Below are 1,108,271 nucleotides of genomic sequence, written 5' to 3'. Positions count from 1 at the left end.
CATTTATATACGTTTCACTATGGATTCAAGAAATCAGTTCATTTCACAAATACACACTGTAAACATACTAAATTATGTACTTATAAGGTCTACAAACTGTATATTATATTATTATGTACATTTACATGGAGAATGTACTTAAGCGTTTACCATTTTTGTACTTAAGCGTTTACCATTTTTGATTCCTGTCCATTTATGTTAATAATATGTTGATAACCATTAGCTCCAAATCAAGTAAAACTCTTTAAGTGATTGGATTGTAATCGGAAGATTCATGTATATATTCGACAATAAGTTAAAATACTCAATTCTTCAAAATTGCAATTATTTCTTATATGCATTAGCGATATCCACTGTAGTAGTTAACCACAATTGATAAATGCAAAAGAAAATCTGTAAAGCGTTAATTACATACATAATACAAATGTATATAGTATAAGGATATGTATACTATACATGCATATATACCTATTATGCGACTATTTCGAATTATATGCTATACACGAATCGAATTGTATAAAAATGTTAAGATTATTTACCCATTATATAAATATATTATAATTGCGTTGAGCCAAAATATACCTACGTTGATACTAATTGGTTTTTACATTTTGCAAGCAACACGTTTTGGCTCTACTATATTTTTTTTCTGTGCAATGCAAGATTTAAGATAATATGAAACAATTATTATATATACATATACATATGAATACTGAAAAAATGATACGGACAAACGAGCTAATGAAACATGCAGAGCAAACGGCATAATGCAAAATATATTGTAAAATTGTATATAAAATATAAATGCAAATAAAAAATTGTACAAACAGCAAACAGATGAAAATGAAGTTATATTTTCCTACATTGGAGTTAGTGGATGGATGAAGTAACTGGGTGAAGTAACTGGGTCTTGTAGAAAGTATATGCTACTTTGATTCCAAATGGCATTGGCTAAACTTTTTTTCGTAGAGTGAATAATACAAATATGAACAGAAGAAGCATTTAAATTTAAAATATTACTGATTTAATTGTTAAACTTATATTTGAACAGTTTTTTTTTACTAACAGCCACTCTATTGCAACCTGAATTGAATAACTTTATTCAGGAAAGATTACATTGCTTTGGTATAGGTTAATATGTCCATCCATTTCTCTTAAAATAGTCATCCCAGTGAACAAGAATATTTTGTATATAGGCGGAAATGTTCAATTTAATTAAATGGATCGTTCTCTTACCTCTGTGCTCAAGATAAAAATTGTTTAGAGCTGATTTTAAAAGTAAAATTAACGACCCGTCTGAAGCGTCTAAGGACTTACCTGTTTTTTTGATTACGTGCAGAAAGTATATGATTAAATGGCAAGCAAAGTGACATTTTATTGTTTACGTATACCTAAGGCAATAAAGTGTAATAACACCAGGTCCAGCCAATAAAAGAGTAAATCTAATTCCAAAATTGGCAATTAAGGCACATTCCCCAGCCACAATAACTTCAATAATAAAATGAATAAGTACGTGTCGGATCTTTAAGTACAGCCCATTCCATTGGCGCATTGTCCTTAGTATCGTAAACGATTTTAATGAGGTACTAAATGGTTGCAATTGCCAGAAAAACAAAGCAGTAAAAAGAAGACGACTCCAAATACAACAACTGGAGGGTACGTGTTTTCCAATTTAAATATTTAACTTTGTACTTATGCCTTTTTAATTTTATAATTGTAATCGGCCAAAATGTATGCATCACACAGGGCGTATAATTAATCTTTTGATGTGTAAATGTGGCACGTAAGAACATTAATTAGCTGTAAATTGTGTGGAAAATATAATATTTCGTGTAACATGTCTGACAAGTGGCATTTAAGAAATTTACATAAATGATTTCCAGGGAGATTGCCTTTTTCTTAACACATCTTTCTTGTGCTGCCACGGCAAAAGTTATGTCGAAGCAAACTTTTAGCTTGTTAGCCAACACGAGCTTACTTTTTATACAAAATGTATAAATCTGCATACGTAAAAAATGGTGGACGTTGGCCACTAATATTAGCTGTGTGTTTCAATTTATCAAAGTACTTTCAATTTTATTTTTTGAAAAAAGTTTAAGGCAAAGTTGCTTTCAAGTTTATCTTGTTAATATGTTAATCATGTTGTAACTAGACAATTTACTCGTAAGTGTATGGCAACTTAATGCCAAGAGTCATCTTTATTTCATTGTGTGTCAGCAACCTGGGGATGGGGTAGGTCTGCGGCTAACGAGGTAAACGCATTACCCTCATTAAGCACTTGCTGCAATTATGGCGCTAATTGAATTTCAAAATGACTATAATGAGTCAACAAAAGCCTCAGCAGGAGAGCAGGATAAGTTATGCTCTGGCATGAAACTGCCAACATTATGTATATATATATGGCTCACTAAAGGCGACCTTGTAATGCACTATTAATAAGCTCAGAGCATAGGCTAAACTAAAAACTATAGATAAATACTTATATTTGTGATATAGTTATAAATTACATATGACTGTCAAAGAAGCCCAACATTTATATAGAAACTTATAGAGCTGCAGTCATATCAAACATATTGCTTATAGTATTTTAATTTGATCTCTTAGCTAATGTTAACTTTTAATTAGAAAAGCATCGTAAATATGATTAAGTTACTCTTAGAAAGGGAACTAAATGTACTCGGACTAGTAGATGAAAAGATAGGCTCCTGTAATTAGGTTAAACACACACGTGGCGTAAAGTGTCATCGTCATGAGTGTGTGTGAGCGTGTGTGAGCGTGTGTGTTACTAGAATTGAGATAAAACGCTGTGAAAATTAGGTGAGACAATGCCATAAAACAACCAGCGGCTGGTGACTTGAATAAAAACGTCACGTAATTTGCACATTTAACCGCATGACAGCGAAAAAAATTACGCAACACAAAAAAGCATACAAATGACAAAGAGGACAGTTGGTGTGCGTATGTGTGTGTGTGTGTGTGTATGTGTTTCCTAGCAGTGTCTAAATTACAATTACACAGCCAGGAAGCAAGCACTCAAGTCAGCAACTGTCATCACTTGGCTGCTGTTTTGGATCTGGCCGGACATACGAGCATATGGCAGGATAATTATCCTGTTGCTTGTCCTGTTGCTCACTTGTAGCTCAGTTTTCATTTACACACAGTGTCCCACTTCAGCCTGATGTTTATCGATGTGCTTACGAAGCTAGCTGCCATAACATGATGGGCTCTTACCATGCTCATTGCGAATGTCCGGGGTTGATTAAATAATAGAAATGATGTGGCATATATTGGAATTGTAGTTATAATTTAATATGGATGTGATACAAGTGACTGAGGATTTTAATTCAACAATGTCAAAACTATTTTATTCAACAGATCATTCAACATAACATTAATTACGAGATTGTTTAAACTTGGAAAATGCACTGCTTTATGATTTTTTTTTTTGTTTTCTCAGTGAATAATTAACATGTTTTCTTAGTCACTCTTCAATTTTGAATGAGAATTTTAATAGAACATGCTAATCATTTAATTTAAGATATATCTTATTTCACAATATACGAACATATTAAAGGGTATATAATCGTGTCTGTCATGATAGACACTAAGGAAAAATCCCAGCTTGTAGCCTGGAACTTTTAATTAAGTGAGGAGTTTGCCGAGCACCGAGTAGCGCTCCGAGTGCACACAAAATGAACAAATAAGCGTATAAATAATGCCTTAACGGCACAGGCACACACAATACCATATTGAGACTGTGTGAAGCAATGACAAGAGAGTGCGAAATATGAGCATCAACTGCGACAATGGCCAGAATGGCGACTCAGCAATGCGAAGAGCTGGCTGTCATTGTCAACCATGTGAATGACATTCACAGACGATGGAGCCAGCCCAAATGGCTGGCTTCGAGTTACACTGGCTTTAAAATTTCAGTTCTAGCCATTGTGGTTGCTGATCAAATACGACACTCTGCTAAGACACACACACACACACACACAGTGACACATGCACGCACTGGCGCCATAGACATAGACATACGCATCGTATACGTAATATTGTTAGTCAGCAAGTAGCAAATGGGGTCATTAGCCGAGTTGTGGTATAACTACCTGCGAACGAACAAAATAACCTAAGTAGCTGAAAACAGCCATCGCTATAAAACCATTTATGAGTGCTGGTTCATTGGTCCAATGCGATAAGCAGACAGCTTATTGTTTATGTTGGCCAACCCAATGGGCGTGAGAATTTTACGAGAGAACGCGTAAAAATATAGACAGCACTTGCTGCCTAAAAGTATACACAAAGTGCAAATGTTTTTCCTTATTGCAATATAAGATGAGAAAATTGTGGTTTGTGTCGAAAAGCATAAAACTGAATGTGGAAACCAAAGTGCCAAAATGCCTTTCAAAGAGTCCAACATTTATTGATGCTCAAGGCTTATATATGTAAGTGAAAGCACTAGTCTTAAAGAGTTTTCGTACTAATAAGAAACTAGAACTTTTCAACTTTTAAGAAATCCATTTAAATTACTCTTCTTACTACGCGCACATTTTGGCGATAAAATACATTCTATTTTCAATTGACATACATTGAAGTACTTTTCTAGTTCATATGAAATACATTTAAGAACTTTTCTAGTTGCGCTAAAAATATGTTTTGATCCAATTTGAAAAAAAAAATTATTAATGTATTTTCTGCGTGCTTTTACTTTGGAAAGTTTCATTATTTATTGACCAAAGCCAATTGCTTGGTTGCGATTTGATGAAAATGGTTTATGGCCAGGTCCCAGGAATTCCCAAGTTGACAATGCTTACAGACGAGGGTAGCCAATCACCCCACTCGGATTTTAATGCAACTATACTCTAGTTTTGAAATATACGTGACCTGTCACAAGTTGCTATTATTGTACCTTAAGCTGATCGAATTGTCGAATTAAAGTGTAGCAATTGTAATATAAAATTGCACAAAAAACGATTTTTCTCAGCTGGTACAAGTACCAAATGTGGCAAAAATAGTTTGGAAATGTTGAATATAATTGCAAAAACGTTTAACCATTTGAAATGGAATTCGAAAAGGGGGCATATTAAAGTTGGGTAAAATATATTTAAAAAGTTCTACATAAAATAGCATTGATACAATTTGAAATAGTATTTGAAATGGGTGTATATTTGAGCTGTATATAATGTATTTAAAAAGTTTTAATTTAAATTTCATTGATCTCAGAAAGTTTTATACAGTTAATAGCACTATACCTTTGATATCTTTAATCTCTTTTCAAAACATAGTTTTTAATTCTGGGAATATGCACATCTGGAATTTATTGTAGAGTATTTGGTGTGCGAGGTTTTTGAAAAGGAGCACGTTCAATTGTTTTAGTAGTTCATGCTGCAAGTAAAGCCAAATTGCCGTTAATACTGCAGAGACTACCTGACAGCAAGGACTCCACGTGCCCAGCTTATTAGACTGAACATATCGTAAGCGTGGACCATGCTTTGCATTTAAATGACCCACATGTGGTAAGAGGGTTTTGTTACCTTGGCCCACATAAGTTCAAAGATACATATATGCTATATACGCGCATTATACATACACGTTGTGTGTGGCATCGTTTTTTTGCGCTACTTTCACGAATTTCAATTTGTAGGTCCTTGGCTAGCACTTGGGCCACTTTAAGAGCCACAAGCGAAGAACTTTTGGGCTCATTGGTTTCGCGCAAGTTACTTTTCAGATTGTGGCCCCAAAATCTGCTTGACATATACGATTTTTTGTATTTTATTTTATTTTATTTTTTGTTGGCATTGCTTTTGTCTTGTTGCGCTCTGGTGGTTAACAGCTCTCGCCTTGATGGCTTCTTATCCAAGACTCAGCTGCATTCTATCTTCATAAAAGTCGCATTGAGCACCAAAAAATTTCCATAAATTCGTTGGGATCGCGCCCAATCAATGAACACACATAAATTCAGAGCTATCCGTTTGACTCTAATGGTTTTTTTTCTTTTCATTCTTTGGCCAGCTGCTGGGGAAATCCTTCATTGTAGGATGGAGATGAACATTATTTGTGCCATCTTTGCAAAAGTTCTTATCGCTTGCTTAGGTGGCCTGTCATTGTCGTTTCATCGATGGCATAATTTATTTGCCATAAAACATGAAATAAAATATTTTCGCTCGTAAATTATGAAGTCAAACGGTGAAGTAGCAAACTTACCAAGTCACTAAGCAAGCCACATAAAAACAAATCCAGCTCACAGACACATATTTCTCATTTGTATTTTACAAATGCGCACCATCACATCAGACAACATATATAAATTTATTCCAATTAAGCACGCACGTATAACAGCGTATATGTCAAAATTCTGCTATAAGCACATAAAATAAAGTCAAAAGATAGCTGCAAAATCAAAAGACTTGCCTCTTCTTAATTATTTGAGTCAGCCATGAGATATTCCCCTCCTCTGGTGGGGCAAGATGTGGCGCAAGCACATCTGAAATTAAATGTTTTTTTTTATATTAAGTGCTAAAAATAAATCAAGCAAATGTGTATAGAAACATATGTTGATATTTTTTACTTATTCACAAGAGCATCAATAGACAGAGATGCGGCAAAGGGCAGTGACGAAGACAAAAAATAATTATAATGTGTGAAAAATGTGTACAATTCTCTCTCTTGAGTATAACGTAAATATAAAGAATGGTCAACGTTTAAAGTATAAAATTAGATTTTACAGAACTTTGTGTACACATTATGTAAATCATATATATGTTTAAGCATATGATTACCCTTAACTGATTAATTATGTGCATAAGATAATAATTACTTTGAATCTTATTAGTTTTGTCTGTTAAAGAAAAGTTTAATATTTATATGTATATTAATTTTTTTGTTTTAAATATATTAAAATGGATTTTTTATGAGTTGTACATTTTATTTAGCAGTGTACATATGCAAAATTAATGCTTAAGCTTCTAATACAGCTTGAAGCAATGTGCAAATAGTCGAAAAGAAGAACACAGCGACATATGTAAATTATGTTTCAGATTTAGACTGAGTTGGAAAGCCCAGAATGACTTTTGGTTAAGTTCATTTGGAAAGCAGATGCCAACCTACCTGCCTGCCTGCCAGATCTATGTGGCGTATGCGCAACGCGGATTTACTTTACAATGTCAACAGCTTCGGGAACTGTCTGGTTGGCTGCTCATATGCCATACACACACACACACACACACACACACACACACACACACACACACACACGCAAACACACTAAGACACGTGAAGTCGGCCAACAAAGCAAATAGAAATTCACAGGAACGACGCAATGCTTGAAAATTGTACAGAATTTTCCCGTTGCTTTAAGAAGGGAGCCTGCAGGAGTTTGGAAAATTGTTAACAGTTCAGGTAGGCTAAAGCCCTTTGTTTATGCTCATATGTGTTACGGGCAGGGCAGGCCAGAATGGAAGGGAAACTAGTCACTCCACTTGGACTCACATGAAATGTGTGTTTAAAAAGTATGAAGCCTCATTCCCAGGAAGTAAGGAAAAGTGTCCACTTACCAGACCCCTGAAAGAGATGAGCCTGTGAGAATACGTTAAAAACGAGCTTGAGTGGAGTTTATGTGGAGTTAAGTGGAACGGTTGGTTGAAAATGAGGGTGGGGGGAGGGGAGGGAGTGTAAGCGGTAAGTCCACAGGCCTTAATAAATAAATCGCAGCTGCATCAGTTGACAGTATCGCAACCGGGGGCCTCTTGACAATACCCCTCACATCTTGTGATTTCCTGTGGAACACACAAGGAAGATAACAAATATTAAGTAAGCAACTTTGGGGGTTGAGGCGCTTGCGGCATAAGTGGCAGATGAATAAGTGGAATGGATAAGACTTAAATATATATATTTACTACACACAATACAATCGGGCAGATGCTTTGCTCAAAATGTGATTAGTCAAGCCACTTCAATTCGAATCTGTGCATTCTTTGCCTAATAACATTATAATAAAAAGATTTTGCATGTATTAAAATGTTTGCTCTTTGGAAGTGAACATGACTTTAATTTAATTCCATTTTGTTACATAAAACTTTGAGGAACTTTTTGCTTGAAACGGTATTTAAGTATATTTAGCATATTTTATCGGCCTAAATAATGGCCCTTGGCCCTATTTAAAAGTTTAACCTTTGAGGTAAGCTGAGAAAATTTAAACAATAATAATGAAAAACCTGTAAAGATAAACAAAAAAAAATTTCATGCTGATCTTTCAGAATGTAAATGTAATCTATATAATTTATTTTGCATACGGCTTATACAAATTAGATTCAGTTGAAGTATTCTTTTGAGCCACATGTAATTCATGTAAGAGTTTTACTAGAATAGAAGAAATTGCTCAACTACTCAAAACAGCACAATAAAACTCACTCAAACGGATTCACTCGCCTGCAGTTGAGTGAAAAGGGGCCAAATGCCTTCGGTATGGTGGTAGGAAATTACAATCGGGTTTGCCGACAGTATTTGACGATGGACTCGAGCGCTTATCAGCAGCTAACCTGTTGGCTAACGGCATTGCTGGCGCTAGAGTCTCTGCAGCAGCGACGCCTCGTGACGTTCTCGTTGTCGTTGTCGTCGTCGTCGTCGTTGTCGTCGTCACACACGGCGTATGACAAAACAGAAACAGCGAGGGCCGAGTTCGAGGCTGTCGTCAGTTGCTTGTGTTTCCTCGTTGGCGTTGGACGCGAAGCGGCAAATGTGAGATAAGTTTATATAAATAAACTACGAAACATCTTCTCAATTCATTATCTAAATAAACAGAAAATACGCAGCGTTGCGTATACGCCGCGTTTGCCCATAGGCAAAAGTGAGTCTCGCGCGTGATTTTGTGAGGTGACAGCAGAAATAAAATACAATACAATAAAATAAAACAAAAAATATAAAAACAAATCCCAGCAAGTGCCAGAGCGTGCTCGAGTGCGCGTCCGCAAAGTTACGGTCTATGGTCTACGGGTCTACGGTGTACGGATCTGTGACTGCAGTTCCGTTCCGCTTCTGTTGATAGCATCGCGACGCGTCGTTTGGCATAAAGTTTTGGCTTTCGCTTTTGTTGAGCTGCCTGCGCCACGCTTTAGTCTGAAGTGCAAGTTAAACAGGCAACAACTTAAGTTTAAGCTTGAAATTGAATCAATTGTTGGCAGGTAGGTAAAAAAAAAATAAAAACATCCACACAGCTGTTAACTCCAAATCCTCAGATGGAAAATGTACTTGCTAATAAGTTGAACATATTTGGGATGCTTGATCCCAGACTGTATTTTTTAACTGCCGAACAAATTCAATTTCCAGACAACTTTTTCTGTCATCGCATAAAGAAAAAAAGTTTTGATTTTGTACTCAAAACAGTCCCAACCCGAATACAACTTTTATTTCGACTGCTTGTTTTGCGACATAACAAAAAAAAAACTTAGAAAAAAAGGAAAGAATGCCAAAGAAGTATGTCTTAAAGAACAAAAAAACATTCCCATGCCATAACAAGTCAAATGCATTTCGGTCAGGCAAACAAAAGAGATGCGAAAGAAATGAGAAGCATTTTTATACTGTTAGCAACTTTTTACGACAGTGGCAAGAAAGTTCGTGACCGTGACTTAATTAAGTATGTAAATGGGAATATTAATGGGTATACTCACCGACTGTCAAATCGATTGTTTATGCAGCCTCTGACACCATGCCAAATTTGCAAGTCAAAAGACAATTGAACTGTCATCAATTCATCCGTACATCTATTTGTCAAGTCAACCATTCACTTTAATTGGTATCATCTGACAGCAGTGTCTCCCATCAATTTATATCTGAAAATGTATCAATGTGGCCACACACACACATGTTACTTTAATTGCTTTATCTTGTCTTGAATCTTAATGAATACGGGTAACAGCTTGATGCTCAGTCTGTTCTACTATGCATATACACTTTTATCTGTATGTTTGTCTGTGCAAATGCTGTAATCCCGTGTCTGCATATGCATAATGCAATAATGTTGGTACATTTTGCATTCATGAAATTGTAGGCTTAACTCAATAGAATCTAATAAAAAACTCATTTTTAATACATTTCGTGCTTTTTTTCAATTATGCCAGGCTTATAGCAGTAATTTATTATAAATATACAGAAGCATTGGCAGCATTTAATCAGTACAATACCAAAACAACGAGTTGCCATCGGTTATCAAGGTCTTCAATCATTGGAGTTCAAAGATATGCTTGGTTCCTTGATAATAGCAACCAGGCAGCCAAATGGGTTTGAAATAGAGCGTAAAACGCATTTAAATTTGCATATCAACGCGAAACTAGAAAATGGCAAATAGTCGCTGATACCAGCGAATTTTATAAAAAGGAAGACGACATTGACGTTGATGTTGATGTTGATGCTGATGTACATGTTGTGCGCCTGTCCTCAGGTCTTATCAGGACGAAGAAGGACGAATGTGCTTAAAATGTCCAACCAACTCCCACTGCAGATGTCACCTGATGTATATTTGCATTTAAATCAACCAACCTTTCCGGTTTTGGGGGCGTAAAGGGCTGTGAAGGTCAATGTTTACTTGCTGTGGACGGTGATAATTTGTGCAAAACATTTCATGCTGCGTTTGTTTACGATACCCTCTAAAAGAACAGCAACAAAAGGGCTGATATAACAAGGCCGTAACGTTGTTTACTTTGTTATTGAATTCGCGGAATTTTATATAGCCTACTTCTTGGGGAATAGCACAGAGAGAGAGAACGTGTCTTACATTCCCCTATCTCGTCTTGCTTTGTTTTTATTGCGCCTTTTTATTGCTCTGCAAGTTTTGCATAAATTATGTAAAATAAATTGTTTGTATGTGTGTGTGTGTGGGTGTGTATTTTTTGGTCAGCTCATTGGGTTGGGATAGGTTAACTGTAACGGCTGCCGAAATTCATTTGATTTCTGGCAGTCAGTAACAAGTCACAGGTGACATTTTTATGGCCAATCTGCGCTGGCAATAAAACGATTGCCTTTTTACTCAAGGACACCGAACATTGGAAACCACAAAGCAGTCAACAGATGCCACATCTAATCGACTTGCTTGCGGCATATTAGCAGTCAGTCATGCCCACATAGATGCCGCATCATATTGGTTCACGTCCGCGTCCACGGCAAGGCTAGGATTTCGAAATTTCTCTAGGGAACAGCGGCACATAGTTGTTTCGCTCTCATACGAAATGAGCGCTGGGATAGGCGGTGCGTTCTCAATTTACTATCCATTTATTACTTAGCAATCTAAACATAACCAGCCTGTCTGGAGGATTATGATTTTGCCGTTGTTCAACATTCACTTTATTTAATAATTTACGCACTGTGCTGGGAATTGAGCCATGTATCCAACGAAGACCTTAATGCTTACCAAAAATTAATTATATTTCAATTAAATGAGAGGTTAGATCAAATATTCTACTCACACTAAAATTGTACACTAAAACCACGTCGAGTTGCGCTCAAATTTGTGGATAACCTTATACTCTTTCTAGTAACGTGAACTATCAGTTTAGTAGAACATTCATTATTGAAGATGTTAAATAAGTTAAGAGATATTATTACTTATTTCTTTCTGATTAATATAAGTTATGAACATGTGAGAATTAATAATTTGTTGAAGAAAATTTAATATATATTAAATATTTGATTTTAAAACCTCTTCAGTTTAAGATGTTTTTAATTATTTGAAAAATTTAACTCAAGATTTATGAACAAACATGTTGAAGGAATATGTATTGATATAATAAGTCATAATAATAATAAAGAAAAGTATTCCATTTGTAAGTGTGTGTTCAATTCGTGTGATTTGTTGAGCCATACATTGATTTTCGCCATAATCATCGGGTGCTTTGACGCGGTTACATTGTTGTGGTCTGTGGTCGCGGTCGCATCACGGTTCAAATATCATTAAAATGCAAAAATTGATGAGCGCAGCGCGAGCAAAGCAGCCAAGAGACCAACCTTATGGGCTGGGGGAGAGGTAGGGGAGAAATGGAGAAAGTTGCTGTGTGGCTGTGTTAGATTTGTGTCTGGTGCTCCTGCTGAGAGTGGCTGTGGTGCGGTGGATTTATCTGTGGGTTGGTCGGCGCCTGAAGTGAGCATTTAATTAATTTTGCTGCTAAAAACGCCATTTACAACATTCAGTCTGCTTTCAGTCAAAAAGAATTTAGCTGCTCATTAATTTACATAGACTAAGACAGCAGCTAAGATAATGTGTACGATGCACTTATATATTATATGCACATATCCATTGGGACAGCTTGTAGTATAGTTTTTAAAATAAGCAGAAGACAAATGGGGACGAAGAAGAACCTTAATTGGATTTTAATGAATATTTTTCACAGAGTATCAATGAAGATTTGCATTCTAATATCTGAGCAGAAAAAAACACATACTTTACATTGTTAGCTTTCAATTAAAGCTGAGTGTTACTTTCAACAAAAGGGAAAAAAGACAACATCAAATTGTGACAAGCAGACAATTTTCGATGTTCAACACAATGATGGCCAGCAACCATCGAGAAACACCAGCCAATGGACCAACATTATGTTGGGTTTCTCTGGCCATCTTTTATGGTGTACGATAAGCAACGATATTTTCACAGTGCACTGCTCTTCTGATAAGACAATAACAAATGATACGCTGAAAGGCAGGCAACAAAAAAAAATAAAGGTTCAGCAGAGTACAAGAAACCCTTGCAGAGTAGTGCCATTGTCTTCTGCTTAGCCGCAAAATAGTTGCAATGGCTCTCACGGCAGTTTTGACAGCTTCGACGCTGCATCGGAATGCCAACTAATAATGGTGTCTTTGGCCCTTGAACCACACCGATTTTGAGTCACAGTGCAATCGCTACCCTTGAAGTGCTGCTATTGGAAACTAAAGTTGTTTTAGCAACAAAAAAGCGTCAATATTGTGCTTACGGGAGTACAAAAGTGGAAGAGTTCGAGAAATTTCTGCAATAAAAATTCATTGATTTTCATTTGCGTGGGCACAAGCCATTGAAGGGTTTGTGGTAACTTTTAGTTGTATTAATATTGGTTTTATACGGTGCCATGTGCCATATGCCATGGTACCGTGTGTTTACCCGCAAAGAGAAAGGAACGTGCTTGTGCAAAAGGTTGTTCAAACAAATAGCATCAAAAGACAAGAGAAAATCGCATGAATTTCTGGGCAGGACGGTCCTTTGGTTTTGTAGCTCAGATTTGGGACAACTGAAAAGGTTAAACGCCCAAGCAAGTGAGCAATATGAGCAATGACAGCATACACTCCAAACAGATAAGGGACTTGGATGAATGGGTTAAACATGTCAGATGGTTAGATTAGGAAAACTTTAAGGTTGTTGAGTTTCAATGATTTGGAGGCTTGTGGTAAATCAATATCAGTTTTTTTTAATTAGTTTCGTCGTGTAATCCTATAACTTAATAATTTTCATAAATTTGATTAGTATGCATATCTATTTTTCAGTTTTTTGCTCTCACTTGGCCATAGATCAAATAGAGCCTTAACTTATTATCCTCAATAATTTAACGGTCAATTCAATTTAAGGTTAAAAAAAATTGAGAAAGCTTTTGCCCACTGGAAAATGCAATTGTTGTCTAAACAAAGGAAGAAGGGCAAGCCACAAGACAAGCGGACAGACAGATTGACAGACAGACTTATACTCTAGACAGGCAGATGTTGATAAGAATACATGAGCAGACAGACAGACAGACAGACATGCTGGCCTGTCAAAGAATCGTCGTTAGCCAGACCGCCTGCCATTTGGAAAATTACTCATTTTTATACACGTATGCCCCGGAGACTCAACCCCACTGCCTGCCTGCTGGGCATGTGACACTCAGAGTTCACCATTGCCAGCGTGTCCTTGGCATTTTATTTTAGCCATTGCTTGCGTTTTGGTTATTATTCGCCACTGACGAGGTCATTTCAACTTTCAGTGCACACTACGAATAATTCTCAATTATATTCTTTGCTTAGTAGTGCGAGAAAACGCATCGCCTCTGGAACGGCAAGGAAGCAGTTAGTAAGCTTATGCTAAATTATGGAACATTTAACGCAAAACGAAATATCTGACAGTAGTCGAGTTGCAGTACTTTCACAGTACTCGAACTCAACTTGTAGATATTTCGTTTACGTTAAATGTTCCATAGCTTGGTATAAGCTTTCGAGCCAAAAAAGAAACAACTGTAAAAAAAATAATGACTTCCGAACTTTTCGCTTGAATATTTGCTTAGCTTTGACTTAGTTATGCGAGTTAGAAGTTTAGAAAGCGCATTCTCTGTGGATTTCTAAACTTTGCAAGAACAATTTGTGGTTGCCTCAATTTATTGGGGCTTCAAATATTGTGCATTCAATTTAAAGGCTTGCTTAAGCTTAAATATAACAGTTATTATTATCACAAATGGCTTTGTATCTTCAAATGCTGTGGCAATATCATGTTTCTTGGTGACATCATAAACGCACAGTTGTTATTCATTTTGGTTACCCACACCTATAGTCAAAGCTATTAAAAATGTATTCAATTGGAATATGAAAATAATAAAATGTTTTCAACAAATATCAAAAATATGTGGCTTGCAACTGCTACAAATGTCAACAATTTGGATGGCATCTAATTGCCTAGTTACTTCCAGCAGGAAGTACTCGTAATTGCTTCCTATATTCAAATTGTATGTACAGAGATCCCCAACGACCAAAACAACAGCAACAACAGCAACAACCACAAAATCATCATGAAAATAACATGATAACTCATTGTAAGTTGAATTTCTTGGGTTACTTTGACTGTCTTCCTCGAGTTTCCCATTTCGCCGTCCGCATGCCTCGTTGAACCTTATCCAAAAGTGGCCAAGTGTAATTTGTAGGAAATTCGCCTTTAGACTTGAGAATGGTAAATGCTTCGGTGATGGCAAACATTTCAATTTTCGAACGGAATGGACACGGAAAAATAAAATAGAATATATAAAAAAATCGGCATAGGGCAGTTCCAAGGCATACAAACAGACCAATGATTGCCTTATTTACTTTTCGCTTTTTTTTTGGATTTTTTTTTCTGTTTACTTGGGGCGTGTGCTGGTGAGTGATGGGTGTTGGGAGGGGGTGTGCTATTCGGGTCACTCGATGGAATGCCCTCGGCCATAAATTCATGCAAAAACAATCTTATTAATGCCTATGAGGGCCTCCCCGCATGCCCGCACATCCAGATTGTGTTAATAATGTTTAACTGCGATTCTTTTTGTTGCTGTTGATTTTCATTTATATTTTGCTTCATTTTTTTTCTACTGCTGTCCCGATAAAATATCAGCGACTAGATTTCCTGTTGCTGTCTGCTGTTGTTTGCCAATTTTAGCCATTTAGTTTGATTTCAGTGTTATCTTTATGTGCTGCCGCTTATCGTACATCCATATAGCCGGTAATGGGCCTAGACCAATGGCCCGAAGGCCTAACAGTGGGCACGACATTTATCACAAAACACAAGAACCTCGGGCTCAGATCGCTCAAATCGCTTCTACACATTGACAAGCAGTAGAGGTATTAGGAGAGATAATGACGATTTATGTATACTATTTGGAACAGCTTCAATAATTCTATTAGCATTCATTCAAAATATTTTATTTATTTATTTATGTATTTATTTTATGACACTTATAGGTCCTATCGCCTACCTATCTAGGTTATTAAAATGTTTGTATCAAAAATGTAGCTGTCTCTTTTTTTTACTTTTCATAGGGTATTTGTACTTCGCTGCCCTGAAGAGAACACCTTCCATTTGGAATTTGGTATATGATTTATTTGTTCTACTATATATCATAAAAGCTGAATGCAAAAGCTGAGTCATTCAGATTTTTAACGACTTGGCCTCGTTCGTAGAGTGCATTGTGCGCTTAAATGGAAATAAATTTACTAATTAGTTGTTGAGCACATAAATCAGCAATAAATTGCTAAGTGTGCCTCAGTTTTCTTATTTATACATCTGAATGTGTACAGATATGCATGTGTATACATATATTAAACAATATGAATCAATTTTCGCATATGAATAATGTTCAGAATTTGAAAAATATGCAAAGTGAACGCTGCTTTTGGGTCATTCCCAAGCCACAATTTTAAGTGGCTGCCTTGGTGAATTTTAATTAAATTTGCTTTAGCGACGGATCTGATTCGATTCGATTCGATTGGACTGCATTCCATGACACAGACATGAAACACATGTTTTCATTTCAGTCTCTCAACTGTCTATCTATATGCTTGCTGTCTGTCTGTCTGTCGCAAATGTCTATCAGCAGTTGAGTAATTTCTTTGATGCTTGGCAAAACTTTGCAGTGGGGCAAACTATCTAAGAAGTTTCTCTGAAAAACTTTGTAATTGATTATCATAAAAATAGCCAAGCTAATTAGCAGAAATTCTAAAGGGCTTGTTCTGGCCATTATCATCATCATCATCATTAGCATCATCATCATCAGCCAGCTGATCATTCTTATGAGCAGAAATAGAAGTTATGTGTTTAGGAGTGGGTTATTGGTCTACTGGTATCATTAGGCAAATTGATGGCCAAGTTAATGGTTTAGTTTCCTCAAGAGGCCTTTGGTGTGTGTCTCAGAAATAGCTTAAAAAGTTGTTAAAGCTCGTTCTTTGTGGTTAAGCAGCATTTAGGATACATAGAAATATAATACATATAAATATATTACCGAGTGCCACACGCAACCATTGTTCTCTGACAAGTAATATATAACATAAAAGAATATATTTTATTATATATTTTATAGATATTTGTATGTTCAATGATGCACACAATGTGTGCAAACAAAATGCAAATTAGCTTGTGAATTAATCTATTAGATGGTAAATTGAAACCAGCACATTTGTTTTCCCACAATTAAATTGGATACTATTGGTTAGATGCAAAACAAATTTCAGTAAAAACCCAACCAATATTTAATCCGAATTGAAATATAATTATTTAGTAAAATGTGTGTAATCAAATTCTAATTCCTTTTAATCACTTGTAGAGGGTAGGGTATATAGGTGGGCAGTACATATGAGGGACCGACCGAATCGGATCACTTTATTATACAGCTGGCACAGAAACGATCGATCGAATGATGAGTGCTTGTATGAAAAATTTTCTTGTTCAAAAAGTTACTCATAGGAACAATCGTTATGCAGTACAGCAAAATTAATTATGACTATAATTTCAAGTCTCAACATTTATAGAGCAAGTCTCATTTAGCTCTATCTGCAAAACAAACAAAAGTATATACATTCATTTCTGCAGTGTGTACTAAAATCATAACTAAATAAAGTTTAGCCAGCTCGAACTAAATATAAGCATTCGCTGCTGATAAGACATCACTCAACCAGACAGTACGTAAACAAAAGCAATAATACATAGTGCTAAACAAAGCATAAAATGAGTGGATGGTGTTGTTAGAGAGCGGAGAAGGTGAAATACGGAATAGAAAATAATACTAAGACCGAAGCGATACTTATTCTATATTAACCCGTGTAAGCTCGGGTCATCAAGTAGACGGTCCAAGTTGACAGGCGAGTTAGAACAAAGAAAGATCCATAAAACGCTTCACGTGCGCCAATAAGTAGGCAATATATGTTGTACTTACAAGAGAAGACGAAACTGCCATCCATTCTGAAGGTGGTGTGGTGTGGGTTTTGATTGTTTCATTCACCCATAAAAACCAGCAAAGAAAGTATCATTAAAGTTAGCGATTGTCCTCCCAGCGCCTTGTTTCATTACATCGCCCAAGCTTAAAGATAAATCGTTCTGAAAAAAATGGCAAGAAATGCATCAAAATTAAAATTACCAAGTGGCACAGTATTCGCCAGCCCCTAGGAGGTGCCAAGTAGCGGTGACAGACGACAATCGGGATGGGACAGGATGACACACTCAAGCTGCTTTGTGCTGGCTTGTTAGTAATAATAATGTGGCGCATGAGCCGACGTGAAGGATAACGGCGATAACGATGAGGACGATGATGATGCTTGATGCTTGATTATGATGATGCTTGATAAGGATTTTGATGATGTTTATGGCTTGAGTAGTTACCGCCTTTGTTGTGCCTCTCGTGCCCGTGTTGCTCGTTGTTTGCGAGTAAATGCGTTAACAAAAAATTGTTAAATGCCATTTTTTACACAATTTCCGGCTGTCGTAGTTCGTTTTCTTCACTCGCCTGCCCCCGGGCCGGTTTGGTTTGTAACCTGTGGGTTCAGCTTGTGTTCCGGGCGAGCGCTCGCCCTATTAATTTATAAAAATGATTATGTTTTTCCTGGCTCGCGGCGTGAAAACCATTTTTGACATTCCTTCATCTTGTTACTTGTTGTTTGCTTATCTTTTTGGCATGAGCAATTTTGTGGAGATCTACCCCTTTTACCGTACATTTTTGATTCCCAAGAAATTTGCTAAAATATTCAGAATATTAATTAAAATTTTGTTGTAAATATTTATTTTTTTCTAGATTTTTGTAGTGCATGAAGAGCAGTTTTGTGAGGATTTTATTAAGTGCACATAACAATATTTAGTGTTTATAATCCACTTGTTTGTGAGCGTTGTTGTCAGCTTCCTTACCGACAATGTATTACATTTCTAGTATCGAAGCGATTCCAATTAAGGTTACACACAACGCGTTCCCACCCTTAAGCCTGATTAAGGATGTGGCCCACGCATATCAACTCTAATTGGGCCGACCAGTTGATATTGCATAAATGAACGTAATTGGAGCTTTGATTAAAACTAAATTAAATGCGCAGTTAAATTCTAGTTGCTTTTCAAATTCGATTTTGTGGCAAATTTGGAATTACCACAACACAAGGGCAGTTTGAACGCAATCGGGTGCAGCCAGATGTTTGTTTTGATGCATTTTACAAACGTATGTAAAGAATTCAACAATCAATGCAATTGAAAAATATGGAAAATATACTAAAATTCCGCAGACCTTGTGATAAATGTATTTGAACGACTTTCATAATTAAAGTCATTTCAGTGTAATAATATCAATCCACTAACATTCAGTGTTAGTAACTGAGAAGATTTCTAAAGATTTCTCGTCCATTCTATAATTTTACGTTCAGCTTTTGTCCTCCTAATGCTTGTATATTTTTTTATAAGAACTACGAACTCCTAAATTGTGGTGCAAATGCAGTTTCCAGCTAAGAGAAGCGAGTTCATTTTCATTCTATCTATTTCATGAGCAGTTAAAGTGTCTATAATGGTGTCAACTTGAATGAAAGCAAAATCACTGGCTGATTTTAACAGACGTTATCAGAGTGACCTTTCCAACTTTACTCTCCGATTATATAAACTGCCCTTAGACAATATAAGCTTAGATGCCACACTTTCGCTTCCGCTGTGGTGCATTTTGTTGGCACATTGTTTTTAATAAAAGCAGCGCTTGACTCGCATCTAAATCTAAAGACCGACCCCGTGCTGCCCCCAGTGATTGCAGATAAATATGGCATGACTGGGGCAGACAGCATATGAATGCGGGACAGGAACTGAAATAAATGCCAGCCATGGCAACAACTTAATCCACAGGGACAAAAGTGAAACAAAAGCGCTACAAAGGGAGAAACAGCGAATGGTAACGGGAGGGGCAGAGGAAGAGAGGACAAAGTTAGTTTCAAAATCCAACTAAGAAGTAATTTCAGTCTGAAAACTTTTACATTTATACAAATCTAATGCAAGTTGTCTTCTGATTTTCACATAACTTTCTTTCTCTCCGTAGAATCGAGACAATTAGCAATGAGCGAAATATTAAAGGAAACTTTTTGAATAAATAAACCATTAAAGATAAACTTAAGACGTGACTGGGCACAGACTACGGAAATGGCTGCTTAAGTGGCGCACTTCCGGCTAAAACCGGGCAAGCAGTAAACAACATCGAGCGTCAATCCCACTCAGCCAGCACTACAAACCGTAACCCACAACCCACAAACACATTCGCCACTCAAAGGCGAATCTCATCAGATAGCCGAACCAAAAAAAGAAGTCTTGAAAGATGGCAAGCGTAGGCAATGAGACGGTTAAGGCTCTTCTCGTTTCGGTTAGCACACAGTTGCCCCACGTCTTGGGCATTGATATGGGCAGTAATTGGAGCAGCAGCAGCACAACAACAGCAACAACAACAACAATATCAACAACCACAACAACAACAATGGCCACGCCCAGCAGCAGCACCATCGCCAACACCATCAGCATTGTGGATGCGGATGCCGCGGATGGCGATAAATCAGGCATTATACATAATCAATTTGTGCAGATCTTTTTCTATGTGCTGTACACCACCGTCTTTGTCCTGGGCGTATTTGGCAATGTGCTTGTGTGCTATGTGGTATTAAGAAATCGAGCCATGCAAACTGTCACCAATATTTTCATCACCAATCTCGCACTCTCGGACATTCTACTTTGTGTGCTGGCGGTGCCTTTTACACCACTGTACACTTTCATGGGTCGCTGGGCCTTCGGACGTACCCTCTGTCACCTAGTATCCTTTGCCCAGGGCTGCAGCATTTATATCTCGACGCTAACGTTGACCTCAATTGCAATCGATCGGTATTTTGTGATCATTTATCCATTCCATCCGCGTATGAAACTCTCCACATGCATCGGGATCATTGTGAGCATTTGGGTAATTGCCTTGCTGGCGACAGTTCCCTATGGAATGTACATGAAGATGACCAACGAGGTGATGGATGATAGCACACAGCACTTGATTGGGGCGAATGGGACGAGCAGTGTAAACGGCAGCCACATCGATGCCACATCGGCTGCCCAGGCCTATATGCAAGTCGTCTCGGATGGTGTCACTGTCTGCGAAGAGAACTGGCCGTCGGAGCATTATCGTAAGGTGTTTGGTGCGATCACAACGACACTGCAGTTTGTGCTTCCATTTTTCATCATATCCATTTGCTATGTCTGGATCTCCGTCAAGCTGAATCAGCGGGCCAGAGCCAAGCCGGGCTCGAAGTCGTCGCGACGGGAGGAAGCTGATCGGGATCGGAAGAAACGCACAAATCGCATGCTTATCGCTATGGTGGCTGTTTTTGGACTTAGCTGGTTACCCATCAATTTGGTGAACATCTTTGATGATTTCGATGACAAATCGAATGAGTGGCGTCTCTACATGTTGTTCTTCTTTGTGGCCCACTCGATTGCCATGAGCTCCACGTGCTACAATCCCTTTCTGTATGCATGGCTGAATGAGAACTTTCGCAAGGAATTCAAGCATGTGTTGCCCTGCTTCAATCCATCCAATAACAACATCATCAACATAACCAGAGGGTATAATCGCAGTGATCGCAACACCTGCGGTCCACGTCTTCATCATGGCAACGGCGAGGGTGGCGGGGCAGGCAGTCTGGATGTGGATGATCAGGATGAAAATGGCATCACACAGGAGACGTGCCTGCCCAAGGAGAAGCTGTTGATTATACCGCGTGAGCCTACCTATGGCAATGGCACCGGAGCCGTCTCCCCCATACTCAGTGCGCGTGGCATTAATGCCGCCCTCCTCCATGCCAACCAACCACAGCAGCTGAATCAGCAGCAACAACAACAGCAGCAAGTGGAGCTGACGAGACGAGGGTGTCGGCGCAGAGATGATGATGGCGACTATATCGACTCTGGCGATGAGCAAACGGTGGAGGTACGCTTCATCGAGACACCATTTGTCAGCTCCGACAACACAACGGGCAACAGCATGCTGGAGGCGAGCGAAAGCCACTGCCAGGATCAAGAGCTGGCTATCTTGGGCGCTGTTGTGGTTATTGATGGCGCTGCCTGTTGCCAGTCAGATGCAAGTAGGCGACATAACTGAGATAGGGTAAGTACCATTATTCCATTCTATTTCCATACTCATTTTTTTCTATGGGTAAGCTTCAAATATTTAAGTTATGAAGAGTTCAGATTTTGGAAACGTATTCAGTATAGATATTTTTATTTGTTATATTATTATTCAACATATTGGGAACAAATTCTTTGAGTTGAGTTTGAAAAATGTAAATCATTGAAGCAGCATGTCTCTCTATACAAAAGACAATTTTTTTGTATCATAAATTAGTTCAATGTGACTTGTTGCTTTGTTTTTATTGCTAGCCAAAGTTTTATCAAGCAAATGAGATGTCAAAGCATAGAAACAAGCAGGGAAGGATAAATTAATATTTATTTTGCAAATTCCCAATATATATATTCTTGCTAATGGATTTTTTCATCAATGTTACTCAAAGCCAATTTGGCATATTTCAACAGAACCAAGAAGCTGCATTATAAATTATTGGCAAAAGAGAAATGTATAAACTTTTGTGCCAACTCATACTGTTTGGCATCATGCAAAAGATTGCTTATAAAAAAAAAACACAAATAGAAACATTTTTGATGATGCAATTTATTTTGTGACTAAGTGCAGTCCTGCAACCTGCATGATTTTTCAGAATATTTGCAATGACATAAGGCAATCTACATTTTGAATGATATGGCAAAGCATCCGGTTTGCGCTTTTGATGCTTTTTGTGCTGCCAAATCTCGTTCGTTGAGCTCCAACTCAACGCAATGGACGAAGACAGCAAGACAGGTAAAGTGCTTCCAGCCAGCCAACATTCAAGATAGTAAATCAACAGTGAGTGCAAAAGTAACTGCCTCTCCTTGAACTACTCAACCCGTCAGCGCACAAATCTTTTTCAGCTACGTTTCTGAAATGGCACCAGGATATTCTTCCAAATGGTCTTTTAGTTTGCACCACCAGCACTCTGTTATGGTTAGAAACAGACTTTATTAAGTTGTTATACGGTTCTTGTTGCATAAAAAGTGAAGAAAACTGAAAGATAAAGTAATGCTAAAAATGTATTTCAAAAGCTGACGCAAATTATGTTTAGAGAAACGTATTACTTAGTCGGCACTTATTTTATTTTATTATCTCTTAGAAAACTTTCCCAAACTGCAAAATACATTTGGCTCTTTTAAATGGCTTATCTTGAATCTAAGTAAAATACGTAAGGGATCCAGTTGAACGGCGTGCGAATGGCATCAGAGTAATATGGATAATGTGTTGACCCTTTGACCAGGTTTTGTTCACAACAAGCTGCTTACCATTAACCTCAAGTTGCCTAAGAACATCAACAATATTCAACTCTCATTCCATATCTACGCAAATTTGCCAGCTGCAGAAGCCAGATAAATGCCTTGCAAAATGGTAAACAGGCGGTGGCAACGATAAAGCGTACTTCGCAACATAAAAATAATGCTTTGACGCAATATAATTTACATTGGCCTTATTTATTTATAATTTTTATATCAAGCACATTTTTATATGGATCTGTCTGTGTGGCGGTGCTGAAAATGTCTGTCTACTCATACCGAAATGGCCTGTCATAAAAGTTTATAAATATCGCTGGCATTGAACTTCTATTTGATTAAAAGATTATTTACTGCACGACGATACCAACAGCGGCTGCAAATATAAAGCTTTTCAGTAATAACAACTAAGAATGCTATAGTCGAGTGCGCTGGACTACGATATACCCTGTTAAATATAATCTACATTTATTGCCATATTTATGCATACAGATAGTAATGAGTGCAATATGAGCATATGATTTAGATAATAGCTTGGATGTTTCTTATCTGATCTTGATAATTCGTCCAGTTGACCAATAACATGTCAATATATATTCTTAATTAATTGGAATTTCTCAAATTGTGACTTGCACTGCGATATGTATCAATATTCACAAAGCGGAGCAGTTGTCGCTAAAATTAAATTAAATTCAACTGCTCGAGATATACAAGCTTTAACTCTTAAATTATCTAAGAGCCGGGTGTTCGTACAGATGGATAAACAGACAGGCTAAGTCGACTCGGCTTTTGATTCTGATCAAGAACAAGTATACCTTTTACTCTATAATATGTTTCCATCTTCCTTCTGTTACATACTTTTAACCATTTTTAATGGATTCAGGGTTATACCCTGAAAAAAAATCGTTCAAAGTTGTTTATTTACATTCTTTTAGTAATATTTAAAGTCCTTGACACAAATCTGTACACTGAACTCTGTGAAATAAATAAATTTATTAGGCAATATTTCTGTAGGACTAAAGAAAAAGCTTTTTTTTAATGGATAGTTCACATTCATAAATAAAATTTTATTAAACCGCCAAACAAGTTAATTGGACTATAGTTGCATATTAATTTGCATTGACGCAATTAATCAACCTGGGAACAGTAGTTCAACCAAAAACCAAAATGAGTTTTCCCAACTAATGGGGAAAAAAATGTGCGTAAATAAATCAGACCGTATTCAGCATAATTAGTTATCTATATGCACATACATGAATATGTATTCATTTATGCCTGCACTCATTATCTGCATGTGTACCCAAAACACATTCATATATAAATTGGATATGTGTTGTTGCTGTTTACATTTGATCCTTGTTTGAGGTTGGCTTTGACGGCAGACCAATTCAAACCAAACATGCGAACGCAGTTAAAAGATGTCCGAGAGGCTTTTTTATTTATGAATTATTCAGTGCAGTCGTTAGTGGCACTCACTCTGCTGTTTAGCCTAATTAGCCGCTGGCATGTAGTCCACCCATCCGAATTGTGCGAGTTGTGGGTTGGTCGTGGCACCACCACGCTGCTGCTGTTGTCAGTAAATATACGGAATTTATAGCTCAAATGGGTTCGCACATAAAACGCAAACATGCTTGTACTTTCGCTCACATTTTCACTTCGAATAGTGGTAGTATTATATTTGCTCCCTAAGCAGACGCAGCAGATGGAATCGGGAATCACGGGGCTGACTGTACGGTAAGTGATATAGTTTATGGGACCACCCTGGTCGGGAGCCAGCACATTTGATGTATTATGCATGAGAACTGCAGCTGAAATTGCAAGCCCCAATTGTCGGACTTGCAGCCGAGCAAAGTTTACACTCGTTGTGGGAGTTGTTAAAGGTAAACAGGACTAGAGGAGAGTAGGGCAGGGTGGTTTAGAGAGTGGTTGGTGGGTTGAATAGTACTTCCTCATATCTCTGTAAACAAGTTTGCCAGCGAGTTAGTACAAAACTTTTTACGACTAAATTGTATTTTGTTGTTTGCTGTCTGGTTTGTGTGAATGGCAAATGGGCCAAAAGTTATCTGAACGATGGGGAGGGGACGGCAAGTAGTAGGAACTTTATAGAACGGCAACTTTACAATTTCAAACATTCAGCGATCATTTTTTCCTTTTTTTTTGCCTTTCTGTTGTCAGTTTGTTAGTTTTGAAATGCCATCATTTTATGGACTGCACAATGAATGCGGCGACATCTGCTGCCTTCGATAAGCTTCATTTTTCAACTTGGTATCCTGTCACTGGTAGCTGGTGCCCATCACTCACTGGAAAAGTTTTGACAGGTCCATTTATCTAATCAATTTTTACAACAATTTTGTATATTCACCGCAATAAGTTTGCTACTGCAACAATAAAATGCCAGAACTGACCGCAATTGTTTTACAAAATAAAGTTACTTATTGAGTATTAAAAATTTGTTTGATTATATTATTTATGTCTGAAGTGGTTTTTATTAAGAGACGCATTGCACATCGTAGCAATAATAAAACATTAAATTTCAAAATGTAAATTAAGGTCAAAGAAATTCATTTTCGAAGTAAACAAAGTAAATTTCCTTAAGTTTAATTTTGGGTATATTGTTTTGGGTCACGTCAAGAACGATATTTGCGACTTGAAAACGTAATCACAATTAAGCATGGTTATAAAAATGTTACATTTGAGTGCTTAGTGAATAAAATCGATTGGCTTTGTTTGGTTTTTTTTGGGTGAATGCATTTCAGCGAGTCAAATATTGCCAATCAATCACACTTAAAGTGCACGAGTGTGTTGTAAAATGTAAAGAGCCTGATTAAACCTCTACTAAATCGTAGCATATCAAAATCAAACATAATGTGCCACGCCCCTCTCCAAGCTGGCAAATGTTTTGGTCGATATTGCTGTCTTTGTGTGGGGATTTAATGGCTACAATAACAAGGTCTTTACTCACACACACGCTTATATATAACATATTTTCAATATGTACTTACTTACACTTACACTCTACGTAAAATGTTTTGGCTATAAAAAAAAATTATTGCTTGGATTTTATTCCACTTTTTGTCCGCGTGATCTTCGCAATTCTTGTATTCGTCTTTGACGTGTCATGAAACATGTGTTTCATTTGCCGAATGGGGATGTGGATGTGGATGTCGACATCGGGAGGGTGTTGATGTTGAGCTTCATTGATGATACGCATTTATTTTATAACATCAATATGTGTATTAGCCCATCAGATTCATGTTGAGGGCAGCTGGTGCATGAGGCCAACTGGCCTGACACTCGTTGGATTAATGAAGTTCCTCGAGCCAAATGCCAAGTGTCTAATTGACGATTGAAATGGACGGTTCGTCATCTGCAGGGAGCGAAGGGAACAGGAAAGATATGTTGTAATCGATAGCGTAGCAGATGTCTGTGAAATTTACTGATTTACGTCCATTGGCAGAGAGATTAGCAAATCAATGTACTGTCTAAATAAACACAAAATAGTCTGTATAGAAAATTGATTGACTTGCTGGCCGCTTTTTTGTTCAACAAAGGAATTTAAAGTTATTTTCACTGTATTTCTGTACAGTATTTTGAGCCACTCTACTGAACTCTACTTATGTTAGTTTAGATACATGTTAGCTTACGTACACTTCTCAGTGAAGTATGTTCCACTCAAGTATTAAACTCTCTACAAAGCTATCGTTTGAAAGCTCTCTTGCACACTGTGCTTATGTTAGTTTACACTCATGTTAGCTAACAGTGAAGTATACTCCGCACAAGTAGTATGCTCTGTTCAAAGCTATCGATTGAAGATCTGCAACTGCACATGAAAGCTCTCTTGCACGCTGTGCACACTTGCATATGGAATCTCTCTCGCACTCTGACGTTGGTATACTGTTAATAGAAGCTGAGTGCGGTTTTTATGTGTTGAATCTATCTGATTTTCTGATAAATATTGCTGTCCAATGGCTTTTAAACGGGCCGCATAGCTCTTGGTGAACATTTGAACAGTTCTTAGGGTATAATTAAATGAAAATGCAATTACGGTTTTACTTTCACACCCTATCAAGGAGCATGAGCTGAAAGTCAGCTTAGTAATGTAAAACTCAACACGTTCCATTTCTATGTGTGTTTGTGTATGTGTGTGTGTGCGTGTGTGTGCGTGTGTGTGCGTGCGTGTAAGGTACTTATATCCACATGGCTCTATTTTTATTCCTGCTATCCTCGTCTAATCAGCCTAATGTGTAGGGCAACATTTTCATTAGAGTTGCTTTCGCTTTCGCTTTTCCTTTTACTTTTGCCAGCATAACGAATCCCGCCCCCTGGTGCCCCTTCTGGCGCCATTGAGCTGCCTGACCAATTAAGCAATTACGTTAACAAGCTTTTATTATGTTGTATTGCCAACAATACCAACGGAAGCTAGCCAAGGTGTTGAGCAAACAATTAGAGGGAATGGAGAGAAGAAGCACAAGACAACAAAAAAAAAACAGTGCTAGAATTGTGAGCGAAGCGGATTTAAAGTGGTCAAGATTAGGTGACAATTCCCAATAGATTATCCAACAAAATGTGTGCTATTGCCACAATTTATGGAGGCCCATATTTATTGCCCAAGATCAATATTAAATAAAATTACCTGATACATAATTCAAAACACAATTTATGGCAGTAAACTTATGCTAAAAGCAGCAGCAACAGCAGCAACAACAGCAAAAACAACACCAACAAGCCCAAAAACACATTTCATGGTCATAAATGTTATTTGAGTTGTTGTCGTGGAGTTGCTTAAAGTTAAGCCAGTAACTGTGAATACGTGTATATTATACATAAATCATACAAATTGCGCCAAAAGCTCATTAAATATAGGAATGTGTTTTCCACCCTTTTGGCTAAGCGATTATATTGGCTAAGATGCTGCGGGCTGGCATATAAACTGTCTATGGCTCGTAAGCTATGCAAATGTATATTTCAAGCATTTAACTCGCTCATCAAAAGTTCCTTATGATGACTGTTGCCACAGCTAAAATGAATTGGAAGCGTTTTCATGCCAGGCACGTAATTCATAGCGCCAAACGAAAATTTCTTGTGACCATGCTGACAATCTGACACACTGGGCTGAATATTAAAATTATTAAGTCGCCCAAAAAGAAGGAAAGAGCAATGGAATTGTTTTGCAAGTCTGCTCAAAAGCGAGTTTTAATAAATATGCCCAAAATTTTACAATCAGCTCCTGTTGTCTTTGACACTTTTCAATTTGAAATTTAAATGTATTTTGCCAAATTTACAAATTTGAAGTGTTATTAGCGCCAAGTGTGCAGTGTGCGTGACGCCGTTAAATGGCCAATTTCAGACGCCTTTGTTATTGATGGAAAATGTCTATAAAAATGAGCAGCATTTATACCCAATTAAATGTGGCAGGAGGATCCGATGTGAGACAAATATGAGTGAGTGTGGCATGCCCCTGATCAGCAGCAGTCCCACGTCAATGTCAGGTGCGTCAAAACGAATGTGGACTGCAACACGTGCCCGTAATGAATGTCCTTGGTTAAGCTGGTTACAAAATATATAGTGGCTACTTACACTTATGTGTTTGTGTATATAATATTTATGGTTCATGCGCTTTGCACCACTGGCCGCTGACCGCAGTGATGTCCTGATTTGAACTCATATTTATGCGTGGAGCATGTGTGTACTTCAGTTGGCCTCTTCATCTTTGTCAGTTGACAGCAAAGCTTAGCAACACTTAATATGAGCCACAGGCTTTGGGGCAACTTGACAGGCGTGCCCCGAGACATTGGTGTGGGCGCATCAGGGGGAGAGTGGCGGCGGCGTCTCTTTTATTAGCTACTTTATTAACAGTTAATTAAATTTTTGTGTTTAATGATGTGAGCAGTGGAATTCAAGTTGCCAAGCCAGTCTAAGAACCATAGAAGAATGTTTGCGGCCTGACATTTATTAAAGTTGAAAAGCCGAAAAGCCCAAAGCCAAAGATGCCAATTCTCACTGTTTATTTTATGGATTATCTGTTGCCAAGCAGTGGTTAAATTAACAATTACAAGTTTAATGAGGTGCAAAATGCCTTTAATAATTGCTTGGGCAATAGACAAAAGTGGTGAGCACTTTGGACCCTGCTCAATTTGTGTCTCAGCTATTGTACAAGCAAAACTTTGACTGTGAAATTCTTGAAAATGATTTTAATTGTCCTTAAAGGCGACAATTTCGTTCAACTGCTTTATATTATATAAAGTTAATTTTATTTTTGTATTAGCCTTCATTTTAATGTTGAGCGAAAAATAATCTTTTATTCACCTTACAACAGCTTGTGTGCTGAGCAAATTTGACTCCTCTTTGATATACGCTACCTACTTGCAATCCATTTTGAGACTCAAGCAACCTGTATCGGATTCCGTGTCAAATCCAATTTAACTACTTGTAATTTTATATGTGCCTTGTTGTTGGGCAAAGAAAACAATCATAATACGTATACTTAATTTTAACACCACACGCGCTCCTTGAATACTTAAAACCATGTCTGCCACTTTAAGGCAGGCTCGCAGACTTCGTCAACGATTTGGCTTTGTCACTGTGATGCTGAAATAATTATGCAGCGGCGACATAAAATGAAATGCTCATAAAAAATCAGAAAAACGCCAAGTCCATAGAGGCAAAAAGTAAACAAACTGTAGCTAACAGTAACATGCACTCTTGGAAAAAATGTATATCTGTGGCTGAGATATATAGAAAGTGTTTGAAAAATTTCAAAATTATAATTAAAATACAAGTGTAGTAATAAAATGACAAAGTTATCAGAGTGTTGCCTATATTAAAATAAAGCAGGGTTGTTGTGTTTTTGTTCTTTTCTGTAAATTATTGCGTATTGTTTCGCTGAGTGTATGTTTTACGGCTCCCATTCTTAGAATCCCCCAGAGCAAGCATTGAGGCGTTGTAATTGTGTCGGAGCACGAAACACCTGCCAGCGGGTGGTGCTCTAACTGCTAGGGTTCGGGACACGCTCTTCAGAAGCTGTCAGACTAGGCATAAGCAACAACATCAACATCAGCATCATCAACAACAACAAAAACAACAACAACCATTTCGTTGTTTGTTTTTTTTTCCAGCGTCATTTCTTAATTTATGTGCGAACAGCAAAGAAAGCGCAAAATATGAATGGGAAAAATAAACAAAGACATCTCGACATGGTGGCCATAATTGTGACGCGCCACAAAGTGATGCAAGCAATTTACAAACATTATCCCGGCTTTAAGATACCCTTTTTGGTTTGTATATTTAAGTATTTGTAGCCCATGTAATAGAATCAGTCTAGTTGGCTAGCTTGGTATACCCAACCACAATTACGCTCGAGGGTAAGGCATTTTAAAGAGATGTTGGCACAATGTTAAAGAATCTATGCAAGAGTAGTAAAAACTTTCGTGTTGCTAAATGCCAGTTGAAAACTTTCATGTAAGTCATGAAAAAAAGTTAACTCATTTGGAAGGCAAAGAAATCTTGACAAAGAGCATCACAAAAGCTGTTATAAATATTTCCATAAATGTGCCATAAACGGCAGCTGTGCAAGTTCCCTTTGAGGTCGACCAGTTATATGGGCGTGTTCGCAAAACAGAAAAAAAAAATCGGCAAAAACTGGCAGCTGCAAGACTCATAATTTATGGCCCAGGTTCACACATACATATACAACTGTGCCTCAACGTAGTCTTAAAGGAAACAGAAAAACACATTGGAAGAAAAATATCAGGTAAGAATGCGTTGGGGGAGACTGCTTGACTATTTACTTACCCTTAACAACACTGGCATATAAGAACCTATATATAAAATCTGGGCACTTCATTCTAATTGATAAAAAATATATCTGTTATATTTTGTTAGAAGTCGTCCTTTAACCATTTTATGTTGAGTGCTACTCCCATTTACTGTAATTTTTCATGCACAAAAAAGGCAAACTGAGGCAAAAAAATTGTCATTAGCAAGAGGGTTCTTTTTTGTTTCATAGTTGTAATTAAAGCTGTTTTACGACTTGGCCCATGCAAATGGCATTAGATGAAAGAGAACCAAGAGAGCTGAAAAAATTCCATCAAAATCAAGGCAACACAAAAGATGAAAAAACTGAACTACACATAATCATTATTTTAACCAGATTTGGCATCGCTACGTGGCGCTCAATTGCGATTGATATCAGCGCCAGACGAAGAACCCAAGTGCCAACCCCCAACACCCTGACCCCGATAACTATGCTTTACTGTTATTTCATTTCTTTGGTATTTCTTTTTACGATTTTTTTTTTTTTTTTTGATTTTACGACCGACAGCTCATCAACATGTAGACGACCTGTATGTCATTAGAGCTCAAGGGAGACAGGCAATGGATTTTGGTTTTTAGATATGGCTAAAGACGTGCGTGTGTGTATCCTCCACACATGAGTGACAAATAATCATTCATTGCGAAAAAGCTTTTTTGAGCAAAGTAACAAAAAATAATCAGTTGAGACAACGGGCGGACAGATGGTTGATGAATCTGGTTTTATGTAACATTATTAGGTGAGGTATGAATTGGAACTAGGACAAGTCGTATTGCGTTGAAAAAGAAATAAATAAAATCAATAAAACGAAAGAGGCTTAAAAGCAACTTAGTATTGTAGCAAAGTTAAGGAAACCAGCCTTACTTTAATAGTTAAGCTCAACAGTCGCTTTAGGCCCAATTCTGCTCACGCCTGAAGCATTTGTCAAGAAAGATTTCGCTTGCATGAACTGCTTCAAAAGCACTTCAAAGTGTTAAGCAACATTAAATGTTTTGCTTGAATGAAGTTAATCTTATTTCTAAACAAAAAGCTGGACATGTTGATACTGTTATTAGCTTTCTGCGAGCAGTGATGCTCAACAAAAAACTTACAGCACAAATGCCTTTTCTCAGCTTACACTTTTAGTACAACAGCATTCATTTGCAGAGTTGAGCTTACTTTAAATTCATTTTTTTCTTGTTGCAGCATTCTCCACAAACTTGGCATTAATTTCCAGGACATGAGTTCCTGTTTATCCACAAGTGATGACATTAATATTATTATTATTTGTGCCTGCCTATCGGCCTGTCACTTCACCACTTCCGTTTCCTTGTTCGATTTGTCGTAAAACTCCCATTACGTGCGTGGCATATCAATCAAATTACTCCACAAAATCCCTAGTTGGGTAACTTATACATTATTTAATCGCTCTGAGTGAATTAAAATGAAAATTCTCTGTATTTTTTGGACGCCTGCTCCATCCACATACTTTAATGCGCACTGTGTGCATGCCGCAAGCAAATTAATTTTATAAACACTCAAACAAACCGCAGGCTGGGTCCAAGTAGGGTATACAACAAGAGAGATGGGAGACAGGGATGAGGGATGTCACAATTCCCAAGCAAGTGGCACGAAGCAAAAAGGAAAAAAAACATTACAAAAGAATCAAATTTTAAATAGTGAATTAAATTTTGTTGAATAACCTCGAAGGGGCCGCAACCAAAAATAACGAATGCCATACAGAATTGGACCAAATTTCGTTCAGAAACGCTACGTGGACATTTATCGCCTTGTCCCCTGTTATCCATGTGCAAACTAAAGTTAATATTTTGAATAATGCCGCATAATTTGAACGCTTAAGCGACTCGGGCTACTTCAAATTGATGTGCACAAATATTTCAGCGACTGCTGCGACAACAACAACAATATCCACAACAACAATGAGTAGTTTCCACCATTCAAGTTTTCTGTTTCTAAAGCATCCTGAGCTACGCCGGGAAAATTGCTCATCATTTTTCTTGTCACGCCATCCAAATTACGGGCCAGCTTTCATAAGTAAAGGAATGTCAAAAGATATGAAGTGAAAGTCCTATTCTAAACGCCTTTCATATTTTCTCTTGTCAAGAATTAAAGCTCAGTTGTTTTAAGACAACTATGACGCCTAAGGTCGGAATGATAATGTTTTCAACATCTGATGTAATAATTACCTTGAGATTCAGTGATGACTGCCAGTTGAAATTTGAGCTAAAATAATTTTTAGTTGACTACACAAAGGAGCACCAAATTGAGTTCATCTCGTAATTAATTTATGTTCGCTTGCTGAAGCCTTTTTGTTTGTTTTGTTTGTTGACAAACGCAACAAATATTTGTCCAGGTGTTGTCCAAAAAATACAGAGACATTTCCCAATTGTTAACTCAAGTTTAAATGACCAACAGATCGTTTTGGAGTACATTTTTTTTAATAAGGAAAGATTAGATTTTTATGACTAGTAATTTGTTTATTAAATTCTTGTTTTAATTATTTCATTTTATGTTATTTTTATAACATTTCGGTCGGTTGGTTTCAGTTACTGCGTAGGCTGTGTTGTTTACACACATATTTTTGGCTTCCCCATGTGCCTCATTATGTAATTTAAATCTATGGTAATATATGCAACAATTAAAAAAACATTAGTTTACACGTTATTTTTGTCTGCGTTGTCTACATCAGGCGGGCCTCATGCATTTTAAGTGAAATTTTGCAACTCATTAAATTTCATTTCGCCGCCTTTGTGTTAATGTGTCTGTGTGTTGAATGTTTTCATGCCCTGCTGTACTTAGCATTTTTAATATTTAAATACCCTTGCAGGCACTTGTTATAATTATTTTGTTGTGTACTCATAATTTAAAAATAAAGAGAAATGAAGGCCGAGTGTGACTTTAGCATGATTTCAGCGCTTGGTAATACCATTAAGTGATGATGTCACAAAGCTAAAACAGTGTTGCTTGTACTCAAACCCAACCAAAAGACGAACCCTCTGTAAGTCCATGGTTATCAACTCGTCCTTTATGTGTATATTTAATTGCAGTGCCTTTGGTTTTGTTTTTGTTGTTGCTGCCTGGCTAATTACCAACTCATTTATTTTGGCATTGCGTCTGTTTGCTATATATAACTCGCAGGCGATTCATTAAAAAGAACATTATACGACACGTTCTCAGGTTGTGCATGTCCTGTCTGCATGTGTCTTGTGCCTAAGGGGACTCGCCCAGTTATCTCCTACAACCAAAACCAAACAGTTTGTTTATGCTGGCCACTAATTGAGGCAACTTAAACTTGCCCACTCAGGCCAAGAGGCACAGCTAAGCAAAATTAGATGAACTGCCTATTAAGGCAGTAACTAAGCTCAGCCGAGCGAGCTGACAAGCAAGAAGAGGCGCACACTGGTACAGCACCACGGAAACCTGTAATGAAATCCAAGACACAAGACGAGACTAACAGATATAATCTACCAAATAATTTTACTTTTACATGCTATTTATTTTTATTGTATTTTCAATTTAGTTTTATTAATTAATAAGGTTTTAAGGTTGCCATCTGTTTATCTTAGTTTAAAATATTTGATTAGTAATACACGAAGAAATTATTGTATTTGTTAAATATTAGAAGTGCACTTTTATTTCATCATTTTAGTCGCTTTGTTAAACAATTCTTAAGCTACATTTTGTTTTCCTTTACTGAGCTCAATGATTTATTTATTGCTCAGGCGCCCCACATGCCAACTTGCTAAATATTTTATTGCTGTATATATATATAGATTTTTTTGTATTGTCAAAAAGAACTTTGTCAACTACAGAAACAAAACAAAAAAAAACAAGGCAAACAAATGTGTGTTGCTCATAATAAAAACTGTAAAAGAGCAAACAACATAACAAAACAATAAAAAAGAACTTTTGGGAAAAGTACTGCCATTAAAATTAATTACACAAACATCAATGTGCCGCTGGCAATTAATGTTCCACCAAACAGATGTGGCTCTGCTCCATTTAGACAGACCACAACAAAGCTTAAAGCAATTCAAAACCGACTCTCACAGAAATTTCTCTACCATCACCCCAGCAACTCACAATCCAAGTTGACAATAATGAATACTTAATAAAGTGGCATTAAAGGTAGTTGCCTGTTTCCATTTGCCGCGCCGGGCCGGGCCTTGTGCAGTTTTTGTACGCCGACAAAAAGACGGAGAACAGTTGAAGGCTCAAGGCAAAAGTTTACCTTTTGTTTTAGGTCACAGCTCTGGTTGTTGTCGGCCAGAAATTTCATTTCAATTATCAACAGCAATGTGGGTAGTGCCCTTGGGCCGTCTTAATTTGAGTTGCGAGCTGTCATTAAAGATTCTAGCAAAAATGTTGGACTGCCTTATTTATAATGAATATTTAAAATATATTTTACGCTTCATAGTTATGGCACCAGTGCTGTAATTAATTGAGGAGTGCTCTGTTAATATTTTTCGCAATATGTTGATGTCTCAAAATACATACCAAAAATGTGTCTATTGTTTTTTGTGTTCACTGGAATTTGTTTATTATATTTTAGTAATTCTCAGAAATTTCATTGAAAAATATACTCAAAGCCGACATACAATGATTACCAAAATGGCTGAGCTGCAAATTAATTAAAAGTGCGTTTTTAAAATGGTATAAAACAAGCGCTTGGTAAAAACAAATAAATAAAGCAAAAAATTTCCAAGTACCTGTGCATACTTTATATACAATTAAAAACTGGAATGCAATCAAAATAACGCTGATAACAACTCTTCAAGTTGTTCTCAAAATCAGTTTATTCATTTTATAAGCGACATCCACAGTATCAGTATTAGCTCTTTGGACAAAACAAATGTAAATAAATAAATAATACTGTTGGATATAGTTTCAAGTTGCGAATCGATTTTTCTGTTTTAATATACAGTGACAAAATGAAAATAAACTGAATTTAACTAATGAAATAATAAATGTAAATAAAATTGTAATAAGCTTACCATACGTAACACAATTCTATTATGAATGCGAGGAAATAAATAATAGGAGTGTCCGCACCTGTGGCCCTGAATAAGCTGCAACAAGTAGCTAATGCTAATTGCAACTGGAGGGTGCTAACCATCGCCAACTGTGGGCGTGTCTGCGATTATTTATTCTAATTTTTTTTAATTTTAGTATGCCATAGCATGACCATCATGTCAAGGTCACCAGACACGCCGAGTGTCTTTCCAAATGATGCAGCCCTCTGCCCACGGCTGCATATCAGATACTTATGCAGACATAATAACAACGGTACATTTGTCAGGCTGCCTTGCCACAAGCATTGCTAGGAGCAACAGCACATTTGACTCTAAGGCGCTTTATTTGCTGCCAAGTTGGCGACATAAGTAGACAGACAAAGTGGCATAAGCTGCTTGAACAATATTCACACACTAAAATATAAATAGTGGATACATTTTTTACAGTCATATGCAAGTGGGCTGCCAAAATTAATGCAACTCAATTTATGTGTCTAATAAACTGTATATTGTACAGATTTAATATTTGCATATTCCAAAGTGTTTTACATATTTTATTAAATTTGTGTTGTCTTTGTTTTCTTTTTTGCAGGTTTTTGAAACGCATTTCTAGGCGCAGTTGTTGATCGCCGAGGAAGGCGATGAGGACGAGGCAAGCAACCATGTGTCAGGGAATGCGACATAAACTACTACGCTGGGAGTGCAAGCTTATATAGAGTTTGTGGGAATGTGGGAGTGAAAGTACGAAGAAAGTATGCTGATAAATGCCAAATAAAGTGACAACGATGAGAAAATTGCCACGCAGGGATATAGGCAGCAACTGAGCCCCCAAGCAATTGGCTGAACCAGCTTCTCAAATCGTTGATATCAAATTTTCTAAGTGTGCGTATGAGTGTGTGCATGAGTGTGTGTATTAGTGTATGTATGAGTGTTTGTGTGTGTGTGTCTGTATGTGTGTGTGTGTGTATTTCTAAGTGGGTGTGACTATGCCGCATCTATGAAGGCCACCTGACGGGCCCTAAAGGCGTTGTCAACCAATTCTATACATATTTTTACGTTCGCAGCAATTGCTGCGCCATTTCGCATATTTACGCACCCCTTGCAGGGAGTCAAGTGAATCCATTAAAAAAATGCTGGAGCACTGTTGTCCTGAGCGTCACTTCCATTTCAAATTTGCGTATAAGTGTCACAGCATTTTTTGTACGCTATTGTCGTTGGAATTAAATTTCGTGTGCCAATTTTTTGTTCAATTGTGCAGAAATTTGTCAAGGCAGACACATTTCGCTTTCCATAGAAAACAACAAAACCACAACAATAGGTAAATGGTGGCAAAGCAAAAGTAAAAAGATGGAAGCTGAAAACCTAAAGAAAATAATTTATCCAACTTATAAACACACAAGACGCAACAGAAATGAACAATGCCAAAACCAAACAAAATAAGCCTAAGTTGACATTGATGGGATTTGTTAAGGTCACAGCAAATCGGGCAAAATATGTTTCGACCCAATGACAGCGAGTAGAAGTATAGGGGAACAAGTCCTGACTTCCATGTTTGACGAAGCTACTCACTGGCATTCAATTGAAATATACCTGATGGGTTGAGCGGGACTTTTGAAGGATAAAGAGTGACAAGTTGTATGCTGGGGTAAATCATACATATTTTAGGATAAGGAAATACTTGCTCAATTTATTGGTTTGATTGAGCCTTAAGTAAGGAAGAGTTTTCGTATTCATTTCCAACAATATTTTCTCTTTTAAAAGACATTTCTTGACAAAATTGATATATTCTAAAATCTATAGACTTTAACACACACACACACACATACACACAATTTGGCATATGAATCTGAAAGTATGCGAAAAGCAATGCAAGTGAAATTACGTAGATTAAATAGTTTGCTAGTGGTGTTTTTGATGTGTGTTTCAGTAGAATTTAAGTATGTGAACTTAAATAACGATTTGAATGTTATCAAAGTTGTATAAATAAAAATAGATTTTTAAGCTACTTGTAAGCAAACAGCGCGAAGTGCTTAAAAAGTGTTTTGACCCTGCAAATATAATTAAGCTTCAAACTAAATGGAAAATTCTAGATTTACGTAAAGTTTTGGCTAAGTGCATACAATGCTGTTTACAAAATGTTTTTGACGTTGAATAGAATGAATAAAGAGAGAACCAAAAGTACGCAAAGTTGTGTTGAGCATGAGCCCCTCTTTTGAAAGTTTATGTCAGGCGATGTTGGAGACGATGACACACCATTATTCTGTTTAACTATTTGGCTATATTACAAGCTTATGCAGTCCTGGATATTAAGCTTTCAAAAAAATGTCAGCGACTTTTGTGTACTTTTGGTTTGTCATGTGTAAAAAGTTTCACCGCGTATACGTAATATCTGTTAGTTGGTAGAAAAGAAATGGGGAAACTCCGCATAATAACATATTCAATGGTTTTTTTTGTGGTTAACATGAATATGAATTGAAATATGAATATAACAATACTCATAAGCAAAAGCTGTGTGGATGAACAAAATGCAATTTAAAATTGTACTTTTATTTGTCACTTATGCAAGGGTTTCAGCTGAATTGAAACGGAACTAAACAACAAAATATATTAAATTTGTATTTAAAATTCGAAAGAGTTTTAAACACAAAGAGCAAAATGAAGGAGAAATATAATACGTATTGATACACTATAATTATATAGAAATCTAAAGGGCACTGAAAGTTGAGTAGAAAATGATATGTAGTTGAAAAGTAATTTTTTAAGTATATTGATTAGAAATAAGTTTTGAATCCAGTCGAACTCAATTTAAGACAAATTTGGAAATTTATATAACGAATACTAAAAAATGCAACTAATTTAAGAAATACAAAATACATATGTCAAGTACTTATGTGTGCATCTAAAGTAAACTCTTTGTGAAAGACTCATAAGTAAAAAGTCTCAGACAAAATTAACAAATATTCAAATAGGTGTTTAAAAGTGCAAATTAATAACAAAAAAACATATATAAGTCAAATCTAACAATATGTTTTTAAGAAATATTTATGTAATTGCAAAAGTTAAAACAATTTTAGGCAAATACAATGTAAAATTTTAAAACAACAGATAAACAAATATTTACAAAATATGAAATAAATGTATACAAATGAGAACAAACTTAAATAACTAAATGTGCTAAATATTTGACATACATAAATGTTTTTAAATTAAAGTCGCGTGCAACAGGTATAACTAAAAGTAAAATGAAAGTGAAATCATAAATCAATTGGAAAAAATTGACATGTGTTGAGATTATTTGTATCAATGATGGAGATAATTGGATCATTGCCGTTGGAGCAGAGTATTAAAATTGATTCGACTATTAATAAAATCCAACTTAAACTCATATATTTTAATTTTTTGCAATATGCAGAATGCGTTTTAAAATTAAAACCATATGAAATAAACAATGAGTGTTAAAGCAAAAGAACAAACAAATCTGTGTATTTTTTGGGTCATGTTTTAATTGTTGTTTACTGTCTGCTTTAAATTAATTGTTTATTTATATTTTTCTAAATTTATTTATTAAGGCACAGTCCGCAAAGCATTAGCTAACCGTTTATTAAGCTGTATTAATTAAGTAAATGGTCTTTCATATGCAAACCTTCATATGCAATTCGCAAATCTATTCTTTACTTTTGCTGCACTGCGTCCGTCCCTCTTATGGATGGCTTGAGGGTGCCACACTTGTCAATTGTTGCGTGTCGGAGCGAGCGCTTTGTCTGGCGTGAGTTGATGTTGTTACCGCATGGTAACCTTGTCATGTTGCCACTTTGAAGAGCAAACAAATAAATGGCATAGCATAGAACAAATGTGCAGACAAGCGATTTGTCACTTGATAATTTACGGGCAAATAAACTGGGTTGGCTGCATCCATGGGAACAATTTGAAGAGCTCCAAGAGCAACAGCAACAACAAGAACATCGAGAACCACAACAGAAACAAGCAACAACAACAGGCAACAAGTTACTTTGCCTATGCTCAAGGTGTGCCACTTATTTTTCGTTCAATTAAAATGTTGTCAAGCACGAAGTTTTGACAAGGCTGAACACGAAGCGTATGAGCAACGCCCGAAATGGGCAAAGTTTTTGCCAAGTCGACAAGGAAGAAAGTTTGTCATTACATGACACACAAGTAAGTGAATAAACTTTGTCAACGCTTATTAAATAATTAGGAATTAATTCTCAATTCTGGCACTGTACTTTTTAAGTAAGATCCATATAAGAGATTGTAAGATATTTAATAATATCAACTGGTATTCTTGTAGATACGAGTATGACTTAATACGGGATCTTGGACAAGAGAAAAATGAACAAAACTTTTTTCAGAATAATATTTACGGGCCTCTTTAGTTATTTGATTTATTGTTTGAATATTTTAAGACTAGCATAGTTTATCTCAGCAAACAAATGAATAATATATCAGATTTGTGAAAAGAAAAACTTGAAACAGTCTTTTTAAAACTTTTCTAAGCTTAAATATATCACTGACAAATTTAATGTAAGAGTACACCCATCACAATAGCATCGTCTTACATGCTGATCCTGCAAAGGTCCTTTTACTTGTTGGTTTTGCCTCTTTTGTTATTCATGGCATGCTAATGAGGCATTTTTATGAGCACCCAGTCAAGGCAACCACAAGCGCTGCTTGCTCGCGATTTATGTGGTTTAAGGTGGTTCTGCTCAGAGGGTTACTTATACTAAATTTAGTCCATCTGTAAAAATAGCTAGAAAATACGAAATTGATTTATTTGCAGCTGTTTACATTACTAAGACATCGGTAAAGGGTAATTTCTAGTCGAGATTATACGTCTAGACTTGAAAGACTTCTTTTTTATTGTCATTGTAAATTGGTAATTCACTTTTTTTGGTCAATGACTTGCATATGTGTTTATTACCGCTTGAATATTTTTTCCATCAATTTTTGTTCAATGTAGAATGTTGCAGAAGCCCAAGCATAATTGTATTTAAGACAGGTGAAGAGAGCAATAAGTAACGCTATAAATAAAAGGAATTTTCTGGGCATAACCAAGTTGCGTCTGGCATCGACAATCAGATGGACGCGATTGGCTATTGACCGTTGTGGACCAATGCGGGCGAATTGATTGCAATGCAATGCCAGTCTTATTTTATTTGTTATGCGACTGAATTGGGGGACAAAGGCTTGACGAATACCGACACTTACCTGGGACACTTTGCTGACAACCCGGCCGTGAAAGCAGCTGCACAGGCACAGGTCAATCAATTATTTATGCAATTTGGCAAATGGACAGTGCATTGCCCATAGCGTAAAGGATTTAACTTCTTCTGAGAAGGCAATAAAGAAAAGAAACCAAGTTTAGATGCATTTGATAACCTGTTTGAAATACATTTAGTTGCAATTTATGGACAGCACTGTTGAATTGACGGTCCAGTTTAAGTTTACAGTTTAGTTAATTTTCTTAGCCTGCAATTTGAACATCTTACATATATTGACTTAACATGTAAAGGGTATCATCTTGCCACGAATAAATTTAATATTTTCAAGTAATTGAGTGTATTTACTATACAATTATTGGCTGATGGTCCTAGGGATAGCGTTGATTACTGCATAATTTACTGATATGCCTCGCGGTTATGCTGAATACTATTGGACTATCATGCATATAATGTTTGTTTGCCAAAATGCTAACGGCGACCACAATGTTTATGTTGCAATTATGTAATTGCAAAAGCAAATAGCGCAGAGTGTATAAGAGTGTTGGTAGAGACATGAAGAGAAATGAATTCGGATCAGTGAAACCCGAATGAACTTCTTAAACTTTAAAATCGTTTCAATCGTGACTCAGTTATTGACGGCTTTCCTTCTCAGTCTCTCTTTACCTTTCTGTGTGTCTCTCTCTCTCTCTCTCTCTCTCTCTCTCTCTCTCTCTCTCTCTATTAAAGTCGTTAAGCTTTCTTTTTGACCAAACAGCAACTCATGATTTTATAATTTGGTCTGAAAAGACAATGAATGATAATCTTGAACTCAACATCTATTCTGTGACAAGGTCATTTTTGGTGCATAATTCTTGAGCTTCGAAAATGGCACGCAAATCAAATTGCATTCTCACAAACGAAGACTAGTTTACACAGCAGGAATCAATTGTCAACAATTAAACAATCGACAAAAGGGGCATTGTGTTTGGCCTTGTGCAACTGGCCACAATGCGATGGTCGTCATTTGTGGCTCTTTGAGCTCTTTGTAATGCTAGTCCACAGTTACTTCAATTATGAACTCTTCTGTGCAATCAGCTTACTGTCAAATTTCAGTGGTAACCGGTGCAGATATTGAAATTTCATGGACAAATTCAATTGTTTCTAGATAGTCAGATGTGTCCGATGTGTTGAGTGGTGCCTCACTTTGCTACCACAATGTATTGCTGTATGCGTGTAGCCAGATAGCCTGTTAGGACACCTGCAACTTAATCATTACTAATGTGCTGCCGTAACTCATTCGGGACTACCACTGTGCTAAGGCACAGCTGCGAATTCGAGTTGTCTGTTGCCTCATAATTTAGACCACGAAGCATGGCCAGAAGAGTGGGACAAAAACATGAGAAATGATTCCGTTGATACATGTGAACTTCTTCAGCACGGTTGGTTTGGGGTTATCTTATTTGGTAGCCCAATATTGCCAACTCAGTAGGTAATACTACTACAACCACATTTACAAGCACACTGTTAGTGTGTGTGTTCTACAATGTGACAGACTGCTGTGCTTTAAAAAGTGTGTCTCTATTTGCTTTTGACTGGATCATTGCACTTGTGTTGGTGGCGACACAGGTTCTGCCACACAAAATTCTATGTGAAAAATATGCTGCACAAACAAAACACAAACATTTATCTTCAGTTACAGAGATTGCTCTTTATTATTAATAGTTTCAATTATTAATTATTGTTACTGAGGATGGTGATGGATCCAAAATACAATGTATAAGAGAAGGGAAATGAATATACATATATTGCCACATGTAAACAGCTCGTCAACCACTAAAATTCGCTGAAGTATTTCACAAGTGTGAAAATCCCGTAAAACCACCTAACCAAATCGTACAACAATGTCGACAATAACATTAACAATAACAACAACAAGTTGTTAAAGTTGCGAAATACACAAGTTTAATGTGCGAAATATGTCACTTTGAAACAGGGCAGAACGAAAACAGTAAAAGTTGTGACAAGTGAAGCGACATAGTTCATTGGTTAGTGCTAAAAACTTTCAAGTGACAATTCTCTGTGACATTCAGTTAGTTAAAGTATCGTTTGACTGTGATAAGCGAATTGTCATGTTGTAAATACAAGTTTTAGTTGCTACTTAATTGAATTACAGCCAATTTTATCAAAACACAAAAAATGATGTTCCAACACTAAAAACACTTAGCTAGATGCTGATAAGTAACTGTAAAATTGCATATTCGACTCGGATAAAAACAGACAGCCAAACAAAAAACAAAGTTCAACTTTGTCCTTATGATCCTTTCATCCTTTGTTAGGTAGTACACTTTTAAGAAAAATTAAAACTCAATCTCAAACTAAAAGTTACTTCAACTATAACTAAAATATCAAAGAGAAACGCAAAAATAATAAGTTTTAATTAAGTAATAAATCTATACACTTTACTTGACAAACTTTTTTATTTTATTTCAAAATGCAAAGTGCAAGAGCAATAAGCCGAATCGAAATTTTGTATGCTGTGCGAATATATAAACTTTCTTAAATACTCACTCAAATTTAAGAACTATGATTTCTGAAACTAACAAGTTTTTTAAATCTGCATCTAGACTAATTGATAGCTTCCCAATGCAGTTAGATTGCCAGATAAAATGACTTTATTTATGTTGTTCTTTGCATTGCAACGATTGGCGTTTCTGTGTGTGTGTGTGTGTGTTTTTATAGACGTTGCCCATTTGCAAATTAAATTGCGAGGACGCAGTTCGCATACATTTAAAAGTTAACTCATGTCACAGCGGATATTATCATCAGCGGCATTTCTGGATTTTTATAAACAACTGTTCACTTCTCTCTCTCTCTCTCTCTCTCTCTCTCTCTCTCTCTCTCTCTCTCTCTCTCTCTCTCTCTTTCTCTATCTCTCTTGAGACGCCTAGAATTCTGATAACGTGAGCTGCAGCTAATGATTTTTTGCTGGAGGCTGACACTACTGTCCGGCAGTCACTTCAGCTCAGTCGCTCTGTCAACCAAACACAATGTCCCATAAAGCGCTTAAGCACTTAAGTGCAATGTGGACCATCTCAATCCTCTGGGCGAATTCGGGCGAGGAGAAGCAGCAGCTTGTCGCGCACCGAAAACAAAATTCTAGAATTTACAACTCAGTATGCTGGAGTGACCAGAAGATACCCACTAACCGGAGTAGTTTAATTTCATCATATATAAAACCACATTAAGATTCAATTCAAATATACAGTGGCGCTCAAAATATTCTAAAATAAAATATGAATATTTGCAGATAAACTTCTGTCATTTTATAATTGAAATATGTCTTTCGCTGAATATACCCATTGCAATATTTGTATAGTGGGTATTAAAATGACAGCTGTCCACTAAACGGTGACTTGGACTTGACTGCTGAAATTTGCGCGTTTGTATGCAAATGCCAAAAGCTCTGTTCGTTTGTTGGCATTCATCCAGGCATACAAATACACAGTCATATACACACACACACACACTTACACCAACACACAGACACACATTTATGTATTTATCTTTATACATATGTAAGTAATTGCATCTATTGCATAAAACACTCTCGCTTCATTTAACCGTCGCCTTCATAGCTATTATACGATTGAAGCCTCATATGGCACCATTTGAGTTTTTGCTCTCATGCGAAATTGATTTCAAAGTGCCATGACATTTGCATATGCCGCTGAAAACCAAAGCCAGCCAAATGCCACAGGCATTTCTGCAGGTTAGCAACAGAAACAGAAATAGCAATATGCAAAGTAAAGGATCAGCAGGTTGCACATTTTGCGCCACTATGTTTGTCGACAGACAGCTGTGTGGAGTTTAGACTTCAACCTTTTAGTGGATTTTAAGGAAAATTTCATAGAAGCGAATACCGCAGCAAAAAACTGCAAATTTATTCATATATACAAAGCATAAGACATTTAAAGCGAGTGTCGACGGTTTAACTCCCTTGTAGTTGTGTATACAAATAAAAATAAAATCTAAATAAGCATTTACTTTTTAATGTCAATTTTAATGCCTCAGATTGTTGTTGATAAAAGGCTTTAGTACAGACAATTGACAATTGCTTATACAGAGTATAAATGTGTAATGTATCTCTGGTCATTGCTCTGTCAACTATTTACATTTAGTTGGCTATCTAGTCGTTTGTTGTCCCACATTTTTCTTGTGCAATCAGCTATCACATCCCTTTCCCCCTTTGCCATATGGAAATTTAAGCGATTTGTTCAACACGAGCATATGTTTAATGTTGATTTTTCATTTGCTCTGTTTGGCATTGTGCATATGACTAAATAAAGTCGGGCCTCATGCTCCCAAGTGCTTGACACACACATCACAACAACTGGAACAACATCAACAACAACAATAAGAAGAACAAGTACAACAAGTGTAACAGGCGGTGAAACCAGAAAAATGGCAAACCAACCAAATCAAGTGAAACCCTTCATCATGTAAAAACATTTTTCGGGGACCAAACCGAATGCCAAAATCGAAAACCAAAAAAAAATACAGAAAAAAAACAAATACCAGATTTGACATATGAGCAAGAAACGTGCGTAGAACTTTTTGCCTTTTGCCGTTCCCCAACTTGTTTTGTCGGAGCTGCTTGACAACAATGATAGCGACAATGAAGCGCCTGCCACAAGGAGCAGGGGTGGAATGGGACTTAAACGAATCCCTTTCCAATTCCAGCCTGTCACTCGACCTCCCTCTGTGGCCGACTGCCGTGTCGAAAGCGCAATCGTTTCGGCATATTTGTGGGCTTTGCTGTTAGTTTTTTTTCCTCTGGCATTCTTGTTATTGTATTTGTGTGTCTAGGAGAGTCTAAACAAAGCTGAATGAATCTTTAAGCCGAAAAAGCCAGAAATATACGTAATAGGACTTCAACTACTTTTCATTCTGTCTCTTGTCTTTTAAGTAATATGTTGGGCCTTCAATTCCTATGCCTACTCAACAATCAAATTTTATGCGATGTCATCTTATATATTATTAAAGCTGCTCAACTCAATCAGATCAGCTGTCAATGTCAGAATCGATTCATTCGTTTTAGCTTTCCGTCACTCATAAAATATTGAAGTAATATATTTGCTTATGCCTGAAATTCAACAACATTTCACATTTACTTTAAATGTATTGACATTTTTCTGCGACAATTGCAACTGATTTTTCAACTATCCGTGACAAACAATATCATTTAGATTTGCTACTTAAAAATAATAAATAAAAAATAGGTACACATCAAATCAAAGGTATGTATAATGTTAATTATTCGATGTAATTTGTTGTATTTTTTTCAGGTCGTGAAAACCTAGCCAAAGTTCATTAACAAACCTAAATATCCGCAAGGATCCCACATACGCACTGTCGGACAACAGCTCTATTCTATGGTTATAATATGTTACCGCCAAAGATGCATTACCTAAATGCTACCGATGACGCAATTTCACGAAGCCGGGCTGATGAGCAAACCAATGCAGCGGCAGCTGTATTCAAATCTTGGGAGCTTCCTATGCTTCCCAAGCACCCGACCAGACATAAGACGGAGAAGAGTCCAACTGGAAACCGGTTGCCACCCAGCAAGCCAATTACTCCACATACCGTTGGCAAACATTTGAATTTCAACAGTAGCGATTGTGGCAGTAGATTCACTGCAACCAGCAACATCCTGTCAAGCGAATACCCACAAAGCAAAGCAATAGGCGAGAAATCTAATTGGAATAGTCAAGATGCTGATTTCAATGGTTTTCCGGTTGGGCATGTCTCAAACTTACTCTGGGACTATTGCAAGGTGGAGGGTAAGGGTTTGGGGCCCAAACAAAAGTTGGCCAGCCTGCCGCTGGATTCTCAGGAGAATTTAATTCTCAACGATTTAATCTACTGTTTGAGTGGCATACGTGGCGAGTATATTGAGCCGCAGCCGCGGGATCTGCAAGCCAAGGGCATGGACAAGTACAAGACGCACTTCAGCGTAGATAAGGAGCTGGATAAATCGCTGAAGGAAATAGTGCATGAAATCTTGCCGCTGGCCTCACACTTTATGGGCATCCAGAGAGCAGTTGCGGCAACGGAGCAAAGTGGGCAGGTCATCAATGCGCTCAATGCAGAACTGATTCGAATAAGAAAAGATTTCTATGTGCTGTTGGCGCAGGCTGAGGAGCAGCTGTCCGATAAGGAGCTAACGCTTGCGAAGCTTCACTACTATCTGCAACCGACCACTTGGCTTATGGACGACATCTTCATCACCGTGTCGGAGATACAGTTGCAACATCTTCAAGGTGGTGCCGTTCTTTCGCATCTCTGCGCTCGCATCAAGCAGCTAGAGAGTGATCAGAGCACCCGGAATGCGTTCATTGAGCTGGCCAGTAAAGCGGCTGTGCCGTATATGAAGATGCTCAAGCTTTGGATACAAAAGGGCGTTATCGTGGACAGTAAGCGTGAGTTTCTCGTCGAAGACAACAAGAACATACACCTGGCAGAGCTGTCTCCCGACGAATACTGGGAGAAGCGTTACACACTGCGCTCCAAATGTATACCCACATTCCTTGAGATGCAATCGGACAGAATACTGCGCACTGGCAAGTACATTCAGGTGATCCGGCAGTGCGGTAAACAGGTGATGAACACTATGGTATTCAATTTGGAGTTCGATCCAACCAACGACCAGCATGTGCCTGTTATCAATGATGCCTATTTCTTTGCGGCACACACGCTCTATGATGTGCTGATCAATGATCATGATCTAATGGGACATATGCAGTCGATTAAGCGTTATCTGCTACTTAATCAGGGTGACTTCATCATGCAGTTTATGGATGTCTGCGAGGAGGAGCTGTCAAAGAATATAGGAAGTGTGCAACCCTTGAAGCTGGATAATCTATTGGGCCTCTCGCTTAGCCTGTCCTCGGCACGCAGTGATCCCCACAAGAATAATCTGCATTGTGGTTTGCTTCCCTTAGACTATTTCACTCAAATGTCACAGCTCAATAAGCAGGATCAAGAAGAACCCAGTGGCTTCCAGAGCTTTGTCTTTACCTACGAAGTGAACTGGCCCATTTCGCTGGTTATTAATCGCACCGTTATGACCCAATACCAGATGCTCTTCCGCCAGCTCTTTTATTGCAAGCATGTCGAACGCCAACTGTGCAAAAGCTGGAAGGAGTACTCGATGAAAATTACACCACATGAAAGTTGTGTGCTTATGGTGCGTCAGCGCATGATGAACACCATCCAGGATCTGGAGTACTACATGATGGTTGAGATCATTGAGCCCAATTGGAAGATCTTCATTGAGAAGATGAAGAAGATACAGAATCTGGAAATGCTGCTCTCGCTGCAGTCGGATTTTCTCTATCTGTGCCTAAGGGACAATATGCTCGCCGAATCGTCACATTTCAATCGTGCCGTTTTTAAGCTATGTGAGATCTGTCTCAAATTCTGCAAATTCATTCAGTGCGAAAGCAAGCCGGATGAGATGATTGCGTTTGGGGAACAGGTGAAATGCTTTGATGTGGAATTTACAGATACGCTTATAACATTCCTCAAACAAATCAAAAAACTGTCCGGAAATAATATCACCGATCGTTGTATGAACCTCTTACATAGAATCAATTTCAATGGGTTCTATACCGACAAAATCTTAAATGATTATTAACATGTATGCATAAATACCACAATATGTGCATACATATCAATTGTGAGGAAATATTGAAGCATTCAATAAATCAAAATATTTATTTACGATTGCTGTCTGTTTAAAAATCGTTAGCAATGTGAACAGAACATTTCTCTGCTACTATCTCATATCACTTCTCTTGCATTCTCGCCCCATTTTACAGTATGGACTTTGCTCCTGCAAAATTCATAAATGTATTTGCCTGTTCATGCCCACTTTGTGTGTGTTTCGGTGTCGCCCCATGTGGCAGAGGCAAATATTTATATTTGTTTGAAATGTGTTGGCGTTGGTGCTGCCGCCAATGCACCCCGCCTTTCCCATTTTCCCAGTGTTTTTGATTGTGTCGTTTTGTGTTGCCTCTGCTTTTGTGGTTTGTATATCGTTGCCACGAAACAAAAAACATCGTGTAATGAAACACATGAATTGAAAATTCAATTTCATAAAAGGCATTTATGGAGCATCATTTATTGCAGTGAAAAAATACAGAGCCATAGAAAAAATTGTGTAAAATATTTAATAACCCATTGAAAACTTTAGGAATTATGTAGATAAAAAGATTAAAGTAACAACAATTTAATTGTGACATTGTAGTTACTAACTTTACGGATTATAAAACGAAAATTTATTGAAAGCCCAATTGAACACTTGAATAATGACGGCAACAAAGTCTTGTCCAATCTTATCATAACTTTTGGTGTTGCATAAGCAAAGCGACAGGTGAGATGACAAACAAGATTGAATGATTACCAAGTATTGATTAACTGAAGTGGGCCAAGGATCTGTTTATATACAAGTATGTCTGTATGTATGCCTGGGCATATATAATGTATAAGTAAACGAGCAATCACAGGGAGGCAAGAAATTTGTGCAAATATTTGACAACCTTAATTTGGAACGGTTTCTTAATACTGCGCACACAGCATGAATATTATTATTACTTCTAGAATGTAATAAACCTTGCCTTGTAGGTCTGGCAAAGTACTTCAAACCGATTTTGTTATATTTAAACATAAGCCCTAAATTCCAGTTCATTACATTTATGATTATTATTAAATGAGTAAAAGAAGCAGACTTGGCAGATAAAACAATAATAATAACTTTTGTCTCCACTTGCGGGTCAAATTTTTCTGATACCCGTCTTAGCGTTTAATCTTGAGAGAAAGACTCCAATAAATTTTGAGCTGCACGTTGACCACAAATCACCAATCTGTCAGTAAGTCAGGACAAACTGAACTGTATATTGATTTTATTTTCATTTTACTTATATGTTTTCTTTCGATTAACGAAGTTTTCATTCAAATCTGATTGTAATCACAACAATGTTTAAAATAGAAACGCATTGGATTATTTCACTTACTTTATCGACCATTGGCAAAATATGAAGTCAAAACTGTATAAATAATTTGTTGCCTGGCTAGCTATATAATAGCCATTGTTGCTTTCCTTTGCTTGTGGTCTGCTATTTTTTCTCACTCTTATACCATTTAACGCTTCAATAATTTATATTTCACTTTTACAAATTGGCATTTCAATGTGAAGCTGACAAAATAGAGAAAGTATGTTAGTTTAAATAGCTGTGTCCTGATGATGGATACCCTATACTCATATACTCATATGCACATATTTATTATATTAATATATATAATATATTAATATATAGTATATACCTACTTAATTTTTCTATAACAGGTTATTCGAACTTGCAAACGACGCAGTTTTCGGGTGTTTAAAAAGAATTGCCTACTTTTGTGCGCATAATTACTTTTACTGCTCAAACTTGGAGAAAGTCGAGAAATTGCTTGAAAGTAAGGGGGATACTAGACTTATTTTATACTGAAATTTAAAACCAATTTGTTTGAGTTTCCTTTTTGCCGATGCCGTCAGTCTTTTTGTGCTAATTAAGCCAAGCAACCAAAAAGAAAAATGTATTTTAAAAGCGCTTCCCAAAAAAAAAACCGTTTGGCGCTGGAAAAGTATTGTCAATGCCAAAGTTTTCATCGACCCAACTCAGGGTCCCAACAATTCCCCGACACCTAAATATGCTTCCTGTTGCGTCTCGTTTGAAGTTGTCTGCTATTTGCTTCGTTCAATTTTCTGCCAGCTTAAATGCAAATAAATCAAGCGCTTAGCGCTAGCTAGAAGCCATTCCCTTATTCTGTCCCCTTGCCCAACACTTTGACCATCTTATTAATTACTCACAAAATCTTATTAACGATCGTGTAGCGCAGTATTAATGACTACAAAGTGAGTCCTTAAAGCCAAAGCTGCAATATTAAAGTAAAAGTCTATTCCAAATGAATGCATATATAAAAACTAATCAGCAAAAAAAAAAAAAAATTAATTTCACAACTATTTCATTAAAAAGTTTTGTTACAAATTTTAATTAAAATGTTGCCTTCTTTTTTTTTCTTCCTCAGCAAAAGGCAGCGGCTTTTGTAAAATAGCATTAATCACAATTAAAAGTTATACAAATTGTATATTGAAGACATTGAAGTGCTTTAGTGCTTAATTAGTTTAAATCAATTTAATTTCAATGTTGGTGTTTCATGGAAAAAACTTCAACAATTTTTAAATTTGATTATATTATAATAGTCTAGTTATAATAAAATAAAAAACATATTAGATATTCAAAGTTCATGTGTATACACTTAAAAAAAAAGTGAAAAATTTAAACAACCAATTAAGATAATTAAAAACCTATGAGGGTTTGTAGTTGCTGCATTCAAAAAGAAACACTCTAGAAAAAAGCCATTTTTAAGTGCCCCAATACAGATGAGTAGAATGCACTTGCATTCATTTCATGCACAGATGAATTGCAGGTGCACTTATTAATTTGTTTGTCCCACCATCGTTTGTATGTTATAAAAAAAAACTGATGAACTATTCATTGTTGTGCTGACATAGATAAAATATTTGTATATTTTTCATGAGTCAGTCGAAAAATGTTAAAAACTGTAAATGTACGCAAAATATTGGGGATCAAGTCACATATAGAAATATGATATAGAGATGTGCGTAGTTGTGTGAGAGTGGTTTGTCATTAAGATAAAGCGATGTCTGCATTTTGTATGCAATAAGTACAGGATGTGCATCCTGTACAGGTTATGGCAGGGTTGATGGCATTTTGGCTCAAAGCCCTAACGCTTGGCAACAAGCACGTTGTGCAGTTTCCCGAAATTTGACCATTAAACTAAATGATGCAGATACCAACTGTAGAGGCTCGTTTCAAGTGGCGTCCCGATGTGTTGGGATATCATTGGGTTTGCTGGTGACAGATTAAGTGTTGGCATTCATAACGAAAGGTTTCTAAAATTAGTTAGATACAAATTTGTAATTAGTTTTATGTTACATGTGCTCAGGACACCATTGATCTGAATAGGTCGCAAAGCTGTTTTTGTTGTACAATCTTACACTTCCTGTAACCATACTCATTATTATTTATACTAGTAAGCTGAGATGGCATCTCTTGAATTGGCAGCAATTTTCTAACTAAGCCAGTGTCTAATACCCACACTCTTAAAATGTATGCCTTAATATTTAGTTGTTAGCCAGCCTCAAAACAGAATCGAGAACGCAATTTCAACAACATAAACGCAAGTGAAGTGACTCCCAAACACTCAAGCGACATTCACTAATTAAACTTAAAAACCCACAAAAGCGCATAATGCTCATTAGCGGCGAGATACCACTCATAGACATGATGGCTTCATTTCAGCAAGGATTATGGTCTGTAGGATGTGGCTGGTATTATCTTATGCTCTGTAACCAGCAGCGCGATGAGTGGACGGTGGCTGTATCTCTCTGAAAATATGAAGAACACTTAAGCTTTCTCTTTTATTTCTTAAAGTACACACAAATATGTTAAGTGTTCCTGCCGGACTTGCACAATTAGACAAATTCAAATATTAAACTAAATTCAAGTTTAGTTTTTAAAATGATCTGTCAACTCTCAATACTAACAATCTGTCTAAAGGGTATATTTGAGTCGCGCCTGTTTCTGGATAGTGCTTGTTACTGCTGTTGCTCTTGGGTTGCACAAAGCAAACAGGCTCCGCTGTTTGTCATATCACCGCTAATATAGCCAAGCCGGTGGCTGTGGCTTAGCAATTGTGTGTGCTCAATTCCATGGGTCATGTGTGTAAGTGTGATTGTCGAATGTCAAATGCCAACACAGACTGTCAGCTTGAACTTAATTGCCAGGCGAACACGAAAGCACGAGCACAGTTTTCAATATCGGATGAGACATCGAAATAATATTGCGCAAATTCCAATTACATATTCATGAAGCACAACATATGTGCATATGCATATGATGTGGACTTATTTCAGCATTTGCCTAATTGGAGTTAATCTAAAAAGCGCATTACATCGAATGCCATTGACGACTGCAGCCAGTGGCAAACCACTTTTTGACTTAAGTATGTAATATTCTTATTAGGGCTAAGCGGCTTAAATGCTTGTAAAATATGGAAGAACATTATTTAACTTCTAGAGATGTGGGTGTGTGTGATTTTAGCTTAGAAGTCCCAAGAGCAGGCCTCAGGCAACTAAGTGCCTTACGCAGGCAAAGATTAAACACAATTATATAATGTATAACAAATTATACAAGCTGTTTACAATACTCGAGTTTAAGTAAGCTATGCCAAGAGTATTGACTGCAGGCAAACTTGTTGAGAGACTGGCGGCAGTTTCATGTCTCTTGTGCAATCAAATTGTAATTTATTTCGTGTCCTTATTTAGCTTTTAATTTATGACACACACACACACGAACCAAGCTGAATGAATGGTCCATGTGTCTTTAATACTCACTGACAGTTTTACACGACTCACCCTTTGCTGGCCAGCGATAAAAGCCACATTTATAACCAACCGAACAAAGACAGAGATAAACACAAACACAAAGACAAAGACAAAAGCCCCCGGTAGCTGGCAAAACTGGACCAAATGCTGTTCATTGGCGTTGCTGTTCGCCGCCATTTTTTCAATTTCCACTAATTTATGTCAATTTATTTATTTATGTGTGTGCCGCAGTGCAGCTCTTGTCGAAAAACATCCACGTGCCCTGTAATTACAATTTGTTATCGCTTTAATTTAATATCGATAGCAAGCGCATGAAATTTACATGAATCGAGAGGCATCATTCCAGCACATGACCCCTCTTGTTTTTCCCTGGATGCTTGGAGCCGTATGAACTTTGTATATCAGCTTATTTGGGCCGCTTGTACTAATTTGATTTTACTAAATATATTAAGGGATATCAATTTGTTGTGGTTTGCAATGCCCCTGGGTTTGAATATAAAAATCGAAGAAAGTAATAAGAGAAGCGCCCCTTATCATTTATTTTATTACTACGCAGTTATAGGCAAAAAAAATATTTGGGAATTTCATTCAATTCAATTTTGTATTATTAATTTATGAATATAAATATGTGTCCATCAAAGAATGCCAGTAACTCAAGAGACCCTCGCAGAATTTTCAAGTTCTCCAAGTTTTTTCAGCCACCTTCCGAAACAGCTGCCTGTGACAATTCGAGGACTTCATTAGGCATTTCTTGGCCATAGAAAATTAGCCAGACATACAGTCAAACACCATATAGTCTCGTCCCACTTTCCATCGAGTTGGGCGAAGGAGACTTGTTATGTAAATTTGAGGAGGGTCTTCACTTAGGGCGCGTGAAGTTCTAAAAAGTAGTTTTTGGATTTGTTTGCCGTTTGTTGTTTGCTTTCACTTTCTGCGTCCTCAGCTCGGCATGTGTTGTAGATTTATGGCTTAAAATGAAAATGGAATGTGTGTAGGTACGTTCATAAGCTATGTTAATGCATGAGAAGGGCGAAGCTAGTAGCAAGTTATTTAAGCAGCTTATAAGGAATTTAAATTGCCAACAAATATTTGTTGTCAGGAATTTAATAGATTTTATATAACCTCCAGATTTTTGCTTTTGGTCGCTAGACAATTAATTCGATTTTGTTTGACCCTAAATAAAAATTTAAAAAATAGACAGACAACACTTTTGCTTAAAATATGTAAATCTCTAGTATTCAACTTTTTTCTTTCTTAGTGTCTTGAGCACTTTAAGAATTGAGTAACTTTAGCCAGATACAAATCGTATTTATAGTTGAGGTTGGTGAGTAAAAGTCTGCATAAAATGCAAGCTTCGTTATGAAAATGAAGGCACTCCAGTTCCGGTCTCTCAAACACATTCCGGAGTCCGTTCTTTACTCTACGGTTTACCTGTCAACTGTCTGCCAACTGTCAAACCTTCGCCGTAAGGCACTTATGTAGCCAAAGCGGAGCAATCTGCTTTTACATTTTTTCTTTTTGCTCCAGCATTAAAATTTTGCTATGTGCCGTATAACTGTGGGTTTGTGGTTGTGGCGTGTGCACGTTGATTGATTGATTGAATTTTGATGCACATTGAAAATTGCTTTTCAGTGGCCAGTGGTGCCCGTGGTTACAATCTGTTGGAGCGTCGCAGAGAATATTAACATACAGATTCAACAGGAAAACCCTAAATCAAAGCACATAATATAAAATCTGAAGCTTATTTTAAGGCAAATGCAATTTTCTTAAAAATGATAAATTCATACAAATGACGAGCCCACAAAACCAAAACGTTTCTCGACCAATTGACCACAATAAATTGTGTGTACTAAACCACAGGCAAAAGCCGTCCCACATTTCCTGTAATTTTAATTGGCAAATGCAAACATGGCATAGTGTGTATATGCATACAAACACACACAGCCATAACTCATTAGCCGAATGGCAAAACCATAAACTGTGCGCTGAACTATTGCAAAACTTGACATGAAAATAAATAGAGAACCAAGAGATGAATAATGGGAAGTGCCCCACAGCATTTGCAGATAGATTTACAAATAGCTAAATAGTATAATAAATATACAAATAATTAGAGAACTGCCCCAAAATGAAAGCGTGCCTAACGAGAATGCTAACACTATTTGGTGCCTCAAGCTGCTAGTTTTAATACAATATAGGATTTATATTACAATTTAGAATTTATAGCTATTAAAGTTCCTGAGAGCATTCATCAAATTTGAGCTAAGAAGTATAAAAATAAATTAAATATTCGTGAAACAGACTCGCATATAATAAATTTGCATGCAATGGCGGTCATTGTTGTGGTAACCGAAAAAAAAAAACTAAAATGCTGATGTGGAATTATAACAATGAGAGCATTGGCGATGACAGGAAATTTCAGACATACAATAGTATATACGTATATTATGGAATTGGGTAAAAATGCACAGAATTGCAGAAACCAACAGAATTTTTGCAGAGTATGCAATTTATGCACCAAAACTACAAGGCAAACTTTGTGTGTTTTTAAATAGTTTTTTCGGTAGTCTTAAAAGGCAACAGAGCAATAAAAATGACCAGCCTTATGAACGATTCAAGTCCCACGCTCTACCAAACAAATTTTTATTGCTGCTTGTACATAAAAAACGAAGTTTTATGTGTATTTTTTTGTGTCTCTTTTTGATTTTTTTTCTCCTTGTCACTTGAATGCATAACAAAGCATAAAGCCGCGCCACGCATCAACAAATCCGGATCAAGTCTGAATCCTCTGCTCATCCTGACATTGTGAGTACTCCATTTAGCAAAAAAAAAAGGACTGAAAAAAGGACGAGCTAATGATACAAATGTCAACGCATAAAAAATTTGCATAGCACGGTACTCGAAAGAATCGAAATAGAATAAGAGATTGCAAGAGCACAAATTGCTTGCGTCTGAAACTTAAATTTATACTTTGCTATGGATGGATGAAATTCAGCAGAAATCAATTCATATGTTTTAGAAGAACTAAAAGATTGTGAATCTCTCAGAAAGCGAAACAGCTTTAAAGCAAATATCCGCCAACAAGACGAGCACAAAATTAACTATGCCACAAATTTCGTCAAATTTCTTTGTAAAGCTCATCAGCCAAGACAGGCCACAGTGGCCGCAATGTGTCAACTCTTTGGCATAAATCACGGCTAGGATAACAGCGGTTCACAATGTTCACCACAACAATGCCACAAATGTCAAATTAATTTAGCGCGCTGGCAGCCACCGGAAAAACCGCGTGCGCCTTTTGGTTTTTCAATCAAGGTGAAAACAGCTTGAGACTGAATCAGAGCAACTTTGGACTAAGTTGAACTGAATGCTTGGCATTGCCTGTCACGTTTTATGAATTTGCCGTGCTTGCGAAACTGGAGGACGACAGGCTCACTTGCCTAAGACCGCCGAAAAACGAGCTGACTGGTGAAATTGTCAATGGCACCCTCTTAGATAACTCGCCAGCAGGCTCAAACAGCTTTCAGGACCCCGAAAACGAAAGGCGAGTGGGCGCAAAAGTAGGCTGTCGAGTAGCTAGAGACTTGGACCTGGTCTTTGACAACCGAAACGCAACAACAAACACGCATAAATTTCTCAATTAGTAGTCAAGATGCGAAGCAAGAAGGTTGCACCAAACAGAACAGTCCGATAGGAAGTGGCAAGGATACTGCCACTTCCCATATTGAGTAATCAAATGTCAGGCCATTAAGTACGCCTTGCGGTTCTAGCTAGTCCTTTAGCGGCACACACATAAATCAAATGGTGCGCGTGGCCGATTGCTCCTCAAAACTGACACATTATTAATGGAGCCGTTGAGATTTTCTAATTACAACTAAAGAGCCTGATCCCAGCAGCAACCCATGGCAACAACAATGCTCTGCACTTGTCTTGTCTGCTGCCAGCACTCACAATCACAAAGGCCAATGTAAACAAGACGGATGAAAGTTGAAGTTCTCAAGAACGCCCCAAAAAGTATGCTTCAAAAAGTGTATGTATTAGAAGGAAAAACGTTGGAGAAAGCAACGGAATTTCATTCTCTGAAAAAATATAGAAATATAATAGAGTATGGCCAGCTTCATCAGGTATTTGGCAACATGTTTTACATCTATCTTACTACGTGAGAAACTCATTTAATCAGAGCCTAGTATTAAGAGAATTAGAGGAGATGTGACTAATTAAATACTTTAAAAATATTTTAAGCTTAAAAGCATCACATTAAATCAAAATTGTTGTTATAGATTCGAAGTTAATCTATACTTCATTGTCTTCTGGGTAGTGTACCCAATTTTCGCCATTGTTGAAACAGAATTGCTTTTTTCTTGATAATTTTGAACGTAATTTGGTTGTCTTGCACAAACAAACGGCCCACGTCGACGTTGTTCACGCAGTCCGACAGAACAAAGGCCTGCCAGGCCAGACCTCTGTTCAACTGACCCGTTCGGCAATTGTGAAAATGTAGCTGTTTATTTTGTTGCCACTGCTGTCTGTTTGCCGTTAGCAATTAGAAATTGCACTTCGTTATTATTAGAAATGCCAACGGTATGTACTGAAACCAAGCTAGATATACTTAATAAACCGACTTGGTAAGCTGATTGCTATCATTGTACTGCCTAAGCCAAACTACCCTCGTCACAAACACGATTTATGACGCATTATTAAGTGGACGAATATGATTGCGGAGCATTCGACCCCATCCAAATGTAACTATGCTTAAGCAAATAAAGAAAAATATACTCACAACAATAAACATTTATATTTTGTGTACTCTTTAATATGAGTGTTAATAAATCACAGGCATATTATATATATAATAAAACGCATTTTTAAACGTTTCATTCGACCGTTTGCGGTTGTGACATAGTCATAATAATTTAATTTTTCTTCTTCAAGTGCTATGAGGACTAGTGAAGACATAGGTGTGACAGAAACTAAAATCAATGTCAATTTTCGCTTCATTATTCACAGTGCACAGTACAGCAATATGGAATCGATGATTGGGGCAGCCACCGAATGCAGGCACACCCCAAATAACTCACGGCTATAGACTATAGCAGGTGCCAGCTGTCAACTCATGTTGCAGCTGCAACACGAGCAAAGGCATCGAAGCCTGTTACAAATTATTATCTGTCTTGAGGCGCACCATGGTGTGAATGATTGATGTTGTGCAATACGCAGCTGACAGCTCCTTTTCTGAAATGTATGTGTGTGTGAATCAATGTGTATAAGTGTACGTAAAATGCAATATGCGATCAACAATTACAGCAATGCTGCCATTGCTACCAGAGCCAAAGAGCCACTGCAAGTGAAAACCGGTTGAAAAAATAAATGTGGCACGCAAAATAATGAAAAAATAAGCTAAAAGGCAGAAGTCTCCTGCAATTCGTTATTGTGTTGGCGGCCCACGTTCAAGTTCCAACACTAGACAGGTCTCTCTCAAACTTATGACAACAAACAAATGTCTAATAAGAAACGGCAGGTGAAACTCTTGAAACAAACTAACTAAGAAAATAATAAACACAAGATACTACTCATATTTCTTATTGGTGGTCATGAATCTTTAAATTGGAGAACCCATTTACAGTACGACGCGAGGTAGGTCGCCAAGGGTGTGGCTCCTCATCAAGAAAACTCTGTCTCAATGTCAATCACATTAAATGCAAAACTCAAAGAAATTTGGAAAGCGAGTAAAATTTCTATACCCAAACTCCACTTGAGGATAAAACTTCAGAGTTAAGCTACTTTCTTGCTATAACATCAGAATGCCCTCTGCAATGATGGGAGTCAAAGCAGACTTCAAAGACTCCACTTTGTCATTAAAGAATTTCCGCTAGTTACTTTATACATCATGAGTACGTAGCTAATGAATTAAATAATCCAGAATTAATTGAGTTTGGTACGTTGGGAAATTAACTTAGATAAATACTTTAATGCTGGCCACTTAACTGGAATCCCAGAATGCAGGTCAGGATGCGTCTGTTTATTCATTAACAATTGCGAATAATTGCTGAAGCGTACGTGCTGGACACGGAGTCTCAATTACGCATGTACAAAAAGTATAATTAATGTTTTATTCATTTCAACCAGTTTTTCTCACTGCAGTTTCAGTTGCACTGCATTTTCGTAATGCTCTTTTTTACCCTTGCTTGCATTTTTCACTTCATTATATCCATAAAATGGTATACATTATTTTTATGTATTTTATATGGCTTTGTGAAGATAAAAGGGTTGCGTGGAGCGAAACTGAGTGGCGCCATTTTTTTAATATATATATTTATTGTAGTTGTCGTAGCGAAAAAATGGGCAAAAATTGGATCGAGGTTGACAAAAACAGCCTTTGGCAATTAAAGCAACATAACTGAAAGCTGGCAGCATTAAGGAAAAAAATAGTCTGCTTTTTCTACATCTTACTTAAAATTGAATACAGAATTGTTTACACTTAATTGCATTTATGTTGGCAATCCGATATATAAAAAAAAGTGTACTTTTTTTACTTATTTGATAAGAAATTTATATGGATTGTATGTACTCGTATAACCAAACTATAAAAAGTTCTGCAAGCCAATGGCTTCATATATAAGCTTAAATTTACCAATCTGAAAACTATTGTACTTTTGGAATTCTAAATTTAAAAGAAAATTTAAGCTTAACCGTTTTCAGTATTTCAAAATATGGCAAACAAATTAATTAATCCATATCCAAAACTATTGTATTAAAAGCATTTTTGCAATAAACTCAATTATTGTGACTTTTCTGTTGCTTTATAGTAATCACATTCATTGACAGACATGTTTGAAATTTCCAGTAATTTAACAGTTTTGCGGTTGTAGTCTGAAAAGCCAAATTTGTTAATGATGATTGGCATTTATTGATTTAGCTGCAAATGCATTTTGTATATAATTCGACGAGTGGCACACAAGGTCAAATTATGCCAGTAACTACAGAAACCACTCATACAAAATTGAAAATGCAACTGATTTTTTTTATTAAATATGAATGTATCTAGGATACAGCTGCTTCTCGTTTGCCCGACTTATGTAAATCTATTTGCAGCTACTTTACAGCTGTGACTCTAGAGAAGCACATTCAATATTAAATCAAAGTGGAAACTGAATAATTCATGAATGCAATTGAACTAACGATATATCTGAGAAGACAAAAAGTCGCAGTCAATTATCTCATTCGGTACTTTATCGAGATTGCCTAATGCCAAGCAGATTTCTGTGTTATGTCCATAAATTGAAACCTTCGATGGCACAAGAAAAAGGACAAGGCCAAGGAAAATAAGTCAGGCAACAAGTCTGCTCAGGAATCCCTCGGGCAACTGGTCACTACTTACCAAAGGATTTTAAACATTTCAATTTTTTTCCTTTGAGAAAATGCTGCGTGTGCCACAAAACCACACAAAATGCTGTCTGGAAAAACGCCTTTGGTGAGCAATTCGTAAGCTGTCTGTTTCCCACATAATTGGCAGCGGATCAAAATGGCTCATTTCGAGCTCTTAGCACGTGCAAGGGAAAGGCAAGAAACCATCCCAACTGCCAACTGGCGAAATAAGTATTTGTCGACAATCGTACGTTCTCTTGGAGATCATTAAATCAAAATAATAATATTAAGCAACGACCTCCTGCTTCAGTCATTTTTGTACTAAGTGAAAAAAGAAAATCATAACAAAACGTTGCCTACTTTATTGCTTAACCAAAATATGTGGTAGTCAAGCAACAGGTTTGGTATATTATATTAAAATCAGAACATGTTGCACAACATTTTTAGAACATTTGCTTAGCAACTGTTGGAGTCAAAAGCAGCGCATGCGCTTTCAAAAAATACTCAATAAATGAGTTGAACACAAAATTAGTGAGTTTTATTTATTTGATTCTTTTTTGAGGGCAGGCGACTTGGAAAATTGCTCCATTTTTGTGATGATTTCAGAGCAACGACCGTAGAGTTAAAAGTTACGCAAACCATATATGATATTTCCGGACCATTAAAGTACACATTGAAACCATAAGTTGGCCGCAATGTGCGTTTGTTGCAGCAGCTGTTGATCTGCAAAAGGGTACTCCAAATCATCTACATAACAATTGGGCCACATATATGAATGCGAGTGTGTGTGTGTGTTTGTATGTGAAGGGTCAGGACAGGATAGGAGTATCTTTTTGATTTCCGCAACAAATTAAATTAAATGTTGCTTGTAATGTGATTGCAGTTGAGCCAACGGCAGCGGAAGCAGCCACCAATTGAACAGCAAACTGCAGGAAGCCAACAATAAAGGCATTCCAACGTTAAGAAGTAGTTAGAGGGAAGGAAGGAAGTAGGAAGCATCACTCCTTGGAGGGAGAGCTGTGGTAGCCACTGCAGTCAAAGGCCGGGAAACAAGTGGTGTACGACTATTTAAGTGCGTCCATGTGACGACTTCTACGACTTGGTCGACACTTTTTATTGTAAGTGCTTTGCTTTAACATTTCATTGAATGTACTTGCTCTCTCATCTTGTACTTGTTGATGTTATTGTTGCTACTGCTGCCGTTGTTGATGTTGTTGTATGCATTGTTTTGTAGCACTGCTGTTTGCTTTCAACTTGTCGCTTTGTCGCATTCGCCATCGTTGCTTATCGCACGAGTGTCAAGCGGCTTTGGTGAAGGGGATGGGGATGGCGTCGTCGTCGTCTCAAGTGTCGCCAGGGATAATATATAAAGTGGATGAGTGTATGTGAAATTGTTTTTTTTTCCAATTCTCCCTAGATATGTGCTCGTGAGCTGTTGTCAGAAGAAGAAACCACCCAACGCATATCCAGTGGAAAACGTTTTTTTTTGTATATTTAGTAATTTAAACAGTTTTTTTTAAATCAATTACTTATTATTTATGTACGCCAAAATGCTACTTTAAGAAATGTTACTAAAATTGTGAATATTTAAAAAAAAAAACTTATTTTCACTTTCTATTACCAACTATTTGAATTTGTAATAAATGTGGGATATCATAACCATCACGTTTGAAGCAATTTCGTGAATGAAACAAACCAAAATGAATCGTGACTGTAATGAATGTCACGTGACTGTCTCTGGCACGTGTGTGCCTTGCTGCTCTGTGGCACAATCAGAATTGTGAACATCTTAAGCATGGCGGCTGCACATTGGGCTTCTATATGTGCCACATAGGTCTGCCTCAAGTATTTCCTTCCTGCTTGTACACTAATTGCCGCACAAATTACTTTTAACCGAGTGGCTTTTGCTCATTGTGTTCTTGAAATTGCGTATATTGTTATTATGATTGTTGTGGGAGATTGAAGTTAGTCTACAAAACATTCAGTGAACAACGAGAAGAAATAGATTTTAATGACAAAAATATATAATTGTCCGAAGATTAAAAATAATTGCATCTTATAGCATTTCTTAATTTAATATTTGGGCAGCTGAACAATGAGAATTTAGGTTCCAACTTAAGGCCATACATCTCTAACTTAAACGTATACTAACTATTTATTATAGTCATAATCTACAGGTCACTTCGAAACTACTTTCACTTTTGGAGAGTAGACACAAACTGCTCAGTCCTTGGCCTTCGGCTGCCACAGTTTGTTGCTTAAGGCAGTCAGCATACAAATTGCACCATTTGGCACAACAACAAAAAAAAAACAAACTAAAAACTACATCAATTTCGTAGGAGCTCAGCTGATGACTGCACTTCAGTCGCCTCTTACGGATCTTTACGATTTTTCTTCTTCATTATGCGGCTTTCCGCCAAGTTATATAAATGCGTAAGTATTGGAATACGTCAAACGAAATGACAATTTCAAAAACGCTCCTGCAATCAGTTGAAGGTTATTACGAAAGTTATTTTTATTATTAACGTTACCTTAAATGTCTTTCAACCTGACCACAGTTGTTAAAATTTGAAAAAATAAGTGTACCTGCGCTTTAAATCGATATAAAAAAATATTATATGAATAATAAGTACCGTAGCGTTTATCTTGAAAGCAGCAAAATAAAGCAATAACCCTTATTGCCCAGAGTAGAACAAGAACAGCTGCAATCGTTGTTGATAATATTGCTACTTTGCGATTCTGTTTGACTTTCAATGAGGTCAATATAAGCCACAATGAGTACGTCGAAAATCAGTGGAAAACTATATTAAGAACGTATAAGAACGCTTCAGTTAAGAGTATTCGACTGGAGCATATCCTCCACATACTTTTTGTTTTTCATGACCTTAACTATATATTGTTCGCTCGAACAAATATATAAAGATTGTCTTTTATTTTTGACACTGTAAAGCATTTAACAAACTTTATTACCGTTACAAATTGATATTTTAACAGTTTCTTTTTTTAAATAAAATATACAGAAAAGATACTTGCATACATAAAACATTTATTTTCTCCAGTTTCAAGGTATAAGCAAATATAAACGACTGGTATTTTGTAATAATAATATATGACTGATTTTTATTCGCCGCTCGAGAAAGTTCATCAGCATGGCACCGCCCAATATTGGCCTTGTACCTACTGATGCATGTTGCTGTTGTTATTGTTGTTTGCTGTCAGTCAAGCAGTCACTGGGCGAACTCATGGCGTACACGAAATTCCGACTGCAACAAACGGAAATTGCATTTACACGCTTGCCTGCTACTGGCAACGCTATGCTCGACTGTTCCTGACCAGGGATTTTATTTTTTATTGCTTTTTTTCGTTTTTGGATTACAATGCCAGAGGCGTAAACAACTCACACGTATAAACACATATAGACACACATGCACACAGCCCAGAACAATCTCGGTATTAAACTCATCATCATCGCCACCAGCGTTGATAGCACTAATCACCTGTTAAGCAAACAACTCCAGTTCATAACTGTGAGGGCAATGTAAACATCAACGTGGTGAAAGCTGATTGCAAATTCTTATGGTAGATGACCGTCTTTAGAGTTTATCTTAGAGATGCACCTGAAATCACAGCATGAAGTTGCTATGTACAATATGTTTATACTATTTATATATTATTAAGGTTTTTAAACAACAAACTGTTAGGCAAAGCAAGGTAAACTCATATAATATAAAGCAAAGCCACACCCAATAATCCACTTATTCCATGCACATATTATATGAAGTAAATTCAAACTTACTTTCCTGATTCAAATGTTTTCATTAAAACAAATATAATAGCTGAAATTTGTTTTGTAATTTCGCCTTTTGATGTGGACTTTAAGAACAAAAAGATAACATTATCGAATGTTGCTCCTTTTGCTCTGTTTCCTTAACTGTGATTTCTGTAAGTATTTTCGATTTTACTCAACTCTAATTCAATCTTCCCAAGTTGATTGCCACACTACTTTGGTTGGCCTTCGGCCAAGCCGACAAATAAAACAAAATGAAGGCCAAACAAAAACAACAGAATAAACAAAAAACATGACACATTATGAAACTAAACTTGAAAATCTTGTAGGTGCAAAATATATATTTCCAAGCAGTGGGTAACCACAACAACAGCAAAGACAACACCCACATATGCACAAGATTAATCGACAAGGTATTTTAGAGTGCCAGTTACGGCATCCACATGCAAATAATTTGCGGCCTGAGCTGAGAGAGTAAACAAACCTAACAAGCCCAAGTTTGAGCATGAGTTGGAGTTATAGATAAAAATAAAGTTCCCCTAAACTTTTGCTCAAATCTGACACACTCATCAGGCTAGTCGGACGGGTACGGTCCGGGTATGGTCATAAAGGAAACACATAGCATACATCAAAGCGCCACCAAGCCGCAGGCGGTGCTGCCAGTGACAGATAAAGCGAGCAGCAGCTGTCGGTTTGTTTGATGGCAAAAGTTGAAAAGAAACTTCAATTACTTTTCACCTGGCAGCGACGAAAACAACACCGACAACAACAGCATTCACCTGAGAGAAAAAGAATTTTTTGCGTCACATGGCATTTATAATGGTAAAAATTAAAACCTCACATAGGTGGCTAAGTTGCTCAAGTATGAAGTGACCACTGAAAACACGAGCATCACAAAATCAACAAGTTAATAAATATTAAATTAACTCGTGTGTTTTTTATTCGATCAGTCTGAAATTTTATGGTGGCAAGTAATTTATTGTATTTCTGCTAAATCATGCATTGAGAATATTAGTTTCATCTAATATTGAATTAAATTCAATGCAAACTCTACTCGAACTTATGTTAATTATGTAACAAACATCATGAGTTTGCAATTAGAATCAGTTTAAATTGCAAGCCACTGAATTGCAAGCAAATCGAAAGCCAAAGCTAAAGTGCAAACTAAACAGCCTTAAAGTAACCTAATGCAGCTCTCTCGGCACTATTGAAAATGTATTACATGGCAATGGCGCCCAAATGGCGCTGCCATGGGTTTTCAGGAACTGTGTGGTAATTTAGGGATCGCAATCAATAACCAATGTATCCAAGCGACGTGAAAATGGTTGGCAACGATGTCAGCAAAAGGAAATTGAATTGCATTTAAAATGCATTTTCACTATTTTGTACGCTTACGCGGTGCTTAAGAGTGACAAGACGTATTTTCGGAAATATATCAGAGGATTATCGCTGCAAACGCGGCAGCCTTAAGAGCTTATATAGTTTGCCAAATATACAAAGTAACAGAAACACTGGACTATAAACATTTTAGTACGTTCTACTCTGTATGTATAGACAAAATAAACTATCTGTAATTACTACGAAAGACAACAAAAAAAAAAACATTTTAATGAAAAAAATCTCAAGAAATGTACGTAAATTCTTAGATATTTTCCAGCTGTTAAAAGTACACATTTTAATGTAGATTTTGCTATTTGGTACTCATATATATGTACATATCATATTTGAACAATAAACAAAAACTCAATTTATTTGCATTGTTTTTTACTTAGCCGACAAATGTAATCAACTTAACCTTTATTACATTGAAAGACGCTCATGATATGATGTAAACCGACTAGCCCCGAGGACACAGTCAACAAAGTTAACGCCAGTAAACCAACAGGAATCAGAGAGCCAGCTGGAAGGTTGAAGTGCAAACTGTAGCCAGCCAAGCAGAGCATAAAACTTTAAGCATTAAGAATACAACATTTCCTTTTTCTTTTTTTGATCTTGTGTAAGTTGGCCAAAGCTGCTTGTTATGCTTGAAGTTAGTTTGCCGGCACCAAAGATGTGCCTTTTTTTTATTTTGTGATAAATAAATGATAAATATTATGATCATTTCAAAATGATGGCTTAATATTTTAAAACGCATTGAGTATCGTAATATTTTTTGGTGAAACATATAATCTCTCAAATTAGATGCCAGTCCAACTGGGCACGCGTTCATCTCTAGCCGGAAGTGCATAGACTTGAGCTGTTGTTGCCACCGTAGAAGAACCCGGAACATTGGTGCATATTAAAAGTGCTGCAAGCGCACTTTGTGGCAGCCATAAGGCGACTTGATGCGATAATCGCTAGCTATTTTATGTAAATTGGTTTTTTGTTTGTTGGCTTTGTGTGGCCCAACAAAAGCGAATTGGGAGTGGCGTCTGACGTTAAGCTAATGTGAAACCGATAAGGTTACAACTTTAAGAAAACATTTGGCCACGTCAACATTCAATCACAGCTGGGATCCAACTCCGTCCAAATTATGCACATGATTGCGTTAATCAAGTTAAATTAGACTCAGTCAGTGGGGGAGCAGTTGAAGCGTTTCATTTATGATTTGGGCCGGGGCTCTAACCATGGCCGGTTTTTTTTCTGTAGCCTAATTGAAGTGTAAACAAACTGAAACAGCGTGACTCAATTTCTACTCTTTATAAGAAAAATGTACAAATTTAAACATAAAAATTTATAGACTGTTAAATATTTATTATTTATGTTCCATTTAGTTACTGCTCATATTAGTCTGTGAGTGGAAGGTAAATAAATTACCTAATTTAGCTGATAATACCAAATCACAGGAATAAAGAGCACATGAAAAATGTATAGCTATTTATTGACTAGACAAGTGGCTACCAATATCAGCACCAAGACCATGAGCGCTCATTAAATTGTTAATGCGGTTGGCTTTTGGGCTTTTGCGGGCTTTCATGCCCTTGTGCGTTCCTAAATCCTAAATCCTGACAGACAGCCTGTCACTCAACTAGGCCCGAAAATTGAAATCGAAATTTAAAATGTAATAAAGTAAATCTGAGAAATCACACGAATTCCGCAGAACAGATGTATGGCATGTATTACACATGTGTGTAAGCATGTGAGTGCTCCAGCGATTGTGGAAGCCAGCAAGCAATTTAATTATACGCGAAGTTGCCTGTTTTATGGCAGTTATGATATTTGACGCTGCTTCCGCTAACCGAGCGGAAACCGAAGACGACTGGCATGCAACCAGCTAACAGGTAAGCATTATCGAAGCATAATGAAGTTAAATTTGTTGCCTCGTGTATGAAGTCATCTCGCAGAGGATGACAAGCGGAAGAAAACGACAGCCTATTATTTCAGCTGAGTCGTTAGTCTGTATGTGCTCTTTGATTTTAGTTGTTTCCGTTTAATTAATGGTCATAAAGAAGAGTGTAATCGTCTCTAATTTTGTAGCAGTTGCTTGAAATAATGATTAATTTTAAGGGCGCATGCTGCTTTTCCCAAAGTTATTGTTTTTCGATGATTTCAAAAATATAAAACCTAATTTAAATATCCACATCTTAACGGATTTTGCTGTTATAAACATTACATATACTACCCTTATTCAAAAACGATCAACAATCGATAGACAAAAGCGATAGCAAATCAATCACGAGCATGAACTGGTTCAGTTCATACGATTAATCGAAGTGAATTGAGATGTTGGCTCATAGCGTTGCTTTTTTGCAGAAAAAAAGGAATCATGTAAAAATTTTGCTTTAATCGCAAATAATTATGTTTTTAGAACTCTAGAAGAGTGATTCTAACAATATGTCAGTAGAATAATATAAGAGAAGAGAGTATTCAGCAGCAAAATGAGCGGAAGCCATGCAAAAAACAATTCAGGTAAATTTCATCAACTGCTGACCAAAAATGCAAAAAGTTTATGTTCAATTTGTTGGTATGTGTTTCACACAGGCGGGTATGGAAGCCACACTGTGGTGGCGATACCCATACCCAGCATTGAGGAGAAGAACAAGCAAATGCAGCAAGAGACGATGATGGAGAAACTGCGAGCCAAGTACCGCAACAAGCCGAAGAGCTACGAGGATATCAAGAAATCGGTGCGTATGTACTTCATAGAGAAGCACTATCCGCTGGATCCGCTCTGCAAGGCAGCACTGCAGTCGGCATTGGACAAACTGCAGCACTACATTAAGGTTAGCTCGAGGCACGGACTCGTGGAACGCTTGGAGAGTCTTTCCCGGCAACTGGGCCTCAAGTTCATGGAGGATCAGCAGCTCTTGTTTATTTCGACGGACATGTTCTACGTGGAGATACTGCTGGATGCCAGCGGCAACCTCAACGATGTCAAGGTGCACCATGAATGCAAGATTGAGCAGCAATCCAATTCCAGCGCCAGTTCCCGCGAACTGCTCAACTGCCTCAAGGCGGGCGACTTTGCCGATTTCACAGTTCAACTGGAGGGACTCTCCTCCATTTACCAGCTAAACGCCGAGCCCAAAGTTAAGAAGAAGGCCTTTGTGGCACTGCAGGCCATGGAAACGGACATTTCCAACTTGTATCAGCAGCAACTGCAGAAACAGCAACAGCTAAGGGGAAACAGCGATAGCTACTACATCATGAACAACTCCTCGCTGGGTTTGGTCATGGAGCGACGTGGTGGGCATCCAATGAAGCTGACCTACTTCTGCCCACCACTCCAACTTATCGAAAAGAAGGTGAAGGCGGAGAAGCTGGCCACTGCAACTGCAAGTGGAACTGCGAGTAGAGACTTCAGCATTGAGCAGGTGATGAAGAGCCCCAACGGACTGAGTGCCACGCTCAATCTGGAGGGCTCCTCTGCGAACAAACTGCAAATACTTCCCATTGTCAGCTTCACCAGCGAGTCCGGTCTGCCATTGGAGCAGCCCAGCTATGCGCCGCTCACGCAGAACAACTCGATGCTGATGCCGGCCACCTATGTCTTGCGCCTCAACAAACCCATGCCTGTCTGCATTGAGTCTCTACGAGCCTTGGCTCTGCCGGGCCTTGGCTCCTTGGGTGTATCAGGCGAGGGAACTACTGTGATGAATCTGATTGTGCAGACTGCGTCGAGGCAGCTGATAAAGAGCACCCAGAAGGGTTTATATGTCAATCTGCCGAAGGAGACGCACTGCTACTTCTTCACGGACAACCGCCGACTGCAGGGCACGCTGATATCGACGCTGCCGTTCACGGAGCCTGCGCAGGTGCCCAGGATAATAGCGTTCCTCAAGAAGCAGGCGCTCTTCTGCACACTTCTCTCCAGCTGCGTCAGGGAGCAGCAGAAGCAATACAACGGTGAGTCCATCACATCCCAGAAATAGTACAGCAGATATTAATTAAATTTCACTCCAGACATGGACAGCACTGTTATTCTGGAGGTAACTGCTGTTTCACTCAGCCAGATCACTGTGGAGCTGCAGCATCCGTACGAGGAATCGCTGGCCACTGTCGATTTTCTGCTGGAGGACGGGCAGGCGACCTGCACCATTTACTGCCTGAGCAACGACTACGAAGCACTCTCCCAGAAGTTAACCAGGACAGTGCGCCAGGTGCTGTCTATACCCATGGTTATATACAAGTTGCTGAAGTGCTGGGACGAGGAGCATCAGCAGAAGCTGCATGGCGCCATTGTTCCAGGAGCAGGCTCGGGCGCAGGCAGTGGCACAGCGGGCGGTTTCAGCAGCACTGGAGGAGGTGGAGGGATGCACGGGACAAGCAACTTTGGACAGTTTGCCATGGAGACGGGTGGTGGCGAGGGCAGCAGTGGAGTTGGCGGCGGTTTCAATAGTGTCGGCAATCTCAAAATGGACTCCAAGGTTCGCTCCCTGGCAGATGCATTCGCTGCCTCCACCTCGGCGGCTGCGGCCATTGCGGGACTGATGAATCTGAAGCGTGAAACGGATCCACAGCTAGGCGAAGGCAACCTCCCAATCCTCAGCTCCTCCAGTTCTTCTGCATCCGCATCCAAGATCAGCGAGAATGAGATCGCCGACAAGTACAAGAATATTTGGAAGGACAAGACGCCCAACTTGAAGCACTGCGTCAGCATCACACCCATTGCCGGGGATGGTAAAGCGCCTCCCCAGCAGCAGGTGGATGTGCAGCGCACGGGCGGCATTGAGATCATTCCACTGAATGCGCCGGGCTCAGTTGTAGCCACTCCCAGCGCTGGTTCCCCAGCCACAACGATCACCATAACGCCCATCACTGGAGTTGGCAAGGAGCTCTCTAAGGATGCGAAGAAGTCGGTGTCGAGTGGAAGTGCCACCAAGCGACCCCATGAGAGCAGCTCCTCCTCATCCTCATCCTCGTCGAACTCAAACTCGAACTCGAGCAGCAGCAGTAGCAGCAGCAACTCCTCGAGCGACACGCAGAAGGAGAAGAAGCGTAAGAAGAAGCGAGATGACTCACCCATGGGTCCTCCCGAGAAGATATACTCTCGCCAGAATTCGCCAGCGGGTGGCGGAATATCTGACCCTGTGGCGGGGAGCGGCGTGGTGCGCAAGTTCTCATCGCCCTCAGCTTCATCTTCGTCGTCGCCCAAGCCGGGTGGAATGGGAAGTGGAGCTGGAGGTGGAGCTGCTCTGGGTCTTATGAGCGGGCAGCCAGCGCGTCCCAGTCCGAAGCACTCGCCTGTCTACAGCAGTCCCAAGCACAACAGCAGCAGCAACACTGCCTCGAACAGCCCCAAGTCGCCTTTCGGCACCCTTTCGCCCAAGCATGGATCTTCTGGCAAGCCGAGCATGTCCACTCTCAAGAGTGCAACGGCGGCCACCAGTCTCAGCCTCAGTCCCAAAGCTGAGAAGAGTCTCTCTGCCAGTGGAGGTGGAGGTGGTTCCAATTCAGTCCATCCTCTTCCTCTTGCATCTTCTGGCTCTGGCGCTAATCCCTCGATGATGCGACCCGTGCCGCCACTGGCTAGCACAATCAGTGGTATCACCAACCAGTTGTCGACTAGCTTCAAGAAGGACAAGTCCAACGCCAGCAGCTGCGCACCTGGCGCTCCGCCAGGAGTCGTTGCTGTTCCAGTGGCTGCCTTAAAGAATTCCCAGCAGCAACAACAACTGAAGTCATCTGTGGCCAGTTTATCGCATCTGGCTGCAGGTGGCAATCTGAGCAGCTATGTGGCTCCCACCGTGGCCGCCCTGGAGCTCAATGCCCTGCGCAAGGGATTGTCGGGTGCGGGAGTGGGACCGGGAATGGGCGCAGCTGCGGGAGCGGTAGGTGCGGTAAGTCCGTTTTCATTTTATGAGTAGCTCTCGTTGTGTGCCCACCTCCAACTCCACCTCCGCCTCCATCCCCAACCACAACTCCAACTGCACCTTTAACCCTCATTTTCTGGTTGATTCTCTGTTATTAATTGTAATACTTTATATTATCGCTGCTGTAGTTTTTGATTTATTTACTTTGTTTTGTTTGTAAATATATTTACAATTACCTAATTTCTAATTGCATCCGATTTATTTATTTTGTATCCTATTATTAATCCCTGTGATGGGTTCTATCGCTAATGTTGCCTCAGAGGATCCTCACTATTAATTTACACACACCTGCATGACCAATAGTAAACATATTCCCTACATACACTGTAACTTGGAATGGCGGTACTATCAGCTCAACTCAACAGCCAGCAGAAGAACGTATTAGATTGTAATGCTAGACGATCTGATTATTGCACTTATATAGAATATATAGTATTCAGCTGATTTTTTATGTTTATTTACTATCTGAGAACTGACTTCTTTCCTTGCACTCCTTATTCAGTATAGTAGTATGTATTTTTGACCCACTGATAAACATTATACTAACGGGTTACCTTTCTCTCTCTCGATCTCGATCTCCTTGCTCTCGCTCTCGCTCTCTCTTGAACACTCACTGATCTGTTTGCATGATGCGGGAATGAATGATTAACCCACAATCGACTTGTGCTGTTTTTTCACACGTTCCTCGTTTGATTGCTTTAATTGCTTTCTCGGTTCGATTCTCATTTGTTTGTCTCCACGCACACACACACACCGCAACCCACACACACACGCACACACCACGCGCTTCCTTTGTCAGGTTAGTTTGATGACGTCGACGGCAGCTTCAACGGCAACCATCCAAACAACAACCACAGCCTCACTCTCAAGCACAACAACGGCAGTGGATTCATCGGACACAGCAGCAACAACAACAGCAGCAGCAGCAGCAGCAGTGGAAGCGGGAGTGGGATTGGGAGTGGGAGCAGCCATAGCACCAGTAGCACCAATAGCAACAACACAAATAGCAACACAGCAACAGCAGGCAGCGGGGCCACATAGTAGCGACAACTGCAGCCCCAGCTCTGCCAGCAACAGCAACAGTATAATTTCTGGAGCAGCTTCAGGCCTGTCCACTGGGTACATGGTGAAACCGAGCAGCCAGGAGGGCCTCAAGCTGACTATCAATAAGACAGGCAGTGGCAAGAGGGAAAGCAAGGGCGGAACTACTGCCTCATCCTCATCCACATCGTCGTCAGCGTCTTCCTCCACTGGTGTTAAGAAGCAGCACACGGGATTGAAGCCGGGCGTCAACAGCGGACCAGCCTCTAAGAAGGCACCTTCAGCAGCTGCTGGATCCAGCAAACACCTCTTCCAAAAGGCAAACTCTTCTGGCAACCTGAGCAGCAAGCTAAGCGGCTCCAGTACTTCCACTTCTGGCGGGGGTTTGCCCCTGACGAAGAGCAACAGTACCAACTCGTTCCAGGAGCAGAGTGTGCCCAGGCGACGGCCCAGCATGGGTAACAGCAGTGGAGGCGGAGTGCAGCGCAAGGCACAATTAACGCCTTCTGCATCTGCATCTGGATCTGGAGCCGGAGTTGGAATTGGATCGGGAATGGGCGCAGGTAGAATGTCACCAGCAGCGATGAGCGGGTCGATGTCACAGCCGCCGCCGCGTTTCGATCACCGCACGGACATGATGACCATTCTGCAATACGCCTCGCCCACCATGGCAGCCAGCATGGAGGGCTTCATCAAGGGACTACACAACAAGTTTCAGATACCCAAATTGTCTCAGCGACAAAGTGGCAACAGCAGCAGCAGCAGCACAGTTGGACACAGTCTGACCAATACAGATCAGGTGCAATCGGAATCAGCTGCCGCCTCCTCCTCGATGGAACAGCAGCAGATGAGTGCTTTGGCATCTAGTCTAACAGGTACTATGCCTAGTGGCAGCAGTGGAGTGCTTAAGCTATCGCCAGTTGCTTCTTCTGGATCTGCAGCAAACGCAAACGATTTGCTGCTCAGCCTGAACAGCAGTGGATCAATAGGTGATGGCATCGACGAGGAGCTGCTCGCCAGTTTGGCAGGCGAATGACAACTCGAACTGCATCTCCAACTATTCTTAATTGCAATCCTAAGTTAGTTGATACCTTTGGCTACTGTCTGACAATGAGTTGTTATTGTTACTCATGCATTATAAATTCGTTAAGATATACGTAGATATACATTAACATAAGATCGTAATATATATCCATTAGTGTTTGTATAGAACCGCTGCCTTAAATTAAAGAAACAATAATTTGCGCATTTATGTTTAGTCGCACATTTCGAATTGTGATAATCGCAGTCGAGAAATCGATGCAGTGGATCGATCAATAAATCGATTTTTCCACACTTATGTATTTTGCGCATGCTAAGCTCTGGTCACACTAGAACGCGATAAGAGCGCAACATGTGTCAGTTTTCTCTTAGTTGAGAAACTGGAGTTGTTGTGGGAGGGTAATTTTCTAAACGCTGAGTAGGTGAAAGAAGTAAATGGAAATGTCCAGCGATTACGAGAGCTACAAATCGCCGCTGAGCTCACGCTATGCCAGCAAGGAGATGCAGTTTCTGTTCAGTGACCAGAACAAGTTCTCCACCTGGCGTCAGCTGTGGGTCTGGCTAGCGAAGGCGGAGCACACCCTTGGCTTGGACATAACCGAGGAGCAGATAGCCCAAATGGAGCTGCACATCAAGGACATTGACTTTGTGGCGGCGGCTGCCGAAGAGCGACTGACTAGGCACGATGTCATGGCGCACGTGCATGTCTTTGCCAAGCAGTGCCCGGCGGCGGCACCAGTGATTCACCTGGGTGCCACCTCGTGTTATGTGGGCGACAATACCGATCTCATTGTGCTGCGTGATGCACTGCAGCTGCTGCTGCCGCGCGTGGCGAGCGTAGTGCGTCAGCTGAAGGAGTTCGCCGAGATGTACAAGGCGCTCCCGACGCTGGGATTCACGCATCTGCAGCCAGCGCAGCTGACCACAGTGGGCAAGCGGACCTGCTTGTGGATGCAGGATCTGCTGATGGACGAGCGTGCGCTGCGTCGCTGCCTGGAGGACTTGCGCTTCCGCGGCGTCAAGGGAACTACGGGTACACAGGCCTCGTTTCTAGAGCTCTTCAATGGCGACGGGCAGAAGGTGAAGCAGCTGGACACGCTGGTCACCCAACTGGCTGGATTCAGCAAGCCCTACGCTGTCACCGGCCAGACCTATACGCGCAAGGTGGACGTCGAGGTAATGGCTGCACTGGCCAGCCTGGGCTGCACTATTCACAAAATGTGCACTGACCTACGCATTCTCGCCTCGCGCAAGGAGCTGGAGGAGCCCTTCGAGAGCACCCAGATTGGCTCGTCGGCGATGGCGTACAAGCGCAATCCAATGCGCTCGGAACGCTGCTGCGCCCTGGCCCGTCATTTGATCACGCTGTTCAGCAATGCGGCGAATACGCATGCCACGCAGTGGATGGAACGCACTCTGGATGACTCGGCGAACAGGCGACTGACGCTGTCGGAGGGATTCCTGGCTGCGGATGCGGTTCTGCTCACGCTGCTGAACATCTCTCAGGGACTGGTCGTCTATCCGCGAGTCATTGAGCGACATATTGCCCAGGAACTGCCCTTTATGTCCACGGAGAACATTATCATGGCCATGGTTAAAGCTGGCGGAGATCGTCAGGTGTGTCACGAGAAGATTCGCGTTCTATCCCAGGAAGCTGGCGCCCAGGTCAAACAGTATGGCAAGGACAACGATTTGGTGGATCGTGTCCGCAACGACTCCTACTTTGCACCCATCCTCGACAAGCTGGACCACATTCTGGACGCGAGCACCTTCACTGGTCGTGCTAGCGAGCAGGTGGACGAGTTCCTTGCCGAGGAAGTTCAGCCACTGCTGGCCCGCTACACTGACGTCCTCAAGAGCGTCCAGAACGTGCAACTAAATATCTAATCAGCACTCGTTTGTTGTTTCCACACTTTGTCATCCGATTAGCTCGAAGCAATCAAATACATTTACATACCTTGTTATGACGTAGCTCCTTATTTACACCCAGTGCTTATCACTACAGCATCCAATAAGGTCGAGTTCCTTGAACTGAGCCCCAATGCAATTCAAACTTGTTTTGCGTGCTTTTGACGTATTCATGTGTTGTGGCTATGGCTGTGAGCAGAAAACCACAATCTTCTAGCAGTAAACCACACAGATAAGATTACCATCCCATTTGAATGTAAATAATTTATTTTTTATTTAAATTAAGGCAGCAACTTGTTAAGCGTATGAATACATGTCATCATGTACGAGATACTTACATCTATCTATCAGGATCTATTTACTATTGACATACAACAAACAACAAGTGGGTGCAGTCAAAGGCTAACTAAGGATTGCAGTGAGATGCAGTTCGAGATGTCATTCGCCTGCCAAACTGGCGAGCAGCTCCTCGTCGATGCCATCATCTATTGATCCACTGCTGTTCAGGCTGAGCAGCAAATCGTTTGCGTTTGCTGCAGATCCAGAAGAAGAAGCAACTGACGATGGCTTCGGCACTCCACTGCTGCCACTGGGAGTAGTACCTGTTAGACTAGATGCCAAAGCACTCATCTGCATCTGTTCACCTGAGGAGGTGTGCGATTGCACCTGATCTGTATTGGTCAGACTGTGTCCAACTGTGTTGCTGCTGCTGCTGTTGCCACTTTGTCGCTGAGACAATTTGGGTATCTGAAACTTGTTGTGCAGTCCCTTGATGAAGCCCTCCATGCTGGCTGCCATGGTGGGCGAGGCGTACTGCAGAATGGTCATCATGTCCGTGTCGTGATCGAAACGCGGCGGCGGCTGTGACATCGACCCGCTCATCGCTGCTGGTGACATTCTACCTGCACCCATTCCCGATCCAATTCCAACTCCGGCTCCAGATCCAGATGCAGATGCAGAAGGCGTTAATTGTGCCTTGCGCTGCACTCCGCCTCCACTGCTGTTACCCATGCTGGGCCGTCGCCTGGGCACACTCTGCTCCTGGAACGAATTGGTGCTGTTGCTCTTCGTCAGGGGCAAACCCCCGCCAGAAGTGGAAGTACTGGAGCCGCTTAGCTTGCTGCTCAGGTTGCCAGAAGAGTTTGCCTTTTGGAAGAGGTGTTTGCTGGATCCAGCAGCTGCTGTAGGTGCCTTCTTAGAGGCTGGTCCGCTGTTGACGCCCGGCTTCAATCCCGTGTGCTGCTTCTTAACACCAGTGGAGGAAGACGCTGACGACGATGTGGATGAGGATGAGGAAGTAGTTCCGCCCTTGCTTTCCCTCTTGCCACTGCCTGTCTTATTGATAGTCAGCTTGAGGCCCTCCTGGCTGCTCGGTTTCACCATGTACCCAGTGGACAGGCCTGAAGCTGCTCCAGAAATTATACTGTTGCTGTTGCTGGCAGAGCTGGAGCTGCAGTTGTCGCTACTATGTGGCCCCGCTGCCTGCTGTTGCTGTGTTGCTATTTGTGTTGTTGCTATTGGCGCTACTGGTGCTATGGCTGCTCCCACTCCCAATCCCACTCCCGCTTCCACTGCTGCTGCTGCTGTTGTTGCTGATGAATCCACTGCCGTTGTTGTGCTTGAGAGTGATGCTGTGGTTGTTGTTTGGATGGTTGCCGTTGAAGCTGCCGTCGACGTCATCAAACTAACCTGACAAAGGAAGCGCGTGGTGTGTGCGTGTGTGTGTGGGTTGAGGTGTGTGTGTGTGCGTGGAGACAAACAAATGAGAATCGAACCGAGAAAGCAATTAAAGCAATCAAACGAGGAACGTGTGAAAAAACAGCACAAGTGTCGATTGTGGGTTAATCATTCATTCCCGCATCATGCAAACAGATCAGTGAGTGTTCAAGAGAGAGCGAGAGCGAGAGCAAGGAGATCGAGATCGAGAGAGAGAAAGGTAACCCGTTAGTATAATGTTTATCAGTGGGTCAAAAATACATACTACTATACTGAATAAGGAGTGCAAGGAAAGAAGTCAGTTCTCAGATAGTAAATAAACATAAAAAATCAGCTGAATACTATATATTCTATATAAGTGCAATAATCAGATCGTCTAGCATTACAATCTAATACGTTCTTCTGCTGGCTGTTGAGTTGAGCTGATAGTACCGCCATTCCAAGTTACAGTGTATGTAGGGAATATGTTTACTATTGGTCATGCAGGTGTGTGTAAATTAATAGTGAGGATCCTCTGAGGCAACATTAGCGATAGAACCCATCACAGGGATTATTAATAGGATACCAAATAAATAAATCGGATGCAATTAGAAATTAGGTAATTGTAAATATATTTACAAACAAAACAAAGTAAATAAATCAAAAACTACAGCAGCGATAATATAAAGTATTACAATTAATAACAGAGAATCAACCAGAAAATGAGGGTTAAAGGTGCAGTTGGAGTTGTGGTTGGGGATGGAGGCGGAGGTGGAGTTGGAGGTGGGCACACAACGAGAGCTACTCATAAAATGAAAACGGACTTACCGCACCTACCGCTCCCGCAGCTGCGCCCATTCCCGGTCCCACTCCCGCACCCGACAATCCCTTGCGCAGGGCATTGAGCTCCAGGGCGGCCACGGTGGGAGCCACATAGCTGCTCAGATTGCCACCTGCAGCCAGATGCGATAAACTGGCCACAGATGACTTCAGTTGTTGTTGCTGCTGGGAATTCTTTAAGGCAGCCACTGGAACAGCAACGACTCCTGGCGGAGCGCCAGGTGCGCAGCTGCTGGCGTTGGGCTTGTCCTTCTTGAAGCTAGTCGACAACTGGTTGGTGATACCACTGATTGTGCTAGCCAGTGGCGGCACGGGTCGCATCATCGAGGGATTAGCGCCAGAGCCAGAGGATGCAAGAGGAAGAGGATGGGCTGAATTGGAACCACCTCCACCTCCACTGGCAGAGAGACTCTTCTCAGCTTTGGGACTGAGGCTGAGACTGGTGGCCGCCGTTGCACTCTTGAGAGTGGACATGCTCGGCTTGCCAGAAGATCCATGCTTGGGCGAAAGGGTGCCGAAAGGCGACTTGGGGCTGTTCGAGGCAGTGTTGCTGGTGCTGTTGTGCTTGGGACTGCTGTAGACAGGCGAGTGCTTCGGACTGGGACGCGCTGGCTGCCCGCTCATAAGACCCAGAGCAGCTCCACCTCCAGCTCCACTTCCCACACCACCCGCCTTGGGCGACGAAGATGAAGCTGAGGGCGATGAGAACTTGCGCACCACGCCGCTCCCCGCCACAGGGTCAGATATTCCGCCACCCGCTGGCGAATTCTGGCGAGAGTATATCTTCTCGGGAGGACCCATGGGTGAGTCATCTCGCTTCTTCTTACGCTTCTTCTCCTTCTGCGTGTCGCTCGAGGAGTTGCTGCTGCTACTGCTGCTGCTCGAGTTCGAGTTTGAGTTCGACGAGGATGAGGATGAGGAGCTGCTCTCATGGGGTCGCTTGGTGGCACTTCCACTCGACACCGACTTCTTCGCATCCTTAGAGAGCTCCTTGCCAACTCCAGTGATGGGCGTTATGGTGATCGTTGTGGCTGGGGAACCAGCGCTGGGAGTGGCTACAACTGAGCCCGGCGCATTCAGTGGAATGATCTCAATGCCGCCCGTGCGCTGCACATCCACCTGCTGCTGGGGAGGCGCTTTACCATCCCCGGCAATGGGTGTGATGCTGACGCAGTGCTTCAAGTTGGGCGTCTTGTCCTTCCAAATATTCTTGTACTTGTCGGCAATCTCATTCTCGCTGGCCTTGGATGCGGATGCAGAAGAACTGGAGGAGCTGAGGATTGGGATGTTGCCTTCGCCTAGCTGTGGATCCGTTTCACGCTTCAGATTCATCAGTCCCGCAATGGCCGCAGCCGCCGAGGTGGAGGCAGCGAATGCATCTGCCAGGGAGCGAACCTTGGAGTCCATTTTGAGATTGCCGACACTATTGAAACCGCCGCCAACTCCACTGCTGCCCTCGCCACCACCCGTCTCCATGGCAAACTGTCCAAAGTTGCTTGTCCCGTGCATCCCTCCACCTCCTCCAGTGCTGCTGAAACCGCCCGCTGTGCCACTGCCTGCGCCCGAGCCTGCTCCTGGAACAATGGCGCCATGCAGCTTCTGCTGATGCTCCTCGTCCCAGCACTTCAGCAACTTGTATATAACCATGGGTATAGACAGCACCTGGCGCACTGTCCTGGTTAACTTCTGGGAGAGTGCTTCGTAGTCGTTGCTCAGGCAGTAAATGGTGCAGGTCGCCTGCCCGTCCTCCAGCAGAAAATCGACAGTGGCCAGCGACTCCTCGTACGGATGCTGCAGCTCCACCGTGATCTGGCTGAGTGAAACAGCAGTTACCTCCAGAATAACAGTGCTGTCCATGTCTGGAGTGGAATTTAATTAATATCTGCTATACTATTTCTGGAATGTGATGGACTCACCGTTGTATTGCTTCTGCTGCTCCCTGACGCAGCTGGAGAGAAGTGTGCAGAAGAGCGCCTGCTTCTTCAGGAACGCTATTATCCTGGGCACCTGCGCAGGCTCCGTGAACGGCAGCGTCGATATCAGCGTGCCCTGCAGTCGGCGGTTGTCCGTGAAGAAGTAGCAGTGCGTCTCCTTCGGCAGATTGACATATAAACCCTTCTGGGTGCTCTTTATCAGCTGCCTCGACGCAGTTTGCACAATCAGATTCATCACAGTAGTTCCCTCGCCTGATACACCCAAGGAGCCAAGGCCCGGCAGAGCCAAGGCTCGTAGAGATTCAATGCAGACGGGCATGGGTTTGTTGAGGCGCAAGACATAGGTGGCCGGCATCAGCATCGAGTTGTTCTGCGTGAGCGGCGCATAGCTGGGCTGCTCCAATGGCAGACCGGACTCGCTGGTGAAGCTGACAATGGGAAGTATTTGCAGTTTGTTCGCAGAGGAGCCCTCCAGATTGAGCGTGGCACTCAGTCCGTTGGGGCTCTTCATCACCTGCTCAATGCTGAAGTCTCTACTCGCAGTTCCACTTGCAGTTGCAGTGGCCAGCTTCTCCCCCTTCACCTTCTTTTCGATAAGCTGGAGTGGTGGGCAGAAGTAGGTCAGCTTCATTGGATGCCCACCACGTCGCTCCATGACCAAACCCAGCGGGGAGTTGTTCATGATGTAGTAGCTATCGCTGTTTCCCCTTAGCTGTTGCTGTTTCTGCAGTTGCTGCTGATACAAGTTGGAAATGTCCGTTTCCATGGCCTGCAGTGCCACAAAGGCCTTCTTCTTAACTTTGGGCTCGGCGTTTAGCTGGTAAATGGAGGAGAGTCCCTCCAGTTGAACTGTGAAATCGGCAAAGTCGCCCGCCTTGAGGCAGTTGAGCAGTTCGCGGGAACTGGCGCTGGAATTGGATTGCTGCTCAATCTTGCATTCATGGTGCACCTTGACATCGTTGAGGTTGCCGCTGGCATCCAGCAGTATCTCCACGTAGAACATGTCCGTCGAAATAAACAAGAGCTGCTGATCCTCCATGAACTTGAGGCCCAGTTGCCGGGACAGACTCTCCAAGCGTTCCACGAGTCCGTGCCTCGAGCTAACCTTAATGTAGTGCTGCAGTTTGTCCAATGCCGACTGCAGTGCTGCCTTGCAGAGCGGATCCAGCGGATAGTGCTTCTCTATGAAGTACATACGCACCGATTTCTTGATATCCTCGTAGCTCTTCGGCTTGTTGCGGTACTTGGCACGCAGTTTCTCCATCATCGTCTCTTGCTGCATTTGCTTGTTCTTCTCCTCAATGCTGGGTATGGGTATCGCCACCACAGTGTGGCTTCCATACCCGCCTGTGTGAAACACACCAACAAATTGAACATAAACTTTTTGCATTTTTGGTCAGCAGTTGATGAAATTTACCTGAATTGTTTTTTGCATGGCTTCCGCTCATTTTGCTGCTGAATACTCTCTTCTCTTATATTATTCAACTGACATATTGTTAGAATCACTCTTAGAGTTCTAAAAACATAATTAATTGCGTTGAAAGCAACTTTTGATTTCCACTAATATTTTCTCAGCAAACAACGCTATTTGGCAAAATTTGACATTCACCACAACTGATTCGTGCGAGCGGAACCAGTAGTTCGTATATTTTGGTATGTTATCGATAAGCACCGTGATTTTGCGCATTCAATTATTCTGTCGTAGTTCTGATCCGCTCATCTCTATTGTCTACAGCCGTTTGAAGAAATACACAGCGTAAACACAGCGATTCCATTTAAAAATGACATCAATTGCCGGCGGACATGGGGAAACAAATCCCAATAGCTCTTGGTTGAGTGCCCGCGGCTTCTGGCTTGCTTATTTTCTTGGACTGCTATTTGTTCACTTGCTGCTGTTATCAGTTCCCTTTGTGACGATACCTGTTGCCTGGACTGTAACAAATTTGCTGCATAACGCAGTGAGTACTGATAATCAATACCCAATTCATATTTGTCACTGTATTGCTCAATGTGTCTGTCAGGTACATCTGTACTTTCTGCACATCATTAAAGGTGCTCCCTGGCTGAGCATCGAGAATGACGCAAGCCGGCAATGGACCCACTGGGAGCAAATAGATGACGGCGTTCAAATGACGCCAACTCGCAAGTTTTTAACCGCTGTTCCAATCGTACTGTGAGTCTGCAATTATGCACATTTATCATAATATACCATGTTTAAGCATTTGTTTCTTACAGCTTCCTCTTAACTTGTCTATACACACGCAATAGCACGGAACATTTCATTGCCAATTTTATATCGCTGGTTGTGGTCACATTGCCAAAGCTGCCCCAATTCCACGGCGTTCGATTGTTTAACATAAATAAGTACTAACCAGTTAATGTGCTTGCGGATTGGACAGAGCGGCTTATCATTGAATGAGCCTATTGTATATACTATTTATATGTAGATAATAGACTGAGCAGATTACTGGCTTTTTAATTGTTCTTTGAATCGTGTAAATATACTTCTGTATACGGCGCCGTTGTTGGCATATATAATATATTCAACTGTGTCAGTTTCTGTAACACGCACACATTCTTTCATTGAGAAAGGGGGTGTAACCAATGAGATGAGAATTATATCAGTATGTGTTATCTCTTAAGTTCTCATAAGTTTTCCCTCTCAGCTCAATTGATGTAGTTTTTCTAGAGTGCGCAATTGAGTTACCTGTGTTGCCCGGCACCACTTGTACACACATACATCAATTGATGTGCATTTGTATGCGATATCAGCAACAATCAGCTCTACAATAATAAAAGAATGCATTGAAACTGCAAAATGCATCAGTTGAATTAGCACTGTTCATCTATCTGTCGCCCTTCTGTGACTTTGCAGCAAAAAGCTCGCGACCTTTGCAATTTTCAAGTACAATCGAAAGAAGTGGGTCAGACTGCCATGCAGTAATTGTTAAATTATTATTATTTGAGTAAAAAACCTAGAAAATTTGCAGTTAAACCAGCATCGGGATGTCTATCAAAATCGAGGAGGAAATCTTTGGTCTGGCCAAGAATCCGTTTACCAATGTACCAGAAATGGTGCGTCGCTTCACAATGATTAACAAGAATCAGATGTCCGTTTCGGTTATTCAGTTGGGCGCCATTATACAGAGCATATGTATGCCGGATGCTTATCAGAAGATTGAGGATGTATGTCTCGGTTTTGAGGACATTGCCAGCTATGTCAATACGAAAGCAGCCTACATCGGCGGCACCTTGGGACGTGTGGCGAACCGTGTAGCCAATGGCGAGTATGTCGTCGGTGAAACAAAATATGCGCTGACCAAGAATTTCCAGAACGCATATCAGCTGCATGGTGGCTTCGTTGGTTTCGATAGTGTTATTTGGGAGGTGGTGCGCACTTCAGATTTGGGTATTACATTCAAGCATGTGTCACCCGACGGCCACGAGGGTTATCCTGGCCAGCTAACAGCAACGATAACCTACTGGCTGGACAATAGCAATCGTTTCGGTGTACGCTTTGAGGCGACAACGACAAAAACGACCCCGGTTAACTTATCGAATCACGCGTACTTCAACTTGGCTGGTCACGCTTCTGGTCCCAAGGGACTCGCCGAGCATAGAGTGGAGATAATGTCCTCCAAGGTTGTTGATACGGATAACCATCAAATTCCAACTGGCAACTTTTTAGATGTAAACGACACAGTCTACGATATGCGGATACCAGTTCTACTGGGTGATCGCCTCAAGCAATTCGATAATCGTTTGATTAAAGGCTACGACAATTGCTTTGTGGTCAACGAGAACAAAGATACGGGCATTAATCTGGTGGCCAAACTGTTGCATCCGCCCAGCGGACGTTCCATGGAAATCTATTCCAATCAGCCGGGTCTGCAATTTTACACGGCCAACAATTTGCCGGACGAGGAGAAAGGTGATACGCCAATGATTGGAAAGGACTGCACACACTATCATAAGCATGGCTCATTCTGTGTCGAAACTGAAAAGTTTCCCGATTCCATGAATCATCCAGACTTTCCATCAATCTTTCTCAATCCGGGCGAGAAATACTTGCATGAGGTCATTTATAAATTTGATGTAGAAGAGTCATGGAAATGCTGTTGTAACAACAAATAAATAAATAAAACTGCATATTTTCTATATATTACGAAAAATTAAAATTGTAAAAAAAAAACAAAGCCATCAAATATCTAATTGATAATAAACTAAATCAGAGTAGCCATAATACATAATTGATTCTCTCGCATTTTCAAAACACTTACTCTCAGTGCTAGGCATTCAATATTCATTTCATTGTCTAAGATGTCATTCGACCAAAAGGAAGTCTTCAATCTGATGTACAAACTGGCACGTCTAACGGTGGGGGACACCCGACTCGAATACGATGACATTGGTGCAGTGAATATCCCATTGGATCGCATTTTTGGACCAACCACAATGCGTTCTGTTATGAATATACCCATTGGTGGCATGGAGGAGCGCATTCCGGTAAGTAGTAGTGGATGGTTCAGCCAAACAGTTTAGTATCACCACCTCTGTTTCAATAGCGACCTATCATAATTGCGATGGGCATATTGAAGAAAGCTGGCGCCGAAGTCAACAAGGAATTCGGTTTGGACTCTTGCATCTCTGGCGCGATTTCAAGTGCTGCTGATGATGTCATCTCAGGCAAGTTGTACGATGAGAATCACTTTCCTTTGACCATCTGGCAGACGGGAGCCGGCAACCAGACCAATGTGAATGTCAATGAGGTGATTGGCAATCGTGCCATTGAAATTATGGGCGGTCAGCTGGGCAGCAATTATCCGGTGGATCCCAATCTCCATGTCAATATGTCGCAGAACCCCAATGATTGCTTCGCCTCAGCTACAAATATAACTGTTGCAATGCAGTTAAAGGAGAAGCTATTTCCATCACTCAGACTGATAATTGACGCCCTGGAGAAGAAGGAGATTCTGTGGAAGAATGTCATAAAGGTCGGTCGCGCCCACCTGATGGATGAAGTGCCGTTGACACTGGGTCAGGAGTTCAGTGGCTACAAACAAATGATGATCAACTGCCAGACCAGACTCTATTCCTCGATGGAGCGTTTGTATCAGCTGTCTCTGGGTGCCGCCACACTGTGTGAAACACCAAATTGTCAACCGGACTTTGGGTATCAGTGCGTCAAAGAAATTGAGGTAATCACAGGTCTGCCATTTGTTTCTGCACCAAACATGCATGAAGCGCTGGGTGCACGGGACTCCTTGATCGAGGTGCACGGTGAGCTCAACTGCATTGCCGTGAGTACCATGAAGATTGCCAATGATATTCGCTTCTTGGGCTCCGGGCCACGTTGTGGCCTGGGCGAGCTCATCTTACCGTCAAATGAGCCGGGCAGCTCAATAATGCCGGGCAAAGTGAATCCCACCCAATGTGAGGCCCTAACAATGATTTGTGCCCAGGTCATGGGTAACCAGGTGGCCGTCACCGTCGGTGGTTTCAATGGCCACTTTGAGCTCAATTCTTTTATGCCGCTCATCGCCTCGAATGTGCTGCGCTCCATAGAACTGTTAAGCGATGGCTTGCAGGCATTTGTGGCCAATTGCCTGGAAGGTGCTAAGCCAAATTCGAACAAAATTGATAAGTTTTTGAAAAATTCCCTTATGCTGGCAACTGCACTCAATCCTTATATTGGCTATAATAAGACGGTACAACTTGCCACGGCGGCTCTTCAAAATGGAACCACTCTGAAGCAGGAGGCCTTAAAAATTGGCATTTCAGAGTTTGAGTTTGAATCGTGGGTGCGACCGTCCGAAATGCTGGGACCCAATGAAACAAAAAGCGAATAAAGTTCGACTTATGTATAAAATTATTTTGTCAATATATATGTATGTTGCTAACAAAGCAATCGTTCCAAGCCAAGCAGGCAGTTACCTAAAAAATCATAATTATATTTCGGGTCTCGTTCACAAATACTAATAATATATAAATAGTTATACATTTTTATTGGTGTACAAATCGCATAATGAAAAAGATAAGCGTCCAGCCCTCAGCTAAGATATCTACGCGCATTGAGAGGGACACACTTGGACAAGTGGAGGTGCCCGGGGATCGGTACTATGGCGCCCAGACAATGCGGTGTGTCCTCAACTTTCCCATTGGCGGCATGGATGAACGCATGCCGGTAACTGAATGTTTCCATTTTTGTTTTTGACTCACACTTTAATCCTTTTAACCATACACAGAAGTCCGTTATACAGGCGATGGGCATTGTGAAGAAGGCCGCCGCTGAGGTTAACGTCGAGTTCGGCCTGGATAGTAAGATTAGTACAGCGATTTCGAGTGCCTGCGATGAGGTGATTAGTGGCAAACTCTATGATGAGGGTCATTTTCCGTTGCCCATATGGCAAACGGGATCGGGCACACAGACCAATATGAATGTCAACGAGGTGATTGGCAATCGTTGCATTGAAATGCTCGGTGGCGAACTGGGTTCCAATAATCCAGTGCATCCCAATGATCATGTGAACAAATCACAGAGCTCTAATGACACTTTTCCAACGGCCATACACATCGCTGTGGGCATTGAGCTGGTTAAGAGCCTGTTGCCAGCTTTGACCCAGCTGCGTGATGCACTTCATAAAAAGGCAATCGAGTGGAAGAACATTATCAAAATTGGACGCAGCCATACACAAGACGCAGTGCCAATGACATTAGGTCAAGAGTTTAGCGGCTATACACAACAGCTAACTAATGGTCTAGAGAGGATTAATGCTGTCCTCCCGCATGTCTACCAGGTGGCACTGGGTGGCACTGCCGTCGGCACCGGTTTGAATACCCGCAAGGGTTTTGCCGAGAAGGCCGCTAATCGCGTTGCCCAACTGACATCGTTGCCATTTGTTAGCGCACCCAACTTTTTTGAGGCCTTAGGCGCTAGAGATGCTATGGTGGAGGTGCATGGTGCATTGAATACCATCGCTGTCAGCCTCATGAAGATTGCCAATGATATTCGCTTCTTGGGTTCCGGACCACGTTGTGGCCTGGGCGAGCTCATCTTGCCGTCAAATGAGCCGGGCAGCTCAATAATGCCGGGCAAAGTGAATCCCACACAATGCGAGGCTTTGACAATGATTTGTGCTCAGGTGATGGGCAATCATGTGGCTGTGTCTGTTGGTGGTTCCAATGGACACTTTGAACTTAATACATTCAAGCCTCTGATCTTGTCCAATGTTCTACGTTCGATAAAACTGCTGAGTAAGTTGAGATTCGAGTTCAGATATGCATGACAGACTTAATCCTTATGTATGTGATGCAGCTGATGGATGCAACTCTTTTGCCAAGAACTGCGTTGATGGCATTAAGGCAAACCAGGATCACATAGCCAAGATATTGAACGAGTCTCTGATGCTTGTGACAGCACTTAATCCACATATTGGCTATGATAAGGCAGCTGAGATCGCCAAGAGTGCGCATGAGAATGGCACCACCCTGAAGGAGGAGGCCATCAAGGCTGGTATCTTGGAGAAGGATTTTGACGACTGGGTGCGCCCCGAAAATATGCTTGGTCCCAACTAGAGAGTTTTGTGCTTACAATTAATAAATTTAAATGAATAAATCGTTATATTGTGCAAATACTTGTTAATTTTAATGATTCGTATTTTATGGGCAATGATTTTGAATTTTTATTTCAGACATTGCTATTAGTTATTTTAACCTAGTTTTTCTGATAGGCAGATCAGTAGTTGTGTACAGTAGGCTTTTAAACATCGGGTAAGCTGTGTTTAATTTGTAAACATTTATTAAATCGAAAAATTTGATTTTGATTCATGATATTCCAAATTTAAGTTTAGCAAACATTTTAGGCTAAAGATGGTACGCGTAATAGAAGACGTTTTTGGTATTGCTGTCAATCCGTTGACACAGAAAACGGAGCATGTGCGTCGCTTTACATTAAGCACAGAGAAGGACATGTCTGTGGCAATATTGACACTGGGTGCCATAATACAAAGCGTGAAGGTGCCCGACTTTAATGGCAAGCTCGCAGATGTTTGTCTTGGCTATGACGATGTCGCCGGATACTATCGCAATCAGCAATCTTATTTTGGGGCCACCCTTGGCCGCGTGGCAAATCGTGTTGCCCATGGCCACTTCAAATTGTGTGGCAAGGATGTTAGTATTACCCGTAACCTGAAGGACAGACACCACCTGCATGGAGGCTATGTGGGCTTCGATAGCGTCATCTGGGACGTGGTGGGCATCCACAAGGATGGCATAACTCTGCAGCACGTTTCACCCGATGGACACGAGGGTTATCCGGGCGAAGTGACTGTCAACATTAATTTTTCGCTGAATGAAGCGGGATGCTTTGGCATGCGAATCGAGGCGCGCGCCAAAGCTACTACCTGCATCAATATAAGCAACCATGTTTACTTTAATCTCGCTGGTCATGACACGGGCAGGGAAACGCTCTTCCAGCACATGGCAATGATCAAGGCTAATACGATTGTGGACACAGATCAGGAGCAGCTACCCACTGGCAAGCTAATGCCTGTGCGTAATACACCCTATGATTTCAGCACTTTAACTAACTTGGGCAAGCGGCTGAACCAAGTCTATCGTTGCCCTATCTGTGGTTTTGATAACAATTACTGCGTCAACGTGGATCCAAATCAAGTGAAGCTAGTGGCCCGGGCAGTGCATCCTTGTACCGGTCGATTTATGGAAGTCCATACAAATCAGCCTGGATTGCAGTTCTATACTGCGAATAGCTTGCCCGATGAGGAGCGGGGCGACATTCCCAATATTGGGAAGGATGGTGCCCATTATGTAAAGCACGGGGCTTTCTCTATGCAGACTCAAAAGTATCCAGATTCGATGAATAATGCTTCCTTTCCGACTGTCATCATAAATCCCGGTCAATTGTACGATCATCAAGTGGTCTTCCGATTTGGGGCATGCCCAAAACGTATATAAAATTGCATTTGCATATATTATTATTTTCATATAAAATAAACTTGCAACTTTAAATGTTTCGAATTATTAACGGTCATTGTTTTCGATAAGTAAAAACTCAACAGTGTAACCAGGTATTAGTCGACAAAGCGATATATCGATTCGAATGACAAACTATCGAGTTGTATCGATTGCCCAAAACCCAGCGCAAACAAAAAAGGAAAGGTAGTTGTTGAATTAAACAATACTTGTGAGAGCTGCGTGTGCCACGTCTATAAAACAAACCAAAAAGAAAACCAAATAACCGACTTCAAGCTGTTTAATTTACCTGAAATTTATAAGCATACCACGGCAGACTTTAGCCGTCCAAGCAGCAGCGTTAGCAGGATGACCGTATGTTTTTGCACACACACACACAGACACTTAGATACATATCTGTATACAGATGTACTTAAGTACATGGCTGTGTTTCTGCTAGTAACAGCTACTAATTGGCATATCTATTCTACATAAATTCCATGTAGGTGCACGAATTCAAAGTGGAGATGACTTGTGGCGGCTGTGCCAGCGCCGTGGAACGGGTCTTGGGGAAATTGGGCGGTAAGTACGAAAATATGAGAATACTTATCATTGTTGGGCTTAGGTCTGGTATTAAACATATGTGCATGCTTAAGTACATATCAATACTGGAGAAGGTTCCACGGCCCCTTATCAGTCAGTCGTTATGTGTTTAGTTGCGGTTTCCAACTTTTAAGTCTATTTTTATATATTTTTTTTTGCATTTCATAGATAAGGTGGAAAAAGTTAGCGTCAATCTGGATGAAAGAACAGTGACCGTCACATCAAACTTATCGTCCGATGAACTCATGGAACAGCTGCGCAAGACTGGCAAATCGGTTTCGTACATCGGTGTGAAAAAATGAGACGAGTTTTTCAGCAAGTTTCAGAAATACGGCAAACTGAAACTTGAAGTTTAACTGAGCAAGCAATCCCCAAATGGATATTATCATTGCCGTGGCCGTTGATGTCATTGTCATTAAAAGTGGAACATCTGCAGTAAATCATTTAAAATACAGTGTGATGATGCACCCATACGTTCAATGAAATGAATGATATAATCAGCAATAATATTTATACATTTATCCAAATGATGAGAATGATATGAGGAACTTATCTACAAAGTTTGCATCTGAATTTACTCTTGCTCCAAATTTTAAGTAGTTGATTATTGAATTGTCGTAGCTCAAGAAGAAAATATATAGATTTAAAAAGTTATACAACATTAGGTTCAGAATTTAAAATTCAATTTCTAATAGCTAAGTAGTGAATGCAATTTATCAAATATTTGCCTTAATAAAATATTTAGAAATATTTTAAATATTTCCAATGTAGTTCAGCTAATCAATACATATATATGCCAATAACCTTCTTATGATATATCATAATTACAATATACATAAATATATACAAATTTTAACATTTTGCGATCTATAAGATTATAAATTATGAAATAAACAATTCGTTTCGCAAACCTTAACATTACTGAAACTATTAAATGAGTTGGAAGTCAGTCGTCTTGCCCAGTCTTAAAGTTACAAAGCAATCAGCTAATCTAATCAACGAGAGAAATGGATTATGCATGGATATTTTCTGATCAGACAATAGGCGTGTATCAACCTAGAACAGATGATAACGGTTCTTTAGCTTCTGTTGCAAGCTATCCCAATTGTACAATATATGAAAAAACAAAGAAAAAACAAGGCTTAGGTTTGTGCCCTGTGAAAAAGAGAATCCACTCAAATACGGGTACTTAGTCATGCTCGGAGCGCTATCCAAACGAATCAGCGACAAATATGAGACTAACGCTTTCCAATAACACTGACAGCAACACCAACAATAACAATAACAATAGAGACTCGAAACAACACACATGTCATAAATCTCAAGAACGACAACCCAAAGTTATCAAAATGTATTTTGAAACATGTTCAAGGCGTAACAAAATTATCAATCAAATGCCACATTGGCATGCAAAGAATGCAACACACACACTCGAACACACACACACACAACTCTAATTGAGTTTAGAGCTGGGCCGGGAAACGGAACGTTACGTTTGTGAGGTGGAGTCTTTGGAATTTGGTGTTGTTGTCGTCGACATCGTGGTTGGTGTCGCTACCTGCGTTATGCCTTTTGCTTTGTTGCGGTTGCATTTTGCGGCTCGTGTTGATTTATGCCCCATGCAGCGACACAGGAGGAACGGAACAGAGACCTAAGAAAGAACTAAGAAACCCAAACTCAAAGAGTCTGTAACGCAGGTGAGTACCCAAAACAGCAATCACTGCGCTGCTGTCACAATAAACGTCAGCGACACAGTCACGTCCTTGCTCAATGATGATTTTCAAGTGATGCAAGAGATTTTTTTTAGAGATTACCACTGCAGGTCTGCGGCTGTCCGAGCCGTGTAGGTAAAAGCAAATTATTAGAGCTAATGCAGTTCAAATTACATCAGACAAATAACAGCTGGTGCCTCCTCTGTGGCCCTTAACTTTGCCACACCATAACTGGGTAGGATTCCTGGTTGATAATGTGTAATTATCAACTAGTTACTGGCTCGACTTTGATTTGAGAAATCGCAAATTAAATTCACAGCCAATGTTAAATTAAATTTTCATTGGTCTTCGATTGCCAAAGCTATAACTTTTATGCATTACAAATTGTTTATTTAATTTTAGTAATTAGCATTCACTCATTCAATGTCTGTTTATAATAAGTTAATAATTATCATCGTAAGTCTCTCTTTTATGTGTGTTCGTCAGCTGCCTTCAAATGCACTTCTTGCAGCCGTCATTCTTTTGCACACACTTACAGGCGATGTGCATACTTCGTTTGTCATTAAGTTTGCAATTCTGACTGTGAAAATTATTTCATATACACGAAATTTCGAAGTTTTTGATGTTTATCTGCGCATAACAAGTAAGTCAGATCTCATATAAAATTTCATTTGATAGATTCAACGTTTTATCTGAAGTAGAGCATGTCAGCATCGTCGTTGATTTTGCGCAATCTTGGGAATGGAAGTTTTTTTTTGTTTTTTTTTTTTCGTTTTTGTTTTGTTTTTGGTGTTTGCACACTTGGTACATTGAAAACATTCCAAAAATTGCTGGCTAAATTCTTTGGCGCATGCTTTTCAGCAAGTCTTAACCAGTTGGCTGCCAGTTGATCAAGTGACTGCCCTGGCGTTCGGTTTGGGTTCGGTACGCGATTGGGGCATTGGCAGGAGCAGAGCACTGAGCACAGAGCACCGAGCACGGACCGCGACTGGTTTCCACTTTGCGGCTGCTTCAAGCAATATATATATATATATGTATGTATAAGTATATATGTATATATATAAAAAAGGCAGGGGAAAAATGCCGCGATCGCAGTCGCCGCGCAGCTCTTTATTGTCGCAAGATTTGAAAAGAACCGACAGTCAGAACAATGGCACACTAAACTAAACCAAGCTGAGCCGAGCAACGGCCAGGCCAATAAATTCAAAATAAGTTGAGACTTGAGACGGTGCCAATACAAATCGTTGAAACTCTGCACACACACGACAAGGTCGTTTCATTGCCTCAATATCTTTCTCTCTCCCCCCTCCCATGTTTCTCTCTCCCTAACTCAATCACTCATTGATTTGGCAGGCGCGGTTCATTGAACCAGCGACTCCTACACCACAAAATCTAAATCCTGAGCAAACAATAACAAAAAAAAAAAAATGCACATTTGGCAACTGCCAACTGGAAACAGTAGCCAATATTTTTACGCCAAATGTGCCAACTGTTGGGGATCGTGGCAGAGAGCGAACGAGCGCTGCGAAACCTGTCGCCGTCGCCATGGACATTCCTGGGCGGCGGGTTGAGGTCGAGCGTGTGCCAAGCCCACGACAACAGCGACAACAACGACGGCAACCGCGACAACCGAGCAATATAGCCACGTCTGGTCATAACAAGAGCAAAAATGCAAAGCGTAAATAACTCATAGATAATAATGCCCATGCATTTGGCGAGTCAGAGGCAATTGCAATGCAAGCAAAACAAAAGACTTAGGACACGAACTTACCAAAGGAGCCACAACGAACAACGAGACTCGAGTCATGTAACAGCAGCCGTCGCAGCAGCAGCACCAGCAGCAGCAGTAAATTTGGCTCAGAAACAAGATCAACTGGTTTCAAGCAGCAACAAACTACAAGAAAGAAAAGCAAAAAAAAAAACTCACTCAAAATGTTGAGTGCTCAAGACCTGTTGAGAGACCCAAGCACAAAACCCATTGTTGGTCTATTGCGCGTGCCGTGGTGCTGTAAAATACTTTTTCCCAAAGAAGTTTCAGTTGTGTTTTTGACTTTTCGTCGTGCAGAACGATTCTTCTCTCTACGTGCGTAACACCCGACGCCAAAAACGCTGGAGCCGCGGGCGTTTTGTCGATGTATGTGTGACGTGTGTGCGAGTGTGCGAGTGTATATGTGTGTGTAAGAGTGTGTAATATTCGCGAAAAGTTGTTTTCGCTACTTCTCATACCGCTGTATGCTTAGTATGTATATCTATACCTATGTGTGTGCTTACAAACATCATTGTATATAAAGTCAATTTTCCTGTTAACGAAACCTGCCAAAACTGCAGCAGCAGCAAAAGCAACAGCAACAGCAGCAACAACAACAACAAATATGCATGCAACATAAATAAATTTTGGTGTTGAGTGTGAGTTTGTGATGTGCTAAATGCTAAATGTTTAGCAGATCAAAGTATGTACTCGTTAATATGCAAATGCAAAGTGTTACGCGTATAATTGTTTATCGAGTACGCGCATTTAGGTGAAAGTAAAGCAATTTGTTTAATTAATTGCTGGCAAGTGTCTTTCTGAAGTCAGCAGATTTGTGTGTCAAGTTTAAGTTAACGTCTCGCATTAACTTACGGATTTGTTAAGAAGTGCCAGTGACAGTGTGAATATAACTGAAAGCGGTTTCTTTTCATATATGCGATATTTCTTTTGGATAATCAGTGCAGCAAGCAACCATTGCGAGAGTTAAGTTATTGGATTGCTGCTACCTGAAGGAACTGAATGGATTAAACTGTTGGCGGTGAGTGAAAATAGTAGATAAATATCTAAAGAGAAAATAATGTTTTTGTATATTTCTAATGGTACAATGCTTAGATTACAGATTGTGATAAGCGATCCAACGTTTCTGTAATAATAACGCTTTTAGTATGTAATTAGGAATATAAAGATTATCACGGAAAGAAAGTTTAACCTCTTAAAAAACTTATTTTGTTGGGTGTGCAATTCGATTAGCTGTGCAAGAATACCATATCGGATCATATATGCGTAAGCATACACATATGCAGCATAGGAGCCACTTAAGCGGTAATAAACACCAAATACACAAAACATTTGTGCAGTTTTTCGCATATATTAAGTCAAGTAGCAAATTGGCTTCCACACCTAAATATCCATGACTAATGAGTTAATTCTTAGTCTAATTTTATGAAATGTGAATGTGCTTACTGCTTGGGAGCAATGTGTAGGTCAAATTTGAATATATTTATGCAAATGTGGAAGCTTACAACAGTTTAAAAGTTTTGCATTAGTCGAAACCCAGATCTATGTTTTTGATAGAATTTGTTCTGACAATTTATGCGAAGTTTAAGCAAAAAAAGAAAATCGAATCTTTGACAATATGGCCAAGCCGCCTTTTTGGCAGTAAGTAGAAAATATGTCGTGTATCTGAAAGATACTTTTGCTCTTTTTGCTGTTCTGTTTTTAAGTGGAACACAAACAAGCTCTCAAATAGTCAGCAACACAAAGACATATATTCATATAAATGAGTGCCCACAACAGATGGTAAACTATTTTTATTGACTTTAGCTTGACACCTTTGCGCTTTTGTTTACGATCGCGACCCATGGGAGAGAACTGTTTTTTAAGTATAGTCATGTAAAATATGTTAAAAACAGGAAAAACAACATCAAGTCTTAAGAAAACGATGTTTAAATAAGCTATTTAAAGAATTTTTATATGCAAATCGAATTTACCTATATAAACATAAGACAATATAGAAAAGAAAGAGAAATTTCAATAAATTAAGTGCGTATTTCACGCATAGAATAAGCTCAATTCCATTCTGTTTAACATGCGCATAAAAGTGTGCTAAGTGAATTCAATGGCTTATTTTTTAACTTATCTGAAGTGTAATATTATATTTTAATAACTTTGACCAATGAGTGAGGTCAGTTTAATATATATTCAATTGAATATTCTAGTAAATTATGGTCAAAAACTCAACTGGTCCAGCTGCCCATTTGAGTTTTCGTGTCTTGTCCACAAGCAGGGCTGGAGTGGGGAGACCCAAATTAAAAAACACTCGTGCCGACACACCTGAGAGTCAACCAAGTGACTCAACAGCGAGCAAATCAATATGAGATCATTTTATAGGGCCGCAATCAAAGCGAAAGGGGAAAAAAATAACATACACCTTTGTCAGCTCCAAACAAAGATCACAGATTCTGTTAGGTTTTAATTACCAATGAAGCCATTTATTGTTGTTGTTGTCATTTGTTATTTTGGGTGTTTGATGGGCGCATAATCGACACCGTTATGCTGCGTTGAGGAGACAACTTGATACTTGGAGCTGTCAGCCCATATGTATATGTGTGTATGTTAAGCGGGGTGCGGCCTTTTGTCTATCAGTCAATTGTCCATTAAGTGCAGCCGTCTCTCCAACTGTGGCATGCTCTCCGATTGCATAAGCTGCGAGTAAAACATATTTTTCACTGTCAGAGTTGTTGTGGTCTCTATATTCATTTTATAAGCTATTTGCCCCCACGCGACACCCGAGCAGCAAAAAAAAGAAAAATATAGCTGTTTCGGTGGCATTTTTTAGTGGCCCCAATAATAAATGTACACGAAATGCTTCAACATAATTTAAATGTCAGTGAACGAAAGAGCAGACAGCAAACCAAACTAAACCAAACCAAACAGCTGGGAGCTGGGAGACCAGAGTGACCCGATTTTGAGTTGCCACTGCAGCAGGTCGGAACCCGCAACCCGCAACCCGCAGCTCGTATCTCTTGGAGTTGAGCTTTGAAACAGAAACACTTTCTCTTGATCGGGTTCTGGCCGATCTGTGGTGGACAGACGACTGTCTGCAATTAAGAGAAAATTTAATTTTGAATTTATTAACGACAAAAAAAATACGAGCATGCGACGGCAGCAGGCAAAATCATTTGGTTCGTTCGTTTTGACATTAATCAAAACATTGCCTGCTCTCATATACAAAAATAATTTATACGTTGGTATGTATAATCAAGTTCAGGATGAAAGCAGATCGTATAATAATTAGGCACGTTATAGATTGAGATTCTTAAACGCATGATAAATAAGGCAGTGCTAACTTTTCTTTTTTCTTTTCAGCACAAAATAAATCAACTGAATTTCGTATTGCATGAGAGGAATATAAGAAAGATGAGAGCACGAGGTATAACCAGAAAGAGAAAGAGTGCGTAAAATGATTGCATTGTTGTAACGCTATTTGATCTTAGCCAGATGTGTATAAAATCAGTCTGTTTTCTAATTTTGTCTAGAACTTTGACATATTTATATTTTACCAGTGATAGTGATTTGATTGGGCTCCAAATTATGCATATTACGATAATCTTTTATCATTAAAAAGACTTACTTATTTATCTAAAATCTTAATTCATTCATGACATAGTTAAACAACTCTTAACAACTCACAGCAATCGATATAAAAACAACTGGAAATCATATTGTAAATTCCTTTCAGTACCTCCAATGAAATTGATATGTTCAGAATTTAACGGCTGCATTTGAAATTCCATACATGAAATGTAAAATTCTTTGCACATTATCAAATCTATAGCTCTGCGCATATGTAGTCAGAAAGATACAGATTCTTGACTGTCGGAGTAGCGCAGATCCGTAAAATGCTCCAATCAAGGCGAAGTTACACGAATCGAGTTAAAAACTCTAATATGTCTTGAACGGCACGCAATGGTTGGAGCCGATCGAAACTCGTTCCATTTTCAAGTGTTTGCACTATACTTGACAGCAAAGCGCAGCCGATGAAATTCCTTGAGTGTATCAGTTACAAAACGTTTCAATTTTTGCTGCCTCACTGCGCCGTTGTCCATTGGAAAAGTAATTTCGGATCATTTATCGTTGCCCATTTGTTTGTTTTGAGCCAGTTTAACACGCGCTTGCGCCCTCCGGCCATAAATGAGCCAAACAGACAGACAGGCAAATAGACAGATAGACAGATAGTCAGACAGATAGACAGGCAGGGCCTTGAATAGAGGAGACAGTGAATGATTCGCAAAGACAATGGTCAAGAAATCAGATACTTTTTGGCACATAGTAAAGAATGCCAACCAAATTGGTTATAAATATATCGTTTAAATTACCTATATAGGCTTTGCAGCATTTGCTCACTGCCCGATTTCGAATAAAAACTAAATTGCCAATCTGTATCTGTATCTAAATCGATGTATCTGCGCAACTGCCACCGCATCTGCCTATAATTGGCTAATGACAATCGATTTGCATAAACAACGCAATTAATCTTTGTAATAACTAGAAACCGAACCGAAACCAAAACCAAAACACAAACACAAATCACGCCAGAGGCACGAAAATTATATGATATTTTCAGCGTTTATCTCTAGCATGATTAATGAATGAAAGCAAAAGAAAAAAAAAAAACAGAAAAAAAAACAAAGATTCGTTATTGCCCGGCGAGCTAAGCTCGGCTTATCGAAGGGACAGAGTTTCTATATATGTGTGTATATTTAAATGATTATTAAGGGCGTAGAAGGCCACATCTATTAATGTCACGTCTATGCGGCTAGAACAGAGAAGCGATAACAGCGGCGACTCTGACTGGCCAGGTCGCTACATTCTGCATATATTAATGTAGCATGCCAGCTGCAAACAGTTAGTTCCATGTGCGGCATATTAATTATGAAATTTCTTGCTGGGCAACAAAACTCCTGCGTGTCTGTGAATCTTTGTATGTACGTGTGCATATGCGTGCGTGTATGTGTATGTATGCATTTGTGTAAGTATCTTTCACGGTCTTTCTCTGACTTTCTGGCCTTTCACTTTGGAATGCGGTAGCCGCGAAAAGCAGCCCATAAAGCACATAAAAAACAAGCCAGCCAGTTCGGATTCCATTTAGCAGTAAGCGGTGCAATCAGATTCGCTCAAATATTTGCTGAGGCAGTTTCGCAATTTGGTAACAGAAATATAATAAACGGCATAATATATTATATAAATTACTGATGTAAATAAGAAAGGTATATGGTATAGGGGGGCGGGTATCAGTCGTTAAGGGATGTTAAACTGCAGACCTTAACCATGGCATGCAGGTTATTTTGGATGATTTCTCTGTGATACAGAATCTAAAAATATTCCCTAAATGAAATATAGCTCAAAGCGATAAGAATGTCTAAATTGGATGGCTTCAGTGAAGTTGGCATACACAGATTCAGTTTATTGAACTTTTCTCTATTCTCTTGCGGCTTCCCTGCAAAATCTATAAAAACATAGTTAACGGGATTTCTGATAGTTTGTCGCTCTTTGTTAACTTTTAATTCTCCTTCAAGAATATTACACATATCTAAATAATATTTAAAGTTGTTGGCAAACTGTCTTTAAGTTTAATGCATACTCATTACTCAGTACTTTTTCCCGAATGCAAATAATTGTAATTGGATATTTTCACACATTAAAGCGATTAAAATGTTGATAGTATAAGAATGTTTCCAGAATATCTCCAACTGAAAAGGCAGTTCAGAAAAGAAATAAAATATGTAGTATGTGCTTTAAATAACGACTACTAGCAACCCGTAAAAGCTGTAAATTGATATCACTGACTAAACAGGCACGTTTCTTGATTTCACAGAGCTTTCTCGTTTTGTGCGATAAATCTATTAAATAGCATTTGAACAGCTGGAAATACTACGACTAATTCCGCATAAAATAAAGCACTTTGAATGCTCTTTATATGGGTATCAATCGACGTTTTCTCGATTATCGGGTGACAAACAGCACTGTTAATTAATGCGCACTAAGAAAAGAAGGCATAAAAAGAACTAAAAAACTAAAAAACCAAATTGTTAACGAACGTCTTGAGAAACCTCTCAGAGACTCCGGAGATGACCCCAAAAGCGATAAGGGGCCAGAGCAAATATTGAAAATTTGTAAGTTCGCCGAGGTTAATATGAACTCCAGTAGTGCTCTTCAAATCAATGTATATACATATGTGATCAGCGGAAGCCCGCACAATCCATAATGAAGCTGGGCTAAAATTATGAAACTCAACTCGTATATGGCAACAAGGTCGTATTTGTTGCGACTAACCCAAGTCATTAATCATGTAGCAGCGTTCAAAGTGTAGATACATATTGCTAACGGATCGTTAGCCGATCCGTGATGTGTGAAAGACTCTTGTCTGAAGCTGAGGAACGAGAAATGTGAAGCATTGGCATCTTTGGCATCAATGTCTGTGTTTGGTTAGTCATAAAGCGTTGGCAATGCATTCTCATCTCACTTCAGCTCACACACATCTCAGCCGTCCCCTTGGGCACTTCCGATAAGATCGTCCAGCGTTCAATAGAATTGAGAACAGAAGGCAGTCGGCTCAGCCCTCTGCCATTTACCTGAACCTGGAACATTTTTACAGGGAACGATTAAACAACTGGCTACATAACAAGTGGTATGTGTGATGCAATAAATAAGAATAACCAACTATCTGATACCCTGTCTTTAGTCTTTAGTTCTGCTCATCTAAATTTATAAGTGGAGTGACATTTTCTTAATCACGGGATGTGCAATTCTGCTTTTCGATATTAGCAATAACTGGTCAATCAATTTTTGACTGCAGTCTGGGCTACATCTGACTATAAATTTTAAGTACATATACCACAATTTGAAACTTGTTTCATGGGATATTCTGGGTAAATAAAAAATAAGTATTTATTGCAGCAATCGCCTGGCGACCACAATTTTGAACGAAATGAAAACGAACGGCATTGATTGCATGCCAATGTGGCTCCAAAGTTCTTGACTGACACCTGCAGCCAGAGCTAGACATGTGACCATTTATAGAGTAGCAAGACGATCAACAAACGATCATGACTTTCAAGGCAATGACGCAAAGCACGCAATATCACCATCTATCCCCACCATCTCTCTCCGTTCTCCATCTGAATGGCCAAACTAGTAGCTCCTTGTCTCAATACTTTGGCAGAGTGTCTGAGACTTGGTTTCTTTGCTTTCTCTGGCAACGTTGCCTTAATTATTATGAGCAGAGGAAGTGGAGACGTCGTGAAGTCGGCAGCAGCTAATTGTGACCGGGGTGCCTGCCTAATTTGTAGAACCGGCCGACTAGACACCTATAACTCGACTGCCTTACTTCCCACTTTATGTCTGCGCGTTGTCAATCCATTTTAATCAAATTTTTAATGTGATGTTTGTTTGCCATCTTTCAGGGCAACAAAAATGCAGCAGCCGCTACTATAAAGTTCTAACTACACAAATCTATTCCAAAAATGCCCACTCGCCACAATTGGGATAAGGAGCGTGTGGGCGTGGCTCATTTGGCAGGCGCTCTAAGTCCACTGTGTATAACCGATGCCAATCATGAAATATTAAGGCCAAAACCGCGCAGGTAAGACATAACAATCATTCTTCCATATTCAATTTGTTAATGAAATAAGTATAAATTAGTATATGATAATAAATATCATTCATAAAATCTTGCTAAGCATTTGACAAAAGTTATTTGGAGAAGCAAAAACGAACGGTAGATGGCGCTGCTGAATTTAGCAGCAATGCCTAAAAGCATGCAACATTTTTGTTAAAATAAATATAATTATCTTTGCATTTAATATAGATTTCTATGCATTACTGAATAGCTCAATATCTAATGGAGCTTTCTGCTTATTTTATATAAAAAGTATATTTGTGCTAACTGATTTGAGTAAAGGACAATAAATTCCCTTGCGCAATTTTAAAATGTATTATTTTTGAAGTTCTTTGAAAGCCTCTTATTGAAGCAACTTTAATAGATGTGCTTAAATTAAATATAAACTTCAACAGCTCTCTCTTCCACTGCTTAAATTATTTTTATTTTATTTTTTTATGTACATTGAATTATAACTAAATAAGTAGGCGAGTAAAGTACTTAACTTCTTTATTTAAACATTTTTATTTGTTTACCAATATGCTTCCAAATGACTTTACAGCATATTCCGACTTTTTGACAAGAGTATGTAAATTTCGATAGCTTGTTGGGAGATGGCTTTAAAATCAGATTCTTGTTTTCGGTTTTGCTTCTGCTTCTATCTGTTGTTTCCGATACGAGCGAGTGTCTACGCCAAACAATGGATACTATTTTTGGTCTTGGACACTTGCATGCACAATTGTGCACAAAAGCGTGAAGCGTCCAAAGTTGAATGGACAATAAACTTTTGTGTTCTTTTTTGTTCTGGGACGGTCAACTTCTTCTTTTCGGAAGTAGTAGTAGTAGTAGTAGTAATACCGAAAGAATGGCAAATGCTGGTGGTTGACGGTATTCGGAAATATTTGAATTGTTATTGCTGTTGAACTAGAAGAAAAAGAAGAAACGGGCACAACATGTCTAGATATCTTAATCTTTTTTAGTCACATTGTGAAGCCGGTCAAGGTTAATTTAGGGAAAATTAATGCCGCAGTTATTGTCAGTGTCAGACGAATGGAGCAGAAGATCACTTGGTCAGTGGATGTGTGCCAAAGTATCTAAAAATATATATCAAACAAAGCTCTGCTGACTTAAGGTTATGAAAGCTTAGATGAATATTAAAAGTGGAATGGAGTGCTCGACCCATTCAGACAAGACTAATTCAATTAAATTGAAACTGGAGCTGAAGGTATTTCAATTTTCATACTCGATTTCTCAATCAAACAATGCCGCAACAATTGTCGATTGAATGTGATTTCAATGTGTATATATGGGTGTAATGTATGGACACAGGAAGCCGAAATATGACTGGCATTTTGGAAACTTTTTGCATGGACAAACAATTAAAAGTTTTGAAATACGTATAACAACAAACAAATGACAGTCGACGAAATTCACACAAATGAAAGTGAAAATGGCAAAATGTGAATAATTAGCTGCAAACAATAATAATGCACACAGCAAACGAACTGAAATAGGAAAAATTTTACAAAATAAAAATTCGCCACACAATTTGCCAGCTAGGTAGCAATAATAACAATAACAACAGTAGCAACAACAACAACAACGACAACATTGTATCTGTATCTATGGCTACCATGTTAAAATCAACATCCACGCCAATGACAATGGAACGGGCCTGGGCATGGCTCACGGTATCTGAGGTCTCGAGTCAGGGGTCTGGGCCTCGGTCTGGAGTAGAGGGCAATAAACCTCCATGGTTGTTACATTTTTTTTTAAAGCATCTTCAGCGCAGCATTAAAAATGCGACGACACGAGGCAAGTGAAAATGTTATTACCTTTTTACCTGTTCCCGTGCCTCTGTAGAGTGCAAACACTTTCTTTCACACACACACACACACTCGCACACACATACATACAGTCAAGCACAACGAAACCAGACACATTACCCATCGTATCTATGAGATACTTTTAATGTTATTAATCGCCGAATAGTCAGAAGAAAACAGTTGCAATTCTCTTGGCGAAATCGACTTGACTAGCAGCTACCCTGTTATATATGAATTATAAGAAATGCTTATATATATAACTGTATGTATATAAATTTAAATTTTGAGATACCGTCTATTTCTAAGCAAAATATGTTAGTGCAACTTCTTAACCCCCTTTCTACAAATTTAGTATGTACAGGGTAGAGCAATAACATAAAAAAAAAGTATTAGACGCGAAAGTGTGGGAGTCGCATGCTGCCGTCAGCTGTTGCTTGTTGTTGCCTGCCACATGCTGTGGATATCCGAATCCAGCTGTAGTTGATGGAGCTGATAGACAGACTTCGCAACGTCACTCGCTCGCCTAATTAAGCTGTTGAAGCCAAATGCGATTTCAAGTTGGACCCCAAAAACGGAAGCAAAGTAAGTCGAAGTCGCATCCATTGACCGCATCTACTGATGGCTCGAACTCTTGCGCTCTGTGGTTAATGGACAATGTGAAGCAGCAGCAAATGCGGAAATCTTGTTAGCGCCACGCACAATCAGCGTGTACTTATCTATATGTATCTACAAATCAGGTGGCGCGTCATAAGATGTAATAATGATAGGGCTTGGTTTTTTTGTTAAGCCAACTAATGCATACAAATGTTGTTTCATAAGAGCAGCAAAATAAAAAAGAAAAATAAAAATAAAAATAAAAAAATCCAAGTGCTATATACAACATAAGTTGATTGCTCTGGTTATGGTGTTTATATAAGCATTGAGCAGAAACAACTACAGCAATTAGCTGCATAAACAAACATCCACAAAATACTAAAATACAAAACTCAGAGCAAGCAGCAAACATCAAAGTCTGTGGTCTTTGACCCCTTTTACATTTCCTGTTTTAAATCGTACACAAATAGATGTGTAGTGTGTATATTTTACTAATCAGTGTGTCGAATTACCATTGATCAGTGCTCATCATTATGATTAATTGAAATAATTGCTTCTTTATTTAACAATTAATTACTTTAGCTGCAAATATTAAAACGATTTACTGCTTTTGCTTCAATTTTCTTTTACATATTTGCCACTCTTCATATGATGTGGAAAATTCATTTTTACTCTCCCTAGATGTGTGGCTTGGACAACAACCGTTTCTATATCACGAGTGAAGTGATTTTCTTTGAACAAGTTTCTTACTACCTACAAGAAACTGTATGTGCATAAATATTTTTTCGGGCTTTCCGTTCCCAGACATGACTAGTCGAAAAATTTATGTCAAAGATGGGTTGAAAGCCAAACCAACAGCGGAAAGCTGTGATTTGAAGTGGTCTAATCAAAAAATGTCTGTAAATCGGCTAAGCTCTTTAAATAACCTTGTCAGAACCTTAGCATTCATTACCATTTGTATTTATGCACATCTTAACGATGCTAGTACCCAAAATTATTAATGGCACAGCCGCAAACGACTTACTTGAAGAGTGAGTTCTAATGATCTACTACAATCTACGACCAAATACCGAAAACAATTTCCTGTCCAAGAGTCGGCATAAAAAACGAAAGTTCCTTAAGCACGATGGGCTCGGTTGGTTTTTGGGTCTTCAAGCCATTGCAAGCAAATCTCATTAGTTGGCCAACTAAAATGACACACAATTTTTGGATAGTTTGGATATATATATATAAATATATAAGTTGGTAGGCGGCTGCAGCCCAAAAGGCCGTGCCGGGCTGGGCACAACTAATAGGTTTTAGGTTTTGCTTTTGTGGCTACTTTTAGCTCTTTTGAAATGCAGTTGCCGCCTTTGGCCAGTTTTTCTACTTTTTGGTTGATTTATTTTATAAACACGCAAATATTACATTAAACTCTTTGCTATACTTTTGCTTTTTCGACTCTTTACGCTTAATGGGTGTAAGCAGACTTATTTATAGTCTGTCATTACGATTCCGTATATTTAACTTTTTAATGCGCAAATTGTTCGGAGTATAATGTTTTTAATAGTTAACAACGCAAGCAATCAAGTTTGTCTAGAAACCCAACACACCAAAGAAATGAAGAAAGTTATTATTGTATAATCCAAAAGTTTGAGAGTACCGAGTAGTGCCTCTAGTGCCTCTAGTTGAGCGTCTTCGGTCTACGGCTATGTTTCGGCTTTTCCGCATTACGTGGGCGTTTTTTCTTTCGGTTTTTGGTTTTTTTTTTTTTGAAAAACACGCTGACTGGCATTTGACCAAATGACCAGCTATTGGTCATAACTTTCTAATTACGATGGCATTCGTTTGTGGTTTCAGCGGCACGGCCCTAGGATGCGATCGCCGTTAATTCTTGAACAACAAAAGAACTTTGTGGAGCTGCCCAATGAAAACCAAAAAAAAAAAACCAACAATCGTCAAACAAACTGAAAACCGTTACATCAACAAGATGAGCTGTTATAAATCATTAGAAGCAGGTTACGCTCAGCGATTTATCTATGCTACACATGAAATCTATCTAGATGATGTACATACATAAATATCTTCTGAAACTACGCGTGTCTGCACACGCTCAGAACACAAAACGTGAGCTTGAGCCCAGGCGCGGAAGGAAGCTAGCAAAACGATCTGATAAGTGTCAAGATTGTATAACCTTCGAGTGCGTCCCAGGCCACAGCACTCGGCCTCTCAACTGTTGTATATAATTAAATTCACAAAGCCTACGAATAGAGATGCGCAATTTGTCTAAACTTGTTCAATATTATTATACGTCTTTGAGCATTTTTTCAGAGCTTACTTTAGTATAATGAATTAATCTTTTTAACAGCTTCAAAAGTTGTTAATTTTAAGTCTTATTTATTATGCGTTATACGGATTTATATTCTAGAAATACGAGGAGTAAAGTACACAGAAATTTTATATACTTAAAATTAATGTATTTAGCTACTATGATTATAAAATCACAGTGAAACACATTTATATACTGTGATTCCAAGATCCTCAAAGAGAGTTGAAAATCATTGAAGTGATCTTAGCTCTTTTCTATTCTCAAATAATTTAAATATCTATAAGTGCAATTAATTGAAAAGTAATCTTCCGGTCACTGTGACTTGAAGTGACCAGCCATATCGCTTTCATTACACAGACCTGATGGGATCTGCCCTGGAGTACATCTCCGCCTGCTGTTGCTGTTGACTGCTGCTGCCTGCTGCTGCTGCTGCTGCCTGCTGCCTGCTGTTGTCTGTTGGCTAAATGTTGAATGTTACAGTTGTGCCATTGTTTTGGTCACACAGCTGAGAAACAACAACTCACGGCAGCTGAAATTACCCAAGCCAAAGACCTGCAAGGTGGCATGGGCCCAAAGGCCTATGCCTATATACAATACTACGTACGTACGCTCTGTGAAAATCAGGAAAAACAGACGTTGCCGCCGCTCACAGACAATGACTCGACAGCGATGCCGGCGTCGACAGCAGCAGCAGCAGAAGCAGCAACAGCAACATCAACGGCAGCAATAGAGTTGGGCTTTGAAACGCCGTCTCGCAGTTGGCAAGCTTCAGTCGAGCTTGATGTGTGAGCGTGAGCGGTAGCGTCTAGAAAACGAGAAAAAATAAAACGAGAGTTAAACTGTAAGAATCGGAGTGTGGATTCGGATTCGGACTCGGAGTCGGATTCGGATTGGGATACGTTGTAGCGTCGGACACGCAACGCTGCGCACGGCGCTAGAGCAATGAAAATTTATAATTTGCATAATTGTTGTTATTATTATTTTGTGTATTAAATTGTGTATGTCAGTAATCGCAATTGCTGTGCAAAGTGAAATGAAACCAAAGCAAAAGTTGTAGCTAAATTGTAATTTTCGAATTTCGAATTTCAAATTTAAATTCAATCTTCATCATCCGCATCATCATCGTCATTATGTATTGCACCAAAGATTGCGCCTGCCGCTTGTGTCGAGAGCTGCGCGACTATAAGCTAAGCTCCAAGAAGCCACTGTTGGCACATCAGCCGCAGCTACAGCTCCAGTTGCCTTCAAAGTGCAAGTCGGGCAAGTTGGGGGGCAAGGGAACGCCGCCCAGTTCGCTGCTGGGTCGCATGCTAAATGAGAATTTTATACTGAGGCGTCGCGGCATCTCGCTGAAGAACTTTCAGCCGCAATCACTGCGCAATAGCGAAATGTGCCAGTCGCAGCCGCGCGATGTGCCACGCCCAGCGCAGACACCATCGCCCACGCCCATCGAGGAGCTGCCCGATTGGGCGGCCACACAGCGCAGGCGGGAACGAGATCGTGATGGCAAAGCCAAGAGCAATGAGAATGGAAATGGGAATGGGAATGAGAATCTAGGCGATCGCGAGGTCAAACCAAATCACAAGGTGGTCATCTATTTTGGTGACTCCATGAATCGAGCTCAGCTGCCGCAGCAGCAGGCACAGCAGCAACAACCCGCATCGAACCTGATGCCCGCAGATGCAGCCAATCTGCACTCGCAGCTGCTACAGGAGATGTCCCACAAACTGCAGGCCAATGAAAAAGCCAAACCGGAGCCAATGGAGGAGGCAGTTGTGGCTGCCGAGACTAAGGTGGCCGTGGAGTCTGGGGAGGCAAACATTGATGATGAACTGCCGCCCTACATTGAGAGCGTGCAGAATGGCGTAATTAATATCAAAATTGAAGGCAATTACCGGCGCGCCAGTGCTCTGGTGGAAACGGTGGCAAAGCCAACTCTTGCTGTTGTTGGCCAAATGAAATCCGATGCTGCTGACAGCAGAGCTGATGCTCTCGATGATGATGATGATGATGACGACGATGACGGCGATGACAGCGACCCTGGCCACGATGCAGAGACCGCCAGTCAGTCAGATTCATGCGATTGGAGCTACGTTCAGGAGTGGCGACGAGCTGCGAGACGGTAGTGAAAATACTTCAAATGATTTGCCATTATTTTACTTTTTTGTTTTTCGTTTTTGCCCAATTCAGTTGTTTGTTTTTCCTATTGGTTTTTGCAACAATTGTTGCTGTCGGGGCTCCCATTCTAGTGTTGTGAAAGCCATGCCAGATGAGGGTTTGCCCATTGGAGTAGCAAGTGAAAACTTTTCGGTATTACCTTTTTTCCCCCTCATTATTTGCATGAAAAGCGAATTGCATTGAATATATCATTGCAAAAGGGAAAAGTCTAGATGGGCTTTCTTACTTATAGTTTCTGAGGAAATTGAAAGAGTTTGTATAATCCCCTTTTTTAACCAAACAATTTCTTTGTAATTTATTACTCAATGTACCGAAAGGTTTGATGTGAAAATTGTTTATTTTTTTGTTGAAATTCTAAGGTAGAGAGAAACTAGCTTGGTGTTGATGTGATCAGCAGACATTTACATAGATCTTCAGCATCAAATATGTATTATTAGGTCTACTTTAACAGTATGTTTTGTCAATTCGCCAACAAAGTCAAGAGGTCACTGATCGTTACCGCAAAGTCTAATCGAGAACTCGCTAATGGGATCATGTCACACTATTGTAAGACAATTCAAGCAATAAATCGTATTTAGCGCAACAACACACACATGTTGTCCATTGCTATGAAAAGAACAATGGACAATTTTTGAAAAATACAAAACCTCTGCTAAATTCTGGGTCAATCAAATATAATAACGACGTTTTATGTTACAGCATTAAATCAAAAATCATAATAAAAGCAAACGATTCAACTTGATTCTCTGCGGCATGCAAATGAGTGGTCGTAAGTGGCTCTTAATTTTGGTTTTTGACCGAACCCAGTTAGATGGAGGTTGTTGCTGTTGTTGTTATTGTTGTTTTAGCCAACGACAGTGCAGAATTGTGAGAACGAGTGGCAACCCACTTTCATAAACAAAAGGAAACGCTAATCTCAGTTGAAACACAGAAGTTGGCATACTCTTACCGAATTCAAAAAACGTTCGTTTTGTTTAAACTATCGGAGAATTGTCATAAATTTTACAACAAAATACATATAAATTTGCCTAAGACTGCTGTTAAGGTAAATAAAATACAGCTTGGATTATTCAGATTTGCATCCAATTGAAGATTATTATTTTATAGATCTTAGCAGACACGAGTTTGTTATTAAATTATCATGACATAATTCTAGCTGGTTCTCTTCGGGTTCTAAGCGACACAAACAGCATCAGCAAATCGTAATCTCCCCTTTGTTGTTCAAGGTGTGAAAAGTGTTTGACAAAGATTTGCAAGCTCAGCAACGACCTCCGGATCTCTATCTGTATATCTCTGCTTTTAATTAGGTGGCACCTCCCAAGCTCAAGCTCAAGCTCAAGACCACACTTCGTTTAGAGACACACACAAAAAAAGATATTTTACATACATTGTAAATGCAAAGATGACCGAGTAGATTGGCAAGACAGTGTGAAAGATAAGCGGTAATATGACAGATAAATTGCTTATGACAGCAAACCTTAGCTCGACCGTTAGGAGTGGCTTTGTTTATTTTTGGTGACATTCTTCAATTCTGATGGATTCAAATTAGTTGCATAACTAATAGGCTGCTGCTCACATTTAGGTCAAGTGAATGATGATGATAGCAAACTTCTGCTTCTTCTATTATCGTAACTACTGTGAAATCTCTTGAATGTTCCGCACAATCTATTAGCTAAGCTATATACAAAAGATGTAAATATTTATTTTATAGTTGAATTGTCACTGTTTTAATTAAAATTTAACTCCACTCTTTTCTTTAATTCATTTGCAGACCCACGGGAAACTTGCCGCCAAGCTTTGCTGGGCAACAGGCGCCCGTTCAGACGTCAGGATTGCCGCCTGTGCCACTGCAGCCACAACAGTCGCAATCGGGGCACGCCAATGCGCCACATATTGCACCACAGGGCGGCGGTTTGGCGGTGGCAATGGCAACGCCAGCGCCACGAATCTTTAAAGAGCTAGCACAGCAGCCTAACAAGGCGCCAATGGGCAATAATAAGACGCCAGCGAATGTGCTGCCAGTGCCTCTGATGACCAGTCCACTGCCACATCATCAACTGACATCGCCCGTCTCCAAGGCAGCTATGCCGCAACGTGCCGTGGCCGGACCTGCTCGTCTTACCGTGCAGAGCACTCCGGTCAAGTCGCAGCCGCCACAGCTGAGCGGCAGCCTGCAGAGCTCTCCGAGTCGCGCTACCTTGGGCATTCCAACAGCGACGGCGCGGACGCATCCGCATGAACAGTTTAGGGCTCTGCAGCGGGTGCAGGAGTGCCACAGTTCGTCGGATGAGAATCGGAGTTCGGGGCATGCCAGCATGTCGGATACGGGCGGGCATAGTTCGTCGCCGGCTGGTGGTATGACCCTGGGACCGCTGCCCGAAGATCGCCTGGCCGCTGGCGTGACCAATCGGAGTACACGCTCTAGACGGCATCGAGGCATCATGCCCGCTGGCAAGGCGCCGTGGAGCGGCAGTGGGTTGGAGGACATCAAGTTAGCCATACAGCAGCTGACGATGCGATCGCAGACAAGCAGCAGCACCTACAGCAGCCTGAGTGCTGGTTCGGAGAGCTCGGAGCCAGCCAGGCGTCTGGGTCGTTATTCATCCCTGGAGACGGTCATCACTAGCACCAGTGCGGATGAGTTTGTGTGGGTGGACTCGCACAATCGACTGGTGGAGCTGCAGCATCCGCCGTGGAGCCAACAGTGCATTATGCGAGTGTTGCGCAATGGTCGCTGCAAGCAGCAGGCGGAGCACGTTTCCGTCGAGGTCATCTCCAGGCTGGGCTATCTGCTGCAGCGGGCACTGGTGCGCATCGCACGGGAGATTCAGCGCTTCTCGGCGGGCTTGGGTCTGTGCTCCAAGCAGGAGGTGGCCGGTGCCTTCAAGGTGGTGCTCTGCTCCACACTGGCTGATTCCTGCACCAAGGCGTGTCTGCGTGCCGCCGCCATGTTCGCGGTGCCCGGCGAGAGTGCCCTCAAGCAGAGCAAATCCTCACGGGCCGGACTCCAGTTGTCCGTGGGAAGTTTCTTCAGATGGATGACCGATGCTCGACTGGGCAAGTTCATTCACGAGTATGCTGCCGTCTATTTGTGTGCTGGCATTGAGAATCTCCTCGAAGAGATCATGCTGCAGTGTGGCGGCAACAGCTCAACGGCGCCGGCTCTCGATCAGAACATTGCCAGCTCAGGTGATTTCTGGGGCCTGTTGCAGCCGTTTGCCCACTTGAATGCTGGACGCATCGCCTCCGGCGCCCTGGCTATGCCACGCTGGGCGAGCCCCTTCTCGCTGGCCACCTGTGTGGGCAGCATACGTGAGCTGAAGGAAAAGGCACTGCGCACCCAGCAGGAGTTCCAACATTCCGCCGCCCTCTCGAATGCGGCGCTCAGTGCACTGTTCTATTTCATGCGCTGCTCCCAGCTGGAGCACACAGAGCTTGCCGCCCAGAGTTCAACGGCCGGACGAGCGCCACCCAACAGTGGCACCCAAAACGTTCAGGAACTGTGCTATGAACGCGCCTACGTCGTCCTACCCCCGCTGGCCGAGTGGCTGCGTGTGGCATCCGCACATGCTGATCATCGCAATGGCATCATGATCGATAAGGATGATATTTTACAGGTGGGTGGCATTTGGGTGAATTAACTGTTGAATCACTTAGATTGCTTAGTATATGTATCCAAAATTATCATTTGCTTGATCTGTCCCCCATTGCAGGCTGCACGTCTTTTGCTGCCCGGCGTTGATTGTCCCATACGTCCCGTAGCCCATGATGAGGAGCTGCCCACGAAGAAGACGCACTTTGGAAACAGCAGCAGCAGCAGCAGTCCGGGCTCAACAGGTGCAACGGGTACGGCCAGCAGCTGCAGCACACCCGCTGTAAGCAGCATTGGCGAGGACACCTCGGAGCTTGGCAGGCGGGCCACAGTTGGAGTCGCCTTCAAGTTACTGCTGACAGGACGTGCTGAATTGCTGGCGCAGGCTGCTCAGCTGTTGCCACCGACTACGCGCTACGATACACAGAACAGTGCCGGATTGACCGCATTGATGATTGCCAGCATACGGAATGATGAGGTGGCTTTGCATGCGCTCCTCGATGCCGGCTGTGATCCCAATGTGGAGGTGCCCGCAACGGGTAGCACGGGCTATCCGGCCATACAGCCGGACACGCAACACTGGACGGCTCTGAGCTTTGCAGCCAGCAGGGCCAACTATGTGGCGCTGCGCATCTTGCTGGAGCGTGGCGGCAAAGTGGAGGGAGGAGCACGGAGCAGCGAGGAGAAGTGCACACTGACGCCGCTACAGTTGGCCGCTGGCACAGGCAATCTGGAAATGGTGGCTCTTCTGCTGGCACACGGCGCCAATGCATTTATGTCCACACAGCAGAAGGACACGCTCTGCTTTGCGGGCGCCGCGCAAAAGGGTTGTTTCTGCGCCATCTCCGTGGCAGCGGCGCATGGGCATCGCTCGTGTTTGCGGAAGCTGCTCACACATCCGGTTTCGCCGGGTACGAGGGATGTGCTCTCATTGGAGGAGATGCTCGCCGAGGGTGATGTGGTCGGTGTGGGTCGTGGCTCTTCTAACACTGCTGCAGTTAGTGTTGCCGGCGAGGATCTGCTGCCGCTGCTCAACAAGACGCAGATCAAGCGACTCCAGGAGGCCATGTACCACAGCGCCGAGAACAATCATCTGGGTGAGTCAATCAATCAATCCACAAAACATATATATAAACAACTTACTGATGCGGGCTCTTTTTATCCATCTGCAGACATTACCATAGAGCTGCGTAAACTGGGTGTCCCCTGGACTTTGCACTGCTGGATGCATGCCCTGTCTGCGGCCCATGATCTGCGTCTGGATGCAGTGATTGATCAGCTGCTGCAGGACTTTCTGCAGGTCTGTCCGGATGATTACAGCGCCCAGTTTGTCAGCGAGTGCCTGCCCTTGCTCTTCAACATCTTTCGCAATAAGAACGAGGGCACCACACTGCTCCTTGCCGATATATTCGCCACATGCTTTGGCTGGGAAGCACTGCATCCACTGAAAGAGCAGCCGACACTACAGCCAGTTCAGGGCACTCGCATCGATCCAAAGTTTGTCAACAATCCGGAACTAAGCGATGTCACCTTTCGGTAAGTCAATAAAAAAGCTCTTGAAAAATCCACTTATATCTAATCTTGTCAATTTTATAACTCTATTAAAACCGATCCAATCTGAAAAAGCAAAGGCTTCTTAATCATGGTCTGGTATATAGATTAATACTAAATTCTAAGTTGCAGTGCAAATTACAAATTTATCCAAAGAAATCGACAATAACTTTTAAAATTGAACCGACTTTAAAAAGCAATACATGCCAATTTTATTTATTTTTTATTGCAGCGTCGAGGGCAAAATATTCTACGGCCACAAAATAGTATTGGTCACGGCCTCGCCACGATTCCAGAGCATGCTCAGCTCAAAGCTGAGTGAGGCCAATGCCACGCCCACAGTACAGATCAACGATATACGCTACCACATCTTCCAGATGGTAATGCAATTTCTCTACAGTGGTGGATGTGGTGCTTTGGATGTGTCGCATGGTGATGTGCTGGAACTGATGGCTGCTGCTAGCTTCTTCCAGCTGGAGGCACTTCTGCGCTACACAGAGGCTCGCTGCTCCGAAATGGTTGACGTGGACAATGTGGTGGCCATGTATATACATGCCAAGGTGAGTTACTGCTTACAGCTTCTGTAAAATGTGGAATACTAATGCTGATTTCCCTTAGGTTTATAATGCTAACAATCTGCTGGAGTATTGCCAGTGCTTTTTGCTGCAGAATATGGTCGCGCTGCTGACTTACGATGATTCAGTAAAGCGTTTGCTGTTTGCCAAGAAGATACCAAATCATGATGTCCTCGCCGGCCTGTTGCAGACGCTGCAGCAGCGTCTAAAGACCCGCAAACCGAATGCTGGAGGATTGGTTAACTCCTATCGCTCGCCGCCGGCGACGCCTGTGAAGAAGTAGCAGTAATCAGTCTACCATATATATAGGCAACCATATATATATATGTCTGACTTATGTCATATTTATTGCATTGTTTTTATTCGAATTCACTGAGCTCGTACTCGTTCGTATGTATTATAACGCCCTATCCCTAGAGCTATCCCTTAAATAGTACTTGTAGTTGTATTTGTACTCTCAACTTGTTCAGCGCACTGTTAATTTAAATTATAAATGCTAGATAACTTGTATCCTGTGTAGCAGCCTGTAGTTAGTTGAAATTGTTTCTGCATTAATCATAGAAAACCCAACAAAAAAAAAAAAAAAAAGAATCAACAATAAAGACTCCATTGTGTTTTTTCTTGAAATCCGTTTTGCTCAGAGTTTATTGAATTATTGTTTCTGCGGCATTTTTTTAATCCAAATCAGGCATCGGCGGCATCAGCTCACTGGTCACCTTGGCGGCCTCCGATATCTGTGGCAATATGTTGCCGCCCTCGGGCACAAAGCCGTGATCATCGGCCTTATAGTGCACCACAATTTCCTTGCCATTCACATCGATGTACGAATATGAGCCATTCACCTCCAGAAATTCATCCTCAGTGCCGGCATTGTGCACCACTGCCGTCTCCTCGCGATGTGTGCCATCCTCGCCGTGATAGAAGAAGTGATAGGAGCCATCTTCATGCTTTTCCTGTCCGGAGTCAATGATAGCCACCGGCTGCATCGTTGAGCTCGGATGAATATCAACGGGTGCAGCCAATGCACAAATCAAGCAGCATCCAAAAATGGTAATTAACTGTTTGACAAGATGTGGGGAGTATTTAAAGATTATCAGACGTAATCCATTAATGGAGGCTACTTACAAGCTTCAACATGTTGTTGTGGTTTGTTCGTCAGCTCTGCTCGGTTTGACTGTTGTCCAGTTACAGAGGCGCCTTATATAACGCAAAATAACAACATTTTTGTGGTCATCATCCTTACCGGTTTCATTCGCAGTGTGACATATATTAAGTTGCTAAAATTGTTTAAGCCGAAACTCGTTCTAAGAATAAATTTCAGATTTAATTATATGTATACGCCCTAAAATTGCATGCATTCAACTTCTGGCCATCCAGCCAGATACACACATCAACTCAGTGCCATAAGTACTCGTACATAAATGCTCATAAGTATTCATGAGTATTGAGTATCCAGATTCCCCAGTCAACCGATCGCATTCTTTGCACTTGTTTACTTTGCTCTTAACGCCATCACAGTTGCGCTTCAGTTTGCATTCATTACTTGGTATGATTATATTATTATATGGGATGATGATGCGGTATGCCAACATTTCTGCATGCTTTGTTCCTCCTCCTCTTCAGTTTTTAATTTCATTTTTTTATTTGTGTGTGTGTGTTTTTTTTTTTTAGAATCAGCACTGGAATTGGAATTCGATTTGGAATTGGAATTATTGAATACTTATGAATTTCGCAACGATCTTGGCCATTTTTCAGCAACGACTTTTGCCGATTTTTCTCGAACAATGATTTCTCAATTGCGAAATGTTTATATGGAAAAACTATAAACAAATCTCTGCTCTTTCACACCGCTCACATCTCCGCCATCTTTATCCAATTGCGCCCTCGCAACCGATTGTTATTTTTGGCTCAGTTCGTGCGGGGAACACATTAAATTTTCCAGCCCCTGCTAAATACAATGCGTTCCACAGAGACCTTTGGCCGAACCGGGGCAATGTGGGGTATAGAGTTAGTATTCGAGTGTAGACTATCAAAATGGTTAGAGGGAGAGAGAGAGAGACAATTTGAAATACTTAAAGGTGCCACATGCGCTTCGGTTGCGTTTCGTTCGATAGTCGATTCGGTTTCGTGGCTTTTGTTTATGCAACAATAAATTATACATTTAATTTCGATTCATTTGAAATGCTACGAAAATATCATGGACTGTGATTGGGGGTGGTATGTTTCTATATATTCACATACTACGTATTTCATGTATGGGCATAGCCTCCACAATATAAAAGTATATACACAAAACTGGAAATATTACTTCGATATATGTCCAAATTTGCAAATTAATTTAGTTTTTTGCTTTTTCTTTTTTTGTTTGTTGAAAATACGATTATAATTTCGTATGCTCGACTATTTCATTCTGGTTTTAATTGCAAAGTAAATCGGTAACAAATTGTTTCAATGCTATATACTTTTGATCATTGATCTGGTTGGTTAAATTTAGTATATGAACTGTATTAATTTGCTCTATTTTTAGAAATATTTAAAAACAGCTGGCATAATTTCTATGGATGCTACCAGAATTCGCTTAACGTTTACTTAACATTCAAGTCCAATTTATAATTTATTGTTTCCTAAACAGCTGCAATTGAAGTATGTATAGATATTAATAAAAACAAATTGGTGTGCTTTTGTATGTTTAAAATTAAACAATTTGAACACTTAATCATCAAGAGTATATATTACGAATGTTATACAAAGAATATACATAATGAGTTTAAATAAATCATTATGCATCAATTGATCAAAAGCAAAAATAGGCCAATTGATGTTCTGCTAAAGTATCCTTATAATAAAAAAATATTAATGACTTTAAAGGTTCTCTTCTCATCAATTTTCTGCTACTGCAGAGATTTTATTTTTCTCATAATTAAGATGAATCATTATATTGGGCGTAAAATTGCTTACATGCGTCGTTTAAGATGTCGGTTCTGATTAGCGAGTTGCAAACATCTTTATAAAAAAGCAATATAAAAGGTATAGAGGGTTACTCACCAGTTGTTCTAGCTTTATAGATATTTGAATAGGTTTGTTGATTACATTCATAGTAAATACGCCTTTTTCCCTTTCCTGTCGTTGCTCAATAAAACGCCAGTAAGCGGAAAAAGACAAATCGACTAGAACTCTGAAGATTGCTTAATCATACAATACTTATACACAAAATGTTTAGTCTCTGGTAAAAACACATTGCTCTCGGACATATAGATATAAAAAGAGATTTAATTTCGTATTTGAATTCAATTAATTGAATCTGCCATGATTGATTTATGTGCGGGGGGAGTCTGGAAAACTGTGCCAAGAGGCAAAAAGCCAAATACTCTTCTGATCATCGATTGCTCTACACGCATACTATACAAAAATAGTTTTATTTTTATAACTGTGCGCTGGTTTCGTTTGTATTTTTTTTATTTTTTATTTTTTATGGACTTCCCCCACATACGCAGCATGGCATCTGCCAAAGAGCACACAGCTGTCTTCCCATGACACACACACTCGCATGTACATTCATACTTTTTTTATACTGCTTTATGTACTGAATGCATGTGTGGCTGGCTATAGAATCAAGGAAGTTGTAAACTAAGCGCTGTGTCTATTAAATTGTTATTTGTTTCATTAGGCTGGCAGTTCTATTCCTTCTGCTCCTCCAACCAACAACAAAGGCCGCGAAGAACTGTGAAAACTGTGAAAATGTGCGGGAGTAAACAAAAATGACGACATGCGAAATTTAAATTGAGAAACGCAATGCAGTGGGAAATTTTCGAGAGCGAAAATTCATGTATACGATAAATAAATAAAAATGAAAAATTATGAAAAGCAGACGGCAGCACTGAGACAAGTGGATATTTTTTTTTCTATTTTGTTTTTTTTTTTTTGGATTTTCTACGTTTTTAACGGAAAATATTTTTAGCCAAAGGCAGAGCAGAGTAAAAATATTGGAAAGCCGAAAATTGTGTACGCATATGTATATGTGTACAAATGTATATATATATATATATATAAATATATTTATATATACATATGTGTGTGTGTGTGTCTATATATGTACACGTATATGGAACTTGGCAACAAGCGAATCCGCCCACTTCCGCAGTAAAAAGAAACACTCCATACCAATTATCCTGATATTTAGAAAACACTTTCAATAAAGATTCAACTTTAACTGTTATTCAACTTTAACTGTAATCGTTAAATGTTCTCCTTTTTTTTCAAATATATAAATTTGATTTTCAATATTTTGAAATTCCTTATATTCGAATTTTTTCTGGGGAAAAATATAGCCGACCGATCTGAACACGCTGACGCGTCGCGACACACTGCACCTACGCTCCAAAATTTCGAAAACTCTAAGACAGCCAAATTGTTGAAAAATTCTATTCAAAAAAAAAAAACAACAAAAAAATAGTTGAAGAAGCAGAAAAATAATGAAATGCCGACACGAAACGAGACGAACTGTAAGAGACGGAATATGTTTTTGGGGAGCAGAGCGAGCGAGAGGGCAACGAAAAAAAAAAGAAACGGACAAGCGAGCGAGCGGCCCGGAACTCAAGTGCACGAACGATCCACGAGCAAGCACGGCAATTCATGTTCGATGCTCAGCAGCTGGCCTCCCATGGTCTCATAGTAGTAGTAGTCGCCTAATACCCCTATACCCCACCTCTATACATCATTTCCACCCACACAGACGTTTCCGCTGCTGCTGTTGCCATTTGCCGCCTTGTGGCATAGAAATTGTTTCTAAAAACGGACAAAATAGCTTATTAGGGAGGAGGAGTCCCACTCCCAGCAAGAGTGCCAGATCCGACGGCTGCAGTTCACGTCAAAGTTCAAGCTGCCTGCACTCGACTGATTAGGTAGCAAAAGGAAATGAAATGCTCTGCCCCGTTGTTGTTTAGACTAAACATGCACTGGCCACACCCAAGAGCACAGCACCGTCTATCTGTCAGTTCTCAGCAAAAATAAACAACAACAGCAAAAATCAAACCAAAGAACAGAGCAGATGAAAACAAAAAAACACAAAAAAAAAAAAACAGAACTAAACTGAGATATGTTCGCCTGGAATATGAATTTTTATTCTCTAAACATTCCAACTGTTTATGTGTTCGGGGCCGCAGATGATGATGCTGGGATGCTGTGATGCTGGGCTACTGATGCTACTGCTCAAGTGCCGTTGCCGTTGGAAACTCGGAAAATTCATAGCTATCCTTAGTTGCCAGCTTCCATTTGACTTTCTCTCTCAGATTGTAAACATTTCACTTGACGCGTTGCTAAATTTAACATTCTGGCTTCACAGAAAAGCCAAATAAATTACGGAAATAAACAAATCTAAAACAAAGACACATTGAACATTCAAAATTATACCTGTACCTTGAATTACTTTTTTTTCATCGCCTGAAAGTTGAAAACCAAATAAAAGGCTTCATCGGGCACCGCCCTTTGCTAGATATTTTTGCGTAATTAAAATATATCGGAAAATTATAAATGAATAGGGAATCACCTTAAAAACAGTATAGTTTGAATTTGAATTTTCAAAAAAAAAACTTAAAAAGTGAATCTCGCGAATCATGCATCATGACTCATTTTCAAATTTTGTTGTAATTGTTGGCGAAGAATTTAACAATCGTTGAAAACTCTTCACATTTACATAAAAATTATAAAAAAAAAAATTGTATTTGTAATATCAAAAGCTAAGCTTCACAGAATATAAAGATTTGTATGAACTCATTTGAAATTTATCATATCTTCTTAATATACATATGTGGCATTTGCTTACAATGTTCTACAGTAAACTATTTTCAATGTAAAACGATTCCTGTATTCATATATTTGACATCTCAACATTTTATATTTTTGTCGGTTCCACATTCTCACAAATATTTATTACAGTATGTATATTTTACTTAGTCAAATTTGTGTATTTGCAATTTGCGATTAAATTTATGTAGAATTTATTTCTATATTTGCTTTGGGCAATTTGTTTGAATCAATATGACCGAAATTGAGGTAGACGACGACAATGTATCCGATTTGACCGAATTAATAAGGGTTAGCACTGCGTCTAAGAGAGGAAGTGTCATCGATGATATTTGCAAACGTCTCAAAATAGTCACGATCGACGTGGACAAGGTGCTCCGGGCCAAGGAACTGCTTTCATCGCTACAGCGACGCAAAGCATTTATTGATCTGATTGGGCTGGATGAAGATTCATCCATCTATAAAAATCCAGAGGACTTGCAACGGCTGAAGTCACTGCACAGCCTGAGAAGAATGTCATTTCCACCAGACACGGAAGATGAAGAGTTGAATGAGGAAATGAGCGAGGATATATGCCAGATGCCCTTCGATGAAGAGCGTTGGGGTAATTTCTTTTCTGGCTTTCAGATATTGCGCACACCAGAATGCCTCGATGCCAATGAGAATAGCAAGTGCATTGAGCTGAGCACCGGAAATTTCGATGATGACCTGCATACGTATTTATGTGAGTTTAACCTAAGATATATAGACTATATAAAACAAATAGTATATGTATACAGTGTCTGGAGTTCGTTGTTTTATGATCGATTTGTTTTGTGGTCCGCTGCGCGAGAATCAAGATGTGATTGTGCGGCTCCGCGAGGCAGAGATATGTGTGTCCAAACAGTTAAGTTTTCCCGTTGTTTCCACCATCATTGCCAAGATGTCGCCGCGTCATCAATATACCGGTTATTTGGCTCAGGACGAGAATGGTCCAATTCCAATGCTTAAGGGATATAAAGTCTTCCTGACTGTTGATCGCAACTATTCGCGTAGCTGTACATCGCGTATGATTTATGTGAATTCGCGTTTTCTGCTCTGCGACATTCGTCCATACGATATCATACTTATTGGCGAGGAACTACAGCTGATGGTGCGCTATGTGCGCCAGGATCATCTCAATTGTTGTGTCTGTCGAAAGGGCGAACTTCGATCCTATATGCCGGTGCTTTTGCCGGCACGCTGCAGTAGATTCCGTGTATCGTACGAGGAGGTGGAGGACATTTCATTTGCCCGCCAAGTAGGTATCAATGTGCTAGTCTCTAATATAGCCGGCACTGAAAGGTATCTGGATGATCTGGAAAGAGTTGCAGCATCGCTGCAGAGCGAACATATCAGACTCTATGCCCGTGTGCTCCTAAATGATATTCACGGCTGTGATGGCGCATTAAACTGGATTGCCCTACGCTACGATGGCCTTCTGGTGGAGTTGACGGAGCCAGAAATAGTTCCAGACATAATGCGATTGTGTCCGAACGCCGAATGCATCATGCAGTTAGCCTATGCCGCCAAGAAGCCCATCTTATTGGATGTCGACCCCATTAATGGGCAGCGTTTGCGCGTTGATCCCGCCCATTATTATTATACCTTCTTCTATCCGGACAAATTTGTGGTCAAGTCCCAAAAGTCGCGGAGTGCCTGTTATTTTAGCTTCCTGCAGAGTGCCATTTTTGAACAGATCTTGCCGGTGGCACTGGCAAAGATGCCCCAGTGTGATAGCTCGCACACGGGCGCCGATGGATTGGCACGTGCCGTTGTAACAACCTCCCTGGAGCTGGATGCTAAAGCCATTATCGTTTGCGGCGTGACCACACGGATGGTACAGAAGATTTCGCACTTTAGGCCGAAGGCACCCATCTTATTTGTCAGTCATATGCGCTCTGCTGAGGACAATGTGTCCCTGTACCATAATGTCACGATGCTCTCGTTCCGCTCGACATACTTTATCAGCCATCAGCGCAATATCTTTCGAAAGACCGTTTTTGCTCTCGCCTATTTGTCGTCGCTCCGTATTGTCAAGCACGGTGATAAGGTTATTTTGGTTTATAATTATGTGTCAGGCACAACGTTTCCCGAGAAGTATCTCATCTATACATTTCACAAAAAGCACTTTGTACAGCACATATCCGAGTCCTTGTTTTCATCGGCAATACCGGGAACAAATAGTGCCCAAACTGCAGGCGTCATGCATGTTTAGCATTTGTTGTTGGCTGCAAAATTGACGTTAATGCAAATTTCAATCGATCGAACGAAATGAATTTAAATGAAAACGTTTATAACAATGTATACATTAACATTATTTGCTGGGAGTATACTGGTAATATATATTGTGTCGATATATGTATCATTTATTTAATGGAATGTGTTAATCTTAAAGTCTAATCTAATATGAAGTATTATCATAGAGATATTGTTACATATACATACATACATTATAAACAGATCACCGCAAATCCCCTCAACGACTGTACATTTAAATAACAAGCCTAAGCTAGGACCTATGCCTTCGAGGACAGTTGCACATTTTTCCTATATACAGTCTATATAACTATTTCAACAGGTTACTTATGTAATGCACATGCAATAAGCAAAAATTAGCATTCAATTGATCGTTGCATTAAAAGCCATAACAATTTCAACAAACAAAATAAATTGAGGCGTTCAGTTTTTTTTTTTTTCGAATTTAAGACGTCCTTTGTTGCAGCGCTCGCATTGTGACATGCTCGTAGGCAGCCTTCAGTGTCGTATAGCAATATCCTGCCATTCCATTCATTTCGGCCTGAAAATTTGGGCCGCCCGTCAGATCGTCCAGCAACGCCAACTCAGCACCCAAATGTGGCACAGCGGCACGCAGCATGCTCAGCATTGTCAGTGGAATCATGTTGTCCGCATTGAGCTGTGCGCCATTCGCTGCAATATACCAAAGGAATATAGGAATAGTGGGAACAGTCAGTCGGAGCTGGTCAATCAAATACTTACTGGCCATGGCGTGCTCATATGCCTCCGTCAGCAGCTCCATGTTGCGCTGTATCACTGTCAACATATCCTGGGGACTGAATTTCTCTTGCAGCTGCTTCAGCATCTGTATGGACGCTTCGAATTGCGTGTCCAGCATCACAGCGATGAGACAGCTGTAAACAAACAAATCATCATTAATAAAACATAACAAGAAAAACGTGTTTATTATGATAAGAATCCGATTAGTGAAACAAATTATTGTTAGCTATAGCTCTGAATTTTAATTAATACTGAACTTGGTTAATCTGTGTTTTTGAAGAATGCATTTTCCATTGAGGAAGTATTGATTATATCTTTGTAGTAAATAAATTATTGCAAATGACTATTATCAAACGATTTATTTGATTTCTCACATTCAGCTGATTCATCGAAAATTTAAAAATAAGTCTTTCATTTCATTAACTAACAAAGTGGCCCTCGTAATTTTGTTTATGGCATGCTCCAAAAAAAAAAAAAGTGAATCATGTTTATGACTCAAACAAATGAAACGTGAATGGAGATAAGCTTTGTATTCAATTTGCTTACCTGTCGTGACCGAGCAGCTCCACCAGTTCCTCATTGTTCAACTTTTCGGCATGATTTAAATTCTGCCTATAGAGCTCATCCTTGCGATTGTACTTGTTGGCATAGAGCACAAAGAGCGTTGAGTAAATGCCCTCGGACAGGACCAGCGGATAGAGGAGGGTAATGTGAGAGATGACCTCTCTGGTGCCATCGAGATGACAGTATTCCTCGGGCAGTGCCGGAAACATTTTACGCACGAATCGATAAATCCGTCGGGATATTGATTCCCATTCACGCATCGCCTGCTTGGCCAAAATCGGTGTTGGCTTCACCTTCCAATAGCCATAGGAGTAATGGAAACAGTTGACAATGCGCTCGTTTAACGCATACAGCGGATGATAGCGATCCTTGAAGGCCTGCTCTAAATACGATCGGATGCAGCTCACATCGTGCTCGCCAAGAGTGCTTGCCATGCCAAAGCTGGGCACCTGCTCCAGCATTGTGCTGCCCGTGGATGTTGTCGACGTAATAGAACAGTTGCTGCTGTTTCTATGCTTGGATATGTTGTTATTGTTGGTGGCATTATTGCTGTTATTGTTATGGTTATGGGACATGTTGCCAAAACTGCTGCTCAAATTGCCCACAGGCACAGACTCGCCATTGAAGCTACGATCCAGCAGACTCTCGTTTAGGCTAAAGCTGACCAAACTTCTCGTATCAATCGTCGAGTTGTGGCCTATCGAAAGCAAACTATCCGAGCGCTGCAAGCTGTCCAATTTCCTGCACAGTGTCTCCTGTGAGTGGATCCGACGTGGCGTCGCGCTGAGCAGATCCAGTGTGGACGTTTGCTTGCCGGACACCAACGATGCCTGCGACGTTGGCGTGCTGCTCCTCGCCGGCTGCACAGGCGACTTCTGTGGCAAAGGCAAACTGAGCAGAATGTTATTGAAATAATTGCCGGGCTTGGTGCCATCTCGCGATCGCTGCTTGCTCATGTAAACGGCAATGCAGCTCCACAGCTGTGCCGTGCTCAGTGTGGATTTCGCTGCTTTCTTGAGCGTGCCTCCCGTAATGGCAGCCAAGGCGCTATGACTGCTGGCTGCGGAACTGCAATTCGCCACATCCGACTCAAAGTTGTGAAACAATGCGCGCCATTTACGATTGTGATCCACCATAACGCGACCAAGTGAACTGAAATAATATTTAGAAGAGATCTTTCAATTATTATTGCTGCAGCTTGAATAACTTTCAGACATGTTCACCTGGGATACTTGGAGAAACATCGATTGAGCACCAGTTCACCGTTTTGTATGCGGACCGTTTCCCAGCTACCGCTGAGATGGCCAAACATCTTATTGCCAATTAGCTCACAGTTGTCATCGTCCTGATCGGTGGCACCCAAAACACTACAGCCAACATCACCGCTGGGCATATAGTACTCGCCGCGTCCATTGGGTCCCTGCAGCGTCAGTTCACCCTCGTAGTAGTAGTCGTTCTCGAAGACAGCCACACCGCTGCCGCAGAGGTCGTCGGCGGCAAAGTGGCCCTCGAAGTAGTCACCACGATTCGTGACGCAACTGCCGATGCCACACCGCTTGTTGTCCGCAAACATGCCCATGTATTTGTCGCCACTGATCAGATCCTCCATGACGCCGTACCCATTGCGGGCATTCGCCACGTACTCGCCCACGTAGATGCAGCGATTGTTACGCATCATGCCGTGACCGTGAAAGAGACCCTCACAAAAGTTACCCTCATAGATCTCGCTGTCGTGGCCACCGGTGCAATTGAGCTCATAGACGCCAAATCCGTGAAAGCGGCCGCCTTTAAAGTTTCCCACGTAGACACCGGTCGAGGGTATTACCATTTTTCCATAGCCTATAAATAATAAGGTATCAGTTAAAGAATATATCTTAAGATGTAATTCTTAAGCTGGTCACCTTCGATGACTCCATGATGGACCTCGCCGCAGTAGACAGTGCCATCGGGATACTCCAGATAGCAATTTCCATGCAGGATGCCTTTGCGCCAGGTGCCACAGGCCTTGACCCGTGCAAACTTTGGATGCTCTCGACTATACTCATAGGCAGTGGACCGAACACTGGGAACCGGACTGCCTAGTGGACGCCCTAAGGCAGCCACAATGCTCGACTGCAGCTGATCAAGCCACACTTTACGCAACTCCGCCTTGCGGGTCATCAGCAGAAAGTTCTTTTCGGGCGTCACGATGCGCAGTCCCAGTTCACCCTCTGACCAAATCCACAAGGCGCTCAGCGGGTACGCATGGAGTGCATGACTGCCCAGCTGGCAAAGGAAGTCGGAGAAGAGTATAAAGCTGTGGCTTGACATGCTCAGACCGCTGCTCGCCAGCTTGAGCGGCACCAGGGCCGATGTGAGGATCACACGTCGCTGACGATGTCGCAGATGGGCAATGCGCGGCGTACACTCCTTGCCGCTCCAGAACTCTTTGGTATTGACGGCCAGCTCCTGGCTAATGCAGCTCATGCGGGCAAACTCTGACCAGGCGACACGATGCTCATCGTATTCTGGCTGTGTCTTGACCAGGAGCTCCATGAACTGCATGAACAGCTGATAGATGGCAAATGGCTGCTGGAACATTCGGATCAGATAGCTCTCTTCGCCCAGTTCCGCCAGCAGATTGAGATTGCTCAATGGCGGCTGTCCAATGACATTTACCGCCTCACCAAATCCATTCACCGACAGCACATCGCAATACGAACGAGTATAGCCCTCGAACAGTTCGATATACTCGCGATAATAGCAGATGAACAGTAAATCCGCCGGCTGCACATAGTCCGCACGATAGAAGCCCTCCAGCGAGTGTAGTGTGGCTGCTACCAGGCACACAATTCGCTCCCAGTTGAGGAGTAGCGGCGCCAAAACGGGCAGCTTCCAACTGAGCAGAGTCTCTACCGCCTGACGTTGCTTCAACAGCAGCTGTAACTGCGACTGCAGATGGCTGAGAAAATAGTGATATTGTCGCTGGAATTGACGGCAATTCTGGAGCGTGTAGCCACCGGCACAGTGCAGCAGACGCATCTGACGTGGCCAGGCGACGCCCAACTGCAAATGCAGCACTGTCTGTTCATAGGTGCTGGATTGGGAGGGAGGCTGGGACACCATTTGGACTTGCCCAGCTGCATTGAGAAGCAGTGTGCGATAATCTCCGCAGGTCGCCTCCAGCGCGGTGTGCTGCTCCGGTTTCAGTTGTTCCGACAAACAGATCTCGGTGGGCGAGCTGAGATCCTCGCCAAGCTGCTCGCGATTGTTGATGCCCCAGTGATAGAGACGTCCATCTAGGGTGCGTGCCACACTGTGATGCCTGCCGGCAGCAATGCTGCAAACGCCCATGCCATCCAATTTCTCCAGACGGGCGACGTGGGCTCGTCGTATGTGATCCCCGGTGCCCAGCAGGCCACCATTCGAGGCACCAAATGTGAACAGCTGCGTGTGTAGCAACGCAAATCCCTGATGCAGTAGATGACGCGTGTTGGCCGTAAAGCTGCGCTCCGAGCTGCCACTCTGCAGAGATTTAAGTGAGCCCTGCTCCTCTGCGCTGCTGTGCTCCTGCTGCAGCTGCAGCACATCGTCGGCCAGTTGATGGGGCGCCACAAGCAGCACAAAATGCTCATTCCCAGCGACCAGGTCCAACAGCTGTTTACCTTCCTCGCAGAGGCGCATGTGACGGGGCTGCTCGGCGTTGAAGACCTCGCCACAGCTCCCCAGGACATAGGTGTCCCCGTTGAGACTGACAAAGACGACACCCTGCTCGGAGCAGCAGACACGTCGCATGCAGACACCCTCGTCGTGCAGTCCGAGCGGATCAAAGCTGAGCGTTTGCCATGCACTCGCCCGATAGCCGCCGCCGCCGGCGGTGATCAATTGACGTTGCACGCTGCCATTGGTAAGTACCACAAACAGCTGACGGCTGCCGCGACAAAAATCCACATCAACGATGTCCGTGCGCAGCAGGCTCAGTTCCAGTGTACTGATACCATGCAGCTTCAACAGCTCCGCCGAATAGAGTGATTGATCTGCTGTCAGCAGTAACAACCAACTGGACTCAAATTGGACAAGAGCAGTGGAATCTCTGTCTTTGGTTCCCTCTGCATAGCTGCCCATGAAGCAGAGACGCAATGCGGGCGAACGGGTCAATGGTGGCACGCCCTTCCAATGCAGCTGCAGCGGTTTGCCCTCGTAATAGATGACGAAGGCTTCGCCAGATCCACTTGCTGCTCCATTGGAGCTGGAGCTGGACATGCTGTTTACTCTTCTCTTTCTGCTTCGACGTCTTTGTTATTGTTTTTGTTGTTTTGTAACACGCAATTGCAAACTAAACTAATTAACTCTATTTACACACATTACGCACTGCATTATGCTCAAATGCTTAATGCATTCTATGAGCACATTTTATCGATTTTTGTTTAATTGATACTGCTGTGCAAATAGCAATTAATTTGGTAAAATGCTAGAGCATTTAAAACTTGAAAACTTCTAATAAGCGTATTATTTGTGATGGTTTCGCCAGCAAGTGTGACCGTAGTAGCAACAGCGAATACCACAAAACAACACTAGTCAACATAATGTAGTGCAATCGAATTTGCTGCTGTCATGTCTTATCATATTCATATAGATAATATATATACATACTCATTCAATGAACATTTTTGGTCATTTTTTCTGTAAATTATTAATCAGTTTTTATAAAATGAACGCATACAGAAATTTAGTCACTCTAGCTCAAATCTTAAGCTTCATTTTAGCTGGTATTTTATTTACTTATAGATTCTTAAGGAGGTCACACTGGTGACGCGTTAGCAGCTGTGCAGCTGGCAGAAATTGTTAAATTGTATTTTTTGTATACAATGCCAAAAATGTAGATTTGTGTACACTCTGCAGCAAACTGAAACAGTAAGAATTGCATAAAAATTTTGGCAACGTTGCGAGAACAGCCAGCTGGTGAGCACAATCATTATATGAGCAGACCTTGACCTTGACTGAGTCTGTTCGCCGCAGATCGCCTGCCACGCAATGGACTGGGATAGTTCTGGGGGCGTTGCCTTGGCCGATGACTCTGGCCTCTTCAGCTGCAGCAGTGATGCAGATGAGTCGGTGACAAATGATGCCACGACATGGATTCAGGAACAGCAACTTGAGCGAGACCAGGAACCAGTCACAGAGTCGTTGTTTCTGGTTTCGCAGGAGCTGCGCAAGTCGCGCAGTGAAGTGGAGCGGCTTAGCAAATCAGAGCAGTGGTACAAACAGGAACTGCAGGCCCAGAAGCATAATCGCCTCGAAACGCTGGAGCGTCTGTACGCTCAGGAGCGAAAGTATATGTTAGAGAATCAGCGATTGCAACAGGAATCGCAGCGTCTTCAAGCCAAATGTGCCGTACTGGAAAGTGGCGGACCGACGCCAGGAGGAGGAGCAGCATCAGAAGCTACTACGATAACAACTGCAACTGCGATGCTGCCAGCCACGGAACAGCGAGGAGGCAGCGCCGACTGCGATTCCTTTGAGGCGCAACAGCAGCAGGCAAGGCTGGCCGATCAGTGTCAACTCACCGAAGTGTTGCGCAAGCAAAAGAAAGTACTGCTGGCGGACATCCAGCGAATGAGCCTGGAGCATGACAGCAAGCAGCTGCAAGTGCAACGCCAGCTCGCAGGCGTTGAGTTGGAGAACAAGCACATGACGCGTCAGTGCAAGCAGCTGATTGATGCACAGCGTGAAATGGCGCACAAGCTGGAGTTGAAGGCGACCACACTTCGCAGCGTGACAGCGGAGCGGGAGCAATTGCGTCAGGTCATCGCTGAGCTGAATGAAACACTGCAGACCCAAGAGCGGCTGTTGACGCTGAAAGAGAGCGAATTCCTGGAGTTGAAGCAACACTATCAGACGAAACTGAGCAGCGAGTGCAACATTGATGCAATGCACAAGTATAGCATGGCATTCCATGGCGAGATCATTGCCAAGACTAACGAAATAGGAAAACTGAAGCACGCACTGTTTGAGCTACAAACAGAACTGTTGCTCATGTCCAAGCTTCAGGCACAGAACGAGGAGCAGCAACGGCAACTCGAACAGTTGAATTTCCAGTTGGAGGCGCAACAATTGGAGCAGGCTCTAAAGGATGCCAAACTTAACAATTTGATGACGGAGAAAACAGAACTCGAACGTCAGCTGCAGGAGACGCAGCAAACGCTGCAAAACTTGGAGAGGCAGCTTTTTGAACTGCACAAACAAAACGCGGAGACTTGCGCCAAATACAAGCAGACCAAATGGCAATTAGAAGTGCAGCAAAGCCAAAATGTTGAGCAAGAGCAGCAACTAAATGAACTGCGTGAACAGCTCGCAGTTTATGTTCAGCAATGCAGTCAGCTTAAATCCAAAATGGAGCAACAGCAGCAAGTTCAGCAGAAGCAGTTAGTGACCGATGGCACCCAAGCAATAGAGGATAGTTCTGTGCTGGAGCAGCGCATTGAGTCGCTAGAGCAGCAGCTGCTGGCGGTCAATAAGCAAAAACAACAAACTGTTGCGCTGTTGCAGCAACTGCTCCAGCAGCAGAACGACAAAATAAGAAACACCAATGAAATGGAAGCCGATTGGCGGCAGTTGCTCGAAGCACTTCAAGCCACACAGCAAATGGAGCTACAAATGGAAAAGCAACTACAGCAGAAAGCCGATGAACTGCAGCAGCTCAACGAGCTGTTCGCACAACAAAATGACCAGCTACAGCAGTTGCAACGGCTTAGTCAGGCCCATGAAACGAAAAACAGCAACGAGCTGCTGCAAGTCAAAAAGGCACAAGCCGAAGACGCAGTGAATCTCAGCCAGCTTCATGCTCAGGTGCAGGAACTGCTCAAGGAGCGGGAAATCGCACCTAGAAAGCAGCACAATAACCTGGTGCAAGTGCTGGAAATGGAAACCGGTCGCAAGTTGCAGCATGTCAAGAATTGGTCCCAGTTGATCAAAATGCTGCGACAGGAGTTGCGTGCAGGCAAAGCAGCTAAAGAACTCCCCTTGCTGAAAGTGAAGCTGGCCAAAGTCGGTGGAAAATATGAGCAAGCGCTGGCCAGAATTAAGGTAAGCTAGAACTGATTGATCAGTCCCACAGTCGCTATTAGTTTTGAAGTCCTAATTAATAATTACTAATTAACTTGACCTTTGTGCCTGGCCCTATAGTCATTGGAGCAAACTCTGGCCGCGGAACGAGCGCACTTTGAGGCTTCTGATTCCGGCAAATCGACTGTAAGCTCAACCCCGTTGGAGCCGGCGCATGAGGTGGCCAATCTTATTGATGACTACAAAAAGGTAAGCCCTCAATAAAATATTAATACTGTTTCTCTTTATAAAATCCTTTCACTATAGCTCATTCAACAAACTGCGCAGGAGACGGGCCGGCCGCGCAATAGCTATATCCTGGAGCTGATCGAGCGCAGTCAACGCAGCCAGCCAAATTTGTGCCAACTAAGCGAAGACGTGGCCGCTTGCCGTGAGAATATGCTCGATCTCAGCAAGCTGCTGGCCGATCTGGAGTCCAGCTCAACACGTTCGGAGGCCGTGCCATCGTTGATGGATGAGCTGCGCGCCGTGGCAGAGAAAACTTAAGCGGCTAACGTCAGCCATATCCATTAAATGTAGTCAGCTAGCATAATTAGTAGATTTTAGCTTAGTATCAGTTTGTTTTGTCTACGTATTAACATACTTAATTTGTTTTCTTTATATTTTTTTGTTTTGTGTTATTGTCTTTCGAAAAGAAACTATTTATGTTTGTTAATTTTCCCATTAGGAATGTTCAATTCTATGAATTTGTCATCCAACGCAATTTATGAAAAACCCACCTAACTACTTAAAGGTTTACTAGTCCCACAGTTTACACTTAATTTATGAAATCTTTCTTTCCAATCTTCCCAAACTGAACTAAACGTAAGACTATAACTTACTCTGTATCTCCGAAGCTATAAATATTAAATTCCTTCGAATAGGCTTTATAATATGCCAATATTATATTCATTTTTTATTGTTTAAATATATTTTTTATACTTGAACCAAATGAGTTCCCTTTTTAGAATATACACAAGAAACATATACATATATTTAATAATAATAATAGTTAAATTTCGAGCATTCAGAGAATATGATTAATCCTGAAAGTATGCAGTATTTTATTAACTTAAATAAAATTGTTTCCCTTTATGTTCAACTCGGATAGTGATGCTGATCAAGAATATATTAGCTTTATGGGTTTGCATATATTTCTTCAATGTGTTACACACAAAATATAATACCGTTTGCAGATGAATAAAAATATCAACGAATGTAATATAATATTTTGGTAGTATGTTAAAATATACGAGTCTAATAAGCTATTCCTTTTATCAAACTGAGCGAGTGACATGCACATTATATTTATATAAAAACATGTATTTTTTCAGACTTTACCAAAAATGTACACCAAAAATTCATGCATGAAAAATATTTTCTAGAAGACCTGGCGTTTGCTTAAAGCTTTGGATGAATTGCGTTATTATTTGGAATGCTGGTAGAATATTCATCTATATAAATAGAGGGCAACAACAGATGTTTGACGTGAAGTCAAATCGATTATTCACATTACCACTGCTCACAATTTAAGCGTCGTCGGCGGTGAAACCCTTTTTCTACTTACATTTACAACTTGGCATTGTCAACGCCTGGTCCTGGTCACTGGCATTGGCATTGGGCACACTGGTAGTTATGCTGGTTGTGGATAAGGTTGTGCTCTGGGTTCCATAGTTGCAACGGCCACTTGGGTATTGATAAATGCGTTGAAAACTTAGCGACCGCCCAGTAGATTTGCACCCAAACGTCGCCCTACCTTCCGCCTTTGTGGCAGGGCACAATTGTTGGCCAAATTCAATTGGCGCAATTTTTCATCGTTCCTAGTGCCTTTAAGGGGAACCGCGGATCCTTTGCTGCTGCTGCCGTTCTTGCTGATGCGGCTGCTGCTGCTGCTGTTGTTGTCTATTGTGCCTGTTGATCTTGCTGTTGTTGTTGCACTGGGCAATTGTTCTCCGCTGCTCCGACTCAAGGTTGTTTATTTTGAAAAATCACCAACCGCAGAGCGAGACGCCCTGTCGAACATCGTGGCTATGTGGCGGCCTGGGATTTAATTCAACGCCTGGACATTTATAAATTACATTCAATTTATACACAACACGAAAGCGTGATTTTTACTTTTTACAATCTGGTGAATAATAGATCAGCGTCGCATTATTGCCGACTGCTCGTTTCTGCCCTTTGCCATCAGCGGTCAATCGCATTTTTGACACTACGATTCTGGTTGTTATACTATAAATTTAATGCGAATTTGAGTACATTATATATCTGTACTTATATATTTTACTATCTAAATTCTTATTAACTTTTAATTAAGCTTAATAATGTGAAAAAGAGAAAATGCATTTTTATAGCAGTTTTCTAATAGACCTTTTTGTACTAATCTAATGAATAATACTAAGTGTGTACTTAAAGATCTCACGCAGTTTGATTACTCAAATCGTATGTCCTTATCGTTTAGTCGTAAAGAGCTACAACATTGTTTTTTTTTGACTGTTGCAACTTTAATTTCAGCAACATTTTAACATTAAGATTGGCTGAAAACGATTGGAATTGGCCAAGGATATCAATTGCTGTGGCGGAGAGTGCTTTTTGCTGTACATGGCTGATCAAGAGGGAGGGTCAGGGTGAGGGGTTATTGGGCATTGGTTGAGGTCGCTCATTAAATTGGTTCCGGGCAAACACCAAAGCCATAAACATTTAATTCTCACCAAAGCGATTGATGCCGGTTCGCCGTCGAAGGGTCGTCGGTCGTCTTGCCACAGTGCTAGTCCCAAATTGCAAATGCAACTTGTTAACCTTGAAAGCAGACGAAACGGACACACTGACAAACAGATAGAGAGTTGGCCAAGTGCCTGGCAGGAGCAGCAAGAGCAACAGCAGCATCAGCAGCAACAACAGCAGCAGCCCCACAAGACCCCAAGCACAGTATGAGGCATTTAGTCAGACGTCGCCGTTGTTATTCGTCTGCCGATCACTCGTTTGTCTAGCTGCGGCAGTCCTCCAACTCTGCCTTCACTCTGCCCCCGCTACCTGCTGGCTGATGTTGCCTCCTCCGACACTCGGAAATATACATGCCCGACAAGTTCGCAAATTGCTAATGACTATAAACTAAATCTTATTGTATTAATAGTGATTTGTCTTTCTAAACAGTAGAGCCATCATTTTTTTATTTCATTAAGATATTTCTAAAATGTAGTTCATACAATTTCTAACTAAAAGAAAGTTTTAAAAAGTTTAATATGGGAAATATTAAAATTATCAGCAATTAAAAATAAACAACATATTCTTGGGAATGCCAAACTAGGCAAGTCACATTACTTTTCTTCAACACAAAATTTAATTTAGTGCTATTTTGAAAATGGCTATGGCATATATTTATTTTCGCAGTGTACCAGCTACAGAGTACAAGTATATTGAATAATGCGTTTATGGGCAGATGAATGACACTTCATACAGGCGGTTGTCGGTTCTAGCTCCTACTCGGCCTCCTGCTTCCTGTCGTCTGTTGGTGGTGGTGGTGCTGATGCTGGTGGTGGTGGCGGTGGCGGTGGTGGCCAAATGGCTTGAGTTGAATTTTTCATGCGTAAACTTCGGCCCCAGGCAGCGTAGCTGCGACTGACTATTCGTCATATGTGCCTGGGCCATGTCAGTGCTGTGTTTGGAAGAAATTCGTTTAAATTGTCAATTGTCTGCGATTTGTGCCCCTGAAACTGGTTTCCAGCCACTCCTAATGAGGCGCATCAACGAGGGGCAGCGCAGTAAAAAAAGCAAAACAACAAAAAAATAAACCAAATAAAATAAACGAATCCAAGCCAAAACCCTTTTAGCATTCAGCTGCGACGGTGGCCACGGTGGCTCTTGTTGGCTGCTGTGCGTTTGCATTTAGCAGGCAAACTACATTAAATTCAACTTACCCACACACACACGCACACACACACACACACACACATTCATGTGCATAAGAGATGTACGTATATAAGTTGCATCTTTAGTGGCTGATTCTGTGATTGGGATTCTGACGCTGATGCGTCCTCGTGTGCCGGGTGTTGCAATGTCATTCGTTGCATTTTATGCACTTTTTGCACTTTACGGCCAGAACATCGTGAACCTGGCGCTGCCCATAAATAAACTTGTATCTTTAAGATACAAAAATAGTCGTAAAAAATCAGCAAATAACCCCAAACCTGTAGGCACTTGAACTCTTAAGCTTTTAGCTAAGAACAGAAGCACCAACATCATTTGGCTCAAAATAGAAGTGGAAAACACATATATTTATGTATGTCAGGCGGCAATATTAAATTTAATATTTAGCGCACGTTTTGAGACCTTTTGCATACAATGGCTGGCACCACAGGAGAACTGGTAGCCCAGAGAACAGACGATCATTTTAAAAGATGATTTGGATTAACAGATGCCTGCGGAAATCGTGATTGAGTCCTAAAATAGACCAACGATCAATGAAGTTTAATCGCTGCTGCGGACTTACCAATCACTTTATTACCGCATCATCACGATTACCAAATGAATCCTTTAATTGACAATAATAAATCAATTTTACAATTTTCAATTGCAAATCATTTCTTTTTTCTAGGAAAATTCCATTGTGGTAAGTGTTTACTGTAAGACGGGGCGAAATAACAACTTTCTTTAGACATAAATCACAATTAAACGGCATCTTTAACAACCTCTCCCACTCCTCTCTCCCCACACATTCCTTTCAACAACTCAATCACCAAATCCAACAATAACAACAACAAAAACAACAACAAGTACCTGGTGAACTTGCATTTCGTCGCTTGAGGCAGTAAAAAAAAAAACAAAATAAAAACGAAAAAAAAGAAACCAACACACTCATTTCAATCTTCTTAACGCTGCTGAAACACTTTAGCCCAATTCAATACAACCATCCCAAGCATTTAAAGTTCAACTACACGAAAGCAAACCAAAAGTAATGGCATACAGATAAGTTACGAAGCCAGAATAGAGAGATGAGAGATGAGTCGGTAGCCATTTCACTGAAGATCATAAAAAATAATTACATACTGGGTACTTCGTTTACTATTGCGTAATGCTCTTTCTCTCAAATGGGCAACCGAGACCTGTCTTTATCTTAGTGCATTTCACATTCAGTCTTCTACGATCGGAACTTTTAAAACTGCCAAAAATCCAGGATTTTTTTGTGGAATTTTAAAATATAAGTTTGTTTATCTGAATTTATTATATTAGGTTTATTTAGTATTATAGCATACAAGCATAAAGCATACATTTTATTTTGTAAATATTTGTGATTCTCTGAAAAATCTATAAGAGTACTTTGTCTTATCTTTGAAGCTAATAGTCCCGCAGAGAGCGTATTTTATGTTCAGTGTTGAGCATCAACTTCACTTTGCTGGGATTATTTAATCAATGGAGCATGTACGTAAAAGGGCATGAGAGCCGCTGAATGATACTTCAGAGCCAGAAGCAGAGGCAGGTACATTGATCTCGCGCCACTAAGAAAGTAAACCGTTAAGATTCAACGATAGGTTGCAAAGAATTCAATGACCCAAACATTTTGGGCCATTGTGTTGATTACGTCAAATGGAGATCGAACGATCTGGGCGGCGGCTGTTTTGCTCGCAATGCATTAACATTGCTCAAGATGCCAAGTCAATGGCAAATCTCGTTACTTGAAATGTGCTCCCCGGCGATCGTCTCTCGTTGCGCATGCAAATACCGCTGCCCGCTGCCACTGCCACCACCGCTGCCACAGTTGCTGCCTCAGTTGCAGTCGCAGTCGCAGTTGCCGTCGCAGTCAGAGTCGCATTCACAGTATGAGCTGAAGCCGAAGGCGAGGAGGCCCTGTCCATGGCCATGCAATTTAGTCAAAGGCCCTAACGGCATTTGAGCCAAATGCGTTTACGCATCCGCTATAAACTTGTATGCCGGCTTTTGCCGGTTCTAAGCTTAGGTGTTGGTTGGTTTTACTTGGCTTGGTTACTTGAGTGGCTGGTTGGATAGTTGGTTGCTTGGTTGGTTGGTTGTTTGGTTGCTCGGTCTGTCGGTCGCCAGAACCAGTTATATATGCTATAAGCAGGAGCATGCGACAAATGCCGTCCAAGTCACTGTGACTTCCTTCAGGACGGGACGCGACAGGCACGACACATAGTTAGAGCGACGTCTCTGGGCACTGTTAATTGGACTTACACTGGCGTGCCAGTCCAGCTCGCCAGCTCCAATTCACCAACTCACCAACTGTCCAACTGTCCAACTGTCCCAAGTCCACTGTTTGGCTGCCCATCAGGCTGTGCGTGGCGCACTTAAACGAGGTTAACTGTACTCACTGCCCAGGCAAACGGGCCAATATGCTTTGCAGCCTTACCTCAAATTTAATTTCAACTTACGTCAGCTGTGCTCCAGCTTCAGCTTCAGGGCTGCGGTCAATGCACGCATTACCAGTTCTGCTTCAGCTTCAGCTTCAACTTTAGCTTGAGCTTATCAACAGCCGATCGCCAGACCAACTTCAACTGCAACTCCATCTCAATCTTCCCATCGCCATCTCACCATTTTTTTAATCTGCATCGACCCACCAAGCCCATCAAATCAGCAACGTGACGCTGCCCTTGGGCCCCATAAAAGTGTTATGCGCATTCCCGCCAAACTTATGTATATATGTATAAACTTATATATACATATATATATATATATATATTAATACGCTGTCATAACATTTGCACCGCAATAATAGTAGTAATAGTAACTGAGTGCCTGCAGTCGCTTTAAATTGTGGCACAGCTTCTTTCATTCAAGGATAATATTACGGTTAGGTATTCGTTATTTAATTTGCCAACGTGCCCGCAACACGACTTATCATTAAAGTTACCCAAAACTCTTAACAAAAAACATAAAACAAAAATCCCAGACAGACATACAGATAGATAGATAGACGGAGCCACAGACTCAGATTCCTGAGTTGCCTTTGGGCCACAGTCGTCTTTGGCATCTGAGTTGGGAGGTAAACTAAAACGGTGATCGCTGGTGAGTTTAGTGTAAATTTATCTTGCCTCATAAACTGACAGGTTTAAGACCAATAACAAACAATAAGAACACATGCAATAACAAGGAGCAAAACAAGCCGTAAGCCAGCTTATAGATCGTTCAAAATCTGAGAGAGAGTCTAGGCTTCACATCAGTAAAAACTGTGCTTAAAGATCGTTCAACAACTCAAAACTGTGCAGGACTGTTCAAAAGCATATTTTATGACGACTGTTATTGCTCCTAAGGTGTTAGCATCTCAATTGAAATACAGTTGTCTTCAAAGTGTGTTACAATCCAATTCCAATCCAGGAAGAGTTTGAGATGGAAATTGACTTTACGAGCTACTTGAGTAAAAATGTATTCAGATTATTTTGATATTTGAAAGTCCTATGCATTACATTAAAGTTGATAGTTTCAGAAATTACCAATTAATTCGACGAACAACTAAATTATGTTATGTTAAGATACAAGATTTTAGCCAGAAATTTTAACTCTTAAATATTTTTAAAATATAGCAAATCGATCACTGAATTATTTTCTTTACAATATAAAGTGAAGAGTCACAGCTTTTGGACATGCATTGTTCATCTCTCAGCAGACAGAGAGAATTCCGCTTCCGCCCTAGAGACCGCACCCATTTGCTGTGATCAGTAACAGCATTGGGGGCAATGAAATCGTGCTGCCCCATTATAGCATAAAGCGTTGCCAAACGCCATTTGCACGTAAATACTGGGGACACCCCTGGGTTAAGAGAAATGCTGTAATGGAATTACATCGAATTGGGATTTCATATAGATCGCCGATAATGTTGATCGCCATGATGAAATGAAATTGTTTGCTTTCGATTTTGGCTAATTGCAGAGTCCATTGAAATGCCTACTTAGGGCTAATTGGTCCCATCGGAAGCGCCGCCAAGACATGTACAAACATTTCACGCTGTGCTGTCATAGATGTTGTAATTGATGCCGCCGCTGTACCATGTCACAGATGTCAACCAGCCACAGCGCTGCGTAGTATACGACTGGAATTGGTCCCAGACAGAGTCAAAGAGTCGGAGTCAGAGTCAGAGTTAGTACCAATGGCAAAAAGGACGGCAAATCTAACAACTTTGATTGACTTGTGATTTGAAGGCGCGCCTAATTGAAGCGAGGCCAGCCAACCAGAGACTGAGACTGCGACTGCAACTGAGACTGAGATGCAGACACTGACATGCCTTGGAGACTGGACACACTGGACATGACACTGTCTCTCAGTCTCTCTGTCTCTCAGTGTGTTCTGTCGGTAGCTCTGGCAAAATGTTCGTGAGAAATGTCATTAATACGAACGACGTGTTGTGTTATGTGTGAGTGTGGATGTGGATGTGGATGTGGTTCTAGTAAACTATTCAAGTACTTCGTATGTGTCCATCTTCAGGCAGCATTGGGTTCTCAACTGCATTGTTGCACTTAATTAATGCGAGGCTCACTTCATGTCGCTCTGTACACGCCCTAGGCATGCATTTGCGTGTGTGTGTGTTGGTGTGTATGAGTGTGTGTTTGTATTACCCATATAAGGTCAAGTGATAGGCGTTGGTCGTGTAATGGAATTGCTATAAGGCACTTACATTTAGAGCCTGGCGATAATAGTTTAACATTAACGTTTACTCAGCTGGCACCCAATCGCAAACGGTTGGCAAAAGCGTTAACAAATTATTTGAAACATGCAGCGGCGCTGCCGCATAGTCATCCAATAATATACCCCCGATATACACACACACACAAAATACATGCACACATATATCCAATACCAGTTACATCCCAGTTCGAGCAGCTGTTGCTATTTGAAGGCGTTAATATGCGCTGCTATGCCAATAATTTGCAATTATACTTAATTGTAATTGTAATTGTAATCGTTATATAGTACAACAACACGTAATTGAGTGTGAGTGCAAGTTGTTTTCTTCATTACTTTATCATTTCATCTCTTTCGATAATTTTCGTATTATTTTTCTTTTATCGGTTTTTATTGAGAGTATTTGCTCATCGTATGTGCCTGCGGGCATTATGTACATAACATTTTCGTGTTTACTTGGCTAAACAAATGTTTTTTTTTTCTGTATGCTCTCTAATTGTTTTGCTTGTTATTCGGGCCTAATTACTCATAGAGGCATAAATCATTTAAGAACTACAGCAAAGAAAAAGAGTTGTTTTTTTTTTATCTGTGTCGGAACTAAATAAGAATTATAAATAAGCATTAGAAATATTACAAACATTATTCTTATCGTTAACCAGATTTGCACCTCTATGAAGCAAATTTAAAATTATTCATTTGTTTATATAATATCTTATACATATCGCATAGAACATATCGATTGTCATTTTCGGACAGGATGAAATTATGTTTATGGTAAAATCATCATAACTAAAAAAACTATTAGCTAGTTGGATTTGAAATACAACTTTAAATGTAAAAAAAAAAACCTTTAAAATGTTTACTGATACTACCGATATCTACAATATTCCTTCTTTTCACCATTATTGCAGACTAAAATGAGAATAGCTTTAGTCAATATGATTAGATCAACGTAAGTACATACAAATATGGCCTGTGTAAATGGTGAAAATTGTGTTTTATTTACTTATTAGAGTACAACTTACAAATCTATTTCTAGTTGGAATCGTTAATATTCGTAAGACTTACTTAACATAGATCAGAATTTCATATTAGAGAGTATTTGACATGTTCGATCGTTGAGTTAGCTTAGTTAACAATAAAAAGAATGGGTTTTTTTTCTGAGTGTTCACTACCATTTATCATATATCGCACTTAAGCATACATATTATATATTGACTTATAATCTAGGAGCTTAGACATTATGACAAAAGTTTTACACTATTTAATCCGATTCATTCACTTATTGCTGCTCCTTGGGAGCCGTATTAGGGTTGTGAGGGGAGCGCTATGTGCTGTAGCTTAATATTAAGAAAAAATACTCAGTTCCAGTGTTCTCGATAGCTCCAGTGGCTCTTTGCTCTCTTCTGCTCCTCTAGTCAATACAATATGCCCGGATGCACAGCGCCGCTGCGCTGGAAATAAACATTCGGATTGCTGCTTAATGTGGGCTCCAGCGTCGTGTAAAGATTCGTTTCATCGGGACGAATAAACATGCCTAAGGAAGATATGAATATATGTCAAATTAGGGGCATGTATTAATTACTTAAATAAGGTTATTGATTATGTTATGAATACAACTAAAATAATTTTATACTGATTATATTACAAATCAGAGAGGAACTTCGGTCTGTTATTAACACTAAAAAGATGATGTTAATCTTCACACAAAAAAAAGAATGAATTTATAAACTTAGAAACTTTAAATTGATTCTTAAGAACTTTCTGTAGTTTTTGGCAACTTTGCGCAAACTCTAAAAGATAAGAAGCAAATGCTTTAATTTGTAATAGTTCTTTTTATCTGGTTTGTTATGGAACAGTCTCTTTTTAAGTGGAGTAGTATTTATTTATGTTTAGATTAAGATAATATTGATTTACAACTATGTAGAACTAAGCAAGATTGTTATTACCTGGCGCATAACGTAGCGTTTTGGCCAACTGCGCCGCCTGTGTCATGGAGGTAAGCGAGTTACCCAGCTGTTTTAGGGTCAACGGTGTAGCCAGCTGTGTGGGCGGTGCAGGCGGTGGTGGTGGTGGTGGTGCGGGTGGGTAATAGCAGAACGGGTGCGGGCTCAAATGTGCTGGAAAATAGTGATACATACGTGTATAACTCGGCGGTGCGGCGGTGACCAAAGCGACTCGATCTGCTGGCCCGGAACCCACAATTGGTGTGCAAGGGTTTGTTGATATTGGAGTATTCGTGTGTGGGTGTATGGTGTGTGCGCGTGTGCATGTGTGCGTTTTATCGATAGCCATTCCAAACAAAACCCAAAATCAAACCCAGCCGTGACACACACACACAGACAATAAATATATTTATATATGTATATAGGGGGTAAATATATGTACAGTAATTATTATTTTGGTTGTGCCACACATACATAAATACATATATGTATTACATATATACATATATGTATTATTTTAACGATAAATGTAAATTTAATTAAATTTCAATAAGGTAAAATACCGGAAACATAACCAAAAATGAGAAAAAGTATTCAAAATGATTGATGAATATAATAATACAAATTACAAAAACAATATGAAAAGATTATGTAATGTATGTTGTGTGCGAGTGTGTGTATGTGTATGTGTGAGAGTCGTGAGCGTGACAAGAATTTTATATGGAATGATGTTGACATAAGTATTCGATGAGGTAGACCATTGGATTTTTATGATGTAGCCGTTGCAATGATGGTTTTTTTTTTTGTGTGTGTTGATGATAATGTGATGACGACGATGATGTGTGATCGGTTGACAAAAATATAGTAGAAAAATTGATATAAGTATGAAGACAAATTGTAAATGTGAATTGAGTGCAAGACAGCTTAGATCTGAAGCTTATAGTATAAAAACATTTCGTATCTCAAAAAGATGTCACAATTTCTGCATTGGGGACACATTGCGGCCCTAACCGCTGACCACTGACCCAACTGAGTAACACAACCTAAATATTTTAAATTACCCTGCCATATTTCACACTTTTGCATTTGCCAAAGCGCCGGCTAAGTAACAATTTATGAGCTTAATGATGCCAAATCTGTGCGCGAATAGAGCTAAAACCTTTCGTGTCAATGGGCCAACATTATAACACCCTCAAGCCATAGAGAAAGTCTTTGGCTCGTTCGGCGTCGTTGATTATAGCTTGTTTTTCAGATTGTGCAAATCCCTAAGCGTTTTCATTGGAATTTAAACATTGTTTTGCTTATTACGGTTTTCTGCGGCAAGGTCATTAACAGCACATCGTTTTAGAAGACACTCTCATGACCATTTATTGTTCACACAAGCATACAAAATATGTTGCACTCATCACGGTCCACTGAACTAGGTCTCGTCTCTATATATTTACAGATAAATTGATGGGTACATTTAGTTGAACAACAAAAATATCATAAAGTACAATCTTTAAACCATTTTTCATTTTATTTTATCCATTAGTAAAGATATTATATATATTATCATATTATTTCTAAGACAAGTCAGTTTACAATGACCCATATTTCAAGTGTTAGCCCCAATTTTACTATGAAATTAAAAATATAACCGACTAACTTGCCATAATTAACAAGCTGCTCAATCAAGTTTGTCGCCTAAGTCTTTTGTATGACTGGACTTTATGTTCTATTTTTGACTGAAATCGAGCTTATCATTAGAGAAAACGGACTTGTACACATATGTATGTACGTTTATAAATAAATAACATGCAAAGCCAAACAAATGTGAGCCAATCAGCAACGCAAGTCTGGCCAGAAATGAACCAGAAGCTGTTGCTGCCCGATTTTTCAGACATGCTTATAAATTATGATTATTGTCTTTTCAGCAGCTTGCAGGCCCCACAAAGTAAGAAAACGGCACACACAAACAGACACTCTTATGGTACACACACTTCAAAGTATGTTAATGACATAAAAACCGAACAAAAATAACAGAGACTGAGATAAAAAAAAGTTGACTCGAGAATTGCTAAACTGGGCACTGAGACTGCGACTGAGTTTGGGGCTGGGGCTGAACTGAGGTAGCCAGCTGAACTCTTGACAGTGTTAAATGCAGCAGTTACACACATGCGCCATCTATCTGTCTGTTGGATTTTCTTTGGCTTTAGCTTTAGCTCCCCTCATCCTCCTCCGTCCGAATTCTGGTTGAGTTCGCGGTCTTAGTTTTCTAATTAACTTAGAACAAATACTGCAATTAAGCTCGCTTGTTTCTACTCGCTGCCCTGGCGGCGCACGAGCTGTGAATCTGGAATTATGTGTCAGAAAATGAAAATACATGTGTATATGCGCCTGTGAGTCTCTTTATGTATGTGTGTGTTTGCGTTGCATGCACATTTGCAAACTAGTTTCTAACAACGGCTGCTGTTTGCCGCCAGCTGAAGCGGCAAATTTGGCTTAATTCTGAGGCGATGGCTGGTGCCTGATTCCATTTGCCACTTGGCAAATGAGCTTTCCTACGTACTTCCAGCAGTTTCAGCTTTTCAGCTAAAGTGTCTGTCAGCTCACTTTACAATTATGAATTATGCTCGCTTGCATAAAATATGCACGTTAGTGGCTCCTGCCACTTGCGCAGAGAGCAAAAACAAAAAAAAAATATATACATATATATGTACTAAAATGTACTAAAAGAGAAGCAGCCAAAACAAAAACAAGAATAAACGGCTAATTAAGTGCAAATATGTATGGCCAGGCACAACAATGCGGCTGTTCGTGCGTGTTCCTCAGCGCATCTGTGTTGGTGCATCCGTGTTTGCATGTGTGGGCGTCAAGTCACAGTTCGCTAGAGATGACAGCGACTGGCAGTGATGTGGTCTATTACTCAATGACTGCCAGACACTGGCCGATAGAATTTAATAGCATTTTGCTGGCAAGAATTGAATTTTAGTATAATTTGAAATGTAGTCAACAAACAAACAATGGCTAACTGATGATCGACTGTACTTAGCTGGTGTTAATGAAAATCTAAAATCCAAATAGTTTATGGAGGTTTGAAGAGATATTTCGTTTTTGCTTAGAAATCTGCACGTCGTTAAAATAATCTGGGAAATTTTAAATAATTTAAAATTTCACTTATATTAGGAATTAATCTACTGTTCAATTGAACTACGAATGGTAAGAACTACGAATGGTAAGAACTAATAGTAATTAAATAAATAAGACATCAAAATTGTCTTAAATTTTAATAAACACTTCGACATCTTGCTCTATCCACAATGTGTATGAAAATCACTGGATTGCTCATCTCTGTTTGCAGTCAACTAACCGCTAAACTTTTTCCACGTTTTGCATTTTGTAGTTGTCGTTTACGGGAAGTTCTCGGATCTAACCGGCCGTCCCTCACACTCTTTAAGCCTCTCACTCACACGTAGTAATACTATCGCTGGCAACAAGTTAAAGTTAAACCAACTGCCGCACGTTGACTGATTGCTACGTGCAGATTGTCATTGTTCGCTCTTGTTGTTGTAGTTGCTGTTGTTGTCGCTGTTCTATCCGTATTGCAAGGTATTCGTATTGTTGTTGTTTTTTGCTACATAGTTTTGCAAACTTGAGTAATTTCCTTGGTGAGCGTCGAGTTTTTCCTTATTGGCTCCGGCTTCGGTTCTAACTCCAAGTACAGCTCTGGGGTCTCTGTTGTCTAAGTTCTGGGGTCTGTTTTCTCTGAGTTCTCTACTATGTCTATGTCGGTGCCTATGTGTGTGTGTGTGTGTGTGTCTGTGCATGTGTGTGAGTGTACTTTGAGAGTGAGTTGCCAGATGTTGTGATATCACGAAGCAGCATTATAACTAATTGGCCACGTTCGTTGGGAGCTAGCTCTCTCTATGTGTGTGTAGTAGAGAGTTCATTGTCATGACGGTGGTGCGCCTGCTTGCCAGCGAGCTCTTCAAGCCACCAACTCAGCCTTGGTCTTGGCAGAAGAAAAGCATTTTCTCACATGCCCACAACCACTCAGTCCTATAATTTGCATATTTCGGCTAAGGGCGTATGACCTTCAAATTGCTACAATTCAATTTGCATTATATGCGTGTGGTGCATCAACCACAAAACAGTCGCTAACAATCGAAGCTTTGCCTGGATACCGTACGCAGTCGCCGTCGCCAGCGTCTTGGCCAATTTAGCGTAATAATTTAACGTATGCAGTTGGCATGGCTCATTGGCTGTGGCTGTGGCTGTGGCTGCTGCTCCACTCGCTTGGCTAACTGCCTGGCTGACTGCGACTTCAATCGCTTGGCTTTTCCGCTTTCGGTTTCATTGCAACAATTCGGAACTGGTTATCGATTACGTTTACATCGTAGTCGTCGTCGTCGTCGTCGTTGTCCAAGACCAAGTCGAAGTCGTTGGCTGCGGCTGCGGTTGTGGCAGCTACTTCTAGGCAAAGCTTAAATATCATCTAGAGCTAGAGGTTCAAGCTACGACTTTGAGTGGGGCGCTGCGATTGCTGTTATTGCAAAACCGCTATAATTTTGTGGTAATATACAGAGACGCTCGTTTTAAGCACGTGCTGCAGCATTTACCCGACTCATATATTAAGTTACGAAGACACACACACAAACATAGCAATACACCCTACAGATGCTCAGCAGCACGTACTTCACAGATTTGTACGTTACGCCATCGTCATCGTCGATTCTTTGCGGTCCATATTCTGTTCAATTCAATTTGTATTTGTGTTTTTCAATTTCAAGTTCGTTGCCTAAGTCTTTGGTTTTGTGTGTGCTTTGAAGAGGGCTTAGAACAATTGAGGCTAATCGATTTTTATGTTTTTACCATATTTGCTGCTTTTTTGACAGCTGCTGCTGGGTCAAAGCAATTCAATGAACCACTCGAAGCGATTTTTGTGCTTTTTATCTTGCTTTAATATTGGAGAATTGGACAAATAAATATATTTTTAGAAAACCATCCACATATATTTAATTGAAATTTGAGAATCTTGTCTCTTAAAATAATATATTAATATTCTTAAGCATTGACAAACATAAAATATAAAAAAATATTTTATATACTAACATTAAAGCTTTCAAAACTATTTGGTTTTTGAGAAGCATAATTATTCTCTCGATTATAAATGATTGCTAGCTATCTTTGGGATACAAGTTCCATTAAGATACGTTTTTTTTTAGTTCTGCCTAGAATTCTTCCACCGTTGACGGCCTATAACAACCTATGTATCAAAAGCTTATTAATTATGTGGCAACAAGCAACCCGAAGGTCAATAAAGTTGGCCGATTGTGTTGCACGATTATAAAAAATCTTTCACAAGCAACTAAAATGAGTTTCATACAAAACTTGTTTTTTTTTCTTTAGAAAGAACAATTCTATTGTTAAACATTACCATTTGACGAATACGTTAAATTTATAAGTATATAACACATAATTTTTTTATTGAGACCCATTTCTGTTCTGGGAGAAATTGATAATCTGTTTTATCTATCCTAAATGCAATCATCAATATGATTAGAATGTAAGTAACAGTTCAAAACTTTGGCATTATTTTCTGAATGCTTGCAATTTGTTTAACAAAAGAATTTAGAAAACAAACTTATTATTTTATTTGCATCATGTAGGTTAAACCGATTCGATTATGAATAATTATGCTAAATATGCTAATTACGAGAATAACAGAACTTTCTTTTCAAGTTTCTAAATGCTGCGCTACAAAGTCATTGAAAAACCGATTTGCTTCTGAAGTGTTAGCTCTCAAAGTCGGCACAGTTAAATCGATATGCCATTATAGCGTCCTCTGGTGCGGCTTATTGTAGGTATCCATAAGTATTGACATATCCCATAGATAAACATTCAAGCAAGGCAAAAAACTTCCGCACAACTCGCCAAGCTCTGTTTAACCTTCCAAGGTACCCAAGTTGACAACAACACAAGTCACTGAATTAGCAGTGTTGTTGTTGTTGTCGTTGCTGTTGTCGCTGCTGTTGCTGTTATTATTGTGATTGCTGTTATTGTTATTGTTGTCGTTCCATCATTGGCATGAATGATTGATTTTATGTATGTAGCGGCCTGGCATAAAGTCACTCAATAAAATTACGAAAAAATTCGCTGTCGCATAGAACAAAGCCCAAAGGCAGATGCATCTACCTCATCTCTACCTTACTGACCAAGTGGCCATCGTCAGTTCAAGTGCCTGACGACGACGACGACACATCATTGAAAAAACAACAATAAGACAAATACAAAACAAAATAAAAAACAACGTATTTCTTCATGCAACAGCGGCGGAAGTACCTACATAAATAATAGGGTGTTTCATTAAGTACTTAGTCACCTTAAACCTATAAAAAAGATGTATGTATTTACAACATTGATGATTTGCTGATTTTTGTTCGCGTCTAACTGTTGTTAATAAGGTTAATAACAAGAGTAAAAACTTGAGTGTGACTTTGCGCAAAAAAAGAAATGATTAGCTTGCAGTATTGAATATTGATTGTGTCTTCTTTGATAATTCACTTCTATTTGCATTTGTTTGCCACGAAAAAAATATTTGATTTATACACTCCCAAGCTTGTAGTGAAAATTTTAATTCTTTTAGTGTTTTAATCAAAATATTTTATATGTTTTGTTCCAGGTTAACATTTCTTTTTATAAGGAAACCAGGTACTTGCTGAACCTCCCTATGGGTATCTATTTTTGTGACCAAGCCTGACAACGCGTCGTTTATTCAGTTGCTCCCTGCTGCTGCTGCTGCTGTCGTCGTCTTCGTCATCATCGTTGTCGTGTTGGCCCAGGTTGTTAGTGTTGTAGTTGTTACAACAATGCGCCTTCAATTAAAGCAAACAACCTTGAACTCTTTTTCAAGCGGCTTATGCGCGTTCAATCAACGGCAACCACGACTGCTCATATCGGCTATATCGCGAGTCAGCAGCTTGCCGATCCTTGGCCATGTTGGCGACGCGTCGCCAACAACATTAACAACAGCAACAACCAGACTGGTGAGCTCTGCCAAGCTGAAACCGAAGCTGAAGCTGTCAATCTGCGTTCCTCGCCTTTTGCCTTTGCCGTTGCCGTTGCTGTTGCCTTTGCTTTTGCTTTTGCCTCGGCAATCATTGAGCGCGGCCTCTGCTCCGAGTACGGGTCCGGCTTTGGCTCATTCCTTGGCGTCAACGCCGTTAGCTGTCGTTTAGTTTATTGTTGCAAATTGCTCAGTGAATTATGTGCCGAACTGCTTACTGGGAACGACCACACACACACATACATAAATATATACATATATATATAGATATTTAAACATATATTTGTGTATGTATTATGGGACAGGGTTTGACAGGAAATTTGATATTGTGGGTTTTATTAGAAACCATTTGACTGTGGGCTCTGCCTTACCTACGCGAACGGTTAATTCTGTATGCTTAAAGCAACTTTTACATTTCAATTTAATTACTAAAGTTCTTCTGAAGAATGAGCACGTAAAATGCTTCAAACTACACTGATAATTTATCGAATTGATATAGCAGACTTAATTAGCATAAAAAATATAATTTGACTCGGTATGTCATATTATTCTTAATGGAATCAAGTGTCAATATGGTAAAGAATTGATTATACTTTGATTTTTCAATATGAGCTACAGAAATGTGACTCTTTAGGTTTGTTGCCTAAGTCTTTTATTATCCAAGAGGCAAACAGCAAACTTTTGCTTTATGTAAATTTATTTGTTTTTTATTTGCTTTAGCAGCCCACGTACAGCTCCAGTTTTTTTCTTTACTTTTCATGTTCAATTTTTTGCCCTTAATCAAGCAAAAAACCCTTTTGCCTGTACCTCACTCGCACTTCACTCAACTTGGCTTGACTTGGCTCAAATCACAACTACAACCCACACACATGCCATAGTCCGGAGCTGGGGGACGGGACCGATAATGTCAGCTCAGCTCGGATCAGCTCTCGTTGCTCCGTTCGCTTGTTAAGCCCTGTGCCAACTTTGATTTTAAGCTCTGTGTCTCCAGACATTTGTCTTTGGGTCTCTTTTTTTGTCATACTCGTTGTTGTTGTTGTTGTTGTTACCCTCAAATGCACTTTCAATTGCAGACAGTTTGACGTATATATGTAGCTAGCAAAAGTACTATATCTTTCATTAATCTATCTATATATACGTACCTACCTATATTTTGTTGTCTGTCTGTCTGTCTGTCTGTCGGTCTGTCTATCTGTCTGTCTGCTGTGGCTGTCTCGCTTTCTTTATGCACCGATAGCACCGCGACCAAGACGCAGAGTGAGGCTGCCCACAGGCACTTGGCGTGAGTTTTAGCTGTGGGCTGTGCGGCTCCAGCAGCACCAGCACCAGCTTTGCCTCTAGCTCCAACTCAGGCTATACCTTGGTATCGCTTGTATTTGCTTTCATGCGTGGCAAGAGCTGCAAATACACTTACATATACTCACACAGTCGTCGTCGTCAAGTAGCTGCCATGTAAAATGCTTCCTACTTACGCCCAGCGGTTCATTGTTATAATTTTGTAAATTATTGCAACATTTATACCCTTACCAAAAGGAATTGTTGCATAAGTTGCTTGCAAGATTTTAGATGATACAAATAGCATGCCAAATAATGAATTTCACTAAGACTCGGATCTGTACATATTTTATGGTGGTTAAAATTGGTTTTTCCTAATATATGCATTTGATAATCTAAAATTGGTCGAAGAAAATAAATCAAAAGGTAAGTGGAGTAGTCAATAAATATTTAAGCTACATTCGTAGAAAGAGCATTTAAGCTTCGACTTTGATTTCAATGCTAAGTTTCAATTGTCTTTAAATAATTTTTGAATGTTTGATGTAATCATACATTTTATGTATTTTCATTAATTAAATTACGTAAAAGTGTAAAGAGTGTGTTACATGTTTCGGACACGCACATCTGAATTACTTGCCCCTGTCTATCTACCCCTTTCGCATAACTCACCCAACTATTTTTGCTTTCATTAGAAAGCCAGCATAAAAGGCTTTGGTGCTGGCTGTTGTTGTTTAGAAAAGTTAAACAAAAAAATATTGTCAAATATTTTTGTTCGGCTGGACCATAAATCGCAATATCTCTGTTATGTTGGTCTCCTTTGATGTTATTTGGTGGCTCTTGCAACGTTTCACTTGATCTTTGACAATGTGCTAATCATTTGCCAGCCATTGCCGGGGTTGTGACCAAGCTCTATAAATTGACGATGACAATGACATTTAACACCTCTTTATGACCAGATGTGAAATCTGGCTAATAAAAATATGGTGTCGTTGATGGCTTCATTTGCACAATAACAGTAACAAGAACAACAAGAGCATCAGTCACGGGGAAGTTATCAAAAATTATTAAGAAAGCCGTCAGAGCTACTAAATCAAAAGACTCAAGCAACGAACCTTCGCGACGTTCTCACCAACGAAAATGAAAGCAGCCAGGCGCGCAAGCAGAGCCAAGCAGACAAATGAACATAGAGATAGTTAGTCAGATAGCCAGACAGAAAGACAGATAGACTGGCAGATAGACAGATGGATAGCTGCTCCATGCATGCATTTTTACACTTGGCTTACACGACGGCCTCAAGAAAATTAATATACCAAACAATTACGAGACATAGTAAAACAATTTTAAGCCCAGTTAATGTCGCTGTACAGTGAGGCCAAAATTTAAGCAAATGACTTGTATTTTGTATAAAATTATGATTAATGGAGAATACTTTTAAAGGAAAGTTTTGTGCGATATTTTAAAGGAAATTAAATATGCTATGTTTTAGTTGATCAATTAAATGCGTTCGTTGCTTAAGTCATTTGATATTTTTTCAAATAACTTTTTGGAGTTTAGTAGGAGCATTTGCATATTCCAAAATACACTTTCTTAGCTTAACTCTGAAAAGGACTTAGCTTTATTCCTTTTTTTTAAAGCCTAATTTGTTTGACGCAAATCGTTTGTTTTGTACCACTGTGCAGTGCTGTTGGCTACCGTTTGTATTTTAGCTATGAAAGTTAAGACTTTTGCTTTTCTTCGGCTGTTGTTTTTAAAAAAAGCGAACGTACAGATAAACAGCAGTTCAAGAGTTCGCCCCGAGCTGTGCCGCGCTCCATCCCACCCCACCCCATCGGCCCTCCTCTTATTCGACATGTGAGGCAAGAAAAGAAAGTTATTACAAAATGAACAGAAACTGACAGCTGACAAGGGACACCCTGCAGTTAAGGCCGGGCTGAACCGACAAATGTGATTCGTTGCAGACAATTGTGACAAAATAATGAAATGAACGAATTTAGGCAGCTATTATTATTTTTGTTTCAAAATCAAAAACAAAACTCACCTCCGCCATTATTGGCACTGGAGCAGTGTTTGGAGCTGAGTCCCTGGCCCGTATTCGTTGCGGAATTGGGCAAGCCACACCCGCTCATCACGCCATACTTGATGGGCTTGAAGTGGAAGAACGAAGGCGAATAGCCCGATCCAGCGCGACTCAGCGAACTAAACTGCTCCTCGCGATCCTCCACATAAAGTCCTTCCTTGCCCATTGCCGCCAGCTGCCTGCCCTTGGGCATAAACATGACCAGGAAAACGGTGGCCGACGTCGCCACCAAACCAAACGCAATGCACGCATCCTTGTGCCGCTCAGCGACTGCTAGGCCGCATAGCATCCAGCCCAGCCAGATGGGTATTGCACCACCAATGGCCAGGCCAATGTAGGTCGCCTCCCGATAATTGTCGCGTATGCCACGCGATTTGATCGCAAGCACCGCAATGAACACAATGAGGAACACAATGTAGATCAGCGAGAATAACAGCTCCGAGAACTGTGTCTTGCACAACGGTATCAGCACGGTGCTCACTGCCGCAATTCTCGTGTAAATCTCCGGCGTACCATCCAGCGTTGTATACGATGTCGGATAGAAGAGCGCCGAATAGTTTGTCTGCGATGCGACTGTGGTTGATAGGAAACCACTGCCCATCACCGGCACACTTGTCGTATATATCTCTGGTGGCTGTGTCAGCAGCCACTGTGCCCCAATCGCCACCTGAATGAGCAGCGCGAAGAGCAACAGCAATCCCTGATAAGGTGCTGGCAAATAGACGCCACCATTCAAACTAATAAGGAACACACACTTAACGAGCAGTGCGGCAAATACCAGAGCATATGCCACGCCCACACCAAAGCGTATGGCGCCACAGCTGAGCAGCGTAGGCTGTGCCGTGATCACTGCACCCAATCCGGCGCAGGAGAACAGTCCGAGCAGCAGCATCTGACCCAGAAAGAGATGGCGGCGCGATGGCGATGTGCGCCAGGCCTTGAACAACACAAAGATCTCGAAGGCGCCCATCATCAGCATGGTGAGGCTGGCCAGCACCAGGACTGGCACCACCCAAACCTCCTTTCGCAGGCCGGCGAACGGAAGCTGTGTGGTGGACACAATGCTCGGTGGTGTCGCATTGCCACCCTGCGTGGCACGTGGTGTATTCGCGGCTCGTGCTCGAGCGCCCTGACTACGAGTGGGTGAAGTGCCGGAGGTTGTATTGTTATTGCTGCCTCTGCTACGGGGGCTGCTGCTGGTGGTGGTGGTACTCGCCATTAGCGTGGGCACCACAAAGAACTCGGTAGACATTTCCAATCTAGCCGCACTCGAAATATTACTCTCCAGCACATTGAGATCCTCGCGACGCTGCAACATCTGTTTCCCACTGCGACGTGGTGCTGGTGTCGTTGTGGTGCTGGTGGTGCTAGTAGTGCTGGTGGTAGTGCTGGTGCTGGTGCTGTTATTTGTTTTGAGCAACTGATAGGCATTGCGTTCGCGCTCCTGTGCAGAACTGGCGCTAACGCTGGTTACCAATCGAACGCGACGCCAAATATTATTATTATTATTATTGTTATTGTTATTATTATTGTTGTTTGCGTTGGGATAGCGTGCCGCTGGCGTTAGAGCGATAATCTGCAAGATGAAGAGCAGCAGCAGCAGCAGCCTGCTGGCCTCGATCCTGCAACAAGCCGGTGGTGACCAATTGGCCATTTGGATCGAAGACGCGTTTTTGCCGTTAACTCAAATGCTGCACATGCTCGCACACACGCACACTTGCACAGTCGCACACACACACACACGCACACACACTTGCACAGTCGCGATTTGGCTCGTTGCGCTTTTACGCTTCACGTTCGTCTTTTGCTTAGTTCGAGGTTCGTTTTTAACGCGCTCAGACGTCCGCTCGCCAGTCCCATTCAACATCGACTGCTGGCTGCCGCCGCCTTGGCACGCTCTGCAAGTTAGGCTTTGGTTTGGTTTCGATTCGTCTGCGAGACGTTTGAGCCAAGTTTGAAGCCACTTGCAACTCATACTCATACAAATGCCTTTGGTTCGGCTTGCTTCAACTTCAACACCAATGCTGCTCGCCTCGGTTCGGTTCGCCTTTGCTAAGATCTGCTTCGACTGTCTGAGAGCGAATTGGAGCTTGTTATAGAGAACACTTTCATTCGTTCTGCACATGTGAATAGTTTTTTTTTGTTTTTGTTTCCTTGTTTTTCTTTTTTTTTTTTGTTTTTTGTTTGGCTGGAAAGTGCTATTAGCCGCAGACAGAGATACATTTACTATGCTTACCACTCGCCAAAATGGGCGCAACAAAAGACAAAATAACAAACAAAGGCGATTGTAAATCAAATGCCGGCTAATGATATATCGATATAGTGCGCTCAGCGGCGTCCCGAACAGCGGTAAATGGTAAATATTCTGATCTTCAAGTTTATTTCTTTATTTGTTTTTATTGTTTCGGAGCACCGTTAGAGTTAACCGAAGCTTACACTTGCAAATCCATTATCAACTGCCTCAGTATGCGAGATTGTTAGCTACAAATTACAAAAAGAGAAAAATCACAATAGAAATTTCCTTTACTAATCCAGAATAGAACTTTTACGAACGATGATGTACAGGTTTTATACTGTCTTCATATGTGCAAATATATAATTTTAAATGTACACTGGTATACTTTTTTAACAGATATTAAAATGTATTTAAATACCATAACTGTAAGAAATTGTAAAATAATGTATTTATGTATTTTCATTACTTAAAAACGACATATTCAAAGCTCTGATGGATATCATTATTCAATATATATTCTTAATACAAATCCCTCTTCAAATCGATGTCCAACTCCATACACATTTCACCAACTGGATTTGGCACAGCACACATCGAGCCATTGGTCATAGCAAATGATATGTAGATCGTGTCGAGTCGGCTCTGTTAGCGGTTGCTGGTAGGTGGTTGGTTGTTGAGGTGGGGTGGGCAAGGAGAGTAAGAGACTGCCCCGCATACGGTATCGTTAGTGGAGATCTGTCTAAAACTGAACTGCGTCCGGCTGTCGGACAGTTCCACTTATTCTCCATTATTGACGCAAAGGCGGGTAAATAACCTTTCGGCATGCCCGAATACACTCCAGTCCCGTCACATAAATGTAGGTGTAGTCCAAATTGTGCGACGCTGCTGCCACAAACAGCCGACTTCACACTTTTTAGTGTGTACTGTGTATGACTGATGGGCAGTTTGAGGTGTCAGCTATTCTTATTGAAATTCTAATTGTAGTCTTGATTCTGGTAGAACTTTTCGAACCCTTCATAAGTTAATGTTCTGAAAAATGCAGATAAAACAAAAATAAGGTTTTAAAAAACCTTGGTAACAATAAAGCAATAATTAAATTCTAATCCATTGATTATGTCAGTGTAAGTAGTCTTAAAATTCTATAAAGTAATCTTATAAAACTAAACATTGATGAGCGAACACCATAGGAGTTAAATGTTTATCCATTTATAGCTGCAAAATTGCGATCAGACATCAAAATCACTTGAAATCAATCAATGTGCCACATTCGAAGAGAGAACGTAAAGCAGGCGCCAGGCGGTAATGGCCATCAAATACTTAAAGCGGTTGCTAACTAATCTGAAAGGTAGTCGATAAAGTTTGGCCAATGGACCAAATGAAATGTGAGCCAAATATAATCAACTCTTTGCCTGCGCACGAGCCATGAATGTCGATGCCGATGATGTTCAAATCCTGTCCATGTGCACTCATCAGTTATTAACACAATGTGTCTGAAGTTTGTCAATGGGCCATATTGAAATTGGATCCAGCTAACCAAGCTGCTAAACCGCAGTCTTAAGTCATCCTTACAGAGATGACTGAATGGCTGCAAGAATTTTGTAAAATCGGACTAAGACGGAGTTTAAGTTGAGGATTATGCTAATGCAAATGCTAAAGGCTTGAAAGTATTCAAATTTTCCAGACAACAGCCAGGCGACACTTTAATTAAAGAGTTGGCTGAGAAGGCTGATAGTAACATAGTTTAAGCTGGGATTAGGCCACAACTGACTTTGACAGGACGACAACACGTTTTATTAGCAAATTTTGATAGTTCTTTTGATCGCTCTTTAATTTATACGATAAATATGCGAGACGAGAACAAATTTTCTGGTTCTTATTTACATTGATGCTGATGGTAAGAGATGATGCTGTCGTAATAACAAATAATTTCAATCTTTCCGCTTTGCAACTATTCTGATCTAGGGCATATTGCAACTTAGCCGAAATTGATAGTCAATAGCAATACGGATCTTGCTGGTTAGCTTTGGCTGCTTGCGGCATATCTTTGAACGCCTAAATTTATTGGCAACAAGACGCGCCGGCGCCAGGGTTAAGAGTCAGAAATGGACGCCGTTTGAGTTGTGAATGTTGGCCAGGTTCTTATTCAATTTGGATCGCAAAGTATTCTGATATTAATTTCGGCAATTCAATAGCAACGTGCAGCGCAAAGATGCTGCTCATAAATCATTCAAAATGCATTTTCAAATTTTTAATTTAAACCAGTTGTAAAAGTGCAATGAACTTGAACAAAAAAGGTGAACTTATTGCCCAACTACACATAAAGACAAAAGCCTTTGGCGAACTTATTTATTTATCAATATGTGGTGCGTACCCACAGCCACCGCCGCCCTCACCCTTCACCCTCGACGGCCATTCAGTTCATTGTCGACGTCATTGGGAGCAAAACTGAATTCTGATTTATAAGCATGCATCGCGCCCGCTCTGCCGCTCCCCTTGCACAACGGGGCTGCGCTTTAATCACGTGCGTGCAATGCGCACATGATGCGACTGCTCCCCAATCCAAAAACTCCATGCATGCCCCATGCCTCAAGCTCGAACTCAGCCCAATGCCGATGCTCATGTCGATGATGCCGGTCTGGTGTTGAAAATGCTGCCAGGGCAAACACCCAGCCAGCCAGCCAGCCAAGCTAGCGAGCCCCTTTTACTATGCGGGTTGGTTGAATAGTCACCATTTTAATACCATTACTTGAATAGTTTAATCAAGACATCTGCCAAGATAATGCATAGTCCTCATTGACATTTTAAATGTCTGAATTTTGATTTTAATAACAACATATTTGTATCTAGATATAAATATTTTCCTTATGTGGTTAAGATACAATACCATAATAAGAATAGAAAACAGGTATTAAAGATGATTATATAAGAGTAAATTTCTAACTCTTCTTATCTTTGCAACCGGTTGGGATTTGGGAAAGTATAGTGGACGTGGACAGACAGAAAGAGAGAGCCCAAATAGATGCTGTGACTTACTTTTGGTTGTTGTCTTAAGGAAGCTTTTCATTTTCTGTTGATCTCCCTGACTTGTTCAAGTGTTATAAGAATTAAAAAATTATTGTTTTGAGATAAATTTCAGGTATCTCTTCCATCCCTAAATAGGTTTCCCGCATGGTACGCTGTGATGGCCATTATGCAGCCGCTTTACCCGAATGCTGTTGTATGTGTGCGCGCATGCGTGAAGAGTCCGTTTTAATCGTTGCTTGGCCATCGAATATTTCTTCGCCACGACGTCGTCGGCTTGGCTCGTAAATCCGCCGTATAAGAGGCACATTGCGCGCTCCATTGGTCAGGCAGACGGCCATTGTTGTGGGTCTTCTGACTTGGAGTCTAGGCTCGGTTGGACAAGTACTGCGACTGCGACGGCGACTGAGGCTAGGCCATCGTCTGCCTACCAAAGGCTGATTTACTATGATCCGCTTGAGTTTTATGTGCAGAAAGATAACATTTTTAAGATATTGACACCTTGTTAGGCGTTTGAGAGAGTCGAGAGGCCGCAAACTGGCAACAACAACAACAACTATAGGGTTAGACATGGCCAACAGCGGGAACGTTGGCTTTTGGCCAAAGGCGAAAAAAGAACCTTGCCGCTGCTGCTGTTGTCGCTGCTCCTCCTTTACGCTGTTGTGTCTTTAGCATTTGCGTGGCTAATTGTTGTTAAAATTAAATGCAGCACCATCGTCAAATGCACATAAACATTGCTAGATAATCAACGACGTGCCACATGCAAAGTGAAACACAACCAACTTAAACACTAAGATAATTTTCATGTTCCCTTTCCTGTTCCCCTCCTTGTTCAATTTCCATGTGGGTGTCATAGCAAAAGCGCAAGGCGGCTTAGCTAAATTTATGGCATAGGAATAATACATATCTTTATGGCTTCATTAGCGAAATGCCGTTCAGCAACCAAAACGCCCCACTCCAAGCTTTGTATGAAACACAACCATCACCACCAGCACCATCACAACCACCATCCGCATAACCCATTCGACACGCTGTCTGTAAGCAGCGCAAAAAGGATCGACATCGATGCAGTCGTCAAAAGACATCGTCGTCGCTTTCCCCCCTCTCTCTCTCTCTCTCTCTCTGTCTCTGTCACTACAGCATCATATCACATCATTCAGCAGGCCCCAAGCACTTGAGACATTGTATGCACACTTCAAAGAGGTTCTTTTTAATGCCCTTGTGCTATATGCAAAGTGGAGTGTTGACTTGCTAGAATGCTTATATACCAAAAACATTTACATCATAAAAATATCTAAAGGATAAACAAAAATATTTATGTTTAGTAAAAATCAACTAAACAATTATAAATTTATTGTTTAGTTAAGTTTTGTTTAATGAATATTTTGTCAAAATCCAAAAACAACAATGACAAAGCTTCAAAGGCTTGTTGAAAAATCCGAGTAAGGGAATTAACATTTTTTTAATGTTTTTGTTACATAATCAAACTTTATACCCGTGCTATTTAAATTTGTATAATAGACAAATCATTACAAATAATTGGTTTTCTCTTTGCTCAAATAACAAGCAATATTGCAAAATGTATTGCTTAACGTTGTCATAATATTAAAGTATTTAATAATGCTACTATAACTTATCTATTTTTTTTTTTTATTATATTCTCTAACACTATATATAATTTTAATAGTTAATTTACTAATAAATTTCTTCAGATACTTTAAGATATATGCATAAGCTATTATATTTGATGGACGTAACTTAAATGAGTTGTCAAGAGCATCTCCGAGTCGAGCAGCAATTGATTTAATGTGCCCTCATATTTGGCTTTTTTTTTAGGGGCTTTTGTTGATGTTGTTGTTTAGTTCTTCGCACACAGATTGATTGAGCCTTTTATTAAAGCGCACGTACAGCGTATTAAATAAATTGTTAGTTACGTTGCGGCAACAGATCTCATACTCCACACAGGCAATACATACCTGGTCCCAGCCCTTTTTCAGTTCTTGTTGCTGTTGCTGTGCAGCATCTCGGTGTCGTATGGCAAACGGCACAAAACGCCCCCGAGGTGTTGTACAGGAAAATCTGTACAGGAACACAGCATGAAAATTCCGTTCAACGCTCTGCCATTTTTACAACGTCATTTTCTGTGATCCAAGTGTCTATGTTCTGGTCCACAGTCGATGTCGATGTCGATGTCCAAGTGGATTTCGATGTCTATACATTTTGCTTTATGGCCCGACCACGTATCAATTATGTGCCAAAGTGCTAATGGCTGTTGACGGCTTAACAAACGTACAGCATTGAATACTGAGTATTGAGTACTGAATAGTGAATACTGAGTACTTAAGGTCCATTGTGGGTGTTGTACATATGAATTCCTGAGCTAATGTTCTCATTGAAATAACAAAAAAAAAGGTCACATGGAGAGAGATACACACAGAGAGATGGAGAAAATGAAGTTGCATCTGGGCTGTCTACTTCTTGTTGTTGTGGTGTAAAAGTGAAAACTGGTTTTAATTGCTACATAGCTTCCAGCCGCTCTTACGTTGCATTCGATGCAGTGATGCGCTGCAGATCGCGTGAGGTGCTGGGCGAATTTGCCAGCAACAACATTTCAATTATGACACAAATCCATTGCACGCCACAAATAGCCAAAAACCAACGGAGCGAATACGTTTGCCTCATCTCTTGCATTAGTTTTCTTTTTCTATTTTGTTGGGCCCGTTATACATCTGCATCCAATTAGGTATTAGGTGAGCGCTGCCGCTTTAGTGCTTTCTTTCTCGTCCTGAACGCGGGGGACGATGAATACCCAATACCCAACAACCACAACAACAACAACAACAATAATGACGACGACTACGACCTGAAACAGGGCTTGAGCTCATTCCATTGGCCTTTTTTGGGCCAATGCGCTAGTAACTTATACGCTTGTCGTTCACAGGCGCATGATTAATGACCAACAAGGGCCGGGGCCAATCCCAAATGGAAGTCGTGTAAAAAAAGGATGCCAGCAAACTTCAGCTCCGACTGGTTGGCAATTGGCTTGCACTCTAGCATAGCACAGCACAGAGTTGCCACAGCTCCGTACCGCCGACTGGCAAACGGGCAAATGATATTTGAGCCGATTCTGCAATGAGCTACTGCAGTGGCTAACTCAGCCTCAGATGGAAAGATTGCTGCTACTGATTCTATGCACCATGACAACATGTTTGTATTGCTTACTGTTTCGAATGTTCCCACAACAAGCTCTCCGAAAAAAAAAACCTAACGAAATTTCAACTTGCTGAAGTAATCAAATATTTTCTTATAAAACTCAAATCATTTTAGTTACCATTAACAGCTCTTTGATTATGAATATATTTTAAAAACGTGTGTAAGCTGTCCAAATAATACTTCCTCTTGAACATTAAAATTATAGTCATATGCATTTCTCCTTTACAGCTAAACACATTTGCGTCTCATCTAATAAAATAAACTCCTAGTAGTAGTATCAATTGGGACTTCCGTGCTGGGCTAGCCGGCAAGCCTCAATTCCAGTGTGTAGTGTACAAACAAGTAAATCGCTGCGATATATGTAAGTTTCACACCTGAATGTAATCGAATTTTTATCATTTTACCTCCGCATTGCATTGTTGCTAGGCAGCCTGGCGAGACACTGCAGACACAGACCCAGTCCTAGGCAAAGGCTCTGACTCTGGCTCTGGCTCTGGCTGAGGCCAGCCAGCAAATTGAAATTTATTGCTACTGAGCCACTGGAAATGCAAGCGAGTTCCGTAACAAACGCAACATACGATGCTTTAAAGGGGGTCGGCGACGGCGGAATGGGGAGGGGAGGAGAGGGCGATGCAAAATTTGGTCAGCCAACTGGTCGCGTATGTGGGTCGCATTTGCTAGTCAGTCGGCAACAATTGCCACTTGGTCTGGCTTATTGTTAGATGAATAGGGAAGTGTGACATTAGCCCATTAGAGAAGTTAGCCGGTCGAGCCATCTGGCATCGGGAATCGCGAATCGCGAATCAAGCATCGACTTGATTGTCAGTCAGAAGTCTGCAGCTCAGTCACTTAGCCATCAAGTGGCTGGCGGAGCCACTGCCAGTGGCAGTGGCAGTGGCAAAGACAAAGGCAACGCCCGCACGACTTAAACTTGAACTGTGGAGTTTGCGAGTTGGGACTTGCCACCGCCATCGAAGATTTATTGCTTAGATAAGCGCGAAAAGTTACAGATGCTTATGCAGCAGCAGCCACCGCAAGGCGCATCTCAGTTTCAGCTCTTTAGATTCTACCAAATGGACGAGGGTTGGTTGAGCAATTTTTGCCAAGTAAAATTGGTATAAATGTTTTTAATTGATCGTTTCTGATATATACATATATATATATATACATATATATTATATTAATGTGCAATAGCCTTGCAGAAGCGATATACATTTATATATTTTTTTTTTTAAGTGCACATATTATGTCAGACAAGTAATTAACAACATTTTAAAGTCAAGTTGTATAGTATCCCTCGCTAGTAGTGCCTGCAGCATGTTGTCGACGTCATCTCGTTAGCGAGGCGCGATTGCCGGTCGCGATTGGCAATTGGCAACGGCAGCAGCAGCAACAGCAGCAGCTAGTCAACGTCTTTGGTCTAGGCTTAAGGGCCACTTGATAAGCATCATAGCCTTGCTGGCATCGGCATCATACATACGACGGCTATAGTCCTGGCTAAATTAGTGGATGCCGCTTTTAATTCCTATCGCCTTATCGCGGCAGCAGCATCTTAAATGAGGTCAATTATCAATGGGCCGCAGCCAAAAGTGCAAGTTGTTGCCAATCCTGAGTCTGGGCCTTAACGAATAGTACTATAACCAGCGCAGCTCATAAAGTAAGGTTTCACTTTCGATTGCGCGAGAGTAATAGAAATTGCACATTAAACGCAACACGTGCCACGCTTCATGGGAGCAGACCCAGCCCCACAGCTAGTAGATGCAGCGAAACATTGCACTTGCAATCAATCACAAAAGCCAAGCCAGCTAGCTATAATTGGCGCAGGGAAAAATCAACAACAACAATAAGAAAAACAACAGCCACAACTACAGTGAAATATCGCACAATGCACATTGTGCATAAAAACAAAGAAAGCATGACGAAGTCAAAGCAGCAGTTAAATTTGTATGCAGAAAAGAGAAGGCCGCAGAACAGATTGCAATTTGTGCAAGCAATGGAGCAGCAACTTGGCCAGTTTCATTAAAATTTGTATTTTGGTTGAATAACAATAGTAATAATGTTAAGTGCATGGCGTTCAAAACAAAACCGAGCCACAAAAGTGAAAATTTCACCTGATGATGTTGATTTTGTTGCTGCTTTTCTCAGTGCTGCTTGTTTACAGCCCATAAGCAATTGAAAATCGACAGTTACAACAACAAAATCAGCAAAATCAACTTCAACCGCAGCCGATGCCAATGCCTAAGCAGTAATCATGATGAAAATTAGCTTTTATATAAATTGGAAATGAGCGTGCCAAATCCAAGGCTATAGCTAAGAGTCATTGTCAATCACATTGACTGTCAAAGTTAGCCACGCTAATGCATTAGACCCATTAATACTTGCCATGTACCAAAAATGTTAGATGCTCAGTTCCTGGAACTTGTAAAAAACCACTAATTTAAGTGTACAGTTTTTTAAATGTTTATGTATTTAATTTTTTTTAACAGGTTTCTTATATATAAATTATATTATCACACATTGGTTTAGAATTTAGTCCTTAATAAATTTTAAGAAATCACTCTTCTACTTAAATACTAAATATAGCTTGTAACCTAAGGTAAGAAATTAGTATAGAACAGCACCAAATGCTCATTTTAAGAACAAATCACTTAAAAGCATTTCTCAATAAAGTTTCCTGAGAGATCTCTCCGTTCGCAGTTTTGCAGGTTGGAGTCGCTTTTCCATTCGCATGATCGTGCCATTGACAACATGCACAAATGTTGACCTTTAATTACGACAACCAAAGCAGCGACCAACACAAGAGCAACAACTTGTTTCTGGCTGGCCACTGTTTGCATAACTACGCACATAGCAACGAGCAGGAGCTGGCAGAAATACATATATAATAAGAGTGCCCCAACGGAGGCAACAGCAGCAACTCCGGCAACTCCAGCAACTGCAGCAACAACAACAGCAACGACGACAACTGCAATTTGTCCAGCTGCATGAGACAACCCCAGACAGTGGCAGACCCATGGAATCAGAGGCTGAGTCTGACACACGCATGCTGTAGCAGGAGCTTCGACTGTGGCTGGGTGACAAGTGATTAGTGTCAGCACCTCGGTTAGCATGCAGAGTGGATCGGAGCTAAGTCCCCCCCCCCCCATTCCTTTCCCTAGCAGCATCTACTGTTGACAATTTTGTTTGTCTTGGCCAGGATGCAGGTATGCATTTGGCCGGGTACTCAGCTTACACATTCATTATCACTTTTGTTACCGGATGGTACCGCAGCAGCAGCAGCAACAGCAATAGTAGTAGTAGAAGAGGACAGACGGGCGAGAGATGTGAATATTAGAAGACAGACTGTAATTAGTTTGCTGTTCAAGTCTTTTGTTTTCTTTTAGGCCAATTTATCATTTGCGAGTGATAAGTGAACTGCTGAAAGCAGGTAGATCGGACGCACTGATTTATGTTTGCCAAGCTCGAGAGTAATCGATAATAATCGATAGCAACACCCACTTGATATCCAGACAGGCGACGGGCAACGTTTTTATTCGTGCATATGTATGAAAATTAAATTATAAAATGCCTTACAAGTGGGTCGGGCCATTGGGTTTCAGACTACCACGCCCCCCACCTCTCAGCTCTCAAGCCTCAGCCCTGTCTTACTGCAATAAAATTGCCCGGCAACGAGGGTGGACATGCGATTTCCTTGACATTTATGCAATGCAACTGCAGACGCAGTGGGGCGGTTCAACTTGTCGACCACAAAGCAGCACAAACAGCAACTCAGTCCTGGTCTTAACCTCAGCAACGGCAACAGCAACGGCAACAGCCACAGCCACAGCCACAGCCTGCAGTGCCACGCCCCACTCGTGTAGCAGATGCACCACCAACCGGGGAGCCAAAGCAAATAGCCCCCAGCCAGATTTTGTCTTTGCGCACAGTGCAACACGTATCAATTATAGGCAACAGTAACAATAATAACAACAAAAACAATAACAACATAAGCATAATCTCAATATGGCCAACGACATCAAATTATTGGTTAAGGGCACACATGTGAATTCTTCTGGAACAAAATAACGATGATGCTCAATTGATTAGGGACTTAGTGTTATATTACATCTAAATATACACTATCTTATGTGATATAATATTATATATAATATAATACAAATTTATTCATACTCGCTAATAGATATTTCCATCATAATTTCATAACCGTCTGCAACATAGCCATGGGCTATTTAATGCATCTGCATATTTTTGTGATTTTACCAATCAACTGAGCCGCAGTATTGCGGGCGCCAACAGCAATGGTCAGCAATCTAGTCCGGTGCCATAACCAATCCTAAGACAAAGACAAAAATTCAAAGCGACTTTAAGTGCCCACAAGCCTGGACCAGTTAAAGTCAGTGCCAAACTGTGTCTGTAGATTTAGCTGCGCTTTGGTACCTAATGGACAGCATCGGCAGCCAGGACTGAAGTGGAGTCAAAACCAGTGCCAGGGCCAGTGTCAGTACCAGAGCCGCATTGGTTGGTTACAGTCCTGCATAAAAAAATGATTAATTCCTGGTCTGATAATTTATGTAGACACATAATTCACAGCGGGACATATTTTAGCTAGAGTTCAGACCGCAAATGCGGTCGCCACTTAAATGCAACTCTAAAAATAGCACACACAAACACACCTATTATGTGAGTATGTAGTTGAGTGTGTATTTGAGTGTGTGTGTATGTGTGAGTGTCGGTCATATGCTTATGCTAAAAATAAAGGGTAAAGCCCCATAGCGGCTAAAGCATCGGAGCGCACATTTGATTTAAATTGAAGTTAAAGCCAAAGCCAAAGGCTAAGATCAAGGCTATTCTATGGCCATGGAGCTATGGAACGTGGCTTGCGCCTGGCAATATCATCATTATCATCAAATATTTATGACGCAGCGGCTGAGCACAGTCTGGGCTTAAGCCTTAATCAAATCGGTTCGTTGCCATTTCGTAAGAAAATTTTCAAGTTCGTTGCCTAAGTCTTTTGTCTCATTTTTTTCTCAAGCTTAACAATTTTTATGTCATAAAATATGAGCATTAAAAATTAGCGCTAGTGACTCTCAATCAAAATTACTGATAGCCAATATTTTGAAAAATAAATTTGTTAGTAGAAGCATTTGTGTGAGAATATTTTATTTATAGTTTTTCACTACCTTACCTTACTCTTAACGTAAATATTCTATAAATAAACGCATAGAGGGTCACTAGCAACAGCGTATCTAATGAATGAATAACTATTAATTAAGCTAGCTATCCACATAAAATAATTATAAGAGTAATAAGAAAAGTAAATACACTGATACAATTATAACTGACAACTTGTCAAGTAAATTGCTTTGCCTTCTGTACGCTTACTTATTTATGCTGAGGGCGAAACTCAAATGCTAAACTCTCACTTCCTACTTAAGATTAACCATCCACGAGCACATAGATTAGGACCCCATAAGCCAGTGTCCCCATTGTGCACCATCGTCTGCATCCATTTGACATTATTACGATATTTAGCATTGCCAGCGCATTAGTTATCTGTGTATGATACTTGAGCTGCACTTCCTTAGAAAAAGCAGCCGTCGATACTTGCCCAGGCACACACAGACTCGTATGCATTAATGGTCAAGAGCTTTGAGTGCTCATCCTCCTCCACTGATTGAGTCAGCTGTGACTGTCCCACCGCTGGCAGCATAATTTGTGCTGCAGTTCCAGTGGCAAATCCAAAGCCCAATCCCAAGCGAAGCGAAGCGGTCCAACTGGCATAAATTCTAGGCAGGCAACCCGCTGGCTTTCATTTCTAATTTTTGCATTTGGACCACTGTGGGATCGGCTACCGTCCATCGATGGGGCAGCGATGTCGATGTCGATGGCGATGTTTTAGCGCATTTTATTGCTTTATTTGAGACTTTGGCATCGCAACGCTTGTCAATTTTACAACTTTATAGAGGCGAGCGAGCGTCTTATCGTTTTGCATATTTATGCCTCGCTCGATGGCCATGTCTCTTAATATTTTTGACATATTGGCTATGTGCCGTGTGCTGGTTTGCTGCATTGCTGGTCCAACCATTGTCTGGTGCTAGTGCCTCATGGCTGGACCTAAGGCTTCTTTCTGTCCACTGTCTGCTGTCTTATGTTCCCTGTTCCCAGTTGTCTGCGTCGGCTCTGTGAGAGGCACATTGTTGTCGTCATTTGTTGACTGCGCCTTCCACAGAAATTTGTGCAACTCGACTCAAGGAGTTGAGAGTTCTGTATTTGCGTCTGCATCTGCATCTGCGTCTGTGTCTGTTTCTGCTTCTATATCTGTGTATTTGTGTCTGCGTTCGCATTTGAATTGCAAATCCTATTATGACTTGTGAAATTATAATTTTTCTAGCCAGGCCGCACAGCCACTCCAGGTTCGTGTCCATGTCCATGATGTCCATGATGTCCATGAGGTCCAGTCTGCATGTAGCCTCTCTCTCTCTCCCTCTCTCTGCCCCTCCCTATCTCTCCATCCCTCTTGCCTGCAGTTTGGCCCGTTGTGTGTTTGTCTGTGTGTGGAGCAGAGGGTTCAATAGTATGAATTATGCATATGCAGGCGCTTTCGGGGCGCACACGCATCGCATGCACTTAGTTATGATAACGTTGCACATTTTGTTGACCAGGCTCCCTCCTCAACTGTCCTCTGCTCTCCATCAGCATCCTCGTCTATTTGTTTTGTCCAGTAACAACAGGAACGCAACAAAAATGCAACACGCCCCACGCTCCAAACGGATGCATCCGCAGCAACAGCAGCAAATGGCCAAACGGCCAAATGGCTTATGCTTTATGCGTAGCAGCTACTGGCCACTGTAGAGCAGTGTAGAGACGCTGAAGACGCCCCCTCTTTTGGCTGCTACCGCATCTCGAACTCGAACTTGGGACCAACCATTGCTGCTGACAGAACAAAGAAGTCGTTCATTTGTAATTGTTGTTGCTGCTGCTGTTGCTGTTGCTGCCACAAAGGGCAGCCATGGCCAAGGATTACTACTCCAACATATGTATCTTTGTACATACATATATGTATATATACACATACATGCATACATACATTCACACATACATACTTATGTACATATAAGTGTGTGGCGTGTACATGCATACATATTTATGCTCATATAGAGAGGCATTCGGTGTGCTTGCATATCTTTTATGACTTTTGACTTGCCTTTGACTTTGGTCAGGTTGAGTTGAATGACCCACACATACAATGCCAGAGGAATTGTATCCAAAATCCATGGTCAAGATCCATGTCTATCAGATGACTTCAAGGTAACAACAGACTTTACAGTCAAATAACGTTTAGGAACAGCAGCAGCCACCAACTGATAGTTAAACAATAACTTTTTAAGATTATATACACAAAAACTAGAGGAGCAATCTGAATATAATTAATTATTGGAATAATCATCAAACTCTAAAACTGATTTTATCTAACATATGAAATTCAGAGTTAATCTCAACTTTCCATCATTTCTAAGGTCTATAACAAAATAAAAAGAGCCAATCATGAGATTACTTTAAGTGGACGACTGCAATTTTGTGAGTCCGTCCACCACAGACACCACTTACAGCTAAATAAGCAGCCTATTAGCTGGGCTTCTTTTTGCTACGCCAACTCCTCACACAAATTAGATGTCAGTCAACGTTTAAGCTGGTCAGCTGCCCATGATTACTGCCTCCGTTTCTTTGTCCAGGCACAGAAACAGCATCGTCCAACGATTTCAGCTATGACATTACCTCAATGTCAGCGCAAAATTTGCAAATTAGCAGCAGACAACAAAAGAATTATATATGCACATTATATAATGCGAGTATCAAACTAACAACGTCAAATGCTTGGGTAGCACAGAAATCCCAAACCAAACCGAATCAATTTGCTGCGGTCCACAAAATGAAAACGAGAACGAGAATCGTCACAGGCCCTGTCTTTGATACTGGGAATGAATCTGCATACCGTAGGCAGTTAGGCTGCCAGACAGCTCAACAGCCGCGCAGGCAGACATCCCCTCCATCTACTTCTCTTCAATTCAAGCACACACAGATTTTTCCCATCATTAACATTGCACAGACAAAATCTGCATGGAGATGAAGTTAAGCCGACCACGAAACATGCGTACTTAGTTGCAAAGCTCTTGCGTCTGGGACTATTTGTTTCACGAATTCGCAGCGCATTTAACTCGATGAAAAAAGAAATAACAAACATATCTTCAACGTAGAAACTAATGGTGCGGCATGCGCAGCTTTTCAATAACCTATTAATCTAATAATAACGATTGAAAATAATTATAATATAGTTTTGGAATATATTATATAGAATTACTTCGTCAATTCTCACATTTTCACATGTGATGAAATGAACAACAATGAAAGTAATGAAAAAATGAACCAAATATATCTCACATTTATGTAATTAAAAAAAAAAGATTATTATTTGTAAACTTTTTAATTTAAGTGAACACCCAACGAGCTTAAGCTATTGCTCCTCAAAATAAACAGTGTTTTATTTCAAATGTATAATTAATTAATTATCGACTGACTACTTTTAGATCCTTAACTGCAGTTGGCTAGTCCTAAAGTGCTCAATTTGTAGTGTGCATGAAGGCAACAGGCAGTGGCATTCTGTCCATTGGTCCGAACAAGGGAAAATTCATGTCCATCCTACTATCGTAACAAGAACAATTTGTTCTAATGCGCCGTGGCAGCAGTAGCATCTGATGCCGGAGCCCTTTCAGCGAGAAGCTAGACAAGGAGAGGGATGGGGAGAGGAGGGGAGATGCTTACTAAAAGGAAAGGGCAGCCAGCGAACACGCAATGGGTAGTACAAATGTAGACATTAAACTACTCTGGCTGTGGTTGGCTAAACCGGAGACTCAGACGAGGCGCACCTTAACACCGAGTGACACGCAATGGACAAACACCAGAGCCAATGTCCATCCATGTCCATATCATACACATTACATACACTATATATTAGATATATAAAATTTACCATATATTTCGCGCCCAACTTTTCTGCCCAGAAGACATTTACGAGCGTTTCAATAAATTCGCTATAGAAATTTCATTAATCGCCTCACACATGCAACAGCCAACCGATGCTGGGCAGCAGGTGAGCTGATAGCTGCTAGTTGCCAGCTGCTAATACTGAGGATGCCCCTGCAGTTGTGCCATGGCCATAAAAATATTTGCCGCCTTAATGTGAGTGGCTTATAAATTTGCACAAACGCGACCATATATAGCATTGAAGCATGGGTCCATGGGGGCAGGGGCAGACCACCAACCAGCAACTGGCAACTAGCAACTGACAATTGTACATAACTGTTATTGTGTCTCGTTGGCTCGCTGTTGGCCAGTTGGACAGTTGTTTTTCTTGCTGTGTTGGCTATATCCAATAGACCGCTCAATGATTTTCGGGCCAACAAAACAGTTGTTACTTTGATTTTGTCAAGAGAAAACCATCAGCTGCAATTTTTGAATAAACAGCGAACTTTGGCTTTGGCCAAATTACGGCAGTAAAGATCTTAAATTATGCAATGATTCTTAATGCAAAGAAAGTTACCAACTGAACGCATTTTCAACATTTAATTCCATTTATTTAATTTTATATTTGGATTTTGGTTTTGCTATTGTTTTACACATTCTAATGGTTTCCATTTGAAATTCTTAGTCTACATAGCGGTTACACAATGGTTTATATTTGGTATCGATAATGGGTCTGCAATTAATAAATACTAACGCTAATGCAGCGAAATTCAAATGCGTCTCAATTACATATGAATGTAGGTTAATGAGCATGGCCACAATGAATGTATTCAAAATTCAACTTAAAATAACATCAAAGCCTTAAGCTCTGTTCTGGCAAGTTTTCATAAAACGGAACATTTGTTTCGGTTTTTTTTTGTTTTTGGTAATAGTAAAACTAAGTTGATGAATGTAAATTCAAAGTTCAGTGCTTAAACATCTTCATATCTTTGGGCAAAATCATTTGGTTGAATTTTCTAGATAACTTATTGGGTGTAAGCTAAATTAAATGGCAAGAACTAATTCTAAACGTTGTTTACTTTATCTTTCTCTCTCTCTCTCTCTCTTTCTCTATGGCACAGTTACTCTGATAAAAAGCAGAAAGAATGGTTGTTACCTATTTTTGATTCATGTAGTTGGTCGCAATCTTATCGAGTATCGTATCGATCGAGAGCAGTTCCTCTCGAAACTTTTGCATGGTTTGCGCCGGCACAATCCACTTGAGAAACTCCTCCACATTCAGACGGAGCCTAGCCAAAGGTGTCAGCGTCGCATCGTCATGGCACGGACGCTGTGCGAGTTTCAGTGAGGCAATGATAACATTGTCAATTAAACGCTTCTCATAGCCCAGCTGACGCAGCTTCTGTGCCGAGCTAATCTTCTTTAGCACCACGGCCATGTTGAAGCGTATGCTGGATAGTGTCTGCATATCTGCTGTCTGATCTCCATCGTTGAGCTCCTCCGTTGACTGACATTTGGTGCTCCGTACGGCATGCGCCTGCAGCTCCACTTTGATCTTGAAGAACTCATGGCAGCTTGGACACATGTAGGGCTTCTGCTGTTTGTGTATCTTCTTCATGTGATTCTTGAGATGCGCCAGCTGCGAGAAGGCCACCTCATCCGTACACAGCTGGCAGCGAAACGGCTTCTCGCCGGTGTGCTTTCGTATGTGCAGCTTCAGCACGCTGGAATGAGCAAACGTCTGTTGACAGATCTACAGGGGAAACCAAATTAATCAATATTCTTGGTTTAAGCAGGTTTAATTCACGACTCACCCGACACTGATATGGTCGCTCTCCCGTGTGCATTCGCATATGAACGTTGTACTGGGACTTTTGGGTGAAATACGAATTGCACACCTCGCAAACGTGCGCCTTAACCGATGAATGCTTCTTCAGATGGCTGGCCAGATCCTCATCCGTTTCGATGGTCTTCTGGCATATTTGACAATCAAATTGCCTCAGTTTGTGGTGTTCCTGATTGATGTGCGTACGCAGCGCCAATTCGTTTGGAAACTCATTCTCGCATATGAAGCATCTGTATTCCATGCCCTGTTCGTGCCGTTCCATGTGCACGCGCAGATTGGCATTCGTCGAGAAGCTGGCCGAGCAGTGTGTGCAATTGAATTGCTGTATGCTCGTCTTGTGATGCGATACCACATGCTGTTGCAACTGTATGTAAAAAATGAAAGCATAAGTGTGAATTTAGATGTTAGTGAAATGATATCCACCACTCACCTGGCCACCGCGGGCAAAACGTTTCTCGCAGAGCGAGCATGGATATGGCTTCTCGCCCGAATGCAGACGCATGTGCAGCTTGAGACGCTCTTTTAGAGCAAACGATTTGGGACACTCGGTGCAGGCGAACTGTTTCTTGCGCTCGTGGGCGGTGGTGATGTGATTCTTCAGATTGACGGCCTGGCGATAGCATTTGCCGCACTCGCTGCACTTGTGCGGCCGCAGGTCCGAATGGATGAGCATGTGCCGCAGCAGATCTGTCCTGCCACCAAATTCCTTCGAGCAATGACTGCACACGTGCTGCTTGCGTTTGCCTGTGTCCGCTTTGCGTGCTCTCTTTGCCACCGGCTGAACATAATCCGCATCGGCATCCGTGTCGCCATCAGAGAAATCCGGTTGGGCATCTGGCTCCCCATTAGCCGCAAACAAATCCTGTACACTGTTGACACTTCGCTTACGTCGCTTGATGCTGCCTGTCGCTTGTGGCGACAATTCGCGTGTCGCCGGCGGCGATGAGAGCGAAATGCCACTGTCTGTGAGCACCGAGGCCACATCCTCTTTGGAGAGGCTGCGACGGCTGCGTACCATGCTGAGTTAGTCTTATGGTTATTTTATAGAGCTTCCTGCACCCGGCACCAGCTGCTTATTTACTTGGGTAGGGGGTTAATGAGTCTACGATAGGTATTTGTTTTTGTTTTTGATTTTTTTCGATTTATAGTATATTTTATTTTACTTTGGACTACTTTAGCTAATGGAGGTTCCCAAACACCTTGGATTATTATAGCGATTTAGTTATAGTTTCGCTGCAAGAAAAAGTTGGAGAGCTCTTTTATTTATTTAGCTTGCAATGCCACGTTCAAAAACAACTCACATAACACAGAACACAAAAGCGAACAACAATAAGAACAATTTCAGCTGTGTCTACCGAACTTTAAAAAACTGTCGTTTAAAACGATAAGAACAATTTTGAATGGGGCGGGGAGCAATGAACAGAAATACCTACATACACGGAGCGAAAACGATTAGCTAAATGAGTACTAATTATAATACCTCCAAAAAAAACTCTTGATAACTGTAAGACATTTTCTTAATAATTTGTCACTATTGAAGTGCAAAGTTTCTAGAAATTGAGCATCGATTTTTCGCAGTGTACAAATATTCCTATTACTTTTATCACTTTATCAGCTACGATTTCCAGGTACACACGCACACACACACACACACACACACACGGGGAGACTGATACTCGTAAGCGCATTGCTAAATAGTTGTTTAGTTTGTTTTCTCAATCTTTTGTTTTCAATGCGCAAGAGAGAGATACAGAGAGGGGGAGATAGAGAGCAAGAGCTCTCGAGAAAAGCTGATAAGCGCGCGACAAAGGCAATAAACTGATAAGGCACAGCTTGGCGAGCACCTTGACGAAGACGCAGATAACAGTTTACTTCTTATAGAATGTGTCAACTTTTTTCCACTATTAAAGTGCTGTTGTTGCTGGTGCTGCTGCTGCTGCTGTTGCTTGAAACTTCTAATGAAATGCAGCAAGGAAAAGTGCATGCGAAACAAAGAAAAACTGTAAAAGTACTGAAACGATAACGACCCTGGGAACAGTTAGCGCGAAATGCAAACGAAATAAACACACATCTGGTGGCCAGATTGCTCATATGACCATACATACATATACACACATACATATACATAATATATATATGTATATACATTGCCAGAAGATTTTTAGACCTTTGGCGTCGCTTGATTGGCGCTGCTCAAAAGCATCGTAGTAAAGTACACATCATGTAGAAATAAAGGGCGGCCAAACTCACTCACAGTATTGAATTTTTGTGAACTACAACTCGACAACAGCATTGAAGCATGATGTTGGAGTACAAATAACCAAGTGCAGGGGCAGGGCCACAGGGCCACACAGTTCACGTTGACAGCTGCACGTTACGCAAATGAAGCGTAAAACGAAACTGAAAACTGTATTGGAAAAAAGCGAATTGAAAGCGCGAAAAAAAAACCAAACCTTAAAAACACATTCAAAGAGCTTTAACTGTAACTATTGCAGCGTCGCGACGCTGCTGTTGACAGCGACGCTGGCCGTACGGTAGCCAACGAACGATTTATTAAATTGAAAGAGAACGTTGAAAAAAGCACGAACGACAGCGAAAACTCACAAAAAGGTATGTGAGAGTGTGTGTGTGTATGTAAAAAGAATACAAAAACAGCAGTTTTGTAATGCTAAATAGGCAAATCAGCAGCAGCAGCAGGCAGAGAAGCAGCAACAATTGCAGTGGGGGTGTCCAAAATTGAAGTCTTTTGTTTACGTCGCTGTTAAAAAATAACAAATTCTACAGCAAGAACACAATGTTAGTAAGGCCAAAACCAGCACCAATTGTTTACATTCAATAATACAATAATAAATAACATAAGCATACATTACATATGCGTGTATGTAAGTATGTATGCAAGTGCCATCACCACTGTTAATTCGCATTGTTAGGGAAATCAAGAGCAACCAGAACAGAATAGAAAAAGGAGACTTACCCGCAGTGGACAGCGAATATTTAGAAAGAGCAGCATTGCAAACCTTTAATATGAACACACGCACACATACAGACGCACACGCATGCATACATACACACAATCACGCTGCATTATGGCTTTAATTCAAAACAAACGCCCATTTTCATTGCATATTTCAGCATTTCTTTACCTTTGGCAGCAGGCCAGCAAACAAAATTTGGCAAATACAACCAAATGTGTTAACGCATTTCACTTTGCTAAGTATTACATTTCGCAGACTAAATGAATTGAATGTTTTCCTTTGGCTAAACTTAATTAATTTTCCAATGCAGCCTGCTGCTGTGTGGTGTTTATTACTCAAACAAGCTGGTGATGGAACTAGTTCGATATCAGTATACCGAAAAGTTACTACTTTTAATCGATTTGGTATTATTCTTATTGTATTCCAGTGTTTGACGCATGCGGTAACACTGCATTCGTAATTATTCCCATACAAAATGAAACCTTTTTTTGTTAACACATTTATTGTATGGAATTCAAAACGCCAGACGTTTCATTAGCAGGTACATGTGCTGGTCCACCTCGAAGCCATGCAAATTGTTGGCATCACCCTGCAGACGCATCAGCAGGCCTCCAAAGGAGACATACGCCGAGAGACGCGACGATTCGTTATGCGCCTCATCGCCCTCAATGCGATAGATCTTTCCATACATCACATACTCGAAGCTGTCGGCCCGTGTGCCCTCGTGCTCCATGGGATTGTATTCGCCGCTGTCGGGGCAGCCGTCCTCGCGTAGCGTCGTGGCGAGCACCAAGCGGAATTTGTCGCCCAATTCCATGGGATAGAGCCACGAGTTTATGTCCAGGATGAGATCCATTTTAAAGGATTCGGATTCGCAGTGCAGGCGGGAAACGCGATCGAACTTTTTACCCTCGGGATCCATGTCCTTCACGTTGAATATGTCCTCAAATAACACACCAGCCATTTTATCTAAAAAAAAATGTTAACTCGATTCGTTTATTGCGGGCCGCCAAAAGTTTACCTTGAGTTAAGTATTCGCTGCTGATGGATTAAAAATGTGATTTTAAGTTAGGCACAATCTATAACTTCTAGTTAATATTCCGATCTTAATTATTTTTAGTTATGCGCCAGATTTCATTACTTTTGTTATATATTTAATAAGAAATACAGCATTGTCGGCACTTTGCCTCAGCGTGCTTCAGTCAGGGCTGCATAATATGGACAATGTTGATTTGTGGTGGTAAGCCGACATGTCAGCAGATTTCGATACATCAATGTGATAGTGCTGCCAGATGCGTTAAGTTCATCCGTTCACAGCACACTCATTTCAAACAAAATTTCAAATGCAAATCAGTTTTTCTTTTATTAATATCATATTCACAATCGTTGACATCATTTACCAGTTCTGCACTTGATCAGAATAGGCAATAATGCGACCGCCCGAATATATTGGTTTGCGTATGGCGGGCGTGAACTGAGCAATGGTGGGCCTATTTTGTAGTTTGGCGGGCTTCCTTTGCAAAGGTGCATTAAGAATTAAACGTTCAGAATTAAATGCTCTAAATGGAATGCGACGCTCCACGAATGGCAACGTCAATTGTGTCGCCGGAAAGGCAGCATTAACTCTATTGATTATCTTGGCGGGTCGCCTTCGCTGCGGACGAGCTGTCAACTTTGCGGGTCTCCTTTGCACCAAGGGACGTACCAACTGGCGGAAGGCGGTGAAGCGTTGAACTAGCGGTAGAACGAACTGCAATTGGGGCCGCAAGCTGGCCAGGTTTATGGTCGCTGCACTTTGTGCCGTACTGCTCGTGGGCAGCTCTGGCGGTCCATATGTCTGATCGGGCAATTCTTCGATAGCTGGCGGGCCATCGGGTGGACCATAGACTTCATCGGGCGGGCCGTAGACCTCATCGGGTGGTCCGTAAGTCAGCTCGGGCTGCTCTTCAGGGGGGCCATAAGTCAAGTCCGGTTGGGGAAAGTCAGCCGCCTCCTCCGTGGGCAACTCGAATGGTGGATCAGGCATTAAGCCCGCTGGTGGATACGGGGCTGCTGCTGCAGCTGCTGCTTCTTGTCGCTGCAGACGTGGTCCCGGAAACCGCAATCCAGCCCCCGCATGGAGGCAAAGCAACGCACAGAGCGCCATCAAAAAACCGCTAGCACCAAACATTTTGCTGTCACAACTTGAACTGCTGCTGCCAAATGCCAATTGGCGGCTATAAATACAACTGGCCAATAGGCGACCTTGTGGCCCAAAATTCAGACAAGGCCGCAACGATGACTTATACGGCAAACCCGAGCGTTTACGTGAGTAACCCACAATTACGTGTCGAGCCAAAAAGAATATGTTCGGAAACTTTATTAAATTGCATTTACATGACTCTGGTTACAATTTGAAGCGCACCAAGCGCTGAGGCACCGGCTGCTGGCCACGACCTGATTGGGGGAAGCGTTGATAGAACCTCGCCGACTTACTGCCGTCCTGTGCTGGCTGATCAAGTGACGTGGATACGGAGATCACTGTGCCATCTTCGGCCACCTGCACTAGCACTTCATCCTCGTCCGCATCTGGGGCTGGCAGCTGCCTGGTTTGATCATCCTCTGGAACTGGTAGGTCGTCCGTTTCTGGCAATGGCTCCTCGTCCGGTTGCGGTGCCGCATCCGCCGGTGGCCCATATGTGTTATCCGGCGGCAGATAACTCACTTCCGGCTGCACAGTTGAGCTGGGCAACTCGAAGGGCACATCGGGTGTTATGCCCGCCGCCGGATAACCTGTGGGCGCTGCATTCGGTAGCGCTTCCTGCTCCTGACGCGCCAGACCTCGTCGCGGCACGAATCTTTGACGCAGTGGCTCCGCATTGGCCAGCACGGCCAGTCCCAGCAGCAGGATTGCAGATACAGCTTTTATCATTTTGAAGCCTATGCGACTTGTGTTCTGAGTTGCCCAGTTGCTGTGCTTATTTATAGTCGCCTCCCGGCAGTTCTGTGTGTGTTTTTTTTTGTTTGTTTAATTATGCTCGTCACTTTCGGTTTCTTTCCGCTTTTCCCGGCTCGGCTTTTAGATTATGTTGCCCCGATCGAGTCGGCCGGCGATTTCTGTTTTAATGTTGGCTACGTGACCCTTTTCCTAATTCAAGCGGCCCAATGCTAACCAAGTGCCAATTGCTCGTCTCTCTGCACCTCTTCATTAACGCGCTGGTGACGACGATTCCAATGAGCTTCACGCAGTAATTGAAGTAACTCTGGATATATATATTTTTTTTTTGGTTCTTGGCTATTCATAATTTTATTTGATTCGTTTAATATTCATACCTAGAGGCCTTGATAGAAACGTGTTCGGAGGAGCGCGCCATTAGGCATAATTCTCAACTAGGTCAAGCCCAATGTTCGAATGTTAAATACTACATTATTGGTTTCAATTGTGTTCTTGTGTAAAAAAAAAAACATAAATGTTTAAAAGTTTTTTAAATCAGAAAAATCCAACTAACTAGCTACTGTTACTGAAGGATTTTCTATTATATGTACGTTAAGTCCACTTGGAAATGGTTCCTAACGTCGAGATAAAAAACTGAGTTTTACCTTAGAAGCACGACAAATCTGAACAAATCTGGCTTGGTATCTAGATTATTACTGCGTTTAAAGTTAGAAAGACTTCTCTTGGTCGAAATTCGTGCTAAACTTCTTTTCCAAAAAACCAACCAATGACACAACTTCGACCAAACTCAACCGATGTTAAAACAAATATATTATGGTTCATGGTTTGGTGTCTAGATTAAAACTGCATTTAAATTCATGTTAAAGTTCTGTTCCAAAAATCGACTTGGTTTCGAAAACTTTACATTGCCATAACTATTTGCAAAAGCAAGGACATTTTAATCATGGTTTTGTCCCTAGACTAATGCTGCATTCAAGCCGATTTTTTGTCAATATTAATTTAAAATTCTATTCCAGAATATTGAGCTGGGGATAGTTTCAAATTTGCCACTTCAAGAGGCAAGGCTTTTTGAGAGTGGTTAAGCATCTAGATTAATATTAGACACATATTTAGAAACTCGACTCTTTGTCGAAATTCACGTTAAAATTCTCTCGGTGGAGTCATAAATCTGAATCATGTGCTTTGATTGAAACATGTTTGAATTATAACAACAAATATTTCATATATTTCATGAATAACAAAAATGTAAGTCGTAGTTCGTTAAAAAAGATTCGTGTAAATACAATCCTTAGATGGTGTAGACTAGAATAGGCTGGGAGCGAATGATCTGAGTGGAGCGCAGTTTCTCTGCCACAGGACGACGACGACGCAGACGTCCGTTGCGCTGTTGAATCAGGCGAGCGGGAATGGGCTCAGATGCTGGGTCCGCATCTATTGGCTCCAGATCAGCCTGATCAGCTGCAGCGTCAGCTGGTGGACCGTAGGTGTTGTCGGGCTCGGCAGGTGGACCGTAGGTGTTGTCTGGCTCTGCAGGTGGACCATAGGTGTTGTCTGGTGGGCCATAGGTCAGATCTGGCTGCGCCTCTGTCTCCGTCTCGGTGGGCAGGTCAAAGGCAATGGCAGGCGTGACACCAGCAGGTGGATACGGCGCTGAAGCTGGCGTTGGTGCAATGTCTACTGCTGGATCATCTGCCGATGCCGGTGGAGCGGCCTCCTGGCGAGCCAACCTAAATCGGGATGAACGGCTGCGCAGACGAGCCGCTGGCTCCGCCAGAGCCACAGCTGCAATGGCAGCCAGGAGAAGCACAGCGCTGGTAAACTTGAATGCCATGTTGTACAATTGCTGATTGTTGCTAGAATGTTGATTTTGCATGGCGATCGTCGAGCTTATATACACAACAGTTTCACCACTCTTAAATGGCAATGCGAGGGACACCCTTACGATTATATCAATGTGCTAATTTATATACGCTTACGCTTACGTGACAATATTTAGTCAAGGGCCCATGTCTAACCCATAACCATTGGCCATTAAGCTGTTTTGGCCACTTAACTCTGAACTTCACTCACCAAATGCATAGTGGTGCAATATGCAGTGAATTCATAAAGTACTCTTGAACAAGTCAACTGATTGATATTAATATGAAACTTAGTTTATTCATTTGATTAATGATTGTAATTTAATTTTAATTGAGTCCTTTCTGCTTACACTTATTCTATTGTCAATAAAACTTGCATTTAAAGTTCATATATAGTTCTTGGTAGACAAGTTGGCTTAGCCAATATTTGAGTTAATCTTTTTTAATAAGACTGTCACTTTTCAAAACAGTTAGCTTGTATAATTAAATTATATATTGGTATATTGTCTTAATCTCTTAATAATGAAACCTCCGAAAGACAATATCAATTTATTTTCAAAGCACTGTGCGGCGTCTGTTTGTCATGCAGGCCAATGGGTTTTTGATTTTTTTTGTTTTTATTTTTGGGAGTTGGCTATGAAATTATTGACTGCTTTATATGCGGAACGTTGCGGTCGCGTCTAGAATCGCCGCCGTCGGGGCCACTGGGCCAACTCTACGAGTATAAAAGTAATAGCTCCATATACGAATGGTAACAAAGCGTCTCAGCAACTTAGACGATCATGGCACGTTATCAACTCATTAGCTCCCTGCTGCTTGGTCTGGTCATTTTGGTGGCCCAGACGACAGCCGAGGCGCCTCGAAGATTGCGCTACAATCGTCAGCGTCAGGCGGCATTTGCAAGGCAGGAGATTCAACCGACGCCATATCCCACTGCAGAGGAGCTGAAGCCGGAGGAGCCGGTGCTCATCTATGGCCCACCACCGTCAACGGATGTGGATGAGCTGCCCGCTGAGCAGGAGCTGCCAACGAATAGCTTTCAGCCTGATGCCGAGACCGACATTGATGTCGATAATGCTGAGGCGCTGGACAATGAGGAGACCGCGCCAGAGCTCACAACGCCGGCTGCTTTCGCTCGCCTGCGCATCAGCCGCCGCCAGAAATTGGCCAAACTCCAGCTGGCCAAGGTGCAGCCCAACCGTCAGCGCATTGCTCGCCTGGAGGCAGTCCCAGTACCCGCTGAAGCACCATTGCCGGCAGTTCCCCAATTTTACTATGTTGGTGGCCAGCAGCAGCAGGCCTATTTGGTTGCCTACAATCCGGCTAACCAGCAGCTGGCTTGGTAAATTGTAAATCAGTTTGGGGACTGATTGATTGTTATTGATTGTGTTGCTCTATTTGTATACATATTGTTATTGTCTATTAAACTACGTTAAAAATATCTCCTTATTGATTTATGTCTTTCTTTCTTCTCTTCTGGAGTATCGTTGACACTTTTCGCCATTTTTGCAAATCATTTGCCATTAGCAAGCACACCATCTTTATTCAGTGCATGTTCCCTTCTTGTTAGACGGTTCCTACTGGTCATGTTACTTAAGTCCTTTCTCTTATTTTTTCCTTAATACGGCTTGTTATTACTGCATTCATCCAAATGGTAGCTTGATCCAGCGTCGAATCGATGGCAAGGTTAGTTTTTAAACTACTTTTGATGCATATCGTGGCGGAATTGGTAAGCCCAAAGGAGAATTTTGGCTGGGCCTAGAAAAGTTGCATAGAATACCAACACATCAGCAACATGAGCTCTATATTCATATTGTTACCCATGATGATATGACCCATTATGCCCGATATTCCGATTTTGTTGTTGGTAGCCTAGAAAAAATGTTTGTACTCAAATCGCTAATATGATCCGCATATGTGTGAACAGGAAATTCAGTATTACAGCTACCAACTTTAAGTTTGGTTGGTGGTGTCATTTAGGTGATTTTATTGAAAGTGTGTCAAGCATTGTATTTATCTTTATTTGATATGATTTTCCAATTTGCAGTAACCTGAATGGCAAATTTTCGATAACAGGATCTATTAGTGACCAATACATGCATTGGCAAATCAAAGAATATGGAAATAAACCCAATTTAATCAAGTCCTCACAAATGTTAATTAGGCCAAAAGCAATTAGATAAAAACTGTAAGAACATATTTATTATAAATAAATATTATTCCGTTTTTATAACACTTGTGACAATCACATACAAATATATATTGATTTAAATACAATGAGTAATTTAATTACAGTATTATACTATAACTTAATTAAGCACCGAATTACTATTGAAATCTCAGCGCATGAAATATCACATTTCATGCCTCACGTTTCAGGTATTTCCTCTGGTTTTCGAGATTATATTGTTTTCATAATAATTGTTTACGGTCTACTGCTTATATGTATGTATGTATTTATTTATTTATTTATGTGCAATATAATGAGTATTGCTTTTTAGGCTGGGCAGCAAGGTTTACCCAGCAAAGAAAGATCCCCGAGTCTCGAGCGCACCAACATTTGGCCTCGAATTATTTCTCAGCGCTTCGATGGCCTGATAGTTGATAAACCAGAATGGCTGATTGTCCAAAGGCAATTGACTTAGATGATCGACATAGTTCTGATCCCCATGCGCATCGATGGGCAATGCATTCGAAGTGACCGGATTGCGGTTGCTGCTCCAGCTGCTGCTGCTGCCGCTGCCGCTGTTGCTGCTGCCGCTGTTGCTGTTGCCGCTGTTGCTGCTGCCGCTGCTGACACTGCTGTCGCTGCTGACACTGCTGCTGACACTGCTGCTGACACTACTACTGATAGGGATGACATTGTTATTTGTGCCACCAAAGCGACTCGGAAAGTCAACGGGTGCATTTGATGTGGTGAATGGCACAGCGGGCACATTGCTGCCGATGGGATACACCAGAGGCACACCCATTGGCGGCTTTTGGGAAGCGCCATAGGGCAAGTTAATTGATTGCGCCGGTTGAGGCACAGCATCTGCGCCAAATCGAGTGGCAATGTCCACACCAGTTATATTTTCTACGGCCGTATTTTGTGTTGCATGGTATTTGTCCAACTGGCTGAGTCCGCCAGGCGGACGCACTCCAGCAAATGATGGCCGTTGCGCCTGCGACAGTTCAAGTAGCCCGATAAACATCATCACATAGCACAAAGTCTTCAACATTTTTTTATATATTTTTTGTTATTCGATTTGAAAATGCGAATTTCACTTTATGCTTCGATTGCATGAAACGCGTCTAGATGCTCTGTGGTTGATTTGCTCGTGGCGACTGAGAGTTGAAAGCATTTGGCGATTATTTAAATAAGATCCCAAGATGCTGTGCGACGAATATTCAACTGACTCAGTCCAAATAGAGACACAGAGAGAAGGAGAGAGTGAGAGAGAGCGACAGAGGCAGCAACTGAGGCAGAGGCAGAGACAACCTGGGCAGTTTGTGTTCGCTTATCACTTGTTTTGATACCCAGTCTGATCCCATCAAATTTAACTCGTGCTCCGTAATCCCGCCTTGTGTATTGCCTTTTGTGTATTTTTATTTAAAAACATACATCTTTCCTCGGCTATAAATTAACAGCGATAATTACAAGCAATCTTTTCGAAAATGTGAAATATTTAAAAGTTTCTTCAAAATACAAGAGTATTGTATATAAATAAATATATCTGTACAGCTGTATGAGAGAGTTTAATGACTGTCATTAACTAAAATAGTATATATTGTATATATTAACAGTGTGTTGCCAAAGTATATAAAGTTACTATAAAGTTATCCGTATAGTCTTTGGTGATACGTAATTATTTTAAGTGCTTTTGTATTTTAATTAAAAAAGTTATGGCAATTTTATAACTGGTTTTGAGTGAATATATATTATACATTTCTAGTCAATCCGAAAAGGAGTGAGAGCAGAGTTTCGACAATTGCTAGGGTATACTTGACTTTCTTGTTTACTTGCGGTTTGGGAGATACCCAATGCCGCTGTAATATCACCGGTGTGGTTCGTCATCAATTTCTTGTTTCATGACGCGTACGCGTTTTGCTCCGCAACCGGTTTCGATTCGTTTTGTATTGCTGAAATAATGATCCAAACGATCTGGGAGCGACCCGCCATCGGCCCACTGTGATTCATGCAGACAGACAGAATGTCTGAAACAATCGGGCAGTGAGAACTTTTGTTATGTTTCCCAAACATTTTATTTTGCAATTGCTTATAATCCAAAGTTCATTTTATGCTATAAATGGTGTGTGTGCTTCTGTGTGTGTGTGCGTGTGTGTATTGGGTGTGTCTCTGTATATATATATATAGTAGTAGACATGCCGTCATCATGGAACATTGTTTCGTCATTCGATCGTCATGGGTAAAGGGAATGTACCTGTTTGCATCTGGTAAGGCATTTAGAGGCGTCTCACAACCCGACGAACAGCGCTCAGCTTGGCGGGACCCAAACGACGGATGGGTTGGGCGCGACGAAGGTTCGCTGCTCGCCTGGCAGCCACCAGACGCGCCTGCTCGGCGGGCACATCGGCAGCGGCGGGCAAATCATTGCTGACAACATCGGGCGGACCGTAGACCTCGTCGGGCACATTGTTGGCCGCTGGTGCCGCATCTGGTGGCCCATAGACGGCATCGGGCGTTGGATCTGCGGCAGCTGGTGCGGCTACCTCATCGAAAGGCACCTCCGGTTTCAGTTCATCGGCTGATGGATATGGCGTGACGGCGGCATCTGCATCGGCTGCTGGCGCCAACTCCTGGCGCGCAAAGGAACGCGAACGTCCACGGCTGAGACGCTGGTTTGAGAAGCGCTGACGTTGCACCTGTGCCTCACTGATTGCCACTAGGCAGGCGCAGGCGATCACTAACAGAATTTGGAACTTGGCCATTGCGATGATATTGTAAGTGTATTTAGGAACCTGAAGCCAACGACTGCTGCATTTGTTGGGCGAGCAAAGTGCTTTTATAGCTAGGACCGATGTGGAAACATATTGGAAGTGCCACTGTTCCAGCTGTTTAGTGTGCGGGACGTTGTCGCATAATCCAAGCTTGGACATCCTTTTTTGGCGTATGCTCTGACGTCGGCGGCACTATTGTGAGTGGATGATCGGTGGGTTTATGGCCAAACGACGTGACAAGAAAGAGGTAGCAGAAGAGCTGGAAGCTCCAAATTTATAGTTCCGCCATTAATCAATCCAAAACCGGACCGAATACCTTTAGTGCAAATCCATAATAGTGGGCTTGATATTGAAATGTGTTCTAGTTGCATTTAAAGTTTCGTAAAAAGAATGATACGATCTTAAAATCAACCAATCGCTAAAATCGTTCAAATGTACATCAGAAATTTTGGAAATTTATTTTGATAATCTCAAATGCTGGGTACTAAATTAACAAGAGTCAGTAATCTGTAATCGATGAGGGACTTATTACGCATAAAAGCAGTTGCGTTGATGGATATAGTTTGATATAGTCAGACGTGATCGGTTAGTTAGCTACTTATAGCTGCCCTTGACGGTCACCTTATACAGTCGCTGCCCGCATAAATATCGATTATAAGTGTTTAATATAAAATTCTAACACTCAAAACCAGACATAATGCAATTGGCAGCAAGTTTTCGCTTTCAATTGATGTGGGCAACTTGTCAATGGCTTAGTGAGTTCGATACTCTTTTAAATTGCGGATCACGTAGGAAACGCATTTTATTTTCATAGAACATGGCGACGATTCGGACGTGGTGGACGTGGATAAGCTGGCAAGCGAATCCCAGAAAAACAAAACAAATGCATAACACGCATACACACATATTTGCTTGTAGTTAAATACATATAAAATAAATAAAATAAAATAAATCATTAAATGTGATAACCGTGCGCCTAATGATGTTTCATGTCTATAGATATGTCAGTTCATGTATAAATACATATATATATATATAAATATGTCTCGATTTTGCGGAATGAGATGGGACGACTCTCGCTTTCATTGCCAGTCGATAGCCAGACCTTAGATAGCTCGAGAACGTTGTATAAAAAGAGCACACGCATCCGCTGCGTAAATCAGTTGAAATATATATTTGGGAGAGTTACGATATACAGAATGCAGTGGATACTTGGATTGATCGTATGTCTCGGGGCATTTGGCATAATCGCAGAGTCGCGCCAGATACGCATCAATCGGTATGCGGTCAGCGTCCAGGAGGATGACGATCAGCAGGCCCAAGTGAGGGAGCTAAAGCCCACTCCATATCCAGCGGCTGGCTATAGACCGGAAGGACGTGCCTTCTGGCTGCCAGGCGAGGCTTCTGACTCAGACTCAGGTGCACGATCTAGTTCCGATCAGGGCACCACAACAACGGAACTGCCGCTGGATACCACGACAATAAGCAGCACAACAGAAGCACTCGATTTGAGCACGACAACAGCAGGGGATTCTGTAGATGCCACAACCACATTGTCACCCATTCAGTTTCGATCTGGTCGTGCCTATGTTAAAGCACCCTATCCGGCTGCGGGATATCGTCCAAGTCGAGCTTTTCTACTGCCAACCGAACTGAATCTGGAGCAGCAGCAGCAGCAGGCAGAAACTAGCAATTCAACTGCGACGTCTGCGGCACCAGATAGCAATGCCAATAATCCCGTTTGTGGTGTCAGCACAAACCCATTGAAGCCAACACCAGAGCCGGGCTCCTCGGATGAGCCCGATGCTGAAAATGTGTTAATTACCGCCAATCTGGGACCTGCTGTCATTGTTGCCAGTGCACCCAGATCTACCATTCCGGTAGCCATTCCGATACGTTCGCAACCCTTAATTCAGGCGCCGGCACGAGGATTTGCCTACACCACGCATGTGGAGCAGCGCTGGTGAGACAGTGGATGCTTCATTATATTGTTAGCTGCTTAGAATTTATAATTTCACTTGATTTTTAATAAAGTTTTGTATGTATTTGTGTATGTATTTGTTAATTGGCTTAATGTTTGTTTGTGTATTTATATCAGGAAGCGATCTCTAAAGTTAAAATTTGTTTTCCAATTTGAAATGAATCCAGTATTAACTATTATAAATATAGCAAAACTTCTTTTAATCTAAATCCAAATGTATCGTATTATATTGAAGCAATAAAAATATAATAAATAATAACATATTTTCTAATTTAAATGTATTGCTCTAAGTTACAGATTTATGCATCTCTTTTATTCGATTTCCATCATTTATTGCTTCAATCGCAGTAAATAAATCTGTCCAGTTTGGTTTATATTATTTCGTAACCTAAGTTACTGTATTCCTGTATTTGAATAATATTCGCAAAATTCTCAGTTATATTTCTTATCACAGAAGTATTTCCTCCAGACATTCCTTTATTGTTTTGGGACAGAGTGATTCACACACCTCGTAGTCGCATGTATAATTAATCAAATCTTCATTTACCAATTCTATTGATTCGCTGGAATCACTAAATGATTACTGTATCTTGTCTTTTAAATGACTATTTAGTTTCTTCAGTCCATTTGAATGCTTAATTAGAATACATAAGTATTGTTTTATTATTTGCGTATTTAAAAATAGAAAAACAAAATGTAACTCGAAACAATTTCAATGTGCTTGCAGATTTGGCAGTCAGCGCAAATTGTGCACATAATTAACAATCAAGGGATCGTCGAGACTGGTTGGCACGATTTCCACGGAATGCACTACCGGCTGCAAGTGGAAATCGCTGTCAATGTGCGTGAAGCTGCCCAGCTGCAGTTCATCGTGTGTCGTTGGGGATGTCAGTTCTAGTTCGAGGCCAGTTCCAGCATCGACCAGCACATACTCCGCCTCGGGCTCGACAAGAGCCAGCTCAATGGCCACATTGTTGTTGCCAGCTGCCTGCGGCTGTTCGGCAATCGTAATTGTGGTGTTGTCTGTGGCCACGGCAACGGCCAAGTTGGGCTCTGTTGAGTCCTCTGACGTGGACATTGTCGCATTGATGGCAAACAGTTTTGTTGTCCCAGTCCTGCGGTCGCTGCTCTCAGTTGTTGTTGTTGATTCACTGATATCGGTTGTTGTTGTCATTGTTGTAGTGGTATCCTGTTGTTCCTGCTCATTGCTCTGCGTTGTGGTGGGCACAATTGATTCACCACTGCCTTCGGCTGTGGCAGCGTCGCTCTCGTCCAGCTCCTCAAACTGATGTTCCAGTTCGGCGGGTCGTTTGCCCGGCGTGCTGAGCAACAATAGTTTAGCCAACTTTGTTTGCGGCTTGACCACATCAGCCCCACTCAGCTCGCCGGGCGCAGGATCAACACTGGCCAGGCCAACTTGCACGGTTGCATTCGTATCACGGCTCAGTGGAACATTCACTTCTGGCTCCACTGTAGTAACTTCATGCTCAAACATTTCGCTGATTGTTGTGGTTGTTGTCTCCTGTTGTTCCTCGGGGCGTAAGACAGCCGGGTGAACGCTCGCCAGGCACAGCACCAAAGCCAACGCCGTGTAAATACCGAATCCTTTCCACATATTTGCTACTGCTGACTGCTTTGTTTATTTGTCCAACTGTTTGACGGTGCTACTAAGCGCTGACATTTTCCAGCCGCGGGTATTTATAGCTGTTTAACAATTCCTAGCAGGCAGTGGCCAGTGGGGTACGCGATCCCCGACAGCTGTCATAATTTTAGCCCTGAAGCGACCAAATCGACACGCTGTTTCCGCATGCCGTCCAGTCCGGAAATGTAATTCCCAATGTGTTTGTGTGTGTGTGTGTGTGTGGATGGGTGGGTGGTTGCTTCGCCTAGTGTCTCCGTCGTGGTCATCGTGTCAACAGGGAGGCCAAAAGGCGAACATCGTTCGTTACACCTTAAACCTGCCCCGTTGACCGCAATGATGGTCACAGAGTCAGACCCAAAATCGCTTTACATGTCCCCCGTCCGTTTCCGACATCTGCTTGCTCAACGAGTAGTACTCTTTACTTGTTGTAGTTGTTGCATGTTTGCCTGGCAGCCGATTTAACTTTGTGTTGGTGATGAGCAAAGTTTGTGGCTGACCAGTGCCAGTTGTTGTTGACCATGCTGGTCACGTACTTTTGGTGACTTTGTTTTCGTCTTAAATTCGAATTGAGAAAATTGAAATAAATAGCCACATGTTCTTGTGCGCATATGTATTTATATATAAATATATATATTCATATATAATAAGTGTATAAGTATGTGTATATGTGCATCTATAGATACTGCACAAAAGCTGTATACGTCAATGAGACAATAATGACATATTTTGGAATTAACTTAAAGTGAAACTCCCAGTCCCCGCCAATGATTTTATTTATTGCAATAATCAATTAAAAATTGGAAAATTTATATTTGATCAACAAACAGCCAAGTCGCTTTCCATCTGTATGAATCACCTGATCCCAGAGACTATAAGAGCTAAAGACTTCGAATTTCAAATTCTTCTATTTGACTATTCATTCTATCTTTGTCAACTTTTAAAATTTCCTAAAGAAATGAATATATTTAACAGCTGTGTGTGAAGAGTATTTCCTAGTCGACGTATCTCGACTAGGGAATTCTAACTTGTTTATGTATTTATTAATTATTTTTTTGCTAGTAACTTTGACTTAATTTTCATAAACATTTCGCAGAATTGTAGAGCTGTATAAAATTTGCATATAGTATAAGCAAAAGAAGTATAAGCTGATATTTCCTGAATAAATTATTTTGTCATTAAGCAAATAAATATATTTTACTTATTTGCGGAAGCATATAAATTGTGTTTAATGATAGCCTAACAATTTTGCATGTCTAGACAACTGATTACTGTCTTTAATTATTTGAATGAAGTCTGAATTTAAATTCCTTCTGCTGAAATCTATATTCGTAGTAAAGTAAAAGACGTTATGTATTTATATTATTTGTATTATATATAAGTTTATTATCGAAGATTCAACACTACTTATGTTAAAAATATTGTACGTCTTAAGTTTATGATTTTATGTTGATTTGCATGGTTTCTGGGATGTCTTTTTTTTAACGAAATTTCTAATTTCATAAAACGAATATGTCATGTTTATATGTTGGTATAATGTATAATAATTGCATATGATCGATCGCTGTTGTACAAGTAGTAGAGTGGGAGGAGTCACGAAATGGCTTGGAAATACTCGTATTCATAAGTATGTATCTATGTATGTATATAGATACATATGTACGTATACTACATATATATAGCATACACTTGTATTTATATATCGATATCGACGCGATATGTTAGAGCCTAGTACATCGAGATATGTGTGCTTCGTTTAGATACAAGATACAATTAGTTAAGTACAATTACGATAATTATTGTTCAACGTATATTCAATGTAGATATCAGATTTGGTTTTAGATATTCGTTCTCGTAATTGATTTAATATTAGATTTATTGTATTTAGATGGTATCCTGTGTGTATATGACACACTCACGTATAAAATGAATTTACGTCTACTTACAATATAAAAATGTTTTGGTTTGTGCTTGTCGGTATTTGTTTTAGTCGTCTATCGAAAGACTTAACTTCGTTTTTGCAAAACTTACAAATAGCCCAATTGCCAACGGGAAGCACGTAATGCTCTCGCTATCTCTCTCACTTTCTTTCTCTATTTCTCTCTCTTTCTGCGTGTTTCTGCAGTGCACTTAACAGGTCGTTTACGTGGTATCCTCAAGGAGTACCTATAAATCGCATTGTCACTAACAAAGTGCAAGTATATTAAATCATAATTTAACTTGAAATGTTTTCTAGAAAACATAATCGTATAAAAAGCTTCTAATTGATATTTTCTTTTTTAAATTTAGGCTATCGATAAAAAAATGCGTTGAAATAAATTTCTTATTTTTTTATAATATAAATATTTGGATTTATAATACGCTTAAGAAAATCTCGCCCATCTTCCAATACGATTGAGGCCAATGAAAAAATATGTTAGCCTAGGCAATATTATGCACCTTGGCCGATAGGCAATTGTGTACCACGAACACAACCGGCTTTGGACAGCACTCCATGTCCAATTCCTACAGATAGAGAAATATACGATGAGTTGTTAATTCAGACGGTTAACTAACCATTTGTGAGCACTTACAATTTCGCCATCATCGCCAAAATCCAAATATAAAAGACGAGCTCCATCGTCCGCTGAGCCTTTCAATTTATCAAAGGGGAATTGCCAGAGCTGCGTTTTGTTGGCCACCGCCACTGATGTTGGCGTGGACGAGGCAAAGCCACCGCAATCGTACAAGAAGAAGCCGCGATTTATGTGCACAACCAATTGACACTGCCTGCCTTGATAGAGGCAGCGGAACGAGAACTCGCGCTGCAAGTTTACCGCCTGATGGGAGCCCTGGACAAGAGCACGCGCCCACGCGGCCATATCCCGATGCGTTTCCGAGCGCAGCCAATAAACCAGAACACCGCGAGCCGTGCCACATCTCACACAGAACACCGTCGTCTGTTGGCCCTGTAAATTTGAAATTTAAATCTTTCTCGTTTCCCTTTTAAATGTCAACTCACATTTAGTGATGAATTGTTGCCAGCGCCCGCCAGGCGTGTTGTGGCGAGTGCATAGCTCTCCAGCGGACGACTCCATGCCTCCACAGACCAGGGTGCACTCTCGTATATCCGAAACTCACGCTCTGTAACAGCCACAAAAATGGGCAGCCACTTGTCGCTCTCATCGGAGCTCTCCGAGCTGGAGCGACCGCTGGGCTATAAAACAAAGTGACTCATTTTAGTTAACGATTGTGTTCTTGAGAGATTTTGTGAACTATTTGCAGCATCTTTGAATTAGTTGATGACAAAGCGAAGTTAGAATTTTTGTTGGAAATATGCAACTTACACTTACCACCTCACCGGCGACGCCTCCACTATTCGATGTGCCACTACCGCCACTGGCTGCACCACTGCCGCCACCGCCACCGCCAGCACTGCCAGAGCTGCCTGCCCCATTTAGACGCTTGCTTAGCCAACCAATGTGCTTCAGCTCACCGATGAGAGCCATCAACGCACGATTGGCCTCGACCAAAGCGCGCTGCGTGCTGCTGCCCATGGCCGAGTGGAGCGCATTGAACCAGACCAGGGCTTCCGCGGAGTCGGCCGCACGCAGAATGCACGAATGCACCCCATCAGGCGAGTGCAGCTCCAGGCAGCGATTCTCTGCAAAAGTGTAAAATTAAAACTAAGCTTTCAGATGCTCTATGTATCGCCTCCTCGCCATTTACCCGGATCGATGTATTTGAGATTGCGCGCCAGATGCGTTAGCTGCAGCGGAATGTAGCGCGTATCTGCACGAGGTGTTGTCTTTGGCGTCGGTGCTGGCGGGGATGTTGGCGCACCCGGACCCAGCGGGCAGAGAAATGCGCGCTGCAGCTCCCAGCCCACCTCGGAAATGATGCTCGCCTTCCGAAAGTAGGGCGTCACTTCGCGCAGGAATTTAACTGAAAATACAGACATCAATATCAATATACATATATTGGAGCACATGAATATGCATGCCCAAGGGTGTACTCCATACAAACACACAGACACACACACACACAGACACACACTTAGGCACATTGGCACACAGGATGTGGTGACATCAACCGCACAGCGTTCAATCAGTTCATCCTTGCCATCGTCAGCATCGTCAAACACAAACGTTGCGGCATAAATTCATTAGAGTTTCCGCTCCATTTTTATTCGATTTGCACACACAGTCACACACACACACACATGCTCAGACACACTCACAGTGGCACAAATGCTGACAATCGATATACGGGGTAATTCAGGGTAACTACATACATAGTATTTGTAAGTTTCAACGATTCAGTTGTGCAAGTCAGAAAAAATGCTTTTCAATATATCATTTTTAAGCGTTGGCTCACAAACAATACTGTGTTTAACTCAAGCCAGCTTGCTAACCCTAAAATATAGTTAAACTGCAGCTAACTTAAACTGCTTTTTAATTCTATCATCGTTGTTATAAGACTCCATTATCTTTATGTTTTCTTAAGGTTATTTTACGATTTATTCACATGCATTTCAAAGTGATTTGCGCTACTGTGCAGACTATGCAAATTCTGAAGCCAGGTGGCTTGTACGAGATAAATACTCTTCTATCTGACTATGGAGTACGCTTTGGGTGTGTTTGTGTATGTGTGGGTGGTATGTGTGTGTGTGTGTGTGTGTGTGTGTGTGTGTATGCCGCCCACAGCATTTGCACATTCCCGTTGTCTTTCGAGTGATTTGGAAATTCAATTTTCACACTTAATGCCAACTGTTGTCAGCAGCAGCGTCTGTCGCATTTTTGGGTCGGTTCGTTTTATGCGACTCAATTCGTGTGCTTAGCTCAACTAATTAGAGCAGACTGCGCCCGGTCTGACATAATCGTCTCGCAAACCCACAGACTCACAGACTCCCTGCTAGCCAAACACTTGCCCCTCTGGCCATCCCATTGGCTTTCACTAATTGCTTGGCATTTACGTGCACCAAAGGGTTACGAGTGGACGTTGTCGTTGCCGTTGCCTAAGCTCGCAGCTCAGTAAACATTTACATACAGAAATATGCAACCGACAACTAACAAACAAGCAACAAAAAAAAAGAAGCAAAACAAGCAAGCGGGCAAAAAAATGGTTGCATAGCGTCAGGCGCTACTGGGAACTGGCATTTGGTGCTGGGAACTGGGAACTGAGAAACATGAGAATTGGTAAGCTTGAAGTGCACTAAAATGCAAACAAACCAAGCAAAACCAACGCAACCAATGCAACGCAACGCAAAAGTTTAGAAACAACAACAACAATAAAATCAACAATAACAGCTTTAATAAGTTGTGTACATTTTTGTATTTGAGTGTAAATAAAGTTGCAGTTCCAGCAATAACAAAAATAAAACAATCAAGCTACAAAAAATGCTGTAAGCCAAACTGTAAACTGCCAGCTATAAACTGTAATTCTGCGGACTATCTCAAATGCATATACAAATATGTGCGTATCCACATATATTCATATGATCTGAATTCATACCATAAGCCATACGATTATGAGCGTTGATAATTATTCATTATACACTCATCAGTTGACAAATATTCTACTTAATTTAAGTAGCCCAAATTATGCACAAATTTACATTTAATCAACACAATTGAAAGTATTCAGTTTAAATGAGGATTTGTGAATAAACCATTTATTTTTTTCAGTAAAGGGAATAATTTACAAAATTATACAATTTAATGTCGGATAGATTAAAACAGGTGTAATGCTTCATATTTAGAAGCTTTAAAATTTTCGAGAGTAGCTTTTCTTTACTAAGCATACTTAAATTAATCTAATGAACACCAAACAATTGTACAATAAATAAAACCACAAACTCATTTACGGTCGAGCTAAAAATTGAGTTTAGATAAGTAAGTTGTATGTGGAGCAGCAGAAGTTAGGTGGGTTAGTTTTTGACACCTTTGGCAAACGAAGAGAGACCGGCACATGAGCGCCCGTATAAATCAAGCCGGAAAGTAGCCAAAATGGGCGTGGTCGTGGGTGCACAAATATGATATCAAGTGCAGGCGGCGTTGCTCGCAAATCGTGCGTTAAAACTTTGCTCAAAGTTTTTTAGAGTAAAATCTCACGCGCTGCGTTGTGCAGGAAGTGACAAGGGAAAGCGGGAGACGGAGGCGGAGGCGGATGAATGCGGGCAGGGCAGAAAATGGTTGGCATGCCCACAAAAGTATTCCAAGCTGTAAAAACCATTGCTAATGGATTTTTGGTTGGCATACCAAGATGAAGGGAAGGGATGGAGTTGAAAGCTAAACCATAGCCGCAGCCAACTGTCGACGACGCCTTTTGCCTGGGCGACGAAATCTGCCGTTGACATTTGGCAGTTGGAGTTTGGATTTTGTGCAAAAGTTGGCGCCCCGAATCCCAAGTTACCCAAGCTACCAGCTTATTTAAATTACAATGAGGCGGTCGAGATGCCGCTGCTTTTGGCCAAGTTGATAGAGGCGAACGCCCGAATCTGGCAAACAACTTGGCCAAGTTGTAAATTGAAGTTCAAGCCGATGACGATAACGGGGGGATTCCGGGTTCGGGACGAGGTCCCTGTACCTGGACCTAAACCCGAACATTGCAGCTGTAGCCGTTGCTCGAGCGGATCGCTGTTAAGCATGTCATCATGCCTATTCACGGCTTATTTTGGCTGTGATTAGGATTGTGATTGTCATGGTAAAGTTAATGGGGATATGTGCTTGTGCCACTTTACGTGCTTATAGATGTGGGCCACTTTATCTTAATGAACTGCCCAACTCGCAATCAAAATTATGAAAGCTGACTAAACATGCGCAAAAACACACAAAACCAAAAATTTACACATTTTGCATACGCTATGTGGTTAAGGATATTGTGATTATGTCATGAAGATGATAATATAATATTATAAGTGAAAATTGGGTGTTGAATATGAGAAAACAAAGATAGTAGGCCTTATTTTAAAGCGTCAACAGGAGCAATGAAATTGTAATTATTGTATTTAAATATATATATTTAATATATTTGATTTATTAGCACCCAAAACAACCAACTTCAGTTAGGGCATCCGCTAGGCGACAAGTGCAATTCGGTTTGTTTTTCGGAATTTATTCGCTCTTCATTTTTTTGGGGCGACAAAACTTTGGCGAAATGGATCAACGACATGTGTGCGAGTTGCTGCTGAGTAGCATGCAACTCACGTTGGTTAAATGATGACGACGACGACGACGACGACTATGAAGCCGTTGAAGTCGTCGTCATGGGCATGGAAACGAATGAAACGTGCCTTTTGGGGGAACTGAGGTTGGGTATCATATTAAAGCGACGATAACATTGAGCTTGATGGCTACTTTTGATGGGATTCGATACGTTTTTAAATGCGCAAATATTGCGACTTGTGTCCCATTTGCATTGACCGAGCAAGAGTTATAGTTATCATAGCCCAAAAACAAATATAAATCAACAAAAAAAAACAGAAATTAATGCTGCTGACCTTGCGACCGTTACTGAATTCTGATGTAGAATCCACCCACCTTAATATATAGTTCACTATATAAGCGACTGCCAGCACAGCAGCCAGTCACATACCGTTAATATTCGTTGAGCGCGCAACATGAAGACATTTACAGGAATAGTTATGCTGATGCTGCTACTGGCTGCATGCATCTCAGCCATGCCACAACGTCGACATCGCCAGCAGAAGAGTCAGCGACAAGTGGAGTTGGCAAGCACACCGTATCCGGCAGCTGGCTTCCGGCCAAAAATACCCTTCGAGCTACCCAGCGAGCAACAGCCTAAGGTGGAGGTGCCAACAACAGCGGCAACTTTCAAAATTGCGGCAGAGGAAGCACCGAGCACTACCGAGTTGATTGAACAGCAACCGGAGCAGGAGCCGACAGACGTGGAGGTCAATCCGCGCACACCTGCAGCTACTTATGGTGCACCCGAGCAGGCTGATGACACTGTTGAGGTGGTGGGTGCACCGGCGCCAGCACAAGACTTTCAGCCGCCCGTACGCGAGGCTGTGGAGGATTTTGCCGCTGTTGCCATTGATGGCGTTGCTGATGAGCAGCAGCCTGTTGCTGATTTGCCTGCCCTGGACAAGGTCGAGACACCGCTGAACAATGAGGATGAGCAGCAGACTGAAACTGACACTGAGGTCGCTGCCAAGACGGCGCAAGCAACACCTGCCAACACCTATGGTGCGCCCAACACGCCCGCCGACAACTATGGCCCACCAGAGCTCGAGGAGCCCATCGACAACGAACTGGACGTGGAGGAGTCACAGGTGGAGTTGGTCGAGGAGGCCGAACAGGAGCTAATCAACGAGGAGGAGGTTGCTGATGCAGCTGCCCTTAACCTGAGCAGCGGTCGCTTGATTCTGCTGCCCCTTAATGCCGCCGGCACCCGATTCGGACGACTCATTCTGGCCGTGGAGCAGCCCAGGCAGCCCAAACAGCAACTTGGACGCCAACGCATTCGTAGCGAACGTTTGCGACGCCGCAACTAAGCCAAATCCAACAGTAAACTGTCTGATTGACAAACAGGCATTGATAATAAATATTTGGATTATCTTCCTCTAAGCACTTGTGTTTGTTCTCTCTTCTCTCTCAGTCTCTGTCTGTATGTCTATTTGCTTCTTTGTTTAAAGTAGTTGTCCTCATTTGGCAGCAACTGCTGCTGCGGAAATTGAATTGGCTGCATCAGAGTCAATCCAAATTGTTCCTTATGGTTCAATGCATTCCATGTGCGTAATTGTTTGCCATCGCTACCAATCCACCAACACAACAACAACCCAGCACCACCCATCATCCTGTCTCATTTGTCTTATTGCACAGAGCACTTTGAGATTGATTCAGAAATATTTATTGCTGAATAGAAAGTATCGCTAACAAAGTTTCAACTTATCTTTAGAATTATAGTTAAAATCTTGACATTTATAAAATTATCCCAAAGAGCTGTTTTTTCATGCGAAACTAACCATCAACTGGCCAAAAGACATTGCTGGATCTATTAACCATTTGTTATGTACATTTTAATCTACTAAAAGTCAAGCAAAGAAGAAGAAGAATTTCAGGCTTGAGTAACTTCGTGGAATAATTATCGTAGAAGTTTCTTTGTGTGATTGCCACCATACTGAATCTTGAATTTCTATTCTCTGCAGGCGAATGAAAATGTAGTGCGTAGCATTCATTTTAATTCGCACGGCAGTTGCCACGCCCCCCACCCCCCTTGCCACGCCCCGCATAGTGGCAATGGCAACTATGTATTTTGGAGCCATTTGATCAAATGGAAAGAAAACTTTTCTCATTACTCATTGCCAAGCCAAGGCAAACAAACAATCCAACGAACCGACGAGCTAACCAACAAGCCAAGCCAACAACCCAACTAACGGCAGTCAACAGCTAAGAGTCAACAGGCAAAGGAGGCAAATTGTATGCAGAGGGGCGAAGGGCAGTGGAGTGGGGGTGTATGGGAGATTGGTTGTTGTTGTTGTTGTTGTTGATATGGGATTTATAACAGTATACAGCTGCAGCGTGCAATAGCTTGCAGCAAGACCAACAGCATCAGCTGGTAGTAAGTTGCAAGTGGTGCACACTAATCCAACGTATGCAGCATTTCAGCTGCACTGAGAAAAATGAAGGACAACAAGCCAACAAGTTGACCAAGTTGAATGCCCAAAAATTACATTTTTCTAACTTCAACAAATCCTATTAATATTTGAATATCTTTGTGAAGAACATATATGAATTGAAATCAAAATAAAATGCTTGTTAAATTATACTTTGACACATAAAAGAAGTTCAGTTATGTATTGGAAGAATTATGTCTCTCTATAATTTGTTTTTGACTTTATATCTCAGTCTCCAACTCTCTCGGCTTTGCTCAAATAACCAAAGTGGCCAAAAGTGGGTGTCGGGTTGAACCTACCTTCCAGATCTACGACGCGACCGGCACGCTTGAGAGCACGCACCGCCTCGTCGTGGGTGGCATCGCGCAGCTCCTCGCCGTTAACCGTAAGAATGGCATCGCCCACGTAGAGTCCCTTGGCCTGATCAGCGGCCATGCCACGAAATATCTTCGAGATGAGAATGGGCATGCGATTCTCGCGCCCACCTTTGATTGAGATGCCCAGGCCGTTGTTGTCGGACTTGATGATGCGCACATGACGCTTCTGATTGGCCACATGATCAGGTACATCGCACATGTCCAGACCAACAGCGTCCGCATTGTTGTTGTTGTTCAGGGAAAGATCACCGTTGTTGTCGTTGCTGGTGCCGTTGCCCGTTCCATTGCCAGTTCCAGTCCCGTTGCCTGTACCCGTCCCAGTGCCATCCAGCTCGGTGTCCTGAACAACCATACCTTGCAGCGAGGCAGAGCTGGGCAGTGTGCCATTCTGAGCGGCACCTCCTCCACCGCTATGATTGCTTCTGCAATGCGACAGAGATTAGTGAATGAAGTGAAATTACTAAACTCTTAATTTAACTTACCCAAGCGTGCCATTTAGGGTTGTGGACTGCCCATCGCTGGAGTGTTGCGACGACTCGCAGGACTCGTCCAGACTGATTGCTAGAAAGTCCGTTTCGAGCGTCACCATCACTCGATACCAAGAGCCACGCACTCGCGTTTCCAAATTGCCGCAACGCAAACCCGACGGCGACGGCGAATTCTGCTGTGGTATGGGTTGCTGTGCCGCTGGCGGCGCACGCCCCAAACTCGATGATTCCACCATGTCGCTCGCTTTGAATCGTTGCCACACACACGCTCAACAATCTACATTGCAAACTGAAATGGCAAGAAAATAACAGAAAATCTTTTTAAATTTATTGTATTGAATGGAATTTAAACTAGGCAGATGCAGATACAAAAATAATTGTTTCATAATGTAAAAAAAGAAAAAAGTCACTGTAGCTTCAATGAGTCCATCCTTTACTAAAGTCTGCTAATAATTGTAACCTTTTGTCTAAGGATTGAGCCATAAGGTATAAGGCTTAAAGCATACATAACTCCATTCTTCCATAACTCAAATATAGTGGGGACCATATAAATTCATTCATTTATTTAACACAAGTTCTTAAGATATCCAGCAATTATATTAACCATTGATTTCGCCTGTCTTTGATTCTTAACGGATTTAGTTGCTTGCCGCTTTATGTAAACCATTCAGAGCCAATGTGGATATGTTCAGCGTTCATTGACAAGCTAATTTTCTGGTCATGTGGCACAGAGAGCATTAGTCAGCTCAATATTATGTTGGACAGGCGGCTGTCAGAGGTGAAAACAATTGGGGCGAACGGGTATCCAATGAAGTGTCCACAAAGCAACCGCAAATTTGGACAGCACGCCACAACATTTGTCATTGTTTTGCTGGCCAAGATTTATTGCGCATCCAGCACCAAGTACCAAGAAGTACTGGTAGAGCAACAATCTAAACCCAAAATAAGAGATAGAGAAAGGGAGCGACAGAGAGGAAGAGAGAGAGAGAGAGAGTGGGGGGCGGGGGAGAGAGATGGAAATGAAAATGAAATGCAAATGCAGCGAATTGTGCGCATCCTGTGCAAGCAGCGCACTCGCATCCTTTGCAGCAAAAGTCGGTAGCAGTTGCAATTACGCATCTTGTCGCCGCCGTCGCTGGAGGGGAGATGGAGTTTTTGTCTGATTTTGTTTTTGACAAGTGACTGTGTTCCCCTGTGTGTGCTCCCCGCACCTGTGTCCTTACCACCTACGACTCTACGGCCAACCCCAATATACACAGCCAGCAGCAAGGCATCCTTCTCAGTTATGTATGAGAGTGTGTGTGTGTGTGTGGCATTCGTATGTACATTTCCGCTGACGCTTGAGCAGGAAGTAATTTTGCCACTGCTGTAAGTCCACGTCGCTGCCTCTGTCGCTATCGCTGCCGCTGCCAGCGTCGACGTCGGCGGAGTCTGTTTACTTTGCAATTTATTGTGCAACATTTGTAATTATTATTGCAAGACTGCGAAGACTACAACTGCCGTCAGCCTCAGCCTCAGTCTCAGCCTCAGTCTCAGTCACTGCCCCTGCAACTGCCACAAGCCTGCAGGCAGCAAGGCTGGCAAAAAGTTTTTGAAACGCGCCAAGTGTGCGAATCCTTGAGACAGCAATGAACGCGGAGTGGAAGACTATGACGACGACGCCGACGAAGATGACAACACACTCATAATTGTAAGTAAACACAAACAAATAACAAAACACACACGCACACACACACACAGCGTGTGTGTTGAAAATACACACTTGATATATTCCGTGAGGGCAGTTTAATACGCAGCCAAAAATCATCAGTTCCAACCAATAAAGTAAGCCAAACATAACTTGATTTGGCTGGGGGATAAATAATCACTGTCTGCGTACTGCACTTAAGAATCTATAAATATAACTTAAAAGTTGTAAAGTGTTTGGCTGCTAACTTGTAGAACTTTAAATAACTTTAAAATGAAATCCCGAGGGAATTTGAATATTATCCGTGCCAGCTAAATACGTATTTCAATTATTAAAAGAGGTCATCGCAAACAAAACAATAAAAACTTTTAAAACTTTTTGCTTTCAGTTTATTCGTTTATTCGTTTTTAAATTGGCATTATTAATATTGGAAAAAAGAAAAGCAATGGCTGTTAAAGCAAGTTAAAATGTTCTAAATCGAGCCAGCTCGACTAGCAAATAGCTGTTAAATATACTAATTATTTTAAGCACAAGTTCGCAAACTTAGTTCAATAGTTGTTTTATATCATATGAAACACGTTGATGAAAATACGATTTTGTTAACAAAATTTGGGTTTCTCTTCCGAACTCAATAAAATTCAGCTCAACAACAGTGCAAGGGTTTATTATCTACCAAATGGAAGGATTTATCTTCACAATTTTGACTTTTAATGCCATTGGAAATCGATTTTTATTGACATCGAAATGAGAACAGTTATCGATCAAATAAAATCAACTTGACCTGCCTGGTATACGAGAAATTCTATCACAAATTCGAAATCTTTAGGTCTTATAGTCTCTTAGTTCGATTTGTTCATACTTGAGCCTGCTCAAGAACTTATAAACTTTGCACAACTTCAATGTATCAAAAAAAAACCGTTTTGACCTATCTAAAATTGTGGCCCTGTTCAGGTCAAACATTAACACAATGAAAACCAATGGTAATATTTTGCATATTGTTGGCCACTTTATGCCTGGCAGCCAGCCAACCAGCCAGATTAGCCCTTTCGGTTAAGGAACGCGCTGTGACTAATTAGAGCAAGTCTGTGCAACGACAGCAGTCCCAAATCAAAATCCGAAATATTAATAGCTTGCGGCATTCGTTCACTCTCGAATGGGGCTAGGTGTTATTATTATTTTTTTCCATTTAATGTTTGTATACGCCTAATAAGCGCCGGGCGTTGCTTGTCGTCGCGCCAACTGCCACAGAGTGCTGCCTGCTGCCGCATGCCACTTGCCGGAGCCATTTTTCATGCTGCGCTTTGGCTAATTTAATGCTAGGCGGTCATAAATTATGCGCCCCGAAAAATAGGCAACAAAAATGGCACAAACAAAAATGTTAAAGCCTGGAAAATAGCAGCAGCTGCTGCACCAAGCACAGAAAAATACACACACTCTCTCACACACACACACACACACTCACACACACACTCACACACACACTTACACACACACACACGCTTCTGTGTGCAAGTTGCATTCAACTCGCGCTTTTCAGTAATAATGCTTTTTTAAAGGTTTTCCTTGCAGCATTTTGTTTTTTGTGCCAATTTTTCCAGTTTTTTCTGCTTTTTTTCAAATGTAAAGTGTGCAAAGTATGTATGCGTTTTTTGTATTGATATGTGTATGTGTGTGTGTGTGTGTGTGTGTACGAAGAAGAGCGACCGAGGTGGCAATAAATACGCAAACGTATCCGACGACAAAGTGTGGCATGCCTCGCCCTTCGCTCCTCATCAGGCTATGCATGCCATGTATCTACATATACAAGTACGCGGGTGTGTGTGTGTGTGTGTGTGTCTGGGTGTTGGTGTTTGTGTGGAAGTGTGTATTGTGGCTGCGCCATCAAAAAGTCATAAAATCATAATTTGTAAACGAGAATTTATTTCGAAAAATATTTATGGTTTGCTCCTTTGCTGTTGCGCCTTTCAGCCGGGAGCATTTGCGGAATTTATCAACCAGCAAGTGTGTGTGTGTATGTGTGTGTGTGTGTGTAAGACCCCGCTTCATTACAGTCATGTCTGCTGGTGGCACAGCGAACCATGTTGTCCTCGACGCGTTGTGGCCATTTGATACCATTAATTTGATGCGAACCTTGGCTTGGCAAACGGATTTTGCCTTTTCCGTTCGCAATCTCTTCACTAGATAAAACGGTTCAATTGACTTTGTGCACTCGCATGTAACATCCAAGCGGAATTGCAATCCACTCATCAGATAAGCTCTGATTGAGTTTGCAGCAGAGCATTTACTTTGGCAATGGGATATTAGGAAGAGCTATATTGATGCAACATCGGTCTTGCTTAGTTCTTCGCTTTTTATAGGCATTAAATAAATAAAACTCAATAAACTTATCTCTCATTTCGCTGCAATTAGTTTTATTTATCGTTCAGCACAGTTTACAAGTCGCTTTTCAGTACAAACGCCTGTCATTAAATATCGATAATTGCAAAAAGAAAAACTTAAACTGCACTAGCCTGCACCTGCCGCCAGCTACACTTGCCCCACAGTGTAAAGTACGAGTTCGCACTCGGTGTCCATGCAACGCAGCCAATCCGTGTGGTGAGCCTCTTAATCATTCTTAACAATGGCGTCTGGTTTGGTGTTGTCGTTGAGCTTGTTGCTCAACTGGTGGAAATCGATATGTGTTTGCACATATAAAATATTAAGCATCTACATATAAGTAGCATATTGTACACTAATGATCTTTATATACACATAATGCGCTCAATTTACTACCACACGTGAGGGATTTGCCAGGGGGTAGCAAAGGTGTGTGTATGTGCGTATGTGTGTATGTGTGTGTGTGTGTGGTTGCTTGAATTTAGTTGGAATGATGATTTACTCATTTAGTTGATGTTGTTGCAAGACGAGCTGCTTGAAAGTCAAGACCTGAAAGACCAGTTTCAATTTCAATTTATTTATTCTATTCAGAGCAAAATGTGAAACATGTTAATTATAATTATAATTCTTATCTCAATTATTTTTGCCTTGACTGACTGCTTAATTTCAAATGCTTGCTTGAAAAAAATAATCAACTATTTTTTCCTTGACTTAGAGTAGACATAAACTTTATTCATGCTTCATGCATTTCCAAATCGATAATAAGTAGCTTGGGTCTTTTAACTTGGGTTGTAAAAAAATCTAACATAATGCATAAATAATAATGCAAACTGACAAGCCAAACAACATATTTGACTTTAATCATTGTTAACCATTGTTGTTATTGTTGCCCACGTAGGCACCGAAATAAATCCGTTTGTGTGTTTTCATATTGAAATATTATGTGGGTAACCACAAAGCCGCCACTGCGACCGCTAAAAGCCAAAAACAAACCACACACACACAGACACACACACCTAGCTACCCACACATATAGATATATTAATAGATACATATATATATATATAAGAATCTACCCATTGTGTACATGGAGCAACTAACTAGCTGACTTGACCTGGCATGACAAATTATTCAGCATTGATTAATTATGAAAATGCGTTTATATTGATTGTCGTGTGTGCGCCTAATTCCAATTCGAGCGTCCACCTTGCGTGTCTGTTTATGTATATTAACTGCAGCAACAACAGAAAGGGGGTAGAGTGGTGCGGGGAGAGGAAGGGAGGGAGTACAGACCCGACCCATAACAATTACCAAGTGCCGATTGTGGCCATGTTTTGGGATTATTATGTTTTGTCCCGCTGGCAAACAAATGCCGCCTGGCCCCAAAATGCGAAAATGCAAATCAGGCAAAATGTGTATGGCAAATGAGGCAAGTGCGGCAAATACAACAAATGGGGTTGTGCTGTTGTTGTTAATCTGTTGGAGGCAGGTGGCAAGCAATGATGGCGTCGCCTTTTCCACTTATTAATTGCCAGTGTCTTGGCATAATTTGCACTCATTTGTCTGTTGAATGCTCAAGTGCTGGCCATTGTTCCACAAAAGTCAAGAATCTGTTCACGTAGCAAAGACACGGAGAGGTGAGGAGATTGCGACTGGGACTGGTTTGAAATGCAAAATGTGATGATGCAGCTTCATTAAGTGCAATATCTTTCTTGGTCTGCTCAGCTCTGCTTCGTTTCGTTTCGTTCGTTGAGCTGTTGAAAGGCATGATGACAAAAGGTGCTACAAGCGTAAGGGAGGAGGGGGGCCACAGTGTGGGGCATTGAGAAGCAGCAAGATGCAACGGAGCCAACTGAATGATGCGGCGAATGAGCACAAAAGTTCCCATTCTCATTCTCATTCCCTAATGCAAGTAATTGCACGTCGCTCTGATTAAGCTGGGCGCAATTTCAGTTTTTTTTCCATCTCTCTATCTCTCTCCCTCTCACTCTCTCTGTCATTGTATGTTTTGTCTCACTGAAAATGCTAAGCCAAAAAGCGGATTAAGTCTTTGTAGTTGAAATTTACCCGATGAATGTGAAAGTGACCCTCGAATTGCCAAATGCATGTCCTTCAGCTAAATTTCTTACAGCTATTTCTGTGCTTTTTTATAGACGTCATTATGAGCATTATAATGGAAATTAAGCTCTTAGCTTTCTAAAGCTGCTGCTAAGCCACAGCATAGAGAGAAAAGAAATTACGGCTATCTGTCAACACATATCGTTAAATGCATGTCAATTATGACTTAAATGCTTAATAAAAAAAAACCGGCAAAACGCTGCTACTGCTGCTGGTCGAAGGACGCTGCTTTGACAGGTGGCGAATATGAAAGGTAAAAGTAAGGGGAAGTGAAGGGCCAAGGGTACGATGGCAAAGTGGCAACGCCAACACCAACGCTGATGATGTTGATGAATGCCGATAGTAAACGGAATTAACTTTCACGCAACATAACGACGTCGACAGCGACGGCGACAGAAACGACGACGACGACGACGCTCTTGAATGAAAGAAAAAGCTTACGCTAATGGCAGACTGCGCTGCTGCAGAGAGCCCACAACTGGAAAAAGCTTTTCGGCAAGCGCGCGTAGTAAAAGTGCGGGTGGAGGTGGAGAGCAGAGAGTAGTTGATACGGGCAGCGGGCAGCGGGCAGCGGTCAGCGGTAGGCGAATACGAGTGCGATTGCGGCTGGTTTGACTGGTTGTTGGGTGTTGTGGGTTGTGGATTGTGGCAAATTAAACAAGCGACGCTGATGACATCTCCAAGCAGAGCAAAGCTTAGCTTTCAAATGTTTGTAAATTAATAAACAAAATAAGCCATCCACCCCTCCCTCCCCTTCTCATTCCTCTTATACATACCTTTTCGATTGAGAGTTTGTAAATTTAACTGCTTTTTTGGCTCAACGAAAAACAATTAATGCAAAAGTTGACAGCAACTTTAGATATATGGCGGTTTGCGCATGCGCTAAAACTTGCTGCACTGAAGCAGCATTTCTATACACTCACGCACACAAGCACATTAACTACGCGACGCGTGTGTATGTGTGTGTGTGTGCTAAGGATTTTCGCTGTAAATTTATTTTTATTTTATTACACTCTGGCTTTGGGCTATTATTAAATGCTGAAACTTTGCAGTTAAATGTTTTTTTTTTTAATAATAGGCACACACTGCTAACATAAATAACAATTGCAGTAGCTGCAGTGAGTCAGTTAACAAGTATTATTATTTCGTCTAGCGCTTTTTTTTATTATTATTGTTTGTGTAGCAGACAGCTACGGCGGCGACGGAGACGCAAGCTTTGGCAGCGACAACGCGCAGCGAATCTGTTACCGTTAGAAATGGAACAGCGACTGAGACTGAAGCAATGCAATGCCGAACAAGCGCCAGCACGAAGCTACGCTTGACTAAAGCTTTCACTGTCAGCGTCAGCGTTAGCGTTGGCGTTGGCGTCTTTGCCGTTTGGAGGTGGTGTCTATTAGTGTTGGTATTGGGATTGCTTAGCCGGCAGCAACAGCAGAAGCAACTGCTGTTAACAGCCGACAGTTATTCAGTAACAGTGAAACGTGCAGTGCTGCCACATCATTAATTTAAAGTGTTGCACAAGAACGGATGCAGTGCTGCCACAACGTGTGCCTAACTGGCAGCGCTGTGAGCGAGCAGCTCCAACTAGTTGGCGCCTAATTTGAACTTGTTTATCTACTGGTAGTAAAACTAAAATATTGCTAGCAATTAGCGGAATTGGCACTTTAAGAATTGTTATTGCCGTTGCACATTTAAATACACAATTAATGCATATTTTAGTTAACTTATTTCAAAAATTGGCTTTAAAAAGTTTAATGTTCTTTACCTAAATAAAATCAAATAAAAGTAAGCAATTAACTTAATATAGAATTTTATTACTTCAAATAGCTATTTTTAAATACAATGCTTAAAAGAATGCCAGAAAATTTAAAATGTCCAACTCCATAACATGAAATATGAAAAACTTGAAAAGAAAACACTTTCTTGACAATTTCCAGTTCGCCTACGGCTCTATAAAAATAGTAGCTGTAAAAAATCAAATTATATATCATTAGCACGGCAACGGATATCTCGTTTTGTTATTTGCAAAATAAAGAAAAGAAAATAAAATGCGGGTGGAACCCGCTTCCATTTCCAACCTGGGCAAGACGCGGGTGCATCGCGAGTGCATCGTTATTCGAATGGGGAATTCCTGACAAGCGCTTCTCTTTATTTTTTTGTTTTTCTTGTATTTTTGTTTTTAGCCGCCACCAGATTTTGGCTGGAAAATGTGGCGTTGGTGCGCGAAAAGTTTTCCACGCATCCAACGCATCTCGCTGCCTGGCAATATCGGTAGTCATCAGCAAAAAAAAACACACACAATGAAAAAAAACGTGTTGTTGGCCAGTTGTATGTTGGCTGTGTTGCTTGTGTTGCCGCCGGCTCTGTTGACCCGGCCTGGCCAATTATGCACCGCGCGCCAAGTGGTGAAATCGATGAAGATGCACAAAATGCAAACGCACTCGGCTAATGGTCAATATGGTGATGCTGATGGCCTCTTATGTACGATATGTGGCCCGAACAATTATGGCCAAAGCAGGCAGCAGTCAACAGTCAACAGGCAACTGGCAACAGGCAACTATCAAGAGGCAACTTGCAACAGTCGGCTACAGGTGGGTTGTGGCTGAGCTTCTCTCTTTCCGCCTAACGAGCTGTGAACGTGATTATAACTGCTAGCCCGACATATGAAAATTATGTTCAAAATGCAATTTGGCAACAACAAAAACAACAACAATGACTAGGAGCAACCAGAAGCTGAATTCAGATTAGGCAATAAGCAGCCCCAAAAACATCCATAGAGTGAAAATATTTGCTTTGCATTGCATTCGTTGTAGTTGTTGTTGTTGTTGTCGTTACTGTTGCATTTGCTGCTGTTGTTGCTGCTGCTGGTGCATTGTTTGTTAATGCCTCGCCGGGCATGGTCAGAGCCAATAAAATATGAATTTGTCTGGCTGCTGTTCTTTTTGTATATGTTTTTATTTCTCTTCTTTTTTTCTGTGTTGCATGTTGCACTAGGAAGTCAGCTAAAGCATAATCGAACGGCATTTGATAGCCACAAACAGGTGGGTTCAATGGGGTCAAAATAAAAGTAGTCTATTAATATTATTTAAACGGAGTAATCCGATACAATTTATATATTCAGAGCAATTTCCACAGATACTTGGTTGGAAAATTATTAAGATTTAATTCATTCACATTACAGGCTTAGATTTAATGCCAAATATTTACAAATCTTCAATAGAAATAAGTTAAATTAAGTAATGAGTTATTTCATCTAATTCAAATATGCCGCCGCTTGACTAATCAGGTGGCAACGCTCAAAGGACACAAACATCAAAGCTAATTTGCATGTGCACATGTACAATGTAAATGTGTACATTTGACCTTGCCAGAATTCTTAAAGTATATCGTAAAAATACAACGTTAAGTTCGCTGCGCCTTACATTTGTAAATTGCCGCTGAACTCAAAATGGGTTATTCTAAATGTAGCAAGTGTCATTTTAGCATGACATGGAAATATTCACTTAATGATAGCTTCCGAATCTGTCCATGCGCTTAGCGTCTCTTAACGAATTAAAACTTTGAATTAAGCTAAACAGGATTTCACTCTCGCTGCAATGAAGCCCAAGTAGCCGCCCTGCTTGAATTCGTCACAAACAATAGCTACAATGTTGCATGCTACAGCCCGGCACAATGCTCATGTGACTTGTCAACGCTTCCAGAAACAGCAGCAACAACAACAACGACAGCAAGTTGCTGCAGAAGATTTGCAAGCACTTCACAGCTTCCTAGCACACACAGATCAAAGCGAAACGTGCCGCAGCTGGTGTGGGAAACGGTTGCGGTTGCAGTTGCAACTTGGAAGAAGGCGCTAAACGGTGGCAGCCAAATGGCGGGAATTTCCATTGCACATACGCCCCATTGCCAGCCCCAATGCAATAGACAACCGGACACCGCCCGCCGACGACGGACGATCAATCTCTATCGCTGCGAGGAGCAACTTCGTCGTCGCCGTCGTCGTCGTTGGCTCACTTGTTAGGCGCCTTGGAGCGTTTTGTAAGAACATAAATCCTTCAGCTGTTAGCAACACGGCTGCCTGTGGACAGCATTTGAATGCATCTCCGTTACCCCTTTGCCCGAACTGACTCCCAGTTCCAGTTGCCAGTGGCAGTAGTCCCGGTTTGTGTTTTCTTGCTGTCCATGGGCTGGATGTATTTCTTTGCTTTTTTTTTATTGCCATAAGTGGCAGGTAATTATGTCGCTTGCCTGATAAATTACATTGTTGACAACGGCAGCAGAGATGCAACGCAGCTAAAGGCAGCAATTTTTGGACATCAAATCTCACCTTTTATGTCTGAAATATTTATATTTATTTATATCTATGTATATATAAATCGTCGACTTTCTTTGCTTTGTCTCTTTGATTTGGCCCACAAATATTTAGACTGGGAACGAATTTGACAATTATTGTTTACAATTGTCTTGAACTGAGACGTTTTTATAAATCATTATTTATTATTTAATTATTATTATTTTTTAATTACATGCAACAAGCAGAATTAATTAAAAATTGCGCAAATAATTCATTTTATTTATATTTTTTTTCAACTCCATAACAAATAAAGTCACGCACTTAAGGCTTGCCATATGACAAGCCAGGCAATCCAATGCCTCCCCCACTGAGTCCGTCCATCCGTCCAGAGCTGGTAGCGAGGAAGAGGAAGAGGAAGAAGAAGAGGAATAGGAATAGCTGCTGGTGGCGATTGCATGTCTGCGATAAGGCGTGTGCCTCTGCTGCGGCTGCTGCTGCTGCTGGCAGTGAAGAAGATGCTCGATCAATCGGCTGGGCCTCAAGCAGAGATGGGGGAGCCAAGTGCGCCTGATATCTGTGAACACGGTAGCTAACATGCTTAAGTTTAATTAATGATAAGAAATCTGTATCTAAGGACGTCGCCGCCACGCTCCGCTGACACCGTAATGAGCAGATCTACGCCTGGCTTCAGAGGAATTCAGGTGTGCGCTTGAGCCAAACGGCCGGCAAACAGACCAGGTCGACACTGCTCCAAACCTCCAACAACCTCCAAGCACATTGACCATCGCCATCGCCATCGGCATCTCAATATCATGTAGATTTTTGCTAATGTAGGCACAGCGGCATCGATGCACCAGCCAACGTGGCCAAGAGTCAATCTTTGCGGCAACTGCAACTGCGACTGCTGCTCTCATACTCGCCATTAATTAGTTGAATTTATTAGATGGTCATCTCTGCTCGGCGGCACCATACGCCTGGGAATTTTTCGAATCCCTTGCATTGCTCTTCGCACTATGCCAACATACAGCAACAACAATAACAACAACAACACGTATCAGAAGAAAAAAAGAAGCTCTACTCCCCAAAACCGGAACGGACTAAATACATATACGCATCTCCATTCCCCATGCCCCATTCCCCATTCCCCATTTGCAGATACATATGCATATTTTGTGGATGAGAGCTGAGACCTGGGGCAATGTGGAGTTTACGATGTGGCTTTGTTCATGTTGTGGCCATCGAAATGGCACCAAATATTTTATCTGCTGTAGAGGATTAGTCGGACTTGAGTTGCATATTAGATGTAATAAATGGCTGCATTTGGTTCTAACCAATCTGACAGTTTATGCGCGTGTATTGACATTTGATTGCTCTGCAGATTGCCTTATTAGCAATCCAATATATATATATGTATATATCAATATATATATTGCAACTAATCGGCACATTAAGCGAATGGGGCACTAATCGAATTGCAAGTTTATTGCTAGTTGGCTCTGAGTTTGATAAGCCTAAGGCACATTTTAAAACCAAACCTCAAATGTTATAAGAATTAAGAGCTCAGATCTAAAAACAAAAAGCACTTGGTTTAAGAACCAAGAAAGAGACTTTTGCAATTATAACAGATTATGTGGAAGATCAAATATATTACACGTACCTAGCATACTCTAAGCTGAAAAGCTTATATAAAAGTTATTATTACTATCACAACTCCAGAAACAAACTTGAACTACAAATACAACCTACAATAATCCACAAAAAAATCACCAAAACAATTGGCTATATTAATGTCATGGTATAGTAAATTGTTGTCAAATAATTGCCTGAAATTGTTTTTAATAAGTTGCTGCTGAAGAAATGAACAAAATCTGTGCCGTAGTATTTTGCCATTTGATCGTTTTAATTCATTAAAATGTTTTTGCACATTCGGTTTTTGAAGATGCGAAGATTGCCAATGAGAATTGGAGAGCTGGAGGCTGCATAGTTCGACTGCCGACCCGCCGACCAATTCTTACAGCAATTCAATGCGGAACTCAAACCATGGACAAACAATCGGGCAAACACGATTTTGTCAACCTCTAAGGTGAGTTGCCGCCGCAGCAATTGCCTTTGCGGCAATGCCAAAAATTTGTGGCACAAACAGCAACAGCAAGCTGAGCCGCCGATTAAGCGACGCCCAACTGCGAATTGTTTAAGGCTGATATACGATAAATCCTATATTCGGAGGGGGTGCTATGTGAAACAAAGTAGATTTAAGATAATTAATCTTGTTTTAAGCACTTGGTAGGCTGGTTAGCTGATGTTTGAAAATTATCAGCATAGAAAAACCGAGGGAAACTTTTTAAGAAATTTAAATGTTTCAATTTGTGCCGGAAAAAAAAATACCATTAAAAATGATGCAATTATTTGAAGATTATACATAATTGCATGGAAGAAACTCTAGAAAAAATTTATCTCAATAAAACGACTAAACCAAATTTCATTTCATTTTAAACAAATTTATTGAAATCACTTTTAAATTGAAATAACAAATATTATACATATTGCGGGCATACAAAAACAACGCCTTGTACATTGTGCATTCCAGTTAGAAAACCCAGAAGACATGTAATTAATGAACTTAATAAACATGTCCAATATGCCATATAAGGGATTCCAAAAACGTAATTATAACTTAAATCACTTAGCCACGGCATCTGAGGGATTTGGGATCAACGCTTCGCCATTGGTAAATGGCAACCAAATCCATCAAAGCCAGCTGAACGTTTCGCAATTAGTTGAAAGCAGGCATAAATCAAAGAGTTAATAAGCAGCCCGCCAAGCAGCAATATGCCAATTACAATGGCTAGACGCAAAGGCAGCAGCCAATTGCCATTTGAGATGCAAACAACATTTGTAGCTCACCTACTACTACTACTACAATGCAGATTGATGGATTTCTGGTGCAGGTGCAACAATGTTTCCCAAAATGGCACTTCATCAGCTGCTCAAATGATGAGTAGTTTGTGAGACGCCATGCGAAACCCTACCAAACCGAACCGAGCCGAACCAAAGCAAAACCAAACCGAACCGTAGCTGGTTGTGTTTAGAGATGTGCTTGGTAATGATGGCAAAGTGGTTTCACTTTTCTATTTTTTCTTCTCTTTTTTCTTTTTTATTTAGTTGAAGCATCTATGCATATTGTGCGTTAATGCCGCTGCTTGCTGCCCAACCTCTTGGGCCGCCGCAGACTATTTAACAATTTTTACTACTACTAAAAATTCCAACAAAAAAGAGGCTATTGAGATCTCGTCGCGACTCGCCTGTTATTTGTAATGCGGGCGTTGCAAAGAAGCACGGGTTGTAAAATCTGGCTAATAGCAAGTTTGTTGCAAAAGCGTTAATTAAAAATACACAAATAAAAAAGAAAAACAAACAACTGCAAAACTTTGTTGCCAACTTGTGCGGGATACTTTGACATTATGTACGTGTGCTATTAAAAGTGCTGGTGAGACTCTCAATCGAACATTGCACTCATTGTTACACTAATTTGGTTGTTGCTCTTGTTGTGGTTGTTGTTGCTGGTGTTGGTTTTGTTGTTGTTGTTGTTGGTGTTGCTGCTGCTGTTGCACAGACTCGCCATCGATTGACAGTTTAGTCTATCAGCGTCTAGTAATCGTTTGCAATTGTGCCCCGTTTTGGTTAGCAAATGAATAATAATCCTTAATATGGAGCACACAAATGCGTTCGCTACAATTCTCATAAAAGGCTTGCCATATTGACATTTAATGCCAAAAAGCATAGTTTTATTGTTGGTGCTGTTGTTTTTGTTATTTCTCTGTACTGGTCATGACTGCATGGGAATTACAAATATGAACAACGATTTCTGTTCAAATGTGATTCATATTGAAGATCAGCTGCATCTTAGAATTGAGCCCGAATCATATTTGGCTTCAATATGCTAACTTTCTGAGCTGCATTATGTTTGCAGCTAACACATATACCCTTTCTTTAGTGAGTGGGGTTACTAAATACATAGATACAGATCCTATACCCCTTTTTCTTTCTTTCAAAGTTCAAATTTATAGTCAAAACTTAAGCTAAACACGAATAACTAAAGATGTTCCCAAATAAAGTACTTCCGCCGGGTAAACGCCTGCATGTTAGTTAGTGTAATCAATGATCAAGTGCACAGGTAGAACTCAGTAAGCTAAAGTAATCAGAAAGGTTATTTATAAACTGAGCAGTAGAGTGTTGTGTTCACTGAGCTTCCAGATGCTGCTACACTTATTGCAGTGGCTTTGTAAATGGGCAATTATGGTTTAAACTGTTAGCAGTCACTGTAAACAAGCCACTAATGCTCCAACCAATTCACACACACACACACACACACACAGACACCGTGTGTGTGTCTGCTGTTTTGGGGTCCAAAGTGCGTGCATTTTCACAATGTGGAACATGAGTTTTGCATTTGGCTGTTGCCATTAAAATGAGCGCAAATTAAATGCGGGTCGGCAAAATGTTGCACACACAAAATTAGCACACACACACACACACAAATACACATAGATACTCACACACACTCTCAGGAAATTGCATGCCCAATTGCAGTTGCAGAGAGTGACAACAGGGGAAGAGCAAAGAAGAGTTTGCTTCGTGTGTTGTACTTGAATGTTGCAAGCAAATTATGCTGGCATTGACACGCCAGACGCTCCAGCTTTAGCAGCAGCTCCATCCTCAGCCACAAAACACTTCCAGCTGCGAGGTGCCGATACAGAGGTGCCACCGTGGTGCCGCCGTGTGGCAGTTGCCGCAAGTTGCATCAGCTAAACAACAACAAGAACAACAACAGCAACAGTAACAGCAGCTGTGTCAGCCAATAAAAACGCGCATTAGAAAGGTAGCAATTGCTTGTGGTCAAGATTAAAAATCAGAACGTGAGACATTTTACAAAATGCTCTTTGACTTTCGCTTGGACAGCAACATGAACAGGCCTTAAGATCCACATCCAGATCCAGATCCAGATCCAGATGCAACCAAGCCAAATGTATACATTTATCTATTATCCATTGTTGAACAGAATCAGATCCGCACTTAATCTCAATCACTGTTCCATGTTCGTACAAACTTTACACTGCTGCTAGTTCTGATTATTGATTATCTCCTTTGCCAGAGATCTGTAGACTTGAGTACCACAAAGAAAAAATAGCGGCAGTTATAGAAAAATAATATTTTCGTCTCAAAATATCTTTATAAAAATAGTTTTAAAATATCGCAAATTACAAATAACCTCTATCAAATGGCTTTGTTATAGTCTTTCAATAGGTTAATTAATATTTTCAATTTAAATAAATAAAAATAGATAATTTTGGAAAATTTCTTAGTCTTAAAACAAATAAATATTTGCCAAAAGTTTCATATATGCTACGATGATCTGTTGCTTTAATGCCAACACCAAAACCAAAACCCCACCCAAAAAAGTCCAATAGAATTTTTGTGAGCGGTGCCGAAAGCGTATCAAACACTGAAAGAAAAAAATTACAAAAAAGAAAAATTGGCAAACTGGCTAAAAGGCAGCCACAATTGTCATGGAGCGTCCATTCAAATGTCACAAATTGTTTGCCAAATCGCGCATTGGACATGAAATAGTTTCGACAGTTTAATTTGCCAGCCCCAACGGGCGATGCCAATTGTTGGTGGTGGTGGTGGTTGCGGCATTTGGCGGTAACTTGGTGACTTGGTGGCTACCATGAAACACCTACCAAATGCTTTTGGCCATTATTGATCGGCAGTTAAGGCCGAGAGCCAGAGAGCTCCGGCGGCATGCAAATGCCTAAATGCCTCTTGCCCCATCTGAGCTGAACTGAGCTGGGGACAGACTGTGGCTGCGACTACGGCAACTATTGCTGCAGATGCATCCAATAGATATGAGCGGGGCGATAACGTTGACATTCCACCTAAATTTATAATTTTTCGCCGAGTTTTTCCCTTGTGCGCAGAAAAGCTTTTAATTTTTGCCGCCAATCCCCGTTCACATTTGTCTGTCGTCCAACTCTCGAGCGGATTTGTCATTCGTTGCGCTTGTCGCCAAGCATAAATGCTGCATATGGATACTTCAAGTGGTGCTTAGCAGTAGCAGTAGTTGCTGCTGTTGTTGTTGTTGTTGCCCCCAAACCATGCCGTTCTCTCCAGTGTCTATGTCTTTTTCTATGTCCAATGGAGGGTATTCAATATCTGCCATGATCATTACCATAACTGATCTTGTTTTGTCATGGCGCCCACCTCCCATCCCCCTCAGTTTTGGCTACTGTTTTTTTTTTTTATTTGTTTGCTTGTTCGATGATGATGATTTTCTGCGGTTCATTTGAGTCACGAATTGCTCGCGAATGCTTCTTGGGATCTTGGACAGCCACTTGGACCTGGACTTGGTTGGCGTGTTCTTTTGTCCGTGATTTCATTTTGATTTGCGCCACAAAACTTTGCACACGACAGCAAGCAGAATCGTAGGTGCTACCCCACACTCCCTTCCCCGCAAACGATCGTCTAACCCCCTCTGCAAATGCTGTCATTGAATTTTAATTTAATTCAATACAATAACAACAACAACAGCAGAGAAAACCGCAACATTTGAGACTATTACAATGTTAAGTGAAGATCGCTTTGCGATAATAAAAGCTGGGAAAATTTTTAGCTGCCTTTGTGCTCTGATTCCCATTATTGGCATCATGATGTTGATATTTGCTTGTTGTTGCCAAAAAAAAACAAAAAAAAGAAAGAAAAAACACAACAAAATGTCTTCATTTATGCCATGGTTATGCTAATGGATCAGAGATCTAACTCTGAACTCTCTTCCTGCATTAGCTTGAATTATAAGCTTATGTCAAATGGCTAAAAACCTTTTGTTACTAGTCAGCTCGAATAACGGAACATTAACTCATACCACAAAAACATAACTTATAAACCACACGCAAGGCATTTTAATAATAAAAATTTAATTTGTTGCTAACAAATTAATTTCAAAGCGCATTTACACCTCCTAATCTCAATCACTAAATTGTCGATGGAGCCAAAGGCGAAACGAAGCCAAAGCCAAAGCAATTGCCAATGAAGTAGGCGTTACCCAGGGAAACAGGCAACACACACACACACATACACACAAAAGCACACACAACCATTAGGCGCACCTAAGCGGCAACATTAGTGTGACTATAGGCAATGGCAATTTTCCCAAGCTGGAGTTGAAGCTGGATGTGGATGTGGAAGTGGAGCCCGCAATTACTGCTGCAAGCGCAACGCCGGCTATCACTCGCGCCAACAATATCAATATTTATGCAGACGATAACACCTTCTGATTTACGTCAGCATCGCATGCAGATGCTGCTGCTCCCAAGGAGCTGATGCCGCCGTTGCCGTTGCCGCACAGACGCCCACAGAACGCGAACTATATGTTGTATATGTGGTGTGCTGTGGTGCTGTGGCAATGGCAATGGCAACGGCAATGGCAACCGCGGCGGCGGCGTTCCGATTTTTCTATTAAGAGCTCAACACTTGCGCTACTGCGCAACTTGCAACAGGCAAGCAACTTGCAACAGGCAACCAGCAATTTTCAAGTTAACGCCCCGCATTGGACTAGAAAAAAAACTAATAATAATAGTGGGCATGCTGCACGTGACGTCAACCTGTAAAGAGCACATAAGACAAAATAGTTTGTTCTTTATACATTTCAGAGTTCTTAACAAAAAGAAAAAAAATCTCATTAGAACTATAAAAAATGATCATATATCGACAAAATAGGAAAAAGTCATTAAAAATTAAGTTAAAACCTCAAAAGTAACGAAAAATTATAATATATATATTTTAATAATGTTTTTCTTTGAAATGCTGAACAGGGATAATGAAAAACAATAATGAGAAATTATAATTTTTGCTCAAACAAATTTGTAAAAAATTTATAAGATAAAGAGTTTTATAGAAATGGCTCAGATCAACAAAAATAATATTGATACACATAATATATAAAAATTAATAATGTTGGTATATCATATCCTTGTGCAATTTGATTCTAGGGTATAGAAAGTATAACATGTTGGACATAATGGATATTAGCATAAATTTTGCGCCGGTTACAACAAAATGTTGCTGCAGCAGTTGATTGCTATTGCCACAAAATGTTGCCGGCAACAAATCGCAATTGGGAACAAGATCGAACAGGCAAACACAACGTGGTCAGGGGTAAGGGGTGCAGGGAAGTCCCCATTTGCAGGTTCGGTTCGTTGTCGGCGGCTGTGGGAAGCAAACAAAAAATCAACAACAACAAATAAAAGAAGAAAATTTGCTAAAGGCAAATAAGGCGTAAAAAGTAAATAAAAAATAAAAGATCGAAATAAAAATAAAGATGCGCATGTTTATTATTGTTGGCTGCAGTGAATGTAGCATTTATTATTTATTGAGTTGTTATTAGTGCAAACTACGCGCCTAGTTTATCTGATTTCAGTGCCGTGGTGCTTCTTCTTTTTATTAACCAGCATCATCATCATCATCAACGGTTTGTGTTCCTTTTTTGCATGTTGCATGTTCAGGTAGCTGGCAACATGTTGCCGCTCCGACTACCGACTGTTGTTGCATGTTTGCAATTGTTGCTGGTAGCTGGTAGCTAAACATTTTGAATTATTATTGGCACAAGCAAGAGGCAACTTAATTAATACATGCCCCGCGCTTATCGCCTATCCATATGCTCAACAACAATTACCACAAACACTCATCAAAGCGCAACCAGATACAGATACAAATGCAAACATTCACATTCACACAGATACAGATACCGAAGCGATACAGATACAGATACAGATACGAAATTGGAAACGGCAACTGACAATAGACATTGGCCATTGTCAGCTCCATATTGTAGTAGCTCCAAGTGCTGCACATTACTATTTTGAGCTGAAAATTACTTTATAGTGTTTGCGCGCATAAATTGATGTAATCGTTTGTTACCATTTTTGAACTCAACAGCGAACTAAACTCAACTGGCACCAGTCGCTGGCTCCATTGTCGCCGCTCAACTCTCAAAACCGACGCAAAGCCAAGCGACGACGACGAAGACAACGTTGGCATTTTCAATGCACCACCGCACCACCTGCATCCACTCACCACACACCACTCAATGTAGCCGTTTGCTCTTTTATCGCACATTTGCGCATGCGTTTCACACTCTTTTTTGCTCCCTTTCAATCTCTATATACGCGCAGATATTCGGACTATGTTTGGCATGCGTACGTCTTGGTATAATCAGGAATTTCAGAATTGATTCTAAGTCCTCCTCCACCCACACACTACACGCAGAGAGTAGAAAAAAAAGCCGTAACTAAAAGTATTCTCAGGTTCCAACAATATTACAAAGTTTTCACTCTAAAGAAACCTTATTAAGACATGACTTGACATGATTTTTGGATGGAATGCATATCAAAATTCTCTCCCAAAAATGTTCATGCTAAAATTCTATCCAAAAAAGTCTATTTTGGGATGTTGCCAAACTTTTCATTGCCATAACGTCGCCAAAATTTTAAGCATTTTCTAAGGCATGAACTTTGAATCATGTTTTCATACTGCATTCAAATTTAGAATCGCGATTCTTGGTTGTATCACAAAAAATCTACTTGATATCGGTTCAAGACTTTCCAATGCCAATAACTTCGTCGAAACTCAACCGGTTTTAAAAAGCATCGATTGATATCTAGATTAATATTGCAATTACAGATAAAAACGCTATTCTCAGTGGAAATTCATTTTAAAATAATCTCTTAAATCGGCCATAAACGGTCAAAACAACCGATTTTCAAAAGCAATGAGGGAGATACTTCCTTATTTTCCAATTTCTCACACTTTCTGCACAGTTTGGTTTTACAACAATTGAATCTATAAACACAGTGGTTAGTTATACGAATCATTTGACTATTCGCACATTCTCATTTCAATTTTGTGTTTAATGAGGTGTAAATTAAGGAGTAACTAGTAGATTATGCACAGCATCGATAGTAACACCTACCGAATAAAGCGTGTTAGCAGTCAGCCAACCCCTAACCACTTGAGAGTTGATTGTGTAGATGGCCAGCTGCTCTTTTCTGTCCTCCCGCTGTATTGAGTTTGTCATCAGTTTCAGTTGTGTCACAACATGAAGGGCAGAATTGTGGAATTGTGGAACCAGCTAAAGCACATGCCATTATCTGTTGTTTCATAGCCTTTGTTAATAGAAAACATTGCTCTTTGTTTAGCAGATAGTTTACAATGTGTCCTGGTGCCTGTTTACTAGTCCAGAGGGTTGACTATGCGGTGTGTTGACGCTGGCAGCCAAACAAATTTATTGATTAATGCCCATTTTCGTTGGCTTTGGGTAACAACAACAAAACACCGATCAACAAAGGCAGCGACACACATAATGGCACAGTTCCACAACTGCCAATGACAATGACCTTCTGTCTAGTCAGTGAAAATAAAAGAAGAAGAAGTAAACCCATAAATAATGTCTAAAGTCGCCGTTTGCAGTTCCCCAACCCTATTCCAATCACAATCGATATTTTGGCGTCTGCCTGACTCTGACTCGGTTTTTCGAGCTGTCAGCACAGTTTTCATTATGTTAACTGCATTTGCTACGCATAACTCATTCAGAACAATATAAAGTTCATTATATAGCAATCAATTTGTTATGACATGTTTGCCAGGCGTTAAAGGCCAACTCGAAATTCGCAACGCTTCATTGTATATTGAGTGTGCGAACAGTAAATTTGTTGCTCTTTAGCCATTTTGTATCTGCATCCGTATCTGTATCTGAATCTCTATCTGTGTGTGCATTTATATCTGCCTCTGCATCTGTATCGTTACTTGTATCTTTATCTGCATCTGCATTTGTATCTGTGTCAGAAACTGTATATGTATGCATCTATATTTCTATATATATATCTATATATATCTGTATCTGTAGCTATTATATCTGATTCTGTATTTGCATCTGTAGCTGTATCTATATCTGCATCTACATCTGCATCTGCATCTGCATCTACATCTGCATCTGTATCTGATTATATGGTCAAAGAGTAATTATGTTAAGTAAATTCTTAGATATTGCAAAATATACAAGTATGTTCCTATTTTTATAAGCCAGATAATAAAATAATTAAAGTCTGTTTACTTCATACTTAACTCAATTGGTTTTAAGACATTTCCACTTTGTATTCGTCAGTTTAATCCAGCAATTAGTCAATACCAAACACCTTTCACACCTTCAATACGTATCGATGGTAAATCCAATAAATACACACACACACACACACACATACACACACACATGCCGTCAATGTCATTCACAGCGTATGTAATTCAATTGCAATCACAGCAAGTGAACCTGGTGGCATTTAACGTTGAGAGTTTGGCAACGAAGAGGCAGAGAGCAAGAGGGGAGCCTGCAAAATTCAGAGGCAGATCCACTCGGAACAGCGGGCAACAATAACAAGAAGAGGGCAATGCCAAAAGCGCAGCTGGAAAACAGTCAACAAAACAAAGATTTGAGTTTAGATCAAAGCGATTTCACCGCCACTTGCTGTTAACTCGATGGCGCTCAAGGTACACGGAGTGGACTTGGATCTGGTCCTGGACCAGCAATGGAGTGCAGTGTAACTAGTGTCTAGTGGCTTCCCAGAGGCAACACAGACCGATGTCAGCATTGGTTTTTCTGTTTTTTAGTTTTTGCTGTTACTTTTTTGTTTTGTGCTTTGGTGATTTTGTGATTTTGCTGTTTGCTTTGCTTTCAAAGTGTGCAAATGTTCGCGTCAGGCAATTTGCTGACGCGTTTGTTGTAATTAAATCGATGGAGCTCTGGCATCGATCTGATCGCCAGCCATTCATTCATTGTGTGTGTGTGAGTGTGTGCCCATGAATCTAGATGTGTGTGTGTGTGTGTGTGCTGTCCAAAGACCATCTGCCTCTGTTGTCTGGTCTGGTCTGGTGTGGTGTGTCTGTCTCAAACACTGGGGCGGTCTTTTGGACTGGTCGCGAGCTCTGCTAATCTGCTGGGACTCCGCTCGATCGCCTTCAGATTGTTCGCTTGTTACTCTTGCATACAAATGACACAAATGTATGGGGCCGCGTCTGCTTTTTTGTATTGTATGTATTTCTAATGCCGTCACAGGCGATCAGATTTGTGGCCACATCAGACTGAGGACTGTTAAACAGCAGGCTGGCTGCTCAACAGCCCAACTGCTCGGCTATCTGGCTGCTGCCTCTGCGATGGGGCATTTGATTTCACTTCGACGCTAATGGCGACAAACTGCCGTGCAGCGCTAAATTGCTGCCGGGGAGCAATTGGCAATATCTGTGTTTATGTTTATGTATAGCCCATACAATCTATACCAATGTATGGCATATGTTGCACTGCGATCGATCGTTGATCGGCAGCAGTAACAATCTGTTCGCCAAAATGTAATTTATCAATCTGCGTCTGCCTCTCTGTCGCATACATATTTTGATGATCATATGATGATCTACATGCTAATCAAATCATATTGCAGCGCTGACCAATTACTCAGAGCAACACCTTTCTTGCCTGGAGGCCAAAACGAAAGACTTAGGCGACAAACTAGAGTCAACAGCGCGACACATAAAAACCAAAACAACAACAAGACGACACACACACACATACACTGATTACTTACCCAGAGTCCGAGTTGTATTAAGTGTGGATAAGTAATGGCTTGCATTTTGGTCATTTGTCTTCATTGGATCGAACAGTACTCCACGGACTGGCAATGTGATGATTGTGAATGCCTCGGGGCTATTTTCCAACCACTTGTGATTGTGAGTGGTTAATCATTACACGGTTTCGCTACTGTCAAAGTAAATGAAATTATCAAGTAGGTTGCGAATGTTAAAGATTTAAGGATTGTAATTTTGAAAGTTAACATCTTAAGTGTTGATAATACTATCAAAGACTATATATATACCTAACTAGTATTTAGTATTATGCATAAATAATTTATAAACAGATGTTGGACATATTGTCGGACATATTAATTATTGAAAACATACACAATATTTCTAGTTATGATATTATGTAGACCTATAACGGTTGCTGTAGATATTGGCCAAGAATATTTACAAACGATGGGCTCGAGTAGGCCTTGGTTATAATTATAAAACCATTCATTTAAGGATGTATACTAAAAACGCTTCACACTTCAAAAAATCGCACTTTATATCCATATAAGATAACGGAGTTTCTTGAAATAGTTTAAATTTGCCTTTTAATAAAATCTAATCACTTTTAAAGATTCTTGGCTTGAGCTTATTATAGAATTGGCTTGAGCTTATTATAGAGAATTTTAGTAAATTACTAAAATATTGCATTTGAGTACCATAAAGGGTAAGATCCATTGAAATAAGTAGTTTTTGCAGTTTAGTCTTGGCATGCGGATATCGTCTTTGAAAAGTGACTGTGCTTCAAGAAGTTGAGGCTAGCATTGCCTGGATGCCTTATGGTGGATGTCAATGTGGATGCTGAGCGTGCTGGCCCCGTGACACATCCGCATCGAACATGCTGCGCTTGTAATATGTGCTGCCCCCGCAACATCCCCTCAACGACCCCTCCCCCAACCAGCAGCCAGCAGCAGCGGTAGCAGCAGCAGCCTGCTGTGGTTGTCAGGTGAGTGAGAATTGTGTCACATAGTCATGCGCTAACACTCGACGATGCTTGAGTCTGTGTCTGTATTTGTGGATGTGTCCATGTGTGTGTGTCTACGTCTGCAGTTGCAGAGGTAACGTGGTTAGCGGTATATTTGTTGGCCAAAGTTTTCCTGGAAACAATCGACGAGTGCACAGCATTTTGCCTGCTGTCGCTGCTGCTGCTGCTGCTGCAGCCTCCACTCCATAAATCTCGCCACACAATGACAAAATATTTGCAAATCGCAAGGCGCGCTTCAGAGAAGCCGCCTCTCGATACAAATCTATTTTCGTTCGGTTCGGTTTGGTTCGGTTCGGTCCGGCATTATTATATTGTTTGCTCCATGCCTGGTCTCAGTCTCAGTCTCCGTCTGTATTTAGACTGTGCTGCTGCCTCCGACTTGTTGCATATAGCAAGCGAGCATCAACTTGTTGTGCGGCAACAAAACAATTGTCTATTCTTTTTCAAATGCAACCGCCGCCGCCGCCTGGTAGCAGCAACTGTTGCTGATGCGCCACAATCACAGGAACAGCAACAGCCACAGTAACAAAGTCAGCCTTTGGCAATAGACTCCCCCAGGGCAGCAGCATATTGCATTCATAGGCTCCTGTTGCCGCCTGGGGTCCTCAGGCGGCTCCGTTGCTGTTCGCTTTCTGGGCGCGTTTAACATACAAATTGTTACACTTACAAGTGAAATTTATTATTGCTCACACTGTGCGATTCACTTCTGTGGCTGAGCATAACTCACTGCAGGATTATCATAAGCTTTGCTTTTGCTCATCAATGTGCAACGAACTCACGTCTTAAACGTACCTGATTTCTCACTTCTTGTATACACCTCTTGAGTTGTGCTCTTAAGTGTCATCAATTATGCTTTAGTTAATGTCTGCTCAAAATTTAAATACGTTGAGTTGCCTCTCCTAATCTAATAGCCAAAATGGCATCCAACTGTAGTCCACTTAAGCTTAATGTACTTGTAAAACTGTAAAATATTACAAATAGCAGATGAGAAAATTCGGAACTGATCCATTTAAAAAAATTAAGAAAATTGATATGGTGTAAAAGAGAGAAAGTATCTACTCAGTACATAAGTAGTAAGTACATTGACCCACTTAAGTCAAAGTTGGCTCATTATGCTACGGGGAATCCCTTAATCTTAACCCATTTACTTAGCGTATAAAAAATATATTACATAAATACTTGATTTCCAAAATTGCATAAGTGGGTGAGTCGAGTTGACAACTTGCCCATATCGTAGGTGTTTCATTTTGGTCGATCGGGCGATCAGCTGTTCAAATCAAATGTGTCAACACTTAAAATTAGATTATACCATATTTGTGCTGACTGATTTTCAGTCTGTAAACGCAATCATATTTGGCTGCTGTGCACATGAGCAATATTTTATTTTGGACTGGAATCGCTACCGTTGTTGGCAGTTACCAGATTGGCCAGGAAAAAAACCAAAAAAAAAAAAACAACTGCATAAGAGCAAGAACAGCAGGGGGAGGAGATGTAGAAGGAGGAGGTGTAGTCGAGCGGTAAGCTTGTAATTCAATCTGCTTGCATTCAGACATGCAACAGCAATTTTAAAACAATTTTCAACTTACTGACAGAGCGGCTACCGGATTGGCTCGGCCGCAGCTAAGCTGAGAGATCTCCGAAGATCTGAGATCTGAGAGATCTGGCAACGGCAACGCTTTTGACTGACTTTGGTACCAATCTGTCCATCATCATTACCATCAAGTGTAACATTTGTGACGACAGGCAGGCAAGCAGACGACAAACAGACAACAAGACAGACAGACAGCCAGACAAATAGACAGGGAGACTGAAAGACAGACACAGATGCCAGCCGCCGCCTGTGAGCGAGCGGCAGTCAAGAGGCGCTGCTTCAGGTGCTGCTCCTCCTGGTGCTTCGATCTGAAACTGAAGCTGCTACAGCGTGCTGTGAATGCCAGTGCAATTACTTTGTAATTTAAGTTATTGATTGCCACGCTGCGAATGTGAGCTGCACAAGAGCTGCCAACTGCCACAGTATCCATTTCCATCTTCTTGCCCTTCTCCGTCTTGTCCATCCACTTTTCAATGCGCTGTTTAGGTTTAGAGAATCTCAGGCTTTGTCTCTTAGATAATCTCAACGCCGCACCGTTACAATGGCACCCAACGCTTTATATTCCCTTTATCGCAAAAAAATGAGTCGAATTGAGCATATTGGCTATGTAATAAAATATTTTTTATTTATAAATATATAAAATTTCGGCATAAATAAAAATGATAAAGATAAAAAGCAGTTTTTTTTACTATGTAATCATTGGAACTTAGTTTTGCTTATGATTTTATGAGCAAATTACAAAATTGAGATTTTAAAGATATATACAATATAAATACACTGTAAACATATAATTTATACAAATACAAATTATAGATGATTTATTTATTGCACTTCAATTGTAAATTTAGAAAATGTTTTAAGAAGTTATTTTAAGAATCTTACTGGCTTTTATATCTAGTTAAAGAAATATATTAATTACAGAGTAATTAGAGTACGGTATAGTTTATAGTGGAGCTTACAAGAAAGTAGTGTATAGAATACACTCCGAGATATTTATTTGATGTTTTTTGTCTTAATATTATATGCGTTCATCTTAGAATTTATACAGTCTCCGAGTGCGGCGGGTTATTCCGACGTTTCTTACGTTTGGATTAGCTGCGAGTGATTGCCGATCACAGTCCACAGTCAAGAGTCTGGAGTCCAAAGCCATTGATTCAATTTATGGCAAAATCCAATTTAGATTTTTGTTATCATTTAGTTGTAGCGCTATTTTTTTTGCTCCATCTTTTGATTGGTGCTGTTCTTGATTTCATTAAATGCATTCGCTGCCTTTCAGCCATTTGCAGAATTTTCATCTTTTTATTTTTTTGCTTGTCATTTTCGCATTGCTCGAATGTGTTGGCCATCCGATCCAGCATCAGTTTGACGCCAGTTGATGATGGCTTATAATTGCAGAAGACGGGCAAAGAGAGTGCGGTTAAAGTAAACAACAAGTCAACTGTGTTTTTTTTTGTTTGTTTTTTTTTGCTTTATGCACTCAAAACTGTCATAATTTATTGTGTTGTGTTATGTTGTCATTTCATTTCTTTTGCTTTTCCTGTACTGACATCAGGCTGATGCATTGATTGTTGTTATGTTGTTGTAATGCTGACATTTATGACAGTAATTTGTTTTTCAATTTGTAAGCTAGTTAGAAAAACCAGCTTCCTCAAGCTTCACAAAGCAAGTACACGACACACAACGTGTCACAAGCCAAGATTGTATTAGATATTCTATGACAGGCAAGGCGCACCAAAAAGTGGCAGGATATCGGGGAATAATAGATCAAATTCTGCTTAAATAAGTTCTGCAAGCATTTTGTTACTTCGAACTTTACAATCGAAAAGTGAATCTGTTGAAAGGGAAATATATAAATTATATTTTTTCAGTTGCCTAAATTATAGCTATACAAATTATTAGTTTAAAATATATATTTTGAATGGTTATTTATTTATATTACGTTATTAAGTACCGCTAAAGAGAATAAATTAGCATTACATTTGTAATAAACTTATATTTAATAACCTAAAACAAAAAAGCGCTGTTAGACTTTAAGATGTGTGGTACAGAATGGTCAAGTGGTTATTGATGTTGTGGTTGCAAAGGTTAACAGTTATGGCGAGTGCACAAATTTGGTATATCAAATGCTATAGGCGCTAATTACTCTTTATTGGTAGCAGCTAGTCCACATCATATTTCACAGCAATAGTTGGGCCCTTGTATGGTCTGTGTGCAACTTTTACTACTACGTGCTTGAGAGACTGGGAGACTGAGATGCGGGATAGCTTGATTTGGTGTCCTTTACGGGGATATGAAATGAAAGGCAGTGCTTTGATGTTTGAGCGCAGAACTATGAATATGGCAGGCGATGGATGACATTGAAGGCATTCGGCATATTGTGTATATGTTTTGAGTGCATCATCATCTTCCATATGCATTTCACATTGGTTGGCTGTTTGGCTGTCTGGCTGGTTGTTTGGTTCTCTATCGTAATGTTTTTAGTTTAGTTAGCTGGTACCTCAACGACTTTCGCCGATGACTACTAACAAAGAAATCAAAGCGAGCCTTCACATTGCGCTCAAATAAATCACAATTCGAACCAAATCAGTAGAAAATCCCGTACCATAAGCGGTCAAGTGTTGTCCATGAGTGCCTCACTAATTTGGTCATTAATTGGCATTACTTATATGTAGGTGCGTGTGTGTGTGTGTGTGTGTATGAGTATCTGTATGTATTTACTCTACCTCTATCTATCTCCCTCCTGTTTACTATGTCATGACTAAATTCTACAAAACACCCAAAAGGCATAACTTGAGCTCATAAATAACGAAATAAGAAATTGCTTAAGACAAACGACGAATCGTTGATATTTAATAATGAAAATAATAGTAATAATAATATTAATTCTAATAAATGTGCCATATGGAGACAAACAGCTGTCAACAAAAACTAAAAAAATAAATAAAAATACTTGTCCGCTCATCGCAATCGCAATCACAACTCGAGCAGAAGAAAGTACTGCGAATACGCGGATTGCGATTTGGTCATGCGATGGTGTTTTCTTACGCAGCTGGAAGCCATTTTTAGAGCGCGCCAGATGATCGATGATCGATGATACCCAGGTCGCCTCTAAAGCTCAACAGAGCTGCCGCTGTCTTTTGAAATGGACTCGACAACGGCAGCGCCCAGGGGGCATCTTGTTTAGTTTTGGGCTGGCCTTACACGTTGTTCGCCGGTAGCCGATAGCCGACTGCCGATAGCAGCCACTTTGAAGGAGCCAACAACAAGGCTAGTCTAGTATCTATAATATATCTCTCTGTCTCTGTCCCGCTCTCTATCCATCTCTCATACTCCGCAAACAGATCGTTGTTTATAGTCAGGCTAGCTGGCAAATGCAACAAATTCATTCGTACGCATTTTTGGTAAATTACTTGCTCCATGTGACGTCTGTATTGAACAATCTAGATCAAGATCATTCGAGCACATCGTTTACGACAGTTATGACAGTTTAGTCCATGTTATCAATTACATCAACTGTCAACATAATAAGGCACCAACACCAAGATTATGGCCTTGCCAGTGACACAAGAGACTCCCATTTGCTGTTTTAGCTGTGGGATAGTTGTTTACTTTGTTTAGCTCTAATTATGATTTAAACAAGAAATATTAGTTAACTAGGAGTAAATCATTATCCATATTCCATATTCCTTATAGATATCCAAAAGATTATAAATTTCTTGCCTGCTGATACTGATGGATAATATTATAATATTAAATGTAATGAATTAGTTAAAGTATATCAGCAATCAATTTATTAAATACACAAACTATTCTTTTTTTTATTATAATACTTAACCAAAAATAATGCATAAGATCTTAATAATAATAATAATAAACCATTTCAAATTGGTTTAAAGCATTTACAGCTAGTTGCATACAAAGTACGTTAAAATCTCATCGAGTGGGATAAGACTTGACTAGAAAAATTCCACGGAAAATCTCTCTCAACAAAAAAAAAGGATTTAAATTAATCCATTGCGAGTTAGCAGCTGATGCCTTAGCATGATGACTGGCATGCAAAATGTCAGAGAGATTTATGAGAACGGACAGATTTGGAGCAAGAGGCTGCCTAACCCAAAACAAAAAGGGGTGGAGTCCACCGTGTGGAGGGGGAAGAGCAGTAAGGCTGAGTGGTGAAGAGCGACAGCAAACGATGTTACGCATTAGACAAACAACAAGCAGTCAGACGAGTCGAAATCTAAAATCCGAGAGCCCGAGTTTCAAACTGAAGAAGAAAAATTAAGCCGTATGCTGATTTCATTTTAATTACGATGCTGCCTCACAGCCTCACATGGCAATCAGGCATGGCAAAGCTGGATCAGCTTAGAGCGACAAGTGCGTAATGCATAATGCAGTATGCCTGTTGCAATTGCAATGGCAAATAAACGAGTATGAGTCCGAGTTTGAGTCTGAGTACGAGTACGCGTATAATTGCTGAGTAGGTTGAGCTCAAGCTGATGCCAACCCAAATAGCCAACCCCAAGCTAAGATCTGCTGAGAAATGTTGCGTCGTGATCATTTTGTGATCGTCACCTCTTTTGCTTCTGCTTCGTTTTTTGGTCCATTCGTCACAGTTTGTTAATGTGTCGGGACCATGTGCAACACTCATAACTCATTTGCCACCAACTAGCTGCACCCCCCCCCCCCCCTCCTCCTGCCCCTTCACTCTTCCCCTTCCGCCCTTCTCACCAAACGAATTTATTGTTTAGGCCATAAACGAAAATTGACGTTATGTATAGGGCAGCTGGAGCCAAGTCAGACGCGTCTTTCATGTCACGCATTTCGAAGAGTACCTCGAGGCTAGCTCCATATACACCCCCATTTCCACTTCCCACTGCCCACTTACCCTACCCCCTCTGTTAACTCTTAACCCATAACTAATCTGACCATGTCGGTCGCCCGTAGCACAACAACACAAAGTAATTTGCAGGCGCAGGCGAAAGTTTCTTCTTTTTTTTTTTGGACTAACTAGTCGAAGTCCTCGACTTTCATTCTGTGCCAGCGACACGTTGACGACATTGACAAATGCATTTGGGAACAGTGAGACGACGACGACAACAACGTGCACGCGCATACAAATTTTCAAAATTATATTTGTATTTTAAAAAAAAATGTATATGAATATATGCATAAGCTTGAAGTGCATTGGGTGCCCTTGTCCTGGAATAAGTCAGTTGGATTTGTGTGTTGGTACATTTCCGCTGGCATCTCGTTGAAATAATCACACGATTGTGTGCCTTTCAATGTTCGCTGCAAAAAAGAGATCATTTTTTGTGCTCTGATGTAATGGCAAAGAAAATGAATTGTAGGAAAGCACTTGCTAAAAACATCGCTTATGGTAGCCTTGATACAGAGAGTGAGTTTCGATTTTATTACACAGCAATTTTGCTTTAAAGAGCAGAAATTTATGAGAAGCCTCACATATTTTTTTTATTATTTTTTTAAAGCAGGCACTAAACAAGGCTATTAAGTCAAGAAGATTGCCCGAAACTGATTTTTTCTTTGTGAAATGGAGTATGGGGAAAAAGAGTAATAAAAAATAATTGCAGCTAAAAGATTATGAGTTTGGAAAACAAATATTATCTATAGATGAGTTGTAGACATTTTACAATTTAAAGTAGAGCTTAAAAGACTGCTTACATTTGGTATGTTTATAATTTAATATCATAGATATTTTTTGAGTTAACCATATCAGATATGCCGTGAAATTGTTCTTTAAGATAAAAGTTGCGGCGGTTCTTTTGCATGTGCTCCTAATATTTTGTTTGGCTGGAGCGGAAGTTTAAGTTTATTGGATTAGAAGTGCGACAGGCAAACGATGGCAACCAACTGCTAGAATAAACTTCCCACCTACCGCATCCTCCCGGCTACCACTCTCCAATCCCCCGCCAGACGTCAGCTGGCAATTATGGAGCGCGTGACACTCGCCGCTCTTGCCGCTTATCTTTTATTTAACGTGTTCGCTCTGTATAAATATGGAGGAGCCGGAGTTGGGGCCTAGACTCCAAGCCAAGCAGCCAGTTGCGAGTTGGCAATAGCTTCATTTGTGTCGCCTTTGCCGTTTGCCTTTGCCGTTGGTGTTGTTTTTGTTGCTGTTGCTGTTGCTATAGCTTGCCTCGCAACTGCTGCACTTCATTAATTATGCGACCGGCTTACGTCTGGCGGTTAAGGAGCAGAATGGATGGGCCCAGCCATGCAATGTTCCAATCATCGTCATCATCATTGGCATCGTCATCATCGTCATCGTCATCGTCATCGTTTGCGGCATAATAAAGTTGTAATTTGTTGGCAGTTAAAGGTGTTGCTTATAGTGCAACTAATCAAGGTAATAAACTAAACTATGCGTAGCTAAACGATGTCTGCGTAATTTGTCGCTAATAATGATGACGATAAAAGCGACAATGATAATGATGATAAATTATGATATATCAATCAACTGAAGCACTTTAAATGCATTCCGTTATTAGAGACAGAAATGAGATATTAGCTAAACAAAGATTTTAGCGCAAGTGTAAAGCAATTAAATAAATGAGAAACAGTCAATTTGAATTGAAGACAAAAGTCGCTGACTAACAAAATTTGCAATCACATTTCGAGATTCTACTTCGAATTTTATTTGTATGCAATATTTCAATTGCAGGTTCTTGCCACTTGCCACTAGAAAGGGCGTATGCAAATAGAATTGGTGTCAACAACAACAGCAACAAATATGCGCAACAATAACACACAAACAGACGCCAAAGTGAAAAGCCCTTAGAGAGGCAAACGCAACAAGCAGAACCGAAAGGTAAATATGTAACTGCAACAAGTGGTTGCCTATTTGGCATTGGCCTCCACATTGGCCACGGCCTCGTGCATGGATGCCGATAGACTGCCAGCCATATAATGCAGCTCATCAACAACAGACGGAGGCAAATGCCACATGTGTTCCATGTGCACATAGACAAAGAGAGAGAAAGAGAGCGAGAGCGATGGATTGGTAGAGAGAGAGAGAGAGAGAGTAAGTGAGAGAGAATGTGCTGGCCATAAACAAATATGAGTAGCTGTGCAGCCTGTGCTATGTGTTGCCTTCTACTGCTGCTGCTGCTGTTGCAGCCGCAAGAAGTGTGGGAAAATTTTCGGAATTTCTTTTGCCCCCTCGCGAAAAGACTGGTTTGCGTTTTGGGGGTACCTGCAGCTGTAGTTGGAGCTGGAGCTGGAGCTGCATCTGAAGCTGCTGCTGGTGCTGGGGCGGAGCAGCGGGTATTTTGGCTAGTTTGGGCTAGGCATGCCAACTAGCGAAATTCTTTTTGATAATTTAATTTAAGAAATATTGTATATAGCCTGGCTACACAGATGATGTCCGCACGCCAGACGCCGACGACGAAGAAGACGACCCCTTGACCACAGTGGGGCACGCGAATGAAGCGCAACGGATTCCCGCCTGGTTTGTCTAGTCTTCTTCTTGCTCTTCCCCCTCCCGCTCTCTCTAATTCCCTATCGTTATTCACTAGCTCAGTGTGCCGAATTTGAGCTAATCATCATCATACTCTAATCGCCTAGCAAAACCAGAGAAAGTTACTTCAAATCCTGCTTCAGAATTAAACACATACAAAACCAGCCTATTATTGGCAAAAAAATATATATAAAGATAAAAACATAATTTGATCATGTGTCCATTTAACATAGTTAACAAGTTAAAGTTCATGAACTTTTTACTTCTCATTTTCAATTATGTCTTACAATTGTAGTTCTTAATATGAGCTTAAAGTTATTGGTTTGAAAGATTTTGATTATATACAAATTAAAAACTCGTCAATTAAGATTCGCAGCAAGGTTTTTTCTCTATGGACCCACAATCAAAACCTTAAAACAAGTCCAGGCTTGCAGAGAATTTTGAAACAAATTTGTTATAGTTAGTGGATATTCGCAAATTGATTGGTTTTTTGCGCAAAATATTACACACATGCAATTTTAATATACTGTTCTCTGCGGCGCTGCGACCTCATTGCTTGAGAACAATTCACTTTAAGTCTTATATCCAGACCAGACCAGCATGCAGCTCCCAGTGGGCCCCAAATCGTTTTTTGTTTACCGCTCGACAAATTGCTGTGCTTTTGGCATCTGCACCTCAGGTACCGGTATACCATATATGGGTCCATCGTAGACACTTTGCGTGTCTATAGTATTCTCTCTGTGTGTGAGTCTGTGTGTGTTTGTCTGCACTAAACAAATTGTTAAATTTATTGCTGGTCGTAAAGAATGGTCGCAGTTGCAGTCGGTTGCGACACCGTCGCCAAGAACAACTAAACAACAGCTAAAAAAAAGAAATTCCTATTGTAATATACTCCAACAGAATTGTAGAGTCCACCCAGAAGTTTTAGCTAGGCTAAGTAAATGGAAAAACCTTCAAAATCAAGATTGCCATATTTGCCATGAATTTGACATCTTTGGCATCTGGCGTTTAATTAATTAGTGAACGTGAACTATCTATAGTAAATCAGGCTAAATGGCAGTGTTGCATTTCATTGGCGCCGTTGTCAATCACTCAATCAATCCATCAATCAGCGAAGCATTCTTGGGATCTGCCGCAGTAGCATGTGGAGTGAAAAATTGCGACAGAGAGAACATTTGGAATATGCTCGCCAGAATGTCAAGTGATTGTAAGGTGAAACTCATAGCACAAGTAGATAGTATATATATTTGTATATAGTATTAAGTAGAATTTATAAAGTGCTTGATTACTTTTGATTTGAAGCTTTGTATATTTCAAAAATCTTTAGCTTCTAATTTCCGTATCGTAAATGGAATTTAAACTTATTCTACTTCGATAGTTTTACATTTTAAGTTCCAGCCGTTGTTGACACATTTCCCAATATAGTAGAGCTAACCATTTGAAAATGTAACGAATTTTAGTGCAACCCTCATAAATACCTTTATCCAGATCTCTTGGCAAGCATTGTGGAGCTCTTGATCAAGCATGCCTTCAATTATCCAAGTTCCAGAACGTTGTTGGCCCCCTCGTGCGCTGCTGCCACAAGTTGCAAGCACAGCACTGAGCAAATTAGGAAGCTAGGCTAATGAAGAATTTACATTGTTTGCCAAAACGAATTATTATTAAGCGGGCAGACCAGGCCAACCAAATGGGACGAGGATGGGGACTGGGGAATGAGGATTGGAGATGCGCAGATCTGCGGTCAAACAAAACAACGACCAATTATATCGCCGAGCTTTGATCTCTTGCTCGAGGCCGACTCAAGCAGTATTCTCTGACTCTAAGAACTTGCCACTGGCAATGGCACTAGCCCAGTTGGCCTGGACTATTAAGCATACCGAAAGAAAGTAGCAAATTCAGCCACGGAAATGTGAAGCAATTGTTTTTGGCATTTCGGTTGCACTTTGTTCTAAAGCCGCGCCATGAGGCACACTGGGCGAGGCAACCAATTCCCACCGAGCATTGCAGATATGCAATACTCCAAGCTCAAAATAATATATACTATACTATTTTACACACAAGTTAGTTCATTTTTGTTTGCTCTACAGTAAGTAAATTGCTCTACAGTAAGTAAATTGCCTTTGAATATAAATCAAATGTGGATCCAAGTAGAGCTCCAATTCAATTAATGTCAGTCGTTAAACACACACAAAAAAATGAACAGAAGAAAAGTACCCAAGTCAGAGATTTATAGGGTAAACCAATTTTTCAGGGCCCAAACTGAAATCCACTTAAATATTTTGTTGTGCCGGCCAAGCCCTAAAGTCGTTCCACATCCATACGTGTACACATGTATGTGCGTATTACACCCAGTGCCAAGTTTAAAGGCGCTCCAATTTGTCACTCTCTTCTTCATTTTCTTCATTTTTAATTTTCGTAGGCCTGCACAGCCAAATGCAAAAAGGTGTCATATTCCCTAACTATAATGAAGTTGCTTGATTTTTTCATTATTGACGATTTAGTTGCTTTTTATTCTGTCAATTTGAACTCGATAAAAATCATCTCTTTATTTGCAAGATTTGCTATCCTTTACATGACTGTTAAATATTGATTATTACAAACCCTTTTTATATTTTGCTACTATTTATTTGGCATATAAACTTAAAGTAGGGTATTATGGCATTCGTGTTCCGAGAATCTGCACTCGTTATCGCAGTAGAGGAGCGTCGGAAACGATGTGAAGCAACCACAAGAGCAAAAAAAAAAAAAAAACCAGATCGCACAATTGTTATTAGGCTCTTTTGAGTAAATGCCGCCATGGGGCCAACGACGAGGAGCGAAACTGAAGCACGCGCTCTTAACAAATTGGGCTACGAATTTATGCGACTGGCTGGATGGCTTTTAGAGATGTGCACCGATGACATCACTGGCAAAATATGTGCCCCAAAAGGCGCGGCCGACGCAGATGCGATGCGATGACGCAGATCCGACGACCTATGGCAAAATGCGAAACGGCACTCAATACGGCGGCGGGGAACTGTTGACACTCGTTCATCATCAGGAGGCAAGCGGGGCGGTGAGCTGTGAGCTGTGAGCTATGAGTATCCCATGCCAGGATGCAAACTAGTTCTGTGCCACTTTTTTTGGCAGAACGAATGCGACGCGAGATTCCAAGGCAGTTCAATGTCAGCAATGCCTGCTAACTTATGCAAATTTTGCGCCAGGCTCTTCAGTGTTTGATTTATGTGTGTCAGGAGGGAACGCATTGTCAGCGCCTGCTTGTGCATAAAACTGAGGCAAATGAAATTAACAACAGTCTAGTAAGCTCTACAGTTCGGTGTCCTGCCACTGCCACATTTACATTCGGATCCTAGCCGGGCGTCGACACCTTTATGAAGTGTCAAAGTCAAGAGCCATGTTCATTAATTTGACATGAGCCGTGCTCTTGAGACTGGAAACGAGAACTCTCTCTCTCCCGCTCTCTCTCTCGCTCTCTCTCTCTGTTTATATACATAATTGTTGCATAATAAACGCATTAATCAACTTATGAATGAACTAGTCCGAAGGGGTTCGGCATCAAACTGAAGTTTTGCTAATGGTTCAAGATTATGTTTTGATGCATTTACATTTTTAAATGTTTTTTAAAGCATCTGGTATCATTTGTTAACATTTGTAGTTTCTGTCAGTGAAATTAGGAAGCGAAAGGGAATATATATATATATATATATATTTTCTTAATATTCAAACGATTTAGATATGCAGGGAAGTTTTACTTGAACTCAATGTTATTTGCATAATTTAGAATGTGAAAGATTAGAATATATTTAGATAGCTTTCGATTTTATACGGATTTTTTGTTAATATTTAGCTTGAAAAGAGTTAAAAACAAACAACAACAAAATAATGCACACCCAGAAGTGTAAAGATTGTGCTTGCTTATATAATTTTGCAGTCTTCTCTTTCATAACTCGTGACTCTATTTAAGAAAGAACACATTTCCTCGTGTGCCTCAGTCTATCTATCTATTTACCCATCTATCTATCTACCCATCTATCTATCTACTTAAAGTTTCTGATAGTATGAGTGAGTACTTCAATATCTAGTATCTATCATGTGTAATAGGTGGTCGTCTTCATCGTCAACTTTGCTGATGCTGTTGTTGTTGTTTGTTGCGCTGTTGCTGTTATTGTTGCCGGTAACACTGACAGCAGTTGCAGTAGCAGAAACAGCAGCACAGACAGTGGCTAAAATATGTTCCGTGTTTGCTACTCTATCTCCATTGCACTCACACCCACACTCGGTCACTCCGTCTCGCTCTAGCCGCCCATTGCGAGCAACGGGCAATGCAATTGTAAAATTGAATTATTCATGGCGATTGTACGACAATCAATTGAAATTGAAATAAAATGCTGCAGCCAAGTCGCTGTTGCTCTTAGCTGCTGTTGATGTTACTGTTGCTGTTGTTATTGTTGGGGATTTTTTTTCTTTTTTTTGCTACCGCCTTTGACATGTGCGCACAGCTATCTTTCAGCATTTTTAGTTTTGTTTTTATTTCTTGGCTTGGCTTGCGTCCAACTGAAATTGTGATTTAAAGTATCTGTATCTGGATCGTTTGGCAGCGATTGAATGTCGCAATGTCGCCATGTGTCCATGTCGCATTGGTCTCCCATTCCTCCCAATACCCATCCAATCCCGTACCCCTTCAGCTTACTCTCCCCCTCTCTCTCTCTCTCTCTCGCTCCCTCTGCTCAACGATCTGTTATCCATCTGTCCTGCACTTGGCATGCAGCCTGCGTCCAGTAGCAGATTTGTCGCCTATTTTGCTGGCTTTTCGCTCTTTTTGGCAATCGACAATTTGTATTTGGAAATGTTGCATGTTTAAGTCTTTCAACATCCTCATCAACGATATACGCTTTGGCGTTTTATTTGGCCTTGGAGTCTTTGAAATTTTTTTGATGCATCGATTTGCTTGCAATTTACATACTCGAATTTCAACTTATTTTCTTTTACCTATATCCAAAGAAATTTTAAGCGTGTTTTTAGTCAATATTGCTTATCATAATAAATGAAAAAAAGGATTTACGTTAGATAATACTGAAAACTCAGCATCGCATATTTTTCTCCTATTAACTGCACAGTTCATAATGGATAATTAAATCTCAATATCTTTATATCTCTGAGCATGTCTAAAAATAATTTGAAGTAGATTGCGCTCTAATAAATATGAGCAGACATCAAAGCTAATGCACCAACTCATCACCATGAGCACGCGAGTGATCTCGTCAGAAGTTCAACCGGCTTATGACCATGTCGACAAAAAAAATCCACACTGCCATTTGGGCATTTGTGGACTGAGAGTTAGCTAAGGCCGGGGCTGACTAACGCGTAAACTTAATTAAAATTAAACCGCTGCAACAGATGCAACAGATTTGCCTACTGAGATGAAATGACGACCACGATGACGACTCTGAATGCGTCTGCAGAGATTATGACAAGTACAGCAATGTCCAAGTTAGAGTGGAAAACTAGCCGCAAGAGCCCCAACTGCCAGTTTCCGACCAGGTCCAGTTGATGACTAAATGCTGCTCGTGCTGTGATAAATTACATGTCGTTTTAGAGTGTTGCGCTTCCTTGTTACTCCGTCACTGGTGTTGACACACAGCGGCCGCCGAGGGTCGTGGCGGGTGCACTAAGTGGATCTTCGCTATGGTATCACCGTCATTGTAATGTGCAACCGCAAGTGGTATTATTAAAATGAAATCATCATCATCGTGGAGTGAGACAAGTGCATCGCTCCAGCTCCAGCTCTGGCTGTCTCTCACATTGCCTATCTGAGGATCAGCTTGATGCGCTGAGCTTGCACTGATCTGGTTACTTACGACAAGGGAGTCGGATGACGCAATAATTGGATCCCGAAAACTGTTTTACAATCTTATTTGGTAATTAAAGCCTAAGGTATATTACTTCAAATACAAAATCAAATCAAATGTTGCATGGGAATTCACACTTTGAAAGTTTTATAACTCCTTAGGGTGTGCTTAAGATGAACACATTTCAAAATACGTTATGCCTTGTTGCAAATCACTCATAAGGAGATAGATATATGTTAATATGCACAGATGCAAAGATGGGAAGGTAGTTAGTACAAATAACAAATGCAATTTCAGTCAATTTCCTTAATTTAAAGGGACTTCTCGATGAAAATGTAAAACATATACTTCAAATCAAAGCTAAATTAGTATCATTAAACGAAAGACTTAAGCGACAAACTCGTTTTCACCATTTTGTAAACAAGCTACTTATTTCATTTGAAAATGTTGTTTGCTCTCAGCGGTTTTATTTACACAGCTCGGCGGGCATTAAGTGCCCACCTCTTTGGTGCATTAGTCCAATACGAATACAAATGAATGAACATTTACAATATAAACACTTAGGCCGACACAGACAATACACACGCACTACATACACACAGACGCACACACACACACATACACTGCTCTAGTGGCACATGCAATCGAGCGATAATAACTGTACTGTGTGTAAAGTTAAAGCAACAACAACTCGTACAACAAAATCAACAGCCAACCACATCGAGAAATTCAATGAAAACAAACGAACGCTGGCGGATCGTGCCGCTGCCAACAGCCAACCACAATTCAGCATGAAGAGCTAAAGAGCAACATCAAAGAGCAGCAGCAGCAGCAGCAGAAGCAGCAGCAGCAGCAACAACAACAATCGAACCCGGCTTTTAACAGTTCACAGCACTTAACATTAACAGCAAACGTCAGCATCAGCAGCAACAGCAGCTGTTTGTAAACAGGAAATTGCGATTGCCCTCTGTAAAATGCATGATAAAGCAAGTAAGTGAGTTTTTCTGCACAATGTCTAGCTAAATATCTTCGATTTGGGAATCACATGCTTACAAATGGCGTATAAGCAAAACATTCTGTAAAAAACTACTTTAAGCTATAAGCTTACAAAATTCTTAAGATATTATTATTAAAAAAAAACTATTTTATCATATTTTCGCTAGATATTCTTAAAATTTAGACTTAAAAAAATAATATCTTGCACTTAACTGTCATGAAAAAGTAAGGTAATCCACGCAGGCAACTAACGATTATCACAATTGGATTTCCTGTTGGGTAGTTAAAGACACACACTCTGACACACACACACGTACACTTACAAATACACATACACACTCAACGAACACAGTGAAGACGCGTGCGCGCGCGACTTCAAATGCTGCTGGCTGTTGATCTTTGAGGCCAGGGCCAGTCAGTCGGTTGGTTGGAGCTCAGAACGATGATGACGATTTAGTCTCGGATGGGCGCTACGCTGCAAAGCATCGCAAGGCTGCAGAATACCGCTACCTGAAACTATCTCTCACGTGAGGACTTACGCGCGATATATCGCGCTTATCGGTTATGTTCGCCACGTGATTGCTCACGCGTGAGATTTGTGAAAAGCCGTCGCTAAAGCGATTCAAATAATGCACCAAGCGCCACAGAGCTGAGATCATGCGCAAATGATATAGTGTGAAGATATAGTGTGTATATCATTGTATTTAATATCTTCAAAAGATTTGTGAAAAAGCAAATATAGAAAAAGTGTATGTTTTTTGTGTAAAACTAAAAAAAAAAACTACAATCTTAGCTTAAAATTTATGCAGTTTACCGCATAATAATATTGTGAAAAGGTGAGTGCTACATAAATTAATTTTTAGTAATAGTAAAATATAGTAAATATAAAAAACAAGAACTAAAGAAAATAGAAAATCATATTGAAACTATAGATTAAAACAAATTACATAAAAGAACAAATAATTAAGTATTGTATCCGATTGGTGTTCACTCTTCAGCAATGTTAACATTTATTAATCATTATTTTAAATGTGTTAGCGATGACCTTTCAATTGAATCGTTGTTTGTTTGCCGTTGTTGCCATTACAATGTAATTACTTTTATTATTTATAAACTGATGTGATTATGCTTATTTTGTGGATACGTAAGCAATGCTTAAATATTATCTAAACACACCAAACAGAGACATTAAATAATGATGCAATAAGAAGAAACTGTAAGCCCAAGAAAACCCAGTGAACAACTCGTGTTAAACCAAACAGCTATTAAAGTAAAGTATTACCAGATTTCATCAAAACTCATGCAAAATAACTGTTACTATTCTAAAGGATGTCACTTTCAAGTTATATCTTGCTTGCTTAACAATTCGAGTATTATCAAATTGGAAATAACTGTAGTTCATTATCTAAAGGATACCATTTTCAAGTTCCATCTGGTATATATGTGACTATACTTAACTTTCCACTTGCTCGCATATATCTGTCATGCTTAAGGGATTATCTAACCGTCTACATATTCAGGAAGTAAAACTGAAAACAAAAGACACTCATTGACATGCTCATTAATTATGTTATTGCCTTTTGTGCGATAAGTGTCAAGAAATTATTACAATAGGGCGACGAGAGTTGTTGGTACAAGAAAGGAGTTGAAGATATTCAAGCATTTAATTGTCTGACTGGCAATCAAGCAGAAAAGGGCTAAGGAAGCTGTGCAACAGGGACGAGATACGAGAGACGAGGAGACGAGGCAGTCAGGAAGCGAACAATTCAAACTAGAGCGTGTGACTCTGTTGAATGGATTTGCATGTTGCAAAAGTCTCCGGCTTCGGCTTTGGCTTTGGCAGAGGCTAATAATAAAGCATATTATGGGCAATTGTTGATTGTAGTCCATTGGGGTTGTGTGTGTGTGTGTGTGTCACAGATCTTTGAGTTTGAGCTTCATTTTAGATGCAGTGCTCCTGTTCTCCTGTTCTGCCTGCTTGACTCGTCTGGTTGTTCTATTTTGTATCTGCCTCAAAATATTTTCAACAATCGTGGTTTGCTTGTTTGAACACCTTTTACTCGATGGGTTCTTCCCTTTATCTGAGAGATAGTGTACAGCATTTTGTTTGCTTTAAAGGACATATTTCTGTTTATTATTCTTTGCCATGCTTATTGCTGAAAATCCTTTCCTTTTTAGCTGACAGCGCCCTCTGTCAACGGCTACTTGATGAGCTTGTTGAAAGTGTAGATCCATAAATACATACGTACAACTGATCTTGTTCTCATTGTTACCAAATGAATGAGATTCGGTTTGCTTCTGTTCTCAGCGCACCGAAACAAAAAAATAAAATAAAAACACAAAAAAATAAGTAAATAAAAAAGCAGAAAACTTGAATTTGTATGTAGCTGAAGGCACTCGAAACTTTGACTGCAATTGGTAGCTCAACTTTGTTGGTTTCAATGGACAACGATTGTTTAAATACATTCCGTTTATTTGCTAAACGGAATCTATTGCAACATTTGTTTCTTAAGAGAGGCAATTACAAGAGTTGAGAAATGACGACAAGAATGAATTTTGTAATGGTGCCAATACAATGTATTGTCTGCTTATTGATTATAGTCTAAGGATATCATGAAATGTTATGGGTATTTAATTTTATTACTGAACATGTTTCGATTTATTTTAATAACTAAGTTTATTGACTTAATTTTTTATTAAGCAGCAGCAATAAAGATGACTGAGATTATGACCATAACAACTTTCGTTATTTATGAGAGTTTTTCTGTGAAATATAATGTTAATATTTTTGTTGATGTAAGACTATCGTAGTTAACACAAATCATATTTAAAGTTAATTAAAAGCAAATTAAAATTGCAAAAATTTACTACCTTAACGCGTTTTTCAACATCAAATTTTTATGATCTGCCTTTCTCAAAATTGATGATGCATTTGCAGGCAAAAGTAAGCGAAGCTTATAGAAGTCGGCTCACAACATAATTAGCTGGTTAACTAGTTTGTAACTAGGTACTAACATATATAAACAAATCAAGTTTTATGTACAGTTCATGCATAACTTCAATCGATTGTTGAAATATTAAGATACAAAAAAATCGCTTAGATTCTTTAAATATGCTTAAGGAGTCCAACTTGACCTGCAGCGAGAATATTACGAATCTAGGCACTGTGACCCAATAAAGTACCCGTGGTAAATGACAAGCATTAAACATAAGCACTTCAGGTCGTTGCAAATAGAATTTGCCTGGGAGCAGCACCAGCAATCGTACCATTCTCGGCTAGTTCGTTCGTTATTGTGTCCATATCTTGACACTGTTTGGCTGTTGGCTGGGCAGGAGGGCGAACCGCTTGGCAGTTGTGGTTGCCACCGCTCAGCAGGTGGTGGCCCGGCGTGATGCTGCTCCTGTGATAATGGCGAACACGCCAGACCGCCGCTTTGCATATAAACGCGCGCTAATGGACACCAAAGGTGACAGCGAGCGCTGCTAAATTGGCAAACATTAAATTTGCACCTTCACAGCGGCAAAAAAAAAAATAAATAAAGAAAAATCCAAAACCGTGACAATTTTAGGCACAGCGGTGTGCTTTTCCAGAAAAGTAAAATAAAATAAATAAAGAAAAAACTAAATTGCGATGGCGATGGCAAAAAGTCGACAAAGTGCCAAAGGAAAGCTTTAAGATCAAGACCAAAAATTCAAGTGCCTAAGCGCAGAAGATAATCTTCATCGCTGAAGCAAAATTTATTTTATTATAAAAAATTATATATCGGAGCTACAACTAATGCCTTATAGATTACTTCTCCAAATGAATTTCTTTCTGAACAGCAGATTACTTATTATTACCTTATCGAGGAAGAGTACTTCATGTATGATTTTATAAATCACTACAGCTCGACGTTTATTAAGAGAATGTAAGCTAAAGAATCTGCAAGCACTTGGATTATGGGGTGGAGATTCTTAAATGTTTCCGACCTTTAAATAACTTCTATTTATGTGTTAGATACACAAGTATCACGGCCTTTTCTTGCTTAATATTTGCTAGCCATTTGTGAGACATTCTCATACAAGATTTTTCGAACTTACCAAACATTTTCACGCTGATCAAATACTTGACGCAAAATGTACGTACATTTTGTTTTCCAGTTATTTTTGTTTTTTGACCTTAGCTTTATGATCACACACAAAACAAGTAAGTACGTACATTAGATGTGTGAACACGACCCATCCTCAGTGGCAGAGAGTGCAGCGAGTTGCCGGCAAGGGAAGTGCGACCAGGCCAGGAATCGGGTCTTGGATGCTTACCGTGTCGTGGATGTGTCTTGGATGGTGCCAGCCCAAACCGGTCGTTGCATACCTCAATTTCTAACCACGACCTGTGGCAAAAAAAAAGAGAAACGCAGTGGGTCATCGGTTATGCTGTCGGTGCTGCTGCTGCATCTTCTTCCTCTTCTTTTTAGTATTATTATTATTATTATTATTTTAGTGTTTTCACTATTACTGTATGACCATGGTCGCTGCTTGATCTCAGCTGAGTGGGGCAAGGCTGTGCCAAATCGTTTATCCATAACCAGGACTATTTGAGGAAATTATCTTTCCTTCTTTTATTTACATATAATTATATATATATATAAAATCATACATATGTACATATAAACTATATATATATAAATAAATAAGAGACAATGACTAAACTATAAAATAGTCTACACATATTTTATTAAATTTGTCATTAAATGTTGTGAAAAAATCGTTGAATCCATATTAGATTGATCTAAATATTAAATATATAAAAGGATAGCAGTTGCCAAATATTATTAATAATATAAAAATAACACATTTATTAAATATATTAATGATTACAAAAACGTCGCAAGATATCGAAAAGACGATTTTGTGCGAAATTAAACAAAAGTTTTGCTATCAGTCGAATAAAACACCCATTTTAAAATAGTTTAAATTAAATATTTAATTTTAAAGAAAATAATATCTTACTGATAAAAAAAAAAATGGTTATTATTATAATTTTATTACAGATGAACCAGCTATGCAAAGTTTGCGGCGAACCGGCGGCTGGCTTTCATTTTGGAGCATTTACATGCGAGGGCTGCAAGGTGAATAAAAATGATAATAATAATCTAATACCTCTAGGCAGTATCAATATTGTATGCTTAGTGCTAATACTGTAAAATAGGATAACCACTTAATGGTCATGCAATGCTGTGAGTAATTTATGTATAATTATAAAGAAAATTTTGCGAAACGTGAAATCTAACATAGAAAAAAAAACAATTTTTTTGCCATACTCAGCAAAATGTGCGAAAATATTATCTAATTTGGCTTTTACAGTGCCCAGCATCAGATATTATTGCTATAATTAAAATTCAATTCGGTGGATTTATCGATTTTTAATTGACTTTAAGTAGATGCGAGTACAATGGGGTACCTTCAAATGCCATGGGAAAATATCTGCGAATTTAGAGCAGCAGCACACGATCTCCGATGTGGTACAGACATATACACATATATAGAGCTCTGAGCTCAAGGCGAGCACAATTGTAAACTGCAGTCAATCAAATAAAAATTACATGCATATTAGATGACTCAGCGTTAACCGACGGCCTGGCATCAAAGTTCACTTACTGATGAACGTGGCGCTCAATGAACTTCAACATCAATGCGAAGAAGAAGTCGGGCAGCAATAACAATAACAACAACAAAAACAACAACATTGCCTCTAGCATGAGTTGGCTAAAACAACAAACAAAACAAAACAAAGCAAAAGCGTTCACATAGTCAAATAATAAATGGTGCATGAAACTCTTTCACATAATTACCAAGTAGTTGGCAAAATTTATTAACGCACATTTTGTAATTGAAGCGTTGAGTTTTTGGGAGAGTGAAATTATGCCACTTGAATACCATTGAGTGCTAATTACAGATGTGCACAGGTGCAAAAAGGTATCAGCAATAATTGATTTTGTTGGCCAACAATATCTGCCTTGTCATTCAACTTTTTCTAGGGCAAACTATTAATGAGTTAAAATAAAATAAGTAAAAAAATGTAAATAAAATTGTTGCTAAAAAAATGCTTAGAGAAATCGAAACCGAATAATAACGGGTAAATTGTAACGGTACAGGTTGTGATTGTGAATATTAATAGTAAAAATATTGATTATTAGACCTTATAGTAACAGTATTTATTGCTGGTGTTCGTTTAATCTGTAATGCAAAGCCCTTTCGAATCTAATTTTTAGGAACACAATCTTGACTGGAAATTGTAGATCTGAATCTGAATTTAAAATTCTAATTTTAAGATATTCCATTCTAGAAAGAAAAATTCTTGAATCAAACTTTAAAAATGATTTGATAAGTAGAAAAATAATGACTAAGTCAAGCGAAAATGGCTAACCTTTTCGACGACAAAGTTTTCCTTTTCTAATCCTGTTCAAATCCTGCATCATTTCAGTCCTTTTTCGGCCGCACGTACAACAACATTGCAGCGATCGCCGGTTGCAAGCACAACGGCGATTGTGTAATCAACAAGAAGAATCGAACGGCCTGCAAGGCATGCCGGCTGCGCAAGTGCCTTCTGGTGGGCATGTCGAAGAGTGGATCTCGTTATGGCCGACGCTCCAATTGGTTCAAGATACACTGTTTGCTGCAGGAGCAACAGGGCGGCGGAGGCGGCATAAGCACAGGTGCGACTGGGCCCAGCGTCAGCAATGCCAATCTGGATCAGCTGGCGCGGCTGCAGCAAGCGAGCAATCAGGCGCGCCAAACGTACCAGGACAAAACGAATCCCTGCATCAAGTCGGCCACAGCAGCCACCTCCACGCCTACGATCAGCTCGCTGCAGTCGGCTGGCGCAAAGGCGCCGGCAACGGCATCGCCACCCCGTCCGTCGCCCAGCTTGCCCGGCTTTCTGCAAGCAGCCAAGTATCTGAACGAGCAGCAGCATCGTCAGCTGAAGCTCGAGTCCCGCCTCAGCAATACACCCAGCGACTCAGGCGCCTCATCCGCCGGTGATCCCACAGACGATGGCACCAGTGTGCTCAGCGCCACAACCAGCACAATACGCAAGGCGCTGCGACCGGGCAGCTCCGCATATGCGGGCAGTTCCGAGGCAGATATAGCGGAGCAGCAACAGCGACGACACAGAGAGCTCCTCGATATCTTTCGCAGTCACTCGGAGCCGTTGTACAGCTCGTTCACGCCGTTCACTCTGCCGCCAGTCGGACTAATGGGCAACTGCAACATTCCGCCACTGCCCCTCTTCAAGGAGCAATTCAAATCGGATCTGCTTTTTCCGTTCCCAACAGCCAGTCCGGCGGAGGACGAGGATGAGGAGGAGCCCATCGATTTGTCGCTTCGATCGCGAACGCAGGCTGCAAGTCCTGCGGCGAACAGTTCCAGTATCAGTCCACCGCTCAGTGAGTCAGCCAGCCGCCTGCCATCATCCGCCACATCCTCCACCACGTTCGTACGCAAAACCACGCCCCTCGATCTGACGCTGGTGCGCTCGCAGACCCTCACAGGATGAATGGGTTGGGCCGAGTGTATTTGAGTGAGTGAGTGAGCCTGTGAGTGAATTCAGTCGAGTGCCAACGAAACTAAACTAAGTATCCATATTTAGTTGATCTGTAGAATTCTCTTGATTATTAGCAAAACATTTGAAATATTGGTGCCAGTGAAAGTATGTACAAATTAATTGTTTTTAGCACAATTACCAACATTAAACCGATTCAAAATACTCGTATACATATACATAGACATATATATACACATATACACACATACATATGCATGTATAAATAATGTTTAGCCAAATTTACAAGTGACTGTCGTTTATTTGTGTGTTTTTTTATATATATATTATTTTAATTTATTTAAGTATGTATAATTTGTATGTTGTTTTCGATAATTGACATTCTGTTTGTTTTTTACTTTTAAATAATTTATTTTATAGACATTTAAGTCATGAAAAAAAAACAATGTAAGAGGCAGCAAAAAATAATAATAATAATAAAAAAAAACAATGAACTAAAATCACTTGAAGCTTAGCTTTCACGTCGACTGAATCATACTTAAATAATATTTACTTTACTCGTTGTGCATAGCGATTGTTAAACAACCACGAGACAATAGACATAGTAGCTAGACAGTCATTAATCAATTTTTAAAAATCCCTACATCTATTTGTTGTAATCTATATAAATAATTCCAGTGCTTATGTGATTCGAACATGGTATTTATCTAGCCATTTACATACCAGTGATGTAAAACCATGATATAATATATTTACTATAACCTTTAAGGGTATAAACGAAAATGATATCAGCTTTCGTAAAAGTATTTTCCGTAAATGCTTGACATTAAAAGCTTGCTACGAATTGACACATGAACGGACTTTACATGACCATCTACAGCAAATTGTTCAATATATTTGCGATTCAACTGTCACATGATCCATGCTTATGTGTATATCCATCATATCTTGACCACAATCCTTGGAAGGCGCTCGCATAGCTGGCCTGTAGCGATGCCTTATTCATTACGTAAGCCAGCTGACATATTTCCAAATGTCAGCTATGTATATATGTGGATATTGACTACATAAATGTAATTATGACAACGCTGGACAGATGACAAGCGATTTGACAGCAACTAAAGCATAAAACAAATGACTTAAGCAACAAACTTAAAAGAAAATCAACGAAAAGGAAACAACAACAACTTTAACTACCTAACCATTATATATAGTTGATTCTATTTATAATTGTTGTATATATTAAACAACATGTAGTTATTTATAATTTATTCACTTAACACTATAAAGATGTACGTAAAAACTTGAAATCATCATAGAACAACGATTAAATATTCACGTTTTTCCCAACGAACGCGCTAAAATCAAATGACTTAGGCAACGAACTGAAAGTGAAATCATCATGGCTTAGTATGTATTTATACATGTTTCTCATTGGCTCAAACCCAAGAGAAAAGCCAGCCACACCGCACACACTAATACAAAAACAACACCAAATCACAGACACATTTAAGCATTCAGACATTCATCTATTCGCTGGTTTTGTCTACGGAGAAACACGCCCCCTGAGAGTCGCGACAAAGTGAGATACCAAAAGACGAACATAATCCACGACACACGCACTCACAATTAGCAGCGGCCAAACAGAAGCAACGCCAGCCAACATAATACTTTAAGCAAACAAGCAAATACATAAAAATAAAAAAAACGCACACACATACACACAAACAGACAGGCAGACAGACAGCAGACCGGCAACCTGATCTGGCATATATGTCTTTAAAATTCATTTATGCATTAAAGCAAAGCGAATGTGATTGCGCTTAGCAAGTGCGTCGCATTATGTTTAGATGCCTGTTGCCGATACTTTCGCAATGATTTTTATTAATGTCGTTTATAGCGAGCAGCTACTGTAATGCCGACGATCGAGTACTTAAGCTGTAATTTTTTTTGTAATAAAGAGCGTGTAACTTAGTTTGGTTCTTGCATGGTTTTTATTGCTCAAAATCAGAAGCAGTATAAAAAAACCTGTTTTCCTTTAAGGATGTATTTACTTAGCAGGGACATGCGCAAGTTTCTATTATAATTTTTTTCTCAAACATAAGCCGACAAATTCCACTAGATCTTGTCTCTTATCTGCTTTGCAGCTCGTCTCATAATCCACCCCAGTTTTCTGCGCCCCAGTAATTTTTGAGGCCATTTCCCTCTTAAGACCATAGAAACATACATATATGGATTTGTATGTATGTATGTATGAATGTCTGTATGCATTAGTCAGATACATCTTAGTCTATGCGCGTGCGCCAGAGACAAGCAGAGAGATGGATTGCCGTCAGGGAGTCTGAGCGACAGTTTCTAGTTTCACATATACACAGATATCCAAAGGAGGAGGCTCTGGGCGATCTGGCGTGCTTAAAATTCAATTGAATATTGAATTATTGCATTGAATTTCATTGTTTGTAAATGCTCGCCAGCTTTTATTGTAAACTGATTTCTTTTTCAGTCATCGATTTATTTATTTATTTCGTTTTTATTGTACTCGCTCGAAGTTCGAGCAGTCATAAATCGTCACAACATATTTGTTTTTGTACATATTATGTTACATAAGTAGATCTACGTTTGGGTGGTCTATTTGATGTAGGTTCGAAATGGTTTGGATTCACTTTTTTTTTTAAAGGATAACAACTAAATTTGTGAAAGATACATACATTTATGATCCACATTTAGTATACTTGATGAATTTAATACGAGATATGGTCACATTTTCAATTAAATGCGATCCCAGCGAAAAGCAACTGCTTTAAATTTATATCCGAAATTGGTGATTCACAACAACAGCAAAATTGCCCCAGTGAAATCGCTTGAAGATCAACAACAAAAACAACAACACGTTGTAGCAAGAGTTCAGAGTTGTCAATAAAAATTAATTGCCATTTTATTGCCACTGAAAGCATCTCCTGCATACAAAGTAAACAGAAAAATCAATGCACTGTAGACTTTAAAGTATTGTCGCTTGGCAATGTGATTGGTAACATAAAATCATAAACTTGAGTGTAAACATATTTATTAACTGCTAATTGAACTTAATAACAAAGTTAACAGTTATTTGAATTCCGTTTTATATGTATGCGGAAAGGGTATACAATTGTCACCGTGAGAAGTATAAGTGTTTTTTTATGCGTTCTACTCCTGAGAGAACAAACTGTCATTTGACCCAATTTTAAAGCGAAACATTAACACAAAGATAACAGCTAAAATGAAATCAATTTTGATCACATTTCGATGCTGTGCGCACACTCAAAATGCACAGCACGTGCATTGTGCCGCTTGCCAAAACAACAGCTGTATGGTGTTTTGGCCATATCTTAAAGAGTGACACAATACTTCATTTATGCCAGCATATAAAAGTATGCAACACTTTACACAAACCTCTCTCGTGATCAGCTGTCTTAGCGATATCTATCGATTATTGCATCCTATACGTATATCGATGGCGACAATATATTGCATGCTTTTACATGTGAATGGCGAACATCAAAAGAAGACCATTTCTAAATTTGCTGAACAACAATGCTTGGCAATGTATCCGTTCAGCTCTCAAAAAAGATCATGGACATTTGCAAACGAGGCCCAACTGCAGGCATTCCGCGTGGAGCAGAACACCAAGTATATCAATGAGCATGAGAGTGAAGCAGCATCTTACGATAGCCTGGACAAGTTCTTTCTGACGCCGGCTGAGGAGCGATTGCTGCTCAAACAATATGAAATTTATCTGGTTGACTTTTGTCGACGCTTCGATCCGCCAATGCCGAAATGTGTAATTGGCACTGCATTCCATTACTTCAAGCGATTCTATCTCAACAACACACCCATGGACTATCATCCCAAGGAGATATTGTAAGCACTTGCTGCTTATACGATGATTATTAAATAACATTTCCTCTTACTATTACTAGAGCTACATGCGTGTTTGTCTCCTGCAAGGTCGAGGAGTTTAATGTCTCCATCAATCAGTTTGTGAACAACATTAAAGGCGATCGCAACAAAGCCACGGACATTGTGCTCTCGAATGAGCTGCTGTTGATTGGCCAATTAAACTACTACCTCACCATACACAATCCCTATAGGCCTGTTGAAGGTTTCCTAATAGACATAAAGGCATGCAATGCAGTCGATTTAAGTGTCGAGTTTATTTTTGATTCACATTTTCAATGATTTAATTTCAGACTCGCAGTAATATGCAAAATCCAAATCGTTTGCGTCCGCAGATCGACAGCTTCATCGATTTAACATTCTTTACTGATGCCTGCTTGCTTCATACACCATCTCAGATTGGTCTGGCTGCCGTGCTGCATGCGGCCAGCAAGGAGCAGGAGAATCTCGACAGCTATGTGACGGATCTGCTATTTGTATCAGCGCGTGAGAAGCTACCAGGTCTCATTGATGCTGTCCGCAGTGAGTGATTTATCTGTGGATATTAATTTTTTCGGTTCAAGCATATCTTTTCCTTTGCAGAAATTCGCATGCTAGTTAAGAATTATCAACCGCCTGACCGCGAAAAGGTCAAGTTTATTGAAAAGAAATTGGACAAGTGCCGAAATCAAAATAATAATCCAGACAGCGAGCTGTGAGTTACTGAATTTATAATTTTCAAACTTATTGGCTAATTGGTAATTTAATTATATAGCTACAAGGAGCGCCTGCGTCGCTTGTATACCGATGAGGATGATATGCCGGGCGAGGATGCCAAGTTTCACATAGCCGATGTTAGTTCGGATACATCAGCCATGAATATCAGTCAATGAAAATTCAAATATACTTAACACAAAACAAAAAACGTAATTAAAATGTGATTGCTGGCGAATAATTTGAAAATACAAGATAATCATACAATTATAGTAGACTTTTTTATATATTGCGTATCATGTGGAACCGATAAAAGAGAACTAGTCATTCTGACGTTTTGCTTGCTACAACGCTCATCTCTAGCTTGGAAAACAACACTGGGCCAGCTGCGATGCCGGCGTCTATGCTCACATTTCACAATTTGTTTGCGTGTGTGTATTATTTACATACACATATAAACATATGTGGTGCAATTTTGTATCAAGTTGTGCAATAATGTTTCCACATAAAAAAGAAGCTGAAATTGATCTACAGCAGGCAAATGTGACATCATCGATAAGAGAAGTGTACTATTGATTTGTATCAATTGCTGTATGGGTGTATACCCATCCAATGTAAATCTATCTAGCCAATTTAATCTTATCACTCGCAACAAGCCACGAACAGCTAACAAACTTTTCAAACGAAAACAACACAAAGCACAAAGAGAACCAGCCGCGACAATAGAATAGCTTTTAAAATAAAACAAAAAAGCTTACGCTACGCTTTTGCAAAACGGGGTGCTTTCAGTTTGACTGGGTCACTCGAGCGTTGACGATGTCGGCTAGCTAATTGCTCCAAGTGTTTTTTTTGTAGAAGCAGCAACGAAAGCATTGTTGAATAACAACAAACCAAACCATATTAATTGTATATTAAGCATTAAGCGAAAAAACTCAAATTGTTGGTGTTAATTTGTCAATTCGAATAACCAAATTGTATACACTGGTTTATGGAAAAGCTCAACATGTATTATACACGCGCACAATACGTGCTAATATCAATTTGATGATTGGCAGGCAACAAGTGTGACGAGAATCAAATAAATCAACAAATATTTACGCACTTATGGATCCAATACTATTTCACAAATCGAAGGTGACCACAACTGGCTACGAAACGTTATTTTAACACATGTCCTGAGTCACAGGCTACAAGTCTACTACAAGTCGCTCTTTTAGTCAGAGAGCGTGTTTTATTTTTGGTCGTAAAACGAAAATATATATTGTATATAAGCAAACGTTTTTACATGGTGCTCGTGAATACTATTAATAAATATATTTAAATTTATGTACCGGATAAATGTACCTGAATACCATTTGAAGGACTCGTACAGCAATTTTAACTAAGCTGACGAAAAAGAATAAGGAATAAACCGGACCGAGTTGTCCAATCTATATAGCCATAAATCGGTAATCCCCAATACCGATGTTGGCAGAGTCAAGCAGCTGTAGCATAAACATAGACAAGGAGCAACCCCCCCACCTCCACAATGCGCAAGGATAATCAGGGCAGTCCTGAAACGATACCACTCAATGGCAGCATAAACAACAACAATGGCAAAGGTGCGCAGAGCAAACCAAAAATCGAACCAAAGTGTAGAATCAATCGGGATGTGCTCACCCAGGAGTTGGTCATCCGTGAGACTGGCTATGCGGCCAGGGCTAAGAGTATTCCCTCCTCCATGTACAATTGCTGGCGCAGCTGGAATTTCTTGTCGCTCTTCACGGGCATCATTCCTATACTGCAGTGGCTGCCACAGTATTCGTTGCGACGTGATTTCATTGGTGATATAATATCTGGTTTTACGGTTGCCATTATGAATATACCGCATGGCATGGCGTATGGCATGTTGGCCGGCGTTTCCGCAGGAAATGGTCTCTATATGGCTGTATTTCCGGTGCTCGTTTATATGTTCCTGGGCACCTCGAAGCACATCTCGATCGGCACCTTTGCTGTCGCTAGCATGATGACCCAAAAAGTGGTGCTCACCTATGCCAATGTGGATTCGAATCAAATACCAACAACAACAACACCAACAACAACAACAGCAATGTTGCAACTAGCAAACATGACAACAACAACAACAATGATGCCGCCTGTGGAAAATATTATCACACATTTGGAGGTGGCTACATCGCTAGCCTTTGCCGTGGGCATTGTAAACGTAAGTGGATACTGCAATCATGTAATCACGATAAGCTCTCGCATGAGATCATCATTCCAAACCTCACGAATATAATATATATAATGTATAAATATGGCATTTATTGACTTTAACTATAAACCAGATCATACGACTGCACCTGGCTGTTATCTCAAATTCTGGCAACTTTTGTAGTCCGAAGACAATTCAGTAGCCATATCTCTATCAATAGTATATTATGTAAGGCTGCGCTGTAGCATTGATAATCGGCTGTGTAGAAAATGGGAATCCAATTCCCCTTTCTAGACACCCGATTATCGGGATATTATTTCTTAATCAACATTTTCATTGCTATAAATTTATTTTTCCATTCAAGATTTCACGATAATTAGATAAGCAAGCAACTCTTGATTAAAATATCATTACGCGGCTAATAACTTATGAACTTATGTATTTTTTGACGTAGTCAGACGTTTGTCGCTGTCTAAAATCAAAATCACCACTCAATTCAATATCAGCACTTGACAACTATTTAATTGCAAAAGCAAAAACACTTCACACGCCTACAATCTTTTCAAGCTGCTTCTAGTCTGATGATGTTCTAATGGTATCCATATCTGTAATTTCAGCTGCTGATGTCCTTCTTCAGGCTGGGCACACTTGCCTCGCTGCTAAGTGAACCACTTGTGAATGGTTTTACAACAGCCGCCGCTTGTCATGTCGTCAGCGCCCAGCTGAAAGATGTGGTGGGCATTAAGGTGGATCGCCACAAGGGTGCCTTCAAAATTATTTACACTGTGATGGATGTGATCAGAGGATTGCCGCATACAAATCTCGTCAACTTTGGCTTCTGCATGGCAATCATTATATTTATGATCATCTGCAACGAGTGCCTCAAGCCATGTCTGAGCAAACGATGTCGTTTTCCACTGCCCGGCGAATTGATCGCTGTCATCGGTGGCACACTCATCTCAAAGTTCTATCTCCTGTACGAGGAGTTTAATGTGCAGCTGGTGGGCACCATACCGAAGGGTCTGCCAATGCCAACATTGCCGCGCATGGATCTGGTTCCATTGGTTGCTGTCGATTCTATTGCGATTGCAATCGTTACGTATTCGATCATAATGTCGATGGGATTGACGTTTGCCAAGAAGCATGGCTATGAGGTACGCGCCAATCAGGAACTCTTCGCTATGGGCTTGGGCAACATTGTGGGTGGATCTTTCTCCTGCTATCCACTGGCCTGCTCCTTGTCGCGTTCCGTTATACAGGAACAAACGGGCGGCGTCTCACAAATTGCCTCCTTGGTGTCGGCCTCGCTGGTGGTCGCCACCCTCATGTGGATTGGACCCTTCTTCAGTGATCTGCCCAGATGTGTATTGGCCGGCGTCATTATTGTGGCCCTGAAGCCCATGTTTATGCAAGTCAGGGAGCTGAAGAAGTTCTCCAAGCAGGGCAAACTTGAGATGTTCACATGGATATCAACATTTCTGTGTGTGGTGCTCATCGACATCGATATTGGACTGCTGATTGGAGTTTGCGTCTCCCTGTTGGCATTGTACATTAAGGGAATGAAGCCATATTCGTGCCTACTGGGCTATATACCCGAAGCGCCTGGCATCTATATGGACATGAATCAGCATCGCAATGTGTTGCAGGTTCCCGAGACGCGTATCTTTCGCTATTCGGGCTCTCTCAACTTTGCCACGAGTCTGTTCTTCCGCCGTTCCCTCTACAAGTCGGTGGGACTGGACAAAGTTAACAATAGCAAGAAAAAGACCAACGACTATGAGATTGTGGAACATAAAAATATTGATGAGAGCAAGGGTGGGACGTTCAAATTCCTCATACTTGACTTCTCCATGCTGGGTCACATCGATGTCGCCGGCTGCAGCACCCTAAGTGATATCAGCAAGGATCTAAAGGCGCGTGATGCTCGCCTGCTCCTCGCTAGTCCCGTGGATCGTGTCTACGACACTCTGGTGCATAGCATGGCACTCCGCGAGGGTCCATTCGACATCTATCCCACGCTCCACGATGCCGTTGAGTATGCGAATGCCATGCGCTCCGCGTGAGATTCTCCCAGGAGGCAGGAATCAGCTCCTGAAGCGAGAGAATCGTAGGATCGTTGGATCGTAGTATTCACCTTTTGCTATCCACAATTTATTTGTTAAGGTTTGAGGAGATCGATGTACAATAATAAGTTTGCTCAAATGCCGAAAGAATAGCAATGTTAACTACTTCAAAAATGCCAGCAACAATAATAATGTGTACTTAATAAGGGGCGCAAAACATAAACAAAAACAAAAACACCTCCGATCAACTGAAACTGTAATAAAAATGTATTTTGCTCGTATTGAGCAATTTAAGTAACTCTCTGTGCATACATGATTATTTGGTGCTATTCAAGGGTTGTTGCTTGGAACTTCTAATTGAAATAAAGCACAAACAATTAAATGGAATTATTAAAGCTCTCTGCGCACATTTCGTATTGATTTTGTAAGTCAATTTCTACAGTTAATTTATCAAATCGAATTTGACATTCGAATGTTGGCGCATGACCAATTAATCAATGGTGTATGTCAACAAATCAATCTAATAAGGAATATAACTAATGATAAGAGATATATACCATATATATTGTAATGAAGACTTTGCACTTGTCTCTTATCTTTCACTCCACAAAGCCATTGTTTATGTGGCGAGGCATCTCTCGTTTTTTCTCTTAACAGAACATATGATTGGCATTGTTATCGATAAATCGGTTCTACAGCACCATTTTGAGTAATTAACAGAAATGTTTACACACAAGCACTGATTACTTGGAAGTGATTAATAAGTGTAGCTCCAAGTAAACAAATGATTAGTTTTTGGTAAATTCGTACCACATGTGGCAACTGTGCCTCTATATGCATGTAATAGTGCAATTGTTATCATTAATCAGCTAACAGCAACTTGCCACAGTTGGCCACCCCACTGATGAACCAATAAATTAGCTAGGATGGAGGCCCTCGTAAAGTACCGCTATAGTTTCGTGGCAGGCGCGTGCGCTGCCGGCGGCAGTTTCTTTGGCAAGCTGCCCAGTTTTCTCGGTGCGATGAACCTGCTGCAACCAACGGCACTTCATAAATTCGCCGGCCATGCGTATTTGGGTAACTATTTTCTGCATCTTACCTAATAATCAGTTATTAAACCACTCTTTTTCTTTAGAATTTGCTTTGGTGCAGCTCCTGCCGCTTGGTTTGATGCTCCTGTGTAATGTGTGCAATCTGCGCTATTTTCTAAAAGCCCTGCAATTGAGCCAACAAACACTGACGGCAACTGTTTTAACTGCTGCCTCCAACTACGTAATATCAGTATGTCTAGCAATAATTATATATACATATATTTATTGATAGTAATTGTTGAATTGTCATTAAGTTTATTCTAGGTGCTCTCGTTTATCGGGAACCGTTGACAACTTTGTCCGGTGTGGGGATTACCCTAATATTAGCTGGTCTTTGGTTCTTGTGCGATACGAAAACGGAATTGGAAAAGGAGCCAGTTGTTTCTACAAAAACTGCTAATAAAAAGAAACAATGAAAATAAGCTGCATTAATTAAAGTTTAAGCGAATCGCAACAAAGGAATTTATCCTTTAAAAATACCTATCCAAAAAACTAAGTTTGTTACTTAAATATGTTTGTTTAATGTCACTATTTTGCATATACATACATACATAATTCATTATTTTTCTTCTATTTATAATGCACATACGTGGGCATAATGTTTCTGTATTTTTTTAAGTATACTGCTCTAAATATAATATATTTATACGTTTATTTAATACGCTGATTTTTTATGTGCTTGCAGGAGAGAAAAAAATGGTACATGTGTAAACAAAATTGGTAGAAAGAGCACAAACTATAAATATATTTGTTTATAGTAAATTACATAAGTTGGATTTCGTTTTCATATTTTCATTCATCCATTCGCAATGTATTATTATATTAAATCATTAAATATAATTTGTATGTTTCAAAATTGTTATTTAATTGCTAAGACGTATAAATACTTTTATTTTTCTGTTTCCATATTTTTATCTTGAAAAGTTTGCCGAACTTTTCAAAGCTCCTTTTTTCCTCTTTGCTTGCGGATCTCTTTTCCTATTTATTTATTTTTTTCTTTTTCATTTGCAGCTGTTTGTCCAGTGCATTTGTATTTTGTTTTTAATTTTGCTGATGGGTTTTAGAAACCCTCTGCATTTCATTCGTGTTGTTGCTGTTGTTCTTGTGTGTATGTGTGTGTGTTTTTGAACTTTCCTGTATGCTGGTTTTTATTTTATTTTTGTTATAAGTGTTCTAAACTAGATTGTTGTTTATATTTTTATTAATTAATAATTAAATAAATCATAATTATATAGAAACATTTAATTGTATTAAAAAAAATGCGCAAACAGTTTTTTCGTTCTGTTGTTTCTTTTTTTTTGGAGCTTTTCACGTTGCTGACTAACGGTAAATTGAATGCCAACGTGGCAACGCTGCTTGGATGTGTGTTTCTGTGCTCATGATTTGTAATGCTTATTTATGTGGATGTGTCTGCGTATGTGTATGTGTACTTGTATGTGTATATGTGTATGGGTGTGTGTGTTTGTGAAAGGAGCTTTTCATTTAATACATGTGCCAACGGCCAAACAGCTGCGCCGTCGCCTGCCTATCGACGCAATTCGCCGTTTCAGTTTTTATTCTCCAAGCTGAGCGGCATTCGCTGCTGCTGTTGTTGTTGAGACTGGCGCTGATTTATATAAGCACTACCACCACCGCCGCCGCCACTACCACCGTTGCCACCCGGCCCACCGCCAGACGTGTTTCGACCACGATCGCCCATCGGCCGACCAAAGGGTCCGTTGCCATTGCGCTGATTGCCGCCACGCTGGCCGCGATACGAGCCGCCACCAGAGGAGTCATAGCGTGATTCCTTATTGTAGACACCACCTCCGCCTCCTCCTCCACCACCGCCGCCATTTTGGTAGTAATTGTTGCCGCCACCGCTGCCGCCGCTGCTTGACTCATTGTTGCGGAAATAGACGCCGCTGTTCCGGCCATTTTGCTGTGACGCAGAGTTGCCATATTGTCGCGAGCGATAATTTCCGCCGCCGCCATTGCGTCCACGTTCGTCACCGCCGCCATTGCGACGCTGCTGCTGATGCTGATAATTGCCAGAGTTACGACGCACCTGGTTGCCACTGTCGGGCTGCGAGGAGTTCCAATGATTGTTGGCGCCATCGTTCTCATTCAGATAACCACCACGACCGCTACTGTTGTCGCGTGGCGTTGCCCATTCCTGTTTGCTGTTGCTGCTATTGCTGCCATTTGAGGCGGCGCTGCTCATTGCATTCATTTCGCTGCTCCACTTATTGTTGCTGTTGTTGTTGGCTGACGTTGGCGTTGCCACCTGATCCACGACGACAAGTGCCGATGATTGTGTCTTAAGCACATTTGTCAGAGCAGCTGTGGCAGCTGCATTCGTATCATTGACAACAGCAGGACCAGCACCACGTCCATGCCACTCATTGGCCTCCACCACCACATCATTGTTGACAGGTGGCTGCTGCTGCTGTTGCTGCTCGTCAAGATGTGGTGGCTTCGGCAGCTGCTGCGGCTTGATTCCCAGCTGCTGCTGCAATTGCTGCTCATAGCTGACAACGGAGGCATCATAGGGAAACACGGCCGTCACATCGCCCGGCTGCATGCCAATGCCCTGAGGTGGTGGCGGTGCCTGCTGCTGCAGCTGCTGTTGCTGCTGTGGCGGCATACGTGTCATAATCAGCATGGGTTGCTGTTGCTGCTGACGCTGTTGTTCGTATGTCAGTACTGGCGAGAAGAGTTGCTGCTGCTGCTGCGGAGGTTGTTGCTGCGGCTGCTGCTGTTGTTGTTGCTGCTGTTGTTGCTGCTGCTGTTGCTGCTGCAGGGACGGGAAGGACTGATTGGTAAAGGTCAGTGTTGTTATGGTCATCGACTCATCTACATGATTCTGCTGCTGCTGTTGTTGTTGCTGCTGCTCAAAGACCAATCCCTGTACTGGCAACTGCTGCGGCGGCGGTGCCATCGGTAATTGTTGCTGCTGTTGCTGTGGCGGCTGCAACACATCGGGCGCATCCAATTCGCTGTCCTGCAGAAAGTGGAAGCTGCCGTTGCCCAGGACTTCGGCCAGCGGACGCAGCTGCTGCATAAATTGCTGCTGCTGCTGTGGCGTCGGTGCCTGTAGAGCAGCACCAGCTCCAGCTGCTGCTCCTGCTGGCTGTGTTGCCTGCAGCGGTGGCTGCTTGAAGTAATTATGCTCCACGGCACGCACTGTCGTTGCTCTAAAGTGCTGCTGCGGCTGTTGTCCTTGCTGCTGTTGTTGTTGTTGCTGAGACACCGATGATGGCGCCACAGCAACGCCCGCCTGTGGCGTCTGCGATGGAGGCACCGCGTGCAAGGCCTGGAGATTCACGGGGCTACTCAGCAACTGATGTGGATGCTGAGCAGGCGGAGGCACATGCGTTCCCTGCGGCGGAGGCGCCGTTGCATACATCACATGCACAGGCGTCGTGTTGCCACCAGCAGCAGCTGCTGCTGCAGCCGCCACTGGGACAGTATTATAGACACCTGCTGCCTGCTGCTGTTGGACGAGCAACTGTTGCTGCTGTGGGTCGATGGGCAGCGTGCGCGAATGCTGCGACTCAATCAGTTGTTGAGCAGCGCGTTCCGGCTGCATCAGCTCGGGCATTGAGGTGCCCGCATCGGCAGTTGTCGTCAGCTTGTCCAAGCCCTCCTCCAGCGAATTATGAGCCGATGGCTCCGACAGGGCTGCATCCCGATCAGCAGCTAGTGCATCATTCAGCAGTGTATCGGTGGCGCCAATTGTCTGCGTGCCGCTCTCCGCACTGTTGCCCTGCGCTGCTGCCTGATCCGCGACGGGTATCCAATAGTACTTGTCCAAATAGCCACTGTCCTGAATCTGTTGGAAGAGCGCGCGCAGTTTCTCGAACGTCAGCTCACCGTACGGCTTGGCACGCGCATTGATCGTCATGGCAAAGAGCTCGGCTGCTTTCTGGGCGGTGGTCAAGAAGCTGATGTCCTCGGCAGTCTCCGGGCGGCGCATTTGCACATCCATGCAGCTGTGTTAAAAAATATATTAAGCATTTTGAAGATTACAATCACGAACATTTTAAATATCTGATTTAGATTGACTTGTAATGGATGATCATAATACAAATATAGTGAACTTTTTATATTTTTAATACTTATTTAGAATCACTTACAACTTCTCGAGCGTTTCCAAATCGTTAGTCTCCAGTTTACAGGCGCCATTCTCGCCGGCCAAAAAATCGCTGCGAACCTGCTCATCGTTGAAGCAGGTGAGAACGTTTTGGATGACCAAGAGATCACGAATCTTGACAGTCTCCGCCAACACCTTGGCCTGGTTGTCCTGGGCACAAAAACGCACACATTCAATGTGAATATATAAAATTTAAATAAAGTATTTGATTTAGATTTTACCTTGCGTGCCTGTTTCTTCTGCTCCTTTTCGGCCTCCTTGAACATGGATTGCGTCTGCTTGGCGACATCTCGGGCAAACTCCAGGGTGGCCAGGACAGAGTCGTATTTGGCAACGGCTGCCGCTTGATCGGCGCTCAGCTCCTTGCCACCAGCTTGAATAGCGCGGTATGATTCCAGTTTTGTCTGTGTGTGTGTGTATATGTGAAAAATAAGTATGACGAATGAATCATGACTGGGGTAAAGAATAACATTTGCGTCGCTTTGTGTTTTTGTATTGTTATGCGTGGCAAGATAACACAACCATACAAGCCAAAACCAAAAGCAATACGAAACCAATAGCAAAAAATCGAGCGATTATTCCTCAAAAATGTCGGGCACATGCGATAGCAGCGTTGCCAGACAGAGCGCCGGCGCTTAAATAAACTAGATAACAACATTAACTCCGCATAAATACACAACATGCAATTAAAATTTGACAATTAATATTCTTCTTTGTAGAATTTGCTGAATGCATGATTAGTTTACTTTCAGTTGCTGGATAAGAGTAAACATATATATTTTTCGTAGTCCAGTCACGGCCATTGGTCTGGCAACTCTGCGAAACAGCAAACATGGCGTCGCGAAAAATCTGCGAGCACAAGGGGGAAACAGCACGAGCAATAAAAAAAAAAACGAAACAAAGCGGGCGACGAACGAAAATAAAAAAAAAAAATGGTGGGCAGTGGTGGGCGAATCAATCCTCAATGCCTTCAAAATGAAATTCCATGCACCTACCTTACGTTTCTCCAAATTGCGAATCTTGTGCTCAATGGTGACCAGAATTTGCTTCATCGGATTGTACGGCTCGGCGGCAGCAGCAGCGGCAGCTGCAGCCGACAATTTCAGCGCTTTGGCATTGACACTATTGTTGCTGCTGCTGTTGTTGTTGCTGTTATTGGTTAAGTCAGTTTGGCTGCCACTGGCAGGTTCTGCTCCCGCAACGACAACAGCCTTGACACATTCAGCGAGATTGGTGTTGCTGCTATGCTCGCCTCCTCCATTGCTAGCATTGCCATTACCGTTGCCATTGCCATTGTTGGAGCCGCCGCCACCACCCACGCCGCTGCCGCCGACGCTGCTGCTGCTCGCACCAATGGAGCTGACCGAGGCGCGTTTCTCCTTGCTATTGTTGTTGTTGTTGGTGATTGTGGTAGCAGCCGAAGGCATTGTTTGCCGTGTGTGTTCTTCTGGTTGCTTACTACTTTTACTAGAAATCAGGAATGAAATTGAAACTGCTGCCTTGTCCTGCCGTTCTTTTTGTTCTTCGAAAAACTTAGGGATGGCTACAAATGTTGGCATGTGTATCGACTATGTCGATAATCCAAGTATCGCTAATGTCAAGCTTACGATAGATCGATTTGATTATCACTCTTGACAGCAATCGATAAGTTGAAATTGTGTGAGAAGTCCTATCTAAAACAACTATCTACAATAGTGAATGGCTTACTAGTAATCTGATCAGAGATATAAGAAAATGACATCAGAATAAAAAAATAAGCTATTACAATATATCAATATACTTATCATTTGACATTGTCCAAATACCAATTTGCAATTGCGCCACATGAGATTTGTTACTTATCCGATAGGTGGCGTTAAACTCAAAGAAAATGTTCAAATTGTTCCATTTGTGAAAAATTTAAATTAAAAATATCTAGCAACAACAAAATGACTTTTCGATTTCTGCAGAACACAATCAGCCGTGCCTATTCGTGCTCCGTCCAAAGAGTAACCCTTATACCAGGCGATGGAATCGGTCCAGAGATCTCTAAAGCCGTCCAAAAGATTTTCAGTGCCGCCGAAGTGCCCATCGAATGGGAAATAGTTGATGTTTCTCCGGTTCGTAGGCACGATGGCAAGGTGGGCATATCCCAGTCAGTTATCAATTCGCTTAACACCAACAGGGTCGGTCTGAAGGGCCCCCTGATGACGCCCATCTGCAAGGGGCATTGCTCCATGAATCTGGAGCTACGCAAAGAGCTCAATTTGTATGCGAATGTTCGTCCTTGTCGCAGTCTCGAAGGCTATCGCACTCTCTACGACAATGTGGATGTGGTTACCATCCGTGAGAACACAGAAGGTGAATATTCGGGCATTGAGCACCTGATTGTCGATGGCGTTGTGCAGAGCATTAAGCTGATCACGGAGAAGGCATCGACACGTGTCGCCAAATATGCCTTCCAGTACGCCAGGGACAACAATCGCAAGAAGGTCACCGTCGTCCACAAGGCAAACATTATGCGCCTATCCGATGGACTCTTTCTGCGCTGTGTGCGTTCCGTCGCCCAGCATTATCCGGAGATTCAATTCGAGGAGGTGTATTTGGATACGGTGTGCCTTAGCATGGCCCAGCATCCTGATCAATTCGATGTGCTTGTCATGCCCAATTTATATGGGGATATTTTGTCGGATTTGTGTGCCGGCCTGGTCGGTGGCATCGGTCTAACCCCATCGGGCAACATGGGATTGAATGGTGCGCTCTTTGAATCTGTGCACGGCACTGCACCCGATATTGCTGGCAAGGATCTAGCCAATCCAACGGCCCTGCTGCTCTCATCGGTGATGATGTTGCGCCACATGAAACTGGGCCTGTTTGCCGATAGAATTGAGCGTGCCGCCTTGGAAACGATCAAGGAAGGACTGTGTCTAACAGGTGATCTGGGCGGCAAGGCCAAGTGTTCAGAGTTCGTCAGCGCGATCTGCACAAAGCTATCGAATGGATGCAAACAAGCATTAAGGTCGTTGCCAAATTGATTTATATTGTTTCGTGGTCGATTACGATCTCTAAAAGCTGTTGTTGTGATTGATATGTCGATAAACTTAAGTACTGTTCTAAAATCCGCTAGGTGGCGACACGCTTGTTGTCTGACTATTGACTATTGGCGCGCATTCAAAAACTTTTAATTTGTGTTTTATTTTGTATAGATTTATTGGTAAGTTATGTAGTTAAACAATCTAAAATGTTAAACTTTCCGTTTCATTGTCCGTATTTAAGGCAAGTTGTCTGACGCGCAGTCGCAGCGTACAATTCCGTTCTGTCTGCCTCGTACATTTCATATATATGTAAATATGTATACATCTATACATACATATATATACTCTTTTAACATAAATGCTTTGCTTACAGTTAAATAGATGCTTAAGTACAATAATAGGTTAGATATACGATTATAACATTTTGATTTCAGTTATTACAAACAAAGATTTTTTGTTTAGAACCAGACAAGGCTTTTAAAGCCAACTGCCGGACGCTCAACCAATTGGGCGATATGTTTTTTAATTTTTATTTTTTTTTGCATAATTTTTGTTTGTTTGCATTTTTGATTTTCGGTTACATCTTAAACAAAATTACAAGATTAACTAAATAGGAGAGAGATAAGATAGATAGTGAGAGGGAGAGGAAGAGTGAGAGAGCAAGCGCTTAAAATTTGTTTGTGTACAGAAAAATATTTTTGTTGTTTAAACATAGGTACGAGAGTACAATTACAATAATACATTTAAGATTAATAAAGCGTAATTCAAAAGATTTCACTACAAAACCAAAGAAGGTCGCATCATCTCAATAATATAGTTATATAGTACATACAAATTACAACATTTTAAGTACAAATACATATACATATAGGCTCTCTTTTTGTTTGTGTGTGTTTGTTTGTTTGTTTTGTGTATAAATATTAAAAATATATAGCTCATTTTTATTATTATTATTATTATTAACTGCTGCTGCTCCACACATCGGTTAACTACATTAAGAATATAAGAGTTGCGTATATCTTCCAGCGAGTGCTCAGATGTCTCCAATTATCGCTGAAATAAACTCCAGAATTTGTAGCTGGAGACACGCTTGGCCAGATTGCTGGCGGCACTGCTGGATCCCGAGGATGTTGTTGTTGCATCGGCGGCAACGCTGCGACGATTATTGATCAGTTTGGATCGCATCTGTTCATCGATCAGCTCCTGCATGTCCATTTGCCACTGTTCGAGCTGCTGCGAGAGCTCCACCTTCTGCTGAATGGACTCAAGCAGCTGGCTGTTGGCCTGCATTAGTTCGACCCGCGTTTTGGCCAACTCCACTTCGGCCTTGGTGCGACGCTCATTGGCCGCATCGCGTTCTCTTTGCGCCTTTGTCAGTAGCTCATCGCGATCAGTGTTGTCGACCAGATCGCCACGGGCCTGATCACGCTCCTCTTTCACGTTCTGAAGCTCCACATCGGTCACGGTGACCTTGGCCTCCAGCTGCTGTATCAGCTGATGGCTGCGCTTGATCTCATCCTCCTGCTCGAGCACAAGATTGCGCGTTTGGTCCAGCATCTTCTTGAAATTTCCCGCATCCAAATTGAGCAGCAATCGCGTCAGCTCATCTGACATGGCCGATAGCATGCCCTGCCGGAATTCGATGGCCACATGGCCGCTATCATTGTTGCTCGATATCGTATTATCCATGGACTCCAGATCCAACGATATGTCCGAATTGAGACCTACAATTATACGAATGCCGTGAAGATGGCTCTGACTGTGCATTGTCTGTCTGAACTGACACTCACCTGAGTCATCATCGTGACCCACTTTAAGCGAATCCACCAGGGATTTCAGCTGTATGTAAACGGAGCGTGCCTCTACCCACATTTGACTGGGCTTGCCGGATTCCGTGAAACTGGCCTCGTCCTCATCGCACTCCATCTCAAATTGCAGACTCTTCTTGCCGGGCGTATTGGAGTTGGAGTCCTGTGTAGTTAGTTAGACAAAGGATCAGAAATGGCTTGGGGTTAAGTGCAAGAATGGGATCGCTTTATCAACTTCTATTCTATTTTAGAAAATAGAATCGTATCCACAAAAATGGATTGCTAGATTTAAAAGTGTAATGCGATCCTTTGACAAACAAAATAGAGAGAAAAGTTATCTGAAGATTGGATACCCTTGGAGACCGAATTCCATCAGTTCACATCTAAATTTCGTTATTCATTTTGAAAACCGATCAATTGCTCCTTGGAACCAAAAATAACAGTATTTATCTAGTTACCAAACCATGATCAAAAATTTGTTTGGCTAGAATTTAGATCTGATTATAATACCCTTTGCAAGGGTGTAAAAAAACATAAAAGATATGCCAATTAAAGGTCGCATTATCTTAAGCTAATCTTATGTTTAAGTTGAGATAAAGAAAACTCACCGCTCCCAATCTCTCGCTAAGCACATTATTCTCACGCTGAGAGCGCTCCAATGCTTGTAAGGTGGTCTGAAAAAAAATTGACATTAGAGATACCAATCAAGGAGATAAGTGTGTTTATTATTTATAGATGACAACTTCAAAACTTATCTACGCTAATACAAAAGTAGAGCAAAAGAAAGTCGCTCATACATAAGTTAAACAACACTTGAGAAACTGCGCAGTTATATTTCCAAAGAAATAATCTTATAATTTATAAATCACGATTTCATTTTAATTAAGTGAAAGAGACGTGATAAGGTTTGATTTGAGTTTTTGAGCTCACCTCTAATTTTGTTTCCTGCTCGCGTGCATGGCGCTCCAGCATATGAATTCTGTCCGATGCCTCGTCCAGCGATGAGGTGAGGTTCTCCTTCTCCTCCTGGGCGTGCTGCAGGCGACGCTCCAGCTCATGGCGCTTGCCTGTGGTGAGGTTTAGTTCGGTTTTGATGGACTCCAGGCTGTTGACATGCTCCTGCCAAACAATACAAACAAACAGTTAAGCAAAAGTTTCCTCTGTTTTTATATATTATTACCTGTAGGCTGCTGTTTCTGTAGTGATATTGGTCCTTCAGCTCCTGGATCTGTGCGCTTAGTTTCATTTCGGTGGCATGCGCCTCCTGTATCTGTTCGGTGAGGCGTGTATTTTGATGCTGCAGCTCATCAATCAGTATGGTCTTCTCCTTTTCCGCCTGCCTGATGGCCACATCCTGTGTCTGCAGCTTGTCCTTGAGCTCATTGAGATCGGACTGCAGTTCGAGGACACGCTGATCGCTCTCATCTTCCGCTATGGCCAGTTTCTGGCGCAGCACATGCTTCTCCTGTTCGAGTTTCTGCAAGCAACGTGGAAAGTTCATTAAAAGATATACAAGAAAAAAATAACTTATTGTTTGTTCTATGACTCGTCAGCAACAACATAATGAAAGTAAGTAAAATAAATAATTTACACGTACAATAATATAATGAAAAACCCAGTCAACAAAGGCAACCGCAAGGTTAACACAGCTCGACAGGTAATTCGCTTCGTACAGGTAACATTTGAATTTTTCTTCGTTTTTTTCTTTACTGTGTTTTCATCTCAGATACCAAAGAGCTACAAGCCTTATCAAAGTACAAGGTAATTATGAAGAATTCATCAACGAGACAGCCAAGTAAAACTAGACTTCATTTGTCATTCAGAAATGTTTAGCAAATATAAAAGAAGATATTAAAATGGCATTAATTTTAAGTTCGTATTCATTTGAATACGGCAAGCTTTGCACCACTGTGCAAAGGAAAATCTTCAGCTAAAGTTGAACAATGGCGCCTTGGCTCTTGACACCATTGTTAGCCATCAAACCAACCAACCACACAATTCACATCATGTAAATTAAAATGCAATTGCAGTTTCACTTCTTTTGCGGCGCGCATCAACTCCTAACGACAGCGTAGTTCGGTCATTAGCCGCTAAAGTCGGCGATTTGTTTGAAGCGGTGCTTCGATAGTCCAGCTTAGGCGATAACAAATGCAATCGTTTAGTTCTAATGACTGGCCACATTTCTAATAATAATATCGATAAGTGCCTAGCCAGTTCTCGTTGAGCTACAAAAGCTTTTGATTGCCAATTCCAAATTCAATTATCATCTAATAATTTGCATAATTGACATGTATGCTCCGTGAGCTGAGTAATTGCTGCTATGCAGGGATAGTTGAACATTTTTTTATATATATTTTTTTTTTGTAATTGGATCAAGGTTTGTAGCGACATTGAAAATTATATGCAAAGTTTAATCGATACGTGAACCTTCAATTGGCAGAAAGTAAACGCAAAGAACACATACAAAAACAATTGTTGTATCTGGACACAAATAGTTGCGATCTCATTTTGACGATGTGTGCTTTAAGCCTTATCGCCTCTAACTTAATGCGGAAAATGCATAGCAAACACGTAGAGTGAAGAAAAGAAGAAAACAAAAACCAAGAGACGACAATAAAAAATATGAGAAGTCAACGCGGTTTGCCTATCAGCAGAAAACCAAAAAGTAATCTTCGTCGCTAATAAAATGGAGCGACAAAACAGTAAATGAAAAGCTTAAATAAAATTACCTGTAATTTGCATAAAATGCGACGACGGTGCCGAAAACCAAAAAAGAAAAAACCACAAAAAATTGTCGGAGTTGTTGTTTTGGGTTTGCAAAGAGGGCGACGCTCGGCTCGCGCCTAAACAATTGCAATTGCAGCAGAAAGAAAACTGCAGCCAGACAATGGAAAACGCTAATAAACAAAAAAAAAAAAAAACAAAAAAAAAATGTACTGCAAAGCAAGCGTTCAAACCGCCGCTCTGAAGCAAAATAAAACAAAACAAATCAAGATAGAGTGAGAGAGATAGAGAGCGTGTGGGAGAGAGATAGAGATAAAGACAGATGAGAAAAAAATTATTGTACTTTCTCTGTTTCTATTTCACGCTCAATGAAATGTGTTGATGATGGCTGTGTGCGACGTCAGCTTTAAAATCAGCAACAACAGCGGAAGTTGGCATCAGCTCAGCCAACAGAAATGAGTTCAGGCAAAAAGCAAGAGTTCAGTTGGCTTAAGACAAAATCATATAAAATACGCATTAGAGATGAGCTGCAAAAATGCTCATGCAATTGGCCATTTTTGTTTTTCACTTAATTTTCTTACGTATTTTTTGTTTTTGTTTTTTTTTTTAAATTTTTTATACTTCATAGATAGACGTTGCTAATTGCATTGCATGATCGCCGAAACGGCAGTTGTAATTTGTTTTGACGTCATACAAGCACACACATTAGTTGTTTTTTTTCGAAGGCGACGTAATATGACCCACTTTCATGTGGTGCGAAATGGTGCCTATTTGGCTCTGCGAAAATTACAAATATTTGTTCAGCACAAATTGCAGCGCCTGTGGGCAGGAAATGTTCAAATGTGCAATTGACACAATTGCAGCCCTGCTTGGCGCTGAGTCATCCATGCAACAAGTGATGCTTTAAGTATCTAAGCAAATTTTATTGTCTAATGCTGAGTAAATTGTGGTAAAAGGCAAGCAACCATTCAAAAGAAATGCTTGAATAAACAGCGAACTTTTAGTGGGAGTGCGAAAAGTTGCAGCAATCGATCATTTGCGCAGCGATAACAGATACTTGTTGCGGGTATTCGCTAAAAGTAACGGCTCTTATTGCAAAAATCGATTGTTAATTAAATGTTTGAACACAAAACGTCGAGTCATAAAATCATCATCTAAGTGATGACTTGGCTTGGGTGTTGAAAGCGACAACGGCGGCAACTCTGTTCGATAATTGCCGTAAAATAATTAGCTAAATTGCACGCCACTCACTTTGTAGAAGCTGCAAAAGAATCGTGCCATAAGCAAAAAAAACACACAATGCAATAGAGAAGGTGGGGAGGTGGGCTTAACAGCTCTTGAAGGCAGCTCTTCTGGCTGTTGTTGGCAAACAAGTTTCGAATGTCAAATGCTGGCAATTACCTAAGCGGCCTATTAATAAACATTGAAAAGTTTAAATTGCAATAAATAAAAATGCCAGCCAGCAATGAGTCAAGAGCATGAGCTCAGCTTGTAAGAGCATGAGTCAATGTCCAGGTAAAGCAATGCGTCGGTTTGCCGCGGTTAATTTGCACAACATTTGCCGAATGCTGGCTGCATTTTTTATGCGTTGTTTTGGTTTGTTTCCATTATTTGTTGTTGGGGCAACCCCAAGTAACAAATATGCTGCAGTCTGTTGCACAGCGTTTAACGTTGCGTATGCGTAATGCGGCTCATCCGCCAGGGGCAAAACTTTCTGTTTCTGCTACAGTCTTAATTGTGGTCTTCAATTTTTTTTTCAGTTTCGCTTCTTCTATTCCACCAACGCCGCCCACTTTTCACTCGCATTGCAATTATAATGCATTTGATTTTAATTAGCAGACAGAGAGCGAGAGAGAGGAGAAAAAATAGCAACCTGCCGCAGAAAATTCACACATAATAGCAAATTGCCTTTTGCATTTTATTGGCATGGAAAATTATGCAAATTGCCGCATAAGCAAGCGGTTAATAAGTTTTTGGCTATTTGAGATCAATTAAATGGTAACTATTAGCCAGTGGAACTGATTGAAAGCGGTTTAGTTGTACGACGGGAAGTCTTGTGAAAGATGCCATTTAACTTATGCAAAATTGTTGAAAGCGCTATGACAATTATAATTAGTGAAGTTTCCACACAACACACATAGCCAATAAGCAATAATTCATAATGACAGATTCTCACCGATTTAGCTGACTTTCGATAAATTTATTATTGACTTCTAGCAGAAATAATGCAGTTAGAACGCAGCACAGTGTGAGATCAATTGACCTAAATGCTAAATGCATAAAGAATTGTAGTTTTATGTAATCCATTGACAATGCATCGCCATCGGCAATGACCCTTCACCGCATGCCCCCAAAAAAAAATAAAAAACTTTATTTCAATTTTGGCAGTCGTCATGCAACTAATAAAACAACAATGCGACATGCTAATTTTTCAACAATTGCCAAAGTTGGCGTATGTGCTAAGGTCACGCCGTCTGTCCGTGTGTCTGACTGACTAACTGACTGACTGACTGAGTGACTGATGGGCAGCATGGTAGGCGTGACTGCTACAGTTGACTGCCCAGTTTGAGTTCCATTTGCAGCCACAGTCACTTTGGCCCTCTGATACAGCAATGCCAAAAGCAGCCGCAATAATAATAACCGTCATAATAATAATAGCACATAATGCGGTGCATGGCGCTTTAAAGTTTTCCATTGTTATTCTTCTTGTTGTTGTTGGAGGCGGTCAAATGGAGACAGAGGATGACTACGAGATGGCCTTGTAAGAGCAAACAGTGTCAGCAGCTTTACAATTTGGTCGCAATGTGCAAAATGCGTTACAAACCATCAGCAATAGCAGAGTCATCCATATGTTTTGTCAAAGGCTCGATTGGCATTGATTGAACATGAACTGATGTTTTCTTAAATTCCCAAATCCGAATATCATATAACACTCTATGCTTATAAGAGTTTTCAGTAAGTCTTTAAGAGCGAACTATATTGCCTAGAAGCATTCCAATTTGCAAATGGTTTTGTATGTTCTAATCGTAAATGTTTTATTTGCCAATTAATAATTATAATATCTCAATTCCTCTACTTTAAATTTGTAATTAAAGTTCAAGAGTATTCCAGATGTCTTGCAACACACTAACCCAAATATTTTCATCGTTTTCGTACAACTATTTTGCGCAACTTTCGGTATACAAAGGAAAAACTTGAAACTTAAACAAAACAAAAATTTAACAATCACTGCACTTAATTTTAAATTTCATATTTATTTTGGCATTGACATTTTTTTTATCTTTCTTGACGTTGCCGTTGCCATTCCATTGTTAAAGAAATTGTGAAAAATATGAAACGAAATTGGGCAAGTTAATTTTATTTTGGCATTTTTGTGGTGTTTGAATTTAATGTAAAGTGCAATAAGAGAGTGAAAGATAGTTAATTAAAGCAAGCTCAAAGCCTTTGTGTTTTTTTTTTTTTTTTTTGTTTTGTTTTGTTTTCTTTCAATGGTGCGATTTAACGGGACAACAAAAGAGAAAATAAATTCGAGCCGGTAATTATGATTAATTACGAAATTTTGTTAATAAACTTATGTAGGGAGGCTCACACTATTTAATTTTACCCTTATGATTCACTCTGTTAAAAAAAGAAAACAAAAACCAAATTACAATCGCAGCAATATACAAAAACTTATCTTATCGAAACAGCGGAAAGTGCGAAAAAAAGGAAAACGAAAACGAAACATGAGCAAATAAATCAGACCCCTTATCAAAATATCAAAATGTGTGATAAGAAGCGACAACAAGCCACATTTCTGGCTAATTTGCAGTGTTTGTTCGACGCGTGCTTTGCGGCAAATGCAGCTAAAATAAATTGTAAAAAATATAACTGATTACAATGCGAAGGCAAGGTGACTTTAATTGAAAATACCAAAATTATTAGGCCATAAATACGATAGAGTTGAAGTTACGGCAAATTGTGACGCCCACTGCGCATGCGCACAGCTCTGAGACGGAACAGCCAACTCAAGAAATCAAATGGGGTACGAGCAGTTGCCACAGAATACGCAGTTTCAGCCTGTTCCCAGACAAACTTTACACATGTGGCAAATAGATGCGTGTGCGTGGGTTCGACTCTTGTCAAGTCAACAAAGCGCAAAATATATACAGATACAAAGATACCTTTACAAAGTGTCGGTTCAGTTGCTGAGGTAGCTTCGAAAGCGCCTTCAGGCAACTTCAACAATTAGTCACCGTTGAGGCTGAAAACAAACCGGCGGGAAAGTACAGAATTAAATACCAAAAAATCTACAGCTTAAGTGTACTCAAGATCATGAAATGCCTGTACAAAGAGCCAACTTTTATAGTTGAGCAGTGTGCATAACAAAATACTTGTTTAAATATTATTTGTCTGATCGTATGTGATGAGTCACTTTATCTGAGATTCCTTTGTGTCTTGGTATTATGCAAAGTTTTTAAAATAAGTTTAGCTATGGTTAAAAAATAAAATATACTTTTATATAATAATACTTTGTAACTGTTATAATCAAAAAATATTTATTAATTCTTTCTTTTGGTTAAGCAAAGAAGAAATAGTTTTACCTTGTGCCATTTGATTTTAGAATTGTCATATTTATTTCTTTTTTTATACAATTTTTATAAAACATAAACTAGTAGAAAACAGAAGCATTGTTTTGACATACTTCTAACACGAAGAGAATTAAATATAATATTCTACATAATGTTCTTTGCAACATAACAAAGAACTATAATTAAATGGATAAAACGTTTTTTTGTTATTCTTTAACAAATGATAATAACAATAAAACCCTAACAAAACAATATAAACAAACATATGAATACCTTAACATACAAGGTCTTTTACCTTATAAAGGGAGGTCTAAATTGTCTAAGCATACCTGTACAGTGTACACATTTATTTGCAACAGTTCTCACATGTTTTCAGCAAGCGATTAAAAATTGCACAAACCAACAATAAAATGTTGTTTTGTATTTAATTGTCTTGGCTGTCGCTTCCAACTGGAGGCTTTTCAACCGCAATTCTTTTGTGTTCGTCATAACAAAAACAAACTCTGGCACCTCTAATTTAAACAGCTTTTTAATTACGTTGCTCCTCTGAAGACATTGCGAGACACGATGAAAAATTAAAAAATAATACGAAAATAAATGATCACTGTATGTAGTTGGTAAAAAAAGAGTAAATGAACCCAGGTAAGTAAAGCAGCTGTTTAAATAACAATAATTGATTATACAACACCGAAGCCAGTCATGATATTTAAAACTTTATATATTGATTGATTTATTTTTAAAAATGCGATAATCAAAAATCGCTTTATGTCAATAATGTAAAAATAGCTGGAGGAAGGTTTTAACAAGGAATTTAAAATTTACATAAAATATTCAGTGGTATACTCAAAATTCGTTGACAGACCTTCAAGTTTCCAAACTCAGGCATTCATATGATAATACGAAACTATATTATAAGCATATGTATTTGGCCAAAAAGTCGCGCCCAAAATTAGCAAGTCTTCTTTTATTATATGCTTCAATTTGCAAAAATTCCCTCAACCAGTTTCACTTTCGCACCTCGATAAAACGGGGGAGAGTTCAAAACTATTTATAAATATTTTGCGTGCTCAAGACTTCCTCTTTAGTTGTTATTCCTTATACATATCTTTAATGACATTAAAAAAAAGCCATAAAAATACTCCATCATATGCAGACCATTAAGTCGGCCCAACAGAGCCGACATTTCATGGCCAAGAAGTGACTAACTCTTCAGAAATACACATTTACCCCTCTTAAAGCCCAAAGGGGGCCGGGCTACTGTTGGATGAGCTCAACTCAACCACAATTTACCAAACTGTTGGCAGATTATTTAATATATTAATGCCTAAAGACCGCAAGTTGCTTTGTTTCAAGTGAAGACACAAATTTATGAGCTAATTATGTATGGGAAAAACATGTTTTATGTCTCTTGTCTATGATGAATTTGTAGTTTGTTTTTATCATCAACTTTTGTGACTTTTGTGCTCAGACCAACTGCTAAATATGTATATTGATTTATAGGCCAAACAATTTGTAAGTTTAAGTGTATTTAGGTAATGCTTACGATAGCTCTAGGTTGTGCATTTAAATACATAAGAAGACTAAAGCATATATTGTTATACTATAAAAGAAAATCATCTTTAAGCTGCTGCTTTGTGTTTGAATATTTTCGAGAAAACGTTTTTCTTCACTTCAACAAAAGCTACACATTCTCAATCTGGGAAGACCAATAATACATGATTCCCATAGTTTGCTCTGGCAGTAATGAATGAACAGTTAACACCAGCTAAATGTCCCTTATAAAAGAAAACTTAACTAGCAGCTTGCAAAGACAAGTCAACTTTATTGCCAACATTTACCATATGCAGTTAGTTAACTTGGCTCGAAACTGTTATAATGATATCTGCTCCTGACTCAACAGCCCATTACTTAAATGAGTATGTGTGGCAATCTGTCCATAACTCAAGCAGCTCAGCGCACATTATCCAACAATAACAGCAACAATACCAACAACAATAACAAATGCTTGCCACCTTTTACCCGGTTGCAAATAAATGCCGAGGAGGAGGCGCAAAACAAAGTGACAAGCGTCTTGGTTCTCAGGCTATGCTAAATAGTTTCCTGTAGCTCGAAAAAAAACTGAAACCTAAAAAAAATACTGGAATCCAACTTAAATAACTACACAAGTTTCTTTGTACTTACTTCATGTGGGGGAGATTTGCAAAAAAAAAAAGAAGAAACAAAACGAAATCATTTACGCAAACGTTAAGACAATAGCCAAAGAGCGCTAATTATAAGACAGATAGAGAGAGGGGTATATATAGAGACAGCACGAGAGAGAGAGAGAGAGTGGAAAAGAGAGAGAGAGCGAGAGTAGAGTATAGGCAGTCTTACTGCAATGCAGCTCCAAACGATGTAGGAGAAACAGAAAAACAACTCCAACAATAATATAAACACCAAAACACTTGGCCAAAATAATGCCGTTTAGCCAAAAGCCGTTACATAATTTCGCAAGCCAAGTGCCTAACTTGCATTATACACGTAAGTGTATGTGTCTGTGTGTGTGTGTGTGTCTTTAAAGTTTAAACTATTTCGAATGCAGCTCAGCTCAGTTCTGCGCTGCGCTGCGCAGTCGCGCATGGGCAGCCGAGCAATCGACGCGTCGCAGTCGATGCTGTTATTAGTGACTCATTCGAAATGGGTCAAATTTGTAGTTGAACTAATTTAATTTGATTGTGCAATGTTCATGTTTTTTTTTCTTTTCTTTTGCTATGGTTTTAGCATCTGCCCGGAGTATAAATTTATATTTTCTGGTTTCTCATTTGTGATTTTAACAAATCTTTTAAGTTGATCAATTTGCTAATTAGCCATCAAATGGGCTTTTAATTGTTATTGCTGTGGTTGTCTGACCTTGTGGCTTTGGTTTTGGTTAGGTTTTGATGAGCTGCCTAATGGTTCAGCAATCTTTGATTTTCATATACTATAGCCAATGATAATTGTGATTGTTAACCTAATTTGTTTCGTTACCTTTTCAATTAAAATCTTTTTATTTAACAAGGCATTTCTGCAACGTCTTACAATCGAAAAATTGTATTCATAACTCAAATGAACTATGCAAGCTTAGCAATATTGTTTCCATTATTTTGTGCTACATATTTCGCCCCTTTGGCCTCTCACTGCCAGCTGAGTCTTCAATTCTTATGCCACATAAATATGTTCATCTATGCGCGATAACAGAACACAGACAGCTTTGTAATTAACCAATATCTATATATCTTATATAATCTTAACAATTCGAATTCATACTCGAAAGGCAAGGCAATTTTTTTTTTGTCTGTGGTTTTGGCTTGGAGGGGTGCATATATTATAGTTTGTCATTGGCACAGGCCAAATTAAATTAAACACGCCAAAAGTACTGACAAAAGACCCAAGCCAAGTGAACCACCAGTCTGTCTGTCTGTCTGTCCGCAATTGCCGCTCTCCTTCCTCACACCCCCTACCTCTCTTACCTACCCCAACTCTCGACACATTGTTTGGGCCACTTTGGCTGACACTCAAATTTGCTATCAGATTTTGCGTGAGGCAAGGCAAAAGTTTTGGCAATTTCTGCTTATTTTTGCCTCGTTGTTTTTGGCTTCATACCCTGTACTTATTAAATGTGGTAATAGTTGTGCAATCGGCCGAAAAAATGAATCTATTATTTCAAAATAATTGTATTATTATGTATTGACTTTAATGTGCATAAGTTTCTGGCGATATCTAGCAGGTTCCGCTATAACTTAGACAAATAATATCTCCCATTCACTCCCAACTCGATTTTGGAAAATAGTAATCAATAATTTGTCCCCAAATACCTATGTGCAGAGTATCCCCTAGTCGAGTGCATTCAAAATATGATATTTTTTTTTGGTCTGGTGTATCGTATTTTGTGAAATCGACTATTATTGTCATCATGCTAACGTTCGATTGGCATATGAATACTACAAATATATACTCACATATATTCATACTATAAATACATACACACATACATAATCAATACATTTACAAATAAATAACTATACACATATGTATATATATATATATGTATATATATAAGTATATTTGCATTTGTGTTGGGTTTTGAGTTTTGTGCCAATTGGCTGGCAGTTTGAGTCGCTGCTGGGCTCGTTGTTTCTTAGTCACAATTCAAATATTTTTATTATTGCAATGAAAGCTGGCCAATTAGCAGGCATCAGATACATACACATATATATACATATATATAAGCATGTGTAACGCAAACATACGTACACAACTTTTGTTTGTACAAGTTTGCGGAGTGTATAGGTATGTATATAAATATATATTGTTTATATATTGTTTATTAAATGACAAGTGAGTCAGTGGCTCGAAAAATAATGGTTTCTGATTGGGCTGCTTTGAATGATAAGTCCAGAGCCATATGATATGATATGATATGATACAACATGATAAATTGTATTTATTATCAACTCTTTAGTCAAATTGGGATGTGCCAATCAGTCTTAATGAGCCTTTCTATCGAAGTAAATGGAAATATCTCAAGCTACATGAAGATATCCGAACCAAACTAATTGACTGTCTCTATACGATTCCAATAGGTTTCAAGCCTAGTGAGTTTATGGACAAATTGCTGAGACTTCGCAGCTTGTCATATGTTACACATGCACACACACACATGTGTATACATTTATACATAGATGTATATGAGCATAGTTAAGATATCTGCCTCTCATTTAGAGCATATTATAAACTCTACTTCTATTGTTCCCAAGTTTCGCTTTGACACCAAATTGTTTTGGAAAGTGAAAATGCTTTCACCTTCAACAATTCGTTATAAAAAAGATGGCAAAATTTGTATTTGAAATTAAATAAAATTACATACACACACAAACACACACACACACACATTATTTGTAATGCAACAACAACTGCATCTTTAATGAGCAGAATATGGCTGAAGGTGTCTCATTGTTGTGATAGTTGTTGGGTCTGTGGCTGTCGTCGTCGTCTTTGGGAGTCAACAAGCTGATCATGGACTGGTTTATCAAATCTGACATTGTGTGAAAGATAATTACAACCGTGGAGCAGCTTTTAATTTGCACATCAATAAACTTTGACAGAGAGTCGGAGTTGAAGTCGGAGTCTCGGATGATTGGCAGACAGGTTAATAGACAACAATTTCGTTACAGTTTGCACCATGGACAGCCTCTTGGAGGCAAGGCCAATATTATGCAATTTGCTTATTAAACTTTTGTAAATTAAATCAATATCAATTATGATTATAGTTTAATTTGAAGCGGACACGCAGTAACGTTGGATGGTTTACTTTACTTCCTGTAAAACTCCAAGATGATTAAATAACATGGAAATATTATTATGCTGCTTGTTAGTCTGTAATTTAACCTACAGTTAGTTGATCATGACTTAAAGCTGAAGACCCCAAGTCCATAGATCTGTAATTTGATCAGCCAACAATGCGGAGATAGCAACAAAAACCTATTTGTGTATGTGCGTAGAGCAAATTACCTTTGGTCAAATGAAAAAGACAAGACTTAAAAGTGACTTAAAATAATAAATAATAATAACTGAAGAAATATGTTAGTCTGATTTTAATCATACAAATCTCTAATGCTTTTATAAATTCAACTAATATTGATGATAAACTTATAAGATTTTAAATAAAGGAAGGACATCAACGATTTCAAATCCAGAAAGATAGATACAGTGTGGTATCGTGACATATATGCAGACACATATGCCAGTCCAACTGCATTCTACTAGTTGTGGTCCTCTGGAAACTCAACGCTGAGCGCCACAGAACACCGAAGGCCAGTGCTGCTGAAAGCGTATTAGAAATTCAGCTGTTAAAGTATATTTGGGAATTCGAAAACCAAAACAAATAAGCTCTGCTTAATGAAAAACTAAAATGAACGACAATGAACATGGCAACTGCTGCCTCGTGCGTCATGAACGTGTCTTGAATCTTGAATAATACCTAAAAATAAATAAATAACAATAACGCAAAAATATAATATATAAAGATATGAACAAAAAAGTTTGAAATACAACTTTTGGTTGAGTGTTTTTTGTCAACGAGATTCGAACCAGAGATATGATGTCAAATGAAATTTTAATAACAAGCACAGCACATTGGTGTTTTTCAACAGTGGAAGTTGATAACTAATATTTTGCAATAGCACAGTTCCAAACCAAATCGAACCACTTTCTGAAAGAGTCTGTTACCAGCAATCACATCCATACATTTCCAATGACTTTTGCGACAAAGCTCATTAGTAGCTCGCAAGCGCTACGATTTGAAAAGGAAATGTGGCCCAATACACAACAATACGGAAAATCCGCATTAAAAACTCAAGTTTCCCTTTTGACACACAAAAATTAACTTAAAGCCCAACAAGGAAAGTAATTTGCTATAGGCAGAAAAAAGAAGAAGAAGAAGAAGTAGAAGAAGAAAACAGTCACCATGACATTTGCAGACTATACGAGACCATAAAAAAAGAAAGAAATGCTATTACTGGGCAAGTGGTAAGTGGTAAGTGGTCAGTGGTAAATGGTAAATGGGCTGACCATAGCCGGTCAGCACCAGGCCCAAACCTATGTACATATATACACATACATATGCATATAATAATCATAGCAACTATGTCGACTGACCTTAATTTTGCACTGTACTGCGTACCTAAACTATTAACCAGGTTATGGTATTAGTGGGGTCTCCACGTCAAAAAGCTGCGGGCCACGCAATTTCGTAAAAACCCAATGTAAGAATGGGCCAAGGAATTTCTGCCTAGTGGGGGGTTAGTGAAATGAGAGGTTACTGAGCTTAAGCATCGAGATTCACTCTCTTAATGTGAGTCAGCAATCAAAGAATAAAACAAACAAAAAAGAACAACAACAAACCAAACTCGTATGTATAAATAAATTAAAAACAAAAACAAAATACATTTTCAAAACTGGTTTTCACCAACACGCTCACTCACATGCAAATGAGTTAATTTTGAAATTTTGCTACTCTGCTTTTGTTTTTGTTTCTTTGCAAAATTTTGTCGATAAATTGTCGGACAGCGGACAACAGGCAGCGACGATTTGTTGATGACTTCACCTCAAAGTACGTGCGTCGTGTTTCGTGTTTCAATTTTGGTTAAAACATTGAATTGTAAAAAAAAACATGTTGAGCAACTTGCACTCAGAATATCTTTTCTTGTTATCTATAAAAGTAGTTTAGATATATATGAATATATGTGTGTATCTCTGTGTGGGCTGCCTTTGTCCGCAAGAAGCGAGTTTTTTGTTCTTGTGAGATCTGAGGAGCACTTAATACGGTCAGCAACTGAGTCAGTTATTCGTGGGCGAAAGGCGGAAAAGCATCATTAAAAGGCGTGAATAGACGATTTGTGTTATTATTTTGGATGGTCAACGGTAAAATGATTGAATGAGAGTTGTCAATAGATGGGGCTGTCAACTGAAGTAATGTTAAGAATCTCAAAGATTTCCGCTAATTAAGTTATCTATTGTTTTCTTCACTTCCACTGCTAGTTTCTGCATCTAACTGCATCCGGTTGTAATCAAGGCTAATCAAAGTGCATTTGCTTTGATTATAAAGTTTTTAGTTTTTTTTTTATCGTAAGAACAAATGGCAGCAAATGGAAATTGCCATTCTATTTCAATGGACACGTTAATAAATTAGAAAAACTGGTTGCTGAAAACAAAACAAATGCGAACTCGCTCGGAGACGGACGTGTATATATACATATATAACTTTCGAAAAGGCCAGGGGTAGCCACAACAAGTTGTATCATTTATATAGTATATAAATGTGAAGTGTATCGCACACCTACACAAAACTTTTTATACAGTTCCAAAAATGACAAACACATCGAGCGGTAAATAGTTTCGAGTAGGGGCAAATATTTCAGAGACTCAAACTCATTTCATTTTTGTATTTGTTGTGAAACGGCCAATTGTCTGTAACTCGTGATAAACGCCAGACCTGAACTAAGCTGCAACTTCAATTGATAGACCAATCGACAATTGTTCTGCTAAGCAGGTTTATTTAAAAATACATACAACAAACAAACATAATAACTTGGTCAGCCAGTTGGGCGTAGAAACACGTTTTACAGACAATGGCAATGTGTAGCAGTTTATTTCGGCCAATATATTGTCTGTGAGCCAGATGAAACTAACCGTGTTGCGATACCTATAAATGGTAATAAATATTAAAGTTATACGTGAGAGAATGTGGAAAACACAAATAGAAGAATGTGTGAGAATGCCTTTGAACTTCTGATAGCTATCGAAAATATCTACGCTAGAAGATTATAACATATTTTCTGTATTTATTTACAAATTATGGCAGTATTGAGCAACTGCAATGGATTTATGTATAAAGCTGCTGTTGACCATAAAAATATTACATTTACATATTAGAATTGGGCAATGCCATTAATATTATTTGTATTACAAATGCTAGCGAAATAAGAAGAAAACCAGCTAAAAATAAAAGCCCATGCTCGTAAATTGGCACACACGCTTCAACAGACCGCAAACGCAAAAAAAGGCGTGCTTGATGACTCGAATACCGAACCACGAACCACAAAACAACCAACACCTACAACGGACCAGTCCCCAGTCTAATTACGTCAGTCAAAGCCATAGCTGAACAAACTATCATAATAATACTATAGTATATGCGGGGCCTGGAAATCAACTAAAATGACCAGCAACTAACAACAACACCAAGCAAATGGCATTGTAAATATGACGCATCAGCGACCAGTCCAAACAAAAAACCTATGAGAGGCTTGAAATTAATTAGACACCATTTTCAGAGTATTTGCATGTGCGAAAAACACGCAAAACTAGAAGCGAAGTCCAAACGTCACTTGCTAAACGATAAACCTCAAAGTGAGAGACTTTTAACCTAAGCTTGAGTGAGATGCCAAGGTAACGAATAAAGCGAGAGATTTATGCGGTATCCACATGCCACAGCTCCTGCAGATAGTAGGATTAGCAAATTAATTGAAATATTCTGGGTATTCGTAGTCGTAGCGCGGCCCAGTGACAAATTGAACTATTCAATAGCGCAGCAGTTGACCTTTGCGGCTTAACCAATTTCATTGGGGCCGGAGCAAAAGCATGAAGCGAATTGCTTTTCGTTTAATGAAAATTGGAACATGGGAATAACTGTTTCGGTTTCATTTGGATGGGCGCAATCATTTAATGAGCAATGAATGCTCCCTAGGTGTTTTTTTTTCTTAATCGTGCAAAAGACAATCGATTATGATCGATAATTATGAATAGGTCATCCGTAGACATGGGAACTGAATTACTACAGAGAATGAATTGTCCTTAACAAGAGCTGACATAACGGGTCAGTTCCCTTGGGTGGCCTTCATAATTTCTACTTTCGAAATGAAGATGATGAAGTCATGCCACACTTTTAAAAACGCCATCATAAACACAACAACAATAATATCTCCTTGCATGACTAAACCAACACGTAAAACGTCCCAAAAGCCTTTCTACGCATCGAAAATTCAAGTTCAACGTGTTATTCTGTCCTCTGTCTGGGTTACTGACACTGAAAGGGCACTACACTTCCTATAATAGAGTAATTTACCAACTATTTCATGGGAGTACGAGTCGTTTGATTGGCATTAACATGACGAATGCGACGAAAAGTCAATATTATTGATAAGATGGAAAGAACATTGCCATTAGTCGAACTATCAGTGCGATGAGTGGTATGGGTAAAAAGCGTAGTAGTTCTGGGTAAAGTACGCAGCAAGTAATATGCTAATGAATGGCCACGAACTTGAGCCGGTCGTATTAAAATGCCTTGAACCAGAACGTTGTCGTTCGACTTCAGTTGAGGCGCAATCGGAGCATTAGTTTTCGAAATTAACTAGAGGATATTACATATCGACAGTTGGGCGTGTGTGTGCTTTTGTGTGTAAACAGGTGCTGACATAGACAACAAAAACACCCACTGTGGTTCAAGGTCGCACACTGCGTACAGGCAGACATTGGATAAAGATAAACAAACTTGCGGCTGTTCTCTTGCCATTGTCTTTGAATTGACGTTATCAGGCGTTCGGCTAAGCGCGTGTTGTGCTGATAAAGCAGAACCGAAGAACGGTAAAGATGCATTGTATTTATATACAGTTGCATGCAACAAATGCAAAGTCGACGAGCATGAAAAATCGATAACATTTCGTGCAGGCAATATATGTACATAGATAGTACTCTTATATACGAGTACATGTCTCGATTTACTTACATATGTAGTTCTGTAGTTTACTGCGCACATTTGTCGTGAATTCATTGTGACATGACAGTCAAACACTTTGTTGACCATCCATTTGGGAGATATATATGTATAATGTATGTACATATTCAATGGGTGACATGTACGTGTGTTTTAATATTTAATAGATTGTCTCGTATGCCAGTGCATTTGATAAAATGTATATGGCTGCAATTGGCCAGTGGACCAGGTATATAAAGTAAAATCGATACGCACTAAATTATGCATTTGGGAATTGAAGCCACCTGTGTGTAAACTCACATCAGCTAATAAGAAAATCAATGAAAATCAATGGATGAGTCAGCTTAAGGTATGGGTGAGAGCAGAAAAGCTTGCACTTGGCTTAATTCAAAAGAATCGAATCGATCAGCCTGTCAGCTTATCGAAACTGAAATCGATAGCAAATAAGCTTCCGATTGCTGCGATCAATTTATGATTACCATCAACACTGGGCTATCGATCAAATAAAAGCTCGCAATGACTAATCGAAGGATCAATCAACGCGCCAATTTGAATTGCGAATCAGCACTCAGATTTTATATGAATGTTTATCAACTGCAGACTCACCTCAATTTTGCCAGAGTAATCCTCGATGAGTTTCTCCTGTTGCTTGACGAGCTCCTCGTTCTTTTCCAGCAACGCTTTGCCAAGCTCAGCTGCTAGTAATATATCCGATTCCTTCTGCTGCAATTGAGCCCACACATCTGGCTCGTTTTCGTTGCGTCGTGCCTCCATGGCGCTGATGTAATCTTCTAAATCAATTGAAGCGTCAATTAGTGAGGAGTGCGAATGATTTTCGTAGAGTTGCGATGACGAATTCAACGTAGATTCGTTAGTTGCTGCTGCAGTTGGCTTGCTGAATTGACGTGCGCGTTTTGATTTATTGCTGTTGTTGCTGCTGTAGTTGTTGTTGTTGTTGTTGTATGATATGGATGAGGCAATACCGGCAGCAGTTATAGGATTCGCTAGCTTTGGTCTATGCATGATCGTTAGCGGCGGACAGGTGGTGGTTGGGTGGTATTACAAACAACAAATAAAAAACACACAAACATAACACAAAGCGATATATTTATTTTTGCTTATTATAGATGAAGGCGATCGAGCGAGCGATTAGCGGTTTATTTTGTTAGCGGCAGATTATTATTTTATTTTATTTTATGTTAGGTTTTCAGACACAACACAACGCGTTGTATTCGCTGTTGTTGTTGCTGCTGTTGCTGTTTTTGTAGTCGCTGATTATGTTGTTCTTGTTGAAGTTGTGCCACGGGGATGACAGGCACAAGCCACATGATGTTTCTTCCATAGGTATCTGCTGCCCAAAGAGCAGCTCAACATGCGTTTCGAATGAGAGGCCAAACACCCGCACGACGATTTAACTGTTGTTTTGATAAGTAAGTAGGTAGTAAGGTAGTAAATGTAAGATGGTAAGTAAGTAGCAATAATGAGAATTAGACTCGAATCGGTAGCATGCCATGTGGTAATCTAATAGTATATACAAGAGTGCTGCCCCAAAAGCGAGCACGTAAACTGAGCTAACCGAACCAAAAAAAGGAGCGCCGGTCACGTTGCACATTTACTGGCACGTCTTCGATTACAGGGAAGGGTTGTCGGGGTTGATTTAGTCAGTATATGCTTATGTACACGATGGTGATGACATATAACTACTATTTTCCTGCTTATTTTTATGTTGTTGTTAACTTGATGTAAAATGAACGTTTAGTTAAGCTGCATGCGATAAGGTTAATGTTTGGCCACATGAGGGTTAAAACTGCATTTTGGTTACTTTACGAAATTATGTGCAAGAATATATTACAAGTGCAAGTGAAAATTTAAAGTTTGTCATCAAATTTAATTTAAAACTTGCATTTTCCTTATAGCCCCTTTCAAAAGCTATGACTAAATGCGATTTCTTAATATAATTTTCTTCCTGCAACTCTTTAGAGCTGAGCTTCACAATTTTTAATTGATTTACGTGACGAAATGTGTTAAATACTTTTAGTTTATGAGTTACGTGGACTTAATGTTATTAATGGGGGAGGAAGCGCATACTTGTTAAGTTAACCAATTAAATTTTGTTTTAAGTCAGTTTACGAACACAACTTTGGAGCAGCAGCTGTGTTTAATGTAAGAGAGTTTTGCTAAAGAAAACATAGCATTGATCACTACTAAAGTTTCCACGTCAATTGAGCAAACACGCAAAACCTATGAAGTGTTAAGAACTTGTTGTTGGCCTTAACTCCCCGAGATATTGCCTAGAAACCTAGTGTAGCCAACGTTTCAGCGCGCCAAGTTCGGATTGAGGTTTTTTATTATTCAGTTTTTTTTTTTAGTGCAAATTTCTAATTTATTTATTGTATAGAAAATTCATTTGGCAAGCACTTCACGCTTTGCTGCATTTGGTGGCAGCAGCTGTTATTGTTGTTTAAGCCAATATATAATGCGCTTAATGCGTTCGTTTTTGGCCAACATTAAATTTATTTCATTGTTGGTTAGCAACACACACATACACACACACTCACACACATATACACATAGACAGAGAGAGAGAGAAAGAGAGAGAGAGACACAATGTAAACAGTTGTTGATATAGCTGTGATTGACTATATTGTTGAGCACTTCCGTTATTTATGTCACAGTCACATATATAGGTATATTACTGGGTATATTACTATATATATGTATATTTGTCTGGTTCTCTTTAGATTTTATTGACAAAACAACAAAATAAACGTGCGCTTTGCATGCATTTAGCTCTCAATTCGGATGGTATCTGTGAGATACTTTCCACTTTCGCAATAAGCAAACTAACTATAGTTGTATTTATATAAATATATATAGCTATATCATAGCAGACAGAAACCTCGGTCACGAAGACGACAACGTCGACGACGACGGCAAGCTAAAAGAACTTCCGATTCCAAATCCGATGGCGATGGCGATGCCGAGAAACGCGACGGTTTTTGGAGTTCGCTTTTGGGTTTTTCTCTTGATATCTGTGTTATTGTTGTTATTGTTTTCGATACTCCGCTGTAGGTTCGCACAACGTCTGAAAGGCGCGAGTGCTCGGTACTAACTGAAACTGGCCGCAAACGTTACAAAAATTGGCAAAACAAATGAGTAACCAAGCCAACTTGGTAGCTTGGCAACAACAACTAAACAAATGGCCAAAGCGGCGACTACTTTGCAAAGAGTCAAATAAGAGAGTGTGTGCTTAAGAGAAAGAGATAGAGTCAGAGAGAGAGAGAGAGAGAGAGAGAGAGAGAGAGAGAGAGAGAGAGAGAGAGAGAGAGAGAGAGTGAGTTTTAGGGTTGTCGAGCGCTCTCAAATTGCAGCGGTAATATGGGTAAACAACTTAGATAAAGGCAATTTCTACGAAGGTTGCTCAGATATGAGAGCAAGTGTGCTATGTAATAGATTAGATAAGAAATGCAATTTATTGTAATTGATATTATGACCCGTTTCAAAGAGCGATAACGCCTTCATGGTTTATTATCATTTGCATTAGAATTGTTATTAATGATTTATTACGTACTTATTTTGGTTTACTTTTAGAATGATAAATATTGGAATCCATGTTATAAAGAACTATATTCAGTGTAGAGCAATTATTGTAAATAATGTAGACTTAGATTCTAGTGTCTAGTGTACTATAGTGTAGTATATATTTGAAAATATTTATTGACTGTCATATGTCTTATATATGCAGAATGATTTTCATTTAAGAATATATGCCCACACATATTTCTGCAAATTTATACAATTTTTAAATTCTTCACAAAATATTCCAATTGTGTGGCAATCCTATTGAGCAGAATTCCACATCAAAGCTAACCAGTTATAAGCGACACCTGAATGCGCTCTCTCTCTCTCTTTCTCTCTTAACTGACATCTGTTATAATGCACTCTCTCCCTCGCTCTCTCTTAACCCTTTTGTGACTGACTTACGAAAGCGTTTAAATGAACTACAATGCAACGCATGACAAAGAGAGGGAGATGAGGGCGAGATTGAGAGGGGTTGGGTGGGGGTTGGGGGATCTGTATGCCTAAGCGAACAGCGACCCAGCGAATATTTCAATGAAATTCAAATTTACATACGACGCCAGGCCAGGCCAGACCAAAACAACAACAATGAGCCACATACATAGACAACAGCTCAAACCGGGCAATAACAAAGGGGCACCGACATAAGCAGAGGGCCTAGTGCGTGGTATTAAACAAATCTCAAGCCCCCCTTTTTGCATCCCCATTGCCATGCCACATAACATGCACAATGAGCGCCTCAAGTGAAGACGATTCAAGCTCGTCTCTTGAGCTTGCCACATTGTTCTAAAAGTGTCGGACTCGAGACTCCGGATAGACATCTCCGCAACCCATTAGCTATGTATATTTCTGTGTATGTATGTGGCATCCATGCACATTGCGTGGTCTTTTGTTTATGTTTTGGGCGTCTGTTGATTGTTGATGGCTACTGTTTGGTCATTTACCAAATTGAGCCTTCTGCCCATCCACATGAAGCTTCGTAAGTAACCAGGCGGAACTAACTCAGTCCACAGAATGCACAGAATATATGTATGTACATATATATATATATATATTTTTTGCTTTTTTTTAAAGAGTAAAACTTCCGCGCTTCCGTTGGTGATCTTTCAGTGTGTCTGTCTTTTTGCTTTTGGCTGATGGCCAACATTTATAGGGCATCTTGGCATGGAGTTTGTGCGTTCTTCAGTCATCTGTAACGATGCATGTTCTTGAGCTGCTTCATCTTGCTGCCGTAACCTCCGTTCTCCATCCTCCCTCAGTCCCTCTACTTCTCTTTGGATGGCTCCCAAACTGGTTTCGGTCTTGATTTTGCTCGTTGTTTAATTAATTTTTGTGACACCCTGTACGCTAAGGTGATAAATGGCATGATGTTATATTGACTAGCATTCAAAGATGGATAGAATACAGCAAAAATAGCAAAATAGTTTTAATACATATATGTATATAAAATGTTAAGGTATGAACTAAGTACTATTATCAATCCAAATAATATTTATAGGGTACAGAACCGGCTGGGATACCCCGTGCAATTGTTTTGACATGGCTTATAATACCATAATTATGTTGTTTTTAGCACTTGGCATGAGTCAACAGCTTTAAGCAGGGGTGGAGTGGAGTCGGGGGGCATTATCAAGCAGTGCTTTATGAGCAATGGTTTTTGCTGTTTTGTTTTGTTTTGTTTTCATTTTGGCTTTCGCAATGCACCGCGATTTGTAAGCCAATGACAAGAGAACTGGCTTGGGTCAATCGTCCGTTGGTTATTGGATATGTGTGTCAGTGACAGTTAAGGATCTCAGTCTCACACAGTCACTTTTCGCGGACGCGGCAAGCAGAGCAAATCGGTTGCAGCTACGTCTACAGATACATTTCAATTTAAATTTCAATTTCATAATGTGCAGCATTCTGATTACCAACAATTCTGTGCTCTTAACCCAGAAAACCGGGCAACTTTGCCAGCATATTACAAAACATACACACTGGCGGTGTAAACAATAACAAAACCCAAATCTAAACTAGAAAAATACCGTAAAAAGGTCAGAGAGCTGGGCGTGAGAATTGAGAATTGACGGTGGCCAGTTGTAATAAAAACAGGCCCAGCCTAAACCGACAAAGCCACTCTATAAAACTGAGACTATAAAACAACTAAAATAACTGTATAGAACCCAACGCATATTCAATATACTACCGTTCCGGCTCAGATCGGGCCAATGACTTCCGCATGGGCAAGAGGGAAAAAATTTCAAATGCAATTGCATTCAGGGGCTAAAATAAGGTCAGCTCAAAGGCTCGGGCTTAGGTCAGGCTGGGAGCAATAAAAGTGCAATCAAGATGAAGAAGCAGAAAATTGTTTACAATTTCCAATGCTCCCTGATATGGACTGAGGGGCAGAGGGGCGGTTCTTCTATTTTTTGTGACCATCATGGTTTAATGGTCGGGCTAGTGTAATAGTTTCTACCATTGCTGCAGCTGTTATTGTCATTATAATTTTGCCTGCTGCTGCTTCTGCTGCTGTTGTTGTTGTTGTTCTTCTTCTTCTTCTTGTAATCAAGCGGCATTGAGCGCTACTGTTTTTGTTGTTGTTGTTGCTGTTTGTTGGGCAAGAGCGAGGCAGCCACAAATAAAATGAGAGCACAAAGTGCTCTTTTTTTCTCTCGCGACCTGTTGATGGAACTTAAGAGCACCAATCGAATAATGTGGATGGCAAGTGTGGAATGCAATTTAATGCCGCCTTTGCTATCAATTCAAGTTCCTTTAAGTCATTTATCTCACTATCAAAAAATTACTTATAAGTAAACTTACTTGTGGTGCTAGGAGGAATCAGCGTAAATGATTATAAGATATATTCATTCGACTACGAAATATATACAAATATGAAAAAATTGAATTCTCTACCTTTTTATATTAATTTTGTCTGCAATTCAATAGACTCTTTATTTGTTAAGCAACATTTGGAAAATATACTTGTTTATTAATCAATATATATGTTTATGCATATTCTCATTTGCAAATTTTATTTGCTCTTGTTTTGTTAAATATAAAGTGGTATTTTTGAGTGTCTTTTATTCACATCATTCTCGCTTCATAGATAGATAATGTATCAAAAAATGTTCGCTTGAGTTGATTTCATTACAGGCCTTGTTAGAGATACACAGTTACATAGTTTTCACATACATTATTATTATACAGACAAAAATTAAATATTTAAAAATATATGTATATATAAAAAGAACTACACGCATCTAAAGCATTGAATGAAGCCAACCAAGGGGACATTCCATGTTCCACAGAAATCGGGCGCCGTTGGGAAAACACAGCCAAAGGCCATACACAATTACCGGCAGCAATGTAGCGGTCAGCATAAAGGGTATATACTGAGGAAGGAGGACCAGCAAAAGATAGATGATTAGTAGGTGTTAGTGTTAGGATGAGGATTGGGTTAAGCTGATTATCCAGAGAAGCATAAGTATGTTCTATTCCAAATGATTGCAATGAAACCAAACCATTTGGAAAACCTTCTTCCCTTTCTAAAGAAAAGAACCTTTGTGCTAGCCATATAAATAATAATCTAGCCTAGTTATTGCCCCGCCCAACGATCCACGTTAAATCTGCAGCACTCGCTTCACATCAACGGTGGGAAAGGCAGCAAACTCGCCAGTTGCTGCACGATGCGGCTTTCGCTGCAGATACTCCGTCAATATGTCCGAGGCGAGGCGTGATGCACGCGTGCAGATCTCTGCCTTTTGGGGCAACGGCTGATTGCGTCGCTGCATTGCCACCGTGTTGACATTGACATCACTCGATTTGGCCTGCACCTGCAGCAGTGATAGCACCCAGGCATGCTTCATTTTGGTCAGCTGCGACTCGAGGGCACAGATGCGCTGATCCTGTGGCTGTGGCACGTAGATTGGCTCAAATTGTTGCAGCTTGGCGCGCATATCCTGTGCCTGCAGGCGCAACCGCTCGTTGCGCTCATTGTTGAAAGCACACTTGAGCAGCTGCAGCTCCTCGGCAACCAAAGGAGCAGTGCCGGCAGGCGCCGTGTAGCTAACATTGGCACTGCCTGTGCCAGTTGCCGAGAGATTGTGCAGGGAGGAGTGCGAATCGGATGTTTGACTCTTGACACCGCTGGTGTTCAGCTTGAGTTTGTCGCGCAGATCGCTCTTCTCGCTCTCGAGCGCATCGATGTCGCTCTGCAGATGATCCATGGTCTCCTCGAATTCCTTCTCCTTTAGCTGCAGCTTCTTGTGCGTCTCTTCGTACTGTAGCTTCCATTTGCCAACCGCATGCTCGTACTCATCCTGGAGCACGCTCAGTTTTTTCTCGGCGAGATCTTTGCGTATTTGCATTTCGCTCAGCTCATTCAGTTTCATTTTGGCCGCCAGTTTGAGCTGTTTAATGTCCGCCTCCCGATTCTCCAGCGTTGCGGCGAGCACATTCTTCTGCTCCAGCTGTTTCTTTATCAGCTGCGCCCGCTGATTGATCGGCGTATTCAGTGATGGCGCTCGTGGAGCTGCACCCGCCGCCGACATAATCTCATACTCCTTGTCCAACAGATGCTGTGCAATGTGCTGCAAATCCGTATTGGCCTGACCCAATAATGCCTTGAAGTTTTGCGTCGGACCGCGATCATCCTGCTCGTAGATGCGCTCGCAGGCCGCCGACAATAGCGACCAGAATTTGTCCTGGGGCAGCGTATGCTCCGCCGCATTATCGCTCTCAATATTGGCCACAATGGCAGCCAGCGCCTGTTTGGTGGCCAAATGCATGGCGGACATGATGCGACTGATGTGCTGCGCAAGCGCACGCATCGCATCCATTTTGTGGGGCGAAAGGCCGCACTTGATCACATGCTGATCGTTGGGCAGACGACGCTTGATCAGCTTCACCTGCTGCTTGATGCTCTCCATGTGCTCATTGAGGAACTGGATGAGCAGCATTGAATCACTGGTGGCGCCCGCCTCCTGTATAATCACCTTGGCAATGGCAGTGTCATTCAATATGGACTCGCACGCAGCACCCAACGAGGCAACACAATCGCGTATCATTTGCGTCTCGTTCAGCAGTTGCTCGCCGGCCAGCAGCACCGAATTCATTGCATTGAAGAACGCCACACACTTCTCAATGTTGTCCGTGGTGCTGTTCTCGTCCAGTTGATTGGATTTCAACAGCTCAATAATGCCATCGACGATCTTCTCCTGTGCCACCATCTCTGGCAGTGAGCTGCCAGCACGCAGCAACGTATCCGGTTGACAGCTGTTCAGGCCATAAAGGATCTGATGCAGCGCACACTGTAGATTGTGGACATAATGCATCAAACGGCACTTGAATGTATACTGCTGCACCGCATGACCCTGGGTGACCGCCTCGCGGGTGACCAACTCGACGGCGGGGAAGCGTTCGCGTGTCTGAGAGACAATAATGCCACACTTGAAGACAATGCGCGAGATGAGCAGTACGACCAGGATGGAGTCATGATCACCGCCACGATTCATAAACGATTCGGGCATGAAGGCAGTCAGCATGTGGACATGCTCGTTGGCCTGGCTCAGCTCAATCTGGCGCAGCTGGACATCGATGGCGCGTGTGTAGGCCTTCGATTCAGCGAACATTTGCTTGTAGTCGATCGTCTCGGTGGCCAGCTTGAGGCTGGGATCCTGTAGAGATTTCAGGTCATTATTGGAGCTGCGCTCGCGCAGCTCGATTAGCTGTTCGTTCAGCTTTTGGACGAGCTCACGGAACTTCGTGATGGTCTGGTCGCGATCGTATATTGTCTCAATGGCAGCGTCACGTTCGCGAAGCATCTCCTTCTTGGCTCCGTTCGCCAGATCGAGTTCCTCGCGCAAATCCAACTCTAGTTCATGATTGCTCTCCACAAGCTGTTCGTGCACTTCCTCGAGCGCTTCGAGCTGTGATATTTCCTCCTCCAGCAGCTTCACTTTGTCCTCCAGCTCCATTTTCTTTTCGGCCAGTTGTTCGACCATCTCCTCGGCGCCCAGTGCAGCATCCACTTGTTCCTTGAGAAGGGAGGTAACAACATTTTCGTTTGACAGAGTTTCTTTGACTTGAAGTGTTTTTAATGGGTTAGCGTTAATGAAAATGTTGGCTAAACTTGAGAGTAAGGAAACATGGAAATGAAGATGAACTTGTACAATTTGAATTTACCTCCTGACAAACCATTTTATATATTATTTTATATTTGTAGGCCGGCAAAAAGAAACGAAATGAAAATTTTATATTTATTTAGAGTTGGAAGCGAAAGAATAGCAAATTTTTATTATTGAAAGCCAAACAAGCAGTGTGTGATACAAAAAGAGAGCCAACAATAAAACATTGAAAAGCGGAAGTGTTTAAAAGGATACATTTTAATTCTCAGCTAAAAGCCTTCTTGTGAGCATGTCTTTGCATAATTACAAGCATATAGTTAATAGATAAATAGACATATATTCAGGCCCGTTTCCATTGCCACAACCTTAATTTGGGATTGTAGGGTGATCTTTCAAAAATATTAACGATTCCATTGCAGAGGTGCTTCTATCTCGAAAATAACTCAAATATCTCCAAAGAAATAAGATGATTTTAATATACTTTTGTTATGAGTTTGAAAGAGATCTTTTGATATTCAGCTGTTAAAATGAACTAAATAAAAATAAATATTCAAAGGTGTCTTAGAAAATTATGCACTCCAAGTTCTGATCGTTCAAAGCTTTAACTAATTATATGTTGTGAATGGACTTGAAACGGAATTGCGAGGGATTGGGAACAGGCCTGATGGAACTGAAAAAATTATCGCATTTCATGCTCACCTGCAAGTCGGCGACTGTGGCCTCCAGTTCATCAATTTTGGAGCTGAGTTTCTCCTTGGTGCGTTCCAGTTCAGCAACCTCGGAGCGTTTCATTTCCAGCTCCTTGGTTAGCTTTTGTATGTCATGTTTGTCGTGTGCGGTCAGATCTCGTAGACGCACCAGCGTCTCCTTGAGGCGTATGTTTTGCTGCTCAAGCTGCTTGAACTCGTAGGTGGACATGCCGCCATCGGCGGCAGGGATGTTGGACTCGGCCTTGTTTTGCATTTCGGAACGGAGCAGATCAAGATCCACTTGCAGCTCTTCGATGCGCTCTTTGCTCGACTCCAATTCCAATTGTAGTGTGTCGGCCTTTTCCTCGGCCATTTCCTTGTCGAGCGTAATCATTTCAACGTTGTCGGAGAGTTCCGCCATTTCCTGGGCGTGCTGCTCCTTGGCCTCGATGGCGTCCTTTGCCTCCTGCTTGGCACGTTGCAGCTCCTTTTTCATAATGGCCTGGGAAGCCATGATTTTGGTCCGAAACTCTTGCTGCTGCTCGAATTGGATTTTCATTTTATCGAATTCACGCAGACGCTCTTTGTCTTCGTTGCGACGTTGCTTGAGCGTCTCCAGTTTTTCGGTAGCATCCGCCAGCTGCGTCTGCAGCTCGGCGCTCGTCTTTTGCGCCTCCAGCAATGCGACTTTGTCATCTGTCGTCGACGTACCGGTTGGCGGCGTTGTAAATGAAGGCGAACGCATCGGCTGCGATGGCGTAAACTGCGGCTTCAGTATCTCAAGGAAGCCAGTTTCCACGAACGATGCACGCTTAGATCCGATAGCCGATGCTACGCCCGGACCACCTTCAACAGCCAGTGAGCCAGTGCTGGAGGCAACCTTATCCTTGCTACTCTGCGGTGCCAGCGATTTGCGTGCGGCCAAGCTGCTGCTGGATCCAGTACGCTCGCTCAACGATGTTGTTAGCTGTGTGCGTGAGCCTAGCAATGACTGGCGACTGGATGAAAGTGAGTTGCGTGAACTGCTAAGCCGTGCCTTTGTGGGTTGGACTGTAGGCGTGGCGCTGCCCGATGCACCGACCGAATCGCCAGGAGCTGGAGTTATTACTCGCAGCTGTGTCGGCCGCACGAACATGCCGCAATTCTCGTCACACTGAAAGTATTGGTGACCCTTAATGGAGCCACTATTTTTGCCCTTCGGCTCGTCCAGCACCACGCCCACCCACTTGCCAACGGCAAAGCTGGTCATGCCAACGTAGGCGATCGTGCCGAACAGCTCCTTACCGGTCAATTCGACCCGGGCGCCCACTTTTATGTTCTTCTCCGACATGACGATGACGACGTTTCGGCCAGGTTTGTGCTTGTGTGCGTTATGAAACTGCCGACAGATGGCGTTGCATGTTGTTGAGTGTTTGGATTGAGTGTGTTTGTGTGTGCAAAAAGAATACGCATTACAATTAAATTCACATTTTCAGTTGAGAACAAATTGGAAAACTTACGTCTGATTCTTCTCTTTGCACCTGCTGCAGTCACGTCCAGCTTTCAAAAATGGCCAACACCAGCTAGCTGATGTGCAAAGGGAAAAGAGAAAACGAAAAATGTTGACATCATTAGTCACCAATACACGCACATACAACTGCCGGACGGTTAAGTGAGCCATTTAATGCAAGCACTACGCACTTGTATTAGACACAATGCAACAATACTTACAATCTGGCAGCAAATGCAAATGCTTTGTGCTATTTGCAAAGAAAATCTCGTAAATAAATTCGAAGTTTGCCAATTTTCTGACATAAACAGCTGTGAGGTAGAGATGTGACTTGCCACAATATCGATATATTGATACATAAAATATCGCATCAATATAATCAATGATTCAGACAAGCGATATTTCGATATAAGCATCGCAAAAATGTTAACTGTCTGGCAACGTTCCCACTTTGTTTACGTTTATTCAGCCAGCTGAGCGCAAAGGTGGAGGAAGCGAAAATTGTGCGCAAATTGGTAATTTCTTAAAAGGTCACTTATATATTCCAATAATGGATGAGGAGGAGTATCTGCACCGCTTCGGCACTCCCTTAGAACCGCTCGAAAAGGGTAAGTATGTCGATACTAAGAGAAGCACACACAAATGATGAACTTTTACAGATGAGGTGCCCGCCAAGAAGCCGTTGATGATTGAGGATCAAATTGTGAAGGATGAAAATGGTAAGCGGCGATTTCATGGTGCATTCACCGGCGGCTTTAGCGCCGGTTTTTGGAACACAGTCGGCTCACTGGAGGGCTGGACACCACAGAATTTCAAGAGCTCGCGCGGCGAAAAGGCCAGCAAAGTGCAACAACGCCCAGAAGACTTCATGGACAAGGAAGATCTGGGCGAATTTGGCATTGCTCCACAGGGCATACGGACGCGCGATGAATTCGCCAAAGAGAGCGAGCAGGAACAGCGCACCGGTCAGCGTAAACGCAAACTAATGCAGCCAGAAGTCACTGGGCCAATACCTGGAGTGCCTGTGCTTGAGCAACTGTTGCGTCCCGTACGCGATAAGGTTGCCGTGCGCATACTGAAAAGCATGGGCTGGAAGCCCGGCCAGGGTGTGGGTCCACGGCAAACGCGTAAGGAAAAGCGCCTGGCAACCACTCGCAATCAGAGGGAAAAGTATCTGCTGGAGCACTACGGGGCCGAAGGATTGCCCAACAATGATAAATCAAGAAACTCTGAGTGTGATGACGACGAGAACGAGGAAAACGAAGAAGAGGATGAAGAAATAACCTTTGCTCCTGATGATTATGAACCTGCATTTTATACACCCAAAGACAATCGCTTTGGCATGAGCTACTCTGGACTGAGTCGTGCCCCAGTGCTGTCCAAGGCCAGCGACATAAGTGGAGCGCCAATGCAACATATTAATCTCTTTGGCCAACTGGAGATGGCGGCCAAGCAGAAACAGTTGTCTATACGCGGCCAAGCATTTGGCGTGGGTGCCTTCGAGGAGGAAGACGACGACATCTATGCCAGGGACGACATGACGCGCTACGACTTCTCGCTGGCCGACAAACAGCCGAAGCAGAAGAAGACTCAACACGTCCAGCAACGCCATGTCATTGATGGCTTCTGCGAAGACAAGCGCAATACCACCCACACCAAACCATTTGCTATCGATTTGCCCCGTGACTTTCAACCACGCAATTGGTTGCTGCGCCGTAGTCGTTTTACTCCCCTCGATGCGGAGCGTGCACGAAAACTGGCCGCGACAACGGAGCATAAGAAAGCCGGCCTGGGCAGGCACGATCTCAATCCGGAGCAGCGCGCTCAGCTGCTGGGTGAGTCACAGGCGAAAAAGAACCCGTTCAAGACGGGAACGAGTGTCAGTAGCCAACAGGAACGCGGCAAATCTTTACTGGAGCTCATTAGCTCCAAGAGCAATAACTTTACAAAGGGTGGCCTCATCACCACAACTGGAGAGGAGCAGCCAACAACAACGCCGCCGCCAGAACTCAGCAAAGAGCTGCAGCAATCTAATTCGGTGATTTTGGAGCAGGCTACCGCCAAAACCAAAAACTTGGGTATGTAGACAATAAAAACATTTGATGACGCAGATCTTTAAGTGCTTGTTTTTTTATTGCAGCTTCCAGCACGCCCACCACCGGATTCAAGCCCTTCCTGGCTGATGAGGCTAAGCAGCTGCGCTATGAGAAGTTTCTGGCCTCCAATCTGCAAGATGACACAGAGATCACAGCATTTCTGGCCGACTTGCAACCGGTGACGCTTTCACTGTGGGATCGCGAAATGGAAAAAAAGGAATTTGTACAAGCCGCGAAAATATATAGACCGCTGGCTGGTCTTATGCTCGATAGATTCGTCTCTGAGGTGACGGTGCAGGCGCAGAAAGCGCAGGTGTCAGTTCAGCCGGCGGAACAACGTAAAATTGCTATGGAACGCACAAAGACGATGTGGAAACCTAGCGCATTGCTGTGTAAGCGCTACAATATTGCGGAACCCTTTGGTGGTGCTCTACCGGATGCCGAAAAGGAACCAAAAGCCAAGTCTAAAATGTCTATATTCGATTACTTGGAAACTTCGATCAATACCAAAGAAAATTTCCAAACTCCCAGCATAATTCCCAAGCACATAGAGGTGTCCAAGCAGCAGAAGCGACTAACGCCATCGCTGCCACCTCCTCCTGATAAGGAGGAGGAGCAGCAGCAAATAAAGGAGCAACCAGGTTTGTCTGTAGAACCGAAGCAGGCTGCGGCAGCGGTCAAGCCTACTTTTGTACCGAGAACGCCACTAGAGCACGCTGTGGATGCGGCGCGCAATAAACCAATTTCGGAAAAGGTTGATCTCTTCAAGAGCATATTCGACGACGACGACGAGGATCAGATGGATACAGCACCAGCTGAGGAGGAGCAGACCGCTGATGAAAAATTGGCTGCTATGCAGGCTGCCCTCGGTTTGCCCATCGCTGGCACATCCGCGGCTGCTGCCAATGTGTTGCGCAATACCTCGCCACCACGTGGCATATTTGCGGCACTGTTTAAACCAGCGGAGAAGCAAGAAGATAAGCCAGCAGAGACGGCGCCAACAAAGTTTGCGCCAATCGAAGGCAACAAATTAAAAATCGCGTACAAATCACGCGAAGAGCGGCTGAGAAATGACAAGGAACTGGCCATGGCTGAAGTGCCTGCCGAGCAACTCTATGGACCACGGTTACCAATCAGTCAGCCAAAGCAAAAAACAGCGAGCTGTGCCGAGGCCAGCATCGATGCCAAGCTGCAACAGTTGTGGCAACAGCATGCTCCCAGTAAACGTAAAACTGAGAATTGGGTAGAACGCATGATGAGCAGTAGTGATGATAGCGATGAGGATAGCATCGACTCTAGTAGCAGCGACGGCAGCAACGCCAAGGCAAAGAAATCAAAGGCCAAAAGGTCACACAAGAAGGCCAGCTCCAAAAAGTCCAAGAAATCTAAACAGAAGTCAAAGAAAAAGTCTAAGAAGAGCGACAAGCACAAGAAAAAAAAAAGCAAACATTAAGATTAAGTTATTGAATTAAGATCTGAAAGGAAATTGTAAAATCGTTTCGATTCTTGATATTTATTTTAGTGCAGAACTGATATTAAGATTAAACACAAGACATTGAATTGAATACTATAAGGGTCTTTGCTGTACATAATAATTTCTTTTAGCAAATGAAATCATTCATATGTGGAACTGTAGGATAATTGAAAACCAATTCCATCAAAGTTTGGAGATTTCTTAGCGTCTATCCTTAACCGATTATAGTTGGCCTGAAGTGGTTCCAGCGGATCCGATCCACATAAGGTATGTCGCAATATTTCGCTGTTGTCGGGCATTATTTGGTATATTTTGATATTATCGAGTTGACAATTGCTTTCTGAGCCCATATTAAATGCTAAAGAAATAAGGGGATGTTTTAAATAATCGTTTATATTATAAAGCAAATAATGTGGATAGCTTACTCCTGAAAGTCAAATACAGTGTATTGCCAGCTGGTACGGATATTCGCCAGCTGCAGTCCGAGTAGTTACGATTATCGTAGGCAGGATTCGAAAATTGACCCTCCAAAGCGGTTAGGTCGCCGCCACAGCCCGCGGGTAGTGTGTTACTTGTCGCGTAATAAAACAATTGGAGAAATCTCAATCCCACGCCCAATAGACGTATCGCATTTGTGTTGGTGTGTACGGTTTCAAACGAAATAAAATTGTCGCCACTCACACTATAAACTGAACGATTTGTCCGTAGGTCCGTCATCTATTTATAAATATATTTTGCATATTGCAGAAATGCTTTCGAGTAGACATGGCAACATAGCATAATACATACATTAAAGAATTGATTTGTGTGGAACTTGAAGTGCAAAAACATTATTTCTAATGTCAAGGAGTATCCTTCTGGAACCCTTATATAATTTACGCAATTATCAGGATCGTCTGCTTCGATGGTATAAAACTGGATCCCGCCATTCAGTGCGTTGAAAGTACGATTACAATCTAAAATATAATCATCAATGTTTAATTAGATATCAGGTTTTAAAAATTTAGCAACAAAGGTTTGACTAACTACAATTGCAATTTAATTAATAATTATATTAAAATGTTCTTAGTGTCCTTATGAGATATTAACTTACGTGCTTTCTTCTTAATTGATAAATCCAACCAAAACATTGACGCTTGTCCATTGCTGTGGAATGTTATGTCGAAGTTGCCGCTTGGTATATCCAAAACGGTATTATTAAACTGACCACAATAATACTTGGAATGTTCCTAAAATATTATGGTAATATTATTAACTTGAACAAGCCAAACACATTAATATGAAACTAACGAGTTCTGGTTTAACTAGAAGATAATCAATGCATTTTCCAGTCAATTGGGAGATACCCTGTAGCTGCACAGAGTTTATGTGGATTTGTATTTGGTCATCTGCAGTGAAGTGCCAATGGCAATGGATGCTGCCCTCATAGTTCTTGGATATGTTATCCGAGTTCAGGCGAAGATTGACAGTCTAAAAAAAAGAATACAAATTGAATGCAGGATTGTAATGTAAGTGAAAGATTGTATTCACCTCATTGGAGACCAGGTTATAATCCAATTGTCCACAGACAGTGTACTCCATTTCCAGTATCAATTCAAAACTGATGCCATTTGGTTGGGCCACAGATCCGCTCAGCTTAATCAGAAGATTCGATGTCGAGCTGTAGAGTTTTGTGCCGTTGCCAATATCGGAATGGTATTTGCCTAAGCTGACACTGTCAAAATCAAAGCCATCGATCACCTCCAGTGAATTGCATGGTAGCCTTTCGCATGGTTTGGCATTCAACTGCAGATGCTTTAGCCACACGGAAAGCCGAGAGCCCATCGATGCCATGGCTCGGAAATAGCATTGAAGATCGTTGTCGCTGGTGCCATTGACTTGATATTGACGCACCAAACTCATCCGCGTGTTGCCCTCACTAAACCGCAACCGCTCATTGCAGTTCGGAGTGAAGTGCACGGTGGCAAGGAAGCCACGTCCCACGGAACTAATGAAGCCCGACAATTTAGCAAAAATTACAGCCTGATTGCTGTCCACCATGACGGTGGGCTCGCTGAGATTGCCGCACAGGCAGGCGACACTCTGCTCCTTAATCCACAATGAAGTGCCGCGATAGATGCTCACCTGGTCGTGGAGACAGTCCTCGGTGCGTTCAATATCAAAGTACTTGAAGCGCAAAAATATCGCATGCTGCGGCGGCGCCGTCACATGCCATTCACAGGTCTCTTCAATCGCATAGCTGCCTTCGGTCTCGCCAATCGGTGGACGCAACGTAAATGGTGCCCTATAATCGCCACCGCAGCCAATCAGTTGATATTGCAGCTCAAAGGGTCGATTTATTGAGTTCTTGTGGATATAGTTTAGGCGCACGCGTCCATACCCACTCACCTCAAAGTTCGGGCAGAAATTACCAATGCGCTCCTCCTTGTCGGCCACTTGGCGATATGCCTCAAAGTTGTTCAAATCACAGGTCAACTGGGACCAGGATGTCCTGCCTTTGCTCTTCACACTCACCAGCAGCTGGTGCTTGGTATCGGTGGTAATCTCAAATGTGCAGTTCTCACTCCGCCATCGGCCCCGAACATTTGGTGCGTGGGTAAATTTTTGCACCTCTGTGCTGGCCTGCAGCTTGGCATCGCAGCTAGAGCGAACGACAAAAGTGAAGCCATCGCCTGTGATATTCCCATTTGTGCGGAACACAATGCGCATTTGGCTGCTCGGTACATGCAACGGCTGTGGGAGCTCTCGACCGCAGTATTTGGCAATCGGTTTCCATACTGGTAGATCGTAGGTGAAGATCTGCAGATAATCGTTGGTGCAATTGGGCGACAACTCAATGAAGAATCTACCCTGGAATACCACGCGCAGCGATATACTACTCCCAGCCCGAAATTCCCAGCCGAGCTCCATGTTATTGCGATAGCTGCCCGCATCAACGACGATCGACGGTATTGGCTGCATTCCCACCTCGATTATGTTGCCCCAGCCGCCAAGGGATTTGGGTCTGCTTGCCTGCACCAGGAATTGACTTCTGCCACCCCGATACTGTGTCGCATGATAGGTTAGTTTGGTATTCGACATTTGAAGGAGTGTGGTGTTCATCTCCGTCGCCTCACCACAGATCCTAGCCAACATAGTTTCAGCCAGGTTTCTCCCAGTGCTTAGCGTCAAATACTCCCGGTCGCAGCTATCGCTGAAGCTCACATTCCCCCTCAGTTCATAGCCAATGCTATCCTGTAGCATCCACACGCACTCCAACGGGCCAAAGTGTTCGCTCAATGGAGGCAGCTCAACGGTGGTGCCCTCCGTGAGGCTCAGCTGCCCACCACAAGAGTATCGATTGTATGTTATACGGAAACGCTGTTGACTCCCGCCAGGCCTACCTAATAGCATTATGTAACCGGCGGTGGTGGCCATCGAGACGGTGTAATTGCTCATTCTCACTGATATAAAAGTCGGTCCCATATAATCATAAAATGTGATAGTTGTCTGAGGTGTCAGCAGACCCTCCACTCGGAAGCTGAGCGTCACTCCGGGCTCGGCCATAAAGCGAACATTACAGTAATAGGTGGGCAGATCAATGAGCTCCTGGTTGGACACGATGCCAGACGCCTGGCTGCCAATATTCGGCGGACATGGCGAGGATTGGTTGGAGCTAAATCGTGCTCGAAATGGGACTATTACATTTTCTGAAGTCAGCATGAACCGGGCCAACATAAAGTTATCCGTCGACTCTATGATCCCATTTCCACTGTATGCACCCAATTCGAAGTCGATTATCTTCGAACGCTGGTTGAGATCATTGTAAAAAGCGAACGTCTTTCTCATTGCCAAACCATGACCAAAATAAGACCTCCTAATATAGGATACACTTTTCTTACGACATTAATATAAATACATTTTTTGTAATCCACAAAATTCACTTACCGTGGAGTTCTGGAAACAATTAACTCGGATAGATTAAGTAGTTCCAGACGCACTCGTTGCCCTTTGGGCACCGTTATACGCCATTGACAATTTCTCAGCCTGTTGATCTGGCCCTGTTCTCTATATATTTCCAAGTCGCCGGACGCAGCTGTCACGTCCCGGAAGCAGGAGGTCTTCGTTGCCATATACTGCAGCTGGAATCCCCGATAGCTGTGCACCGTCTTTACCGTGACGAGGCGCAGTGCCAACTCATTTGTGGCCAGTTTGATATTATAGGGTACGCTCACATTGCTGAATAGTGTAATAAGGATTTGGCGCTGATTCGTCAGATCCAATAGTTCAATGCGGTCAATGGATTCCTCCGCGCCATCGAACGGCAAATGCAGATCACTAAAGTTTAGTTGGATTTGGGTGTCCATTGGGGTCTTGATGATGTACTCGCACACAGCCGGCATGGAATAGGCACCCAAAGCTGGGTAATGCTCGGATTTAATGATGCCACTGGCAGAGTTATACTGTCCACCGCAACTGCTGAGTGACACGCTCAAACGGAAGCCGCCTTGCGGCTCATTCAGTTGCGTTTGATAGTGCACCAGGAGTAGACTACCCGAGCTGTGCGTCGTTCCCGGGCGGACGCAAGTGCGCAACAAACGGCGTGCCAGCGTTGTGGAGCCATCGAAGAGTTCAACGTATTCCTGATCGCAATACCGCATACTCAAGGCAAAGTCATCCACAAAGTTGGCGGCAATTGTTTCGCCGGGTGGAGCAATGATCACCCAGGTGCAATCGGTGTGCGGATGCGGGTAGTAGGGATAGCCAGGTGTGCTGATGTTATAGCTGCTCGCCAGGTGGGTTAGACGCACTTCACCGTCGCATTCACTGAACTCACGGTACGTGAGATTCCATTGGTTTTGTAGCGGATTCACGATGCCCGTGCTCGGAGCCATGAAGTACCTAATGTGCGCATGCGGTCCGCTCGTGCGAAAGCTAGTCGTTGCGAAGCCCAACTGATTGCAGAACTTACCCGGCTTCAGCAGTGGCGCCCCAACATCCAATCCATCATTAATTAAGCCATAGATCGAGCAACTGGCATTACGTGGTGCTCCATTGTATTCAATGGTAAAGTCAATGACTCTGCCGGGTCGCACCTCGATGGACCATTCGCAAGGGCTATCTGGGCGCCGCATAAAGAATGAGTCGACAATGGTGCCCACGGAGCCGGTCATGTTGGAGCCACAATCTGTAGACACCACAGATCTGAAGCCGGTTCCATTGACTGTTGCGTCTGTGACAAACTTTAGCTGCAAATTTGGAGTGCCATCTATTCGCTGTATGGGACGACCCGTATCGACACTACTATTGCACATGCGCAGCCGCTCCTGCCAATCGACCAGATTGTTAGAGCTCTGCACGATTAGATAATCAACTGAACACTGATCCATAACCTCGAGCCGCACATCATAGAGTAGTACAAAGACATGTTGTGTGGGATTCGATGGCTTGAAGGTCCACTCACAGTTCAAGTTCGGCTTGTAGCCCTGCGGATAGCCAGGTGATTTGATTGCTATCGGACTATTGTCCATTATGTAGACCTCGTTGCATTCTTTGCTCTTTAGCGTCACATTTGGTACCAGAGATTCGCTGTGCAGGACACGCCACTGCAGTCGGAAGGCATCGAAATCCGTATTGACAGTCCTCAAGTAGATCACATTGCTGCTCGAGGTAAACAGCCAGGGTGAGGGTTGTATGCTAATAGCCAGCGCACTGTCATCGAAGCCATCAAAAAGCTGCAAGAGGTACCAGGATGAAGTTACTAGCTTTAATTACGGGTGTAATAGAGCCTGCTTACCTGGAGTCCTGTGCTGTAATACTTGAAATCAAGAGTCAGAACTCGGGTACGCTCCATGAAGATACGCCAGCTGTAAGGTTGATCATCACCGCGAACCGCCAGCGTTGGTGGCGATTCAATGATGCCATCGGTACCTTCCGTCAACTCCTGGTCGTGCACTGCATACCAGTGTCGGAATTAAATGTGATTTAAATGTGATTTCAATATGGGGTTCCACCCACTTACCATAATTCCAGCGCAGCTTGAATCCGTTGGCACTGCTACCGGGCTGACTGCGGAACTTGAGCCACACCTGTCCCCTGGCTATTAATGGTGCAGCGGGCAACTCCGTGCCACAGTACAGACCCAGGATGGAATCCAGTAAGCCGGCACGCACCTCTAAGAAGTCTGCATTGCAATGATCCGATTCAACAAGGTCCATTGCCTCAAAGTTCAGCTCGAGGGCATTCCCAGCACGGGGTTCGATTAGCCACACGCATTCCACGTTCGCCGGATAACTCTCCGGATAGTTGGGCGAGCTGAGTGTGCCACGCACAGAAGTTATATTGCCACCGCAGGAGTTCTCCATGCTGGTATATTGAGCAATCAGGACAATGCCCCGGGTCTGGATGCGTACCCTGTTTGTTGGCACAATCAAATTAGCATGATGATCCTGGCACAGATTAAAATACTCCACTCCATCCTCATCATTTATCACTCGCAGACCAGCCGTACAGTTGCCCTCAGGCGCTGTGCACCGCGGACACTCCAGCTGATATATGTTTAGACTGATCTTACTGCCCTCCGGCCCGTTGATTGTCCAGTAGCAGTATTCATCCAGTCGTGACCGTATATAGCCCTCATCGGCTGACAGCGTACCGCCGCAGAACCGCCGATATTGCAGTGCGAATCTTGCCCAATTACCCGCCGAAACCTGCAAGTGCAAGCGCAGTTTGTTCTGCACCAGAACCGTGACTGGACTCTTCTCGCCACAGGCTCGCTCAAGGAACTGTCCACTGTTGTCGGCCTTTTGGCTGGAGAGCTCCAGCACGGCAAGGCTGCAGTTGGGCGAGTCGGTCAGGTTGAACTGCTCGAAGTTCAAGAGGAAGCCATAGGTGTCGGCAACCTGAAATGCGATCAGAACAAGCTCATCAATATAAAGGAAACCGTAAAATTCCCTGGCACAAAAAGGCAGACTGACGGTCCTGGTTGAATTGTGGTAGAAAATGCTTCCCATATATTTTCACAACTTCACATTATGACTTTTATCCATTATTAATGTGAATAGTGTGTAAGAGGAGGACCCCGGCATATTCTTTCGACTTACCTCAATGGTCCAAACGCATTCTACATCTTTGTCATAGATTTGGATGCCTGGCTCGTAGAAACCGGGGGAGGTAATGACACCATTGCTGACGCTCACATAGCCGCCGCAGGAGGCTGGCACCATGACATACGTAGCTTTGATGTATTTGCGGGCACGTTGCGGACTACTGTGAAAGTGGACACGGAGCTCGTTGGCCGGCGATAGCAGCGTTTGCACATTGGTCTCCACCTGGCAGCTGCGGAACAAAACGTGCGATGAATTGCCACCTGGCAGAACAGTAAGGCCATCCTGGCTGCAGTCATGCAGCGTCGTCTCGATGTGCACTTCACGCAGCAACAGTCGGATTTGAAAGCCATCGGGCGCCGTAATCAACCAGTTGCAGTCAAAATCAATGCTATAAGGTGCATTGGGTGTCTCAAAGGTGCCACCTCGTCCTAACAGTTCCCCTCCACAGCCCAGACGCTTGTACTCGGCGCGGAAGCCCATCGCTTGCTGTGAGGCGTCGCTGCGAAAACTTATCAGCAGGCGATTGCCCTCGCTGGTGAAGTCCAGATGATTTGCACTGCACGGACGACTCTCGTTTATTAGCTGATCATCGCGATAGTCGGCCAGCAGAACGTAGTCGTAATAACAAAAGCCACTGTCTGTTCGCTCTACGGCCATGTGCGAGATGATCAGCTGCAAGCGATTGCTGAGAGCTCCGCCTCGAATATCCCACTCGCAGTTGGTGTTCGCTGGATAATTGTCCGGGAAATTGGGCGTTTCGATAGAGCCGCTCAACTGCTCAAGTCGCACTCGACAGTTTGTGGCGTAATCCAGAACGAATCGAATGCCATCGAGTGACTCCTTCGGAACGTTGTAGCGCACCAGCACTCGGTTGCTACTGGATGCCAGGTCCAACGATTGACCCGGGCTGCTGCAGTTCAGCGACATTGGCGAACTACGTGTCGTGGGTCCATCGTATATGGTCAACTGTCCGTTGCAGACATCATCCTGACTCTGCAGCTGTATCCGCACAGTGGAACCCTGTGCAACGATAATTTGCCAGTCGCATGAAACTGCACCACTATTGAAATCCATGCTGTGGGGTGAGTGGATGGCGCCCACAGCTGAGTTGAGTTTTCCACCACAGCCAGCGGTTGCCATTTGCCAGTTTAGATGGAAGCCAGCCTCCTGCACCAATGAGTCCGTCCGGAAGTAAACGTGCAGGGCATTGCCATACGATGGAATACGTGGAGGTATATGACTGCCACAGTATCGCCCAATAAGCGGTGATGTCGCCTGGTTGCCATTTCTGTGCGGGATGAGCGACAGAAAAAGTTGTGACAGAGACAGCGAGAGAGGTAGAGAGAGAGCGAGACAAATTAACATTAAGGATTTTTTAAGACGGTGTGAAAGTTATCTTCAAGTCAAATTTATAAAATTAATCTATTCCATTTTAAGCCTCACCTTATTTCCAGATAGTCATCTTCACAGGCGTCTGTTGATTCCAATGTAAAATTCTGAACAATCAGCTCAATTCGACTGCCAAGTGGTGCTTTAATAATCCATGAGCAATTTTCTAATCTGCCATATTTTTGTGGCCAATTTGGTGATTGAATAGTTCCGTATCGAGCTGCAGAGCTTCCGCCACAAACTATTGAAATATAATCGCGGTTATATAGTCTGCTTGTATACAGTTTGAAATAAGGTAAGAGATTGAGTTACCTTCCTTAGCCGGCTCATATAATAGGTAGATAGAGTAGGACGAAAACACATAGGGAGACACAATTATTGTCAGCAGATTTGAATCAGTGTATTCATTAATTTGTAATTCTTCTGAACTACTCCCTATATTATAGGTGTTCAACAATTTGGCTTCTGTTCCAGTGCTGTTATCAAAAATGAAAAGGCGCGCAGCACCCCACAACATTTCAAAACTGATGTGGAGATGCTTTCTGCCTACCGTCTCAATGGTCCACAAGCAGTAGCGCCTAAAAATCCTATCAGGTATTCTTCCACTTGGCGTACTCAGAACCCCTCCACAAGCGTCATTAATGAAGCTGTATTCCACACGCAAACCACGACCACGTTGTGGATTGCCTGCACTGTGAAAGACCAAGCGCGCCTGATTGTTATGAGATATCAGCAATACATTGGTCAAGTTCTTGAATAAACGTTGCTTGTCGCTTTCATTCCGAGAAAGATAAACCTATATTATAAACATAATTATTGCATGTTCAATTATTGGACATCAAGATACTCACATCTAAGTAGTTTAACTGATCTACAGAATTAATGGAGAGTTCAGCAGTCTCTGAAGGCGGTGGCTGCATTTCGCTTAACGATAGATCGGTTATATTAATGCGTATTCTTTTCCCCAAATCTCCTCGTATGAAAAAAGTACAATCCACATTCTCCAGGTAAGGATTTGGATAGTTGGGAGTGGTTATAATGCCATCCTCACCATCGGTGTAGTTGTAGATGCAAACTGCAAACAAAAAAATACTGATTTTAATCTTACAAAGATTTCACAATGTGATAGGGCCTACCTCGACTGTAGCGGAGCTCAAAGCTCTTTTGCATATCCAGACCCGCCCATTTGTACTCATAGCGCACCAGTACAATATTACTGCTAGAGATTAGCGGCTGCAGTTCACCGTACTTCGGCTCTCCGCAATAACGACGCAACAGCGGCTCCTCATCGCTGGCCCCATCGAATATCTCCAGTTTTTGCAGATGACAATTGTTGGAATACATTAGATTAATTTGATGGAAGTTGAGCTGAATCTGTGTGCCTACGGGCTGTTCAATTCGATACAAGCAGAGGTCGGCGTTCATGTGGCCACTGATAACGCCGCTTCGCTCGGTGAAGACGCCACCGCAGCCGGGATGACCCGCAACAACCTCGTAGTGCAGTTGAAAGGAGCTGTCCGAGCGATACATGTCCGTGTGAAAGTGTATGTTCAACAGATTGGATGAACTGTACAATGGTGCAGGTTGCACTGATTGGCAGGCCAAATAAAGCTGTCGATCCGCATCACGGACACTCAAATTATCCGCATTGCTGCAGTTGGGTGCAGACTGACTGATGATCATCCTGCTGCCCAGCGTAATCTCGTAAAAGCGCAATAGCAGCCGAGTGCCAAACGGTGCAGTCAAGTCCCAACTGCAATCGAGACTAGGACGAGCCTTACCCGGGTAGCTGGGCGAACGCAAAACTCCACTCTCGCCCAGAGCCAGTCTCAGTTGCTCACCGCACACCAATTCCTGTGAGTTCCATGTTAAATTAAAGCCACGCGCCTGCGTTGCATTGTCCGAGCGGAACCAGAAGAACAGTTGCTCCTGGGTGGAAACCAAGGTACCATTGCCAAATGGCAATTCGTGGCCACAGAAGCGTCCGATGAGCGGGGCAGTCAGTGTGTTACCATCGTGAATCTGGACATAATCTTTAGTACAATCGTCACTGGGCTGTAGGTCAAACATGCCAAAGGTGACGTTCAGCACCCGGCGGCGCCAAGTGCGTATGATGAAGGCGCACCGCTCGTTAGGGTGATAGCCACTGCTGCTATTGTCTTCGCTGGGCGGAAACTGCATGCTGCCTGCCACGTTGAATAGAACGCGGCCGCAGTAGTTGCGCAAATAAGAGCAGGTGCTGCCGGTGTAGCCAGCGGGGCATAAGCACCGATGCTGTCGCCCGGGTAGTAGACGACAAGTGCCTCCATTCTGACAAGGATTTGGATGACAGTCATCAGCCTCGGCGCACAAGGCACCTGTATAGCCTGGTTGACAGATGCATGTGGTACCACGACCGCTGAGCACACAGGTACCATTGTTCAGACAGCTGTGGTTGTCGCAGGGTTTGCGGCCAGAGTCCTCCGTGCAGCCATCCGCCCCATAACCATGTCCAAAAAAGCCAAGGGGGCAGCTGCAGACAACCGTACCGGAGATGTACTCACACTGTGCACGTGGATGGCAAATTTGTTCCCCATGGCACGTGTTGGACTTGGCCTCGGTACAGGTGCGACCATCTCCCGTCCACCCGGGCGGACAGCGTCCGCAGCGAGATGAGCCCTCCGTATTAATGCAATTGACTCTCGGACGTTTGCTGCAGCCACCGTTGTTGCCATCGGCACATTCGTTAATATCGCGACAATACTTGCCGTCACCTGAAACAAGTTCAGCTTTACTATCCACAGCTATTCATCGATCATTGACCAACCTGTATAGCCCGGCGGGCAGGCGCCACAGCGAAAGCTGCCCGGCAAATTAATACACTCGCTGTGACACGGATTGACGTCCGGAGAGCATTCATTCACATCGCGTGTGCAGGGACTTGCACTCGCCGTGGTGACATTAGTATCCGCCCATGTCCAGCCCTGATCGCAGATGCAGACGAAGCCACCCGCAGAGGCGGCGGGCAGGCAGGTGCCGTGGCTGCCGCACAGCTCGGCGGACTGATTGGCCAGACAGGCGTTTTGACGCAGACGACAGTGGGTGCCGTAGAAGCCAGTGCGACAGTTGCACCTACACAAATAAAGCATTACGGATTAAAGGCTGAGTTCCTGGTGCTGTTCCTATCTACTGCTATCTGCTTACCTATAGCTGCCGGGTGTATTAATACACTGTGCATCGTTATAGCAAACAGCCAAGGCGGTGCCAGCATATTCCGAGCATTCGTCCACATCGTCCTCGCATGTCAGTCCCTGGAGTTGTCAAAGAAATAAAGGATAAATAAAACAAATAAACAAATACTTTTAACGCATATTTATTAATAGATTTCTTCTGGCAACTTTGCGATTTTTGCCAGAAAAAAATCATTCTTCTCTTCCTTTTCTGCTCTCAAACCTATTTTGAATAATCTGCCCAATTTATGTCCTTATAAGATTTAAAAACGAAACTCAATTTGTTTATCATACCAAATATAAAATAACAGATAGATAGTTGTTAAAAAACTGTTTATCAGTTTAGGATTGAACAACTATATATATATACTATTTATATCGTATGTTGAGGTTATTAAATCTGCGGCTCAACCAGCGTAGTGTTTTTAAATTTGCAACTGAGATAAGAACTGATGCATACGCTGTAATACTCAATTACGCCCCATATTAATGGACTCGTGGATATGGAGACGCCCATTTGCCCACGTACTCACTTGCCAGGCGGCGGAACAGCTGCAGTAGAAGGCCTTGTATTCGTCGTAGCAAGTGCCGCCATTCTTACAGGGACTTGACAGACACTCATCTATTTCCAGGTCAGATTCGAGGCTTGTTATGGTTATTTCCATATCGCGGATACGTTTCATAATCCGGAACGTCAGTCGCCGTGATCGTCTTGTGCCACGGTTCATGTATCTCAACCGTACTCCGAGTCGTGTCAGATAACTTTGAACGCTACGAAACTGTTCCTTCAGGGCGTCTAGCGACAAGGGTTCGCGCTGTGTCGCTCCAGACTGCACTGCTGATGCTTGACGACGCATCTGGAGCAAGGACACAATGTCCACGTCATTCAGGAGCAGCGTGGCTGCCTCGCCCATTAGGCGGAATGTTATGTTCTGGTCTGTGGCCGCCTCAATGAGCAGGGTACCATCGTTGCTGCCTTGCAGCTGTGCCTGGTTGCGATCTCCACTTGCCGTTATCCGTGGCAGGTGCACGGAGGCCAGAAACAGACACAGAGAAAATAAAGTCACTAGCTGAGGTTTCTCAATATGCATCTTTACACATTTATCATTTTCAAACATAAATTGGTAATTTCAGAATAGACACTTTTCAAATATGCTTAAGCGTAGACAATGGCAGGAAAACTGAAGCCAGCAGCGCTGCTTGCTTCCATTTTATATGCGACTGGGGAGGGGCGTATCCAACGAAGAAACTGTTGCGCCTATTTCATTATCAATATGTGTTTGATTACTAGTATTACTCATAGGAAGCACGTTTTTATAAAATGAATGTAGTTGCGAACATAATTATTCAAAATTTACATTCATGATTCTTCAAGAAAAAGTTTATACTTGCTTTCGTGTCTTACCAAACATTTGTTTGATTATTAAAATGTTATTGACCTCATGAAATGCTGTGAAACTGATGTAAAAGTTGCCAAGCATAGATGTGTTCGTAAATATTTGTTGCTGAATTCGGGCGAAAAATGTGAGGTTCTATGGTGTAATGGTTAGCACTCTGGACTTTGAATCCAGCGATCCGAGTTCAAATCTCGGTAGAACCTGTTGTTCATTTACTTTTTACTTTATCTATTTATTTTGAATATTTTTGTTAACAACTAAATTAAAAATAAAACTGCATATTCTTAAGAAATATATATATTTAAATCGAAATGGAAATTAATTTGCTAACATCTAAATTTTAAACCGTAGTTCAAAACATTTATATTTTTATTACTCGTTTTGTATATGTCTCGTTTAACATTTTATTCAGATGCTTTCCATTTCTCTACTGGCTGAGAAGTGAATATCAAAATTTATATGGTTATATTTTATATTTGACATGTATGTCTACGGTATAATGGAGTCTAACTCAGTTAAAAAATTGTTGTACAAAGTAAGGACATACGGACAGACGTAGATGGCTTCAGTGATTGTGATACTGATCAAGCATAAATATATTTTCAAGGTCGGGAAAGTTACAATGTGTTACGCGTGTCATGAAAAAATTAGAATACCCTCTACAAGGGTATATATTTATGCTAAATCGATAGTGATCACAGTGATCAAGAATACTTACACATGTACATATTTATTCAATACTATTATGTATGCTTGCAAGATATTGGTGGTAGAGTGAAACACACACACATTTCAGCATTTGAAATTTGCTTATCAGCTTAGTTTACTATTGAACTCAGATGAGTTCTTCAACTCACACTAATTTAAATCAAATGCACATTTAAATCGAATGTATATAAATACATTTTTGCTTATTTGCAAAAGTATATTGTGGATTGTATGTTTGTATAAGTATGCATGTGTAGAAGAACGTGAAACTTGAACATATTAAAGAAAATAAATAATTGACAGCGACCTTGTCAGTAATTTATACAATTAGCCGTAGGAAAGATTATTGACATGAACACCACAACAAATTTACAGATATATATAATGGGTTTACGATTTTCATTTCAATTCTTTTTGGTTATATAAATCAATTATCTCTGCAAATAAAATCAATAAATATGTTTTTTAATATGTAATAAACACTATAGCAACTATTTGCTGAACACAAATTGAAATTGCATTTTTTCTTAACTGCATTTAAAAACACTTGGAACAAATTTGTAAATAGAAAGCAATAATGGATATTGTGGGATCATTCTCTGAGTGTAGCACATGAAACAACAAAATACAGAAAATATCCAACAGCATACTATGACAGCCATGACAACGAAAATGAAAGCAAATTAAATTAACTGAATAAAAAGCATTTATGTGCAGATGTATGTTTGTATGTAGTTATGAGTACTACATACATACACATGAATGAAGTTTAGTGCGGTCTATGTATTTATAAATAAAAACAAGAAACAACCGATACAAAATTGTTGCTATTGCTGCTGCCATATTTTAGGGGACCTGGCACCGTTGTCGTTGACATTGCTGCGTTCGTTGACGCTGAGATTTGCGTTTTTTTTCCGTTCAGTTCCATTCGAGACGTTGAGTGGACAGGTTCACATAGATACACACATATTGAGTATACGCCGCATCATGTCCACTTTGTCAAAAGTAATATCACTACGCGGCTGCGGTAAGTTTTTCTTTGCCAATTGCGTATTGTTGTCGAGAATTGCTGATACTTGCGTTGACTTTATGTAATATTTTTGAATGCGCATAGCTGGGGAGCAAGTGCGTCATTATAGCGCCGCTGCGCAGACCCAGCTGCGTGAGCTGCTAAGCAAACAACTGAGTGGTATCAAGGAGGCGGGGACTTTTAAGGCGGAGCGCATCATAACCTCATCGCAGAGCACACAGATAACGGTGCAGGGCAGCGATCGCCAGATTCTGAATTTTTGTGCCAATAACTATCTGGGGCTGGCGGTTAGTTTGTGTGCCAGATTTTATTGACAACCCATTTAATCTATTATTTAATTCTCACATCAGAACAATCCGGAGATTGTGCAGTACAGTCAACAGCTGCTGAATAAATATGGTGCTGGATTGAGCTCGGTGCGATTCATTTGTGGCACTCAGGACATCCACAAGAAGCTGGAGCAGAAGATTGCGCAATTTCATGGACGCGAGGATACGATCTTGTATGCGTCGTGCTTTGACGCCAATGCGGGCATTTTTGAGGCAATACTCACGCCCGAGGATGCCGTCTTCTCCGATGAGCTGAACCATGCGTCTATCATCGATGGCATCCGGTTGTGCAAGGCGAAGAAGCAGCGCTACAAGCATCGCGATCTGACTGATTTGGAGCAGCAGCTGCGGTCGAGCGATGCCCGTCTCAAGCTGATTGCCACCGATGGTGTCTTCTCCATGGATGGCAATATAGCGCCGTTGGCTCGCATTGTCGAGCTGGCCAAGAAATATGATGCACTCGTGTTTGTTGATGAGTGCCATGCGACAGGCTTCTTTGGTGCCACTGGACGCGGCACCGAGGAGTATGCCAATGTCATGGGCGAGGTGGATATTATCAACTCGACGCTAGGCAAAGCACTGGGTGGCGCCTCTGGTGGATATACAACTGGCCCCACCGAGCTAATCTCATTTCTGCGCCAGAAATCGCGTCCATATCTCTTCTCCAACACACTGCCGCCGGCTGTAGTAGCCGTCGGCCTCAAGGTCATGGACATGCTGCTCAGCTCCAGTGAACTCTGTCAGCGTGTCCAGAGCAACACGCAACGCTTCCGCGATGCCATGACAAAGGCGGGATTCAACATTGCTGGCGAGAATCATCCCATCTGTCCGGTCATGTTGGGCGATGCCCGTCTGGCCTCCACCTTTGCCGATCAAATGCTAAGTAAGTGCTAAATACGCATCTGGACTACATATACAGTTGCCACTTTATTTATTGCAGCACGTGGCATTTATGTCATTGGATTCAGCTATCCAGTGGTGCCGCAGGGCAAGGCACGCATTCGCGTTCAAATCTCCGCCGCTCACACAGAGGCGGAAATTGATCGAGCTATTGAAGCCTTCATTGAGGTTGGTCGCTCACTCAAGGTCATCCAGTAATGGGTGGGATCTGTACATTTGTCTGCTGCACTTATAATTGAACCAACAACTTAGTTCACATTTAAAAAACCAATAACCAAATCTGATAAAAATATTATATTTGTTTTGAGTTGCTTTTTATTTGGTTTACCTGATTAACTAAGCTGCTTGTACTAAGTATAATTATAAACAATTTAAAAGTACACGTTAAACTTAAGATTAAATTGCACATAAATGAATGACTTGGCCACAGTGGGGCAAAATTCAGACGATGCGCCCCAGCCGTGCACACGAAAGCAATAACAAACTAAATACGAGAATAACCAAAAAACGATAATTAAAAAGTAAACATAAATAGAATAAACAAGAATACAAAAATGCAAAATACTTTTACAAAGCGAGAATTGTGCGAAGATTGGGCTAAGGAGTTAGCAAAGAGTGCGGAACTGGAACAAGGATTCGATTTGCCAAAAACAGACATTTGACATTTGTGACTGACTATATGAGAGCTTTGGTTAGTGAACGTGTGAATGTGTGTGTGTTGTGTTGTTGTGACTGGCAACTGACTGAGATGAGTTGGTTTTGAGTACTTTCCTACTACAACTACTTGTTGACCAGGCCACGTGCCTTGGGATAAGCCGAGGCAGGCTTTTTGGGCTGCAAACGGCCTGTGGGCGGTCGTCGATTAGAGTCGAGCGCTGATCCCGGACTGGGCAGGCCACTGCGTGTGGACTTGACGTGACGCACATTGGACGCGCCACCTGGACCGGTTGCATTTACAGTTGCACTAGCAGCAGCAGCTGCAGCAGTCGCAGCAGCAGATGGCAATGTACCTGCATTGGCATTGCCATTGATGATATTTTCGAGACGATGGCGCAGCGAATTGGTGTGAGAGTCCACAATGTCAATGTCGTCGCCGGTCTGCATGGCCTGGGCGAGGACCGCTTGCAACGAGGCAGACACCTTGGGCGTGCGATACTCTTGGGTGGTGCGACAGGGCATCTCCAGCTCATAGCTGACAATGTTCTCGCTCTTAAAGCGCAGCGCACTGGGCGCACTCGATTTAGCCTCCTGCAGTGCATACTCTGAGGTGGGTCGTCGTCGTAGCGGATGCGAGACGGGACGCTTGCTACTGAATTTACCATCCACGGTCAGTGGCATCGGCAATGGGGCGAATTTCCATTCCTCCTGCTCCTCGTCGTATTTGGCCTGAGTGTACAGGCGCTGCTTCACCTCGACGGGCACAAAATTGTCAATGATCAGCAGCTGGCGCTTCAGCTCCTTGACCAGCTCGTTCTGTGCCATCTCCAGTTCGCGCAGATCCTGGTTGTGATCGTGCTTGCAGTCGTTCAGCTCCTGCTGAAGCGCCAGATACTTGGCGTAGCATTTGGATAGCTTGCGCTTCTTCAGCTCCACCTCCTGCTCCAGCGAAACGTTGCGCTCCCTTATCTCCAGTGTCGTCTCCTCTTGCAGTTCCAGCTGCTGTTGTATTTCAATTTCACGCTTCTTGCGCTCAGCAATCTCCACCAGCTTCTTTTCCAGCTCGATCTGGCGTTCGCTGTACGTGTCCAGCAGATTCTTACCGCCGCGCACCAGCTGACCCTCGAGCTCAGCCAGCTTGGCCGCCAGTTTGGCGTTCTCCACACGCTCGCGTTCCAATTGCTCATTGGACTTGGCCACCTCCGCCTCGTTCTCCTTGTCCGACTCGGGCTCCGAAGCATCAGCTTCACTCTCCGCCTCCTCTTCTACGTGCAGTTGCTGTTCCTGAACCGCACTATCCGTTAAAGCGCGACGCGGCTGTTCCCGCTTTGGCTTCTTGACGCGCTTCTTCGCCGCCGCTGCTAGTTTCTCGGTGCGTTGTTGTTGTTGCGGCGCAATGAGACGCTTGAGTCGCTCAATTTCTGCCTGGTACTCCTTGAGTTTGGCATCCTGCGGATCCTCGTTCTTAATGGGCTGATTCTGGATGTTCTTGGCCCGCTGTGCATAGCGCAGTGTCGTTAGCGTCTCGTTGTAATTGTAATTCGATGGTCCAATGTTGGCAATCATGATCGTCTTTGAGTTGCCGCCCAGTGAGTCCTGTAGCAGGCGCGTCAGCTTTGAATCACGATACGGTACATGGGGCGAGTTCTCTGCCAACGCTGAGATTACATTGCCCAGCGATGAGAGCGCCAAATTGATTTTGCTGGCCTCCTTGAGGCGTTCCGCCGAAGCGCCTGTCTTCGACTGTCGCTCACTGCCAGCCAAATCAATGAGATTCAGCTTGCCCACCTTGATCGTGTTCGTCTCCGTGTCGCACATCTCGATCTTGATCATAAATATGGCATGCGAACTGCAAAAAAAATATATAGATATTAATCTGTAAGCAGCAATCTTTAGCTGAAGCTGACAGAAGAACTTACCGGGAACTGTGCTCGTTCATGTTGGTGAAGCCGACAGTGCGATTCTTGTTGCCCAGCTTCATTACGTGGAACATGTCGTCGACACTCTTGCAGTTGATGGCATGCAGATTGGGCACATAGACGCCGGAGCCGCGTTCACGCACCTCCAGATGCTTGGAATTGGGTTTGAGTAGATCGCGCAGCTCCTCCATGTAGATCTCCAGATACGAGACGTCAACCAAAAACTGAAAGTTCTCGGTGCGATTGATGTGCAGCCAGATTTGCTCAAATGTACGCGGTATAATGCCAATCAAATCATCATTGCCACGCACACCCTCCATCGTAAACGTTTTGCCCGTGCCCGTCTGACCATACGCAAAGATACAGCCATTAAAACCCTCCAGCACGGAGCTGACCAGTGGAAAGACGACCTCATGGTAAAGCGTTGTCTGTGACGCATTCGCATCGTATGCGGCATCATAGGTGAACACCTTGCGCTGCTCCTTGTTCGCATCTACCAGATTCTGTAGCTCGACGACACCGCGATTCGGATAGACATTGACAACCTCCGGCGAGCCTTCGGTGCGCTCCCGATTGCTCATCGGACGACATCGCACCACGACCTGAACGCACTCATTCGGTGTCTGACTGTTCGCTGTGCCTGGGCGTTTGCTTTTCGCACTCATTTTGCTGGATGTGGCTGTTTTGAGGCCGGTGACTAAAGCAGCCTTGCCTTTGTCCCCCTTTTCAGCCCCACGCTCGCTCGGTGTGGTGTGTGTGTGTGTGTCTGCTTTGTGTGTATGTTTGGCTGTAGCTGTGACGACAACGGCATCGAAAACAAATGTCAAATAAAATCAATAATTTGATAATGACGCAAAATGTTGGCTGGATTTGTGGCGTTATTTTGACTTGATTTCTCTGTACAAATTACGTCACTTTGTGAGCCAATTTTTTTTGCACAATTTGAAGTGGAGTGTTTGCAATAATTACCTGTATTATTAAGCCAAATTACTTCACCTTGAGTACCTTTTTGTTTTTTCTTGTTCAGCTGCTACCGCTAGCAAATCTATCGATGGTAATCCGATTATTCGATACGGCCTCATTTTAAATAATCGAAAATACCGAATTTTTCGGCAAATCGATAAAAAATACTAAAAAGTTATAGATAAGCGAATCGCATTTGAAATTTAGCTAGCAAACAATTAAATGAACTTTATTAAATCAATAATTTCGCCTAGCAGATTTTGATGATTTGGATTTACTGTGTTCAGCGGTGCCCCGCTTGCGTTTATTAAGTGGATTACGCGGATCGTAGACATCATACCAGTCATCGCTCTTGGTGGACGCATCCTTGGCTAAAACCGGCACATTGCTGTTAAAGTTGAGAGTGTGCGCCAACCAGTCATCGCCAGTGATTTCCTTTTCCACCGTACTCTCGTCCAACTGTTTGGATTCCGCCTCGACATCGTCAGAGCTTGATTTATATTTGAGATTACCCAATTTAGATTTGAACTTGGACAACAAATTCAATGTAAACTCCTCTCTGATTCAAATAAATAATGTAATTAATATGTATATAAATTTATATACGATCGTAAGTTGATAACTAAAGTATTCACCTTCCTTGTCCCTTAAGATTAGACTTTGTCTTTGCAGTATACTTTTGTTTTTCTTGAATGAAATCATTAATGTAATGATTTTCACTGGCTCCCTTTATGTCATCCGTCTTGGAGCTTTTTTCGGTCTCTTGTGTTAGTTGTTTTTCCTTGGTGACTTTATCCATTTGATATTGACGCTTCAGAGATTCGATTTCATCCCGTATCTTTGACCTAGAGAAGAAATGCAATTCAATTAAAACAGCTTTTTAGTACAAATATAAAACACATACTTTTCTTTGGACCTTTGCAAACTTTGCTCTTGCTCCCGAGTCATCAGAACATCACCTTCATCATCATCATTGTCCTCTGATTCAATTTTTATCTCTGCACGCTTGGACAGTTTTGTTGTTGCTTTGGCCAGTTTACTTTTAACGAGATCAGAACATTTGTTTGTCGATCTGGCGACAAACTCTTTGCAGTCATCCGATAAATGCTCCTCGCTCGGAGCTCGTTCTGTTTTGGGCACCTTGATGGGTTCCTTACTTAGCTTTGGGTCATCGGTTGCATCATGCAAGGATTTTGCTTTACCAGCATTCTGTTTGACAAATATGCTAGTTTCCTGTTCGTCTCCCTCGGCCTCTTCTCCAAAGGAAAGCAATCCAAAGTTTCTACAGAAAAAATGTTAATTTTAATTTAAAAATTAAAACAAATTTGACACTTACTTGACGCCTTGCTTTTCCTTTTTGCTCTTTTTTGTTTTGGAGACTGGTTTGGGCAGGGATCGCGGCACAATATCATTGTAGGGATTCGTGAGCACCTCAGCAGAAATGATGCGATGCGCATACATGGGCCGCTCCTGGTAATCCACGATGCTCTCCTCCAATTTGAGCATATTGAAAACTGTATCGCCGGTGACCTTGCCAAAGAGCGTATTTTTGTTTTCCAATTCGGGCGTTGCCGCAAACGTGAAGAAAAATTGCGATGCGTTGTCATCCTTGCCAGAGTTCGCCATGCCAACCAAACCGCGGCGCGAGTAGCGCAATCGTGAATGAAATTCATCCTTGAACGGGTGGCCGTAGATCGATTCACCGCCAGTGCCATCACCATTTGGATCTCCACCCTGGACAATGAATCCTTTCACTAGCCGGTGAAATGTGGTTCCATTGTAGTAGCCCTCCAGGCAGAGCTGGACAAAGTTGCGACACGCCTTTGGGCACTCTCTCGCCCATAATTCGATATCGATGTCGCCCACAGTCGTTTTCAACAGTACTTTGCCCGATGTTGGCGGCTCTTGGATGTAAATATTGCTCATTTTCAGGCAAATAAACAATTAAGCATCTATTTGTCCGATGATGGTTGGCAACTCGCAAGCAGACAGTCAGGCCTGGCAAATCGATACATCGATAGGCATTTTATATGCATAACTTGATATTGCAGTGTGTACACATAAGCGGGAATAGAAATGTATCAAAAAATGGCAAAGTTCGTTACTAAGCAACGATGGCTTTCAGCACAATTGTTTGTGAGTTTTCTTCACTTTAAAAATCGAAAGCTTTTTGAGTTCGAAATGAATTTCAGCGACGATCCACTTGCTGATCTCCTGAGTGATAATAGTTTGGACAATGACAGTTTCTTTGACGCTCCAGCCGGTGGCAGTGCAAAAAAATTGCCCAAGTCAAACAAGGCCAAGGGAAAACTCGAGGATCTTTTTGGCATCAAGGAGGAAACAGAACCGGAGGCACAAAATACTACAGCTATTAAGCAAGCTAATGCCAAATCGACGGTAACTAGCACACCGCGCATCGTCAAACAGAAGCCATCGCTCTCCATGGATGATGCCGAGGACGATGACCTGGGATTCGATCCCAAGCGCCCCAAGAGCGGCGGTGGAGCAAGAAAGAATCTCTTCGACGATCTACTCGGCGCCGCAGAGCCCAAGCGTAACATTTTCGATGAAATACTAAATAGTAGCGATGCTGCCACAAGCAAACGTCCAGCAACTGCGAAGCCCTCGATGTCCCGCCAGTCGACGGACACAACGACAGACAATTCACAGGCACGGCCCAAAACTGCAGCAGGAGCGGGCCGACGGAGTTCTGCCTCTGCCCAATCGGCCAATCTGAACACTGATCCATTGGGTCTGTTTGGCAGGGACAAGGAGACAAATGTTACAGTTTCGGGTATGTCCACGCCGGTGTCCAAGAAGCGTGGCACCGCTGACTGGCTGGGCCTGGTAAGCGTCGAGATGGCCGCAACGCATGCAACAGCCGACGAGGAGCTGGAACATGTACAAACAGTGACCAAGGAGCCAGCACCAGCACAGGATGTACTGCACAAGTCCGACTCCGTCGATGTGGATATGGAACCACCACTGCCTGTGGTAGTTGCGCCTGCTGCTGCTGATGCCACAACGCAAAAGATTCTAATGCTGAACAGCTTGAACTTGGAGAGCAGTCACAACTACAATGCTCTGCAGCAGCAAGAGACTCAGCTAGCAATTGCTGCCCAGATGAAGAGTCAGGAGCGCGCTTTGGTGGAAATGCAGCACAAACAGGAGACGCAGGATCGCAAGTTTCAAGCGCTGCTGCAGCAGCAGCTTCAGCGCCAGCAGCAAATGGAGGAGCACATCAAGGCGCAACAGGAACGCATCAATGTGCAACTTCAGCTGATGATGACACAACCCATTATGGTGAATGCAACGGCACGCATGGAAACAGCGAATGCAACTGCTGCGCAGGTGGAGAAGCTGCCACCTGTCGCAAATGTTACACCGAGGGACGAAAGCAAGGATCAGTTGCTGCTGCTGGAAACGGATGCCAAGCGCAACGCACTTGAGAAGCAGCGATTGGAGGAGCTGGTGGCTAACATGAAAGTAAACTACGAACAGGAGATTGAAATGATCGAGACCTCCTACAAGTGAGTTGGGATTACGTCAGGAGCTATCTGCTATCTCATGTAGAGATCTGGTTACAGGGTATTTACTAATGATTTTAATTTTCTTTGCTACAGAAAACAACTAAAGGTATTGGAGCAGCATTTGGCTGCTGTGGAGAATCGCCTGAAGCTGGAGAACACCGAACTGAGAGATTACTACATGGGGAAACTGGAGAAACTGAAGAGCGACTATGAGCTGCAGATTTCCAGCTTGAAGCAGGACCACGAGGATGATATGCGCCAGTTGCGCGGCTCCCATGAAGCGGATATGGAGCGCATAAGGCAAGCCAATATGCTGGAGCAGTCGGCGCTGCGGGATCATGGCAGCTACTTGGAAACGCTGCGAACGGCGTCCAGTGATCTGCAAGAGCTGCGCGAGGGCATCACAACGACCAAGGAGCGCGAACAGCAATTGGAGGCACGGGAGCGTCGGCTGGCCGATGCGGAGCGTCGCTTGAAGATCAACGAGGAGGGCGCCGACGAGGAAAAGCGTCGCCTCATGGAGCTGGTGAGCACACTAGAGCTGCAGATGAATCGCCTCTCCAAGGACACGGCCGAGGAAAACTGGCAGCTGCGTCAGCGCATGGCCAGCATTGAGTCCGAGAAGAAGGCATTCGAGCTGGAGAAGCAGTTCCATCGCGAGCAAATGGAACGCGACGAGAAGCGAATCGAGGAACTGAAAACGTTTCAGTTAGCAGAGATTGAGCGTATGCAGCTGGATGTGCAGCAGGAACGCACACGGCTCGTAGTTGAGCAACAGAAACTGGAGATGCAGCACAAGCTGCACGAGCAGGGCGATTTGGACAAGGAGCGATTGGAGCTGGAAGCACAGCTGCAGGTGGCTCGAGATGCCATCAAGCGGGCAGATGAGCAGCGGGATCGATGTCACAAGCAGCAGCGGGAGCTGGAGCAGCGCAAGCGCCTGCTGCTGGATAAAGAGAATACGCTCAATGTCAAGGAGGATGAGGTGGTGCAGGCATCCACTGCCTATCGTCTAGCTATCAAGCGTGCACATCTGGCCGAGCACAAGGCCCAGGAGTCCGAGCAACTACTCAATGCCAAGCTGCAGCTGATGAGCACTCGCGCGCACGAGTTGAGCGAGAAGGAGGCACAGCTGTCGCAGGAGCGCATGCTGCTTACCCAAGATCGGCTCGCCCTGCAGAAGATGAAGCAGCAGATTGGCCAAAGCAAGTGCGCCCTCTGCAAAATGGGCGTCGAGAATGTGGAATTTTCACAACGCATCGCTGCTAGCCACAGCAAAGGTAGCCAACCGCAACCCAAGTCTCAGTTAGAGGACATGAGCGTCAGTCAACCGGCAGCAATGCTAGCAGGCGATATTGTGGATCGTATGTTGGACGAGAATATCGAGGCCTCATATCGTAGAATGTATAATTTGCCGGGCAATGGCGCTTTGGACTATTGGACAACTGTTGGCCTCGATGATGATTCCAAAAAACTGGCCATGGACAATGGCAATACTTTGGAGATTGAAGATTTAGTCTTCGCTAATCTTAATATCAACTGAATTTTAAATTTAAAGCTATTAATCGATGAATATCGTACACGTTTTATAACCTATCGAACAAAAATAAATCGATATATGACTTGATAGTGTGTACCTAAACTTTAAATATAAGTTATTACTCTGCTTGTTGCATTCCGTTTGGTGCATCTTTTCGTGGCGTTTGTTATTGTGTTATTGTATGTGTGTCAAAGCGAACGTTGCAATTTAGAAACATTCAATTAAGCATATTTGTCATATTGCTTACACCATACTTGTAAATATAATGTCGTATTAAACAGTATTTCGCGTGTTTCGCCTACGTGTTTGTGTTTGTGTTTCAGTTTCGGTTTTTTTTTGTTGGGTGCAAGTCTCAATTTCGGTGTGTTTGTGTTAGTGTAATATCTGTTTTATGTATGTGTGCGTGTGTGTGTTTATAAGTGGAGGAAGCTCCAAAGCCGCGGAATTATCCAGAAATCAAATGAAAAACCATATAAATATACATAGCATTCACAACTTTGGCAACTAAATTCGACGGCAGCATTGAGCAAGTGCAAGAAAAATGTAAGTTGGCGAAAAGCGAGACTTAATACACATACAGATATGTGTGATGATATGCGTATGTGTGTGTTTGTGAAAATTTGTATTTAGCTATTTACAACGTATGTATGTACATTAATGTATATATATGCTGAAATATTTTCACGACGCCTATTGTCATTATCATTATATAAAAGTTCTCAAAGCACTTTTATCATTCGCATTTTTGCTGTTCCACTCTACACTGTGATATACACATACATATGTATGTATGTATGCGTATGACTACACATGTATGTATGTGTGAGTGTACATTTACAAATTTGTATACCCACCTTTATTTAAGTGTATGTATGTATGTAAGTATATATGAATACGTATGCAAATTTGAACTTGTCAAACTGCTGCTGCTCATCACAGCATTTGTTCATCATTTATTATTCTCAAGAGTATTTGGATTTTTTATTGATTGTCTAACCTTTGCCACCTCGCCTGCTGCTTTCGCTTTGCCTGCGGCGTGTGTTTTCTTATCTATTGTAACCTCTTCTTTTTTCTTTTGATATTTTCATTTCGTTTTCTACGTACCGGTTTCACATCTGTATTTAATTCGCGTGTGTGTGTGTGTGTGTGTGTGTTTGAAAGCATTCATGCTGAACAGCTGTTCTCTTCAGGCAATAATCGTGTGCGAAAGCGTCGCAATCATTTGTTTATATTCGCAGCACACGCAATATAACAACAACGACATTAAATGCAGCAATGCCTCCTTATCACCAAACTGATTAATTTAAATGAAAACCTAAATACGCATAAACTAATGGCATATGTTCAATTCTAATTTCTTAGGAATATTTTATTATGGGGCTTATAAAAATCCAAAAACCAAAAGCATTTTCCGTAACTCTTTTCGATTTTCAAAATCCATAACGTTCGATTGATTATGTTTGCATATTAAGCTAATTTCTACCATATGGTTCCTTTAGTTAGACTGCAGGTGAACTATGTCTGGCCTTGAGTTAGATATCCAAATAAATTGTATATATTTTTGCTTTGTCTGTCAAATATTCTGGCGATTACTTTTCACCATTACGCACCAAGGGTACGAATCCAATTTACAGAGCGTAATCGCTTTTATCGTTTCTTTCGTTATCGCTACACCGAATGATAAGCGGAAAAAAGAACAATAAATCACACGACATTGTTCGGCTTGACTCGAACACAGAAAACATACTTTAAATTAACAAATTTTGTGTGTGTCACTTTGCAGTTGGTCGTCGTCGAAGACTCCGCGTGGTGGATAATGTCGAATCAGGCGCAAATGGACTACGACAGGCAATTTCAGGAGGATTTGGCCAAGGCGACAGCGCTCAGTTTGGAGCAGCAGGCCCTCGATGACTATCGCCGGAATAAAAAATATGGCACGGGCAATGCCGATTACTACGTCCAACAACAACAACAACAACACCTCCACCAACAACAACAACTAAGACGTCGTCACTCTGAGGCGAATCAGGCGGCCGCCTCGTTGGACCGCGTAGATCGCTCACGTACTCCACCGGCAAGGCAGACGACGGGCAAAGGTGACAGCGATTTGATTTGTTTTGCCAGTCCCACAAGCAAGCAGCCGACGGCAGAGAGCGGCGGCAGTCCGTTCGATCAGCTGATTGAGGATCTGCAGCGTCTGCAGGCAAACAATCCACAATCAGCTCTGGTGCCGGTGGGTCCTGTTGCAGCAGCATCTCCAGTGCCTGTGCACTATGCAGCAGCAGCAGCAACAACAGCAGCACCACCACCAACTTATGGCAGTGCTGTGCCTCCAGGTGGTGTTGGCATGCAACTGGTGCCATATCAGGCGACTGCGCAGCAGCAACTGCAGCAGCGTCCGCTGAACCAAGAGGAGCTGCAGCGCCTATACAGCATGCCCAATCAGTTGGCTGTACAGCCCGTTGCCCCAGCGAGCTTTGTGTACTATCCAACGTTCACTGTGCCCGTTGTGCCTGGCTCTGCTGCCTATATGCCGCCCCAATACCCATCGCATGGCTATGGCTTTGGTGTGCCTGGATATGCGCCAAACAACGGCGCCAGCACCCATGTGGACCTTTCTCGTTCACAAAGCACCTCTGCAGCTTCAACATACAGCCAAAGCAGCAGCACCAATGCCAATAACAGCAGCCATCCAGTTGTACATTCGGGACCGGTGCCACAAGCTGCTAGTTCTATTGGATTTAATGTGCGCCGTCCAAATCCACCCGTCGGCAGCTGTCCCTCCGTTGGACCCCAGCTGCCCGTTCAGCGAACCGGCAACGATTTGATCGATTTGAATCAGGATGATTAGTATGCATCACATTCTGTCCGCTATTCGATTTTGGATTGAATAGAACTAATGGTAACTCTTTTCCGTTTGCAGTTCGCGTGTGAGTGTCTTGGAGGCATTTGATCCACTCAATGAGAACTCTGGTAAGCAAGTATTAATTGTTTCTCCTTCTATATCCATTAATTGTGAGGTATATTTATAAAGCATCTGCCTGCTGTTAGAAAATGTTTATCACCAAAATTCCATGGATAGTATCGTTGAATTTTTAATTCAAATGCAAGTCATGCTTAGGTAACAAAATTTATAAGAAAAAAAATTGTTAAATAGAATTCCCAACATCGTTGGTCAAGCTTGCTATTAAGACTTATTACACTAATCATCCTGAAATGTGGACAAAGCGAGAAGAATTGCGGGATTGCGCAAAATTATTTCAATGATCGTTTGAGTTATACATATTATTTGATTAATAGAATTGCAAAATATATTTGTGTAATTTGTTTATTATTTAGCTTGAGTTTGTTTTGTATTATAGACATTTATCTGTCTTTGTCCGTTCACATACATTCATCTTATCTGGTTCTTGCTATCGGTCATCACATCCATTTTATGTAGGATAGACTTTGGCGAGATTATATAGTTAGTTTATTGTTCATTTGTATAAGTTGTTCGTAACATTTTTGTCTTTGACGCTGCTGTTGTTGCTGTTTGTTTGTTGTTGTTGTCATTCGACACCAAAGTTACAAAAAAAAAACTTAAAACTGAATGCTTTCTGTTTCTCTATCTTGCAGTGTCGCAAAAGTAATACATTTTAGTGTAAACTTCTACTACTATCCATACTAAGTACTACTACTACCAAACTGCAACAACTTAACAATGTACTACCACAACACCCACCCAGAACAACAACAACAACAAGTACCAAAAAATAAAAATGAAAATAAAAGAAAAGAAAACAAAGTCAGGCGACACTTACACAACACGTCACCCGTCACATCTAATGGCAAAATGGGCACAGGGTTTTTGGTGTGTGGATATATCCAAATGCAAAAATATACATGCCATGCATATGTCAATAGAAGCCACTTGCACACATCACACACAAACAAACACACATCCACACAAACACACATACATAAATTAATATTAAAAAAAAAAATATATATATATGTATATTAACGTTGTAAAGTCTAAAAATCGTGCCTTTCACGAATGCACCAGAGCCAAACATTAGATTATAGAGAGCAAAAGAGAGTAAATGTGAGTGTTTTATGCCAATGACAGAGATCAACTGATGGCCAAAGATCACAAAGTAAATCTAGCAGAATCGCAACATGAAAGACAAAATTAGTTTTTCAAAATTTCAAAACGAATTTGACAGCATTGTCTGGTTTCATTTAGATGTTTAAAATCAAATTAAATTTGACTTATTTTCGAGTATTATGATAAAACAAATTGTGATTTGCAGCCACATTTATATTTATATACATATATATATGAATATATATTTATCTATATATATATATATATATATACACACATATACGCATACATATTTAATATTTTAATATACATATATACATACATATGTTAAATACAATCTTGTATACCCGATGAGACCAATAATAAATTATTTGTGAAAATAAAAATCCCAATTTCTTGTTGTTTTATTAAACAATTCGTGCTCAATGTTTGCATATTTATCGTCGATGTGGAATACTAAAGTCACCTTATACAATGCTTCTTTTATCAGATCGTTTCAATTTTCTTTTATGTAGATTTACATAGAATCATTAACATATGTATGTATATATTTATAGGATCATAGTTGCTTTCTATATGATTTATGCTCCTTTTGTCGTATCAGATATCTCTTTAAATCAGACAGATCAATCGCAGGACTTTTCTGCTCTCACAAAAAATACAATTTATTTCAGAAACATTTTCTCTATTAAGATTAAGATAATCTCTGAAATTGCAAGTATAAATGACTGTCGGATATAATTTGTAAATAGAAGCGTCCTCTCGGCAGTGTAAATACTATATATGATGTGGAGGGAAAGGTCACAACGACAACGAACGCGATCTGTCAGCTGTATGTATATATATATTTTAATATGCATAGCGGATATATATGTCGCGTAGGCGTCCACTGACAGCTAACTGAGCCAATTGGTGTTAGAGGAGGAAAAGGGAGGCGACAATAGACAGAACAGTTTGGTTAGCATAGATTTGTGAAATGTTCTCTGTGTGATAAATATATGCTCGCTCTCCGTCCAATTCGCGTGGCTGCTTCGCAATGCGGGTTTTTGTTTGGGGTGGGGGAGAGGAGGGCGGCGACGACTTTATTTTTGGCCACACGCTCGGATCGACTCGATCCGTTCGAACGTGCGGCATTTGCATAATAGTCATCGTGCGATCGATTGTGTTTTGGTTTAACTCGCTGATTGACAATGCACTCGTTACTTACAGGTAACGATGGCGCTTCCGATAGCACCTCCTACTATGCGGAATATGATCCGTTTGATTTTCTGTATGGCGGCGACAATGGCACACAGTACTCGGATCCCATGTACGAGGCGGTCAACAGGTGGGACAATAATATGGCTAATAGTGGAAGCGTTAGCGTCGGTTCCATTGGCTGGCGACAAGATTACTTCGCTCAGCCATCTCATCGTTCGCACTCTGCATCGCCCACATCAGCACCAACAGCAGCAGTTGTGGCAGCATCTGGAGGTGCCTCCACATCTGGTTCTGTATCGCCACCACCCCCATTGCCGCCACGCAATCAGCAGCTTTATGAGACGGGCACAGCTAGTGTGACCACATCCAAACCGCAACAGTTGGCGCCATTCACGGACAGCTACACGAATAGCATACCGGCTAATGTGGTACTCGATCGCCGGAAAACATGCACACGCCTCTACGAACTAATTAGTGATCAGCCCACGGATGATGCCGAGCTCTTGGAATTCTATCATATGGTGCGTCAGGTGCGCGCCTGCTATCCAAATGACGATACGGAGACGAATGTGGGTCATGTGATAGCTGCCGAGTTTAACTATCACTATTTGATGAACACCAGTATCAAGATCATTGTGCATCCTGCTATAAATACGCTGCAGCCACACGCTGCCTCCAATTCGCAGACTGGGGAGCTGGTTAAAGGCTACGGCAGCCCAGTCACCTTCACTTGCGACAGTAAGTGGCATTATCCTATACTCGATAAATTGAATAAATCAAATAATTTACTTACTTGCAGTTGATTCTGTGGTGGCTCAGGTGGTGGCACAGGCGCTGGCCTCGCTCGAAGGACAGGTTAAGGGCACAGTGACGGATTATGTGGTCAAGGTATATCTAAAGAAATTAGCTTCGGGTCAATTTATAATGTTAAGTACCATCTCTATTAAACAGCCCATTGGCCTGCTGGAGTGGCTGGCACCCACATCGAAGCTGAGTCAGTTGGAGTGCGTGCACAACAGCTTGCAGCTGGAGAAGGATGTGCATTTGGGCTTGTGCATACGCAGCGCAGCCAATATGCAGGCAATTGCGCGGACGGCGCAGGATGATGAACTAGACACTGATATGCAGCCGGAGAATGTGTTGCCCAATGAGGTGGTACCCACTGTGACCTACGACAACATGATGATACTCATTGAGACTCTCGAAATGGAAATCGATAAGCTCGAATCGGCGGTGGATGGTGCGCCAGCGGGTCGCAGCGTCGTCAGTTGCTCTGGCGTTGTGCAAGCCGTCAAGGCGATTTGTGCGCTGCTCGGCTCCATCGATACGCTGGAGATAGTGGGATGCATTGCCGAGCTAAAGAGCGTTTGTGAAGAGGCTCAGACGAAGTACGCACCTTTGGGCGGCGCCAACAATCCAGAAATTGTCAGCGAATATGGGGAGTATGCGCAAGTGACACTGCGACCGCGTTCCATGCTGGAGCAAATCAAATTGAAATGCAATCGGTTGCGTGATGCGGTCCAGGAGCTAATCGAACTCTATGCCAATGTATTTCGCGTTGCCTTCTCGGTGAAGACGCCAGATTTCGCCACAAGTAAGCTGATTTGTTAATGAAATTATGAGCATATTATCTAATTATACAACTCTTTCCCAGCACCGATACCCATTTCGTGCGTATCTAAGCCGATTGTGGTGAGCATCAATTGCCTGCACAGGCCACTGCTCAACTGGAAATTTGAGGATTACTCGCTCTGTGTGCAACTCGTTTATGGCACGCGCCTGTTGTCCAAGCCCAATGTGCTAAGCTGCTCCAGTGATACGAGCGGCGGCCTCTTTCCCCGTTTGAACTTCAGTGCTTGGCTAACCTTCGATCAACACCCAATCTGCACGCTACCGCGTGAGGCGCGTCTCACATTTGTGCTATACGGCAAGCAGGCGGCCAGCGAGAACGAGACGAGTGCGGAACCGAATGGCGAGCGGAGGCATGTGACTACCGAGCTGGGCTGGTGCTCCATACAGCTGTTTGACTTTAAGCGCACCATGATATGTGGCCCGTATTTGCTGTCCGTGTGGCCGCAGACCACAGATAAAATGCTGGGACCAGCTCCGGCGCGCGGTTGTCATCCTCATCCCGACTTTTGTCCGGTGCTGAGCATTGAAGTACCGCCATATGGCGGTCGCATTGAGTTTCCCGAGCATCAGGAGACGCCCAAGCCTGCACCGCAGTAAGTTCTCTGCCACCAATTATTTCGATTGATTTATTTACTCAAATTAAACACAAATCTATAGCTACGATTTTGCTTCACTGGACGCCAATCTGCAAGAGGAGCTCCTGGATACGGCCGAGCTGGGCTATTCTGGCGCCACGGAGCGCCGTGAAGTGTTCTGGGAGAAACGTCTCTATCTGCAGCAGTATCCCAATGCGCTGCCCAAGGTATTGCATGCAGCCCACAGTTGGGACTATGCCAATCTGATTGATCTGCACTCGTTGCTGCACTCCTGGGCACCGTTGTCGCCGCTTCAGGCACTGGAGCTCTTGCTGCCACGGTACCCAGATGCTAAGGTGCGCGAAAAAGCAGTGGAATGGATATCGTCCATGCCTAACGATCAGTTGGTGGACTTTTTGCCGCAGCTGGTGCAATCTTTGAAGCACGACACGTATGAGGCATCCGCTCTGTCAAGATTTCTGCTGTCGAAGTGCTTGGAGTCACCGCGCTTTGCTCATCACATGTACTGGCTGCTGGTGCACAGTCTGCCCGATGATCCGCTCAATTCGATTGGCGCCTCGCTGGTAGATCAGGATTACGATGAATCACAAATAACACAGGCACGTTACTATCGCCGCAACAAGATGATGCTGCGCGCTCTAATGGCTGTGTGTGGCGAGAAACTCTTCAAGCGATTCATGTACCAGCGTCGCATGTGCCAGGTAAGTAAATGAATGCTAAAAGTACTTAAACTATATATCTCAATGTTTCCCAACTGTATCGTAGAATCTGGCCAAGATAGCCGAGTCTGTGAAGGAAGCCAAAGAGTCAATGCGACAAAAGAGTCTAGCTGCGGGCATGGATATGGTGCATATGGATTTGCAGGTGGAGCCTACTTGTCTGCCGCTGGGCCCAGAGCTGGAGGTGTCCGGTGTCAATGTGCGTAACTGCAGCTACTTCAACTCCAACACTCTGCCACTGAAGATAACCTTCGTGGGACCCGACGCCGAGCCGCTGCCGGCAATATTCAAGGTAAGCCAAGCTACTCTTTTTACAACGTGTGTCTGAAGTTTAATAATAATCACTTTTGCAGTGTGGTGATGACTTGCAACAGGACATGTTGACAATTCAACTGATACGCATCATGAACAAAATGTGGCTGGCCGAGCGCTTGGACCTCAAGATGGTAACCTTTAATTGTGTGCCCACTGGTTACAAGAGCGGCATGATTGAGCTTGTCTCCGAGGCCGAAACGTTGCGCAAAATCCAAGTGGAATGCGGTCTGACCGGCTCATTCAAGGATCGACCCATCGCTGAGTGGCTGGGCAAACAGAATCCGAGTCCGCTGGAATATCAGAAAGCTGTGCGCAATTTTACACTCTCTTGCGCTGGCTATAGTGTGGCTACCTATGTGTTGGGCATCTGTGATCGACACAACGACAACATTATGCTTAAGACCTCTGGACACTTGTTTCACATCGATTTTGGCAAATTTCTAGGCGATGCACAAATGTTTGGCAATATCAAAAGGTGAGAGCTAGCAACTACTCACAAGCAACGCTTAACATGTCGATTTCCTTGCAGAGATCGCACACCGTTTGTGCTAACCTCGGACATGGCATATGTGATTAATGGCGGTGATAAGCCATCCACTGATTTTCACTACTTTGTTGACCTCTGCTGTCGTGCCTTCAACATTGTACGCAAAAATGCAGACCTGCTGCTACACACGCTGGCGCACATGGCCACCGCCGGCATGCCGGGTGTGAACTCGAATGCCGTCACCTATGTGCGTCGTGCTCTGCTGCCAGCACAATCGAATCCCGAGGCGGCGGCCACATTCGCCAAAATGATACAGTTGTCGCTGAAGAGTTGGTTCACCCAATTCAATTTCTTCCTGCACAATTTGGCCCAGATGCGATTCAACAATGATGAAGGTACCAGCGAACTTCTATCCTTTGTACCTCGCAAATACACGTAAGTAGTGGAACAGAGCGAAAATCATCCCTAAATGGTATTTATGAAAACGTTTACTCGATCACAGCATGGCGCAGGATGGACGGCTGAAAATCGTTAAAGTGGTGCGCTTCCAGAAGCACTACAGCATGGAAAAGTATTATATGTACATTCTGCAAGTGACGCGACATGGACAGCGGGATCCAACGCATCTGTTTCGCTCGTACCGCGAGTTCACCGAGTTCCATCAGAAGTTGTGCATACACTTTCCTCTGGTCAAGCTGAACAGGTAAGTAATCGGGATCAATCCGAAGCTTAATGATTTTTAGCATAATTTGAACTTTGGAGTAACTTCCTTTCAATCCATCTTCCGTGTGTTGATTAATATTTTGTAATGTTTAGGGTCTGTATCGGACTTTTCATATATACAATATATATCTAGTCCTTTCATAAATTTTTTTCAATTCCAGTTTTGAAAACTGTTTTCTATTTTTGCATTCACTAAATTCGTTTTGTTATATTTACGATCACTTTATTTAAACATAGTCAACATTATATGGCAACTTCTACTTTATAGATATATGTATATGTATTTATGTATATCGACTTATTTACATGAAAAATACTGTCTTTGCTAAGGAAATGAAGAGCAGCATTTTGGTATATTGTTATTGTCCTAAGCCTCGGTGATTCTGTCGCTCTGTGGAGAGCGTTCCATTCGCGCAACTGGTCGCAGTGCCTCTGTCATGGAGCGATGTTCACGTATGGCGCGTCCAAATGTTTCGTCATCGCTGTCTTCCAGTGAGACCCGATTGCCAAAGAGCATGGGCACATCATGCTCAGCATTTGATGATGGCTCATCAGGTAGCAATGGAATCAAGCGTTGTGTGGTTCTCGCCGGCAACTGCGACTCAGATGTATACTCAACTTCAGACTCACTAGAGCTGGGCACCTCGGCGGATTGATAGTATTGCAAGTTATCCACATCGAAACGCACCTTCAAAGTGCGTCCCGTGCGCTTGGCTGGCTGTGGTGCTGGCGGAGGTGCTTCCTCCACTTCTTCCATATCACTCGAACTAGAGCTGGGCAACTCTTCAGGCGCGTAGCAGGTCAGTGGTGCAGCATCGCCGCGGACACTGAGAGTCGTTGGCTTGGACACTCGTGGCGCTGGCTGTGGTGGCCGCCGCGCTGGAATCGGAGAGGCGACAATCTCCAGCTCCTCACAGAGCTCGTCGAAATTGTGCACCTCCCCGTCAGTATGTGGTGTGCAGTTGCCAATGGGTGCTTCTCCATTCACTTGCAGTTCCGCGAATAGATCTTCTATGCTGCTAACGTATTTGGCATCGTTGCCTTTCCTTTGGCTCACAGCATCAGCGTAGTTGGGCAGATTAGTGTTTTGGTGCGACTTCTCCAGCTGCATGAGTGCATCATAGTCGGGCAGGATAGGTTGAATGGCTGGTTCCATTTCATATGGAGGTGGTTGAGCATAATCGGCAACTGGTTGTCGTTCCACATCATCGGCTGATGGCTCCATTAGCTCCAGTTGCTGGAAGAGCGTCTCTGGCTGCACCACATTTTCCCGCTCCAAACTTGTAGCGATCTCTTGCTGTGGTAACTCCAGTTGTTCAGGATGCTCTAGCCAATTGATGTCCGGCACGTTTGACACATTTTCTAGATTCTCAAAGTTCTCCCAGTCATCGTCAATGCTCTTACCGAAGCCGGGCGGACTGCTGGGCTCTGTTAAATCTACCTGCAGTCCAGCAAAATCCGGCGGCATGTCCAAGATGTCCGCCTCGTTCATTTCGTAGGTGGAACGAATACGCTCGAATTCAGCATCGTCCACATGCTGAGGAATCTCCAGATTAGCAAACAAGTTGCGTTCTAAAGATGGCTCCGTTAACTCAACTGAATCTGGTGTGCCAGCGATAATTTCTACAACGAACGCTGAATCTGTATGCTCCAGCTGAAGAATTTGACTAGCGCAAGTAGCCGCTGCTTCTCCTTCCGCTTCAGCAGGTTCGTTATTCGGTTGAGTTATATGTGGTGAATGATGGACTTGAGCTGCGACAGAAATGGCAGTTCCCACGTTTTCATCATCCGGCGTTAGCAGCTCGGGCACATCATCGACCTGCTCATACTTCACATATCGTCCACGCTCGTTGCTGGTCAGCTGCGACACCCTTGGCGCTGGCGCCTCCTCTTCATCGGGCTTGGCACTGATTAGCTTATATTTCTCGGCAAAGTGATTGAAAGCGGGCATGTCCAGCTGTGAGGTGGTCTCCCCACTAGCAGCTGCTGCCTCCGTTTCAATCGGTGGTGCTGGTGGCTCGCGCGTGGGTGGCGCTGTATAGTAATCATAGCTTGCGCTATGCACTTCACGTCTTCTACGTCGCGCCTCCGGACGGAAAGGAGGAGTTTCCGACATTTCTGGTATGGCCATCTCCTTTTTGTATTCATACGGCGCCCGTGTGGCCAGGTGTAGATTTGGTACACTACCCGTAAGATAATTATTCGCTGCAAGTAGGTGAAGTTGAGTTGTCTTTTAGGAACAAGATAATTCGAATACTTTTAAGATTTACAAATGCCTTTTTAAATATATACAACAACATTTTCTGCGAATTGCGCCATGTGTTTCCTATTAACACGTGATATCGTCTTCAGTTTCTGATCATGTTTAACGATCGCTTGAAATCAAGCAATTTACTTCCAATTCCATTCACATTGAGTAATGCCGTTATAGTCAACACATACACACACATTCATACATACATATATGCATACATACACATGTGCATATATTAATTTGTAGAAGCGAATGTTCGCCTTACCTGTTGAATTCGTTGGGCTGGCACTTTCGAATTCCTCGGTATTCCGCTGGCGAAATACTCCCTGTACAGCGTTGTCGGAGCCGGTTACCTGCAAGAATTGCACTCTTTGATTATTCTTCTGATTTGCTAATGTCCGTTCTCTGCAGTCAAAAATGAAGCACTTTAACAGCTGTGGCCTTCTCAGCTGTTTGGGCAAAAGCACCCGCGCAACCAACAACAAAACTGCAATAACCACAACAACAATAACAAGTTTCGGATGCGTCACATTGTTAACGGTAAAAGCATTACACACAAAGGCACACTCAATTTAGAATGAGTAGAAGTAACTACGAATATCTTAGCTAGAGATGGGATTTTGTATTCACGACAAATCAGCTGATAAATAATATTTTGCATTTCAAGTGGATGTAAGCCATTTATTAAATATAGGCTGACTCAAGAATGAGCTTGCAAATTAAATGCTGAGTACTGATAAAATTATAGATATTGCGCAGCACCGATGCTGGTAAGTCCCCGAAACACTTAACACTTGTTAACATTTTGAAATAATTTACTCTTCTAGAAATGTGAGCAAAGAAGCTAGAATATTTAATTATCATTGTATGTGCAAAAAATTGTATTTGAGAATAATTTTATAGGTTAAGCAGCAGACAAAAAAAAAATGATAGATTCGATAACTGAAGAATCGAAAATAAAAGCAATTAAAGCAATTACTATAAGACAGAAACTCCGAGATTTGTGAGAAGGTACTTTTATCGATAAACACTCTGCGACTCGTCACGTTCTCATCTCCATTTCTATTGACAACACACTCGCACACACATTGACAAGAGCACGAATTCACCTGTTGTATTTGGTATGTTGGTGTGCCTCGTTTTGGCTTCACCTTATCAGACGTGAGTCGTTGTTGTCGTTGATATCAACGACGATATCACATAGTACTTATTAACCTTTATAAATGGCCTGCATTGAATTTTGCGTCGGGTTAATTGGCAAGTAATGGGAGTTGCGTGATTTGTCGTATCAAATACGCACCTGTGACTCGTAGGCTGCATAACGTGGCGACGCTAATTGCGACTGTTGCTGCTGCTGCTGTTGGCCTCCTGAGGGAGTAAAGGTGAGTCGACGCCTGAAACCCCAGATCTTGATGCCAAGGAGCGCAAAGACGAGACACAGCACAAGCATCAGAGAGGCAACCAGAGACCCACCGGCCGTCTGCTGACCTGTGCGGGGGAAGGGCAACATAAGCTGGGATGTGTCACCAAAGGTGGCAAGCACTTACCTTGGCCCACATACGTTAGTTGAGCCATGGCTGTTATTCACTTCTGGCCAACATTTCACAGTTGCACACACGATTTTTATGAATTTGCTGTGCAGAACTGTGTTTTTTTTTATTATTATTATTGTTGTTTTTAATGTTGTTGTTTAGTTGAGTTCAGTTCACCACGTCGGCGTTAATCGAACGGCACAGCGCTTGGCTCTTGGCTCTCGGATTCCAGCTCCACGTTCTCAGCGCTTGCCGAACCGCACTGCCGCACGCTCGTTAACTGATTGAGCGCTGACGTCGCCACTTGTTAACTGCCGTTCACTGCTTATCGCAACAATATCTTGGCGTTCTCTCTCGCTGCTCTCTCGCTCTCTATCTCTCTGGGTGGGTTTGATAGTGATTCGATGGTGCGTCGCTCTTCTTTCACCCACTGCTCTTTGATTCGGCCCGTGATTTGGCCATGAAGCAAAAGTGTCTGGCTCTGTTGCTGATTTATCAGCCATTAGCGGCTATCACTCGTTACCAAAAAAAAAAATTTTGGCAGTCGTTTCGCGGTCGCTGATAAGCAATCATCTGTATATTTGATGATTTAACTCAGTTTCTTACAAACCGAAACTCACCAATCAACAATTTGATATTCAAATGCATTTTATATCGTACACTTTCATTTCCTACGTCTTGATATAAACACTGTTATTCAATTAATATATGCTGATTTTTTTTTGACTGGGATGCTTGTCCTGTGTTGCTGAAGATCATTTTGGAACCGATGGTCCCGTTACGCATAACATAGTTATTTTAATTGATAACTTAAGTCTTGACACGTTCTAATAATTGATAGCTACAAAAAATGATATGATATCGACTAGAGTGATTAATCAGTATATATGGAACACAACGAGTTAATGTACAATGATTTTTAATTTAAAAATATTTTAATTATTCATCAGAAATTAAATCTTTTTTGGATATACACAAATGAGTTTGTTTTTATTTGAAAATCATTTATGTATTTTGTAGTTCTTCATCTGTAATTAATGAATTTCTGTTTAATATTTAATAACAGCCTTCCAGCTGGTGTTCATGTGGGACGATCCAATATCAAATCTGTTGCTGAAAAGCGTTTACCGTTGATACAGCGTTTCCTCAAATCACTATTCGATGCAGCCGAGGAAATAGCCCACTCGGATTTAGTATACACATTCTTTCATCCACTGTTGCGTGATCAACAAGAAGCCAAGTTGGAGATGCCGAAGATAAAAGGTAAGTCTTATAGCAGCAGTACCAATTTAAAACTAACAACTACTATTCTTGCAGAGGTCAAGCGTCAGCCACCTCGTGATAATTCCAATGAAATTGGTCAAATCCGCCTATCACTGCAATACCAACGTGGCGGGTTAACTGTGATGGTGAGCTAGTTAATTATAAGCAAATAGCTACAAATGTTGATCCTAATATGGCCTTGTTGCAGATACACCACGCCAAAGGATTGCCCATGCTACAGGGCGGCCAGGAGCCGAACACATATGTCAAGTGCTACTTGAAACCGGATCCTAGCAAGGAAACCAAACGCAAGACAAAGGTGGTGCGCAAAACATGTGTGCCCAGCTTCATGGAGACGGTAAGCATTAACCTATTGAACAACTCAATTTGCAAATCGGCAATCTACATTTGTTTCTTTATTGACAGTTGGAGTACCGCATGCCGCTGGATATTGTGCGACAGCGCAGGTTGCAGGTGACTATCTGGTCACATGATACGCTGCAGGAGAACGAGTTGCTCGGCGGTTTCGAGTTGGATCTCTCCAAACATGATTTGCGTCAGGAAATGTGCGACTGGTATCGCTTGGGTTCGGTGCCTAGGAATTGATTGTTGTCCTCTACCATCGATTAACCAACAATCTGGCTAAGCTGCATATACACACTCACACACACATACACATACACACCCATACTATGTTTGTGCCTGTCTGTTCAACGCAATAATACTTACATACTCAAAGTGATTGTACATTCCATATATATATATATATATATATATATATATATACTTATACACATATTTACTAGCATATACATATAGTTTAGCTGAAATGTATCTATCACTTGTATATAACCTACACACACACACATAGCTACTCTTACTGTGAATGCTGTTTAGCTATTGCACAAACTTTTGCAGATCAGCTGAAATTTTGTATATGTACATAAATCAACCAAATATAAGTGATACGTGCTGATCGGTAGTACATACATACTTATATGAAACGTAACTATTTATTCAGGTAAATCCTTGGGATACTGTAGTGTGCACATTTCTTATCCTAGTTATAGACGAAGCGGTTTAAAATGCAATACTATTTTTTTCCCCTGGGCCAAATTGTAGATCCTTAATGAAGCATGTCTTTTTTACAGTATTAATGCCCAATCAGTGGGTCGGACTCGCTTATATCATGTCAATAAATTTGGCCAACATAAAATGATTAAATTAGTTAACCCAATATCAGGCAAAGGCCAATTATCGGCAGGTCTCCGTATTTTGCAGACGATATTCAAACACAACTTTTAATTTCGGACTTTAGCTGTTTAGAGATTATAATTGAATTACTGTTCTGAGTGTTTGCAACACTGTTGTGTGGCTTATGACCTAAAAGAGTTGTCAATCAGTTTTAACTGACTAAAACTAAAATTCCAAATATCGCGTACTGCCAAAGCAGCTTGTGTGCGTCAAATATTCTAACGATTCTTAAATAGTTGCGATCCAAAGAATATTAAATACTATAATATATATGATGATGATCAAAGTGTATTCACTGGATCACTTCAAAAGCTGTTAAAAATAAAACTACAAGTTTTTATTTTTATATACAATGTGACATTTTGTCATACACCTCAAAAATAAATAAGAATAAATCAAAAATTCCTAAATGAAATTTAAAAGAGTACTTTTTATAATATATATTTTTCTAATCAAAACTGAGCAAAGATCTTTTAATATATTTAATACACTAATAGCAAACTAATTAAAATGCTTAAACATTAATCATTTGTTTGGTAGGAATGTTAAGGATTAGCTTACTTTATAGGATTTTCACAATAATCTGTAAAATAAACCAACAAATTGTATTTATGCTAACACAAATAAATGTAAATTATCAAGTGTCTTAACAATTCAAATATTTTTTGTGTCATAACTATAGACAAGGCTCCCTTGACTATAGCCAACATTCCTGCGAATTTCAAATATATACTTCGTATTATGTTAACTTTTTTACAGACGGCATTTATTTCTATGTCAAACCAATAGTAAACATATGTTGACAGTTGCAGAAACAATAATAAATCATTTTACATTGATTCGAAAATTGCCTGTTAAAAAATATCATCATAAAGAACAATGGCTAATGAAAACTTGGATAATGGGGAAGTGATGAGTCGATTAAGAGAGCAGATCGCTGTTGCTCATGTCCAGGAGATGCTCTCCAAGATGACTTCGAAGTGCTTCAATAAGTGCATTTCAAAGCCGGGCAAGGCTTTGGACGGTACCGAGCAACGGTGTATTACACAATGCATGGATCGATTTATAGACACTTGGGATCACGTCTCACGCACCTATGGCAATCGTATTCAACGTGAACAGGCCAAAGGGATTCAGTACCTTGGCAATTCAAAATAAAGAGCTCATCTTAAAAATTTAATTGTAATAAATGAGTTAAAGTTCTATAACCATCATTTGACTTTAATCTGTAACGGACAGGTCTCAAGCATGTGACTTTCCAGTCAAGCGCTTATCACTCGGCCCAACGATAAGCACTGACAACTTAGCTAGCGGAAACTGCAACTGCAACTGTTGGTGACCCTCCCCCAACCAAGGCAATGTAATCTGATGGGCGTTGATTTCAGCTTGATATGTGCGAATCTAAGCGATCGTTATCGCGTTTGGAATGGTCTCGTTAGCTAACCAAAGCGCTCGTTACAGCGTAGTGTAGTTTCGAGACCACTCTAATCCATTCCATCGCTTTTCATTGTATGCAAATTTGGTCATTAGTCTATGCCAATATTTGTTTTTACCATCTACAGTTGGCAAATGCGCTGTCGTTATTGTCGACAGACTCTTTAAGCTATACGTTTTTTGGTAAAATGATGTAAGTTGAAAACAGGATATGCAACTAAAGATAATTCTCATAATATGTTAAACTGAAAAATCTTGCATTAGACAGTTAAAGTAGAAACTATTACAAATTCAAAATAAAAGTGAGATTTATTTCGGGCTTTCGCGCTTATATAGATTTATAAATCTAAATTGGGCAGGTAAATTACAAATTGCAGAACGATCACTTTTAGCATAATAATTCGCATGTAAGTAAGCAGCAGAGAAAGAAGACAGTCAACATGGTTTTAATTCGGATGATGAGGAAGAGTACCAGTCCCAGTTTAAATATAAGCAGGTTCCACAACTAAGTTTTATTGATCTGCTTTATCAAATTAAACTTCAGTTTTCTTGATACTTCTGGTATGTCGTTGTATGATCAAAAATTGTTGTTATTATTGCATGTTCGCAACAGAGGCCACAAAATTTATTTAATACTTCGTAGTTATTGTATTACCTTATCTTAAGCATGTAACATAACAAATTAGTTGACATCAAAAGTCAACGATTGAATTAAATTTGACTTTTGATAATGACACAACTCACACACCCAAAAATTGCTATCAGCTACATTATTTGCTAACAACGCATAGGACAGGGTTTTCGGTCTTGTTTTAATAAGTGCAGGTGACCCGTTGGCTGCCAAAAAATAACAAAAAGTGCTGCAAAAAATTAAAAAAAAAAAACTCAAAATAAAAATCAAAAATAATAAAAATGCAAAAGATAAAATGCGAACCCGCTGCCGAACTTATTGGCTCGAATACCTAGGAAATCCAACTTTCCTTAGCCAGGTACATTCGAAGCCACACAAGTTACGATAAGAGCTGGAAATAAAGGTGTGCATATAGCAGAGCTCTGTGCTTTCTAGCAAAAGCTCCACTGCCTCCACTAAAAATAGTGATAACAACAAATAATAGCAATGGCAATAGCAAGTGCGGTGGGTTTGAGTAATCATTGCAAGAACACGATAAGTAGAGCCCTCGGCACCTTATCTGAGCAACTAATCGGTACGGTTGGTGGACCAGGTACTGACCGGGTTGCGGGGGAATATTTGGGTATACTTCATATATGTGCCCACCCGCTAATATGAATCGGAAAGTAACGCTGAGTACGAGACAATTACACTATCATAATGTACAACAAAACCTCAACACATAGTGATTAATGATAAGCGGCACTTGACAAGATTATCAAACTTTATATATGAGTATGTTGACTATTATGTTAGATTAGCAAACTTATAATAAAGAAAGAAATGGTCAAATTGAGGGAGTAATTATAAGATGTATACAGTACCTTATAAAAAATGAATACAGATTTCCGAAAAGTAATAAATGATTCGAGAAAATAAAAGTATTTGATCTATAATATTCTAAACTTCAAATCAATTCCATTAAGACGATTTAAGTATACACAACTAACACGCAGGAGTTTCGTTTTGTATTTTGGAACATAGCAAATTCATGTATTAACTTTTAGCACTCTTACATAAAAGATAACCTATGTCATGATGATTGTCATGTTATGAGGACTGAGTTGGAACATGTGTCATACAGGAATTCTTACTGCATTCTGAAGAAATGCAAATACATTAATTTGTTTAAAATAATAACGTTGTTAGCAGATAGTTCTTACTAAACAATATCTACAAGGCAAACATGGAACTCGCTTTACCGTACCACTTACTCCGTCCGTCATACAAATATGGAAAGTCTTTCAGTTAATTGTTTCACAGAAAACCTGTTCGGTATAAAAAGAAACGTGCAGCCATCGCACAGCGCATTTCACTGGATCGATCAAAATGCAATTGGGTAAGTTGAAGTATAAAAATTTAAAAACAAAGAAAAAATAAAATGGATTTCTTTAGTGATCTTCCTGTGGATTGGTCTGTCGACCATTCCGCAAGCATTCGCCCTGGATGTATGCGAAGGACAAAATTTTGGATATAAAGCTGTCGATCCATCCGATCCTTATGCATACTATTTGTGCTTCGGATTGTTTGGAAAAATAAGAAATTCTTGCGCGAAGGGATTTCACTTTAATGTACAAGGACAAAATTGTGAACAAGACAAACTGCACGGTGACAATGCCAAAAATGTAATTAGCGCGGCTCCAAATGAGTTCAAAATTACTCAGAACATCATGATGAATAGACCAATATTTTTCAACTTCTTTAGCCCATTGTGGAATAATTCTCCAAAACTACCATTTCCCGTGCCAAGGCCACCATCACTTGGAAGCACAACTAGTGCACCTAACGCAGACAATAGATCCACAACAACTTCGTCATTTTCTACGTCCACATCATCATCAATTAGTGAAGCCCTACCGAAAAGTACAACAGCGAGTATAAACACAAGCCCTGAAGGATTGAACAGGTCAAGCTCCGAGGAACCAAAATATTTCTTAGCAGTGATTGAACTATCAACCAATAGTTCTACAGGAAGCTTGAGCTCTACCACGGACGGTGCATCCCCTTCAGAGGCATCCTCTTCTGAGACATCATCTTCCTCGGTAGTAACCGAACCAGATAGTTCCACTGAAAGTTCCAGCTCAGAAAGATCATCTTCTCCGTCAGTAACTGAACCATCAACAGAAAGTTCTACTGAAATATCTAGCTCAAGCTCTGAGGGATCATCTTCCCAGGCATCATCTTCTTCGTCAGTAACTGAACCATCAACAGAAAGTTCTACTGAAATCTCCAGCTCAAGCTCAGAGGAATCATCTTCCCAGGCATCATCTTCTTCGTCAGTAACTGAACCATCAACAGAAAGTTCTACTGAAATATCCAGCTCAAGCACAGAGGAATCAGCTTCCGAGGCATCGTCTTCTTCCTCAGTAACTGAACCATCAACAGAAAGTTCTACTGAAATATCCAACTCAAGCTCGGAGGGATCACCTCCCGAGGCATCATCTTCTTCGTCAGTAACTGAACCATCAACAGAAAGTTCTACTGAAATCTCCAGCTCAAGCTCAGAGGAATCATCTTCCGAGGCATCATCTTCTTCGTCAGTAACTGAACCATCAACAGAAAGTTCTACTGAAATCTCCAGCTCAAGCTCAGAGGAATCATCTTCCGAGGCATCATCTTCTTCGTCAGTAACTGAACCATCAACAGAAAGTTCTACTGAAATATCCAACTCAAGCTCGGAGGGATCATCTTCCGAGGCATCATCTTCTTCGTCAGTAACTGAACCATCAACAGAAAGTTCTACTGAAATATCCAGCTCAAGCTCAGAGGAATCATCTTCCGAGGCATCGTCTTCTTCATCAGTAACTGATCCATCAACAGAGAGTTCTACTGAAATCTCCAACTCAAGCTCAGAGGAATCAGCTTCCGAGGCATCGTCTTCTTCATCAGTAACTGATCCATCAACAGAAAGTTCTACTGAAATATCCAGCTCAAGCTCAGAGGAATCACCTCCCGAGGCATCATCTTCTTCGTCAGTAACTGAACCATCAACAGAAAGTTCTACTGAAATATCCAACTCAAGCTCGGAGGGATCACCTCCCGAGGCATCATCTTCTTCCTCAGTAACTGAACCATCAACAGACAGTTCTACTGAAATATCCAGATCAAGCTCAGAGGAACCATCTTCCGAGGCATCGTCTTCTTCATCAGTAACTGATCCATCAACAGAGAGTTCTACTGAAATCTCCAACTCAAGCTCAGAGGAATCATCTTCCGAGGCATCATCTTCTTCGTCAGTAACTGAACCATCAACAGAAAGTTCTAGTGAAATATCCAGCTCAAGCTCAGAGGAATCATCTTCCGAGGCATCATCTTCTTCGTCAGTAACTGAACCATCAACAGAAAGTTCTACTGAAATATCCAGCTCAAGCACAGAGGAATCAGCTTCCGAGGCATCGTCTTCTTCATCAGTAACTGATCCATCAACCGAAAGTTCTACTGAAATATCCAACTCAAGCTCTGAGGGATCATCTTCCGAGGCATCATCTTCTTCGTCAGTAACTGAACCATCAACAGATAGTTCTACTGGAATATCCAGCTCAAGCTCGGAGGGATCATCTTCCGAGGCATCATCTTCTTCGTCAGTAACTGAACCATCAACAGAAAGTTCTACTGAAATATCCAACCCAAGTTCGGAGGGATCATCTTCCGAGGCATCGTCTTCTTCATCAGTAACTGAACTATCAACAGAAAGTTCTACTGAAATATCCAGCTCAAGCTCAGAGGAATCACCTCCCGAGACATCATCTTCTTCGTCAGTAACTGAACCATCAACAGAAAGTTCTACTGAAATATCCAGCTCAAGCACAGAGGAATCAGCTTCCGAGGCATCGTCTTCTTCATCAGTAACTGATCCATCAACAGAAAGTTCTACTGAAATATCCAGCTCAAGCTCAGAGGGATCATCTTCCGAGGCATCATCTTCTTCGTCAGTAACTGAACTATCAACAGAAAGTTCTACTGAAATATCCAGCTCAAGCTCAGAGGAATCACCTCCCGAGACATCATCTTCTTCGTCAGTAACTGAACCATCAACAGAAAGTTCTACTGAAATATCCAGCTCAAGCACAGAGGAATCAGCTTCCGAGGCATCGTCTTCTTCATCAGTAACTGAACCATCAACAGAAAGTTCTACTGAAATATCCAGTTCAAGCTCAGAGGAATCACCTCCCGAGGCATCATCTTCTTCGTCAGTAACTGAACCATTAACAGATAGTTCTACTGGAATATCCAGCTCAAGCTCAGAGGAATCACCTCCCGTGGCATCATCTTCTTCGTCAGTAACTGAACCATCAACAGAAAGTTCTACTGAAATATCCAACTCAAGCTCTGAGGGATCATCTTCCGAGGCATCATCTTCTTCGTCAGTAACTGAACCATCAACAGATAGTTCTACTGGAATATCCAGCTCAAGCTCAGAGGAATCACCTCCCGTGGCATCATCTTCTTCGTCAGTAACTGAACCATCAACAGAAAGTTCTACTGAAATATCCAGCTCAAGTTCAGCGGAATCACCTTCCGAGGCATCATCTTGTTCATCAGTAACTGAACCATCAACAGAAAGTTCTACTGAAATATCCAGCTCAAGCTCAGAAGAATCGTCTTCTGAAAGTTCTAATGAATTTAATACTGTAGATAGAGTTGAAAATACAAACTTTGGCAACGTATTGGACTCTTCTCTTAAACTTGAACTATCTCCAGAAAACCCGAGTGCAGCAGTGAATGAGAATATCGAAGACATTAAGAAGTCTGCTACGCTTAATGCAAATTCAAGCACCAAATTTACAACAAAATCTTCAAGTGCTTTGAGCGATCAGATCAACACAAAACCTCAAATCCTTCCAATACCAAAGTCACAGCAAGCCAATTCGATTATAGCTGATAATTTGAAATTTAAAGCACCTGGAATAACCTCAACAAAAATTATCATGTCTAAGGACAAAACAATATCTTCACAAGCGGCATTGAGCAATAAGAAGGACATGGACATCGGAGAACCTTATGCTGTACCCTCAGATGGTGGAGTGAGTTCCAAATGCAAGTTATTACCAAATGGCGTTTTCCTGAGGGATTCCAAGCTGTGTGGCAAGTTCTACGTATGCGCAAGTGGACGTGCCATACCACATTACTGTCCAGGAAATCTATACTTCGACATCAAAAAGTTAGTTTGCAATTTCCCCAGCTTGGTCGACTGCACAAATCATGATAAGGCACATAGTTCTGTCCCGAAAAAAACTTCGTCTCCGTTGCCCGAAAAAGAAATGAACACTGTAGATAGAGTTGAAAAATCAAACTTTGGCAGCGTATTGGAATCTTCTCTCAAATTAAAACTATCTCCAGAAAGGCCAAGTGCAGCACTGACTGAGAAAATCGAAGGCATTAAGAAGTCTGCCACGCCTAATGCAAATTCAAGCCCCAAAGTATCAACAAAATTTTCAAGTGCTTTGAGCGATCAGATCAACACTATTCCTCAAATCCTTTCAATACCAAAGTCACAGCAAGCTAATTTGATTATAGCTGATAATATGAAATCTAAAGCACCAGGAATAAGCTCCACAAAAATTGTGATATCTAAGGACAAAGCAACATCTGCACAAGCGACATTGAGCAATGAGAAAGACATGAACATCGGAGAACCCTATGCTGTGCCCTCAGATGGTGATGTGAGTTCCAAATGCAAGTTATTACCAAATGGCGTTTTCCTGAGGGATTTCAAGTTGTGTGGCAAGTTCTACGTATGCGCAAATGGACGTGCCATACCACATTACTGTCCAGGAGTTCTATACTTTGACGTTAAAAAGTTAGTTTGCAATTTCCCTAGCCTGGTCGACTGTACAAACGATAATAAGGCACACAGGTCTGTACCGAAAAACAGTTTGTCTCCGTTGCCTGAAAAACAAATTAACACTGTTGATAGAGTTGAAAAATCAAACTTTGGCAGCGTATTGGAATCTTCTCTTAAACTTAAACCATCTCCAGAAGGCGCGAGTGCTGCTGCGAAAGAAGAAAACAAAGAAATAAAAAAGTCTACATCCGCCACGTCTAATGCAAATTCAAACCCCAAAGTTACAACAAAATCTCCGAGTGCTTCAAGCGATCAGCCTCAAATCCTTTCACAGCAAGCAAATTCGATTATAGTTGATAATTTGAAATCTAATGAGAAAGACATGGACATCGGAGAACCCTTTGTTGTGCCCTCAGATGGTGATGAGAGTTCCAAATGCAAGTTATTACCAAATGGCGTTTTCCTGAGGGATTCCAAGTTGTGTGGCAAGTTCTATGTATGCGAAAATGGAAGTGCCACACCACATGACTGTCCAGGAGATCTGTACTTCGACATCAAAAAGTTGATTTGCAATATCCCCAGCTTGGTCGACTGCACAAACGATAATAAGGCACATGGCTCTGTCCCGAAAAACAGCTCGTCTCCGTTGCCTGAAAAACAAATTAACACCGTTGATAGAGTTGAAAAATCAAACTTTGGCAGCGTATTGGAAACTTCTCTTAAACTTAAACCATCTCCAGAAAGCGCGAGTGCAGCTGCAAAACAAGAAAACAAAGAAATAAAAAAGTCTACATTCGCCACGTCTCATGCAAATTCAAACCCCAAAGTTACAACAAAATCTCCGAGTGCTTCAAGCGATCAGCCTCAAATCCTTTCAGTACCAAAGTCACAGCAAGCCAATCCGATTATAGTTGATAATTTGAAATCTAAAGCACCAGGAATAACCTCAACAAAAATGGTCATATCTAAGGACAAGCCAACATCTGCACAAGCGACATTGAGCAATGAGAAAGACATGGACATCGGAGAACCCTATGTTGTGCCCTCAGATGGTGATGAGAGTTCCAAATGCAAGTTATTACCAAATGGCGTTTTCCTGAGGGATTCCAAGTTGTGTGGCAAGTTCTATGTATGCGAAAATGGAAGTGCCACACCACATGACTGTCCAGGAGATCTGTACTTCGACATCAAAAAGTTGATTTGCAATATCCCCAGCTTGGTCGACTGCACAAACAATAATAAGGCACATAGCTCTGTCCCGAAAAACAGCTCGTCTCTGTTGCCTGAAAAACAAATTAACACCGTTGATAGAGTTGAAAAATCAAACTTTGGCAGCGTATTGGAATCTGCTCTTAAACTTAAACCATCTCCAGAAAGCGCGAGTGCAGCTGCAAAACAAGAAAACAAAGAAATAAAAAAGTCTACATCCGCCACGTCTAATGCAAATTCAAACCCCAAAGTTACAACAAAATCTCCGAGTGCTTTGAGCGATCAGCCTCAAATCCTTTCACAGCAAGCAAATTCGATTATAGTTGATAATTCGAAATCTAAAGCACTAGGAATAACCTCAACAAAAATGGTCATATCTAAGGACAAGCCAACATCTGCACAAGCGACATTGAGCAATGAGAAAGACATGGGCATCGGAAAACCCTATGCTGTGCCCTCAGATGGTGAAGTGAGTTCCAAATGCAAGTTATTACCAAATGGCGTTTTCCTGAGGGATTCCAAGTTGTGTGGCAAGTTCTACGTATGCGCAAGTGGACGTGCCATACCACATTACTGTCCAGTAGATCTATACTTCGACATCAAAAAGCAGGTTTGCAATTTCCCCAGCCTGGTCAACTGCTCTGATGCAAGAAATGCTTCGTCTCCGTCAAGTGTAAGCACGGACTCCGTTTCTACATCGGAAAGATCTTTAATTCCAGATTGTAGATCCATGCCAAATGGCTCTTATCTCAAGCACCCCAAGTCATGTAACATGTTTTATGTCTGCGCCAATGGTCGGGCAATGCTAAGGCAATGTCCAAAAGGTCTTTACATTGACACTAAGATAAAGAATTGCAATTTTCCCAGTCTAGTGAAGTGTTCGATTGTTGAAAGTCCAATATTAGAAAACAGTTTGGAACGTCAAAAAGGTAGCGCTGCGACAGCGCAAGCTGTGTAATAAGTATTACGTCTGCATGAACGGCAGTCCAACTGCCCATTTCTGTACACCTGGCAAATGGTTTGACCTTAATCGCCAGGTCTGTGAGCCGAAGCATTTGGTCGACTGTCGTAATTAAGTGTGAAGAGTTAAGTTTCTATAATATTATTACATATTTATATATATTATATTTATGGTTCATGGGTAGACTAAGAAATATGAATTAGTGGCGTATAAATGTATTATAGAATTAGTTATGGTGTTTGGTATATTTAAGCAACTTTATTTATATATATAAATATCAACGTTATTGTATTCCGACAAATTATTATAATCAACTGAACGTACTCTACAGGGAATAAATGATGTTATTAAATTGTCAGTCATAAACTCGCTCCTATTAAGTCTCGTAGTGGCTTTTGCGTTGTGGCACATGTAAAACGAATCAGTAATTTCTTTATTAATTCAATTTTGCACTAAGAAATTGCCAGACTCCCAAGCAAGATGTCTGTCCACCCCGGTAGGGAGTTGAGAGTTGGCGACTGACGCGACAGGCGACAAATTACAGGACATGGCGCAAACAACTGCCAACTGGGGAACTGGCGTTAAATCGATTTTGTTGCAGGGGACAAAGTCAAGCCAGACATTAGACGCACAGCGTTTCAAGTTACACCAAGTGCCAAGTGATAAGAAACGCCGACACCTCATCAAGAGCCACCCCGGAACAATCCCTGTCACACTGAGTGGGTGAATGTGAGTGAGTGAGTGTTTGTGTATGTGTGTGTATGTGGCTGCTGCACAAGTGGACGGGCATTTTAAAATACAAGAAAATCGTATTGCAAATGATTCCCTTACTAGCACTTTAATGGCCAAGTACATCCCAAAAATATCAAAATACCTTTATGTTTGACCCATTTGACATTGTTAGGTTAGGTAGTGTCACAAAGGTTGTGAATTAGGCGCCAAAAACTCGAGTACAGTAAAAAAGCATTATAAATGACAAAGCATGAAGGGCACACTGAGACAAGCACATAAAAGAGAAAGAGAGAGAGTGACAACTGAGAGTTTATGTTGGGGTGCGTCTGACTGGCGCTCTTGGTGGCTAGTGGTGGTTGTTGGCTGGTTAACAGCGACAACGCCGGCTTTTGTCAAACTGCAGCCAAAGGACGCAGTTGGTTTTCGTGCTCAGCGGGCAACTCTCAGTTGGAAAATGATTTTTGTGAACGCATTTGGCTGTGAATGTTAGTGTTACTAAATTGATATGCAAATGGTGTACATTAATGAGTGTTAAATTCGCAGTAAATAAAATCTGTTTTAACAATATTGCAGCACAAGTACAATATCCTATCAAGCGAAGCGCGTGACTCGAGTCGTCTCGCTCGCACTGAGCACAGAGCATTTAATCGATATATTCAACAGTGGGCTGCCCACCTAACAGTATTAACAGTACAATGCTGAACTTAGCCGCCGTTGGAGCTAGCGACGAGTAGTTGGAGTCGCAGTCGCTGTGTCAGCGTTGAGACGTTAAGACGGATACGTGCAATAACATTGAAGGCGTCACACAAACAGTACCTGTGTTTCTATGCGTGTGTGTGTATATATATGCTGTGAATTGTGAAAATGTTAAATGCAATGTACACAAATAAATGCGGGTGCGATGCACAACTTTGCTCAAGTCGATCCTTGAATGTGAAGTGAACGTTACAGTTAATCGCTACCACGCAAGAAGTAATTGAAATCGCCGATTTTCATATATACATTTATGGAGTGTGAGTATGTCTGAATTAAGCAACGGGCGTTAACTAAAACTCGAGCACTGTTCAATTTGTATTTATATTTAATTTTATTGTTGATTGTCTTGATTTTAAAGTTCTGCAAGCATCAACCACAATAACAAAAACACGCACAATAAAAAATTTTTACTGGCAGTGTAGTAAAAGTAAATTGGCAAAGTAGCGAGTAAAAGTGCCACACACCCCGCACCATAACAGAATAGCCTGCAGCAGCAGCAAGTGCTTTGTCGGTGTTGAGGGTTGTTGTTGTTGTTGCTGTTATTTTTTGTAGCCGATTGTCGTCTGCGCCTGTGCCAGGGGGTTGTTGCTGGGCTTTCAGTGCGGCATTTGTATATGTATGTGTGTACGTGTACGTATACGTATATGTGTGTGTGTAACGGTTAATCTCATTCATCAGAGAGTTGAGTTTTACACATTTTTACGCCTGCGAGTATACTACGCTAGGCAAACGAGCAGAGCCGATTACTCGTCTCGCGTCGCTCGTTATCCACCTTCCCCCTCACAAACCCCACACACCCACTGCCCACACTGCGCTCGCTCTCTCTGAGCGAGAGAGCTACGAGCAACGCTTAGAGGCGCTGTTAATGTTGCCATCTCGCTTGCACGCAGTGTATAAAGGCGTAGTTAGTGGTCGATTTTAAAAGTCCTTCACGTAGCAACATACTTATGTATTAATGTTTCGACATGTGTGTGTGTGTCTGTATGTACATGTACATATGTACTACTCCGTAAAAGTAGTGTCAAACGCTGTACATGCTTTCTGAATACATACTTACTTATGTATGTATATGTAATTTTCGTAGCCAGGGTCAGGATGGAAGTCCCTTTGTAATGGGCTACAGTGGTCGCTATGAAAATTAGGATACTTTCGTTTAAGATTAAAATTCGCGAATAATTGAATTCCTAATGAAAACATACGATTGTAAGATGTTTTGTAGCTAATTTCCAAAATAAACTAAGATGTAAAATTAAAAAAAAAAAATTATATTCTTAGGCACCTTCTATTTGAAAAAGTTGTAATATGCGAGCGACTACTGTACCGACTTTTGTTGAGTTTTTCATGTACATATCTATTGTGTGTAGGCTCTCAGTTAGGTGTAGACACACACGTACACACACACAAGCACACACGTTCAGGTGTGTGCGGCAGGTGCAAGGATGCCCGGTAGATCAGTGTATAGTTAGTTAGCTTTGCCTATACGCACATTTGGATGCTTACTCGCACATGCGTATCCCTTTGCTGGCAATCGTATTAATCATTAAGATGACCTCGACCCTTTCAGTGTTGCGGCTTCGTCCCCCATCCCATTGCCCAGAGATGCTTGATTCATATGTCGCCTGTCAGCTTTCGTGTTGCGTTGGACACAAATGAGAAAACTGCCAACTGCCAAAACATGAAAATAAATAAATAAACGTGATTGCGATTGCGGTTTCTTGTTGCGGATTTGTCGACAGTCTTTCATTTCAATTCGCCTTGTGTTTGAGATTTGCCTGTCTGTCCCTATAAAAATGGAAAACATGGTTTTCCTCTTTTTTGCATACGTATTTAGCTTTTGCGTTTGGTCGTCGTCCTCTGGTCGCAGCTGTGTTTTCGAGTCTTGGGATTGACCCAGTTGCCTGTCGTTCAGTCGCAAAGCCATTTCCACATCAACATCATCACATCAATGTCGTCGCCCCATTTTGTCAACACTGTCTTTGACCACACAATCCTATCGCCGTTCAATCTGAAACTCATGATTTGACACATTTGGCGTTCAAGGAAATAAGCGTTATAAGTGGTTTCCGAGGTTTGTATTGGGGATTGTTAATCAAATATTGACAACGCAACAACATGTGCCAAGGCAGCCAAATGAAATAAAAGATAAATCTTCTTACACTGAGCGAATCCTATCTAATTAATGGTGGGATGGAATGGAAAGGACATCCCGATTGTGCTATTTTAAGACTATATTATTGGGTTTTATATTTGTGATATTTTCTGTTGTGTTTGTATATGTGTGTCCCTTAACATAGAATAAACAAATCAGCTAGTTGAGTTTGGGTTTCGTGTTGACGTTGGGTTACTGGCCAGTTAGCACCTGCCAAACGCGTATCTTGTTATCCGAGTAGCCGGCAAAGAGTGTTTGTCCATCTATTGACCAGGCCAGCGAAAGACATTGTGGCAGATCCCCTTTGGCCGTTGGCGTCACATCCTCAAGCCAGAGTTCAAATGCCGACTTCTTGGAAGCCAAATCCCAGACGACTATCGATGGGCCGCTGGCCACACAGAGCCAATAGCGGCAGGGCGAAAAGCACATGGCATTCACCTCTTCGTGATGGTCCAACGGATACAGATTGCGTCCATCACTCAGATCCCAGAATAGCACCTTTGAATCCTTGCCACCCGACGTGCACAGCGAGCCATCTGGCGAGACGGCAACCGTCGACAGATATCCGGTATGTCCATGGTGATTATTGCGCAATTTGCAATGAGTTAGATCCCATACCTTAACAGTGCGATCCCAGCCGCAGGAGACTATCAGCGGATTGGAGTGCTTGGGAGAGAAGCGCACGCACGACACCCAATCCGTGTGGCAGTCATCCATGATGGTGTACTTGCAATCTGCCAGTGTGTTCCACAGCTTGATGGTGCGGTCACGTGAGCCCGACACAATCTGACGATTGTCGGGCGAAAAGGCCACCGACAGCACATCCTTGGAGTGTCCCTCGAAGCGATGCGTCGTGGCGCTGGCAGTCAGATCCCACATGCGAATCGTGCGATCCCAGGAGCCGGAGAGCGCAAAGTTGCCATCCGATGAGAGCACCACGTCGCTAATGAAGTGCGAGTGTCCATAATTTCGCTTCAGCATCGCGCCATAGTTATTCATTCCCCCACGGGTCAGACGCCACAAGATGAGTGTCTTGTCGCGCGACGAGGAGACCAACAGATCCGGATCGTATGGATGCGGAGCCACTTGTGTGACCCAGCCACTATGACCAGATAGCACGCCAACTAATTGTATTGATTCCGGCATTTTGCGATTCTATTTTTTTTTTTTTTAGTTTTATTAATGCTCAAATTTTACACAATTCTCCACTGTTCAATACACAGTTCTGCCAGCCGACCTTACACAATACAATTCTTAAAGCAAGGACTGCTTTGATTCAATTTTAAATTCTTAAAGCAAGGACTGCTTTGATTCAATTTTAAATTCTTAAAGCAAGGACTGCTTCGATTCAATGCTAAATATATCTATATAATGTCTGACCAATTCAAGAACTTATTCAGGTTAACATTTTTTATTTGCCTTTTTTCTCTTCCTTTTTTTCTGGTTTGCCAACTATTTCTTATTACTGCATTTATATTATTCACTAGGTTTTAAGTGCACATAAGAGGGAAAATATGTTTCTAAAGTGTGCTTAATTAACTCAGCCACAAGGCTTCTAAAGTCTCATTCTTTTCACTTTACAATCTTGGTTTTGATTGAGCGTCGAAATGAAAGAAATATTAAAAAAAAAGAAAGAAAAACATAAATTGTTACCTTGCCGAGGTCATCTATCAATATTTAAAAGCCTGACAATTGTTCTACATTATTGTCGTGGTGGGTGTGTGTAGTATGTGCGTGTTCATCGCAGACGTTCGCCTTTCCCTTTACCCCTCTCCCGCGTATTTCCCAACTTCTACTGTTTCCCTTTCCCTCGATTTAAGGGCGATGACGTAAAATGAAAAATTACATGGAGCAACGCGAAAGCTTTGCCAGACGTCGGCACCTGAATAAAAGCCAGAAGCGAAAGACGATAAAGAAGAAGCCAGTTAAAATTGCTGTAAAATGCACATAGGTGCGTGTGTGTGTGTGTGTGAGTAGCTATGAACAAATGTGTGAGTGTCTGAGTGTAGAAGGAACGCTGGCCAAAACAATGCGGCTTTTCGACGGCTCGCCTGAAAAATTACTCATACGGCAATGAAACACACACATGTGGTATGGATGAATATGTATGTGTGTAGATGGCGCCAGTAGCGCCGCTGTATGTACGTGTGTGTGTGTTGTTGCCAACGCTGTTGGCAGTCCCCATTTCAGCAGACAAATGGACATGGCCAAAGACGGGTGGCCAGACTGATTGGCAGACAAGCGAAACGGTGGCGGAACATGAACCAAAAGAGGGGAGCCGACCAAAGAGCAAAGCTTAGGCGAAGAGGGTGCTGGGAGAGGGGCGAGTCGGGTGCAAATTGAGACAGAGACACCGAGCATGAGAGTCCTTTGCATTCGCCGGCGAGTTGTTTAGGGTGCATGCGGGTGGTGTTGAATAAAAGTGTTGCCAACACACACACACACACACACACAGATAGTACATAAAAACACTTTGCCGTTACATACAAAGTAATTTCTTTTGTTTATACGAGACCAGCAGTTAATTTAGGTGTGAGTGTATGTGTGTGTGCGAGAGTATTTATGTTCGCGCTTTGGCCTTTTTGTTTTTTGGTGGGATTTAATGTACCGTTCTTAATGGAAATTTGTGAATATTCAGTGTAATGTGAGCCACAGCTTGCTTTCCTTTTCCATTTGGTTCTCGCCTCGATATACGAGTGATATATGATACAGGCCATAGTGAGGATATTGTGCTTTCAAATAATCTAATGTAAATGCAGCAGGTTTTTAGGACTTTTGTAAGGACTTTGTTCCCATAATCTTGGTTAATAAGTAATTTTCGTACATTTGCAGAATGGAAGTAATATATGCTGACAGATTTATCATAAAACTTTGTTTTGACCTATTTGGCAACACATCATAAATCAATTAGGTTAAATATAGGCAGTCAAATTTAAGCAAAGTACTACCCAACAACACACATACATGCACACATATATGTATGTCTATGTGTGTGTTGTATATCATGCATAGAGAGACTTAAATAACAGACAGGAATAAAACTCCAAAAGCGATTGCCCGATGAAACCCCACAGGGCCATTAATTGTATGGTAGTCTACAATTTTTTTTTGTAGGTTTGCTTTGTACACCCATCCATTGTGTTTTTCCATTTTGTATGCCATGTTTTACGCACACTCACTCACACACACACACACACACTGACTCACTTGTCAGTTGTTGTTGTTGCTGTAGTTAGTTTTGTTAGTTTCAGCCTGGCTAAAGCCGCTTTGGACGCGTTGTTGCATTTGGGCCTTTGTTCCATTTTTGTTGATATGCTGCCGGTGTTTGGAATTTATGCGGCTTCCGTTGCCTGCCACTGTTGCCGCGTTTACCCCAAACCCTGCTCACGCCCACCATTAACATCAGATCAGAGTGATATAACAACAATTACATTTTACGCTCTTTTGGGGAAAGGAAAAAGCGAAAACCTCTGCACCCATATAATCACCCCTCTGCTGCTTAGCTTTGCAACTTTTTCAACTCTTTTTTTATTTATGTAGTTTTTCTAGCTGTACTCTTTTCAAATTGAGAAATAAAGCAAATGGAATATGATTTTTTTGTTTGCCTGGCTACATTAATAACGTAACATAATCCAGGGCATAGTTGGAGATTTGTTCACTAGAGCCTAGGCAAATTGGTTGCCATAGCAATCAGTAAAGCAAAAACAGCAACAACTATAGCAACAGCACCAACACAACATTACCAAAGTTCATAATTAATAAAGTCAGCAAATATTGAAAATCAAGCTTTGAATAGGGACAGAATTTTATTAAAATTTACCAAAGTTCTACCAACTTTTGTCAGGGCAGATATTGTGTAATTGAACGTTGTTCGTAATTCTCTTTAATTCCTTCAAGCATTGCTTGCTCCCCAAGAAATTGTAAATAAACAAGAAAATGCCGCCTATCTTGGGACAAGCTCAAAAGCGACTGCCAAGTGCTTTAAAATCACAAACAAATCCTCAAAGTAATTGTCTGGAAAGTAAGCCAAATGAAATTACTTTAAAAATTACACCCTAAGCCAAATTTGTGAGTGGGGTCATCTTAGGAAAAAAATAATCGAATCGTGCAGCGGGAAAATGTGGAAAACTATAATCAAATTTAATTAAATGCGAAATTGGAGCGCTCGAAGGATAACAAACAGTGAGCGTGTATGTGACAAGCTCGAGCCATGAATGGTCCATACAGAGACAGAAAGAGAGAGCGGTAGGGAGAGTACGAGAGAGAGAGATAAAGAAAGGAGGCTAGAGAATGGGGAGGCAGGCTGCTGGAACTGCTGCGCAAATAAAGCACAACAAAATATGTGTGATACATTTTTTTTGCTGCTGTTGCCTCTGTTCCCGATTCTGTTGCTGCTGCTTCTGGCTTCTCATTATTATTTTGCCTTTATGTGGCACAAGAATAGAATGAGTGTAGCTGGGCGGCTGGTCAGGAGGTGCACACCCCACCACACCCCGCACCATAGCGTACCGAACCGCTGCGCAACCGACCCGCTTTGCTTTGGGCTTGGGGCTGCCGTTGATTTCTAATGTGATAAACTTTTGATGGCACAAAGCCAGCCGCTGTCCCATGGTTCTCCTGCACTGCATAGCAGACGATAACCGACGTCAACTTCCCCTCCTGTTCCTCCTCCCCTTCCACTGCATTTGCTTAAGAAATTATTATTTTAAGGGAGCTGCTGTGTGAGGTGGCTCTTTAAAATCAACTCTAGTTTCTTATTACCAAGCCGTGCAGTTGAGGCTCATTATTATTTGAAACGCACACACGCACACATGAGTGTAATAATAGCAGCGCCTGTGTTTCAATGATAAACTGTGCATCGCTGCGTATACGTAATATCTCATTTGGTATGCGCTTTTAAATGCGCATACGCCCCCCTCCCCATCCTCCTATCCCCTTGCAAGCCACGCCCATTACTGAAGTTACCCGCTGGCGCCTGAATAATGTTATGCATCGATTTCTCGATTTATGTGATACTTGTGCTTCCATGGATCGTTATGAGTTGCCACCAAGAGTCGCTTCTGTTCAGTCAGATACTCGAAATCGTTGCATAATATTCCCCTTAAAATACTATATTGACTCACATTCGGGTTGAATGAATTTGAAGGTTTGTTAAGTCTAACTGTTCAGTTAACTATAATTAATTATCTTTATTTATTCTCATCGTCCAGATATTTTCCATGAAAACATTTTAAGCACTAAATCCAAAGCGCCCGCGAAGCTGAAAATTGAATGAAAATAATTATAAGAGTCAAAAAAATCAGTTCTGAATTGGTTTCCCATATGCCCATTCGATTTTATTATTTTCTTCATATAATAGATATATACAATTAGAAACCACAAACAAATATGTATCCAAATTGTATTTTTTTCTCATCTGCGAGTTCCCCATTAAATTTTATTATTTCGTCGAAAGCATTTTCTAATTGCTGAGTGTTTTCTCTATTTGCAGGCATGATAAATGCAGTAACTGACAATTCATTTGGAAATGAAAGGGGGAAACTCATAAATGAATGCTTTTAATTGCGAAACAATGACGTTTGCCACGACAAATGTGGATAGAACAAAAGCTAAATTGTTCGCTAGATCAACAACAGCAGCAGAATCAGCAACAGAAGCAGCAGCAACAAACTTTTTGTCCAGCTGCACCAGTGAAAATCGTGAAAATTGAGCCAGCAGAATGTTGCTGATGCCAACATCATGTGGCCCCGGTCCGCCAGCGGACGCACACGCTGTTGACCTTAGGTTAACACATGGACATACACGTATCCGACAAAGTCGACCAACAGCAACCCGGATTACGGCCCGGACTCGATGCCCGGCCAGTCCCGCAACGGGCATTCCCAAATGGCTTCTAATGCTCCTCATGCTTTTTGCCTTTGTGGCCCAAACGCCGCAGAGCCAAGTGGCCGCCGAGAAGAGCAAACACTGTGAGTATTTACTTCCATTTATATACACACTTATATATATGTGTATATAAATATTTGTGTATACATATATATATACATACATATATACATATATATATTATATATTTAAGCAAAAAATCGAAGCTTTGCAAAAGTTTTACCCTTGTCCTGAATCCACTTCAATTTCGAAAAACAATTTTTTCCCTTTTCTCGCCGTTAAACTTTTGCGACAAACATCGGATAATTTTGTTGGCTAAAATAAAAGTTTCATTTAATTTATATTGAGGCTTTCAATTCCACTGACACTTTAATAATATGATTAATTTTGCAAAACTAAGCTTGTCCTCAAATGGAAAAAAATTACTCGTACAACGCAAACAGTAGCATATGATTAATTTTTATAAATGGCTAAAGGAATTAATATTAATGCAGAGTGTTCAACGTCACACAAAACACAATAATGCGTTAAAGGCAAACAAGTCAATATGGTTGTTAAAAAATTGGTGAAAAGTGAAGTGAAAATCAATTTTTAATTGGCACCAAATCAAATCATTTAAATAGTCGTTTCAAAAAAGCTAATGGACCTCTCTTTATAGGCTTAAAAGGACTTAGGCTGGCCTTATAAGAAACTTTATTAGCTTAAAGCTAACAATCCGAATGGCAGTAGGAAAATGTGTGTTGACAGCAAGTCAAGTCCATACTCCCATTTCCCTGTCAAATGTGATATATATTTTGTCATTTTCTCTAGCTTTTTATATGCTTATACTTATTTCAGCTTCTGTTTTGTGGTCCATGCAACCAAATATTTGCACACAATTTGTTTTTTTTTGTTTTTCTTTCATGACAGGACAATAAAATTTCATCGAGGAAATGTAATAAAAGTGCTTGAAAATGTTGTCACAAAAAAATTCTTTTTTGTGCAAATGCTTCAACTATAAAATATACACACATGAACTCGCATTTGTGTGTGTGTGTGTGTGTGTGAGTGTTGTGCTGCTTGTGGTGTAATTCATTCTCATTGGCCATATTGCTTATGCAAAGAATAAACAACATATAAATACAATTTTACGATGAATAGGCAACTTGCATACTAAACAGTCTCTTATGCACACAAGTGTGTGTGTGTATGTGTGTGCAAGGATATTGGAGGATGTATGCGACAAGCCCCAGCAATGAGAAAAGCCCAATACTCATTTTAATCAATGCAGCAATAACAAGATATTCTTTTGACTTCTCATTAGTAACTAATAAAAGTAATCAAAATGAAAATGAGCGACCTGTGCATCCACTGTGTGTTAGAAATATTAAATATTTATTGTGTTAAACTTTATCATTATTTTTAGCATTGTGTGAAAGTTGAAAACTATGAGCGTGGTCATAACAATATGACAACAACTAATAGTAGCTTTTGTCTCTAGGTTCTTAGGTATTTACTTTATAATGATTAATACAATTTCTAATGGATTCATTTGCTATTTGCCATAAGTAGTACCATATTAAGTCAATAATCATGCAAACTACGATTAAGTCAATATAGACTGAATTCGGCAGCCAATTAATTAATGTATTTTACTATTTGCCGTCTACAACTTATTTGATCTGTTGCATATCAATGTTGCATAATGAGTTGTTTGCATAATCTTCATAATTTCATACTGTATACACACACACACACAAACACACTGTAACACATGCCTGTTGTATATGGCTAGAAGAGTAATCTTTGGCGGGGGGAGGAAATTACTGCAATTTTGTTGCCAAATGAAATGAAATTGCTGAAGCGTTAGGACTACGCGACGTCCCGTCGACAACGGCGACGACGACGACGAAATTTGTCGCCGCAAAATTATTTCCGTATTTTAACATTAAATCATAATTAAAAATTGCAAGTAAAACAACTTACAAGTCAGCAAACAGCGACGCCGACGTCGACGATAACTTTGCACTGTAAAAAAGTTGCTGCATACTTTTTTGGGCCTGCTTCCGATTGCTGCTGACTGCTGCGTGCTGCGGCTGCTTATGCTGCTGCTAGCAGCGCTGTCTGCTGCGATGTCCGCATCTAATTGCAGCACACCCAAAACGCAGTTGGGGTGACGACTCGGATTTACCATGGGTTTGCCTGCTGTTGCTATTGCTGTTGTATTGTTGCCTTTTTCTTGCTCCTTTCCGGAGGCGACTGAAAAACACAACAACTACAGCAATGCTTAGCTCCTGATGCTATTGCCGCGACCACAAACACACTTACGGACTCTAAAACACACACATACATACACTTACATACACACTGGCGCACGCATCGCTTGCCCCCTCTCTGCTTGGCTTCTGGCTCACGTGGCGTGTACTTAATTTTCCCATGCCCATGGCCAGGCGCATTAAAAGTTTTCTCTTATTTTAAATATATATAAAAATATATTTTCTTTTTGTGCGCATTGCACTTGCCTAACGGGGGCGACGGCGTTGAGGCCAAAGGCTTCCGCTGCCAGCGCTGCTGCTGCTGCTGGCAGTGACGCTGGCAGCGACTGAAGGCTTTCCCAACTCGTTCAACAAAATTTTGTACAAAAAGTTTCATAATTAATTTCATGTTAAGTGGCAAAGCGAAACGTAACGTTGGTAGGTCCTGCAACTCCAATTTTCCTCCACATTTGCACATCATTCGCCGCCCCCAAAAACACTCGTGCATTTTTTGGACCGTTGTCTTTAATTTGAATTGTCATTTCCTGTCGCAAACACTCGGCTATGCTATGCTTGTCTCTTGTCTCCGTCCCTCTCTCTCTATCCATCTCTCCCTTCACCCTGTAGCGGTCTGCCAACCATCCGGCTTACTGCCACGCCCCAAAGCTACGGCTGCTGCTCGTGCTCCAGCTCCTGCTGGTGATGCGCACGTTCAACTTGATTAGCGTAACTGGTAATGACTCGCACGAGCTGCGACTCGAGGCAAACTTGGTTGGCCAGGTCCCTGGTTGTCCTGGGTCTCCCTGGCTCCAAACAGTCACTTATATGTGCAAATATGTACTCGGTGTATATATGTGTGTGTGTGTGTGTTTGCCAGTCTTTCGTATTTGCAAGTGGTTTTCATAATTACTTTGTGTGTTCACTTCAAATTATCTGAAGCGCACAAGTTTGGGTCGTGAGCTTGAGTTATTCGCCTGACTGTTGGCATCCTTGTGCCCCGCTCCTATGCTATGATTTAGGACTTATTCAATTTGTTAAATGTTTACCACATCACCGCAATATAATTAACTCTTGGATGGGGAACTATACGATTCTCTAAGTACGTGTCTTAAGCTTCATCTATTCAATTTTCAGCGGCATGGAAATAGTATTTTATAAGTTTCTGTTCTTGGATAGTAACTCGTTGTGTTTTATTAACAAATATCGTGAAACAACATGACAAGCAATCAGTTTCTTAACGAATTAAGATTCCGAGTTGCTCATCCCGTCTGAGCTCAGCCCTCCCTTTTGTAAGCAATTGTGTCGCTTTGTGCAATAATACGAACATTACACAATTTTATAAAATGGGTCACGTTGCTTCGAGAGGGTGGAAGAGGAGGTGGGACGGAAAAGAATTCCTTTCAGGCAGACTCCCAACAGCCACTGATGGCCGACTGCCAATAAAATTTGTGAAAAAAAACAACTGTCGACAACCAAGAAATGGCATAAAACTTTTGCTTTTTGTTTGGTATAAATATGAATGGATGGATTTGGGGTTTATATATGATTGTGTGGAGTGTGTGGGGGGTGGGGACAGCCAAGGGGCAGCTGTACTACCAGTTGCCACTGCGGCATTATTCAAAAATGAATGGGACTGTGCCAAAAGAAAAAGCGCTGCTCTGCTCTCGCACGTGCCAGACTGAAGGAGGGGAGGCAGATAGGAGGGGGTAGGTAGGGTTAACATTATGACAGCTTTGCAGAAGCAATAAATTTTAATTTCATTGGAATCCATCCGCATACGAATAGAGAGATTTGCAACATACCACAGCATCTTGTATAAGCCCAAATCTTATTCATTTTCATTGCATGATTTATAGGAAGCTGGTTGGTTTTATCTTTTACATGTTTCTATTGAAAGGGATTTTTAAATTATATTCTATTTGATTTTTAGTTTTGTTTCGCTTGAAAATAGATTTTCGAAGGACACGAATATAGAAGTTACGAAGTTTAGCCTATACCAATCTTAAATCTTCAAAGTATACTGTAACAACAAAGTCAAATGGTAAAAAAGATTTGTTTCGATTTGTAGTAAACTCTGAATTATAAATAAATGTTTTTCCCTTTATTAGTTCAGGCAACATATACTACAGCTCGTAAAAAAATCAATCACTTGATAGATTACATCAAATTACTCATATTTAAATTGAACTACTCGCAAACTCACAGAGCTGGAAAAATGGAATGGGATGCCCTCGTTAAATCGGTCACAGTTGACTGGAAAGATAAATGTTTATATATGATAAATTCATAGCTGTAAAGTCGATGCGCGAATGAAATCAGGCAACGCATAACAAATGTCATTTATAGCTAAACACATTTGGCAGCGGGTTACAGAAAGACCAGAATTCCCATAGCACAAACACCCACCCAGACACCCACTAACCCCTCCTGCCAATTCCAAATCGACGATTGATGCGTTGCGAACTTTTGGCTACTATTGCCACAGGCAAATCTCTTTTGCCTCGAAAGCCAAACAATAAATTGGCCAAATGGGCCATGAATGCGGTAGGGTTGGCATGGTTGATGACATTGGGTGGGATGGGGTAGAGTGGGGACTGTGTAAGGGTGAGGGTTTATTTATCAATATTCTCTGGTCAGACGAAAAAAAACAGTAAACTGTTATTATTTGAAATCGATATGCGTGCAGCCATCAAATTTGTGCATTTTGTGGGAATTTTGTGAAATTGAAATCGAATTTTAATTGGCTGCAACTTGGCCAAGCAAAATTTAATTATTTGTGATGATAATTATAAATCGCATTTTGAAATCAATTCGCCTTTTTGTGTGGCACATTTGCTCTCCACTAATTGCTAATGTTTTAGTAATCGCTCTAAATTAAATGCAACTCTTTAAGCTACAATAGGCTTATTAAAGCTGATTAAATCGGTTGGATGGAACTAGCTGCTAAAGTTGTCCAGAGTTGGGCAACAAAAGCACACGAAATGTGTACAACATTTTCCCTTATGCCTTTCACTTAGGCGCGTGAATCCCTTTTGTAATCAAATGCACAGAAAATTCTATTCTGTTCAACAAAAAAGAACCACAACGAATATATACATATATATATACATATAACAAAAAAACAAAAGGAGAAAACTAAATCCCAAGCCTCTTTCGTGTTGGCTCTGATGGGCTTTGTGTTTTGGCGGCTGTGTTGTGGGTGTGTCCTGACTATCTTCGTGTATCCGTGTAACTGTGTATCTGTATATGCAGTTGTGTGTGTGTGTGTGTATGTGCGTGTTCCACTTAGGCATTGCTAACATATCAGTGCACTCGACTGGAAGATACACTGTAATCAATAATAAACATGATATGCATTCGACTTGATTGTTAATGCTCATCAGGAATTACAAATACATGCTTTATAGAAACGATGTTTTTGTTTTGTAGCTGAACAACTGTCTTATACCCTGTGCTAATCAGATTCTGTGGCTAAGGGTATACAAAATAGAGGAAGCCCCTTAAACAAAAGAAAATCCCGAACATTTGCAGTATTCAATAATGAACATGGTATGCATTCGACTTGATGTTAATGATTAAAATGATTGGCTTTGGAGAAGCAAAGCTTTTGACCTATACTTGAACAACTGTATTAAGCATTTTCTGTGGCTAACAGGGTATACGAAAATTAAAAGAAGCACTTTAAATAAAAGAAAATCTCGCGTTCGGAAAACAAAGCAGCAAAATTATCTCCAGGGCCGTCGCCTGCCACCCACTCAATCCACCACCTCCGCACTTAGGAAACTATTACTACAAGCGCCTAGACAACAACAGCGGCGAAATAAGTAAACAACAATAATGAAAACAACAAAGAAAACAATAGCGTAATAAACTAGCAGTAAAGTAAAACTTGCCAGCAAAAAAAAAAATTGTGTGTGCTTTGTATTCCCTTGAGCTGGGTGTTTTATTTTTTATTATTTTTATTTAGCCAGCTGCACGCAAAAGCAAATTCTTTATTAAATGAATAAAGATAAATTATATGCAAAATATGCATTAAGAACACTTTGAAGCAGAAAAAAAAAAAACGAGACGGTGGCAGCTGAATGCAGCTCAAGTTTAATTAAGAACTTGCTCAAAGAAATATCAAAGTAAGTTCAAAAGGCAATCCGATAAGCCGCCGTCATAAGATTTTTTATGACGTTCCCTTCAGCCGGTAATGGAAAAATCAACGATGCCTTTTGTAAGCCAACTATTCACAAACTAGCGATAAACTGTCTCATAAATCCGCTGTGAAATTCAAGAAAGAGTGCGATCAAACAAAAGAGATAAAGTTATGAGGCGTACTGACATTCAAAAGAAAAAGAGAACGAAAATAAGGAATACTTTCTTGTGTTCTTTATGTGTAAAACTTCTTTACTTATTCGCACTCCAAATGAAATTCCAAATCAATTACAATCAAATAATAAAAACCGTTCAGTGACAAAACTCAAAGGATGTTCAGCCTTCATTTCAAAGTAACTCATGCTAAGGACTACATTTGCAAGTCCTTCTCAATAGCTTGCAGCATCTGTCTAAAAAGTTTTTAAATGTCGAAAGTTCGGCGTCCAATGTCAATCAATGAGGCAAATAGCCAAAGAAACCGCCAAACAACCAGCTGTGTTTTTTGCAAAAACTGTAGGAATTCCAAAGAGCAAAACTCAAAATGAGAGGCGCTAATTGCCCAAGTGACAGTTGTAATGGCACTCCGGGGCATACGCGTAGAAAGGCGTGGAAAATGACGGGTTGTGAATGAGAAAATATAAAATAATGAGCAAGTAATAAATCGAGAATAAAATGAATAAAGAATGTTGCAAATAAAATATATACGCAGAGAAAGAGATTGATTGAAAGGGGAGTAAACTCTACTCTATTCAAGCGACTTTTTGAATAGATCTCATTACTTACCCATTTACTTATTCGCATTCATTTAATTTCATATCCTGACTTTGACACTCAATTGGCCCATGGAAACTGAAAAGTTCTGAATGCTGCAAAAGGATCTACTGTCCTGACACATTGCTGCAAAGTTTTTTCGCACTTTGCAAGTTGGAACATTTTGACAGGCGAAAATTTGCTTGATTATTGCAATGGAATCGAATGAAAGACGAGGGAAAACGCAGTGAAACTTAATGGCCATTACGAAACGGTCTCCCTTTCTCTTTCTCACACTCACTTAGTGTGTTTCTCTCCATCTCTCTCTTTTCTCGCATATAGCCCCATTTTGCAGTCCCTTCATTAGTTTGGCACTTCGTCTTTGTAGCACGCTCGAGTGGCCTTTGCTTGAGGTTGCCTCACATCTCCATCTCTCTCTTTCCATCTCTCTCTCTCTCTCTCTCTCTCTCTCTCTCTCTCTCTCTCTCTCTTCTCTCGTCTGTCTGTGCAGCATCCTCTGTTAGTCAGCAAAGCTGACAAAAGTTTAATGATGCGCTTAAGCTGCACGTGGCTTGGCCCTTACCGAGCAATATTTGCCATTTGTTGAAGTTAAACATACAGTAGAGAAAATTACATATTTGTTTGCTCAACTTTACAAAATAGTATCACGGAAGTAAGATCTCTAGTTAATAACGGCTAAGCCTGTATAAAGATAAGCACTTAAACTGAAGCCACTTGCCCCCCAAAGGCTCAATTAAATTGAAAATGCTGTGTGTTCGCCGCAGTGGGCGTGTCAACACAAAGGACACCCACACGCCGTGGGCCATTCAGGCAGAAGCATTTACTTCAATTAGATATACACATATTTCATTAAACCAAAACTCCCATAGCAGTTGGGACTTGAATCTTAAAAGAGGATGGGATGCCTGCGAATTTTGCACGCGCTAATGGAGCGTGTGAGCTCGCCAGCAGCTGCTGCTCCTCTTGTACCTCCTTTTGCAGCTGCTGCTATTGCTGCTGCTGGTTGCTACTGTCCAGGAGGGAATGGTAGCACTTGGTTGGTTTAGTCAACTGTGTGTGATTTGGCATTAGGGTCGTGACGGGTGCAGGAAGGTGGCAGGAGTTGTGAATGACATCTTCACACAGCACGAACACCCTTGGGAGGTCAGCTAAATTCAATATTGGTGCACAGGAAATTCATTGTTTAACCTTTGTTACTTAAATTGCTCAAATTCCTGCCATTAGTTTGACAAACGAGCGAACGAAATTCATTTTGTTGTTGCGAAATAGTCCAGCGGATTTCAAGCTAAAGTTTCGCCATGGCCAAAAGCAACCCTCACAACTCCCACGCAAGACTTGGTTGTAACTGGTAACTGCCCTTAGGTTCTGTTGTGGTTCCGTTCTGTTGGTTCCACCATTGTTGTTCTTGTTGTGGTCCCCATTCTGAACTAGTGCGTTTCGGGTTTTCGGGCTTTGGCTTTGCCCTGGACCCATGCATTTTATGCCATTGCTGCAGATTTATTTGCGGTTTTGCATAATCACTGAAAATTAGTTTAAAATATTTACATTACATTTGCATTTCAATGTCGGCGGTCACAAGCAGATTTTCATCACAGGCCCAAACGAGCTGTCTGCCAGCTCCAAGCTAAATGTTCTCTACCACAAATTGTCTAAGGCCATAAATATATATTTCAGTGCAGATAAGTCTAACAAAATTAGAGTTTAAGTAGAGAGCTTAAACAAATATGAAATTTTAACTACACAATTATAGAATTATTCAAAAGCCTAAGTACCTTAGCGATGAAAGCGGCAATAATTACCAGCACTTTTCTTAGTACTAATACTTGAATAACGTTAAATAAAAATCGTTCTCCTTGCTCAGATATACTAGTTTTTCTCCAAGTGCTGGCTTTAAACTCTCTCGATGCAAAAAAATACAAATAAAGTGATTGGTCAGCAGTAAGACTTAGCTTATAGTACATTTAAGGCGCATTTGTAAAGTGCATTGCATATTTGACAGACCAACATAATCCAGACGTAGTTTATAGTGCCCCTACTCAGCCAAATGTCAGGCAGATAGACATTTAGCGAGTCCCAGAAACAAACAGGACGGGAATCGCAAATGCTGAGTAATGCGCCGTTGAGGTGCCCACAGCAACTGTCCGCCCATCTCAAAACATCGACATCCAACTATGGGGAGGGAGATGCAAATGTATTCGTGTCCTTAGTTGGGAATTAGATAAAGACGTAAAAATATGTTTGCAACGTAGACTCTTAGCTCTCTCTATATGTATATATATATATATTAGACGTTAGAACGTTTGGGCCAAGGTAAATATAATATTCCACTACTCAAACTGGCAGCAAGAAGTTCGCGCATATATGCAATGAGTAATCGAGTGTGGAGGAGTATGGGCAGTGGAGGGATTTGAATTCCTTTTGCCAATTCTGCTTTCAGAGCTGTTGGTTGGGAGGAAAATCAACGCCGATGTGTTGTGTGTCTATAATGCAAGCAGCAGCAGCAGCAGCAGAAGCAGCAGGCAATGTTCCCAACGCATCTCTTTGAGTGAGTAGGGGCTGCGGGGATTGCAGCTGGAGAGGAGGTTGTCTGTTGCCTGCCAGCATCATTGTCATTTGAGTTTGAGTAAACGCATTAAAGAGGAGCAAATACTTCCGCCAGCGCATCGGTATCCTTGCCCGGAAACATTAAGCTTTCTATCTCTCTCTTTCTCTCTCTTTCTGCCTCGCAAATGGATCCATCATCAGTCTATCTGTGGACATCCTCGCGGTTTCTTGCTGCACAGAATCCTTTGGCTCTTTATTACTTCTGCGGTCTTCTGTGCAATATGATGCGGTTGCTCCCTTTTTGTTGAGTGCCTCGCCGTAGTTTAGATGACACACAATTTGGGCATGTCCTCAACTCGAGTTGTTTGCGTTTGCCAGGCAAAAAAAGTCGGCTACCAACGTATCCAAAGATCTCTGCGTGAAATGTCCTGTAAGCGCCTGCAAAATGCAATTTCATGTGTCAAATGACTTTGTTACTTCTCCAGCTTATTTTTTAGCAAAGAATATCGATTTTGGTTCTGCAATTTCTTATATAGTATGCGTAACTTCGCTATTCACTATTACTTCGATTAATTCTCACAATATTTCAATGTCATTGCTTTAAAGGAAGAACAATTCAAACGTCTGATTCTTTCATTAATTAAATAAACTCACAAAACTAAGAGCATATTTCTATTGAACCTCGAAATCTGTGTGGCACAATTTGAAGCACTTTCGATTAATAACATGAACATAAAACATTCTGAGGACCGTAAGGCCTTGAAATTAATTATGCTAATATTAATCCTTTTTGGCAGTGCTTTTTCATGCTAACAAATGACATTTCGACTAACTAATCTGGCCATTAACCGAAACCGACAAACCTCCAGCCAAACCATGAACTCGTTTTCTGCAAACTGAGCACTTAATACGACACCAACAACAACAACGACAATAAGCGGAAATAAAAACCAAACAAGAAATGAAAATCTTGCTGCTTTATGTGTGTGGGTGGCTTTTTGGTTAAGATGGGCTGGCGGAGAGGAATTTTGGGCAACTAAGACCCTGAGCCATAATTTGTCCTTGGATTTGTAGCCCATTTAGTTGGCTCAGCTGAGGCCATTTAGAGTGACCAACAAGCACAGCGAACTCCTGGATTTTGTAAGCCTGCCACAAGCATCGTAAAACTTGAGCCTGGCCAACATTTAGCAGTCGAGTAGTATTCTCAGCTGATTACAGGGTATTATCTAGCTATACAAAGTCTTGAGATTGTTTTAGCAACTGCTTTACTCACCTTTTATGCACAGGCCACAAATACATTAGGCCAAAAATAAAATCTCCTTTTTCCCAGCTATGATTGCTAAGGCAAAGCATTGCCGTTTACTGGCTGCAGTTTCATGAGCTCCAAAGGAAATTGTTTTTTTTTTACCGCAATTTATAGGAAAATATATCTGACACTGCTTATCCTTAGCATCAGTTTGCCGGCTTCAGTTGTCAAACGAGCTCGTTTCTTACTTCCCAACGGAGGGCCATCGTGTTTGTACACACATCCTGAAATCCCCAATGTCAGCGACTGCGACTGTGCCACAGCTGCTGTGCAATATATGAGTAATCCCGATATTATGTAGATGTATGTATATATATACACACATATATATATACATTTATGTATGCCGATGTGTGCAAATGTCCTCCCAACATTTTACACTGCAGTGCACTCGAGTGAAGTTTGCCTAGAAATGATTGAAGGATTTCGCTCCAGCTGTCTGTTGGATGTTGCATGGTAATATGTACATAAGAGCACTTTACTTTCTATCCGTAATTGATATTTTACAGTTGTCTCCGCTGGCAACAAATTCCAGAACGCAGACGCCAGACCCCGGACTCCAGACCCCAGACCCCAGACTCCAGACCCCAGACCCCAGACCCCAGACTCCAGACCCCAGACCCCAGACTCCTTCCCACTCGTATCCTGTGTCAAATTGTGCAGAAATTCTATTTCTCAGTGTCTCTCTGTTGAGCTTATTTCCACCCACTGCCCCCTCACTTACCCTTTTTGCTGCACATTTGTCGCCGTCAATGTGTATTGCATTTGACAGTGCTAACTAAAAGTAAAAGCCTTGGCACGCAAATCGAACCTATCTTTACACTGTTACAAATTTATATTTAACTTAGTTTATTGGATAATGCATGCACACACACACACACACACACACAGACTCATCTATACATAGACTCTGTGTTACATTATTCAGTATTATTATAGAATAAGAAAACAAGAAGAAGAAACTTTCATGCACATCATCAACTCGGCCAACAACTGAAACAGTAATCAATCTTGGGTTAGCAGTGTAACCGACGTGTCTATGTGTGTGTGTGTGTGTGTGTGTGTGGGAGGCGGGGGTGTGGCGGACAGGTATATAAAGAGCCAACGAACCGCAGCGAAAAGTTTCATTTGGTTTGGGGGCAATCGTGAATTATTTGGCAAATGCCTTGCCGGCAAATTTGTGCATCCGCCCACTTGAACCCCGCCCAGTTAGCAGCTTACCTGCCAGCGAAGATCAAAGCGAAATGTGTAACAAAATTGCCTTATATATATAAAACACGCCAAATCGTCTATGTGTGCAAGGGAGAGCCGCTCTGGACGGTAGCTGTTATATTACTGTGTGTGTGTGTGTGTGTGTGTGTTTGAGAAAGAGAGAGAGAAAGAGAGAGAGAGAGAAAGAGGGAGAGGGAGAGTCAGTAACGGACTAAAACAAAAGGCCGCTGCCGTTTGCCGGCAATTCAATTCAATTGTGAATTCAATTTTGAAGTTGGCAACGCCAACATTTGTGCCTGCAAATGAAGCATTTGCCAAACGTGCTACAACGCCATACGAGCTGCGCTCTCCCTCTCTCATACTCTCTCTCTCTCTCTCTGACACACACACTCGCTCTCTCAGACTCCCTCTGTCCAACTCTCTAACTTACACGCGTGCTCGTTTGAGTTTGTGTGTTGTGAAAGCGTAAAACGAATTTGCACTAAATTCTTTGTCTACAAGCCCCTACTAGCCCAGCCCCATCCTTTAATTTTGAATTGTCCTGCTGCGTCGACATCTTTTCAGCTGCTCTTTCGCCTTTCGCCGTTCCACGTTCGCCGCGCGGCTCCTTCGTGTGCCCTTTATTGAAGCGAAATTGAATTAGTGCGACGGCGAAAGCGGAAGCGGTTGCTAAGCAGGAAATTGCCTGAAATCAGGCGCACGTAAGCCCGTCACGTCCCTTCCCCCGTGCTCCACCCAACCAACCGCACACACTACACGGTGTGGGTGTGCGTGTAATTGTGTATGTGTATGTGTTTCATTAAAATCTCGAATATCGCCAGTTGGTCTCTGCACGGTTTTGGCCCTTATGCGATAATTTCCAGTCGTGTTCCTCGACTTCATTTGCATGCAACGCCAATGGACATCGTCCATAATGGCGTTCATTTCACGTTAATGGATTTCGCACTAAGTGCAATAGTTTTGATTATTAAAACTAATTGAAAGTCATTTAAACAGTGCACTTTTTATGCTCGCTGTTCGTTTAAAATGTTAAAAATTACTTCTTGAGAGAGTTTTAGTTGCAACTCTCTCAATGCTTATTTACAATTCATTCTTACTCTTTTAACTGTTCTTCACAACGATATTAAACGAAATCGAAATAAAAGATTTTATTATATGACACCGCAAACTATTCCTTATTAAAACTAACCCATTGCATTCTTAATCTTTGAACTTTTCTTAAGAGAGATATTAAGCGAAATATTATTTAATGAGATTTAATCACACACCGCAAACTATTGCATATTAAAACTAATGAAATGGCGATTGTAAGATCGAATAAGTGATTGCCTGGCAGTCTCTGCATTTTTGAAAAGAAAAACTTCACATACTTTTTACACAAGCACATACATTATAACAGAAGCAATGGGGTCCGTACTTAAGTTAAGTAAATGCATGGAAACATGTGCCAGCAATACGTGAAACGAAGCGTAAATGAATTTTTCATTCTTCCATTAAAATTTAAGTGCACATTTTCCGGCGCAACGCACGAGAGACTGCCTGTTTGCCAGCGGGCTGGCGACCACCGCTGTGGAAATCACAACCATTAAGTTTAAGGAAGTGTAGAAGTTCCAGATGGAGCAGCACGTGGCGTCCGGCTCGCTGGTTGCCTTTAATAACGTGCATAGCAAGCATATGACCAAATTATACAATTATTAAGCATTATTTTTAACAGCGATAAACTTTCATTCATTTTGATAGTTCTTAATCTGTAATCGGCACTCTTTTTTGCAGACTACATGCAATCGCTGTGCAAGAATCACTTTCTGCAGCAGCTCTATCGCAAAATCGATGGCGCCGTCTTGTGGTCTCAGAATGAACGCAACTTGGACTGTGTCATCACCTTCCAGACCCATTCGATTCTGCAGCGCTTCATGCTGCGCTTCGACATGCTCCAACTGGACTGCAATGATCATCTGCTGGTCTATGATGGAGCCCATGCCGTATCGACGCCCAAGGTTAGTACCTATAACGAGCAAGTATTCTAGCGAATAAATTTTTGTCATTTAAAGTTTGTTTTTACTTTTTTTTTGGTTTTCATTAACCTATTTTAAGCATTTCAAATTAATAGAAAATATTCTAGATTGCTTGTAACTTTCAAATTCCCTTTCCGATTGGAATTTTTTTATATTTCTCTTGTTTTCTCTTGAATTAGTATTTTGTATATTTACTGTCATCATTAATTAACTTTGTTACTGTGTTATCAAAGTATTCCACACGATGCGAGTAATTGTAGTGGCAATCACTGCGGGAAGCCGTCAAAGCCAAAAATGGCAGTAAAACCATTGCAATTTGTGTCGCAGCCCAATGATCCACATGCACAATCGGAGCACGTTGGTGCCACTGACATTTTAGGTTCAATCCCTGAGGGGTTTCCTTTCCACACCCGCACACATCTACATACATGTATGAATAACTATATATGCATATAAGCATATATGTATGGAGACTCAGAAAAAATGTAGGCATAATTTTACCCGCTGCAACATTTGCAATGATGACAACGGGTAAGAATGTCAGTCGGTCGGTTGGTTTGTTGGTTGGTTGTGTGGGTGGGTTGGTGGGTGGGTGGGTGGATTACACCACTGCGGTTGCAATGCGGCGCCAACTGGCAACTGCCAACTGCCGGCTGAGTTTGCTGATAGCACTCTGATTTTATCAGTAACCATTCTCATTTCTCAAACGCCTTACTGCCTGACTGCATTTATATTATATTTTATGGCAGTATGTGTGTCTCAGCGTGTGTGTGTGTCAGCAAATGTATGCCAAGGCAAGTGGCCAGAATGCAGCGCATACGCATAAGCTAAATTCTTAAAATCCCAGTGAAGCCCCTGTGAACCCCAACAAGACAGGAGAGTGAAAGATTAAAAACTGCCCTACAACAAAGACTTAAGCATATTTGAGTAATGTTTGCAGAAATGTGCTCTTTAAAATATTATGCAGTATGTATATTTATGTTTCTTCATAATTTCGTATGGGATATAAAGTGACGTCTTTCTCTCTCTCTCTATCTATCTCTCTCTTTCTCCCTCTCTCTCTCTTTTATACAGCTTCAGTGTGGTAACCACACTGAGTGTACCACAACTAATTAACAAGTCAAAGCTTATGATAAAATCGATGGTAGGTTTTAGCTTCTTATTATGGAAAGCCAAGTCCAGAACAAACAGTTAAAATAAAGTACCAATAAAGGTAACGATTTTTACCCTGAAACCGGGTATAAAAAACTCACGTTGCCATGAAAAGTCAGCTTTTGATAATCGACTTAAGCGAAGGGAACAAAATATGCTTTGTGCTTTCATAACTTAAAAGATACATTTAATTTTGGGTTATTATTCACTGTAAATGTCCGCAGTAAATCACTCAGCGATACAGATACAAACAATACCTGTCACACATTAACATATATTGATTAAAATATGATTTATACATACTTAGATGTTTTATCTGAACTTTATATAAGATTAATCTCATTTTTGTATTTTTCAACTAATAACAAACCAAATATGTTTAAAAAATAATAATTCAAAAGCAAGGACTTCACATAGTTGAAAGCCGATTATTTTCTTCTTATTGCGGTTCAACAAAAGGACTTCTCCACTCTTTCTGTTTCTGGCTCATTGTTTCTTTTTTTATTTTGTCGATGCCTCTCATAGCTTTTGCTTAAATATTTGCCAAGTGGCTTGTTTTGCAACAGACTTACTACAACTACAGATGCGTTGAATCAAATAGCCACACTGCCACACCGCACAACCCTCCACTCTCCACACCTGACTCTGCTTGTTTCAAAATCAGAGTCGGTTTGCATGTGGCATAAGAAGCTTTGTATGCCATCGCTCTTTGCCCTTCTCCTACTTCCAGTTCAAAAAGTATCATGGTACAATGCGGCGTATGAGCGATGCGGCAAGATTTATATGAATTTCCATGCGACTTATTACAAGTCTGGGGCTCATTTGCATTCTACCGGCCGCAGCAAAGCGAACCACAACCAGAAAAACCAATAACATTTTGCAAGTACTACGTGAGCGTTGAGAGAGAGCCAGAGTGTCGAGTGTCTCAGCATGTAAATACTTTGGGACAAAAGAAGTTGTCACTGCCTTCAGAAATGTCAAATTAAAATTTTACCACACTCTGTGCGGATGTGAGTGGAGGAGATGGTGTGGGTGCGTTTATGTTGCATACAAAGCAGCGGGGCAAGAGGGTATTGCCAAAATGTGATGGAAAGTTTCCGTTTTTTGGGGGCCGGCAACAAAATTAAAATATGCCACAAAGCGCCGCATGTCGAAGATGCCGACCAACTGCAGCTGCTGCCACACAGAGAGAGAGAGAGACGCTGCTACTGACACAGCCAGGAAACAGGCACGAGACCTTGTGTCAAGAAAGACAACCGCAGCAAAGGCCTCAACGATGACACGCATACAAATCCCTGTGTGTGGGGGTGTGTGTTTGTGGGTGTGTGCAACGTGGACTTTGATGAACCCTGGTGTAAATCTTAGGTTGCAGGCAACACTGCAAATTTATACAGACGGCCGGTGCATGACATGCCACGTTGCACGTGGCAATCGACGAAGACTTCATCGTCCACTTTGTGCACTTTGGCTAATAATGATGATGATAATGATGCTGCTGCTGATGATAAAAATGGGGCAGCAACAGTGGCTTTCTTTGAAGTAAAATTTATAGAAAAACCTTTGGAATTGCAAGTGAAGCAGAAACTAAATTGTTGGCATTAGCTAAAGCATCATGGCATATTCTAATAGAGATTTTGCGCTTGGAGAAGATTTAAAATTTGTTTTCCTTACAAATGCCTTTGTGATTGTTGCACTTTCATGCGGTTATTTAATTTCATATAATGCCAATTTAAACTATAAACTTGGCACAACTTAATGGCATTAAAACTGGCCATGTAAATATGCACAAATGTGTATGTATTCATGTACACATATATAAATGCCAGTATTTGCAGCACGCAAAGCGGTTTGGGGCAAGATGGTTGCTGAGCTCCTGGCATCTGCTACCAACCCCAGGCGGTTAGATGGTTGTCAGTTTCCATGGCATTGATGGAACATCACGCACAAGAGATGCCTTCCGTCCTTTGAAAGCTGCCGCTAACAAGCTACACTTGCATTCTTCAAATTTAGCTGCACGAGTGGTAAACTGCAGCTAAATGGGCGTGGTCCAACAAAATAATGAGTACATGTGAAAAGCGAAAACCAAAACGATTCCAAACTTTTCACAGATTTTCAGAAACCAAGTCTTTTTGATCTTGATTTGACCTCTAGAATAATGCTACATTTAAAGTTGGGAACGGGTTTACGAATCGAAAATCATGTTAATATTTTACCCTCAAGAAGTGTTTTTAGGGATGGGTCCAAACTTCCAACAGCCATAACTCTGTCATAATAGATCAGATTTTCAACATTCAGCGCTTTTTGATAATAATGGAATAATACTAAATTTAGTTTTGAAAACACGATTGACTCTCAACTTCCATTTCATTTGCAGATTGACATCTCCTGTCGCAACACGAAGAACACTGTGAATGCGATATTGACGCGAACGAATTTCGTGACCCTGAAGTACGTCACCGATGGATGGGGGACAGATGCGAATGGTTTTAAGTTGGTGATAACATCGGTGAAGGATCCAAGTAAGTAGACAAGTGAATAACTAGTTGATTAGACTGGATAACCGCTGATATTTGTGCGTATCCCTTGCAGAGCACACATGCAAAGACTTCACGTGCGCCACACGCGAATTTTGCATCAATCCCGATTTACTGTGCGACGGCGTCAACCACTGTGGCGACAACTCCGATGAGTCCGTTCAGAATCTATGTCAGAGTAAGTAAGCAGCTAATCTGTGAAAAGGACACTTATTATTAAAATCAACTTCACTTTGCAGATGAGACGACGAGCACTGTGTTTGGCGTGGACATGACCTGGTTCGTGTTGATTGTGGTCGGAGTGCTGCTGGTGCTAAGCGCCCTCATTGTGGCCATTGCAATCTGTGTGTGCCGGCGACAGGATGAGAATGCCGCCAATCAGAACACCGCAATGCAGCGTAAGTTACTCCTAGTTCTCCATTGCTCACTCTATTGGTAATAATTGTCACATCCGCAGTACATCACAATGCCGAGACGAACGGATCGTCGAAGCATCTGCATTACCATGGCGTCGGCATGGGCATTGGCGTTGGCGGCACGCTGACGCGAGAGCACACACAATTGCCGCCGGCGTCGGGAAACTGGCATCACCCTGCGGGACCATCCGGGTACCACCGCATTCCACACAATTACTTGAAGATGGCCACCAAAGTCCGTCCCATTTGGTGCTTGGCAAATTTCGTCAATTAGGTCAAGATCTTTCACAAAACACAACCGGACTCAGCCAGACGAACATCGCCGTTGCTGGCAATCATCCGAATGCCAACTCTGCTGTCGGCGCTGCTCAGAAGGACGAGTGGTTCGTTTAAGAGCCAATTGGCCAACTGGTTCCGGTTCAGTGGTTCACAGTGAAAGACAAAAATAAAACCAACAAATTAATTGACTTGAGCACAATAATCTGCACTTAACTAAGTGATTTCACGGATATTTGCAGAGCATTAAATGAAGTAAGTTTTGCAATTTATCCTATGCATAACGATTTTCTTTATCTCTTACCTTTCGTGTCTACTCTTAACTATGAGTTTTCCCAAAAATGAACCCAGAGAGGTTGAATTCTCTGTAGGTCTAAGTTCAGGGTACCATCTAGCCAAGTTCTTTCTACTGCAACATTATTAATAGTTTCTTATTATTAATCTATTTAACTAAATTGCATTTATTTTTTTGCAGGACTGTTTGACTATATTTAACAACAAAATAATATGTGGACATCACCGCGCAGGGTGTATTTATAAGAGATCTACTCGTACCCAGGCAGAATCTCGAAAGCATTGGTCAAAATTGTGCCGTAAATTGCATAATTTTGTCGGATATCCAATGCAATTGTATATAGTTTAAATATATATATTTATATATATATATATATATATAATTAATTTAAATTAATTTATAATTAAAACACAAATAGCTAAACCCGATACTGAAACCGATACCGTTATACCGATACAAACCAACCATGGGCAGTGGCATCCAATAGAAATAAAGAAAAATATTTTAGTATATATAGTCTAGCACGATAAGAGAGCCTTCAGCTTCAAAAAAAAAAAGTCCTTGCAATTCCTTAATTACAGTTATGTAATATAATTGTTAGTATTTCTTTCAATTAGTATTCAATTTGTTTTGTGATTATTCTAACCGAACCGTGAGTAAGCATCAGAAAATGTAACAAACAATCGATGGCATTTAATAACATTTTTGGAAGAGTAACAGAAACCGTTAAAAGTATTAAAGCTCAACATGAAAACGATAAGCGATTAACGATAAACGATTCACTGTCATTAGCATATAGCTTCCAACATATAAAAGTATACACATACATAAATAAAGGTAATATTGTTTAAAAAAGTAAGGAAGATATGCCGAAATACAAATATATTATAATACGAACACAAGAACAACATAAACAAGGGATGTACATAAGTAGTAGACAATATTGAAACGAACGTAAAAAATAATAATACAAAAAGAGGAAACAAACCATACAACTTCGAAGATTGCATTCTCACACTTCATTGTCATTTTACAAAGCGTGGATAAAGAGCACTCAAGAACAATGCATATGGGGAATACAACAGAATCCAACAAGACAGTTTTTAACATGAAGGGACTTTCATAACTCATTGAAATGTGAAACCACAACCATTGCTTAATGACAAATTTCTGAGACATTAAAGGACAATACAAAAATAAACACAATTTTGCTCTTTTTGATGAACAAATTTAATGACACTAAAAAATTTTGAAGTCAAAATACTGGAACATTATCTGCGTACATTTTTCTACAATCAAGCAAGAACATTAAATGGAATAAACATTTTGCTACAAATCGAACAAATACGATTATATTAACTAAAAAAATAACAAAACTAAAAATAAACCATTAAAATAAACGCAAACTAATTTAACAACATATTGAAATAAAATGCTTCAAAACGATTGTAGTACTTCCCGCCGTTAACATTTTTTAAAAGTACATATTAATGTTGAATGATAATTATAATAATGATGAAAAGCCACTGCTTACGATTCGTCTTTCAAAATACTTCCGAATAGGACAGTATATCCTTTTTATTTAACAACTGAAACAGAAATAAAGCATTTAATATTAATTTAAGTTCGATTATTTTAACAATAAATGTACCTACATACACAGAGAAAAGTAATAATAATCAACATGTCTAGGCGTTTGTAAAAATATAAAAACTAGCTGCAATAAATAATGAATACACATATGTTCCAAAATTAGAAGATTTTATAAGCAAATCATATAAAATATATGAATTTAATGAAATTGTCTTCTTTCAAAAAGTTTTAAGCATTTTCTATTTTCCGTTTTCAATCATTATAATAGAATTTTCTTACTGAAAAAACTTAATTCGGTTTGTTTTACTTTCGAAAGCTTTTCTATAATAATATAAAATATAAAATCAAATCCATACAAATATTTATCGTAAATTATAGGAAGATGATATGGTAAAATGAATTTTAACCAAAATTATAAAAAAAAACAAATAAATTAAATTGTATTAGGCGTCAAATTTTAGAAAAGAAACCAAAAACAATTGATTCATAACTTAAAGAGCAACAAATACTTAAAGTAACAAGAAATTAATCTAAATTCTTGAAAAAACGATAATTAAAAAAAATTATTCATAAAATTGTTTTATATATGCAGAAAATAATTTGTGCAATACAGGAATATTAAATACTAAAAAATTATGCTGGTTGGCAAAAATTGTAAAACTACCCATTACTTAAATGGATTGAGATATCTGTAAACGATCGTGTCGTGTCGTATATGAATGTAGCTAAAATATACAAATACAATTTAATCCAATTAGCGAAAATTGAGCGATACTTAACAATCGTTCCAGGGACAGATGGGTTAAATAATTGAAGCAATTTAAATGCGAGTATCCTGAAAGATGAGATCATAACAATCCCAAAATGTTTGTCAATAACGTAAATGTATTATGTGTGAGCTTTTCGTTTCCAATTTGTAAATGTTCAAATATGTTAAATATATATTTTCGAAACTCTCTCGTTCCCATTCGATATCTCTGTCTCTGTCTCTATCTCTCTAACGAAAAGACTTTGCCGCAAATAGTTAAACTCTACGTATGTTTGTATATGTATGTATGTACTTAGATATTAAAAACAACTCTATAATAAAAACACTCCCATAAAGTACTAAAGTCATCTTGAACACCTATCAAAAGGGAAAGTACGACTGTTATTCGTTTGAGAAATTGCATTTCTCCCAAAATGATTTTAATTCAATTGGAATAAAGAAGTCTACACTATAAATTGTAACTGTACTGTTGCTGTACACCACACATAATCGAACATAATCATCCATCATGTGCATATACATATATCTAAACATAAGAGCTCGTATATTATATCTATGGTATGCATTTTTATTAAATTGGTTACATTTTTTGTTAAAGAATATAAAGGAATGCCGAACCAAGCGACAAGTTCGATTACCGAAACCGATTACTAACCAACCAACACACACCCGAGAGAATAAAGTGGAACATGGTAGGGTATAAACGAGTAGTATGTACTTACTAATGAAGGCAGGCGGCCATGCTAATGCATCAATTGTAGTGCAAATGTTAGACGAAATTTAGTTGTAGAAGTTGTAGGCGTAGGCGAGTGTGTGTGCAAACAATGCAAATATGTATTTACTGGTGTGTGTGTAAGTATGGATTTTTTACTCGCAAACCCCACTCTAATTAAGCGAAACGGAACTGCAGAGAGTTGGATATCATTAGTCATCATATACATAGTATACTCATACATACAGTGGGTAATTAGTTGAAATCGAAAATCACAAACCAAAATTTGTAGTCATTTTGTATAAGTCATAATAAGCGATTCAAATGCTTATACCATATATATATATGTATATATATATATATGCATATGTATGTGTAAAATTGGCCCCAATTCGATAATGCGTTAAGTATATGCTTAGCTTTTGTGTTAAATTTGCTGTTGAATGTAAAATGTACACAATGGATAACTAAATATGATTGGCATTGAAATACAATACATACACAATTAACAACCAAGAACAACAAGAGAAACAACAACAAAACTAATTATAATAAAATAAAGAATACAAGAAATTTAATTTAAATGTTTTTCATTTATTTATAGCCCTCGCAACTGATTAATCATCTCTCCTCTCAATCGATGCCTTTCATAATGAGCAACAGTCAGTGGTATTCTTATCCTTAGACCTTAGTTTCCTGTTGACATTCCACCATTTCTTTTAATCCGTTCAAGACTTCACTCTCTGTTGATTCTGAATTTTCTTGCACAGTTTCCCGAACTATTTGATCTCTTGCCTGCAGCTGCAAGCGCTTGCAATGCCTTTGGGCTAAGACATTTAGCATGGAGATTCCAAAGTAGATCATTATGACGATGGAGAGGATTTGAAAAGCGTTCGACACCAGGCCGAGGCTGGTGAATGATGCATTACCATTAGTTTTGTGATGCATGCGCAGCTTGGTCGAAGTCAACAGATTTTCAATGGGCGACTGCATTCGTGAGCCGACTAAAGGCACTTTACCCAGTGATTTCACCAAGAAGGCAACCAAATCCTCACTGAAGGCAACAATGACGAGCACTTGCTGTAGGCTGGTCTTGACAATCGCCTTGCCCATTAGAGTGGCAACAAAAAACTTCCAGAATGGCACCAGGAAATGGCCACAAGCAACGCCGGCCAGATCGAAGAGTGGATTTGGAACGCTGGCGCACAAGAGGATACCCACGAAACCGACACGGAGAACCACACGCTCAATCAGATCTTTACATTTATCAAATAGATTCAGTGGGTCGCTGCGATTTTGCGGCTGACTTACTTGCTGCCTCTCAGCCAATCTTTTACCAGAGAGACGAGCTGCCCGGGCCATAAAATATGGCGGCAACTCACCCAGAGCGGTGCCCACGCCCCACAGCGTAGCTTCGATTCGTACTTTGGACAAGATGTCACACATATTTGGCATTTTTCTTACATAGGGTTCTTGGGGGCAAATCTTTAGCTCCGGATAGGGCGGCGTCGGAAAGTCCAGTGATTGGCATTCATAGGCAGCCAATGTGACAGCAGCAATGTGCGGTCCCAGATAAAGCAGAAAAGTATGCAACCCAGTGCCAAAGCCCATCGAAGATAGCAGACCCAAGCCCAGCCAGTAGAAGATGAAGCCCAGATTCTGACGACAAATCTGCATGTATTCCACATGCGGCCCCGGCAAATAATGGATAAATACCAAAATCAGCAGACAGATCATAAGTCGTCGATCCAGCAGACGCACGCCAAGGTTAAGCAACAGCATAAACACCTCCAGGATGCCATATTTTAAGGTCATCAATGGACGCCGCCATAGCACCAAAGACTTACGCTCCAGACGTTCCTCATCGCACTGCATCACTGCAAGATCCACATCATTTGCAAGCTGATCCGCTGCGTTAGCTATAGTATTTGTAGACATTCTCTTCCGCATCTCAATGAAAGTAGAGAAAGCAAATTATATAAATTTTATGTTCTTTCTCAAAATATTCAAATTGGTTACATACGAATAGCTTATTAGAAAACAATGTCGTTACTTCATTTATAAATGTGACAGCTGAAATCTTACAATATTGATGAATATAGAATAGCAAGAAAACTTAATAAAAACGAACTGAATAATCCACAAAATCAGATCGCATAATAATATGTTAACACAAATGGAATTTCATTTTATCAATTACAAGTCAATTAAACATCGAGTTCCTGTAGTGGTACTTCAATTTCGTTATAGAATACTAAACACATTCGTTTGCCAGAACGCCAAAGGACCCGGTGGCTGAGGCTTTAATCGGATCGCACGCACCCCATTGTTGGATACCACCCCATCCTCATCATCCTCGCAACGGTATTTGTGTGCGCTAATCTGCGTTATAAACTTGTCGAGTTCAAGCGATTCGGCAGTGGTAAAAGCGTTTGCCGACAGTCTATTTAGCAGTCGAGCGCTGTGCCGACAAATACTATAAATTAATATAAGAGTGTTAATCATTGTATTAATGGATACGTACATATGCAGAAAATGATGCTTCTCAAGACGCAGTGGTGCCACCAGCTCTATCAAATGACGCAGCGACAATAGACAATTCTGTTGCTTGGTTGCCACTGGTTCTGTACGGTTTACATTCAGCCTATCCAATAGAAGCTGCAGTGAGGTACTGAAAACATACAATCTCAAAAGCCAAGCATCCTTCGCACTGACGTGTTCTTCGACGAGCTGCAAATGGGAGGCCAGAGCTTCGGGCACACACTTCAAATTGGTGCGATCATTAAAAATGTGCAGATGGATGACGGCCAGGCAATGAGCGTATGTTTCAGTACGACGATTGATTAGCACTTCGATTAATTGTTTCGATTCCAGGCAAATGCAATCTGGCATGGTTTTTACCTGCAGAAAATGAGTAAATTCAATTAAATGAATTCTCTTTTATTATTTTCCCTACCATTTTGTACTGCAACAGCAGTTTCCATATGCGATACGTGGGCAATGCAATCGACTCACAAGCGTGTAGCTGACGAATGTGCGAGTACATCTCCTTCACGTAGCTTAAGTACAGTGTATCGCTTCGTGCTTTAATTGCCAACGTTGAATCGGAGAGTTGCTGCAGCAAAACATCATAAGTGAGCGCATTGAGCGTCAGGCTATGCTGCATTCCCAGCAGCAGCACGACAATGGCACAAAACAGAGACTTGCCGTGTTGCAAGTTCGGCAACAGGTTGCCCATTTCACGCACGCAGACAACGTACAATTCCTCGGCCAGCCGTATGGATCTTGCCTCGTGCTCATGGGCATCAACCAGCTGGTCTCGCTCCCGATGCAGCAGTGCAAGCATTAGCGCCAAACACTCGTAGCCATAGAGAGCTGCAGCGATACACAAGATGAAGAGATATTCAATAAGAGTAGTAATAAATAATTAAAGAATGGGCTTACCTAGACACTCATTGGCTACTGAAATCTTCAGCATTTGCTGGGCTAGTATCTCGTATATATCGCACACCTGATGGCCGCGCAGCTTGTTGTGCCTGAGCAGGACATAAATACATCGCACGCATTTAGCGTATTCCATCAGTCGGTCAGGTTGTACTCTCTCCTGATCGCGATCCAGCAAGTGCACCGCTATCTCTGCATACTTATCCTGCAAATTCAGTGCAGCAGCTACAAGCAGCTCTTCGTTTCCTGTCACCTCCACGGAACGACAGATGTTGAAGAATAGTATTGAAAAGTCGGCTTCGTTAAGCGTCTCATCATCCACAAACATATTCAAACAGTGTCTTTCCAGTGCACAAATCAACTGCAAAAGTAATCGATTGCAAATCAAATGCATTTAATTTTACCAACAACTCACTCGTGGCTTTTGATTCACGATGGCCTCAAAGTCCACGACACTGTAGATACCAAAAATAACGGTACGTATCTCTGGCCGCTGGGCAGTCCTTTCAAGTAGATCCGGCCAATTGGCCAGAAGCTTATGCACCTGCTTCTGGGCCAGCTCACTTTCAGCATACTGTTCCGTGTAAAGTTCAAAGAGGGCGCAAAGAGCTTGAGCGGCCAATTGAATGACCTCCAGTCGCACATCTCCCGCACTGAATACATTTTGATAGGACTTGAAGAACTGCACAGCTGGAAAGTACGGCGTCAGCTTCTTTATATAGTTTTTCAAGAGCAACATAAGCTTGTCATAGTTGGCAACTTTTTTTTGTGTGATATGGTGTGTTTTTAGAAACAATTCCAATATGTGCACGAATATCTGACGGTCATGAAGCTGGCGCTGAGCCAGAGTCACATACAGTTGTGCAGCCAAGGAACACACCGCATTTGAAACATGAGAGACGTCCAATACAATCATCAAGATTTGCTCCAGAAAACGCAACGGGAAAATCTCTGCGCTGACCAGGTGCCTAAAATAAAAGACTGATGAGTGTGTGCGTGAAATGCAAAATAAGAGGTTGACTTACTGCTGCAAGGTTTGCAAATATTGAAGCGTAGCCAAACGCAAAGGATTGGTCTGCCCTTTGAGCATCTCAAATTGTAGGGCCAGGTATTTATCGGTGATTAGTTCGTTGGTAAAGAGGCGCAAATATAAATTGTTCGCTGAATCGCGCTGCTGTCCATCAGCAAATTTGTCCAACATCGAGATTAGAAACTTGTATGTCTGAATATAAGAGTCACTGTTCGTCATCTGGTAAGACAGAAGGTAAGATTTCAATTACTGTCGTAACTTAGTTACTTTTATTGTAGCCGTTATTTATACCTCGCAGTTTAACACAATGTAGATGAAGTTCAGAGCAGATTTTGTGGCCCCGCAGAAAAGTTGAAAGTGCTCAGCGAATATGTCCAACATAGGTGTTAGTATGGCCGGACAGGTCGCCTCGTAGCTGCCAAAGCGAATAGGAATTATGTGTTATTCGATTAGTACAAGCGGACTGTGAGCAAGCACTTACAATATGCCATAGCGGGCAAGAACGGCAAGGGTTAAGCAAACTTGGTTGAGCAGCTCAAATTGTTCGCCATGATTGGGTAGCAGCCTGACCAAGCCATGAAGTAGGCTAAACGATAATCTGGCCAACGGTTCGCAGATGAACCGATCAATTAGATTGAAGTTCAACTGCAGTTTATTAATAATGACACGCACCACCATCGTCCAGACGCTGACCATGCGCAAGTAGCAGCGCACAGGATTTGTTAGATCATAGAATTGCTGGCCCAGGTGTGTGTCTGGCGACTCCTGTGCAACTTGACTATTATAGTAAGCAAGTCGCGTAGGCAACTCGTCCAGAAACGCCTCAACTCGACTCAACACAAATGGCACAACATGATACACGTAGTTCAAGTTGTCTTCGCAATACGGGTGAAAGTAGTTGAACTGCTGAAATGACTCGACGGTGGCATTGAACTTCAGGCCGAGCACTTGGAAACACTGCCCGACAAAGTTATGCGACACCTTTGCCAACCAGTTGTGGGGATCGGCCGTGACAGCCTGGATGAAACTGTATATATACTGCTCGGTCGCGAACTTGAAAGTAAATCGAGCTATAAGCAAATATTTTCATTCGCTGTTTAATTTACTCACATTGACTTTAGCGCCGGTCGAAAGAGCCGTTACGAAATCCATGGAACAAATCGTAATAATGTATCTCTCTTTTGACAGACAGCAAGGAGTGATTTCGACGCTCGAAATCCGTTAATTCAACTATTGGCGGCAATTTGTCGATAAGCAATGATTGCAATTTTTGTTATCGCATTAGGGAATAATCGAAAGGGCGTTTAGGGCGCCGAATTCAAAAACATTACGCGATATTTAGTTTAGCATTTTCATTGCGAAGGCAGAATAAAAAATAAATACGTTTATAAATCATAACTATTAAATCCGTGACTAACAATTCAAAATAATAAAGGCATTGTTATTTTTGTGTACTATTCTTTCATATACACATATTTATTATACAATTAATAAGACAATTTGAAGAGGTGATTGGAGACAGTTTTCTGTTCCTGAGAAATAATTGTACTAATTCATTTATTCATTCATTTTTGCTTCAGTAGAAAATTATGTTGTAATTTATAATAAAGGTTTACACACATTAATTATAAGTGTTATGAGATTTCAGACGATCTGTTTATTAATTAGTTCTGCTCGTACATATCGTTGTTTGGTATGTATTATATCATATATAAATGTATTACTAAATGCACATATTTACAGCATAATTTTATTTTTTTTTTTGAAGTAATGCAAACTAGTTCAATTAACTGCTGTGAATAAATGAAAAGTGCGATTTAATACAATTTCAAACTAAACTAAATAAGCCAAATCAAAAGCTAAATTGTACTAATTTTTGTCACATTTTTTCCTTAAGTTAACAATATTAATTCCTAAATGCGTTCCGCAAGATGTAATATTTGTACACACATAGATGTGAATAAGAAATGCATTTGAAATTAAATGGCATTAACAAGACTAGAGGAATACTTGGCGCTCTTCCAATTGTCAAGTACTCCATGGGATTTACCAAACTTTTTCGAAATGCAGATAGTTCAAATGCTTCTGGCCAAATTAGGAATTATTTCAAAAGTCATTACATTTGTCCTACGTAAACTCATTAGATGACGGAAGTTCATTCTGGATACTAAATAGTCAACATGCAACAGGCACATTAGTGGCAACTCCCTGGCTCGATTTCATTTCAATTATGCTCCTATTTTAAAATAGATTTTCTTTTGGTTTTGGTTTCAATGCTAAATACATCTTATACTTGACGTTTTTTGATCAACGACGTTGCTAATATTTCTTTAGTTGCTCGTACGTGATAAAGAAAATAATGTTCCAGGGGCCCATGCGCACCCACGTGGGTATAAAGCCTTTGTACAATGCCAGCAGACCCTCGTTACGAATCGTCTGCACAGCGCAATCCAGACTTCCACTGTAGAGCTTCGGTGTTGTTGCAGCTGCAGTGGCAAGGCCACCATTCAGTACAGTCACATGCCTCTGATTCATCAGGCGCGTCTATTAAAAGTGAGTATTTTAGCATCACTTAATTACATCAAAGTAAATTGTGCGAAATTCCACTTACTCGAATCACATCGATTGGTGTCGAGGCAACGGCGCTGCCCAAGCTTGCAATGAAGCTCGAACTGAAATGTGATAAACATCAAATAAATGGTGTTTACGAATAATGTGTGCGCGCAGTGCTTACATAAAATGATTCGCGACTTGATCACCAAAAGCGCTCATCAGCTGCAGTTTGCAAAAATCATAGACGGGCAGCTCGACGGATGCAATAACCACAGCTCGCTGTGCCGTTGGGCCAACGCCACGCCACAGTCCGCGCACACCCTCAAACTTGTAGATCTCGCGGAAGCAGCCAAGCAGACCCAGTTGATCGGTGCCCTTGCCATGCACTTGCATGCGCACCTTGAGCACATCCGTTGGATTGGCAATTGCCGATGAGATGGCACCCGCTCCCGCTGCACAGATGATATTGCTCCATACACGCTCACTGCCATCGCTGTGCGTCAGCAGACCGCGCTCATTGGCCAGCTTCTTAAGAGTGTAGTAGGTGCCGAATTTGATAGTGCCATAGGTTGCCTGTCGCAGCACCGCCGGCCAAATACTGCAAGACAATAATTGCTTATCTGATATCTGGCTATCACAGAAATTCAATAACAAAGTCTAAAAGGGTGACTGCTGTTACTGCTGCTGCTGCTGCTGTTGTTGTGCTTATCAGGCAGGGCCAAAGTTTACTGCCAATTTCATATGATGTAGTCCACTGAACGGATTATGGCACGAGACGACTCCGTATACCTTAACACAGAGTATTGAAATTTTGTGCTGCATGACAGCGCAAGTCTGTCAATAAATGGCTTCTTGTGGAACGAGTATCAGTGTTTGCCAATATATATCTGTTCTAGCTACGATTATTATTATGTTTCCAACATCATGGTGAATAATTACTTCAAATTGTAAGGGTATACATTCATCGGATTTGAAGTCAATTTGCCGTGGCTCGTTATCAATTTGCACACATTGCAGTTTTGCATGCATGCTTAATAATTTGCATATGTGTGTAAATGGAATCAGAAGCTTGCACGTTATTGGGTCACTTGAATGCATTCTGGACGGAGTATAGTTGTTGACTTACCCGGAATACAATGCTCTCAGTCCCTCCTCCTTGGAGATTTTGACAAATGCATCAGTCATTCCACGATATCGTAATTGTGAAAATGTCTGATCAATTTTCTGTCCTTGAATTTGTAGGCGGGTCTTTGTCGTGTCGATGGGAAATGTGCCTGCAAAGAGTAACATGTGCATACACACACACACACACAGACACACAAATATGCATGTAGGAGACGAGCAAGTGTTTGTTTACACCATATTCTATAGAATCAAATATCATCGCCGCTTTTAACTTACCAAATTCGGCTGTTATGGATGCCATTCCGCCGTAGATAAAGGGCCGCCAATCCTTGACTTCAGCCATGGCCACAGCAGCAACAGCACCTGTTGAGTGCTTGCACTTTTTTGGTCACCACGGCTCGCTGGTTAGATTAATAAAAATAAATAAATCACGCAACAAACATGCTGCATTCGCGGAAAATTACACAGTGCAGAGCAGTACAATCGATTTTCTATGCGATAGTATCGATATATTGTTATTGTGCTCGTTACTTTGCTTATCGATATCAGCATTCTACACACTACAACAAGTCTTCCAATTGAAATTGCACATAACGAACCGCAGCTCTTTGAAATTTATTTAATAAACAATACCGTTTGTCATATAAAAAGAATCTATTACAATATATACTTAAAGTCTTGGTGCACTTAAATCTCAAGCAACAACTATTCATTCTGTATATTCTTTCTCATAAACAACATATATTTGCTTTTTCTATGCCTTATAAATGGTATAACTTATTTATTTTTCCATTCTGTCTTTTTTCAAATGAGCTGAAACTTGTATATATATTTTTGTTTTAGTCAGTGCGTCGGAGCCGACCAGATCGGACCACTATATCTGATATAGCGAGAATCAGTCGAAAGTTGAGTTTTAAGTTGTGGGATCAAGATAGGCGTAGACCTATATAACTACACAAATGTGAAATATGCAGTTCGCAGTCAGTCGTGATACAGAAACCATATAAATTCAAATTGCTTAAAACGTGCATAAACATTATGATATTTCGCACTCGGCATCAATATTTAAATGTCGTCAAATTGACTTCGGTCAACAAGGCTAATTAAAATTCGCTGTTTTTCGGCGTAGTTTAAGTTAGCTAATACTGACAATTAAATTTAAAAATCGTTTATTTTTATGAATATTCTGATAATAACGAGATAATTATAGTTGGAAAATATATATGTATAAGTTTATGGATGGATGGTAGACAGTAGCACAAACAAAATATCAAAAACAAATGTGTTTTTGGTTTTTTCGCCGTGTAGCGAATTTGGAATGCAAATGATCTCTTACTCAAATAAAATGGAATTTTAAAAACATACGAATGGGAATTCCTAAATCTTGGCTAGTCTAAATTGAGCTGGGTTCTCTGGCCCCAGCCTTGTATTTAAATGTATTGGATTTTTATTTTGACCAACCTCTGTTTAGTCAACAAATTCACCTAATTAAAATTGTAATTTGCAAATAACAATACATGTTTGCGTTTGTTAGATATACATAAATAAATATATATATACACATACATAGTATTGGTTATTCCACGTCACAAATTTAAAATTCAACCACGGACCGGATCGTGAAAGTAAACAGCGTCATCGAGGCGGCGACGGCGTCAGAAAGTCGCCGGCATTTTGGACTAGTTCCACTATGCTTATTAGAGAAGCGACAAGAAGCGACTCGAAGCGAGGCGAGGTGATTAAAGAAGATGCTCTTTTGCACTGGGTTTAACCCGAAATAACAACAGAGACTGGAACTTTTAGTCGCTTGGCTGGAAAATAAGAATTTGGCTAAATGAATCGAGTGCCCCCATCTTGTGTAATATAATTTTCGTTATTTTACAGCTCATTTCATTTAGTTAAATGTCGGCATATATTTGTTTGTCTGGCAATTCGTCAACTGCTAAGTGATTTTTGCGAGTGGAGCGATCAGGCTCTAAAAACAAAGTGTGGGTAGCAACAATCGTCCCGCCTCTGCTATTAGCAGTAACTGTGCACAAAATAAATTAACAAATTAATTCAGGCATGCTATGGCTTTATTGTCCATTTCATGTTGTTAAGCCACAACAAAATTATATTAAATCCGAGAGATTAAAATACCCAGTTATTTCATAACTTATAGATTAAGACATTATCACACATACTTGTCAGCAAGTAGTCGAAGTCAGACATGTAATACCCGTAAAAATATTTTCAGACGCCGTTGACAAAAGTCGGGCGAGCTGTTAATCGTAGCATAACGGCTGATTGTCCTTGAAGTGGCTAACGGCCGAATACCGCCGCCTGGATTTCTTAACATGGCCAAGTCTCACAGCAATTTCGAGTATCTCCCTTATCGCCCTTTTGATTCGACGACGATTCTTCTGTGGGAGATTGGAAAAAGTGATGAGCTCCTGAATGGTGACCGGTTGATTGATTCTCTTAAGGGTGCGAACCAGCTGTATGATTATTGTGTTCACATTTCTATTTGCCATTTAACCGTTATTTCATACTAGTTCCAATTACATGAATTTTGAAAACAATTCTGTCTGACATATGAATTGAAATCGGCTGGCTTGCTACATGTGGTTGTTTTCAAAATTTTGCAGCACGCATGTAAAAAATGATCAATTTTACTTGAATGAGTACATTATGAATCTATGATCTTGAAAGTCCACAAATTAATCCTGTTAATTGGAAGAATTTATGATATTAGCCTGTCATATAAGCATAATAAAAGCATATAGAAAAAACTGTCAAATTCGCAGAATTTATTGTTTTTTTACTCGGAGACGCCGCCTCTTCAAATTCCTGCATAATTAGACACAATCGCAGTAAACTTCTGCTGCTGCTGATGCTGCGTCCACATTTCGATCGGGAAATAGATTCAAAAATTCGTCTGTGGACCGGTCGGACGGTAGCAAGACGATGCCGACATTTGGCGACGTTGATGTGTAATAAAAAATAAGACAAAAAACACCTCACGCAACGCTCCATCGGAGCGATTAGCACATGTCGGAGGCTGGAGCTGGAGGCTAGCAACGATATTGATACTGAGACTGAAACTGAGAGCCAGTCTGAGACTGACACTGATAAACAAAACCACTCAAAACACGGCTTGATGGATTATTCGCAATTTCTTTGGCGCCAGACTCTTTTTGGTTTCTTCTACTCCTCGAATGCGGATTTGGTATCTCGGGGTTTTTCAATGAGCAAAAAAAGACAACAACAAAAAATACAACGTGCTAAATATGCAAATTTGGTTTAAATTAATTTATAAAGTCTGCATCTTTGTGACTCTAAAAGAAATGTCTTTCCCTATCCGTGGGTTCCCATACAATACTGGGGAATACCGCATAAATGTTGAACCATAATATCTTAAGCAAGTCAATTAAATATATGAAAGTTTTAATTTGCTTGTCTTTTGATCCATCGCACTTAAAACTAAATGGAAACAATGATAAAATAGTGAAAGAATAATAAAAAATATATATATCAGCTTGTGAGATCTATACAAATAATACATCAGGGGACTGAATTGTTTGCTTGTACGCAGCACACATCAAATAAAATTAATCAAGAATTAATTGTTTACATGTCGCTTGAGGAGAGGGGGGCGACTAGGGGTAGGGGAGGGTGCTAAAAGCCTGCTACTGTATGCGAACTGACTGTTTTAATACACAATTTATTACTAATTATGCGTCACGTCAAAACAAAAAACCTAAACCCTATAAATATTTATCAATTTGTATCTTTATTTTTTTGAATTTTTATTTTTTTGTTTACATCGTCTTTTTTGTGTTTTTTTTTTTTTTTTTTTGGTTTCTTTTAGTTACAACGTCAGATTGGCACGTAGTCCAAAAATGAGCAATAACATTAATACGAATCAACAATAAATCAGCTATAAAACGGCTGCTCGAAGTGGAATTTTTAGCATAGCTGTCGACCGGCTGCCGCCCCTCGAGCATTGTGCTAAGGCAAAACTGAAATCTTGTACCCGGTCATAATTAATAAATTCCAGCGTGCGCCGCCGCAAAATGATCTTGGTTTCAGTCTCTGCTGCTGACTTGCCAGGCCAAGGCAATGTCAGCGGCACCAACGCCAAACACAAGCAAACAAAACAACAACAAACAACAACAACAACAACAACAACAACAACTATAATAACAATAACAACAACATTGACGTCACACTACGTAGTTGTTACTTGTCGCTTGTTGCAAGTGTGACATGCGTATTGAGGCTTGGAACGGGTTAAACGGGTATATTGGGGTACTGAGACGACAACAAGAATCAAATCGAACAAGAGGCCACTAATAAACAATAAACACATAAACACATCAGCTGGAATCATTCATTTTTTTCTACGTCTGTACCAAAACTTTGACATTAGCTAACAGGACGCAATGATGGCATTAAATAGTTGATTGTTGACATGTAACAAAAAAAGCTGCTGTCCTTTCTTTGTTGTTAAGAATGACGTGCAATGCCGGACGCGGATAATAGGTATTTAAGCTCTGGTATGCAATAAAAGAAAACAACAACAGCAAAAAAGCAGGCGACTAGTTTTTATTAAACGGTACGCCCCCTGGCGGCCGGTGTCGTCAACTTGGCGCCAGTCGATCGGCATAATAAGCAATGCAAGCAACCCCATTATACTCGTCTGGAGGGGGCGGGGAGATTCATCAAGCCCTGTCAGGACAAATTTGTAAACATACTCTAAATACATTAAAAAAAATATAAGTACCAGTTTTTATCAACTGAATTTAACTGAATATACAGTGAGAGTGATCTATCATTTAAAGCTCTAATTGGAAGTAGAGTATAACAAGAATTTACTTATGGTTCTTCGAAACATCTTACAACTAATAGATATATCATATCAAGCCGATGATTAAGCAAAAATAAGACAAGCATGTCAGCTCCAAAGATATTACAATGCCATAAAATGAAAGCAGAGAGGGCCCGTGCAAAACGCCCCCAAAGCACGCCCACATCTATTCCCACGACCCACAGAGAGCCAGACGGATTTGGATAAACCCGTCGACAAACCGATTGCCATTTGAAGTGATCAAGCAATTAATTACATTAACTGCAAAATAATGCAGAACAATGAGTTGAGCCAAATGAGGCGTGGGCGAATCAAATAGAACAATAACAATAATGGGGGCGGCCAAGTGAAATAGTGAAAAATAAAAAGCATTTCGCCGGCAAGGCAAACAGTAAATACACACACACACGTATGGACGTTTGCGCACTGCAGATGGGCCTTAAGATTTATGGTTAGCGCGTTAGTCGCGGAATAACCCAAGACGCAAAAATGTAAAGCGAAAACGCCGAAGCAAACAACAACAATAAAAAAAAAAAGAAAACATGTGCTTTTTGGCTGAAGAGCGGGAGAGAGCAGAAAAAAAAGAGACGTCCGAGAGAGCTTGAGTGTGAGTGAGTGAGTGAGTCTGTGTGAGCCGAAAGGCCAGCGATATTCGCTTAAATATGAGCGTCACTGGCCGCTGTAGCCTCAGTTGCTGACTGTTAAGTGCCCAGTGCAAAGCTCGACAACAATATCATAAAGCACAGACAAGTAAAACGCTGTAAAAAGTTTACAAAAGTTGAACCACCTGTGAACAAACACCATTAAACAACAACAACAACAACAACAATATTTTGCAACAATTTACACAAACAACAAAAATCAACAATTAAAATGTACGCGGAAAAAGTTTGTGTCGCAATCGCGTTCCTCGCCTGCCTCGCCTGCATTGCCGAAGCGGCTGTTTACACTCAGCCCGCGATAATCAATCCTGGTTAGTATTCCAGAAACAATAAGAAGCTTAATTTTTAAATTCGGTTGCACTTTCGTTATTTTCTCCTTTTTTCGCTCACACAAAAATCAAGTTAATAAAAGCAGACAGTATTTTATATATATACATTGTTTTAGAGCTATTAAATCCAAATTTTTCCACAATTTGAGAAACTGACGCATTTTAATTAAATTTTAAATGAATTTCAGTCATAAACGACCTTTTAGCAACAATAAAAAAAAAGCTAATAAAGTTAAAAGCGGTTAGCAGTTTCTGTGATTGATTTATGGTTCAAGTTGAGAAGATGTTTTGTGATAGTTTTGATTTGTCGCAAATTCGGAGAATTGTTCTACCTTTAATTGCAACTTTTTAGATGTCGACGTCAGATGTCAGACTCAAAGTTATGTTTGTTTTGTATTATTGTATTTTTGGGTGTTTTTCGCTTTGCCTTTGTTTTGAGTTATGGGATTTAGATATATTTTGTTTTGCTGTTTTCGTTGACGTCAACATTCCCAAAACAAAAATATAAAACAAAATTAACGTAATGAAAACAACGCAAAACAGTCGATGCCAAATTAGTAGCAAACAACAACTAAATTATGTATTTTGTGTTTTTCTTTCTTTTTTTGTTTTGCTGATACAAATGTGGGTTTTTTGCGTTTTTCGCTTCTGCCAAAAATTAGCATAAGAAATGTGCTGATTTTTTAATATTGCTGGCATTTTATTAACGAATTAAGATGCGCTCTGCTAATTTGCATAGCTATGCGGATTTGTATTACAAAAGTGTCGCAGCTTTTGATAAAATGTTTGTTTTTCTTATTCACCCCACAATTTATCATTTGTCTGTTATCGTGAAGGTCGTCCAACTGCTGACCGGGTTAAGAGAATGCCGAGCTAACTAACTAATGCTTAAAAATAGGCGATGAGTTCACGCGAATTTCTTTAGCCCAATCTCAATTAGCAAAAATAACAACAACAGCAACTATTAAAATTAATGTACAAAACTCTTTAAGATCGCACCGCCTTCGACCTGAATGGAGAAGTACCATTAATCAAAATGTCGATAGCCGGCGGCTAATTGTTATAAATAATAGCGTGGCTGTCAATTGTTTGCAAGTACCGCCACTCCAGAGTTTTATTTTTAAATATGCCACAAGAGAGCAAGCGTATTTTTGTTTTTCACTATTTGCACACAGTCGACTGACTGCGGCGTGACTGTCAAGTTCGTGGCTTAAGTCTTTTGATCAGTTTTTTGAGATAGTCACGTCGAAATCATTTTGAAAGCAAATACTTACAGATATTTATAGATGGTTACACACATACATTTTGTATGTACATATGTGTATTGGCAGTTGCCCCAATGAGTTTTGCATAATGTGAGCCAACTTCCTTGTGCATAAATCAGAAATGGAAAACGAGAAGAAAAAATAAAAAGCAAAATGCAAGCAGCTGTAATAAAGCACAACAAGAAAAACAACTTCCGGTTTAACTGATTCACATTCTTTATTATTTCAACTTGCAGCGCATCCCGGCAAATGCTACGACAAGCTGACCAGACGCTCCATGCTCCCCAACAAGGAGTACAAGCCGAAGGGCATCTGTGCCGCCATGACGTGCGACATTGAGGCGCGTCAGATCAATATCGAGACCTGTCCCTACATCGAGATGCCCGGCTGCGAGGAGCTGCCCAGTGACCTCAACTGGAGCTTCCCCAAGTGCTGTCCGCAGTTCAAGTGCGTCGACTTCAAGACCGGCAAGGAGTTTGTCGTCTCCATTTAGTTAAAGACTCCAGCAGGGAGAAAACATTACACATTTTTCTACATGGGGCAATTTGGGGTATGGGGGTTGGGCCTGCTACAGACCTGAAACGTGATTTTACATGAAATGTATTCGTAGTTTTCTAGTTATTTGACTGTGTGTGTGCGAGTGTTTCTTAGTTAGTAAGCTTGTTTGTTTGTTTTGTGTGAATGATTCATTTAGAAGGCATAATTTATTTATTATTCAATTTTGTACATAACAAAACAACTTGCATAATTTCTTTGTAAAACTCTTGATGATCTTTTATCCATGTTTCATGTGTGAGCATACGTAATTAATATGATTAACTTTTCCTCTCCTTTTTTGATTATTTCAAAAAGCACTGTATGCGATATTTGCAAACGTGACTAACTGTATAAATGGTTTAGTTTCTTAGTTATAAGCCACAACAAAAAACTCAATAATAAAAAAAATTAATAATTAAAACAAATGTGTTTTATGTGTAAATTAAAGGATAAAGACTGTAGACTGAGAGCATAGCCTTGGGCCCTTGTTTTTGAGATATATTTCGTTAATACCATATTTGGGCATCTTTCTTCAGCTTCGAATTAATAAATTGTGACGCTCCAGCACTCACTTGATTACGCATAAGTCGGCTTTTTATGGACTTGTCAACAAAAATCAAAGCCGTTGGTTCAATTAGCAGTGCTTGTCTCTCATCTTGGACGGCTGAATCATCACTTGGCCATATTGATTTGGCAAACATCACACATTCCACCATAAAATATACTCAAAAAGCGATCACCAAATACGAGCAAAAGTTTATTGGTTCGCCGTCCTCTGCCACTGATTTGCATACTAAATTTGCGGCTCTAAAAATATAAATGACTGTTAGCAGGAAACAACAAACGTTTGTGTTTCGGAAATAGGTTGTAAATAGGTAAACAAAATGATAATGAATTCATTGTGTGCAATAAAAAAAAACAAACATAAATGTGTATGTCACAGCGAAAGCAAATTTGCAAAACTAAATGTCAAATAAGGTGAGAGACAACAAAGATTGTTTATTTTATTTGCTTTAAAAACTAGGTGAGTCTCTCACCAAGTAAATAAATATGGCTAACTTTTGAAATTGGCGCGAATAGTTTAACAACGCCTGTGGCTGTGTTTTCAAGCACTGGTGATATATAAATTGTGGTGGATGTTCGATAGACCACATTCGATAACATAAACGTGTGTCATCGTTATCCCTGGCTTGGGCGTTGTTTTTGTCGCGAAAGCAAAATAAATATACCAATTATAATTGCTAAGCTTTTCTACTTGTTGAGTTATATCAATTAAAGATGCAAGCACAAGCATTGCTTACTGCCCTGCTGTTAATGGCAGCCTTCATACACGAAAGTAAGTCACTGAAACTCCAAGTGAGATGACCAGAAGAAGAAGCAACAGTTCGTAAACAATTGAGAATTGTGGATATTAATATATATATTAATAATTGGATATTCATTAACAGGTGCTGCTATTTGGTGTTATCGTTGCACATCTGCAACACCCGGCTGTGCCGATAATTTCAACTGGCGCGGCATCGGTTTTCTCGGCGAACAGTGTCCCGAGACCAACGATATCTGCGTCAAGGTGACGGAGAGACGCGGCGCCAAGGAGACGATTACCCGCGATTGTCTCAGTGCACTCAACTTTCGCACTGACATACCCGCCGACAAGTACGAGGGCTGTCGCCCGGCCGCCAAGGATGTGCGCCTGGGCCACTATGTCAATCACACAATCAAGGAGCACGATGTGAAGCGTGATTACTTCACCGAGACAACCTTCTGCTTCTGCTTCCTCGACCATCGCTGCAATGCTGCCAGCGGTCTGCATCATCCTTCAGCGTTAGCTGGAGCAGCTGTACTCCTGCTGCTGCTACTGCGCAGCGTAATCTACTAAACCGTACTGCAATTCCAAGTACCAAAGTGCCTTTTTTAGAATTAACGACAGTTCAATTTTTTAACTCGAATCTCGTCTAGCAAACATTCCGTCCGCAAACAACGCACATTATTTTTGTACAATTTTTAATATTTTCTCTGTTACAGTCTCTAATTTGACTGAAAACTTATGTAATACATATTTTATACAGTATACACGAAAAAAAACAAAAGAAATGTGATGAAATCGTTGATTCAGTCCTGATTGCGCTCCTGCCTCGGCGCCCGGTAATCGTAACAGGCCACCTCGGGATGGGCAGCCACATGCTCAGCATAGACGTCGGCGAGACGCAGGCACTCGGCCACAGAGAGCTCAAAGGGACGCAGCGTATCTTGCACATCGGCCAGCTGGAACAGGTTGTGTGTAATCTCCTCGCGTCCATCCGGTGGAAGAAGGGTGCCAAAGCCACGGCGACAATATTTTTGGCGCATGCTAAATATGTGACGCACAACGCGCTCCACGAGCGCAAAGGGTAGCTGTGTCTTGGGTTGCTTGAGGGGCATCACTTTGACAACGCCAACATCCACTTGGGGCTTGGGCACAAACGCCTTGCCCGGTATGATGAACTTTAGCAACGGCTGCGTCCAGATCTGGGACATGACCGAGAGACGACAACGTTGTTCGCTGCCCAGCTGGGCGCAAATGCGTTCGGCGACTTCTTTCTGGAAGGTGAGTGTCATGCAGGTGTCGTTGCGTCGAAAGGCACCACGTCTCGCCGCCAGATCCTCATACCAATTGATTAGCAGGCGTGTGGAGATGGAAAACGGCAGATTGCCAATTAGATGGAGACGCTGTGCGGTGTCCGGCACATGTTTCTCGATATTGAAGCGCAGGATGTCCTCGTGGTAGATGTCCACCTGCATTTGCAAGGGACTGGCGCATTCGCGCAGCAGCTGCAACGTTTCCGTGAAGCGTGCATCCTTCTCGACCAGGATCAAACGCTGCGGCTGCCTCCGCAAAATGGAACGTGTTATGCCACCGGGTCCGGGGCCCACCTCGAGGACAATGTCACGCGGATCTATGCGACCCGCCGACTTGACAATCTTGTCCGTCAGCCGCTCGTCCATGAGAAAGTTCTGGCTGAGCTGCTTCATCGCTTGCAGCTTATACAGCTTGACCAGATCACGAATGGTGGGCAACGGCGGCAGTCGGACGCCGCTACTTAGGATGCGCGCCGTCGCTTGGGACATCTGCAAGCGATAAATTAAAAAATGAATCCTTGTAGCAGGTCATGTCAAATTTCTGGAATACTTACATTGATGGTTGTGTGGTTGCTGCAACGATTTCAAAGTTGTGTAAAAAAACGCTTAACGACTAAAGGATTAACTGTAACTATTGGTTGCGGGCTGATTATTTAACGGATTTATTAGTTGGTGGTCACCTTCTTCGGCTCGTCGAAGTCGTCGAGGAACTTCTCCTGCTGCACCGAGAATATGGAGTAACCGTATATGGCCAACACGGAAACACCGAGTGCGCCGGCAGTCAGCAAGTTGTTGCGCCGCGTGCGTTTCAATTTCTGCACACGATCCAAGTTCTGCTGCTCGATGAGTTTCATGAACTGCAGCTGGGCCTTGTCTAGCTTGGGTGCGGTTTCGCCGTATTTGATTTTGGGTCCTTGTTCCGATGCCGACATTATTACACAACTCGGGTCGAGATCTTTATTAGCCTGCTTGAGGGGAAATTTTCTTCTCAATTGGACAATTTCGGCAAAAATTATGAAATCTCACATGAATTAGTGATGGGACTAAATCGTTGATTAGCACGTATCGATCAATCGACTATGCATGAAAGCAATCGATAGTTCACATTGAATTTGTGAAATCGAACGTTGGTAAAGTGTTTTGACTCATGTTGCTAAGCACAGCTGCCAATTATTCGTACTACAAGTTACAAAACTGTAAAACTTACAGTTTGATTTGTAAAACCTTACTCTAGGTAAAATTAGGGCACTTGTTGATTTTAATGTATGCATTTAAATAAATGGCACATTTGTACTGCATATGACAAGCAAGCTCCTTAACTGAGGGAGCTTGTTGCTACAAATTTGAAAATGTATGCGCGTGTTGCCAATCTGAGGCAACATGCTGCGGAACTTGTCTAGGTGAGGATACATGTTGTTAAGCATTTGAGTAACGCTCATGCAATGTTGAGCAACATTTGCACATAGTGCTTTCAGATTGGGGCTCGAGTGCAACGTGAAGCGCGTCGAGTGAAGCAGTTCGTGGAGTTTGTGGAGCTGTGCAGTAGCATTGTAATTTGTGTTCCGTCGAGTGCTATAATTTTACAAATATCCATAAAACTGAGACTTGAATTACTGCCACTTCTAAGCAAAAGCAAAGTGGAAATTAACACACAAAACGAAACCAGCCAATTTACAAAGTGCGTTTTTTACCAATGGTCACCTATACATACAAAGAAAAAACTGCGTTTTGATTTGAGCAATTACAAAACAATTACACACAACACACACACATATATATATATATATGTATGCAGTTAACATATGTACATGTATTTGTCAGTATGTGTGCGACTCAAAATTACTTAATTGAGGAAATGAAAGCAAAGCCTAGCTAAAAATGTTGCTACGAAAAATATTGTTGCGTGTTTTGAGAGCAAGCTGAAAAAATGTATAACAAAAAACCAAATCAAAACAACAACATCAACACTAGCAACTACAAAAGCAAAACAAACGCGTAATTGCAGAAATCAGCTGTGTACCTACAGCTCCACGCTCGCACACAAGCACACACAAAGGAAAACAAACGGAACAACAGAGCGAGTGAGAGAGAGATAGCAAAACAACGCACGATTCGTGCGCTCCTCTTGAGCGACAACCAGGCATACCCCGCCATAGCCCCTTAACCCTTAACATGTCACTCAGCTAACAGCTGGTCGTCTGCTCATCTCTCCCGCTCTCTCGCTCTCTTTCGCTTCTGTATGTGTGAGTGTGTTCTCTGGCTTCAGCTCTTTGCCTTTATTTGGTTCGTTTATATTTTTTGTTTTGATTCCGCATCACAATAATTGCGAACGTTTTCATGCTCTTTCCAAACTCAATTCGCTACAAACTAGTGAAAAGAAGGAGTAATTCGAATATTTAGTCAAGCAATCTTAGACCATTTTAGCCTGTTGCTTAATCTAACAAATTTGCCCATATATATTTATGGCATAATGTGACCGAAATGACAATAAGCACTTTTGGCAGCGTGAAGTGTGTAGGCAGTTCGACGTGAGGGTCACTCAATTGTTTATAAAATTGGAAAATGCGCAACAAATTTTGTTGTATCCGCTGCTTTATAGAATTGCATAAAATTTCGAAATTTCACAGACATTACTCTTTTACTCTTGCAGCTAACAGCAAACAGACACACTAAGCAGACTTAACTGAGTGAGACGCAAGCGTAAAACGCGTTATTCAAAACCGCCGTCCACATAAAACAAAAAAAAAGAAAACCAAAAAAAGAAAATCATAATAAAACAATAAAGAAATAACATTAAGCGTAATTAAAAAATACATACACGTAATACACAAATAAAGCGTAATAGACGACAAATCACATCACATGGCGTTCATTTCGAAAGATTTTCGCTCACCTGGCGAGGCCTGGGTCAAAACCGACGAGGGCTGGGAGAAGAAAAAGGTGCTCGAATGCGGCGGCAAACGCAAACGGTGAGTCTCCTCTTGGGCATTGGACTAAACAATACGCAATACGCAGCTCTGATTAGCAATCAATCGATCCGATGACAATACAACTATTTAACAATCAGATTGGATATTGCAGTTTGTCGCGCTATGCAATCGATAGACAAAACAATGGAATATTTTAACACTATTTAGGTCAGATTTACAGCCAAAACAGCTGTTGGCTATATACTTATATATTATTTGTATATTGTCATATGCATCGATAAGATAATTTGCCCAATATGACTGATTAAAGGCCAAGGTTGCCGGAACTGTTATACGTTGCAGACAACTTTTGGCAAGGTCTAAATGCGACCTACTAAAAATTCTTATCAGACTTAGTTAACACATTAGAAAAGATTGCGAAAAGCATTATTTGCCAATAGACTGTCATACATATTACAATGAATGACAGACGAAACAACAATAGTTGTATACATTTGTATACATAAAAATACCCTTCACCTTTTCCACACACACAGCTAGCGACTCAACATAAAAAGAAACATACAAAAATGAGGAAACGGAAAATGTTGAAACGGCATAATGTCCATGAAATTAATACCATTAAGATGTATGTTAAATTATTTAAAATGGATTGATATTGCACTTAAAGTTAGCTTTAGATTGCCCACAAAATATACAAACCTACTCACCTCATTCCTGAGTATTGATTTGGAGAAATGTACTTTCGATTCATTTATGTATGTCGATAATCATTAGGGTGACTCACTTAAAATGAGTGTGAAAGTGACAGTGACAGCAAACGATTGGATGATGATAGAAAGAGGCAGGGAGAGTTGCATTTTTTTGTTGAAGCTCTTCATTTGATTAATGGTTAGTTTTTCTTAACTCTTGAACATAAAGAAATCGTAGTAAAAACAAAGTGTGTTCAGAGTTTTAAGCAAAGCAGCTAAGAAATTGGTCTTCGGAACTACAAATTACCGAAAATTAATAGATATAAATTTCAAATGCAAACACAAAACAAAGACAATGAACAAACTTGTACATTTACTACTTGACCCCTCGGCACCAGTTGTTAACTCTTGGCTCAAATCTCAAGGGATAGGGGTAGGGGTAGGGGATGGAGATGGGGATGGGATATGTGGAAACGTGACAGAGCGAAACGTGCAAGTTGAACGAGCCAGTCGAGCGACTCACTTGAAAGACTCCAACGACGGTTTACATAAACCAGAACAGCGTGAAAAGCATACACGGAAAAACTCATTTTAAAGTGATTATTTTGACATGTCATAAAGAACCATTTTCCGAATGCGGCGGGGGAAAAAACCTATTTTTGGCATGTGTCATGCAGCTAGTATATATATATTATATATACATATTGCATATATACTTCTTATATGGAAGAAAAATGCGGAAGCAATGCGCAAAGCAAAGAAATTTCTAAAGAATTCCAAAATTAGCTGCAGAGAGTTACGAGAAGTCAAATGCACATACATATAAATATATATATATGTGTATATAAATGTATATCAAATATCTGTTAAGCATTTCTTTTTGGCGCTGAAGGACGAACTGTAAAATCGAGTGCGGTTTTTATATATATATATACATAACTGGGCGGTTCGCAGCCTTGGAAACTTCAAGCCCCTGGCGCGTCCCCCACACCCACACCCACATCGACTTACACACAGTGCCTAATGAAACTCGGTCAAGTTTAGGCGAAAGTACAACAGTTAATATATATGTATATATATATATATGTATGTGAGTGGGTGTGTGTGCGTTTTATATATTTGGGTGCTTGTAGCTGCCCTAAAAACTCAAGGTTCCGTCTCATTCCCATGAGTTCAACTTCCACCTGAAATCGATTTTGAATGAAACGCTAAAGCGCTATGCGAATTGAAATCATATTTTAAAAATATGTAAAACATATTGCCCAGAACTGGCCAAGGTTTGTTTATGTTCGACAAATATTAGGAATTTACTGCGAAAGTTCTCGAAACAAAAACTTCACCATTTGGTTTTTATAGCATGCAATGGGAAATGGGGAATGGGAAATACACATATACATTTATATGCCGTGGAAATTTCATAACTGTTACGAGTTGTACATGTTACACATGAAATTTCATGTTTTTTGGGGGGAAGTTTCTTTGTTTTTTTGGTTCAATTAAAAAAATGCGATTGCCGAATTGCGAGCACTGCGTAATCCATTGGTAATCATAATTAAAAATTTCCAATTGCATAAAACCAACAACGAATCGAAGATACGGACGTAGATGGAATGGACGTGGATGGATGGTGGACGGTGGATGGTAGAAGGTGGATAGTGGATAGTGGACCCACTTTCACTGCACTCTCCATTGAACATTTGTTGGCCTTTTGAATCGACTCTTTGTTTCATTTGCTTTTCGAAACTCGGGTGCAGCCAATGGAAATGCGTTCGTTTTATACACTACTCAACAGGGTAATGCAACTTTAATGCAATCATAATGGAGCAGTGTTTACCATTCGAAATAGATTTTCTAAAGATGACGCTATATGCAATTTTAGCATCTAATTGTAGGAAAAATTGATCGTTTCTTAAAATAAATATCCATAAATTTTTGTTATAGTTCAACGACTTGTATACTCACCTAGTTTTGTTGCATAGTGTAATGTGCACATTTATCATATTTTTTTATTGCACTCACTTTTCGTTCATTTGCTTTGTTTTTCTTGTTGCTATAATTTTTGTTGTTGCTTGTGGGTCCATGATCCGAAACAAATGAAACCTGCCAAAGAAATTGGACACAATTTCTATTTCTTGAAAATATGAACTCAAGTTTTCAAATGTTTAGAACCGCACCAAAAAAAAAAAGTAGTATTTATAGAGCCAGGGAAGAGTCTGCGAGAGCGACAGCGACATGTGATATCTTCCAACTTCGGCTAAAAATAGGACTAGAGAACTCGACTCGTAGCGCTGCTCATCCGAGTCTTGTGTTCCGAAAAAAGGTCACACACACACTTAAAAATAGACGAGCTAATTGCTGCCGGGAGTTTGACCGGAGCCTGATCTCAGCCAGCATTTGCATTTGTTTAATTTGACTCGATGAGAGGTAAACGAACGCTTGATGATGACGTCGTTGACTGATTTATTATGAATCACGTGGTCGTCGCCCCCTCTCTCTCTCTCTCACTCTATCTATCTGTATCTCTCTCTCTATCTTTCGCTCTCGTTGCATCTCATGGTCGGTTGGGCAAAAGCGGCAGGCTGTTTATTTGTTGGCGAACCATCAGCCTTTGTCCCAACTGTGGCGATTTGTTTGCAACTCTGCGCGACAGCCACGAAAACAAAGCAAATTCATTTTCAAAACACTCGCAAATAGAACTCTGCCGCTTTTTGTTGTAATACATTTATTTGGGACGGGTGACTAACCTCAAAACTTATAAACTTCGTGCTGATAATAACTGTATTTAGTCCATTGCCATGTGCATTTTGCTTCTTTTTTTTTTTGTATATTAACTGCTCTTGCAAGGTTACTCAATGTTAAAATAACCATTTTTAATTACTACATTTGCGATTAATCATATTTTAATTAAATTATGAAAATGAAGTGAACGTTAAAATTTGAGTTTTGCTGCAAACTTTAATGCTTGCGAGCCACAAAGAAAGAGTCGGTTTTAGCACAAAATTCGTGTCAACGTTGAAACGCAATTAGGAGTCAATTACCCGGAGCTTTTAAAGAAAATTGTAGTTAGAATAGATAGAATCAGCAACTACCACTCGCACTCTCTCTTACACACACGCAACACACACACACAGCACACTCACTCGGAGTGAGAGAGAGGGAAACTGACCCAGTTTGGACCATAATTGAAATGCAGTAGCCCAAGGACATGTCCTCGTTGGCAACGTTGGCCCAGCTAGCGGATGCATAGCCGCATTCTAAATATGGTCAAGGCACATATCGATCTATCCGTTGGAAGACCGCCTTAATGCACCATGATACATATGCAGCCATATATTATTATATTAATAGCTGGATTGCTGAGATCTGGTGATAAACGTGTGACGCATGTTTTACTGAAAGTAGGCCAGTGACTTGGGCAGATTTCATACTAGGCATAGATAGATTTTGTAGCCGTTTAACAATTGTAAGCCACAAGAAACGGCTAGCTAAGCATTGTTCCTATTAGACGTATCCGATATGTTAATCCGATGTCAAACATTCGATAATAACACACATTACTGTTGAGTTTTTTCAGAATGTCTTCTTACACAAAAACGTTTTTCATATAAGAATTAATCTTTCGAACGACTGGTCTTATGGGACTTATCTTCCTAATCTAATCTAATCTGGTGGGAATCGTCTCCTGCAATTATTGTATCCTCTGCAAGGGTATTGAAATACAAAGTGATTGGCTAAAATGATGGTCAAGTGCAGATTATAATTTGATTCAATTACGAGGCTGTTCCATATTGGTGCTAGTCCAAAAGGGAAATACAGCTTGATAACAATTTCCTTACTCGTTTAGTTCACAGCACAAACGACTTAATTGAAGTTGTGCAAATTGTAATTGGAAACAAAAACAAATAAAAATACATTTAATTGGGGAAACTTGACACTGGCAAAAATAAATATGCCGCTGGCCGCCCAGTGAATCGCTTAATTTAATAACCGGGTTTCAACACACACGCCACATGCCACTTGCAACATGCAACAGCTGAGCTTAGCGTCTTGGCGACTTCCGCCTCTCAAAAAAAAAAAAGAAACAGTTTGCAAACGTTTAAAATAATGCAAACAACACGACAAACTCCAATTTCAACAACAAAAAAAAAACAAATATTTGCTAACAACTTACCCAACAAGTAAGACAGACGGACAGACGAACAGACGGGGCACCTGGTAGAAGAGGCAGTTGCACGCTGCGATTGCAATCACTTCCGAATGCTGGCTTTGACTGCTTTTTCATTTGTTACGTTTTTTTTTGCAGGCACAGCTCGGAGGGTAGCTGTGTGGAGGCAGCTAGCAGTGGCAACGGCAGCGGCAGCATCAGCAGCTCGCAGGTTGGTGAGGAGGAGGAAGCGGCTTGCATGCCGCCACATTATCACATCACAATACGGTGCACCCGTGAGATAGCCGGTTTCAACGGACTGAGCGAGGCGGTGAAGCGCCTCGATTTCCGTCGCTCGGTGCGGGATCGCAAGCGATTCCACTATATCTGTGCGTTCCTGCTGCTCGTCTCCAACAAGGGCATCGCCAGCTTGCCGGGCAGTGCACAGCGTCAGTTGCTCCAAATGGTCGAGGAGGTGGCCTCCCACGGTGAGTAGCAATCACTCAATCAATCAATCAATCAATCACTCAATATGTAATCCCAAACTTTGTCCCGCAGTCAACGACAGTCAGCAGCACCCGAATGTGCTGCGTGTTTTGGCGCTCAAGCTGGATCACATTGTCAACCAGGAGAATCAGAAGTGCTGGGGCAAGCCGCTGGGCAGCACCTATCTGTGGCAGGAGCATGTGGCGCGCATTAAGCGCATTCAACGCGTCGCCAGTCAGATTGAGATTAGGGAACCGGATCCGCAGGCCAGACCCAAGTTGCACGAGCTGCCCGAGGAATGTGTGCGCGAGATTATTCTATGCATTGCCGATCATCGGGATCTGGAGTCAGCCGCCCAGGCCTGGGAGACTATGGCCAAGCTGGTGTCGGAGCAGCGCATTTGGCGTGAGCTGACCCGGTTCCACTTCAATCAGCGACAGATTAGCACCATACTCGATCTAGACAAGATCAAGCTGATGGGCGATGCCAAAGACTGGAAGCAGATCTATCATCAGCTGCGTCGCACCTATGGCGTCAGCGATGACTATCAGTATGCCGAAGTGTTGGCCCTGTGCCGCTCGTGCCGCTGCCTCTTCTGGCCATCGGACGGACATCCATGCATCCTCGACCAGAGTCCCGATTACAAGCAGCGCGTCGAGCAGGCTGGCGGCCAGTTGGCACTGGCTCAGCCAGTTCCACCGGCACAGTTCTTAAAGTACTTCTCATTGTAAGGATCAGGAGAAGAAGTTAAACCAAACTGACCAATGTGCGTGGCTAACGGGGAAAGTCGTTGGGGATGGGCGGGGGGAGAGAGAGCAAAGAGATATATTCATATTTTTAAAACCAGAGATGGAGAATGAAAAAGAGAGAGAGAGAGAGAGAAATGCAGATTGCTCCAGCTAAAGACGATCTTAACTCATGAGAATTATGAGAATTTATTGTATGTGTTAAAGTTTTTAAAAACAAGTCCAACAGAGAGATAGAGAGAGGGGGCGAGAGAGAGGGAGAGATATGGCAGAGAGAAAGCAAAGTGATAAAGTCTTAACAACAACAACAACAACAACACTACTTACATACTTTTATTTATAAATAGAAAAGCTCACTTCTAGGCGAAGTTCGCATAGTTTATTGTTACGATTTTTGAACCGCTAATTGCTTGTGACTAGACTTTCCCAACTGCAACATGCTCTATATAAGTATTGATTTTAAACGATTTACGCATCCGAATATCTTCCTTAACTAAACTAAACTTATCAGATGTTGAGCACATGGCTCAAATACCCTTCGATAAATTGATAAATTGAGTAAAGAGCGTATGCAACACATTGGTTGTGACGAGCCGAACGAGAATCAGTCCCAAAAAAATGTATTACAGTAACGCAAAATAACAAAACTGCCAAACTTTTGTTGGACAACTAGAAGAAGAAGCTGATAAAAAAAGAAACAAAAAGAAAATATAGAAGAAAAAAAAACAATTTGTTGGACATAAGCATTATTAGACACACAGTTTTGTGTATCAATTTTAAACGATCTTTTTCTTTTAGGTATTAAGTGTAGTTATTTTATTGTCAGCTGCTTTTTGGTGCTACATTCGAACATGAATTAACCAAGTTATCCCAGTTATACTTGCCCAATTGTTACGAAATCCAAAACTCTATTTACAATCCCCGAACACGTTAACAAACAACAAAACAAAAAGTACAGAAAACAAAAAAAAAACGCAAATAGAAATCATGTGATGTTGCAGGAAGCAAAGCTAGAAACGAATACACCTACCTAAAGATGAATAAAACACAAATCTAAAAAAAAACAAAAAAAAAAAAAAACTACAAGCAAACAAAGAAAAGAAAAGAGAAGGTATCAATATATATATATAAATGTATATCTGAATCACATAAATAAATATGTATGTATGTACGTGTCCCAACACTAACTGTGAGTGCGTCAGCATCCAAGCCTAATTTAATGAAATGCCGCCAGTCAGGATACAATATATATATATATATATGAAGAAAATCTATATATATATAGCATACTATATTTAAACATAATTACATTTAAGAGTCTCTAAATGTTAAGCGGGTAAAATACGTGAACATATTTTCAAAATCAAAACAAAATAAATTTCGAAACACGAATGCGATTTTATTTGAAATGTAGACAATTGAAGATTCAACGCTTAAATGCTATTCGGTGTACACAGATCAGTTGAGCAATCTATGTAAAATATATTTCGATCTGATTTATGCCCAGACAAACACATACAATATTCAGCTTTTAACTGCATGTATTATGTGTGATGATCGTATTTGTACTACGAACGATTTTTATGTTGAAAATAAAATCTTAAAATATTTATGAAGCCAACAATATATTGTTTAATTGCGCAGTCGAAAGATGATTAATGATAAATAGATAGAATATATATTTCTCAATATTATGTCGCATAATTGAAATCCAATCCAATCCTAATTTGACTTCCCTTTTCAATTTGACTGCCTAATTGGACGCGATTTGAATTTCAAATTGTTTTTCTGATAATCGCAGTGCAGCACAGATAACAGATTAGGCCCCAATTTTGTTATCGGTATTGATTCGGCAGAGGGCTTGACTTGGCCGAAGAATATGGCTTGACAGACTCGCACTGTAAATATATAAAGTATTACGTATTTACTGATATACTTTATGTGACCTATAAGCTTTCATCAACAATCTTACTTTCAAACCATATAGCTGATAAGCAAAAAGTTGGGCGTGTGTCTAATGCGTCATTATAAAACTGATGTTTTCCGAATTTTCAAATTGCGTTCCATTTGAATTTGTGTTAAAAAAATAAGACATTTCTTTAATCTTTGACAACAATCGTTTCAGATATATATTTTTTTGTTTTGTTTTTGTGAAAATGCAACTAAAAACTAGAATATTTGATGAATGCTGTCACAAAATGGTGAAATTAGAAGAAATTAAATGAACACAAGAGTTTTGAGCTAAATAATATAGTTACATAACTTAGAAACCAAATTTGTACTAACTTAAATTAGTAGGTATATTACAATTGGGCTTGGCGGGCACACATAAACTAAATCACTTAGTTACTTAGCAGTAAGTTTCACGTGAGAGATAATATGGGAGCGACTGCAGGATGTCGTTCTCAAGACGGAGCTGTCGACTCTGTGGTTTACCCCTTCTTGTAATCGAGCAGATCGGCTAATGCCGCCGCCTTGCCACTGTCGTCCTTCTCCAGCTCGGCCCGTGTGCAACGGCCGCAGCAATCGGCTGACGGTTTGTTCTCGCATTCTCCCAGCGCTGGTGGCTTAAAGTTGGGTGTCCATGGGCCGAGGCTGCCGGTGGCATAAAAGTCCATGGGATAGGCATTAGTGCGGGGCGAGGCATTGTCTGGCGTCCACTCGATGTCGCCCAGGACGACAGAGAGCTCATAGGGATTCAGCAGTGGCTGCTCGAAGGCCGAGCCCCAATCGATGGAGAGTCGCGGACAGGCAATCTGAACGAAGGCATCGATGCCATCAAATAGCGCCAACTTCTGTGGAAAGATCTCCGATAGCAATATGGTTGTCGTCTCAATGCCCTTGGCATGCAGACGCTTTTCCAGAAACCGATGCACACGCGCACTGCCCTGCCGTCCCAGGGTGCCCAGAATGATGCCGATGCGCTTCGCCTGCTTGGCACGTTGCACGGCCGAATGTCGCAAGCCCTGCATGGCGCCATGATCATAACGCTCCACGGTGAACTTCTTCTCATACGGATCATACTTGTAGGCCTATGAAAAGTTTGTAAAAGTCAGCAAAATGTTGTCATCGAGAGCAGCTGTGTTTTGCTCACCTTGACCAATGGATTGGCAATCATGGCCGATTCTAAATGGAAACGTCCATCGCCCAGGTAGATAATCATTTCCGCCGTCGCCGGCAGCTGTGGCGAGGTGCAGCCCAATATTTCGCCCGGACTGAGAGGCTTGGCCTGCGGCACCAGCACATCGTAGCCGGCGGCCTTCAGCTCTGTGGCAGCTGCCTGCAGTGTGGTGACAAACTGTATCGTGCTGACGAGCGCAATTTGGCCCACGTCGGGCTTAAAGTTCAGCTTGACGGAGTCGAGGAAGTGCAACGGGTCGATTTTAATGTCCACGAATATGTACAGCACCTTAATGCCACACGTCTGATCGACGGGTATCAAACAACTGTGGCCATAATGCACCAGCAAATCGGCGCCCAATGCCTGTGCAGTATAATCATCCACACAGCAGGCGCCGTAGGTGACATCGCCCATGATGACGGTGTCGGCACTGGTGAAGCGTTCCACAATATCGCTTATGACCATTGCGTACATCAGCAGACCCTCGGGCAGCTGGAGGGCGACACGCTTTGCCTTTGTCTCGCGTATACGCCAAATTGTCTTGTGCAGCTCAAAGTTGTAGTTCGACGGCAGCCTATCAATTGCCTGCTGCAGCTGCGGATCAGCGAGCAGCTCCTGTGGTATGCGATTGATGCGCGCCTTTGGCTTGAACACCTTCTTTGGCTTGGCCCGAATGACGATCACATCGCTGCTATTGTTATTGTTGTTGTTGCTACTGCTGCTGCTTAGTTGTGCGAGTGGTTGGACAATGTCCAACATTTTGACCACTTAGAATCGAGCTGCTGCAAGAGAAAAAGATGATGAATTACACACACGCCACAAAGTTGACCTTGACAAACAAAGGCATACATATAAATTTGAATTTATATATAAATATGTATATAGCTATAACTACGCAGTGTTCAGATCAGCATTATTAGAGGCTCGACAATATTTTGCTGGTGTCTACGTGACTGCGTGCAGACGTGCAAAATTTTAATGTAAACACAATTTGAGGCCGCATTCAGGTTTGGCCGGAAAACCAAATGCAATAAAAAAAAATTACAAATACAAAAAAAAAACAAAAACATTTAAACTCTAAAGTGAGTCAGAAGTCGAGTAACGAGCCTCACCTTCACTTTAGAACTAATTTTAGCAGCAACTGTTGAAATGTAAACGCGCCAAGGTTTTTTTTATGTCTGGATTTCCTGCACGTTCACTTTGCTGTTTGTTGTTATTGTTTTTGTTGTTGTATATTTGTTGAAAACACTTGCTGATTATTTAACAGGCGCACACGTTTATCTGGCTGTGTGTGTTTGCGTGTGATTTTCAATTAAAACATATTCGTTCGAAAATGTTGAATACTGCTTGGTTCGAGGGTTGCCGTTGCACTAAAATTGGTCAGTGAACTTTTGAAGCAGCTGTTGTTGCGCCATTGATAACTGTTTCTGAGTCACGTAGGCCACACGGCCACAACAACGTGCAACATATGAAAGTTGGCCGTGTTGCGCGCGCACTTTGAAAAGTTACGCACAGTTTAAGAACTTAGACTAGACACGCCAGACTTATATCAAATACGCAAATAATGTTGTCAAGCATTTACTTTACTCACACTGTAGTGAAATGATAATATACGGCTGAACGTTTAATGCTCAATGTACTTTTCGATATGAATAACTAACAAATTCGATATCGATATTTAGTTCAGGCTTATCTTCGGCCCACCACACTTTCTTAACGTCCATTCAGTGTTGATCAATGTACAACGCGCAGCCAACTTCACACTACGCAATTCGGACTCACGTGAAGTTAGCTGCGTTGTGCATACAAATGTTTGGTATTTCAGTATCGTTGTGAAGTATCATCATGTTATTTTTATATTTAGGTGCTAGGGTCACTCCTTGAAAATTGTGCATTCTCTTTTGATTATAACAGCAAATTAATATCGTTGAGTTTTGAAAATAACAGTGCCATTTTAGGAGCAACATTAACATTACTGGACTAAAGATTCAAATGTATGATTCAATGTGTAATTATTTGTAAATTTAACATAGCATTTTGCTTGTAGAAGTATAAATTATAGTCGCTGTAAATAGTAGTTCCTATCGCATATAAACATAACAGTCGCGATATGCTGCGTATATCGATATAAGGAGATATCGTTATATCGAGCATAACAGACGCATAACAGCTGGCAAGTAACATTTCTGTTGTTGTTGCGTCGGAGTTCGGACGTGCTTGTCCGTGTCGCTCGCGTAAAGATTTATTTCATTTTTTCCATCAACTTGCACAAACCGGAACTTGCTGAAAATTGGGCAAGTCAGTTGTACATTGTGCTCGTGGTGCAAAAACAATCTAAAACACAATTCGCCGTGCGCGCTAAGTATGTAAATAGAATACCGCAATTCCAAAACGCAAACTCCGAAAAATCAAAGGCAAAAGAGAAAAAGCGAGTGGCAGATTTTTTCCTGTCTACCTACACACACATACGAATACATGTATATATATCCAAAGTATATGAATGCGTGTACATCTGTTTGTGTGTGTATAGCGAAGAGCGCAAAGTGTATGTGTGTGTGTGATTAATCGGTGAAGAATAAGAATATTAAATATGTATAAATATTAATTGCACTTGTATCTGCCTAAACAAAAAAAGAGAAAAATCTGTGAAAAAGTGCGTGCCGCGCCCGTAAAAAACACACATACATACAAAATAAAAAGAGAAAAGTTGTGTGGCCAGCAACAAATAACAATTTGTTTTATTTTGCTTAATTGTCGTACTTAACAGTCTTATTGTTATTTATAAATTTTCCATTATAGAGCAATTCAAAGAATATAATTAAAGCATAGTCTGCTTGTTACTCGCCCAATAATTTATAAACAACAATAATAACAGAAGCACAGCAGAGAAGAAGAAGAGAAGAAGCAAAAAAAAAGTGACGGCTTCTGTGTATGCGTGTGCGTGTTTATGTGTGTGTGCGTTGGTGTGCATAGCCTGCATAGCAGTGTGTGCGTATGCGTGAGTGTGTGTGTGTTTGTGTGAAGTAGCAGCAGAAACAACAACAGCAGCCGCAGCAGCAGGCAGAATAACAAAAAATAGCAAATCAAAATGGCGCACCAACAGCAGCAGCAACAACAACAACTGGCACAATCGGTGAATTGTTCATTGGATGATATCGATTTGACGGCACTAAAGGTAAGTTGTCAGCTTCACCAACAAAAGCAACATTTGCTGGAGTCTCGCTCATTTGCTGCAAGGTGTGGCCATGTGTGCATGACTTTTTTCTTCCTATTATTTTATATATATATATTTTAAGTAATTTCCGCATTGCGACGCTCATCAACTTTAAATATGGTTTTCTGCAGCTGTGCTCTCTCTTTCTCTCTCACTCACTCGCTCATCAAATTCACTTTCAATCCCAACTGCACTTATTCAATTATCGCACGGCAACACTTGCAATCTGATAAGAAATTTTGCTGCTGCCGAATACTGAATTATATATGGATGTTTATGAATTAGTTATTATACAACCGTTTCAAATTCTATGAACCAAAAAAAGTTGCCAATTGTTATTAAAATAAAGACTATGGCAACGCCCACTCCAAACATGTACACACACGTACAAACACGCAGAACTGCATAATACATAATAACTGCATATTGACATTTAGTGTTTTGCTTAAGCACTTTTGCAATGTGCTCTGCTCTCTCTCTGTGCGTATACACCCCAAAAACCCACCCCACTCCAACCTCCCCAATTCACCACGATAGCGACAGTGACCGGCCGGTGTCAGCGCCTTTGCGAAGTCTTGTTTATCACTGTTGTTGCTGTTGTTGGTTTTCTTTTATGTATTTTTCATTTCTCAATGAAATGCCCCACACGCACCACATCAAGCCAAGCAAAAGCCGCACGCGTTGTTTTGTGTGGTGTGTGAGTCTATTTTGTCTGTGCTTTTGCCTTTCTCTTTCAGCAAACATTCACCACAGCTTTTGAAACTCACCACGCAGTGGCCGCCCCACGTTGGGCGCAGCACCCACAGAAAGTAAAGTTTTGCCAGTGTTGAGGAGCAGCAGCGCTGTCTGCGTGCCTTCTGTCTCTTCACCTCTCTGTGTAACCGTGTGTGTGTGCGAGTGTCCGTTTGTTGACTCTGTCTTGCAGCTGTGGTGGGTGGGCAGTGTGGTGGGGAGCATAAGGTGGATTGCGACTGTCGGCGACCGTCTGTATTGATGTGTGAGTGTGTGTGTGTGCTGGCATGTACATGGGTGCATGTGTGTGTGCATATGATGATGTTCTTCATAGTAGAAGAAGGCGAGACAAGAACGAGACAAGAATGAAAATTGTTTAGTTTACTTTATTAAAAGAAGCATCAGCAGCAGCATGCGTGTGTAAATAAATGCATGTGTGTATGTATGTGCAGACTACATGAAGATGATGATGAAGCAAAGCAAAGCAAAAAAAAAAAAGAAGAAAAAATGGGAGACGTATGATGGCCCCATAAGTTGTTGTTGTCGTTTGCTGCTGGTGCTGCTGCTCTTGTTGCTGTTGTTGGCCTTCTCACAGAAGGCGCGTGGGCGCCGCGTCTGCGTTGGTTTTTTTTTAAAGGTCATTAAACAATGAAATACGTGCCCCGAAATAGTATTTGGCTTTGTTGCTGCTGCTGCTGCGGCTGCTGTTGACAAAAGGTCACAGTCCTTAAAGCTGCTGCGGGGCGAATGGCACTTGTGCTTCTTCTACTCATTCTGCTTACGCCTTCATTCCCTTTGTGAAAGCTTTGTTAAACTGATAAGAGACTTAAAAAGAGAAGCAAAGGCAAACATACAAAATGCATTCATTAATTATTCTATGATTGCCAGCTGTGAAATATATATTGTACATTTATCTATATCTATATGTGTATGTACTTATGTGTACATTAATTATCTTCTAAAACGCTGTTTGAAGTTTCTGGTTTTTTTTTTTTTTGTTGTGGCTGCACTATTTGATAAGCTCTTTTGCTGATTGCCTTCATATAACATTTTGTGCATGACTTACACACACTTGAGTGTGTGTAACATACACACACACACACTTATGAACAGACACACATACTTACACACACTCCGTTTGCGTCTTTGTTTTTTTTTTTTTCTTTTGTGCGTTTCTTGTGTATATTTATTTTAATCAACGTTTATTGCATATGGCTTTGTGCGATAAAAACGTGTTCGCCCACATTTGGTGTGTATGCTGCTTGTGTGTTGTTTGAAAGTGCTGCAATTTGCTGCATTTGTTATTCTTCTTCTTCTTGCAGCCATTGTAAAGAGATAGACTGAGAGAGGGAGAAAAAAATCACATATGTTTGGGTTTGGTTTGTTTTGTGGGTTAAATCAACATGACTTGGGTAAACACACACGCAGGGAAAAAACGTATCACTAAATATTTCAAGCCAGATGGACACACATAGATACATTAACATACATATGTGTGTGTATATATAAGTTTGTGTACATAAGACAAAATGAATGTACAAATAAATATTTCAAGTAGATTTTGTAAGAATAATTGCGTTTTAAATGAGAATAACTCTTTTATTCCAGATGGGATTATTATGGGGGAAAATATATATCTTATTTCTGTTTAGTGGATTTTTCAAAAATGGCTTAAAGCAGAAGCACAAACCAAGTCTAAATAGAAATTTGAAATTCCGATGCATATTGCTGAACAAAAATGATTAACTCTGAAAATTTAGCATTTGCAACGGATTTCGCAATAAAACTTCGTGTCAAACCCATAAATATTTCATAGTTCTCAAACCATGAGGGAAACTACATTACTCCTTTTCCTACCACGTTGTGTATGGGTTAACTGGTTTTTTTTTGTTATTTTCATAGCTGTCAGCTTAATTTGCTGTTGGCTACAAGACTTGCATATATTTTGCAGCTGAAGCTCAGCTTTCTTGCATATTATGCATTGCATTCCTAATCGAATTGGTCTCAGCCCACACACACACACACACGCACACATAGACATAACTATTTACATATGTAGTTTGTCTCTGTCTATCTCTCTTCCTCCTACTCCTCTCGCTCTCTTATGCATTTGCAAAGAAAAAAAAGCAGTTTTTGCTGCTATTATTTCTCGCATGGGCGTACAATATGCAGTCAGTCCTGTTGGCGAGTCTCCTTAATGTACACACACACATATATATATATATATATTTATATATATACATTCACATATCATTGCTACTCTAACTGGGCCAAGCCTCGTATACGGCCAAAAAGAAATCCAGTTTTGCCAGGCAGGCCGCCTGCCCAGCAGCAGCAGCAAGTTTTAGACTTGGAGTATCAGCGAGTTTTTTTTAGTTTTAGTTTTAGTTTTAGTTGCACTCGTGGCCCGTTTCAACAAATACAACACAACGACACAAGACACAAAGTCAAACAAGAAAGCACAGTTACCTATGCAGTAGCGAATTTTAAATACCCTTTGGAGAGTTACTGGCAGATTTTCATGTGGATTTAATTATTAATTATTCTGAGGTTAAATATCGACGAGTACCAATTTTTGAAGAGTTCTCATTTCCAAGCGATTACAACTCACTGGAAGGTTATATAAGAAAGCAAGAAAAAAAAGAACGAAAAGAGAAAGAGTGGGAGAGAAGAACACATGTAAGAGCAGAGCACAGAGAGAAATGGTCAACAGGCAGCAGCAACAACGACTACTGATAACTGTAAACGCAGCTGCGAACAATCCAGCAGAACCTATGCTTCTCTCTCTCTCTCTCTCTCTCGCTCGCGCTCACCCACTCCCGCAACGGTTGCTGTGTGTTGTTTGTGTTTTGCTTTAGCATGTCAACGCTAATGAGTCATGAAGCGGTTTGTTCCGTCAAAAGTGTGCAGCAGGGGTTGGTTGGGGAACAACACTTGGCTCACTTTTTCGTGCATTTTTAATTGATTTTACAACGTGAAGTAATCGGTCATAAATAGCAGTAATTGCTGACTGACTGCCTGCCTGCCTGCTCTGATGTCTCCTCTCTTTTACTCGCGCTGCCTGCATGTGTTTGACACACTTTGAGGCAACACCAAAAAAACGAATAAGAACAAGAACAATGATAGCAGCGCTGGGGAGGCGTTTCTCGATGGCTCATTTGAAGGCAGCCATAAATCTACTTGAGGCAGCTCTTAATAGTTCCCTCTCTCTCTTACTCTTTTGCCCCATTTGCTGTTTTTTACTTTTATTTTGTATTTTGTTTTATTTTATTTTTTTCGACTGACGCTTTGTCTTTGGCTTTATTATAATTCCTGTGGCTTTGGCTTGCTTCCCGGCTGCTTGAGCATATCATCAGCCCAGCCCAGCCCAGTCCGACTGCCTGCAAATTGCTGCCTACCGTTAGCTTTTGCCTTTGTTTAAAGGGGAAAGGGGGTGGCTGGCGTGTATTTGTTGAAATGTGCAGCTGAAGCTTTTAAAGACTCGACTCTGCGCTGCGCACAAGAATATTCCGTTACAATGGAATGGGGGGCGGGGGAACACAACGAGTGCTGCTTTTTAACAGTGAAATGCAAGAAGAAAAGAATGCCCAAGAAGGAATGCATAAGCTGATGGCTGATGTGTGGTGGGGGAAGGGTATTTAGAGTGGTGGCTAATCAACTGAGAAATATCGTTACAACAAAATACCATATTCAGTCATAATCAAAACTTTTTTATGGGCATCTGTTTTATTTTTTTATGATCGATAAAAATGCATTTTCTCGTCTATACATAAAATAGTTATTGAAATCTAAAAATATAATTTATTGCTCCAATTTCATCAATTGTTTGTTGTTCTTGTACAAAGTAATAGCATATATGAGAACTGCATTCAAGTTATTCTATAAGGCTAAACTTGCATGTTTTCTCAATTAACCGATGTCTGCACTTCTTCCTCTACTTCTACTTCTTCGTCTGTTTGCCTGCCTGTCTGCCCTTTGGCCTCCCCCTTTGACTTGTTGTAGTTCAGCTTGTCATAAAAGGAATTTAGGGCACAGACTGCCCCTGTCAAAAAAAGAAGAAGAGAAGAACTGCAGAAGAACTCAGTCAGTTACCTGTTGAAATTGTTTTTGTTATTTTAATTGACGTTTACCTTAGCTGTCACTAGTTTCTGCACTCCCCCTCCCTCACCTTGTACCATTTCTGTGAGTTCTCGTGATTGCTTCGTGTTCGCTTCGTGCTTCGTGAGTTGCGTGTCAATGAACTCGCATGCGATTTGTTGTTGTATGGCTTGACATGGACAGTGCCAGGGGCAGGCGTGGTGGTGGGTTCGGGATTTCGTTGGATTTGTATTTGTATTAAATGCCGCTTTATTTTTAACGTTTGTTGCCGCAGTCCGTATTTGTATTATTATGCCTTAATAATTTGTTTACACACACAAACAAAACAAAACCCAAAATAACAACGTTGCCTGATTCAACCTTAATGTGATTTTTTTGTTGCTGCTGTTGTTGCTGTTGTTTGTTAAGAGCCTCTGTGCCGCAGCAGCAACAGCAGCAGCCCCGTCCTGTTCTCAGCTCATCCGCATTTGACTTTCAGCCTTTTTTCTTTGTTTGTCTTTCGGTTTTTTGCCTCTTTGCATCTGGCTAAGGATTTTTTAGTTTGTATTTTTTCTTGGGCGTTTCCCCTCGCTATTTATTTTAATTGTTATTGCATTTTCTTCTCTGACAATTGTTCTAAACTAATGTTCACCTTTTGTCTTATCTTGTCCCTTACAGGATCCGGCTGGCATCTTTGAGCTCATCGAGGTCGTTGGCAATGGCACCTACGGCCAGGTCTACAAGGTAAGCAAAACAGCTGTAACTATATATTTAAATTTTATCGATTTTCTACTTGTATAACTTGCATAGGAAACGAAGTATTTAAACTCTTGTTTACAAGCTTGTTAATTTGGATATTTTGTATAATGAATAACATAGTTTTACATATGGGTAACACCCCCAATTAATGATCAAAACCAACACATTTCAACAATGGTAGCCTTGAAATAATAAACACATCATTCAGGAAATAAACACAAAACTGAGATTGAGATTGCAATAAACGTTATATGTAGTTATTTGTTGCCGTGTTGTGGTTGCTTTTTTTACGCCAGCTCATAAGATCTCAGATATTGAAAACAATTTGTCTGACCATTTGAATGTCGGAGTCCATCTACTTTTTTCTTTTTTTTTGTGTCCAAATGTGCAACTTTCTATTGAAGCCCAAACGGGCAATTTGGTTACGGCGCAATGATCTCACAATTTACGTTCAGTTTAGTTTCAGGGCGACCGTTTCTTGGTAGTTGTTGTTGTTGTCTTGTAATTAGCAATCATTAGACTTTATGCTTGAATGCGTCGCAGTTGCGGCTGCTGCCACAGACAGCTAAGATGAGTTGCATATACACTGAGATATATATCTAAATGTATCTGTATCTTTTAGCTCAGTGTATCTCTCTCTCTCTCTCTCTCTCTCTGTATCCGAAAACAAGCTGCGTCATTTGCGAGGGGCTGCTGCCTTCTTAATTAGTTGCGAACCGCTAGACGGGCGCGATGTTTTAGCATCTTCTTGCCACCAAAAAAAAAACTTCTCTCCTCTCACACATTAACACATTTTTTCGCTCCTCTCGCTTTAGAATTGTGCCGCTGGGCAAAAGTTCAAAACCGAAAACAAACAACCACAAGCGCAACAACAACAACAATCATCATCATAATAATAATCACATCAAAGATTTAAACCAAATGCTTCTCGCTGTCGCTGCTTTGGTTCTGAACAAAAAAAAAACAATGCCACGACTTTGTATTTAAATTATAAGTTTAAAATTGTATCTGCAAGATACAACAGCAACATTACTATGCTGCAACAGCAGCAGCGCAGCAACAGCTACAAAAATAGACATTGTGGGGATTACCGTTAGAATTTGTTGCTCCACTCTACTCTGCGCTGCTCTGTTCAGTTCTGTTCTGATGTGGCATGCGCTGTGCTTGGAAGGCCAACGGCAAGTTCTCCTCTCCTCCCACTCCCCACTTTGTTATTTGCTCGCTGCTGCATGCACTTTGTGGGGGGTTAGGGCCGATGCACCACGTTAGCTTTAGAAGAACTTTTGAAATAAAGTTACATCGATAGTTTTGATAGCTTCAGCTCAAGCTTTCGAGCAAATAGATGGCTTTTAAACAGTGTTGGCAACCTTTAATAAGCATATTACATAATTTTCAGTGTGGTTAGCAACAGCACATAATTCTTTAATAGGTTTTCACTACTTAAGGCACTGATTTTCAAAAGAATTCCAGATAAGCTATTGATATGTCTCATGCCGAAGATTGTACATGTATTCGCACTTAATCTTTACGATTGCCTATTTCACAATTCGGTTCAATGAAGTGTCAATAAAGTGTCTGATTTTACAATTTTGCATGCGTCACGGTCCTCCGCTCACTTTACACCATTTTCGGCTTAGAAATGCGGCCAATTCGCTAAAAAAAATATAGTCATATTGACGGCCCACGTCTGTTGAGTCTCCTTCGGAACACTGACGACCTCATTTGTGTTGGGTTACCACGCTAAGCTGCAAGTGGCACGTGGTAACAAAAAAAATACTTAAGCAACAACAACAATAATGCAATTGAAATACATATATATATATATATAAATATATATATACATACATACAATACATAAGCAACTTTGCCCACTGTGCGACGACAACTTGTTTCACTGCTGCTGCGGCATTAAGTAGTTCATTATACTGTCCAACACTGGACTCTCACTGCCTGATTGAGTGTGTGTGTGTGTGTACGGAATTAGCATGAGTAATAAGAAGGCAGAGATGCTTTTCGAGTGTCTTTCTTTCTTTCGCATGCATGGAACTTGTGACTTGTCGCCAATCAGCCAGCGTTAGAACTCACTACAAGAGTAACGGATATTTTGTTATTGTTATTGGTTGAGGTTCTCGTTTTTTCTTCATCGTTGTTGTTGTTGTCCACTTGTTGGCTACGCTTCGCTCGTTCGTTTTCCGCTCTGTTGTCAGTCTGTGTGTGTCATTTCTTAGGCATTTACTGGATTTTGATTTTTATTGACCGTCAGTCAACCGGTTTTAATCCCCCTCTATCTTCCTCTCTCTCTCTCTCTCTCTCTTTCTTTCTTTCTTTCACTCGTTGTCTCTCTCCAACTTTGGCTGGTTGCAAACGCAAGCGCATTTTTAGAAACAGCTTATCAGAAATTAGTCGCGTCGTCATTTTAACGCTTATTCATAAAGTGGTTAATATGATGCAGTGAGTGGGGAATTTTGTGCTTAAAACGGCTTTTAAGTCAATTAATTAGAAGATTGTGACGTCACATTGTGACATTTCTACGAATTCATATGATTCGCTTCGCTGAATACGATTTTCATTTATTTATGCAGCGAGTGACACTCCCCCTTCCCTTCATCTGTCTCTTTTCATGTGATTTATCAACTAATTTCTCGCATGTTTTGTGCTTTGCACTTCCGGTTTTTTTTTTTGATAAGATTTAAGTTTTTTTTGCGTTTTATTGCTACTGCGCTTTTAAAGTGCTGCCTATCACTGCGAGTGACTCACAAAGAATTGTAAACTTTTTTATGTGTAGATTGAGAGCTTGATGAACACATGTAAAAATATAGGTTTGGTTGTACATGTGAATCTGGAACACGTAGTCTCCGGAGGTGGAGTCCCCCGTGGGAGAGCTTTGTATGTATTGTATTGTGGTTGTAGAAAAAAGCACGAATGCTTTGGAAACGTGGCTGGAAATGAAAAATAACAGTGTGGTGTAATGATTTGAAAAATGATTAATAAATCAGAATTGCTGTACTATGTTGTATAATCCAACTTTTACAAATGAGATCACTGATGTCATAAGGTATTTAATGGGACTGCATTAGAGCTCCACCACTTTTGGCACTTAGCCAGCTGTTTTTCAATTTGCGTGAAGTCGCTAAAAAAAAAAATTTCACACGGCGTAGTTGAAAGTAATAAATTGGCAGCTTAATTTATGCCAAAAAGATGACTTTAAATGAGCAACCCGAGCACGGCAACAGCAACAACATAGAATACAACACAGACACATTTAAAAACTGCATAACTTGGCAACTTTAACAATAACATTGTAAAATCAACGCGCCGTTTCCCAAGGTCGTCGTCGTGATCGTCCACCACCCACCACAGCCCCCTTCCTGCTTACGGCACATTGACTTTCCCAACGTGTAGCGTCGCTTGCTTGCTGCGCTAGCAGAAATTTATTTATTTAGTTTTTTTTTTCATTATTTTTTGCGAAAGCGTTCGTAGCGTTAATATGTACATACAACAAAAGATATACTCGTAAACCTAAATCGCATTTATTGTTTTGGCTTTTGCTATTTTTGGCCGGTCGGAGTTTCGGGTGCAAGTTGGTTGCCTTGTCAATGAAAAAAGTGTCAGGGCTAAAGATTTAATTAAGCGAGCACAGAGCAGAGCAGCAAAGACAGCAACAAAACAAACTTCACACACATACATTTACACACACACACGCACATGCAATATAATTGTATCTATAACAACACTAAAGTTAGTGAACCTCTAAAAATACAATGGGAAATAACACGAGCAGAGCAGAGTAGAGCAGAGAATAGGTTGGGAGAGCGGGCGAACACCACACAAAGAGAGAGGGAGAAAGAGCGGCGCCGGTGAGGCGTCAATGTTGCGGTAAATAATTTGCAATGTTTGCTATGTTGTGTGAAAGAGAAAGGAGCGCAGGGCAAGCGACGACTATACACAACTACAGCGGCAACTAAAACAAAAACGACAACGACACTTTGGCGACGACGCTTCGTTCGTTGTATTCTGTTAGCTCGCTCTTGCTACGATTTATGTGTGTGTGTTGTTGTTTTATGCTCTTGTGTCAATGACTCTTTGTTAATGTTTTCGAATGTTGTCTAAAAACAAATAAAAAATGTGCGTAATAATTAGGTATAAGCTATTCGTTTTGCTTAGCAAATTTTTTGTTTGTTTTTTATTGTCATTTAGTAGTTTTGTTTCATGACATTGAGTTGGGAAGAGGAGAGGTGGAGGAGAAAGAAACAATATAATTTGTTTGCCGAGTACTTGAGCACTGCCTAATTGCAATTTTACGTTGCTTAATTTCAATTTAAAAATTTTACGAGGCTGCGTCTCATGTTTTTTTTGTTGAAGTTTATTTTTTGTGATTGTGCTTGTGCTTGTGTGGTTTCCTGCTTGATATTTTGTATTGCCTTTAATGTGTTTCGCATGTTTCTGTTGAGTGGCGTTTTATTGACTGCGCCTGCCTGCAGTATTGTTGTGCTTGTGTGTGTGTCTCGCCCTCTTTCTCCCTCCTCACGTCTCTTCTTTCGCCGTTTATATTTGTACTTGAGCTACTCCTGCTCCACCCCACCAACCGTTGCGTTGGTCTGGTTCTGTGGTGGGAACGTTGCGCCTGCGTTCCTCAAATGCGGCTGCAGCCCAAAATTAAGTAAATAAAAGCCTTTGCTCATTGTTGTTGTAGTTTCTTTTATTCATTCTCGCTTGGCGTGTTTTATTATTTTCCATCTCTCTTCGACCAACAACAAACTCGTAAATATGAATTCTGCATGTGTGTGTGTGTGTGTGTGTGAATGTCGCGTTATATTGCGCGTAATTGGGTCAAAGTTCGCAGCGATGTTTGGATAATGTTAATTAGAAGTGGGAGGGGGACTAAGCTGCGTGGGCGAAAGTCTTTGGGGGCATTAAACGCATCATTTAAGTGGAGTGCACAAGTCCCAGAAGTGGAGCAAAATGTTGCACTGCAACTCTATGCAGCGGTCTATGCGTCACGCATGTGTCATGAATATTACATGCTACGAGTTTGAAAAACTGCTGAACAGTTAGAAAATCCAAAAATGGATATGCTTCGAAATTACTCAAAATGAACTAAAATAATAATGAGGTGGCAACAACACGCTAACATTAACATTTTAAGTGGGACGAGCACCATAAAAATACATTGCAAGTATTTTCTTGTACCGCAAGAGCTTTTAAGCACCGCAATGGATATGGTCAGAATTCTTAAACTTATGTTAATTTCGAATTCTACGTTCGGCGAATTCATAAATTCATTTTATTTATGCTTGATATATCAAGTTGAATAGGTTTTTCATAAATATGCATGTAAAGCGCCTTACGTCAAATGTGTTTCTTTTGTTGTATTTGCATACGGCCTTAAAATATTACGTTGTGGTCATAATTCCATCATTCACTTTAGACTTTTGATTTGCATACCTCCCTTTCAATTCTGTGACTCATCAATGACTTAAACCACAAATTGCGCCCCTTTTACTTGACCCACTTCGGTGGCTCACTTGAAACCACATAGCCAAACATTTCCTACACCCACCACAAGTAGTAGCAACACGTAATTCGATAACTTCAGTGTCGATAATAGCGGCGGTTGTGCGCGAATTGCACATCGTCATCGATAGTTGCTGCTGTTGTTGTGGCACTCTCAAGGTTGCCCAGCGTACAGAAAGTTATTCAAATATTTGGCTGATTTAAAATGCAAACCTAAAGCGCCGTTCATTACTCACAACAACGCAGCACAACACACAAAACAGCTGGGCAACGGATTCATAAACGGATTCATACTGATTTACATATGTGAATTTTTACTTTAAAGCGTTGATTTCACGATTAGCTCCTCACTTTGGGGCATTTAGTTTTGTTTCCATTTCGAACAACAATTAATTTATGAGTGAAAGTTGCTTGGTTTTTTGTTTTGTATTTTTCTTGCTGCTGCTGATGTTTTTTTTATTTATTTTTTTTTTTTTTTATATTTTGCATGCATGCATAAAGAGCGCACAATGAATCGCCTTTGTTGTTAGGGTTGTTGTTTGATATTGGGAATTATCTAACTGCTGCTGGTCCCTTATATGCATATTGGCTTACAATGCCAACCACACAAACAGACCCCACTGGACAAATGTCACATAACAATGCTTGATTATGTGTGTGTGTGTGTGTGTATTATAATAAACTCGTTGAGTGTCATGTAATTGAACGACAATGACGAGCAACTCTCCTCAAGTTGATGGAACCCAAATGCAATTCCTCATCTCATCTCTTCTCTCAAACGTTTTGACCCGCAGTTGACAAAAGCTTACTGCTGCTTGCGTTACCCCTATCCACGTCTCTGCCCCCCACCCACTAATCACTTGATTGCATTTCGATTTGAGGTTTTGCTCTTCTTCTTGCTCCACACTTAATTCAGTTAATTTCAATTTCACTGATGTGGAGTGCTCTCAATTAATTACGCATAACGAGGAAGCGCTTGCTCTCTCTCTCTCTCTCTCCCCCTCTCTCTCTCTCCCCCTCTCTCTCTCTATCTCTCTCCTTCTCTCTCTGTCCCGAGCTCAATCAATCATCCCTATCAGGGTACATGTGTTTGGGTTTGTTTGTCCCCTGCGAAGCGGAAGTGAATGTGACGTCATCGTCAGTCGGCAGTCGATTCTGTGAACTTGGTCACAAGCCTCGAAGGCGTTAAATAAACGAATATAACAAATACAAATACAAACACACACTGCAAATTATCTTTTGGCACAATTCGCGCCTGCTTATCGCAACGAACAACAGAATATATACAATAAAAACCCAAACCAAATTTATAGACATTTGTTATTATATATATAGTTATTATATACACATATCTCTATCATACGTACTTGAAAATAGAAAAAAAAGAACGAAATACCGGCATCAACATTGAAAATAGCATCAATGAGTCAAAAGTTTACACGGAAAAATTGATAAGAAAATTGTTGTACCACCTATGGTTTGTGGTCGATGACTATTAATGCTAATCTTAATGATTAGAACATTTATAAAGCCAACAATAATGTAAAATATACATTTGTTGGTAATCCCAACAATAATCTAAAAATATCTAAAAACCCTTGACTAATCGTTCAATATAAATATTAAATCTTATATACTTTTTTTGAATTAGTTGTGAAAGTCGAATTAATTCAAGCATGATGGTTAAATATATTTACCTGCAATAAGTTGAATCGTGTTCGCTGGAAAAATATTTGTTTGTTTCTTTTTTATCAAGTTCAGCGAAATAGCAATAAAAATTATGCAAATTTTGATATAAATAACAGTTTTGAAAGACTTTAAATTATTAAATATTTTAAGATATTTATGTATTCTCCATTCACTTTTAACCCTGGTTGCATTATTAAATAATGTTATTGCATTGGCTTGTTATTGGCAAACTGTCTAGAACTTTGAACTTAATCTGATTGGATTTTTTGTTATGCACTTTGTGTAGTATTTTTTTTTGGCTGAGGGTAATATTAAAGTGGTAAATACGCTTTTAGTCCGTTGGCTGCTGCTCAACTGAAAGTGGAACATCAAACAAAACTCGCTAACTGGGTTAGACAGGTATAACTTAAATGAAAGGAGCGAAGGCAGCGGAGGGAGGCAGACAGGGAGGGAGGGCAGACAGGCTAACAAGCAGTCAGTCATCAGTGGGGCATCCAAGTTGGCCAATAAGCCTTTTGTAAAACACTGTGTTGAACCCTGTGCTCGAAAACACCCAACACTCAGTCAAACTTTTAATGGTTGTAAATTTAAATTGAATTTTAATGAAACGAGAAGAAAACGATAGAGACGGAGAGAGGCAGAGAGAGAGAGAGAGAGTGAGAGTGGAGTGATTGAAAATCTAGCTAGAGAACTGCAATGATTCATTCGTTTGGCAAACACAACAGCTTTAAAAGTTATTTTTCATGCATATTTACATTTATATTGTTGCTATTTTCTTGTTGTTTTTTTTCCCATAAATTTCAGTAGAGGTGTGTAAGGTGGTGGAGGGGAGAGGGAGTGGTACTCAATTAACTTTAAGCACACTGCAAAACAAAGTTAAATTAAAATGCATTCATGGTTGCCTTACAAGTGCAGTTTAGAAGAAAAAAACGATTTGATTTCTGGGTTAATTAACACAAACAAGCTGAAGCAAGCAACAATTGGTAATTGATGCGTCGTATCCACCACTTCCCTCGCCCACCACTCACCCCCTTTCAGCCCCTTGGGAGGCCAAGTAATTACCTTAACGCATTTTTGTTTCCCAAACGTATACCCTAACTTTTTTTTTGCAGTTGTAATGGCTTTTATTCTTGAATTTTTGTAAAACAAACAAAAAGTATGAAAATCAAAAGAAAATTTCGAAAGCTCAATAAAAAGGCTTATTTTTTCCTTTTACTTTTTTGTAGCATACTTTTGTGTGTATGAATTTTTGTGTGTTTCTTGAAAAGAGGTCATGTCGCAGTCGGGCACACCCAATGTATTAAATTCTCATTTGTTTTAGATTCGGAGCCACAACAAATTTGCGATTTGAAATCTGTTGTGTGGAGGCAATGGATGTAATGGTGCATGGGGCATGGGGCATGGGTGCGGGGAGGTATTAAAAGCTTGCACAATATTGGCAAACGCAGCAGCTGCGTTAAAACATATTGCCACAAGCATCGCGGCCCTGTGGGCTAGTGGGGCAATATAGCAGCCAGCCAAATAGGCAGGCAGCCCACAGTCGAGGCAGGGCAACCACTTGGTTACTTGACGCACACGTGCGCGGGGTGTGTTACATGCAGCAGCAGCAGCAACAGAACTCTGGTCTCGTTGTCTATGGTGGCTGCTCCCACTTGCAATTGTGTTGTGGCAAGTGCTGTAAATTGAATTGCGGTTTTTTGCCAAGTGTTGCACGTGTGGGCTGTGTGAGACTTTTGCCGACAATCTCTAACAACACTCTATATACATACAATATTTGTATGTATCTCTATATATCTCTCCATCTGTAACTCATACATTGTTGCTGCTTGCCGCAAATTTAATATGCAAGCTCAATGAGCAAAGTGTGTAGTTCGCAGAGGTGTGTGTGCGTGTGTGTGTGTGTATTTGTGTGTGAAATGGAGTACTCCATTGTGGTTGGGGGTTGGCTTTGATCTAATGCCGGCAGAGCTGCGTTGCGGGTGATTCGATTACCTAACACGCGTTGTAGGCATTGTAAGGTGTCCGTTAAAGTTGTTGTGAGGGGAGAATAATAAGTGCAGATCTCCATATGAATGTGTCGTTGTTGTCGTCTTCACACCTCTTTTATTTATAATTTTTATAGTTTATGTTTATTTAAAAAAAAAACGAAGAAAAAAAAAACCTTTGTGTTGAACCAATTCCTATGCAAACAACTCAAAAGTCTCAACTTTCTCGATTATATTCAAAGGAATGCTTCCCCATGGAATACTTAATGCATGTCTTTCCTTCCATCTCCAGCTCTTTGTATATCTCTGGCCTATTTCTTTAAAGTTTCATCACAACTTACCTTCCGTTGTACAGAATGCATCTAATACCATTTCCTCATTCTATTTTCTCTCATTCAGCCGAATTCACTTTACATATTTTGCTGTCTTATCGGAAACACACATTGCCCACCACCGTTATTTCCCATATTTATGCTTCTTCTTTCAGGCTGCCAGCCAGCTGTTTTTAGTTGTTCCATGAATACAGTATTTTTATTTCTATCTCTCTCTCTGTCGGTCGATTAGGCGATTTGCATCAGTCAAACTCAACACGTCAACTAAAAATGTCCGAGATAATCTTTTTAGTTTATGTGACGCCAAGCGCAAGAGGGCTGTGTTTGTATGGGGTATTTGTTGTCCACAGGGAAAAGTGCCCCGCCCCCCGTTTCAAGTTTCTTGTTGTTGGTTTTTTCTTCCTTCTCTTCTCATATTTGCAGTGTCATAGATATTTTAACGCCGTTATCACAATACGCTCAGCAATTGTTATTTAATGTTGGCTGTGGTTGCTCAATACCCTTTAATGCGGTGATATTATGTATATTAGGTAAGCGAACCGGGTTAAAAGTGGTTTAAAGGTCGTTTCTTTCGATACTTACAGTGTATTTCTCAGACCAAAAAAAGGCACGTTTATTTTTTTTTTAGCAACAATTATTACTTCTGTTTGTTGACGTATGATTGCATATTTTTCCGAGTTTGCAGAACAGAGCGTGGGACGTGGGGAAAAATGGGTATTGGAGCAACTTCATGTTGTTCAAGAATGAGAAGAAGAAGAATAAGTACAAGAAGAGCAAGAAGAAGCAGACGACAGTAGTCGTCATTTGCCGTACGAATCACGTTATGACAACACGTAATTGTCTGATTATGCAGTTTAGCTATATACATATAGACGATCGTATGTATGTGCATTTGTATGTGTGTGTGTCTGCTTACACAGAATGTGCAATGTGCGTGTTTTTTTTTGTTTTGTCTGTTTTTTGTCGTTGCATTTTTCATCAAGTTTATTGTGTTTGTTGATTTTCGTATTTTTCTCGTTTTTCACGCCCGGATCACAGCGCAGAGCATTGAGCATTGAGCATTGTGTATCTGCCAGATACTTGTACTGAAACTGAATACTTGAGCAGCAAATCGAAAAGAAAAAAAAAACGAAAACAACTTCTGCATAGGTAGGCAAAGCGAATGGGACAGCTGCTCGATGTCTTTTGAGACACTCCGATGCGGTTCCTCCATTGTTGACTTTACCTTTAAAACATTATTCGTTTCGTTTCGTTTTGGGGCTTTGGTTTTTGTTTTCATCATACAGATATATTTGAACATATTCAGCAGTTTCGTCTCCATAAGGCAAAGGCTTGTCGCTATCGCTGTCGTCGTCGTCGTCGTCGTCGCCGTCGTCGTCGTCAGTGTGTTTGTTTGTTTGTTTATTTATTTGTTTCTGGGATTGTGTTTAGCTCTATTTGCTCTAAAGCTGAACTGTGAGTGCTGCGCGAGTGATTCACAAATATTTTTCTTTTGTATTTTTATTTTTTTATTATTTGATTATTCTTATTGCGGCAATCGCTGTTGGACTTTAAATTGAATTCGCTTGAAGTCGCGTCCGTTGCTAAATAGCTGGCAACTGGATACAATTCAATGATGAGCCATAAACTGGTTGCACCTGCCTCCTCGACTCAGCATGTCCAATCGATTGGCTCTCTCTTTCTCTCGCCATTAGTGCATGTCATTAATTTGCATAAAATCTGTACAATTTTGCACAGTCAACCGTTAGAATATGACAACAGAACAGCAACCACCAAGTGCTGAAAATTGTTGCTTAATAGCATTTTGATAGCAGCAAATATATATATATATATATGTATATATATACGCCCCGCTGGCTAATCATCGTCGTCGTCATGCTGGTCTTCTTCTCCTTCTTCGTTTGGAGCAAGAAAATTGTTATCATATCTCGTTAGGCACTTGATTTATTATGGGTAGCTAACTGCGCTTGCAGCTACTCATGGCAGCTGCTGCACTAGTCGCCAATTAAAACTGTATTAAATTTTAAATGCCATTTTATAGTCGCTCTAAAAAAAGACACCAAAGTGGTGGAGTACTCTCCGCAAATATAACCGGTCAGGACAACTCAATCAGAAACGGAACAAAATCAATTTATGACACTGATTAAAACGACAGCTGATTGAAATGCATTTTTACGCCTTGATTGACTGACTGTCTGCTCGAGGATAATCGATTTTCAAGTCACGTTATTCAATTTTGCTGTGCACATAACGAGCTGTGAAATCGGTATGAAAACGGGAATAGCATAATAAAAAGTGTTTGAATTTTGACCTGAAATTGGATCAATGCAGAAGAAAACAATGTTGAATATTTAGAAAATGCAATCTAGAAAAATAAATGAAGACCACATCGAAAAAGGATTTACTACGAGTTCTTTAAAACCGTTTCAAGTTTAAATGCAGAATTCATCTGCTCAAAAAAGTACAATACTCAAAAATCAGTTTAGTTTAGTGTATAAAATGCATTTGTTATGGTTTTTTATGCCCTGAACTTATTAAAAATTAATTAATGTGTGCATTTTTCAGCGTGTTGGTCTTGAATTGTAAGACGCGTTTATCATTTTATGAGTGTGTAATATTTGGAATGAGCATTTACAATTATTCTGATAAATATATATATATTTATAAATACAATAGTTTCGCAATTTGCTAAATATTTAGAAAGTGCATTAAAAATTAAGTCAAGTCAAAGAGAGTTTTTCTCAATTGAGAAAGAGTATTTTTGCAATAGATTCAATGACTGTACTTAAGCTCCCTCTTCAAGTCGAGCATATGCACGATTCATGATTCTTCCTGTTCTATTGTGTGATGAATGTGTGCATTGAATTATTGTTTACTCGCAACACTTTCAGTCGTAAGTGACTGACGCAGTTTATTGACGTCGTTTCGCCCACGGTCAACAATTCTTGTTGTCGTCGACGTTGTCGAGTTCAAGTGTCTTGTGACTGAAAGAGATTCAATGTCGCATAAATTTACACAGCATGATAAGCAAAGTTTTCGCTTTAATTCTGCACAACTAATGCGTTTATTTTTATTTGACTGTTATAGGGCCGTCATACAAAAACTGGTCAGTTGGCTGCCATAAAGGTGATGGATGTCACCGAGGATGAGGAGGAGGAGATTAAGCTTGAGATCAATGTGCTTAAGAAATACTCAAATCATCGCAACATTGCCACCTATTATGGGGCGTTTATTAAAAAATCGCCACCGGGTAAAGATGATCAGCTGTGGCTGGTTATGGAATACTGCGGCGCTGGCTCCGTTACCGATCTGGTCAAGTCCACAAAAGGCCAAAGCCTCAAAGAGGAATGGATCGCATACATTTGCCGCGAAATATTACGCGGCCTCAGCTATTTGCACTCGAACAAAGTAATTCATCGCGACATCAAAGGCCAAAATGTGCTGCTCACAGATAATGCCGAGGTTAAACTTGTGGACTTTGGTGTCTCTGCGCAGCTGGATCGCACGATAGGCAGACGCAACACATTCATCGGTGAGACGCAAAACTTTTGGGTGAATCATGCTGAACTGAGTTGGGCTTAACTGGTTTGTTCTTGTTTGTTGTTGGCGGTGTTTGTATACAGGTACTCCCTATTGGATGGCACCCGAGGTCATTGCCTGCGACGAGAATCCCGAAGCGACATACGACAATCGCTCGGATCTGTGGTCCCTGGGCATCACGGCATTGGAAATGGCTGAGTCACAGCCGCCGCTCTGCGATTTGCATCCGATGCGTGCTCTCTTCTTAATTCCACGCAACTCGCCGCCGCGTCTCAAATCCAAAAAATGGTCCAAGAAGTTTCACGGCTTCATTGACACGGTGCTAGGTGAGTCATTTTACGTCATATTGGTCTTAGAAATGTAAATATTTGCAACATTTTTGCATTCACAGTGAAGGACTATCACCAGAGGCCTTACACCGAGAATCTGCTGAAGCATGCCTTCATTAAGGATCAGCCGACGGATCGACAGGTGCGCATCCAGCTAAAGGATCACATCGATCGCTGCAAGAAGCGCAAGCAGGAGAAGGAGCGCGAAGATTATCGCTACTCGGGCTCCGACAACGATGACGACGAGCCGCAGCTGGCCGGTGAGCCCAGCTCGATCATACAAGCGCCTGGTGGCGACACGTTGCGACGCAACTTTCAGCAAATCCAGGAAGGTCGCCTCGCCGCCGAACAGCAGCAGCAGCATCATCAGTTGCTTGCCCAGGCTCAGGCGCAGGCCACTGCAGCTCATGCTGCTGCCCAGGCGCAGCTACATCAACAGCAGCAGCAGGCGGCAGCAGCAGCAGCAGCAGCGGCGCATGCAGCGCAACAGGCGCAGGTGGCACAGCAACAGCAGCAGCAACAACAACAACAACAGCAGCAGCAGCAGGCACAGGCTCAACAGCCGCAGGCGAATCGTCAGCAGAAACCGCCATCGGTAAGTGTCGTTTAAATGAGCAACCAAAGCTACAAATTGCTTCTTATGTTACTAATCATTGACTCATACTCTTTCTTTTTTGTTTTTGCAGCGCCAGCAGGTTGAGGAAACGGGTCCGCCGGCACGCCCACAATTGCCGCAGCGTCTGATTGTGGTGCCAGATCCACCGCATGCCAATCGGCCATTGCCACCGACACCGAAGTGCGGCGAGCCAACGGCTCAGGCGCCCTCTCAACAACAGCAGCAGCAGTCGCAGCGCAGCTCGCAGAACAATTTTAAGCCATCGGTGCGTATTCTCCACAGAGCGCAGAGATTACAAATAACCATAGCAGCGATACTCAGCTACTGATAAGAAGGGGCCTGCGTCTCCTAGAGCAATGACTTGCTAGGCTTGCGTGATATAGAAAGGAGTTCGCGATTAAAACTAGCTGTGGTCGGAAGTTGTTCATGTGGTGAATGATAGATAGGGGTATACAATGCAGGCTATACAAATGTGGCAAGATAAATTCGAATAAAATGGATTGAGTAAGAAAAGTTTGCAGCTCTGTTTTGTGTAGCCTATCAGGGAGTAAAATTTAATTTAATTATTTAATAAATTTATGATACACGTACAGAACTAAATTGAACCAATAGAAAATTTACCGTTCATTGTAGATTTCTAGCTATTCAATCAAATTTATAAGCGCGTTTAATCAGACTAATTTAAAGGAATATATTAAAGCATAGAATGTATTACTTAACAAGTTGCCACTGATTACAAAAGCATAGCAATTTTACAATTTTAAATCAGTTTTGTATAATATAATGTGCACCTTGTGCACTTTGAGAGATTATCAGATTAAATCGCTTTTCAAATGTTGACTGTCTGCCTAACTTACAATTTAATTATTAGCGAAATTGAAACCACATCTTATGCTATATTAATGCTTCAAAAATATATCCTATAAGGCGTTTCTTATAGACCCTTGCAAAGCCCACGTTGATCTATTGCTGATTAGTAGTTTAATTCCCGTCCCAGCCTCTTAGCTCATTTATAATTTACCCTTGTAAGAGTATTGTACGATCGATTGTATATATTTATATGATTTTGAACTTCTTTTATTTTCATGTTTTGTGCGTCTACCATAACATAATGCATAACTATATAAACTAAAATATCGACCTTATGATTTCGCTCATGTGTGTGTGTGTCTCTCTCTGTGTGTGTATATTAAACGTACAACATCCCGTTGCGCCAAATATATATTAATATGTACAAATTGTACAACAACCAACGTATAATTTGATCCAAAACACTAAAACACACATTCAAAACAAAATCAATCAATCAATCATACAACAGTTACCACCAAGGAGACCTGAGGTATGTTTTTTATCATTTTCGGTTGTAGCCTGCTCGCTCCTCTATCTCTATCTCTCTCTCGCTCTGTCTATCTCTCTCTCACTCTGTCTATCTATCCATCTATCTGTATCCTATTTATGTGTATTTTATGCTTGATTTACTAGTATGTATATATATATAAACTCCTCCTCTACATTTTTGGAACCCTTGTCGAAATTCTGAAAAAAAATATAATGTACACTTGATGGAGGTACACAAGTACACAGTAAAGAGAGTTCGCCTCTTCGTAACTCTGTTATAACCAATATATACAATGCACGTGCCCACTAATCCACAAAAAAGAAAAAACCTTCGAAAACACTTTCAATTTTTCCAAAATGCAACTAACCAAAAAAAGGAAAAAGTTTATGCTACTATTTGAAGCGGTTCTATAAATAGAAGAGTTGCTGTGATTGATGCGTTTGTAATGCCAAGCATAAAGTCGATTCCGAACAAACAAAAAAAAACTAACTAACCCCGGCCAGTTCCATAAATAGATAATAACTAACCGAGCTTTCTCTAATGTTTGGCCCTGTTTGTTGTTTATCTATGTATATAAGAAGTGAAAGGTACAAACCAGTCTAATGCTCTCTTACTTTTCGTTCCACCCCGAATACAATCGCATTTGCCCCCCATCCGAAACCAACAACTACAACAAACAACAACAACAACAAATGTGGTACCACGTGCAACACTCAAACATACACACACACACACAACACAACACCACACAAACACACACACTACACTACACTACACATAAAAATCCTCCGTGTGCATAAAATGGCCCACAAATATCTATTGTAAAATACAAAAAACAAAAAAAATGTAGGATCATTTGGATGTGTTAGCAGCACAATTAAATGAATTGGGCGTGGTCTCCTCCCAACAGCCGCAGCCACAGACAGCAGCAGCCGGCGGACAGCAGCAGCAACTGGCACAGCCGGAGGCGCCGCCGCGCAACAATCGACAATCGGGTGCATCCTCGGGCAATGGTGCGATCTGTGTATCGGCTTCCTCGTCGTCATCCAAGCCGGCAGCGGCACTGCCACAACAACAGTCCAACAATCATCTGGGACAGGCCGTCAATCCGCTGGATCCGCTCGACAGCAGCGACTCGGACAGCGAACCGGATGAGCCCAACGATCGGGCACGCAACGATGGCACACTTTTGGCCAGTGATCCGCCCAAGCCGCTGTAAGTACCACGTACTCCAAAAATACAGAAACCCATGCCGCACAAAACGGGAGGCGCGTCAAAATTTGCATTGCAACACAGTTTGTAAAAGTTGCTACACAACATTTACTAGTAATTTGCAAATGGCGCACAGCACTTAACATTTCATTTATTAAAGATCAAGCTTTTTATAATGGATACATATATCTATATGTTTGTAGATGGAGTACAGCAAATAATTCAATTCAGTAAACCATTTTTGAAAAATTTGATTTTAAACTATAAAAATGAATGAATTGTTTACATTTTAAAAATGTATGGCTGTGCTACAGATATAAATAGGTATATAGATAGAACTTATCGTATACAATACAAATTCACAACATGCTATACAATTTTCTGTCACCCATTACCGTTATCGTTACCTGCACCACTCCTCCACATCCACATCCACTTCACGCATTATTTTCATGCCACTCATTTATCGATTTGTTTGAAATGCCGACCCGTTTTTGCGTTTTGCCGTTTTGTGTTTTTTCCTGTTTTTTTTTTGGATTTCGGTTTTTTTTTGGTTTGTTCAGACCCGAATTTTCATACAGGCCTGGCTTGGGACCCGTCTCTGAGGACACAACAACAACGACCACACCGCTGACCCACGGCAGCGGTGGGCCACCAAATCGACCCTTGCCACCGACGCCGGATGACGATGATCAGGCCGGAGATCGTACGCTGATCATGAAGCGCGTAAGTAGACGCCATCTAAAAACCAGTATTACCCATTAAATCTAATTATTAGATTAGTTTCTTTTAGTATGTTTCCTTTAGTTTAGTTTTTAGTTGTTTTTTCTCTTTCTATTTGAGATATATATTTTTACTGAGATACATCGAGAAGTATTAGGGCAAAAGCTCAGGTTACTATCTAATCTAAACCTTCAGGCAGCTGTACAAATTGTAATTAGCTTTTGTAGGGTTAAAGGTCTAAATAATTATAAAAGAAAACAAAACAAAACAAAACAAACAACAAAAAAAGTATATTAATATTAGTCCATTAAATCAACAACAACAAAAGTTTGGATGGTTGTGGTTCTATTTAGACAACTTTATGCAGCAAATACTATATATATATATAATTTATTTTTAACTCTTAACCCAATTTGATGAATGAACGAGTTTCATTTGAGCCTAGTTTAAACTATTATAAACTACATACTTATTTCTATACTAAATACATATTTATTTACTTATTTTGATCAGTATGTTTTGTAAGAACAAAAAAAACACGGTATGCAACTTTTTTCGTGAATTTCTTTTGTACAAAGTTTTATGTAATATTCCCAATCTTTATCATTTTTAAATCTGTCTGTGTCATCAATATATATAATTGAAAGTCGGACAACGGTTTAGAATAAAAAAATATAATTTTATTGAAAACACGACTTCTTACTTTTGAGTACAAAATGTGACTGCTTACTATTGAGTACAAAATGTGACTGCTTACTATTGAGTACAAAATGTGACTAACTTAATTACTGAATGTGCTGCTTTATATGGATATTCTTCTCGTCGTCCAGCGTGGGAACTGCTGAGTTGACAAATGCAGCGTGATCGTAACTTCTTCACTCAGTTGCGCGTTTTTCGGTTGGCAACTGAACTGTTATTATTTGCAGCATCAGCTATTTTGCTTGCAGCTGGGTACGGGTGTATATGTGAGTGTTTGTTTGTTTATGTCTGGCTTGTGCGTGTGTGTGTGTGTGGACATGAGAGATCCATGTGATCTGAATATGTCACTTCCCCATCCATTAGAAATTGGCTTGTCCTCAAGCGTTCAGTGTAGGGTATATTCTTAAATCGTTGGCGCTTTCCATGGTTGCTTTGTCTTCATTTTCGACGGGTGGTGTTGTTACTGTACTATTCTTATATTCTATTATCGTTCGTTTTGGTAAATTTTTGTATTTGAATAAAGAATAGCTAATTATTACTATTGATAATATTGTTACTGATGTTAAGCTTATGATTAATAATGTATTGTTTGTTCTTGTATGTTCTCTTATGAGTTCTTTAGTTTGTATGAATGCTAACGGCTCTGTTTTAGTTATATTATTACTGATATAAACGGTTTGTGTAAAATCTGATATTACATTTGATATCTGGATATCTTCTAATTGGACAGAACAATTGGTTGCTTTAATAATGTTGTTTCCTAAAATTTCAATCTTTTGTGGTATACAGTTTTGATTAAGTGTAATTTTAGGTAAGTTCCAAGTTAATATTACATTTGGTTCTATGAAATTTATTTCATAGTTTTTTCTTGTTTTTGTGTATTTACATTCAACTTCCGTTTGTTTCAAGATACCGTTAATACATTTGTTTGTTATTAGTTTCTTTTCTGTTGCTGAATAAGTTTTATTCTTATGTAAATAATATTTATCTTTAATAGTTTCGGTTAAAATATTCTTTTCCTTGTCTGGATATGGTATTATTGAATATAATGTTTCTTGTGACAGAGTTTTCGGAATATGTGATATTATTATAATTTCATTTGTCTTGGGTTCTATCCAAGTTGATGTTTTTACATTTAACAATTTTTCTGAATTGACATTTAATAATTGATCATGTTTTAACAATTTTGGATTAAAAATTCCCAATCTGGTCAGTTGCATTCCCATCTCGATATCTTCGATGTATTCAGTGAATTGTTGTAAGTTAAACAGTAATAAGCTTAATTTTGTGTTCTGTTGTGACATTTCTGTCATGCCGTCCATTATTTTTATGCCATGATTGACTGCTTCTATGACTTTGTTTAGTTCGTTTACCTGTATGCTATTAGCTTCTAAATCATCAATTTTTTCAGTAAGTTCTGTTTTGTCGTCTTCAGTTAATGTGCCAAATAAGTATTTGTAACCTTTTCCTACTAAATTTAGGAGTCCTCGTTTCTGTCTTTTGATTATTCTTATTCCGTTCATTTCTCTTTGAAGTTTTTCTACTAGATATTCTACTTGGGGTAGAGCACTAAAATCATATGTCTGAGATATTAAATCTTTTTCAGTATTTTCGGTTTTTGTTAGGTTTACTGTTAGGCAATGGTATTCGAAATCTGAAGGTATGCTTAATGAGCCTGTTTTAAATAAAACGTACCCGTTTTGTGCGTTTACTTGGTTAATGTCTATATTTTGGGTATTACTCTGAGTTATTGTTAGCGTTAGTATTATCATTGTTAGCAGGTGGATCGGTAGGTGAATCTTCTGTAGTTGACCTGAAATTATTGTTATATTTGTTTATGTTTATTTTCTTTTTCTTTTTGAATTTAGTTTTGTAATGTATGATTTTTCTTCCTCTATTCGTTTCTTCGAAATGTTTGTTATCTAACTGTTTTATTATGCCTGTCTTCCTGAATGGATTTGTCGTTTTTGATTTGATAAGTGGCATTTCTCTATAGTTTGTATCTATTTCGTAAGTTTTTCTTTTCTCGTTTAGCTTGTTGATCTTTTTAATTTTATTCAATTGGGTATTGTATGCTGGTGATCCGGCATAAATGAAGATGTCTGCTGGTGTTCTACCAGTAGTGCTATGTATCGTTTTATGGTTATAAGTGTAAAGTATTATTTCGAATTTTGTTAACTTATTTTCTTCGTTTGTGTCTGAATTAATTATTCTTAATTTTTCGTTGACTGTTTTGTGAAACCGTTCTACGTCTGATATGCCGTTCTTACTTGTTGTGATTTTAATTTTTACATTTTCTGAATCTAACCAAATTTTTAATGCTGCACACATGAATGCTGAGTCTTTGTCTGCTTTTATTTCTAATGGTTTTCCCATTTCGTTGAATATTTTTAATAATGCTCGTTTTGCTTCTAACCAATCTTTACTATTTATTTCTATTAACGTAGCGTATTTTGAGTATACGTCTATGCATGATAAAAATTGCTTATTATTGATAATATAAAAATCTATAACGTATTTTTCTCTAGGGTTGAAAACCTCAGGTGTTATTTCATAACTAAATTTTGTGTCCCTGTGCTCCACTTTTGATATATTACAGATTTCGCATTCGTTAATTATGTTTTGTATTAGTTTTTGGTAATCTGGGAAATAATATTTTTCTTTAAACATTACTATAGTTTTTTCTATTCCTGGATGTAAAAGTTTTGTATGGTCGTTTAATATGATTTGTTTCAATTCTGAATAAGTTTGAATATCTTTTAATTTTTTTGTGGTTCTCATAGTTTTTATCGGACAATCTCTTTGTATTATTTCTAAATAGGCTTTTTGGAATATTGCGTAGTCACCTTCGTGTGGGAAGTATATAACGCTGTTTTTTGCACAAAGATATTCTTTTATGATCTCTTTTGCTTTTTCAGTGGTCATTTCTATGTAATTTATTATAATCTTAGTTTTGTGAAAATATCTTATTTTCTTTATTTCTTCGGTATTTCCTTTTATAAATTCTATTTGATGGTTATAATTATTTAATGGTCTTTCTGTGGTTTGAATGCAATTTTGATTATCTTCGTTTGCGCTATGTATTGTTGCTGCTATGCTGTCTTGAGCATTCCCCATGAAATTTTCTTCTACGTTATTTTCTTCTGTTTTAATTCTTGAAAGTGCATCAGCTACGTAGTTTTCTTTGCCTGGTATGTATTTGATTTCATAATCGTATTCGTTTAGTCTTATTTTCCACCTTTGTAACTTCATGTTTGGCTCTTTTATGTTGTTTAGCCATATAAGAGGTTTGTGATCGCTAAGTATTTCAAAATTTCTGCCAAATAAGTATGATCTGAAATTTTTCGTTGCCCATATTATTGCTAATAATTCTTTTTCTATCGCTGAATATTTTATCTCATGCTCGTTTAAAGTTCTACTAGCATAACATATTGGTTTGTGATCCTGTGATAAAACTGCTCCTAACGCATAATTACTAGCGTCTGTAGTAAGTGAGAATTTTTTCTTGAAATCCGGATATACTAATATTGGGTCTGATGTTATGAGTAATTTTAATTTCTCAAAGGCTTCTAAGTATGTTATTTCTTTTTCGTTAACTTTTGCTCCTTTCTTTAGCTTTATTGTCATTGGTTTCACAACTTTTGCGAAATTTGGTATGAATTTCCTGTAAAATCCACATAATCCTAGGAATCTTTTGATTTCTTTTGGGGTCTTAGGGATTGGAAATTTTTTAATGGCTTTTATTTTGATTGGGTTAGGTTTTATTCCTTCCGTTGTTATTATATGTCCTAGAAATTCAGTTTCTTTTTTCATGAATTCGCACTTATCTAGTTGTAGTTTTAGATTTGCTTCTCTGAGCTTTCTAAAAACTTTCCTTAACGCTAATATGTGTTCTTCCAATGAAGTGGAATACACTATTATGTCATCCATGTAAACTAGACAATTTTTGTTAATTAAGTCTCCTAAAAGATTGTTCATACAACGCTGAAAGGTTGCTGGTGCATTTTTCAAGCCAAATGGCATTCGCGTATATTCGAAATGTCCTGCTTTGGTTGAGAATGCTGTTTTTGCTATTGATTTTTCGTCCATCTGAATTTGATGAAATCCTTTAGCCAAATCGATTGTTGTGAAATATTGACATTTTCCTAATTTGTCTAATATTTCATCCATTACAGGTATGGGAAATTTATCGCTTACTGTTTTTTCGTTAAGGGTGCGATAGTCTACTACTATTCTATATTTTCTCTTTCCTGATGCATCTTCTTTTTTTGGTACTATCCAAATAGGAGAACAATAAGGTGAATTAGATGGTCGTATAATACCTTGTTGCATCATTTCTTTCATTTGCTTGTTAACTTCGTCATCAAAGGTTTGTGGATATTTATATGGTTTCTTATAACAGGGGTCCTCATTTTTTGTATTGATAACGTGTTTTACAGTATTTGTGAAAGTCAAATTGTCACTCTCTTTATACTGAATATCGCTAAATTCAAACAAAATGTTTGTTAACGTGGCTTTTTCTTCTGTATTTAGGTGTTCTAATCTAAACTGATTGCTTTCCACTAATTCGTTTTCCAATGCGTATGCTGTATGTATATCTTTTATTAGTAGTGGGTCTTTATATTCTTCTTCCTTATTTTCGTTATTATATTTAAATAAAAATTGAAAATTATTAAGTTTAACAAATTCGTCTTCGTAATTGATCACGCTTCTACAATCCTTAAGGAACGTTCGGCCTAAGAGGATGTCAAAATTTTTGGAAAAATTATGTATGTAAAACTTCTGATCTGTTGGACACAGTTTGCTAGGGGCTAATGATATGCTGGTATTTAATTTTATTTCTCCACTTATGGTTTGACAAGTAATATTCTCTTTAAAAGTTGGGTAATTAAAGAAATTTTTATTCATCATATTTATTGATGACCCTGTATCTATTAAGCATCGCATTTGTTGGTTATTCATAATTATTCTTATGAATGGGGTTCTGTGTTTGTTTCCGAGGCTGTTTGATGAACATTTTCTGCCCATTCCATTTTTGATTGTCCACTATTACTAGGTCTTTGTCTTTTAGTGGGTTGGTTAGGTGGTCTGGTATTGTTACAATCTGATTGATAATTAATTGGGTTTTGCATTCTGCCTTGATTTAATTTTTGTTGATATTCGTTATACAATTGTTTATTGACCATTGGTTCGTTTTGTGAATTTTGATTTCTATAATTTGTATTATAATTTTGTTGATTCCTGAAACTCTGATTATAATTTGGGTTGTAATTTGATTGAGTTTTTGGATAATATTTGTTATTATTTTTATTGTAATGGGTGTTATTTGCAGATTTTGGGTTTTCTGGTATGCGGTCTTCGTATAAACCTAATTCTTGGGCTACTGCTTTTAATTTATCGGTTGTTGGTATATCATATCTGGCTAACTGCATGTATAGCCTGTCTGGTAGTCTTTTATGTATAACATCTCTAACCGTATTTTTTAATGCATTTGAGTACAATGTTTTATTTTCTGCATTATTTTCTATTACTAACTTATTTAATATTACAAAGGATTTTTGCTCGAGTTCTTCGAGGAACTTACGGATACTTCCACCAAAATATGTGTTGTAGACTCTTCTCAGTAGCTCCTCACAAGGTGTTTGGGTCTTGAAAGTGGAGATCAGTACGCTTCGTAGTGCTCCCCAATCTCCTGGTAGGTGCCTCAGCGATGTCCTCATTGCATCTCCCTCTAACTGCATTTGGATCGCGCTGTACATAATCAGTTTTTGTTTTGCGTCCACGCTTGGGAAGAGTTCCATAATAAAATCGATCCTTCCAATAAAGGCTCCTAGCTCGTCCGTTTCTCCATTGAAGATTGGCACTTGGCGGATTTGCCCGAGTGCTTGGTTTAATTGTGTCTCCAACATCATTTTATTATTATTTTATTTTTTTTTTTTTGTTTTGAGTTTTGAAAGTTTGTTTGAGAAAAAATTCTTTGTCGTCTGTCTCGCGTTTTACTTTTTAGAAAAAAGTTTTTTAAGGATCACGAGGTCCTTATGCGGATAACAGTTTTTATCGCGGAACACTAGTACGTTTTCCTGTGATAGGACCACGACGTTTCACAAAAAAAAATTAGCTGTTATCCTACCGGCTGCGCCAATTGAAAGTCGGACAACGGTTTAGAATAAAAAAATATAATTTTATTGAAAACACGACTTCTTACTTTTGAGTACAAAATGTGACTGCTTACTATTGAGTACAAAATGTGACTGCTTACTATTGAGTACAAAATGTGACTAACTTAATTACTGAATGTGCTGCTTTATATGGATATTCTTTTCGTCGTCCAGCGTGGGAACTGCTGAGTTGACAAATGCAGCGTGATCGTAACTTCTTCACTCAGTTGCGCGTTTTTCGGTTGGCAACTGAACTGTTATTATTTGCAGCATCAGCTATTTTGCTTGCAGCTGGGTACGGGTGTATATGTGAGTGTTTGTTTGTTTATGTCTGGCTTGTGCGTGTGTGTGTGTGTGGACATGAGAGATCCATGTGATCTGAATATGTCACTATATATATTTAGTTCTACAATTTTCGATTTACTTTCAAAAATGATTTTCGGTTTTAACTTTTGTATGTTTTGTATGAAAATGATATATGCACTGGTGCAATAGAATGTTTACACGGGCACATTCCATCTACATACTCGAGAGCTGGAAAACAGTCGATGACAAATGAATCGAAAACAAATGAATATCGATTAACTAATATGTAATAGAAACAGATAATGTTGTCAGATCGTTTTCCAGCTTTAATAATTTCATAAATGCATATACATATTGTGTATAGATAATATATCAAAGGTAGGCGTCGAAGAAGTGCATCCGACTGGTTTCAGAACTTGACATTATATATTTGTATATTTATGTATTGTAAACACACCTTTGCACCACTACGTGCATTACTATCCACCCTTCCTCCCCACAAGCAAATACAAATACCCAGAATATCTCATAAAAATCAATATTATATGGAATGCAATGCAATCAGAGAATTCATGAAAAACTTTCCATGCTACAAGCGGTTTTTTTTTGTTGTATACCCTGGGCAAGAAACAAATTTAGACTGTAGAAATGTAATGCAACCGAAACCTAACAACAATTCTTCTCTTGCGCTGTTACTCACAACTACAACAATTATTTGTACAACAACAACAACGACAACCACATCTACATGAACAACTGTAAACAGAAATTAGAACAAAACGTAAATCGCTTACAAAAATCCGCTTCCACCTCGCATGCGCCAAAGAGAGCCGAAGACGCGAAACTCTTACGCGACTGGGACTTTGATAAGTTCTTTCCCAAGAGACCCAATGGTGCTGGCGCTGGCAGCAGCAGCAGCGGCAGCAGTAGCAGCACCACAGCCAGCCTCAGTCGCAGCTCGCATTTGAGCACACTGAAAGTGGAGGCGAAGCTGCAGCGAGCCAGTGTCGCGGAGGCCATAGCACGTCCCGTGCCCAAAGGCTATCAGCCGCTAAAAGGCGCCAGTTCCACGGCTGGGGTCAACATTGCCAAAGAGCGCAGCAGCTCCACACAGCAGCAGCAGACGCAGCCACAGCAGCAGCACAAGCGACAGGAGTCTGACTCAAAGTTGCCCAGTTTTGTGCGTGGCTTTCGGCGCGAGAATTCCGATTTTTTCCCGTTAACAAAACGCCATTCGGCTGTGCTCAGTGGCAGCGTCGCTGCCAACAATGCCAGCGCTGCCTCTGCTCAGCTGCAGTCGCCACAACTTGTGCAGCAGCAGCGCGCGAGTGCCATGTACCAAAGGAACAGCATTTACAACAGCAGCAGCAGCAGTAAGGAGAACAGCACGCTGACAGCAGCTGGCGCCGCTGTTGCTGTTAATAAGACCAAAGCAACGTCCACTGCCAGCAGCAACAAAGCAGCCGCAGCAACAGCAAAAACAACAGCAGCAGCAGCGCTCACAAAGTCCAACTGGGTCAATTTTGATTTTCTGCGTCCGCGTCGCGAAAAGACTGAGTCTGTCATTGTGCTGCAGAATGCAGCGGCGCGTGCGCAGCAACATCAGCAGCAGCAGCAACAACAACAGCAAACGCTACAGCTACAGCCACAGCCACAGCAACAACAACAACAACAGCAGCTACAGCCGCAGCAGCAGGTAAACGTTCTCAGCTCGCACGCATCAAAAAAAAAAAAAAGAATACAAACAAACAAAAAGAACAAAGCATCAGATGAAAAAAAAAACTATTCAAATATATATCGTTCATTTATTGTGTTTTGTCTTGGCGCCAGAAACGTAAACCAAACCAAACTACTTGAAAACAAAATCACAAAAAAAATAAAACCAAAAATAAAAAAAAGAGAAACCAAGCGTAATGCAAATAAAATTTACCATTTGGCTAGAATTCCGATACTCACCGCCACACACCCACCAACAAACACACACTCACACACACACATATATGTATCGCTCGCTCTCTCTCTTTCTATATATATATATATCTTTTACTCGCATCTCAATCTGCACTCCATTTCTCTGTTGTTTGATCTCACCTGACAGCGCCCACGCTGCTGTTTACACATGTACAAACAAGCCGCATACTGTTAATAACATTGCACTAACAGCTCGTAAATATAAGTGATATTTGACAGCAAATTATAATAATCGAAAATTCGCTGAGTGTACTTATTATGTATGCTGTTTTCTCTCTCTTTCCTATCTTTGCTCTGACCATCCCAGGCATGTTTACTATTATTATTATTATTTCATTTGCATCTGGTTTTCTCATCAGAAACATCAACTAATTCTAAATGGTAACATATAACATTCATAATAATATAAGTAATACGCATAACTCACCACTTAGTGCCATTTGCGGTCTGCTTCGAAAGTCACTAAACGATATTTAAATGCTGTTTGAATTATAACAACTTGACTTATTATGCATAATACAAACGCATCTTGGTAGACGGTCAAATATCGAAGTATTTATCCAATAATAAAGGTGTTTTACCATTCGATGTATATAATATTACCATCAAAATAAAAACAAAAGTATCGAATGCTAATGAGATGCTAAAATTGAAAAGAAAAATCACATAGCAGGCTTAACTTTTAAGCTTATTGTACCGTATCTGTAAATAACGTGATTACCTCAGGGTGAAATTAGCTTAAAATTGATATTATGTAGGAAATAAGCTGAAAATAAACCAAAATGTATTATAATTCAATTAAAAATAATGGTTAGAAATATGTTTGGTAAAAGTTAATTTTCATATGGAAAAATTAGTTTGAGATATACCAATGTTTAGAATGATTTACCCAAGACCGAGTAAAAAATGCTTTTAAATATTTGTTGCTTCGCTTTGCCCGAAATTCATTCATTAGCTCAAAATTGTTTTAAAGCTTTTAAATTATGCGGAATTCGAAAAGTTTGTTGGTTTGGTTAGCCTACAGTTCAAATTGTTAATTGAATTAAAAGCCATCCTCAAGTTTTCTGATGTTTGCAAATTGAGCAACGTTTTTGCCTGCTGTGCAGAAAATAAAAACCACCTCCCCCCTCGAGAAAGTTGTGCTAAACAAAACTAAACTAATTTTAAGTGCTTTGTACTCCTCTTCCCAGCACTACTGTTCAAACAGCACTGAGTGCTCTAGCTTTAAAGCAATTTTGAAACAAAAAAAGAAAAAACTTTATGTTTTAGTTTGTAAGCTTTTTTTTAGTGTTACAACGTTGAATAGAAGAATTTGTAGGCGTCTCCAGTATCCTTAAGTATCTCATTGGCATTCATTTTGCTTTCTCTTTGAGTCTGTCTCTATTTGTCTATCTGTTTTATGACTCCTTCAATTTGTTGTTTATTCATTACTTTTTGTTGTATTACCTTTTCAAAAAAAAAAACAAAAAAACAAAAAAAAAAAAGCATTTATAACCCATTTGACTCGTTTTAATTTCATTTCCAAATGTTTTGTTTCTCAAATTTATTACGTCCATTTTAAACTTTTGATTGCAAACTTTTCTCATATGCATTTAAACGTAATTTCTCTCCCTCTCTCTTTCTCCATTTCCTTCTCTCCCTCTGACAGAATCGCGGGGTAGCTGGCAGCGGCGCTGGTGGGGACAACAGTGGCCTTGGCACACCCGGCACCCGGACCAGCAGCGTTCTGCCCGATCTACTCAGCCAGGCATCGCCGGCAACGCCGCCGCGCCACGATAAATCATCCAGTGAGGAGGTGAGTAGCGCTTCAGTCGTCGTCCCATTATTAATACCCCTATTATTATTTATCTCAACCGATTCGATTTTTCATTGTGTGTTTTGTGCGTTCAACTCAACTCAGCGTTTTCGAGTTGCCAGTTTTTGTTATTTGTTTTCTTTTTTTTTTTTGTTATCTGTCCTACGCATAATCAAAGAAAGAAAAAAATACCAACTATTAATCAAGAGTCATGCATCGTTTTTAATGTCATTTGCAAATTCTTTTGCCCTTGTGGGTTGCAGTAAAAAAAAGTAAATGGAGCAATCTCTCACGAAATCAAATGAATTTTTGCTTTTCAAGCACTTTGTGTTTTCACAGTTGTTGGAAAAATAGATACGTTTCAAATGTTTCGCATAAGAAACGTATTGTAGTAAAAATATCCTTTTTGTTTTGTTTCCTATATGTTTAATACGTTTTGTGCCTTAAACAAAATTATACTGACTTATTCAAAATTGCCTAACCCCCTCCCTTAAATGTGACTAATCCAAAAGAATATCTTAGCATAAACATTTTTCTTTGACGTGGAGCAAAGTTCATTATGAAGAGCGCGTAACGAAAGCAAAAATTATCCATGCAAATAAATTACATACATCTAACTAAATTGGTCGAGAATTTCCAAAAAAAAAATATAAAAAAATAAACCCGAAATAATTGAAAATTACAAAATGTGCATGCAAGTTGAGTTGCAGCTTTTATAAGTGCATGTTGTTTTTTTTTTAATGAATCAAACCAAATGAATTTTTAAATTTAACCAAATTAAAAAAAAAACCGTTACAAACACTTTCTTCTTCTTAATTGTGCTTTGTCTTTCCGCAACGTTTGAGCTGATGGCCACTACGATATATTCTAACAAATTACAAAATACAAATCAATTACAAACAAACCAAAATTTACAATAGTAAGTATGAAAAACAACAAACATCAAAAAGCAATAGTTTTCAAACACCAACCAAAACAAAAAAAATACTCTTTCTAAAAATCTAAAAAAAAAAAAACGTATACCAACTCCCAACAACTACCAAACTTTTGTGAATAGTTTTACTTTTTCCAAACAACAATCTTATTTAATTTGTATATATGTGTCATGTGTTATTGTACATACTCTTAAATGTGCAGGGCTTCTTCAAGTACTCAACTCAAATTATACAGTATCGCACCAGGAATGCCTTTTGTTTTAGCTATCTCTTGTACATAAATACATATTTCCAATATATTATTATTATTATTTGCTAGCGAAATGCACCAATGCGTTCCACTGTGTTCGCTCTCTACTTCTTTCTCTCTCTCTCTCTTTCTGTCTCTGTCGCTCTACCATTCATATTGTGTGTTGCATAGCAGGCAGCTTCATGTCACTGTCACTAACATTTCGTTTTGTCAGCAGCGCTGTTAACGCACTGTACATATAACAGACACGCAGAGGGCAATGATCCTCATAAAACCTGTATTCTCATTCTTATTGTTTTTCTACACACGCAGACACACACACACACTTATACACCACACACAAATCAATATAAACTTTTTGTTAAAGATTTTTTTTACCATTGGCCTCCGGGGAAAGACTAATCACATTTTATTTAACTTATATTATTGTTAACATTTTACACTCATTTCTTAGCTCTGCAAGCATATTTTTGGCTATTGTTTAATTAATTTATTTTTTTAATCGTCGCTAGCATAAGCAGCACTCAATATTTAACCACCCCCACACACACACACTCACATACACACACACAAACAAACACTGCCTACCAATTCCCACTCAGCATGTTTAATTTATTAATGAATTTATTTTGTTGACAACTCGAAGACTAATTGAAATTTTTTCTTGCACTTTTTCTATTTTCTTTTCTCTTTAATTACAAATACAAAACAAAACAAAAACCAAAAAAAAAAAAAAAAACAAATCCAAACAAATATAAATCAAACAATCAATCAATCAATCAATCAAATATAAAGTATCAAGCGGCCATTAGTTCATCCGTGCATTCCACGCCATCGAAATCGTTTATCGCTAGCAGCAGCAGCGCCGCCGGAGGCGTCGCCGTCGGCGTTGGCGGCCACGGTCATGGCGGCGGCAGCGTTGTCGGTGGTGTAATTATTAGCACAAATAATTCACCACAATCAACCATATCGCTGGCCTCATCGACATCGAATTCGCGCCAAAATTCGCCAAAGAATTCGATTAGTAAAACGCGTTCTTCCAGCAGTATTACTAATTTATTGCATAAATCTGCTTCTTCCTCCTCCGCGAACATTCACCACCTGACGCCCTGCTCGTCAACATCGAATGCGTCCGCCATCTCGTCACACTTGCCACCGCACGCTTATGCGTTGCAACAGAAACAACGCAGTTTTCTCACCTTCGGCTTCGGTGCCGGCGGCTCGGGTCCGACCCGTCGGGAGTCGACCGTCAATGTGAATGTGACGCCCACATCGCACGAGGTGGCCAACGATACGCCCGAGATACGTAAGTATAAGAAACGCTTCAACTCGGAGATTCTGTGCGCCGCGCTCTGGGGCGTCAATTTACTGATTGGCACCGAGAATGGACTCATGCTGCTCGATCGTTCCGGTCAGGGCAAGGTACGTGCCAATAATCGAATAACTAATAAGGACATTAAGGACACCCATTAATCTCCCCTCTTCTTTCTTTCGCTTTCGTTTCGTGTGTGAACAGGTCTATCAGCTTATCTCGCGTCGCCGTTTCCAACAGATGGAGGTGCTAGAGGGCCAAAATATATTGGTTACCATATCCGGTAAAAAGAATCGGGTGCGCGTCTATTATTTGTCCTGGCTGAAGTCTAAGATCTTGCGCACCGATGGACTCTCCGATGTAAGTTGAATGTCGGTAAAAAACTGTACGCGATTGTAATACTAATTTTTGCTTTCATTTCGCTTTTGTTTATTAAATTCGTACAGCAAGTGGAGCGTCGCAATGGTTGGATAAATGTGGGTGATCTACAAGGTGCTGTACATTTTAAGATTGTCAAATACGAGAGGATTAAGTTCCTAGTGATTGCATTAAAAGACTCAATTGAAATTTATGCATGGGCGCCCAAACCATATCACAAATTTATGGCATTTAAGGTGATTTCAATAAGTATTCGATTGGAATATTCTTACTAATATATATATATATATATGAAATATTTGAATATATGTTTAGAATTTTGGTGAACTGGAACATCGCCCCCTTTTGGTCGATCTCACAATTGAGGATCAGTCGCGACTGAAAGTGATTTACGGTTCCGCCGAGGGTTTCCATGCAGTTGATTTAGATTCGGCTGAAGTATACGATATATATCTTCCTAAGCATGTAAGTGGTGCCGCATGCCATACAACTACTGATTGGATATATCCAGTAAATGCGAAATTCCAACCACAGACTCAGGGTGCAATCATTCCGCATTGTATTGTGGCGCTTCCAAATTCAAACGGTATGCAACTATTGCTGTGCTATGACAATGAAGGCGTCTATGTGAACACTGGCGGACGTGTATCCAAGAACATTGTGCTGCAGGCAAGTGACAAACAACGATAATGATAAAACTTCGATTTTAATCAATCTCTTTTTCCCCTCTCTCATTTTACAGTGGGGCGAGATGCCCACTTCGGTGGCCTACATTGGCACTGGACAGATTATGGGCTGGGGCAATAAAGCAATAGAGGTGCGCACTGAATGTGTTTCTTCAGAATCGAATTAGAAATAATCCAATATTCACTTTACACCTCAGATACGTTCCGTTGAAAGCGGCCATTTGGATGGTGTGTTTATGCACAAGAAGGCGCAGCGCTTGAAATTCCTTTGCGAGCGCAATGACAAAGTATTCTTCAGCAGTGCCAAAGGTGCTTCCTCGTGTCAAATCTACTTCATGACGCTCAACAAGCCGGGCATGGCCAATTGGTAATTGGTTAAATGAATAACTAACGAACCACACCCTTCCGTAAAGAACTTGGCAACTCTGATCCATCGATGATCCAACATTCAAAACAACAAAAAACATTTTCTTCTTATTTTACAAGCTATAAAACAGCTACAAAAAATATCTAAAGAGAACGTTTACAAACCCACTCTCGCACACACACACACACACACACCTTAGCTCGTATAAGTAAAAAGTTCATAATTCTTAAGTGAGATCGTTCTATACACACACACACACACACACAGACACTCTCACACACACACTCGTAAACATGTGCTTATGAAATTTAACCCAGGAGAACGTTTCAATTAGTAAATGTGCTATGTATAAATGTTACTCATCAATTGGAGTGCACAATTTTAAAACGGGCGTTAAAATAATGTATTTAAAACGAAAAAGAAATGCAAAAAGATAATGGAAAAGCTCACTCGACGAGGTTTTTTTTTTTTGCATTAGAAGAACAGAATTAGGAACGAGATGAACGTCATATAAAAGTTGTTTATTCGTAACCGATACTTTTTGACGAGGAGACAGACATAGACAGATATATATGTATAATGAAGATTACATAACTAAATCGCAATTAATTTGTACTATGCACACGTACACTCCACACACACACCCACACACAGCCACACCCACAGAACTTATACACACAGCAATTTCATTTCAAATGTCATTTTTAAAAATTGTGTGCATTGTTGTTTTCTACTTATTATAATTCGCCTACAAGTTAAACTTAAGTTAACAAGCAAAAGCAACGCAGCAAAAGCGAAAGAAAATTATCGAATTGTGTGAGAGATAAAAATATGCAATTTGTTGATTGATCTTTGACACACAAAAGATATCGGTAACAATCTATTAGATATTGATTTGTGCGTTTCGAGCTAGTGCTAAAGAGCAAAGCAACATTTACATTTATATCACCAATATATAAAATAATGTCTCTGTATGCTCATTTTTATGAAAAGAAAAGAAAAAGAAAAAAACAACAAAACAAAAAGCGCCATTGTAAAAACTAAGTGATAAAAACAAGCAAGTAAATAATATTATAAATGAGAGCTGAACAAAACAAAATGTTATTAGAAAACGCCGCAACAATTATGATTGATGGATATGTGTAAAATAAACAACAACAAACAAAAAACCAGAAAGCAACACAAACAACAACCACAAAAAAGCAAGCAAGCAAGCAAATAACAAATATGCTTAACGAAATTTTGAACCTACTTATGAGACAATTGATTGAGAGTGCATAAAATTATATAATTTAAAATGCGTATGTATGTCAAATATTGAAGACGACAACTAAACTTACATGATTGGAGTGTAATTCGATGAACCTAGTTAAGCTGCATTTTTTACTGAACTTTTATACAGAACTTAAAAAACAAAACACAAAAAACAAAAAAAAAAAAAAAACGAAAAGAAAAAGAAAGCAATGAAACGAAATTCTATAAAAAGCTAGCATGTTAAAATTGAAAATTCCTCAATTAGAGACGATAATAACGATGATGATGATGATTGATGATAATTATGAACTCGCTTGTGTGCTGTGCATTTTCTTAGTGTCTACTATTGTTTTGTTTCTTTCTCATCACGATTCCTGTGTGTGTGGTCAAGTTTTAAGCTTAATTAATTAAAATGGCTACGTTGCAATATACATACACATTCTTTCTCTATAACATTCTGTCGATCGGCACACAACAAAACAAACAAAATACAACTTGCAATACATATTTACATACATATGTCAAATTATGCTGGCAGCCAAAATGCTGAAATATTATGAATTATTCTTCCCTTGTTTTGTGTTGTTTTCTCATGTGCGTCCCTCCCTAAGCAAAAATTATGAAAAGAAAAGAAAAAAAAAAACAAAAAATGATTGAAACACCTACCCGTCTCAATAAAAAATATTTAAAATATTGTTTGTTTTTGTGTTATAAAAGAAAATAAATGTATACCCCAATGACCCCCCTCTCCCCATATTTAATAATGTTCTTTAAACAAAAATGCACTAAAATGCAATTAAAAAACCGAATTAGTAATAAAATGCTTACTTTATTTCTAAAATAAAAAAGTAAATTGATGATGATGAAATGAATGTAAATCTAAATCGTAAAAAAATTATATATATAATCTCAAAATTACAAAAAAAAATAAACAAAATCAACTGCAATTCAAACTTGAGTATTTTCGATATCTATGTGTGGGCACTTTTAATCGATTTGCGATACATGCTGCGTATGTCTTACAACACTGAATTGGTACGAACAGCTGACGGAAAACAGCGTGAAGTTGGCAGCGCTGTCTGTCAAAGATTTGACAATTTGTGTGTTTCTTCCTCTTCTCTCTTTTCTTTTTTACCCGAGCATCGGTAGGTGTCGGCTGCTGAAATGTTAATCGAAAAATTAAAAGCCACAGCTGCAACATCCGCAATAAATAATAAACAATATGTTTAGCATAATGACTAAACTTGCACATGCACTCGATATTTGTGATAGATGACAGTGCGGCATAATATGAATCGCAATTAATTGTGTTGTTTCTTTCCTTCTCAAATAGAAATGGGTCGTGTAATTCGTGCACAGCGTAAGGGCGCCGGTTCCGTCTTCAAGGCGCACGTCAAGAAGCGCAAGGGAGCCGCCAAGCTGCGCTCTCTGGACTTTGCCGAGCGCTCTGGCTACATTCGTGGCGTCGTCAAGGTAAGTTTCTCATTTTCTTGAATAATATGGCAACACTGGACTATGCTAACTGATTTTGTTTTGTATATTTCAGGACATCATTCACGATCCTGGTCGTGGTGCTCCTTTGGCCGTCGTTCACTTCCGCGATCCCTATCGCTACAAGATCCGCAAGGAGTTGTTCATCGCCCCCGAGGGCATGCACACCGGCCAGTTCGTCTACTGTGGTCGCAAGGCCACTCTTCAGATTGGCAACGTGATGCCTCTGAGCCAGATGCCCGAGGGTACCATTGTCTGTAATCTGGAGGAGAAGACCGGTGACCGTGGCCGTTTGGCGCGCACTTCGGGCAACTATGCCACTGTGATTGCCCACAATCAGGATACGAAGAAGACCCGTGTCAAGCTGCCGTCGGGCGCCAAGAAGGTGGTGCCATCGGCCAATCGCGCCATGGTCGGTATCGTTGCCGGCGGCGGTCGCATTGACAAGCCCATCCTCAAGGCCGGTCGTGCCTACCACAAGTACAAGGTGAAACGCAACAGCTGGCCAAAGGTGCGTGGTGTTGCCATGAATCCCGTTGAGCATCCCCACGGTGGTGGTAACCATCAACATATTGGCAAGGCCTCTACAGTCAAGCGTGGCACGTCTGCCGGTCGCAAGGTCGGTCTCATTGCTGCCCGTCGTACTGGTAGGATTCGTGGTGGCAAGGGCGATGCCAAGGACAAATAAGCATCGGGGAAGTGGAACTAGTTCCGTCTGATATCGGTAAAATTGTGCTAATTGTATATGGAAATGCTGTATGTGGTCAACATGCAATTGACGCGACGGAATAAAAAATTATTTCTAAACAAATGTCATACATTAGTTGTTGTTCTCTTTACAAAATATTGTTTTATTATGGGTCTAGTAAATTTATGAAACAAAAAATTTGTTTATAGTGAGGCTCCACTGTTTATTAAACGGGATTATCGATAATCCACAAAATGCATTGTGTATATTATCGACTTGCCAATGCGTCGTAAATGTATCGAACGGTGCACATAGCGCCCAACGCAAATTATTTATTTATGTGGATCGAACCATAATTAAATGCACTTGATAAATCAAAATTAAAATTGTATAAACAAATAAATCCAAACAGATCACGACTGATGCTTAACAGCCTCGATAAATGCGGCGAAAATCACAACAGTGACCGATGCTGTTAAGTTTATTTTATGCCTATATTCTGCACAGTGATTTTGTGGCTGTTAAATTCAAATTAGCTTCTCAATTATTGTTTGTCCACATAACAAGCTTATCGCACAACAACATTCGCAATAATTATAAAATTAGGTAATTAAAAAAAATACCAAGCAATACGATCTTTTGATTTGTCGGGAAATTATAGGCGCACGCTGTTAAATAACATTGCAGCACATGTTAAATAATTTTGTATCGCTGTTAGGCTGGTATTCAGATAATGAAAATAAATGCGCGAGTGTTGGTGCGTTGTTGTGAGCGGACGACTGTGAAATAAATAAACGGGAATTTGTTATAAATAATCGCTGCCGATAAATAAACAATGGATAGCACATTTCACGAAGGATGGCTTATAAAATCACCGCCATCCAAGCGCATTTGGCGTGCTGTAAGTTTATTGACCCAAGGGCTAAAAGCAAACCGTATATATATTTGTTTGTGCCATTAGCCTCAATGCAAATACCAAATGGTCAGTCAAATGTGCAATTTGCAAGCTGCAGGCACAGCATACGGTAAAATAGCCAACAACAGCAATAGCAACAACAGCAAGAAATGAGCAGTTAACTGTTTTTTCCGCTCGGTTCCTACACTGAGTCATACAAAGAACGCACCAACCAGTAGCATTTTTTTTCATATATACAATTACGGTCTGTGTGTGTGTGGAAGAGAGTGTGTTAGTGTGTGTGTGTGTGATCATTTGTTGTTGTGTTGTGTGTCCGATAATCATTTTTAATTCATTAATAAGCGGCTGACGGGCTGGGCACGAACTGCATGGCTGATGATATCCGAGTTGGTGTTGTTGTTGCCGCTGATGTTGCTGGAAAAGGCTTCAGAAGTGATTGAAAAGCAAAACAAGCTAAAAACCGCAAACACAAATGTTGTTGCTACAAATTTGTAAATTGTGAATGAGCTTATATATATATTTATATATATATGTATATGTGTGTGTGTGTGCGCGTGTATTTACTGTTACTGTGTATGTTTCGCTTTTAAGGCGTGGGAATATTTTTGTGTGGCTGCATTGAAAAGTTGACGCTTAATTAAATGTTTACCCTGCGCTAACCGTTAAGCGCCGTTGCGTATTAAATTACGCGATCAACAAAGCACGTACGTACGTATGTATTTACATACATATATATATATATACATACATATATCCGATTTATATGTATGCGTGCACATAATAAATAACAATATACATAAACATGTCTATAGGCGATAAGAAGCCACACAGCGCGCACAAAAACAATGACGCACTTGTTGTTGTTGTTGTTATTGTTATTATTGTTGTTGCTGTTTTTTTGTCTTGGTCTATTATTATTATTATTAAGGCAAGCCCTTTTATAGGGGTTATACATGCCATATAGCATATGTCCATCCCCATTCACTCTCTTATACTCTTACTGGGAGTAGTACGATTTCATCACTAAATATGCAACACTTTGTTGATTTATAAATGCATTATGAATCTTGCTATGCATAATTACATCATTAACCACTAGGGTATTTAATATTCGGCTCTTCACTGTTGCTATTATCTTGTTTTGTTTGAATTTTGATGAGCCACAGGGTGCCAATTCGACCATGTTGTGTGTGGCATTATGTTTATTGTTTATAATTGAATTAAGCGTGAAACTGTGCAGACAACAATGCAAATTTGTCTGTCGAAACCCATTAAGAAAAGCGATAGTAGAAACGCATATACCCTAAAATGTTCACAATAATCGCTAAGGCAGAAGATAAGAAATGTATAACGATTCATCTTCGTATTCTGCTGCTGCTGCTGCTGCAACATCCATAAATTATGACCTGTGTGGCAGTGGGGAACAGCAGTGAATCATTCAATTTTCAAATGTATCATCTGCAAAACATAATTCTTGAATCACATAAGTAAGCCAGCAAAGTTCCTCAAATACCCGATGAATAATGGAAGGGTATTTGGCACTGATCTTGGTATTTTTCTACCAATAATTTGGCATTCTTCCAGTTCTTGTCGATCAACAAGAATTTTTATAAAAAAAATAGTAGATTTTCTATTTACTCAATTATAAAACATTTTTCAATCAAGCTTATGGCTTATGGGCAATGTAAACAATTTTAATCAGATTAAAAAGGCATTCGGGCAAATCTGAAAGCTAATCATAACAATTGTTATAGTTTCGATTTTGGAAAAGCTTACAGGGTATATGTCGGTCAAAATCTCTTGACTAAAGCTCTGTCTTTTTATGCCTACAAAGCAGATGGTTTATTGCCAATCAGTAGATCGTGACACATCCGACTTCCGACTTTTTAATGAGCCGCTTAATTCGCGCTTTAAAAACCTGCTTAAAAAACTGAGACTAATTACTTAATGCGTGCAGAAGCTAAGCTGGCGAGAGCAGCACGGCCGTAAAAAACTATAAGGTAGCAATAACAATTTACCTGCACTTATCTTGATGAGCTGCGGTGTAAATAGAAAGAGGTGTAAAGAGGGCTCAGCTCATTGGGGAGTCAACAGACTCGTTGTCTGTCCCCCAGTTCAGCTGTTTGTGTGGCAATGCGAATTGTGGGTGTGGATGTTGGTGTGGTTGTGAACTGCTGATTGCTCAAGAAAATGCCAATGTAAATGCGTTTCGCGGAAAAGCTGTCAGCAACGCCAGCAGCGCAGTAAGCAGCGACGTCAACAGCAAACAAGGCGTCGCTTAGTCACCGCTGCTGATAGTTGCTGCTGCTGGTGCTGCTGTTGTTGTTCGCAGTCATGCAGTGAACGTATCATATCATACATATGTTTACCGACTGACGGTCCAACTATCCAACTGTCCGATTGCCCGTTGACCGTGCGCTTATCGAGTGGAAACTCTTGTTTTTTTTGTGTTGTGTTTTTGTATTACAGCGCTGGCGCCGTCGGTGGTTTACTTTGAAACAGGGCGAGATACCGGAGCAGTTTTGCCTTGAATATTATACGGATCAATATTGCCGCAAGCTGAAGGGTGTCATAGATCTGGATCAATGCGAGCAAGTCGATTGCGGTCTGCGTCTCGAGAATCGCAAACAGAAATTTCAGTATATGTTCGATATTAAGACGCCAAAGCGCACATATTACTTGGCCGCCGAGACGGAAGCGAGCATGCGCGACTGGGTGAACTGCATCTGTCAGGTGTGCCATCTGCATGACACCAAGCAATCCAATGAGCTGCCACTGGGCGCCACAGCAACATCCACAGCAGCAGCAGCGGCCGCAGCAGCAGCGGCCGCAGCAGCAGGTAAGTGCACAAAAGAAACCAATCATTTAAAACTCGTTGCAAGCACTTTCACTTTAACCACTTTTCCATTTTCCAGATGATAATCGCAGTGCACAGCAGCACACCAGTTCCAGCGGCGCTTTGAGCAACTCCACCCAGAATACAACAACGACATCGCTGCACTCCTCGGCGGGCACGACGGCCAGTTCGCTGCTGCGTCGTCCGGTGGTCATCGATCAGCAGCCGCAGAGCTCGACCAACAATAACTCGGATTCGGTCTATGTGAATACAGACTACAATAATCGAGAGACATTGCTATGCGATGCGCACTTTGATCAGCAACAGTTGCTGTTGGCGGCACAGCAACAGCCGCCGCCGTCGCCTGCCACAGCGCTCTATTTGAATCAAAGCGCGCTGATTCAGGCTCAGGCACAGGCAGCAGTCGCCGAGCAACAACAGCAACAACAACAACAGCAGCAGCAGGCTCAGGCTCAAGCAGCTGCCGCTCGGCTTGCGATCAATGCGAATGGAGTTGTGCGTAAGCTGCCCGAGCATTTGGTGCTAACACAGCAGACTCTGTCGGAGGCCATGGCACAGCAACAGCAACATGGCAGTGTACAGGCTTCACCAGCTCTAAGCACCGCCTCCGGGCCGTATATACCCATTAGTGAGTGCTTTACGGGCAGCCCCAAATTGTTGCTAGACAGTCATGCCAGTGCGGCGGGTGCTCTGAACAATTTGGATCCCAAATTCTATGATACGCCGCGAAGTCACAACAACATTGGTCTCAACCTGACCAACGATCAATCCTATTCACCCAAAATAACTAACTGCAGCTTGGTAAGTTTCTCAACTATTTGAAAAATTGCAATCACTAATTGCTGGACATTACAGCAACAAATGGCGAATGCCAGCAGCAAGCAGCGCAGTCAACGTTCCGATTCCGACTCGGAGAGCGTTTTCACTGATGATGACGAGTGGACGCATCCGTTGCCGCTACGCGAGAATGTTGGTGAGTCAAGAAAATGGTTATGATTATGAATTCATATAATATATGGACTCGGAGATGAAGATTTTCACAATTCTCCCTCTCTATCTATTATAGATCGCAGCACACGTCCCTCGGATAGCTCCATTGAAAATGAGTCCTTTGTGCTGACCTATTCGCAGCGCTTCTCCAAAATGCCTGAAGATGGTGTTGCCTTGGCGACCACAGCAGTTGACAAGCACTCAAAGCAACCGGGTACAATATCAGCAACAGCAGCGGATGGTGCTGGTGAGCATTACACGCTGGAGAGATTAGCCAAGGTGTTGAAGAACAAAAATAATCTCATACTGGACTTTAAGGACAATGAAAAGTATTTATTATTTAGATTGCAGCTGAAGTAAGAGTCTTTTGTTTAATCAGTCGCTTTTATTTATTAGATTGCCACGTGACCTGCCGCAGCTGTCGGATACGGAGAACACATCGCCAGCGATTGTGGCATCGGCTCGCCATGCCAATTCGTCGTTGATCGAAGAGAGCTATGACATTCCACGCTCGCATCAGTTGCCCTATTGCAATGTGGGGCAGCTGTTGAATGAGCGACCCGTCACCAGTCCGCACAACACCAATCCCATTGCGGCCTCCACGCCCAACCTTATGGCAGATGCATGCGCTAGTGCTCTACCCAATCTCTGTCAGAATGCGCCCCATCCAACGCCGGCAGCCAGTTCACCGACCAGTGCTCGCACCCTTCCACGCCAACATTGTTATACAAATGCAGCGCCCACCAGAATGGAGGGTACTGTATTCCGCTACGATTTTATTGAGCAGGCCGATTGCCCGCCAGTTAATCGCAAGCTGAAGCCGAAGGTGGGCCATCTGCCGCCGGAGGCGACGCATAAGTCCAGCGTTGAGGACAGGCCGCCGGAGGAGTTTCCTGCCAAGCCGCCAGTTGGTGCTATGGAGCAGGTGATCAGCAAATTGTACAACACAAAGCTGCAGTCTTGTGGGCCGCCCAGCGTGGATCGGAAATGTAAACCAAATGCCTACAAGGTGAGCGTTCTAGTTGCTACAATCCATATATATCCATTATATGCCAAACTAACTGTTAATATTATCGATTTGCAGATGGGCTCCTCGGCCACAATGTCGCCGGCAACGCGGCGGTCTTCAGGTGCACCGCTTTCGATGGTGCTGCCACATGAGACCGATGTGCATTCGCCGGCAGCTGCTGGCTATTTCCATGAGACGCGCACCCTGCCCCGCCAGCAACATCGACAGCATCCCAACAGCCCGGGCAGTCAATCAGTGCAGCATCAGCGCACCGCCTCCGCAGCAGCAGCCATGACATCACCAACACCGTTGGTGGCAGCCAGCGTTGCTGCGGCACATAAGCAAAACCCGAATGCAATGCAGCAACTGCCGGAGCACAAGCTGCAATACTTTGATCTAGATGTGACCAACAAACCGCCGATGCTGAATCGCCAAAGCATGAGCGTTGGCAATCTCTATTCCCAGGGCGGCGGCGGACTGAGCAGTGTGCGTCTGGGTGCAACGGATGCGGCCTCGGTGCGTGTTCCAGTGCAAAGTAGCGTTGTCTACAACTTTGTTGACTTTGTCAAGACGGAGGCGTTTAAGCGCGTACGTGAGGAACGCAACAAGGAGAGCAGCGAGAGCGGTGGCAACAAATGAGCAACACTTTCCATGATAGCCACGACTCACATTCACAGTCGTTATTCGGATATGTTTTAGTGCCTACAAATGCTCTCTAAACAGTGCAATTTTCTAAGTGGCTTTGACATTCATAATTCATACACATATATAAAAAAAACGGTAAACACTCATACATACACACACACACACTTACACTTCCACTTCCACATCCATATACAAATACATATATATATATATATCTATACATTTTAATTACATAGCGAATAAGTTAGTGTTATCCTAAGAGCATATTTGTGCTTTTTAACCACTGCTGTATGCGTCTCTCACAAAAGATGTTTTGTCTTTTTATATTGTGCTTCCAATTTCCAAAATTTGACCACAGCTAATCAGTGTAAAAGCCTTGCGATCAAAGCATGTTTAACGTTTTTAAGTGCTGTTTTATATGTACGTATACACCGGCTCACACACGAACACACACACACACAGAAGCTATTTATATACACCACGAATTTTTTATGGTAACGAATTATATACAATTTTATTAGTATTAAGCGTAACTCGTGTGCGACACAAGCTGTAGCTTGATATTGTGCTTTAATAAATCAACATTTATAGAACTACTTTCTGCGCAAGCTTGTTATTATTTATGGGGTAAACAATACCAATCTCAGAAAATCTGAAGACTTAATGCACACTTTTAGGATGAAATAATAGGCTAGGATAATTGCTTCACAGGAAACTGGTAGTCGCAAATCCGAAAAATATAGCAATCGGAAGATTTAATGCATAATTTTAGGATGAAATAATAGGCTAGGATAATTGCTTTACAGGAAACTGTTAGTCGCAAATACCAAAAAAATAGCACGCTTTTAGGAATATATAAACGGTTCCGAAAAATAACTCTAACTCGGCCATTTCTATGCAGATTTTTGAAGAATGCGTTTGAATCGCAGGCACCTCCTAATCATTAAATAATTATAGGGTCATCTTGGAATCGAAGCAGGTGAAAATAGGCGAAAGAAAAAGAGTCGAAATTAAAATCCTTGTTTTCTGGGAAACTAAATGGAAAATTTTAAGCAATTCTTTTATTTTTACTACAGCTTTTTGATAAAAAAAAGCATGTTGGCACTTTATTTGTTAGGTAGCTAAAGCAACGTCAACATGTCTAGACGTATTGTAGCAACAGAGTTTTTAAAATTATTTGAAACTTGGCAACCATCAGAAAGTTGTTTTCATAGACACATTTATAAAATTAACTACAAACTAGCATTACAAAATATTTTCAGTACAGTACAGATTTCGCAGCCTTGGATATATTTTGAGTGATAAAAGTTAGCTCTGCTGAAGTAAAGATAATGTCGTTGGTTTATATTACACATCACAACGAGAATATCTTCGACTTGGAGCGCGAGCCCGAAAAGCCGCAGAATTTGTTCGCGAACCCTGATGGTAGGTAAATAGTATATAGTCGATATAGCATTGCGTCGCTATAGTCCACAATATACAACCAGATACAGCGAAGAAAGCCGCCAAATTCTCGAAGGGATTACGCGATCGTCTAAACATGGAGTACAAGAAGCATTCGATGCAGGTTCTTGATGATGGCGTCCGTTTGCTCTCCGATGCCAAAAAGTCCCATCATCGCACTATGGGCTGTGCCCATGTACCGCTCGATCCGCCGTGCGCTTTCCTGCGCAAGAACCAGGGCGTCAAGTGGCGTCGGGAGAATATGCACGTGTGTCCCAAAGGAGAGTCGATGCCGCCATTGCCCGAGATGGGCAAAAAGATGAAGAAAGCGGATATGGTGCCAAATTTCGTTTTGCGCAACATAAAGTGTGCACGGAACACAGTGCGCTGTCCGCCGCCACCACGCTACGTGGATACGCCCGGTGGGACGCGTCAGAATCTGCTCAACTCGGGCATGGTGCCCCAGTTTGTGTGCCGCAAGGACTTTGGCCAAGTGCCCGTTTACATCAAGAAGACGAAGAAATTGATGAATAAATTGCATGTCGATTGCTGCAAGGAGCAGGCGCGTCTCATGGAGATCTGCGGTGGCGTGAAGCCATCAGATTCGCTAGCAGCTATAACTCAACCGATTCGTACCGACAGCACTCCTACAGAAATGCCTGGCATGCGCATCATGGATCAAGCGGAGCGTGATGAAATCCTTGTGGGTTTGCGGGCCCATTTGAATGAGATGACCAAGTCATATCAGTCCATGTCCTTGCTGATTGATAGTGAGAACAAGCGGCAACGCAAGCGCAAACTGGAAAGCGATTTGCGGCAGGTTGAGCAGGATATTCTAATGCTGGAGACCACTCCCATTATCTATGTTTCATTGTATTAAGTTTAATCCTAAAACACACACACATACATTCGCACTAAGTAGAATACTTTCACACACAGTCACACACATAAAAAAAGTGTTTAATATAAATTTAACAGGCATGCTCTAAATTCCGAAACTTGGTCAAATCTGCCAGGTCTCAAAAGAGAATAGCTTAAAAAATAGGTATGCCAAAATAGTAAGTTGCAGATTTAATTTGGGATCGGAATTTAGAGCATCACTGTTCATGTCTATGCATCCCACAGCTCCAAGTTGTATCCTCCATGACAGCAGGGGCAGAGCAGCTGGCTATTCGGGGCATAAAGCTCCATTAGCAGCTGATGCTCCAGCAGCGCCTGGCGACCGCATAGTGAGCAATAGTGTCGCTCCAGCGATGGCTTTAGCTAAACAAATAAAAAGCAATTTATATTAAGGATAGTATAACAGAATCAATGCCATTTCTAATACACACCGGCACATAGGAAACGTTGCATAGCTGCTCAGTTTCCTCAACGGTAATCTTGGGCACATTCAATTTAAGCTGCAGCTCTTCAAAGTGCACCTCCATCTGGGCTAGAAAACGTTTAATGGTCACGTTGAGTGGCTGATCCTTTAGCAGCTGCTGCTCCAGTTGCTGCTTGATGCGAGTACTTTGCGCCAGCATAGACTGCGCTGCTTGCCGCTGAAATGCCGTTAGTTCATCCAAGCTGCTCAAGTATTGCAAACGCAGTCGTATGTGAGTCATAGTTAACATGGCCAGGAGCAGCTGCATTTCGCGCTTGGATTGTTCCAGCGGTTGGTCGTTAAGTTGAACTCGCTGTGCCTGAATAATTCCATCAAGAACATGGTATTTGAGTTGGAGATGCTGATGCTGCGATTCCGAGGCCAACTCATCGAAGGCAAACAAATCGAATGGCGCATAATTCGCGTACTCCTCTAGTTTGATACCGTTAAATATGTCCAATCGCATTTCGACCAATATATCGCTGCAGCTGTTGATGGCCTCGTTGGGCAACAGACATCCGGCAAGCTTAGCAATGGCATCCACTCTTTGCAGCCTGCCCACGCGCACCTGTAGTTGATAACGCAGCAGAGTCGTATTGAGTACATACTCCTTGTTGCGCGTTGAGAGCACAGTCAGTAGATTGTTGTGCGGACTGCTAAACAGGCCAACTGGTTGGAAGTTCTCTGAATCCTTCAACTCAATCGGCTGCATGCTAGCACTCAGCTGACCGGATTTATGGGTGAGCTCAATTCGATATAAGTCTCCACGCGCAGTTGCCAGAGCATAATTCCCATTCTCCAGACTGCAAAGTGCTGTGTGAAATGATAAAATTGTATTAATAATCTAAGCATTTGGATGGGATGAATGAACTTACCAGTGATCTTCATACCACCTGCATGGAGACGTGTCTCAAGCCATTCACCATTCTCCTTCCGTGGCATGCACCAAATCAGCAGATGCGCTGCCTTGCAGCAGACAATGTAGTAGCAGCCGCGTTGCGGACAATGCGTAATCAATGCCTGTTGCAAACCCATGTGATCGGGTCGGAGCCAGAGCGTTTTCACCAGACAGAGGCCCTCCTCTTCGGCGTCATCAAACCTGTACAGATGCACGAGTCCACTGTTGTCGCCAACCAGGAGCAGATCCTTAGAGCTGTGCATGTAACATATGCGATCTAAAAGCGTCTGCAGCTGGCAATGAGCAAGCACAGTGTGGGCGTCGGGGCTTAAGGTCAGAGTCCAAATGCTGCCGGCAGCTGTGCCCAGGACGAGCGCATATTTGCCATCGACTGGACGCCAAGCGAACATTGTTATCCAGCTGCGATCAATAAATGCCTGAAATTGGCGAAATGTTTCGATCTTTGATGCTGGCACTTCATACGGAGGCTGCAACGTATCCCTGAGTGTAGTGGCCACACTAAGACCTTCTCCATAGTGATCCCAGGTCGTCTGCTCCACGCTCTTAGTTAACAAGTCCACGGCTCCGTAGCTGTTCAGCGTGGCCAACAGCATTTGGCCGCCAGGCAGACGCTGCGGTGCTAATCTGGCGGCCATAATCTTTGGCACTGGCACTTCCTCCGAACAGACGGCCGTGTAAGCCGGCTCCAAGCTCAGCTGCTGCATCTCCAGCACATTGCTGCTCTCGTAGATATTCTGGAGATTCACTTTCAGCGACAGATGGTCCAGTGGCCGCTTTTTGTTCGAGCACTTCGCGCTGGCCAGAATGTAGGGGAAGGGCACTTGATATGACGACTTGCTCGTTAGCTCCATGGTGAGCAGCTCCGTTTTGGAGCCAATAAGCGTAATGCAATTGCCATCCGTTGTGTAGGACACGAAGTCGTGCACAGTATCCTGCCTAAGATCATCTTTGGCCAACTGTTCGAATTTCAACGCTATAGCAGCTATGGCAATAGAAAATGTAAATTGTCGAAGATTTAAAAATAGATGGTCAAAGTTCAATTGTCGCGAATTTGGCTTGTGAAATTCGAAAATAAAAAGAAAAGAGCTAAAGTTCTATGAACGAGTAAATTCAACGCAAGCTATACAAATATAAAATGTTAATTTTATTTCTTTTAACATTTCTTTTGGATAATTCGTTCGTTTTCATTATCACATTTAGGCCGGCAGACGCAGACGCGTACAGCGCGAGCACAACAAATGCGTGAAATTCACGTGCCGCAAGCCTAGACACAGTTCACAGCACACACACACACATATATATTTACGAATGAATTGCATTTTAGTTCGTTTCGCACTCACTTTTGTCTTCGCCAGCGCTTGCCTCAGTACCTTTTTTCATTTCAAAGCGAGAAGAACGGCAAAGCAACAGTCACAAAATTATGGCAGCTAAGAGTGGTGTTGAAATGATAAAAAATGTTGCCAAATTTATATCTAAAGGCCCAAATTTTGACCGCGTCACGCAAATGGTAAATGGAGACGAAAAACTCGCATGAAGAACAGCCAAGAAGAACGCAACAAACAGCTGAAGCTGAGTTTCGATATTATATAAGCAAGCCTATCGATAACGCGCCTCATTTGAATTCTTTGCAGGTAAAAATAACAAGCGGCGGCGATGGTAGCGTTGTGGGTGAATTTACTGTGACTGCGGAACATTTGAATCGCTTGGGCTCGCTGCATGGCGGTTTAACGGCTACCATATTAGACAATATAACTACTTATGCACTAATGTCGAAGGGCTCACATCCGGGCGTCAGCTCCTGTTTAAATGTGAGCTATTTGTCGACGGCAAAACCTGGAGATGTGATCGAAGTGGATGCTGTTACTTTGCATGCTGGCCGTAAAATGGCCTACATTGAGTGTGTGCTGCGCAACAAAGCGGATGGTCGAATCATTGCCAAAGGTGGACAGACAAAATTCGTGGACTTTAACAAGTCAGCTGAATAAGCTTTTAGTCATTACATGCAATAAACATCAAATATTAGCAATGTCACTGTTTTATATTGACGTCAACGGCCACTATCGAAATAGCTAAATCCAATTGTTGCGCTATATTTTGATTAATAGCTTATCGATAGTTGACGCTGCAATAGCTCATCTCTACAACTGTTTGCACTTTTTCTTGTATTGTCACCCACACGTTTTGTAATAACATCAGAAAAAAATGGGGACGCGAAAAAAAGGTTTGGAATTTGCCAAACATATTTCAGAGATAATAGCTAAGGCAACGGGTTTTGAGCGGCACTTGGAAAAGGTATGGATTCTTTATAATGGATAAATCCCACTTTAACTGATCATTTCAAAGGTAAAAATACTTGATGGTGGCGATGGCCTTTGCACTGCCGAGTTTACGGTGGCGCCTGAGCATCTGAATAAAGTCGGTGGTTTGCATGGCGGGTACACAGCAACTTTGGTTGACATGATAACCACCTATGCTCTAATGTCCAAGCCCTGTCACCCAGGTGTCTCTGTGGACATCAATGTGAGTTACCTGAAAGCGGCACGCATCGGCGACGAGGTCCTCATCGAGGCCAATTTGGTGCGGGCAGGTAAAAACTTGGCCTTCATCGATTGCCAGCTGCGGCACAAGAAGGATAACTCTGTGATAGCCAAGGGATCTCATACGAAATATGTAAACTTTCAGTAGCGTGTCAAGTTTTGCTATTAATGTGCTTTATTGTTACATGTGTAGCAGTAAATGTTTAGTTAATTGTTAATTAATTGCTTGCTCTGTGTGCGTCATCGATTAGAGTTTATAGAGGGATTCCACAGGTTTAAGGTTCGTATATTTGTTTTATTCAACTTTAATCTTTGACACCATAAGTAAATTTTCCTCTTAATGGGATAAAAGACCAACGATAATTCTTGATAAAACAAGTCGATACAAGTCTCATCATTATATGTAAATGAGCCAGTGGAATCCGGCTATAAGTGTTAATGTGGCTACTAAGAATTACAGTTTTGATTAATCGTTAAGTCGATATGCAAATTGCTAAATCCTCAGCCCATCTCACTTAACCACCTTGGATTTGGTTGGCATTACGGGGCAGTGTGGACAACAGGCTTCTGGAGGAGTCAGTGGCTCAATGCCAGCCGGGCAGCTGACCTCGCCGCACTGTTGACGCAGACAGTTCACCTGTCCGTGGAAGCAGTTGCACTTGGTGCACACATCCGGTGTCCAAACCTCGTTGTTCAATCGCGTGGTGCCCTTATCATCGACGCAGTGGCTCCGCTTAGGCTTCACGGCGGCGGGCAGTGGTGCGGGCGCCAGTTGAACGATTTGTGCTACGGGCTCAGCATCAACAGCATTGCATGAATCCTCCAGCTTGCGCACTTTCTTGTGCAATTTCTTCAGCTCCTTCTGGAAGCTCCCAATAAGATCCTCCAAGCCGCTAACGCGTTCCTCATTCACTTCGTACAGAGCTTCCAGGGGGCTGTCATAACTTTCGGCAGCGGGCAGCTCCATCTCAGAGCTGTGGACATCACGCTTATTGCGCTGACTGCGCTTGGTGTACGTCTGCGGAACGTAGGAGTCAAAGATGGTTGGCAGGCTATTGCAGTTGCTGCACTCCTGCCACATATATAGATTAATGCCGGCGATGTCCTCGCACTGCTTGTAGCCGCCCTGATGCTTGGCCAGGATGAACACATTCTCTGTAACCTGATCGAAATTATCGCCCACATCGCACAGCACACGTCCCAAATTGGCCTGCTTGATCTGGACGAGCTGCTCGGGCAGGAAGATGCCCGGATTCTCATAGTAGAAACGATCACCATCACGCAGACGACGGAACTGCTCCACCAGCAAGCATTGGAAGAGCGCACCCACCTTGCCGCCCTCTACCTGATCCTCCAGTATACCACCTAGCCATACATCAATGTTGTCTGGATGACCATAGAGCTCACGTAGCTTCTGCCTGATTTCCGTATTGCTAATCTCCCCGGCCAAATCATCAAAGTCTTGTGCGACGGTCATATTACAGAACTTTCTATACACATTATAGCCGGGAATGCCATGATCTCGTCCACGCTGTATATTGATCGCAGCTAAGTCGAGAGCTACCGCGTGTGCCGTGTGGAACAGTTTCTCCGTGAGCTCCATATTGAGATTCTCATCGGGCTTCTTCAGCTTAGCGGGCACAGCTAGCATGCCGCGCAACAAAGGATCCACTCCGCCCTCGTAGGCCAGACGCCAGGGAGCAAAGAAGGCCTTGTGCAGCTGCAGATGTCCCTCGGGAATGGGCTGGAAGCTTGAGTTCAAACGATGCAATATAGGATTAATGATGGTGTGTCCAAAACGCAGTGCAGCCGTTGCAAACTCATTGGCAATGCTTGGATTTAGCTGAGGATTATAGCCACGATACTCGCCCAACATTTGCATGCCACTGTCGCCAATGATAAGGGGAAGCCACTGCTTAAAGGTGATGTGCTGCATCTGAGCGCCGACAATTTTGCGTGCCTCCTGATACAGTTGATCGCCATCCCAGTGTTTGTTAATCTTGTGCAGATTGCTCGCAATGCGATTGTGTTCCCTCATCCAGATCGTGTGCATGGCCAGCAGACCCACCTGCTCATTGACCCGTATATCGCCGGAGACAAAGCAGTTCATTTGGTTCTCATCCAGATTGCGGCGACAGTCCATGCCATCCTGTGGCGCAGCAAACGGCAACATATCCTTCTGCTTGGGGAAGTGCACGCCCACGCGCAGTAGTCCCTCCTCGGATGTCAGGTTGCGCAGCTCCTGGGCGAAGGGTGTATTATAGCCATAAATCTGTGAGGCATCGATATAGGCTGTCAGCTGATTGATCTGCTCGCGATGCTGCACACCGTCGAAGAACAGCGAGGTCATTCCAGAACCACAGATGGCACTGGAGCGTACCACATCAATGCAGCGACGATTTGTCACGCGTGGATCATTCGGGGGCACCTCAATGGGGTAGCAGGGCGGAGCAAATTCACAAGTCTTCTTGCAATCAACGCCATCCCAGCTTTCCGAACTAACCGAGGGTATGGCATGATCCAGATCGTGATCCAGAAACTGGCCCCACTGCATGACCATGTGGGTAATGCGTGCATCGGGCGTAATATCCTTGGTGGCCACCAGCGAGGTCGAGACGAGACGTGCACTTGGCTTTGGATGCCCTGCATAGAGGACACCCTTCGTCCAGCCCACGGGCATGCTAAAACCGTTCTCATAGATGGGTTGCGCCAGTCGCCTAAATGCCGTCAAGGATGCACCCCAAGTAGGATGAATTAGATTGTTGCAGGTGCCCTCAATGCTGCGATATTTTGAGTGGAAGCACATATCCGTACAGTTGGGCATCTCGCGATGCTCCTGGCAGCCCGACAGCTCCGCCACCAGATGCAAATGCTCACGGGACAGCAGATCCCTAAACTCATAGCGTTCGCTCTCCATGGTCAGATTATCGCCACGTTGCACATGCTTCCTAATATTCACCAGTGTGCGCTCATAGATTTCCGCGGCACGTGCCAACTGCCTGGCCTGGCCGGTGGGAAAGCGAAAGACACGCAATAAATCGCCATAGTTGGGTGGTGCTCGAGTGGAACGATTGGCGAACAACGTGTCCAGTGTATTGTTAATGGCCACATCGATTTCCTTGGCCGCCTCGGCAAAGGCAATGCGCACATAACGGTCGCCAGGCGCCAAATCTACATTGTTTCTGCAAAGAGATAATTTTTTGATAAGTTTAAAGTTTGGAAAGAAAGAAATTTGGGATTTTAAAGGCAGAACAGCCGCTATAACCATTTGTAGATATCTAGTCATGCCTACAAAGCGTAGCCATCGCAGTGGAAAATATGAACTATTTACGAACTAAAATCAGTTTAAAATTCAAAGCGTTACAAATGTTAAGCGACCAGTCTGTCGCTTATCTCACAAAAGCAAATTCCTTAATTAATATTACCAAAAAAAAAATGAAGCAAGACCAACTTTTTACATTCCACACTTTAATTGCAATTAATTTTTCCAAAGCGTCAGAAGTTCCTTAAAACTTCATTGTCGTTGTCTCATGAAAATCCAGAAGTAAACTAAATATTTTTTCTTTTTAGTTTCTAGTCTGGTTCTTTTTTTGATTTTAACCCAGCGGCAGTCGCTGAACTGGCAAGGAACAGAATTATGCCACACTTTTTGTTATTTGGTTTTGTTGGAAAAAAGGGAAAATCCGCGCCAAGCTCTGGTGCCAGGCTACAACAACGGCGGTATTAACAACAATTCATGCCTCTCATTCTCAGTTGGCGTTGCCATTGCCGTTAAAGGAATTTCCCTTTGGAAAGTTTCGCTGTGTAAACTTTGCCATTGTCGTCGTTGTAGGTAATAACTTAACGACCATAATACACCCTGTTGCACCACAGCCACTGCTCACGGCTTACCACTATCAACTATCGCATCGCACTACAGCAACTAAATGGCAACCACTGCCAGCCAACTACATACATATAATTCTCCCCATCTCCTCTGCCACCGCCACCGCCACCGCCATCGTCTGCACCTGCTCCCACCCTCCTTCTCTCCCATTTTGTGGTTGCGCTTTATCTGGCACACCAGGGTGTTTGTAAATACCCTAAACAGTTGTTTAACGTGGTCCTTTGAATTTGTTGTTTAAGTAGTTGGGGCTCGTATTTACAAACTTAAGTGGGAATTAAAGCAAGCAGAGATGGGCGATTGGCATGCTTACTCACTAATTCCAAGATTTTTATACAATTATTGACAGAACGGTATGCAAGTCTATTTCTAAATTCTATCTCACTCTCTTTGTATTAAAGCAAGTTACTCCACTCAGAAGTTAATCTTAATTGAAAATTATGCACAAAGGTCAAAAGGGTTTCATTTCCGAAATACTTAAGTTCAACTGATGAAGTGTTTACTTACTGCTATTTCTAAAGCTAATGCTTATAAATTTATTCATTCCATATCATATTTTGTATTCACTAACACAGTTACCAGAGTTGTTTAAAATAATAATATTAATATTTATTTTAATATGGGTCACGCAAGTTCCTTGTATATTAGCTGTAGAGTATCTAAAAAGTCCAGCTGCCAGCTTCTTCAGCATGCATGTGTGTGGCTTTTCTTGGCTTTTCAGCCACTTTATGTGTGTGTGTGTGAGTGTGTATGCCACATGCTGGGGCAATGGCAACGTATTTCCGGAGCCAGCATGCCCGGCACCATTTTCACCGTCTCCAATCACCCCGAGCATCCCAGCATCCCAGGATAAGCTTTTGTTTTACGCCAGCATTACCCACAACTTAGGCGGATTTCAGTAGATACTGCCTTTTGCTGCTTCTGCTGTCGTCGTAATTGTTGTTGCTGCAGGCTTTCAGCGGTTTTCGCTCATTTTTTTGTTGGCCTCAGCGACGGTGCCACCCCCGGCCGCCACAATTCCGTTAGCCATTCTTGGTCTGTGACTCAGCATAGTTTTTCACTTTTAACGTTTGCACGCCGCCTCCTTTTTTTTTATTTTGAAATTTTTTGCTTGTTTTCTTTGCTGTGGTCTAGCGGCTGAGGTTGGCACAGCGTAATGAGTAAAGTTTCTAATGCTGGTGGCGGCAACGCAACGTAAGCTGCTCCAGCATCCTGCCACAGCAGCAGTTATTGCTGCCACTGCTGCTGCATCTGGCAAGCGAACTAAATGACGCGTGCAAACAAAGCGTACGGAGAACACAGCACTCCCAATCTCATAGAAGTAAGCAGGTCATATGGAAGTTGGAAGATTGCTTCCAGCCTTATAGCTTTTACTGTTATAAAGGCGGTTTCTGCATTATGCATTTAAAAAATTGCTGCGTAAGCAACGCCTTTTTCTTGCCTTCGAATTGAACAGGATTTGTGGGCCTGTTTTGGTTTACCATTTTGTGCGGCTTTTGCTTTATCATGACCAGGGTAACAAATTGATTTACGGCTACATGTATGCAGCACACAGGCCCATTTGGCAACCATCTTGAATGGAACAAACGAATACACACACACTCACAGGCACACACACACACACACATACAAAAATAGAATCAGTTAAAGAAAACTAGATTCTTCTCAGTCCCATGAACAAGTTGTCAACTCAATTTCAATTTGGGCAATTTGGACAACTTGTGCGGTTGTCTCATCCTCAGAGAACACTTCTCTCCTCTTCTTCCTAGTCGCTATCTCTCTCTTTCTCTCTCTATTTTTCCCACTGTCTCTCTGTCTCTCATTCTGTGTCTGGTTGTCACGTTTCGAGTCCTGTGTTGGCACGTTTTTGCCAACGCCAACTGGCACAGCAACTTTGGTGCTTTCGTCGCCGCTTTTTGATGTCTTTTAGTGCATATTTTATATGCAGTTTAGCCAGCGGCACAGTGAAGCAAGACTGCTTTGCGAGCATTGTGAAAGGCAATTAAGGTAGGTTGAAGAAAAGTTCATCAATAATTAATTTGCCTGCCAGCTTTCTGCTTATGGGCCTAGGCAAACTTACACTACAAACTAAAATACCTTTCTTTTGCGAAAAGGCAAATCTGAGAAAGTCGAAGTTTAGTTACTATATAGATAATGGTTGCACATTTCATGTCAAAAATCATGTTCTGCCTTCAGTCTGAAAACTTTTTAACTAGTTTGCTTTAAGGCTTGTTTCGAAAGTGCACAGCGGACCTATTCGCACCATCTTGCTCTTCACAACTCACTTTACGAGAAGTTAAATCGCTCAAAAAACTCTGCTTTTGATATGTGCTTGCAGCACAGTGTTTGACCAGAAGTACTGTTATATTTGGCTTACTTTGGCGTTGCTCTTATGCGCTACCAAACTATTTTTCAATTAATTAAGCCAGCATTTTTTTCGCTACCCTAAATGTGTTTTAAGTGCGCTTGCCATCTGGCAGGCAAGGCATCTTTAGGTTTACTTTGAGACTGCTGCCAAAGTAGTTTGCCGTTTGAGCAAAAACTTGGCTCCTTGCGTTTCGATGTGCAAGTTTTTTTCTCCGCCACTCACCTGATGGTAACCAGAGCAGAGGCTGTTGCTCTTCCAAACTTATTCTTTAGCTGACACTCGTACCGTCCGCCATCCAAGATGGTCACATTCTTGACAAACAAACTGCCCGTGCCGCTTATTTGATATTTTTCCGTCAATTGCACGTTGGGATCGATAAGGCGTCCATCGCGTCGCCAAACAATCTGTGAATCGAAAGGCAAAAACAATGGCAAAGTTGAAGACGGACAACGGAAACGTCAACAAGTGGCGTTCAAGTTTTATTTCTTTTACCTGAAGTCCGGTCTCGTGATGCTCGGCCTGGCAGGGCAGCTCGATGGTGGTGCCCGTAATGGCCACCAAATTGCTGGGCTCAATGGCCAAACGCGGCGGTGTTTGTGAGTGCTCCACTTTAATGGTTGCCTCCACGCTCACCTCGCCATTCTCATTGCTCGCCGTGCAGCGGTAGACACCTACAATTTAAAACGACCGCTCTACATATACATTCATGCAAGTAAATATCGAGAGGGAGACAGAAAGAAAGAGAGAGGGAGCGAGAGAGAGAGAGAGGGGGAGGGACAGAGAGGGAGAGGGATATTGTTGCACTTACCCGCATGGTGGTCTTTGGCTGCGCTAACCACCAGTTCGGTGTTCTCATTCTCCAGCAGGAGGTCGACGGTGTTGCCAGAGAGTAAGGCAGCTCCATTCAATTGCCAGGTTATGGTGGGTAGAGGATTGCCATCGGCATCGCATTCCAGCACAAATGCTTTGCCCAGTTTGATTGTTTGGTTTTGCGGTGCCATTAAAATTTCGGGTAAATCTGCAACGAGAGTTGGCAACGAGGCGTATTTGAGTGATTTGAGCAATTTCTAACGCTCCAAATAACACCAGTAAAAGCGGCAGCAGTAGCACCAGTCGTGCCAGCAACAACAAAAGGAAAATTGTAGCTGCTGGTCAGTTTTCTATGCGTTCTTTTGTAGTTGTCGTTTTTGCATTTGACTCCATCGCTCCCCAAATTTCCATAGCATACTTTTTGGCGCGGCTCAAACAAGCTGGTCGCCATTTTTGTTTGCCGCTGGCTTGCGCTCGTGTGTGTGTGTGTGATTGCAGGGTTAATTATGGTAACCAAAGGCAGCAGCAACCTCAACATACCCTTGCCGCTTTCCCTGCCCCATTTGAAGTGCGTGCTACACTCGGGAATATGCGTCGAGTGCAAAATAGTTTATAATTTTTGCACTGAATTTGCAAAATAATGCGCGCATTTCGCACTTCATTTTATGCTGTGACCACAAATTATAATGAGCCATTGTGATTAAGGCGCTGACTGCACAATATATACATTTATGAAACACACGCCACCTGCCTGCCCCTCCCCATCACTCCATAAACTGCTGCCCGTATTTAATGCCATAAAAAGTACAGTCACGTCGCAGAGCTTGGCTAAGAAATTAAAGATATTAAAGCTTAAGTTTAAATCTACTTATACAGTTCACAATTTATGGCAATCGTTATTACGTGCTGCTCATAATATGGATCTGTACAATTATAATAGTACACTAAATATTATGAACCAACATAATTAAACTACTCGCTTATAGTATAATAATATTAATATGCTTGCTTTGTCGTGTGATTATAAATTAAAATGATTTTAAAGCTATTTCTGAAGAGAATTTCATTTCCCTTTGAGTAAAAAGTGTTTAGTTGATTTAAAAAAAAAAACAATTCAAAATATACAATTAAATATGAAATGGAAAGCAATAAAGGTGAACAAAATAGTCAACTAGCAATAAATTGTAGTTAAATGAAAAAGAAAAAACATAGATTTCAGTCAGAACGTTAAATAAAAACTCTGAACGTATATATATATATATATATATATATATATACATATGTTTATATATTTATATTTCAGTTAAGCTGCACACAATTAAAGCTCTGCATAAATAGGAAATACCTTTGTCCATTGGCAACTAAAAAACACAAAAAAAACAACACCATTCGAAACTCTTTGCCCGACCAATTAATCTTAAGCCTTGCCCCATGGTCTGCAATAAAAGTACTTTTATTTGAAGCCAATGGTAGTTGGCTTAAATCATGACGCTAATAGGCAACCGAAACAACAACAAAAAGTGTATAACCAAGTACCAGTTGGAGCATTTGTTGGTTTTATAAAGCTGGCAACCCAATACGAAATTAAATCGACTGCAAATTGCGTTAAACGCGACAGTTGTGACTGTGAAATGGAAACGCAGACATATATACAATATACGAGCATGGAGCGGGGTAGTAGTAGTAAACCGAATATGGACCTATTACGCCCCAAATGGATAGGACTCACCCTTGACTTCGATGCGGGCGGTGGCTTCAATGCTGCCCAGATGATTGTGTGCCTGGCAACGATACGTGCCCGCTGTCAACTGGCTGGGCTGGAGCAGAACGAGACTGCCGTTCGCCTGCAGCTGCAGTGTGGACGTGGACTGGGTCAGCTGGCGACCGTTGACGAACCATTGTATGTCTGGCTGTGGCCAGCCGCTGGCGGCGCAATCTAACAGCACGTGCTCGCCACCATGCAGTGCCACCACTTGGTCATGCGGCTGATGGGTGAAGCGCGGTGGCGCCAGTGTTGTATCCACATCCGCAATCGCATTCGCAGCGACATCCGCTGCCCATACCTGATTGCTGCCAGCCTGCTGGCTGTCCACATTGCTGACCATCAGTCGTACGGGCTGTGATTTGATCTCACCCATTTCATTGCGTGCTATGCACTCGTAGATGCCAATGTCATTGGACTGGACGCCACTGATTCGCAATGAGCCAGTGGGTAGGATCTGAATACGCGGCGACTGCTCTACACCGATCTCGTTGGTGTCGTGCATCCAGGTGAGCTCCGGTTTGGGTTGGCCCTCCACATTGCAGACCATGTCCACAGTGTCACCCGCCTGAACTTGCATATCCTGGGGTCCCTCTAGCAATCGTGGCTTGGCTGTGTGTAGTAATCGAAGTTCATACATGAATAATATTATTAAAATTATAATAACTGCCAGTGAATCTGCATTATATATAGCTATAGCAACTATAGCAGTTGAACAGCAATTCGACATCGAGCTACAAGCAAGCTTAAGCAAATTGTGCTGTTGTTGAAAAGCCGCAAATAAACTATTTAAATTTGAGTATGTAAAAACTTTTAAAGTTGGATTGGACACATAAAAAACTTGTGTTTTCATTGATTAAATATTTTTCACAGCCTGGCTAGGGTATACCCTGGTCGATTATTCCTGATAGAGCATTCTTACTTGAATAGCTTTCATGTACTGTCAAAGTGGTTTTGCTTGCACATTTTAAGCAGTTAATTAAATGATTTTCTTTTACTGTTTGTATTGCTATAAGTTAGTAAGCATCGTGTTTCGCAAGCACTCAATTCCCTATAGAAAATCTTTGAAATGCTTTTGCGGCTGTGTTGCAAGAGCTGATTAATTTTTAAACAGCTCATTCGTTGGCTGTCTGAAAAACGAGCTGGCGTCATTTGGCCAATAGACACCCACAGTGTCTGTTGCTGGTGCTGGTGTTGGTGCTGTTGCTGCTGCTGTTCCTGTTGCTGCCACTTACCGCATTGGAAATGCTGCTCCGAGAGGTCACTAAAACTGAACTGACGTTGCAGTGCAGACGGTTGAGCACAGTTCAAACTGATGGCCAGCCGTTGACGTTGTGCATCCTGATGCCACCGACGCCACAAGGAGTACACCCCGCAATTGCAATTAATCGGGTTGGCATCCAAACGCAAACGCTTCAGGCTGTGCAATTTGTTGAACATATCCAATGGAAGACTTGTCAGCTTGTTGTTGCGCAATGAACTGCAGCCAAATGAAAAATAAACCGAAAAATCGTTGAGATAACCTGCTGGAAAGAGAAAGCCGAAGGGAAACCGAAAGAGGGGTGGCAAAGCAAACGAACTTACAGGCTATACAAATGGGGTAAATTGTCAAAGAGTCCGGGTGGAAGTTGCCAAATATCATTGTCTTCCAGAAAGCTACATAGAGATATGAAAAGAAAATGGTGAGTTTTTTAATTAAGCTCGAACTCGATTTAAAATTGAAACTGTGTTTGCTTACAGTGTCTCCAAACGCGGCAACTGCTGAAAGACGCTGGCGGGTAATCGGCTTAGGCGATTTTTATGTAAATAGAGAAACCGCAACGACGATAGACCCTTGAATGCATTCTCGTGCACATAAGCCAGCTCGTTCTCATCCAGAAATAGTGTCGTCAGTTGACCAAGTTCATTGAATGCATTGGCCGGCAGCTCCTCAATGCGATTGAAGCGCAAATCTCTGCGAAATGACAGCGTTGAGGGAGAGATAGAAGCAAAAGCGTTTAGTTAAGGACACACTATTGTGGGTGATGGGTGGTCGTTGATTGGGTGGTAGTTCGTTTGGTGGCAGCAGCTCCATTTATAATGGACATAATGGTGCTGAGTGGTGAGTTTCGAGTGGATTGCTTCCCTTTTTGCAAATTCCATTTTGCTTGCACCAATTTGCTGCAAGTTGTTCGTTCTACGTACATGTGTCATGTCCACTATGAATGTGAGTTTGTGTATGTATGTTTCTGGGTGTGAATCTGTGTAACTGGGTCTAACAAGCGCCATATGCAATTAGTATGTTACTTGAGCACAAAATCAACACTAAAATGCTGACCATCTGCTGAAGACTCAAGTTTAAATTTACCAACAAAAAATCTACTGTCAGCCGAAAGCAAAAAGTTTGCAGCAAGAAAACATATCAGATTATCAAATAGTCCAGCTAATACTCGGCTAACGTACAAATGAATATTTAATCCTGCTATAAATGGCACATTTTCCAGCAGAATCCGAATCCTTTTGTATAATTAATATTTCAATAGATTAATACATTCATTAACGGCAGTTGCAATAACTCGAATCATTTTCATTCCATGACTGTCACAAATGTCACTTAAAGTCTACCCACAGCAGCTTTTTAGCCTGCTTAGAACTTGCTGTGAGTGATGTTTAAAAGCAAAGTAAATACTCATTTACAAAACATTTTACACACATTAAAAATTAATTAGGAAAAGTTGTGTGGCATAGTTTGTTTTTTTTTTTGCTTGGCGCATGAGAAGAGCACAGCCCAGCGATAAGCCTCAAACAGAAATATACCCCAACAATTACACACACATTCTCGGATGTTGGTCCACAACTGCGCTAACGGATCTCCCACATATGTTCGCGGTGCGCGACTTCCAAAACTTTCCGCCTAATGGCAACCAGTATGCAACGAGGCAAGGCTAACGACAACAGCACCACCAACACCACCAGCAACATGAAAAGCAACGGTAACAGCAGCAGCAGCAGAGGCAGCAGCAGCAGCTGAAAAAACTTTCTAATAAACTCTTTGGAGTTGGCAGTGAAAATAACAACAAAAACAGCAACAACAACAACCAGTGCAAGTTTAAACAACAACAACTCGTTAGGGTGTAAATTCAATGCGGAGGCAGCAACAACCAACAAGAACGACAACAACATTTTCTGTGTGATGGACTAATGCATACCCTAAGCTTAATGATTGTTTTTTGCATATTAAATTTAGTTAATGCAGTATATTTACTATAAATATATATATTATATTTAAATAAATTATAAAACACGTTTTGGAATTAAACCAATTTATACAAACAGTCATGGAAAAGAATACAAATAATTTTAAGAGTATTATTTGAGCTCGAAAAGGTTTCATATTCAATATGCTAAGCTGCCACAACAAAAGAATTAGTTGCGGGAATGTTTTCATAAACATTGTCTAAAATCCGACACTCTAATACCATACTTCATTATTTTATATATATATGTATTTATCCAACAAACTTGATTCAGAACAGGGTAGAGCAACAAAATACTAGCTGAAAAGTTTTCGCTCTGCACCAAATTAAAATTGAAAATTATACCAAACTGGTAATGCTGGCCAGCTTTAGTAACCGTTAGGAAAGGCCTCTGCTGTCGCTCTTGCCACAGCAGCAGCTCTGATGGTTGTAGTTGATGCAGTTATTGCAGTTGTTGTTCTAGTTGTTGCTGCTGCTGTGCAAGCGATAATTATGGCATAGGTTAGAGCAGGAGCAGGAGAAGAAGGGCGACGATGGCGACGATTTGCAACTGGAGCTGGGGCAGCAATTTAGTCCTAGTTTTGCGGAGTTGTCTAAACAAAAATTATGTTTTGTGGCTACTGTATACATGCAACCAAGGCACGGAGTGCAACAACAACAAACACAATAGACAGCTAACCCTAATTGGTGTCAGCGTTCTGTGCGTGGTTCTGCCCCAACTCATATGTATGTGTACCTGTGTGTGTGTGTGTGTGTGTTGTTGCTTAAGTGCATATGTTGCAGCTGAAGACGAACACACATAGAAAAAAAGGCAACACAAACAACAACTCACGACAACGAAAACAACTTAAAAATCCAGAGCAACACTAAAACCACTCACACGTACAGCTTTAGGGCTTCAGCAACAACGACAACAACGACAACAACATCAGCCAGCATTCACCGTGAGTGAGTGAAATATTCACACACACACTGAGGATGTAGACAGCGCCCAAATGCTGGCATATAAACAAAGACGCTGCTAGCGCTGCCTCTGTCGACGTCAGCGTCAACGTCGCTGTAGCTGTGGCCCGTCACGGTCGGTTCTTCTGAAAAGGACCCATGCCCCGGGGCCAGTCGCCCAACTTGGCAACCACATGCACATTGCGGGCAAGCACAGGACTCTCATTGAATGCAAAAAAAAAGAATGGGCCGAAGGAAGGGCGGAGGCTGGGTTGTTGGGAGGTGTAAGGCTGTAAGGTAGTTTGCATTGCAAAAACGACAACGATTTGTAAGTTGCCTGAGCATGTACTGCATGCTGGCAATTGTTGGCTGGTTGGTTTGCAACGAGATGCCTTTGTGCCGAGCATACCGGGAGCTTGATCCACTTTTTGCGCCAACTCTTACAAACTCCATTAGCCCCACCAACAGGCACTCAGCCAACAACTCACTGTGGTGCACTGTGACAAACGCCAGTGACTGACATACAGCCCGAGTGACAGAGTGTTTGAGAAGTCCGAGCAAATATCTTGCAACAGACAGACCATGAGTGACAAACTGAGAAGTTAAGGGTTTACTAAAGGAATGGACAAGTATCGTAGATAAGCCTAAAACAGAAAATATCAAAAAAGGAAATTATATTTACATAGTTGTTAGGGAATTATTTGGTAAAGACCACTCGGGTGGAAAGACCCGAGAAGACTGGGATTCGTACAATCGTCCAATATCTGACTTCTCTTATTATTGTTTTTTAAGCTGTAAAATGTTGTTAACTTTAATCATTTCTAATCTACGAACTCTGATTAATATGGTATTAAAACACTCTACTTAACTAAGTAGAAATGTTAAGAACCTTAACTTGATTTTTGGGATAAACAGTCTGAGAATACATCTATTTTTTCTGGTTTGGCAAAAGCTTTCAGCTTTCATTTACAGTTGACTTGTTTGTTGTACAACATTCTTCCCATGCCAGGACGTCAACTAGTTTATTTACTTTTGTAAATAGTAAACCAGCGAGTCATATTAAAAATTCTCTTCCAATTAAGTGAGTTTCTGCCCCACTGTGCATTGCTTTTCAGGCCTGCTGCTTCTACTGCTGCCGCTGCCACTGCTTCAACATTTACAGATTCTGTCTCTCTACACGCTGTCGCACTTGGGCTGCGTTGAGCTGAGCAGTGCCCAACACGCCCTTCTGGAGACGTGTGACAAACGATGGGTCCACTCAATGCACATATTACAAAAGAGCGAGAGTCCTGGGCCTTAGTCAGCAGCTGCCATGGTTCTTCTGCTCCTTTTGCTTTTACTTTCGACCCTCTTACAGTGTGTGCGGGTGCGTGTGTGTTTGTACGGGTGTGTGTGTGTGTATGCGTATGTATTTGTGCCAGTTCCAGGCCGGCATAGTTTGCTTGTCAGTTGCGCAACTATTTGTCGAACATCAGCTGGAGCGGCTGCAGAGCCAGCAGCAGCAGCAGCAACAAAAAATGGCTCCAGTGCCTCTTCTGCTCCTGTTCAAAGCCCAACCACAAATAACACTAACCTGACACGGCTACCTGCTGGGATGCATCATTTCAATCAGAAGGCAAGCCACTCCACAAGCGTCTACCCTGCGCTATAAACCCACCGCTTCTGTGCACGCAAGGAAATTGCATTTTTATGTTTCGAGACAGTTGCGAGAGCTCCGAACTGGTTTTGATAATAACAATTGCATTCGAGCTGAGTTTTACATTTTTGTTGTTGTTGTTCAAAATTCCAATTAAATTGATGCGCATATAAGCCCGGACACTTACACACACACACATACGCCACACATATGCCACAGGCATGGGCCAGGCACTTCCGTTCCTGGAGAGCTCGGTCGCTCTTTCGCTCGTTCTGCGTCCATCTATGGCATCCATCTATGTCTGCACTTAATTAATGCATATTATTGACAAAAGCATTGCTTGTTCGAATATGTTTGTCTATTCATGCATGCCTGGACTCAAACAAGCAGACACACACACGCACACACAGACGATGCATATATGCAATTGTTACGTATACGCTTTGATGTCCGTGCCGAGAATTTATGGTTTGCCCCAAAACTAAAGCCAAGCGTTGAGCCAGACAGCAAATTGTATGAAAACAATTATTGTTGCGCCAACTAACGGTTAGCCAACCAATTGTTCGAGTGTGTGTGTGTGGCAGTGTGTATGCTAGCGTGCCAGTGTACCGCAACACGGTCCTCACACTGCCAAGCCACGCCTGGCGTGCGGCTAAGGTGTGCCGGCAACGACTCGAAAACATGATGCGTTCATACAACTGGTGTTGAACTATTTAGTGGGTTTACAAATTTTTGAATTCAATTAGTTGTACAAATTAGTGACGCAAAAGCCACAACAACTGAATTAGTGCATTAGTGAGAGAGACTGACGAGCAATGCGACTGGCGAGTGATTTCCGTGCGGTACTCAAAAGGATAACATTTTTTATAAAAATCAACAGATATTTAAAATAATATATTTAAAATGAATTGATCAACAAGGGCTTTAATCACAGTCGTATAAATTCTTCATTAAATTCATCTGCTTCTGTCTGTAAACATAAAATATAGCATCAATGAATTTCAATTGTCTGCCTCGTAAATGCCATAAAACACTCTCTTCAAACTTCAAATTACTTAATTCAAGTTGCTTAGTGCACTTATACGCCCATTGCATTACACTCATTTCCTCCGCCCAGCATCATCATCATTTAGATATAAAATTCTGCCTTACAAAATGCATTTGTCTAACGTGCAGCGGCCGTTAGTTTTATCATTTAGTACGTACATAATATAAACGGCTTTCATTATTGTTAAACTTTCTTATTTTATACTTTGCCATAATGCCACACTACTCTGCATGTGTGGGTGGATGGTGCATGGATTTATCATCTGCTCTTCAGCGCCGTGTGGTATGCAACATAAAAATAAAAACCCGATAAATATGCGCTTTTTATTTGTGCAGACTGAGCACGCAGCGCCTCTTGCATCGCAATTTTGTCCCCTTAGCCACGACCCGACCCTTTGTTCCCCCTCTTTACTGCGTGAACGGTGCTTGTGGGCGTGGCACGTAGTCGCCCGCCGCTCACAGTCCTCCTAAAGTCCGTGCGAGGCCAAGCTCATGTTTCGTTATTAAGGTATATTTGTCGTTGTCGCTTGTCTCCGTTGCAGACGATGCTGCTGTTGTCTCTGATTATGATTTGTCTGGCTTAAGCACACACACATAGTCTCCCTCACACACACACATGTGTACTACATACAGTGGCATCAGCTTAGGCATCATCTTATGACGCCCTTCTTTACGCCCTTTTCTCTGTTATGCTGCTCTCTGGGCTGCCTTTATGGCAAATGTGACAATAAAAACAAGATGTAACTTTAGCTTTGGTACACGACAAACAGCCCGGACAACAGAGACATAAGCATACACGCAAACACACACACACACACACGCATACTCATGCATCGCACATTATTGTCATAACATGGCTTACGAACACGCAAATAACAAGCAGCAACAACTACAATAACAACAAAGAAAAATACAATAAGATGCATTGCTACAGCTAAGATTGACAGACTTTCAGATACCCTAGAGCATTAAAAATTAAAGCTATGATTGCCACTAAGCTTTTGCTGCAGCTTTTTCATATGTACATAAAAAATCAGATGTGCTTTGACACCTACGCTATGTCAGAAATGGAGAGCTTCTCATTGCTCAACACACGCAATGTGCTTGTTTCAAATGCATAACAGCCGATGGCACAGCATACCCCTTTTAGCAATTCCAACTATGACAGCCATAACAATAATAAAACACGTTTGCAAAGGTATTTTGCATCATGCCAGGATCCACAGAGCTCCTGTGCCGCCTTCTGTTGCAAGGGTTGCCCAGGTGATTTTTGACTGACAGGCGATACACACACAGACGAAGACTCATGACAATTGTCAACTGTACAGTTACATATGTGTATATGATTGCTATAAGCCGCAGCTGCAGCCAGACACTTGGTAATGCAATTTGAGTCAGCGCCTACAAACCGATGCAATCATACCCACCCAAGCCACCCAAGCCACCCCAGCCACTAGCCACAACAATGTCATTTATTTTTGTATGCTGGCGTTTTATTATTATTAAACAAAAGCCACTGCTGCTGTATTGCTCTCAGCAGCCCCGCCCGGCTTATATTGTTGCCAGTCTTGAGTCTGCTTGACATTGTTTACCTTGTTTTGTTGGCTTACGTAAAAGTTGAGCTTGTCAGTCATGTCAGTCTCTTTGTCACTCGGTCAGTTCCCGACCAAAGAATCTCTGCCTCTGCGCAGCTGCAGTTGCCCCAAATGCTGTGCCACTGTTTTGAGCTGTAGCTGGGATTCAATTTGATTTGTTTGTTTACTTCATGCCCACATACATTAGCCAACTCTCTAAGGAGAATGTGTGTGTGTGTGTGCTAAACTGTAAATGTAATTGTGTCCAGTTGGCCTTTGCTATTATCTTAGTACTTAGAGCACTTTAAATAATTACCTTGGAGTTGCTGCATGCATAAAGTTCTTTGTTCAGTTGCATTTCAATGTACCTCGATCAACTTGCCTCGTTGCTGTTTCGCCTAATTTGGACAGCTCAAAGCTGTTTGTTGAGCTCCGTTTCTGAGAGCTTTGTCCACCGCACATAAAATATGTGTGATGTAGGTTTTTGTGGTAACCAGAGGAAAAATATTGAATTTCTTGTTTTAGGCAGAAACCATTTGTAAGAAGAAAAGGAAACCACAAATGTAAATAGCATTATAATCGGCTTTGACACCTTTACTTTTTACTTGGAAACTTGTGCATTTCTCTAGCTAAGCTAAGAATTTATTCTAAGAAAAAAAAGGATGACAAAAATTAAGTTAAGACAACTAATTGATATCAATTTATCCAATTGCCAATGGTCAAAAGAATATTATTGATCTCAAGCTCAATTGATGCTTTGAATAGCATTTAAAGTTGCTCTGCATTCAAAGTAGTAATTTTTCAATCAGACGTTTATTTCAACACAAACAATTTAATAAAGCAGTGAAATAAATTTTATACGCATATTAAACCGTTTCCAATTGAATAGTACGCTGATTTCAATGCATTTTCATATTATTTTTATATACAGTTATATATATATATATATATATATATATATATTTTCGACGCTTCAAATAAAATTTCAGTTGGCTTCAACTCGAAGCGCCAAAACTACGCCATGCTCAACATATAAATCCTGCAGTATAATTGAATTTCACACATTACACTGCACAAAAAAAAAATAATAAAAATAAAATAAAAAAAACAACGAAAAAATCACTAAAAACATAGCAAAAATTGCCAAAAATAAGAGACGAAAGTTTAAATAAAATTTATTTCAACAGAAATACAAGCACATGCAGACACACATCCACACACCCCCACACACCCCCACACACACACGCACACACACACGACTGTAAACGTGAAAATTATAACTGAAAATGGAGCCCACTTTCCTGCTGGGGCGCCACTTAAACTATAGAACTGTTGCCAAACAGTTGCTGGGCTCCGCTGAAAGCAGCTTAGCCAGCACACCTACACACACACACACGCACAGATACATACCTACACACGTGTGTGCACATTTACACCTGTAGCAATGTCGGATGGCAATCGCAGTGGCCAGCGGCAGCGTGGCAAACGTGGAAAATGTGGAAAACGTGGCACAAAAACATTAGCAGCTAAGAATACAGAAAAGTGGCATTCAGCCGCCAGCGATAAGAGCAATGCAATGTCGAGCATTATTTACTGAAGGAGTGGCAAGGGGATGGCAGCGGCAGAGGCGGCCCAGTTGAATAGACAGTTCGAGAGCTTGGGAATTTGTTGACTAACGGCTTGCAGTCTCCCTTTTTTTTTGCAGGTTTTTCTTCTGAAATAAAAAGACTACGTAACGCAAGTTTTGATGCTACTTGCTTATTTTTTGTTTCTAGCCACGCCAAGTGAATTTTTGCTGGCAATGCACGTGGCTCCGAAAGTTTACCGTTGCCTCAAAAAAAAATAAATGCTGCTGCTGCTGCTGTGGTTGCTTCTTCAGTTGAAGCGTGTTATGGCCCAAACCACAAACCTCAACATTGCCTTCCTCCCCTCACCTTCCCCCTTCCCGTCAAGTCAATTGAAGGCGCGCTGGTTTATTTTGTGTAGTTTGCGATTTTTCCCTATAATTTTGTAGTGGCGCTGCATTTAACGCACAAGCATCCAGCCTGCATTTACAGGAAGGAAATGCCATGTCGCCGCTAAAACCGGGTTAGCTTACATAATGGCAACATTGACGACAACGTTTTCCTTCCGTTGTGCAGCAGGAGACCTGCCAGCTTCCTTGCGCATATCCTCCCAGGCCATTACGCTTCGTCGCTTATTGGACATAATTACTGAAAATAACAATTTACGCCTGTAAATGGAAGGAGTGGCGAAGAAAGAGGCGAGGAGAGAGTGAGGTCACTTGTGAGGTGGCTGGCTGAGGTCACTTGTGCGTAGCCACAGCGACAACACAGATAAGTGCAACAATGCAGCTGCAGCAACAGGGCGATGAGGAGGAGGAGGACGAGAACCGTGGACGAAGCCAAGCACGACAACATATCAATTCCGTGTGAGCGAGCAGGAATTTCTTGTTGATGTGGGAGTTGTAGTCCTTCCTGGTTGTTGGTGTTGTTTCTGTTTTTGCCGTTGCTTCTATTGTTATTGTTATTGGCGGTATTCATGGTCAGTGCAGAAAGCGCCTTGTTTATCGTTTACACTTCGACGAAGCCGTTGGGCTTTTTTCTAACTGTGTGTGTATAAAGCAGTTGTTTCACTTTAAGTGAACCGTTTTAATTCGAGCCTTAAAGAGCTTAAATTAATACAATTTGTGGAAATTATCTGAATGGCCAAAAACTGCTTAACTTCAGCTTGCCGATTAGTATAAATTACATATAATATTTGCTTATAATGGAAACGCAAGACACAAAATTGCATCCTGATATGAAAAACGGATATTTTGGCAACCAAACCAAGTCGCAATTTATGTAGTTGAATAACCTAGAGTGAAACATGAACTATGCACTTATTATTATTATTTTCTTATTGTATTTTTTCTAAGTAGTTTTAAGTAGTTCTGTCAATTTAATGACTTTCCAACTTGTAAAACTCAATATTAATAAACTCTATATATTTTTGCATTGCTCATCAATTAAATGCTTCAAAAAGCTTTAAAAAAAATGTTTTCTAACGTTTCAAGCAAAAAGTTTCATTAATTTCTTAAGCAATTTAACAATTTTTCAATGCACTTATTTAGCTTCCTTTTGATACGTTTGCCTTGCAAGAGCAGCCTTCCGTTTACTTCCGCTGTATTAATGGCCGCGTCGTTTGCCCCCACACCAACTACTTACCTACTTAGCTACCTGTACATAAGACTAACGGGATACTTAATCTTAGTCACGTTGCTAACCACATTACCATTTGGCGCTTTTATAAAACGATATCTGCCTGACATCAAAATAAAAGTCTCATTAATAATATGACGTATACGCAACGTGCTTGGTTGACTGCAGCAGCAAGTTGCTGAAGTACAAAGCTGACCCGCAGCCAATTGACATGCCAAACAGCTGTTACCCGCCGACAATCACCTCCCCCATCACTCTACACCATCGACATCTGCCGAAGCTGTTACCTTAACATTATTATGCGTCTGTCTATCACATTTCAAAAATGGAATGCAGGAAACGTGGCGCGCCACTTTGGCTTAGTTACTTAGTTTGCCGCCTGGTCGAACAGCATATTTTTCCCAGGCGCACTCCTCCTCCACCCACCAATCCCCTCTCTTTTTCGCTCTCTCTCTCTTTGCTTCTGCTGTCGACTTACCTATGCCGTGATGGCATCTTCAGCAGGAGCGGCAGTAGCCACTTCTTTAGCTCTACAATTGGCGCACATTTACTTTGGCTACAAGCGTTTTTTTTTACTGTTACCCTCTCTTACTGTCTCCCTCATTTCCTTCTACCACTCCCTCTCCCTCCTTCTCTCTCTCGCTCTCTCTCTCTTTCAATATTCGTTACTATAGCATACTTATGGGCTGCTGGTTCCTTATGCTTGACCAGTCGCTGCTGCAGTTTCCATTCCCCAGCCTCGCTGCCGGGCACATGCCGATTGCTCCACTTTGACATGTTTGAGCTGCTGTTCCTATCTGGCAGTCACTGTAGCCTCTTTGAACCCCTCCCCCAACCTCTCCCGCTCCCGCTGGCAACTACAAAAATAACTTTGCTTATAGATTGTGGCATGTGTTTGTGAGTTGTTGCCGTAAAGCTATCACAGCGACTACTTTTGCATTCTGTGCTCTCTGCACTAACGAGCATGCGAAATGACAAAGCTAGTGGGCGTGGCAGAGGCAGGGGCGGAAGCGTCTGTGAAACGAAGCAAGTGCCACTTTGCTGCAGCATTAAAGCAAAAGAAATCGGATCTAACGAAAACTTTAAATGCAAATTGCTCAGTGTGACGAGACAAAGAGACGCGAGACAAAGAGAGACGGAGACAAAGAGAGAGAGAGAGAGGGAGGGAAAGAGACAAAGATGCTTGCCCTTGTTCTTCTCAAAGTACTGCAGGCGAAATCAATAGCAGATTTTTCTCAAAGATTTATGTCAAAGTGACAAGCTTGAAAAGTCTAAACCCTCCCACTCCCCCACCCCCCACCCTTTCCTCTTCTCCCTTTCAAATCCCTGCTCCACCTTTCGGAAACACTTTGAAGTGCATTAAAAATGCATACGATGTGATTGGCATGCAAAGTTTTATGTGGTAAACAACTGAGATCTAGGATATGGGATCTGGGAATTACGATTGAGGCTTTGCTGCCTTTTCATGCTTCACTTTAACTAATTTGCTGCACATGGGTATTTTATTTCAGGTCGGACGTTTCATTTGCATAATTGCAAATCAAATTGCAATTTGTGCATTGTTCGAACTTCGAAGTGGTCAGTAAATCCACACGCAAACACTCACACACGTATGCACATCAATTTTATTTCATTTTTATGCAAATGCAGAAAGGTTCAACAATTGAAAAGTCAACCCAGACACAGGCAACAAAAACTGTGTGTGGCCACGGAGAGGAAGGCAACCAAAAAACATTAATCATTTCAAAAATCACATATCCATTGGTAGAAGCTGTAATGCCCTCTTTTTACTTAATCCTTAATATCCCACTTCCATACACATTAATAAATCCAATTCAGTGAACTGACAAAAAATGACATAAAATAAGGCTCAAATTCATGTTAAAATTATATCCTCAAAACGTATCAATGGAGAAATGTCAAATCTTTCCACATCCATTGTTTTGTGAAAACTGAACTGATTTTCAAAAACCAGGACCTTATATGATTTTATCTATCATTATATCATTTATTTTCATGTTAAAATTATACCCTGAAAAAGTAACTGAAGAGTGGAGTCCATTCTTTAAAGAGCCAGAACATTGTCGAATCGGAATATCAATACAAATATATACATCGTTGACTGTATAAAGTTCAAGCAAGTGATATCTGTAAAGTAAGCGAATACACAGTTGCTCTTTGTATTTTTTCTGTAAAATAACAAGCGACAACAGCGTACAATTGATGATGTTATCCGAGCCTTCACCTGTTCGAGTGTATTGCCCAGCGGCATTTAATATGATCCTCCATGCTGAGTTTACTTTCAGCACATTCTCTCAATGCCAATGGGATGGTGAAGATTGTGGTTATTTTGTTCTAACAACGGTACCACTATCAGAATGTGTTTACAATAACTTTTCAATATTTGCAGCACGGGAAAATAAACTGCAAATGTGAATACAAAACTGCAACCGAAATGGGTGACATCACCAAAAAAAAAAAAAAACACAAAAAATCCGTACTCTGTGGCATGCAAAAAGTAAATTTATGCATATTTAATAATAACATACAATATTTTGTCCTGCCAGGCAGCCGGGCAGGCAGACGGTTGTGGGATGTGTGCAAAGTGGAGCAACAGCAACAGCAGCAACAAGGATGAACAAGCCATTTCTCACGCATAAGTGCTTCGTAATATAACATGACGAAATGAGGAAATGATAAAGGGGAGTCATGGAGCCTGGCAGTGGGAGGCAGGCATGCAAGCAGCCGCACAATATTTTCAGCTGGCAAAAAATAGTTTTAGTATGGGGGTCATGCAAAGCTGAGCACTGGGCTGGGCACTAATCAAACTTTTTAATATGCCGAGCATGCAACGTGTGGCGACTTTTGTTTTGATAATGCACCGCACAGCATGAGATAACTACACACACACACACATCTGTGTATGTAAAGATACATAATAACCGTTATGAGTGTGCAGGCCACATTTACATACATATGCGAGATATATGCATATCGTATATAGCACATCTGCCTGGCTCCAACTGCGTTTTATGTGGCAGATATGCAGAGTTCCCAAGCTGTATCAGTAGCTGCAGCATCAGGATGCACAGGAGCAGGATCTAAACTCAGCGAAAAAATAATCAAGGGAATAATTTCATAATTCAATACATTTCTAATTTGTATAATTCCTTTTAATAATAGGGATAAATTTGGCTTTAAACTGGTACTGATGTTTCTTAAATAAAGAAATTGACTTTTTAAGCTTTCAATTTAATCGTGACTTAATTGATAATGCTTTAATAAAAAACTTTAGCCATTGAATTAAGAACGAAAATACTTTACAATTCTTTTTCGTACAAAAATACATTTTATAAGGTTATCGTATTTATATATTTGAGAACATCCACAAACGTTGTATAATTAAAATTTTAAGAACAAAAAGGTGTTTAGCTTCTTAAAAGTGGTTTTCTCTGAGTGCACACATAATGACAAACTAACTGACTCCAGCCGGAAATGGGCAGCGTTCTAAGCGGCTGCTTGGCCCAAGATATCTTATACATATATTCTTTCAAATTATATATATTTACGTGTACATATATATACATATATATATATACAGTCGTTGTATATAAAAGCGGACCAAGCTGAAATGCATCATCATGAAATGAAATCAAGTGCATTTATTTAGCAGAGAGAAGAAAAAGTGTACAAATAGAATTTGCTCAACGCCTCAGCTTGTGTGTATGAGTAGTGTGTGTGTGATGTGTGTGGGTGTAGAAGATGAATGATGGCAGAGGCAGCGGCATATGTTAAACATATACATACAACTTGCCTCCATTTAGTTGAAAGTTTAAATACGCGCACCGGGGGGCAAAAAGTCAAAAAGGTGGCGTTTTTGTATTCGCGTTCAACATTTGAGTTTGTGTATGCGAATAGAAAGAGAGCAAGTATTTTGGCGAGTTGGACAAAGAAAAACCATCGAACACTGAATGATGAACAGCCAGTAAAGGAAACTTGTGTGGCATAGGCCTTGGCACATTTCCACAGTTAAATATGGAAAATTCACTTTAAATTGAATTGCAAACATACAGGTGAGTTAGGGAACAGCATATATTAAAATATATACATATTATATATGGCAGAACACAAAAAATAAAGTCCGATTTTATCATCCTATTTCAATCTTCTACATTTGTTTTTTGACTTGTGCCTTTTCAATTCTTATGTGTGCACCATCTTTAAATATAATCTGGCTTTTTTTTTTGCATTTGTTGCTTGTGTCTTTATCTGTGTCTCTCTCTCTCTTTCTGTCTGTCTCTCTCTCTCTTTCTCTCTCTCTTTTATCTCACACTCATGCATATTAGTCTTTTCATCACATGAGGCACACAACTACAGATTCACACGAGCAAAAAGTGTAAACAAATTTGAAGCCATTAACAAAATTAAAGCAAACAAATGAAAGAACTGCTAATCTTACTCGACTTGGACATATTTGCAAAAAGTAAACATAGAATTAACTGCAAAAGCTCTTAATGCAACTGCATTCAAATAAATCAGCTTATATTGAAATGGTATTTCAGAGAGTGCTTGAATATCGACGTTTGCCACGAAATCTAAGCAAAATTGGATAATATATTCAAAAATATTTTCAATATTTTAAATATTAGCTTTACACTACCTTTTCCAAATGGGTGACAAAATGTTAATTTAAGTTGTCCTGAAATTTAATTTTTAAAAAATGTACCTTCGCTAAAATGGTAAGGAAATCTTATCTCAAATACTCTTATAACAATTTAAGCATGAGAAATTTTAAAAAGTGTCGTTTCTACTAGTTTGCTATATAATTTTTTATATTATTTTTCTATATTTTTTAGCTGAAGTCTAATATACCCCTTAGTGCCATCCACAGCACACAGGGTATAGAAAATTCCACACAATTCAAGATCATAGCATGTGCGTTCCACAAACTGAATCACGAATCTCATGCATATCTCTAGTATGACACTAGTATTAATGCATTTGGGGCCTGCTGGAAGCTTCATGTGCGACATGTGTTAAATGCTGAATTTCAAATACATATATAAAGAGAGACAGCGAGAGAGAGAGAGAGAGAGAGAGAGAGAGACATAGCAATGGAAGTGAAAAACTACCAAACATACGAAATTGTTGCTGCAGGCAGTCAACAATTATATTTATATGGCACATTTAGCTAAACAGAAAACTGTCGGAAAACAAAAGGCAACAAATTAATTTAATCTGTCACAAAACAAATTAAAACGCAAGAATGAAATGTGCAATTATTGCTGGCAACCCATGATTAATAATGCATACAACATCTTTTCTATAAATTTAGGTTGATTGAAAAGAAATAAAAGTTGCACGTGCTAAAGGGCAAGTGAGTGGAAAAATATATATTTTTAGAATCTAATGTGTGGAAAAATTGTAGAAAATACTAATTGAGATTTAATCAGATGATGTGGGTAGATTACAGTAAACACTCTGAGAGAAAGGATATTATAAATTTTTCTACTATTATAGTAATATTTCTAGACATTCCCTACCAACATTTTAAACTGCCATAGCTTGAACCGAAACTCAATCAAATTTTTAATATCAAAAGCATAATAGTTAACAATTAAAAGAACAAAGAGAACTCATTTAAATTATATAAATTCAGGCAAACAGATTTAATTCGGAATGAACAGCAAATTAATAAACCTCTATTTACTCATTCCCGTTGAGCTCATTCCCAAATGACAATTATCATTTTCTTATCACGCCCACTTGCCAGATGCAGAGACAACTTGCAACTGCAAATCTGTCACAAATTGAATTCGTTGCACATTAGTACAGACATCTTTATTCTTGCACTGTTTTTTGCAGTCGACACTGAGTTCGACATGCGGCATGGAATTGGTGGCAGCCTATCCCATGCATAAATATGCATATGCTCCACAAACATTTTACTAAGTCGAGCCACCCCCAGACACCCGCTCAGACCCCTTCTGTTCTGCATGAAACTTTGGCCGAAATTCATGGGGAAAACTGCTGACATTTGGAAAATAAATGCAGCGTCAGTGAAATATTTCGCATGCATACAAATCGCGACGCGGATGCCGCGCGATATGATAAATATACAAATTCTCTCGCTGCTGCCACAGTTAAACAACGTTTAATTGAGTCAACACGCAGCAGATGGGGGGATGGTGGATAAGGAAAGGGGGAAGCAGATGTTTGCTGGAGGAAGTCTTCAAATTAACGCCGGCAACAGCTTCAGCATCAGAATCAGCGTCAGAGAGACAGTGATAGTGAGAGAAGCACATTAAAAACTAATTTATGGATTTGCCAGAAGCCAAACTTGCTATGATTTATGCACGCAAACCAGCGAGTACCAAACCAGACTCCCAAACCCCCCCCCCCAAAAAAAAAAACACCTCTCGACGCGTTGAACTTACAGCACTTTGATATCCTTTGGCAGTTGTTTGGGCAGCGCGGTGAGTCGGGCGCGAATGCAGCGAACTGTGCCCGGGAGGCAAGTGCAACCGCTGGGGCAGTTCACCCACTGTCCGTTGGCGAGTTGGACAACGCTGGCCAGGCACACGGCAACAGCAGCCAGCAGTTGCCAGCAGTGCCAGCGCATCTTGTTTTCGATGATTAATCGGTGAGCAGAGCAACCAAAACGAGCAACTGAATGTCTTCAAGTGCAACTCGAAACTGTCGCTTGGCTGATGACAACAAACAAACAAAACGAAACTTTTTGCCGGGCGAGAAGTGGATGACACGATTCCAAAAACTAACAAAAACAAAAGCGAACAGCCTGCGATGATAAACGGCACAGTAAAACGGAAGTGTGCTTCGACTAGTTTTGTTTTTTAAGATAGTTCACTTATAGCTTGGACTTCTTTGGTTTATCACCACAACTCTTATCACTCTGAAAAGTTTACACGCTCAGTTTCGTTCGCGTTTCTTTTGCGACCCGCAAATAGCAGCAAGCAGTTTTGTTCTTTTTTTTCCTTTTTGGTTGGTTTTATTATTTTTTTGGAAAATTTTCAAATTTGAAATTTTGAATTTATAATTTTATTTGCGATGGCGTTTGTCCGCGTTTTGCAACTGCACGCGACAAATGCCGACGAGCATCTGAAAACTGAAAATGAACCGATTCCTCCGTAACCGAACCGATGCCATTAACCGAAACCAAACCAAAAGCAACGACAACAACGCGGAGGAGCAGCAGCCACAGCCGAGCAAAGTTGCATATTCCCGACACGGACACCGAGAACGACGTTGACTGCGACTGCGACAGCGACGCTGACTGAGACGCTAACAGCAACGCCGATGCCGCCGGATGCAGTTTGTGATAACATTTTGCCTGAGGCGCATAGCTCAAGAGTATTTTTAATTTTTCTCATGTGATGTTTTAGGAGGTGCGTGTGTGTATGTGTGCATGGGTGTGTGTGTATGCAAGTGTGTGTGTGTGTGTATGCATGTGTGTGTGTGCTTGGCATTAAATAAGCTGATACGAAACGAAACACGTTTAGCCCGAGCTTAGTCAAGGCCACAAAAACAAGATATGCTCGGCAATCCACACAACGCAACGCCAGCAAAGAAATGTCGAGTTAAGCTGAGCGATTAGAATAAAAGGCAAACACTCTGACCACTTGCTTCTTAAATGTGCACGAAAAATGTGAACCATAACAAAAGCAGCTTGCCATCAAAGGAATCACAAATACTAGCGACCAAGTCATTGGTTTTGGCCAGCAGATACCCAGTAATAGACAGATGCGAGCTAAAATGCAGTTTTATTCTAGAGGCCAAAACATGATCAATAAAAATCGGTTCAGTTTTAACAAAGTTATGGGTGTGTAAAGAATCTAAACTTCTTTTTGACACTTTTTGAGGAAATAATCTTAACATGAATTTCTCGGTTCCAAGCTTTTGACAATCTGATTACTTTTAACAAATTTATAGCTCTATAACTTTTCAGACATTTTTAAACATGAATTTCGAGTCTGAATCGCCTTTTGAATAATAAATGTAGAATTAATCGAGAACTTAAGACGCGAGCAAAGAGCCTTGGTTTTTGAAAATCGGTTGAATTATCAAAAGTTTAGGTCCATTCCTATGGCAGGGTCATCATAAATACTTATATACTTAACTCTAGGGTATTTCGGAAAAAAGTGGCATGCGGCAAGGCGAACATGCAAGCCATAAAATGTTTTGCGCTGCTCATTTTTAATGCAACGCAGAATATAGAAGGAACCGTTAGTGGAGCAGAAGCTGGAGTGGCTGACATAGTGAGTGACAAGAGGGTGGCTGGGGCACAAGATGAGGGGATTATGTGTGTGCATACAGCCACTCCGACTGGGCCTGTCGAACTTGTCGCTTCGGTGATAAGACGCGGAATCAAATTTAAAAGCTATCAATTTGATATTAGTTTGGGGAACTCAGCTCGACGTTGTGGGAACGTTTGTGAGATTTAAACGCTTGCCAGGATGCAGTCAAAGTCAAGTCCTGTCTAGTTGTTGCATATGTCTGTTGTTGTATTAGTTTCCCCCATTTTTGGAAGCGCGGATGTGCAACATTTGGGAAGGAGTGCCTGCGGCACATCATAATGTTTAGAGTGTTCCCCTTTTTTCGCTGCTGGCTGTCGAAAAAGTTTTTGAAATCAATTTACAGATGATTTATCATGTTGTCGAAGGGGGTGTGGGGGGAGGAAAGGTGCATGGAGTATATTTTATTGCTGCATGCGACAGCGGCGTACGATGATGAATGCCGCTGTGTATTGTTGCACTGTCAATTTTGATCAAAATTCGTTGCAGGTGAAGTGGAAAATGTGCAAGTTATGCGACAGTTTTATGTGGCCGGCGCTATTTATTTTTTATTTTTTTTTTTTGGCAACACTGATACTTGTTAGCGTAGCGGTGATTTGGCCCCGGAATTCTGCAAATTGACTGCATTGCAAAGTGGGAGTTTGCTTGGGGAATTGGTACAACAGACTGACCGGTGGGGCAAGTAGGTTTACTGAGTGGAAAAATGTGTCAAGTGTCAAAATCGAAAGCAAAGCAATCAATTTCAGTAATAAATTATAGATTACGAGAATACTCAAAAACAAATATAGAAGATGCAACATTCTGGCAAAGCATATATCTTCTATATATAGCATAATAAAATTCAAGCGCGGTTCGTTGTTTTATTTTTTTGAAACTAAAACACATATAAATATTTGCTTAACACATTTTGGTGTCAATGACATTTTTGCTACTCAAATTATTATTTAATACTTATTTTAGCATTTAAATAGTATCGACTAATTCATATTGCGGTTCCATTCACAATAGAGGTATTTCAAATTTTGATACGCGCCAGCCATAAATCAAACATGGCGTTCATGCGCAATGCACAACAATTGCGGTACTAACAGCTGACAGCTCTCATTGCTATCGATATGAAAAAAACCAAACGATAACACAAATAGAAAAGCTTTAAAACATCAATCTGATTGAATCCGAAATGTAATTAATTTATAAAGAATGTCAAATATTTTCTTGCAATCAAATAATATGTGCACTAAATACAATCCCAGCATAAATTCGGCAGCATTTAATGTTGATCAAAAGTGCGTTTTGCAACACTATACTAGCAGCGTTCAGCGGCAATGATAAGTAAACGGCGGTAACCAAAATAGAAACAATAACCAACCAATTGCAAAGCATTGAAGGATTTTTCTATACTTATGTGCTAATTGCTATGTCCAAGCGCAACAATATAACCTACGTGAAGCCACAGGAACCCAGTTTTTTGGCCAAACTTAAGGCGGAAATTGGCTACAAAGAAGGGCCCACCGTCGACACAAAGGTAAGCTCTTTTTGGGCCAAAAAAACAAAGTGCCTCGCTCATGCTCAGCTTTAAACAAAAAATCCAAACAAAAACAGCGCCAAAAACTCGAGGGTCAGGACCAGGACGACTGCGACTACGATTCCAGTGAGGAGCGACCCGAACGCGAAGACGAGAAGCCCCAAATTGTTGTCCTCTCAAGTGGGGATCTCAGCGCCGATGAGGTGGCCCTCGAGCAGCAGCGCATAGCGAAAGGTATGCACACACACACAGAGACACACGTATATAAATATTTTGTATTTGTATGTATGTATGTATGCTTGAGTTTGCATTTGTATGTATGTGTGCGTGTCGGTGTGTGCGTAGGTAGGATGTAGTTATCGTCTGTGGCAGTTTGGCTTTCAGTTCAGTTGAGTCAGAATCGAGCGTCGGTCGCTTCCACGCTTTTTTCTGCCCTATACTACACTGTATGTACCATACATATACACATATATAATATATGTATATAAATATATATATGTATGTTTATTTGTGCATATTTCTATTCGTGTTTAGTGATGTCTGATTGTTTACGCGCGTGTGTGTGTGTTTGTGTGTGTTTTTGCAATTGAAATTTAACATTTTAATGAAACATAAACAAAATGCAAACAAAATACGCAAAAGTGCAGCAAAACAAAAAACGCCGCGTTTGACATTTTTAGATTTTTGCGGGCACTTTTGAATGTTTTTTTATTCACACTCGATTTTCGATTTATACCGTGGTGTGGAAAAAAAATTGTGTTGCACTTTTCAACTATGCTTTGCTTTTTGTTATTGTTCCATGAAAAATACGTTTTCATGCTAACTTCAATTCTAACCTCGAAATTGTGTCTTGTTTTTTTTTTGTATTGTTATTAGATAGGGGTGGGGGAAAGTAGTGCGTGCCACGCCCGCAACGCACCGCCCATGTGCGTCTCTATGGCAGCGCAGTTCCAATGTTCCTCTCTCCTTTGAGTTTGACTATTGCAATTAATGTGGCAATGCCAGCGGAGCACCCTCATTGACACACACATGCACACACTCACATACAAATATACAGCTGGCGCAAAGCATACACACTGACATTTTCATTGGGGGCTCCGCTAAAGCGGAGCATGTGATAAAAATCATAGCCAAAGCGGAGCGCACGATAAAGCAGCCGGGCAAGAGAAGTTAACAAATATAACGGCGACCAAAAACCAACAACAGCTGCCGCTCTGTTGCTGCTGCTGTTGCTGCTGGCGTCGTCATCACCCCGCCACCGACACCTCTGCTGCTGCTGTTGCTCTTGCCATTGTTGTTGTTGTTGGTGCTGCTCAGAAGGCCCGCGCAGAAAATCGGGTGAAAACGTGTGAAAGAATGAACGAAGCAGCAAAACGGGAGAGACAATGATGAACGAAACAGGCGAACAAAGAGAGCACAGCAAGTGGCTTGACGACGACGACGTCGACAATATGAATGGTCGAAGGGGAGGGGAGGCGGTGCAGGGCCGGCAAGTATAGGTGTTGGGGATAGGGTGAGGAGGGGGGGGGGGAGGGGGGGGGGGGGGGGGGGTGACGTTAGCCACTGTCCGTTTCGGCTTTGGCGAATTCAAAGGCGGAGAACTGCAAGACACCGAAAAACCCAAGATATTACAAAGGGGGTAGGCGAAGCGGGGGGTTGCTGCTGGTGTTGAAGGGAAGTGAGTTCGATTTCAAACTAGGAAATGACTTAAAATGGTTTGGCATCTAACTGATAGGGATGGTGGGGGAGGGGGAAAAGGGAACGTGTTTTTTGTTGTGGGGGGTAGGGGATAACACTTGCAGTTGCACAATTTTAACATTTGGCATATGAAACGCATTTTATTTTATTTGGCTAATGAGTAAAAATTCTTGCTTGCAATTTTTAGAAGAAGCTGAGAAGCGCGCGGATTTAAGCCAACCCATTGTGTTTAAGCAGCGTGTCAAGCAGCCAACTATTAAATCAGAGAAGGAGGAGGAAACCAAAACAGACAAATCCCAGAAATCGTCAGAGAAACGCAAAAAGTCCAAGGCCAGCAGTAAAAGCAAATTGTCATTCAACGAGGACGAGGAGGACGACGAGGCAGGCGAGGATTAAGCACATCACTACCACAAACATATTCAACTTGCAACTGTATTCGAGTTCGAGTTTGTCGCCAGAAGAAGTCTCCTTGTATGGTTGTTGACTGCAGTAAATGCTTTAGGTGAGCACTAAAAACCTTTCACACACACACACACACAATATATATACATATATACATACATATGGATGAGTGTACGTACTATATATACATACAAATTAAACTGCGCACTTAAAATCTGTGTGGACATCTGTATTTATGTATGTATTTGATATATTGATTACAATTTTTGATGGGCTTCGTAGATCCAGGAATTGGTATTTGCAATTTTTATTATATTTCATCAAATTTGATTTGGTTTGTGTCATTTGTGTTCATTTTTCTTTTATTCTTACACAATAGGCACTCATTATAAAAATAAGTTAAAGTGTATGGATTAGAAAAGATTATTCTTACCATTTATATGCTATGCTATCAGATTACACATCATTAATCCACACTATCACAGCTTAAGATATTCTAAATCATTTCTTACAAATATGTTTGTATGTTTTTTTAGAATTTAAACTTTCGATTATTCAATACATGTATGAATCATTTTTAGTTTTTGTACTTGTGAAATTGATATGAAAATATAAGCATCTACATATGTACATACGCAGTTGTATGTATGCTTGTAAATGCATAAACATCCCTTAGTATTCTTTGTATTCAACAGAAATTTGACAATAGCAAAATTGATGTCTACTGATTAGAAAAACAGCTTTAATCGTTAGTTTATCCACAGGTTAGGTTAAACGGTTGTCAACCTTTGAGGTCGACACACATAGGCCAAGTTTGGCCCGTTGGGATACCGTGTTGGATCTAACACGGATTTTCTCCTACACTCGTATAGAATGAAGATTCAAAGATTTGACCAAACACGTTGAGTTTACAAATTTCGCAATCTTGGCCAACCCTGTATTTACTAGCATAGATAGACTATGTAGGAAGTGGCTTCCCAAGTGGCAGGTGTCCTGGCAAGTGCAGGGAAGAAACAGAAGGAGTGTTACGGCGATTCTTCATCTTCCCTTTCCCTGCAGCTTCTGCAGAAGTCATCGGGCACCTGGAGTCTATTGACATGAATTCCAACTAGTCAGTGTCCTGTTATAGCATGAATTACTGCAGAACAGCTTATGCGACTGAGATTACACAGCTCTCTACTTGAGTTTCTTATTGTTGCTGCTGCTGTGTTTCATATTGATATTGGGCCACGTTTGGTGTTTGACCTGTGTCTGCCTGTAGCTAAAGTTATACATATACCTTTATTATCCGTGAGGAGGGAAGTAGAGTGCCTTTCCTAGCTTACTCATCAGCTTTGCACCTGCTTTCAATATCTTGGTAACCAGGCATCCATATTAGTCTAATAACATGCTTATTAGCCATTTCGTGTAGAGATTTGCGACAGGTTCTTTATCCATACAATCATTCAAATTTGGCATTGTTAAGTTTGTTTGAATGAATAAGATTGTTATGGATAAAATCGTCTTTAAAATTCATTTTATTGGTCATAATTTTTAACTTGCGGATCTTAAAACTATTTGGTTTTTAGGATTACGAAAAGAAAATTAACTATCATGATTAATTGATCTAGTAAAAGGATCTAGTAAGTCATTTTCAATTCTAGAGACTATCAATCTATATTCGGTACATAAGGCGGTCATTTATTTAGATCATTGGCATCAATGTCGTCGTCCTTTATGTAATAAATCAAAGCACGAAATATCTGCAAGGTTTTTCTTCTTCACACACTTTGTATCTGAAATATGCTTGACAACCGACGGACGACAACAGAAGAGAAAAGGTCACGTGTATGTATAACATATATAGATTTTGCTATCGTATATATATGTATACATAGTATACCGATAGTTTTGTTAGTTCTTAATGAATCCCGCAGTAAGCGAATTCCATATTTCTACCAGTTGCCGCCGATCAACGGGGGTGAGAAGCGGGTTACTTTCAAATTTGTACTTGCATATAAACCAAATCACACACACTTACATACTATCCACATACACGCACACACACACATCACATTCAACTTACACATACTTATACAAGTATACATACAAATATATATATATATATATGTGAGTGTATATATATATATATATACATATGTATATTATATTGGCCCATAGCATGTGAGAGCGCCAGAGTGAGAGAGAAAGAGAGAGAGAGAGAACAATAGCGTAATCTGAAATAAGTTGGAAAAGAAGAAGCATCAGCAGCGCCAGCAGAAGTATCGTGATGAGTATACAGTTTTAAGACTTACAGACGGCAATCGCCGCTTTGCTTTGGCTATGCTTACAAGACCACACTCCATATATATAAATATATAGCACATTTATCGATATAATTGTAATTTGTATGCGTGTGTGTGTGTGTGGGGGGGGGGGGGTAGCATTCAATATTTGGCCATGGCTTAGAATTGCATCCCAAGACTTAGTATTAAGCTGAGGCAGCAGCATTATCCATTTACGCGCGTAAATTTGAAATTCGTGCACGACGCAGATACAAATACCGAATGTCATAAAAAATCCATCAAACACGCCGGCAACTACGACGACGACTTGTATATAGCAGCAGCACCAATGCCGTTTCATTTTTGTTTTGTTCATTTCGTTCGTACAATTGTCAAATTTGTTTTTTCCTCCTCCCATCCATCCATTCACATGGGCGCGCTCCAACACTACGACAGCAACACGACCCACCGACGACGAATGCATGAAAACACGCACGCACACACACACACTCAGGCCCAGTGACAACGGTTCGTTTACGCTTCACATTGCCATTCGCTATTTTTGAGCGTAACACCTTTGAGCAAGTTGCTTGCTCTCTGCTTGCTCATTTAAGGGAGCCACATGCACGTTGCCAAAACAGGTGCTAAACGTCACGATTTACATTTTATTATTATGTCAATTGGTAATTTTAATAAAAAACCATACTAATAGGGTAGCATTTGTGCGATTTGTAGTTCCCCAGCAGTTGTAAAATGCAATGAAAATGCCAATTGAAATATTATCGATTGTTCGATAACTTTGGCGCGCGTGCCACTTTTATTGAGCCCAATGTGCAACCCTGCGTGCCCGGCTGCCGCCCATGCAACTCTGTGTTTGTAGCGACGGTTTTTGCTTTTTTCCGCTTCCATTTCCAGTTTGTCTTGTTGTTTGCCCCCGTCTATCGTTCATTCTCGCGCTTTGGCATAGCGTTCTTTTTCTTTCGCTCTCTGTGTGTGTCCACAATCAAGAAAATTTTGTGTTGTGATCCTTTGTTTTATTTGGTGTGTTTTTGTTTATATCATATGTGTTACCGTTCTTAAATTGCCAGAATAATAACAACAACAACCTGCCACTGCCGCTCTGTGACGTAAAATGTAAATTGTAAGTTGATGCATTTTGTTGTTTATTTCGTGTTTGTTTTGCACTTGAGTTTCTTATTGTTGATGCTGCGGATGTTGTGCAAAAATTAGAGAACTTGCAATTGCTTCTTTGCAACTTGCCTAAAAAATATCACATTGCTCACACACACACACATACAAACAGCAGTCATAAAGACACACACACACATACACTAATACGCAAACACACACTAATACACACATACATAGTCAAGCGCAAAACACGCTCCTGTACCCACCCGTACTCCACTCCACACCGCCGCCAGCTACATCAGCAGCAGCAGCGAGCTACAGCCACAGCCAACCAACAACCAACACCACAGAGCCAAAGCCAACGTCGTCGTCGTCATCGTCGTCTCACCGGCCGTCTGTCTGTCCGTCCGTTCGTTTGCTTGTCTGTCCGTCGCAGCGTCTGCGTGTCCGTTTGTATCTACATACACACATACATAGATAATTATATATATATATATATATATATATATATATGTATATATGTATATGTATATATAATTGTATGTATGCGTGTGCATGTATGTATGTGTATATATAGATTGTATATAAATATGCGTGTGTGTGTGTGAGTGTGCTCGTTTTGTTGGTGCGCTTTGTGTGTGTGTGATGTCTGTATGTATGTCAATCGTGCAGTTGCTGTGTGCTCGGTAACTGTTAGTCTGTATGTATGTATTTGTGTGTGTAACATTGTATTTATATGTATGTATATATATGAATAATATAAGTATATATATATATATATGAATAATATAACTATATATATATATATATATATATAATGATGTATATATATATATAAGTATGTTAGTATGTTTTTATGCAACACAAGATGTAATTTACATATGCATCTATGTATTTACATGCCGCGCAAAATTACATTTTTATGTTGTTACATACACATATACATGTTACATACATATATATAATATGTAGTTAATTACATACATATCTATATACAGTATACATATTATATACGTACATACACATGTCGATACATATATACATGTATTTACATACATACATATTAAATTGTATTTTAGTTTTAATCCAATATGGCAGCCATTTTGTCTCATTTAACTCTTTTTGTTTTTGACTGAACCCCCTCTCCACCCTCCCCCTCTTGTTGGGTAGGTCTGGCTTAATTCACCTAGATTTAAATTTTCTTTGATATTTGTTTTTTTTTTATTTTGGCAATTGTTAATTTTTGTTGTACTCAATTTGATTAATTTTCTGCAAGCTTTGCGCTATTTGTTTTCCAATTCTTCTTTGCTCTGCTCTTTCGTTGCGATTTACGTTTTAGTTTTCTTTTCTATGCGCCAAATAGATTTCCCGGTTAGTTTTTTATTCGAGGGTAAAGATAACCAAAATTTCGAACTAATCATATTGCAAGAGTTGTATATTAATAATAAAAAAATAATTCACTTATCGATCTATCTATTTGACCAGGCATCCTCGTCAAGAAGAAGAACTGCAGCAGCGACATCTATTGAGCGAGAGGCACATTCCAATATCATCAACCGAGCAAAACAACAACAAATGACTGAAGTCGACGTCGTCTTGCCGGAGGGCGTTGCCGAGCCCAAATCCAAATTACTTGCCAAGACATCAGCAGCACCAGTATCAGCAAAATCAGTGGCAACAGCGAAGGTGGCAAGTGACGACGACGACGACAACAACAGCAACAATAGCAACAACAGCAACAGCAGAAGCGAAGATTTACAGCAAGATGATTTGCAGAAGACAAACTCTAAGCGGGATGTTGAGCAGGAGCCGGAGACTAAGCAGTTGAAGCAAGCCAATAAGCTGAAAGTGGTGGATGCTGTGATAGACGCCAAGTTGCCCCTGGATAGCAACAGCAACACGAACAGCAACAGCAATAGCAATGACGATTGCAAAATTGATGGCGATGCAAAGCAGGTGACGGTAGAAGAGTCCATGGATGTGGATGAGACTACCGAGGAGGATGAAGGTGACTCACAGATAACCAGCTCCACAGAGAATGGCAATAGTAAAGACCCAAAGCTAGTAGATGGAGACGAAGGAGCAGAGGACGAGGAGGAGGAGGAGGAAGTGACCACTAATGGTGATCATGAGGATACTGAAGAGGATCATGAGAAAATTGGCAGTACAGCGGAAAACAGTTGTGATGCTGAAGATCCACTGGGTGCAGCGACACAGCCAGTTGCGGAACAGCAGGAGCAGGTGGATGAGCTAGTAACAGAGAAGAAGAACAGCGATGAAGTGGATGATCTGGAAGAGGAGGAGGGTAGCCAGGAGAGCGGCACAGCTAAAACTGTAACCGACTCCGAAGCCGAAGCAATCCACACAGAGGAAGAGGAGGAGGAAGGAGTGGTCGAGTCAAAGAAGAAAGAGACGCCACTGAATGGCTTCATTCAGAGCCCAGAGGCTAAGGGGGCAGCTAAAAGAGCGCCCAAAGCAGCAGCAGCAGATGCCGCCAATAAAGCCAACGGTCAGGCGAGCACAGCTGAAGCAACGAAATGCAATGATATCACTGGTCATGACAATGACGAGGACGACGATGCTGGCGGTGTTGTCAATTTGGATGAAGACAGCGATGAGGATGAGGTGATGCCCGAAGCACCGCCAGCGACAGCTGCTGCTGCTGCTAAGCCAAGCAAGGCAGCAGCGCCCAGCAAAGCAAAATCAATGCCACAAGCAGCGGTTGCTGTTGCGGCTGCTTCCAGCGGCGGTGAATCTTCCGATGATGCCGTGGTAATTCCCTCCGACTCTGAATCGGAAACGGGACAAATGGCAGTGGTGACGCCACAACAGACAACAAGCAAAAAGATGTCACCCGTTGTGAAGGTAACGCCAGCAGCGGCAGCACCACCACCGCCGCCAGTCCAGGATGACGATGATGATGATGATGACTGTGTGGTCATTGAGGATGATACGCCACCAAGTATTTCGCCAAGCGATCAGGGAGTTAACAAGCGCAAGAGCGATCTGGACGATCTGCAGTCGAACAGCAAGCGACAGCGCAGCTCGACGCCCTCCACTAACATGGTTAACATGGGTACTGGCATCGGTCTGGGGCAGCTGACCATCAAAGATGCGCGCACTCTAATGCCACACGAGGCAGGTCCAACAGCGGGCGCAGCTGTCTATCCGGTGACCATAACAAATGCCGTCACTGGCGTGGCCACAAATCTTGGCAATGCACCACCGAAACTGGTGCCGATGTCGACGGGTATTTCAGGTACAGGCTTGGGTGCGACAGTGCAGCTAAATCCGCCAACGCTCTCGTTAACTGCCGCTGGTCTACCCAGCATGACGAATAATGCGAATCTGTTGCCGGGGCTAACGGACGATATGTTCGTGTTGGAGGCGCCCTCATTTATTGTGCCCTACATCTATGAGAAGCCACCGAATGATAATATCCGCGAGGTAATCAGAGCTATTGAGACGAAATATGCGCTCTCTCCCGAGGATTTAGCTGTGGCGGATAAGCTAGATGAGTTCGACATGATGACCGAACAGAATAAGGAGGATAAACTCAATGCGGATGCCCAGGGCAAGAAGAAAAAGAAGCGTGGCGACGATGAATCTTGGTCGGAGCAATCCGATGAGGATGACGATGAGGACGATGACGATGATTCGGAGTCGGGTGTGCGCACCAAGGTTCTAATCAAAGAGGCCAACGATGACCTGACCGCACTTAAGGGCGCCATAAAACCAGCTGCTGCACTAGCCGCATCGGGTGGTGTCACCTCCAATGTGGCCGCCAAGCCTGGCCAGGAGAACTATTTCGAGAGTCCGTTGGGTAAATTCTTCATGGACATTGGCGTTGGTCTTGTCCAGGAATACGTTCAGGCCGATCTGTTGCGATTGCAGAAGCGCAAGATGCGCAAATCTCTCACACGGGATCCCAAGGACTTTGAGATGGCCATCAATGCGCTCAGTGGCAATCTGCAGGCATCTAAGACGAAAAATGCACCCTTCAAGTTCACGATGAAACGCTGCGAATTCTGCAACTTTAAATCCGAATCGGCGCTCTCCATGGCGAATCACTATGAGACGCCGCACATGAATGGAGTGCTGTACAAGTGCAACTTTTGCACATTCGAGATACGCAACGCCACCGAAATCGTTTACCACATGGAGGCGGTGCACAATATTAAGGCGCGCTTGATCAAACCGTTGCCGTATCATCAGTGCCCTAACTGTGGGTTCGAGGATAATGGCAAGGCGAAACTTGCACGCCATCAGCCCGTCTGCGCCAAGAAGTTCCGGCCGGAACTTAATCTGGCGCCGCCCAACGATTGGGAAGCACCTGCCAAGATACCGCGCATCAAGCCACGCCACGGACTCGTTGGCACAGCAACAGCCTATCAGGTAATAACAATATATATATAACCCTAAAGAAGTCACAATCTAATCCTCTAGTTTTTTCTCGCACAGGCTATGGCTGCGCAGGCGGCGGCGCAGAAGGTAGCGTTGGCGAATATTCAACAGCAACAGGCAGCAGCTCAGGCCCGCAATCTGCAGGCAGCGGCGCTCGCCGCACAGAATGCGGCCAAAATGCGTCAGCGGGCGCCTCAGATGCCCAAGGCAATGCCAAATGCCAACAATATGGTGAGAAATCCAGCGCCCGTACGCGGAACCATTGGCAATAATGCGGCTCTCTCGCTGCCCAACAGCTATCAGCTCGCCGCAGGACAGCTTGTCCAGGTAAGAGGAGGATTTTGTTATTATACAAATTCAGCTAAAAGTAAAGTTGAGCTTACATATAGAATATATTTACTTACATTTGTGTGCATTGCAGCAAGCATCCAAGAAGCCCATAGCCGGGCAGCCGAGTATCTCAATAACGCCACTACCTCGACAAAGTGCGATTGGCAGCAATGCGGCAGCTGCGTCGTCTAGCAAACAGCCAACGGCGGCAGCACCTGGCATGAAGCCCGGCCAGAGTCCCAGCGGCGGTAACAACAAGGCGCAGTTTGTCATCTGCGAAATATGCGATGGCTATATCAAGGATCTGGAACAGCTGCGTAATCATATGCAATGGATGCACAAAGTGAAGGTAAATTCAAAATACAAACAGCTTATATAGGGTATAACTGTTAAAATTAAATTTTTATTTGTGTCTACTTTAGATACATCCGAAGATGATCTATAATCGGCCACCATTGAACTGCCAGAAGTGTCAGTTCCGCTTCTTTACGGATCAGGGCTTGGAAAGGCATTTGCTTGGCTCACATGGCTTGGTCACAAGTTCCATGCAAGAGGCTGCCAACAAGGGCAAGGATGCCGGACGCTGTCCAGTCTGTGGCAGGGTATGTTTTGTTATATTTAATATAACTATGAACTCTTAATAATTGTTTGGTATTCTAGATGTACCAATGGAAGCTACTAAATCACGTATCGCGCGATCATCACATGACCCTGAAGCCCGCACATTTATCCTACAAGTGCACCGTATGTACGGCAACATTCGGCATGTACAAACAGTTCGAGACGCATGTGTATACGGCGCACAGCACTGTGGCCAGAAAGGCAATGGACAGCAAGAAGAATAGCGCACAGTCGCAGTCCAGCAGTAGTAGTGGTGGTGGTGGTGGTGCCGGCTTGTCGCGTAATTCGCTGGGTGCCGCCAACGATTCGCTGCTGAAGCCGCTGAAGATCAATGATGAGATCACCATTATACCACAGCCCGCATCGAAGCCACGCATCACAAATATGGAGAGTCATGTTATAGGTAAGTTTTCTAGATTCTACTCTTATCGATGAATATTGAACAATGTAATCAAATATTTATTATATCTGTGCAGATTAAATGGCGCGCATCGTGTGGATCAACCAAAAAACCTAATCTCGCATAGTTATTGCTGCAGCATTTTGGCCGCTGGCGCGTTTAGATAAGTTTTTATGATTTATAGGCTGCGCCGACGCATGCGTTACTATATATAATTTGTTAGTAAGCCAGAATTGTATAAAGCGAGCAGAAATTTAGAAAAACAACCCACAAAGCAACCGCAACCTAAAGTAAACAGTAACAGTACATACGTCGATCATTAAGAGAAAAGTTACCGCATAACACAACATACACAATTGATTATGATTACACAGATACGGATACACAGATACAAGATACACAGATGCAAGATACACGATACAGATACAGTTTCAGATTCTAGTTACGGTTTAGTTGATTAACAATGTTAAGAGAGAGAGAGAAAGTGTGCAAATACGATGAAATTGTAGCTACTACTAATAAAAAAACAAAAGTTTGAATACCATGCATAATTTACACACACACACACATAAATATTAGGCACACACAAAAACCCACACACACACACACTTAAACAAACAAACATATATTTTAAAAGAAGCCGCTAGAGCGCATCGTCTATACGACTATGTAAATTAGTTAAAAACTAAATATTATTTATGCTATATACGAATACAAGTATCTAAATGTGCGTTGCAGTATGTACATATATTAATACACACACATACAAACAGACACTCACACACGCGTACACACACCTTGGATGGTATAGAAGGTTGCCACATCAAATCGAAATCGATATCCTTGACATCATTATCGATGGCTAGCTGGAAGTCGAATACAGAGAGTTGCTAGGTGTGGTAGGGGAATGGGGGGGAGGGACTTCTAAGGCTTGTGGATAGGGGGAACGTAAATTGGCGTTTTGGAGTCGTTCCTCTAACTGATCTGAGACGTTCAACAAATTTTAATGTTCGTGTACAAGTTTAAACTTATATTTATATATATATATAATCTATTAATATAAAATATATCATCTACTAGTGTTTAAGACCCCAATGTACTACAGTTAAATAACTAAAACAACAACAAACAAACCAACAAATGAAAATGAGAAGAATTAAAAACTAGTTAATATAAAAATGCATTGAAAATTGTTTTTACTTGACACGAAATTAAATCTAAGGTCTTTATTTACAAAGGAAAAGCATTGAAAATGCGAAGTTTTTCGTTTCCCAGACCAAAGTGCAGCAGTCTGTGAATCAAAATAGATTAACAATTGAGCTTTACTTCGGGGAAATATTTTGCAACAAACTGTAAATTTAATGTGCTTTAAATTTATTAAATGTAAATTTCTAAATTCCCTAGTAAACTTTATAGCTGTTTCCGACCGGAAAAAAATCAATCCTCATGGCTTTTGCCATTATAAAAAGTGTGCTAATTTTTCCACTTAATTATGATATATGTATGTCTTGTTTGACTCATTCGAGGGCAAATATATAATATATAATGGAAAGTTTTCAGCAGTCAGTCGCAGTCACATGAGAAACCCGACGTCAAATAAGTAACGCATTTTCGTAGCATTTATCTAACACTAATGCGATTTTTATTTTAAAGCGATTTTGACCATGGCAAATGGCAATTTTCTGTGGTGGCTTTTGTTTTTGTTCATTACTTGTTCTATGGTCCCTAACGATCCTGGTCCATTCTCTGCTACTTAAAACTATATCGACTATTTATTACAATTAATTGTAGCTAAGTAGTATTAATTAGTGGGAGCACAATGCACTGCATTATGTTCATGAATTTAGGTCTCTTTTGACTTGGCCTTATTATCCAGCCCGTTGGAGGTAGCGGCGACGACATCTTCCAATCCACTGGTGGTCGGGAAGAGTTCGGCGGCATGCGTTAAGTTGGCTAACTCATTCTCGCTGAGCAGTTGGGGCTTCCCGATTTTGCTCGAATTAGACTTGGTCAGCTGATAGAAGGCGGTGTCGCTATGCGTTATGTTGACGATGCTACCCGTGAGGGGCAGCGTCTCCAGCAGCTCCTGTGGACTGCTAAAGGCACCAATATTGATCGGGGCGATGCCTGTGAGCACCTGGCCGGAAATGTTTGTCTGTATGGGCAGTGGTATGTTGCCCAGATTGATGAAACTATCATTGCTATGCGCATCAAAGAAGGTCAAATCCACACGCTCTTGTTCCTCAAAGTCCGTGTCATTGTCGCCCACCTCGGTGAGTATGCCAATCTCATAGACAACCGCCTTGACCACATAGCTAAAGAGTTGAAAAAAGAGAAATGGTAAGTAAACTATAAACATTTCTATCTATTCCAGTGGAACTTACAGATTCTTGGGCGTATCATTGCCACTACCATGGAGCTGCTCAAGTGTGTCATTATCTAAGGTGGAGCTAACGTCCACAAGGGGTAGGGAGCAGCTAAAGGCCAACAGCATGCCCAGCACAGCGGCTCCAAAAATCGCATGATGTGTCTGCATTTCTCTCAAAAAAATATGACTTTTCGCTGGGAGACTACGGTGAAAGACACTCCTCTTGGTGAGGATTTCTGCTCTGTGTGTGTGGACTGGCCTGTGCGGGTCGCTCCTGCTTGCTCTGATCGCTTGTCTGATGCTTGCTTATTTGAGCCCAATTAGTGCAGATCATCCGCTTTTATAGGCATCGCCATTTCGCTGGATGTTTCTCGCTGATTCCGCTTAAATATTGATACCTGTTAATTGGCTGACAGGTTTCGAGACTGCCCCTCATCTCGAGGCTCCGGGCCGTTGTTTCTAGTTGCCGCCCCCTTACTACCTCACCCCCTCCCCAACATCCGTCATTGTTTTTATCACCGTTTCTGGCTCGCAGACTCTAATTAATTGTGCTCGTTTTTGTATCAGGCTGTCTACGCAATTCTCATCCTGGTGTAAAATCGCAATTGTTGATGTCAACGGTGTGTTGTTTACCTGGCTACTGGCTTAAAAATAGGTTCATAAACATTGCGCCCCCGAGCTGACGCATTTGCGACGTCTGGACACGCGCCTGTTTATCCGAACTCGCAAATAACGTATTCGCACCGTATGACGTCTGATTTGAGTGTGCTGTACATTTAACTGAAGTAAACCACTACTAATCGAGTTAGAAATCATAATAAATTTATTTGTGAAATGGTTCATTTTGCTCTTAACACAAGCTTTTCATTAGCAGCATTGAATCACTCATACGCGACGTGAGGCAGCAAGAAAGTTCTTATTTTCTATTATTCATTTTTAATTCGTCGCGTAAAAGCTTTTAAACAAGCTTCAGAATACGTCATTAAATTAGAACAATTTTTAACAAATTGTAATTAATTAAGTTATAAAATAAAACAATTTATGGTCGCTGTGGCTGCATCCGGCTTGGTCATTTTATTTGTGTTTTATTTATTTTTTTTAAACAACTTCACACAAGAGCCAACTGCTTTGAGCTGCTTCACAACACCACAGAACCAGATCAATCGTAACTTTTCATTCATAATCGCAGACTAATATTTGCAGCTAGATGTGTTTCGCACTTCGAATTTGATAGCTCGTTTTCAGTTTAGTTTAGTTTGGTTTGGCTTAGTCTTAGATTTTCTTCATGGAAAATTTTTAAATTTAATTTGCACTTTTATTTTCTGTTATTTGTTGTATGAGTTATGGCCTAACCTATTGATAATTAAAGTTGTAAGCTGTAATATATATATAATATATATAAATATTAGCTTTTAAATTAAATATTTATTTACTGTTCGATTTTGTTAAGTAGCCAATCAAAACCCTCTAAACTCTAAACTAAAACTCAAAAATAAAAACTAGTTTAATTGCAGTTGACTTTTAAGCAAAGTGTGTCAATCGAATTTGGGGGTGTCGAAGAAGGAGGCAAATCTTTTTCCGCCAAAGATTAATCTGGGGGTTTTTTTTTACATTTTACTACACACAAAAGAGTAAGTCCCCGTAGACAAATTTAAAGTTCATATTTTTTCGTGGAAACAATTGTGCACAAATATCAAAAGCTTAAATATAAATGTAACAATCTAATGTTAATTATATTAATTTGAAGATTAACAGTCTTGAAGTGTGGAGTACAAAAAAAAAACAGTTTAAGGCTAAGCACGGATAAGTCTTTTAACTTAAACGCCAACTAATATTGTGACCAAAAATTGTGGCATTTGAAGGCTGTATTTATTACCATTAATTTAAGAAACAAATCAAACACAAATAAAGAATTTCAAGTGAAAAATACTAAATCAAAAAGAGAAACAGAAATTTGAGGAGAACAGGTGCAGAGCAGCGCAAGCGCATTAAACCAGTTAACAGCGTATCGCATTCAATTCAGGCCACGTTTGGGCGGCAGTGCTAACTGAAAGCTTAGCTGCAAAACTTTTTTTTTTTTTTTTTTGATTCGGCTTTAAAAACTCGCACGCCTCTCGTCAGTGAACTTACTATCAATCTAGACGCTGAGGTGAAAACAACTCGAAAATAAAAAGTAGCAGCATCAACAACATCAACTGAGCCATGAAGTGCGCATTGATATTCACTGTGAGTGCAAAGCTTGAGCTGTGCTTGAGAGCTCTTCTAATAATCTTGGCTTTTTTCTTCTTTAGCTGCTGGCCGTTGCTGCATCCACCAGCCTTGCTGCGCCGTTGGACCTGAATGATCTTTTCCTCGGTTTGCCCAGGAATGCGCCAGCTATAGCGGCACCCCAGCCTGATCAGGATGTGGTCAAGCGGCAGGTGCTTGCCAATCCCGATAATCAGCTGAAGCAGGTCTCGTTCCAAGCACTGATTGGCAATCTAGAGAATAGTTTGTTCGAGTCAGCATTGAGTTTAAATGGCGCCAGTGCTCCAGACTCTGTGGTGACTGAGGTAAAGCCAGAGCCGGCTAAGAATAGCGAGCATATCATTGCCAAGCGTTCGGGTGAGCCTGTGGCTTCCACTACGCCTGTTGCCCTCTCAGACGAACCGGAGGAGCGCAAGATTCTGGTGCTGACCACCAAGAAGGTGCCACTGTCGGAGGAAGGTGGTCCCGCTCATCTAATCATCGATCACGTCTCGGTACAGCCGCACAACGGCGCCTCTGTGCCTGTGATACCCATATTCCAGGTGCATCACACGAAGATTACCTCCGCCACTATTAAGGAGGATGCCAGCAAAGACAGCAGCGATGGCAAACAGACCAAGATTAGCATTACCAAGACATCGATAACCTCAACGGCGCCCGTTGAGAGCCTCGAGACGCAGAGCAGCATCACGAGCAGCAGCACGAGCAGCACAGAGCTGCCCCATAGTGGCGAAAGCAGCAGCAGCACCACCATCAAGAGCACAACCACCAACAGCTCCCCCATTAGCACCACCAACATCTCTGCCACTAGCACCATACCCAGCACAACAGCCAGCACCACCACCAGCAGTGGCAGCATCATTAGTACTACATCGGAGCAGCCAATTATCAAGCTGAAGCAGGAAGAGGAGCAGAAGCTCAAGGCAAAGGTGGCTGAAGTCGAGGCTGAGCCAATTATTTTGAGCGCCCGTGTTTAGACGGCAAATTCTCTCTAGTATTAGCCATCTCATGTACACTGAAAAAAACCAAACTCACCCATATATACATATATTTATATCACGCAAAGTTCAATTAAAGTCATGTGATTTGATCTGAAGTCCAAGTAGAAGCAAACTGACGCCTCTTTATTTAAATAAACAATTCACACAAAAAAATCGCACGCTCAAACTAGTAACGGGGACAGTTCGGGGTATCTGCCAAATTCGAGGCTCTAATTGAGGGAGCAAACAGCCAAACAGATAGCCAGCTTTGGAATGTATTAACATAAGTTTGGCTCAATCGCTAAAAGCGATTCGCTCAACCATAAACGTTTTCCCAACGCCTCTCAGAGAGATAGAGTTTCCGTTCACTCTATAGAATATACACATGTTCACTTAATTACCTTGTGCAAATAATTCCAATCAGTTGGAAGACTCAAATTGAGATAAGCATGCAATTGGGTTACACAAATATTGCCCTAACTTTGTAGGCGAGTGTATTTCGTACTGCGAATCTGCAGGCAATCGCAATTTGTTATGCTCAAAAAGTGCTAATGAGTTGATGAAAGTAATTTAAACAACTGCATATTTGAAAATGTAATCAATAACAAAATGAGTAACGTATCTTGAACAAATAAAGATAGTGAGAAATTTTGAAATAATTTTGGCATCTCTTGGCGCAACAATAAAATGGATAAGACATAGTCAAATTTAAATTCGTTTTAAATTTTTTTTTTCAAGTTCAGAAAAGTTGTTTGTAGACAAAATTTTTATTTAAAAAGTTTTATTTATAGAAATTAATTTAGTATATAAAAATGAAATTAGCGTTGAGCTCGTGCCAGATTCGTGGTTTATAATGTATTAGAAACTTATAATAAGTGTTAATCGCTTGTCAACGAATACATTTAAAAGTATTTTGACTTGCTTCACTTGATATTGTATAAATTGTATTTATTTATTACATTTTAGAAAACCTTTTCCCGTTCTTATCAACAAGCACTTGATATCTTTGATGGCTGAGTACAATTATTGCACTGGGGTTCACTTTGTTTGGCAGTGACTCATCTGCTTGAATCTGACTATCATGTTCATTTATTCCATTTCCAAAACAGCACGATCGCGGAACTGATAAATACATCGACACGCGCACAAATATACTCCTCCGAGGGACGAGAGGGAGGGGAGCCATATTCAGGCTGTTCACATGACCAAAAGAGCAGGCATTAAGCATACGCAACGTGTGGCAAATCATTTCAACACCTAAAACAGTCGGATATTTACTGTTACTGCCTCGGCTCCATTCATCGTTTAAAATTAGCACACATGGCTAAGAATATGTATATTTTGGGTTTACGCGAATCCGCCACCATACTACTTTATTTGTCTTAATATTTGCACATTAATATAATTCAAACGAATATGCTACATAATAAAAAGGTGTCAGATAACGCCAGCAATTGTTGGCCTGTTGTTGATAAGCGATATGAATACATATTCAGTTTGTAATGCGAGTACACTCGAAATATTTGTCGACTGAGTGGGGCTTTGGCCTTAACTGCCCCTGGCCTAGTCTTTTTGTTGGCCCAATAGTTTTGCTCTTGTTGTATAACTTTTGATAGCAAGTGTTACCCTTAAATTTTCATTAGGTTTATCTTATCGCATATGACCAAAAAAAAAGTCAAGAATTTACAAAAGAACTCCGAAAGCTCGGGTACTGATTGTCGATGGCCATTCAATGGCGGATGAGTTTTTGCCCGCTGCATGGATCACAACGCTCTCAGTCCAAGGAAAGTTGCCGGCGAATGCGCTTCGCTTTTCCACTTGTCCATAACATCTAACAACAGCCAAGTGAAGACCAACTATTATTCTAACGGTGAGCAAGATAACAACAACAACAACAACAAATGTTCTTAACTGATTGCTGTTTTTTATGGCTGCCATGCGTATCGAGCAACCAACCCAAGTTGATTTCCATTTAAAGTATATTATATACGAAAGTGTAATTTCATTCAAGTGCACTCATTCTGTGACTCATTCGCACTATGTGATTGTGACAACAACAATAACAAATAGTGACAATAAATTGAAAAATAAAGACTCGCTAAATTGATATATGCAAAAAAAAACAATCAAAATATGGCGAAGAACTCATTAAATTGATTAGATACTTAAATTTTATGCTGGCTTTTTTTTCTAATTTCTAATTGAATTTTTAGCCTAAAGTATTGCGTGCGTGGTCTTATCGAATGGTAGCAACAATCAGGCAATTGATCGCAGGTTCTATTTAAGCATAAAAGTAAAAACAATAACAAGACCAGCATGGCCGGAGTCAGCGTGGGATTTGCCAAGTGTTTTATGCTATTTATGGCTGTTGTCATATTGGTAAGTCGAATTATTTATAACAGATCAAGATTGCATTCAACTATTTTTTTTCTTATATATATTCAGTTCTTCAGTTAATGTCGCTGCATCATTTTAATACTAAGGAAAAGACATTAGTCATCCATAGGTATATGCCTAATTCCCATGAATTATAAAACATTTATGTTTATTACTTCCACGAATTTTTAAAGCAACATGTCTAATTATATACAAATATACCCTTTGTTATTCTCTGAATTGACCTTGTAAGGCCTGCTAATTAATCATTCATTATCAACATGATAGTTGAATAATATTTCAAATCAATTACTTGATATTTTATAGAACTCATTTGGGAATAACCAGCCGTTTACCTAACAAATCATAAATGTCGCTCAGTGTAGATAGCAACTGTGGTGTGAAGTAACTCCCTTAATCTGAAACATAAAAGTTTGACTGATTACTGAATCTATTATTTAATTCGTACAAAAGCATTTCCACTGATATTTACAAAGTATTCATTTTGACTAATTGCTATTATTATTACCATACCGAAAACATTTGTACAGGTTCAAGGACTCGTCTATCTGGGCCTTTCGATATGGGGCATAACACTGCGTAATTGCCAGACTACATCGGACATTGCCAGTGATCCCTTCAAGTTTGCCATGGATATTATCTACTTTGTGGGTAAGTGGCATCACTTAAAAAGAAGAAAAACAGTCAAATTTAACTTAAATCCCATAAATAGAGGAGAGATGCGGCGATCCGACTATTGAAATGCGCGACACTACCTACCAGTTGGAGATGGACTGGTCGAAATCCTTTGAGGTCACCAATCGTGAATACATATTCATGATTTGCTATGCGGCAGTTAGTGGCTTGTGGATAGCCTCCTCAACTCTAATCATACGTGAGTTTACAAATTTAATGCTCTATTCTAATTTAGTTGTATATTATTTAAATCTGAATAGTTACCTTGTGCTGCGCGACCACTAAACTCATTTCTGGCATTATTTATTGGCCCTGGTTTCTGTCCGTGCTAGCGGGCTGCATCCTGGACGTTGTTGCCACTGTCTATCATGGTCTGGATATATCCCATACTTTGGTAAGATTGAGAAAATAGCCGTCTCCCTACGATTTGTTTCAAATGTTAATCATTATGTAGTCCCTAGATGATGCTTTCAATTTTATTGGCGCCGCACCGGTTTCAATGCCCGAGCAAATTTGGTCAGCCTTGGAAACATTTGGCGTCTACTTCTCCACGCCTGCCGTCCTGCTCACCTGCATCAGCTGTCGTGTGGTGCTCATCTGGCTGCTCAACTTGATTGGCGGCATCTTCTGTCTGTCGCTGTCGCATGTCCTGGCGAACCAGACGGCACAAAACAAGGAGGTCTCCCAAGTAGCTCACAACAATCAGATGACGCCACGCCCGCAAACCCCACAGTCTGTGGTGCTCGCCCAGCCCGGGTTTCCGGCAACAGCGCCCGTTTCCTTAACACCCGAGTTGGAGCAGTATCCGGAGCAGATACGTCCCAAGCCCTTGCCCATTATTATACCAGCACAAACTGCCGAGATGATGCAGCGACAGGATTCACGTTATCAGGCCAGTGATCGCACCACGCTTCAATCGCCAGTTTTGGTGCTTCCACCCCTGCCACAACAGGAGCAACAGCAACAACAGGCTCAAGTTCAGCCAGAGGTTAACACTTATCGGACTACAGATGCGCATCCCGATCAACTCAATTATCCCGCCACGGAGCCCAGCTCGCCACGGGCTCCCATGTCGCCGGCAGCACAGCAGATGGCAACTGGCTCAGCTTTAAATAGTCGCTATTCGGAAATCTATCCGGCACAGCCAGCAAATCCGCGCTTCAGCGAGGAGCTGCGCAATCAGATGCCCTGGTCATATACGAGCATGATCACGAAGCCACCACCACCACCCCGTAAGCCACAGCAACAGGTGCAGATATACCCACAGATACCGGAGCCGGATTACACGGAGTACTAAGCGGCTTTCCTTCGAATTATGGAATTATGTCACTGATTGCTGGCAAATCAGCTGAGGTGCTAAATTATTGCTACATTGTTTTGAGTTATTGTTACCTTTATTATATGCACATAAAGCTAATGTATATGGCCAATCTTTAGACGTATGAGTGTTTCAAGGATGTTCACAGCTTTTCCAAAATTTGCATTTTATTTATCTTGACTTCAAAACTTCCGCATCAAACTGAATAGTTATCAGTTTTATTATGTTCCTAACATTTTGAAATAACCATATACAATAAGGTATTTTAGATATTGATTCAAGAATAAACTAAGTCTTGTTATTGCACTAGTTGTGAAAGGACACGCAAAATAAAGTACTAATTATCTAACATTTTCGTTTTTTTTTGTCTAATGGGAATGAGAATTGAGCAAAGACATCATATCATGGGCATGCACCAGTAACACATATTAGGTTGGTGCATTGACTAAATTCCGATAGAGAAAATGTTGTAGCATACTTTTAGGGGCACACAGACAAAAAAATCGCGCAAACTGGGAAATATTGCAATTCCCCTATGAGTTGGTGAGTTAGAATCGCAAAGACCTCGTTAATCGAACTGCATTCAAGGATAACGAGGTCAACTAGGAACCCAAACATTTCAAAACATATCGAGGGGAAAATACATTTTGAAAGGAGACAAATGGAGTTCATATATCTTTAAATTTTATTGTATTAGTGGTACAATGCAATCGAATTTTTAAATGGTGAGTGACGTAAGTGACGTTATTCACTTGAAAACCTTAGGATAGTGTCCTCCCCTGCGTACGCAATTGAGCTATATCCTGTTCATTTGTAGCACTCTCTTGAAGCAGCTGCTGCTTGTGCCGCACATGCGCCGTCACCAGGCTAAGCACTTCGGGCAACTCCAGCTCTAGTTTCTCAGCTCCGCTCAAGTGCAACTCCAGCTTGGGCTCCTCCTTCTGCACAGCCTTGGTGCCAACTACAATCGTCAGTGGGTGTCCCAGGCGTTTTGCATCGAACAAACGCTTCCCAATGGTCAGCTCCTTGCGATCATCATGCAGCAGCTCCTCAGCTCCACAAATTTGCGTCAGCTGCTGCAGTAACTCGATTTCTACACCCTCCGCCGGCACTTGCTCCTTGCTGCCCTGCTTCGGCCCAATCAGGCAGACATCGTAGGGTGCAAGTAGTTTGGGCCAACGTAACTCCTGCTCCGTCGAGAGCACTTCTAGAGCGGCAGCAATGACACGAGTGATGCCAATGCCATAGCAGCCCATGACGAGAGTCTCTGGTTTGCCAGAAGTGTTGAGGAACGTAGCACCCAGCGGCTTTGAGTACTTGTCGCCCAGCAGAAAGGTGTGCGCCACCTCCACGCCACGCACGGGAATCAATTGCGATCCCTGACAGCTGGGACATGTGTTGGCTGAAGTGTTGCCAAAGACTTCAACGTTTCCCGCATAGCCGCAGTTGTTGCATTTGAGCAACGTATCCTCGCCCACTGGTGAAATATAATGATATTCATGCGATAAACTACCGCCCATAATGCCTGTGGCAGCCTCAACTACAAAGATAAATACGGATAATAGTAGATATGTGAATAAATACAGAATTTATGGTACCTGTGACAAACGGCACTTCTAGCTGTCTAAAGAACTGGGCGTAGGTATTGCTAATTCTCGCGTAAGTCTTCTCTGCAGCCTCCTTCGTCACATCGAATGTGTACATGTCTTTCATGAGAAACTCCTTGGCTCGCATTAGGCCAAATCGTGACTTGAGCTCATCCCGAAACTTGGGCCCAATCTGATATAGACGCAAGGGCAGCTGGCGATAGGAAATGGGCGCTGTTGTGGCCAGCATGGCTGTCACCGCTTCCTCATGAGTCTTCAAGGGAGATTTAAGAAATATATTATAGTTATATTAACTTTGAGACCTGCGTAATCGGTAGATTAGCACTCCAGTCAGTCTATACTCACTCACTGGACTCATCAGGAATTGTTTCCCGCTGCGATCGCGCACCATATAAAACTCGGAAATGTCGCCTTCTAATCTTCCAGTCTTCTTCCACAGTTGTGTGGGCGTTAGAACAGGCATGCTGATCTTTTGGCCGCCCGCTTCTTGCATATTGCGTTGCACTAAATTAATGCATTTGTCCACCGCACGCTGCGCTATGGGCATGATCTGGTAGGTGCCATTGCAGCCTGGCTTAACCAGGCCAAGCTCCGTTAAAAGCTGTAAATGGAAAATCTCATAATCTGATTGGTGCTTTCGTAATACACACAGAAATTACCTTTTGACTGCGGGACAGTTGCTCTGTTTGCTTGACAATCGCATTTTTTGGTGTCACTAAAGCTGGCCAAAATAGACTCGAAGCTTTATTCATGTTTAAATAACATAGAATGTTTTCTGGCAAATAATTGAAGTTGAAATAAAAACTAGCACAAGCTAAATGCAATAGCAAATGCAAAACAGCTGTTCAGACGATAGTATCGATGTGACGCAATATGCATATCGATAAATGTGCGAATATCCCCAGTGTGACCGTCTCCATTCGCCGGTGTTTTGTTTATTGTCGAGTTGTGCAAAAATAGCAATGAATTCTAATTTCCAGGAGCTGTACAAAAAGAGCGTAGATCTGGGTGAACAGCAGAGACTGCGCCAGCAGCAGCTGCTCAATGTGCAGAAGCAGCGACGACAACAGCTGCAAGATGAATACCGCCACGTACCCGACTCCGACGACGATGACGAAGAGGCAACAAAGGAGGAACGCGCAGAGCAAAGCAAATCGCAACGTAAACAACGGAGGCAACGCAACCGCAAAAGCAACAATAGCAAGGAAAGAAAGGGACAACATTTTAGGCTGCAGCAATCGGAGTGGCTGCGTCATCGTCCCGAGAATTTAGCCGATTGGCTGCTGCTCCCATGTCCCGTGGGCAAACGATGTCTGGTCATTGCCGCCAATGGACGCACCAAGGCGTATAACAAAGCGGGTCGGATCACAATGCAGCTGCGTTCCCTGCTGCCAGGCGATGGCTACATGCAAAAGTTCAGGACCATCTTGGATTGTGTCTATGTGCCAGAGGAGGACACATTTTATGTGCTGGATGCGCTTGCGTTTGGACAACAGCAGCTCCTAAATTGTGATGCCAACTTTCGTTTCTTCTGGCTGCGCTCCCGCTTCGACGAGCACGGGGAACTGAAAGAGCTCAGTAAACGCAATGAAAAACCTTTCAAGCTGCTGGAATATTATGACTTTGAAGATGCTACTGCAGTCGACCAGGCGCTTCAAAAGTATCCACAGTGGACGGACAATCAGCCGCAACTGGACGGTCTGCTCTTCTACCACAAGGAGGCGAGTTACGAATGCGGCACAACTCCCCTCGTCTGTTGGTTGTTTCCCTATATGATGCCCGATGTACTGCAGTTGCCTGTGCACAGCAGCTATGCAGCGCCAGAGGATTACCGACCAAATGCAGCGTTAGAGTACATGGATGAGTTTGACAAAAAGTTGTTGGCACAGCGACAACAACATCAAAAACGCGGGAAAAACACAGAAACTAAAGAAACAGCTGCTGCTGTAGCTGCTGTTGATTCGGTTGCCATGGAGCAGGAGCAGGAAGATGAGCTTGCGGAGTATGCAGAGTTGCGCAGCATGTTGGATCAGCAGCGACGTCTTGAACTGGGTGAACTGGATATGGACTGCATGGAACCGGCATCGCCATCTGCTGCTGCTGCTGCCAGTATCAGCTGTTGAGCGCCTGTGTCGTTGTTGCTTAAGAGGGTCGGAAGTGGGAGTTCTAGGTGGTGGCTCTAGAACGCATGCGCACTGCAGCCATACACATTTTGGTCCCTGGCCAGAGAACGCAGCCCAGATAAAACAAAAAAAAAAAATAGAAAAAGCACACAGCCACTCAAGGAAAAATTAATGCAAACGTAGAGCTATAATAAAAGAACACTTTTACAAAATGGTCATTCAGCGCAGCTGGAAGATTCTGAGCGATACAGCGAGCATAGCGCACCACAATACCATCAGTGATGTCCAGCAACGTTCGCCTGCTGCGCTTCAGGTCAATTCCTCTTCGGATGATTCGGATTGCTCCAATCAGACCACACATTCCATGGACACACGCCTTGCAAGTCCCCTGAAGCAGTCGAAACAGCCAGAGGCAGCGCCCACATTGGAGATAATATCAACGCTGGCGCCGAATGAAATGGAGCCCGCACGGGTTCGTAGGAATAAGAATATACTTATAGTAATATTAATTTTTCAATATGTTTCATTGTTTAACAGAAATATATAACCACCTCTGAGATGGCGGAAACAATGCTGCAGAGGATACGGCATCGATACAATGGTGTATACAACATGGAAAGTGGCGGCAATGCAGAGTCAGCTATGCGAGCATTGGAACTGTTGCGGATCAGCGTGCAGCAGGCGTTCGATGCGGAAGTCAATGATATTATCAAGCGCTATATGAACGTAGGTATCTAAAAGATGTAAGTTGACTTGTTAAAGACATTTGTTTGCTACTCTTCGCAGAACTATTTCAAGCCCGCTTTTGGCAACATTAAGGAGAATCTGAGACAGTATGCAGTGAATGAGGAGACGCTGCAGAAAATGTCCTCCTGTGCGCTGCTGGAGAATGCCAAGGGGCAGTATACAAATTTTCTAATACGACAACAGCGACCAGGTGGTGCACTAACAACAGTTACCTCCGAGCAGCAGCGTCTGGCGCTCAAGCGTCCAGGAAAGCCCCTTGAGTACAACAACAACAAAATGTATACCAACAATTTGGGTTTTCCTGTCGCAGCTGGTAAGCCCATGCCCTGCACCTCGAATCCTTTGGCTGCACAACAACATCAACAACAACTGCAGCACCAACATCTGCAGCAACAGCTGCAGCAGCAACTGCAGCAACAGTTGCAGCAACAACAGCTGCTGCAGCTGCAACAGCAACAGCAACATTTGCTAATGAGTGGACCGCTGCCTACTCCGGTGCGTCGTCAGATCTTCTGGAACACTGCACAAATCTCGACTTCAACTAAATTTGTGCTGGATGTGCAGGCGAATCTGGCATTTGGCTTCAATATTGATGGCAAGGAACTGGGCGGCGCTCGACTCGCCAGCAAGCATCCCGAGATAATACGTTATCTGCCGGATGCGGAGGATCGTGAGTGGCTAATGGTGCGTGGCATTATTCCGCCCGAGAATCGTAGTTCGCGTTTCTTATTTCTCATTTACGACGAGGTCTGTCGGCTGCAGCAGACCCATGAGCTGTACCGGAATCAAGCCAGCATTGATCTTAGCATGATGCTCACTTTCAATGTGACCGAGACGATGATCCACAAGATGAAGCTGTTTTTTGTGGATTTGAATATTAAGAGTCGTGGGCTGATTACCAACTCCTATGTTCTGGCCGATAATCCGGAGCAGCCGCCGCAGCAACAGCAGCAAGAACACCAACTACAAGAGCAACAAGAGCAAGAGCAGCCACAACAGCAGCAGCAAACACAACAGCAACAACAACAACAGTCACTGCAACAGCAGCAACAACAACCGCAGTTGCAGCAACAGATGACTAACAACAATAGCCATTTACGCAATGCTCTGCTACAAGGCGTGCCCACAATGCCACAACTGACGCCGATGCCAATGACGATGCTAATGCCAACCGTTGAGGATGCAACGCCCAAAGATCAGACTAATCAGTCGATTACAGCAGCTCCCTGTTTGCAGGGCACCGTTGTGGGCAGCAGCACCGCCAATCCCCTGAAGGCCAAAGTGATGAACAGCAGCAGCAGCAGTTCGACGCTTAGCTCATCGCATGCTACGCTGACGGCTTTGCTTAACCAATGTGGAAGTTCAACGGGTTTGGCACTAACCAGCAAATTTCGAAACTAAGCCAAGTTGCAACTAAAGTACACACTATATATTATATCAATACTATCAAGTAATAATAATAATAATAGTTTATTTGCGCAACTATTTTCGTCACGCTATCACGCCGCAATAATAGAAACCAACGAGCAATCATTTGGGATTAACTCAACTTCAGCTGTAGATAATAAATGTACAGAATGAATTTCCATTTTATGTTTCCAATCAAATTGAAACTATATTTAATTTACTTTATCGATTAAAGCTTAAGGTTTGTGTTCACTTTACTGAAATCGAATTGGTTTAATATATATATGATATATGGCCTTTGTTCATAAGAATATTTATATTGTGGCACTTTTTCTTTTGGGTTAATCCAATTTGGAAGGTTGATTTGTAGAATATCTGGACGGCTAATCCTGCTTGACAAGTCTATTGTTTGTGCGAGATATTGTTTTGTTATGCTTGGCCTTTTGGCATATTGCCAATCACCAGCGTCTAACCAATACGCCACATTGCTTTCAGTGTAGCGTACAATTCATTATGCGTTGTCTAGCGCATGCTTGACTTGGACATTTCTCCATATCTCGAGTGTTGTTGTCGTGCAACTGCTGTCTATATATACATATATATTATATATATGTAACATGTTGTTCATACGTAAATACTATATAGATACATTTATACTTTTTGTATACTTGGGAAGAGCGCAACGCATCGCATTATAGCTGGCGATTCATGCAGCTTCAGCCTCGGCAAGCATCCCCTTTCCCCTTTCTGTTCGCTTTCTGCTCCATTCCTGCTTGTGTGGAATCGCTGAGATTGCTGCTGCTGCTGCTGCTGTTGCTGGTGCTGCTCCGTCTGGTTGGAAAACCATTATACGGCTCACATTCGGACTGGCATCGCCCGTCGTCTTGAACGTGAAATGCGGACGCGATCGTTTTAATCGCATTTACAGTTCTTTCTAAAAAACAATAAAATTCAGGCATCGGGCGTGGAAAAGCGCTACATATGTATACAAATACATTTTCCGAAATGAGCATCTCGGGTTCGTTAGGTATACGAATAAGATCGCATTATGTGCTTGTGTGTTTGTGGCAAGTTCAGAGACAGTCGATCTCAATTTTTTTGGGCTATATTTTGGAAAACTCAGACGCGTTGCTTCGTAGTAGGCACGAATACTCCGAGGTGATCGTTTCGTTCAATCTGTCAGATACAGATCGATCTATAAATTTCTTTTGTACCGTACAAAAAATAAAAACAGCAGCAACATGAGCAGCGTTGTAAGTAATAGTAGAACAGATGATAAAAAAATCATTTCAATTAAATGAATTAATTAATTTATAAAATCCTGGATTTTATTCGATCAGGATGAGGATCTGACACCCGAGCAAATTGCCGTTCTCCAGAAGGCCTTCAACAGCTTCGATCATCAAAAATCGGGCAGTATTCCCACTGAAATGGTTGCCGATATTCTGCGTTTGATGGGTAGGTTACAAGATGCGACTAGACTTAGAATTTCATTATTAAACTACTTTGGTTTTGTCTCTTGAAGGTCAGCCCTTCGACAAGAAGATCCTGGAGGAACTGATCGAGGAGGTTGATGAGGACAGTAAGTATACGAATTCCCCATTAGCTGCTCAAGGAAATAAGCCATTAGATTCAGTATCATTATATTACTCTTGCCATGTATTTGGATGTGATAGCCAGCTGAATTTAGTGGCCATATACATTATTCTGATGGTGGCATATATTTTTTCATTGAGTACACGCTATATTTCATGTAGTGTAATCTATTATTAAATTTCCAGCTATTTAACAATTTATAATTCTGTTTTGCAGAGTCTGGTCGCTTGGAATTCGGTGAGTTCGTGCAATTGGCTGCCAAATTCATTGTGGAGGAGGATGCGGAGGCCATGCAAAAGGAGCTGCGTGAGGCGTTCCGATTGTATGACAAACAGGGCAACGGTTTCATTCCAACCACCTGCTTGAAGGAGATCCTGAAGGAGCTCGACGATCAGCTGACCGAACAGGAATTGGACATTATGATCGAGGAAATCGATAGTGATGGTTCCGGTACAGTTGATTTCGATGGTGAGTTGGCAAATCTGAAGAGAGTATGACATATAAATGTATATTTATATATATATATAAATATGTGGATATACGTATGTATTTATGGAATCTAGTTGGTTGCGCAAAAAAATAGAGAACCACCCAGCCACCCACGTAAACACAGCCACCCACTGATTTTGAAGCGTTCATAAATTTGTGTAAACATCAGCTAGATGCTAGATGAGGCGAAATGACATCGCTTCTTCTCTGGGTGTTGATCTTGAGTTCTCGATTATGACAGCCTCATCGTATTGGAGCATATCGATGCTATTTATAGCGGCGCGCGACATACAAAATAATTATGCCGAATTTCCATCAGTTTGTTCTCGTCGTGGTATATGTGATTAATAACTACATTTGTACGTCTGTATATATACATATATATATATATATATACGTAGTATATAACATTTACATATATTTTTTTATAAATGCATATTACGATCGTTTTGACATTCGATTTTTAATGTCTGTCATTCTGTTTAATTTACAGAATTCATGGAGATGATGACCGGCGAGTAAATAAACGCAGTCCCCAAGATTCAAACACACACCATACAACAACAACATACCCTGATACACTGACACATACACATACACAACTACGTACACACACCCTGGCACACATACACACATTACATACGCACGCACACACACACACACACATGGACACACCTGTTGGGCCCACGTTTACATATATTTGTTTATATTTGCACATTTGTTTCACTTCGCAAACAAATCCACGTATTTAAATTTGAACAAAAAAGAAACAGCCTCAAATTAATAGCATTAAACACTTTTGTACTACTTTTTTATACCAAAAAACAAAAATAAAAATACAACAAAAACTGTGTATGCAAAAAAAAAAGAAGAAAATGAACGATAAAAAAAACTACAAAAACTACACCTAAAAACAAACAAATACAAATTGTAAGCGTATTATGGTTGTGCTATGCTGTCAATGCCAACCGCACAGTTGGCTGATAAACGCGGCTGGCTATCAGTGAAGAGCGCGCCCCACCTGAAGAAAGCTGACGGCAAAAAAAGCTCGTCAAGTTAACTACGTTAACAACTGCGCTCGACGCTGGCCTCGACGGCGACGTTGGCGTCAGCGTCTCTGCTACCGCTGCTGCCTGCCATTGACCAATTCGCGTTGTTGGCCCGCTCGACTTGGCGGCGCTTTTTTTACTGGAGTGTATGTGTGCAAGTATGTGTGTATGTGTGTTGCCTTTTTTTCTTGGGGCCGCCGTTTGTCGGTTCAGTTGCTTGGCTGTGGCTTTTGTGTGCGCTCGCCTTGCCGTTAGCTGTTAGCTGTTACCTGTCGGCTGTTCAGCTACCAACATCTGATCGCATGTGCACCCACCGCTAACAACAACAACTTAACCTGGCTCTAACGTTCGCTCGTGATTGTGAAGTGTTTGCCTTTGATAATAACAAACAAATAGCTCCAAATATTAACAAGAAAATGCCGCAGAGGTACCGTTATTTACATATATATATATATAAATATAAATATATATTAATTTGTACACAAATAATAAATAAAATAAAAAATAAATATACCTTTTGGGGTAGCAGCTTATCGAATGTGTTAAAAATGCCGCCGACGACTTTTCGTGTCTATAAAATTTACGGCCGCATAAATACTTTAATACAAATTGTTTCTAGACATCACATTCCCTTATCAAAAGAACAACAAAAAGGCTTTGCTTGATAAATTGTTAAAGACAAAAAACAAAAAAACCTATGCGCGTGTTTTAGATATATATTTGTGTGTTTATGTAAAGAAAACGTCAGCATCGCTTGATAAGCGCGTTTTGTAATTTTAAGCCGAAAGCCAATGCCATTAAAGTTGCTGACACGCGCGCTGTGGGAACCCCTGATTGCATATGCATTATATGCAGTTCAAGCGAAACGGGTAAAGATTCAGAAGTAACCAAAAACCCAACAGCTGCTCTGATGAATCATTATTCGACTACAGCAGCAGCAACAGCGATAGCGACCAATACAAAAGGCATTATGGCAATTAACACTTCACATTGAATCACATCAAGCCCCAAAAATCAAACACAAAAAAGCAAAAAGCAAAAAAAAAGTGTGATAAGGCAAACTGAGTTGTTCTTTTTGTTGTTTGTGTATATTTGTGCAAGCAATAAAGTCGTATATTGTTGATTATAATAATAACAACATGTTATTTGAATATGTGATTTCAATTATTTTGCAGCTCGACAACAAATTGGTCATTCCAGCCACTACATCGACAGCGTAGCGGACAATTTCAGCACCATGTGCTTAATCCGGTGCCGGAGACGGCGGTGCTGACAACACCCCCTCCCCTGCGGAAACGTAAGTCCTATCACTTATTTTGAATATAACCGCCCATGTTTAAGCATTCACATGACATCGTATTTGCTGTATCGATGTCTTGCAATAAATCGATAGCAAGATAAATGGCTAGTCAGGGCTGCAATTACACTATTCATAAAAACTACTTATCATTTGTATGGAAAACATTTACTTAGAAATGTCTTAAGTTATTCTCATCTTTTGTTAACTTAATTTAGAACAATAGTAACATAAAACACCACATGCTATATGAGCAATTTAAAATTTGAGCAACATTAGAGATGGCAAGCGATGACACAAACAATATCGTGATATCGGTCAGAAGATGCATTCGTTCGTTTTTGTTTGTTCATTCATGAACAGAAGCAGTTGTTAGACACTACTACTGACTTATATAGACAACAACTCTGATACATACAACATCATCCAATAACATTACAGCGTTCTCACTGCAAATAGCTGGCGTCGCTGCTAACGGGGGTGCTGCAGCATTAGCTGACAAAACCAAACGGAGATATTTAACAGCCCGCAAGAAGGTCAAAAGCACCATGAAAATGCTTGTCGTTGACACCGAGAGAGAGGAGGCTCTAAATTTGGTATGTCTCTGTGTAATTACAAATGTCTTTCAAAAGCCTACGCCAAGAATGCAATGCAGCAATTAATCAACAGCGTAGCTAATTGATTATTGATTGTCTTCGTCTCATTATTTGTTTTTGTTCTCTTCCCACTTCTCTTGCTACTTTGCACGATTGCCGATATTATTGATTTGTACATGAAACGGGCCGCTGTTGCCTCTTTGTTATTTTTTTTGGGGGCGCTATCGCAAAAACGCCTACCCGCACACACACACACACACATATATATATATATATTTATATATATATTTATATATATATATATATTATATATATATATATATATTTATATATATACTATTATATATATTTATATATACATTCTTGTAGCAAATTGAATTCGAATGGGTGCTGAGACAAGAGGTTCATGCGATCTTAAAGCAATTGCGAACTATACTAGTTGTAAGTATTACCTAGAAATAACCAAGAGTATTTGTTGTTGCAAAACTAATGCCAAATCTTTTTTAGGAATGCGCTCATAGATTTCCGGTGCCGCTGTACGATAACGAGGGCAAGAAGACTGAAAAGTTTATACTCAGCGTTTCACCCGACCAGCTGAAAGCGGTGCTTACCCTGACGGGCGATGCGATAACGCAGGCGGTAAGCGCATAACCCGCTCAACAGCCTCCAACAGACATTCTTATGACTGCTTATTCCTTACAGGATATTAGCTTTAAGCTGTGCAAGGCGCCGAGTCAGACGCAACGTACCTCAATAACACATGATTCGCCTTGGAAATTGCAGCAAGTTCAGGATGCCGCTAATCATCTACAAACCGCAATCAATCACATTGACGACGTTGATGACTCTTATCACTTCAAGTGAGTGTGTGTGTTCGTGTAATTTTCCATGACTGTTTTCTGATTTATAAATTATATGCTGATGCTGTAGAACCTCCGATGAAGTGCTCCATGTGATAGGCAATATTCTGGATGCATTGCAGCGCGGTCGCAATAGCCTGCTGGTGCCGAAGAAGAAGCCAATTGAGGAGCTAATCAAGGGACGCAATATGAAGTCGCTTGTGCCCAACCTGCCCGAGGATCTGGCCGTTAGTTTTTATCTGCAAAGCCATAAGCTCATCATTGCCGTCTATCAGCTGCTCAACAATCAGGGCACAATGCAGTTCGACTCGCGTCAAGCGGAGATTGGCGTCCAGTGGCTCAACGATGTCCTCCTGCTGCTGATGAATGGCCAGAAACTGTGTCAGCAGCTGAAAGACAAGGTAATCAACACACTGACTCGCACTTAGAGCTGATAAGCGAATTGTTTGCCTTGGTTTTGTCTACTCATCTTGTTTTATTTATTGAACGCACACATTCCTCCGACGAGAGTGTGAATTGGCCTGCCAATAGTTGTATATTAAATGCCAAGTTTAATTTGTTTTTTTGGCAAGTTGCCCGCATCATTATTATGCAGGTCTTGCCTGTGACGCAACTTACCAATTAATTCGACCATATGCATGCGGTATACTCATTAAATGTGTAAATACATGTCTGATTTATGAACTATTTTTAATATTGCTCTTTGCAGATATCCGTGTTTTCAGTGTATAAAGATTTTACAGTTGGTTCGCGATCGCCGTCAGCATTATCGTACTGAATAGAATGAAAAAGAAGGATATACACATTTATATATAATATATGTGTGTATGTGTGCAAGTGTTATTCGGCAACACAAACAATAACAACAATAATAGCTGATAATGAAAATGTATTTGTAATAGTTAAAGTAAAATAATGTTAGTTAAAGTGTTGCTCTTTGCAACTGCATAACAAAATACCTAATATGCATATATATATATATATATATATATATATATGTGTGTGTGTATACATACCATATACAGAGCTATATACACCTAAACTAGTTTAATACACACAATCAACATTCATATTGTTCATAGCGCGACAATTAATAATTATAGAATTTGTTTTCATTGCTTCACGTCACTCCAATTATGCATCTAAATGCAATAGAAACAAAATTTACTATGTTTTGTATTTGTAACTAAAAGAAATTGCTAGATAATTATTAATGATTATTTATAGTTTGTACGGTGAAACGTGAGTACATTAATATTATGATATATATATAAATATTTATGTTTATACAAATGCAGAGATACAGTAATCAAAGAAGTCAGCTAGTACTTAACAGATTGATATATACATACGAAACCTGCATACATACATTACAAGTTAACTGAAGATTAATATATATACGAAATAATGTAATGTAATAAACCAAACCGAAATGTGAAGAGAATTTTTAATTGTACTAAACACCATTTTGTATTCCATGTATGTATATGTTAATGCTAATGTTTAAGCGCGCCTAATCTAATCCAAAGTCATTTGTATCAACGGCCTTTAACTTCTCGTTTACTTTATATTTATATATATGAAGAAGGATGCAACGAAAACAATTAACAATGTACTTATATATATTGAATATTGTAATATGCCTGTGTAATTAACACGATGCGTTTGAAAATTGATAAAGAAACCTATTTATGTAATATATAAGCCTATTTAATGTCCATATTCATTTAATTGTTGTTGAATAAAAATTGAATTTTACCAAACATAATGCATTTTATTCAAAAGTGGCGCTACCGCAAACGATCGATAACACTATGGCGATCAAAGCTGTTGCGTTTCGATAACAAATCAGCTCAACAGTTGGCAACTCTGCCAGTTTATTTGTAACTCCATTCGTGCTACAACCAGACCATCAGTTATAAAGCGACAGGCAGCGAAAAGACATTGTTTGGCAACGGCAAACGGCAAAATCTTATTCGTGGTAAGTTCAGGACGTTGATCGAAGTGTTTTACGAGTGGAAAATGTAACGGTACACGGGTCAAATGCACTTATTTCTTAATGGCAATTATAAGACCAATATAATGTGCAAACAGGTAGGCCAAGAGTTAGAGTCAGACTCAGTGCTCAATCACTTGTCGTTATAGCCAACATTTGATGTTGTAACAGAGACGCGGAAACCAGTTCGTAATAATTATATTAATGCTAGTTTCTCGCTGCTGCAGCTTTGTTGTTTTTGCAATTTGCCGCTTTTTCTGTTTTGGTTTTTGTTGTTGAAGTTGATGTGTTGCAATCGCCACTAGCCCAGCGTCAAAAATAGTAAATCTTTGTTGCCGTTTGTGATTTGTGTCTGTTGCTGTTGGCCAAAGGTGATGATAATTTGACCATGGCCAAGTAACACACAAACAGAGGAAGTAGACACAAAATAAATAAGAAACAGCAAAAAAAAAAAAAAAAATGAAATAAAATAAAAATTAAATAAGAAACAGCAAAAAAAAAAAAAAAAATGAAATAAAATAAAAATTAAAAGTGAAGTTTTTAAATAAATTATATATTTTGTAATTTTTGTAGAGACAGAAAATAAAATAAATTCCTTGACTTTTGAATGACCACAAAAAGCAGGAGTTTTGGGGATAAATAGGAGATATGATCGTCTGTTAAGTCGTCCGCTGATCTTCATTACCATAACAAAGCAGCACGTAATCCATGCGCTATGAAAACCGCCAAGTCATTCCGAATAAAGTTGCTTTTGTGACCTCTGTGAAGGTTTCGCCATGGTGAACCACTTTGGCTTTGATAATAACGTCTATGTGGCTGCAGCGGCAGATGGAGGCTTCGGTTGCGACAGACTTGCACAGTTTATGGCATTCAGTTGACCAACTCAGTTGTTGCCTTTTCTTTTTTATGGCCCATGCACTTTCCAAGTAACTACTAACATTTCTCCTTTTTGTTTTTGGCGTTCTCATAGACATAAAATTGGACATTAGACGTAAAATGGAAAGTAGTGCTGGCGATGTGGTTCTTGTAACGGGTGGCAGTGGCTTTTTGGGCCAGCATATCATCAAAATGCTGCTGGAGCAGCGCAAGGAGCTGAACATCAAAGAGATACGCTCACTCGACATTGTACCGTACAAGAACAAAATTGGTCACTTGGAGACGCCGCAATTGCTGCGCACATTTGTCGCCGACATTAGCGGCGAACGTGAGAGTTTAAGCAAAATCTTTGAGGGAGTTGATAGCGTCTTCCATTGCGCCGCCTCCGTTAAAATTGAATATCCGCCCAACTATGAGGAACTGGAGCGTGTGAACATAAATGGTGAGTGCACTCAAATTTGCATGTTTAAAGTTTAACATACATTATAAATGTGTGCATCCAAACTAATCGAAGCGTGACACAAATTTACAAAGCCCTTGTCATCTGATATGATTATATTTAACATGATGATACCCAATAGCAAGTGATTATATGAGGATAGTTATTAGTTATGCACTGTCTAGTATATATTTTAAAAGACAACAGTTTTAGATGCAGAAGTATCCAGAGGCGCAGTGAGATTGATTTATTAAATGCAGAGGGTATTCCTTAGTCAGTCATTTCCATGTACAGCCTACTTACTTGTTTGCGATCGATTTAGTACACAAAATTTGTCCCAAAAACTCGTTTTTAACTTTATATATCAAATTGTTTATAATGTCAAACCAATTTCAAAAAAGAGAATACAATTTTAACAGATTCCAACGCCGTCACACGAGCAACTTTTGGACTCTTTATCGTCTCAACTAATTGCTAAAATAATGTATTATATTTCCTTATGGTTAAGTTGTTATTATTGTTACTTGACTTAACTATAGGTGCTACTAAAATGAACACAAGCTAAAGCTGTAACATGCTGAACACATTTGATTGTTACGGGCTTATATACATATATAATTCATATTACTAATATATACGTAAATTGCAATTACAGGAACGCGAGCTGTGGTAGATTTGTGCATACAAAATAATGTGAAGCGTTTGGTCTACAGCAGCTGCACTTCGGTGTGCTTTGTGCCGTTCAAGGGACGCAGCACGTTTGCGGCGATTATCAATTCCACAGAGTCCAAAACTGATACGCCCAAGCTTGATAGTTCCAAGCTGTGGGAGCAGGATAATGAGTTTCTCATAGCCGGTTATGCATCCAGCAAGCTGCGTGCCGAGAACATAGTACTCAATTCTAATGGGGCGCCGCTGCAAAACCAATTGGGTAAGCTTTGGGATTGTCATTCTCTGCTATTTTTCAATTCTAGTAATCGTATATATTCATAGATTATCTGGCCACTACCGCAATACGTGCCCCGTTGACTTATGGCGAGTGTGATTCCCATTTCATCACCGATTCTTTTGATTACCTGTCCACACGCGATTGGATCTTTCCACGAATTGCGGGAGCTGGTGGCAAACAGCAGTTGGTCTATGCCGGCAACGTTGCCTGGGGTCATATTTGTGCCTATAAGGCGCTCAAGGTTTCCACCAAGGCTGTGAATGGTTTGCCTGTTTTCGTCACCGATGATACGGGCATCAATGATGTTTCACGCTTTATCCAGAAAATGGCGCTGATTGGCGGGCAATTCAAGGTGAAGACTAGCTGGTGGTATATACCACACTTTTTGTACTTCTTCCTTGCGTTTCTACTGGAGTTTGTGATCCGTGTGGCCTATCCCTATACTAAGTATCGTCTGCGTTACTCACCGCGCGCCATCGCCTCTTTTACTTCCTCTATGCTGATGTACAATCGACTGCGTGCCTCCATTCACATGGATTATGTGCCACTTTACGATGCGGATAGCAGCGCCGAACGTAGTGGCAAATGGTATGCCAAGTGGTGGGATGGCAGGAAGCTGGCCAAAAAGTCAAAAAAGTCGAGTTGAGCTCGATTTAATGCTGTATTATTAATATACACTGTACTGTAAATGCTAGTGTATTTTCTGTTTTGTATACTGAAAAAAAGTTTAATAAATCTGGGTGTTACTGTTATGTTATATTGGCATTTTTCTATCAATACTGTCGATGCTGAAGGTTCCAAATCTTTGGCCAAAGGATATCCAAATCAATCAAATTGCAAGTTATGATGGACCCTAAATGATATTCTCTATGTCTATAACGATATTGCAGTTCGATAGAGGATGTCCTTGCGGCTCTAACGCACTATACCATTACAAGATTTGGGCGAGCTAGAGCTATTTTCCACGTCTTTTAACTCGCCCTAAAAGTATGCTTTAAAACTCTAGATTTTCAGAGATTTAATCACCATAAATTTGCCCACCCAATTGAGAAGAAAAGGCTGAAATGTATGTTTTTGAACAATGTTCATATTTGTTTATTAATCATTATGAATTAATTTATTTATTTCTCAGTTATTTCAATATAATTTGTATTATATATTTTTTTGTTGCTCTAGAGCGTTTCTTTGCCATTGTTTTTTAAACTTATGTACCATTATCTTAACTTATAATGCCATTATTTAATTTTCATTTCGGTTTTAAAATCATGTTTCTTTATAGTTTATATTTATATATGCATGCATATCGGATGTTGTTTAATGCTTATGCCGATTTTAACCAGCTCATTGGAATATCCTTCAGGCCTGCCTCCCTCAACAACACGCTTCTTTACGTAACACATTGCGAACAAAGTGATTTTTTTTTCGTCATTATCAATTTCAGTTAATGGGGTAGGTTGTAAGTTGTAAATGTTGTTGCTAAAGTTTTTAATAATTATTTTTCTTTTGTTGATATTGTGTGTTTGTGTGTGTGTATTAAAAACTTTTACAATTTCCTCTTGACCGACTGTGTTTGTGTGTATGTGTGTGGGGGTGTGTGTGTGGGTGTATATGAAGTGTGTGAAAATAGCAATAATTGCCGTATCTGAATGATCCGATTCAGTTGTTAATTTTCATCTTTGTTGGTGGCCTCATATTGTATGTGTGTTATTTTTTCCCAAGGGTCCTTATAAATAATTGAATTACTTTAACCATCGGCATGCGCCCCTGTCAGTGTTTCATCATATGCTTAACATTATTGAATTTAACTATATGTTTATTTGTTGTTCTTGGTTATATAACTATCATGTATATATATACATATATATAATATATCATATGCTATATATAGTATATGATATACACATATATATATATGTGTATATATTTGTATTTATATGAATGTATATATGGGCATATTTGCGGTCGTATGAAGATTTTTGTTGCCTTTTGGTATCATCATATATATATGTATATATGTACATATATATATACATATATATATATTTATATGTATAATTTGTCTTTCTTTGTTTTTGGTTTTTGTATTTCTCGTAGTAAATATACAAATTCGTTACCGGATTTCTTTATAGAAATGAAAAAATTGTTTTTACTTTAATCTTTTTAATTTTGTTTTTGTATTTTTTAAATTCTTGTTATGCTTCTATTTATGTGTATGGCTTTCGCACGGTTTTGTCTTATTCTTTTTGTTGTTGCTGTTGTTATTATAATTTACCTTGTATAGTTTGCTGTAAGTGTAGTACTGTACCAGTTTTTCTCATAGCTAATACACTGTCATACATACAATATATATGCACTATATATGTATATAGAGCTTATATACACACATTGGCAACGCCTCCAAAAACCTCATCAACTTCATTCTCATCCTGAATCACTCGATGCCCAATGCGTCCTGCTGGGATTTAGTACCTAGACTAATTTTTAAAGTATTCGCGCTCAAAGTGTGCGTGCTCCTCTCCACTACACTCCACTGCATTCAACTGAACTCCTCTCCTCGTTTCATAGATACCGCACAATATACTATACGAGTATCTAAGTATGTATGTGTGTGTTTAATTGATTTTCCATCCATCGCACGCTCCGACTTAATTACTTTTACTTACATAGTAGAATACTTACAAACTGTACGCTTTATTATCGCGCTTTATATAAATGTATCTTCATTTTTGTCTTGTTCTGCCTTGTTAAATTTTGGGGATTTTTTTTTTGGATTTTTTTTTTTTTTTAAGATTCCTTCGACTTGTATCGTGTATAAAGTATTAAAATGATTTCATTTTGCTGGTTACGCATTTGTAAATACAATTTTAACGTTACTGCTGCCATCTCTGTCATTATCTTTATATTAATCATTTTTTGTTGTATTTGTTTTTTTTTGGTTTTTTTTTTGTTTTATTATTATTTTATATTTTGTTATTTGTTTTTCTTGTATATATTAATATATAATTTTTGTTTTTCCATATAGTATAGTGTAAAATATATAAGAGATATTGTCAATATAGTAAAGGTGTTTTTGTCAGTAGGAGTACCAACTGCAAACTGACATATTCCTGGGGGGAATTTCTTACTTATAGCAAAAATAGTCAAGTGATCGTTCGTATGTAGGTTCATTTGTATGCATTCTTTACCAAGTATGTGTGTATAAGTGTGTAAGTATGTTGTGTTTAAGTGTGTGTAAGTGTGGGGTGTGTGTGTGAGTTTATCTGTGCTGAGGTCTGGTGTATGTACATATGTTTATGTTATGTCTAAAACTCAAAACTGAAGATAGAAAATGATGTCTGATATAAGCATGCAAGAAATGGATATTGCTACCATTCAAAGTGTACAAGGCTCACAAATTCGCTTCGACCCACGCGATCCTCTAATAACTATAAGTATTCTTCACTTTCTTTCAGTTAAGGGATCCTGTGATCCTGTGCTCGCGACGTTTGCATGTGTGTGTATGTGTGCTTGCATGATGAAAAACAAGTTCGTCGTTAGCATAAGATATTAGTTATGTAATTGTATTTAACGGTCGTTATCGTTATCTCTCGTATTTATTTGTTGTCATTTGACTCATACACATAATTAGAACTGATATGTTTTATAAGACAATATATATAATAATAATAATATAAAAGAATAAACGGAAAGTAAGTCGTATAAGTAGCTACCGAACGTTTACGTTTACTCTTTGCTCTGTCTTTTCGTAATTGTTTTTTTCTTTTTTCACATTTAAAACTATTTTACATATTACAATTCGTCTTTTCGTGTCCTACTTCATTTCTTCCTGCTGCGACCACAAAATTGACTTTTGACTCAAAAACGGCGTTTAGCTTAAAGTATGTGTGTGTCTATATTTTGTTTAAAAAATCTTTTACGGCATACTTATGCATTTATTTATACACGTTTTTCCTCCCAATATAAAAAAGAGGGACATATTTTGTTTAATTATGTTCAATTTAAAGCTTTTGCGCCTGCGCCGTCAAAATTCTCTCCCATCGATTTTCGCATTGACGGCGCCTTCAGTAGAAAAATAATGAAAAAATGTTCGATTTTGTTTTCCATTTGTTTTTTTTTTTGTTTTTTTTTTGGTTTTTTTTTTATGTCTTTATGTTGCTCTTTGTGTTGTTGCTGTAACATTTTTTTTTTTGTGTTTTCTAATTGACTGAAATTGATTTTGTTACAAGGACGCATTTAATTTGGTTGTTGTTGTTGTTAATGTTGTTGCTTTTATTGATCCGGTATACCAATGTAGTTTGCATGAAGTTCTTGTTGTTGTAGTTTGCTGTCTTGAGAATCGTGTTTAACAATAGAGCACTACAAATAAAATGTGTAAAGCATGTTCTTCTACTCATAACGAACGTTAACAGGGAAAATGCTAGAAAAAATTCAACAGTACGCTTAAAGCTGTTTTGGTTTTTCACTTACTCGTACAACATCATGTATGTGTGTGTACTATAATAACCGATTCGGGCAATTCAAAGCTAATCGCATTCAACGAGCCCAACCAGCGAGCTGCCTTCAATTGTCATTCGCTTTGGGCCAGCTGCAATAAGCGAGTTGCTTCTAAGCTGCTTGTGTTTCTTTCACCATTCTGGTTTCGGTTTTCGACTTACAACATAAAAAATTTCCTAGCTGACTGTACTTTGTGCCAGCAAAGTTTAGCATACATTTGTATTTATTTTTTTTTGTTTTCATTTTCATTATCATTTTTTTTTTGTTTTTGGCATAGCTGCCTAGAAATGATTTGTATTGTTTTGAGAATTGTTATAGACTTGGATTCCATTTCTCTCTCTCTCTCTCTCTCCATATATACCGATTAAGGAGAGAAGCTACATTTTGTGTGCTTGTTTCTTTTTTCTAGGACAGTCAAAAAATGTTTACAAGTAATTTACAATATGCATGTTTCGTTCTTATAGAGAGACTTAATCCCTCTGGATTTTTTCCTTTCCTTCAATGCAGTTCTTGCGCTGTCGCTTTCTGATCATTAGTAATAATATTTATATATATATTTATATATATATATATATATTTGTATATATATATATATATTTGTATATATATTTTATGTATATTTATATATTGGTGTATATTTAATGTACTCCTTTTTTATATTTTTATTTTTTTAATTTTTTTCTTTTCCTTTTTTGTCAAACTTACTTCTCTGCTTGTTGTTTTGCTTCTTTTTGTTCTTGTTGTTGTTAATTATTATTGCTTTTAGAACGTGTCTTAAAAATATATTTATTTATTTATTTAATTTTATATGTGTATGTATATGCCTTAGACGGTAGTTGTTTTTTTTTCTCATATATATATTTGTATGCAAATATAACATGTTTTCGCTTTGTTTTGGATTTTCATCATTCCGTCAACGCTAGTTTTAACCCACTCGAAAATTCGCTTGGATCTCCACTAATTTCGGCTGTCACTCATGATAAGCAGGCAGCTGGAATACGAGTACTTAAAATACGCTTTTGACCTGCTTTTTGGTATTTTTTTTTTTGTTTTCTTTTATTATGCTTATATATTTTTGTTATTAACAAATAGTTTAGTTAGCGTTAAAGTAACCATTGCCTTGACTCCCTTGCAGATGTATGCATGTACGTGCCATTTATTAATAGCAAACATACATACGTATACATAAGTAAAATATGTTTTTTTGAGTGTGATTTTTGTTTTCTTTGCTGGACAATCAGCAATCACCAATGCACGATAATCTAGATACTGGATTGCCTCTAGCCGATTTATATATATATATATATATATATATAAATATGTATATATATATATATATGTGTAATTTAGCAGCTTACTTTCGCCTATCTAAAATTGTTTTTCGTGTCTTTTTTGCTTGCTTTTTCGTTCTTGATTATTTATATAAGTATATATAAATGTATATATAATTTTGCTTTATTAAATATGCTGTTCTCTCTTGACGAATCCATTTTCTTTGTCTCCAATGAAGTGCATGTTAACTAAAGGTGTGTGTAAAGTCAGCGAATTCAGTTAAATGAAGTCTTCAAGTGATTTCTTCATAATACTTGGATGCATCTGATTTGAGTTGGCTTTTGTATTTGTCAACATTATAAACGCTATCATTTATAATACACTGCAACTATTTGTCGTAATTTGTAATTTGTATAACTATGTATGTATGTTTATGTATATCGTATTTGTTTGTTGGTTTGTTGGTTTTTTTTTTTGTTGTCATCATCATTCCTATATAAGTTTTGTATTTGGTCCGAGACTTGACAGGCAAAGTCCTGGAGAGCGTTGGTTTGACAATTTGGCAAAAAAGTTATGAAAGGAACATTTTCACTGCGTCTGTTTCTGCTTCCGCTTCTGCTTCTATTTATGCTTTTGCTTTTGCTTATAGTTTTTCAGTTTTAAGTTTTCTTGTGTGTGTGTTTTACGTAGCCTAATGCAAACATCTCAGACAGACAAAAAGCGCATCTTATTGTTGTTGTTCTGTCAATTATAGAACAATACAAGTTTTGTTATTAATTGTTTTTTTGTTTTTTTTTTTTTTGTATTTGGTTTTCCCACTTGCTGTGTGTAACAAATGTTGTTTACTTAATTGTCAGATAGTTTTTGTTTTGTTCCAATAATTGAATACTCCATATAGTTGTATATAAATATATTTTTCTATTACGCCCCCAAATTGTATCATCGTCGAATACATCTAGTCCCCTCGCATCCGCTGTCCCCTCGTCGTCCTGTCGTCGTCCAGTCGTGTCCTTGTGCGACACGAGTCGGTGCGACTAGAAAAATTAATTGCACATAACGTGGCCTGCTTTTCATTTTGCTTTCGTTTCCTCAACATGAATGCTTGTTATACCCATCCTCATCTGGCTTTTTTACATACATATATTTAGTTAATTGTTCAAACATTTGCGTGTTTCAGCGTTTGTCTTTTGTGTTTTGTTTTTTTTTTTCTCTTTATAAATATTTTATTTACTTAAATACAATATATGTTGTATGTATAATAGTTCATTGTTATATTTGCATATGCGCTTAGATTGTAATTTGTTTAAGTTTCTTTTTCTTTTGATTCATCAGTTTTATGTGTGTGTGTGTGTGTATGTAGGGGGGTGCTTGTGGGGAGTGTGTGTGTTAGTTGTGTGTTTCTGTTTGTGTGTATGAGAGTTTATACGATTCTTTTTCAAAAAAGTTTCTTACATATATAATAGATTTTTGCTGCTTTTTGCAAATAAATTGATTTATGCCTCGAGTTATGCAAAATGCAATCCCTCAATGTGCATTCATTGACTTAATGAATGCTTTAACATATTTGTCTAACTATCCATATCCATTTTTAAATTAGCATTATGCGTTTGCTTTCAATGTGAACACAAAAGAGTTGCATTTAGAAATAATACAGAACTTCAACACATGTAACAAATTCGTTCAGCTAATCATCATTATCATCATTATTTTCACATACACATAATGCTTTGCTTTGCTTCGCTTTGCTTTTTGGCCAATAAACGATTGTTGTACTTTAAATTAAATTCATAATAGTTATAACTTGCATCTAATTGCTTTTGCACAATTTTGATTTTTGATTCACATCCCACTGAAAACTGAAAACATACAGTACTTAAATAGCTGCCAATTGGGTTCAGTCAAGTTGATTGCACAACTTGAACTGACCTCAACTTGTAACATATGCAAACTTTCAATATTCCTCAACAAATAATAATTATGTTGTTGCTTATATTTGTTTGCATTTTCATTTTGATTTGTGTGTGTTTAATTAGTTTGTATATATTGCAGTTTTCTTTAAATGTATGTATGTATAATATGTATATATAAGGATATATATATATATATATATATATATATCGATTTTAACTTTAAAAGTTACAACTTAGTTATTTAAGAATAGTAATAATAATGATAATAATCATTTACTTTTAATAATACGCAATTAAATAATAACATTTTCGCTATTATTGCAACATTTTTGTTTGGTTTTCAACATGTCTCTCTTTTTTCATCATTTTTTAGATTACATTTTCCATTTTTGGTTTTTTAATCATTTTTTTTTTTTGGTTTCTCATTACTTTAAAATTGTGACGCTTCGGCCTCTGGTGCCACAATGTTGTCATCCTCCAGGCTGGCCTTTATATTGCTGTCTTTGTGTGTGTGGTTCGTATATGGGTGTGTGCGGTTGTGTGTGCAAAAGGCCACGCCTACTTGCCGCCTCCACGCTGCCTGCTGCTGCTGCTGCTGCTGCTGCTGCACTCGACGCAGTTTCGTTTAATTTGCATTTTAAACGATTTTTGCTGCACACGTTGCATCTTTTTGGGGCACTGCGGCTGCCGTGGTTGGTTATTTGATTATTTGGTTATAATGTTGTGTTTGTTGTTGTTGTTGTTGCTGTTGTTGTTGCTGCTGTTATTGTTGTTGTTCTTCTCGTTCTTGTTGTCATTAAATTAAAATTAATTTTTGTTGTTTGCCCATAGTAGTTGGATTTTTTACGCTGCGTTCTATAAATTTATATGTATACAAGTATGTATATATGTATGTATTACATATACGTTAATTAATTAATTGCAATATGTAAGTGTATGTCTGTGTGTATGTGTATGTGTGTGTGTGTGTGTGTGTGCGTGTGTAGGTAGGTGTGTGTGGGCGTTGTGTTTGGTTTATTGGGTTTTGTTTGGGCTGCCTAACAGATTTCATTTGCGATGTAGAAATATATCAACATGCACGAGCATGCACGTAATTATATATTATATATTATTTGTTATATGTGTATATATATGTGTATAAGTATATTAGTTATATACGTCGATTTACTTTAAATTATTATTATATTTTGTTTTATTTTTGTGTTTTTCTCCATCTTCTTCTTTCTAATGCACTGCGTTTTCTATGTGTGTGTGGTTGCAGCATTACAGTTACAATTGCGTGTCTGTTGTCATTGTTGTTTTAGTTGTTGTTATTTTAGTTGTAGTATTGCTTTATTTGTTGTTTTTCTTGTTGATGCTGCTGTTGCTGTTGCTGTTGTTTTTGTTGTTGTTGTTCTTGTTGTCATTGCGGTTGTCGGCGCCACCTTTAATGGTATCCATTTGTAAATGCCGCAGGAATTAGTGGTCCCTGTAAATAAACGTTTCGTACGGAACAAAACAGATACACCAAAATTATTCAAATAAAATACAATCCCCAGCATCTAATGCACACAGACATATAGAAAGTTATTTAACATTTATAGGTATACATGTATATATATAATATATAAGTGAAAAGTATTGAGATAGAATTAGAAAATTATTTTATATTCAATGTTTTTAACTAGAAATTGGTTGCCTTGTGACGAAGTTCTGATAAGGATAAAGATAATCGGCAAAATTTAATAAATCGACAAAATCGAAGAACTTAAAAAAAAAACAATCAATTCGCTTGTTAATCAATAAAGACACACAAAAAAGTCAGAATTTGTAAACCAAGCAGTCAAATCAAAGTGTTGCCACGAACAAAACATGGGATAATTCTTTATCAAAACTCGCCCGAGGCTTGAATAATAAATGTATGTATGTCGGTGGCATGTATGTTTGTCTGTGTTTATGTGTGTATGTTTGTGTGTAGGATGTATGATTTATGTATGTGGAAACAGCGCTTAAATTTTATATTTATATAATACATATGTATAGTATATTGTAGAATTGTAAATAAATCATAATTGTTTAATTGAAACGGCCTAGAAAACTGTGCTTGTGACGTGCATACATAATTTTTACTTGATTTAGATTGTTTTTTTTTTTTTTTTTGACTAGGATTTTGTAAGTATTTTATTTTTGTTTGTTAAAATTTGGTTGATTAATAATTGAAATTGTTATTTGAAAAACACGCTGTAGTTTTGTTGGTGTGCCTACCTTGTGCAACTGCGTTTGTTATATACTCTTATTTCTTTTGTTTTCTCTTTTTTATGCTTTTCGTTTATTTATATATATGTATATATACATATATATATTCTCGATTTATATATATATAATTGTATATACTTTTGCTTTTGTTTGTTTTCTTGTTTTATTTTTTGGGTTATCAGTCTTTTTATATATTAGCCATCGCAAAGTTCAACGAATAAATCTGTACGAAATGAAAGAGAAATACATAGTATACAATATATATAGAAGGTCAACGCAATAACTATGTAACTATATATATTTTAATAATTTATCACTAAACTTGTCTGTTAAGCTGTGTAATTATGCTACAGAAAACGACAGCTAAGCGGACCACTTGGAAACGGACCAGGACTGGGCCTAGAAAACGCGTCCTAGCGCCCCCAAATTTAACACTACTATTCTTTTTTTAATATCTTTTTTTTTTCTTTTTCTTTTCTTTTTTTGGCTACATTAGCCAGACCAGAATGGTCAGTCGTACTTACCGGGCTGTAGTTCAATGGGGCACGACTAACGGCAATGGGAAAGCCCGATGGCTGCGGACTAGTGGCCTGTACGTAGCCCACATTGTCGGCCCCGCCGGAGCTGTACATGTCAATGGTTGGTCCGGGCGAGTTGGTCGACGGAAAACCCTGCCGTGTGGCCGTAGTGGCAGCCCCACCATGCGGCGAGGCCGACGGACCGTAGCTGTGAGCGGCTGCAGCAGCCGCCTGATAGTTGTTCATCACTGCAAGGAAAAGACATTGAGCTAAGTGTTATAAGTGTTCATACAATAAGGCTTAAGTCTTTTAATACTCTGGGGAACTTTACATGCCAAATTAGTTCGTATAGTATTCATCTACATATCAATTTGACAAAATATAAAGCAGAATCAATGTAGAACGAAGTTGCTCCTGGATAAACCAAAAGCTTTGATTTTGTCACAGGGAGTCAGTAAAAATGATTATTATTTCATAACTTTATAACTAAGTGATAAGCTTTCTGGTTTATGGTAAACTTATTCAATATTTAAGTTTGCGTTTGATTGATTGCCTTATCTTTTGCACTACATATATGTGATATCTTACCTGACAGTGCCTGTGTTAGCAGCGGTGTATTGTTGTTGGGGGTCAGCTGCCCATTGGTTAGATCAACTGTAAGTGGCAAAAGATTAAAAGAGTTGACACTTTAATATATGGCTGGCAAGAATGCTATGCAACTAGTTAAAAGTTGGGCGTAAAAATACCTAAGTTATATAAGAGAGTATATGAAAGTTGTAATCAAGACTGAGCACTAAGTGGTATATATAAAAAAAACATTGATACGATTATAAATAGTATAAGTATATGTAAGTGGTGAGCGTATGAATGTTATATAATGGAACTTATCTAAAATAGAACAGAAAAGGCAAATCAAATAACATATATAAAACCAAATACGACTAACTAACTAGCTGAATGTTGTAGTACATTGTACATTTAAACCCAAGCCCAAAAGTTAATAAAGGAACACTATACGGTTATATGGTATATGGTATAGAGAAACTACAACGACGCAAAAACAGAACTAACTAGAGAGGGCTGGTTATGAAAACACACAAAGTGCACGCAGGATTATTAAACGAGCGTTGACGCTTGAGAGACCCGTTGTCTGCAGCTAGTATGATGGAATGAAACCAGAGCAGCAAAACGAAACTCAGCTACAACGCTTGGTTAAAGGACACAGGCGCACTTTCCTCTTGGCGCTTTTTCTGTTATCATTGCCTGCTGCTGTTGCCTGCTGTGGCTCTTGTTGTTACGGTCACAGCTGCTGTGGCAAGTAAAAATACGCTAGCGCCAATATTGAAATGACAACAGAATGGGAATGTGACTGTGAATGGGAATGGGAATGGGAAAGGGAAAGGGGAATGCGATTGGGTAGAGGGATTGGGTTAAGAAGTAACGGGTTATGGCTAACGTATTATGGAGTAAGGGGGGAGGTGGAGCAGTGCTGGAGTTGCAGGCAAATGTGCATGTAGCAGTTGCATTTCCTGCGGAAACACAAAAATTGATGTAACGTAACGTGACGTAACGTAACGAGGCGTGGCAGTGGCAGACGTTTGCTTATTGTCGTCCTTGTCGCTGGTGCGTGCGTTGGATGTGAATGTAAGTGTGTGTACTGTGTGCTGTGTGTATGTGTGTGTGTGTGTGCTGTGCTGTGTGTGTGGCGCCAATCAAGTTTGGCTTACGTTTAGTTTACGCTTTTCGGAAAGCTCCGTGCGCCATGTTGTTTTCATTAGCGACGCAGCAGCAACAACTGTGAAAGCTTCTGGCAATAGAAATAGCGGAAACTGCTTTTTCTAAATAAATAAGTTTTTAGTTTCACTTTTTAGTTGTAGCTGTAACTGTAACTGTAGCTGTATCTGTAGCTGTTGTTATAGAATGGGTTTCCGCTTTTCTTCGGTTTCTTTTTTTTTTTATATTTTGTTGGTAGTGTTGCAGCTGCAACATTTTAGTTTAGTTTAGTTGTCATATTCGTGGTTTTGTTGCTTGGGAAACAACAGTGCCATTACCAAAACTACTGAAATTTGTTGAGTTATGTTTCCTTGTCAGTCTTTTTCTTGTTTATCACAAATTTGTTATAGAACGAACCATTTGAAGCGAAGATCGTTTACGAACAATTAAATGTTAACTTTTGGCAACACTGGTTTACTCTATGAGACTAAGTGATTATGGACGTTTCAACAGCTACTTATATATTAGCACATTAGTGATATTAGTAAACAGAAGAATAAATACATATATACTTAAATACATATGAGCTACACATTTGCTCCGTTTTTCAACACTACACAGTTTAAAGAGTTCTTTGATGTGGGACATTAAATTAGTTTAAGTTTTAGCTATTTCTAGAGTTTTTAACAACTACATTATTTAGCTTATAAATAGTTAATATTAAGATTTTTATAGTTATGATTTTTTTTGTTTAACTTGATTATAAAAATGTATTATCTTTTTTTAGCTACTACTAATGATTGATTAGACGAATCGTCTTCCATATAGTTGGCATTTATTTGGTTATCAACTGAAAATCTTTTGTAGATATGAAATGGTCTAAAGATACATATAATTTCTATAATTAAACGAAAACTACACATAGATATAAATGTATATGTATGTATATATGAACTACGACTGCCCTCTTTGGGCAGTTTACAATTGAGTTTTGATTGCGCGTTTTGCTAAACTTGTTTCTATAACGAGTTACTAACAGTACATTTAATAATCATAAAATGATTCCTTCGGCCAACGAAGGAACAGATATAAAGTGTATAAAGTAAAGTATTTATGTATATATAGAATGCTGTAGGGTAATGCATTTTATAATTAAGACGACCATTAGCTGACCTTGTTGGCAGTTGACTTTTGAGTTGTCGATGTTCTTGCTGTTGTTGTTGTGCCTGTGGCTGTTGCTGTTGCAGTTGTTTGTTGCTGCTGTCAAGTTTATTACGTATACGCATCGATGGCCACTTTGTCACTCTTGGCTTGACAATTCCATGTTGTCCACTCCAAACTGTTGGCTGCTATTTGAAAACGCTTTCAAACGCAAATAACACAAAAGCTAGAGCAAGGAGCAAGAAGCAAGAAGAGCCTTGCGGCCAAGAAGGATAGACTTTGCTTTGGGTTTTTGGTATCGGCTTTTGTATCCGTTTTTGTGCATTTATTTAGTTAATAACTTTTCGTTTTTGCATAAGCAATTTGAATTCTGCGTTGGCATTTTTGTTCATGTTGTTGCTGTTTAACTTGTTGTTTTGAAGCGTTTTCTTATAAATCACAGTATATACGTGTAAAATACATAGATATGCGTATGCGTATGTGTGTGTGTCTGTGTTTGTGTTTGTGTTTTAGCTATATAAGTTGTTAGGTATATTGTATATAAATAACTCGTAAGCATTTTATAGTTAAGATGCCTCGAAGCAGTTGCTTCTTCTCTTCTTTTAGCCTTTGTCCTTTTGCTATACATTAAATTTAATTGCCAAAATTTTTTGATAACTGCATTTAATTAACTAATTAACAGCTTATCAATTTATAGTCATTGATCTGTGTGTGTGTGTGTCTGTGTGTGTATGTTTTTATAGATTTTATTTATATATATTGTATATTAGTATGTCATAAATATCATGTATATAGTATTGGTAGCTAAGTATTAATGTGAAACTTACAATTATGCGTAAATGGAAAGGACATAGAAAAATTGCATTTTTCGTAAACTTAAAGTCGCTCTTCGAAAATGGATGGACATTAATATTGTATTTTTTCGTGTTTTTATTATTATTTTTTTAAATTTTTATATTAATAGTACAAATGAAATTGATTTTGCTTTTGTATAAAATAAATTTTTGAACTTATTTTGTATATTTTTTATATTAAATATATATATATATATATATATATATATTTATATATATATATATGTATATAGTTCATATATTATTCATATAGAAATGTCAATAAAAATTTTCTCTCATTTTGGTATAAATTTATTGGCTTATTACAGATTCAGTTTGATGCACCGATGAAGGAATTTATGCAGGCTATACGATATATAGTATAAATAGAGTTATAGAGTTAAAGGATTCCGAAACGAACGCCAAAATATTTATGTAATGGCTATATGTAAATATGAAACACAACCAAACACAAAATTCAACTAATTAATTAACTTTTCCAATGTCCAAAAATCTCTGCACATTTGCTTATTATCTAAAACTCAGGAGACCCAAAAAAATATGTAAAAATGCGAAAAAAAATACAAATTATACTATGCTGGAAATTAATTAAAGGATAATAATAATAATGACACTACATGTGACAGGCCGGCTAAAATGTTGTTTTTATCTAAATGGATTTCGTGTGTATTTGCGCGGTTTTTGCTGCTGTGTGCTTTTTATTTTATATTCGCACGTTTGCCAACTAATTTATGCGAATCTACTACAAATAAAAATTTGCATTTAAATGCTTACAGTAAAATAGTTTTATAAATAATAGATTTGCGTGTTGGCCCTGGAACATATCCAAATGGGAGTAGTCGGTGTGTTCTTAATGAGAATTGATGAGGCAATGAAACAAATGCAAATATAATAATATGTTTGAATGTATATGTATGCTTATGGGGAGCATATATCGAGTATTTACTGTGTACATATTGTGTCATACCTCTAGGATTCTACACACACGTCTATGAAGTTAAATGTGATTATATGTTGGCCTAAACACTACTTGTTGTTTTGCTATATGTTTTGAGTATAAAGATTTAATCAACTACAGAACTGTTCTATAGATAGATACTCGTAGTACAGGTGCTGGCTGCTGTCTTACATGGTGCACAGCTCTAAAGATATATATGTATATATTTGTAACTAGGGATTCAGCTAATATTGGTACCAAAGGGTTTCAACGCGTCTAGAACAAATGCCGGTTATAATAAATGTTTATATATGTATGTAGCTAAGTATATGTGTGTGTGTGTGTGTGTGTGTTGAGCTATATAGAAAGTATGTAATGGGAGAGACTAAGTGTCAACTATATAGAGCAGCAGCTCTAAATGTGATTATATGGGTCTGCAATTATAAATACTTGTAGTAAATACTTGATTCTTTATGCACTTTTGTTATTTGATAGATCAACAACTAACGAGTATTTGTTTTATTGTGATTTTTGTTGTTACCATTCACCGTAGAAACAATCTAATCTAAATTTTTTTTATTTATGTTTGTTGTGGTTGCTGTTGTTAATGGTGTTGTTGTTGCTGTTTGTTGTTGTTGTACCTACTTGTCACAGTACAAATGATATATTTTGGATTGCGTATTGTCGAAAAAAGAGACAAAATGGCAATGAAATATTAAATACAATGTCGCAGGCCTCTCATATATTTATGCTTGCTTGTTTTTAGTTTTATCGTGTTTCCCGCTCTCTCAGACTTTCAGGCTTTCGGCTTTTATGGGGGATGTAAGCTTTTTTATTTAGTTTCTCGTTTGGATTTTGCTCTCGTTTTTTTTTTTTTTTTTTTTAGAAATTTATGTTGCCCAAAAACTGCGATTTGATTGCCGCGGTGCGCGCTGTTAGCGCCGTTGCCAGCGGCAGAGTCAGCGCCTGATGGTGTTGATATCCCGACTGGGTCTGATTGTGGACAGCCGCTGCAGCAGCAGCACCAGCAACACCACCACCAGCGGGGCCGGTGGCGGCTCTGCTGCGGCCGGCATTCGTGCTACACGTTGTGGTACCATAACTTCTACCGATGCCACAAATAGTCAAGCCTACAAAATCACACGAGATAGATTGCAATGTAGAAAGTGACAGAGAGAAAGAGAGAGGGTGAGATAGTCGGAGAGGGTAGATAGAGAAGGACAGAGAAAGAGAGAGAGAGAGAGAGAGAGAGAGAGGGGAGAGAAGCTAGGGTTGGGACGAATGCGCATATGAATATTCGCATTCGCGAAACTTGTCAACAAGTCCAACGACTCGCTTGCATTTTTGTATAAACTTATTCTCAGACGGATCGATATATAGTTAAGTTTGGTTCTGTTTAAATCCTTCGGTTACTACTGCTATAACTGAGTTGAAAGCGTTGAATTTGAGTACTTAATCAATTGCAAATGGATTTCGACATCCGTTCCAACCCTAGCTAAATATGTACAACACACACTCTGTGAATGAGGGTGGCAAGGATAATCTTGCTAGCAAATGTTGATTATTCGGTTGTGTGCGGGTTTTTATTTTTTTAAAAGTGATTTCAGTTTATGCGTGTGTTTTGGTGCAAATGATATAAACACAAGACCAAGCAGCATTAATGAAAGAAATATATGCGTGGATATGTTAATGTCTAGATTTTAATAGCTGCTTTTTGTTGTTTTATAGAGAGTAAGCACTATTTGTGCATTGATATGACGAACGCTAAAGAGTTCTTTATAGATAATGATAGTTTTATTCATATTTGAATTAAATTTTTGGCAGCGGCCCGAACATAACATATAATACTCGATAAATCGTCAGTTTTATTGATTTTATTGATCAGCTAGATCTCAGTTCCTAGGCTGTGCTGCTGGTCGTTGGCGCAACCATGTAATCACCGATGAGTATTCGATTTTCCGGCATTACGCCCATTACACCAGCTATAAGGCAAATGAAAAAAGAAAATGAAAAAAGACAGAAGAAAATATCGATTGTTTTTCTGTTCGAATACGAAACAAATCAGAAACGAGTAAAAACAAGTTATCGAGCATGAAGTTAGTATGTAATTCTAATGCTTATTAAACATACATACATATACAGTACACAGTTTGACTAGTTTTTAATAATGCCTTTCGTCATATCAACTAACACAAATATCAATGCGGGGGTTTGGTGGTGGTGTTCTTCTGGTGGCTTATGGGGGTCAGTTAATTTTCGAGTAGTCACAAAACTCAAAACTCAAATGCACTTTTGAGCACATACACTCACACACACAGACAGTCTCACTCACATACAAACGAGTGGTATTTAGGGACGTACGACATATGCAGAGGATTCTATATATTCTTTAATTATATTTAAGTAAGTATGTGTGTGTGCAGGAGAAGAAGAGATTTGAGCAACTTACCAGTTGGATAGGGTAGTCCAAAGCTAGGATAGCCGGAGTAACCGCGACCAGAGGCATAAGCAGCATACGCAGCTGCCTGAAAGCCTGTGGAAGAAATGAAAAAAAGAATAGAAAATGCATATTAATGAAATATTCCACAAAACAATTTCTAGTTACACTTATAACTAGACTATTTGAATACTAGTTCTACATACAAAATTCACTAGTTCTTACCTTCAGGTAATGTCCCCAGACCCCACATGATGTTATCTAAAAATGGCGCATGAAAAACAAGAGAGAGCACAAAAAAGAAAGGCATAAACATAAATAAATTACTAAACATTCACAAGTGCGCATCTTTAGAGCTATGTACTCGTAGTAAACAAAGAGACCATTAAAAAAAACGCATAAATATTGTCTAATAATATAGTATGAAAGACTGAATTACTATATATGTATGTATGCATGTATGTAGTATATATGTTTTCATTTAGTGTTCGAACTTAGCGCTCTAAATGTGTGTTAGGCTATTAAACTAATAAACAATCGATTATCATTTATCGATCATTTTACTATATACTAATTGTTTAGTACTGCTGTTAAAGAGAGAGATAGAGAGATTCTAAGTAATGTTTGCGCTTGGCAATTGTTTTTGTTTTTTGTTTTTCATAAACAGCCTCGATTTTCTGAGCTATTGTAATTATATGGAGTTACATATTGGATACAGTTGTACCATCGATATAAGTAGATATGACACAATTCTAAACACTTATTAGATATAGTATGTATGTTCGTTTAAATATATATAAATATTTAGTTATAAGTACGTAGACATTATTGACTATATTGTTGACTAAAACATTTAAGATCTATACTAAATGTAAATACTAAAATTAATTGCTTTTGTTATCTAGTGTTTTATTTATTTATTTTTGTATTTTTTGTCCAGAAGGACGGGGGCAATTCTAAAGCCTCGCTGCGCATTTCTACAAAAATGCCACAGAGTATTTTCGGGCCGTTGCTCCCCTCCCCCACAACTAAGTAAGAGTGTTGAACAAATAACGAATAGTGTTTACAAACACTCACAAGTGGACAAAAACTAAATGGACTAATAGAAAAATACTACAACACAATATCCAAAACCGAAAGGATAATCAAACAAGAGAAAACAAAAAAAGAAAAGAAAAGAAAAATCGAAGTTTCAACAATTTGACAGCTAGTTCAAATAAATGTATTGTATTGTAAATAGTTTTTGAAATTTATGGGAATAATTTTGCTTTGATCCATGCGATTTCTCATGGTCGACTTGGCCGTCATCGTTCAATCATTCATTCGTTCATCTTTGGCATCAAATTTGGCTGACGGCTGATTTCCTGTGTTGTTGTTTTTGTTGTTGATGCGCAACATTGGCTTACATAAGTACACTATTACAATATGGATAACAGTCAAGTATAAACTAGAAATTTGAAGCACATAATGCGCTTATCGTAAGTAGATAAGTATGTTAGCAAGTATTAATATGTATGTATATATGTATGTATGTATGTATGTATATAGTTTAATGCATATGTAAGATATAATCAATAGCTAAGTTCATGTTTAGTCAAATATTAATGGCTATATGCAAACATGTATAAGTAATTAAGTGGCCGGCCTATCATTATGGCCATCAACTGTCCACGCTGTAATTTTGTAAAGGCTTCCGCTTCGAATTGACATTATCAATTAAGCAGTGTCTGGTTACTTACTTACTTACAAAATAACGAGCAGACAGCTGCCATTCTAATGCCACTCAGCGAAGGCCTTTCTACATTTGCGACTTCCACTTTCAAAATGTTTAAGCTAAATTTGTTTCACATACACTCACGCACTTGATGTGCATAAGAGCATATGTGTGTTTGCGTGTGGGTGTGTGTGTGTGTGTTAAATACACTCTAAGCTTATCATCTCAGCTTCAATGCGCCATTTACTTAAACGCTAATTCGATACATTTGCTAGTCAGTATAATTATTACATATTGCATTATTTTTGTCATTGTTATTTGGGACTACAGAAAATCATTTTTGAAGAGCTATTGTTATGAATGTATATGTTAAGTATATGTATATAGAGTTGGGTAACGGTAACACAAGGTAAATATAAATTTTAGATATGCATTGTTTACAAGAATATGTATAGGTATTACACATACATTAATGATTTACCTAAAAGTTATTATTATTATTATTAATAATATTTGTTTTTGACAATTTCGATAGTTTTTTAATTAAATTAATTAAATCTTTTTGTTGGTTTCACATATTCATATCAATTTCTTAAGTTCTAGTGTTGCACAATGTCTAAGACTTACACGCAGCATTGTTACAGTTACGTTTACTGTTACTGTTACACGAATTACGATCGCCTCTAAGTCTCTAAGTATCGATTGCGCAAATGTTCCTATGCCCATTTATCGATCAATCGATACAAAAAAGTTAAGCCAAAATCTAAGCAGCTCTCTAGGACCTGCTCTTAAATATTTAACCTAGATCTCGTAAACACATCTCTTAAAGTCTATGGAGAAAAATTAATGCGTCCACTAATTAAGTATTTAATTATTATAGTATGCAATTCAAATTTATAGCGCATACGCCGCGTTGCCAAAACGCTGATCTGATTAAACACAGAATACAAGTAGAGTATGCTTTGTATGTAAGTAGATATGTATGTACACATATGTATATATATGGAGTACATTGCTAGGGAGAATCGTACACGTAATCCTAAGACCTATGAGTAAATGCGACACATTCGCGCTTTGGACATTGAGACGGAATGAGAGTATTGTGTGTATTTGGTGCGTTTTCGTATTGTTATTGTAGTATGTGGCGTACAGTGTACAGTGTGTATTATGTGTGTTGTGTTTAGTAACCATTAACATTCCAAACTGATGCGATCTAGAGACCTCATGCAATTAGCCAGAATGAATCATACACTCAAACGAACAAATGCCTTCAAACTCAAAGCAAATTTTAAATATGAAATATTATGTTTTAAACAGAGAATATATCTCTTCTTAGATATTTGTCCACTAATTATTTAAAACTAAGATATTTTTTCGTTGAGTGTAGATTTCGAAAGAGTTCAGTCTGAAGTTGGGGTAAATGTGAATGTTAATGGCTTAGTAAATGCGAACGTCGGCTCACTGCGGCCTTTGTGGTCAGATGCCGGGCAACTGATATAAAGAGGCTGCTGCCGCTGCAGCCGACGCCGCTCCGGGCATTTCCAGGCCCCCCGGCATGCCCAGAAGCTCACTGAGCGGATAATGTGCAGCAGCAAGTGCTGCATTCTGACGCAATTGCGCCTGCTGGGCAGCAGCGGCTGCAGCTGCTGCGGGCGCTGTGGCCGCGGCCGTGAGGGCGCCCAAAGTGGCCGCTGTGGGCGTGGCTCTAAGTCCGCTGCTAACTGCAGCGGCGGCCAACAGTCGCTTATAGCCCATTACGGCGGCAGCATCGGCATAGAGCGAATTCGCCAGTGCAACATTATTCTGGGTGGCATTTGCAGCAGCCGCATACTGCAGCAGCGAGGGGGCGGCCGATTGGGCTGGACTTGAGAGGGGCAGAAGGGAGGGTGCGCCCGCTGCAGCGGCCACAGCATGAGCAAGACTCTGTTGCTGTTGCTGCTGCTGGTGTTGCTGATGGGCGGCAACAGCAACTGCTTGCTGCTGTTGTTGTTGCTGTTGCTGCTGTTGCTGCTGATTGGCAGCAGCGGCTGCTGCGGCGGCGACTGCAGCGGCCGAAATGTGTGTGGGCAGCGGATAGGGTGTGTACCGCAACGAGGCAGCTGCTGCTGCTGCCCCAAGTAGCTGATGATGATGATGATGTGTGTGCTGTTGTTGCTGTTGTTGTTGGTGGTGGTGGTGTGAATGTTGCTGTTGTTGCTGATGCTGCTGCTGCTGCTGATGCAGCGCTGTGGCGGCAGCGGCTAAACTACTTGGCAGGAGGCCAGCGGCCGATGTGGCCGCCGAAGCCGATTGATTTGCGTGGCTGCCCCAGACTACCAACTCACCGTAAGCGGAGCGACCTGCGGCTCGGGTCTTGGCCAGATTTGCCGGCAACATTACTTCTTTCGGCTGCGCCTTCTTGCACTCCACCTGCAAGTGACAAAATAAAGGGAGACAGAGAGAAATAGAGGGAGAGGGCTGAGTTAAGTTACTGCATTTCGTTTCATTTGGTTTCGCTTGACTTACCATTTTGTTGTTTATCTCATGGAAATGAATTTCACAAACTTTGTCTACCACATCTTCGCTTTGAAATGTAACGAAGCCAAAACCTGTAAAAAACAAGAGAACAGCAAAAAAAGAAAAAAGAGAAGAAAAGAAAGAAAAAAACAAACATGAAGTGAAAAAGTCAGAGAGTCAAAAAGAGTGGGCAAACAAGTTTAAGAGCTGCAAAAATTGAACGAAATATGCTTTTGTGCGAGCGGCTAAATAATTTACTCAAGTGTCGAGACCGAGACGTACCCAGACAGCCAGCGCACTGTCCCCAGTTCCCCCTCTTGCCCTTGTTATGCACTCCAGCACCCCCTGTTCCCCCAGCAAGCTGACCTCAATATGCGGCTGGGCGCCTGGATCCCTGCAGGGAACTCAAGTGCCGGCCGCGCCGAGTAATTCAAACACTGCCCTGCCTCCGAGTTTACATAGCAAACTTTGCCCAGCACTGAAAATAACCCAGCCGAGTGCATAATAACTTTGTCATGAAGTTTTTGCTAGACCAAAACCCTCTCCAAATTGCATAGAAATGCTGGATCAGCTCTTTTCAGTCTTTGCTGCTGCTGCCAAATTTCTATAGTCAAATTTTGTTAATTTCTCAAAATATATGCAATCTTTCATAATTGTGCTTAATATATATATATGCATGTATATATATATATATAGTTTATTGGGGGAAAAATTAATGGCAATCACTTTCGAAATTGTATTTATAATCCATGTGACATTTATTGGATTTTGTGACAATTTGTACAAGGCCAATGAAAAAGGATTCAAACCCTTTTAAATTTGTATCAGTGCTTCAAGAGAGGGTACCATCGAAATTATCGATTAATGCTCACTTATCAATACGGATTGTTATTTTAATTAATGTCTAATGGTATAGACTATATAAGTAATATCGTATATACTTTATATGTAGGAGACTTTACGTGAAAAGTTACGCTTTTCATTATGGTTGCTGCTTGTAATGCATGTTTATTAGCAAAAAGAAAAAGCAAGACCGTTAAATATATATTTCTGTGTGTTGGTCTCAATTTTGCTGCCTGCGCTTTGGTCTTATCGAGGTTTTTCAATTAGCACAATTGTCTGAGATTTGGCCTGGCCAAAAGGGTCGTGCAATTAGCAGGGCCAAGTGCAGACACCTGATGCCACGCCTCCAATGGAAACATCGCTTCGCTTTGTATATGCAGGTGTGTTGGTGTGTGTTAGTCTGTTTGTTTTTGTCTTGGAATGCGGGGCGTTGGGCGTAGCTGACAAATTAGTTGAAACAAGTGACGGTAAACACGCAGGCTTATTAGCGACATGTGCTGAGTAGCGACTCCTTTCAGCTGTTTGCTACTTGCCCTTTGAAAACAACATTGTGGGCGTTCAAGAGTTGCTACTGGTCTCCCTCTACTCATCCCACTCCCACTCTCACTCACTCTAAAGCCTTCTGTTTCTGCAACTCTCGGTTGACTCCTCCTCGTGCTGTGTTTGTGTTTGTTTTAATTATATAAAATTAGCGCACGTTGCAAGTTGCACGTAGTTGGCACTTTAGTGTTGCTGCCTCTGGCCACTCATAAATCAGCCCAAGTGCGCCGACCGCTTGGCGAGCAAATGAAGCTAGCAATTTCTTTTCTGCTTCATCCCCCTCCCCACCCACTCCACTCAGCCCACTCAGCCCACTCACTGCACGTAACTCAATCAAAAATGTATCTGCTAGCTACAAATGCGCCAAAAGCAGCATGAAAAATGCCCGTCAGGAGTCGCTTTGCTAGTTAATTCTGTGGCTGCTTTTGCTGCCATTTTTACCTGTCGAAAATTTCCCGCAGGACAACGACGACGAGCCTCGACTTGAACTGAAAGAGAGACCCTGACGATGCTTTTGCCAACTGCAAAAATTGCACACTCATGCATGTTATTGCCAAGTAATGGCCACAGATATGGCTACATATACCACTTCTACTACTACCAGCAATAGAGACAGCAACGAAGCAAGGTCTGGGGGGGCGGAATGGGGGCAGCGGTAGCCTTCCAGCTGTTATGACTGCGCTGCGCCGGCTTGCCAAAAAAGAAAAATTACAAAATTTTCAATTTTAATATTAGTGGCGGCTGGCGACGGCAACTGCCAAGTAAGTTTGAAACACCATCCCTCGCCATCTGCATCCGCGCCAACACCTCAGTTGCTGGCACCATCCAATACCCATATCCGACTCCCAACACCCACCACCCACCATCCAGCACCCACCACCCGCCGCAACCGGCTTTTTAGGCGCACGTTGTGCATGTCCTTGGCTGCCAAATGAAATTCATAGCATAGTTTAGGGCGCCGCTGTCGTGTATCCCACATATAAGCCACAGTAGTCATCAGCTGGCGATCAACATTTGCTAACTTTTAATCCTATCGCCTATATATAAAGCCATAGATACTGAATTTGAATGCATGGTTTTCATTGGAAATTTATTACTCTATTTTTTGTGTGATTTTAAATTGCAAACTCTCTTTTCAATTCTTCAGCTAAAACAGCACTGCTTCAATTATTTACGTAAATATTTCTCTATGGTAACGTAAGCTCAGAAATATGTATATTTCTCTAGAGAATTCTACCGAAAATCAAAGCTCTCAACGGAAGTCATAATCCTGCAGGTAATTCCTACAATATGTGCACATTAATTACCAGCAGCAAACTCAACTCAGTTGCATTTATTCAAGTATGACTGTGACTGCAGCTGTTATTGTTGTTGTTGTTGTTGTTGCTGTTGCTGTTGCAGATGTTAGTATGCCAGCCTATATTGTTTTATGGCATATTCATATAGTTTTCGTTTCGTTTCCGTTCGTACCCCAACCCTCCCTGCTCCAATCCAACCCTCGCCCTCTCCTTCGTTATAGATAAAATGCTTCGCTTACTTTTTGGGGCCAACTGCAGCCGTTAGTTGGAGAAACGTCGCTGCATGTTTCAGTGACCGGGCTTCCATTACACAGTTTATGTGTGTGTGTGTGTGAATGTCTTACATGTGTGTGTGTCTTTCTGTCTGTCTGTCGCTGCACACATGATTTATGAATGAGTAACAAACTTGCTGCCGTGTAGCCCGAGCAACGAACAGCGACGTCTTTGCTCGCCTTTTTTTCGCTTCTTTATTATAGTTGGTGTCCTCTTTGTGTAAGAATGTGTGTGTTTGTGAGTGTGTGTGTATACACGCTGGCAATTGCCACATGTACGCTGGGAAACCTTTTTCTCTTGGATCGATAAAATGCAATTACAGGCATATCGCAAGTGCCAGTAGGCAGGCTGGGCAGCAGGCAGCCAGGCAGTCCTTCAGCCAGGAAAGGAGGGGGGTCGGAGAAGTGGGCATTTGGGCCCTGGAGCGTCTGTTAGTCCAGCTCATGGCAAAAGGTCGTACATCGTCCAACTGTATAAAAAGTCGCCTGGTCGTGGCAATGAAGGCTACGGAGCTACAACTAATACCCTTTGATTAACGACACACATTTTCTATTGACTCGAAACGAAAGCGTTAACGTCAATTCCTTATAGTGGTGGATTGGGTAGTTTTGTGGGTTGACTGGTTGGATGGGTTACAGCAAACGGTGTGAAGTTGGGCAGTTGGTCTTTGCTGGTTGTAGTTGACGGTTGATTGCTAACAACTAACAACCATTGCATATTTCATTATATGTATGCCGATCGACCCTGGCAATTGTAATTTGCAAAATTGACGTGTCCTGCGAGCCATGTCAATAACAGTAAATGTCTACATGTCATATTCATAGGGAAATCACGGAGAAGAGCCTAAGCTTTAAATACTCCACATTTCAGCAGTATAATCGACAGGAGCTTCGTATAGCACGTTAAAGTATATCAAGATCATATGGAAATGTGGTGCAACATTGTAATGTTGAACATTATTCAACTGGATGTTGATTCAGTTTGAGCATGTAAGTTAAGAATCTGTTCTTTAATTGGATACCTTTTGTGGTTTCATTTGAATCTGAGCATGATTGTTGGTAATCATTCTAAAAACTGAATGTAATCATTTTCTTGTTTGTTTTTCAGCTACTGTCTTTTTCTCTCTCGAATAAATCTGCATGCTTGCAATTTGCAGTTTTATATCTCTTTTTGTTTTCCATGCATTATAGCTGAGCAGATGTTGCGCTACGCTGCTTTTTCCGTTCTCCCATCTTTCAACTGCAGCGCAGCACATAATTTTTAAATGGGGCGCTGCTTGTTTTTATTGCCATTTCCAAAAGGCTACTCGGCAGTTCCCGTTTCTCGTTGAGTCTTCTGTTTTTCATATGATATGCATCATGATGCAGCTTTCAGTACTCCAGCGTCCAATTAAACGAAATGTTCTGTGGGTCGCGGCGGCGGCGGCGGCTGCTGCTTATCTCAGTGCGATGCGGCGGCGCTCAGAAGTGTGCAACAATTTTTTATGGGGCCCTGCATACAAGCAAAAATCATGTTTCCTTATTCCCGTGTGCGTAATTTGGTTGGTCAGTGGACCCCGAATACATGAGGCCACCAAAGTTAACAAGGCCAGCATGTACTCACACACTGTGTGTGTGTGTGTGTGTGTGCATCAAGTAACTATTGATGCATGCCTGTGTGTGTGTTTGAGAGTGGGCAGCTAATTACTTTTGGACACAGACATTGTTAGTTGCCTGCAGTTGTATATGTGTATTTAGGGGTGTGGTTGTGTGTGTGTGAGTGTTGCCTCTGGTACCATCATGCACATCAATCTTAATGTGCCGTGTCTCAGGTGAAACTGCTGCTGTTGCTGATGCTCCTCCTCCTTTTGCTGCGTCTCCTGTCACATGTCAATGGGCGTCGGACTCCGATCTCAATGCGAATTTTCGGCGGGTTATTTAAAACTTTAATAAGCAGAATTGACAACGACAACGAAGGCAGCAGTCAGCAGGCAGCAGGTCGCACAGTTCGCACAGGTCGCTGGTCCTTCGAACATGGACACATACGGGGATAACATGGCCAAAACGGGCCGAATGGGCGCACTCGTGCGGCTACAAGTTCGTGTAACGGATGTGCGCTGGAGATTTAAGCCTTTGCCGGACAACAGCAGCCAGCCCAACCCAACCAACCAACCACTCACCCACCCACCCACTCCAGCTCTAACCACCCATTAAGGCATATCTGCCTGTGTGTGTGTACGTGTGTATGAGTGTGTTCGCCCGGTTATATCCGGTTGCATTGGCAGGTAATCTTTTCGGGGTCGCTTTCCCTGTCCATCTATCTCTATTTCACTCGTTGCTTCCGCTGTTGGTTCTGTCCGCTAACGTTTTAAAACTGTATTAGCCGGTTTTAGTGCGAGTGTATCTATGAAATGGTACTGCGTCCGTGTCCGTGTCCGCATCTGTATCTGTATCTGTATCTGTATCTGTCATGCATTGACAGAGCATTGCGCAAAACGCTCGCACTTCCGGCTCCGTCTTCTGCATCGTTAAAGCCAGGAAACGGAGCTAGTCGTAGCAGTAGCAACAACAAATCAGCAATGTGCACGAGTTGTAAGCATTATTATTATTATAACGAGTATTACGAGCAGTATTATTGTTATTATTATTGTTACGAGTATGTATTATTGTTGTTGTTATTGTTAACTTACCTCTGTGCCGATTGGTTTGCTTGTCAAACATTAACATGGCGTCCTCGATCTGCAAATAGAGCAATAAGAAGAAAAATCGCTTTGTTAGACAAGTTGCAACAAAATTTTATTTTATTTTTCTTTTTCTTGGTTTTTTTTTGTTTTTGTAAGTTTTCACTTTGAACGCGCAACTCAATTAATGACCGAATAAAAGCACTGAGCAGACAAAACTGTTGCTAATTGCAAAAGTGAGCGCACAGCGACCACCAACAATGGCTAACACTCACACACACACACATACAAAGAGAAAGAGAGAGTGAGGGAGTGGTAGACACAGCACACGCATCTACCAATACAGGGCCAAGAAAAACTTTTGGCCATTATGACGCAAAAAGGAACTTATAATTATAGTTGACTGACAAACCGGGCCAAAACTATGCAACTAACTAACCGAACAGACTTTTTTGGGAGTAAGGAAGTCGGTAATGAGGCCGCTAACTGCTTGCAATGATGAACTGAGTTACTAACTGACACTTTAGTCGATTTTGTTTCATATGGTAATTGATAGGTTTTCTTCATTCAATTAGTTGAGCAGCTTAGCTTAGTTTTGCTGTTAATCGTTTTATAATCGATTAGGCAATTGTCTGCTCAAAGGGAAAGTTCGAAGAGCTCTTTTCAAGGACTTTATATAAGAGGATTTTAAGTGAAACATACATATGCATATATACAATTTAAATGCGGATACGGATTTGAGTTCCAGAAGCTAAAGATACGCTAGAAAGCTGTTCTTATGAAGCATTCTTGGCTCTTTGCACACTGTTCTGCTGGTACCTTCAAAGTTTCAACTCAACTCCGTTTTATTTTCTCCTACCGTAAATTTTTGCTAAATCCACCTTTTGTTTTAATAACTGATTAAATTTAATGGCTATTATTTATACAGTTTCTACATACATTCTTTTGTCTTTGGCAGTCTTTGAGCTGTTGTTGCTATCCTAGCTTTGATTACACTGTCTCATCTTGTTGCTGCCGCTATTCAATATTTTAATATGACAAGTTTCGCTTTGGCTTTGACGCTAATTGCACTTTGGCTATCAAAGTTGCGAACGAGAACATTAATGAGCTGCCTGCAGTCTTCAATGCCTTCGTGTTGCCCTATGATCATGCTTATGGCCATTGATTAAATTTAATCAATGGGCTTAAGGCAACTCCTGTGCATTGTAATTAAAGTGCAGTAGCTACAGAAACAACACTGTTGACGACGCTGGATAACGACAGCCTTATAAAAATTAATTAAGCCTCACGCCGCAGTTGAACCTCGAACCTCGAATCCACTCGACCCGACTCGAGTTTGGTCTGGTCGGGTCTAGTGTTGTTGCTGTTTCGCAGCTCTTTATATGCAGCCGTCGATGTAAGAGGGTACAACATTGTTTTTCAATTAACAATCAACAACAATGCCACAAACAATGCGAATACAAAACCATCAGCTGAAGGTTGCATGCGCCAAATGAGACAAAAATTACCTGCCGCAATGTTGTTGTTGCCGTAACGGGAGGCGATTGCAATTGCAGTTGCAATTGCAATTGCTGTTGTTAATTAAGCGGGCAACAGTTGCATCAGTGGGCACACTTCTCCGCCTCACCAACTTACCACACACCACGCCCCCTCATTTAGTTGCAGTAGTAACCTGCCAGTCATAATTACGCAAGGCTTTTGTCGCTAATTATGTTATTGGTCGAGCTTTTGCAACCGCAAACTTTAATTCTATTAGCAAAACGTTAAATACGATGCTCGCCCTCGAACGGTGGGCGTGGCACTAACAAGCAGTCACTGCGTAATTTTATTTAAATCTGAATTCATTAATTCGTCATAATCCCCCAATCATTGCGCCGCCTGCGTTGAGAACTTCAAAAAGCCATCAACGACAGACGTTGCTCTCTCCTACAATGTAGATCCTCGGAGTGCTGCCTGTCTGCCACTCATCCCCTATCCACCCGCTGCCCATTCTGGCCACAGTCTCTGCTTGGCTAGTGGCAGCCATTCATTTGGCTCATTTTGTGTACAAAAATGCTGCGCCCGCTGGAAAAGCCGTCGCTTCATTATCGTAATCGTTATATAAAACAGCGGGTAGACAACCACAACGGCGACGGCGACGGCGACAAAGGCACAGACACTTCTCTACTTGTATCTGTATATATGTGTGTGTGTGTGTTTTTTATGCGTTTTGTGGCACATAATGTGGCTGTCTCCTAGACGAAATTGTTGTTGCTGCTGCCGCTGTTCCTGACATTAATGAATGTTGCTGAGCATAGCGAAGAAATAAAAAAACTTCAGCTGCGGGTGATTTTTATTTTTGGAAAAAATGCCGAAAAACTTAAAAGCAGCCATCGACAGCAGCAGCTGCAGCTGAGGAAGTGGCTCACATGTGTACTTGTATGCAAAGTATTTCAAAAATCACTTTCTAAACAAATTTAACATACTTTTGAAAACATATTTTGTGGCTTATTTTAAAGTAGGCAAGAAATTTAAGGCAATGATTCAAAATTAAAAGGAAACTTAATTTATAAATTTGAATAAATTCAGACGACACAATCCTATTAAAATATGACAAATATACAACATTGACAATGAAATTTTTTGTTGATTCTTATTAAATTTTATTATAAATTAAAGCGATATGTTTTTATTGCTGGGCATGCAAAGTGGCTTGAAATTGTGCTTAAATAGATTGTGTATATTTTTTCTTGCACTTTTCGTCTCGTTAAACCACTAACTGTCTTGTCTTTTTCGTATTTGTTTGAAAGTCCTCGCAAAAAATGTTTAACTGGATAATTTGCAGTAATTCATCTTTCTGTCGGCTTTGCCATTGTGCCCTTTTTTTGTTTTACACTTTATGCGGTCGCTTGATTGCGACAATTTATACAGCGTCGGACTTTGGTTTTCGGGTATATTGAGAAGAAAAAAATTTGTTTGGTTTTGCAACATTTTAAAGCTGCATTCGCCGAAAAGTCGCATTTAATGAAAACTCGCTGGGGGAGTTACTCTTGTAAAGTACTTATACCCTATTCCACACACATACACACACACACACACACACACACTATACTTACTTATCTCTTTTTGTTGGTCGGGTGCGTGTGTTGGATGGGGAAAAAAATATAAATGAAAAAGAAGCGAAATGAACTTTTGGTAGCTGGACGTGCGAGTTGTCTAAGTGCCGGATTGGGGAATGGCACATCTTTCAAAAACTTTTCGTGGCGACAGCAAAAAAACAGGCAGCAGTAGCTTCATTCTATATATGCCAAATATCTGCCATACATCTAACGATATGTGTGTGTGTGTGTGTGATAGTGAGTGTGCTTGTGAGAACATGACTGCGTGCGGTTGAAATATAGATAAACTTTTTTAAGCTCGTATTTATTACATATTTGGCTGTAAGTAGAATTTAAGTTGCTTTTTGCGGTTGCCTTGAACGACCCCACACGGCGTATGAGTAATGCGCATATAAAGCAAGTTGAGAGTCACAGCGAGAGACTCTCTCATTCCATCTCCCTCTCTCTCTCTCTCTCTCTCTCTCTCTCTTTCTCGCTATTTATCTCACTCAGTGCACTTTAGCGAAATCTTTGCGACAAATTTGCAATCAAAAACGCATCAATTGAAATTGTAGCATTAATGAGCGGGCCAAAGCACGGGTTATACAAATGTGCACAAGTATTCAATTAAAAAAGGATTCGGTTTTGTAATCCGCAACTTGATTTGCTGCTGCTGTTGTTGTTGTTATGCCATCCATGAATCCGACGGACCCTAACATTAGCAACAGCACGAATGGAAACGCAAGTATGAATATTAAATTGTGTATGGAGATTTGAGCAATTAAGTGAAACAGAGATAGCAATATTCAAAGAGAGAGAGAGAGTGAGAGAGAGAGAGAGGGAGGGTTGATTGCGCTTGCACTGAATGGCAAATGGCAATGATGGAAAAGCTTTTGCATAGTTTATGCCCTTGGCTCAGTAGATCAACTATTAATGGAAGAAAGAGTGAAATTTTATGGCACCACAAGCAGCTGGATGGGGGAGGGCAAGGATGTTAAAGAGAAGTAGGGTGCGAGAGGACATGGGTTACAATCGGTACACAAAGCTGCCCTTAGTTTAGCAAAGGTCACAAATGCGCACAAAGAGCAAACAATATTTACATATGAATCTTGCCATGTATGTGTGTGTCTGTATATATATATATTTATATATATGTATGCGAATGTGAGTGTGTGGCTCGTCACGGAAATGAAGCAGAGTTTTTAATGCGGTTGACTGATTTGGGTTCGCAATTGAATATGGAGATGCTATAAGAGCATGGATACAATAACAACAAAACAGTTGCCAGACTGGGCATATATGAGATGCCCTCAACTACTCGTATCAGACTTATAACTAAGTTATGCTCTTTGTATATTGGCTACAATAGTTCAACTTATAGGTCAATGTACACAATTCAACAGCACAACAATAATTATATTCCCTTTGTTGACCATAAGTAATGCGAGTTGCAAAGTTCTTGATGCTTAAATGTGCTGTGTTGATCCCTTTATAAATCTATATCCATATATCGATACACTTCAAGAAACAAATCCGAATTTTACACACTTTAAAATACATTTTTCAGTTCTATAACTTTAATTGAAGCGATTATATATTTGATTAGGTTTTAAACTTTAGACAGATAATACTTTAAACTTATCACAGTTTTAACATTTTATCGTTATTCATCTAACGTTTGAGATAAGATCGAACATCCCTGATTAGCTATTATTGCAGTAGAAAATTTCTTTATTTTTAGGTATCTTTTTTGAGCGTACAATTGTAGAATTACAGAACTAGCTGATTGGCTCATTATTTTTCATCTGTTTCGGTATTTTGGGAAAAATGGGTAATAGCTTCTATTTTTAGGGCCCATCGCAAGTATTTTATAATAATGAAAATAGCTCTGCGAAAGCCGGCCAACTTGTCATCACTTTTAATGAGATAGCCACAGAAGAGAAAGTTTGGCACCTTTTTGCAGCTTTACTGCCAGCAAAGAGATTCTTAAGCTTTTGCATTTGGGTACACGCAAAGTCCACAGATTCGCGTTAGCTACTAAAATTTAATTAATATCGATTTCGGATTTGAAAAGGTTCAGCTACGCTGATGTCAGTTCGGCTTTTGTGAATTCACCCACTCACACACACACAGAGACACACACACACACTCCCACACACACAGGCAGGGGCAGATTTTGTGGCAGGCCAACAACAACTTGAGAGGGTTATGTACAAAAAATCAAGACGAGCGCACAAAAAGCGGCCCAGAATAAGAAAGTAGGAGCAGGGGGTGAAAATGGAAGTGGGAGTAAGAGTGAGGCAATGGAGGAGGGGGTGGGGTTGGAGTGCCACACAAAGATGTTACAGCTTAGGCAAGAGCTTGCATGCCTCGGCAGTGAAAAACTTTTAATCTTTGCGAGCATAAGTAAGATATATGTACTTTGTGGACTGCGATTCCACATGAGATCTCACAAAGCATATATATAAATATATATATATATATATACTACACACACATATATATACATATGTATATATATGTATAGTACAAGCTGTGTGTGTGTTATGATTCAAACGAAAGCAGCTGCTCAATATATTGAAAGGACTCGGACTTGCAGACTTGCGAGTAGAATTAAGATTTCTAATGGGATTGGTTTTTGGCTGGCCTAAAACTTGGGCTGGCTCTTATATACAAACATATATAGTAGGTATATAAAACAACTTGCTGAACAATTTTCGTTAATTAAAATATTTTCAATGTGTAGTTATATATGCTTGTTACGGCTGCTACAGCTGGTCTCTGCTGTGGCCCCCAGGTCCTGGCCAGCCTGCTAAGGATGCTCGAATTACAAAGCAAATTATAATTTCATGAAAGTTAAACGAGCAACTCTCTGCTCTGCTCTGTTCAGCTCCGCTCAATTCAGCTCGGCTCGGTTTGGCGCTGCTCTCGCTGCTGTGGGTCACAAGTGGGCAAGTGCAGTAAGCGGGTGGTTGGGCTGGGAAGTTTTGTGGGTGAGGATGTGGGTGGGGTGGGGTGGTAAGGGATGGGCTGACTGCGCACTTGAGTGCAAAGGTGGCACCGGGTCGCACCGCTGTGCCCGAGATTGTGAATTAAACATGCTGAGATAGCAAGCGCGATGGAGAGAGACAGAGAGCGAAAGAGAGAGAGGGCACATTAATAGCGAATGGCGGTAGGTTGACCGGAAGCATTGGACTCTACCCAAAAAAAAAAAACCAAAACTGAGAACGAGAAACGAGCGAATAATAATAATAACAACAAAAAATAATTTGCAAGAAAGAGCTGGACTAGGAGGTACCTTAAACTTTACCTATCATAACTCGTACTTGTTTTAGATATTCAAATCAAAACACTGAAAAATGCTCGAACACTTATTGTAATTAGTGTAATTTTGTAAATATGAATATGCGATTATCTTTATGGAACTTTTACAGATGCTCAATATTATATACCAAGCTCATGAAACCCTTTTAAAAGATTTTTAATAGGTACAGGGTATAAAAAACATAAAATAAAATGCTATTTTTTGCTCAAGTGCGAATTTATGTCTTCAATTATTCAACGCCTCATTTGTATGCCCCAACGACTCCTCCGCACTGCTCGGCCTTCACTCTGTATTTGTGTGTATGTATGTATGTATGTGTGTGGGGCATGCTAAAATGCCAGCATGCATTTCCGTTTCCGGCCAGTGCAATGTGCTCACGCCGACGTCGCTACCACCACTGCATATGGCTGCACATGTGCGTCGAGTCCACGTTGTCCTTGTCGTCGCTGTCCTTTGCCTCGAGCTTTTTGTATTGCTCCTGAAACCCCTATCCTACTGGCTGCCCGCCTGCCCGCCTGCCATTCCGCCAGGGCAATTGAAATTTCAACTGGCGCAAAAGTAATTCAATTCAACGGCAGCCCCGGAGACGTAGACCAGCCGCCAGCCACCAGGCATCGGCATCCTGACAATCTCCAGTCGAAAGCGGTGCCTTCCTTGCATATCCTTACATAGCTGTGGGAAGATGGGGTATGGGCAGATTCCTTGCTGATGGCAACCAGCAAGCGGCAACAACGCATTTAAGAAGTTATTGCCATAAATGTTTGAGTTTGTTTGTATTTGTTTTTGTTGCTGTTTCCCCCATTTCCACTCTACTCCCCCATCTCCACGTACTGGCTAGCCCAAATCAAATTCTGCTGTTGCTGTTGCTGCCGCAAAGACACAAACTTTTATTTAGCCATGTTGAATGCCTGCATAACCGAAGCCACTGCCGCCCGTCAATTTGCAATTCTAATGTAATTTTTTCGCGAATCATAAGTTGGGAAATGCCTCACACTGCCACCTCCCAGCGCCCCAGGACTTGTGTCGCCTCTGTGTCTGTGTTGTTTGTGGCAGCCTGGAGGGGAACGCCTTTAAAATGGCCCGGTGAATGTCTTTGACCAATTGTAAAATGCCCCGAATCCATTTTTTTTTTTTTTTGGGTCTGACTCGTTAGTCCCCCAAATCGATCAGAGCATAGAACACACACAAAAAATATGCTAATTTTTTTGCATGTTCATTGCGGCCGATGCGTAAGAAAATTAATACAAAATCCAAAAACCAACCAACTACATTTCAACAGAGTCGAAGATTCTAATACTCTAAAGGCAAGTTGAACATAAATTAATCTTTGGAGTTGATGGTTTAGCGGTGCCTTACAAAATGCTTGTAAACTCTTATTCAGATAAAGAAAATACTTTGAGAACAGTAGAAAAACGACTTTAAAGCTAACCATCTTAAAATTTTCTAAAATCTTTTCTTCAGGGGTCGTTCAACAGTTATTTTAATTTTCGCATTTCCTGCCACTTAAGCTCAATCTTTGCATTTGCCAACATACCCGTTGCTCTGTGTGAGGGCATTTCAAAAAGGGCTTGCAAGAATTACCAGAGCAAAAGGCTGAAAGAAAAACAACAGCAACAGCCACAACACAGGGGCAAATACAAGGACAAACAATGCGCCGCATTTACATTTGCATTATTTAGCATTTAAGCGTCACGCGTTGCGTAAACAAATTGTATAAACAACAACAAAGCCCCTCCCCCCCAAGAAAACAAAAAAAAAATAAAAAAACAGAAAAAAACAAACACAAGAGCGTAATTCATTAAATAATTTTTTTCATTTGCCAAAATTACTACGAGCATGGGCGCGGCAAATGGGCGGAAATTAACAGAGATGAGAAGAAATTGAAATGGAACAGCATCCTCTTGAATTTTAATAAGTAGATAAGATGCTAGAAATTATTCAAGAATCAATTACAACGTAGCTTAGTTTGAGATTTACGAAGTTTATCTAAGCAACAGCCAGAAGCAGAGAATACTCCTTGAGCATTGCTTTATTAAAGGGTATTAAGAGTCCTACTGAAAGCTTAACTGAAAGCTATTGATTAATACATCGATTTGTCAGCTAGAGAAAAGTTTCTATTTTAAATATTTCGACAACAGAAGTCGAATTATGCAATCAGCAAGAGAAAACATAATAACTCTATCCAATGAAATCTATGTGTGTGTGTATGTGTGTTGACAGCACAGTATGTTTTGAATAATAGAATCGAAATTTATTAGCAAATAGAAGCCTTAGTAATGAAAATGAAAATATTTAAAAGCACCTTGCTGGCACATTGAAAGTCTTGAATTTATTTGAGATTCTTTTTGAAGTGCAGTTCGAGCAACTAGCTCTGAAAGGCTCTTCCCGTTTGTCCCCTCGTTGTCTCTCCCAGTCCATCTCCCTGCCCGTCTCTGTGTTGCTCACATACACACAGCTGCACTTATTGGTTTACTTGTTTACATGACAAGCTGCTCGTTTTCACACTCATTCTTATTTGCTTTAACATTTTCGCATGCATATGCAAGCAGCCCAAGAGCACACACACACACACACACACACATTGAGATGAGAGAGGAGTAGTTGTGTTAAAGGACGTTTGTCCAGGCAGCCTCTCATTCTATCGTTGTAGTTGTTCCTGTTAAGTCCTGCGGTGGCATTTGTTCATATGTGTGTGTGTGTGTGTGTGTGTGTGTGTGTGTGTGTGTATGTGCACTTTAAGTGCTCTTGTATGCGTTGCACTTGTTTGCAGTGTTTTTACATCGAATGTTGATTGTACAAAACCACTGAACAAGAAAAATTAATTATACAAAAACGTCACCGCCAAACAGCTACCGAAACTGTTGACCAAACCCAAGGTTGTTGTTGCTGGTGCTGCTGCTGCTGCTGCTGTTGATGCTGATGCTATTGTTGTCCTGGCACCTACGCTGACGTGGGTGGAACATTTTTGGTGTATGTTGCAGATAAGCGAGTTTATGCCTAACCAACAAACCGACGGACAGACAGACGGATAGACAGACACACTCACTGATATGGCCGACAGATGAGCATGTGAAGATACAAGATACATTGTTCTGCATATATTTCATTATGTTTATTTATTATTTAACGGATTTGGTATTAGCAGACACAGAACAGCATAAAACTGAACAGAATAAAACAGTTGTAGCCTCATAAATACATACATATATACATATCAATGGGAAATGTCGAGTTAACCGCAATGTTTAAAACGAAACTAATAAATCAAACGACAAGCAGACAAATAACCGACCAGAGATAGAGATAGTCATATACATAGATAGAGAGAGAGAGAAGAAGATGGACTAATGCAAAATAATGCAGGCAGCAGCTGCTGACTGACTGCATTTATATTCGCTACAAATAAATCAATTTATGCAAGCGCTTAAAATACACATCCAAATTTTAAAAGACAAAAAAAATATATATATATTTATATACATATAATAATAACAAAACAAACAAAAAAAGCGGAAAGCATTTTTGGTATATTTAAAATGTGTGTGGCAAATACCATTTAAGGCCAAATTGTATTGAACGAGACGCAAACGGGGCTTTTAAGCAAATGCAAAAACTTGTAGCATTCTTTTAAGCTGGTGTGCTTAAAACGCAGCTACGCAGCTGAAAAATGAGGGTGGTGTTGGGGGTGGAGGTGAGGATGTGGGTGGCTGCTGGTTCAAACGCCGCAGGCTGCTACGTGTTCAAGTGTGAAGCTGGCATTGCCACGTCCCAACTAACAGCAGCAGCAGCAGCAGCAGCAGCAGCAGCAGCAGCGATAGTGGGCGTGGCACGCCTCTCTTCTTGTGGGCGGCACAAATCGACGCTGGCAACGCTTAAGTATTTTTATTTTTATTTTTTTTATATGCACACAATTTTTTTTCGCTTTTCTGTTGCTGTTTTGTTTTTTCTTGTTCGCCGCACGGAAACTGCGTTTTTTTTTTATTATGTTTTCTTTTTATTTTTGTGTTTTTTGCATTTTTCCATGGCATTGCATTTAGATGTTGATGTTGTGCTCAGCTTTTGTTTGCGGTGCTTAGAATTGCTTGCCGGGCGCAAATGTACGCCCACACCTCCACCAACCCTCCACGAACCGCCTCCTCGCACTCTTCTCACAGAATCAAGTTTTTATTTCAAGCAGCTAACGGAAGTGTTGCCAAGCTTGTGGTTGTTGTTGCTATTATTGTTGCCGCTGTTGTGTGTGTGTGTGTGTATGCGAAATTGCAGCTAAGAAGTAAGTAGCGCATAGAGGGAGTGGCAACGAAGGAGGGATGCTGCCGCAGATGCCCGAAGGATTAGCAGAAACTTGGAGTTTTATTCTCTATCCAAGCTGTAGCCAACATTGTGGCGCATGGCACCAGGAGGACCTGATGACAACGACAATAACTGTAATGAAACTGAGATAAGCTGCTGGTAGTACTACTTGTGCGCGCGGATTTTGAAAGGGATGGTGGGTGCGTGGGGCGGGGGTGTTGTGTTGCAGAAATAGTCGCCGCAGGAGCAAATCGCATGCTCATTTGTTGCGCCATTGTTTGGCTTGCCGCGTTGAATTGTCTGAAATGAAGTTTCCGACGACTCGAAGATGATTATCAAAGGGCCAACTTGAAATTGAGAGCCGAAGCCCAAAGTCCCATAATAAGTTCAAAGCTGAATTTCGAGTTTTGGCAACTTTGATTTGACAATAATTATGAAATCTTGTAACAGAAGTGTTTATAAATAGCTATGAAAATGAGAAAGCATCCGTAAATATAATAATTCAATTGCCTTTTTTCCATTGTGACAAAGTTAAACAAAAAATGAAGTAACCTAAATGCTTAACTTAAAAAGTTGTGCAACGATATTTAAATATTAATTTGGCTTTTGTAGAAAATATTGTATGTCGTGTGCTTTAACCATATTTTTCATTGAACAATAACATAAAAGTTAGTTACGTATTTTTCATTAATACAAAAAACCGATTGCACATATCTGTCACTTATAATTATCAGTTTATTTTTTTATTCTTGGAAGATGGATTGCGTTTTCCATTTTGCCATTTACGTTTTACGTTTTTTTCTTCCTTTTTTCATCGTATTTTCAATCAGTTTTTACTGCAGCAAACTCTTGAAATAATTAATACTTTACTTAGCGGTGATTAGCTGACCTTTTCCGTCACATTTCCCTTTCGCACAACTTTCTGACAAACTTAAACATAAAAAAAGAAAGAGAAGGAAAGCCACTTCGTATATATGTCTGGCGACTGCATAATTAAAAAAATTTGCTAGGATGTAACAACCCCAAAATATCCAGCGACAACGGGAGCCACAACGCCATTCATCCTGGCACACGAAGTGGACGAAATGACAGCCTCCGTGTCCGTCTCCGTCTCCTCCTGCCACGTCAGTTGACGCCTTCTCCGATTCCGCAGTCGTTCTCGCTGTCAGCTTCAACTATGCTCCCGTTTTGAACAACACTCACACACACACACACACACACGCGCACACACCGACACACGTACACACACATCAACACGGAGAAAGAAAACAGACAAACGGTTTGTGGAACTCTTGGCGTTGACATTGTCAGCGTGCAGAGGCCCAAAATATATATTTTGCGTGCTTCTGTCAAGTCGCATTGCGTTCAGGAGGCGGAGATGGTAGCTGGATGCGGGGGATGAGAAGTGGGAGGCTGTATATTGTGAGGTCCTGCCTGTGGGCTCTGTGACGCCCATTCCTCATGTTTGTGCGAGTGATTTATTTGACTGACACTTTTTTCTGCGTTGATTGCATCGTAATCCCAACATAATGAGTACTGTTATATTTCATGGCCATTTTCGTTGCAGAGGCCCAAATGAAGTAGACAATTTTTCAAAAACAAAGACGATATCTAATAGGGCGGACTTGGGTATGGGTATTAGTTTGAGCATGGGTATATGGGTATGGGAATGGGTACGGGTATGGGTTTTGGTGTGGGTATATTGGTGTGGGTATTTGGGTCTAATGCTGGAAAATGGTTGTTCCATTGTGCATGTGACACACGTAGGCCACTTGAGGACCCCAAACACGGACATGGGCGCTGAGCACGAAGAGAAGACGGGCTTGACACAATTTTTCGCTCAAATTTCCATCATTTGTTTGCGTCGTTAAGTTTGCGCAATTTTCAGTCTAATTTTTTTTGTTTTTTTTTTTTCGGTCGACCAACAACTATTTGTATGCTTCACTTCCAACTATTTCAAATGGCCAATCAAATGGTTTTCACTTTGTTCATATTAGAGGAAAAAGCCATGAGAAGGATTGAAAGTCTTGACTGCCAAAAGCAAACTTTAATTTAAAATGTTTACGAGAATGGTCTATAGTGTTTTTTTTTTTAAATCTTTAAAAATAGTACTCATATTGTGAAATAAGTGTGGCTGTGAAATGCATTGAGCAAGCCGTAGCTGGAATACGTATGCATTTGGAATTTGTTTTGGGTTTCCTGGCATGTTCCAAAAAAGATTGTCGGGCAAAATTTACGACCTGAGATTACACGATGCAGGCGAGTACGGGTGCTGTATATGTGTATATGATGAAATTGGCTCAGACGTTGGCTAATTTCTAGATCTACTCGGCACTCGGAGAGGCAGCTCCTTGTTGGCTGGCTTCGTTCTGTCGCAGCTGTGTGCGATGGCAATAAAAACTTTTATTATTGTCACACGTACCAGGAGCAGCCAGTAGCAGCAGCAGCAGCAGCAACGGTAGCAGCAACAGCAACCAGTACAGCAAGTCCAGCCTCGACTATGGCTGCGTCTACGGCTTCAACTGCTGCATAACCTGCGTACACACTTCCGTTTTCCGCTTTAGCGTTGTCCTTTTGTTTGTTGTGTGTTGTTGCTACTTTTATTTTTTGTGGATGTTGTTGTGTTGTTGTGTGTGGGGCAGAGAGGGCAGGGGGCACAACAAAATTGAATAAAATGGCCTCAGTTAATGGTTGTCGGGCTGATTCAGTTAGCGCATAAAATGAGCAGGACCCCAAATGCCTCCTGCTAGCTCCTGTTTCTCGTTTCCTGTCCGCTTCCTGTGCATGTGCCTGTGCTGTGTGTGTGTGTGTGTGTGCGAGTGTGTTCATTCAGCTCCTGTGTGTGTATGTGTGTGTCAGTATTTTTGGTCACAAATGTGGCACGGCCTAAATCTCGGTTTTACGAGCGCATTCTTTTGTTGTTTGTTGCCGTCGCTGCTGCCCTTCGCCATTGTTTTGTTTATTATGTATTTGTTTCATTTTTACATACTTGTTTCTTTCTCTTTTCCGTGCGCCAGTCTTTAGTTGGCCCATTATGCGACGGACTCGATGAGGTGGGCGGTGGTGAGTTGTGGGTGGGGTGGGTATGGGTGGTGTTGCGGGTACAATGTGATGTATGTGCCAGTATTAAAATGAAGCTATGCCATCCATGCATATTTGCCGGAGATTATATGTATGACAGTCGAACTGTGTTTTATAACTTTATAGCAGTGCGTATAACAGTTGGCAAATGTAACAAATTGCAGTGCGGCTCATGAATAAATGCATTTCAAATTCCCCAAAAAGGAAAAAAAAATGTATTAAACGTAGGAAGAGTGGGGATGGGAAGAAGGGTGGGTAAAAGATTGGGAAAACGCACGAAATATGCAAGAGTAGGAGTATAGTTTAGTCGTTTTCCAGCAGCAGCAACCTCCAAAAGCCGCATTTAAATGAACGACGGCAAGTGCAGAAATTTGGACTGGCAAATGTCAGTCACGAGAGATTGAGGTTGAGGTTGAGACTGGCAAATGGGGAATGGAGTGGAGTGGAGAATGGAGAATGAAGGACGAGTTGTGCTCCTGTGTGGATGACGAAATGGCCGCTCGCCTGGCAATCGCTGGCAGTCGCTGGTTTCGCTGGTTCGTTGGTTGGTTGAGTGTTTAAAACGGCTATTGTGCAGCTTGTGGTTGCTTTGCAAATTGAATAAAAGTTCATTCGAGTGTAAGAGAACCGATAGCAGCATACACCAACACAACACACTCACACACACACACACAGAAACAAAAAAAAAAAAAAAAACCGGCAAAAACTGCGAACCAACGAACATTGAATGAATGTGAATGTAATCGTTTTGCAAATGAAAATTGATTTTTGAATTGTGGGCACGGTCCGGTTTCTCTCTATCACTCGACTCAACTCAACTAAATGAAATCAACGTCGGACAACAACAACAATAAGAAAAAACGTTAACTGTTGACGATGCGCAATTTCAGTTTTAATTTAAATCTGCACAATTTAAATACCATACTTTTAAATCCCAAATTGTGATGCAACACGAGCAGTAAAACTAAAAGCGGCAAACAAAAAATTTCCATAAATGATGCAAAGCTTAAATATTTCAATGGTTGCCTCTCCTCTAAGCTCTAATTGTGTGTGTGTGTGTGTGTTTATGTGTGTAGGCGAGTGTGCGAGTGGGTGAGATTCGAACGCAGAAAACTATGCTATACATTTTTTATGCTGCCCCAACAATAAAAGCAGAAGAAGAAAAAAACATGAGGCAAAAATGCGCTTGCTAGTTGACGGCTCGGGTTGGAGCTTGAGCTTTTGCTTTTCCTTGGGTTCGGATTGCTCCTCACCCGATGCTTCTCTTTCTTATACCACAGCGTTTTGCTCGATTCAGAGAATGAACAAAACGGATGGCAACGGGACGCTGCGGCGGACAATCAGACTGGCAGGCAGGCAACAAAGTGGATTTGAATTATTCAAAAAATGCGATTGTTATTTGCAAAATGTGCAGTGAATTGAGACGCGCACAGTCAAGCAACGGAGAAGAAGACGTCGACAATGCTAGCTGCGATTTACGTTGAAAATAATGTTGTATTTATGAGTCGAACAGTTGGCCAGAGGCGAACCCGTTCCCTTCACAACCCTAAATTGGATTCAATGATAGTGTGAATTGCTGCAACTCAGTATTGTTAAGTCTTTGAGTTTATGCAGCCGAAAACGCTTCAGCATTATCGTAGTAGTGCATATAAAAGATGGTTTAATAGTTTGTCGAAGAAGACCAATTAGAAAGCTCAAGTTTAAGTTATAAAATTTGTGGCATTTATGAAGCATGAAGTCTAGTCTAGACAAGTCATAAAGTTTAAGAACTGGAATTTGCAGGTGATCTAAACATCCGTATAACTGTTGTAAACTAGCAATAAAAAAGCGCTGGGTAACTGCCGTAAATGTGTCATCATTTCAGTAGTTGGTTATAACAGCTAATAAAGGTAAATCGGTTGAACTTGAAGAGCACATAAATATTGACAGCATGATAGTTGTGAAGTCCATTTTAGAAGCAGTAAATATCTCAATATGATGGTTAGCTTATATGAAAATGCAGTAAGGAAACAATATGTAAAATACTCTTTATTTGTATTAGGGAAAACAAAATGTTTAAATGTAACCTGAGTATATTATATGATATATTATATATTTAAGTCTTGGGCAATGGCTTTACTTGTGTAGATCTTATTTTTCGCACAACTTGGCTTTCATATATTATATTCGCAGTTTGGTGATGTCCTTGCTGCTATATCTTGCAGTTTGAATAATATAGCATAAAAACATTGGTTGGCCTTGCATTAATTGACAGTCGCATCATCAGTCTTGGTCGTTCACTTTTATTCGTTTGACAATTTCTATCCATATAACAGCTATTTATCATCACAGCAAGTCACAATGGCAAAATAATTCCAACCGTTGCACTTCTCCCCTGTCCGGCGCAAGTCATTTAAAATGAAAGCATAGCTGAGTTGGCTATGCGCCCGACAACGACAGCCACCCACAAGGAACAACCACCGGTCACGAGGCATTCAGTCGGTCTCATTCCGGCGAGAAAACCGAAAAAGGTTTTAATCAGTTATTCATGAGGCCGAGAGCACTACGTCAAACAAAAGCCGCTGTGCCGGTTGACATTGAAAGCCGTCCAGCTGCCTGCATGCCTGCCTGGCAGAAGAGATGCAGCCATCAGAGATGGAGAATAAAATGCGAAAAAAAGATTTATGAGCTGGAAAAAAGGCTGCATAAGTTGCCAGCGCACAACTCTTCTGCTTTGCAGCAACAACAGCACCACCAACAACAACAATAATAAATGCTGCAATAACAATTGGCTGCAACTTAAAAGACGAAGTAAAACGGCGCAAAAAGGATTTGTTTATTTTTCGGAGTGGGGAGCAGCAGAACAGACTGCCAAATAGAAAAGGAAGCGAACGGGGTTGAGAATGATGACGAAGACTGACTGACATGTCGACAGCTAGACTATGATGATGACTGGGCAGGTGGTGGGAGGAAGTGGGGCGTCTTATGTTGACGGAACCACTCCAAACTAATGAGTATGCATATTGTATGCATATGTGTGTGAATGAAACGAAACGAGAAGAAAAGAAAAGCAATGAAAAGGGTAGGCAAGCAGGAGGCGCGTGTGTTTGCCTTTGTTGCAACTTGCAACAACCCAAAATGCACTTGGACGCCTTCACAGGTAGCGAGAAACATGTCTTCTCAAGAGTCACTGCAAATGGGAGAAAGAGAGAGAGAGAGAGCGAGAGAGAAGGAGAGGGGCTCATCGCTGATTTTGTTTTGTCTGCGCTGACAGAGCCTTCAAATTAGTTGTAGCACAAAACATAAATGCAAATGAATGCAAGCAAAACAAACTCCGTAAAAAGGGTTTGCGCCCCAGCTAAGAAAAAAACCCACCCTCTCATTAATTCAGGGCTGATTGGACTTTTTGTTTGTACTTGCAACACACACACACACACAAATGCACATAATTTGTGTAGGCTCACATTCACAAGCGCATTGCACTTAAGTAGCTTGGTTTTCAACAATTACATTGGACGCCTTTGCACATTACGTGTACGTAGTCCCCCTCCCCCCTCTTCCAACCCACTTTCAACTCTTGGAGTCGATGTGTCTGTGTGTGTGTGTTTGTGCTGATTGAAAATTCTTGTGCGAAAAATGTTGACGTCGACATTGCTGTCTGACATGCTGCTGCGGCTCATTACATTAATTGCTTTGGCTTGTCTTTTTGCGACAGGGAGCATACCCAACTGCATACAGTGCGTATGCGTATTATGCATGCGCATCTGTGTGTTGGTGACTACATCTGTATCTGTATCTGTGTATCTGTGTTTGCCTCGTTCTCTCTGTGTGTGTGTGTGTGTGTGTCTCAGTCGTTACAGCATTCGCATTTCAATTTCAATTTTGCAATTTTGGCAGCTGCCAGGTGGCGCTGTCGCTCCAACTGTCTGTTTTGGCCCATATCATGGCAACAGAACATGGCCCGAACTGAACTGAACCCAAGCGAGCATCGGGGGCAATTCGCAAGCCTTTTTATCGCTTCTGCCCCTCATCAATTCACATGACTAACAGATTTGCGCAGCTGTTTCCTTCACTCTCACTCTCACTCCTCCTCCTCCTGTCTCTCTCTCTCTCTCTCTCTCTCTATCTCTGTCTCTGTCTCACATCTATCTCTGTCCAGCTGTCCAACTCACTGACTATCTGTCTGACTGAGTGTCTTTCTCTGTGTGTGCATGTGTGCGTCTGTGCAGCACGTAAAATGTATGTCGCCTGTCAAATTACTTGAATCTGGGCGCTACTCTGCTCTGCTCCCCCTCTATCTCTCTTTCTCTCTCTCTGTTTTAGCTCAATGCAGTTGGACCCACATTTGTGCGCTTGGTTTGTCGTGCCAGTCAAGCATAATATGATTATGTAGATGCTGCTTCCTCTCCACAGACACTCACACATTCAGAAGCAGATATATATGTGTGTATAAATTCGGTCTTGGCTGGCAGCGCATTATCCTGTTTCCCATACGATTGCGAGAAGAACTATGACTATAGCATCGGAGACTATATATACAATTGTGCGCTGTCAAATCGTATTTATTATTTTATGTTTTCATTTTGGAAATTGCCATTGCTTTTGCTGCTGCTACAGCTACAGCTACAGCTACTGCTACAGCTTCTGCTGTGATTACACAAAACAAAAAGCATTGTATGTCAATACTGGTATGTGTTTCTCTACTCCTGTCTCCCCTCGGTCTTCCCTCGGCTGTCTGTCGGCCTGTGCAACTAATCGAGTGTTGCCGGCGCGCGTCAAGTGCTACCGCCCAACACTCCGCATGCCCGCCCCCTGTCGATTTTCATTGTATGTGATGGCCAAACAAAAAAAGTAGCAAAACCAACAAACATACACTCATGACTTTTAGCTGTGCCGCCTCTAAGTCCCTTAGCAATCAGAATTTAGTATGCAAATTTGTAAAATGAAATTGCATCAATATTAGAAATCAATATTTGGGTTCACTCCGATTAAAAACCAACCGAATCGGAAACGAAACGAATCGAATCGAAACGAAACCAAAATTTGCAACTGCTACCGCTGGTGCTTTCAACATGACAGAATGCTTTCAGTGTCAATTTGGCTTAATATGACGCGAAAAGTGGTAGACGCCATTTTTTTTTTTGCGAAATGTCTTGGGGCAAATGAGGGAGAACAAGTGCTACAGATCCATGCCTTGACCTGCTGTGTGCTCGTGGCAGTGTGTGCGTTTGTGGATGTGTGTGTAAATGTGTGTGGCTGCTATGATGGAAACAGTTTGCAACTAATTAAGCAGCACGCACAATCTAACATGCAAGTTAACACCACAAGCAGCAGCAGCAGCAGCAGTGGTGTTTATGAGTGGTTGCCAGTTGCATAGTGGTGCGAATGTGTCACAAACCAGACGGGACTGTTCGGCTTTAGTAGGTACTTATCAGAGTTCTTAGGCAATCAATTAAGGCTCACTCACATGCATGTTACATACGGGACACGTTAAGAAACTAGGTGATTAATCTGTGCAAAACTTTTCCGCCTCTTTCTGAACAAATTTCCCAAACAATTTGCTAATCCTAATGCGCAAAAAGTTATATAGGCATAAATTAATTATGCTTATAGATTATTTTAGTTGTTCAAATTATTATATAGATTACTTATTTGCATTCCTAATAAACTTCAACTTCAATGTACGTTACTCATTTGCTACTAATTGAAATTCACTTTCACAGCATTTGTGATGATGCTTGCCCCACTGTGCCCTCCGTCTGGCTGTTTGAGTAGGTAATATGCAATAAAAGCGATATGCTGCCGCCCCGCTGTTGCCCCCAATCGAAAGCGATATGCTCACCACATTTGACCGCAGTTAACAAAGTTCACACACACACACACACACACTCTGTCGTAGGCCAGACTTGTGTGTATCAGTGGGTGTGTGTGAGTGCCCGGGCACACAATAATAAGTGACGCATTTAATCTGATTTGCTTTATGACATGTTCATGACGAGAACAATTAAAATGTGCGGTTGGCTAGGCAGCAGGCCATCTAGACAGGCCTGGAGGGTAGCTTTGCCAACTGGTACTGTTGGTGTTGTTATTGTTGTTGTTGCTGTTGTTGCTGCCCGTTATTGGCCGGCGTAAAAAGCAAATTGTTTAATGTGCTGTGAATAAGTGACAAAACAGCTGAACTTTGCGTAGGCATCGAACACCCACCACCACCCCTCCTATACTATAAGCCCCAACTCCCCAGTGGCTAGTCAGGAGAAAGAGCACGCTCTATGTTGACATTAGGTGTGGAGTTGGGGGCTGGTGTTCTTATCGCACGTAAGGGATTGTGCCCTTAACAGGGCTGCTGTTGATTCTGCGAACTTGAGTTGACTGCGGCTGACATTGTTGATTAGCTAGTTGAGTTGTGTGTGTTTTATTAATGGCACTGTCCCAAAATGTCACGACTTATGCATGCATATATATATATATATATATATAGAGGCAAGAGCAAAAGACTCTGGCAATCGACTTGGCTCAAAACTAGCTCCAAAACTGACAATTGTCTGGCCATAATTGCGACAATAATTGCACATAATGCGACAATGTGCTCATGCAGTAAAGTACTCTGTATCTCTCTCTCTCTCTCTCACTCTGTGCTGCTTCTTCTTTTAGCTGACGTACTTACACACCTCTTTCTCTCTCTCTCTTTCTTTCTGACTTGCAGAGTAAACTTTGTTGCAGTTTGTTTTTACTATTGTTTTGTAATGGCAAAATTATAGACCCAAGCGACGACCCTTAAGCTTCATTTCTCCAGCTTCACTCACTGAGAGTTGCCCTCTCTCTTACTCACTTTAGCGGCCTCTCGCTCTATTTGGTTGTGCTGGTTGGGTGACTGACATTGCCAAGCAGCAGAGGAAGCAGTCGCAGCAACATCTTCGCCGTCGCCTTGTTCATCTTTGGCATTATCTACTTCCGCCATAAACAGCAACAACTTTTCATCTTTGTGCCAAGGCAACATTTTTGTCTTTGTCTGCGACGTTTTTCTCTTGACTTTTTCGTTTGAGTTCCCCTCTCTATCCCTCTCCTTCTCTCTTTGCCACCCCCTCTTGCCACCTCCTTGGCCGGCAGTTTAACAAACGCGCGCGGCACGTTGTGCATTTTTATGATTTTTATTTTGATTTCCTTTAAACTAACTTTGCTGCCTGCCGCAACAACAACAACAATAACAACAATAGCAAGAACAACGGCAAGAAATCGTTGCTATTTTTGCAAATTGCCTACAATGATGGCCACAAGTTCATCCACTCTCCGCCCGTGCTCCCCTCTACCTAGCCCTGCAGCCACAGTCTCTTTTTTTCAATGTTACGCTTGGAGTAATGGGTCCGATGGGAAGGGGATGGGTAGTGGGTCCTGGGCAAACCATCAGCCAATTTCTGTTACTGTAGCTGTTGTTGTTGCTGGTTTTTTGCCTTTGCCTGTTACCCGGAAAATATTATTTCGCTTGACTTTTACAACAGCCCAAACGGGGCCGTCCATAACTCCTACACGGGCTCTATGTCTTCTTTTTTTCTTTCATTTTATTTTTTTGTTGTATTTCTTCGTTGTTGTTGTTATTGTTTGTGTCAATGTCGCCTGTCGCCGTCCAAACTATTTTGCTATTTGTTTTGCCTAACTCGATTTTTCACTGGTTGCCTTTTGTCTGCTTGGTTGCCCGCACGCTGGATGCTCTCGCAGGACAGCGCCTGACTCTGACACATCTGAGGCAACACAGCCAAACAAACACACACACACACACACACACTCACACACACACACATATGTACAAACACCAAAACACATTTGGCAAAGCAATGGCCGAGAATTTTTCTATTTTCAGGCCCTCAGCCTGTAATGTTTTTTTTTTTGGGTAGTTCTCCCTCGCCTTTTGTTGTTGTTGTTGCTTTTCTGATTTGCCATTCATTTTGTGCTTGTAATGATTTTCATGCTAATCACAGCAATTGACGCGTATGCGACTATCTCAGCTTGCCAGTCAGTTCTTCAGCCTGTCTCTCTGTCCGTCAGTCCGTCAGTAAGTTGCTCAGTTTGTCAGCCAGTCAAAATAATCGAAGTGCCTCGGTTTTTCTCTGGCCAAACAATGTCAAACGCTCGTAATCGCAGTCAAATCACAATTTGATATTCTTTTTATGTTCTTCGCTGAGTGTACAACATAATAACTTTGCCAGTAGCTGTAACGCATATTGGGCGAATGAACTATAAAGCTGATTCTTGATTAGCATAACAAGCGGAATCAATATTCAACTAGACTCACATCTATGCTAAGTTAGTTTTCGATTAGCTGTTAAGCTATTTCATGTGATAACAACTTGCTTTCATATTGGACTGTATAAATTAATGTTTTTTCTTTGGTAACTGTATAGATACATTTATGATGTCAGAATACAGAAACTGAATGCAATCATCTTCACAGTTGATGGCAAACTAGGTCGGTTTCTACGAATTTTAGTTTTCCTCCTTCTATAAATGAAACTTTTGCTTGTAATCAAACAAATATTTTTGAAGTCGCAAACAGGTTTCGAATCCCTATTTCACAAAATGAGTGCAATCAATTTCCCTTTATGTTTGCTTTAGTTGGATGTAAGTAAACTTTTAACAGAAGCATTTTTGCAATTTTATTTCAAAAAGTCTCTGTACTCGAAAGGAATTAGAATTATAAAAATTCTTGGAAATTCCTGATTCAAAGCTTAAATACAAATAAGTTTTCTGCATGTGTTTTTAGTTAGTTTTTTTATTTTGTATTTTTTAGTTAAATATCTACAACTTTAAGTGTTTCAATTTGGATGCAGAATTCAATAAGAATACAAAGACATTTCTTAATCATCACATTTTATATATTGTAGCATTATTTGTTAAAAGTTCAAATACACTTTTTGCCATTTTTGTCCTTTATTGACAGTTGGGCCATTGATCTATTTTACGCTATCATTTATTGAAAGGAAAATTGAAAGTATTTATCACGTTGCTAATAAATGAATGCCAGCGATGAATGCGAGTGCTGCTAAGCCATTGCACAATTTTTCAAAGTTGAAATTAATAACGTTTTTTTGTCGATTTGCTTTTGCTTTGTTGTTTTTCTTATTTTGGATGCTTCTGCGTCTGCTTCTGCTTTTGCTTCGACATCGTCCTCGTCAACGACTTTCATTTTGCTTGCCTTTAATTTTTCTTTTATCTGCCATTGAACAATGGCCAGCACAATTTGGGTGATGAGTAGCGGTAGGAGCACCAGCAGGAAGCTGGATAAGCAGAATGGCTGGAGTTTGTGTGGGGTGTGCGGGAGGAGGCAGGAAGCATAATAAATTAAGCGCTGCCTGGCCGTTGCCTGCCACTTGGCCAAAATAAATTGCACTAAGCGAAAAATAACAACTCAATCCATGGAACGAGCGTTCAAGCGACAAAAACTGCCGTTCAGAAAATTGAAGCAGCTCCAAGCAACGACGACGACGACGACGACGACTACGACGACGATGACGATAGCGATGGCAACTACGACAAATGGAAAAAGTGCGCAGCACAATGGTCCAAAAAAAGGAAGACAAAAAAAAAAATATAGAAGCAAAGCAGAAAACAGGGGCAACAAAAAAAGAAAGGGATATAAACAGATTACGTCGTTATTGGCGCTGACCAGCACGTGCCCACACATGGACATGCATGCGGACCTGGGCAGGCAGCGGAATAGAGCAAATGGATGAGCGAGCGTATCCCGGTTAGCGGGCAGGACACTCCTCATTCCACTCTCCTCCATTGCTGACCGTGGGTTTCTCGATTGATTTTGCGTCGTCGTTCGCATCACCTGCAGGCTAAGCTGATTTTGAGCTCAGTCCGGCAAATAGAGATAGATACGAGAGGCGAACGACGACTAAAACAGAGGTGAGCATTGCGAGAATAGAGGAATACGGGCAGCCTGACAGCTAGCCTTGTGCCTGGATGCAGTGCAGTGAAGCGTTAACGTTAACGTTTCGTATCGCCTGTTGTGTCGCTCTTGTTGTCGCTGTTGGCCAAGTTGACAGTGCTGCATTAATTTCATGTCTCATGTCTTCTGCCGTCTCCTGCGTTGACACCCGGTTACCGGCTATAAGTCTGCAGTGCAAAGTCACCTGTCCAGTTTAGCTACTGGCAACCGTGCAACAATTCACGTGGCTACCATTTCTTAATTAATTTGTTCATTTATTGCAGGGCACACGGGACAAGGATACGCCGGTGGCAAGCTGCTTAGAAGCCAGCCACGTTGATTGAGTCTTTAGTGCACAATTTTGGGGTTATCTCCACGGCGGCAGCTGTGCGCAAGTTTTCTCCTTTCAGCTTTTCTCTAGTGCTGCCGCTTTCTCACTTTATACTCGCCGCTTCACGGACCAGGGCTTATGGAAAACAATAACAAAAACATAAATCAAGCAAGTCGGAATAATTTGTGTGTGGTTCTCCGTTTTTTCTTATTTTTTTTTTATATTTTCATTTAAGGGGTTCTTGTTTCCTTTTTTTTTCTTTCTGCTGACCAACGGGAAAAAAACAACGCCGACAAAAGCAGAAAATTCAGCAGCAGCTGCATTTTTCATGTCCCGCTTACTGAACAACCAAAACGTGAATGGGAGGATTGTAAGCTATAAGCCATAAGCTTTAAAGCACCTCCAGCAGCATTCATTGTTCAATAGAACCAACTCAGCTCAGGGGCTGAAGAGCGCTAAAAGACCATGATTTTGTCACTGATTGCCGGTGAAAACGCATTTCTTTTTCCAGCTGAGATTCAATGAGGTTTCACTCGATTTTTTATTATTTTAAGCTATTGTTCAGTTGCAGTTGTCTACATAAGCTGCAATCGTAGAAGGTACTTGTTCTGTAGACAGGAGTTAAAAAGTATTTAATACCAAGCATTATTCGATGAACGAATTTAATTTTTATTTGCTGCCTGCACAGCTAAGTTTATGAAAAGCTTGAGTAAAGTCTAAGCTCTAACCTAAGCTTTTAACTTAAATGGACAACTTTTGACTGGCTCATTAGTGAAAATAAGTAATAGTTGTTTTATATAAATTCTTGTGGCAACTGGCGCTAATCGCCGTTGCATCCGGTGCAAATCACTTGAGCATCTTAACCCCGTTTCCCCAACTCTTATTCCCCCATTACACTTAACGATCCCATGGCCACTAATTTAGAATTATGCAAGTCAGTTGCAGTTTACGTTTACGCTTTCAGGGCTCAAGACGTTGTTCATTATGCGTTCATTCTGCTCAGGTTCTGAGGTTGAAGCACAAGCTAAAATTGCGACTGCTGCTGCTTCTGCTTCTGCTGCTGCTGCTGCTGCTGGTACTTATTATTTATTGCGCCTTAGGTAATGGCCAAGTTCCAAGTGCCAAGTTCTTTCAGTCAACTTGCAATTTTTCATGCACGTTCATTATTATCATTGCCCCGCGCCGACTCTCCGTGTCACCCCGGCGCATCACTCGAGCTTAACTGCAGCAGCCGTCGCTGATAAGCGACGAAAATGTGTAGAAAGCTGAAAGTTTTTGCACAATTTTTTATATGCCGCGCCAGCGGAAGGCAGAAATGTCGACAGTGAGTGGGGCCCCAAAGGGAAAGGACGAGATGAAAGTAATGCAAGAATTTATCATTGCAAAGGCAAAGGCAACGGCAACAGCAACGGCATCAGATACAGCTTCAGCTGCAGCCTGGGCAAATAATAAAAGAGCGAAAGAAAACTGCAACGCGCCATTCAATTTGATTACTTGCGTCATAAATACCGGAAGCGTCAGAGTATTGAGGCGCCAAGCTACCCCTTGCATTCAACATACACACACACACACATACACACAGCAAGACACACACTGGCAGCCAAGATATGTGCGTGAATGCAGAGCATCCCACAGCGCGTTGGATGAATGACGGCGGTAATATCCTGTGACGCATTGACGCAGTGACGCAGCAGCTTGCCAAGCGGCGAGATGATTTCTGAAGCATCTCTTTAGCTGCCGCGCTCTTTTATACACTCGAAAAGAATCTGCTGCTGCATGAAAAGCATTAAAATAGCAGCAGCAGCTGCAGCACTGTAAGAAAACGTATTAGTAACAGACTATTGAGACGCTAAAGTGACTCAGGAGGATGCGGGGGTTGTTGCAGGATATGGCGTGCAGGATGCCCAGCTCGTGTGAATTCTTACAAGTGCGAGCTGCAAAATGACTTATGTGCTGCAGGCTACAAGCTAGCAGCAAGTAACTACGAGGACAACGACGACAAGGACGACACTATCACCAAATCAGCAGCGCAGCTTGCATAAAAAATTTAAAGCGCTGGCGATAAAAATAAAAAAAATAAGAAAAGAGGGGACCGACGCAAAATGACTTTGGTGGCGCACATACACACACTCACATGCATACGACATAAGTGCTTATGCAATAAAAAAAGGATGTGATGTGCTTGCCTGTGTGCGTGTTGTTGTGTGTGTGTGTGTAATGAGTGATCGTGTGATTTTTTATGCCCGCAGTTGCGCTGAAAGGCGATTTATCTTGGACTGGCTGGTTGACTTCTTGCTGGTACAAATCAAACACACTCCTACACACATATATCACACACACACACACACACACACACACACACATATGCATACATATACAGAACTGTAAGCTGAGTATAAAAAGTGGCAGAAATGTAAGCAAAACAAACCCAAAAAACAAACAAAACGCGTCTCTGTAAAAATGTAAGTTGTGGTTGGCCAAAGCAGAGAAAGAATCAACAAAAAAAAATAAACAAAAAAATGAAGGAAAAACATGGCAAAAATATCTAACTAGCTAAGAGGGTGGGCCAGAGAAAAATAGTGAGGGGCGTTGATGTGGGAGTCGTGGGGAGATTGAGTTTGCCTGGTCAGCGGTTGGCAGAGATTAACTTTTGGGTCGCTCAAAGCGACCACAGCAAGTGCTTTACATTTAAAACACGGCATCAACAACAAGGGGCGTGGTCAGCTCAACAGAGCTTGTTAGTGGCCATAGACAGCAGTGCGGATGGTTGACAGAAAACGGCATCAGCAACAACAACAACAACAGCAGCATTGTTGTTTACAAAAGCGCATATGGCAAAGCCGCAAGCCGCACAGATTAACAATTAGTTTGTTTTTTTTTTTTAAATTTTATTTTATATTTATAAGCGCATAGCATGCTGGTGAGCTTGTTTGAAAAGGAGTGCTGTAAATATATGCAAATGTTTGTCAACTGATTAATTCATTATTATGGCATATTTTGGCCAACTAATTAAGGATTGAAAAGGCACACCGAAGAATATTTACCCTTGTAGGTTCAAAATTGCCATGTGCACAATAAAAGTCGAAAATAACGAGTTGTGTTTATATTTCTTGGAGAGCACAAGTGACCTTTCCGATCTATAGTTTCTGTGGCAGCTTTATGATATGGTAGTCAACCCAATTTATTATATGTTCTCCGTACAACAGAAAGTCAAATATATGTATCTAAGATATCAACAACGTAGCTCAATAATTCAGAGACTGAAACTTTCTGCGCCAAAAAGTTTGCTACAGTTTTTGGAGAAATGCTCTTTACGCAAGCGAGTCGTTGTTGTTAATATATCGCCATTCCCAAATAACATATGTTGGAGACTGTTCATAGGCCATGTATATAGCTGTTGGGACGATGCAGGCAGACACGCATATTGTGAGTGCTTTGGGCTGCATAGCGTATTCGCCACGTATTCCAATTATTATTGTCGTTGTTGTTGTTTTTGCTGTTGCTTTTGCCTGCTGTTGTTAGCTGCTAGCTGTTGTTTTGATATGTATTTATGTTAGCACGCAGCAGCCAAATACAACAAATAAATGAGTGTCGACGACGGAGCGACAGTTAACTGCAGTTAAAATGAAATAAAACATGGAAATGAATTATGATACATGTGTTGCTTGCTCGGCTTGGCCGAAACCATTGCAAAAGCACCCCGAAAAACCATAGCTACTGCTGCTCTATATGTTTCTCCTACTAAAGCAGCGAACTGGCAGCAAGTGGCAGCAGTGGCAGCAGTAGCAGCAGCAGCAGTGCTCTGGCAGCAGCCACTCATTCATTTAAATGCCATTTTAAACTTAAATGAAAGTTTATGGCTTTTTATTTGCATTGTGCGAACAACGGTGGCCGTCGTGTTGCTCATGTTGCTGTTATGTTTATACCTGCCACGAGTAAGCTATATATAAATAAATATCTGGGGTCTATTCGTCTTTCCTTTTCATTTTTTTCTTCTTTTTTTTGTGGCTGTGGCTTGCAATTTAAAATCCAAATTCCATTTTATTTTACTTTGGCTGCACGCAGCAAATAAGTCTTCATCAGGCAATAACTCTGGAGAGCTCGCTTAAATATGCACTTGAATATGTGATTAAATTTAATATGGCAATTTTTGGGAAAATGCATCCACTTGCATTTTACGCAAAGGCTTTAACATTTTTATGCTAAAATTGTTTGCTCTTGAACTTTTTTTTATTGCTGACTTAAAGCTATTTAAAGCTATTGTGGTCTTATTTAATTGAATTGAAGAGCTCGTCATAGATGTATTTTCACGGTGGAAGAACATATATTCGTTAAAAAAAACTAGCTTTATACCGAAATATTATAATGCTATTATATCGGATAAGCAAGACAAACTTTTTTACTTCAAGTCAACATTTTATGTTCATTAAATAATTAAAACTTAATGTAGTGAAACATTTAATCCATTCGGCTTTAAGTTTGCAATTATAGTACATTTTCGCCATTAATTCGAGGCTTATAAATATTTTCAATTTTGCAGTGACTGTGACTTCTTATGGATATGGAAAATATTATAAAAAATTCTTATTTGTGGGTTTATATAAATATTTCTTCACAGGTATATCCGAGTCGTTCCTTCACTGCATGTTTCTGTTTTTGTTGTTAACTGATGTACCCGTGTTGTTTGTCACATATGCTTGTAACATTTGTGAGGGGGCTGCCTGCATGGCAACTGCGAGGGCGTAGGGAGTGAATGACAGAATCCGACGCTAACACAGCAGATCAACACCCCAAAACGCAGCAGCAGCAGCTGTGTATGTGTGTTTCATGTTGTTGTGCTGTATTGCTGTTGTTCTTTTATTGCAAAGACGTGCACACATCTACATGCATACATACATACATACATACATACATACATTTACATACATGGGAAACGTAAAAGTCGACACTTTACATTCGCCAGGGCAATATATTATTTTTATTTTTGTTTTAGTCAGAGAAATTCGTTACCTAACCGGACACAAAAACCAGTCAGGTAGTGTCAGCAGCTACAATACCAATTGGAACAAACAATACTCACACACACACACACACGCGACTATACACAAAAATACACACGTACAAATTGCTGGCAGCATAAATCAAATTAATTTTGTAGGCGGCAACATGCGCCATTTTGTAGCTGCCCCCATTTTGGCGGATCCTTGTGTGTGTGTGTGCTTTATTCTTTTATTTTACCAGCCGCAGCACACACATTTCCCGCACACTCTCCACATGAAAAGTGCGTTTTAATTGCAAAGATGCTGCCGCGTTTGCGATTCGACGCTAATTAGGCGCACAATTGCCACGAAATAAAAAGTCAGAAAAACAAAGGCGAGTACGTGACTATCTCAAGCTGTCGAACCCACGAGCAGGCGACCAAGTGGCTCCACTGTGTGTACCCTTCCTCGTTTTCATCCCCTCCCAGCACTTTCTCCTGCTGTCATGTCGCCTGACTGTCAGTCGCGATAAAAACGTACTTTTAAATTGTCGTCGCTGCCAACACGCACACACGTGCAGAGCAAAGCGAAAGCAACAAAAGCAGCAGCAGTCGCCATATTCGCATTCGTATTCGTATCATCAAATGAATATTCGCTTATTTACATCTCTCGCAAGTTGCCTAAAGATACACACAAAGAGCGCTGCTGTGGCTGGTTAAGTTGTGTGTTGTGGAGATTGAGGTGTGGCTGGAGGAATTGGGCTGGAGTCCCTCCGCGTGTAGAGCCTGACAAAATGAGTTTTATAGCATTTTTTGTTGTTGTTGTTGTTGTTGTGTCAGTATGTGTGTGCTTTGTAAAAGGACTGTCTGCTGAAAGGTTTTAACCTTTGATTCAACAGCTGGGCTTTTAAATTAAGATTTTGCCGGGGTCGCTTGCACAAAAAAAAAAAAAACAGAAAGCTATCTTGGGCATGCCGAATAATTTATACCCTTGCAGACTGATATCTAAACTGATGTAACTCATTGAAAAATTCGACCAATTGCTCCACTAGGAACTATATAATATAGTGATCTGATTAAGTGTGAGGAGCATAATTGGACGCATACCTAAATAATCCGACCATGCTGGGCTCCAATATATGAACATGTGGAAAAAGATGGACATATTCCAAGTTTGCTCAATATATAAACAAACAGATTGACAAATGCTGATTAAGAATATATACACTTCATGGAAGCCTTCGAGCCTCCTGCAATGCGTTACTAAATGCACGAAAAAATTAGAATACCCACTGCAAGGTTATCAAAAGGAAGACGAATTTCATTGAAAATGAGAAAAGTTGGCGCAGCAAGCAGTGTTGTTTGCTCAGCGACTTGAGCAATGATTTCAAGAAGTTTTAGTGCTATTCAGATGAAATTTTAGTTTGCTTATGCAGCGAGTCAGAGTTGTGGACGCTTTAAGGATTTGTTTTGACTATCAGACACAGCTCAAAACTCAGTTCAACTCAACTTGGCAAAAAATAATTTGCTTAACTTTGAACTTTCCATGAGAATCACAAGATTGTTTCAATTGTACAATCCTTGGTTTTAGTTTGCATTTTGCAGTTTTAGTTTTAGTCTATGAACAACTAACAATACAACAATACAACAAGCTCTCAGGCACACAACATATGGCATTTATAGCTACCTCATCTACATCTAATGATATTGAATAAGCACTTGAAAAACTCATATAAAGTAAACAATTGATTTCCATTACGTACGTGGCCAGACTCTCTATGCCAGCTGGTTCAGACAGCCCATTGGGAGTGCTGCGGAACAACACAAGGAATGTTGCACGTGGTGCTGGGTGAGGGATGGGTTATGGGTGGTGGGTGGTGGGCGGTGGCATGCTGACAGGGAAATAGAGAAGCCGCAAACTTTACAACTTGCCATTTGCTTACCCACCGTTTACTTGCAAATTTCTTTTGGCTCTCTGCAGATTTTTGCATTTTTCTTGTCCATTTTTCTGAGACATGTGTGTATGTGTGGGTGTGTGTGAATGCACGTATGTGTGTGTGTGTGTGCGCATTTGTAAGCTTCTTGCGAGTTATTTTCATATTTGTTTAAAGTCTATTTACCGCAAGTTGACAGTGAAATATGCGAAACTAGCGCGTAGCCAAATAAGTGCGGCAGTTTCCGGTTACAACTGTGGCAATGCCATGGGGGCAGGATAAGAGCCAGGAGGCAGCAGCCAGGAGGAAAGCGGTAGGATTTTGTGGCAGGATGAGCAGCAGGAGATACGGCCTTTGCTTTGCCTGCATGTCATTGCGGTTTGTTTGTTTGCTTGACTTGCGCCCGGGTAAGGATTTCATGTGCTTGAGCAGCAAGAGATAGATATAAAGAGGGATAAAGAGTGAGAGCGAGTGAATGTGGCAGATGGTGAGAGGGGGTGGGACCAACCGCAGCGCTGGATGTCTGTGGCAAATGTGTGTGTGCTGCCTGCCTGTCCGCATGACAATTTGTTGTGCATGAAATCTGCTGCTTCTACTTTTACTGCTGCAGTCGCTGCTCTTCCAATGTTTTTTTTTTGCGCAATTTGCTAAAGCCATGCAAGGCACGAAGCAGATAGCAATATGCAGAGCAGCAGCAGCGGCAGCAGCAGCAGCCACAGCCGTAGACGAGACGCATGAAAATAGAGACAGATAGCTGCACTCAGAAAAACATATTTATTTACAAAACAGACCTGATAACAAGAAATGATTTTTGTTATTTTATGTTGTTATTTGTTGTGCGCAGTAACTTCGAAGCAAGCACAATCAACCATTAAGAGTCATATTTTAAAAAGTAGAACTGTATCTTTCTAAGAATGCAAAATATGTGTATCTAAAAATTAAGCTCTTCAATTAGATTTGATCAACTTTTCTGAATTTCAGATCTTGTTTGTAGTGTAGTGGAGACCATAACCCCAGACCCAGACCCAGATCCAGACCCAGACTCAGGCACAAATCTAGTTTTAGTCTCAGGTCTTAGCTGAACGAGAGATAGGGACAGGGAGAGAGAGAGAGAGTGAGAGAGGTAATGGCCCAGGCACAAATAGTCGTCGGGCTGTGTAAACAAACAGTTATCCTTCGCTTGGCAACACGTATTAGATTTCTGCCTGCCTGCCTGGCCGCCTGGCTGCCTGTTGGCTTGCTGGCTGACTGTTTGTGGTGCTGGTGGTGTTGGTGGTGCTGCTGTTGCAGCCTAGCCACTGAGACGGAAGTAATGTGTCTATCAAAGCATTAACAACGAATGTCTTCGTCTGCATTAGAGGGGAGGACTCTAGCGTTCGTTATTTTTGCAGTCTGTCTCTCCATCATATGAAAAATCCATATATATATATAAGATATATGCTCGCATATATTTATATATATACGGCACGTATGCTGTTGCCATTAAACGCCTTTATGCCAAATTGAACACAATTAAATTAGTTGCGGCCAAGGCGGGGATTAAGCTGCAAGTTGTCAGCGCACTTGGGGGCTCAGGTGATGTTGATATTGTATTTGTTGTTGTTGTTGTTGCCTATGTACAACTAATTGGCTATGTAAATGACAGCTGCTAGTGCAGGCTCTAAGTGTATGTATATTCATATACATATTCATATACATATACGTATATATATACATGCTTACATACACATATGTATGCTGTTAATTACGAGCTTAGGCGATGGTGCTGAAGTATTTGTGGCTTGTCAGAAGGCCCACAAGCCCCCCCCCCCTCGTCCACAATGCCCCTACATTGACATTTTGAGCAGCATCAGCAGCAGCGACGTTGTCATGAAACCTTTTGCTAAGGATTATGCAAATCTGCCACTCATCGTGCACACACACACATACACACAATCAAACTCATGCTCATGCACACACACACACACACACACCCACATGCATAGGCACAAAGCCTTCATTTACATTTACACACGGCTAACTGAAGATTTGCGCTTCATCATAATTTATGCAGCTGGAAAGAGGCACTTCACATTCGCAATACCTCAAAAATTGCCCACAGTTATGCCACACACACACACACACGGGCACAGGGGGCGGCACAAGGACAAACACAAACAGTACTGACTGACGAACTGACTGACTGATACGTCAGGCAGGTGAGCAAACAAACAGGATTGAAACTCTATCTGCGCCAAACACAAGGCCATATACCCTTCTTATTTTTAGGGGGAATATTTGAAAAAAAAATGGAAATAGATATGGGTTATAGGAATGATTATATATATGTTGGATATTTTAATGTAAAAGTGCAAAAAAGATAAGTTGCAGAAAGATATTTATATAATTTTTGACACTTGAAATAAGTATTTTATTAATGTGTGGAAACATAAGCCATCGCAAATATCAGAATATCTGAAGAAATGTATTTATAACAGCCAAAAACAGTCTCACTCTCTACACACTCATACTCGCTCTCTCTCTCTCTCTCTCTCTCTCTCTCTCTCTCTCTCTCTCTATTGCTCTCTCTCTCTCTCTTTATCCGTTCTCTTACTCACTCTCCACAACCTTCTAATTAAATGATTAAACTCGCTTTTAATGAAAAATTTTCTTTATGCTGTAGATTTATTTATTATTTTTTTGTTGCTATATTTTTGCTACAATTTGTTTTGCATGATTTGTCATAATTAATGCCTCAAGAGAGGAGGAACAGCTACCCGGCTCGCCACTCCAGCAAGTCCTTTAGACTGAGGAGAGTCCCATCGACCATTAGTGGGTCGAACATTTGGCAGCTTTCGCTGCACTTTTGCCACTTGCTGCTGCCACTTGGCCTGGGATCCGTTCTACCCCATAAAATGCTTATGAAAAGCGCTTAAATTAACTAACCCTTGGGGCATGGCAAAGCAAACACCGTAAACACCTTTAAAAGCCACAGGGCGATGTCTGCTGGCTGCCTGATAGTTGCCCCCTGCAATTTCCATACTGAGCCATAGTTCAGGCTTGCTCGAGAGACTAAGAGAGAGAGAGAGAGAGTTAGGGGGCCAGAAGGTAGGAGCTTGCAAAATGTGTAGTTTATTTGCAATTTTTTAGCCAAAGAGCTTTGCATTTTTGTTGGTTTTGTTGCCGTATGCTTGTTTTTTTTTTGTTGCTCTCTGTTTCTGAATCTCACTTTCGTTTCCCCCTCGCCGCATGTGAAATTTGTGTTATCGCAGCCTTTGCAGCAGCAGTGGCTGTAACTGCAGCAGTTGCAATAAAATCAGTGGCAAAGGTTGCAGCAGCTGAGGTCAGCTTGGGGTCCATTTCACGAGCGTGTGTGTGTGTGTGATGGTGTGCCAGTTATATGTGAAGCATTTACACTAAAAACTTCCATACTGAAAATTTGAAATTTTCCATTTGTTTTGTTGGCTTGCGTTTGGCTAGGTTTTGGTTTTGTTTGTTGGAAAACATTTCTCTGATTTGCATTTAAAAGGTGTGGCAACTATCAAGCTTATGTGCGGGCTCGGGCCATATCTGAGGTCGTCCAGGTTGATACAGGTTCGACTCACAACGGGAGGAATATAAAGGTAGAGGGGCATTGCGAATAGTTTTTATAGCCACACAGCGGGGCATTAAAACTTTGCTGTTAAGCAAGTAACGCACATAAACTAAAGCTCTTCGCTATTTATACAATTTATTCCATATATAAGCGCACAATTCTAAAATAGATTATGCAGTATTCGCTTTACAAAAGTCATTTTAGCATAGATACATTGCATATGTGGTGGCTTTATTAAAATAGCCATGAATATAAGAAAACGATTTCGGAAAGCAATAATTAATCATATAACCTATTCTTTCTGTCAGAACGGACAAAATCCACTCATGAAAATAAAAGTCAATATGAAAATAAAGCTATATTCGGTTCTGTTCAATTTCAACACAAAAAAAGAGTACTTTTTGTTGTAAATAAGAAAATTGTTTGTTTGTATTCCTCAGCCACAATGAATATTCAGTTTCGTATAATTTATTGTCTTGACTTTCTAAAAAGAAAAAAAAAAGTCCATCGACACAAGAGTATTGCGATAGTTGTTTGCCATTTATTAGCAGCATTCTGACAACAAAAACAGAATTGCAGAACAATGCAATGTAACATTTAAAACCTACAATAACATGAAATGCAAATAAAATATGCCGCTGACATGAGAGAAAAATAATATAAAAATGGGGCGGAAAAATACACAGGAGAAAAAAAAATAAAAAACACGAAAAACACAGATAGAGGAAGAAAATTGTGCTGGCAACATGAAATTGGCTGGTTGCTCGGGTCATAAATTTCTATAAAGACAATCTCGCTGTTGTTTGCGCTATTTCGCTATTGTTGTTTGGCCTATAGTGATTGTCGCCATTCTACGCAACATGCAACAACTATTAATCATATTGACTGCCACTGCCTCAGTTTCTGTTTCTACTTGTGCTTCTGTTTCGTTTTCAGTCAGTGCCTGACTGTGTCATCCTGGCTAATCAATCTTTACCGTGTGCCGTCTCTAATGGCAATGACAACGACAAAGGCAATCTCTCTCTTTCTGTTAAAGAAAAATGGCCGATAAAGTCATTAACGCCTGACTGGCCACCTGCCTCGACCACGGTTCTCCTGATCCGGACACGGATACGGCAAACAGAAGGAGCTGTGTGGCCCGGTCTTAGCCATTTTTGCTATTTTGTTTATGGGCCATGGCGCAAATCTTTTTGCAAGCCCTGCTCGCTGTTCAATGAGGCGGCAGGCAGAAGCCAAAAGGGGATTAGTTGTAATCAATAACTTGGGCAAGTAGTATGTGGAGCTGTGCAGGCAGTCAATGGGGCTGGGACGTCTTCTGTTGTTTTGCCTGTCGAAACTTTCAGTCAAGCTTACACGTTAGCCGGAAGGGAGACTCCAGTGCAATTTACTACCCTCAACTTGAGGCCCTTTTGTGAGCCAAAGTTATTATTATAATTTTCTTTTGCCAATGCGGATTAATTGAAAAGTTTGCCATTAGGCATTCGCGCTTGGTTAAGTTGCCTTGCCTTTGTTTTTTGGCCAGCACCAGCACCAGTACCATCAACAGCCCCACCCCCTATCCACCTACAACAAGAATTATGCATCCCGGAACCAACCATGCCCAACCCATTCACCTAGCTACCTGTGCAATATCATTTTGCAGGGGTTTCAACTATTTGATCGTTATAGATTTTGACAGCTTCATTCGCAGTTATGATGAAAATTACTTAAAAGCATTTTCGCACAGCGCTGATTTGATTGATGGGCGCTTATGTGCCATGGCACAACAGAAACAGGCGATGGCGTCAGTGAGGCAGAGGGGTGTGTGGGTGGGTGTGGTGAGGGGGTGCTGTGAAGAGGGGAGAATGGCGTCGTCATTATATTCGCATTATCGACTGTCGTCGGGCACGCGGCGCAATGAGCCAGAGCAAATGCCAGTTGACGTGCGCTGCGGTTGAAGAGCTGACAAAAACTTGCGCCAATTTGTGTCAATTATCAGGAGACTATCCCCGCCACCGCTAGCGCCCCTTGTCCCCTTCAATCTACCTAAATCCCCTACCTACTTATCAGAGGTTACGTTTCACCTGGTCGACGAGTGAAGTTGCAAATCCGTTGAGTGTTTTGCAAAGTGCGAGCCAGTATTAAATGACAGAACGATGAATGTAGGCAAAGCAGCAAATAAGTTTTTATTTTATAGCAAATAAAACAGGCAATTTATAAAACTTTAAAGCAATTATGAAAGTTTTGCAAAAGTTGCAATGACACTCAAGCTACAGAACAAAGACCCAAAATTCCCATATGTGCTACACTTTTTAAAGTGTAACCATTTTTGATTTGCCAAACTAAATTAATCTTGATTTTATCACTTTTAAACTTCAGCAGCAATCATTTAAAATAATCGAAATACTTGTGATATATTAGAATTGTTTATTTTTATAATATTCACTTGCATTCTCATTTGGTATCTTAAGTGCATCCTTGAGCTTATCTTTATTAAAGATATTTCAGTCAGCGAATATATATTTTGCATATCGTTAATGAAATCCCTGAAGCCTTGTCGTTGAAGGATCTAGTCGCTCATTAAAATCGAAGAGCGTCGAACAAATCGATTTTCGTTTAGTATCGTAATCAAGAACACAACAATTTTTGTTCTCGTGCTAAAAATTTGTTTTGTGCGCTATAACAAGTCTGCAGCGCCCCACTCCCCTGCTTATATAGAGCATGCCTGAATGGAGAACTTAAAGAGCACTCGAACAGCACTCAGCCGCAAAAGCACACACACACACACAAACACATACACTTGATATGCATGTGTGTAAGCCTGATGTTTAAGTGGAGTTTGCTTTGGCTGCAGGTAGGCATCACAGAATTTGGAAAAATGATGAGTGAAGGGGTAGACGTAGAAGCAGAAGCAAGTGGTGGGGGAGAGGAGCAGGAGGTTGAGGCGCCGCCGCATCGACGTGTTGGGCCAACGTCTGTGCTTTGCAGTACTTGTCAAGATTGAATTTGCAACGGATATATATTCCCTTAATTTTTTCGTTTCGTTTCGTTTTTTTTTTTAGCAATTTTATTTTTTGTTGGGGTTTTTTCTCGGCTTTATTTTGGCGTTTTTATTGATCAAACAAAACGTAGCAAGTGGCTGCCAGCGGAGGTGTCATTGCTCAGCAGCGTTTACCAGCAGACACTATATACATACATATACATATATAGACAAATATATATTTGTTGGTATGTCTAGAACACGCGCAGTGCGCATAAATTGCATGATTTGTTCGGCAACTGTCATTCTGATCCTGATTTCTTTTTTTCATCATTATTATTATTATTACCATTTTGTAAGAAGTTGGCAGACAACTATTTATGGATAATAATACAAATGGGTGTAGATATTTCTTAAGGTTTTCTACTTACCGGACCAAACTGTTCAAAGTAGCTTTTGACATCCTCCAGCGTGGTGGGCGCCGAGAGGCCGCCCACAAAGATTTTCTTCGTTCTCGTCACCATCTGCAAAATAAAAAAGAAGTGGAGAAAAACAATAGAGAATATATAGTAAAAGTATCAGCATAAACTAACGAACGAGCGCGTAAAACGCAAGGGGCAAATGCTGCTTAATTTAGCTGTAGCCTGGCATTTAAAAATGCATTTATGGTAAGTTGAGGGGGGCGTCATTTTCAGGGGACGAGGGGGCGAGGGGGCTGGTCGGGGCGGGGCAGGGTTACCCAAAGTAATGGCCTGCCAGACTGCGCGGAGCCGTAAGAGTCGCTCGATTCTCTGTTCTGTAACTTACGGCACCAACTTTCGCTATGCGTCGACCATTTTGTGCACTTTATGTAGTAGCCGCATGTGTGTGTGAAGTTTACGCCCGTGTGTGTGTGTGTGTGTGTGCAGTTGGCATATTTAAGCTGACAGTTTCAAGTGCCAACTTTACGCAGTTAGCGCAACAGCAGCAGCAGTACCAAAAATGATGGCGAAGCAAAGATGCAAGCAAAGAGAAAGAGACCGAGAGAAAGAGAGAGAGAGAGAGACAGAGAAAGCGAGAGAGAAAGGTGTGTGTGTTGCTGTGTGTGCAACTATGCAAGTGTGTGTGTATTGCAACGGCAGCCTTTTTAGCCCGCAGGCAAGCGTAAACTGTTAACGTTAAGTGACGGCAGTTAAGCGACAGTGGGGCAAACAAAAAATTGGTCTACAAAGTCTGCAAACTAGTTTGGAAATTTTAAATCGTTTTGGGGCAGCAAGGTTTAAGGTTCACTGGGTTCTATTCAGTAAATATTTGACAAATTAATAATTTAAATATGCCTCTAGATCTTATCCTGCGACAGTTCAGTTAAAACTGTTTCTACTTCTACTTCTGACCTATGATCTTTTCAAGTTTTAAGGGTCAAAATTGACTATTATTCTAATAACATTTATTATCAATTCCTGCTTCGTTAAAACTTGCTACTGGTCTTCAAAAGGCTTGCGGTTTTTTTTCGGTTGTTACGCAAATCGCTGTCCTGTTCCCTTTTCTGGCCCATTGTCCGGGGGCAAGCTGTAAGGGCCGGATGAAGCTGATGACGCTGATTGCACTGAAGCTTGCAAGCTGCAATTTATGAGCATGGCACAGCATACAGACAACAGGCAGCAGCAGCAGCAGCAGCAGCAGGCACTAAAAGGGGTGATGTTGGCGCGGGCAGGAGGGTAGCGGGGTTGAGACAACAACAGACGTTGTGTGAGGGCTAGAAAATGTGGGATACGTCCGTTAAGGAAGCTAACGATATGTAACAGCGGTGCTGATGTTTCTGCTGTGCCAGCAGTAAAATTCATACAATGTCGTAAAATTAAAACACTTGTGTTGTCGCACCAACTCTCTTTCGCACACAAACACAAGCACACACACACACACACACCAATACTACTACAACTATAAAGTTAGTCATGCAGCTTTTGGCAAGGCAAATCGCATTGGCCCGTATTCTGGCCCAAGTCCCAACTCAAGCGTCTCTCTCTCTCTCTGTATCCCTCTCTCTCTCTCCTTCGGTGTATGTGTGTATGTTTTGCTGCACTTTACACAGGTTGGGCAAATACATTGCACAGGTCTGGGTCTAGGTTTTGAGTCTAGGTTTTGGGCCTGGTCGCTGCGGGCGGGCTTCTAACAATTTGCAAAAAGAAACCAATAGAAAAAGTCGTCGAGTTGAGTGCGCTGCAAGAAAGTAACAACATGACGTCCAAGACAACGTTGAACTCGACTCCTGCTGCTACTGTCGGTCATCAGACATGACGCACAAAATTGCAGTGTTGTTAAAAAGCGATTCGGAACAGCGGCTGCCAGCACTTTGTTTCCTTTTATTCAAGTCGTCTGTCGCTAATCACTGCCAATGAGGCAGCTACTTAAATTAATAAACTGTCTACCGACGACCATTACCAGCCACGTTAGTCAGTCACTCTGTCAGTTAGTCAGTCGGTTAGTCAGTCGGTCAGTCGGTGTGTCGTTTGCTGGCTTCGCAATGTCATCATCAAATACAATATATAAAAACGAGCGAGCAGCGGGAGTTAGGAACACGCCCAGCGCTGATAGCGAAGCATGAATCAAAAACAAAACACACCCATCCGAAAAACAGAAAAAAATTAATAGAAAATAATAGCTATTTAGGCCACACCGATTGTTACATACGCTTGCAAAGTGTATTATATATATAATTAATTAGTCTCTTAAAATAAATTAAATTCTGTGATCAAGTCTTGCTATGTGACCTAGTACTAGATCATATCTACTAATAGTATTTGTTTTTTTCTAATATGCCATCAGTATTATAATATTCTTAAGTAATCAGTTTGTATAAATATAATTTATAAGATCCCAGATGTTATCTTCAATACGCGAGGCCATGATAAAATTTGAACACCCTCTGTAAGGGTATAAATTATAAGCGAATACAAAAGCGGGATAGTCCCCGACTTCGACTCCGATTCCGGCCTAGACCCCAACCCGGAGCCAGTGACAGAGTGATGATGATCGGGCCAAGGCTACCGACTAGTGGCAAACCCAATGGAAGAACACACGCATACTACCGAAGTGACACGGCATTTTAACGGCCACCGCACAGCACTGCACAGATTAGGAATGTCAATATTAGCCACAGCGACTACGACTACGACTACGACTATGATGAACAGGATAAGAAAGGAATGGGAGTGGGATTGTGAATGGGGATGGGAATGTGAATGTGAATGGGAATGGGAATGGAAATGTGCTAGTGTGGCTATTGCCTGAAGGTTGGTGTGGCCATATGGGGCCATATACTCAACCCCTGATGTTAATGCCAAATTTTGACAAATGACGTCAGGAGGCGTGCAGGGCGTGCAGGGCGTGCAAGAACTGTAACCAAGCTGGAGGCGTGCTCCCCGACAGGTTACAAGAAATTCAGCTCGTTCACAGATATAATGGCAGATAGCCCGGAAATGTAGTCGAGCACCAGACCAACAGTTGCGACTGGCTGCAGCCTGATTACAAAAAGGTGTTGCTTACAGCTTGTAAGGGCGAACAAATACGTTAAAGGGGAAAACTGATATCAATAGATTGAATAAAGCAGAGCAAAAATCGGATGAGTTTCCGGACAGTTGTTGAAGAATTTGCAAACTAGCAAACCAAAACACTTGTTTGGTCTATATGTTCAAAGAACAACAGATCTATTCATAATTTCTAGTTTAACTTTTGAGTTAAGCACTAAATTGAGGTTTCTTAAAGTTCAGAGACTCATTAAAGAGAACAACTAAAATGTGTACAGCTTAGTTTGCCAGTAAAATCAAATGAGAGAATCCTCAAATTACTTCACAGTGCCTAACAAAATTACAGTTCACTACCCCTTGAACAGTTTAAGTTCGGTTATATATCCAGGCAACAACTGCCCACAATTTTAAGGGCTTGTGTGTATGTGGGTAATATTTCTCTCAAAAATATATAGCTGCTGTCATTTCAGTGCCTTTAAGCTCGTTTTAATGGCCTGCCAGGTGGGGTCTTGCGGTTAGTGGGAGACGAATAGTAGGTGCTGGCGAAGTTTGGGGAAATGCCCATCAGCACTCACAATGAAGCCAACATTGCCATCATCTCCGACGTGAGGTTGTGTAGTGAAAGGGCAAAATCAATTTAACACTTTCAACTAAATTATTCATTTTGCATAATAATTTTCAAATCTGTCAAAATTCACACACACACAGGCACATACAAGCACACACAAGCACAGACAAGCACACACACACACACACACACACACATTGTAAGCAAGGCTTTTATTTGATACATTCAGCGGTTGTCGGCGTCTGCACTTTCACACGCTTAGGATCGCGATAGGGATGTGAATGCTGAGTGAATGAGGGGTGCAAAAAGCACTCAAATAATTCCCAGGCGTAAGCTAAACCAGCGCAAAAGTTGCCACGCTGAGCACAACAATAGCAGTGCAGGCTGCGGGGGCTTTTCAGGCGGCATCGAGGCCGGCGATGTTGATGGGCGGAAAGGGGGTATGGAGCTAAGGTCGAACTGAGACTAAAAAGTAAAACCCTTTAACCGAGCGTAGGCAACGGCGCCACGCGAAGCGTCACAAATTCTGTTAAGCGAAAATTTCATCAACGGCACAAGAAAATTTTCCTTTCGCAATTCAGACGTGCGGCATCCCCACCGTCCCCCTCTCTGCAGTTCCCGCCACGTGTCCGTCCGTCTCGTCCGGATGCGTTAGTGCGTCCTTTTCGTTGTCAAAATGAAAGGAAAATGTCTCATAAATCCTTTTAATATTAAATGAGCTCGTTCTGCATCCCCATCGCAACCAAGGCTACCACCACCCCTTCCCGCCCCTTCTCGCTCCGCACTTTGCTTATGCCACAATTCGCGCCACGCACACACTTAAAATTATGTGGCTAATGGGAGCAACTTGGCTGGAAATTGCGCGAACCTGTCGTGAATGCCATTGCCAGCAATTGCCATTGCCAGCTATTTTAACTCTACACATGTTCCCAACAAAAGGGCTCCCTACCTCCATCCCTCCCTTCCCCCCTCCCCCGCTGTCCTCTCGATCTACAAATTTGTATAACTGATTGTGGCCGGGTACCGGTTATTTGGGGAGTTTTTGTCGAAGGTTTTCGTTTCGTTTCTCGGGTTGTCGCAATTGTCATTAAATGTAATTTTTAAACCTGTTATCGCCATAAAAAAAAGGGTAGAAGGTAGGCTAGCCAGGTCCCTATGTCCTTTTCCCTTTATCCATATATTCGTATATACATTTTTTTCTCCATTATTTACGCCCTGTCCCCAAACATTTGGTTTTTATTGTCAAATTAGTCGGCAAAGCGGGTTTATTAAAGTTGTTTTTCGACAAAACTCTTCATGTTCCTATTATGTTATGTTATGTATGCCGTGTGTGTGTGTGGGGGTGTGTGTGCGTATGTGTGTTCCCAAAATTTGATGCGACACAAGGCATTTACACGCCCAACTCCATTACCGCCCTCGGCTTCACACTCCGCCATCCCATCCCCCCTTCAACCCTCCCGTCGTCGGGATTGCTGTTAGGCAACGACAACAATTTGTAACATTTGCCGCACTTCCCGCAAGCATTTTTGAATGCGACAGTTTTGAAGCAGGGCGGGGGAAGTGGGTTTCAATGGGATGTGAGGGGGAGGGGCTGCTCGTCTAACCCACTCAGAAAGCTTCGACATCATTCAAAGTGACAAATTATCCATGCAAATTTTACAAAATGGCCGCTGGGACGGGGGACAAAAGGCGCGTGGGAAAAAGTGTTGCATACTTATGAGCGCGAGGCGCCATTTGAAATATGAGCAGTGAGCAAGGATAGAAAAGTTTGACAAACAAACACACACTCAGGCAGACAGGCTGGCAGACAGTCGGACAGACAAACAGACAGACACACGTAAGCGTAATGTAATGCACAACAATGTTAAAAGGCCTATAGATGTATGTGTGCATATCGAACAAGGATACGCTCTGTTTAGGACGCAGATCAATTGTCTGTCTAGCTGTCGAACTGTCTGCCCTTGTTTCTCTCTCTATTTGTCTGCTCGATGTTGCTGCTGTTGTTGTGGCTGTTTCTGTTGCTGGTTGTTCTTTTGGCTATGCATATTCGATATGCTCCATCAATGCCATTGTTCTGTTGTCTTGCTTTCAATTAAAATGACCACACAGCGAGATAGAAGTTGTCCCCCACGGACCCATCCTCCCCAGCACAATTCTCTTGTTATCCCTGAGTTGCTTGACCGAAAATTTGTGCAATTTCCGTTACTAATACTTTTTGGTCAATTTCCTTCACACAGAAACACACACACACACGCACATAGGAGACACACACTGTTGATTTATTGTCCTGGCAAATATTTTGCGCCTTAATTTCGTTGATATTTATGCGGCAATGTGTCCTTGTGCAGGAGCCAATAAACACGTTTGTGCCACTGACAAGGGATAATGGGCTTCCTGCCATATATCTATGTATGTGTGTATATGCACAAGTGGTAGTGGGGCAAATCAGCATTTGAATATGCCCCAGGGAGCTAAAAGTCCTCGGACAAACCAACAGCATCAAAAGGAATGCAAATCGTGCGTCCTGCCAGTCCTGTTGCTGCTGTTGCTGCTGCTGCTGCTGCGGCTGCTGTTTCGGACAGAGCTTGTAAATCAAATGAAATATATTACGAGAGCCGCATAAATACATTTGAAGATTGATGTGTACGGAAGAAAGAAAAAGGAGTAAACCAAAAAAAAAAAGGAGTTAAGGAGTGAAATTTAAGTGGTGGATGAGTGGGGTGAAGTGGAGTTGAGTGACAAGCTTAGCTTTGCTGGCATTTTAATGAGCTGCCGAGCAACAAACTAACAAACGCAAATGGCGCATCCTTTGCAAAGTGACTGCCACACACACACACACACAAACAAACATACAAACACACAGAAACAGACGAGAGAGGGAGAGTCGCCTTATTTATGCATAACAATAATGAATATTATACAACAAGCCCGAAATGTAATTCTGTGTAATTAATTATTAATTTATGCGCATACATTTAACTCACACGCATTGTCGTCGACAGCAACATGCTCACATGTGTGTATATATATATATATATATATGTGTGTGTAAGTGAGTGTGTTTGTATGTGTGTGTATGTGTGTGGCATTGGCATCCTGGCACAATGGCGGATGCGGAAACTGTTTTGCTGCCGTTGATGCTGCCAAGCCTGTCATTGTTGTTGTTGTTGCAACGACTAACGACCAGCAGAGTCTGCGCTTGTTGTTGTTGTTGTTGTTGTTGCTGCTGCTGCTGTTGCTGGTCGCATGTCGACATTGTTGTTGTCGTTCTAATGTTAAGTTGAATTGTCATTAAAATTGTCGTCCATAATTTCGACATTAAATACACATACACACACACACACTCGCACACACACGTACATGATCTGAAGCGATGTATGTAAAATATGTGTAAGACTTTTGCGACTACAGCATAAATGCTGCTGCCTGCCTCTGTGTGCATGTTGTGCATGTGTGTGTGTGTGTGTGAGTGAGTGTGTGGCGCGTGGTTAAAAAGTGCCAACGCAGCATGTTTTCAACATTGTTTAAATTTATATGGCAGACAGCGACACACACACAATTTTCACACACACACAGGACACAAGCAGCAGCAGCAGCAGCGACAACAACTTGTGCTTAAAGTTTTAAATTTACATAACTGAGTGCAGAGCAAAGCAGAAGACAAACACACAAGCAGCAGCAGTAATCGGCAGAGATGCAGAAAGAGAGACGAAGAGTGTGAAATGGATGGGGATGGGGGGTGAGTTGGGGTAGTTACACTTATGGCAATTACTGTGCTCATAAACTTCAGGACCCGGGCCCCAATCATCATTAGGCGGCAGTGGCCATTACGTAATTATCGCAATCATAGCCAGAACTAAAGGTGGGCATATAATTGAAATTTGTGTGGCCCAAGACAATCAGCAACAGCAGCAGCGGCAGCAGCGGCAGAAAAAACAATTTCGAGTCAATTTCGATAAAGTTTTAGTGCTCGTCCGACCGCCTTGACTCGATTCGATTCGCCTCGACTCTCGACTTTCATTTAACGCTAATCACTTGCAGCAACGAAACAAATACAAACATAAACCTAAACGTAAACGCACCAAACTCAAACGAAAACGAAACAAAATGAAATTCCTGAGTTGGCCAAAATAATTTGTCTTCTTATCCGACGGCAGCAAAAACAAGGCTAACACAACTTGTACTACTCTATATAGTTTGTGTTTCTGTTGCTGTTGCTATTGCTGTTTCTGCTACTGGTTTGTTTGGTGAGCTCTGTGGGCTCGGATTTTTGTTTTTGGCCAAGGTCAAATGGCAGCTGAGCGGGCTTAGGTGACGGTTTTGCTTAATTAGAACATTCATTAATCAAATCAAAACCATTTGCCGCCCCATAGTAGCTAACAATATGCGAAAGCGGCAGCAGAAGAGACTCGAGAATCGGTGCTTGGAAAAAGCGGTCAGGAAACTTTTTGCGAATGGCATCTAAACACGCACAAGGATATATTCTATACCAAGGAAGGAAAGAGAGAAAACCAGCCAGAGAGAGAGAGAGAGAGAGAGAGAGAGAGAGTGAGAGGGAGAGTATAACCAAATAAATTCAGTCACATAGAAAAACGACAGACGGCATAACAAAGGGCAGAGATTGGGACACAATGCGAAGGACGAGGCGAAAGCGAAAACGCGAGCAAAAAGCGACCATTAAAACACATTTGTGTATCTATTTTTAGGGTAAAAGCAGGAAAGTAAGCGAGGCGGGGGGCAGCTCCAAACTCAAACAGCGGGCGGTAACCAGAATTGCTAAAAACCCCAAGCCAGTCCACCGAAACCCAAAACCATCAACAACAGCAACAACACTAACAAAGACCAACAGAAATTGCCAAAAGCAAGAACAACAACAACAACAACAACAATAACGAGAAGAGCGATAGAAAAAAACTTAAAACTACTTTAATTTATGGCGCACGCATTTCTGTGTTTAGTTTAAGTCCTGAGTTTTTTCTATTTTGTTTCTGTCTTGGGCAACGCAAAGCAATCAGTCAAGAACATGAGCAGGCAATCCAATCTAAAGACCCAAACTCGCTACAACTCAACTGAGCTCTGAACTCCACAGATGTGCTTTAAGAAAATACGCTTGCTAATAACCCACAAGCACGACAACTACAAGCTACACTAAGCAAGTGAGAATTGTCTAGTCGGTGGTAGTCAGTGCATAAGATATATCCTGTACCCAGCTCTTAAGCAAAATTTATGAAAATCCTGCTTTTAGAGATACTGTTTGAAGTTCCAAGTCCGTAAAAATGGGGGTTCAATATTTCAAACTAACATAATTTTGTCAAAACTTTACCGTTTTTGCAATATTAGAACTTCATCATAACTAAAATTTTGACATATTCCAAGACTTCAAGCTCCCAAACTTTATTAAAACTAAACCAATTTTTAATATCTATGCTATTTTGCTCTTGGATTGCCGTAAGAAACGAATGCAAAGATTATTTACGAGAGGATGTATATTGTTTTGGAAATAACACACGACATATTTCTGTAAAATATATATTCTTTTTTTTCATCTGCCTCATCTTTTATACATATATTAGTATGTCTTCATCATTTGCCAGACATGTTGTTGTTATTGTTCTTGTGATATGTTATTTGTAATCCTGACTATATCCGAGTCGGGAGACTTTGAGGTGTGTCGTTCTATACAAAAGTCAAAGCCACTTTCCCAGTGATGTGTCCCCGTGACTTTCGCCTAGGCTTTACAGCTCTGACATATCTCTAGCTCTCTCCTCTCCCTCACCCTGTTCCTGTCTATTTCGTTGGCTGTGGCTTATTCTGTGCTATGACAAGCGGGTAAATTATGCATAAGCGCACTACGCGCCACATTATGTCGAGGCAGAGACGTACGGCTGATGCAGCAGGCGGCAACCGGGATTATGCATGACTTGGGAAGGGGAAAGGGGGGGAGGGGGTATGCATGGCGGTTAGGCAGCCTCTCTAGTCAACGTACTCATCACATTTCTTCCGCACTTCAGTCGACAGCCCCCTCACTCAGCATCATATTTATGCGCACTAAAGCAAACAAACAGCAAAATATTTGTATGCTAAGCCAACATATGCGACGGCAGCTGCCATTCGGCCCCGCCCCTCCCCAGTGGGCGATGGTGCCGTCTATTGCGGCTCAAGTATTTTGCATTGCTAAGCAGAAATTATAAATCAGGGCAATTGTTGAAGATTTGCAGCCGCATAACAAAATTTGCGCAGCAGCCAGAGAGAATCGTGGATTGGGATACCAGATACCAGATTCCAGATTCCGTATGCCCAACACCCAACAACAACAACAACAAACACGGCTGCCGACTAACTGACTGACTAAGTGACTGAGTGACAAAACGAGGCGGCTGCCATTGCTGCTGATGCTGCTGCTGCTGCTGCTGCTACTGCTGCTTCTGCTTCTGAAACGTGCGCAGGCAGGCAAATACTTTCGCGCAAGGACCAAAGTGAAAATAAAAATAATAAAAACAAAAAAAAAAAACCAAACCGAAACGAAATGCGCGCCAAAATGAATTTAACGAATATGAAAACAGTGAAGAGCAGACAGTGAGCGTGGGATGAGAGATGAGATGAGACTCAACGACTGAAATCATAATTTAATTTAACGTTTTTTTTCATTTACCCAAAAGACAAGACGAAAAATCACACACACACACACACACCACCAGTGGAAGGGGAGTGGAATGGGGGGAAGGGGGAGACAGCAGACCAGACAGACTAAGAGCAGCGGAAATAATGCGACGTTTAAAAGTGTAAAAGCCGTCAAGAAGAAGAGCAGCCAAGAGAAAAAGAAATAGCCAGATGGAGAGAGAGAGAGAGAGAGACAGAGAGAGATAGAGAAAGAGAGAGAAGAGCAGAAAAAAGAATAGTAACAGCAGCAGGAAGAAATATGTTGAGTCGATTTTTGGTGTGAGTCACTTTTGGTAATAGAATCGCAAAACGAGTTTTGCCTGAGATTTTAATTTTAGTAATGGAAGACAAAGGAAGACTCAGACGCCGCCAACGAGATGGACAGACACTCGGACAAATAAGCTGCAGCAATAGCAGATAGCAAGAAACAGAGAAAGAGGCTGGTTGGTCGGCGGAAGGGGAAAGGGGGAAGGGGGCCTTGCCTCTTGAAGCTGAGATTTATTACGCCACGTTGCAGTTTGAAGTTGTCGGGCCACATAAATCTGTCAGTTCAGCGCGCGGCGTCGACTGGCTGCAAGAGTTACTAAGGCGGGAAGGTAGGGCAGATTGGGGAGGTGGTGTTTAAGGTACGCGGGTGGTTTTGCTGCAAAAATGCACACATGATTGTTATTATTTAACGTTATTGCAGTTGCTGCTGCTGCTGCTGCTGTTGCTGTCATGCGGTTTTTTAAACGATTTTTATTAGTGGCAGCGCGTAAAGCGGAAATAACGGCCACGCGCTGCAAAACAGACAACACATATTTGCACACATATGCACATCCATTCGCATTCTCATTCACACACACACGCACAAACACACATAAACACACTCGAGCGCATACACAATACATTTTGCATGGCATGCACGTAAATGACCGCCAACGATTTAAATTGTTATCCTCCCATGCCTTGCATGTTGCCTGAAATCAAAATGCATTACGTATACGCAATAAAAATTACGTATACGTAATGTGTGACGCACACACAAAGCAAACAACAACAACGAGCGAATGCAACTGCAACTGGCGACTGCATTTAATGCGTGCCACGCATTATCATTTAACATTTCCTGTGCACAAAACGGGCCAAGCAGGATGTGGCAGGATGAGGCCAGGTTGGCTACCAGGATTCACAATCGAATTGCGAATGCAATGGGCTTGGGGTTGGCATTGGGCTGGGGTATGCGGCAGTGGGTCGTCATTGATTGCCGATTGAGGCCAGATACTGACATGGCCAGTGCTGCTGGCACTGTAAAAGTTCCAAACGGGGTTTTCATCTCTTTTCCTTCTTTTTCTTCTTTTTTTCAACTATTTAGTCTGCAATCAAATTAGAACTTCAGCAGAATATTGTCAAGTTTTATTTGGTAAATAGAGAAGATAGGAAAGAAATAGCGCTATCGCTTGAAATGCTTATTAAAAGTACGCAAATACATAAAAAATAGGAAGCATTGAACAAATTGAACTTGGTTTACAGTCGTATAAAACAATCCGTTGTTAAAGTTTTATGGACAATACTCAGCTGACTCGACGGCAGTAAAATAGTAATAGACAACACACTGAAATACTACGATGACAGCAATAAATACATGCAGAATGACGAGTCAAGCCATTTCCACATTGTTTTTGCTTCCGATTGTCGATCGGCTCAAGCAAGATGTCACAGAATTATTGTTATAAATATTACGTCACCAGAAAATACATTTAAAGTTCATTGAATTTTTTATATATTTTTATATATTTTGAAACAATGACAAAACTGAAAGTCGGTTAAAGTCCCCAAATCATTTTCTGCTCTAAAACGTTTCCATCTTTCCATCTGCTCAAAAACAAACGCTTCATTTTTTAATGCATTCCCCCGTTTCCGCTGTCTGAAAATTGTTTATTATTATTCTTGTTGGCATTACACACATTGTTAATGCACTTCTCTGTTTTCTCTCTGTGGGTGTGTGTGTGTCTGTGCTTGTATGCCTTTTGCTCGCTAAAAAACGTCAAATATTTGCCTCCTTCTGGCAATTTTACTTGCTTATATTTTCCATTTTTCTTTTTTCCTGTTATTTATTATTTTTTTTTTTTTTGGATTTCTTCTCTGTCAACTAATCATATAGAAAGCACACCCCACTGTCAATCTGCTGCAGCGCTTCGCCTCCCCCTAACCGCACTACTCTCGTTTGTTAACAATTTGGCACAATAATTTTGTAAATTATTGCGCATATGCCGCGTGTGTTTGTCAACGTAAAATATCTTGGAGATTTCTGTTGTCGGTTTTCTTTTTTTTATTTTTATTTTGGTTGTTTTGTATTTTGTGTAAAGAGACTTTGCACTTTGGGACCAAGATTGCCATGGCCAGCTCATTTCCAGCGCAAATAAGCGTAAGTAAATTTATAAGACAAACAAACAAACGCAAGCAGAAGCTACAAAAAAAAGTATAAGAAACTTGCAGCGCAGGACAGGTGGTCGCCAGGAGCAAAAATGTGTGTGTGTGTGTGAGTGTGTTGCCTGCTGCTGTCGTCGGCGAGTCTAAAGCCAGGTCAAAGCCAAATAGCTTGGGGCTGAAAGCAGGCAGCTTGGGCAATATTCATTCTGGTGGCAAACAAACACGCAGCAGCAACAGCAACAGCAGCAACAACAACTAAGACTACAACAACAACTACAGCTACAACAAGTATAATAACGCTTTGGACGCTGCCATTTGCGGGCAAGCAGCTTCCCATACCCCCCCTCACCCGCCCACCCCTTCTGACGAAGCTAGTTGATGAACTTCGTGTTCAAGTTGTGTAGCACAAGAGTTGACGCCTGCTGCTGCTGCTGCTGTGGGGAAGCAGCAACAGCAACAGCAGCAGCATTAGCAGCAGCAGCAATGCCGCCGGCTGTAACACTGATAGCAATTCCACTAGACAACAACAATAGGGGATAGGGGAAGAGGAGAGGGGGTTAAAGGACAGAGTCGCCTCAGCGCTTTTTCGTGAGTTTTTTGTTTTTCTTTCAGTTTATTTTACTTTCGTGTGACGGCAGCAACAACAAAAGCAGCAACAGCAGTCGCCGCAGTTTCACTTGGTTTGATTTTATTATGTTTTTCTTTCGGCACCACCAGAGCAGCAGCCACCCGGTCTCTAGCTAAACCATAGCCCCTCACCCTCCCCATTCCGCACCAAGTGTATGAGTTCGAGTGCAAAAGTAAAGAAGATTGCTCTGCTTTTTGGCCACATGCTGCCAAGTTCTTTTGGCCCCGTTTGCTGCTTTGTTATTTGACTACACATCGACAAGGCAAGCTGCTTCTTTTTCCTGTCACTCCCTCTCTCCCTCCCTCCCTCTCTCGCTCTTCCTATCTCTCTGACCTTTCTTGAGGTTGGAAGGAGTGGGGTGTTCCGGGGCGATTCGTTTCCCTCTTTTACAAAAGCCGTTACAATATCAAGTTAATTGTTTGAAATAAGTGCCGCCTACCCTCAGTCATAGGCCCCGCACCCGCAACTGCCTAGGCGCTTTGGCCACGCCTACCCATCAAAGGCCTTTTGCTGATGCTGCGGTTTCTTTTGTGCCCCGTTTTCGGAGGCAACTACCCACATTTATAGTGTTGCGGTCTCTGTTTGCAGCAACCACACCCATTCCAGCCCCAACCCCCTTCGTTTTATTATCAACTGTTGTGTTGTCAACGCCAGCTGCCCCAAGTTTTCTATACATATTATATATATATACATATATATATATATTATTATTATTTTTTTACTAGTGTGTGTTTTGTGGGCGTTTCTTGAACTTTTTGCCACCCACAAAAATTGTACTTTGACTGACTTCGTTTCCATCTTGAAGTCTCAGTGTTTGGAGTGCACTTTTCCGTACAACTTGAAATGAATCTAATAACTTGGCTGTCCTCACACACACACACACGCACTGGGTGCACACGCCAAAAACAATAGTTTTGACCATGATGCCAGTGCCGCAAGTTGCAAGTTGCAAAAGCGGATTGTAGTCTTCTTTTTACGCCAGTTTGTTGTCGAGTGCTTTGGCATCTTTTCTTTATTTTTTGCTCATAGTATTTTTTTCGCCTTCCTTGCAGTTTTCCAGTTTCTTGCACTCAATTCAAATATATTTAACAAGCGAGCTTTGTTTTCTTTTTTCGGTTAGTTTTTAAGTTTGTAAAGCAAAAACGATAACAGCTCCATTAGTGAAATTTATTTGTCTGATGTTGGCACTCTTAACCCGCTCACACACACACAGACACACACACATACAAATATATCCTGAAATACATCGCATTTCATTTAAAGGCAATCCGTAAGCCAAAGATAAAGACAAAAGAGGCTGCTTCTGCTGCTTGTCAACTTGATTGTGTTTGCAATTTCATAAAATAACAATTCTCGGGCCGACTTGGTTCAGCCTTTGCCCTGTTATTTAGTTGTTATTGTTGTTGTTGGTGTTGTTGGGGTGGTGCGTTGCTTGATTGCCGCCGGTGGTTGTCACTTGGCGCCTGCTTCCTGTCTCGCCTGTGCTAAGTAACTCAAATGGAATGCGTTTGCAAATAATTTCGCCAAGTTTTCCATATATATTGGCATAAGAGTTTGAGTTGAGGACCTCATCTCCTGCCTGCTGGCATGCCAAATTCAATTCACACAAAATACCCGTAATTCAACACCCCGGCAGAAAGCCACTCCGCTGACTGATTGGTTTTGCCATGCCACGCAGTCAGGCAGACACGCAGAGAGGCAGGCAAGCAGCAGCCGGAGCAGTTTTCATTCCCAATCCTCTCCCCCCTATGTATTTCCCTAGGCACATTGAAATGAGCTAAAAACCGAAGAACTTCTTCTGGCTGCTGGATACTACTGCTGCTGTTGCTGCTCTGCTCGGTAAAGTTTCTCGCTCTCTGAGATTTTTAGCCCGTTGTCGACATCGACATCTCAAGCGGCTCGTTGACATATTTGTATTGTATTCAATCGATGAATTCTGCCAGCCAACCAGCCAGCCAAGCAGCCAGCCAGCCAGCGAGCGAAGTCAAGGCTGCTTTTACCCTTAAGGGAAAATGACTTATTTTCTTACGCACACATTGAAGCAGCTCAACGGTTCTTCAGCTTCTCTTAACGCTCCCGATGGCGTCCTGGCAGCTGTAGTGGCATGCTGCCTGCCATCCAGCTTCTTGGCTGGAGTTGATTGCTTGTGCGTCGACATTCGTCCTGGCAAAAGATAAAAAAAAAAAAAACAACTTTTTGCCGCACACATTTTTTACTTGGCTGCCTGTCGACTTTTCCCGTTGATATTAAAATTTTAATAAACCCACGCACGTTGACTGCCTGCCTCCCTGTCTCCCCCGTCTCCCTTCCCATTGGCTGCCCTTTTGCCTTGACGCCCCCCCTTCGACTCTCATCTGCTCATCTTCTGCTTGTTGCACTTGACGGAAACGCGTCAGTTGGGTTCCTCAACTCCCAACCAGTTTCCCGCTTTGTGTGGCACGCACATTTCGATGCTGCGACGCGTAAAACGAATACGTCGTATTTGTGTGATTGCCCCCTCCCCCTCCCCCCACACATCACCCCACGCCACGCCATCGACTCCAGCCCGCTGTGTCCTTATTGCCTGCTGCTTCTATCTGTTTGTGTCCCCAGCTGGCTGGTGGGAGATCTGACAATGCCAGCGATTTTTGTGTCGCACGTGAAACATGTTGATAAATCAAATCTCAACGCAGTCAATGCCAATACCAATTTGGCTGACAATTGCTTTTGGTTTTGGTTTTTGCTTTTGATTTGCGGTTTCCTTTTTGTTGTTGTTGCTTGATTCTCTTGCTACTTGTGCCCCACATCTGCATGGCAGCTAATTGCTTGTGGCTACCCACTCATTCACTCATCTACTTCTCTACCATATACACACATACACATACACACACACACATACACATACACAAACAATCACACACACCACCCACCCACATGGCCTGGCCTGGCTTCATTGTGACAGTTTTATGGAAAGGAAGGCGTCGGCTAAGCCCCTCAAGCAGCGCTTAACAGCAGCTGCAAAAAGGACAAACCAACGAGAGCTCGCCGGACTCGCTGGCTTCCCTTCATTATTATGGACTCACTGCCTGACTGACTAGCTGACTGAGTGACTAACTGACTAGCTGACTTGTTGGCAGTGTGTAAGCAGTCGGATGAGCTGTGTTATTCGCCAACTGATCCACTCGAAAATACGCCAAATTCGTCGCAATGGCAAAGCACCTTACATAAGCATACCCAACAGCAGCAAGAAAATTAGGGGCAAAACAGGCAAATATATGAAAATACAATCGTAGGCGACAATCAGAGCTATTACTTGTATTGAATTAGTAAGCGTGAGTTAGTTTGAAATTATTTCATCCATAAAATACAATTGAATTGCTTAAAAGAAACATTATTTTTGGTGAACTAAACATTTTAAATAATTAATAGAATACTAATAGCACTTAAGTTGTTTCCAGCTTTAATATGCCATCAGATTTAGTGTATGCCAACTCAAGAAGATGGCTTTTATTGTCAACCCACTTAAGCCTTGTAGAACCCATTAGAACTATTGCTACAAAACCTTACTCATCCCATTTATGTGATTGCTTCCAGTTTTTTTCCCTTTTTTTTTTTTTTTGACTTGCTGTTCGTAAATACCCAAAGAACTAGGACATTGATAATCTTGCTGATGCTTATGGTATGTCACTGGAAATTGGCTTTGACCAGATGCGACTGAAAGCCTTTAAACAGCCTGACTAAGAAAACGTGAAGTGAAGGGATGGCAACTGCCAAAATTAAATCAAATCAAATAAAATAGTTAGTAAATAATAAAACAGTCGAGAGTCGAGTGCTGAAGTGGTTGGCAGTTTAATGCTCGTTTACGTTTGCCGGCTTTTATGGTCATGGCAATGGACGAGAATTTTATTATACTCGTACAAAAACGTCTTTTGGATCTGGCATACAGTGCTTCTTCAGCATTACGTTCCAGACTTGAGTTGAGGCTCAGGCTGCTGGTGGAGCAGTCAACAAACCATTAAACTCAAGTGTTTACCACAAGCCCAAAGTCACTAGACACAAATCTAAACTGGCAGTTAGACAAGCACCAGAGCCGACGCCCAATGCCAATGCCTGGATTCCCACTCCCACTCCCCCTCAACCTAGCAGCTAATGTGGCTTACGACTTCTACGACTACTACCAACAGGCAGGCAGCCATCATCAATAGGTAGGTGTAGGTTAGCCTGACATTTACAGTGCACATATTGCACTACTTGAGAAATCGAGCGAGTTACTCGAACGAGACGTTGGCAGAGTATGGATGGAGTATAGAGCAATATTTATGGGGCAGGCGTCGCTGTTGGAATATTTGATGTAGATTTGGCAGTTAAATTTAACTGACAACTTAGGCAATGCTTAGGACTAAGCTTTGCCGATAAGATATGAGCGCACTTCCAGAGGGGTGCTATAAAGATATCTTTAAATAAAGTACCAGATGATAGAGCGAAGGAATTGATAGTCCACAAGATTAGATTGGGCCAGCTACATAATCTTTAAGGCTGAGAAATATTTTCAGCAGGTCGCTGAAATAGATTCGTGAGTTTGTTTACAAAATTTTTATTGCTGCTCGCAAGCAAGTTTCTTAAATAATACTAATAAGATTTTATGTGTTATCTTGGAAAACTTTGAGTTCAAGTTAATCAATAAGCCGAAAATAAATAGCACTACAAGTATGAAAACTTATCTGATGGCTTCTTCATAAAATTGATGAACTGAATTTAAAGTTTGACCTACAGTTAAAATTTAGCAAGTTTTGTTAACAACTTCCGCTTGGTTTGTGCTTAAAATAAAGCCATTTATCAGATAACAGCTGGAGGCTATCGGAACTGAGTGTGGCCCTGCCAAAAACCGCACTATAAATACTAACATTGATATTTCAACTTATTTATGGCCACTTTTCGATGAGCCTTTATTCGCGTTTACAGCTGTGCCATAAAATTTATGGGTGCCAGTAATGAGGGAGTCCTGCGGGACGGGCAACAGGAACAAAGAAGTCGCGTTGAGACACGCGAATTGTGAACGCATTACGTTTTATACGCGCGGTGCGTAATTATTTTTATGACATTTATTTCTGGTCTGTATGTGTGTGTGTGTGTGTGTGACTGTGTGTCCTTTTGTCCAAGGTGATGGCGTCGTCGTCCGTGTTGAAGTGTTGGCGTTTGCCAAACAAATTAAAAGCAAATTATAAGCAACGATATTATAAACAAGAACGCGAGCGCGAACGCGAACGCGAGCGAACCGAAAACGACGTCAGAGACGTGTCCCAACTACAATACAGCTTAGATCCTGTTGGATAGCAAGGATAGCTGGAATTTTAATTTCTGTGTTCTGTGTTCTGTGTTGTGCTCTGTTGTTGTGTGCTTGAGGCGACCGGTCTGTCCTTCACTTAAAACGATTTACTCGCCAAATCTTATAAACGACACGTTGTAATGAATGGGCACAGGTGAGAAACGTGCGCCCCAAGCGATGCCGAGGTATGCGGGCAGCGTTTACGTTACGTTTTGCCCCCGATTCGTTCGCTCCTTTCTTTTTTTCTTTTTTTCTTTTTTTTTTGTGGAGAGCTGGGTGCGAAACGTGCCTGACGTTGGACATAAATTAATTTATTGCGTGCGAAGCGAAATATGTAAAAATAATTGCCAAAGGAGAAACAAAGACGAAAAACAAAAATTGGTACAGAAATAATTCATACTGCATACTTTTATGGGCAGGGGAAGGGTGGGGGCTAGAACCCTCAAAACTTTCACATTCACATTAGTCGCAAAGCAAGAAAAACATTAATAATTAAGCAATGTCTTAAGGTACAGGGGGGTTCCTTGGGGCTGGTGGGGTAGGGGGTTTGTTTGTAGGAGGGCTTGGGTAGCAGGGTACTTACAACGAGTTTCTTTGTTGGAATTGTGGCGGTTGTCGCTGACAGCGGCGTCGGCGTCAGTGGCGGCGCTGCTACTGCGGCTGCTGTCACTGGCGGACTAATCGCTTTAATTGTCGCCGGCGCTGGCAGCGTTGGCAACGGCGGAAGCGGCGGCGGCTGCTGAAATAACTCCGCTGGCTGCTTCACGTAAAACAGATTTACTCCAAAGTGTGAAATTTTGATTGAATTTATAGCAACACCGTCGACAGGAAAATGTGATCTGAAGCGCCGAACAACCGTCGGCCAAATAAAAGAGCGCGTTGACTGTTTGTTGTTGCTGCTAGCTGCTGTTGTTGTTTTTGTTGTTCTTGTTGTTGTTGTTGTTGCTTGCTTCCTTTATCTGTTTATTATGCTTGTTGTTGTTGTTGCTATTGGATTTATTTTTGTTTTTGTTTTTGATTTGTGTGTTCGTTTCGTTGTTTATCGCTATGTTTCACAACTAATTGAGAAGCTCTTGAAATTGCCGTTTGACTAATTGCATTTGTTTTTTGTTTCTTTGTTTTTGTTTTGGTTTTTTGTTTTTTTTTTGTTTTTTGTTTTTTACTTTATTATAATTCTTTTACACTACTAAAGCTCAACGTTAATCAGCGCGTTTAAAAAATGTCCTGCAAAGTGTTACTGCTGATTCGGATGCTGCTGCTGCTGCTGCTTGTTCTTCTTCTTCTTCTTCGTCTACTTGTTATTTGCTTCGTTTCGTATTTGATTTGTATGTTGTTTGATGATTGCACTTGAACGCGTTGCGAATCACGTCAATAAAAATCTCGCTACTAAGTAAAACGCGTCGTTGTCGTCTACCGAAATATTTGCCGCTATTGACAATAAGTTTAACTCTGTTGTTTTTGTTGTTGTTGTTGTTCCTTGGCTGAGAATTCGACAATTGATTTCCTTTTTTTTTTATGTGGGAGCTTTACATTTGCTGTTGCTTTGCTTTGCTTTGGTTTGGTTTGGTTTGGTTTGCTTTGTTTTCACTAGGCTACTTTTGCACGGCTAAGGAACAGAACGCAACGACTGCTGGACTCGCTTGTCTGATAACGACTGAAGGACTCTCGCGAATTGCGTAGGATTTTTAGCAAAGGCAAAAACTCTGCCAACACCACAACGTCGACGGCGACGTCATCAGCGACAGCAGCAGCGGCAGCGGCAGCGACAGAAGCGCAGAAGCATTACAACAACGGAAGCACAACTAACAACAGTGCCACAGGCAGCGCGAGAGAGCAGGCGTGAGCGAGAGCGAAACATTTAGAGAGAGAGAGAGAGAGGGCGAGAAAGAGAGAGAGAGAGACACCACCAAACTGAGAGAGAGAAAGAGAGTGAGAGAGGTAGAGAGAGCCAGCAAGCGAGCGCACGTGCATCCGTGTACACCCCCGCATTTTTGGTACACGAACGTCACGAAGACTGTTAAATCTGTTTGTTGTAGCCGTACTATATGCGGACCAGTTGTGCAGGGTTGCCAGCTTTACTGAAGGCACTCTGTGAGCCTAGAGCTGTTATGTTTAAGCGTGTGATCAATTTATGGATTATTTACCTGAGCATTATGTTATTACGCTATTTTTATTGTAAGCAAATTCCCCCTTCCTCACTTGCTACTTTTAATATTAATATTAATTCAAATAAATGTGAATACTAAGCAATTTATTACAAATTCAAAAAATTCAATTTAAATTTATGCTATTTTGTTAATTTGTTGCATTATTTTTGTCATTATATTAAGGTAATAAGTAAATAAATGTTGCGCCTTTTGGGTATGCAGCACTATTTGCGCCGTGTGCAGCTGCTGAGAAAGCGTGCATCGATCGATGCTGTTAGCGCTATTAGTGGGATGCTGTTAGCCGCGCAGCTGGACTTGGCTTTTACAGCTACACCGACCGCCTGCCAAAACAGCCCCTTTCAAAACTTACCCCCCACGCACCCCTCCTGGTGGCCTAAGCCGCCGCACAATGTTGCAATCACACACAAAACAGTCTCTAAAAATTCACTTTCACAAGCCGAAATGACTTAACAGAGAGAGCGCTAATTGCAACAGGAGAGCCAGTTACACACACATAAACACTCACACACTTCCACATATACACACACGCACACACAAATATATTTTTAGTGAGAGAGATGGAATTGAGCTAGAGAGCGAGCAAGCGAGAGAGAAAGCGAGAGAGTGAGAGAGCGAGAGCGAGAGAGAGAAAGCGAGCACACGCTGCTTGGAGAGTTGAAAAATCTACGCGCGTCATTGTTGCACCTTTATGTTTGTTTTCGTGGGTGGCCCACACAGCGGCAACAGCGGACGACGGCAGTTGAAAAGAGATGGGCGATGGATGGGCTCGTAAATGGCGCAAAACAAACAACAATAGCAAAATTGTAACCTCTATAGAGGGTGTCCACTGCCCATTGCTGCTGCTGCTGATGCCGCTGCTGCCTTTTGTTGTTGGTGTAGCTTGTAGGCCTGTAGGCAACCTCTTAATGATGTTGAATGTTGCATGTTTGCGTGTTCTTAGTTGTATGTAGTGGAATGTTGATGTTGATGTTGCTGTTGCTGTTGGTTGTTCAGTTGCAGCTTAAGGTGAACTCTTTTATGCGTAACTGCAATGAATGCTGCTACACTTCTTGAATAGTTCTTAATTACTTATTCGCCATTACAATCATCGACATTATCATCATCATCATCATCATAAGCAACCTCATAATTGCCTTGCTTGTCGTCCTTATACGCGGTGTGTGCGAGTGTGTTGGTGAAAGTGTCAACTTGACATTGCCTGGAGTGCACGCGGCACCGCTCACACACACACACACGCACACACACATACAAACGCGCACACACACATGCCGCGGCATTTGCGTCAAATATTTTGTTGCCTACCGCCCCGGGGGCAGTTGTTGTTGCCTGCCTCCGTTTGCTGACAACGCCAAAAAGAAAAACGCTCGCAGCGACACTTGTCTGAGCAAAATTTCCCTCGAAAAATGTGCCACACGCTCTCCTTCTCTCGCTTGCTCTCTCTCTCTCTCTCTCACGCTCGCTGCGTCGGCGCCGTGGCAGCCTTTACCCCAGTTGCGCTGCCAGCGGCAACTGCGCTGTTGGCGGCGACAGCGACTGCGGCTGCTGCTGCCATGGCAGCTTTATCAGTGCCATGAAATGTTGTTCCCGGAAAATAACCCAAAGGAAATGCTACACACACACACACATACACACACAGACACACTTCAGCTCTCTAGATATGTGTGTTTGTGTGTGAGCAGCAATAACTGTGTAGATGTAAATCCTGGTTTGTTTCATTTGCCGATTTGGAAGCCGCTCTGGCGAACTCTGCAGCCGACGGCACTAACTTTGTACGCTTGATGATGATAATAATGTTGCCCCTTTTGGCTTTTGGCAGGATCCAGGAGCCAACCAGGAACCCAGCCACAAAGCCCAAACATCGTCTATGGAAATTCGTACGCCGATTTTCGAGCGATTGCAATTGATTTGTAATGTATTTCATTGTTGTGTGTCTCTCTGTGTGTGTGTGTGTTGCTCTGTGTGTGTGTGTGTGTGTGTGTGTGTGTGTGTCTTAGTGTGTGTATGTGCGTGCTTGTGTGTGCGAGTGAGGTTATAAAATTTGTATTGATTATTTCGATTGCCTTTGTTCGATGGCTGCGCTTTGTTCGCTCATCTAATGATAGCTATGGGGGCATTAAAAATGTCAAAGCTGACATTTCTGCACACTACAACTGTTTGGGTTATATTGTGAGTGGGTGTTTAGGATTAGTACTAGAGCAAATATAAATATATAAATAAATATATAGATGTGAGCATGTATGTGTGTGTGTGTGTGTGTGTGTAAGTGTAAGTGTAAGGCGACTAACGCCGCCTAGACACGCATATACTGCAGGAGGATACAGAAGGACCTGCTCGACTGGGGAGTTGGCATGTGTACAAGTCAATTATGGGTCAAAATCCACTCAGGAGTTGGGCAGAACCAAAATGCTTGACGTTGGCTCGCTGCTCGCTGAATTTTATAAGGCTCCTTGCTGCCTATTGTAAGATGAGAGATGTGATGTGCATGGGGCCCAAGGATGCTGGGGATCTCAACTGTGCCTTCGCCATTGCAAATGAAACATGTTTGGTTTTATCGTATTTATTGACGACTCCATGGGGACGCTTTGCCTGCCTGCCGGCCGGCCCGACTGCCAGTGTGGCCCGTCCGTCCGTCGTCAGTCAGTCAGTCAGGCGGGCAGGCAGTCAGTCAGTCAGTCAGTCACTCAAGGCAGCCAGCCAGCAAGCAAGATCAAACAATGGAGATGCTGCTCCAGATGCTGCCTCTCAAATTGCGCTATCGAGCAGCTCAAAACAGCCACATAAAAAGATTATTTTATGCATGTATGTGCGTGTGTACATAAGTGTGTGTGCGTGTGTGTTTATATGGCAAAGCTACGCAAGGTTTTTCTGTATGGAATGAGTGGGAGAGGGGTGGGGACAGCAACTAAATTCACTTAGAAAAGCAATTCGTATGCGAGTGTTGCACAGCAAAATTGAAATGTATGCGTGTGTAGCGAGAAAACCTCTAGAATTCCTTTGCATGTATATACATTGATTCAAGAATGTATCAGCGAGATGAATAACAACAGAAATGAGCAAACAACATTTCCGCAAATCAAAATTCAATTGCTATCGGAACTTGTTCAGTTTTATAGTTTTGTTGTTTTCCACTTGTTGATGGCTATCAAACAGTAATTAAAGAGACGAGGTATACTCATGAAAATCACTCATTCAAGCTGAAATCTTAGAGTTTAAATTGAACTTAACATACAAAGTGGATGAAAAATGTCTTAGAGATAATATATTATTTGTATGCTTATGTCCGAAAGTTGTGGAAATTGAATAAATTTCTAAAAACTATTTTCATTTTATATTAAAACAATCATAGCCATTTTAACCACAAAAAAAAAGAAATATAGACGAAAAGCCATGTATGAGAATCTTCCCATTTATTTAGTTAAACGAAATCTAAAAGCACTCAAGTTGCGTTAAGCCACAAAACAATACTTGATATGAATAACTTATTTAGTCATTCCACAGGCTAGACATCTACATGACTACTTAACATTCTCATACACTTGTGCATGCTGCTGCTGCTGCTGCTGCTGCTGCTGCTCCTGGCACTGCTGTTGTTGTTGCTCTCCACGCGACCAGCTCCACGCTCTCACTTTAAGCCAGTCAAGGGAAGTAACTGCTGCCACACAGCCCAGACCCCTTCACCACCCCCACAGTTCATTCTGTCCAGCAACATTTAAGCAATTTCGCTTGTTAAAAGCTTACGCCGCGCACTTTACTTTAAACCACACTAACAAATGCCACTTCATTCAGCAGATATTTGCGGCCAACAACAGCAGCAGAGGCAGCGCCAGCAGTAGCACTACTGGCAAAAACATTGTGGCACACACACGAACAACACACACATGCGAAATCACACACATCCTTTTGCCATCAATTCTCTAAGCACAAACAAACAGTCAAGCCACACACTCGCACATATACTCACACACACACACACACACAGAGATACTCACACACGCATGCAGAAACACGCAAAGCTCTTTTCACTACAAAACGGAAGTACATAGAAGCAGCAGCAGCCAAAAACACAAAAAAAAAGAGAGACGAGAAAAACTAATACACACACACACACACACAGTACACACAGAGCGGGAATAGAACAGAGCTGGGAAACCTGCGAGCTTATAGAAAAATACTGTGGCAGAAACTACACACACTCAAAGGCACACACACACACACACACACACACACACACACCTTATACGCTCACACCCGATAGGCGCGGCGCAAGATATTCATTCTATCGTAAAATAGGTAAGCAACAGCATGTGTGTTTGTGTGTGTGTGTGTGTGTAAAAAAACAAGCGCCACCGCTCTGGTCAACGGATAACAAAACATAAATAATAACGACAACAGCAGCAGTAGCAGGAGCAGTAGATGTAACGAAGGGACTTGCACTGAGGTAATGGCAGCCAAAGCTGCTGGGAACAGCAATGGAGCATCACCAGTAAAAGCAGCAGCAGCATCAACGGCAGCTTCAGATATTTTCCCTGGAAAGCATAACCAAAGCCAAGAGCTACAAAAAAAGCACATCCTAAAAGCAGACTACAGGTATCTGAAAATTAAATGAGATCAGTCGAATCGAAAAAGAAAAATAACTTCTATTAATTGCAAACAAAAATATTTCTAAAGTTGCGCAACAAGTGTTAGAAAATAGTGTTAAAAAATATGCAAATATTTCCAAGCTACATTTTTAGTTATTATTATAGCTTAAGGGCTCCAAACAAATCGATGAAAATCTGTTGGGAGTGCATACTTCAAAGCGGAAAAGTTTGATTGGAGAAACTTAATGTCTGCTTTAATATACAAGAATGCTTCACATTTTGAAATCTTTATGTAGATTGTGTCTAACTACATTTTTAAAGCCAACAATCACTTATGTATTTTAAAATGATCAAAAGTTATGAGAAATAAATGTGGTTCTTTTTGGATATTTATTTATAATGGATAGTGGGCAATTTCTGTTCAGTTTATTTCTGTTTGCTGAGCCTTAACTCACTTCCTGGATCCTGCTGGGTGACTTGCTTACTAACAGGCCATCGCAGCCATAATGGCCACGTCGTATCGGTTTCCTGAAAGATGAAAAAAAAAAAAAAAATGGAGCAGCAGCAGCAGGAAAAAAAAATAAAACAGGACACGCGCCCAACCAATGCCAAAAACTGCCAACCTCAGTACAGGAAAGCGCCAATGCCATGGAGAATAATGTGAATGCGAACAACGCGCAAATAACTCATTTATTTATTTACTATACAAGCATATGCGATTGTGTATATGTGAGTATCCATATCGCTATGTTTCTGTAGGTATATGTGTGTGTGTGTTTGCGTGTGTGTGGTGTATGCGTGTGTGTGTGATGTATGCGTGTGTGCGGTGTGTGTGTGTGTGTGCTTGCGTGCAGTGAAGCTTGAGTTTGATTTAATAGTTTATTAAGATACGCGCAGCAAGTGAAGATTAAGGCGAGCGGATTTGCTCGACGGTGGTTGTTGGCGCACTTAAATGTGACGACCACTGGATTTTGGCCTGTGGTTTATGGGCTTTAAGCAGCCGCCATAAATAGATTTCAACATACAGTTGTTGTTGCTGTTGTTGTTGGTCTTGTTATGCGGCGACTGGAGCTGCTGCTGCTGCTGCTACTGCTGTGAATTGCGAGCATTTTGAATGTTGCAGAGATTGGAATTAAAGAGTCATGGAGAAGATCTCATTAGGCGTGTAAGATAACAATAATAATTTGGCTTATCCAGCAAATGGAAATGGCACAGCAGAACGTGGAACACAGAATGTGTCGAAATGGAAGAGGGTGTCTCAAACAACTGCCAATGAAACACGTTCATTCAGTTGAATTTGAAATGAAGTGCGGTCTAATTAAAATTAGATATTATATATGAAACAATGGCAATTGAAATGCTTTCTCTAAGTTGAATACGAGGGGGGCATTTTTAGAACTTCAATAATAACGGGCATTTTGCATAATGCTCATTTAAAATGATATGCATTTAAAATACACAACTAATTCGTGAACAAATTAATTTAATTAAAAACGTACTTTATTTGTGCTTCAGCTATACTCCTCAAACAAATTGGTTTCTATTTGGGCAACAATATGGCATATATTTCATATTTATGGTATATTTGATTGAGTATTTATCGGATACTTTGGTATTTAACTTTGAAAATGTATCTATTTATTTGCCCATATCACATATCACACATTTATAGCGCATTTTCATTGCCGCATTTGCTGCCAACTCATTTTAAAAGCCCATAAATTAATATTTTCACGCTTTAAATGCCGTGAACACACACAGGCACACACACACACCCTTAAATAGGCACACACATAGACATGTTTATGTGTGTGTTGTGTCTGTGAGTTGGCAGCGATTAAAATTGCTGTTAATGACAAGCGAATGTTATAAATTACAGCAATGAAGCAATTTTTTGCTGTCTGCCTGACATGGCACGGGGCTAAAGTTGATGACTGTCTGTGTGTGTTTGTGTGTGTTTGTGTGTGTGTGTGTGTGCTTGACTGCCTGTAGCAGACTCAAAGTTTGCCTAATTATTTAAGATCAACGCTACAGCTGCCATTTCAAGTCAACGACAAGAAACAGCAGCAGCAGCAGCAGCATCAAAATCAGCATCAGCTAAACGCGGAAAGATGAAAAACCAAACAATGAAAATTGAACTCATCTCTTATGTGGAAAACCAGGAGGCCGGTGCTTTGATAATGATGTTGTCTCTCTGTCTCTGCGCTGGGCTATGTTTCAGCTGTTATTAATGATGCTCCATATGAGGCAGGCAGGCAGGCAAACACACACACACACACAGACACACAGACACACATCCAGACACACACACACAGACACACACCTAAAAGCTTCTGTCTAAATTGAGGTTGAGGTTGTGAGAGAGCATAGTGGTTTGAGTGTATCCATTGCCTTAAAATTATGCGCCATATTTTCTGTCAGCATTTTGGCTCGACGCTTAGGCGGATGTCGTATGTGGTGGCCACCAGCTGAGCGGGGGTGGGGTAGGAGGAGAGAGTTGGGCGTTGTGGTTGTGCTGCCAGAAATCAACGATTGAGCTCACAACGATGGCACAACGACAACGACACGTTGAAATCAATGTGTGTGATTTGCCAATTATGTGGGTTATACATGTACGTCAGTCACTGTGTGTGTGTGGCGAGAGTGTGTGTGTGTGTGTGTGTCTCTGCCTCTGTCTGTGGCTGAGTTTGGCTCGTCATTAGCGCTGTTTCCATTTCCGGCAGACAGAAGCAACAGCATCAGCATTAGCGGAGGAGAGAAGGAGCCTCCATCGATGAGTCGTCGGCATTGGATGTCAATTTCATAAGCAATTTACGCAGCGACAGAGTTCGATTTGCCAACTGTTGATGCCGCGTGTCAAGTGGCAAAGTGGCAGTGGGGCAGAGCCACAGAGGCACAGAGAGAGAGAGGGGCGGATACGCTATAGCGCTATATACATCTGCAAATGGAAATGAAACTCCAAATTGTTGCTGTAGATGCTTTAAATGCATTTGACTATTTCCCCATCAACGCCGGCGCCTAATTAACTAATTTTAGAGCCAAGTGGCCCAAAACCGTTCGAAATATCAGTTTTGGTAGCAAGGAGCGGGAAATAAGCGGGGTCAACTCCAAACCATCATTGTTGGCCAAAACTGATGCGCTGCGCCATTGTCCTAATTATTGTCCTGCCATAAACAACTAACAGACGCAGCAGAGAAGCGGCAGTAGCAAAAACAACAGCAACAATAACAACAACAACAACCAACAAGAAGAGCAACGTTGTCGATTCACCCTCACAAGCAGCAAGACAAAAGTAATGGCCGCTATAATTCACAGTTACTTATTGTTTATCTGTTCGTTTGCTCAGCTCGATGTGCTCCATAACTTAAATGGTCGCAACAGCAGCAAACAATTAGAGATGAGAGCAGCACTCAAATAAAGCAACACGAATCACGAATTAATTAAATGATGCTCAAGCACAAATTTCCAAAATTAATCCGTGTTAAATGTATAGAAAGGAGAGTTGTGTTCTCTTGGCATCTTTAGCTTACGTCTTGAATCGCTAGAAAAGACAGGCTCAGAAAGATACTTGTGCTGTATACCAAAACTTGTAATGGCCACTTTAAGTAGTTTTCTAACCTCTCAGTAACGAGAGCCCAACATTAATGAACTAGAATCGAACGTATGTCTAACGATCTAATGGTAATATCTTTGGTTGAGTGAAATTACAAATATAACTAGACCGAATCTAAAGTGAATATTTATATAAGATGATCCAATTTGTAATGTGGAATTTCATTGAATCCTTAAGATTCTCTTAAGAACTTTAGGCCGGTTTCATATACAGTATATTCTCTCAATTAGAACACGCTTCCATCGCTAGTCTAATGACTAGACTATTTTTCTCTTGTGAAAACACTTGGTTCGATTTTATGGCATCGGGTTGAAAAGGTTGCAAGATTTTGCTTCGTTTTGCTTTTGTCTTAGCCCAGGCGTTGGCCTGTCTCTGTGCTTTAAATGATGCGAATTAATTTGAAAATTTCCAATGTGTGTTGCAACCTGACAAAAGGAACAACAGCAGCTCGCAGCTGTGGTAAATGCTTAAATCGACAAACAGGGCCAAGGAAAATCAGTGCACATACAGTTAAACAAAAAAGCCAAAATAGAAAAAAAAAATAACGAGAAAAGCCGTTGCCATAACTATGTGCGGCCAGCAAAAGGAAACGAACAACAATGCAACAACCAAAAACTGAGGCCGAAACTCAACTGCGAATTGCACAGAAAAAATAGCTGGAGAGCCGGAGAAGAGTAGCAGCAGCAGCAATTGGTGGGGGAGAGGCAACATTGAGAGGCAACCACATTGGTGGCAAACTGCTGTTGGTGCAATGGCCAAAAGTTTAAACAACTATTTATTATGAAATACAATAAAAAAAAGAGTAAAAAATAAATAAATATATATATATATATATGTATATATATAAAACTATTTAACACACAAATTCAAACAGACAACAGCTGAGCGCGGAGGCGGCTCATCGGTGGCGACTCTGTGGCAAGCCTTTTTGAGCAGCAGGAATCCAACTGGGTATGGCTGTCCCATCCATATCAGCATCTATCCACATTCATATATCCACAGCCCAAAAAGCCTCAAGCGCCAGAGTCGCAACCGAAGCTGGAGCTGGAGCTGAAGCCGAAGCCGGTGCTTTTACTGTTACTGTTGCTGAAGCTGAAGAAGCAAAGGAGCAACTTTTACGTGAAAATGTTCAAAATTTAATCAAATTAAAGTGAATGCGCCGCAGGCAAACATATTTCGCACGCGCCTGCGAGAAGAGAAGCGCCGCCAAGCCTGGCCAGGATGTGGAATGAGGCAGGAGCCACCAGGAAGAGGAAGAGGCAGACGTTCTGGCAGCAAGTTTAATATGTAAATTGTTTTTGTTGTTTGATACGGGTGGTGTCGGTGTGGTGTTGGTCCTGTGCTGGGCTGCTGCTATGGCTCGACATTAAGTGGTTATCATAGCCATTTATGAGGCTGTTAAAAAGTATCTCATTAAACATAAATGGGCAAGCGGCAAGCGGAACGTAGCGAGCAAACAACACTCAACTCGAACGGGATAATAGATACTCGAGTTATTTTCCATTCTATTTTTTTTTGTTTTTTTGTGAGCGAAGTGGGAGCCACAAATTAAAACCCAACTATTTGGTAGCGACAGCAAACCACAATCGAGACCCCCATATGCGCTGTGTAGAAGGCGGCCACAGTTAAAACGTTATATCGAAAGGAACCCGGCATACATTCTAGCAAATTCCGCTTACCTGTCAAACTTTTGCCATTTGTGGCCAACATATTTTGAAGTTAGCCCCAGTGTGCCACACACACACTCACACACACACACACACACACAATCACCACCCTGCAACAATAGAAGCAGCTGCCCCATCTCGCTCCCCCAAAGAACTAAGAGACAGAGCCACGTTTATGCCTAAACTTTGTCAATTATTTGCGGATTTAACATTTGTAGCTTGTGCGGATTTTGATTTTTGATTCGACTTTAAAAAGGCATTTGAAAGCAACAACAACAATTTGCATTGGCGGCACACTCATTAGAGTTTCATTTTATGTTTTACGGCAAATTGTAAGGAGAATTCCAGCAACATAAACCTAAGTTTTTGAGCATAGTTCATAATAAAAAGCCAATTGCATAAAAAAGAAATGTTTGTTAAATTGGAATATTTGAAAGTACTTCAATTTCTCGCACGGCAGTCTTAACAGGTGTGACTTAAAGTCGGCTTTCCCCTTTAAGGATGCGATTTTTTTTTAAAGTCTTTGCACTTTTGTGATGAAGGTATGCAAATTTTATATTTATCATTTTAAATATTCCCTTTTTCAGATTGTCCATTATCTCGAGTCACTTTAGACATTGATTACTAATTTGTATATCCTGTACTCGAATGTAGAAGGATACTATTATAATAATCGACAAAATGCATTCCGACACTAGTTTTGAAATTTATATGCCTAAATAAAAAATTATAGAATTATATAGTACAAATTTTGAATTTTCTATTTGTTTCAGTTAACTTAACTTTATTTATTAAATTGTTTGAAAAGCTAGTGTATCTCACAGTGGCGTATACACTTTCAGCTAGTTTTCTGACCTGCTTTTCATTTACAAGAATTTCAATATTGTTTTTATGATTTTTAGTCAATATATGCATATCAAATAACTATCAATGCCGCACGGCTGCCACTCCCAAATGTCAAAATCTCGCAACAAATTATCAGCAGAGCCGTCAATACCACCTGCTGCCAAAAATCAGCTACCCTATCAAAAAATAGAGAAACAAAAAAAAAAAAAGGAAAACAGACAGTGAATATTGGCAAAGCAAGAAAAAAAATGAAAAAAATGATAGTTGACGGCGAAAAGGACAAGAGGGGGCCGAGGGACTGAGAATGCGGCTGACAACAGCAAAAACACTGCAATTTTGCAATTTGATTATTTTGCAAAGCAAAATATACATAGTATTCGCATATATATTTAGAGACAGCGCGACAGAGAGAGAGGGAGAGGGAGAGTCCTTCTTAAAGGCAAGGGTCAGGTGCAGAAGACAAGAAGGAACAGGGTGGCGGGTGGCGGGTGCAAAGGGCAAAGAGCAGAGAGCAGCACCTGGCAAACGTTTGCCATCTCAAAAACGGGTGACGTTGGTGACTGCCGTTTATTATGCGTAGCTCTGCACAACTTTTCCAAAGTAATAAAGCCACAAAAGTTCAACTTCAATTGAAATAAATTAATTTCAACATTCGGACTGACAGCGCCAACTAACTGACAATTACACACACCGCACACACCCACACACCGTATACACACACACACACACACACACATACACATGCTCAGCGGTTGGCCCCGCTGCATGAAATAGTTGAATAACTTTTCGCTCTTATACTTTTTTTTTTGTTGTATTTTTGGTTTGGCTTGCTTTTGCTGCCTGCCTGCATGCCTGCCTGCCTGCCTGCTTGCCTTTTGTTGTAAATGTAAAATAATAACGACAAAATTGCACTTTCAACTTTTGACTTTTTTTCTTCTTTTTTTTTCTGCTCAAGAGGGAGAACGGGGGAGTCTAGGCTGCCTTTGTATGGCTCGCCCACTCGCACACACCGCCTGTCTCTCCATCTCTGTCTCTGGAGTGCTAGTTGGAAAGCGCGCCATTGTCTGTGTAAAAGTTGAATTAATCGCCACGTTGCCCCACCCATCAAAATACCTCACTTCCCCTCCCTCCCTCCCTCCATCTCTCTCTCTCTCGGTATCTCTCTATCTCAACTGCTCGTCTGCAACTGCAGTCAGACGCATACTTTGCACATAGTTTGGCTGCCTCAACGACTGTTTCATCTTGATTGATTACATATTTTACAAGTTATTGCACACTCCAAATAGCGGCTGGAAGGGAAAGTGGGGCTTGGAATGTGGGGAGTGTAGAGGGACCAGTCGAGAAACACACGTATTTATTAGATTTATGGCTTGGTTTCAACATGTCTGTCTGTCTTTATGTGTGTATTGAAATGGATTCTGGCAAGTGTATTCACACAACTTTTAATGTATTGGAAATAACTAATATATCTCCGCACTCTTCACTACGACGTCTCCCTCTCGCTCTCTCTCTCTCTCCCTCTCTCTCTCACCCAGTCTATCTCTGGTGTGCTGTTGAATTGCAAAGGTAGTAAAAAGTAAAACTCATGTCGAAAGCGGTAAGCTGTGGCAATTGACTGAAACTGCCGGTTTAAATTAGAAAAGTTTCCACAATGTACACAAGATACACACACACACACACACAAACACACATGCAGACACACATACACACATATACACACTTATACAGACTGACATATAGACCGTCATAGAGTAGCAGACATTCGAGCGTGTTAATTTAATGGCAACATGAGTGAGGCGCTTTCTCTCTCTTATATGGCTGATATCTGTCATTTGGCCCAGGAACCCGAAATGTGCTTCATTATGACATGGTCATGCAATCGAAGCCACATTGTTTTCCACACACCACACACTCAATCACACAAACACACACGCACACACGCACACACATTGACTGGATTTGTGCCTTAATTGCATACATACTTTACTATTGCATACTTTACAGTTTGACTCTGTGTTGTAATCTGTTTTGCATTTTAAGCCCAATAGGCTTACAAATACCTTCACAATCGATAATTTGACAGCTTCACTTATTGGTATTTTAATGCATTCACATCTCGATGCCTGCTGTGGTTGTAGTTACCAGATTTTGGACAACAACAACAGCAACCACAACGAAAAGAATAGTTTCATTGTTACACAATTATATTTTGAGGAATGTCACAGGACTTGGAAAAGCTGGCAATGGTTTAAATAATTTGTACTTGAATTGAATGCGGCTGGAAATTTCAATCGAAATATGCCAGACAAATATTGAAGACTATGAAAACCGAGTAAAGAAATATAAACCCGGACAACAATCCAAGTAATTCGAACGGATTTCGAATATTTTCTACCTTAGCTAAAAATGTAGTTTCAATTGCATTCCGAAATCAAAATATACATAAATACAATTTGGAAAGGACAAAGCTGACTTGGAGGATTTAGTGGCAATTCTTAGCCCTCAATTGTATCAGAGTTGTTAAAAATTCAAATAAAAATCTATCTGGCCTGTAAAATATTTTCAATTTTGATGTCATTCAAAATTGTTAAGTTAATGTAAAAGTGTCATACATTTTATTATTTTAAACAGGAGTATTTTAAAAATGAAGCAAACTATTCTTTTTCCTCTACAGCTATGGGACACTTGTGAACCTTATGGATTATATAAAATATATATGTCTAGCTCAATTGGCTGGTAGTTAAACGTATGAATAAAAGGGACTTAAGCTTATTTTAACATATTTGATTTCGAGTTTGCTGAGTGTGTGAATGTCGCTTTCAAACGTTCATAAATTCACAGCAAGTTCAGCCGCTGTCTCTACAGATACGTTAGTATTATTTTTCTTCTCCTGCTGTTGTTTTTGTTCATATAGTTTTTATAGCATACTTTTGTGGGGCAGCCGAGCAAAATCCATTTCACTTATCCAGTGCACTTTTATGGCTTTGGCCACCAAAAATTTTGCACATTAAAGCGAACTTTTTAACATGACATATGTAAGCCACTGCCAGCCATAACCTCTGCTCCTCCACCCCCCTAACACCACAGACCCCCCCTCCGACATTCATTCCCCTAGATAGGAAGCAATTGTGAGGAGACCCATTGGACAAACACAAGTTGCACAAATACACATTTCATATTCATAGTCTGAGAGCTTAAAAGCAAAGAAATTAACTTCACAAAAGTTTGCACAAACGTTAGAAGCGAGTCGTTGTCGTCGTTTCGTCGAGTTGTCGATGCGACGCCATACATGGCGTATGTGTAATGTTTTATATATTTCTAGTATGTGAAATGTGTGTAACCCAAGTCGGATGCGAATTTTTAGTCACAGCCCTTGACGCAAAGCCTACTCGAAATGTGCTCCTGTACTACTCTGCTCCTGTCGTCCTTTCGTCCTGCACGCTCCAGCAACACTATTTTGTGCTTAGTCGGCTCATCTGCATTTTATGGTCCAAAAATATCATCATCATTTTTTCGCATTTCATTATGTTCGCTATGGTTGTGTGTGTGTGTGTGTGTGTGTCTGTGTGTATGCACAGCTCGAAAACTTAGCAGTCTCATTTAGTATGCTTCATTTCATTATATGGCCTGGTTCTCAGTCTCCAGTTTCCCCTCTAACTGCCTGCCTATGACTATACTACTTTAAAAATAAAATAAAAAAAAAAAACTCTTAACTTTCGCTGCAACCGCAAGCATTTTGGGCCACATTTTGTGGGCAATCCTTCTGCCTGAGCCTCCGACAAACGGTGCGAGAAATTGTCCTCTCGTCAGTTTTTCTTTTTGCTTCTTCTTTTATTTGGCGCTTCTGATGTCGCATGCAATTTTTTTTTTTGTGTCCTGCGTAGCAACTCCTTTGGGGCGCTGACTGCCTGTCTTGCCATCCTGCCTGCCTGCCTGCCTGCTTGCTAAGCTCGTCTATAGCCTTCCGCCTCGTTGTTGGCCCCACAAGCGCCAACCCACCGCCCCCCAATTCTCCCTTCTGCGTCACTCATTTTTTTCTCGTAATTTTCATAAGCAGCCGTTAGACGTTGGATTTATGTTTTTAAACGCCTTTTAATATGCGAGAGGATCTTCGCGCGCCCCAAACTGGGAGAAGAAAAAAAAAACGAAACGAAACGCTGAACAGAGCAGAACACAAAGCCACTCGCAAATGCCGCGTAGCCAGCGTAGTCGTTGTCCTAGTCGTCCTTTTTCTCCCTACAGTTGCGTGGCAGGGCGCAAATCCAGTGAGAATGCGTTTAAAAAAAATATTATAATAATAACATTACGTAAATAATTGTTGGGTGCTGCCGTTGCCACAGCCAAAGGCGCGACTGTGCGTCAGAGATGCGACGCGGATGGGGCAGGGGGTGGACAATGGTAACACGCGCCACAGGAATAGCAACGGAAATCAGCTGCGTGTTGATAAGCAAAAGCAAGCGAGCGAGCCTTCAAGGAGAGACAGACTAAGAAGGAGCTGCCTCCGGGTTTGGTCTTGTTCTGCTCAAGGCTTTCACACTCTGTGCGCGCGCGTGTGTGTGAGTGTGTGTGTGCGTGTGTGTGTGTGTATTTGCGAGTGTCGTTTTGGGTGCGTATTATGGTGTGCTTTGCGGTTAGTCGCAGTATCGCTGCGACCAAATCAAAAAGTACAGCAAAGCCGCATTAGAGAATACACTAAGCTTAATATAAAGAGATAAGCTGGTTAGTAAAGAACATTTTTAGTTTTTAGCATTCAGGAATTTACTTAAGAAAAAGACTAAAAATGCTTTATAAGAACTTTAGCATTTTAGGCTTAAGACATCACATTAGTGGTTTTCTTTTTAAAGTAATGAAATTTAACACAGTTTTAACATTGTTAAAAAAAAACCTAAGATCAAATAATGACTTTTTTAATATGGATAAGCCTCTTAACTATATACTGCACTTAAAATGGGAAGCACAATTTTTGACCAATCTGAGTCTCGCATTAGCTTAACCACATCGAGCACTCAGATTGCGTATGTCTTTTTTTTGGCTAGAGTATGTTCGGAAGTAAAAAAAAATCAACATAGATGGGCACATTTGTAACTCTGTCTAACCGAGCGCAGCGGCAGCGAAATGTGCGTGTGGCATTTAGTAGGCAGTGGGGCAACGATAAAGATAGAGATGGTGGCAGCAAGAGGCCCAAAACGGAGGCACAAGCACCCAAATAAACACACACACACTCTCACACACACACACACAAGCTGGAACACTCATTGCTGTCGAAATTCTGTTGTCATCATCACTTTGCAGGCGACGCAATGAAAGCGAAGGAGGCGTAGAAACAACTGTAACTGATGGCTGCAAAAGGGGTGGAGGTGTGGTGGGATGCGAAGATGGAGTTGGAGTTGAAGCTGACTGTCAGCCACAAAGTTATCTGCCTGCCACTTTTTCGTAATGTTTTCGCCATGCTGTTGTTGTTGTTGTTGTTGTCATCTTCCGTTTTTAATTTCATCTGCCATTTGCTGCTACTTATGACACATCCTTTTGCCCAAACCACACACCACCCACCCAACTACCCACTACCCGAATACCCCATTCCATCCGATTCACAGCATTTTTTTCATATTCTTTTTTTTGGTAATAATTCTGTGGGTACTTACCTTGGGATGTGCACGTCGCGGAAAAGCTACTTTCGGGTCCACCTGCAAGCAAAAAACAGAAAAAGAATGAGCAAGAGTGAGTGCGAGAGAGAGAGAGAGAGAGAGAGCAAGACAGACCAAAGAGAGTGAGAGAGAGAGAGAGCGAGAGTATGCGTAGTGGTAGAAAATCGTATGCTTAATGACATTTAAATGAAAAAGCATTTCGAGCAACTCTTCATATTAATAGCCCAACATAAATCTTGCATAAGCCTGCATTGCGCATTAAGCGAGAATTACTCCTAGTGAATGTGGTTGGAGGGATGGATGGATGGAAGGATGGATGAGAGACGAGGGGACGTGTGGTCTGCGGTATGCTCCCCAACTTGGAGCTGAGCACGCACGAATTAACGCGTAACAAATTGCACGACCAGCGGGCAGATGGAGAAGCCTTCGCCTTCGACTCCGCTGCGATCTCAGCATCCAATAAGCAGCGTCATTAAAAATAATTAAAAATCATAAAAATTCAATTTTAAGTGCCTTGGTTGCTTCTTCTTTGCGGCTGTCACCCACACACACACACACACACACAGGCTGACAGCGCTCAGAGTCCTGACAGCTAACGGTAAACCTCAAAGAGGCGGATGTGGGATGATTTCTGCTTGGGGGTTTTTTACTTCTTTTGCGCTGCTAAATCTTTTTCAAGTGACTTTGAGCTGCATTTGGGTGCAAGTGCGAAAGTAGCTTAAGCCAATGCCGCAAATAAAATGGCAAATAAAATGAGGAGATATTGGCAAAGACAGCCAAGGAATCGAGAAGGCCGGGGGTATGTATTGTGAAGAGAGAGAGAGAGAGAGAGAGAGAAAGAGGAGAGAAACGAACGCAATATCCTCTGGCGATAATAATTCTCACGAAAATTGTCACAGGACGGCAGTTTGCTGTGTTGATTTCCTGTGTGCAGCATACAGAAAACAACAGCAACAACAACAAAACAACAAACTAACCAACCAACCAACAAAACAGTAAGAGCAAAATCGACGTTGAAGGGGCAGCTGCCTGGCGGGAAATTGATTTTTAGATTAAAATTAAAACTAATCAGCGCTGAGTGGCAACGTCGACGTCGACTTTTTGAAAATACATCAGACCGAAAAAGCGTAACGAAATGAAATGAAATGAATTCGCATCGTTTTCAGTTTTCCAGTGCTGTGTTGTGCAGCCAAACGGAAACACGAAATCTGCACGACTGAGCTACACACACTATAAATACACATGTGTGTGTGTGTGTGTGTGTGTGTGCATACAAAACTGCAGTTGGTTAACAAATACAAACAAAAAAAAAACAAATATACACGAAAATAATATACATATAAATGATGGCTGCGCCTTTTATTTACAGTTGGCCAGCTGTGTAGCCATAAAAGAATGACCAACAAACACAGACAGACACGAACAAAACAAAATATATTCACACACAGACAGACAGACAGGCAGACAGACAGACAAACAGACAGACAGACAGATGGCCAAACAGTCAAACAGACAACACTCGGACCAGCTTTAGCTAATTAAGCTAATGCCAATGCGGCGTATGCGTAATGCGAGAGCTGCCTTAAAACTGGACCCATCTTCATCAGTTTCCGGCCATCAATCTAATCAAACAGAATTCATCAATCACATGCATTTAACTGGGCTAAGAGCTGCTCACATACGGAAATCTTTATGCTCTAAAGTTACCAAATTCTTCGAGTTTTGATGAAACTAAAAGCGAATTGTATGCGAAATACCCTTTTTGGTTTAAGACTGATTTGGGCATTTTAATTATATCTATTTATTTAAATACATTTCTTCTTATTAATCAGTCAGTTTGCCTTAACTGAATCCTTACCCGAAATGATTTAGGTTTATTTATTGTTTATGTGACTAAAAGGAACAAATTTCGAAACAATAACTTCTTATTTTCAACTGGAAAACTGTTCAGCAAAATTTTGACTTGATTAGTTTGGCTGTAAAACGCTGCTATTAAACATAATGTTAGACAGTTTACGGAATCACCAAAAAAATAATAATGAAAACTGTGAAAATGTAGCAGATCATTTGATGCACACGTGCACCATCATCAACACCACCTGCCCCACATAACAGATTCACGTAATTAAAAATTGTTTCTCATTTTCACACGGAAATCTCGTTTGTGTCGAGCCTGCTCCGAAAAAAAGTCAGGTTATTGTTTTCTTTTCTTCTCTACTATTTTTGCATGTGTTTCATTTCATTTTTTTTTTTTTTTTTGTTTTTAACTGTTCTGATTTGCTGTTTTTGTTAGTTGCCTGTCATTGCTTTGAGTTTCTAATTGCTGTCAATAAAGAGAAACGACGGCGACGGCGACGGCAACGGCAAATTTATGAAGAGTGCGCGGCTCGTTCTGTGCTTTGAGTAAATATTTTGCATAGCTGGTGGAAGTTTTTTGTTTGCGTCAACGTCATGAGTTGGGTTCGAGTTACAATTTTTGGGTTTGAGTTTTCGAATTTTACTAGTCGCGACAGATTTCCGTTCTGGGCATATGCATATGCATAGTTGTGTGTGTGTGTGTGTGTGTGTGTGTGTGTGTGTGTACGCGTGTGTGTGTGTGTGTGAATATGTGTTATTTTTTCTTTACCTTTTTGCCATCCAGCTCGTGTGTGCCTTGGGTAAGTACCTTATCTACGCTATTTGGATCGCTGAATGTGACGAAGCCAAAACCTCTGCAATAGAGAAAGAGAGAGAGAGAGAGGGAGAGAGATAAAGAGAGTTAGAGAGATGAGATGAATGTAAATATCAACACGGTTAGACAAGTTGCTTAAATATTTGACAAGGAGCTGCGAATAAACCTGAACTCAACTCGGCAGCACGTGCGCCAATTAGAAGCTCAAATTACATCAAAATATTGGCTAGCAGTCTGACTTGACTGGTATAACTTTTTCCGGGCGACTTTGCCTACAACCCAATTGCCACCACGGCTCAAAACGAGCGTCTAATGCTCGACCTGACAGACGCTTACAAGCCATTACACACACCGAGAAAGAGAGAGACAGACAGGCAGATGGAGAGATAGAGAGAGAGAGAGAGAGAGAGAGAGCGAGAGAGAGAAAGATAGCTAAACGCACACACACGTAACAGTTCTCCCCCCGTGTCGTGTTGTGATAAACTTATTCTTGTTAAATATTTAATTAAAATGCTTATTATCTCGCACTGCATTTTAATGAGTCTCCCATGCCCATGTAGCACAGTCAGCGATGCGGGAAGCGAAGGGGCAGAGTGGGGGGCACAGACCAGCCAAAGACAACAAACCTGCTCAGAGATTTTGGCTGTGTGGCTGTATTGCCAAGCCTCGTCTCTCTTTTTCTCTGTGTGTGTGTGTGTGTGTGTATGTAAGTGTGTGTGTGTGCACGTTTATGTTTATTTGAGTTTTGGCACTTGGCAGCGACGCTTAACGATGCGCCAGGCGTTGCTGCTTCAGGACTCCTTCTGGCTTCAACTTCTTTGGCCCAGACACAGCAGCCACAACCGCTGCTCGTGTATTTATCTTGCTCTTTTAGGCGCTTCACAAACACACACACACACACACACACCCATACACACACACACACTTAGAACAGCAACTACAACAAGAACAACCGCAAGCACAGACAGTAATTAACGTCGATTCTATTGCAATTGTGGCGATTGTTACGGTTTTGATTATACCACTCTCGCTCTCTCTCAATCTCCCCCCCCCCCTCCCCCTTCTCGATATCTCTATCTCTCTCTCTCTCACGCTGTATCTCTGCCAATGGGGCAGTTACACAACTGCTCCTTGTCCACTTGGCTTTTTATTGCAAGAACTTTGTGTACACAAATTGCTATGCAATAGCAACAATAACAACTACAGCAACAACAACAGCAACAACAACAGCAACAACAACAGCAACAACAACAACAACAAAAGCAATAGCAATAACAATGTATGCTTGTTGCAAATTTTATAAAAACAATTTGCATATGGAAAAAGGTTGCCGCACAATCGGATTGCATTGAATCTAAGCTTGAGCTGGAAGCGTGGGTTTCGTTGCTCGCAAATCGTTGTTCTTGGCACCGCCTGGCACATATTAAATAAACATTTCAGCCCGTATTTATAGACGGAGCAATTTGTGCAATGCAATTGCTAGAAAACAGGCCTACGCTGTTAATATTGATTTAAATGTGGGCGGCGACCCCAAAAGGCAGACTAAGAGTGGGCGTGGTTGTGTCTCCCAGTCAAGTGGGTCACACAAAATTGTCAAACGCAAAGTGACATAAAGTTGAAGCCCAGAGACTGTTGCAATGTCTGCATTTCCCTGTTCTACTCTCTCTCCTTCTCTTTCTCTATAAACGTAACGCTTTGTCTCAAAGTCTCGCTCTCTTTCTCGCTCATCAAAGTGAAAAGCCACAAATTTACAAGGCAAAACTCAAAAATAATGTGTCTCCTGTGTGCAATTTACTCACAAATTCAGATTCAATTTATGCAACTCGAGGCTGGGCAAGCAAAGAGCACCAAAAAGAAAAAACCAAAAAAAAAACCAGAGACAGCAGACAGGACCAGGATAACAACAGCATAAGAGCGTGTGCATGTGTGTTTGTGTATTGTGTGTGTGTGTGTGTGCGTGTTTTGTGCACAATAAAATGCAAAACAACAATAATCAGCAATATTCAGATGACTATAACATACTCTACACAAGAACTAGTTCTAGAAAAATAAACGGTTTCGAAATTTCTGCTTAAGTTTTTCATAATATTTGACCTTAAGACAATATGAATGTTTAAATGTGAACTCAGTGTGAATGCAATCAAATCAATCAACAACAATTAAGTTATAATTCCTTAAATTGCTTTTTCATTACCCCATTCAGACAGATTAACAGCTTAAGAGACTTAAAATACTGGAATTATTTTCGTTAAATTGAAATTAGCTCATTAAAAATGAAAAACTTATCCAACAAGCTTTCAGCTTATCTAATATTATCCCGTCAACTCTGACTCTATTTTGTCGTATTTAGCCATAGGAAATAGTAAAGCAATTTATATTATTTTATCACTTTTCCTACTCTATGAAATTAACACAATTCTAAAGGCTTATGTATAATTGAATTATGGTCAATAAATACAATAAGAAAGATGAGAGCACTGTTAACACATTGTCCGATATTATTTTATTTTATTTATGCGATGGTATCTTTGATTTTGACTAAGTAACTCTCAGTTTTGAAGTTATCTTTCAGAAACAGGAATACATTTTTTGCCATTGTTTTAGTTTCTTATTTCATTTCAACAGAATTACATTGCTCTAGCTATAAGCACACGTTATATATGTTTATATTTCTCTTTAAGATGAGCTGCTTATTGTATTAAAGCGCAGGTTACCCTTTTAGCTTATGCCTACAGGGTGTTTAGTTTAACAAACAGAGACATGCCGACTAAGGGATCTAGAAACATGCAGCCAGCACTGGCCACATGGAAGGTGAAGTGGCAGCGACGAAGGCGGGTGGCTTGGGTGCTGTGCCTGGGATGTGCTTTGGCTTCTTGTTGCCGTTGCCGTTGCTGTTGCTGTTGCTGTTGCTGTTGCTGTTGCTATTGCTATTGCTATAGCTGTTGTTGGTTCGTTGGATTGTTGCTTGTTGAATTTTATAAAGCCGTTTCAGAATGCTAATGAGCGCACGCACAAGCTGCTAAGGTAAGCAGCAGTTGGATGTGGGCAACTGTGGGCGAGACGGGGCGGATGCTAAGGTGGGATGGGGGCGGCGGCGTGGCAATCATGTAACACACACGCCGCAAACACGTAGCAGCATCAACGAGGCAGCCTCAAGAGTCGCAGCAGCAGTACAGTTGCAAGGCAACTGAAAGCAACATAAAAGTCTTATTTGAATTGCCATGCAGAGCTTGAGAAAGTTTCCTAGTAGTAGCCAGATCCTTGTTGTTTGTTGTTGTTTGCATTCGATGTTGCTGCTTGTTGTAGTTCTTGATGCTGTTGTTGCCATTGCTGGCTTACGCACAATTTAGCAAAACAACTTGCATGTATTTAGCCTATGGGTTGCTTGTTTGCTGATGCTTCGGCTCCTGCTCCTGTTCCTTGCAGAAGCCGGCAGCAAAACCAGAGAATCGCCATCTGAATATATGTGCACTTTGGCTAGTTGCTTGGTGCCTGCGAGTGTCTGTGTGTGTGGCATGCTGACAGTCTGGCAGGCAGCTTGCGTCTTGGATTACCGTAAATAATCTAACTAAATGAGTTACCAAACGGTCAAAGTTCAGTCAGAGGTGTTGCCAAGAGCCGGCATGTACATGTATGTGTGTATCAGTCTGTGTGCATGTGTGGATATGCTGGAAAACTAAACGCCAACGGCCAAACTTGAGATAAGCGGCTGTCCCCACCATCCCTCACACCCTCCCCCGCACAAAACAAAGGCACGGAAGATAGTCCGTTAATACTCGCTTACTGGTTGCTGGCAGGCACTCTGAATACGATATTTGAAACGCACATATACATATGTCCAGCCCTGAGCAGTAAGAGAGAGGCAGAGAGAGAAAGATAGAGAGAGAGAGGGAGATAGAGAGAGAGATAATGTGCTCCGAAGACAGCGTACGGTAAGCACATTTAGTATACTGATACTAGATTAGCCCAAAATGTCCCAAAGGACTCTTAACTTTGAGGTAATTGCACGTCGCTCGATAGGTATTGAATGCAAGAGAATACGAGTCCCTACATATCTTAAAGGGGGGCTATATTTGGGTCTTTAACCGTTCTCAAGTACAATATATGTTGGTATGTCAATGTAAATACTAGTACTTTTACTTGGCATCATCTGGAGGTCAGCCCATGATTAAAAAACTATCGTTTTTGCAAATCGTTTCAGTGTTGGCAAACATATGACTGCAGTAAATCTTGACCCCTCCTAATATCACTTTTTGGGGGCATAGTCTTAATATGAACTTCGAGACAGAATCGCGTTTCCATCCTTCAATGTAGTATTGCTCCAAGCACTTTTTGAGAGTATAATTTGTATGCAAATTCTAAGCAAACCGAGAAAAACTACGATATATAGTGGCAACATTAAGCTTACACTTCACTCCAATTATAACCCAGACATAATGACCAAATGTTAATAATCCAACTGACCTGCCCAAAGTGCAAGCTAGTATGAACAAATCTCAATGGAAAGGCGAATGCGGACAAGTGACGCCTGTTCTCGCATTGACGCGCGGCAGACACACACACACACACACATGCACACACAGGAGTGTTTGTTGCAACGTACAATGTACTGTTTATTGTCACCATTTGTTGCAGCCGTCGCCTGTCAAGGCTGCGAGCGCAGAGAGAACATTAATGGCAGCCGCAAGTCATGCCCTCAACCTTAACTAAAACTTGCAACTTGCTGTTGCTGCTTTTGCTATTGCTTTTGCTATTGCTGTTACTGTTGCTGTTGCTGCTGCTGCTGCTGTAAGCACGACGAGAGGCAGCAAAGTAGCTGACGGCTAACTAAACATTAAGAGCGAGACAGGCAGAAAGAAAAAGAGAGGCAGTGAGTAAGGCAGTCGAGAGGACGACGACGGCGACGCATATTCAAATGACTTTTTCGTGTAAAAATTGCAGAACAAAACAAAAGCGCCCAAACAATTGCCAAGGAATGCAACTCAAGATGCACAGCGAGAGACCGTCTAAGGGTGTTGAGCTCGAGCAGGAGCAGCAGGAGGATGTGGAAGAGAAGAAGGAGGTTAACTGGACTGGCTCTGGTGGCACTTCTAAGCTTTGGCTACAGTCAACGTCAATCCCGAGCGCACTAACAAGCACTTGCTGCCTCGCCTCGACTGAGGACGCCAAGACGCTCTACTGCGTCTCTCTCTCTCTCTCTTTCTCTCTCTCTACCTTGGCGACGACGACGACGATGCTTTTGTGGTGCTTCCTACACAGTGTTTTTTTTCTGCTTTTTTTGTTTCTGCACCAGCCCCCTGAATTCGTCCAGCTAGCTGTCGTGTGAAGTGGGGCCGCGTGCATGAAACTTTCACAAGTGGCTTCCTGCCTTGGATGGGCCCCCATCCTCATACCCATCCTCTCGCACTTTATAAGCCTATGGACGCCCACGCCCATTTTGCACGTTTTTATGCCTTTGTCTCGATTCGTTGTCGCTGTTGTCGTTGTCGCTGTTGTTGTTGTTGCTGTTGTTGTTGTCGCTTGCCTGGGCACCAAAATGCATCCTTGAACACGCACACTTAACTGGGCCTGCGTGAGTACCAAGCTGCTCTGGCAGTTGAGCTACTCAACAAAGCAGGCCCCTTCTGCCACAACAGAGAGGACAGCACAATACACGAAAGTCGGGTAACCGCCTCCAAGTCGTCAACGGTTCCTTTAAGACCCGGTCTCGGTGCGTGCCCTTGCGTTGATATGACACCCCCGTCTTTCTGCTCTATCACCCATCCCAGATCGACTGGCTATCTATGCGGGTCGTTGGTAATTTGATTAATCCAGCGAAAAGAAAAAAATAAAGAAAGAAAAGAAATGGCGGTCCCATTGGTTTCTACTTGCAAAAGGGGTTTGCGTCTTGCGTCCTCCTGGCTAAATATTTAAATGGCCCGGCCATTATGAAAATTTATCGATTTAGTGACAGTTTAAGGACACACATTATGGGCGCCCATTTGTTATGTTTTTATGGTTCGTATGCCTGCTGCTAATGTCAATTTTGAGTGTTGCCTTCTTTTGTGACGCGATGCAGACATTAAATTCTTCTTTTTTGTTGTTGTTGTTGTTGTTGCTGCTGTTTTTGGCCAGCCCACGCTGCCTTTTTTGTTAATGTGAAGTCCTGGAGCAGGAGCAGGGGCAGGCACTGGGACAGGGGCACATCATTTAGTTGGCCCCCGACGAAAAGGTAACTTTATTTTATAATTCATTTTATTATTATTATTATGTAAAAGTGCTGCGGCAAAGCAATTACAATGGTGTGAGCGCTCGTAAAAAATATAATAAGTAACAACATTACTCAAGTGGGAGCACAACTTAATCATACCCTGCAGTTGCTGTTGAGTTGTATTGTCTTCTGGATTAATCAAGATTTATGTATAATTCCTTTTATTACATTTTCCAAAATTTGTTTAAGTATTATACATCTTCAGATGGCATTTACAATGGATGGCAATGTTAAAATTATTACAAAGTATCTTTTTTAACGTTAATTTGATTTTTCTGAAATTTATTTGTAACTCCTCGAAGAGGTCAGCCGTAATATATTTCATAGAATCATTAATCTATTAAGCCAAGAACCTAAAAACCTAAAAAAACAAAAACTTCTCATTTTGTGTAAGTGAATTTTTTTATTAAATGCAAACCAAAACCTCAACAGCTAATTGAGAATTCAAACTGCGATGTCTGTTATCTGTACAACATGTCAGAGACAATATGCCCACGCTGATATAGGCATAAATATAAATCGCTGGGCATACGAGTATTTTACTTTTCGGGGGCTTTCTTTATAAAAGTCTCGTTGAGAAGAGGCGGCCAAAAATACAAACATAAAATGCGCATAAAAACGCGCAGAAAGCGCATGAAATAATCAACAGTAACAATGCTGCCAGCTGAATGGCAGCAAGGGTGACCAGGGACACCAACAAAAGGGTGGGGGGGCGTCCGTTGGCAGGTTGTGATGCTGTACGAGTACATGTACACACTCACACTCACACTCAGACTCACACACACATGAGTTGACAACATCCGAGTGTGCGACTGACATCTCAACAACAGTGGCAACAAACAACAAGAGGCAAGGCAACGGTGGCGGGTAGGGAGGTGGAGGAGAGGGCGTGCGGGTGTTAGGGGCACCAGGAGGCAAGTCCTAATGGTCTTCGTTTGTTGCTGCCACTGTTTGAAGCTGGCTGCTGCTACTGCTGCTGTGCGTCTGACTGATGTTTGCCACAGCCAACGCCATAATTAATGATGAAAAATTGCTACACACTCGCACACACACACACACACACACACTCACAAACAGCCACACACAAAACATATGCAGTTGAGTTGAGCTAAAAAAAAAAATACAAAAAAAAAACAAAATATATATATATATATATAAATGTATATACATATGTATAAACCCATTTGGCATTGTGCTGCAAATTAACATGAAAAGGGCAAAGCATCGTTGCCAAAACAGCCGTCGACCAATCGTCGAGTGGTCAAGTGTGAGCTCAGTTCCTGAAAACAGGAATCAGCAATAGCAGCAGCCAGGAGTGTGAGGTTAACTGAGCCGGATGAAGGTCAGCATACTGAGGGCTGTGGGATGGCTAACTGAATGCTGCTGCTGCTGCTGCTGCTGCTGCTGCGACATGACAAACACAAGTGAGCCACTGAAGCGTCGAGCGGACGAGAAAGGAGGGCGATTAAATTGAGTTAATTATGGCCACGTTTTTGGATTGCTGTGGTAAGTGTAATGAGTGATTTGAAGCTGACAGAACTGAGCAGGAACGAGAGAACAGAGATGACAAAGCGACAGAGAGGGAGAGTGCCAAAAGCCCTGATGTGAAACAGAAACTTATGGCGCTATATACAAACGATCATAAATAACATTAAAGTGGCTGTGGAATTTTGGGGCACTGAGAGCAGAAATTAAACTTATCGTTAAATGGCAATCAAAAGGATAACGCTAAAGGGGCAAATGTATACAGAATATTTGCAATTATGCATTTGTGAAATGTGTTTTGTAATTACAAAATCATTTGCCAAACGTTCAAGCGCTGTATATTTTGCCACAAGCGATTTGCCTTGTTTGACACTAACTGAAAGTGATAATTAAATTGCAAATTAATCTTGGACTAGCTTTGAATGCTTAACAAAGATCCTGATAATTTAATTCCAGCTAGCAATGAAATGCGCCTATTCAAGCCTTTCGCTTGTTGATTGAATCATAGATTCAAATTTCAACACATCTACTTATGATTTGCGACTTTAAAGTCAGCAATCTGTATACGAACACACACACAAACACCAGCGACATATACACAAAGCATAGCAGACTGTAAATGTTTATAGATTCTAAACAGTTAATGGTTTTGAAAGTGTTTCGTGTTGTGTTTGCTCTTCGACAAGCACTTCTTATCTAAGACCTCTTAAATTTATGTGCAGCATTGTGCAGCAAATGTGCTTCTGAGTTATATCGCCGCCTCGATACAGATCCAGGTAAATTTATACACACATATAAAACATTCGCTGAGCGTCCAGCATATAAATAAAATACCACTTTTGGCGCGTGTAAGAAAAAACGAGCAGCAAACAGCCACAATGAAAATGAAAAATATATTTGCTTAGTCGACAAAAGAACTCCCTCCCAACAATTATATAACACTTGAAAAAAAGTCGTTTATAGACACAGAATATTTATAGCTTTAACTATGTCTACACTGTAACTTTTTTGAAAGTAAAAGCTTTTCATTATTTCGTTGGCCTCTAGATTAATATTGCCTTAAGTTTACTAAGCAAGTATCTTGTTTTAATATAAAATGAAATGGCTTTATAATAAATTAATTACATATTTAAAAGTTAAATACGATTTTTAAATAGGCTTATACACAATTTCAAATTTGTTATTCAGTTTCACCTAGTTATACAGTTAGTTGTAAGCATCATAACTCAAATACCTGCCAGTCTCTGACACTGAACTACTTAAAAAAAAACTTTTATTCGCACGCATTTCACATTTCATTATACTTTTTTAAAAGGTAACTAGAAACTTGCGTTGCAAGCTGCATGACAAATGTTATGAGACTTGGCAGCCAAAAAGCAAGGGCATGAAAAACATTAACAAGAGAAAGAAAAATTTAACTTAATTGCCATGTACAAAAATGCGTAAGGTAGCAACTGCCGCCTCTTTACCCACCCAACCACTCAACCACACCTCGCGTGCCCCGACGCCAGCCTTAAAGGGGTGTCACTGTTGTTGTTTGTGTTGCTGCTGCTGCTGCTGCTGCTGTTGCTGCTGCTGTTGCTGTTGCTACAGGCGTATTTGTGGGTTTGCTTGTGGTTGTTGGTTGGCTGGCTCCAGCTCCAGCCAGAGCTCTGGGGTCTCGGGGTCTGCTCTTGGCGTGCGTGCGCCGTGCGATATAATTTATGTTTCAATAACTTTCGAAACTCATTGAAAAGTCGCTTATGTTTGCTTCAATGGTGGCAGGCAACAACAACAACAACAAGCATCAGCAGCAGCAGCAGCAACAACAACAATGCGCATGAGAAGAATGTTAAAAGTACAACAATAAATTGTTTGGATTTACTTATGGTGCTGCTGTAGGGTAGGGTAGCAGGCAGGGGGCGTAGCTATTCGCAGCTCCCACACCCTTCCCCCAAACATTACTACAGCTGCCATTTGCCATTTTACTCAATTTTTATTGTTGTTGCACTTCAGCGACCCGCTTTGTCTCTGCCGCTGCGACAATAACAGCAACAGCAACAACGAGAGAAAAAAACTCGCTTAAGTTGCAAAAGTTTTGCTATTTTTTGTTCACAATTTCCCTCAGTTTTCACCTCCTCCTCCCCTTCCTCCTCCGGCTCCCCATGTATCGCATCTAACGTTTGCTGAATGTGTTTTGTTTGCCATTTGCTTTTGCCCTGCAGAGCGTTTTTTTTTTGTTTGTGATTTCGTTTTTTTTTTTTTTTTTTGTGTTGTTGTTTTGTATTAATTCTATTTTGCTGTTGTGCTGCTTTCATTTTGTGCTTTTAAATTTATTTGCAAGTTTTCTAATTTGTACTTCACTCCATTTTATTGTAATATACAATCTCATTTGCAAACAGACAAAACAACAGCGACAGACTGAAATGGAGAGTGGGAGAGATAGAGAATGGAAGAGAGAGAGAGAAATACAGAGAGAGTGATAGAGAGAGAGAAAGTAAGAATAGAAGTGCTGCCATATCGTAGCCCATGTATCTCAATCTATTCTGGCGTTGTATCTCTAAGCCAGCAACAGGCACACACACACACACACACACTCATAGAAGGTGTCGCCTACAAGTATGCAATGCTTTCTTTGTCTGCCCTGGTGCGCATATTTATTAACCGCACTGTTGACTCTCGCTGCGGCGGCAACACCAGCAACAACAACAAGAACAACTTTGTGTGCAGCTTGTTGCTGCTGCTGCTGCTGCTGCTGTTGCTCTCAGTTTGAATTTTGTTGTCGCACCTTTTCAGGAATTCTGTTTACATTTATTACTTTGCGCAAGTTTAAGTGAAAAATTTCCATAAACATTCTTTTAAGCGACATAAAGTTTTTATTAAATTTTGCTAGAAATCCCTGACACGATGATATCAGCAACGACATCAAGCGACAACGCCAACAAATAGAGCTGCGGAATTTACAACTACATGGGGCCTTAGATTTTTCACACCCACCCTCTCAGCCCTTATACTGTCTTTTGTCCTTGTTGCCAGCTGCTGCTGCTGCTGCTGCTGCTGCTGCTCGAACTGCTAAGACACCAGCCAATGGAGCTGCGGAGCTGTTAGTGTTGCCAGTACTCGGTGGTTGTTGTTGCTGCTGCTGCACGCAGTTCATAAAAATTTTGCCAGCCAACGTGACATGCACAAAGGCAAAGGACACATGGCAGCAGCAGCAGCAGCTGTAGCTGAAGAATGTGGCATAAACTTTACCAACAGCGAGGCGCTTGTTAACCTGAGCCGAGTGATTGTGTGTGTGTGTGTGTGTGTGTGTGTTGGTTTGGATCTGCAAAAGTCGAGCACAGGACATTAGACGAAATTCAATTAAAACAAGGATATATTTCGCTATGGCATGCCATTGTTGCCCATTCCCCCCTCTCTCTTTCTCTCCATTCCACTGTTTTTTTGCAACAAAGTCCTTTAACCAGGAAAAAATGCGCTTAACTTTCGCTCGCGCTTCACTTAGCGTGTGTTCAAATTGCGCATACGCCGCCATAAAACGCTTAATTTGAGTGACAGGCACACACACACACACACATACCAACGCACTCGTAAAGTGACGCACTAGTTTAAAAGCTGCCAATGTCGTGACTGTCGGGGTTTTATTTTGTGATTATCGCAGCTCAAATTCAATTGCAATTGACTCATTAAATGGCGCTCATTATTCATACTGTCCGCAGAAACCAGCTAATTTACGTTAAGCATTTTTGAATAAGCTCGGAGAGAGGCCAAAATGGGCCAAGCTGGTTGGGTCTGCAGTCAACCAAAAGCGGAACGAAACCGCAACAAATGACAAACGATTCGCATAAATACAACACAGCCCAGCAGCAGGAGTGAAAGTGTGATGGAAAGGGGACAGAAAGGGACAGGTAGTGAGAAGCTCATTTATATATATATATTGTATATACATATATACATATTACATACACTCATACATACGAGCAATTTAAAAAAAAAATACAAAAATGCGAAATAAAATCAATGAAAATTAAAACCAATTAGCGGTTAACCAAACTGTTCAAATTTGGAAATGGATGCAATCGTGCATGGCCATAAACAACAACATCAGCAGCACCAACAACAACAACTTAAAGCCGGGAATGGAATATGGTTAGTCGAAAGAGCAACGCAGCCGACAAGGGTCAATAACAGAGCTGGAAAGGTAAAAATGCGGTCACCGAGATTTACCAGAATAATAATCAATGTCTGGTCAAAGCCAAACAGGCAAAGCATGAAATCTGCATTACAAAGTGTTGGCTAAATGATTTTTAATTGAATATACAATTATATATATAACGAATACAACGTTTATTAAATGTATTGAACATACTTCAAACCGATAAAACCGATAAATGTGAAACGATTTTCCACTAACAAACAATTTGGAGGTGCTCTTCTTCGCTAGACTTTATCTGTACTTAAACTTTTATTTATATATATATATATTTTTTTTTGAGTAAAATGCCAAACAAAAGTTTAAGTGCAAACCGCATATGGCTTAAGCAACTTTCTAATTTTACTGTCACTCAACACTTGCCCTAATTCTTGTCCAGCATCTGTTGCAATATTCTGATGGCTTACGCCACAAAATTTTACAACCTTTGATTTGTGTCGAGATTAACATCTTGATTTGGGTTTATTTTGGTTTATTTAGAAACTCACCTGGATCTGCGCGTCGTGGGATCCTTCATGACCATTGCCTCGGAGATGTCGCCGTAGCGGCCAAAGTAATCGCGTAAGCTCTCTGCAAATAAACAAGCAAAAACAGTCGAACAACAATGATGCAGAAACAAGTGTGGGCTTGTGGTAAATATTCAATAAGAAGGAAGTTTATGAAATGTCAGGGAGACGTCATCAAACATGTTTTTGTGGCCCAACGAAATCACCGCGAAACGAAAGTTACTAATTTTTTCTCGTTGTTTTTTTTTTTTTAGGTTACGGTCTTCATAAAAATTTGCGCGCCATAAATAAATGACGTCGTCTGTGGAACACACAAAACCCAAACACAAACGCCAGACCCAACTCCAAAGCCAATTGCTGGACATTATTCACATGCACACGCTTCAAGGCCCAACAAAAACAAAAACCAGCAACCATTTCGTGCCGACTCTTACCCCAAACTGGGCTCTCGCTCTCTCCCTCTCTCTCTCACTCTCTCTCGCTGCCTGTGCCTTTGCCTTTGCTGCCGCCCCTCTGGGCTGTACTTGCCACGGCAGCTGTTGTCTGCGGCTTTTGCCGAGCTAATCTGGCAGCCAGAGTAAGCGCACTTCAGAGTGGCACGTACGCACACAAACGCAAAACTGAAGTTATTTCAACAAAATTGCCAGACAAACAGCGTGCGAGGGGCTACAGAGTAGGAGAAAGGAAAGAAGGCTACTGCTGCTGGTGTTGTTGCTGCTGTTGCTGGTGATGCTGGTGATGCTGGGGCCCAGTTACCCGATTTAATGCAGCAAAAAGCCGATAAAGTCATCTCCGCCAAAAGCTGGCAAAGAAAACCCTAATCCAGTCGACTGGATGCGCAGCAGTCGCATCATAAATTCAAACTACAATAAAAATTCAATAAAACAAACGATTTTTTGCCACACCAAACTCAGTCACACACTCGCACACTCGCCGGCAACAGCAAATAGCAACTAGTTGCGCTTGTGGCAAGCAAACACCACACCAACAACAACAACAGCAGCAGCAGCAGCAGCAGCAGCAGCAGTGTTGCCAGCATGTCTGTCTATGTGTGGGGGTGGCATGCAACGGAACGAAACAAGTCGGAATGCGTTGCGTGATTTACATAAGTATGCACAATAATTATGAACAATAAAAAACAATTTGTTTGCTTATGACAGTTTCGGTGGCCATAAATAACAGGCAACAGCAACTGGCGCAAGTGCAGGACGCCGACGAGAGACGCAGCAGGAAGAGGAGGCGGCGATGGAGGCAATGAAAGTGGCTTTGATTCGGTGCTGCTGTCCTCGCTATGCGTGTGTGGCATGCAAATTGATGGCAACAACACACACCCTTTCTCACTCACTCACACACTCCCCCTCCTCCCCTCTCTCTCTCTCTCTCTCTCTCTCTCTTTACGTTTATTTGTGTATACTGTGAGGAATGTGTAATGTGCTCGCTACACTTTAAGTTTTAATGGGGCGGCTCGCTCGACATTTCAAATTCAATGGCCTGCCAATTAGCTGCAGGTGTAGAACATGTCAGCAAAACTTTCTACCTTTCTACCCAATTCACACACATATATACACATATACACATGTGTCTATATATACATATTGTAAGAATAAAGTGGTAAAAAGTTAAGCGTGCCTTTTTGAGTTAAGCCCAATTTATGAGCTGTCGCCGCCAGTTGGCTAGTTTAATTATTTAGTTCTCTTTAGCTATTGCATTGTATTATTCGGTGAAATGTAGTTGAAATGTGAAAAAAGTGCTTAACACTTTTGCTGTTGCTCTTTCCTGTGCACTTGCAATTACTTTTCACAATTTAAGAGCGAACATATATTGAAAGTGAGTTGCAAAAGTTATCAAGGTTTTAAGCTTTGAGTTGCAAATTTAAACTGACACAAAAGTTGTGCTAAAGAAGTGCTAAAAATATTGAAAATTTTGTTAAATACGAATGAAAGATGATCAAAGTGAGTCTCCATTCTAGGATTCTAGGACCTTGGAAGCCGGATTAATTATGATTTATGGATGAAACTTATTTTAGAATTCGATTTTCACTGCCAGATAAACGCAAGCCAAGTATTATGATTATGTTGAACACAATTTAATTTATAATTAGCAAATGAGCCAGCATTAAAACGTATTTCCATTCTTCAAAAATTAGAGAACCACCCATCACCAAAACTATTCACCTGCTTCAAGCATGTGTCACATATAAAGCCCCCTGACTTACTCCACTCCCAACAAATCCGCACTCGTTGCCCATGTGCCAAAATGAAAATCGTGTATCGGCAATCAGCTCCATTTGTCACCTCTCTCCCCCCCTCGCCAACACCCCTTGCAACGGGTGTGTGTGCGTGTGTGCGCAGCTCATAACTCAATCAACTGCCCGAAATTAACTGTCCGTCAACCTTTCATTTACCTTTCTAACCCCTGCTGTTGTTCTTGCTGCTGTTGCTGCTGCTGCTGCTGTTGCTGTTCTCATTGCGAACTATTCGTTTCATATAGCGACAAGCAATTCGCATACCCAAATACCATTCCGCCCAATTAACCATTTCACATTTCTCTCAGTGCACACACAGCCCACTCAGAAATCCAACTCCTCCACCTGCCCTCGAATGCTTTTTGTGACCCTGCCTGTATCAGCACTTGGCATGTTCATTGCATCGCTTTGTTCGCTGTCGGCCGCTGCGAATCTCATTTTTGAGTGACAGCTGCAAAGTTTGTTTTGCATTTCATCTCTCTCTCTCTCTCTTGGTGTGTGTGTGTGTGTGTGTGTGTGTTCAGCGGCAAATGTCACTTGACCGGCTGTCAGCGGCCACCCTACACACCCCACTACACCCACGCACACACGCCCGCATCATGGCCAATAGAAAAGCTAGCAAACAAAATAAATGCGCACATGCATAAAGTGTAAATGCGAATAAAAACACAGAGAAATAATAAAAATACAAAGCGAAGGATAAAAACAACGAAAAAAAAAAATGTGGACAACAAATTAAAACGCGGCCAAATAAAATTAAAATTTATTTGCTACAGAAACGAGCAAAAAAAAAAGAACAAAAAAGCGAGTGACTGAGTGAGAGAGAGAGAGAGAGAGGGAGAGAGTGAGAGGTCAACAAAAGTGGCAACAACGACAACAAAATATATTGTTGTAACGAAGGCAGAAGCCAAACTTGGATTTAATTAAAATGTTTACCACAGTCATTTCATTTTCATAGCCAGCAAACATAAATTTTGAAACGCACAGCAACAACAGCAACAGCAACAACAACAGCAGCAGCAGCAGCAACAACAGTGCTGGCAACCACAAAGCGAAACAGCTGCAAGAAAATGCCCCGAAAAACCATTAAACTTGGCCCCAACACTCTCGCACATACACACACACACGCACACACTCAAACACACTCCATATACTAACTGTATATAAATACAGTTATGAAGCCAAACTCTCAATTTTGCCAATTTTGATTGTTGCAGTTAGTAAGCAACATTTTGCCTTCTAAACAAAAATAATATAAATTTGCAGGTAATTAGTTCAAGCAGCTACCACACACACTCCCGCACACACACAGACACCCACAAATACAGAAACATGCACATTCACGCACACATGCTTAATGTCAGCATTTATACCAAATCCATTTAGTAAAATTATTTATAAGAAAAGTCAACTCTAGTCAACTTCTCTTCGTTACGACCCACTCTATTGCACGTTCTGGCCAAAACCCAAATCCGAATCCCGTTTGCGGTTGCAGGCATATTAACCCCTTAACGTTAGCCCCCTTGCCAAACACTACTGGCCTATTCAACATCCCCCCCACCCACCACCTTACCAACACCCCACATGGTTGTGTGTCAAAAGCACAATGCTGAAACCATAAATTTATGTGCTTTCTATTGTTTTTGCCAAAGAAAGCGGAAGTTGTGTGTTTCTATGTGGCACAGCTAAGCCAGCCAGCAACAACAGCAACAACAACAACAATAACAAAAGAAAACAACAAAAGCAACATACAAAACCGTGCTAGAGAAAAAAGGTGTGCGCTTAGGGATTTCAATCAATTGTGAACCAAGGCAAAAGGCAGTAACAAAAACCAAAGCTTTGCTCTCGGCTTGTTTTGTTTGAAAACGCAAATTGCTATTTTGTCTGCACACACACACAACCCTTACAAAAGAGAGAGATAGAGAGGAAGAGAGAGAGAGAGAGAGAGGAAAAAAGAGAGAAATGAGCGAGCGAGAGAGAGAGAGAGAGCTGTGTTGTAACACATCCCGTGCCGTGTGGCATCATTTTTCATGCGCTCCAGCAACTTTTGACAAAGGTCGGTCAAGCAAGTCTTAAAAACTTTGCGACAAGACAACGCACGTTTCATCTCCAGCTTGCCACCCTCCGCCCCGCAGCTGGTTATTTTCCCTACGCAGTGGCATCTGCATCTGCGTCTGTTTTGCGAGCAGCTTTCGCTTAGTGAATTACGTCGACTTTAAGGGGTTAAAGTTCAGGACGGTGTGCTACCGGGGTAACAGTTGTCGCTGCTGGCTCTTTGGCCCTAAGCCGTAAATAATAATATTTAGACAAAGGCCTCTACAAATGTAAAAATACACTCACAACTCAACATTTTCCCCACCGATATTCATAATGCCCCAAATCCATTACGAAATTGTTGAAATCTTAACACTTGATAAGGATATACGCAATATCATTGTTATAGACTCCAAACGGATAAATTTATATACAACTGTTGCTGCTGTGTGAAATATGAAATTTATTAGAATATAGTTGGAGAAAATTTTCATTAAGAAACTTTCTAATTCTCTCAATGTTTATATACTAAATAGTCAGACAAATATCTCATTAATAATGCATATACTTTTCTTAATATAACATTTGATTATCCCATTCCATTATTTAACTAAATGTTTATCTGTCTGCCCACACATATTTATCTTTGCTCTTATATTTATTTCTAGTCACATTTCTTTCATATATACAAATATTTGTTCCTTTTTTAAGAAGCAACCGCACAAAGTTTTCAATAGTCAAAAGTCGCAAGGGTTTTTCTTTTCAAAATTTATAGGACCCAAAGGAGCTAAAGAAAATAATAGAAATAAAAAGGTTGCTGTCAAGCGGTCTACTATGGATTTGTAGAATAAGTGTTCAAAATAAATAATAGAATTACAAATATAAGATATTAAAATATAGAATAACAATTGCCAAGCTTACAATCATACAAACACACAGCAAACTAACTAAAGTTAATCACTTTATGCAGCGAAGGGAAAAATATATGAAAATTAAATTAAAAGACAATTGGGAATCTACAATTCGATTAGTTCACAAGACACCTTAAGCTCCATAACAGTCTCCAGAAATGACAGATGCAAAGTGAAAAAGAGGAGAAGCTTAAAAGTTGTTTACATGCGTTGGCGTTTTTACCTTTTCCATTATTTTTTGTTTTTTTTTTTTGCCTAAGAAAGTTGGGCGGCAAAGAATTTGGCTAAGTTTGCGCGATTTATGCATAGAAAAGTCATAAACTTATGGATTACCTTGACTTATGTAGCACTTACGATAATTGCATTGAATGCGAATCGCAGAGAGCAGCGACGCTTGGGTAACTTTGCATAATTTATGTGAGCGCCGTTCGAAGTTGAAACGACGCACAAATTAAAATCAACGCACAAAATGATTGATGAATGGCCGGGATGGGTGAATTGAAGCTGAATTTGGGTGGTAAACAAGTTCTGAGACAGACTGGGGACTTGAAGTGGAAATGTGGCCCTTTTGTTTTTTGGGGGCCCAAGTCATTTAAATAGTTTATATGGGATTGGGGAGACGGCAGCAGACACAAGTAGGCTGAAAGTTGCTGGTCTCCGATAACCGATAGTGCTATAGCCGAAACAATAGGCTATATATATATTTATATATGTGTGTGTATATGCTTATGCGTATAAATGGCACAAGGTAAACGGGGCCAAAACCAAATAGAATGTCAAAAATCAAAGTCCAAGCTAAAGTGCTTGCGAAAACAAAAGCCAAAGAAGTCGCTGGCACAAAAACACAAAAGGTGGCCAAAAACTTTTCGCACAAAGCCAAAAAACGAGGGCCAACAAAAGATGCAAAAGCAAAAGCAAAACTTTCAGTCAAGTGAACGAGCGGCTGCTCCTACTGCTTATCTACCAAATACCCAAGAGCCCAAACACCAGCCGGTTTCTCGTGCAGTTCCCCACCGAGAAGTGGGCGCATCAAAAGCATGCTAATGTCCAGTTCTGGCCGCAATGCCTCCAAGGATGAAGGATGTGGAGTGAAGGATGTGGCATGGCGAGCCGAGAAGTCAAGCACGAAAAAGGGTCAAGAAATGAAAGCTTAGAGAGCTCTGATATGCGAATCAATTGATTTTGAGCCGTAACCAGAGAAATGAAAGCGGGTTCGAGAGGATCGGGAGGTGGTTTTGGTTCTGGGTAAAATGCAAAGTTTGTTTTCGGCGAATGCAGTCGGACGGAATAAATTTTTCGCAGCGCAGGTAAATCGTCTTCGAAATCACTGAAGGCAAATTAAAAAGTAAAAGAAAGTGAGCAGAGAGAGAGAGAGAGAGAGTGAGAGAAGGGGGCAAACTCAAGTCAGCTATGTAGCTGATATGAAAGTGGACGAGGAGGGCGACAGCTCCCGTTCAGGCAGGACACAGTCAAGTCAATAATCGGCATAAGTCAGACCGAACAAAAGGGTCAAGCGTGGCGAATAAACTGTAGATAGATGTGGGGGATTGGGGTGAGGAGAAGTGGGTGTGATGGGGTGCCAATAAACCAAAAATGCTCGACGACGTAAATGAAGCCGCCTTTTGTATTATAATAGTAGGTGGTGTGGCTAGGCATGGGGCATGGGGCATGGGGTGCATATTGCGTATATGCGTCAGACCTGGTGAGGATTCTTAGGATTTCCTTATAAATTATTGTGAATTTATGCGAATCATTTCCAGTCGGATTGCGCCACCAAACCAAACGGGCAACGGGCGAAAGCCGCCATGGATTTTAACTTTATAATTGAATCCATTACTTAAGGAACGTGCTGCAAGCAGGCAGGCAAACAGGCAGGCAAAGATTTCGATGTATTAAAGTGTTTTCTGGCAGGCTGGCTCTTGGATGGAGTTAACCACCACCAACAACAACCAACAGCAACAAGCAACACCAAACCCAACACTGATTGTTAGCGATGGAAACCATGGGGAGAGAAAAAGGAACGCGAGGGGCTCGAGCAGCGAATTAAGTTTTTGGTTTGTTGGCTACACAAAAACCTCGAAATAAGTTTTAATTACGGGCATATGATGGTGGCCGATAATACGACGACGCCGACGATGAGAAAGAGAGAGAGAGCGAGAGAGAGAGAGAGCGAGTGAGAAAAAGAGGGAGAGAGCGCCAAAAAGTTTGCAGCCAAGGCAACCGGCGTCGAAGCCGTTGACTGACTGAAAAATTCTATTATAATTAATAGCAGAAAATTATGAAATTAATGCAAGACGCACACACCAAATTGGATTCATTAAAAATTGAAGTGGGTTTTTCTAATTTCTTTTTGGTGTGCTAAGGGATTTTCCCAAAACAAATTAGAAATGCTGCAAAACCAACAAAAAAAAAAAAAAGGAGGAAATGCACAGACACACCCCCAAAGTCAAAGGTTTTTCCAATGGGTCAACATAAAATGGAACAGTTAACCAGCAAAAGGGGCCTCAACAATGGTCATAATAATAATCTACTCGATGCTAAGCTGGAGTGATGAGGGAATGGATTCTTAACAGCTAACAATCTGTGATTACAGCGAATGGAATGTTTTAGGAGTGAGGCATTTCATTGGGCCCTTCTAGGGAAGAGCAGGGATGGGATTTGCTTTTAATATGATTCACAAGCTTAGGAGTGATGCTAAAACCGCTTAAATTCATTAAACACAGGATTATTTAATATTATTATTTGACTAACTCATAGCTCTTCACAAACATTTTTTTTTCTTGAACTACCACTTAGTTTTACTACTAATTTATATACTTTCTGTATCTGTACAATATCTTTCCATAAAAGAGGACTACAGATTACCCTAATAAATTACCAAACCTTTGAATTCCGCTCCGAATTCTTAAAGTATGCCTCAAATGGCTATCATCACAAAATACATACATACGTATATATTACCCACTATTATCACTCTATACATATATATATGCACTCAGCTTAGCAACTTGCCACTTGCCACTGCTCATCTAGTTGTCGTCCAGTCTGTCCGGACATATCAGCGATGCTTTCAAGTTTTCACACAATTTTTCATACTAATTACCAAGCAATTTACTTTAGTGTTTATACCAAAGCAGCGTCCTGAGAGGTGATGGGGGTGATGGGGAGTGGGGGTATCCATCTGTAGGGGCTGGTTGGCAGTTGATTGGCATTGGCAGCGGCAGGTGGCCGCCTCATTAGTGGCTTAGCTGGGCGTACAAAATGCCGCACTTATGGCAGCCAAGCAGCCAGCATGAAACATGAAAAAGTAGCAAGGCAACGCAGGCAGCAGAGGCATCAAATTGACACTTAACCGAAAGCAGCGAAAAGTATACTGGAGCACAGAGAGAGAGAGAGAGAGAGAGAGAAAGAGACGTACAGAAACCGGAGACAGCAACAATAAGCAACCACACGTTTGACCAGCCAGTTGCAGAAGGAAAAACAACAACCAGCAGGAAGCAAGGAGAACAACATGAACGAACTGGCTGAACTGGGTGAACTGTGTAAACAAAGACGAGAACAACCAAGCAGCAGCAGCAGCAAGTTGAGGACACTCACACACACGAAGCAGAGAGTGACAAGCGACGAGGCCTTGCTGCCTTGCTGTCACACACACACACAGACACACACATCAGTCACGAGAGCAGCAGCAGCAGCACCAGCAGCAAGTGTCCAAAGCCGAAGGGAGCCTTTAAAGTCGGCTTGTTTGGGGGCACTTGTTGGTGTCCATAAGCTGGCTGGGCAAACAAGCTGGCAAACAAAACCCAACTAACAAGCCATAAGATGACAGGCTGCCTGCCTGCCAGTGACAAATTGTGCCAAATCGAAATGGTAAACAAATGCCCAGCCAAGGATCACTCACGCCTCACTGTCCCCCACACACACACATCCCAATCCCCCCTCACACCCCATACGAACGCCAACAAATATGCAAATATTGCGCACAGCTGTTAATTTGCTAAGCGAACAAAAAAAAAAAAAAGAATACAAAAAGAAACAGTAGAAGAAGAAGAATATGAGCAACAATTGAGGCAAACAGAGAACAGATAGGTAGGCGGAACTTGCAACTATAGCTAAATCGATAGCATTACATTATTTATGCGCAGCAATCAAATGTGCCACGGGGCGTATGCGCCATGGACCTGGACCATGGACCTTGTCCGAGAACGTAGCAACTACTTTCCTTTCGCTCTGCCCCTTCCTCCCGTTACCGTTGCCTGCCGCGGCCACTTTGTGCGGCATTAGCTAAACAAATAATCATTACTTTTTCCATTTGTTTTTGAATGCTTGATGTCTCGAGCCCCTCCCAGCCACCCTCCCCTTACCTACACTAAAGACACGCACATATGTATTCTAATGCTTATGTATGTGTGTGTGTGTGTGTGTGCGTGTGTTTTTCTCTGAGTGTATCGATAGCCTCGACTGGCAGGCAAATAAAAATCTCTCACGCATTCTCAGCACGTAGCAAACGCCTCATACCCTCAAGCTCCCCCGTCGTCCATCCATCCATCCGTCCGCTATCCCCTCCTCTCCTGTTCACGCCCACCACTTGACTAACGCTGAGTTACAGCAACATCACAGTTTACTCCCACCAATACTTTACGCACCCCCTCCCCAACTCCTAGTCTTATTTAAAGAAAAAAAAAAAGAAGAAAAGTATCAATTTCATTGTTACGCGCACTCGATTCTTTTTCCTTTCTTTTCTTCCGTCCGCCTGCCCATTCTCCGGCGTACTCTAGGCAAGGGTATTCGAATATTACAGCATTAAGCTGCAACTTGTAACACGTTGGTGAAAGGTGATAATCTTCGTTGTTGATTCATGTTATTAACAGTTAAGCTACTTTTAACAACAACTTTTAAAAGTAACTAAGAAATAATATTGTTTTTATTAGGTATCCCATCCAGACTTCTTTAGTTCACTTCAGAAATCATCCATAGTTGGCTTGAAACCCAAAAAAAACTTATTCTATGACATTTAACAGCATTTAATAATTTATCCGAAAGCAATTCAAACTAAAATTAAATGTAAAATGTTAATTTGTAAATATCTTTAAACTTTAAACTATGTTAATTGAGACCTTAAAATTGCTATTGTTCTTTAATGTAGACCAAAAGTTAGCTTTATACAAAAATAAACTAAAAGAAAAGATTAATATTCAATGGCCATGGCTTTGTCTTCAGATTGACAAACTAATTCTCTTTTTATAAATATTTGTAAGCCTTTAAAATGATTCTAATACTCATTATAAAAAGTGTGTGTACAAAAAGTGTATACAAGATTCGTTGCGCTCAACGGAAGTGTTTTTTATGCGTTTGCTTTATTTTTATTTGCCAGTGCAAAGTGAAATAAATTTTGAACACCAATTGCAGGGGCCGAAGGCAATATTGGAAAATGTTCTCGGGCCAGCATGAAAATTATTGGCCAGTCATGACGTGAGTTTCGAGTTTTTCATTTTCATTTTCATTTTCTTCGTTTCGTTTCGTTTCATTTCGTTTCGTTCAGTCTCGTCCCGTAATTTTGCACGGCGTAATGCTTACACTACGTTGGAAATTACGTTCCGTCTTCTGGCGTCGCATTTTGCATAAAATTTCAATAAGCGAGAAAACGATGCTAGCTAAATGAGTTTCGTTGTTGTTCTTGCCATAGATAACGAATAGTTTCGATTCTTTCTTCTACCATTTTTTTTTTACGACGGCCCCAATTTGACTTTGCTTTTGCTCTTGTTGTCCCTGGAGTGATATTTGGAGCTAATCCTGTGCGTTCAACTGAACTGGGCTGGCTGGGATAATGCATCATTTGTGGTCAAAATGGTCAAACGCGTTAAGTTTTTATGGCCAGCGACTTTTTGGAGCTAGACCAAAAAATCAACTCTTCACTCTGCCTCTGTGTGTGTGAGTGTGTGTGTGTGTGTGTGTGTGTTTGTGTGTGTGTGTGTGTGTGTGTTTGTGTTTGTTTTGTGAGTTTTGTGAGTTTTGGTCTGCTCGTTTGCCTTGGTACTTTATTTTATCGCTGTTGGCAGCCACACCAAAAAACCAAAACAACAATAAAAACAGTCAAAAAGCACTCGAAATGCCAAATGAGCTGCTGCTCTGCTGCTGTTGCTGTTGCTGTTGCACAGCCCCTCTGCCATACTGGCTCTCCTTGATCCCGCTACACCTCCTATTTGCCTAATGGGCCCCTAAAGTGAGAGCCACCGCCCCAAACGCCTGCTTCAGCGCACCTTTGCAATTAATTCGCGCCCCCCTCACCGCCTAGGCACGCCCACAGTTTTTGGCTGCGGCTAAGGAATGCCTGGCGAGAGTTTTGTATCCGCATTTGCCTCATGCGCCCACTCTCGTCCCACCCTGCTGCTAACCAGTTTTTCATAAACAAAACCCGGAAAATCTGCTGACTGCCAGCAGAAGGAGCAGCAGCAGCAACGCCAGCACCAGCGAAACATTTCAAGCAGCGCCCAAAAAACACTGCAATTTGGCAGCGATTTCGTTTGCCATATCCAGAGAACTCTCTGCTATCCCCCAGAGAGTGAGAGAGGGGCGGGCAGTGGTATGTGGCGAGAGGTGCGGTGCCAGGCTGCTATTTTCGGTCTCAAGTGACAAATATTAGAGCAGTCTTTATCGCTAATTAGACTTTGTAGCCGTAAATCTGTTGTCATTTCTTGTTGCTCCCATTGTTGCTCTAGCTTTCTCTCTCTCTCTCTCTCTCTCTCTCTGTATATTTCGCTCGAGCTGTCTTGCTCTATTCCATTGCTGTAAATTTGTTGCTATTGTTATTTTTGTTGTTGCTGTAATTGTCATGGCCAAAACCAACAGACCACGGCACGAAATTCTCCACACCTCCCGCGCACACTACGCTTTGGGTGAGACATGGCAAATGCGTTTCAAAGTTTGCCAAGTTGCAGAAACTGATGCCGGAAGCATTTGGGGGACTCTTGAGACTTGAAGTTGAGCAGCGACGCGACGCAACGGCGAGCAACGTATGGGATAAGGATATGAAGAATAGACACACACACACACACTCAGTCTTACACACACACACACACAAACACACATATATAGAGATGAGCGAAATGAGCCGAGTGTGCACTTATGGAAATTGTATGCACTGATTGCAGACAAGAGTCAAGTGATAAAAGAAATTAATGAAAGCTACAAAACTTCGAAGAGCAACTAATTAAGTAAATTAATGGACTCGAGAAGTAAACGAGCTTATGACTATTGTATAATATGGGTATTTGACAGTTTCTGCATTTTGTGCTTGACTTACATTCACTTCAGAGTCAATTTTTGGCAGTATTCGAATAATATTATACGCGTGAGAAGATATATTTCCAATTAAATGTGAATTATGCTTTATATATAATTTGAAATGAGTACAACTGTTGCATCAGCAAAGAATATACTGTATCAATATGTAATAATTAAAAAAGATATTCAAATCGAAGTCATAAATATGAAAAGCTCAAAAACTTACCGTTTTTAAATAAACTATTCGAATAAATTAATTTAGAGAAACCATATGTGGTAAGGGAGTATAACTGTCCTATAAATTGTTGGATAAGTTAACACATTCGACTACAAAAGGAAAGAACGACTATCTCAGATATACCCTCACAGACGGGACATCCAAATTTCGCCATAAATTTCAAAAGCCAAACGATTGAACCTATGAAAGGTATTTGATACAGTCTAATAATTTTATTGTCTAATATTCAAAGTTTTTCAAGGCAGTTTAGATTGAGCTGAAGCACATATCTCACATATGATGAATCCATATTTAATACCACCTTTCGATTCATGTTTTGTTAATTAAATGCTGCAGGTAAATTAGTTGTAGAAGGGTATTCAAGATATTAGTCGGAAAATGTTCGCTGTGGACAACCAAAGTTGATAAGGGATGCACTTGTAAACTGTACAGCAGACATATATGTACATATAATATCAATTAAATTCAAAGCATATCCTCAATTGTGGCCCAAAGAGCCAATTAGTTATGTGTGTGAGTGTGAGGGAGAAGGAGGGAATGAGACTGAGAGATTACCACTCAATTTGAATAGCATTTGGCAGGCTAGTGGATATTATTTCCGCTTTCGAGTACAGCACACATTTCATTACAATACACATTTTCAGTATTCTTTTGGGCGCAACAGCAAAACAACAACAGCAACAAGGATAATAACAATGGCAAATAAGTAGTGTTATTGCGCCACATGCGACTGCAATGGCAGCTAACTATGGAAAATAGAAAAAACAATGGCCTTGGATAGCATCCAGCTGCCATTCGAGTTGGACTTGAGCTCGAGTTTGGGGCCCAGATTCGATGGCATTATAAAAAAAAAATAAATAAAATAAAAAAACCGGGACGATTATACGAATTTTTTATGGGCCATATGAGACTCGTAGACAAATGGAAAGCGAGCCTCTTGCCAAGAAAGCTGTTGTGGCAATTTATGCGGCGCAGTGTTGCATTAAATTTTCAGTCAAATGCTTGAGTTAATAATATAAGAAAATACAAAAAATATTAAAAAAAAAAAGAAAGAAAAGAAAACAGTGCCTGGCAAATCCTTCAACAGCAGGCATTCTCACCAAACTTGAAGTGTGACCTTAAATGAAGCATGCCACTACGCAGCAGGAGAAGAAGAAGAAGGAGGTGGAGGTGGCGTTGGAGGAGGAGGAGGTAATAAGCGCCGAGTTTTCCTCTGGGCCCGGTTTTTTTTTGACTGAGCTTCAAGTTGGCCAAGTCAAGCGCAACCAAAAACTTAGTTAACTGCGGCTAAAACTCACACACACAAACAACACACCCGCACACACATATACATATATATATACATACATAACACTTGTATATGTATGATAAATAGCTTTCAATTTATATGCCTTGAGGGCGGCACAAACTAGGGACATGGCAGGGAGGGGCCTTAAAGGTGTTCAAGGGTCATTTATCAGACAGAGCGGCAACATTTAACGCTGACTACATAGGTGTAGATGCGTGTGTGTTAGTGTGTGTGTGTGTGTGTGTGTGTGCAAGTAAAATTTATGCGCACTGGATATGGATACACAGATGGAAATGGAAATGTAGCTGGAGTCAGAGCCACTGTCAGAGTCAGATTCAGACTGAGAGTCAGAGTTGGAGACCTCTCTCCAACTAGTGGCGCATTCATTTCGATCTGAAAGGGAAATCATTTGCAATTGTGGCATGCGGCAGGCAGCAGGCGGCAGGTGGCAGGAGGCAGGCAAATGCCGTTACATGTAATGGCTGGCAAAGAGCGGTCGAAATTACTTTAACCCAGCTGAGTCTGCAGATGGAATCCCTCGAGGCCGAAAGAGAGGGTAACGAACACTATACCAGTTAAATGAGTGAGTAAATGTGTAGCTGTCGACAGGTGTGCAAGTAATTACACACACACACACACACAGACACACACACAGGCATAAGAAACCTTTGCATACGGGCCCACACAATTTATATTTGGCAAAGTTTCGTCTGCTGCTGCTGCTGCTGTTCAACTGTGTGGGGGAAGGGGAAGGCAGCGGAGGTGTTGCTGCAGCAGGGGTAGGAAAAATGGCTTAGACATCCATTGCCGCATCAAAGTTAATTAATTTGCAGCCCCACAAGCAACAGCAACAGCAACAGCAGCAGCAGCAGCAGCGACAAGTGGCGAACGTCTCGCTTACAATCTAAAACACGAAACTGAACTCAACTCGAGGCACGTGTGCCACGCCCACAAATCTGTGGTGGCACCCAACAGGTATTTATGAACCATAAACTTGAATAAATTATTTATCAAATTATTTCCAAGCTCTTTTTGGCTGCTAGTCTCGAGTAAGTAACTATAGGGACTTGAAGTGGTTTGCTAATTTCACGACTTACTGTTACTGCGAATAGTTAATACTCTAGATTTAATACCTCGATTTGGGTATATATTTGGTATGAAATGCTGGGAACTTGCTTATCATCTACTTATTATCAATTCATTTATGTTTCATCATCCATTTACATGGGAAATATATATTTGGCATTTAATATACATTTTATATGCTTCCGATTTCTGTTCCGTTTTCCATTTTCAGTTACTTGCTCAAAAGAATATTTAATTGTGCTGCTAATCTTTTAAAAGCATACATTGTTTGAAATCGCCACTCAGGAAACCAAATGAATGCCATGTGTTGGATTTGTAATGAAACCCGACGGTAAATTTGCTGCACAGTGTTGCAGCGTTGCGTTGCGAGTGCGCCAATTGAATTGAATTTGTGCTACAAATCAAGTAAGCAACTTAACAGCTAAACAATGGCCCCAAAGCAACGCACATCGCAACCTCAATCCCAAAACACCAACCCCAACTCCAACCTCAGATCCTTCACCCGCCAGCCAAAACACAACCATCAAGAATGGTTCTGACCCCAATCAGTGTGCTGCGGACAATGCATACACACACACACACGCACAACTCACTCACCGCTCACACAAGGAGCACATACACGTGCGTTCACATCCTTGCGAAACGGAGGCAATCAATTGCAAGGAATGCGAGGCACAAGAGCGCAAGAAAAAAAATGCACAAGCTCTTTTCCTCTTTGTGCGTTGAACACCTTCCAGAAGGGGTCCACGAATCTGGCCACACAGATCGCAGAGCCGCTCGCCACCTCCACTCCCAACTGCCTGCTGTTGAAGTGCAGCTATAAAATACTAATCCGCATCAAATGAATGCTACATCAATCTTCTGTCGAGCGCAGGCGACTGCGACTGTGGCAGGTGCGTTGGAACACTGGGAGCACAGAGTGAGAGAGAATGGGCGGTTGGAGAAAGGGGAATGGAGTAGGAGTCAAGGGGCAAAACTGGCAGGCGGCACTTTAATTTTGTTACTAAGCCCGTGCCACAGTTGACAGGCAGTCAGTCAGCTCGTTCGTCTGTCCATCCGCTGGCTGCCGCATATGCCGAAGAGCCGCTCAAAAGTCATTTCCGCAAACGTTTCCAGCTGCGGCAACACACACACACACACACACACACAATCAGAGAAAGAGAGAAAGAGAGACAAGAACAAACAGGCAACAAAAACTAGGGATTAAGGATTTGCGTGCACATAAATGAATTTTGTGTGCGTTGTCGCGACGAGCAGGAAGTAACAACAACGAGTAGCAGTGGCAGCAGCAGTAGCAGCAAGGAGCGGCAGATAGAGATGCGAGCATAAGCCCAAAGTAGCTGCTGGAGTTGATGTCGCAGCTGGTGCCACCACTATAAGTCCTCACTGTCCCCTCTCTCCCACCCGTCGCACCCTTTGGCCATGTTATCTACACACGTGCAACATGCAAGCAATGCAAGCAAGCAATGAGTAAACTTGCCCCACTGTCCCCCAACGCCCCCCCTCGCGTTGTTTGAATTGGTGAGCTGCACTACGGCAATTGTTGGCATTACGTGCCACTCTCGATTGCCATTCAATGCCAGGAGCAGTAACAGCAACAGCAGAGCCGCCAACTATTGAATTACTTTCAACCTGCAGCAACCGAAGATTGCACTTGAAATAGGATTCACAGCTCACTCGCTCTCCAAAAGCTTCAGATTTTCAATTTCCGTTTCCCTTGATTTTTTTCATTTTTTTTTTCTTGTTCCCTCTTCTTGTGAATTGCGCTTTTTTACAGCCATCTTTGCTGCTGTTGTGGTTGTTTTGTTCGTGTCTAAGCAAATGGAATAAGCGCACTCATTGGTTGAACTTGTCACTGAAAGATGGATATATGGATTGCTGGATGGCTGACTGGCTAGCGGGATGGATTGCCAGCCAAGCCAGCCAAGCCAGCCGAGAATGTGGGCGATTACGGATATGGGCTACAACGAGCCAATCTTGCACCCAAAAAGTGAAAGTGTAAACTTACATCAAAGAGTGAAAGTGCACCAAAATGATCGATGTTGCGATGTTGTGAAAGAGACACAGAATTCAAGCAGAATATCTGAGCGAAATGATGAATCAGACACCCTGACACCCTTATACTTAAAATACTTGTTGACAGTTAATTAAGCCACAACTGAATCACATTTGAAACAACTGAATTCAGTAAAATAAAAACAAAATCATAAATTCTAAACAAGAAAATCTAGAACATTGCAGAAAATGATTTATGGTACTCAATTTGCATAGTTAGTAAAATATGAATAAAATGATCAGAAGTTTGAAAATTTGACCAGTTTTCAGAAAGTTTTAATAGTTTGAAGTCATATCTAGATCGGACAACTTATATTATATAATTATTTTCATTCTGTATTATTAGATTCATAATCTCACTAGTAAAAAGAAATGACACTGAGTAAAGTTCCCCAAATGCATTCAAATGTGTATTAAAATATTATTTTATTATTATATTGTTATAAAGGTTAAATAACCATCTGTTCCTGAAGTAATAAAATCAAATGAATACTTAATTTAAAAGGAATATACCTTTAAATGCAACAAAACGTTTTTGCACGCAATGATTGCAAAATACTTATAAAAATATCTATATTTCTTGCAGCATTTGCGCATTTCAGCTGCTTTCTAACTGCTCACAGCTGTCAGCGTGGCCAGCAAATGTATGTATATGTGTGTGTGTATGTGTGTGTGTGTGTATATGTGTGTACATATGTGTCTAAGGTATAGTAAATGTGCTTGGTAATAATGTGCACCTGCAGATAATTGCAGGGCATTTGCAACCAGTAGCAACCAGCAACAGCAGCAGCAATCGTTGCCAGCACGTGCACCATTGTTGTTGTTGTTGTTGAACATTGCAACAAGGCAAGTGGTGTGGCACGCCCAGGCCCCCCTATGTCCGCACCCAGTTCGCCAGGCATTCGTTGCAGTAGTACATCAATCCTTTAAGACGCAACATTCAGTGCCAATCAACAAGTGCGTTCCATCCTGAGCTGAGCAAAGAGAGAAAAGGACGCCTTCTGCACACACACACACACACACACACACACATATGCAACAGTGCGCTGAATGCTTTTATTGCTAACCATTTCTTTCTGCTGCTGATGTTGCTTGTCTTTTTTGTGCGCTAGCAAGGATTTGTTGTACATACGTTGGAAGATGGGAAAAGGGAGCGGCACACGGATTGAAAAGAACTCGGCACGTATTTGTCACGTATTATATATTTATAGCAACCAATGAACCGTTGAATGCACGAACGGTCGATTCGGAGACGGGTACTGTGCTGATACTGAGCTGAGGGGGGAGGTGGTTGCCTAGCTGGGAATGCATAAAACGGATAGAATTTGCTCATTGCTCATACGCCGCATGTGCTTGCTAGTTGAAGCTTAGTTCAAATTGAATACTTATTGCTGTGTTCAGGATGAGGACGAACTTGAGCAGGAGTCGAGCAACGCAGCTCTCTCTCTATATATATATATATATATGTATAAGATAAAACTCTATCAGCTGCTCGTGCTGCTTCTGCCGTCACAGTTTAATTATAATTTTAATCACTTTTGCAGCAGCGCGGCGCGGAAATGAATTTTATGAAGCGTACGCCGAACTGTCGTTCCCAACATAAACTGTTGTCAGTCCGAAAAAAAAGGGTAGGTGGCTGAGGGCAGGAAGGGATGCTCAGACTACGAACGGACGGACGGACGGATGGATGGATGGACGGACTGACTGTCATGTCAATTCAATTTTCGTGCTTCCGTGCGCGGCGACAAGTTTTAGCCAGAGTTACCAACCGTTGCACACCACCCCTCGCCCCTCGTTTGGAATGCCAGAGCCGGGATTGTCAGCCCAACGGCACTTTATGTACATCATCATCATCGTCATCATCAACACCTTTTTGCCAGGCGCCATTTACACGCCGTCGTCTATCCTCGTCTCCAGGTCTAATCAGCACAGACAGCCGAGACATTCAAGTCGAGGCGAGCAGCAGCAGGAAAATGAGGAGAGGGAAGAGGCGAGGGAAACAACTTCTCAATCTCCTTCTCCTTCCCTTCATCCCATTCACCGTTACCCGCACCACATTTCCTCCTTCCCCAGACAGCAGGTCGGATAAGCGAATCAATTTAAATGCCGCATTTGTTGCATAGATTTGTGGCCCCAAATGAGAAACGACTAAAAAAAAAATAAATAAATAAAGCACTGAACAAGCAATAATTTTATAGTTCTCTGAAGTTATGATTGGGTTTGCGAACACAAAAAAAGTAAAGGATGCAAGTAAATTTATTCAAATGTGGAAAATTCTACTGAAACTGTAAAGGGTAAATAGAATACAAATGTAAAAAGTTTAGATATAGAATCAGACTGCGTAGTCTCTTTTAGTTGCGATTAAAATATAAACCTTCATTAACATTTATCTCCAAGCACTCAATTGATATAATTCAATAATTTAATTAGCTCGAATTTATGAATAAAATTTAAGCATTTTTAAAGAGCTCAATTTATTCAAATGCCAGTAAAATATATACCCCATTTACTTTCCTCACTGGGCATAAGAATATGAATGTTTGCCCCGGGCCAAATAAATTGAATCATATTTTTAACACACCGAAAACGAAAATGAAAATGAAAATTATAATTGCCAGCTGAACATTTGGCTGAGCAGCTGAAGTAGCTGTGCAGCATAACCGGACGGAATCCCATTCTTTATTTCTTCACGCAGTCCCATTCATTTGTTCATCATCCATTTTGTTATGAATTAAAACAACGATGGCAAAGACTGCCCGAGACGAGGCTGATGACATGTTTTGTCCACAGGCACGCATTCTCTTGCGGCTTGCGTTCGCTACACTCCGAGGGTCTGCTCTGAATTTTGGTGGCTGGCAAGTTTCCCAACGGCACGCGTTGCCCGTTGCACGATTCCCGATGCCTGCTGCTGCCTGTTTGCCTGTTTGCCTGGCCTGCTATTGCCTGCCACTGCTGCCTGGTGCTGCTACTGCTGCTGTCGACAAGTCCGTGTGGCTGTGTCACTCATATGCGCCACAAATATCCAACCTCGAGAGTAAGACAACCCAACCGCCCCTTCCCCATTGCCAGCCTGCTGCTGCTGCTGCTGCTGCTGCCTGCCACTTGTGTAGCCAAAAATGTTCGTTGCTGCTACGCACGAACGCTTACTTTGTCGCATGCACAACTTTTGGCTATTAAGTCATTTTTTGGCTTTTTAGATTTGCGACAAATTCTCTGGCAGCAACAGCAACAGCAACTGGCAGCTTTTCACTAATTGCCCGCCCTGTTGCGGCATTTTTACATAAATTTCTGTGCGACACCACAAACTTTAAAACAGTTTAATGCTGACGAACACTAAGCCAAAGAGAAACACTTTATCATTCAAGCGTCCAAGTGCCGGACACTGTACAAGACACAATCGAAGATGTTGTTGTTGTCGCCATCGTTGTTTCTGCCGCTGCTGCTGCTGCTGCTGCTGCTGCTGATGATGATTTTATAGTTGTTGTAGTTGCTGGTGCTCTTCTTCTGGGCACACAACTTCAACTCTTTCATAAGATTTTAGTTGAATAAAGCTTCAAGTGGCAGTGTGACAGTGCAGGGAACTTGAGGCAACCAGGCAGTGGGCAGTAAACCTTTCATAACAATGACAGGATAATAGAATGGATACAGCGTCGAGTGCCCAACTATAGAATGCTCTCTATGAACACTCAATTTTAACGATTAATATGGATAAAAATCACGCAAAAAAAAAGTTGAAATTTATTAACTGCCAAAGCGCAAACTTTTACTTTGGAGCGTTTCTTCTTTTCTTGCCAGCTAAAGTTAAAGCTGTTAAGAGAAAGTAGCTGAGCACATAACATTTGCATAAGTTTAAGGACATGTTAAGCAGCTGTTCAGGACTTAAGAGTCTGCTTAAATTTAGTCGGCTTACAGAAATATAATTTTAAAATTTTATATTTAAGTCAATATAAAGTAACGGTTAACAGTTGAGCAGTGCTGTTAACGTTTTTATCTTGTATTAAAGGAATAGATTTCAATACTCGCCAAGATAGTTTTGTCTGAAACAAAGCACATAATTCAAGTTTCAGCAAGACAACTTCAAAGTAACTCATCGGTGACAACAACAGAAAGGAAAATACGTTCATTTTTCAAGAAAAATCAAAGACAAATTTGTGCCTAGAGATAACAAATAGTCTAATTAGCATGAGGCATAGAAGTTCAAAGCCGAACCCACATACGCACTGATAAAGTGAAGGTGCCCTTTCTGAGGGCATTTATTTTATTGAAAGTGTATGGGGCGAAAAACTTGGCTCAGCATTGAGTGACAAGACAAACAATGGCCAGCAGGACGAAGGACTGCTGCTGCTGCTGCTGCTGCTGCTGGTGGTGATGGTGGAGCCGGTGGTGGTCTCCGTGCTTCGTTCTGCCGCACCACTGCACTCGATTCAAATTCACCAGCTCTCACACTGAGCAAGTGAAAAGTGAAAAGCAAGATTTGTCACGCACTGATGCGTCTTTAAGCGTTTTAATTACCCACGAACGAACGACAGCGTTTTGGGACAAATGAAAACTTTAGCATAATATGCAAACCAGGACAATAATTCACTTTGGCAGTTGACTAACTTGCCGGCCTCACAGCCTGCCTGACTCATCGACTGCCCGACTGTCTGCCGGACTGCCTGCCCGACTGTCTGCCCGACTGCCTGCCCGCCTGTCTGCCTGCCTGTCCATGTTCTTCTTTCCGCTACCACATTCCGTCCAGCACGATGTCTGACTGGACATTTGCAGTTGCATTTGCAATTTGCATTTTGGTGCTGTGGCAATTAATAGCGCAGACGTAAACAAAACAGAGCAACTGCCAGCCAAGGACGTAGCACAATGCTGCTGCTATCAAAATGCAAAGCAGACCAGCCAGGTAATGAAAATGCTTAATGGCTTGCAAAGTGTCACAGTGGCTGCGCCTGTGGATAGGCAAATGCAAATGCAAATCGCCCCCAAGCTTGCAACTTAAAGCGCGTTCAAATTCAAACTGTGGCCATTACTGTTGCACATTGGGTGTTGGGTGCTGCATCTATATATATATATATCTGTGTGTGTGTGTAAATAGGTGTGGGTGCGTGCATTCGGCAACTTGGAAATGTTGGCAGTGAAGTGAAGTGCGCAGCTCAGCGCATAAAAAGTCAATTAAAAGCGAAGCCAGTTGCTATTGCAGCTGGCGCTCAGTTTCGAGTTTTTGTCAGTACGTCTGTCTGCATTTCTACTGCCCATCAGTCCAACTGTCCGGTCTGTCCGCCTATCTCTCTGTCCGCTTTGGCTGTGCCGCCCACTCAGAGGAGTGCGCTTCTCTCTCTCTCTCTGTTTGTGTGTGTCTGTAGAACCCATTTAAAATGGTTAAAAAGGGTATAATGAAATTATGCAAAGTTACTTAGCAGACAGAACGAGGAGAATGATTCCACAAATAACTATAGATATATATATATACATTCTTGATCAGCCTTAACCAGTGAGTCCAGTTATAAGTTATCGTATAGGAAATGCAGATAAAGATTATTTAATTTGTTTGATAATCTCCTCCGATTAAAACTCTTTTGGCGATAGCAATAAAAGACAAATTTATAAAAATATATCTTTCAAGTTGAGTGTATTCCGATTTTATGTTCGATTCAAGGTATCTCCCAGTCGAGCTCCCTCGACCAGAGCCTTCTAGCTTTTTTCCAGATGTGAGTGCGTGCCTTCGAGTACATGAGTGTTGGCCAGCGCTTTTAGCAGAATAAACAGTGAAAGTTGCGCAAAAAGCAGACGCCAAGACATCAAAGAACGGTTGAGGGGTATCGTGGGGGGAGAGAGACAGACAGAGCTAGAAAGAGAGAGAGACAAAGACAGAGAGTGCATGTTGGACCTTTGAACGTGTTGAACTTTCAAATGGCTTTGCACGCGGCTGCCAGCTAATGGCATTACACTACCCATAAACCCTTTGCCACGCCGCCCTGCTCACACACCACCCACACTCACACACACACATATTTATACACTGCTTGCATACAAAGAGTCTAAAGTCTAACTGCAATGAGTGTGCGTGTGTGTGTGTGTGCGTGTGTGTGTGTGCGTGTGTGTGTGCAATTAAAGTGACGTACGCTTTATTGATGCAAACGGCATTTCGCATGCATTAGAAGTAGTTCACAGACCAACACTCACACGCAAACACACATTCAGAGTCCAAGGTAAAATATCAAAGTTGATGTGCTATTTTTATGACATTGTGTGTGAAAGAGTATTTGCACTATGTCTTGAATTTCATATGTGTGCTGTAGAAAAATGGCAGGTTATACTTGAGAAAGTCAAATATCACGAAAATGTGTAGAGAAATATCTGAAATGGGAAATGTAAGAAACTGCTCTGCAAAGCCAAATCTAAAGAGATAAAAAAAAACCCCAATTAAATCTGAAATCTGCCGCAAGAAAGACATTTTAATAGATTTGGTGTCCAATGTTAAATTAAGTCAATGGCATATTCTAAAAAAAGCTTTCCAAAAGTCTTTCACTAACACTTCTTCAGCATCCCATAAAAGTGTTGGTAAACAGTATTTGCTCCCAACTTGATAGTAAAATCGAATACAAACATTGCAAATTGTTTAAACATTAAAACAAATAATCTGGAAAGCAGTTGAATGCGTATCCATTTTAAATGGCTATTCCCAATTGACTGAATTTCACCCACGGCCAACCACTTAAGTAGTATTTTAACTAATACAATCAAGTTAACTGTTTAAAATTACTCGTGAAGAAAGGGTATATTAGCATATATCAACAAAAGTTTCCAGTTTCTGCTCATGTTTGTCGTTCGTCGTTCGTCGTTTGTCGTCCATCAATTATTTCGTATGATAATTGCAACAAGCCAAATGCGATGCGTGGGCGAATAATAATGGACTAACAACAGCTGCAGCATTTGCAACAAAAACAATAACAGCAACAACAACAACAACAATTGAACAACTAGCTGAATCGTTAAAACAACAACTAAAGCGAAGACCTGTCAAATGTCAACTCGGCCATGGAAAGTTAAGCAACGACAACAATAACAACAACAACAACAACAACTGTAATCAATTGTTGTTCGAGCAAAAATCACAAACTACCTTCGCATTTGCCCCGTAATTACTTTCCATAGGTGTTCCCCATGTGTGGCAGTGTATGTGTGTGTGTGTTTTTAATGTGTGTGAGTTGAAAACTTTTGCAAAGCAAACATAATAATAACTACGAAGTTGCAATACTCTGAAAACTAACTTTATACAGCAAAGTAAAGTTAATTAAAAAAGTTATTAAAAATATAAAAAATATATATATGTGAAATTAAAATTGGAGAAGAAATCTCTGAACTTATTAAAAACTGTGAACGCCAATTTAAAGAAATACATTAAAATTTCGATATAAATTCAAAAAAATATTCTGTTTGAAAAGTTCAAATTCAAAGTAAATGCTCTTCAGACACTTCAAGTTCATAAATCGATTTTAGACAAGAGACACAACAAAATCATAATGCTTGCTGAGAGAGTAGAAAAGTAAGCAAAACAGATGAGAAAGGGAAAAAGAGAGAGAGAGATTGAATGAAAGAAGGGTGCAGAGATAGCAGCCGCATCTAATCGCTGCACTTTACGTAAATGACACGAAAATGTTTTCAAATTAAATACGTTGACGATGATGATGACGATGACAACGATGACGTTGACGATGGAAACAGGTAGCCGACAGCAGGCTAGCCCCCGGCCATGGTACTGTTGTGCAGCGCTGTGGAGCACTGGAGCAGTGGAGCAGGCAGAGAGTTGACAGTTCGCTGGGTTACGAATGGGTAACGCTAACGGTTCCAAAAAACACAACAAAAAAAAAACAAAAACAACAACAAAAACCTGGTAGCTGATAGCTGGTAGCTAGCGCGACACATTTAGGGGCACTTTTGTTAACTGTAAAGCGAGTGCCGGCACATTTATTGTTGTTTGTCTTTGCCGTTCTTGTTACCAGCCAATTGGGCTCACGCGGCGTATGAGCAATAAAATGCAGGTTTTAACGGGCCTGGCAAACAGATACATTTAATATGCGCACCATACCGGTTACGATGGGGCATATTATATTGATTACACTTATTTGGCATATATGATTTTGATTTGCCTCTCAAAAGTGTCGTTAAAACGCTTGAATGTCTACTTAAGTTGTTCGAAATCTTTTCTTTTTTGTATTTTTCATCTATTAAAAAGTATTAAAATATTTATGAAAGTCTGCCTTAAAACAGAATAATATAAATACATAACCAACATTTTTCGATTTAAATTCATAACAATTATTTCAAATAATTATCATAAACTTTAAAACTTACATATTAGAACTGTAACAGAAACGGGAAATTCGCTTCCAGCCAATATAATACAAGTTCCACAACAAAGTTAAACCTTTGCAGCTTTCCAAGCAATATGTAGTTCCATTCATGTTTTACATTTTAAACTATCAAACATCTAAGCAACTTTCATTGCAATTTCTATTTAGTTGGTGTGTTTCACTTGTTTAATTATAATTTACTGCCACACGGAGAGAAGTGCGGGTATTTGCATAGCCAGGAACTTTATGTTCAGAGAGAAAAGCAAACTGTATTTGTTGTACATGGTTAGTTGTCCTACTTGCCGGAGGAACAACAACTAACGCAGTTTATTGAAATTATTTACAGCAATAAAAGTTGCAATAATTGAACAAAAGGCATACAACGATGTATTTCAAAAGAAATTATTGCGAAAAGCTCAAACAAAACGAAAGCTTTGCCAATTTTCGCAATTGTGAATGCAACAAGAATAATTCCATCTAAATGCAATATGAAATTTCAACTATTTTTCATCGAAGCCAATTTGCAGTCAGTGCTCAACAAATATTTAATTTGCGAAACAAAAAAAAATAACATATTTGTTGCTACAGACAAATATTTGCATAGTATGAACATATTTACACCAACGAATAAGATATTTCATAGAGAGCCACAATTAATTAGAACAAGGAATTTGTGTACCCTGCTCTGATTTATTGAGTGGCTATAAGGCATATTAGAAAGTGCACTCAGCCCATATAGACATATTGATACTTTAAGAAGTAGAGCTACAAAATCTGATATGCATACTTTGAGTTAATCTATGGAAACAAATGTAAAACTAGTAAGAATGATCTGGTCGAGAGAGCAAGGATACAAGCGCCCTTTGGTATTGGAATGTATTTCAATATTAAAATTATAATTTTTGGTGTTTTTCTTTTTACACCAGACAAATGCTTAACAGGCAAATGCAGAACATTTGGTTTTGTTTGAATACAATTGAAATTATTTTGGTATATTTGGGGATATTTGCGGTAAATGTTTAGCCACGCCCACACGATGTTTGTAGGAGTGTGTGTGTGTGTGTGTGTGTGTGTGTGTGTGTTTGGCTTAAAAGTGTATGTACGCCCACATGGAAATGCATGTGCAAAGCACTTGAATGTAGCTGTACTTGTAGCTGTAGCTACTGTATTTGTATCTGTATCTATAACTGTATCTGTAACTGTATCTGTAACTGTAACTGCATCTGTATCTGTAACTGTAACTGCATCTGTATCTGTAGGTACTGCATCGCACAGATACGCATGCAATTCATATATGTATATTAAAGTGTGCTTAATTTAACTGCTGCCAGATATGTGCTTCTTCTCGCTTGCGTAGATGATTCTACAAATGTGCATAATAAGCGGCACTTGGAAAATAACAAACAGTGGAGGAAGAAGAAGAGAAGAGAAAAAAAAAACACCAACGCACAAAAATAAAAAACAAAATATGTAATAGGGTTTGAGCGGGTGTCAGAGGTGAGGAGCGGGGGGACGGGTAACCGGGGAGTTGAATACATTTGAATCACAAAACTAACAAATAAATAACACAACGAGAGAATGTGTAAGACAAACACAGACAAACGAAGTGGGGAGCGAGGGCACGGGGCAGGGGCAGGGGCAGAGGCAGGGGCAGGGGCAGAGGCAGCTGGGGAAGGCAGGCAGGCAGGCAGACAAATGGGCAAAAGGCATCATCGGACAGCGAAATCTCTTCTTTCAAGAAAAACATATTCAAATTTAACGAAAAAAAAAACGAATTTCTGCTTGATTTTCTTCTTCTATGCATTGCAACAACAAGAGCAGCAACAATGGCTTCCCCCCACACAACCCGCGGGCTCCTCATTGTTGTCGTCGTCGTCGTCGTCGTCGTTTGCATTTTGCCAAAACAGAGCAACGTGGAACTTTTAACACATGTGCCTCTGGGTGGGGGGAGGAGGGGCGGGGCTGTGAATGAATATCAGCTATACGCGATGTGCTATATGTGTATAAATACATATGTATGTGTTTACAGTTAGCGCGGGCGCCAAACCAAGGTGTCGCCGTGCACCCAAAATCGTTTCAGCGTGAATACATTTACGCCACACACCTCGCCACTCCCCAGCCACCCCCTCCCTCCCCTCCATTCCCACACACACATACAGTATCTGTATCTGCGGCAAGCTACACCTCTATCTCTTTCTCCACTGCCGCTCTCTTTTGCTCGCAGGCAAAATGGCGAAATGTATTCGCATTTTCGCAAACGCGCTGCATTAATTACCGCAGCAGTCTCCTCGACTCACATATGTGTGTGTGTGTATGTATGTGTGTGTGTGTGTGTGCGAATGTGTTTGGCACTGGGTATGGGTCTGGGCAGGTGCTTTGGGGCATCCAGAACGAGAAGCAGAACTAAAAGCATAACCAGGGCCATTGCTGATGCGGATGCTGATGCTGATGCCTGGAAACCCATGGTTCGGTCAGCGGTTCGCTTTCGTTTGGTTTGGTTTCGTTTCACTCGCTGAAATGTTAAGCTGCATTTTGGCTTTCAAAAATATCAGGAAAGAAGCAGTAGAAGCAGAAGACGAAGAAGTGGAGCCCCAAAATTGGTGGCAACAACTCTGGCAATGGCAATGAGTTTGCGATGCCATGGGAAATCCTTTCATTTTTTTATTTTTTACCTTGTTTGGACATTTCGTGATGTATTACGTAAGTGCGGCTTTTGTGGCGTACTTTTGTGTATACATATATGCAATTTTCTAAAGAGAGCGAAAGAGAGAGAGCGAGATAGTTGCAAAATGCGTAGAATTGGAATGCTTAAATGATGAAGCGAAATGTATGTTGCTGTTGCCTTTGGTTGATATTGCTGCTTCAGCATTTTAAGCAGAACATATTTTGCATAATGGTCGGGAAAGGAGTGCGTTTGTTATATATATATATATATATATATATAGTAATGCCATGAGCAATGGCAATGATGAATCTGCAAATCGGTTGGGAGTCAGAGCAGTCCAGTTGATGTTCTCAGAAAGTGATTGTTGAATAGTGCAGTAAAGTTCACTGCTTTTAACCTTTCAGGCAATTCCCACAGAACAGTCTCTAAAATAGCGTATCTATTAGTAGTTTTAGCGAATTTTCCAACACTCAAAGTACAGTTCTGATAATGTAAAAAAATCTTATACTAAAGTAAAGATAGTAAGGAATTTAATTAATTTGAACTGAGCATCTTATCAACAACTAAGTTTGATAACAATAATATCTCAGGGAGTGTTATCTTTTTTTAATCTTAAACAACACTTGATGAAGCTTTGCATAGAGTTAGATCTAAATATGATTGTTAAGACTTATAAAAATCAGACAAGCTAAAAACAGTTTAATATGCAATATTTTACACATTTCCAAAAATGCCTCGGCTTCATTTCCCCAAAGTTAGAAATGAGTAACTCTAAGCCAGTGAAATATTAATAAGTAAAATGTTAGGAAATATATTATAAAGTATATTAATATATGCATTAATTAAACATCACTATTAATTCAAATTCCAATAAACATGTATCTAATGATAATTTCGAAACGGAGTTGAACTTGCTTAATTCATTCATTTGTTATTTATGAATGACAACTTAAGCGCTTGCTGGTAAGCATATATATATATATATATAAATATATATTTATATATATATATATATATGAATGTGCCCCGCACTGCGATGGGCCCATATAAATCAAAAGCTTTGCCAACTCCATCTATCATAGTGGGTTACGAGGATGCTTTCGACTACTAGTCCTTGCAGTAACAAGGAGTATCTTTAGTATTTTGCATGCGCACAAACGAATTAAATGTGCATTTGCAGACGCTCTCAATTGCAGACACTTCACTTCCAAGCTCGACTCCCAATTCAACCCAACCAACCAGCCCCGAGTTGCTTGGCCAAGTTTGGGTTGCATTTCACATCCAATTACAGGGCCCGCAAGGATGCAAGCGACGCCAACGCTTTGGTCGCTTTGGGCATTGTTATGTTACCATAATCCCAAGGATAAACGATTAAGGAAACCAAAGCGTGAAACTGGGCGAGCAACTAGAAGAAGAATAAAAATGAAAAAAGAGGATGTTGCAACCAGCTGCGCGTTACCTCCACAGCCACATCCACAACTCCATCTCTACCTTTACCTGTACTAGTTGTAACTGAAGCTGAAGCTGAAGTTGAAGTTGAAGCGGATGCCTGCAGCAGCCAGTTGGGGCAAATTGAAGGCAGCAACGATGCAAATTGGAAATAAGAAAAGAACAGAAAAGAAAAGCCAGCGAGAAAATGCCGAAAATGCTGGCAAACCTGGCAAACCTGGCAGCCCGGCCAAAGCAGCCATTTTAGAGGCAACGCATCCGCGCGGCCTGTCGGCAAATTCAATTCAAATTTTGTTGAGCATTAAAATGCTGCTGCAGAAAACTTGAGCGTTACAAAAAAGGAAGAGAGAAATTATTGATATTAACGGCAAGCCGATTATTATATACCCTTGCAGAGTGGAGTCCACTTGCCATCATTTGTATTCTATTATCATTTTTACTTTTATAGTAATTAAACTGTTGGACTAACTTGTTAAGCAATAAGTTTTTCATACATAAACTCATCTCATCTCTAAGGCATTTTAATTGGTTACAAATCTTGTTTAGGTAATCAATGCCGTTATGGTATTATATAGACTGAAAATACCGGTTTCTATAATTTGAACTTCGATTTCGGAATCAGCACTACAACTTTAAACCAGCTAACACTGAATATAAATTAAAAAATGCAGATGTAGACAAGGTTTCATTAAGATAACTTTAATCAGAAAAGTCCAGAAACAGACGAGCAATATTAGATATATAGATTCTATTCTATATATGATCCAAAATATACATAATTTAAATTAAATAATGATATAATAAATGCATTATGCATACGCAACGACAACAGAGCCAAATCCTCAGCAAAAAGAGTATCACAAAAATAAAGTTGCTGAAGGAAACAGCGCCGCGAAATAAAAGTGATTGTAAGTGGCACAGGTTGGCAGCGCGGCAGTGTGGCAGCATGGGTGGGGGTAAGGAGGGCATGAAGGGCGTGCCACAAAAGCGAAAAAATTTATGAAAAGATAAAAGACGCAGGCGTTCATTCAAAACATAACACAGGTGAGGACAAGCGCCAAAGCCAAGCAATTTTAAATGGCAATGGGGCGGGGACTACATTCCCCGCCCAGCAGGCACCATGCAGCGTGCGGCAAGGACGAGTGCCACACACACACACACACAAACCCATACAACAACAACAGCAACAAGGAGCAAGATGATGAGGACGTTGTGGGCTGCCGCCACTTGAGGCCGCATTACTTCAACTTTGAAGATGCTCGAACGCGTCTCGTCTGGCGCCGTTGCACGTTGGCGACACCTAGCGTGCGCAGCTGGAAACGTCAGCTGTACTTGTGTATGTGTGTGTGTGTGTGTGTGTGGAGGGTACAGCTTACTGGCGACCCACTGTGGGGCTGCAGCTCCCCTCCCCTTCCCCTTCCGCTCACTGCTTTAGTGTAATATGCAAACAGATTTTTTTTCACTTTCATTCGGGGTTGGCTGCTGTTGTTGTTGTTGTTGTTTGTGGCAAACACATAGCAAGCAAACCAATCCCAAACCAATTCAGCCCCACCCCCTCCCACATACAACCACTCAGCTGCTTAGACCGCAGAGCGTTTGTTTGAAAAGAAGTTTTTTAGCAACTCAGCAGAAAAAAATGAAGAAGGAAATACAAAAGCAAGCTGAGTGGCAAGGGGGTTCAGGGGAGGGAAGGAGGTAGGGGGAGTTCTTTGTCCTGTTCGTCAAAAAAAAAGAAGAATAAATTGTAACTCGACAGTGTTGTCTAATGTCTCATGTGCATATGTATCTGTATCTGTGCAATACTTTGTATCTTTGTATCTTTATATCTTGGCAACAGTTTCATTTGTGTGTGACAATAAGAAAAAACTAGGGAAATAGGGGAAAAAGACCAAAGCCAAATAAAAGCTGGCCGACACACATTTAATCACACTTTTGGCAACTGATTCCGAATGCAGCTCTAAAAGCAGGGGATCAAGCAATTGGCAAATTAGCTTTCATTGCAATTCATTCTCGGCAAGCATTTAAAAGATATATAAACACCTGCTATTCAAGCATTTAGCTCCAATTGAATAGCTCTAACTGTGCCAAGGGGCTGGTGGGTAAGTTGTGGGAAGGGGGGTGGGGGTGGGCTGGCGTTGGTTGAAGTGGTGGTAACACTAGCTTCCCACTAAGCAGCCTTAAGCTGTCCGGGTTCGCATGAACTTTACAAATTTGTTCTCTTCATCATGTTTTTTTCTTTTCCAAAAAAAAATGAAAAAAGGTTAATCGAATCAATTCTTTTTATTGGCTGCTAGTTTTTAACCCCTCACTTTTCATTTGGTTATGCCATTTGCATGGCAATTGGTCTAAGCGGGTTTCATTCGGGGAGGGAGGCTAGGAGGAGGCGGAAATGGGGTTGACTTGCTGAATTAGCGATTGAATTCAACATGAATGTAAACCAAAACGATTTCATTTTTCCTGCGATTTTATTGATTGGCTTTTTCTTGTTGTGCCAAAATACCAAAATACGAAACAATTATTATCACAAGTTGACATTTTCAGTGGGTTTTCTAGTGAAATTCACTTGAATAATACAGAAACATTTATTATAAATCTATACAAATTTAACACAACTTTTAAAACTGCTGTGAACTTGTTTCTGAGTTTATTTATAATCTAATATTGGAATCATTTTCAAATTAAGGAATATATTTACCAGCCTGTAGATTACTACCCAATAAAAGTTGATTGCCATGACAAATCCACAATATTACTCACATAAATCACTATTGTCGAGTACACTAAATAATAATGACATCGCCAACAAATTTAATAAGCAATCACATCGAACAGTTATCAAACTGAGAGCAGAGTATCAAGCAGTTGATAACTGCCCCCCGTAAATTGCTGCTGACTTATTACCCACTTTACATTCATTACATCTGCTCCAAACATATAGTATATCTGTAGTTGTTCTCGTAATTTCTGCTTGCATATCGAATCCAACTACAAGTCGCTTTCATAAATTCAGCATTTATTTATGTGTTGTATTTTAACTACAACTTACTTGGCTCGCTGCTGCTGCTGCTGCTGCAAAAAAAAATGGAAATGAATTGGCGATGTGCGGCAGACGAACTATGCGCTATTATACAATATATTCATGTTGGACTCTGTGTTTCGTTCTTATCAGCAGCCAAACACTAAATCAACTTTTGCTTGAATGCCCGCTTTGAACCCACAAAAAAACACATACACACCCCCAACAACCACACACACACCCAACACACATACACCTTACAAAGGCTGCCATAGCCATTTTATGGTGTACACCTTTTATGCGATGTCACCGCAGACTTTTAGCCAAGAGCTAAGAGATAAACCCAAGCCAACAACAAATCCTCAACAAAATCCGCATCAGACAAAAATTCGTCGCACTTAAGCCAGCCTTGCCTTTTTGCAAACGACTCACATGACAACAGCAACAACAGCAACAACAGCAAGAAAAACAACAAAGTCGACAAAAAAAATATAGAAGGAAAAACGAAATGAATAATTGCCAATATGCCACAAATTATTTCAAATGAAATGTGAGTGTATTTATGATTTATACCAACAACAACAGCAACAACACCAACAACAGCAACAACAACAAGAGCAACAGTAGCAAAAGCAGCGAAAACAAAAATATAAGCAAAAGGGCGCAAATAAAACACATATCCCAATGGCAGATAAAAGTTTTGGCCAGATTTTGAGGCGTTCACCATCATTTGCAATGGCAGCTAATATTAGCTAACTCAGCCTTCCTAACCCACCCTCCCTCTCCATTCTCCATCGATGTCATCCCCCACATGGAATGCAAGTCGTGAAGTTTGAAACTTGGCAAGCGGCTTGATGGATTTTTTGCGATATAATTTTCTTCTTCTTCTTTTTTTTGGCTATTGCACAGGAACACTTAAGCGACGCTGCTGCAGCTGCTGCTGATCAGATTGGCGACAGCGAGCAAGGTAAAAAAGGGAAGACGAAGCAGTAGAAGCGGAAGAGTTGGAAGGGGAGCCGCCATTGCAAATGTCTGCGTTGCGTTTCCGTTTGGGGCGTGCATGTGCCATGTAAATCTAAATGTAACTTGAAAGGCAGCCAACAAATTTGGCCCAAAAAAAAGAAAAAGAAAATGAGAGAACTGGGCAATGATAATAAGTTGTTTACGGCGCGTGAGCTTGCATCAAAACAAGCGCTGACATTAGGGGCGGACATGAATATCTCTGCACGACACGACAGGATGCACATGACTCAAAGCAGTTGCAAACTTTTCTTCTATTCATTTTTTTTTTTTGGCTGCTTAGTGGCGCCAGCTGGCGTCGCTTTCGTGCAACTGCTGGCAATAAGCAAAAAAAAGCTTGTCAGCCATTTTTATGAATGAAAAGCGCTTTGGCCAAAGCTCGCACATTTGTAGCACACCAACACACACAGCGAGAGAGCGCAAGCACATTAAGAGAGGGAGTGTGGGAGAGCGCGTGCAGTAAGAGAGTGTACGGGCTTAAGAGCGTGTTACATGTGCAGCAACTGTTAAGTTAACAGAATTCCTTTAACAGCTGTGAAGTTGCAATATTGCATTGTTATTGTTATTGTTTTTGTTTCTGTTGCTCGACTCGAATTGCATTGGTGTTGTTACTGCTGCTGCTGGTAAATGGTGATGGTGATGGTGCTGCCGCCAGGCGGGGTCATGCAACTTTAATATGTAAACAAGACCGCGTGTCTGTCTAACTGCTGTTGTATTGCAATGCATGCTACTCTCTCTCTCTCTCTCTCTCTGTCTGTCTGTGTGTGTGTGTGTGCACCGGAAGCAGACATGTTGTGACACTCTTTGACTTGACCTCGCCTCGCCCCCCTCCACCCACCCCCCAAGCAGACAGACAGACAGACACGAGCTCGAAATGTGCACGCGTGTCAATCAAGGCAACCCAGCTGACATAATAACAAAACACAGACAACAGCAACAACAATAACAATAACAAGGAGTCACTCTTCACAGGTAAACAAAAATTTGTCTGCAGCAAATACAATCATTTTTTCGGTTATGCAAAACGAGTACGAGAAAATTGTGACCCAGTTAAAGGCTAAGGCAAAAATTACGTGAGTGAGTCCTGTGCGATATACAATATGCGGGTGGCAGACTGGAGACACACACACACACCAACACGCACATATATACATAAATAGGCGCATGCGACTGTCTATGTCCGTGTGTGTGTGTGTGTGTTTGTGTGTGTGTGTTGAAGAAGACGCTGCACGTACCGCACATTTCGTAATAACTTAATCGATGTCGAGAGCCGAGTCTAGAATTTTTAGTATATTTGAAATACCCTGTAGCCGATGGGCAAAGACAGGCAACCTAAACTGTTAGAAGTAAAAGTACATATATTAAAAGACAATATTTTATCGATGGTATCCAAAATTAATTAATTTGATTGTTAATATCGATTTTTGCGTTTATTTAGTATACTTTTTTGGGGCATGTTTGTATAGAATTTAACATATTATTATGTAATCGAACTACTATGCAATTGTTTATATTAGAGACTTACAGGGTGTTTACGAATTGGTTGGTTTCATAAATGATAAATATTAACGTAGTAATGAAGCGATTTTTCGACAATCAATGTTGCCATCTATATAAATTGACAATAGCTGATGGCATCATTAAAACTTAAGCTTGAATTTGTGTCTAACAGCTGGGAGCAAACAAATAATCGATAACATATACCCTGTAAATCAGAAATGCCATGTTATCGATAAATGACTTGCAAGTCTCATTGTTATCGATATTATGATGAAGCCACGCAACCAATAATACCAACAATATAAAGAGGTCGCCAACGGTAACCAATTAAAGTTTTTGAGCTCTATAAATAAAGATCAGTTGATAACAAAAATGGAAAATAATCTGAAAACTCATAGAAATTGCACTTATAAAGTTTTGCAACTGGAAATGCAAAGCCCAAAAATGGGCTTTTAAGCCTTGCATAGTATTTTGGTTTAGTGTAGTTTACGAGCTGCTGTGCGTGGTATATGCCAGTTAAACTCGTTCGGCAAACATTTTGCAAACCGATTTTTCAGCGTTGTCGTATTTGTAGTTGTCGTCGACAAAAAGCCTATCAAAAAGGTGGCTGTGTTTGGTTCCGGGCTAGCCGGGACTGCAGGAAGTTGGCAATATATTTGACTCACTGCAAACAGAGGCGCGACTGAGGCACACGTCTACCTCTCTCTTTCTCTCTCTCTCTCGTTCTTGCTCCTCTCTTTCCCTCGCTCTCTGTTCCCTGGTGACAATAGTAGGCAGCAGCAGCAGCAGCGGGCAGAGTTTGGCAAATGTCGCCAGGCGACGAGACGAGCGTCGAGCCTCGAGCAGAAACATTCAACGAACTGGAAGCAATGAAGGCTAAGTTGTTGCCGAGGTTCGGTCGGAAAGTCGCGCTGATAAGCCAGCAACAAAGTAGTCGGCACTCGACTGCGACACACACACACACACACACACACTCGCACACTCGACACGCACACACAACGATGAAAATGCCACAAAAGCCTGGCTAAAGCAACTTGCAACTAAACTGTATGCAACCATAAAATCGAGAACTGCAACTGAAGCCACTTGTAGTGAGCCTTTTTTTGGCAATAAATTTCTCAACTCTCAAATATGCCGAGTGACATATTTAGTTGTACCATTAAATGCGAAGGCATATGAAAAGACAGCACGCAGCCACAGCTAGATTTATGCTCATGAACATTAAATACCCTTTAATTGCCACGAGAAGTATATATCGGATGACAAATCGTTTGGTTTGCCTATTAAAAATGCATTCATATTCAGTGGAACTGTTGCAAGCTACTGATTAAAGACAGAGATATTCATGGGTTTCATATTTTTAAAGAGGGGTATCCTTTGATAACTATTTCCCGTTAGTCACCCAATTCGATATCAATCCACAGTCTTGCACATCCAACTGGAGCATGCTCACTTGATTTTCCATACTAATTACAAGTGTATATACAATTCAGAAAAGAGACCTTAAATGTTTGGCTCATTTATGGTTGATGTGGTTCATAAACAATTTAAAGCATTGTAAGCCAACTATTGAGGAAAGGCGAAAGGGAAATTCTCAAAGTTGCTTTGTTTATTTAGCTAAGCAATCAACTTGCAAACTTCAACGCACCTGGGCTTGAGTGCCAGTGAAATAGTCTTCGGGCGCTAAATGTAATAATAAGAAATGCATCTCGAAAGAAAAAAAAAAACTGAGCTGAAAGCTGAAATTTTCACTTCACAGCATTTGCGTCCGGCTAAAGGCCGAATATAGCTTGCAGCCAAATCAATGCAGTCAAAGTGGTGCGGGTGGGCAAACAACACCTACTACAAAACCAAACGAGGCAACAGACAGAGAGACGGACAGACGGATAGAGAGACAGAGCCAAAAGCAGGCAACAAAAGCAGGCAATATCAACCAGAAAACTAGCAGCCAACTGCAGCAGCAGCAGCAGCAGCAGCAGCAGCAGCAACAGCAACGTCTGCAATTGAAAAGGGGCCCAAAAGACAAGGAAGCGGCGCCTGGGACCGAAAACAACAAACACATAAAGTCGATAACCCGGTTGGGTGCCACCGGCTACAACCGAAATCCCCACAGATGTGTGTGTGTGTGTGGTGTGTGTGTGTGTGTGTTTGTAGTTGTCGAGTGGCAGCTCCTGCCTGCATTGCCTTTTGTGACTGTGCCTCTGTGCTTCATATTTGCTCTACTGCTTTGCCTATTTTAGTTTTTAGCCTGCGCTTGCGACTTATGACTTTCCAGTCACACCCCAACAAGCCACCCACTGTTATATTGGACTTGCTGGTTGTTGACATTCACAGCACTCATTAAACAGCCGCCACATAGCTCCCAAAAAGAGTTTGTTAAAACGTAGAAAATTTTTGTTCATTTTCGTGTTGAGTTTTTCGATTGGCAAAAAAATTGCTTGCAGTTTTCCAAGATATCCCAAGCAAACTCAAAAGCATATTTTGATTAGGTGTATGTGGAGTGATATTATGATCTTAACATATTGGAAACCAAATTGGAGAAAGTATTACGAAAATATTTTATACATTTGAAGATATTCCAACGAAGATATATTCTTACAACAGTTATGAGTTTAATTAAGATCTTAATCTTAATATACAAATCTCTATATCGAATAGCTTTCATAGTCATATTCTCTCCAAAGATGAGTTTATGAGAACAAAACTTTTATCTTCACAAAACTCAACAGTTGTGGGCATTATTTTGAGCATATCATTCAGTTGGATTGTGATTAAACTACTACTATATCTGATGAGACTACAAACTACTTAAAATACCACGCACTACAGAAATCTGTTTGTTTTATAACTCGATAATTAATTTCTACAAAAAGCTAAAGCAATCTCATTTAGCGTGTAATTTTCGTAGTGCGCTTAAAATGAACTACAATTTAGACAGTTCCCTCCCTCCCTATCTCTCTCTCTCTCTCTCTCTCTCTCGCTCTCTCTTGGTTTCTCCCTCTCACATACTCTCTCATAATAATAGCTGTTGTTATTGCATAATTTTAATGTGTCGTCCTTAATTTAAATGCTTCCGCTGCAAACACAGCAAAGCGCACAAGTCACCCTTGGCAGCGTCACGAGATCCATCGGCATGGTTTGGAGTTCGTGCTTTGGGTCCTGCTGCCCGTTTAACTGTGCTGCTTCTGCCACTGCTAGTGCTGCTGCTGCTGTTGTTGCTGCTGTTGCTGCTGTTGCACGTCCTGCAGTACGCTTATTCCAATTTTTGGTTGCCAAAAAATTGTCTATTAGTTGGGCCCAGAATGAACATTCCATGATAATGGCAACTGACAAGCGCCACATGCGGTGGCAATCGACGTTCGAAGCGACTTACAACCACCAGCACCACCACTAGCCCCTAACAACAACAAGAACAGCAGCAACAACAACAACCACCCAAGGCCTTAATATGAGCAAATGCTTATTAATTTAAAATTTACGTAGCATGCATCTAGGCGGCCCAGGCTTGAAATTGCAAAATGCCACCAAAGGCAACGACGACATTTGATACTCGTACAAGTTAATTAATTGTTACCCAGTGTGTGTGTGTGTGTGTGTGCGTGTGTGTTTCTATGTATATGAGTGTAGTGTATGTAAATATTCAAACACCAAAACGGAGACAGACGCCTCCCAAAAGTTGAAAGCCAACATAGCAAGAAGAAGGCGGCAAAACATAAAAATGCAAGTTAGAATGTTGCTGCTGCAGGTAAACAGCTACGAGATACCCTGTAAACATGTTTCGAGCCAAATGGCTTGTATTAGCTTTATGCTAGCAAGCAGAAATGGTTTCAGGATGATGTAAAAAACACAATAATACGCAATATCAAATTAATCGAAAAGTTTTTTATACAACGGACTGAGAGAAGGATATGGCTAAATCGACTCGGCTTGTCAAGCTAATCTAGAATCTATATATATATATATGGAATCATAAACGTCTCCTTTAAAGCGTTACAAATATTACATCAAAATTGTAATACCCTCAACAAGGTTATATAAACCCGAAAAGATGAAACAGGCAACAATGCAGCAAATTAACTTAAATCATTTTATATCTACATCAAATATATTTTTATGGGTGTCTCATTGAGCACAAGGAGCGCAGATATCGCTGCAGATACACAGATAGACACAAATAGGATGCGTCAATTAACGCACCATTTTTCTATATCCTCCCGTTTAGACAATTGTTTTATTATACCCACTCTAGCCACAATCGGGGCAAAAGGGTATAAAAGCAAGGAGAAGACTAGCGCCAAAGGCGCAACAACATGACCAGGACATTCACACACACATGCACATGAATATGTATATGTGAGGGAGTGGGCGTGGCAATATGGGCGGTGCGGCATGTGTGAACTTTTTAACCAAACTCGTGCCAAAGTCAACAAAGCAGCGAACAAGGAGCCAGCTGCTGCTGCTGCTGCTGCTATTTGTTGTTATCGTTGTTGTTGCTGTCGCCAGTAGCCACTTGGACAAGTGCAGGAGGACATTAAATGCAATGCAAAAGTCTAGGCAAAAAAGGAAAGAAAAAACAGCTAGGCAGGAGAGCCAGGCACAAGGGCCAGTCAGCAAAGCGAGTCAGCCAGCGAGGCGACCATCTATCAAAGCGAAGAAGATGCCTTAGGATAATCACATTCAAAAGGAAAATGAAGCGAGCTGCAAAAACATGACCAAAGATTGGCAGCAGGCAGCAGGCAGCAGTAACAGCAGCCGAGGCAGACAGGAAATGTTGCACGGCAAAGCAAAGAAGTAAAAAAGAAGCAATAAAGGTGCTGGTTGTGAACTTTTGACTGATGGACGCACCAAGTCGTTGAGTGACTGATTGACTCGACGACTGACTGACTGACTGACTGATTGACTGACTGACTGACTGACTGACTGACTGAATGTGTCGACAGTTCACTTATTTTATTGACAATTTTTGCTCGCCCGCCTTTCAATTTTAACGAAGCTTGCGGCAAATTGTTGTTAACTGGCTGCCACTGCGTCACCGACGACTGCATAAATTAATCAGGAAATCGAAGCAGCGACAACGACACCCCTTCCCCCGCCCATCCACCGCCCACAGTCTCATACCCTTTCCATTGCCCTGCCACCAGCTTTGTCACCTGTCTGCATCCTGATGTGCTTAGTCGCAGAAGCGAACCCAGGATATTTCAACAATTTTTAGACGCAAAGATTTTTAAAAATGTCACGCAAATATTTTCATCATCGTTTCGTTTCCTGATTGAATTCCGCCGCTTGCACGATTGCCCGTTTCCGTTTCCCCCTTCATCAATAGAAATTGTAATTGTATAAAAGACAAAGTGGACTCTCCAAATAAATCTAATACCAATTTCTAGTTCACAGTTGCAACTATATCAAAATCATAACTGAATTTAAATTAAATATTTGCAGAAATTAATTTATTTACTGTAATCATATAATTAATATTTACCGAGAATTGGGCTTTCATAATAAGTAAATATAGAATCTTAATGCTTAATCGTAATCCGAAAGATATTTGCTTTAGTCTAGAGTTCACACCATGATCCAGAAACATTGACAAAGTTGTGGCGCTCGAAAGTTTTGGCACTTTCCTTGATGATCCTTTAGATCTTAACTTGAATTCTGAGCCATTTTTGTCAGTTACTTACAGTCAAAAAGCTGTGCGGCATTATTGTACAAAAGAAAACAAGTCGTAGGTAATGCTATGGACAAATAAAGCAGCTGCCTTACAAGCTGGCTCCATTTTCATTTGCATGAGACAAACCGATAGAGAGACAGACAGACAGACAGACAGACAGACAGACTGAGAGACAGACAGACAGACAGATAAACAAACAAGCAAAACAAATAGCGGCAAACGTGAATATCGGCTGCATATTTATTTGCGCAAAGTATCTGTATCTGTAGCTGTGTATTTGAAACTGAGTTTAGTTGGTTGACTTTATCGCTAAGCGGCATCGAAATGTGAGCGATATGTGCATAGATTTCCCATTTGTTTTTTGGGCTCCTTTGATTCTATTTGTTTTCTTCTTTTTTGTTATATGTTATACACGAATTTGTTGCATGAGTAATGGTGGTGCTGCTGCTGCTGCTGCAGATGCAAATGTATCTGCGTATCTGAGCGCATGTATAAATAGTATTTCAGTTGAACGCACAGTCAAAATAGCGTGAAGCAAATAGAGGAGGCGGGAAGACGTTTGCCTTTCTGCCCATGGCATAAGTATTGTATTTCAACAAAAATTTTTGTGTGTCGACACACACACACACGCACACACACACACACAAATCTGCGGTGCAAAGAAATGTGTGAGTTTTGAGTATATGGATGTATTATTTCTATGAATTGAACAAACTGACAAACGCTGACGGACTGACTGACTGTCTGTCTGCCTGTCTGCCTGTCTGATTTTGAACTCATCCGCATTGTTGTCGCTGCTGCTGCTGCTGCTGCTGTTGTTGTCGTCGTCGTCGTCGAGTGTTTTCCAGCGATAGCAGCCAAATACATTTTCAATGCACACAATTACAATTCAGTAAACTGCTTGCGAAATTAAAATTAAATTACTGCAGCAGCTGCTGCTGCTCTGCTTGGCTCTGCTCTGCTCGGCACTGGGGTGAAAAGTTCATTAAGTTATGCAGCATGTGAGAAGTCTCTATGCTCTTTGCCTAGTTGACACAAAAATGAATGACACAAACCATGAAGGGTGGGCGGATGAGGGAGGAGGAGGTCTGGTTAGTCGCACTTGGGCACATCATTAAGTAGCCAAGACAATCGTGCCAATCATTAAAAATCTAGAGAGGGGGCCAATAAAGACAAAGAGGGAGTGAGAGAGAGAGTGAGAGCCGCGTACTGCAATGCGGATGTTTGGGGCAGGAGCGGGTGCAACGTTCAAGGGGGGCTGCGTTCTCGGCTTCTTCATCATCTATGCAGTTATCAACACGTACGTTGCCGACGACGACCTGTCTAAGACAGCAGCCTCGAACTATTAGTTGGAAGTGGAAGTGGCAGTGGGTGCAACATGTTTATAGACGCCCTAGATTAGGTCTTTGTCAGCACTTTTCGAGTATCCACTGTGTCTATGTGTGTGTGTGTGTATGGGTGGGTGTGCTCGAGTAGCGATAGCTGGAAAAAATCCAAAAGCATAAGCTTTGGCGAGAGTGGTTTGCCACTTGAGAATGCCTCAAAGCTGCTGAGCCGACTCTTGTTGTCTCTGTCTGTGCCTCTGTCTCTGACTGTCTGTTTCCGGCCACAAGCGACTCCCGTTACTGCAACTGCGACAGTGCGTCCAAAAAGGTTCCTGGCCCGGGCTCAAAGCGAGTCTAAGCAGGGCACACCCAAAAGTTGCCGGCAGCCGCAGCTTGAAAGCGTTGCATGATCGCAGATTGTGGAAGTTGTTAGCGACTGTGTTGAGTGGGTGTAGTGTGTTTGTAGTATGTGTGTGGTGTGTGTGCTTGAACAGTGCTCTAAGGGCATAATCGTTGAATGACCGGTTCACAAAAGAACTACATTTGTCAGAGCTGTCAGTGGCTCAAGTGCTTTAAAACCGTTTCGAAAATGTTACAAACTTATCAAAACCGTTTCAAACTTCCCATTACAATTTGCAATAATCTTGTAACTAAGGCAACCTTTGCAAATAATTGTTGTACAACCATTTTATACCGATTTCATATACATTTTCTGACCATTTTTAATTGATCTCCTAACCAGATCGCAACCCTTTATTGAATCAAAATATAATGCATTTTAAAACCTGCTCATATCTCAATCAAAATCGGTTTAAGCCTGTAGTCTTTTTGAAATTACATTTAAATTAGCAAATTTCTTACTTTCTTTGAGAGTTTCGAAATAAGTTGCTTTGCAGCATGCTATTAAAGGTGTTTCTTATTTGCTTTGAGCACCGTGGGCAAGTCTTTAATTTAAAACAAGACATTTGGCTAATTTTCCAAGCCAACCAGCCAGCAAATGCCAAAAGTCAAAACGGACTGCAAGAAAATAAAAAGAAAAAAAACTGCAAAAAAATCTAGAAGAAAACAATAAAAATTAAAAAAGATTGAAGACTCACACACACACACACACACACACCAAAATGGGTAAAAGATAACAGAGGGCAGAGAGGGCAGCAGCAGAGAATAAAAAGCACATTCGCCAATTTCAAGTTGGGGCCACTATTGAAGAAGCCATTCGAAAATTTGAAAACATTTTTTGGCACAGGTACAAAAAACGTGAACGCGAACACAAAAACAGAAAGAAAAAAAAAAAACAGAAATTCAGAAAACAACAGCAAAAAGTCGAAATAAAGAGACAAACCCAAAGACCGCATTGACTCTTCAACTATTGCGGCATATATGAACGACATAAGTGTGTATGTGTGTGTGTGTGTGTGTGTGTAGATATGCGCTATAGGTTATAATATGTTAGCGTAATGCCTAGTGCCATTCTGATGATGGGCGGAGCCAACAAATTCGCTAAACAAAAACACAAACAGGCGACAACAACACAAAAAGGCAATGCGGCTGACTGTATCTATATGAGTGTTTTCCTCTATGTATGTGTGTGTGTGTGTGTGTGTGTGCGCGCTTTAGCAATGCGGCGGTGGATGTGTTGGCGGCAGCAGCACAGACTGCAACACTCGAAGTTGGCCAGGCCGGGCATCAAAAGGCATCTTGCAGTTTTCCCCGCTTTTATTTCCTCTCCTCGTTTTTTATCTTCTTTTTTAGCTTTTATTTCAGATGTTTTTTGGCCAGCGTTTTGAGTGGCCCTTTTTGGGGGCATCATCAAATTTGGTTAATATGTGCCCAGAGCGAAGCCGCCTTTTGATTAGCCTAATGAAACTATGCGGCACAAGCCAGTCCAATTCCCCTCCCTTTCCCACCACCCTTTCAATGTACACCCAGTTGATGCCCATTTTTTTTAGTTTCTTTAGTTTCTTACATTTGTGCAACTGCCGCCAATTGACGTCAAATTACGACGCTCTGTCGTCGGCGTTGTTGTTGCTGTTGCTGTTGTTGTTATTGTTTCTGTTGCCGTTGCTGTTGTTGTTATTGTTGTTGTTGTCTTCGTCATCGTTGTATTGGCGAGGCAACAAAATCTCAAGCATTTTATCAATTACAATTTCAATTTAAACAAAACGCCGTCGCCGTCGTCGTTCATCGTATTCGATCGTCAAATAAACAACTCAAATGCATAATGAATCAATTTGTTAAAGCATTCAAATAGAGATGCGTATATTTGTATATATTTGTGGGAGACTCGACATATATTGTTGCATAATTGAATTGGGCCACACTCTAAATAAATTAATCAAACCAAACAAAATAAAGCGCGATAAGAATGCTCTAGTCGCGAGAGCTCGACTTGGAGAGACGTTTTGGTTTGGCAAAGACTGCATTTCTAATCTGATCTGGTCTATTCTGAAATATGTATTTGATCCAATGTACATCTTCACGACTATATCTTGTATTCCTAACGATTTATATCGATATACGCGAAACGGGGACAGCTATCGATATAATTAAGTCTACGAATTTTGAAGTTCCTCTCATAGCAACTGAGATCGGCTTGTTTATACAGATGGACAGAAGGTCATAACTATATGTATATACTTTCTTGTATCATAATCGCATCATTCTGCCTGTTCCATACTCTTACACAACATTGCTATACAATTTTTCTCCTTTTTAATGGGTTCAGCGTATAATCACAAATCATATTCAAAATATCAAGTTTTGAATTTAAAAATGATTTTTTTCTTGTATGTCGAGTAGCAATTTTACAGATTTCCCTGTAATCTTGCAGATATAAATATTTCATATGGTTTTTTTCTGCATCTCTGGGAATCTTTGCGCAACAAAGGGAAAACTATTTCAACTCACAACCTATCCGAAAGGGAAATGCTTGAAAGAGATGCAGCTTTCACTCGAAATAAATCGCATGTTTTCCAGAGCTCACATGAAAGATTAGGGCTTAATGTGAGGCCAGCTGGTTAGCATAGCGATGTGAGCCCATGAATAGAAATATATAACCATATAAATGCTAATTACTGGTTGGCATTGGCAATTTTCGCGCAACTCGACTAATTTCTTGAGATTTAGTATTCAATGTAGAAGTGGGGCAAGAAGACTTACCTGGACTGGTCTGCCAGCTGAGGCCGCCAATGAACATTTTGCTGTAACGAGCCAAGAAAATAAAAGAATGCATCAGACAGAGGCATTAGCAATAGATATAATAGATATATAAGAGATATATATATATACATATACTAAAAAGATAAATGTTTATATTATGGACTGGCTAAGAAGCCACAGCAAACAACCGTCTGAGTTATGTTATATCAATGACGTCTCATCTGCCATTGTCGACATCAACATCATTACGATCGAGATGATTATGAGCAAAATCTGGGGCATTATCATCAACAGGCAGCAGTTGCAGCCACAGTTGAAGGTGGCTGGCTGACTGTTGTCTTCGTCATTATTTAAATCATAGAAAATAAGCCGCTTTCCCGGCATTGTTTTCATGCAGGAAAATCTCCCAGACCCAGCCAAAAGCGACGTCGGCTTATACAAAAAAATAAAATAAAACAAATAGAAAGAAAGAAGCAAAAAGAAGATTGCAAAAACAAAAGCAAAAGGCTGCGACGGCAACTGCAACTGCAACAACGACGACGACGACGACGACGACAATGATTATGAAAACTTCAACAAACTGCAAAAGAGCGCAACAGTGACAACAATGTTGCACAGCGGAGCGAAGGGTGGAGGGTGGAGAGGGAAAGGGTTAGGCAAGGGTTTGAGGGGGTAGAGGTTATAGGGGCGGCGTGGACTTTGGGTGGTTTTGGCGGCACAACGACACGAAAACGAATGTAAAACACACACAAAAATGCATAGAAACACAAATTTGCAATGAAAAGCAAAATAAAACCAGAGAAGAGAGTGAATGAGAAAGAGGACACGTGAGTGCAAGAGAGAGAGAGAGAGGGCGAATGCAACTAAAACTAAATGAAAATGTTAATAAAATGTGCAACAACAGCAAACAACAAGAAACAACAACAACAAACAGAACGGCAAGTAAGCTGAAAAGAAAAACTAAACCAGCGAACGGAAGAAGCGTCAACAACAAAAACCGTCCAAACCGGGGAGGCTACAGAGGGGGCAGACTGGGTTGCTTAGGTGCAGTGGCAACAAACTTTTTATGTAGGCCCTGCAAACGCTTTAAATGACTTGGATGGTGGCCAGTGTGAAAATGGGTCTAACCATTTGCAGTTGGTTCCATGCCGCACAATTTGTCATTAATCAGTCTATCGCAATAGTTTTGGGCCAAAAGGAAAACTCTAGAAACCGTCCACAAGCAATGCTCACAGTTAGCCAAGAACAACAACAAAAACCTACAGAAAAAACTATTTCATTTACGCTCGAATAACTTTAAACTCAAATATTAAAGCTTTGACATTTAATTGCCAATGAATTGGCTAAGAAACCAACTGATTTCGTCGTGATTAATTTGCGAATTTAATGAGCAATTTTTAATTGATTAAAGTAAAATGCGAATAAGCCAAATGGAAAACATTAAATAGGAAATCAGGTTCTTACACCGTGATCCCATTAAAAATGAATAAATATAAAATGTCACGCATCGAAGTAAGTAAGAAAGGTTCACTTCAAACCATTTCCAATTGAAAATGTTGCAGCTGCAATCAATTAAAATACGCTTATACTTTTTGGTGCACTTCGGCCTGCCATCAACCAATTATGCTGCATTTAGATATCAATGTATTTTAAAGCTTGAATGCAGTATCCGTTTCTGGTTTTGTTTACACAAATAGCAGATTGATAGATAGATATATATATTAATATTTTCAATATATTCAGCTTGCAGCTGAATTATTCATGCGGCGTTTCAAATTTTATTACGATTTTTCATACATTTCTTTTCATTTGCATTTTTTTGGGTGGAGAATGCGTGCGTTTGATTTGTGATTTGTGTGCAGTGCAACAAATAGTGCTCAACATTGAGATCATCCATCACATTTGATTTGCACTTTGTCGCCCCAAATGATGCCCCATTGAAGGCGAACATTCAATGGCGATGACTCTACTTGTGGTACATATGTGTGTGTGTGTGTGTGTGTGTGTGTATGTGTTTGCAACATTGCATCGTCCCACTGATCCGCAAAATATTTGTATTCATTTCATAATTTTTCAGCATCTCTGTCAACGTCTCTCTCTTGATGGGTGTGCGTGTGTGTGTGTGTGTTTTTGTGTGTGAGTGGGCGAACTGCAGGTAACCTTCATGCGCAGCATGGCACTCCCCCCTCTCCACACTCCCAGCTCCCTCCCCGTCCAATATATCCACTGTTGTGCGCTGCCCAATTGCGGCTGCACCAAATAAATGCGACCTTGTCCTACACTGGCAATTTGCGTGTGTTTGTGTGTGTGTGTGTGTATATGTGCTGCTGCAGCTCAACGAACGAGCTGCGTGCTCGGAACTCACTCAGCTCGGAGCTCGGAACTCGCGCTGCCGCTCTGCTGCTGCCGCTGTCGACGTCGCTGCCATCGCGTCCAGCTGCGTGACGCGTAATTGCCGCCTGGCATGGCAAACAAAATAGCAAAAACCGAAAGCCAAACGCAAAGCAAAATAACTAAGAATGCGATAGTTGCCGGGCAGTTTCGATTGACAGACACCCTGCACACAACTTATTTATAGAACATGGCAAAATCGAAACTTGTTCAATGCGAATCTCTTTTATTTTTGTCATGGATTCCATCTTTACTTTACTTCTAAATTTTTGGGCAAAGAGGAAAATGAAATCTTTCTTTATAGTCTTGCAGAGGGTATACCATAAGGTATATACACTTGTTCAGCAGCCGATTCGATATAGTCATGTCCATATTGTCTTTCCAAGTACAAACCGATAATTGGTGTCTATAATATCATTCCTATCAGAAACTGAATCGAAGAACATTAACCGATTTTCATTTTAGTTAGTTGCATTTGCTTTAAAACTATTATTCTCTTGTATCATCCGTTGAGCAATTTAGCAATCATCGTCCAATTTCAAGCAGCAGTTTTCAAAGTGATTTAAAGCCAAACTGCTGTAAAAAGAGATAATAATAATAATTCTAAGATTACGCATACGACGCGGGCAACGTGCAACTAAAAATCGCAGTCGCTGTTATTGCGGTTTATTGTTGTTGTGTTTGATGTTGCCTATCTGGCTGTCTGAGGATATTCTCGAGGGCAATGCCAAACAACAACAGCAACAACAACAACAGCAGCAGCAACAACAGCAACAACAACAACAACATAAAGAACAACAACTTTGATGACGAGTGCTTTGTCTCTTGGGCGACGACGATGGCTTCTAGTTTTTGCAGCTATTTACAGATTTCCCACAAGTCCGCACACATTACAAACACACACACACACACACACAAATATGTCTCAAGTGTGTGTGTGTGTGTGTGGGTGTGTGAATGTGAATGCGTGCTAAGCTGGCAGTCATAAACAAGTCAACGCAACATGTCCGATTAGTAGTGCAACCACCGACTGACATTTGTCACCAATGACGTTGCTGTCCCCCTTCTCTCGCTGCATCCCCCTCCCTCCCTCTCTCTCTCCATCTCTCTCTCTTTCAAGAAGATACTCAGCTGCGACTCCTGCTGTCCGCCTCCGTCTCCAGCTCTGGGCGGGTCTATTTCGCTTGGCTCGATTGCTCGGTCGCATTTGCCTGCATTACGAAATAATTGTAAAGCGCACGTCACTTTTGTAAAGACCTGCAAACGAAGCCTACACTCAGAAAAATATATGTATGTGACCTCATATTTTAAAAATAGACTGATGAATAGAGAGCCCAATGACTACAAAGCAGAACATAGTTTGTCTTTATTTAAATAACATTTATTACAAATTTAACAAAATACAAATATTTTCATTCCAATTTTAGGAAAATTTCTAATAACTTTAACTTTTAATTAATTCTGAAAGTAGACATAAAGAATACATTTATTGGGATTCTGGTTAAAGCCAAGCGTTTATTATTTCTTATATTTATTGTTTTATTTATTACTTATTAATTATTAACAATTGCAAAACAAGAATATTAGTTTTGGTTTGATTGGGTTTGGTGCTTTCCCAGTGCTGATCCAGATTGCAAGCGCCCACTAATCCTCAACCCTCAGCCACTACACCTACGCACACACACACATACACACACACACACACACACACACACACACACACACACACACACACACACACACACACACAGTTATACACTTGTGTCATTCATGCGCAAGTCGTCACCCATTCAGGGCCTGGCTCTCTGCTGGCTCTGCTCTGGCTCCAGCTCTGGCCGGGCTCTGGCTTTGGCTTTGGTTCTGAGCCTTGATGGTTTGAGGCGACTCTGAGCTCTGCTGCTCTTTGTCAAGCGCCTCGCACCAGCCTCACCGCTGCCCCGCCTTCTCCGCAACGACTACCCACCGTTAGCCGCTTGTTTGCCATTCAAAATCCGTTCAGACTTTCTATGCACATAGAAAATTTGTTGCCCTCTCGCTTCCACACACACATTTGCATACCCCCCCCCCCCCAACCGCACCGCACACACCCCCCTCGCGCTCATGCTATTTCCCTAGCGCTAGTTGACGTTTTTCTATTGTGGCTTCATTGTTGAATAGAAAAATGTGCAAAATAGTAACGAAAAAAAAAAAGAAAAAAAGAGTAGAAAAAAAAATAAAATATATATAAGCGAGCAGCAAGAAAATAGCAAAACAGCAAGCGCAACATACGAATCCAGTAACCCCACCCCACCACACCCCCCTCGATCCCCTGCCACTGCTGCGGGTGGTGGTGGCACACGCATGCAGTGGGGACTCGACTCGTTGCGTGGACTTAACGCTGCCACAACACATGGAAATAAAAGTGCAGATCTTGTAACTTTAGTAATTTTTCACATGACAAATTATGTGGCCCAACAAAAGGGCGACGTCTGGAGTACGTGCAACATACAGCCGTTATATATGTTGCAGTTGCAAGTGCAACACAGATAGCAGCACGGGAGGGCAAAGAGTGGAGAAGTCAAAAAGGCGACGAGCTGTGACAAAAGCAAACGGGCAAACGGGCCACAGTTATGCAAAGAGAACTTGCAGATGGTCAGTTTGGTGTTTGGATTTTTTTTGACCAGATAGTTATAGATAAATAGACGAGTGTCTAATTCCCAGTTCATGTGCAATTGAGCGATGCAAGCAGAGCGAGGGAGAGGAAGACAGAGTGGGACTATTGAATTGAAAACCTGATGAGAAAACATGTCTTATTGTTGATTACTGACAAGGGTCTGTGCATCTCTCTCTATCTCTGTTGATACACTTGAAGTTTTCACATTTTTATAACAATAATTTTGACATGGGCCTTAAAAAGTCTTTTGCAACACTTCTTTTAACTCGCACAAAACTGACAAATTTAAGCCGAATCTTAAAGCCGACCCATCTTTGCTTATGATTGTCTGCTCGATTAATTCTACATCTTAAATCAAAGCCATTAAATTGTTGTATTTTGAATAAACCTAATATGATTAAAAAACATTCAGAAATTTGCAAATCAATTTATTTCTATCCACACAGTATTACAATATCTTGTGTGTGGTTCTATTAACATATCGATTCCCATCACAATGCATTTTGCAACACCACACAATTTATTTTTTCTCCTCTTCTCGCACTCTCTCTTGTTCTGCCTCTCTCTCTCTCTCCCTCCTGTATGGGTTGCTCTTTAGGCAAATTTTAAAAGGCTTTTTCAAGCATATAAACGCCTGACCACAAACCCAAAATGACCTGCCCGAGGGCATAACAAGTTTCGCATGCACTTGAGACAAGTCCAAATATCCCATGTATATAATATATACTTATACATATTTGTTCCAATTCCAGTTGTTCCTATTTCCAGTTCCCAATTGCATATGAAACATATAACTTAACTTTCCATCTTTCAATCAGAAATCAGTGTAAAAGTTGCAACAATATTTAAAAGCAATATCTTTAACCGAAATCTATCTGTAGGAACTAAAATTCAACATTGTCTAAGCACCACTTAGCGGAGCATTTATTCCAAATACATACAGATATATTTAGATATATATATATATATATAGATATTTATTTGGCATTGTTGACCAAAAGATCAATTGTGTTTTCAAACCGAATACCGAAAAATAATAAGAACCCTTCCACTTCGTCTAACTGATCCGGAAATCAAATTCCTGTTTCCGTGTAACACCTTGCTTAAAGTAAGTTTAATTAGCTGAAACAGGGCCAGCAGCCGTTTGTGGCAAGTGTATTTGAGCTTCGTTACATGCTGCACACATGTTTAATCTTGTTTACAATTCTTTTTTAGGTTTTCCCTTACACACGCACACACACACAGAGAAAAACGTATGGTGAAGTCAAAACGTCCGATGACTATCATATGCGGCTATCAACATCATCATCAAAATGCGGCAACAACAACAACAGCAACAACAACAACAGCAACAACAAGAGCAACAATCGGAAAATGAAAATGGAAATGGCAACGGGAGTTTGGAGATGGATGATGAAGAGTTGCTGCAATTGCATCGTGGTTACAACCTATTTGTGAGCGAGTGTGTGCGTATGTGTGTGTGTGTGTGTGGCAAACGTTGCGACATGGACAAAACTAAAAACTTGAAGCACTTGCAACACTAGAATGCTAAAGCATAAATATGTTTGCCCGACAATTGTCTGGAGTAGACGACACATTCAGGCCGAGGTGGGAATGGGTTGGGTTAGTGGAATGTTCTACGTAACACAACTATAAGCGAGGGGGGTGGTGGGTGGGTTGGCCGCTGGGTCTGGGTTGTGGTGCAAAAGGAAATGTGCCACACAAAGGCCGAGCCGCAACGTCTAAATGTTGAGCTCCGGCAATGTTTTATATGCACACTTACATGGCCATGGGAGATGGCAAAATCCCTGCTCCCAATCTGCCACACACACACCGCCCCCCCCCCCCAACTCCACCCACTGCGCCTCCCCGCACCCCCACTCTGTGTGTGCGTAATAGAAAAAGAACTTTTACAGTTGCATCGATTTAATCGTGCGGAAAGCTAAATACACCAACTACTACGGCCAGTATAGTTGGGTGGGGCTAAACGGATGGTGAGCTGCGGGCGTGGGGTGGGGGATGGGTAGTGGGTGATGTACCGGCGACTTCGTCTGGAGGGGCACAGGGTGTAGCAACCACAGAGCCTAAATTGGGATACGCTTCGTTCGTTCGTTCCACGGGCATTTGGCTCATTTAAAGCAATTCTGCTCGTTTTGCCCTACTTGCAATTTATGTATAATGAATATGTCTGTGGGAGTGTGTGTGTATGTGTGAGTGTGTGTGTGCGCGTGTGTGTGCGTGTGTGTGTGTGCTGCACTTTGCGCTTGAAAGGATGCATTGTGCCAATGTCGGCGATACATTTTCTTAGACCACAAGATAGAGCAAAACTTTTTTTATTTGCGGTTCTTTTTTCCTTTATTTTCATTTTCTTTCTATTTTTTTGTTGTTGTTTTTTTTTTTTATTGCGTAATCATACGTCGCAGCGGTTTTTTGCGCCATGTCCGGCAGCCGCATCTTGTAGGCGGCGGCATACGGGCGACCAAAACGTAACCGACCCCTTATTTTCTAATAGCGGCTTGCACTTGCTAAGTTTTGGATATATTTCCTTCTGTTGGCTGCTGCCAAAAGTTATGACTGCATTTAGCGGAAAAGGCAAAAGGGAAAAGTTTTTTTTGACTTGCATCTGATTTGAAAAGGGTAATGGAAGTAAATGCACAGACAGGCATATCTGTGTATATAGAGAGGCATATGTGTGTGTGTGTGTGTGTGTTCTTCTTCTTTCAAGCCAAGCATTATGGTGCGCAATTCAAGCGATGCCTGCGAAACGAGCCTGTCAAGTTGCGCCATTTTAATCGAACTGTTTACCCAAAAGTGCAGCTAAAGCAAATGAAAAGTTTCTCAAATACCGCCTCTCTCTCTCTCTCTCTCTCTCACACACACACTCTTCAGCTCTTTCCTTCTCCTGTGGAAGAGATTGTAAATTGAATTTAGATAATGTCAATTGGATAAAAGTTTCTGCTTGCGGTTGCAAAGTGCAACACAAAGAATTGGCAACAGCAACAGCAGCAATAACTGTAACATAACAGCCTTATTTAAATGATACCAAAAACAAACACGATAAAAGCTGAGCTTTAACAACAGCTTAAAGACAGATTTGATTTGCTCAAAAGGCAAATATGAACAGAGATTTAACAGCCACAATAGCAAGCAAAACTGCAACACTTAACAGTATCATGTAAAACCTAATCCTTAACAGCAGCTTAAGGACAGAGTTACAAACATAGACTTTCTGTTAACTGAGCTCGACCAGTAAGCGTGGCAAAATCGCAGGAAAGCAGCCTTAACAGTGCCATATTAAGTGGCACACTGTTAAATTGTAATTGGCCATTAAACATTTGTAAACAACGGCAATCGCATATTTAAGTCAAAGCTAATTTATGCACATGACTAACAAACCTATTTCGGAAACATACTAAAAGCAAATCACAAATGCGGCACGAAATTTAAATGGACGCACAGCAAAAGCTTCGGCATCCGACGTTGTCTACATTTGTGTTTGCTTGCACATGTGTAATAATTGCAATAAACACACACTTATATATATACATAAATATATACAGTGTACATGAAAGCACTTTGGTAAAGCCAATCAATCCATATTTAAGCGCTATTAATTAAGTCACTTGTGGGATTAACTCGCATAAAATACATGCTGCCCAAGCTGAGCTGAGCTGCCGAATTGCCAATTGTTGCTCGACTCGCTGCAGATCGCCTTGCTGAGTTGCAAGAGCTGCCAACTGTTGTTCTCCCACCTGTTATTGATATGTAAATACATTGCTGATCGCTTTGCAGAGTTGCCAACTGTTGATCTCGCTCTGTTATAGATATACTTCGCAGATCGCACTGCAGAGTTGCATAACAGGAGCAAGAGTTGCCAACTGTTGATTTCGCTCTGCTATCGATTGATTGATCGTCTTACAGGAGCTGGTGATGGCACCAAAACAGGCGCTGATTTTTATGTCTGTTTGTGGCAAACGAACAAACAGCACTTTGCTGCTAATGACTGACCCTTTGAGCACAAATTGCCAACGGTCTCATTATGCATACAAAATAAGAGCTTATTGGGCAGGCACGCAGTCAGACAGATGACGCGACGGCGGTCATAAACAAAATGACGACGACAATATGGAATTGCGCACACAGCGACACAAAATCATTTGAAAGCAATTACAGCGGCCAATCGCCGAAGGGGAACACGAAAGGGGGCTAAGGTTGGAGAGTGGGGGGTTGGACAAGTAGCGACCGTCGACCGTGTACAATGAATCAATTTACGAAACGTAACAAAGCCACAATTACAAGCATATACATTGGCAAAGGCATGGGCAGCATAGACGAACGACAAGAACAAAACGAGACAATTACGAAAAGAGCAGCGAGTGCAATTGCATTTCCAATTGCGAATATTTTGCATTTGCACATTTTTTTCGGGGTCCCAAACACACGCGCTAAATGATGATTCCCGGGCTAAGCCGAAAACGTCTACAACAACAACACCAACAACGGCAAACCGCAATGTTTGCGACACTGCGCGCTGTGTTTATTTGTTTCTTGTATGTGTCTCTTTTAGTTTTTTTTTTTGCTTTTTGGACCCGCGTGTCAGTTGTAATGGATAATTGTCGAAGTCGCATGCCAGTCGTACCTCAGTTTCCATATACCCTGTAACTGCACAAGTTGGTCTTATTAGCTAGCCATCAGAATGTGTGATTGCGAAAGAGATCGCAATACTAGCAGCTGCCCAGAAGAAGTAGAAGTGTCCCTATCGACCAACCTCCACAAATCATAAATACAGCAGGAGATGAGATTTACAGTTATTGTGTTTTCTGTTGTACAACACTTTTTCATTACAGCACTTTGAATGTCCTATGAAAAAAGCGTTTATGAAAATAAATCAAGCTAAAATTGATAAAAATGCACATATAAAAAAAGAAATAAGATTTGTTTTTTGAAATAGACATCTTGAACATATTTGGGAGAAAGGCATCGATTCAATCTTACAGATTTCAAGTCGATCGGGAAAATTTAAAGACTTTACACAAGAGTTTCTTTTCTCATGTAAAAGATAAGAATACTTTCTATTTATAAATGCAAAATTGATCACGAAATCATTATTGCCTTACAGGGCATTTGTATCGTGCATCATTTATGCTCGCTTAATGCCTCTCACTTGTTGTTGTTGCTGTATTTGCACTAAAAATACATTGGCAAAGTGAATTGTATTAATAGCAGGGCATTTATTTAGTTATTTCTTTCTATGTTGTTTTGTTCTATATACCTTATCTGTTTCTGTTTTTTTTTATTTTTTGTATTTGCTCATTTCTTTGGTTGTTGGTTCGCATTTGTGTTTATTTACTTTGCCATTTTGCGAACGTTGCCAGCAAATCTTTTTTTTTCGGTTGGCCCTTCAAAAGATTTATAAAGTAGCCGGCCAGAAGTGAAGGGGATATGATGGCATGGAGGGTAAGGAGTCTGGTGGTGGATTGCAGACGCTGAATAGGACGTCCAAAATTTACTGAGCCGTAACGCTCTGCGATCGCCAAAACGAAAGAAACTGTATGAATGGAATTGTAGTCGCGATATTTGCACAGAACTTGCACAACACACTCAGAGTGTGCTTTAGAGTGTGTGTGTCTGTTAGTGTGTGTGTTAGTGTGTGTGTTAGTGTGTATATCTTAGCAGCGTCATCAAAAGGTATTTTGCATTAATTCAAGATTTATGCATTCTACAACATTTAGCATGAGGTGCTGCATTTGCCATTCGCGCCGCCACTCGTTGTGACCCAATGTTGCACCTGCCACCGTTTGCGTCTGCGTCGATTTGGCTTGGAGCTGCCGGCGCAGCAGGTGATCCATTTCTTTCTTCCTTTTATTATTATTTTACTTTTTTCTTATTTGTTTATCCGGTGGCTTCTGCTTCTCCTATGAGACTATTTTTGTTGTATGAGTTTGGCAACAAGATGTGGCAAGCGTTCTCCGCCTTCCCTTTTTTGTGTTAGACAATTTGCAGCGCTTCGATAATAGATAAATATATATGTGTATTTTATATATGTATTTATATGTATATGTATGTGTATGTATACATAATTTATAGGCTTTGCGTGTTCAATGAATTGTAACGACAACGACGGCAACGACGACAGCGAGATGTGGCAAGTCCATATGGCAAGCCAAAATTAACAAATGCCATCTTCACAGCAAAATGGAAAGCGGAGCAGTTGCAGTTGCAGTTGCTGATTATCAGTTGCGACTAGCAGAGAAAAACTAGCAAACTCAATTGAAAATATTGAAGTGGCCAAAAACAACGCTTCAAAACACTTCACATATTTTTAGATTCCCGTTCATTTAATGAAAAGCTTTTTTGTGGTTTTCTGTCATTAAAAGTGTATAAAATGAGGCATGAATCAGCATGAATAACCGAGTATATCTAGTCACCTTTGGCCATAGGCAGATCAAGTCTACATCATTTTTACGATTACTTGCCGATTATCGATAAGAATCGTTTGCCGATAGCAACAGAATACACAACTTTAAATATGTATCTTTCTAGTCGGTATATATATATATACATAACTTGAAATAATATTAGCTTCGGGGTATTTTCTTATCGATCTCTCTCGACTAGAGCATTCTTATTTGTTTTATTGAATAATTTAAAGCTTTTGATTGTTTTGTGCTATAAGTTTCAACTAAACGACAATTATAAAATCATAAATTGCTCTATAAATATACATACCTGTATATCATTTTAAAATTACAATAAATCTAATGCACTGTACTAATGGGTTTTTATAATTCTACACAAGTCTAATTTCGTTATACTTAATTAATGAGCGGTCACAAGTCAACAATAAAATAAATCTGTTGAAATCTTACGACGACAGATTCTATCTTCTTCGTTGTCACATTTTCACATTATTTTCATGCATTGTTTATAAATGATTTCCCGCTTGTCACTTGTGAAAGAAATTGTTATCTTAATTAGACTATTTTCGCACCGATGAAGAATGCCATAAATCGTTGTTATTTGGCTTTGACGCAAAGCAGCACAAAATAAATACTTTAAATAAACGATTGAACTACTTTGATTTGATGGATTGTTAAATCTTGGTTTGAATAGGAAGCATGGAAAAAGGCATTGCTTTTGATAAAGTTATGTCTTTGGTGAGTTTTAAATACACTCATTTTAATCTTAAATTGATATTCAACTCGGAGAATATGCTCTTAAAAGTTTTTGAAAAGCTTGAGAATGGATCTATAAGAATCTTTGCTATCAATCGTTTCACCAGCTTTATGAATAAGAAAAATACGAAGAAAGACTGATGGCATTGCAGAGTTTCATCGACGAAACTCATAAAAATTTCATTCTTCAAAGTAGATGGATGTGGTTATATTAGATATATTAGATATGCTGATCGAGAATACCTCTATATATTCTATGGCATCGGAGAGGTAACGTTCAATGCTTTATAAACTTGATGACAGTTTAATAATACCCCCAACAAGGTTGTATAAAAAATAAATGGGATATTTTCATTTCATACAAATATTTCCGATTTCGCTGAGGCATTTATTGCACCTGTTCATTTACATTTCACACTTCAAACTCATTCGCTCACTCTCCCTCTCCCTCTCTCTCTCTCTCTCTCTCTCTCTCTCTCTCTGTCTCTGTCTGTCACTCATTCTATCTCTCTGTCTCTCACTCACTCGGTCTGATTTGTATTCATTTTCGAATTTCAGTTTGCCATCATTTGCCATTTGTCATTTAATTTTGTTTGTTTGACTTTCGGACAGTTTGCGTGCCCAAAAACAACAAACAACCAACAGACAAAAAACAACAAATACACACACACATACACACATACAGAGAAAGAAAGAGAGAGAGAGAGAGAGAGAGAAAGACAGATAGATAGAAAGAGAACTAAATGCAAATTATGAGCAATGCAGCTTTGCAATTAATCTGCTGCATATGACACCGCAATCAGAACTTAACCCATTTCAAGTGGAGGCCAACAACGATAATCAAATGTTGCAGGAGTGGTGGACAGGAAGGGGCAGAAGGGAGAGGTGGGCGAGGGAGGTTGGACTGTTGCAGTTGGTCTGCAGAAGTGCACTAAAGCACTACTAAACTCAATGGCTTTAATTGAATTTTGATGTCCTTAGCAAATTGTTTTCTAATTAGTTTCAGCTCAGACTCCGACCGGGAGGACTCATCCTGCTTTTGCCTTGGCTTTGGCAGTGGCCCATCGAGTTGAGTTGACACAGAAAAACTTTCTGTCAACAGTCGCTCTCTCTCTCTCTCTCCGTCTCTCTCGCACACTCTCTCTTTCTCTTTCTGTCACTCTCGCTCACTCTCTGGTGGCACTTCAATAATGACAACTTAAAACTAAAACAATTAATGCCACAAACCCGACACTTACCCAGGATCATTGGGCACCTCCGAGGGCGAAACGGGTCCCAGCTCAGTTTGCTGTTGCTGCCCCTGCTGCTGCTGCTGTTGTTGCTGTTGCTGCTGCTGCTCAATCTTGATGTCCATGTTGGCTGCTGCTTCTCTGGATCTATGTGTGTGTGTGTCAGTGTGTGTATGTGTCTGGCTAATGTCCTAAAAACTGTTGTTGTTTTTGTTGCTGTTGCTGTAACTGTTGCTGCATTTGAGTGTGGGAGGAGGGCGATTTCGACGGGGGAGAGGAGGCGTAGGAATAGTAGGTGTCTAAGCTAACTAAGACTGTGACGGCGACTCCAACGACGGCGACTCCGACACCGACTCCGACGACGACTATCAATCAATCGTCGCTGCTTTAATCATTGACTCTGGCTGCTAATTCGCTACTTGAACCGACGCTCGACGCTCTTTTTACTTCCATTTGGCGTTGTTGTTTTTGCTAGCGTTTTTTCTTTGCTTTTTTCTTGTTTGTTTCATTGAAAATCAAATTGTTTATGTAGTTTTTTGTTTTGTTTTGTTTTTTTTTTTGGTTTTATTTCTTTTTTGGTTACATTGCGCACTTTGAATCACATTTCTGGTTTGCTGCAGGCCACTTTTGGTTATTTGAGTTGTTTTAGAAACGTTGCGTTAACTGTTGTTGTTTGTTTGTTGTTTTTATATATTTATTTATTTTTTTGTATTTTTGTTTATTTATTATAAATTTTAAATTGAAGGCAACATATTACTGTAATAAATTTAGCTTAGTAAACCTGAAGCACATAATGCAATTATTTTCGAAAACCACAGCTGTTTTAAATGATTTGGAACGTCTCATCGTAAATCCAATACAATTACAATGCAATCTTGAAAGGCAAAGATTCGAATACATTCGAATGCATATTCGACGCTGCTTGCAAAATATTTTCGATTCCAAGTTGCTCGAAATGCAAAACAAGTGCAAAAAGGTCTTCAATATTGAACAGATAAATTAGTTTGATTTTGATGATGAAGCAGGAATATCGTTTCTTTATCGTTATTTCCAGCAGAGCTGCGTAGAAAGTTAAGTAAAAAAAGCTAAAATTGTTGCTTAAATATTTTGAAATAGTTAGTAAATGTGGATGTAAGCTTTAATCTTATATTAAGCATTAGTAGATATCTTAATCAGCAAAGTTTCCTTTTCGTTTTGCCTCTAAAAAACCTGCCAACTGCATCGAAAAAGGCTCTTTCTTCAAGCTGACCTTTTTGACAGAAGTAGAATTGCTTGAGTTTGCTGTTGTTGTTGTTGATCGGCTATTGGCTAAGATTACATTTAAGCGTTTGATAACTTGAACAGCTTTGTCTCTCTCTATCTCTTTAAGCTGAGCTTTAACTGCTTAATCTTTTGCGCTAGGTATGATAATTGCCATCCATCTCTCTCTCTCTCCTATACTAAGGATACACGCATAGATAAATCTGTGACAAGCTTTCGATTGCAAAATGAGAGCGACAAAAACAAACAACAACAAAAATACAAAATGTGTGTAAGCAAAAATAAATTCGCTTTTGTTGTTTGCTTATTTGCCATTGTTTTTAATACACGCCTTGATCTTTCCCACACCCACACAAATACACACACAAACACACAAAACAGAGTATTGCATGCAATGGGGACAGCGTGTTGACTACCAATCCCCTCACCCATTCACTCCACAACCACAGCTATAACAACAATAAGCTATAATAAAGCGCAGCATGCAAGCGACAGAAAGAGAGAGGTAGAGCGGGAGAGAGAGAGACAGTGATGGATGGGGGGGTGGTGGGTCTAGGCAGTTACGGTACATGCACCGTTACAGCGAGAGCAGAAGTTAACTGGCGGCGGCAGCAAACACGTGACCCGACAACGACAATTGCCACAATTGCCAGAACAAAATTCGCTGCGAAAATCAAACTACAAAAACATAAAAAAAAAAACAATGCATGCAAAAAACGATCGACGACAACGAAATTGTAGCTGCAGCAGATTGCCGCCAGCTGGCGCCACGATCAGCACATGTGAAATACAATGCCAGCCAGTGTGTACACAATTTGCAGAGCTTAAGCTCCTTGTGTTATTGTTTCCTGGCTTTTGCCGGCTGGCCGCCATTTTGTACACGTGCGATCGACAACACTTCATTTTGTGTGTACGTGTTTATTTGTTGTTGTGTGTGTGTGTGTTTCCGGTCTAAAAAAAAACAAATCACTTTGCACACACACACAAAAGCACACAGGCAAGTTGCAGTTTTCGTTTGTCGTTGTTTGTAATTAGAATTGAATGCCGCGCACATTTATATAATCGTCAATTTTGCATTGACACAATGCCCCCCAATGCAAAAAGCCGCCTCAAAAATAAACAACGTGTTTTTGTTATTTTTGCTGCTGTTGTTTGTCGTTGTTTTTTTTTTATTATTTGCCTTGCACGCACTTCACTTGCAACTGCAACGAGCGAGCTGAAATTATTATTATGTATTTTTATTTGAATGCAATTGCAATTTGCTGGCTGCTTGCTTGGCTGCTGCTGCTGCTGCTGCTGGTTGCTGCTGCTGCTTGATTTTTGTGCGCGCACACGAACGCGACAACCAACAAGACGACACTGAGACACGGCTAACGGCCAACGGCAGCCAGCCCCAAACAACACACTGACACCGACAACAGCAGCAGCAGCAGCAGCAACAGCAACGCCGGCAGAGGCAGCAGCAACAACGGGTCACAGTGGCACACTGCATTTGTATTGGTTGGTAGTAGCACTCTACATGTGTGTGTGTGTGTGTGTGTGTGCGTGTGTGTGTGAGTGTGTGTGTGTGTGTGTGTGTGTAGTTGAGCAAAGCTTTGCGGCAACGTCGACAGAGACCTATGCAAAACATTTGTACACACTGCAGCTAGCCGGCTGCATCATGCCGAAAAGCCAGCACAGCTGATAAGTGATAAGCAATGCACAGAGAGAGAGAAAGAGAGAGAGTGTCTGTCTGTCTGTGTGCTTGTGAGAGAGTTCGCGTTATAAAGAGCGTTGGGTTTACATTTAAGAGCATGACGGCAAGTCGCGATGCTCGGTGTATTTGTTTCGAGCTTTTAAAGCTTACACTGGGAATTATTGTAGAAAGAAAGCGCCAATTTCGAAATAAGAAAAAAAGAATAAGAAATATCTAGCAACAAATTAAAATTTTACATTTAACCTTTTGTAGACCAAATCATATATCAGATTTTATTTAATTGAAATTTCAAATTTCTGAATTTTGCCATTATCATTGTATCTTTTTAATTATGTAGTTCCATTGATGTCCCAATAAAGAATCATTTTCTTTCTTTTATATTTTTTTGTTGAAAAATTTATTGTTTTATTTAATTTATTTAAGTAGTTCGTTTTGAGTACGGTAAATTTAGCACAGCTTGGGCCTCCAACTAGAAAACTGCTTGAAACAACTGTAGGGTTGTAAAGCGGTTCGTTATTGGACGCACTGTTCCTAAAAAGGGGCAGGGATGTGGAAGGGGATGATGTAGAAAGAGAGAACATTTTGTGAATGCAAGTTTAAAGCACGTCCTGAATAAAGCGACCCAAAGTCGGAGGACTTCAACCATATTTACTATCTGCGACTATGACTACAACAAAAACAATAACAGCTGGCTAAAAAAACAAAAGAGGAGCCATGTTATCATGGATCTAGCTGGAGGCCGTTGCTGGCTTTGTGGGTGGCGAAGTTGGCGGCATTGCGTCCGTTGTGTCCGTTCTGCTGGGCTCCTCCTTCTCCTTGTTCCAGCTCTTAAGGCCCTCAGGCAGCGTGGTGTCCTCCTCAAAGGAGCCGGTACCCTCGACGAACTCCTCGTACGTCGACTTGTCCTTGAAGGGACGTGGTCCGAGCAGCTCGATCATATCGTCGCGGGACAGCACCTCATTCTGCAGCAGACGCTCCGCAACAAGACGCACTTCCTCCTTGTGCTTGACGAGCAGTTCTGTGGTCGCTGTATGCGCACATTTGATAATATCCCGAACTTCACTATCGATAATCATGGCGGTGTCCTCGGAGTAGGGCTTGCTGAACACCGGATCACCCGATTGGCCCACATCGAAGCTCACCTGACCGACCTTCTCGTTCATGCCGAAACGCACCACCTGGGAGTAGGCGATATCTGTGATCTTCTTGAGATCATCCTGGGCGCCAGTCGTGATCCGATTGAAGAACAGCTCCTCGGCCACACGACCGCCCAGTGTCATACACATGCGATCAAAGAGCTGCTCCTTCGACAGCAGATAGTGATCCTTGGGCAAATACTGAGCATAGCCCAATCCCTTGCCACGTGGTATAATCGAGACCTTTAGAAGTGGATCGGCATGCTCCAGGAACCAACCAGCTACAGCATGTCCCGCCTCGTGATGCGCTACCGTTCGCTTTTCCTCCGGCGCCAGGACATTCGTCTTCTTCTCCATGCCAGCGATGACACGCTCGATGGCCTGCTCAAAGTGCTTCAGCACAATTGAATCCTTGGAGTCGCGGGCGGCGATCAATGCCGCCTCATTGCACACATTGGCAATGTCGGCGCCGGTGAAACCGGGTGTCAACGCCGCCATCTTACGCGCCAATCCATTCTTGTCCAGTTCAGTCTTCAGTGCGCCCAAATGCACCTTGAAGATGCTCGCACGTCCCTTGATATCGGGGGCGGGTACATAGATCTGCCGATCAAAGCGGCCGGGACGCATCAGTGCCTTATCGAGGATGTCAACACGATTGGTGGCGGCCAGCACCACCACATTTGTAGTGGTATTGAAGCCATCCATCTCAACGAGCAGCTGATTCAGTGTATTCTCCTGCTCCGAATGGCCGCCAAAGGTTTTGCCGCCACGCTTTCGACCCACCGCATCGATCTCATCGATGAAGAGGATGCACGGCGCATGTTTCCTCGCCATGGCGAACATATCCCTCACTCGAGATGGTCCAACGCCCACAAACATCTCGAGAAACTCTGAACCGGAGACGGTGATAAAAGGCACATTCGCCTCGCCAGCTGTCGCCTTGGCCAGCAGCGTTTTGCCCGTGCCGGGTGGACCTGTTAGCATGGCGCCTTTGGGTATCTTGGCACCCAAATCGATATACTGTTGCGGATTCTTCAGAAAGTTGACAAATTCCATTATCTCGATTTTGGCCTCCTCACAGCCGGCAACGTCTCTGTAAGTCAGAGATTAGCAATTGGCGGATAAAAAGATGTGCAGCAGACTCACTTGAAACCGACGCCAATTTCTGTGGGATTAATTAGCTTGGCCGTGGACTGCATGACGCCGCCAAATAGGCCGCCGCCTTTGCGTCCTCGTCCACCGCCCATCATGTCCGCCGACTTCCTCATCATATAGACGAGAAAGCCGATGATCAGCAGCGTGGGCAGCAGACCCGTCAAACTGGATGCCTCCACCTCGTTCCGATAGATCACAGGCACAAAATTAATAGACTCCACGCCCTGTTCCGCTTGAGCCGTCTCCAAATTACGCTCAAACGAGTCCACGCTGCCAATGTTGAACCAGAGGACGCCACTATTGCTCTGACTGGGCAACAGACGGACGCGAACCCACTTCTTGTTTACCACCTCCAGTTTCTCAACGACGCCCTTGGCCAGATAACTAAAGAATAATAGACAAAATTAACAATTATATAATCGCAAGAAAAAAATTAATTAAAAATTATGAAATTCGACATATGCGCTGATGAAATAAAATAAAGAGAAACTGGACTTGGCACCTGTTGACAAATTCCTTCCATGAGATCTCCTTGTAGCCCATCTCAAAGAAGGCAAAGGAACCAACGAGGACAACAGCTCCCAGTGCGCCAAATAGTATCCAGCGCTCCCGATCGCCACCGCCACCCTCGCTGAGTGGTCGACCGCCCGGCGCACCCGATCCCCGAGCACCGGGACCACGTGAACTATTGCTGAACATGCCGAAATTCCAATCCGACTTTGTCTCACTCGCTGTGCTCGGCTTCACCGCAGGTGGTCTGCTTTTACTGCTGCTGCTGCTCCCGGTCGTGGGTTTACTTCCCGAGGCAGATTTTTGTTCCGTTTCGGCGGCTTTGGGTTTTGTGGACTTGCCACCGGCCTCGAAATACTTCTCAAAACCCTTGGGCGGCTTCTTGCAAAACATTTGAAACTGTTCCACAAGGTAACGCATCAGAGGTGCCAACTCAAAGCCAGCTCCACGTTGTACCTGCAAGTTATTATGTGAGAAGAGAAGACGGATCTTTGACAACTATTCCATACGCACCTTGTCTGTGAGACCGCCGTGCGAGTAGCTTCGTCTCATTAGGCTCTTCATGGCCTGCGCCGAGCTGAGCAGCCGGAAAGCCATCTTGCTTTTTGGTGGGGCGGGGACGGGGGAGTCGATTAGATGTGTGCTTTGAATATTCGCTTTAGGTTAAATAACAAGAGCGCAACGCTGAAGCGGCGGCAACTTGATATTTTGGGCTCCACTCTGATAATTTGACGATTTGTTTGTTTTTACCAGCTAGTTAAGTATGTGCGTAATTGCCGCCTCATGTAGCACAATTTTGTTTCAAGCTTATTCGGTTCAAAAATGTAAATACAAAATGCTTAAGATTTTATGTTGGGCTATTGTGAAATTTCGATTTTCAGCTAATAGTTGAAGGCAGGGTTGATTCGTTCGTTTAATGACCAGGGCTGGTTGCCGCAAGCAGTGTTGCAAAGTGCGTTACACAAACCATAGCAAAAAATTACCTTAAATAGTAATAGTTAATTATTACAACAGTTGTTGTTATAAGGTAATTAACAAAATAGAGTTAACGAAATTCAAATATATTCCTAGTTTGGCTAGTGCTGACGTCACAATTGCTTTGCAAATTACTTTTGGTCGTTTAGCAACACTAACCAACATGGCGTCCGGTGTTGTGCTGTGTCGTGTGGTACGTATTGCTAGTTGTGAAAATTTTCTTTTGTTCAAATTTGCAAATAAATTAACTTGAATTCGCACTGAAAACAAGTACAAAACGTGTGCCAATCAATATGCTTGTGAATTAACATGAAATATCGCCTTAGGCGCACCGTTTTCGTGCATTATTAACGTTTTTCTCCCAACTGTCTGTGCGAAGGGTACGCAATTTGCAGTCCGAAAAAAAAAACCCAAAAAAAATTTGGAAAAAAAACTTTTTCTACCGACTTCACATTGCGTGTGTGTGCGAGTATTTTTCTGTGTGTGAGTTATGCTTATGTGTACAGTTGGCTGCTAAAAACCATAACAGAAATGTGTAAAAATAGTTTACAAATCGCACTCAAAGCAATTTTGCCGAGGCATCCGTGTGGACTTGTTTGTGAATGTGTGCGTGCAATTTTTTCCGGTAGTAAAATCTCTATGCAGCTGCTGCTGTGTGCGTGTCAATGTGTGTGCGTGTACATTTGCATGTGTGTGTGCGAATTGTACGAGTCTCCGGTTTGCAACACTAAAAATCAATAAAACTGCAGCAACAACAACAATGCCGACTTTTTCGGTGTAGATTTCACTCACTGCTGGGAGGCTGGCAGCTCTATTAAACAGAAATATATATCTATGTATATTTATATATATAGCTATGCATGTATGTATTGGTGTGTGTACTAATTCTTCAACTTTCTTCTCGTTGCAGCTTTTGTAACTAAAACTCCGTTTTGACATCACTTTCATCATAATCTGAATAAAAATAATAATAATATAACAAAAAAAAAAAAAAACACCATCGAAAACGAATCAAAAAGCAAATAATAATAAATCATCTAATAAAAACACAAAAAAAGTTACATACCAACAAACAAAAAGAAAACAAACTACAACAACTACAAAACAAAGCTCAAAAAAGTCTAAGAGGCGTTTTAAAACAAAAATAAATATAAATAACGGAGGGGCATCTGCCATAAACTTTTAGTTTTGAAATTTCCTTTGTTTTCGTTTGCAAATTCGCTTCAACTGAACGACCGACGACTCACCTACAAATCTGCGCTGAAAAGACGAGAACAACTTACACGTAGAAAGGCGACAACAAAAAATTAAAAGCAACAACAAGAAAAAGAAAAGAGGAAACGTCGCCGTCAACGGTGAGAGGCGAAGAGTCTGTTAGCGGGTGTGACAGAGAGAGATATAGAGGAGAGAAAGAGAGAGAGAGACGACATAGCGACTGCGCATCTGTGCAAAAAACAGCAAATCAACAACAACAAAACAAGCCAAGCTTGAAAAGAAGACTTTCAAAAAAAAAAAAAAAAAACCGACAACAAACCAAACAAAATTCAAATACACTTGAAACGCTGTGAAATTAACTCGTCAATACTCAAAGCAACAACAAAACAAAACAAAAACAAAAAGAGAAATCAACTAAAGTAAAACGGAGTTGAAGTCTAATAACAAAAATACAATTACAATCAAAAACACACGCACGCACTAAAAACACAACAACAACAACTACTACAAAAACAACAACAACAACAAATCAAGAACTGTCTTTTAAGCAACAGTAAATAGAACGCGACGCTGAGGCGTTGACGTTGACGTCAAACTCGAATAGCAAAAAAAAATCAACAACAACCGCGGCACACGTTAAAAAAATAAAAACAATCCCAAAATTCCTCATTTTTTTCCTGAAAGCTTTAATTTAATTACGAATTTTTGTTAAGTCAAAGTGAATTCAATTTGCTAAAATTATTTAAAATTAAGACAAGAACAAAACAAAAACGCCGCCTCTACTACAACAACAACAACAAAAAACAGGAACAAAGGAAGCAAGCAAACAGAGAACCGAGAAACACAAACAGCAAAAGCAACACCAACAACAACCAACAAACAACTGAATTAAAGTTTTAAAGTACAAAATAACCGGGAGTAAAAAAAAAACAGAAAAAAAAAAACAAAACTAATTTAAACATATTAACATTTAATTTAAACGCAACATCAATTTAAATTATTTAATTAAGAAACAAAAATATTATAGTCTCTAAGCCCAATAAACAAAAAAGAAAACTTTGTCGCCTGTGCGAGCGGTGGCCGTGCGAAATAAAAGTGCAAAAGCACAAAGAAAGCAGGGAGAGAGAGAGAGAGCTTCAGAGAGGAGAAGCAGAAGGGAGCCCAACTGAGCCACGGGGCGATCGTGTGAAGAGTCATTGTAGAAAGAAAGTTCCGCCTTGTAATAGAACAGAAAAAAAAATTAAAAATTTAATAAATAAAAAAAGAAACGATAAAGCAACAATTGTGCCGCAAAAAAAAAAAACAAAACAAAAAAAATAAATAAGTAAAAACCCTAAAGGAAAAAAATGTACTAAGAAACAGAATAAAACGAGCAACTAAAAACGGTAACAATAACGAAAAACATTTAAAACCAAAAATCTACAAGAATTCTATTAATTTTAAGTAACTTTTACAAACAACAAAAAAACACACACATTATGAACAAGAAGACCCCAGCAACAAAAACAACTGAGTAACACACAAAATACAAAAATAAAAAAAACAAAAAAAAAATATACCGCAACTTTAACTTAGCCAATATTTCAAACAAAATTGTAAATAAATGAAATTAAACAACTCCCAGCAAAAAACAAGAAAAAACTGAAAGAAAAAAACTGCGGCCTAGTGCCCAAAAACCTAACAGTTTTTTTTTTTTTTTAATAACAGACTATTGTTTATTTTTAAATAGTTTTCATTTTTTTTATAAGTGTACCTAGTGAGAAATGTTAAAAGTCTAAATGCGATAACGATTAAAGCAACTGAAACAAAAAAGTAAAAAAAAAAAAACAAAAAAAAGAAAACAAAACAAAAAAACAAATTCAAAGAAAGATTTAACAACTCTGTGATAATTACTGTAAATTTATAAATATAAATAAATAAAACAAAATAAAAAAAAACGCAAAAAAATCTCCAAGCATAAAAAATTACAAAAATGAATACTAAACAAAAACAATGTAATTTTTAACAATAGAAGAAAACAAAAAAAAAAAAAAAAACGAGGTAGAAGAAGAAGAAACGAACGTCTTAACCAACAACAACTTTATACATAAGAGCAAATGCAAATTAAAAGATAAAAACATTGAAACAAATTCGTGATATCTTAAAGGACTTCGATACATATACTATAGTATATTATATATTATATTATATAAACATTAAGTAAATAAGCAAAACAAATAAAAAACAAAAACCCATAAGTGAAAATACATACAACAACAACAAAACACAACACAACAAAAGCAAAATAAAGCAACCCTAGGTTAAAAAAAGACTTAAAAATAAAACGCGCATTCAAAAAATATATATATATATATTTTAAAAAAAAATAAAACAGAAAATCGATAACAAAACATAGGCTTAACGTTCAAAATAGTAAATGAAAAAATAAAAAAAATAAAAACAACAACAATTAAAGAGTATCTATCTATATATATATATATATATACGATACATGTAAACTTCATAATATGTGCATAGTGAATAGTAAACGAAACAGCAATAACACAATAATACAAATCGTGTAACCGAAAAGTAATAGCAACAACAGCGTACAGCGAAAAGGAAAACAAGAAACAAAACAGAACTTAACGGAACACTTGTAGTGTAGTGCGCCCCTACTCGTTCTTCCCTCCCCGCACGTGAACGGACAGGCAGGCAGGCCGGCCAGCAAAGAGCGGCAGCAGCAGCAGCAGCGGTGCGGAGAATGAGAAGAGAGAGACAGACAGAGAAAGAAAGAGAGCGTATTACAAAGAAAAAAAGTAAATAAGAAATAATAAATCACTAATACTTCCTACAACAAATAAAAACCACAACGATTGCCTACAAATAAATATATATTATATAAATGTATATTGTATAGTAATAAACACAAACACAAAGAAAACCAGCAAAAGCGCCCAATATAACAAACATATTAACCAACTCCCCTCCAACACCCCCTCAAAAAGTAAGAAAAAGGAAATCAAATCAATTCAAAATATATCAAAATAAAGCTCTTAATTAACCTAAAAATAAAAATAAAAGAAAAAGAAAAAACATCAAAGTATTCCGTAAAGCGCCCAGTGTATTTTTCTAGTAAAACAAAAAAGAATAGAAAAGAAACAATAACATAAAATAACATCGCAAAAAATAGCTAAAAACAAAAATAATAATAATAAATGTTTATTCATCTAACTACAACAACAACAACAAGAACAACCAACGGCAACTGCAGCAGCTAATGCATTTTTCATCGGAATACGAATTAATATATATATATACATCTATATATTTTTAAACACGAAGCAGCCGCAACTTCAATTTCTTCAACTAACAACCGCAATTACGGAAAACTGAACATTATACATTATTAATCGTAATTTTTACATACATATTACTAGGGGCGTCGTCCCCCGCCCCACTCCCACACACACCCCCTCCATAAGGAAAGTAGAAGAAAGTTGACCACCCACAAGCATTAACAGCAACAACAAATGATTGTTTCTTTATTAACTTCGAAGACAAGGAATTTCAGTGCCTCTTGTGCCAGTGTTTAGCCAAAATATATATACACAACAAATACGTATTTATTGCTTAGTTTTTTTTGTCTCTTTGATATAAAAAAAATATTACACTAAAAATCGAAAGAAAGAAAAAAACGTAAATATAAAAAATTCTATAAATAAAAATCAATAATAAATTAACAAAAAATCATAAAAACAAACCAAACGCAGGTCAGTTTTTGATCAGCTCCCAAAACGCGCTCGCTGTCTTTTTTAAAAAAACGTTCAACATTCTCGTCATCATCATTATCAATCGCATCAATCAATCAATCGATCGATCAATCAATCAATCAAAAAACCAACCAGTCTTCTCGTGCTAGTCGCTATCAGCATTTTCCGTAACAAACAAACAATCAACCAATTAACAACATGAATACGCAATCCAAAGGATACCGGTCTGGCGAAGGTAAAATCCATATTCATATATCCTTATACTATATACTAAATTGAATTTTATTTTAATATGATTTCAAAAGTACGTCAAAAGGTCGAAAAGTATTCTATATAATACTGTTTTTGTCTTTAGTAAAGAATGTGTTTCGCAACTTTACCGTCTGATAGATGATGCCCCTCAACCAGTATCCATATGAGATGGATATGAACTGTTCTCCCGATTCTCGTGAAGATATCTGTAACAGTTGCTTTCAGTTCTTAAATTCCATATAGCCATATAGAATGAAAAAGCTATGGCTGTTTGTAGTATGGCTGTCCAGTAATAGACTTAACCATTAATAAAATCATTTATTATTTTTAATATAACGAATATTCATTATTATTGCCTCATCATACGCTCATCTCTTAAATGTAATTTTGCAGAACTGTACGATAGCTTGCAGTGTTTCGATATGACTGCCATGCACAACTTGAACATCCCCACAACATTTCCGACAATTGGCACCTTTACGCTCGACTCGACCACGTTGGGACTGCAGTCCCATGGACCGCCAACACCATCGGCTGTCCAAATGCAGGTATCTCAACCGCAGCAGCAAGCTATACATCAGCATATGCAACAACATTTACAGCAGCAGCAGCAGCAACATCATCAACAGCAGCAGCAGCAACAACAACAGCAGCAGCAGCAGCAGCAACAACAACAACAACAACAACATCAACAACAACAACATCAGCAGCAACAGCAGCAGCAACAACAACATCAACAGCAGCAACATCATTCAAGCATTGGCATGTTCGATGCGAATGAGGTCAACGATATCATTCAGAATCCGCCACAAATTGGCGTCTTTCAGTCCAACAGCGTGCTGAATGGACCCAGTCCGGGAAGCTCATCGTCCATATTTGGCTCGCAGTCGAGTAACTCGTCGGCAAATGCAGCCAACGATCCGAATGCAACCACACGTGAAACTGGCATCATTGAGAAGCTACTGGTGGGTATCCTGTGCGAACTATTCGCAAACCAAAAAATCCATTCCCAAATCAACAATTAACTTTTATGTGTGTTTGCAGCATTCGTATGGTTTTATTCAGTGCTGTGAGCGACAGGCGCGTCTCTTCTTTCATTTCTCGCAGTTCAGCGGCAATATTGACCATTTAAAGATTGGTGATCCCGTCGAGTTTGAGATGACCTACGATCGTCGCACCGGTAAACCAATCGCTAGTCAAGTGTCCAAAATAGCGCCAGAGGTTGTGCTGTCTGAGGAGCGGGTGACCGGCACTGTGACCACCGAGCTGCGCACCGATAGCGCCAACAATGTGCTCACCTCTAGTGAGACAACTGGCCGGATTAGCTATGAGAATCGTGGCGAATGCTTCTTCTTACCCTATACCAAAGACGATGTTGAAGGCAATGTGAATTTACGTGCTGGCGACAAGGTCAGCTTTCAAATTGCAACGAACCAAAGGTAAATAAATATAATCTACTCAGCACTACATAATATTAACTAAACTAAACCCAACTCGCAGAGGCAACCTTGGCGCTTGTCATATACGCCTGGAGAATCCGGCCATGCCTGTCAAATATCGTGGCGTTGTCTGCTCAATGAAGGAGTCGTTTGGTTTCATTGAGCGTGCCGATGTTGTGAAAGAGATCTTCTTTCATTTCTCCGAGGCCGAGGGCAATGTGGAGCTGCGACCCGGTGACGATGTTGAATTCACCATACAAACGCGTAGCGTAAGTAGATGATTATTGATTCAGTGCCACATCTCTCATTAACAAGAACAGTCTGCCTCTGTGCCACCGCAGGGCCGTGAGTTTGCCTGCAACATAACGCGTTTGCCACCCGGTTCGGTTATCTTTGAGGATGTCGACACCACCATTTACAAGGGTCAAGTGCTCAAGTCGCTCGATCGCAACAATCCGGTGCGTCAGAACAATGATCCGTTGCCCGGACGCATACGTTACCGTGCACCCGATTACTCCGAGGTGGAGGTGCCGTTTGGCGACAAGGACCAGAAGGGTGATTTCACATTGCGTCACGGCGATTGGGTGCAATTCCTGTTGGCCACCGATAGGCGGGATCAGTTGCAGCGCGCCACCTCGATTGCGTTGCTGGACGAGACGTTCAAGGTGTCCGGCGAGAAGCGGGAACAGGGCACCATTGCCTCGCTAAAGGAGGGTTTCGGTTTCCTTCGATGCGTGGAGCGTCAAGTGCGTTTGTTCTTTCACTTTACGGAGGTGCTCGATACGGTAAGTAGATCAGATCAGATCAAAGTAAAACAAAATAATAATTAATATTATCTATTACCATCTTATTTCATGCAGAGTCGTGAAATTGATGTCAACGATGAGGTTGAGTTTACTGTCATTCAGGAGCCCGGCCTGGCCTATAATAACTCGCGTCTGCAGGCCATTCGCATTAAACATTTGCCGCCCAATTCTGTGCAATTTGAAACCCTAATGGCCAGCAACATTGAGGGTATGTTTCTCAAGCGCAATTCATAAACTAGAATTTCTTGGCTAATCTGATTTGTAACGTTTGCAGGCTGCGTGACACGCGAGGCGCCCAAGAGTCCAATTAAATCTCAGGATCGCTTCGAGGGTGGAGTCATCACCTACGAGCATGGCGATGTTAAAAAGACTATTATGTATTTTCTTAAAGACTGCGAAAAACCACCAAGAGTCGGCGAGCGTGTGCGCTTCGATATTTACATGGTATGATCTCATCCCAACTTTGACAAAACTGCTCTTAAACATAAATCTTTTCAATACCACCCTAAAGAGATTAATGTTTTATACAAAGAACGAGAACTCTGTGATTTCGTAGCTTTCGATACAGTAATATATAGATAGTAAAAAATACTAGTTGCAAGTAAGAAATGAGCATTAAAAAACTGAAAACTAGTTGGCATGGACAGACATGGCCAGCTCTATTCGACTTCTCGTGCCTATCAAGATTATTTAAATATTATTATATCGTAGGAGTCGTTTGCCTTAAGCTATAATTAAATTAGCATGCGTCTCAATAGCATCTAATCTGTATCTAATCTGGTTTCGTTCTCCCATTTGCCAGGTCAAACGTAACAAGGAATTTATAGCCGTCAATGTGCAGCAAGTATCGCTGCAACAGCAACAACAGCAGCAGCAGCAGCAACAACTTTTAAGCCAGCAAACAGCTGCCCAACAACAAATGTCTGCTACTAATTTGAATCAGAACGATCAGCTGTTAATCTCGAATGGCATCAGCACGAATGCTGGCTCCATGCAGAATGGTTACATGATGCATGGCAGTCCTGGCGGCGGCAGCAGCAGTAACAGCAGCGTGGGCAGCAATGCCACAACCCAGCAGCAGATTTGCGTGCCGCAGATTGAGGACTTTAAGCTGGAGAATAACAATCATGCGAATGCGGAAGCAGCTAGTGGTCAGTTGTATCGCGGATTTATAGCCGTCATTAAGGAGAATTTTGGATTTATCGAGACGCTGTCGCACGATGAGGAGGTTTTCTTTCACTTTAGCAACTATCAGGGCAATCCCAATTGGCTTGAGTTGGGCCAGGAGGTGGAGTACACTCTGGCGCCCAATGGCAACACCTCCGTCTCTGGCAATTGTCTGCCCGCCGAGAATGTGTGCGCACTGCTCAAGAACTCGATACCGCAACCGGCAGTGCTGGAGACGGTGCACAATGGGGTTGTGGCGCGTCCGTTGCGATGCATCAATCCGGATCAGCAGGAATATGCCGGACTGATTGAGATACTCGATGAGCTGCGCACCACAGTCATCTCGCAGCATGAATTTGGCATCACCAGTCTGGTGAATAAGCGTGATCTCTTGCAGAAGGGTGATCTGGTCAGTTTCCGCATCGATGAGAGCGGCCGGGCGGCGGAGGTGAATGCGGTGCGGCTAAAGAAACGTGCCACTGTCGATTCGATCAAGGGTCAGTTTGGTTTCCTCAATTTCGAGGTCGAGGACGGCAAGAAGCTATTCTTTCACATGTCCGAGGTGCAGGGCAGCACAGTGGCTCTACATCCTGGTGATACCGTTGAGTTCTCTGTGGTTACCAATCAGGTGGGTTACACATCAATTTAACCACATTTTATTTATAAATATTAATAATTTTAATGTTGACGGACTATTCACAGCGCAATGGCAAATCGTCGGCTTGCAATGTTTTGAAAATAAACGATCGTCCCGATCGTCTGATCTCGCGCCTTAAGCTCAATGGCGACGATGGTGTGCCGCGTCTGATCCTCATACGCGCACCCAAGGGACCGCAGGGCAAGGGCTTCTCTGTACTCGCTCGCCATCCACGCATTCCAGGTGAGTGTTGAAATAATACACGAAAAACTATGTGAAGCATATCTAATTTGATTCTAAATAATGCTTATTATTGCAGGCGCCCTGGTGGAGTAATTCCAAATCAGATATTAGATGCAAATTAAAGACAAATGCAGGCATACACATACACACACACACACACACAAACACACACATACATACATTTATATATACATATATCTCAATACATATATATTCTTGTACGCTACAACATAAACAAGGCTTCACGATACCATTACCATTACCGTTACCGAAAACTGAATAAACTAAAGAAGAAGATGGCACAGGAACTGCATAAGCAACAAAATACGCAACTACAGAACTACATTATTGTGAACTTGTCGCTACAACCATATTATGATGTCTACAAAACAGCAAAACAAACAAAGCAAACATACATTTATTAAGTATATTAACTTAGAAAAAACAAACACAAAAAAAAAAAACGAAAAAAAAAACACTATTTGAAACGATAATAATAATTGATAGCAAAACATATGGCATACCACAAATATATAGTACATAAATGTATAATTATGATGAATAACTAAACGGCAAGCTCCAAAACAATTTCTATGTGTCTGATATAAATCTAAATGAAATTTTACGTAATCTTACGCATTAAGCATTAAACCAGGGCCCTCTTCCTAATTGTAATACGCAGTCTATATTTTTTCTGTTATATTGAAGTTGTGCGCTGCTTAAAACTGAAATTCAAGTGTCTGAGAGATGAAACCAAATTGTGTGTAAACGTATACTATTTTTCAACTAGTTTTGCTTTAATTTAATTTTAGCATATATGAAATGAAATCTATAAAACAAAACAAAAAAAAACACAAAAACAAAAAAAAACAACAAAACAAAAAAAAACAAAGAACAATTATTGTATAAATGGCAACGAAATCCTTGCATATGTGCGTTAGACAACAAACAAACAAATACAAAATAAACAAAAGAAACAAACAAACTATATGCCATAGATGCGTAGATAGTTCTTTTTTTCACAACTTATATATGCTCTATTTCTATTACTCTATTCTAATAATTCTCGCAATTGTTATTTCACTGCTTCTTTAAGGTCTTACTGTTAACCTGGCATATATATTTATTGAGTAATGATTGCATACATGATGAACACGATGTGACGGAAGTCATGAAATGAGAGCAACAAGTATTTATATATATATATATTAATATGTATATATATATCGCAAACAAAGTCTTAAATTTCAACACCAAAACACACTTCCGAGTATCGAGAATATTATCTGTGTATGTTGTTTTACGAATTTGATTTTCTGCATTCAAAAGGGTTGCATTAACTTATTACACATACATATATATTATACAAATACATACATACATGCGTACATCTAACATATACAAAAACATATTTATTTAAAAGTGAGTAACAAACAATGGCAAAACAAATACAATATCTAGAAATCGAACTTTGTAACTAACACACACAAAAAAAAAGAAAAAGCGAAAAAAAAAAGAATAATAATAGTAAACAAAACACAAAATAATAACTAAAAGTCTTGTGTGAGGATGAAGAAGAGCAAATGAAATTTGCTGCGCCAAATCTGTTGAACCATTTAATGAAAGATTACAAAAATTAATTTTTAAAAATGTATTTTTAAATATTAAAGTATATATATATAGTAAAAAACAAAAAACAAAAAAAAAATAAATAAAATAAAAATACAAAGAGATCGTGTCGGAAACAAAGAGCAAATATTGTGAAAAAAAATTATGAATTTCAATTACTAAAAAAAAAACAAAAAGAAAAACATTTAACAAGCTAACAACAAATTTTGGGATCAGTACGTCCTACTATAGCCATGTTATACATATAAACCATTACAACAACAACAAAAAGAAGAAGAAAAAGAACACTAAGCAACACAACAAAATGAACAAGCAAGAATAAATAGTAACTTAAATATGGTTAACGCGCTATATTAAACGAGTATATATATATATATAGATCGTCTGATATGCCGAGATTTATGCAATGCAATGAAATGAACAGCACAGGCACAGAAACCGAACATCAACTAATCCTTATTTATAAAATATAAAACATTAAAAAAATCGTAAAACATACACACACAAACAAACAAAAAAAATGCAACAAAAAAAAATACATATGTGCTTGAATACGAAAGAAAAGATAAGAAAAGAAAAAAAATACAAAAACGCAACTATATAAGTCAAAATAATAAAAACAAAATAAATACATATTTCAATAAAGCTAAAACAAAAACTGTGTTTTTCTATATACAAAAATCTAGATTGCATGCGATAAGCAGTTCTACGAGCACGGCATGAGAAACAAAAAAGCTTTCTCAATGCTCAAAATGAGCTGTTGGGCGCTATTAAAAGAAAACTCTGTTGATTTGTTTTTTGGTTTCTTTTTATTTTTTTTTATTTTATATATAAGAATAATTTATATCTGCTTAAGATTTGCGGGTTACTTGACATGACTATGGTATGGTATCGCAATATTACTTTTCTTTATACGCTTTTCGTTCATATTTGGGACTTAAAACTTGACTGTCTGATTTCTCTTTTACCTTCTTTTTTATTGCCTGATGACTCCTTTCTTTCTGTTTTTTTTTTTGTTCTTTTTTTTTTGTTGTTGCTATGTTCTAGTACATATATGCTATTTTGTATTTGAACGCTGATGTTCCTTAAAATTCAAATATATCGTAAATAGTTGTTGTTATTTCGTTTCGTTTGAGGTTATGTAATGTAAATATAAGTTACTTATAAATTTACGCTTGCAGTGATTTGTTTATAGTGAATATTGCCTTGATTACTTTGTGTTTGTTTTGTTACGCATGATTATATCGCCCATATATATATATATATATATAAATATATATATAGAATGTATATATATCGTATAGAGCAAGGGTTTTTGTTCTTTAGTAGATACTATATGTAAAAAAATTGCGTGTAGGGGTTTAAGAAAGTTACCGACGAATTAAAAACCGATTATTTGCATTATACATATAAATTCTGTAAAAAGGGTTTATCCGTAATACAAACTTCCTTATCCCGTTTTCCAACTACCGTCTTCCTCTGCGTTCTATTTTTTTATATTTGTTGTTGCTGTTGTTGATTACTTTTTCAACGGATACTCGCCTCCGGCATAAACTTACATATACAATACTATTACAAAAAACATTGAGTTTTGTATAAAAAATCGAGGTAAACTTTGATAGTGCATCGGATTTGTTGGTGTTGGTTTTGTTGTTGTTTTTTGTTTGTTTGTTTTTTTATTCGTTTGGTTTTTTGTTGGTGTTACACGGATAAGGAAACTGAGGGCTATCCACTGGAGACAGCTTCAAAGGCATTTTATATTCAATAAATGTGTGTGTGAATGTGCGAGTGAGTTAAATGAATCTTAAAGGCTGTTCCTATGTTTTAATTATGATTGCCGATGCACCAATTATAATTTTATATCGATTCTTTAGTTTTGTTTTTTTTTTTTTGGTGAGGGGCCTTATTTGTAATGGATTTGTATGTTTTTGTTGTTAGTTTTATTTTTTTTTTATTGGTTTTGTCTTTTATTACGAAAGAGAGCAAAATTTGAATTTGTTTTTTTCTCGGGGTGGGCAAATTTTTGATTCATTTCGAACTGCGTATATATATATGTATATATATATATATATATATATATATATATTTGTTGTTGTTTTTAATTTGCTTACTAGGCAGAAGTAGATACATCTTAATATATGTGTATAAATAGCTATATTTGATATAAATGGGTTTGTGCTTAATTTGCTTCTTTTTTTTTTCTTTAAATAGAGTGAGAGAATTTGACGACTTGACTTGACTTTTTTTTTTTTTAGTTTCTATGCTGGTTTTTATTTATAATATATTTTTTTTTTTTTTTGGTTTTTGTTAAAGAGAACGAACGACTTTTTTACGCCTAATTGCTTGTGCTGGCTACGCCAAGATTGGATGTGTGTGGGTGTTGTGTGGATGAGGTGTGTGTGTTTTTTTTTCATCTTTTTTTAAATCTTTTTTTGGGTCTGTTAACTTAGCGTAACTCTATATGAAGTGTGTGTGTGTTTGTGTGTGTGTGTTTGGGAAGGGGTGCTCTTAAAGCGAGATAGACAAATTTATAAATATATATTTATATATATGTATATATAGAAGTATATAGATAGATAGTTAGAGAGAGAGAGAGAGCGTAATGTGAGAGTTTCAAATTATGCTAATGATTTATCATTTGCCTTTCTTGCATTGTTTCTTTGGGATCATATCATCATCATCATCATCATCATCATCAAATCAACTATCGCTAACTCCTCCTAAGGGATCACACATAGGCTGGCATTTTTTCAGGCGCTATTCTTGGAGACAAACTCGCGCAAAATATCGCCAGCCATTTCGATGTTATTCCTCGAGATGCCCAGAGCTGTGATGGCATTCTCCTTGGAATAGCCGGCATTCATCAATCGGGCAATGTACTCCAGATTGATGTTCTCGTAGGGCACGGAGCCGCAGTCTTTTTGATTGATCGTCACGTTCGCATAGAGCAGCGGCTGATGTTGCTGCTGGGCAGGATTAGCCGGCACTGCTGGCGTTGGCTGCTTCAGCGTCATCTTTGCCAACTTGCCATTGGCCAGCGAGGCAGCTGCCGCCAGTGCCGCCGCACTCGTTGTTGTTGTGCACAACTGTGTATAGTGTGAACTGGCCGCATCCTGTACTCCAGCACCTCCACCACCACCACTACCACTACTGCTGCTGCTGCTGCTGGTGGCGGTGGCGTTGCTGCTGCTGATGGTGCTCGGCTTGGGCAGCGTTCCACGCGCTTCCAGCGGACGTGTATCGATCACACCGCTGATAGTCTCCGCGGGACCCACCTCCACCATCATCTCATCGAGCAGCGACAGCACTGGCGATGTGGTGCTACTAGCAATCCTCTGTTGCCGCATCAGATCCTCAGCCAGCGTATCCACACTGTTGCTCACATGGGGCGGAATGGGCGGTGCTGTCGTCTGTGGTGGCACATTGTCCAAACTGCATTGGATGTTGTCAATGCTCTTGCTGCTCGATGGCTTGACAGGTGTCTCCACGCCCGGCGATTTGCGTGGCGGCAGCGGTGGAGCTACTGCAGCGGCTGCGGCAGCGGCAGCAGCAGCTGCACCTGCTGAGCATGAATTGGAAAGGGAGCTGGTGCTGGCCCCGATGCTGCCATCCTGTAGATTCTGTAGTATGGCATAGGAGCTGATCGAAGCGGTCTCACTCGAGATTCCACTGTCCGTTCGACTGGGCAACTTTTGTCCATAGGTCGAGTTGATCACACTGGAACCCATCAGCGGTGCACTCATTCGATTTGTGCTCTTTTGCGTGGAGCTGCTGCCAGCTGAAGATGTTGATGTGCCCACACCTACTCCTCCAACTCCAACTCCAATTCCTGCTCCTCCTCCGACTCCTCCATTGCTGATCACTGCGGCTGCGGGCGGCGCTGAAGGCTGCGGTTGCTGTTGTTGTTGCTGCTGCTGGTGTTGCTGCTGTGATGGTTGCTGGTGTTGCTGTTGTTGCGTGCAGTTTGTTGAGGAGGATGAGCTGCTGTTGCTGCTGCTGCTGCTAGGCAGACTCAGTGCTGGCCCACCGCCGGCATAGAGATCATTTTGCACCGCCATCAAGCTGGGCGTGGTGCTCCGCCTGCCCAGACGTGGCGAGGTGTGCGGACTGTGCTTCTCCATCGAGGATTGTGAGGCTGCCGATGTGCTGAGCGCATGCAGCGACGATGTGGCAATGTTGAAGTCACCCATATCCTGCAGGACGTGTGTGGGGGGAGGGGGGGAGGGAAGTTTTGTAGTCAGTTCTGGTTTCGCTTTTGCAGATAGATTTCAATTTGGGATTTGTTTTTTTGGTAGTTGTTAGGACGCATGCCGCTAGAGCAACGAAACTGCAAATCAACGTTCTTTTTTGTTGGACATGCACAACAAACATGGATCATAAATAAATAGGAGCAACAACAAAACGCAACAAAATTTGCAACTGTAGACAAGAAAACATAAATAAATAAATAGCAGCACGTCAAACAAATTAAAACCAATATTTATAAATATTTATACATATATATATATATATTTTTTTTAATGTTTTTACTGTTGTTTTTTTTTTTTGTTGTTTTTTTTTCGTTATGAATTAGGCATTTGTAAAACTTATTAAGGAAATCATCAAAAATTATAAATTTAATGCTAAGAACTTGATGTAATCGGTATTTGTATAATTGTATGTATACATATATATATATAAGAATTGCATTAGGTGTATTACATTAAACATAAATAATTATTAATTGAAATATGCTAAATCGATGTATGATGATTTGAAGCCTATATGTTAAGGAAACGAACTGAGCCGAAAGATTTAATTAAATAATAATTATAATGAATGATAATATAAGAAGAACGCATACAAATGACAAAACACACACACATTCACACAGATACACTCAACCAAACACACAATGATTGAAAATGTTAATTTCTTTGCTAATACTTTTAACGTTTTATATAAATTCTGGCCTAGGCTTGTGACAGTTAACAGCTAACTAGCTACATTAATGATAACAATGATAAATGATAATTATACATACATATGCATTGGCCATGGCCATAGCCATTTAAATATTAATATTAATAAATTACAGTCTTAAGGCTTACAAAAAAAACATACATACATACATCATGTACTATATATATATTTATATATATGAAAAACCGAATTGAAAACTAAAACAAACAAAAAAATCATAAACTAAATATATCTTTGGAAGTATCAAACAATAAACTAAAATGTGAAAAATACCATAGGTGTTCTTTTTTTTTGTTTTTGTTTATATATATATGTATGTGGATGGGTATATACTGTAGGAAGAACAGGGTTCGATTACAGGATGAACTTCAGACAGTTTTCTTTTTTTTTGTTTGTAACTCACTAAAAAGTACATTACAAATTATACAATAATAATAGCTAAGTATTTACAAATGTGTAATAAAAAAATAAGAACAAACACAAATACAGCATTTATCTGATATTGTTGTCGTTGTTGCTGTTGTTGCTTAATGATAGATGTTTACGAATCGAGAGATGCATTCATATGCACGATAATAACATACTATTAAATGAATCATAAACAGAGGCGACGAGCGAGCGAATGAATGAATGAACAAATGTATGAATGAAATGTGAAAGAGTGAACAAGAAAAAGAAGAGAAGCAACCAACAAACGAAACAACAACTACAACAACAACAACAACGAACAGTGCACAAACGAAACGGATGGAAAAAACAAGCGAGCGTTGATAAAAGCTGATGAGTAACTTCCGCTCAGCGTACATACTTCAATTTATGTACAATCATTTGCATATATACATATATGTATATATACATATACAGATATACATATATATATATATACTCTCTATATAGGTGTCGATTTCTCTGTTTGTGTGCGCACTGTTTGTTAGTTGCATGAAAATTTGGGCTAATAATTTACGTATGAATAATAAATCAAAATCGCTAAATATTAAACTTAATATAAAGAAACGTCTATGCTATACATATACATATATATATATACACATATATATATACATATATATTTATATATATAAATGTATATATATGAGTGAACCAAAATTAGATTTGATTGTAATCGTAATAAGAGTGATATTTGTTTTTGTTTTATATATATAAATATATACATATATGTATATATACACATGTATAAAGATATACATATATCTATATATATATACATATATATAAGAGATAGGCAGCACAGGCGGGCAGCGCGGGGCAGGCGTCAAAGGCTTTATTATTTCAAAAGCGCTGCACAAAACTATACCTCTGTATCGTCATCGTCCTGCTGCAGCTGTCTTCCATTCGTTGCGTTGCGATTGTGCTGCTTCCGTGGATCGAAGGCATCCACAACGATCTGTTCGGTGCCCTTGATCTCCGCACGACAGAACGGGCAGCCCTGCACCAAAGTGATTCATTGGGAATTGGATTTAAACTCAGTTTTTGATTGCAATCGGCGATAGCGTTGCTTACCTGTCCCTCCGAGTCCACCTGCCAGGCGGTGAGGCAGGGCGTGCACAGCAAGTGTCCGCAGGGCTCGATGCGTATATCCTTATCGTTCTCCGCACAGATTTTGCATAGCTGAAATGTGCTGCCTGTAAAAGTGCAAAAGTTGAGTTTAGTATTGCAGAATGTGGGCGTTTAGTAGCTTAGCTATTTCTTAGCTCACCCATTTCACAGTATAACTCATATTGCTCTTGTGTGACAGTAATGTGATCCTCTGTTGGACTTTGCACCGCAGACGACAGATCCGGATTGTAGGCCTGACCATCGGGATATAGGTAGAAACCCTCGCTACATAATCAAGCCGGGTATAGTTTAATAAATACTGTTGAACATATATATTCTGATTATGTCTAATTCTTACCGATGGCCATCAAGCAGCGCCTGACAGAGCGATTTGTTTTGCGGTATGGTTTGCAGTATTTCACCATCGGCCGTCACATAGCCGATGGCCCATTGTCCTAGCCGTGTGCAGGATAGGCGGAAAACGTAGCTGCCTGCCTTGTGGATGTAGCGTTGCAGGCGCGCTTTCACCTCATCATAGGTGAGAAAAGCCACATAGCCGGGATGGGTGACGGCGAGGATTTGCCAATTGCGCAAAAGCGTCACCCACGGCTGAAATAGACGTGTAAATACATCGAATTCAAAATTCGATATATAATCATTGCACGTCAAATCGATGGTCGTCTTCAGCGCCATCGCCTCCAAGCCCGACGATATGGGATGCACTTTGTTCAGCTCCTGACGGAATATTTTCCAAGGCACCAGTGTACTGCATCAAGAATCACATATATTGGTTAGAGAACGAGGGGTAATCCTTATTGGATTTTTGAGAAAAACTTACCTGTTGCCAAAATTGCCCTTCCAGAAATCGGCCGCATCGGCTTTGGTGATTCGAAATTGATCGCCCGCAAAGACACCGTTGGGAAAAATAGCTTTAAGCTCGCTCAGCATGTGGGAGAAGACCAAACTCAGTTTGGTCAAATTGCGTCGATAATGCGAATTCTCATCGAACATCTTCTCCTTGCCCTCCTTGAACAGTTTAATGGCCTGTTTGCATTTACGCATCAGATTATTGATGAAGACATTGAAGTGCTCGTTGGCATGAAGGAGATGCATTTGATCCTCGTTCTTGGAGTAGATGAGACGCAGACGCTGATACGTGTCCGGCAGTATGTCCAATATGAAGGGGGGACTGTTCTTTAAATTCATTTTCGACTGTTGGCACAATTTGACCACTTTGTCCATCAGTTTCCACGTCTTCTCCAGCGTTTTCTTGTCCGTCGACAGGCGCTGTGAGACGCATGCCTCCGAGATGGCTCCATGTAATTTCGATAAGATTGAAGGAAAAATTTTTGGTTGTGATTGTATGCGACTTGTGCGACTCGTCGCCATCTTTTCTCTCAACACTGCTGCTACTGCTGCTGTTGTTGTTGTTGTTGCTGCTGCTGTTGGTGTGGCTGTTGTTGGTTTGGGGAGTAAAGTTGTAGGTTTCACTCTTCACACACACGCGCGCACACACACACAACACACACACGCACACAACATACACACACACATACACGCACAACACACACTTCTACGCGTTACAACAGCGACAACATGAATTTCTAGCTCCCCAAACAGCCAGCGCACCAAAAATAAATTAAACGTTCACTCTGCCTTTAGCACTATGCATCTGCATTTGCACAATTTTGCGCGTTTCGTTTGTTAGTTTTAGACGACTTTTTTCCCACACAATTCTCCGACTTTTTCAATGAGTGAGCCAGTGTGTGCGTACATGTCCGTGTGTGTGTGAGTAGCGATGTAAAAGGTTCTATCGATAGTTATGCCATTATCGATAAGTCTGCACAGCAACACTACTTGACAGTGCTGTGAAACCTCTGCCAGTGTTGCTCTAAAAAATTTATATTGTATTGCGTGACGGTTAAGTTTCAAAATATGATAAAGAGCTGTGCATATTTGCGCACTCAATTTTAGCATGACAATGCGAATGCAAGAAAATAGTGAAAATCAGCAAATAACTGAGCATGCTGTATGCTGAACCATCAAATTTTAATTGGCATTCGCACAAGCCATAACAACCACTTGTGATTTCCTTCTATCGCGTTTTGTTGTTTTTTCCCTGAGTCTCTATCATCACATTTATATAATACTTTCAGCTTTTTCATTTGTCATTTTCCTAGCCTATGATTAAGAAGCGAGGAAGACGCGAGGACTATGATTAAGAAGCGAGGAAAACTCGCACGACTTGCAGAACAGGTGCGTGTTGTTGTTGGTTATTGCTTCTAGCTTTTTATTACACTGTTTCTTTTTTCTGTTTATGTTTTTAATATGCACTCGGCACTGCTGCATCTACAATTTTCACTTTCCATTTTTATTGGCAACCACAACATCAAATCTTGGTTGTGGCCAAAAAGAAATTGCACGCCTGCCAAAGGTTTTTTTTTCTGCCAAGCGCGGCTTTCTTTTAATTAATTTCTTTGCAAGAGGTGGCATTAGATGATGCATTTGGTGGTTGGTGGTGGTCCCCAGCATAAGTTCTGGGCGGCTGCTGGTGTCACGGCTGTCAGCTTGTAATGTTGTCGTCTGCCTGCCTGCTGCCCAAAAACTAACTGTAAATATTCCACTTACTGACCTATTTTCAGCTGGCTGCTGCTGCTGCTGCTGCGGCTGCTGCACCACTCAATTTTCTTTATGCTCGCGAGCAAACCGCCAAAGCTTGGCTGAGTATGTGTGTGTGTGTGTGTGACCCTTATTCGCAACGCCACTCAGGCGTAAAATTTATGGCTTAAAAGTCGACAAGTCTATAAACACACACACAACACAAACACACACAGCATCCAGGCTAGCAAACGTCTGCTGCAGCGGTTACTTGCAAGACTACAACAACAACCAACTTCAAAATGCGCGCCAGCGCACTTTCTACGGCGACAGAGTTGCATACAGATCGTGTCTGCTTATGTGAGTGCGTGTGTGTGTGTCTGTTATAATTTCAAATGCGGTTCGCCTTTTTGGTTGCATTTTGCTGCCACTTTTGGCAAATTAAATTTGTACGCAAAACCGATTAGGTTTGCGAGACAACAACATGACCAAGTTGTTATTTTAAATACCGACAACTCCATTTAATCAATGGCTAAAGCGCAACCAAAACTGATGCCAAAGCAGCGAAGATGTATCACTAACGCACAGTGTGCCCAAATCGTAAGAAAAATGTTTCTGGTTCCGGCTTCCTGTCAAAGCTTCCTGTATAAGTCAACAGCTTAGAAAAGTTTAGCTTCTTATTAATAACTTAATATACATTGATTTATATTTCTTGTAGAAAATAAAAACTGCTAAAATTTGACGAGAAGCTATTTAGGCCCGTGTATCCCACTGCGGGCCGTCCAAATGTTTCTTTGATCTTAAATCCGCCTATCTCTTTAACCATGCAATTACGGAGGTGAAATTTAAATTCAAAATCGCACTTAATTTAAATATATATATCCATAAAAAAGAAGCAACACAAATTTAATACCTAATTTTATTGCTGCTTTGACTGAAAGTTTTACTAATTGAAGAAAAAAACAAAATATTTAGCAAGCACAAAGAAAAACAAAAGAAACAACTTATTTATACCAATTGGATATCAATTGTAAGTGGCCAACTGAGACCAAAAGTGATGTGTTTAGAATGTCTGCCCAGTCGGTGCTCACCACTGTGCGGCGCCCGAAAGACGTCGGCTGCGCAGCGACTGCGCTGCGGCTGCCTTTCACTCATATAAATGGCATTGCAAATTCGAGTGTGAGTGTCATTCAAACCTTTCTCTCGTGTCGTTCGCAACAGCAGTAGCCTTCTTTTTGCGTCGCATACGAAATTGGAGCTGGAGCTGCAATCGTCTTCGAGTTGATCTCGCACAACAAAAGACGCAGCTCAAACAATAAAAGCTTATAATTTTTATGAATGTGTAAAAACCAAAGCACGCGTGCGTGTGTGTGTGTGTGTGTAAGGAGCATAAGTGTGCTCGAGCGTAAGTGTAACTGTGTCTGTGTGTGTCTGCGCGTACGTCGCATATGTTGTGTGTGTTCATTCATTGAAAAGAGTGCAGCGAGCACAACAATAAATAATGCAGTCGCTGTAACGTCAACGCTAACGTCAACGTCGACAGCGAGGCGGGGAGCAGCATCTCCACAACACAACCACAATTCACATTCACAGCGATCACTTCGCATGCGAAACTCAGCGAGCGCGCATCAAAATCAAATTCAAACGCTTACGCTTAGGGAATAAAATAAAATAAAATAAAAAAAGAGTAACGAACTACTGAAAAGAACTCTGATGAAAAGATACTTTGTGTGCATATAATAATAGTAAAAAAAGAAAAGAAAAGGCAACCGCAGAACGAACGACTGAACAAACGGTAACTGTGGTAAAACTTCAAAAGCCGCACTCGTAATTGAAATCGAATTAAGGCAACGTGCAAAAATAAAAAAAAAAACTAAAAAAGAGGCAGGGCGATAAAAAAGAAATTATGCTACATTGTGCGAGAGGTCAAACCGAAGAAATACACGTCGAGTGTTAGAAGCAGCAGGAGGAGTCTTTCATGCGTAATTGCTGCTGTTAAATATAAACCGCAAAGCGTCGCTTAATGCTTAGTGCTTAATGCTTAATAGGCAGCGAACGAATTAACTCATAAAAGGGCAACAGGCGCAAAACTCTCAAATGAGCGAGAACCACAAAGAGAGCGACAACCGTTAATTGTGAGCATTGGCAGCAGTAGTAGCAGCGACGCTAGCATCGCCAGCTTCTGCCTGAAGCTTGCACCAGTTCGCTTGCATAGCAGGCAGAGGGAAGAGCTACTGGAAAAACAAACGAAAAAAACTTTCTTTAACGTAAGTTCGAAGTCGTGTCGTGATCTTTGCACGCCGTCGCATAGCTAGTGCTGAACTTGAGAAGCAAGCAACAGCAGCAACAACAATAGTAACTGCTTCTATTTCAATTGTTAACGAGCGAAAGCGTCGTAGTCACGCACACAATAATATACAAACACGCACACATATATATATACATATATATATATACATACATATATAGTAGACGTCTAGCCTAGGCCAGGAAAGTGCAGTCGACAGTGAAAATGATGTGCCCGATCCAGCCGCAGTCGCAGCCTCAACAATGGCAGTCGCAGTACCGCTTTGGGCTAAAGTACCAACGTCAGCTGTTTGGCGCACTGCTGGCTTTCATGCTAACGGCAACGCTTACTAATGGTAAGTCATAATTGTATGTAGCCAAACCATTACACTAAATTAACAAACCATGACGTCCAACGGGAGCTGTGCACAGAAAAATATTATATGGCTAGGATGAATTTTGATTGATTTGAGATGGGTTCTGATAGATTGTAAAATTTCGAATAAATCCTTGAAATGATTAGCAAATTTTTAGTGAATTAATTTTAAAAAATTCATAATTTAAAGTAAGTAATTGGTCTGATTAAAGCTTTTAAAAAGTGTGGTCGAAAAAACTGAACCTGCTCAAAATTTCCAAAAGATTTGAATATATTGTAATTTAAGTGCAGCTACTTAAAGTGCCCTTTTATTTTTGTCAGTGTGGCAAGATCATGATCAACAGCTGTGCCACTCAGTTGGTAGAAAGCACAACCAACAACGCTGTTGTCTTCTGCTTAGCACCGGCGGCAGCAATTAATATCTAAGGTACGAGTACAAAGTGAATGTAAAGCTGACACACATCAGAGACCCCCTCCCCTGGCGGGTGAGTGTCTGTCTGTGTGTTTGTGTTTATGTGTGTGGCATGTGCCCATGATCAAACCCCCCTTCCCATTCTGTATAAAACACAAATCACACACATACACATCGAAGTAAATCCAAACAGGCTCGTAAATTTGTTGGTCGTGCACAATTTGTCCAACATTCAAATAAATTCATTAAACTTGCTCTTGTGCAGCAGCGCACAGCAAAAGAGACTTGAACCCAGTGTGGCACACCACATGCCACAGTGTTACCGCAGCCGGTTGGAACGGTCTCAAATTGGAGTGGAGCATGTGCATTGAGGAGAGCAGCGAATCATTTGGTTGATTGCCTTATGAGGTCACCCCCAAAGAGGTTGACCTGTGGCAATTGTTACAGTCAGCGATTTGTTTATTCTCTACTCGTTCGACACGATCGTCATTCAATTAAATATCGAAATTCTTCGGTGTAAAGATCACGACATTATTTCATTCATCACCAATTTAACCAGATGACTAAGTGTTCCTGCTGTGTTGTTGCCAGTGTGATTCTGTGATAAGCAGATCAGCAATCAGATTGATTGCAATGGTTGTTTTTTATTTGTAGTGTAAATAACTCCCTTATTTATTATTCTCAAACTTTCCGTTTTATATATTTGTATTATATTTCCTTATATTCGTGATATCGCTTCAAGCATTGTCTGATTATTTTATTAAATATCTAAACTTACTGATTAAAAACTGTCAATCAGTTCCAACAGCGCTGACTTTCTCTCATTTTTCTTAGAAATATTTATAATTTTTCTAATATATTTTCTATATCTCTTGCTAAGTTTTATTCTGAAAGTCTTTCCTTCTATGCTACTTTATACGAAATCATTTATTATACTCAGAACAAAGTAAAAATGGCAAAAGGAGTGTAATGAAGTTGTGAAAAAGTATATGAAAGGCAGAAGAAAGTATAAATATTCTTTTGTTCAGGATCAATAGATGACTCGATCAAGCCATGACAGATTTTGTATTTTTTTATTGAACAATCGAGTATCAGCAAACGTAATATGCATTTAACAGCTGGGTTAAGGTCAATCTCTTCAGAATGTATGTGTTCGGTTCTAAGAAGAATTTCTCCTGGCACAAATAAGCAATAACCTGATTGTGGCAATTTGAATCGGGTATTAGATCGCTAAAAATATCTTTCACATTTCTGTCCTTTCTATGTCTATACTCAAAGCCAGGTATTTTTGTTTTTCCTTTCTATTAATGGCTCTTTGAATTTCCTGTTGCATTTTCCAGCACCGCAATTTGGAGTGGCTTTTAGCTAATCACTTAATAATTATTGCCTGCTGGATGTTGGCTTTGCAATTGTTGCATGAGAATCTGCGCCCACTGTGCGACTGCCATGATATGTGGGGGCAGCAGCAGCAGCAGCAGCAGCAGCAGTTGTTGCAGCAACATAGATAGCGACAACATGCACACATATCATGTCGTCACTGGCCTAAGCCTGCCCAGCATCTGTGCTGCGGCTGCTGTTGTTACTTTTGTTGTTGGTTGCCACTTTTGAAAATTATACGTTATGCGCTCTTTTTTTAGTTTTTGTTTTTTTTTTTTGCAATTGATGGCATCCGATAGCAGGAGCCAGAGTGTCAGAGCTGTGTGCCTCTTGCTCTTGGAATGTGGCACGTAGCATGTGGGGGCAACACTATGGACTATAAGTATACATATGCGTACTCGGCATGGACCTAGATGTCTGTATTAATTTCTAACGCCGCTTAATTTTCTCCACTTGTGGGCACTAAAAATGCCAAGAATGCGACTTCGTCTGGATTATGTCTTTTGGTCTTCTGTTTTTTGTTTTTTTTATTATTAATATTTATCTAGCTGCTTTTGTTTTTAACGCAGCTGGTGCAAATTGAAATAATGAACGTGGGTTCAATTATCTCAAGCAAGCAATCGCAACGCTAATAGATTTCTACATCTGCTGCTGCTCTCGAGTCTATTTTTCCTCTGGCATCGTCCGCTTTCTTTGCAAATAAAAAATCCAAACGTAGGCTAACATCCGATCACGACGACGACCACGACCACGACGACGACCACGACGACGACAATGGCGACTCTAAAGACGGAGATTTTTCGGCTGGGGCCGTTGGCAATTAGTGTGAAAATTTCACTTGCAATTTTAGCAGCTAGATTTCTGAATGGGGATTAGCGAGCGTAATTATAGATGGAGGTCATTGATAGTACCCACCATAGTACACACGTATCAACTAAATACTTGTCTGTTTGTGTGTGTGGGCTTTGTGCCGTTAATGGAACGCTGCTCTTAGTGATTTCTCATAAACCATCTACTAACTCCCAAGCTAATGGCGGACTATGCAAATTACACAACTAGTCGTCGAAACCTGTACGTGATCAAAAACTTAAGGGGAAAGGTGTTGGCAAACTTATAACTGTGGAGCATACGAGCCTATAATCGATTTTAGTTTTTCTTTTTAGTAAAAAAACGTGTTTCCAATCATAGTTCTGGAACGCTTTGAATTTAAATGTAGTATTATTTTAAGGATCTAATCATGAACCAAAGAAAAACTCTAGTTTTTGAAAGTTATGTCTGTGGAAGATTTGGACCCTTGTTTTCAGGCACTTTTTGAGCGTATAATTTCCAGCTTGAACTAGAGTTTCCAACTTTAAATGTAGTATTATTCTAGGGTTCAATCCATAATTAAAAATCCCTTGCTTTTCAAAATTTAAGTTTTGACAGAGTTATGGCTGTTTGAAAACTTGGAAGTGTTCCCAAGTGGATTTCTTGGGATAGTATTTTGCGATGAGCAGCACTTGCGTGGCACGACACGCAGCCAGCTGCCCCATGGGCCAAGCAACAAATGTGAAACTGGCAACTGCGTAAAATACTTTGCCTGAGTTGGAAGCTAATCCGAAATTGATATGCCCAGTGGCGGCTCTTCCGCATGTCGAACGAAGCAAACAGAACAGAACTGTTTCCCCCCTCTCTCTCTCTGTCTCTATATCTATCTCTATCTCTCTCTCGCTCTCGTTCTCACAAAAACACACACTCTCTTTCATACTCTGTGTCTTTGTAGGCGCCGTAACAGACTCGCCCATTAAGATTATTAGACTGCCGGCACAGGCGCCTGTGATACGCTACCGCAACGCGGATGCAGCGCCGGATTCGCTGTTGATCCAATATCGCCAGGATGCACAGCCTGAGTTGTCGGCGACGCTGATGCAGGCGCCAGGAGCAGCGGCGGCAGCACTAGAGAATCTGTTGCAGGAGGAGGCGGATCAGCAGCAGCAGCTAAGTCTGGGCCGGCAGCATCGGGCGTCGAGTGCCTCCAGCAGCGGGGGCAACAACAATTGTCCGCGGTCCTGTCCGCCCAGTTTGACGGTGGGCGCTGAGCCCGTCTGCGGCAGCGATGGCCTCATCTATGCCAATCTTTGTGAGCTGCGCAAGAAGACCTGCTCCCGCAACGGTGTCTCCCTGATCAAAGATGTACGCGATGGCTGTGAGCGTTCCAAGGGTTCCGATTGCAAGCATCGCTGCACCACCGAAAAGGATCCAGTGTGCGGCACCGATGGACGCACCTATCTAAATCGCTGCATGCTGCGCGTGCAATCCTGTCGTGTTGGTCTGGCCGCCGTCAAATTGTCGCATGTGGGTCCTTGCAGCAACACCAGTGCTCAGCGCGAGTCCTGCCCCGTTGACTGCAACAGTGCTCCCAAGGATGGACCCATTTGTGCCTCCGATGGCAACGTTTACAATTCCACGTGCGAGATGAAGTTGCATACGTGTGGCCAAGGTGTGGTGAAGACCAGTCGCAAGCACTGCCAATCGACGCGGATGTGTCGCGAGTCCTGTTGGCGTGTGGCAAGGCCCACCTGTGGCTCCGATGGTCGCCTCTATGCGAGTCCCTGCAAGATGCGCTCCACCAACTGTGGCAAGCATGTGTTCGAGGTGCCGCTCTCCTTCTGCATGCCACAAGAACGACATGGCAGTCAATCGGCAGCCGAGACGTGCCCAACCGAGTGCCCCAAATCGGATGCGGATGCCACATCCCAGTATGTGTGCGGCAGCGATGGCAACATCTACTCATCACTCTGTGAGCTGAAGATGCTCAACTGTGGGTAAGTCTTAAGCGCATAAATATGCAGTTAACTAAATTATGTAGTGCTGATTCTAAATGCAATAGTTACAAACTGTATTCCAGACCGCAACGCAAGTCCATACAGAAGATGAGCATGGATAAGTGCAAAAATCGCTTGACACGCTGCAAGCAGCTACCGCCCTGCAAGGACTTTAACAATCTCTTTGGCTCCATATTCAGCTCGAAGCGCAACGACAAACTCTGCGGCACCGATGCCAAAACCTACAATAATGAGTGTGAACTCGCCCACGCCACCTGCTTGTAAGTGATCAGAGTATACCAAAATCCTTGTTTGTGTTTGTATCGTTGGACTCGTGTTTGTAGACGCGGCGTTAATCTGGCGCATATTGGTCCCTGCACGGATCTAAATTCACCGGCCAAGGACTGTGGAGATGCGTGCACACGTGCCGATATGCGACAGCAGCCGGTTTGTGGCTCCGATGGCAACACCTTCGCCTCCATGTGTGAGTTCAAGCGACGCACCTGCAATCTGCGCGTGGTGCCCGTCTCCTTGAAGAACTGCGCCCTAACCGTCGACTGTGACTCCGATTGTGATGCCCAGCCGCCGAATTTTGTTTGTGGTTCGGATAACAAGTTCTACAAATCCGAGTGTCACATGCGCAAGGAGAACTGTGGCAAGCATGTGTTTGTCGTGCCACTCAAGCGTTGCCTGGCTGCCTTCCAGTTCCAGGGCTGTGCCCGCATCTGTCCCCGGGAATTTGAGCCGGTTTGTGGCAATGATAACAAGACATATTTGAATGACTGCTTCCTGGACATCGAGAACTGTCGCACCAATAGCACGGTGGCTGTGCATCACTATGGCGCCTGTGGACGCCCCGAGGCGCCCTCAACCAATTTCCTTTACTAATCGATTGTCGGGCGTTATTTACAATTTTACAATGGCATTTAATATTTTTAGGCTACAGTCTATTACGTATTGTATTGTATATTTTTTTTAAATCGATATTTATTGTGTTGGAATTAAAAAGCCGAACGAACGTATAAATTTGGGAATGGTTTGCTGCTATCTGCCTAGGCAGAGTCATCGAATAGCTTGCTAAGCATTGCATTTATCTCGTGCGGCCGATATCTGACATACTTATCAGGATTCTTACTAAACTGCACAGCGGCATACCTGCAATATACATATAAATTTAAGTAGTTAAATGCAATTGAAGTCAACTACTTTCTAGCTTACATCTCGAAGAAGCGATTGTAATTGGGCAGAATGTGCTCCACATTGTCCCGCTTGATGCCCTCACGCAAGATGACATCAGGTATGGAAATGCCACGCTGTATTTTGCAAGCCTCCTCAAAGTCTTTGTTAAAGTTCTGAAAAACAAAAATTTGTTAGAAGTTGTTGACTTAAGTTTGGGTCAAGCATTTGTCGCACCGAGAAGCGCTCCTTGAGCACACTGCGATCCTTGTCCTTAACCTTGCCAGCCACTGGCTTGGGCAGCTCCTCGACCGAGTAAATACCCGCCAACATTTTCGACCAAGTCTTCTGATAGCTCGTCTTTAGCTCACGTATCATTTCCAGATAACTGTGCTCACACTCCGGCTCTGCCAACGTGACCAAATCAATCAGATTGGAGCGTTGCAGTGATTTGAGTATATAATGTATGTTATTAAGTCTAAATAGATGCTTCGTTGCCTGATCATTATACTGTTCGCACTTGTTCATTATGGATAGATTGAGCTCGGCGAGCGCTTTCTCTGCAAAGCAACAAAAAAAAAAAGAGATACATTAAATACATTGATGATAGTAGATACAAGAACTGATCTCACTTATGTATATGGCCAAGAGTGCCTTGTTGCGCTCCTCGCCGGGCAGTGCCTTCTTCATCAGTATGGTATCCAGCTGCGTGGAGTACAATACATCCTGGGCAAGTATGGCGCCAATTACATCAAAGTGCTCATACAAATGCTCGATGAACCAAATCGTATTTGAGGTCAGTTCGTGCACGGTGGCATCCTTGGGCACATTGCTCTGGCCGACAATGTTGGTGCTCGACTCGCCCTTGACAACGTCCAGGAAGTGTTCCAATGCCTTGGCGCCAGTCTGCTGCAGTTTGTTCAGCACTTTGGTCAACTGTTGTCGCTGGGCGGCATCGTAGGTGCGCTCAATGTCCGGCTGCAGGAGGATGACACGTTTCAGTGCCGAGAAAATACCCAACGCTGAGGTCCACTCCTTGCGTGAAATGCAGCGTAGGATGCGCTGTGTGATGACCTCCGCATCCTTCACCACCAGCTCGATGGCATTGTAGGCGAGACGTGCAAAGACCTCATTGTGCTTGGATTGCGGTATAATGTCGCGCATAATGGCGCGTTCCCAGTTGAGTAAACGCTGCAGGCCGAGCAACATGACCAAATACTTGTCCAACTCCTGATCGCCATCGAGCATATCCTCGGATGTCAGATGATCCGAGTGTGAGGAGGCCTTTTTAATGGAGAACCCGGTGGACTGCTCAAACGTTTGTGTGGCCCGCAAATACAACTTGTTGGCCTTCTTCTCAAAGCTGCAAGACAAAAAGGTATTGAATCAGTTGCTATCGTTAAACATCTGCAGATGAGGAACTCTTACATTTGCTGCAGTCGCGCCGAGGTGTTCTTCTTAGGCTCATTTTGACGACCGCTGTGACGTGATCTCTGTAAAAATCAGCCGAATAAAGTCAAGAAAGAGAAGCCAATCAACTTTTGTAGTGTTTCCTATTGAAACTTTATATATACAGTAATCATGCGATATTGAAAAGACTTTTTAATAATGTGAGGAACATAAAATTTAATAAATTGGAATTTATTCCGTTGTTTACAAAAATTTCGATTTAATTCTTAATAGATATATAAAAATGCTGGATAGCTTGGCAAGCGGATCAGCCGGCGATAGCTTGACAGCTTTGGGAATACAAAGATCAGATATCATTGAGGGCTTCTAGTATGCGATTGCAGTCTTCATCCTTGCGCACGCCTATTCTTTTGAGATCATCACGTTTCATGGACACCAAATCGATCAGATCCATATGCGATGCATCGAATTTATCCAGATAGGTCTCCAGGCCGACAAGGATCAGCACTTCCTTCACATTGGTGGCATGATTGAGGACAAACGAGTGATTCGTAGCTTGCAACGAACGACGACGCGTCTCCCGGCACAATGATGTTTCCGGGGTGCCGGTACTTGAGTCATCCAAGAAGTTGTCCAAACTCATGTTGGTATCTTCATCCTTCCCATTGCTCTTCTTTCCTGATTGCTTTGCCATAGCTGCCGACTTTTTATCTTGTTGTTTATTCAATTTTCTAAAAATCATTGGAGATGCTGGACTTATCACCGTGCGCACATCATTAATGGGTGACAAATTGGGCGATCGCACGTGGCCCAAGATGGGCGTGGAGCAGCGCACATTGAGGTTTCCCACGGTCAGCGTGTTCCGAAAGGTCGGCTCTTTGGTCTTGTTCGAGCGTCTGACTGCCAATGGGCATCTGCCTTTCGGTGAGCAAAATTCCGCCATTTTTTTTTGGTTTTTTATCAATTTACAATTTACACAAGACAAAGACAAAAATCACAAACAAAAAAAAACACGATGCGCTCTTGAAAAGTGTTCAATTAGTAATGGCGACGAAGTTTGAGTTTCGTTTGCAATTAGCTAAAGCTTTTGGGAAAACTGCCGTTAGACGAACTTTTTACTAAATACAGTGTTGCATTCACTATAAAACTACTTCGCTCTTTGAGCAACAAAGTAGAGTGGCCCACTCTTAAAATATTATCCAAATAGTACTCACCAATGCTTCGTTGCCCCAGCTGCTGCTCTTTTGATGATCCTTTAGCAGTTGCAGAGAGCGCAAAACGACATCTCCACGCTCCGTTGCATAAATTTGTGTGTATTCACGCATATTCTGCTCCAGCCACAGCGATATGGTGAATAGCTCCTCGCGAGTGCTCTGCGATAGCTGGCGAAATGATGTAAACTCATCGCTGGATGAATCATCCTCGATGTAGATCAGATCCAATAGTTCCACTGGCTTCAGCGGTGCACTGTGCTTCTTTAGCAGCATGCTGTAATGCTGATTGAGACCCTCGCAGCCAGTGTTAAACAAACTGGTCACGTTCTCCAGTTCCACACTCTGTGAATTATTGTGCAGAAAGTAATCCATGGCGGCACGCAGTTTGGCCAACGCGTCCAGAAATGCTCCAATGTTGCCCTCGATGGGGCCCTGATGAATGAGCTGGCAAACCTCCTGTGACACATCGTAGTGGGAGAGCACGCTCTCCAGGCAGTTCAGAGTGGCCTCCAAATCTGGAATGAATGAATGGGGCGTTGTCAACACTAAATTGCTTTCAGTTATCATTTTACTTACTCTGCTGTCGCTTCTGCAACTGTTCCGTTTCCTGATAGACTGGCAGAATGGTTTGCTCCAAGTTGCCCAAACGCTTCTCGAAGATCGTAAGTATGCTGGACATTTGCGTGGAGAGATCATGATACTTGTCTACACGATCTTTTAGTAGTACTAAATTGGTTGTTTCCTTTTCCAATTTGTTATGCGCTTGCACCGAACTATCCAAATTATTCATTGTTTTGATTTTGCACTACACCAGCAAAGTGAAACACACTCATACCAGAGTCTTAACAGATCAGCTGTTGCTTAACATTGCTATCGATACTTGTGTTATACTCACCACACTTATCGATACTTGCTTGGCATTTTGGTTGCCATGGCAGCTTTTATTGTTTTGGCCACAAACAAAACGTAAATAAAATGGAAAAACTACCGACTATATGTAATTGCAATAAAATATAAAATGCGTGGCGTGCTCAAATGGTTAGAGCGCATCGAATTCTCGAATGCCAAAGATGAGAACACCAGGTAACATCAGAGATGAGCATAAACACCAGTTGCTGTGATTTGCATTTCTGTTTCTATTTTGTAGTGTTCATTCCGTTTGCTATGCTCCGGATGGCAGTCAGTTAGTGGTTGCAGCAGGGGAGCGTCTGCTCATCTACAATCCCAATGATGGCTCGCTACTGAACACATTAAAGGCCCACAAGGATGTTATAAACTCGGTGGTTTATTCCCGCGATGGCAAACGCTTTGCAAGTGGCGCCGCAGATAAAATGGTCATTGTGTGGTCGCCACAACTGGAGGGCCTCCTCAAGTACTCGTAAGTGGAGCAGGTTTTCTTATTAAAATTATCACTTTACTAATTCTCCTTCCTGCAGTCACGGCGACTCTATTCAATGCATGTGCTTTAATCCCGTCTCGCATCATTTGGCGTCGTGTTCCACATCGGATTTTGCCTTCTGGTCGGCGGATCAGAAGGCTGTGCAAAAGTACAAGATCGGATCGCGTGTCAATGGTTGCGCGTGGACGAATGATGGACAGTATTTGATACTTGGTCTGGCAAATGGCAGCATATCCATACGCAGTAAATTGGGTGAGGAAAAGGGACGCATTGATCGACCGGGTGGAGCCAATAGCTCCATCTATGCCGTACAATGCTGTCCGGTAAATGGTGCTGGCAGCGTGGACACCATTGCCGTTGCGGATTGGTCCCAGACATTGTCGTTTCACACGCTCAGTGGCCAAATGATTGGCAAGGAGCGCATTCTAGGATTCGATCCGCTCTGCATGTCATATTTTCCCAATGGAGAGTTTTGTGTCGTCGGCGGCTGCACAAGCAACTTGCAATTCTTTACCCGAGACGGCGTGCGATTGGGCACTCTCGGTGATGGCTTCGAATCGTGGATCTGGTCGGTGGCACTGCATCCGAATGGACAATCCTACACGATTGGCTGCCAGGATGGCACTTTGGCCTCTTTCAACATTGCTTCGAGCACGGTGCATGCTCTGTATCGGGAGCGTTATGCCTTTCGTGAGAATATGTGTGATGTGATCATTCAGCACCTGATGTCGGGTCAAAAGGTGCGCATCAAGTGCCGTGATCTTGTCCAGAAAATAGCCATCTACAGGAATCGTCTGGCTGTGCAGTTGCCGGAACGTGTTGTGCTCTACGAGCTGAGTTCCACAGAGAATGAGCCCATGCACTACAAGGTCAGGGAAAAGATCCAACAGAAGTTCGATTGCAGCTTGCTGGTCGTCTGCGGATTGCATATTGTCCTGTGTCAGGAGAAGCGACTGCAATGCCTGGACTTTGAGGGTACGCTGCAGCGAGAATGGATCATGGACTCGTTCATACGTTACATTAAGGTGACAGGCGGTCCGCCGGGACGAGAGGGTCTCATGGTTGGTCTGAAGAACGGACAGGTCTTTCGCATCTTTCTAAACAATTCCCTGCCACTGCTGATTACGACGGCAGTGTCCGCAGTCCGCTGTCTGGACATCAATGCGAATCGCAGCAAAATCGCTGTTGTGGATGACGCTGGACGACTGGTGGTGCGGGATCTGCTCAACGATAGCATTCTCTATCAGGATGTGGGCGTAAATAGTGTCACCTGGAACACACATCTGGACACGATGCTCTGCTATACACACACCAGCGGTGGATTGAGCGTACGCGTTGGCAATCTACCGCCCAGGGCACCGCAGAATATGCATGGCGTCGTTGTGGGCTTGTGTGGTGCAACGGCCTTTTGTCTGCGTGGCAATATAATGCATAATACACCACTGGCTCTGGGCGCCACAATGTGGCAGTTCATCGAGGCGGGCCTGTTTGAGTAAGTAGATCCTTAAGGGAGGGATACTTGGATATATATATAAAATATAAACAAAATGTATTCCGCTTTGCCGCAGCGAGGCATACCAGGTGGCCTGCCTGGGTGTCACCACCAGCGACTGGGAGGGCTTGGCACAATCTGCCCTGGAGGCGCTGCACATCAATATTGCCCGGGATGCGTACGTCAAGGTGCGCAATTTGCCTTGGCTGCAGGTGATCAGTGAGCTGCGAGAGCAACAGCAACGCGCCACCGTACCCAAGGAGGTGCTGCTGGGCGACAGTTGTGCCTTTGCGGGGAAATTCAAGGAGGCAGCGCGTCTCTTCCTCAAATGCAATCAAACGAATCGAGCGCTCGAAATGTACACAGATCTGAGAATGTTTGATCTGGCGCAGGAGTATCTCAAAGATGGTAGCGAACTGGAGAAACGGGATCTGGTGCGCAAGCGAGCCGAGTGGGCCTACTCTGTCAAGGAGCCGCGTGCAGCTGCCGAGCTGCTCCTCTCCGCGGGCGAACACCAAAAGGCCATTGACATTGTCGCCGAGCAGGGTTGGGCAGATGTGTAAGCTTAAGTTAAAATCTATTTTTCGAGATCTTCCATTTGATTTAGAACCGTTTTGCAGCCTCTATGATATTGGACGACGTCTGAGCCTCAGCGAACGCGACGCTGTCCAATCGGTGGCTCAGAATCTGAAGACACTGAAGGCCTTACCGCTGGCCGCCGAGATGTTCAAGAAGCTGGGCGACGAGGCGCAAGTGGTGCAGCTGCATGTCGAGGTCCAGGACTGGACCGAAGCCTTCCGTTTGGCCGAAGCCTTGCCAGAGCTGTTACCCAACGTGCATTACCAGCATGCACAGTGGCTGGCAGAAACGGATCAATTTATTGACGCGCATCAGGGTGAGTTGCGCCACAAGTTGCAAAGAACAAGTAGGAAATATAATTCTGTTTTTTTTTTTTATTTTTCGCAGCTTATCTAAAAGCTGGACGCACCAAGGATGCAAATCGTCTGCTGAAGCAACTGAGCAACACAGCCATTGTCGAGGAGCGCTACCTGGATGCCAGCTACTTTTATTGGCTACTGGCCAAACAATATCTGGACATATATCACGAGAAACCGTAGGCATCTGTTATATATATATATAAATTACAAAATCTCTACTAAGCTCTTTTATTTATTTAATTGTAGTGAGCAAAATGCCATTGATCATCATCTCAACGAGTACAAAAACCATTTGCGCATTGCAAAAGTATATTACGCCTACAGCGTCATCTTCAGCTATATGAAGGAGCCATTTACCACCCATTCACCCGTCAGTCTCTTCAACGTGAGCCGTTTCATTTTCAACGAGGTGGAGAACAAGGGCGCGCCAAAGGGCGTCAGCATGTTGTATGTGAAGCATAGATAGAAATATGTAAATATTTAATACACAACTAATTGTGAGTGACTTCCAGTTCGGTGCTCTTCACGCTGGCCAAACAAGCCAAATTGCTGCAGGCCAACAAGCTGTGCCTGCTGGTCAACAAGCGTCTGCAGTCACTCAAACCGCCTGCGGGCGTTCAAGAGCAAATCGATGTGAGTTGGGGGCATCTAATTATTCACAGGGTATCATTGACTCAGAAATCATCACTTAATCCACAGCTGAATTTCCTGAACAGCAAGGCGTGCAAGAGTGGCTTCAATGATCCCGAGGAGCTGCTGCCGTTATGCTACAAGTGCTCGAACTATAGCCAGCATTTAAATAATAATACCTGTCCCACCTGCAGACAGGACTATATATTTTCCTTTGTTTCATTTGGTAAGTGTGCGAATCCTCTCATCAATCTATAATTTATCTGTAATATTTATGGTGTCTTGCAGAAATCTTGCCTTTAGTACAATTCCATCCGGAGGTGGATATAACCGATTCCGAGGCGGAACGTTTGCTTTTGGCGCCCGCCAAAAATCCAGAGGATGCAGATCCATTCAATGAAGATGTCGCCAGCGCGCTTCCTTTGAGTTTAGATCGCCATGCGCTGCGCGCTATTGATCCCAATCATGTCCTGATACTCAAGCGAAAGCAAAGACGCAACATTTACTATCGCAATATACTGCCCGATCTGCAGGTTACCTACTGCTCCGAGTGTTTGCTGGTAAGTCTTTGCTCAGTTAGCTTGAATTTAATTCAATTTAAATATATTTGCAGTTATTCTACGCCGAGGACTTTGAGCTGCAGGTGCTGCAGAAGGGCTATTGTCCTTTCTGTCGCACCTCCACGGACAAGCTGCTGGAAGACTTTTAAATGTCACACAACAAGAATTAGGTAAACTGGTAGTTAAAGTACATATCATATTGTTAAAAGTGATGTATTTACAAAGTCCGTCCAACAAATTGAATATATAAACTTATAATTATGCATTTGTAAACTAGGAATCAGAGAGATAGTTAAATACTCCTTTGGTCGGTTAATTCTTTAGGCCCAGGTTTCTTCCTGATAGCGTCGCTGTTTTATCATTTGCTCCATGTAGACGGCATCGTTGTCGAGTGCCTCAATGAATGCTTCCCTGACTGCTTTTGGCATATTGTTCGAGCTGCCTGCCACATAGACATAAGCGTTTTCTTCACGGATGAGCTTAGCTAGAAACGCGGCGCGCTTTTTGATCAGATGCTGTACATAAACTTTATTCTCTTGATCTCGCGAGAAGGCAACATGCACCTCAACACTTTGATTATCCCGCCACGTCTTGAAGTCTTGCTCAAAGTGATAATCCTGGGTCTGGTTGCGGCAACCAAAGAACACAACGAGTCTACCCACATTTCTCCCCGTCTGATCTAAATGCAACCTGTGCTGAATAATGCTGCGAAAGGGCGCAATTCCAGTGCCAGGTCCAATCATAATCAGTGGTGTGTCCAACTCCTTGGGCCAGCTCATCGTGCCCGGCTTGATGAAACCACGTAGCTCGTTTTCTGTTTGCAAACCACTCAGCCAATTGGAGCATAGACCCAATCGTGGCGCCTGCATTATGGTCTTATAGTTGACCACAGCGACCAATAGATCGAGTGTGCCCGTCGAGACATCGGAGGCAATGGAGAAGCTGCGCGTTTGTATCAATGGCATCATCTCAAAGAGCTGCATCAGCGTCAGCTTAGCCATCGCATGCCTGAAATCCTGCAGCAGCTCCAACACCATGCGACGTGGCCTATTCACATAGGCTATTAAATCCTCTAGACCTTCGGCTGTGCAAAATTCCAGGAGTTTTTCGCGTTCCAACTCATCCTCACAGTTCTGGGCGAGCACCTCGAGAAAGCGCTGCCGCGGCCTGGCGCTCAAATCCCAAATATATCTGGCAGCCTGCTGCAGTGAGATGGGCGACGCATAGGCCAAAGGGAGAGGTAAATCTTTGTGGGCGCTACTCACTTCGACCACAGTTCTGGCATTGAAATCGAGCTTGTGTTCCTTGAGCAACTCAAAGAACTCCCGGACATGTTCAGCGCTGTTTTGTGGCTGCACGTCGAGAACATCGCCAGGTTGCCAGGTTGCCTGCTCGTTGCTGAGTCGTAGCAAATGCACATCCTGAAAGTGATCCGCGGCAGTTGTGCGCTGATTCTCGATCAGTTTAAATATGAGAGACTCCTGCCTTTGTGTCCAATGCAGGCGCTCCTCATTCACAGCAGGCTTTTCTTCCAGCACACGCACATTCCATCTCCTCACCTCGGTGACCTCATCTTGCTTGTGCACCGCCAATGTGCCACTTAGCGTCTGCCAGAGATCCGCTGTCCAAGCAAGAGATGTGCCCAAATGTCCGTAGTCATGCTGATCATCACACAATCCCAGGGGACACACAGAATTCGCACCCAGATTCAGTAAACGTTTGTGCAACTTTTTGGCGGCATAGTTGAATTTTGAGTAACTGGAGTCACCCAATCCAAGGCACGCGAATTGCAGACCATCCAGTGAGTTGCTCGGCAAGCTGCGCTTGAGTAGAAAGCGCCAGGCCTGTTTCATATTGTCAGGTTCCATGCCATCACCCGTTGTGGCCACCACAAATATCACGAGCCGCTCCTCGATGAGCTGCTGTATATTGTAGTCCTCTAACGCGAGCACTGGGCCCTGGAAACCCCATTGGCGCGATTCGCGCCATATCTGTTCGGCCACATCTTGGGCGGTGCCAGTTTGACTGCCATAGAGTACCAATAGACGCATAATTTTTAATTTCAACGAATTTCGAAAAACAATGTGAAAACTGCACACAAGGCCGGCTTGTCAGCTGTTAATGGGCATGGTCTGCAGTGTTTAAGGTAACGCAATGCAGAGAGCATTTAAAATGGTAGAACAAACATAGTAAGAAAATTGCATGCAATTTAAAGAGAATATGCCGCTGCAATAATATAAATATATTAATACATTTTAAATACATTATTATCGATCTTAAAATTGTCTCTGAACTTGTTGCGCTTTGTCATCTACGACGTCACAGCATATCCAGTTATCGATTTATTAAAATGTAGTCGGCAAGTTTGCATGGCCGTATTGTTTTCTAAAATGAGTTTCACAAGTTAAGTTAATAAGTTTATTCGCGCAACACAACACATTTTCGCAAGTGAGTCACAATAACAATTGGCAATCTATGGTAATGGATAAAACATACTCGAATGTGCAACTGAGCAAGCAACTCTCATGGCTGCTGCGTCATGGTGCACAAAAGGAAGGATTAACAATACAGCCCGATGGATTTGTGAGCATCAATGAGATTTTAAAACATTCGCGCTTCGGTTCGCAATACACCAGAGAAAAACTGCGGCAGATTGTCTCAACTGATGCTAAGCAGCGTTACACGCTGCGTTCGAATCCATTAACGGGTGCTGAGGAAATTCGCGCCAATCAGGGTCATTCGCTGAAAGCGGTGCAGTCGGAGGTTTGCATGGAACGCATTGGGAGCATCTCCGAGCTGCCTTCGGCTGTGGTGCATGGCACCTACTATAGCAACTGGGAGCGCATCAAAATCGAAGGCCTCAAACGTATGCAACGGAATCATGTCCATTTCGCATTGTTCAACGGCGATGGCGATAATCGTGCAGTTTTAAGCGGTTTTCGTAGCGATTGCCAAGTGCTGATTTATTTGAATGTTGCCAAAGTGCTGGGCGATCAGCTGCCAATGTTTCGATCCAGCAACAATGTTATTTTATGCGCTGGCATCGATGGCTGCATCGATAAACGATACTTTGAGCGCGCGATTGAGAGAAGATCGAAGAGGCCGTTGTCTTTTTAAATTCAAAAAACAGTGTGATCATTGTTTGTGTGAATCGAATGTTTTTAGTTTTTACTGCGTCCCGTAAATAAATTGTTCCAATTTGTTTGTTTTCAAGTCGTTGCTTTTAAAATTTTATTATTACAGAAATGAGCGACACAACAGCATCTCAAGATAATGCGATAGTGATTCACTGCAATTTGTGTGATGAGCCATTTAGCTCATTCCAAGATTGCCTTGCCCACAGGCTGGCAAAGCACAAACGTCAATCACAGAGGAAATTGCGCGATTGTTTGGACGCCGTCGCAAAGCTCTTTGCCAGCGAGCAAATCCAATCCGAACGTCGCGATCTGAAATCGCTGCTCGCCCAAAAGCAGCCCGGACAACAGTTTTCTACTCTATTGTCTTATTATTCGGGTAATTGCAATATGATGGCGCTTTGTTTTGACGAGGTGCAAGATCGCATAACTCGGCTTTTGCAGGGCCGTGCAAGGGTCTATCCCTTTGGTTCCCTTGTAACAGGATTGGTCTTGAAAGGTTTGTAAATGCCACACTTCATATGTGCGTTTTTCTTACGCTTCACTTCTTTCACTTTCTAGATAGCGACATTGACATTTACCTAGAGCACACGGACACCAGTTCAAATGCCATGTCTCACCGTCAATTGTTCGACAGGATCCTTGGTTATTTGCGTCGCAACGATTGCTTTGATGATGTGGTTGCCAGACGACATGCTCGTGTGCCCATTATTCGCTTCATGCATGTTGTGAGCGGCCTCAGCATCGATATCAATATGACCAGTCCGAAAAGCACCTACAATTCATGTTTTATTGCCGCGCTATTGCGTCTTGATGTGCGCATACGCGAGCTGTTCCTGTTCCTCAAGTTGTGGGCCAAGAAGTTGAAGATAATTAACTGCAGTGGCAGCATGACTAGCTATTGTCTGGCTGTCCTCATCATCTATGGCATGCAGCAGCGAAAATACTTCCCGTCCATTAGGCAGATGCAGGCATGCTGCCCAGTGCAGGAAGTTATGGGCATTAATTATGGCTTCAGTTTGCAGCAGGTCCCACAGCTGCCGGACAGCTTGACCACTTTGGATCTCATCACCAGTTTCTTTCAGCTATACAGTCGCATGGACTTTGATAAGAAGCTGCTGTCGCCGTATTTGGGATATGCACTGGACTTGACAACACCGTGCTCTTTGTCTCAGAATTTTCCGGAATATGAAAAGCAATTGAAAACCATACAGAAAGTGACTGGCGAGCAGCCAGAGCCGTTTCAAAGTGAACGTTGCATTTGCGTACAGGATCCCTTTGAGTTGGAACACAATGTAGGCCAGTCCATATCGCCAACAAATCTCGCCTATCTGCGGCAATGTTTGAAATTTGGCTATAAGGCTTGCACCGATGCAAAGCTTCTATCATCGCCTGCTCAGCTTTATGACTATTTGCTTTTTGGCTTGGCCGATGAACTGTTGCAGGCCCAGCGTGAGAAAGCAGTGCATCCGGCCAAGATGAGCAGACAAATGCGGGAGGAGATGCCAACAGCAGCAAAAACAACAAGAACAAAACCAGCAGTTGCAACAACAACACCAACAACAAATTCTGCAGCTGCTGAATCTGTGACTGAATTAGCTTCAACTGCAACAGAGAGACTAACATCCAGCAGCTCGACCGACAGTGGATTGCCACTGATGCATTTCTGCATACTGAAGCCCTCAAATAATGACCTGAAAGGGTTGCGTGCTGATTTTATTAAAAAGAATCCAAATGCAAAACGATCAATTTTTTACTACTGGACGGAATGCTATGTGGCTGCCATTAAGGATTTTTTGGCAAATATTTATAAGTTAAAGATGACGCTAATTGATCCAGAAGAACGCTTTAAGCCCAGTGAACTGCCGCGACGATTTACCTGGCTAATTGAAACCCAACTGGATACGTGGAGTGGTCGCAATTTTCAACGCTCCACAAAGATTTCATTTTTTGCCGTACAAACGCAGCAGACTCTTGACTTTTTGAAAACACGCGCCAAGAATGGGAACAATGCAGTTAATCTGAAAGGTCGCTTTTCGCTGGTTATTGCGCCGGACTATAAGGAGCTGCGGTTGGAGCTGCAGCCAATGCCTGGTGACGATCTGGGTCTACAACGACTTAGTCCGCTGACCAAATTCTTTAAATCGTTGAAAAACATGCTCTGCAATTACAACTTTAAGGATAAGTTTAATAACTTAAAGTATCAGCGATGAGTATCAAGCGCAAAATGAAACGAAATATTTTTATAAACGACTTGCCAATTACAACAGATTATTGTGAAATCAATATATATATATATGCATATATATATGTATATAGTGAAATGAGTTTAAGAGAATTGCAATATCAAAAAGGCCAAACTTCTAATTATTGCTTAACAGTTATAAACATATCACTTGTCGTTTATATATCTTTAAAATTTTAGTTTACTCACACATCGACCATTATTTGAACAAATAAATCTATTGCAATTCTCGACTTCGTTGTTGTTATACATATATTTTCCACATGAGCCAGCGCCAATATCTATATGAACAGATATGTATTTTGTTCCTTTCGAATTAGTATTTTGTTCCTTTCGTTTACTCATGAAATGCAAATTTGTGTTCATTTTTTAAATATTTATTTACGAGTCAGGGATTTCCTACGAATTAGCTCATTTTTTATAACAATCCAATTATTACATAATACGATAATATTTTTTAAGTATTAGTTTCGTATTTCATACGACAAACTTAGTTTTGAATATGCAGTTAATTGAAATCTTGGCAAACGCTTAATTGGGAGATAAATATATGGAATTAAATACAGAGTATATATTTAGTATGTATTTAAAGAGAGTCTAAGGAGTGAGCAAATATGTATCTAGCTTATGTACATTATATGTATATGTAAATATTATCACGTTGCTACTCTGGAAATGTATCCGAGTCTGGTGTTAACGCCCACCCGGCACTATATTCATTAAAATTCGTTTTCTACTGTTAGCCCTACACAACTACAAATAACGGCACTTTGGGGCTTAAACATAAGTGAGTAATAACGTTCAATTCAATCTATCTAACCGCCTTTATGACGACAATAGCAATATTTCTTAATGGCAAAGTCATTCATGCAATCAGCCTCTCCATTATAAGTATTCAGACGACTCACAGAGCCGGTAACCAGTAGATTATCCTCATCGGGTAGGTTTTTATTATAACGCACTGTTGCCTCATACAGCGCCTTATTGGGGGACGTACTGAAGATCAGTCGATAGATCTCTATGTGGCTGGGATCGTTATCATTGGGTTGCGCCTTATAAGCAGTACTAACGCTCTGCAGCGCAAGTGGCACGCAAAGATGCGCCAAACTGCCATTACGGAAGGTGGTCACATAATCATTCAGATAATTTACTACCCGCTTTGCCAGCTGACGCACCACCTTGGAGTTTTTGTAGACGCTGCCATAGGCCCAGCAAGTGCACCAGTGATCCGCAATGGCGACATCCTCGCAACTGCGACTTAACGTCACCGGCTGAAGCAGACTCTGGCATTTGGGGCAGTCTTTGGCGCCGCCCAACGACTCCAGGCTGCCAATGCGACCCGAGAGGCTAAGAATGTGCTTTAGTGTAATGTGAAGATCATAGGGAGTAGTCAGACGATTGCGATTCTGCCGCAGAGCTTGAACGAACTCGGGATGTGCCTTGCGCACAAATGGAGGCAGCCAGATGAAGAGAAAGGGCAGACGCTCTTCGAGGTGACCAGACCAAGTGGCTCGGGTGGGGCCAAAGCGAAGTCCATGATCGCTGAAGAAGACCACGATGCTGTGCTCCATGGTGCCCTGGGACACCAGACGCTGCAGATACCCTCTCAGATAGTCGTCCATGGAGCTGGTCTGCGAAATGTCGCTGTGGCTGTGTGTGTTCGTCCAGAAGAAGCCAAAGAAGCTATCGTTGCGATAACGTTTTGCAAACTCTAGAGCATAGTTATAAACGTGCTCCGCTTCCGTCTCAAAGCCGACACAGTGGGGCAGTCCGAGCACTATGTTGCCCCCAAGTAATTTCTCTGCTGCAGAGAGATATGGACGCAAATAGTAATCGACTGGTGGTTGCTGAAAGCCCTTCTTTAGGTAGTTGAAGGTGTTGATCTTTACTGCATCCTCTCCATAAGCAGTCACATAGCCATGTTCTTTAAATAGTTTCCAAATGAAGTCACACTTATCAAGGCCATTCACCTTGTAGGGACTACAGTGCTTCATGGCATTACTCAGATTGTAGCCCACCATTAGGGCCATTATGTTGGGAAATGTATTGTCATCTATCTGTGAAAAGACGGGAAGTGGGGAATCATTAGATTGTTGACCTTATGGTAACACATCTTACTCACCTTGTTATAGCCCGCCAGTTCAAACCAATCGTTGTCGTAGAGATACTGTGCTGTCTTGGGCATTGCACGTATGAGATTCACCCGGGAGATGCTGTCAATGCCAATCATCAGCACGCTAGGCACAAGCTTCCGTCGATCCTTCTTAGCCCACTGGTCAAGTCTCTGTCGGATTGCTTTTCGCTCTGGTACGGTAGGATGTGCATTGATGTAGATTTGGTCATCATTCGTTTTACACTTGACAACGACGCTGTCCGTGGTATTTGCAAGCTTTGCTTCGTTTTTGAATGCATGGCATGAAGTATAGTTGACATCCGTTTCACTTGCCCGCACCACACCCTGGTAGCAGCAACTGAGATCGTTGCCCACCTTGTAGGATTTTAAGGATGCCTGATTGATGCTCAGCACGTAGCGCTGAATGGTGTCGTTGTAGTGCACATGGGTGAGTGGGGGATGTGAGCGGCAGGGTTTGTAGGAGACGCGCTTGAAATGACGCATTACGTCACGTTTGTACGGATCGAGATCGACAATCCGACAGTGGTTGCTGTAGACGAGATAACCTTGCGGCAGAATGGTGGTTCTCTGATCAATCGTCTGATTAACTATTTGGTGTTGGTGGCGTTTTTGTTGGTAGTTTTGTTGGGGTTGTCTTGTCGACAGCAGAACACACGACAGGTTGAGGAGGGTGAACAAAAACACAATAAGCATCATGCAAAACAGATATAAAAAACAGGAAAAAAAGAAACGGTGCACACAAAAACAGAATTAAAAGAAGACAACACACAACAGAGATGAGAGCAGTTAATCCAAAAAATAAAAAACTCGAAATAACAAATATGAATATCGTATTCAAGTAATGCCCTCTAAGTGTTTGTGTACCTTCCATGTCCAATGCATACGACTGATGATGGACCTGCACATTTTCCAGATCGAGCACATCGGCCGGTCCGATAAGGAAGTAGGAGAACACAAAGATCACCAGCAGGCCGACGAGCAGTTTACGCCGTAAAACTATCTGGCGGCAGTACCAGATGAGAGTGGGTGAAGCACCGGGTTTGTAGCTCACTCCTGTCAAGGTTGACTCCGTGGCGCAATCCTTTGCCTCATCATCAGTGTATTCAAGTAGCGGGCGTTTATCAGCCATCGCTTGTCCTATTTTTGGATGACTTGTGGAATCATTTTAGGATTGCCCTATCGTCCACAATGAGTTAGGGAGAACCAAAAAGTCAATGAAATTAGTTAGAAACTGTTTAAAACAAGTAATGAAGATAATTAGCCGCCTCACGCGAAAAGCTCTTTAAAATTGACTTAACAACTATCATCGCATGTTTCACAAAAAAGTTTGACAATGTTAAATATATTATTTAATACATACACATGCAGCTTTGTCTTGTGCTTCAAATACATACAAAAAAGGTTATGATTTAACCATGAAAGTATTTACCAACATAACTATAACTTACCAAATTTGAATTAATCGAGTTATAATGTCTTACGAAATAAAGGAGATACCATCTAAACTGTGCCGAAGTACTCTTCGGACTAATGATAAACAAATAAGCCGTGTTGCTTATTAAGCTTGTTTTGTTTTTTAATTTCTTGAGTGATTATTGTTTGTTGTACATTATGCTTTATGGTTATTGTACCGTAACAATAACAATTGCCTTGATTAAGCAAGCCAAAATAAGACCTTCACATTTTTAAATTAGTTTTTAGACTCAAACCCACCCATTCGTTTTAAAGTTTGTGTGTACTTCCATGTGGAATACAATCTAACTCAATGCTAACACAGCCAAATAAGAGAAGCAAACTTATTAATGAATAACAGGAACTGCAAATTCACAAGAATATGTTTAGCAAGTAGAATTGCTGTAGTCGAGTGAGCTCGACTGCGATATACCCTGAACCCAGCTGTTAAATATTTTCTGGTTTTATTGGCAAATTTTTCTTTAAAAAGTTTTGCACCCAGATAAAGCAAACTTGATCTGCGCCGGGTATACGAGAACTATATTCCAAATTTGAAGTCTCTAGCTCTTATATTCTCTGTGAGATCCGCGCGTTCATACAGACGGACGGACGGATAGACGAATCGACAGACGGACTTTGCTATATCGACTCGGCTGTTGACCCTTGTCAAGAATATGTATACTTTATGCGGTCGGAGATGCTTCCTTCTGCCTGTTACATACTTTAGCACAAAACCATTATACCCTTTTTACCCATTATTTAAATATGGTCAGATCTTTGTATTTTCCGGCTCTACCTTGCTTTTAGAATTATATTTCTAAGTTTATTTGTAAGCTGTATGTTAGACCACTTGAACACTTACTCATTTGCTGTGATTTCCGTTTAATGCGCTCTATGATTGAATTACCCCTGCAATTATTGCACTTATTTTTGTAAATCTATGTTTAGATTTTAGACCTCACCGCACATTCACTGCCAAGACCGATTCAGACAACTGAATTCCGCAATTCCACTTTGTGCTTGTCTGCGTAAACATAAACTTTGTTTATTTTCTATTCAATTTCACTTGGGCACATTAATAATAATATCAATAAACGACAGATGAGCAAGTTTAGCTAGTTTTGCCAAGTGTAGAACGATTTGAATATTTTAGCGTTCTCGCGAGTACATTTAAACTATTTAATGAGCTCGCACAGCGACATATTGACAACAATTTAAATGTACACAAATGAGCAAACAAACCGTGAAAGAGCTGCGGGCCGGGACAGATCTGCGAGCCAAATGCGACGAACGATCCGTGAGTGCTTAAGAGCATACAGCTACTAAAATGCTTGTAGTATTTGCCGACGAACTCACACAGCTCTTCTACTGCCTACCCCCCACCGAGGATGGTGGTCCCTCGTGATCGTAGGCGCTATTGCTCGTGCTAATTTTGATTAATCACGATGCTATTCGTCCGACGACGACTATTTTTTGTATTTTTATTATTTGGTTTTACCCTCGGCTGTAGCTCGGAAAGTGAATGAATTGCCAATTGCCAATTGCCAATTGATTTGCATTTGTTTATCACAATGGCAACATTGTAATTATGCTCGCAGTGCATTTTTTGTGATGTAAATATTCTAAAATTAGATGGGCAAACATAAGCAATGTAGTAATGGTTTAATGTATAGTCATTAATCTCATATAAATCAATATTCAAGTTTTTATACATATCTTGAAGTATACTTTTTTCTTCTACATCAATTGTTAAATCATAATTTCATAAATTACAGCGAATTTCGTGGCTCATCACCTTGAAGGCTTTGTGTTTCTAATGTCATGTTTTTTTATTTTTTGGTATCCATGAGCTAAGCAACAAATTGCCGAAGCAATAATGATTGCAATAATTATACAATGCTCAATGCGGGATTTTTAACATCACGATTTCCGACTCTGACACAACAGATTGTTGTTGAAGCATCGAAAGATAGACGAAAGTATAATTGAAAATTAAATTAAGAAAGACATAAAAACCTGCCTGTATGTATTACTGTGTGCAGACTTCACGTGATAGATCAAATTATTTGTTTAACAAAATAAGTTCCACTGTTGATAAAACCAGTCTTTCTACGCATATGTTTTAAATTATGCTAATGAATGCTGGATGCCAAAAATAGTAGGACATAGACGTTTGTTGGTTCAAAATCACATTTTTAATAATTAATATACATCTTTTGTTTAATTACAAACACACACAGTGCCCATTTTTCCCCATAAGGGGGATAGATTTAAGTTTGTTGTTTGCGTGTTGGGTGAAAACATTTCTACTTGTCCCATGTCGATTGAATCTCGCTAAATACTGCATACATGCACTTTTTGGCATTAAAACAGTTTTATTTCAGTGCATGACTCATTATCAGCATGTTTAATCTACTTCAAACACACTAATCATAAGTTCATATATACTGTGTGCATATGCACAATTCTCACTGGGATTTAAATGACGCCCCAAAATGTAAATAATAAAATTCAACAATTGATTACAAAGCTGAATAAACAAACACAATTTCAGCACACATGCAAACCAATATGCATTGCTCAATTGATATTATTATTTATATTCTTGCTGGGTGGCAAAGTACAGCATTTCTGCTGTAAGAAACAAGCAGCAAATGAATCAGTTGAAGGGTTCCGTTACAGCTTACTACGTACGTATTTACACGTATTTACTTGGATACATATGTATAGGTATGTCGAGGACGTAGTGACGTAGTAAAAATAACAAACACACACACACACACACAAACACACACAGAGGCTTCTCAAGTAGTTCTATTGAAGTATTTTCAGTTGCAGCGTCAGCGTAAAAATTGCAAACACAATAGATACTAACAAGCTGAGTGTACTCAGATACACACCAACACACACACACACACACACATATACGTACACACACACATAGAGAGTCACAGGAGCACAAGTATAGAGAACTTTTTCGCAATCCTTTTTGTATGCTAATATAAGTAATATTTGCACTCACTTGTATTCATTTTGCAATTGTTTCGCAGCACTTTATTGATTGCAACCAAATGTAGCACAATGACAAATGGTGCATTTCATATTTTATTTTGCACACAAACACAAACACACACAAACACACACAGACACACCCACACGCACAAATGTACAATGATTTGAAGCGACTACCGCGTGTCCTGCTGCAATGGCTGACAAACAGATAATAACAACACAGAATACGCTGTACGCTGGCGTCAGCGAGGCTGAGGCGTCTGATTGTGTCGGTGTGGGAACTTTCACACATTCACACTTCAAACGTACGAAGTACGCAGAGAGAGAGAGAAAGAGAGAGAGAGAGATAGTTAGTCCAAGAGCGACAATCGAAACACAAATATAAACAGCGGCTGCATTTTGTGAGTGCCGCCTAAGAGTATGCAATACTAATCTGTTTGGGCCTTTTACAGCGACTGCGCAGTCAGCGCTTGCTCTCAGTCAGCGCACACAACTGTTGCATTTCCCATTTCCCATATATAAAATTCGTCTCCTCTCTGCCTCCGTTGCCAGGGCGCTGTAGATGCTTGCGTGCAATTTTCGGCACGTGCTTGCCCAAAACGAAAACAAAAACAAACCACTCCAATTCGTGAGTGGGAAGCGGGGGAAGTTGTACATGTTCCTTTAGCTGTGCAGTACAGTAAAATATAGCATGCACAATGGAGCAAACTGAAAGTACAAAAACACATAAGTTGCCATTTCGTTTAATCGAAACATGCAAGTAAAGCAAACGTTTTTATGGTTTTCTAATCAAACTTTATAATTAAAGTATTTTCCACAAATTGGGTTAGCGTCGACAGTGACAATATTTCTCAATAGAAAATACTTTTACGCATTTGGGTTTACTATAATATCCATCTAAACGACTCGGAGAACGGCTAATCAGCATATTGTCCTTCTCTGGGAGGCTACGATTATAGCGCACTGTTGTCTCATAGTACGCATTATTGGGTGACGTGTCGAAGATCAGCCAATATATCTCCATATCGCTGTCATCAATTTCATTGGGCTGGGCTTTATAAGCTGACTGGATGTGCCCCAGAGAAAGTGGCTCGCAGAGATTAGCCAGACTGCCATTGTCGAAGTTGCTCACATAATCGTTTATATAGTTCACTACACGCTCGGCCAAGTAAGTTAGTTGATTGGAGTTCATATCATACTTTTGGAAGTCCCAGCAAGTGCACCAGTGATCCGCAATGGCGACATCCTCGCAACTGCGCTTCAACGTCACCGGCTGAAGCAGACTCTGACATTTGGGGCAATCTTTGGCGCCGCCCAACGACTGCAGACTGCCAATGCGACCCGAGAGGCTAAGAATGTGCTTTAGTGTGATGTGAAGATCATAGGGAGTAGTCAGACGATTGCGATTCTGCTGCAGAGCTTGAACGAACTCGGGATGTGCCTTGCGCATAAATGGAGGCAGCCAGATGAAGAGAAAGGGCAGACGCTCCTCGACGTGACCAGACCAGGTGGCTCGGGTGGGGCCAAAGCGAAGTCCATGATCGCTGAAGAAGACCACAATGCTGTGCTCCATGGTGCCCTGGGACACCAGACGCTGCAGATACCCTCTCAGATAGTCGTCCATGGAGCTGGTCTGCGAAATGTCGCTGTGGCTGTGTGTGTTCGTCCAGAAGAAGCCAAAGAAGCTATCGTTGCGATAACGTTTTGCAAACTCTAGAGCATAGTTATAAACGTGCTCCGCTTCCGTCTCAAAGCCGACACAGTGGGGCAGTCCGAGCACTATGTTGCCCCCAAGTAATTTCTCTGCTGCAGAGAGATATGGACGCAAATAGTAATCGACTGGTGGTTGCTGAAAGCCCTTCTTTAGGTAGTTGAAGGTGTTGATCTTTACTGCATCCTCTCCATAAGCAGTCACATAGCCATGCTCTTTAAATAGTTTCCAAATGAAGTCACACTTATCAAGGCCATTCACCTTGTAGGGACTACAGTGCTTCATGGCATTACTCAGATTATAGCCCACCATTAGGGCCATTATGTTGGGAAATGTGTTGTCATCGATCTGTGAAAAGACGGGAAGTGGGAAGTGGGGAATCATTAGATTGTTGACCTTATGGTAACACTTCTTACTCACCTTGTTATAGCCCGCCAGTTCAAACCAATCGTTGTCGTAGAGATACTGTGCTGTCTTGGGCATTGCACGTATGAGATTCACCCGAGAGATGCTGTCAATGCCAATCATCAGCACGCTGGGCACACGCCTACCTCGATCCTTGTGAGCCCACTGATTAAGTCTTATTCTTACTGCCTGCCGTTCCGGAATAGTTGGATGTCCGTTAATATAAATTTGCTCCTTTTCCGAATAACAACTGACAATGATGCTGTCAGTTGTATTGGATAGCTGAGCGTTAGTTGTGAATGCTTGACATGGTGTAAGGCTGACATTTGTCTCATTGATGCGCTCCACATCCTGGTAACAGCAACTCAGAGTGTTGCCCACGTTGTAGCTTGGAAACGCTATGGGATCAACGCTTAACACGTAGCCTTGAGTGGAGAGATCGTAGCGCACTTGGGTAAGGGGTGGGCGTGTCTTGCAATGGTTGTAGGCAATGGGGTTGAAATGGCGCATCACTTCCCACTTGTAGGGATTCAGGCTGCTAATCCGGCAGTGGCTGTTGTACACGAGATAGTTCCGCGGCATAAGGATTGTCTGATTTATTGTCTGATCGAATGGTAGCGTTGTTGTTGGGCGTAGAGTGTCATCGGCAGCTGGACGGGACAGATTGTCGATTGGTCGATGAGCAATAAAATACACAAGGAAAACAAACTAAAACTGTGTCAAAACTGAATCGATTGTCAAAAGACGTATAATAACATACCGTCCATTACCGGACTATCAAATTGAGAATGAACTTGCGCGATAGAGAGGGACTGGAACTCAGCCATACCAATTATGGAATAACATATAAAATAGGAGATAATAACTAGCATAAGGATAATCGAATACAGTAAAAGGTCCAGAATTCGTTTTCGGGTCCGACATCTTTGCAGACAGATGACAGGGGATTTTAATTTAATATCTATTATCCAAGAGTATGCCTTTGAATCCTGAGTACAATCCTCTGATTCATCGTCAATGAATTCAATTAGCGGCACTTTATCTGCCATCAGAAACCTTCTAAGGGGTTTAAGGTTAACTTAGTAACTTTAGGTAAACTTGGTCTGACCTGTGTTGCAGAAACTATGAGTCTTTTAATCGATAATTAACTTCAGATATTTTAGTAAATTTTACGTATTTTAAGAGTAATAAAGATCAGAAAATATTTTTGAAAGATTTCGCATGGAAATCGATACAGATTTGACAAAGGGCGCAATATCTAGTTTTAAAATTCCAAAGGGCGCAATATCTAGTTTTAAAATTCCAAAGAAAAAATGCGTGTTTTATTATTTTTAGACACTTTTTTTTATTTTAAAAATAAGTTGCTTTCGTTTTGTTATTATAATTATTGTTATTATCATTTCATTCATGCATTATGTTGTTTTCTTAATTGTGTGTTTTACGTTTTTGTTTTTTGATGCGTTTTGACTTGAAGAAAATGTATGCAACTACATATATGCAAATTTATATAGATATATATATAGTAGAGGGTTTGATATTGGTACATTAAGCCTTACAAAATTCATTCAATAATTTTAGTCATTTATCATCATGTACATCAAGCATTTTGTTAACTTATTTACAAACAAATTAATTGATAATAAAAATGCATCATTTGTTTTGTCGCTGATCGATTTGCCTGGCCATAATTTAAATAAATTAGATAATTTCATAAAACTAACCTAGGTGAATGAAGTGTGTTTTTTGTTATTCCTTTCTTCTTCTTTTTTTTTGTTATAGTTTTGTTTTAAAGTAGGGTAGTGAAAAGTGAGAATAAATAAATAGTTCAATGGGCACATGAGTAGAATAAATAGGATGTGTGGGTGAATATAATGAGAATAGATTGGCGATATGCATAATTTTTTTCTTTTTTTTGATGATAGGTAAAAGGGGGTGACAGGGGGGTTTAGGCGGAGAGAACACGCATAGGGCGCACAATTGTCAGCATCGCTGGGTCAAAGGATCTTCGGACATCCTTTGCTAGCAAGGGGGCAATTGGGCGTGGCAGGCGTATTTCTCAAAATAATAAAAATAAATAAATAAATAGATTTTACATCGACTTAAATGCTAAACAAAATTTCAAATATTTCAAATTGGTTCACATAGTGTTGTTGCTGTTGTTGTGGTTGATGGGGAAATAGTAATGTTGTGCGAAGGTAGTGTTGCGAAACCTTTCAATGGTAATCCGATATAGTTTACCACAGCGGCATGGGGCGTTTTCTGGCCAAATAGGCGGCCAGTCTAGGATTGGAGGCGGGACAGCCTGCAAGAAGAAGGGAAGTGAATTAAATGATTATTTATTGAAAATAAAATTCAATAATGCAGTCAGCTTTAACTTACGGCAAACGGCGCAGGTCTGTTCATCGGTGCCATCGCCGCACCCATCGCGTCCGGAGCACACAATTGCCGTGGATCGGCACAGTCCATTGCTGCAGCGATGCGGACAGTAAGCATCGGGCTCATTGCGACTGGCCAGCAAACCACCCGCCTCGATTAGCCGTAAGAAGAGATTGGGCATGGAACGGGAGCCGCACAAATGCGGTGGCTCATCGCTGCCATCCTTGCAGGAGACAATCGCATTACAGTACTCGTACTCGGGCAAACACTCGCCGCTCTTGCAGCGGAACGTGTGCGGCGGACAGCTGTTGCCACCCCGCAGATGACCATCGCAGCCAAGCTCATCCTCGCCATGTGGGCACTGCTTGCGACCGTCGCAGAGTGCCGCACGTGAGATGCAGCGGCCGCTGCGCTCGCAACGGAACGCCTCCGCCGGACAGGTCTGGTTCAAGCGGGCATTATGGGTGCACTCTTCGTCCGAGTCATCATTGCAATCGGCACGACCGTCACACACAAAGAACCATGAGATGCAAACGCCGCTCGAGCGACACTGCAAACCAAAGAAAAAAACAAGCACAGATTAGGAAATTGGTTAAACAGGAATAACTTGTGTGTCTAGTTGCCCTAAGTGGTAGTCATAAGCTCACCTGGAAAGTGCCGGGACTGCATCCTGTGCGTTCGGCACCGCATTGTTGTTGTTCCAGGCTTGATGCGCAATCGCAGACGCCTCGCTTATTGCAGACCGTATGTGGATCGGCCAGTTGACACTGACGATTGCTTGCACAAGGCAGACCCAGTGAGATTGCTTCCAGACCAAGATCGACACGCTTGCGCAGCTCTGAGCCAGGCTTGCCGCTCAGCAGTGGCAGAGTGGAGACTGCAGCGAGAACGGGAATCTCGGATGAGAAGCTGGCAGCTGGCTGTGGTGTGGCCTCCTCAGAGGGCATTAGTGGCTTTAGGGTCGTCACCACCGGTGCCGCGGGCTCCATGAGCGTTACACGACTGGCCAATCCCAGCATTGTCTGTGTGGTGATCTCTACAATGTCAGCGGGATTGGGTGTGGCTTCCTCGTGCGCCTGACTACCAGCTGAAGTTTCCTGCTCAATGTCATTGTTTTGATCGAGCAGCGTGTCCAGTGTGGTCGACTCCAGGATCAAACTGTCCGATTCCAATTGTTGTAACCTAACCGGACCAGAGCCCTCGCTCAAATCGAATGGTAGATCTTCCGGAGAGAGTGTGCGATCGGGCTCAGCTTCTGCTGCGTCCACAGTGCTTGACTCCGTCTCTGTTACATCTTGGTCGGCGGATACATCGGGATAGAAGGTGATTAAGTGCCCATCTAATTCATTCTCTGATGTCTCGGTAGCTGCTTCGGTTTCTGATTGCTGCTCTTGTACCTCTTCCTGTGGTTCTTCCTGCTGCTCATGTAACTCATCTGCCTCCGCTAGAAGATCAGGTATGGCGGGCACTTCAGCCTGCTCGTGTTCCTGTTCTTGTTGCAGCTGCTGTTCCTCCACTATCTCGGTTTCAGCACCAGCCGGAATTGGCTTAGTTTGAGAGGGTTGCTCACCAAATGGCACGGGAGGAACGGTGCTATCACCCTCCAGGATCAGATCACTGAGTATGCCCGCAATGCTCTCGCTCTCTTTAAAGTCATCCGTTTTCTGTTCCTCACTCACAATTGGCACCTCGGCTTCAATCTCTGGTATCTCTGTGTCTGTGGGATCAGTCCTATCCTCGGTATCGGATTCGAGTATAGATAATGTAGTTTCAGTTTCAGTGTCTACTGTGGATTCATCCAGTTGCTGTTGCTCAGGCAGCTCCGTCTCTTCAGGTTTAATTTGGTGCACGGTCTCCACTGCCACTTGCTCTTGCTCTGCATCGTTGGCCTGGTTTGGCTTTTGTTGTTGATCCACATTTGGCTCCGCTCCTTGTATGATGTTATCATTTTCATTTTTGTCCATTTCCGTTTCAAAACGCTGCTCGCCACTTTCACTGCTGACTTCGGTGACAGTTTCCGTCTGATGCTGCTGCTCTTGCTGCTCCGTTGCTGCTTCTGTCTCCTTTAAAGCTTCGGTTGTTTCCTGCTCATCATGGTTAATTGGCACTGTTTCAATTGCCGCACCTTCATCATGATTGGTCTCCGCCCCAACAGCATCCACAAGCGACACCTCATCATTAGCAATGTTGCTTGACTGCTCTGGCTCCGACTCAGCGACCTCCTCTGCCACCATCTCGGTCTGTGGCACATCTGCATTTGTTTCCGACACTTCGGGCGTCTTAATTGCATTTGCATTTAGCTCAGACTCGCTGTTGTGACTGAGTTGCTGTTGTGTCTCGCTTAAGATTTCTGGTTCAGCTGCTGTCAGTTGAGTCGTTGCCTCCTCTCCATACTCCTCATCTTCCTCGTGCTCTCCTTCTTCAGATAGCTGCTCTGTAGTCAGCTCTTCGCTGTGTTGCTGTGGCGCCAATTCATCATCATTTGTTGGGTAAGTCAATTGTTCGTGTTGTGCTTCGCTGATTGCCTCCACAGCAGAATCAACATCAGCTTCACCCTGCTCCGGCTCAGTCTCATTCTCAGTTTCAGTCTCGGTGTCGATCTCTGTCTGTGTCTCTTCTATATTCTCCCCTTGCTCATTGATTGGCTGCTGTTGTTCTGCTGCTCCTGTCTCTTCTTCAGCAGCTGGTTGCTCTTGATTTAATTGATTGGCTGCATTTAAATCATCTTGTGCACTTATCGGCTTAATGTCGGCACTTTGTTCTACCTGTTCGAGATCAGTATCCAACTCTGTATTCTCTGTGTCTTTTTGCGTCTCGATTTCAGGTGGATTCTCGGATTCTGTTGCGCTCTCAACTACTGCGGCTTCAGGTTCAGTTAATGTATCTGCTTCTGTTTCTATTTCTGCTTCGGGTTTCTGTGTCTCCTCCTCCTCCTCTTGATTTTCCTTTTCTAACTCTGACTCTTTTTCACTAGCTTGGCTTTCGCTATCCTCCAATTTCGCTGGCTCCTCAATTTCGGTTGCTTCTGTTGCTTTTGTTTCGGATTGCGCTTCGTTGTCTGTTTCTTCTTGTTCAGCTGGCTTCTCAACTGGCAGCTCTTCCACAACTTCATCATTGACTGTTGCCAGAGGTGTTAGCTCCGTCTCAGACTCGATCTCATGATCACCCGACTGTTCCACCTCCTGTCCATTCAGCTGTTCAACGATCTCTGGTTGCTTCTCTGGCGCATTGGTCACACTTTCAATTTCCACCACCTCATCGCCATGAACGGGTATCAAATCATCATTAGCAGTAGCTACAGCAGCAGGCTCCTCCTCCTCCTCTTCTAACTGATGCGAATTCTGAGTGACTGTCTCCACATCAGTCTCGCTGTTTTCCTCCTCCTCATTTTTCTCGATGGGCACTCCGCCAATTTCGGGTTCTTGCTCATCATGTTGTGGCTGTTGTTGTGGTCGTTGTTGTTGCGGTTGCTCCTCTGTCTCTGTCTCGCTTGGTGTCTCGCTTGGTGTTTCATAATCGAATTTTATGGTATCATCGGTAGTTGTTGTGGCAATTGGCTGTGCACCTGATGCTTCTAGCTCCTCCTCATGCTCAACATGTGTTACGGGCTCCGATTCCACCTCTGGCTTCGCCGCCTCCACTGGAGCCTGTACTACCTCAGGTTCTGATTCGGCCTCCGTTTCTTGTTGATCCTCTTCAGGTTTGATCTCATGCTCCTCCACGTACTCATCATCAATTTTGTACGGATAGTCGTAGGCGGGTGCTGGCTCAGTTTCGTGCTCCACACCTTCCATAGCTTCGGTGGCAAAATCAGCGGGTGTTAATAGCTGTTGTGATCCAGTTGTGGACTGTTGCTCCTCTGAGGGCTGTGATACCTGTTCAGGCGCCACTACTTCTACATGTTGTGGCAGCTTTTGCTCAATGATTGCGGGTCCTGTTTCTTTTTGCTGCTCAACTGCTGATTGCTGCTGCTCAGCTTCTTGCTTCTCTTGCTCCTCCTGTTGTTGGGTTAGTTCCGTTTCCTCATGGGCCATATCCAAAGCTTCCACTTTCTCGCCGTTATCCACTTCGGTGATTTGCGGTTTGAGCTTCGTAGCATCGGTATCGTCTTCCTCTAGGATTTGCTCCTCCACGCTGGCAGGCAGCTCATCCTCTGACAACACTGGCGCTGATGTTGTTGGCGTTGTTGTAGGTGCAGGAGTTGTCGTCCTTGTTGTTGTTGTCGTCGTGCGTCTTGTTGTGGGTGCTGCTGTTGTTGTTGTTGTCGTCGTCGTTGTCGTCGTCGTTGAGGAGGCTTTCTCAATAGGTTGTTCCTCTGGTGTTGCAGTCTCATCTGCCTCCGGTGCCACACAGAGTCCTCCCACCATGCGTGTGGGAGCCGTGCACTGGCAACGTCCAAACAGATTGGGTATTAGGAAATCGCAATGAGTGCGCGTATCAAACATTTGACAGTGGGCGTGGCTGTAACAAACGGCGCCAGGATGAGCCGCTATATTAAAAACATGGAGAGATAAGACAGCGGATTAATATTTGGCTCAAATTTGAGAGAGTTTCAATAAGAGAGAAGATATAAACCTCTATGTGCTATTCACCTTTACCAAGGGCTATCATTTTGTATTCGTATCAAGTTGTAAAATCATCAAACCACAGAATGCATGAGATTCTTCAAGATTCGCATTGTAAAGGTGGTGGGAGGGAGAGGGTGTGCGGGGTGTGTTGGTAAATTGCTGCACATTCTGTTATTAAGCTAACCGTAAAGCGTGCATCAGTCACCAAATGCATATTAAAAACCCATCATCATCATCAACCAGAACAGCAGCAACAACAAACGTGAACAACAGAGAACAACAGACATCAACAACAACAAGAACCAGAGACAACTACAAGAAGAGACAGCCACAATTTGTTGTTTGCAACGAGCTGTGGTATTATGCCAGCAATGTGGAAGGCATTAGACCGCCTTCGACATGCCTAATAACCGTCAATATAGTCAACCTGCATCAAGCTGCAACAACATAGACGCTCAGCAAATCAGTAAAACGTCGCTGATGACGTCGCCCATTCGTCTACCCTCCCCTCTCCTCCCCTTCCGTCTCCACCTCACACCACTCCACTCCACTTCCCTTTAGTTGCCAATTCAGCAGTTCTCGTTTCCTACCTCATCAGCATTCCAAAGCCTTAGCGCCCGTCCCGAATATGGTGCGGTGTAGCTACCGCACATAACTGGCCTGCCAGCCACCTGAATCTCAGCTAGAGCTGCTTAGCGACGACTCCCCCTTCTCCTCAATCACCGCTCTCTGACTCGCTGACTCTCTGACTCTGACCCACTTTCGGGGCAAGCCGCCTGTTGTTGCTGCGGCTGCTGCAGGCGCTCAACTTGTTTTCACTTGTTTCGTTTTGGCGTGGCAGGCAAAGCAACTGCAACAAGCGACATGCCACAGCTACACCTGCACCACTCGTTGCAGCACCACTTGCCCACTTCCCACTTGCTTAGCTCGGCGTCAACATTGCCCTTAGGGCTGCGTCTAGCTGCCCATCTAGCCAACCAACCAGCCAGCCTGACAACGACAATGAGCCAAGTTAAGGTGAGCTGAACTAAACTGAACTGAGCTGAGAATGCAGTTAGCTGACTTCCCGAGTCAGCTAGGCGCCCCAATTTTCGTAGCAGCTGAGAGGTGGCTGTGATTTTTAATAAAAACTGCAACTATTTCTTGCTAAGAGAGGTGCTTACAAAAGTCACAGTTTTGTGTTTAGATATGGAAAAGTTGAGCTCAGCAAATGCTCACAATTGTGAACATAATTTTGTGGTTGTCATTGCATTTTTACCATATTACGATCTAAAAGAGGTTTGCATCTTGGAATTTATGTAACTAAATTCAGCTTAATTTTCACCTTATCTGCTGAATAGTTAAAGTCATAAAATCGATATCTTTCAAGTGACTCTTGACCATATCACAGAATATCACTGTCTTTGAGCTGGTATTTCACTTGACTTGCTGACTGGTAAGACCAAAATACTTAGCAACAAAACTGCAATATGTGAGAGAGAATTTCAAGTATGAGTGACTTTCATAAATAAATATGTGTCTTTCTGATTTAAGTGCATGTAATGAAGCTATCAAAAAGCGTGACTGCCGCAGAGTCACAGGTATGCGCCAAGCACGTGACGCGTACTTCAGACCATTAGAAAAGTAATGGTTACAGCTGCTGCTCATCTCCAACCAGAGTCGCTAAGAATTTCCCGCAGTGTCTTAAGGTGGGGGCGAGGGGGAGTTCAGCTAACAAAGAGTCAAACGATTGTCGGCTTTTGCACAAAGGTATTTTCAGCAGTTTTAGGAACCCGTTTGGCCTCTGCACTTAAAAGGCACAAGCATACACATGGCGTATACTTAACGAATGCGCCACTGACACTGACGCTGGCCCCTGGTTCCGACATTGACTCCGTCTCCCAACTTGCATCAGCATCAGCATCAGCATCGACTTAAACTTGGGCAGACAATGCACCATTCCAAATGCGAGTAGCTCGAACGTATCGCTGCAGTTTGACACCAATATTGGAGCCGAGAGAGCAGCCAAAGATCGAGCCAGTATAGAGCTAACCAGAGGCATAGACAAAATCCAAATAGTAATGCCGCGTCTTTCACTTTTATATAGACTACTATCAATAATGGTGGCCCACCCGGGCCACAACTATGATGACGACGCCTCTGTGCAGCAGCAATAATCGATAAGCTGGTGTAATTCCATAGCCACTTAGCAGAGAGGCAACCCTCCCCTGTCTCCCCTACTTTTCCTCATCCCCTCTCAACTCAACTCCCCACCTCTCATCTCCTTTCGAAGAGAGACTGGCGCACCGGTGTGACAGGTTGCATGCGAATGCGGCACGACTGCATCTGGTAACCCACTTCGATTACGGCTGCGCGTGTGAAAATGCTTTGGCTCAAATCGCAGCTGATGCCGTTTTTTTTTAGTAGCAGCTCCCGCTACTCATCAAAAAAACCCCAACAACAACAACGATAACGATCAAAAATCAGCATAAATTTTAGACATAAAACAGAACTGTGTCAACATTTTATTGGCCAATTGAGAGCCGCATTCCTGTGGCTTTAATAACTCAATTTATGTTAATTTGCCTGCCAACTTTCATTGCGAAAAATATAAAAAAAAAAAACACAATCACAAATACAATAACACTGTTTCTAATTAATTGCAGACATTTTGCTTTTTGGTATTCGGTTTCATTTTGTGGTTTTGCTGTTTGTCAAGTGCGTTTAAGTCCAATCTTTGAGCGTCACCTCTTTCTCCGTGCGGCTTTTCATTTCTGTATTGCTTCTTTTTATTGTTATGGCATTTCTTTGGTTATTGTTTGCGGAAGTGGTGGCAGCTGAGTGGAACTGAAACTGGTCGTGGCTTTAACTCAAAGTCTAAGTCTAACTCGAACTCTGGGACTGTTCCACATAATTTGCATGCAATTTGGCTTCTGGCGCAATTTAACCAAATGGCCACTCAAAACACATTTCCCCCCATAGCTCAAATTAACACAGTTGTACTATTGTCGGTTGTTTTTTTTTTTTTTATTTCATATTGTTATTATTTTTTTATATTTATTTTGTTGGTTTTGGTGTCCCTAAAGCGGTCAAACGAAATGAAATGGGATTTTTCTCTGTTGTTCGTGTCTTTGTTAAAGTGGCATGGAAAGTGTTTAGCGTTGACCAACTAAAAATTGGCGAATTTTGAAATCGAAGATAAAGACTTGAATTTCAGTCGAGAAAAGTGAGAGGCATGCAGCGTTTTTGTGTTCGCCAAAAGAATGTTAAAGAATTTGCATAACGCTTTCAGATCAAATGCTGTCTTCAATACAAACGATTGATCATCTTTGAGTTTGTCTTAGGTAGCATTAAGTAGCTGTTCGAGTTTTTAATTACAACTAATAAGCAATTTTGAAATAATTAATGGTGTTCTGTTTTTCAAAATATAGAAATTTAGCATGGCAAGCAGGGCGACCAATTTTTAAATGATCAATGCTCTAATAGAAAATTCTAGAACTTGATCAGAAAAGTTGTAAGTGGTTCTCTTCCTCTTCTTCATTTTCTAGTAAGATTTATAATTGAAGTTTCAATAGTCAACATATCCCTGCGTAACCTGCGTATAGCAAATCCAGCTGGCCAATGTCCAATGATTCATTCACAGATCAGCATTAGCTCCACTCCTCCTGCAACTCTGTATGCAACTCCACGCAGTGAGATCTCAATCTTTGAAATTTCTCAAGTCGCTTTGCAGTTTTATTTGTGTTTGCTGTACGTTTTGTAGCATGTCTGTACGTCTTCGTCATGGTGAGGTTCTCGGTTCTGTTGTCTGGCGATATATATATGTGTGAAGGTTCATTATCTGTTTTGGCTACATGCAGATGTTCGTGTGTTTGGCATACTTTTCCACACATTCTCAGTTTGGAGCATGGCAAATACGTTGTCATATATGCATAACTCATAAAGATCGCTTCGTTAAAAGACAGCGGCACAAAAATGTATCTCCGAAAATGGGCTTGGGTTTCAGCTGTGGGTTAAGGTGCATGGGAAACTGGAACAAGTGGCAACAACAACAACAACAACTACAGCGAAAGCCTGCACACAAAAAAGAACTGGCACAGCTTTTGCTCAACTTGACCCGACTGTGGACAGAGGGGACAGAGGCAGCGACAGAGAGAGCCCACTTTTGTCAACTGTATCCAAACGGGAGTCGCAGTTGCAGTTGGAGTTGAAGTTGAAATTCTTGGCCAGCTGGAGTCAGAGAGTCAAGAGTTCTGGAGCTACTTGCTGCTGCTTGGCTGACAACGCTAATTGGACTTTCTTTGGTCGCTGACTTTCTTTCCACATAATCAGTGCAATTTAATTACAAAACCATCTACAGTTCGGGCAATTAGGCATGTAAAGCAGTCGCAGTTTTGCATTCGGATAGAAATCGACAAAGAGGCTGCCAGCAGCTTTGTCACAGGACCAGGAGCAGCAGCAGCAACTCGAACTGTGGCTGTGACTGCTGGTGAAAGGTTCTGTTGCTCCTCTCATTGCTGCTTGGCTTTACTGTTTCGCTTGCTTTTTTTTTTTTTGGTGAAAGTATCTCATAAATGCATTGCAAACTTGCAGCAGCAGCAGTGGCATTGGAGTTGCATGCAGCTAGCAGCTTGGTCGACCCGACCACATGTCATTAAAATTATTTTAATTAAATATTATAGTCAGTTGTGCCAGCTGTTGTGCCACGCCCACTGGGCGGCCTTTTGCATTCAGCGTGCATTTAAATGCGCTATAATTATGTCGCCAGCAACAGCAACAGCAGCAGTAGACTGCAACAGGTGAACGGCAAAGACACGAACTGTAACAGTTGTCCAAGTCCAAGTCGAAGTCGAAGTCGAAGTCACCGTCCAAGTCAAAGTCGTGTCTGCTAAGCACCAGGGCAAACAAATGTACCGCAAGTCGGTTCAAGCTGACAATCCGCTCGAATTCGAAACATTCTAATCAGATTAACGCCATTAGGCGCCAATGTGCCAACACGGAGGGAATGCGACGAATGGACCAAGTCATTGATCCAAATCGGAACAGTTCAAGTAGACAACTGTCTGTCTCTCTCGCTCTCTCTCTCTCTCTCTCTCTGTGTGTCTCTAACTATCCATCTCTCTCTGAGAGACTTGTAGCTGCTGGAAACTGTCATTTGCCTAATGGCCAAATCACACTTGAAGATATTTTCCAAAGAGTTCTTTGATCTTAACTGCAGCTGAAGTATTTTATTAAAGGAAGTAACTGGGCTTACATTTTTTTTATGGTAAGTGCTTTTATTGACTGAAGTTATTGCTATGCTAAGTGCAAGAAAGTAAAGTTGAGAGAGCCAAGATTTATGCTTAAGCTGATTCAACCCAAGGGAATTTCAAGTTCACAATTTAAGAGTGCAACAGACGCAATATATTTAAAAGACACTGGTTCACATTACTAATATTTTAAGTCCAATTAATGGATAATATTTATTTCATAAGCGAAAGATCTTAAGCAATTGGATAATCTTTATCCATTCCCTCTTATCGAGATCTTTCTTCTCTATTTTTTTTTTAGATCTATAACTGGTTTGACTGGTGATCAATACTTTTACATTATACAAGCTTATAATGTCGTGATAAGTACTACTTTTTCAAATAACCCATAAATATTTCACACATTCCAATCTGCCAATTGGCAAACACTTGGCTGAATAATACTTTCTGTACACATGCCATAAATAATTCAAAATGCATTTACATTTCTCATTTTACGTTACAATTTATGTTTCACGCTTAGTTTGTAGATTTCTAGCAGCTAATGCTTCGTTAGCGGGTTCTTAGAAAATTAACCAATTATGCGTTTAATTTGTGACACGATTGTCTTGTTAGCCGAAGAATAGCAATTGTTATTGTTGTTGTTGTTGTTATGGCCATGTTAATTGTTTGTGTCAAGTGGCGGCAAAAGAAAGGAAAATTGTTATAGAAGTGTTAACGAACGGCAAACAATCCACGGAAATGAATGAATGAGATGGTTAAACAAATTGAAAAAACAGATCGCAGATCGAAAGATATGTGCATGTATCTGTGTAGCTGTGTATCTCTGTATTTGTGTATGTATCTATGGAAGAAGAGGCTGCTGGAATCGGCTTGCGTGTAAATCCTATGATAAGCAATCAAAGTTCCATTCTTGTGTTGTTTTATTGTTTATTGCAATTTACCAAACACCAAAAGAGTTGAACGAACGTCCATAAATGAACTTATTACTATTATTGTTAAATGTTGATATATATGTGTATGTGTGTGTGTGTGTTTCGTGTGGAGTAATTATGAAATTCCATGCAATTTGGGCCACAATTGGTCAACAGTTGTCTGATACTTACGTCCCAGACATGTGTGCTTGCGGAATTGCAAGAATCCCTCGACGCACCTACAGGCACCATCTAGGCAGCTGCTGTTTGCCACCTTCATCGAGCACTGCTCGCTCAGCTGGCAGTCGCCTCCCAATAGTTGAGCTACACAGAGTGGGAGAGAGAGAGTGTATATGAGTAACGGTTCTGCATATAAGCAAACATCTTAGGCACTTCAAACAACAACAACAACAACTACAACAACACTCTTACCAATAAAAGTGATGCGTCAATGTTGTTGTTGATGTTCTTGTTGTGTTTACCTCCAAATGGAGGTTAGTCAAAGATTGACTTTGCCCAGTTACTATGCATATAGTAAGTAGTTGTATATGTTTAATTACTCACATGACAAACAGCGCTTGGCATCCAATTGGACAAAGTAGGGCGCACACTCGCAGTAGCCAAGCGCCGAGCAGCTGCTGCCCTTGATGAAATCTGTACAGTCCATGTCATGCTGACACTTGTCGCCCAACTCCAATCCCTGTGTGTGGTGCAGTAGTGTGAACAACACAAAAATCTAAAACATATATTAAAAAATTCACAAGTTATTTCTCTTGAGCCGAGGAAATTGAAAAAAAAGAAACAAAATATGAACTTCATTCTAAAAATATAGCAGTCAATTGTGCCAAGATCTTCTGATCAAAACTTAAAGATTGTTACTCAAATAGTATTCACTAAGTGATTACATTTTTAGCTACCCAAAATTATAATTTACTTTCCCTAAATGATCATATTAGGCAACTACTGCTTTTGGCAACTGCCATCATGTGAAAAAGGCGTTCTTACGTCATTAGTCTAATAATCTCAAATTATTATGTATGCCGCATGTAAATGTGCCAATGATGATTAAGCACTTTTTAGTAGCATCATCAATTCCAAGATTTAATCCGATCTTACATAATTGCCCAGCAAATGCAGATATGATATAAGAAATCAGATTAATATACAAATTAAATAGTCTGCCAAGCATAAAATTTGAGCGGCGCATGCAAGGCGTGAAGAATTTACCAACACTACTCGAAAGATGAGAGAGAGGAGGGAGAGGGTTTGGGTCTTGAGAGTCTGCCGACTAATTGTTTGAGCACACGAAACTGCCGTTAGCCAAAAGTCTTGGCCATAAACAACGAACAGCAACAACAAGTAGAAATACGATGCGGCTGCTGCTCATATAATTAATTTGTGTAGTCGAAAAATCGCACGAGATACGCGATACAAGATAGAATACGAGGCAGATACTTTGTTTTTATGAATGAACACACACATACACATTCTACACACACACACGCACATACACATTCTACACAGGTGTGTAAGGTTTGTAACTGACAGTTAGATAGATAAGTAGACGAACACGTTATAGATGCTCCAAAGCCACAAAGCAAGGTTGTAAAACAAAATTAACAGTTGCTTAAACACAACACACGCCCAAAACAACAAGCTGGCAACGAGGCAAACCGATTTTTCATTCCACACTGAGGCCAACAAGCAGAAGTAGTCTGAAACTGAACCCATTGGGCTCTATAATTAAACAAGGGTACTACAATAACAAGATACAGTTTTGTATTATATGTTAGCATATTGTATCTTTTGGGGGCTTTTCAGTTAGAACCGAGTATCTACTTATAAATAAATAGAAGAAGAAAAAGAAGAAAAACACGTCAAGAGTACAATGCACTCGTATGGAGGCAGAGTGTTAAGCGCCACACGCCATTAATTATGCCAACTGCTGGATATCTACACATACATTTATACCCAACTTGGTTAACTCACCAATGTTAGGTAACAAAATCTATTTGCATACGTTGGAGTAATATATACATCTATGCATACGCCTCCAACTACTTAAAAACGGTACGGCGAAATTTGATGTGTGTAATTATGTATTTAATTTCCAACTGAAATTTACTGAAGCATTAAATGCAATGACAATATTAAATTGTAAAAGATACTCTTCTCGCTCCATAGAACAGAACAGAACTCAAACTCAAATTCAATCGCAATTCCAAATAGGAATTCCACAAGCCAGCAAGCCAACTTCTTGTTCGTTAACAAATTTCAACCACTTGAGACATAAAATTACAGTTAGTTGTTGTTGTTGTTGTTGCTGGCTGCAGGAAGCGCAAAGAAGTCGAACCGGAATGCCACGCTCTGCAGCAAATGACGCAAGTTTGCCCACATTTTTGTTTATGTCAATAGATTGTATGTTAAAAAGAGCTATAAAGATATTTGCAGCTAATTTTTATGAAGACTCAATTACTGTCGAAAGATATTTTCTCTTATTCAGATTATTGAGGAAGCAGTATAAAAAATATATCTATATAAGAAATGAATATTATTATATCGCTGAATCGAGAGATTAAGTTAGTTTTCATTGGACAAAGTTACAGCTAGAAATTGGAACTGGGCTGTATGCACTTTTGCTACAATCACTTAACAACCACAATTTCTACTTATTTCCAATTGGATTTTTGTTGCTGTTGTTGTTGCTGTTGTTGAGAACTGACACAAGCCGCAAAACTAAATGTGGGCTCATAACAAAACACTCAGCAGCAGCAGCAGCAGCAGCAGCATCAGCAATTGGTATTCGAGTTTGGAAAAGAATGGAAACCTGGCAGCAGGCCAACAGAATTGAAAGATACAGAATCTCACAGTTCCATTCTCAATTTGCCGCAGCCTCGGTGGCGGCATCAATGAAAAAAAAGTCAATAAAAATTGTTTAATTATACTTTCGAGTGGCTCTTAAGCGCGAGCAGAGAATGTGATCATTGTTGTTGGCCCATTAGAGTGTCTATCTTTTTCTATGTGCCTCTATCTCTATTATTCTTAATGTGTGTGTCTTTGTGGCAGGTTGACCCATTAAGAAACCAAAGCTACTTTCATTGGCAGACGTTATGCTGCTGTTGTTGTTGTTGTTGTTGTTGCAGCAACTTTCATGAAAGCTGTCCCAATAGATGCCGAAAATATAAAATATTTGCAACTTGACTGCTTGGGCAAATAATTGCCAATGTATGTCCACCCAGTTGATTTGCAAAGTGCCGACCTGTAATTCATCTTGCCACACAGGCACAGAGAACAGCAACAACAACAACGTAAAGCGAACATCATTCATCATCAAAGCGATGCTGCTGCATTCTCGGTTGATTTATGTTTTGTTTATGGCCACTTTGCAATTTTACAATTCCGTTGCGCTAATGAAGAAGTGGCCTGAACTTCCAAGTCCAACTCGGTACACGTATTTCACTCGTAGGAATCGTTAAAGATCAGGACGAAGCAGCAGCAAAACAAAAAAAAAAATAAATATAAAAAATTAAACACACACAAGAAAAAAGTGCAGCACAGGGGAAAACAGCAAATCATTTTTTGTGTTTTACAAATTACTTTTGTACATTTTTCCTTAGCTTTTTTTTTTAATGATAGTCGGGCGCCAGACTGTCTGCTGACCTTTAACCGCCAGCTGCTACGGCTAAGCGGTAAACGGAATAGAGCAAAAGACTGCATCAGACCAATACATTTGAAGCAAATATAAAGTAACCAAGCCACAGGCAGACACAAAAAAATAATAATATTAAATAAACAAATAATGGAAAAGCAATAAATAATAATTAGCACTATAACTTGGCATAGGCGGAAAGTGCGAGGTAAATTATTAATTGAAATAATCGTTTTTTAATTGTACTATTACAGTTAAGGAATTGTATACTTCTAATAAATATATATTTTTATTCGATTAAGAATATTAATTAATTTTATTAGCTTGATAAGAATGTGTGCATCAAATATAATTTTTTAATTGCCAAGTGCTGTTTAGTTCAGAATAAAGTATTTCTTCTAAAATTAACTAAAATACTTTTTCAGCCCACATTTATCCGAAATCTCGAAAGTTCCATTAACATTTTATGAAGGTAATAACTTAAAGCTTGCATGCCAACCGCCGCACTGAGGCATAACTCCAGTTCCCAAGGTTTAACTCAAATAAAATCAACTAACTCCCACCTTTTCATTAGATTAATTTGCCTACATTACTCTCAGCGCTCAAGTGAAGACTCCCTGTCGAGCAGTAACGAGAACAATAACAACAGCAAATAGTCAAGTCAAGAAGAAGATACTGAGGAACATCATCATCGACGCCTATCCATCTATCAGGCACAGTTTGACCCAATGGCCGACTTCACAGCTCTTTCATATACACACTCTCGCACACTCACACTTATACATAGAGCAAGCTGAGTGAGAAAAACTTGGCCGACGGCCCACGATCAAAGTTAAAGTCAAGTTAAAGTAAGTGCCACATTGTATAAACCCCAGCCCACGCCAAAAATGTACAAGCATGAAGCAGAAATATGTGGATAAGTACTATATATATATGTATATATATATTGAAGTTTATAAATCTATGTTGCATAGCTGAACAATGGGCAAGAGTTGACAATTTTTTTGGAGCAGTTCTCATTGGCAACGCCCCAAAAAAATCAATGGCATTTGCAAATTGAGTTATGATTGTTGGCATTACTACTTTTTATAAATAAATCTATCTTCAACTTATTTATATATGTCTGTATATATTTGTTGTATTTGGAGCTTTGTTCGTGCACACTTACCGCTAAAAGCCGCTTAACCGTAAAAGCTTTGCTGAGCATCGCGTTATTTGCAGGTTGCTTTCTCGTCGCAGTCGACGTCGCTGTCGGCGTCGCTGTCGCTGGCATTGTTCCTGTTGCTGTTGTTATTGTTGCTGTTGGTGTTGTGGTTGTTTTTGTTGTTGTTGTTGTTGTTGTTGTTGCTCTCGCTTCCAAGAAGTTTAGTTCCAGCTATATTTTAGTTGTCAAATGCAACTGGCTTTTGTTGTTTTTCTTTATTTATTTGGTTTTTGTTGTTCTTGGTGTTTGTGTTATTCTGCTGTAGGCACAACCTTTGAACTTGGCGGGGGTCAAAACGGAAATGAAACGAAAAACGAAACGAAAGCCAAACGAAACGTTTAATGCGTGTAAAAAAGACAACAAAAACGAAATGTGCGCTCAAAAAAAAAAGACCGAATAATTAAAAATAATAATAAAAATAATAATACTAATAATAAAATATGTGTGAATGTTGTTTTATTTTTTGTAAACTTTTTTGATTGTATTTTATTGTGTTTGCCGGCCGGCTCGCACGCCCCTCATTCGCATTCAGTGGGGCGCTGCTCGTGCGCTCCACTTTAAAAAACGAAAGACTTAGGCAACGAACTTGAAATTAACACCTGGCTGCCTATAATTGTTTTTGTTTCCTACGTTCATTTTTTTTTCTCTTAAGGTTTTGTTGTTGCTGTCACTATTTTCACTTGCTGCGACGACCTCTGTCTTGCCTATCTTTTGTTGTTGTAGTTGCTGTTGCTGTTGTTGTTGTTGGAATTTGGGTTTTTCGTTCTTTTAGTTATAAAATCTCATTTTATTGCAATGGGAATGTGGACGTCAAGTTCTACTTATACCGTTATGCGGTTGTGTGTCGCTTTGCGTTCGGCATTCAATTTTTTGTTTTGGGCTGCTTCTCAGCTGTCTAGCTGTTGTTGTTATACATTTTTTTTTTATAACTTAATAATAAAAAAAAAGTTAAGAGGCGTTGCCGTGCTCCGAGTTCCGTTTAAAGTGGGCTGAAACGCTGCGCACTAAAAAAAAAATTGCCGCAAGCTGTGCACATAAAAATTAGTGAGCATCGGACATTTAATGTTGCCTGTGTGTCCCATTAAATGCTTTCGAGCTGAGCATAACACACACACACACACACACTCACACACACACAGATACAGCACAGATTCACACACAGACAGGGAAACGGTATATACTGCGCCTAGCCATAACCTATTGACCAATAATGCTCTTAAAAATAATAGCGCTATACACTGAGCGAAAATGTGCTGAGTAAACTCAATTGGCTTATACCTTTCTCTGTTGTTGTGATAGTCAATAAATAAATAAACAGTACATGGCATTAAAACATATTTCTAACCAAAAAGCATAAATAATTTAACTAATATTTGTGAACTGATAGATTGTGTATATATAGTACATTTTATAGTGCATTAACTCAAGTACGGACTTTAAACACTTGACTACTTTTCTACAATAGTGTCTGGCTTTAAGCACTTCTTTTGCTCAGTGTAGTCACGTTGCAAGTGCCGCTAGCGGTTTATATAATTTTTTTTGTTTTTGGTGAGCAAGTCCTGCAAAATGATGATTATTTGCATTGCGGTCAAAGTGCAACAGCAGACGGGGCTTTAACGCCGAGGGGCGTGAGAAGTGCTGGCATTTTGAATCAGCTTGCAGCAGCTGATTGGGGCAAAGGAGCAGCAGTGATTGCGGCAGCAGGATTAAGGATGCGAGTTGGCAGCTGACTGAATTTATGTGTCCGCCAATCGATCAGCGTTCGCTGCACAAGCAGACGCAGCAGTGTTTGTGGCAGCAACCGCAAAACTGCAAATGAAGTTCGCAGATGAATGCAGTTCTTTTGCTCTCTCGATATATGTATAAAAATATATATTTATTTTTTTGCGGTTTTTGCTTGATCGCACTTTGGTCGGTCGGTCTATCGGTCGCTGGGTCGTCATCAATGCAACAGCAGCAGCAGTGGCAGCAGCAGCAGCCGTAGATATAAACTTGGCAAATAAAAAACTAGGCACATACACAAACACACACACAGACAGAGTGTGCACAAAAGCTGTGCTAAGTAAAAAGCAGCGCGATTTTTGCACCGTTATGCCCCAATATGGTGTTGCAGCGTGCGAGAGTGAGATAGAGAGCTAGCACATGTGGCTGCTGCTGCTGCTGCTGCAGTTGCAGTTGCAGTTGTTGCAGTTGCATCTGCATCTCCTCCCAAACTAGCCATGGCAGGAGTGTCTTCATCCCAGCAGACCCCCTTTCGTCTCCCCATTGCATCTGCCTGCAACTTTGCGCTGTCTTCACTTGACTGCGTACCATGTTTGTTTGTTTGTTTGCTTTTTCGAGTGTGTGTTTCTATATATATATATATATATATGTGTCTGTGTGAGAGTGTGTGAGTGTGTGTGTTTTAGTGTTTAGAATGCGCAAGACAGAAATTACAGTCGTCGCTGGCCGCGCCTTGGACATGGAACAACTGCAACTGCAACAAACACACTCAGACACACACACACACACACACACAGAGACTACTGATGCTGGACATGGGCAAAGTCAACGCCGCCACAGCCCCAAACGGCAAACAAACACACACAAAAACCCATTGAGGAGACGTTGTTGAGATCGTAAAGAAAACGCAAAACACACACAAGCAATTTGGAGAAATTCTTTGGCCAGGCAAAAAGAAAAATGTTAAGGATCAGCAATCAATAAGTACAACACATTATCCCTAATTATTATTATTATTATTTTCGTTTCTTTTTCGATCATTTTTTTGGTTTTTTCTTTCTATTTTTATTTTTGTCAATGTGAGTTTTTGCACACGCGTCGCGCACTGATTTGGTTAAAATTTTTTCTTTTTTGATTTACCATTAAATGTTAAATATATATATTTGGCTTGTCTATTTTATTTTCTGGGAGTTGTCGATGTTGTTGTAGCCAAAGCAACAACTGCAACACTGAAACACGCTGTCGTTATTTATTTCGTATATTTGTATTATTGTGTTGGCGAGCTTGGCACGTCCGCACGTTACGTTGGTCAGCAACGAACTGAAGAGGAGCACGCCAACGACGGACTTAAGAACTAAGACAGCAGCCGTTTTGCAGACACGAAGAAGTTACCACAAACAGCGACTGAGGCAGCGACGCCGCCGCAAAGCGCAACGCGCAGCTTAAAAGCTCTCCAACTCGCCACGAACAACAGGCCAAGGCAAAAGCAAAGTCACACAGTCAAGGCGGCAGCAGCAGCAGCAGCAGCAGCACAAGCAGCAGCAGCAGCAGCAGCTGAAGCAGCGGTAGCTGTAAGCTTTGCCAAGTCGTGGACGTCAACGCTGCGCAGACGTAGACACGACAAGTGCCGTCCACGTAGTCATCGTCTCTGCTGCTGCGGCTGCTGCTGCTGTTGTTGCTGTAATTGTTGTTGTTGCTGATTACTTTGTTGCACTATGTTAATGTGTATGCTGCGACTGCGACTGCGACTGCGCTGCTGTTGTCTGTTGTCTGTTATGCTGTTATGCTTTATTTGTTTCTTTAATTATGAGTGTCAGGTTGGCGACAGTTGTAAGCGCAGATTAAAGCAGATAAACGTAACCTACACACACACTCATACACACACACACACACCTACTTTTTTTGTTTGCTTCGTTCGCTGCGCTTCCGCCTGCCACAGTTGGGCAATCGCTACAAATTTCAACTGCCAAACTGCCTGCTAAGTTGTCTGGTGAAGAGAAAAAAAAAAAAGAACATGGAACAATTCTACTCCGAAAATAAACAAAGCGTCCGTGTCCGCTAATTGAATAATGCGTTTGGGTGTCTTCTGTTTGGCGCTGTCCGCTCAGGGCTCAACTCTCAGCTCTCTGTAGGCTCTTTAAAATTTAAAATTATAATTTAATGGCTTTAAATTGGTCGCTTGGGGTGTAATTTTCGCATTTGCGTTCGTTTCCAGCATTCCACGCCACAATCTGACCCAAGAAATTTGCCGCTGCTTGATTTGTGAATTGGGTGGTAATAGGGGTTTTTAGTTGTCTGAGATCTCAACTAGATATGCAAGAAGAAAATCAAGATTTAGATATTAACATAATTAGGTAGTATTATAACCACTTAATAAATTTGAAGCTTCTGTAATATAATTATTATTGTTATTACTATTTTAAGTTTTCACTTTTAACCAAGGGAACTTCTCAATTTCATATACAATTTTAATATAACAATTGATTTGGTTCAACCCACGCACTATAAACTTCTTGTACAGCCCATGCAGCTGCACACACACACACACACACACACAACGTGTACACACTCTGAGAGCAATCGCCTTTGCACAAAAAAAGAAAAAAAATAAGCGTAAAGATCTTCTTTTTTATATTGTGCCAAGTGGGCACTTGAAAGCGTTGATCTTTTCTGATTTCGTTTTCTTTCTCCGATCTTTCCACAAAAAATTGCTTCGATTTTCGTTAATTTTTTTGAATAACGCAACAAGACAGAACTTAATTTGAAGATTTATTTTCGAGGACCGGAAGGCGTAAGACGTTAATTTCATTGTCCCACAGTGCAGAACACCAAAATATACAAATGTCTGTGTTCGAATCGATAATTGACCCTGATTGTCCATGAAATGGGGAAATGATCTTCAGTTTTATTATATGCTGGGTTGAGGGAACTGTGAATACACATGCTAAATAATGAAATATATAAGCTAGGCGTGTTTTCTTTGTTAGCACAATTTGTAATTTTGCATTTGGAGGCGGATCTTCATCAATAGCCCAAGTCATTAATTAAGTCTTCAGCATTTTAAAGCGTACTTTTCGCCTTGTTAGCGAAAAACGGCGCGATTTTGATTGTAGTCATTTATTTTGTAAATGTTAACAGTTACGATAAAATCATTGAGTCAAACACTATAATTCTTTATGGATTATAATAAGCTTCTCAGTTTAAGTTGCTTATAAGATTTGTGTGAATAGAATTTAAAAATGCATTATAAAATGCATTTTTATTGCTACGCAAAACAGTCTGAGAAATATTTTAATAATAATATTTGTTTAATAAATTTTAAGTAAACAAATGTAATGATTTTAGAAACGATATCATTTATATATAATATCTTTTGACTGCAACTTCTAGTCAGATCTCTCCCCACCCAGCCATAGTTGGCTTCTCCAAAGCGAATTCAGCGTTAAAAAGCATAAAATTGTTATTAAAGCCTTAACAGACACAATAAATGCCCATATGGGTAGCCAATGATGTTGCTACTGCTCCTCCACCTCCTCCACCCGCTTTACTACTACAGCTAATCATCATCGCATTGGCGGCACTATTAACAATGAAAAGCAAAAGTAAATCGAAATCAAAGTCGCCTGCAATGGAGAAATGGGCTTCAGCAGCAGCATCAACAGCAGCAGCAGCAGCTAAACAATTGAAAATTGTTTTGTTGTAGTTTTTGTTGTTATTTTTTTTTTGTTTTTTTGTTCATTGGCGGCCAACACGTGCCGGGTCTGCTGTGTGGCGAGTGTGAGGAGTGGGTTAGAGGGGTGAGGAGCGGGGGTGGCATGGTCAAGTGCCGGCGCTGTACAACCTGTCGCTGTGCCACAGGCGCAGTGTGGCAGCCACCGTTAGCTCATATCAGAGGGGTGCTCTCTCACACACGTCTGCCCTGCCCCACAAACACATAACACAGAGAGATAGACAGACAGACACATAGACGGGCAGACGGACGGAGAACAGTCCATGGAGATCTTAAACTTTCATTTATACAATTGTCTTCAAACTGCGCAGCTATTGCCGCTTGCCTCCAACAGTGGCTCACTTTTTAGTCTCTGTGTGTGTGTGTGTTGTGCTGCTCCAAAATGAAAGTCGGAACAAAATGGATTTGCTTTTGGAATTTTTGTTCAACAAAAATACATTTGTGTAGTTGCTGCTGCTGCGTCTGCGACTATTGCTGCTGTTGCTGTTGCTGCTGCTGCTGCTGCTGCTGCTGCTGCTGTTCATTCGATATGGGCCACAAGCGTCAAGCATTTGCTTTATTGCAGTTTTCATATGCTTCTGTGCCAAAGGAAAGGCCACGCCGAACGCGACTTGACTTGGGCCCAATATCTCATTAAATCTAAATGGACGTTTTTTCATTTTTTTCGACTGCTTTGTTTTTTGGCCCCAAAAAACGTTACCAAAAACTTTCGCCGGCTAACCGATGGCACGGCGAAGAACAACCACCACTCACTAACCCAGCACCAACCCCGCCCAGCACTCTTCCACCCCTTCTCAGCTCCTGCTGACCTTGCGTTGTCTCCTCACGTTTTTAATACTGCGTAATCCCCCCCACCCGCTTGCCAGTTGTATTTTTTTTTTGGGCCCTTTTAAAGTGCTGGGTCATTGGCCTCGCTGCCAAAAAACACACACACACACAAAAGTAGCTAAAATAATATATATATATAAAGAATCCCAAGTTTAAACTGGTTATTATAATTTTCGGTTTCGCAGAATCCACGCAGGCAAAAAAAGACAAAAAGGCAGAAGGCAAAAAGGCAACCGAGCAGCGAGCAGCAGCTGCCCATTAGTTGGCCTCATTCTTGGCCAGGAAATCTTCGCATCCATGGGCAAACATACAGCAAGCAACCAGGCAGCGTGCAGCATTCACGGCATTTCGGCTTCGTGACAAATATGAATATTTCGAACTTATGAAAACGAGCCAAAAACTACAATCAGCTTAGAGAAGCATCGTCTCTCTCTATCTCTCTCTCTCTCTCTCTCTCTCTCTCTTCCTGCTCCTCTTCTGTATTTGCAGCCATGCACTCTGAAAAAAACAAAAAATGAAAAAAGCGAATTTTGTACTCGAATCGAATTATTTGCAAAGAAATTTTCTTAGTAAGAGAGAAGGAAATTTTAACAATTATTCACCTAAAAGTTCTAGTTATAAAAGTGTTGCGGTCCTTAAGTATGAGAACCAATTTCTTTAATCAAACATTAGCTTTATAAGCTACTGAAGCTCTTAAGCCAATCCTGACAGCTTGATTCAGAATTTATCTTTCGCCTTTTAGTTCAAGTAAAATTATTTTGCTTGGGTTAGCATTGTTGTTCTTACTCAACATTTGGTTTAAAAAAAAACATTTTATTTAAGATTGTTCCCAGTTCTAAGTTTTAAGACTACAACATTTTGATTTTTAGCTCGGCTGTGCCTGAATTTAGTAAATCATGTTTTTTTCGAGTGTAGAATGCAACGAACGCGACTGCAACGCGGAAGTATTTAACGTGTTTGTTTGTCCATGCCAATTCTATGCCTGCTGCTCCTCCAGCCACAGTTCCAGCTTCAGTTGCAGCGTCAGCTTCTGCTTTGTGGCAAGCGGTCGTCGCTTGGTTGTTGTGTTTCGTTTGGTGAAAAGTGTTTTGTATGCAAATCATTGAAATTACATATTATGGCCAGTTGGCAGTCGTAAGTAGCAGTTGGCCTGAAAGTCGCCTGACATGCACCAGAACCAACTGGACGACTGCAGAGCCGAACCCGAACCCCAAACCAAAACCAAAACTAAAACCAAACCGAACCGCACAACAAAGAGGCATTGAAACGCTTGCAGCTGGAAGATTCCAAATGCAATCAGCTCATGCACATGCACATGCACATGCTCAAACCGCAAGCCGCAAGCCACATGCCACTGGGTGGGTCCTCACATCTGCAATATGTGGATGCCTCCAGGCGGCAAGCAGCTCAAAGCAGTCATGTCACAGTTGTATACATGCATATGCCTGGACACAGCGAAAGCTCATAAATTCATTAGCGTTCGCAGGTTGCAACCAAATGTAGCAGCTGCCAAAATGCCCACGCATTACACAAGAACGATGCCAAATTGTGAGAGAGATCGAAATCAATGATAAGCCCTACGGTCTTCGAATGCTTAGATCTCGACTATTTTTGTCAAGATTTTTTACAGCAATATAGTATATAGACTAAATCAAGATCTAGATATAAATATTTATGGATGTTTGAAATTCAGGAAAGGTATTTCGAGGTTTGAGTGCATACATTTTAGTTGCAGATCCAATCTATACGTTAAATCATGATCAAAAACGCCACGGGCTTCAAAATCTCTACAGTTTTGGCAAAGTTGTGGGAGTTTGAAGCCTGACAGGTATAAATCAAAGAACATTTCAAGTCAAATTGTAAGTTTGATGTATTTGTTGTAGAAATTCGTATCATTTCATGTTTTTGGCCTGGGGAAGTTCAGTTTCAATTCTTTGAACAAAAATTTCGCCAACTTTTGTACAAATATCAAAGGTGATTCCGTCTTAAAAAAAAAAAAAATCAGAAATTTCATTTGTGCAAAAAAAAAAACAAAAGCCGCTAAAAATAAAAATAAACTGAAAGAAATACATATTTCGCGAGCCGTGACAGGCGTGAAGTTTTGGTAAACCCTTCATGGCATGGATGGAGGATGACTTTTAACTTGCAGGGTGAAAATCAAAAGAAAAGAAATTTAATTATAGTTTAATGACAGCACGCAAATAGTCGACAAATGTGAGCATTATAAGTTCGGTTTTGGTTCAGTCGCAGTCGCCTCGTGGAATCGTCCGCCTCTCAAGCTATTATTATTCGATATACCCTGTAATTAGCGAAATGTGTGAGAGGAAGTATCTCTTGACCACAAACCTATACTTTATCTAAGAGAGACTATCTGAAAAGAGACTGTAAGCAACGTTCAAGATATATTTAAATGCGATTTGTTTACAGGGCAACTTTCCGGCAAGTACTCTTGTCAAAGGGCATTCTTATTTTGACTTTTTATTCGTCGTCGAAAGTAAAATTTCCAATTGATTTTTGTTGTGCTTTGTGTTTTACACGCTTTTCGTTTTTATTATGCGCATTGCGGACACATTTGGCAAACAAAAAAGAAATAAATAAATAAATGGTAAAAAGACAAAGTAAATGCCAACATCATTTGACTACTATCATGGAGCCAAGGAGAAATGATGGCACAGCCAACCGGAGAGCAGTGAGGTGGTGTCTGTGGCAACCAGGCAGTGAGGCAGCCAGGCAGGCATTCAGTCAGGCACTTTCATCGGCGCTTACGCAGCATGAGATTCAGATCTGTTTTGGGTACCGTTCGGCTTGCCGGGTAAGCAAACTCCAAATCCCAGAGGCCAGGTTGTAGTTTCTTTGGCTCGTACTCGTACTCTTATTTGGCAAGCCTGGCTTCTAGCGGCAACTACTAATACAACTACTACCTTGCCTCATTGTTGGCTCTCGCGTTTCGTTTTTCATTTTTGAAAGCTCATCGTGCACGAGGTCACAGAAGAGCAGCAGCAGCAGCAGCAGCAGCAGCAGCAGCGGCAGCAGCATTGCTCTGTGGCAGCTTCTCAGAATTGCTTTTTTTTTGCTACTGAGAACGCGCTGATAATCCTTACTAGCTGGTACCCTGTAATCAAGGTCTAATCCCGACTGGCAGGCCTGAAAGTCAAACTGCATTCGCAGTTGGTGCTAGTTTTAACAAACATTTATTTATAGACTTGTAATTGAAAGTTTTCCTATATTATTTTAAGCACATATGCTGCAATCGAAAAACTGCTCAAAAAACTCTTGAACACATTCAATTTTTGCCTTAAGTCGAACAATATTTAATTGATTATTTTTACTGTATTTAATTGTATGTATTTTATTTGCAATTAATAGCTTTTGATGATTTTCACTGAACCTTCATTAAGAAATAATCGTATTTTATTTATTGCTAGTCTCTTAAAAGTACACTTTGATAACAATTAGTATGAAATATAAAATAAATAATTAAATTTTTTTTTTGTTACATCATTTCACGTCATTTGGGCAACTTTAATCACTGCTCCCCTAACTAACTGCCTCGGAGGGTGGACTCAACATGGTGGTTGGTTTTGGATAGTACCTCGACTCGTAATGATGTGCTAACGATCACTGGCTGCGAGTGCTGACTGTACAGGCAATTAATCTTCTAAAGTTGCTTCGTCTCGCTTATTTATTCACTCAATTTATATATGTGAATGTGTGTACTTGTGTATGTGTATGTGTGCTTTGTTAATTGATAGCAAAATTACACGAAATTGAATGTTTTTTAGACACTTTCACTTGTTTGTCTTGAAGGTGTTACTACAAAAGCTGCTACACTGAAAGACACGTTTAAAATTGACAAAAAATATATATATTTCACGTCTAACGAGAGTTTTTATGTTTAGTTTTTGTGTGTGTGTGTTTTTTTTTTTTTTGGCAACTGCTGAAAGTGTTAGCTGAAATGATAAATGGTGTTTTTGGAGCTCAAGTTGTAGAGCTGGCAAAAAAAATTAGCTATGGGAGTAGCTTAAGCACAAATGCTATTGCAAAAAAAAAAACTAAAAAAGAAGCTATATTAAATCTTATAAGTGAATATGCTTAGTAACTGAAATGGAGAGCAATCAAATATCACTTTGGCAAAAAAAAAAGCCTTTCTACTTTCATTAAATAAATCTCAATCTGTCTCTACTGTACAATGAGATGAATGATGAGAGATGAGTGCTAAATACCTACCAATTTAGCTCATAACCAGCTGCATAAAAGGTTATGGTTAAAGAAGATCAAAGCTAAGCTTCAGCGTTAGCTAACATCAGCTTTGAAAAAATCTACATAACTTTCTTAGGCAGTCACCATAACTTTTACTCTTCTTTTTGTTTTTTGTTGCCTCTCAACTCAACAACAACGGAAACATAATAAAAATTCCCCTGTCATAATCCTTCTAAATGATATACTTACATTAGCATAATCCAACTATAGACTATCTCAATTAAACATTTATGTAAATGTGGCAAGCAACAATAAGCAAATCGCTTAGGCGGTCAATTAAAATTACGTATACGCAATTTGTATTCCATATCTGTAGCAGCTACAGCTTTTGGCTTCAGCTGCTGTGTGGCGGGGTCTTAACATATCTAAATGTGATGACTTTTTACATGTTTTCACTTTTAATGCACACACACACACACAAACACACACAAACACATGCTCACAAATGATAGTGAAACCAAATACACAAACGAAATGAAATGAAACATTCGACAACATTACAGTTTTAGTTTTGCCTTTTGCCATAATTTGGCTCTGACTTTGGCTTGGACTCTCTAACTGTTGGCATTTTTTGGCATTTAATGATCATTGTTGTACATTCACCGTATGAGTGTGGCTCCCCTCCCACCAGCTCTCCATCTGCATGCTGAGACGCCCTCCCATTCACACACACACACAGATGCTACTCATCTAGTCGTCGTGTATAAATAAAAAAGCCTTTCATAGCCTGACGCGGTTCTGCTTCATTTTGTTTAATGACAATGAAAGATACAAAACACACACACACACACAGATGCATAAAGCACATTTTGCTGCTGCTGCTGTGTGTGTATGTGTGTGTGTGTGTGGTGTGTCTTTTACATTTTTGCTTTCGTTTATGAACTTTCACGTGTGTTCAGTCTGTAAAAATTGTAGAAAATTACATTGAAAGTGCCTAAAGCGGTGATGCCGTCGTCTTCGTCTTCTTCGTCGGAAGTCGCTATGAGAAGAAGATTTAAACGCTTAAATGCTTTATGGAATTACCTAATTTCGGTTACGAAACAAATCAATTAATGCGTGTCAGAGAGTCTCTCTCCATCTCTACCTCTCTCACAGTGTCCCACAAAAAAACAAAAAAAAAAAAACAAAAAAGTAGCTCAATCTGGGCAACTGGAACAGTTCTGACCACATACATAGCCCAGATACCGACTTTGAATGTGGGCAAGTTTCACTTGACTCAGGAAACTATCAAATTTGATTGTTGCATTTTAATGTTCAGTTATCGTTTTTTAGCAGAGGATATCGAATGGCGATGAGTGCCATTTAAATTTCCAATTGTGCTAAATAAAGTCATAAAAACAATGATGTCGTTTTAATATCAAAGCAATAATTCGCATTTCGGTTGAGAGAACTGATGGTGATTGCATGGGAAAAATGAAAACATGGAATCTTGTCATTTGATTGCCAGTTGCCAATTCATTTACGATTTGTCTTTTGGCTTCTCTTTCTGGGACGAGTATCTGCGATCACAGTTCGACTGAACATGGCAAACGTGTTAGTTTTTGATTAGGTTTCACGAATAACCAAAAATAATGCCTTGAGCTAACAATTTATGCTGAGGTTACTGAGGTGTTTTTTTTTAGCCAATAAGCGATTCGATTTTATTGCACCAAATTAACAAAAGTGTGCCAAAATTTATGAATTTCGAATTAATATGTTCATTTTTGTATACACACCAAAGTTGATAAAACTTATTGATTCTGCATTCAAGCTGGAATATTCTCTCCATTAAAACTTAAATTTCATGGTAAATGCTTTTCAAATATTTCAAACATTGATAGCTTTTGCAAAACTGAGCCGCTTTTCAAGGCACATAGATACATTTGCGAATATCCCCAACGAAATTCGCTCCTTATTCGAATGTGAAACGCTGAGGCTAAAAGTTTAACTGGTTATCTGTAATCAACTGGTCGCTTGTAGTCTGTCACTCAACATCCATGTGTCCTGCAGCAGGCAAGAAAATGAAAAAAAAAAACAACAAAAAAATAAAAAACATTCAATTCTAGAAACAATTTCCATTTGACTTTCAACATTTCCGCGCCGAAGCTGCACTAGAATTACTTTTCAGATAGGATGTCAAGCACAAAAAATTAGCATATAAACAGATGGTGGCAGGAATTAATATTTGGCTATTGGCCATATTTAGCTGACACAACAATAGAGGCCTGCCTGGTAGCCAAGCTGGTTGCCAGCTTGGCCAGTTGGCTGGCTAGTTGGCTGCTTGGCTGCCTACCTGTTGTACAAAGGTTCGCAGCATGTGAAAGCCGCCAGCAAACATGGCCAAGCAATTTGGTGAACTGCGAGCGCATTAATGATTTTCACATGAGGCTGTAGAGTTGGCTTGGATGCGTGCATTGGATGGGGCTTGGTCTACAGCTGGGACTGGGACTGGGTCTGTGGCTGGGGCTGGGGTTTGGGCCAACAACGATACATTGACCCAGTAGACATTTGGTATGCAACAAAGTCAGTTGGCAACAATTATGGCGACTGCGACTGCTGTTGCTGTTGCTGCTGCTGCTGCACTTCATTAGTAAAAACGAACGCAAATGTTTTTGTTGTTGTTGTTGTTTCTTTTACTCTTGGCTTGGCTTTCGTTTTTGCATGTGCGGCTGTTAGCTGAGTTATTTTTTTTTTGGAAAGCCATTGGCAGCTAGTTATTGGCAAGGTTTCCTTACGCGACGCATAAATGTATATATATATATATATATATATATATATATAATATAAATAAATATATATTGGCAACGCCTTTCACTGTTTGCTTTTTGATTTGCGGCTGGACCTGCAGCGGAGCTCAACAGTTCAAAGCTAAACACAATGTGAACAAATCAACAAATTAAAACCCAATCAATTGGATGAATCGGTAGCCCCTAACCCACATCCCAAAACAAAAAAACAACACACACATATCTGTCGCTGAGCTTTACATAAATTTGCATAGACATAAACTAAACAGACGACATAACTGTAAACATAATCAAATCGAATTTTGTGTTTTTTTGTTGATCGAAACAAGCGCTTAATAAATAGCTTAAGGCCCACACAAAAGTATCTAGGTGGCAGTGCTCTAGGCGACTATTAGATACTTTATAAGCAACCACACGAGATTTTTTGAAAAACAGAATATTCGAAATTAGACAGTAAATCTGTTTGTGAATAGTAAATAAAGTTGATCTGAATGCAAAAAAAAAGCAAAACTTATATTTTATAAGCTAGGCTGTTCAAATTTAGAATCAATTAAAGATTCAAAGATAATTTATTTAATTATTTAAAAATAAATAAAATTAGTCATTCGTTGAGTTCAATAAAGTATCTATAGAGACTTTATTATTTTCTACAAGGTATTTTGCGCTGACGCACTTCATTTGCATGCTGACGGACTTGGTGAAATGGGAAAAATGAGAAAATAAATATGTGCCGCACATGCCACATGATCAGCAATACGATTAAAATATCAAGTGTAACCGGAGAGTGCTCTGCGGCAGGCAGCGATCTTAAAAAGTCGCCTCGAAAAGAATGGGACGACGACGCTCCACAAAGATAAGCTGCATTGAAAGCAGTTGAAATGGAAACTGGCTGGCTAACCGACTAACTGACTGACTGACTGACTGATTGACTGACTGTGTAACTAAATGACGAACTGACTGACAGACTGACTGACAGCTGCGTCTTTAGAAATGGCGCACAAAAGCCACTGACGCCGGGCACTTTGACGAAATTGACTTTCTCCATTCAATATAATTAATAGTAATATTTTTGATGCTTAGCCGCTGCACGTCTTCGAGAATTGTAATGTCGGCTGCTGCTGCTGCTGTTGCTGCTGCTGCTGCTTCTGCGGAATGTGGCCCAGGAAGTAATTTATTATTGCAGGCGTGCAGCAGTCACTTCAAAAAAAAAAGGTGAAGAAGTACTAAGAAACCCATTTATATACACTTCAAAAAGACGTGAAAAATAAGTCATTATGTTGAATTCGCAGCGCTCCACGGGTCGTATGTGTAACAAGTGAAAAGTCAAAGTCAAAGTCGGCTTGTGTGGCAGACAAAACATAAAACACAAAATGTATAAATAAAATAAACAAAAACGATGCTCAACATTTTACGTGCATTTTTGGTTATTTTTGTGTATTTTTTTTCTTCTCGGTTTTTGGTTATTTATGCAAATGGTTTTCCAGACTGTAGCTTCTTCACTTTCAAAAGGCTTCGAAAAAAACTAAAAGCCAAAACTATTTTTAGCCAATTGTAGTATATTTTAGCATACCTGCTTCGGCTTTTACTTTTCTTTCGAGTGTCGCTGAGCTGAAATTGAAATTAGTTTAGTTTTGGCCCAGAGTCGCTTCTGTTCGTCGATTTTTTTTTTTTACATAACAATCAAATTAACAAATAGCATTAAAGAAATGCTTGTAGAAACATGGCACGCATTTTTATGGGTTTTTAGATGCATGTGTACTTTACAACTACTGCCACACACTCGTTTCACGTTCATTGGCATGGCTAATGGAGGCAACTTGTTCAAGCTGCTCCACGCTTGTCAAATTGTCACTCTTGGTAAAAAAAAACCAAAAAAAAAAGAGTTTCGCCGGCACGCGCGTAAAGTACAATAACTTGAATTTCTTATTTTAAATTGTTATTTAATGCAGTGGTTTGTGGCTCGATTAAAGCTGGTTATAATTAGATTATATAACAAGTTGTTTTTTTCTTTCTTTTTCGTTTAGCAATTATCTAATTTTACAAAAGAAAGCGGCACATGCTGTGCTACCAATTAGACAAGTTCGGCCATACTTTATTGTGTTATATTTTGTTGTTGTTGCTTATTTCCTTTGTCGTCCGATAATAATCGATGGCATATGCTAATAATATGCATTAGCATATGTGTGTTTATTTATGAAAAGAATATACCGCATTGCAGAATTTATTTGATTTTGATAGCATAAATAGCATAATGTATGCAAATACTCTTTAACACATTTGTATTATGTTTATGAGGTTTTTTATGCGCCTTAACTACAGACATGAATCTTCACTTTCGCACATTAAAAATGCAATAAAAAACTCTTTTGACTTCAAACAATGTATTCATTTTTATTTGCGTATTAATTTTTGGTTCCTTTTTATTTCACATTTCACTTTTAAGAGTAAATTTTGACAAATCAATATAAAAAGTTCGTAAAAAGTCCAATTTTTCTAAAAGAGTGTCTGCACGAGGCTCTTAAGCTGCACTATCTAAATCTTTCATCTTATAAGACCTTTGATCTTATATGAGAAATCTATTTTAACTTATATACGTTAACTTTAATTTCTTAACACACATTTCAAAGATCAAAATCCCTACGAACCTATTCAAGCCTCACTTATTTAACCGTCAAAAACTTGAATTCAAAACAAAAATAAGGTTTTGGCAATTTGCTTGGACTGCACACTAAAAGCTGACTGCTGCAAGACTCAACGGCACAGCTCCACACCAAAAGCTTATGGCGCGCAGAGCTGGCATATTGTTAAAGCTTTCGAGCAGCACCAAACAGCTGCTCGCCGAACTTGTATTTATCTAGCGGCTTATCTTTATACACGCGCACACAGTCAGACCATTTCTTCCCTCCATTGTTTTCGTTTCAAATCAGTTCTACGCAGTGTCTGATTGGGAGTGGTTCGCCATCTTGCCGTCTACAGAAAATCAAAAAAGAAATCGAGTGTTCGCTTTAACAACCGGCAATTGAATTTAAACTTCTAAAAAGGTGAGCGCATTGAATAATTATATAAAAGCTGTATATTTAATGCCAATTAGGATGTCAATCATAGATAATATCGCTTAAGATAATAATATCTCAACACACTTTTAATGCTGAATTGCAAGAATTGCAAATTGAAATATATATATATACATATATATATATATGTATTTCTGTATAAGTAGCTTTCAATTCAAATTGGGAGGTGTACTTAAATGAATAATTCGCGTTTGTTTAAGCTTTGAATAACCTCTAGAATTCCATTTATTTTTTGTTGCCTACACTTTTTTTGTTCGTTTTTGAGTTGAACTTTCGCCAGCATACAAATACACATGCAGCAAAGTCTACAACTCATGTTTGTTTTTGTACGTTGTGTGTGTGTGTGTGTCTACATAGCATGTGTCTATGCTAACACACTCATACATATTCATACATTGCAATTTATCTGGTTGTTTATTTTGTTTTTTTCTTCACAGCCGGTTTTTGTATGGCCGGTAAATCAGAGATGATGAGAGAAAGACAGAGCGAAAGAATGAGAGTAGATAAATAGGGAGAGAGAGAATAATTTACACGTCCCCACTTGTATAGGCTTAGCAACCTGTGCCTCAAATTGTTTATTCGGTTGCGTTCAAAGTTTAGGCTTGACTTTAACATATGCATTGTCATTATTTAATTGCACATTAGATTGTTCGAGAAATTCTGAATGGTCGTCGATTTCATTGTAATATTAGCACGTACGACAAATGCCAAATCTTATCAGTAAACGTGAATATCTCTTTTTCTTGCTGATAGTGTACAAAATGTATATAAACTCAACTTAAGCTATTGTTAGAAAAAAATACATTCGGTGAAAGCGCAGACAGACTTTGTTGGGCAGTTTTGTTCTCTACAATTTGTCGGCGCATCTCCAAATGGTTATGGCGTGATTTTTAATAACCGAAATCACGCCACTTTGCATGCAGATGAGCTGATTTGCAAATATTGAATTCAGGTATCAGGCTTATTAGACTATAGCGAAGATTCATGTTAACAAATGGTTAAACTATTTTGAAAGTCGACAAATATAGAAAGCTAGCTCATTATCAATTAGCACGTTTCTTTTATATAAGCTAGCTGGATGCTAAAAGTTATGCAATATTTCAATTAGCTGATAAGTATTCATCTCAATCATTGTCAAATTGTCTAGACCATTTGGCGGCAGATTCAAAATTCAAAATTATGCAGCACCGCTCCCAATGTCAAAGTGTCAGCTATCGTTATCGATACTGATCGTCCCTGCCATCAACTTTGCTTTAAATAAGTGTGGCCATGAACTTGTCATAAAAAAATCACTTTAACAAGCGAAAGAGAAAAATGAAAAAGTTCAGAAGCCAACCTAGTGAGAGTGAGATAGAGATAGAGATAGAGAGATATAGTGTAATAAAAAGTTGATTGACATTCACTTTGCTGTGCGGCCGGCAAATGCGATAACGATTATAAGCTTGAGGCATACTTGTTTTTCTCTGTTCTCTGTTCTATGTTTTACAATAAGTGTTATTAGTGAGTTGCACTCGTTGCAAACCAAATTGACAGAGAGAGGGCGAATTAAAGCACATACATTAAATCTTTTCTGATAACGCGACTAAATTCTATTGTATAAAAAATGTGATAACAGCGATTGCGCAACGGATTTGTAACCAGTACACTCAAGATTAATAGCTGAGTAACGGTGTTCGCAATTAACTGTTATCAGTTACGCAGCGACAAGCGCATCGTGCACAACACGTTTGTTTTTCTACGGTTCCTTCAGAGTGTCGGTTTGTGCTGGGCAGCGAATGTGAGCAACATCCATTCTTCATCATTCAAGTGACAATTGGAAAATGTTTGCCCTACGCCGCACCCTCAAAATGGCCAGCCAGCCACAGACTTTGTTTCTGCGCGCCCCGTTCAAATCAAATTTCGGTGTTTGTGCAGCGGTATGTTGTTTTCCTTAATACTCTGCTTGCAAACGGTCAGAGGGGTATATTGGCAATTTTAGTTCAGCTTTCGCTTAATTAATGTTCTTTTGTTTTACTTTTATTGTTTCAGTTTCATTCATGAAATTTGCTTACTAACATCTCAAGCGTATAAAGATTAGCAGCTAGGAAAAGTCGTATAAAGATTAGCAGCTAGGAAAAGTCGAAACAGAGTAGCTTAGTTAGTTATTCATGTTTTTACATTAATCGGAACAAAGTTCACTTTCAGCTCTGCTGCTATGAGCTTTGTTTCAGTCATTTGAAAATTATTGTGTTTCCAGGCAAAGATAGTAAATAATATTAACAAAATGAATTCAATCAATGAGGTGACGTCTACATTTAATCATTATACCACCATATATGTGTATATATAACACTGTTCTAACACTCAGCGTCCACTTGTGGTTTGCTCTCCCGCACAGATGGCCCAAAAGATACGCGCTGGACCCGTTGTCGATGTGCTCGGAGATGAGATGACTCGCATCATCTGGCAATCGATCAAGGATAAGTTGATCTTGCCCTTCCTGGACATCGAGCTGCACACATTCGATCTGGGTATCGAGCATCGCGACAAGACCGAGGACCAGGTGACCATCGACTGTTCCGAGGCTATTAAGAAGTACAGTGTGGGCATCAAGTGTGCCACGATTACACCCGATGAGAAGCGTGTGGAGGAGTTCAAGCTGAAGAAGATGTGGAAGTCACCGAACGGCACCATTCGCAACATACTCGGCGGCACCGTCTTCCGTGAGGCAATCATTTGCAAGAATGTGCCCCGGCTTGTGACCGGCTGGGAGAAACCGATCGTCATTGGACGTCACGCCAATGCCGATCAATACAAGGCTGTCGATTATGTGGTACCCGGTCCCGGCAAGCTGACGCTCACCTGGAAGGGCAACAATGGTGAGGTCATCGAGGAGGTGATCAATGACTTCAAGGGTCCCGGTATCGCCCTCGGCATGTACAACACGGATGATTCCATTGTGGACTTTGCCCACGCATCCTTCAAGTATGCTCTGGAGCGTAAGATGCCCCTGTACATGAGCACCAAGAATACGATTCTCAAGCGTTACGATGGTCGCTTCAAGGACATCTTTGAGGATATCTACGGCAAGGAGTACAAGAAGCAGTATGAGGCCGCTGGCATTTGGTATGAGCATCGTCTGATCGATGATATGGTCGCCTATTGCATGAAATCCGAGGGTGGCTTTGTCTGGGCCTGCAAGAACTACGATGGCGATGTGCAATCTGATTCCGTTGCCCAGGGATACGGCTCATTGGGCCTGATGACCTCCGTGCTCCTTTGCCCCGATGGCAAGACCGTTGAGGCTGAGGCTGCTCACGGCACTGTGACGCGTCACTATCGTCAATATCAGCTGGGCAAGGAGACGTCGACCAATCCGATTGCCTCGATCTTTGCCTGGACCCGCGGTCTGCTCCATCGCGCCAAGCTGGACAACAATGAGCCTCTGAAGCAGTTCGCCGAGACGCTCGAACAGGTGTGCATCGATACCATCGAGGGTGGTGCCATGACCAAGGATCTGGCCATTTGCATCAAGGGCAGCATGGCTGCCGTCGAGCGCAAGGACTATCAGGAGACCTTCGAGTTCATGGACACACTGGCCAAGAACCTGCAAACCGCTCTCGCCAGGTCCTCGCATATTTAAGTACCCGATTTGTCTTGTCCTTTATATATATGTATATGTGTAAATGTGACGTGTGTGCATCGTGTACATCTGAAAGAAGCTCATACTCTTTTGGTTCGTTTCTATTCGTTTCCATGTTCATTGTCTCTGCGAGACCCCATTCATCACAGCGTCTTGAAATGTGTTTACCACCCCCCAATCCCTCGTCAAATTTTAAACAGAAATTTTTTTAAATAAACATATTTTTGTACCGCCAAAATTTCATTTGGATTCAATTTATTCTGTGCAACTTGCAGGTTACAAGTTAATATGGGAATGCGTCTTAATTGAGGATTTTAATTATTTTTATACATTTTTTTTTGGAATTTTAATTTCCGTGAGACTAGTTTATTGGTCTAAACGAGGTCTTTAACCTGACGCCCACCCAGAAAACGTTGCTCGTCGATTTTGTTATATAGTATGTAAATGTAAATGGGTCACTTGTGCGGCTTCTGCAACGAGCTCTTGAGCTGCACAGCTTATTGGATTTGTGGCAGTCTTGAGTCAACACTCGTGGACAACGCATCCGTCCAACAATTAAGACGGACAGTCGGACAGACAGGTCGGGAGCAACGTGCAATGTTGGCCAAAGCGGTGGGCTATGGCTACTTTGTGGCCTATGTGCTGGCGCTAATCAGTTGGCCTGGCGAGGCATATCCAGCGAATAGCTATCGGGATCTGGACATTTGCAATCACTGGAATGGCAGGCGACACTTTCTGGAGCTGGGCGAACGTGGCGAGCTGCATGCTCGGAATGTCAGCACCACAGCATATCGAGTGAGTGCATCCACAAGGATTTCCTATTTCCCTTTTCCTTATAATGCCAATGCTACGCAGAGTTCGCCATTGTTGCTCAAGAACGAACTGGCCGCCGGGGATGCGTGGTATCAGTGCAATCTGGAGCTGGTCACCTGTGCCGAATGCGTCATCCGTGTGACCTTCACGCACGCCAACTTCTCGAAGAGTTGCAGCAACACGGGCGGCAAGTCCAACATGTGTCCCTGCGAGCACATACAGTTCTCGGAGCCGCCGTACGATACGACCATATCGGGTCAGGAGTTCTGTGGCGATGGCAAAGTCTTTCGCAGCAAGACAAGAACCTTACAGCTTAAATTCTTCTACAGGGCCACCAATGCACATGTCTTCTCGCTGCAGTACTTCTCGGAGCGTAAGATGAATAAAGAAATTAAAGAACTCAAAATTTAACAACTCAATATAATTCCATGTTCAAATTAATATCAAATTCTATCCACAGGCAATGTCAAAATTGTCAGCGGTTCACCAAAGCAGTCCATTGTGGGCAGTGGCAGTGGCAGTGTCAATGTTAAGTACATGCCACAGATTATATCGACGCCCTATTTTCCCATGGCCTATCCAAGGGATTATGCCATCGAGCACATACTCACCTGCGAGGCGGACAATTGTCAGGTGCGGCTGGACTTCACAGATTTTCAGCTGGGTCTGGCCTCAACGCTGGAGATCTTCGACTCGAATGGCCAGATGCTCGACTCCTACACGGGGGAACACTTTCGTCCGCCCATAACTGTAAGCAGTGGTAAATCGCTGTTGCTGCAGTTCCGCGGCAATTCCGTTTCGGGTGTTGGCTTTCGCGCCGAGGTTAGCTTTGTCTCCTCCAAGCAGCTAAAGGACGAACGAGTACCCTACACGGGTAAGTGGGGGTGGGTCACTTGAGGGTCTGCAATTGTCATATTGATTGACGGGCTCAAACTGTGGGGGTGGTGGGTGTGGGGTTGGTCGTTGTATAAATTTCAATGTCACGACAAACACCAAAGTAAAAACATAAGTGAGAAACAGGCGACTTTTTGTTGGCATGGTCTAGTTTGGTAACGCAATCGATATTGTTGAGCCAGGTGATAAGTGGGACTTACATAGCCAGATGCCATAAGAGCGGCTAATAATCTGAATATATAACTAAAGCAGAGCACCGGGAACTGAGATTTGTTTATAAATATTAATAATATTAGATGGGGAAAGTTTCTTGTTTGACAAGGCATAACTTTAAGGGTAGTTTAAAGTAAGGAATTATATTTTGAAAAGACTTATATACAATTAAAAGTAAGAAAAATAGGTAATGAGTAGAAATAATTTCATATTTGTTTACGAGGTTTCTATCCTATTCCCTTTGCAGACTGCGGCGGCATGGTGACTGGACCTGGTGGTGCCATCACCATGATGAACATGATTGAGAATGCCACAGATGTGCGACTGTTTGACTGCATCTGGATTATTAAGCCGGGTAATAACTATATGATGATGAAGACGCACATCTCGCTGCGTGTGGATGACTTTTATGGAATGGCAGCCCGTTCGGAGCTGACAATTAGGCAGGGCACCACCTCGGAGTCATCGGAGATTGAGAATGTGATGTGGCCGCATAACGGTCTCAGCAAGGAGAATCATATTGCGCCCATCCTAACTGGTTACTATATACGACTGCGTGGAGTATTTGGCATGTCCTCCAAACTGGCCATTGTGTATAGCGTCTTCAACTATTTGAGTGAGTACTTTGAGTTTGTCTTAATCCCCTGGATAGGTGAGTGCTGAGTGGTGATCTCTTTCACAGATTGCTATATCGGTTCGGAGTTTCTGTGTGGGAACAATCATTGCATCTCCATCAGACTGCATTGTGATGGCTTCGATCATTGTGGCGATGGCAGCGATGAACCCGATTCCTGCGAGGAGGATTGGGCGCACTTGCATCACGATCGTCGCTGGTATTCCCACAAGCCCAACTATTACTTTCCCAAGATCGATCAGTATCCGGATCTGAAGACAGCCACGGGCATCTTTATCATCAGCACCCTGGGCATCTTTGGCGTCCTCTCCGGCTGGATGGTCATACTCTATCGCATGGGCGTCCGGGCGCGCCATCAACGTGAACTCCAGAGTCACTTGCAGACGATCAGTGAGTTGCTGGACCGGCAGGATGAGGAGCGCACACCGGACGAGCCGCCCAGCTATGAGGCGCCGCCCGACTACGAGGAGGTCATCAAGGTGGGCATGCAGCAGGAGCTGCGCGAACCGCGTCGCCAGCGTCGACAGCGTCAGCGGCAAAGGGAACGGGATCGTGATCGTACCTGCAGTCGTGCGCCGAGCAACTGCACCATGCAATCGATGGTGCCGCTGCATCGCAGCTGTAGCCTGGATCAGGAACAGCCCAGCACCTCGGCGGCAGCAATGACGCGAGCCGTGGCCTCCACGGATACCTCACAGGATGCGGCGCAACGAATGCTGCTGGCCACTGCCATATGTGGTAAGGTTGCTTTTGCCAATCTCCTTCACTCCTGCCCACCCCCTGCACTTGCTAATTTACCCACAGAATCTCATTTGCAGGCGCTGCAAGCGCGTCTGGGAAGGCAACAGCGCTCCCAGGCGATGGCAGCACCGGCAGCACCGTGGGGCTTTCAGCGTGCCCGGCAACGTTTTCCGCTGGGCGTGAACTATCCGCTGCCGCTGGAGCGGCACAGCCGCAGACGCCTGGCAGCACGGCGGACGACTGCACCGACGCCTTTCGCGACAATTCACTCAATATATCACTCACTCTAGGACTGCCCAAGAGCAGCAGCAACACATCTGGCAGCCTGGTCAGCAGCACGCCGGCGCCAGTGCATAACCAGAGCCTCATCAGCAACTGCACCGAGCATACGTATCTGAAGCGTTCCTGGCTGCTGGTGCAACAGCACTCGCCGCATGGACAGCGATGTCGCGTGCAGCGATTGCGTCACACTTTCTCCTCGCCGGAGGCATTCAGTGCCCATGAGCTGCATTTGCCGTATCCGGATTTCCTCAGTTATGGCACCAATTTGCCGCATGAGCGCAGCAGCAGCAACTTTGGCTCCGAACTCTCCAGAGATCCCTCCAGCTACAGCGTGGGGAAGCGTGCTCGACTCGCCGCAGCTGAGCCAAGTGAATGCCAAACGCCAACCAATGATCTCGAGTGCTCCGACAGCACGTTGCAATCAGAGATGACACTCTCGCAGCAGGAGCTGATTGCGACGCACAATGACAGCGAGGCGGAGCAGCAGGTATCCTGCTTTGGCACTGTTTCCCAGCGTCCCAAGCGGCATCGCGTCAGGAGTCGCTCCTTTAGTAGTTCTCGAGTGGGCAGCGGGGGCAGAAGACGCCTCAGGCAGCGCAGCTCTTCGGCGGATCTGCTGATCTATGCTGGCATGCAGAGGGATTCGGATGTGGAGGCGAAAACAATGCAGCGATTGTTTTTTATATGAGGTGCCGATGAGATGAGGGGAGTGGAATTTTATTGGAACGATAGTATTATGCCTGGTGTGATGCTGTTCAGGAGCTGGTCTTAATTCGTATTTATAAAGGTATTTTTTTAATTTGCGAATATCATTTAAATTCTATTTGAATATCGAATTTACGAAAATCCCACAAAAAGTAGTCCGTAGTAAAATATGATTTCATATTTTGTTTGTCTCTAATAACTATTTTCTATACAGATACAAAAAAACAAATAATATTAATGATTGTAATATAAAATATGTTCAATTTAGTAGTTACTATGGACAAATTTTTGTAGGCTTCGCTGATATTCTTTATTCAAAAGCGATTTAGCAGAATTATAATAATAATAAAGTTCTCAGAACAAAATTAAAATTAGCTTTAAGACGCCTAAAAGATTGAAAATATATAATTTCCCAGTGATCTGCAATTTCCTAGTACTGTAATTATATATATAAAAGTTATAAACGTTAACCAAGCTAAATAAAAGTTTACACAGTTTGTTGCAATTCTTTGATATTTTATATATATAGTATGTATATGTTTATTGTATAAGTTTTTAGCGTTTTTTCTTTTGGGCTTATGCAGTGTATGCCAAACTGTATGCACAGGCAACTTACAGTTGGACAAGCCTAGGTGCGTTTAGGTGCAAAAGTAAACAAAAAATGTTCATTATAGAAACCAAGGAATGCATATTATTTAAGTACATATACGTGTGTGTGTAGACTATATTTGTATATACTGTATATAAATATAGACGAATACGATACATAATACCAAAGGCGTAGGACTGTCTGCTAGCCAGATCGTTCTACATATACATATAGATAGATATTGATATCTATATGTGTATCTATGGCTGCGATTGCAGTTGATGTTTGAGATTCTCGGCGAGCAGCGATTTGCCCGTCTCCAGCGGGACAACAATATTACGCAAACTATCGATGCTGTTCCGCAGCTTGGTGGCCTGAAATTTAGTCGGCAATTTGGGGGAGCCGCCAACAGATGCAAATGCAAATGTTTTGTACTCCTAAGAAAGGGGGAAAAGTATTTCATTTATGTATATAAAGTTTTATTTGCAGCAGCAATAAATGGTCAGGAATAAATCAACTAATCAATAAACAAACAAACTCAATCAGGTAAACAGCAGTTAAGGTCAATGTATGTAGATAGTTTATAAATCAACTGAATACATATGCATATGTATAAAAATATAAATTCTTCATAGTATATGTGTGTTGCAAATAAATAGGCATGATTAAACAGTTTGATGATAGTGCATGGAAAATGAAATATGAAAATAATGGCAATGCAGGCTGCTAAATTGTTGTATTTGATACAACATTCATTTAAAGCCATTGCAAACTTATGAGAAACAAATCAATATATTATACTTCAAACTTCAAAACTTAAAAAAATAGTATTAACCATATTAATATAATAAAGATAATAATATGCTGGGAGAAACTTAAAAAACTATTTGACGCTTCTACGCTTGTCAGGTCATATTTCAATTTTCTGCGCGTTTGGAATCAGATCAGGTTACCTGATTGGCGCTGGGCGAACTCGCCTCACTGACTGTGGCTGGTGCCTGGCCCATGTACGACTGGAATGTGGGAACGGGATGATCACCGCGATGTGTGCCACCTCCGCCACGTGTAGTCACCTTCTCCTGTAGCGAATTGAAGGTCTTGGAAAGCCACGGCTGCCAGCTGTTACGATTGGACTGCAGCTCACTGAGTGTATTGTTGAGCTGATGATTCAAGTCCTGATTCTTGCACTCGGCTTCAACTTGAGCCAACTTGGCCTGCGCAAGCTCCAGCTCCAGTTCGCGTATGCGCTGCGAGGCGATATTGAGTGGATCCAATGGACCCAGTGGCATCTTATTCGCATTGCGCAGTGGATGCGAATGCCTTTTGGCTGTGTCCAGCTGCTCCTGCTTGGCATTGTCATTGCCCACTTCGATCTGCTGCAAGCAGTGCGAGCACTTGGAAACCGTTTGCTGCAAGGGTAACACAGATTATCAAAGATTCACAACTACATTCATTTGACTAACTTACCATAACCTTGCCCAATGTTTCGTTGAGCGAGTTCATTCCCTGCTCATGCCGCTGAATGATCTGTTTGTATTCCTGTATGATGCCTGTGTGCTTCTTTTCCTTATCCACGGCCCGCTCATTGGCAATGGTCAGCTGCTGCATGAGCGAGTCAATCTCTGACTGAAGTTTGCGTCGCTCCTCCCCAAAGCGACTCTCATAGATTTTCGCCTCCTTATCCAGGCGCTCCTTGTGCTGTTTCTTGAGTAGAAACTCCTCTTCGTACTGCTTCAGCTTCTTGATTTTGCGCTCACACGCCTGTTTCATAACCTTAAGCGCCTTGTTGGAACTGCGGCACTTCTTGGGCAGAGTCACCCGAAAATACTTGAGTATGCCCTCGAAATCCAGTTGACGCAAATCTGACTCACAGATCGACAGCAATGTCAACGCTACCTGAAAGAGCACTGGCAAACCGTCCAGCAGGAATACGTCGAGCACATGGAATACGAAGCAGAGCGGAAAACGTGCCGTGTAGAGTGTGAGGAACCACTGCGAAGCATACATGTGCGTCTCAATGCCACAGGCTGTGAAATGTTCATGCAGCCGTGGCAACTGATCCTTTATGAGACGCTCCAGCTGATAGAGGCGCAAGTAGAGCACCTCAAAGCCACTCTTGTAGAGATCACGCAGTCCGTAGTCGTACATCAGAGAAACGAGCACACAGAAAGCATCCTCCTCGGGCATCTATTGAAAAATATATGTATTAAAGGCAAATTTATATAGAAACTCACTTTTAAAATCAAAACCTTTTACTCACATGCAAAAGCAGGCTGGCTGCTATGAAACTGAGGCCCTGGCAATAGCCGACCTCGCTATCGTGGACGGCATATGCTTTGGATACTTTGAAGAGAGCATCCTGACCAGAGCCGCCTGTCTCCTTGAAGCATTGGTGCGCCGGAAAGGTGCGATGTATGTCACGCTGAATAACTGTCTCGCATTTGGTTTCCTGTACCATAAACATGACTATAATTAACAAGCGAAGCACAACGATAAGATTTATTACTCTTTACCTTGGTAATAAGAACCTTGTACATGTCATTCATTTCAACCTTGCGCTCCACATTGGCCAACTTCTGCCAAATATTTCCGCGCAGCGCCTCTGGCACACCTAGACGCACTAGGGCGGCGAGGTTTTTGGGCCGCTTCTCACTATCCCATTCGCGCACAATGGGATCCCATTCATTGAGTGTGTCCTGCGAGCAATCCTTGGAGACTTCACCGGTACCGCTGAGCAACGGCTCATCGCCATCGCTGCTGTAGTCTGAGGGGTAATCATCCTCAATGGAGGCAATGGACGAGCTGCGCACAATCCGCGATAGATTATTAATGCCCAGTTTAATTAGGGAGGATCCCTGCTGTCCGCTTTGCTGCTCGTTAATCTCCTCGGAGGGATCAATGCTGTTCACCTTCCAGTTGAGTTCATCGGTGCGCTTCAGATGCAAATAGAAGCGCAATGTCATCGGCCTCTTTGACATGAAGTGATCTCTGAATGATCCCTCCGACTGAATGGTCACAGGTGTCTCAATGACGAAGCGCACAGGTTCCTGTATGCCGCGAATCACAATGTCGACGGCAACAGTAAGATTGGTTTTGGACGTTTCTTGATTCAGTTGTTCGAAGGCTTTCTCCTGCGACTCCCACTGGGCGCTTATTGCATACGCACTAAGACAGGCGCTGCTTGAATCCGGCTCAATGCCAGCAGTGCCCTGGGTGGCGGGCACATAGCCCATTTTGATCAAATCTATGAGATGCATATCCTTCTGTACAACGAGCTTGCCGGGTGCAACGAGTACGCCAAAGCAGCGTTCAATATACAGTGGCTGGAGTACATTTGATGGCGTCTGCTTGACGGTAATGCACACCCGCTTGTCCGTATTGGCACGCAGCTTGAAGCAGCCACGGTCCCGTGGCACAACCGCATACGTATTGTTTGCCAACTTTTCGCGTATCTCCAGCGATACAATGAACTCATAGCCAGCGGTATTCAGCGGATTGCCGCTTACGTCGGATGTCACCGAATTGGCCATATCAACAGCTGAAGTGAGACTGCAGCTCATGCTGGGCGCATACGTTTGGAATGCCTTCTGGAAGCACGCTGCAGCAAGCAAGGTAATTTTAAATATGCTTCAGTTTGCGGTTGACAATCGAGGCACACACTTACCGCTCACTTGATTCACTGCTTCGGGAATATGGCAACGGAATACATGGCATTGGAACAGCGCATCTCCGTGCAGCCACGTGAACGCAAAGCATCCATTCTCACTGGTATCAACGGGGCCCCGATAGTACAATATAATGCTCGATATTTCATATGAGGCAATAATCGTATTGCTCTCCGCATCGTGCAGACTGTAAAATAAACAAAAGCAGTAATTAATTTAAATATGATGTCAGATTGAATCACAGGTCAAGGGTCATTCTAATTATTTTTATACATAAAAAATCAAATTATTAACTCACTACATTTTCAATATAAGTTTCCAAAGATAATTTCACATCGCCTTGGAATGTTTTATGTTCGAAAATTCTTATATTGCTTATCATAAACAGAGAATAATTTGTGCAAAATTTTAGATGCAGTTGTTTTCAAGTCCTAAGCAATCTCTGTATTATGAGTCACGTAGATTGGGTTATAGTGTGCCCAGCTTTTGATGCGTCACATTGACATAATGTATAATCCGGCTTAGCATGCAACTGGCATACTGATTGCTGCAGAGCACGTGTTTGCTCATAGATGTTGATATACATTATTCTCTCAATCGCAATACTTACACGACTAGACCATCGGAACAATTGGGAATGCTGACGGTAATCTTGAGGCCCACCGATTTGGAGCCGCTGTTAAGTTCGTTCATGATGCTATACACATCCGCCTCGGATTTGGGTACATTGATATTAGCAGCGCCCAAATAGGTCACACCAGCAAAGATAGTGCAGCCCTGATCGATCTCGGAAACTGGGAAAGATAAAGTTTAGAAATTTGCACAAGAATTTGAATTGATTAATGGACATCTTACCCTCTTCATCTGTGGTATCGCATTTATCGGGTTTCATGGCATCCTGTTTCTCTTCAATGCACGCCGGACTGGCATCGATGCAATCATAGAATACAGATTGACCCACACGATTGTGCTCCGAGTTGGAGGCATCCTCCGAATCATCGCCGACTTTGTTTGGCGAGAATAAGTTGATTTTGAAACGCATCTCAGTATCGCCACCGGCTTCCGTTTGTGTTTTGCGACCAGCTAATGGCAAAGTCAATGATTTCTGCTGTGGATGTTGGGATCGCGTTTGCTGTTGTTGTTGCAGTTGTGGCTGTTGTTGCTGTTGTTGCTGATGGTGACGCGTCTTATCAGCTGCAGCTGCAAAATGTTAATTGGCATTTATGACAGAGTGCTCTATTGATGGAAATATCGATATACGATACTTGTTTCTTTTTTATTGGTAGCTTAATTTGTATGTTTTGTTTATTTGTATTTGTTGCCATGACAGCATGAATTGATATTCAATTGAATTCTATATATGTAGGTAGGTATGCAGCTCCTGCCCCGATAAGATTGCGCATTCGGCTTACTTAAAGGGGCTTACAAAAGAGGGCGCAAGTAACCCAATTTTGGAAGCTACGCAACGTTTGTGTGTGCTCAGCTGGTGCCTGGTAAATAACAACTGACTGCGGCGCACATTCAACTTTTATTGTTCACAGTCAGTTATTCAATTAGTTTAGTTCTGTGTCTCGCACTCACCAACATTGGCGGCGGCCAGGGCACTCCGCTCGAGTTCCAGGTCGCGCAAGGCATCCGTCATCTCGTGCTGAATGTCGCTCAGATTGCGATTGTGCGCCATGTCAAGAGTGGGCGAACGATCCCCGCCAACTCCATCCGGGGACAAAGTAAGTGCACTCAACGATTCTGAGACTTTTGCGACAACTGTGGCGGTGGCAGGCGATGGTAGAGCCACCTGTTCCAAAGGTGTTGCCACATTACTATCGGTCACAATCTCGTATTCGCCACTGGTTGTAATCGAAGACTCCGAGGATTTTGTGCTCAGATTATCATCCATTATGTAGTGGGTGTATGTGTGTGAGTGTGCGTATATCTTCAAGGTTGTTTTTTTTATTATTATTGTTTAAACAGCAACGAATTTTTATATTTACTGATAATTTTCGCGTTGCTTACGAAATGCGCATATTCGTGCAGTTAAGCAAGACGAATTTCGATTTGTATTCAATTTTCAATTAAGAGTTCTGTTTTAATTTTCATTGCACCTCCACTCCATTGTTTGGCTTTTGCCTCAAATCGATGACGAATCGGAACGTTTCAGCTGGTGGTCGGTTTGGGGGGCGTCAATTGCGCTGCATATGTAAGAAAGTATGTGTGTGTTGTTTGCTTGACACAAAAACCACAGTTTGTAGGGTGGTGCTAATGTCGTAAATGCCGTCGTATTTGGGGTCAATAGTTTGCCTCTTTTCCTTTACGGTACTATGTATAGATTTTTGTTTACATATTTTTCCCGTGCTGGTAAGCGTACGCTAGAATAAGTGTTGGTAGATAACACACACATGAACTTAACTTATAATCCACAATATGTGAAGGATAACAACTGAAGGATTTTTAATATTCCAAATAACAACGAACAACGAATAAATTATTTGAAGATTTAAATTCAAATTTTATAGTAGATAGAATTGATGGAGAGATTTTTAATATTATGTGTTCAACTGGAATGCATAACACATCATAACATCAAGACCTACATACTTGCGATCCATAAAAAAATCTACACAGCACTGTGCAGCACGATTGTGAGACTTACACAACACTAATAACACTGATAGCTATCGATATTGGCGATAGTATTACCGCGCTGTCTGACAAAAAACGTGCGCGTGCTGCATTTCATTTGTAATATATATATTTAATTTTTAACTAAATTGCTATCTTGTCAGACTAAATTGTAAACTGAAGCGAGATGTGGCCGCGTTTTGGCATTAAAATTGGTAACAGCACACTGTGCATCGCTTACGTAAGGGCCGATGGCAAGGCCGAAGTCATCGCCAACAAGCAGGGCGATCGCGTCTCGCAAGCGTGTTTGCTGTGGAACGGTGACTCCGAAACGGAATGCGGCCTTACGGCGAAACAAAAGATGGCCACACGACCCAAGCAAGCGGTGGCTCACAGTTTTCAGCTGCTGCAATCAAAGTCTGAAATTACCGAGGACAAACTGACGAGTGCCCTGAAGGAGGTGCCGTGTGAATATGACAAGGAGTCGTTCGTGTTCCGCATGGAGCACACAAAGCCAGCCGATCGTGAGGATCAAGACGATATTGTAGTAACGAAAGAGATGAGCGCATTTCAAGTAACTGTTGAACTGCTTCGCGCTGAACTGGAACTGGCGCGACAATATCACACGGCCAGCGATCAGGCGCCGATGGCGGTGCTCTCTATACCCAGCTATTATCCACCGCAATCGGTAAAGTTACTTTCGGACGCTGCCAAGGACGCTGGCTTTCAGGTGGCACAGATCATTGCCGAGCATACAGCCGCGGTGCTCTGCTATAAAATCGCCGAGGAGCAGCTGGAACAGTCGTTGGATCGTCAGCACGTGCTGACCATCAAATGTGGCGGTCTGTACAGCGATTTTGTTCTGTATGCCGTTGAGAATGGCTACCTAATTGAGCTGGCTAAATATGGACCGTTTCCCATTGGTGGGAAGCAGTTTACCGAGGCTCTAGTGCAGTTCATCTGCGAGGAGTTCAAGCGCAAGTACAAACTGGATCCGCACGAGTCACGTCGTTCGCTGGCCAAAATCCGCACTGCCGCCGCTAATTGCAAGCATATCCTGACGACGCTGCCCTCCACGCAGCTCTACATTGATTCCCTAATGGATGGCGTCGATTTCAATGCGCAAATGTCGCGTGCCCGCTTCGAGAGCCTCATACAGCCGGTGATCAACGGGCTGATACAGCAGCTCAGCGAATGTTTGGAACGTGCACAGCAGGCACATCCGGAGCTGAAAGTCATCGATCATATTGTACTGCTGGGCGCCACCATGCAAATACCAAAACTGCAGTCGGCGCTGGCAGCTCGCTATCCGGATGCCAAGCTGCATAACAGCCACTCGACGGACGAGGTGGTTGCCATTGGCTGTGCACGGCAAGCGGTTTTCCTGCTGGATCCGTTGCATTCACAGCTGCAGAAGGCCGACGATTGTGTACTCGTCGAGGATGATTTGTACATTTGGCACGGCAACGATGACTCCAATGCCAAACTGGTGCTCAGCAAGGGCAGCATACTGCCGGCCAAGATCAAAGTATCGCTGCCCCAGTCCGGCCAGGCTGATGCCAGCGATGCCGCTTTAGCCTCATTCAAGCTGCGCACTGGACAGAGCGAGATAATGGCCCATCTGCCGGATACGACGCCCACCATTGACGATGGCCTGTTCCAACTGGAGGTGGAGGTGGACTGGGACGACAAGGATGGTAACATAGTGCCTCTGGTGCGGCTGCGTTGTATGTGAACTCAAACATTTAGTCTATTTATTGTTGGTAGCCTAATACTTATCATAAACGAGTATCTAATAAATTCAAAAAAGCATCAATCAATTCTAATGGGATTTTTATTGAAATGCAAATAAATTCAAATTTAACTTTGTGTTTTAATTTAATCCGGCTCAAAAGTCCATAGATTGACTCTTAAAATTCCGCTCGAGTTTGCGCAGAAACTCCTCGAATACCACAACGCCCTTGAACATGCTGGTCTTCTTATAATCCTTGATGCGACTCTTATCTTCGGGCGCATCCATATAGCTTTTGGTCTTGTCATCGTAAGCGTTAATCTCTTGCAGCAACTGGGATATGGTCGGCACCGTTATCGGATCAAACTTGGCGACAGCGCTGATGCTGAAGGGTATACAGATCTTGCCCGTGGCCGGATGTATGCAGAAGGGCGCCTTGAGTAAGTGATTGAAGCCCTTGGTCACATTGATGTCCAGACGAGGATAGAGCAAGCACAGCTGCACCTCCTGCACAATATGCTTCAGTTTACGACTCCACACATTGGCGGCACTGGTACGCATCGAGTTCGCAAAGCGCACAAAGCTCTCCCAGATCAGTTTCGAGTGGGCGCCATCCTCGTGCGTCTTCTGCAGATATGCCTCCAGCTCGTTGCGCGCACCCTCATCGCTGACCATTTGCAGCAGCTTGTTAATACCCTTGGGCGTGCCAAACAGATTCTGATCCTCTAACACAATCTCCTCGAACATGGGCTCCACAATCTTCAGCGCCCGCCGCAGACTATGATGCGTCCGATCGCCTATTTGAACGCGTGCCGCATTATTCGTATAGCTGAGTATGTTGAGGTACTCGGTGACCGCTGCACGTGCGCGTGCATCCAAATGGCGTGCCGTGTGATCGCAGACCCAGCAATGGATGCCACGACGACCGGAGAATATCCACAGCATGTGCTCAAAGTCAAAGTCCTCGCGCAATGCGGCATCGAGAACACGTGCTGCCAGCACCATGAATTTCCAGCACTTGAGACACATTTCCGCACCGGAACAACAGTTGCGTATATCATCGTAATCCGTTGCATCGATATCAAAGACCAATTCACGTTGCACAGGCGTCAAACCGCCGGCGACGGTTCGAAAGTTCTTTGGCCTGGTGGACAAAACAGCGCCAATATCAATTTTGTACGGATTACTTGAACATATCTCCTTTTCCAGCTCGGCTTGTGTCTCAAAGCACAAGTAGCGTATGTAGATATCGTCGTGCAAAGTAAAGGATATCTCCCGATTCACAAATATGTTATCTTCCGCTGCACGGTACAGATTGATTACTGTGGTCATCAATTATTGAGAATGTTTGTAACTTACAGTGTCCATAGTTGAGCCAGCGATAAAAGGGCTCATGTGGAAAGAGACGTCTGTAGTAAACGGGCAGCATATCTGGCAGTATGTTAGAATCATAAACGGGCACTTTAGTTTGTTGTGGTGCCTGTGGCTGAGATTCCTGCTCCGCGCTTTGTTCCGGCATCGTCAACTAGTCTATAAGCCAAAAGAATTAATTATCATTCGGAGATAAATGTCTAAGTAAGGAATGGTATCGCTTATGGAAACCTACACGAAAGATTGATGGTGCTACATAATCATAGCTCAATGTGTTTGCAGCAATTTATATATGTTATCTCTTGCCTTTATCAAAAGATCTATTGCCATAAATTTCTCTTTTGTATATATTTATTACCACAGCGTAAACATAATGACAATAATAAAAAAAAACTCAATTTTTTGTCGAAACCTTATTACTATATTTATATATATTTTTTTATGTTTTTTTTTTGTTTCTTTTTTAAAGAGAAATACACGTTTTGAGCTTAAAATATTTAGATATTTTAACGACATGCAATTAAAAGTCTGTTTGCTAATTAATGTCTGTAATGAATTGAGGGCGAATCCACACAATGGAATAATATAGTAGAACAGCGGAAACAATATGGTCAGTGAGTCGTCTGATAAATTTGCTTATCAGCTATATAGAAATTCTATAAATATAATTACTATAGATACTCGTAAAGTAACTACTAATCATTAAAGTCTAGGTTAGATCATTTTTTTTGTTGTAGCTTATAATTAGAATCTTGTAGCTTCACATAGCTCACAGGACCATGCTCACACAGACACACACGACGAGCCGGCACAATCTTAGGCGACAGTCAGGCGAATGTCCTGCATTTTGTGCTGCTGCCAGGTGTGTGCAGGCTGTCGCGGTGGTGCCGTATTATAAAGCGTCACGGATGCAATGTGATTATTTGGCATAACTTCAAATATTAGATCCTGATAGCCATAGCAAAAGGTTGAACCAAAGGGATTCGCAGTGTTTGTGGAGCTGGCACGATGCAGCACAACTGGACGCTCCGAGGTGGCCAGCGAGCCGCTAATCTCATCCCATTTGGTGTAGGCAGATATATTGACATGATCGTGTTTATTCTCACTCTCGCCAGTCACATGATGATCGCTTTCCAGTTGAAACTGAAACTCGCAGCGATGGTACATGTTGAAATTAAAATGGCCCGGATAATTGGTGTGCAGTATGAACTTTTTGCAGGTTTGTGTCCGGGCATCGAACAACACATCGATGCCCAGTGTGAAATAGTTGAAGAATATGTCGCTGCGTTTGCTCTGCACTTGGCGATTTACACACGAGCTGTGTATCTTCATTTTGTCCTCGCTCTTGAAGAAGATACGGTTGGGAGCACCCAGATTGGTGGCCACATCCTCACAGCTATCACCGAAGAGCAGCTCACGCGTGAAACACTGACGACGTGGCTCCAAAGCGCGGCCAGATCCCTCCGTGTATAGCTTGAGCTTCAGACCCTTGGTGTGGCCATAGATAGTGCGCAGCACCGTTGCCGATTCCAGATACATTTGACGATGATAGCAGGACAGGGGCAAGGCTGGTGGACGATTTTCGGCCACATTGCTGCCCGCATAGAGGGACATTTTGGATACTACCGGTGAGGCGCCATTGAGAAAGACCAGCGAACCCAAGCCATGAGCATAGCCGGAATGCAGTTTACTGTCCACCGGGAAATAGAAGCTCAATCCACGAAAGTGGAGCGCAAAGAGCTGTTTGGCCGCATCGTAGACACCCGGATGGGTGGCGCCAAACGAATGCTCGATCTGTTCAATACTGGGCAGCACTTCGGGTGAATTGAAGTAGGAGCTGCAATATTTCAGCTTCACCAGTTTCATGTTGAACACTTCAATGGTTTTCAGGCGTTGAACAATCGGATCAAAGATCAAACGCAGTCCATCCTGAGGCAGATTTATAATGATGTCCACGCCCAGCGGATCCGTGTCCGAATAGAGCACCTGTACGCCCTTTATGATGCCCACCTGGGATTGTATGATCGCTATTGCTTGTGAGAAATGCATTCCCAGCACAAACTCCCAGGCATCGCAGCCCAGAGAGATTTCTGGGACTATTTCCAGGTCGAGCATTATTCTGTGTGGCAGACAATACCAAAAATAAAAATGTAATCGCTTTTTCTTTATCTTTTTTTTTTTTTTGCATTTTGTTCAATTTCTGCCACCTTACTGACCTTGATATGTGAAATCAGCTGCGACCCACGAAAATATGCGCAATTTCGTGTTGTTTTTGTTATTGTTTTGCCTGTTATTTGTTCAAGTCCGTTTTGTTTTTTCTCGCTCCTCTTTTTGCTATATGTTTGCGTTGTTGGTGTAGTCGCTAGTTCTTCTATTATTCTTGGCTATTATTGCACGTTCAATTGTTTGATTGCGTAAACGTGTAATCTTGGGCGTTTTACAATTAATTGTGCTGTTTGGCGTCTTTTCTTAAGTATATTGTCGTTTTCTAATACACACTCCGAACAAAGGCAAAAAAATAGGCAAATGCGCAGCAGAAATACAAATGTAATGTAATAACAAAGTGTCGGTGTTGCCAGATCGGGCTAACAGCTGATTTTGCCAAACTTATGAAATTGTCTTAAATATACACTAAGACTTAAGCTGAGCTTAGAATTAATATTAATATTGTATTATTTATGCATATATAATTATAGAAATGTGCATAAATAGTTTTTATAACTATTTTTTTAGTTTTGCTGAGCGCAGGTGGCAACGCTCGGTTAGAACGCAACAGCTGAACATTGAGCAGCTGCACGCTCATTTTGGCGCGCTTTTTTTTCATTGTTTTCGCTCACCTTTTGTGTTTATTTGGAATGCTTCTATTACGCAAACTATTTGCAGGCAATTGTTACACTTTCTACTTTTGACTTATGCACTTTAAGGTGATTGAATTAATCAATAACCACGTGAATAAAGTAAAAAACCGACGGCCAATCCACACACCGCGCACACAGCTATATACAATGTGACCAGATCACGATGATACCAAATTGCCCAGCGCGCCAATAGAACACAAAAAACATTTTCATCGATTCCGCATTTTCTGAATAATATTTAAAATCTAGAGTATAAAAGTCTAGCCACAACAATCAGACAATCTGTACACCATCTTCTAGACAGCCAGCACCACACTTAACACAACAAAAGTTGGCGTCCGTCAGGAAATTAGCGCTTATGCAGTAATAACAATAAATGTGCCCACAACCCATATGATGCGGCAGCGTTGGACGTTCTCCACAATAAGTGCATGTTGTATTTGTTGTCAATTTGGCGGCAACAAGCTCCCGTTGGATACTTTCGCGCCGCAGCGAATTTAGGCCCTCCGTGCCAAAGAAGGCAGCTTTCAGTAGGCGGTTGATTTTGCGAAAATTTATAATCGGCAGAAGCAGACCAAGAAATTCCTGCAAGTTTATCAAATTTTAGTGAGTTGTTTTGTTTCAAATTTTTGCAATGGCTGCCTTACCATAAAACCGCCCCAGAGCAGCTCACGCGTGAGATACTTGTAGCCAATGTCGCGTCTTTGATTATTGCGCAAACTAATGTAGTCCAGACCCAATAGATAGTCAATTAATGTGGGCTTTCTTCCCGTCTTCAAGAACCTAAAATAGTTGAGCACGTTCAAAACCAGAGCACTATTCTCCGCCCACGTTATTGCCTGGCTGAACCATTCGACTCGGCGGGACAAGCGGCGCTCCTCCCAGCTCTTCACATAGCCAGGCAGAACAGTGAGGGCAAAGTGTAGCACCAATCGGGAAAGCGTGAGTTTCTCCGCATCGTAGGCCAAAACCAATAATTGTTGGCCAAATGTCGAGCAACGTTTGCCAACGGAGCCAAACCAAAGCGCCGATTGTATGAGCAGATCGAGTTCCGGTTGGACTTTGATAAAAAGTACGGGCTACAGTTAAGATTAGTTAGTAGGTCATTTATTTGTTGCAAATGGGGGTTTATCTACCGATATGGCCTGTAAATTCTCCAGCAGGTTATTGCGTATCAAGCGTGCAATGTCCTTGTTAAGGTAAATTGCATCTATCTGGAATTGATTTTAGTTATTGAATCGTATTGTGGTTTAACTTAGCTATTTACCTGATTAACACGCGGCACATATTTATTTTTCTCCAACATTTTTGTTTACTTCTCATTTGCCCCTTGTACTCTGCCCTTTTGTTATTATTTTGCTTGTTTATTTCAGCTGATGTGTACACACTGGCAGCTGGCAGTGCACAACGTTCTTAACATGTGCTCAACATAATTGCTCCACACGTTGTTAAGCGCTGGCCGTTTAACAGCTTTTACATTTAAATACTCTTTCAGAGATATTTCAGCAATTCAAGTTGTTACACAGTATTTTGAACTCTTTTGCAGCGGTTTTTCAACTATTCCAGCTTTCAGCTAATTAACTAAAAATGCTGCCAACAATTTATTTTGTTTTTTGACCATTTAGGAAGCAGTCGGCAACTTATGTCATTTTCAATTAAAACAAATACACAACTCGTTTTGAGGCGGAAAATGTCTTTGACTGTTTCTTGTAATCCGTTTTTATTGATTTGATGCCGAATAAACCAGTTGAGCATGTTGCACATTTAGACATTAATCTAAAAAAATTGCCATAAGTGCAAGTTCAATGATTGGTCAAGGAAATACTGAAATAATATTAAACGAAGAATTGTTTTTCTTGGTTTTATAAAAAGTACATAATTCACATTTTTATTAAATTACAAAATTTACACTTCGTTTGTAATTAGTTGTTCTCTGTAAACAAATTTTTAAACATATTATGGATATGCAATTATGTAGTTTGTAGATTGATAAATTCGTCTGAGCGGAATGATCTAGCCTTCAAAGAGTGAATAGTGAAGTAGTGACTAAGAAACAGTTGAGGAAAAATTAGATTAGAATAGTTTAAGTGGAAATTATTTGCTATCACAGAAATAAAATATACGATATAAAAACGTTATATGAGTATTATGAAAACGCATGCTTGGAGTGCATGAATGTTTGTCAGTGTCCTAATTACGAGATATGAAGCTGATTACATTTACATGGATTGATCATAGTGTACGTATATGTGTGAGTGTGTGTGTATGTTTGATGATGAAGCTGCATTAGCAAAAAATTTGGCTAATTCTAGTACACAGTTTTAAACAATAGTTATGGTCTCTCTCTCTGGTTTTGTTTTTTTTTGTTTTTTTAAATCGTCGTTTCCCGCTTAGTAGTGATGTTCATGATGATCGTGTTGCTCATGGATCTCCTCATGATGATGTACAGGTGCTGTCTTATGGACGACAGCATTGAAGCCATTGTGCTTGTCGGCAGTGTAGTCAACGGTGCGAATGGAACCATCGGGCTCCACCAGAGAGTATTGGCCCTTAACGGTATCGCCATCGCGTGTTTCGTGCTGGGACTTCACATCGCCAGTGTGGAAATCGTTGACGCCATACTTGAAGGCATATTTGGGAGGAGCCTTAAACAGAATCAGAAATGATGAAGAAATTTACATAACTGAATTCCATCGTTTAACTCACATAGTAATCGACATGTTCGTCCTCGGTATGATGTTGCTCCACCTCATAGTGAGGTTGCTCATGACCATGCTCCTCGCCCTGAGAGATGCGCTCCACCTGATGCTCATGTCCATAATCGTGTATGGGCTCGTGCTCTTGGTGGGCCAAATGCTCATAGCCGCCATGGCTATGCTCGTAGTAGTGATGGTCCAGCGGATAGGCGAGACTCAGGCACAAAGCCGACGCAAAAATTAGATACTGCAATTGCATAATTGAGTGTCGGTTTTAGCTAATTGTTTGTTAACATGACTTGTTGAGGTCTCGCAATTAGCGTAAGTTCAAACAACAACCACAACTTTGCGGAAAACCAGCCAACAACCTGCTTTTAACACTCTTTTTTTACCCGTGCAATTTTAATGGAGTGTTGTTCGCGGTTGTTTAGTGGTTTTTACTTTCTGACTGCTTGTTTTAATGATTTGTGGCTTAAATTGTAACATTTACTTAAACTGTGGTTAGTTGGGTTCGCTTTTGCAGTTTTGATTTTTTTGTGTTAAGAGTTATGATAATCTTAAAAATTATTGATTGATTATTAAAATTATTATGTTAGTGGATTAGATTTTAAATAATTAATTTTGGAAGCATTTTTAGTTGTCAGCTGTCATTTAATTTTATTTTACAAGTCCATTTACTTGAACCTAATGCTTGTAGGATATATATTTGATAGGAAATGAATTGAAAATGGAAAATGGAATGTCTGAAACGTCTTCAAGTATTTCCAAATGAATACTTTCACAGCACTTTTAGGCGGATTATATGTAAGTTCTGTTACTCATTTAAATCATTAAAACACTTTAACACTTTTGACATAAATTATATCCTTAAAGGGAGCACTTTAAATAATTGTTCACACTTTTTAGTATCCTTTGAAAACTGTATCCTTTGGCTGTTTGCTCACCTTAAAGGCCATTTTAAATTTTTGTGTGTGTTTGAGTTTTTCAGGGGATCGAAATTAAATTGTAGTTTGATTTTTGTTTGGTTGGATTGGCTTTATCGACGTTCCACGAGCTGCACGCAACAACTGAATAATGTGGTTGCAACGAACCACGGCCGCTTTTATATAGTTAGGAAGAAAGTCCACCGACGAAGCCAACGTCTAAGCTGCCGTCGCAGTCGACGTCGACGTCGGTGTCGGTGTCGGTGGCGCAGTGAGCGGAGCAGCGGATCAGAGATCTGAATTAATGTAAAACAATTCAGTTAGTAACTGTTGATAATGTGGGGCCAGTAACTGTCATTGTTAGGACATTGCCAGTGTGAAGGTGCCTTGGCTTTGCAAATTTTGGTAGCCAGTTAAGTTTACAGTGTTTGTTAATATTTTCATGATATAGTATAGTATATCTATATTAGATTGCCCACGCTCTGCTGCATTTATCTTTCATAATCGCTTGACAGTTACGAATCCCATCATAAAGCGCAGTTTGACCTAAATTTTTGGTTAAAGCTTGCTATGATTTTGATATTGTGGTTGCTGCTGCTGCTAGGCAACTTTTGATCTTCTATCTTTTACTTTTAATGCGCTAATCGTAAATTGTAAATTGAGCATTTTGGCCACAACAATAAACTGAACTATAAACCAACTTTTGTAATATTTAAGTGTTTCTCTTATTGTTGCTGCTGCTGCTGTTGCTGTTGCTGCTGCTGCAGGCCTTTTTCGTTCGATGTATTTTCATTAGCTGCACGTCGTTTAGATTGTACTTCAAATCAAAGTTAAGTGCAACAATAACAGCAGCAGCAACAGCAATAGCAGCATTGAGAAATTTACCAATTATATTGAGTCCATTTTCAATTGAACGATTTTTCGGAGCGCCCCCAAGGAGGTATCTTCAAACTGTTCCACACACTCTTTGCTAATTAGGCAACGGAGCGTATACTCCATGCATTTTTAACAATCAGCTTGGTATGTCAAGCGGTTGTTGTTGGTCTTGCCTAGAAGTATATCTCACGTGTCTTTGATTTGTAAATGTATTGGATTACTCACTATAGACTCACCAGTTAACTATTCCTATCAACTGTAGAACTAAAATACGATTTGGTAATTGCATTGCTTCGAATGTGCTGCAATGAGATGTAATGAGCTGGAATGTAAGTAGCCTTGATGGCAATTGAAATTTACGAATTGGTTTAAACGGGCAAATTGGACTTGGATACCAAGAAAATACGTTTGGGTTTCAAATTTTAGAAAGAAGTTTAAGAAATATATTGAGAATATAACATTAAATTGTCAGCTTAAATAATACACACTTGTACATCAACTTAGTTGACGTATACATAAAATTCTTTGCACATACTTCAAGTTATGCAATCATCTCTTTCGAACCCTATCCCAAATCTCACGTTTTTGGCAATCATCCCAGTTTGCTTGAATTTGTTTACCAATCTCAAACGTATCTTTGCAACATCATCGTCATAGTCATCGTTGCCGTCTCCCACTTTTTATAACCCCAATTCTCAAGATCGAACTCTGTTTACCTTAAAGCGTTTATTCGCGGGTTAATGTTCGTTTTAATACGACCACATTTTTAATTGCTAAATTTAAAGTCGACAACATTTGACAACACGGCAAAGCATGACAAGCCAAACAAGCGAAAAACTAAACAAAAAACGAAAATGAAAATGAAAACACATAAATAAAAAGAAAAAGAAAATACATTTTTTATGATGATTACCAATCCGCAAATCTCGAGTTCAAAAAGCATTTGCTCGTACTACAAGAAATATGGCAAATCAAATAAATGCTTAATTATGGTCGACAGTGGAATATCCACATACATGTTACAATGTGTGTGTAAGTGTGCGTGTGTGTGTGTGTGTGTGTGTGTGTATCGTCGGTGTTGCTGCAGGTGGAAAATATAATGCAAGTCAACATGCGACCACAAGTTGAAGTTGTAAGTTGTAGCTGGAGCTGTAGTTATTGCTAGAGTAGCATGCCAAAAATCCAAGTCTCCTTGCGAGATATTTTGCAATTTGGCGAAGCGACGCAATTAAACACAATGTTGATACAATTTTTCAGTGCTCGGTCTCAATGCAGCTCTTTATTTTCATTTTTTGGCGCGAGGCACATCCACGAAGCGTATACTCTATAATATAAATAATTAGTTGTAAGATATTGTCGTGAGTGTCTGACAATATCTGTTTTAACAGTTATTTTCATTTATTTATAATTCCAAATCTAAAGTCGATTCTCTCATAGTCCCTGAGCTGACTATATCGATCAAGAATATATATATTTCATGCGCTCGCTGCAACCTGCACATTCTTTTTTGATCAACCATATTCTAGTGGAACTATTATTATTAAAGTTGTTTCAAAAGTAAAGCATTAGCTAATGTACTCTAACGGCTCTGCGTTTAGTAAGCATAACAATACCAACAGTTTTTCTATTTAAGTTGATATTATTCGAGTGCATTGTTGTTTGGTTAGCTGCCTATATACAAAAAGTTGTCGTCATCGTTACAAACGGCGCTCACATATTTTCATTTTCATTTTAATTTTGTTTTTTGCTCATTGAAGCATCTCCTGTTCCACGCTGTTGCTTTTACACCTCCTGCAGGTGTTAATTTTTACTTTGATTTTTGGTTGTAGTCAAAGTTTTAGTTTAGCTTCGCCACTCAATCAAATTGCTCTCACGAAAAGTGAAAAGTCAAAAATGGCACAACTCGCCATTTTCAGTTAAACTGTGGGCATGTATAGCAACGCAAGTACCAGCACCAGCACCAGCACCAGCAACAGCAGCAGCAACAGCAGCTGTTGCTGGTGGCAGTGCCCGGCAATTACCTAGTAACTCATATTTACTGTTGGACATACAGTAAATGCATTAAGTGCGGCTGTTGTGCATGTGCAACATGCCTGCTGCTGCTGCTGTTGCAGCCAGCATGGCCGATTGTCTGGCATTTGACTGCCACAGTAACAGCAGCAACATGAGACAAACAACTTTTGCCTCATTGTCTCATATTTATTTAGACTCTGGGCTCCTAACGAGCCGGGCACAGACGCGTGCATCTTTCCAAAGTTGTCGTGGGAATCGTTCGCTGTTGTTGCTGTAATGCTTATCCTTTTATGCAGCCCGCTTGCGCAATATCAGCAACAGCAGCAGCAGCAACATGTTGCTGCTGCACGTAATTGAAATTACATTTCGGGTGCTTTAGCAAAAGCCTTTAGACCATGGCATAATTTTACTGCCTACAATTCATATTCATTGTTGTTCAATTGTTTTTAGCGATTATACACGCATTCCTAATGAGTCTGCGTCTACTCCTCATCTTCTCTAAATGAGCTACGCTTACAACTAATAATTTAAAGTGGCACCCGAGTGAACAAAGATGCCAGCTTATGCGGCGTATGAGTAATATTATATAGATAACAAAGAGGAAGTGAAGATTGAAAAAAGAGTGAATATGGGCAGTCCGCAGTCTTTTTATTGGAATATTTATCAAATATGACACAACCAAGTAAGTCGAAGCAATTTATTAGGATTACGAGCTTGAAAGTAGTATTAAAATGCTATTATTATTATGTGGACATTCGACCTAAACTGACTTTCGCTTTAAAATCCTGTTTATAACTGTAGGTGCAGTATTAATCTGGTGGTCAAGCCATGATTAAAATGCCCTGATTTTTAAAAATCGTATCAATTTAGGCAAACTTATGGCTCTGGGAAGTTTGTCTCATCAATATTAATTTTTTGTATATAATTTTAAATTGCGTTGTTAAAAAAATTGCGTTGTTAATTTTTAATGTAGTGTTATTTCAGGTGTCCAACCATGTAGACGAATCCCTGGCTTTTGAGGAAAGTATCAATTTTGACAAAGTTATGTCAAAAGCCATAGAAGTTTGGAATTTTTACAGGGACAAAGTGGATTATATGCAATCTATTCTAATTTGTATCTGCAGTCGAAGCACAATAGCTCCATTGTACACGTAAGTTGCTCCGAAATCTGGAATCCAAACAAAGCGAAATGTTTGGATAAATTGGAAGCGGTAGTTGTTGGATTGCATTGGAATTCGAATTCAGTTGTCTCGGCTGCTCTCACAAGTTGTCATCGCTGTTGTCGTGTCCAACGTTGACATAATAAATAGTTGCAGAAATTAATTAAATGCAAATTGGCAAATCACATAATCATATCATATGGCAGCTAAGACTCACACACACATACACATTAACATCATGTGTTGCAAGACACGGAAAACTTGCAGCCACCTGAATGCAGCAGCGACTTTAGCTGGAGCTCAGCGGCAGATTTTTCACCACTCGCAAGACAATTTCCAAGTGGCAATTTTCAATTGAAATTAAGTCAGAGTGGCAAGTTATGGTCTAATTATGTGAGCGCTAATCAAAATACTATTTACGACGTAAAATAAGCGAATCATTTAAATTCGAGTGGCGAGTGCAGCTTTCACACATTTCATACATTTCACACGAGGAAACTCTTCGCTTTTAGCCACTTCCTTGGATTGGTCTCTTCTGTTTATGTGTGTGTGTGTGTGTGTGTGCTTGTTTCTTTACTTAGACAATTGGCTATTGGAATGACATTTATGGTCAGACCCTGACTTCCTACAATGAAATGCGCCTAAAAGTTGTTCGAAGTAGGTTAAATGCTTTTACCTTATTTTATCAAGCTTCAGGTTTGGATAATTGACGTAAGTTTTGGAATCAGCTGTGAATGGTTTTTTTCACCTTTCATCTTATTTATTTTACTCTTTTTTTATTTTTCTCTCTCTTTTGTTTTTCCTGTTGGCTGGCAACCCCCAGCGTTTGACAATTAACAACGTTTCAAGCGCGTTGCAACCGGATGTTATGAAATTGACCAGTTTTGCTGGCCCCGTCCTGGCCATATCAAGATTATAAATTTGGTAAATTTATGCAACCGGTGTGTCAAGGAGATAAACTGGCTTGGCTACTCCTCCAATCAAGTTGTCAGCATCGCCTCGTCCGACACATTTTGCACTAATAAATTTGACCAAAACAAGCGATTATTATTCGACAAGCTTACGCGTGCAGGGACGAAATGCGATCAATGTTAAGTTGAAGTGCACCATCAGTTCCACTCCCAATGATATCTTCATTGCGTTGGCCACTGTGCGTATACGTAACGCAGACGTGAAGCGCTCCACGTTACGTATCAGCAGAGAGAAGACTTTCACACCGTCTACGGCTAAGTACTGGGTTCATTTTGCAACTGGCTGACTTAATAATAAGAAAAGAAAAGAAAAGAAAAAAGTGATTACCTCAGCGGTCTGCCAGCAATTAGTTAATGACCAAATATGTATGCCAAATAATGCAGCTGAAATGAGCTGAAAAAAAAACAGCCGAAACGAAATGAACGTAGCAACAATTTAATTAACATACAATAAAACACTTGAATGCATATGAAAGTTGGCAGCAATGCAACTCCCAGCACTCAGTACCACATGCCGCGTGCCTCTTGTGCCGCCACATGCCACTCATTCCACATTTTCCCTCAAATAAAATCAGTGCACGCGCCCCTTGTGGCCATATAACTGAATAGAGTTATGAACGTGGCTAGTTTAATTGGCACACAATCGACAGTCAAAGAGAGTGAGAGAAAGATAGAAAGAAATGTGTATTGTAAAATCCTCAAAATATTACGAAAACTAGATTTTCACACGTAAATAATATTTGGATGTCAAATATTTGGATGTTAAATCAACCGGGAAGACTTAAAAAGCAACGCCGCATAGAATCTGCCAACTATATTGTCTTACGCCTAGGAATATATTTCACTATATATCTGGTAGCTTTGCCAGTTAAAATGATTTTTCTGTTTCGTTACTGATTTAAAAAAAAAGTTTAACTTAGAACGGAAAAAATTAAATAGTTTTCATTGAATACAATTTGTATACCAAATCTAATTCCAATGATAAAATCATATTCTATTTCATCTTACCATTTACTTACTTGACTTTACTTTCTTCTTACCCTTTACTTATGTACAGCGTTAAATCTTTAATTGAGTAATTTTATTAGTAATGAGCTTATAATTATGAATCTTTTCATCAATCATTTATTGCAACGAGTTTCTATTCATACAATTTATATATAATTTCTCCATGGAATTGAACAATAAAAGTGAATGCACGAAAGACATCCGATTGATAGGCACTCACAATCAAGAAAACAACAAAAAAAACCCAATCATAAAAATGTAAAATGTACAATTTATAAATATCGAATACAAGTTTAGCTATATTGTTGTTGCTGGCCGTTGCACAATCCGAAGACAATTCCCAAATAAGAGTCGGGTGAGGCGAGGCAGTGTGCGTGATTCAAATTAGAGCTGCAATGGAATGGAATAATATAATAAATCAGCTTAAATATTCATGAGGCAGTGCAACAATGATGTATAGTGCAAAAAAAAAGAAACACCATAAAGTGAACAAATCAAAATGCAATACATTTCCTTCCGTTTTTGGCAAACGCATTTCGAACGTTTCCTGATGTCTTTTTTTTTTTAAGTAAACTCGAAATACAAATATATAATAATGTTTTTATATAGGTACATATATATATTTGTGGACTTTACTGCCAACCTGTTTGTCGCCCACACTTTTTTTGGCTCAGCTTTTAACCCATAAATTGGACAAAGTCTTAAAATGCCGCCTTTGATCGCTGGAAAAGGTCCAAAAAAAATGCATAACCATCGCGATTAGCGATAAAAGACTTGCTCCAATTTGTGCCTGGCAAACCCGGAAGATATGCGAAATATGCCACAGAGCGGTCCATGTCTATGTAGTCGAGTGTAAATTGTAAATTGCAGCTTTTGCGATTGTTTGTTGGGCTTATGCACTTTTATTCAAATTCTTTTTGCTGAACTACTTGTGCAAATGCCAGCTAAAATGGTTTATGAGTCGCGCGAAAAACTTTTTACGTATAGAAAAGTGAAAGATGTTGCCTGCTCACTCTTACCTAATACTTATTAATCGCTGAAAAGGGGGCGTGTCGGCATGGCTAATGGTTATAGTGGAGCAGCCACTTTTAACAGATTTTTGTGTGCCACATTTCAAGCATTAGCTTCACTCAAATTTGGTAACTGCTCAAGGAATTGACGACGATTTGCCTGAATGATTTGCTGGTACCAGTTGCTCTCGTTTGAGCTGCTGCTAACTAATGGTTTCGGTGTTGGCAACACATTGGTGACTTCAGCTGCCACCTGTGGCGCCTTCTCATCATTATTGGTCTTGGCTTTGTTGTATTTTTCATGCATTGGCTCAGCACTTGTTGTTGTGAGTTCTTTTGCCTTCAGCTCAAATGGCACCACCGGCAAATTGTTGGGCAAAAAGTCTTGCAGTATTTCAAATGCCAAACTGCCATTGGGCTGTCTTTTTAAAGGCGTTCGGCCATTGACTATGTCAAGAGCTGTAGAGTGCAGCAGATCCTCTGTCACATTGATGTTGAACAGGTCCAGACCATGTTGCTTCAGATGATCTGCCACAGTTTGCTCCACCTGATCCACGCTCACATTCAAATGATTTCTGGCATCCCAGCTAACATTTTGAGCTGGCTCCAGTTGGTGCCTATGATTGAATAACTGGGGAAGCTGTTGTGGCCAAATTGTATCCACTTGTTGATCCCCAGGGGAATAACTCTGTGAATGTGCCAAGTATCCGCCATTCTCATCGGTTTTGTAGCGTGTCACCTGTACAAGTCCGTCTTGTCGCACAAAACCATAACTGCCCGCAATGCTGCCATTTTGATAACGGCTCTCATCTCGAAACTGCACATTGCCCGTTTGTGCATCGTCCACCTCATAGCCAAAGGCATACGTATTGGGACCTGTAAGGGATTCATATTGAAGTTATGTTTCACGTTGTGGTATTTATTTGGCCTACCATATGGCTGATGCAGAAAATAGTTGCTCGTTTTGCTCGGCTTGCTTCGATTTTCCTTCAATGTCTTTGAGTATGCTGTACTTCCATCTCCAGGCAGTGACATGGCCAACGCGGCGTATACTTTTGTGCTCATTAGCAGCATCAGCAACTGTAAGAGACGACAAATAATATTGCATACTCTAAGGCAAACAAACTAGAGCTTTGGTTACTTTTAGTAACGGAAGCATGGCTGAAAAGCTTTGCCCAGTTTAACAAGCTGTTTTTGGTTAAGTTTTATGCTTTTCCATTTAACTTAGATTCGTTAAAAAATAGACCAGTTGCCAAATTCATCTAGAGCACAAACCATGATCAGAGAGGCATATGTCCACAAAAAATTGGTTCAGTTTAGAAAAACAAGTGATAAGTTTACTACTTTCGAATCTGTTTTTAAATTCGCTTTTATGTATTTTTGGGCTATAAAATTAGAATAATGTCACAATCCGGTTCAGATATCCTAGTAGTAGAGCTTTTCCTTTCTTTTTATTTACTTGTTTTTAAATATATATAAGTGAATTATGAATGCTGATCAACCGTTTAATTTATGTTTTGAGAAAATATTTTATTTTGAAGTGTACAAAAATTATTTTAGAATTTCAACATTTTTGTAATATTTTCTCAACTAAGTGTTTGCTAGATCACAATGTGTCAATGTTTATATTCATTAAAAAGAAAAATATATTTTGTTTTCTATGCACTTCATTAATAAAAGCAAATATCTATGGTCATCTACGTACTTACAACACGCCATAGTCGAAATAATTTTGACAAAGTTCCCATACTGAATTTTAATGAGATGCGAGACACATTTGATGTTTGCCACTTGCTTTGCTTTGAATATTCTTATCTATGCCTATGTTTATATATCCGTATATCCGGCAACTTGTGCACACTTCCAGTGGCAAAATAGAACTGAAGACACCTTAGACTGTCGGTCAAAACATTATTGAGTGCCAAGAGCTTCGAGCCCCAATTAGAAACCCAATGTTGGCATGCTAAATTTTCTTTCAGCATGTTCATTCAAATTAATATGGTTAATGGAGAGAAGCTAAGCGAAAATAATAGTATTGGTTGTGTATTTTCGTTACCTTAATAATGACATTTGCTTGACCCTTGTAAGTGTTCTGAAAACCGATAAATATAAATTTGTAAGCTTGAGCATCTTTTTTAATTAGATTTTTATTCATTTTTTTGTAGTTTTCTATTAATACATTTTTATAATTCGATAATAAGGTTTTTCGCATTTCGCTTGCTGTTTGTCGTGTTTTGTTTCGTTTTTTAAGAATTTATACAAAATATTACTCAATAAACATTGAGCGTGAGAGACATGTGAGAGTTTTTTTTTTTCTACAGAGACAACATTGATGCAACAATGATTATTTTTTTTGTGATTTTTGTTTTAACATTTATATACATATATATATATTGATATTATAATTAAGCGGCATAATTGTTTATAAATATACAATACACACAAATTGTGAAGAATACTAAATGCAAAAATGAAACTAGATACAAAAGTGTCAGACTGAGAGTGAGTATGTGAGATAATAGAGAGCGTCAGTTGAGCGTTCGAGGGTGATAGATAAACAGAGTGAGTGAACGTGGGAAAGAGAGACAGTTGAGTGAGTGAGACAGTGAGTGGGTGAGAGTTATTGATAATAAGTATGTTTAAAACGTAACTGAATGTCTGAATTAAGAACCAATAATTGTTTTCCCACTTCATGCGTTCCAAGTTATGCTGCTTGTTGCCCAGTGGCTGCCAAACTGTAGTCCAACCGAAATGGCACAAAATGCTCCCGTTGCTTAAATATTAAACAATGTTGACGGAGCTTGCACGCCCCCCTGATGTTGTGGGCGTGGCAGTTCTTGACAGTTGGCCACAGTTTGGCGCAAAGGCATCCGATAGTTGAGCTTACAAAAAAAACTCTACATAAATATATATTACAAAAGTTGAGCAATGGAAATGAAGAGTTTAAGTAATGAGTTTGTTGAGATAGTCAAAGGCTGCACATTAGATTGCACATGTGTTGGTGGGTAGAAGTTCTTTTGGATGCCTTTTGCGGTGAGCATTTACATCTGCTGCAGAAGTGTTGTTCTCGATTTTAACTGGCCTTGGAACGTTTTGGGGTTAACGGTTGATGCTTGGTAATATGGGCGAAAATGGTTACACATAATATGAAACGTTGATTAAATATACAAAATATACATATCTAGAATAACTTTGCCTCGTTTTCTACTGTGCTTTCTGCTGCTGTTTCAGTGTACGCTTGATATAAAACATTATTATCGTTCACCATCGTCATCATCATTATCATCATCAAACTATGATCAAGATCAAGTCATTGCTTTTGTTTTGTTTGTTTGTTTGTTTTCGTATTTCCTTCGTCCATGCCATGCCAGATCAGCCGGGTGCCGGGCAAATACTAATATTGCCCGTTTTCTACTAAAACTTCTTAGCTACATTTTACTTACTTACAAGAAAATTTACATTCATTTTTGTTTAACGATTTTTGTTTCAATGGATCTGTTTTATCTGCCTGTTGTTCCTATATATTGCTGGTGATTGTGGTTTGTGGTTGTTGGGAAAGCACCTTTCGTGACTCGGCGCCTCCTCAGTTTTGTTTAATAGTGGTGCAGTAGAGGGGCATGTGCCAGCACGGGAGCGTGCACAACGGGCGCATGCTGAACGATCTTGGGCGCGGTCTTGTGGACGACGGCATTGAAACCATTATGATCATCGGCAGTGTAGTCCACGTGGCGCACTGAACCATCGGGCTCGACCAGCGAGTAATGGCCTGTGCAATGCGAAGATGGCAATTAGTTAAATAGTTAAATAGTTGTTTATCTTATGGCAAATTTGTTTCATTATGAACATAAACAATAAAATAGAATATGCACAAAATATTTGTTTGGAAAATAATTAAATCACTTTTTAAGATATGAGAAAGTCAAACAAGTATGTTTGTTGCCTAAGTCTTTTTTTCATCAGCAATCTTTAATCTTTAATAAGTATGTTGCCTAAGTCTTTAGTTTTTTTAACACATGATTTAAGTCTTATATCTTTGGTAAGTCTTTGGTATATATAAAGTTTTTTTTAGATTGTTTTAAGGTACGTGATGAGAAATCTAAGCTTGAAATCTTTTGAAAATATTATTAAAGAGCTTGAAAACCAGCTCAACTTACCCTTTACAACATCACCATCACGCTCCTCAGCCTGGGACTTGATGTCGCCGGTATGGGGATCCTTAATGCCATAGTTGAAGGAGTATTTGGGATAGGCCACCGGCTCTGCATGCACAGCATGCACAGCATGAACGGGCGCATGATGCACCTGCAGCAACGATGGGGCATAGTGGCCCAGTTCAATGGGCACAGCTTGAACGGCAGCGAACAGCAGAGCGATGGCAACAAAGTACTGTTTGTGTGTGTGTGTGTGTGTGTGTGTGTGTATGTATTTATGTTTGTGTGTGTAAGGGTACGTGAAGAAGAGGCAAAAAATGAGTCCTTGCTGTATGTTTATGTGATGCGCAGCGTTTTGTTATTGCTTTCTATGCGATATTGCATACCTTCATGTTTCTATTGAGCACAGACGACGACGACGCACGACGCGAATAAAATGGACGAAGGATTCGTTTCAAAAATTGAACTGGAACTGAAACTGAAACTGGCACAACTGTGAGTTTGGATACGGCAAACTAAGACGCTTTGGAGGACCGTTTATAGCACGAAATCGTAAGCTGAACTGATGTCTGCAACGATGACCAAAAGTATTTATATACGCGCAGGCGATGCCAGCAAGCAGCAGCAAGCAGCAAGCAGCCAGCAGCGACGACAACGACAACGACAACGATTCGACTCGAGTCGAGTTGCAGCTGCATGAGGTGTGCATGAGGTGCGGGAGTGAGGGCAGGCAGGAGACGTAGTCATAGACATAGAGTCATAGAGAGACCACGCATGTGCTGGCTCAGATCGCTGCTGCTGTTGATGCTGCTGAAGTTGCTGTTGCTGTTGCAGTTAGAGTTGCTGCTGGGTGCGGCATTTTCTTGGGCTCATAGATTTAAGAAGGCGTTGCGAGCATTTGGTGACTTGGTTTTCGGCAGTTGTGCGCAACTGTTAAGGACAGATAACGCTGCAATTGAAAGTGACACTTTGCATGCGACTTTTGTAGCTGTTTTTTTGTCGTAAGCTGTTTATTTATTGATCGGTGGCGGTAATTACGAGTCACAGTCAGAGGCAGCTTTTAATAGCCACTAAAATAGAGTGCGGTCTCTGCCAATATTATTACCATATCTGTGGCAGTCAGCGGGCGGCGTTATAATAACCGCAACACCAACAACAAGAACAAAAACAACGAACCTCACGTAATTTCATACACGACATTTTTTTGTCAAAAGAACTCTCATGTGTGTGTGTGTGTATGTATGTGTATGTGTTTGAGGAATTTTGGTGTTGCCAAATTTTGATTCTGTTTTTTTTTTTACGCATATTAAGCGCCGCTCGTTTTTCAATCAAAATTTTGTTGTGGCACATGGCAATTTAAATACAAATTGGTTTGTTCTCTGGCTTTAAATATTTATGTTAATCATTTTTTTCTTTAGCCTATGCAGTTTTTTAAACTTACAATGAATGACAAATAAGTGTAAAAATATAGTTTATTTTTTATTGGAGAAAAAATGTACTGCATAAGAAAGGCGAAAGTGTATTTTAGATGTTGATACAGTGTATCTTTTAGCTCAAAAGGATTCTTATTATTATTGTTCTCTGCAGGTTTTGTGAAAGAGAGGAGGAATCCTCGATGCACATCCTGGTAGAATGTGTCGCCTTAATTAGAAGAAGAAGCAGCATCCTAGGGGCGCATGTTTTGAATTACAAAGACATAGTAGACCTCAACCCAACAAAGATCCTCACGTTCGTAAGGGAGTTGGGGCTGATGGAAGAGCTATAGGCTCAGAAGGGGGGCACAATAGATCAAATAGGTCGCGGTGCAGCTTCCCCCCTAATAATAATAATAATAATAATCAAAATATTGTAAGACTAGTGTCAATATTACAATGCACAATAATCATTACTCAACTAAACAGCTATAATCGTATCTGAGGTAAAGTTGATATTAGTTAAGTTATGTTGCTTAACATATTGCATCCATCATTTAGACATGTACGGTCAGACAGCCAGTTAGACACCAAATAGGTATTACCCAATTCATGCCCACATGGGGCGTTAAATTTTCTGTGCCCATGATGTCAAATTTGGACACATAGGCTTTAGATTTTCTTGAAAACGCCCCCACACAGTCAGGCTGCATTGCATGCAACGGGCATGCAACGTGCATGCAACGTGCATGCAACAAACAACAAGCAAACAAATACAAACACAAACACTCAACGACAAAATGTTCTTGCATGACATATCAGAAAATTATTATTATATCTTGTAGCCAAAAGAGCATACAATTGGCCAAAATGATACAAACAAACAGACGTACATGTGCATTGGCAACGATGGGAAAAAAGCGTTTGCAGTCCCACGAAACAAAAGGTGCAAAGATACTTGGCTAGAAAAACTGCACTAAAAGTAACTAAAAGATCATTTGTGGCTCGTAGCGAAAACAGAATCGACTTATATAAAATGACTTTAAAGGCGACACATTTACACGGCACACCAAAAAAACAACAAAAAAAAACTATACAAAGAAAATGCAAACATTTGCCACAGAAAATAACAACAACAAAAGCAACAATTGCAGGCTCGAGGTTGGCAAACAAGTTGGCCGCGTCACGATCGCGATCGCACTTTGGCCGATTTGAGAGACGAGCTTGTGCATGGGGGGAGTGGCGGGGGAAATGGGCCCCCTTTGCCTTTGCCGTTTATTTGGTTAGCTGGTCAGCTTTGTCTTTGCTCAAACGATTGCGCAACAAATGCGCCACAGTTTGAGCGTCATTGCAATAAAGTCTTATTATTTGTGGGGGCGACATCGACGAATGCGTTAATTGCTTGTGCTCAAAGGCACTTGTTTCGACTCTCGACGCATGCCACAAAAATGCAGCCACGCCATGCATCAAACTGGATTCGCACATTGCATATTTGAAAATCAGTGCCTCAATCGTCAACGAATCACAATCGGTTAGCTTTGCCCGTCGCTCGATAAGTAGAACAGAGTTTTAATCTTGATTTATGGGCTGCATGCAAATATTTGGACAATGGTTTATTTTCAACTCTGCTGGCGGTTCACTTGAACATTTAAACGCACTTTGCTTTGCTTTTAATGACTTGTCAGTTGCGCATTGACATTGATTTATGCTCCCACAAATGGTCACTTTTAGAAAGGCAATCAAAGTCGCCTGCACAAATGTAACTTAAGCCCAAAACGAATCAATTGTAAATCGTTGCAGTACACTGCGTATGCGTAATGTGTCATTTCCGGCTAACAAGAGCTGCTCCTCTGCTGTTCAACACTTTGCTTCCCATTTGATGCACATACTTCACGCTTCCTCTGGGAAGCAAGTATACATTTCATTTCCCAAATTGTAATACAAACCACAGTAAACAATTTACACACTCGCAACGTTACCCATTGAAAATGGGTAAAGAGTGGAAGTGATGGAAGCATCTGCGACCCCATGCTGCTACTGGTCTTAGATTATTATAAAATCCTTTAATAATATATAGATATTTGATATAGCCCGCCGCTTGCATAAAGAGTTATGTTGTCTGTGACTATTTGGTTGCAATTGTGGCTAATTAAAACATTTTCGTCGGCATTTTTGCACGTTTGGCCAGACGCATGCCGTCCAGTTTTGGAGCCTCTTCTGTCATTCTAAGCGGCACGCCATAAATCTTCACAAAGTTGCCGCAATGCAGCAACTCTGGGGATGTTATTAGTGAGAGATTGATAGGTTGGAGGAGATACGAGTAACTATACAAAGTATAAATCGGTTGTCAATTAGGCACACGAAGTCCAGCCAAATGCCAAAGAGCTGCCAGCCCAATTGTGTCGCCAACTCAATTGTGAGATTACTAACTGCATTTGGTCACGCTGCTCTCCTCCAACTTTGTGGCGCCTCTAAGTTCGGTCAGTTTCGGTGGTTGGTGCCATTTCGGAATCATTACCGCATCGTCTCAGACCCGAACTTGTTTGATCTCATTTCGATTTGCGGTTTGTTGTGTGCATTGCAGCACTCCCCGTCCCCTCACCATCTATCCCCGTTCTCGTTTTTATATTCGCACATTTAATGCAATTTTGCGCATTTGTGCGTATGAATTAAGCGAGTGACGAAATTGACTCGGCTGCCAGCCTGTTGTCAGTCGACCAGTCTGCCCCAAGTGGAGCAGCCAGCACACAGAAAAAGCCCGAAACCGATTTCAGTTTTTCATTTTTCAGTTTTTCAGTTTTCAGTTGTGTGCCACTTTCCAGCAAAGTCGGCGCTGCCTGGTTGAGGCAATTGCCAATTGCTGCGCCTGATTGATTCCGATCGAACGCAATGGTAAAACGCACACGCTTCGATAGCGACTACGACCAGCTCCAGCCAGTTGGATTACGCAAAACCATTCCCAGCATACAACACCGCAAAATCAATAGATAGATATTTCAATTAGCTTTTGCTTGAACGTGTTTGTTTTTGTTTCTGTTTTGTGAGTGTATATTTTCAGCTTATATAAACAAACTGTTTTTCTATAACACACCAATATTAAAATTAATTACTATTTATATTTCTTAAACATTCTTTTTTTGGTGAGAAAAAAGTTGTACAAATTTTTGTATGGTATGTTTTTGGCTTATGACATAGAATAGGAGAACTCTTCGACATCGTAGTTTATTCTAATTTGCAAACATTTCTATATATATTTTAGGAAATTTGATGATTGGATCTATAAGCAAATTCTATTTGCTTTAAATAGAAGGTTTCCACCTTTTGAGCCACATTTAAATTATATGTTAAATTTTGATAGTCCTCATAAATTATTGTGATATTTTATCGGTACTAATACTCTTCACTATCCTCATTATCTTCCTCTCGCTGCTGACTATGCGTTTTGGCATCCTCATAGCCCTCCTCGCTGCTGCCCTCATATTCCTCATGATCGCCGCCGACCTCCTGCTCACCTCCTCCATCACTTTCACCCTCGTCCTCACCAGCGCCTTCGTCTTGGTCCTCATGCACCTTATACTGGCCGTTGGGCTTTTGTGGTGCAGCGTTCTCATCATCATCGTAGTCATCCTCCTCCTGCTGAGCAGCATGCTCATTCTCATCCTCATCTTCATCAGTCTCGTGACCCACTTCGTTGGCCTGATCGTGCTGCACCTGCTGCTCCACATTGGCGACACCACCGCCACCATCATCATCACTGCCATGGCCATGGAGTCTGGCAACGCCATTCGTGATCACCTCGGCCTGAAAGCCATTGGCATCATCTGCAGTATATTTGACAACGCGCAAGGTGCCATCAGGATCGACTACGCTGCGTGTTGACGTTGTTAATGAATGTGTGAGTGGCAGAATGGCAGCTGCACAACTGCACCACTCACCTGTAGACGCCGCGCACCTCGTCCCCCTTGCGTGTCTCTTTGCGATTCTGCAGCACGCGCGCCTGTCCATCTTCTATGCCATAGGCGAAGCTATATTCGGGCCGTGCCACATAATCGGAGTGCGTGCCACCGCCATAAGCATTGGGCACAGTAACCAGACGCTCTGGCCCCACCACCGGTCCCTCGAAGCGTGTATACGAATATCCAACGGCCGAGCAGTGCGTCAATGTGGAGAAGATTGACAGCGTGAGTAGCAAGAGATGCCACTCAACGCGTGCCACTTCGAACGTAACGCGGAAACACAAACAACAAGTTGCAAATGTTGTTGTTGCCGTTGCTTTTGTTGTTGTTGTTGTCATCATTGCTTTTAGCTTGGTGTTGATTGAATTTGAAATTCAATTTGTTTTTTATTTGCTTATATTTTGCGCCTGCCTCAACAGCGCTTTGGCTTTGAGCTATCTTTAATCCTCGCTAGCGTTTCGCATTTGCCGGAATACTAAGCGTGAAATGTGGCACTTCTCACTTATTTATATATGCCCCAGCTACTGGGGAAAAGGTTTGCGGGCACTGCCACAAACAATCATTTTGCATATTTCCGCACAAATTATGCGCCTCAATGGACACCGCAATCGAAGTGGAACTGGCCAAGAGCGACAGTGATGCGGTCGCCCGATGCCCAAAGCCCAATGTCCGGCGTCTGATGTGAGCTCCATTTGCCAGATTGCACATTTCCTAAAAGCCAAATTTATTGATGCTTTGATATACAACTTTGAAAATTGTTACTTTATTTTTTTATGAAAATAATTTGTGTAATTAATAATAATAAAATGTCTGCTACGATTTCTCACAACTAATATTTTATGACAATTTTAGCTATAATAAAATATCAGAAAAAGGCTTATGGCAATAAAAAAAACCATATATTTTATTTCTTAATTTTATTTTTCAAAGGTTTGGAAGTATTTCTTTTTGTGACAGTTAAGATGAAGCAATGAGCATTGTAATAAATGTGCAAGACTTAGCCACTGTTTATTGCTTACACATTTGCCGTAGTTTGCTGATTATAATTAAAACCATTCATTGTTGACCAATTTGTGCAGCATCATCTTGAGTACATCTGTTCGCAAATACACCAATGTAAACTTGCAACCTACACTCGCCACCCGCTCATCAATCTATCCACCAAAAAAAAAAAACATGGAAATCGCTTTAAGTGCGTTCAGCTGATTAGCAACCGACTGCAGCCGATGCTTATAATACCTGCTCAAAGATTAAACAGTTCGTGCCTTGATAAAAATGGCAACAAAAAAAAAATACAACCAGCCAAAATGCAGCTGCAATTTTTGGCCGGCTGTTGTAGCTTTGACCTTTTTTGTGTGAGGGTTCCGCCAGAGAAAAATATGGCTATTATTTTGACTACTTCTAATTTATAAGCGATGGCGTATTATTTTTGTTGTTGTTGCACTCTTGTTGCACTGTTGCTGCCGCTGTTGCTGTGGCATGAAAAATGCATATATCATTGGCCTCTCGTACTTGGCAGCAGTTTGTTTGGGCTTTAAAGCGCGCAGACAGTAGCCAAGACAGGCAGACAGACATGGAGACATTCAGGCAGCCGGGCGGACAACGCCATCGTGGGAAAAACTTGTTGATGCTTGTTCGGACGATTCGCTTAATTACCCATTACACAAATATGCTGCTATAGCAGCATCAAGAATCGCAATTCGTTGGTTTTTTTCGTCGAGGCTATTAACGTCATTTCGCACTCGTAATTAAGACGCAAACCTGCAAGCAACCAGGCAGAAAGTCATGTCTCAGTTCGTTGCCTAAGTTTTTCGTTTTGCCCTTTAGCGGCACGCAACCGAATGAGCTAAATGTGCCATTGCATTATGATTTATCTTGTTGCTGTTGCCATTGCTGTTGGATTTACTGCTGGCTTGATACATGTTGCAATGCAAATCGTTGTCATTGCAGTTGCTGTTGTCCGTCGACAACTGGAATGAGGGACAAACATCGCAGTCAAAGACTATTAAAAGCAAATCTAAGCCACATGCCAAAAAATCATGTTGCTGACCAAACAAACACACAGACAGTTAGCCTAAATACCCGCTAGACACCTGGGTGGTAAACAGTACGAGGGGAGAGGGTGCAAATCTGTTCACCGATTTCTTTATTGCAATAAATTGCATATAATGCTCAAAGCAATCCATGCTGTGCTCTGTTTCTATTTTTGCGATTATGTAAGCCAAACATCGTTCCAGTCGCACACACTCAGCCTACTATCTCACAGCCTCACATCTTGCAGAGTTGCCCAGTTGTTGTCCAGATTGCAGTTCCCTCATCTCGATGCGGTCTCCACAGTTTATTTTATTTTTTCCTTTTTTCACTACAGCCAGCGGCGCTGCTCTCGTTTGTCTCGCTTTGATTTCGTTTTCATTTCGAGTCGTCTGTCTGGTCAGCTCCAGTGATTGCAACAGTTTCAAACAACAACTAGAGACAAGTACACACACACACATACATCTATATATATATACTTACATACACACATACCAGACACTTGCACACTTGTAATGAAATTGAAATGCGAGTCCAAGTAAAAGCGGTTCCATTAACGACTTGTTATGTCGAAAGTGTTCTATATTTACAATAAAAAATGCTAAAATATATAAATAAGGCAAAAAGACTTATAGTTGTATTAATGTGAGATAAATTTATGTCAAAATGTCTTTATTTATGACTTTGTCAAAAAAAAAAATGCAAAATTCGGGCAAAATTAATCCGCATGATGGCATCTTAAAATGTCTATTGCCATACTTTGTCAAAGCTCGCATTCATTTTGTATTAAAATAAATATAAAACCACAAAGATAAATTGCTTGTTTGCATAACTAATGCAACAGAATGTTAAATTTTTGTAGCCATGCAACATGTGTAACTCATGTCATATTTTTTTGCGTGACAATGCTTCATATCGATATCATGGCTGTCGGCCAAGCTGTCAGCTGGCTAGAAGCATTTTGGCCAACCGTGTTACAATGTGCGAAAACCAATGCGCGTATTTGATATTTGACAATGCTTTGTGCATTGCGTGGCATGCGTGGCACATAAATTTCAACGCAATGTAGCATTCACTATCAAGTGCACCTACATACACACACACACACACACACACAGACACACAGCTGATGTTGAGGTGCCAATTAAATCAACACGAACCGAAACCGAAATAGAAACAGAAACAGAAAATCGAGGTAAAATCTTTTCATTTGGATTCGTTTCACTTGGATTCGATTCTTATGCACCTTTGACATGCAAGTCGAACAGGCGGCGACTCCAAATATTGCACGCTAAGTCGGCACAGTTTACACGTAACTACAAAAGTAACAACAACTATAACAACACCAAATGCATTTTTTCAAGCAACATTACGAAATTTTGTCGTCTGACAAAAAGTGCAGCAAACGTTATAAATTAAATTTACAATTTTGGTGCTCATTAAATGTTGAGCAGATCGGTAACAAAATGTTTGTCGGCGCTATTGTTTTTCTTGCTGCTTTTGTTGCCTGTGCGAGTATTTTGTCCAAAATTAGAACATCGCTCTGGGAAATCGCCAAAATGTATTTAATTGTTGTCGATTTCGAGTTGTATTTTTTTTTTCGCTTTTGCCGTACGGCTTGGCCGTTAAATTTTCTCGCGATTGTCACAAATTGAATAATGTCTCAATTGAAACCACAACAGAAATAACAACGACAAAGTCAACATTGTTTGCAGTTGTTTGATCGGTTCACAGTTAGCCGCTTAAGTCGCTCAGTTAATTACGTGCTAAAAAGAAAAAAAAACATAAAAATAAAAGATTAGTGTGTTTTTTTTTCATGTATACAAGCTATTGTATAATAACATCCTGGCAGCTGGTCAGAGCTTAGTGCTAGAAAGTGAAAGGCAAACATGCAAACGCCCACTTGGCACTTAGATGTGGTGTACCTAATATATGTACATATTTATATATATATATATATATATATAGCTCAATAAAACTCGATTTTATATAATTGCAAGTATTTTTTGACTAATTTGCCTGATAGGCAAAACGAATGACTTGAACAGCGAACGAACTTGCCGCAGAAGACGCCAAAGTGTAAAATTAGAGCAAGTTACTAACTTACTATTAACCACCTTTAGCGAACCGGTAGCCATTTGGCGAGTCTGTCTGCCAGCCAGCCAGTCTGCAAGCCATCCAGTCAGCCACTGGTTATCTGACAATCGCACCACTGACCAACATTTGACATAAAGCAACAACAATAACCGGCTGGCAGCTCAATGATCGATACGAATATGGGTCACTATATGTACATATATACATACAAGCGTCGTGCACGTATACATCTGATAATCTATGCAGCAAATGCAATTTTAATTGCCAATCATCGATGGGCACAAAAAGCTACCGGTTGTATAAGTAAGTGCGAGAAATGCTTAGCTTGGCGCAATTATGATTAGGTATCGCATTTATCTAATTCTGGGGTAGGTGCATTTACCATGTGCTTAGATATAAATATCTAGTTGTTGTTCATACTTTTGTATTTTTAATTAATTATTAATTGATATTTTAGTTGGCAGCAAACACAAGCATATTATTTAAGGCACTAGGAAAAGAGTATGCTTTGCTTGCAAAACAAATATGCCTTGTGTTTTAAACACACTATTTTGTCTTACAAATCCCACAGATATTTTTATTGACAATTCTCCAACGCAATTCCTATTGGTAACCTTGTATTTCAAATAGTGTATCGTTTAGTCGATCACCTGACTAATCACTCGTAGTAAAGTTATTAAAACTAACAAGATTAGCGGAATGATAAGCATTTTATTAATTTTGAGCTACCAATGGTTTTACATAGAACAGTTTTATTGCCTAGTTTGCCCCAGAAATGTCGTCAATTATCTAAGAATCTCAAAGTGCTGCACCTCCAAAAAAATGCAACGCGCATGCGTAATAAACTTATAAAGAACACGCCCACAACTGATTCACCGCCCACATGATTTGTTAATAAACGCCAATCGGATTAAATGTTAAATAACTTAATTATGCGCAGTTGGAGGTTACATTTGCATGCAAGTTGTAAAAAGAAAATAATAGTCTGAGTAGTCATCGTGGAATATGAATGGAAAAAATGGCCTTAATATATATATTAAAAATAATGCATTTAACTATACAACTATAATTAACAATACGGTAGCCAAATAGATTGTTAATAGACAACCAATTAACAAGTTTACTTTTAAGTATATACCGTTAGAGCCAAGATCAAATAATTGGCTTGATTAAACTGCGCCAAAAGCTAATGTTAATTGACATTTGAAAACAAAAAAAAGTAGGAAAAGCAAATAGCAGATATTCGAGTTAATAACGATTGCGGGGGCTGTTCGATTTTGGGTACAGCTGTCTTTAAATACCAAATAACTGAGGACAGCTAAAAGGCATTGCTAATTGCATTGACTGCATGCAACAGTTTGGCGTCGTTTATTTTTTTGTGGAAATTGCAGTTTTCACATGCTCGACTTTGGTTTTTTGCGCGTTTGTCCAAGATTTGCATACGCAGCCAGCTTATTCGTTTGTGTGCCTTTGCGGCGCCACAATTCTCAGGCTCCATTGGACTGTGGGGCACTTGTTGGTTAGGGGCAATTAATATGACTTGCTAACGGGCTGCATAAATCAGCCTAATTGCTATATTTAAATTAAAAAAATTGGTTGCCTTTTTTTTTGGTGGGCGCATGCTTGTCGTGCAACTCAACTCTTTGACCCGACATGCTGAAATCGTACATTGGCTTATATGTTTAATTTGCATGTAATATATGCAAATATTTAGCTTTAGTCGCGGGCATGTCGGCCACGTCTTACTTTTATTATATTTTCATTTTATTTTTAATTGCTGACATTGGGATTTAGCGACTATCAAATGTTGGGCTTAAACTGCGCGCCAACTGTAATCGATATGCAATAAGCGTTTTCGCACACTGCCACCCCAGCTGTTACTCGTTTATAAACTATCGATAAGTCAATGTCAAATTTATCGAATTAATGCACTATCATAAACAAAATATTGTAAAAAATAATTGAAATGTTGCTGACAAACCAAAGCGAAGATGTAAATAAAACGACAACAAATGAAATCTCAGCCGAAAGAGCTAACAGCATAGTCGATGCAGCTGCCATGGAAACGGATAGCCAAACAACAAAAACGACTGTAAAGCATGAAGCACAATACGATGCCGACAGTGAAATGAATGAATCCGGCTCCGAAGACGCTGCAGTAAAGGAGGATACGAATGCCGAGGACGACATCTCCACAGAAATTGCACCGATAAATCGCTCGAAAGCCGAACCGAAAAACAGGCTAAACTTAAAATGGAATCTGCGAGCAATAATCTCGAATTTGTACATGCAAAGCGAGCGTCGCCTGCCGGCTGCCCGGGTGCCTAGATGCCTGCACAATACGAGCCAGTGCGTCAGCAAACATCGGTGTGCCATGCTCCCAGATGCACCCACCATTAGCGTTGCCCAGGACCTGCGTAACAATCTGTACAATCAGAACTACGATACATTTCTGGATATGCTTGAAATAATGGCGATGCAATCTGTTTTTCCCGATGAGGCAGTTTTCGATCGACTTTTCGATATGGTTATGGTGAGCGTGTTAAATAAATAATGGTTATTTAATACTAATATGCCTTAATAGGTCCTTACGTCCAAGTGCTTGACGATGGCCGAATTATTTGATAGATACATAAATGTGATACGCACCTTTTATCTATTAGTCGACGCATTTCCACCCTGCTGGACAGCATTGCGTCCGTACTACTTAAATTTCCTGGGCGTCAACAATGCTACCGAGGAGAAGCCTCAAAAGCTGCAGTTACTCCTGGATTTGCTGGAAGATTGTTTGGCCAAGTGCAGCGACACTGAGCTACGTGAGTACACGAAGTTCAGTGAAGAGTATCTATTCGATTTTGCCGAGGAGGAGAAGGGGAAGGAGGAGGAAGTGTTTCTGCGTCATGTGCAGGACTACGACTGGCACAGCGGCAAACCGTGGGTGAATGATTTTAAGAAGATGTCACCATCAGTGCGGCTAGCCCGTGTTTGCAATGCTCTGGACATGATTTGCTGGGTGCTGGAGCGTCAGTTTCTGGCATGGCTGGATCACAATCGTCTGCAGCAAGCAGAACCTGAGATATTCCAGGAGGAAACGAAGCCCTTTGTGCTCATCGTTTTCGGCATGACGCCCAAAACGCGTCTCACGAACATAACGCGACAGTTACTGCGTCTTTACAGCCGTGCAGCATCCAAATCAATGTATCCAAGTCGTCTACGCATATTGGAGGTAGAGAGTAGAATAACCCTACTCTATTTACTATGTTACTAATGTCATTTATTTTAGCGCTATATATCGCTTATCATGGAGGCTAGTAATACCGCTGAGCTGCAGTACGTAGATAGTTTTGTGATTTATCCCAGTTTGGGTGAGCAAACACGTCGTCTCATTGGAGAGTTCTTTAAGATATTTAAAATGGAAAATCCCGCCGAAGTTAACACCTATATCAAGACCATTCCACAATTGAGCCAGCCCTATGTGCGTTTCGAGTTTGCCGATCAGTTTCTGCAGCTATTCTACTGTTCCAATGCTAAGTTTAGCCCGGAAAAGGTGTGCGAGGAGCACAAAGCAAAGCGTTGGTCCAAGTACAAACCGCGCAGTGAAATCGATCCGGCTGACAATGAGCAGTTGTCGCGTGAGGACTACTTCAAGATAATGCTCAAGGCTCTACAGGATTATTGTCTGTGGTTTAACCTGCAAGCATGTTGGGCTTACATTAAAACCAAAACGCCCGTTCAGCAGCTACAGACTAGAACAAACAGTCCGCTAGCCACGCCCGTGGGCGTGGTCACCGGCGATGTGGGTAAAATATTTATGCTCGATGAGATGCAAAAGGAGGCGCCCAGCTGGAAGCAGCTGATGAACGTAAAAGTCTGTCTGGCCAGGCCCAAAGTGAATCTGCCCGTGGCTCGCATAAATGTCAGCAGAATGGCCGAGTGCTATGGCGTCGATCTTCGCCAGCTGCGCTATCTCCGTCGTCTTTTACTGGCAGTTATGCGCTTCGAGGATGTTCAGGATTGGCTGGACTATCTACATCAATTCTTGGGCGAAGATGAGCCACCAGCTGTAAAGTAAAGAATAGTAAAAGAAAAATGAATTTATGTTGCATCCAAAATGAAGAATTTTTATATTTTCTATTTTTGTTATTATATATTTTCATTGTATAGAAAAACCCAGAATTCTAAAAATTAAAACTAATGCAAAAAAAATCCCCAAAAGTCTTCCGTTACAAGCTCGATAACCGTAGGCAACGCAAAGTGACGTAAGCGCAATGTGAGCAACGTAAGCGCAAAATGCGCACTGCTTTCATCGCTTAACAGAGAGAACTCCTCCACTTAGCAGGACGAAATTCACATTACTGCAGGATAAAATCCTGTCTGGTAAAAAATACTTTTAGTTGATTTTAGCAGCACAACCCCGTCGCAAGCAGCAGCAGGAGCATTCAACTGCTCACGTCGCGACAAAATACGCATTCTCTCCAAGTGTCCATTGAAATAAACTACTAACAAGTGCAAAATAAAATATATATATTTTACGTGAGAAACAACATCGCCACAATAACAACACAACAAACAAAATGTGCCGTGCAATATAGTGTATAGGAAGGAGTAGCAACAACAACAAACAACAACGTTGTGAGCACAGTGGTTAAGAAAACGGAAAATAAGAAAGCATAACGCAATAAACATAAGCAACAAAGCCAAAATGTCGACAACTGTGGAACAGGTGAGAGAAATGGCAAGAAAAGGAGCGGCAAACTAAAATTTATATAAGCTTATCAGTAATTAAGGCAATCTTACGGTATTTTTAGCGTAGCGCAATGCCGACAACTGCGTAACATACAGTGTCAGTGTCTGTCTGTTTCTGTATGCGTGTGGATGTTTGTGTGTGTGTGAGTGTATGTGTATGTCTGTGCGTCGCTCTGTCTGCCATTGTATGCGTAGGTGTAGTCATGTAGCTATCCCTCTTTCTCTCTCTCTCTCTCTCATAATGCGTATGTGTGTGTATGTGTGTATTGGCATGTGCTGAATGTTTTGCATTGCCATGCCAACGGCGACGCTTGCCACTTCCTTTTCCTCTGCTGCTGCTACTATTGCCTTCGATTTGACAGTAAAATTCGATTAATTCCTAATCTGTACATCAGCATGACAAGTGCCAAGCACAGACCCAGACCCAGACTCAGACAGCGACAAATATAAATAGCTGCCATTTTGTCAGCGAATTGAATTTCACTCACTCACACTTGCATACACAGAAAACCACCCACACACACACACACACACACACACACTCAGTGCTGACGCGACATTGCATGCAAATTTCATTTGCATATGCCTCAAATTCAAACTATGTTTGTGATTTGACATTTTGTTGCAATAGCTACACCACCCCCACTTCTGATGCCACAGGCTTGTTAGCAAATTTCAAGTGCTGTTATTTAAGCTATAAGCGGCAAACTGTCCGGGAAATGCATACGCACAAACACAAGTTTTCACTTTGTGCCTAATTGTAACTTAATTTTATGCAAATTATGGGTACGTAGCTTATGCGGCATATCTGTAGTCTTGCGTATTCTGCCACTCTGCTTCTTCTCGTAGTCATCGTCAAAGTCACAAAAACTTTTTGTTGCATATTTCAAGGCGCGCGTGTAGCGCGAGTCATTACATTTTATAGACTTTATACGAAGTTTGCCTGATGCAGTTTGGTCAAAAGTTTTTGCTGCGCTGCGTTGCCAGGCAACTGCTCACTGAATATATATATATATATATTTTTTTTTTTTTTATTTCCATATTTATATATATACGTATACAAGTGAATAGATATCATGTGCAAAGGAGATTGAGTGGACAAGGAAAATATGCAACCAACCAACTGATTTCTTTGTTGTCAGATTAAAGATAATCGTAAAGAAAACATTTTCAAGCGTTTATGGCGACTCTCTCGTATATTTAATATCTTCTTCTGATGCTGCATGGCTTTGGGGAAGCAAAGTTGAAAAATCAAGCAGAAATCGTTAAAGGAAACTGAAATTTGCCGTCTTCTTTTTTATGAGTTTAACATTTTGCATACGTCATTAAACTGATTTTTATTCCATACTCTGGACGGGTTTGCAAAGCAGAATAAAAATGTTGAGCAGAAAATAGTGCTATAAGATATAAGTTTGAGCTTCACAAGAGTTATGAGTATAATTAAACGATGATTAGTTTCTTGAATCAAAGCTTTGTTCTTTTATTTTACAATTAATGCTTTAATATCAGAATTGTGTCTGCATGCCCCAAAGAGTATGCTATACTTAAGAAACATTTTTAAAAATATATTTCATTCACTTAAAGCACGACAGAAAGCTTACTTTTTTTGTTGTTGTTACTATCCCATTTAATCTTGAACATAAAATATCGTAATTCTCTTTCTCAAATAAGCCATTTTATTTCATTATCGCCTTTTATTTGAATGCATAATAAAGTAAGATAAATATCAGATTTGCAATGAATAATGTATTGTGTATGATGTGTGAACATATAACCCCCCGATTTGTAACGGTGCATAGGCTAACTAGCGATACTCATAAAGCCACACACACTTGCACACTCAAACACACACAATCGCATACATTTGTATAGTTTGCGCAGTTACGTGAGAAGCTTCCTGCTTTTTGTGCACCATTTTACCTGAGCATAAATTACAACTTCAGAGGTTACCTATTCTACACACACATACACACACACACACACACGCACATACATATGCTTTAGGTACACGGGTTCCTGCCTCGGGATTTGGGGTCGCTGTTTGCTGCCTTCTGGCTATCTGAATGCCTTCCTGCCTAGCTGCTGCTACTGCTGTCAGTGTCGTCGCCGGTTGCTGCTTACATAATGTTAATGATGTAGCTTGCCACCCGGTGCCGGGGCTCATTTCATGCTGTTTCGCAAAAAAACAAAAGTCAAACAAGGTGCAGAGGGGAAAAAAAGAAACAACAAAAACAATCAGCAACAGCGACACGTGTGATGTCGCGGGGTTAGGGGCAGTGGCGTTGACCTCCATGTTGCACAATGGACGCACTGCATCCTGGTCTAAATTGTTTTGCCATCCTCAGTCTCTTGTTGTTCTTGTTGTTGTTTACTGTTTGTTGTTCATGTGCATATTATTTCAATTTGGCGGCATAATAAAGTGCTTCCGTTGCGACTCACATGGCGTGCGCGTATTTGTGCAACGAGTCAGCCAGCTGAAGCAGTTCCATCCCCAAGGATAATGCCTTTCTACTCAGCTTCGTTATGCTTATTTGCTCAGATGCACACGACCAAATGACGGGGAGCGGGGCGCTACAAACGTTGCCCCTCGACAGTGCCACACACACTCACAGCCGCAAGGTTCATGGCCCTCACTGTTCCATTTTTTTTATTTATTTTTTTTTTGTCGTTTTTATCATGTAGTGGCCCCCAAATGGCATCTCCCATTTATGTCATTCAAATTGAGCTCGCTGTGACCATCGACGGCGCCTGGCTGTCCTGGCCAAGGTCAAATTTAACTGTTTTGATTTAATTTATTGTTGCACACATTTGAAGCACTCATAAAAGTCCAAGTTCATATATATATTTATATATATATATAAATATATATACTGATATGTACACCTGCTCCCGCTGCTGCTTTTTTTTCGCTCGTCTTCTTGCTTGTGCGGCCAGCAAAGTCAATATTTTGTTTGTCTGCCTCTGTTTATCTTTGTCTTTGTTTCTCTGTGTATGTGTATTTTGATTGCTTTTGCCCACACCTAAGCTCGGGACAAAACTCACTGCCCCCCCACACACAGTCATACAGTTGCCGCCACGAGGTGACTCAATGTCTTGCTCATTTCCTTCGAATGGACGAAACTATATTCAACACAGCCGCAGTTTCTTTCCACATATATATATATATCTATATGTATGTGTCTGAGGGGGTTGCAAAGAGATTGGTGAGATTCTTTGTGGCATAAATAGGGGTTTTGTTTTTATGTGAGAGCTGGCATAATGTACATACATATGTATATATATGTATATGTACACGTGGATGGAAAAGCGCTGATTCTAAATGATTTCGTTTGCCATTTCGTGAAAGCGCTTTATAGCAAAAAGGATTGAAAATTGGTCCCACACTGGTTAGCTGTTGGCTCTTAACCAAATTTGTATTCTTAACTTCAAAAAGCTTTTTAAATCAATTTCAAATTGATTTTATTTTGTGCATTAGTACATTTGTACAAAAAATGCTTTTATTTATTTATTCAGAAATTGATTTATTGTGATTTATTCATAGTTGATAATAGACTCTGAAAGACTAATTATTTGTGCATTCACATTTTTAAAATGACAAACAAAAGTCATTCTTTAAAAGCTTTGCTTAACTAACTGTAGTTTTCAATTAAAAGTTGGATTTTGTGTTGTTGTTATTTTGCTCTTATTTTATTGCCATTTTCATTCCACTGTAAGGACTTTGCACTTTGTACTCATTAACTGCTATCTCTGTTACATTATTTTTGTTCGCCCTCAACGATTGTCTGCTTCTGATAGCAATATTTATTATACTCTTCATTGGTTTGTTTAACTATGGCAGGATAAATGTCGCAAAAAGACGAAAACATTATTTTCAAAATTAACCAACAGCTCGAAGCAACTCCTCGTTGAATCTGAATTGAATATTCATAAAGTTCAATTTATTGTTATATATCGATGTGTGCGTACATTAAACTCTACTTTGGCAAGGGCAATAAAAAATTGGCTTTTCAAATAAGGCTTTTGGCTTGTCTTACACATACTTTTTTGTTGTTTTTTTTTTTGTTTTGCTTGGCTCATCTTACCGAAATGAGAATCATATTGCGAGTGTGTTCTCGCTTATACACCACATACATATATGTATGTGTGTGTGTGTGTGTGTGTGTGTGTGCTCATGTGTGTGTGTGTTGTTTCTTTTCTCATTTTCTTGATTTTATTACTTTTACTTTTTACGATTTATTTGCCGAAATTGCTTATTTCCCTTTACACAAAAAGCCAAAAGGAAATTGGCGTATTGTTATTGTTTGGAGTTTGTTGTTGTTGTTGTCGTTGCCGGTCCTGCCACTGTTGCTGCTGCTGGTGCTTCCGTTACTATTGCATTGTCTCCCACAGCATCGCAAAACGCAATTTTGTGGCAAATTCAATCAGCGTTTTTGTTAATCGATTCTGCATAACTTCGCTCTGCTTCACTCCTCTTCTCTTTGTGCCCTATCAGTTTTATCAGCTTTCTCACTGTTTTACTTTGCTATTGCTGCTGCTTTTTCGACTGCGGCACACACACACACACAGTCACACATATGTGCACAATTTTTCATTAATCATACGCCGTGTTGCACCCACACAGGACTCGCGCTGTCGCAGTCTCCGTCTCTGCCATCTGCAATCACTGACTTGCAACTGACATTGCACACGGATTTTCCAAGCTTCTGCACACGTAGTCACACTCGGTGGAATAAAGTTCAGGGGAAATGCGAACAACCAGCAGAATATATATACATATATATGTATATATATGGATTTTGAGGAACATGCACATATGCGCACATGACAAATATCAATCGGAATTATCACACATATTTTTATCAGCATTTTCCACTTACTTCCGCTCAATAAAATGTCAAATATATATTCAATGACAGCTAAAAATGAAATTGAAATAAAGACAAACGTGAAACGCGAAAGAGTGCAAAATTTAGTTTCACAATAATTTAAATATTTGCTTTATATTTGATGCAAACGTTTATTTAAGAATATTATCTGTCTATGCAGCCTACTCTCTATCTCTCTATCCTTCTCTCTCTCTCTCTCTCAGTCAATTTAGTAAATTGCGCATAGAGTCGACTAAAAAAAAAAAGAAAGAAAAATACGTTTGCTGCCTAAACAGGTTATCTAAATTGCAAATTTTGAGGCTTGCGTAATTGAAAAACATAAACCGACAGCAGCCGGCAACCAACCACCACGCCTGTCACGCCTCCCACTTATCCATCATTGCATGCCCATCCCCCATCCCCTAATTTACTCATCTCATCTTTCATCTCGCTTACGACTACCGTTCGCCATTTTAGTTATGCAGCATGGCTAGCAAATTAAATGAAAATGCCGCTAAAAATAGCTAGCAAATGTGTCGTTCTCTCTCCTTTTTCCTCTCTCACCGTCCTTGTCTCTAATGCAATTACAGTAGCGCCATGCCAAAATGCCTCAATTTACTGCAAAATGACTGTCATCGATTTCCGCTTAAATCTATATGTATATATATGTATATAGATATATGTTATTCAATAATTTTGGTGCGTGTGTTAACGAAATCATTCTGAATGCGGTTCGATTTACACATTTCAGTTCTGGGCATTCAGTTTATTATTTTTGCTTAGCTTTTTTTTATGTATTTGACATTTTGTGTAATACGTTCGAGTTGCCGTCAAAATATGCATTAATGTGTTAGTGTGTGTGTGTGAGTGTGTGCGTGTGTGTGTTCCCTGCTGACACAGAACAACATCAACATGCAAACAGAAACAACATTGTTAACTGCCACATGAAGTTCAATATTTGCTCGCGCTAAACCGTAGATGTATTAACATAATGTGTCAGCACAAAAAGCACAGAATGTGAACTAGCACATACATATTTATTCACATATATATATATATATGTGATGTATGTGTATATGTATGTAAATATACAGGCATGCTTTCGACATATTTGTATTTGAGTCGAGGTCGCGAAAGCACATTGTAACTTGCCTAACATAATAATGGATTATTGAAACTAAACAAAGTCGTTCATATGTTTTATTATCTTTAAAATTGTATACATTTTAAGAATATGAACTTTAATTATTATCATTATTTTTCCATATATTTAGAATAATATATTCTTTTGTTCGGGTTCTAGTAGAATTTGGTCCATGCCCACTGTGCATTAACAGCATCGAGTTGTAAATGCCGCGCTAAACTTCTTGTCGTTGAAAAAAGAAATGAAAAAAATATGACGACAACTGTTAGGCAACGATCCAGAGGCAGCCATTTTTCCAGCCGAAAGATCCGAATTGGCACACAGCACCGGCTCCACTTCCTTTTCTGTCGCTGGCTCACTTCACCCGACTCCGGCTGCTATTTCGCTCCGTCCCTCAGCTTCAGCTGTCAGTTTGGTGCACATCGCACTTCCGCCGCTTAAGCAACGTTCAAGATACACAATGCGACAGACAGAGACGGAGAGAGGCATGTCACGTATGTTTGTGCCTAAGCATTCGCATAAGCATTCGGTTGCCATCGCTGTGGCACATCTCATATCCATTCAGCACTGCGGACAGAGAGACATACCTATACATTGGCATTGACGGGAGCGTTCCCGTCGTTTGTGTTAAATGTCAGCGATGGTGATGGCACTGGCAGAGAGGCAGAGACAGTGGCAGTGGCAGAGGCAGTGGCAGTGGCAGAGGTCCCTTGGCTGGGGTCATAGCAATTGACCTTCCATTCATCAGAGCAACTGGCGCATATTGTTTACCAAGGCTCGCACAACCGTTAGAAAACTCTATTGATGTTTACAAAATTCATTTATTGATTACGGCACAAAAGTTTTGGGTTACTAAAACAACACGAGCGAAACATGAGTTTTGGGCATTCTCCCCGTTCGGGGTTGCTTGCTCTACTGTAATTATCCACTCAAATGAGGCTGAAAAAGCAGTTGAAGCACGAACTGTAACTCGCTCAGTTCCTTTTATCTGGTCCGCCTGCTAGCTGTAGTTAATGATGAGTAGACAGGAGTTTTCCATATGGCGACTTCCGTTTCATTTTTAAGCCTTTTCGCATGCCACCCAAAACACAAAACACAAAAAAAATAAATAAAAGACAACCAAGTAACTGTAAATAAGCAGGCTGCCGTGGAATGTGACAACGAAGATGACGACGACAACAACATCTTCTGCCTGGCAGTCGTTCGTCCTTTCGTTGAGGCAAATTTGTTTGGATGCTTTCGCCTTCACATTTTCGCGCCGCACAAAAGGCAACAAATGAATGACAAAAATATTTTGTAATGAAAGGACTTGAGAAATATAATAAATAATGACAAGTCCCCAAGCAAAGTGAAATGCAACCATGAGTAAGGCATTGCCCGCGACACATTCCTATAGTCCCCACTGCCACCTTCGACTCATTTCCCTCTCTTATTACAGACCCCCTCACATTTCCTTGCTGTGTGCTGATGTGCGTTTAAAGCACAATGACAATTAGAAAATCTTTGGCTCAGTATAAAAGGGTTTCCATCTTCTGTTTTCACAGTGCTCATTTCGAAATTTGTTCTTCCTTTTTTTTTGTTTTTTTTTTTTGTTGTCATTTCGCGTGAAAAATGAGCTGCAAGCCATCCGCTGAAAGATACAAGAAAAAAGAAAACAAAACTGGAAACTCTTTTCAACTGCATTTGAGCGTGCAAAAGATTTATGGTTGGGTTTTACTTTTCATTATCATTGCCTTTCGCAAATCACAATGATGATCCAATTGATGAGGAATCTGTGCAAAGTCGACTTCTTCATTTACTAATTGCTTTTGATACAGTTGGCAGATTTTCAGCTGAATACATGCATTACATTATATACTCAACCAAAACATCTGAAAATAACAAATGAAAATCTAATTGAGCTAACTTCAACCCATACAGCAAATTATTTATAATGTTTAAGCCTGACTAAATTCTAGATTTCCTAGATTTATAATTTCCATAAATTGTGGAAGCTAAACTGATTTTGCTTAAACGCTTGAGTTTGGCAAGTAAAAGTTTTGTATCTGTACAAATGAAAACAGATTTGAATAAAAATTATTTTGAATACAATTAACTTGTTTTGCAACACACAAAAATCACGTTTGTTTCTATCACAAAACACTTACTAACTTAATAAAAATAAACAACCAAAAAAAAAACCACATTCTAAAAACTAAATGACAACAAAAACACGCTCACTGCTTGAAGATACAAAAACCACATAAAATGTATAAAACTTTATGATCATTTTATGATGAAAGCCAAACAAAAACCCAAATTTAAATTGCATTAAAACACATGTAATTAAAGAGGAGCAAAATCTCAGGTGTTATTTTGTCCGTTTGATTAATAGAAAAGAACTATTTTTATAATTGTCACAACCGAGCTCCCACATGACGAATATTTGGAATTAGAAATTATGACAAAGTTATGACAGTGAAAACTTTAGAATCACCTCTATAATTTCTTTTTGTGCATTCTTAATGTAGAAAATCGGAGTATTTTTTCGAAGGAATTTCGGAACCATCACCAAGTCGACTTTAAATGCCGTTTTATTCCAGAGGTCAAACCTCATGACTACGAAGACCTGGTTTTTGGAAACCAGTGAAGTATGCCAAAACAAGACCAACAAGGAATGGCTTTTGAAAGTCGATTAAGTCTTGTCGAAGTGATTTCTGTGGAAATTGTAGCCCAATATCACTTAATAATGAGTACATTGTATGTCTGTAACTCCAAATTGCAGGACCGTACTTTTATTGCGGGGCTAGCTTTAATTGGTGAAGTTTGGTTTGTTAGGGCTGCTGGCGAAATTAATTAATGGCTTCAACTATGGCTGGCAATATGCCACCCGAAAAAGCGACACCCATCGAAAACTATAAATTCAATTTTGCTCTGCGTTTGCACAAATACGAAAGTAAACACATATATACTCGTATGCGCTAAAGACAAGGAAAATACTTCGAGCATTTGAAACGCTGGCGCTGCACAAGACATCCTGCAATAGAAGCAGTAAGGAGACTGAAAGGCCAAGTCAGCGAAGCCAAGTAACTTTTGCACAGCCTGAAAATCCTTTTTTAATTAAATTTTCTGTACATTTTGCAGTTTTTAGGTTTGAGTAGACAACGAACTCATCGCCTCATATATGTCAAGCGAGTCCTTTTACCCTCCTCTCTCTAGCTCTCTCTCCCTCTCTCTCTCTCTCTCTCTCTCTTTGTATTTCTCCCGCTGAGACTCTTCTCAGAGTTTGGTTCGTTGTCTGTGACTGTAACCGAAGACAAAGTTTTAGCCTGGCAGCGTTCTGGTTGCTTTCCTCGTTGTTGTTTTCTGTCAACTAAATCCAATTACATGCACACATGCTACACACACATGTTGAAATGTACATATATATATATCGTATAAGTACATATGAGTGTAGTTTTCACTTTGATTTTAGTCAACCGTCTCCTGCGGTTACCCCTTTCAGATCATAGTCGTGGCAAGATAATAATGCAATTGATAAGAGAATTGTGACTGCTACTTAAACAAAAGAGTTTCAAAAGTTTAATGGATTTGGAATTATTGCAATCCAACTCAATGTCATCAAGCAACAAAAATAATAAAAGAAAACATATTTTTCTCTGAGTGTAAAAGCACAATTATGTTAATTTACAAGAACAGAAACACAAAAGTTAAAATATTCCATTGCATTGGATTACATTATAAACTCATACTCTCTGCACTGTTGATCGGGAGACTCGAGAGATCATTGTGTTATCTCTACCCCGCTCTTTATAGTTGCTGCAGCTTATCAGCTCATTTGCTGGTCAAATTGGGGGTCACTAGCTAAGCCCATGAGCGGAGAGAGTTACTCACCCTCAATAGCTCATTAACTATATGGGCAAATATTCGTATACCCTGTAGCAGGCATACGATGAGTTTGTTTAAAAATGTGTAACGGGCAAAAGAAATAATTGTTATTCCTACACATGACTAACAGCCATTAATATATGACTACAACAAATGATAAGTTAAATATATTTCTTCTCTTGCTACAGCATATATCCCAGTCGTGTCTTTAACAAACTTAGCTACTTTCTGCGTTATCTGTGGCAATATAACCAGATGCTGCTCTTGGTAAAGTTGGAACAATTAAGCACAGACAAAGCACGCTTATCAAACCAAACTCTCCCTCCTGACCCTCTCCTTGTCTCCCACTCCCACTCTCTCTCTGTCTTGTCTATATGTAGCATTTATGAGCATGACGTGCATTTTCATGATGTGCTCAAACAGAGGGAGCATTTTATATTTTATTTATAAAAAAACAACCGCTTGTAATAATTCCAGTGCCGTGCATTGAATGCTGTCTCTCTCTCTCTCTCTCTCTCTATCTGTCTATCTCTATCTATCTCGGTTGCTCTGCCCTGCGTTTAGTAGCATTTTTGCCGTCGAGACTGTGTGACACTTGCGTCCGGTATGCGCTGACTTTGCTGGCGGAAATAAAATTAATTACAAAATGCACATATTTCGCTTATTGTTGATTTTTTTTCATTTAATGCTGACAACAATTCAATTGCAGACGGCCACCGAAGCGCTCACAGCGGGCGCCCTGACAGCAACAGCGACCGCGACAACAGCAACAGTTGCAGCCGTAACAGCAGCAGCAGCAGCAGCAGCAGCATCAGCATCAGTAGTGACAGGAACAGCAGCAACCGCAGCATCATCCACGTCCAACACAGAAATCGAACAGCTGCAGCAGGCGCTGCTCGACAAGCAAACACAGCTGTACGCATTGGAGACAGCCTGTCTGCGTGAATCGGAGCGCCAATTGGAGCTGGAGGATAGCGTGATTGCGTGGCAGGATAAGTACGATCGATTGTACGAGTCGCACAAGCGTGTCCAAAAAGTCAATCAGACCCTGGAGGATAAGATGCTCAAGCTCGTCGATCGCAACACAAATGAGCGGGCTCAGCTCACCAGTGATGTGGCCACGCTCAGCGTTCGATTGGCCCAGGCCAACTTCAACATTGCCAAGCTGCAAAGGGAAATTGTAAGTACAATCTTTAATGAACTATATATATATATTTATTCATCAAGATATAGTTTTCTTAAATATTTAATGATACTAAGTAATTCAACGCGCAAAAGTTGATTAAATGTGTATAATCTATTTATAAGTTGTTCCTAATTTTGTGTGTTAAATCGATTGTTCAATGAGTAATCAAAGTGTTTTCAAGCTACGTTTTATAACTGACTTGATTTTGAAAGAATATCTTAATGAATTGATCGATAAACCCTCAAACTATATTTATATATATTTCGTACACCTAGAATTCCACAAAAAAAAGAAATCGTTAGGTTAAAGCTGAAAAATGTGTTTAGATTTGCATATTTGATTCGGTTTTTATCCCCCATTACTTATGTTACAAGTAGAAAATAAATGTGTGGCAATATCCGTAAGGATGCATTTCTCATTCTTTGTCAATTAGTGCAGTGTACAAAAAGCTTTTACACTTTTCAACAAGAGGCACGAGTTTGGCTTACGCTCAGCTCCCGTAAGGCTAGTCAACTAATTGGCAGCCAACTTTTTGGGGTGGTTTGGGCTGCATCATTTTGATAGCTGGCTGTAACTTTAAGCCGCTGAAAGTCGCTTAGTAGAGCTAAACAAATGCAAGGCGCCAAAGCGTTAAAAACTAGAAACTTTTCCAATTCACTTTGTTTTCTGCATTATTTTTTTATTATTTTTATTTGCTTTAACAAGCTTTTGTATAAATTTTTTGAAAAATATCTACGCGAAAAGTTTTCAATTAAGGCGAACAGTAAAATGCCATCGGGCCGAAATGCACTCCAGCTTTCAAGGGGAAATGAATGAGGTGATGGGCTGGGAGAAGCCTCTAGGAAGCCTTTTAACGCACTTTACTGCATCTAAGCTGGTTGACTGTCGAGGTGTTTCGTCCGGGCTATCGGCCATGTTGCCCACAATTAGTTACCCAAGGGAATCGAGAAAGTTAAGGCAACGGTTAATGTTGCAAACAAAGATGGGGACAGACAATCGCAACAAAAAACAAACCCAAGGCGTTAGATTTATTAACTTCTGCTATTGTCCTTTGGCCAAAGTATTTGCGAAAAGTAATACTTAAAGCGAGAATTTCCACCTGGGTCCATTGTACTTTTTGGCCAGCTTTTGCATTTGTTTAACAGCTGCGAATGCATTGGGTATTTTAAGCAGTATCCTGAATAAACAATGGGTCTACTCGATGTGTGCGCTAATTTTGTTACATCTCAGTCAGCTGTCATATTTATTTTTGTCACATCTGCAGGACCATAAGATGTCAGCTGTTATCATACTTATTGTGCTTACTGTAATAGCCCATATGAGCATAGTATTATTGCCTTTTGACTTTACCAAATCGATGGACTACAGCTTGTGGGCAGCTGAAATGACGTGGATTTATTTCGTTTCTTGGCAAGCGTGTATGGATTTTCGCTGATTGCAGTTTATGCTTTACTGTTGGTTTTCGGTTTGTTTTCTTTCTTTCTTTTTATTGTTGTTTTCGTCGTCTGCCCGCTGTTTCGTTTGAGTTTGGGGGGTACTGCCGACAATGTCAATAACCTTTTGCCGCTTACATGCTTTCCTCCCACCCACTTGGCCGGATGAAAAATCAGCACTTGGTCATGGACTGTCGCTGCGTCACGTGCCACAGCGAATTCTCTCTCTCTCTCTCTCTCTCTCTCTCTCTCTCTCTGTATCTTTGCAGCCATCTCTTTTTGGCTCTCTGTGTAGTATACGGCATCCTGCTTACGCTATCTGCATCCTGTATACCTTTGGCATGCCTTGGCCATGGTTCGTTAATCTGGCGCTGGCTTTTTGCATGATAGCTTGGCATTTCCGTTGCAAAACACTTAGCCGTATGCCGTAGTCCGTACTCGGTAGTCCGTCGTACGTCGTACGCCCGTAGTTTGTGGGTCTGTGTCCTGTAATCGTTTGCCATCCTTGACTGTTGTTGTCGGCTGTTATTGTTTACTGCCAACGTTGTATGCAAAAGCGATTGCGTCCTCAAGCACTTGACTGTGTAATACCCTGGATTTCGTTGTGTTGGGTATTCTTTTGTATTCTAAAATGGAAAAGGTATACCTATGTTTTATGACTTAAATACTTATTGATAAAAATAATATATAAAATATAATTCTTGTTGGCGGAAGTATAACTTAAATTAGCATTTTTGGCATCTTAAATTATTAGAATATGCCAATTATTGGCTTATTTTAGTGGATAGATAATACTTAACTATTAAGCAATAAAATTCACTATTAAAACATATTTCAAATCGAAGTCAAAATTGATTTACTCGAAGCTTTCATCTACTGCAAAAAGAGTACATTCCTCTTTCTCTCCCTTGAGCTAATGGGTATGGTTTCACTGGCTGTTATGCCACATCCTCTCTCTGGCTCGTTCGAATATTTGAACCGTTCATGCTACACCACAATTTGATGCAGATGCCGTAGCCAGGGCGTCATCCATTGAAATTCCCACTTGCATTAAATGCCGAGTAATTGTAAATATGATGCGGCATTCACAGGTTCCCCGAGCGCTGCAATTGGAGCAGATAAAATGCAAAGCGGAGCGGAGCACACACAGTTCACGTGGCAATCGCTATACTGACTCCCAGCTGGCTTTGAGCCTTTAAGGTGTTGTATTCTTTGGTTTTTTGTTCTTTTTTTTTTGTTGTTTTTTTGTTTTCTAGCCCAAAAGAGTGTAATTAATGTTTCGTACCTGGCGGCAGGTGCTTTGAGTAATCGCGTTGTTCACTTCTCAACTCAAGACATTTTTAGTCCATTGTGAGTTCTACTTCAATGAGTTTTCGCCAAGAACTTTTGGAACCTCTTGTGCAACGGTGCGTATAAGTGATTGCATACTAGAACTGCTCCTGTTCGCCACAATTCGAGACGAATCCTCAAGTTTACTCTAGGCTTAGGCCACTGCTGTTGCTTCTGGCTGCTTGTTTTGGGCCTGTGTGCTTAATTTCTTAAAAGTTATTTACATATTTGCCTGATGTGGTTTGCCAACTAAGCGAAGGAGTCTTAGTTGTCGCTTGTGGGCATGTGGGTGTGACAGGATCTCTCCACCTTCTTGTTGACTGATGGTTTAAGAGTGCTGACAGGATGTTGGCCGGGAATTTGAGAGCTGACGGGCAGAATGCTATTTTAGACAAACATTTTTGCGTCGAATTAGCTCAATCTAAGAATAGTCAAACAATGGAATGGATTCTAATTGAAATAAAACGTACTGTTCCTTCTGTGGCTTCAAACTTGAAATCTGATCTGTTTGCAGTTAACGGAAGTATATTAAGAACAATACTATCTTTATTACTTGCAATCATATATATAGAACTATTTGAAGATTTCATATTTATTCCATATAATCCTAAATATTTACCCGAGCCCGAGTTCTCAATACACTGCCCAGGAAGTTTATAAAGCCTCTCACCAATTCGCTATCATAAAAATCTGAACAATGTCGACGCTCGAAGCCGAAAACCCAATTAAACCAAAGCAAACAAATGTTGAACATTCAAAGCTCACCTAATCCCACTGAATGCGCCTTGTTTTTAATTTCCTTGCACAAACATTGAAATTTTTCCGGTTGCATGTCAAATGATGAAAAACAACAACAGAGTCGGAAAATATGTGGCCGAAATGCACGCAAAAAAAAAACAGAGAACTAAACTCAACCCTAGCAAAGTTGAAATATTCGAGAGAGGGAGAGAGAGAGAGAGAGAAGAGGAGTGTGTGAGAGAGAGGGAGAGAACAATTGTTCAATATTACAGCAATAACGGTGCGGAAAATCGGAACTCTGAGCTGATGTTCGCTTCACGATATGAATCGTTCATATTTTCCTGTTTGCCTTTTGCAGCTGGTGAAATAAAAAAATGTTGGGCAATCAGAGGAAAAAAATATTTTAAAATTTAAAAAAAAGATGAGAAGAAAATGAAAAAAAAAAGCGGTGCAAAATGAAAAAGCAGCTCAAGTAAATAAAACCAAGGCAACCATGCGGCACACACACACACAGCAACACACACACACACCAACTTACAGACACACACAACTTGATGTACATTCGACCAAAGTTCTGGTCTATAAATGTCTACCTATACGCACACATTTGCATATCGCAAACACATACAAACACACACACACACACAAAGACAAAGATAGATAGCGGCCATTGTTTTGTGGCTCCACTTTTTTTTTTATTATGCTACAGTCTTTACTCGCTAAGGATATAATGACTGTGTTATTTACTATGTAACGCCTGGGGAAAAATGACTTTGATGTCCCATGGCTTAACATATCCCTTTCCAGCTCGATTCGGTTGCGTTTTATTGGTGTGATAACTTTTTTTATTGACCATCACTGCGTTTTGACATTGCAAATAAAAAAAAGTTGGAAACATGTTTGAAAAAAATTGTGTCTTTATGGTTATATTTGTCCTTAAAAAACCACTAAAAATAAAATATAAATAATAATTCTACTTGAAAAAGTTGTTAGAGTATTCGCAATTCGTTGGTGTCATTTCAACTGGTGCACTTTTTATGCCTTTTTCCCTTTTAAGTGGCAGACTGTTGCTTTTTTGGCTCCTTTGTTGGGGAAACGGACATGGGCGGCATTTCATTTCAGTCTAACAAATCGATATTTTAAGCATTTTAATGTCTGCGCCAAGCGCAAAATGTTGGCGCCAGCTTCACAGCACAGAGACCGTGACTGCGACCAGGGTTGAGTGTTCATGTACATGTCCATGCTCATGCCCGTTTCCGTATCCGTAGTCGTGTCCGCCTTAATCGTAGTACCTATATAAATATATATATATATATATATATATATATGCTACACTCTAATGATCCAAATAACCACCCAAAGCCTGGAAACATGTGCACCTCATATTTTTCTGCAATTAGCCTTAATTTAGTGTATCAATCATGATAAAAGCAACAGCAAAAATAAGGCGACTTCACTTATTTTTAGAGTGCTGCTCGAAACTGTTGAGCTTAATATGCACGTATATTTTTAGACACAGCTCGCATAGATAGCTCCCAGACCACCTCACCAACCCCCCATCCTCCCACAAAATGCAGGTTGTGTGTGTGTTTAGTTGAAGGAGCATTTAAGCTGCGGCAGGCAGCGGCAGGCAGACTGTGGTCCCACTGAGATTTGGACTGTTAAGTGGGGTCAAGTGTGGGTTGACTGTATGTTTTGCATGCCAAGAACAGAAGAGTTTAGTTGCGGCACAGGGTTGGCTGAGAAGGGGTGGTTGCGGTAAATTAATGGCAGACAAGAGTGAAAACATTGGGGCACATTTAATATGAATGTTGCCAATTTCAGTTTAAAAGCAGCCAATAATGTGCTTTGTATTTACCAATGTAGAGTGTGTTATAAAAACGAGGGAGTAGCTACTATAAATATTTATAGAGAGCTGAAGGGTAAATCTAACGGCCAATTTTAAAATAGAGTGCTATCTGAAAAGCTGAAAAAAACCACAACTTAAGCCATGATTAAAAATTCATTTCAAATTGACTTTTGTCGATTTTTTTTGGGGAATTCGCATAGACAGCAGCAAAAACAGTTAAGTTTCGAATTTTTAGCAGATAACAGAATTCGATTCGATTAATAGGAAACTCTGACCACGGATGATATTGACAACAGTTCAGTTCCATTGGAATCCATTCTATTTTTGATGTACTGTCATCTCCCCTCCCACCCTACCGCTTCATAGCCAATAGAGAAACCTGGCTGCCGGCCGAATCGAGAGCCTAAAAGCAATCAGTGCGAATTTGACTGCTGTTGTTGGTGTTCTTAGTTGATGCACACAAAATACAAAATACAAACATCAAAATTGTACAGCGTTTGGCGAACAATTTTAGATTTTGTTTGCTCTACTGAAAGCTGAAACCTAAACAAAATGTTGAAAATGAAAAAAAATATACACAAATATGTATCTATGAGTTTTACAGCTGTGTGAGTGTGGCATTAGTGCAGCTTATAACGCAGCCACATAAAACTTTAATATGCCCGTCGCGTCGAGTTATGTTCAGAGTTGCAGACCCTCAAGTGCACTCCGTGTATGCATAGGTGTGTGTGTGTGTGTGTGTGTGAGTGGCTGCTGCTACTCCTGCTGCAGTTATGCAATTTTCATTTTGAAGTTTTCCGTTGTGGCTTAAAAGGACTAAGGACAAGTTGGGGAGTTGAAATGAGTTTCATGGTGCGCGCCATTAGCTGGCAGCTTTTTTAATTTGCAATATGGGTAACACTTTTCTGTTTTTCTTTCTTCTCTCCCACTGTCTCGCGCTCTCCCGCCTCTCTCTCTCTCTCTCTCTCTCTTTCTCTTAAATCGAGTGTTAAGAGAAGTTTGAGAAAGAACAATGAAGCACACATCCGTTTACAGTTTGTGCCATTTGTCATGCTTAACGCGGCGTATGCGTTATATTTTTTGCATATTCCACCTTTTAGTTCGAATATACATAAATATATATATATCACATATATGTATTTTTTTGAACTTGATATATGCACATTCAAGTGCCACACAGTTACACGTCAGCCACGCAAATCAGCAATATATCATTTGTCTAGCTCTTCCGCTTTGTCTTCTCCCCACTCGCAACATCTTTCCAACTGGCTGATATTAAGTGGCATGCAAAAACTCAACGTCAGTCAGGCAGAAGAGAACTGGAGGCAACAGCTTGGCGAATGCAGCCTAGTGAACAGAGTTTCGTCTTATCGTTTCTCTATCGTAACGTATTTTTTGTTGTCTTATACTTTTATATTAGTTTCCTGGCAGTGGTTTGCCTTCTTGTTCGGCACGATTCACCACCACATCCATATCCACATCCACGTCCATGTTCACATCCGCGTCCTCACGTTCCCTCTTGTCTTGTATTTATTATGCAACACAAAGTATGGCAAATCATTTACATAAATCAATCTCTGGCGCCGCACTCGAAACAGCAAAAAGTAAACCTTAAGTCACAGCCCAAGTGTCCGTGCTGAGTGCCCCATATTCGAGTGTCCACGCTGGTTGTGTTGGGGGCACAAACACCATTCGGGGCTTAAGTGCCATTTGTAACGCACAAGTTGCAAATGCTTTTATCACTCGCAAATCTTGCAGCTCTTTGACTTATTATAACTTTTTGAAATGGGCATAGAGTAGTTCAAGACTTTGAAACTTCACAAAATAAATTTCGGGCTTCTCGTTTAAATGAGATCATACCTAGCCATAAGCGAACTAGTTGACAAATAGTATAGTTAAAAAAAAGCAGCAAAAGTTGATTTCTCAATTTTGAGTCAGCTAACTAATCATTTGTTGGCTTGAATTCTATGCGATTTTTGCTGCTACCTGAGTAAAATCAAATTCACCTGCCAGTAGTATAAGCGATAGAGACACAAAGTAGAATTTTATTTTGTATATAAAAGATTGCAGAGCTTGCCTATAAAAGGAAGTTCCCCAAAAAAATCATTTAAATTCACTTTTTAGACTAAATGTCAGCATGGAGTAGACGAAGCAGTTCTTGTATTGATTAAACAAAAATTGTCGATGTGAAAAATGCACATAGACGAACTAATAATGCAGCTAAAATAATTGAAATATTGTTGATAAAACTTACTTAGATTTATATTTTGTTGATCAGTTTTAATAATCGAATCAATTTTGACCTGTTCGTTTGCCTTTTCAGTTAAAGTTTTATCGATATAAATAGATTTCTGTTAGCAATAAAAGCCACAATTTTAAAATATACTGTAAGACCTTTAGTAAGTTCGGCTAAGATACACAGAATTTGTTGCGTAAAACATATTTTGATGTGGAAAAAATACACAAGTATGTAAATGCGTAATCTGCACTCGTTATGCCCTTGTATATCATACGTGGCAAATCCATTACACACACTTTGATATTTATGGATTTTTATTTTGCATTGTTGCACTTAGTCGTTATACAAATTTATTAGCCTGCTGGGAACAGTGGAGCTGGATTTGACCTCGACTTACATTTTTCTACACTTTCCGCTTTTATCTGCCACAGCTCACATTGTGCATACGCCGAGTTGCACGTGCGGATTGTGCAACATTTTGAAGCGCACCGCTGACTGTTCTTATTGTTGTTGTACTCATAAAACTTCTCAGGGCTGTACCTGCTGTTTGCTGTTGTTGCCCAGGCTTAACTTTGTTGTTTGCACCAGGATGACTGTTCTCGTTTGCAGCCGCTACTTTTACTTTGTGCACATTATCACCTTGCTGAGCAGTTTGTGAGCAACAACCACAAAAACTAAACCAACAACTTTATTCGATCTTCTCAGCCACAGCGAAATATAACAGCTGATATATACAAAATGCTGGTGAAATAGTTTTGGCTGCACTTTAAGTACTTTCGAGCACACATTTGCAACACCTTTAGTTGGCCTTTTAGCAACAAACAGTTATCAGTCCCTAACAATGCCCACACTCCTTGGCCAACCTTTTTTGCAGCCCTTGGCAGCAGCTGGCAACTCTGGAGCTCCAAAAATTTTCCTTTGCGGGTGGCTTTCAACTTTTCTAAGACACCCCAAAAAAGTTGGCCTTTTTTTTTTTTGTTGTTTGGGGCTGGTGCTTTTTTGGTTTTGGCATCGCTTTTAGTGGCGCAAGTGTTGCCAGTTGTTAATGTTGTTGTTGTAGGTGTTGTTTTGTATTCGTTGCTGCTGTTGCCGTTGCTGCCGTTGCCGTTGCCTATGTCTTTGTGGTGGTTGTTGTCGCTTGGGCTGCCAACATTGTTGCGACGCGTCGTTTATTTAACTAAAATTGAAATATATATTAAATTAGGCAAAAAAGGTGACAGCAAAGGGATGAGAATTTAAGTGCCACATAGAAAGATTCGCTCGAAAGTTAAGAGTTTATAATGTCTTTGAAAACTATATAATGAGTGAAAAATTAAGCTATCAAATTTACAACTAGCGAACTTCATCTTTTCTATTTTAGTCCCATTTTTGAAAGTTCTCCATAAATTTCAAATTAATAAATGATCATTTCTATTAAAATATACATAAAATAAGCTCGACCACTTACTTGCCTTAAGAAAAGTGAGACTTTAAATCGAAATAAATCGTTAATTTATTGCTCTGCCTAAGCTGTTAAGTGTTGTCTCTTTAACTAAATCCGTTGAAGTGCTGCAAATAACACATATTTAAATCACTTGCTTTAAAACATGGCCTAAAGTGCTTTCGTCGGTTTTGCCTAATTCATTGATTTATTTAATATGTATTTGTGTACATCTTGCAATCACAATCTTCCACTCGATTTATTGGCAACCTTTCACTTGCTGCAGTTACAATTTGCATAAGTTATTAGCTAATCTCATCCTTTTATCACTTCCAGCAACAACACTTTATACTAATTGCAGCAAACACTCAAACACACTCAAACACACACACATACACACACGCACACACACACACAAACACACACATATATTTGCTTTCATTGTTTTGGTTTTGGCATTTTGTTGTTTCCATGTTTCGCATTTGAGTCTGACACGCAAATAAATTTATTTCTACCCCAGCTAAAAATCAAATGATGTACCCCCAACCACCCCCCCCCCCCCCGCCCTACTGTTACCCGACATGTTTTTGTGGCGTTTTACTTGTAACATTGCGTATACGCCTTCGGTTCGTAATTACTGGGAAGTAAACGCACGATTTTCGTAACAAGCCAACATTTCTGTATGTGCCTCCCCCCGTCTCTCCCCCCTCTCCATCCACTGCGTTGCTTTGCCTGGTTTGTTGCTGTAAATCATAAATTGCTGTTGCTGGTTGGTTGACTTGCATTGTTTTGGCATTTGGCGCCAACTGGCTGGTTGATTCATCGCCAGGCATCAGCTATCAAGCATATCAGCCTTCAGTGCCCCACTCATTGCCTCCTGCCTCCGGCGTCCTGTGTCCTCTGTCCTCTGTCGCTGTGTCGCACGTTTCGCTTACGCAACGTGACCACCCACTGCCAATGTTGTTCTCATTTGATTGAAACGCATTTTTATGAAAATCTCCTTTATTCTTTTTTATCGATCCGTTCATTTTAATTTTTCGTGATTTTCCACAAACACAACAGTGTGTGTGTGTGTGTGTGTGTGTGTGTGTGTGTGTCCCTGATTGCTCTCTGATGTATATTACATTCTCCTGTGGCAACGTCTGCAGTTGCTTTTGTCGGTTGTCTGGTTGTCCTGTGTGCTGCTGCTTTATGACCTGATGTCAGCTGCGCTTTCATGCAAATATATTGTCCCCTTTTAATTAAAACACAAGCCTTAAATTAGTGGACACACATACACCGACAATCATGTACATGATACTCTATATATGTATATATGTTGCCTTTAAATTGCTTAAGTTTTAGTTTTTCATGTGGCCCTTTTTATAAAGTCATTTTGCTGATGCTGTCACAATATTTGCTCTCTGTTCGAGACATCTGACATTTACATTTTTCTGCTTGTTCTTTGGTCAACACATTGAAATTTGCAATTTACTTGGCTTTAAGAAAGTTTGTGGCTGCTCCTGCTGCACGAACCCATACTACCTCGACCCACATAGTACACACACAGATACACACGTATTCAAGCCGTAAACAAGTTGGCCACCTCCCCCGACAGCCACAGAACATGTTTGATGTGTAATTTCTGCAGGTGCTCATTAAAAATAATTACATCTGCTTTGGGCCAAGAAAATACCAAATGGCGAAAAGGCAGCGAAGCCGACAGGTGAAGAAACTGGAACTGAGTTTCCTTTTCTCTTTCTCTTATTATTTTGTATATGTTTTTTTTTTTTGTTTTTGTGTGTTCGCGATAAAATGTAGATGGCTGGCCCATTTATTTTCTATTTACACGCTGTAAACAAGCCGAGAGCGTGCAAGCCAAACAAATAAAGGACTCAAATTGTTTCCCCATAGTGCTGTATATTTGAAATGAGATACACCATTTAGTTATCGAACTTTAGAGTTCTTTTAGTAAACGGAATAAACAAACGTTTTCTATACAGGTATTCGTCTTTCAACGTTTTTATTGGCAGCAAAAAAAGGAAGAGTCCTTTCCTCTCTGTAATTTGACATTTTTAGCAGCAGCTGCAATCGATTAAAGTGCCACACACGAGTCAATCGAATCGATGGAAACGTTTTAATTCCAACCAAAATAGTATTTACTGAATTCAATTTACTTGTGCACTGTTCAGAAGACGACAATTTGTTTTGGTTTGCCATTTAGCAATCGATTGTCGTGAACCTTGAGACAACAATTTGCAAAAGTCTTTTTAAATAATTAAACGAATGCAAAATTTGCAAAAGGCATTCATGTTGGCCACAATACAAATGTCGTATTCAAAGGATTTCAGCTTGACATTCTGTGGCTAAACTTCAATAACTAAAATAAATAAATCAGAGCGTGGAGTCTACACACACACACACACACACATATATACACATACATGTGGTGTATCTTGGGGTGTCTTTGTGTGGACAAAAAATAAGAAGAAGTAGAAAACTTCCGCACTTTAGACAAGTGTACAGTTAGTCTGAAATTGTCTGAACTTTGATATCAAACTGAAAGCAGCCCTCATAAGGCAGAGCACAACAAACGCCAACACACACACAACACACACACACGCACACAGAAACACACACGCACACTCACAACTATATTTATGACCATTTTCATGATTGACCGACTTGCACACACAATTTCAATGGGACATGGGCTTGGGGTTGGGGTTGGGATTGTGTGTTTGAATGGTTGTGGGACTATAATATATGGGTATTGCCCAGCTTTCATTCTGAATGTGCGTGATGAATAAATGATGCGCCTTGGAAGTTTCAATGATTTGCCTTAGTTTCGCTTGACCATGCATTGCTTATCCCACAAAGACACCCACATCAAATGGTTTTGGTTTGTGAAAATTATGGAAATGCCAGTGACATAAAGTCAAATAATCTACACACAAACATATACATAATATTCAGTCATACTAATATAAATTCTCTTCAAATCTCTTACAATTCACAACTCATAATAATGAGCTTTAAATAAGCGCAAGAATTGTTATTGCAGGCAGTACAAATAAACATGAAGCAAATGAAACAGACAAGCATCCAAAATTTGCAGATTTAAGTCAACTATATTTGAATCGGTATTTCAATTCATGCTTATCCTGGGATGATGACAAAATATTCTATCTAAAGTTGAATTTAATAAAAATATAAGTATTTTTGGATTTGAAGTTTTGTTGGGATAATTACAAATGAATATACTTGAAATTTAAATACTAAATGTTAAAATGCTAATAACTATTCTCAAGGGTATTTTGTAGTTGTTCTAATTTCTGCCTGGCCTTTCTTTCTTTTTTTTTTTGTTTTTGGCAAGCTTTCTATTTTTTAGTTTTTTGTTTTCTTGTTGCTCTGACTTATAGCCTCAATTGCCATGTGTCGCATATTTGTTGCTGCTATGCTGGAAATAAAAATGTAAATTCTAAATTTTCTACGCACAAGCGCACATTATTAGACCCCAGCCCCCTTTCTGGAACCCATCCGCATCTGTCCGTCGACCATTTTTATTTGCTTTTGGCATTAGACAACACACCGACTCCCTGCTCCCCAACCATCAACGCTATATATTTATTGCGTGTCCTGCATGAATACACACACTGAGAGAGAGAGCGGTAGACAGAGAGAGAGAGAGAGAGAGAGATAGCTTACAGAGCATTTCGGCTTCTGCAGTCAATATGACTTTTGTCCTGCCTGTCGAAACATTTCTAATTTTGGAAAATATGTGTAGATCGGATAACACATCCCCATATCCAAAACCCTTCACAGCCGTGTTGTTTGTGTCAAGTTTGGGGTTAGTTTGTGTTACTCATACAAATATATGCGCAATTTTATGTATTTAATGCAGTGCCAAATGCTTAACTTGGCAAACACACACACACGCACACACATTGAAATGGACTTGGGCCAATGTTTACATTTATGCTAATTTTGGGGCAAATCAAAGTGGTGCTTTGCTGTATTTGCCATGTTGGCATTCCTCCTCAAAGTTGTTGTTGTTATTCTTGTTTTGCAAAACTTAACCCGCAAAATGCAACAAATTTGATGTGTGGCAATCGGATTAAGACGATCAGTATGATATTTCTATCTATCTCTCTCTCTCTCTCTATCCCTTTTGTAGATTAGCCGCATACATCAGCATATCAGATGCAGCAGTTTAACAGTAATGCAGCTAATGGCATATCCTTCAAGAGCATCTAAATGTCCAAGGCACATAAATTACATGCAGATTCACTTTACATTTTGCCTGACTGCTGCGTTTGCAAAGCTTTTGAGCTACTAATTAGATTCAGAATACATTCCCTCTATCCTCGAGCCTCTACCTTCTCTCTCTCTCTCTCTCTCAGTCTCAGTCTCAGTCTCAGTCTCATTCTCATTCACCTTCCGCTGCTATGCGCATAACTACCTGGCAGCATTCCCTTGCCGTAGCTTAACTTAATTTACTATGCAATTATGTTGTTTTGTCGTTGTGCAAAATTAATTTTCTTCTGATGATTTAGTTGGCATTTGTGGTTTTGATTTTGCGGTTGAGTGGCTTTTAAAGGGACTTTGTAGTACAGGCCGTCGAATGGACATCAGAAAAAACTTAATTAGCGCATTATATTATGCATACGTCATGTACGCCCATGTACACTGGATTGAAAGGGTGGCAAATCTGTGAGAACCGCTCACATGCAATGCCATTTAAGTGTATATAGAAATATGTGGGCCATGTCGCGGAAAATACTACCATATATATATATATATATATACATCTATATGAATTCAGCACTGTCACGTTAATTTAATGTGTCCCCAATTACAGTTTAACTCTCACCTGGGTTTATGCGTGGCGCTTTTCAGAATTACACAGAGCTTGACAGCAGCAATAAATGCCGAGTTGTATTATTAAATATCTTAATAAAAACCATTCATTCTATGAGTTCTGTAGCAAAAGTAATGAAAAGAAAATTCAATAGCAAAGTTTCTATGAAATTTGCTGTCGAAACAAATTATACAATTTCTAAACATCTGAAAAATACCAATTATTAAGTGCTATTTGTGGCAATCTAAAGAACTCGACAGGAACAAATCAAATAGCTGCTTTTGAAAAGCAATCAAGGGCAACAGCTCATTTCGGAGTGCGCAGAAACCGCTTGAGAATTCAAAGCGCACACAGCATGGAAATTGCTTGTGGCGTGGCTTCTGTGTGCCTTTGGTTTTTTTTTGTTTTGCTAGAAAACAAGGTGTTTTTCCGAGTTCTTATTGATTTTCCCCTTCAATTGGCGGAGCGTTAATCAGTGACTAAAACTCAACTATTCCAGAATATCACAATATTTACACTCTGCATAAACATCGACTTGCATGTCAACGTTTCTATTAGTAAAACTCGAACTACGACAACACACAACAAACAAAACGCAAACCTATCCCCCCCACCACTCCCCTACTCCCCTCATGTGTGCACCCTTTCATTTCCTATGGAGGCAAAAACATATGTACCTTGGTGTGGTTCCCTATTTTGCTTGTGGTCAGTTGGTCCTTGGTCAGCAAACAAGCGTGAAATTGCACAGCAGTCGTGTTGGACTGCAAAAAGAGAGAGAGAGAGGGGAAAGCAGCACATAGAGAAAGAGAGAGTGATGGAGAGGGGAAAAGAAATTGTGTTGGGGCAACAAGCAGCTCGCAAAAGGCAATCAAACTTGCGGCTTATGAATGTGAATTCCCTTTCCCTACTTTCTTTCCCTACCACATAATCGAACACATCGTGCTTTAGCTTTATTTGCATGCCAGATGCATTTTCGACACACACACGCACACACACACACACAGACAGAATCCTGCAGGCTTTTCCAATTACTGGGCTATTGATGTTTGATTAGGCCAAGTATTTTAAACGGCTATTTTGGTTGATAGTCTTTAACAGCTGCTGCAGCTGCAGGGAATTTTGATATTCAAATTAAATGAATACAAGACTCGCTAATGATTCAATTATCCTTATTACTTTGCCTTGTGCAAACACAGCACAAACACACACACAATTCAAATATTTATATACACACATATATATATATATATATATATATATATAGCCCAGCGCTTGGGCTTAATTAAAACCGATTCGAATCGATAACCAGTCGCAGCACGTTTTAAATTTAGCGCAATTGCACTTTGCAGTGCAGGCTCGGCAGAGTGCTTGCCTGCCAGCCAGCCTGCCTGCCAGCCTGCCTGCCAGTGGGTGGCAGCCCCAACGGTCGAGTTCATTAAAGAGTGTAAAGTTGAACAATTTATGTGCATCATGTGCCGAGCGTACGTTGCACGTTATTCAGCCTGAATTGATTGCGGCTGTCCTTGTGCCTGCCACATTCTCTGCAGCAATGCTGTAAATATCATCACTGCAGATCCGGATATATTTTGGCTTGGTCAAAGATTTGCCCATCAATACGACGCGGCATTTGTTGCCAAACATTTCTATGGAAAAATTGCAACACTCTATTGGCACTGGCACGACAACCGTAGTTTCTCCCACCTGCCACTAGAACTGGCTGCAAAAAGTAAATTTCGCCACGTGCATATTTACAGAGGACACGTTCAATTGCATTTAATTTCAGTGCAGTCAATTGCAAATAAATGTGTATGATAAAATGCGGTCATCATTTTTGCGCTTTTGATGCAATTTATTATGGCAAGAATGCGTTCAAGCAGATTCTCATTAAATTATAAGCCGCTGGCAAACAACAACTATAAACAAACAAATAAAAGCAACTGTGAATGCATTTAAATTAAACATTTAACCGATTTTGGTATGGGTTGCTTTATACTCCTTTTTGCAATATTACAATATTAATTATCAGTTTAAAATGAGGTTGAAGCGCAAATATTTTATCAATTCAATTAATTCATCAACTTATTTAATCTCTTTTATAGATTAAATATATGTCAAGACCTTTTCGACAATTTAAGACTTGCAACTATTGAAAATTATACGCGTAACATATCAAGACAGCTTTTCTCACATTAAATCGATTAAATTTCATTAAATTATTAAAACTCTTCGATTTAATTTGAAACTCTTTCATGTGCTGTCAATCAGTATACATTCAATTATCGCAGCTAATTTGAAAAGCATTTAATGCTCACGCTGCTGTTGGGCCACTTTGCCATGCTCTCCGAAGGGATATATATATATATATATATATGGATATATATATATATATATGGAATGCAATCCTATTACGGCAACTGGCACTTTGCCGTTTGGAGTGTGTTTTTCATTTCCATTGCATGCACTTTTTATACCCATTTTTTGTCTGTTAAAAAACTGCCAGAAAAAAAGGGGAGTAAAAGAAGAGGCGCATAAAATGCAAGCGGCAGCATTTGGCAGCTTTGCGCCGCGATGCGGCGTGAAAATGTACGGGAAAACCGAAGCGAAACCGAACACAAGCAATAAGCAGCAACAAAATAATAAAAAATAAAAAAAAATACAAGAAAGTGTGGTGGGAAATGCCTGCACGCTTTTTGTTTCACTGCATGTGCATATGTATGTGGGTCAGCAATGCAGTAGAACTGATTCTGTTGCAGTAATACCCTGTGATTTGATGACATTTGATGACAGGTTCGTCACTCGTGTTGAGAGCGCTGCTTTTATTATTGTGAAATCTGAGCTTGAGCAGTGCAAGGGAAAAGAAACTAAAGTGTTTTTCCATAGTCTATTTTGTTAGTTTGCTATTTTGAGTTGGACTTAGAGCAGACTGCAGGTATTTTATTGTCGAGCACTGTTGACGTTTAGTTGCAGTTTCTGTTGTTTAACAAGTTCGAGTGCAGCGCATTTGTACAATTTAAAAGCCATCTAAGCTTGTGTTCATATGCGAGTGTGTGTGTCTGTGTGAAAACAAAACCAAATGGGAGTGAAAGGAACTTTTGAGGCTGTCGCTGACACCAAAAATGGAAACACTGAAAACCAACAGCAAAAAGTTTGTTTAACAATGTGTAAAGAAGCTGAGAAATGGTTACAACAGCAAATGGACGGGAACTATAGAGGGACGTCTGTGTACGGAGGGCAGATAGGGATTCAGAATGTGCTGGATGAAGGGAGGGGGCATGTTAAAAAGCGACAGCAAACATATTTGACATTTGCATACGAAAAGTGTCAAAAGGGGAGCTCACAAACACTAACACACATGAGACCACAACTTCCGTAACGCTCTTATCTTTTAGTATTGTTGTCTATCTCTCTGACTCTCTCTCTCTCTCTCTTACACACACTCGCACTCTCACTCACTCACTCTCTCTCTCCTGCTCTGTTTATGTCTTTTGTAGGAACGTTACAAGGCCGACATTAGTCTTGCCATACAATTGCTGCAGTGCAAGCCGGACAGCTTTGTGCCACAGAAGGTGTCCTCGGTAAGTGTTGCGTCAGCGCTCCTTAACTATTCATCATTTCCAAATTTATGAACACACATAAACAACTATATATGTATGTGTATTTGTATTTGTATATATCTTCATCACTTAATGTGTGTTAGCTGCCAATTGACATTCAGTCCAAGGTGTCGGCTTATATGCGCTTGGAGACCAATTCACATTCGGATTCGGAGTGTAGCAATAGTGGTGTTGGCATTGCCACAACGGCTTCCTATAAAGTGCTTCCGGTCTCGGACTCGCCACCGCCGGCGCCCTGCCCCTTTCCACCAACCGCCATGGTGTATTCGATGCGGGGACTTGGTAAGTGTCAGTAGACCATGTTGATTTTATTATTTTGCTTTTGATTCGTTTATTTAATTTGCTTACTTCATATTTTCTTTGCTTAGCAATTGAATTTTATTTCTCTATATATTTATTTCATAGTCCATAACGTGTTTCCTGTGGAAAATGGACAATATAAATATACATTTTTCTTTTAGATATTTCATTTAATTCACTCATCATTCAGATCACATATATTCATATATTTCCCAGCAGCATTTTTGGCATTTATTATTCTTCATTTTTATGAATATTTTATGAGATTTTTATGCAAATTTGTTCGCTTTAATTGCTTTCATTTTCATTTTATTTGTCGTAGTTTAAGTTACAGCTCAAATTTACTGTAAATAATTTGATTTGATGTATTTTTTTTGTTTGTTTGTTTGCTTGCTTTGTCTGACTGTGTTTTAAAATATTTATTTGCATTTATATTTTCTGATTGCTGAAGTTATAGGCAATATTTGGTTAGGAATTAGTGCAATAAATGAACGCTTGGTATTCTCAAATAATTGATGAATAATTGAACTTTGAAATGCAATCAATTTGTTTAATCAACAAAGTTCTTGCAGTCACCCATAAATATATCCGAATTTGATTTAATAATCATTGAAACAATGTTGCAAACAAAACTGAATGCGAGCACTAAAAAGACAATGGAATTAAAACGTTAAACGTTATTAATAAACTAAAAATTTAAATCATAATTGAAATTTTATGAGCAGTTGCTATGGGGGGAAAAAAAACAATTTAAAAGAATTCCTATAAAATATATATATAAGAAACTTAAACAACACTTCGCACACATAAAAAGAAAAACATTAAAATAAAATTCTCATTTCAAGCTATTGACTAAGGTTCTTTTATCTTTACTTGGCAATAAACAGACGCCGCTAATGGCAATTCCAGCAATGCACAACAGCAACAAACAGCACCAGCGAACAACAACAACAACAACAACAACAATAATAATAATAATAATAGCAACAACAATAACAACAACACAAGCAGCAGCAGCAATAACAGCACCAAGGATGCGGTCAACAATAATAAGAACCACAACAACAACAACAACCACAACCATAACAACGGCAACAACAAATTCAACTCCAGCCAGTCGCTCAATGGCCAACAAACGAAGACAAACGCTGATCCTGATATGATATCTCCAACAGTAATGGCCAAGTTTCTGGAGGATGAACTCAAAGTGAACGATGTAAAGCATTGCGATACGTGCCAGTGCACCAAACAGGATCTGACTGTCTTGGCGGATGTATCGCGTTCCTATTCGGTGGCGACACAAACACCACATGCCCTCGGAGCCGGCTCAACTCTGCCAAACGAGCCACTAACGCAGCTCTGTCTGCGATGTAATAGCAATCTGAACTCCCCGTCACGCACGAATAGTCCTTATATGATGAAGCTGGTCAAGTCGAGCGATTCTGTCATCTCGGAGACAAAGAGCTCCGTCTCCGATCTGAACGACATGGATAAACTGTTTACGCCGCCCAAGAAGGATGATCTCATGGTTAATCCCATACTGGGTCATCACAGGCTGTGCGAGAGAACTACGGGGCAGGCCTCCACCCTGATGTATCCGACCACACATCTGGGTGCCTATGGTGCGGAGAAGTATCTGCTGGAGACAAGCAATCTGGGTCAGCTGCGGCATGGAGCTGCTTCGCAGCATCGTCGCTTTGTGGATGGAGGCGGCACAGCGCTGCAGCTGCTCAACAAATTTGAGGCAACAACAGTTGCACCCGATCTGGAGCTGGAGGACGAGATCAGTAAGCCACTGCTAGCGGGCATATCACAGGCCAATCTGCTGGAAACGGAGCAGCAGCCGAGCATGCAGATCGCCAAGCCGGAGGATGTCTGTGAACCGCAGCCAGCGAAGATAACAACTGCGGCAGTTGCCGCCACTGCCACTGTGGCACCAACAACTGGTTCTCAGCTCAAGTCAACCAACTCGGGCAGCGTCCAGAGTCTGTGGAGCAACAAGACGAGCAGCTGCGAGGGCGCCAAAATGTTTGAGACCTTCAATCGAAATCTCATCAAGACCATTAAGGTGGGTAAAAGATTGTACAGTGCTCACTTGGTAAATGGAACTTTAAGAAACTATGTTTAAAACTAGAAACTAGAATCCTCTCCAGACTTGTAATAACAAATCTCTCAAATCTCCCTTTTGGCAGGCGGAGAATCCCAAGAATCGTGGTCCACGCCTCTGTGCGATGCGCATCCAGCAGAATGGCCAAAGCAACATACTGCTGGACAATCTGGAGTCCATAGAGACACATGTGCCGGTGATCTATAAGCGAAGGGAGCGACTGCTGGACGAGGAGCTAAACGATGGCAAGGACATCATCACATCCAAGGAGAGCAATGCGGCGGCTGCCGTTGAGGCCTGGCAAGGCCCTGCAACGCCGCTGGAGAATGTGGCACTGCAGCCCGTGCTGGAGCCACAAGTGGAGGCAAAAGAGACTGAAAAGAGCGTCCAAATGGATGACGGCAACAAGACAGCGGCAGCAGTGGAAGCTGAGGCCGGACCAGTGGGAGTGGTTGCTGCAGCGGGACCAACTGCAGCAGCCACCGTTGCCGTCTCCCCCAAACACTCGGCCAACTCGAGTTCGCTGAGCGATGCGATTGATTACCAGGAGAGCGTAATGCTCCGCCGACAGCAACTAAATCGAGTTGCGGAGTGGGTGCAGCACAATACACAGCAGTTGGAGCAGCGGGCGCTGCAGCCACCTGCACTGCCCACGGATTCCAATTCGGGCACGGAGCGTCAATCGTCGTACTCCACACTCGATCGCATGGACTCCATATCCATTGAGAAACTAAGCATGGATTCGGGCTACAAGACAACGCCCCAACAGCTGACCAATGGCTATGCGGATGCGGGCAAATCCACGGAGGATTCACTGTCACCCAAGACGGACATCACGAGCAACTCACTGCCGGAGCCGACGCCCAGCCAGAAGGGTGCCGCTGCTGTGGCAGCAGCGAATGTGGTGACCAAAAAAGCAGAGCTCTGCACCACCTATTATAGACGCACCACACGCTCCGGTTTGCCAGTGGCCTACACCACCACCACCACGACGACGACGACAATGATTGCTCCCGGCTCGGAATCGCAGCGATGCTCCACCTCATCGGGATCACCGGCGCTGCAGTGCCCCGAACAGCCCACGTGTGATATACTCAACTATAAATACTATCCCAATGATACGGACAAGACGCGATCCGTGCAGGCGGAGCTGCACACAACCACCCAGCATGTGGACATCGCCCAGATGGAGTACAATGTGAAGCAGTTTCTGCTCAAGCAGAACGAATGGTCCATGCGAGCATCCGAGTCCGCCTCGGGCGGCACAGTACTGCGGCACACGCGTGTCCTCGGACCAGGGGTGGGGGAGAGGGTGCGCATGGCAACGCCGGGTGGCGCTGTGGCAGCCGCGCCCAGCGCCCTGGCACCGCACAGAACTGAAACGAATTTATAAGCGAATCCCCCGAAAAGAAAACACATGAGTCTAAAACCAAAATTGTATTCTAGTCTAGCGCAAAAGTTTAGTAAGGGAACGGCAATGCTTATAAGGAGTAAAAATAAACTAGTTAATGTACGATAAACATATACATACATATATATATATATATATATATATAAATATAATACTAAATAACTACATTCTAAGCTAGCGAAGATGCTTCTAACAATGCAGCTACATAATGGGAAACATGGCGTAAAGAAAATACTTGAAAATTCTTGAAATTCATAAATAAAATAAAAACACTTCTCGAGTCTTCCTGCATCTGTATAAACTGTATAAAGCTATATAGAGATCACATTCCCAACTTTATCAAATGATTTCACAGCTTTCTATGTCTTCCTCTTCCCTATGCTTTCTCCCAGCTCTTCTCAATGCCACAAAATCCCATTGCTAGTCCAAACATATATATACACATACATATATATATGTATATATGTATATATTTCAATGCATATGATTATTCCATATGATATTCCAAATTTCGCATTACCTTTTGGTGTCTGCATGTTAATCAATCCACTTAATATATATATATATATATATATACATATATATCTGCCTAGGCTATATAACGATATTATGCTATAACAAAAATCGATTGATATGTATTTGATAAGCGCATTATATTTTCTAGATTCCAATTGTGCAATATTTGTTATTAGCGAGAAACAAAAAATACCAACCAAAAACAAAACAAAAAATGAAACGAATTTTTATTTTTATAAAATGCGACCAAAACATATGAAAATCCAAGCAAAACAAAACATACACGAGAAAAAAAACCTATTCTAGAGTTTTTATATTAAGTTGAAAGAAATTCCGCACGGTTGAAAACTCAAAAAAAAAAAAAAAACAAAAAAAAAACAAAAACAAAAGCCGCCAGGAACCTGCCTAAATGTTAGCTTCTATACGATTAAGCAGCCCGCTCTATAACTAACCTATATACACGATGTACTGTACCTTCTTAGTAACAATTTTGCAGCAACTGTACTCATTCCTGCCCATTAGATGACCTTCATACCACAGACTATATACTCGATACACACGATATATACACACACACACACACACATATTTATATATATATATCATATAGAGACAATGTAATCTTCAGCTAAATTAGCGTATGCATTGCTATATATATATAAACGTATCTGAACCGACATATTCACACACACATATTCATATACAAACATACAGACACGAGCACACATTAATTATACACGACCGACATACAAATAAATGGCTTCAAATTCTCTACCGGATCGTTTTCTATATATATGTATATATATATATAGATATATACATGCGTAATCCCTCCCAGTATCAAAATCAAAATCAAAATTAAAATGCCTATTTACTCGTCTATTTACAAGCATAACATACAAAAACATAACATGCATACTTACAAACCTATATATCTCGATATATATACATACATCTACATATATATATATATATATATTCATTTACCATGTATACACTGAGCGAAATGCTAAATGGAAACGCTTTAATACTGTTATGTTTGGCCTAATTCTAAACGTTTAATTAGATACAAATTTCTCATATAAACCGAAATCTATTACTCTATACTCAACAAATCAGCCTGATCAGAGCTATGTATGCTTAAGATCAGCCAAGAAATAAATAAAATGTGTTCTTGATCAGCTGTGCACCTATCATTATAATAACTTATTAACTATAAACCTATGCAGCTAAGTTTGTGAATCAAAAAGAAAAAAGAAAAAAAAAGAAATGAAGAAGAAAAGAAGAGTAACAAAGAAAAGAAAAACAAAAAGACTTAAAAATGTTCTTCGAAAGACACTCAAACCAAACAACACAATCAAAACTAACATATTCAGAACTCACATCAAATCATAAATACTCAAAGCACATCACTCACTCAAAACTATCCAAAACTAACCTCTTTGCTACCCCTAAATCGCTGCTCAAAAACATTTTCCAAATTTTCGCTTCGTCGCAAACTTGAGTAAGTCAAAGGAAATCCCTTAAGAAAGCAATAGAACACTGCCCGTCCCACCCCTCTCCCAAACACACACCTCCCCTCCACAGTCACCTCATTAAGCTACGCAATGTAAGTTTAAGTAGACTTATTTCAAATCAATTTTCGAGCTCAAAGTACTTTATAAAGGCAGCTTAAGTGTAACATTTACGATTATTAGCGAAAACTATGTAAAATGAAATGGAATTTCAACAAAAAAAATAAAAATAAAAACAAAAACAATAAACAAATATTTGGGCATAAGATTTTTCCTCCAAACAAGAAGAAGAACAAGAACAACAACAGCTGCAATACCTATCGAAGTGCATAGTTTTTAAGAGTTTTTTGCCGAGTTTCATTTTTCCCCCTTAGCCTTATAAAAATATGAGTGTACATTTTTGCCCCTAGGTTGAGATATAACAATTTTTGAGCTATCGAACCACCTTAATGTGTAACAACTAAATAATAATAAAAAACCAAAAAAAAACTAATTAAATAAATATGAGATAATTTTTTGAAAAGATTGTTTTTCTTTCTGTTTGTCATTTGAGTTGGAAGTGGAAAGTGGATGGTATGCTTGAGTTGGGTACATCATAAAATCAAAAGGTTATAATTGACTTCTTGGCATTCTTGTAGATATATATATATATATGAGATATGGTAAAAATAAAAGAAAAAGTTAAGAAAAAGTCAGCATTTTTTATATATTATGTTATCGTGTTTTGTTTTTCTTTTTTATTAAATATAAATTCCTGCGAAAATGAAATAAATAATTTGTTTGCATGCACTTAAACAACTATGGGAAAGTATTTGTTCTCTTTATCTCTCTATCTTCGTCTCTTGTGTTTTAGCATTCGAAAAATGGCGACAAAATGGCTTCAGTCAGTGTCCGACAACTCCTCCGCTTCTAAATAGTAAAATTTGAGATGCAAAAATGGATGGGTTTTGTTTTGTTTTTTAGAGAGCAGCTGGATCAGCCGCTGGCTGCGACTCTTGCTCCACTGAATTGTTGACCACAGCCTGGCCAGGCTCGGCGGCAGTCACATCGGAGGCAGAAGCATCATCGTTGACCACAATGATCTCGTTGACGGGCACCGCCTCCTCAAAGGAATCATCGACGGCCTCGCCGCTGTTGCGCACCTCGTTCTCCGTGTCCGCCGCCTGCTCGACGGAGTCCTCGGCCTGCTCAATCTTATCATTCACACCTGGCTGCCTGGCAGGCGCGTCGGTAACAACTGGAGCTGGTGCTGCTGCTTCAGCGGCAGCTGGAGCTGGATTCTGTGGCCGATTGCCGCCGCCCAGGAAATTAATGATGCCCTGCAGCGGTCCCTGTTGCTGTGGCTGTGCAGCTGCTGTGGCATTATTGTTACCACCACCGAACACATTGTTCACAAAGGATTGTATGGGACCCGGTGGACGTGGTGTTGTCGCCTGTTGCTGCTGGCCCGTCAGGCCGGACAGGGTGTTCTGGAATTGAGTGCCCAGGTTGCTGGCGAACTGCTGAATACCCTGGAAGGCCTGAGTTGTGGTATTCACCACAGATTGTGCGGCATTCTGAACGGAGGTAATCGCATTGCTCGGATTGAGGAAACCAGGCACTGTCGGCACCGGTGTCGCAGCCTGATCAGCAGTGGGCTGTGCCTGTTGCTGTTGGTTGCCATTGAACTGATTGAGGAATTGACCAATGGGCGAGTTTTGGATCAGTTGCTGCACAAAGTTCTGCTGCGTCGATGATTGCTGGGTGGGTGTTGCTTGTGTCGCCTGACGCAAGTTCGGCTGCACCGCGTCCTGTTCCTCTGCAACGGGTTCAGCTGGAACAGCCGGCGCAGCTGCTACTTCGGCGGAAGTCTGCTCATCGGCCAGCGATTTTAAAAGTGTCTGTGGCTCCGATTGGGGCTCGGCTTGTGCTTCAGTTGGTTGCTCCTCGGCGATTTTGGGCAGCTCTGTTTTGGGTTCGGTTGCGGTTGCATCTGGTTTCAGATCTTCTGGTTTGATTGCAGGCTTATCATCGTAGATACGGATATCCTCCATAAGTTGTTGTGCCTTGGACTCTGTCGTCACCTCAGTCTCCTCCTGCTCTCCGGTTCTCGTCAACTCCTTAGCAACCTTCTCTGCCTCCTTCTGCTTCGCCGGCTCCCGCTCGGTCTCCTTCTCCTTCTTCAGCTTCTGTTTCGCCTCCTCCTTTGCCAGATATTCGAGATCAATGAGTGCCTCCTCGCTCGCTTCCTTCCCCGTCTTCTTCTCCGCCTTCTGCTCCGTCTCCTCCGCTGGCTTCTGCTCCGTCACCTTCGCTGGCTTCTGCTCCGTCTGCGCCTCCGCCTGCTTCTGCGCCTGCTTCTCTATGTCTGCCAGATATTCGGGACCAAATTGAATCTCAACGGGCACATCGATTGCATCCTTGGGCGTCCGCAGCACATTTCCCTGACAGCCCAGTGCCAGGCAGATCAGCAGTAAAATAACCAACTTCATGTTTAAGCCCAAACAAAAACCCAACACGCGACGAGATTCAAGTTTAACTTAGCGCCTCACGGCTTCAACTGTTTGAAATTTCTTTAGCCTCGTCGCTTTTTATATGCCTCATCAGCGAAGTCGACGGCGACGTTGACGTTGACGTCGACGCACGCAGCGACTGCATGGCTGCTGCTGCTGTTGCTGTTGCTGTTGCTGTTGACGTCTTCTTGGCCAATTCTTGTGCTAAATGTCATTGAACTGGTGCAGGCAAAGGTGAAGCTTGCAGTCGAAAAGGGTTTTATTCTACGCACACACACACACACACACACACACACACACAGACACACACACACACAGACAGACACACACGCACACACGCACAATCTGTGGCCAAAGAGCCAAAGAGGCCAAAGAAATCGCTGTGTTTAATTGGACAATTCAGTGGTGCGGCACGTGCAACAGGCCCAAGGGAAGAGGGTGGAGGCTGGCGGCTGGAGAGTGCCACTTGTGTCTTGTCGAGCGACAATTTGAGCCAACAAGCATTCTAGCAAGCAACTTCTCGAAATAGAACTGATCAAGGTTAAATTATTTTTTTTTTTTGCTTTGCTTTTCTAAAAGATAGTTGCGCCGAAGTAGAATTAATTATTTAAACGATTAAGGTTTAGTTTATTTTTTGAGTGTTTTGGGATTGAAATTAGAGATCATGCATTTGATATGCCATTGGAATTGTTTTTATAAATTAGCCTAGAGATCATTTAGTTGATACTATTGACGGGCTTAATGTGATATGGTTTTTTTTTAGAAATGTCTTGGGCATTAAGGAAAGTAAATTTAAATTCTTAATTAATGTAGGCTAAGTCAGAAAATATATAGCAACATATATATAAAAGCAAACCACTTCAAACCATATCAGCGTAAATAAGAAGCACATAAAATATATTGACCTGTACATTTATAAATAAATTAACTTCTAATGAGTAATTTGAAAGAGTTCTCCAAATTTAGTCGATTACAAAGCGTTTAAAATTAAGGATAAAATAAACTTGTTGTACTCCAGACATCTAAGGCTTTGGAAACTATAATTATGATATCTGGATAGCTTAAATTTCATAGAGTATTCATCTAAATAGATATTACCATATTATAATAAACAATACAGATGCGTCCTTTGGGATAGTACAAAGTAAATCCTAGTTAGAGTTTTGAATCAAAAATTAGCTGAAATAGATTTTAGAGAATCACTACAAATATCTGTATTGGTTTTTTATGATAACTAAGATAGAAGCAATAGTTATTAAAGTTTAAATAAATGTAGACTGATTTAATAACAAAGTATTTAAAATAACGAAGTTTCCAAGAATTGGTAGCTGAAAGTAATTGCCAAAAAAATGATCTAAGGTTATCAAAATTATTTATAGATAAAGGTATATGTTTAACTTTTAAAGTTAAATATCATTAAGCAAAATCTGAAGAATGCTTAACAAAATTTATTTAGTTGGTTTTGGTTTTAGTTTGCTGGCATTCCGTTCTTAATTAAATAAATAAATATCGACTGGAATTTAAAGTAGCATTGACTCATATATTTTGGAGCTGGAGAGCATTTGAACTTCGGCACATCAATAACAAAAGAATCTTCATTTTGTTCTTGCTTACATTAACGATGGTCGTTAAAGTTTACAGAAGATTCAACTTAGTCCCTCCTTAGTTGTTGTTGTTATTGTTGGTGTTTTTATGTTGAACAACTTGCATTTTGTGCCACTATGCAACTGGTTTCTTATGTTTTTTATTTTATCGATCCGTCGATCTCATCGTATTTTCCAGCCAACCCAACCACCACCAACTAACCATCAGATTCACCCACCTCCGCCCGCCGCCTCTGGCTGTGTCTTTGGATTTTTCACTCTCATTGCTGGGATCGGGGCAGCAGATGCTGGCCCAGCATCCACAACCATATTTTGTGTCTTACATGAAAGTCTTCTTTGGGCTTGGCTTTGGTCTTTGGGCCGTCTTTGATTGCCTGGGCCCATGAAACAAGTTTGTGTGTTGCTGCCAAAGAAAACCAGCTCAGAAGTGCGGCTATTTTTAGAGCCAATTAGTTTTGGATGCGGCGACTGTAGATCGAGATCGGAGTTGGAGTTGGAGTTGGAGTCTGGGACTGGCACTGGGACTGGAGTTGGGGACTGCATTTAAGATGCATTTTCACCCATTTTGTGGTGCTTCTTAATAATGGTCGATTAGAAATGCGTTAGAATTAAGCAGGCCAGCAGACAATAGATTATGCAAATGGGTTCGGCGCTTAAGAATGTAGTTAAATGGGTCAACGATTGTTCGATCAGCGGAAGGCTGCAGGGGGTCGGGTGCGGGTGGCAGGGGTAAGGAGGGGTAGGCAGGGGCCAAAGTGCATAGCAAATGAAACTGAAAATGCAAGACAACTTTTTATTTCTCTTTTTTTTTATTCCTTCTAAGCAAATAAGTCGGATTTTTTTTGTGCTGTTTTGCTGAACTTGACACTATTTTTGCTGGCCAAATTGCTGGCCAATCCAATGGCAGACAACTGGCCACAGATATATGTGTATATATCCACTTTGGCCAGTTGGCTAAGAACTCGTTTCGTTGGTGGCCCTTTAAAGCAAACAGGCTAAGAGAGTGGCCAAGAGTTGTTGTTGTTGTTGCTGTTGTTGCAAATTGTTGTTGTTGTCTGCCTGCAAAAGGACATTGACATCGACTTTGATTTTTTATAGACCTGGCTTGTTGGCTCGGCTGGCTGGCTGGCTGGCTGGCTGCTTAACTTGGCTCTTTAGCTTGGCCGAGCCGTTGTTTAATTGATTTCCGCAACGAGCAGAACAAGTTCGACACTCAAACGTATTTTTGTTATTTAGTATTTGTATTAGTCATTAAGTTTTTGTTTCATGTTTGCTTTGTTTTCATGGGACTTTAATTACCTCAGCTGCACATATATATCTTTATATACACACACACACACACACATATATAAATCTATATATATATATAGATATATATCGCACAATGATTATGCAATTTTTTTGGTGTTATCACACAGAAAACGGTTTGTGGGCCACAAAATCAATTTTCAGATCTTGTCTCTTTCTCTGACGTATTAGCATACTTAAAGACTCAACTTCAATATAATTGCCAACTGAAATTAACACCTTGCTCACATACCTACGCTCGAAATAAAAAACACACACACGCTCCACTATGTGGGCGTTTACATTTGGGGCGTGGCAGCAACCACACTGTGCAAACGGTGGCAACTTTCACTTGACAATCGTGCGGAATCGGAATTATAAACAATATAAACAATAACAGACAACAACAGCAGCAACAGCAGCAACAACAACATCAACTGCAAATATAAATGTGGGTACATTTCAAGAGGAGGCGTCAACAGATCGCGTCACCAACAAAAAAGAAAAAAAAAATAAATTGGATATTTTCTTTGTTGCCGTAATATTTGTGTCATAATTCTTAAAGTTGTGTCAAGGTCAAAAATGTGCGCAAAAAATGATAAAAATAAGTACAAATTGTGCACAATTTGCATAGATTGTTGTTTTGTGAGTGTCAAAAAGTGGCACAAAGAAAAAATATTGATGTTTGGAGGAATTTGAGAAGATGCAAATTGGGAATTACAACGAACAAATTTTCAAGGGCTATGACTGTCTCTCAAATCTCGCAACTCTTAAAACTACGACCCCACTATAAATTATTTGAAAAAGCATTAAGTTTCATACATTTCTTCAAATTGTTTAATTTACTATAGTCAACCAAAAAAGCAGCTACAAATTTGAATTCACTTTTAAATTAAAATTCATATGGCGCCCGCATCTTGCTCTGTATAGCAGCGAGCTTTGTTGCGTTAGCGACTGCCTAGGAGCTAGCTGACAAGAGCTGTGCAGTATAGTCATTCACAATAGATAACAGCGAGAAGACAATTTCCAGTGATTTTAATTTCGTATCCGTTAACTGTCTCTCATTTTTAAGCGAGAGTCGAAGTTTACTTAGTATTATAAAATATGTATAAGATGTAATTAGAATTGAGTATATGTAAATATGGGCTTGGTTTTTCAAACCCAATATACCAATGTCAACACTTCTATGTTACTATGTTAACTAACAGCGTTGTGTCTCTGTTAAAAACGGGCACCGTTAAAATAATCCAATGGGCTGCTCGCCAAGAAGCAAACTACCTATTCTATATATTAACAGTGTATAAAAATAAAGAAATTAAACACAGACGTCATCTGATCTTATTAAAAAGAAATATAATCGGAATATTGATATATTAAATATAAATTATATAAATTAAAATGTTAAGGTATCTGATATACTTATGACTTTTACTTTTTATTGTCGTTGTTATATTTAACAAAATAATATTAAAAACTTAAATCTCAACGGCATACACAATCGTTTTTCAAACAAAACGTGTGTCTGCCGTACACATGGTCACCCTTAAACCATCGCATTTGTAGCCACCAATCGATATATCGGCAAGTAACAGCATGCTTAACATTACATTTACATTAACATGAACCCAACAGACAAGCTACCGAAACCGAAAAAAAATAATAACAACAGCCAGTTGGCTCCGTTCACTTCTCTAGTTAGAGGCCGCAAAACTATCGATAGGCATTGGTGCCGCGCGTTCGCGTTAATATTATTGTTAAATAAATGAAATTAAATGCAAAGAGCACGTGCAATGTGTGAAAAAGTGCGTGAACGTCCAGCCAGACAGCCAAGTGAATGAAGGCACGCAACACACACAAAACTGCAGCCAACAAATTTGTAGCGCTGCTTGCGCCCACACCAACAACAACAACAACAGCAGCAAGACCAATGTGAGAGCGAGTGAGAGATAGAGCAACCAAGTGCCAATAATAATATTATTTAATTAGGCGCTTATAAAACCACAAAAAAAAATTACTCAACAACAATTACTGGCCGCTATTCGTTGTCAAAATTCACCCGCACAACAGCAGCAGCAACAACAACAAAAACAACAACATCAACAACAACAGAATGTTCTGATGTTTGGCTTGTGTGTGTGTAAGTTAGCGTGCGTGTGACAGCAGCAACAACAAAAGAATTGGGCTTGCAATCAACGGGATCGCGAGCATTTAACATCGACGTCGCAGTCGCAGCCAAAGTCGCCGTCGCAGTGGCAGTCGTTGAATTTTTGTGCATGGTTATGATAAAAAAAGAAAATAAGAAATGAAATACAAATAATCAATTAAATTAAAGTAAAAAGAAGAAGCAAAAAAGAAGAGTTGGCCTAATTGATGTGGGGCTGCTTTTTGTGTGGGCATTTTGTGTTTTCGTTTCGATTTCGGTTTCGGTTACGACGCGTCTGCAACGAATAAAAACCAAGAAAATGAAATAAACTACAAGTAAAAGAAATTATTATCTGCTTGCTGCTTGTTTGCTTCTGTGTGTGCGTGTGTGTGTGTGTGCGCGCGCTTTGTTGTTGTTATTGTTGCCTTTTTGCCTTTGTTTGCGTGCATTTTGTTTCCGTTTCTCTCTTTTCAACGCACACACAAAAATAACGCACACACTCACCTTGTGTTTATTTATGCTTGTTAGTAGTGTGTGTGCGTGTGTACCAGTGTTTGTTATTGTGAAGCGTTTTCGCGACAAGTTCTTATCAGCAACAACGCCAACGACGGGTTCAAGTTCGCTGCCTGCTACACCAACAACAGCAACAACAGCAACGACAGCAACAACAATAACAATAACATCGGCAACTACAACAATAAGAAACGTGACTAATGCACTGCTCCCGTAGCCTCTCAGCTGCTGCGGATACAACAACATTCTTCAGCGCAGCGTCGGCAGCGGCGTCAGCGTCCGCATCCTCAGCCAGCACAACACCAACAATGGCCACAACAACAACAACAACTACAACAAATGCTAAAGATGGTAAGTTGAAGAGGCTAAATTTACTTATAGCTGACCCACAAACAAAGACAAAATACTGCATTTGGCCCCAAAAAAGGCAGAGTGAGACAGAAAATCAGCGTTGATTGTGGCGCTTTAAAGTTCAAGGCAAGCGCGACACAGTTTTGCATGCGGACAGTGGCTGCAAAACTGTGGAGAACAACTATTCACCTGAGTTTCACTTTGGTATTGATGTTTTCAGACACCTAGCCAAAATGATGATGATATGTATTAAATCAATATCAATATCCTTGCGTTCATGCTTTGATTTAAGCTTGATCTAATGCTAGGCTCGATTTGAGATGCTCTTTTCTTTAAGCAATCAAAAACACAAAAAAAAAGTTCATATAAAACCAAGCACAAAGTTATCAGCGCTGACGTAACTTGTTGAGCGCATGTATGTGAAATTTGAGAGGTAGCATAAAAATGTTTATTAATTAAGCCCAACAACTTAAAACATTGTATTAGCTAAAGAAATCGACATCGCAGCAGCAGCAGCAGCAAATAGGCTATGAAATTAATGATCTAACAAACAGCTGCCGCAGCGGCAATAGCAGCAGCCGGCCGGGAAGTAAAAGCAAAGCTAAATACATATCAAAACTGGCAGCGCGAAAAAAGGCCAAAATAGCAAAATACGGCAACAACAATAACAATTAAGTATTTTTTGCGTGCAAAAATTAAGTAAAAAAATAAAAAAGAAACACGCACACATCTATAAAATTTAATTGGCTAAGAGTGTGCAAACGGAAGCGGGGCGGGGTGGAGCAGGGTGCAGGTTTCTGTGCTGTGCTGTGCTATGGAGAAGGTCACCGAAGTGCTGGAAAGGCTTGTGATGAAGGTCAGAAGCACTTCGATGTTGTCGTCACCTCTGAACCCGCTCGCATTTATTGATTTTGCACGCAGAATATGCACACCAACAAAACAATTACAAAAGATACACTACATATACAGGTACAATATGTATCTGTAAATGTGAGCTTGTTTGTATTGCACCCTGTTGGCAAACTGTGCAGGCAGGGTATGCTGAACTGCAACTTGAATATGTCAGACTCTCATATGTAAGGCGATACAGAAGAAGATAAACTCATACAAAATTAAGACATTTACGTTTAAAGTTCTAATTGCTGATAGAAAATACAGGGCATCTGTTAGTCGAGCTTTGCCACCTCTGTTGCATTCCTACTTGTTTAACACTATCATTTGCTGCTGCTGCTGCTGCTGCTGTTGTTGTTGTACGTTTCTTGTGTTTGACCGTCAGAGCGACTTTTGTGCGGTTTTGCCGGGCAGTCGGCGAGCTGTTTTCTGGGCCGGCTTTGGCTTTGGCTTTTGCGTTGGCTGGCTTATGCCAAAGGCCAAATGGAAAACCTGCTTTGTTGTTAAAAGAAAGAAGCACAGAAGCAGCAAAAGCGCAAATCTCACCGATGGTCAAAGAGACGCCGAAAAAAAATAAATCGAAACTAAGCCAAAATTGTATGAAATCATTAATTAATCGATAAAACACAATTATTTAATTAAATCTTAGGTAACGGTTATTGTTAATCGTTGGAAAAACAGCTTAGTTAACTTTTGTTTGATTCGATTCAATTACAGTTTTAAATGTACTGTGAGATAACAGCTTTCGAATGGCAATTTATTGACAATTTGAAAGTAATTTGTTGTGAGCGTCATTTTATTTATTTACTTACTTCAGTTGTATTTATCAGCAATCGTATTGATAAGAAAAAGACTAGCTGAATCACGAGCTAATATACAACATATATTTTTGTTCATTGATTAGTAGCAATTGATTATGAATCAAATCATGTTTCTATGTTTTCTATCAATTAAACGATGATTAATTACTAAATACTCACCTGCGATAAAAGGCAAGTTAGAAACTAAATAATCAACTAGATTTAATTAATGCTATCATATTGAAATATGGCTGAACTGAAAACATTTCTGCAATGAAAATGAAAATTGTTTCGTTTTGGAATTTTTTAATCAAGCTCACTTTTTGTCGCTCATTTATCATGTTTATAGTAATAGGCTAAGGAATTTTGGTATGAGTTCTTTTTTGTCTGAAATTCCAATGTGTTGCATACCTGTATTATGGTGAATTAAACTCAGTTAAAACTAAACAGAAATGGAGAATGCCTTTAATATTATCGAAAAAATGATTAGTTATTTTAATAATAAAATATCGTTGGCTTTTTTCCAATTTCAAAATTGCATTAAGACAAGGCTACAATACATTTAATAGCTGAATAGGTAATCAGGGTATCGCCAGGTCAAGTTAACTTGTCTAACGCATTTTACAATTTTGTTGTTGCCATTTTTTTAAAAAAATTTTACACTTTAGTCGTTTCTCACAATTATCAGCAACTAATTGTTGGCGCAACTTGTGAGTTTTATCAGCCATTAGCAGCAATATGGGGTACATGTGGCAGCAGTTCATATATATTTACATTCAACTATTATTGTATCTTATTTTTTATCAGTTGTGAAATAGTGCTTATCAGCAAATACAACTTTGCCCGGGGCAAATACACGGTTAATAAACGTACACACAAAATTATTCATTCTTGTTGCCGTTTTCAATTAGTGCACAACAGCAAAAAGTCAACAACAAATAATTATAGAAAAACATTTTATAATATCATTTTAGCAACGTTATATGGCAGATAACTTCACACAATATTTAATGAGCATAAAATAAAAATATGCAAATAAAGAAAGCTGAGAACTTTCATGCGAGTCCCAACTCTATCTTTCTATCCCTCTCGTTGTTGATTTTTTTATTAAACAATAATAAAAATTAATTAAAAAAAAAAAAAAAATATAATGAATATTACGTTAATATCGCATAACAATAATTAAAACAATAATAATACGGTGCATCCATTTGGGAATTTATGTGTATATAACATATTGATATTTTTCAGTAGCAGTTGGGGAGATTCATTTCCACTGGGCAAACTGCATTTGAGTTTCCACTTCACGTGCAAAGCTCATTCGGCAAATGCATTTTGCTAGACCGGCTGGGCATCATTTTTCATTTGCCACTGCCATTTGCCTCACAAGTGGCGGCAGTTTGTCATCTCCCCGTGTCCAACCCAACACTCCAATTTGAACTCGAACTGAATAACTCTAAAGCTCCATGCTCCACTTCGGGCAGGTGCTTGTCGGGCTTTTCCGGTATTCAGTCAGCTCAGGGCTCAGTTCTTTTGATTTGTGGCCAGCTCTGTGTGCAACAACAAATATGCTGAGAGAGCGGCGACTGTTGCACTTGTGAATTGCTTTATTATAAATTCTGTCGCTTACAGGCAAAGAAAATGAAAAAAAGAAATAAATAAAAATGACAGCAGCTGGCAACTGACTAAATTAAATTTCAAATGTGTTGATCGCCGACTACGATTTGATTTGGTTAACTGACTGGTTTCTACTGGCAAAGACTATCAGAGTTGGTGACAATTCAAAGCACATAGTGTAATTTAATTTTAGCTTGATATCGTGACAGTTGCTGGACAGCAAAGTAACATATTGAGAAATGTTGTGTACTTGAATATCAATCAGTAATATTAAGTAAATCATATTATTATTTATTTTTAATATATTTATTTTTTGTTCTCTGAAGAAATCAGCTTCTTACGCCTTTCATCAAGCAGTCAATTTCTTAATTATGCTCAAAGTATTTTTAAGAAAATACCTTTACTTCCAGTTAGTATTACTGCATGCTTAAGCTTACCCAACTTTAGTAGAAGCTACTAACTAGCTGCTGCCGACTCCCAACTCCCACATTCTACATTAACTGCTGCAGACTAATTTGTCTTATATTTCACCTGCACCCGCCCACCTTTCTCTTGGCCACTGTGTCTTGGCCATTCTACCGTTCCGTTTGCTGTCTTATCTTGTCTTTTGCTCTTTTGACGCTCTTGCGCTAATTTGCTTAACTTAATTTGCATTCAGCAAGCAGCATTTGCAGCGTGTGAAGAAAAAATAACAACAAGTCATTAAAATTGATGTTATGCGATGTTGGAATACTCTTTTTTTTTAATGAATTAAAAGTAATTAACAATTATGTGTGCTAATAAAAGTAAGCAGAAATGGGTGTAAAATGCGGCAGACGATCTCTTTTAATTTACCAAATATAATTGTTTATTGTTATGTGATCTTTTTTACAATTTTACCGTATATTAAATATATATATTTATGTAACATATTAAATAAAAATAAAAACCCAATAATTTATGAAGTCTGTTATAGCACTTAATCACTGAATTGGCCAAAGTTGGATATACGCCGCCATATAATCAACCTAACGTGCCAATCTCTTTTCAGTCGCTGCTCCCTTTTTGATAATTGTTGCTAATTACGCGCATAAAATGCTTTGACGCTTGCCCGCCACCCGTCGCCCACTGTTCCCCGTTCCTTGTCCCCCGCACTGGCCCTCAATCAATCCTGTTTCGCCTTTAATGTCCACTCTGGCGTACCCGTTTTTATGTTGTGCGCTTCATTACAATTTTTATTGCTCAAAAGAAATGTCTGTAAGTTGTATATATATATATATATAAGCTTTTGCATCTCTGATCATATTGTCCAACTCTGAAGATGGGCGAACCCAACAAAAGAGAGGAGAGGAGTTCAGCTGCCCACCTGCCTCCTTCAGACTGTTGGCATAAATCAAATGGTGCACGCGTGGTCCCATTGAAATTCGCCCAGTTGTGACAGCTCCTTGAGGCAGTTGCTTCACTCGATGTGGGTTTCATTCGAGGTGCGCTCATTAGAGCGCAATTTCCACACGAATAACTTCGAATGTTCTGTGACGTATCGCGGCGATTGCGGATTCATCAGCGATGCAATCGCCAAACAATTTTTTCGAATGCAAAATTGTTATTAAGTTTTTCTTTTTTTTTTCTCAGTTGCTTGCCATTTTTAATTGACGTTTCGCTCGTTTTGCTGTCATCAGAATTCACTGGCACCTCAAATGGACAGAGCCAAAAAAAAGAAAAGAAAAATGCTATCGGTGCTTTTGTAGCCTGTTTTTGTTGTTATTGTTCTTCCAGTGAAACGTTTTTTTTTTATTGAGTGTCTGCGTTGCATCTGCGTTGAGCTACAGTACACAATTGCTGTCTATATACAGTTTTGCATTTAGAATGTTGAATGCAGCTTTGCGTGTGTGGAGGCGTTGCACTGACGCACAACTGCCAAATATGCTGGAAGACTTTGCTCTGCTTCAAATGCAATATAGTATATATAGTAACGAGTCGATACACATACACATCAAATTCATGAGATAATACCTGTTCCGGTCTTGACTCGGTTTAATCAGTCTTCATGTCAATGACAGCCGCAACAATTTCCCAAAATTGCCAAATTCATGTCTAGTTCGACGTGCAACTTTCTGGAACTAATTAAACTTGCATTTGAGGGAATTTGGACATGTTGCTATTGAAATTCAAATTGCAATGGAGATTTAACAGTCACCGTGGAACGAAAACTTCAGTTGAACTTTGGAAACTAGTTCGAATGCATTAGTCGAGAGAACTCGACTAAAAGATACCCAGCTTTTTAACACAGAACGGTAGATCTTTGCAGTTGTGTCTGTATTCGCTTAACGAAAGCAGTTATAGATAAGAACAAGTTAAACTCGATCTATGTTTGATGTTCGAGAACTTATATTCGAAATTTGAAGTGTGTAACTCTTCTAGTCTCTGAGCTGGGCTTATTGATTTTGAGTTTATTATACAACAAGTCGTTACACATTTCATATTCTCAAATGAGTTTTCAATTGCTGTCCACTGTTGTTGCTACCATGCCACTTAGAGTGTGGAAATGCCATTGCTATTCAAGTAGTAACCGCAGCGAATTCAAACAAAGTTACACGTTGCGAGCTAAATTCACCGCCAAATGTAATGCCGGGCAATTAACAGACAGACAGACAAATAAAGAGTAAGAGTAAGAGAGAGAGAGAGAGAGTGTGGAGCAGATAGACACGCCTCACAGCACCCACTCCCCCCTTTCCGCCCCAGTTATTCACTCAATTATGTGGAGCAAACAATTATCGCTGTTGTCTCTCGCTGCTGCAGCTGCACCCCATACTGCTTGCCACTTTAATTTTGGTTGCAATTGGCAATTGTGTAAATATTTAAAGTACATTAATTAAATGCAAATGTAAATGCAAACTGTTTGCTGTCTCCCTCTCTCCCCGTCTAACCTTCAGCATATATCTTTTTGCTGGCCCTTGCAGAGTTTTTATGCATATTCTACATATGCGTAACAATTTTCATTTAATTTTATTGGCAGTGCAAGAATTGTAATATTGAAATTTGTTTCGCTCTTTCATTTTTTTTTGTTTGTTGGGCCAACTTCTTGCCACAGCAGCTGTGTCCTGTCCTCGTCCTTGGGCAGCAGGTGGAAGCTTGGGCTGCTTTTTTTCTGGACGCCTTTGGCACACACACGCGCTTCCTTTCAGTTTCTTTGCTCAATGTGCGTAAAAATTTTTATGAGTATTGCCGTTCGTTGTTGCTGCTGCTGTTGCTTTTGTTGTCTGTTACAATTTGTGTCCTCCCTCTGCCACGCCCATTTCATTCAAGCGTTTTATGATTTTTTACCTTTTTTTTTTATTTTTTGATGTTAGGCATCTGTTTGCCTTTTCTTCTCGACGGTTGGTTCTGGTTCTGTTTCTGTTTTGTAGTTTTTTGCATGCGTTTTTGTAGTTGAAAATTGGGAAACTACGCTTGATTGCGCTCTTCTCAGCCACGCCCACAGCACACGCATACCCGAGCACCCGCACACAAGAGGTGCTTTAACAAAGCTCTGTGTGTTTGTATGTTTGTTTAGGCTGTGTTGTCTACCAACATATTTCGTTTAGCTTATTTTTAGAAATTCTTTGCGCAAGGACGAACCAAATTCTAAGCCGGTTCCCTCAAGCTGTGTGCTTTTCTCTCTCTATGTGTGTGTGTGTGCTGTGCTGTACCCTCTAATTTGGCCTTACCTGTTGTTGAAGTTCATAAGCTGCTCATTATTTGAAATGTCCGCATATTTTAGCCAGAGTCAACAAATGTTGAAAGTATGCAACCGATAACTCCCTTTAAAGATCGATAACAAATTAACTGGTCACGCCCACTTAGTCGCCCCAAAACTGATATACCTGACGGTCCTGTAAATGAATAAAACACCAAACTTGAAATATATATTACGAGCAATACCCATCTGAAAGCGTAAATCGATTATCGGACGACGACCCCAAAAATCTGGGAAGCTTGTATCGTTTGCAATTTAAGAGCTAAAGTTACCAAACTTTGATTGTACATTACGCGGAACTTCCTTCAAAGATTGTTCAAAAATTCCTTAGCCATGCCCAACCTGTTCCTTCCCACGTGACAACGTGCCTATTTGTTGCTGGCAATAAGTTTCTTAATCAACACAGAATTTGAATTCAAAACTAATTTAAGTCATTGTTTTCTATAAGATTTGAGCACGTGGTATTTAACAGTCGAAATTTGTTGATTTGTGCATTTGTATAGTGTATTGTTTGTTATGCCAAATGCGATAGGCAAAGTGTTATTGTGTTTCTGTTTGTGGTTGTCATTGTTCTAGTCTTGGTATACAGCTGTCATTTGGAGGCTGCCGTAATTTGTTTGCGCCCTCCCCCTCCATCTCTCCATCACTGCTCCCCCACTTTGGCCCCCTAGCTGTCTGCTATTCACTGCCGCTTTATCTTTCTCTGGCTGTATCTGTATCTGTGCGTGGGCATCCAACTTTTGCTTTCAGCGGCTGCTTGAGCATTTCCATTTGTTCGTTAGCCCCGACGAGGGAAGAACAACAACAAAAGCACTTGGCGCTGTCAGTGGAATATGCACTACGGCATCTTTAAGATACTTTTGATATTATTGCTGGCTGCTTGAGCTATTTTTAAAAGAGAGCCCCTCGAATAAACACAAACACAAATGTATCTTTTGTTTTCCAAACAAACTTTGAGATACGACAAAATGTTTAATTGCTGCTTATCGGCGACTCGCTCGAGTTGATAATATTTTTTGACTTTTTTTTCGCCAGTTGAGGTTTTTAATTAGGCATCATTGACGTTTCCCCGAAACAACAACAACAATGTTCGCAAATTACTGTCAAAATTAGCGTTAATATTTCAATGTTTCTTTTCTTTCCATTTTTGAGCTACTCATTTTTATTTTATTTTTTTGTGTTGCGGATGCGGTTTTTACTTTTGCAACATTATGATGCCCATTTGTTAAAAGTTATTATTGTTGTTGGTGTTGTTGTTGTGGCAGTTGCCTTTTGTCAAGCGCAAATTACTCGACCGCATCGAAAAAAAACACGGAAAAGTAGCAAAAGTCCGAGAAGAGTTTGGGCAACAAAAAAAAAAAAAACTTTTGTGATTTTCGCATCAGAGTATTTGTTGTTGTTTCTAGAAACTTTATAGAAACTGTTGTCTCTCTCGCTTTTTCCTGTCTCTGTCTCGTTCCTTTTCTATGGCTGTCTCTCACATTTAGCTCATTTATTTTCGTTGCTAATTTTTGACATTTTTTCTTGGACAATAATCAGCTTTTGTGGGTCTGTGTGCTTATTTTCATGTTCGACTTTTTGGTTGCCACTCGGAAAATACGTAAAATACTTTCGAAGATCTTTTTTGGTACTTAAACATTTGATTAGCGTGTTTTTATGGCCTGGACACGCGTTCGCTTTTCGCCTCATATACAAATTGACAGCAGCTTAAAATAAGCTATTTTATTTGATTTTCACGTTGGTTTTCTATATTCGATTCGTTACGTTTCGTTTTCGCTGATTTTACGTTGCTGGGGGGACTATAAATTTGCTTTGTCCTGCTAATTGGCAGCAGTCTCATGAGTGCGCTCAATTAATTTCCTCACCAATTGGCGCAGGCCGTGTGCAGGTGGCGTATACTTGATAATTGCTGACACTTGCCATCGCAAGCCAATTAAATTTAAATCATGCCACTAAAACGTGCAGCAATAAACGTGTTTTGCGGCTTGGATGAGGTAACAAAGTAAACCTTGAAGCCATTCAAAATGGTGTGAAGCCATAAAGCTTGTATATTCCTGATCAGCCGATCTCAGCGACTATATGAGCTACATACTATACAAAGCAGCAGTTCAAATCGAATGAGAAATGTGAAAAAAGCAATCCGTCTTGTTTTGTTAATGAAACTACATATTTAATCAGTAATTTTATTATTAATTTAAATGCCGGATTACGCGAGCAGCTCAGCTATGACGAAAAATGTGTTGGTTTTGAAAATCATATTAGGTTTGACAGAGTTCTGTCAGTTGAAAATGTGGAGTTGTTGCCTAATACGATTAGCCCTTTAGTTTGATTTATTATCCTTTAATGCGATTACACACTCAAGCATACACAATACTAAACAGAAAATAATAATTTCAATGTGTATTCTAATTCATTTGGCCAACGCTTTTTATTCATTCTCACAAATTCGACGCACTCATTCATTTATGAGCTACACCTTCTAGTTCTATTTATGCTCCTTCTGCTTGACTCTATCTGGCACTCTTTCGATTACATAACCTAGTTATTAATGGCTTTTACAGTTGCTTGCGCCACCACTAGCTTCACCTGTCATTCTGCCACATCTGCTCGACTATGCGTCGTCGTGACGTGGCAACTTTGTGACATGCGGCATGAGACAAATGTGGAGCAAGTCGGAGCGAATGAGCAGCGGCAAGCGTTAGGTTTCGGTTTGGTGTGGTTTCGTTCGGTTTCGGTTCGGTTCGGTTTCATTTTATGTATGCTTGTACCACTTGGTGTCCAAGTTCATTTACGTCATGGTCAGGTGGATCGGTCTTTGGGGAGCAGCGTCTGACAGCGTCAATTGCCACATAAATTGTCGACTGTCATGTTCTAAGCGCACACACAACACAGTTTAAGCAATTTGCTAATGAGTTTTTCACAGAGCGTCTAGCTAATATGCGTGGACAGTTTGAGTGCCACTGATTGGAGTTCAAAAAGTTAATGAACTTTGGCAGTCAGCCCAAAAGGCATTTCAGTGACCTGAGCACAATGCACATTTGACTCCAGCCAAAAAAAAAATAATAAAAAATAGCTTGCTACCAGCAGTGATTGTCAAACTGTGCACACACAATTCCACACAATTGTGGCTTAGTTTTAAAGTCACGCTTGCAGCAAGTTTATGGGCAACGCCTTTCAATGCACTTCCACAACAATTGTGGCGTAAAAGCGTAAAATGGCTTCACCAAAGAGTGGCGACCATGCAACGGGGGGAGGGGGAAGCGGGTTAGAGTTTTTGAGGTAGATGCCTGCCATAGAAATTGTCACAGGATGGCAAAGTTCAGAGACTGCACAGTCCTGTTTTGAAATTGAAAAGAAGTTGGGGAGTTGACAACACTGTGAAAATGAATTAAGCTTGAGGTAAATTTCGAGATTTTATTAAATTTATAAAGTGAATATATAAATAACATATAAATCTATTCAATATAATTATGTATTACTTACCAATTCCAGTTCATCTTGAGGATTAAGATGAGCTAAGATTTAATTTGGCTTTCAATAAATGATAGCAATGTATAAGAGTGACTCTCTCCTAACTTCGAACATCTTTTAGTTTGCGTTCAATTTCTTGGAGTGTATTTGTTGGCGGCGTTACGTTTATGAAACGGATGTTGCCGCTTGCATTTAGTGCACTTGAGCCTTGAGCGTCATCCTCTTCGTCGTCGACGTCGTTGTCGATGCTGCTGTCGTCGTCGTCGTTGGTTTGGCGTCGTCCTGCCGGTTTGCCAGTTTCCTGGCATTGTGGGTCTGGCTGTGCCCCACATGTGTCGTTGTGGCATGCGAATAGCTTCACACGCTTCACGATGCGTGTCCTGTGTACAAATTTGCAGAGAGTGGAGAGTCGGCGTCAAAGTCGAGTCGAGTCGAGTCCAGTGTCAGTGGCAGCAGTGAATGGAATGGAGTGGAGTGGAGTGATTCAGCAGCAGCAGCTGCTCCACATTAGATTCCTTTTTGGGGGCTATGCTTTGTTTCGCGTTGCTTCCTTTCAAGCTGGCGCCAGGCGAAATAGAGTGCAAGGACCGCCGCCGTCTTTGCCCTTAAGCCGTACACCTCTACAAAGGACAATCTTGGCGTGGAGCTGAGGGAGTCAATGCTAGCAATGGCAATCAAAGGCTACTGCTCCCCTTTGGGCTCCTTTTGTGTGCCATTTTCATTGTGTTAATTGAATTAGTTGAGCGCTGTGCAAAATATATGCAAAACAATTTTATTTAATTTCTGTACACTTTATTTTCTTTTATTTGGTTTTTGCATTTCGTTTATTTCTTTTATTTTTATTTTTTATTTTAATTTGATTTTATTATTGTTCTTTGCCAGTTATTCAAATTTTTGGTTGTCAAGCAGCTCACGTTTGTTTTCTGTTTTGATTAGATTTGTTTGGTGCAGACATTTTTGATTTGGTTTTTAATATAATTTATTTATGCAGCTTAATATTGTCTTTTCTTTTGATATGTTTGGCTGAGTGAAAGGCAAAAATCTGATAAGAGAATGGCGCGAATAGCTGTGCATATGACACATTTTTGAATAATACAAAACTGAACTTGTTGCAGAAAAAATGTAGTCTTTTTGGTCATTGAACTGTTAACGGTTTTGTTCTGAACTGGCTTGAGATTGTATAAATGTTATAAAATATGTGTGGGTTGACAATAAATAGGGGAATATTAAATCTTGGACGGAGAGTATTGTGTGATATCTGCGAAAGTCGTCTTGAAATAAATAATAAAACGAAATGCTGCTCAGACAACGTAGTTCAACGTAGCCTCTATTTAATTTCAATTCATTCTTAAATGAATGCGAGTTGAATTTATTGAACAATAAATGCCGAATAGATGCCTGATAGATAGATAGATAGATAGAAAGATTGATCATTTCTTATGTTCTACAGGGTATTATAAGTCGGAGACGTCTCCGACCACAGAAACAACCTCTTTGTGAATGTATGTGAATGCCAGGTTAACTCCGTTCTGTAATATCCACTCTTACTTATTTTATTCATCCTAGCAATTCTAATTTCATCTCAAGTTGATATTTTATCCGGCTTTACACCCCATTTTCTGTGGATTTCGCAATAAATTCAATGTGCATGCATTAATATATGATTTCTGTTTAAAATACAATATGCAATTACCCGAAAAGATCAAAATCAGCAGGCAGACGACAGTCGCCGAAGTAGACGAAGTCACAGACGCATCTGCTTAGCATATCAATGTAAAATATATTTGCATTTAAAGCCACTTCGTAGACATTAGCAGACACCCAAACACACACACCGTATTGAAGTGGAGAAGGGTGTGCTGGTTGGTGAATCCCATTTTCTCATTTATGGTTTGGCATCAAAGTCTTAGGTGTTATATGTGTAACCCACTGTGTGTGTGTGTGGGCATGTGTGTGTGTGTTATTTATGCGTCTGTTTGCACTAATTCCACACAAAACACCAAACTCGAACTTTTTTGGTCTGGCTTTACGATTGCTTTATGGCGGTGGCTACACACAAAGTGGCCGACGGACAAGTGGAAATGGGTGGGTGGGTGGTGTGAAGGGGTTCTAGGCGACATGTGTGCGCTGTCGGACGATTGACGGGCAGCAGCTTAAAGTTGGGGCTTATCAAAAATTCTAATTGTCGCCTGCCACAAGCCAAAAAAACCAAAAAAGAAAATACTCACACAAGTTAAATATAAATTGAATTACATATTTTATGCAAAGAGTGCAGACAAGAAAAACACGGAATACGTTGTCAGTTCTTATGCCCGATATTTTCAGGCTATCCTCCCCCACTTCAACTGTAGTTGGCTTTTGTTTTCATTCGGTGTGGCTGCCCGGACAAAGTTTGCCGTGTCCATCAGTGTCAACAGCGTGGACGACGCCCCACGGTGTCCGACATGCGACAAATCGCCGCACTTGCTACCGGAGTGTCGACGGAGTGCAAAAGTCAAAGGGTTTACCATTGAGTTGCTCCTGCTGCTGCTGTCTGGTGTCTGGCTGCGTCTTCTTTATATTTATTAAATAGTTTCGTGCAAATCCTTTTGAAGTGCTACACTCGACGCCTTGTTCAAACATTGTCAGGATGGGGCAGAAGACTCACCAGCTATATCAATTAGTATTTGCCAGTTTCAGCTATTTTTATGGCATACATGCTTTTGGTTACAAATCCTTGCGAGTGTGTGTAAACGTACTTTGTCTGGATATGTTGGGTTTACTTTTAACTTGCTTTGAGATCAAGGCGACTTAAGCTGCTCAAGTTATCTATGCCAGGTTAAGCTCTCTGTGTCCTCGAGCTCAACTTCTGACACTTGTGTTGTCTTAAATTGATTTGCCATAAGTATTGTTTATCTTTGATTGATTACTGATATATGTGATTTAGTTATGATTAAACTACAAAAAATTCATAGTTATACCTTCTGAATTGCGAGTGATTTGAAACAGGAAATCCCTTAGAAGTATTGTCTTTAATCAGTTAGTTAAATAGTTTCTAACTTATTTCCTTGATTAAATTCATGTATAAAACTATTAATAATCTGAAATGGTCATTAAATTCAACACAATAAACAACCATAATTTATTTTTAATAGATTTTTTAAGCTACAGTTTAATAAAATTACTCAAATTGTCAGACAAAACAATTGCCACAAAATAGAACCGCCTGAGAGATGTGAACAGAAAGGAAGTGTTTTTATTAACCGAGAAACAAATGTTTTCTTGTGTGAAATGAGCAATTTTACGATTATTATTATATTGAATGTTGTGTGTGTGTGTGTGTGACATCAACGTTTAATGTTTTACGCAATTGTTTATTAAGCAATGGCTATAAAAAATACAAAACAAAATAAAACTTGACCGCCTGAAGAGTCAACAGCTAAAATTTGAACTTGGACTTGGGTGACGACTCCAGCATTTAAAAATGTTTTTCAGTTTTTATTGTGAGTTTGAACTTGAGTTGTTGTTTAATGTGCTTGGACTACTGCTCTATAAATTATAGGTATTTAAGCATTAGCGCTGCCATCTAGTTATTGTTACGGTTTACTTTGAAACTTATGCTTATAAATAGGTGTTGCCATATCTTTATTCCGTTTTGTTAACTTTTTGATTACTTTTAATAATGACATATGCCAATTAATAAGTATTCAGCTGTTCTTAGCTATTTCTGGCAATATATATGTACTTTTGCTTTCGTTTCTGGCATTCCGCATTCCTCGTTTTATATTCCGAGCCCCCCTGTCGCGTTTTGGGTCACATTGCAATTGCGTTACTCATACGCCGTGTGTGTCCAATGTGCCACAATTGTGGGCCGTTCTTTTGTGTGTTTGCTACTGCCACTTACACACGCAATCAGACCGCATGATATTATTATTATTTTATTATTATTCAGTCAGCTATTTCCGCGGATTTCCCCCACTTTGCTCGCATTTTGTTTTCGCACATTAACCAACCGACCCTCTCCACTGCTCTATAAGATACATATGTTGGTTTGTCGTATAGATAGTTGGTTATATATTTGCTGACTATATTTCTTGGATTTGGGCCAACGAGTGTGTGAAAATAGAAAATTTTGCTTAGCATTGGAATGTGCCATGTTCTTTTCGATGTGTCGCAGGTTTTTGTTGTTGTTGTTATTTCTGTGGTTGTTATTGTTGCTGTTGTTGTTTGCTGCTGCTGCTGCTTGTTTTTGCAGTTTTTTGTTTGGTTTTGTCATTTTCATTTCGTTTTGTTTGTTGGCATTTTGCACTTTGTATTTTTAAACATTTTGCAGAGAACTGCTCCAACCCAAAAGTTTGATAGCCGCTATTTGTGGCATGCACTCGAATGTGCCACTCTATGGAATGGGGAAGTGTGGCAGTAAAAAGACACGAGGTGAAAAGTCCAGTGGCAATATCGATGTTTTTTCGAGTGGGCGTGGCTGTGGCTGTCTCTGGGAGTTTTGTTGCCAATCGGCAAATCAAGTGTTTTTTGTTTTTCAGTTCGTGCAACTTTTGCCATTAGAACGATGCACTTGGAAAAGTTTTTGGAAACATCATCTGATATGACCAATATATGTACGTCTATATGTATATGCATCTTGCTTGTGCGAATTGCTCAATTGAATTTAATCGGATTAAAGCGATAGCGCAGCTTTTAATAGTCGCGCAATTAAATTAAATTCTGATGTCAGGATATTAAAATTCAATGGCCAACTAAAACTTTTGCGTGATGATCCGAAATTAATTGAAGTTCTTTTTGCATTTAAATTGAAAATAAATTGCAAAGGTAATTAAGTGGTTTAATGGATATTCGATAAAGAAGACTTAAATGAACAAAGGAATTTTATACAAACCGAAAAATAGATAATTTTAGATTGTGTTTATTTTCTTGACAGAAAAATACTGTAAATAAAACAATATAACATGACTTGCTTAAGTTTTTTATTTACTAATTTAGATTATAAGTAAAATAAAATTTCTAAATCAGATTTATCTAAATTTGAGATTCACTTTATATTCGTCTCCGTTTCTGTTCTTATTAGCGCAAGTCCTTGCTTTTCATTAATTTTGTAATTAAAAATAAAATATAAATTTCAAATCCCGACCTCATCACAATAAAATCTCCGTGGAAATGTTCTTTATCCCAAATTAGAGGTAACATTTGCGCCCTTTTTTTAAAATTCATAATGTGGCATAATTTTCAAGCTGAATCATTTGCAATTTTATCTCAACTTTAATCCGCATTTCTTGCCATCATCATTACAAACTGCCCCTCGACTTCCACAACCTGCCCACCTGGCCCCCGTCTGACAGGTAACTTGTAACCCCACCCGATATGAACTAAGTATCCCTGGAGGCGCATCCTACACACACACACACACAGTGCTCAATTCTGGACACCCAACGACTTGGCAAGGCAATTATTAATTTTAATAAACTTGAATGGTGGCAGTCGGGTAGGAAGAAGCTGCCCACAGGCAACGCCTGGCTCGCGCCTTCCCACCACTCTGCAATTCTACCCTTGCCATCTACCCATTTTCAGCTAATGATATAATTTTTCTCAGTTAACTAATTGAATACATTTGCACCAAAAGCAGCTCGCTCGGACCAGGGGAACCAAGGGAACCATGGAGCTGGCTGAAACACATGGTGCGCTCACAAAAGCGCTAACAAAGATTGTTAATAATGGGCAAACAAGCGAAACGAGCTCTAGCTTCAGTTTCAAGCTCCCAGCTTCCAAGACCAACTCTTCGTCTTTGTCTTCTGTGTTTTTCGTTTTCGATGCCTGGCACTTGAGCCAGGCCATTGACAAGAACCAACTTTTGCGGGTAGGATGGAGAGAGTGATTCAAACCAAAGGAGACGCGAGCGGCACGCGAAGAAGTTAATTTGCAGGCTACGAAAGGCAGCTAAGAAGAGACAGAGAGAGGGAGAGGGGGTTGTGTGTATAACCAAGACAGAGACGAGCACACAAAACGACATTCCGCGGCAAAAGAACTTTTAGATGGGTTGAGCAACTCCAACTGGAGACTTTTTGTTAGGGCTAGAGGGGGGTAGGGCGGAACGCATTACAAATTCCATTACTTTGAGCAGCGAACATGACCTGATTTTTATGTAGATGTATGAGTGTGCATATATGTACGTGTCTGTGTGTGTGTGCGTGTGTGTGTGTATCTGTGTGTGTGTGTGTGTGTGCTCGAAGATGCTGTAGGAAATTAGGCAGTCACCAAAGACAGGAGAGGAGTATATGCCAGAGTGTCTAACACGCCCAGCCACACAATCTGTGTGTGTGTGTGTGTGTGTGGGTGTGTGTGTGTGTGTGTTTGGTGTGCGTGCGTGCGTGGGTATTGAGCCACGTATATATTGAGCTAAATGCCGCCCACCATTGCGCACTTGTCGAGTCACGTAGCAAAAAGTTTTAAGCATCGCTACTTGCTACGTGCAATGTTCGTCCTGACTCCCCATGCCCCCTCCCCCCTCGCATCTGCTCTGCTCCTTGCCACCCCCCTCTAGGCCTTTAACCCCACGAGCTTGTCTTGGCTATAAATTAACAAAAATGAATGGGAACAGGGGCCAAAAGCTGCCCAACATAAGTCTATACTTGCCATTTTATGTGTCTTAAGTAGAGACGAGAAGAGTGGATAACTTGTCTACGTATATATATATCTTTTTTTATATATTTCTTTTCGGGTTATAAAGTGCAGTGGGTTATTGGCGCACTTTTATGACCAGCAAATGGTTGTCCACTCGACCCTTTCCCTTTCAACTTTCGACTACCATCCAAAAACCAGGTCCACACTTTAAATGCAGGACATTACACAATGAAAGTGTCACAAGTTGTTTCACACCATGGAGAGGGGGACGGGAGGCTGTGGGGTGCCTGCGGGCACCTCGAAAGTGCACTTTATTCAATTAGAATTGCGGACAAGAGGCCTGACCATGTAAACGGTTGTAAATGTTGCCCAAAAGGCAAAATTGTGTGACAGCTGCAAAAACAAAAACTAATTATGAAAAGGGTTAAGGGTAGAGGCTGTTCTCTAGATTGGGTTTGCTCACAAAAACTGACATCATCTTAGTTATATGAAATATTAAAGTTAAGTGTAATAAACTGAATACAGAATATATATATATATGGATAAGTGTATGAATATCAGAATTGCCTTAAGCTACTCCTATACGCTTAGGTCTTAAAATATTTTGAGCAGAACGTGCACAGAATATATAATAAAAATATTTATATAGGAAAGTTAATTACTTTTTTGATTTAATAAATAATTTTATCTTAAAAGGATATAGCACTAAAAAATCAATAAAGCATTTTATGGATGGCTGTAAATGAATAATTTAATTGTTACAACTGTATAAAGCGTGAAATCTTAAATGTCCACAACAAATGATGTAAATCTTTCATGAATACATTCAATGCACATTTGTCTTTCTAAATGAGTACTCATTATCAGTCAATAAATGACTGACACGAATGTGGAATAATTTTAAAATTCCACTGAAAGTTACAGCTCTTTGCATAAATTTGAATTGCATTTGCCACTGCACATAGTTTCTCAATTAGCTGTGCTTCATAGAAATTATTAGCTCAAGACACACAAACAAAAACACACAGAGACACACAGTCTAGCAGATGAACACACAATTGAAATGCTTGCAGGTGTCGGAGTTATGACTGGTCTCATCAGCGCCCCTCGTCGACTCAGACAGCAATGCAAATCACTCGATCTATTACAGCAATTTGCAGTTATTAATCAAAGCAGTGTGCAACAAACATGCTCAAAACTATTCAGATGCAGTTTCTGTAGTTTCTGTCCATCAAATATGCAACAGCTGAAGCACAAGCAACAAGCAACAACAACAAAAACAACAACAACAACTGCACTTGTGCAAGAAGCGAATGCTGAAGATTTACGACCTACTTTCATATGCATGACAGCTGGAAAGCAAACGGCTGACTGACTAACTAACTAACCAAGCAAACATGCAGCAGCAGAAGCAGCCGCCGCAACTCAGGAAGCCACTCAGCCTGTCTCAGCAATCAGCAAAACGGCCTCGATATCCTTTTGCCAGAGCACACCAAGCAGCAGAGAGGCGCCCAAATTGCGTGTCATAATAAAGTACCAAGTAAGAATGCCACTAGTTGCAAATGCACAACTAGCAGTTACCTGGCTTCGTATTGGCCAAGTTATGGCTGTGGAAAGTCATGAACTTTTTCGGAGTACGATTATAACAATATTTTCAAACAAGAATCGTGTTTCTTACTTTAAGTGTAGCTTTCATCTAGAGATCGAACCATGATCGTAAGCCCTGTGTTGTCCATCTGCCTGTAACATGCATATGGCTGACCCGAACATTATGATACCCAATAAGCATTTGAAATGATTCCAGAGTATCCAAAATGGTATGCACAAGTTTCAACTCCATCAACTCCGTTTTGTACGCATTCTACTTTTTGTTCGACTGGCAACTTGTGTGCATATGGTAGCTGTTGCACTACTCTTAACTCACCTGAACTGTTTTGCATTACTCATTTGACACTTTATCTATACCCGAAAACGTAGCACCTGCTACAAAAGGCGCTTACCCAGAGAACCGCAGACAAATAAGCCGTTGCTGTTCTTGCTGCAAACTTGGAGTTGCACAAGAAGTAGACGTTGATGAACGATTGCTGACTGTCTCTCTCTGTGTGTGTGTGAAGCTCGAAAGGCATAAAATGTAATCCTTCAACAGCAGCCAACATGCAGACATGCAATTTAAGGGGAGGTAATGGGGGAAGTAGATCGCTCCACATAAGTCTGATATAAATCTCAAGAGCTGCCTGCCATGCACAACATGAAACCACTAATTGAAGTGAAAGAAAAGGCAGCGCAGCAAATGACGTTAGATGAGCAGCTCAGCCTGAGACTTAAACTGAGCTAAAGTTTAAAGAGTTGTGTGTTGGTTTTCAATTTTTAATTAACATGTGGCATGTGGCTAAAGAAGAAAAGAGACGCAATTGCAGCACGCTGCAACTTGCTATGCTCCAGCTTCAACACTCTCAATCAGTGCGGTATTTCGAACAAAAAAATAAAAACTTGCCAACACAAATGCATACTAATTGAGGTTAACAAGGCATGAATACGCCACTACACTCTGCCCTACACTACACAACACAACACTGCATTGCACTACCAACACAACACAACGATGACTTCGGAAACTCTGGCATTTGGACCTTGACAGCAACTGCCGCAAGCTAATTTTGTTTTTAACCCTCTCCAAATGTTTACATTTTAGTTTATAAAGTAGACAATCTCAACACGCTCAGCATAACAAAAAAGACAAATTGTTTGTTTGAAAAATATTTGTCTGCTGCCTGCACGATTTGATGCATATTTTAAATTCCTTAATTGAGTTTCCGGCTGCTATTGATTGCTTTTTAAATATGTTTTCAATCAACTCTTTCAGCTTAACCCTTTTGATTGGTTTTTTTTTTTTGGGCACTTTCTCATCGAATTCCAAAGATTTAATTTTATGTTTTGATTACTAATTGCCGCTGGCTTTAAAGATGAGAGAGTTATACTTCAGCTTATTCAAAATATCTTATTTTATTATCCTTGTAGATTAAATATCATTTTAAGTGACTTAATAAGTTATGCGATTTTTCACATAAATAGCTTACATTTATTCCGCATAACTTCTTAAAATTCTGAATAAGTTGCAAAAGGATTGTTTCCTTCATCTGCCATTAAATATTTGTAACATAAAGCGCTTGTCGTGAGTGGGTTAAAGGTGGTTGGTAACGCCAGCTCAACTCAATTATAATCCATTTGGAATGCAACACAAATCCGTCCAAGCGGATGACTCGACCGGAGGCCTCGAGCGACCGACAGGCTGCTGCGACAGCTGAATCAACCTTGACATTAGCCTTGCCGCAGGGCCAAACAAAAGCCAACATCCAACAGCTGCGTTACGGGGCATATCTTCTCTAAGCGTCTCTCGCTCCCCGCGTCGCCCTCTCCCTTCACCTGACTGTGGCTCACTGACTCACTGCGAGGTGCACGGTATGTGGGGGCACGTAAATAAAATGTCAATGATAAAAGCGAGAAGAGGCATTTTGAAAGCTGTCAGCGTCAGCCAAACAACCTGATTGAGACAGAGACAGATAGTGTGAAACAGAGAGAGAGAGAGAGTGAATGAGAGGCAGATGCGGTTGCAATTTATATATATGTGTGGAGGATAGGCCAACAATTCACAATTATGATATGCAAATTAACGGGCAAGATATTCATATATATCTATATAAATGTAGATAAATTGTGTGCACGGCCTCGTTGCTGCAATTTATTATTCGCACTGTCTGGGAGAGATGCTCGCAAGATATACTGTTGATGCACCAGAGTACATCTGCATATATAGATATATGTATGTGGCATGTCCAATTCATGTGTAAGGGGCGTTGTCTTCAACATCTCCCGGGCATAATTGAAAGCCACATGGGCCAAAAAGCGTATTTCTTGGATATTTGATGACTGCAGCTCTGCAGCTTGTGTGCATCTTTGTGCTGTTGGGGGAATAATTGTAGTTTTTGGACACTAATTGCAACATCAAATTGTTAATGGCCGAAGAAAATGGAAACGGTATCGAATTGCATTTGATATGCATTGTGCAATGTGCAATGTGAAATGTAAAATGAGACTAATTGGCTTTGGTATAAAGTGCTTGAAGGGTCTTCATCTCGTTGCTTCTTGTTGTCTACAATTTGAATGCCACTGCCAGTTATAAATTTTAACGAGCTGCTTCACAGATTTGCACAAATTGCACTTAAGAAATTGTTTTTCCATTGTTTGTATCCCTTAAGTTGGAGTTCAGTAATTGGATAGAGAACACAATTATTATCCCATATCTCATCCCAAGAGCTACAAATAAAAGTAATAAATATAATCTAATTTTCTCCAATATTTTGAACAGTTGCTTACCTCTTTGTTTCGCAGTTTAAGTTTATCTATGTATCTTTTGTCATTTGAAAGCACGTATTTTATTCTTCTGTAGTGTATACTCCAAAGTTTAGCTGTCTGCATTGCTTTTAGAAGCATTCAATAGGAATAAACTTAACTTTTAAAACTAATTTTTAGTAGATAAGAAAACGAATGGGAAACTTTGCTTTATAGAAGAGTATACAAATTTGATTTATGCATTGACTTAATCAATTTTATTTATGATACACAAATTTCTAAAAAAAAAAACAAATTAGATCCGTAGAGGGTTCAGTTAACAGTTAACTTCTATTTCAAATTCGAACTATAATTCTGCTTCCTTCTCATATTTCAATTGAAATTAATTTGTTTTCCTACTCTTTTCTTATTGCAGGTGAGTTTCAATTAAAAGCAATTCCACTGTGCTGAAATTCCAATCAACCAGATGGTGGTAAGTCGTTGTTTGCACTGCCGACAATTGTCGAGCAATTTCAAGGACATGCATTTGTCATGAAGTTGTAGTGGTTGTGGTGGTGAGTGGTGAATGGGCAAACTGCTTGAAGCACAGTCATAAAGAGTGCCCCATAACGAGGCATGACCAAAAGCGAGCAACCAGTCAACAACCCAAAACCAACAACAAGCCAGCCATTCGACCAGTCAACAAACCCATTAAACACCATTTATAACTCTGCCCGATTCTGGAGGATGATAGGAATGGGGACTGAGGGGGGAATTACCTTGCCACGCCTGGCTGCAAAACTTTCATTATGCCATTTTATTGTCCTGGCGAACATTTTTAGCCTGCTGCATGTGCTAAAAGCTGCTGTTGTTGTTCCTGCTATTTTATATGGGATAGAAAATGGCTGCTTTTCCCACGACCAACGTCAGCCTCCCTTTCTCCCCCTCGCTCTCTTTCTCTCTCGCTCTCGCTCTCGCAAACGACCATCGCAATGTCAAACGCGCATTTGCCGGTCGCTGTCAACTGAGTAGCAGCAGACACATGTCTATATGCGTATGTGTATACGTGTGTGTGTGTGCGTGTGTGTGTGTGCGTGTGTGTGTGTGCGTGTGTGTGTGTGTGTGTGTGTGTGTGTGTAGGGAAATGCCAGATGCCAACTGGCAAACAGCTGAAAGCGAGGGCGGGCAACAAAAGCAACAAGAACAACAGCAACAACAACAACAGCATCAGCAGCAGCAGCGGGCTGTGTGAAGTCATGTCAGCGCAGCCAAAACAAAACAAACGAAAAACAATAACAAAATGGCAAAGTTTTTTGTCGCCTTGTTGGTTGTTCCTGCTCACACACTCTCCCCATCTCTCCCTCTCTCTCTCTCTCTCTCACTCACTCAGGCTCGTTCGCTTTTCGGTTTCAATTTCTGTTTTTTGTTTTTTTTTTTTGCCTTGACAATGGCGTTGATAATTATTATTAGTTTTATTGTGTAACTTTACAGCTTCTGTCTCTGCTTGCGGCTGCTGTTTACATGCGCTTTGTGTCACTCTTTCATTTAGTTACAGTTACACGAGAGTGACGAGCGAGGGTGGGAGTGAGTGGCGGGAGTGGAGTGTGAGCTGTGTGTTTTGTGTTTGCTTTCATAAAGTTGACTATTGTCAGATTTTCGATGTCATAACTGACAAATGATTTCGGTGCTAATTAGACATGTAATTGTCAGGGGAAGATAATGATGTCAAAGCAGGATAGCAATACATATATAGTTACAATGTTTTGTGATTTCGCTTATTATCCTGTCATACATATCCTTTATAATTTGTCAAATTGTATAACTTTATAAGGAAGATGCTCTCCTTGAGCAGGAAAGGATTGAAAGGAGCTTGCCACAATAATCTTTATAACTGAGTTTAGATTAATTAACATTAATGTTATAGTCTGATATGACTAAACACATAATTTCTTAAATTCTCATCGAGAAGATTTAACACTAACTATTTACGTATCTAAATTCCCATCCAATCTACACTTTCCGACTATTCCCACATTGTGTAAGACACAAACGACTTTGATGGGGAGACCTACATGATTTTTATCAAAATTATTTGCTTTTAAATATTGCTCGTACTCATTAAATGTCCGCCAGAGGCTGCTCACGCCCCCCGACCCCGCCCACTAATTGAGGCCACATGACGTTGCAAATTGCGACAGCTCAATTATGCCAGAAATTTACTGAGCCAAGCCATAGCCATAAATGGCACAAACTGCAGCCGAGGAGGAACGCAGTGGCAACAAGCACAAATAGGAGAAGGTATGGAGAGGGTTGGGGGTGGTGGGGGAGTGGGCGGGAACAGTAGGAGTAGCAAATGGCCTGGCCTAGTGGCTTCTGCATCAGTCGGCAGTCGGCAAGAAAATGAAAAGGCAACGCTATCGAGAGAATACACAAAAGGGTTAAATGGTTTAAACGATAAGGGGCCGATACTGCTGCGAAGGGGCGTGACAAATGGCCAATAAAAATCGTAAGTTATGTGACCAACGAGGTTGAATTGGGGGTGTGGGTCGCGCAATAAATTGACTGTGCAACACAGCCAAACACTGAAAGGGGAACAATGCAACAATCTGGGAAAAATGCAATGCAAAAATAATTGAAAAACTGCTGAAAAAATGAAGCAGCAGCAGAGAGAGAGAGAGAGGGAGAGAAACTGAACAGTGCGAATCTCAGTTGGCAATGCGGCCCACGTGGCGTATGAATGACGCGAATTTATGTTTGCTGTCGGCAAGCGCAAGTTGCCACACGTTCTAATCAACTCGAGTCGAACGCGAAGTTGCCTCTTGAGTGGGCAACTGCCTCTAAGAACCACATTGTGCTGTGTTGTGTGTGTGTTGTGTGTGTGTGTTGGCTGGAAAACCAGTTACTAGTTGGATAAGCTAAGCCCCAACCCAACTCCGATCCCCTTGCATTGCTAGAGTTGTTCACCTTCAACGTCCTTTGTGACGTGCAATGTGCAACGTGCAACGTGCAACGCTAAAGTAATGCCACACACAAAACCAGTTGAGACTTCACTCGCTGCATTGTCGGCAATTACAATTCAATTAATGCGCTTAGTGCAAGAATTTTTTGATTTCTTTTTTTTTCTTATATTTTTGCAGCGCAGTAATCACCTGATAAGAAGCAGCGACTGAGAGCAAGAGAGAGAGAGAGAGAAAGAGAGAGGGATATTTAGAGTCCAAGAATTCTGCATTTAATCGCCGACTCAAAAGTTAAACGACCGCGCAAGTTTTGCTGTTGTTGAGAGTTGGAAGGGAGTAGAGAGGGGGCGTGGGGCGGGGCGGTGTGTGTATCATGCCTCTCGTAATCAGCTCATGTGTGAAACATAAGTCGGGCGTCGTCTTTAACAACATCTTCCTCTTCTTTGTCGTCTTCGTCTTGTTCTGTTGTAAAGCCAAGAATGAAAATGGCAGCGTCAGACCCTTAACTTCCACTTCACATGCACCCTTATAGCTGCTTGCTGTTGTTCTTGTTGCACAACACACACACACAAATATACACATGTATTTCAGTCTCTGTGTTGTGTGGGTGTGCAGCAAGCAGCGGGGTGTTCGACAGGTGTTAGGGTAGCGAGCTACCTAAGTAATAAGACTGCTGAGTGGCAACAGACAGCATGTACAACAACTTGAATAACAGCAGCTCAATGTTGAACAATGAACGGTTTTACATTCCATTCTATTTAATTAAGCCGAAATTTGCAAATGCCTGCAGGCAACTGAGACATTTGTTTACATGTTTGTTTGTTAATATTGCTCAAAGTTGATAGGATTATAAAAGCATTGTTGCTCATTTAAATGTCTTAAGTTAGGTTAACGTATTCTGTTACTACTCCCTTTTCCTGACACTGCGTGGAAACAACGAGATCTTTTATCTTTTACCCGCAATGCCATTGTGTCCATAAATTTCAAACAAGCAACTTACCAGTGAAGCAAAGCTTAAATGGGCAGCTCTGTTTGCGCAGAAGCAAAGACAATTTTAAAAATTGGCTAAGTTGTTCTAGTCTTCCAAGACATTCCAAGACAGCTGGCCATATCCTACATTCATTTTAGATGTACAAGTTGATTCTTATATTGAAAATCATGACAAGTATTTTGTGGAGCTTTCTCTATTTAACATATATTTTTTATCATTTTTGTATTATTATTATCATTATCACGTTGCAGTGATACCAGCTGATAAGGTGTAGCAAGCACAACAGGGTGGTTGCAGCCAAGAGATACAAATCTTTCTATATCCGGTATGGGCGTGGCATATGCCGACCTTTGAAGGACATCTCCAACAACCTATCAACCAAATTTGGTGAATGTAGCCTTCAAATTGAGGGACACATGTGGCTTTATCGATGTTGTCAATTTCCTAGCCTTTCTACTTTCGGTGTCGAAGTACATTAATTTGCCTATCTCCAAAAGGTTGACAACAATTTAGTGGCACTTTTATAGCTTTCATTTCAGCTCTCAATAACAAAAACATACTCGCTTAAATACTTAGCATTTAATTAGCTGCACTTCAGCGAGGTACACTTCAAAACTATTTCTATGCCACATTTTGCGGGAGTTGCAATCACCGTTTAGAGTCCCAAGCACACACTTCCGGCTTGCGTTTCCATTTCATTCAATTTGTGCTACGCTTTATATAAATAAGGCGATAAAAAACGGAAAAAATAACACAGAACATGAAATGCAAAATGCTCTCAACTAAAAAAAAAGTTCCCATCAACAAAATTGAGTTGCGCCACAAGAAACAAAAACTGTGAAACAGTGAGGCAAACAAAACAAATGCACAACTGTTTTATGGATTTGAGTCCCCCCAAATTTATATATATATATATATATATCTACATATCCACAACATGTGTGACTCTCGTCCGAGTTGGGGGCGAATGAATTTGCGAATTTGTATTTCAGTTTCAATTTGCATAAAAAGCGAAAACGGAAATCATTTGCATGCTGGACAAGGAACGGGAAACGGGAACGGGAACGGGAACGAGAAAGGAGAAACGGGAACCGGTCAACCACAGTGCATCCGCTGTGGAAAGTGTGAAAAGCCGTCTCAAGTGTTTTAATTGCCTTGGGCTAAAATGTAATTTGCTTAAAACTCATTTTGAGCTCTCTCAACTTGTTTGACTTGGCAAAACTCAATAAACGTGCAAAACTCCCAAAGTTATGTGTAAGGATCTATAGCCAGCAGCGTTGAGTCTTCCATTTTACATAATTAGACAATTAGCCTGGCCAAATTCAAGTTGGGCTTCTTGCCTCAAATGGTAAGCCAAAACTGAGCTGCAAGCTCAGGCCAACGAGGCCGCTCCCTCTCTCTCTTGGTCTGTCTTTATTTCTTCATTTGTTGATTTTACGGCTGCCTGCATCTTTGCTGCCCATAAAAATACTACCCTTTACCCTTCAACTACTTGTCCGCCCCCCTTGCACCCTGCCCTGGCCAAATCGCCCAAATAGGCCGCAAGTCTTTTTAGTGCATCTTGGGGCAAAACTGTTTTAGAACTGAGGTTTGCAACTTTGGTTTTGTGTTTATTTGTACTGCTACTTGTAGTTGGTTATATACCCTGTAATTTGTTCATTTCTATCAGTGGGGACTATCAAATTGTGCTGATATTTTGGTGTGTGTGGAAAATAGAAAATATTGACAGAGAAATGTGAATATATATTTTTTGAGCCAACTATTATTATACTTAGTAGATGTTATAAAAGGTTGGTAGCAATATAATTAAATAACTAGAACTAGTTTTACTATTTATACGTTAATCTATTTGTATTTATCTCTAGCTGCGTTCCAAAATTTAAAAATCAAAATAATTTATTTACAATCACAAACGAAAATATGCTGAATAATTTGCACATTTATGGTGTTTATCAACCAATTTTACTTATCTTGCTGTGCATTCCAAATACAAAGCCTAACTTGAATTACAGAGCATTTGCTAGTCGAGCACTGCCAAACTTTTTATAGCCACAGGCAAAAAGCACATGAAAATAAATATCAGTGAGTTTGGAGTTATGAAATTTATTAGCGTCAAATGCTCTTTGCGCTTGTTGTTGTTAGTTGTAGTTGTTGTTATTGTTGTTAGTTGTTGTTGTTGTTGTTAGTTATCTTTGCCGGCCTGCTGCTGGGTCAGTCACTTGAGCTCTCTCATTTTTAAAGGGAAGCGTTGCACATTAAAAATTTATTGTGTACACAAGAAATTCTTCGAATTTGTTTGCCCTGTTCGCCTCTTGTTGCCGTTCAGTCGTTTGCTTGATTAATGAACTTGTTGTTCTTTGTTGCTGTTGTTGCTTGAATTTGAAATGCTGCTTCGAATTTATTTGATTGGATTTGCACAAATATTCGAGTTGATTAAGTTGCGGCGAGCTTTATTAGAAACTCAAAACGAATCTGTTTTTATGGCTCACATTAAACGACTTGAAAAAAGGTTTGCAATAAAAGTTGGCAAGCAGCTAAAGCGGATGTGCTAAAGCAGTGCTGTGAAATGTTTAAAAATTATTAATTATGTAGTCTATTGAGAAATGAATGTATACATTTTGGAATCAATTCGATTTCCCTGTGGCTAAACCTGTTAAATGTTTCATTCACACTAAACCAATCAGGCAACATAAACCCACCAAAATAGCTGGGCAACTGCAATGTAAACAACCACAAACCGATCAGTTGCAATTGAAAACCACAAAAAAAAAAACATAACTCAAACTCAAACACATATAGAGTCATAGTTAAACAAGCATTTAGCATACATTTTTTAGTGGGGAGGGGAATGAATTATGAGTGCGGTTTGTGCTGCGGTCTTTTTGCCAAAATAAACCGAATCAGCCAAAATCCGGCAATGCGAATGTTAGCCAAATGTTTGGTTTGGCTTTTATTTAACTTGATTTGGCCAGCAGAACAATTAATGTGCAGTTGAGCGCTTAACTTAAGCCACATCATTAGCAAACAAATAAAAGGCGAACAACTGCAGTCAGGTGTGTGTGTTGTGTGTGTGTGTTGTGTGTGCGGTGGTTCAGGGTGGTGCAAAAGACTACACACAGAATCAAGCAGCTCGCTTTCATTAGTGTCACAGTGGCCAAAGCTTGGAATGTGAGCCAATTACTTGAATATTGCAGCAGCTGTCTTACTTTAACTATAAATATGCGCATATGTATACACTTGTATATATCTGTATCTATGTGTCTCTGTGTGTCTGCATGTGTGTGTGTGTGTGTGTGCCTGTTCCAATTTCAGCTATTTGCAGTTATTTGGGATCTATTGATTTTATGAGCAAACATTTTGTAAATGTTTTCATTATGCTCGTAGGCAACTTTGATTACGGCCTTCCAGTTTAATAAACTTTTGCCACATTTATTATTTAAATGCTCTTATGTGCATGTGTGTATGTCTGTGTGTGTGTGTTTGTGTGTGTGTGAGTGTGTGTCTGAAGCCAAAAATTGGGGCAACTTTGTGGACCGAAGCAATCACTTCAAAAGTCAATTAAGTCCGGCTTTGAGAGTCCAGAGAGGGAGGCATCGCATACGGAGACGCCTCAAACCATCAAAGTGTCAATACATAAGTGTGTGTGTGTGTATGTGTGTATGTTTGGTTCAGTTGACTCAAAGCCACGCCTACGTGTCCCTAAACACCCTCAACGCTTCACCCTTCGCCTCAGCTTCTGGTCAGTTCTACACGACTTGAGTTTGGTTACTTCTTTAATCCATTTCGATTTGCAATAAATTCATTTTGTTTATTCACATTTTCTATGCTCAATATTAGAGTCAAAAAGTTTAGTTACCCTGTAGGCAACGAGTTTGACAAGGTAGTTTGAAAAGCTAATTTGTTTTGTGAGAAAAACTTTATTTTAATCATTTACTAACTAAACTGACTTTAAACTTGCATATCATTTTAAGTGGGGATTTTTTCTAGTTTAATATATCATTTTAATTAACACTTATTTAATATATTTTGCAAAAATGCATAGCAAATGTATTTCATGCTTCCAAAACTTCTTCAAAACAGAACAGATTAAAATAATATTATATTTTGAAGAACGTTTTTTCGACTAGTTTAAAGTTAAGACATTGACTAATAAGTTTGGCAAATGCTGTCTCAAATTTTTATTAACCAGGAGGCATGCCTCAGTCTAGCATGCCACAGCTGCAACACTTTTATTTTGGGAGTTTTGTGGTTGTTCAGTAGGCGTGGCTGCTGTGGCTGCGGAACTCGACACACGTCGTTTTCCATTAAATTTGCCGGCGTGATAAACGAAAAATGTCGAGCAAAAGTTTTTCATGCAGCCAAGAACCAAAATCCACCGCACAAGTGAGATTTGAGATCTGCGTCTCGGCTTTTGCCAACACGCACACGCATGCATATATATCCTCATATATATATATATGTATATATATAAATATGTATATCTACGGCAGGCAGTGGACCACAAGGCGTATGCGTAATGTGAGTGTAACCCACAGGGACTCAACAATATTACTTTCCATTTGTTGCCTTGTTGTTTCTCGTGCTGTTGCACATTGAAGATAAAAAGCAAAAGTTAAAACCAATTCGCACGCAATTTCTGTGGCATTGTTGTTGTTGTTTCTGTTGTTGCTGTTGTTGTTGTTGTTGCTGTTGCTCCCAGGAGCAGGCCCTTATTCAGCTGAGTGCGTGTCGCCGTGTCACAGAGTCGAGTCGAGTTCACCTCAGCGCTGCCTAAACAAATGCAACACTTTGTTTTAACAGGCGAGGCATGACTACAAAAATTTATTTGTTTACCCACTCCCCGTACAATTATTCAGTGCTGCCTGCCCCTCCCGAAAACCTGCCCAGGTGCGTTCCAGCGGTTGGGCCCGCGGGGCGTTAAAATGCAAAATAGCTTAGATATATAAAGAACAAAAAGTATATGTATATATCTGTATATACATATATCTATAAAAAGGTCGCATAATTGAAAGAAAACTTTCGAGACTCTGACTGTGATTAGGGTGCCGATAAGTGGCATGGATTAGACGCCTGGGGGGTCGAAATTTTCCGAGTGCTGCTGACGCAAAGATTAATGACTTCTGTAACGCAAACACGTCCGTGTATGGACTTTAAAGAACTACTGAGTTTCTCTCCCACTTCAGTTCATTGAGTATTCATATTAAAATTCAATTCAAGTTTGAGCGGGGTAAAAAAAAAGAAACAAAAAGTTAAGCAAATTGTGGAAACTAGTAAAATAGTGCAACTAATGTTTGTAGGGATCAACTCAATTAACTTCTGAACTACAACTGATTTAGATTTAAATGAAAACTAGTTAGTAGTTCCACTTTTGTACTGCCGAAACTAGTTCAAAATAAATAGCTCACAGTAGTTATAAACTCAACTTTTGAAGTTCTTTAAATTAAATCCTTTTTTTATTTCATTTTAAGCTTTCTTAGCAACTTTTAAAATTTGAATTATTTCAGCTAAAAAACGACAATGATTTAAATTTGTTGCTGAACAAGATGACAAGTTCAAGATTTTGTGGGCTAGGTTTTTTCCGTGTTCATCAGAGTTCATCAGTGATTCCTCTCATTCACTCATTACATTTACATTCGTTTTATGGGCTGCACTTCACCGCTGCGATAAACTGTAAGATCTAAACTCTCTCGATATGGCCCGGTTCCGGCTGGTTAACGGTACTTGGGCTCATATCTTTTTATTGCCCCAGCCACCCCAAACAATCAAATGTGCAGAGTCCAGCAGCGGGTGGTCGCCTAATCAAATTTGCGGAATTCGCTTCTTGCAGCGCCAAAAACTCCAATTCCTTTTCCCCACACAGCACGCACACATTTACAGCTACACTCTCTCACACACACACACAGAGACTCTCACACCTGGGGGAGAAAACTGTGCACGTTTCGCAACCATTTTGTTGTTGCTTTAGCGCTTTTATATTCCCAAGCTTTTAATAACTGAAGAAGCCGCTCATTAATAATTTAAAATAGAGCAAAAATATGCGCGCTCTTCTTCTTGCCCCAGTGGCGCGTGGTTGTGGTGAATTCAACGCTCGTCTCTGTGTGTGGATGCCAATGCCAAAATGAAGAGAGCCCAGCTCTCTCTCTATCTCTCGCTCTCGCCCTCTTTGCATTGGCATTTGTGGGCGCATTCCTTTAGCAAAGACACACACACACACGTGCATTTGTGGAATGCCTTCGCAGACAGCTTGCCCCCCTCCGTCTCCCTCTTTCCCACCCACGCATTGATGATTCATGTTTTGTGACTCTGATGCTGCATCAGCAATTTATTGTTGTTTTTGTTTTTGTAATACTTAAATAATTTATTTTTCCGACACTTCCTCGCAGAGCAGTAGCAGCGCCAGCAACAGCAGCATTTGTTTTGTTTTGCTTTGTTTTTATTTGTTTACTTTTTGCCGCTGACTGCGCTGCCAACAGCGCTGCAGTGACGTAAGCTGTGCAGCTGTTAAAATGGCACACACACATACACGAATGCACGCTACGCACAAAAAATAAACGCTTGCCGGCTGCGCTTATTGAATGAAATACTTTTTGAATCATACGCTCAAAACTCACCACAGCAGCAGAGGCTGTCGCGCAGCAGCAGCAGCAGAAGCCAATGCATGGCATTTTTGCTGACGTCGCCGCAACGCGTCGCTGCAACGTTGTTGACGTCGCGACGTTGGCTGCTGTTTAGTTTTGTTCAGTTCACAATTGAACGCTAGCCGTGTCTGACGCGTCGCGCTCTTCTCAGAACTGTGACGTTAACTCACTCGCCCGCTTTGCTGCTCGCTCTCCTTCTCTCTCTCTCTCTCGGTGTCTGTGTGTCTTTTGAGTAGTGGCTCTAAAACCTGCGCCACTGTACGTACATACGTCATAATATTTTGTTACGTGCTTTGACTTTGGCTTTGGCGAAACGCTTCCGTTCGCGTTTTGCCGCAGCATCATAAATCAACACTAAATAACAACAGCAACAACAAGGGACAACAATCATATTTAACAATTTTGTGCGCTATTTCGTTCATTATTCGTTCTGTGTGTGTTGTGTTGTTGTTGCATTATTTATTTATTTGTTTAATTTATTTGCCTTTGTGCACGCGCTCTCCTTCTCTCTCGCTCTCTTTCTCTCTCGCTCTTGTGTGTGTGCTTTGTGCTTGTGTTTGTTTGTTTGTGCAGCCGGCCAAAGGCTTCCAATTGGAAACCAAAAACGTGTATGGCAAACACAGAGGCTCTAAAACCTACACCCAAATAAATAAATTGAAATTCGTTGTATTTGAGGCTTTAATATTTTTGAAGCAAATTAAGCTAGAAAGAGCTGAAAAACGAAGCTTATAAATTATAAAATAGTAGAATTGTAAAGATAAATCTTAAACTCTTAAAATATAAATATATAAATCAAAATTTCAAAATGAAATATTTCTCATAGAATATGTCAAATTCAAAGTTTTAAATCCTAAATATTTCAAACCGATATCTAATTCTAAAACAATTTGAAAGTTTATAATGAATACAAAGTTATTAATAAAGGTTTTCAATATTTAGAAGTTGAGCTGTTTCTTCAATTATTAAAAAAATAATAATAATTAAAGCAAATTGTCAGAAATGTTAAGACTAGCAGTTGAAACGAAGCAAAAGTTAATACATATTTAAGATTTATAAGCTTTTGAAAAGTCTTAAAACCGTTAGACAACCTCCCAATTACTTGAAAAATTAAATTAAAAATAAAAATATTCAAATTTCTAGCCAAAAATTCCACATGCAGTTTCAATTTCAATGAGAAAGATACTTTGACCCAGTTAACATTAAAAAAAAAGTTCTAACGTTCGTTGTCAGCTGACTGGGAAAGTTGCCTCAAATGCAATTTGCATGCATTGCCGGCAGCTGTTTGACTGGTTTGGATGTTTTGGCTATTTGCCCCTTGTGACGCACGAGTGCGAGCGCAGTGGCTGTCAAACTATTTACAGAGCTGTTACGAGCTGATGTTTTATGGCTTATCAATTGAGTTCTGTTTTCGTTGACGTGTGTAGAACGTGCCTTTGACCCAGTAGTGTAGTAGTAACAACATTATTTCAGAGTTAACCCCTCCCCCTCACCACTTCTCTCCACCCTCAACTACAACACGACCTATTCACCTCATTGATGTAATCAAGTTACGTACGTAATAGTGAAGCTGGCCGCCAAAAGACGCTACGCTTGCCCGGGCGCACAAGCCACAAAGAAGAGAGAAAATGCCACATAAGTAAAGAGAGTGCTTGAGTTGAGTTGTGTTACGCACTCACCACGAGCCGGCTTGTGTGGAACTTAAGAGAGCGTTCGCACTTACGCGTTGTCACACGCTCTCATGTTCGTTCTCCCTCTCTCTCTCTCTCAGTCTTCGTCTCTGTCTCATTTCGAATGTGCAGCAGAATGTATTCACCACCCACCCCCAAATCAGGTGGCGCCCTTGCGCTACTTTCATGTCATGGGCTGCTTGCTATTCACGTTAAAGCGTAACGTAACGTAACGTAGTAGTATCTCGTTGACCTCATTTCGTGTGCGAAACTCAACGCGGCAGGTTGTGCAAAGCTCCGGCACCGGCTCCGCTTCTCTTCATTTCACTCACCCGCGCAAAAGCGAAACAAGCTCGTAACTCGTAGCAAAAAATAAATAAAAAATTCTTTTATCTACGTCGTTTTTTTGATTTTGTCTGAAAGTGTTGCCAGGTTAAATGTCAAAGTGTTTGAACGAACTCTTTTAAACTTGCGTGTTTGTTTTTGTGTGTGTGTGTTTGTGTTTTTTTTATCTTTATGAGTTTTAAAGTAAACAAAATTATAAATAACCGATTGCTGTTGTTGTTTGTTAAAGTGTTTTGATGAGCTGCTAAGGCAAATCAAAAGATTATAACAGCAAAACACCCTCAACAACAGCAACAACGACAACAACCGAACCACCCCAAAAATAAAAAGATACTTTTTGGGGTTGCCTTCTGCCAAGCTTCGTTTTTGTTGTTGTCTGCTTGCTCTCTGTTGTCTGTGGCCGTAGCTCAATATTTATTATTGTTGTACTGTCTGCAGATAAAAAAATTTGACCTCGTTTACAGCGAGACGGTTCTTATGAAATGCATGGAAATATATAGAAAAGTGCCATAAAGTGAAATACTCAACTTGAACAGCAAAAATGTTTGCCATAAATAAAAGCTTTGCAGTCGATTTAAAAGATTAACTAAATAATAAAAAACAAAATAAAAAACAAAAAAAACAACAAAACAATAAAAATAGCAGTTAAAATAACTGCTCGCTAACAAATAAATTTTCAACGTGAGCAGCTACACAGAAAACGGCCTCAAAATTGCCGAATTAATCAATCAACCCACAAAGCTGAACAACAACAATTTTGGCGCTGGTGCGTATTTGAACTAAATGCATTAAACATTTTGCTCAATTTAAATAATATTAATATAATCATCAACGCCAATTCAAGATGAACTCACGAAACACTCACCTAACTCTCCTTAACGGCTTGTTTAGCTTAATTATATTCACGCTTGATTTACAGCCACGAAAACACAAATAATAAAACAAGAACAGAAAAAAAAAATAAGTGGAATGTGAAAAGTAAACAATCATTAAACTCATGGCTTGCCAGGCCTGGCAGTAAATTGTTTAAGCAAAATGTACAATTCATATAATTTGATATTTTTATTTATAAATGTTGGCTTTATAGAATCCATCAAAACGCTTGTTTTTATTTTTAGAAACATTTATGATGCTTAAAATCAACAAATTTTCCTGCAGCAATAAACAACTGAAGGGACACGAAAATTATATGTGTGTGTGTGTGTGTGAGTGTATTTAATGAATGGAAAATTATCTAATTCCCGAGACTGTTTATAATTGATTTGATGTTATAGTTAAATGTTGTTAATTGTTGGGTTACTCAGCCAGAAAACCAACTTTGACCTTCCATGCCTTTAATTAATTACTCAATATTAGCTGATACATATTAGTTTTGTTATTTATTTGATTTTTAATCGTTTAATCGGCTTAACTGATCAACTTTAAAATGCCTGAAAATTCAACAACTTCAAACGTTTTTTCTTCGCCCCGGCGTTCAACAGACCATGAAATATATTTTTTGAGGAAAATACCAAAAACAAATAAATATTTTAAAATATGCGTTAAAGTCTATTTAAAATGCTGAACAAATATTAAATGGCTGCCGCAACACCACAGCCTGTCTGTCTGGTTGAGAGCAGAGTACGGAGATGGGCAGCGGGGGAACGGGGACTTGGCGCATGCATCAGAGTAAACTTTATTTAAATGAAGCGCAAATATTTTGACACGTCGACGTTCGAAATGCAACCAAAAATGATTAATATTTCAGCAGTAACAGCAACAAAAATGGAATATAATGAAACCAAACTTGCATTTAATTAAAACAGACGAAGAATTCAATTCCGAACCGAAGATTCAATACACTAGTAAAATTGCCAACACATAAGACTTGATATAAATTAAGAAACTAGTGATTCTTCTCATGCAGGCTATAAGATCTCAGAGATTTGGTTTTTCCATAGGCTAGCAGCATTTGAGCATGCATAAATGTTGACTTTCGAATTGATTGTTAAACAAAACAGTTCAACCGACTCTGTTAGTCAAACTGTTCAAGAATATATCTATATTTTATTCGGATTCAAAGTGTTACAAACTTCTCGATAAAATTATAATACACTCTGCAAAGCTGTGCATCACTTGAAATGCATATTTTAAGCACGAATTGGCAATAAGAGTGGCTGCTGTGGGGCAGCCAGTGTTGCACAATGCACCAATATGAATATAAGTATTTGAATTGTAATCCCCTTGGAATCCCCTTCGTTTCTCATTTCCAATCGTTACGAATCCCTTCGTCCAATCAGATCGGCTGAGGGAACCGGCTTAAAGCAGCACGCAAAAGACTTCGACTCGACACTCAATATTAATGGCTTGTTTTTGTTGTTGTTTTTGTTTCTGTGTTTGCAATTGAAATTAATTCAAGTTGAATTGAACTCTTTATTAGAACATTGACCCAGCAGCGACGTCAGCAGCAACTCTTAAACCAGGGCTGCCAAACAGAACGCGAGAAAAGGAGAGCAAGAAATGATATGCAAAATAGGCTAGCTCTAATCAGCTGTTAAGTCACTTATTTAATCAGCTTTATATGCGGATGATAAGCAATGTATATATACACACACACACACACACACACACACTCAAGCACATATTTACACATACATACGCAGCATAAACACGAAGAACACTTCCGCTATCAGTCAGACAGCAAACATTATAATCAGAACTCATTACAATTATCCGAACGGAGCTGTGCGTGGGTCGCTCAACAAGTTTGTCAGAAATGAGTTACTTTTCATATGCTTCTTTCACTGAAAAAGTGCTGTTCTTTTAGTATTCGATGCGTATTTTATTTACTTTCGTTTTGTCTACCCTAATCTGAGAAAATTGATAAGTTTCTCACGCAATTTAAAATATACTCGGATACAAATTAATTTACGATATTTGCTAAAATATTATTCATATACAGTCTCTCTCTAAATTCGTAAACGTTTTTCGGGCTGCACTTTTAGCAAGCTCTTATTGAACTTCCTCTTAATTTTGCTGCTTACTTTTTGTTTGCCACTCGCAAGTGCGAACTTGGCGCATTTGATTTATTGGGCGATCCCGAAACTTGTTTAGTTTGTTTGTTTAGTCAACTAGTTGAATATTGAATGAATTACAAGTCAACTGCCTGTAATTAACTACCGAGAGAGATAGAGGGAAAGAGATAGAAACTTGTCGCCTTTTTATTCATGAGATTTGTATGAAGCTCATCATAACTTGATGGCTAAATCGATTAGAAAGTCAGCTAAGTAAGGCTCGAAAGTAATTAAGATTGACCAGCTTTGGCTGTCGTTACATATTTTCTGAAAATTTTAATTAAGTTTCGGTTGACTCGGTTTGGCTTTTCTTTTTTTTTTTTTTGCCCACATGGCGATTTGGCCAGTTTGATAAACGGCCAAGAGGCACGCAACTTGGCCAAAAAGTTGCGCTCGTGCAGAAAGCCCATTAAACAGGTGGGCAATATCAAAAAAAAAAAAACCTGGGCTGGGCTGGGCTCCATTTTGTTGGGGGTTCGGCTTTTGGGTGGCGACTTACATGCAACTGGTTGACTAATTTTTTATGTTTTTATATTGTTCTGACCAGGAAGACCTTTTTGCCCTATCGCCCTTTCACCACCCTCACATTCATCAGCTGCCTATCCCCACCACCCTTTACGCCATTTCTCACTCGTCTGACGATAATTTGATACGATTTCTTGTTGGCGATAAAAAATAGTTCTATATGGTAATAAAACTTGTACTTTGCCAAACGTGTTTTGCATAAAAATCATCGACACACACACACACAAGCATATGTGTTAAATGAGGTGGCATTCATAAATTCTGCGCCACCTCCTCCAACTCCCGCGCAGCTCTTTTAAAGATGTTTAGCTGGTTGTGTGTGCTTTGCGGTCTATTTTTGCTTAATTTCCCTGATGATGGTTTTTAAATTTTATGGCTGACTAATAAAAGAGTGTCTGTGTTTGTGTGTCTGTGTGTGTGTGTGTGTGTGTGTGTGTGGAGTGTGAGGAGAGGGTGTGTGAATGACAGCGTTGATTGATAAGATTACTTTTTAAGCCTATGTTGCTATCTAAATGATTTACCTACTTGCCTATTTTTGTAAGCAATAAACAACATTTTTTGATTATATCAAAGGCCAACGTTTTATATTGAAATAAGTTAAGGCCAATGCTAGTTGGGCTGAAAACAAAACTCTTGTTCTAACTACAACTATAATCTATATGCAAAAATTGCACATTTTTATGGAACTTTTATTTTTAATCCACTTATTTATTAATGTACCACATACTAAGCTGTGTGCAATTAGATTTGCAAATGGATTTTGAATATAATCCAGACTCGTTTTATGTCTGGTTATTGGATTATTATACCCTGAACGCATTGAAAGTGGGTATATGTGTTTGTCTGTTTTTTTGGAGTAACTAGAGACTTGAAATTTTTTCGTAAACTATAAGCAATTCAACTTTATTGTATTATCGATAGCTCCATTAGTTTCTTCACTGTCGATAGGCAACTATTGTCGATAAAATTTGAAATATATATCTTTCTATTTGAGAAAATGTCATCACGATCGGCAAAAAATCATATGCTCATATTTATTAAATAACACAGCAACAAGCCGTACACTGACACACATACATATGTCTTGTGTCCAGGGTATCTCATAGTCGACCTCTGTCGACTAACGCATTCTTATTCTTATTGGCTTATTGCAAATGTTTATTTTAACAACCAACTCTGAATTGGAAATCATAAAAAGTATTTCCTTTTCCTATTCCCATTGAATTTGCAGCACTTCCTATTTTCATTTAATTACATTTAAATGCATTTTCAATAAATGTTGCATAACACACACACACACACAACAAAAACCGTTAAATCCGTGTGCTAATCTGTGTTATATAACAGCGGCACAAGGATTATGGAAATGACCAGCAACAAATTTGTCATTAATTAAATATCGTATTTTGTTGAATTTTAATGCGATTGTGTATTGTTTGCTGTGTGTTCAGAGTGTGTGTGTGACTTGTGTTCGCTTGCAGCTATCAATCGCCTGTTCGCCGCAGGCTTATCAATTATACGGCATGCTGCATGTTGCATGCTGCAGCCTTGTTTGTTCGCGTCCATTGACATTTCGACTGACAGTTCAACGCCGGCCAAAAGGCTGCCCCCAAAAAACACCAACAGCATCTGAGCTGCTGTTTTATGCCACGTATCGGGTCTTGCCACACGTGTCAGCCTGGTCATCGTTGTTTTTGTTGTTTTTTTTTGTTGTTGCTGTGACCTGGCGTCACCTTTGCTATTTTTGGCCACAAGTTGTCCCCACTTTCGGGTAAATTGTTCACGTCATTTACAAACCGTTTAATCATGCGCCATCGGTTCCGTCAGCTGTCTGCATTTTTTGGCCAACTGTTCTCTCTCTCTCTCTCTCTCTCTCTCTCTTTCTCTATCTCACTCTCTCCAGTCTCGCTCCGCAATTAGTTAGCTGCTGTCGCCAAGTGTCAAAATAATTCGCATTTACATTTGCCACACCAAATCTATTTTCTTATGCCTTGCGATTTTCACTCTTGGCCATGCGCCCACAAATGACAAACGCATCTCTGACTAAGGTAGTTGGGGGCGGGGGGAATGGGGCATGTGGCATAGCACGTGGGTTTAGCTTCTGCTGCTGCCGCTGCTGCTGTTGCTACTATTGCGGTTGCTGCCTGCCTGCTGCCTGCTGCCTTCTGTCTTCGTTTGTCTGCTGCAATGAGTGAATGTTTGCATGGCATGGCCAAAATGTCACGTATACGTCGTGTGGCACGCCATCGCGACATTTGCGCCGCACGCATGTCACCAGTTGCCTCCCCTCCCTCATCAGATTCTCTCTGAGTGGTGGTAATTACGTCATTAACAAGAAAATTTCGTAAAGTGCTCTTCATATCATCATTGTGTGGCTGCTGTTTACTTCTTATGCCTTATGTTGAACAATTCTAAAATACAGCCACTTGGCTGCTCCTATGAATTTTGACATGTGTATTATTATGCATGGCTGGCATGAGAACTCAAATCACAACAATCAACCATATAAATATATACACTGTATGTGAGTCGCGTTTCATTTCCCATATTGAAAAGCTATTTATTACTAATTTCTATTTATTTGTGCAATATTTTTGTTAGTATTCATTCTTTGAGTTAGTCATGAAATTATAGATTATTTTTGGTGAAATGTTATTTTGTGTCACTTTTATCAATTTGACTCACGTCTCCTAATTAACTATAGAACACTAATTCTCTAATTCTTATCAGCGCTATCTGGCTTTATCAAGCTTAAACTCACAGCACAATTTCAAGAACTATGGTTTTTAATGTTGTGTAAATCTTTTAAGTGCTAATTACAAGCTTAGGCAGGTATTCCTTAGATAGAAGCGCAGACATTGTTTATGTTTATTGTATATGATATATTGTTTATTATATATTGATACCCAGTAGACAAGGGTATCCAATCTGCTGCATGCCTTAGATAGCCGTTTTTCATTTCCTTGTGATTCACTCGCGAAAATTAACATTGGCTGCACATTTAATTACAGTGCATTTAATAATGACCAATTGGCGAGTTTTTGGTGTGGCGCTAATTGGCTGTGAGAAGCGAGTCGAATTATTCTGTCGCTCACTGTTCGTCACACACACACATTTCTCTGTCTGCCTGTGTGCAGGCTATTGAACTTGTCGAAACATGTCATTTGCAATTTGTGTCTGCCTTTTTGACATTGATGCAGAAGACGATTGCAAAGTTTGATTTGATGATTTGACTACGCGCAACTCATTAATGCAACAAGCGGCAGCAACAAATAGCGGCAGCAGCAGCAGCAGCAGCATCAACAACGACAACTGCAAGTGAAGCATCTGCTGCGAAACTTTTGCAGCGCCTTTTACAGTCTTAATTAAATAAGTTTTGTGCAACTTCCACTTGCAGCAGCAGCAGCAGCAACAGCACCACCAGCAGCAGCGGCAACGAGCCAGCTAGTTGCAACTCATTTTGCTTGTTTGCCTTTCATTTGCCAAAAAACTTTTTTTCTCTCGTGCCTGGCAAACAACTTTAATGGGCTTTTAAAAACCAACAACTACAAATAGAGACTGGCAGTCATTTCATTTCGTTTAATTTATTGTAAAGCAAAATGCATTTTGTTGGCATTCGTTGAGTTTTTAAACAATTTGTCAGACGCTATTCGCTTGTGGATATTTTCGTCCATTTGCATTTTGCATTGCAATTTGTGTAAGCCAAGCAAGCGATGCGAAGCAACAACTGCAACTGACTACCATTTGTATGCAATCGATGAGCATTCCAAGTGCTGCCAGCAGCTATTCCACATCCGCTCTGTTTTCAATGGGAAAATTGTGGGCAGCATCAAAATCAATAGGATACTCAAAGTCTGCCAAAGTCTGTTTTCCACCCTGGCAAGAAAATAAATGTATGAACATTGCAAATAACTAGAACATGGCCTTAATCAAACAGTGCTCGAAAACCGCAGAGAAGTCAAATACGATTCAGCAATTTGAAATGCACACATTCACTGGAATCGAAATTGTATAAATAATTCACATGATTCTCTTTCATTCAAACAATTCTTTCATAGCATTCAAAAACCTCTTAAAATAAGTATCTTTGAATTTATCTATTCATTAGAATCGACTTGACTAAAGTGATTCACTTTTAGCTCTTATTGTTGCTATATTCTGTTCGTTATTATAATAATTGCTAAGCTTGTGACTTGTAATATTTGTTGTTGTTTTAAAATCAATCAAAATGGAAATAGGCACACAGCTAATGCTGATGAGAGTGCGCCTTTAATTGACTTAAGGTGTTAAGCTTTATGTGTTTGCATATAAATATATTTATCCATATATATATATTTCTGCCGTAAATTGCGTTGCTCGACTTGTCTGCATTGTTGTTAAGCCAAATTGCTTTTGAAAGCAGCAGCAACAACAAGAATGACACCGGCAAGGGAAGTGGGCTTTAGATATGGCGAGACACTCGAGAGAGTGAAAAAGACACTTATCCAATGATTTAGTACTGTAAAAAATGTATTCTACAGAAATATATTTATATTTTTAATAGCTTGCTCCATTGGGTGGACAGTCAAGGTGCCAGTCTGTCGATGTATGTGCTGGGATAGGGGATAGGGGATAGGGGATAGGGGGCATGCAACATCATGTTCATGCATCATTCTCATCAATGTCGGTTTTTCGTTGGTCATGTTTTAAGTGGAAGAGTTTGATAAATGACTTTTCAAGTGCCAATTTCCTTGGCTCTAGCCTTGTACGGAATGCAAATGAAGGCAACACAAAACCACACACAAGAAATGAAAACCAGTTTAAATTGGTTTGGAGAGGGCATCTTAAATACGTATAATAGGTATGGCTACAAAATTGTTACATAGATAATGGAAAATGTGTATATGTAATCAAAGCCAGATTCCAGCGTTGATGTTAAGTAATTTGGTTGTGAAAGCTAAACCAATTATGTAAAATTCAATTCACAAATAATCAATTTAAATAGATTTGTCGACAAATAATGAGCAGTTTGCTTCAAAATTGTGTTTTCATCATTAAATGTGTAGATAAGCTATATTATTATTATTATTTTTACACAGACTCTGAGTCTGTGCATGGATCTATTGTGGCCCTAATAAATGATCTGTTGGAAATATATGAAATTCAATTCAATTTAAATAGATTTTGTTAAACTTTGTGAATACTTTTCGTGTTATCAATTTGAAATGTATAATTATTCTTTATTATTAATGTCAGAGTCTGTTTTTCAAAACTATTGTGGCTCGTAGTAAAAAATAAGCTACAAAGGCTCATAGAAATATTTGAAATGAAATAAATTAATAATCAATTCAAGTGTATAATTATATGTATAATATAATTACTCTTTATGATTGTTGTTGGAGTCTGTGCTTGGATCTCTGAGTTCTTATATCTCTTGAGTGTTGAGGGTATAGGTTGACTGAGTCTCAGTGTGCATATTCTCGAGTCAGGGCGCAATTAGTAGGTGGTGTATATGTTGGCTCAATCTGTTAATATTCAAAGATAGTTTCTACTCATATTCAGGCAATCGGCAGTCTATTTCTTATAATTGCTGCCTTGCAGTTTCTTGCTCTGTCTGACTCCCAATTAGGCCTGCCAGCATTTAAATATTTTTCGATAAATCGATTTATTTTTACAAGTTGATAGCGAAAACAATGCACTGAATTATTTTAGCAAACAATCATTTGTTCGTAGCCAGTTATTTACACAGCGCTAACCCAGTCATTATGCCAATCAACGAGCCAACTAAACGCCACTAACAACGACAACAACAACAATAACATTGACAAAATACAGCTGTTACAACAACTGCACCCTTTAAATATGTGGCGTAAATAGTTTTGCACAATTTGCACGGCTCAGTGGACTCGCTGAAATAACTTTGTTAAATGTTATTATATGATGGGAACCAACAACAACAACAACAGCGACAATGACAACAAAAGCGGTGCATGTAATAACGACGAAATTATACAACTCAATTACGAATGCATCGATATATATTTATATATTTGAATATATATATATATATAAATATGTGTGCGTTTGTGTGCTTCTTGCTGCATACATAAATAAGGTAGGCAGTCGTGCGGGGCGCCCCTTGATATATATGTATATGTATATATATAGAGTCTATATAGCTATCAACAAGAGTGCATTTCTATTTTGGAGTAGTTTTTCATTTGAATTTTACGATGGCAATTGGCTTTTCATTTGGGGAAAATGTGCGTGGTGCTGTCTTCCACAACTCCACCCCCTTTGAGGTCACTCTCCTGTATACTTATCTATTTATTATTATGGGACACCACGCTCCACTGATTTATGTTAATTTGTTATGTCAACTTCATGTTTTCAAAGTTTTCAGCTGGATTCCGGTGTTTGTGTTTTGTTTTATAATTTTGTTGATGTTGATGTTGTTGTGTGGGAGAGAGAGCATTACATAATACATATTATGCTTTTATACGTACAGCAAATAAATAAATGCTAATTGGCTGATTTATGGTTAATTTCCAATTAAAGTATTAAATTTGCTTTTCTTTTGCATATTTTCAGCCGTCACAATGCGGGAGAAAAAAGGCGGCGCCCTGCAGAAGCTCAAAAAGCGACTGTCGCACAGCTTTGGCAGATTAAGTGAGTACCGCTTATCATTTATCAAATATTTATTGATTTTCCTGCACTTCAAAACTTTGTCCGCCTACAAAAAAAAAAAACAACAAATATTTATTAATTTTTCTAACTACGACAAACAAACAAAAAAAAAAAAGAACTCTAAACAAACAAAAGCCAAACTACAATAAATCAGCAACAAAAGCTAACCATAAATGGGCGACGAAAAAACCAAATAGCTGACAACAGAAGCCAAGAGCACACAGTCCATAGATGTGTGTGTATGTGTGTGTATGTGTTTGTGTGTGTGTGGGTGCAGTTGCTGTACTATAGATTTATGTGTATATAAACATGCATATATATAATTTTTTTACGGCGGCTCCATAAAATTGAATTGAGTCGTGGGGCGTTGCATTGAGCAATGTGAAAATGTCGTGCATGAATCATTCGCAATAATTCTCAAGTTAAAGTTGAGAAACTGCAATTACTTGAGTGTAACCAAAGAATAGCTAATAAATAAGATGCAAAAGATTGCAGACCTTGGGCACCAAGTATATTAAAAGTCTCTTAGCAGCTAGTTGATTGTTCATTATTTCCCTTACCTTATATGCAAAGCTGAATAATACTGAGAAAGTATTTCCTTGTTTTGCAGTTTGAGCTATACTTACGCTAATTTTGCATGAATCTCTCTCTTTCTCTCTCTCTCTCTCTCTCTCTCTCTCTCTCTCGTTGTTACTCTCACAAGAGCGTAAAATGTTCGTCGAATTAGTAAAAGTAGAATACAAGATATGAGAACTATATAAGAAAGTTATAAATATTTTAATTTTTCACCATAAACATTTCACGTTAGCGGTCTTTGTGAACGAGCAGAAGTAGAACACAATAATAAAGAACTCAAAGTTATCACAAATGTTTTTTTTAGACTATTTTAAACTTCAGGCAGCTGGCATTGTTTAAAGCTTTAAGCACTGAAATTAAACGCAAGTGAGAAAGTGTCTAAAGCTATACGCAATTTGCAAAACTTTATTAGTTTCACAGACAAGCCATAAACTCGCTTCAAAAGTTATGACAAAGTTGTGTGTTCCACAGTGAAATTCAAATCCCGTTGGAAAACTTATTGGCTGAAATATTAGATCTCTCTTTCTCTCTCTCTCTCTCGCAACATAAACTAAACAGAACCAATAGATGATATGAGACACACACAGCTGTCAGCCAGGTAGCAAATAGAAAACAAAAAACCGAAATTACTGTTTCGAAATGAATTTCGCCCAGAGTTATTCAGTGAGCTGTCAAAAGTGCCAACGCTGCGTCAAAAACAATTCAAACACGCGATGCCAAAGCCTTTTTTATTTAAAAAAGCTGCGGGACACCCTAACCAAATAGTGAGAAAAAAAAACACTACTTGCAGTTTCAGAGCAATAGAAAAAGGCCAAAATTAAAAAAATGAAGAGGCGAACGAAAACAAATGTTTGCATCGCATCAACAAACTGTCAATGTTTAGTCATTTTGGTCAAAGCATTTAATGGTCAAACATTTTGGATGGCAGCTCTCCAGCTGTCCATGGTAATTGAATGCAGCAGCTGAAGCTGTCTATGACTGACAGTCAGACAGAGACAAAGAGATATGTAGAGAGAGTTGCAAGAAAAAAGAAAAAAAAAAATGGAAAATTCTGCTCTTGCTAATATGCAACATGGCTCAAACTGCAGTTTTGCATTTAATTCGCTCTCTTTGAAATTCCATAGTTGATTTTTTGTGTGTTGTTTTTGTCATGCCTGGTTGGTTTTGTTTGGTTTGGGGCGCCACTCTGATGCCGTATAGCGAATAGTTGTTGTTGACTCACCAGAAACCCGTTTTTGGGTTGCGGCATGCGGCTAATTGTCTCTCAACGCCCACAATCGCTACACTATTGTTGTTGTTGTTGTAGTTGTTGTTGTTAAAAACGAGTTTTGCTTTTGTCCAAAGCAAACCGCTTTATGTGCAGAGCATTATGTTAGCGAACCGCTAAACAGCAGCGGCAAACAAGCCAACAGCTGTTTCCCCACCCCCGCCCCCCTCTCCATATAAGGAACAAGATAAAAGAGCAGACTGTGGTGTTTTTAGTCATCATCGCTGTCTGAGTCTGGCTAATGGCCGGTTGTTGTATTCGTATCATTAGATTTGTTCAATGTGCCCATATGTGGCATGAAATTGTGAATTTCTGAATAGTTATTGATATTGATTGCCCCCTCCAAAATCCAAAGAAAAAACTCAACAAAATAAATATGTTTGTGTTTGCACACTGCCATGAACCAAATTTAAGTTTTCGGGTTTTTTTATTTGGATTAACAATGAGGCAATCAAGAAACCAGTCGAAATTTAGATGCCCTTTTCTCAATAGTACTAAAGTCTATAATCACATTATTTTATAATATTAAATTGAATATTTAAGTTGATCGTTGAATTCACGAATTATGATCTGTTTTTGAAGCTTTTTTCATATCCCAAATATAATTGCCATTTTTAAGATTGTTAGTACAACATCTCAATAGTAAATTGTGTGGAGTAAATATATATATGATTATTTGTTTCATTTTAGTGTTCCATTCGTAAACGTTTTACGTATGTGAATTTGTAGATACATTACAAGAATTAAGTGTTCGAATTATTCTGTCTACTTTTCTAGTCTGATAACAGTTTTAGTGTTCTAGAGAAACAATTACATTGAATAACTTGTACACTTTTAGATACAATACTAACCCATTTCGTAGGAAACATATTTTGATATAAATTGAATAGCACATTCACTTCTTCAATCACTCATTCAATTTGGGATTCATTTGTGCTGCATCCGAAATGTTTCACTTTCCAACAAATTTCACGACAAAATGCCTGTATTCAACATTTATAAGGATACATAAGTTTCACTCAGAGCACTCTCAGCTAAAGTTGGTCGAAATGTTGTTTAGCCACCCCACGTCTCAGCCACTCAGCAAAACCAACAAATATATATGTATACTGAAAATTGCAATTGCAATTTCTTTGCGTTGCTTTGCCACACGACAATTCTCGACTAGTGCAACTGCAATAGATATTTTTTTTGTTGATTTTCTTTTGAGATGCTTTTTGGCAATTTCATTGTTATTTTCCACACGATTTTGCCAGTGAGTTTAGCTCATAAATTTTGCAATTGAGAAACTGTTTTTCTTCGAATAAAACTGCAAGCAAGTCGCCAAGTTTTGCTGCTGCAAGTTAAATGTTTTCATTGCATTATTGAATAGTTGCAGCAACAGCTGCTGCTGCTACTGCTACTGCTACTGCTACTGCTGCTGATGTGGATGCCACTTGCTGCAAAAGCAAAGAAAAGCAAAGCAAAGCAAAGAATGTCACACAACTTCTATTTGGCAAGTTTTTATTATAGTTGTCTCACTTTGCTCTCCTTCCATCTATGTATCTATCTATCTCTCTCATTTGCTGTCAAGGCTATTACAGAAGCTACTTCTGGAACTGCTGTAGTAAGTTGTAGCTTGTTGTTGCAGCGTTTAACTATCGTTAATTGCTATAAGATGTTGTTGTTGCAGCTGCTGTTGCTTCAATTTCAACGGGTTTTCTTTCCAATTATGTACAAGCTCGACAAGCTCAACTGCTTCATTCGCTGGCAATAATAAAAAGTTATGAAGTAATAAGCAGACAGGCTAAGGCAGGTTGTGGGGAGAAAAGTGGAGGGCGTGGCCCTGTCCGGGCATTAAGTAAATTGCATTTAACTGAGCTCTGCTCACTGACCCACCCCGAGTCAAGCTGAGTGTGCTGTCCACTTGTTTGGGGCGCCTCAAGTATCGCTCATGATTCTAGAAACAGAAACAGAAATTGAACCCAGAACGAGAACTAAGAACACGGATCGGAGAATGTCTGGCTTTTGACGTGGGGCGTCTGGTTTCTTGAATTCTGACTGTTTTCCTTTGATAAGCTTGCCGAGGGTATTACAAATTAGCGGCTAAATGTGTTAGGCTTTGAAGGTGACTTCTTCGAACACATAAATTGTTAGCTATATTCTTGATGAACAGCAATGTTGGTTTGCTACCCAGTTGCCGTAAGATATACATATTCACCATGATTTATACATTATGATGAGTGTATAACTGAGTTCTTGAATAGAAAGTTGTTTGTTTCCTTAGACATGTAAGTTCTATGAGTTCTTTTCTTCCGTATGCATCAAACTCATCCATTACGATTTTTATTATGCCTCTAACAATTACCTATATAATTATAAATAGCTTAGAAGGGTATTTCATAATTAGCATATCGCAAATAATTGTTATTTCTTGTGTCTTTAATTTGATTCACTTTATGATACCGGCACATTCTTGAGCTTCATTTATCCGCTTGTTCTCCTTGTGTTGAGAGATTGTTTGGCATAAGTATGCGAAATTCTGTTAAACTACGTTTGCTTAATGTGAAATGCAACCGGCATTTGTAAAACAAAATCTGAAATGTGCAATTTATTTAAGAGAAATGCGACAGCCATCTGACACTTATGCCCGTCTCCAGCACCATCTTTCTTGAGTTATTAATCTGCTGTTGTTGTCGTGCTTCATGTTTTCGCCACTTTCCGAGCTCTATTCATAAGTTGTGTAAATATTTTATGGTACGAGAGTGTTTTTTTCTTTTCTTCATTTTTCATTTTATTTTCTTCTTCAACTTTTTGCTGGACTGTCATCTCTGAACGATGTCATCTCTGCCTGGATATCATTTTACTCGTAGTCGTTGTCGGCTCTTTGTGCCACTGATACACTTTGCCACCGACTGTTGTCGGTGCACTTGTCTCCCTTGTCTCTCCGGTTCGCCCTCTACTTTTATTTGTGCGCTTGTCATAATCCTTTTTGATAACATTTTATGTCACAAGCCATAGACAAACACTCGACGTTGTCTATGACTTTAACCCTTGACAGAGGCCACATCGAAAGTCGACTGCTGCTGTCCCAGGCACCACTTGATAACTTTACACTTGAGCACCGCCTCCACCTACACTGCTCCTCGCCTGCTCGTCTCCGTCCGCCTGCCTGACTGCTGTAGCTACTCAAAGCGCGATAAGCAGCTAATGGCCTCCTACAGCTCACTAGCTTGCTCTCTCTCTCTCGCTCTCTCTCTCTCTCTCGTACACACTGTCTTTGTCGCTCTTGGCAAACAAACTGCCCGCATATGTATGTAGTCGAGTGTCCAGAGTATTGGAGGAGTCCATTCAAGTGACTGGCTTCGTTTAGGTTGCCACTATCAACACACACCCATCACACACACACATCGCATACAATTCGCGCTTCGCATCAGCATCATCATGTGTCGGCTTCATTGTATTTGCTCTCTGATTTGTGAAGAGCAACTCTCCCCCTTATCTCTCTCTTTCTCTACCTCTGTTGCCCCATTGCTTTTTTTGAAGATATAGCAAAATCCGCCTTAATATGTTCTGCCATTGATATGAGCACTGCCTTCCTGCCTGCCTGCCTAGCCTGCTCCTCCTTCAACCATTGAAAGCAGCTGCAAACAGCCAGGCTCTTTTATCTATCTATCTCACTGTCATCTCTTCCCTTTCTCTCTTCTGTTCACATGACGTATGAGTAATCACACATACACACACATACACACTTGCTCGACCTTTCACGTATCTAAGGCGAGTATACAAAATATGTATAAATGTATGCACTCTATGAATAAAACCTTGTACTTGTGTATACTAGATTCATGGTCGGAAATCATTAAACTCAAATGTTTAGCACCAAAATCATAAAGCGAAAACGTTTTTTTCTTTTTTTTTTCGCTTCATTCACGCTATGAAAATAAATTCGAGGTGTGAGAAATGTTTTTATTACAAATTTGAGTAATTTAGTTCGGTTCGGTGCGAACTTTGAAGTGTGTACTTACTAATGTGTGTGTGTGTGTGTGTGTGGTGTGTAGAGTCAAGCAGATGTGAAGCCATTTGGCTTAGGCAGGTGTGCATGTTACGTTAAGTTCAGTTTAAACTAAGTCAACAGTCGAAAAGTGTTTCTTCGATTAACTACATTTGCGTCAATATGTCGTTACCCATTTGCTGTTCCTTTTGACTTATCAATGACTGCAATTGACAGTTTTGCATACAGTTGTTCTCTCACTAGTCACTTGTGCGAAAACTTTTTGTTTATTTGTTGATTTCTAGTGTTCAGTGTAGCGTGCTCTTTGCACCTATCGCTTTGTATCCCATGGCGCATGTCAATACACATATGTATAGCCCACTATCATTGAGTTGTCTATAAATATTTGCCGTGCAGTGTCTTTATACACACACACACACATACGTGTCGTATACTTATTATTTCAGAGTGAATGACAGGTCTGCTGCATGTTCGATAATTTGTTTTTAAACGGCAAATGTGTACAGCATACATTGTTGTAGCTGTTGTTAAGCTGTTGAGCTACTATTATAGGTATATCACACACACTCACACACACGCATATATATATGTTTCCACACTTTCTTTTGTGTTTGAGTAAAAAACAAAGTTTTATTGCGGCTCCTCGCGCCCATTTGGCAAGCGAAGCGTCAACGTTTGCCTGGAACGTGCTCTGAATGCGAGCAGTTAACAGACCGTCACACACACTCGCACACACACACACACTCGCACAAACTCTTTGGTTTTTTACATTTGCTGGCTGGGCTGGCAGCTCACCATAATAAAAGCGTTTTAAGTGAAATTCACTGCCGCCCGAGCGTAAATCGTAAAATTCTGTTTTCAATGTTTTTCAAATTTTTTTCTTGTTGCTGTTATTTGTGTGAGTTTTTTTTTGTTTTTTTTTTTTGCTTTGCCGTTTTGGCTTTTTGTCTGTTGTCTGTTGTCTGTTGCCTGGTTTGTGTGTAGTATTTGCCGGCAATATTTCTTGTGTTTCTTGCAACAAAACTACTTACAAATACATTTAAGTGCAAGTCCGCAGTGGAACGCGTTTAGAAATTGAATTATTCTCGCATCTCTCTCTCTCGCCCTCTCTCTGTCTTTCTTTCTCTCTCTCTCGCTGGCTGTCTTTGAGTGCCCCTTTCCCCCGTACAGTTTGAGAGCAATTTAACAATTAGTAGCTGCGAGTCGAGCAACAACAATGATGAAGACTTCAGCGTCATCGTCTGCCGCCGTCGCCAGTCTGTCTCGCATTTTACACTCTACCCGTGCCCTTGTCTCCCCCTATCCCCACCACTGGCACTCACACTCACCAACACTTTGACGGGCATATTCTGCCGTTCAATGACACTGCTCCGCTTTCGGGCGAACACAAAAAATCTGCTTCCTCTTGCCACTACCATGCCGTCTCTCTCTCCCACTCTAGTTTTTATTTTCTCTTTCTTTTTTCAATTACTTTTTCTGCTGTTTATTTATTGTTTATCTATGTCTCTTTCCATTTGCATTGTTTATTTTCGGTGGCTTATGCGCCTTTGTCGATCAATTCACTCGCTCTCTGTCACTCTCATGCCAGCAGGCATAGTAAATAGACGCTCTCTCACTCTCTCTGTCTCTTTCTCTCTCGCGCACTCGGTGGCCGATTATTATGTTTTTTGCATGCAAAGTGCATTGCCAACAACAACAACACGCATGCGATAAACAGCAACAGCAGCAGCAGCAGCAGACGAGACAGCGCAATAACAAGGCGCAAAGCCGGAGACCAACTGCAGAGGCGGATAAGAAGCTTGCGCGATGAGTGTGTGTTGGAAGAGGGCAGTGGGAAGTGGAATTGCGATAGGGTGAGGGAGTGGGAGGGGGAGAGGGAGAGGGAGAGAGAGACGAGCCAACAAAGAGTGTAAACAGCGAGAACCGCAAAAGGCTTTTCGCATTTTAATAGAAATGTGATTCGTCTTGTTGCAGTGTCTCTCCCCGTCTCCCCTCTCTCTCTTCGCTCTCTATCTCTATATGTTTATGTCTCGCCAACTGCAGTGAAATCTTATTGTTGTTATACTCTTGTGCTCAAATAAAGTACTGCAAAACTATTACTCAATTTGTCAAAATGATATATTGTATTGATGAACACTTTGCCAAGAATTTTATGAAGACACAACTAATTTATGCATTGCTAAAAGGTTTGAGATGCATATGATTTATAGCCATAAAGCTGTTGCCACATGTTACGTGTTTGGCTAATAGTTGCACCAGCAGAATGTGCTTGAGCAGCAGATTTATGCCACAATTAAAATTGCAATTCATATGCAATTCTGAGAATAAAATATTGTATAAATATTTAAGGGGCTACAGTTGAGTCTCGAGTGAAGTAACTTAAGTGCATCAAAGACAGATTTCTAGTGCATAAAAATGATACAGTTTTCAGAAAGTATCTCTCAAACAACTACAAGTAAATACATAATTAATTCATGCTATCAAAAGAGTATTGCCAACTTCGATATGGATATCTTCATTGCAAAGGCTTTTCATCTTGCTCAGAATTCTTAGAATCTTCTCTCTTTTTTTTCAAACACGAACCATTGTCATCGATTGTCTATTCTTATGCCATGCTGTGTATTTGAGCGCGTGACTTTGAAAATCGCTACAATACAAACATAAATAGAATTCAAAACACACACAAACATTGTGCTTATTGCATGTACGAGTATATGTGAAGAGTTTTCCTTAACCACAACATTTTCCGGCTTTTTCCGACTGCTGCCGCCTTGTCAATGCGAGCATCGAGTAAATAACAAAATATTATGCTACGTGATTTGCAGCAGCATTTGGCGCTTGAATGAATGCTGATTGCATTCTGAATTTGTGAGTGTTTCTTTCGGTTTGGTTTTGGCTTTTTGGATATCTGTATATTTGGATTTATGCGCAGCTCTGGCATTTGATGGCCTGTGTGTGGAGGGTCGCCAAATTGGTCTGCCATTTTAGTTGTTGGCCTCTCTGCTGCGGCTGCTAGACGCAAGTGTCGCCCACTTGCTGCCACAAAAGGCGTAAACATTTAATTTCCATGTGCGTGTGTGTGTGTGTGGTGAAACAAAATGCACACAAATGTAAAATAAACCAAGTGTTAAATATTTGACATGGGCACAACGAGAACGACAACGTCGCAAATTTGGCCCCAAAGGCAAAAAACTCTGCTGCATTTCCTGACAGCCAACAACATGTCTGTAAATGTTGTGTGTGTATGATGTGTGTGTGTGTGTTGGTGTGTGTGTGTGTGGAGTGCCTGGCAAGGCGTCTTCCTCTAATGACTTTTGCTTGCCTGCCTGCTTGCCAGCTTGTCTCCTTGCCCTACCCTCCCTGTTGCGTCGCTCCCTTGTGGCACTTCATTATTTTGAGTTGATGCTGTGATGAATTCTTCTTTTTCTTGTTGGGCTTCTTGCGCTGGCAGCCTCCTTAAATGGTTCAAGGTGTTGACTTTGCAGCACAAACTAAGTGAGACTCTTCTATGTATATACATATATATATGTACACACAAACACATACATACGCATATACATAGTTAGTAGGCACCTGCTGCAGCCTGCTGTCCTGCTAATGGCTTCCGTCCGCTCATCCATCCTCCTCCACTTTTTCGCCATTGTCTGTCATGGCGTAAAATGATTTCCGTCATATGATCCCCCGCTCACTCTCTCCCACTTTCTCCGCCCACTCTCTATCTGCTCAACCACCCACTCAATTCATTCAGTGCATTTCACTTGCACAATTCCTTTCACATGTCTTTGCACTTGACACTCTTCACTTGGGTGGGCCGCCTTTTTGCAGTCGAGCAGTCTGAGCAGTTTGAGCTGCACAGTTTTAATTACAGTTTGGCTGGCATTGGTGGCGTTCTAGGCACCCATTGTGTTAAAACGTTGCAGCTGCTGCATTGTCAGCCACATCTCACATTTCACATTGCACGTTACTCTGTGGTGGCTACTTTTATTTAGCCTTTTCCACAATTTACAGCCAGTGGCTATTGTCTTGCTTGTTAGAGTCGGTACCAGCATTTTATATTACTCGGTAATCTTAGACTACGATAACTGCAGGGAATAATCAAGTTATGCCATGAATTTGTAACGGCTTTCTATATTGTGATACCGTTACTCTTTATTATTATGTGTAACTATATATTTAAAAGTAATCACAAAAATATTACAATATATATATATACAAATATATATAAACATATTTGTAACTTGGTATCATATCATATTGTTTTTAAATTCCATAAAAATTCCATGAGTAAATCATCAGTTCTAAAAATATTAACAAACATTAACAAAAAATCATCATCATTATTTATCGATATATTTTGTTTATTTATTTTGTTTTTAAATATTCATTTATACTTATGTAGTAAGTAGTAGTGAGTATCATTTCCATCACTTGAAAAATTCCCTCTACAGTATCTCATAGTCCATCAGTGCCGCTGACAAACTCTAACTTGTTTTACTCCGTGTTTGATTGTGTTGTATTGCATTGTTGCTGTGTGTTGTTTATGCGCTTCTTCCTCTGCGCTTCTTCCACTGCAAATGTTTGCTTGGCTGCCTTTGGGCTTAATATGAGCAGTGCCACGCCCACATTTAGTATGGGCTGTCGGACAGTTGGACAGACTGTTAGCCGGCCAGACTGCTGGCAATAATAAAACCACGAGACGCGCATACCAAGCAAGCGTCTACAATTCCCGTTGTATATATCTCAGTTGCAGCAGCGAGGGCTTCTCCTTCGCCTCAGACAACACAAACAAAAACCGAGAAAACCAACTAAAATACGAGAGAAAATAAGGAAAAGAGAAAACTCGTGCATTTTTAACTTGTAGTCGGAAGCGGCTACTTTTCGACCGGTCAAGACATAGTGTGGGTGCTGTGGTGGGGGGAGTGGTAGGGGAGGGGGTTTAGGGTTTTCACCTGCAAATTGAAAATTATTTTCCATTTAGTTCTTATGGCAATATTCAAAATGTATTTTTCTTTTTTTGCTTGCAAAGGGTCCGCAAAAATTACGAATATGTTTGGCAAACATGTTTTTTTTGAGGAAAGGAAGTGGAAATAATGTTCATAAGAATTTAGATTGGCCATCATTTTCAATGCCCTTTCTCTGGCATGGGTCGTTGGCAGGGGCTGATGGAATTTTAAAAATATTTGAAGTCCTTTCAGACCATTTCTAGGGTCCTATTAGCCTCGACCTATTAATTTTTGAAGTGCTATACATTTTGGGTGGAGCTTACAGTGTTATTTGGAAAATATAAGCTTCAAAGCTTAGTAGAACTTTGAATTCCAATTTTCTATGCATTAGGCAAACTTGAAGTTTTTTCTATTTTATTATATTAGTTAAATTTAACTAGAGCATTTTGTTCATCTTGAGACTGAGCGGCTTTTCTTGAGTTAGTGAATATTTGGAAACAAGTGCTTCAAATTTGTAGAACATAAAAAATTCGAATAAAAGCAAAACTCGACAATTACTAAGCTTAAGATTCCTGTGAAATTTGAAAGTCCCAGATAAAAAAATGCCCCAAAACAGCTGCACAATCAAGTTAAACTTTCTGGTTTTTTTTTTGTTTATCTTTCGTTTGCTTTTTTGCTTTTACTCATTCAAAAACGGAGAAAATAAAGTCGCCTAAGCTTCTCAGAACATGATGTTATAATCCGGCGCTAATTGCTGCTCAGCGGATGATTCAGCTTCTTAAGCTTATGATTTTTATTTTCTTGTACCTGTTTGTTAAACTCCTGACTCAGCGATTAGGAAGAGGCGCCTTTGCCGTTTGCGGTTTGCCATAAATGATGAGAGTCCGCCTGGTCAGCCCAGTGTCGAGTCATTTGCCGTGTTCTGAACATTGTTTGCACGCGAATAAACAAATGATTGACTGAATGAATGTGCGAATGCAAATGAGTAGCACGAATTGCGGCCAAGAGATTGCAGTCACTACAACACTACAAGACAACAAACACCCTCCGACTCCGACAATTCCCAGTCGGCAAAGTGAAACACAAATTTTTTGGGTCGGAGATTGCTCTGCTGCATATCGATGAGTTTTGTCGCCATCCTCATCGATGTTGTCCTCAGGCCAAGTCATCAAGTTGATGGGCAACTGTAGTTGGCAAATGATGAGGGTCCGTTGAAGGCACTGGCAAATATTGACAAAGACAACAAACAGCAGCAGCAACAGCAGCAGCAAACTATGCAACTCTGCCGACCATAAGACCACTTGACTGACTTTTGTTGCGAATTATTATTATTATTATTATTATTACTATTACGATTGCGGCTCCAATTTGCATAGTCAGGTGAGGAACAGGCGCGTTCCCAGGACGCGTACCTTTCACAACAACGAGCATTGCATTTCAATGACAATATTTTCCGAGTCGCGAAGAGTCCATTGCTCTCTCTCTCTCTCTCGCTCTTCCCCTCCCCTATCAGTCACAATCTCAGTTGGCGACTGAGTTTCAGTTTCAGTTTGAGTTTGAGTTTGAGTTCGGTTAGTTTGCTGGGCTGCATTTGCCTGTCGGGTCGTTGTGATTTTGATTTGATTACATTAGTTGGCAACCGACGTTGCCACCGCGGAATATCCATTTTAAAGTTCATTTACTTGCCACCACCACTCTCTCTCTCTCTCTCTCGTTATAAGCCAACATCCTCGCCAGTGGTTACACTTCCGTGCCGTGTTATTTACTCAAGTGCGGGATTTCTAGTTCGTTTGTCAACTCCGCCTCGGAGTCTCTCCTATTCTCATATTCTACTTGAAATAGAAAAAAAAAGAGAAGCAAAACTTCCTCAGTTCTCTGTTTTTTCGCCTACTTTTATCGCACTTGGGCAAGTTGGTGATTTGTTTCTTCATTTCGCAGCACTGACTGTTTCGACAAGTTTTGCCTCGGCTTGGCTTTTTGTATCTTTGTTGTATCTCTTGTATCTCTCGCAGGTTGGCGACTCGCGACTCGCATTTACACAAAATTTGCAAGTCATAAACAAGTTTTTGCTTCTTATTTTACCTGCGCTTCCCTTTGCTTATTCTCTCTAGCTATTTTATTTGACTCTTAAGACTTTTTATGTATTTCATTTGGATTTTTTGTTGTTTTTTTTTTTTTTTTTTTTTTTTTGGCTTTTTACTTTTTGTGGTTTTGCGGCAGTTGCATGATTTGTGCCTTTTTTATTTTCTTCATCGCAACCTGCAATGAAGTCATAAATTCTGAATTACGCAAACTGAAAAGTTTCAGGAAGTTTTTTGTTTTTGTTTCTGATTTTGTTTTTGTTTTTTTCTTCTTCCATTTGCGTTTGAAGTTTGGGGCTGCCAAATGAGCTCATTACAAGTGCGTTTCTTACTTTGGGCCTTGGGCCTCTTGACTGCTATGAATTATGTTGATTATCGAACTGTTTGTTGTATGATCATATTAGGAAGTCTAAACAACTTCAACTAACAACTTTATGTGGAGTGTGAAAAATCACTAAATATGCGGAATGAATTGAAAAGTATAACTAATGCAAGATTACTTTGTATTCACATAATTTTAAATTTAATTATTTACAATGAGTTTTCGAAGATATGCGTAATTTTTTAGCATATTAAAGAAAGTCAGTTGAATATTTCTCTCATATTTTATAATTCAAGAAGAACTGTAGTTTGAATATATATATTTTTTCATATTTATTTATGTTTCACGAGCTCCACTTTTGCAGTACAATCTCATTTTATGTTGCGGCTCTCAACTTGGCTAGAAACAATGGCATATCTCGGCAATCTTTATACATTTTTTATAGGCCGCTTTATCATTAGAGGCAACCGTAAAACAAAACACTGATTGTCACTTTTGGTTGACAATGTTCGAGAGCCTCAAGACAAGTATTTCACCTATGTTGCTTCGGTATTGGCTCGCAACTCATTTACCTGAGTGCTTTCCGTTGTTTTCCTTTTAGTAATTTGCGCAAAAATAAAAGAAAATATAAAAAAAAAGCACACGCCGCAAGAATAGAAATGTGAAAGTCGAATTCGCGATGTCCTTGAATGTAAGCCGGTGGGGAGCAGTGGGGGGAGGTAACAGGAAAAAGACAAATACTGGTATATATATATATAAACAAAAGTGGGTGGCCATCAATCAAACTGTGACCGCAATGGAAGAAAAGGAGCAGGGTTGTTATGGGCATAGCAAATCTTTTGACAGCTGTTGTCCCTACCATTTTAGGCTTGTGTGTATGTGTCTGTGTGTGTGTGTTTATTTATCCTTCAATGCCGGTCATCGACGCTGGGAAATACGTCAGGTGTGTTGCTGTGTTGTGGTTTCTTGTGACAGTTGACAATGTTGCAGTGTTATTTTTGTAAATTAGCATATGACTCATGGCTGGAGGTGTTATTGTTGTTGCCACTGCTGTGGGCGCTGTTTGCTTAGCCATTTATAATGAAAAGCAAAGAGAAACGCGTGTTCAAAATTTGTAGTCGACTTTTGGCCGCTATGGCAATACCACTTAAAAATAACTAAAGGCAAACAAAAAAAGCTAGCTGGCTAGTCCAGGAGGAGTGGGTAACGAGGGGCACTTGACAAGTTCTGAGTAGTAGTAGTTGCCAATTACTGGAGAAACATAGAAAGAGCTTTGGGGGTAGGAGACTGGGAGTCGTCTCTATGTTTGCATAACGTAAATTGTCATTCGCAAACATTACACATACGCTCAGTTGAACTTTACAGTTTGTTGCATGCCACCAAGCGAAAGAGGGGGCAGGAAGAACTATTCTCGTTCAGCTAGCTAGACCAGACAATTTGTATAAAAGGATGCAGTCAGCGTATGTTGTGTTGCATATGCAACACACTTCAGCTTTTACACTACCACAGACTCCAATCCGAACTCATGTTGCCTAGCCTCGCCTCGCTGATTGTGCAACATTACTAACGCTCGTCTGATGCATTGTTATTGCCATTTGGGGAGTACTTAAAAAAGTACATGCACTATGCCATCTAGTTTGCATTGCATTGCCTGCAAAAACTTGGGGATTAAACCAACTTGACGATTATGGCTGAAGACTATAAAATGTGAGCATAACCAAATGAAGAGCTTACCAAACTATTTAATAAATCTTTTGATCTTTAATTTAAGCATAAGTTTCCAAGAATTCCACAAGTTTTTGCTTATAATTTCTTGAATAGAAAGGAGAGGAATATCAAACACTTGCCATATAACTTTGCTCATAAACCAGTTCGTGGAACTTTATTACAACACAAGCCTGGTAAAATAATAAATATTAGAATTGTTTGCAAATTCTGTGAAACTCGTATTTTATTGCTTCAAGTTTATTGTGCAAAGAGCAAATAGTCTTCCTGCTCTTTCTTTACTCGTTTTGCTTTTCATTGTTTCGATTTCTCTGCTTTTATTTGATTTTTTTTTTGGCTTGCTAATGCAAAGCAAACAGGACTTGTATGCAGCTCATTTTTGCAGCAGTTATGCAACAACTGTGATTTGTATTTTTCAAGGGGCTTTCTGTCCATGTGTGGGTGTGTGTGTGTGTGTGTGTGTGTGTGTGCGTATGTCTTTCACAGTTGTGTCTTAAGCCAACAATGTCAACGTTTCAGTCAACAGCTGGAAATCCCTTGACATTTTCCAGCGAATTTTTGTGTTATTTTTCTTGCAGCTTATACATTTTGCTCTTATCGTTGTGGCGCAGCAAATGTTACTATTTTTTATTTGCTCGTTGTTATATAATCTAATATACATCATTTTTTGCGGCATAGTTCTGTAAACTAATCAACTATGCAGAGTATATGCTTGTTTTTTTCTGTGTACATTTTCTTTGCAGTTTTCTTTAGAGTGCATCGTGGGAATTTCAATTTTGTGTGGCACGTGTGTCGTCGGCACTCTATAATTGACTTTGCATGTGAAGGTTACCCATCGCTTACGCTATTCTGATGTATCTATATATATATATATTATATGCACATATAAATATATATGTTATATAGATATGTATAAGTTTATCGATTAGCTGTCATGTCTGGTGAGAAACTTTTCCTTTGACTTGAATTTGAAAGCGCCAGCTTGTTCTTTTGACCATCTTGTCGATTGGAGCTGCGGGCTCTAACTGTCAACTTAGGGGGCAAACTTTTGTCAAAAATGACTTGGCCTTTAAGGCAGGCAGCAGCTGCTTTTAACCTCTGCTCCAATCCGAACGCACCTTTCAAAACAACTTTTCCAAAAGACATTTTCTAGTATGCATTTTTAATGCAAAAAGCAGCAGGCAGGCGGCAGGCAGGCAGACAAGCAAAAAACTTGCAGCAAGGCAATTGCGTGGAATGGGGAAAGAGGTGGACGGGTGGGTGGCAGACACCGCTGTTTTTTTGTGCCGCGTGTCAAACAAAGCTGACGCAATGCGGCAATTTTAGTTTTAGTTGCTGCCTCTGCTGACCGTTGTTGCCCGAAAGGCCTTCAGTCCAAAAAGAAGCATGCTACACACAAATTCAATTGCTTTTGAAAGCACCCGCACATACACACGCACACACGCACGGTCAGACACACGGACTGATGGAAGTAATCGCTTCCGGTTGACTTTACGTCAATTATGTCAAATAAAATGCTTGTTGCCTGTCCTCTGACAAATCAAATTCAATGACAACCCTGCCAAAAGCGCTGAGCTATGCGAAATGTTGTTAACCCTTCACTGGATGTGTCCTGTCCCCCCAATCCCTTTCCCCCTCAAATCAAAATCACATCAAAAGTCTCCCAGCGGTACAAGAAACTGTGCATGCTCGCCAAATGTTGCCGTTGTTATTTTTTTTATCTTTTTAGTAAATGCTTTGTATGAAGGCAGAAAGAATTCTTAGCTGACATGCGATTTAACTAATTGCCAAGGCGACGCTTCACTCAGGATTTCTTTGCCCGCACGACCCTTGTCTAATTGAAACATTAACTGTTGAAAAACGGCAGCAATTTTTCTGTTGCATAAAAGATTTAAATTCATTTGAGCGGCCCGAGGGCAACAGGGGAAACTCGAATGCGAACTCGAAAGCGAACTCTCTAAAGCAGCGACAGCCTCAAAGGAAGCACTCAATTTATGCAAATCTCATGTAAATCTGTTGAGACTGTCGCGGGATGCGGATTGGAAGGAAAGTGACACACACACACACACACACACACACACACACACACACATGCACACAGAGAGAAATTGCAAGTAGAATTTTAACTCCAAAGGGGGAGCGAACACAGAGCGGGAGTGGATGGGGGTGGTTGGGGAGTATGGGGAATAGCACGGCTGAGGATACAGCTTAGAATGATGGTTAAATGTTTTTTGCGAAATGCCGTCGCTCTGCTCGATCCCTGCTCGAATCTTGAATGCCACTTTCAATGTGCGTTAAATGGCAATTCACAGTTTGAGAGCAACTGTTGCGACAGCGACAACAGCGGGCATATGTAGTAGAAGTAATGGCGCGACTATAAAAAATAATGAGGCGCAACCGGAAAACATGCCCCAATAACAAAAATCACTGGCTGGCAATGGAAGCACTTTAAGCATAGATCGCTAAGAAATTTTTGGAATGTAATTGAACTCTGACGGAATGAATGGATGTAAGACATAACTTTAAATGACAATCACAAAAGTTAAAGATTTCCAGGGGTGGAAAAATTACGAGCTTAAAGCTAAAATCGAAAATAAGTTTCTTGGGAAGGAGAATGATTAAAGTGTTGAGTGTGGAAGTTGAACAACTTGCGAGTACAAGCTGTGTAAAGAAATTAATTAAATTACATTTGTAATTAAATCAAAATAGAATAGAAAGTTGCCATAAAATGTGTGTTTAATATACACGATTGACATTTGATTTATAAATAGAATTATTTATTAATAACAAGTATTTAATTCAATTACATCAATGCAAAGTGCTTTATTCAAACGTTAAATGCAAGCTTCAGCTAATTTAAATAAATAATAAAATTAAAAGCCGCATTTATTTTGCAAACAAAATGTAAATATATGTAATTAATTAGGTAAATTGAAATCCAAACCAAAAAAAAAAAGAAGAGATAAATGAATACTTCAAAGTACTCTAGAGACAGCATCCAACTGCCGAGTTTTGTGCACACTTATCGTCCGTATAGATTAGCTGACAAATTCAGATAAGAAAACTTTCTCTATATATGAATGTATGCTAAATCTGAGCCAAGTATCGTCCCCTCAATCAGACCACCCACGGGGCAGCTGAAAATTGAATTTCCAGCGCTTTCCTTGCGCAGCAAGCAACAGCAACAGCAAAGTCTCGCAAAGTAAAGAAAAACACACAAATTTCTGTGCAAATGAAATTTAAAACTTTGGCATCTTTAATGAAAATAAATATGTGCTGCGGGTCTCTGGCCCTGGATTAGTTCGTCAGCCGGAAAGTTGCAACTTTGACAACTTTAATTGGTTTAAAATTAGAAATTTGTTTGAGCCACCCTCGATAAACAAATGCAAATGGGCTCGGCAAACGTAAACGCGAAAGCCAACAAAAAAAAAGTGTGAAACAAAATATGTTGTTATGCGACAATTTCGACGGAAAGAGGAAGAGCAACAAAAAAACATAAAACGAGAAGCAACAATAACAACATCAATGGCTGTCAAGGGCAACAAAATCATAAAAAATAAACACGAGCTCGCTTATCGAGTGCTTAACTTCGGGGGTAACTTAAGCGCTGCACTTGAAGCGGACTTTACAATTGAAAAATAGGGGAAGAGCTTAACTGAGCGGCGGAGGGGGTAGTGTGGAAGAGGGGGTACTGACTGGTCAAAGACTTTAGCCTACCGCAAAAAAAAGCGCTCTAAGGCCGCGTTTTGGGGGCTGGAAAGCATAGCGCGACGCATATCGATTGCAGGCCAACCCCTAAAAATGCTAAACAACCCCCAAAAGGGGCTGGCAACTGATAAGCAACAGCAACAGCAGCAGCAGCAGTGGCAGCAACAACATAACATGGCTAGAAAATGTTGCAATACCAACGTGTGGCAGCTTGTGATAGCGAGTCCAGAAACAGCTCAAATGGGTGGATTGTGTGTGCATATTTTGAATGATGTATGCCTCGTGGCTTGGGTGCTGCTAGTCCCAAGGAGATGGGGTGGTTGGGTGGTTGATTGCGTGGTTGCTTTGGTCGGTTCAGTTGCTCTGTTGCCCGTTTCTGCTCTCACTTCAGTCATGCAAATTCGGCACACTGCGTTAACGTACAATGAACCCCGCCCCAACCTCGGCCAAAAAAAAAACACATCGGCGACGACAACGTTGAGCCGTATGCAATATTTTTGGCCAGAACTGTAGAAGCACATCGAGAGTCGTCGTCATCGTCGTCGTCGAAATGTGGCACGTGTCTGCACTTTGAACGTAAACGAAGCAGTAGCACTGGCTCCATTAGCAGCCGCAACAGGACCAGAAACAGGAGCAGGAGCATTGCACGGAGCAACCCTCGCCCAAAAGCAAAAGCTGTAATGGTATTTTTTGTAACAAAATATTCTTGCATTTCACCTGAGGGCAGCCCGCTAAAGAGAGTGTTGGGCGTTTGTTTGCTTTCCTTTCCATTTTTTTATTTTATTTTTTTTTTCTGCTTACCTACTGCACTTCAAATGCAGTCAGCGATGCGTGAGAAGCAGCCAATGAGGCAGAGACCTGAAAAAAAACTCAGTAAATAAAAAAAGAGGAGAAAAAAACGTTGAGAAAGGCGTATAAAGAATCTTTAATGTGTCAACGAGTAGACAACTGCTGTCAGATTGCATTAGTTGAAGTAGGAATTAAATTCAATTTTAAAAGGCTCTTTAGCTAGCAGCCAGCTAGCATTTCATGAGAATATATCATGATTTCTCTGGCTGCACAGATAACTAATTTTTGTTTGCACTTCCTGACAGCTGCTTAGAAAGTTTTCTTATATATATATTTATACTACTTACATTATTATTTGTGCTTTTTTGTAAATGAATACGATTGCGCTTTGATGTTATTTCACATTCACACAGTTGCTCGTATTTGTTACGCGCAGAATATCAGATTACAGATTACTAAGTCGGACATTGGATGGCAACAATAGACGCCGCTGATCCGATTCTGTTTGGCAAACATTCACTTTTCAAATTACTTTTGCTTTTCACGTGATTTGTGTGTCTTCGAATGTGCTAAATGCACTAAATTGATTGCAAAGCGCTTAAAACTTAATATAATTTAGCCATTAGCACATGCAAAAACGTTGATTGTTCGTCATCATTATCATCATCGTCGTCATTGTCATTATTATTATGATTGTTTGTGGCTGTTACTTGAATGCTCCATCACGTTTCAAGCACTTTTTTGCTGTAGTTGTTGTTGATGATGAAAATTGTCACGACAATTGCCGCTCGCTTTGTAAATCAAATTTGCGACTCAACAGCAAAATTCTGCGAACACAATTTCTAAATATTGTCGCAAATGAAATGGGACAAAAAAATAAAAATAAAATGGAGAAGCAAAAACAAAAAGCTTCGCAAATAAATTGTACTAATGCCATTAGACGTGCAGAAACGTCATCAAATGATTAACACCCCATTTTCAAATGTAATGTGTTCTCCAGCGAGCTAACTTTAATTGTTTATTATTAAATTTGCATACTTATGAATTGATTCAAGCTTTGTGTTTACAGTTTGAGAGCCATGATTGACAGAGCTGTTTCCAAAGTAATTAGGAAACACGTTCGATGGCTATCGCTGTTATTATGTATTAAATGCAAATGAGAATTTAGTTGTAGCCAATTGTTGTTACTCTTTAAATTCCACATCTCATGCATTATTAAAGCACATCATAAATAAACATGCAGGAAATAAGCGCTGAACAGATTAAGCTGCACTTTCAAAGTCTTTCCTTTTTTCGTGGATATAGTTTTACATGAATGTCAACCGAAACTCGTGTATGCACTTATGCTGCTCGAGTAATTAGCAAACGATTCTGTACTTTGTAATTAAATTACACTTTTCGACCAATTGCTGTAAAACGGTTTAACAATTTTTAAAGCCCTGCCGTATAGAGAGAGAGAGAGAGTTTTAAGCTCGTTGTCCTGGCTTGTTTTTGCAAATGGCAGACAACTAGCAGTTGGCTTTAGTGTCAACACTGTATGCGTAATGAGAGACGAGTTGAGCATGTTGGATGTTGGATGTTGGATGCTTTTGGAACGGGAGGCAGTGGATCAGGGCGCGGTTGGCAGGGCAGCCTTTGTTATATAAGCCACAACCATGGCAACAGCCTGAACATTGACTGCTGTTGGCTGCCAGTCTGTTTGCTGCATGTGTAATCAACATTAAACTGTATTTTGTAATCAAGCCACACACTCACACACATGCACATGTCGCTCAAAAGTTGCAAACTCAGCAGGCGGAAGTGAAAGCGTCGAATGTTTGCAAAATGGCGTTTTTGCAGGTGTCGCCTTTCTTTTCGGACAGTTAATGCAAGTCATGCTGTGAGAGAGAGAGTGAGCGAGAGTAGAGAGAGAGAGAGAGAGATAGAAGTGTTGAGCGTTGAGCTTTGGCAAACACATTATAAAATCTATACACGCTCTAAGCGCACTTTTAACCCATTAACGCTCCTCGCAAGCCAAAACTCAGCAACTGCAATTCTGCTTCCTTGATGACGCAGCTCAAAGCTCTACCGAGCAGTTGTTGTTGTTGTTGCTGTTGGTGTTCGTTTCCTGTGCAAGTTGTTGAAGAAATAGTGTCAACTTGCGTTTGCGGCATTTTAATGCCACCCACCAGCCCAGCTCAGCTCTGGCAGCAGCCTTAACACGTCGTTGCCCCCTCAAGGCTTGTCTATTGTTTGCTGCCGCTTGTGTCCTGTTTTTTACTCATCTCCTTTTACCCTTTACATTTTTTTTCTTGTTTTTGTATTTTTTTTTTGCCTGTCTTGCACACGCACACAAACAAAACGTTTTATCGTCTGTGCATAATAAATTTCGTTGGCTTTGTTGCTGTTGTTTTTGTGGGTGGGTGTGTGTGTGTCCGTCCGTCTGCCCGTCCAAAGATTTCAGACCTCCGGCGACACTTTATATGCAATTTTTGTATAAAGTTATTGACAGCAGCAGGTCCTGCAACCGATATATATATATATAAGTATATCTATATATAGAGTATACTTAAAGCAAGCATTAGACACACTTGCCTGCGTTTTTGGGTCCTCGACGTTTTATCAGCCGGTAAACGAAGTCGTTATATGTATGTTGTGCATACACACACACTCACGCTCGCATAGACACACACAAACTTACACGGAGAGTCACGGCAGACTTGCATAAGTACGTACTTACTGACAATATGCTGGCTGCTATGTAACAGCTGCCAGTGGCTGTCAAACCCATTAAGCGAAGCGCACAAAAGCATGCAACGCAATTTTTTCCTCTTTCTATTTGCCGTTGTGTCGCCAAAAACAAAAATTTAAGAAAACTTGGTGCTACTGAGTGTGTGTGTGTGTGTCTATTTGGCGTCTTTGGGTTTTGTAATTATTTTAAAAGCGCAACTTGTGCACGTAATAACATTTGCGGCAGCGATTGCCACTTTTGTAGAACATAAACAAAGGACCACCAACTTATGCCACCACCGAATCTCCGAAGAACAAGTGCTTTTGCTAGTCCTTGTCCCGCGACTTGGGCCAAATGTGCGTGTCTGCGCAACTACAGTGGTGCACTTACATTAAAGCAAGGATTATTAAACAAACGGATAACAAAAACTACAAATAAATAGTTAACTTACTTTTTTATTATTACATTTTTATGACAACAAATTTAACTGACGCAAGATTAATAAATGTCTGAAAGAGAAAATTCACCAACTATCATTGAAAGTTTTTCATAAAGTAATTGTCTAATATAAGACTGTATCCCTTCTCATTGTCATTGTGGACTTCAGCGTTCCGTCACACTGTGCGCAGTAATCTCCAAGGAATGCACTTATATTTTTTCTCTTTACTTTTCGTTATTTTATTTTTCTTTTGGTTGATGAGTCCTGCACTAAACTCCCATATCATATGAACTTTGGCGCCCTCATAAAAAAGTGGGGCCTGTAAAACTTTTTCGGCGACGTCTGCGTCTCCGTGGCAAGTCAAGAGTTCAACTGGTTGGCAGCTTTACTTTTTGGGTACTCTACCCAATCCACTGTCGACTGCTTTTGCCTACTTATCAAACTTCATATTTACAAACTTCCACTGGGCACAGAGTTGCTTTTGTTGCGACGAGTGCACTAAATTCGTTCTCTCGAGTCTTTTTTGGGGGTACACGAAAAAAAATACATAAATTGGTAAGGAGGGGTGGTGGGTGGAGGAGAAAACTTGCGGCGCCGCGGACCATTAGCCGAGACCCTGGAGGCCACTTCAAGGCGCGCCTTGTCGAGCCGTAGTTGGCGGCGTCGTCGCCTGGTTAATGATAATGAGCACAAATGCTCATTATTATGCATGCAGCCAGCGAATCCACTGCCAAAATTAAATGCTGCAAAATGTTTTCCAGAAGAGCACGCAAACACACACTCTGTGCTTGCATTAAAATATGCATAAATTAGAAGAAGTTTCCATGCTGTTTGCCTGCCGCCAAAGCTGAATTCAGTGACTCAAGTTGTTTGCCACTCGCTCGTCATAAATTGACTTTGCGGAGGCATCTTTAAAGTCTGCCCTTTTGTGCGCAAATCACGCGTTATAATTTGGATTCCCCCCACCACTCCCGTCTCCCCACACACACTCTGCCCTTGCCAGCCCAATATAAATAGTGTCTCAAGTAGTTTTGCCTGCAACAGGCACGTGTCTGCCAGCTAAGAAGCTGCCTAGGCTCAATTAATTTGTCATTCCTCAGCCACTTGTCTCTGCAGTGCTCTCTCTCTCTCACACACACATCTAACTGCCTCTCTATCCGTCTCTTTCTTTACGTGCTGTTGCCCATTTGTGTGCAGCTTTCAAAATGCTATTCAGTGAAAATGTCTCGTAAATGTCAACGGGCAACAAAAAATGATTACAGCCAGCAAAGAGAGCACTCTTCAAAATACCCTATAAAATCTAAAACTATTCGCATCTTGAACAAACAATTTTCTGTTTATATTCAAATATATTTAATGTTTATCAGTTTATGTTTACACTAACCAAATTGCCAACCAAAAGTTGTAATAAGAGTATGAATAAATCATTAAATCTAAGTTATTTAGATACACTTGCACTTGCCAGTTAATCGTTTGAGGAAGCGACACTTAAACTTTGAACTTAATTATTAAATGATTTCTCCAGAGAATATAGGCATGAATATAGGAGTGGATACTTTGTGTATATGTCTGAGTGTATAAGTGAGAGTATTTGATTTAAATAATGAGAAATGAACTAAGAATAGATAACAATACCACACCTATTACATCATATACCCAATTTAGCTGCTTATCTAGAGTATTTAATATCGTTTGCTGTGAAGTTTTGCCTAAGTCAGCGAAATGCCCCCAAATCTTGCGAACTGTTCGTCTCCCATTTGGATTGTCATTATGGCTTTATAAATGCACTGCAAATGGTAAACATTTTCTTAATTATTTTGGCAACTTGTGCAGACTTAATAGAGAGAGAGGGAGAGAGATAGGGGGACCTCTCATGCCCTTTGTCTGGCTCTACTCAAGCGCTGCCCTAAGCAAATCCACTTCATTTCACTTGACTTCATGGAACAACACTTTAACATGCTCCAGTTGGCGCTCTCTGTGCAGCGTTATCTTGTTCGTAATTTTGCTGACTTTATTCTGCGGCTGTGCAAAATCCATTTGCCACTCAATTGCACTTAAAATTTCAATAAGTTTTTGCATTTTCCAAGTTTGCATTTGATGGCTGCCGGTTGTCGGTTTGGAAAATTGTCAAAAACAGTCGACTGTCGGCTGTCAGTGATACACTGAAAATGTGTTGAAAAAACGAGTTAAAAATACACTCGAAGTGAATACACACATATATATTTATTTCCTTATGCAATTATACAAATTGTTTTTGCAGCTGCACAGTTTTGGTTCAAAAGTTGCAAAGCCTTTCTTCTTCTTCCTCTTTTTTTGTTGGCTCGGTCATCATTGGAAACACGATTTCAATTCGATTTTCATTTTCATAGCCTGGGTAAAAATCTCATTTGCAATTTTCGTTGTTGGCCCATTCCAGCAACGATGCGGTGCAGAAAGTAGAGAAGAAGAAGAGAGTGAACAGAAGACAAGAAGAAGAAGAAGAGCAAATTGTGTTCTGAAATTTTATTATGATTATCTGTCGGCGCATTTCGTATTTATGAGTTTTAAATTAAATGCGATTTCGGGCACCTCTGACAGCTGCCAAGTGCCCGAAGGCGAATCTCAACTGTCTCCAGGGCGACTCCTTAAATATTTATCGATTTCTTATTTCAACATCACCGCCCCCCTCCCCTTCCACGCACACTCGTTTCATACTCTATTTTATACTGTGCAACAACAAAAAAGGATCAGTTTTTTGGGCCTGATAATTTTGCAAAACGTTTTAGTGGCTGTTTAGCCAGCCACCTCCAATTGAACACCAATTCAAGACTTGTCCTGTCGCAATATTGCCTTAAATATTTTATGCCCTATATTGGGGCGCTTGTCCTTTTTTGAGTGTGCGAAAAAAAAGAACCCAAACAAGCTCAGGGCTTAACGTAAAGAGCACCACATGAAATGTTTTCAACTAGTTTTCTTGAGTATTTATTATATACTGTACATGAGGGAGACTGTAAAAGTTCCCCTGCCCTTATGAGAAATAAACACAACGAAGGCAACTAACTGATGAAGATGATGTTAAATGTATTTAGAAGTTTGAATAAAGCTATGATCAGCTTTGATATGCATTTTATTAACTATTAATTTTGAAAAATACATGCAATTCTTGAGAAAATATTAAGCTTCAAATATAGAAAATCTTTGTATATTTTTTGTATATCACAAAGAAAATTGTATATATTTAATTTAATTTAATGGGAAAAGTACGTAATACATATATAGACTCTATATGTATTACGTACTTTTCCCAGCACTGTGCTCTCTCCGTTGGGAACTAACTCCCACTTTGCATTTCTAATTTCCCCTTTCAAATATTTGCGAGCTTCTTTACGATCCCCTTCACGGCGTCAACCTTCGACTTCGGCTTTCAAGCTGAGTCGAGTCCTGCGTTTGCCAAAAATGCCTGGCAGCTTTGTCTGATTGACTGTCCTGTCGCCTATATGTCTATGTCTAGCTGGATGTCAACCTGTGTATATTGCTGATTGTTGTTGTCCTTCGCTTGCAGCGTGGTGTTAACTCGGTTGGCTAAGATTTACAGCTGTCGAATGTGTATTTCATCCCACACCCTCCCGGGCCGCAGGGCTGACTGACAAAGGCAGAAATCGGCTCTGACTCAACTGATTTACACTTGGCGTTGCTTTTTGTGGAAGTGATTTTCATGCAACCACTACAGACAGCATTAAAAGCAGAAGAAGAAGAAGCAAATCAAGGCATTGCTTGCGGCATTAGTTGAAATGGTTTCTGTGGCAGCTGCGTCTTCGCTCTGCCAACTAAATTGTTGTACTCCTCAATTTCTGTCAGAAGGTGTGACAGCACTTTGACAAGGACTTTTTGGGGTAGGAGCAGGAGCAGGAGCAGAGCAGAGCCGTGCAGACAGTTAGTGTGGATGGTGGTGCTGAAAAACCACTTTGCCCTGCCGCACAACAATTTCAACTGTCACAGCTCTTTTACAGTCATTTAAGTTAATTGTTTGCCCTGCAAGCAATGAAAATTGCCAAGAAAGTGGGCACAAGGCGACAAATGATACGACTCCATCCCGCCAGGACTTCGCACCTGTCTTCAAATGTGGAGACAACCAACGCTTAAGCTGTGGCCCCATTTTGCGGCCACATTTCTGTGGCGCCAACAGCAACAACAACAATTTGACAACTATAATTTGCCAATTTGCTGGCTGCCACGTGCCATATTCCTTTTCAGTATTTCTGTGGTCTGTTGTTGTGCATCATTATTCTTAAATCCTGAAAAATACCTTGAAGAATACGGACTGAAAGCCTCTATAATACTATATTACTTGCCGCACATGCTGTGTGCCTCTGCCGAAGAATATTTTTAATTAATCATAAGTTTCAAGAAGCACACACAAGGACTGACACACACAGACTGATACACACACACACACACACACACACCTTTGTGCAGCTCATTTCATTTGGAACCCATCCAAGTTGCTGAACTTTGTGTAATTCAATGCCTTTGCTGTCTCTGGGTTTTGTGCTTGTAGCGGCATCGTTGGCGTCTATTAATTAAATTAAAAAGTTCACAGGCAAACTCCTCAACGTAGTTGCCATCGTTGTCGTCATCGTTATTATTTTCGATGTTGTTGTTGGCCCCCCTGAAAACTTCAGGAGTTCTTAAAACTATGCGCAGACATGCAAAATTATCATGCGATGCGGCAGCCATTACAGTTCTGAGAGGACTAATAGCCCGCACAGTTTGCGAGCAATTGTGAAATTAAAAGCAAAAGCTAATAGAGTTGATTTTAGTAATATTCTATATAAGTGTTAGCTTATTAGCAAATTCAATTTAAGGTCGTACAGTTTGGCATTCACTGGGGGCTTTGACATGCACTCGGTATTTTATAAATTGTCTTTGCAATTATGCAAATGGCTTTTAACAATTAAGTAACCATGTTAAAACACTGTCTGAACCACTGATTCAATTGAACCACCTCTCCACACCCACTCTTCCACTCTGTCCCGCACTTGATGTTGTTTTTGTATACCCTTGACGAAGGTACTTAAGCTTAGGCTGCAGTTGTGTAACATTTTAAATATGCCTGATATTCTATATATTTTTGCTAGGCAATCGGATACTATGAGCAATCGAATTCTTGTATAGTATATCAATTATATTCACTTTAGCAACTAGTCTGCAAGATTATCTGATAGTCGACATGGTGTATAAGCCTTTTATATCGTGTTTTTTTTTTATTTTGCCTGCACATTTCTCGCAACAATTATGCATATTTACAAATGTTAATTGCCATCGGGCAGAACATTGTTGTATTACACGTGTAAGTCACTGGCAACAGCAGACACGCCCATGCCAATTGTGCGCCCCTATCTGTCAATTAACAGCATTATTGACTCTCGACTCCTGCTCTGACCAACCGTCACTCATTCAGCCAGTCAACCAATGAGCCAAACAAAGCCAGCGCAACCAACTTGCCGGCACTTTGAAATGCTAATGAAATTGGCTTTTAAAACCAAACGAATCGAATGGAGTGTGCTATAAAGTGGATGGCTGGAAAATGTATAAAAATACAATTTCAGCGACTGGCTGACTTTCATCAAAAGTCCCTGTGAATGTTCTCCCTTCGGCTGCTTAATTGATAAATTGATTAAATTGCATGGCTTAATTGCATGGCAATGTGACATTGTCTTTCGTCAGAAATGCCAACCACATGACATCAGCGACAGTAGTAGCAAGAACAAAACGTGAGTTTTCCCATTTAATTTTGGTATCCTTTCGTTGCCTTCTCCTTATGCGGTAAATTGCATTTGCTTTGTTCGCCTTCATTTTGGTCAAATGCTCGTTAATGCGACTTATTTGTCAGCAAATTTCAAATCACCTCTCAGTTTGCAGCTCGCAATTCTCTGTTCTATATTCTCTGCTCTTTGCCCTGCAGTGATCCGATTTGATTGAATTGCTTTGTCTGGACAGCTCCTCCTCCTACTCCTCTTTCTCCATCGCCTCAAATCAAACCCTCGACACTTTTAACTCAATCGCCAGCGGGTAGCTGTTGGCCAACCAACTGATTTCGCCATTGTCTTTTTCAGTTACAGCTTACGACATACATATATATGTTTGAGCTGAGCATGTGCGCTTTTGCGATCTATTTTGGGATTAGATACAAGTACTAAGTGCTTTAAATGTTGCAATCTTACAAATACATCGACTTAGTTTCTGGGCGATTCTTAAAAGGAAATTGAGATTCCGACATTAATACAAATGCAAATGGATATCTTTACATTTATATTCATTACCATTATCTGCCTAAGCTGCGTTGTTCATAAAACTTTTACGCAAGGTTTAATGGAAGTCCCAGCTACTTTAAATCATATACTAAAAGGTTCGTCAATCACAATTCTACTGCTACCAAAGTCAGTGACTAATCACATAAAACCCTACGCTGTCCACTTCCAAACATAGACAATCTGTTCGATACTCAGTTTTATAGAGCATTTTGCATTATCTATATAAGTGTTGCAGGATTATGGCTGCTCAACATACTCTCTCTCTCTCTCTCTCTCTATCTCTCTTCCTCTCTCTCTTTTGCATTTGTACAACTTTGTGGGTTTGTCGTTAACTACCCGTTAAGTCCAAGAGAATCCCGAATGAAAATGCGAACAATAAAACTTTAGCCAGCGACTAAAGCGCATTAAAACTGCCGACTGACTGTTTACGAGAATGGTCTCCTTTTGGAGAACATTGGTCACTGCCCAGTTACATACATACATACATACACACATACATAGATTGCATTTGTTCAATGATTTGCCCTTTTTTTCAGTTTGTCAGTTTGTGTTTTTGGGTTTTCTATTTTTGGTTGTTCTTTTGTGCGGTTTTGCTTTGATTTAATTTTGCTTTTACTGTCGGTTGTTTGTCATTGTTGGGCACAAAGTATTCCCTCCAGCCAATGTCTGCACCCAATTTGGGAGCTTTGTTCAATTGGCTTTGCTCCTGCTGTCTCTGTGCATCCTCTGTATTCCATCACTCGTCATTCGTCAGCAAAATAAATCACCTAAATGGAGGGGGGGGGGGGGGGGTAGGCTGTGACTTTAAAAAATGTGTGTGGTCTTGTTCCTGCTCAAGCACAAATTTGTTGGTGTTGCTGCACAAAAGTAGGCAACCATTTCAAGCCTGAGCCTAAAGTACAGCCTGCAATTGGCATTGACTTAACTGACTGAGTGAGAGGGGCTTATTTATAAATTGCTTGAAATTAAATGATAAAACCATATGTAGGATGCTTAAATAATACTGACATGAAAATTGAATTCTAAACTTTTTAAAATTATTGTTGCAAACTCAGTTCAAAATGTGAAAAATTACTTGTCGCGTACTACAGTCAGTGAAAAGTTTGCTATTATTATGACATTCATGGCAATCTGAGTTTATTACCGCTTACTTATCTTATATCTAGTTTTATAGCTAATTTAATTCACAATTTCAACTGCAGAGCTTAAAGCACGACATTCCTAAACAGTTGTGGGTTGTCATCGCATAAGAATATCACTTGATGGTTGATGCCATTAACCCACAGCTTTTTGTACTCCAGCGAGACGAGTTGTATTAGTACATGCCAAACATATTTTATTGATTACATTTGCTGCTCCCCCAAGTTCTACAGCATCCTCAACGAAGGCACCGCCCCGCCCTTTTGTAACTGCGTGTTTTTGCACAAGTTTGTGAGATTTTCGTTCGGTGGCAACCCCAAAAAATCAAATCGCAGCAGCGAAGCTGAAGTTCAGCAGTGCCACATTTAGTGGAATTGCATTTCTGTGGTCTGTATAGTGTATGAGTGCCATTGTGTGCGTGTGTGTATGTGTGTGTGTGTGTGTGTGGGACATGACATGAGTTATATAAGCAAATAAATTGCTTATTTGTAGCGACAATTTGCGGTAATTTTGTGATTTGTGCTTTGGTCTACAATCTGCAAATGTGGCTGCTGACATCATCTGTGGCTCTGCGGCTCTGTGGCTCTGTGTGCTGAGAACTCAGGGTTGTTGCCATTGCGCTCCCCTGGGTGGGGTCCTTTTGGCTATTAATTAAACATTCACATATGCTGTGTACATATTTGCTGTCCTCGCCATAATTCATAAAAGTCAGGAAGCGAATTTCGTCGCTTCAGGTCCCCTCCCTTTATGTGTCTCTCTCTCTCTTTTCAATTGGTGCTCGTCTTTTGATTACAGTTTATTGACTGCCTATTCAAAAGCCCCAGGCACTAAATGTGTAATCCTTTTTGCGCTTGCCATTTGCATACAGCACCAACCATATACTACTACGTGTATGTCAGAGTCCTCTCAGCCAGCCCTCGTCCTGTATGCATATCGTTAGCAAATTGCAGGCTCAAAAAGGCAACCCAGTTCTGTCCAACATACAAAAAAAAAAAAAAAACAAGGAGAAAAACTCCAGGCGGGCCCAAAAGGACAAGCGCGATATATATGTGAGTGTGTGTGTTTATATGATGTAAGCTAATACCCAGCCAATTTCCGTTGGCGGCTGCTACGTTTCAGCTTTTTTATATGCGCCCAGGTAACATGGCCAACTCTTCTTCTTGTTTTCTTTTTGACTGTCCTGGGGCGATATTCGAGCCGTTCGTATTTCCGTTTTGGAAATTAGAAGGCGCGCCTTGTTTTGTTGTCCTCCCCGCGTTACGTTTGTTCAAATTTGTACAAAAGCTTAGCTACATTTTTATTTCCACTCAACTTATTTGCATATTCGACACATTCGAAATTGCCCGGCTACGTTTACGAGCTGTGACTATGAAGCTTTTTTTTTTATTTTCAGGGGCGCAGCTGTGTGCTTTTTTGTCCTTTGGGGATTGAGCAGCATTAAGCCTTTAAGCATTTTTGGAAAATAATTTTAAAATTGACATTAACTTTTGCGGGGTCCACAACTGGACACCTCGAGGTGTCCAAATGAAGCCATTAGCAGTCAAAGTCTGTAGCCCAAACAGCTCACAAAACCCCATCAATTGACTTGTGAACGGGCCCCAAACCGCATCCTTGCGGCTCACACCAGTTTCTGGCATATTGGCCTACAAACAAAACCCGACAGCACAAAGGCGTTGATTGGTATGATACCCCTTCGACAAACCCCAGCCCCGGTCCAAGCTCAAAAGTGAAATGTGGCCAAGTTGCTTTGGGACTTCTTGCCACTTGACATTAAGTTGCTGGCCATATGAAATAACTCGATTTTGGGCTTGAAAGTTTTAAGTGCTGAACGATAATTGATTTTGCATAAAAGCCAATTAGCAAATGTAATAGCAAGATGGCCAACAAAAGTATATTAATTGTTTTTCATGTTGTTATATCTTTGCAGCCATTTCCCGCGAGGATGGCGATGACTCCACACATCATCATCACCATCATCATAATCATCATCGCGGCGGTGGCGCCCATCATAATCACGGTAATAAAGTTCCATTCAATGGCTACAATTCGGAGGAGTATCTGGATCGCCTCGAGCCCAATGGCAATATACCCGCTGACAAAACAAATTGCAGATATGGCGGTAAGTTTTAAGCACAAAATTAATAATCATAAGTGATATTATAGCTAAGAACTTGACTTATTAGCTATGTAAGTTAAGAGCTCTACTAAAAATTGATAAAAGTAATGTTTACGGCTACTTAATATATCTCATAAGTTTTCTAAATACCTTTTGCTAAATTTCATAAATTCAATTTATACAATGCCTTAGCTTTAATTATATTAAAGTGATTAATCTTGATGTCAATTCTCGCTTGGCTAGATTCGAGAAATTATATTCTTTGATCGATTAGCTAAGCTTATTTCACACCAAAAACATTGCATAATTTCTTATCTGTCGCTTGCAATTTGGCGAAAAATGTTCGCGAGAGAAGTGATTCCCAGAAATGTTGTTTTTTTTTTTTAGCAGGGCACAACCTTAAGTGAACTCATTCATAAAGATTTGCACAATTTATTGCTTCGCTTTCGCAATAATCTCTCATTGAAGAGTGCAGGGCTGCCTCGTGCCACAAAACTAATTTAATGATACGAGTATTTCGAGCGCTTTACTCCCCACAGACTGTCGTAATTTATTCCTGGCAAGTTGTTGGTCTCCTTGTTGTTGTCGCTGTTGCTGTATTTAGCTAATATCTGGAATGGCAGAGCCGCGTATCTAATTATGGTAGGGCATTGTCTCTCCCCAAGTGGCATATAGATAAACAATTCTGCTCAGCATTTCACTTGCTCGATTTATTCCTGTTCGTCTCCATATTTTCTTGTTGTCGTCATTTATCAAATTTTTGTCTCATTTAGCAGCGTTTCACAATCTTTCGCTTTGGCGCTCAATTTGTCTACATATTTCTTTTCCTGGGGTTGTTTGCTGTTTTGTTTATCTGCTTAATTTTGTCATTTAAAGGCGTACTTAAATTGCTTATCAGATCATAACGCTGTTGTTAATCCGCTTCAATTCCAATGCGTTGCTCCTTTTATATCCTTCATTTTATTGTCATAATTGTAAATTGCAATTTTATGCAAACAATGGCAGTTCTCGAGACTTTATGCAGAGTCGTCTAGGACAGACTTCAGACCCGTTGACATTACCGATAAGGCAGATGATGATAATGATGATGATGATGATGATGCTGTTGATGATGATGATGAGAAGGACGAAGACTTTCTGTGTATACTTGTAATAGCCTCATTTGTTGCTGATGCTGTTGTTGCCTCAATTGTTCCATGTACTTGAAGCTGTTGCTCTTGTCATTGTCCTTGCAAAGCGGGGCACTCAACTCGCCCTAGCCCTCGGCCTCGACCTCGTCCTCGTCCTCACCATCTCTTTTCTTATCTTTAGCTCTATGGTTCGGTGTCTCTGTTTGTCTCGCCTTGCCGCTGCTTGCATCTAGGCATTTCGGAATCGGCTCATAAAGCAACGGAAATGAAAATATTAACAAGCAAATGCACAACAGCAGCAGTAGCAACAGCAACAGCAGCAGCAGCAGCAGCAACATCATCAACAGCAACGCCCCACGGACAACAAGAACAACAGCAGCAACAGCAATATCAACTGAGAATTATTCATAGTTAAATGGAAACTCTGTACATTCTTCATAGAGCCCATTGTCTTTTTGACCTCCTCCCTCCGTCCACTCCTGTCTCCGTTGCACTTCATGCCATTCTATGCCATTGCATGGCACGTGAGCTACGTGCATTGCCAAGGTCCTGGTTCTGCCCCAAAGTTATATTGCACCAACGATGTATCACTCTTGGCTTATTCTCAACGCCATCTGGCATGTTTGCTTATTGCATTTGCGAGGTGCGCTGCTGGGATTACCTGCCGAGGTGTAAATGAATGTGACTGAAACTTTTTGCCAGAGAATGAAATGGAGTCTGTTGCATGTCAAGCTAAAGTTGACTAAGCTTTGCAATGGTTTATTAATACTGTTTCGCTTTGTAGTCTCCATATAAATGTGCATTGCCTTCTTTTAAAATAACAAACTTTCTATAAAATGGAGTAAACTGCATTAGCCGTAGACAACTTTTTCAATTTCACGCAAATAAACGTCGTTTAACTACAAATTTAAGTTATATCTATTCTGTTCAACTCATTATACATTTAAATTCAATATTATATTTCCTTCTCTCCCCATTTCCTGACTTTTGATTGATAGTTTTGTTCTGCTTAGTCTTCAATTTAATTCGTTCTCTCGTATGCTGCTGTGTTCAATAAACTTTTCTCAAGCAACCCAACAACAGTTCAGTTATCATAAAGTTATGTAACGCACAATAAATTACACACTTTGAAAGCACATTCACCCACTCAACTAGACCAAGAGCTCCCCACCCAAACCCAACCTCCTATCACCCACTTTTAGTTCCACGACCAAAAGCAATTTCAGTTTTTCATGTGGCTGCTTCCGTTGGAGCTGCTTCTGCTTCGCTTGTTGTTGCTGTTGCTGTTGTTGCTATTGTTGTTGTTGTAGCTGTTCTGATTATATGATTTATAAGTTATCTTCAACTCGACAATGCTGTTGTTCGCCATTAGAGGGAGTGGCATGGCATTGGTTGGGTGGCAGGGCAGACATTTGCCAGGATACGCGCAATTTATTCTCAAAGTCGGCAGCCTAACAAAGATTATGGTTTATATGCGCAAATTATGCGTTGCCAAAAACCTTAACAATTCGCCCAGCACCGTAGCTTTAAAAGGTCTTTGGCTTTTATTAGGCCATTACAAAAGTTGTGCCCTGTTACAACAAAACAACAAAACAAAAAAAAAAAAGCGAAAATCTTGTAAATTGCTTAAAAAACATATTTGGCAAATTCGCATTACACATTTGACAAACTGCCGCAGCAGCGACATTTTCTTGTAAATCATGTTCAACAATTATTCACAAAACATGCAATTATGAGTATTTAATTTTCGCCTCTTAATGGCATATTGTGTGCAACATTTGGGCACTAAAACATCGCTTCTTTCTGCTACTCTGCGTAATGCCTGCCCCCATCTGCCACCGTTTGTGTTCGCAGAGTTATTTGCCTGCGATTTCCCACAAGTTTATTTGCACGCGCGACTAAATCCTTTTAACGCTTTATTCGGCTTTTGATGCGACCGTGACTTCTCCTCAAGCTTTTGTTTATTTTCTCTTGTAATACGCCTGCAAAGGGTATTTGGACTATTTAATGAAATATGCAACCCTTTGAGAATAAGAATTAAGTCAAGTATACAATAAGAATATCAGTCTCCTTCGACTACTTGTCTTATATATTATAATTAAGATTAAGATCCGACTTTTCTCACGCTTGCCAAGAGTATCCCATTGATATCTTTCGTTGTTGCCTCAGTTTGTTTTAACTTTTCTAATTAGTTTTCCCAATTATGCATAGATTTGGCTGATTCAGATCCGAATTTTCTAAGAGTATCTCAACTTCGTCATTTTGCTGTCATCTTTTGTTTGCCCTCACTTTTAGCTTCATCGCATCTTTTGCTTTCTTCTTCTGCCCACGCACAGGGCTTTTTCACAACCGAGCCTGCTGCCAGGACTCGCTGGTTGTCTATTGTATTTATTTTTTTTTTGGGGCAACGCTTTTACTCCCTTGTCGCCTGTCTGTGATTTAAATTTATTGGCAAAATACTTTAAGTGATTTTTTTTTCTTTGCTGTTTTTTTTCTTGGCTTCATTGCTTGGTGTTTTTGGGGGGTGGCATTTGTCTATCTGTGCGCAACCCTTTGACAATTTTTTTTGAAGGGGTTTGTTTTTGTCGTGTATCTTTCGACCATTATTCGGGCTAAAGAAGTGCCGTCGCCTTGCGGTTAGACAGCTCTTCTTGTGGTTTACAGCTCCCCCCATCAAATTCGTTGCAGTTTATTAACGAAGCAAAAACATGTCGCTTTTCCGCATTTGTGTGCTTCCGCCTTCGCCTCGAGCTTTGGTTTTTTTTGTTTTTAAATGTTGTGCGGCGAATTTTAATGATTTGAATGCAGGGAAGGGTTTTTTGTTTTGTGTGGGTTTGCTTTGCCTCTGTGCAGATATTTGGTAGATGTCATCTCGCGTGAGACATGCCCTTTTCTTTTTTCTTTTTACTTTTTACTTTTTACTTTTTACTTGGCCGGCTAATGAAGCGACTTATGCATTGACATGGAAAATTTGCGGCTTTAATTTTTTGTCGCTCTTTGCGAGCATCTTTTTCGGTTTTTTTTAAGGTTGTCATGCAGCATTTGCATAAGGCTGTTTTTTATGAAGGAGATCAAAAAGCGGAAGACTTAAACCTTTGTGAATTGTTTAAGAAGCGAAAAATTAATGTAAATTACAGCATATTCAAAAGAAATCTGCAGATATAGATTGCTACCTGACATTATTCTACATTCAAATAAAACTGAGAGGCCCTTCGGTTATCACAACAATTTTAGTAGTATTCAAAATTGAACAATTATTACACTTAAAGACTTCAAGAAACTAAAGCCAAAGTAATTTTCATGCTAGTGATTTCTAGCTGCTGTCAGCGAAAATTCAACACAACTGTCACAAGAACAGTAGATAAATATGAATAATGCTATGTAGTACAAGCTTAGCTCACAATATATAATGAGTAATGAGATCATTTTCCTCAGCTTCCCTCGTTCCGCGCCAATGTAATCAATTCTCTTTGAAAACTTTGTCCACACGCAACTAATGCAAAGTTCACAATAGCTGCTCCTCCCTTATCCTTCCAACACGCCCCATAATTTTAAAGTTGCTTTTGCCGGCAGCCAATTGTCGGGCAATGTGCTTTCCCCAAGATTTTCCAGCGCCCAGAAGAAAATTGTAAAACTGTCCAAAAATGAATTTTTTCGATTTTTTTTTTCTTGACAATTCGCCGCAGTTTTGCATACTAAGCTCATTATGTTGAGACGCCCTAGAATAAGAAGCTGAGAAACGCTGAAAAGACGAAGAACTCGTTGCCCTTTTTTTTATATGTATTTTATTTCCTACTTGCCGGCGGGGGTTGTAAACTTTTTAATAGTTACCCAAAAAAGAGAGCCAAGTAAGACAATTTGACGCGCATTTTATTGCAACTGGCTTGTCCAAGAATGCCCTTGGGCAGTGGCACGCCTCTCGTCCAGTCCCTTGCTGTCAACTGTCTAAATGAAAAGTAGCACAATATGAAAATTCACGCTTGTCATTATAAATTCTTTATAAAACGCCGCCCCACCACTCCCAAACATGGCCCAGACAGCCACAAGACATAATCAAATTGTGTTTGCCACCGCTTTAAGTGCGGTGAATATCTTTAAGTTCTTGTCACTAGCAATCAACGAACACATTCTGACTGACAGCTGAAGTATCCATAACGTCATCAGGAGCTCATACAATATAGGGGTGTGGAGGAGGCTGTGACGAGGCATAGGGGTTGTGGTTGGGGTGGGAGGAGCCTGAGGTCACGGCCTCCAACGGAATTAGGATTCATAATATGACAAAGTGATGGTTGGGCCATGTAACTAACGCTTGTTCTGTGTGCGTGTGTATAAGTGTGTGTGCGGGTATCCTTGTAACACATTCAACACACTACCACACACACACACACACACACACACACAGACACACTCATCGAACGTAATGCACACACGTGTGTGCTTAGATTATGAGCAGCTTCAGCTGCGGTTGCCTTCCATGTATTTGTATTGCTCTATAGGGAGATTGCGTTTCACCTCCTGCGTCCTATCGAGTCCTGCGTCCTGCTGTCTGTCACTACAGATAAGGCCCTGTGTGTGTGTGTGTGAACTGTGACAGCCTCGGGGGCATGTGGCACGGATAGCACAGAGCACGCATTTGATTTGGTCAGTTCGACACATTGCTGTAGCTCACTCCAAGGCGCACATAGGCCCAGCGCTTCCTTCCTTCCTTCGTGCAACATTGTCTACTTCAAATTTTGATTGTCATTTACGTGACTGGTCGCCTCTATGTGTGTGTGCGTGTCTGTGTGTGTGTATAAGAGGCTTTTTTGAATGAAATTGCTGCAAATTATTCCCATTACGATTTTGGGGCTGCTTTTCAAGTTGATTGTCGTTTACATGTGAACAAAGCACTCTGCGTCCAGCCTCTACTTAGGCGCCTGATTGGACTTTCAAAGGGGGCAAACGATAGACAAGTTGAGTGTTCTGTTTTTAGACCGGTCAATGATGGATTAATCAATCAGCAACTGCAGAAAGGCCTACCGATAAATTAGAAATTCATTGAAATTACTGAAGTAAATGATAGAATTTGTACATAGTCCCTTACGATCTATTTTTATCGATTTGTTATTGATAATTGTTCGAGGAAAACGCTCAGTTAGCAATAGCTTCATTAAAAATAAGATTTTTAATTGATGTACGATAATTTCTGCCATATACTGTACTGGTTCTCCTACAATAAATTTAAATTATATGTATTTATATGAATATATTAAATTATACATTAATTTTTTTTTATTATTTTATTCAATTTGCTGTGGGATTTATCATTTTGCCATTAATTTTGAAGAATTTATGCTCTTTTAAATATATATAATACATATATTAATTGAAGTCATTGAATTGAAATATGCAATTTATCATCAATATGAATATTTCCTGCTGTCCATATCGATGCTTTAACCATTTCTCGTTCCATTGTGCGCCCTCGTGACCACTGTGCATGCTCCATTCTATGCAGTTGCAGACTATTGACGATGCGAATGTCTCATTGGAGTGCGTGCAGTGGCCTGGTCAGTTTCTGGTCTGTCTGTTGATGTTGGTCGTCCTGACGGCATTCTATTGCCATTGGCGCTGTGCTGCTGTTATTGTCCTGGAATTGTCTACGTGTCTTTTGTTTCTTTGAGCCAACCCACCTAGCTGTACGGCCTCTCCTACTCCCGCTCCCGCTCCCGCTCCCGTTGGTGTCTGTTATTGCCTGGAGGGCAAACAATTCGAGCTGACCATACGATTGCTTTTATGACGAGCGCTTGACGAAAGCGTGCTGCGTTTTTTCCACTTTTTGCTCGCTCTTCAGTTGATGATATATATTGGTGGAGAGCAACAGTGGCTGCGATGCGTCCACTCGGCCCCCTCGGCTTTGTTTGCGATGGCCGCGAATCAGTGGCCAATATCCAAGCAATGTTTGTAAAGCAAACCTTTTGAAGTTAATTAAAATATACAGCAGCCCAGAGCGAACAATTTTCAATTACTTATACCAAGTTTTATCCGAGTATTATATTATGTTTTGTTCTGTTTTTTTTTTTTGCTGTTTAACGAACGCTTGTAAAAATGTTACGCTTAATATTGTATGTGCAAGCTGTATCAACAGGAAATGGATATATATTATTGCTTATTAAAACTCTTTCAACGGGTTTTTATTATTGGCAGTGAAAGCAGTTGCAAGAGTCGCATCGGTTGCAAGTAAATTGAATTCTCTGTTGCCTTTTCCCAACACTAAGCATTATTAAGCTTTGGTTCAAATCTTTGTACTGCTCTTCCCGCAATTGAATTGGATGCCCTTCTCTCCTTGTCACCTGCTCTGCTCGTCCTGTGTAATACTGTGCTGCAGCTTTTGATTGTGGTTTCAACAATACGTATTAGAAATCAATTCATTTTGTTGGTCATTTTGCAATTTCCGATTCCGAACGAATAACCGCTGGGCGGGCTACAAAGTAAATAATCAAACGACAAATTGCAGCCGGCGATTGATGCTTTTGACGTTGATAAATGCGAGTGGACCGAACAATGTGTGATTGGCATTTGGTAATAAATAAAAGCCTAGTAACAGAAATCATAGAATAGTAATGTTCTTTCATTTATAAACTAACTGAACATTGTTTGAAAATGCTGAAAAGTAAGACAAGCCTTAAAGTAATGTGATAGTATATTTTGTAGAGCTACTATTCATAGTAAGTTTTTATCGTAAGTGTAGCATACATTATAAATGCCAAAATATCCTGTGGCAAGTGCAGTCACTCCCTCAGAATGTGACACCAGATTGCTGCTGTCTCAACTGAAGAGCCCTTCGGCACTCAGAAGACAAATGCAGCGCCAAGCTTGTTGCAAGCTAACGGATGTGGCGCCAAGCTGCCGTTGCCGTTGCCTTTGTCGCTTTCCAGTTCCCATTACCATATCCAAAAAAAATAAATAAAAGACCAGACCGCAACAATGTTGCATAATGGCAACGTTTAGTGTGAAATTTTCAGCGGTTTTCCATGTGCCTTTGACTGCAACTCTCTGCAGCTGGCTCTTTGCTGCTACGCTTCCTTTGAAATTGCGCACATAAACTAATTTCGCATGCATGAAATGATTTTCATAGAAACTAAAAATGAGAAAATTGCAGAGTGGCCGTCAGCAGCAGCAACAACGGCAGTGGCTGCCAGTGTTGGGGAATGCATCCATTAGGGTTAAGTTGCGTCCTGCATTACCACGTTGTACGGGGGCCTGGTCCCGCTAATTGTGTCACAATGATGAGCATAATTTGCAACACACTCACACACACTTTTACAGTGTGTGTGTGTGTGTGCTACATATAATAATCTGCCGCGTACAAAAGGGCAGTCTGAAATAAAGTATACGCGACGTGTGCTCGAGTCTGTAACTCAACATTTATGCATAATGCTCGCACTAATTTTCCGTTAGTAAGTAATTGCATTTTGTTTCGCCAACGCTTTAGGCACACCTTAACCCCTACCCCCCTGCACTCCCTGCAATTCGTCTTCCGTTCGGCCCACTTACTTTCATTAGTGGCATTTCATTAAATGTAACCGGAAGCCGTACAACAGTCTCTCATTCCCTAGGCTCAGTCAACTTTTCGGCATACTCATTACTTTGTGTGGCGTCACTTGATACCCTACCCCCAACCCCAATACCCTTAACCAACACCCCCAACCGGCGCCTGTCTTCATGCATAACTGTCTCGCTTTTGCAACTGGCACCGCTTTTAATTAGCATCAATGTCGTTTGTCTGCCCTCTGATTTACGCTCCGTTTGCGTATCGTTTTGTTTTGGGCGCTCAATTTAAATGTCAGCGCAAACACACACCGACACACACGCACACACACACACACACACGCATTAGGCTATTGCATACGAGTATGTATATAAAATATGCTGTCATATGTGCGGATCATGATGAATGATGCCGCCAATTGTTTGGTTTTTGTTTTGCATTTGTTATTGTTTGTGCAGTGCAAACAGCAAATTTTTGAAAATGTGGAAAAGTGGGCAAAAAGCATAGCAACCAAACCAGCACACCCCACACCCCACACCATAACCCTGAACGCTTAGCGCTCTCAGCCGAAGCCTACCCGTTCGTCAGTAAACATTTTTCGTCTTGACAGGAGAGCATTATAAACACAGATACACACACACTCTTACACACAGACATATCTGCTGCCTGTCAGTCTCTGGCAAAAACTCTGTTTGTATACTCTGTAATCGTTAAGCGATTTCTTGTACTCCTCCCCAGCCAGGCAGTCGGCCCCTTTTTTGTTTGTCTGCTCGTACAAGAAAAGTAATTTTATGTAATTTGTTAAGTAATATCCTTCGTTGTGTTTGCCTGGATGTCTCGTCAGGATGTGGCAGTGGTATTACAGTATAACCGTATGTAAGTATGTCCGCCTTGCCTACGTGGCAGTAACTTGATGGATTTACTGCTGCTGCTATTGCCGCTGCTGCTGTGGCTACTCTGCGGCATTCTCTCGCTCTCTCTGCTCAGCAACGCCTTGTCAGTTAATTAGAAAACGAAAACATCAAAGTGCTATTGTCGAAGCTTTAAGCTGCTGGAGAGCAGCTTCATCAGCTGCCAAGCAAGTTTTACAGCACTCGGCAATCTGTGTCTTATTAATGGGATGTGAATATGTTCTGATTGCTGATGGCATCAATAAGCTCGAGCTTAGGAAATTACATTAATCCATGGAGACTAAATTTCCATCGTTATAATATCCCATAACTGACACGATTTTTAACGATTTTGCATTTCAATTTGAAAACACGATTTTTTCATTCAATTCAAAATCCCATGACGAATTCAAATTTTCCACACCATAACTTGGCAATGTGTTTACTTGATTTTAATTACAACAATTTGTTGACTCGGGCGACAGTTTGTAACAAATGCCAAAGAAAAACACGTTCAGCAGACAGTCATGATTGAATATGGTTTTCAAATTATCTCGCCTTGTCGCGTGGAACATGTGGCATGAGTAATTATGTGTTGGAGACCAATCGAATTGGTGTCAACAAACGCACAAACCCATCAGAACTCGCCCCAGACCCGTGACTCGACTGCCAGCAATTACAAATTTGCACTGAACGAAAATCCTTTTTCTTTTTGTTTTTCCTTTTTTTTGTTTTTCTTTTGGCACCCGTTGTGCACCAGTCACACAAATTGTGTGTACGTGTTTTTCTTCTTGTAAGTCGCCAAATACAGCAACAGCAACAACAATAACAACAACAAGAATAACAAACAAAATAACAAAAACAAAGCATGCCACAACAGCTCAGCCCTTTTGCTGTTTTCTAATTGGAAACGCTTTTCATTAAAGCGCAAATGAAAATCAATGTTCGACATTGCTGTCCTTTGAGTTTGAGTAATTAAACACAATCAACTGAGAAGTTTTACTTCTTTTCTCGCTCGTGTCCTTAATAAATACCGCTATAGGGCACATAATGGCCGGAAAAGAGTTCAGGGGCAATGGTAGAAGCAACAAATCCTCAGACGTTCGTCGCCTTAAACCAAATACACACACCACACACCAGACCGATGAACTCAAACACACGCACACAAATCAATTTACCCCAACCACAACGACAGCTGCCAGTGAAAATGAAGCAATAAATAAGCGGTAATTGGAAGTGATGAACGAAAGGATATGCTGCCCAGTCGAATACAAGCCACAGGCCACAAGTCCACATGCTCCTCTCTGACTAGGGACCACAAGGAAGCTAGCCTCAGAGGCAGAGGTAGAGGCGAACTAACATTGCGTCCAAATCTCTAATCAAATGTCAATTTCTTATTGAATAATATGGCAACATACGAGCCAAATTCGAACCAACCCCGCACCAAACCTACCCCAACCCCTTTTTGGAGTGTATTCGTGTGTGCGGGCGTGCGAAAAGAAAAATATAACCATGAAGTAAATCTTTTAACGACGCGCTGGCCAGGAGAAGTAACAGCAGCAACAGCAGCAGTAGCAGCATTCACATTGTCCTTGCCTTTCATGTGCACGTCCTTGACGGTGTAGTCGTAGTAGTGTAGTATAAGCCATTTAATGTGCTTTTTGGCCAATTATTACGCGCGATTTATGCTTTTATTTGTCAACAAAGTTAGCAGCCATGCCGAAAAACCAAGTATAAAGCAATGGGGGCAAAAGTTTAAGTATTGCTCGTTGGTTGGTCAACAAGCGTGAAATAGCCATCGAAGCTGACTCTGAGTGGATTATTTCCCGTTACACCAGCTATAAATCCCTTATAAATCAATGTGTGTTTGCGTGTGTGTGTGTGTGTGTGTGTGTGTTAGTTACAGGTTCACAATATTTTAATATATTTTTGTTTGATTTAGTTGCACAAATTTGCAGTAAACAACATAAATTGCACATTCAGCTCTTAAACTGCGTCGGGAACTCTGATGCAATCTTTAATGTGAAAGAATATTAATAATATGTGTGAAGAGAGTAAAAGTACTTAAAGAGAGTGAAAGAGAGAGAGAGAGAGAGAGAGAGTACAAATTAATATTTTGTATTCCTTGCATTCACTCCTCAATATATAAATAATATGATATATATGCTTTTCAATAGGAAAAGTGTTATTTAAACAGAATATTCCAATTTTACTTTGAGTGTTAAAAACGCTTTTACATCCTATATCTTATTCTAAGTGCTAAAAGTATATTTACATTAAATTAAGCCACATATCAATTAAATGCTTATATTATCATAAACGTTTTTTAAATCTTTTGCCATCATGTATTCGGCTTTGCTTTAGCTTTTGCGCATTCGCTTCCTCAAATATCTTTAATATATATCCATTTTATTATATATTTAATACCGCACCTAGTCTTAAGTTACATTTCTCTAAACGCTTAGCTTGAAATTTGCTTTTTCAAATCGAAATTATAATTTATGTTTGCCTATTTTTTCTACCTTTTATTTTTAGCACAAGAATCTGCGAAAAATGATAATAATAAACCTAAACCACAAGGTAATGCAATCCAAAAATTCCTAGCTTTATATTAGTCGTGTAAGAATTTATGCTTTGCATGCTGTTGCCGGAAATCGCTTAGACTTTTATTAGTTTCCATTTTGCTCATTTTATTTTTTTGTTTGGCTTTGACAGCAATTCCAATGATCATATTTTATGCGCAAAGCCTTTAAAATGTCATTAAAATAGATGTCATGCCTGTGTCCGTTGTTAGCTGTTGTTTTTGTTGTTGTTTGTTTGTTTGTTTGCTGTTTGTGTAGTTTGGCATCAGAAGTTGCCTTTGTCATTGTCATCACAGTCATCGTTATAGTCCTGTGGCCTTAGCTTAGCTCTTGCCCCGAGTGCAGTCGACAGCCAAAAGTAATGACAAAACGCAGCGGGTTATCATTTTCATATTGAGACATTTGCGAAGCCCGAAACGTCCTAAAGCCAGAGGCTTATGGGAGGGTAGAAAACTGGGTTCAAAATTCAAGGATGCAATATTGAGAATCCCCTTGGCATTGGCTGCACTTGTCTCTAGTCTGTAGTCTAGAGTCTAAAGACTCTAGTCTGGTGTCTGGAGTCCTTGTGTCTGGAGTCCTTGGCATCGTCGTTTGTATTGGCCTTTTTTTTGTGCTCAGAACTGAACGTTGTTGGTTATCATCTTTGTAATTGAATTCAGCAACAACACAATAAATTTTAGGCACAAAACGGGGGGCGGAGTGGGTGAGTGTAATGCTGAAAAGGGCTGCCAAAACAAACAGTGAGTGTGGAATGTGTTTTTGGCTGCAGTAAAAAGAGAAAATTTAATTTCTGGCCTGAATAATAAATCACAAACATAACAGCGAACGGTTCGAAGGAAGCCTGGGTCCACAAACAAATAAAACAGCGCAAAATGTTTCAGCTGGAGGACACTTGATGTCGCCAGAGATAAAATGCCCCACACTTGCTGGTGGCGGGGTGTGATATCCTCCGGTTTGTTGCCCAATTTGAAATGCGTTGTCGATGGCCATCGTCAACGATGCTTGCCGTCGAACGCTTTATGCTATTGCATTTATCAAAATTGTATTTCCTGCCGCTCTCTCTCCGTATGGCCAAGGAGCGCAGAGGAAGCATAAACCCCTGCCACCCCTTGGCGGGTTCCCCGTTTTGTATATGTGCACACACAAATACATATTTTATTTGTTTTGAATGGGCGGGGTGGGACTTGGGAGGCAGCAGCGGCTGTTGCTACCTCGGTTTCAGCGAGTTGCCTCAAATGTTTTGCTTTATTAAATTTTTACGCAAATGCGCGACACGCGCATATGAATAATATCAACTATACGTTAATACAGAGAGTACCCGACCGGGTAGATACCACGTAAAACACATAACAAGACATTTTATCTAAAGATGACTTGTTTCTTAAGTCGGAAAACTAAAAATATTGGCATAGTAACATATAAAACAAATAGTCAGAGTGCCGAGCTTAGCTAATCTAACATTATTGCTTCTGCAGAGTTCTCGACTCGAAATATTTTTAAAGACCTTGTTAAATAATGGACAATTCTTTGTATAGATTTTCATGCTGACTACTCTAAGTAAATTAATTATTGGATGGTCTTCTGACTCATCGGCTTATCCCAACTTATTTGCATATGCAGAACAGGGTACAAGAAAAACACAATGTTTCATAGTGCAATACAACAGGCATAAATATTCATGCATAAAGTGGGTAGCTCATTCGAGTGCCGTTTCATACTTATGCAAATGAAAAGTAAAAAATTGTTATGCCCAGCTCATTTCTTTTATAGGCGACACACTACTGTTTCGGACTGGGGAGAGGGTGCAAGGTGGCGGGAGATGGTACTGACCCACTCAGCAGTGTACAGTGATTTTTTTTTTTTGATGATATGCACTCACTCCCACCCGCATGCCATAAATAATGCCACAAAGCCAAAACCAAATACGAGTAGTAAACAGAAATTGCGAATAATATGCAATAATGCAAAAGGCCAACAGTAGTGAGATTCTGCCAACAGATGCGATGTTGCCATGGGCACTACTACACATACAACGTATGTATATGCATAAGAGAGTTGCCACCCAGTTGCTGAAGACTCTCGGGGGAAGACACACAATATGCAACAGCAGTAGCGGCTCCACACGCAACCACCTAGCCCTGCTTCCTGCGTTCCTGTTAGCATGTGTGTAGTAGGGGTATGCGTGAGTTGTTTGCCTGGGCTTAAAGTCACAGCAGGACGTGACATCCTTGCATAGCATTTGCATAACTATGACCACCAAGAGGCAGCTACATCAGCGACAGTGCTGCGCCCCTTCCCTGCCACCCACCCCTCTCCCTCTGGCACTATCCTTCACAGTCTGCTGCTCTAGCGCCCGCTATTTTTATCATTTCCGTTTTTTGTATGACACATTTTTCCATTTACTTTTTTTTCTTCATTTTCATTTCTCATTTTTTTTCTGGGATGTCGTAATGCGCTTGCATAATTTTCATTGTTTTCATTTTACACGCGAATTTTCTGCACTCGAATTTTTTTTTTTTTTCTTTATCATTTTATTTCGTTTCTTGTTTTGTGGACTGTTTCCTGTTCTGATTTCTGTTTGCATTTCAAGTTATTCGCTTGAGAGATTTTTAGTGTGTAAAGTAATAAAACTGAGGCATAAAGGCGTTAAAGGAGTTTCGAAGAAAAGGGTAGAAAGGAGTATTATGAGAGTTCAGCTGCTTATTTCAGTGTGGCCATATAACTTTATGAATGCCTTAAAAACTGAAGACCAAATATCAAAATGTTCCAAACAAAGCAAATTTACAAGAACATAACACATTGATGACAGCACGAAACATGACTATAATTTCAACATTTTGTAATCATTTGGTAGCATTTACATTACACAATGCATAGATGTTTATACCGTAATGAAAGGCATTCTACATATAGTAGTATATTCTGTACTTATTGAAAATATTCCCATCCTTACTGATAAAATTCCATTCTGTTGTTTATATGTATGTATATGAGATTTGCCAATATCATCCAAGCTAAATCGATTTTCATCGTCCTGGTTTTCTATCTAGATTATATGGATCTATGAATAGGTTCCAAACTTTCCACTAGATCCACCTCAACAAGTCCATTAATGACGATAGTCTACTATAGCCTGTTATATACTTAATGCACAACTGCAATAATTACAATAATTAATCTGCAATGCAAGAGTTAATTTGCAATCTGTACTTATGTGTGGCATTAACTCAACGCAATTCATGATGCCTTGGTTTACATACAGTTAAGTTGCACATACCATCAATATCAATACTCTTATAGCCATTTACTTATGTGCTCATTTCGCCCACAGACAGCGTTGCCAACTGTCCCATTACGGGTTGTGCTATTTGCTGGCAATTGCCATTGCCAAATGATTATCGCTGAGCTTCTGACATTCTCAAAGTCTCGAATTGCTATTGGCATTGTTGGCACTCTCAGCCAGTATTATCACATGAGTATCCGAACTTTTCGAACTTTCTAATATGCCAAATAAGTGCCTAGCCATGTAAATATTGAAGAAATGTCGTCTCTTCTCGCTTTGCATTGCTAGTCATTTTTTCCAATTTACAGCCACTTTGCCAATGCTCAGTCAATTTTTGCAAATCAAATGGTTTTCATCGGTTGCTCTTCCACTTTGTGCTGAAGCTGAAGCCAAGACGGCTGGCTGCCAGGACAACGAAGCTGACTACGCCATTCTGCTTGAAGGGCTAGCAACGAATGAGAGAAACGAAGTGGTTCACTTTCTTTTTTTTTATTATTTTATTTTTATTTCAGCTCTCTTCGCTCGTTTTGCTTTTATTTGGCTCATTTATGGCGCATATTGCGCATTTAATCGTCGTCAACATTTGCCATGTAACGGGCATTGAATATATGTGTGCTTATATGTGCCACTCCTTCCAATATATGTCAGCTTCGTGTGTGTGTGTGTGTGTGTGTGTGCCACATGCGATTCACAGGATTAGCTTTCAGTAAGCGTCCGTGCAAGCAGATAGCAGATAGCAGCCTGGTCCGACAGTGTTGTCCTGATATCCTGTAGCCCGACAAGTTTTCCCAAATTTTTTTATTATTTTTTTTTTTTGTTGGCTGACATGCTCGCGCACAATCAGCTGCTGTTGAATTTTTAATTTTTATGTTAGTAATTTCTCAACATTCTGTTTGACTGTCGGGCGCAACGTGAAAACGGCGAACTGGAAGCTGCTCCTTGCCAGCAAACATCTTGTGCGCGCATATTAAATTTTTTGTTTTATTTAGTTTTTCTTGTTATTTCTGTGTATATACCCTGTGGCCATAAAATGTGAATCGGGGGGCATAGTAAAGTTAGGCCAAAAAGTACCATAAACTTTTAATGTTCACATATTACTTCTTTCACAAGGTAGTAAACTCTAGACGGACCCCGACAGATATTATAAAACTATTGAAAAACTTAAATAAAGAAAGGAGAGCTGTGGTAAAACTATCTATAATATATATAATTCAATTAAATTAACTACGCTCTAAAAGCATACAGGGTAACTACTAGTCTAAAACTCTCAACCAGAATCAATCCGAGTGGTTTTTATTCGCATTTCAACATTTGGGGAGGCGTGAAAACCAAATGGAAACTCGGGCGGATGGAGATAGTAGCTGGCAGACATTCTTGCGATGCGAGTTTCGTAAGTGGAGTTTTTCGTTTGGTCAGGCCATTGACTGTGGCATTTATGTATGTGCATATATAAATATATTAGTAGCAGTTGTTGAGTGCGGAGTGTTGAGTGGGGTTTCACTTTGCAGTAAGCTATGCTGCTGCAAAAGTGGGTTACAAAAAACCAGACTGCTGCAATGCAATGCCAAAAGGGTTACCGTTGCCGAAAAGCTTAAGCTACAAAATTGCACAACGAGGTGAAAAAATAAATGTGGAAGGTAAACAAAATATGTGTTCAACATTATTGAAGCTTATGCATTACAAAATGCCAAACAGAATCCAACTTTCTGTGAACTCTAGCAAAATATTTGATTTAAAAAATTAAAATAATAATTTGCAGTATGGTATTTGCACAATAAATTGAGTTAAATTGCGACTGGAGTTTATCCAGCACGCGCGTGCATATTTCTAACCAGCAATGAAAATACGATATCATGCGCTGCCTCCTCCAGCAACCACACACCCCTTTCCCGCCCATCTGCTACCTGTTTAGTTTTTAAGCTGTAACAAAACCAATTTACGAGAAGTGCAACTGCAAACCGAACTGCTGCCAACTGACGCCAGCAGCTACAACTATATTGTATAAATATTTCAATGAAGCCACATATAGATACACACGTACACACACACTCACACACACACACATACCCGCAGGTGGCACATGGCGCAGCAACAGTCACGGGAGCAACTGCATCCACAGCTGCAACAGCAGCAGCAGCAGCAGCAGCGACGACGATGCCAAAAGCAAACATAATTTAAAATGTAATTAGTGCTCAAATAGAAAGCCAGACAAACAGAGCAAAGCCAACTGAAGAGCAGGGGAGTGCTGTATAAAGGGGCGTATTTGTGTGGGTGGGCATGGGCGTGGCAGTGGCAATGCAAACAAATTGCGAGAGCAATTGAAAGCCAGAGACGCGCCACGACGCTCCCAAGTCAATGGATATATATGTACATATCATCATCATCATCGTCAGGTTACTAGGTGACCCAGTGCCGCAAACGCTCTGGACACCACACAGTAAACAAGCATGCGGCCACGCCCATTATCAACGCCCACCTGCGCTTGGCAAGTCGGCATTCAATTACAACTGCTGCTAGTGCTGCGACTGCTGCAGCACCTGCAAAAAACTTTGTCCTAGACCAACTTTCAACCTGCCAACTGTTTCCAGCTTGCTGCCTGTTATTCTTTTGAAACATTTTTATTATATTTGCTTGTGTATTATTCAGTGCATCCCTTTCGTCCGCAACGGATTCGATTCCGTTACGGATTCGGACTCGGATTCGGTTTGCGGCTGCAATTCTGTGGCTGCCGCTCTGGTTCTGTGTCGTGTAAACATGGCACATTTTACAGTTTGCCCAGAGTTTGGTCGCATTCACCAGTTTCAAGGCTCATGGCTCTGCCCCCGATTGATGATGAGAATGCAGCTGATGCTGCTGATGCTGCTCTTGCTCCTCTTGCACTGCCCCCATTTTTGGTTAATGAGGAAACTTGCTAACAAGTCGTCGAGGTTGCGCTCATTATGCATTGCCAACAATCCTTTTTGCCCGCACTCCACGGGGTCCTTGAAGGTCCTTCTGCTGCTGGTGGTTTTTTTTTTCTGGTTGGCGATTTGTTGGCTTTTGTTTTGATTTGCTGCAACTAATTTAGATTTTAAGTCGTCTCTCTCAGTTGGCAACCGCTCCGGCACTTGTTCAACTCATTAAGCTGCATATTTTTTTGATACGATTCCCTTTGACTGACGGTTACCATTTTTCTGCTCTATATTTAGACTGGCGCAGCACGGACAGCACCGACCATCATGATCGCGTACAGCGACAGTTGTCGGTCTCGTCGGACAGCAAGCTGCTCGATGAGGACATCAGGGAGGAGATGAAGTACCATTCGCATGTCGTCATGCGACCCAAGAAGCCACCCAGACCCAAATCCGAGGTGTTCCTCAACAAACAGGATCCACATCCGCGACGTAAACGCTTCAGTGCATTTGGTGTAAGTACAACAATAAATTTGTATTTGCTTCTTACTCATTTCAACATAAACCCAAATAAATTTCAATATATTTTCACACTCACACATTGCCCAAAGGCAATCTTTATCGTTGTTTATTTATTTGTGTGTGTTTGCCACTATTAAACCAAATTTGTGTACGCAATTTTTGCACATTTGCGCTGCCCGCAATTCCCAAATGACTTTTTATCAATCACTTAAATTATTTTAGATATATCAAAATTAAGTTTGATTGTTTTGGGCATATTTACAATGCCCAAAGGCTTTTGAGTTAATTGCAGCAACATTTGCATCGACTTTTGATGTCGCAAATATTTGAAACAATCGCGATAATTGCCAATAGATTATAAACTATATCGCGAAAGAGCAAAACTTTAATTAAAGTAAAGCAAAATTATAAATGTAATTCTCTCTATCAAACGATTACTAATACTTTGTGTATCCATTATTATAATTGTATTGGGTTTACTTAATATGTATTCCTTGCTTTGTATTATTATTTATGAACTATTTGATTAATATACAAATTTAAAAACGAAATTAACACAAATCCTACTAAAGTACGAAAAATGAGTGTTCCTCATTGTGGCCATTGCTGCCCCGACAAGGCACATAAAGTGTTGCATAGTTATGTGCGTGTTTGTTGCACATTTGTTGTTGCATAGTTCTGTGCGTGTTTGTTGCACATTTGTGCGCCTACAATTCCCAAACGGTTTTAGCAATTTCAATATGAGTTTAGAGCTGTTGTGCAGGAGTAAATCATTGAAAATATTTTAATCTCTTTGTAATTTATCCTGGTGGGACCCTTTGCTTCGGCTTTGAGTGTTCCAAATATACAAATACATTTCATTTAAATTGTTAATTATAAAACCCAAATTCCATTTGCAATGAGTCTGCGATTCTTAAGTTTTGGCTGCCTCTTTGAAGTAGTTAACCTTTAATGCCCGCCCATAATTCATATTGATTTATGTTATGTACAGAAATTAATCTATTCCCTTGTGTTATGCCATGAATTTACGATTTGTATCTGAAAAATGTATCTATATTAATATTATAATTTATTAAGATAAAGCTTTGGCAATTCAATCTACTATAAACCACATTTAATAAGCTGTCAAGAGAGTATACTATTTTCTGTTGCATACCTTTAATGAATTTGATTTAAACACATTCAGTGCATACTTTTGGGCAACACTTTAGGAATTGCCAACACACACTTCTTCTATTCATATATAACCATTACAGTTTGTAACTCTTTGGCTAATTACGACACTTTGTCTATTTTTTTTTATTTTTCTGGATGCAGGGCGACTCACCATTTGGCAAGCAGGAAGCCTATGTCAAACTGGAACCGCTCGGTGAAGGCTCCTATGCGACAGTCTACAAAGGATTTAGCAAGTGAGTATACAAAAATATATATATATGTAGAAGGAAGTGCCCAACTGAGTGCAATAAATCAACGACGCGGCCGCATTGTGGTCCTTAAATTGGGTTGCCATGTCAGTGGGTTAAGCAAAATTATTGCTGTCGACTTACGGGCGATGCCTCCCATGAATTTTGACGAGCCCACGATGACAGATAGATAGACAGACAGACAGACGAACGGACAGACGGACAGACAGACGGACGGACGGACAAGTTAGCTGGAAAGGCTTGTCAGTTTTAGAGTTGCGTCGCCTAAATCAAATGCCCTTTTAAGCAAAATGTGTGACAATGCCGCCGCCGTTTGCCATTTTTCTCTTGATTTATTTACCAATGTTGTTCACCTCCCCCATATCCTGTTTGTTGCCTTATTTATTTTTGTATTTTTGCTGTGTGCTGTGTGCCGTCTGCATCCGTTTTGTCGCCCAGTTATTTGTAACCGGCGCTTTGCCGGCTGTGTGCTCATTTGCCATGCGTCCGTCCCATATCTTTCACTCTATGCCAACCCATATACACATACATATATTCTATTTATATGGAGCTGCTGGCAGGCTCATTACACAGACCCGAAACCCAGTTTCCATCACTTCCCAGTTGCAGACTTCAGCCTCCGTTTCAGTTTCAGTTACCATGCAAATGCGGCTATCAATCAACTGCTGGCCAAGTCGAGAAGGGAGCTAAAAGTGGCACAGCAGCAGCAGCAGCAGTGCAACAACAATGGGCAGTGAAAACACAGCAGGCAAAAAAAAAAAAGGAAAACAAAAAAAAAATGGTCTCACTGAATACTACATGCCCTTGCCTAACCGTCGTATACGAGATTTTATGTATGTGATAAATTTGAAATCAGAGAGTCAGATGCAGACATGGCCAGGTCGATTGGGCTACTGATGCTGATCAAGAATATATATACAAACATTCCTTATGGATTCACGGATATATCCTCAAATGCGTTAGGTATTTTAGCCCAAAATTATAATACCCTTTGCTAGGGTATCACAATGTCGTGCAGCCCTTTTGCCATTGTATTGTTGTTGTAGTTGTTGTTGTTGGGGGCTTCTCAATTGTTTGTTTGGCTTTTTGGATTCTTGCGCACTTTTTAAGAAGTCTGTTTTGTTGTTGAACTTACCCCTTTTCGTGTTCGGTCACTTTGACACAATTGAGTTGGCAGTCGGTCTCAACTTGGTGCTTTAACAAATGCCTCCTCATTTGCGCCTTGCCTTTGATTTGAGCCCGGCCGCCTTTCGTCTCATGATTTGACAAATGAGCTGGGCGCCAAAGCGACAAAAACAACAACAGCAACAGCAACAAGCCTCGTCACCTTTTTGACAGCCGGCTACTTATATTTACGAGGAGGGGGAAGCGGCTGGAGCAGGGGCAAGGGCAGGGGCAGCTATGTTTATGATGGATTCTTAAGGCCTGCTCCTGTCAGTTGCATCTCGCCTTCGAATCTTATTTTTGCTGCCCATTTTACACAGTGATTTATTTGACAATCATTTGCACAGCTCCCCAGACCACGCCAGCAGCTCCTCCCACTTGGAATGTTCGGCAACAATGGGCATTACGTGGCAAAAACAAGAAAAGTGGTTTTCTTTTTTTGGCCGCACAGCAGCATTTTCATTATTCGGCTTGCTCATTAGGCATGCAGAGCGCGCCACATGCGAAATGAGTTCCAATTAGCTTTGTTTATTCGGAATGCAATTAATTCGCTCCAATTTATTTAGTAAAAAGGAAAATGCGAGGTGGAAAGGAAACTAAGCAAAGTCGAAATGGAAATGGAAATGAAAATAGAAATAGAAATGGGAATGCAAATGAAAAGGCGATGCATGACAACTTTTAAGCATCGGCTTTCACTTATTGCTCCTTGCTGCTTGCTCCTTGCTCCTCCTTGTTGCTTACGCTCTGTTTGGCCTGCTGATTAGCATTTCATACGCAAATTTGGGTCAGTGCTTTGGCTCTTTGCTTTTGGCCAAGATTTATGCGCTACGCTTGTTTTGGGCCATCTTTCAAAAAGTTTTGCGTTTACTTTTGCCTTGGCTTGGCTGGGTTTCGCTTGCTCTCGTTTCGTGTCAATTGTTAAAGATTTCATGAATGATTTCACTTCTATTTGACTTTCGTTTCGTTGCTGCTTTGTCTTCTCATTGCATGTGGCCGGAGCACTTGAACTTTGCTTGATTAGCATTTAGTGGGTCAACTGTCAACTGTCAACTGTGTGTGGCGCCATCTGGCGACACAAAGTTTTGCGCTTTGACGACAAAGCTTTCGACTCGGACGCTTAACTAAATCGGTATTATTTGTGCATTAACAACACCAAGTTGGGCAAAATCTTTCGACACGCTTGTCATAAGTATGTGTTCCTATCGAATGCTTGCCACGCCCACCTCCACCCAGCACACGCCCATATACTCACTGGTGACCCAGTTCGAAATTATCAAACGCTGGCGGCACTTTGTGCAGCATCTCATACATTTTTCATGGCACCCAAAAACACATCCACATAGTGTTGGAGTCCTTGTTGTTGCTGTTGCCGTTACTGTTGCTGTTGCTGTTGTCGTTGTTGTTGTTATCGCTGTTGTTGTTGTTGCTGTTGCTGTTGCTGTTGCTGTTGTTGTTATCGTGTAATTTGCCTGAGACACTCGCCCGCAACAGCTGCTGGTTACATGAAAGTTTCGCATGTCGCATTGAAAAGGATGTTGTCGCAGGATGTGCAAAGACATAAGCTCCTTACGGAGGTTATAAAACAGAGAGAACGCGTGCTTTGCAACATTTGCCATCACATAAAAGGCTTAATTGATAACGTTGTGGCTGCCGTGCATAGAATATTGTATGTGCTTCATTTTTACAGCCAACCAAGTAGGATGTTGGAGTGTTGGAGAGAGACAAGTACCCAAAGCTCATCAATGTTTAGCTGCGCAAGATGCACAACGTTTGATGATGTTGTAAAAACCAGTCCAAAATTGTATCAGCAAAAAAAAATCAGCAGCATTAAGTATGCTTAATTTGCCATGAAAACGGTATATGTTGTAATAAAGTGGATCAAAAATTGTGGAATCATTTGTGAATAAGCAAAATAATACCTCCATACAGCTGTAAGCCTGAGAAAAATCTAAAATGTTAAAGTTAGACTCCCTTGAATACATATATATGTAATATATATTTTTAATAAACACCCAATAGCCCTTTTGGTTTCCTTCAATTCTGATTAACTCTCAAACATTTTAAGTGCATTAACCAAACTTTAATTAAGGTAATTCTTGTCTAACTTTTGACGTCATGACCTTGCCCAAATCTGAACAACAGTCAAGTAAGACTGCTCTTCAAGTTAGTTTTGATTATCTATCAGTCATTTTGATGGGTTCATCCTAAGGCCATTATCTATTACTCCTTTGCAGCTGGCTGCTCATTACGTATGTCATCATCATTAACCAACAGCGGCAACTGCTCTTAGCTGGAAACACTTACAAGCTGGCTGCCAATTAGCTGAAATCGCGACGTTTGCGTTAACTGAATTAACTCTCAGCTTCGCTTTGACACAGCTCAAGTGCTGGGCGCCGAGACATATCCATTGAGAGATTCCTCTTTCCCTGTACTTGAGTCATAAAAAAAACTTTGCTCAATTTTTGCCAGCACTTTTGGCAAACGAATACTTAAATCAACTACTTTATGGTCGAGAATTTAAGCTCACTGCAAGCAACGGCAGCGTCCAAGTCCAAATAGGAGTCTTAGTCGGAGACTTAGTCGTAGGCGAAGGCAGCTTCGTTCCAATTAGAATTTACTTGTGCGAAAAGCGTCTCATAAATTTGGGGCGTCTGTGGCGCGGTGTCAAATAATTTAACCTAATTTGACACTTCAAATGTGCGGCAAGAGAGCGGTGGCATTGAAGGAGGAGTAGCTCACTAAATTGTGTTTGTGTCTGTGTTGTGCCTGCCTGCCTGACTGCCTGGGCCTTATCCTAATTTAAGCATTTGCGGCACATTTCTGTGCGTATTTCTGTTGGCTCGTTATGTCCTGCCCAAGACTTGCCAAGGACAACATGCCTGCGGGTGCTGCCTAACTGCCTAACTGCCTAATGCCGTGTTGGTTGTTTAGTTGCAGGATATAGGGGGAGGGGTTTGTTTATCTGACTGTCTGGCGCTGACTGTCTTGGCTTGTGTATGTTTATATTTGTGTATGTATTTATTATATTAATTTCTCGCCAACAGATTAACCTACCAGCGTGTTGCACTGAAGGAGATCCGGCTGCAGGAGGAGGAGGGCGCTCCGTTTACAGCCATAAGAGAGGCGTCTCTGCTCAAAGAACTGAAACACAGCAACATTGTGACTCTGCACGACATTGTGCACACCCGCGAGACGCTGACCTTTGTCTTTGAATATGTGGTGAGTATCCAAATGGAAGAAATACAGAGAGAGAGAGAGAGATCATCTTTTATATATGTTTTTTTTTTTTGTTGTGGTTCTCGCAGAATACCGATCTATCGCAATATATGGAGAAGCATCCGGGTGGTCTGGACCATCGCAATGTGCGCCTGTTCCTTTTCCAGCTCCTGCGCGGCCTCTCCTACTGCCACAAGCGTCGTGTCCTGCATCGCGATGTGAAGCCACAGAATCTGCTAATCAGCGACTGCGGCGAACTGAAGCTTGCCGATTTCGGACTGGCCCGTGCCAAAAGTGTACCAAGCCATACGTATTCCCACGAGGTGGTCACGTTATGGTATCGTCCACCAGGTGAGTTTTCACAAAAACCTACAAATCTCTAGAATTTTTTCGAAGATGCTAACTAGTTTTCTAGATGGACAACTAAATATTATAGAAATTATAGTATTTTTGTTAACCTATTTTCAAACTCAACTTTTTGTGCACAAAATTTCAATCAGTAAACCAGGGGAATAATGAAATGCATTTATTATGATCAGATTGTTTGGAGAGCTGAAAGCTGATTAATTTTAATAGCCCGTCTTTATAGACAGTGCCCAAATGGGTAAACAATTCACTTTGCGTTTATTCATCTCTTTGTTCCCCTTTTCGTTTGCGATTCTTGCACAAAATCCCCATCAAATTGCAGAGTTTAATTGAAAAAAAAAGCAGTGAAGAGAGAACAAAGTTAATTTTTTTAATATGCAATTCCCTCGATATAAACAGTTTGTGTGAAGTCGAGCTGGCAGGTTAAGCTCCTTGCTGCTGCTTACTGGAGGTTGTGCTCCTGGTCCCTGAACTCGGACCTCAACTGGCTAGTCAAAACATGTTAAACAAATTTAATCTGCACTTCTTAGCTGACGAGCAGAACTCTGCTGACCAGCGTGACGAGAGGAGCACAACCTAAAACCGAAGCGGATGTGGTTGCTGTTGCAAGTAAGGTTGGCGTGTGGATGGGGGGGGGGATTGCTGCAACGCTTTTTGTCTGTGTGCACACACAAAAACTCTGTTAGCCGGCTGCCTACTCTAAAGGGCCAGCTGAAAAAAGCATTAAGACGGCTCCTGCATACGGCTGTCTGTCTGTCTGTCTATCTGTCAGTCTGTCAGTCAGTCAGTGTGTCATGCTGTCATTCCGTGTGGCTAGCTGGCTGGATAGCTTCCTGGCTTCCAGGCAAAACATCTCTGTTTATTTATTTAAAATTACAATTTATTTTCATAGAAAAAAGAGTGCATTTACCTAACGAAGCAACCGTCTCATTCCATTTACCATTTACCATTTACATAGATGTCCTGCTGGGCAGCACGGAGTACTCAACGTCCCTGGACATGTGGGGAGTGGGTTGTATATTTGTTGAAATGGTGACCGGTATGCCGACATTCCCGGGCATACGTGATACGTACGATCAGCTGGATAAGATATTCAAATTGCTCGGCACGCCCACCGAGGATACGTGGCCGGGCTGCACACATTTCCCTGGCTACAAACCACACAAGTTGGGTGAGTAATTTTGTCCAGTCAGCCAGCTGCATTTTGGTCTGTCTGTTTAAATTTTGTGCAACTGTGCAACTAATTTTGGCAAATACGTTTCGGGCAGGTTTTTATCGACCACGCAAACTGGGTCACAATTTTCCACGGCTGTACGACATCATCGAGGGCGAAACGATAGCGAACGCGTTCCTGCAACTAAATCCCGAGCAGCGCATCGGCGCCGATGATGCACTGCATCATGCCTACTTTGCGCAATTGCCAAAGAAACTCTACGAATTGCCAGACGGTAAGTACACACACACACACACACACAAACACACACACAACAAACACGCATATGAAAATTAAACATTTATAAACTTGGTAAATGTATGCAATGTCTGCCGCATTGTCTGTCTGGCCAACATAAAACAAAACCAATTAAATTTGCAACTATGCGAAATGTTTGTCCTTCGCTCACAAGGATATGCCTCCAATTAAAGAACAACAATTGAAACAACTCATTTAAGTTTGGCGACAAACTTGGCAACGCAGCCAGTTGCCTGTTGTCTGTTGTCTGTTTGACTAATGTTTGCATTGCCTCACCAGTTAACAGTAATTAAAGTTTTTTCCTTGCCCGGACCGGGCGAAAAAGTTTGTTGCAACAAGTCGTCGCAAGTTGCCAGGCGCAACAACTGCGCAACTAGTTCATTTCTCCCAAGCCGCACACAAAAATATAAACGAACAAATTAATGACTAAGGTGAGCAGAGAGCAGCAAATAGAATTTTAGAATTTTATTCTTTCTTTTGGTTATCAGTTAGCAAAAAGAGACAAAGATAAAAGCAATGAGAATAGTTTTTTTTAGCTCATGGCAGATACTCTGGGCAGTAAAAATAATATGACAACTTCTTAAACACAATCCACACAATTCTAGAGTCATCAACTTTCATTTATTCAGCTATAAATCTTTTTAGATAACACCAAATTCATATTTTGTAAGCATTAAAGTTAGACTCTGGCAGAGCAAGTGATAAAAGTTGAAATATATTGCTTATCTGTGTTTTATATGGTCCATTCTCCAGCTGAATATTTTTACGAGCTTATCATCAGCCATTATTTAAAGTGCGGCACTCACAAATCACCTGATTAAGTGCACAGTTCAAATCAGATTTAAGCATCTTGCTGTGCTGCATTAATTAGACTTAGGAATGTCTGCTGGCGATTTGCAATTGTAAATGGAGAGCATTTAAGCCAAAAGAAGCATTCGATGCAAAGTCGGCAAAAACTGTTGCAAAAACCGAACCGAACCGCATCGAACTTTGCAATTTGCCAAGTGCATTCATTGCATCGTTCACAAAAGGACCCCTGAGGCTGCTGCTATTGTGCAACTGGCACGTAATGAATGAAACGTAATGATTGCTGCCACCAACCCTGCCCCTAGAGCCAGCAGCAAAGCCCCCAAATGATGTCCATTTAATGGCTGGTCAGCTTAAAATGTGATTAACGGTGATTTGTATACACATCCAGTTTTGGACTATTTACAAACTTGCAAATATGCTAATTTTGGTCAAAATTGAAATTAGAGCTCACAGGTTGACTCATTAAGGGTGCAGACCCTAGGATGTGTTGCGCCTCCCTCTCTCTCTCTCTCTCTCTCTCTGTCAGCTGTTATTTGCTGCTCTTGTTTGTTCATCATTTGCGCTGCTCCCGCTCCCTATTTGTCTATATCTGTACATCTATCGCTTTTCCGCTGAACTTAAAATCAATTAAAATGCAACTAATGCGCGTCATTTATTATGGAGGGAAAAACCGCATGAAACAGCCGGAAAAGGTCAATGTACAGCCAGAGCCAGAGCCAAAAACAAAAAAAAAAACGGTGCACTTGAAGCGTGCGAGCTTTGTGGTTGAGTGGGTGAGGATGCAAGGGTGCTGGTGGTTGGAAGCCATTACAAAATATAATTTGCATTGCATTTTAATTGTCAGACTTGGCTGGTAGTAAATTAAATTATGGCTTGAACAAAAATGTTGTCATAATTTTAAGTTTTTAATTAAAATGTTAAAATGTTGCAATGTGCACTCATCGCAATAATGATAATAATAATGATAATTAAATGCTAATATACGTTTTTCAATTCACAGAAACCTCAATTTTCACGGTGGAAGGTGTGCAGCTGTATCAAGAGCCGAATCGACAGAATAAATGAAAATTAAAGCAGGTTCTCTCAGTGGATGGCGTACGTTTCTATTGTTAGACCCAAGACACCCAATCTACACAAAATCAGCCCATCCCAGCAACAATCCAGCAAACTATAACACATACCACAACATAACTCTGCAAAAGCAAAAGCAACAACCAACTAAAAGAAATTCGCAGCCATAATGAATGAGTGAAGGAAATTGAATATTCTGTAAAGAACTTAGTTCGATTTCAAATTAGGATTTTGGAAGAAGGGAGGGCAACAGGGGGAAAGTACGGCAGAAGCAGCAGCAGCAGCAGCATTTCAGTCAAACTCGTGCCTGGGCATATTAGTTAGTGATTAGTTACCTAGGCTATATATATATATATATATATATATATATATAGCTATATTCAACGTCATCGTCTTCTTTAGAGCCTTGTCATTAAGGATACTCAGTTTAGTCAAATTTCGTTCGAAACCGAAGCACAGACTTTTTCTATATACATATATATATATATATATATATTTTTAAGAAAAATACATATAAATTTAGGCTTTAAGCTAAAATCAAACAGTTTGCAATAATTTCTGAGTGTATGTGAAAAGTTTTTGTGCAAGTATTTTTTCCTTTTTCTAATTTAAGTTCTATTTTTGTGTTATTGCGTGCTGTCTGTTTGTGTATTGAAAACCAGAGTGTCCAACCAACTTTATTTTTCATCAATATGAACCAGGGATTGAACCTACTGACTAGGGAATATTATAATAATAATAAGATTCTCCAAAAGTAAACATTTAACCAAACTCAAATTGATTCTCTTTCGTATTTTCTCAAATTATAAATTGTACGCTTAAGTAGTTTGATCAATCTGCGCATAAGACAAGTTCAAAGTTCCCAGCATAAATATAGGGTATTTAAATGCTGTCTAGAAATACTTATGTAAACAATTGACGGCGGAAGCATTATCAGATCCTATTAAATATTTATGCATATGTTTATTTCTTGCTTTGAACAACTATAAATCATTTGGATATATTTGTTGAATATGTCTGCAAGGGTATTCAATCGTCGGCACGCCGACGGCTAGCTTTTGATTATTTTTTCATTTATTTACAATATTATTATTTTCAAAACTTGTTTTGAAAAAAAAAAGAAAAAGAAAAACTTTGCCGCGCTGTTTAAGTGATACATGTTTAATTATTATTAATTAAAATACAAATAATAACTGAATTTATGTATAAAGCAAACAATAAAAAGCAAATAAACTTAAATCATTTATACCATATAATTTTCATTTGTTTTTTATTTCCGTATGATTTTTATTTATTTTTTTTGCTTTTAGCTGTTTTATGATTTCAATGTTGATTTTGTCGAATCTCTCAACTATTTGAAATCGAACAAATTTCTAACAGAGTATGTAAGAATAATTTCAATCACCGAAAGCTGCTGAAGTTGTTACTCAAGAAGACAGAAAAGGAACCACCCGGGGAGGGGCGTGAGAGGTAACTCTACCCAGAGACTTAAAGAATAGTTCATACCAATACAATAACAACAATTTTTGATGCAATTTGAAACGAATAGTTAAACAATTAAATTAGAATTGAAAAGTAGTAAGAAAGTTTTAGCAACAGCAGCAAATAAATTCTAAATAAATAATAGTCAAACAACTAAAACTAAACATTAAAAATAACCTAACCAAGTATTTTACATAGAGTCGTAGTCAAATGAAATCCAATCAATCCATTTCCATGTTTTATGAAACGTTACGCAACACTAAAGATGAGAGGACACAACTCGAGAGAAGTAGGAGTTCTAGGAGAGAACAAAATGAACAAAATGTGCAAACTGAAATCAAAGACACTTCAAATGGTTTTAAAACAAAGTAAACGAATCAAAACTATATATTGGCGTCGTATGGAAGTGAAAGCAACTAAATAAACTTAGAACAAAATATGTTACAAAATTAATTACTTAAATCAATGCAAAACTTGTGCAAAAATTGAGGCAATACATCGGCCATAAACTTTTATGATGAAAACCAAAAGAAGAAAATGATATCAATGAAGAACATAAACTAATCGAGTTTAGAATAAATTTCAATGAATATATAAGACAGTGTCAAATAAATGAATATTCTAAAAAATATTTATAAAAATACACAGACTCGCTCCAAGCACTGCAGTGGCTTATCAACACTGGCAGGCAGGCGTGTGCATTAACTTTTTGCAGTCACTGTTCGATGCGTTCGACGTTTTTAAAAACGCAAGAAAAAAAAAACAACCAAAATAACAACATTATATTTTATAGTAGAAATAAAAGTGAACTTGAATATTTAAATGAAAATGAAAGCATTAAACTAAATAACAAAAAAAAAAAAAGTAAAAACAATTTAATGAGAAAACTTTTTCTGTGATTTATGAAAAAAGTATGCAAAACCTAAGGCGAGAATATGCAGTTGAAAACAATTTAAACAAACGAATATATTAAAAATACACCAAAGAAAACGCAGTAAACAATGAAGAAACAGCCACAACACGAAATTTAAGCACATTTAGAACAAACAGAGCCAAAACGAAATTGTTTAGAATTATTTGCTAGCAAAAACGGATAGAAGCCAAAATCAATAAATTGCACGCACTTAAAAAAGATATGCAAAGAAATTGCAAACAAAAATTCTCAGCACTTGCTCGTATAAACATTTCGTATTGTTTGTACTTTGTTTTGATTTATACGAGAGCTCACACTGAGTAAAAACTTAGTAACATTTTCAAGTAAACACGAACAGGAAACACACAGAACAAGAACAAGAAGAAGCAGAAGCAGAAGCAGAACATGCTGATGATGATGATGATGTTGATGATGATGAAGTTGAAACTGTAACGAGCAAAATTGCAATTCACTTTTCGCACTTTTCCCATCCCAAGGTTACGTCCATAGTTTATAAGCCAATGAGCCAATGAACAAATCGAACGAATCGAAAGAAAAACAAAAGAATGATGCGAGCTACTTTCGTTTAGCAACTAATTTGATCTTGATTGATCAATCGAGCAATGATCAATCAGCATATGATGATTTTTGTGTTGAGTATTGAGTTCTGGAAGAGCATCAGTTATATGTATATGTATGTGTTTACGTCTGTATGAATGTATTTACTGCTACCTTAATGTATGTAAAACTTGTTTTCATTGCACCACACAAATTCGAACGAAGAATAACTTTAAAAGCATTAAGCTAAACTATATTAAACTAAAGTAATCCCAAAAATGGTAATACTCTAAGAATGTTTTTAGCTGAACGTGTCTCTAGTTGTATTCAATAGTAGCTAAGCGGTCAGGGTTCCCGCTGTGAACCCGCAGGAACGAAAGGTAAAAAGAAAACCAAAAAAAAAAAAAAAAAAGAATCTCGAAACTCCAAACTCGAAACTCGAAACAAGTGGAAAGAGCAAGAAGAATAACTAAATTATTTTTAATGCATTGAATTTGTCGTAAATATTTAACGTACCTTTGTTAAAAACAAAACAAAAAAATTACAAATATATAAATATAAATCTATTAACACACAAGACGTAAGCAAAAAGTCGATAGAAATTATAAATACAAATATATATTTAAATTCTCTCGGCAGAATGTTGTAGAAGCGTGTAGTTTTTATGTTAACACTGTAAGCATTTTTGTATAGTTCAAAAGGCAAACGGGTTAAACTCACCTCGCACTGCCCCCTGCCACGCCTATGCAAAAGGGAGTGGGGGATTGGCGATATAATGAGATTATCTTAAGCCGAAATTTTTTGTAAATATCTGTAGTTGATTTCTAAGTAGCGAAAAAGCGGAAAAGAAAAGATGAGTAAAAGAACCCAAAAACTGAATGTTTATGATTTAATAACAATTGAATAATGAATGGCAACTAAATACAATTTGAATAAGTTCAACATGTACAATAATTTAATATTAAATAAAATGCAAGAAAACCAAACAAAATCCAAATAGAAAATGCACGTTTCATTCGTATATCCACTGAGCAGCTGTGCCATTGGACTACTTTATTCTTTAATTTTAATAGATATATACGGATTATATATATATACAGCTGCTGTCCGTTGGCACAGTTTGGAATTCAAGGCTGCCAGCCGCAGACAAATTGATGAATTTTTCATAAAAACACATAAATAACAATAAAAACAAATAATTGTTGATATCAAGAAATAAAATAGTTGTCATACTTTATAATTAACCCATCAGATTTGGCCTGGCAATTGAAGTGCTTCTTTCACTGAAGTGCTTCTTTGACTGAGTATAAAATATCTTTCATAAAATATCTTTCATAAAATATCTTACATATATATTCTTCTCTTTATTTACTGCACATGGCGGTACTTATGCAAATGACATAATTATTTTTGTTGTTAGTCTAATAGCCCCGAGACATGACAGTCTCAAAGTTATTTTTATGTATTTTTTGCTTCTTTTGGGTTTACGTCATCGATTTGCCATTCATTCAACTGCATGTTGAAGCGGGAAAAGAGGGAGAAAGCGAGAGAGAGAGGGGAGATATGACAATCTGCAGTCAAAGCCTGAGATTCCTCGGCTTTATACTAAAGTGCCTATCTGAAGTGCTGCATCTCCGCACGACTCCGCACAGCTGGCAGAGCTCAAAAGATGCAAAAGGTTTCCACAGCACGATGACCGACGAAAACCTTCAGAAACCCGTAACAGACAGCAACAATTTGTGTGGGTAATTTGTAACTACAACTAAAAATGGTTTGAGCCAAGGCAGTATCATCCAAAAGGTAACCCACATTCAGCACAAACTAAATATCAATATGGTAATATTAATTATATATAATCAAAGCGAAGAGAGAACACTTGTATTTGAAGAGCCGCAGATTAAATACACTTACAAAATACGTTGATCATTGATCTTGCCGGATATATGGAACAACAACAATTCGGAAATATATTTAGAAATATGTAAGCGTAACTGAGCAATATTTCTAGTGTGTCATATATCTCTCTTAAGTGAATTATAATTCAAGACACACAATTGAGCTGCACAAGAGAGTAGTCAGAAATGAAGTCGTTTCAAACACGAGTAAGTTATGGCCCAAGGGAAAGACAACCAGGTAGTAGTCCGTAGTTGTACGTAGATGTATGTAGATCAGTAGTATGTGACGCAACTGTTGAGGCAGGTTTCGAGTAAGCAAGTGAATAATTTACATCGTTGTCATGCAGTGTGAACTGCTGTGGAATGGCAATAAAAAACTTGTAGGTACTTGAATAGACAAACATTTATGGCAAGCTGATTGTCATTCTGAATAAGTCACAACAGCTGAGTAATCAGGTTCCTTATAAAATTGTGGCTTTGAATAAAAATAATAATATATATATAATATATATATTAGTATATATATAATAGTGAGTAATAAGATTTCCACTTATAGAGATATTTGCTTATCACTTTTGGCTCTGGGTTATTGACAACATCGAACCACTGAAAGCCGGGGAATTTTTTACGAGACGAGACATAGTATCAATCAAAAAAGAGAAGACTGAACTTATAACCTTAAGACAGAGAGAGAGAGAGAGAGAGAGAGAGAGAGAGAGCGAGTGAGAGAAATATAAATTGTATATGTAAGATTGACAGCGTCACTCTTCCTCTCTCTCTCTCGTTGTTTATATCTCGCAAAGCTCGCTCGTCAAGTGTCTTCCACGCAGCGTTGCTTCGTATTTGCTCAGTCTCTTTCTGAATCTCGCGTTGAACGGTCGCATCTTTCGGAAAGTGTTGAAGAACTCGGTCTCTGTTGACGTGTGATCTTCGAGAGTCGAGTGTGTTTCGTATTTGTTTTTGAAGCGGTAGTTGTGTTTGCACAATGGGCACACCTTCATTGCGCCTGTTCTTGGCGCTCACCTGTGTGATTCACATGGCCACAGCTCTGCAAGAGACCCCCACAAGAGACATCTCCCTCTCTCCCAACCGAACCCAGCAGCCATCCCGCTGGCGAGCACATACGCGCAGCAACTTCCGAGTGCGTTAAGTATACGGATGAGTTATTCGAGTACCTTGCGAGTTAATATGTTAATTATAATGGCACGAGCGAACACTTATTTTTTCTGTTTGAACTGCCGCTGGTCAAATTCAATCAAGTTCAATGCTTTCATTAGTAATACTTCTCAATTTTGCAGCATACAAATGGTGTTAGCGCCACGCCAAGCTTAGCGGCCACACAGCACTCGGAGGTGAAAGAATTGATCAACAATTTACACGATCGCGTCGGCATCTTGGCGACCTTGGATGAGGACCAGCGTCATCGTCTGGAAGTCATCGATAAGAAGTGAGTGGAAAGACCTTAAAAATCGAAATTGAAAAGTCGACAATGAAACTTTTGGCATTTTTGGGACTCTTATACATATGTACAATATTGCCGAACAGGTTTTGCACGCATCGCAAAGTACTATGGAAAAACCGGTAAAATATGTTGAAAAAAACAACGTTTCTGGTTGGTTTTATCATTATGCTTACCTGAAGATGAGCAACAGACAAGAAAATTCGTAATTAGCTGCCAAGTAACGCCCAATAATTTTTTAGTACCTCAAACATACACAACAGGCAATTTATGTTCAGTCTGTTTCTGTCTCATTTATATACTTCTGTCTATTGGCAAACATTTCGCACATTTTTTGTGTTTGTTTATGAATTTGGCTGCTATTTTTTTATTTTTGGCTGCTGTCGTTTCCGAATAAATTATTGCTTTTGTTTATTAAACAGCAAATGGTATAGGGTATATGGAAACGGGTTCAAAAAACAATGCGAATTCAAATTTAACGCATACTTAATTATAATCGCATTCAAGTAAATAAAAATATAATTACGTTGCTGGAACATATAGTTGAATGAGTAGAAGACATTTGGACTTGGGGCGGTTTTGAATATTTTTCAAAATAATAACTTATATTTGAATTCATATCTTGACTGAAAAGTTCACGTAATATTGAGTTAATAATCCGATAAACAACGATGATATCATGCTAAAAGTTCTTCAAATAGATTTTCCTCTCTTTGTTAGATTGATTGTCATTATTTATGTTCTGTCAAATTAAATTCAACCTTTTGCAGAATTGATCAGCTGCTGGATAGTATAACGGGTCGAATGGAATCTCTGAGGGCGCAACAGCTGAATTTCCAGCATCGCTTGGACAGCTTCGAGCACATCCAGCGACTGTCTCGAAACACTTTGGATGAACTGAAAGGTGAAACAGACAAACATTTGGGATCACGTTGGGCCCGACAGATGAAAACCAAGCAAAAGAACCGCGATAAATTGTTGGGTACTTAATTTCAGTAATTGAAGTCGTTTGTCGTTTGATTGTTGTGGATCTTGCTTGTTGATTTTGTTTCCGCTAAATGATAAGATGAAACCGCCAATTAATTGTTTGTTCTAATCCATAGATTTGTCACGGCGGGAGCGTGCGGCGGAGCCACAGGATGTGGTGGCCCAGAATACGGCCGCACTTTTCAATGTTCAGTCCGATCAATCCAATCTAAGCACAACCTCCAATGGCAGTCAAACTGATGTCTCCAGTCGACTGGAATCCTTAGCCACCTTCTTGTACTCTCTCGCCCACAATGTGCGCGAAACACAAGGGAGTGTGGGCAGACTGGTGCAGAATACCGAGTGAGTGAAGAAGGAAGTCGTTTAACTAGTGAGAGTTGAGTGACTTAAGAGGACATGAGAAACTTGCATTCCATGGTAGACATTTTAGTTTCCAAGGGTTAATATGAAAAGTTTAAATTTATAGTATTCATATACTTTATATTATCAGAGATCTAACTTTGTGGGCTCAGAGATGATTTTTTTTTTTCTTTCTCTGCAAGTTTTTTGAAAATGTTACTCAATTCTTTCTAACAGCAACATCAGACGTCGCCTCGCCAGTCTCAGTAGTAGGCCCCTGCCGCAGCAAGGGGGTCCTGGTTCCTCATCCGCTTTCCAGGAGCGTGCAACTAGCTGCCAGCAATCCTATTTGGCAGTCAAGGGCATTCTGAAGCTGCAGCTGACAGAGGAGAGCGAGCCCTTCTATGTGCCCTGCGAGGATGATGGCTGGACGGTGATCATGAATCGCTCCGCGGATGACATCAGCTTCGAGCGCAGCTGGCTGGAGTACAAGGAGGGCTTCGGCAATCTGGCCGGGGACTTCTTTATTGGGCTGGACAAGTTGCATGCGTTGACAACATCCTCGTTGCACGAACTGCGCATTTGGCTGCAGGACTTCGACGGTAACGTGGCCATCGCTGGATACGACTCGTTTCTTATAAGCGGGGAGAAGGAACTGTACGCGCTTAGCTTGCTGGGCAACTTCCAGTCAGATTTGGAGCACTCGGCTGGTGATTCTCTCTCGTATCACGCTGGCTCAAAGTTCAGCACGTTCGATAACGATAACGATGGCTGCGTGGAGTGCAACTGTGCGCAGCGGCACAAGGGCGGCGGCTGGTTCAACTCGTGCGGCACTAGCAACCTGATGGGCGCCTATCACAAGAACAGTCCCGAGACAGCCGGTGAGACGGGCATCTATTGGGACACGTTCCAGGGCAAGGATTACTCGTTACGTGCTGTCAAAATGCTCATACGTCCATTGGCGCAGGACGAGGCCAAACGCTAAGCGCGAACTTACCTCGCCTTGTCCACCAACTGCCATAAGTCAGGGAAGCAACTATAATGCGCTCAAAAATTAACCATATTCACATACATACGTATATGTATATAAATATTGCCTACAAATATATGTGTGCTTGTGTAAGCCTCTTCGATGTGAGCTCGCTTTGCAGTTTAACTCTAGCTTTTAATATCTCCTTCCGAATCGTATTGCATGTACGCGTACTTCTGCTCAGCACTGTGTATTTATGGAAAATTATCTAATACCTTAGTTAATAAAGATGCTCTTTGCGCTACACTCAGAAAAAACTTTGAAATTAATCACTTTACATTTGAAAAAGATATGAGTGTCTTTTTTCCCACTGCAGTTTAAAATCTGCAGATTAAAAATCTATTAATAAATCCGGTCTGTAAGGGCAATGATTTTTATGCTTTTCAAATTCTGTTTAATGACTCGACAGTATTTGATTTACACGGATCAAGAGTGTTATACTTGAAATCTTGAACAAATCGTTCTCTTGACTTTGAATGTTAAAAGTTTTCCTGTGCATTGATATTCGTGCCCGCTTTCCAGTTGTGCGTCAGTTGAGACGATCTAAACGACTAATCGACTAATCGATCGATTATCAAAACGCACTTGTCGCAGCATGCAACATGCAATATGCAAAATGCAATCGTTGCACTATTTAGGCCGAGTCTCAGTCGCAGTTTGGCTCAATCGCCTCTCGCAAAATGGCCAAAATGGTGCTCTACTGCTGGCTGCCCATCCTCTTCTGCCAAATTTGGGAACTGCACGCACTCAGTCTGACTGCACTCAGCAAACAGAGCAGTATCTTTTATCAGGGCATGCAAGAGGACATGGTCCTGGAGCAAGTGGATCAGTTGACAAGTGTGGACTCCGTCAAACTAATTGTGCACGGATTTCTCGGCTCTCGCAGTCACAACTCCATAATGCCGCTACGAAATGGTAAGGCAGTTCACTTCCAGTTGTTTTTCTGTGTAATCTCCAATCCCATTTGATTTATATCTAGCTTACATGGCGCAGGGCTTTGAGAATATTATGATTGCTGACTGGTCGCCAGCTGCCAATTTGGATTATGCTAGTTCTCGTCGTGCTGTGGCCACGGTCGCTATGGTGCTTGCCAAGGAGCTCGAGCAGTTTCTCTCCCGGCACAACGTCTCACACGAGGCGGTCCATATCATTGGCCATAGTCTTGGCGCGCACATCGCTGGTCGCATTGGAAACTACTTTAATGGGAGTTTGGGTCGGGTGACGGGTTTGGATCCAGCGTTGCCTCTCTTTACGCCCCGCTCCGGGGATGGATTGCTGCCGAATGCTGCTCGCTTTGTGGATGTCATCCACACGGATTATCCGCTCTTTGGCGATCTAACACCTCGTGGAACTGTCGATTTCTATGCCAACTTTGGCCACGCACCGCAGCCGGGCTGTGAGGAGGTGGATCTGCTGGTGGCCAGTAAGCTCATTCTCGAGGCTTGTAAGTGCTGCAGCTAAGCTCAGTCGTAACTGATCTCAATCTCATCTCGATCTTGTAGATAGTTGCAGTCACAATCGCGCTGTGCTCTTCTATGCGGAGTCCATTGGAATGCCAAAGAATTTTCCGGCTATTGGCTGCGGTTGGAGGGCGATCAAAAGCAAAAGCAGCTGCTCGAAGGGAATGTCCGTGTCCGTTGCCAATATGAATGATGACCATGTAGTTTATATGGGCGAGCAGGTGACGCACAGGTATGCTAAATATGTTAGAGCTAAAATTCAAATTGTAATCAAATATTTTTGCTAGCGCCACCTCGTTTTACTATTTGGAAACGAATGCAGAGCCACCTTTTGGCCAAGGCATAACCGCCAAGTTTGTCTAAACGCCATACAAATGAGACCTAGGGAGTAGTTTACAAAAAATTTAGCAATAGGTGGCGCACAAATATTATATATCAAACAGCTTTTGGTTCACAGCAAAACCCAACAAATGCTGGCTGGCAAAAGTCTAATGTGTTGAAGTAAGAAATTTGGAGATGTAGAAAGCTTAGCTTAGACTAATTTGACTTAAGGCATATGGAGCGTACAAATATAAAAATATTCAAAAAATATGTGAAATTAATCAAAACGATGATAAAACAATAAATAATACAATTTAAAACATTAAACGAAGTGTTTTTCTCATTTGTTGAATGGTTCTTAGATGCCCCCATTAAAAAGGAAAAGAAAAGGAAATGCCGTTCGATAGAGTCCCTATAAGTATGCTGTATTTTTTCGTGAGGGTAATTTAGCCTGTGCATAAACCTAATTTGTCCCATAGGTGCGTGCACATGCTATTCTAGACAGCAGCCTGAAATAGGAAAAAACACCGTTATTGGTAAAGTGCTTAAGTATTTGTAACTGGATTTGTGGTCCAATCGTGTGCTATATGCTTTATGCTATAAATAAAGAAGAGTGTTTTATTTATCATTAGTTAATAAGTGAGACAGATGAAATTCGATTGGGTGATTTTCTTACAAATTTAGATGTGAGCAGTCGACCTCCGTTATGCAAGGGTATGTTTTCTTCGGCAAAGAAAGCCATTCGTTATTGTTTAATGTTGAACACGTTTTGTACATTAAAAGTTTTAATGAAAAGTTTCATTAGGCTTTTGGAAAGCTCATCTGAAATTAAGTCTTAGATATATTTCCGATTTTCTATCGGCGACCGTATGCTTCTCAGTAAAGTTACGATATAGGCCTTTGGTTGCAGAGGTGTCTGGTCCTAGACCTCTGAATGAGCGCACAATCGAGCAACCTGCAAGTTATTTATGGGCCAATAACTTAAGAACAAAACGCTCATCTACATTTAATGGCGATAATTTTTGACGCAATTTGAGAAACACACGCAGCGGCAGCCGCTGCGGTCCACAGACCTCCGTCTTAGTCTAAAAGAGAAACCAAGAAGCTAACCGCAGAGCAGATAACACAAAACACTTGACACCTTGGCGAGCCTTCAGGCAACTCCAGCGATTCCAGAATGCGTGAGGTAAGGAGAGCCGGCACCTGGGGCAAACTCAGGGGCACCTTAGTGCTCAGACCAGAGCGGAGCACAATGAAAATGGGGAAAGAAACAAATAAACGCAGCGATCGTAAATTTACAATAAAAAGATGCGAGCCAAGCTGGTTCTGCGCTTGGGAGCAGGTCGGGGAAGAACGGGGCATTGGGAAGAGGGTAGCATGTTGTAAATTTGAGGATTTCGAGATGGCAACAGCTGGCGGCTTCTACGGCATTCCACTGCTTTGCTCAGCTCTGCTCAGCTCTGCTCTCTGCGAGTGTGGGTGGCAGATAACTTTCACGACTTCACTCTAGACTCCATGCGTTCTAATTCATTGCCTAACCGGACAGTTGGCAAGCGAGAGCTTGGACTCAATTGTAAGGTAGTGTAATTTAAACTGATTCCATAAGCACAACACAACACAAATCGATTTCAGGCTTCATTAGAGCCACATACATAGCGCACAGGAAACTCCCGCACTTTGCTCTACGCTTTTCTTTTGTTTTCCCTGCCCGCCCACTCTCATTCTATCATTCGCTGGCATGGCAAACACAAATGCGTAAAACTACCGCTTACCTCCCCTGCTGTTTCTCTGCCCCCCTCCCCCTCCACCTCCCATCCCTTGATTAAGTAAACTGATGCGCTATGCTCGGTCAAGCAGCGAGTTGTTGTTGCTTTTGCTCTGAGCATATCGCATACGTTCTCATTTTCCCCATTTCCCTTCATTCGATTTCATTTCCATGTACAATTTTTGTCGTTCTACGTTTTTTTGTTGTTGTTATTGTCTTTGTTTTTCCACCTTTTGTGAATTTGTGTCATGCGTCGGTTTTTCCTGCTCGTTGGCTCTTCTGTTTGCTGTTGGTTTTGCTTTTTGTTTTAGTTTCTGTCGCTGCTTGGCTTTAATTTCTGTTTGCTGAGAAAGAAAAACACATACAGACAGATAAAAAAAGAGTTGTTGACTTTCTAGCATCAATTGGGCTCACAGCGGGGCCTTCAAATTGTTCCGCTCCAATTCGAATAGCAAAAGGGCAAAATAATGCCAAGGAACAGCGATCAATATTGAAATTTAAATAGAGGTAACAATTAAATTTCAATTTCTATATTATTGTCGCCAATCTTGCTTGTTAACTGTTAACTTTTTCATTCTTAAAAACTCACACATTTCTCTACCTGCAGTCGTGAATTCCTTTCTCACTGCTTCCTGCCTTTAAATTATATAATTCCTCAACTGTTTTGACACATTTCTTAATGGCACTTCACACACGCACACACACACACACACTCAGATAGATATATGGCAGGAGCGTACAAAACGAACAAATGCAAAGGCAAAGTGAAGCAGACAAGAAGAGAAATGATATTGTAATTGGCAATCGCTGTCGTGCATAAATCACATGCATAAATTCAACCTACGGACATTTTGAAGCGACACCAACGCGTTCCTCAAACACCCTTCCCCCCTTCGTCCCTGCCCCCAAGCCCTCCATAAACACAAAGCACAGTCCGTGCTCGTCCTCGTTGCGGTCGTTAGTTGAAGTCAATGTTGATATCCAATTGGAAAATTTTTCATTAACTAATTGAACATTTTATGGCAGCTCGGGTCGCACAGCAACTTATATAGTTGGCACTAAGACAGAGCCAATATTGATGACAAACATAGACAGGGTAGCGGGCGGGGGAGTTTCTCCTTCCCCATGCTGCAGTCAGCCTAATCTGCAGGCAGGCTACATACATACAACAAAAAAAAAATGAAAAGAGGCCATGGCGAAAAGCAGACGTGGCCAGAACATGAAAGGACATTGGCCCAAATGGACAAACAATGAGATGTGTGTGCCTGTGTGTGTGCGTGTCTTCCAATAATTTACGAGGACACGCTTTGCTCGAACTGCCCTCGCAGCCCAGGACTTGTCGTGGATAAACACACACACAAATAGAATACACTGTAAATTTGCATAACTGTCTGCGTTGGTGGACTGGCGTCGTTTTGTCCTGGCGGATATTAAACATTAGCGCGTGCTGGATAGCACGTCAGGACCGCTTCCCCCTTTGCCCTTCCTCGCCGCAAGAAACCCCAAATATAATTAAGGTGAAAATTGCTGTCGACACGCAAACTGCAAAGCCAAGCAGGCAATAAGCCACACAGCACAGCCAACAACTCGGAATTTTTATTTTGGTTTTGAGAAATGACCAAAAAAAGAGCAGCTGATAAAAAGCGAAGAGCAGTCGACAAAAAAAAAATTAAAATAAACTCACACAGACTGACCGATTGCCGACAAATGACTAATGAAACCTATTAGCCCTGTGACAGATGAGAGACTGCGTCAGCGTCGGAGCTCACCTCTGAATCTGAGTCTGAATCGTAGTCGGAGTCTGTTGCCTCCATCGGCTTCCGATGATGGATAAGCTCATTAAACTGAGCCGCAGCCTGAGCTGCAGGCGACAAGATTGGCTGACTGCATTTGGAATTTGTTTTGGTAGCTCTTGTTTGGATCAACCGGTAGCCGGGTTGACGAGTTCGTTGGCGGCATTATCTATGCGGTTTCCACATATCTTTTTGACCCATTGTCTGTCACTTAATTGAAGCTGGCTGGTGGCCCAGCCATATGTGCCATGTATGCTCCTCTGACATTTTCTTATCGCCAACACAATTCGTCAACTATTTTTGGGCCATGCATTTGTTTTGGCCAGAAAAGCAATTTGACTTGCCGTGATTGAGGCACCCTCAATGCTGTCCGGGCTCTTGATTGCCTTTAAATTCCACTCGATCAATTCTCTTAATGCCCAAATTTCGAACATTTCCTTCAGGCTTAGAATCTAACTTCAAATTATAAATATCATTTGTAAAAGAATTTGGCATTTAAATTTGCAAACCAACTTTTGCTTAAGGAGAGAAATCTTTATTATGGATATAAACATATCTCTTTTAAATGGATACGGATATGAAATACTTCTACTGAAAATCTTTTTCGTATATAATACCATCTAGATCTCCATGAAGCTTACTGATTTCCAGATAAGATCAAGCAATTATAAATTACTTTTTAGCCTTATAAGGTAATTCATTTCATCATATCATACTCAAGTACACCCTCCCTTCTTTGCATTGGTTTTTTTTACCTACGAAAATCTAATCAGAATTTAAATTTCAATCGAATCGAAAATTTCACAAGCGTTTCGCTCGCATTTCTTTATCATAGGTAATGTTTTCCAAGCAGCCATAAAATCGATATACAATTTTATGGAAATTTTGCTATTTGTCTTTGCTGTTATTTATTTGTTTAGTTATTGCTGCTTTTGTTGCTGTAGTTGTTTTCCTCTTTTGATGTCAGTGTCAATTGTTGCGTTGTTGTCTGCGTCAGTTTGTGTTGATTTTTTGGGGTTTGGCAAACGATTTCATTATACTTATTATTTTTGTGTCTATTTTTATGATTTAATTACACGAAAATTTATTATATTATTATGAATACATATGTATCTGTATGTATTTTGTAGTGCAATTATTTTGTGCGTCGTCGCATTTATGATTTCTCAGTTTTATTAGCAGATTCAAGGCAACATATTGTAGGAGCTCAGATTTCATAACTGCAAACGGAGACGCTGTTAAAGCCTTATGGGGGGTTGTTAGTCTAATTAATAATACGAGTGCGCTTTGATTGCCATGGGTGTTACTCCAATTTGGATGTGCTGTAGGTGCTGGAAGTGGAGGAGAGGAGAGGAGAAGCAGTTGTAAGTTGGAGGTGTTGTTGTAGGTGGCATGTTGGCTTTCTCCATGAAACTGCTGCCCACACTGGCTGACTGGGGTTGGCTTTAATTAATTATGTAGAAAAATTAATTTCATTTCAATTGTGCGTCTTCTTGCAGGCGCATCATTAGCAGCTGCTCGCTGCCCGAAACTCAAGACAATAAAATGTATAAAAAAAACCCGCTGAGTAAGCAATGATCGAGCTTGCCCCGCATCCTCGAGCGCGAGCTCCAGCCACGTCCACTCGAGTGTCATATTTGAGTGGGCTTGAAGGTGATTAACGCGATCATAGAAATGATGTTTTCAAAAAATATACCAAAAACGCGCGTAAGTGTGTCGGATCGTCTTCGGTTCACGATGCTAACAACACCTGAAGTGGCCCCTACAAACTATCGCCCCGATCACACACACACGTACACACACACACACACACACACACACACACACACACACACATACATTCATATTGATCTGTGATCTGCCTCCATGATCATGACTCTTTCTTTCTCCATTTGCGCACGCGCTAAATGTCAAAATTGTAAAATATAAAAAATTAACTACGGGCCATTTATGATAGCACACCGAATTTTAAAGACTCTTCCAAATGTACTTATAATTAATCGATTTATAATTCATATCTATTTAAGCTTGTTTTTGCTTGCACTAAAAGCTAGTTTGCATCATTGTTAGCCACAAACTTATTGTACTTTTATATTATTCTCTTTCATGTTTGGCTGCAGCCTTGTCGGTAATTGTAAGACTATTTGCAAGTATTAATAATACTAATAATATTAATATTAATAAATAAGTAAATGTATACTGTTTATCGGTTATTGATATATGATTATTATTGTATGACTTATTTCCAAAATCATCCTGTTATTATAGTTCCTGTCATTTTTTCACTTCCTTTTATTTTTCTAGTCTTAGGCTTCATTCTTAAATTCTACGAAATAAGTATGGAATACAGAAATTTATTTGACACTAAGTCAAAGGTAAATATGAATTTTATATTCACATTTTGGATGCCTTTTTTTAGTATTAGCTCCAAGTTAATGGTACCAAGTTAATGGTACCTTTGGTTAGGGTATGGAATACAGCTAAGGCCGCCTGTTGTTTTGGACAGTTTTTGCTTTTGGGATGGGGGGTTTGATGTATTTTTTATTTTTGGTTGCTGCTGCTGCTCTCGCTGTGACTCTAGCTGTGATTCTCTAGCTGCGGCACTGGCAGGCACGCCCTCCACGGCTTGCCGCCCACTGGAACATGTCGAATCATTCATTGCATTGCACAGAATGTGGGCTGGCGCTGGCGGCAATACTTGGCACAGTACTCGTGCCTCAAGCCTCAAGCCACAAGCCGCAAGCCGGGCCTATTGGGGCCTTCAAGGTGTTGAAAACAACGAGAACGCCGGCTTGAAGCATTTTGTGTGCATTTGTAATTGTTAAAAGGCTCTGCTCAGTTGCTCAGTTTGCTGTTATTATTTTCTGTAACATTTAGCAAAATCATTAATAATTGTTGTTGCTGGTATTGCTGTTGTTGTTGTTGTTGTTTTGGTTGGCAGCAGCCAGCAGCCGCGACACAGATACGCACTTAAAAATTGTCAGACGCTGTCGCGAGACTGAGACATCGCGGCTTGTAGCCTTAGCCTTTATGGTGTTAACTTGATTAGCATTCGCATAAATTGCGATTGTTGATTGTTGCAGTTGACTTGATGCAGTTGCATCTTGACTGACATTTGCATAGAATTCGCATTTGTTTGTCACAGCTCTGATTTGGGTTAATGTTTAATTTGCCAGGTAAATGTTTCTATAGTTATATCTCTATAGATCTATGCAGTTAGCTGGAACTCATATTCAGTGTGGCCTGCCTCGAATCCGCTGAGAATTCAATTAAAATGCCTTATGCAAACAAATGATTCGATTCGATTCGATTTGATGCGAGTGCTTTTCATAGAAGATCCGAGTAAACAAGCAGTTCTAGTGAAAATCGAGAGACAAAACAAATTGCAGCGTAATCTTCGAGTGTCTCCGGGGCGACAAATAAATTGAAACCAATTTTGAATACGTTGCATGTTGTCCTTTAGTTGTTATCAACAAGTGCCGCCAAGTGGAATCAATCAAGCAAGTAACCCAGCCGATTCACTCGAGATATATTCCGTATTCCTCAGAGAGTTTCGGCAGCGTTTGTTGCCCTGTCTCGAAGCGTGACAATATTTTGGCCACAGATTCAACCGAAACGAATTTGGAACTGCAGGCCAAGGGAATGGGCAACAGGAGCCTCGGGACAGTTGAGCGTGTAATTAATCATGTGAGTTGAACGATAAGGTCACATTGGGCACCGAGAGCTGCAGTGCCCAGAACAAATAAATAAATACCAAAAAACAACAGGTACTTTGTGAGCCATCGTGTGGGGCAGCGGGGTGGCACAGGGAAGGGGTAGCAACCATAAATCCCACAGATATCGCGGGAAGAAAATCAATGAACAACATTTGGAAAGAGGATTGCGGGTGTGGATTACAAGGAATTTGAATATTTATTGTGAGTCTCGAAAATTGTGACATAAAAGCGCCAATATTGATACATTTCACAACGAAAAACGAATAACAAAAGAACAATTCCCAATTATTAATGAAGCATAGCATTATTATGAGTATTATGCGGACTTCTGACTTAAATGCAACTTGTAATTGAATGTTAAAGCCAAATTTAACTCAGAAATAAAATGCATTTAGAGTAAAAGTTACATAAGGGCTAAGGGACTAAGTATAAATTAAGTAGTTATATTAATTCTTAATAGTACTCTACATAAGAATCTGGTTGGGTTTCTACAAATGCTTTTACACACATTTGTTGTCCAATCTGGCAAACGTTTTAGTCTCTAGGAATATATCATATTTTGATTCGAGATGATTTCTTGGCAATCTGCCGTAAGCAAGTGATATATAATTACGATATGATGGCAGATAAGACTGACAAAATGGCATTCGAGTGTAAGACAGGCAGCGCGATGTGTCAAACAAAGCAACTTGGACGTGGAAAAATCAACAACAACAATGAGAAGTAAACGCAACTGACAGTGCCAAAAGCAGATACATTTGTATCTCAAATATGAGTATATTCGTTTGTGTGTGTGTGCGTGTGTGTGTGTATGTGTAGGTGTTTGTTAGTGTGTGTAGCTCGTAACGTCTGCTGTGGCATTAATGGCAAATTTGCACGAGGTAAATACGAGAAAAGCATACAGACAGCTAGAGAGACAGAGAGAAAGACAATGAGTGAGTGAAGTGCCCGCAACGGCAGTCAATTATCAATAGACAGACAGGCAGCTACATATGTATGTGTGTGTGTGTGTGTGTATCTGAGTTAGTAACTAACGTACAGCTCTTAAGCCATGTACGGCTGGGAGGCAGTAGTAGAATTTTTATATCGCAACTAGTCTATCTGCTGCCGTCTACTGCTTCACCTGCGTGTCATGTTTTCAGCTGTTTTTTTTTGTTGTTTTTCGCTTGACTTCAATTTTCATTTTGTTGTGTGTTTTGCTGTTGTTGTTGTTGCCACTGCACACGCAAAACTAACCGCAGTGCTTGCTACACATCGCTCTCTCTCTCTCGCTCTCGCTCACTCGCTCGTTGGAGCTGTCAGTCACGCTTGCTCTCTTTTGCTCTTTGGCTCGGTCGGCGGCAGCAGCTGATTGGCTGGCCGGTGGCGACTGCGCCGCCAAACTGCTGCCATTGAGGCCACACCTCTATTGACTGCCCCATGTTTAGACAAGCGTCGCGTCGCGTCGCGTGTCGCCCCCAACCCGAAAACGAACCTGAACCCGAGCCCGAACTCGAACCACAATCCAAACACGAATCCAAAACTCGAAATGGCACCCTCTGGCCCAGCATAAAGCCAGCGACCAGCTTTCGTAATGGACTCCGGCAGAGTTGGGGTTGGGGGTTGATGGTGTTGGGGTTGAGGGATTGGGGGTTGTGGTTTTTGCTATTCGGTTCCGTTTTTGTCAAAATGAAAATGGCTTTTATGTTTGTGGCGTGCGGTGGGATAATTTTATGCCTGGCACCACGGATTCAAGGAATTGCTTATGGCCACTAGCCACTAGCCACTATATGCACATATACATATATAGGTACAAGATAGCTGATATATATGTAGATATACATGTGTATATAAGGAACATGTTTAATGGTTAGTTTATCGATTTTGCGGTTGGCAACACATCAAGCTCTTCTATGTGATGTACTTAAATGATATTAGGTAGTAAATTTATGATTTTATTTTATTTAATTATGTTTGCTGCGAGAGCTGTGTGTGGTCTATTAAATTTCCGACTATTAACTCTTGTCACATAGCATGGTTAAAGATTTGCAACAATTGGGGAAATAAGCAAAAGGAATAACAGATGATTTATATAGTCTTTTTAAGCAGAATTTAATAGATTTTCAGTTGCATTTAATATAAAAATATTTGATGTTTAAGTTTGATTATTTTAAACATAACAAACATTTATTTATTCCGACCTTGTTTCCCTGTCTGCGGTTGCAATTTATGGGTAAACAAAACAATATGTAGACAGTTTGGTTTATTCCAGTTCATGCATTATTTTTATTTTATTTTTATGAGCCTTAAACTGGCATGTTCACGTCTTGTAAAATGTAAATATATACAATTTAAATTCATATTATTTGTCATATGGTATAATTTGAATACGTGTTAAACCCAAATGATTCGCTTTATATGCAGTCTTAACAACATCAATGAAGCTCAAAACTAAAATGGCGAATCTGAGCAAAACCATTCAATAGAAACAACTCTCTCTCTCTCTCTCTCTTTCCCTCTCTTATAAACCTCCAATAAGATCAGCTTGGCACACAGCTGTGCCCAGAGAGAGTGACTGATAATGCTGGAGTCGTATAAGAGTGCAACCTCATCGATAGACGAGAGAGAGAGAGAGAACAGAGTAGAGCAGGCAGGGAGAGCACACCTGGTTGCGACGCATACGTAGTATGAGCAAAAAGTGGTTAAAACAACAAACAACAAGCGTTAAGTCAGCTAAGCAAGCAAACCATAAAGTCACTGAGCAGCAGGCTGGCAGCGTTGAGCGGGCGGAGGAGAGCGGAGAGCAGAGAGGTAGAGGTGAGTCGGCTCGGCTCAGGCAACAGCAACAGCAAAGGCAAAGGCAAAGGTGTGCAGCAGACACAGCGGCAGAGCGGGGGAGAAGAGAGTCGCTGAGTCTGGTTAGCCAGCGGGCCAGGTATAAGTTTGTGGATGTGTATATGTGCGTGTGTGTGTTTGTGTGGCCCGCTAGCTGACTGGCGAGGTTCGTCTGCGCGAAACCTTCGCTCGTCCAATCAGTACGAACTCGGTTCCCGCCAGCGAAGAGACAACAAACAGCGACGAGCGCTCGAAACTCACGAAACTTTTGTCTCCAATATTTTCGAAATTCAAACTGCAGTCGCGTGTTGAGCTTTTCGAGTTGATCGAGTTTTTATCGTGTGCAATCGTGCGATCTTAGAGCAGCCACATTTTGTTCTATTGCACAAGTCGAGACAGCTCCCAACTATCTGTTATCAGTTCTGTCACAAAATGCGACGCTAAGAATAAAAAGAAAAACACAACAAAAGAAACGCGGAAGTTAAGAAAAGCCGCCGGCGTTTTTTGGTTGCTCAATTTGGGCAAAGGATGTGTTCCGAAATCCGTGAAATCTGAAACAGCAGCCGAATGATTCTTAATTGTTGTTCCACTCTTAGTTGTGTGCGTGTGCGTGAGTGTGGGAGTGTGTGTGTGTGTTCACAATTTGCATACCCTCGCAAATGAATTGAATCAATTTGCAAATTTTCAAGAAATATATTGTAAAATTTACAAAAATCATTATTTACAAGGGCAGCAGCGATTCTCTGTTGCACCAAAAAAAATAAAGAAGAAAGAAAGAAAGAAAAAATAAGAAGAGTTCCCAGTGCCATGCAAATAAATTGAAATTGTTGTTAATTATTGTGCCTTGAACTTGTCGTGACTTGTGACCTAGAGAAAAAACCCAAAAAAAAAAAAAAAATAAATAAATATAATATTTTCAAAATAATCAAAACATAGAAATTAAATAAAGCATAACTGCTAAATAATAACAGCAAATATACAAAATAACAGCTAGCAAATAGTTTGCGGTTTTTCATCGTGTGGCATTGATGCAAAAAATTCTGCTTAAATGCATACGGATATTATAATTGGTGATCAATTTGCCGCCAACAACAACTATTGGGTGATGCAGGTGAGATAATTGATTTAAGGAATACAACAAATTAAATTTACATTACGAAATGAGTAACGCTTCAATTGCTTATCAGTGCCAGAATTCTTGTTAATTTCTGAAATTTCGATATTAAAATCATTTTGCTTTATTACTTCCCCCTTAGCATTAGCGTTGAGTCATTTTCCCAAATTGCTGGTTAACAAAAGTGCTCGTAAAAATAGATTCGCCGTTAAGCAATTACTATCCATAATCATGCCAAATGTGCTAATTAAATTCTCTTATTTTATGGCGTTTTTAATTCGTAGACATTAAAATGCTTCCGCTTCTCAAAGCAAAAAGTAAAACAAAAAAAAAACAAAAACAAAAAAATTAAAAAGAGGCAAATCTTTCTTTTTAACGTCTTTTCCCGGCTAATTTCGATTTCAACGTATGCAGCGATTTATAAATAAAAAGCGCACGCAGTAATCGTATTTAAACAAATTAACTTGATTATCGAGCGGATACATTTTGATGATAATAAACTGCAGACGGCAGAAGAAAGCAAAACTCCAAGTCAGAGACCACAATCAGGCAGATTAACACCTCTGGAGTTTCAGGTCTCCATACTCAGGTCTCAGGTGTCTCAGGTGTTCCGGCGTCCAGGTGTTTAGCTGTTCAGGTGTCTGGGCGATCATCAAAAGTGCATTTCACGAGTGTTTTCGTAAATATATATTTATACACTCGCATATTTGTCAAAGCGCCGTCGGCAAATCGATTTGTAAATCTTGTTATCACTTGCCACAGCCACAAGGCAAATTGAATGCGACATGCAACATTTTGAGCCGTTCTTAAACAAGTCGGTCAACTCTTTTGAACTCGGCGTTCGAGTTGAAGTCAAGAGTCGCACTTTCGACTCGCGTGCACTCCTCTATTCCCCCTTCCCAAAATAAGGAAATTGTAGCGTGTTTTCTTCTGGCTCTTGTCAACAAATTGTTTGTCCTCTGTTGCCCGACTGTTGCCCAGTTCCTGTTGTCGATGTTGCCTTGCTGCTGCCCCTGCTACCCCTGTGTTTGTCCATTGTTTAAATCGCGCTTACTTGCGAAGCTCTGAGTCAATATTTGTGCACAACACTTTGCCAATGCGCCAAGTGTTGTTGTCATTATTGTTGTTGGTGTTGTTGTTGCTGTTGTTGCTGTTGCTGCTTCTTGGTTCTTAGTTCTCTTGGGTGATGATTGTCATAGATGAGTAAATGAGTCGGTTTCACCACCGTCAACTGGGTGGCATTAAACTTTGGCATACTAATAAGATGAGGCTCTCGAGTAGCCCGGCATTGTGACTTGAACCGAGCAGTCAACGATTGGTTGACAAACGTTATACAAATATTAAACAAAACACCTTGATGATCAGTCCATGTATGTGTTGTATGATCTCATAATACGTGAACGTATGTGTTCTATTGCCAAAGAAAGTACATGTAATAAGCGCATAAATAACAATTCTCATAAATTATTTTAGATACTTGAGTGTATTGGAACTCATTAAATATCATTGATTAAATTAGACATTTTAGGGCTTTGAAAGTATTTTTCAAATAATCTATGCAGTTAGACATTCGTTCCATATTCAATTACTAGTTCATTACGTATCTGAAGTTTTATTCACATGTTTCTTTTACACGATCGAGGCATTGTCAATTAGCTTGCTAACAAGCCTACTACTAGTATTACCCATTGATAAGTTTTGCCTTACTAAACAAAGCCAACAGCAGACAAGAAAACAGCCTGCTCTAGAGCCCAACTCGGCAATTCTACTGAGTGGTAGATAAGAGGCTCAACTAGTCAGTCAGTCAGTCAGTCAGTCACTGAGGCCATTTCTCAGGAAACGGCATCGTAAAAGAGCTCACACTTTGTCGTTCCGTTCCATTCCATATCCACTTCCAGTCCCGTTTCCATACCCCGTTCTTCAGCAAGTGTTGCTGTTGTTGTTGTTGCTGGTGTTGATGTTGCTGTTGTTGTTGGTGTTGTTATTGTTGGTGTTCCGCTGTCACCATCAATAGCTGCACTAATTAGGCATGTGTTGTCAAATATTTACACACGGCCGCAAAAGTACAAAGCGATGTTGTCGCCTCTTCCATGGCTGATAGGAAAAGACGAATTGTGTGGGGCGCTTTTGGGGTGGTGTGAGGGGAGAAGTGGTATGAGGGGGGCGGGAGTGGGCTCTTCTTCCGTTTTCACTGATTTACGAAAAGGTAATTCCCACGACAGACTCGATTATGATGAAAACTTTCATATTTTTATGGCGTTTAACACATATAAATTGGTTTATGATTTCTTACATGGAATTAGCCAGCTAATAGATGTGGCTAAGGCTATGGATGTGGATTTGAGCATGGAGTATGGAGTATGGAGTATGGAGTATGGAGAACCATGACTTACGAGACTCCAACTGCATGAAAAATTGAGCTAATCAAGCACGTAGGCACCTGGCTTGGAGTCTTTGCTTGGGGTTTTTAGTCCGGCTTCGACTTTGTGGTTCTCTGGTGCTGTGGTGCACTGATTAATGACCCTGGCCATTGTGCTTCAATCACATACATCTGAACATATGCGCAAATAATTAAAAATAGATAAAAATCAGATTACTCATACGTCATGTTGACCGCGCATTAGATAGCGTTCCGTTTTGCCGAGGAGTGTGGCATGGGGCGTGGGGCATGGGGCGTGGCTGTCAACGACTACCCAACGATTTATGTAAATTGAACATAAAATGCAACAAAACTTTTTGCGATTCAGCTAAGCCAATTTGTCAATTCTCTAAATACGCGTTCGAATTTCGAGTTTTGAGTTCGAGTTTGGACTATACAATAATTGCTATCAATAAAACGTATTTGAACACACATACAAACTTTAAAAGGCGGCTGACTTCAAAGCGGCTAAACAAGAATTGCATTTTTGATGTCTTTGCAGCTACAATAACCAAAGCAGCTACATAGATACATCATTTGGGCCAATAAAATTGTAGCAAAAAAAAAAAAAATAATAAATAAAAACAGAAAAGACAAAGGCCATGCCAAAGTGCTCAGATAAGATAATTAAAATGTGAAATTGTTTTGGCAATCGAATACAGAGAGTATTCGTATTCGTTGTCGTAGTCGTAGTCGTATTCGCATTTATATTCGCTTTCAATTGGGATGCTTTGGGCCAAACACTTTCCATTTCAAATGTTGTGAAACGAGTTCAAGAGTGGGTCAAATCGCCTGACCAAATCCAAATGCCAATTACAAACGGCCCAAGCGATCAATGTTAAATAATAAGTAAAGTGGGCCAAAAACTATAACAACAACTATAAAAACAACAACTTATGTCCAACAGCAACAACAACAACAACAGTTGAGTATTAAAAAAGAAATCTCATTAAATCGCCGCAGCGCACAGTGGGAGATCTTAAATCGCGATCGCTTCAATTCTATGCAAATCTATAGACGATTTCCTCAACTAACCATAATGCCAAATTATATAGGGGTCTCTCCATTTTTCTTATTTTTTTTGGATTTTTTTTGGTTTTGGCAAATGAAAACGAAAACTGGCACAAAAATGCGCAATGCACAACAAATGGCACACGGCACAGTTGAAAATGTTGTACAAATCTTGAAAATCATTGGCCACATTTGATTGATATGCCGCATAGACAGGCTGGAGGTCAAGTTTGCTATTTGGCTCGTTTCTCAATTCTCGTCGGTATTTGGGCAGACGCAGAAATGGCAAACGAAAATCAATCACTCACAACTCACTGAATGCACAGCGGGCTGAAGGATGATGGCCAAAGAAGAGACAGAGATGGAGACGTGCCTGAGCCAAGAGTCTGTGGCAGTTCTTTGAAAATTCCTATAAAGTGGCGGATGTGCAATGCGGCACAGTGGTTGCAAGCCGCACAAACTTGAATTGTGTTCAGCTGAAAGCTGCTAAAGAATTTTAAAATCCATATACCTATTAGAATCTACTTGATAAATCACTCCATAAATGACCCCCAATGCGATTTTTGGAAGCCATCCGTTTGAGGTCATCCTAAAGTCGTTTTTTTTACCATACATACATACATTTGAATCGGAATTTCGAGCCAGAATCGTGTTTCCAACTTTGAATTTAGTATAGTATTCTGAAGGCCGACTAAAAAGGCCTTGTTTTTCAAAATCGAATAACCATGATTACCAAGCACATGTATTTGAAAATCGGAGTATTTTTGGTTTGAGGGAAGTTTGGAATAATTCCAAAGTCAATTTATGGGATATGAACGTTATAATGAATCTGTGATTTTTTAATATTTGTTAAGTTTCGACAAAGTTATGAGTGTGTACAGTTAGAACCCATGAAATTCCTAATCAACCCACCACTGTGCAGCTTTTATGGCACGTGTTAGCTGACTTTTTATTGCTTTGCTATCTGTCCCCATCTAATCCGCATTTTTGCAGCTCACAGTCCCTAAATTTTGAAGTTCCATAATTTTTGATGGATTGTTTTGTGTGCAAAAATAAAAAATAAAAACGAACCAAATTCGTAGAATTATTACGGAAACTAGTTTGCCAAAATGAAAGTCCCTCCGAGGTGCTAAAACAACGCAACATTAAATAACAATAACAACAATAAAAAATAATAATAATAATAATACCCATTCAAAGAGCGTTGTCAATTTTGGATATTTCATTTTCTTACTTTTGTTGAACTTCTATCTATTTTTTTGTTTTTGAGCTCAGCATTGAAGCGCGATTCGTTTCAAGTTTGATTGGATCAAAAGCTTTGACCAGCTGACAGACACGTTTTCAGTTTTCAACAAAAACCAAAAACAAAAAAAAAACCAAAAACAAAAATAAAACTAGCAATATCTGTGTATAAAGCTGAGACGACTGCTCGGATTCCATTTGATGGCGCATTAAGATCAATTATTTGATTATGAAATCAAATCTGCATGAAATCTTCAAATAGTTGACCAGCTTATGGCGACCCCATCATGTCAAAGGCGAGTGCTGTAAATTACCGACACTGTCGTAAATATAAAAAAAGCACAAATCTCGAAGGTGAGAAAAACCATAACAACGGCCGACATTTAGCGTTGATCATGGGCCGTTGATAAAGCCCTCAGCGTTCGTATTCACATCGCCGTCGGTCTCATAAAAGCCAATCCAATGTTTAAACAAATAAGCCAGCAATAAACTCAGGTTGCAAAATTAAATTAAAATTTAATTTAATAGCACCATTTAAGTTTATTTGCACAGCTTTCATTACAGCTTTATGCATTTTATTGTACAATTTTTTATAAATCTCGAGTGCAGTCATAAAAAATCCCAGTAACGCTTTGATTGAAAGTTATGAAGTGCAAATGTTCCGATTTAAATGTTTTATTTTTTTTTAAATAAGTAGCTGGACAACTTTAATGCTCTGACTTTTGAGAGAGTAATTTAAATTTTACTAATGCTTTGTGGCTTATTCTTAAACGTTTGATAACTGCATTCTCTGAGTTGGAACAGAGCATTGCTTACATAAAGATTAAGTTGTAATATAACTGAGCTTTCTTATATGCTAATTTAATATTCATTCACAAATGCCATAACATAACACATCTTGGTCTATTCAAAGACAAGACGAGACACAACACGCGTCGTCCATATTCACATTCATATTCACATTCACACTCATATCCACTCTCGCATTTACACTCACATTTACACTCACATGGACGGTGACACACATATGCTGTTTGTCGGCCTAAAATTACTTGAGTTTTATTATTTGCTTATTTAACTTTTATCACCAATTAATGAGCGTCTTTTGTAGTTGTTGCCATGAACGAAGCGATATTTGATCGATCATTTACGCTAATTGCCAGAGTATGCAAAAAAAAAAAAGAGAGATAATAATAAAGGAAAACATGTAAATAAAATAAAAATGAAAAGTAAACCTTCATCGGCTAAAGCGCCGGTTAACCGGGCTCAAAACGAAACGAAACGAAACCGCGCACACTGGGCCGAAATCTTTTTGCCAATTGACCCACTAATAGGCCTTGTCAATAAGAACGCTGGCCTGCCTCGAACATGTATGATTTGGCTTTCAGACTTGGTTTTCAAACTTGGCTGAGTGCCTTAACTCATTCTGTTGGACGTTGAACTTCCCCAGAATTCCCCGCACTCTCTGCCTCCCTCACGGCGAGGTTTTGAATTTTATTTCCTGTTGCTTGTATTACACACAAATTAATTGCCCGCAAATCCTGTACCCCTTCCTCCTTCCTACTCCTTCCACTTTCCTCCGTCCCGCTGACCACCGTTTGTTGTCGCATTATTCAACAGTTTTCACTTTAAATTTTATTGATCAGCGTTGCGCATTCGCGAGTTCTCCGCAACTGCAACGTGTTGCGCATGCGTGGCCCTCTAATACCTCCCACCCCCTTCCCCTTCCCCATGCCCCTCACCTTTTCCTTTCCCTTCTTCTTTACCCCCTTTGCTCGTCAAGCTTCACTGCATCGCTGCCCTTTCGCTTATGCGCTTGATCGGAAATTGGTTTTATGCCTAGCTTCCAGAATGCCCTGAATACTTTTATACTCTGCTCACATTTCCTGTCTGTCTATCCGTCCGTCTATCCGTCCGTCCGTCTGTCTGCATTGTCACCCCCGCTCATAGGCATTGGGAATTGGCATTTAATAGCTTCAGTGGACACCCTAAAAAATAGTGTGTGTGTTTTGCGTTATGATTGCTCAGCGTGAAATTGTGAGAACATTTCGAACATTTCTTTGCCATCAAAAATATGTTTTTATATATTTGTATGCCTTCTGTTTGTCTTTGAGCTGCAAGTGATATTCAATATCTATACTGAGACTGCAATGCAATAGCTGTGCGAAGATTTTTATGCAAATCAAATTGGGGTTAAGAATCAAAAAAATAAAATAAATAAATTATAGAACAAAACAAGGATTATTTTAGTATGCATTAAAGCAAGATAAATGAGTGTAAAATGACCGATTTAATAGATTTATCTTTGCACTCTGCAAGATTTTTCCTGTAGCTATAAACAAATCTGATTAATGTGAATTCCAGTTACATTTTAAATACTTTATGGTTTTCTACATGAGATAAAGTCATTATACGACTTATTGCGTATGCGATCACATTAATAATCAGCAACAATTGCCGCTGCCATGAGCACAATTAAGACAACAGACATTTCCAGTTGATTTCCACTCAAAATAGCCATTAGGAAAACTAAAGCAGCTTTCGGTTGAAACTCAATTAAATAGCTATCGTTGGCATAGCATAGTAAATCTAATGATAAATAACAACAAAACGTTTAAAATCAGCCAATAATGACAATACATATGTGTATATTATATATGTATTTATATAGGCAGACAACAACAGCAACAACAACATCAATAAATACTCAATAACAACAGTCAAATGTATGTAAACTAAAAAAATAGTTAACAAAAAAAAAATGTCGCAAATTGCGGTCATTCGTCATGCGCACATGAGCAGAACGGCAGAAGCTGGGGCAGTGGCAGGGGCAGGGGCAGAGAGAGAGAGAGAGAGAGAGGGAGTGAAAGAGACAGAGAGGCAGAGAGTAGACTCAGCAATAGCAGCAACAGCAACAAATTGTCAGCAAATGGCGTCTTGGCAATTGAGGGCGATTTTTTATGTGGATGTTAATGTGGAGAGAGCGCGCGGAGAGTGCTCGGACTATGTAAGAGTAGCAAAAAGCAACATCAAATAAATGTACATAAATGTACAGCAGCAACAATAATAAAGAGAGAGAGAGAGAGAGAGAGGGAGAGAGAGAGAGTAACAGCAGCTCTTTTATTGCTATGCTTTTGTTTTTGTTGTTGTTGCTGTCGAGGGGCTGATGAGGCAGAAAATAAACAAACAAAATAATAAAGCTACAGCTACTTTTGTCTTTTTTACTCCACACACATACACACTCACACACATACACGCACACGCATAAACCCATGTATGTATGTGTGTGTGTGCATATATTTGTATGTCTGTGGTTTTCTAACACTGAAATGTGTTTTGATTTGCTGCGCTTGCAAAAAGCTTTGCTGCTGCCCGCTGGTTGGGCGACAATTGTGTTTGAGGGGGGGTTGAGCTGACGGAAGTAAGTATGGGGAGAGGGTGGGCGTGGGTGGCTGGTAATATGGCGTCGCTGCGACGGCAACTGCTTAATGGTGCTTAACTGCGCTCAGCTGAACGGCCAGCGCTGCGTGAAGTGCGCATGTCACAGCCACAATGAGAGTGACAGAGAGAGAGAGTGAGTGAGAGAGAGATAGCGAAATAGATAAAAATACACACACACATTTGTATATACACAATTGAGTACTTGTGTGTGTAAGTGGGGGACACTGTACATAGGAAGACAATTACACTTAGCTGAACTACAGTTTTGAGAATGAGCACAAAAAAAAAAACTTGGATTCATTTCAATTGTGATGCGCCATGTTCGCAGTTGCGTGAGTGTGCGAGTGTGTGTCTGTGTGTGAAATATCAAGTAGAACTCTACAATATGTTGGATAACTTTTACGTTTCGGAATGTCAAAAGTAGCTTAAGGATTATGTTTAAGAAAAATAGAATGTTGACATAAAAAAAGCTCAAAAAAAGTTAGTTAAGCGAAGAAAACTTTTCAATATGGTATTCCATTTAATTGTGTGTAGCTTACAAAACTTTGCTTAATATTATAATAATCCCCCATAATAAAAGAAAATCTTCAAAAATAGAGCAGAAATTCCATTCCACATCTAAAACTATCTGGCATTATTTATAATTATTTTCATGCTTTAAGCAGTCGCTACTAAAAGTAGCTGATCTTTTCTGTTCTTTCATTTTCACTGCTCACTGGTTTAAAGGCAACGAAAAAAAGAACCAACTAACAACTTGCACGTATATCAATTTCATTTAACAATTTGTTTGTCATTAGTTGAGTCTGTGAGGCATGGCCGTGAACACAATGTTGGGCATTGTTTGATCATTTGGACGTATCGGAGCCACCGTTGTTATTATGCCCATTAACGCTATTATTATGAAAATTTTCAGCATCATTGATTTTTGTTACTGATTTTCTAATTTAAGCAAATTATTCCTTATATATGCACACACATGCGGCGTATTCCGATTATTCTTCCCATTCTCGTTGATTTATTGAGTTTCTAATCCATATCTATGGGCATTCTATATTTCTGATTTGTTTTACATGTCGTAGTTTGAACTGTTAACTGGTCGTTTCGATGTCTCCCCGAGGCCTGAATGAAATGCGCTCAGCTTCCTCAATGAATCCGGACATTAGCATAATCTTTAGACATCCCCACATGCACATATTGTGAAGAGAGCTCTTTGGCCATCGACAGATGGAATAGGAAAAGCAGAAACCTGTTCACATTCACAGCCAAATATCTTGTCGTACACACGTTATTTCTTTAGGGGAAGGGAGGGGAGGGATAGAGGACTTGGTGCTGTTGTGGTTATTTGTTAGCTGGTGTCAAAGCTGTCACATATATCACGGCAGAGTTCCGGGGGTCAGTCATTGCAGTGGCCCACACGCATCTGTCTCTGTCTATCCAATTGCAATTGAATGGGTTTGCACACCAAATACATGAATTACCTGCACCCCGCACACCCTCTCTCTCTCGAGTTGTTGTTGTTAGTTGTAAGGTAATTGCTGTGCTGTCCCCTGGAGCCATCATGCCGCATTTGTCCACCGAGAGCTATGATTTTAACACAACACAACCAACACACACAGTTTTTATAAGCGAGACTTTTGCCAGTCGTGATTGCAATTGGCAGCCAATCGAGGAGGATGGCAGGGGTGCGTGGAAGTGGCCAGGGTGTACAGAGGGGTGGGGGGGTGGCGTTGAGCACGCCAAATCGATGCCAGACATATGTTGGCCTTATAATTTATGTCGCGACTAGATGTGATTTTAATTTTTTTTGTTGTTTATTAATTGCTTCAACCGATCGATGAATGTTTGCCCGCAGGCTGTCCTGTGCTTCCATCTCTCTCACTCTATATCCCTCTCCCTGTCTATCTCTGTCGATCATTTTGTTTATTTTATGTGTGTGTAATTCAGTTAATTGCATAGAATTAAAATGCTCAAGGTTGTGACAAGCCACTAATTTATATGTCACTGGCTCTGCCAAAATTAAATGCATTTAGCACGTTACTTGACAAACAAACAAACAAACTGCAAACGAATAGCATTCATGCAACTAAACACTCGCCAAATTATTCACTTTGCTTAATAATTAAACTCATTCGAGTGGCTCATTTAAATAAATCATCAGACTGAATGCGCAACTCGAAATTATTTAACTGTCTATATACATACGAGTCTAGCTATCTGCTTAATATTGGGTAATTAACTAATTTAGTTAAATGAGCCATAAACAGTTGGGGCGCGAGAGCTAAAGATAGTGTGCCATAAAGAATGGGATTAGAAGCTGTTAAAACAATTTGTTTGAGCAAATTATGATGGTAAACAAGTTTCAGAAGTTAATCTCTGAATTTAATTGAATTTACATTCGTTTAATAAATATATACACAACAAACTTTTGCCATGATGCAAATTTCTCAGGTGTTCATTTTTAATAATGTCAAGCATTGAACATTTTATCAAACTAATTAAAGGCTAAAAGCGTTTTAATTGGACAGTCGATAGACTTTTGAATAGTCCCGCTGAACAGTAGCTCAAAATGCAACAACAACATGCAACTGCAACGGCGAGCTACAACTTGCAACTTGCAACTTGAAACTTGAGAAACTTGGCACGTCTCTGTCATCTGGAGGAGCTTGGCATTTCAGCTGGCTGCCACACAATCTGCATATGAATAAAAAGCTGTGCGAGTCTGCGGCATGCCACCTGATACACGCCACATGCCTAGTGATATTTAGCGTAGCTAAGCGCACCCGTTAACTAAAAGACACCAAACAGATAGATGCCAAAAGATTTTGACAGTCCAACTATCGATTTATGCCGCAAGTCGTGTATCGTTAGCAAAGAGTCGAGGAATCGAGTTGTGAATCGACTAGTTGCTCCAGCAGTATCGAGTAGTTGTTGTCGCCTGACAGCTGCTCAGGGCTCAAAATGGAGGCTAATTGAATTGTCGATAAGCCAACAGTTTTGACATGTGGACAGGCACTGATAGCCTGCCCCAATGCGACTGACGCAGCCAGCTGCTGCTAACCCAAAAAAACAAAAAAAAAAAAAACAAAATGCCGCTGGGCGCGACGAAGAAGTTACTGATTGGCCCACATTGCGTATACGCCGCGTTGACTCATTGCCTGCCTCAGTGACTCTCTCGCTGATATTCTATGCCGCAACGAAAACAAATGCCGCACAATTTTGACCCAGTTAGGAGTACATACATAAAATCCATGACTCACAGTGCCTCCACGTTTGGATGTCCCAGCTGTGCACCATTCTTGTTGCAGCCGCTTGTTGCTTTTGTTATTATTGTTGTTGTTGTTGTTGTTCTTGCGACTCCTTTGAAGCTTGTGCGAAATTTATGCGCACAATATGCGAAATTTATTGTAATGACAATCGCTTAGCGCATAATTCGTGGCTGCAACGAGTTCAACTCAGACAACAGACGCAAAACAAACAATACACACACAATCAGCTACACACATAGCTCGGGCCGGAAGCGAATCATCATTTGCTTATTGTTTTGGTTGGTGATGTTGCTGCTGCAGCTGGTCCAATTGACGCCCACCTGTGTTGGGCAGAAGATGCCCGTCACTGACGTCAGTGGGCTGGCAAAGATTCCACCCAGGCAAACGCGCCCACTCAACCGGTTCTTAGTGCATCAGCGCAACGAATCGAAAGTGAACCGGTTCTGGGCTGAACCACTCTACAGAAGTGCAGATAAGAGTTATAAAATTAAACTGCGGAAGTTTCTCTTATAAGATGACAACGGTTTTTTTTGTAAGGAATCATTTTGGAAAAACCCAATCGAAATTATATATAGGACTTCAATTTGGTGTACTCGTTCAAAGTGTTACGATTCCAGTATAGACGCGTATTTGCTGTGTAACCTTTTCTAAATATAGATAAATGAACCATATTATTCAACTTTTTTCCACGTCTTCCCCTCATCACTCTTCAATCCAGGCTTTACTGCATGCCTTGCCCCATGCAGGTGTTGGTAGTGCTGCTGCTTCCTCTGCCTGCGTCGACGTTGACGTCAAGTGCAGCCTCCGTTGTTGCTTTCATTTTCATTGAACAATGTGCATCATTAACGCAAAATTTCAGTTGTTGTTGCTTTCAGCTTTTCAGCTCGTTAACAAAGCGCAAATATTTTAGGATTACATTTTTTTTTTTATTATTTATTTTTCGCTGCTTTTATTTTTATAACAAATACACAAATTTGTGCCTCTTTATTTTGCATCTTAATGAAGTACGATTCAGATTCACTTAGCAAAAAGTAAATAAAAAAAACACCAGGCACATTTTGTGCAAATGTATATTAAGCGAGATATATATTTATGTTTTATTTTTTTTTTTTTGTTGTTAAATGAGGAAGTCAAATATTCAACAAGTGCTCTCCCACCCGCGCCCGCCAACATCTGCCCTCCTATTCCATTTATGGCGCTCACGAGTCGCTGTTGCAGGTCTCTTAGTATTTATTTCATTTTATTTGATTTGGACTTGGTTTTTGTTTGTATTTTTGTTGTTGCTGTTGTTTTGCTTTTGGGCTGGTCTTTAATTTGACCATTTTGGGACTGCCTTGGTTTGCTTTTGGCTCCTGCTTTGATTAACGCATTTTTCACAGTTTTACTTTTTTCTACATTGCTATTGTCTTAGGCAATTGTTGTTGTTACCATTGTTGGCTTTTTGGCTGCTGCCGTTGCCAATTGATTTATGCCGTCGCTGGGGGATTTTAATGACACTTTGAGAGTGGCAACACATTTGCGGCTAATACGCTTAGTGGCATAATGAATGGCGCTTGAAAAGTTCCACTGAATGTGGCAAAACAAACAGTTAACATGGTCGTACTTATATGGCTAAATATAACAGCAAATAAATTATCTTCTAGACGAGCCTGAATAGTCAAGAAATTCGCACTTAAGTCTAGAATATTTTAAATACAAGTGATATAACTTGTCGATATATTGGCATATATATGTATATATATAAATGGATAATGGACGAAGTTTCTTAAAAGTATAGAATCACTATTTTTCTATCCATCAAAATAATTATTTAGGCTCCCTTTATTCAATCCTCTGTTTAACATAAAACTAATCATTTCTAAAGATAGTATATATGAAATGCATGTTTGTCAGGCTTAATAAATTTTAGAAGTGATATGAATATATATAAAGTCAATTACAGTCTACAGTCAAGAGTGTCTGAAATTTGTTGCGTTTCCCTTGCTGCTGTTAATGGGTGTTTAGTTAACCCTAAACGAGAACTGACTGACATTCTGTTTGACTCTTAAAGAGCCGCACGCGTCGAAGACAGCACACGCCAACGCCAACGCCGACGTCGCAGCCGCTGTTGCCGTCGCAGTCGCTGCCTCAGTCGACGGAACAAAAGGTGTTAAAATGCCGGTCGGAAAGGGCGCGACGAAAGGACAAGCGCGAAGGGCAGACAAGAAACAAAAAGCAACAGAAAAAAATAGTTGGTTAATAACCCGAACGCTAATGAAAGAGACACTGACAGGGGGCAACAGCAGCAGCAACCACAGGGAATGACGTCAGAGTTGGGCACGTGAACAACATAAAGGTTAAGCCTGAGCTTCGGGGCTTGGGTTTAAGGACGAGGACGTTCATGACGGGGGCGGCGACACCGCCGACTAATTTATGAGTCTGAGGCGCCTTTTCCGCCATTTGATGAATTGGTGGCATATGGAAACGTGGCACAAAACATATTTTTGCAGCTGCCTGCCAACGATTACCAATCACTACTGATGATGATGATGATGGTCAGCACCTTTACATGGATTTTTTTCTCTTTTTTTAATGGGTCTGCGAGAAAGCGGGAGATAAACGCTTCATGCTTTTCTTTTAACACCTCTGCGAGAGATTTGTGCGTGCGATTTGTTTTCTGTTGTCTGTTCCTATTTCTGTTTGCGCCGCCACTTAGCGCCTCCTTAAAAAAATCAACCTAACGCTGATCTCTCGCTGCTGATTAGGGGCAAAGAGAGAGATGGGGCCACACAACCAGAGGAAGAAGGTCTACTAGGCCGGTTGGGGCATTTAATTATGTAAACTTAGAGACACGAAAGCGAGCAGCCAAGCAACCAAAAAGGGCCATTTATGTCAAATTGACACCTTGGCTGTTGGCTGGGGAAAATGGGAATGCGTTTGCCTTTTGCTGCACATTAAATATTTATGAGCGTGCGCCGTGTGCCTAATTGATGAGTTAAGTTTGCCGAGCTCAGGTGTTATAGCGTGAGCTGGGGATCGTTGCAAGTTCTACGGCAACTTGGCGTGCTACAAATTGTTGTGCATTGAATGGATGTCGTTGTTGTTGCAGTTGTTCTTTCGGTTTTGATGTTGGTGTTGCAGGTGCCAAAGGCGCATCCAGCTGTGCCGACAAATGAGGCTGGCGACAAGCGCAAATAAACCAAAATCAACTCAATGCCGCAGCATTTTCAAGCCTTCCCCTCAAGTCTCTCCCCATCCCAGTACATATAAGCCCACTTCTTTGCTCTGCTCGCGTGTAAATGATTCTCGCCCAACATGTCGAATTCTCTGCCTGTCTGTTTGTTTGACTGCATGCTTGCTGGCTTGTTTTTATTGTTGCAACATGCACCGCTGTGCTGCAGTTGCAGTTGCATAGATGCAACAGGTAGCTGCCTGGCCTGTCAATACCTACACGCCTGCTTGAAAAAAATACTAACTGCAATAGAGTCAGCAGCACGTTGAGCTGCATGTGGCAAGCAGCTAGTGGCAAGTGGCAACTGGGAACATGCCAGCAGAAGCAACGTGAACTGAAAGTGTTTGAGCATGTGAGTGATAGACCCACTGGCTACCCTAATACAATGCTACCAGAGATAAGATCTACAGCAAACACGAAACTATTTTATGATCAAACTGAATGTAGAAACTTCACAACTTTGGCATTTATATTTGTATTGAAGCAAAGTAATGTAACTTATTAAACACATAAGCAAAGTTATAATAGATTAATATTTATCGGAATACCTTTAAAGTAGTATATTTATAGTTTGAATAAAACAGCATTCCAAAATAAATAATCTTTAGAAAGCAAGAATGTTGAAGATAATATTTTGACCTTATTCTCTAAACATATTTGAGCATGTTTAACATGTGCTTTTGTCTTGAATAATTTCAAAAAATTCAGATGCTCTCATTTGACTAAAATATTCTAAGCTTCTATCCAATTATAGAGCATTTTACATTCAGCTTTTAAGATAAAATCACACACACTCGCACACATATAAACTGCGCCCAGGCCTAACCATATTGCCACAAAAAAAAAATGGAACCAAAACCAACTACCCCCGACTCCACTCTCCACTCTGCACCAGCTGGTCACATGCAAAGTGGGCATGTAATCTCTCTTAGGCACAAATGGACACAAAATTCAATTCCAAGAAAATTGACTGCAAATCCGCAAGTTTACCTCGTTTTTTGCCCGGTTGACATTTTAAATGCTGGACCCGAGCAAGGGTTGCGGGCCAACACACGGGCGGGGAGGGGTTGGTGGAGCGAATGTAGTATGTCCAGCAACAATGTATATGTAGATGTATGTGTATAGTGAAAACGAAACGATGCCAGACGCATGTTCAGCATGCGCTGCACTTGTCCCGGCTTCATTCAGACTCCAGTTTGAGCATCAGTCGAAGTCTATGGCCAACTACTGTTCCAAATTTGATTTGCTATGCTGATTTGGGCAGCACTGGAGCCACTGCTCCGCTCGGCTTAGCTCGACTCTGACTGTGGCTGTGGCCTGAAAACAGCCAGCTTGAGTCCCTGGGGCGTATGCAAAAGAAGAAAATGCGGAAAACATATTTGGCATAGTTTTCAGCTTGCCTTCCTTTACTTTTATATGCTTTTTTGACTGCCTGAAAATGTGTAAGTGGTTTTTTTTTTCGTCTTTTGTCAACTGTGTGGTCAGAGTTGCTGTTCTTGTTGTTGTTGGGCTGCTGCTTGATGCTAGTTGAAGTTGTGGCTAACTTGTTGTCGGAGATTTACGAGCGCTTGGCCCAATAAAATGATTGCCAGCGATTTTTTATGCAAATTGTTTCTTCGCTGCTGCTGTGGTTGTAGTTATGAGTCATGCGCATATTTTCCTTTTAATTTTAAGCTCAACTGTTTTTTACGAGCATCTACGCAAGCAGCATCCCAGCTATTTGTTGTCGTTGTTTTATGACCTGTGCTTATAGCATTTTGTTATGTGGTTGAGTTGAGCAAAGTTAACTGCTGTATCTGTTGTTGAGGGGGTCAGCAAATTGAAGTTGATGTTTATAGGAAAGAGTGTCTAAGCTTTTGGATATTTGCCTGGCTGTTCAAACAAAAGACTGAGGCAATGAACTGTTTCTCACACACACACACACACGCACGCACACATCTGTTACTAGATAGCTTGTTAGCTGTCAAATATTTCCTATCCCTCAATCGAGACTTTCACTAAACATCTCAATATAAAAGTGCTCAAATACATTAACAGTCATTTCATTTAACAAATTTTAGGAAATATGTTTTTTTGCACCTTTCGTGCCGCAATTACCGACTGCGGGGCGCCTCAGGGCCGCCACCAGAAACAGCCAAACAAGAAGCCACATTCAGCGGATTATTAAACGATTATCCACCACAAAAGCCAAAAAGAAATGTAGTTATTACTGATTGCTTGCCCGCCCCCGTTCCCGTCAATTTATCCTTGACTTCTGATTTTGATTTTGGTTTTTGGGCGCATGGCATTGAATGATTCTCGGCCGCTGCTCTTATCTCTCAAATATATCACTCCTTTGGCGAGTTGCCTTATCAGTGAAATGAGCAAAATTGCTGGGTATGGCTTGTCTATAAATGGCTATTGTTTGTATTTTCACAAATGACCAAGTTATGTTCAGATATGAGGCACGTGCCGCGATCGAGAGCGTAGGGGCTTCCCCACCTTTGAAGTCAGCTATACAAAAATAGACCTAAAAATTAAGAGTCGATGTCGGTTTGTTTCAAAGTGAGCAGAGTTCGAATATTGTTGACTATATAGCTTCCATTTGTCATGCCCGATGTGGAATGCATATTGCGGCTCTTTGGCGAATTCGCTTTGCTGATTTCTCATAGACATTTTGTTGACTTTAATGTGAGTTGACAGCTGTGGATGACTTGTGGCTGCCTCATTACTTGCAACAACTCAAAGCAGCAGTGGCAGCAGCAGGTTGCATGCTACATGCTGCATGTTGGTTTGGCATTTCACGAAACGTGAGCGTCAGTTGATGTTGTTGTTGTAATCGTTTCCAGCCTGTCATAAAAAACATAGAAATAAAGTTGTTAACTACTATTGTTAAGCGCAATAGGACGGCGCAAAAAACATTGTCAATATTAATGCTCGGGCAATAACAACAACAACAACAACAACAAGAACAACAACCACAGCAACAGCAACAAAAACAACAGCAACAGCAACGCAAGAATATTTATATGAAGAAGAAGAAGAGGAACAACAAGCAGCAGAGCATAAAAAATAATGACAAACATAAATATCGACTTTACGATTGCAACGTGACTTCATTTAAAATCGAACAAAATATGCAAAATAATACCTAAGGCAACAGCAACAATATACACACACACCCGTACAGCAACGGGCGCACATTTAGAGCCACACGTGCGTGGTCAAGAACCTCAAACCAAATGTGGCACTTGGCTGAGAAATGCAGGAACATAAAAAGACCAAAAAATTATTGGAAATGAGAAACAAACACAATAAAAATAATGACGATAAAAATTAATAAATTTAATGTACCATTATTATTGTTGTTGTTGTTGTTGTTATTGTTGTTGTTGTTGCTGTTTTGTAGCTATTACTTTGTCGCCCCGCAATCCCCTCAGATAACAGTGGCTGTCGCTTTGCATTTTAAAGAGCTTCTCTCCTTTTTGGCAGTCATTTCTTTTCAATTTGTTTAAAACGCGCGGCTCTATTAACAGCCATCAATATGCCAAAAAATAACAAAATTCATAAAAAAAGATGTCAAATTGCCAAATGTTTTTTTTCTTTTTTCATTAATAATTTTTACTTCATTTTTGCTGGTATAATAGACAATAGACAACAACTGCGCTCCAACGATATTGAGCCATAAAATTGACCATTTTCAAATTTGGATTTCGAATTTTGACAGCTGGGCATAAAGTTGCTCATAAATGTCAGACTTGGCTAGCTGACGATGCGCGATGCGAGAGAGACTTAACCAAACAAACCAAAGCAATAACCCATAAAAACCCGGAGTGATCTGAGAAAAATAACAATGGCAAAGGTATCAAAACTGCGGGATATAATAAATTAATCGACTAGATTCTTTACATCGTGAATACTGAATACATAACTGAAATGGACGCCCACACTCAATAGAAATTGATAAATAAAAAATAAACTTGTACTATTTATAGGGCAAATAAAAGTTAAGTGTACCTATAAATAACTTTTCATATATAATGTACACACTGCAAAGTTTCTAGTAAGAATTACAAACAGAAATTACTTGAAGAATTTACAAAAAATAGCAATTAAATAATAACTCATGAATATTTTTATTGCAGAGTGAATAATTCTTTGCGATGGCAAATAGGCCAAATCAATATCAATAAAACATTAGCTTAGAAAAAAATATCGAAGAATTAAACGATAGACAAGCTATATTCCTCGCTTCCTCAGATAGCTCAGATAGCAATTTATGCAAATGGCTTTTGTTGTCGTTGCCATTGTTGTAGGTAATACCCATTTATCGGCGATTGCTAACAACGGCATTTTAATGCTTGAACAATATTGTATAAAATATACAACAACAAAAAATTGAAAAATAACTTTGCGTACGCGCGTATTAAAAAGAATAAAAAAAGTATATAATAAAATTGTACCTGCACATAATTTCACTATGGTCACAAAAAGAACTTGCTAAGGCGAAAGCCCAAAAGAACAGGTTCATAATTGAAATTCATGTTATTTGTTATTGTTGCTGCTGTTGTTGTTGTTGCTGTTGCTGTTGCTGTTTGTCAATGTGTCAGTCTCTGGCCGTGGCAGGCAGCTTGAGGTACTCGCATCAAGTTGCTCGGAACGCAAGTTACCGTTGTGCAGCAGGTCCAAGTTGCTTGTGGCTGTCTCCAAAGTCCAAGTCGAAGCGAACTAATGCCACTGGGCGACCACTTAAAGATTCCGCGACGCTTCGAGGCGACACGTTACGCATTTTTATGAGGTCATTTGCGTGTGAAGCGCACTAAATGCGGCCCAAGTGGCCCATGAGGCAGGTGCTGCTTGCTGACCAGGCTGGAAAATCGAATCCAATTCGATTCGTGGAAATGCGCTAGGAAAAGCCAAATATTGCTCATGCTCGTGTGCCAGAGGCATAATACACAAAAATTATCACACGACACGTTGACCTCAGAGGTGAGCAAACATTTTTCAAGTACCGTTCCAAATACTATCGCTTGTACTTGCTGTTTTATGTGTCGGCATTCAAAAATAAAAATAAAAATATAAAAAAAAAATCAGAAAAAAAAGAAAACAAATTCACACAAAAAACCGCAGCCAATAAAATGAAAAATGCTGGCAAAAATATTGCGGCAAAATAATTTGCCACGCTCGTAAATTTTCAACTCATAAAATTAAACGAACAACGTTGGTGGGTTTCAAATGCGAGTTTGTGTGTGGCTGTGTGTGTGAGTGTGTGTGTGTGAGTGTGTGAGTCAGTGTTGAGCATTTCTCGAATTGAGTCAGATATGTTTTTGGCTTTTTGGTTTTAGTGGTCTTTGGCAATGGCGGCCCTGATCGACACTCTATACTCTTTGATATATTGCTATTGCTACGCAGGCATCATTTGCATGTGAAAAGCCAAGGAAAAAAAGTTTCTCTAATTTGCCAAATGATTATTATGTATGCCTAAACAACGTTAAGTGTTGTCATAAATTAGCTAGTAGACAATTTTTGTTTTCGTTTGTCGTTTGTCGCCGGGTCTGGGTCCTATAAAATGCCCACCATAAATTCTTATAGCCAAAGACGACAATCCATTGAAACTATGGAGTTAATATGGTTTTAATCATTACTAAACACTAATCTGAGAAGTGACCAGAATGAAAACGCACATAAAGGGAAGAAAAATCAAAAACTCAGCCCAAGAAACTCAATCTACTTAATAAATCTGAAAGTTGTATGAAATATAATAAAATCATTGTGAAAAGTAAGTAAAAGTAAAGTGGCCATGTAATTCTGGCCACCTTACTTTCTATAAATCGTGCAACATTTTTAAATTATATTCATTGCATTACTTACAATCTACTTTTCAAAGAATTGAATATAAATTACACTTTGCTAATCATTATGATAAAATCTTACTATGAGCTTTGGTTTTATTAAAAATATATGTAATTGATCTAATTGGAATTTGACAGTTCCTTCGACTATTGGATAAAAACTGATCGACATGTATGTCAAATGAGTTTCCAGACTGAGTTCACTCTATATCGTGTATACAGCTCGTGTAGAATAAATTAATTGTTTGAAGCGCATTTGCACAAAGTCAGCATCGACGTCGACGTCAGCGTCAGCATCACAAATGACTTAGGTAACAAACTTGCATATCAGAAAGCGCATGCGCATTAAGAGCGAAACAATAAAAACAATGGGGTGTATAAAATGTATCAGACGACAAATCTACACACAAATTTGGATGCGAAAGAAACGGTCGACGACGAAAATTAAATTGAAAACGGCTCCACAAAAAGTGATGCGCGTCATAAAAATAAAGAAAAGAAAACAGCCAAATAAAGATAAGCGAAAAGTGGCCAAGAGAAAGATGCGGCTCAAAGTGTTTGGGGGCCAGCGATAAAAATATAATCAAAATTTATGATGGGGCCAGCGAACAAGACTCTGGACTCTGATTGTGGCTCTCGAATCCGATTGCCAGGTTGGACAAATGTATATAAAATACACTATTTACTAACACTTCTTCTTCTTCTCCTTCTTGTTGATATCTTTGCAGTCGCCGGAACTGGATTATCGGCACGAGCTGATGGGACGTCTGCACAAGATCGAGCCGGCCGATGTTGAGCTAGAAGTGCTCGCTGCTGCTGCTGCTGCGGCCAACAACAACAACAACAGCAACACCAATAATAATAACAACAACAGCAGCAGCAGCCAAACGACCAATAGCAACAACAATTCAGCTGCACCACATCATCCGCATCACCATCATCAGTTCCACCACCATCACCTGCATTCGCACCACCATTCGCACACGCATGCGCACCACCATCAACATCATCATCAGCACTTGCACCACAGTCTGCAGAGTGGCGAGAGTGGTGGCACCTTAGATGCCTGGCCGCTCGCAGCATCCAGCTATGCCAGCGATCAGTCCCAGCAGCAGCAGCAACAACAACAACTGCAACAGCAACAACAACAACAACCCGCCGGTTCACCCAATTCCAATTCGAATTCTGCCTATGGATGTGCCCCGCTCTACGATGAAGCGCCCTACGATGTGGCACTGGGCTATGGAGCGGGTGCCAGCAACGGTGTGGGGAATCCAACAACAGGCAGCAGCGGCGAGAAGGAGTATTTGTATGGTAAGTAATACAGAGAGAGAGAAAGAGAGAGAAACACAGAGAGGGAGGAAGAGAGAGATGCTGGCCACACAAAATTACACGCTTGGTGAAATCTCACAAGTCAATGGCAAAAAGCAAAAAAAAAGTAGGCGAGACGCGACGTGTTCGTATATTTGTTAATTTTTTTTTTGGAATCATAGTTTCTATGCCGATTGTGAAATTTGAAACCCAACGAAAATCAGCCTAAGCCCAAGCAGACACGCGGGAGACAAAGTTTCAAATCTCAAAAGACGAACTTAAACTTCAATTTGGGCAGCTTGAAAAGTAGAGACAAGAACGAAATTGAAACCTCCAATGCAAATTGACTAATTTGAGACCTTATGCAAGTGAGAGTTTTGATAATCGTCAACGGCAAACAGACAGGCGAAAAGTCGCATCTAAATATAGTCAAACAAATCGATGGTTGTTTATAAGTAAATTTCATGCATATGCGAGATTTCATTGTTTGCATTATTAATTCCTTAACGTATACAGTTGTAGATTTGCATAAGACATTAGCAGCTTCATTATAAAGCGATTTTCTTTCACAGAAACCAAAAACAAAGAGGCTCTCTTCAGCGATCCATTGGACGATCCATATCAGCGACCCGCGCTCTGGGATGATATTGCCACCTCAATACAGAATATCGATCCAGAGAATGCGCTCATGCTGAGCACCAGCACAGCTGCGAATGGCAACGACAATACAACTGCAGCAGCGGCGACACAGCAGCAGCAGCAACAGTTGTTGCCACAGGTCAAAATGGAAGCAATCGATGAAACTCTGCTCGAAACTTTCTCGACACCAATGCTCAGTCCCATGGAGATTAAAACTGAAAAACAGCAGCAGCAGCAACGACAACATCAGCAGCAGCAGCAGCAATACCACCAGCAGCAGCAGCAGCAACAACAGCAGCAGCAACACTATCAGCAACATTATCAGCAACAGCAGCAACACTTGTACCAGCATCATCCCAGCCTCTCGCTGTCTGGGCTGCCACCCGCTGCAGAAGTTGTCGAGCTGCAGCTACAGCAGCAGCAGCAGCAGCATCAGCGACAGCATCATCACAGTGGCAGCAACAGTCCAAAACAGCCAGCAGGCGACAACAGCAGCAACTCTGCCTCCTATCAGCAACAATACGCATCTCAACTGAACAGCGGATCAGGCGCAGCATATTTAAACAGTAGCAGCAACAGCAATAGTGGATCTACTGGTGGCACCACCAGCAGCGTTGTCGTCACCAGCAGCAATACCAGCAGCAGTAGCACCAACAACAACAGCTATGGCTACAGCTGGCACAGCAGTCAGGTAAGAATCTATGCAGCAATTGTTGTTGTTGCAGGAAAAGCAACTTTATATTTCTATCCCTCGCTCCCCTTCCCCTTTCTTTTTGTAGACGTTTCACACCAAATACCAAATACACCCGCCATCTGCAACAACAAACACTGCCACGCCCACAGCTCAACACCTGCTGCAGCACCAACAGCAGCAACAACAACAACAACAACAGCAACAGTTGCAGCAACAACAGCAGCAGCAACAGTTGCAGCTTTGTCCGCCCGCCGCGCCAAGCACCCCCTCCGCCACATCGGGCTCCTCCTCCTCGTCGACGGGCTCTAACTCACAGCGTCACATGTTCGTGCCACCGTTGACGCCACCCAGCTCAGATCCCGGGAGTCCCGGCGCCTCCATGGTGGCAGCTGCTGCTGCTGTCGCTCAGGCGGCGCAGAGACGCAGCACACCTCCGCCGCCCTATCAGCAGCTCGTTGGCCTCTGTCCCAGTCTAGTGAATCCGGCGCCGACGCTGCAACTACTGGGCGCTGCCACGCCTACCACCACGCTCACAACGCTTACGTCCGCTGGAGCAGCCTCTGGAACAGGAGCAGCAGCAGGTGTTGCAGTTCAGCAGCCGGCACCACCCCCACCGCCGCCGCCGAGCAGCGGACGACGTGGTCGCCATGCGCATCATCAGCCGGGGACACCGGCGCACATTGCGAGTCTGATGAGCGTGCGAACTGTCCGCTACAATCGGCGCAACAATCCGGAGCTGGAGAAGCGTCGCATCCATCACTGTGATTTTGTGGGTGAGTGCCGACGATTTATCTAACAGCTAACCTTCAGCTCGACTTCATCTAGCTGCTTTCGGATGCACTCCATGTGCCTCTATCGTTTATCATTTCGCGCGTTTTGCGACACTTTTTCATAACAGAGACTAGCTCTGCAAGCTTAGACCAGCCCCCACCCACTCCCCTACTTATATATCTAGCTATTTTGAGCAGTCTCATTGCGAATGCGTTCAGCGTATTTCCAATCGCCATTTATTTATTCCCCATTTATCTATACATTTATTTATTATCTTGCCGTCCGTCTGTCGCCCGCTGTGCCTATTGACAGTTGTTGTGGCGCTTTTTCCTCTTTTGTAATTCTAATTAGCCTGTGCCATATTTATGTAAGAGACTCTCTTTCTATTTGTTGTTGTTTTTGGTTTTTTTAACTGTGCGCAATGTTTCTTGCTACAGTTGCATTTTCAATATCAGCCTGGTAATCTTGAGAACTGAAAGCTAAGAACATTTGAAATTGTTGAAGAAGATTAGCCGACAAAAAAGTCTTAGTACATAATACATAAAAAATTTGGAAACAGAGCTTTTTTAAAAGACTGGGTAAATGCTAAAGATCAAATAGGTATTTCAACGAATTACTTCAATTAGGAATTCAAATAAAGATCTCTTGAACAAAGCAAAGCATTTAAGTGAATATAAGCCAAAGATAAAACATAGATTGAGAATCAGCGTTCAATCAAAATTCGGTTGCTCAGTCCATTAGCAGTAGGCACAAATCTATTTCTAGGGATGAGGTGAAGGGAGGAGTGAAAAGCACTTAACCCGCAACTAGTATTAAATGCGACGTTGTCTAGCCAAGTGATGGTCCGTCCGTTCGTCCGTACGTCCGTCCGTCCGTCTGTCCGTCACTGGCGTCGTCTCCGTCTCCGTCGACGTCTGCGCTGTCTTTGTTGGCTACGTGCGTTGCCACTAATAAATAATTGACAATTGTCTGACACGTTTGGCGTTGCCATTTTTAGACAAAAAGCGCACAAAATATTAGAGTTGGATTGGATTGCTTAGCCAAGCTCGCAAGCAGGCTACAAAAATGCTGTCTAAATGAAGTTATTATGCCATAAACGCACGCATCAGACTCACAGACTATGTTGCCTCCACATTCGAATCGCAGTCGCAGTCGCAGTCGAAGTCGAAGTCTTACAACTTGCAACTTGCAACTCGAGATTGCTGACTGCCTCGCATATTGCATAGTGAGTTATGTCTCAGAAGTTCACTCTGGCAGAGCATGTGATCAACAATCCTCCTGATCGTAGTAGCTCCACAGAGTCTCCGAGCCAATCACGCGTCTAACTGTCATCGTTGTTGTTGTCACTATTGTTGCTGTTATTGTTGTTGCTGTTGTCGACTGTTGTTGGCGTCGACGCAACATTCTTGACTCGCTTTTTAGCTATCAATTCGCTTTGGCCATGTTTGTCTACGGTGGCTTACGGGTGTTTTGCTGCCGAGTATTTTTAGCTGCTGAGTTGAGTTTTTGGCATTGTGCCTTTTCTATATGCTAGGCACGTTGCAGTCAGCTTTCAATTAGAGCGTACGTGCTGGGATCTCTAAGCATCCTTTTAAGTGCCACATAAATGTCTCAAGCTGTGCAAGTGAATCTTGTGCAACTTTCACCAGCTACAGCAATAGCAACAACTACAGCTTCAGATACAGATTCAACTACAGCTGCACGGGGCTTAATTAAAGGCTCGATTGTGGCAAGGCGTCGCAGCGACGCCCACTGACCCACTGCTGAGCCGCTGCCACAACTGCACAGCTGCACTTTGCAGTGTGCCTCTTTTCTCATAGTCATCTTATCAAGATTGTGCATTTGGGTGCTCGGTGCTCAGATAAATTGCCCATTCAATTTGGCACTCTGACAACGAGATTCAGCTTACCAACATATATGAACTGCTTTAAATTGTTAAACTACAGTTAACAAACAGAAAAATGAAGAGTTCATAATTAAAGCCACACTCGGCGTTGCTTGTTAGTGTTTAATTTCATCAGCAATTACAGATGAGAATTAAGTTTGATATCTTAATAGACAGCTTCAATGCTTATTTAGTTTTTCGTAATGATTTTTAATTAAAAATCTGTGTAGATTGAGGACAAATATTTAATATGAAATAAAGTGTTATCAGTTTCTAACTTTGCTAAAATGTAAGATGTGCCACATATATATTTTAGAGCTCTGCATTAATAATAATCACATAACCTACATAAGCTTCCTTATATTCTACATTGTTAATCTACTAAGCCCACTTTCTTTTTCTTGTATTCGTCTTGCAATTGCAGGTTGTTCCAAGGTGTATACGAAGAGTTCGCATTTGAAGGCACATCAAAGGATACACACGGGTGAGTTCTTATTATTAATATACACAGATCCACCCACCACCCAACTAGTTGTTGTTATGAGGCGCCGCCGGGCTTGTCCGCTGTCACACACATTAGTTTTGCTGGCCGCTTCTCTGGCCCCGTAGCCAATGTAGGCGTAGGTTTGGCTTATTACCACAGCACCACTGCTGACGATGAGCCACTGAGTGGTGCACAGCTGCGCTGCCTTATTTCGTTCGAAAGAGCGTTGAGCAACCGAAACGGCGGAAAAAAAGGCTTTTGATTAATTCGCGCGCTCATATTTGTAGTTGCCAGCACATAATTTGCCAAGAGCTTCAAGCGCTTTTTTTTTCAATTTCGGTGCAGCGCGCAACCACAAAAATCGTGATTTCTACGGTTTGCTTTTTTTTGTGTTGTTGTGTGCGGCTTTTTGTGGTCAGTTGCAACATAAGGCATCCACAACAGCAACAGCAACATCAACAATCGCCAACGCCATCAGCTGGGCGCACGTTTGGCCTGCATTTCCTTCTTGCTCAGATTACACTTGACGTTATTTTTGTTTGCTGTCTGCCCTGATCCCTCTCTCTCCTCTATCGCCCTCTCTCATCTCCCTCTCTTTCCCTCTCTCTGACTCTCGTACTCTCTTTCTCTCAGTTCATTGCCTGCCAGCCAGTCTGCCTGTTGTTGGATGTTGATCACCTGTCTTCGCTTTATGGGCCACACGTTTTATGCCCCCTGATTCGCAGTTTGCGACTTTCAACTCTCGACCCAGCCCCAAAAACTCAGTCTTCAACTGAATGCCAATATGAAACGCAGCAGCAGCAGCTCTCCTTCAGTGTTTTATTAATCGCACATGACCAGCTGATTTATGCGCAAACTTAAAACGCTGCACTAAAAACAATTTTATTATTATGATATTTTTTCTTTTTATATTACTCTGATTTTGACTTTACTGATAAACTTAACGCCCCAACCAAGGAAAACAAAATATATATGAGGGTCGATATATGATCGTGAGTGATTGGATCAAGGTGAAGTTCCAAATGCCGAATAGGGAAATACCCAACACTCTCTCCTTTTGAATAGACTACTAGCGAAAATGGATATTGACCCACATTAAAACTGTGTTCGCATTGTGTCGCTGAAAGTGAATTCTTGACTCGATTCAGTTTCATGAATTCTCAGGGAACACTTTAAATATTAAAGTTCAAGATCTTAAAACCTATGTGACCATATTACAATTTGAAATATTAATGTTCCACATTTCTTTGCTTATAAAAAAATTCTTTAAGCTGTTTTCTTAATTAAGGAGGAATATAACTCAGACACATACCATTTGATAAAGTCTTCTTCCAAAACTTTTATAATCATATTCTCCAATAATTTCATGCATTAAAACTGCCTCATTTTTTAATTGAGTATTTCTGTCTCTCTTCCTTCGTTAGCTGCACTTGATTTTGACTGCACTCCATGCCAAACTATCTGTATCTAGTTAGTTGATTTAATTGTCTTCCACCCGCCGTGGGCAAGCACGAAAGCCACTTCTTTGAGCATTTGGCTCAAATCTCTTTTCGCCAGCAATTTTCATAGTAGTTTTATTTCGAGTGGCAGTCTAGCATTTGTGGCTACCGTCTGATGGCTGTCCATTTGTTTGGCTTTCGACTTGGTTAACGTTGTCGTCACACGCCCCGCCTATAGGCGCAGGCCAAATAACCAAAGCAAATACACATTTTTCATGCAATTTTGATGCTGTGGCATCTTGTGGCGCCAGTCGCCAACTGAGTGTTGTCTTTGCTGATTAGCAGCGCTGGTAGCTCAAGTGCCCGGGCCGGACACTTGGTAGAGTTATTCAGCTATAAATACATGTGTAATACTATTTGCAGCGATTGCCGGCTCCAGTTTGTTGCCTAAGTCTTTTGTTTCTTGCGCTTGCTCGCTCGTAAATTTGCCTTTTTTATTTGGGCTTTTTGTTGTTTTCTGGTCGCAGCGATTAGAAAATCACTTGGTAACTAATCTTTATGCTGCTAGCGAACGCATAAATTGTACATATCGCAGTCCCTATGTGTTTGTGTGCGTGTGCGTGTGTATGTGTGTCTGCATTGGAAGATTGGAACTGGAAGACGGCGACTGACGGAGCATAGATTGCCCACCGGCTGGGCTTATTTTGTACTGATTTGTTTGCTAATATGTTCGCGCTGCCATAAATTAGTTTGATTTTATATAGGCCCCAACGGCAACGACTGGAGGAGGTCCGGTCTGGTCCGGGACAGTGTGGCCTGCGGCTAGTCTTGGCTAGACTTGGAGTTCGCTCTTTGGGCTTTAATTTATTTGCGTATATTTATATTGTTAGTGCATGTTGCGGTTATCGCGCTATACGTTCAAATTATGAAGTAATTTCGACGACTCTTATCGCATTGCGTTCATCGCACATTACAAAACTACATTTACATAACTTTGTTTGTTGTTTTCTTGTATTTTACTGGTTGCCCCGGACCAGGCCTCGGGTTTGGGTTCGATGCTGATCTTTATTTTAGTTACGAGCGATTTCAATTTTGCCATTGCCAAATGGTATTCCCACGAGATCTAGAGTTGTTATTATTGCTGTTGTTTTTGTTGTTGCCGTTAATTTTTTGGGCAGTTTTTGTGTTATGACTCACCATCAACTACATCAGACAAGCCATTTATCAATGTGTTGTATTTTTGGGCTGTAAACAACAAAGCTTCTTACACACGTATACACACAAATACACACAAGCACGCAACGCAAGTGTCGATAGGTAAATTTTTGATTATGTTCAGTCATCTCGAGGCACTTAAATTCATTAAAAGAGATCTAAATAAACCAATAAGTCATGCCACGAGTCCGTCCCATATTGAGTTTCTATTCGAAAATCCCTACAAAAGTGTCAGCTGAGTGCCACTTCAAGCTTCAAGTTGCACACCCCCTCCCTCACCTTCTCACTCAATCCTCACCCTACTCAAGCACTCGTCTGAAGAGGCATTTCAGGCTAAAGACCCAACTGGCTTTGTATATGCGCACTGTAAAATATAAAATAACAAATAACAACAACAATTATAATGATTGCTGCTTAAAAAAATGTTGTGAAAAGGGCTTAGATGAGCTTAGATGATGCGAAGTGTGAAGATATTGGCCTAAGACATCATCAAAGCTTTTTGCAAGGTTACATTTGTTTAGGCTTCACTGTAAGACACAAGAATTTGGATTAATATAATGAATTCCTCAGTTATTTTTGCATGTTGTAGACTCAGAATCTATTGAGAACCAAATGTGGAGAATTAATTATTTCCACAATCCACAGACAATTCGATTGGGTCGACAATCCAATTGTGGAAGCATATTCGATACGCTACACAAACTCAATTGATTCGATTGCAAGACAATAATGCTTGAATAATGCCATAAAATGTCAAGTTCACCAAAAATTCGAAAAGTCCGCAATAATTATTTCATTCAATTTCAATTTGAACACGAATGTTTATGTTTATGTTTATGCTGAAGCGTACGTAATGTAATGCTCAAAGCACACTGATAGCCAAGGTAGCTAACAACAAAAACAACAACAGCATAGCCGGCAAACAACGGTCCCCCGTTGGAGGGAATTAGTCATGGAGCAGCGGACAAAGTTTTTTGGGCACCGGCCGGTCGCATTTTTGGCCAGCTAACAGCTAACTCGACTCATGAGCTGAGGCAAGAGTTACTTGCAAATGTCGTCGTGTTGTTTCTTGTTGTTGTCGTTGTTGTTGTTTGTAATGGGCCATCGTCAGCGGCAAGTCGTGTGCCAAAATAAAAAATCCAAATCATAAAATACGAGACGGAGAGTGACTCGGACTGCGAATTGACTTACCATTTGCTCCAGCTGCCGTTTTGTTGTCGTCGTTGTTGTGTTATTGCCGCTGTTGTTGTTGTTGTTGTTGTCGTCGTGTTGTTTTAGTTCTCCTAACATGAAAATTCAATGAAAATGTTAATTTGTGAATACATGGCTGCAGCTGAATACATAAGTACATACACAACACTACTTGCACTGGCATATGTCAACGCAAGACAAGAAGCACTTTGATGACATACTCCAAGTGCCTCCACTTAAGCTGTAAAATATTTGAAAATTTGTGTAGCTCTTGAAATATATTTTGTCAAATGCTGACTTACTGATTTCGTTGCATCTGTCTGTGTGTCTCTTGCAGGTGAAAAGCCCTACACCTGCCAATGGCCCGAGTGCGAATGGCGTTTTGCTCGCTCCGATGAACTGACGCGACATTATCGCAAACACACCGGCGCCAAGCCCTTCAAGTGCATCGTCTGTGAGAGGAGCTTTGCGAGGAGCGATCACCTGGCACTCCACATGAAGCGCCACCTACCGAAAAACAAGTGAGCAGAGAGAGAGAGAGAGAGATCGATCCCGATCGGTGGCTACAAAAATCAACTATATCACAATCCAAAGGACTTTAGTTAAGCGTCAAATGAAATTCGTTTAGTAAATGGTTACTACTACTACTACTACTACTACTATATTATAATAGTATCCTGAAAACCTGAATACTAATTAGTATAATACAATACAATATACAATATTCTAGAGCTTTCACTTACACTAAATCCAGAGAGTGTGCGGCATGAAAGTAAAGCTTTTTGTCTCAAATTATAACACAAAAGCTATTTCAGCTAGCATCGATTTATAGTTCAAAAGTTTATCAGCATTCTCCCTCTCACTAACTCTCGATGTAAATCGCGCGTAAAATTAAGTAAATGAAATTTCCACCTGCTTAACTTAATTTAAATGCAAAACTAACTCTAAGCACACACTCCTAACTAACGATAACTCGTATAACTAACATATCCACATCATGAATTAGATCACTTTTGAGTTGTTAATTTCAAGAGAATCCCATCGATTCTCCTCAACTCTCATTTTAGTCTAGTGAGAGTCCCGTGTATTAAAGTGCATATAGTAGTATATATTCATATTGATCCTTGTATACTTCATCTAAATCAATGATAAGTTGTAGGACAACATTCTCGTATTCGCCACGTGTCATTATTGTCGCCTAGTTTCTGTATAGTTTCCCTTAGCCATAATATAATGTTAGTATATATGTTAGTCTGTAATTTAATCTATGTATGACTATGTATGTATGTATATGGTAGTTGATACTACTTACGTAGCTAGCGTATTATGTTTGTAAGCTTATGTATGTGTCTCTATATCGTTTCTAAACACCAAAAAGTGCTGGCACAAAATCATCAAATAATAAAATGTTTTTGAAAAACCAATGCCTCTGTTTATTCCAATAAATATCTAACAGAAAAAATAACGCTAATTCTCTTTGGGATATTCCATTCAGAAATCGATTGTATTTTATATTATGTTGTGTGTGTGTGCTCTTTTCGCGTGGGGCTACGAGGCGTACATAAATTGCTAAACGTCGATGATAGAGGCCTCTATCACAAATTCATTGCCAGTGTCAGACATGTGCAATGGCATTCCTGAATTTGATATTTACTGCAGTCGCATATGCATTACATACGATTATTAACGTTTCCCAGTTACGTGAGTGGCAACGCAATGCTTTTGGATTGAAAGTTTCTCTGGCAATTGTCCATAGATTAACACAATTTGGCAGGCGATTTGTTTTTTAAGGGGACGGGAGGGATCTTTAGGAAAACTCCACACGTCAGTTAACAGTTAGGTTATTAAACAATCACATAAAGTACATACATATGGCTTTATTTAACAGACACACACACATGTACAATTTATGAACCACAAATAACTAAGAGACAATAATTTCATTTAGATGAGAATGCAAAGCCGATAAGTGTGACCCCATGTCGAAGTTGGGTACTCAATTGCTTTTTGTTGTTATTCATGTGATCATTATCAAAATATTTTGTACACGAAACAAACATGTCAAGCAAATGTGATACGTTTGTTGTTGTTATTGTTGTTGTTGCTGCTGCTGCTTCAAAAAATTTTCAAAAATAAAAATAATAATTTCAATTGTTGACTGCATATTTTTATTATTTTTTTTTTCTTGACGCGTCATGTTGTTTTGATTGTGACGATAAAATTATTGCCGTTGTGTGTGCCGGTTCGAAATTATAAATCGTTTGATTTTTATGAGACTCATTTAATTTATGAGTTTCAAACAGAAAGAATGAACGTCAAAGAAACAAAACGCACCAAAAAACCAGTTCATTTGTCAAACTATTGGACACGTGTTAAGCAACTAATTTAGATGCGATGATATTAAACGATGAGCTGCTCATAAGCATACTCGAAACCATCTTTCACATTAACCCTTGAATTTAGTTTGCTAGCTGAGCTGAGCCCACTCAACGCTTGCCACATGACTTTGCTCAGCATCCATCAAAACTTTTTAAGTTCAGCTCTTCACGTGGGCGTCAAGCTCAGCCCATCTCTCTCTCTCTCTCTCTCTCTCTCTCTCTCTCTCTCTCACCTATGTATCTTGACTTGTCAAGTACGAGTATCTTCAATTGTTGTGCGTTTTGCTGATTAATCATGTTACCACTGACAGCTCAACTTTGCGGGCAAGCTGCTTATTAAATTGGCTTAAGATTGCTAGATAAGCGCAATAAAAAAAAAAAAAAAAACATAAGACACAGGCACAGATACAGATACAGATACAAATGCGAGTACATATATGGTAAACAGATGAGCATGCAGAGTACGTGTAGGTATTTATGAGGACCCCACATATTGATAAATGCACAAAACGCAGTCACTCTGTGCACCCACTTGAAAATCGGAGTCGGAACAAAAGCGAGCTGAGATTCATTTGAAATTCGAAATTGATGCGATTTCAGTCAGATCGCGTGTGTCTCTCTGTCTGTCCCTATCTGCCTGCGATTGATATCGCTTATTATTTCAATTAATTCGTACGCTTTTGTTGTGCTTATTTAATACACAAAGAGATTAATTGTGCATACAAATACTTACATTCAATTGATTGCCCGTGTGGGTGGATTGTTGATATTATACCAAGCTGGTAAATGTGTCAGTGGCACGTTGCACACATATGTATATATGTATATATATATGTATGTACTACATTTTGTTATACATAGGAAGTCAATGAATAAAAATTTAGGTACATAAAGATTAAATTGTATTGCCAATCAAAATCATCACTGACTTTCATTTAATTAAATTATTTGTTGTGTAATAAGAAAGAAAGGCAAATGAGTGGGTTATGCTTTATTCATAGAAAATGCACAAATTGGATAGAATTAAATTTATACAGATATGGAATATATATTATTAATACACTCCAATTGATCATACACGACTATTAGATTCATTCATATTTTCTACCCCTTCTTGAATATGACTTCATTAACAATTGTTAACCATTTCAAATCCCTTTCGTCAATTTGTTTAGTTATTATAGTAGTTAAAAAGCTAAAATAAAAAGAGAAAATATTGTTTATTGCATTCCGCAGCTGTAATATCTTCTTTGTGAATATGAACTCATATGTGAAGCTTCCGCAACAACTTTTACTTTCAATGCAGGCAGCGTCCAGCTGTGTGGCATAAGAGACACCCACTATTGGTTAACCCACACATGCCGCATGCCGCATGCCACATGCCGCAGCAGCAACAAGAGCAAGCGGGTTCATCCATTTTGGGCCAACAGCTGAAACATGCAAAAGTGCCCATTAGCAAATGGGGGACGCACTCGTGTCGTGTTTTGCTCGTGTCTCGTAGCCAATGCTCAGTCTGTCTGTGTCTGTGCCTGTGTATATTTGTTGCCTGTCAGACTGACAGAGGGGCGCAGCCGCAGGCGACGACACAGGCGCAGAGGCCTGCCACCAAAAACCGAAACCGAAAACCAAAAACAGGAACTCCTCTCGTAAAATGCTAACTGGCCCAATGCTTGCCCCAGACGGGCGACAGACAGCACGCGAGGGGGTGAGGAGGTGAGGGAGGGGAGGTGGACTCGAGGCAAGGCAACGCGTGTTGCAGCAACAACTACTTTGCATACACGCTGCACATAAACAACGCTGACTAAAAACGGCGACAACTATAATTAAGCTTAATTGCTGTTTAATGTGAGCCACGTAGACACGGAGACAGACAGACACGGAGACGAAGACGGAGACTCACTTGGAGTCGGATGCGGAATCGGAGTCAACTCCTTGGACCGATAGTTTTTCGCATTTGTCAAGCGCCCACGCAAGTGACAGTGACTGCTAAGCATATCACACTTACACAAATGTATATCCATTAAAGTTTAATTTAATTATACTTATAATATGAAAAATGTATGCAATAAACTGGAGTAGAACCAGCTCTTTGACTGTATAATCTTATGTAATTGAAAAAACTCGCTTATCTATTGGCATTATTGTTTTTGGAGTGTCGGGGAAATTAATTAGCAATTAAAAATGCAATGGACTGGCCTCTGCACCTCTAATCCATTGCATAGAAACACTCGTAATTCATATTTATAAATAGGCAAACATTATTCAAGGTGTCCGAGCGACTCGAGAACCGTAAATTAAATCAAAAACAAAATGAAAACAATATGGTTAGAATTTATAACGAAAAAAAAAGGTTGAGAATAAAATAAAAATAAAGAACAAAAAGGCAAGCCTAATGCAAGAGCACCGAAGTGAAAATACACTCTTTTCTTGGCCAGCATATGTAAATATGCCCTTTAACAAGTGTTCAAGTGTCTATTCATTTATGTGTATCAATAAATTTGCTGATTGTATTTAAGCAGCTCTAAGATGAAATATGAAATGCTTACCTCTTTATGATGTAACCACTGCCACATGAAATCTGTAGAGACCTGCTGAGAAGGGTATACGAGAAAAAAAAACCCATTTGGTCCGTGGCCGCCCACAAATTGGACTTGGAATCGTTTTCCAGGCCCCGACAACAGCCGGCAATTGGAGGTTGGGGGTTGTTGCAACTCAGCAACAACTGATCAGCTTGCCAGTTGGTGGCAGGGGCCGGCGTGTGACTCAATCCCAAAGCGCATGCTACTCACCCAGCTGCAGTTGATCGACCGAGCGATCGGTTGATTGGCGACCCAGTGGCGACGACTGCTGCTGCTGCATTTGGCAATGAACTTTTCGATATCGAAATATTTATGTATATATATATATATATATATGTATGTATGCATGGGCTAAAAGGTAGATACAAATAAAATCGAGCTTGGCGCTGCCAATTTGACTTTGAACTCGGTCAAATCGAGACACATTTGAAGCTGTTTGCATATTTAACCGAACACCTACAACAGTCACAGCCACAATAACTACAACTATGTACAACAAAAGCAACAAGAGCGAAAACAAATGGTCTGCAGCTGTGTTGGCATAATAATAAGCATTATAATCAGGCGCAAAAAAGGCTCAATAGGCCAATTGGCTGCCGGCCAGCTAAATGTACAGTTACTTTGTCAAAAGCGCTAAGTCGTGCCTGACAAAATAATGACCATTTATGCATAAACTTATGGCCTTTCAGCCAAATCTCAATATCTCAACAAAAGGTTCTGACAACTGACTTCCATCACGGAACAAGCTTCGAATTACGAATTTCGTATATACAAATTTAAGGTTATCCAGAATAAAATATTTTCACAGCTTTTTTTGTGAAACAGCTACAATTTATGTACACATAAATTCTTCATAAATTTCCCATCACGTATTATTTAGTTTATATTATTAGTTTATATCAGGGTGTCAAACCGGAATCGGAAACCAATTGAAATTCAGAATCGGAATCGGAACATCAATTTCGAAATTTTGTTAGGAACCAGCTACCAGAAATAAGTGTATACACACTCTTGCTTTCCTTTCATGATTTCCTTACTAATAATATAAGTAACCACTGCCTTAAGTTTTTCAGGGTTGCAATTCCGATTGACACAATCGAAGCAAATGTGTGAATATTGCTTGACAAAAACTTGGAAAGTTTTTAGTAGAAAGGTAAGTCTTTGCCAATCGCTTGTTAAATATGTAAATGCTTTACAGACCCAACATTCAGCAGATCGAATAATTGCAATAATGCCCCGACGCAGCGAGCGCTTGCGCACAATTCGAGAGGCATCCACCAGGAATTCTGCTGTTTGCGCTTGGTCGGCAGTGATGGTGAGTCGTCTTCGTCAGCGGCGCTTGCAGATACTGCTTAAAGTGGACAATTTCCAGACGGCGTCCAACAATAGTGATAATGACTTCATCGAAGTCGACATATCACAATTCATAGAGTTGCCTTTTTTCCCCGGTAAATTGGCCAAGTCTTTATCACTGTGTTCGCCGAACAATCGTCATTTTAAACGAAATATTCGCAAGTTGTGGAAAATAATAGTTTTTTTTATTCGTCATTTGTGTACATTTTAATAATATTATATTTTCCATAACAAATTATGTATGTAAGTAGTGGTAATAAATGCGGGACAGGCGCCCCCATTTCCTGTACGCTTATTGAACTTTTGCTCTGTCCTCCTCATCTGCCGCATATATGGATTACCGGATTGGATTGTCTGATGCAGTTGTGGTTGCGCCTCCGTATGATTAATTGCCTGGCACGCGATGGCGATGCCAATCGGCTGGCCCAAGTGACAAAAATCAATGCGCTGCAAATGTGCGAGATGAGGTTGCCAGGCTGCAAGTGGCACTCAAGCGGCTGCTGCGATGCATCGTGTGAGTTACTCAGAATTACACGTCTCATAAATATTCAGGGTAGCCAGATCTCGATTCTGTGTACTGTGTACTGTATGCGGTATGCTGTATGCTGTATGTCATTTGGCAACCTGTGCCCACGCAGACGCTTATCAGCTGCCAACTATCGCCAGTCGAGACAATTCTTCTTCGGAATGTAATGTGTAATGAAACGGAAGTTGCCCCACTATCAATCTCAATTAAATTGATTGCCACTGAACGCAGCAACAATAATTATATATATTTATTTATGTGTATGTCTAGGTATATACAGGAGTATTAATAAAGTTGAGACCTCAATGTGCGGCAAGTTAATTAAAGCAATTTTATTGGAAATCCTGATAATTCTTCACTTTCATTATCAAGAACTTGGAATGTGTATTCAAATATGATATTTATATATATATATATATATTCGATTTAGAAGTCTCTCGATCTTTTTATATTTGATCTTTATTTATTTTAATTGAAACTGGACTCAAAACTCAGAAGAACAAAAAACGAGTTTTAAATTCAAATCCTAACGCCAATCAATATTTTAGATATTTTTTTCTTTGCACATTCCCAAAAAATTAAAGCGTTTACCATATTTATTTGCATAGTTGCTTTCAAAATGAATCTTAATAACATACTCAGAATATGTGTTAAACAAATTTCAGGAATTCCAATTTCAAAAACAAATACATATTATTGACAGCTATAGCGGACATGGCTTAAAAATAAATTTGTGCAATAGCTGCAATTTTGGGTGCAAAAATAAAGCCAGTTGATAATTTCAAACAGTTGGCTTGGTCTAAATTGCGCACATCCGTTGGATTGGCAAGAGGAACCGCAATAATTTGCCGCAATATGGCTTAAATAAACGCAAAAGCGTCGCAACATTTGGTGTTGGTGTTGGGGTTGTGCCACTCGACCTGGCTGAGAAGTGGCAATAAACAAAGCCAAGAGCACGCGTTATTTTCTGCACATTTCCATGCAAATGGTGGCGGCAAATCAGCGCAAATGAAAGAAGCAGCGACAACAGCAAAAGCAACAGCAACAACAACAACATAAGCAATTGCCAATTGCGTGTTGCACAATCATTGAGAGCAGGAGAGGCAAAGCCAGCAATTGCCGGCCTACACAGACCGAGACAGAACCCAAGAACATGACATCAAATGGCAAACAAAGAGCAATTACTACAACCAAGTGTCTCGTCGAAGAACTCGAACTCAAACTCAAATCTCAATGGTTCCAATCCGCACATGGGCGAACGAGCAGCATTAAAAAGCCCACGATGCCAAGCTGACTCACATTGAAAAAAAAAAACGGAAAAATAGAGATGCGTTGGACGTTGGACGTTGGCTTGAATTGGAATGGGAAGCGGTATTGCGACTGTTGCATGCCAACACAAAACTAAACGTTGCTAAACTAAAAACGGGCACATATTTATCACACTCGAGGCAATAGCTGAGTGGGTGGGTGGGTGATGATTCCCCTGCCTCCTAATGTCCACTAATTAATGATAATGTCAGTAGCGAATGTGGCGAGTGCAGTAGTGGTAGTGCTAGTCAGTTCCACAGGTCATCAGTTAACGTTTTCATTAACCATATGTCACACGCATGTCCTACAGGACAAGAGCAGCAACAACAGCAATAACAACCCTCGGGCAACCCTCGCTGAGCTGGGAACCCTTGAAAATTAAATTATGCGCTTGGTCGCGTGTCCTCTACACAGTTAACAGTCGGCGAATGATGAGTCAAAATACATATAAAAAAGAAGCAAATGAAAATGAAAATAAAAATGCATAGAGTTCTACTATTTTATCTGCACCCTGCCCACTCTCCTTATGGGTTTCCCACTCGTTCCCATTTCTCGGCTATATTCCCTTTTCTTCCCATAAATTTTAGAAGCTCCGAGTCCAGTTGGACAGTTGGTTTGTTACGTTGGCCAGTTGTGCAAACTGTTTGCAGTTGGCGCGTGTTTCGGGCCAGAAAGGTGTTAAAACTGTGCCACAAAATTGTTAATGCCTGGGGTTGTTTTTATGACCGTCTGACTTTTTGCCTCGACATACTACTCACTATCTCATGAAGAGCCCGATATAATTACGCATTTTGTCGACAATGAAGTTTATGTTCTTTTAGAACGCGCGTGCCGGATATGTATTTGTGTATATAAATATATATATATATATATATCTATATAGATATTGTTGGACGAAAGATGGGCGAGTTTTTTTTTTATTTTTTATAAAGCTGAGACACGCAATACTTGAACTAGGGGTTAATATTTCTCGTTTTCGCTTTTATAAACTGTGAAGACCCAAATAATTATGAGCGGCACGCATTTAGCTCCAGATACACAATTCGTAGCTGATTTTGAGAGGGCTGAAACGAGAATCAGTTCTAACCTAATACTTCGCGTCACGAATTCGAGAATTCCCATTTATCTTAAGAGTTTTGTAATCGTAGTTGCAATTCTCACATTTATTTCATAATTCATTTCGTACACCTTCAACTCAATTTAACCCAATTAACTATTAACCTAATTTACATACAAGGCTCCATTCCCAAAACTTGCACATCACGCCGCACACTTCACATAATTAACTCGAGCAAAAAGCAAAAAAAAAGTTAAAACTCACGCATTTGGCAAAAAAAAGAAGAAAAAAACAGTGAAAATTGGCAGCCTCAGTTACATAATAGTTGGATGTGGCTGATTGATGGATTGGCGAGTGGGATCAAAGTGAATCAGAGACCAAAGAAGCCACTTGGCCAACTCAAAAAGAGTAATTCAATTGCTTTATAATTGAACTAAGGAGGCGAGACGAGGCGCTGAGTTCCACTTCGGCATCGCTGTGGATTGAAGTTTGGGTTTGAGCTGCTTTAATGAGTTAGCATAGAGAGACGGACAGACGGCACACATGGCTCAGCAGGTTTGCACTGGTCTAGCCGCCAACGTTGGCCAAGTTAATAATTTAATGGTCAACGTTGTAATTTTTATACAAAAAATTGTTCAATAAACGGGCTGGCGCAAGGCTCGCGTCCGCATCCAATTCAATTCAATGCGATTCGATTCAATTCAATTGAATGCAATTGTAATTGTAATTGAAAATGGTTTTTAATGCCGAATTAATAGAAAAATTTGTTGTGGCATGCGGCGTGCGGCCAGGTGTTGAAATTCGATGATACGATTCATTTGCCTCATGATGGATGACCCTCCTAGTCATTACTTAGATACTCGTATTCGTATGATGTGGGCGTGGCCAGCGCCCACGCTAATTAGGCGCTGCAAGGCCCCCAGCTGCCAAGCACAAATGCCAATTTATACGAGGTCTTAAAAACATAAAAAAGTCACTTTTAAAAAGCTTAAAAAGTTTTGCTGCCGCGTGTCCTTTGTTTAATTAGTACACTGAAAAATTAGTCAAAAAAAATAAAAATAAAAATGAAAAAAAATCAACTAAATAAGAGAAAAAACGATGATCACATAAATATTTAAGCGGATTATGCGGCGATTTATCAAAAGCAATTAAAGAGCAAACCGAGAATGAGTTATTTTTATACGATTATTATTAAGTTTTATTTTTTGTATCGCTGTTGTTGTTGCTGTTGATTCGTGGAATGCGCTCTGATGACAAATAGTAGCAAAAATGTTGCGCCATCTGTTTTTTTTGAGGGGGAGAGGTAAAGAAAACAGCGGCGAGACAAAATGTTTATAATGCTGCTAAAAGCATGTCAGTACGAGTATCTCGCAGATACAAATCAGAAAGCGGCCGCTCAAGCAAAGTGGGCCACGATGCGGCAACCGCAACTAAATTCAGTGCAAAGAGCCAAGCAGGCTAACAGCCTGGTAGCCAGGTTGCCAGGTTTGCCTGTTAGCCAGGTTGCCAGGTTGCCAGTTGACCAGGTGACCAGATCAGGCGGCTATCTGTGTAGATCAAAGCCGCTTGAGAAATCTGTGAGATATACACAAGTATATTTAGCAGCTCCCGGTGGCAAGTGCAGGCCAAGTCTTTAGCTTAAATACTAATTACCCTATGGGGAGCTCACTCACTTGCTGCCTTATCGCCGCAGGAGCTACCATTTCAACCAAGTCGTGAGCTGCGGGCAACAATCTACTCTCTAGTCTCGAGTCTCTAGTCTACAGTTGTGCGTCGCTCGACGCGTCGTCAATATTTGTCAAACTGTCATTCGGTTTGACATTTACGTTTGATCAACACCAGGCTGCAACTGCTGTCCAGTGGTTGTTGCCCGTTGTTGGAAGCAGCTAGCTGCTGCTGCTTGCCACAGGAGCCGCTTACCGTCCGCTTTGCCTCGTTGACATGGCCAGATAAAAGCTAAAGCGAAAACTAGCCCAACATCGACTTTTTTTTATATATATTTTTTTCTGTTTTTCAATGTGAGGCAATTTAAAAGGCGACATATTAACGAGTTCGAGACACCGGCAACGACAACGTGAGTGTCGCTATTTTGCCTTGACGCGCTTTTGTTATACAATCTGCCTCACATAAGAGAGCAAGATGTGAGTCTGAAACTGATCCCAGCTAGAGATAAACATCTGTTGCAGCTGCTAAAGTAGAATATCTTTTACAGCTAACGAATGTAAGATAACAGACTGATTAGAGGGCATGATACTACTTATGTTAAGCAGTGTTTAAACTTCAGACTGAAGTGCATAATAATATAATACTAAAAGCACACGAAAGTATTATTTAAAATCACATTTATTTTGCTATTAGATGTAGCCAACGGCACCAATTGAATAAGGACAGGAGTAATCCTATTAGTTAATGAGTGTTAGATCTGACACCATTCCCAACCCTAATATTATTTTGTATGTCAGCAAGAACCGTAAAATTTCTTTAAGTTTTTTGATCATGGTTTGATCTTTTGAAAATTCTTGTGGAACTTAAAAATATTTCTATATTGTGCTCAATATTTCCAGTATACAGATAGACAGTTCAATCACATATGTATAGATAAATGTCAAGTACTAACTTCTTAACTAAACCGCAATGGTTGGCATCAAGAAAAAACTGGCTACCAGTTTCTGCACTTCAGATGATTTATTATGCAGGTATAAGAGTTCATAAAACATAAATCAAAATTTTAATAGCACTTCAAAGGCTAAGAATCACAGTAGTGAAATTGCAGCTGAAAAGTTTCTTAGCTGCTGGAATTGCAGCAGATCTTTCATCTTATAACCCTGTTCCTCTATCTCTCTCTCATTCTCCTCAACTGTCTGTTGGCTCATTAGGCTCTGATTGATTGAGGTTGGCAAAAGTGCACAAAAAACGTGACCTTCATATAGCTAAAAAAAATGCGGGCAAATAAACTTCCGTTGCGATCGAACAAGTCTCTGTTGTTGCTGGCTCTTGGCCACCTTGCTGCTTGGCCACTTGGCACACTTTTACTTGTCTCATCTCCTGGCCATAGCGGCTGTGTCCAGAGTGAGTCACTGACAAAGTTGGCCAAGTTCAGGCGCAGCTGGAGGCCCCCGCAGCCTCTAAAAGTATTTTTATGCTGCGTAAGAATTTGTTAACGGGCATGTTTAGGAGCGCCTCGAAACCAGCAACTAAACACAGCACAGCAAAATATACAAATACACACACACACACACATACAAACACACATACGTGTGTACATCAAAGCGTTTATATTTTTGTGAATGAACTCAAGAGTTTCTCCGTGTCGGGTATTTGGGTCTTTGGCTTGAGAACATGCGTGGCGTGTGGATTTTTATGTTCCATCAATGAAATGGCATTTAATTAACATAATTTTTATTGATCGAAGCTCGGAAACAACAGCAACAACAGCCTGAGAGACAGATACAATCGATAGCCGATCACTGTGGCAAGTTCTTTCAACTTGCTGGCCACTAATTTGCATAATGCGCACATTGAAATCTTTGGCATAGATGGAAGCCACTTCTTCCCCCTGCAAAGGGCAAACAAAAGCTCTCTTCGGCGTGGGCTTTAATCGCCTCTTAGCCAAACAAGCATATGTATGCATGTGTGTGTATTTTCGATATCCATGTCAAGTGTTTTCCGCATCCAGCGAAATTATGATTGAAATTTAGATAGGGCTCCAACTGGTGACATACGTATATTTATATATATATATATATATATATATATATATATGTGCATATATGTATGTAAGTATCTCTGTATCTCTGCCATACGATCTTGCATAGGTTGTGTTTGTTTTTCTACGCTGACATCACTGCATTATTCATGGATATAGTATATGCCCTATAGCGCCCAAGAGTCTCACTGGCCGTCAGGTTGTTGTCAACTTGTCGGCCAAGTTAAAGCCCAGATTGTTGCCATTGATCTTGCGTGTAAACTTAGAGAGAGAGTGTCAAAATTGGTGCCAGCTCATAAAACCACTTATGGTTGAAGTTAGAGCTCTAATCGTTGAACTTGATCAGCTTGGAACGCAAATCAATTAAAACGAGCGATTAAATCAAAACTCATAAAAGAACACTTTCGAGTTGAACAAAGGATTATATAACTATTAAAAAACTACACATAATTTTATTTAAAAAATGTTTTAATAGAAAATTGTGACAATCTATCCTTGATGAAATCCGACCAAGAGTGTTTGATAAATTTTCTTATATCAAGGTGAATATATAACTTTTGAAATATAATATCTTGCTTTCAATTAAGCATAATACAAGCATAAAACTTAAACTTAAAAGTATTTATATTCCTTTCTGCTCGCATGCATAAATTGATCGACTTGTAACATTAAAAACTGACTTTTACATCATAAATTTGAATCAATCATGAGGCAATTTTGAGTTACATCACTGCTTGGCCACTCATCCATAAGCTATAATATGAATATCTATGTAGTTTTTTCTCTCATGCACTAAGCTTATAAACATTTTTTCTCTTACTGAAAAATTGCAATGGTTTTTTTTTTGTTGTAAAACACACTTTGATTTATTGTGTGTGTAAAGTATCACGCGGGCGACAACAGCCACCGCTGTGATTGTGACTGCGACTTTGACATGTCACACAATGCGAACACACAAACAGTTACTGATATAGATACAGATACAGATATGGATACATTTACAGACTGAGTCGAGACGCTCGGATGTCTTGAAATGTCATATTTCAATGCATATTAAATGTAAACTGTAAACTAATAGAATTTAGCGCCCCGACACGAGCAGAAAATGACAGCGATTACAATTATGACAATTGGAAAGGTTGGCCAGGCCAACTCATAGTTGGCTTAAAGCTGAGCTCAGCTGCAGTTGCAGTTGATTCTTTTTTTCTTTTTTTTTTTTGTCGAGTGTTGGCGTCATTTGTTGTGCGGGTGTGTGTCAAAGTTATCCACACTCATACTGTGAATGATTTCCCACGATTTGCAGAATAAACGCCGCTTGCCAAATTCAAATTCAAGATTCAAGCTGGCTTCCAAAGTGTGAGTCATTTTTCAAGACAATAACTTGTAAGCAATGTTCAACTATTCGGCTATAAGAGAGCAGCTCCGAAAATATCTACAGTTGAAACTTTAAAGTGTTGTTTTGTAAACATAATGCCTTGAAACTAAACCACAGAAATCAATAAAAATCGGCGCATAAAAAGGAGCAGCAGCAACTCAACAACAACAACAGCAGCAATAACAATTCAAGTCCCAAACTCATTGCGCAGGCGTCTCGGACACAGTGTCAGTGAGGGGGTGGCAGCTGTGGTGAAGGTGTGAGGGGTGGCCGTCTAGCTCAGCTCTGCAATTGAGCAATTGAATTCGCACGCTTGCGCGCCTTTTTTTGCCAGATGTGTTGTTGTTGTTGTTGCAGCTTTTGTTGTTGCTGCTGCGGCAGCGGATGTCGCAGACACATCTCGGAAGTTTGCCAATGCTTTTAATGTTGTTGTTGTTGAGAAAAGCTAAACAAACCAAAAGAAGAGTGTCTGCTAAGATATTACAAAAATCAATTACCAACACCTCAAAAAGCTGTTGCCGTTGTAGCTGTTGCTGCTATAAATGTTGCCCCTGCAGACACAGCAGCAACATTAACAGCGACAACGACAATATCACCGCTGTGCACCAAACTGAGAATTAAGCGATTCTTAAATACCCTTAAGGCAACAGGATTGGAAAATAATTAAAAAGATAGCAAAGGCATACAATAATAACAAGAATAAATAAAAACTGATACGCGAGAAATCTATTTTTTTCCGATTCTAAGTAAGGACATCTAAAGTCATAAGATATTGATTTTAATTCTTTTGCAATAATTTTTTTAGCTTATCTTTCTTTAAATATACTTATCTCTAGTAGATACTAGTAAAATACTTAATTTTTGTCTTTTACAAGTCTTAGATTTGTATATTATTAAAGTAAACAATCGTAAGGTTTTAAAGGCCCCGCTCTTGTAGGGTATATAAAATAAGGCAAACGTGCGTGGTTGCTGGTAATAGACACAATCATAAAAATGAAATATATCTGAGAATCTCTCATGACGTTTGGCTTCGCTTGCGCAACTTCGTCGTAGTCGTCGTCGTCGTCGTCGTAGCGGTCGTCTCCTAAGCTGGGCTGCTACATCAGCCGATTTGAGCTTGAGCAGAAGATGAAGCAGGAGTGGTTCAGCGGTTGTGTGACTCGGCTGGAGGTTGGAGGCTGGAGGCTGGCCGCCAGCGCTCGTCGATGTCGATAGCCAAAAATGGTAAATGTGGTAAATGGGATAAGGCAGAGCCACGCGTGGGCTGTCAACTAGCAGCGCTCAGATCGCAGCTTGCTGCTTGCAGCTTACAACTGGCTTCTCTTCGCTCACGTGTGCAGCAATGGAGGGGATGCTGGGGGGGGTAGCCTCTCAATGGGCAGCCCAATAACAGGCATACATTGCATAAGACTCGCTTGGGGGTGACTCGCTGCCAGCTTCAGCTCAGCTTAAGCTCCTGCTGTTGCTGCCTGGCTGGCAAATATTTAAATTATTTCATCGCATAACCAAAATGACCAGCAGGCATGCAGAGAGTCTCTCCTAGCTCACCTGGCAAGCAGCAACAATGTTACCGCTCGTTCCTCATAATTCATGAAACGCCAAATGCCTCCGACTTCTACTTCGACTTCGAATTTGCCTCCAACTCCAACTATTGCTGGTAGCCACCCCAGCAAAGAGTTGAGGCTTGCGATTTGCGTTTAACAATTATTATTGGTGATTAACACGGCATGTAAAGAGTCACAAGGTAGCGGTGCATGTGAAGGAGGCAAGGGGGAAAACAACCTTCGACACCTGCAGCCAAGTAGTTTGGTTGCTGTGCGCTGGCAACATGTGGAGCGCCACGTTTGACTTTTAATTAAAATATTAAACGAAAATGCAACTGCACAAATTGTAACTGGATCACTGAGTACGTGGAGATTTTGGGTAACGAGTACGGAACGATATTAAAGAGTTGAAGGGGGGACGTTTTATTTCGTGATTGGAGCGCACGCTTAAGGTTATGTGCAGTTGGGGTCAGTATTGGTTTTTAACATGCCAAGAACAGAGGCAATTAGTGTAACATTGATTCACTAAAAGAGATTGCAGTGCCTGCCTGAGATGTGTTGGTGGAACAATTATAGTGCTTTAAGTGTCATATGCGATGTTTCTGCTAAAGGATAAAGAGATTACACAATTATAGGATTACCAGAAGAAGTTAATAAGTATTCTCTTTGCCACAAAATGGAGTTATGTTTTAATGTATTATATGAAGAGTAAAGCTTACCCCTAAGCAAAAACTACTAAGAAGCGACTTTTGCATTAAATCATATAAACAACTCTTGCATTTGCATAGGTATTGCGCAATAAAGCCTGGGGTTAATCCACAGCTGGCACTGTGTCCCATTTCAACCTTAAAAGCCAACACATAAATAGTGGCACAAACAATGCGCAAATCCCAGGCAAACACATTTTCAGTGCCAATAAAAATGCCATTAAGAGGGGAGCGTAATCTGAGGGGGCCATTGGTGCTATATGAAAAAGGATGTTGCGCATAAAAAACGAATAAATTTCAAATGCCGACAATTAAAACGCACACTTTAGTTAAAGTTACTTTGCAAAGTATGCGCTCAGCTGCAATTTGTGGCAGCAAGTTTCGCATGGCGATACAACTGTACAACTGGCCGGCCGCAACAGCAGATCGTGCGGAACATGGCAAATCTTTGGGACCCGAGAGATATACAAACACCCTGTCACCGTAATTCAGTTAGCAATCAGGGAAAAAAGCAGCAGTCTTTAAGCAGCGGCAGATTGACCGCAGATCGTAACTCGATGCTTCGTTTAGCGCACACAGATTTATGGGCTGGATTGATCGATGGCTGCAGTTAACATGCAGCAATTATAAGGCACCACCATCGAGAGAGAATCGAGAGAGTCGCACACGAATTATTATTGACTGACAAATTAACGAGCATGCCACATAATTTATCTACTTGCTGGGGACTCTCAACCCGCGACTGGTGACTGCCGACTGGCGACTCGCTCGATTTGTGTCACTGAAATTATGTCAAGCACTTGGAACGGTAGCTTACAATGAGGATTTCATATACAAAAATAAAAATAATAATAAAAATGAAATTAATTTTTATATTTTTGCGCCGTGCGCCATAAAAATAACAAACAAAGCCAACGAGAATTGTATAATGAAAATCAACTGAAAGCTGATTTCCAAAGAGAGACAACAACAACAACTAAAATCAGCCCAAAGAAATCCATGAATAATCTTGATAAAAATCAGTACAGCAGCCACAACAACAACAACAATAAAGAAACGTCATAAAGCGTGCTGGAATTTTGATAATGAATAAGACGGTGATTGGGACTGTGATTGTGATTCCGATTCCGTTTGTGACTGCGACTTCGACTGCCACTGCGACAGTGACTGCGATCAGTCACTGGAAAACAATTCCAGACAATTCCGGACAAATGCTGCTTCGCTTTAATTGAAACAATAAACAACAATAAAAAGCTGTCATAAAGACATAAAAAGAAGTCTATGACATGAATGGTAAGCAAGGAAAATCACACGCTCCAAACTCCAAAACTTTGGTAGAAAACATTTGACTCGTTTACTACCAGCGTTGTACTATCGGCAAACAAGCATCTTGTTTGTGTTTCCCTCGGTGGCATATTGATTTTCAGTTTGAACTGAAAATTTCACTGCATTCATAAAGATAAATGCGATCTGCTCTTAAGCATCTATTTGGAGCCAACATTCATATTTCACTGCCAGCATCGGCTTCGTTAGCCTCGACAAGTTGGTCAATAGCTGAGCTAAGCTGAGTTGAGCTGGTCAACAAGTTTGCCCGCAAACGAAAACAAGTGTCACATCGAGAAACGCTAAGCACAAATCTCAGCTAGTTACTACATAAGTAAAGTGTGTAAATATTTATTTAATTATGCTCATATTTATGCAAGCCACATTCAAAGTAGGCTCATGGAATGTGAAATTTGCTCTGAGCAGTCAACCGAAATTGGAGACACATTCAGCTAATGTTGGGAAAGTTATTTAAAACAAAAATATACAAAAAACTAAAGAAAAAAACACTGACAAATATATAATTTGATAGGTTAATTTACTTTAAGACCAGTTTACGGCTATACGTTATAATAAATCCCATAAAACATTTTTTAACGTGAACAAACATCAAAAAATTGAATTTTACAATTTAAATGCAGAAAAAATCTTCTGAACAAGCATTGCATAAAAAATACACAATTTCCAAATAGGTAGTTATTAGAATTTGAAGTGTATGAAAAGCATTCCTCAGTTTTTAAGCCATAAAACTCGTTTGAATTTGAATTTTATGGAAGCTACACCCCCTAACAAAGTTTTAAATTGAAATACCTTAAAACTCCATAAAACTCCATGTTGAGAGTTTATTTTGTAGGCATTTAAAAATACATTTAAACTCTCCCACGACTTTTGCCAAATACAGTTATGAAGACTCTATTAACTACAGTAATTTCAGTTATGGTAACCGAATGTGAACGAGCCAAAATGAAATATGGCTTTTTTATATACATATTCAAGTGTCTGGAAAAATCCCCTAAGAGGTAATAAATGTGGCGACCATTAGAAAACGTTTTGCGCTAATGTGTTACAAATATTTCATGTTGCGACGCGGCAAATGTGAATTTCGTATGGCGAACAATGTTGACAACATTTGCAGGAGTGAAACGTGTGCAACATTTTCGATGCCGATTTGTTTGGCTCTTTGTGGTAGCATATGGAAAGCACCGTTAATGCTCAGTACATTGTTGTGGTAATATGTTTGTTAAATTGTCGAGGCATATTTCTGCTACCGATGCGATGGCGGCAACAAAACAACTTCATTTTGGCTACCATAAATATTACAAGCTTGCCCCATTATACAGAGTCGGAGAGTGCTCGTAATTATTCATATTTCTTGTGGTTTACCTTTGCTTGTAGGTTTGTTTGGGGATGCGTTGACCCACTGAGTCCATACAAAGAGCAGCCATAATAGCCGCTTGCCGCAAGTTGGGACTGCTTTATGTGCCACATCAAATTGTCAGAGAATAGGCAGCAGCAGCAGCAGCAGCAGCAAGAACAACAACAGCAACAACAACATTGGCCACAATATATCTTGCAACACGAGTCAACTGTCGGTTTTTATTGTCGTCTGCTGGCAGGCCAAACATTTCTTTGTTTCGTTTGGCATTTTTGCATTGCAAATTGCCACAAAAATCGCAGCAGCAGCAGACAGAAAATGCTACAAAAACAAAAACAACATCAACAGCACTAGAAAAATGTTGCGGAAAAACTCATAAAAGCTGAGGCCTGAAGCTCGCTTCGAGCTCATTTGAAAGTCAAATAACCTGGCCGACTGAAATCAAAATAAAAACAACAACAGCAAAAGGCAACTAAGTAAAAACTAAAACTATTACCCAAAAAAAGTGCACCGCGAGTCACAGAAATTGCCTGTTTTGCATTCAAGTTTCGGTTATTCGGTTTGATTTCATCCAAAAAGACTCTTGGCGAAAATTACTCGAAAATTATTTCGCTAAATGCTTCACTTTGACTGTTGCTTTGGCTTTGCCGCAAAAACCTCCGAAAATGGGCAGAGCAGTCGAGAGTGGAGTGGAGTCGAGTGGAGAGTCGAAGTTAATGCAAAAATGTTTTAATTAATTTACAAAGGCATTTTGGCGAGTTGCCAGAGGCGCATGCTCGCAAACCAAAAAACAACTCAATAATTCATAAGCGTTGCCAGACCCAAAAGATTTACAATCACAACTACAACGTATTCGCTTGGTTTCTTCAGTTTTTTTATTTATTTTTTTTAATTTTGTTTATCAGCTGACTGGGGTCTCTCGGGCAAAAGTGTCACGTAGTGTGTTTGTCGGGCGGCGGGCGCTAATGATTTCTGGGATTTCATAAGCGAATGGGAGAGATCTTTTTTTATACATCTGGCGATAACCACAGCGTACAGCGGCATTGCCATATGGAGTTGTCTCAAAATCTTTTTTTTTCGGTTCGGTTCGGTTTCGGTTAATTGGCAGCCAACATCCCAATGATTTCAGTGGCGCTTCTCGGTCCCCAAAACGAGTTCATAATGAATGGCCAACATGGCAAGCGCACGTTTTTCTAGTCAACCTCTTTACCCCATCCCGCCTTCAAATAAGAACAACAACAACGAACCTATTTTGATTGTTGTTTGACGCATGTCAATGTGATTGTTGTTGTTGTTGGCGCCACAAAAATGTCAAAAATTGTGGTACACGACGCCGTCTCAACCGCTGCTGAGGACTGAGCCCAAATGATCAAATGAAGTTGTTTCACTTGTGCGGCACGTGCGTTTACTTTTCGAGTTGAGTTTCCAGCTTGAGCTTGAGACGTTTTTTTTTTTTTTTCTCTTGTATTTCTTGCTAAAGACATGGCTACAATAAAGCGCAGACTGACATGTCTACGCAGTTGGGTGCCTCTACTAAGCGTGCTTTGATTCGCTCTAATGATTGCAATCAATACTAGATCAATCCTTTCCCATTGATTTAGTCAGAGGTTACGATTGTCGAGATAGCCGTCCGAGTCTTGGTCTTAATAATATTTGGGACTGTTTCGGGTTTCTCTTAAAATAAAAACTAGAAGAGAACAAATAAACGGGAAAGTTAGCAATATTATCAATTCTTAGCATATGTCAACATAGTTATCTAATCTTATATATCTTTTTTCAGCATAGCTTATGAATTGCTTCCACTTATCTATAAATCAATACAGTAGTTAGTTATTAATAACAAACACATCCATTCAAATATTTGTACAGTTTTTCTGTATTTATCTTGAAAGCTCAACACATCTTGACATCTCCTTTTAGTATCAGAGATCAACGATCTTATTGTTACATCATTACAGAGCTCAACGGCATCTGCTTCATTAGTCTAACAATTAATTTTTCTGCTCGGCTTATCCACTCGACATGTGTAGGCATTTGCCATATAAGGATAGTGGAGTTGGGCACAAAAGACCCAAGCAGCTCCTAATGCTCCTCCACTTCCCCGTTCTCCAGCTTTTACTAGCTGCTCACGAAAACGCTGTGGCACAGATGGCACCGCGGGCTAAAATTGAGTAATAGCCCAGCTAACTGAGAGCAACCCCAACAACAACAGCAACAGCATGGCCAATTGATTTATTTTATTTTCTATTTCTTATAAGCTGCATGCAAGTAAACAATTTGCAGCGCCTGGCGAATAAAAAATAAAACCAAATTTCAACTGAAAATGAAACTGAAACTGAGACTAAACTAGACAAATACTTGAGCGGAAAGTTAGCTACACACTTCGTCATCGCTGGCAGTTGGATTAATATTGAAATATTGCCGGTCAGACGACGTTGCCTGTGCGCATGTAACTGAATGAGACGGCAGACGGACAGGCGGACAGACGGATGGACGGACGGGCGGGCAGACGAATGGACAGACAACTGGCCAGGGCCACATGTGAGACGCCGTCAACGGCACTGAGAGCTGGCTCTTTGATTTATGGTCGCAGCGCTAATAAAGACAACAAGCTGCAAGCCAATCCGCTCCAACCACCAATCTCAGACCTCGACCAGAACTGGCAGCCAGCCAGACGAGCAGGCAGGCGAGCAGGATGTGCCGCCGGCGAATGACAATCAAACTCATACTTGAACCCCATACAAAGATGCTCAAGCAGGGGCAGATTAATTTAGTAACGAGTCTTTACTTGGTTTAGTCAAAAGGTAATGTCTAAATCGAAACCACATTTATACGCTTGATAAATGGGTCAAAGATTCCGTCTGTAATTTATGTTCTAAAAGGAGTATGTTAAGTGAATGAATGCTTAATAGTAAATAAAAAAGAGTATTTTATAGAAAGCACCTTTAGTTTATATTAATATCATAATATGATTTATAATGTCCTTATCCTAATCCTTATTTAATTTTACATAGTTAAACAGCCTAGGCTAGAGAGCATGAAGCATTCGTTGAATTGCATTTCAAGTTTGTTGCCTAAGTCTTTTGTTTTAATTAGGTGTCGCTGCTGTCTGCTGGCTGGCAATAGCCCCTGTCACAGTGACCCAGTTAAAGGACTGTGCCGAGATCAACTTGTTTGGCAACATGTTCTATGCGGCACACAAAACTCAGAAAACTGGTCGGGTCAGCAATAGCTTTAGCACTTGCTCAGCTGAGACCCATAAAGTTGCATCATCATCGTTGGAGGGACTGAGAGGAACACATAGAAAGAGATAGCCAGATAGAGACGGAGAGAGAGACTAAGGTGGAGGTGGTGAAGGAGGCGATACAGTGAGTATTGTACAACAAGCAAACGCGCGCCTCGTAGCAAATGATGCCATGTTATATATATTTTTGTACGGTTCATCCGTCCGTCCAATTTCGTCCGTCGCGCTGTCCGTCCGTTTGTTCGTGCAGCTCAGATTACTGCGGGGCGATAAAAATGACTTGCCAACTTGCACATTTGGCCAAGACCAAGACCGGCCATTGAAGCATCGAAGACGGCAGCCCGAAGAAATAAAATTGGACTTGGAGCTGGAGTTGGACGAGGCAGACAAAGTTGTTGCCTATGGCAAATATTTAGATAGATTTGACTTTTCATGTTAATGGCGCGCTTTCAGCTGCTCATAATTAATCGGACATCCACATTGAACAAGTAGGTATTTTTATTTGCAGCGCACTGCGATAGTCGAATAGCAAAAGACACTTTATGGCTAATTAAATGCATTGAAATCTCATGACTTGATAACCAACTCCAAAAGTAGTAATTGCAGCAGCAGCAACGGTTCCAGTGAGTTATTGGATCAGTCAATGGAACGACAAGACAACTCTGCAGTTGTTAAATTTATGTACTAGCATAGTAAGTTATTTATATAGTTTAACTACGAGCAAAACTTTTAAAAGTAGAGTTGAACAAGATTATTGAGTGGATTTTAATGAGCTGCAGCTACAATATCCTGCTTAAACTTGGTATTAATAATCGGACTTAACACAATTACTTAAACAATTATGTTTATTTTATAGTTGTCATAACATTAATTGCTTTATTCGCAAGTTGGTCTTAAAACATTTATGCAGCTTCAATTTTATAAACTCTTCGTGAGACGTATCGTAAATTTAATAACCGATTTATGTACTAAACTGACACTGAACAATAACTCTTTAAGTACTACTTAGAGGGCTTATTCTATTAGGAGTTTGCATCAGTGGGGCCTCAACTTGAGACAATTACTGCGATTGCTTCCTTATCGACGTCAATTCTTGCCGAACAGTGTGTAAAAACGTTGTAAATTCTACAAGCTGTCATTAAATAATACCACGCAATAAAAAATACATAAAATCCATATGAAAATGCAAAACGCTTTACCCACACCACACCACGCGCAAACATGGTGCAAAAAGACAACAACAACAACACCCAAAAAGATATTTTACAATTTATTAAAAATTGATTGTATTGCCACGCAGCAGAAACAACTGCAGCAGCAACAACAACAACAATTACAACTAGGCCCGGCTCGGCTCGGCTCGGTCTGACCAGGCCCAGACAGCGATTTTGGTCGTGGCACTTGTTGAGCTAGCGTTTTGGCAAATGGCAACATGTAAAAAAAAACAAACCGATAAACACAAAATATCAAATCCTGAAGACAAGCGGCAAACATGCAACACTCGCACACCCAACTAAAAATAAAATAAAAAAAAAGCTGAGCGACAGCAATGTGAAAATTGCATTTGAATAAATTCAGAGCTCTGGTCTGTTTATCGATATCTCGAACTCTCTGTCCGACTGCTTGTGTGTGAGTGTGTATCTATGTGATATGCGTCGCATAAATGATTATAATGCGTGAGTGTGTCAATAAATTGGCAATTGCTCTCTGACAACGATTGCTTTAATGGTATTTGTGTTTGCAACGTGGCACATTTGTTGTAGCTGCACTGTGATAAGCTCGAGCCTCGACTCTCGTAGAGTTGCTGATAGCAACAGAGATCTGTGGCCACTGTCAGCCACTTTGTTTCTATTCAATTAAGCCTTGTGCACTTGAATCGCTTGGCGATTTATCAGAGCTGGACTCATTTTCAGTTAATGGCAATGTTTGCCTTGTCGCTTGTCACTACACTTGCACCTCTGGTGAGTACCTGGAGCTGTCGTGATTACGAACTCAGCGCCAATAATTTCTCACGTTTGAAACATAATACTGTAATCTTTTCGGTTGCAACACAAAATTATGACAAAATATTAATAAACATTCAGCATTCAGCAGCTCAAAGACTGCCGCCGTTCAGTTTCAGCTCAAGTCCCGCTCTGGTCTTGAATTTATTTACCCGAGCTTTATCGATTTGACCCGGTCTAGAAATCAGCTGCAACAACTACGACTTCAAATCCGACTTTAACTCCGACGCAAAGTCCGACTTCGAGTCTGTGGCTGAAGCCGTTTGCATGTACGAATTTAATTAAAAATATTGTTTGCGTGCATATTTCATAAATAATAAATAATTATTATCGTTCTGTTTGGCTTGGCTTGTTTATATTATTTATGAGTGCAATGGTATAGCACAAGTCTTAATCGTGTTTGGATGTTGAGCATTAATGGGAAACCCAAAAAAAGATTAAGCTGGTTAGCAAAGTGTAAAAATGTAGTCAATATATATTATAAGTAAGCTAATAATTCATAAGGTGTTATCAAACAGATAAAGAGAACTAGACAAAAAAAAGACATGAAAATTTCGGCATTTCTTTAATTAAATCCACCCCCAGAATACTCAGATTACTTTCACCCAACACTTTTCACACGCTCTTAATCAGTGCTAATTAACATTTTTATAAGACATTCAATTTGCTGCAAATCGTATATATTATTGTCTTTTCACCCGACCTTTATTCAATCAATCGTTCATTAGGGCAATTCGCGTATTTATGACGCTGTTTGCAGCAAAAGCCGAATCCATTTGAAAAACTCCATCTAAAATCCATCAAATATCCATAAAAATATTTGATGCTTCATCACGCTTTGTGAGCTCTGAAAGCATAAACAGAAACTGCATCTAAATCACCAGACAGGCTGCAAAATTGTCTATAAAACTTGCAATTAAGCGACTTGGACGCATATCTAAGCATGTTTCGATCACAAATGGAATCGCAGATGGAGGTGGAGCTTGAGTTGAGACAGGCGAGGGAAAAGGAGTGAGATGGGAATGGATATGAAGCCGGAGTCGTCTGTCTGTATGAGGAAGTTTTGTGCTAGACGAGGCGACGTCTGTGACAATTTTCGTGGCGGGTTTCAATTTAAGTTTCAGTTGCTGCGGCGGCAACTCGTTAAATAAAGTCAGAGAGTCGAGTCGGGCTTATTAAAGGCGCACGTCGTTTATGGCACATGAAAATCATTTAATCGATGGCCATATTTGGCGGGGGCTTACATTTTGGCAAAGACAGCTTATGTGGCAGGCAGGCAGCCAGTATGCCACTGAGCCACTAAGCGACGCCCACGCGACTCTTTTGACTCCAACTCTGTGGAAGGCTCTAATGACAGCTCAGCTAAAAGCTGACATCTCAAGCCGTTGACAGTAGCTTCAAATTATGAGCCACAAATCGCAGTCAATTGAATGTTTATTAAATGCCATCTCAAATTGTCTCTTTCTCTCTCGCTCTCTCTCTCTCTCTCTCTCGCTACCTGTGCATCTGTCTTTTTTGTTTCTGGCTAATTATGAGCCTCGAGTCGCGCTAATTGTAGAAAAAATTCTGCGAAGCAATTACAATTTGTTGCCTGCAATTGCCTCGACTGCAGACTCCACTCGAGTTGACTTCATAAATATGCAAGAGACAAGAGATGCAGTCAGAGAAGTAGGTAGAATTGAGAATTCAGCATTCGACAAGAATCGAGCGAGTTTTTTGCACCATGGGAAAAAAGCGCTAATAGCGAAAAGCTGATAATAATTTATTAGCGAGGCGCGCAAATTATCGCAAATGCTAATAAGCCATTTAAAGTAATTATATGCTAGTTCATAATTAAATGTGATTCCATTTGTGGGAACTCGTTCCATTTACCATTATCTCTTATTGTATCCAAGAGTTGAGCAATGAGAGCGATTCTTAATTATTTTATAAACTATTCATTGGGCACACATGGCATGTATGCATATATCATTGATTTCTACTCGTCATTAATCTCGGTTCCTGACGTATTTATTTTTCCCACATGTGCCCCTTAACAACTTTACAAAATGCCAAGCAAACATATATAAATGTTGATTGCCAATACTCACATTAATCTGCTCAGCTCCCCTGCTCACCTATTCCCACTTCTGACCACTCTTCGGCAACAAATGCCGCGCACGCCACAATATTTAAGATGCCAAAGCGTTTTGCGTATTAATCGCCAGTAACAGCAGGCACAGCAGCAGTAGCGAACGTGACGCAAAACGAGTGGCGCCACCAAAAACCACCCGATAGCCCCCCTGCAGTCAGCGGCAAATGAAACCGAAAGCTGCTGCTGCATTTTGTGTAATTGTGGGCAAAGGCAGAGATTTGCATTCGTATTTAGAATCTGCATGCATAATCAAACAGAGAGACAGAGAGAGAGGGAGAGAGAGAGAGAAGATGGGGAGGAAGGGAGAGGTTCGAAAGATCGCTGTGAGGATTACAAGTTACGGTTCCCCCTGTGACACACCACCCCCCTCCGTGAGAGTGTGACTTATGCGGGTGCTACGAAATGGACAACAGCTAAAAATTATACCAGTTGCGAGTCACCTTCATTGCGGCAACTGCAACTGCAACAACGTCGACTGGAACTGCAACTGCAACACCAACAACAACAGTATTTGCAACATGAATGACTCGTTACGCCTGACCTATGTTAGCCATTTGCTGTTGTTGTTGGGCTTTGGCCGCCGTCCTCAATTGCCTGGCTGAATGGCGTCCAATTCGATTATTCTAACATGAATTATAGTTCGTGTTCGTTGAATGGACAATTATGAATTTATCATGTTCAATTTGAACAGATATTTTGAGCTATATATATTTTGTTGTTGTTGTTGTTGCTGTTCTTTTTGTCTGCTGAAAATTGCATTGGGCCATATTTTTAAGCCATGTTTTATTATTGGATTCGTTGTTGTTGCCTCGATACTCGTACATAATTAGTTTTTGCTCGATTTCGTGTAAGAAAATTGCTTTGATGATTTATATGCAGGCATTGCATAATCTAAATTTAATAAGCATGTATGTAAAGTAAGTAGGTAATCGAAAATTAGCATATATTAATCTCTGTTATAGTTTTACCTCACAATGAGAAACACACACAAACCACATGTTATTGCCATATTTCATATATACATATATATATATATATGTTTTACTAAGACTGCAAACTGTTGTAGAACAGATTTTCCCTGTTCGCATGCTCAATCTGCATTATTCACAAAACAAACCAACAAACACCACATAAATTTCTCGAAACTGGAGACTTGTGCAATATTTTAACAGAAATTGCGCCGCTCATAAAAATATATAAAATATTTATTGAATTTAAATATGACAACAACAAAATAAGAAGCACAAAAAATGCAAAACAAATACACTCGATTGGCGATTTGGAAATATGCGAGAGTTTGCTGGACTTTACATTTGAAGCTCAGGAAGGTTTTTTGTTTTTGTGTCGCATTTTGCAAGTATCGATATACATATGTATATATATCATATACATTTGTATACTGTAGCTATATAGAGTGTCATAAATTCGCAAGGGAATTAGTCATGGTGCGTAATAAATTCGCCTTTTATTTGTCTTTCGTGTGAGAATGTTTTCCCCGGCATATGCTTGTACTCACATAGTGTATGAATGTGTTCTTTGTTGCAGGGAATATTCGTTTTTACTTTTTAACAACTTTAGCTGGTCATTGACGCCTTCGCCTCGACGTTCATTCGATCAATCGATCGTGTCTGCTGCCTCAATGTCAAATTTCACTTTTGTTGCCTGCGAATCAGACGCAACAGTTGCGAGGGGGGGTGTTGGCGCAAGGGGGAGCCATCTGAGCGCAACTCTCGAGTGCAACCTGTTCAAAGCAATTCTCTGCTGCCTGCTTGCCTGCCAGATTATGCAATTATTGGCAATCACTTTCATGCTCGTTTAGAGCAGCAGGCGTCCATTTGGCCACTTGGGTGTTTGGCTGTTTGGGCTGCTTTGACTGCCTTGGCTGTTTTGGGCACTTGGCTCACTGGCTTTGTCTTGCGAAGAAAAGGGAAATTACATAAAAGTGAGCAACTAAATTTTACTGGATTTCTGCACGTTCGACATACAAAAAAGCAAAAATATTCAGACGACGAGGCTCGAAATCGCCACGAATTGATCGCAAATGAGGGTTAGAGTTCAGCTGCCAAACTTCAGCATCAGCTTCAACATTAGCTCTGGGTTGGGGTGTGGGTTCGGGTTCGAGAGCTCCACCGAAAGCCCCAATTCGTGTAGCCTTAATGCTTTAATGGCGTTGCCTTACCGTTATTGTTAGCAAATATTTGTGTTATAATGGCGCGAGCTTTTGCTCGCCGGCTAATGATATGAATGAACTCGTTAGTGTTTCGCCCAGAGCAAACACAAATACCTACACACACACACACACACACACACACTATCACACATACACACACACATAACTCACACAGAACCACACAGATACCCAAGTGTCAGTTGAGCTCTGAGAAAAAAAAAATACTGATCAAAGTTTCTACTTAGCATAGATACCAAACTATTGCAGCACTGTAAAAACTTACATATAATATATACCAACATATATACGTATGGGAACTCTTGCTTGCTCAAAATTTATAGCTCTCGACTGTTCTATGGCAAATTAAATTTGATTTCTGTGGCTTTCAGCTCTTTTTCAACATGAAATATTTTGATTTTGATGACATTTTATAGATCTTTGTTAACATCTTTTAAATAAGTTGCTAAACGACTACAGCTTTTGTCTTCAAAATACATATTTTAAATAGGCGCATAAAATACAACTGCTTAACACAATATTTGAATGTTAGTGAAATGACGATCTTTTATATTATAAATAGATGTGAAGAATTATTAGTTTTTCTTTTTTTGTGGTGGAATTTTTTAGCTAGATATCTGTCAAATATTTGGAACATTGAATTGAATTGAATTTATTCACATTTATTTCTTATGAAATATAACATTTTAGGTATGTAAATGTCCCGTTTTGGTTCATTTACAATATTAGACCCAAATAGAAATGCAAAGTTTTAATTTGAACTGCTTTGGTGTTTAGTCAACGATTTTTACCCATGCCTCATTGATCGCAATCTAAGTATTGGCACGCATGCGTTAATTGTTGGCATGGAGCTCCCCAAACAGCAAGAGCAGCAACTACAACTACAACATCCTGCGCGTGCCCCCAAAACATACATATATCAAATCTAACACTATGTACTCGATATCGCGACCGACTGATTGCATTGCCTATAAATCACTCGGAATCGGAACCCAGAGTGTTTCGCTTGCAGAACTAAATCGTTGCTGGAGTCGCAGTTGGGCTCGAAGTTGGCGTCTCAGTTTTGGGAGTAAGTGTGAGTCTGGTATTTTGTCGATTGCAATCATCCGAGCAGACAGCACGCACGCGCGTAATGCAAACGAACACAAGGAAGTAAGAGGTAGGGGACTACAATTGAGAAATCAGAGAGAGCGATAGAGAGAGAGAGAGAGAGGTGTGAGAGAGGAAGGGAGAGAGAGCGTGTGTCGCTGAACAACTTCATTAGAGCTGCAGCCAGAGATGCAGATATGAACTGCGAACTATAATATAATATAAAAATAATACTTGAGGCCGATGAAAAATGATTTACGCGAGGCGACAGGCGAACAAGTTTTTGCACTCATTTCAGCAATTTGACAATTAATCAATTGCAACAACAACACCAACAATCAAATAAAACCGAACAATCGATCGAACCGGGCATTAGTCAGCAATCAGGCAGACAATGAAATGCTCTGCACAAATGTTCAGCCTCAGAGCCAATGTTTTTTTGAGGTCAAACGGTCGAGTTCAGAGCGTGCTGACCACATGAAAATCAAGAACTGCATATACTCGTATCCATATATCTATCTATCGATTGTATGGCCCATTGGCCGTGCTAAGTGACATGTGACATATTGTCAACGCATTGCCTTTGCAATCATTTGCATAAATTCCAATTGTTGCCAGCACACACAGCAAAAACAACAACATCATCAACAACATCAACATCAAGAATAACAACACTAACGCTGATCAACAATTGTGTTGACAAACATTGTTGCTACACATGCACGCGAATACGAGCAACAACAAAAACAACAACAACATCTTTTGCATATGTTGAGTGACAAAAATGTTGCTGCTACAAAATGGCTAATTGGTATTGGTAGGCAATCAGCAATTGTTGCTGTTGTTCTTGTTGTTTGACTATTTGCCTGTCTGTTGGCATAAAGAGAAGGTTAACTCTCAACACTGACTGCCGATCACTCGTCAAGCTGTGTTGCGAAACTGAAAAACCAATGAAAAACAGGACAACATATAAATGCAATCATGTTCAAAATCCAGCGACTTTTAGTTGCTCAAATCGAATTTGTTTGGTGTCTGCTGACTGCTTGTTTGCTGACTGGGTAGACAAATAATTGCAACTTACGAAATGAATACGAAATTGAAGAACATTTTAAATAATTCCAAACGTGTCCTTCTTTAATTTTAGAGCTATTAATTTTTAATTCTTATGCATTCCATAAGACAATTTCCAAATCGTAAATTCATAACCATTTTATTTACTTCAATTTATGAAGTCATTTCTGTAGCTATGATGTACTAAGGGGCAAGCGGTCAATTGTTTTATATTAAATCTTGTGCATTGCGCTTCGACAGCGCCAATAAAAACAAAATTGCATGCAACAAGGCTACACAGCATCAGCATCAGCAACAGCACAACAACAATAACAAGAAGCAAAGCAGAGCTGCCAAATAAATTGCAACTATTTATGTGTTGGCATAAATTGATGTGCTCGCGTATGTGTGCGAGTGTATGTGTGTGTGTGTGTGTGTGCTTAATTTCAATGGCCAAAACGTGACCAATTTGGTTTATTTACATGTGGTGAACATAAATTGTAATTGTTTAATAAACATTTGCGGCAGCAGTTTTTTGTTTTGTTTTGTTTTGTTTTGTGCTGTGCGCCAAGGATGTTGTTGCTGTTTTCCCATCTAAACTTTCGCTCGGCTGAAGCCAGAGTTCGAGTTTTGTGGGCAGTCTCAATTTGCCACATTGCACAAAGCTAAAAGCCATTAACTTGCCAAGAACAAGGCAGACGCACTTAAAAGCCAAGCAAACTGAGCCAAAAACAGGGTGCTTACAGTCAGTTTTATGTCTTCATCTGCGTAAACATGCTGCGGACCAATTGTGTTGGCAACAAATTACAGGCCAATACCAACGGTGCTACCTTCAATTGGGAGTTGTGCTGTTGCTCGAGATGTTTGTTGCAGTTGTTGCTGTTGCTGTTGCAGTTGCAGTTGTTGTTTGCTGGGCACACGTGCGGCAAATGCTAAGGTAGGAAAATTTGCATTTTAAGTGAATTCTCTTCATTTGTATTGGTGTTTTCTGTAGTGACTTTGTACGCGTGCCAATTAGCCGCAGCAATTTGGCCAAATTGCAATTTGTTGTTAGCTGTTGGCGTGAACGTTGCTTTTTATTTGGAGCTGTTTATGAAGTTGTTTGGCAGTAGTACCAGTTGCGATTTATGGGCTCTTTATGGAGCATATCGTAAGCCTGCAGAAGAAGGTCGCTAAATAACTTTACAATCAAAGAAATACACCAATATAATTTGTCTTTATTTTAAATAAATTTAGTTTCTTGTCCAATTTACGAAATGTTAACTTCCCTTTAGCTGCAACTGAAACAAGACAAATTTAAAACTCAATTTTCTTGTGCAGTTTTTGCACTTTGATTCACCCGGTTAATCGAAACTTATGTCCCGAATTAAGATAATTATGCAATCGAAATCAATAAAGTTTAATGTATGCGCATTACTCGTATTTCAATATTATTTTTTATGCAATTTGCACCCAAGACTAAAGGCAGACAACCCACTGAGCCACAGAGCCACCCACCGCAGGCAAACGCCAGTGGGTTCAGTGGGTCAGCAACGTCACGCGCGATGCACGGCCTGCAAGGAACCAGTTGCAGTTGCACGTTGGCAGTTGGCAGTTGCCAGTTGCCAGTCGTTGCAAATATTGGCTTTGCTTTTGCTTTTGCCTATGATTTCGTCTCGGCCCCGATCCAATTTCAGTTTCATTTGCAAATTTACTCTCGATGGCTCTCGAGAATTCTCGTGAGCTCATTGGCAGAGATCAGTCGCATATCTTCGGCAATCAATCATCAGACGCAATCATTGCGCACATTAACTCAGCACTCACCTCGCATGCAGATTGAATAAGCTAATGTGCCGCCCACTGGACAGCAACAGCGGCAGCAATGGCAGCTCTAACTTGGCTTAGATTTGATCCGATCGACTCGTTAGCGGTCTTAGCAATTACCCAAAAGCGACTGGCCAACTGACAGTCAGTCAGTTGAATTGTCAGTCATTTTGTCATTCATTTAATTGCAGCTGGCAAACAGCAATTGCAATTGCAATTGCAACAGTAGCCAAAAATAACTGAATGACACTGAAACTGGTAGCTGGCAGCTTATGAGTCAGCGCCAACATCAGGAAGCCAACAGCTGAAATCCTTGACATAAAGACCCCTTTTAGCGCTGGCCAAGATAGCAACAATGGCACTATTGAAAATTGCAGCTTCCAGCTGGAACAGCCAGAAGCTGACCACAAATGCCAGAGAGCAGACAATGCCGTCTAATTAGTAGATGTAGAAGTCGAGACTCGATGCCGAAGTCCAAGTCGAAGTCGAACCAACTACTGACTGGCAACTTACACACGTGCATACTTCACGCTCTCAGCCAGCAGCAACATGGGCCATGCAACAGCAATAGCTACACAATGTTGTCTGTTGTTGCGGCTACCGTTGGCAACATTGTAGCTGCCTTTTGTTGCTTGGCTTCTGCCCTGCTCCTTGTTGCCTGTTGACTGTTTGCAGTTGTTGTTCCTCGCTGGTGCTGCTGCTGCTGCTGCTGCTGTGCAAGATGTAATTCAATCATGTGCTGCCAGTTGCCTGTTGCCCGTTGCTGCTGTGTATTGGACATGCTTTATTATGAGGCGTGCAGTCGGTTCAACAGCAACATTGCAGCTTGCTTGCACAATCGATAGCTGGAGCCGGGAGTCGAAGACCAGGGTCTTTGCAAGAGGTCTCTGGCCGACGCACGTTGCTCACCTTTATAAGGTCAGCATCCAATTTACAGTACGTTAGCAGCGCAGACAGTTTGGGATAGCAGCGCTGATATATGTGGGAGAAGTAGGACTAGGATTAGGAGCATAGAGAAGCGGATGCACAATAGATATGCAGGTTGCTTCTGTCTATCGAATACTTAGTGTGCAAATTTAGTGTGTAAATATATTTCTGTGAGTCACTTAAAAAAGGCAAGAGATCGTGATATTGGTTACAGAGACCCAGCAAAGTATACGCTGTCACTCAATAATAACCATAAGTAATATAATCCTCTTGGCCAACTAATTGCGCTCACTTTAATTTAATACAGTAGATTCTGTTGGAAATTTTCATTATTCACAAGTCTAAAAAAAACTTGTTAGCTGCTCCATTGAAATGCCAAACGGGCTGTTGAGCAACGTTGTAGCCAAGTTGTCGCCACTGTCACTTGACTGCTTAGTTGGCCATGATTAGCCTCATTAGCCAAGAATTTTGGCCTACTCTAGCGCCAATCAGAAAGTGGCCACTTTTCGCTTTGCTTATTAGAGCTGTTAAATTATGGCAGGCATTTTCCGCTTTACCCACAGCCAGTTTCTCCATCTTGCCTCCCTCTATCTCCTTGGCCAACTAAGTCTCAGTCCACCCACGCGTTGCAGCTACGAAAATGAAAATGTTCATTAGGTTTGCAACGGTTTCCAGCGCACCGTATTATAAGTTTTGATATACCCTTGTGCTGGGTGCTTTCACTAAGTCATTCAGTTTGTAAAGAATAGAAATTCTACTCAATATAAAAACTGGTCTCCTCTTCTGAGTAGTGGCAATTAAACAATTTATTCATCAATTAAAACCAATGACATCATTGTCAATTAATCACTAAATGAGGGTAATAAAAAGTAATTCTCATGCTAATTGTAGTAAATGACACAATAAATAAGCTTATTACAATAATATAAAATGTATCTTTTATTAAAAAATGTTGGAGAAAAGGTAACACTTTTATATATCTTTTATAACTGTGTAGAATGATGAATTAGCTTAACTTCTCTGAAATAAATTTAAATTTGCTCTCAAATATATTATATCCTTACTGAAACTATAAATATTTTGAACATTAACCTAGAGTATCCCAAATCAGTTGTACTTATTGTAAAGAGTTGTTGGCTTGTTGTTGTTCTCACAGTTGGCAGAGTGCAGCACTGGCAAAGACAATGATTATGTGTCAATATGCAGAAAGGCGATTTACACGCAAGTTAAAGCAACTAAATTGTATAATAAAAAACATTTTATTATTGAGGCGGCAGCCGGCGGCCAAACAAATTGAGTGCCATGAAGGCAATAAATGGCTTGCCAGTATGGCAATAAGCAACTGCAGCAGCAGCACCAGCAACAGCAGCCAGGCCCGGATTCGGTCCCACAGTTGCAGTTGCAGAGTCTCTGCGAGCCCAGGCCGGTTCTAAAAAAAAAAAAAAAACAACGCACCTAAATTGCAAAAGCTGCAACGCACAATGCAAAAAGGGGGCGGCAATTGAATGCGGTGAGGGAAGGGGAGGCGCGTCTGTTGTTGTTGCTGCTGTTGCGGTCAATGAGTCACAATGTGATCGACTGTGGGCTGCAGAGCAACCACGACAACAACACCAGCAACAGCCACCATAGAACGGTGCAAAACAATTGTGAAGTCTGTAAGTTTTATGGGTCAACGTGGCGTATAATTAATACACTTGGGCAACTTCCATTTGCCATTAGGCATCCAAAAACAAGCAATCCAACAAACATTAACAACCAACTGTGCTAACGTCTTTGCAGTTGCATTTGATGTTGATGATGATTATGTTGTCGCATTTGTTTTCGCACAAGTCGTTGATAATTGTCATAACCTTGCCATCATTTCCTGACATTGATGGATTTGGCAACATCAATCAGATTTTTTGTTCTCTGCTTTTCTGTGAGTACTGAAAATTAATTCATATAATTGAATTTTTTTATTTTGGTTTTTTTTTTTGGAAAAGTCATGCTGAGTATGCAGTAATAAAGATGTAAAGGTAGTCCAAACATTTATATATAATAATAGATGGTTAGCAAGTTCCTTAAAGAGATTTTTGAATAATTCAGAATAATAGCTAATAGTTAGGCAATAAATTAGTTCCTCAAGCAATTTAGTATATTAGTTTTGTGGGCAATCGAAATATTGATTTTCTTATCTTAAAACTGAGTGTAAATTTGTCAAATAATTCCATTGCTGTAGGCAAAAGCTGTATTACCTTAACCTGCTCTAATTCTAATTTCAATTTATAAACCATTTTTTTGGAACTAAACTTTTTCTCTTGATTAAATTTGATGTTGGAAATACTAGGTTTCAATATTTTCTAAGACAATGTCATTGCAAAAATCTTGTAAATGCGTTTCAATATTCAAAGTAAATAAATTCACTCAGCTTAAGTTAACATTACCAATTGCAGTCGCACAATAATTCAGTTTGTCTAGTTAAAATGTGCACACTTTGTTACCACTCACACACACTAGCACACTCGTACACACGCACACACACCTTATCCATTGACTAAATCTGGCACCCACTCGCCAGATACAAATTCCCATAGCGTTGGCTCTCAAGAGTTGATTCTTTTTTTTTTTGTTGGTCTTCGTTGTCGTATGACACTTCTGCAGTTGACTTTACAGTTGCTGTTGTTGTTGTTGGCTTCCGCTTATTGCTGTCACACATTGGCCCAAGTCTGACCAAATTTGGCAATGGCAGCAGCAGCTATGGCTCTGACGATGCCTGCACCGATGGCGGCTGCTGTTGCATGCTTCAACTGCTTGATGCCCCTTGGCAGTTGATGATGGCGCCCGCGCATGCGTTAAATTGTTGTTGATGCATCATCATCATCATTTATTTTGTTTAATTGTGAATTTGGAATATTGTCCGCTGTCTGTCTGGCAGACTGTCTGTCAGTTGAACATATTGTGCATGTTGCTTATGAGATTACAACAATCAAATAAATATTATATATACCGGCTGCCCCCTTGTTCTTTATTCATTTTTGGCTCTCTGCTGTTGTTGCTGTCGTTGTTGGTTTTTTGTGATGTATTTTTTAGTGGGCAAAATCTTTAATGAATCTCTGGCAGCAGCAACAGACTGTAGCGAGTAGAAAATGCTGTTTGCGTGTGGGCCTCAAATCGTTTTTATTATTGTGCATGTCGTGTAATTTAATTTATGAATTTAAATAAACAAACGAGGCTGGCACTGAGTTGACTCTGTGTCCCCTGGGGCGGGGGGAGGCGAGTGGGGCCTTGGGGAGAGACTTGGGGTCTCTTAAACTCTTCGTTTCATATTGTTGTTGTGGTAGTTGTTTGTACCATAGTTCGTTTCTTTTTTTTTGGCTGCATAATTTTCTAATGCTGACAAATGGGATTTGGATTTATGACTTTTGTCGTTGCTTGTCGTTTTTGGCCATAACTGCTGCGACTGTTGTGGCACGTAGGTGTTGCAGTTGCAGCAGACGCTGCTGCTGCCGTCGCTGTTATTTGTTTGATTGAAGATGATGCAAGCTGACCTCGAGACTGAACATGAGAAACTGCTACATAAAACGGTGTCACGATTGCGCAAAAGTTCCTCAAAAGTGGAGCTGGCCATTCAGTTATAGCCAAGGTAATTGAAAGGGTGACTAAATATTTGAATGAAATTTTGATTGACAGTTGAATATGAATACTGAATAAAGGGTATTCCATTCAAATTTTGAAGAGACAGATCCAATACACATAAAAAGTGAAGTAAAGTTGATACAAATACTAAGTAGTTAACATTTAGATTCTGAAAACATTTGTATATAGTAAGGAATTTATTTAGTTCCATTAAAAAAATGTTAAGATTTAATCAGTGACTGTTTGGGAATTCATTCTAAGCATTCTAAATGGTATTTAAATGCACATATGACATATACGAATGTCTAAGTTGAAAAGTTTCTCAAGCTATCGAAAATCTCAAGAGGCCAGAGAGCCGCTTTTGGCCGTTTTTGGGGCATTTGCCGCTTTTGTGTGCCATTTGCCGCCAGTTGGCGTTGCTCCCGTTAAAACGTTTCTAATCTTAACTCATTATAATTAAATAAGTCACGAGTTTTGAATTTTAATTCGCTTTTCTGACATTGCCCCGACAGACAAAAGCTTGACTGACAAAATCAGCTACCGTCAATGGCAGTTGCTGTTGTTATTTTGTTATTTTGTTATTTCGTATTGTATTATTCCCCTCCTCTGGGTTTCGGGTCAATTTTATCAAAATCGCACACAAGCCAAGGTCTGTGGCCACTAAACTTAATTATATTGCAGACTGGGCAGCAGCAGCAGCAACAATGAATACCTGGGCAGGTAAATAGAATCTTGTGAGGGCCATTAAAATTTGCACTTTAATGCTGCAGCAAAAGCAACAACAACAATAGCAACAACAACAACAACATAAACAGCAGCAGCAAATAGCAACGAAAAGAAGGCAAAAACAAAAGGAGTGAAGTACAAATTACTTAAAAACAAAATGAGCCAAATTAGCAGACTCACTTGGCTGCTACTGATTTGGATTTGGATTTCGATTTCTATACAACAACAAATACAACAACAACAATTGGCTGACTGACTGAAATAGCTTCAACAACAATAACAACAAGTCAAGGTCTTTGCGAAGGTGTTGAAATGTTTGCGACGCCGCCGTTGAAGTTGAAGTTGTATTTGATTTACGACTGATGCTTGGAAATTGCTTTCAAATTGGCCAACCATAAAAAAAAACTCTAAGCAGAAATAAGGAACGAGGCAAAGTTAAGAATTGGCCCAGGCCAAAAACTCTTAAATGTATTTGTTGGTACGTTTGTTGCTATTGTGCGATTATATTGGCCGCTTGTTATATTGTTGGTGTATGTGTGTGTGTGTGTGTGTGTTGCCGATGTCGATTTTATGCGGCATTATGCAACTCACGACAATGACAATTCACGGCAGGACCTTTGGCGACCTACAAGCGTGTCGGCAACCCCCTTGCAAAAATGATCCAAGTACACTTCAAGTGGTGCTGTGGTAATGTGGTGCTCTGCTGCTGGTGGTTGTGGTGGCTCACACTCATTTGAAGATGCCAAAGCGTCAGAGTTTGGCGTCGCTTGTTTGGGTTTGTCAGTGGCTCAGTATTTCAGTTGTTCAGTTGTTCAGTTTGCTCAGTTTGTGGCGCTCGTATGACAAATCGACAAATCGATTTACATAGCGTCGCTTGTTGGTGTTGGCGGCATTGCTGTCTGTTTGTTCGCTTTCGGTTCATTAGGTTTGGCTTTGGATTTCGGGCCAATTAGGTTTGGTTTGCGTTTTTTATTTCTGCCGATTATTTCTTGAGGGTTACGCGGGTTGACTCGATATTAAAATGTCATTGCTGGCGCCGTTGGGCAAATTGAGCTGCGATGAGGATGAGTTTGATCCGGGCATACTTGACGCAATATGCATTCAATACCCATACTAACAAGTTCGAGTATGAATATTTTAAAATTGTTGAATTTTTCTGAAACAAACTTGAAGAGCATTACGGCAATGGTCAGAAGTGGTTACTGCTTCAAAAAGCAACTTATTAATAGATCCAAGTATAAATTGAAGTACTTTAAAGCACAGTCGCAACATAGTTCAACTCACGTTTATTTTCTCAATTTCTATCACTTAACTGCATTTAATTGATTGACAATTTCAAGATAAACCTTTTATGAACAGTTGCCCCTTTGTTGCCCCTGATTAGGAGCGTAAGCACAGCAGCAGCTGCAGACTGCTGGACTTGAGTCTTTCAACTTCTTGGACATGTTGACCGTGTCTATGTCGAACGTCTAAAGTGTCCGAAGTGTCTTGTGCCCTATTAAGAACATGGCATTTCAAATGATTTATATAATTTGCTGGCTCTGTTTTTTAGCGATCATAGACATGATATACATATTCGCCCCGTACACACATCTATAGTTTTGTAGGTGTCTGGGAAATCGAGTACATTGTTTCAGTGCCGCAAAAGTTTCACTTGAAGCTTGTCGGCAGCAATTTGACATTTCTGTTGTCACTTTTTTGTGTGCCTGACATTTTACACACAACATAAATTAAAATTTTGCTTGCCAATACAAATAATAAAATTGCAATAAAAATGTACAGAGACTGGATCCGAGAGAGTATTTGTGTTGACAATAAGTAAAACCCGTTATAAGCAATTGTAAAAGGAATTATGTGTAATTAGCACAATTACAATCAGCGTTTAATTAATGAAATTCCTGGCATTGCTAAATGCAATGCAAACAATTTGGATTTTTATTAATTATGTAATTTTCAACACAACAGCAACTGAAAATAAATGCTTTAATAAAATGTTAATGGCTTAATCAATATGCCATAAATATATAATAAAAACAAAAACGGTAACGGTAACACAAGCAACAACAAAATCATAATCGAAATCCAAATCAAAAGACTCTCTGTCCCGGACACTCTCTTACACACACACACACAGAAACACACACACACATACGCAAGCAGACATATTTCATTATTACGGCTGCAACACTTTTGTATGCGAACAGGGAAAAAAATTATAAAAAATATATTCTTAAAACTTGTTTGCTGCATGCGATTACGTCGACGATCGACGATCAACGATCAACGATCGCCCCGTCATCGTCATCGAGTATCGCATGAATTTCAAAATTGTCGACATCGCCGCACAGCTGTGACGAATCTTTGCAAGTTTGCCTGTCTGCCTGTTTGCCAGTTGGGCTACGTTTGCGAGGGCGGGGCAATGGGACACACATGCGGCAAGGAGAGCGGCTTGCGCTAGTCGCAAGTATCACTCGTATCACTAGCCCACTGGCTGGGCTCTGCAAACGCTTTTCACTTTTTATAGCCACGCCGCTAATTTGACAGGCGGGCGAGCAATCGCGATCACCAGACTCCGACTCCGACTCCGACTCTGAATGCGACTGCGACTGTGAGTCCGATCCGACAGACAAAGTGCCATGTGCGGATATATAGTCTCAGGTATCTATGGATACACAACAATGAAACTGCAGAGAAAGGAGTGTACTGAGGCACACTGGGCTGTAGGTGATGACAAAGGTTGAACATCAAACAATAATCAAAGACAGATTAATCTTCAGTTTGAAAGTGTGACGAAAAAGCTAAAATTGGAATTTAAGCTTCGTAACAAACATAGTTATGAGGTTATTTTAATATCTTTAAAATTGTAAGAATCTAAATATGTTTTCTACTTTGTGTAGTCCAAAGCTTCAAATCATGGTATTCTTATGATCTTTAAAATAAAATTTGAGCTGACTAAGTTTAACCACTTACTAAAGTTGTATCTTAAAATTGACTCACTATATCAATCAATGAATCAATCAAGTTGGTCCGGAAGTCTTCAGAACATATATTTTAAATCATACGCACTTACTTTAAGATTTTATCAATTCTATTCGATGTTTTAGAAGTAATCAAAACATTTACCCTCTTTAATTGATTTATCTATACCGCGTTCGCATTTAGCCCAGCCTGGGTTGCTTCTGTGCAACTCTAAACGCTTATGCACTCATCTGGCCACAGTGTCCCCATATACATATAAAGAAGACGCAATCTGCTCAGCCGTTATGGCATACACACAGCTTCAGTTACAGCTGCAGTCAGATCAGATCAACTGTGCTTAGCTCACACACAGCTTTGCTCAAGTCTATTGGTCTCCAAAGATAGACAGCTATCGATCAGCTGCACAGTTGGCAGCTCAGCGAGCTTAATGGAAGCCCGCCACTTTGCCGGCAGTTGACTTTATAGACTTTAATTTATGCACTCAGCTTGAGGCACAAGACTTGGCCCCGGACGCGGCTTGCTTCCCCTTCTTACCCTTCCACTTTTTGATGTTGTTGTTGTTGTTGTATCCAGTCAGCTCTGTCCCTGAATGCGGCTTAGCCTCTCTTGCGTTCGAGATGCGTGCCGGCGATAAAAGTAATTTGCTTGATTTAATTTTAGTCAGCAGCTCACGAGACAACTAAACAGCCCCCGCAGCGGAGTGGTAGCTCCCCTTTCCGCACTACCCCCCCTGACATCGGTAGCATCCTGTTTGTCAGCTCTCAGCTGACTTCAGCTTTAGTTTTAGCCTTAGTCGCATTTTTTTAATTAGGCAACCGCAACAAATTTTTAGCACAGTTTCATGTTGCAAAATGTTTGCGTCGCATGTAAGTGGCAAATGGCTTGCCGAAAAAAATGAGAAAAAAATGCCAAAAAAAGCTAGCAACAACAAGGGGCAGCGAGACTAAAGCCAACTTCTAAAGTGGCTAATTGTGTTATGGCATAATTTACACGTTGTGTTTTCGGTTGCCATGAACAAGGCGCTGGACATGTGCCACTAGCAGCCACTTGAACAATTTTGTTGCACTTCAGCGAAGAGTTTTTTCTACAATTTATGCAGAATTCGTGTAAAAAGTACTTCCAAATATACACATAATATTCCATTAAAAGCAAATACGTTAACTTGAACAACTAATGGGTTTCTGCAACTGATTGCTTTATTAACATAAAGAGCTGGCTTTAGGAATAACTTTATTAATTCAATATGCAATGATTGAGCAAAGAAAATATTTGATATGCATTTCAATTCAAATGTTCTTTATAAAATATGTCGAAATTGATGTGAAATTAATCTAAAATACTGTCGAGCTTAAAAATCAATCAATTTCTGGCAGACTTATCGCATAGGCCCAATAGTATCTAGTTTCCAAATTAATTATTCACAGTTAATTTGCATCTATTCAAGACTTGGTCACAGTAACGCTGGTATTTGCCATTATTTCATTATTTATCAGTGTCAACTGTATATCCCCTGTGATCATTTTACACATACACACATACACATATGTGTTTAGTAGTATGCATATTGACTGATGTCTTCATATCGCTATTGAGCAGCGGTAAGCGGTAAGAGAAGTAGCCTCACGCACCTTTGTGATTCAATCGCTGATTAGCGTAGCGTGGGAACTGAAAGCGCTATCACATCAGCGGGTCTGTGAGTCGCAGCTGCGCCATTTGATTAAATGCCTCGTTTTATTTCATATTTAATATGTTTGTGAAATTATTGACAGTCGATTAGGTAATGCAAACGTCAAACATTGAGACAAACTGAGACACAAGACTCGAGTTCCCTCGGAGCTTGGATTCAGGTTGGGGGCTACCCGCATTTCAGCTGGTATCTGCTATCTGACTATACAACACATATGCCACAAATGTATGCTGAGTGCTTACTGCGGTCCGGTCAATATCAAAATTCAAATATCAATATTTACGCAGCAATTATGCAAATTAAGTTCAAGTCTAAACCAACGACCGATCAGACCCGTTCAGCATTTGTTCACTTGGCTATGATGAAATGGCGCTGGCATTTCTCTATCAGCTGACCAGGGGAGTGAGACAGAGGGAAAGAGAGCCCCATTATAACAACAGTTATTGCTTGTTAAATTTTCAAATTAATTGTTCTAATTACATGCCTCACAGTTTGTTTCATGCTCGGACAAACTTTGTTTAATTGCTTGTGGGAATAAAAACAAGACGCAAAAAATCGGTATTTTTTTTAGATTATTTGTTATGTTTTGGCTTGCTGTCTAGTGTTTGTTTGTTGTTGTTTTTACAAAGTTTCGGTGCCACACGCACAGCTTGACACCTGCCCAGCTGCTCGGAGCAGATTGCCGCTGTTGTTGCTGCAGTTGCAGGCGCCAGGCGGCTTTGTCTATGTCACTAAATGGAGGTGGTTGCCTTATAGGCTCGGACGGCCCGCTGTTGTCGTCTGCGGTTCTTAAATATCACAAGTGCTGTTGTGGGACGAGGCGCCCCTGAGTGGCACTCAGAGATTTATTCAGTTAAGCTATTGATGAATTCGACTTTAGAAAAATCGGAATTTAAGGATTGTAATTCTCAACTGGTTCAAGGGTAGACATTCAAACACACATATAAATTTATAGATTATTCATTGGAAAATAGTCGTGTAATTGACAAAAAAGAACACAATGTACAACATTTAAATATCGATTACTCAACTTTACTTATAGGCTTATAAGTTTTCTCTGAAGGACTTCCCTTTCGCTGCATATTCACTGCACGCTTCAAAGCTTTATCAACTTATGTCTGTTAAGAATTTGTAATACCCTCACCTCATTATACTAAGCATGCTTGAGGAAGGTGAGCAGCCTCTTCGAAGCTCATCCCCAAACATGTATAAGTGACAAATTTATGGCGCGTGTGTTGCAAACCACATAATTTGTCTGAATCTGACCCCAACCAGCAGCCCCCCGCACACCATTGAAGCACCCGCCTCGCCGTCAACCCATTCACACTGAATACATCCGAAAATCACCAAATTTATGCGCAACGCCCTCGCGCCAAATTAATGGATGCTTATTAATTTATAGCTATTTAAATGATCGCGAGGATACAAAGCAGGCAGCGGGCACCGTAAGAGGCAGAGGATAATACAACATTCCAAGGTTGCTCCTTTCGTTAGAGATGGGGCAGATTGTGAGAGCCATTTTGAGAGAAAGCTAATAACAATGTAAATATCGATAAATCATAATTCTAAACTTGAGTTTGAGTTTGAGCCAAGGCGAAGAGGAAAGCTTTGGTTATTTATAATAACTATTTGATCTGATGAATCCATGATTAATATTGGAAATAATCATTCTCATGTAGCCTATGCGTAAGTAAATCACGATCACGATTTAACATGCTCATCTCTATATCTTCCCTAATGAAGTCTGATCTGTCGCCTGCATTGGTGTGTGCCTTGGGGGACCCCAAGTGTATTTAATTTACACCTGAGTCGCATCAGCGCGAAACCGAAAACCGAACTTGAACCTGAACTCGGCTTGACATCGACATCGGTTTTTGGTTTTTTGGTTTTTGGCTTAAACATTTGGCTGGGTTGGGGCTGCATATAAATTAGCATCATGGGGTGAGGTCTGTTCCGCAAAAATTGAAACGTTGTTCGCGTTTTGTTTTTATTTAGCGCTCGCTGGGGCACATTTGAAAAATGAAAGTGTTTGCTTTGCTTTTTTTTTAAATGTATTTTTTTTCCTTAGTTTTTTATTTTGCATACCCCGTGCAGCTTGTGGCATTGGCTGGCCATAAATTAGCCGCAGCTCTTAACTGGACGCCACGCGGCTATAGCTAAAGCATCAGCTTCAATTTCAGCTCATCGCTCTGTGTGGTCATCGAGGCCGGGGCCGGGTCGAAATGGGTTTGGGGCTCTTATGCGGTTCCGGGTGGGGAGGTGCTTCCTTTCTATGACTAAGCCCGCACAGCTGGTTTTGGGGCCGATTGCATCGCTCTTTCTCCATTTGAAAATTACTATTATAGTTTTATGTGCTATTATTTGGGCATAAAGAAAACGCCAGCCCCCGCAGCGTTGGCCAAACCACACACACACTTGTACAAACACAAGCACACATGAAGCCCGTTCGGATCTTTGCATAATCGCCAAGCTGGCCAAACAGTTCAGAAATACTGGCCAAAAACTTTTTGCCAGTCGAGAGCTGCGAGCTGGCAGTCGATGGCGGCATCTTGATTGGACTCCGGAGTTGAAGTCGCCGTCGCAGTCGGCTGTAGGGTGGCAAGATTCTTAGCGGGCTAAGCAATGGCGCCAAGTCAAGAGCCGAATTCTGCGGCCGCTGCTGCTGCAACGCTTATCTTGCATCTGCCTCGCTGGTCAAAATATGTATATAAATACGAAAACATTTGCGCATGCGGCATGCCACGAATTGCCGGCCAGTGACTTTTTTTATATTTTTTTTTGCGCGTTTTGCGCATTTGGAGTCAGCGAATCGAACTAATCTTTTGATAAGCAAACAAACATTTGGCTGGCCTCCAAAATGGAAACTTGGTCATGGCTGCCACAAAGTTCTCACAATTTGAGTGACCCTCACCCCTCCTCGCAGCATTCCAGATCCGTCGTCAGAGCCATCGCTTGGAATGTGGCGGCAACTGTCAAGGCCATGTACATGCCTAATGCCTTCAAATTAGCTGAAAGACGCCGAGATGTGGCGTGTGGGCGTTGCGTAGCTCAGCAGCTTTGACTTTGTCACTGGATGTCGCCCCGTATAAATGTCACCGCAAATGCCAGAAGGCGCCCGAGAGCAGGGGCACTCAATCAAAAAACCAGTAGCCAGTTGCTGCAGTCAATGCGGCAGGGCAGCCAACTGGAAATGTAACAACTCTCAAGCCAAAGGCCAACTCAGCTGGATGGCGACGGCCAACGTGCAGCGATAAGTCGGCAAACCTGCTAAGGGGATTGAGGGGATAAAAGTGTTAGGGACACTCGAGAGACAGGTTAAACAAGGATGGAGTAGAGTAAATAGCAAGGAGTGCACTTTTATTCATATTGAAAGCAGCAAGTGAGTGCTAGTATTTTGAGTTGTTGCAGTAAAAGATGATGGAACATTGGAAAAGAAAGACCTTCGTCGACGTGAAAAGATCGCTGTTCTGAAATCTCTGTTCAGCTATCTGCAAAAGGATCACGATATTGTTGTAGCTCATGTGGAGCATTATCTTTGCAGTGATGCGAACGGATATGAAGTGATTATACTCATACACACTAACCACATATACATATATATATATGAATATATATGCACATATGGCTGGATCTGGCCACGCCCCCATCAAAGAGCGCACGCCCACGCACCAGCGACTGCTTGGAAATGGCAATTGCAATGGCAATGGCAATGAAGGAAGGAGGCAGAGGAGCGAAAGCAGCGCAAATTATTTCTCACCATTTATCTGTAAATATTCGCATATTAAATAAGCGTGCAACCCAAAATTATCACGGACCTGGCATCAAGGCATCAAGGCATCGGGCCCAGTCCCAGGCCCTGGCAGAGACCCAGAGCCGAGTAGACCAGGCCTAAACCAGGCACCACTCGATCGTAATCTGTAAGTGTTTGCAGCGGCACACGTAACCGACGCCGTGGCATGCCATTGACTCGAACCATGGACTCATGCAGCCATATCAAGCATTTATTTGTTTTTGCGCGTACGCAAAGGATATGCCGAGCTACGCCCACTCAAGGCGAGAGAGGGGGAGCGAGAGAGAGAGAGAGAGAGAGAGACATTGAGAGCGAGCGAGAGGAGTAATGGCAAATGCGCAGATGCCGATGCCGATGCCGATGCCGATGCGAAAGATGATGATGATGATGTCGACAACGATTGCGATTGCGCCGCTTGGATTACAATAATTTAACATCATCATAATAAAACAATCAACGTAAGCATTTAACTCGCCAAAACACAGAACCCAAGCGATATCCACACGAAGTGCAGTGTTTGCGAGTGTTTGTATATTTAAGTCGATACAAATCGCATATGCCAAAAGGATAAAGGCTGCACAATAAATTGAGAGGTCATTCTTGTCCCAACAACAGCAACGACGACGACAACAACGTGGATGGCGCTTCGGCCTAGCAGAGAGAGAGAGAGAGAGAGAGAGAGAGAGAACAAAACTTGAACTGCGACTGCGACTGCGACTTGTGCCAAAGTAATTGATGTGCTCGGCTGACCTGTGGGAGTTTACGAATCACAGATTATCTGCGCCAGACAATGGTGTGCCTCAACCTCATGTCGTCGCTGGAACTCTGCTCTGCGGCTCCATAGGTTACGCCTACCAGCTAGAAGAAGACTACAGCGACGACAACGATTATCGGTCTCTCGATGTCGATGTGCCCAACTTTTCAGTTTCTTGAGTCTCGATAACACGCCGCATTTTCATTGATGTGCTGCTGATGATATGCAAAACGGGCAACGGAGCCAAAAACAGGTGGCGATGCTGTTGTTTTCTGACTTTTTGTTAATCAATTCACAAAATACTCGTACTGTGTGCAAATCGGAGCTGGTTGCGCAATTTGCTCGCGCTCCCATGCTCCCAAGCGCTTGACCTCGTCCAGGTCCAAAAATGTGTGAAAGGCCTGAAGGCGATACGAATTGAGCCCCTAAACCAAAGCCAAAATGCAGCCCAGCTAATTTATCTGACTCATGTGAGATGCTGATGTTGTTGTTGTTAATGTTTTTCTTATTGCTGTGTTTGCTTTTTTTTTGCAGTATCATTGTTGCTGTTGTTCTTGGTCTTGGCCAGGATGCGTAGGCCGTTAAATAAGTGCGGCAAATTATATGGAGACAAGTGCCACGGAAAGGCCGGAAACCGAAAGGAACGAACTCGTGCGTGGGTTGCCACTTTTTGGATAATTGAAGGTGTTATCTGTTGCGATTAAATGCGACTCTTTGATTGTTAGCAAATCCTAAATTACAATGCATTTATACTTTTCAGTGCGTTTAACTTAGTTGATGATATCTGAAGATATTGTATAGATATTGTATTAAGAGTTTTCTCATTATGAAAGAGTCTAAACAATGAACAGCAATCTCGTCTAATTTTTTAACAATATTCGACATATCAGTATCATAATACTTGCATAGTCAAATCTAATGCAAATATATATTCATATTGCTTTTTAGTTTATCAAAGCACCATCTGTGCAACCAAAATCAATTGATGGGCTTGTCTTTTTGTTGCATATTGTATAATGCTTAATGTTGAAATTAACCTCGGGTCTATGGCAATTTTTGAATGCGATTATATCCCGTGATACGCCATGGACTCACATATACGAGTATGTACGGCAAAAGGCAAAAACAAAACATATATTCACTTGACAGTAAAATAGACTGAGGCTAGAAACCTGCCAAGATGGCCAGATGTGCCATTTATGAATCGCTGTTTCTGTTGCTCTGCTGTTGTGGCAGCCACCCACAAATATTTGACTTCTCACCTACAATAAATAAAACAATAAGCCAGAGTTGTTCAAGTGGCCAGACAAATGCGAATACGAATGCAAAATACGTTGCATATTCAATAAATTTCTTGTTTGTTTTAACTATATTTGAGATCTTTATCGTGTATCGAAATGCACTTCACACACACACACACACACACACATATTCTTTTGGCCATTGTATTGGTGTTGCTGTTGTTGCTGGTGGAGCTGTATCTGGCTGCTGTTGTTGCATTTGCATGCCGGTGGGTGAAACCAGCAAAAACTACTACAACAACAAGCGCCTGTCACGCTTGGCTAAAAATGGTAAAAATGACAAATGTTTCACAGCGACAAAAAAAAATGCAGCAGCGGCAGCAGCAGAGACCACAAAAAAGTTCAATTTCTTAGCGCAGAACATGACAAGCATGAAACTATCCGAAGCTAACGTGCCACTAGAAACAAAATCGAGAGAAAAAACAGTATGTAAAATAATAACAAAGAGACACACACAAAACCATAGCAGTGCGACAACATTTGGGCAGCAGCTTACCACGTTTTGGCAGGCTATGCAAACAAAAGACTTAGACAACGAACTTGCAATACGGACAAAACGGGGCAGCATCAGGCACTGACTGGCATCATTATTATCGACAATTTGTGCCTTTTATTGCCCGAAATTGTTCAACGTCCAGTAATAATGTTAAAGCTCGTAATAATAATGCCCGAAAAAAAGTTTGTTTATTTTTCTTCCTCTTTCGCTGTTGCGGCCTCTAGCAGAAATTGGAAAGCTTAGGAAAATCTTTACGAGATCTTTTAGATGCAAGCAAAAGAAAGGCGAAGCTTAGAGGCTCTACAACTGACCGGAGCTGACGCATAAGCTGAGGGAATAAATGTTGCATTTTTGTAATTAATCTATTTATATGCTATTCAAATCTTGTACAAACATTTTGTAATTTCATGTGTAATTTTAATTACCTTTTCAATGTTTACTAATGAGCATATTTGCGGAAAGTATGAGGATGCCATAATTTTTCATACTTCCCAGCATGTTTGTTAGGGTATTCACACAACGAAGACGACGCCTGATAATTTAGCATACTTACGGCTCTGCGATTGCCTGCAATTTGTTTTGGGCACCACCTACAACTTCACTCTGCTCTGCACTAGCGGTAAGAGGTCGTCTCTTCCATACACTCACTCCCCTTACGTTGCTTCTGGCTGCCATCTACCATCTTCATGTGTGTTGGCCATAAAAATCAAAGTGGGCTGGCAGGCGATTTGCTCTATTGTCAGCAATGTGGTTGTTGCTGTTGCTTTTGTTGTAGTTGATGTCTTCATTATAATTTCTATATGCACAGCTCATATATTGTTTGTACTTATATCTTTTATATATATAAGTAAGTAGGTATTAACTTTAAGGTGGCTACATCTTGAACTTTACCGTCGCTGTCTTTGGCATCGATATTTGTGAAATAATTTCACTGCCCAATCTGTCTGCGTGGGCTGCTCTTCTTGTTGCTGTTGTTGTTGTTGCTGTTGTCGTTGTGCGCTGGATTATTGGTTAAGCCCCTATATAAAGAGGTAGGTATGTATATGAAGGGCTCTTGAGTGGGGCTAGCTGATTGCCTGCCTGGCACTCATTTGTTTTGTCTGACATTTTCATAGCCATATAATTGAGATATTTTGCAAATGATTGCCGCCAAGTGTAAAAGTTTACAGGTTTCTGTTCCCTTTTTTTAGGTGTGGGGTGATGTTTTTTAGCAACATCATAATGTGCTAGATTGGAGCGGCAGCCAATCGTTAAGTGCTTTTCCGTACAGCTGCACTCAAATATATTATTAATTACTACACAAATTGAATACTCTAATGATATTCATAATTTATGGTATGGTTTTAATGACCTCAAAGTTGAATTCGCTCCACTCAAGCACCATGCAGCAAGTAATCCACTCACTAACTGCTTGCTGTCATTTGCACTCATAATAGTACAAGTAACTAATTTAATTTTCATTTACCACAACAACTAATTAATTTCCCGCTGAGCATTTTATTCGCCTGCAAATAAATAAATGAACACAATCAGCACCGATTTGATTGTTATTGGTTATTCGATAAGTTTTCAGTGATGCTGTGATTGCTGCACTCGAGAGTTGGACATTTTAATTATTTAAATGCAGGCCGAAGGCTACGTTCTACAAAACGCAGGCGAAACGCAAATCAGAGCTCATAAATCCATCAGTAAGTTAAGGCGAATGAAAAAACAAAAACAAATATATAAAAAAAAAACAGTGCAAAGAGGCCAGCGCCAAAGTGCCATGCAAATGTTGTACAACATTAAAGCGTACAAGAACAATCAGAACATGAATGCCTATTACAATTACCCATTGCTGTTGTTGTTTTAGCTGTTCTCAAGAGAACAATTGTTTTAGTAGCAGTGGCAGCTGCCGTTTGCCACGATCTCGAGTCGACAAAATGCAGCCAGCAGCAGACCAGCTAAGCGCCGTGACCGTGAATTCCTTAGAATAATCACAATTTGCAATTGCCATAATATTTGTATGATTTATTAAACGCAGTTGCTGGCTAGCTGCCTTACTGCAGGGCCCTCGACCCCGACTTGCAGCCGGACTCTTTATATACTCTCGAGATTGTAGCCGCAATTAAATTGTAAATAAACTGACTGACTTTTGTTTGTACTGTCTGACTGGCAATTTATTAAATATGCATTAAATAAATAAGTCACAAGCCATTATACATTTAATAAATTCTGAAAAACACAAAAGACCAAGTCAGCAAACTTGGCGCTGAACAAACAATTTGCCTTAAAGCCAATATAACCGCAAAAGCGCAACATGAATTATTAGTTGCCGTCGCGTCCCCAGTGCTATAAGCTCTTGACAGTTTACAGTTTTTAATTAGTTGCACGCAATGAAAACGACAAGTGCGGTTAAGCAAAGGAAACCCTGGGAAGAAAATGTAAATATTTGAAATATAGAGCTTTCCACTAGGATACCGTCTGATGGAGGTTACTCTCCTGGCCATCCATTACTTGTGAGTGTGTAATGCCTTTCCAGGTAATATTTTCCAAAAATTGATTTTATATATTTCCTGGCTGGACACAGGATATTCCCTAGTTGGAGTACAGCACTTATAGGTGTTTTCTAACTTTTCTTGAAATTTGTTGAACCTTTTACCACAGTGCTTTGTGGCTTCTGTATAATGACTAATTACTGCACAGCTTCCAACGATGTCAGCGACGTCAGCACGCGATATTTGGCACAAATGGCTGGCTGCACTTGCGGCTGTCTAACAAAAATCCATAGAGCCAACAATTTGTTGCAGCTGCTGGTGCTGCTGCTGCAGCTGTTGCTACTGCGACTAATTAAAAAAGTGTCATCAAAGTGTGGACAGGGCACGTTTTGTGAACGTTTGGTGCCACTTGCGTGTCAAAAGGCTGGCATAAAAACGTGGACTTTAAGGCCGGGGCAGCATTTGGTGGGCAAGTTAACCCACTGGGTGGCATTTTTAAAGCAAGCGACAAGCATATTGGCGACTTTTAGTGGCTAACAAAAGCAAACACATGTTACATAGTTAGCTGGTGGATGCCTGCTCGGTTGCCGGCACAGTTGCAAGCAGCATAAAGCTGGTATGCAAAAATCTATTCCCATGAACATGAAAACCACTTGCTACAAATTGTCTTACAAGAGCAGCCACTAAAAGCGCAACAATTTAAACGGATGCAGATAACGATCGTCGAACACAAATGGTGCAGAAATAAACACGAGTGTAGATGCAAATCAGAAGATAAGATGGGGGGCAGCAACCACAGAGGGATGGCGACGACTGCTTAACCCATGACTGCCTGGCTAGTTGTCCACCTGTCCAGTTGTCCATCAAGAGAGCATAAATTGGCACTATGCAAATTAAATTATCAACTGTGCAATTCGAAACGAGTTTGCAGCCCAAGCAAATTACTGTCAACGACGGCAGCTCAACAAAATGCAATGAATGCGACGCCGCTTATTACCAAACAGCAGCCGCAACAGAAACCCGCAGGAGCCGCATACTTGATGGCCAAGTGGATGCTCACTTCTGACCAATTATGTGTAAGACAGGCAGCCAGCTGGTCAGTTCGAGCTCGATCGCTCAATGGTTGCATCAATATAATCACGTGTTGATTGCTTTTTAAACTCTGCCAGTAAATGAGCAGTTTGCCAGCAAACGGCTGACCACTAAGTGGTCAAGTGGTGCCAGTTTGCTGTTCCTGTTGCTGTTGCTGTTGCTGTTGGTCGGCAGTCTGCTCAATTCCCATGCGAACAAGCGCCGCCAATATAGAAATAAATTTATGTTATCTGCGCTCGCTTCTTTTCTTCTTCGTTTTTTGTGTCGGCCTTGTTAGCAAACGTTTACAATTAGATGGCCCCCACTACTGCTACCGCTGCTGTTGCTGCTGGTTGAATCTAGTTCGGACCTGTTGACACATTATCCAGCCCAGGTAATTGAAGGCGCCACTGGAGCTTGAGCTACAGAGAAGAAGGAGCAGCAATGTGAAATTTCTACGTTCAACTGGTCAGTTGGCCAGTTGGGCATTTGGTCAATTCAGTTGCCAAGTTAAACAGCCTGTAATCAGATAAAGTTTAGCTGCATTTCATTTTTGGTGCGCTGCTTGTCAACTTTTACACTTGTCACCGCCTCCCCGCTCCCCCGCTCTCTCCACTGTTGCCCACTCACCCACTGAGCCGAAGCTCGGCGCGCCAGTCAGTCCGTTTAAGGCATATCAAATTCATTTGAGTGTGTCTAACGAAGTCTGCAAATATTAGCGTTGAGTTTGTCAGATTTATGAGCAAATCTGCATGCTGACCGAGTCGAGTCGACTCGACTCAAGTCGCGTCCAGTCTGAGTGTCCGAGCAACTGAGCCGCTATGGAGGCCATGGCGTTAGCCGTAAGTGGAACACGCCGCTATGAGTCGCCCCCGCTTTGGTTGCGCTTTTCAAGCCGCAAACATTTGTAAAAAGGCGTGAAAATAATTCAGCGTCAAGTGACAGAAATGCCACACACATGGACAATCGGGCTAACGTGCAACGAGGGGAGGGGCTCATTGCAATAGGTAAACATTTAGAGAAGGGTATAAACTTTCAGAAAAACTTATCTACAGTAAATTAAAGCGTAAAACTCAATTCAAAAATTATTTAAATTACTATAATTTTATTTGATTTAGAAGTATAAGTTATCAAGGAAACGTTAGAAAATCTAGTTTATTGAAATTTGTTGGCAAAGTATTGAAAACCAAGCCAAACCATTAGAGCTGGAAGAGATTAGAGATTATCAATAGTTTCCTTTCAAATGAATAGCAAAAACTATAAAATGCTCTTCTTTAATTCACCATTCAGTTTGAGTTTGCAATTTAAAATAGAAATTCATTCACTTAATAAATTTTCATATACAAACTTCAACAATCGAACAATTTTTGAGAACTGATTACATTAATTAATATATATCTAAACACAAAAAAAAGATTCAATTAGTACTGTCAACTTTTATTGAAGCTTAGAGCTTGTTTTTATCACGTTGCCATCTCTAAGAGGGACGCGTGCGAGTCTTGCGGTTTTTGAGTCGATGATTCATTGGCCAGACCACAGAATTGCGGTCAGTGCGTGTGCGCAGCGAAATCGATTTGTGGAATGCAAGCCACAGCGTCACAGCCACAGCTAGACTCAGAGTCACAAGCATAGTTAAGAGACAGCGAGGCAGAGAGGCAAAGAGATAAGAGCGAGGCAGCTTCAACTTGACGCTAATAGCGGTCAGTTATATAAAGCGAGTGACACCCACGCACAACCACAAGCATACACGCACACACACACATACACAGCAGACAAGCAGACTAACTGACAGACAGACAGACAGACAGCACGGGCACATTGCTTTCCCAGTCGAATACGGCCTGGGGATTGGAGCAACATGTTGCTCGGCGTTTGTTGTCAACATGCCATGTTGATAGCGCTGTTTAATGATAGCCCAAGTCGACAACATGAAAAAAAACACGGCTAAATGTCAACTGCTTACCAAATTTGGCTAGCGAATTGTGTCATAATTTGTTGGCAGCGCCACCTAGCGTACATACTGAAATTATGCCTGGCAAAGCAATCACCGATTACCAGACCGATCACCGCGATCACTGAGCAAATGGACAGTTTGAGGTTCCCGGCGTGCGCTTTTACCTTTACCGGACAGTTGGCCTTAGGGGCGGAGGCAGCCAATCGTCGGGGGCTGGCAATCGTGCAGCGGGTCGTGACAAATTTAACCTAATGATCCGAAATTATTGCACCTTAATTGCCACGACGACGTCGACGTCAGCGTCGACGATGGCGGCTAAATGGAAAATCGCCTCGCAAATATTTAGAGAATTTTATTTATACTTTAAATAATTTTTACACTATTGCCCGCAGCTCGGCATTTGCCTGACAGCCGACAGGGACAGTAACTGACTGGCCGGGCCCCCAACTATGGAAGCGAGGGACGAAGGGAGGGAGGCTGGTAGGTAGCGCATTGGGAATGGCGCTTGGCGGCCAGCAAAGCTTAGAGCTTAGAGCTAAGAGCCTCAGACTCTCTGTCCGATTTCCAGTAAAAGTGATTTGTAGTTTTGGCCAAAATGTTTACAGTTGTTCTTGTTGTTGTTGTTGTTGTTGTTGCTGTTGTCTGCTGTTGTCTGCTGTTGCCTGCTCTGAGTTATTTTGGCGGCATTTAACGGGCTGTTGTCTTTCGGTAGTAACTGTTGACAGTTGAATGCTCGTCGAGAGTTGCATGTCAGATGCCGTCGAACTGTGCAACAGTTGCAAGTTGCCAAGTTGCCAGTTGCAGCTTTGCTGCAACAGCCGAACAATTGGCGGCCTTTTTGGCCAGCGTGTAAAAATTTACACGACCAGCAACAAGCAGTAACACATTTTATGACCTTTTGCCGCAGTTGCTGCTTTGCTTTTTGATACTGATAGCCAAAAATGAGCAGAACATTTGTTGCTGCATTGTTGTTGTTATTATTGTTGTTGTTGTTGTTTGCAGCGGCTCGATTGCTGTCATGTTATGAAAACGCAACACAAAAAAAAGCCAAAAAAATATTTAAAAACAGAAAATAAACTGCGGGCTGTTTGGTTTCCATTTGCAATTGTTGCATTCGTTTTAGATATTCGCTGTTTTTGTTGTTGGTATATTTGTTGTGGCTGCAAAGTTCAAAACGTTGGCCTGGGTTGGGTCAGCCAACCAATGTTGACCAGGTGCCTGTGAAACATCGATTGAATCTCGTCTCGCATTGGTAACTTGAGACCACCTTCAATTATACTACATCTAACCACCATATAATCAGATCAATTAAAACTAATTGTGAGTATGTTCTAAAATCGGGTCAAAAGAGCGTGTTTGTGTGTAAATAAAATACTTTTATACAAATTATTAAACTGGTAACTTTTGTAAAAATCGAACCTAAGTAATGCATACATTTTTTAGCATTTAAACTTTGATTCTTATTTGTTCAACAGTTGCACAACTTTTATCTAAATCAATTTTCAATTTACTTAAAAGATTTCTTAATTATGTCCAAGCAACATCTTATGAAAGCGTTATGCATATTATCTTTAGCTGCGACCGCATATTAACTACAAGTAGCTGGACTTGCTCCAGTTTAAAACTACTTGAGCTGTTAAATCCGAGATACGCTCCAATCAGCGTACAGCTTCCACTAATCCTCTGCAGCTTATAAATCAATGCATTACTCGACAAATGCCAAGTGTAACGAGTTTTGAGCAGCAGCTAAGAGGCGGTGCCGATTAATACTCACAAGCTTAACTTGAAGAAAACCTACAAAATTAAATAAATTATGACAAATATTTAAATAAAATCACAAGACTCGGCAACATTGCTGGCTCAAATCTAAAGCTGGAGCGCCACTTGGCTGCACACACAATGCAGCTGAAAGTGAAATTTATTGGTCGTAAATCGCTAGACAATATCGATTAGTTGTTCAGGGTGGGTGTGGCCCGGGGAGGCCATAAAAACGGCAAATGGCAAACGGCAGCCAGCAGCCAACAGCCAGCCCCAACCGACAACTGGCCGAATCGACTCTATTCGAGTTGCCGCCCGCTGCTTGTGGCGAATCAGCTGCAGGTGCATAAATTAAAGTGCGAAAATTCTAATATTAATGATATGAGGCCAGCATACACCATTCAGCTCGAGCAGCTGAAAGCCAAGCACCCATTATGCGAGTGCAGCAAACAGGAAGCCAAAAGTTGCTCAAAACTAAATGTTAACTAACATGCAACGACTGCCATACACAAATACACATTCACACACACACACAGCTGGTAATTGATTTAATGTGTTCGTTGTGTGTGGGAAAGTTCATTTGCAACGCCCACTAATAAGCTGGAGCAGTTCATGAAAAATACAATTCTATTGTAATACTCTTTCAACATGGAGTTGTGATTAAGTTCTTAAGACGTTTCCTTATTCCGTCTGAGAAATATATATAGAAAAGTATTATTATACCAAAATAACAACATAACATTTATGGAACGGTTAAGTATGCATATACGATCGAATGCAAAAGCCTGGTAAAATAAATTCAGTGTATCTGTTAGTCAGTTTCTCTCAATTAAAGAACTTATTCTTATTCTTACC

The 1,108,271-nt window shown here is 40.7% G+C and overlaps 108 protein-coding genes, 2 long non-coding RNA genes and 2 other non-coding genes across 159 annotated transcripts; 64 read left to right on the top strand and 48 right to left on the bottom strand.

Annotated features, from left to right (window-relative positions):
• The first annotated feature begins 8,782 nt into the window (after positions 1-8,782).
• LOC6556678 (prolactin-releasing peptide receptor) lies at positions 8,783-36,815 on the top strand. Of its 3 annotated transcripts, none has more exons than XM_001984235.3 (3): positions 8,783-9,179; positions 19,770-21,866; positions 36,528-36,815. In XM_001984235.3, the coding sequence occupies exon 2, from the start codon at positions 20,043-20,045 to the stop codon at positions 21,858-21,860; it is 1,818 nt and encodes a 605-aa protein (XP_001984271.1). In that variant the 5' UTR covers positions 8,783-9,179; positions 19,770-20,042; the 3' UTR covers positions 21,861-21,866; positions 36,528-36,815. The 3 variants fall into 3 exon arrangements, with proteins under 3 accessions (XP_001984271.1, XP_032599076.1, XP_032599075.1); XM_032743185.1 differs by lacking the exon at positions 8,783-9,179 and adding an exon at positions 19,440-19,657; XM_032743184.1 differs by lacking the exon at positions 8,783-9,179 and adding an exon at positions 19,440-19,682.
• Positions 36,816-46,388: 9,573 nt separating this feature from the next.
• LOC6556707 (gamma-tubulin complex component 2 homolog) lies at positions 46,389-48,887 on the top strand. Its single transcript, XM_001984236.3, has 2 exons — positions 46,389-46,448; positions 46,497-48,887. Exon 2 carries the CDS (start codon positions 46,595-46,597, stop codon positions 48,848-48,850), a length of 2,256 nt encoding a protein of 751 aa, XP_001984272.2. The 5' UTR covers positions 46,389-46,448; positions 46,497-46,594; the 3' UTR covers positions 48,851-48,887.
• A 19,710-nt stretch (positions 48,888-68,597) lies between these two features.
• On the top strand, positions 68,598-74,488 carry LOC6556706 (mediator of RNA polymerase II transcription subunit 1). 2 transcript variants are annotated; one of them, XM_032743119.2, is made up of 4 exons: positions 68,598-68,708; positions 68,781-70,145; positions 70,203-72,079; positions 72,917-74,488. In XM_032743119.2, exons 1-4 carry the CDS (start codon positions 68,678-68,680, stop codon positions 73,151-73,153), a joined length of 3,510 nt encoding a protein of 1,169 aa, XP_032599010.2. In that variant the 5' UTR covers positions 68,598-68,677; the 3' UTR covers positions 73,154-74,488. The 2 variants fall into 2 exon arrangements, with proteins under 2 accessions (XP_032599010.2, XP_001984273.2); XM_001984237.3 differs by having other exon boundaries at positions 72,912-74,488.
• A 34-nt stretch (positions 74,489-74,522) lies between these two features.
• LOC6556727 (adenylosuccinate lyase) lies at positions 74,523-76,158 on the top strand. Its single transcript, XM_001984238.2, has one exon. It carries the CDS (start codon positions 74,630-74,632, stop codon positions 76,079-76,081), a length of 1,452 nt encoding a protein of 483 aa, XP_001984274.2. The 5' UTR covers positions 74,523-74,629; the 3' UTR covers positions 76,082-76,158.
• A 228-nt stretch (positions 76,159-76,386) lies between these two features.
• Positions 76,387-82,085, bottom strand: LOC6556647 (mediator of RNA polymerase II transcription subunit 1). Of its 2 annotated transcripts, none has more exons than XM_001984239.3 (4): positions 81,989-82,085; positions 80,554-81,918; positions 78,626-80,496; positions 76,387-77,791 (listed from the first exon to the last, which is right to left on the bottom strand). In XM_001984239.3, exons 1-4 carry the CDS (start codon positions 82,017-82,019, stop codon positions 76,541-76,543), a joined length of 4,518 nt encoding a protein of 1,505 aa, XP_001984275.2. In that variant the 5' UTR covers positions 82,020-82,085; the 3' UTR covers positions 76,387-76,540. The 2 variants fall into 2 exon arrangements, with proteins under 2 accessions (XP_001984275.2, XP_032599019.2); XM_032743128.2 differs by having other exon boundaries at positions 77,497-77,786; positions 81,989-82,081.
• A 118-nt stretch (positions 82,086-82,203) lies between these two features.
• LOC6556713 (ORM1-like protein) lies at positions 82,204-83,113 on the top strand. 2 transcript variants are annotated; one of them, XM_043215317.1, is made up of 4 exons: positions 82,204-82,224; positions 82,307-82,529; positions 82,593-82,744; positions 82,807-83,113. In XM_043215317.1, the coding sequence occupies exons 2-4, from the start codon at positions 82,353-82,355 to the stop codon at positions 82,940-82,942; spliced, it is 465 nt and encodes a 154-aa protein (XP_043071252.1). In that variant the 5' UTR covers positions 82,204-82,224; positions 82,307-82,352; the 3' UTR covers positions 82,943-83,113. The 2 variants fall into 2 exon arrangements, with proteins under 2 accessions (XP_043071252.1, XP_001984276.1); XM_001984240.3 differs by lacking the exon at positions 82,204-82,224 and having other exon boundaries at positions 82,280-82,529.
• Positions 83,114-83,385: 272 nt separating this feature from the next.
• LOC6556668 (galactose mutarotase) lies at positions 83,386-84,731 on the top strand. 2 transcript variants are annotated; one of them, XM_001984241.3, is made up of 2 exons: positions 83,386-83,491; positions 83,562-84,731. In XM_001984241.3, the coding sequence occupies exon 2, from the start codon at positions 83,578-83,580 to the stop codon at positions 84,703-84,705; it is 1,128 nt and encodes a 375-aa protein (XP_001984277.1). In that variant the 5' UTR covers positions 83,386-83,491; positions 83,562-83,577; the 3' UTR covers positions 84,706-84,731. The 2 variants fall into 2 exon arrangements, with proteins under 2 accessions (XP_001984277.1, XP_032599040.1); XM_032743149.1 differs by having other exon boundaries at positions 83,398-83,491; positions 83,551-84,731.
• Positions 84,732-84,845: 114 nt separating this feature from the next.
• Positions 84,846-86,440, top strand: LOC6556765 (probable fumarate hydratase, mitochondrial). The gene is made up of 2 exons (XM_001984242.3): positions 84,846-85,077; positions 85,137-86,440. The coding sequence occupies exons 1-2, from the start codon at positions 84,892-84,894 to the stop codon at positions 86,418-86,420; spliced, it is 1,470 nt and encodes a 489-aa protein (XP_001984278.1). The 5' UTR covers positions 84,846-84,891; the 3' UTR covers positions 86,421-86,440.
• A 70-nt stretch (positions 86,441-86,510) lies between these two features.
• Positions 86,511-88,205, top strand: LOC6556774 (probable fumarate hydratase, mitochondrial). The gene is made up of 3 exons (XM_001984243.3): positions 86,511-86,755; positions 86,817-87,825; positions 87,887-88,205. The coding sequence occupies exons 1-3, from the start codon at positions 86,597-86,599 to the stop codon at positions 88,144-88,146; spliced, it is 1,428 nt and encodes a 475-aa protein (XP_001984279.1). The 5' UTR covers positions 86,511-86,596; the 3' UTR covers positions 88,147-88,205.
• Positions 88,206-88,330: 125 nt separating this feature from the next.
• On the top strand, positions 88,331-89,614 carry LOC6556681 (galactose mutarotase). The gene has a single exon (XM_001984244.2). It carries the CDS (start codon positions 88,441-88,443, stop codon positions 89,542-89,544), a length of 1,104 nt encoding a protein of 367 aa, XP_001984280.1. The 5' UTR covers positions 88,331-88,440; the 3' UTR covers positions 89,545-89,614.
• A 94-nt stretch (positions 89,615-89,708) lies between these two features.
• On the top strand, positions 89,709-91,060 carry LOC6556414 (copper transport protein ATOX1). The gene is made up of 3 exons (XM_001984245.2): positions 89,709-89,916; positions 90,048-90,123; positions 90,313-91,060. The coding sequence occupies exons 1-3, from the start codon at positions 89,911-89,913 to the stop codon at positions 90,444-90,446; spliced, it is 216 nt and encodes a 71-aa protein (XP_001984281.1). The 5' UTR covers positions 89,709-89,910; the 3' UTR covers positions 90,447-91,060.
• Positions 91,061-107,121: 16,061 nt separating this feature from the next.
• On the top strand, positions 107,122-114,509 carry LOC6556429 (ankyrin repeat and BTB/POZ domain-containing protein 2). The gene is made up of 6 exons (XM_032743142.2): positions 107,122-108,113; positions 109,941-111,786; positions 111,883-112,858; positions 112,934-113,297; positions 113,545-113,872; positions 113,931-114,509. The coding sequence occupies exons 1-6, from the start codon at positions 107,122-107,124 to the stop codon at positions 114,168-114,170; spliced, it is 4,746 nt and encodes a 1,581-aa protein (XP_032599033.1). The 3' UTR covers positions 114,171-114,509.
• Positions 114,510-114,514: 5 nt separating this feature from the next.
• LOC6556424 (endocuticle structural glycoprotein ABD-5) lies at positions 114,515-115,523 on the bottom strand. The gene is made up of 2 exons (XM_001984247.2): positions 115,013-115,523; positions 114,515-114,945 (listed from the first exon to the last, which is right to left on the bottom strand). Exons 1-2 carry the CDS (start codon positions 115,022-115,024, stop codon positions 114,562-114,564), a joined length of 396 nt encoding a protein of 131 aa, XP_001984283.1. The 5' UTR covers positions 115,025-115,523; the 3' UTR covers positions 114,515-114,561.
• Positions 115,524-119,869: 4,346 nt separating this feature from the next.
• Positions 119,870-122,066, top strand: LOC6557662. The gene is made up of 2 exons (XM_001984248.2): positions 119,870-120,413; positions 120,469-122,066. The coding sequence occupies exons 1-2, from the start codon at positions 119,924-119,926 to the stop codon at positions 121,923-121,925; spliced, it is 1,947 nt and encodes a 648-aa protein (XP_001984284.1). The 5' UTR covers positions 119,870-119,923; the 3' UTR covers positions 121,926-122,066.
• LOC6558675 (alsin homolog) lies at positions 122,041-127,718 on the bottom strand. The gene is made up of 5 exons (XM_001984249.3): positions 125,191-127,718; positions 124,513-125,128; positions 123,272-124,441; positions 122,708-122,859; positions 122,041-122,638 (listed from the first exon to the last, which is right to left on the bottom strand). The coding sequence occupies exons 1-5, from the start codon at positions 127,529-127,531 to the stop codon at positions 122,412-122,414; spliced, it is 4,506 nt and encodes a 1,501-aa protein (XP_001984285.1). The 5' UTR covers positions 127,532-127,718; the 3' UTR covers positions 122,041-122,411.
• A 428-nt stretch (positions 127,719-128,146) lies between these two features.
• Positions 128,147-131,284, top strand: LOC6558756 (paramyosin). Its single transcript, XM_001984250.2, has 4 exons — positions 128,147-128,230; positions 128,288-130,354; positions 130,454-130,582; positions 130,640-131,284. Exons 2-4 carry the CDS (start codon positions 128,303-128,305, stop codon positions 130,877-130,879), a joined length of 2,421 nt encoding a protein of 806 aa, XP_001984286.1. The 5' UTR covers positions 128,147-128,230; positions 128,288-128,302; the 3' UTR covers positions 130,880-131,284.
• An 8,943-nt stretch (positions 131,285-140,227) lies between these two features.
• On the bottom strand, positions 140,228-153,037 carry LOC6556509. 3 transcript variants are annotated; one of them, XM_001984251.2, is made up of 3 exons: positions 151,308-153,037; positions 140,950-141,183; positions 140,228-140,537 (listed from the first exon to the last, which is right to left on the bottom strand). In XM_001984251.2, the coding sequence occupies exons 1-3, from the start codon at positions 152,998-153,000 to the stop codon at positions 140,419-140,421; spliced, it is 2,046 nt and encodes a 681-aa protein (XP_001984287.1). In that variant the 5' UTR covers positions 153,001-153,037; the 3' UTR covers positions 140,228-140,418. The 3 variants fall into 3 exon arrangements, with proteins under 3 accessions (XP_001984287.1, XP_032598727.1, XP_032598728.1); XM_032742836.1 differs by having other exon boundaries at positions 140,950-141,120; XM_032742837.1 differs by lacking the exon at positions 140,950-141,183.
• Positions 153,038-169,426: 16,389 nt separating this feature from the next.
• Positions 169,427-173,899, bottom strand: LOC6558969 (zinc finger protein draculin). Of its 3 annotated transcripts, none has more exons than XM_001984252.3 (4): positions 173,658-173,899; positions 171,114-171,916; positions 170,652-171,047; positions 169,427-170,590 (listed from the first exon to the last, which is right to left on the bottom strand). In XM_001984252.3, the coding sequence occupies exons 2-4, from the start codon at positions 171,699-171,701 to the stop codon at positions 169,994-169,996; spliced, it is 1,581 nt and encodes a 526-aa protein (XP_001984288.1). In that variant the 5' UTR covers positions 171,702-171,916; positions 173,658-173,899; the 3' UTR covers positions 169,427-169,993. The 3 variants fall into 3 exon arrangements, with proteins under 3 accessions (XP_001984288.1, XP_032596695.1, XP_032596698.1); XM_032740804.2 differs by having other exon boundaries at positions 169,460-170,590; positions 173,827-173,898; XM_032740807.2 differs by lacking the exon at positions 173,658-173,899 and adding an exon at positions 172,938-173,084 and having other exon boundaries at positions 169,460-170,590.
• A 233-nt stretch (positions 173,900-174,132) lies between these two features.
• On the bottom strand, positions 174,133-174,870 carry LOC6558924 (DNA-directed RNA polymerases I, II, and III subunit RPABC3). The gene is made up of 2 exons (XM_001984253.3): positions 174,680-174,870; positions 174,133-174,627 (listed from the first exon to the last, which is right to left on the bottom strand). The coding sequence occupies exon 2, from the start codon at positions 174,620-174,622 to the stop codon at positions 174,173-174,175; it is 450 nt and encodes a 149-aa protein (XP_001984289.1). The 5' UTR covers positions 174,623-174,627; positions 174,680-174,870; the 3' UTR covers positions 174,133-174,172.
• Positions 174,871-175,054: 184 nt separating this feature from the next.
• LOC6558884 (proline-rich extensin-like protein EPR1) lies at positions 175,055-175,828 on the bottom strand. The gene has a single exon (XM_001984254.1). The coding sequence runs from the start codon at positions 175,826-175,828 to the stop codon at positions 175,055-175,057; it is 774 nt and encodes a 257-aa protein (XP_001984290.1).
• A 187-nt stretch (positions 175,829-176,015) lies between these two features.
• Positions 176,016-176,569, bottom strand: LOC6558142. Its single transcript, XM_001984255.2, has one exon. It carries the CDS (start codon positions 176,567-176,569, stop codon positions 176,045-176,047), a length of 525 nt encoding a protein of 174 aa, XP_001984291.1. The 3' UTR covers positions 176,016-176,044.
• A 1,285-nt stretch (positions 176,570-177,854) lies between these two features.
• LOC6557955 (extensin) lies at positions 177,855-178,505 on the bottom strand. The gene has a single exon (XM_001984256.2). It carries the CDS (start codon positions 178,464-178,466, stop codon positions 177,882-177,884), a length of 585 nt encoding a protein of 194 aa, XP_001984292.2. The 5' UTR covers positions 178,467-178,505; the 3' UTR covers positions 177,855-177,881.
• Positions 178,506-179,234: 729 nt separating this feature from the next.
• LOC6558892 lies at positions 179,235-179,874 on the top strand. The gene has a single exon (XM_001984257.2). It carries the CDS (start codon positions 179,235-179,237, stop codon positions 179,796-179,798), a length of 564 nt encoding a protein of 187 aa, XP_001984293.1. The 3' UTR covers positions 179,799-179,874.
• An 840-nt stretch (positions 179,875-180,714) lies between these two features.
• On the bottom strand, positions 180,715-181,783 carry LOC6557644. The gene has a single exon (XM_001984258.3). It carries the CDS (start codon positions 181,671-181,673, stop codon positions 180,969-180,971), a length of 705 nt encoding a protein of 234 aa, XP_001984294.1. The 5' UTR covers positions 181,674-181,783; the 3' UTR covers positions 180,715-180,968.
• A 905-nt stretch (positions 181,784-182,688) lies between these two features.
• Positions 182,689-183,406, bottom strand: LOC6557859. The gene has a single exon (XM_001984259.2). It carries the CDS (start codon positions 183,382-183,384, stop codon positions 182,899-182,901), a length of 486 nt encoding a protein of 161 aa, XP_001984295.1. The 5' UTR covers positions 183,385-183,406; the 3' UTR covers positions 182,689-182,898.
• Positions 183,407-184,515: 1,109 nt separating this feature from the next.
• On the top strand, positions 184,516-185,388 carry LOC6558562. Its single transcript, XM_001984260.3, has one exon. The coding sequence runs from the start codon at positions 184,593-184,595 to the stop codon at positions 185,358-185,360; it is 768 nt and encodes a 255-aa protein (XP_001984296.1). The 5' UTR covers positions 184,516-184,592; the 3' UTR covers positions 185,361-185,388.
• Positions 185,389-186,110: 722 nt separating this feature from the next.
• Positions 186,111-186,989, bottom strand: LOC6558187. Its single transcript, XM_043215370.1, has one exon. The coding sequence runs from the start codon at positions 186,987-186,989 to the stop codon at positions 186,111-186,113; it is 879 nt and encodes a 292-aa protein (XP_043071305.1).
• A 2,339-nt stretch (positions 186,990-189,328) lies between these two features.
• Positions 189,329-204,642, bottom strand: LOC6557786 (beta-1-syntrophin). Of its 2 annotated transcripts, none has more exons than XM_032741459.2 (8): positions 204,455-204,642; positions 197,492-197,786; positions 196,932-197,431; positions 190,722-190,937; positions 190,340-190,656; positions 190,015-190,209; positions 189,587-189,961; positions 189,329-189,518 (listed from the first exon to the last, which is right to left on the bottom strand). In XM_032741459.2, exons 2-8 carry the CDS (start codon positions 197,731-197,733, stop codon positions 189,435-189,437), a joined length of 1,929 nt encoding a protein of 642 aa, XP_032597350.1. In that variant the 5' UTR covers positions 197,734-197,786; positions 204,455-204,642; the 3' UTR covers positions 189,329-189,434. The 2 variants fall into 2 exon arrangements, with proteins under 2 accessions (XP_032597350.1, XP_001984298.1); XM_001984262.3 differs by having other exon boundaries at positions 190,346-190,656.
• LOC6558094 lies at positions 194,054-195,583 on the top strand. Its single transcript, XM_001984263.3, has one exon. The coding sequence runs from the start codon at positions 194,614-194,616 to the stop codon at positions 195,508-195,510; it is 897 nt and encodes a 298-aa protein (XP_001984299.1). The 5' UTR covers positions 194,054-194,613; the 3' UTR covers positions 195,511-195,583.
• Positions 204,643-238,363: 33,721 nt separating the features above from the next.
• LOC6557681 (protein embryonic gonad) lies at positions 238,364-245,156 on the top strand. Its single transcript, XM_001984264.3, has 3 exons — positions 238,364-238,423; positions 242,618-242,695; positions 244,051-245,156. Exons 2-3 carry the CDS (start codon positions 242,618-242,620, stop codon positions 245,122-245,124), a joined length of 1,152 nt encoding a protein of 383 aa, XP_001984300.1. The 5' UTR covers positions 238,364-238,423; the 3' UTR covers positions 245,125-245,156.
• Positions 245,157-248,671: 3,515 nt separating this feature from the next.
• Positions 248,672-250,028, top strand: LOC6557253 (cyclin-H). The gene is made up of 5 exons (XM_001984265.2): positions 248,672-249,027; positions 249,087-249,288; positions 249,357-249,585; positions 249,646-249,757; positions 249,818-250,028. The coding sequence occupies exons 1-5, from the start codon at positions 248,711-248,713 to the stop codon at positions 249,933-249,935; spliced, it is 978 nt and encodes a 325-aa protein (XP_001984301.1). The 5' UTR covers positions 248,672-248,710; the 3' UTR covers positions 249,936-250,028.
• Positions 250,029-250,548: 520 nt separating this feature from the next.
• LOC6557756 (solute carrier family 26 member 6) lies at positions 250,549-254,308 on the top strand. Its single transcript, XM_001984266.3, has 2 exons — positions 250,549-251,959; positions 252,568-254,308. Exons 1-2 carry the CDS (start codon positions 251,285-251,287, stop codon positions 254,011-254,013), a joined length of 2,121 nt encoding a protein of 706 aa, XP_001984302.1. The 5' UTR covers positions 250,549-251,284; the 3' UTR covers positions 254,014-254,308.
• A 449-nt stretch (positions 254,309-254,757) lies between these two features.
• Positions 254,758-255,655, top strand: LOC116806533. The gene is made up of 3 exons (XM_032743445.2): positions 254,758-255,090; positions 255,149-255,294; positions 255,359-255,655. The coding sequence occupies exons 1-3, from the start codon at positions 254,940-254,942 to the stop codon at positions 255,518-255,520; spliced, it is 459 nt and encodes a 152-aa protein (XP_032599336.1). The 5' UTR covers positions 254,758-254,939; the 3' UTR covers positions 255,521-255,655.
• A 930-nt stretch (positions 255,656-256,585) lies between these two features.
• LOC6558784 (caprin homolog) lies at positions 256,586-260,775 on the bottom strand. The gene is made up of 4 exons (XM_001984267.3): positions 260,235-260,775; positions 259,461-259,643; positions 259,223-259,389; positions 256,586-259,078 (listed from the first exon to the last, which is right to left on the bottom strand). Exons 1-4 carry the CDS (start codon positions 260,664-260,666, stop codon positions 256,651-256,653), a joined length of 3,210 nt encoding a protein of 1,069 aa, XP_001984303.1. The 5' UTR covers positions 260,667-260,775; the 3' UTR covers positions 256,586-256,650.
• Positions 260,776-261,164: 389 nt separating this feature from the next.
• LOC6557601 (probable isocitrate dehydrogenase [NAD] subunit alpha, mitochondrial) lies at positions 261,165-262,396 on the top strand. Its single transcript, XM_001984268.2, has one exon. The coding sequence runs from the start codon at positions 261,168-261,170 to the stop codon at positions 262,251-262,253; it is 1,086 nt and encodes a 361-aa protein (XP_001984304.1). The 5' UTR covers positions 261,165-261,167; the 3' UTR covers positions 262,254-262,396.
• A 7-nt stretch (positions 262,397-262,403) lies between these two features.
• LOC6558468 (bicaudal D-related protein homolog) lies at positions 262,404-284,756 on the bottom strand. Of its 2 annotated transcripts, none has more exons than XM_032737731.1 (7): positions 284,547-284,756; positions 282,254-282,438; positions 265,242-265,538; positions 264,992-265,180; positions 264,670-264,735; positions 264,044-264,224; positions 262,404-263,977 (listed from the first exon to the last, which is right to left on the bottom strand). In XM_032737731.1, the coding sequence occupies exons 2-7, from the start codon at positions 282,419-282,421 to the stop codon at positions 263,301-263,303; spliced, it is 1,578 nt and encodes a 525-aa protein (XP_032593622.1). In that variant the 5' UTR covers positions 282,422-282,438; positions 284,547-284,756; the 3' UTR covers positions 262,404-263,300. The 2 variants fall into 2 exon arrangements, with proteins under 2 accessions (XP_032593622.1, XP_001984305.1); XM_001984269.2 differs by having other exon boundaries at positions 282,254-283,062; positions 284,547-284,608.
• A 3,399-nt stretch (positions 284,757-288,155) lies between these two features.
• On the bottom strand, positions 288,156-293,817 carry LOC6557901 (dynactin subunit 1). The gene is made up of 4 exons (XM_001984270.2): positions 293,730-293,817; positions 293,519-293,585; positions 292,030-293,397; positions 288,156-291,240 (listed from the first exon to the last, which is right to left on the bottom strand). The coding sequence occupies exons 3-4, from the start codon at positions 293,347-293,349 to the stop codon at positions 288,826-288,828; spliced, it is 3,735 nt and encodes a 1,244-aa protein (XP_001984306.1). The 5' UTR covers positions 293,350-293,397; positions 293,519-293,585; positions 293,730-293,817; the 3' UTR covers positions 288,156-288,825.
• A 154-nt stretch (positions 293,818-293,971) lies between these two features.
• Positions 293,972-297,152, top strand: LOC6557879 (G patch domain-containing protein 1 homolog). Its single transcript, XM_001984271.2, has 3 exons — positions 293,972-294,116; positions 294,168-295,586; positions 295,649-297,152. The coding sequence occupies exons 1-3, from the start codon at positions 294,059-294,061 to the stop codon at positions 297,055-297,057; spliced, it is 2,886 nt and encodes a 961-aa protein (XP_001984307.1). The 5' UTR covers positions 293,972-294,058; the 3' UTR covers positions 297,058-297,152.
• Positions 297,102-309,890, bottom strand: LOC6557945 (cubilin homolog). Of its 2 annotated transcripts, none has more exons than XM_032735164.2 (17): positions 309,298-309,890; positions 308,739-308,845; positions 308,362-308,666; positions 306,692-308,308; positions 306,407-306,630; positions 305,868-306,351; positions 305,610-305,796; positions 304,161-305,454; positions 303,080-303,959; positions 302,855-303,012; positions 301,006-302,792; positions 298,609-300,949; positions 298,369-298,548; positions 298,172-298,307; positions 297,868-298,034; positions 297,504-297,795; positions 297,102-297,436 (listed from the first exon to the last, which is right to left on the bottom strand). In XM_032735164.2, the coding sequence occupies exons 1-17, from the start codon at positions 309,880-309,882 to the stop codon at positions 297,219-297,221; spliced, it is 10,962 nt and encodes a 3,653-aa protein (XP_032591055.1). In that variant the 5' UTR covers positions 309,883-309,890; the 3' UTR covers positions 297,102-297,218. The 2 variants fall into 2 exon arrangements, with proteins under 2 accessions (XP_032591055.1, XP_032591059.1); XM_032735168.2 differs by having other exon boundaries at positions 298,609-300,934.
• A 402-nt stretch (positions 309,891-310,292) lies between these two features.
• On the top strand, positions 310,293-310,364 carry Trnaq-uug. The gene has a single exon. It is a non-coding gene; the product is annotated as a tRNA-Gln (tRNA).
• A 1,385-nt stretch (positions 310,365-311,749) lies between these two features.
• Positions 311,750-313,423, top strand: LOC6558404 (2-amino-3-ketobutyrate coenzyme A ligase, mitochondrial). The gene is made up of 4 exons (XM_001984273.3): positions 311,750-311,896; positions 311,984-312,186; positions 312,250-313,111; positions 313,169-313,423. Exons 1-4 carry the CDS (start codon positions 311,857-311,859, stop codon positions 313,324-313,326), a joined length of 1,263 nt encoding a protein of 420 aa, XP_001984309.1. The 5' UTR covers positions 311,750-311,856; the 3' UTR covers positions 313,327-313,423.
• Positions 313,424-313,425: 2 nt separating this feature from the next.
• On the bottom strand, positions 313,426-316,759 carry LOC6558214 (kinesin-like protein Klp68D). Its single transcript, XM_001984274.2, has 3 exons — positions 316,674-316,759; positions 315,705-316,497; positions 313,426-315,634 (listed from the first exon to the last, which is right to left on the bottom strand). Exons 2-3 carry the CDS (start codon positions 316,367-316,369, stop codon positions 313,909-313,911), a joined length of 2,391 nt encoding a protein of 796 aa, XP_001984310.1. The 5' UTR covers positions 316,370-316,497; positions 316,674-316,759; the 3' UTR covers positions 313,426-313,908.
• Positions 316,760-316,869: 110 nt separating this feature from the next.
• LOC6558194 (spliceosome-associated protein CWC27 homolog) lies at positions 316,870-318,678 on the bottom strand. The gene is made up of 4 exons (XM_001984275.3): positions 318,004-318,678; positions 317,572-317,949; positions 317,303-317,512; positions 316,870-317,226 (listed from the first exon to the last, which is right to left on the bottom strand). Exons 1-4 carry the CDS (start codon positions 318,591-318,593, stop codon positions 316,905-316,907), a joined length of 1,500 nt encoding a protein of 499 aa, XP_001984311.1. The 5' UTR covers positions 318,594-318,678; the 3' UTR covers positions 316,870-316,904.
• A 98-nt stretch (positions 318,679-318,776) lies between these two features.
• LOC6558581 (fas-binding factor 1) lies at positions 318,777-321,852 on the top strand. The gene is made up of 2 exons (XM_001984276.2): positions 318,777-320,197; positions 320,291-321,852. The coding sequence occupies exons 1-2, from the start codon at positions 318,849-318,851 to the stop codon at positions 321,738-321,740; spliced, it is 2,799 nt and encodes a 932-aa protein (XP_001984312.1). The 5' UTR covers positions 318,777-318,848; the 3' UTR covers positions 321,741-321,852.
• A 254-nt stretch (positions 321,853-322,106) lies between these two features.
• On the top strand, positions 322,107-338,222 carry LOC6558387 (phosphatidylinositol 4-phosphate 3-kinase C2 domain-containing subunit beta). 2 transcript variants are annotated; one of them, XM_001984277.3, is made up of 16 exons: positions 322,107-322,280; positions 323,521-324,587; positions 324,661-324,710; positions 327,037-327,765; positions 327,827-327,915; positions 327,979-328,621; positions 328,682-329,252; positions 329,317-329,956; positions 330,021-330,266; positions 330,328-330,764; positions 330,819-331,211; positions 331,279-331,479; positions 336,352-336,548; positions 336,603-336,694; positions 336,757-336,906; positions 336,975-338,222. In XM_001984277.3, exons 2-16 carry the CDS (start codon positions 323,554-323,556, stop codon positions 337,152-337,154), a joined length of 5,652 nt encoding a protein of 1,883 aa, XP_001984313.1. In that variant the 5' UTR covers positions 322,107-322,280; positions 323,521-323,553; the 3' UTR covers positions 337,155-338,222. The 2 variants fall into 2 exon arrangements, with proteins under 2 accessions (XP_001984313.1, XP_032598873.1); XM_032742982.2 differs by lacking the exon at positions 322,107-322,280 and adding an exon at positions 323,334-323,352.
• On the bottom strand, positions 331,706-335,567 carry LOC6558512. Its single transcript, XM_001984278.3, has 4 exons — positions 335,301-335,567; positions 335,054-335,241; positions 334,019-334,106; positions 331,706-333,704 (listed from the first exon to the last, which is right to left on the bottom strand). The coding sequence occupies exons 1-4, from the start codon at positions 335,326-335,328 to the stop codon at positions 331,867-331,869; spliced, it is 2,142 nt and encodes a 713-aa protein (XP_001984314.1). The 5' UTR covers positions 335,329-335,567; the 3' UTR covers positions 331,706-331,866.
• A 302-nt stretch (positions 338,223-338,524) lies between the features above and the next one.
• On the top strand, positions 338,525-339,013 carry LOC6558378 (mitochondrial import inner membrane translocase subunit Tim13). Its single transcript, XM_001984279.3, has one exon. It carries the CDS (start codon positions 338,682-338,684, stop codon positions 338,958-338,960), a length of 279 nt encoding a protein of 92 aa, XP_001984315.1. The 5' UTR covers positions 338,525-338,681; the 3' UTR covers positions 338,961-339,013.
• A 2,201-nt stretch (positions 339,014-341,214) lies between these two features.
• Positions 341,215-348,227, top strand: LOC6571215 (serine-rich adhesin for platelets). Its single transcript, XM_043215677.1, is given in 4 exon segments — positions 341,215-341,245; positions 341,302-345,527; positions 346,074-347,815; positions 347,817-348,227. Coding segments are annotated over 4 exon segments (6,138 nt in total). The 5' UTR covers positions 341,215-341,235; the 3' UTR covers positions 347,977-348,227.
• A 54-nt stretch (positions 348,228-348,281) lies between these two features.
• On the top strand, positions 348,282-376,595 carry LOC6558648. Its single transcript, XM_032738927.2, has 8 exons — positions 348,282-349,606; positions 356,990-357,467; positions 371,365-371,588; positions 375,133-375,277; positions 375,348-375,470; positions 375,532-375,690; positions 375,750-376,239; positions 376,460-376,595. Exons 2-7 carry the CDS (start codon positions 357,218-357,220, stop codon positions 375,980-375,982), a joined length of 1,134 nt encoding a protein of 377 aa, XP_032594818.1. The 5' UTR covers positions 348,282-349,606; positions 356,990-357,217; the 3' UTR covers positions 375,983-376,239; positions 376,460-376,595.
• Positions 351,556-352,659, bottom strand: LOC6558483 (guanine nucleotide-binding protein subunit beta-like protein). Its single transcript, XM_001984281.3, has one exon. It carries the CDS (start codon positions 352,642-352,644, stop codon positions 351,691-351,693), a length of 954 nt encoding a protein of 317 aa, XP_001984317.2. The 5' UTR covers positions 352,645-352,659; the 3' UTR covers positions 351,556-351,690.
• Positions 376,596-379,944: 3,349 nt separating the features above from the next.
• On the bottom strand, positions 379,945-381,310 carry LOC6558913 (vacuole membrane protein 1). The gene has a single exon (XM_001984283.2). The coding sequence runs from the start codon at positions 381,301-381,303 to the stop codon at positions 380,035-380,037; it is 1,269 nt and encodes a 422-aa protein (XP_001984319.2). The 5' UTR covers positions 381,304-381,310; the 3' UTR covers positions 379,945-380,034.
• Positions 381,311-381,411: 101 nt separating this feature from the next.
• Positions 381,412-385,050, bottom strand: LOC6558533. Its single transcript, XM_001984285.2, has 9 exons — positions 384,938-385,050; positions 384,309-384,880; positions 384,119-384,242; positions 383,823-384,046; positions 383,213-383,765; positions 382,798-383,158; positions 382,310-382,728; positions 381,878-382,254; positions 381,412-381,814 (listed from the first exon to the last, which is right to left on the bottom strand). Exons 1-9 carry the CDS (start codon positions 384,977-384,979, stop codon positions 381,598-381,600), a joined length of 2,889 nt encoding a protein of 962 aa, XP_001984321.2. The 5' UTR covers positions 384,980-385,050; the 3' UTR covers positions 381,412-381,597.
• Positions 385,051-385,455: 405 nt separating this feature from the next.
• On the bottom strand, positions 385,456-387,974 carry LOC6558912 (mitochondrial uncoupling protein Bmcp). The gene is made up of 5 exons (XM_001984286.3): positions 387,782-387,974; positions 387,507-387,654; positions 386,562-386,978; positions 386,439-386,499; positions 385,456-386,371 (listed from the first exon to the last, which is right to left on the bottom strand). The coding sequence occupies exons 1-5, from the start codon at positions 387,846-387,848 to the stop codon at positions 386,147-386,149; spliced, it is 918 nt and encodes a 305-aa protein (XP_001984322.1). The 5' UTR covers positions 387,849-387,974; the 3' UTR covers positions 385,456-386,146.
• A 1,452-nt stretch (positions 387,975-389,426) lies between these two features.
• LOC116805889 lies at positions 389,427-390,284 on the top strand. The gene is made up of 2 exons (XR_004365445.2): positions 389,427-389,984; positions 390,040-390,284. It is a non-coding gene; the product is annotated as an uncharacterized LOC116805889 (long non-coding RNA).
• A 2,753-nt stretch (positions 390,285-393,037) lies between these two features.
• Positions 393,038-395,572, top strand: LOC6558867. The gene is made up of 2 exons (XM_001984287.2): positions 393,038-393,327; positions 394,847-395,572. Exons 1-2 carry the CDS (start codon positions 393,228-393,230, stop codon positions 395,101-395,103), a joined length of 357 nt encoding a protein of 118 aa, XP_001984323.1. The 5' UTR covers positions 393,038-393,227; the 3' UTR covers positions 395,104-395,572.
• Positions 395,573-396,309: 737 nt separating this feature from the next.
• Positions 396,310-397,220, top strand: LOC6558133. Its single transcript, XM_001984288.2, has 2 exons — positions 396,310-396,483; positions 396,596-397,220. Exons 1-2 carry the CDS (start codon positions 396,426-396,428, stop codon positions 397,024-397,026), a joined length of 489 nt encoding a protein of 162 aa, XP_001984324.1. The 5' UTR covers positions 396,310-396,425; the 3' UTR covers positions 397,027-397,220.
• LOC6557944 (dimethyladenosine transferase 1, mitochondrial) lies at positions 397,135-398,388 on the bottom strand. The gene is made up of 2 exons (XM_032743245.2): positions 398,321-398,388; positions 397,135-398,255 (listed from the first exon to the last, which is right to left on the bottom strand). The coding sequence occupies exon 2, from the start codon at positions 398,253-398,255 to the stop codon at positions 397,260-397,262; it is 996 nt and encodes a 331-aa protein (XP_032599136.1). The 5' UTR covers positions 398,321-398,388; the 3' UTR covers positions 397,135-397,259.
• A 43-nt stretch (positions 398,389-398,431) lies between these two features.
• Positions 398,432-398,698, bottom strand: LOC116806506 (cytochrome c oxidase assembly factor 3, mitochondrial). The gene has a single exon (XM_043215621.1). It carries the CDS (start codon positions 398,696-398,698, stop codon positions 398,432-398,434), a length of 267 nt encoding a protein of 88 aa, XP_043071556.1.
• A 567-nt stretch (positions 398,699-399,265) lies between these two features.
• Positions 399,266-408,391, top strand: LOC6558350 (F-box only protein 32). Of its 2 annotated transcripts, none has more exons than XM_032743244.2 (4): positions 399,266-399,316; positions 400,417-400,735; positions 405,692-406,020; positions 406,091-408,391. In XM_032743244.2, exons 2-4 carry the CDS (start codon positions 400,629-400,631, stop codon positions 406,747-406,749), a joined length of 1,095 nt encoding a protein of 364 aa, XP_032599135.2. In that variant the 5' UTR covers positions 399,266-399,316; positions 400,417-400,628; the 3' UTR covers positions 406,750-408,391. The 2 variants fall into 2 exon arrangements, with proteins under 2 accessions (XP_032599135.2, XP_001984326.2); XM_001984290.3 differs by having other exon boundaries at positions 399,282-399,444.
• Positions 408,392-408,858: 467 nt separating this feature from the next.
• On the bottom strand, positions 408,859-411,533 carry LOC6557946 (2-(3-amino-3-carboxypropyl)histidine synthase subunit 1). 2 transcript variants are annotated; one of them, XM_032743247.1, is made up of 3 exons: positions 411,477-411,533; positions 409,859-410,667; positions 408,859-409,796 (listed from the first exon to the last, which is right to left on the bottom strand). In XM_032743247.1, exons 2-3 carry the CDS (start codon positions 410,642-410,644, stop codon positions 409,197-409,199), a joined length of 1,386 nt encoding a protein of 461 aa, XP_032599138.1. In that variant the 5' UTR covers positions 410,645-410,667; positions 411,477-411,533; the 3' UTR covers positions 408,859-409,196. The 2 variants fall into 2 exon arrangements, with proteins under 2 accessions (XP_032599138.1, XP_001984327.1); XM_001984291.2 differs by having other exon boundaries at positions 410,998-411,497.
• A 575-nt stretch (positions 411,534-412,108) lies between these two features.
• Positions 412,109-451,785, top strand: LOC6558541 (serine/threonine-protein kinase mig-15). Of its 10 annotated transcripts, XM_032742808.2 has the most exons (19): positions 412,109-412,247; positions 412,685-413,060; positions 418,587-418,652; positions 431,275-431,719; positions 431,811-432,053; positions 432,119-432,651; positions 432,743-432,937; positions 433,994-434,014; positions 434,865-435,229; positions 435,790-435,952; positions 443,879-444,808; positions 446,732-446,878; positions 448,859-449,485; positions 449,580-449,735; positions 449,822-449,989; positions 450,069-450,218; positions 450,288-450,422; positions 450,496-450,570; positions 450,637-451,785. In XM_032742808.2, exons 2-19 carry the CDS (start codon positions 412,974-412,976, stop codon positions 450,808-450,810), a joined length of 4,680 nt encoding a protein of 1,559 aa, XP_032598699.1. In that variant the 5' UTR covers positions 412,109-412,247; positions 412,685-412,973; the 3' UTR covers positions 450,811-451,785. The 10 variants fall into 10 exon arrangements, with proteins under 10 accessions (XP_032598699.1, XP_032598705.1, XP_032598704.1 ...); XM_032742814.2 differs by lacking the exon at positions 412,109-412,247 and having other exon boundaries at positions 434,925-435,229; positions 435,808-435,952; XM_032742813.2 differs by lacking the exon at positions 412,109-412,247 and having other exon boundaries at positions 434,925-435,229.
• Positions 451,786-453,136: 1,351 nt separating this feature from the next.
• LOC6557878 (60S ribosomal protein L8) lies at positions 453,137-454,362 on the top strand. The gene is made up of 3 exons (XM_001984293.3): positions 453,137-453,205; positions 453,394-453,533; positions 453,607-454,362. The coding sequence occupies exons 2-3, from the start codon at positions 453,396-453,398 to the stop codon at positions 454,237-454,239; spliced, it is 771 nt and encodes a 256-aa protein (XP_001984329.1). The 5' UTR covers positions 453,137-453,205; positions 453,394-453,395; the 3' UTR covers positions 454,240-454,362.
• Positions 454,363-454,972: 610 nt separating this feature from the next.
• Positions 454,973-461,252, top strand: LOC6558919 (protein daughter of sevenless). Of its 2 annotated transcripts, none has more exons than XM_001984294.2 (7): positions 454,973-455,140; positions 457,625-457,994; positions 458,071-458,813; positions 458,868-458,985; positions 459,079-459,331; positions 459,399-460,011; positions 460,087-461,252. In XM_001984294.2, exons 1-7 carry the CDS (start codon positions 455,075-455,077, stop codon positions 460,648-460,650), a joined length of 2,727 nt encoding a protein of 908 aa, XP_001984330.1. In that variant the 5' UTR covers positions 454,973-455,074; the 3' UTR covers positions 460,651-461,252. The 2 variants fall into 2 exon arrangements, with proteins under 2 accessions (XP_001984330.1, XP_032594850.1); XM_032738959.2 differs by having other exon boundaries at positions 455,004-455,140; positions 457,625-457,976; positions 458,068-458,813.
• A 662-nt stretch (positions 461,253-461,914) lies between these two features.
• LOC6557930 (enkurin) lies at positions 461,915-463,223 on the top strand. Its single transcript, XM_001984295.3, has 2 exons — positions 461,915-462,081; positions 462,144-463,223. Exons 1-2 carry the CDS (start codon positions 461,988-461,990, stop codon positions 462,977-462,979), a joined length of 930 nt encoding a protein of 309 aa, XP_001984331.1. The 5' UTR covers positions 461,915-461,987; the 3' UTR covers positions 462,980-463,223.
• Positions 463,188-465,782, bottom strand: LOC6558757. Of its 2 annotated transcripts, none has more exons than XM_001984296.3 (4): positions 465,722-465,782; positions 464,338-465,363; positions 463,431-464,275; positions 463,188-463,362 (listed from the first exon to the last, which is right to left on the bottom strand). In XM_001984296.3, exons 1-4 carry the CDS (start codon positions 465,759-465,761, stop codon positions 463,210-463,212), a joined length of 2,064 nt encoding a protein of 687 aa, XP_001984332.1. In that variant the 5' UTR covers positions 465,762-465,782; the 3' UTR covers positions 463,188-463,209. The 2 variants fall into 2 exon arrangements, with proteins under 2 accessions (XP_001984332.1, XP_043071418.1); XM_043215483.1 differs by lacking the exon at positions 465,722-465,782 and having other exon boundaries at positions 464,338-464,979; positions 465,027-465,061.
• Positions 465,783-465,801: 19 nt separating this feature from the next.
• Positions 465,802-466,407, top strand: LOC6557754 (acyl-coenzyme A thioesterase 13). The gene is made up of 2 exons (XM_001984297.3): positions 465,802-465,888; positions 466,013-466,407. The coding sequence occupies exons 1-2, from the start codon at positions 465,802-465,804 to the stop codon at positions 466,364-466,366; spliced, it is 441 nt and encodes a 146-aa protein (XP_001984333.1). The 3' UTR covers positions 466,367-466,407.
• A 126-nt stretch (positions 466,408-466,533) lies between these two features.
• Positions 466,534-467,136, top strand: LOC6557913 (acyl-coenzyme A thioesterase 13). The gene is made up of 2 exons (XM_001984298.3): positions 466,534-466,673; positions 466,725-467,136. Exons 1-2 carry the CDS (start codon positions 466,584-466,586, stop codon positions 467,064-467,066), a joined length of 432 nt encoding a protein of 143 aa, XP_001984334.1. The 5' UTR covers positions 466,534-466,583; the 3' UTR covers positions 467,067-467,136.
• Positions 467,075-494,384, bottom strand: LOC6558188 (peroxidasin). The gene is made up of 9 exons (XM_001984299.3): positions 493,817-494,384; positions 477,480-477,695; positions 477,326-477,397; positions 476,977-477,221; positions 475,709-476,353; positions 473,978-474,187; positions 473,662-473,840; positions 473,392-473,573; positions 467,075-470,100 (listed from the first exon to the last, which is right to left on the bottom strand). The coding sequence occupies exons 1-9, from the start codon at positions 493,999-494,001 to the stop codon at positions 467,430-467,432; spliced, it is 4,605 nt and encodes a 1,534-aa protein (XP_001984335.1). The 5' UTR covers positions 494,002-494,384; the 3' UTR covers positions 467,075-467,429.
• Positions 494,385-496,940: 2,556 nt separating this feature from the next.
• LOC6558131 (uncharacterized protein KIAA1143 homolog) lies at positions 496,941-499,314 on the top strand. Of its 2 annotated transcripts, none has more exons than XM_032743286.2 (3): positions 496,941-497,216; positions 497,294-497,450; positions 498,093-498,667. In XM_032743286.2, exons 1-3 carry the CDS (start codon positions 497,109-497,111, stop codon positions 498,110-498,112), a joined length of 285 nt encoding a protein of 94 aa, XP_032599177.1. In that variant the 5' UTR covers positions 496,941-497,108; the 3' UTR covers positions 498,113-498,667. The 2 variants fall into 2 exon arrangements, with proteins under 2 accessions (XP_032599177.1, XP_001984336.1); XM_001984300.3 differs by lacking the exon at positions 498,093-498,667 and adding an exon at positions 499,102-499,314 and having other exon boundaries at positions 496,952-497,216.
• Positions 499,315-504,286: 4,972 nt separating this feature from the next.
• LOC6558500 lies at positions 504,287-509,034 on the top strand. The gene is made up of 6 exons (XM_001984301.3): positions 504,287-507,106; positions 507,173-507,442; positions 507,537-507,794; positions 507,868-508,047; positions 508,106-508,469; positions 508,543-509,034. Exons 1-6 carry the CDS (start codon positions 504,287-504,289, stop codon positions 508,545-508,547), a joined length of 3,897 nt encoding a protein of 1,298 aa, XP_001984337.1. The 3' UTR covers positions 508,548-509,034.
• Positions 509,035-510,080: 1,046 nt separating this feature from the next.
• LOC6558520 lies at positions 510,081-511,187 on the bottom strand. Its single transcript, XM_001984302.3, has 2 exons — positions 510,851-511,187; positions 510,081-510,781 (listed from the first exon to the last, which is right to left on the bottom strand). The coding sequence occupies exons 1-2, from the start codon at positions 511,000-511,002 to the stop codon at positions 510,310-510,312; spliced, it is 624 nt and encodes a 207-aa protein (XP_001984338.1). The 5' UTR covers positions 511,003-511,187; the 3' UTR covers positions 510,081-510,309.
• Positions 511,188-512,962: 1,775 nt separating this feature from the next.
• On the top strand, positions 512,963-514,189 carry LOC6558751 (uncharacterized serine-rich protein C215.13). The gene is made up of 2 exons (XM_001984303.2): positions 512,963-513,060; positions 513,126-514,189. The coding sequence occupies exons 1-2, from the start codon at positions 513,037-513,039 to the stop codon at positions 514,056-514,058; spliced, it is 957 nt and encodes a 318-aa protein (XP_001984339.1). The 5' UTR covers positions 512,963-513,036; the 3' UTR covers positions 514,059-514,189.
• A 1,591-nt stretch (positions 514,190-515,780) lies between these two features.
• Positions 515,781-518,569, top strand: LOC6558809. The gene is made up of 6 exons (XM_001984304.3): positions 515,781-515,931; positions 516,275-516,440; positions 516,989-517,109; positions 517,171-517,332; positions 517,394-517,527; positions 517,588-518,569. The coding sequence occupies exons 2-6, from the start codon at positions 516,378-516,380 to the stop codon at positions 518,428-518,430; spliced, it is 1,323 nt and encodes a 440-aa protein (XP_001984340.1). The 5' UTR covers positions 515,781-515,931; positions 516,275-516,377; the 3' UTR covers positions 518,431-518,569.
• Positions 518,570-519,134: 565 nt separating this feature from the next.
• Positions 519,135-520,842, bottom strand: LOC6557652 (probable proline--tRNA ligase, mitochondrial). Of its 3 annotated transcripts, XM_001984305.3 has the most exons (4): positions 520,718-520,842; positions 520,408-520,659; positions 520,050-520,311; positions 519,135-519,991 (listed from the first exon to the last, which is right to left on the bottom strand). In XM_001984305.3, exons 1-4 carry the CDS (start codon positions 520,808-520,810, stop codon positions 519,213-519,215), a joined length of 1,386 nt encoding a protein of 461 aa, XP_001984341.1. In that variant the 5' UTR covers positions 520,811-520,842; the 3' UTR covers positions 519,135-519,212. The 3 variants fall into 3 exon arrangements, with proteins under 3 accessions (XP_001984341.1, XP_032599143.1, XP_032599144.1); XM_032743252.2 differs by lacking the exon at positions 520,718-520,842 and having other exon boundaries at positions 520,404-520,463; XM_032743253.2 differs by lacking the exon at positions 519,135-519,991 and having other exon boundaries at positions 520,246-520,311; positions 520,404-520,659.
• Positions 520,843-520,945: 103 nt separating this feature from the next.
• LOC116806508 (snurportin-1) lies at positions 520,946-522,181 on the top strand. Its single transcript, XM_032743254.2, has one exon. The coding sequence runs from the start codon at positions 520,946-520,948 to the stop codon at positions 522,179-522,181; it is 1,236 nt and encodes a 411-aa protein (XP_032599145.1).
• A 211-nt stretch (positions 522,182-522,392) lies between these two features.
• LOC6557780 (ras-interacting protein RIP3) lies at positions 522,393-524,617 on the top strand. The gene is made up of 3 exons (XM_032743251.2): positions 522,393-522,653; positions 522,719-522,907; positions 522,968-524,617. The coding sequence occupies exons 1-3, from the start codon at positions 522,393-522,395 to the stop codon at positions 524,327-524,329; spliced, it is 1,812 nt and encodes a 603-aa protein (XP_032599142.1). The 3' UTR covers positions 524,330-524,617.
• Positions 524,618-525,415: 798 nt separating this feature from the next.
• Positions 525,416-527,214, top strand: LOC6557675 (troponin C). Its single transcript, XM_001984307.2, has 5 exons — positions 525,416-525,588; positions 525,676-525,793; positions 525,861-525,917; positions 526,148-526,399; positions 526,914-527,214. Exons 1-5 carry the CDS (start codon positions 525,577-525,579, stop codon positions 526,940-526,942), a joined length of 468 nt encoding a protein of 155 aa, XP_001984343.1. The 5' UTR covers positions 525,416-525,576; the 3' UTR covers positions 526,943-527,214.
• A 151-nt stretch (positions 527,215-527,365) lies between these two features.
• Positions 527,366-531,068, top strand: LOC6558052 (protein rogdi). Its single transcript, XM_032743255.1, has 8 exons — positions 527,366-527,896; positions 528,645-528,766; positions 529,208-529,362; positions 529,732-529,803; positions 529,870-530,001; positions 530,065-530,222; positions 530,293-530,623; positions 530,932-531,068. The coding sequence occupies exons 1-8, from the start codon at positions 527,886-527,888 to the stop codon at positions 530,998-531,000; spliced, it is 1,050 nt and encodes a 349-aa protein (XP_032599146.1). The 5' UTR covers positions 527,366-527,885; the 3' UTR covers positions 531,001-531,068.
• A 1,079-nt stretch (positions 531,069-532,147) lies between these two features.
• Positions 532,148-535,239, top strand: LOC6558385 (3 beta-hydroxysteroid dehydrogenase/Delta 5-->4-isomerase type 1). Its single transcript, XM_001984309.2, has 4 exons — positions 532,148-532,203; positions 533,189-533,536; positions 534,189-534,464; positions 534,527-535,239. Exons 2-4 carry the CDS (start codon positions 533,215-533,217, stop codon positions 535,126-535,128), a joined length of 1,200 nt encoding a protein of 399 aa, XP_001984345.1. The 5' UTR covers positions 532,148-532,203; positions 533,189-533,214; the 3' UTR covers positions 535,129-535,239.
• Positions 535,240-543,519: 8,280 nt separating this feature from the next.
• LOC6557797 (RNA-binding protein Musashi homolog Rbp6) lies at positions 543,520-710,792 on the bottom strand. 3 transcript variants are annotated; one of them, XM_032740468.2, is made up of 12 exons: positions 710,737-710,792; positions 697,280-697,320; positions 651,974-652,055; positions 639,514-639,598; positions 636,885-636,926; positions 599,721-599,813; positions 561,846-561,894; positions 556,233-556,315; positions 556,052-556,136; positions 552,239-552,274; positions 552,026-552,109; positions 550,085-550,706 (listed from the first exon to the last, which is right to left on the bottom strand). In XM_032740468.2, exons 2-12 carry the CDS (start codon positions 697,314-697,316, stop codon positions 550,459-550,461), a joined length of 924 nt encoding a protein of 307 aa, XP_032596359.1. In that variant the 5' UTR covers positions 697,317-697,320; positions 710,737-710,792; the 3' UTR covers positions 550,085-550,458. The 3 variants fall into 3 exon arrangements, with proteins under 3 accessions (XP_032596362.1, XP_032596359.1, XP_032596365.1); XM_032740474.1 differs by lacking the exon at positions 550,085-550,706 and adding an exon at positions 551,349-551,558; XM_032740471.1 differs by lacking the exons at positions 550,085-550,706; positions 636,885-636,926; positions 639,514-639,598; ... (1 more) ...; positions 697,280-697,320; positions 710,737-710,792 and adding exons at positions 543,520-543,626; positions 544,918-545,159; positions 545,500-545,565; positions 618,952-619,301.
• A 3,255-nt stretch (positions 710,793-714,047) lies between these two features.
• Positions 714,048-717,386, bottom strand: LOC6558828 (AFG3-like protein 2). Its single transcript, XM_001984311.2, has 4 exons — positions 716,998-717,386; positions 716,477-716,940; positions 715,966-716,358; positions 714,048-715,912 (listed from the first exon to the last, which is right to left on the bottom strand). The coding sequence occupies exons 1-4, from the start codon at positions 717,079-717,081 to the stop codon at positions 714,412-714,414; spliced, it is 2,442 nt and encodes an 813-aa protein (XP_001984347.1). The 5' UTR covers positions 717,082-717,386; the 3' UTR covers positions 714,048-714,411.
• Positions 717,387-722,375: 4,989 nt separating this feature from the next.
• LOC6558058 (cold shock domain-containing protein E1) lies at positions 722,376-727,781 on the top strand. 2 transcript variants are annotated; one of them, XM_001984312.3, is made up of 10 exons: positions 722,376-722,661; positions 723,072-723,643; positions 723,723-724,117; positions 724,179-724,386; positions 724,438-724,902; positions 724,978-725,131; positions 725,198-725,367; positions 725,726-726,718; positions 726,793-726,970; positions 727,047-727,781. In XM_001984312.3, exons 1-10 carry the CDS (start codon positions 722,625-722,627, stop codon positions 727,061-727,063), a joined length of 3,189 nt encoding a protein of 1,062 aa, XP_001984348.1. In that variant the 5' UTR covers positions 722,376-722,624; the 3' UTR covers positions 727,064-727,781. The 2 variants fall into 2 exon arrangements, with proteins under 2 accessions (XP_001984348.1, XP_032599407.1); XM_032743516.2 differs by having other exon boundaries at positions 724,459-724,902; positions 727,047-727,408.
• A 3,091-nt stretch (positions 727,782-730,872) lies between these two features.
• On the bottom strand, positions 730,873-736,901 carry LOC6558348 (E3 ubiquitin-protein ligase CBL-B-B). The gene is made up of 6 exons (XM_032738659.2): positions 735,957-736,901; positions 735,477-735,884; positions 735,279-735,403; positions 735,083-735,204; positions 734,877-735,008; positions 730,873-732,792 (listed from the first exon to the last, which is right to left on the bottom strand). The coding sequence occupies exons 1-6, from the start codon at positions 736,505-736,507 to the stop codon at positions 731,350-731,352; spliced, it is 2,781 nt and encodes a 926-aa protein (XP_032594550.1). The 5' UTR covers positions 736,508-736,901; the 3' UTR covers positions 730,873-731,349.
• A 2,272-nt stretch (positions 736,902-739,173) lies between these two features.
• On the top strand, positions 739,174-745,997 carry LOC6558709 (agrin). 2 transcript variants are annotated; one of them, XM_032743509.1, is made up of 5 exons: positions 739,174-739,983; positions 740,186-740,358; positions 743,930-744,971; positions 745,055-745,252; positions 745,316-745,997. In XM_032743509.1, exons 2-5 carry the CDS (start codon positions 740,229-740,231, stop codon positions 745,857-745,859), a joined length of 1,914 nt encoding a protein of 637 aa, XP_032599400.1. In that variant the 5' UTR covers positions 739,174-739,983; positions 740,186-740,228; the 3' UTR covers positions 745,860-745,997. The 2 variants fall into 2 exon arrangements, with proteins under 2 accessions (XP_032599400.1, XP_001984350.1); XM_001984314.3 differs by lacking the exon at positions 739,174-739,983 and having other exon boundaries at positions 740,162-740,358; positions 745,316-745,984.
• LOC6558177 (exocyst complex component 7) lies at positions 745,884-749,601 on the bottom strand. The gene is made up of 7 exons (XM_001984315.3): positions 749,348-749,601; positions 748,772-749,286; positions 747,576-747,640; positions 746,780-747,510; positions 746,385-746,707; positions 746,190-746,323; positions 745,884-746,126 (listed from the first exon to the last, which is right to left on the bottom strand). The coding sequence occupies exons 1-7, from the start codon at positions 749,559-749,561 to the stop codon at positions 746,024-746,026; spliced, it is 2,085 nt and encodes a 694-aa protein (XP_001984351.1). The 5' UTR covers positions 749,562-749,601; the 3' UTR covers positions 745,884-746,023.
• On the bottom strand, positions 747,781-748,540 carry LOC116806540 (protein matrimony). The gene has a single exon (XM_032743510.2). It carries the CDS (start codon positions 748,498-748,500, stop codon positions 747,904-747,906), a length of 597 nt encoding a protein of 198 aa, XP_032599401.1. The 5' UTR covers positions 748,501-748,540; the 3' UTR covers positions 747,781-747,903.
• A 161-nt stretch (positions 749,602-749,762) lies between the features above and the next one.
• LOC6558100 (intraflagellar transport protein 122 homolog) lies at positions 749,763-754,055 on the top strand. The gene is made up of 11 exons (XM_001984316.3): positions 749,763-749,854; positions 749,919-750,149; positions 750,208-751,662; positions 751,739-752,221; positions 752,283-752,557; positions 752,629-752,776; positions 752,847-753,047; positions 753,113-753,233; positions 753,300-753,456; positions 753,519-753,790; positions 753,844-754,055. The coding sequence occupies exons 1-11, from the start codon at positions 749,790-749,792 to the stop codon at positions 753,937-753,939; spliced, it is 3,504 nt and encodes a 1,167-aa protein (XP_001984352.1). The 5' UTR covers positions 749,763-749,789; the 3' UTR covers positions 753,940-754,055.
• LOC6558224 (NADPH-dependent diflavin oxidoreductase 1) lies at positions 753,988-755,923 on the bottom strand. The gene has a single exon (XM_001984317.2). It carries the CDS (start codon positions 755,839-755,841, stop codon positions 754,111-754,113), a length of 1,731 nt encoding a protein of 576 aa, XP_001984353.1. The 5' UTR covers positions 755,842-755,923; the 3' UTR covers positions 753,988-754,110.
• Positions 755,924-756,173: 250 nt separating this feature from the next.
• Positions 756,174-757,003, top strand: LOC6557765 (tRNA 2'-phosphotransferase 1). The gene has a single exon (XM_001984318.2). It carries the CDS (start codon positions 756,266-756,268, stop codon positions 756,905-756,907), a length of 642 nt encoding a protein of 213 aa, XP_001984354.2. The 5' UTR covers positions 756,174-756,265; the 3' UTR covers positions 756,908-757,003.
• Positions 757,004-757,020: 17 nt separating this feature from the next.
• Positions 757,021-759,402, top strand: LOC6558880 (speckle targeted PIP5K1A-regulated poly(A) polymerase). Its single transcript, XM_001984319.2, has 2 exons — positions 757,021-757,423; positions 757,486-759,402. Exons 1-2 carry the CDS (start codon positions 757,036-757,038, stop codon positions 759,135-759,137), a joined length of 2,040 nt encoding a protein of 679 aa, XP_001984355.1. The 5' UTR covers positions 757,021-757,035; the 3' UTR covers positions 759,138-759,402.
• A 133-nt stretch (positions 759,403-759,535) lies between these two features.
• LOC6558558 lies at positions 759,536-765,901 on the bottom strand. 4 transcript variants are annotated; one of them, XM_032736062.2, is made up of 5 exons: positions 763,998-764,074; positions 763,618-763,779; positions 762,168-762,479; positions 761,292-761,848; positions 759,536-761,226 (listed from the first exon to the last, which is right to left on the bottom strand). In XM_032736062.2, the coding sequence occupies exons 3-5, from the start codon at positions 762,430-762,432 to the stop codon at positions 759,985-759,987; spliced, it is 2,064 nt and encodes a 687-aa protein (XP_032591953.1). In that variant the 5' UTR covers positions 762,433-762,479; positions 763,618-763,779; positions 763,998-764,074; the 3' UTR covers positions 759,536-759,984. The 4 variants fall into 4 exon arrangements, with proteins under 4 accessions (XP_032591953.1, XP_032591957.1, XP_001984356.1 ...); XM_032736066.2 differs by lacking the exon at positions 763,618-763,779 and having other exon boundaries at positions 763,998-764,066; XM_001984320.3 differs by lacking the exons at positions 763,618-763,779; positions 763,998-764,074 and adding an exon at positions 765,778-765,901 and having other exon boundaries at positions 759,539-761,226; positions 761,292-761,890.
• A 638-nt stretch (positions 765,902-766,539) lies between these two features.
• LOC6558268 lies at positions 766,540-768,961 on the bottom strand. The gene is made up of 3 exons (XM_001984321.3): positions 768,644-768,961; positions 767,899-768,533; positions 766,540-767,826 (listed from the first exon to the last, which is right to left on the bottom strand). Exons 1-3 carry the CDS (start codon positions 768,930-768,932, stop codon positions 766,594-766,596), a joined length of 2,157 nt encoding a protein of 718 aa, XP_001984357.3. The 5' UTR covers positions 768,933-768,961; the 3' UTR covers positions 766,540-766,593.
• A 1,064-nt stretch (positions 768,962-770,025) lies between these two features.
• On the bottom strand, positions 770,026-785,891 carry LOC6558933 (microtubule-associated protein futsch). Its single transcript, XM_043215368.1, has 7 exons — positions 785,787-785,891; positions 781,534-781,705; positions 781,162-781,293; positions 773,754-774,748; positions 770,907-773,699; positions 770,263-770,809; positions 770,026-770,185 (listed from the first exon to the last, which is right to left on the bottom strand). Exons 1-7 carry the CDS (start codon positions 785,889-785,891, stop codon positions 770,118-770,120), a joined length of 4,812 nt encoding a protein of 1,603 aa, XP_043071303.1. The 3' UTR covers positions 770,026-770,117.
• Positions 785,892-801,907: 16,016 nt separating this feature from the next.
• On the top strand, positions 801,908-806,022 carry LOC6558822 (isocitrate dehydrogenase [NADP] cytoplasmic). 3 transcript variants are annotated; one of them, XM_032734249.1, is made up of 2 exons: positions 801,908-802,129; positions 804,540-806,022. In XM_032734249.1, exon 2 carries the CDS (start codon positions 804,540-804,542, stop codon positions 805,782-805,784), a length of 1,245 nt encoding a protein of 414 aa, XP_032590140.1. In that variant the 5' UTR covers positions 801,908-802,129; the 3' UTR covers positions 805,785-806,022. The 3 variants fall into 3 exon arrangements, with proteins under 3 accessions (XP_032590140.1, XP_001984359.1, XP_032590135.1); XM_001984323.2 differs by lacking the exon at positions 801,908-802,129 and adding an exon at positions 803,516-804,078; XM_032734244.1 differs by lacking the exon at positions 801,908-802,129 and adding an exon at positions 804,340-804,443 and having other exon boundaries at positions 804,510-806,022.
• A 144-nt stretch (positions 806,023-806,166) lies between these two features.
• LOC6558611 lies at positions 806,167-810,283 on the top strand. Of its 2 annotated transcripts, none has more exons than XM_032734229.2 (6): positions 806,167-806,579; positions 806,640-806,970; positions 807,058-807,471; positions 807,952-808,320; positions 808,387-809,076; positions 809,143-809,437. In XM_032734229.2, exons 1-6 carry the CDS (start codon positions 806,235-806,237, stop codon positions 809,367-809,369), a joined length of 2,376 nt encoding a protein of 791 aa, XP_032590120.1. In that variant the 5' UTR covers positions 806,167-806,234; the 3' UTR covers positions 809,370-809,437. The 2 variants fall into 2 exon arrangements, with proteins under 2 accessions (XP_032590120.1, XP_001984360.2); XM_001984324.3 differs by having other exon boundaries at positions 806,171-806,579; positions 809,157-810,283.
• A 317-nt stretch (positions 810,284-810,600) lies between these two features.
• On the bottom strand, positions 810,601-816,653 carry LOC6557631 (rab GTPase-activating protein 1-like). The gene is made up of 10 exons (XM_001984325.3): positions 816,312-816,653; positions 815,902-816,253; positions 815,176-815,520; positions 814,931-815,114; positions 814,320-814,507; positions 813,169-814,253; positions 812,916-813,104; positions 812,123-812,842; positions 811,609-812,064; positions 810,601-811,092 (listed from the first exon to the last, which is right to left on the bottom strand). Exons 2-10 carry the CDS (start codon positions 816,215-816,217, stop codon positions 810,916-810,918), a joined length of 3,660 nt encoding a protein of 1,219 aa, XP_001984361.1. The 5' UTR covers positions 816,218-816,253; positions 816,312-816,653; the 3' UTR covers positions 810,601-810,915.
• Positions 816,654-817,092: 439 nt separating this feature from the next.
• LOC6558531 (heat shock 70 kDa protein 14) lies at positions 817,093-818,759 on the top strand. The gene has a single exon (XM_001984326.3). It carries the CDS (start codon positions 817,127-817,129, stop codon positions 818,672-818,674), a length of 1,548 nt encoding a protein of 515 aa, XP_001984362.1. The 5' UTR covers positions 817,093-817,126; the 3' UTR covers positions 818,675-818,759.
• Position 818,760: 1 nt separating this feature from the next.
• LOC6558091 (DNA primase small subunit) lies at positions 818,761-823,051 on the bottom strand. The gene is made up of 3 exons (XM_001984327.2): positions 822,880-823,051; positions 820,031-820,201; positions 818,761-819,972 (listed from the first exon to the last, which is right to left on the bottom strand). Exons 2-3 carry the CDS (start codon positions 820,188-820,190, stop codon positions 818,828-818,830), a joined length of 1,305 nt encoding a protein of 434 aa, XP_001984363.1. The 5' UTR covers positions 820,191-820,201; positions 822,880-823,051; the 3' UTR covers positions 818,761-818,827.
• LOC6557766 (PHAF1 protein CG7083) lies at positions 820,382-822,591 on the bottom strand. The gene is made up of 2 exons (XM_001984328.3): positions 822,259-822,591; positions 820,382-822,161 (listed from the first exon to the last, which is right to left on the bottom strand). Exon 2 carries the CDS (start codon positions 822,155-822,157, stop codon positions 820,859-820,861), a length of 1,299 nt encoding a protein of 432 aa, XP_001984364.1. The 5' UTR covers positions 822,158-822,161; positions 822,259-822,591; the 3' UTR covers positions 820,382-820,858.
• A 55-nt stretch (positions 823,052-823,106) lies between the features above and the next one.
• Positions 823,107-824,253, bottom strand: LOC6558024 (peroxisome biogenesis factor 2). Its single transcript, XM_001984329.2, has 4 exons — positions 824,168-824,253; positions 824,037-824,114; positions 823,548-823,979; positions 823,107-823,485 (listed from the first exon to the last, which is right to left on the bottom strand). Exons 1-4 carry the CDS (start codon positions 824,204-824,206, stop codon positions 823,174-823,176), a joined length of 861 nt encoding a protein of 286 aa, XP_001984365.1. The 5' UTR covers positions 824,207-824,253; the 3' UTR covers positions 823,107-823,173.
• Positions 824,254-824,834: 581 nt separating this feature from the next.
• LOC6557816 (adult-specific cuticular protein ACP-22) lies at positions 824,835-826,562 on the bottom strand. 2 transcript variants are annotated; one of them, XM_001984330.2, is made up of 3 exons: positions 826,541-826,562; positions 825,607-825,843; positions 824,835-825,545 (listed from the first exon to the last, which is right to left on the bottom strand). In XM_001984330.2, exons 1-3 carry the CDS (start codon positions 826,550-826,552, stop codon positions 825,291-825,293), a joined length of 504 nt encoding a protein of 167 aa, XP_001984366.1. In that variant the 5' UTR covers positions 826,553-826,562; the 3' UTR covers positions 824,835-825,290. The 2 variants fall into 2 exon arrangements, with proteins under 2 accessions (XP_001984366.1, XP_032598261.1); XM_032742370.1 differs by lacking the exon at positions 826,541-826,562 and having other exon boundaries at positions 825,607-825,855.
• A 6,075-nt stretch (positions 826,563-832,637) lies between these two features.
• LOC6558116 lies at positions 832,638-835,445 on the bottom strand. 2 transcript variants are annotated; one of them, XR_004365149.1, is made up of 4 exons: positions 835,267-835,445; positions 834,490-834,637; positions 833,567-834,433; positions 832,638-832,937 (listed from the first exon to the last, which is right to left on the bottom strand). XR_004365149.1 is itself a non-coding variant. In XM_032736908.1 (3 exons), the coding sequence occupies exons 1-3, from the start codon at positions 835,303-835,305 to the stop codon at positions 833,661-833,663; spliced, it is 960 nt and encodes a 319-aa protein (XP_032592799.1). In that variant the 5' UTR covers positions 835,306-835,443; the 3' UTR covers positions 833,138-833,660. The 2 variants fall into 2 exon arrangements, 1 of the variants encoding a protein (XP_032592799.1); XM_032736908.1 differs by lacking the exon at positions 832,638-832,937 and having other exon boundaries at positions 833,138-834,433; positions 835,267-835,443.
• Positions 835,446-836,003: 558 nt separating this feature from the next.
• LOC6558518 (protein Ycf2) lies at positions 836,004-843,736 on the bottom strand. The gene is made up of 5 exons (XM_032743237.2): positions 843,056-843,736; positions 842,525-842,988; positions 838,095-838,201; positions 837,712-837,943; positions 836,004-837,323 (listed from the first exon to the last, which is right to left on the bottom strand). The coding sequence occupies exons 1-5, from the start codon at positions 843,415-843,417 to the stop codon at positions 837,151-837,153; spliced, it is 1,338 nt and encodes a 445-aa protein (XP_032599128.2). The 5' UTR covers positions 843,418-843,736; the 3' UTR covers positions 836,004-837,150.
• Positions 843,737-849,109: 5,373 nt separating this feature from the next.
• On the top strand, positions 849,110-851,410 carry LOC6557826. The gene is made up of 3 exons (XM_001984334.2): positions 849,110-849,737; positions 849,789-850,430; positions 850,488-851,410. The coding sequence occupies exons 1-3, from the start codon at positions 849,171-849,173 to the stop codon at positions 851,274-851,276; spliced, it is 1,998 nt and encodes a 665-aa protein (XP_001984370.1). The 5' UTR covers positions 849,110-849,170; the 3' UTR covers positions 851,277-851,410.
• An 11,224-nt stretch (positions 851,411-862,634) lies between these two features.
• Positions 862,635-884,407, top strand: LOC6558125 (probable serine/threonine-protein kinase nek3). Of its 2 annotated transcripts, none has more exons than XM_032743038.1 (6): positions 862,635-863,006; positions 880,352-880,435; positions 880,558-880,756; positions 881,662-881,813; positions 881,916-882,842; positions 882,967-884,407. In XM_032743038.1, exons 1-6 carry the CDS (start codon positions 862,887-862,889, stop codon positions 884,272-884,274), a joined length of 2,790 nt encoding a protein of 929 aa, XP_032598929.1. In that variant the 5' UTR covers positions 862,635-862,886; the 3' UTR covers positions 884,275-884,407. The 2 variants fall into 2 exon arrangements, with proteins under 2 accessions (XP_032598929.1, XP_032598928.1); XM_032743037.1 differs by having other exon boundaries at positions 880,558-880,762.
• Positions 884,408-887,281: 2,874 nt separating this feature from the next.
• On the bottom strand, positions 887,282-888,793 carry LOC6558169 (20-hydroxyecdysone protein). Its single transcript, XM_001984337.1, has one exon. The coding sequence runs from the start codon at positions 888,791-888,793 to the stop codon at positions 887,282-887,284; it is 1,512 nt and encodes a 503-aa protein (XP_001984373.1).
• A 40,617-nt stretch (positions 888,794-929,410) lies between these two features.
• Positions 929,411-1,000,003, top strand: LOC6557916 (cyclin-dependent kinase 14). Of its 2 annotated transcripts, XM_001984338.3 has the most exons (11): positions 929,420-929,511; positions 938,894-938,971; positions 970,904-971,095; positions 983,179-983,223; positions 989,697-989,914; positions 991,239-991,330; positions 995,554-995,728; positions 995,815-996,076; positions 997,050-997,262; positions 997,360-997,539; positions 999,373-1,000,003. In XM_001984338.3, exons 2-11 carry the CDS (start codon positions 938,902-938,904, stop codon positions 999,435-999,437), a joined length of 1,512 nt encoding a protein of 503 aa, XP_001984374.2. In that variant the 5' UTR covers positions 929,420-929,511; positions 938,894-938,901; the 3' UTR covers positions 999,438-1,000,003. The 2 variants fall into 2 exon arrangements, with proteins under 2 accessions (XP_032593838.1, XP_001984374.2); XM_032737947.2 differs by lacking the exon at positions 983,179-983,223 and having other exon boundaries at positions 929,411-929,511; positions 999,373-1,000,002.
• LOC116806548 lies at positions 990,699-990,764 on the top strand. The gene has a single exon (XR_004365684.1). It is a non-coding gene; the product is annotated as a U7 small nuclear RNA (small nuclear RNA).
• Positions 1,000,004-1,005,138: 5,135 nt separating the features above from the next.
• LOC6558314 (angiopoietin-related protein 7) lies at positions 1,005,139-1,008,363 on the top strand. Of its 2 annotated transcripts, none has more exons than XM_032742879.2 (5): positions 1,005,139-1,005,432; positions 1,005,590-1,005,738; positions 1,006,521-1,006,732; positions 1,006,854-1,007,079; positions 1,007,314-1,008,363. In XM_032742879.2, the coding sequence occupies exons 1-5, from the start codon at positions 1,005,277-1,005,279 to the stop codon at positions 1,008,059-1,008,061; spliced, it is 1,491 nt and encodes a 496-aa protein (XP_032598770.1). In that variant the 5' UTR covers positions 1,005,139-1,005,276; the 3' UTR covers positions 1,008,062-1,008,363. The 2 variants fall into 2 exon arrangements, with proteins under 2 accessions (XP_032598770.1, XP_001984375.1); XM_001984339.3 differs by having other exon boundaries at positions 1,005,141-1,005,432; positions 1,006,521-1,006,654.
• Positions 1,008,364-1,008,771: 408 nt separating this feature from the next.
• On the top strand, positions 1,008,772-1,010,168 carry LOC6558240 (pancreatic lipase-related protein 2). Of its 2 annotated transcripts, none has more exons than XM_001984340.3 (4): positions 1,008,772-1,009,021; positions 1,009,086-1,009,550; positions 1,009,609-1,009,798; positions 1,009,854-1,010,168. In XM_001984340.3, the coding sequence occupies exons 1-4, from the start codon at positions 1,008,787-1,008,789 to the stop codon at positions 1,009,927-1,009,929; spliced, it is 966 nt and encodes a 321-aa protein (XP_001984376.2). In that variant the 5' UTR covers positions 1,008,772-1,008,786; the 3' UTR covers positions 1,009,930-1,010,168. The 2 variants fall into 2 exon arrangements, with proteins under 2 accessions (XP_001984376.2, XP_032595818.1); XM_032739927.2 differs by having other exon boundaries at positions 1,008,823-1,009,021; positions 1,009,086-1,009,529; positions 1,009,854-1,010,167.
• A 10,840-nt stretch (positions 1,010,169-1,021,008) lies between these two features.
• On the top strand, positions 1,021,009-1,052,561 carry LOC6557761 (dendritic arbor reduction protein 1). The gene is made up of 6 exons (XM_001984341.2): positions 1,021,009-1,021,086; positions 1,042,239-1,042,824; positions 1,043,394-1,044,151; positions 1,044,240-1,044,927; positions 1,047,235-1,047,294; positions 1,051,477-1,052,561. The coding sequence occupies exons 1-6, from the start codon at positions 1,021,024-1,021,026 to the stop codon at positions 1,051,662-1,051,664; spliced, it is 2,343 nt and encodes a 780-aa protein (XP_001984377.2). The 5' UTR covers positions 1,021,009-1,021,023; the 3' UTR covers positions 1,051,665-1,052,561.
• Positions 1,052,562-1,056,941: 4,380 nt separating this feature from the next.
• On the top strand, positions 1,056,942-1,057,738 carry LOC116806461. Of its 2 annotated transcripts, none has more exons than XR_004365637.1 (3): positions 1,056,942-1,057,095; positions 1,057,162-1,057,249; positions 1,057,311-1,057,738. It is a non-coding gene; the product is annotated as an uncharacterized LOC116806461 (long non-coding RNA). The 2 variants fall into 2 exon arrangements; XR_004365638.1 differs by having other exon boundaries at positions 1,057,308-1,057,738.
• Positions 1,057,739-1,108,271: the final 50,533 nt, after the last annotated feature.

Source organism: Drosophila grimshawi, unplaced genomic scaffold (assembly GCF_018153295.1).
Source record: "Drosophila grimshawi isolate 15287-2541.00 unplaced genomic scaffold, ASM1815329v1 contig_44, whole genome shotgun sequence".
NCBI classification, from domain to species: domain Eukaryota; kingdom Metazoa; phylum Arthropoda; class Insecta; order Diptera; family Drosophilidae; genus Drosophila; species Drosophila grimshawi.
The sequence above is the reverse complement of the archived record's forward strand: the minus strand, read 5'-3'. Positions and strand labels throughout refer to the sequence as shown.

What these genes read in the sequence shown, in the direction of transcription:
- LOC6558828 (XM_001984311.2), bottom strand. Translation starts at nt 717,081, where the DNA reads ATGGCTTTCCGGCTGCTCAGCTCGGCGCAGGCCATGAAGAGCCTAATG. An exon ending in ACGGCGGTCTCACAGACAAG is followed by an intron (nt 716,941 to 716,997) that starts GTGCGTATGGAA and finishes AATAACTTGCAG; the next exon opens with GTACAACGTGGAGCTGGCTT. An exon ending in TGGAAGGAATTTGTCAACAG is followed by an intron (nt 716,359 to 716,476) that starts GTGCCAAGTCCA and finishes ATTATTCTTTAG; the next exon opens with TTATCTGGCCAAGGGCGTCG.
- LOC6558131 (XM_001984300.3), top strand. Translation starts at nt 497,109, where the DNA reads ATGTCCAAGCGCAACAATATAACCTACGTGAAGCCACAGGAACCCAGT. An exon ending in GGCCCACCGTCGACACAAAG is followed by an intron (nt 497,217 to 497,293) that starts GTAAGCTCTTTT and finishes AAACAAAAACAG; the next exon opens with CGCCAAAAACTCGAGGGTCA. An exon ending in GCAGCAGCGCATAGCGAAAG is followed by an intron (nt 497,451 to 499,101) that starts GTATGCACACAC and finishes TGCAATTTTTAG; the next exon opens with AAGAAGCTGAGAAGCGCGCG.
- LOC6557816 (XM_001984330.2), bottom strand. An exon ending in ACGAACATGTCGATTACTAT is followed by an intron (nt 825,546 to 825,606) that starts GTGAGTTAAACG and finishes ATTCTGTTTAAG; the next exon opens with GCTCCTCCCAAATATGCCTT.
- LOC6557681 (XM_001984264.3), top strand. Translation starts at nt 242,618, where the DNA reads ATGAACCAGCTATGCAAAGTTTGCGGCGAACCGGCGGCTGGCTTTCAT. An exon ending in TTACATGCGAGGGCTGCAAG is followed by an intron (nt 242,696 to 244,050) that starts GTGAATAAAAAT and finishes GCATCATTTCAG; the next exon opens with TCCTTTTTCGGCCGCACGTA.
- LOC6558094 (XM_001984263.3), top strand. Translation starts at nt 194,614, where the DNA reads ATGAAGACATTTACAGGAATAGTTATGCTGATGCTGCTACTGGCTGCA.
- LOC6558378 (XM_001984279.3), top strand. Translation starts at nt 338,682, where the DNA reads ATGGCTAATGAAAACTTGGATAATGGGGAAGTGATGAGTCGATTAAGA.
- LOC6557944 (XM_032743245.2), bottom strand. Translation starts at nt 398,255, where the DNA reads ATGTCCCAAGCGACGGCGCGCATCCTAAGTAGCGGCGTCCGACTGCCG.
- LOC6556647 (XM_001984239.3), bottom strand. Translation starts at nt 82,019, where the DNA reads ATGAGCGGAAGCCATGCAAAAAACAATTCAG. An exon ending in CCATGCAAAAAACAATTCAG is followed by an intron (nt 81,919 to 81,988) that starts GTAAATTTCATC and finishes TGTTTCACACAG; the next exon opens with GCGGGTATGGAAGCCACACT. An exon ending in GCAGCAGAAGCAATACAACG is followed by an intron (nt 80,497 to 80,553) that starts GTGAGTCCATCA and finishes ATTCCACTCCAG; the next exon opens with ACATGGACAGCACTGTTATT.
- LOC116806533 (XM_032743445.2), top strand. Translation starts at nt 254,940, where the DNA reads ATGGAGGCCCTCGTAAAGTACCGCTATAGTTTCGTGGCAGGCGCGTGC. An exon ending in CGCCGGCCATGCGTATTTGG is followed by an intron (nt 255,091 to 255,148) that starts GTAACTATTTTC and finishes CTTTTTCTTTAG; the next exon opens with AATTTGCTTTGGTGCAGCTC. An exon ending in CCTCCAACTACGTAATATCA is followed by an intron (nt 255,295 to 255,358) that starts GTATGTCTAGCA and finishes ATTGTCATTAAG; the next exon opens with TTTATTCTAGGTGCTCTCGT.
- LOC6557765 (XM_001984318.2), top strand. Translation starts at nt 756,266, where the DNA reads ATGGTAATGGATAAAACATACTCGAATGTGCAACTGAGCAAGCAACTC.
- LOC6556707 (XM_001984236.3), top strand. Translation starts at nt 46,595, where the DNA reads ATGTTACCGCCAAAGATGCATTACCTAAATGCTACCGATGACGCAATT.
- LOC6558520 (XM_001984302.3), bottom strand. Translation starts at nt 511,002, where the DNA reads ATGCAGACACATCATGCGATTTTTGGAGCCGCTGTGCTGGGCATGCTG. An exon ending in AATGATACGCCCAAGAATCT is followed by an intron (nt 510,782 to 510,850) that starts GTAAGTTCCACT and finishes TCAACTCTTTAG; the next exon opens with CTATGTGGTCAAGGCGGTTG.
- LOC6558500 (XM_001984301.3), top strand. Translation starts at nt 504,287, where the DNA reads ATGACTGAAGTCGACGTCGTCTTGCCGGAGGGCGTTGCCGAGCCCAAA. An exon ending in CCGCAGGACAGCTTGTCCAG is followed by an intron (nt 507,443 to 507,536) that starts GTAAGAGGAGGA and finishes TGTGCATTGCAG; the next exon opens with CAAGCATCCAAGAAGCCCAT. An exon ending in GCTGTCCAGTCTGTGGCAGG is followed by an intron (nt 508,048 to 508,105) that starts GTATGTTTTGTT and finishes TTGGTATTCTAG; the next exon opens with ATGTACCAATGGAAGCTACT.
- LOC6558133 (XM_001984288.2), top strand. Translation starts at nt 396,426, where the DNA reads ATGCAAGCACAAGCATTGCTTACTGCCCTGCTGTTAATGGCAGCCTTC. An exon ending in GGCAGCCTTCATACACGAAA is followed by an intron (nt 396,484 to 396,595) that starts GTAAGTCACTGA and finishes ATTCATTAACAG; the next exon opens with GTGCTGCTATTTGGTGTTAT.
- LOC6556713 (XM_043215317.1), top strand. Translation starts at nt 82,353, where the DNA reads ATGACATCAATTGCCGGCGGACATGGGGAAACAAATCCCAATAGCTCT. An exon ending in CAAATTTGCTGCATAACGCA is followed by an intron (nt 82,530 to 82,592) that starts GTGAGTACTGAT and finishes TGTGTCTGTCAG; the next exon opens with GTACATCTGTACTTTCTGCA. An exon ending in ACCGCTGTTCCAATCGTACT is followed by an intron (nt 82,745 to 82,806) that starts GTGAGTCTGCAA and finishes TGTTTCTTACAG; the next exon opens with CTTCCTCTTAACTTGTCTAT.
- LOC6557916 (XM_001984338.3), top strand. Translation starts at nt 938,902, where the DNA reads ATGCGGGAGAAAAAAGGCGGCGCCCTGCAGAAGCTCAAAAAGCGACTG. An exon ending in GCACAGCTTTGGCAGATTAA is followed by an intron (nt 938,972 to 970,903) that starts GTGAGTACCGCT and finishes ATATCTTTGCAG; the next exon opens with CCATTTCCCGCGAGGATGGC. An exon ending in TAATAAACCTAAACCACAAG is followed by an intron (nt 983,224 to 989,696) that starts GTAATGCAATCC and finishes CTCTATATTTAG; the next exon opens with ACTGGCGCAGCACGGACAGC.
- LOC6558350 (XM_032743244.2), top strand. Translation starts at nt 400,629, where the DNA reads ATGGCGTTCATTTCGAAAGATTTTCGCTCACCTGGCGAGGCCTGGGTC. An exon ending in TGCGGCGGCAAACGCAAACG is followed by an intron (nt 400,736 to 405,691) that starts GTGAGTCTCCTC and finishes TTTTTTTTGCAG; the next exon opens with GCACAGCTCGGAGGGTAGCT. An exon ending in CGAGGAGGTGGCCTCCCACG is followed by an intron (nt 406,021 to 406,090) that starts GTGAGTAGCAAT and finishes TTTGTCCCGCAG; the next exon opens with TCAACGACAGTCAGCAGCAC.
- LOC6558468 (XM_001984269.2), bottom strand. Translation starts at nt 282,670, where the DNA reads ATGCATAGACCAAAGCTAGCGAATCCTATAACTGCTGCCGGTATTGCC. An exon ending in ATTACTCTGGCAAAATTGAG is followed by an intron (nt 265,539 to 282,253) that starts GTGAGTCTGCAG and finishes CGTTGCTTGCAG; the next exon opens with AAACTCGAACAGGAGAAGCA. An exon ending in AGCAGGAAACAAAATTAGAG is followed by an intron (nt 264,736 to 264,991) that starts GTGAGCTCAAAA and finishes ATTTTTTTTCAG; the next exon opens with ACCACCTTACAAGCATTGGA.
- LOC6558541 (XM_032742808.2), top strand. Translation starts at nt 412,974, where the DNA reads ATGGCGCACCAACAGCAGCAGCAACAACAACAACTGGCACAATCGGTG. An exon ending in TACCACCAAGGAGACCTGAG is followed by an intron (nt 434,015 to 434,864) that starts GTATGTTTTTTA and finishes AAAAAAATGTAG; the next exon opens with GATCATTTGGATGTGTTAGC. An exon ending in ACAAATTTATGGCATTTAAG is followed by an intron (nt 449,990 to 450,068) that starts GTGATTTCAATA and finishes ATATATGTTTAG; the next exon opens with AATTTTGGTGAACTGGAACA.
- LOC6557756 (XM_001984266.3), top strand. Translation starts at nt 251,285, where the DNA reads ATGCGCAAGGATAATCAGGGCAGTCCTGAAACGATACCACTCAATGGC. An exon ending in TTGCCGTGGGCATTGTAAAC is followed by an intron (nt 251,960 to 252,567) that starts GTAAGTGGATAC and finishes CTGTAATTTCAG; the next exon opens with CTGCTGATGTCCTTCTTCAG.
- LOC6558024 (XM_001984329.2), bottom strand. Translation starts at nt 824,206, where the DNA reads ATGTTGGAGAAAAATAAATATGTGCCGCGTGTTAATCAG. An exon ending in ATGTGCCGCGTGTTAATCAG is followed by an intron (nt 824,115 to 824,167) that starts GTAAATAGCTAA and finishes AATCAATTCCAG; the next exon opens with ATAGATGCAATTTACCTTAA. An exon ending in AGAATTTACAGGCCATATCG is followed by an intron (nt 823,980 to 824,036) that starts GTAGATAAACCC and finishes TCTTAACTGTAG; the next exon opens with CCCGTACTTTTTATCAAAGT.
- LOC6558969 (XM_001984252.3), bottom strand. Translation starts at nt 171,701, where the DNA reads ATGGTACGCAGCCGTCGCAGCCTCTCCAAAGAGGATGTGGCCTCGGTG. An exon ending in GTTTTGCCCGCGGTGGCCAG is followed by an intron (nt 171,048 to 171,113) that starts GTGAGTGGTGGA and finishes TTTTACATACAG; the next exon opens with TTGCAACAGCATGTGGTATC. An exon ending in AGCGACCATATCAGTGTCGG is followed by an intron (nt 170,591 to 170,651) that starts GTGAGTCGTGAA and finishes TTTCCCCTGTAG; the next exon opens with ATCTGTCAACAGACGTTTGC.
- LOC6558169 (XM_001984337.1), bottom strand. Translation starts at nt 888,793, where the DNA reads ATGAAGTTGGTTATTTTACTGCTGATCTGCCTGGCACTGGGCTGTCAG.
- LOC6556509 (XM_001984251.2), bottom strand. Translation starts at nt 153,000, where the DNA reads ATGGCCAATTGGTCACCACCGGCTTGTTGCAGGATCGAGGCCAGCAGG. An exon ending in CAGTGCCAATAATGGCGGAG is followed by an intron (nt 141,184 to 151,307) that starts GTGAGTTTTGTT and finishes CCGGGCCAGCAG; the next exon opens with ATCGAGTCGCTTTGGTCACC. An exon ending in AACGCTACGTTATGCGCCAG is followed by an intron (nt 140,538 to 140,949) that starts GTAATAACAATC and finishes TATCTTCCTTAG; the next exon opens with GCATGTTTATTCGTCCCGAT.
- LOC6557786 (XM_032741459.2), bottom strand. Translation starts at nt 197,733, where the DNA reads ATGGTGGAATCATCGAGTTTGGGGCGTGCGCCGCCAGCGGCACAGCAA. An exon ending in ACCCTAAATGGCACGCTTGG is followed by an intron (nt 197,432 to 197,491) that starts GTAAGTTAAATT and finishes GTCGCATTGCAG; the next exon opens with AAGCAATCATAGCGGTGGAG. An exon ending in TCTCAAATACATCGATCCGG is followed by an intron (nt 190,657 to 190,721) that starts GTAAATGGCGAG and finishes ACACTTTTGCAG; the next exon opens with AGAATCGCTGCCTGGAGCTG.
- LOC6557797 (XM_032740468.2), bottom strand. Translation starts at nt 697,316, where the DNA reads ATGTTCATTGGCGGCCTCAGCTGGCAGACCAGTCCAG. An exon ending in ATGAGATAAACAACAAAATG is followed by an intron (nt 556,137 to 556,232) that starts GTAAGTCAAGCG and finishes TGTCACTTGCAG; the next exon opens with GTGGAGTGCAAGAAGGCGCA. An exon ending in CGCAGGTCGCTCCGCTTACG is followed by an intron (nt 552,275 to 556,051) that starts GTGAGTTGGTAG and finishes CGCCATTTTTAG; the next exon opens with ATAACATCATGTGGGGTCTG.
- LOC6557946 (XM_032743247.1), bottom strand. Translation starts at nt 410,644, where the DNA reads ATGTTGGACATTGTCCAACCACTCGCACAACTAAGCAGCAGCAGTAGC. An exon ending in TTGCCAATCCATTGGTCAAG is followed by an intron (nt 409,797 to 409,858) that starts GTGAGCAAAACA and finishes AACTTTTCATAG; the next exon opens with GCCTACAAGTATGATCCGTA.
- LOC6558194 (XM_001984275.3), bottom strand. Translation starts at nt 318,593, where the DNA reads ATGAGCAATATTTACATCCAAGAGCCGCCAACATCGGGCAAAGTACTG. An exon ending in AAGGAAAAGCAAGGCGTCAA is followed by an intron (nt 317,950 to 318,003) that starts GTAAGTGTCAAA and finishes TTTTTTCTGTAG; the next exon opens with AAACTTTGGATTGCTTTCCT. An exon ending in AATCTTAAGGGACAAGGAAG is followed by an intron (nt 317,227 to 317,302) that starts GTGAATACTTTA and finishes TATTTGAATCAG; the next exon opens with AGAGGAGTTTACATTGAATT.
- LOC6558052 (XM_032743255.1), top strand. An exon ending in GCGATGCGATAACGCAGGCG is followed by an intron (nt 530,002 to 530,064) that starts GTAAGCGCATAA and finishes TATTCCTTACAG; the next exon opens with GATATTAGCTTTAAGCTGTG. An exon ending in GATGACTCTTATCACTTCAA is followed by an intron (nt 530,223 to 530,292) that starts GTGAGTGTGTGT and finishes CTGATGCTGTAG; the next exon opens with AACCTCCGATGAAGTGCTCC.
- LOC6558512 (XM_001984278.3), bottom strand. Translation starts at nt 335,328, where the DNA reads ATGGCTCAACTAACGTATGTGGGCCAAG. An exon ending in ACTAACGTATGTGGGCCAAG is followed by an intron (nt 335,242 to 335,300) that starts GTAAGTGCTTGC and finishes TCCCCCGCACAG; the next exon opens with GTCAGCAGACGGCCGGTGGG. An exon ending in CAGCCCAACGAATTCAACAG is followed by an intron (nt 333,705 to 334,018) that starts GTAAGGCGAACA and finishes ACCTACTTGCAG; the next exon opens with CGAATAATTATCTTACGGGT.
- LOC6557601 (XM_001984268.2), top strand. Translation starts at nt 261,168, where the DNA reads ATGACTTTTCGATTTCTGCAGAACACAATCAGCCGTGCCTATTCGTGC.
- LOC6558581 (XM_001984276.2), top strand. Translation starts at nt 318,849, where the DNA reads ATGAATTTCAGCGACGATCCACTTGCTGATCTCCTGAGTGATAATAGT. An exon ending in ATGATCGAGACCTCCTACAA is followed by an intron (nt 320,198 to 320,290) that starts GTGAGTTGGGAT and finishes TCTTTGCTACAG; the next exon opens with AAAACAACTAAAGGTATTGG.
- LOC6556727 (XM_001984238.2), top strand. Translation starts at nt 74,630, where the DNA reads ATGGAAATGTCCAGCGATTACGAGAGCTACAAATCGCCGCTGAGCTCA.
- LOC6558224 (XM_001984317.2), bottom strand. Translation starts at nt 755,841, where the DNA reads ATGCGTCTATTGGTACTCTATGGCAGTCAAACTGGCACCGCCCAAGAT.
- LOC6558757 (XM_001984296.3), bottom strand. Translation starts at nt 465,761, where the DNA reads ATGAAAAAAGGTACTGAGGCAAGCGCTGGCGAAGACAAAA. An exon ending in AGGTGGTATGAAGATCACTG is followed by an intron (nt 464,276 to 464,337) that starts GTAAGTTCATTC and finishes CATTTCACACAG; the next exon opens with CACTTTGCAGTCTGGAGAAT. An exon ending in GCAACGTTTCCTATGTGCCG is followed by an intron (nt 463,363 to 463,430) that starts GTGTGTATTAGA and finishes TTATTTGTTTAG; the next exon opens with CTAAAGCCATCGCTGGAGCG.
- LOC6558177 (XM_001984315.3), bottom strand. Translation starts at nt 749,561, where the DNA reads ATGAATAATTTGGATAGTTCGGTGCAAGCGCATAACAAATTGGAAAAG. An exon ending in GTTGCAGAAGCGACAGCAGA is followed by an intron (nt 749,287 to 749,347) that starts GTAAGTAAAATG and finishes CATTCATTCCAG; the next exon opens with ATTTGGAGGCCACTCTGAAC. An exon ending in GCTGGGGCAACGAAGCATTG is followed by an intron (nt 747,641 to 748,771) that starts GTGAGTACTATT and finishes TGATTTTTACAG; the next exon opens with AGATCACGTCACAGCGGTCG.
- LOC6557761 (XM_001984341.2), top strand. Translation starts at nt 1,021,024, where the DNA reads ATGCATACGGATATTATAATTGGTGATCAATTTGCCGCCAACAACAAC. An exon ending in ACAACTATTGGGTGATGCAG is followed by an intron (nt 1,021,087 to 1,042,238) that starts GTGAGATAATTG and finishes ATATCTTTGCAG; the next exon opens with TCGCCGGAACTGGATTATCG. An exon ending in ACATCAAAGGATACACACGG is followed by an intron (nt 1,047,295 to 1,051,476) that starts GTGAGTTCTTAT and finishes TGTCTCTTGCAG; the next exon opens with GTGAAAAGCCCTACACCTGC.
- LOC6558913 (XM_001984283.2), bottom strand. Translation starts at nt 381,303, where the DNA reads ATGCGGAAGAGAATGTCTACAAATACTATAGCTAACGCAGCGGATCAG.
- LOC6557878 (XM_001984293.3), top strand. Translation starts at nt 453,396, where the DNA reads ATGGGTCGTGTAATTCGTGCACAGCGTAAGGGCGCCGGTTCCGTCTTC. An exon ending in ACATTCGTGGCGTCGTCAAG is followed by an intron (nt 453,534 to 453,606) that starts GTAAGTTTCTCA and finishes TGTATATTTCAG; the next exon opens with GACATCATTCACGATCCTGG.
- LOC6558892 (XM_001984257.2), top strand. Translation starts at nt 179,235, where the DNA reads ATGGCACGTTATCAACTCATTAGCTCCCTGCTGCTTGGTCTGGTCATT.
- LOC6558558 (XM_001984320.3), bottom strand. Translation starts at nt 762,432, where the DNA reads ATGGCTGATAAACGCCCGCTACTTGAATACACTGATGATGAGGCAAAG. An exon ending in GTATGCATTGGACATGGAAG is followed by an intron (nt 761,891 to 762,167) that starts GTACACAAACAC and finishes AACACCAAATAG; the next exon opens with TTAATCAGACGATTGATCAG. An exon ending in AACTGGCGGGCTATAACAAG is followed by an intron (nt 761,227 to 761,291) that starts GTGAGTAAGATG and finishes GTCTTTTCACAG; the next exon opens with ATAGATGACAATACATTTCC.
- LOC6558880 (XM_001984319.2), top strand. Translation starts at nt 757,036, where the DNA reads ATGAGCGACACAACAGCATCTCAAGATAATGCGATAGTGATTCACTGC. An exon ending in AACAGGATTGGTCTTGAAAG is followed by an intron (nt 757,424 to 757,485) that starts GTTTGTAAATGC and finishes TTCACTTTCTAG; the next exon opens with ATAGCGACATTGACATTTAC.
- LOC116806540 (XM_032743510.2), bottom strand. Translation starts at nt 748,500, where the DNA reads ATGGCGGAATTTTGCTCACCGAAAGGCAGATGCCCATTGGCAGTCAGA.
- LOC116806508 (XM_032743254.2), top strand. Translation starts at nt 520,946, where the DNA reads ATGTGCGAATATCCCCAGTGTGACCGTCTCCATTCGCCGGTGTTTTGT.
- LOC6558100 (XM_001984316.3), top strand. Translation starts at nt 749,790, where the DNA reads ATGCGTGGCGTGCTCAAATGGTTAGAGCGCATCGAATTCTCGAATGCC. An exon ending in ATTTATTGACGCGCATCAGG is followed by an intron (nt 752,558 to 752,628) that starts GTGAGTTGCGCC and finishes TATTTTTCGCAG; the next exon opens with CTTATCTAAAAGCTGGACGC. An exon ending in ACTGCTCCGAGTGTTTGCTG is followed by an intron (nt 753,791 to 753,843) that starts GTAAGTCTTTGC and finishes ATATATTTGCAG; the next exon opens with TTATTCTACGCCGAGGACTT.
- LOC6556774 (XM_001984243.3), top strand. Translation starts at nt 86,597, where the DNA reads ATGAAAAAGATAAGCGTCCAGCCCTCAGCTAAGATATCTACGCGCATT. An exon ending in GCATGGATGAACGCATGCCG is followed by an intron (nt 86,756 to 86,816) that starts GTAACTGAATGT and finishes AACCATACACAG; the next exon opens with AAGTCCGTTATACAGGCGAT. An exon ending in ACGTTCGATAAAACTGCTGA is followed by an intron (nt 87,826 to 87,886) that starts GTAAGTTGAGAT and finishes TATGTGATGCAG; the next exon opens with CTGATGGATGCAACTCTTTT.
- LOC6558924 (XM_001984253.3), bottom strand. Translation starts at nt 174,622, where the DNA reads ATGGCTGGTGTGTTATTTGAGGACATATTCAACGTGAAGGACATGGAT.
- LOC6557879 (XM_001984271.2), top strand. Translation starts at nt 294,059, where the DNA reads ATGGATGAGGAGGAGTATCTGCACCGCTTCGGCACTCCCTTAGAACCG. An exon ending in CTTAGAACCGCTCGAAAAGG is followed by an intron (nt 294,117 to 294,167) that starts GTAAGTATGTCG and finishes GAACTTTTACAG; the next exon opens with ATGAGGTGCCCGCCAAGAAG. An exon ending in CGCCAAAACCAAAAACTTGG is followed by an intron (nt 295,587 to 295,648) that starts GTATGTAGACAA and finishes TTTTTATTGCAG; the next exon opens with CTTCCAGCACGCCCACCACC.
- LOC6558648 (XM_032738927.2), top strand. Translation starts at nt 357,218, where the DNA reads ATGTTGCTGATGCCAACATCATGTGGCCCCGGTCCGCCAGCGGACGCA. An exon ending in CGCCGAGAAGAGCAAACACT is followed by an intron (nt 357,468 to 371,364) that starts GTGAGTATTTAC and finishes TCTTTTTTGCAG; the next exon opens with ACTACATGCAATCGCTGTGC. An exon ending in ATGCCGTATCGACGCCCAAG is followed by an intron (nt 371,589 to 375,132) that starts GTTAGTACCTAT and finishes TTTCATTTGCAG; the next exon opens with ATTGACATCTCCTGTCGCAA.
- LOC6558404 (XM_001984273.3), top strand. Translation starts at nt 311,857, where the DNA reads ATGTCCACTTTGTCAAAAGTAATATCACTACGCGGCTGCG. An exon ending in AATATCACTACGCGGCTGCG is followed by an intron (nt 311,897 to 311,983) that starts GTAAGTTTTTCT and finishes GAATGCGCATAG; the next exon opens with CTGGGGAGCAAGTGCGTCAT. An exon ending in CTTTGCCGATCAAATGCTAA is followed by an intron (nt 313,112 to 313,168) that starts GTAAGTGCTAAA and finishes TATTTATTGCAG; the next exon opens with CACGTGGCATTTATGTCATT.
- LOC6557766 (XM_001984328.3), bottom strand. Translation starts at nt 822,157, where the DNA reads ATGCTCGACCTGGAAATAGTCCCAGAAATCTCTCTGGGCTGCGATGCC.
- LOC6557859 (XM_001984259.2), bottom strand. Translation starts at nt 183,384, where the DNA reads ATGGCCAAGTTCCAAATTCTGTTAGTGATCGCCTGCGCCTGCCTAGTG.
- LOC6558387 (XM_001984277.3), top strand. Translation starts at nt 323,554, where the DNA reads ATGTCGAATCAGGCGCAAATGGACTACGACAGGCAATTTCAGGAGGAT. An exon ending in CGCTGCCGGCAATATTCAAG is followed by an intron (nt 330,267 to 330,327) that starts GTAAGCCAAGCT and finishes TCACTTTTGCAG; the next exon opens with TGTGGTGATGACTTGCAACA. An exon ending in CCTCTGGTCAAGCTGAACAG is followed by an intron (nt 331,480 to 336,351) that starts GTAAGTAATCGG and finishes ATTTAATAACAG; the next exon opens with CCTTCCAGCTGGTGTTCATG.
- LOC6556681 (XM_001984244.2), top strand. Translation starts at nt 88,441, where the DNA reads ATGGTACGCGTAATAGAAGACGTTTTTGGTATTGCTGTCAATCCGTTG.
- LOC6557930 (XM_001984295.3), top strand. Translation starts at nt 461,988, where the DNA reads ATGTCGTTGGTTTATATTACACATCACAACGAGAATATCTTCGACTTG. An exon ending in TTTGTTCGCGAACCCTGATG is followed by an intron (nt 462,082 to 462,143) that starts GTAGGTAAATAG and finishes ATATACAACCAG; the next exon opens with ATACAGCGAAGAAAGCCGCC.
- LOC6558809 (XM_001984304.3), top strand. Translation starts at nt 516,378, where the DNA reads ATGGCCGGAGTCAGCGTGGGATTTGCCAAGTGTTTTATGCTATTTATG. An exon ending in TTATGGCTGTTGTCATATTG is followed by an intron (nt 516,441 to 516,988) that starts GTAAGTCGAATT and finishes ACATTTGTACAG; the next exon opens with GTTCAAGGACTCGTCTATCT. An exon ending in TGGATATATCCCATACTTTG is followed by an intron (nt 517,528 to 517,587) that starts GTAAGATTGAGA and finishes ATCATTATGTAG; the next exon opens with TCCCTAGATGATGCTTTCAA.
- LOC6558709 (XM_032743509.1), top strand. Translation starts at nt 740,229, where the DNA reads ATGATGTGCCCGATCCAGCCGCAGTCGCAGCCTCAACAATGGCAGTCG. An exon ending in AACGGCAACGCTTACTAATG is followed by an intron (nt 740,359 to 743,929) that starts GTAAGTCATAAT and finishes GTGTCTTTGTAG; the next exon opens with GCGCCGTAACAGACTCGCCC. An exon ending in CTCGCCCACGCCACCTGCTT is followed by an intron (nt 745,253 to 745,315) that starts GTAAGTGATCAG and finishes TCGTGTTTGTAG; the next exon opens with ACGCGGCGTTAATCTGGCGC.
- LOC6558867 (XM_001984287.2), top strand. Translation starts at nt 393,228, where the DNA reads ATGTACGCGGAAAAAGTTTGTGTCGCAATCGCGTTCCTCGCCTGCCTC. An exon ending in GCCCGCGATAATCAATCCTG is followed by an intron (nt 393,328 to 394,846) that starts GTTAGTATTCCA and finishes TTCAACTTGCAG; the next exon opens with CGCATCCCGGCAAATGCTAC.
- LOC6557675 (XM_001984307.2), top strand. An exon ending in CGAGGAGGTTGATGAGGACA is followed by an intron (nt 525,918 to 526,147) that starts GTAAGTATACGA and finishes TCTGTTTTGCAG; the next exon opens with AGTCTGGTCGCTTGGAATTC. An exon ending in CGGTACAGTTGATTTCGATG is followed by an intron (nt 526,400 to 526,913) that starts GTGAGTTGGCAA and finishes TTTAATTTACAG; the next exon opens with AATTCATGGAGATGATGACC.
- LOC6558784 (XM_001984267.3), bottom strand. Translation starts at nt 260,666, where the DNA reads ATGCCTTCGGCTGCTACCACAATCACCAACAACAACAACAATAGCAAG. An exon ending in AGAAGAAACAGGCACGCAAG is followed by an intron (nt 259,390 to 259,460) that starts GTAAAATCTAAA and finishes TTTTGTGCCCAG; the next exon opens with GACAACCAGGCCAAGGTGTT. An exon ending in TTGGAAACGCTCGAGAAGTT is followed by an intron (nt 259,079 to 259,222) that starts GTAAGTGATTCT and finishes TTTTTAACACAG; the next exon opens with CTGCATGGATGTGCAAATGC.
- LOC6557945 (XM_032735164.2), bottom strand. Translation starts at nt 309,882, where the DNA reads ATGTTTGAAAATGATAAATGTGTAAAGATGCATATTGAGAAACCTCAG. An exon ending in ATATGAGCCGGCTAAGGAAG is followed by an intron (nt 305,797 to 305,867) that starts GTAACTCAATCT and finishes ATATTTCAATAG; the next exon opens with TTTGTGGCGGAAGCTCTGCA. An exon ending in ATTGTTTCCAGAACTCCACG is followed by an intron (nt 300,950 to 301,005) that starts GTAAGTGAATTT and finishes TCGTAAGAAAAG; the next exon opens with TGTATCCTATATTAGGAGGT.
- LOC6558348 (XM_032738659.2), bottom strand. Translation starts at nt 736,507, where the DNA reads ATGGCGACGAGTCGCACAAGTCGCATACAATCACAACCAAAAATTTTT. An exon ending in GCGCTGCTTGATGGCCATCG is followed by an intron (nt 735,404 to 735,476) that starts GTAAGAATTAGA and finishes TTGATTATGTAG; the next exon opens with CGAGGGTTTCTACCTATATC. An exon ending in AGGTGGACTCGGAGGGACAG is followed by an intron (nt 735,009 to 735,082) that starts GTAAGCAACGCT and finishes ACTTTGGTGCAG; the next exon opens with GGCTGCCCGTTCTGTCGTGC.
- LOC6557826 (XM_001984334.2), top strand. Translation starts at nt 849,171, where the DNA reads ATGTTGCTGACAAACCAAAGCGAAGATGTAAATAAAACGACAACAAAT. An exon ending in GACTTTTCGATATGGTTATG is followed by an intron (nt 849,738 to 849,788) that starts GTGAGCGTGTTA and finishes ATGCCTTAATAG; the next exon opens with GTCCTTACGTCCAAGTGCTT. An exon ending in GTCGTCTACGCATATTGGAG is followed by an intron (nt 850,431 to 850,487) that starts GTAGAGAGTAGA and finishes CATTTATTTTAG; the next exon opens with CGCTATATATCGCTTATCAT.
- LOC6558142 (XM_001984255.2), bottom strand. Translation starts at nt 176,569, where the DNA reads ATGATAAAAGCTGTATCTGCAATCCTGCTGCTGGGACTGGCCGTGCTG.
- LOC6558562 (XM_001984260.3), top strand. Translation starts at nt 184,593, where the DNA reads ATGCAGTGGATACTTGGATTGATCGTATGTCTCGGGGCATTTGGCATA.
- LOC6557631 (XM_001984325.3), bottom strand. Translation starts at nt 816,217, where the DNA reads ATGGATGATAATCTGAGCACAAAATCCTCGGAGTCTTCGATTACAACC. An exon ending in TGTTCCGATGGTCTAGTCGT is followed by an intron (nt 814,508 to 814,930) that starts GTAAGTATTGCG and finishes TTTATTTTACAG; the next exon opens with TCTGCACGATGCGGAGAGCA. An exon ending in AAACATTGGGCAAGGTTATG is followed by an intron (nt 812,065 to 812,122) that starts GTAAGTTAGTCA and finishes TTACCCTTGCAG; the next exon opens with CAAACGGTTTCCAAGTGCTC.
- LOC6558912 (XM_001984286.3), bottom strand. Translation starts at nt 387,848, where the DNA reads ATGGCTGAAGTCAAGGATTGGCGGCCCTTTATCTACGGCGGAATGGCA. An exon ending in CTGAGAGCATTGTATTCCGG is followed by an intron (nt 386,979 to 387,506) that starts GTAAGTCAACAA and finishes ATTGTCTTGCAG; the next exon opens with TATTTGGCCGGCGGTGCTGC. An exon ending in CAAGTCGCGAATCATTTTAT is followed by an intron (nt 386,500 to 386,561) that starts GTAAGCACTGCG and finishes ATCACATTTCAG; the next exon opens with TTCGAGCTTCATTGCAAGCT.
- LOC6558314 (XM_032742879.2), top strand. Translation starts at nt 1,005,277, where the DNA reads ATGGGCACACCTTCATTGCGCCTGTTCTTGGCGCTCACCTGTGTGATT. An exon ending in CTGGAAGTCATCGATAAGAA is followed by an intron (nt 1,005,739 to 1,006,520) that starts GTGAGTGGAAAG and finishes AACCTTTTGCAG; the next exon opens with AATTGATCAGCTGCTGGATA. An exon ending in GAACCGCGATAAATTGTTGG is followed by an intron (nt 1,006,733 to 1,006,853) that starts GTACTTAATTTC and finishes TCTAATCCATAG; the next exon opens with ATTTGTCACGGCGGGAGCGT.
- LOC6557754 (XM_001984297.3), top strand. Translation starts at nt 465,802, where the DNA reads ATGGCAGCTAAGAGTGGTGTTGAAATGATAAAAAATGTTGCCAAATTT. An exon ending in TTGACCGCGTCACGCAAATG is followed by an intron (nt 465,889 to 466,012) that starts GTAAATGGAGAC and finishes AATTCTTTGCAG; the next exon opens with GTAAAAATAACAAGCGGCGG.
- LOC6558933 (XM_043215368.1), bottom strand. Translation starts at nt 785,891, where the DNA reads ATGCCAGCGACAGCGACGCCGACAGCGACGTCGACTGCGACGAGAAAG. An exon ending in TGCCAAGCGCTGTTTGTCAT is followed by an intron (nt 781,294 to 781,533) that starts GTGAGTAATTAA and finishes CACTCTGTGTAG; the next exon opens with CTCAACTATTGGGAGGCGAC. An exon ending in CAAGCACACATGTCTGGGAC is followed by an intron (nt 774,749 to 781,161) that starts GTAAGTATCAGA and finishes TTTTTAATATAG; the next exon opens with CGGCTCATCCTGGCGCCGTT.
- LOC6558518 (XM_032743237.2), bottom strand. Translation starts at nt 843,417, where the DNA reads ATGATGACAACAACAACAACAAAAGCAACGGCAACAACAACATTTGCA. An exon ending in TGCTCAATAGAAACATGAAG is followed by an intron (nt 837,944 to 838,094) that starts GTATGCAATATC and finishes ACACACAAACAG; the next exon opens with TACTTTGTTGCCATCGCTCT. An exon ending in TGATGGTGATGTTGTAAAGG is followed by an intron (nt 837,324 to 837,711) that starts GTAAGTTGAGCT and finishes CGCATTGCACAG; the next exon opens with GCCATTACTCGCTGGTCGAG.
- LOC6558091 (XM_001984327.2), bottom strand. Translation starts at nt 820,190, where the DNA reads ATGCCGGAACAAAGCGCGGAGCAGGAATCTCAGCCACAGGCACCACAA. An exon ending in CTGGCTCAACTATGGACACT is followed by an intron (nt 819,973 to 820,030) that starts GTAAGTTACAAA and finishes TGTACCGTGCAG; the next exon opens with CGGAAGATAACATATTTGTG.
- LOC6556706 (XM_001984237.3), top strand. Translation starts at nt 68,678, where the DNA reads ATGAGCGGAAGCCATGCAAAAAACAATTCAG. An exon ending in GCAGCAGAAGCAATACAACG is followed by an intron (nt 70,146 to 70,202) that starts GTGAGTCCATCA and finishes ATTTCACTCCAG; the next exon opens with ACATGGACAGCACTGTTATT. An exon ending in CTGCGGGAGCGGTAGGTGCG is followed by an intron (nt 72,080 to 72,911) that starts GTAAGTCCGTTT and finishes TTCCTTTGTCAG; the next exon opens with GTTAGTTTGATGACGTCGAC.
- LOC6558385 (XM_001984309.2), top strand. Translation starts at nt 533,215, where the DNA reads ATGGAAAGTAGTGCTGGCGATGTGGTTCTTGTAACGGGTGGCAGTGGC. An exon ending in GGAGCGTGTGAACATAAATG is followed by an intron (nt 533,537 to 534,188) that starts GTGAGTGCACTC and finishes TTGCAATTACAG; the next exon opens with GAACGCGAGCTGTGGTAGAT. An exon ending in GCCGCTGCAAAACCAATTGG is followed by an intron (nt 534,465 to 534,526) that starts GTAAGCTTTGGG and finishes ATATATTCATAG; the next exon opens with ATTATCTGGCCACTACCGCA.
- LOC6558919 (XM_001984294.2), top strand. Translation starts at nt 455,075, where the DNA reads ATGGATAGCACATTTCACGAAGGATGGCTTATAAAATCACCGCCATCC. An exon ending in AAATAACTAACTGCAGCTTG is followed by an intron (nt 458,814 to 458,867) that starts GTAAGTTTCTCA and finishes TGGACATTACAG; the next exon opens with CAACAAATGGCGAATGCCAG. An exon ending in GTAAACCAAATGCCTACAAG is followed by an intron (nt 460,012 to 460,086) that starts GTGAGCGTTCTA and finishes ATCGATTTGCAG; the next exon opens with ATGGGCTCCTCGGCCACAAT.
- LOC6557913 (XM_001984298.3), top strand. Translation starts at nt 466,584, where the DNA reads ATGGGGACGCGAAAAAAAGGTTTGGAATTTGCCAAACATATTTCAGAG. An exon ending in TTGAGCGGCACTTGGAAAAG is followed by an intron (nt 466,674 to 466,724) that starts GTATGGATTCTT and finishes ATCATTTCAAAG; the next exon opens with GTAAAAATACTTGATGGTGG.
- LOC6557780 (XM_032743251.2), top strand. Translation starts at nt 522,393, where the DNA reads ATGGTCATTCAGCGCAGCTGGAAGATTCTGAGCGATACAGCGAGCATA. An exon ending in ATGAAATGGAGCCCGCACGG is followed by an intron (nt 522,654 to 522,718) that starts GTTCGTAGGAAT and finishes ATTGTTTAACAG; the next exon opens with AAATATATAACCACCTCTGA. An exon ending in TTATCAAGCGCTATATGAAC is followed by an intron (nt 522,908 to 522,967) that starts GTAGGTATCTAA and finishes TACTCTTCGCAG; the next exon opens with AACTATTTCAAGCCCGCTTT.
- LOC6558116 (XM_032736908.1), bottom strand. Translation starts at nt 835,305, where the DNA reads ATGGGAACTTTGTCAAAATTATTTCGACTATGGCGTGTT. An exon ending in TATTTCGACTATGGCGTGTT is followed by an intron (nt 834,638 to 835,266) that starts GTAAGTACGTAG and finishes CGTCTCTTACAG; the next exon opens with TTGCTGATGCTGCTAATGAG. An exon ending in TTTTCTGCATCAGCCATATG is followed by an intron (nt 834,434 to 834,489) that starts GTAGGCCAAATA and finishes AATCCCTTACAG; the next exon opens with GTCCCAATACGTATGCCTTT.
- LOC6558240 (XM_001984340.3), top strand. Translation starts at nt 1,008,787, where the DNA reads ATGGCCAAAATGGTGCTCTACTGCTGGCTGCCCATCCTCTTCTGCCAA. An exon ending in CATAATGCCGCTACGAAATG is followed by an intron (nt 1,009,022 to 1,009,085) that starts GTAAGGCAGTTC and finishes ATTTATATCTAG; the next exon opens with CTTACATGGCGCAGGGCTTT. An exon ending in TAAGCTCATTCTCGAGGCTT is followed by an intron (nt 1,009,551 to 1,009,608) that starts GTAAGTGCTGCA and finishes TCGATCTTGTAG; the next exon opens with ATAGTTGCAGTCACAATCGC.
- LOC6557901 (XM_001984270.2), bottom strand. Translation starts at nt 293,349, where the DNA reads ATGTCGGAGAAGAACATAAAAGTGGGCGCCCGGGTCGAATTGACCGGT. An exon ending in CCACAGTCGCCGACTTGCAG is followed by an intron (nt 291,241 to 292,029) that starts GTGAGCATGAAA and finishes TCCCTTCTCAAG; the next exon opens with GAACAAGTGGATGCTGCACT.
- LOC6557644 (XM_001984258.3), bottom strand. Translation starts at nt 181,673, where the DNA reads ATGTTGAAGACTTTGTGCTATGTGATGATGTTTATCGGGCTACTTGAA.
- LOC6558675 (XM_001984249.3), bottom strand. Translation starts at nt 127,531, where the DNA reads ATGTCCAGCTCCAGCTCCAATGGAGCAGCAAGTGGATCTGGCGAAGCC. An exon ending in TGTTTCTCCAAGTATCCCAG is followed by an intron (nt 124,442 to 124,512) that starts GTGAACATGTCT and finishes ATATTATTTCAG; the next exon opens with TTCACTTGGTCGCGTTATGG. An exon ending in GAGCTGCTCGGTCACGACAG is followed by an intron (nt 122,860 to 123,271) that starts GTAAGCAAATTG and finishes GTTTGTTTACAG; the next exon opens with CTGTCTCATCGCTGTGATGC.
- LOC6557662 (XM_001984248.2), top strand. Translation starts at nt 119,924, where the DNA reads ATGACCGAAATTGAGGTAGACGACGACAATGTATCCGATTTGACCGAA. An exon ending in TGACCTGCATACGTATTTAT is followed by an intron (nt 120,414 to 120,468) that starts GTGAGTTTAACC and finishes ATATGTATACAG; the next exon opens with TGTCTGGAGTTCGTTGTTTT.
- LOC6557955 (XM_001984256.2), bottom strand. Translation starts at nt 178,466, where the DNA reads ATGCAAAATCAACATTCTAGCAACAATCAGCAATTGTACAACATGGCA.
- LOC6558188 (XM_001984299.3), bottom strand. Translation starts at nt 494,001, where the DNA reads ATGCGCTGGCACTGCTGGCAACTGCTGGCTGCTGTTGCCGTGTGCCTG. An exon ending in AGCCAAAGACCACCATGCGG is followed by an intron (nt 473,841 to 473,977) that starts GTAAGTGCAACA and finishes TTTAAATTGTAG; the next exon opens with GTGTCTACCGCTGCACGGCG. An exon ending in TCTGCTCTGGTTACCATCAG is followed by an intron (nt 470,101 to 473,391) that starts GTGAGTGGCGGA and finishes ATCTCTTTGCAG; the next exon opens with AAACAATGTAGATTTGGCGC.
- LOC6558214 (XM_001984274.2), bottom strand. Translation starts at nt 316,369, where the DNA reads ATGAGTGCGAAAAGCAAACGCCCAGGCACAGCGAACAGTCAGACACCG. An exon ending in ATGAACGAGCACAGTTCCCG is followed by an intron (nt 315,635 to 315,704) that starts GTAAGTTCTTCT and finishes TTTTTTTTGCAG; the next exon opens with TTCGCATGCCATATTTATGA.
- LOC6558751 (XM_001984303.2), top strand. Translation starts at nt 513,037, where the DNA reads ATGAAGTGCGCATTGATATTCACT. An exon ending in AGTGCGCATTGATATTCACT is followed by an intron (nt 513,061 to 513,125) that starts GTGAGTGCAAAG and finishes TTTCTTCTTTAG; the next exon opens with CTGCTGGCCGTTGCTGCATC.
- LOC6558533 (XM_001984285.2), bottom strand. Translation starts at nt 384,979, where the DNA reads ATGGATTTCGTAACGGCTCTTTCGACCGGCGCTAAAGTCAAT. An exon ending in TATTTGCAAACCTTGCAGCA is followed by an intron (nt 383,766 to 383,822) that starts GTAAGTCAACCT and finishes CTTTTATTTTAG; the next exon opens with GCACCTGGTCAGCGCAGAGA. An exon ending in TGCTGTTGCAGTACAAAATG is followed by an intron (nt 382,255 to 382,309) that starts GTAGGGAAAATA and finishes CATTTTCTGCAG; the next exon opens with GTAAAAACCATGCCAGATTG.
- LOC6558483 (XM_001984281.3), bottom strand. Translation starts at nt 352,644, where the DNA reads ATGCCGGAATCAATACAATTAGTTGGCGTGCTATCTGGTCATAGTGGC.
- LOC6556678 (XM_001984235.3), top strand. Translation starts at nt 20,043, where the DNA reads ATGGCAAGCGTAGGCAATGAGACGGTTAAGGCTCTTCTCGTTTCGGTT.
- LOC6558268 (XM_001984321.3), bottom strand. Translation starts at nt 768,932, where the DNA reads ATGGCAGATAAAGTGCCGCTAATTGAATTCATTGACGATGAATCAGAG. An exon ending in TGATAGTCCGGTAATGGACG is followed by an intron (nt 768,534 to 768,643) that starts GTATGTTATTAT and finishes TGTCCCGTCCAG; the next exon opens with CTGCCGATGACACTCTACGC. An exon ending in AACTGGCGGGCTATAACAAG is followed by an intron (nt 767,827 to 767,898) that starts GTGAGTAAGAAG and finishes GTCTTTTCACAG; the next exon opens with ATCGATGACAACACATTTCC.
- LOC6558125 (XM_032743037.1), top strand. Translation starts at nt 862,887, where the DNA reads ATGCTCAAGCTCGTCGATCGCAACACAAATGAGCGGGCTCAGCTCACC. An exon ending in CCAAGCTGCAAAGGGAAATT is followed by an intron (nt 863,007 to 880,351) that starts GTAAGTACAATC and finishes TGTCTTTTGTAG; the next exon opens with GAACGTTACAAGGCCGACAT. An exon ending in ATAACAGCACCAAGGATGCG is followed by an intron (nt 881,814 to 881,915) that starts GTCAACAATAAT and finishes CAACAAACGAAG; the next exon opens with ACAAACGCTGATCCTGATAT.
- LOC6558756 (XM_001984250.2), top strand. Translation starts at nt 128,303, where the DNA reads ATGGACTGGGATAGTTCTGGGGGCGTTGCCTTGGCCGATGACTCTGGC. An exon ending in AAGCGCTGGCCAGAATTAAG is followed by an intron (nt 130,355 to 130,453) that starts GTAAGCTAGAAC and finishes CTGGCCCTATAG; the next exon opens with TCATTGGAGCAAACTCTGGC. An exon ending in TTATTGATGACTACAAAAAG is followed by an intron (nt 130,583 to 130,639) that starts GTAAGCCCTCAA and finishes CTTTCACTATAG; the next exon opens with CTCATTCAACAAACTGCGCA.
- LOC6556765 (XM_001984242.3), top strand. Translation starts at nt 84,892, where the DNA reads ATGTCATTCGACCAAAAGGAAGTCTTCAATCTGATGTACAAACTGGCA. An exon ending in GCATGGAGGAGCGCATTCCG is followed by an intron (nt 85,078 to 85,136) that starts GTAAGTAGTAGT and finishes CTGTTTCAATAG; the next exon opens with CGACCTATCATAATTGCGAT.
- LOC6556414 (XM_001984245.2), top strand. An exon ending in GGTCTTGGGGAAATTGGGCG is followed by an intron (nt 90,124 to 90,312) that starts GTAAGTACGAAA and finishes TGCATTTCATAG; the next exon opens with ATAAGGTGGAAAAAGTTAGC.
- LOC116806506 (XM_043215621.1), bottom strand. Translation starts at nt 398,698, where the DNA reads ATGTCGGCATCGGAACAAGGACCCAAAATCAAATACGGCGAAACCGCA.
- LOC6558187 (XM_043215370.1), bottom strand. Translation starts at nt 186,989, where the DNA reads ATGTGGAAAGGATTCGGTATTTACACGGCGTTGGCTTTGGTGCTGTGC.
- LOC6558822 (XM_001984323.2), top strand. Translation starts at nt 803,983, where the DNA reads ATGTTTGCCCTACGCCGCACCCTCAAAATGGCCAGCCAGCCACAGACT. An exon ending in ATTTCGGTGTTTGTGCAGCG is followed by an intron (nt 804,079 to 804,539) that starts GTATGTTGTTTT and finishes TCTCCCGCACAG; the next exon opens with ATGGCCCAAAAGATACGCGC.
- LOC6556668 (XM_001984241.3), top strand. Translation starts at nt 83,578, where the DNA reads ATGTCTATCAAAATCGAGGAGGAAATCTTTGGTCTGGCCAAGAATCCG.
- LOC6558884 (XM_001984254.1), bottom strand. Translation starts at nt 175,828, where the DNA reads ATGTTTGGTGCTAGCGGTTTTTTGATGGCGCTCTGTGCGTTGCTTTGC.
- LOC6556429 (XM_032743142.2), top strand. Translation starts at nt 107,122, where the DNA reads ATGTATTGCACCAAAGATTGCGCCTGCCGCTTGTGTCGAGAGCTGCGC. An exon ending in ATAAGGATGATATTTTACAG is followed by an intron (nt 111,787 to 111,882) that starts GTGGGTGGCATT and finishes CCCCCATTGCAG; the next exon opens with GCTGCACGTCTTTTGCTGCC. An exon ending in CGCCGAGAACAATCATCTGG is followed by an intron (nt 112,859 to 112,933) that starts GTGAGTCAATCA and finishes ATCCATCTGCAG; the next exon opens with ACATTACCATAGAGCTGCGT.
- LOC6558058 (XM_001984312.3), top strand. Translation starts at nt 722,625, where the DNA reads ATGAATACGCAATCCAAAGGATACCGGTCTGGCGAAG. An exon ending in CAAATTGCAACGAACCAAAG is followed by an intron (nt 724,118 to 724,178) that starts GTAAATAAATAT and finishes CCCAACTCGCAG; the next exon opens with AGGCAACCTTGGCGCTTGTC. An exon ending in TGCGCTTCGATATTTACATG is followed by an intron (nt 725,368 to 725,725) that starts GTATGATCTCAT and finishes CCCATTTGCCAG; the next exon opens with GTCAAACGTAACAAGGAATT.
- LOC6557253 (XM_001984265.2), top strand. Translation starts at nt 248,711, where the DNA reads ATGTATCCGTTCAGCTCTCAAAAAAGATCATGGACATTTGCAAACGAG. An exon ending in TATCATCCCAAGGAGATATT is followed by an intron (nt 249,028 to 249,086) that starts GTAAGCACTTGC and finishes TACTATTACTAG; the next exon opens with AGCTACATGCGTGTTTGTCT. An exon ending in GTTTCCTAATAGACATAAAG is followed by an intron (nt 249,289 to 249,356) that starts GCATGCAATGCA and finishes ATTTAATTTCAG; the next exon opens with ACTCGCAGTAATATGCAAAA.
- LOC6558611 (XM_001984324.3), top strand. Translation starts at nt 806,235, where the DNA reads ATGGGTCACTTGTGCGGCTTCTGCAACGAGCTCTTGAGCTGCACAGCT. An exon ending in TAGCGTCTTCAACTATTTGA is followed by an intron (nt 808,321 to 808,386) that starts GTGAGTACTTTG and finishes TCTCTTTCACAG; the next exon opens with ATTGCTATATCGGTTCGGAG. An exon ending in GCTGGCCACTGCCATATGTG is followed by an intron (nt 809,077 to 809,156) that starts GTAAGGTTGCTT and finishes TCTCATTTGCAG; the next exon opens with GCGCTGCAAGCGCGTCTGGG.
- LOC6557652 (XM_001984305.3), bottom strand. Translation starts at nt 520,810, where the DNA reads ATGAATAAAGCTTCGAGTCTATTTTGGCCAGCTTTAGTGACACCAAAA. An exon ending in AACAATTCCTGATGAGTCCA is followed by an intron (nt 520,312 to 520,407) that starts GTGAGTGAGTAT and finishes TCTCCCTTGAAG; the next exon opens with ACTCATGAGGAAGCGGTGAC. An exon ending in AGAAGTGCCGTTTGTCACAG is followed by an intron (nt 519,992 to 520,049) that starts GTACCATAAATT and finishes TTATCTTTGTAG; the next exon opens with TTGAGGCTGCCACAGGCATT.
- LOC6558531 (XM_001984326.3), top strand. Translation starts at nt 817,127, where the DNA reads ATGTGGCCGCGTTTTGGCATTAAAATTGGTAACAGCACACTGTGCATC.